The sequence below is a fragment of the Acanthopagrus latus genome, chromosome 17 (genome assembly GCF_904848185.1).
Source record: "Acanthopagrus latus isolate v.2019 chromosome 17, fAcaLat1.1, whole genome shotgun sequence".
NCBI classification, from domain to species: domain Eukaryota; kingdom Metazoa; phylum Chordata; class Actinopteri; order Spariformes; family Sparidae; genus Acanthopagrus; species Acanthopagrus latus.
In genome coordinates this window covers 23,394,792-24,488,178 of record NC_051055.1, presented here as the reverse complement: position 1 = coordinate 24,488,178, position 1,093,387 = coordinate 23,394,792, and the positions used below count along the sequence as shown (strand labels likewise).

The window sequence follows — 1,093,387 nt, the reverse complement described above, 5'->3', positions numbered from 1 at the left end:
CTGATATTGTTCAAACACCCTCCAGAGGCGATGCATCCAGTTCTACTCCAGGTGATATGTGAGAAAAATTGCTCCCTTTTTCTTAAAATCTTAACTACCTGGTACTGTTTGGGAGCCTGAACATTATCAGATATGGATCCTTTGTTGCAGCCATTTTGCTTTCCACCATAACTGAATTATGTATTTGCAGGGTTACAAGGTACATTTTGCATCGCATCTCCTGAGCTGAACATGATAACACAGAAAAGGTGACGTCTACCACTTTGTTTTAATGGTGATGACAGTGATGACATAATCAACACCATACGCTGTTCAGGTGAAGAGTTAATGGTGAAATCAGCCACGTTGTGAGAAAGAAACTAGACATCCCAAGGATTCCTCATCGCACCAGCTCCATAACAAGAGCTGATTTAAAGGTCGCAGGAAAGAAAGTACTGAATGTCATTAATTTGCAAAAGCATCACGACCAATAAAAAATTACTGCTATCTACTGCTACGCCGTGACACCACCTTTGATGCTGCAAGTCGTTTTCTATCGTGGATTTAGATTTGGAGGTTGTGATGTAATGAATGGTTTGAGGAAAAGGATACAGAATATAAGTTGTTTATTTACTTGACAAAAGATCACAGTGGCTGAACCTTTCAGTTCCGCCCAAAATGTTCAGGAAAATAGCCTTTGTTACAATCGGCTCTGTTTGTTTTGTCTCTCTCTGGATGCCAGTGAATTCAGCCAAGTTCATATCAAACAGTCATGCATAAAAAACATGCACCAGGAGCATAAATGAATACAAAACCGCTGCAAGATTAGAAGTGTATCACTAAATTCAATTTCTTGATGTTCAGACCATTTTTAACAGCACCATAATAATACTCTTGGTGAATTCAGGTTAATCTGCGCATGAAACGCCAAATTTAACTCTTGTATGTTGATCACTTGTTGCCCAGCAAAATTGCTTTATGTGTCGTAGTTTCACTTCAATATGGTCCAGACCAACTGTGGATCAAGCCTCAGTGTTTTCAGTGGCGTATTTATTTTCTGGGATTCATTTCAGTTCTGTTATTTTTTCTTTTTTTTCTTTTCTTTGTTCCCTTTTTGTTAAAAATGTTCTTGGTGTTCCTCCAGAAACTGCAAGTTGTTTGTGAAAACATAACTCTGGATCATCTTCCCCTGGCAGGGTTAGCTCTCACAGTACACCCGTCACGACACGCAAGAAATGAACTCCTTAGCCCCCCGCGGTGTTATGGTTGTGCTGTGTGGAGCTACGTGGGACCACATGGAGGAAACAGGGACCAGAGAGCCAGAGGCCAAACGCGGGACAAGTTATATCGAGTGTGGGAGGAAAAAGCAATTGAACATCTGCCATGAAAGTTTAGGTGTGCCTTCCGGGCGCTCTAGCCAAAGATCTTCTCCGTTTTCTACGGCTATAATCCCAAAATATATCAAAGAAAAGAAGCTCCATTTGTTGCTACAAAAGTCCTGTATTTCCAGACTTTAAAACTGATTCAAGAGCAGTAGGTGCAGCTTAGAGCTCCCTGAGGCTGTACCCCGAGGTGGAAAAGACAATGATGAAATATTATGAAAAAGGGGAATGAGAGCTGTAGAGTGATAAGCACAGAATACAGATCACTCACCGCCAGAGTCAGACTGTTGCTACGTTTCCCTGCAAGTTCAAATAGTTTCCCCGGCTTTGTGTGAGTCTGTAAAGCTGCAAGTATAGGCGATACTTAAACCATACATCACTGTGTTCAGATTATCGCTCTCAAGAGCACTTTTGAAAAATATAAGGTAAGAGGAGGGCAGATTGTGAGGCAAATCCCCCTGTCACAAGCCCATTAGCACTGCTCGCCCTATGTTGTCGGTCTTACCCTGTGCTCCCCTCGCACTCATGTGTCTCCCCATCAGACTCCAGGGGAAATGGAGGTGCAGGAGAGGCACATCCATCATGTGGAGCTGAAGCTGGCACAAGATGGATGACAAAGGGTCAACGTGGGGTAAAAAAAAACTGACTACTCCTCCACAAGGTATGGAATCGGATAGAACCACAATCCATGTGATGTGACTGTCACATGACACTTTTGTACACATCTGAATATGGTCTGTAGCCTGTGACTCACATGTTTGGACGTATCTTTGGTTTGCTGGAACGTTAGATTCAAACATGTTCTCCCAGTGACCAGTGATGGATTAGCCATCTTGAATTTAGGCCAATGGCAGAGGGACCGTCCAACTATGGGCCGCTTGGGCCGCTCAGAAAACAGATCCCTAAAGGTGGCAGCCAGCCAGAAGAGTCACACGATTCAATTATTTTATCTCTATTCATGTTAAACTGTTGCTAAACTGGAAGTTAGCTGGCTCGGTCAGCAAATGAACATTTTTTCTGAAAATTAACTACATGGAGGGGATTGTGGGATACTCATCCCCCGCATGAATGGAAAACTCAAGAAAGTTAGCGTTAACTTTCGTTAGCGTTAGCTGCTATTTCCTACAGCAGCTGAACTTGTTCATGCGGTCTTGCTCATGTCACTCAGTAGTTCTGGCCTACAAGTTTTTGTTGACTCTCTTAAAGAAAGAAGATTTTCCACATCGAAGTTTATCGATATGAGGGCCCTCATGCTGATGACGATGGACAAAGAGGCATAACGAAGAAAAGTGACTCAAATATATCTGTCCATCCATGCAGTGGGCTAATATTCCAATAAAATCATAAGACTTGTTAATATCGCAATAAAAGTAAACTATCAAAGTGTAAAAAGGCCGATCTCAAAAGCAGAATATGTCCTTTTGCGCATTGTATTTGTACACAAATGTACCTGCTGCTATGACGACCTAATTTCCATTCAGGGATTAATAAAGCATGTTGACAAAAGAATTTCTAACATCTAATTTAGTTTCTTCCTGACCCAATCGTTGTGACAATCGCAACTTGACCGGACTTGCCAGGCTAAAAGAGAGAAACAATTGGGGTTAAAAAAAAAAGAGTCGAGCAGCAAGGGCAAGTACATCGTCTTCAGAGGATGCTCCTTATGGTTTAGCCTCAAAGGAATCATGCTATGTGCTGCTATTTCCTACAGCAGCTGAACTTGTTCATACGGTCTTGCTCATGTCACTCAGTAGTTCTGGCCTACAAGTTTTTGTTGACTCTCTTAAAGAAAGAAGATTTTCCACATCGAAGTTTATCGATATGAGGGCCCTCATGCTGATGACGAAGGAAAAAGAGAGGGCCAGACTGGGCATAAAGCAGAGTTCCAGCTTAAAATACAGCCTTGACTCCCATCTGAGATGTTTTTAAAAAACAACTGTGCCCAGCTCGATCAGGAAATCACATCCCATGAAAGTATACATTTTGATAACCCAAAGAGATTTTCATCTTCAGTTAGAAGAAATGTGTTTGGGGCTGAGTGCCGAATCTATCGAGAGACATACTCATTGTCTTTTGGTCCTTTCAGGGGAATTGTTGACAAAGACCAAACAGAATAGAATATTGACAGCCTTTTCCTTTAATGGAAAAAAGTCAGAAACCTGGAATTTAAAGTCTACAGTTGAACTTTCTTCCACAAAAGTTCTGTCAACAGTTTACCCGAAAAGTTAGAGCTGCATTATTCTCATCCCATGCCCGAGTGGAGAATTGTGGCCCTGACCAGCTGTCTGCAGAGAAAAGGTCAAAAATATCCAACTCAGAAATTAGCCTGCTCAAGGATACTGTTTGTGTGAAAACAAGACCAAGAGTCTGCAGCCACATCAGCTTCTCTGTGAGGATGTACTAAACACAATGGTGCTTTGAGTTAACACATTATCTATAAAATGGTGTAGTGCTGACATATTTTTGTAGGTCTACCCAGACGTTAGCATCGCCCCTTTGGAATATCACTGAAAATACTTGTATCTGATATTTAAGATATTATTTATTTTCAGTAAATCAATAATTAAACTAAGAAATAAGAAATGCATAGCCAGCCAATAGCTTTTGACTATCAACACCCTCCCACAAACCCTTCCCTGGGCCCCCGCCTTTTGGTGGCCCCCCAAAGATTTTCAGTAGCCCCTGGATGATGGCACAAGATGAAAAATCATGGGAACTCCAAAATTATTAGGATTTGTAGATGCAAAGTTTGACTGCAATCCATTAAATTCCTCACCATATTAGCTAACTCTGGCTTGAGAAAAGACCGAAGCAGTTCACATTCTTAATTCTTTTTCCAGCCCAACTTCTCAATTAAAATTATCTGTAAACTAATCAGATTCATTAACGAGTCAGACGCAGACTCTGAGGACTGACTACAATAACTGGAGACTGGCTGTGAACTAAGCTGTGAGAATAGTCTATTATAATTCATGCAGTCCGTAAAATAAAAACGACTGCCTGCTGATTCCTGACAGCTCAATATTATCTTATCACCATCTCTGCTTTCAGTGGTGTACACACACACACACACACACAAACAATAGCTGAGTCATAGATTCAGATTGTTGTTTGTGGGGTGCATTGTACTCTGGAGCTATAAGAAGTACCGCAGTGATCCATTAGACATCCATGAGAAACATCAGCGTCCAGTCTTCCCTCACTTGACCCGCAATTATTCACCGTCGCTCTGCGCATTCCAGTTACTCTTATCACAGCTGGGTTTCCTCTCCAGAACTATACGTATTCATGCTTATAGAGACGGGGAACCAGTGAGGGGATAACAAAAGGTGAATGGGCAGTTTTGGTATGATTAGAGCGAAACGTGACCAGCTATTAACAGTCAGAATTTCATAATCTAAGCATGTTGTTATGAGCTTAAGCAAGCGAGATTGAAACTGTTAAGAAAGACTGACAACACTCTCATGTGTACGGTAAATATGCAGCCACAGCCAAGAGATAGTTAGCTTAGCTTAGCATAATAAAGAAAAATGACTCAAATATATCTGTCCATCCATGCAGTGGGCTAATATTCCAATACAATCTTAAGACTTGTTAATATCGCAATAAAAGTAAACTATTAAAGTGTAAAAAAGCTGATCTAAAAAAAGCAGAATATGTCCTTTTGCGCATTGTATTTGTACTCGAATGTACCTGCTGCTATGATGACCTAATTTCCATTCAGGGATTAATACAGCATGTTGACAAAAGAATGTCTAACATCTAATTTAGTTTCTTCCTGACCCAATCCAGAGAAAGGACTTGTATCTATGTGTATCTCGTCTTCCTCCAAACATTTTGAATTTTTGATGCCATATCTCAAAATGACAACGAGATATAGAAGATAGTGATAGTGAAGAGATACAAAGATAACATTTTTAAATGAAATGGCTAGTAAGGGTTCAGTGTCCACCAGCTGGGACATAGTACTCCAGCTTCAATTGTTAAAAAATGGCCTTTGTCTTAAATATTACCATTAATATGCACCATAATTCAACAGTTTCTCTTGTAGTCCTTTTATTTTAGTATTATGTTAAAAAATTAAAAGATCTTCACTTTTATGAACAAATGTAAACTTTCATAAGATTTAATATGATTTCAACAGCCCGATTAAAACAATTTTTACATATCAATCAAAAAAAGGAGGAAAACCATCAGCTGTATTGGCAGTGCCAGCTGCAGACCACAAGAGTGGTTTATTTTAATTTAACTTTCGACAAGAAAGTGAGTAAGTCTACTCCCAGAATGCCGCACTCTTCCCTAAGCGATACTCATTACGCTTAAATTTTTACAAAGATGTTCAAGAAGTTTAATCAAAGTGCATCGAGACAGATGTGGGTTAGACAACGTCATCACTTTTCCCAGAGACTTCAACAGAGCCAAATATTTACTCAGCAGACAGTCAATCACAAACTCTGCTTACATACACAAAGATTGTGGTATTATTTAGTCAATATTTGTTGCTGACTGGGCCCAGCAGACGCCAAGTCCTGCACTTGGATGGCCTTCTGGGCCTTCTCTGATAATTCCCTGCGCTACAGAGTCGTTTGTTATATGTGGGACAGAGGAGATAGTGGTGTGCAGCCTGTGAGTCAAGTTGTTTTCCCTGTATATCATCATCCAGCCTCCTGACAGGATCAATGCTGGAGGTTAAAGTTAAAATAAAAATGTCACACTCAAGATACAGCATCAAAATATGGACGTCAACATTCTGTGATGGGAAACAAAAAAAAAAGTGCCATCAGGTGTAATCTTCTCCATAGGTTTCCATCAAACACATGCACACATCCTTCTGTTCTTCTTATGTTTCCAGTTCTGGCCTTCACACTGGGACCCAACCTCTAGCTTCATCTTTCAAAACACACACACACCCTCCATGTCCTATTGTAGTGAGCCCTGAAGCAGCACCTCCTCCATCCTTATTAGATCCAGACCTTCTCTTGGTGAGTTGCACCGTCTGCTGGTGACAGGTGAGACTGCAGAGGATATGTAAATACAGCTCAGTGATGGCTGTAAAACCAACAGGACATTTCACATCAGTACAGAATGACCGGCAAAACAAACTCAGGCGTTACTTTAAGAGACTTTGCAAATGTTTTACTGTGAATAATATTTGGTTTGGTTTATAATTGAGACCGCTGTGTGTTAAACAATTTTAATCTATTTGTAGTGTTGTTAGCAGTGGTGGAAGAAGTACTTAAAGTGGCAAAAGTTTGGGCTTATTGTATCAGCAGGATTACACAAAAATGGATAAACTGAAACATCATAATTATAGGACCTTGCTGTAATTATGACAGTAACAGTAATAATGATGAAATACAAAGTCCAAATTGTGAAATAAAATGTCATAAATATAATATTTGAATCAGAATTATGAGCTAAAAAGTCAAAAATCTTTCTCATAAATTGAACTTTCTATGTTATAATTTTCATTTTTATCTCATAATTTCAGCTATTATCCGATGATTATTAATTTTTTCTTAAAGTTTAAATTTTGGCTCAAAATTGAGACTTACCATGGGAATAGAAAGAGTGTTCAGAAAGCAGCTATCAGACCTATTGGTACGTTCAATCACCTGTAACCTCATTTTATAAAAACTGTGATTCAGAGGTGTATTTTAACTGATACATACTTTCAGCTGGTATTCATTTTAATTAGTATCATTTATGTACATGCTTTGGTAATTATCATAAAGTGTTGGCTGCCTGAATAGCTAATGCATCAATAGTTGACTTTGCAAAATTGTGTAATGTGGCAAGGGACAAATTCTTCAACACACAGGACAGATCACCCCCATGCTGACTGAAAGACTTTTAAATTAACCTGCCAAAATTTTTTTTTAAAAAAACCTCAGCCTCAGACATGAATGAATTAACACCTCTGACAGTCTTAAAATGAACAAATTCCTGCCAAAGGACACCAGTTAAAACATTTTATTATTTATGTATGTTTTGTTGTTTAAAAAAAAAATAAAAATTTGGACAAAAAAACTTTTTATACTTTTTTAAAAAATATATATTATTTAGAGGCGTGTTTTAAAAATTGCATTTTTTGAGAAGAAACTGATTCTTTTAAAAAACATTTTTTGAAATTAACTGATGTTTCAAAGAAGCATTTAAAAAAACAACTGATTCTTAGAAACAAAAAGCATTTTTTGAAATTGGCTGATGTTTTAAAAAGCATTTAAAAAAATAACTGACTTTTCAAAAAAAAACATTTTTTGAAAAGTAAATGATTCTATGAAAGAAGCATTTTTTGAAAAGTAACTGATGTTCAAAACAAGCAGTTTTCATTAAGTAACTGACTTTTAAAACAGGCATTTTTTTTAAAGATAACTGATTCTTTGAAAAAGTAAACATTTTTTGAAAAGTAACTGACGTTTAAAAAAGGCAGTTTTGAAAAGTAACTGATGTTTAAAACAAGCATTTTTTTTAAAAATACCTAACTTGTTAAAAATGTGATTCTTTGAAAAAAGCATTTTTTGAAAAACAGCTGACTTTTAAAAATAAAATTTTTTGAAAAGTAACTGATTCTCTGAACATGTTTAAAAGTGCATTTTTTGTAATACAATTGACTTTTAAAAAAATTATTTTTTTAAAAAATAAAAGATCTTTTCAAAATCATTTTTTGAAAAAACAACTGACTTTTAAGAAATGTATTTTTAAAAAATAGACTTTTTAAGAAATGCATTTTTTGAAAAGTAACTGATTTTTTTTTAAAAATACAGTTACGGGAAAAATAGAGGCATTTGTTGAAAAGTAACTGATTCTTTGAAAAAAGCACTTTTTCGAAAAAAAACAACTGACTTTTAAAAGATGCATTTTTGAAAAATGACAGACTTTTTAAAGAAGGCATTCTTTGAAAAGTAAGTGATTTTTTTGAAACAAAACCTTTTTTGAATAAACAACTGACATTTAAAAGATGCATTTTGAAAAATAACTGACTTTTTAAAAATGCAGTTTCGGGAAAAATAACTGACTTTTTAAAAAATCTTTTTTGAAAAGTAAGTGATTATTTGAAATAAAGCATTTTTGAGAAATAACCCATTCTTTTTGAAAATAATTGATTCTTTGAAAAAGCATTTTTTGAAAAAAACAACTGAATTCTAAACTATGCATTTTCAAGAAAGGTAACAGACTTTTTGAATAAAGCATTTTTAGAAAAATAACTGATGTTTTTTCAAAAATATCATTTTTTGAAAAAACACAACTGACTTTTAAAAGATGTATTTTTCAAAAAAATGACTGTCTAAAAATGCAGTTACGAGCATTTTTGAAATATAAGTAATTCTTTGAAAAAGCATTTTTTTGAAAAATAATTGATTCTTTGAAAAATAGCATTTTTGAAAAATAACAGACTTTTAAAAGAGGGTATTTTTTTAAAGCAAATGATACTTTGGGGGGGAAAGCATTTTTGAAAAACCAACTGACTGAAAAGATTTTTTGAAAAATCACTGACTTTTTAAAAATGCAGTTACAGGAAAAATAACTGTCTTTTAAAAAATCATTTTTGAAAAGTAACTGATTCTTTTAAATAAAGCATTTTGAAAAATGACTGATAATTTGGTCCTGCGATGAGCTGGCAACTCATCCAGGGTGAACCCTGGCCTGTGCCCATTGTGTGAAACTGGATTTGGCCCCAGTAAGCCCCGCAACCCCTTAGGGGGAAACGGCAACATTCCGCGACCCTCACAGATTAAGTGGAAAAGAAAACAAAGACTGATCATTTGAATACAATCATTTTTGAAAATAATTGATTCTTTGAAAAAAGCATTTTTGAAAAAACATCTGACTTTTAAAAGATGCATTTTTTGAAAAATAACAGACTTTTAAAAGATGCATTTTTTGAAAAAAAACAGACTTTTTGAAAAATGCTTTTTTTGAAAAATAACTGACTTTTTACAAATGCCGTTAATGCAGGAAAAATAACTGACTTTTTAAAAAATCATTTTTGAAAAGTAAATGATTCTTTAAAATAAAACATTTTTTAAAAATAACTGATTCTTTGAAAAAAAGCACTTTTTGAAGTTAACTGATTCTTTGAAAAAATTTTGAAATTTTGAAAAAACAACTGACTTCTAAAATGTGCATTTTGGGAAAGGTAACAGACCTTTCAAAGAAGGCATTTTTGAAAAATAACAAATATATTTTTTTTTTTTAAAGCTTTTTTTTTTTTTTTTTTTTTTTTTTTTTTTTAAAAAGCTACTTACTTTTAAAAGATGCATTTTTTGAAAAATAACTGACTTTAAAAATGCAGTTATGGGAAAAATAACTGACTTTAAAAAAAAACATTTTTGAAAAGTAAATGATTCTTTAAAATAAAACATTTTTTAAAAATAACATTCCTTGAAAAAAAGCACTCTTTGAAGTTAACTGATTCTTTGAAAAAAAGCACTTTTTGAAGTTAACCGATTCTTTGAAAAAATCATTTTTGAAAAAAACAACTGACTTCTAAAATATGCATTTTGGGACTTTTTAAAGAAGGCAAAATAAGTGATTTTAAAAAAAAAAAACATTTTCTGAAAAAAAAACCCAACTGACTTTTAAAGGATGCATGTTTTAAAAAATAACAGACTTTTTAAAAAATAACAGACTTTTTAAAAAATGCATTTTTGAAAGATAACTGACTTTCAAAAAATGCAGTTATGGGAAAAAATAGCTGACTTTTTAAAAGGACATTTTTTAAAAAATAACTGATTCCTTGAAACTAAGCATTTTTGAAAAATAACTGATTATTTGAAAAAAGCATTTTTGAAACAAAGACAACTGACTTTTTTCAAAATGCATTAAACCTAGCTTTTTGTTTGCCTATGTTTTGATTTTCTAAAGTGACTTTAGAAAAATTTGCAGGATACTTGTGCCGCATTAATCTACAGCACGCCGTCAAGAAAGAATCAAAACTAGTAGCAAACTATCATCCCGAGCAGCAAACATGTTCCATCATTTAAAACTCAGAGTGACGGATGCTCTGTGAAACAAAAACAACTGACTTTTCAAAAAATGCATATTTTGAAAAATAACTGATTTTTTAATCAGCACTTTTTGAAAAGTAACTGATGTTTAAACATCTTTCTTTTTGAAAAATACCTGACTTTTAAAAACAAGCATTTTTTTTCTTTGAAAAAAATACTTTTTGGAAAGGTAATTGAATCTTTCAAAAAAAATATTTTTTGAAAAGTAACAGATTCTTGAACAAACAACATTGTAAAGAGATAATGTGATGTCATGTGTGAAACTGAGTAAAAAAAAATACATCTTGCGTATTTGGTAATGGAAAAGATCAACATTCTGAGTTCAGACATCTCCACCAAAATGACATAATAACCCTTGAAAGTGTGGCCTTCATGGCCACTCTTGTATCAATATGAGTTCACTCATGAGCTTGATTAAAGCAGCATTAAACCTAGCTTTTTGTTTGCCTATGTTTTGATTTTCTAAAGTGACTTTAGAAAAATTTGCAGGATACTTGTGCCGTATTAATCTACAGCATGCCGTCAAGAAAGAATCAAAACTAACAGCAAACTATCATCCCGAGCAGCAAACATGTTCCATCATTTAAAACTCAGAGTGACGGATGCTCTGTGAGAAACCAGACGCTCTGCAGGGTGGGACTCAACACTGATTATCTTCACATCCTAACTGTCATAAACAGCTCGGTCCCCCAGCGCCCAGCGACGCCCAACTGACAAAATGATGCAGTTAATTTCTGTACATGATTTCAATGAGGGAGAGCCACTGTGTAGTCAGACAGGCCTCCCTCTGTGGGGCTGAATGCAGCTGCCAGTGCCTCTCGCTCATGATGGTGCAACAGCGCTGTGACCAAACCCGCTGTTAAAAAGCTAAATCGACTCTTAATCACACAGAACAGAAAACGCAAAGCTCCGTCTGTCTCTAATTACAACCACACTTCTGGCCAATCGGTGATGTCAAATCAGGTTCTGCATTTTGGGATTTTAGTTTGATAAGTACTAAAAAGTCATATGCGTGACAACCAGGGCCATTTCATTAGGTCGGGCTTCACTCTAAGCTTTACACAGATACCTTTCATATTATCATTGTACTGATTAAACATTTAGGCCACAAGAATTTACAGACTCTAATTTGCAATTAAAGGTAAAAGGTGTATTTTAATTACAGAGAACGACCGTGCTGCGGTATCTTCCTGTTGACGCCCCCTGCTGCTGGAATGTTTCTGTTTATTTTTACAGGTTTGTTTTAAAGTGTAGCGGTTTTTACAAGTAGAATAAATGTCAGAGACCTACGAATTGCAGAACTGATCCTTCCTCGAAAGGTGAATTTCCCTAATTAGCATGGTGGAAGGTCTATTCTTCTGTCTTGAAGGGAAACCTACTGTATAACGAAGAAAGGAGCTATTGTTCATGGCCTCCATGATATTACCAAAGGGCTGTAATTTCTCAATCCACCAACGTTGACATTAATATTTTGCTAATAAAACTCCTGCGCACATATTCAAGGGATTTCAATTATTTAAACATTATTGTTATTCTACATTCCTTTCAAGGCAAATTCTAAAAAGCTCCATGCGCCCACACAGGTGTTCTCTGTTACTGTGGCTGATCAGACCTCCGGTGACACTCATGCTGTGTGAGTGGAGCTTTATTCAGAAGCTTTATGCACAAACAAGAATAGTGTAGGTGTAATGTATTGTGTGGCGGAGCGAAGGACGCAATGATCAATGATAGCTTTTTACACACCGGCACAGTCAGAGAGAGCGAAACCAGGCAGCGTAAGTGAAAACACCATGGCTGTGTGGAGTGTGATGGAGCTGACAGTAGCTCACTTCCACCTCACACATCACACCTGTAAAACCTTCAGCTCATTAGTGGAAACTGTGTGTCAGTCGCTGAATACTTTTACTGCTTGCCTGCATACATGTGGTCTGTTGAGTGGAGAGAGTTGTATTTCTGTTAACTCCAATGGACTATTTTTTGTGAGCAATCTGGGATAGTGGAGCCTCTCAATAGCTAGAAGTGAGCCAGAAGTGAGCTGCAAATATTAGCAGCCCAGTACTGTAAATTAATCAATCAGTGATGCATGTATGAACTAAGAACTGCCTAACATCTTGCCTCCATCTCTGTTTTCATGTGTTTAAATATCCCACTTAGATCGGCATTTTGAACTTCTGTTGTTCACTTTTCTCATGCTGGCTGTGTTCAGGTGTTGGAGGCTGTAAAAACCTCCTAAAATAAAAAAGTAAAATCCACATTATCCATGCCCCCCTATTTGTCTGTTCCCATGTGTAACCAGTTACATACATAATGAAATCACCAATAGAAACTTCCTAAAGTAAAACAAAACTAAAAGAAAGAAAGAAAGAAATCTACATTTGTGTTATTCTTTTGTGCATTCCTATTTGCGGTCTGTTGTAACTTGTCTTGCTCTCTTTGTGTGACTGTAACAAATATAATAGTTGTGATTTTACATAATGTCATGTTTAAAGCCGCATCTCTTAAATAATCTGATGGTTCACTTGAATGAGCTCCTTGAGTTCAGTCAGTTGGTTTTGACAGTACAGTGGCAAGACATTTTTAAATGTATACGGACTCTTTCCTCACATTAAAATGTATTTTAACATATTGCACCTTATATTTTTTCACATGCTTGTTTCAAGAGGCTAAATGTTGTACCTGTGTTTGTGGTCTGCAGATGATGAATCCTCATGGTGATTTCTTGACTCGTCCTCTAGCACCACCATGAGGTCAGTCTCGTAACTTTTTAATTATGACCAAATAGTGCAGAACTAACGACATCCCTATCAGATGCACATTGTGCTCAGTGCTAAGGAGTAAATAGTAAATGCTAAAGGAGTATCAGTGTCCTAAATCTGACAATGTTCTTGTCAGCATGCTGCTGTTGGCATTAAGTGCAAGGAAAACTGTTCTGTAAAGATGAAAATGTCATTTGAATTGGGACAGGCCTGTATGTGTCCGCTGATGACTATAATCCTAAAGCTTATTTTTTCTTATAACCTGATACTCACACAAAACAACATTTATTATTCGTCTTCCTCACACTCATCCCACGGAGACAACCAAGGGTAAAGCAAAGCATTTTATTGCAAGTATTAGTCAAAGATACACTTCAAACTGAAGCAAAGCAACACTAAAACCTATAAGAGAGAGTTACAAAAGAAAGAGACATTTAAAAACTGAAAGGAATAGTGCTGTTGGTACAACTTTGCAACACACAGAGAGACGGAGACATGGATCATCTGGTGGTGAAGGTTCACTATTCAACGCGTACATCCGTTTGCTGGTGCCTCCCTCAGAGGTATCAGAGCCCAAGGTCTTTAAGATTGAAATAAAACTGACACAAGAGTGAGATGCTACATCGAAAAAAGAAATGACAATCGGTGCACACAGTAAAACGCTTGAAATCCTTGGCCACTGTCGGATATCTGTCGTCAAACCACTGTGTGTGTGTTCGTGTGTGTGTGTGGGTGGGTGTGTGTGTACAGCATCAGGAGCCTAATCTCTTGCGCAATATTTGGTTCAAAGTCTTTACTGGAATGCAAATGGGATGAAAACATCTTGATAGGCATGTGAGTAAACATTTATTAAACCCAACATGATTTAATGAACAGAAGGCGTGTTTACTTTGGAACAGGACTGACAACACTCAAAAGCTCCATGTCTCTGATCCTCCGCTGGGGTGAGGGACAACCAACACAAAGGTGAAAAAACGAAAACGAAAAAAGAAACAAATGAAAAGAACAGCAATTCATCACAACACATCTCATCCTTGGTTCATGATACAGGCACAGGTCTCTGTAATCCAGCACTGTGGGGAACCTCCTGGCTCCAGTGAGGCCCGGGTCAAACTGCACCTGAAGGCACCGTCATTTCGACAGCGTAATGACAACCAGCACGTTTACACAAACACAGTGTAGAAAAGTCGAACTGGCACAACGTTCTCACGTCATTCAGAATTTATACGATGCTCATCAAACTCAAGAGCTGCTTCCACATGCAGTTTGACCCAGAATCCCGGTTTCTGTTCAGACATCACTTAAAAAATTGGAACAAAGCATATTTTTTGGAAAAGCTTACGCTTGTTCGTACATCAGACTTCACCAAGTTTTGCAGCAATGTTAGTGGTTTACATGAAGAAGAGATGAGGATGCCGGTTGGAGAATCGGGGCAGATCAAGTACGTAGGCTTGTTTTTCTTTCTTTTTTTTTTCTTGGTAGGCCACCCAACACAGGCATTGCAGAGTCACATAGAAATCTGACCATTATGTAAGAACACACTTAAGGCTGAGGCAAGTCTTTTCTTGTGGAATGAGACCTGTTCCTGCTGTAAAAAAAAAAAAAAAAATGCGTCTGGCACAAGAAAGGAAATAAAAACTCGACAGGAGACGATTCAAGAGGAAAGAAGCGACACCTATGCTTAAGTTTTCACCGTGATCTGAAGATTTCTGCCTTTTTTCTGACATCTTTCCTTCCCTCCTTCCTTCGCTGCCTTTAAAAAGATTTTTTTTTTTTTTTTAAATTTTACGTTCTCTCCCACCTGCCCTTTACTTGGGGGGGGGTTTCATGGCTAACGTACCAATTTAGCAGCTCGGGATGAAATTTAAAAAAAACAAACAAAAAAAAAACTCAGCTATTCGACACTCAGGTCAGTGTGGTTCAGAAATGGTTCCCTTCGTCAGAGATGAGCTGCAACATGTGGGGGTTGGCGTTGGGCCTCCTAAGGTGTTAAAAAGAAGAGTGGAGGGAAAAAGATTATAAAGAAAAAAGGAGGACGGGGGAGCCGACTCGAACGCCGACCAGAACCCCATACACGGCTCTGCGCGGCCCGGTCAAGCCCGCCTCCTCCCTTTTCCTCCACCTCGCACCCCCCTCCATATTGTTGTGCTTGCGTGTCTAGAAGGATAAGGCGTCAACATGGAGGGGGAGGGGCTAAAGGCCTCATCCTCCTGGCTCCGCCCCCACCATGCTGCAAAATGTGATGCGGAGACTCCAGCCGCTTGAACGCACTCTCAATAAATACACCATAAAATATTTCCGCACATATAATATTTCATATATAAATTTAAAGAACGACACATTTAAATAGGACAACAAAATAAAAGTCGGCTCAAGAACAATTTCTCAAAATCGGATAAGTGTTAAGACAAAACAGATTTTTTTTTCCACTTTTTTTTTTTTTTTACAGTTATAATTATTTTGACTCTAAAATAGTTACTGTATAAGAATATCGCAATCAGGCATTACTCAAGCATTATATGTCATAATAAAAGCAATTTGCAGTTTTTCTTTCATGTAGTATAACATATGCAGCATACCAAGGTAAGTGAGGTGCAGTGTTTTTCGAGATCTCTTGTAATAGAAAGATTTCACCCCGCCCCCCTGGACTGAAAAGGTACCCGCAGAACTACAAGACCAGCCTTGGTTATTCTTTTTTTATTTGTTTTTTTTCAGTCGAGTGACCCTACCGGCTCAAGACAGGGATACTTGCTGGGCACACATTTTCCCTCCATCGGGGACAAGACACATGGCAGGGCATTGCACGAGGATGAAAGAATGCCATGGGCTGCTACCAGGGCTGGGCATCGTGGGAAAAAAAGCTTCAATACTGACACTGGTTCTGCCGATATCTCTCTGCACCTGCTGTAAAAAATGACACTTGAATGATAGCATACCTCACTATGCAACAGACTAAACTACTTTCATTCATGCCTTTTTTATTTTAGATCCTACTTATGTTGATTTCTCTAGTAAAAAAAATGCCCGTGATTCCTCAGTGCAAGAATCTAAAGTTTTTTTCTGTTCTTGTTTTTTTGGGATGCTTTCAAATTCTGGCGCCAAAATCTGGGACCTAGTTTTCGACGCCCAGCCCTAGCTGTAACAAAGAGTCGAGTGGCAAACCACCAACACCCGAGGGCAGGCCGACTCCCCCGAGCCGCCGTCGCCGAAGTCACAAGAGCATGAGGCACACTTCTTTTTTGTTTGTTTGTTTTTTTTTTTAAATGACTGACTGCTTTGTTTGGTAACACGCATCCCTTCGACTCCTCATTCGCACTGAGGTTTGGATCCCCTCCTCCTCCTCCTCCTCCTCCTCCATGGTCGGGAGGTAGAAGAAAGGCGACTGGAGGGGACAGAGATCGAAAACCTCTTGGCTTTGTGTCTGAGTGAGAGTGGCAGTCTCTAAAGTGCAGTGCGATGTTCGTCATACGTGGGCTGGGCTGTGTCACACCACGCTAGTGTCAGCTATTACCCAACCCACCCACCCCACCCCACACCCCCCCAATCACCCCACCAACCTCCAACCCAAACGCACATTCCACGGTACCAACGACACCATTGGTCCAAGACACTAAATGCACTAGGAAGCAAAAAAGCTCAACCACAACCATATACTTGGCATATATTCTTTTTCTACATAGGCTTAATATCTAACTACATGAAACACGAGTTTGTATTTTGCCGTCTATAAAAAACAACAACCGAAACGAACGCGTACAGTGACTGTGTGTAAACGCAGCCGCGCCTGCGCTGCGATGTGTTCTTGAAAAGGAGATTCTGTTAAGTTTGATTTGACATTTTTTTCATCTTTCAGTTGACAGCACCATCAAGAGGAAAGGCACTTTCTGTGGACGTCTTCTTCTCACTCCTTTGCTACCTTCCACTGCAAATAAAAACCAAAACCAGGGATATTGATCGATTACTCAAAATGGAATCCACCCTTTCTCTTCCGTTTAGAGAAAGGGAGACGCCGACCTTTTTGGGTTCATTTGGCGATTTTTTCCTAACCAGACTTTGTGGGTAAGATGTCTGTTCTTCTGTGCATATCGTTAACAATCCTAATAGAGAGCCACAGCCAGCTGAGAGCTGAGAGCGCTCTGTATGCAAGTCGTTTTAAAAACAACAGGAAGGACAAACACGTTGATTCCCCTGACGTCTGCTGAGGAAAAACTGAGTGACTACATAACATCTCCGTATCTCTCTGGGCGTCCCACTTCCACAGGCCCCAATTGGTCTTGCTCATGTTAGGTCACTTCTCTACTAGCTAATATTTGCAAAAGCAGAGCTGATGGCATTTCAGTTGTAAGCGAGGCAAACACATCTGCTATGTAAACATGTGTTCAACTGCCCAAGAGTGTAGTCTATACACACACACACTGAACATCCATTACAGGCAGCAGAGACAGCCAGTTAGAAAATGCAATCAACCTCCAGTTTAACTTTCAACACGACCTGCCGCGAAAAATGATCAGCTTTTGATTCCATCCAAATCACACGACCCGCGATATCTTTCACTGACCAGACCCCACCGTCGTCCTTCAGCTCTAATCTTCGTCACGCCTCCCGGGGGGTGAGGGGGGGTCGGATGGGATTGTGCGGCCGTAGAATGTAGTTCTCCGGCACAGGGGAGTAAATGTGGAGAGAGAGCAACAATAAGATTACAGGCTTGGTCACGCCGCAGATTTACCGGGAGGCCAACCCTTTGTATTTGCGAGCACATGAAGTGGCTCGGCTAAGGAGAAGAGTCTGAGGAAAGAAAGCAACAGAGGTTGCAGTCCTACACGTAAATCCCAAGAGGCTTTAACACAAAGGGAATGGAGAACTACTAGCCCTCGTCACGATATTGTCTGATCACACGTGTCCTTGAAATGGGTCCACGGCACTTTCAAAACCACTTCCTTCACACTCTCTCGCTCTTGATAAGGAGCAGCACCAGATGAGAAACACTTGAGAACATTCAATACATCTGGCCGACTCCTCTTTCTATTCTACCGCTTGTCACCACAACAGGGATGTCTCAATACGAAGCCTTTCGGAGTACGGCAAAATATTTTTTTTTCTCTTGCTCTCTTCTCGGCGACAAACCTCCGACTGTACAAACATCTACCAAAAAAAAGAGGAGAGAAGTAAGCATTCAACATCTTGCAGCTTTTTTTTTTCCCGAACATCAATGCAAGAGGCGGTTTAAGTCCACGTCCCTAATCAATAACAGTATGACAGTCCAAACACACGTCACTAGATTCAACGACCCCACCACTGTTCACACATACACTATAGTGACACAGGAACAAGTCAACAGTCTATTGCAATAATAAAACTTTTGTTATTATATCTTTTTAACCGTTACTTATCATGATACATTTATTACTAAGGTTATTAATAAGTAGACTACATTATTTTTTTTTTCTGTTAGCAAAAATAAGTGGTGTGTGCATTACATAATTTAAAATGTACAAATATACTTTCGTTCTGGCTTTTAAAAAGGCTTTCAGACACTAGTGAAATCACAAAGGCTCAAACCCACTGGCTTCCACACTGGAGGGGCTCGCCTGCCGTAAAGGCAAGTACAGCAGCGGATGCAGGACCCTACGTTACCTCAAGGTCCGAGGGAACGTCTGCCATTGTACCCCTGTACCCTCCCCCGCATCAGCCACAGCACCTTCTCCGGTCCTTAAAGCGAGTGAGGTTTACCGTTAAAGTTTTTTGTTTTTTTTCTCTCCGACCCTTCCCCACCTGCTCGTCTAGCGTCTCATATAGAGGTTCAGCTTCAGATTCTAATTCAGACAGAGTAGCACCACACCTGTGTTTACTCCCCAAACACAGCTTCTTTTAGTGCAGATAACTTTTAACAAACACCTCCCGAACGAGCTTCAGAGGCACAAAGGAGCCAAGTGTCGACTGTTGTACGAATATCCGAGCTACAGTCAGTTGGTACAGGTACTGCAAATTTGAGTCACTATCTTAACTCCTCAGTGCTGTTCTGAAAGCCAGTCGCAATTTTGGGCCGGTTACATAGACATGGAATTGAACATAGTCCCAACTTCTTTCAATCATATCAATTTAGGGATGCAAAGGAATATAGGAGCGTCATTGGAATCTGCTGATACAGAAAAAGATTTGGGCCACTGCAAAAAAAAAAAAAAAAAATTCTTTTAGTGTTTTGAAAAAAAAAAATCAGAATTCTTGAAAATAAATCATAATTCTGAGAAAAAAGGTTGGTATTCTGAAGGGCAATCTGAGGAAAAGAGGAAGTCAGAATTATAGGGAGGAAAAAAAATTGGAATAGAGAAAATAACTCAAAATTCTGAGAAAAAAAGTCAGAATTGTAAAAACAAAAAGGGGGGGGGGGTGGCAGAATTCAACTTACAGTGACAGATGACTCTTCATTTATGCACGTGAAATGCAAACTGCTGACTAAGTAATTTTCTTGTTTCTCAGACTGATTGTGTACATTTTGAAAAACATACGTCTGCATCTGGTAGTGGGCCTCACGTGAAAGTAGGGATAATATAGAATTATTTTCAGTACAGAGGAGACTTTTCTTCAACCACCGTTCAGCCAGATTGAGTTGAAAACTTTCAGCCTATCAGATATAGTCAAAAATCCAATTCTGTGCCTCTCTAAAATAGTGTTTTGAAACAATTAGTCAAGAGGATGCTGACTCCATGCCCATGAACACGGCCCTTTCAACACACTGTAGCAGCTGGATCCATGTCTGGTGAAGACTGAGCAAAAAAAAAAAGACAACTCTGCCTGCTTGGCTTCAACGCTGCTCTGAAGCAAAGCCAACAGTTAACACTGCTGAACAGGCAACACAATAAATATACTGATCTTAAGATGATTTGAATGAGATGTATAGAAAAGTCAGTAGACAGTTGTTCAGAAGAATAAGAGGCAACCGGTGAAACTTTCTCACTTTCAACCATCTTATGCTGTCCATTAGTTGGAATATGCTTCTTTGATTATTTTACCCCACTGACATAGGATCCCCATGATGCAGCTTTGGACCATCTAACACTTCCACCAGGCACTTGAATACTACCTCTTTATGGCCTTTGTACTCCACTTTGCTGCGGTCAGACGAAAATCAGCCTCATTAGCAAACTGATAATCAGGAATTCTGATGAAGTGTTCACAAACCACAGAGGCGCATAACATCCTTCAATTCAAGTAAAAACACGAAAATCACCAACGCTGCAGTTGCACCATCATTTGTCCGACAGCAAGGGCAAACTCGTAAAACATGCCGACTGATCGTCTCACAGAGGAGCGACAACTAAAAGTGCCGCACAAGTGGCAAACTTCTCTCTTGTCAAGGACGCTCACTTTCAAAAGAAATGTGTAACCGTTCTTTAAGTCCCCAAAAATCCTCTTCCCTTCGTTTCAACTGATTATTGCACTAGAGGAAACCATCGACGTAATCTCGATTTACCCACCGTCTTAATGTCAAGAGAGGGAAATGTGAGATAAAGCACAGAGGGAAATGAATGCACTACGACTACTAAGATTAAAAACATAAGATTACATGATTAAAAAAAAAAAAAGTCAGAATCATAAAATGTTTCACATAATGTAGAAAGAAAAATAACAACCAGAATTAAATAACAGTGTTATACTTTAAATGAAATTCATAGATGGCTGCAGTTAAGCAAATGATATATCAGCCAATAGAAACTGCCCCTGTTAAAATATGACAGCTAAAGATAAATCAAAACTGATCGGAAACCTTACAAGACAACAACTCTGCGTTGTGACTTTAAGGGGGCATTATTGTATACCTCGTCGCCAACAGGTGGCAGTGTGCTCAAAAGAACATGTTGCTCCGTACAAGCAACTGGTGATTTCATACACTTGAGAAAAGTGACAGAACAGAAGACACAAGAGGAAAAAAAAGGAAGAATAAAAGTGGCAATTGGGAGGACCTCTGGTCCAATGAAATAACTCTTTTCCCACTCCAGAGTCTGAACCTTCCTTCTCCGCTCCCCCCATTTCTAACACTGGGGAGAATCAACAACAAACTACAGTAAAATTGACAGAATGTAAAAGTGCTGCTGCTCAAATTTAACTTGAGGTACTGTAGATGGCAAAGGAGCAGATAGTAGACTATAAAGAATGACTGTGCCAAAGGAAGGGCAAAGTAAAAACAAACTAGGCCACAAGTAAAGGAGACATACAGGGGAGAACAGGAGGAGGGGCAACATACGGGAGCCTGATAAGGGTGAAAATAAACTAGTTGGCTGGTTTAATATTGCATAATAGTGCTGAGTTTCTCTCTTGTTTGTTTTTAAAGCAGCGTTTGCATCCTCAGTCCAGTGTGGGGGTGCCTCCTTCCCTCCCTCCTCCCTGCTTTCCTCTGCACAGTGTCAGGTCCGGATTGACTAGGCGTGGGGGCGGGGGGGACTTGCACATATGAGGACTCCTTGACTGGCGAGCCAGGTGTGCATGGATGTGTCTGTGTGTGTGTCTTCTGTGTGTGTGTTGAGGGTGGCATTGGTTGGGGAAGGTTGGTGTAGATCAGGCGAAGTACATGGTCCTCAGGGTGTCGTGGTGAATCTGAACAGCTTTGGCCAGCGCCTGGGGGTCCCGACCGTTACTCTGACCAGACACATGGCTGCCCTCAGCGCTGCAGAGTGGAGACGACCAGTTACTACACATGACCAGAGGTGGAGGAAGTATTCCGATAGCAAAAGTTTCTGAGTATAATCTGGAGTATTAACTTCTAATAAAACAGTTGCTAATTATTTTATCATCAATCAATTTATAACTTAATTTATAATCTCATACTTTGTACATTTTCATATGTTTTGAATGAAAAAATTTCACTTGTAAAGCAGCACGTAGTTAAAGCTGTCAGATAATTGTAGTGGAGGATAAGTACAACATTTCATTCAAAAAGTGACGTGAGATTTAAATACTACATGTACCTTACACTTATACACTACATGAGTAAACATTCTGCTAGGTTTACAGGGCAATCCTTTACATCCTGATTAAAAAATCCTCTCCTTTTCCCACCTGTCGTGTTCTTTGTCCACCAGATGGTAGCGGGCGCGGAAGGCCACCAGGTGGGCGTAGTAGGCTGGCGCAGGGATGGAGACTGAGCGGGTACAGCGCACGTAGGTGTGGCACAACTGGTAGGTGAGCAGCTGGAACTCGTCAGCGGTAAAACAATTGTCGTCCCACAGTACATGGTAGTGGGAGGGCCGACTGGTGCCCTGCGTGAGGGGAAACAAATGACACACTTGTGTTATTAATAGACTCAGATTAAGGATACAGTACATTAGAGAAAAAGGAAACCTCGCTGACACACTGAGACATAAAAGAAGAGCTAAAAAAAGAAACAAAAAAATGACAATAGTCAAACAATTATATCTTAGTGTGAAAAAATAAACATAACCATTCACGTGGCTTCAACAACTAAGTATAATATGCATCACTGTAAACGCTCCACTGCAGTGCCTCAGGATAAGAATAACAACAAGGGAAAAGTGATTTAGGAGTTTAAGCTCCAGTGTGTAGGATTTAGTAGCATCTAGTGGTGGGGTCACAGATTGGAACCAACTGAACACCCCTCACCTCACTCTCCCCTACAGTAGGCACGAAAAAACATGAAAAACACTTGAGACATAAAATGCACTCTCTGGAGCCTCGCTCTCTGTTGTCTTGTTTGTCGGTTCTTGGCTCAAAGATTCTTAGTTTCAGCAACCCGCTTCTGTGGAAGTGCTGCTGCGGAACCTCACTGTGCTTTATTTTTAAAGAAGGGAGGAAGTATACTCAAAAAAGATGAATCATTAGAAGGTAAGAGTCTCGTAGAATATTATATCCCTTTTTGTGAAGCATACTGGTGTAAAAGAAGTGGCCCGAGTGGCCTGTTAACAGAAAATGAGTTTGCCAGGGGCAGATCTCCAGTAACGACAAAAGAGAAACGATATAAGTAGAAGCATTTCCTTTCCTTTCTCCTTTATTTTCTGATTCCGGTTTACAAAAGCAGACATCTTATGTCATTCAGATTTTAGTGAGAGAGGGTGTGATGAAGACGAGAGGTTAGTCTGACCTGTATTCCAGCGTGACTGCAGAGGTAAAAGTCAAACTCGTATGGATGCGTGATGTCGGTATCCACGGTAGTACCAGCAGGAATGTTTCCACTGCGTCCAACCTGGCGAGAGCAAAGTTTAAAATCAGTCTAATACCAATGGACTATTTTTTCCCCCCTCTATTTTTTATCCATGACAACAATAATAACAGAAAATGGAAGATGCAGGAAAAGAGCAGCAGAAAATAAAGCTTTTAAGGCACTAAGTGAAAAAAGAGAGTTGATGGACCAACCCAGGCAAGGGTTTACCAACTGCTTCCCAATCAACCAATTAAAAGCGTAATGCTCTAGAGAGCCTAATGCTCTGTATGGGTGTGACTGCACTGCATATAAGGTTGTTACTAGCCGAGCCTCACTCTTGGGGCCTTGAGAGCCACTCCAGAGCTCTCCGCTTGCATTGGGCCCTAATGCTTTAATCGAAGCTAATTACAGGGGTTAGGAGGGTGAACAGTCCAATTGACAACAAAAGGTAATTAAGGAGACCCATTTCGAGTACTTAACGCGCTGGCACAGAGCATAAAAAAAAAAAAGAATACGGACTAGCACATAACACACTGTACTGATTTTAATGGGCACCATCACCGTGTCACAGAGCATGTGTGGAGTGGTGGGGACTCACTCTCTCGTTGCGGTCGGCACAGAAGAGGCGTGTATGGTGGCGTTTTTGCACAACAATGTAGGTGATACCTGGCTGGTACTCCTTCTCCAGGCTTATACAGGCCTCACGAATGGCCAGCAGCTCATAATACAGCACCTGAGGAAGAAGGAGAAAACATTTTGCTTCAAATATTTAGTTTATGCCACTCCTACATACCGACTTGACACAGGTAAACACTGATCCACTTCCTTATTTGGGAAGTGGGAGGATACATGGAGCATTAGAATGCAGCATAAATCTACATATCTAAATTATGACCCATAAAACTGAACGGGAGTTTGGAGCTCACCTGTCTGAACTGGCCTTCTGAAACTCCATCCCTGTAGAAAATGATCCTGGTGGGTTTGTAGCGGGTTGACTTGTAGAACTGGATGAGCAGTTCCCGCACCATGGAGGCCAGGTCCTGGATAACCTCCTGCCTTGGCCTCTGGACCCGCACAGTGGCACAGTACCTGCTGGGGTGGGCATCCATACTGCCTACCACCTGGAAGAGAGAGGGGAGGAGCAGTGATCAACAGTGGATGTCAAATACAGGCATGATAAGTTTATAGATTTTAGCAACAGGTCAGGTGGAAAATGAGGAAGACACTCACTGCTGCGATTGAAGGCTTCTTTCCATCTCCAGCAGGTGGATGTGTAACATCTGCTCCCAAGAAGATAACAGGCTGCTGAAACACTGATGGTCTGTTCATTGGGAGACAAAACAAAGAGAAAAACATTAAAATACAGCCGTCCAAGCTATGAGAAGCAATATAAAACCAGCACTGCTACGGGAGAGTGTCGAGAAGGAAATGATGACCGACCGTTGGTGAGGCACCAGGATGTTGTTGATGCCTCCCAGCTTCACATTGATCTTGAGGCAGAGGTTGGAGAGGGTCTGAGGGGACGTCTTCACTACGTTCTTCACCTGGACACACTGCGTGGCCATGCCCAAGAGCGTGTCTCCCACACGCTTTACCTCCGCTATGGGCGGTTAGAAAAAAGAGAAACAGTGTACTTAAAAAAATAAAGTAAAAATCTCTTTTCTCTTCTCAAAATCCCTGGAAACACCTTCAGATTCACCAACAAACAGAGGTAAAAACAGTCTGACAAAACATTTTAAAAGAAAAAAAATGCAATGGAAAGAACATTTTGTCAAAGTGAAAGAACCATATTGAGAGAGTGCACTGACATTTATTTGAGAAGCTGAAGAGGAGAGTATATTGCACCATCACTCAGTCCCAGAACAGCATTAGACTTCACACACAGTCTCTAACCACAAGCACATCTCTGGATTCAAATACAATATTCATTTTTAAGCAGTTTGCTAACCATAAACTGGAGTCTTTCCCGGCAGAATGACAATGATGAGCTGCAGTCCGGCGTAGGTATTCTTCAGGTGTCTGAACATGGGCTCCACGCTGTCCGCTCCCTGGGCGTATTTACAGAAACATGGCTGGCCCTGGATGGGCATTCCGGCATCCTTGGAGATCTTACGCAGCTGGTCTGTGAAACCCCTACATGAGGAAGAGGCAGGAGGGAAGGATGTTGGCTTCAACTGCAATAAAATCTAATGCAGGCATTATTCTGTTATCTTAAGCAGAGATTTTACATTTCAAATTAAATGTTTAGACCATGTTTTTAATGATTCTACAATGCAAACAATCAAATTTAAAAGTTTCATTGATTTTTTTCATGAAGGCATCAGAATTTTAGCAGAATATCTCTGCAGTGCAGCATAAGGCAGTTTGCAGTTTTTAGAGTAAATTTTTAATGTTCCAGCAACACTACAGATTTAAACAATCCTTTCAACTGCCTCTAATATAGTTGTCATTATTCTTTATGAATATGCACTGCTTTTCTGGTGCAAGCTAGTTTTATACAAATAAAATAACCTCTAACATCCTTTCAAATTAGTTAAAAAGGCAAAACAGATCAGTGATTTAAATAGTGATCTAACAAATGTATTTTAAAACAATTCTGAATATACTTTAGGGGGCAAAGAAAAGCACAAAGAAAAAAGAATCTCAGAGAAGGACCATGAAGGAAGAACATTTGTGATTAATCATACTTGAGGATTTCCTCCCGACACTGCCTCTGTGTGGCGAAGCAGGCGATGGCCCACATCTTGATCTCCACCCCGGTGTGGAACTGCTTCCCCCTCATGTCCCACACTCCGTGGCTGGGCGTGGCTACCGTGCGGTTCTGAAACAACATTGCAGTCTCACCACATGTACTCATGATTGTGTGGGCAAACACTCACAGTCATACTGTTCATACACACTCACACTTGAGAGGGCAGCAACACAAGTGTGTGCGCACGCACGCACGTACACACAAACGCAGACTTTCTTTCTGAAAACCCACAGAACCCACACACACTCTTCATCCATACCAAAATGTATTAACACTCATTTTTGTACATCAATTCACAATTTGAAAAAGAGGAAACATGCAGTTCAACCAGAGGAACATTTGACTTCCAAAGTAAATGACAAATATCATCAAGTGGTTTTGATGTGACCTTACATTTTATTGCAAAAGTTGTGCGATGCATCTAAACTAGGTTAGATGCAATTTGGTATGTGTATCACAAACAGCACAATGTTCATAATGGTGTCATAACTCTTGGTAATACATCAAATGTATAATAGTGAAGGTGTCTCCTCACAGAGGATCAACAGACAGATGTTAATTGTCGCTGTGGTTGAGTCTCAGTAAGTTGCTTCTTTATCCAATACTTGGAAACCTCTTCAATCGACGTCTTCTTCATTTCAAATGGCCAAATTAATATTTCTGGCAAAGTGTTTGGCAAACATTATTTAAGTTTTCCTTCTTGCAGATACAGGGACATATTTGTCCCTCTCAGAGAATAACAGTTTGCACTACTGAGACTCAACCACAAGAAAAGACTGACACCATGAAGTACAAACAGAAGCCAATGAGTTAGTTCCCCTCAGAGACAGTTCAACAAAGGCTGAGGAAGGGGAGAGCGTGTCAGACAAACAGAGAGAATGGGCGTGATTTAAAGGAAGGGTACCATAAAGTGCTCTGTGCTCACCCTGCCGCCGTACTGCAGCATGGGGGCGGGTAGCACTCGCCCCGTCACGTGGGCCATCTCGTCGCGAACCTTGAACTGGAATTCCTGCACAAACGGGTCTGCCTCGTAGTTGGCACTGCGCACCTGCGGGGAAAGTGGTGGGTGGGGAAATGTGACACAGGGTCAGTTAATGACAGCACGATGATGAAGAGGAAAAAAGATCACAACTCATAGTCAGGTTCTGCCATTAGCGAGTCACTCACTGTGGCCCACTTTGGTTCAAGGAAATGTTCGACAATTGCTCATTTTTATATAGAGGTGCTGACTAGGGATGCAAATTTGTATTAGTTCCTTGAAGCGACAGTCGTATGCCTTAACAATCAGTTATCAGTTAATCATTAATTGATAAAAAAAAATATGTTGGACGTCTTTTCAAGTAGAAGAGACTGAACAATAGAGCATAGATCATGTCAGTGTCAATTAGTATAGGCTACATTAAAAGTTAAAAGAACAGATAAAGTGCACATCTAATTACTTGATTGATACACTTAATAACAATCTTGAATCTTGAAAGACCTTGTATTTTAATCTAACATACTTTTTGATGCATTTGTGCCCAACTATGATTGCCGATTAATACATATTTAATAGGTGGAATTCTTAGCGGCGACTAATCGATCAATGACAGTCAGATTTTATTACCTTTGGACAGAGTCAGGCTAGCCGTTTCTCCCCATCTCCAGTCTGTATGCTAAGCAGAGCTAAGCTAACCAGCTGGAGGCTGTAACTTAATATTAAATAGGTGCACCATTTAGTTTTGGGGAAGAAACTTCATTGACTGATTTTCTTTTTTATGCCTAAACAAACTAAATAAACAAACTCTCTTCATTTCATGACTGGATACATAAACTGACCTTAAAGGAGAACACAGTTCAAACTGTTTTACGTTGTTTATACGTGGCGGACCCTGCCACCATATTTCTAAGTTTGTATTATTACCTCATTAATATGATAGTTTGAAATTCTTCTCCAAAACTACATAGTGCCCCTTTAATGGACAAATATGAGCGTGACATTGTTCTTCTCATCTAAATCTCAAAAAAGAAAAGCATATTTCCCCCAAAAACATCCAACTGTAACTTTAAGAGCATCTGCTAAATATAGAAGTTGACTTTCATCAGTGAGCTGTTGTGATTTTGACAGTTATTTCTCAGATGTTGTACAGTAGAAAGCAACATCAGTAGGTCGGTAGACAGCTCAGACTTGTCTGAACGAACCACAGTGCAGCAATTGTAATGCTTGCCTCTCTTCCTGGTGTTCATGTCAGCATTGTTTTAGACAGACCTTATGTCTATGATTGTTACCCTAATGAGGCACTGCTTCCGTACATGCTGGCATATGTATAGATATGAATTTTACTTGATGATGTCGGTAGATAGAAAAAAAAAGGTGACATGCCAAGAAATCCAAAATTACTGCAAGCACACGGTTCATGATCTGTCCAGCTGGCATGATATCCAAATTTATTATACAAGTCATTATGTAGTTCTGACAGACACCGCTTATCTGCTTGTTTTGTCCTTTTCTGTCTCTCAACCTCTGCTTTTCCACCCACACTGTTCCGTCAGTTTCAAGCAACCGTGCGTCTTAATGAAAACGCCACCACAGTGATGTCTACAATGATTTCCTGTAAGCAAGTCCAGTCATTTTGCTCCTGGGTGAAAAGATAGAGAGACATGGTTTAATAAGGCAACCATGGGTACTAAATGTGCCTTGCTAATCTGATAGTGGCCAGAGGGAGAGCACAGTCTGTCAATCTTTCCATAAACAATGTGCTGTAGACATTGTATCAGCCTCACACACACACATTAAAGCCATTATGACCGGCATTTTGATGACCCTGGGTAGCCCAAACGCAATGGACAAGCATGCAGACATGCCTCCGTTAACAATATAAAATGAGAATCTGGGAGAGGTGATTACAAAACAAGCAATTTAATATCAAGACAAGCAGCATGGCAACAGAGTGTTGACAAGCTTAGCAACAAGGGCATTTCATAAAGCTGTTGGGTCTCCAATTGATTGGCTATCCAAATGTCACACGGTGAAATCAGCATAAACTGATGTCGACTGAAATATTCAACATAATCATTCTCTGTACCTGTAGAAATCTAAAATGCTAAAAGTCGTAGATTCTGTCACTGAACTGAGCCATCTTCATTTTAACCATTCATATTATAACCTAAACCTAAAAAGAAGTGACAATGCGCAGGGCCCTGTACACACATTTTAGAAGAAAAATTGGTGAGTATATTATGCACAAATACTATCTGTTCACTGTAAGACTGTACCTCACTCTGCATTTTGTCAGTCAAGTCGGCTTTGGCTGTTTAACATGAATATTTGAGATTTGAGGTAATACATGTTATTTCTTTGTCATATTGTCAGATTTCCACATAGTCCGACGGAGTAATGATGTGTTTGTCCTGCTCTCCGGTCAGTTATAAAATCTTAGCGCACCATTATGCGTCACTCTTGCCGGTCTGTGGACGGAGCTGTCAGCCAAGTCAATCCAGTGGACGACAGAAGAGGAGGTTGTACAGCTGCCTGGTTCAAAAGTGGTTCAGCCAACTTCCCTGACATCATCATAGTTAGTTTAGTGGTTTGTGGTCATTTTGAGACTCTGTTTGTAAAGTTTACAGCGTGCAACTGCTCCTGTGTGATTCGACTGACAAAACGCAAGTCAACTCAGTCTCTTGACTGCTGACTTAAATCATTAACTTTTAACTCACCAGCCTGCTGATCTCCTCCTGCCTGTCAGGTGCAGAGCGAGCTGTGGCTTTGATCATAGTGGAGGTCTGATTATCTGTCAGCTTCTTGATGCATCGTTGACCAGCTACAATGTTACACACCTGCAAGAAGACCAGAAGGGCAAAAGCTTGAATTTTTTTTTTTCAATAATCTTTTTTTTTTTTTGTCATTGTTTAACCAGCAAAGAAATGTTTTGGACATTCTGCAGCTGCTCTGCTTTTTGTTTGTATGGTTGATACACAGGCACATATGAGAGCTGCCCAGTGGACGAGATACTGCAGATTTCATACCTCGGAGTTGTGTTTAAATTGAAACCCAAGAAAAACTGAAAAATAGCAACTTGTTCTTTTCTCTCACCTCCAGTGGCAGGTAGGTGTGCTTTTGCTCCTGGCCCACCTGTAGACAGGGCAAATGTGGGTACTTAAGCTGCAGGTTGTACTTCTCCCTGAAGTACTGGGCTACAGTACGCTCTACAGTCTGACCGTTTTCCAACTGTAGAGGGAACCTGCAGAGACAGAGGGATGTCAGAAACTAGACTGCAAATGAGGACAATTAAATTAGACTGATTAAACTGAAAGTTAGCCAGACACCACATATGAAATCATAACTATAGCGCGCATTAATGACGCTTTAGTGTTATTAATGCAATCTTCAGTCAAACCTCAACTAAAATACCATCAGATGTATTTACCCTTAGTACTCTGGTTTTTTTTGTCTGTTTTTTTATCATTTTATGGTTGTTTTGTCTATAAAAATTACAGAAACATCTGAAAAATGTCAGTGTTTCCCAAATCCAAGGATTATATTCTCAAATGTCGAAAAGATATTCAGTTTACTGCTGTAACAGAGAAAAGAAACCAGAACATTTCACAAGAAATCTGAATCTGAGAATTTGGCATCTTCACTAAAAGTGACTCAAAAATCTGAGTTGATGGCAAATAATTTAATAGCTGACAACTAATCACAAACTGATTAATCGTCACAGCTCTAATTCTCACACAGTGTTGCTAGGTAGCACATTTTGAAGGCCATATGTTGATATAAATGCCTTGCGTAAAGGACAACACACAGGAGGGTTTTCAACTCTGGATCTCAAACACAAATAATCAGCAGCCGCACACCACGGCTTCTTCACTAACGGATGACTAATATTGGCCGCTTGGTTGCCAGATGAGTCAGCCATTATCTGGTTTGTTAGGCGCCGAATTGGTGATCGCATCCTCTGCGGTCCGCGTTCCCCGCCCCCATCCCATCCACACACTCCGCCCTGTTCCTTCGCCCGCCGCGAGGCTGACTCACGTTTGATGGCTGGCAGGCCGACGGGTCACATTGCAGACACGGTACTTCCTCCGCATGGTTCCACAGTGCGTCACCTCCACCTTCAAACCTGGTGAATAACATAAAGTGTTGGAGTAGCACTAAGCATGTGTCTGTGTGTGAATGGCTGCGACATGAGTGCCGTTTGTTCCTGCTCAGACTCTCTCTCTCTGGCCCACGCACATAATACACTTGCATTCATCTGATTGAGCTCTCCATCTCACATGCAGGCACATTTTACATCCCCGTATTTACCTTTGATTTCTTTGGTGAATTTGACCCGGTGTGAGTCTGTGAGAGGGCGAGGCTGCTCGTCTATGTTGTGGATGTCCAGCACTTCACACATGAACTGGATTACTGGCTGGGCCTTGTAGAAGGCAGTGGCAGACACTGCAAGATGAAACAAGGACAAAAGACATTTGAGACAAAAACAAAAAACAGCAACAATTTACTATAACACTTCACTAAACGCTAATAACTTGTTTTTCTTAGCCAATGAGTGCAGTTACATCAGTTTAAATTGGATGGTGTTCATTTTGAGTCTGCCTGAAAAGAATAAAAATTCTGTCTGACATTTTAGGTTAATGGACACGTTGTCTGGCAGTGTGCAGAGAAATCAAAGACCATCCTCACAACGTGTTCAGAAGACCCAGTGTTCAGAACGGTACCTACTTTATGTGACGTGCAGCTAACAAAGGAAAAGCATGAACACCAGCTGAACTGTAACACAGGTGTGGAATATGTGTTCTTGACAGAGCAATGTAGCCATTATGGAGCTCTTGTAGAGGCTTTGTCACACCATGTTTGTGTAATCAGATTACCATGCTCAATAATGTCGTGGTCACTCATTAAACACAGGAAGTGCAATTCATGAAGCACAGTTCCCTTTACTCTGATACGATACGTTTTCTTAATAAGTGGAAGGTCTGAGGCACTGAGACATTTAAAATATGACAGGTGACGCAGAAAAAAGCAAGACGTCAGAGACAAAACAAGAACAGGTTCGACAAAACACAAAGCAAAATGGACACTGAGAGATGAAGACAGTGTCGTGTTCAGGATTTAAGAATAATCTGGCTCAGCTGTTGTGATGTAGGACGCTTCTCCTTGAGCGGTGACTAACAAGATGTCAGATGAATGAATGTGACTTTCTTACACCTCTGGATCACCTTTGAAAAGGAGGTGACATCACTTTTGATTGTTCTCCCCACGCATTGTGATGTAATGTCAGTGTTTTTGGAAGATTGTGTGACTCACTCATGCAAATGAGAAATTGAATGTCCTCATTTCTCTGTCATTACAATTATTTGATATATACCTGTCTAATCACACAATACTAAAGCTGTTCTCAAATAAGCTGTTGAATACAAACATGTATTCAAACAGGCTCAACAGTTGGCTTTGCCTACACACAATGCCATACGGAAGATAGAAAGCACTTGGGAGTTCTAGTTTGTTGTTGGAGGGCAGACAAGAGACTTGAGCCGGCCAATTGATTTCCAGGGATGAGAAGGCGGGAAAATGGGACAAAGAGAGAATGAGAGAGTGGAGAGGGAGAGGTTCAAATACAGACAGAGGCTTCAAGCACTCGGAGCAAAACAAAAGCCGTCTCACGGAAATGCTCCACACAGCTACCCTCCTGACCCCAGCAACACCCACCAGTCTAACTCATGCAGGCTCATGCAGGCTCACACACACACACACACACACACACACACACACTAGTTGCCCTCCGTCTCCACAGCAACCGACTAGCCAGTTCCCATCCAGCCAAGAAGCCACCTTCCTCCAAGATCCTTGGGTCTCCAACAACCTCCTGCGGTGTGCATATGGCCAAACACATTCTCCACCACACTTTCCGCCTATTATTTTGCACAAATAATGACAGACTGAAATCGTAGCTCACTATTCCAGGTCAACAAACAGACTTTTTTTCCTGCTGACAAAGAGCAGAAGCCAATTACCGAACTGCATCTTGAACCGTTTCATTTGTTTTCCGAAAAACTGGTTCTCAGCCAGCCGATTTGGCTCCGTTCTGACAAACTGGTCAACAACTCAATAATGCGTGATGTCAGGATGGGAGTGCTGCCATCACACATGTAAAGCTTAACTCATTCAACAGCCTTTACAAGCAATGAAAGAAGAGCTTCAAGTTGGGATTTCTAAAGACCCAAAATCCAAAGCCCATAAAAAAGCACCACAAGGAAGAAAAAGCCTCAGATGGAGCTGAATCAGGTCTGCAAGACAATTAAGCAGCTTTCTCATCAGTGTGACAGCTAGACAAGTTAGATTTATGTTAAATAAAGCTATTAAATTTCCTCAAACATAACATCATTGAAGGCTAACTGATCATGCACAAATATCTAAAAATAGCATGTATCATGGAGCCTCCATCTCAGTCTAATCTACCTTTTTAATTATTAAAATCTCATTTCCCCAGCTGGGAAAGAGGAACAGATGAACAATTTCTCTGTGTGTGTTTTTCTTTGTGAAAACATAGTGAATCTTGCGAATGTGAGTCTTTTTATCATTTTTTTTTTTTAAAACATGGACAGCTGCATTAGCAAACACGAGCAAACAACAGCTTTTGTATCTACACTGAAGCCATATTGAAGCCCCAAGGCGCCAGCACAGCCAAATAAATACAAGGTAGAATGTGGCTCTCACCATCAATGTTAAGCATCATTTTCCACATGGCTGGGCGCACAGATTGATGGAAGCCGAACCAAACCTCCCTCCCACCTCCCAGGGGATGGTCATAGCCCTCTGGAGCCGAGAAGAAGGATCGACCCACCGGAGTGTACCTGGATGGGGAAAAAAAGCAGCAATTATGAGAATAAAGCAAAGCGGCTGACGGCAGGAAAGATAATGTGGGGGAAAAAAAGTCAAAGGTGCTGAAAAAAGGGACAAGGTGAGAATGAGGAGAACACGGAGGCACACAAGATGACAGGAAATGTAAGATTAGTTGACACATCCTGCATTGAGAATGTAGGTCAAAATGTGTTTATACAGTGTCACATTCAGCTGCTCTTCAATATGGCCTGAAACTACATCGGTGAAATGAGAAGGTGGTGACACCGCCGGGCCCCAGCGTCCTCTTATTACTCTGCTCAGGCGATGCATTAATAATTACACATGGGATACATTTTTCTTGGCGAATCCTCGACTGACATTGTGTCACGATGCCACCGCACCACAGCTCCCTCGCTGGCTGCGAACAGAGAAAAATGAAAGGTGCCCATATCACCACTTTTTAATAATGCTTTGAAAGACAGTTTCATAAAGTCGTGGTGATATTGTGTCCGACTGGGTTCTTGCCGAGGCTTAAGAAAGTGATAGCGAGTGGAAGATGGTATGAGGTCAAGAGAGCCCACATAAGCTGTGTTTGATTTCCGTTGGGATCAGAGTGCTGATAATGGTGCCGCTGTGACAAAACAAACATATAGTATTTACATGAGGATCACAGGGGTCATGTGTTCTTTATCTTTCAGGCTTTATTTGCTGACTGAAGATGATGTAAGGATAAATAAGACTGCTACCTTAGGATTCTCTAACATCATCTCTCAATTATCTAATAACAACAATTAATGATCTACCTTTTGACCCCCAGCTCGCAGAGAAAATTGTGAAGACAGTAGCCTGTAACTCTTTGGAGCTTACTTCATGGAGGGCAGGTGTCGCAGCACCACATCCACAGCGTGCACCGGGTTGGTGCTGATGGGTTTATCCAGCTCCAGGGGCTCAGGCATGCTGCGGCCAGTCAGCACCTCATGGAGCATGTGCCAGCTGACCAGAGACACAAACTTAATGGAAACTTTAAAGGGGCGATCTTTCCCTCCCTCACCTGGTAGAGTAACATCCAGGTCCACCTGAGGGGGGGTGAATAAAGGTAGAGAGTGAGACAAGACAGCAATGATGAGATCAAGGCGAATGCATTCAGTGAGAGGTTGTTAGGATTGTGTGTATTTGTCTTTTCCCAGCTCACCCCTGTGGGTGCCACAGGCAGTGGGTTGGCTGTGTAGAGGCTCTTCTTTCCATCATAGACTGGCCTCCGATCCCCAAAGATTGTCACCTTAAAGTGCTGCACCATCGAGTCAACCACCTCCCTGCACAACACACACACACAGACTGAGGTTCAAAACACATGTTTAAGACTTCAAAAAATGTTAAATCAACAGTTATCGGCAAACAAATCTTTAAATTCAACCCATTTATTATTCAACAGGAGTCTACAACCCTGTGTGCTCGCTCACTGCAAGATGCTCCATATTAGGCATCAGCTAAATGCACATTTATAAATGTAATAGGTGAGAAGATATAAAACTATTCAGTGGGTCCAGCCTACCTGTTGACTCGCCGTGGGCACTTGTCAGGCTTGATGTCCACCTCGTAGAGGTAGACATCCATCTTGGGGATCTCCACCTGGAAGCAGTTGGCCAGCAGCTTGATGGGCTTCCCCATCGTGCCATAGCCAGGCCGCCGAGGCATGGCGAATAGGGACTGGGCCCCAACGGCTCCTGAGAGGGGAACAAGAAGAGGGAGATATATGTTAAAGATAACATGTAGTGTAGATCAGACTCAGGCCATTTTCAATTAAACATGATGTGTTAATATATGATGATTTATCGCAGACTGACACTGAAAGAGATTTGCTCATCACAGATACTGTAATGTTCTCCATTAGACTGTATATTTAACGTATGTTATAACACCAAGACAAGATGTATATTTATTTATAAAACACGTAAACATCAAAAAACATTAATTGCTGGCCTCTCTTTACGAAAGAGAAACACTGACATTACTGAAAAGTTAGAAGTGAATGATTCCAGCTGATTAAAAAAAGCTACTTTCTATTCTGCCCCTTCAACTCTGTCAGTGGGTTGGTAGACAACAAAGCAACAAGTGCCTGAGGGTGGAAACAACATCAACAGTGAAATTCCAAATGTCAAGATAAGATGCTGTGTAGGGGAACCACCAAAAATAAACACATCTCACTTCAACGTGTTAAACATTATACAAGACTAACACACACACACACACACACCCACTAAAACCCTCAATGAAAACACACTGTCACACTTCTATGAAACAAGCACTTTAAATATGATTTGAGAGAAGCACAGAGATAGTAACAGATGTATCAGGGGAATTAAACCACTTCCAAAATGAACAAGACGCCCATCAGAAAAAAGAAAAAAAAAAGTGTGTCATGGGGCAACAACTCTAAAGCAAACAACAGCACACGGGTGTTACACAAGGACCAACACAAATAACGAAAATAAACGGTACACACACATGACTAAGGTGCACAGACCAATATGTGCAGCAGAGTGAAGAAGTAAATTTATAGTGTAAAACAAATGCTCGTGATGATCCACTGCAGTTCTGCCTTTCAAATAATGCCACAAACATAATCACTGCCACATTTAAAACTAGAATAGAGCGCATTCCTCCGCCAAGGCCCAACAGTGGAAATCTGATCAGTATTTTTTGTGTAATCCTGCTGACAAACAAATCAACCAAGCAACAAATGGACATGGGCAAAAACCTCCTTGGCAGAGGTTAATATGAAAGAGCTGAATAATGTAATTTTGTCACTAAAACTCTTTAATATAACTTTAGTTTCCTTCTAAGATGACAGATGATTGATGAATGCTGCTGATAGTTAAAAAAATGTTTTTTTCTTAAAAATGAAATCATAATTAATTCAACAGCTCAAAATTAATTAAATATCACCAGCTCTTAACAAAATAACTTGCTAAATGTGTTAAATGCTCTTCGAATTGACCCATACAGGACAACATTGTGTGTGAGCATGTATCTGGCAATCTACTTACTGTGTCCACTTTTTTTCCTGAAAAAGCAGCGTACTGCACATGCTCACACACAAAAAGACCATGAGATGTCTCAGACATGAGTCACTTTGATCCAGAAACAGCGAGTTCTGTTCTGCTCAACTTAATGTGCCACAACTCGTGTCAGGGATGTTTTTGGCTCTGCTGAGGCTTGCCCTCCACATCACACATGACAATACAAATGGATTCCCTGTGCCAATGCGATGTTTCAATTACAATTATGATGCCATCCATAGTTTTACTTTTGTTTTTACATGAAAACTCAGATGAGACTCAGTCATTTGTCTGGCAAGTGTTACTATGTTTATCCCCCTCCAGCCCATGGTGTTTTTTGCTTTTATTCAACTGTCTCATTGTGTCTCAACAGCACTCGCTACCAAAAAAAAAAAAAAACTGTCCCAAATGTGTCACTGATAAACGAGAGTCATAGCTGAGTGTGATTCATCGCCAATTTGACTCATAGGTGCACATGTGTGGGTGAAGTTGGAGTTGAGGGCCCTGTTGAGGGGAAGTTCATAAAAAAAACCTCCCAACACCAGAACAGAAACCTTCTGTGAGGTAATGGCAGACAACATGTTTGTTTACAGTCAGTCTTTGGAAGTATGCACCTTCTGCCCCGCTCTCATTTTCTGTTTCTCCTCTGGTGGGCTGTAGATGGAGGCTAACGGAGCGAGATGACGGAGAGGTTGAGGGCCTCGTGTTTGAAATAGCCCCGCTGGGATCAAATGATGAAAACGAGAGGAAAGTCTGGAATCCGTGCCACGGCTGTCCCTCTCGCACAAATCTATGCGCACACAAACTTTTGTTATGGTAATTCCCTCGGGGGCCCTCAGTGGAACTTGTGAGGTAAGTGAGAAAAAGAGTGAAGACAGATATTCTGGTAAATCTTTATTAAGGCTACAGAAACAAGCTTGTCTAGCACAGATTGAAAAATGCTCTCATTCAGACAATTTCCAGAGAGAATTCACTGAAGAAGCCCTTGATACAAACTTCAAGAGGATTCTCCTTATGAAGCCCTGATGGTCAAAACATGTTTTAATTACTGCCCTTTTAATGATTTAGCCCAAACAATAAAGGCTTTTTAATATCTTCTTCCTCGTCTTCTGATATTTTCTTTTTTGGAGGGCCTGGATTGCTTTTGAAATCAGGGTTTCCCTTATCCAGAGAACTTTTTTTTCTGTCCTGTGATGGTCCTGGCAAGTAAGAGGAGGTTAGCAGGGAGTGGCAGGATTAGAGAGTGGGCAGGGTTGGTGTTTTCCGGCTTTCATCTGCCTCTGGCAACTGGCTCCCATTCAGCATGAGTCACAGAGCCACCGCGGACAGAGGAACACACAGCGAAGCATCCTTGAGTCCAAGCTTCTCAATTCAGTAGTGGATGAAGTATGGTAAGAATGACAGGGTGTCACAGGGAGGGGAAAAAATAAAACTTTACGCAAACAAAAGAAACATATCACACACACTTAAGTTCTTGTGTTACACCCACTTGCGCACACGCAAACACATGCAGCCAGTTGGTTTGGTTTCAGTATGAAACCCACACACAAGACATACAGTAATTTGTGGTGTCGTTTTTGCGCAGACATCCTGATAGAATGGGTTTATATTTCCCATATTATACAAAGAGTAAATACTTTTGGCATTTCGCATAAATACAGGACCACACACACTCTGGTTCTTTTCAAAAGCGGGCGCACACACGCACACTGACAAACTGCTATAAATTCTTAAGTCGCACCAACAAATTATTCCTGACACAGCGCAATTTCCGCGGCCAAGAGTGCCTGCTCACACACACTAACCCACCACCCGCTGTCCTGATTTGTGTTTGGCTGGTGGCAATCTGACAAGATGCAAACGGGCATCAAAACAAACAACTTGTGTGGGACTCATCAAAACATTGGCCCCATCGCCATGATATTTGGCTGGCCTGCCTCTGCATTCTTTGGCTTCCTGCGATTATGACAGACCTCTGGGTGATTCTGTCGCTTGCAGAAAAGCTTTGAGACATTGAGACGGTGGCTTATTTAGGTTCTCTCTGCGTGCAAAGAAACTTTGATATTTCTTCAAGGGCAAACGTCTCTCCATGGGATGTGCCAGAAATGTGAAAAGGTTAAAATAGTCTAAAACTTGACTTTGCTTGCGGAAAAAAAACAAACAAAAAAAAAACTTTTGTGTGGGGGGGAAAAATGTTTTTGAGGATTTCTTCTTGCATGCAGTACAGTTAGTTTTTATTAATTAAACCAGTATATAGTATAACGACCATCAGAGCAGCCTGCAGCTAAAGAAAAATCATTTTGGCTTCGGCATTTGTCTGTGGTGATGACTGCTCGCTGTGAACACAGATGGGACCTTACAACATCGCGCGCATGGCAGGCAACATGCTGTGAAGTTGAAAATCAACCAGCCATGTGTTTTTGAAGGATTTTCTGAACAGCCAACCCGATCCTGATAATTTGGCAACACATCGGACACCTCCCTGTTATCTGCACTTCTTGGAAACTGTTTGCTCCAAAATCAGACATAACAATCGTGTTTGTCCAAAGGCACAAGGGGGTCAGAGAGTGAGGTTTAACTGTTACGGGGAAAGCAGAGTACTTCAGTCTCAAGCTTTAGCACATTTAGGCAGGTCTGTCTGATAGTTGCCAACTGTCTGGTTGTTGGTGGGTGTGTTTGGGAAGCTGCACAACCTCTAACACATGAAGATGCTTGCATGAGTTTACAGGAACACCCAAATCCTCAAGACTAAATGCAGAATACTAATGAAGAACGCGTCAGGGATGCAATGAACTCTGCTGTTGGAAGGTGACGTGTTTTATTTGACTATGACAAATAGTGAAAACTCAACCACAAATCTGCACAGACACATCAAAAGGCTTATCGGATCCGTGTACAGTGAGTGCGAGGGTTCATGGAAACCTCCACTTGTTGAAATATGTCGCACTGAGAGTGTGTGTGTGTGTGTGTGCGCGCACTTTCAGATAATTACAGGAAGGACATGCTTTACCAAACAGAAGACAGCAGATGTAATCCCCCCCCCCTTGTCTATCGTGTATGATTCTCATTTCCTCAGCCTGTACATTCAGACGGTGAAAAACGACTGAGGAGGGCAAACCCTCCTCGACCGTGATTAAAATCAACTCCATTAGTGTGTTTTTGTGAACGTGCGACAATCCCGAGTCACACTGTTGATGGAAATTGCCACTTGAGGTTTGGGCTTATTGACTCCAGCTGAACGAGTAGCTTAAGCGTCCTTGTTACCATTTATTGTGCAGTAAGTCATTCATTCTATGACCCAAGTCTGGTGCTGGCTTATCATTACACAAGCTGCTGTTATGAAGATAAGCAACAGCAACAGCAATTTCTTTCATTCACAGCAACTGAAAAATGAACTATTACTAAATATAGAACTCAAGCCTAAAAGCAGTATGGGGTGTGCATTTATCAAGGACAATCACTTAATATGAGGGATGCACAATCACGTGTGAAGTGATTCATGTTAACTTGCATTAAAGCCATTTTCCTCATTTAATGTCTAGAAGAATTGTTTGTTTCTTGTGCCTTCATATCCTTAAACCCTTCAGGCTTGAGGGGTGGCTCGTTTGTATTTTTCTCTTTCATAGGACAGCTTCTGTCGTCAGTTTGAATTTATGTCACATACACTGTATTCCAATAGTAACATGGTTTCATGGCAGCGTTACAGCAACAAAACATTCGTAGAAACTTCTCAAACTACTCCTACAACATAATCCACTTTCCCCCTGTCCAGCAGCATGCCCAATATGCTCCACATATTTTTGCCAATTTTTTGCTGAATACACAGCTTCAGTTTTCTGATTTTGTGTGTGTCGCTTGTGTGGTTAAGCTGGCAACCCTGCTTTTGGACATATTCCTCCACTTCTTGTTGGCGGATCAGTTTTAACACAAGTCTGCTGGCTTTGGCGCCTTTTACAGTTTGAGCAAATCTCCAAGACATGTATAACGTAGTAATAAAGGCTGGACATGCCTTTATGGTGCTGCTGAAGCACAGTCCGGTAAATATTATCATTTCTTATCAGCATTTTCTGAATTTAATCAATTTGATCCACATGCAGCTCTGGTATAACTGTGCATTTAAGAATAAATAAAAAGTCTTATTCTCTTTCCTCAGATTCCTCAGTTGTCAAGTCCAAACAGACTGAGCTAATTCAAGGGCTGCACTAAAGGTAATGTTTTTATTTTTTTTTCACTTTAAGTTTATACAGATTTCCTTGAAAGCTTTGAATATCTGAGGTCTTATTTTATGCCATCATTGCCCTTAAAAAAGAAAACCTTACTTTGAATGAAGTGATTCGTCAGATTAAAAAAAAAGAGCACTGAGGGCCGAGCAAGTTCAGTTACAGAATATGATTTTTGTAGAGACTAGAGCTGTAACTAACTGTTTCTCATTATTGAATAATCTTCCAAGTACTTTCACAGTTTCAAAGATACATCGTTTAGTCACAAAAACATGTGAGAAATCACTATTTTCCGCTACCAAAAATTACTTCTTCAGATTGCTTCCTTCATCCAACGAACAGTCCAAAACCAAAAGACTCTTTCTCTAATATTATAAATGACACTGAAAAACAGGAAATCCCTCCATTTAAGAAGCTGCAATCAGCTAATGTTTGACATTTTTGCTTGAGAGATGCCCAAAATGATGAATTAATACTCAAGATGGTTTCCTATTAACTTTCTTTGAACTACCAATCGCTTAAATAACAAACTGTTGCAGCTCTAGTAGTGATTTAAGTAATTTGCTATTATAGTGTGAAGGCCATAACAAATTTCCAGCTACTGTGGTTTTATAAATGTATATCTATGCTGCAAGACTGCTGTCAGACCACCTTGTTAATACAGGTATGCACTTTCATTTGCATGCGAGGGAGAGCAAATAGTTTTGTTTTTTTTACCATAACGAAAATTATGTTTTTAAAAAGGTTAAAAGCCATGAAAAATTTGGACTGAAGCACAACATTTTAGCCTAACCTTTATCTGCGACTCTGCAACAAAAAAAGTTGTACAGAATTAAAATGTTGACTTAGAAATGAAATGTCAACTTTATGAAAGAAGCTTTGAAGCACCCCTTAATAATTCACATGCAAATCTGTGGTATGCGCAGCAAGTATAATTAAATAAGTTACACTGGCAGTCTTGGAGGCGAGCACAAGGGTTGAATTTAGTCAATTAATTCCAACCAAAGCTGAGCAATATCGTTCAGCCAGTGAGGCATCACTGCAACAGTGCACTTGGAATAAATAGATCAAATAAGTACTAAATAACACCAATAACTGTGATGTCTTCCTTAGCGCATGAATATTTTTCAGAAGCATCTGAGGAAATGTGAACTCGTTCCACTCTGCTGCTTTCCAACACAACACACTCACACTGTACACAGCCGGCTGCGGGCCAGAATAACTGGATACTGAGAAGCTCGGCTGACATACAGTCCCTGTTAACCCCCTCAGCCACATCGCTGCAAACGTACACGTTGCTAACGAGTGCACATGTCCACACATATACAGGCCCACACAGCAACACACACACACGCACACACAATACAGCTGTTGTGTTTCTAATCCTGAGAGGCCTGAGCTGTGGGAACAGGGCGAGTGCTCAGTGGCGAGGCACAATGGCGTCAGTCACAGCAGGCAGAACCTAGAAACACACACGCACAGAAAGACTGATAGCTGGCAAGGAAGGACTGATGCACGTCACACACAGTCGGACTCCTCCTAACTGTCTCATCAACCTCGAGAGTGCTGCATCTGCACCCATGGGAGTCGATGCCACTCTCTGCCACGGATAAATAACAGCAGGCAGCCGCACGCCATCAGGCTGACGAGGGCCTGGTCAGTCACAACAACACACAAACAAGCTGAAATCCCCCCTCCGGGCGAACCTGAGGCACCATGATTGAGCGCATGTGTGAGAATGAAGAGAGCGAAGTAAAGAACGTGACAGAAATATTTTGAGCGAGCAGGACTGGAGCTGGTGGAGGGATCTGGACGTGGTGAGGAATCGACTGTAGTGAGAAGCCAGTTATGACTCAGTGGCATCATAGAAGGCCGAACAGTCTTACTGACACAGGTAGCTGGTGGATGGATACACACACACACACACACACACACACACACACGTATATTCACTCAAGACACTCAGTACTCACTCTGTCAGACCAACCAGCAGATTCTGCTCAGCTGGTTAAATGGAACCTTCTGTCCTCAAGTCCTGCTAGTCAGGCCCGAGTGGAACAGTGGACGGGGGCCAGGAGTTGTTGACTTTTAATGTTGACTTGGGCAGGATGGCTGCTCTGTCACTCAGAGTTTACATGCACTCTAATAAACTAATAAGTACCAAAACAAGGTGATCCTCAGATTACTGCAACTGTCATGTCAACATCTTAACCAAAATACCTTACTTGAAAAAGTGGAAATGAGGAATTTATTTATTCATGAATTAATTATGTAGAGATTTATTTGCAGAGGCTCATTTGTCCGTTATTATTGGCCAATATTGGCTGACAACAGATATATCGTCAGAGGCATATGTTAAAACTCTTGTTTTTATAGATTCTTATGGAGAAAAAGAGGGTTGTGATATATTTTAATTTTTCAACTAACTGTAACGGTTTCAGTGCGCTGATGTCATTTTAGACAAAGTTTATTGTTAAACTATAAAAAAAAAAAGTCTCCATCACATATCTTTCTCGCAAGTGTTTGTTTTGTATAAACGTCTTTCCAAGGCAATATCAGTGCTGCAAATTATGATTACCTTTATTGACAATTAATTTGCCAATAATTTCTTCGTTAGATCGATTAGTTATTTATAAAACGTCCCAAAAATGTGAAAAAATGTCACTGTTTCTTAAAGCCTGCAATGACATCGAAATGAGTTGTTTTGTCCAAAGCCCAAAGATATTCAGTGACTAGATTTCTTTTTTTTTCCCTTAAAAAAAATTACTCAAACTGATTAAATGGCAATTAATTCAACCGTCCTAGTCCCTGTGTGCTTAAAACTTCATTTGGACTATATCCCACATTAAAAATTGAATTGTCCCTAAATAGTTTGATTTTTAAAATTTTTCAGCTCATCTATCCAAGTTAACTATGACACGTTGGGTTTTGTTCATTACAGACATACACAAAAGCCTCTACAACCTGAATAGAGGCCAGGAACAAAAGCCAGAGACAGACTGAGCAGACTTTAAACTTCACAGAAGCATTGAAGAAGCTTCTTTTTCATGGTATTGACAATATCAAGTAGTGAGCTCATTGAGCGGTAAAGTGCACTTGATGTTTGGCAAAGAGACAGCCAATTACAATGTCTGAATAATGTATTGGGAGATGGATAAAACGGAGACTTTCCCTCTGGTTTTCGTTTGTCACTGTTAAAACTAAACACGAAAAATCAGGGCGTCATTTTTAATTACAATCAGCTGAGAAATATTTTAATCAAACCACAACAAATTCTAACTTTAATTCATATGTGGGAGAATAACTGAAATGCAGCAGCTATTTAACCATCTTAACGCTCCTCATTTCAAGACTCTTTGGAAAAATAAGAGATATTTGCAATCATCCTCTGCCACTAATAAACAGACAAACTTCTGTTCTCCTGTGAGCCCCCAAAACAAAATGCGCCGACTTCCCCTTCCAATTCCCTCTCTTCCTGTCCATAACCTCCCCCCTACAATGAGCCCCTCGCAGTTCCCCAAAAAACAGATCTCAGGAAGGGGAGAAGCAGAAGGAGGAGGAGGCGGAGGTAGAAAAGGAGTGTGGTCTGGCTGCTCCAGCTTCTAATCTCTGTGACACATCACAACCTCCAGCCTTCCTCCTCCTCCACACACAAACACACACACACTCCATCCCTCGACTTTCCACTCTGTCGAACCAGCCCACTCGCAGGAGTTTGCCGTCTACCCCAGACTCTGACAGCAGCATGTGTCAGCCAGCGGTTTTTCTTTCAGTCCACTCCAGCAACACATGATCAAGACTTCCTAGCAAACATGAGGAACAGGGCGTCAGGGTTCACAATACAGACTGTGCTTCAAGACAGCAAATGTGCTGGATAAAAACTTCACTGACGCGCTGAGCTGTAACAACACTTTCTCATCCTATTTAAGGAGCAGGTAAATGTAGGTCAGAAATCAGAAAAAAAAAAAAAAAAACAGGAATGGTGATACATCAGTAGAGATTTTACATCAAGCAGCACCTGCCCAGGCTAAATTTTGGCACCGAAATGTATATCAAAACTTAAAAAGGATGAAATGAAGCATGATTAATCAAGATATCTGAAAATACTGTCACAGCAAAAGTCCCATTTTGTGATAATACAACAAGTAAACATGCAGGTTCAACATCAAAAGAAATAAGGACAGTCATAAATGACAACCTGCTACGTTCCAAATAAAGCCTGGAGACAGGGATGCTCTAATTATTCAGAAATATATATATAACACTGACTTTGTTGTTCAACTTACAATAGTGAATATCATTGACAGCATTAATTAACTGCTCATAAAAAAGAAGCTGAATACCTACAATGATCACACACTGAGACTCGAGGATTATAACAGCAGCTCCCTGTAGATTCTAGTTTTTTGATTGATCAAATATTATTGCCAAAGACTGGTTAGATTTATTTCATAGCATGGAATAAAGTATCCCACATGAAAACTCAAGAGAATGGTTTTTTTTTGCCTCCTCAGTAAAATTAAGGCAATTGGGTAAATCTCCTGAATACAATGGGCCCAAAGAGCAACGGCAAACTGCATTCTCCATAGAAACCTGCAACACTATGCCAATGGTTAGCCTTATGGGTGGCTGGAGTTGCAGATGGGGGTTGGCTATTGTCAGCCGGTTTCTTGAATGAACTGAGTACTATGGGGAGCGACTGCAAATCAAGTACTAAGCCTTCCCCTCAAAGCCGACCCCACTGTCTGCACAAAATCCACAGAGGACCAACCTACAAGGTGACTGACAGGGAAGGCAGAGTTTCCCACTGAGGCACAGAGAGGGAAATAGAGGCAGTAACCAAGGACAGGGGGTTGGGTGTTGTCTGTGAATCAAAAAAGAGCGGGAAACTCGGGAGTGTGAGAAAAAAGGGGGTATGAAAGAGAGACACTGGCTGATGAACGTGAGAAAGACGTCAACAGGACAAGCCACAGGAAGTAAGCTCATTTCTGATGTTCTCAAAAAAAAAAAAAAGCCCAAAGAGACCCCCGATGAAACTTGTCATCACACATAGGTGTTTTTTTTTTTTTTTACTGCTGCCTTTCACACAAGATGAGTCTTCCCCTGCCAACTCAAATCCCACCTGGTTACACAGCGTAGTGTGACAGGTGGAGGGTAGGGGAGGACCCCATGCTGTTCTCATTGTCTTCCAGGAAACTGCATCCCTTAATATGTAATGTGCGTTTATGTGTACAGAGCTGAAACCATAAGTTGAATAATCGCTTAATCACTCAAAAGACAATTAAGCAAACATTTTGAACACTTCCTGGTTCCAGCATCTTAAATAAACAGTTTTGATGCATTTCTTTGTCATTTGTGACATTAAATGAAGAATCTTTTGACCTTTGTTTGGACAAATGATTAATTAATCATTCAAAATAATATGCAGATGAATCGATAATCAAAGTATCATTAGTTGGAGCCTTAGTGTGCACCACTGGCACCGTGATATGGCCATTAAACTAAAGAAATGTTCAACATTTTGGCACTTTGCTTTCTTGCCAAGAGTTAGATGAGAGGATTGACACCAGTCTCATGGTTCTAAGATAAATAGGAAAATTCAGCCAGCAGATGGTGAGCTTAGTTTAGCCCATCTTAGCTTGGCTTAGCTTAAAGTTAGTTGGTTTGTTAGTCAGAATTAATTGTCCCTGGGGAGGAAATTCTTTTTCACAACACTGCACATCAGCAGACTGGAAACAGGGGGATTGTGTTGGTCTCACTCTACCCAGAATTATCAACATATGCCTGCTAACCTATCCGAAGCTTACTAATAAAACACAATATATCTTGTTTGTCATCATTATGAGGGTAGGGTTAGAGATCACCAGATAACCAGCTACACCGAGAAGTTATCATGCCCATCTAAACAAAAGTCCACCACACAACCCCCCATTAAACAGTGATCTTTAGATAGACGGAGACAAACCTTGTTTCAAATCTTTATGCTAAGCTAACTGGCCGAAGCTTAATATTGAAAGACAGACCTTATCAGCAAACTCACAGCAAGAAAGTAAATAACTGTATTCCGCAAAATGTTCTTTAAAGGCTGGCCTGCTACTGAAACAAGCATGACTTATCAATAAATACACTCAGGATAATTTAAAAATGATGTGTAAGAAAATATCTACTTCTCCATTCAAGGTTATGTTTTACCTTGAGGTAACGTTAACAAGGTTAAGTCAATGTATTTGACATTTCTGACTAGTTCGAGCTTTGCAACTTTGTACCTTCACACCCTCAAGTGATGGGCAGTTTGTGGGCATACCTCAGGGTTAGCACATCAAAGTGGATTTGATTTGCCTAGGGCTCAAAAGCCTTGCACTCGTTTTATGCCTGGTGCTAAGCTCTCCAGAGCCCTGGTTTCCATGCCACATGCTGCTGCTTCGACTACTACCAGGGAGAAGTGTGAGTCTATTCCTACGCCTGCTCCCTGCACTGTTGGTCCCTTCTAATCATTCACTCCAGCTTTGGATTCAGTTGGTTGGCCTGTATTGATTAGGAATATGTGATCATGAACAAACAAAATATCAAGTCCCTGCAGTGACCTACATGGCCATGACACAGAAATATAGACAGAACCTGCCACTGACTGACTATATTAATGATTTAATATCTTTCACTGAGAAAGCATCAACACTCAATGGAAGGCTGGCCAGAGGTATATTCTGCATGAAAATTGCATTTGATGTGCTCTCAGCTGGCTATGGAAGATTGTGCTGCAAGCTAACACCAATACACTCATAGTGAGTCCCAAGGTCTGTTTCTCATGGTCAATGCTGATTAAGGAGCTTGAGTGTTGAGTGGTGGAAGCAAACCACTCGAGCTACTCAGAAGAAGAGGGAGTGAGACAGCGCCGGACGTGGGACGGAACGGATACCCATGACGAGATTACCATAGTGTAAAAAGGATACAGACATTTCATACACGAGACATAGGCTGTATAACGATGGAGTTAGCTTTGACATGAATGAATACTTTTTTTTAATGATTCCCCAACAACATGAGGTGAAATTGATGTTGATTATTTGAGTACATCAGGCTCTTTAAACATCAAAAGTTTTTTGTTTTTTTTAAAAACCCAACAGATCATCATGTTGTTGCATGTGCCATGGTTAAAATGAGGAAAACATTTATCTGCACCTTTATACCAATTTACAATCATTTACATAATGTGACAAGAAATCGAATTTAAATGTGTAATGAATTACACGCTGGTGCACCTGAATTAAAAAGTTTGAATGCAACCAGTGTAAAAACGAAGTCAGGAGTCCTGTGTAGCTATAAGAGTAAAATTATTATATCTGGTTGAACCTAATCGCATAATATTGATGCACAGTTGCAGCCAGACTGTTGGGGAGTAAGCCAACAAGGCTGAGTCAACATTAAGAGTTTAATAAAACAGCTTTTTCCAATTTGGAAGACCAAATCTGGTGCTTCCTTTTGATCAAAAACTGCATTTTGCCTGTGGGAACACACCGAATTCCATTCAGAGGACACTGCAATCTAAATTCACACATCTGCTCTAACTGCAACACATAGCTGCATGAGTCTGTTTGGTACACTGGGTCGCTGGGAAAATACCTTGTGTTCCCTTATGATACAGACGTTGGGAAGTAACCCATCTGAGAGTAGCAGAGAGTCTAATGAGACAGCAGGCAGCAGAGAGGGATCTCCTCTTGAGGGGGAGGGGGGTTAAGAACCAACCGCTGTATCAAGTGTCGCTGGCTGATCAAGAGTACCTGGCATTCAGTTTATGGTCACATAAGTGGATAGCTTCCGTTACAGCTGAGACAAAGCCGGGTGGTCTGGACTGTTTAACTGCCACTATAACCAAGAGAGAAGCAGTTTTGTTGGCCGAGGTTGACTGGACAGCGTTGTGAAAAGGTTACATGAGGTCACTGGTGTAGATCAGTAACAAGGCTTTCAGTGTTGTTGTTGTTTTTTTCCTAACTTTTTTATACTTAGGGTGTTGTGTAGTTGGATAAACAAATATGTCAGCGAGGATTTTACAGGTCACAGTTCTCAAATTATTGGTCACATTTGTGTTAAAACTGAGATTTCAGGTCCAAATCTCCTCTGTTGTATTTCCAACTCATTTTCTGTTCTGACTACTTTTTTTTTAAGAGTTTTTGTTTCTTTATATTAAAAATGTGCATTATGGAGTTGGGGGGGGATGATAACCAGGAGGAGGAAAATCTTCACTGACTGCTTTGTTATGCCATAACAAACTAAATAAAAACAAACTCTCTTAGTTTTCATGACTGAGTAAACTGAATAAACAAACTGACCTTAAAATGGACAACACAGTCTCATGCTGTTTAAACATGTTTATATGTGGCGGACCCTGCCACCTTTTCTAGCTTCAAACAGCATTCTGGGGACCTTATTTTCCTCTGACTTGTTTATTCAGTCCCAGAGAAAATAAATATTTATGAGTTCGTACCATTATCTCATTAATACTGTAAATGTCTGATTCTGTGTTTTGAATGTCTTCTCTATCACTATAGTGACAGATATGAGAGTGTCATTGTTCTTCTCATGTAAACCTCGAAGAAAATAAGTCCGACTGTACATTAAAGATCGTCTACTAAAACTAGAGGACTTCCATCACTTTTCACGTTCATGTTAATACCTAAATAATACTGTACATTTCTGATTCTGAGATTAGAAAACAGGATACGTTTAAGGTTTCATGCACGTAGCATCGATCAGGGCAAAACTGGTTAAATCTCAGACTGTATGTTGTGACAGAGGCTACTGTGAGTCTGGGGTCAGCGGGTGACCCAAAGACAAGACAAGATAAGATAAGATCTCAAGTGACTATCCTGGAAAGGTTTGACCTCAGCACATGTCATTCTGCCCCAAGAACACTAATACAACGAGTTAGTATGGTGGGAGTCTTCCTGGTAATGCAGGGGAATACCAGACTTGACCTCAACACCTGCTCAACAAAGCCCACACACCTGGATAATGAGTTTGAGACAGTCTTGGTCCTCAGTGCACTTAGACAATGAACGATCACGACAGCCAAATATGTTGCCTCTCATTCCAAAAGAAGCCGGTCTCATATGGGGGGGGAGTAAATCAACTGTGACTCGTGTTGTGGCAGAAAAATACAAGACTCCCTGGTTACTGTTTAACGCCATCAAGCTCCACTCAGGGATGTCACATCCAGCCATCATCCCCCTCTCATCCCCCCCGACGACATGTAACTTGTAACCACCGACACATGTAATGTAAACCAGACGACAACTTAGCAAAGAGACATGAACGGGTTGATTTACCTGTAGTTCCGATTTCCATTCATGAGGTCCCTGCCCGGTTCACTTCCCGGATCACAGTTGTCAAAAAAACGTGTGGGACTCTTGCTCCGTTCAGTCCGGTGTCTCCTTCAGCCGTGCACCGCCTCTGCAGCGCTGAACGGCCAAGTCCCCCCTGGTTGTCTGCTGGTTCTCCCCTCACTCCTCTCTCCCTGTCTCCCTCTCCTCTCTGCGGGCTGTCAGATAGGGGCCCTTCGGTACGGTCGTCTCGCCGGCCGGGGGTCTCCGGCGTCCACCCCCCTCCGCACACCGCCGCTTCGCACACGGTCAACGTATCCAATCGGAGTCCGCTGCCGCGGCGAAGGCTACTGGTTGCTGTACGCGACCCTGTGGCAGTGAAAAACCCGCTAGTTAGCCAAGTTAGCTCGCTAGCCAGGCTCGGGAAAGTGGCAGGCACGGATGAGAGGAGCTGTCAGGATATCATCACAGCGGGGTCAGCGAGTCCAAACGAATCCCTGCCGACAGCTGGGCACGAACGGAGACGACATAAATTCGTCTCCGCGACACGGCGAGCGTCGGAGGTAGCTGCGATAATTAGCTAGCCCGCTAGCTCGGCGGTTGGACAGTTGGGATTCTGACAAGACGAACGGCTACTTTTATCGCGTTAAAACCAGCCGCCGACACGGCCCCGCTCCTCCAGCACCATGTCCCGACGACGTCCTCCCCTGTATGTCGTGTCCCGGTGATGAGAAACAGCTGTCAACGCCGGGCAGCGTCCGCCGATAAGTGTCGGGGGGTTTTCAGCCTGGTTGACAGATCAACTCTGCGGGGCTTCGGCGAGCCAGCTAAATATGGTGAAGTTGCCTTTCTGACACCGACAGGAAGAGGTGGGCTCTGTGTCACCACACGTCAGAACCATCAACTCCGCCTTCACCTAAAGGTAACCCCCTACATTGACAACACTGGGGCTGCGTTCATGAAGTCTCAGATTTACAGTGGATTAATTTGATCAGAGCAATATATGAATTGTTGGTTAGATTTGTGTTCAGACTGAAAGTCTGAGCCCACATCTCCTCTGCTGTGGTGTAAAATGCGTAAATGTAAGTTCAGTCTCGTTTTCAGCTCCGATTAGAATTGTGGTCATTATATTAAAGGTGCACAAGAGAAAGATTTGTTGACTGAAATTTTATGTCTGAAACAAACTCTTTGTATTCACGACTGAATAAACTGAACATACAAACTGACCTTGAAGGACAACGGGTTCGTAGTTTCACCTTGATTACATGTGGCGGACCCTGCCACCTTTCTAGCTTCAAACAGTGTTTTTTTTCATTCTCATTTATTCATAGATATTTCTGAATTCGTATTATTGCCTCATCAATAGAGCGGTGTAGCGATGACATGTTTTTCGTAGGCCAATGCGGAAGTTTCCTTCACCCTGGTTCCCCTCGACAGAAAGCTTGAGTGATTTCTGTATTGGATTTTTGTTTATTGCTGAAATAATGTATGGTACTTACACGTTCTGTTCAGCAAGATAATCTTCACAGTTGAACAGACAAACACAGATGGACTGCACTGTGGTCCCATGATTTAAATGTCACCACCACCGAGCGTCTTACTACACAATTACTAATCACGTTTTGTTTATAAATTGATCAATCTACAAGATGTAAAGTTAGAGTTACAATAGTCTGTCACTGAAGTCTGCCTGTAAAGACGGACAAGTAAGTAGATGAGTCTCTGGGTTCGGTGTGATGAAGCTTTAATGTCTCTGACAACTTCTGCAGTCTCATTTAGACACTTGTTAGCATCCGCTGATTCTGAGACACGTGGGACATTTAATGATGTATTTTACGTCGTAGAATAAAATTTGAACACATCTTCAGCCTGAGGTAACCACAGAACCTATTTCAGGCATTTCACCGAAAACGTATATAAAAAGAGGAAGCTACACCACTCAACATTGTAAAGATTCAAATATTCTTCTCCAAATGGACACAAGTTGCTTCTGTAAGTTAAAACTCAATTCAGCATCACAGTATTAAAGTGATAAGCAAGTAAAAAAAACAAAAACAAACAACAGGCGTAATAAAAAACAATTTTATTTTCTTTAAAAAATAACCCGCCCCAACAGAGTTCCCATACTATCACATACAGAGCCAAAATAATATGCTTCCATGTCCTTTCATTCAAATCTATTGGGAAGTGCTATGACAAGGACTGTTCTTGATCAGTGGCTTCAATATTGCTTAGTCAGACAGTGAGGCTGTGTGGAGAGGAGTGGACTCTCCAGTGTCCACATGATGCATTTCCAGGGTGACTGCCATATCGTCTCCCCCCTTTGCAAGGTGCTTTGTGGCTTCAGTGAGTGAAGAACTGCATCTGGTTTCAGTGGTGCTGGGAAATGCCCCTAGACTGATTTTTTTTTTTTCTTATTATTATTATTTCAGCACAGAATGAGGGATAGAACACTGACCCCAACTGTGAAAGGCCCGGCAACTGGTGAGCCAAAATACATAACAGGTTAATATTATATATTTATATATACAAATCACCTTGGACACGATGAAGGATCAGTAAAACGGTGTACAAAGGCATATTGATTATGCAAGTTAATAAACATGATTTAAAAATCAAACTCATCTGATCTCTTATCTTTTGATCCCTTACAGCTCAAAGGGGCTTTTGACCATCAGACAAGATTTGAGGCGCTTAAAGGGCAACTGAGGTGGAATTTTGAGACCGTCTCCACAGTGCCCTCTTGAGGATACACTCTGACTCTAGTCACAATAATCATAATAATCATAATAATATTAATAATAATAATAATAATGACAAAGGAAAAAGCAGTCCTTATAACCATTACACAATCGAGGCAAAACAACTGACAGGCAGTGGTGAGCGCAGTGCTCCTACCGCTACGGAAACCAAAATAAGGTGGCTCAGAATATCCAGTCATAAAAAATAATCACATGCATTTTTTTCATCAATCCAGAAAGTGACTAGATGTATAGGCAGGGCATATTAAGTAGTAGTAATAGTGGCCCACCCTGTCCAATGTAGCAATCCCCTATCTGTGCCGCCCATGCACACAGAGCACCAATGGGGATTGGCTAACACAAGCTAGGGGATCGGGGCAGGGGATGCTTCAGGTGTGCGATGTTAAAAAGTTAGAATCAACAGCAAGGATAGAAGGTGAGGATGGAGAGGGAGATGAGCGGTAGTTTGGAGGGATATAAGGGGACAAGTGCATTTGAAGAGGTCGGTCTCTACATGCTTAGAAAGAGACTGAGAGGGCAGAGATGTGTGTGTGCTTCTGCTATCCAGGCTATGAGTTGTAAATGCCTGCAGAGGGAAGAGCTTCGTGTAAAGCAAAAAAAAAAACAAAAAAAAAAACGGGGAGAGGTGTGCGTAGTTACACAAAGACATGCGTGGGTGGAAGTTTTGAGTGCACTGCATGGCGTCATCTCCACTGTTACCTGTCGGAATGTGCAGAATGATCGGCGCAAGGTCAGTTGCTGAATGTGAGTTCAGCTTTCGCAGCACTTAAGTGATCACAGACTTCATATTTGCCTGCATTCAAATCTACAGAGGAGTGTTGACCTTGCCTATTGCCTTAGTTACCTCTTTGTTTTGAAAGCTATGCGAGTACGGGTGTGGAAACTTCCAAAGAAGTCCATGTCAAGCCTCGGGACCAACAAGTCTCAGCATTTTTGAAGAAGGATAAATCAATAAGTAAATAAAATTAAGAAAAAAGTGCCTCGTATATCCTAAAAGAGCATTACAGAAATAAAAAATTATCTTCCTGTTTAAGTGCCCCTTCCATTGGTTGGCATCACTTTTGGCTGGTTAATAATGCTGGTTTAGGTGCATGGGGTGCAAGTATATTTGATACACTCTATGCAAATGGTCCCTCTATTGTTATGCTAAGCTTGCCTCTATAGGCTAAATCTCTAAGGGACTGGCCGACCAGCACAGAGAGTGCGGCAGGACTTCTCTCCTGTATCTACGATATGCTACACCTGCTCTTCCTGTCTGCTAATATATAGACCAGAGGGCTAGCCTCACATGTACTAACAAACTCTTATGTGCAGGACTGGTGGCACCTACATGCTAACACTAAGTGCTAATGTACCATACCTCAGACTCCTCAAGGCTGTTTAAAAAAATAACATTATTCAAAAACATTAAAAACATGAATGTAGTTCATGACAACGTTAAAATGATACATGTACGTGTGCGTGCCCAGTACCACCCTTCTGGAGGATCCCCATACTAAGGGGCTTGGAACACTGGCATCCGGCGTTCGGATGGGTAAAGAGGCAGCATCGTGGTGGCAGTTAAAAAAGTTCTCTGTGATTTTTTTTTCTTTTTCTTTTCATCGCCTATTTACCTCCCATCCGTATTGCATACTTACATACACAGGAGTGTGAAGGTAGCGTACAATACAATTACATAATAATACCCAAGTTTTAAAAATTCAACATAAAAAGAGCAATAGTCCTCGTAAAATAAAAACAATAAAATGACAATAATAATAATAATAATATTCATAACCTTTTGAGTGCATGAGGCTGTAGAGTCTGCCTGTGTTTTACAGGTGAAGGGCCTTGTGTTTCTTCTTGAATTTGGGTGAATGACTGGCAGGTCTGTGGAGTATGTGTGGTGGGCAGTCATTGGGAATAAGGGATGGGGATGAGGTGGTGGCGGGCCATGTGCCCGCTCAGGTAGAAATGAGGTGGGAGGGATCGATGGTGGTGATGGTTGGTGGCGCTCAGGCGAAGTACATGGTCCTCAGGGTGTCGTGGTGAATCTGAACAGCTTTGGCCAGCGCCTGGGGGTCCCGACCATTACTCTGACCAGACACATGGCTGCCCTCTCCACTGCAGAGAGACGACAGGGGAGAAGTTACAGAGCGAAAATCAGCAACACTTTTTGTTGATGTTAGTTTCACTATAAAGTCTCAAACGTGGGATCCAAACCCCACATGGAGTTGTGTCATATGGCAGACAATATGGCGTTGTATAACTGTTATATTAAGACTGATGTACTTTGTGTGATAGTTTTGAAAAGTACATGGGTTTTAACTATTTTACAGCTTCTTAAAACAGAATTTAAAATGAGGACTTTCCAATTGCTGTGTCCCATAGGGCTGGGTGATCAAACCTTAAAATAACGTTGCTACAGTTTTAAGGTGGTAGAATGAAACAATTTTTATCTTAATATTTGGAAATTACACTTAAAACACCTCAGAAATTTTAGGACTGGGACACCAAATCCAAAATGATAATTTTTTTTTTCCAAAAACTACTTTTTCTATTTTGTGACATTATTGTAGGGCTGACTATTGGTACTTTCATAAAATACTAAAACAACAAAGGGTTTTGATAGATATCATCATTGAACGTCTGGTAAGTTCTGAAAATGAAATCACTTTACCGTAATGTGGTCTTACTAGAAAGACAGCACCTTTGCTATAACAATATCAAAAATCTTAGATGATATATAGACTCATATCATGATACCAATACAATTTGGATACACTGAACAGCCCCAATGGGAATTTGGGGAACTAAAACCAAAGTCACAATCGATGAAGATATATGCAAAATTTTACATAATCACACTGACCTGTCATGTTCTTTGTCCACCAGATGATAGCGGGCACGGAAGGCCACGAGACGAGCATAGTAGGCTGGCGCAGGGATGGAGACTGAGCGGGTACAGCGCACGTACGTGTGGCACAACTGGTAAGTTAGAATCTGCAACTCATCAGCCGTGAAACGATTGTCGTCCCATAAGACGTAGTAATGAGACGGTCGGCTGGTACCCTGCAGACAGAGATGGCAGTAAAAATGAGATGAAACACTTACGCAATAAATTGGCTATGTAAAACAAACAAATTGGATGTGTAGGGTGATATAAAAATTATGTGTTTGACATTATTACCTGTATGCCTGCATGGCTGCACAGGTAGAAGTCAAACTCAAAGGGATGAGTGATGCTGGTGTCCACTGTAGTCCCTGCAGGAATGTTGCCACTCTTCCCAATCTATCAGCAGGAAACATGAGATGATAATTATTAAACATGTGAATTAAAAGATGTGGGTATGAAAAGAGAACAAATAATTGTGTCAGAAAGCTCACCCGTTCAGACTTGTCAGCACAGAAGAGGCGTGTGTGGTGGCGTTTCTGCACGACGATGTAGGTGATGCCTGGCTGATAGTCTTTCTCCAATTTGATGCAGGCGTCTCTGATGGCCAGGAGCTCGTAGTGGAGAATCTACACACAAGAGCATTCTTTATCAGCACTCAAGCTGCTTTAGTGAATTTTATAGACCAATGCTTAAAAGCACTTTCACATCATTATGCAAAGGTAATAAGAAATTATACATTTTCCCATAAATTGGAAAATCCAGTGGAGTAAAGACAATATTCAGTTTCAACAACCACAGCACTATCTTACCTGCGGCAACTGTCCCTCAGGAACTCCATCTCTGTAGAAAATGATCCTTGTGGGCTTGAACCGGGTAGATTTGTAGAACTGAATTAGCAGCTCACGCACCATATACGACAAATCCTCAATGATCTCCTGCCTGGGTCTCTGGACACGCACTGTGGCACAGTATCTGCTGGGATGAGCATCCATACTGCCTACCACCTGGAAGACAGGGGAGGAAGTGATGATATGATGGAGAAACAAAGAAAAAATTCTTGCGTATTAGTCCTCAGTTCCCTCATTTAGAATAATCTGTTTGCAAGACAAGTAAATGTTCCCAAGCAAAATATAAAAATGATCAAATGATATGTTATGCAATAGAAATCCTCCACAGTCTCATTTTCCTCTCACTGTTATGAGCTGCTTGCCCCAGTGTGTACATCTGCATGTTAGCATCCCCTACAGGCTGTTAATGGAAAATGTTGGATGCTCAACATCCACCTTTTATTTTTCTTCCCTCGAATCCTTGAGTTGCACTAAAATTGTAATATTTCACCAGTTTTTCTCCTCAGTCAGGAGGATCAGACAGACCCACTCTCCTCTCCCATCCTTTGCCGTGTGTGACTCAAACGTTTGTCATAATTGCTAGGCAACAACGCAGCCAACCACAGTCGAGCTGGGGTCAAGGGCGGACGGGGGTTGACGTCATTTCCTTTTTGAACGTGAGTCAGTGATGAGCCATTTGTTTCCCTTCTTCCTTCATGAACTCCTCTCTTACTAATGTTTTTTTTTTCTTTGTTCAGGCTCATTTATGGTGTATCCAAGTCAGACTGACAACAGACGGGTTTCATGAAACTGACTTTTAAAGCAGGGTGTGTCCGGGTCTTTGCCATTGATTTATTGCATCAGAATATGAACAAGTTGGTGCTGATGAAATGTTCTGATCAGGCAAAATACTTCAACAGTTCATCAGGCTGAATTGGTTGGTAAGTGTTATTAACAGCTAGTGATTACACAAGCTGTAAATAAATGCGGTGACTAATAAAAATGCCAAAATGAATTACAAGTGCGCAGATACCCGATACCAGAGCCAATAGGTGATCTCATCCATCCAGCAAACATAATACTATTTCCCTGTTTCTGTTGCTAGAATAGGAACAATTATAATGGATGCTCACATATGAGCAGCGTGCATTGACATTCACTCTACAGCATTATGTGTGTAAGTTTGAAGTGCTTCTGCCTCAAATATCTATTTTTGGCTATGGGATTCTTCTCTCTTGGCAACATTCATGAACACTGTGACCTGGTGCCGCTGTCACTGAGCAACCACGACCGCGTGCGTCGGCTTGTCTATGACATCTCGAGGTCGTTTGCATTACTTCCATGCCCCTGTTGTTTTTTGATTTGCCTATAAAAAGGAGTGCTCCTGCCATCACAGCACCTGGACGGCCATCAGACACGTATATACTTTTAACATTGTGTAACGATAGACTTATAAATAGATAACAGAAAAAGTTTTTTTATGGCTTTGAAAAGGATTTAAACAGGTAGACCAAGGTTGAAACGTTTGTGCTGGACACCTTCCATTATTCTTGGAGGCTACTATTCCCCAGGTAAAGGTCTAATCCACTTTTTTTCCCCCTTCTAGCCATCTGTGTATCAGAGCTGACACAGAACTGCTGTGTCCAACACAAACAGTAGCAGTGGACAGAAGCTGCCTCATATTCATGCTGATTAGAAGTATATAAATGCATTACTCTGACTTGTTGCTGTATCTATATCAATTGCAGCCAACTGACCTAAGCTGCTGTTCCTGTCATAAACTCATACTATCGATGCTGACTTGAGAAAAATAAATAACCCTGACTGTATAGATGTCTACGATCCACTAGACAATCAATATTTACCTCAATATAATATAATAAGAGATGAGAGTCTCCAAATGTTATATTACGATATTGTCTCGCAAAAATATCTCGATTCACAATATTATTGTGGTTTGGGTTGGGGAACATGTTTTTTATTTAATTTCATTTGTATTTCATGTTGATCAGTAGCATGAATGACTACAGGACTGACAGTTCCCTTTTGCTACAACACAAATACAACCCTTTTGAATAATAAAATAATAACAATTTAGACAATATTTGCACAATGTATTGGTGCAGCTAACACATATTCCCACTGTTTAATCACCTGGATTTTGTTTTGATTGAGAGACAAAAGCGCTCCAGTGTCCCCCACGCATCGACTCATCCTGCACACCCCGACTTTGTTGCACAGGAACTGCACATTCCCTTCCTTTTCCTGAGATTGTGTTCAAGGTCAACTAGTGTTTTATTAATGAAGACTTACAGCAGTAATGGAGGGCTTCTTGCCATCTCCAGCAGGGGGGTGCGTGACATCTGCTCCCAGGAAGATAACCGGCTGCTGAAACACTGCTGACCTGAGTGAGCGAATGGAGGAGGAGATGTAAATTACAGAGTTGCTTTTTGGGGAGCTGCGTTATCATCACAGGCTGAGATGAGTCAGTGTTCAGTTTGTAATTTAGCAGGACTTGGTTGGCTTCAAATACTTAAGATGAAACTGTAAAAGTGTGGCAAAAGAAGACCAAATAAAGGACGATACAACACTTACATCGTAGGTGTTACCAGAGACAATAGATTTGTAAATATAAACTCTATTACATAAACCTGTACAACTAATTAATAAGGAGTCGAAACAAAAGCTTACCGTTGGTGAGGCACCAGGATGTTGTTGATGCCTCCCAGCTTCACATTGATCTTGAGGCAGAGGTTGGAGAGGGTCTGAGGGGACGTCTTCACCACGTTCTTCACCTGGACACACTGCGTGGCCATGCCCAAGAGCGTGTCTCCCACACGCTTTACTTCGGCTGAGGGGGACAGTTAGAAAATGGGACATGAGGAACACTCTGAAGCTGAAGGACTGATGTAGCATTTTCTGGAAGTTCAACTTCTTAACTTAATTTGTCTTGATGAAACAAAAATAAATTAACTGAGAGTAGATCCAAATCAATATATTAGTGACACAGCCTACCGTAGACAGGGGTTTTTCCCGGCAGGATGACGATGATGAGCTGCAGTCCAGAGTAGGTGTTCTTCAGGTGTCTGAACATGGGCTCCACGCTGTCCGCTCCCTGGGCGTATTTACAGAAACACGGCTGGCCCTGAATCGGCATTCCAGCATCCTTAGAGATTTTACGCAGCTGGTCTGTAAAGTTTCTGAGAGGAAACCAGAGCAGTTCAGACAAAAGTCAGCAAGCAATGACTCCAGTTTCTCAGACTTCTGTCTTTCACTGTATCCCTCCTCTGCCATTAGGAAATATTGATTATATATCGCAGTGAATCACTAGTTTGGAGATACCAAATGTAGCTAAATAAAGCACTGTGGATGTACATTTTGTCTCTTGTTAGCATCTAATGAGTTACCACTATAAAATGCACAGCAGCCAAAGGATGTTCTGGAGAAAATGTTAATACTCATTAGTACTTACTTGAGCACTTCTTCTCTACACTGTTTCTGGGGGGCAAAGCAGGCAATCGCCCACACTTTGATCTCGATGCCATTATAAAACTGCTTCCCTCTCATGTCCCACACTCCCTGGTTGGGGGTAGCAATGGCACGGTTCTGTAGATGAGAGGAGCACAGGAGAGGAAGTTTAAACTAAATCAGGTCAGGACTACAACTGCGTGTGAAAAAATGCAACTGAAGGATTTTCGTTTGGAGTGTCCCTACTGATTTTCCTAAAATAATAAGTGATGTATTACCCGTCCTCCATACTGCAGGATTGGGGCTGGAAGCACCCGGCCCGTCACCTCAGCCATGTCATCTTTCACCTTGATCCCAAACTCTTGGATGTACGGGTCCAAGTTGAAGTTAGCGTTCTTCATCTGTGGAGAGTGAAGGACGTACATCATATTTCACAGAAATCACAGAGTCATACACTCATATATGGCCTCCACCCGGCAGTTTTCTGTACAACTCACCAGCCTGCTGATCTCCTCCTGCCTGTCGGGTGCAGAGCGAGCTGTGGCTTTGATCATAGTGGAGGTCTGATTATCTGTCAGCTTCTTGATGCATCGTTGACCAGCTACAATGTTACACACCTGGAACGAAAAAATCCAGAGTCATCAGGGTGCAGACATTAGCCATTGGTCGGACAAATCATGGACGTATCTCAAAATTAACTCAGTTATCCTTGATTTCTTCCTCACCTCCAGGGGCAGGTAAGTGTGCTTCTGCTCCTGCCCCACCTGTAGACAGGGTAGGTGGGGGTATTTTAGCTGCAGGTTGTACTTCTGCTTGAAGTACTGGGCCACTGTACATTCTACTGTCTGCCCACTTTCGAGCTGGAGGGGAAACCTGGGAGACAAGACAAAACACATGAACTATTATAACATTTTGTAGAAAAAAAATAATAAAATTTCAGCAGATGCATCCCCACATGGCCACATCAGTGGCAAATGTCATTGTCAGCGCAAGCGTGACCGGCCACCTCTTGGCCAACTTATCAGATGCCATTAAACAAGTTGTTAAACAGAATATTTGCACTTGTTGATAAATATTGAAAATGGTCTGAAGTGGTACAATTAATCCGTCATCACCAGTCTTCCTGATGAGACTGTTGGCTTATCCATAAATAAATAAAGAATTGTTATCACTATCATTATCATCATCGTCGTCATCATCATCATCATCATCATCATCATCATCATCACAGTGCCTTGGATTCCTTGTCTGACTGCCAACTAAGAGTATGGACTTCTATTTCATCTAACTGGAGAGTCACTGTTTCTTAAACAGAATGACTGTTTTATTTTTCTAACCAAACTCGTGGACTTCTCATCTAAACAACTTTCAAAATGTATTCAAAGCATAAAAAATAATTATTTGGGCTAAAATACTCATGAATATTTGTTTGTAATCTTTGTTACTATATAATGTGGTATTTCTACCAGGAAACGATCCTAGGGGATTTTCCGCAGCAGATTTGCAGTGGAAAATCCCCTACCTGTCTTTCAACCACAGGAAGTATTGATTAACATAGTTCCTCTATGAGAGCTCACAGTGCCAACAAAATAAGATAAAAAGCAGGGCTCAACAATAAAGATCGCCCTCGGGTAAGAAATATGCCACATTGGGCCAGTAAATCTAGTTGTGCAGAATGCTGAGTGTGTGGTACAAAGATAGCTGTCAGCAGAGCAGAGAGTACATAGGGTGAAATTAAGATTTGTATTTGTATGGTTTTAAAAAGTGAAAGCACTCGCTATGGCCTTGAATTTCACTTTGCTTTTTTTCTCTCATTCACTCAGTAGCAAAGAGTGAACAAGAGACACAGAAACTTTTCATTCCTTCCATTCATTCAAACATCAGAATCATGCAACAGTACGAACAGAGAGCAACAGGACGACTCTGTGTTGTTACGTCCTCTAAAACTAGAATGTGCAAAGGAGAACGTGGTGATTTAGTTCCTAAAATGTGTTCCAGCGTCTCCTCAGCACCTGCACTCTTTGGTTGTAACAAGACAATCTCCAGTGGCTGCTTATTATAAGTCACTTACAAAAGCATCTGCCAAATGAGTGTCATATAATGTCATTTAATGCCGCCTGTGTACTTACGTCTGGTGGCTGGCAGGTCGTCGAGTGACATTGCATACGCGATACTTCCTCTTCATTTGGCCGCAGTGGGTCACCTCCACCTTCAGGCCTTGTAGTGACAAAAAGTGGGGAGCTAACTTATGAGTAATTAAAAGAGCGTCTCAGGAAATGAAGCAGCATTATCATGATGTCAAAATGGACCTTTACAGTGTTAACTTGTGTTTAATATCTAGGGAGCGTTGAAATGTATGTGGCAGGTATAAAGTGAGCAAATAATCTTTATTTTCTATAACAGTGTGTTGTTTGAAAGGCAGTGTCCCACTGTCCATTCGCCCACCTTTAATCTCCTTGGTGAAGCGGACCCTTTGTGAGTCGGTGAGAGTCTTGGGTTGCTCGTCGATATTGCGAATGTCCAAAACCTCACACATGAACTCGATTACAGGCTGAGCTTTGTAGAAGGCCGTGGCGGACACTAGAGGGAGACAGAGAGCAGAAAAAAAAGTCCATGTAAGCGAGAGAAGATAAAAGTTGACAAAACTTTTCTGACACCATTTAAGTCATTTATCGAGGCCTAATTATGTAATGTTAATAATGTTATATGGTAAAATAAAGCAGCCGATAGAAAGGAGAGCAGCCATCTATAGTTATGATATCATAATCATGATTCAGAAAGAGACTGGTGGTTTACATCCTCTTTTGTCCCAGAGTATTTTTATTTTACTTTTTCACCTTTATTGTCTCATTGTTTCTGCCCAGTCATGCAAAGTCAGCAAACAAAAAAAAATGAGATCACTGACTGACTGCACACTCTCTGGTGTCTTCAGCGACTCACCATCAATGTTAAGCATCATCTTCCACATGGCGGGGCGCACAGATTGGTGGAAGCCAAACCAGACTTCCCTGCCCCCACCCAGTGGGTGGTAGTATCCTTCAGGTGGGGAGAAAAATGAACGGCCCACTGGAGTGTACCTAATTGGAGGGGGTGGGGAGGGGAAAGTGATGAATGTGCAAAATAACTGAATTTACAGCATGACCTCATCATGACTTCATGTCCAGTTAAGTTGAGATAAGTCGAGTCATGTAGAATTTTTTTAGAATAAGTCAACTCTTTGTAACCCTTAAAAGCAAAAGAGGAAAACTAGCATGGAAAAACACCTAAAGTCATAAAGGAACAGTGCCGTATTTTTTAACAGGCGTGTGGAAAAATGTGGAAACATTATCACTGAACTGACTTCTTTTTTCAGGAGCATCTGTCTCTGAAATCCTTTTGGACCATTTTCAGGTCAAGTCCTCAAGCCAGTTATCATTATTCCGCTGCTCAGCATTGTTTAGTGGACTCTTTCACACAGGTCTCAGCTAACAAGCATCTTTTGTTTACCGACTCTGACCCCCGGAGCTATGGATGGTCTGATGCAAGTGAATGGAACAACCTATTTAACCTCGCTAGACTGCACAGTTAAAAAATCAACAAAAAAGAATTTGGCAAAAGGATGATTTTCCGAGGATGTACATGTAAATTATTTGTTGCAGTCTATGTGTTTGTGTCTGCCTGGTGCATGCCGTCTACCTCATAGAGGCCAGGTGGCGCATGGCCACGTCAAGGGCTTGAACCGAGTCGAGGGGGACCTGCAGCCGGCCGCTGACTAGAGTCTCCTGCAGCAGGCGCCATGACACTTTGGCCAGCCAACGGATGGACACCTTGAAGATGCGGTCCTTACCCTCACCTGGGATAGTTACCTCAAAATCCACCTAGAGAAATAAGAGGACAGAAAGGACGGAAAAGGAGGGGAGAGGTAAAGAAGGCTGCAGCAGGAGGACAACAATAACCAAAAGATAGAGTATTACTGAGAAAAGCGGATTATGGGGTAGTGCAGTATACTGGAAACCCTATTTCTAAAATGATTCATTGTTCAAGGAGGTATTTCTCTTTACAGTTGGCACTTCCTGCGTATGACTCAACATAGTGCCAGCTAACAGACTGGTTACCTAAAGCTGACGTTACAGCAGCACTTGAGCTTGCATGGTTTTGCATGGATTGATCAGTTAATCGATTGGGAGAAAACAAATCGTCATCTATCTTAATAATTCATCATTTGTTTCATTTGTGATTTTTTTTTTTAAAGCACCATTTCAAACTTATGCTAGTTACAGCATCTTAAATCTCTGTTATATTAATATTATAAATGGAGAGTCTTTGAGTTTTAGACTGTTGGTTGGACAGAAGATGCAATTTGAAGGCATCAGTTTGGGTTCTGGGAAATTGTGAAGTGCATTTTTGACACTTTTAGATATTTTATAGACCAAAGGATTAATCAACTATTTCCAGGATAAAGAAGGCAGAATTATTTGTTCTCAAACAGTCTCATGCACATTAAAACTAGAAGACTCCATCTGTAAGGTAACAATGTTCCATAAAACAGTAGGTGTCCATGGTTGTAAAGAATACTGGGTTGGACATATGTGTTCTGCAGGAAATAAAGTAGTGCCTTTATTTGTGGTTTTCAGATAACTCTTCCTCCCTAGAGAAATACCAAAATTCCCATCTGAGCAGGGTTTAAGACTGACTTTATTGATCCCTGAGGATAAATAAGTGGGTGATTATGTCACTGTGCAAAAGTATAATGCAAAACCACTGCAAACATCTACCTTCTCACTCCCAATAGGAAGTGCTAGCACCGTGTAGATGTTCTTCTTGCCATCGTACACTGGCTTCCTGTCGCCAAAGAGCTGGGGCTTGAAGTGTTGCACCATGTATTCCACCACCTCCCTGTGGAGACACACACGCACATGCACACAAGATGAGATTAACATGCACCAGAAACAGAAGGAGTCCCTTCCAATTTAACCCATCCTCTGATCAGGATGCTCCATTGTGATCAGGACCGGGGGGGAGCAGTTCTCAAGATGATGGAATATTGATCAAGCAGGATACAGCTGGTGTTGGCAGTATTTCATGGTCACAGGGGGAGTGGCGAAGACAAAAGGAGTGAGGGTGTGTGCAGGGGGCCACCTTTCAATGAACGGTGCCTTGGCCTTCAAATAATGTGGGGGGTGAGGATTGGCTCTAAAAAGAGAAGGTCAAAGGGCTCGACCTTTGCGTGCCTTCTTGAAACCTTTGTCTCAAACCCTAAAAGCAAAAGAGGCTGATGCTCAAAGAGCCCCTCTGGATGTTAGAGACGGTGGTCCCTAAAGCATGCACTTTTCAAGGATTCTGCTTAGGAACTTCAGGTTTTCTGAGCAAACACAACTCCTATTACAAATAGAGTACTGATTTAAGTCTATTTGTTTCTGTATCTCTTCACATCCTCTCCAAGAAAAGCTCTCTAGACAACATTTTCCTTACTGCTGAGATCTTCCATGATTTGAACAAAAGATTGTTTGTTAAATCAAAAACAGAGTGCTATATGAGGTCACCAGCCCTGGGTTGGGCTTGTTTTTAAAAAGACAGCGAATAATCCATTTGTCTCATGGAAACATGCAAAAAGTTTATTAATTGAAGCCGCACAAGTCTGAAGAAAAAAAAAATACTATTACAACTACATGATTGTATATATTGGGGTGTTAAGATTTTCCAAATCCACAATTTAAATTTTCGATGTAAATTTTTTTATTCATTGATCTATCAAGTTGATTTAAGAAAAATGAATAGATCATTGGTTATATGCCCCGACTGCCGCTTTTTAAAAAAGGGTTCATAGTACATTGGATCACTGATGCTGCTTTTCATTTTGATGATCAAACTGAAAAGTCATTTTGATAAATCTTTTTAATTGAAAATGTAAATAGTGACACCCCTCATATATGACAACCACAGAAAGAAACAAAATATCTATGATAGGGTGGCCTATTAACCGCTTAGGTTGACTAATTGGAACCAACTGGACATTTTACAAACTATGGTTATTGGCGGAACTTTGCTCTGATGGTGTTCAGCGTTGTCGGGATCCTACCCAACAAAATCTCTACCACCTTTTTACAATTAGTTTTATTTTAAGTTTCAAAATGTAAATACTACTTTCGGTCCATATTACTTTGTTGAGTTAAACATTTGTACAGTTTTTCCAACAAAATAAAAGCTTGTTCATTAACAACTGTGTCATTTTCTTGCAAGGGGGTGGGCTGGAGTGTGATATCAGTCTATTAATCAAATAATTGCTTTTTCCTTCTCTAAACAAATGTTATTTTTATCAGCCTTGAAAAAATTCCCTTGCTCTACCACTGTCAAGATTTTCTAGCTTGAAAGACCGATTCTCACCCTTTTACAGCCTCTCATTCTAAATGATTATTGATGATTACCCAGAGGCACAAGGCTATTAGTGAGACACACTGGGACAGTGACACAAATTGGAATACTGCCAAGAAACGGACAATCAAAACAAAAACAGCCTATATTTATTTCTGCTTCTAGCCTGTCCCTGATACCTCACCCATGACTGTACACAAAAGACATGTGGAACATGATAGCCCATCATATTGTTGTTGTCACAGTCACAGTGTGACACTACAATTTCAGTCAGGAATTAAAGGCAGAGTAAAAGGAAAACTTACATTCAGGGCTTCATAGAAGGATAAATTCTTCTGGATCAAACATGAGCTAACAAATATGTATTGTGTGACGTGTTGCCGCTTTTTTTCTGAAGGCAGACAAAACAGTCTTTTCATTTTCCTAAAGAAACCAGCTCTCTGGAGAGGCATGACAAACGTCAGCGAGGCAGACAGACACCACATTTCCCCCCTGAATTTTGTTTATGTTCTGTTTGATGCTTGGATTAAAGTAATAAACGTGACAAATCACCACCATGGCAGCTCTTTTGTGTTTATAATTTCTTACAGCTGAACAGAATATTTGGATTGGCCCACTAAAAACTGTCAAGGGAGTAATAGCTCCATTAAAAAGTGAAAATTGAATGAAGCACACAGAAACTAACACGGCAATCCATGTAAAATTGTCACGAAACCAGAAAATAAAAGTTTGATTCTAGTTTAAAAAAAATTATACATCTTTTCATAACACAGCAAAAACAAAAATGCCCTAGTCACACACAATGTGATCACTTTTCTCTTTTCACAGCGCTGTTACAGAAAAGTCACCAAGCACACAAACATCACATTTGTGATGATGTTCATATCTGTGCAGCCTTAGGTTGAAAATCTGACTGTAGATCTTTCTTTCAGTACTATCAAATGTATATACTGTACCATTCTAAACAAATGGTATAGAAAATGTCAAAATCAATACTTTTGACAATCTTAAATCCCTGCTAAATCATATATGGACTTTGTATTCTATTCAACAATATCCTCAGGATCCTGCCTCATATCGGTGACTTCATCTCGATTACAACACAGCCTTTTTTTAAATAAGCTGCATCAGGCAGCAAGCGGTCAAACCATCCAATAAAAAGGGCTTCTTCAAGCATGCATAAACACCAGCCAAGGTGAAAGGGTCAGTTAAGTTAGATCCACTTCTGACTCCACCATCTGTCCTGTCCGGTCACTCTGGCACAGCTACTGCAGCGAGAGAAGGCTTCCTACTGCTTGACGTGATCTCATACGCATGCATACTTAAGTGTTTATCTTTTGCCTGATTCTGTAGAGACTTTTCTCACATCCTTTAATATAAAGCAGGAATGTTATGTCTGAAGTTTGGAGAATATGATTACTTATCTGAATATATGATGATGAGGTTGAGGTTTTTTGCCCTTAATTTGAGCAACATACAACTAAATAGCTACTTCAAGTGCATCCCAATGAAGTATTTGTTTTCGTACCCAACAGAATTTCCTGTAAAACAAGAAGCATGACCAGTCGAGGTGATACTTGAGAGTTGAGTAGCTCCGCTTAAGCTGACTATTATTTTCCCCACCCCAAAACATGATAATCAAGCTGAAAAATAAATAGCTGTTACAAAGAATTATATTTAAATTTCAGCAGCATTGTTCACGTTCAAAGAGGCTGTTGCTTCTGCATCCTGAAAGACTGACAACACAGTGATTACCAGTGACTGTTGGGCTTTCATTATCCAATTTCAAAACTGTTCCACACTGCAGGCATTTCAGCTGCTTGTTGACTTCTTAAAATGCAAGCCTCGCTGCCACGACTTAACCGTTTACGACACATGACGACTGACAGGTGCTGATCTTTCAGAGTAATGTGTGACATCACAAATAAGAAATACAAGATGAAAGCGTGACCGCTGCTATCACATGTGCAGTTACCTGTTGACTCTCCGTGGGCACTTGTCGGGCTTAATGTCCACCTCATAGTGATAGACGTCCATCTTTGGGATCTCGACCTCAAAGTAGTTGGCCAGCAGCTTGATGGGCTTGCCCACGGTACCCATGCCTGGCCGGCGGGGGGCATGGAACACCTGCTGCAGGGGTGGGGGGAAGACCCCCATGGGCACTGGACAGACAGGAGATGGAGAGCCATGGGCAGGGACAGGTGATGGGGGGGAGGAGGTAGCAATGAAAGAAATTGGATGTGCACAAAACAACGGTGAGAACAGAGGAAGAACAGAGGAAGGGCATTGGCAAAGCAGGCGCACAGGAGATACAGAGCGGTCAAGAGAGGAGGTGGTAGAGGAAGCGGTTGTGGGCAGAGGGCAAGAAGTATGGCATAAGTCGGGAAGGAAGCGTAGGCAGAGGCCAAGAGGACACGATAGGTGGAAACCAGAGCGAGGGGCAGGAACAGGAAGATGTGAAAACAGAGAAACAATGAGAATGGAACAGTTAAACAGCAAAATGTGCATTTGGGGCCGGGGAAAGGAAAAGAGGTATGTTATACAAGTGGTGAGATAAAGAGTGATGGAGGATATTGGCGAGGAATAAAGAAAAGGAGGAACAACCGGATTAGGTCAGATGAGGGGGGACAAGGGAGAGAAGGGGGGAGGATGACAGCGAGAGAAATTATGGAGGGAAAAAAAAAGAAACAAGTTAGAAAAAAAAGCCTCTTTATGTAGCAAAGTAGCAAAGATTTCTAGATAACTCATCTTGTTCATCTGATCACATCCCTTCTATACAGATTAACAGCAATCATGATAATTGACTGATTGTTTAAGAAATTCATCAAACAAAAAGCTTTTTCCAGCTTTTAACATTTCAGCGTGATCTTATAGATTAGAACGATATTAAAATATAATAATTAGTCGCAGCGCTGAATATATTTTTCACTTTCAAAATAAGTTGCATTTCTGAAACTTTCTTCATCCAACGCACACTTCAAATGTCATCCCACAGAATACAGAGATCTCACTGCTAAGTGACTATTAGCATCCACCCTAGCATCTACAGCTGCAACATTTAATGGATCAGTCAATGGAAAGAAAATAAGTTTCCAACCACTTTGAGTGAAGTCATTTTGCAAACAAAAATCTCAAACATCTGCTGGTTCCATTTTTTTTTTTTTTTTTTTTTTTTTTAAAGTGAGCACTTGCTGCTCTACTTTGTCATTCATGAGAGTAAAATAAGCGTATTTGGGTTTTCGATTGCTGGTTGGACAAAAGAAAATGTCACGTTGGGCACTTAAAATTGTGACGAGCATTTTTCACAGTTTTCTTTTGACTTTCCCTGACTTTTCAGGGTGCTGCTGCAATTTTCTTTTGACTATTTATATCATCCACAGTAATCTGCAGACTAATCATTAAGAAAAGAACCGCGGAGTTTCAGCCCTACCAGCATCATGGCTTCAAAACAAGTCTGAGCCAGTCAGGAGGTGTGTTACAGATGGGGGTCCGAGACTGGGTGCTAGATGTGAGGCTAGCTGTGACTCCTGCCTGAGAGGGGCCCAGTGCCTTAACCTCTTGGTCCCCAGAGACCAGCCCTCCTCCACCACAACAAAGACCCCAGCTGCCCTGCTCCTCCGTCTCACACTCACTAATACACGGGTGTGTGACGGAGGGAGCGCCCTTGCTACAGCGAACGCACACACACATACACACTCATAGACACAAACACAGGGGGCCCCCTCTACATTCCCAGCCTCACCATGGAGACACCACGGCAACACAGCATTGTCATGGATATCAGGGGACCAGTGTGTGTGTGTGTGTGTGTGTGTGTGTGTGTGTGTGTGTGTGTGTGTGTGTGTGTGTGTGTGTGTGTGTGTATGTGTGTGTGTGTGTGTGTGTGTGTGTGTGGAGATGGGAGGAGGCAGGGTGCTGCTGTGGTCATGCTGAAGAGACCTTGGCCTTTTTGGTCCTGCTCTGAGCGTGTTCCCACATCGGGCAAAGGCGCCTGTGTATCCTGAAGTGGAAAAGCCCGGCTTTAAATAGCTGCTGTGGAAATCCTTGGGTCAAACATGCTACGCCATCAGCCTTCAGATGACGCCAAACTGACGGGAAGAGTAACATTAGCCATAAAACACACAGAAAGATGCTCTTCTTGGCACGTGTGTTTGTCCATGTTTGAATCACACTTAACTACAAACAACATAAACACAAACGCCAGACATGTGCTGGCCACACACATCCTCTCACTATGTGCAAGAAAGCATGTATGTTTCGTGAGTAAGTGAGCGTCTGGGGTGCGTTGTGATCGTTGCACACTCACACAATGACACACACACTTCGCCCTCGTGCCAGTAAAGGCAGATGGTGAGAAGCAGAGCCAGCGCTCACACATATCCCGAGACAATAGCAGTCTTTCCTGGGCGGTAAGTCTTAACGCTGAGCTTTAGTGCTGCATCACAACATGAGGACGCTCACCACTTACTGTCTTTACAATAACGTTACAAGCAATGAGCCCAACTCACATGGGAATCGACTACTTTAAAGTTATATCTGGGGGAATATGTACGTTTTTGCACACTTTTGGTTCTTTAATGGCCTTGGTGGAGGCTTCAATGCGAGCCATTAAAATCTCAAAATGAGTCCCAGTAGTGAATGTTTACTAGGAGACCCCTTCTCTCATCAGGCCAATACATGAATGAAAAGGAACAGCCAATTATGCATCAATTGTTTCGGCCAAACTAGTTGGCTCTCTGGATAATTGGCTGTTGACCATGAGCTCAACATGGCAATCAGCTCAATCTTGGAAAATAGTACGTTGAATAATCACACTTCAAACACAAAAGCAGACTTTTGAGATGAGGGGCCCCGGGGGCCCTTCGTCCATCCTAAAAAATAAAAACAAGCCTATTCAACCGAATTCAAGGCTCAGTATCGAGATTGACAATGTAATTTCAAACTCAGGCCTGGTTGTGCAAATAGAAACTGCTCGATTTTCTTAAGAGTTCACAACACCACCTCAATATGAGAGAGGCTGTTCAATATATAAACCCCTGTATGCCAGAAGTACAGATTCAAGGCTGGATCATAAATACCAGGGTTCAGCATTTTCCACAATAGATGGACTTCAGACCTGAGCATAAAGTTGGACACTCTTTTGTTTGTGCTTTGATTGGCCTCCCTTCATACCTTGGTGTCATCCAAGGAAACGGCCAAATAAACATCAGCACTAGCACTGATAAGCACCAGCTATAAACCTAAAAGCGAAGCGTGGATCCAGTGCAACACATCGCTTGTGAATCCCTGTCTTTAGGTCTATAAACTGGTTATATCACCTCTAACAACGGCAGATTTGCAGACATCACTGAGGATTATTTTTGGTTTCACATAAATAATTCATGTGCAGATGTTAGGCCTGTGTCCCTCATGTGCGCATGTAAGGTGTAGACATTAAACACTCTTTCAGCAACAGTAAGCTGTCAGTGAAAGGGGAGGCTGGTCTGCTGTGTGGGGTGCAGCCAGCTGCTGCTGCCGCCGCTGCCGCTGCTTGAAGGCGGGCTTCACCTCGTCCCTCCTCACCGAGATTCCCACGACCTCCCTGCCCCCGCGCATGGCTGGGGATATTGTGAGCGCTCCAAAAGGCTTGTCTACAGCTATAAATCCGGATAAATAGTATATTTCTCCGCTAAATACTGTGCATGCAGGCTGCGAGAGAGAGAGCCCCCACCATCTCCCACTCCCTCTCTTGTTAACGTTGCGATGCAACAGACGGGGTTGTCACCAAGCCTGCCCGTACATCCCTCTGACGCTAAGGCCAGGCTACGGTGCCCCGTTTTTTCTTTTTTTTTTTAGACCCGCCGTCTATGTGTGCACCCATAACTATTCAGACTGATAGCACGTGAAACCACTAAAATAAAATAAAAATAATTAAAAAATTACACCTACCAGCGCCAGACGGTCCCGGCTCCATCCCATTCACTTAGCCGCGCGGGTACAAGCTAGCTAGTCCGGGGTGCTGTGGCCAAACCGCCGGCCCCTTCAGGCTGGAAGCGTCTCAGACTTCCAGCCCCCTCCTCTCGGCGTGTAGTCTTCTCCTTTCTCGGTGTACCCCCGCCCCCTGCCCCAACCAGAACCCCCCAGACCCGCAGAGGAGTTGAGGCTAACGGCGATAGCTGCCCGTTGCCTGTCTGCCCGCTGACCCCGGAGCTGGTAACGGCAGAGCTGGACGGAGAGACGGTGTGATTTCTAACGGCTCTTCCGTCGCGCGGCGGTGCGGTCCCTCCCGGCGCCGTTGATTTCGCCGATTGTCCGCGGCGCTGTGATTTCTCGTCGGTCTGTTGTGCTCCTGCTCACCGTTCAGGCAGGATTCTCCAGCGGAACAAAAAAGGCCAGCCCCTCACCCCCGAAAAATCCCAAACTTCTTCTTTGCCATTAAAAAAAGTGCATTGGAACTGTTGATGAACTTGCTGTCACACCCCAGAGGCCGACAGCGGTACTGCACTGCAGATATGCAAATATGGACGAGTGTGAGGACAGACGCGTCTGACCCGGTGTGTTCAGAACCTGATGGAGAAAACAGAACACTGTGACATTATTAATCATATGAATAACTAAAAACATAAGATTTAGTCAGAGGACTGGGAAACAATTCAGAATACATCAAAACTAATTTTATGATTATGAAATATTATGCAACTTTCCTCCCTATAATTAAGGTTTAAGGGCGCGTTATGTAAGAATTTTTCCATTTCATTTCACTTTAAATGCCAAATCTATTTTGCATTAAGTAACAACCTGTCATCCATCAGAAACTGCGTGAATATCAGAGTTTTCCCTTTTTACAGTGCATCATTACTGATAAACAACATTTTTTTTTATTTTTTATTAAGAAATAGTATTTGTAAAGCCAAGGAAAGTTTCACAAATGTGCAGAAAGTAGGTTTGAATGCAATTTACTGAAGGCACGTCCAATAATAGTCAAATGTGTGTGTGTGTGTGTGTGCGCGCGCGCGTGTGTTTTGTAGTCTGTAACTGACTCTGTGACTGTGATTTTAGCTGCAAAAACCTGAAGACAATCTTTGTACCCAAGTGGTGTACAGCTTCCATGGACACATGAATTATATATATTTCCCTTATTCTAATGTTGGGGTCACTTTAGTTAAAGTCATAGAATTTCAAACCGAGAAAACAACATTTAAGGCATTTTCTCTGCTTTTAAACACATTTTTGACCCAGAGATAACAGGAGGGTTAAACAACACCAACACTTTCCTGCTGATCTGAACTCCCCGTCCAGGCAGAGTCAGCTCAGACGACTGCTAGGTGCACGGCTAACTTAACTTACTAGCTAGAAGCTACAGTTAGTAGCAGTTAGCATCTATGTTTGGAGTACAAATTCAACAGGTGGCCAGCTCTTACATATAGCACCTTTGCTATATATAAGCTATCTACAGTGTTGTATAAAGTACCCAAAGTCATTCTTGTGTAAAAGTAAATATGTTGTGCCAAAATATTACTTTGGTAAAGTGAAAGTAATCATGCAAACAGTAGTTGTAGCAGTAAGGATCTGATATTAAAGAGAAGTAAAGGTAACTTTCCAGCAAAACATGAACTCAAGTTAAAGGTAAATTATATATACATTTACATATGCGCATTTACTGTGTAGCATGAGACGATCGATTTTCAGCCTGTCCAGTTATTTGATCCAATATTTAGCATTTCTCTGAATATCGGAATCTGTGTTTATTTTAATCAGATTTTAGATCGAATAAGCCAAATAAAAGAAGTAACTAGTAACTAAAATTGTTACATTATTGTAGCAAGTAAGAAGTACTATATTATTGCTCCAAAATGTAGTGAAGTCAAAGCATAAAGTAGTACAATTAAGTACAATACTTGAGTAAATGTACTTTGTTACATTCCATCCATCCATCCATCCAAAAAAGGTTTTGATTTCCTAGTTTCTTTGTTTGTTTATTTGTTTGGGATGTTTTCTCACAAGCACATTTCTTACATCACAAGACAATAGGTACTTTGAGCTAAAATATACAGGGTATAATAACTACAAGTGCACATTCGGATGGCACCGCAAAGTGGCAAACTCACTGTATCTTCCTCTCTACAGCGGGTATGTGAGTCATCCAGACACTCGAGACTAGTTGTCTTCATATGTATCCAACAGATCCTTCCCTGTCTCCATTAAAGTTTTATACTTGGTCCCATTCTTTTCTCCATATGCTCCCGTCTGCTCACATCACCCAAAAAAACGCGAGCTCTCTTTTTGTTGTTATGCTAATGAAACTCAGTGATTGATGTGATCATTCTTCTCCTAGGACTGAATTCTCACAGCAAACTACTCGACCTCAAAAAAACTGTCTTCAGGACATCACATTCTGGATGGCTGAGGAACTGTTTCTATCTTAATAAGAATGTTAAGTTATTTTATTTGACCCACAGTGTTTAACCTCTCTGCTTACTCTTCATCCAGGTATGTTGTTCACACACACAAACATTCACTGGGAGAAATAACATTGTGACTCAACAATGCTTTCAAAATAATGAGCTACGTTTTTAACGTTTTCAGATTGTTCACAATGTTATTTTTATGTAATGTGTCCTGTATTCATATTTCATGGGCAATTAATGCTCTGGTGATTTCCTTCATAATCAAAAATCCAATTCAGAAATGTCGTAGGCGTTTAAAAATTTTTTTTTTTTAAAATCATGGACTTTGGTTGAGGCTGTAGCAGTCTTAATGGAGATATTAAAGAAATTTATTATTGAAGTATTAAGTCATTTGTTGTGTAAATGCATAACAATGATAAGGATCATTATATAACATTATTATAACTTGTGAATATAAACAAAAATAATGGATAATAGAATGGAAAAATTTTATACAAAACTAAAACCATGTAACTGCTATTTTTATTACCTGGAGTGTGCAGGTCGTTCCATCATCAGAGCCAGAATTGCTGGTTTTTCCAGGAGGAGAGGGAGAATTGCTGGTCAGATTTTCAAGAGAAGAGACGTTTTTTAGTAGAGTCACAAATGGGACCGGAAATCCAAATAATGCAGCTTGTATTTCCAGAACCAGAACACAGAATTAAGCTGCTATTTCCAGGACCAGGAACAGGGATTTAAGATGTGTTTGCCACTTTCTGACAGAGAAGTAGAAGCGCTGTCTAAATCAGACGAACAATCAGTTCAAATGATGTTCCTGGTTTTTCAAGAAACACACCAAAAATGTATGCTGAACCAGAGTTAGCGCTTTTGAATTCCAGAACAAGAGCAGTTCCTCCAGGACCACAGCTGTCTTTTCCAGAACTACAGCTGTTTCTCCAGGACCAGAGCTGTCACTGTGACTCTCCATCAGTCAGTCAGATGAGAAGAAGCCTGCAGCAGGAGTGCAACAACATAGGGTGGCATAGGGATGATCAACTGTGGGTTTTCTGTCTCCTACATAAATAATCATCAACATTTTCTCTTATGAAAATGTTGATGATTTGCATGTTTTTGTTTTGATGTTTTTTGATGTTGACCTTTCACCTTTACCCAACTTTCCCTTTCATGGGTGTACTAATGCCACACACAGTTATTTTTGCATATCCAGTCATCATTTTGAGTTCTGCCACGAAAACTGCAGCACAGCATTGACGTCACTCATTGTGTGTTCACCAAAATGGACATTTCAGGCTTTGTTTCCTTGGTGGTAATAAAAGTTTAGATGAGAAGAATGGCCATAAGCGATCTCTCTGGGTAACAAATCGCGTGTAGCAGCAAAACGACTCAACTTGTTTTCTTGGTTTTTGAGAATTTCATCATGAAATAGCCACTGCATTATAGAACAGTGTCTTTTACAGAATGTGTTACTAAAGCAACATGTTACAGTAATATCATTATTTTACCTGTAATTGAGTAATATAACATACTTCCTAAACCTTCAAGATTTTTGTTCAGTCTCTGTGTGACTGAAATGAGCCGTATTTATAGGCCCCATGATGAAGCCTAATCCTCTGAGCGCACTTTAATTTACATTCTTGAATCACATAAGCCCGTGCATTCATTGATCTGCAGACTAGAATTAAAAGGCATAGAAAAAGAGATTTTTGTCTTGTCATGTCATTATTGGCTACATTATTACAGGTATTGGTCCGCTGTGTTTCATATGACTATCTCATTATATATCAGATTTTGATCATTTGTCTGTCTGCTTACCCCTGTGTCCAAGTCCATTTGTTTCTCTAAAACGACTGAGGCCAATTCATTATTCTGTAGATGTTATTTGGGCATTTTGTTCAAAGTAACTTAAAAGTGGTGCAGTAAGTAATTCATAAATCTACGCAGACACTAATATTGTAAGGTAAAATACTACTTTAAAATGAGAGTAACTAGTGATTTGTGATATAATGCATTTTGAAAGACACTTGCCCAACACCAGCAGTGCTTTACTGTCTTTACATGGTGGTATCTGCATCCGGGTTTTCAAAGTTTTCACAGCCAGCAATGCACATTTAGTATCAGCCCTTGAAAAAAAAATAAATCCAGAACTTATCTCTTTTATCTTTTTAAAGCATTTAATTGCTTGTTAACAGTGAAATAACTATTTACTGAAGTTTGATCAACTATGAATTTGCATTTTTTATTACAGATAATTAATTTTTTTAATCATATGACAGATTTTATGACATTAAGTGTGACCAAAACATATGTCAAAATATCAAAGACGTAGAAATTAATATCGACGACATGACCTCTCTGCTTTAGTTAAGTAAATATTGAGTGTACCACCTCTTGTTTGGAGTATTCGTGTCACTTTAGGTCAAATAACCGAATGTGACCCTTCGCCTTGGACCCGTCCTCCATCCACACGCTTTCAAAATCTACCGACCCGTGACAGGAAGTCGTCATCGCTGCCGCTACGTCACTTTACTCCGATGCGGAAGCGATCGTCATCGTAAAAAAGGCTGTGAGTTGGAGGTGTCTGTGAGATGGGATCGAACCGCGGCGTTTTTCTGCGATAAGACCAGCTTGTTGCTCGGTGGTTTGAATGAAAGGAGCGGTGTCGGTCCACGGTTGGTGCTGTGCGGACGGTGTGTGAGTGGTCTCGTGCCTTTTTTTAAGAAAAAAAAAAAAAGCCTCGCAGCAGTTTTAAGTTGACTGCATGTCTCGTGAGGCAGAGCTGCCTGTTAACGGACGAGTCAGCCACTCTGCTGCATCGAAGACGAGATGTTGTTTTTAAAATGACACTCTAATATAACACACTCGGAAAGGTTTAGCAGGTTTTTTTAATATATAAAATTCTGTCCAGTGTAGGGTGGGTCACGAGGTCGACAGCCATAAAAAAAAAAACATTTCACTCCCACTTATTTTTAGACCGTTTTCAAAATGTCGTGGATAAGAGAAGGTGAACTGAACCTCCTGGAAAAGATTTCAGCGAACATCCTGAAGGTAAGCCTGAATCTGTGTGTTCCTCCTCACCTCTGTGTCTAGACCCCAGTGTGTGCCTCTCAGGTGTTCCCATAAGATTTGAGTCAACTTGGGACTGTTCCCTTTAAAAAAAGAAAACAAAAAACCCAACAACCTATATTTTGACTTTTGACCCAAAAGTACAAAACTCAAAGAGAACATCAAATAAAATCTCCTCCATCTTGACACTGAATAATTCTATCTGCATATGTATCTTGGCTTATTATCCAGGTGCTCATTTCACCTGATATTATATTCTCATATTATTCATAGTATTTGTTTACATACTTATTATCTTCTGTGTGCGCCTCTCAAGTGTTGCTATAACATTTTTGAGTATAACGTACATTTTCACCAAAAAAGTAATACCCCGAGATGTTTGAAAAAACATTAAACAATACTTGCATCATTTGTGGAGGTTTACCCAGAATCCTTAAACCATCTTGATGACAAAATAATCAAGATTTAAGATTAATTTGAATCAACTTACGCTTGTTTTTAATTTTTATTTTGTCGTTTGGCCCAAAAGTACAAACTCAAACATCAACAACATCAAATGAAATGTCTTCCATCTTGATACTGAATGATCCTATCTGCATATTCACTACTTGGTCTTTTATCCAGGTGCTCATTACACTAAATATTATATCTTCATATTATTAATTGTAGTTGTTTAAACACTTATTATCGCCACTGTTTGCCTCTCATGTGTTGCCATAAGATTTGAGTATAGCATACATTTTTCCCAAAAAGTAATACCCAGAGATGTTTGGGGAAAAAAAAAACATCAAACACTTGTGGAGGTCTACCCAGAATCCTCAAACCATCTTGATGACAGTATAATTAAGATCAATTTGAGCAAACTGGTGGAGGTGCCTTAAATGTCATCCACTTACCTAAAGACACAGTTGAAAGCTCTGACCAAAGCTTGTAAGTGGACCTGCTCCTAAAGTTGTTTTTTTCCAAGGTCAAGGATGAAACCCATGAGAAAAATAATCAGTGTCTTATCATAAGAAGAAAGAGAAATCGTCACATTTTTGAAGCTAGAGTCAGAGAATATTTTATTTTTTTAAAAAAAGTATCTAAAAATGACTGGTCCATCATCACAATAGTTGCCTGATGCGTCTATTTATGACTCAGTGCAAAATTTCTCCTGAATCTCCTGAATTGTGTCTCCCAGGCTGGACCCATGCCCAAACATGTGGCGTTCATCATGGACGGTAACCGCCGCTTTGCACTGAAGAACAACATCGAGCGGCAGGAAGGGCATATGCAGGGCTTCAACAAGCTGGCAGAGGTGAGGCTGCATTGGGATTTTACGCATGTCTTCTGGGGCGGAAAGTAGGGTGATCATGTATGTGTAACCCCTTGTCCGTTACACACACCAGACACTACGTTGGTGTAAACAGCTGAATATCCAAGAAGTGACGGTGTACGCCTTCAGCATTGAGAACTTCAAGCGCACTAAAGATGAGGTGGATGGGCTGATGGAGCTGGCCAAGCAGAAATTTGAGCGGCTGTTGGATGAAAGGTGAGTTTTTTCAAGTTAAAGCAGCAGTATGGACCGTTTGCACACAAATTAAAATCTTTAATATTCAAGCCATTGCACAACAAGTTCACACATTACCGATTAAGCCTATACCTGCAGTATTTACAGAGTTTTAAGACGCATAGAGCTTATGGCAGAGAAACCTAACAGCCACAAGGGGGAGAGAAAAGTACCATAATCCAGCGTCAGACGATTTAAAATAGCTTATAACACTGTTGCTGCTTGTCACACTCTGCACATATGATTCACAGCTTCCTTAAAGTAAAGTCGACAAGGGCCAAATGCTGTGCCCGGGCACTGCTTGTCAGACTGAAACCTTAATGTTCGGGGCCTTGCGAAAATGAATTAAAATGACCTGTTATGGGCTTTAACGTGAACACATTTTACAGTTGCATTTCAAAACATCCGCACTGAGGAAAAATGTTGGGATTTTTTTGCTGCAATTGCACACAGAGTTGACAGATGCCAACTCTGACACAGAAACGCCTACCACTGCTCTGACCATTGAGTAAGAAGCGCTGTGGACTGATGCCAGACTGGCCAAGAGGAAGAGAGGCTGATTATAAATAGGCGTGCACAATATCAATTATTTCCATCACTATTTTGGCTGGTACTGCCTTTATCCTGCAATATATAATCAAAATGTTTTTTTTTTTATAGGTGTTGCTGATAATATGGCATTCATCTCCCCCTTCCATCGCATTTACATCAACACTAGCTAGCTAATGTTAGGACAGTAGAGGATGCTGGCAACAAACTGTGGAACTCAGAAATTCATGTTTATCCACAAGCTGGCAACTTCCAAGACTATTTATCGTTGACGGCACACAGATGCCACTCAGAATTCATATTCTTATTCTTATTTTTATTTGAACCTGACAAACATTGTATAATTATTGATTCAGAAAAGAGATTATTTTACTGTGCGCCTATAAGCTCTGTAGATGTTTTTTTTTTTTTTTAAATGTATGATTTGTCTGCATAAAAATGTTACAAATATGACCTTTAACCATGGTCTATAGTGCAAATACAGATGCCGAAACCACTTACTTAAACCAGTCAGATGTTTAATCTAATATTGGGCTGTGCTTATCTGCAGTTTCATAAACGGCCACTAGATGTTGACCAAAGGAAAATGTTGTCTCGCATTGCGATGCTGCTTCATTAGCATATTAGCTTGAAGAAAGGGAGTAAAAGTAAAGGGAACTTGTCACACTCAGCGTTGGTGTTAGCCAATTGTTCCCGCCACCTCCTCTCTGTATGATATTCCCTGCAGCATGAACACTGTTAAAAAAAAATGTGGTTAGTGTTGAAAAACCTGCCTCACACTAGATGCTGGACTACAGATTGCTTCAGAGAACCTGTATCATCAACAGTCTGGTTGGGAAATGCAGTCTTGTTCTTCCTTTTAGTCTTCATGTTTTACTCAATGCGTCTCCTCCTCCATAACCCTCACTTGTCTATCCCCCTTCTTTAGAGAAAACCTGGAGAAACACGGTGTGTGTATTCGTGTGCTGGGTGACTTGAACATGCTGCCACTGGACCTCCAGCAAATCATCGCCAAAGCTGTGGTCACAACCAAGGCGCACAATAAGTACGTGTTTTATTAACAGGGCACTTTGTAGTTTTGGAGAAGAAATTCCACCTCAGGATTTTGATGTTGATAATATTATTGATGTAATAGTAGAAACTCAGAAATTATTTATTTATTTATTATAACTGAATAAACAAGCTGTTCTGTTAAACAAGGAAAAGGTCCCAAGAACACTGAGGCCAGAAAGGTGGTGGAGTCCGCCACTTATAAACAGAGTAAAACAGTATTAAGTTGTGTTTGTTTACTCAGATAATTCAGTCATGAATAAAAAACCTTCTGATTAAAATTTCTCCCCCAACATTACACAGTGTACCTTTAATCTGTAGCTCTGCTTTTATGACCCCTTATCATTCGTATTAAGTATTATAACTGGCCAGTGATAAACAAGTGCTTGTTTTGCAGATGTTTCCTGAATGTGTGTTTCGCCTACACGTCAAGATATGAAATCACCAACGCTGTGAGAGAAATGGCTTGGGGAGTGGAGCAGGGCCTGATCAAAGCAAGGTAAACAATGGTCAAGAGCTGAGGTGATCTTGTTGTTAACAGTAGAATATCAATATGTTGCCCAGCCCTTGTGCAACATAGAATGTGAAAAGATAACCAGGGGAGCTGATGCATTAAAAAGTTAATGTCTGTGTTGTTCTGTTGTGCTCAGCGATGTTTCAGAAGCGTTGCTCAGTCAGTGTTTGTACAGCAATAACTCTCCCAATCCTGATCTGCTCATCCGCACATCTGGAGAGGTTCGCCTCAGCGACTTCCTTCTTTGGCAGGTGAGGATGAGAATGACTGCATGGAAAAATTATTTGTTGTCTTTCACATGCGCCCTTGAGAGATCTCTCTTAAACTCATAAAAAAACACTCGGTCATAGCTCACACTCAGTCAGATTGGACATGTGAATTCGGAAGCTTGAGTGTTTGGAGATCATTGGAAGGAATTCTTAAACAGACGCAGTAGTTGTAACCGCGGCAGTTAGACTTGTATTTCAGGTCTTGTAGCTCAAAGCTTTCATTTTAAAGGAGGCTTTTCGTTTGAGTAGACATTTGTTATCGCTTTCTCGTGAAGATGACTTTATTTATTACATAAATATAAAGAAATTAAATGACCAGTTTTGCCATTTACTGGAATTTGTCGACTGTTTAGTTTTGGCATAGTCAACCCCCCCCCCCCAAAAAAAAGACACTTAATGACACTCATGACACTTAATATTATTCCTTCATATTAGTAATAGTAGTCGTTTATGATCAATACACATTGTCAAAGTACTCATCACAGTTTAGCTGCAACTTTCAGTCCAGCAGGTGACCACCAGATCAACTGTAGATCACCGATCAGTCGGCCCGAGTCACTTCCAAGAGAAAGCTGCCATTCTTTGATCTCAGTCCATCACCCTCGGGCCTCCTCATAATGGCAAACAAAACAGATTTTGTCTTGAGGAAAAAAGAACAAGACCTTCAGAGAAACCACCTAGGGCCCAGAGAGACACAAATCAACATCCTTCTTTATTCCCTGACATTTCACAGACCCAACCAATCGATCCCCCGGGGAAAAACAATCAACAAATCAGCTGCGCATGACTATAATCTTCAGCTGCAGCTCTACATTACAGACCATGTTTTTAAGGTTGTTATTATATATTGTATATTATCATGGTCTGTCTTTCAGTTTTGCTAACAGTCAGATAGCTTTGAAGATGGACAAGCATAAGTTGATAGATAAAGTAAAGTAAATAAGGCTATGTCAAACATTTTTTTACTGTACAAATTAAATAACAGTTCTGTCTATTATTCAAATAAACTATAATATAATTTACAGTTAACTGCAGTTTGTCCTCCCTCTGCCTGTTCATGTTCTGTCTGCATCACTTCATCCTTTCAGAAGACTAAACAAGGTAGCCTGAGGAACACCAAATGCTTCTGCTGCATCTTGTTGGCTGAGGAGATTAGGTTCTTCATGTGGAGTAAATTCGATCCTTTATCCCATCAGCCTCAGGTAGCCAGTCAGAAGCAAATGGGGTACCGCAAGACGGATCATTATAGTACCTCTAGTGTAAGATGTTTTCCCAGATGTTGTCCTGTGTGAAAAGACCCAAAATTAAAACTGTAGGTGGGCTAACTGATTATTGTAAACTAACCATATAAAGAGCATTTGTATAGAAATGATTTTTTTCCCAGGCTTTTTGATGCATACAAGCTGGTGATAACTGTAACCGTGATCACCATTACTGATTTCCACAGTGTCAGATGACGTGATACAAGACTGTTTTTGTTTAGAGTAAGACTTTGTAGTGATCTTCAGTGTTCACGGGTGTGGATAGAGTCACACTCTGTGCGTCGTTGCCTTTATCTGTCATGTAGCAGCCGTCATAGATGAGATTTGAACATTGGATTTTTACCAGTAAATTAGATAATTAATTACGGTTTATTTTGAAAAGCTCATTCATGTCAGCTTTGACCGTCTCGGCTGCTTTACTTTATCAAGACTGCAACCAAACACAGCTGCTTGTTTTATAGTTTACGTTTCACTTTAATGCCAATTTATTATGTTTCAATCAAAGAACTTCTTTAAAGCGATTATTTGTTCTGAAATACAGCAACAAAGGGTTATCCACCGATTTTTTTGGAGTGCAATCTATGATCGACGTTCACAAAAGAGACTCAGTTATATAATGATTAGATCATATTGTCAGACGCTTGACAGCTCCTCGTCTGAGACTCGTATTGATTTTCTTTTCTCTTCTTTTCCGCAGACTTCCCACTCTTGTATAGTGTTTCAGTCAGTTCTGTGGCCAGAGTACTCATTCTGGAACCTGTGTGAAGCCATTCTCCAATATCAACTAAATTACAAATCCATCCAGGTAAGGCTTATATCGAGACCAATGAAGGACTTTGTATTGAAAGGGTATACAGGGACACTGGCAGAATAACAAGAATATCTCAGAATACGGTGTTTGTTTTGTCACCATGCCAAATGTATTGATTTAACTCCACTGGGCTGTCATTTTTTGAGTAAATGTCCTCATCGGGGTCTTTGGAGTCAGAGTGTGACTTCAGTAAATGAGATCATTAATTAAGGTTTATTTTAAAAAGCTCATTCATGTCAGCTTTGACTGTCTCGTCTGCTTTACGTTATCAAGACTGCCACATTTGAATGTTTTTGCATTGTCTGTCAGTGATGCACAGGAAACTTGGACAGCCAGTACTAAAGCATAGTCACAGATCAGGCCTCCTTGGACCTTCATAGCCTTCATATATATTGATTTGAAAGCTCACCAATAAAACGGTCATTGACATATCTCTGTTGAAATGCAACCACACATGCGGGAGGACTAGTTTGGAAAATGAGGAATAACTGGTCACATGTATTTATCAACTTTAATAAAAGGTATTTACAAGTGCAGTATGTAAGAATTGGCCACCTTCGAATCATACTCCCAACAAATAAGGGCAGCATATCACCAGAGTAACTGCTAACTGTGTTCTTGTCATACATCCATAACTGTGGCTACTGTTAGCTCAGATAGCCATGCAGCTAACCAGACTACCAGGGAGGCGTTGGTGTTCAGCACAGGAGCGTGTCGATGGGAGAAAGAGGTTTTCAGGCCCGAGGCTAGCTTGTTAGTTAAATATCTCTAGATGTCTTTGAAATAATGTAGAAATTGCTATTTCTTCACATTTTGTTCATAATTTTAGTTCATTTTTTAATGTTTTCAAATTGCCTCTTTTGTCCAGCCAACGGTCCCAAACACAAAGTCTCTTCCTTTACTGTCATAAATGGCAAAAGTGAAGTAGCAAATCCTTTTATTAAGAAGCAGGTACATACACATTTTGGACACTTATGAGTGAAGTAGCAATTCCTTTTATTAAGAAGCTGGAACAAGCACATTTTGGACATTTATGATTAAAAAATGATTTATTGACCGTCAAAAGTTTAAGCGACCAGTTGTTTTTGATAAACTCATTGAAGAACTGACTATAATTCTAAGATTGTTTGTATTATTTTTAATAATTTAATTTTCATTACCCAGAAAGTACATGTGAACAAGAGACAAAAAACACATACACACATAGAAATATCATAGAAAAATCATTTCCTGTGTCATTTTCAGTGGTTCACTCTCTCATCTTGCTGTTGACATGTAATTGTCCATTTCTAATCCTGAGTTAACTCTTCCATTTCATATATTTCAGATACAGTTTTTTAACCATTCAGCCTGCGTTGGTGGCTCAGCCTTGTTACCATCTCTTTGTAACAGCGTTTTGTAGGCTGCCAACAACATTTTCAACAAATACTGTCCTCTTTTAAAAATAGTACAGCACTACACATGATTTAGGTATATTAAAGCCCGGTAACGATATGAACAGCCCCCTAAATATTTTTAATTTCTGGACAACGCCAAAATACATGACAGTAGTTGACATTTATTGCCCCACATTTCTAAGATGTTTATATTATTCAGTTCCACTACTGCATGTCAACCTGTTATTCTGTCACAAAATGTAAATACACTTTACCTTGTTTATTCAAGATACAAGATTAATTTAATAGTCATTACACAAGAGAGGATTGTACAAAGAAATGGTAGTCTGCTGCTCACAAAATAAATTTATATTGATGATGGAATAAGTGAAAAGTCAGTATTGATTTAACTATGCTGGTGAAACATTTTTTTTCGACAAATATCATGGAATTCAAACCCTGAATGAATCGGTTTAGCACTGCCATGTTTTTCAAAGACGAGGGAAATATCTTGGGCCAGCGTGACAGTGAAACAGTTTGTGTTGGCCACCATCTGTCACACAACACAGACTCTCTGTTGTACATGTAATCAGTATTACGGCTTCAGTTTACACCTTCCTTATTGCCACCAAAACAAATATGAATAGCAATTCCCACATAACAGGACTAATGGGAATGTCGATGTGTGTTGTGTTTTAGAAAGCCAGAGACCTACATCGAGAGCATCAGGCCTTGCTGCAGCTAGAGGCGGATCGAGCCTGCGTGGCGGAGTACCTGCAGCACCATGGGAATGGAAAACCTGCCGATGCCCAGAGAAGACAAGAGGCACTGCTGCACTACACCACCTGCCGGGAAGAACGAATTCAGGACTTCCTAGACGCGCTGAAGCACAAGAGAGACTCTTTCTTTAATGACTTAGAGAGCGAAGCTGTTGTGGCGTAGGAAGGCTCAGAAGAAACAAACCCCATGTTGAAATGGGGATGAAACCTCTCCTGTGCTCTTCCCAAAAGGGCTTTTTGTGGAAAAGTGGGAAGAGTGAGCAGTAACTGGGAATGGTTTCATTTGGGTTACTGGTTTGTGCAAGTTGAGAGGGCAGTTTTACCCCTATGGGGCTGTAGAATAATTGATATTTATGATTGTAGATTTAAAAAAAAAAAAGTCTAACACGTGGAAATGTCTGGTCAAGATGTAGTTAAATGGTGTAACTCGTCTGTCAAATGCATGCCAGTGGAAGATCAAATCTTATGAGTGAACGCCAGGGATTCTGTGTTGTGGAGATGTTTGCAAAGAAGAAATCATCCAGATGATATAAATCAGTCCAGTTTTTTTTTGTTTTTTTTTCCCCCTGAAGTCCCAAAGGAGGTGTTGTCTGTTGAGTGTGATGTTGATGACATAACTAGATTTTGACCAGCTTTCTCAAACAGAATAAAGTGGTATGTCAGATGTGATTAAATAATGTGTGATCCACTTCTTTGTACTTCTGTTGCACATTTTGGTCATCTTTTATCAGTCGCCTGACATCAGTTCTTGCCTCCGTCTAGCTTTTAATATGATGGTAATGAATGTCTTAACTTATGCAGCAGACAAATATCACTTGTGTAAGGTGTAGTATCTCAGGAAATCACTGTTCTGGTTTCGTATTAGATTAGTGAAGCCTTTTGAAAATGGGAAGGCTTTCATCCCATACAGGCATATCAACGTCTCTAATTTCTACGAGTAACAGTTCCACAAATTGACATGCTAAATATACAGCTTTATATAAAGACATTTATTGTGTATATTGATTCGGTATGAATGCATATAGTTGTGTTGTTGAAGAAGCAGTGATGTAGTGAATGTAAAGGAAGGTCATCTATGACTTCCATTCAGTGATCTAAGACAAGGAAAAGCAACACTGATTTTGTTCAGCTCTGACAGACTTAACATTCACAAAAATCCTTCAAAAATACCAAGTTTAAAATTAAACACCAGAGGTGGATTTCATTGTTCGATGTCGAGATTCAGTTCCCGTCGTTCAGTCCCGTAGGAAGAATCGTTCGTGCTGTTTGTTCATTTGTCTGTGCTGTCGCGTTTCCAGTACAGCGTCGTTTGGCGCTGAATCATGTAATTCACAGTTCTCAGCTCCTTGTCCTCAAACAATCATGCTAACGGTCAACATAATACTCTCGTTCAAGGCAAATACATGGCTGCAACATCAGTGGATAATGTGTATATTCACCTTGATATTAAATTGACATGTATTGAAGGTAATCCAAGGATGACTGACTGAGAACTTCAGAGGGACGGTTTATGATTGTGTGATTCTCCAATTAATAGCATCAAACTGATGACGTAGTGTTGATTTGGTCGAGGAGTATGTAATAACACATTAAAGGAGCATTATGCGGTTTTGGAGAAGAAATTCAAACCTAGAATTTTAATATTTACAGTATTAATGAGGTAATAATACAGACACAGAAATACTTTTTTTCCTTATCTGAATAAACAAGCTGTTCTCAAAGGGAAATGAGATCCCCAGAACACTGTTTGAAGCTAGAAAGGTGGCAGGGTCCGCCACATGTGAACAAAGTGAAAACAGAATGAAATCACGTTGTCCTTTAAAGTCGGTTTGTTTATTCAGTTATGAAAACTACGACTCTTGTAGGCATAAAAATCAGTCAGTGAATAAATGACAAAATGCTGCTGTAAATACATAAAATATAGATATATATTAAAAGCAACATTTAGCCCAAAACTCAATGATTAGTCTACATCTAGCACCATTTTTGATAGTAATGTTTGATAGAATGTAATAGAGTAACAGATCTTCAAAAAAATAGTATGAGTACCATAAACATTAGGTGTACCTCAAGGGGGACGGTTTTCTGAAAGACAAAAACAGAAAAAACACAATATTACAATTTGACATTACACATGACATGTCTTTCTCCTTTGATTATAATGTCTTCCCCAAAACTAAATAGTGCGCCTTTAAATCGTCACAGACATGATATGGCAAAACAAATCGGATTTTAAATGAGACGTGATGAGCTGGATCTACTTTTCTCAACCGTCACCAGCGGTAATCCACCGGGGACGTTCGCCGCAGCGCCTCCCTGAGGCACCGCGCGGTATTTTTCCTGGCTGCTTCCTGCCTCTTTAACGAATGGGGAGGCGCCTGTAGCCACGTGACGCGCTCGCATCCAATGGCAGCCTCAGAAACACAAAACTGGTTCGAACCGGTTTCGTTCTTATATTTCAGTGTATAAACTACAAAAACATTCGTTTGCATTATACATTCGCCATTTTACTCTGCAACTGCCCGGTCGCCGTGTGTTATCTCTCCGAAAAACAGCCCGTTTTTACGGTTATTTTTGTGAGCTTTCCGTTCATTCCCAGGCAACAACATGGTCAAATCGAAGGTAAGAGTTTTATTTTATTTTTTTTGCTTTTTTTAGCTAAGCGCTGCGATGTCGGTGTAGTTCGCTTGAGGTTACAGTTGGGCTTGCGTTTGATATTTGTGCATCAGAGGAACGTCATCATCCCCGAACGAACGCTACAGCCATGGCGGGCGGGCAGGAAAGACCTGCTCGGGCATCCTCCCATTAATATATCCACACCGGGGCGTTACGGAAAACACATCTTACCGAGGCTGAGAGTGTTCGTGGGTTTATTTCCACAGTCCCTGCGCCAAAGCCCTGACTTGTGCAGAGACTGACATTGCGCTGTGCAAATCGCCTGGCACCGTTGGTCTTTTCCCCTCTTTGACAGAGGGGGTGGAGGGGGAGGGGGTCTCCCCAGGCTAAACGCAACAACACAATTTCAACACACACTGTAACGTTAAATTCGTGTGCTATCAGCTGAATAAAAAACGCGCAGCCCGCCGCACCTACGAACCGAAGATGAGTGTGTTTTTTCTGGTGATACTAAGTTCGAGCGCGAAGTGCAAATTTGAGGAAGGAGTTGGGGGAGGGGAGGCGGAATTTATTATTTATTTATTTATTTTTCAGTCTTGTTTTGAATATGAAAAGTCAGGCGTTTGCTCATGCACGTCGACCCCAGGGTTTATTCTCGAGTTAAATCAACACTGGCTTTTAAATGTAAGACAGAAAAGGAAAGAAATATAAAGAAACGCAGACATTAACGCTCATGTTTGTTTCCATCAGTTTAATTAGGAGGGAGGTGATTTATTTTTCTTTTTTGCGTGTGGCGATAACACGCCCCAAAGCAGCGTGTGGCATATAAATAAATCTGTATATCTTACAAAATAATAGTAAAAAAGAATTTTTTTAAAAAATGGTGGGGAAAAAAATGGCAAAAATTATAAATGCGTTTTCTTAGTGACATTTGTCAGCAAATTAAATTAAACTGCGTGTACAATCTCTGCAGACCTGCGTTTGGCTGCACGTATTGTAAGGCGGTCGCTACAGATTAGTAGAGTAGTAATCTTATCAGTTTCCCAACAGCTGTCTGTCGGCGCGCACTGATACAAAACAAAGGAAGCTGTCAGGGCGCCAAGGCGCTGTCATGGTGACGGGACAGCTCCAGTTTGAATTCAAATAAGGGCGGGAAGATGTTTAAAAAAAATAAGTTTATTTACTAGTGTTTAGGTATAGCGTTTATTTGTTTATTGCTAATAAAGCCTAGTTATTGCAGAAATGTTGATGCTCTGTGATTAAGAGATAAATCTGTTGTTTGACTCTCTAGAGATGTCATGAATAATATTCGTATTCAAATTGTAATATTGTGTTTTTCTGTTTCTGTCTTGCAGAAGAATGCGGCCCTTGGGGTATGTAGCAAACTCTAATTGTTTACAGTATTTATATTATTTTACATTATTTTGTTATTGCAACAATATTGTGCACCTGTACATTCTCAGACAGTATGTTAGGTAGTCGACTGATAATTGAGGTTTGTGGTTAAATGTTGCTTTTCATATAATTTTCTTTTTTGTTAAAAAAAAAAAGAAAAAAAAAGCACTTTTTAATTTAGGGTGGGGTTTAATCAGAGGAGTAAGCTCTTTAGTGCCTTTTATGCCTGATCAAACTCAATGTTTTCATGACTGACTCATAAAGTGAATAAACAAACTGACCTTAAAGGACAACTTAATTTCATACTGTTTTATTTTGTTTATATGGGACGGACGTTTCTATCTTCAAACAGTGGTCTTGGGACCTTGTTTCTGAGTTTCAGTTTCTTCTCCAAAACTACATAGTGCCCCTTTTAAGTATTTTTGATAAGACTGATTCCCACTTGGCTGTATATGTCATACTTATTTAGGGTTATGTGTTTTTTACATGTGTAATTATTATTAAAGATTGTCTTCCTTCTGTCTCCATAGGAAAGAAGAACTTCCATAAGGCTGGCAAACGTAAGATTCTTAGAAACACAATCAATCATTCTCACTTTGACATGCATGCAACATTCGTTTAGTTTATCAAAGTTGAAAGGTGGCCACAAAGCTGTCTAACACACTGTTCACATGTCATTTTAACTTCTATCATTTTTTCCCTTTTATAGAAACCTAAACCTGCTCAGGTGGAGAAGAAGAAGGCCGTAAAGGTATGTAACTGTAACACAGGCTAAACAGGTGTTTTGTATGTTGTTTGTCCTATGTTCAACTGATTCATGGACTGGAGTGCCTTGAAGGGAAATTTAGTTTCAGTACAAATTGGAAAGGAACATTTGAGAGACAGTTTCAATGTTTATAGTATACATTCATTGTCTGAAGCATGTGCTGGAGAGCTCTTATCTGTTGTAACCATGTGTCATGTCGATTGTAGAAGGCAGCCAAACCGAAGAAGACCAAAGCCGAAAATGGAGGCGCCAAGGCTCAGGTTTGTTTCTTCTATGAGAAAGTCTCTCCATCACAAATATTACATTACATGATTTTTCTTAGTATTTTGCAGGTAATTTGTGCTCTTAGCAGAATACATTGTTTTTAATTTACCCATCTCCAGAGTGTCAATGGGATAAGATTGAATGTCATCAACAGTACCGATTTAAACAAAGGTTCCTGAAAATCAACACAGGGTGTCTGCAAGTTCAAGTCCTTAAACGTATTATAATTACCAATTATACAACTTCAGATAATGTTTAAAAAAGACTGGAGTAACGTTTTTTTGGTTCACTTTGTTGAAAATGTAATCCATAATTGGTGTCATCCGTAAGTCAGTAAATTTGGTCAATTGTTTTCCATTCAAGTTTGATAATAAAAGGATCTGAAAAGCTGTTTGGTTTGATGAAACTTGCAGGCACCCTCTAATAAACCATATAAGATTAAGTGGATGAAACCATAGCATGGTGGTGATCACAGTAGAGGAGTATGTACTGGTTTATTGTCTGAATTATCATTGTATGTAACATGCTGCTTTCTCTTCTTTCCTTTTCTCTCCCCAGGAGGCAAAGACTGACGCCACTGAAGCCAAATGAATAACAGTTGATGTACTCACTCTGTGTACTTGGTGATTGTACAGTTTTAAAATAAGTATTTTTTACCAAGTTTTATATTACAAATGTCATTTATAGGTTTGTTTTGGGCTTGCACTTGATGTAACAAAACTATGTTGTCACATTCATATCCATTTAAAATGATACCGTCCATATCTTGTAGACGTGGCATTTTTAGTTTAGTCTAATTCTGCTGAGTGATAGATATTTTCCAAGAAGTTGGACTTTGATTCTAATTTTAAACATTATAAGGCAGCTAAAGCATATTGTTAAAATATGGGGGAGAACAGGAATTTTGCCTATTTATCTCCTTTATATTTTAATGTTGAACTAATAAGAAATTGCTTACCAAATGTTTTGAAGCACTGTATGTTGACATGAGATCTAGTCATTGAGAATGCCACAGCAAAAATACTGTTATTAGGTCAAAAAGTTTGATACAACCCAAAAAACATGTAAGATGTGAACCTGGTCATCTAATGAAACGTTAAGTTATGTTTCTGTTAGAAGAAAAGGAAGCTTTTCTGACTTCAATGGTTGATCTAAATGTTCTTGAATAAAAATTTGCAAAATGTCGTCTTTGTCATCTTGTTTCACATAGACGTAACGTCCATTTGTGATGTGACAATGATCTTTGCTGACAACTGTCATCCCCAGCCCTACTGCAGGCCCCTCCATCTTGGCAGGACATCCATTTTAAGACAACACCCAAAGGTTTCGTTTACTCATCACCACTGTGGGCTCTAGGCGGCTCTCGCTTTTGTTTTCAACCTGCCGAAGTGTCAATATATTCTGTAAATGTGTTTGACTAGAGTTGGTTGACTTAAAAAAAAATGTTTTCTTTGAAATGATTTAAATACTTCAACCCAGTAAAAGTAAAACTGCATATGAAACGACACTTAGGTAAAAAAAAAAAAACACAGTAGTTGGAGTTAATCAAATAGATGGATAGTTGTTAACTATCATCAGAAACACTTTATAGTACAGTTTAGTACAGTTTTTCCTCGATATCCTCCTAATTACTTCTTATTGATAGGGAGGGAAGTTGTATATGAATCATGTTCTGAATATGCTTATTCAGTAACTGGTAATTATTGTGTAGTTATTGTGGGAAATGTATCAGTGAATGGTCTAGAATTTGAAGTCGTAAGGTTTATTTTCATATACACAGTCAAATAAAAACAATCTCCCTGTACAGTGAAATTCTTCCTTTGTCTCCCACTATGAATAACATTTCACAATGAAAAACTTAAATGAGAAAAATACAGCAAGAATAAGATAAAACAAATGTAGACTATGTAGTGTCACTGTATTATATTACAAATACAGTCTCATACAGTGTGAATATAGATGTAGAATGAGGTGTTTAAAGTGCTTTTAAAATGACTAATATGGGGGCCAATATGCTACTAGTACGCATGCTAATAAAGAAAAAAACTAGTTGATGGTCAATATGTCTAGCCTGATACAAAGTGTTACCAATGCATCATAATTTATGAACGTATATTTTCAGTGTAGACTGTCTATGTGTCAACAGATGATGCTCATGAGTGTTTTAGAAACACTATATTATATTCAGGTGTAAATGTCTCAGTAATAAACAGTGTTCAGCAAATCAAATCCACGTACATAACACAAGACTCCTGTACAGAAAGTCTTTTACATATGACACTGTGTTTAGTATCTACTATATGCTACTGTATATTATAATCTATAATATTTTACAACATTATTAACTTTATATTACACTATATGATATCGTAACGTTATGTAGGAATATACAACAGTTTATGTCATTGTGCTACATAATATCTGTAAGTAAATATATAAACAACACAGAATTACATAATGACATAATATTCTGACGTACAGATGTTGGGGCTGATGACATCATATTCCTCATACGTTACTGTCTCTGCTGCTGCTAAACAGAACTCTGTCTGTGTCACTTTGCTTGAGAGGGCACTGCAAAGTTCATTTCATCATTCACTGATAATTCATTATTCATTTTCTTTGCTCTCCGTGTTTATCTGAGCTCATGTCTGTCCTCATGCACCTGAGTGACCCATCAGAAGGAATGTGTGGAGGAGTTTCTCCTCCTGCTGTGGAGAAAACACTGAGCGTCTTTGCTCAGCAGCGCCGGTAGAGGGAGGTGTCACATCACTGCAGACACATGAGCTACTTGTCTTTATACCAGCGGGGGTCACCCTCTCCTTTCACAAGCTGCAGCCTGGGAAACTGGGTCAGATATGACACGCTTTGTTTTGAAGCCTTTAACCAGAGAGAGTGTTTATTCAATCAATGAGCGAGATGTTAAAAGCTCTATTTAACATCGCACTCAAATTAAGATCCATTAGTGACAAAAATGGGTCAAAAGAAACTTTAAAATATATTTGTTTTTCTTTTGTTTTTTTAAATAAACAGTATACAGTGAGGTACAGGTGGAAGTATGATAAGAAACACTGTTAATGCCTGTTTTGTGTGTTAATGTCAAATTGCAAACAATTTTATAGAGTAGTAGAGTTTTATTAAGGTTTTTTGTGATGATTTGAAAACACAATATGCTTGGTATACATTTTGATGAGATATTCAATTCCTATCTTCTTTGAAACCATTATGTCTGTTGACAGTGGTGAAAAAAATATATTTTAGGCACACGAAAGTAATCTATTCTCTTCTATTCTTAGTTTTTCTTAGTGATTTCACAACTTTGGAAAACTACGGTTAGTTGCTGACTGAAGAAAGTGACGGCTCCAGTTTAACCAAAACTAGCAGTTGTTTCAGGACGTTGCTGTTGGGGAGATATCAAAGATGCAGGCGATATTAACACAGAACATTAAACATGAAAAAATAATAATAAAATAAATGACAACGGATATGAACAAGTCTGCCGGGTTCACTGAAAGAAGTGAAGTCACACGACTTCCCGTTGACCATCAGAAACATATGCATGGTGGTAAATGGCGAAAAACAACACTTTTTTATATACCTTTTAAATCATGCCTTGAATTATAAATATTTGTTAATTTCAAGTAAAACTGATGAAATATAAGACTGTGAAATGTGTAATTGTAAAAACACCACAAACAACAGTCACATAAATTACGTCTCTTGTTTAACTCATAACTTAAACCTTGTCTGTCCTGTATATCAGCTTGCTCACAGAACTGTAGCTGCCAGTACGACCAGATTTAATGCGATTTTCAACTTTTTAAACACTTTTTCCGTGTGAAGGACATGTTGCTGTTGGTGGTGTGGTGTGTGAGATGATGTAGTTCTCTGAGTGATCTTATACACAACCAACTCTTGTACTTCTTTTTACTATCTTTACAACAAACTCAGACGTTCTTGGCTTATAATTATATCTTTTAAACTATATGTGAAAGCAGACTGACTAACTAAAGTATAAATCGACTGCTGGTTGTCTTCCCTACAGTGATTCTCTCTTACAGACAGACATTTAAAGGTGTATTGGGACTATAGGTGACAAAATAGCATTGCTTAGCATCAAAAGTAGACAAGGTGTAAATGTAAAGTACATTCAAGGTGACTGAGAAGAAAAACAAAATACCCTTCTGTGAGCCCACCATGCTGGTGGGGGAGGGGTCAGTGAGTTCCTACGCATTCCTAAAGAAGGTGAGAACGTATGCAGGCCAACTCGTAGCTTACCATGGAGTTAACACATACTTTAAATTAGTTACTTGTTGTGTCACTCCGCATGTAATAACCCCAGGGGGTGAGGGGGTGAGGCTGAGGGGTGACACCAGAGAAGCATGACACAGGCATCTAAACATGACATGCAGGTTAATTGTTTAATGTGTCGGAAAATGTGGACAAAAGCTTAAACAAGACCATAAACAGCCTCACCAGAAGATGCATTCAGTGGTTATTCTCATTAAACAGATTGTTTTTGAGCCAACACAGAAGAGAAATGCTCCGAGTGTCACCTTTCCCCCCGGGTGCTTTAACACATGTGAAGTAACATACCAGTTAACTGTGTGTGTGTGTTTACTCAGCATGTCGTGTGGAGGACGCGTCGCTTTCCCTCACGTATGTATGTGAGTCCACTCAGCCCGACCGTAACCAAAAAGTATGGAGTGTGTTTCTACAGTCACCTTGAGAATAGATGTAATTTTCCTGTTTGGTTCAATTGTTCTTCCTTTGGAGTGGCTCCTCATTTATAGACCCAATAGTTTTTTAAGTGTTAAAAGTTAAAAGTTTTTAATGAACCTCCAAACTGCTCCTGATGTGCTGGTTGGCACTTTGCACGGCAGCTACTGCCATCAGTGTATGAATGTACAAACTGCTGAGTTGCTTTGGACAACAGCGCCTGCTAAATGCTCATAAATGTTAAAAGGTTTTAAGTCAGTGCTTACATCTTTGAACGTATGCGTACATATAGCATTTTGCCCACCTTGTTCCTCTCATTCTCCTTTGCATATACACAGTGCTGGAAGCCTGCTGGCTGTGATTTAGGACTCAATGTGTCATGGGTCTCAGACCACCAGCCGAGCGGATGACCTCCATGTAAACGCTGAGCCACCAGTTTTAACTTATTCAGCTGGTCTCTCCTGGAGTATTCAGGAGTTTGTTTGTTTTTTTTGTTTTTTTTGTTTTTTTTTATGTTAAGTAATAGTTTCGAAAAGCATCCTGGTTTTTAAGGAGTGTAAGTCAACACCTCCAGGGGCCCAAAATGCAAATGTATATCTGCAAAACAGAAAGAAACACTGCAGGTAAAACCAACCTGAACCACTTCTTCTTTCTTAACATTTTGTCATATTGTTTTATGTTTTTTTTGCTCTTTTTGCGCTTTTTTTTTCCAGTCCATCATGTAGAATGAGGTGTTTGGTATTGTTTGATACCAACAATACCAAACATCTCATTCTACATTTCCACCCCCTTTCTGCGGTTGAGACACAATGTTCCTGCCATCACCACACAGACACACGTGAGCGCAGAGAGTGGACGAGCTCATTCTGCTCGCGGTTGTAGGGGTCCATGTGCTTCACATGCACACTGGCATGCCTTGTGTGTGCAGCCACACCCCCCCTGCACGTATAGAACATGTCCCGGCCGGCCTCCTATAAAGACCTTTACATCGCGGACAAAGCGTTCAACCCAGCACACACGGAACCGCGCCGCGACCAGAACCACACAGGACCAGAACCCGGAACAGCTGCAGGTAAAAGCTCTTTTTTAAAAAACAACTTTTTCTTTCTTTTTTTTTTTTCTTTGTTTTTTTTTAGATAATAATCTCTGGTAAATGAATCGATGGAAGCGTCTGTTCAGCTGGGTTTTGCATGAGTTTGCAAACAAGAACAGAAAGTTCTTTTCTGTAGTTCTGCTTCTCCTTCTTTTTTTATTGGGTTTAAAACTTCACATCCAGGGTGTGACCAAGTGTTTAAAAAAATAGCAGGATATTGTCAATTTGACGGGGGTTTTTTTTCGTATTTTTTGGGGTGAATGCTGGTGAATTTTTTTTGGATCTAAAGGTGAGAAATGTTCAGATGGTTTATTGTGGAGATGTTTTTGCTGATGCGATGGTTGAGAGGAAAAAGGGAAAAAAAGATGGAAAAGAAAATGACTAGATGAGCCGATTGTGCATTAACAAGTTGTTGACTTATAATTGAATTATATAGCTGAGTGCTTTTCAAAGTAAGAGCTGCGTTCAAGAGGTTTATAATTGAAAAAAATGATTGGCGTCTTTTAAAGGCAGCTAAATAATTCAGGACTGGAGATTATTTGGTCATATTATGCAGCTGATTTGAACCAGATCAAGGTGAGCTTTGTATTTGTTCTCTAATTTTCTCTTGTACAGAGTGTCCATGTAGAGACAAAGCCCCCACAGAACAGAGGGAGAGCATTTTTAGATTTATTTATGCAAATTTCCAATCGTATTGTTACAGCTTCCTTGTATATTTTTGATATTTCCATCATTAATAATGATTTTCATGGTTACAGTTGCAACCAAGAGCTTAACTTAAATAAAAACCTTGTGCTTTTGTGCATCTAAAAACCTGCTAATATTAAAACCTGATTATTTAAAAATGCTTGGCTGTTTGCATCCCGTCTCTCTGTTTGTTGGCGTTGGGAGCTGATCTGACCTTTATGCAGAGTGTGGGCATGCTATGTCATCTGTACATTTTGTACCCTGCCAGTCTGCATACTGGAAAACAGACTCCCCCCTTCAATGGTGTTTCTTGGAAGTGCAGCCTGTCTGCGCTTGGGGACAAAAAGAACTGAATATTAGATTAGATTTTGGTTTTTAATCTGGTTTGGATGAAGATTTTTGAATTTGAAGATCAAGATTTCAATTTTTGCTTTTCTTGCATTGTTCAGTCAGCTGTTGGCATCTGCATATCACAGTGCTGGGATCGGATCGTCTGGACTTTTGGGTCACTTTCCCACCTTGATTAGATTTACACTTGTGTGTCTTAGCAGGGGGGCTTTTAACAGTGGGTGGGCAAACAGTTTAGCACAATGCTAATTAAAAAGCTTCTAATCTGCCTCATTTACCTGACAAAGCCCCATTCAGCAGCGTGCTACTCTCCTAAATTCAACTTGTGTCTTTTCGTTTCCTGCGGGTCAGCCATGTTGGCTCTTTTAACAGCTGGGGCCCCAAAATGGAGGCAGTGTCTTGTGTTTCATTCTTGTATACACAGGACACTAATGTGAAAAGGGGGTTTGTATGAACTATTTGACCCCTGACCTTCTGTTTGTTTCCTACGTTGCGAGGTGACAGTGTCCACATGTTCGGATTATTTTATCATGCATGTCTGTGGCGTTCATCGCGACTGTCTGGTGTTTCCAGATCTTGACAACTCTTGTGGGTGGGTGTCAACAGTGTTTAGCTACACACATTAACACAGACTTTGGGGTTTAGTGTTAATATCAAGTTGGAGAGCATAAACAGGCTTCTGCTCAGTAGTTCTCAGTTGTAGCATCGCACGACAAGCGCTTGAGCTGAACGCCCCGTTGACACAGGCAAACCATGGCTACAGTCACGCACATGCCACTGTCATGAATGTGGAGGATGCCCAGGCAGCGGCGTGGAGCGACTGCGCAACGCTATAGGCCGTCATCTTGATGATGTAATCTAGAGCGAAGGCTGTATAGATCGCTCCGCTACAGCGACGGATGCCCCCCTCCCTCTCTCTCTCGGGCTGTTGTCCACGCTCATTTGCAGGAGATCCCCGGCTGGAGGCGGCGGGCTGCTGAGGGGAAGGGGGGTAAAAAGTGACATGAGAAGGCGGGACCAAGGAGCGGAGAGGAGGAGCGCTGATGATATTTCATTGGCTGCTTGGTGTTAAGTACACGGTGTACCAAATGGATGTTTTTTGGGCCTGGTGAACTGAAGGACATCCCTCAGGTGTGGGAGAGATGATGTGAATTAACCCTTTTTATAGGAAAGGCATGTCGTGTTTCTGCCATGACTGCTTCAGATCAGAAAACTGAAGATGAGCAGGAAGTAGTTTTGCCCGACAGCTGCTTTTGTGTCCGGCTTACTGACAGTCACTCCCTGAGTCTGTGTGCAGCTGGTGTTTGAAATGTGGCCACAGGTGATGCACACATGGAAGAGGAGACGCCCTCTCGCCTTCACGCCGTGCTTCAGATGAACATGAATAGTTTGCAGGTGATTCACCTGGACGCCTGCCGAGGCATGTAGGGAACCACTCCTAAACCCTGAGTCAGCTGCTCGATCAGCTGGTAGGGAGGATTCTCCGCATTCAGACGGGCAACTTGTGACCGTCACCCCCTCTTACTCATGAAGATTTAATCTCTCAGCGTGAAATGCTTCAAACATTTAGATGCCATAACATTTGGGACAAGTGCAGTTTCAAACAATGTTTGATAGTGAACCAAATAAAACGTATTAAAGGTTATTGCAAAAGTGACAATACTGACACATTTGTGTTTGTTTGTTTTTTGGAGGAAAATTTTTGACATCAGATTCAGAAACATTTATTTGTTTTTTTTGTGTTTATCTGTGAATCAACTTAATGGACAAGAACACTGAATTAAAGGCAATCACAGAAAATCCATTTACATTACTGGATTCTGGCAATGGACATCCATATAATTTGGGGTTCAGCTTTCTAAGGAAATCTGGTGAAAATTGAAGCAGCAGGATGTCCTGACTTTAACGTCTCAAACTCCAAAAGCATTGGCTCCTACAGTTCCCATAATTCATACATCAATAGTGACATTTAACAGCCCCACCATGCCTGGTTAATACCCATTTCTCTCAAACCCCACACTGCCAGTTGACTGCCAGTCTCAAACTTATATCAAACTTAACAAAGCTACAGAGGACTTCATACCCTGCGTTCTGTTCACTGGCTTCGTATGATGAGTAAACTAAAGTTCACAGCAGCAGAGTTTCCCATCGGCACTCATGACAACGCCAAGTCAAACCGTGCCGCCTTGATTTGCATCTCCATTACCAGTTGACATGCAGTGTCACACAGATGAAGCATCATGTCTGGTTGGTAGCTTCTTCTTCAAGATCCATATCTTGATCCCATCGCTGCTTTTCAACTTCTAAATGCCGAACAAGAATGGTGACGGCTCAAGTCATGATGATGAATCAGCTGACTACCAACAACTGTTGCACAGTGAAATGGTGGACGGCACTAAAGAGGGAACAGCTCTTCATGGATCAGAGACGAGTGGTCTTGGTTAAAGACTCTTTCAAGCAGGGTGACCCTGTTAATAACGAGAATGCACGTCCCTGACAGAGTCAAGCCAGTGCATGTATGGAAAAGGGCCACAGGTGATACCTGAGCTCACCTGCTGTTTGTCAGCGTGTGAAACCTGTTGGAAAATCCACCAGGTGACAACTGCAAGCAGTTTTTAAACTCCTGAGGCGCCTCGACAAACACAAGAATCCTTCTTAAATCATAAACGCAGTATGTCTTCTTTACTTGTAGTATAAAATCCGATTGTTGTGTCCAATTGCTTGGAGTCACATACCAAGCTTTTACTTAATCTCTTAATCACAGTGTGTGAAGATGTCCGATAATGAGCTTACCTTCCTGTTAATGTGACTTAGTCAGTGCTTGTTTGACAATGAAATTAGTAGCCCTGGATAAATCTTTGTTGTGGATCAGACACTAATTTGAAGCTAAATTCTTGCGGTGTGTGTGTTCAAGGTGTGACATGCAGCTGCTTGTGTACACCAAGCTCTTCATTGGACACAGCCCAGGTATCCTTATCACCTCCAGTGACGCTGTGTTTACGGTGCTCTAGAATCACTTCAGGATCGGTGGATTTTTTTTGTCAAAACTCTGAAAAATCAAATTGCACGATGTAAACATTGGCATGTCTCAGGCGTCCACAGATGCGTGGAGATTGGGTGCAGGCATTTTGTTCAGTGGAATGGAAGCAGGTTACATAACACATGCTGCTAAAGGAGCCAATTAAAACCCAACATATACAAATAAATGTTTACACAGGTGGAACTTATGTCTGATGTGGCGGTTTGTCAGGTTCTTGGCGGCCGGTCCAGACATCTGTGACATTTAATTGCCGCTCCAGTTTGAGATTAAGCGGATGCATCACGCTGTTGTGTAACCCAACACTTTAACATGCACACTGCCCCTTTTAATAGCGCTCCGTCACGCTGTATTGTTTTGCTTGAGTTGATTTTCAAAATGAGTAAATCATATCAGACGGTCCACAAAGGTTTCTTCCTGTTTTGGGAGCAGGGGTGTGTTCGGGGGAGAGCGACCCACTGAGAGTAACGCGTTTCGACAGCGGTGTGGGCGTGTGCGTTGTGGGCGAGCCCGCAGATCTGGTTGGGCGAGAGCGGGGCTGTATAAAAAGGCGGAGCGCCGGGCACACACTCTCTCACTAGTTCTGAAACCATCACTCTGTTTGGCATCTGTTGGGATTGTCAGCGTGGCTTGTGAGGTAAAGGGGTCCAACTGATCGGCACGCGGCTGCTCTCTTTGTTTCGCCGTCAGAAGGCCTCTGGAAGGTGAGGATTCACAAAGTGTTGTTTTTTAACACGATTTAAGACCCGACTTCTCACGCCAGGAGCAACTTTGGAAGCTTGGCTTACATTTCGTTCCTTGTAGGGGGGTGTAACTCCAACCAGGTTTAGACATTAATGCTTTACATATGTTTTACCTGCTCCACATTTTTTTCTTCTCCTCACCTTCCCATCCCTGGAAGCTTGATCACAGATGAGTAATGAGTCTCAGCTGGAAGGGTTCATGAAGCTCACACCTTCTGGGTTTGTGTATTGATGCACAACCTGCAAAATCTTCCTCCAGTTCGCCTGGGAGGCTTTTTTTTTTTAAAGATCTCCTCTTAATCTTTGCACCAGTAAAGACGATCCAGTCTGTAAACTTTGAGCATGTTGAATCTTGGCTTCTCCCCGTTGGGTACTTTGTGTTCTTTATTTCATGGTTGGGCGGACCTCCATCCCTCCATCTGCTTCTTTTGGCTTTCAACTACTATGCGCAAGACGCCACATTCTTCGTCAATTAAATATGGGATTGTCTCGATCCGCAGATGAATGAAATCGCTTCTTTTCTTTGCTGCGCCGCTTCATGACGCAGCATGAAAAGATGCTCTGTTGCTCTTCGGTTCAGAAAATAATTTAATAACGGAGGACTTTTCTCAGGGCATTGTGGGTGAAGGTGCCGCCGAAGTAGGTCAGATCTAAAATAAATCCAGATGTGAAGCGTCTCTTATAGGAACTTGTATGGGGAGGTCTCTGCATGGGGTTGGAAATGGATCGGCAGCACTGAAGTTGCTGCAGGCGGGAGACGTTCCTTCCTCATACATCGATCAGATGGTTTTAGTTCATGCACCAGGCCGGCGGCGATGTTCGCTTCCTCTTTTGGCAACAGCACAAAAACTTAATGAAAGTTTGACTTTGACACGGACAGTTGACTTAATCTCGTGCTTGACTTTTTAAAATTAATTTATCCTTCTCATTACTTGTGGAGTTGCAGCTCCCGATCGCTCCTGGTGGATATTTTTAGTTGTCCGACTGCATTTCTGTGTTTATAACTTTTGTAATCATTTTCAGCATTTATCTGTCTCTGATTTCTGCACGTTTAAGTGAATTCTTTTTTTTTTCTTCTTTTTTTTTTTCCCTCTCCCTCGCAGGTCGTCAGAGCCTCCCCAGCTCTTCCCTCCTCTTCGAGCCACCTCGCACCACCACAGCAGCAGACATGATCATCAGACTGGGCAGACTGACTCCTGGATACTTCCGCCTCCTCCAGGTACGTCCTCCTTCACCAACCATGAATTTTATGCCGTCGACTTCACTTTAGGCATTAACGCTAAACTGCTTTCAGGCGAGGGGGGCCCGGACTTCTCCTGTGACCCACAATCCGCTTTCATCGCCGGTTATAATTAGGGGTGACACTAATCACTGATATCATTTCCGCCCATTCTTTTGTTCCTCCTGCTGTCATCACAATCCATTCATCAGTGGTGACCCTCCATACGTCTCCACCATTGTGTAAAATTTTTTGTTCGCTTATTTACACTAATTTGGGAACAAAAAGCCGTCCCGACACATGATGTGAAAGCTCAACAGACCGGAGAAAAGTGACTGCTGCATAAGATCTGACACTATGGCGCGACAGTAAATTTTCCATAAAGTAGCAGGAAATGGAAATGCACAACTAAAGTACAACTACCTAAAGGACTCTGCAGTACTTGAGTAAATCGACTTGGTTATATACCATCACTTCTTTCTACCAACATCAGCAGAAGTCATGTCTGTCGCGATGTGTACGTACGTTTCTTCCCATGTTGTGAGTTTCGGCAGCTGTCTCCGAAGCCTTTTTTTTTTTTTTTTTTTTAAATGCTGACACTCCTATCTCACCGCCCGAGGCTGCAAGCGGGTCACAGAGCCGAACTAAGACACCAAATACTGTGGGCAGTGTTTCTATACAATACAAGTTTATTATTCTGCTGTGGAGAGAACATCGTGTTCCCCCTTTGCTGAACTCTTTCCCCTCTTAAATGTTTAATGGCTGTTTTTGCCAAAGGTTTGCTCTCAGAGGTGCAGATGATTCCATGAAGGACAAAAATGTCCTCCAGTATATGTTGTTGACAAGAAACATGTCTTGAATGGCCTTTTTGTTTCCACAAAAAGCTGAACTCTGACCTCTGACCTCTTTGTCCTGTTTGTTTTTACAGAGGCAGGTTGCCGGGGAGGTGCAGACGCAGCCGCAGGACCGCGCCATCAACCAGATAGCCATGATGCTGGCCATCATGGGCCTGAGTCTGTCCTACTACAGTGCCAAGCAGATGACGGAGAAGGTCCAGGCCCAGCCCGCGCCCTGAAGAGATGTTTGACTACTCTGATCGCAGAGATTAACAGATGAGCCAGTGAGAAGCGAAGGAGGTGGTAGCGAGGAGGCAGAAGCAGAGACATTTGACGGTGTCTTCCAGGACCGCACTATTCTCACCTCACAGTCATAGTCACACTCGGACACTGAATTTCTGGGATCCCTCTTTCACCTCGCGCCGAGATATCAGGGCTGCTGTTTTTAAATGTTTTCTGTCGTTTCTGTTCTCGGGACCTTGAGGGATCTGTGGGGATGGCTCGCTCATACGGGGTCGTGCATAGGACTGGTTTTAATGACTGGTTTGGGTGGGTGATCAGAACCAGCTGACCGCCAGCAGGGTCTGACCATTAGTTGTTACAATGGTACATAGTTGCTGGACGCTCTCATTGCTGTTCTGAGCGATAACAAAAGGGGGGGAAAAACTCTTAATTAACTGTGAATTTTGCCAGAGCTCAAAGCTTTGGTGTCCAGAGTTTAATGTGAACAGTAACACCTTTTTAAAGAGAAGGCTGACTGCACCTTGTACCTTGTAACGAAGTGATGTCAGGCCCAGGACATGATTTAAAGGGGATGAAAAGTTAGCTCAACCCTCATTTAGTAGTTTATCTGTATTTTGTTTTGTCCCTCACATGTGAACATGTAGGGAGCCGAACTCACAAACTGTCAGTATATCTGCTGGTGAATAGTGTCCGTCGGGTGTCGGAGGTTCAGATACTCACTACCTATTTTTATGTTTTGTTTTTTTTTTGTTTGTTTGTTTTCTTCCGTTTTAACATTTAATCTATGAAGTCCTGTTTGATAAGATGTGTGATAAGAACCCTTTCCGCAGTATCTACCACATGTTGACTCAGACATTTAACTTTAACTGAACTTTGCATGGGTGTGCAGACTTTTAAATCAAAGCAAAACAAATCACGAGTCTGTCTTCTCTTTTGTTTTGTTTTTTTATTGATGAGTGAATGTATTTCTTTATTTTGTAATGATTTAATAAAGCTGTGAATATTTTGAACAAGATCTACAGCAGGTTTTTAGTGGTATATGGTTTTGAAATATCGAAAGCTAACTCCCCATTAATCAAAACCCTCTCCTGTCGATCTGAGTTGAGAGTTTCAGCGGTTCCTGAGTTGGAAGCTGCAGAGTATTTCCTGTATCAGAGAATCTGCGGTGTCGTCGACACGCGATAGGAAGCAGCCAGGCTGGTGCTAGCGTGCCCGCTGCACACGCAAGCCCACATTTGTGGTGAATTTGCAGAAATGTGGTCGTGTGGGGATGAGTTTGAAGAAGGAAGCTCAAGCAATAAAGACATTTGAGCATGAATGTCTTCTCTGATGGCACGAGGAGTGAGCATGACGGTGTAGAAGAGAGAAAGTCTTTTAGTTCCAGGTAGATGATGGTCATGATTCTTTCAGCAATACAGATTCAGTGCTTTTTAAGGATAAAATAAAGTTGGAAGGGGTGTTTTAAGGGATAATTCAGTGACGTCGGGAGCCGTTTTAGTCTCCTTACAGAGGATCCATGAAGCATTCCCCATGTTTTATATATTATTTCCTCAGTAACATGGGGTTCATCACTAAGTGCGAGAGATTTCCACACAGTAATGGCGCTTGAGGCGGATCGCCGACTGCTTTTCTGCACGTCCTCCCTTTTCTCTCGCGGGGCGTGGAGTTTAGAAAGTGCGCATGCCTGCCCGCCGTCTGATGTGATGCCCTGTGACAGGCTGAGACCTCGTTGGGTGCCACGTGCCCCCCCCACCCACGCCAACAGGCTCCACCCTTCCCTCTCCCTCCCTCCGCACAAAAATCTCACTTTGCCGTTTCAGTGATGCTAGGCTCAGGACACAACCCTTAACGACGGGCGCCCATTGGTCAACCGGTGATGCGTCACCAGAATCGGCCTCATTCTGAGCCGCAGAGACAAAAGGATGGGGATAAGGTCATTGGTGGGGAATGTGGAAGAGGAGGATCATTATTCTGGGACGGGAGTGGGGGCTCCTGTCGCTTGATTTTGTTTTGTATCATCGCCGAAACAGTTCTCAGAACGGGGGGTGAGATAGGGAAAGGTGACAAAATGCAAAGGGAAGTTCTACAGATGAGATGGTGCTGTAGATGCCTCCAGGAGGCTTCTTGTAAAAAGGAAGGGAAAAAAAACAACAAAAAAAAACGATTATCCAGGAATTGGTGGAATTTGGAGGCGCAGGTGTGAACACGACACTCAAACAGGGCTGTGAAGCTGTCACCTTTAATTTTCTCCGTCACTGAGTTCACAATCCTTCGCTCTTCTGAGAAATCTGCTCAGCTTGTGTGTACATTTATAAATCTGTGTGCTGTTTGGCAGTGAGAGGAGTCTGTAGCTCCTGTTTGTATCATCTTGTACATTAGATATGAACTTATTCTTGACAGACTGTATGAAATAGAAATGTATTGTTTGGAATATTTGAACTGATTCAGATGACTAAAATGAAACACACTAGCACCTTCCACAGACTGTATATTTTATGAATTTGTTTTCTGTCACAAAGTCCCATATATATATTCCCCTTTTTCATGGGGACGAAGTGTTTGAGCCTCACACGGCATTCCGTCCCATGATTGAACATATATTATGTTTTGTTGCTGCCTTATGTTCAATAAAGACAATAAGATGTGAATCTACATCTTGTGTTTTGTGTAACTATTGTCTTGTCATACTGCTGAATAATCATATAAATCACCTTCAATGTGAGGGTCTAATCTACAGACGGCTAAGAAGCTAATCTTTAGCCGCGACAAGAGACGGAGGGATCGATTGACGGGAACTGGTCTCAAAAACCAAAAAGCCGCAACTTCCACATTTGAGGCCACAGAAGAGACCGAGGAGCTGAGTGAAGGTCTGTGATGTAAGATGGGGCACGATCATCATCAGCTAAAATTGAATTCTGACAAAAGAGAGGAGGTTATTTTTGAGTGTTCTGGGCGCTAATGTAAGCTGACTGACTCTTTCAGCCACTACAGTGGAGTTATTGTTAGCGAGAGAGCTAATTCTGTTAGTTTCACCTCAAGGCTCCGTCGTCCGCAAGCTGCTTCGTTGACTTTTCAGCATCAGTAGTCACTGATCTTGAAATACGTCCTTAATTTTCCCATCTTGTGAAGTATTTTCCCACTGTCTTCTTCTTCTTCTCCCTCTATCTCTCTCTCTCTTTTTTTTTTTTTACATTTCTGGGCCCTACTTTTTTGTTTAGCTGCAGCTGACTTTGATGAGAAGTGTCATTTTCTAGGTTGTTTAAGGAGGTAGTTTGTACTCAACTCAAAATAAATCCTCAGGAGGGCGACCTGCTGTGGTTTATATATTATAATTCATAACATACTGTCGGCCTAACACAGTCCTGTATACTATATATCAATGTATACGACACGATGGCTGGAGCTGGTGCTGTTGGAACAGCACGTTGGAAATAACTCTCTGTAAACAAGTCGTGCCCGGTCCAGTTTATGTGTCAGGGACCACATCAGGTCACATCTCAGCATCCTCTGCACAGTCGGGCTGAGGAGGCGGCAGGCTGCACGTGCCCGGCTGGAGCACATGGAGGTTCACTCTGAGGTGGCCTCTGCCCGGGGAGCCGCTGTTGTGACTGGCGTCCAACGTGCAGACTGCAGAGAACACAATGTCTCTTAGATGGCAGACACCCTCCCTCCCCACCCACCGCCCTGCAGCACGATCAGCAGCATCCACCGTCAGCTGCTGCTACATCAGAGCTCCCAATATCTAGGAAAATATCTATTTTAAAAGTCTATTATGATCCATATGAAAACTGCCATGCCCCCAAAACAAATAAGTAAAACTCAAAGTTCTCTATAAGTGAACCTGGCAGTTATAAAGCTGTGGTTTATAGGCTTCCTGTAGCTGTTAGTGCGTCTATATCTCAGCCCTTTAACCTGCCGGGCCAGTGATGTGGGACGCCATGTTCTGTCTCCTAATCTCACTCAGATTTTTTTTTTTCTATCTCCCATGACTCCCTTTTCATTAGGATTTACTGAAAGCGGCTTATCTCTGGACTCGAGGGCTGTTTATTTCTGTATTTATGGGCTCAAAGGTTTTTCCCACAGGGCAGTGATGAGTGTTTTTCTTCATGACAGTTGCTAGCTGATGTCATCCTTTCAGAGCAAGATAGACAAGAGAAAGGTATGCCGCGAAATATAGGCTATTTTTGAATATGCGGATTTAATACGTCGAAAACTTGTCTCTGATGTGAGATCAACGTAGCGTCACATACTTAATGAATATTCTGGAAAACGGACAACAATGTAGAACGAGGGTGCTGCTAAACCACAGATAACAACAAAAACGCATTTAAATTGATATATACAAGGATCCCTGCTGGAAAAAAAACAGCATATGTTGTTTTGTGTTGTTTTGGTGCTGGTCTTGCTGGTCACCAGCATGGGATGAGTCTACAACTTGTTTCATATTGCAGAGTGTAAAGCGGGGTGAAATTGGCTGTCAAAGCCCAATGCAGGACACAGAGTCAGTGAGGTTGTCACTGAACACCAACTTTATTGAACACAAGCTTCAAACCTGCAAGATTTTGGGGTCATTTGATGGCACCTGAAACAAACTCTAAATACTGCATTAAATATACTAAAATATAAATTCAACACCTTGTTTTTTTGCTAGTTGAAGTAAACAATTTTATAATGGGTTTCTTTTTTGTGTACACAAAAAATGACTTCTTTCAGAGTTTGAGCACACGTTAAGCCATCCACCTGACAGGTGAGACAAATCAAGATGCTGACTGAACAGGCACAGGTGTTTCCTGCCCAGCATGCTGGTGACCAGCTTCATCAGAAACTGCACCAGCAGCAAGACTATACTGGTAGGCCTGCATGATTAATAGGATAGCTGGTGGACCAGCATGATGAAAATGGTCCACCAGCTAAACCAGAACCAAACCAGCACTAACCAACACAGACCAGCATGGAAATCGTGTTGGTCTATGCTATGTACTCCACGGTGGTTTTATTGCCAGGTTTGACTCCTGGCTTCCCTGCAACTGACCCTGCTGAAGCTTCGAGCTCCTGGTGTGGGTGTGAGGCTAGGTGAGCTAACTGCAGCTACAGTTAGCACCTGCTTTAGCTTAATCTTCTGATGGACTATTTCAAGTATTTCATCCAAGTTTTGGCGGGTAAAGGCTGATAACCACAGTAATGATGATCCTTGCGTGCAATGCTAGTAAGCAAATGTTAGCTAACGCTAATCTAAAATAGATTAACATTATGTGCTCATTAGGATGCACAGACTTGTGCATTTAGCTCATGTAGAGCAGCCTCACAGAGCTCTTTGCCTTCGTCTGGTTTGAAACTTCATAACAGTTTTTTTTTTTCTGCTCATCTGTACTCATGGCATTAGGAAACACATGGGGGAAACCATTTGCAGAACCTGTTTCAAAACTTCAGTGGAAATCACAGAGGGAGGAAGCAGTGACTGGTAAGCCGCAACTATGTGGCACCGTCACGCAAAAGCTGGTGCCTGCACTGTCATGACAGAGTAATGATGCAATAATCTGTTTATATTCACGGACACATTTCATTTCAGGGCAGATGTTGGGTTCAGCTCTGTGATTGTTGGACGTCATCATTCAGCCTCAGGGGGGTAAGGATTGAAACTGTCACAAACAGGAAGCAACACGCCAAAACATTAATCATAAGTTAATGCTTTTATTGTGAAAGTCTTTTTAGGAGCATCTTTTGGTAGTGTCTTTCAATAGCGTGGTTTGTGCAGGAATATGAGACTACCTAGTTTGAGAGAAGGAGTAAGAAACTGTCTCAGTATTTTCTGCATCAGTGTATCCTGTTTAATCACTCACAATCTGAGCTGGGATCGTTCTTTGTGCTAATCTAAACCCGCGGCCTGAGAATGTTGTTTCAACACCCCGCACGGTTTTGACGGGCACATTTTTCTGCTGAGCCGTTCATATGAGAGGAGCAGGCACGGTGAGCCGCTGGTTTCCTGTCTGTGTCGGTGGGGGATGTTTGTGAGAATACCAGCGGCTGTGTGAGTCTGAGAATAAAGTTTGGGCATGGCAGACTCACAGTCCCTGAGCTTTTAACACTGAATATACTCTCATCATTGTTGTTCGCGGTCTGAGAGTTATGTCTCTCTAAATCACACAGTCCCGTCCATTGTTGAGTTAGTGTGTGGGAGGTTTTCTGTCACTCTTTCTTTAGATGTATTCAGCTTTGTTCAGCTCTTCAGATATCGTTTATCATTCTGAGGGAGGCAGCGCCTTGTTAGGAATATATCACCTTACCCAGCTACATGTTGCTGTCAGGCCCTGACATACAGAACACACTCTGATGATAACATGCGGGTCATGTGGCCTAGTTTCCAGCAGTAAAGAGGCTCTTATATGCTTCAAAGTGGGACATGACACAGTGCTCACGTGCACCTGTTGAACTAAAATGATGCAGTCTTAAATATGAAACTTTATTAAGTGAGAAAAATATTTTGCTTAATTAAAAAAGAAAGAAAGAAAGAAAAAGAAGTCTGGGTCAGTGAAATTAACCCGTGCAAGTTTTCTTGGGTCAACTAACTACAGTCTCCTTTATCTTATCACTGACTCACATCACTTAATCTAGTAGCACTGTTTCTAGGAATAACTCTGTGGTTAAGATACTCTAGATACTTTAGACTTCATACTTTAGAGCTCCTGCACATTGATGCCAACGTTGTCAAAAATAAAATAGGACAAGTGGGGAGTTTCAGAGACTTTTGTCTTATGTTTCCTACATTCTGATGACTTTTTAACAACCCAATCACTAGAATAAATGTTAGCTAAGTACCTTTCTGCAGAAACACAGCTAGACATTTCTTTATGTCCCAACTTTACATCTGTTTAGGTTGATTTTTCAATATATTTCATGTCACAACACCGTGCTTATGCTTTGTTTCGGTTTAGGCACAAAATCCACTTGGTTAGGTTTAGGAAAGCATCATGGTGTGGTTTGGTTTTAGCTTTGTGAGTTATCATCTGGTTATAAAGCATTGGATGTAGATTCTCAGTGCAGCCACAGTGTTCCACTAGTAGCCAAGCAGTTGCCCCTTGGGAGCAATCCTGGGTTAAATGTCTTGCTCAGTAGCATCTTGGGGAAGGTATTCTCAGTCTTTGCTTAGATTTTTACCACCAGGTCGAGGAATTTGACCCAGCAAAATAACACGTACAAGTATTTATGGCATCGAAGCTGTAGGTCATTTTGTGTAAACTTCAGTATTGTTTGGTTTCTCCAGACTCCCTTGAGAAGTTCACCAACTGCTCGTCTTGCACGTTTATTAGCTTTTCCAGTGGGCTTGCATGCTCGGGTGTGTATTTGGTGAGTAAAGCAAATTAAGAAACAGGTTGTAACTTAGCTTACATCACACACGTCTTGTTCACTGCTGGACGTGTTCATTGAGTCCATATGAAACACCCACCACTCTGTTTACTATCTCTGTCTACACCCCTTACCCTATATCCTTTTTCTGTCACGGCTGTATCTATAACACATCCAGCACCTGATAGAGTTCCACTCACACCAGAAGCTCCACACCCAAGACTGCTATAAAGAGAATGCAGAGCTGGATGGTAGCTATCACTACCTAATCCACTCATCTCATCCCCGAATCCCTCCATCTAATCTTCCTCTGGCAGCGTCCCCCACCTCTCTCTTCTTCTCTGAGGTCAGTGCAGGTTAATTTTGGAGGGAACATTTGAAGACAGGTATGGATGTCAGGGATGGATATCCGAGAGACTCCTTATTTGCGAGAGAGGCTGCTGAGGCATGTGGCGCTGCATGTGGATTCCGATCGTAAACTTTGCCACCATGACATTTTGGCTCCAGAAAGATTTACAGCCACGCTGCAAACCTTGTGAACCTTTCTTTAAACCAAACGCGGCTCCTGGTTGGTCAGAGTAGCTGTCCGCTGATCAATATACTGCTGGTTGAAAGCTTGAGGAATGGCGAGGCTGAGAGGAAGCAGGCGAACATGCTCCGTCTAAAGCAGGACGGGAGGTTGTGATTGGGCGTCGCTGTGGTCACTTGACTCTGTTGCATAATGTAAATTTACGGCTGTTGTCATGAACACGGCTGGTTAGCCTGCAGAACCTGCTCACACATGACAAACATGTTCATGCACACAAGGATACATACACGCATAACACGCACTTACATTCAGTGTGGTGCATTGCTGTGGGGTTTTTTAGAGAGTCAACTGTGGGAGAGTGAAAGTCAACATCACAAAGTTAGTGCTGATTATACAGTAAGAATGGAAATGATTTCTGTCTCTGCGTTCATACATGTTCCCTTTTATGAGCTCTTACAGCAGTAGATGATTGGGACCTCGTCCACATGTTTCTGCTTCCATTTACTTCATATCTGCTGTATTGAGAGCACACAGTACATGTGTTTTTCTTCTCGGTGTTGAACTTTAAATTCCTGCTGAGTGAAAACTGAAAGGCCTGTCGTTGGGGAACTGCCTCCAGCCATGCAACAAAAAACCTGTGTGCAACCGCCTCGCAGCCGGTTTGAACAGGCTATATCCTGCAAAATAAGAGCACAGACGAGCACGCACCACATATGCAGTTTGAGAAAGAGGGTTGGAGTTTGAGGGGTCACCACCTTAAAAAGAGCTCCTCAGCGTGTAATTATACAAAATTGAAATTATATTTAAGAGCACATGCAGACGTGTGAATGCAAATGTATTATTTGTCGCTAGTATTCTCTCACAAGCATCTCTGCTTACCTTTAAACTCATGTGACCCCTTGTTAAAATGTTCCCACCCTGATCCAGAGCTATCTTGGCATGTAGATGTCACCGCCGTACTTTCTGCTGTCTGACATAGACACAGTCAATAGTCCTGGAAAGCAAGAGGGCATTCCTTTTTTCTTTTTCGATATTTACAGTCATAACTGAGTGCTTGGGTGAGTGGGTAGAGCCGGGGAGCATTGGATCTGCCTGGGAACTTGGATCTGTGAACTTGTGGTAGCAATTCTTCACTCTAAATGTAGAGCACATTGTCTATTTTACTCTCAATGGGAGCATGAATTACAAAATGAACATCACGCTGTATTAAAGAAGAAATAAAGCTAGTGAGGACTTCCCTTTCATTCTTATGGGAGATTTTTTACCCATTTTTTGCAATTTTCATGAAAACCGGTCAGCGAATCGCTACCAAAAGTCATTTCACACTCATTGTGATGATTCAGGACATTTTGAAGTATGTTTTGTGTGTTAAAAAGTTAACTTCGTACTGGCGCTAGAGGTAAAGTCAGGGTATCAGCAAAGTCAGTAAGACGTATCATGTGGGGACCATGAATGTGTATACATCATTTTATTGCATCCATTATAGTCATATAACAGTCTACAGTGTGCATTTTTTAATGTGCAATTGGATGGAAACCAGTCTCCATTAATGTTATGAAAAGTTTAATATTCATGTCATTTATAATTCATGGATTAAAAGATGCAAAACCAGTGTGAAAGTCCATTCACTGGTGATGGTAACAGCATTAATCTGTTCTCGTCTCTGATACGGTAAATCATCTCAGTGAGTCCATCACCTCATGCCAACTGTAGCTCTGTATATATTTATCTCACCATCAGGCCTTGTAAACTATACTGTGGCTTCACCTGGCATGACACCCCCCCCTCCCCCCAACACGTTCAAGGTTGTCCTTATGTTATTGCTTTATTTATGTGCAAATGTCAGTTCCTCTGAGGTTGAATCTGTCCAGTAGATGAGATTAATTAAGCAGAACCATGATCACTTTAGTTTATCTTATCCAGCTCACTTTATAGGAAGAAAAGCAAGAATGTTGGATCAGTTCCACTGTTTAACCATCTAATCTAAACCCAGCAGGGTCTGCTTGACCTGAAGGGATGATTTGATCTAATCAGGTCTGTCTTAGACCTGAGTGTCTCATGTCAGCGGTTGGAATCCTTCTCTATTTACAGAGAGATCAACCTTTCATTGTGGTGTGTTTTTGGAGGGCTAACCTGTGTGTGAGAAGAGGTTTTGTTTGAAAGACAAATAAGAGGTCAGGACCTGAGGAACTCTGTCACACTGCAGCTCACAACAAAGACTTGAGCAGTGCTGGTGGACGGACTGTGTTGATCTCGTACCTCACAGTCACTGGACAAGACAAGTGTGTCCCTTCCTCAGTCCTGCCCGTTCTGTGTGCTCCGATACCAGCTGAGCAAGCTTGGTACCAGGATGAACTCGATGAACTTTGCCTTCTCATGTTAAACTCATATGTGCTGTGTGCTCAGTTCTTCTGTGTTGACAAAGAAGACAAATGAACAAGATGGTCAAAAGATGCTGTTGGGGTATCTGAACCTTGACACCCTGACAGTGTGGAAGGTGTGGCTGTTTGCATTGTTGATGCTGCTGCCGATAAACACACTGTTAAAACTGCGCCCTGCTGACTTTTTTCCAACATGCACACCTTCAATGTTTGCATTCTTCAGCATTGTCCTGAGGATTGTCGTCTCCTTTCTTAAACTAGGTGCCTACAATAGCGCTTGATGAGATGATGACCACAGCGAACACAAAGGGGGTTAATAACCTCGGGAGTTCTTACGTAAAAGCAGAGTTCAAAGCCAAGATGCTGATGGAAACAAAACAACAGTGAAATCCTGTTTTGGGAGGTAAGCGGAGCTGAGATTGGGCATTTTATTGTGCGTTACACAAGAGTTGGCATGACAGGAAGCATACATTCTGGAACCGGCACATCTGCAGGGCCTCGTAAGATATGAGCAGAGCTTAGAAGGATGCGTGATGTCAGCGAGAGTCGAGGTGTTTATGTAACATGGTCGCCATTAACTTATCTAACAGCCTGCTTTTGAACATGCTTACAAGTACACAAAGAGATTAATAAACCCGTGGTGACTCGTGCATAAACACGAAAAATAAAAGTTTGCACATATACACTAATACAGATGTAGATCCTACTAGTCTGGTATTTTTAAGAAGACTTGTGGTTTGTCACAAATCTATATAGCTCATGTTTGATTAGTTTATGGAGGACCAAAATGTGACTTCATATAAGAAATGACTGAGTGAGTTTGATTAGCCAATTTCTTAAACTTTAACAGTCTTGTGAAACGCAGCTCCCACATTTCTCAGCTGAAACTAGAAGAAATATTACGCTATCGGCTCAAAGTCGTATTACAAGATAGGACCGCCTGGTGCTAGCTGATTAGCATGTTAACTTCAGTTGATATCCCTGCAAAACGATTCATGGACGTCACCGACATAACATCAACACTGTTGTTTCTTCACGCTCTTCAAATGATTCCAGCCATATTTTACAATTTGCCCCTTTAGACACATAAGATAAAACCCTCTAGAGAGAAGAGTCTTACCTTCAGACAGAAATTAGCAGTTTGCTCCCAGTCAAGCAGCTGCTGGTTGAGTCTTCATATCTACTGTATAGACACAACAGTTGGATTAATCTTCTTATCTAACTCTAAAATATCAAGCTATTCATTTAATCTACTGTATTGAAGAAGGCATAGGATGGACGTGCAGGCCAAGCAGCTGTCCCCCAGTCTGACATACTGACCCTCATACTGAAATTTCCCTGCGTCAACACACTGATCAATTTACAGCTGGAGGTGGATATCAATGTTTTTAACCTGAAATGCTGAATAACTCGCGTTTGTACGACACTACACACAGCGTCAGAGTATGTAGAGCAAAGTTCAGCAGGCTCTGTGCTTCCCATGGCTCGGTCTTTACATTCGGGACTCTATTTATGGGTGGAAACATTCTGCTCCGTGATGGCTTACACATGTGTCAGGTTTATAACGTCCGGGAACCGATCACATGCCGGTGGAATATCACGGTCCAATCCAATTCGCCACAGGAGGTCGAACAACAGGCGGATAAATTAACGGGCGTCGAGCGGACATCAGTGGACATGAGCGGGCGCGAGGGGAGGGGTCGGACACTGTAGATGGGCAGCTGAGAAGAGGGACGAGCACAGATGACAGTTGTTATCTGCTGTAAAGGTCCTCGACTCAAAATTAGCGATGAGGGTGATGAGTTCAGGAGGAAGACGCCTCCCCTCTGAGTGTTTACGTTAAAGTATAATACAAAGATTACTTTTCAACCTTAAAGTGAAACTCACCAAAATGCAACTGAGCTTTTTTTGTGAATGTATATGAGTCAAACCTTCGAGTAAAAGCATAATTACGACGAAAGAGGCACTGTTAAGATTTACTCTATTTTTGTTTTCGGGTCAAAATCATTTTCAGTGGAGTGCTACGGGCACTTTTACGCTAGTATCAAAAACACTAAGAAGGCTCAACACAATAGGAATCGTTGCTCGTAGTATCACCAGGGTCTCTACACATGAAGAAGGTTTTTGAATGTCTTTCGTTAGCAGATGCTTGTTCTGCTCACTGCCGTCCTGCCAGTGGAGAAGTGTCGATCTCTGAATGCGACGTAACATGGAGGACAGTTAAGGTGGACCGCTCCTAAAGCTTAGTTCCATATAAATGCATGGATGATTCATTGTTTTGTTGTTAGCGAAAAACAATATTGACCTTGAAGTTTAAAAAGGAGCCTCATATAAGAAATACTACTAAAATCAACACTATGTCACTATGTGAATACATCAGTTTAAAAAATATAGGCTAAAAGAATATAGAATCCTAACATTTTCATGCTCATTGAGTACTTTACACTCATTTTAACTGAAGTAAAGTGATGAACGGATGATCTAGACTACATGTGACACGGCACATTTTCTCTGGTGTCCTGCTTGTGTAAGAAAAGGATCTAAATTCATCTGACAACAGGTTTCCTTTCACAATGTATATTTCACAAAAATCCACGTTTCCATGTGTGATTCTGGTTATTTCATGCGCTTTAATCACTGCTGGTGTCAGCCTGATAATGGACCTGTGGTACAGCACACAGCTCAGCACAGTGAATGACAGCTTTTGTCTTCTTGGCACTGAAGTGATAATGTCCTCATCTGGTGACATTCCTGTGGTTATAGTCCACGGTCTAGATTTAGAGGTGAGGAGAATCTGCCAGCAAAGATTCTCTCCCCCTCCATCCTCCCCCTCCTCCCCCTCCTCACACAGCTCCCTGCTGTGTAAGTGAGTGGTCAGCTTGTGTGAAAGAAGTTGAATTGATTTGCTTCACACTTCTTTGTGCAGACCACTTCTTTTCTCCACAGGGTTAGCTTTCACTCAGCCAAAATCTTCATTACTTCTTTTGTGAGACTCTGAAGATGCAACAGAACCACACAGCTCATGCGCCTTTACATTCAGCTGATCCTACAGGCTGAACTCAGCTGACTTTGAACCAGCCTACGTGTTGACACTGTCGTACATGTGTATGTATATGATAAACACAGCGGTGGGATGCGTTTGTACATTGTGTTCTGTACACTCTGTTCTCTCTGGAGCATGGCGCCTGAGCACGGGATCGTGTCACTGTCACCCTCTAGTGGTCACGAGAAAGAGGAAAGGGTGATAACACCAAAAAAGGCTGCACGCGATGCACACACGCACTGTATATGGACACAGACACACACAATCATAGGCATGGACCTTCTCATGTGGAAGTATCTGAGAAGCTCCACATCAATAACGACCAGTGATGAATCGTTCTTCACGTCCTTGTCATGAAATAAACCCAAGATTATTATTATTTTTGTCTCATCAGGTCTTGTAGTGTCATGTAGTGTTTGCATGAAGAGAAATAGTAGCCTGTAGATCAATCACCTGGAATCAAAACTATCATTCTATTCACCACTTGTGCATGAAGAGAAGCATGCAAATACGCAGGGAAACCAAGACAACACCTGTGAGACACACACTGAGCCACCGTCACAGAAAGCTCTGGACTGGAAGAGTTAAAACAGCAACACGTGTTTGGATTTGATGCTGTTGACTGTCCGACAAAAGACCAGTGAAGTTGTGGCAATAAGATAATTCGCTTTGAAGAATGTGGCCAAGAAACATCACGTTAATTGAGATGAAATAAAAGCAATCACAATTATATCTTCACCAACTACGTGGAAAAAGTGCATTTTCAAACAGCAGTGAAATGAAGCTCGTCTCAAAGTCTCTTGTTGCCTCTTCTAAAGCTTTAAAATCTGTTTTAATAAAGATCCATTTGCTGCAATGGCACCTTTTCATATTCTGTATTTGTTGCCACTGATTGTCTAAGTTACAACACATTACCCTCACTGCTTTATATAGTCATTAACAAACTGTCTCCTGATAGTAAAATCACATTTTTAGAATCACTGCCTGCAGTATTAGAACTGATCACCTCCTCTCAGTGTCTGAAGCCAGATGTTCAACACTGGAAAGGACTCTTGAGCCACCTTGTGGTAATCTAATGCTACAACCTGTGAGAGTATTTACTGGACGTGATCTTTCTGGATTTTTTCTAGAAAACATTCATTTAAGTTATGTAATCAATTGAATTAATTCATTCATATATTTGACTGGAATTTTGTCAAACATCTTCACTGATCTTTTGAAAAGATGCACATTATTTGAGTCCCAGATCAAATTTGGCCTCTGAAGGTTGATGTGAGGAATCTCACACATATCATGCCTGTGATCATTAACACATCTAAAAGTTAAGCATGATTACCAAAGTACAGTATCTAAAAACAGTGATGGAGTGTAGCTAAGCACATTTACTCAAACACTCAGTACAATGTTGTGATACTACTTATGCAGGTGGCATGCTGCATCAGAGACACAATACCCATAACAGACAGTACATGCATGTAAATACATGTATAATTTACTTTTACTGGGACTTTTGATAGTTAAATGAAGTTAATATCAGATACTTTAAGACTTTTTACTCTGGTGCTACTTGTATAGGTGGCTTTCACGTTTACCAAAGTCATTTTTAAACATGACATCTTTACTCAAGTATCACTTTTGATCTTTTTTAACAACATTTCTCAAATTAAATACACATTTGAGCTACATGCACTTTACTTCACTATTTCACTTGCCTGCCACTTTATACTTCAACTCCACTACTTTTCAGAGGGAAATATGAGGCAAAGTTACTTTTACACACTGAGATTTTACTTTGCAATAATGAACATTAGAATTGAAGCAGTGTATGAATATTTGAATTGAGCTCCACCTGGAACAAACAGCAGTAACATTAACATGATAAACTCTCGCTTGGGAAGAAGATCTGAATATTACACCCACCACTGCCTGGACTGTGACCTCCAGCGAGAGGTAAGATCACACTATGCAAATACATCCACACTCTTTAAATACAGAGGTAGTGACACCATGATACCACACCTGCAGCTGTTTATTCTGCATATAATGTCTTACTGTGGCCATAATTTATACCTTGACTGTTTTACCTACCTTTACCTATTTTGCCTTCTGTCTCTGCTGCACATGTTCCTACACTATATATCTTAACATATTCAACCCTTTCCTGCCTATTTACATGTATATTATTGCACTTCACTGCTTTTAGCACTTATGGTTGGATGTTAAACTGCATTTCGTTGCCTCAGTACTCAGTGAATCCAGTGTTAATCTAGTGTGTCGTCTGATTATGAACTTACATTTCCACATCTTCTCGATCACAGCCCCTGTTAGGCCTGTTTGCTTCACAACAAAACCCTTCACAGACACACATGTAGGTCATGAAAGAAGCCGCCGCCGCCTCCACAAACAATCCGCTGCTCTGCTGTGGTGTGTTAAATACTCGGGTGTGTCCTTTTCCAGCCCTGAAACATGAAACATGAGCTCCTCCGGGGCCACAGCAACAACAAAAAAAAAAGAACTGGCTGCTCTTCAAATAACCGGCATCCATCAGTTTGTGTGTGTAGACGTGTCATCCATAGAAGTGCATTCATAATTCATGGATGATCTTATAGATCCGCCCCAGACTTACAGCTTCATTACTGTCCAACTGTGTGCATGGTAATCAGAACCAGGAGGACGAGGAGAGCTATAGGACGAGACGGATCAGATTTCCCTGATGTATAATCACGGCCACACTTAGCTACACATCAACTTATAGCAATGTTTGTCTTTAGTTTAGAGTTTTTGCAATGCTATGATAAAAGAGATAATTGGGACATGTGGAGATTACATTCCATTTAGTTGCATCTTAGATACTAACATGTGTTTTCAGGCTGAACAGGGTGCATCTCTGCAGTCAGCCGCATTGTTGTGTGTGGCCACTGAAACCCAATCAGTCATCAAAGCTTTATACATCCCTCTTTATCTACGCGACACTCGCCGGCCCTCTCAGGTTGCCGAGCGACCGGGCTCCAAAAAAACAAACAAACAAAAAAAAAAACCCCTCACGGTGCACCTGAATCTGATTGGTGTTTGACTGATATGCCGGAGCAGCCAATGAGAGAAGAGGAAATGTGAGGAAGCGGCCAGGTAACAATGGAAGATAAGTGCTGGGTGAGACGGATTAAAGTTCAATAAATAACCTGAAGGCATCGACGTTTGTGTGTGTGTGTGTGAGTGTGTGTGTGTGTAGTTAATTTATAGGGAATTACAGATCAGATTGCAATGGATGTGTGATCTTAGAATAATTAATGAGGTGTGTTAGAGAGAGTTTAAGACAGGAACTTATTTGGAAGAATACATGAAAACAACTTGACAAAACGAGCCAAAGCAAAGCACAGAAATCATCCAATCTGAACACAAATATGTCTTTAGTTTGTGTGTGTGTGTGTGTGTGTGTGTGTGTGCATCAGGGTTACAGGAGCCAGTCTACCAGCACTGGCTGACAATGGACCTCTGGCTCTGGGATAGAGACCCTCTGAAATATACATGAGGAAATCTACACCTGTTTCCAGGTAACGGAGGCAGGGATTCTGAACCGTGACGCTGAATCTACTCTGTGTGTGTGTGTGATGTGTGTGTGTGTGTGTGTGATGTGTTTGTGCACCTGTGTGGGCGCATGCACGAACAGCACAGCTTCCCAGCTCTACCTGTTCAGACGCTCCGAGGGGACGAAAGCAGCTGTCAACCCCCCAAAGTCAGACGTACTCTGACCAGGAGGAACACTATGAAACAGTGCGGCCCTCGGTGCTGAACGACTCTCCCCCGCCCACATTGAGCTGCCGAGCTGACTGAGAAGTTCCCGCATGGAAAACAGGTCAGCGTTGGCCCAACTGAGTCGAGCCTGAAGCTGGAAGCGGAGCCTTGGCGGAGGGTTGGACCACAGAGGCGTACAGAGGTCTTTTCCTCCCTGAGTGTCGAGCATCGGTCTGTGCGAAGATGAACCCGATGTGGAAGGTGTACAAGAGCAAGGTGATGAAGACGATCAACCCCGAGTATGAGGAGGACGCTGCCGAAGAGGTACGGGATTTACAGGGTTTTGCTGCCTCATATGCACGTATCAAGTGCTGGGAAGTCGATGGTGGTTGTTGGCATCCAAAGTCAGAAAGTCAGCAGATCATTTTTTATTCATCGCGGGGTCAGACGAGCTCGATAAGCTGTTCTGTTTGCTGTGCAAAGAGAACTTTCAGGGAGTAGTTAGATAAACTACGCTTCCTCCTGTGTGTTTTCCTCAGATAGTGAAATGATGTACTGATTAAAGTGTGTTTGTTAATGTTGGAGTTCAGATCTTGTGTGCACTCGGCTGTTTCAAGCGTAAAAGATGAAACCCAGCTGCAGATATGTACAAAATTAAGTACTATTTTGAAGCTTTACTTGAGTATTTTCATTTCATACCTCTACTCTGGTGCATTACTGAGGAAAATACTCAACTTTTTCCTCCCTAAACACAGCAGTTACTCATTACTTATAGAAAACAAGGTGCATTGATAAAGACTGAACCAGTTGTTCTCCGTCTGTTTTGCTGATGATCCCACAGCTTACAGATACATTCCCCTTCATAACCTTCTCAGACAGGTTTCCTTTGAATAATTGTTCCAGGCCTGATGAGGTGAGTGTCATCATTTCACCAAAAATAGAGAAAAACAAAACAATCAATACTATTTTATGTAGCAGAACAGCGTCAGTTCATTTCCCCTGCATCATTCATCATCTCAGATTCACCCTGCAGCACTGTTGAAGGAAACAAACCCCTGGATTAAACTACAAAACTATATTATTAACTAATTAAAACCAGCTCCAGCTTCATCACTTAATAACAGGAAGGATTGATTTTATGTGCTGCCACCTGCACTCCATCCAGACTTCGGTACCACGGTGCTGTGGTGACCCAGATCTCTGGAGGGCCGAGAAACTCGATCCTGCAGGGGAGCTGAACAAACGGATTAGTTGGCATTCCGCTGAGTGACTGACACGGGGGGACGGGACCGAGAGCCAGGGCCTCGGGGTGCACTCAGGCCAGACTGTGGTGTCTCATTATAACAGGGCATCTACAGGGATGGCAGGGAATATATATATATGTGTGTGTGTGTGTGTGTGTGTGTGTTCAGAGGGATAGTTTCCATTCGGACGGATGTGCAGAGTCGCTGGTTGAGTCTACGCTGCGCCACATACCTGAAATATGAGACAGATGAATTGTATTACTGCGATGCCAAGACTAAACGTACACTGATGTGGAAATAATATTCACGTCTGTGCATAAAACAAAAAAACTAAGTGTTAAAAGTATCTGAAAGTGAAATAAAGGGAACAAAATACTGACGGATTTCTCTGTACCTGACTTTTCTGAAGGCTGTACTATCCACAGTGTCCACTAGATGTCAGCTACTGAGCACAGATCTTGAGCATCAGGCAGCAGACTGTAGGTAGAATCAGGACTTTGCTGAGTGGTGCCTCTGTTTCATCTTTGTTCCCTCTGATTTCAGGTCACAGAGGTGGAGAATGATATGATGAGTCCAGTGCAGGAGGACGAGGGACCCAACGCTGTATCCCAGCTGGCCAGAAAAGTAGGTGAACGCTGACGACTCATCCTTAAATTTTGAGACATTTTATATTACAAAAAAAAGTATTGAACTGGAACTGCAGAGGACAGAGTTTATCATGTGAACTATTAACTGTACCGCACAGCTTCAGTGTTCCTTCCCTCCTCCCTTTCTGCAGGATCCTCATTTGCCTCTACAAAGTGGTGGCCAATCTTTCTTGGGGTCTTTAAAGAAAAACTATGTAATTAATATCACAATCAGTATCAACAAAACAAGGAAAATACTGTAGAAGTCAAACAGATAGAAAACAACTGCAGAGGAATATCAGTGAAATTGTTGTAGGATCACCTAAGAGTCTTCATCTACGTGTATCACAGAGGGCCATTGTTCAACTGACCCTTTGAAACCACCTAATGGTTGACCTACTCTGACCTTTGACCCTATGTGTGTGTGTGTGTGTGTGTGTGTGTGTGTGTGTGTGTGTGTGTGTGTGTGTGTGTGGCTGGTTGTGTGTCCAGATGCAGGGGGCCGGGACTAAAAGCTGGAACAGGCTATCGTCTCTCTTCAACAAAGACGATGAGCACCAGCTTCTGGAGGAGACCGAGAGTCCGCCGGTCGCTGACCAGTGAGTGGAAACTTCTTCTCTTACCGGTCGGGGGGCATTCTTTCACCCTGTGCCGTCTGCGGGGGTTTGTACAGGGGTCGGTGGAACCTATGGGTGTTTTTTATAGTTTCTTCTTGCACACGTCAATCTGATAGACCTGGAGTTTTAATTAAAGTTTGCAAGCGCTACCATGAGTTTTAAACCTACTTTGAAGTCATACATTTACCTTCGTGTTTGTGTTTTGACATTTTACACTTGTATTTGCACTTTGGCCATCAGAGGTCATACCAAGAATGTAGGACTAGATAATCAAACCTGTTGCTACAAAAGTTACATAGTGCACCTTTAAACAGCACATCAAGGAAGCCTGGAATATGTTGTTAATTAAGCTGAACTGAAGTAGCAGAATTAATCAGGTCTGATCAAAACATATATAAAACTGTGAATGGAAAGACAGCAAGTTTTATAGACTTCCAGGTTACATGTGACTTTTGCCTGAACAGCATTACCTGTAAAATGACGGTTTTTAAAGTAGTAACTCGAGATCTTCTCTCCTGCTGTCAGTTTTTCTGCTAAATATGAAGCTACCACCAGCAGCCTGTTAGCTTAGCTTAGCATAAAGACTGGAAGCAGGGGCAAACAGCTAGCCTGATTCTCTACAAAGGCATCAAACTGAATACCAGCACCTCTAAAGCTCAATACAGAACATTATATCTATTTTGGTTATCTGTACAAAAAGTTACTGAGTTAACAGGCTTTGATGTAATTTGATGTACATTTTAAAAGTTGCAGTAAAGCAGAATCATACATTTAAGTTGCGCAAGCTAAAAGTTTTAAGTACTTGAAATTATAAGTCTACTATTAGTCTACTTCACTTGGTAATTTTAAGGTAAGCAGTTTCCTTTTTAAAAGTAAAGTCACCCTGTCAGATTTGCAGTGTAACTTGCCAGAAGTCAAGCTAGGAGTTTTTGTTCTTTATGCTAAGCTAACCAGCTGCTGCCTTGTGTTCAGTGGGAAAATGTGAAAGTATATTGATCTTCTCATCTAACTTTAAGTTGTATAGACATTTACAGTTTACAGTGAACTACACACTTAATTAGTGTCTGAAATGCTGTTGAGAGAAGAATTAAATGGAACCTGAATGTATAGAACGTTAATTTAGTCCAGTTTTAATTTCATTTTGACTAGATATTTGAACAAATATAACACAACTGACTAGAAAATAACAAAAAAATAACATAAATATAACGATTAAATAGCACAAAGGTAACAAACATTAGTTTTAGGAGTGCAGAGGTGCTGCTTTGACATGTCGCCATCTTGATCCTCACATCTTCAAACCTTGTTTTAACCAGTTTGTCCAGGAGCTCTTCCTTGTCGTTTGTGTCTACAGAGCTACAACAGCTTATTTATAAATGAGTGTAACTGAGTGAATCACTACAGTAAAATGAAAACATCTTAAATCAGTGAACAGTTAGTCGGCTGTGGTGAATACCAAACCAAACCCATACAATTATCCCCACTCTTCTCTCTGACTTCTCAGTCCCCTTGCAGTGAAGCCAGAGGAGCCTCCCCGACCCACCCGACGCTCGGCATTCTGGGACACGTTTGCGACCAACTGGGCTGCCAAGAAGCAGGCGGAGGCCGCCGCCGCTGCTGCAACAAACGAGGCGGCAGCAGGCCAGGGTGAGGAGGGAGTGACAGAGGCCGGAGGGGAGGAGAGCCAGGACGGGCAGGTCACCCAGGCAGAGGAGAGCAAAGGAGAAGGAGGAGGAGGAGGAGGAGGAGGAGGAAGGAGCGGCAACAACAGCTTCTCCAAATACGTCTCGCTGGGTGGAGGGAGCGAGGAGGCGTCCTTCAAGTGGAACTTTGTCACCAGCAAGCTGGCAGAGCTGAAGACAAAGAGCAACTAGCTGTTCACGATGAAGGATCAGGAGAAGATAAACAATATGATGGAAGGCTTAGGAAGTTTAGGAGGAGGGCTTATTCTACACAGGATGTCCTGAAATTAAACCATACAGCCCCCGTTTTAAAATCACACTCTGACCTACTGAACTCGACGACTCTTTAAAACCACATCACAATGAACGAAAAAAGTTACGATGAACAGGGATTTATTTTAACCTTCATGTTCCCAACGACACTAATTCAGACCCAAACATTCTCAGGACGCACAGAGAGAACCGTGTTTAAGAGCAAGGAGGGATTATAAAGTGAATGATGGTGTATTTTAAACCTAAAAATAAAACCCAGAGCGCACATTTACACACACAAAGTACATAAACACATGCTCACACTGGAGTTTACTTCAGGGGACTTCTAAAAAGGCTTTCACTGAAAGAGATTTATTATAAATAATTTAATTCTTCATCGCTGGAGATGAGGTGGCTGTACGATACATAACTTTCTCTAAACTAATGTCTTTTTATCAGCCTGAGACGCAACATAGCATACAGTCCGCTGGTGATATCTTCCTCCCCAAAGTGCTTTTTAAAACCACAAAAAGAGGCCTTCACACCTGTCAGCAAACCTCCATCTAATCTGTAGTTTAGCAAAAACCGGATTAAGAGATTAAAGTCTGCGATAGCTGGATTAGCCGAGGATTATCTCACTTAACCTGCTCAGAGGGCAGCGGATTTCCTGTTAGCAGATCTGGCCCGTGCGACACGACCATTCCGTAACATGAGAGTTTATATATATATATATAAAACACTTTTTCTCTCCTCAGACACCCGAGGGAGAGGAAATGTGTAAAATATGAATGTGTGTGTGTGTGTGTGTGTGTGTGTGTGTGTGGTGAGACGACGTCAGGTGCACCGACGACCCAACGACTTTACTGACTTGAATCTTTTTTCCGATTGCGAGCGGCTGACACGTGCTGCAGAGTGTGAGTTTGGAAACATTCCTTATTTTTGTGACACGAAAGAGGCTTTTCAAATATTATTTTATGTTTTTTTTTTTTTTTTTTGGTTTTTGGTCTTGTTTGTATGTTTTAAATCTGTTGTTTTGTTTCTCCTGGTATGCAATAATAAAGACTGCTGCACTGAAACGAAAGACAGAGAAATGAATGAATGAGCCAAAATGTTTAGATTGTGTCTTCTGCCAAACAAACTTCAGCGATCCTTTTACAAAACTGTGAGAAAAAACTGCTTTTAATGCTCCTGTATTACAAGTATTGTGGTAAGTTTTTTGCATTTGATTGTTGCAGGAGAATAGATGAAGACAGGAGGAGACTCAGACAGACAGCTGCAGCTTTACTCTGTAGCACATGCAAAGCAGACACGCTGAAATGGGGCCTAGACGATCATTTAAATAATCAGTGTAAGAAACTTTCAGATGTTTTTCATTATCTTGAGACATACTGCTGCATAATCAGCCAAGGATTACAGATAGGCGACTTCAAAATAAAGGCCAGTAACAGTGACACGTGCACACACCTGATTCAGGTGATCAGCTCGTCACTGAGCTCTGCTGAAGCCTGATGACGAGCTGTTCGTCTGAATCAGGTGTGTTTGGAGCAGGGACACATCTAAAAAAACATGCAGGACAGAGGACTGAAAAAAACGGTAGTGCAGAGGAATGTGTGGTCTGACTCGACTCGGTCTCAAAACGTAAGATGGGAACAACAACCTACGGTCTGAGAATTGCTTACTCCACCTTTACCTGGTGGCCGTCGTGTTGGGAGATCTGCGTGTGGGAAGGCGCCCTGGTGTTAAAACGTCTAAATCCCAGTGGAGAAGAAGGTAAGAGCTGCTGCTTTATTTATGTGTGTAATGTTTAGCTTTAGATAAGCGCAACTTGTCTTCCGCCTGCAGGCGGCTGCCTCTGAGGCCGCTGCTTCCTGTGGTGAGGGGGATTGCAGATGGCAATCTGCAGACGGCAGAGGGGGTGAGAATGCTGACTGAACCAGGCGGCCAGCGGCAGGATTTAAAGACATAAACAGGCAACAGTCAGTGAAGTTGTAAGTCTAAATGAAACCACAAAGATGTGGCGGGCAAGAGAGGTTATTGGATGAGTAGCCCCTGTTTGTTTCTTCACAAATGAAACCAGGGCGGTGGTCACAGGTTAGTTCACTGAAAAGGTTTTCTTGTTTAGATATTTACATTTTAGGGCTTCTAGCAGACGCTTCATACATACATTCATACACTGATGGCGGTGCCGACCAGCACATCAGGAGCAGGTTTGGGTTCAGTATCTTGCTCAAGGACTCTTCCACATACAGATAGGGTGAGCTGGGAATTGAACCAGCAACCTTCAGATTACCAGAGAACCTGCTCTACCTCCTGAGCTACAGGTATTTGAGTCCTTTTTGTTTTTAATAGGCCTATAAATGCTTTTCTTGAATAGTAGACAGTGTTTTAAGTTCTTCTTCTTCTTCTTCTTCTTCGCAATAATGTTTTTTTTTTTTTAATCAGAGAATTTACACAGAAGCGTATGTTATCCTCTGCTGGTTTAAGACCTTTGTTTGTTTTTTTTAATTAGTTTTCTTCTGTTTTTGTCTTTAAATCGAAGAGGCTGCACAGAACATTTGTTTTATTCTGCGTTGGAAGTTATTGGTTGCCTTGTGTTTTGGTTTTGCTTCAGGTTAGTTTTAGGATGATTCTGAAGATTACGCTCCGCCCAGTGGGCCCATCACTTTGCTTTTGTTGAGTTTGGTCTTTACCTCCATTTCACTTTTTGTCTGAAGTCTAATTTGGCTTTTTAAAATTGAACAAAAGTGACAAAATGAACAGAAATGCTGGAGCATGACTTTAATCTGTGGCCAGCAGGAGGCTCCCTTCACCTGACGGTGAAACACTTGTCTCCTCTCTCCTGTTGAGGTTTTACTGCCCTTTCTCTCATCACAGACACTAAAACCATCATCTACAACTGAGCCAAAAATCTGCTCCTATTATCTCTCAATCATACTTTATATTTTCCCCTCTGATCTCTCTCCCATCACCTCTTTAATTTCCTGTTTTTCCTGATCTACACCCACTTCCCCTCCCGCTGTGCCACGCTTCCTCATATACAATACCATTTCCTTTTCGATTTAAGGGCCTTTGTTGACGTTTCCATCTGAAATATGACAACACGCCCTCATAAAAAAGCTTCTTATGGTCCCATTACGTGAGCAAAACGCACCGGGAGCTTGAGTTCATGCTTTTTTTATTTTAGCCGACCGGCCTCCATTATTTCCATGTGTCTCCAGCGTCAGTCAGATTTCAGGCCTGTCATCGTGGATCCTGTGAAAGTCAGTGAGTCTCTGTATTTTTGTCCAGACTTCCACAGTTGTCAGTCTCAGTTTGAGTCAGAACAGATCGCTTCCCTTCTAAGAACTCGGGGACATTTTCGGCTTCTTGGACATATTTATGTAACAAGCCCAGATTCTGCGTCTGGGATCATAAAACAAGTTCGAGAGGTAAATTTATTCTGCAAAAGCTGATTTATTTAAGTTTTTGGGGGGGAGGATGGGATCATGAGAGCGGCTTGTTTGAGTGAAAGCTGATGACTGCTGCTGACTATTTGATGCCGGTGCGCATCGCTGAGGTCCACATTTCAGCTTTTATGGCACCAAGGCAGCAGCACTCAGTGGAAATGGGGTTTGTGGAGCATGAAAGCATCAAACCGAACAGTAATGGCTGGTGAACAGGGAGTCTGGTGGAAGAGTGAACCTGATGGATGAGGAGTCTGTCAGGTCTCCAGTCTTCATGTGACTTTGGGGACTCTAAAATAATGACCTACTTCTTTTTATATTGAAGGGAGAAAAGTTTTTTCTGTTCGGTCCACGAACAGGGATGACATCAAACTCTCTGCAGCTTCTCAAACACTTGAAATGTATTTTTCAGCCTTTACTTCTGTGTAGTGTTCGCTATTTGTAAGAAAAATTGATTTTTGAGTCTCTCTCCCAACTCATCAAACAGCCGAACCGACGACAATCCCAAAAGTTTCGAGTCGAGTTGGGAATCAGACTCAAAAATCAACTTTTCTTCCAAATGGTTTCTTTTTTTTTAAAGACCTAAATACCTTGAATCAACCCCCCGCAGGTGTTTTCACTTAATCTGCTGATTAGGCCTCAACGCAGGACTGCTTGATTACGACGCAGTCACACTTTCCACCATCACACACTGAAATATGTGTAGAATTCACTAATTCTCATGCTAGAATGATCTCGCTCACTTGTTCTGCACGTCTTCATGAATCACGATCGTTTTCAGTGGAGTTCAACCCGGGGATGCAGCGACGGTGGTGCTCGCAAAATATAGTCCCAGACTGCAGATTCCAGTGGAGATACATTAAAGTGACGGTGCGTTAGATGACCGTCAGCTGCCCGCCTGTATGGAGAAGTAGCACTCAGTACTGGCAGGTAAGCAGGTAACAATGTACTGCTAAATGGCACCGACAGCAAGATGTGTTGCAACCACCAAAACAAAAGGTCAACAAAAAAAAATATATATATATATTTCCATAAAGTTTTGGTGCTTAATGTTGCCGTCAGACTTTCCTTTGGCTCTACATTCCCTCAACTGTACAAAGGTCGTATTCCTATGCACAAGTGCAGTGCATTAAGCTGAAGGTCGGCTGTTTGGGTCGGACTTTTAGCTTCTTTCTGATGGCAATGTAAAGCACCAAAAATGCTCAAGGTGATACACTGATTGGGGATGAGTGCCTCATTCAACACCACGTCAAAAGAACCAAACTATCTCTTTTAATCCAGCCCACACTCCACGTGGGATGGCGACACCTGGGCGGCATGCTCAAGTGCCGCCACTCCACCTTTTGTACGTGGGCTGGATGAGTGTGTCTGGTGAGATTCTGCTATCTGGGTCGGTTTTCACACGGGGAGGTGAGCTGTGGCTCTGCAAAGAAAAGGTCACAGCTGCTAGCTTGGTCGCATTTGTACTGTTAGCTCCCATGCTAGTGTTTTAAAGTCATTTGCCAATTTCAGCGCGGAGGTTATTTGCTCAGCGGTTGTTGTTGCCTTGCCTAACGGCGGGAGGAGTACAGTCAGAGCGACACACCGACAGTGGAAGCAAAACGGTCTACATCCTAAAAGTGAATTTCAGTCTGACTGCACCGTCGCTGTTCTGATACGTTACACTCATTTGGCAGATTCATGAGGGACTTTTCAGGAGGAGTTCTAGCCTTCAGTGTCAGTGATGTTTGATTTGTGTTTCTCTGAGAGTATAAAGTCTGTAATACATCGAGCTCTCTCGTTCACACACACTCCCACACTCCCCCCCCAAGAGTGTCGACTCTTTAACCGTCGTATTCTTTTCAAACAGGTGTGTGTCGTCAGCCCGTCTCTCTGATCCTCTGGCCTTTAACATTTGGCTCTCAGTGCAGCACAAACGTTTTCTCTCTCCCCTCCCCTCCTCTCCCTACACCAAATACATCATTCACTACTTTCTTTTTTGTTTTTCTGCTGATCAACAACGATGACTACACCGCTTCGCACCTTGCCCCGGGCTCCGTTCCACACGCTGTAATTACTTCAAACAAAAAGCAGCCCACAGAGTTGTGAGTGTGTGTGTGTGTGTGTGTGTGTGTGTGTATATGTGTTGCGCTCGCAGCCCACGATGCTTTTTTCCTTTTTCTTTTTTCCTTCTCTCTGCTGGCTCATCTGGACACGAGATGATTAGAGAAGATAACAAGTTAAATCTGTTTATATCCCTGATTGCCCCTTTTTGTGGTGGGATTTCTTCTGCAACCGCGATGATTTATGGCAATAATGAGCAGTGATTACGGCAACAGGTTGGATGTTTTTAGAGCCAAGTTAAGTGCACGCTTGTAGATAAACTTAGACAAACGGAATGTGCAAAGAAAATTTTTAAAATTAGATGTGCATTGTGCGCAGAGGATTTCTCAACCCTCTGAGGGACGTTTGGTCATCCACAGAACTCATTTCTTTGTCGATCGGCGCGCTGAGAAAAGAAAAGGAAAAACATCGCATGAGGTCAGCGGGGCCGTTTTAGACGCACGCTGCCGTTCGATTTGAATTCAGGTCAAACTACCATATGATTATGTTGTAAGTCGATGTTGCGTTTCCAGCGTCCTCCTCCTTGGCCGGCGCAAGTCATAAATTATGCAGCTAAAGGGAGCAGACCGTGCCAGGTGCTGGGAGGTTTGTCTTCAAGATTGCAGCTGAAGGTCCCCAAAGTTTGTGAAGCTCATGAAACAGTCATCGAGAATGTGGCCCTGAGGTGTCGTCTCTCCGCCGTCTCAACAACCGGCTTGTTTTGTCTGTAAAAATCCCAGATCAGAAGTTAGTCTGGGGGGTGAGGGCGAGATTTACAGGTGAAATTATGGAACGAGGGCTGTAAAAGCAAACAAGAAAGGTGATATTTGACTTTCAACCTCACACACACACACACACACACACACACACTTCTTGCATGAAAAGCCAGACAGACATGTCTGGGAGCACTCAGGTATGACGATGCTGCGGCGAAACGTCTCAACAGACACGATGACTCACACACTCCAGCAGTGGTCCCATCTGGAAACCAACCCGCGGCTGCAGAAGTTGTACACAAAAAAACACTCTTGTCTGAGGCGTCTCAGGTACTTGCTCACAGTCACCACGCCTGCCTGAAGCAAGAGTGTGAGGAAAACATGAGCACACACAAACACAGCACAGTCTGAACAAATACAAGAGGAGAATAAGACAATTTTTCATTGGTTTATTCACCAGCAAGGACATTTTGATAAGGTGGGGGTCCATCTTTCCTTGGTGAACAGTGAAGCCTTCTGTTTGAAGACATTGCACCAGTAAACTGTCTCTAGAGACACAAAGAAAACAACCAAAGAATTTTTGTTAAACTCCAGTTATATTGTGTATGTGACGTCCCTTTACAACATTGGTAAGTTAAAATAACGCACTGTTGAGGGTTTTGGCTGCAGCTGGACACGAACGTGGGTGAAGGTCCTGTGACTGTGTAGCTCCTCCATCCAGCCCCGACCTCGTCCCTATGCAGGCTTTCTTGTTGAAGTTGTTTAATGCTGCTGGACAGTGGATTTCCTTGTGAAGGCCTCTGGTTGGATTGTGTAAAGGATGTAATTTTATGCACGTTCTCGAGCATCGTCTCAGTGCTTCTTTATGCACCGCTAACAAAGAGCTAACGATTGGTAACGTTGATGTACGTACGTGCAACGACGGGCATAAAAGTAACGTTTCCACAAAACTTCTTTCTCTTCTTTTATTTGATTCTTATCCAAAGATAAAGTTCAGCTTCTACATGAAGCTTTTTGTCCGTTTTGTGCTGTAAACTTTTATTTCCTCTAAACTGGAAAATGAAACTCGACCCGGCGGTGCTCAATATGAAACGTCTCCAGAGGCTCCTTATCTCGTCTCTAATGGCCCCTCATGTTTACAGTAATTACGCTAATGTCTCGAAAGTAATGTGGTTGTATTTAACCGGCTGAACGCTTCAGAGCCGCTCCTGCGCAGAGGTCGTTTCTCCAGCAGAGGAGCTGGAGAGATTAGCTGTAACTCTGATAGTTTTATCAGCTGAAGGCAGGACAGACCCCAAACATGCATGTAGCCAAAGCAGTCGGCGGTGTTAATCTCTCGTGTTTGCAGTACGTCTGCAGAGATAAGACAGAGGCAACTTGATTTTTTTTTTAAGTAACTCTACCTCTGCTGGGTTAGAATGACCTCCGTTTTGCAAACCTGTAGCCTTGTTAATCCTCGAGTGATAACATGTGGATCCCTGTGAAGGTACGGTGTGATTTTTAAAAATGCTCGTCACTTAATCCTCCAAAACTAACTACTTTGAAGTTACGGTGCTTTCATGAGTGAAGATAATTTGAATTTACTCTCATAACGTCGAAGAGAGCTGAACACAAACTCCCTCATGAGTGAAATCAAGTCTTTTTTTTTTTTTTTTTTTTTGAGACATGAATAAATAAATCAACTCTAAGTGAGACGCTATGAGCTGCTATTAGTTCTTGGCAAGTGAAGAACTGCATGTTACTAGTTGTATTGCCCCTTTTTAAAGGCATTTCAACAGGTATAATGGGCTTGGTGGGCAATAATATGTCAAATATGACCCTTGTGAATGAAATCTAGTCAGTCTGGTCATTTTGGGGCATAAATACTAGAAGTGGTAAATGTACACACATACTTTACACAAGCATACATACAGATTCAACTCCTGTCATGAAGTAAAAAAGTCAAAAGTTTCCCTCTGAAGTAACTTTCTACTGGCCATTTCTGTGGAACGCTAACACGTCATATTAATACAAATTTATAGAATAGTAGGATTTGTCGGAGCTGTTTGTAAATGCAGCAGAAAAATAGTTGATTGTGAGTGCCAGGATGTCAAATACAACATTTTGGATTGGTAAAGTGTCCCGAACAGGAACAAAGTGAGTAAACAAGTAAAAGTTAAAACATGGGGAGTGAAAGTCATCAGAAAGATAGATACTCAAGTAAAGTACAGATACCTGAATAATCAAAAAAAAAGTATCTGTACTCCATAACTTTGGAAAATACTCTTTTTCAATCAAAGAGAAAGCTGCTTTCACTTTTTGTGGAGGTGGAAAACTCCATGTTACTGGTTGTAATGGCCCTTTAAAGGCACTTCAACAAGTTTAAAAGGATCACTTGGACCATGATCGGCCAAATATGGAACAAGTGACCTGTAACTGTCTTCCATAGGCCAAATATGAATGAAACGCAGTCAATAAACTTCCATTAAATAATCAGAAGCTGCAATATAAATAAAAATCAGCCTCCATTTCTTCTTTAATCAGAAGAGCTGAGAATGATTTAACTGTCGTGTTGATGCCGAGCCTCTCTGAAAGGTCTGAGGTGTTTTGCAGGAGGAGAACGGGGGCAGGGAGGTGAATTATTCAAAGACCCACAATCCTCAAACCCTCACCTCGCATTTAAGGAGGTTCTCGCAGGACGGTTCATCCCTCTAATCTGCAGGCTCAATCTCAGTTTGTGTAATCCTGTGACTCTTTAGGAACAGATTCAGGGGCCCCCCTAAAAAGACAACCTGCCTCCTGTAACCCCCTCTGCTTCTCAGCACAGGGGTAATCTCCCAACTAAGCCCAGACCCCCAACCCCCCACCACCCTCGTGGTCACACCCGCAACCCACCAAAAACACAAATACACACAGGCACAGGCACGCAAACACGCAAACACACACTCACGCTGCCACCCATCATCCATCTCTGCTGAAACCTGATCTGTAAATGTAGGTCCGTCCACTGTAAATACATTGATTCCTCTGCAACTATTGACACTCTCTCTCTAACAGCAGCGCAGGGCTTATGGGATTGTCCCATCACCGCAAGCCAATAACTTTCAGTCGATACGTGTGTGTGTGTGTTTTTCTTTCCTTGATGCATGTTTGTATTCGTCGGTCGCGTCGATCGCTTCCACACAACAGAAGGGCCACCTACCGAGAGCAGCGCCGGGCCCGTAGAACACGAGCCTCGCTATTTCCCACACATGACACAGAAAATAAAACCGAGCAGCTGAGATGTTTTCTGACTCCGAAATTATAGTTTGTGGAGTTTATTTTTAAGGGAGCGATATGCCAGAGGGTTACAGCTCCGCATCAATCACGCTGCTCCCCGCGGCCCCGGATTGTCACATCGTCGTTCCGGGCTGCCGGTCTTCGCGGTCGCTTAGACAATAAAACGTGTGTGTGTGTGTGTGTGTGTGTGTGTGTGTGTGAGATATCTTTAGGCTGTATATTTGGGTATCGCGGTTGCTGGAATGCTAATCGATTCTTTGGCCCTTTCCACAGAGTCCCTGTCAGGCTCAGGTTACTGTTGCCACAGCTGTTTAGGGTTGTTGTTCTTTGCTTCTTGCGCTCCGACCTGCAGCTACAACCTCTAAGCCCAAACACACACACACACACACACACACACACACACACACACACACAAACACACACTCTTTCAGAGCTTCCCGTGAGAACCAGCCACCTCCAGCGAGACACAGAGAAGCCGTTCAAGAAATCTGAGGAAAAACTCACTTTTTCGGATGCTGGAGAAAAAAACTCTCGTACTCTTCATGAGCTTTAATGATTTTCGAATCACCTGGTTTTGATGGGGTTTTTTTTATTCATGAAGACATTTTGCCGTCTGAAATACCTGGTTGTTGTTTTCCCATCGCTTTGCATCCAAAGTCTCGGTATATTTAAAACACAGTGCTTGTCGTATCATCTTACGGCTTTCACGCTTTGTAATTTTACTTGAATATTGAATCCCACTTCATGCAGCGATGGCTCAGAGATGTTCGGAGGTGTCTGAGGAATTTTAGAAAAATAGCTTTTTTTGGTGTTCTTGCAGAGAATTCCTTTCTCACACTTGCTATGAGCCCATTAGCTTAGCAGACACTTCACCACTAAAATATCCTGGCACATAATAACCCCCCTTCAAACCACATCTTGTTCTTTTCACACAGTTTCTGTTTAGATAAAAAATCAACACAATATGATGTTTTATTTAGTGAGATTTAAAAGTACTCACAAGCAGATTTTACCTTTTTTTTTTTCTAAAAAAAGAGCCGTGCTAGCTGATTCCCACCTTTTTCAAATCTGTATGCTAAGCCAACCCGATTCATGTTTACCATACAGATATAAGAGTGGTATCCACTTTCCGGCCTAGTCACCAGAGTATAACATATTTTTTATAGTGAACTGTTCCTTTAACCCACTACATCGGATCTGTACTCAAAGTTCAGGTATCAGGAAGGAAAATATGGAATCACAGCAGCTCTAATTATAACTTCTCTTTGTTCCTCACAATTTCATTTTTCTGTGTGTTTGAGAACGACGTCATGATCGTCGGTGACAGACTGTCAACACAGTGCACTGTCATCCCATCAGCACATTTAATTTGCACTGGATTTGTAGGCATCTCATGTCAGGGAGGTAAAATAAAGCATCCAGGAGAAACATTAGGAACAGGAATAAACCTCTTTAGATGTGGTCTGACAACACGCTGTACCACCTGGTTAATTTCAAGCACAGCGAACCCTTTACAGTTGTTCTTGTAAATGTTGAATTTGAAACATACGGAGGAGGATAAAAAAAAAAGCAGAGATGACATTTGCAGGGCTTGTCAGCAACACCACAGCCTGATCATGCATCCCTGCCCAGCAAATCGAGCCCGGAGGAACCAGTGGCCCGTGAAAAACCAAACCATCCAAGTCGGAAATTACACATTGATGCACAGCTGGAGACTCCGCCGCCTCCCCCCCTCCTTGTTTCTCATCATGTATGAACGGTGCAGGTACGGAGACACGCAGGGTCGGAGCGTAACAGAGCACACGACTATTCACAGCTACACAAACCCACACGGCTCGCCTTACTGCCTTCTCTTCCTGCAGGAGCCGTGCAACGCTCCCATCCAGCCTGTCAGCAGGATGTCATTAAAAGCCCCTCCATCTCTCCTCCGGCTGCTCGCTCTTTTTGCTTTTCTTTTTTTTTTTTTTTTTATCCCCCTCCCCCCCAAACAGAAATTCCTGCGTTCCTCTGCACGCTGCTCCTCTTTGGAGTCCTTCTGTCCATCTCTATTTCTGACATGGGAGAATCCGAAGTGTCAGTCTGTCTGGGCGCGGAGGTGATGGGTGAGGAGATGTGGCGGAGGAGACGGTGTCACCTGATAAGGAGTTGACGGAGGCTGTCAGGAGGTAGAGCTATTGTGGGACAGGGCTGCTGCAGAGGGTTGGTATTTATGAGCACGTCTTTGTGTGGACGTGAAACAACTCTATTAAAAAGATGGTTGGAAATAGAAATCAGTTCAGTTACGGAACGGATAACTGGATGAATCACTCACACACTTTTACAATTCATGCATACCATGTGAACATTTCTACAATAAATGTCACAATTATATTACGTTTTATATGAGCTGACCGTCAAGTCAGGAGGTGGATGAGACGGTTATCAAGTGAGTGACCACTGTTTCATCCAGCGGGTGTTTTTGTTTTTTTATGTTAGGACCTTTTCCAGCCGTGATAGGAGCAACAAAAACAGATATTTTTGACCATATGTTGGAAACATTTCCCACCATGTCAGAGGCAACCAAAACACATATATCTGAAGATACACTGGGACATTTCCAGCAGTGATGGTGGCAACAAAAACACATATTTTTTACGAGACCTCGAGACATTTTCTGGCCATGATACGAGCAATAAAGACAGGTATTTTTGACCATACGCTGGAAGATTTCCAGCCAACCAAAACACATATTTCATGAGAGATTGGGATATATTTGACTAGGTGTTCCCCGCTGTGTGAGGGCATCATGAACAGGATGTTTTTTGATGAGACCTCAGGACATTTTCCAGGTGTATTATCCTATCCATCCATTAAACAAACAATCATGTGCAATATCTTATCTGCACGCATGTTATTTCATGCTCCTTAATTCATGTAGATGAAAATTATACCACTTGATGATTATTCCAGAAAAGAGCTAACAACCAGGTTCAACAATTTTTAGGTAAATGAGATCCACAGATAATACATAAATATTTAAACCTTATCTTCCAGTTTCTTTTGATTTAATCTTACTAATTCATTGTGAATTCATTAGTGAAACTGCATCCTCTGTTCTTACAGCATCAAATGATTCCAGCCTGTTGTGTCATCCACCAGTTTGAATGCTGTTTTTCGTAGCATTTAACCATAAAGAAAGGTTAAATCTGCCTTTTTTAAAAAACAAACTCATAACCTGTCTGTCTGGCGTCATGTCTGCTGTCTGCGCAGGTGAAGAACCCGACATCCCTAATCCTCTTCATTCGACTCCTCTGGAAATCAATGGAGCTTCTTTAACGGGCTGGTGAATCATTCCTTTTGAGGACTTTTTCGCACCTGTGCGAGTGACACACTAATTGGCCAATTAGACACCTGGATCACTCACGTCTCCCCGGGAGGAGACGCCGCTGTCAGAGGGCGCGACCCCGACCCGAAAGCCTGGCGTCAGATACAAGCGACCGTATCATGTTTGAGATGGTTCAGTTCAGAGTCAGCTGCGGCCTTCACTCCGTCACGGTGCTCCGCGTATCGCTGGCCTCAGGAGGTCAAAAGTAAAAAACGTTTCTCTAAAGAGAGCGGCCTCCTTCAGAGTCTGTCCGATTCCTTCTGCTTGTTCAGCCTAAAAGTTGAACATCGAGTCAAATGTGTAATTTCAGCTGCACCACTGCTATTTCTATGATTCACGCTGGTAATGAGCAAGTCTGCCTCAAGAACGTCTTCAGCGCAAAAACAGCTTATTCATAAATATATCTCCTCGTGGCTGCAGACTTTTAAAGTTTTCTGCCTTTTAACTTACAAATCTGTCTTTACATAACTCGAGTGTTCTGCGGCACGTACGTCACAGAGCTGCATTCCTCGGCGGACCACGCACAGTAACTCGGGGTCTTTGGCAGAAAGTCATGAGAGCTCTCGCCGACGGACTGAAGAATGTAATTAGAGGAAACAGACTGTATTAGATCCCATTAGACTTCACTGGGTCAACAGGCAGCTCGCATGTAATTTGTTGACAGATAATTTGTTTTCAAGTTCCTCATCTGTCGGCTGCGATCAGGATTGCGGGGCAGTCGCCTTCGGATGTGATTTACGTCAGCGAATTATTCTTGCATTTATCATTTAAAACAATCTTGCAAAACCTTTTTGATCTTTGTGGGTCAGATTTTTTTCTTCTTTTTTTTTTCTTGTCTTACTCTGACAGTTTTGCTTTGTGCTGCTGTAAAACCCAAATTACCTTCTAATTTACCCTCCAGCATGCAGTCAAGGATGATCTTTTCTTAGCATGCAGCCAGTTTTACTTGCAAAATCTTGTGTTTTTATTCTTTTGATTTTGAAGATGCCACCTTTACTTTCCTTTCTCTACCTTCACTGTTGACAACATGCCTGCAGCTCACAAGCCACACTGTAAATGGCATGTTGGGTATTTCAGTGCCGATAACCAAAACAAAAAAACAAGAGAGCAGTAGAATCATTTAGGGTTCCTGTTTGCAGAGACACCAGATATGTACAACCCCCCATGACATAATAACAAAGAATGGAAAACTTCCCTTAGAACTGACACCGCCTACCATCGACAGGTGCTCTCCTGTGCGGTGACGCCTCTGGTGGGGATCCTCTGTGGTTCTCGAGGGCGCGTCATTGGGCGAATCCTCAGCGGGGAGAGCCTGCCCAGCGCGGCGCCACGGTGATGAGCCTTCCCTCGTCCCTGGCAACCAGACCGGGGTTAAATTAGGAAAGGGCTAACCCCAGAGCTGTGGCGGAGACGAGGGCGAGGTCAAACGCTCCGGTCTGCTTTGATGATGGTGGAGGTTGGAGAGAGAGCGCAGCAGACAGACGCTCTTCATCTGGAGACGCCCCCACCCGAGGAGGACGGATCAAGTGCTGCCGATGGCAACGCTGCTCCCTCTGGGTACACGGAGATCAAGCTAATTCATGTGCATGTAGCTGGGAAGGAAATATAAATATCTGTTCAAGGCACATCATCAACTGGCGAGGATACTTTCTGCCTCGGACACGCAGCTTTCATCATCAAATTTTAAGCATTATTTAATATATATAGCCATTAAGTGTATATTTAGGACCCGTCATGTTCTTGTTCAGTCGGCTTCAAACATTAAAATGCATCTGGAGAGGTTTTCAGCCAGCTCACGGAGGATTAGCTGAGCTAGCAACAGGTGCTAAACTCTGCTAGCGAAGATCAGAAATGAATCGTTTTTGAATAACCCAGAATTTCATGTGGTAAATCCCCCCCAGTTCTCAGTGTAAGGGCAGACAGGAGAGACGGCTGTAACTAACAAGAAGTCGCTGGGTTTAGTTTTAGTCTCGGACTGAGAGTGATTTAGTCTTCTTCTCTTGGCGTTTGCCACCGCCGAGGCTGCATGGCTTCCTGTTGTCTCTCCGCAGCCTGAAGCTTCCAGTCTAAGCCTGGACTCAGCCTGTCTACACTGCAGAGAAACATTTAATCTGTGCTGCAAAAACAGCTTTTCACATGCTCAAGGCAGAAACGTGTTTGTCTAAGAATAACAAACCGAAAAAGGGAAATTAAATTGTTGAACAGTCTGTGAAGTGTTTCCTCTTTCACCTCGTGTCATGTCGAGATATACGAGTACGTGAAGTATAGAATAAGTGTAGAAGTGTAGTGAAGTAGCCATTTTCAGGGAACTAAATAACAAAACACAGTGCAGTATATAAAAGGCAGATACATGAGCCTCTGTAACATCTACTCAGTACTGAACGACCTGAGAGCCGCTACTGGTCCAAGACTGGTGCTGTTAACATCTGCTCTAAAGGGTTCTACTGAGCCCAGAATAATTAGTTTGACATTATGTTATGTTGTTTTAACCAGAAGCATGATCTTTTACTAACCCTAACCAAACCGCAACCGTTTTGACAGCCAAAGTCAGTAAATTTCACATTATGTAAAAATGTTTTTTTTCCCGCAAGCTTTGTTTTCAGAGTCTAACCAGATGTTATGTAACAGATGTGGTTCGGGCAACTCGAGGACTGTTTTGTAGCATTTATTCGCTCCTGCAGAAACATTATAACTCGCTAACTGCCTTCTGGTCTTTGTTTTCTGCATCTCCGTCCCCTCGGCGATGCAAAACGGCTTTGGAAGGAGGACAGGAGGATCTACGGAAGCCCAGGAGGTAAAAAAGACGTGAACTACAACAAGGTACATTTCTCGAGGAAATGCTAATAATAAAAAAAAAAAAAGACAACTGTTGAAAGGATTAACTCACAAATACTTAACAGAATAATTAAATGACAAAGAAAGACTTAACATAGTGCATTTTAACCCCCGAGACAGTTGGATATTATGTTTTATGGCTGACTCGACCGCGGGGCCCTTCATGTGCACAGCTTATTGTAGAGGTACAAGTGGAGCGTCACGGTTTGTCACTTGAGCTGCTGTATGTGAGGAGATTGGAGTGAGAACTGCAGCTGAGATGTTTGTATCTTAGAGACAAAAAGATGCCATCACATTGCATTGTGGGAGTCGTAGGACTGAGCGTTTCAGAGCATGACCAACTGTGAACGTACCAGTTCCCGTCAAGGTGAATTATATCTGAGTTTATTTTAAAGTGTTTCTTCTGCAAACCTCTGAAGGAAACTGCATGGAGTGACTGAAGGCTTGTGTGAGGAAGAGGAGGAGGAGGAAGTTGTGGATTTGTCTTTTTAAATGTAACATTTTCCCGAACAAATTCAACACATCAAAGCTGCCATCTTAAAAAAACACATTACAGGCCCTGTCATTGCCTGTAGCCGGGGCCATACTGTGAACATATGGTCCCAGGAGACGCTCTGAGCCTCTCTGGTGAAAAACATCAAGAACCGAAAGTGAAAGAGAGTCAATGGAACACCTCGGGGGCGCAATAAAGCGAGCGATAAAGAGACTGCATGGTGGAGTTTGGGTTACGAACTCCATGCCCTCGTAGGAGTCGGATATCAGAGCCGGAGAAACGTGGATGAATGTTTCATGGATGCAGACGGGGAGCGCGGGCCAGCTGTCGACCTGATGTTTGCTTGTTCCCACATGACCGTGAATAGATCCGACTGTGTGATTAGGCCGCTTTCTCGCTGCCCAGTGACCCAAAATGCTTTTCGCGGCGGAGAACACGGCGCAGAGCCGAGCGATACTGTAAACCATGTAGGATAGTTCTTTGACAGCGGCAGAAAAACACTCATTTTTTGCAAATATGCACACACCCATGTTGTTGGGCTCTGTTTGGATGGCATGTCGGGGTGATAATCATAGAGTCTGAGTTCCTCAAGCTTGAATCCTGAGTAGTTATTTGCCCATCAGCAGCTGTTTGGTCGTCCAGTCATTCAGCTAAATACTACAACTGCTTCTTCTTCGTAGAGAATGAAATGACAACGGACATGAAAACATTTTCTCTGCTCCTCGCTGAATAAAGATTATGATGAGACAAGCAAATTCTTACAATTTTCGGCTGTGGTGTGTTGAAGATGAAATACTGGTGTGCATCTGAAAAAGAAAGTCGACTTTGATCGCCTCTTGCCGCCCGTCTTACCAACATCATCATCATCATCATCTTAACCGGTCAAAGATGTCATGTGGGACTGACTGTGGATTTCTGATTTACGCCCAGAGTTTTATTATAAACCTGTTTACTTCTTGTTTTGAGAAAACATCTGTTCTTGGATGTCTCTTCTCCAACTAGCACGGGTGGCTTTTAATTTACCAAACCAGGAGTCACGAGGGGTCGGCTGGTGTTCAAAACGCCATACTTGACAGCAAGAGATGAAAATCTGACTTATTTTTTCAGTATAACGGCAAAAGGACTCTTCTTCAGCCCGGATATGAACACATTTATCATATATTATTTTAAATAAAGGTTGAAAACAATAGGAAACTTTGCAAAGTTGAATAGAAATACATGAAACATTAGCAGTTCAGTTGTTGAAACCCATTTTAACACCACTTGCTTTTTGATTATCAGCAAGGTTGCATTGTTGTTCTGTCATATAACAGCAGATAATCTCATAGTAATCATCTTCGGGACGATGCTCATGTAAGTCACACATTACTGAGGATCTTCTCTGACCAACAGCCTTCAAAAAACAGAACCGAACCGAACACCGCAGGATCTTTTTCTCATTTGTTTGTGGAATTCTCGTCATTCTTGCTCGCCGCCGCATGGGAGGGATACAGTGTGCAGAGGGGCTGCACTGACAATTTCCCTCTTTTACTCAAAACTAAATCCTTTACAGTAAAAACCTCTGCGAATCTGCAGCGGAGCAGGTGAAAACAAACACTGAGGATTATTCGCAGCTTGTGTTCGGCCCCCCCGACTCTGCTGAACTCTCGACCACACGGCCTCGAATCCTGGATATCCACAACACCGGACATGTCACAACAGAGAACGTTAAGTTCTCTGTTTCCTGTCCCAGTACATTAAAGACTTTGGGTAATGATGTTGCCGTGCTGTACAGTCGTGGCTACTAAAATAATGTTAATGGGATTTATGCTCATTCTGATTCTGACCGTTTAGCTAATGTGATTTTAACTGTTGATGTGATGAAGCAGATTCTCATGAATAAATGACGATAAAGATATTGTGTTGCAGAGGAGAAAAGCTTCTGCCCTGTTGATGCATGCAAAGTAAATCCAGTTTAATTATTCATACTCGAGTAACTTAGTTCTGGTTACTTTTGCTGTACAAGTATGAACATTGTCACATGTTATTACTTCATTGTTACTACAGAAACTCTGTGTTACAAGACACACAAGTGTCATAACCTCTCAACAAACACACAGTTTCTTGTGATTTGTTGATGAAAATGCCATGGTCAGAATATGTGACAGTTTGGGGATGCTACCTGAAGAACAGGTGAGAATTATAGACTTTTATAATCGATGGCACCTATTCAGTCCAGTGACAAATGCTCGCCTGGTGCATATACTTAAAAAAATAGTTTTGTGTTCATCTTGGAGACCTGAAGATGAAACACAGGGGATGTAGTCAAACGTTAATGTTAGAGAAGGAACTAGCTGAATGCTAACATCTGCTAACGACAAAATGTTGTGAAAAATGGCCGACGGCAGACTTTCACTATCCCTCCTCTTTTCAGCTGCTGATCAACTGCGAAAATGTAAAATGACAACAGTGTGTCAGGTTACATACTTTTACAAGATCTTCAACCTGGAACAAGTAGCAGGATTACAATGATTCAGTTCTTGCACATGTAGTTTGTTCAAAACATATAGTAAATTCAGATTTCATAGACTTCAGTGCACATATCTGTATTTTCTGGAGTATTTTCACTTTTGTCTCCTCATCACCTCTCAGCTGACCCCTCTGCACTGCTGTTATATCATGGCCGCCTAATCAAAGTACCAGAAAGAGCTGATTTTCAAAAGGTTTCTGCTGACATGTAGCGCAGCCTGTCAGAGTGTCGGGAGGAATGCTAAGATTAGCTGGTTAATAGGAACTGCGAGTATCCTACCAGCGCTGATTCAGCACCGAGGAGGCAGCCGGCAGCTTTGCCCTTCTGATAACTTTGTGTTTCACTGTGTGTCCGTGTGGAAAACTACGGGGATAAAAGACGGATTCTTTCAGCGGGACAAAGGGTAAAGTAAACGTGCGCTCGATGTAACTCTTAAACCAGGAAACGGTCAATAGCTGCAACACTCCCTGAATGAAAACAGAGCGATAGCTGTTCAATATTGAGTTTCGGTTCAGCCCAGCTGCAGTCGGTCCTCGCTCTTGTTCGACAATGAGGGGTCAACTGACCTCTCTGAGAAACCGCAGCACATAAAAACTCTTGTCTCCTCTTCCTGTAAGTTTCAGCCTGGGTTGAACCAGATCCCCTGCCGTTGTTCTGCTGCAGTCTCTCCTGACGTCAGAGTTATTTGAAGAGGGTCCACGGCTCTGGTCAGGTTTCCCACAGGCCCATCTCTCTGAACCCCCCCTGGAAGCAGAGGTCACGCATGAGAGAGGAGGGAATGAAAAGGGCCACTCCTCTGATTTATGGCCTGACGTAGCTACAGGATACCTCCAGCTCAGGGATGGTTTTTGTTACAGAGGTTGGGGGGGGGGCACACACACCGAAGCACCTCCTGCCAGCACTGGTTTAAGATTTCAGCCATTCAGAGAACTTGGAGAGGCCTGGCACTCAGCTGAAATGGTGAAACTGGATTTTTGGGAAAGTGCTCTGCTGTGCGCTCAGACAACAAACAGGTACAACAACAGTTCCCCCTTTTGTTTATGACTGACTCTCTCAGGTTGCACTGGCAGATGTAAACCAGCTGTTGTATTTGGGAACAATTACATAACTGACGCGCTGGCTGCCGTTTCGAAATCATTCCAGTCGCTCCCTGGAATCGGTTATGAGGATTTTATTTTAGTCGATTGGTCATGAGTCAATCCGCAACGTCTGTATCAAATCAGACGGCGGGGGTGAGATCCTGGTTCAGCGCTGAAGCTGCTTCTCAAACTGCTTACTGTCATTTTTAAAAAGTTCAAACAAACACATGTAGCCTCAACCTCATTCACAGTGCATCTGACTGACAGGCTAACGAGCTAACTCGGGGATGACAGCGTTAGCAACAGCCTCAACTTTTTCTTTTTATTAACATTGTTTCATTTATGATTGGAAAGGTTTTCCTCCACAGTTGACCGGTAGGTGGCAGAAAAACTTTTTAAAATGCTGTTTTTGAATTTAGTATTCAAGCAGCTAACTTTCCCCGAGGACTAGGTACATTTGGAGGAAGTGTGTTAGCATCTGTTAATATACTTAGTTGAAAAACTTCCAGCCCCGGTCTTCAGAGCCACTCGTCAAATAACACATGAACGGACACAAACAAGGAACTTGGCATTGTTAGTACTCGATGCTTTCGAGCTAGCATGTTAGCATTGGAAAACGTCAGCTGCTCTTTCTCTGCCGTTGTCATGCAACTAGCTCGCTAATACATCAGCTAGAGGGGTAGGTAGGTAGACAGATGGGTAGCATGTGCTGAATGAGATGACTGGATAACTTCTTATAAGCCTCGGCTACTGGATCTGTCAAAAAAATGTATTTGTCAAAGCATTTGATTTATTGACTGCTATCAGGATGTTCAGAGATCTTCTACATATAACAAAATGCTTCCAGAATAACCAGCCCAAGCTCTATTTGTTCCACTTTAGAAGGACGACTGAGAATCTGTACATACGGTCTTTGTGGAACTGGGACACTTGTATATCCACCATTATCTTCAGTCAGAGCACACCACCGCTTCTACAAAGTCCCACTTGGTTGTGACTTTTTGACGTATCTGGCACATCGCTGATGGAAGTGTGTCTGGGTAACAGCTGCTAATTGGCCGACATGTGTTTCCCTTGTCCTGATCACACAAACCCGTGCGCCGCTTCTGTGTGTGTTGCGCCTCTCGGTCCCTGAGTCATGAACCGAGCTTCTCTCAAGCGTAGACATCCACAGTCTGCCGAAGCTGCTGGCGCAGAAGAACTAGGCCAGATTTGACACACTTCACAACCCATGCTAACCCTGACACACATTATTGTTCCTCAGAAACAGAGAGGAGGAGAGGAAAAGGGAAAAAAAAATCTCTGCTACAAATGCGTCACAGTTTGAGGCCCGCTTGGACATGAAATGCTTTTATTTTAGTGTTTGAGCTTGAGTTGTTATCAGCAGCTGGACTGGAGGTTTATAGCCCTGAAAGAAGCTCATGTCCTGCCTGCCTGTCTGCGCGATGTGACACTGAACAAATCTCGCTGCGACGGTTGCCAGAAGCGCTCGAGACCACAGCGGGTTTAAAACTCCAGGCAAACAGGGAATCAGATTCTCATTCGGTGCCCCAGAAATAAGTCTGTTATGCTTTTTGTGGCAGCGCAGGCCTTCGAGTGAAGACTCTTAAATGAACAAAGAGAAACCCACAACTGCTTGTGTGAATTACGAAGCGTTTGATTTTTGTGCATTTGTGGGTTATTAAAGCGCCAAGAATAGTTTTGTGAAGTTACGAGAGACGCTGATGTTCAGTTTGAAACTCCAAACTTTGTTTGTCGAGTCATAATTGGGTCAGAAATCCGCCGGACAGGATTTGTGCTGGGGGGCAAAAGCATCGAGCGGGAGGTCTTCAGGACCCCCTGGTGTGTTTTTTAATGTGAGTGCAAAACCACATCAGCAGCATCAAAGCTTGGTGAGATGAATCCCTGCTGGTTTATCATCCGCTTTTTGAAGTACCAGGCTTTTTCTTTTTTTGCTCCTCGCGAAGCACACCAAAGCCTTAAACAGGTACGGCAGAAACACCAGAACCTGAAGCCCGTCATTCCTGTAATAATACGATTTGAATTTGTCCTCTCCTGTGCCAGCTGTTGTCTGTTGTTTGTTTCCAGGCAGACTGGGGAAGAAAGGCCAAACCCAAAACATGACCATATGTTTAAACCTTGTCCTATGAACCCAAAACAGGATGTCACAGCAGGCCCTCCGGTCAGAGTAACTGACATGGACACGGGCGCACAGGAGGGCTATTGTTTGGTCCTGCTTTGGGAAAGACAGAGTGAAGGAAAGGGAAGTGTGGGACGGGACAGGCTGGATGTGTGCATGTGTTTCCCTGTCAGAGACTTAAAGACTTCTGAAGCTATCTAAAGAAACAGCCAGCTCGCAAAATGTTGCTCAGTGTCTGCATAACGGAACAGGGACGTGTCAGACGTTTGTATCCTTAAACGCCCCTTTTAAAAACCCTCTTTGGCTGCTCTGAAAGGGAAAGTTCATCGTTAGTATTAAAATAGAAATCACATATTTCTCTCTCCTCAAGCTGAAGAGCCGATGAAGTCATCCTCAGACAAAACCCCGGAGCTGCTCCGCAGACAGTGAATAATGGAGCGAGCTGAAGCCGGACTGCAGACATGCTGCATTTTTATTGAGATGTGGAGACATTTTGTAATCCACATCGTAAGCCCTGAATAAAGCTCGTTTGGATTTCTTAAATGAAACAGTTTGAGTCAGCTCAGTCGCTTTTCTCTCTGACAGATGAGAGGGTTGATACCACGCTCGGAATTTGCATCGTAATTATGTACTGGAGCTGAAGCCCATTTAGGAAATTAACTTTAGCTTAAAGCACTGGATAAAGAGTAACAGGGAATTTGAAGAAGAGTTAGCCGATGTGTCTGTAAGCTTTGGCTGGTTTCTGCTGGTTTCCAGGCAACAAACCCAGAATTGTCACTTTAACACTTCAGTTTTGTTTTTCAGATTACACAAACCAGATTCATATAACCTGTTAATTAATCAGCTTTAGAAGTACTGGTAGGCTAAGTGGGTATTGTCACATGAGAGAGAGCGAGGACAGTTTCCCCATTTCCAGTCTTTGTGCTATGCTAAGCTAACCAGCTCCTGGCCGTAGAGGGATGTTTAACATCAGGTACAGGAGTGATATTGATCTTGACTTTTAACTTACTACTAGAGAGCCTTAAAGTAGCCATGTATAGTGGCCAAATTAAATAATGATAATGATATTATGGCAATATAAGTATATCTAGATTATTTTTATTTATTACAAGCCATTTAAACTTTCCTTTAAACAAAAAATCCAAGTCAGTCACCAGTTTAGTGACATCACAATTGTGTCAAGTGTCACCTGATAATTACTGAGTCAGTTTGAAGATTTGAAGTTTGAAGTCATCGTGAGCACGTGGAAACAGAAAGCTGACTCAGGTCTCCCAAGGACAGAAGACACAACGGGTGTGAGGAGAGCGTCTGCACACAGAGGCCGCCTTGTCTGCCAACACAACCTGTTGCAGCTCACTCAAGAGCATACTATGTGGAGAATGCTAAAAGGATTAGCGCATAGCCACTCGAGATAATGTGAAAAATGAGACGTGAGGTGGTGGAGGGAGGCAGCGAGGAGTCAAGGACGGGACGGCGTCACAACACAGACTCAGTCGACCATTAACCGCTAAGAAGATTAGAGAATGACCAACTCACAGCTGGATTTTCATCATTTCATGCGTCAAGATTTATCCACCAAACCTTTTGTTTGACACTATATGTGCACAAATTATTTTCACCCCCAAAACACGACAAAGACCACAAATAAATGAGCCTCACACCAACATTTCTTTCTTTGTGTTTATTTGCTGTGTACATCATACACAAATGTCTTTGGAATAAAAACTGAATCTCTCAAATATATATCAAATAAAAACAAGAGATTCAGAGTTTTATGGAGCCACTTTGTAAACATGCAACCAAATGTTTTGTTAAAACGGGGGCAATATAGAAAACCAAAACAAAGTCCGGTCGAGGGAGTTTTCGGGAGCGTGTGCCATGCTGACGCTAATCACAGAAAAGCAAAAAACGTATCAAAGCTGCAAGTAGTTGTGTTAATTTATCACATGCACAGATAGATCGTGCCCTCGTGTTCAGTAATACCTCTCGGTCTGACCTCTCGCATACCTCGGCAGACCCCCAGTTCATGTTTCAGTCCAGGCCAAAGCGATGGAAATGACCTTTCATGGAGATAAAGCGAGAATCACTGAAGGATGGATGAGGTGAGGTAGGATCTCTGCTTATCACAGGAAGGAGGGGCGGCTTCGGCTTGTTTTGATGGGGCTGACTGAGCCAGCTGGGGAGGTTAGACGTCCGCAAACTGCCAGATGGTGAAAGTGACATCCCAAAACATTTCAGCTGCAAGGCCTTGACATGCTGAGCTCCTTTCACTTTTGGAGGTGAACGTATTATTTTATTTAATCTTTTTCTAATTGTTGGAAACTTCTTTGTGAGAAATATTCTTTTACCAGTTTTGCTCTCCCAGGAATCTTCCCCCGTTTGTCATCGCCGCAGGTTTCACAGATGTGAACACTTAACATTAGCATGGTAATCAATACCTGTGTCACATGTTATGATTGGTCAGTGTATAGTGTGTGAGAATTGACCCTCGTTAGAGATGAGACAATGAGATGAAAATTAAAAATGACTGGCCAGGCACGACTCTCCTTGTCTTCCTCCGCCTCGATGCTCCTTTGAATCTAGCTCAGTGTTTAATGTTATATGAGATGAATCTCCATCAGGAGTAAAAAGCTACATCTCTACCGTTTATTTTCTCTCTGTCTCTGTCTCTCTGTCCAGTTCAGTGCATTAACAACCCCACAGGGGTGCCTCGCATGTTTGTTCCAACGCCTGCGTTTAAGTAAAAAAAAAAAAGAAAGAAAAAAAGCAACACAAACTAAACTGGGACAGATCCGAATGAGGTACTCACGGTTCACTTCACACTCGCACAACAGTTTTTCCAGTTTAGAAAAAAAACATAGCTTAGTGGTTTTCCATTTTAATTTAATCATTAAGTGAGAGTGTCGGTGTCAAGGACGCTGACACTGTGTCCGCTGTGTCCTGACGAACATACACTTATGTGCCTTGTGATGGGCTCACATGGGGGCTGATTTCAGCTCAGTTCTGAATCCGGCTCGACTGAAACAAAAGCTACAAATGGAGAGGACATCGACGTTCACTCCAAACACAATCACACACACAAACACACACACATACATACACAGATGACAAAACATTTTGCTTGGAGAAATGGTTCCATTTGCCAGTAAGGTCAGTCTATACCCACACAATACTTCCATAGGATCTATAAATACAACATATCAATTTGACAGGAGATAACTAGAGGCAGTTATTGTCCGCTCATTTGAGGAAACAGTTTCTTTGGAGTTGAAGACGAGGGACCAAAGGTAATCATGTGCCACGAAACAACCCTACGTGCAGACATTAACAGCTGAAACGAACCCAAAGTCGGTGTCATTCAGCGACTTTTTTTCTTCTGTGAGGCATCAAAGCAATGCTGCGAGCTAATACTGAATGTAGTTTTTGAAATTCAAGTACAATCCAGTGACGATTCAATGCTTTGACTTTAGGTTTATGGTGAGTTTCAGCAGCAAATATCTGCACGACGGGAAACGCTGCTACACCGGGTGATTTCACTGATTAGTTTCTTATCTCTGGGGACAGATGTACGGATCCCCTGATTTAATTTCTTATCAGAAACCTTCAGACTCTCTGCTGTTCATGGCAAATGGTTCCTTGTCCCTTTTATTAAACAGTAGACTCTTTGGGTCCCTCTCGAGCAGCGTTCTTACACCCGTAAAGCCACTTGATGACCCGAGCGTTTCTCTCAATGATCGACACGCCGGTGGGAAGCTGCTCGGTCAGCTCCTCCTGAAACAGCCCGTCTCCCGAGTGCCGGGAGAACTCGCTGGGCTCGGAGCCGCCGCAGCCGTCCCCGCCCACGCTGCGGAGGGCCAATGACAGTGTGTCTATGGAGCTGGCGCCGGAGAGGAAGTTCTCTCGACCCAGACGCTCAATCATGTCCCCGTCCAGCCCGCAGAAGTCAAAGAAATGCTCCTGCTCGGATAACGCCGCCGAGCAGCGCAGGCGCAAGTCCGACTTAGAGCGCTGCAGCTCCCCAAACTTCCGTCTGGGTACAGGCGGGGGAGACGCCCGCCTCCATGGGTCATTCTCATCATCATGATCACCTGAGTGGTTGCTGTTGGTGATACCATTAACTCCATCGCTGGTACCATTTGTAAATCCATTCTTTGTTCGTTCAAGCCTTGGGCTCAACCCAGGGCTGGGGATCGACCCCGGGCTGCGTTCTTGGTCTGTTTTACTCGACCTCCTGCTCCCTGGCCCACCATCTGGAGCGTCTTTGTCATTGGTCCACGACATGCGGGAGTCGCCGTCCCGCGATGGTGCTTTCTCTTCACCGATCACCATCTTCTGGATTCTGCCCTCGCCTCCCCCACTTTTCTCCCTCATGGAGCCCTGGAAGAGGCGACGGACAAAGCTGTAGCCCTTCACCTCCATGTTGCCGTTCTCTCCAATTGCTGCAACACTGGGGCTCTTGCACTCTTTCTTCTGCCTGTAAATCAGGAGGGAGTCCGGCCGGAGCATGCGCTTGCCTGTACTTCTTCTGAGCACAGGCGCACTGTGTGGCGCTACCAGGCTGAGATTTCCAGGAGTCTTGGGGATGGGAGGCATCGCATTCTTCACGTTGCTCCTGTTATGTGCCTCGACGTCAACGGAGGTCCGTCTGTTCTCCTTCCTGGAGTCATCGTTTTCATTTTCATCTCTTGAGGTGAAGGAGCCGGAGAGAGTTGAGAAGGGAGTGTTGGATGAACGCCGTGGAGGAAGATGAGGCGTCAGACTACCTGGGACAGAGATGGCTCGCCGGGGCTGTGGAGGTGGCGTGGCACAGGGCACCAGTACAGGCTCCTGTTTGGTGTTGATCACCTGCTGGCTCTTCACATATTTGGCTTTGTCTGCCTCAAGTCTCTCCACAGCACTTATTGAGCGGCCTTGGCTTCCGCAATCTATCTGCCTGCGCAGGTAGTCTGGACCCTTGTTGAGGAGCCTCAGAGGAGAGGGCGATCCAATTGGCGTGAGGGGCTTCATGTTGATTCACTGAGCTGGGAACGACATCAAAACTGCAGCTCCCAAATCAGCTTCTGGCGTCCCTCCGAGAGCAGTTCTTGGCCCTGTGAAGATTTCAAACCAAGTGAAAGCTTCTAAGTGTTCTGGGCATTCCTGTTCTCACAGCTTTTGAATCCTCCTTTACGGGTAATAGATAGGTAGCAATTCAGGAGACCACAGAGTCCAAGTTTGTTGTAAGGTCTTCTATAGATAGCTTCCAGTCTCTTTGTTGGGCGATGCTAGAGCCCAGACAAATTGATATCTCTATCCAGTATTTACACAGGCATTTGAATAGGCAGGCAGGGCACAGGGAAGTCCTTTTTTTGTCAGCCAAGAGCACTCCAAAATGAGACGCTCCCTGCCCACAGCGCAGCAGAAATAGCAGGCGGGGTGCACTTTGAAAGGGTTACTTCTTTCCTCCCCCACTTTTTCTTCTCTCTTTCCGTCTCCCAACAACACCCTTCACTGTTGATCTTTTCAGCGACGACTGCCGGGAGAAATGAGATATAATGGCCTCAAATATTTGCTTTGTGCAGGCCGTCTGGGGGACCCCGGGTCAAGACTTATATTGTTTGGCGCCCCGTCGTGGTTGAGGTGACCTGAGGGTGGCCGGCACCAAGGCACTTGGTTCGTTGATGGACAGATGGGGCAGATGCAGATCTTGTCCTTGTCCTCACCTCACCTGCAAACATACAGAGAAAGAGAGAGAGGAGTGGTTTTTAGTCGGATGGGTTAGCAACAGGTCCCTAAAGCTCGGCTCAGATTGTGCTTAATATTGTAAGCATGTAATTACCCTTTATCTTACATGTTTAATACAATACTACCTCTTTCTAAGGCAACAGGTAAGGGTTCGATTACAGGCCACGTCTGAGGTTGAATCAGTCAAACACAGAAAAAAAACAAACCACTTTTCAACACAGTTTCATAACCATAGATATCACATGTATCATCAAGCACATGTATGCCATGTTTCTTAAGCAGTTCTTTATCTTTTTCCAGTGATTTGTGTCTGTCCTCCATCAGTACCTTAGGTTTATTTTTAAAATGTTAGATCTCTTTAGTCCAAACAGTATTATAGCTTCCTCTGAGTCTCGATGATAAATTAATGGGTGCAGCGTCTGTTGTCCAGGTGGACGATGACATGTCTGCGTCCATCTGTTTTTCTGTACGATGGCCAATGAGGACAAATCACTGCAGCTTCAGAAAACACATGCAAACAAGAAAACACCTTCTACACATTAAAAACACACGCGCAGCATTGACGAAACCCGCCAGAAATAAATACACAAATGCGATGCAACGGCCCAAAATAGTACTTTTTTCCCTGCAGTCGTGGACAGCGCTCTCCTCAAAGCATTTTTCTGCTGCATGTGTCTCTGGATTTTGTGTCGTTTCTGTATTCGCACATTTTTCACATAATTGCATACATGTATTTGTTTGTGTTGTGCGTGTTTGCAGCGCACGACCCAAAATGTGTTGTAAAATTCATGTAGAGGTTTTCTAATTTGCACAGGTCAATTTGCATGAGTTTTCTTTTCTAAACGTGCAGCACTTTTGGCCTTTTCGGCCAGTGTAGTTTTCTGTTCAGGAAGTTCAGTACAGGATCCAGTTTTCCATTGATTTGGTCAATTGTTTCATATTTGTTTAGGGATTAATGGCTGCAAATTCAATATCCTGTAAGACCGATCACTGAGAAAACCTTTTTAAAGTTAAGGTTTATTCTTTTATTCTTCTATAATCTAGCAGGAAATGTTCACTTTTTGACAGATATGTGTCGCTTGCTTTGAAACATCTCCACAGAAATCTACACCAGAGGCTGTAAACGCCCTAAAGAGCCGCTTACTTCAACCAATGCACTTCTGAGGTAATAACCACTTTCATAGTCACAGTTAAACAGCGTGTTCTTCAAATTAACAAGCCTCTATAACAGTTAAATGACACTTTAAACCAGACAAAAGGCATGACTCTGTGAAATGGTGCCACGTTTGTCTTTATGGTGTTTTTTTTTTCCCGTATCTTTGAATGCTGTATGAGGATTTGAGAGGGGGGCGCTGGGGGGGGCGGCTGGAGGCTGCACACGTCTATAATGGGATAGGCTCAACCCGAGGGCTATTGATAGCATGAAAACATCCCAGCACACTTATCATGTGTCTATGTACGCTTCACATGAGTGTGTATGTGCATGCGGTCACGGGTGTATTTATGTATCTGCTCCAGTTTTTGCGCCTGAGCTTATAAGCATGTGTGTGTCAGCACGAGGCAATGAGAGGTTTCCCTGTCAATGAGGGAGGGCTGTATGCACGAGGTCGCAGATTTAAAGAGCCCATCTCTTATTCTGCACCTTCTTCATGTCCGCAAGAAGAAGTTGCGGAAGGCAGAGCGCACATCTTGAGGCACAGGTGGAGCTTGTTATTCATTCACCTCCCTTCAGAATGTCCTACGAGTCCATCTGGACTTTGTGCAGTGCTAGACAGCAGGAGGGTGTTATATTGTTGTGCTTATTGTTCCCACAGGTCCGCCTCAAGTGTTATCAGATGCTATTTTAACTTTTCCTTCACACGAGGTAAAACAATGAACAACCTCCACCGGCAGGAAAAAGGATCCGCGTGTCGAGATACAGCGCGTGACATCGGCCGATGGTTGCAAACGCACGCAAACACTTAATCTCAGGTTTTATTTATAAAGCATTTCCGGTTCGGACGACAGTAAATAACAGCGCGACAGAACTGACAGGCAGCAAAGGTCGTAAGCCACGTTCAAAATGACTCTGAAACGAAAAAGCTCTTCTTCGCATGTCAAGACTTGATTTTCTAGAACGATGGATATCCCGCCACTAGTGACGGACAGTTTCGGAAGCAAAGACCACACATTGGAAACGCCTCGCTCCTTATTCGTTCCCTTCCTGTCTTGACATCCCTTCTCTTTCGTTTGAATACCAGAACCACTGAGGGGCTCCTGGTTCCTTACTGTCTCCCCTCCATCATCGTACTCCCTCGTCCACCCTTCCATGACCCTGATTTCTTCCCTCATCCCTTCACCCACCTTTCCCCTATCTCTTTATCTCTTCACCCCCCCCACTCTTTCATCTGTCGCTCCCATGACCCCCTCCCTTTCATACCTCATTCCTCCCTCAGTCCATCCCTACGCCTAAATCATGTTGAATCTCCTCTGTAAGCATTACTCTCTAGTCTACCACAAGTTAAATTAAACCTTAGATGGTGACAGATCACATTCATGTAAATCCACACCTCGTTCAGTCTCGTTCCTCCTCACAGAGTAGCTCTAGTCTGTCAAATGGCCCGCCCCTATAAATTCACTGAGGAACAGGGGGGGTTTAACAGCCCGCTCGCTGTTTTTTCCAGATGTCGGGCTGTCAGTCCGGGAAAGTCAACCATTGTTTAGGTAGAGTTCCGGGAAAATGTCTCTCAACAGGTGTGGAAGGGAAGGAAAGGGTCTGGATTGGGCTTGAAGTGAGATAAATGTGGAGGAAGTGTGGAACAGGGGGTTACGGTGAGTGGGTATTTTTATTGGGACACCTTTGTTCCAGATCAATCTGTTCCACATTTGAGCCCATTGAGGCTTTAAAAGGGATTATCGCCACAGGAGCCCAAACAAAGTCATTAATCCTGATCCCAGGGTAAAGTATGCAAAATCATACGGAGGATAAGAGGCAATAACTATGGATACGGCGACTGTTAATCCCCGCTGATCCGACCTGAAATCCGGAGAGAATACAGGCAGCATCCACGTATGTTTACTTCTGACGTTACGTAGACTCTGCACAACAATGCGTTCATCGAATCTGACATTCAAAGCTGGAAGGAAACCGGCCACTTTCAGAGGTCATCTGTCGCTCCAAGTGTTATCTCAGACATCGGATGACTACAACTGAGTCACGATGCTAACTGACAGCATTATGGGACGCGGCGTCTTAGAGGGAATCTGTGGCTAAAAATAGACGATAAAAAGTATGTTAAGAATTCTCCAAACATGAATTATGGAAATGCTAAAATAGATGAAGCTGAATACATCAGGGGGGAGGAATCTGCATGATGAAAAAGGTTACGTTCAACACACACACACACAGACTGAGACGGTGACTCAACTGGGATTTTTGCCTGGGAACAATGGCCACCATTAAGGTCCACTGGCCATAATGAGCCTAATTAGTACCCTGCACCTCCTCCTGTGATCTCCAGGTTCGTGAAAAAGCCGTGAGATGAGTCTGACTCCCGTTACACGACCTCCTTCGTCGCTCACTGTAGGTTGTTATTAACCCCTGAAACCCTTCGCCATTCTTTCTCGTCTCATCCCAACCCCGTGGCTTCCTAATGCTACCTAACCTTGTGTCTTTAATTCCCCTGCTCTCTCCCGCCCTCCTTCCCACTCTTCATCTCTCCACATCTCTTGTATATGCCACAGGGCCTCCCTACCCTCTCATTTCCCTCCCAACTCTCCCCTTCCTGTTCACTCCCTGCACCTCTCTGAATCTCTGCTGCTCTATTTACTGCGTTCTCCGTATCCAACAGCTGGTTGTGTTCGTATGTTTTTCTGCTGTTTATTTATGTTTTAACCCATATTGTGATATGGAGCAGTGGGTCAGGTTCCCTCAGAGGATTTCAAGATTAGTCTGAGGGGTCACAATACCATTAAAACCGAAGAAGAAGTCGTTTTTTTCCTGACTTTTCTGAAATCTCTGAAATCTTTTTGTCATTTCTCCAGAAGCACTGACCTCCTCTTGACTCTATTCAAATGAAACAATCCGAGATGGGAAAAAAAAAAATCTCCCTTTGTTTGACACGGTCACAGTTCAGAGACTTAAGCAGCTCGTGATAAGGGGTTGAAGGTAGGCAGGCATTCTTTGGCTATAAGGGTCACAAACCACAAGTATGGGAACCATCAGTCTCTATCTAACTACTCCTCTGTCACACACACAAAAAAAAGTCTATCTTAAAGTTTAGTATCGCTCCTGTTTTCCCCCTGTAGCAGGGAGTTCGGCACATACACACATGCAACAGCGTCATGGCTCATTTATGCTCCCTTTTACGTACAAAACCAGACACATCCGTTCCAAACGATATAACCGTAACATACTTCCATGTGTCCATCACGTTAGCATGGATGTTACCAGAGAGCACCGTGGTTGCATTCCCATCCAGTCTGTCCTGAAGAAACTGTCTGTGCGCCGGGGAAGCAACATCACACAACTTGCATCAGCTCTCCTCAAAAAAGCTTGCCAAAAAAAATCTCTGTCTTCCCACTGCGACACTGATCCTACAAATTTTGTTTTGGAAATGCAGCCGAAATACAGACAGAAGCCTCCATCCATATTCGGATGCACATGTAAAGGTTCAGTATGATTCAAAACACTCACAGAGGGGGCAAGAAGTTGAGACACATGTAGTGGTTCAGGGGATAACAGGGCTTACTTTGCTCAACTGCATCCATGTTGTTGCACTTGGTTTTATTTTTTAACTACCACTGTTGACAAACTATACAGAGAATCTAGCTGCTGTATCGTAGGCAGCTGGACCTGTTTCAGTTTCTTGAAGACGTTTCACTTCTCGTCCAAGAGGCTTCTTCAGTTCCAACTAACTGGAGAGGAGTTGGCAGGCTTTCAAACAGAGAAGTTCACCAGTGCCGAACTTGGTCAGGCTCAGAAAATCACAAAAGTATGAAATACGTGGGGAGATGAAGGTTTCATACGATTCATCAAGCACTTGATTTAAAGCATATTAGCTCCTTTATAACTTAAAATGTATTATGGGGCTCTATGTGAGCTTTCTGACAGGAAGTGCGTATGGACAGCTCCAGCTTTTGTACATAACACTTGACAGACTGTGTTAGACAGGATTGTTAGGAAGCCAGTGAAACCTGCAGACATCGTCACAAACATCCTGTTCTAAAGCGATCTCTGGGACACACATTGCTAAAAAAGATATCACCAAAACCGCAAACGTGAAACAATTTCCTGGACTACAAATTGTGCACGTGCATGACCCGTCTTACGCCTTCAGTCTCCGTGTTCTTTCATAAAACTCCTCTGTCTGTCTGTCTGTCTGCTCGTCTCCCTTCCCTTCCTCCCTCCCTCGTGTCCTCTCTGTGAAGCGGATGGCCCGGCCTGCAGGGGAGGTTTAACCAAGCGCCCCCATGCAGCTAAAGAGGAACCAGATGTTTTGTGTCATGCTACATCAAGATGCTCGGACAGCCCTGACAGAGACCTGTCACGGGACGGGGACTGTGCACGCCGGCTCTCCTTTTAATCAGCAGCATTGTTTATCCTGCATGCATTCGACCCGTTGGGAAGAAGGTCTTGTTCAGGGTTTTGTTATCGATTATCCTGTCACGTACTCACGCTTGACCGTGCGGTTCTGCTTATTTTTCCTGATGTGAAAGAGGTGGTGCCCCAGAAAAGAAGCTAAACACCCAACAATCCAGGAAGTGTTTGTTTGCTTCAGAAGAATAAGCTCACCGGGCGTACCCAAAGGAAAACCAGCTGGCCGCTGTGATCAGAAGGTTAAAGGAAGTTCCACAGTGAATTATGTGATCCAGCGGAGGTAAACACAAGATAAGAGGTTAATAAATTCACGAGGACCACCTTTGAAGCTCTTGGGAAATGAATTCAGCACGCTTACCTGTCAAATTAATCTCCAGACAGATGAGAGGCATCTGCTGCTGACAGGGAACCAACTGGCCGTCTCGACCGTCCTTCCTCTCTTTCATTTCTCGCTTTCTTTATATGAACACCTGGCGCTGCTCTCAGGGGTGACACAGGCTAACAATCGTCACTAATGGACCGAACTGTCCCGAGCGTTCAAACGTTAACCAGAGCTCATTCAAAAGATGCTTTTCATGTCATGACGCAGCATCTGTGCGCATCGATCCTCCGCGGTGTGAATGAAGCGTCTGCACGGCCACTAATGAGCCTGCGATTCATGACTTCGTCTGGTTCGGTCATTAACCGGCGCTACAGAGACGGACCTCAAGACGTCTGTTATGAGCCATGGCAAACAAAAGGAGGTGTCGTCTTCTTTTATGCCAACAAAGGGACACACCGGCCTTTCTTTGCATTATTAATGAGCCACAACAAAGGTCCTCCTCCAGGTCTACAGATACATCTTGACCTGGTTGTGCCGGCCCATTGGTCAGGAAAGGGGAAAACACAAACATGGTGACAATAAAATGTAAGAGATGGAGCCACAGGACACAGAAGCTCCTGTCCCCTCTTAAAGACAAAGCCTGGTAGCCAACTGTAAATCCTATCACCATTGTGAGGCCTCGAGCTCCGTTAGCCACTTGATCTACGGTTGGAGGCTACCTTTGGGCTTTCTCCACATTAATGTGAAGCAGCAGTGGGCCACCTGGGACGACTTAAGGGACCCCCGACCTGAATAGACCTCCACCCAAACCATAAAATGGACAAGATGGGCTCTTAAATCACTGCTGCAGGTCTTTTGTCATTCAAAGCAAGGACCACATAGAGACAGCTGAGCTGTGGTGCCACAACCCAATGACGCCGGGCCGGTGCAGACCTTGAGATGACAGTGATAAGATATGTGCCTCTCAGGAACATGTTGGGTGTATCTGCAAGCTGGCTACTTGACAGTATTACAGTTAAGTAGACAGTAAATCAAGCAGGCTGAGTCAGACAACCATCAGCTAATAAGCATGTTGGCCTATTAGCTGATTAGCTGAAAAATTAGCCAAAAAGTTTTTTGGCTAGTTGCTCTAATCAGATGAGTTTACTGGCTTAGATTAAAATTTTTGGCTGTTAAAACTAGAAAATCTTATATTCAGCCCTTTACAATACAACTAATGAGCAAGTAAATCAGCTAACAAGCTAATTATTAGCCAACTGGCTTGTGAGATGGCAAATATACAGTTAAAAAAAGCTACCTAGCTCTTGTGCTCATTGTAATTGTGGGTGTATTTGTAGTATTTGTGAGCCATCAGCCATCACATCAGCATCTATCAACCTCTTTTATATTTAAAACTACATTATAAATCAATTTCCGAAACATCACCAGCTTAATCGATTGAAATAATAATTTGTAGTTGGCTGTATTCCAGTAAGTTGAGGTGATAATTAAAACACTTATCGGCTCTGACTGCTGTAACACGTGATATAGTCGCCCTACAGATAACAGCCATTATACTGTAAGTGGGACCTTTATCACACTGCACACACCTGTGCAGAGCTAACACTGATAACATCTGACAAGATAACATGTTCACATTTATTCCTGCTTTTATCAGCAGACGGGGAAAAAGTTCCTTCTCCTCAGCCAAGAGTCCAGGAGGAGCGCTGTTACTGTTGATAATTAAACAGCTCTGACCTATAAAGTTTTATGAGTCACTGTTTACTTTTTCACCTGCGTCTTTACTCAAGCATTTCCTATGAAGCTGAAACTGCCTGAACCCTCAGGTGATCGGACTCGAACACGTGGCTTAAATTCAGTTTTTAGATAATGAAGGGCAATCATTTTCATAGAAAATCTCATTTTGGATCAAAGTTTGGAATAAGTGACGTTAAAGTTCCCTCAGGTGACGTCTTACACCAGGTGCAGTGTGCCAGAAAAAAACCCAATAATCCACACTGTAACACAGACACACCTGAACGCGCTGTTGATGAGTGAAATAAGGACGGGTGAACACATGCACTTACAAGGAGATGACGTATACCTGGATCCTCACATTAAAACTGTATCATCAAATCCAAACACTCAAATAATAGAGTCTCTACAAAGACACTGGAGATGGAAAAAAAGTCAAATAATATGTGAGTTTGCTGATTGGTTGTTTAGTTATTAATGTAAATCAGTAATGTTATCCCACTGAGCAACATGCCTTAATAGGATCTAAACTTTTGGAGATCTTTCTGTACAACTTCACTTGTCGGTGGAGTATCGATCTATTTAAAAAAAAAAAATGTGTTGACTCAGTGCCACTGCTGACAGATATAAATGATGCAATGTTTTGATTAAACTTACTCAATCTACAGAAATGATAACACATTTTAAGATAAAGTGCCATAAAGTCAAAGATTTTGATTTCTAAAATATGCACATACATTAGTTTTTCTAAGTCCTCTATGAATAAGTGTTTGTTGGACAATATAATCAGTTAGTAGGGGTCAACCTGAGCTTGTTTTGGGCTGGTTTCTGACATCTTGTACACCAGAAGGTTCATTAGTTAATCAAGAAAAATAATCACCTCATTAACCACTGTAGCCCGACATGGTTCGGCGTGGCTTTTAATTGTTTGGTTTTACAGTCCTGAACCCAAACGCGAGTGCACCACATGACCTGCAGTTCCAAGAGCGGCCACTAGGACGTGACAACCTGTAGCACTGCTCCTTGAGCTCGACAGAAGACATTCCCAGTTCAACAATTAGAGTTTTTTCAGTTACATCGATGGACTGATTTGTAAAAAAAAAATTTGCAGCCAAAGTGTGCAGTGTGTCATGTCATGTAGGAGAGTAACTCTGTGTGTGTGTGTGTGTGTGTGTGTGTGTGTGTGTGTGTGTGAAGGAGAGAGTGGAGTTGTATACAAAGTGCTCCGATCTGGGCTACATCAAGCAGACATCCCAGCTCTGGACGGCATTGTTTAGTAAATTATGACCACCGCTGCTGCTCCCTCCACATGCCAGCCTGGCTTATGTGACCAGCGGTACAAACCACAGTGACCTACTGTGTGTGTGTCTGTGTGTGTGTGTGTGTGTGTGCAGCACAGGCCAGGACTGGGAACACACATTGCAACTCATGGTAACAACCCCCCCCCCCCCCTAAAAAAAGCCTGTCCTCGGGCTGTTTATACAGTTCAGTGCATGGGCAGAGATCTGGGCACATCCCTCCATCTCCCAGAGTCTTAAATTATGAAGGCCTGTTCCCACACTGTGAACCCTCATTAAGCTCTCAGCTGGTGAGGGCGCTCTGAAAGACAGGCACTGTCTGGCCAGCTGCCAGATGTTTCATTTCACCAAGTCGGCACATTTTTCACTCTGCCAGACATATGTCCGCTTCAACACGGCGATAAAAGACGCGTCGGTGGATGGTGGCTGTTAGACCCGCGAAGAGCAACTAATAAATGTCAAAACACGCCGAGTGGTGTTTAATCATACACCTGTACACAGATGACTGAGACGTCCTAAAGGCCATGGAGATGAAAAAAAACACTCAGAGATAGAAGACGTAGACGCTACTGCTGAGGTTTGTTTTAAGACTGAGAGTGACGGATGAATGAATGAAAATCTGGACACTGCGGAGGAAATGCGGGTGATTCTTTGGAAAGCAGCGGATTCGGTGCAGAACTCCAAGAAACTCCGCCATCTCTCCACACAGACTCGTTCCCAAAAGAACATTTTCCAGACTTGTTCTCGACACATGTCGCTGATGCTAGCAGTAAAAGGTTTAACACCGACTCGCGAGGACTTGTGACGGGGCTGTTTGGGGTTGGTTCGAGGCTTAAAGCCGCTCCAGCTGTGCCGTGTCCCCAAACACTGGGTCATCTGTGACTGTGGTGACAAACCCCCGTCCGACCCCCTCCCCTACCGGGCTGCTTCATTCTCTCCAGCTCTTAAAATGGGCCTGCATTGATTATCTATCGCAGCTTAACCCCATCTGACCAGGTTCATGTAGGACAAACCCTGATGACTTCAAAAGCTCCACTGGTATTTCTTTTTATCATATAGTGCTTACTGGATAAGCAAATGAAGGATGATAATCTTGTTTTAAGATGCACGACTCATTCAGTTTATTGAAAGTGGGTATTTACTGCAAGCTACTAGAAGTAAAGTATGAACTTGAGGAGTACAGATTAAAGAAAGCTATTATTCTAAAATGTTTAGTATGGTTTGAACCATGAATTCTACCTACATGCTTTAAAAACTCTCAGAAAAGGAAACCTGCATAGTTTCTTCCTATGGGTTATTTAACAATGAAAATCTGCTTCACCAGGACTGTGTAGACAACTTTCATCACACATGCTGATTGATGCAGAAATAGAAATATGTGACATCTTTTCTTAAAAGTGGGTTCTGTCCACTTCAAACCATAAGGACAAAGCAACGATGAAAGCAGAAACACACATTTTCTATTTCAGATTGCAGCTTTTTTCAGGTCCCTCAGTCCAGCGTTAATCTTTTGCAGCCGTCTCGACACAAAAAACAAACGCGACTCCTTCAAAAACCTTTTGGTTACAAGAAAGAGAATCACCCAAAATAATCTCTCGCACAAAGACCCTCGACTGTGCTCCTCTGTTTTGTTTTTTTTCCTCGCTGCCATCTACGCTTAGCTGTTAACCTCTGCTGAACCTGCCAGCTGTCTTCTCTCATTACCGACCGACCGACCTGCTTCCTCCACAAACAGCACCCCGAGTGCCACAGAAAACAGACCCCTCTCCTCCTCCTCCTCCTCCTCCTCCTCCTCATCCCTCGCTCCTGTCAGATTCAGAAAACATCTGGAAGAGCCCGAAGAGCTCGTGAAGAGCTGCCATCGACGGTCCCCCTGCCGCGTCGGGAGGGAATGTCCGGGCCTGTGTCATCTTCCTCACGGTCGAGCGGACGCAGCGCGGCCCGGCTGAGTGTGATGGGATGTGGCAGAGCTACAGAGGCGCCCGGTCCGACTGTGAACAATTACGGGGATGTGAGAGCAGCGGCGAGAAGGGCCGCTCTCACAGCTGTCAGCCACACACGGGGGGAAGACTGTCAGGAGATGGAGATGTGTCAGATCATGTTTCACGATTTCGGTGCTCATAATAAATTATGGATTGATTTATGAGCCCGTGGAGATGAGAGCGACGTGAGTGCCGGAACAGACTGAAGGCCTCAGAGAACGGCAACTGATTACGGCTCCTAAATTAGACACAAACATTTGATGGAAAAGTTTGATTCTTGCTAGCAAGTTGTGATAAATCTTTAAGAGATAAACCACTGAGTAAAGGTTTAACTCGAGAAAGCTACCTTCTCTTCTCATGAAACAATCACTTCAAAGAATACATGAGCTGATTCGCAAAACTGCCCTAAACTCATTCAGCAAGGTGTTTTTAAGAAGAAGAAGAGAAAGGAAAATAGCCTATGAACAAGTCAACAAAGCACTTTACTTTACATCCAAAAACCTTAACACGACAACTTAAGATAACGGCTAATTAGCTTGTAAATCAGCTAACTAGCTGGGCTCCCAAGGTTATTTGCCATTAAGCTTGTTTGTATGATTAACAAAAACTATTTTAGTTAACTTAGCTGTTGAAACTGTTCACAGAAGCACATTTTGCTCACAATAATCAAAAACCCTTTAAAAACGCTTAGCCTAGCTTGTATATTAGCAAACGAGCCAGGCTACAAAGATTGTTAGCCTTTTAGCTGGGTTGTAAAATTCGCCAAAAACTTTAAAAGGTTCAACTGTAAATAGATCCACAAAAAGTAGAGAACCAATTCTGCTCACAATGATCAAAAACCTTTGTAGACACAGCAGCTAATTAGCTTATAAATCAACTAGCAGGGCTACTAATGTTATTAGCCATGTAGGCGGTTTGCATAATTAGCCATAAATCTTTTGGCTAGCTGTCAAACCTGTTGACAAAAGCACATTCTGCTCACAATAATCAAAGGCCTTGAAGCCTGTAAATCAGCTAACTAGCTACTGATGGTAATTAGCCTATTTGCTGATTTCTAGAGCGCTGCTACATTACGTCACGTCAGAGTTTGGTAACCTGATACAGAACATCGATCTATTTTTAAAAATCAGCGGCCTTATCAGTAGCAGAAATCATTTTGAGTTGGCTGCTTTCCACCAAGTTGGGGCAAAGAAACATCTCTCGGGGACGCATCTTCATACATCTTTAAGAGATAAGCCAACAAGTGAATGTTTGACTGCAAAGAGCTTCAGTCTGAGCTCATCAATTTTGAAAAATATGTCTTTTCACATGAAATGATCACCTTGGTGACCGTGATTACACACTCCGATGTTTACAAAGCAGAAGAGACACTCGCTTGGTACACAGATGGCAGGTTTGACTTCTCGTTTCAGCCAGTAATCCTTTGTAAGAGCTGGTATTACTCTATCACAGGGTGACTGACTCGGTATGTTGTGTTGCTGCTCGCTGTAACTGAGACGCTGTGATATTTCTCACAACCTCTTCCTCTTTTTCGAACCGTTCTTCCTGAAAACGGTCAGCGAGGAAGTTCCCAGGGACCGTCGGCACGATGGCCTCAAAAGCAAGGCGACAAAGAGCAATAAAGCCAAATTATAACCCTCACAGTTTGTGTGTGTGTGTGTGTGAGTGTTTGAAGTCTCGCACTGTTGTGATCGTCAAAAAAAAAAAAAAAAAAAGGTCTGAAACCAGCTGCTACTCAGCAACACACACTCAAACACTTCTCCAACACACAGCCAGGGGGGAGATGATGTCATTACCAGGGTACATTTTCCTCTCTAATTAGAAACTCGAGCTTCCCGCCATAACTTGGGGGCCTTTACATCAAGCCGTGCAACAAAAACGGGGATTAAACAGAACAAATGTTTGACATCACCCCTTAAAATGCAATGTTTTTCGACAGGAAAGCAAAATGTAGCTGCGGCACGGCTGAACTTTAAGTGATAAGAAACACATGAGCGGCCCATTGTGAGCTAAAACCAGGAAACCGTCCTGCGGCTTCCGCCCGTTCCCCCGCAGTCAGCACTGATGTGGCTCGGACCGATCAGATTATACACTTGTAGAGCCTCAAAAAAAAAAACGGCGTTGACTAAAAAAGAGGAGAGGAGAAAAGAAAAACCTCTGTTGTGCCATTGCGTCCCGTCATATGTTCGACTGTTTGGCCTGTGCCGCATCACGCATCACGCGGAGGTCGGCGATGTGGCGGCTGCGGCTTGTGAGTTTTTCATGAAAGACGTAAAGTCAACGTGATCCTGCAGGCTCTGCTGAAGTGTTGCACCATCATCACTGTCGTCATCAATATCGCTGCCGGTGCTATGAGCCAAGCAGGAAGGCAAAGACCTAAATTATATTTCATTTAGTCATGTTAATGATGTCAGGCCTCCTGTCAGCACCCCAGACGGAGGCTGCAGCGAGCAGCGACGCGCCCCGAGGGGTGCTCGCCTCTGCAACGGGGGGAGGAAGTATTCTCGTCTGCTCCGTCGGGATCGGCATCAAACACAGTTGCAGCCATATTACAAGCTGGAAAAATTAGTGCACTGCAACATGAATCAGAGGAGAAAAGAAAAAAAAGAAAAGGGGGGGAACGGACTGTTTACGACTGATCCACACTGTAATTTTGCAGGCAGGTATTCAGTCAGAGAGATGTTTGTATCCTGCGTTTAAACATGTGCAGTGTGTGAAGGATTGATGTCGGTCGGGGGTGTTTATGATCCATGAGTCATCACAGCTTTCGGGCAGGGATGTGAGCCAGGTCCGATTTGTGGGATTAGACTTTCAAAGCAAACAAAAGTCAAATCGAGGAAAGATAGGGAGCAGCCGGAGTCTTCCTCCCAGTAATCCCTCTACGTCACGTATGACGTGTTTTCCTTTTAACAAGCACCTTGAAGTTGATGATGCACAAACTGTGATGAAAGCAGGGAGTTTATCCTCTCTTGTTCAGCTTTTAGGCAAACATGAAAGAGATCTCTTTAAAATCCTCCTAAAAAATGGAAAGTTGAGTGCTCACATGCTAACATTTAGCACGACTAAGATATGGCTGTTCACTATCTATTATGTTAGCACGTTAGCATTGTAACAGGTGTAACGCTAAAAAAACAATATATCCCAAATTGTTGATCTTTTAAGCCAACGTGTATAGGAAATCCTATAAAAGGAAATTTGAGCTACTAACTAGCCCACAACACTCACATGCTAACATTTAGCAGGGCTGCCACATGGCTATTCACAGAATAATAGTTTGGCGCGTTAGCATTTTAACACTTGTTGATTTGCCCACAATCACAACGCTAACAAGCTGACATTTCACAGGTGTGCAAAATTCACCAAATTAGTTTTGCGTGTTAGCATTGTCACATTTGTTTTTTCCCCCTGATGCTAACACGCAGTTATACCAGATGGCTTTTCACCATTAGTTTAGTGTGTTAGCATTGTAACACTAGTTAATTTGCCAATACACAACATATTCATTTTCTTTTAAAGTCGCAATAGTTTAAGACAAAATTCAGAATATCAAAATAATATCAGTTCTGACGTTGTGTTAAAGCCACCTATGTATTAAGCAGCAGAGATATCTACTACAGTTAGCATGCTAAGCAGCAAGCCCCCTGCCAAAGCTCTGGTGCTAGCAGTGTCAACAAGACCAACACTCCCCCAATGCTCCGAGGTGGCAGTCTTGACCACTATCTGCACGGCTAATTGGGCTAACAGCAGCTACAGTTAGCAGCTTCTCATGTGATATGCTGTGCCCCTGTTTGTTCAGAGTATAAATGTGTTACATGTTTCCTATTTTAAGCCAGCAAGCACAAGAACATCCTCATTCTCTACTAAAAAATGAAAATCCCAGCTACTAAATGCACTTTGAGGTGAGATTGGACCACCTCTCCCTCTGGAAAAGCTTCAGTGCTGCCAGTCTATGATCTGCATCAAAAAGCATGAATTAAACCTCCTGCTGCTGCTGCTGCTGCTGCACACGCCGCCCAACACAACACGTGCCGCTCACCTACGAGTCTCAGAGTGAATGTGTTTGGAGGACATGTGTGGTCTGTTTAGTCTGCCTCCTAAGTTGTTTATGCTCCTGACCCCACAGTGATCCACCCAACGCAGGCTCAAGCGTATCAGTGGAGAGGAACAGGGGGAGGTGGGTCAAGGTGGAGTTGACCCCGAGGGCGGGCAGGAGTTTGGGGGGGGGTCTCCTCGGCAGGGACGGCCTTTACAGTCCTTTCAGATTCAGAGTAGGCGTGCTGTATTATGACCCCTCAGGCCCCTCCGACTTACTTTTGTTCCTTTGTCAGCTCTCAGGTAACAGCATCTTTATCACCAGCACAAAAAGAGACATGTCTGCCTCATTAAGTCAACTGATTGGTAGGAAAACTGCCTAATTTACTTTAAGATCACAGAAACGTTTTCGACCCTGATTAGATGTTTAGAAGCCAGAGCCTCATTTTTTTTTTTTTTTTTTTTTTGGGAGCCGCTCCACCTTGATTTCATCCAGATGTAAATATCCAGCACGGTGCAGTTGAGTTAAAGATGGTGTAAACCTGCTGCTGCTGCAACTGTCTCCGCTTTAATCAGAGCACAGTGGTCACTCATGTCCAGCTTTCACTGACTAGAGACTTCAAGGCTGAGTTAAAAACCAGGGGTGTCAGGTGATAGATTGCTGCACTTGTCAACTTCTAAAAACAAATAAATAAAATGAATTGTTTTTGGGTGGATCCATAAAGCTGCTGCTGCTGCTGCTGCTCAAGGATACAAACACATCCATCACGGACATGCTGCACACAAACACACCATGAAGATCTGAGCCGCGACTCTCAAGAAGACAAACAGAAGTGATCCTGCAGTACATTTACAAGAGAAAATAAAGGACAGACACGTGTACTATTCAAGTGATTTCACCACCTCATTCTTATCAGGTCTTGTATTAGTCAACAGGCTTGGTTTTTCCTCCAGCTGCGCGCAAATCATCTCATTTCAGTTTTTACGCGTGTGATCAGTCCGCGCCAATCTTTAATACTTATGTCAAAATAAATACTAATTCTGCCACATGTTGTAAACAAGTAACGAGAGAGAGAAGAGTCCAAAAGAATCACGCAGCAGGATCACCGATCCGATGAATCACTTCACACCCCAAAAAATCCTTCACCGGAAAACTTAAATAAAAAAAATCCCACCTGGACTCCACACATCGTACGGAACCATTAGGATATGACAGTCGGTTCTGTGCTCACCTTGCTCGGCTCAGGTTTATCCGCTCCTGTCGGCTTTGAAATCCAGTGAAGGTGCGGAGGTCCTCCGTGTGACAGGCGGGATGATCAGCGTGGCGCTGCGCTCTGCGCTCTGCGCGGACTGCTGGCACACTGACGGACCGCTGCACGGCAGCAGCGATAAAAGAGGGAGTCCCGACCTCCCCACAGCGGGGGGAGGAGGGGAGAGGACAGGGGAGGGTGGGCAAGGTATGAGGCTGTGTAAACTGACTCCTGTCGGGGCTGCAGGGATCCGCGCGGCGCGGTGAGGGGAGGTGGATTAAAGAGGGGGGGGGGGGGGGGGGGAACAGTGTCAGATATAACATCATAATGGCTCCATAAACGTTATTGTAATATCAATAACACTGCTGGTAGGAGTAGTGACATGTGTAAAGTAGCTGTCAGAGCACCACCTAAGGGTCCTGTTTATATAGCTAGTTAATACATAATTTGATAATTGATTGTAGATAAATTATTGATAAGGATAAATCTGGATAAATGTAACATTATGTTATAAAGAGGTAAAGTCGTAAAAACCACTCCAGTTAATTTTGGAAAGTCTTTGTGTGGTGGTGGATGAGAGGGAGAGATAACTCTCCAATCTGCCTAGAAAGTGTCATGAAACACACATAAGATGATTGTATATTAGTAGAAAAGTCAGAGTTTGTCATAGATAGATAGATAGATAGATAGATAGATAGATGTTAGTATTGTAATATTTGTTGTTTTGCCCCCAAACTCAATGCTAACATGCTAATATTTAGCATGTTTACCGTATTCACTGACTATTAGTTTAGCATGTTAGCATTGAAGCATTTTCATTTTGCTCCAAATACAACACAAACATGCAAATACTTATACCATCAACGAGTTTGTTCTATTCACAGGATATCAGATTAGTGCGTTAATATCAACACTTTTTAATTTGCTCCAAGCGCGATGCTAATATTAAGGGGGTTTACAAGATTCATATAATTAGTTCAGCTTGTTACCAAAATAACATTTGTTTATTTGCCATAATGCTAACATTCATCAGGCTCTCCATGACTTTTCACCATATATTAGTTTTGTGTGTTTGCGTTGTAAAAATGTCACTATTTGCCCTACACACAAAGCTAGCATGCTAACATTTAACATTTAGCATTCAGTGAACATTACCAAAACACAATGCTTACGTGCCGACAGTTAACTATTTTTTAACTATATATAATTTTTGTTTTTTGCATCGTCACATTTTCTTAATTTGCCCCAAACACAATGCTAACATGCTAACATTTAACAGCTTCATCAGATCTACCATATGCCTGTTTGCCAGCCTGTATGTTAGTTTATTGTTTTAGTGTTGTTGCATTTGATAATTTGCCTGAAACATAACACAAACGTGCTAATGTTCAGCTAGTTTACCACATTCACCATATATTGTTTTATAGTATAGTAGTAGTTTTATAGATTGTGCCGTTTGTTCCACATCACAAACACCTTAAACAAGTAGGACCTCCTATTTGGTCAACACATTGCTAAAAAAAAACACCTCATCAAATTGTTAGATTTGGCTGTTTCACTTGGCTATATTGTTAATCCTAATTTATTTCCTTGTAGAATTAACAATTAATTAGTTGCTAAGCCCGCTGAGTAGTTTGAAAGTATCTGTTGTACAACTCGTTAACTGATGTCAGTCCAGTGTTTGATTGGCTGATTGTGTTTCAATCACCGGCCCACTGTTCTTGTGTTGCAGATTAATCAGTTGTAACAGTGCACTTCACACATTATCTCAGCAGACTTTCAGCTCTAATAGCTTCACAGTTATCACACGTCGCACTAATCTGAGCATCTTTAGTTGTCACACTCCACTGATGTTGTTATTGTCCCGTGTGACGCGTTTAGATTGAAGTATCAGCCGATTCCTAACGGCAGAGGAGTCACATTACTCGTTTTAACAGATTTTTGTGATGCTTTTCATTTCTTGAGTGAAACATATCTGTTGATCAGCTGTGGGTCAACGCCGTGATGACGCCACGCTGTCGTCATCACGCGACCGAGCGCCCAGAACAAACGGCAAACTTTTCAACTTGGCCTCGCTCGTTCTCAGGGGTCGTCGTCTCTCCTCCTGTGTTTTCTCTGCTCAGCCTCCTTGCTTCATCCCCTTTGTCATAAAACACAGCTCAGCAGGCCCAGCTCAGAGAGGTCGGGAGGGGGGCGGGGGGGAGAACGAGAGTGAAAGAGATAAAGGAGCGATCCACGCAGTTCACACACACCTGTTTCTCATTCCCCAACTCATCACTCTTGACAGAGCAGACAGGCGAGTGAGGAAGCACAGCGCACACAGAGCCACTGGAAATATTTGACTGAGAATATAAATAAGCCCTGAAAAACACAACCACGGTAAAGCTCACAGGATCCATACATGGTGCAATATCTCACACACACACACACACACACACACACACACTCTGTCCCTGCTTCTTCTCACACTTGACTTATATTATTCCTGAGAAGCAGCTCTGTACTTCACAGTGAAAGTGTTAAACTCACGCTCCGAGTTAGGAAACTGTCTAAACGTGAGGCTTAAAAATAGCGAGCACGCGCCGCGAGGCCTTGACAGAATAGAGGTTTTAAAAAAAGAGATCAATACACTCCTGTATCATAGAGGAATGGCATTTCTCAAAATAGAAGTTCCTGTTCTTGCAGAAGCGAGTGAGCAGGCAGTCACGCCACATTTGGGGCACCTCCAGACTGGAGCCGTGGCCGTTCCTCCACCACATCTGGGCGCAGTAACGCGATCTGCTGATCCCGTTAGCCGACCTCTGCCCCCGCAGCCTCGACTCAAGGAAGCCACGCTTCCTGCTGAGCGCTGCGTGCGAGGTGGCGAGCGACCTCAGCCTTGTTTGACGCTATATTTGCCCCCAGGAGGACACTTCCTGTGCAGCGACCTCTTCTCCTTGCTGCTGTGGTACGTGTTGTGGACGGTCGACGTAGCAGGTGGCTAATTCCTAGCACGATTCCTGGTGCCAGTCAGCTGTTTAAGACCCTGTTAACACGGGGCGATAATCCTGCCAGGGCTGTGAAATATCACGTACTGAGCAGGCGAGGGAGACAACAGGGTCACATCCAGGATCCAGGAGGATCTGGACCGCTTCAACTGTGAGGGATCAGACTGAGACCACTTCGGCACAGATATAGCACAGATCTAAGTGTTTTTACATTTTACCCCCAGCATCTCCAACCAGTCTTTACTTGATCATCAATTATCTTCATATATTGGACTTGAAGATTGTTTTTGAAATGGAGGGTGCCAACAGAGAGCAAATACCTGCACTAAAAGGATGAAAAACAAGCTTATTTTTATAGGTTACATGTTAAAGAATGCCACTTCAAAGCTTGGTAATGATAGAAATGACTCAATAAGATGACATTTCTTGCATCGAGCTCTCTTTGGTTAAAGTCTTGAATCTTGATATCGTGGCAATGCAACTCATAGATGATATTAAGCAACAGAAGTCAACAACACTCCTCAAGTATCTCTCTCTGTGGCACATTTAAAGGATTGATGCCCCTTTCAAATACATCTTCTTATTCAAAAATCTCAGCTTTTTTGCCGTAAGCCGGATTTGAACCAGTTTCCTCAGGGACGGGGATGAAGGCCTCCGCATGCAGCTCCTGTTTACACGAGTCGTCCAGCTCGAGGAAACTGGATACCCATAAAAAATGGGATGAGATGCATTAGAAGTGAAGTTGTCAAAGTTTTTAGGAACTTTGTGTCTTTCCATGATGCCTAAAAGCGTCTCGACAGTTATGTATACTTTAATCTCTAAATAAGTAATTTATTATATGACAGTTAAATATTGATATTACCATTTAGGGGCTCTGAGCTGTACAGGAACACTTTACTTACATATATACGTGTGTTCATGTCACTGCTCTTGACCTGTGTTTGTGAGGACCAGTTTGAGTTTTGAGAGAGAGTGAGGACACTCTCGGGACGACATTTCAACTGCTCCATTATTCATAAAAGGCCTGTTTTTAGATTTAAAGAGCCAACTCTAATGAAGAGAGGCTAGTGAAAACTTGACAGCGAGGTCTGTGGAGTGTCCTCTTTCTGGAAAGACACTTTGCTGCTAATCTTTTAAGCTCTGTTAACACCACAAACTTGATTTCATTGGCTTCTCTTATACTTTGGTGGTGCCAACAGTTTTAAAAAGTGAAGAAACCATACAGTTGTTGAGTAAAAGTAAAAATATTGTGTTAAAATGTTAGTCACCCATATGAAAAGTATTTTTACAAAGTTTAAATGATCAGAATGTGTTTTTTGTTTGTTTGTTTGTATTAAATCTGATTCCTGATCAAATCGATGAATTCAAATGCATTATGCAATCTGAAAAGTTACTGGTAACTAAAGTTATCAAGTAAATGAAGCAAGTAAAATAAAGTACAAGATTTGCCCCCGAAATGCAGCAGAGTGAAAGTACAAAGGAGTACAAAATGAAAATATTCAGATAAAGTACAAGCACCTCAGAATTGTAGTTAAGTGTGGCACTTGAGTACATTGCCTTAGTTACTTTCCATTATTAAAGCAGATATCTCCTGAAATTTCAACATGTATTTGTTCATTTATTTTGTAAAACTTTTAGAAAGAAGAATAATCAATTATATTCTATATTTTTCTTATCATCCACAGACATCCTGAGAAAAATGCACATCAACAATGACTGGAACTTTCTCATAAGTTACATAATGTTTGTGTGGTCGAGGCCTTTTATATCATATTCTTCTGTACCATACAGCTCCATTGTTGTCCAAACTATTTTAAAACATGTCACCTTGCTACATTTAAACTGAAGGACATGTTCTTTATTAACATGACCAAGGATACCATAGTTTATTTTTGAGTTGATCCCGCGTGCACCATCCTGCTGCTGTAAACGCTCCAAACGCATCAAACATGTATCGATCCACCACTGAAAATAGTCCCCGGCTAATTCAATATTCATTCCCATTTGAGCGACTTTCGCTATAAACTACAGTGCTCAGCTGTTTTAGGGGATTGCTGAGCCCTTTTTTAAAAACAGAACTATATATTTGTGGGCCAGTTTTAAACATTTATCTTCAGTAGGAACCACTGCGCCTGGACCGGATACAAAAGTCATTATACAGAGAGACGGACAAACATGTTGTTGGTTTTGGTCTTTTTTTGAGATTTGTTGACAATAAGAAAAAAAAAAAAACATAAAATATCACAACAGTCCTTGGGGAGAACAGTGACCAATATATCCTCAGTCTCTAGCTCTGAAAACTCAAATTGGTCCTTGCAAAAATAGAAGAGAACACACACACACACACACACACACACACACACACACACACACACACACACACACACACACAGGCTTGAGGATTAATGACACTTCAAAGCGAGGAAGCCGCACCGTGGCCAGCTTCCTGCCTCGGCCCATCTTGGACCATTTGTTGGCATCTCTGTAGCCGATGACGGCCTTGCGAGCCATATGGCGGCTATTTGGAGGCTCGGAGGTAATCGTCTGAGGTACCCATTGATGTAACACTTTGCCTTCTGTACGTTAAGCTTCACAATAAAGGGCCTTGGGCATCTAAAGCTATCGTGGTATCGCGCAAACTCGATGGAGCCCGTTTGTCTCGGAATGAAAAATGCTTCTCAGGGTTTGTGAATGGGCTGAAAAACAGGACGGAGGATTGAGGAGGGATTGTTTTCTGTCTCTTTGTCCTGGATATGCTTCATTGTCTCTCACTGGCACAGGTTTTTCTCCTCCCAGGATATTGTACTTGGCCCAACCTGTTAATATCTGTTTTTGTCCACTTTCTCCTGCTCTGGAGAAAAATCTAACTGTGGTTTTGATTCACGTTCCAATCCAGGAAGTGAGATCTATTTCTGAGGTTGTAGGGAGAAAGAGGAGGATGCTTTGGTTAACGAGGACACGTTGTCAGCTTCAGGCTTTTAATCCAATGCTTAAAAAGTGCACTTCTTTAACTTTTTTTTTTATCAACAATGGAATAAGGTGTAATGTGATGAAACTCCTCAGCTGCGTGGAAATTTTTAGCATCTTTCAGCTGATTGTTTTGGTTTTTACGAATCATAACTTCGCAACTAGCTGGTGAACACAGTGCAGCATGTATCAGCTGAAATTACAGATATTTCTCTTGGTAGTTGGAGACCAAAACAGAGCGAAAAAAGTTGCAACTTGTCATAAACTCGACTCCAAATGGTTGCTAATGTTGCTCCGTGTCTGCTGGATGTGCAAAGCTTCAGTTAAGCCTTCGCGGCCACGAGCAGCTCCTAGAAGTTTTCTGCGTTCAGATGTGCTCAGACAGACAAAACCCCAGGAGAGGGACCCCCCGTGAAGGGCCCTGTCCAATGGTGTGATGTCACTTTGGCTTTGCAGACACTTTCCAGCCTCTTGGATGCATTTTTGACTCTAACGTGTCATGACGAAGTGCTCTCACGATGCAATATTTGGCACGTCATCTCCTGGGACTGGCGATCCAGTCAGACTAGCTCCATTTCTGTCTGGTTTTACCACTCAACCCAGGAAGCAAAATTAAACTGGTCCACGCTGAGCCCAACATCGTGATGACTTGGGTAGGCATAGTAGACATAGTCTCAGTCATGTGGTACAGCCTTAGCATGGACCAAGAACAGCATGGATAGTTCTGGGCTGAGTCTGGACCAAGAGATATGGCTGAACGCTGGCATCACCTGTGGCTCAATTCCACCACAAAGGCAATAAGGCCTTTTGCCATTGGCCCACGGCTTTTATTGCTAGATACTGGCGACATATGTCATGCACAGTTTGGCCCACATTCCAGCACTCTCCGCTACCTGGAAATAACAGACGACCTAATGAATGAATGACTGAATGAACTCACTTTTTGTCTTTTGTTGTTGGTGGTCAACAATCTGACAGAAAAGGGAACGATGCAGTTGTCTTTGTGACAGTGATGCCAACAATAAAACTACTTGGAAAAAGCTAATTACGGAAGTTTCCACTTTCCACGGTCACCAAATCAACTTCATACTTAAGAGCTTGTTTCTTCACCCTGTGGCCCCAAAACAATATAGAAACTGCTTTATTGTTGGTGATCATGGATTTGGTTATATATTAAAGTCAACATTTATTGCCTCACACCTCAAGTCAGTATTTGCTTTTTGTTAATATTTAATAAAGATCTCAACCGAACTTTCTCAAACCTTCGTCAACTTCTTTGAAGCTGCCTGAACGTAACCATAAAATATGTCCTGTTTATTTGGTATGGAAGGATATCAGTATGAACGCTTAATTTCGGCAGTTACCTTTTTGCGGACACGTTCACGATCATTGTGTTGATTTGAAAAGACGTGTGTAGCGCCTCAAGGCCCCAGACCTGGTGGCTGACCTCAACATGCTCACACCGTCGTGTCCTCCTCTGTTTACTTTACCCTTCGTGCTGACCTTTACCCCTCTCCCCGCCCCACCCCTGCCAGTTACGACTCCTTTTGTTTGCAGTTTGCATCTGGTGGAGGAATCGCATGCCTCTACATTGTTTTGTTTTAGTGCTCGGAGACGAAGGCGGAAAAAAGAAACACAAGAAAGGGAGAAAGATGTTCACAGAGTGCGTCAGGCTTGTCGACCCGGCGCCGTGGTTGTTTGGGGCGTACGTGAAGAATTGTTTGGTTTCAGCTGCAACATGGCACAGCTCTGACTGATGCAACGTGTAGACGGCCCTCACTGAGATTAAAATTGCTGTTATGGAGGATCAGGGACATCTGCTGACATGTCTCCGGACAGCTCTTATTGTTTTGCCGAAGAAGTAAAGTCATAATACGATAAGAATTCAGACTGTATGATGAGAATGGCAGGCATGCAGCGTGTAATACTTCCTAATATCAAAGATCAATATTTGTGCGAGTGCAGACGAAAGCGGCTCATCTCGCACGTTGGGAGACATTCTCTGGATATTTCAGCTTGGCTCAGGGATTCATAGCCTTTGGCAGAACATCTTTCCTGTGGTGAAACAATACCAGACGTTGACGGGCCTCGCCAGAGAGGGAACCAGCGTTATGAAAAGCAGAGGCTGCAGACGGACTCAAGAGGTCAGTCGGCCAATAGTTCTCCACATAAACAACCTGAACCAACACATTCAGGGTTTCTATGAAAACAAACACTGGAAAGTAAGGGGATTAGGTTCTGTATGTGGGTCAGAGAGTGTCCGCTGGATGGCTGCGGAGGTTGTCATGTCTAGGTGGCACCTGCAATAATACCGAACACTGTACAAGTCGGGCTGTTTGTTGGAACAGGACGCTGTGAGTTCGAGTGAGAAGCCTTCTGTGTTGTCTTATTAAAGTCCTTGTATTAAAGATATACTCCCACCCATAATCAAGCATTTGCGTGTCAAATACTCGCCTCATGTAGGTTTGAAAGGTGAGCGCGTCGGGGTTCTGTAGTCTGATCCATCAAAAACAACAGCAGCTGTGTTCGGCTTGAACTTTCAACTTTATTGTACATGCAGGAAACTTGCCAGGAAAAACACAGAACACAGACATAGAATATAATAAATGCATCAAATATATGATGAATGATACAATTTATGTTCAGTTTTCACAAGTATTTTTTATTTATTCAGCTCCAAGCAACAACTACAAAACAGACTCATGATTTTATTTTGGGTTACTCCTGAATATCCACGCTCCTCTGATTGGTCGGCTCACACACGCCTGAGCCAGCGACGCAAACAACAACAGAGCAGCTGTGCTAAATCAAGCAAGGCATTAATTATACAAACATGTAACACGTTGACGTACTGTGAGCTCACAAAGTCACTAAATTAAAGGCGGGGCTACTGATGAGGCGTTTCAGGAGCAGTGTTTTCTGTGGGAGAGAGGAAGTGAGAAAGGAGAAAGTTGAATTAAAAAAATAGTTTTTAAAAAAGCAATTAAATATGTTTGTCTGGCAAGACTGATGTGCAGCTAAAACAATGAAATAAACACAATAAAAGTTAAATAACAACACATAAATTACAGATTAGTCTGCCAAGAAGGAAGGAAGTACACAACAAAAACAATAAAACATAGAATATCAAATAAAAACAATGCATAACAACCAAAGCAGTAACACACATATGTGACTAATTTCAATAACTCTTGTAAATCATTGAATTTATTGCGAGAAAACAAAAAGCTATTTTGCATCAATCAGTACTGATCTGAGAAATGTTAAAAAATAAAAATGGATTTGAGCGACAGAAGAACTGAAAAACTGTTTCCCACTGTACGATGTTACCTTCAGGTGCTGGACTTTTTGACAGAACAAAATCATTTGTGTGTGTTTTTCTTCTCTGCTCCTTATGGAACTGAAATATCGAGCCCTGTCGTGACGGATCAATCTGGACGGTCAGCGCGTACTGGAAGCAAGACAGAACTTCAAAGGTCTCGCTCACTGAAGTCGAGTCTGCGATCCAAAGAGAGTCTGTCAAACAGCTGGCACCGAACAGATGTGGATCTCAATCCGGGCTAATCGCCTCAGTCTGCGAAATATACAACCTTCCACTCGAGACACATCAGCTCGACCCTATAAACCTGCGCCTATTCTACATCTACACCACCAATTAGCATCATTATAGAGCTCTCCGTGTATTAAACAGGCCACTTCCGCCTTAACTGTACCCCTACAGCAGAGGAAGCAGGTGAAATCGAAATGGTTCCCACATGTTGCCTGGTGATGTATGGCTCCTGTATGCCCGCTAATGAGCTGCACCAAGCGTTCAGGTCGTGTGGGAGACGGTTCACAGATTGAGCCTGAACGCCCCACAGGTAGCGGACAAGCTAACAAAGCCTCGTCTAAGCAGAGCCGCGCTCCAACAGCTTTGTTTCCCGGTTGTAATTCACCCACGGATGACTTGAAGAGGATGTTGTCCGACTCTCTGTGGTCCGATAGCTCTCTTTGATTTATCCCCGTCCCCTGCAGGAAGACAGGACTCGCATCACCTGTGCTGTGGTGGAGGTGTTGAGCGGGGTAAGTGGCCCAGTGACAGACTCTATTGTGCCCTCGGGGATGGAAGTTCAGACTCTCTTTGTGCTCGTCCCTCAGCAGGAAACACCATGTGGCGGCCCCAGCCTGTGGGGACACGCACAGGTTCACATTTTACTTTACGCTGCAGCTCCTCTGAGGAGCAGGGTGGTCGGCCGTGAATAAAGCAATGCATGTTGACAACTCTCTTGTCCCAAAACACGGGACTAAGTGGATGCGTCTCGTAGGGAGGCGAGGCGTGTTGACGTGGCGCATCTCACTCGCCTCATCTTTGTTCCTTTAGTGCAGCTGATTTAGATTTCAACAGATAACTTGGAGCAGGATCCTGCACGCTCATCCCAAAAAATGGTTTTGAAGACAGCGAGCAGGCATCATGATATAATTTGAAACGTGTGGAATAGTTCAGATTTTAATTAACGGGGCCTTGCAACTGTTTGGATCGGCCATGTGTTCACCAAACGGTGCTCCGGTTAACGAGTGTTGGAGCGCAGCAGCTTGCTGCCGGGCCAAAGGCTTCACACCCAGGTGCCAGAGCGTTCTGTGCCTTTATGACGAGGACGGTCACAAAGTAACAAGCGGGCGGCGTCTGTGCCAAGATCTGGTTGTCATCCAACCAGTGTCCAAATGGCCATGAAACCACAAGTCGCGGATCAAAGCCAGGGCGCTTTCATGTCCGACTCATCTGCTTTAATCTGAGATGACAGCCATTTATTAAACACGTCATCCGGATTTACAACTTTTTAAGATGTTAATTCTTTTAAGACAATTTTTGTTTGTCTCGGATGAGTTTGCGGCCTCCAGCAGACAAATTTACGGTCGCTTGAGCGATGCGTCCCCGCCCGAGCAAATGTTTCATGTTAACTTGTTCAGATGTGTCCCGGTGGGGCGTTCTCCCGTACTGCAGGAGCTCAGATCTTTGGTTCTGCTCTTTGGCAAATGTCGCCCTGACGCTGGCAGTGTGAGCGCTCCCATGTTTCATGGCTGTCAGTCACAGAGGTGGTCTTAGCTTTCAGCCCTGCGCAGTTTCAAAGAGAATGGATTTTCCCAGTGCCATCAGCCCTAATCAAAATCACATTGTCTCCAGCTATTGGCCCACGGTGAAACTTGGAGGCTTACCCTGAATTTAACTTTGATTAGCCCGGGTCCTTGGATTGATTTGCCCACCGCTCTCTGCTCTTTGATCTGCTAGAGCTCCTGCAGGAAGCTTTAGTACCCCCTAATCAGCAGTCTGTGGACCAGTCCAAGCTTCCCCTGGGGGAGGGGGTGCACGGGGGAGACTGACCCACAGTGTGAGCATTAAGGGGTGAGACAGGGCCAGATTGGCAGACACGCAGTCTGGCTCCAGCCACGGATAACCTCGGGGTACTCCCATGCCTAATGTCACACGGTCATTAAATCAAGGAGCCTCCGTTAAACTGGACACAACTGCGGGTCCGACACACTGACACCCTTTATGTGATCATTACAGGGGCCATTGCCCAGCACAGAGTTGTTGACATTAAGGGGAAGTTTAACAGTGCTCGAGGGCAGCGGTGAATCCACAAAACACTCAGCTTGACCAGAGGCTTAAATGTGTCGGGAGTTCTGCAGAGTCCCCTTATTCAGTGAGCTAGGAATAAGTTGGCAGAGTTTACCAGGAGAGATTTTGCTCAGCTCACTTGAAAAATGGAAATTATGGTTGTAATCTCTCTATATTCGTATGTACACCTATTTGTGTTTAGAGTATTTAACTGACTGCACAGGACACATCGCCCACCAACATGCCTCCAGGGGGCTGCACCTCAGTTCGGGTACATTCGCACGGCTATTTTATTTTATACTCGATCAGCTTGTGCGTGTTGCAAAGTTGTATCTCTGCAGGTCTGTATGACAAATTGAGATTCAGTGCCGTGGGAGTCGACTCCTCCTCCTCCTCCTACGCTGACAGCTACCCACAACAGCTTTCTCAGCGAAGGTTTGCCAAGCCGTTGCTGTGTGTCTTCGTAGTGTGATTCCAGCGCCAGTAACATCTGAACACCAGGTGCTGCGACTGCGAGAGGGTGAGAGGCTGAAAACCATTTTAGCAAAGCGAGCTGAGAGGTCAGAAAAAGGATAGTTAGAGGATACAGACACTGTAACGCGCAGTGATACATTTGACCTGACTTACGACAACAAAAAAGACAAAGAAGTAGATTAATCCTAAAATGAAGACTTTCAGGGAGTGAAGGGAGCATTTACACTTTCAGCAATTCAATGTCAGAATGGTGCTCTAGTATCAAACTCTGCATGTTTCATTCTACACGGTGAAGCTCAAACATACAACTGCAGTAAGAAGAAGAAGGAGAAAAAACATTTTTCGACAGGAGGGGTGACTTTAAGATCGTGAGGTTCTCGACAATAACATTTTTTAAAAAATCACCTTTTGCCACTGCCCAGCAGCTTCTACTGCTCATCCATCAGACGTTCTCTGGGTTTTGTTTGGAGACCTGAGGCCTTGCTGCCCCCAAAACAGTGTCAAATGGAGCTTGACCTGCAATCTCTGCCTTTTGCCTCAGACCTCCCACTGACAGGTTGTATTTCCAAAGGTCACGAGTCCGCTATGGTCAGTTTCTGCTGACATTTTCGAGCGTTGCCCTAATTGAGCCTTGTTGCGTTATGGGTCACGGGATCGTCTTTGTGTAACGGTAGATGTAAATGTCTTTCCTTTTTTGCTCTACTGTTAAGTCATATTTCTCTGGTTTTCTGTCGCATCTCACACCTCGATCTTTAATCATCTTTTTGGGCTTTGAGGTGAAAAAGGATCTTAATCAAGCACAGACCTTAAAAACAGACGGGACAGTGAGAGCTGGCAGTCAGGTAGCGCCGTGTTTACAGACAGCACAACGAGATTACCGCTCCAATATCACTAATAAGAGATTAGCAACTGTGAAAAAACACCATCGCAACTTCAAATCTGTTCGTCCGCTTGTTATTCTTAACCCTTCTGCTGCTCCTTTTATCAGCTGCAGGCTTCTGCGTTGTCTCCGGGGACAAAGCCTCACCTATAAACAGGAAACGCAGCCCCCCTGGCTGGTTTCGTCTTATAGCTCCCAGGAGGGGTTTCAGCGAGTGACACAAACCAGAACACACACACACACACAGAAACACAACGTATCAGGCTTTATTTACCTACTTGACACCTTAATCCTCCTACTTGTCGACACAGTGAGTGAAAACTTACCTCCCTGTTCTACCAGCCTGAAAAAGTCCGGGAATCTGTAATCCTGTTCTCGGACATGGAGACATACTTACTGTAGGCCGTGACTTCTCAGGGTGATCAGACTTCGGAGAAGTCACGTGAAAGAGAGGAATTTTCAGTCACAACTCAGAATGATTCATTAATTTCTGTTATTACTTCACTTCCTTGTTACCCTCAGTTTGTTTTCTTTTGATTCTTTGGACTTGATATTTTCGTAGCAGGACAATAAACCCTGCTAGAACAATACCCATGAATCAGTGGAAAACAGCGTCTCAATTTACGAGACGTACAAAGTTATTTTTAAGTGTATAATATTGGGAAACCCCGTGAAAACCTGCTACACAGACGCTGATAAAACAAGTCAACTTTTCCTTCAGTGATAGCAGACTGAGCGCCGTTCGCTATCGCAAGGAATTCGTCTCCTTCGAACAAACCCGACCTCTCCAGCTTCTATCACTTGGACAAACACACACCCACATACAGATGAGGATCTTCAGAGTGGGAGTCCAACTGACTTACAGCTGTGTCAGCAGGAGTTGGAAAAATCCAGGAGAAGAAAATAACACAAGGGCGAGGGATGAAAGGAGATAAGAGGAGGGGTTGAGAGGAAATGCAAGAGTTAATGTCGGCCCGCCTCTTCTATCTGTGCCCGTGCAAGCGTGGGTTTGCATATCGTGTGTGTTTTTAAGCGTGTTGTGTATGATTCTAGTGAGCGTTCCTGCCACCAGGTTCTCGACTGAGTTGGTGGTTGCAGGATATTGCTAATGGGCCTGATAATGCCGAATGATGAAGTGCCTCTGACTGACAGACCCCCGTGGGCTGACGTGAGCGGGACTGTCAGACATCAGTAAACCGTAGAATGATGATTCATAACTCTTCTGATAGAGTCTGAAGGGAGTCTGCAGTCGCTCTTTCTAGCACTTTCTCCTTTATCGTTTTTCTGGAGAACTAGGCCAACACGAATGACGCAGATCGGGGGACGTTCAAGCTGCTATACATCGTCTCCAGCTGATGACGGACTCATCTCCATACTGAAGATGACGTCTCAGTGCGTGCTGTCTGCCTGCTAAAGATCTGAGATGTCTCTACAGCTGGAACACTGAATGTTTGTATTAATCTTGAACGCTGACTCAACTCACACTACATGTGTTAAATGGCAGACTACTACTTATCTGCTCACTGTGAAAAGTCTCGCTGTACATAAACAAAAGACCCCCCAGCGTGGTATCACCAGATGGCATATGAATCAGACCTCAGTGTCTTCAGACATTCTGCAGTAATCACGAGACATTTTTTTCACATTGATGTGCCATTTATTGTTTCAACTTAAGTAACATATTTTATGCATGTCACACATGCAGCGTCACTTAAACTCATTAGTTAGTATGAAGCCTTTGAGGCTGCAGAGGAAGCCGTATGTCATCTGATAAATTGCCTCCAGTGATGTCACTCAGCATTGTGGGAAAGTTGCATTGTGGGAAATGTAGGCACCAGGGTTTGTACTGCTTTTTCCACATATGCAGTAGTACTCACCAAGACCTACAAACACACTTCAAAGTGTTAAAAAATTGGTGGTGTTACCGTTTAACATGCCTATTTTTACCCAAACCATGATCTTTTCTACCCAAACTGCAACTATTTCACAGCTTCGATTGTATGTTTATTATTGACACCATGATGATTGAGGTCATGTGTCTCCAAAAATCATAAAAGGCAGACAGCATTAAATGACGCACACACAAAAAAATGAAAAGACACGAGTTGCAAAATGTCCTCAAAATCGATGCAATACGCCGTTCCATGATATCATGAGGACCACCTGTTGTTTTACACAAACAAGATGGAAGTATCCTCATAAATAATAAAAGACACAAGAGGAAAAACAAACATGGCGCTGCAGATGGCTGGATAATGCAAACTACATGATCTTAGTCAAAATGAAAGTCACCAATTCGAAAATTAATCGGGCATCATGAAGCAAAAGCCAAAACTGGACATGGGAAACTAAAATTAGTCGACTGCTACTTGTGTTCCTGTACTGAGACCAATGCATTCGTAGCTTGGAGGATAAATTAGTTGAAAGAAGATGAACATTTTCTTGTTGGTTGAAAAAAGTCATGCTTAAGATAAGTCTTAATCTCACTGACTGGATGGAACAAGTACACTGAAAATAACCACAGTCAAAATAATAAAGATATGCAGGTTACAAAGTCAAAATAAAAAGTGTGTTGAACTGATCGTTTCAAGGTCCACTGTGATGCAGTTCAGGTTAATATCACATGATAGGGTGAAATTAAAAAACTGCTCCTACACACACTCTCCTGTTTCTGCACAGAGATGTGTCTCATCAATAATCAATAATTTTGCATCAGATGTTGGCGGTGACAGACTGATAGACTGATCGAGTGTCTTGTTACACACACAGGCTGAGTTACAGAGGCGGTGACCCGAGAGCGACGCCTGTCCTCAGATGAACTCTGGAAGGCTGAATGGAAAACTTGGTTGTCGCTGAACACTGTGGGTCAAAATTAGCATTTTCACAGGGTTCATGTGCAGAACTCACACAGAGCTGGAGACGAAGTCCGTGCTGAAGACTTAGGAGAGTTTCCAGGTTTGACCCAGCAGAGTTAATCTGAAACAACCCAGCCGCCTGCGGCTTGAATGAATGTCAGCCGAGAACTTTTCCTGCAAAACCACGGATAGGTTAGAACTGGACTTTTTCTTCGTGATGCAACTTTTTTTGTTTGTTTGGGTTGAACTTTCTTTTTCTCTTTTGTCACAACGCTGAGCTTTTGCTTTGTTTAGGTTTAGGCACAAAAACCTTTTGGACAGGGTTTGGAAAGCATCATGTTTTTGGCTTAAAATGCTGGTTTGGTCGCCATAAAACAGCCCTGGGAATGTCTGCAGCTCTCCTAAAAACACCTAAACATACATGAATATACAGTGGTGTAACTCGAGCCAAGTCACCTGTTTATCAGCCTTTTTGGCTTGTGATGACGCCATGTGGGCTGTAATTCGTCCTTCATATTGAGCTTCATTTGGAACCAATCAAAATTGTCCACAATGGTCGCACTGTACCAGCACATTTAGTCCGGCTTGAGTAGAAGAAAAAAGTTGTCTTTTGCCAGTACTTCCTTGAGTGTAACACTTAAAAACACAAACAAAGATGCGTAGCACTTGCAGTTGAATACACCGTCATGAGTCTGTGTTCTTTCTGGTGGCTCAGCAATGTGACTTGCGAGAGGATTGTGGGTCAGAACAGCCAGAAAATAATGCTGGCTTCCATACTTCGCACACTGAATCTGACACAATGTCTACAGCAGTACAGGCACTGGAATGCAACATTGATAAACACAGTCTGTCGATAATCCTGTAAAACCCTGTTATCAGAAAAGTTCATCTCTCCTGTTAAAATGCGAGCTAACCACGTAATGTACAGAACATTACGTGGTTAGCTCGCATTTTAATGTCCGTGCATGTATGTATGATTTCCTGGTATGTTTGCTGCAGGCCCTGACCCTGAATCAGTCACTATAAATAAATGATAGCGTAGAGAGCTTCAGTCTCAGCAGAAGGACGCTGCATGCAGTATGAAGTCATGTCAAATTGGAGATTATCTGAGCTCTGCGTCATCGGGACACCAAGTACAGATGTGAACGCGTTTCTGTCTCTGTCAGTCTCTGTTACGTAATGCCAACACAGGCCTATTAAAATGTGTAATTGCTGTTTTTTTTGTGTGTGTGTGTGTCCAGACATACATAAAGCTGAGGTTAACACACACACACCCCCAACCCAACACACCACATCACACAGTCCCCCCCGCCGCGTCCAATATTAGGCCCTGCGGTTCAAGTTCTACACCAAACGAGCACCATGACATATTTCATTGTTTCTCTGTACCCCCCCCCCCCCGACACATCTCCTTCTGATCCCTGACGTAGAGAAACTCAACAATCGCTCACTTTTTTCTCCTCGTCCCAAAAAGCAGCACCATTGTTGTTTGTTTTCTGCCATCTTTCCCTTCTGTTGTTGCTGCGGCTGCTGCAGGCCTCAGACTGCAGACAATGGCTCATTGAGAACAGGCCCCCCGTGAGTGTATCGTCTTGAACGTAGACGTAGACGCTGTGGTCAAGACAAAAAAGAAAATTGTTCCTGCGTTGCTTAAGCGGAGATTGAACACATCTGGACGACCTCTTTCCCTCTTTTAAACATTTTTTTTTTTTTAAACTCCTCTGACGTGTCTCCTTTCTCAAACAACTTTCACCTGGAGTTTGGTGATTAAACGCTCCACCTCGACTGCTGCTGTTGAGGTAACAGATTGTTAATCATTTACTTTTTCCTCTCCGGGTTGAGTCACCCTGTGTCTCCGACCTTTAGGCGGGACATTTCCTCTATTTTTTGCACCAGACGAGGTTCCTGTCAACACTATCGTGTTTTCCTCACAGACTTGTGTAGTAGATGACATCTTCATTTGGAATCCATCAGTGGGCCGGGGCTGATTACAGAGCGCTGTTTGTCTATTGTATTGTTTTCCCCCGGCTTGCCAACTTGTCTGGCTTTCCAGCGGACATTGTCAGAGGGCTGTGACTCAAACGAACAGTCGGTGCAGTGTTGTTTTTTTAAAAAAAAGCTTTACCGCATGTGAGCGTTGCTCTCACAATGCCTGTTGCGGTTAATGGTTAAATCTACAGTGGTGGGGGTCGGGGCTTTGTACTTGTGTTTTGTCGAGTTTGATCACGTTGAGCCGAGCGGCCAGATGTGCCTTCAGCATCTCTTTTGACATTTCAGAGGTGGTGAACTCGTTCCCTGTGCCCCCACTGTGAGAAATATCAGGTAAAAAAAACATTTTTTAGGTATGTGATGTTTAGTTTTTCTTTTGCACAACTTCCTCCACATTCGCTTGTTCCTGGGTCTGAATGTCCGCCGCTGATGTTGCGCCCCTCAGGAATTCTTAACATCTTCCTGAGTTTGATATGCCGATCCTTATCCCCGCTCTGCAATCCTGCACATTTCAGCCTGTACGCTCCCACCCTCCTCCGCTCCACACACACGGGGCTTTGTGGGTTTGGGTTTGGTCCAGAATGCAACTCTGTGGTCAGCCGCTACTTAGGCTGAATGAAACAGGAGCTCAGTTTTCCCTCTCCTCACAGTAGCACCTACCTAACATGTCATCACATTTACACACACACACAGACAGACACACGTCAGCCAAACCGTGGCTCACACTCAACCATGGGAAACTCTGAGGAGGAGTCTGGTCCATCAGGTCAGCTGAGGCTGAGGCTCTGCCAAGACTCCCCCCAAAATGAGGGTCTAGGAGTGTGCTGGAGCTCCACAGAGGCCTCGGGGGTACGAGACAGCTCCAGTGCTCTAATGCAATATTCAGATCCAGCCTGTGTCTGATTCTGCAGCGTGACCCACCGCTGTAAAGCTGTCCTGTCTCATCACCGTCCACGCTGAGTCACGCTCTCCACGCCCCCGCTGCCTCTTGACATTCTCTGTAGCGCTCGAGGGCCGCGGGGGTGAACACACACGCAGGAACACGGACCAACACGCATGCGCACAGAGTGAGAAAACACACATTTGAACCACCTACACACAAAATATCACAACTTTCAAACTTAACATTTGAATAGAACTGAGTGCGAACGCATGAATCCTGTTTGACCCACTTACAGCTCGTGTCCACAGGATCTGTCACTTACTGCCTATGTAAGCAGCGGTGCAATGCATTCTGGTAGTGGTCTTTGAGAGACGCAACGCAACATTGCTCACCTGTCATTTGCATAAAGTCGAGGTCTCAGCTGCTTCAACAACATGACTTATACACTGTTTTCATAATAAAACAGAAAGTTTCCAAATGAGCCGCCATGTTGGCCTGATTTGAAAACGTGGAGCAGAGAAGCCAGGAGTGGAGTTTGTCCAATCAGGTCTCTGCACCCTGAAACACACCTGTGCACACGTACCATTAGATGTACAATAATGAGTTCATAGATAGTATATTTGGTGCTAATAGGAGTGAATTAACGGTGCACAAAGATGTATCATAATGAATGTTACTATTAAGTCCTGCAGGTCAGTACAAACAAGTTTGTGGGTTTTGTTAAGCTTTACTTGAATATTTCCATTTTGTTTTACATTATACTTTTATTCTACAACATTTCAGAGAGAAACCTTGTCTTTCTTTCCCCCCTATATTAATCTGACTGTTGCTGATTAAGACTCGCCATCCAATGCCTGTGATTAGCTTACGACGCAGTGATATAAAATAAATCAGTGTACAGGTGGTTTAAACGTGATTCAGATCAGGTTTGGCGTCGACCAAATACATTATCATAATTGCTGACATCAGGCGGATTTCTGGGGTCCTTTTTTAGAAAGCATGATCAGCTTCAGACAAGATTATTTCTCGGTACATGTAAAATTACATCTTCAAAAATAAATACTTTCAGTTAAGTTTAAGCAGCTACAAAAACACTTGTGTTTATTCTGGTGGCCCGTGTGGACTAAAGGATACGAGCATCACTTCCACTTCCTGTTGTAAAGATCTCAGTTTTGGCTTGTTCGTGCGGAGTCAGAGACAGACACAATACTATTTTTCTTTTAAAAGCTCAAGTGTTGTGTTGAGGTAATGTAGCTATTAATAACTGTTATATGATGGTGGTGAAACAAAAAAAAGTGCCACCATTCATCCTCAACACTCACTTGCTCTTGTTTGTTTAATCAGGTCATAGATAAACACCATTATAACATTGAGTCTGTTTCATAACCAGTTAAAAACTCCTTGTACATTTCAAAAAATAAAAATACTGTCAAAATATCCACTCCACTTAAATGCTAATACTTGATTCCCAATCAGCAGAATGCTCATGTGTATGATAATACAGCGCTCTCAAAGGGGACAATCTGCATAATGACTACTTTTTCTTTTCTAACTCCAACTAGCCGGTGTACTGCTCTCATTTAAATACAATTTAATACGTGTGCCTTCTTCTCTTTATTCTCACTCTCTTCTCACTCCATTAAAGTGTTTGACTTTGATGCGGTTTAACTCGTTTGTGTTCCAGTAAAGCAGCTCTTCAGAGGCCTCTTCTTTTGCAACCGCCTCATCTGAAATGTGCAGTGTGCAGTAATGCTCTGCGGCCGCTCCCACAGAATTACTACTCAGGAAGCATAATTCAGATGTACAGTAACAGTGGACGGAGATGCAGTGAGAGCCAGGAAGGATGTGGCCTCTCCTCTCCTCTCCTCTCCTGTCCTGTGCTGGCCAGCCTGCTCTTCCTGCCTCTGTCCATGCAATATACTATACTGTATGTTCACAGGCCGGGCTCACATTCTCTCGTACTCATAAAACAAGTCATCGCGTTGTAACAGAGAGTCTATAAAGCGGTTTAAGGCATGCACCAATAGGTCCCAAGGCTCCCTTTGCTATAAGCGTGCTGTCTCCCAGAAATAGTACGCTGCATATTTTATGAGGACCTGTATTTTTGTCGTTCCTGCGCTGAAAACGGGGTGAAGATGGAGATCTGTGGTTCTTCCTTCTGCAACGGGCTGCTCCTTTTTATAGACTGAACGGTCCCTGAGTTTCCTCTCATGTGGTTTCACTATGAGGCAGAGCGGCGGTGAACTCTGCAGTTGACTCGTCACCCTGAGCTGACACAGTGGCAGCGGTCGGGTGACTAAAACTGAGATCTCCTGGCCTGATTAAAGAGGGCGACAGGGCATGGTGACATATTTAGCAAAGCAAGAGCAAATGACAGTTTACTCAAGAGTAACAGGGTTTGGATAGAAAATGTACGCAATTGTCACATAGTTTGTGTAAGACTCACATGCAGTCAGAAGAATTCTCATCACAATGGAAATTACAGCTTCACAAAGTATCTCATGTTTGGCAAGACTGCTCTGAAATAAGCAAAGAAAGAACATTTGTCAAGACAAAAGCAACTCGAAGGATGATATATTTTAAAGTGATTCAATGATATAATGGTCAGAATTGTTATATATAAACTTTTACGAGTTTGTTAATATGTGTAAAAGTCAATAAAATAAAAAAAATAGTCTTTAGCAGACAGATTGTAGTGCATGAATAGTAGTAGTAGTAGAGTATTTCCACAACTAATACAAAACTAAAAGTTTAAATCACATCATTTAAATGGAATGAATTTCCTTTAAAGCTGCACTGATCAATATTTTCTGATTAACAAGAGATAAAATGATTATGTGTGATATGAAAAGTCTCACAGTACTGATCAAAATAAGAATTAGCACAGGGCTCTGCAGGGCGCTTTAGCATCTTTCAGCTCATTGTTTTGGTTCTCCCGCTCACAACTTTAAAGTTTTGGTTCAGTCTTGCTGCTCTCATCAGTGTTCTCAGCAACAGAAAGAAGACAGACAAAGACAGCTGCTAGCTGGTGAACACTGTGGTGTGACAGGCAGCTGGAGAGCCAGATTTTCCACCAGGAGTCGGTGGAGACCAAAACAGAGCTCGAACAAGAGTGAATATTCAAGTTTTGATAAATCATACACGTGTCAAAAATCTTGGTCATAGCTGCATAAATAAACATACAGTAATTAAATAAAGTTAAAAATACAGGGGTGTAATCAAAAATAAGATACTCTTCAGTGTTTCTAAATTGAGACCTCCCACGTTACACCGTCTGACAGTCAGAGTCTTTGCCCAATTTCACAAACTCTCTCAGACAGTCAGCCCCGCGTGGACGTAACTGTGCAGCGAAAACCAGTTCCGAGTCCAAATGACGGGTTGTGCCGTTTAATAATACACGAAAGAGGAATTTTCTATGCGGTGGTAAATTATACATGAAAAACTGTGGTGGTGAATTACAGAGCCCACAATGTCAAGGTACATGCCGGAACATCTCCTCCTGGCTGGCTGGCAGCACCGAGCTGAGAGGATGATTTGTGTTCACGCTTGTAGATTGTGAGAGGCTGAGTCAGAACATTGTCAAAACACTGACAAACTTAGTGAGTGGTGTAATGTGTGTGTGTGTGTGTGGAGTGTGAGTCTGTGAAAAGATGAAGAGAGCAGCAGATAATGTACGAATGTATGTGGACGTGAGAGACAGAATTGATGTTCTTTTTTTGTTTTTTTGTCTTACACTATGATATCTGGCCTGTATGAGCGCTGGCCTTGGCCGGTGGCAGCCTGAGGTAAAGCATTCACCGTCTCACCGTCTCATCCTTGAGGATGAAGTCATAACTGCAGCAGATGTTCACTAGCAAACATCACATCAGAATTAACAGGGCCCTCTGCAGGTCAAGTCAGAAAAAACTCAATCTGACAAGTTGTGGCATAAACAAACTCACCGATTAAAAATAATCCACGTCCACTAAAATAATCTCCTCGTTCTGGAAATGTTTAAAATATTCATAGATGGAAACATGAAAGTGCTGAATACAATGTGGTGTGAGTGTGTATACAGTGGATGGCGGAATACCTCCGAGCAAAATTTTAACCGCCTGCTTTGAAGTTCAAAGTGGGCTCCCTTCCCCACCTCGTCTACTTCAGGTGGTGCCAGATGTGACCTGGGCAGAATCGCTGAGCGAGCGCACCTTTCATGGTAATGAGGTAAGAGTTATGGTTCCCCCCCCACCCGGAGCCAAAAGGTCTGCCTGGAACACAAAGAGAGGAGCACCTTGGAAACCTCGACCTGACAGCGCAGAGAAAAAGCAAAAGCCTGGCTGTGGCGCACTTTTATTGAAACAGTCTGTGTGTGTGTGTGTGTGTGTGTGTGTGTGTGTGTGTGTGTGTGTGTGTGTGTGTGTGTGTGTGTGTGTGTGTGTGTGTGAGAGAGAGGAAAACAACATGTGATGTTTCATTCTGGGGTGAGGCCACATGGCTTCCATCTGAACTTGATTTACACCACTCAGATATTAAGTGCTGCTTTGCTCAGGGATTGAAGCCTGTCCTCGCTGGAGGAACTGAACTCATTACTTTATACCACCATGACAATGATGATTATCTCTGTCCGTGTCACAGGAAGTCTCTGGAGCCTGCTGACAGGCATGGGAGTGAGTTCCAACTCACTGAATGACGTCCATCGTGATGTATTTAATGTGTGTGTGTGATCATGACGACATTCTCTCCAGTTTCTTTACTTTCTCCTCTTGCATCCTTGACTGACAACTGAACAGTTTGAGCTGTTGGCTGTGGTGTCTAATATTTCTGAAATGATGGCGCCACCTTCAGGCAGACAGTCCTACGTGCACATTTTCAATGACATCTGATTGACTTTGGGAGGTGGTGCTGCATCACCACAAGACGATTTGAGTGAGTCAGGGAAATATCTGCTGGAATGTATTCTGCATTCAGGTTAGAGGCAGACAGAAGTGAGCATAGAGGATCTCAAGGGAGAATACAGAGGAGGGAGGAGGAGGGAGGGAAGCTTGCTGTCTAATTAATGAATGTCATGCTGCAGTGGAGAAGCAGTGGGTGGGTGTTGATCCATGACAAATGAAGCCCAGAAAACAATGAGATCACATCAGCCTGTAACTTCCCTAAATGCGAGCTAAATTTCCTTCTTTCTCGTCAACTGTTTTCTTAATCTCTGTCGACGAGGGAGGTCCTGCAGTCTGTGCCGAGAACACAAGGAAACACTGAACGACAGATTAAAGAGCAGAGCGATGGAGAGACAACACAACCCACATTTTATGGCGATTAAAGGAAAACTCCTCTGATTTATCATAGCACTGTGACACTGTCGGACTCATAGCAGATGAAACGAGTCAGTGGGAGTTGTGGCACAAATGATCCACTGTTTTATACTTCTTTATGATATAAGCTCATGGGAAAAAGTTAGTTTGAGCCACAGAGCATCACCTGGCAAAGTAATTACACAGTTTGGTCACTACGAAAAGTTGTTGGTTTCTTAGTTGATGTGCTGCCTCCTGTGTTTTTAGAGCTATCTTCAAATAATTGCCATATTCTAGTAATTATACCTTTAAACGTGTAGTCTTCAGTTACCACAGCTGAGTCAAGTGACATCACTTGAGGACACTGACCACATTTCCTTGCTGCTCCCTCTGGAGCCACAGCAGGTTTTGCGACATTTTTCGTATTTGTTATAGTATTCTCCAGGACCTTTAAAAACACAAGGTGGAAAGTCGGTGGCATATTCCTTTAAGACTATGATATGCTGAACAAATATGATAATTCTATCAAGTCGTTTTAAGTCACTTTTACTTGGTGTCATCCCACTCTTGCAGTTAAGGACCAGTGCTGAAATTTAGTGGCATCTAACAGTGTTGTAGCGTTTACCTACCAACTGAATATACCTCATTTCAGCAGCTGTATTAATGCCATATTTTGTTTGTCCATACTGGGTCACTGTAGAAACATGGCGGTGCAACCAGGCAGACTCTGGATGAAGACACACTCCCTCTGTAGATATAAAAGAGTCATTCTGAGGTCACAAAAGCACAACTTTTAATTTCAGTTGATTTTACACAAAAGAAAACATTGTTCATTTTCCACCAGTGGATCCCCCTCGATCCTACACACTGGACCTATGAGAGGGAGAAGAGCTCCTGCTGTACGTGGCTTTTCACCATGCTCTTCTACATTATAGTCATTGTGGGTCATTTAACAATGACTGGCTACAGCATGCCGTCAGCTACAGTAAGCTGCTGAGGACATTGACGTGACTCTGGTCATCGGCCATCGAATTACAACAGAGACATGGTGCGGATCACCGTCTGACCCTCAGTGTGCCGCGACCACATGGCCATAATTATGAGAATGTACCTTAATCTAAGATGATGGAAATGATACTTTGAGGACACCAGTGGTCTGCAGGGGAGATACTGTGTACCTGTTTAGCATTATGGGACCTGGCATTAGTTAGAGAAATGATATTTGCAATATCTTAGAGGAAATGGGGATGAAGAGGTTTGCGAGAGACAGGAAGACAGACAGAGATAGACAGACAGAGAGGCAGACAGGGAAAGAGAGAGCAGGATATGATCCAGCTGCTTCAGCTCCACGTCAGAAGTGACTGTTCGCCCAGCAAATCCCCAAATAACCACCTCTGCCCAGCAGCGTGCGATTAGAGCCATCACAATATTTTGCCCGTGTACTCGCTGACAGACATGCTGTCAGAGCTCGTCATCATTTACAGAGCTTATAGCAGGTGGCGTCACATCACCATGTTTTTACAAGTCTCATCCGAGGTTCCTGCTGGGTCCCCGTCACAAATCCAGGAGGTGACAGCGCTGGATCCTGTGGGTAGCCGCTAATGAAAAGCCACGCTGATCCAGCCAGGAACACGTCAGTGACAGTATCTGAGCAGGGGACTGAAAAAAAAGGGAAAGTTTGCAGATGGATTGTACATTTGGTGATTTAATATGGATTTAATCTGACCCTTTCTAACTGGCATGTGTGTGTAAAACAGAATCATATATTCCAGTCTGCCTGATGTTGTTGTGTTTATCTTAATAAATGTAATTATCCACGCAGGATTTCGACATTTCTGTCAGTTTTTCCAAGTGACACAGGCATAAAGACAAACAAACAAATAAAAGAGCTGCAAACCACACAGCTTGTCAATTGCCTTGTTTTGGAATCCAGTGGAAATAATAAAAGTTACAGCCAGCTTCATTCCCCTGTAGATTCAAACGCTGCCTGGCAATAATTGACTTGTTTTGCTCCACATTGCGTGGCTTGTGGGAGAAGACACAGCGACTAACTCCATGCAGATAAACGCAGAAAAATAGAAAACATCAAAGCGGTCACATAAACCAACGAGGTCAATGGCAGAGTTTTACGATCCAAAATTGTGTAATTGCACAGTTCAGAGGAGAAAATGGACTTCTATCACTGACAATGTACTTTCTTTAGCTTCGGGCATATGAGGGAAAACCTCCCGAAAAGCAAAAGCAAACAAGCTTTGGACTGCAGGCTCGGTCACTCGGGTTCAATAAAACTGTTTTGTCGGCCCGATCTTGGATGAATAGAAGCTTTCAACAGGCAACTCCTTTTTTCTTGAGCATGAGGATTTATTTTAGTAGAGCACAATTTATCTTTGATCTGATCAGATTTCCCGGCTTCGGCTGTGGGGTGCAGCTTGGCCTTGACTACAGCGCTGAACCCATTCTGGTTCATCTGGTTCATTTTGCTATAAGTAGTAATAAAAACGATAGGCCCGGCATGTGTTTAGCTCGGCCCTCCTGAGCAGTTTCCCTCATATTTGCCAACTGCAGCAGCGAGTCTCCTATTATTGTCTCCAAGGGTTCAGTGAAGTTTGCAATCATGTTGTAAAAAAATGCAGCAAAGCCTCTTTACCATGGCAGCTGAGGGGGCAGATGTAGGTTATCCTATCATTTCAAGTGTTCCTGCACAGACTTTACCGAGGTGACCACTCGCTTTGCATGGTGGAGTAACTTACAAATTAGCTTGGAAAGTCAGGCTTGGTATGGTGTGCATGTAATAAGTAAAGCACTAACACCCCTCATAAAGAGATGACTCGGAAATAGTTGTTATGCAACCACATCAGGAAGAAAGAAAGAGACTTTCAATATCTGTTTATTGTCTAACCATTATCTCAGGAAGTAATAAAAACATCACAATACACACGACAAAACACACATAATCACAGGAAAAGCTGGCAAGATAAAAGTGACATGATCAGGACCCCTGAGAAATGTCATGCACAAGGAGAAATAATGACTCCGTCCTTTCAAACAGTGCAATCTGCTGCCAGTCCTGCAGATATGAAGGCATTTGTTCTAGATATGCGATGAGAGCCCTGAGGCACGCTGCAACTATTACCATGAGTGTGTTTATGTTTGAGAAGCACAGAGGGTGTGCCACTTGTCTCCCTGGGGTCCTGAACATAAAGACAGAAAACAGACAATCCATCCATCCATCCATCCATCCATCCATCCATTTTCATCCACTTAAGAAATTAGAAAATCACTGTCTACTTAAAGGTGCAGTAAGTAAGTTTGGGGAAGATGTTTTATTCAGAAGAGAAAAGCCTAAACAGACAAACTAAACAAACTCCCTCAAAGATATCAACCACCGAAACACACTTGATTTTATGTGCATTATTCCCATGAAAATGTTGAAAATCTCAACCTTAACACTTTCCTGAATCCGTCCATTTATCCAGATCCATTCTGGGCTGAGACCAATCTCTCGTCCAAGTTTTGTGGAAATCCATTCAGTAGTTTTTGTGTAATGCGACTGACAAACCAACCAACTAACAGACAGACAAGAGTGAAAACTTAAACTCCTTGGCGGGGATTAAAAAAAACAAACAAACAAACAAAAACAGAACATATTCAAAGTAGATATGGATGCAACTATAAGGCAAGCAGACTAAAGAAATGAACAAACCAAGTAGCCATCCCCAGATTACCAGGCTCAGCACCTCTTTCTTGAAGCTGCGAACCTATAACCTACCTACACAAACTTAAATTCTAACTTCCATTTGCACTGATTGCAAAGCATCGAGAACAGAAGCTGAACTAAGTTTCACCTACCGACTTTAACAAAGTCACATATTTAACGTGACAGCAGGCGGACAGAGAAAATGGAAAAGTGTCAAGAAAATGGATGTACTCCTCACAGCTGAATGAAATGGAACATTTTCACAGCAGGCTCTTTAAATTTACATTGTGGGGAAAGAGTGTTTTTTTTTTAATAATGATTGCTCCCAGTGAGCAGCGTCCGTGTGACGGTAAGTCAGCATGGATAGTAGTAGCCCAACTGAGAAACTTAAGCAGCTGAAATAAAAACAGACATCATTCATATTATCATTAATACCTGTGCATTTCCTCCTGTGACATGTCAGAATGTCTCCTGTGAAAAGGTCACATTAACATAAACTGCTGCACCAATAAAAGAGTTGAGTCATTACAGACATGTAGCTTTCTCTTTGTGAGGTTTAATTTACAGTGGTATTCTGAAGTCTCTGTACTACTGTATGTATTTGCACCTCTTCCTCTTATTCTAGGAAACAATATAGCATGTTGATTTCTTGTATAATTATGGGGAAAAAGACAGTATACCACACATGTCTATCAGGAGGGTGCCTACACCCACCACAGGAGTCAACAGTGGCCACAGTACAGGGTAATTAGGTGTTGCCTTACTCCTCTGTTTGCCCTGGTCATGATGCGTTATCTCGTTGCGGCAGAACCAAGAGCAACAGGAGGCTGTAAAACATTAAACACCTTTAAGTCGTAAAGAGTGATAAAGACATAGAGAGACAGAGATGACAAATGGTGTAGACAGTTTGCCGCCTGAGCTCTGACTGTGTCGGTGTGTAAGTGTGTGTCCTGCAGCACACTGTGATCAACACTGACCATACCTTATTAATGCTGCGCCACAGGTTCGCTCTGATGGACGAGACGTTATCTAACTTTTTTCTTTCTTTAGCAGTTTAGCCTCAGAAAAATTAATGTCTTCCCTCATCCAAGTCTCTTGTGTACAAGTCCACAAAGCAGCAATTTTCTCGAAAAGCTATAATCAACCCATGTCTTTCTTAATTTCTGGTTGTTACTGTCCTAATTGTTGGAGGCTCTGGGTTGTTTTGACTAACCTTAGTACTGTAACTTCATGTTACAACACAGCAGAGACAAATTGACCAATCAAGCTAATGGTTGGATTCTTAAAAATCACTGGAGGGAAGTAGATGCGCAAACGCTGAAGTTTATACCAGGGCTGAAACTAATGTTTGCTTTCATTATTAATCATTCTTCCATACACTTTCTCAACTTATCATTTAGTCTATAAAATTACCAAATAAAAAGGAGATAAAAGAAATGAAAACTAACACATTCATGACAAAGAGAAGGAATCCCCTATTTGAGAAGCAGAAACCAGGAAATGTTTGGCATTTGGGTTTAAAGGTGCAATATGTAAGAATTCCACTTTTCAAAATACTGAACTCAACTCAAATTATCTCCAGAATGTGAAGAAATACTAAATATAAAATAAAAATTCTGACAATCTAGGTACATCCACTGATGTTAGCATGCTAACCAGCTAGCCCCATGGGCCTTGTGCGAGCATTGTGAGCTCTCAGTACAGGCGTTAATCAACTCAGCTAACAGGACAGCTAGCTAGCTAGACAGCTAGGTTTGGGCTTGAGTCTTCTCTCAAGCCCAAACCATGGAGGCCTCAGGGTCAACATTGAACAATAACACAACTGGTTCTCTAAGCATGTGATGTCACTTGTTAAAAAGCAGACCTGCTTCACGTCAGTGCTTTTGTTATTGAGGGAATTATGTGTTACTAAATCTGGAAAGAGTGTTGTCAATTTACGAGCACGCTGAGTCATAAATTGGAACAGGCAAAGCGTGTCTTTTCTGAGGCCACTCCTACTACACACTAGGAAAACTCTTAATCATCAGTAAACAGTTTTAGTATGACTATCCTTAGACATGACCATCTTGTTCTCTACTACAAAGTCCCTCCCTGCTGCAAGAGGCCCTTGGTTTAGAACTGAAACTAACCTTTGTCCTCTCAGCAAACACAATGTCCTTTACAGCCAGTTTTCTGTTACAGCTAAATTCAATTACTGCAAATGCATGCACCCCCACTCCTCAGCAAGCCAATGTGAATTTCATTGCTCATGATATTAAATCAGATAATGCTTGGTAAGTATTCAGATCAGGGAGCAAACTGGTGTCCTCAGGCAAGATTTCCATCATCTGAGACAAAGGTACACTGCCCTGATTTTATTCATGTAATCGGGACTAGCAAAGGGCTGGATCATGATCCGAACAATGATGCTTGGGTAAGTGGGTGTTTACAGTCATTCAACACAGAGTGAAGGTTTTCAGGAGAGCAGTCACACCAGTTTTAAAGGTTAGCTGGGTGGTAGGGTGATTCAGCTTGAAAAGGTTCAATGGTACAGTGAGCATCTACAATTTCAGCCTAAAGGCATACTATGCAGGATTTGTCGCTTGCTGTTTGTAAAACCATTCAACCCAGCAGAAAGATATTCCGGAGAGGACAGTTGTTCATTGAGTCTCGTTCCCAAGTAGCCAAATACTTATGCTTTGGGTTGGCAGCTTGCCAACCCAAAGGAGATCAAAACAATCACCCTGGTTGCTGCGACAAAAAGCCAACAGGATTTTTACCTAAGATTTTGGATTATTGTTGCTTTTATTTGGGGGTCCTAGTAGAAAAGGATTTCCATACATAAATTTTCAAAAATCACATTATTTTCCTCACAAGGTGCACTGCTGCCGCATCCCCTCTCACACTGTGTCTTGAACGCACTGTTTTAGCTACAGAGGGAGACATCTTGCCTCTGTTCAACCTTTGATGAGAGTTGAACATGCGCATTAATTAACAGACAGGATGTAGCCATTCAGAGGCAGAGTAGGGAAAGTCATGCCGAGCAAGGTAGTGTGATCTAAAATAACAGCAATGGCACCCACGGACCTATAACTACTGGACACAGGCCTCGAGGCAGAGCTCCCCTTGTATTGATTTAGCACCTGACTTGAATGAAGATAGATTATTTTAATCGTGCAGGACATTTATACTTTCCAAGTGTTATTATACCAGATTGCTAAAATTATGACTGTGAAACGAATCATTTCACAGGATTTTTTGATGCTCCCTAAATCGTATCCGCCATTTTACAGCACCTTCTTTCACAATGTTAACTTATGAAAAACAAGTATTTTGGGGCCACAGGGCATCACGCGACACTGTAGTTACACAGTTCGGCCATTAAAGAAATTTGGCTTCAAACCCCGACCCACTTCCTGGGGGGCTTGGTAGGAACTACATGTCTGCTGACTGACTGCAGTATATATATTTTCTAATAACTATATGAGAATATATTTTTTACACCTATTACATAGTGACGCACATGGCGAATCGACTCCAGACCAGGCAATTCAGGCAATGAGGGAGACACTAACTCCTTTTGGCGTGGACTTCAGTGTTTTTCACTTTGCAGACCTTTTAAATGCAAAAGAATAAAAAAAAAAAAGCTTAACACCATATAGAAACCCAAAAAGCACAATATGACCTCTTCAAGATATACCCAGTAGAAATAACAAGGACATGACCTCAGCGTTGAGCTTTTCTTTTTTTCACCCATGAGACACCTGAGCCTCCTTTCCTATAGGTGTCACTATAGTCGGCCATCCCCCTCCCCTGCCACTGTACTCCTCCTCCTCCTCCTCCCATCCACCAAACCTCCGCGAAAGGGTGTGCGTTTTGAAGGTTGTATGAAGCTAAACACCACCACAGGGAAGAGCAGTCGCCACTTGGCTTGACAACCCGGGAAGAAGCCCCTGAAGCCTGGGCGGAGTGCACCCCAACTCTCCCCTCCCCTCCTACCCCCCGTGTCCGCCATCCTCCTTCTGAGAGCTGGTAGTCCCCGACCAAGGTCCTGTCCTCCTGGGTGGAAATACCGCATACACGGAGATTAATATAAAAAAGTTGAAACACGTATGGGACCGCGGCAACATGCGATGTGGCAGCTGTGTGGCTTCTCTTCAAGGTCAGTATCTGAGCACCGCCGCCTCACGGACGAGTTTCTCGGGCAGCCGGAGGGGAGAAGAGGCGTGGAGGGGATGCCGCTGTGTCTCTCGCTTTGCCTCCAGCATCAACAATGACATCTTTCACCGGGGAGGACACTGAAAGCCACTGACTCAGAAAAAAAAACTTGTGAAACACGACTGTTAAAAAAACAAACAAACAACAACATAAAAAAGAAGAGGTTTGGTTGTTGCAGCATCGTTGTGAGAAGAAAAGTCTAGCATCTTGACATTTCCTGCTTTTTTTTTTTTTTCTTCCGACGGCCTGTGTCGGTGCCTCAGTTTTACCTGCGCTACAGGCAACGAACAGCGGCTGGAGTCAAGCTAGCTAACGAGGATGAGGTTCTGGTTGTGTTTAAGCTAGCAGAACCGACCGTTAACGTCCGTTGAAACGGGCTGCTCGACGGGGAAAGTCGTCAACAAACGCGACGTGACGAAGTTGTGACCAAACTCCCTCGAACTTCCTTGACTTTTTAAATCAACTCGTTTTCTTTTCAAGTTACTTTTGTTTGTTTGTTTTATTGCTCGGCGACATGACTTCCAGGACAGGCTCGCACAGCCCGGCTGGCTTCGGTAAGAGTCTACCGGAGCGGGGGCTGCTCCTGCTGGTGGTGTTGGTGCTCCTGGAGGGCTCCGTGCTGCCTCACGGAGCCGCCAGCTCTCCGGACACCAGCCACCACACGAAGGCGGGGAACGGCGCGGGGAACGGCACCGGGAACGGCACGGTGAAGATCGCCAAAAAGGCTTTCCCCGTGCTCAGCCTCGACTACCATCACATACAGACCCCGTTTGAGATCTCACTATGGGTGCTGCTCGCCTCTTTAATGAAGTTGGGTGAGTGTCATGTGGTTGTCATGTTCGTTTGATGACTTATTAAACGCTGCCTTGAAGCCCGGCTTTTTCAGTTCAGCCTTTACAGGAAATGCTAGCTAGGGTTAATACCGGTGTAGTCACCGCAGGTAGGTTAGCACATTGAAGCCACATTTACAGATACATAAGTAACATAAATGACCAATTTTTAAACCGATATATTAACTTACATTACACTTATGTATTCATTTGCAGTAATAATGAAAATCTTAGCGTCCAACATGTAGGATAACCAGTGACAGAAAGAAACTACTATACAGCTTACAGGTACTTTAATGTTGTATTTCATTTATCTGCAGCTTTGTTTTGGTTACTGTGCAGTTACATGTTTTCTTCATTGTTTATAGGCTTTAGAAGCACAGGCACTCATTCAGTATGAGTCGTGTTTTATCAGACTGCTCAGGGAAGACTATAGGATGTCTAGTAGGGATAGATCACCGGTTGTTGTCATGATTTTGGCACAAAGAGTTTTATTTTTACTTGAAAATTTACATCAGTTTTTGTGTTTCCTTGATGTATTGGTATGGGCCCTGAAAAAGCCAGATCGGTCGATCCCTGGTTGGTGAGCTTAGTGCAGCCCTGTCTGCTGATGCAGAAGTACCCTGCATATCAAAACAAATAGAGGCCTGTCTGTTCTTTTATCTGACTGCTCTTTGACACAAACCCGCATAAAGCAAAGACTGGGTCACACGAGCGTACAGGATGCCTTGTGATCAGATAATGGGTTCCGATATCCACAGCAGAGATAACAGTGATAACCAGACATGCAAGTCTTGATTAAGATTGCAAGCCTGCAGAGACGGCTATTAATGTGCTCATAATGATTGACAGAAAAGATCAAAACTATCAGTCAACGGTTCAGGATGACCTGTGACCACCAGGCCACCCTGCCGCCTTTTGTCCTGCAGTAGGTGATGCAGGAAGTATGGGTGCTGAGGGGGCTGCGGTGCTCCCTTTAACAAGGCTATACCATATGCTGAATTCATAAGAAGGCCCAAATGATTAAGAATTTGTCAGAAATTGCACTTAACAAAGTTTATGAAGTTTCTCTTGACTCAACAACTCACAAAGAGCAATTTTATAAGGGAGTTTCTCTCTCTCTTCATCTCCTGTCTGCTGTTGACCTGTAATATGTTGGTTTTCAAGTTTGCCGTCTGCTCTTGTGCAAAACTGTTGTTAATAACAATTAGATACATGTTCCGAATTGATACAATATGAATGTGGCACACCATTTACGGTGACGTCATTATAAAGACTAACCCCTCAGCACCCCCAGCTGCGTCCCTGTTCTGCACACCAATTAAAGATACCACCGTTACGCTGACCTAACACGTTTTAAACCAGAATAGCTCATTCAGTGGGTCACCGAGGAGGATGCATCTATACTGCTGGTGGCGCAGATTACTCATCAGATCTGTCAGCCTCATGTGGAGAGGGTCTTTTTCTAGTGCTGTACTTACTCTCTGCCACAGTGATGACTAAGCAGCTTTCTGCAGCAGTCTGGTTGTTGGACTGTAAGGACTCGGCAGGTTTTCAACACCGAGGGGAACCTCCTGCTACATTAGTGTGAGTCAGGGCGTCGCAGCCTTGTCTTATAGGATGATTCAAAAGCGACAAACATATCTGAAATGAATGGCTTCATGTTTTTCTTGGGCATTTGTTCCCAGCTGTGGTGCACAATGAGATACTTAAGTCCAGCTCTTTACTTCCTCTGTTGCATTAAGTGTAATTTCTTTCATCACCCTTTGTCGCCCCTGACCTCTCCACTCCTTTGCATCTAGACTCTTTCCTCTTTCTTTATGCAGTATATACTTTGCTTTCCAGTGGGGCCGATACTGATGCAGATTACTACAAATCCAATTTTGGAACCTATATAATCTTGTATATTATATTACAATTATGTATATTCATTTGCTGTAAGTGTCAAAATTTAGAGCAACCAGTGCATGCAATTTACTCAAGTATTGCTTCTGAGTTGTAAATTTAATTTTCAAGTACTTCACTCGAGTATTTCCTTTTCCTGCTACTTTATTCTTCCTCTCCATCACATTTATTTTATTCATTTATTTTACTTTGCAGATTCATATATATTTTTTTAATTGTTTGTAGGCTAGTAATTGTGATGTTTTACCAATGAGATCGTGTTATGGATAGGACATTGTGTAAGAGGATGCTGCGTGAGAGCCAAAGTATTGGTGTATTTGATCATCAAGAGTGAAATCACCAATACTGATAATCGAAAAAATGCTGAATATTGGTCCACTATAATCGGCCAGGCTGATGATCAGTCTATCCCTGCTTTCGACAGAACACTGCATTGTCCCCCCTGCTATCTTTAATTGAGAGGCAGCAGCTTGTCAGTTGCCAGTGACATCAGTGCCCTGACTGAGCACCAGCCTGTAGCCAGGGAAGGATACTGCCTCCCAGTCTGGGCGAGAAGCCCAGTGTCTCAGGGGAGAGGAGAGGCAGAGCGGGACCACCTGGCCCCGGTGGCTCTTAGCAGTTCAAGGGCATGGAGTGAACAGGAGAGATGAGGCGAAGGAGAGTTAGCTCAAGGAGTGATGAAAGTGTATGCAGTGGAAGAGAGACAGTAAAGAAATGAGACTGGATGAGTGTGTGGGCTGTCAGCAGCTGCAGACAGCGGTGACCTTAAGCCTCTGATTATCCCAGGATGGCTGAAAATGGGATGTGGGTAATTCAGTGTGGCTGCTACACAGCTCAGCCTCGGTCCAGCGTCTACTTCATGTTCATGGACGTCATATCTTAAAGTGCTGAAAGCACATCCTCCGTGCATTTATCTCTTAAGCAACCCCGCCTGTATGGATGGCGCTTTTCTGTCCTTATTTTTCACATGACTGCTTTTCTTGGATTGATTATACCCAGTGCAGCAGATTATCATATAAATCATAACCCCTGGGATGTTATTTTACTGAGATTATGCCCTGACACTGTCAAAGCGATTAGGAAAGTCTTTATATTTATGAGACATCCTCCTGTATTTGGACACCTGTAATTAGGCTGCAGACCAGAAATAACTGTTCTTTATCAACTGATGTCAAAAGCCATAATTGGCACTGGATACACAGTCATAGAGTTATACCATTTCCCCTCCTGTGTTTAGAGGAAGAGTATGTATTGACAGGATCTTATTAGTTATAATCAGGAAGAAATGTTGCTAACAAGCATTTATCTTAATGACATTGTTCCATATTCTTATTGTGAATGTAATAAGTAACAAGACACTCATGAACATGGTTTCGCCTGCAGTTATAAAAAAATGAGTTCACTTTATTAGGGTGTAATGTCTACAACAAATTATAGCCCTAACAAACATCCTCGCGGCACTGACTTTCAGATTGGCCTAAAGGTTAAATCAGATCTGATAATATTCTCCTGTTATACATGAGTGGGCAATGTGGTGTCACACCTTTTGATAGAAACCTTTGTGACTGTGATACCGCTTGATTTTCGTGTTGACCTCCTGCCAGCGAGGCTCCTTGCAACATGTTTGACAAGTCCATTTAGTTTCACCTTGCATGTGTAATTCACAACTGGTCGGACCATTTGAAGAGAAGGTGTGTTATTAAAATGTGAAGCTCCATGGAAGCCATACACCATTACATACAGAGTTGTTGTTTTCTTAGTATAGTTTTTGTTGTTGTGGGAGTTGAACAGCAACCTGAATATCGATTCCTGTGAGTAAGAGTCACGCTCAGCTACTCCTAGGGAAAGGAACTTTTTAAAAAAAATGTTTTTGATGTTATGATATTGATGTTATCAACAAGAATGCAACATATGAAACCACTTTAGCTAATGTCTTACTTTGTGGATTGAAGTGAGCAAGGTCATGCTATGCTTGCAGTGACTGCAGGACGAGTGCAGCTTTTATGACTGCAGTTGCTGGGAATGTTTTGGCCGTGCAAATAAAACATGTAATTGTTTGTTATCAAACAGACTTGTAGTATTTTGATACATGATGGGGGAAAATTATTTTATGATGCATCGTGATTCTCTCGCAGAAGATTATGTCTCAAAGCAGAAAAGTAATTTCTCAACATAATGACCATTAAAATGTATTTGGTAAGATATGGCTGTATGCTCCTTACTGTTGAACCAATTGGAAGGTTTATGTTCTAAGTTAGGCACTTCTTGAGTTTTGTTGAGGATGGTTCAGCGTGAGCAAATATGATTGAAGTAAATTAATTTTTCATTATTGTAATTATGGATCATTACAAATGCACTATGTTAGCAAGTAGCAGAATGACTTAAGGGGCTCTTATTTGTTGTTTTGTGTTTTTGTTATTTATCTAGACAGTAGGAAATGACATCAGGGGAAATGCAGGAATACTATACTCATTCATTCCTGGAAGGAAACAGCTTGCATGTGCAGATCCAGAGCTTTGACAGTGAAACACTTCACTATGAGTGGGCACACAAGTGCAGATTTTGTGAGCGTGAGCTGAGAAAAGTGTACTTCGTCATTGTTGTATCGTGAGATATAGCACATATTCGTGGCAACCCAGAGTGGCAACTCCTGCAGGCACAGCGTGATCATTCATCTGTGTTAAATATTGCTGTAAACTTGTTTTACCAGGATACTCTGAAACAATTTAAAAGTTGTTTCAAGAGTTAATTTTTCTGCCCTTGCTGTTTTCTCACGTTAGGAACTGCAAATCATTAGTTGTTTTTTTTTTTTTTTTGCCTTGTAATTATCAAACATTAATCACTGATCCTGAATCTACTTTCACAATGTGTGCTCAAATTTTTCTAAGATCCATTATGTCTTGATTATCAGTATTTCAGAAATGCTGCAGTTGTTTAGCTCAATTGTATGCAGAGTAAATGCTTTCCTTAGATACCTGCCCATTCCTTTTAAGGACTGCTTTATCTATAGTAAACAATTGATAATAACTGAGGTTGGATACATTATCAGTATCACTGGGTTGACCCATACACCACCTACGTAATCATTCTTGAACAATATGTCCCTCCCAGTACCTTGTAATAAGTAGCAAGACACTCATAAACAAGTTCTCACCTGTAGTTCTAAAAGTAATGAGTTCACTTTTGTGGGGTGTAATGTCTATAACCTCCCGGTACCTCCTGCTATAGTTAAGATGTTTCCTTAAACAGTGTCGATGACATTTGAAACAGTGCACCAGAGTCAACCAAGGTTTGACTGAGTAAGGATTCGGCCACACATAGACAAGGTATATGTCTGCCTATGAGTAAGTGCACTGGATTTGGCAAACCCATCAGGAATTATGTGCCTTAGTATTGCCCTTATCTATAATGCCTGCGTGGGAAAGATTAGAAACCACACCCTTGGCAACGCTACAGTCAATGTTTCCCAAGCTATACATTTGTGTTACTTAGGTTATGACCTAGCACAGAACTTTTACATTTTCTTAAATAAAATCTGACATCTGACATGCCTTTTGTCTCAGATATCGACAACATATGGAGCAATTTTATTAAATGAGAGGCAAAGACATCTCTCTCTGAGACATTCGGTTATCTAGGCTTTAAAGTATTATACGTATGGATTGGTTTGTTGGTTCTCCATTCTGTCAATGTGCCACAGGGTTGCACACATTTCTTATCAGATAACCTGAAAAAAGTCGGATCTACCAATGGTATCTACAGTCTTTTCGAAAATCAAATCTTTCTCTCTGTGTACTGTCTTTCCATTTTAATTGTGAGACACTCACTGCTGGGGCTGTGTGCAGTATTGCTTGTAATGGACATTTAATACTCTCATAGAACTGAGCTCCATTCAGTCATAATAGTGGAAGATGTCTTTGTAAAGTGTAGGATCAAGCAGATATGTTGTGATGTTAACCTAGTGATGACTCACTCACTTGAGCTGGTAGTATTATGCAGATATGGTGTCATACTGGAATATACCAGCAGCAGGTCATTATTAATAATTTAAACCAACACTGGGCCTTGCACAAGCAACTTGAGGAGCACAATGATCTGCATCATACATTCAAACAATGACTCACAAAGGCACCGTTGTCAGGAAGAAGGCCTGCATCACTCTGACATGCACGTGTTTCTTGACCTTCCTGTGAACCACCACTGGTGTAAAATCTTTATTTCTAAGAAAACTGAATGCATCATCAATCACCTTTCTCAACAAAAGGACTGTTTAAATGTTTTCTCTCTTTTGTGCTTGCTTGGTCCAGCAGAGCTTGTTGCCAGCAGTGTACAATTAGTCACCTGGCAACAGGACACAGTTCCTGGCTTTGGGAATGAACGTGCGTAGCAAGTGCCAGGCTCTGCTGTCACTGGGTACACATGCAGATGTGAAAGAACCGTTGCCCTATAGTGGTTTTTAAGCAATAGACTCTCAGTAGGAAGTAGGGCAGAGACACAGTGGCTGCCATAACTGACAAGCAGTCTTCTCAGAGTTCAGGAATCTGGCATAAAAGTCCTTCTGTGTAACCTATTGTTTTCTGCATACTCACTGCTTATCTCCCATCATGCATGTGTCCTGACAGCACTGCAATTGTGTGCCATGAGATGGTCTTTGAAGTTCAGTGCCCTCCTTTTCACTATCTTATCTCCTTCCCGTCAAGAGCACTGATGGTGGTAATTGGAGTCATGCAGTAGAGATTAAAGAATGTGTTAACTGTCACCACTCAGCCGAGGTTGGATGCTCCCGGCCTCTTCCACTGAGTCTTTTGTCCGTCCCTGTAGGTCCTGGACATGCTGAGACTTTTTACATTTAGCTAAGGTCACTACTGATGCGGAAATGGCTTCTTGTCTCCTTTGCTGCTCTTCGTTGTCCAGCAGGCACAATCTTAACTTATTCCTCCTGGTCACACATTAATGATAATGGGTCATTTAGGGTGTCAGTGTTGGATGCAGTGTTGAGTGCGCCACTGCTTGAGGCGCCAGCAGTAATTAATTTAGTCCATGCAGTCGTGAGCTGTCTGCCCTTTCCCCGAGGACTTTACTGTGCTTGTCCTTTCATTGAGGGGTTTGTGTCAATACATTTCTTTGCAGAGCTAGTTTAGGTATTCTCTTTTCTTGTGAATTAGGAAAAAAAAACATTCCTGTAACCTTATTTCACAACTTCTGCTGGAGTGAGCAACATGGACTGGTACATCAATGTGCTCACTGAAGTATTCAAAATTATGTGACAAAAACTAAAAATCATTCCCTATAACCATTGATTGAGAAGGTTCTAGGCAAATGCTTTACTTGAGTAAAATACCACATTTTTGCAAAGCATACAGACTCAAGAATGTGAGATCTCATGCTGTGAAAGATTTAAGATTCAGCTTATCTTTAAATATTTGGAATAAAGATAAGTCATAGTGTTGAATTTGCCATGGAAGCTGTGACAGGAAGCCCCCACACAATACTAGCTCACGTTTTGAGACTGAAGCTCATATTTTTGTAAATATTTATCACTGACTTTTTTCATTTTGGCGTGTTTATGGATCATGATTAAGGAAGTGAAAGATCTGAGCCAAAAGTACCCTTGCTGACTTAATGTCACTTGGAAAAATGCTGAACACAAGGGATTAAGGGACTCCCTGTCTTCTAATAATAACTCTACTTGGTTTCCCATGCCACATTCTGGATTCAGTTATGCTTGTTTCCTTTAAGTCAACCTTTGAAGTAAGTTTTATCAAGAGTATTAATAAAACTTTGCTTGTGACGGGAAGTTCTCCTTTGGGTCAAAGTCCTCTGTAGAATCAAAAAAACGGAGCTGCTCAGCAGGGGAAGTTTGTGAAACTAGGCCACTCCCAGATGTTTGAATTTGTGAAAACCTGTCTACCACTGCAAGTACACCCTGTGGGCATGCTGAAAATAAGCATATGTGTCTTGTCAAGTTACTTACTTACATTAAGTCGTAAAGAGAATTCCTTTCTGTATTTTTCCACGCACATGCTTTCAACATGAGGATGTCAGTTCTTACATAATAGTGGCAAGTTGCAGTCTTCATTGAGTTTCATATGAGAGGACAGTGGTGCAACCATATGGCCAGATATCAAGCGGATGCAATTTAGGGCACAAGTCTCGTCAAGATCTAACTCGCAGAAATAAATGCTGTTTGCAGACCTCGATTCTTTGGCTACCTTAACACCTTGATGTGTTCACTACCATCTGCTGCCCTCTGTCCATCTGCAACAGACTGAACATTACAGTCTTCCATTAAAGAGAGTGCTTGATATACAGTAATGTATTTAGAGTACCTCTTATGTACATATAGGCAGTGTAACTTAATTACCTCAGCCTTTTCACCCATGTCCATTGGTTGGTTTGTCGGCAGGATTACACAAAACCTACTGAACTGATTTTCATGGAACTTGGATGGAGGATGCATCTCGGCCCAGAGTAGACCCCATACATGTTTAACACAAATCCAGATAAAGGGACAGATCCAGGAACTTTTTCTCAGTTTCTCTAACAATGTGAGATGGAGGTGTCGACATTTCTGTTAATTTCTCAGGGATTTATGCATGGTTCTTGATTTAAAAACTAAACAAAAAATGTGCATATGGTATGGCTGATATCTGAGTGAGAACGAATTTGAAGTGGATCCTAGATCTGGTGACCCTAAATTATGATTATGGATGGTTTCAGATGTAGAGTAATAACAGGGCTATCGAGTTGGATACTGTTATCCTTGATTAACTTGAAGGGGACTGCTGGGCCTTGGCAGAGATTTTACTTTGTGTAATGTGGTGTCTCCGTCACTGATCAGAGATCTCTGTAGTGTTGGTGTCACTTTTAGACAAAGACTTTTAATCATGTAACAGCCTCTATTGGGGGTTGAGGTTGTGTGAACATAATGAGCTAATTTATGGTGCTAATTTAGCTTTCATTTTGAATCCTCAAGTAAACAGATTTCTCCAGGTTTCTTCTGAGGAGACATTGTGACGTTTAGAATCTGTAAACAAGCTGTGGAATCTACATCCTGCTCAACACATATCCCTACAGGAGAGTCAGAAAAGATTCAGTTTGTGTTGCAAGCAGTTATCACAGAATATCTTTGTTAACTGACCTGACTAGGAAGCCTCTGTGGATCTGTGGGTGGTGCCTGTTTTCTCTTGAAGTGCATTGGAAAGTGAAGAGCCCTGAGGCTCTGGGATCTCACTGTGGGGAAATTCGGTCTCCCTAGACCATTTAAGATAAAGGCTTCCTCATTCACTTTCTTCAGAAATCCAGATCTGCAGCTGCATGCAGCTGTACAATCCACAGACGTACACTTGTTGAGCTTGTGTGCTGAAAACACTAATGGTGCTGTCCTCAAGCCACCCAAGTATAAACACCCCTCTCCCTCCTTCAGAGGCCTTGTATTCCCTCAGAGAGTTTCTGATACTAATCTTCATACACTTAATACAAAGCCCTGCTAAACTGAAATGTTAAAATGAATGTCATATACATGTCTGGCGCGTATTTCTCAATTATATGGTCTATTACTTGCACTGTGGAAATTCTTGTTTGCTGGCAGTATTTGTGCAAGACCTGGGCATTACATAACAACCTGTGATGTTTGCTAATGCGTGAATATTAATTAGCTGCTCCATTTTCCACGATGTGCAAAGCAAATTGGAGCCGGCTTGAGCTGTTGTCACCTGCCTGTCCTTCCCGTCTTGGTTCAGGAGGGGACACAGCCTGTGACGACTATGTAAGGCCAGAAATCAAGGTCGAACTATTTAGAAATGACGCCACAACACGACATAATTATTGTAATTACTTTATCAACATTACAGCCTGTCTAATTTCACATTTTTCCCACTCTTCCTGTGGCAAATGTTATTGTTAAGCTATATAAACATATTGTTTCCTATATGCCAGTGGTTACTGACCACTCAGGACAGCTCTTCTCACTATTGTCCTCCATTTTTTAGCAAAACAACATGATATTAACATTAGCTCTGTTAACTGATCGGTCAAAAGAGCATGTGATAGATCAAGCTGATCATAGCGTTTTAGTGCGCCCTCTGCTTGATCAGAAGGCAAACGCACTAATAGTCCTAATGCGCAAATAGATTGTACATTATACAGGTTATAATGTCTGAAATGAGAACTTTACACCGCGTCTTCCAACAAATGTTTGGATTTTGAATAAAAAATGACACTCTTCTACTGTGCCAGATAGTCTCTATAGTGCTTACTGATAGTTTCACATGCTGCTGTTTACGTTTCCAGCCGCACCATGGGTTAAAATTATGTGTGCATGTTATCAATCAAATCTAAGATTATAGGGGTTGGTGGACAGCATATTTCCATATGCTAGCTGTAGCTCAGAGCGGATGTGCAAAGCAACAGGTTGACATGGCTCAGTTAACACGTAAGTCCCGCTGGTTCTGCTTCCAGGATAAACACACACAGAGTGCAAGATATAGGTCCTATTGTGTCATTCATCAGGGCTTTGAGGCCCTTTGTTGCAGGTAATGTAAAACAGTTGGCATATTCATCTGAGAGCTTCTGCTGCCAGATATTATTTCACATTAACTATAAAATTGGAAAAACTTGTTAATCTTAATAATGTGGCATACATATTTGCAATGCTGTTTTCCACTATGATGATATTTTCTATTATCTTTCATATTGTCCACCCCTGTGAAACAGTATAGCCTGCATGTGAGCATGTAGCCGTATCTGGTTCAGATTTCTGTGTATGTTTGTGTTCTTGTTATTGTACCGTGCCGTCAGCTGTTACAGTGCCAGCTGGATAACAGATACATCCCTCTGATGTAGTGTACAGTAAATATAGCTCAGGAAAGACTTTTCACATGTTCACCTTTGTTAACTATTTATGTGCAGGCAGCAGTTGTCTGCTCACCACTGTGTGTAGAGGAAGCCCTGTCCGTGTTTATTGTTATTTGTGAAACTTCAGCAGCTCAAAGTGCTCAGTATCATCCTTGTTTAGCCATGCAGTTGGGGTTAAAAAAAAAAAAAAAATCAGACATCTATTATCATTTGTAAGGCATTAAGTGTGAGCACTTGTAAAGGCATTAACATGAGTGCTCTCTGGGGACTGGCAGAGCTGCTTGTGCTGTGACATGTGAGCCATGTAGGAGATAATTGCAAAAGGTTATTTTGATTACGAGAAACTCCAATCTCCAAAATTGGATTAGCAAGTAAACAAGACGACAAATGAAGTTGAAAGCTTTTCTTTTCATTCTCATCTCTTGGAGTTGGGCTCGTGGTAGAGGTATTTAAATTGCAGTCTTGGCTGGTCTACTGTCATCTGAGGTCTGTCGACAATAAATGCTTTGCATACTATTTCCATTTTTTCCTTGGAGAATTCACAATGCCACGACCTCAGCTCTGTATAATACCGGAAACTACACAGGATACAGCAAACATGTGTTCTTTAACTATCAACAGCTTTGAGATCAGAGATGCTACTTGTGTTATGTTAAAAGTAAACTATGATGGAATATATGGACTCAAACTGAAGTAATCTGTTCCAGTCTTCTCTTTATGTTTTTACAAAGACCCTGCTCCCTGCCTGTCTCATTTTCTCATTATTTTGCTGTTTGGGATAGAGCTGCAGACTGTGGTATTGATGGCTCGCCAAACCAAAATGTTATTTTTTTCTGAGCCTGGTGATCAAGCTCAACAACTGACTTGTCCTTCTCCAGAATTTCTCACTCCACCTTTGAATGGTGTGTTTACAAATAGCAATCGACAGGCGAGCACCAACATGTTGGCACAGCCTTCACAAAATCGAAAATACAGGCGTATATGCCCCCATGACGCATTGAGGACGTATTTGAGATGACATGCAGCTGATCATGAAGATATTGAAGTAAACATACAAATAAAGGAAGCAGTTGCCAAGATAGCCAAGTTTTTTATTCCCCTTGGAGAAAATCCCCTACTCTCAAGAAATAACTCACTTTTGTGAGTTGTTGAGTTATTAGAAATTTTATAAACCTTTTGAAATGCTGTCCTCAACAAACTCTTAATCATTTAGGACGATAATTCGGCAAATTTTATACATGACTTATCTGACAAACCATTGTTTCCCAGCGATGTACGTGTTTATTTTTGTATATATAGAGGGGAAGACAGATCTGATCACTAGTCTCTCGAGATGTGATCACTCAGGATGGAGTGTTTTCCTCTGCATTTCCTACAAATGTTGGCTGCTAAATCTATAACAGACGTTAGAATTTTGCCATCTGGGTGGTGCTAGTGCTCACAGAAGTGTGGCATGTCACAACTGATTGCCCTGTCAGTGTTGCGTGGGCATAAGTTCAGTGTGCTTTTGCACTGTTGTCTTTTATAAAATGAGGAAACAGATGGGAACACTTCCAGTTAATCACATCACTCAGGCAGAGTCACACAAATACTGTTAAGGCTTAAATAAACTAATTCCCTCATCATTTGTCTCCCTCCATGGCACTGCATTTCATCTTTTCCATCCATTTTCCCAGGGTTCCACCTGATCCCTCGGCTATCGGGCATTGTGCCAGAGAGCTGCCTGTTGATAGTGGTGGGCCTGATGGTGGGGGGGCTCATCAAACTGGCTGGAGAAAAAGTCCCCCCGGTGCTGGATTCCCAATTTTTCTTCCTCTGCCTGCTGCCTCCTATCATCCTGGATGCTGGCTACTTCCTGCCCATTCGTCCGTTCATGGAGAACCTGGGCACGATCTTGATATTTGCTGTTGTGGGGACCCTGTGGAATGCCTTCTTCATCGGGGGCCTGCTGTACGCTGTGTGTCAGATCCAGCCAAACAATCCATCCAACCTCCACCAGCTGGAGCTGCTGCCTTGCCTGCTGTTCGGCTCCATCATATCGGCCGTGGATCCTGTTGCTGTCCTGGCTGTCTTTGAGGAGATCCACATAAATGAACTCTTGCACATCCTGGTGTTTGGTGAATCACTGCTTAACGATGCTGTCACTGTGGTGAGACTTTCATGCGTGCATTTCTTGTGACAGAATGCATTTATTGTTTCACCGGTGCTCCAATAAGGGAGACTAGTTGAGATAAGATTAGTCAGCTCTCAGTCAAGTATACCTATGATATGCGAGCCCTTGTTTGTAGCTCCTTTATCCTCATTACAGCTGTAATTGAGTGGCAGTTGTACCTCTGATGTCCCGAAAAATAACAACTCTGTTTCTTTACTTAGTAATGATATAAGAATATATTTTTCAATTAATATCAATTCAGAGTATTTTAAACCATTTCAATACACTGGTATCAGTTGTGTTTGTGCCTGCTCTCACTCACTCAAAGTGTCATTAAAGATGGTTGTTGCAGAGCCTCTGTAACTGGTTTTGGTTGACGGAGAAAACAGAAGAATTGCTGTTTGGCAATACATAACATTTGAGGGGAATGGACAAAAAAGGCAAAGGATACAGTCATGCCCATATGAAAGTGATGCTACAGTGCAGTGCTAATGAAAAGTGGTAACAACAAATTTAGCAAATCACTGACATGCTGACATTTTTTTAAAGAATTTCGACATGATGGTGACAGCTCATTTCAACACCAGTGACGTATTGATGCAAGATGACTCAGTTAAGATGTTGATCAGTTCCTGTGGCATTGAACACTGTATCAAATATCTATATTTTTCAGGGTATTGTATCAAAGTCATATATCCCAGTATTGTGACAACACCAGTATGGGGGACATTTTGACACAATTTTAAACTTCTGTGTTGGCTCAGCAGGCTCTCTAGCAGCTGCAAACTCTGTCATTGGCTGTTACCTTCAGATCAGATCATGTATTGTATAGAATAAAAACTGAGTTTTGCTTCTTTTAGCCTTGCAACTATAAGGCTTAAGCTGTCAACACACAGCCAGTAATCCACTGACTAGCCTGTCACCACACAACAACCTTCAGCTCACACTACAGCTCACCAGCTGTTAGCTGGCCTGTTCCCAAAAAGTACCATCAACAGTATAATGTTACCTTTAATGCTGGAATTATAGCTACCTGAGGCACCAACTTCAGTCTGAACAATGAGTGGTTTTGACACAGATAACATTTGCCTATATTAATAGTCTGCTCAATACTTTCTTAAATCCTCCCCAGTGTATTCCTCACATACTCTGTCTGCTCACTCACCGAGCACCAGTGTCTCTAGGTCACATGTTGATCAACAAGTTTGGCTTTAGAGCACACTTAAACAAGCTGGACGGCTCTCCGCCATCATTGAGTATAAGCTCTACTGAGAGCCAGAGCAGAGCTTAGCAAGATTAGCCAGTCAGGCATTACAAGAAGCTTTATGTAACACTTAGTATTTAAATGTTTTGTCTTTTTAATTGTTCAATCTTTTTCTTTCCCCCCTCTCTCCACCTTCTCCCTCTCCCAGGTGTTGTACCACCTGTTTGAGGAGTTTTCAGCGGTTGGCTCAGTGACAGTGTTGGATGGTGTCCTGGGAATCATCTCCTTCCTGGTAGTTGCGTGTGGTGGCGTTCTGGTCGGAGCTATCTATGGGATCCTGGCTGCCTTCACCTCACGCTTCACTTCCCACACCCGTGTTATCGAGCCGCTTTTTGTCTTTGTGTACAGCTACATGGCATACCTGTCAGCTGAGATGTTCCACCTCTCTGGCATCATGGCGTAAGTGGTTATATAGAGAGAAAGACACATAATGAGATTATACACAAAAAGATTTTTTTTTAGTTCCCAGTTTAGTTCAAGGAACTATTTGGTTGAAGTGTTGTATAAGCAGTGATGGAAGAACTGTACTTGAGGGCAGTTTTAATGTGCTGTTTTACTCAAGTACTATTTGTATGGTTGACTTTAACTTCTACCAAAGTAATATCGTGACAAAACATCTTCACTCTTACGCCAGTATGACTTTAGGGTACTTTTTACTGTACAACACTGGCTGTAAGATTATTGAACAATGCAAACATTATACCTGCTAAACATCAGTGCGTTAACAGTGTCACTGTTAGCATGTTAGCATGCTCAGGTTAGCATTTATCGCTGCTCAAAAAGTCTTGTTAAATCAGGTTTACTTCTTTTTAAACATTTAAAACAAAATGATAAATACATATAGTATACATATGTACTAAAGTTTAGTTTAGTAAATAAACCATATCAAAACAAATACTACATGTGATATACTACATGTGTGTATGAACTGGTATATCTAATATATACAGTTTTCTTTCCCATATAGGTGCATTCACTAGTCTTTAAAACATGTTAGAACAATGACAGCATGTATTTTTATCATGTAAGCATGCATCATCAGTCATTGAGACTGCCAGTGATGGTGCTACCATGTGAGCGTCTTCATACAGGTTCAGCATTTATAAATGGAGTACCCAGTGTGTTATGTCTGCTCTCTAGTGTCTGTGAAATACTCCAGCTGTTGCAGGGACATCCCTGTTGTATCGCATGTTTTTTTTTAATAGATGGAACTTCCCCCCGTGATTAGATCTCAAGTTCTATATACAACCCTGCAACTGCAGGAAAAGTCTATTACTGTCATTCCTCAATGACAGTAAGTCAACTATACATCTCTGTATAACCAGTTTAAACTGACCTTGCAACACCACAAACAAACCAGAATTTATTGGCATCCCAACATTCCTTGAGGGGTCATTTCTCATCAGCTCCTCCAGTACATATCAATCCATTTTCTCTTTAAGGGGCTGGGAGATATTGATGTTGCAGACAGGAGGAGATGATATACAGTCTCTCCTCTGAGTCAAGGCCGGAGGATGTGTAACTTCAAGGACAATCTCTCAGGAAGCCTGTGGCTGTCTTCTTACACCTCACATCAAAACCTCGGATTTGTCGAGGTGTTTTTTTTTCCACATTACCTGTTTATAAGGAAGAAGTGAAACAGCTTACTGGTGTGAATTCCTTGCATTGTTTCCCTAAGACCTTCAGAGCCAAACCGGTACAGTCACTGAAGCGGAATGGAGGTGAATGTCGAGCAGCTGCTGTGGCTTATTGGTCACATGGATGTCTTTCAGTTCTGACCTCCACATGATTGACATAGAAACATTGCATGACAATGAAATAGAGAAGTGGTCACAGGACAGGGATGGACATCATGTTACTACAGGGTTCCATCAGTGGGAAACTCTGATGCAACTGCTGCTGACAACTCAAGTCAAACCACCGCTTCTGACTTCATCATGTCATTTACAGATCAGACTAACCAGGCTTCATATTAATCATAAGTTCAACAATATTACATTTATATTATATTATTAAATTACATTTATCGCCCTACATGTATATTTCTTTAAACTGAAATGATTTCCTCCTCTCCTTCCAGGTTGATTGCATGTGGGGCGGTGATGCGACCCTATGTGGAGGCCAACATATCCCACAAGTCCCACACCACCATCAAGTACTTCCTGAAAATGTGGAGCAGTGTCAGCGAGACACTAATCTTCATCTTTCTGGGTGTGGCGACGGTTGACGGCCAACACGACTGGAACTGGACCTTCGTCACCGTCACTGTCATTCTGTGCCTGGTTGCCCGGGTCATAGGTCAGCTCCGCTGCAGTATTTTCTTGCAAATAAATGTCATGGTGTAAAGGGGACACAGAATTTTTCGGCAATTTATTCTTGAAAGATCTCTTTGATAATGCGTTTTACTTTCTTTGATAAACCTCTACATGAGACAGTCACTTCCGATTTGCAAATGCAAATCAACAAGTGCAAAAATGAAACCCTTTACTCATTCAAAGGAGGTAAATGTATTTTAGTTTACTTTGAAGTTAACAAGAAAGATTTGTGTAAAACAAGGGAACCAGAAACGCTGACTGGAGTCAGTGTTTCCATCTTGTCTCACCACACAGCATTCAGTGTGAGAGAGGAAGTGCCACTGAGGATTTCCATGTCGACTTCAGACTGTCACAAGTCCTTCTGTTGATGGTTTGTCATGCTAGAGTTATTAGTGTTGCTGGAGAGAGAAAGTGAAAGAATGATGAGGTCTGTTCAGCCGTGACATACTGAGTTACTTGATTTAGCATTTTTAGCCTCAGTGGCTGATGAGGCTTTGATCAAACTCTCCAAATGGGATGTCCATGACTGCATTGTTGCCATCAATAATCACGCAGGTTGTTCAGTCGTTAAAGAACCATTCTGGTGTTTTAGCAGGTTTAAAGTCTTTTTTTTATAAAATCACATATCATCTCCAGTATGGCTAACTTTTAAAGCACGATTAAGTGTTTCGAGCTGTGTTTCAGGCAGTGTTCTACTGGTTTCAATGTGATATGAGAACACAAGATCAGGAAATGGGTAGTCCGTTAAAAGAACACCATTTTTCTGAGTGCGGTTTGATGTTAAAGGCCAACAATGCTTTTACATGCATTTTCTAGCAAGGAAAAGCATATTTTCACTGTGATGGACACGCTATATAAAGCAATTGTTAAGTCTTTGTAAGCTGTCTTTTATAGCTGTTTGAAAAGAAAGTGTACATAGCCGCTGTGTGAAAGACATTATAGGACAGAAAGTATATTATTTCAATGTTCATTGTCGAGCACTGATGTCTGAAACGTAATTGAAAGAATGCTATTTGACCAATGTCTGTAATGCTCACACAAAGCTAAAAAGACACTGCCTTGTCCTTTCCCAGGTGTGGTAGGTCTGACCTACATGATCAACAAGTTCCGCATCGTCAAACTGACAACCAAGGACCAGTTCATTATCGCCTACGGTGGCCTGCGAGGTGCCATCGCTTTCTCCCTTGGCTTCCTGTTGAAGAAGGAGCTCTTCCCCCTGAGAGAGATGTTCCTCACCGCCATCATCACCGTCATCTTCTTCACGGTCTTCGTTCAGGTACAAGTACCAAGTTTATCATGTTTTGGTCTAAATGGAAAACTTGTCGCTCTGCTTGGTTTGCTTTGTTGTGGCCTCCTGCAAGCCTCATAATGGGATGTTATTCTTACCATAATATGCGCAACATCAGTTTTTGTTCAATTCAACGCACAGTATGTAGCTAGGAAGATATAGCAGCAGGCAACTAATTGAAAAGCAAAATGATAATTTGTTTTTCTCTGGTTTGAGCATTGTTGGAAAGATTTGGGACAGTGTAAGCACACAAATCAACAGAATATATCATAAAGGTCCTGGCAGTTGAGGAAGAAAATCCTTTCATCAAATGTGAGACAGATGCAGACAGAATACGAAACAGGGTTCATTTAGAGACACAATTATTCTGAGTGAAATCCAAGATAAAATACAAAAATTGTACATGCAGGTGAGATAAAGAAAAACAGGCAGTGATTGCACAGTTCCTGTCAGATAAACTCATCTCATAGAGGAAATGTAGGAAGATTCTTGGATGGGAACTGGACCCAGAATGGAAGCAGCTAAAATAAAACCCTGAAGACGTGTTCTCTCCTCCTCAGGCGAGATTAGAAACATGTTTTATTCATGCTGTGGATTCAGCACTAGCAGTCGGATGCTGAGACAGATGCAGACAGGGCAGAGGCCACTTTCACCTACAGCATTGAGTTGGATAAAAATATGACTCGTGAACAAGAGTGGGATTGAGTGTAAGTTACAGTAGATGACATTCTTTTCTTGTTTTGGCTTTCATCTGATTGGATCATGCTAATTTTTATGTCTGTACACCTCGCAATAAATCATACTATAACATTTAAATCCATTAAATACCATTATGATAAAGATATCTCTGGTCTTTATTTCTAGAAGAGACTTTATATTAATTTATATATTATATATGATGATTCTGTTAATTGAAGTGATTGGCCTAAGCGAGGGTCACGTGGGATGACCTTTAAATATCAGCTTTTTCTGGTGAAAGAATGAATACAGTCATTGGATATCTTTGTGTGGTGTTTCGTGTACTTTAATTGAAATAAGAATGAGGTGATAGTAATGGTAGTTTCCTCTGTACGCATGTCTGGTGTCACTGGGTGTGATTAAAGAGCAGAAATCATCCGTCATCCACTTTAGACTATTACAGTTAACCAGATGGCTGTCTTAATCTTTTTAAGAAGCAGAATGATAAGCTTGAGCTTTAAGGTGCCGACAGGCATGAGCATAAACACACACACACACACACACACACACACACACACACACACACACACACACACACACACACACACACACACACGCATACACATAGACTACTGCTTGTAATGTAACAGTAGCCAAACATCAGACTGATGTTTGATTTTACATTCCTGGAGTCATTCTGTTGTGGCAGTGTATTTATTTATTCCTGTTAATAACTGAGCAGAAATAGACCAGTATGAGTTTGGGACACACTGTCTGCTCTTTGAAATAAAAATAAAAATCTCAACAAGAAAAAGAGAGAGAGTGTTGTTTGCTTATTAACATGAGATGAGTGTTAACAAACACCTCAGTCCCTGGTTTACAGCCATATTCACAGGAACAAACACGATGTGTACACACAATTAAAGTAGTTAGTAGCAGCTTCTTATCAGTTGTGTCTATGATCACGTTTCACCTGAAAATACAATAGTGATAAGTTCCAGCAGTTCAATGCTGAAGCCCTAAATAGCAAGTTCAAGTGCATTCACTTTTTTAATGCCACTTTCTTGAGATCACGGGTTAAATGTCCTGTTTTCTCTGAAAAAAAGATTTGCTATTCTGTAAAAATGACATGATTAAAAACTTGAGTAAACTTGTTATCACAGGAAAACGGAGGGGATGATACGTCTGACCCACGACCGATTAAGGCTTCCGTAGTTCAGGGTTTATCTTAAGCTCAACATGTTTTCACTAACAAAACCAACCAATCTGCCTATAAAGCAAACATGTTATCTTGAACATCCAGTGATACAGTGAGAATGTTGTTCCTACTGGTCACAGTGAATATTGGGCTGAATTTGTTGTTGCAACAAACATCTTTTTACCTAATCTGTCCCTGACCCACTTGTTTACAGCAGAGAATGCCTGTCCAGGGAATAATGCAATGGATGTTGATTTTTAAAGCTGAAATATGTTCCATATGGTCACCCTGTAAAGTAGCCGGGAGATTAACAGTGAAAACCTGCTGTGTTCGTTAATCAGCAATTGCAAAACGTGGAAAATGTGCCAGATAGTGAGAAGTGACACAACTGAGATCAGAGTATGGAAGGGCCTGGTGTTGTTCATTACTCTGATTTATGGGTTAGGATTAGGGTTAACATCTAACTATCTCATTTCACTCTCACATAGATTCTGTGATAAGAGATTTCTTTAGGTCAGGAGCAGTCACAATGAATGATCTTTTGTTCTGCTCATTGTCCCTGCAGGGTATGACCATCAAACCCCTGGTGGAGCTGCTGGCAGTGAAGAAGAAACAGGAGGCCAAGCGCTCGATTAATGAGGAGATCCACACACAGGTACGACCATTCCCCTTCAACCAGCCTCAACCTGCATGGTCAGAATCTGATGATTTCTTGGTGGTTTATTCATATTAATAACCCAGAGCCTTTTGGTGCACAGCTGATAAATGAAGTGTCAAAAAGTCTTCTTCTTCTATATGAGTTTGATACGTGCAAAAAGACACTGATAATTTCATCAGTTTCCTCTTTTACCAACCCACTTCATTGAGCTCTAGCAATGCATTCTCATTTCCTGTCTTTTTTTGTTCATCCACACTAGAGCTGCAGCAATTAATTGATTATATGTCAACTACTGAGTTACACCAACTATAATCATTTCATCAATTTGGATCAAAAAGTCAACATTCTCCGATTCCAGCTTCTCTTATATGAAATGTGATTATTCCAAATGTGACATTCAGGTTCCAGTAATAAGCCTCTGAAACCATTTAGTTTATTAAATTTTGATTGCTGCTTCCACCTACTGGCTGTGTGGTGGTACTACATCTCATAGATTGTACTGCACTGTGCAGTGGGACAGCCCTGGGAATGTCAGTCTAAAGATTATAAAGTGACTCACAGACACAGCTTTGTGTATCCACCACTTCTGATAAGACGTGAAGTGGGTGACCATCATGGCCCACAATCCCTGAGTGTTGCAAAGCTTTCAATACAGCTCAGAGAAGCACACACATGCACACTCACACTCACTCTGGGGCTCTTTGCAGTAAGTCACCAGTGCTTGAGGCTTGAAGAGCTGGCTGTCTTAATGGCTTTCTGTATTTGTCATTTTGAACGGCAGCTACTTGACAGTGAAATGTAAGTCGTAGGCCCTTCATGCTACACACATATAGAACATATGTGCAAATATTTAATCACCTCCTGCTGTGTTGGTGATGACGATGGAATCACGATGTAGGTGATAATACTGCACTACTTCATCCTGTTGAATTGCACAACAATCTTTCATGGACCATGACATTTGTGCGACTGAATTGGGAAACACAGCTGTAATATGAAGGCTGCAATTCCTGATTATTTTCATTCTTGATAATTGTGCTGATTAGTTGATTGAAGTTTTCTATGTGGCTTCCCAGAGCCTGAAAGTGACATCTTCAAATAGCTTATTTTGTCCAACAAATAGTCCAAAACCCAAACAGTCATCCATTTTCTGTCATAAATGACAAATAAAAACAGCACAGAGGCCAGAACCATCAAATGTTTGACAGTGATGCTTAAAATAATGACCAGAAAGATTAATCGATTATTCAAATAGTTGGTGAGTAATTTTCTCTCAATCCAACCAATTAAATAACTAAACGCTGCAGATTAAAAGAGTGAGATATAATTTAATAAACTGGCATAATTCTGTATTTGTTAAATGAGGTTAAAACACACATAATGCAGCATAAATCACAAACAAACGTACAGTAAAATGGTGAAAATAAGAAAACATCTATGACCTAGTATTAGTTTAGCCAGAAGAGAATGTGTTATAATGTATCTCTGTGTTCTCACCCTTCATCCTCCAACATTAACGCTGCAGAGAAACATTTCATTCTGTTGCCACTTTTTTTTAAATGAGACTTTTTCACCCCCACCCCCGCAGCGCTGGGCAGTCTTTATATAAATCAGTCTCTTCTGACAAAGCAAAGCACATTTTGCGGCTCTGCTTAATGACGTGTTCCCATAGCAACGCTGCCTGTCAGCCCATCAGAACACCAGGGCGACCTGCGGCCGGCTGCAGTCTGAACAACAAGTCCGTCGGTACATTTTCTCTGGCTCTCTGTTCCGGCGTGCTGCCACTGTTAATAAACACTGTCCAATCAATCACCTGGCTGCTGCTGGTTTTCTCTCATGAATCCCATTTTAAAGCCTGTCACCTGCTGTTGTTGACAATGATGTTGGCAGACTTACCTCGTAGTGGGTTTCGACTGTGAGGAATGGTGACTGTGGTGAAGCAAAAGGGACAAGACGCAGCTGAGGAACATCTGTGCTACCAGATGATCACTGCTATTGATCATTAATAATAGGTTATACACAGAAATGTCACATTCTGCCTGAAAGTGGTGTATTATACAAATACACATTGGGAAAAGGGCATTTTTTCAATTAAATAGCGCCAAATGATGTTGATTTTGTTCATAGACATTTTTATATCTTTCTCAGAGGAGGCGAAGGGTCAGATTAAGAGTCTGTTTATGAGGATTGTCTTTTAGTCATTTTTCTTTCTAAATGCTGATTTTTCTCTCTCTTTTTGTCTCCAGTTCCTCGACCACCTACTGACTGGTATTGAAGACATTTGTGGACACTATGGACACCACCACTGGAAGGACAAGTATGGACAGTTTTCTGACATTAAGTTCTGTAGTGATCAGAGAACATGTGCAGGATTTTCTTTATTACTGATAAACCTTTTGCTAAAAAATGTCAAACTCAAGCCCAAATTGAGAAAAGCAAGTGAATCTTGGAGGAGTAGCTTCGACCATGAACAGAAAAAAAGATATTTTTGCTGTTTATTAATTCAATATAAAAATATCCATTACATAATTATTCATGATTATTATTTTTGGTTTAATCCTAGGGGAGATTATACGTTAACAGTGGCTGTAAATGTGAAATCATTGGTGTCGATTTTAATTCCCTCATTTGACCTCTTTTCTGTCAGCACTCTCACATCCCTCTCTGCCCTGCTCTTAACCCTGTGTCTGTCATTTGTGCCTGCTCTCCGTTGTCATCCATCACTCCTCTCCACCCCCCCAGGCTGAACCGCTTCAACAAGAAGTATGTGAAGAAGTGCCTGATTGCAGGTGAACGCTCCAAGGAGCCACAGCTCATCGCCTTCTACCACAAGATGGAGATGAAACAGGCCATTGAGCTGGTGGAGAGTGGAGGGGGAGTCAAGATGCCTTCTTCCATTCCTTCCACTGTTTCCATGCAGTAAGTACTGAATACCGAACTGTTCAAATGGTGAACCTGAAACCTGCAGTAACGAACATTAACTTTAAAGTTGTTAAGGCAAATTTAATGGCTTATTTGTGCACATCCAGCAGTTACAGAGCAACATTGTCGTTCATTTATAGTCATGTTTCCTACCACTTGCTTGAGTGTAACTCAACAATATTATAATAATATCTAATATATAATATCTGTTTAAGCTCTGGTTTAAGTCTCTATCGGCTCCTAAAGGAGTCATTTTTTTGCACCGCCAAATGCTCCACCGTTTCAGTTCAGTGAGCTTTTTCATGGAGACTTTGAAAGCAGCTAGACTGAAATAAGAGTCACTTTGAAAAACAATGAGCTGGAGTTTGTTATAGGCCATACAGTCGAGGGAAGCTGCAGATTTGTGTGATAATTCTCTACGGATTTTTAACTACAAGCGAAATCCTTTCAGAATGTCAGTTGAAATGTGTAAATGTGTAAAATACTGATTGTGGCTGAGTTTTAAATGTTTTATGCCGTCAAAGATGTAAATGAAACAGGAAGTAACAGTTTGTATTTTGTTTCTCATTAGCTTCACTTCACTACACAAAGTCAGTCTATTCATCTTTAGTATGATGACAGCTTTTTTTTTATTTTTTTTTTTTAGAGTCAACTAGACCTTAAATCTGTTTGTAGGGAAGATAGCACAACATTGCAGATTTCCTCCAGAGATTTCATGTTGGTTTTTGATATCTTGTGATTCTGAACATTGCTTTGAAACTAGAGCGACCAGCTGATGACTGGAAGTTTCTGGTTCTTTGAAGAGCACTGATGTGTTCATGTGTGAGCTGTTTATGGCTCCGTTACATAAACAGCAGAGTCATCACCACCTCATCTGTCATGTTCCATCCACCACGTGGCTAAAGTGTGTAATTGTCGTTTCCCAGAATGTTTGTATGGTGTTATCTCTGCTACATTTTTTCCCGAAGACCTTGTTAATATAACGTCTGCAGTATCAGTATTCTTGCTCTCTTTGCTAAAATCTTTGTCCACTCACAGCAGCTGTTAGAGACACACTGTCAGTAATCTGATCTGTTCGCTACCAGGAGGAAACAATAAAGGGAAATGAGATTTCAATGGTTTAATTATTAGCAGAACAGATTGTGCGTTGGACAGAAGCACACATGACAGAGTTATAATTTGAGTTCTAGTCTGAACTTTTTCTCCTGCTTCTTTCCCAGAAACATCCAGCCCAAGAAGCCTCCGCCTGCCAAGCCTGTGGAGAGAGCTCTGCCCCAGCTGCCCAAAGGCCGAGAGGAGGAGATCAGGAAGATCCTCAGGAGTAACCTCCAGAGGACCCGACAGAGGGTAACACTGCTACATGAGTAAAAAAAGAGATAATTGCTTGTGCAGTTGTTATTCGTGTTAGCTGAGGATATACTGTCTTGTATAAGCAGTTCAGAGCTTATGATTCATATTGATTTGCACCGATAAACAGAGTAGAACCTCTGTAACAATCAATACACTTTAGTCTAATATGGCAGAGTTAAATCTGTAGCTCTCTTCTCTCTGCTCATACATCAAGTAATACTGACTTTAATTTGTAGTGACACAGAAAAACACTTCTCATTGATTTTAAGAGGTAATGATTCCTTGTGGAGTCAATGAGCAACAACTCCAGCTTCTGTCTCTGGTTGTTTTTATTGTTACTTCTGCAGATTTTAGAGATGAACAGAAACAAACTCTGCCGAAACTTTCTTTTTATAGACTCTGTTTGATGAATAATTGAATTGTCTCCTTAAACTGCATCTTTTATGTGTCTCCTCTTTCTCAGCTGCGCTCCTACAACCGACACACTCTGGTGGCTGATCCATACGAGGACGGCCTCGGTGATCTCCTCATCAAGAAGCAAAGGATGATTGAGCTGGAGAAAAAGGTATGATTGTCAGCCTCAGTGGCTCCTTTAAACACACCATATAGTCCAGCTTTTGCCCTTCTTCTGAAGAAGACAGTACTCCTACAAATCCTTTGACGTGGCTAATGAAAATTGAATTTCACAAATATGCCTATTTACATGCAGTAGTGAATTCTCTAATTAATGTGTCCCAACATGTCGGTTCTCACATCAACATGATGTTGAAAAGTTGAACACCTGGATGCACTTTCCCCATTTTGATTCTTTGTGAATTAATACCTTTTTACCCCTTTCACACTGGAGGAAAACACCCACTAACATCCGGCTGTTCAGTGTGAATGAGTACAGTTGGCTTTTACTCCCGGTGAAAGGACACTAATGAAAACACAAACCCAGTTAGACACATTATATAGCATAGCTTACTCTCTCAGGCGCCACGCTATGACATGCATTCAAGTTAAGGTCGCTGGTTTGTTAATGTGTTTCCATCATTCAGTCAGCACTGAGTTTGAAAGAGAGACTGCAGTAAAAGATATTAAAGAGGTGACCACTGTTGCCTTTTCCCATATAATATGAGCAACTCTCAACAGAGATGAGAGGTCTCACTCCTTCCTGCTTCTATCATCAGCTCTGGAAAAAATGTGTCTGACTGAATTGATTAAAACTGTGTAACATCTTCTGGATTTATTCTGATGATACGTATCTTGATGATACGTGTGTCTATCTTTCATTTCTTAAACCAACTTCTTGAAAAGGTCAGTGTTGCAAAACTTGCACAGTCTTCCATAATGTTTAAAAATAGGTCCAGAAATATGCCTTTCTTCTGGGCACGCATCTCTTTTCCCAGCCTTGCAAATTGTTGACTAGTGGGTTTGTGTACAGCGTATCCATGGCAACACACAGAGCTGTAAACAGGCAATAGGCTGTGTGTCTGCAGTTAAAACCCCAAATTAGAGACATTCTGAACGATATGTTGTGATTGAATGCTGCAGTCCAATAATCCAAACTGAGCGTGCTGGTGTACACGACTCATATCAAATTCTGAATATTGTCACGAATATTATTATAGATATTGCTTTAGATCACTAATCTTTGTCTGCTGTGTTGCATGTTATTGATACTTGGTCAGATCACGATAGAACAAAACACATTTTGTTGATTAGTCAGCGCTGAATAAGACATTCTGTGATACCACGGCAGTGTGCCACAGAGACTGTTATGCAATCTAGTACATAACAAGAGTAGAAGTTATATTTCAGGAGGCAGCCGGTGATAAATCCAGAGAGCAACAGTCGACTCCAAAGAACCAACAGCTGAAGAGCAGCACTTCTCATTTTGCACCGGGCCAGCAGCAGTTAAATGATTCAGCCGAAATTATGATTTGTGTTCTTATTAGAGTCCACCTTCAGTCTCCTAAATTAATTTTCTCGACACAAATGGGCGGCTGATTTATTTGCACGGTTGAGTGGCGCTACTACTGACTTCCATTTCATCAGCCTGTAATTACATAATCAGAAGAGACTGTTGTTTTGGGTAAATCGAATGTGCTCGAAGCCACTGTGGACCCTGAAGATTTGTGCCGAGACTAACAGAGCAGCACATCATTTTAATGAAGTTCTCTAAGATACTGATCAATGGTGAATTACTGACTTATTGTAGTGTGGCTGCCGTACTCATTCTCAGCAATTAAAGAAGCAGCATTTGTATTTCTTGTTGTTTTACCTTTTAAAGTGAATGATTACAGAAGTTGCACCACATAACTCACATTTTGATGACCTGCCGAGGCTAAATCATCCCATAAATAAACAATATCCCTGTGTTTTCCAGATAAAAGACATGAATAACTACCTGACGGTGCCTGCTGCTCCTCCCGATTCCCCGACCATGTGTCGAGCCAGACTGGCCTCAGGTAAACACATTCATCTCAGCCACAGCCAAATGCAAACACTCGATAGCTTACCGCCATTTCACTGGAACGTACCATGTGAGGCACAATAGAAATTCAGCGTGTCACTGATGGCGTCCACAGCAATCAGACATTATATGTTGTTGTGCTCACAAGGCCGCTTTCACCAAACAGAAAAGACACTGCTACTGTTCACAGCTGCAGCAGGAGATATTCCCCCACTGATGTAAATAAACCACTGTGTGGTTTCATTTTAGGCAAAGATACTGATTTCAAACCTGCTCAACAGCAGAAAGGGAACACAATCGGTCCAGGTATGTCGTGAGTGTAGAGAAGATTAATTGTTGAGTTGTGATAACCCAGCAGCAATCCTAACATGCATGCATCGGTTCTGTTGCTTGTTAACATTCATTAATTATTCATCACTAATGAGACGATGTCGTGACGTGATTATCAAAGCCAAGATTTATCCCAGCTAAGGAACGAGTTAGAGTTGAGCATGTTGGAAGTTTTAGATAAAAGCGGAGTTATTCCAGCATGTGTTGCATTATAAATATCCATGAGTTACTTTGCATTATTTTCGTTGTGTTGTGAAGTATTTGGAAGGGAGTGAAGCCTGCTGTCGTTGAGTCTGTGCAGTATTTTACTTCAGTATGTGTTGACCACCCTCTCCTCCCCCCGTTGTGCATCTTATGTTCATGCACGCTAATGAAATGACACAATGATACTCGATCTCCTTTTAAAGCAAATGTCTTGACTGTGTGCAATCGTCGTGCCTGCAGACCCCCAAGCCTACCACACGAAGTCTGTGTCAGACAGTGTGCCGGCCATCCAGGTGGACCTGGCCTCTCCTCAGTCTCCAGACTCTGTCAACATGATGGATGAGTTCAGGCGGGCCGGCCAGCAGCAACAGCAGCAGGAGGACCAGGGCCTGATGATGAGACCTCCCTCGCGGCCGGGCGAGGCTGACGGAGCCAGAGATCCGCAGAAGCTGACGAGATGCCTGAGCGATCCCGGTCCCAGCGCAGACGAGGAAGAGGATGAACCCTTCCTGCCTTGATACGGCAGACTGGATGTGGAGGGGTCAGACAGAATACTCTAACTCTAAATAATGTCTTTGGTTCAGAAACCAAACAAGCCAAAACTGCTAATGCTGTACAAACCAGAGAGAGGAAGCAAAAGGAGATTGAGAAGAAAAAAAGAGCCTTTAATTTGTTATTATCATTGCTCCTTTTTCTTTTAAAGACAGCATTGGAACAGCATTCACTGCTATCTGAGAGATAATGGAGTAAATGATTGGTATTCTGAGACATTCAGGAAAGAACTATGCATTACCAAAGGTATGAACTGTTTTAGTGTCAGACAATGTCATTTTTACTTTAGTGTCAGTTTTTATTTCTTAATGATTGCATACGTAATTGCTGGTTTTATGTTTGATCGTGATTTACGATCTCTTCTGTCTTGAGACATCCTGGGCCTCTAGTCCCAAATTTAATCAACAAATCAAACTCCTTCAATCCACTTTTCACGTGTAAACATTGCACTTAAGGTTAAGGCGTTTGATTTAATCCAAAATCTCACTTACACCTTTCTCATTCTGTCACTTGAAGTTGCTGGAGATTCAAACATTAAGAGTGTAGCTAGTTTAAAATATTTGGCCTTATTTTATGTCGAGCCTTGTTCACTTGGTGAAGTTTTTTCTTTGTCTTTAAGAAAACATATTTTGAAGTGGAAACAGACAGACTTTTAGCCACTTGTTCCCGCCTTCCTCACAGTTCCTGGTTCCTTTTTTGACTGCTAGCATTAGCAACATTGCTCTTGCAAACCAAAACAACGGTAACAATTCTGATTTTACCCAGAAACGCAGATCTCAAGGCAGAGAAAAACTCCTCTTGCAGTGATAAGTAAGCATTATTTTATTACTCACTGATGTGGTTGAAAGTACGCCAGCTGAATGTCTGTTTTGATCCCTCTCAAGTAGGACGTAATTGATTACGTTGACACGTCATATTTATTATTGTTATTATTATTATCTTTTTTTAGATTTGAGCCAGTGAAAATCGCTTAAGCACTGCTACTAGAATTTGCACCACAGTGTGGCATAGAATAGGAAGCAGCAGCAGCAGCAGAAGAAGAAAATGAATGATGGCAGAACATGTTTAGGAGGGCAGGAAAGCGAAAAGGTCCAAAGTGTGGGAACATTTGGAAAATAAAACTGGGAAACATGCGACAAGAGGACGGCTGGAGACGAGCTCTTTGAATACATTCATTGGTTAATAATGTGTACAGACCTGAAGGGTGGCCAATAAAATCAATTAGGAAAAAATAACTCAAATTTGCAAATACGAGGTTTCTGTCTGATTGCAACAATATCATTAATAATTCAAGTGTAGGATATTAAGTCAGTACAAAACAGTAATGATATAAATTGGATAAAACACTGAATAGTAAACCTCCACTTAATGCAACGATTTATAACATAATAATAATAATTCATTTTTAAGATATTTAATCAATTAAAAACTGTAATATTAGTATAAATTAGCTCAATTAACATATGAAAAATCCAGTTGTGTTTCAAAATATTATGTTTTCAAATACATGTTTCATGGGTTTTTAATTTCCTCTGAGAATATGTCGAAACAGATGCTGCCAAAATAATCATGACTGATCGAAAAAAATAATCAGTAGGTTAGTCAACAACCAAAATAATCGTAGTTGCGGCCCTTCTCTCAAGTCATCTGAGCCCTCTACACGGAGTCAACACCCGTCGGTTTCTGTCACTCTCCCTCATCACCTTCTTTGCCTCGTCTATCAGCACGGTTCTTTTCTTCTGCAGGGTAGAGTTACACAGTTACTCACGTTGTTCCACCGTTACCTGGGGCTAACCACTGATAGCTTCCAAGGAAAACAAATCCTCTGGCAGATGGCAGAAGCAGAAGGAATAACAGTGTGAAACGAGAGTTATAGGGAACCAGTTTAAACGGGGACGGCGACACCGCTACACTGTGCAATCAATACTTTCATGAGGACGAGTTGGAGCGAAGAAAGTTGTCTGTTTCCATTTTCATTTCAGGGGTACTAACGTCTTTTTGCAATCAGTTTGTTTCCGGTGTTGATGTTGTTGATGTTTTTAGTCACCGTGCAGAAGAACCACATTTCTTTACTGCCGTGCTTTCAGGCCCACAGGCTTGTTTGAAGGCTGTGGAGGGGTTTGTGTGAAATTCCTCGCTGGCGTTCGAAGATGTTTTGACCTACAAATGCAGAGAAAAGCTGAGTGTTTTGGGGGGAGCACAGATGTTTTGATGTCAGTGATCTTTTTTTTGATTCCCCACCAGGGTCCTCTGAAGCTGAATCACATGTTGTCCCATTTCTGTGTAGATGTTTTCTGTTTTACCTCAGTTTTTAGAAGCCCCTTTAAAACTCAATCAAGTAGGGGTTGAGCTGTTAGAGTAGATGTATCTCTCTTTCTATATATATATATATATATATATTAATGTAATGAACAAGTGCCCGTCTAACAGTCACCTTCTCACTCCTCTGCATGAGCTGATTAATATATCAACATAATCAACGCTCAGTATCTTTTACATGCCTGTCTGCATTCTCCAGTTTTCACCGGCCTGTAGAGGAGGCGTTTATGTCTGAGATCTGCGGACACGATGAGTGGAGGTTAGCTTGTACAGGAATCCATCAGCACCTCTTCACCTGGTTGAAATCTAAAGACTGTAAGGCACGTCATGGCAAAAAAAATAAAAAATAAATAAAAATACAATTCTATGCAGTATAGATGTGTAAAATATGTAAATTAAATCATATCCTATATTTATGAAGACCCTTTAAAACTGAAGTCTCGTAATCTTGTAAACATGCAACACGTTGAAACAGTCACAGCTACAGTAACGTCAAACACGGGCATTAAGATAAACAGTCACAAAAAGGTTTTATCACGTTTCAGCATGACTGAAGTTGTCCGCAGGCAACTACCAAAACGTAGTCGAGTGTTTTGTTGATACTGTGAGTCGCTCTCCGCTCTACTGTTTATGGTTGTACAGTGTTTAAGATAGCCAGTGTGAGATATATTGCATGATTTTTTTACACATATCCATCTGAACATCGTCATTAAAAATGCACCTTGCTGTTAGTTGCTGAACAGAAGAGCCCACAGGTGTTCTCAAGCCTGGTGAGGCTGGATTGCACCGACAAGGACTCACTTTTAAACTAGCTTGAACTTAAGAAAGATACATTTTTTTCCAAACCCAGACTCAGTTCAATTGCACCAAAACTTTAAACTCCAATTTAAACTGTGATCCATGTTTGACTTTTAACAGGGCTGTCTTTTTTTTTTTTCCTTTTACTGGAATAAAATGAATCGACAGACTCAAACCAAATGAGTTTTACGATGCTGGGATTTCTATCTACAGGGCAACCTGCTGCAAGGTGTGACTTCAACCAAAGTGTGGACGGGCTGGTCCACAGTCAGACGGCCGCTGTTAAACACTCCTTCTTCTTGCTTTGTGAAGAATACAAGTCTGTCGGATTGTCAGGTGCAAGCTTTTATTATGAAATAGCGAAATCAGGAAGTGATCATCTTAGATCAAATCAAGTCTTGTTGGTGCAACCCAGTTTAGTTCCCTCAAAGCAAACTCTAGTAGTGAAACACAGTCGTTCACTGAAGTAGGCCGACTGAGTCACTGTTCTAGTTTTTCGAGGTGTTAGTGACCACTGAATCCGTCCCGATCCTCTTACACCCAGAAGACTCGCATTACGACCGAGGAACGAGCAGAAAGAACCTGGCGGGCTCGCTAAGTTTCCTCAACTCTTCTTCTCTTAAAACATCTGTAAGTGGCTCTTGTAGCAAGAGTCTACAAAGAGAGTGTAATAATAATGTACGTGCGTTCATGTAAATCCTGCTGAATGTACATGCGTATATGAACGTACCACTGACGTTCCCCCCCCACTAAAGGATAATATCAGCTGAGAGGTCAAACCACAAACCATTTTCCCGTCTCGAACCGAAATTGAATTCACTTTCCGAAATGTCGGCGCGTGTGATGGAGCGTCGCAGTGTGCTGAAAATGTCAACGAGGACGGGGGTCAAAGAGAGGAGGCTTGTTTAGAGAGGAAAAAAAACGCCCCAGAACTGACGGGCCAAATGACATGCGGCACTCCAATCCTCCTTTTATCGTAGCTTAGAGGATTTTTACATGCAGCGTTGAATTTCTGAGCTCCGGAAGCGGTTTGTAAACAGCTGCAGACGCCTCGGGAGCTGTTTCTAATGCGGCGCTGCTGTCGGGATTATTTCTGTATTATCTTCCCAGATGCTCTATGATGTGAGATCCATTTAACTTTTTTTTTTTCTTCAACATTTTGTTTCCGTCTTCACCCTTAAAACTCTTTACACACTCCCACTTGTGAATACATGTTGACTGCGTGAATGCGAAGCAGCGGATCTCAGAGCGAGTCCTCTGCTCAGATGTTGTATTTTTTCATATCAAAGTGGACACAAGATTGTGACCCAGACAACCCAACACACCCTATTTAACATCAAAACAATCCTTCAAACTAACGACATCCCTCATTATTCCAAAGAAAAAGAAAAACACTATTTTCATACTTCTTTTTTTTTTTTTCTTTAACATACCAAATGCGTGTCTTTGGGCAAACATTCTTGCGCTCCTTAGAGAAAAAAAGAAATGTTTGGTGCAGAGCTGTGAAGCCATACAGCCTATAGAAGAACCCGTTGTATCGTATTTCTTCATTATATTGTCATGTACGCTTCACTGTTTTTGCCTTGTTTTTCTGCTCGACGCACAAAGCAGACAAGCCTCCTTTTACACGTCTTCAGATCGAGCGTTTGCTGCCCTTGATGTAAAAAAAAAAAAATTAAAAAAAATAATCTCCACACTGGATGTTTTCCTGCAGCGCCGACTCGTTTGAAGTCGTGGCAGTCGCTTTCATTGAATGTGTCGGACTGAATCACGATGTCAACACTGTTGCCTCACCAGCAGATCACAACAGCTTTATGTGTGTGTGTGTGTGTTTTTTTTTTATTTGCATCTGTTTTTCTTTATAAAATGTACTTGCTTTATTGTTAAAAAAAGAAAACATTTGTTTTTCGTGGCTTTGCGGGGAAATCCAAGTCCCCTGCTTTTATTGTCAAAGTGCTTTATCTGGAATCATGTGCTTTACAGAAGTTTTTAAGGCTTTAACTCTGTTTTTTTTTTCCTTCCTCCATCTCATGTTTACCCTTTAAACTGCACTCCAGAGTCGATTTGTCATGCAAACTTTTAAACTGTGTAGTTGAGAGTGGAGCGGAAAGACGCTGAGTTCACAGCTGAAATCGGAGCAGCGTGTAAACCTTCCTGCTCAGAGTCAGTGCTCCTGATGTTCAGTTGCTCCACAGGGGAGAAAGTAAAGATGAAGGCATAAATTGCAATCCACTCCTTATTTGCATGTTTTCAGATTTTTCAGTTTTGCTTGTTTTTCCTGATATCTAGTCAGCCATTCGTTGCTGTTCCTTCACTGGAGCGTCATCATCAGGTCGACTTTCAGGTGTGTCACATTTTCAGATTCATCATATCAACGTATATTTTAAAGTCTTGTCTTAAAAACGATATAAACACGCTCGGTTGAAGTCTTCTCAGTGCATAATTCCCCCTCTGTGTTACTGTCCCACCACTGCAGCTCAGCAAGGAAACACTGTCTGATAAAATCTCAACATATGTACAAAAAGATGATTTATTACGCTTTATATGTTTAACTCTGACTGCTGAAGCCTCGTATTAACTTTCTGGAACGATTATTGTTTGAAAGTACACGTGTGCAACTATTCTTTAAATCTGCAACAATATAATCAATAGATATTAATGGTTGCTGGACACTACAGTGTGCTTTGAACAACTGTTGCCGCTAATTTGGTTACTACACGGGCTGAAACATGCTTAAAAAAACACCCGGTGTGTTCCTTTAAGTGCTGCAGCCGAGCAGTTCAAGGCTTAGTTTGCGGAGGAACATGAGTGAAACACTGACCAATTAGCGAGGCCAGTAATCACACGGTGACGCACTCACGTGCACGTCATCAGCACGATGACCCGGCGGTGTCATCGGGACCGTTTTCCCACCTTCGTTTACCTCGTCGTTCTGCAACCCAGCTCCTCTCGCACTCCACCACACCGAGCACTTTAACGAAGCTGTGTTTTATCTCGACGTTAGAGAGAGAGAGCAATAAGTGGCTTTAATGTAGTGTGCGCGTTGTGTTCGGTTCAGGTGATACATCAGGGGGAAGGAATGTTCTCTGTGATGGGCCTTTATAAACAGAGATGAGATTAGTGTTTTCAGTCCTGAAGCATTTTTGAAATGCTGCGACTTGATGAAAGACTTGATTTCCCTTTTTATTCACACTTTGTTTACCTTCACGCGTTTTGTTGAAATTATGTGTCAGTCGGTTTAAATTTTTGCAATAATTAAAGAGGTTTTATTTTATTTTGTACACATGAACGGGGGAATATGTACAACAAAAAGGAAAATGAAAAAAAAACAAAAAAACATGTATTAGAGATTTATTATATTATGTACGAATCAGAATCTGAAAGTGTGCACTTTCTTCTTGATTACTCTTTAGCTTTCAGCATTCCATTCCTGTAATGACCAGTGAGACTAACAGCCAGAAGTGAAACTACGTCAGATACTATATACCAAATTAAAGTTCTACTTTATAGCAACACTGTGTCTGCGTCTCATGATTTCTCTGCAGCTTTAGTTTGACTGAATCATGACTTGTTTCTGTATAAGTTGAGTCACTGTGATGTTTAGATACTTGAATTAAAGGGGCACTGTGTGGTTTTAAAATATTTAGCTTTTCCGTAACTGAATAAACAGGCTGTCCGCAGGAAAAAAAATACGGCTCCCAGGACGCTGTTTGAAGCCAGAAAAGGTGGCAGGGTCCGCCACATATTAACAAAGTGAAACAGCATGAAACTGTGTTGTCAGTTTGTTTATTCAGCTTAATCAGTCGTGAAAAAAGAAGAGTTTGTTTATTTAGCTAGAGTATCTGATTAAAATGTCTTCCTCAAAACTACGTAGTGCTCCTTTAAGTAGAGGAAGCAATATCCAAACATCCACTTACAGTACTATGATAATTATAGATTATATTTTTACATCTTAAAATGCAGATGTCTTTTAAACAAGCACTTATAATGTATATATTTATACATAATCTACATAATCCATCCGGCCTCGGTGTTCTTAATAGTGTTCTCATAGGCTGAGTTTACCACTTAAAGTTCACCTGTTTCATACACTGTTGGGTTGTTTTATTGACCAAACAACATTGCATTAAATTTGTAGTTTTCTTGTAGTCAGTATCTGCATCTTGTAGCTACAGCTGCCAGATAAAAGCAGTGGGAGTATTAAGTTGCTAAAAAAAAACAAAAATCGAATTCTCAGGTGGAGGAAGTTGTTATGTACTCACCATCGTGCCAGCAGATATTCGGGTAAAGTTTCGTAGTCCACGAAACATCTCTGGAGCGTCACAGCAGAGAGATGTTGTAGCATTATCCTAAACAGCTGGAGCAGATGAGGACTATCAGGTATAATCCAAGTCTCCAAAAGCCCTGAGATCCCACATTTATTTGAAAAAACCTGATTTATTCCCGAGAAACACTTCAGACAGGATGCAGCAGTTACAGCAAAGACCAGAAAATGGCGTGAATAACTTCTTTTGAAAATATTAAAAGCAAATCTTCACACAGGGATAGATAATAACTGCATATTCTACTTTTTGGGTGAACTTTTCCTTTAAGCACAGCAGGCGCTGACATGTCCATATTTATGCGGAAGGGGACGAGTGCGAACACCTTCTCCTGCGAGATCAACAAAGTTTGGTCGAGGTCCTCTGCAACAACGTCTGTCAGCCAGAGGGGAGGGTGCTGCACTTTGTCATTAAAACATCAACAGGCAGCATTCTGAGAACGGAGGCGACAGAACGAGTCCCTACAGTAAAACAATAAGAGTTGGATTTATATACAGAGCACATATACTGTATAAGTGGACACTTTGCTCTAAGTTGAGTGTGTTGAGGGGTGAACTTGTTAAAGTGGACCTGGTGAAACTCGGCCCTTGAAGAATGTGAGACACCCGGGGGAGGAAAGCTGTAAAGCTCTCCGGCTGAGGTCGTCGTGTTTATTCCGCTTCTGTTTCAGCTAAATGGAAAATCACAATGACTGTGTAACGAGCCTGGCCTGACATTCACATTGTCTCAGTTGTATTGCTGGAATGGCTCGACTCTATTTATACCGCTCGCTTGCTCGTTTTTTTTTTTTGGTTTTTTTTTAATTGTTGGCATTCTAGCATTTTCTCTCTGTCTCTCTCACTGGCGGAGCTTCTCGGTGGCCAAGTTCATTATACATCTGAGGAGGCTAAATTGAGACTCTAATTGCTGGAATTGCTGCTGGCTGAAAATCCTCCTTTACATTTGCATTTGCGCAGCATTTAGCTGAAACTCATCCAGAGGAATTAACGGAGAGGGAGCGGCGAAATCAGCTTAAACTCCCAGATCACCGACATTACAGGCGAACAATAGCTGAGTTGTGTCTGAGGAGTTCGTCCCGTTGTTCTCACGGAGGAACAATATCATAGCTCATCTGATTACAGCGGCAAACAGCATCGCTTCAGAAATGGATCCCTCTTATGGTCAAGTTGCCATCTTTAGTCCAGATTGAAGGAGTAGTTCACTGCACCCAGCCGGGAAACAGTCCAGCACGTAGATGTAACCTGTAACGTAGCGTACAACGAGAGCGAGGCTGCTTGTTTCCAGACTCTATGCTAAGCTAACGCAACCTGCCGTTGAATATGTGCATCTTAAACTGTTCCTTTAAGATGGCCGTGAGTTTAAAGGAGAAGTTCACCCAGAAACGAACACTCAGTCATTATCTAGTAGCTGTGGAAAGTGAGGTGAAAGATTCACGGTCCAGAAAAGTTTTTTTCTGGAGCTTCTCAGCGAAACCGGTGTCGCAGCGTTCTCCTGAACAGCTGAAGTAGAAGAAGTAGACTTGTTTTAAAACGTGCAAAAACATAAACTCCAAAACTTCTTCATGCAACTCGTCCGACATAATCCAGGTCTCCAGAAAGCTTCGAGATTCCAAATTGATTCAAAAAGATGTTATTTACACCCTTGACGCGCAGTCGAGCTACGTCACTACGTTTTAGCTCAGCAGCTACAGTGAAGATTTTGGCTTGAATGAGGGAGTCAGTAACGTCCGTAGAAACACCGGTCCAATAACAATACTGGGCACAAATTATACAGATGTCTTTTGAAGATTTATTTTGCTCTCTCTCTCTCTATCTGTACACTTAGTACAACAAAAATAAAGGACAGAGAAGTTTCAAAAAACACCTCACTGGTCAAGTCTCTCAAGCCAGTGTCGTGCTAATGTCTTCCAGGCTGCTGTTAGCACGTCAGAAATGTGCTGACGTGAAACGGCTTAAAATGCATCACCAGTGTCCACGTAAAGGTAGATCAACAACATTGTAAAGAAATACGAATCATTTAAAGTAAAACTGCCTCTTGCCTCTTGGACAAAGTGCAGCATTTTGTTCTTCTGGAGTCGCATGTTCTTTGTTGGCAGCCATGTTTGTTCCTTACGCAACATTACATTTCCCACGACAGGCAGCCATTTTCACATCTGTTTTTATGAACATTTTAAAACAAGTCTTTGCCTATTTCAGTTGTTTAGGAAGACGCTGCAACGCTGTCTAGATACTCAAAGAAATGTTTTACGGACTCTGAACCTTCCCACGACTCTCCATCGGCACTGGGGTGAGTAGATAATGGCAGAATTTGTCATGTTTGTGTGAACTTTTCCTTTAAGGCTGATGGTTCCCAGCCTTTGCAGGTTGTCAGCCTCCCAGCAGCTTTCAGAGATGAGAAATGGCTAAAACTATACAGAAATTCCAAGAAGAGTATGACATAATCATCAGAGGAAATTTTGTAGAAATATTTTTTTTCTTTTCGATCCTCGTGAGTCATCAGACTGAACTTGAAACAATTCCGACCCTCTTTGCTGTGAAACACTGCTCCGGTCACTGAGGCGCACAGCGGAGCACAGGACGCACAATGTGCTGAAATAAATACCTAAATCAGTTGTTTTGTGGAGACTGCATCAGAAAAAAGACTCGATTCAGCTCTATGCTAATTTTTTGATTGAGGTGGCACTTTGTGAAAGTTTTTGTATTGAACGGCAAACATAATGTAGGAGTTGTTGCTTTTCATTTTCGCTGCGCATACTGAGCGTCCTCGCCTCCAAACTTTTCATTTGGAAAAGGAATTAATCCGTCCTGCAGCTCTCAAATCAGACACTGCGTTAGGGAATATCGTGCCAGTGTCTCTGCCTCGCTTGTAAATTAATCAGACGCTTCGGAAACAGAATTCAGTTTAACAAATGGAGGAAAACAAGTGTGTGTACTCTCAGTGACCTTGGACTTCATGGGCTCCTGTCTACAGAGGAATGAACACACAATTAACTCGTGCCAAACATCTAAAAGCTCTCCCTGATGCCGCAAATTGACACGCAGAGGCTGAAATGAGCCTGAAAGCTTTTTCAGATGGATCGGTCCGAGTGTTTGTTTAGTTCAGTTTTGCTTTAGTTAAATCACTGGGCGTGTTTGTTCTTCGCCATGTTGGAGAAAATTGCATTAGGCCTCTTGTGTTTATGTCCTGCTGATCGCTCTCTAATGTTCAGACTGGCTGCTCTTTAAATCTAATGCTGCTGTTTGTTTTGAATATCGGAGCAGCGTGATCCCTCCGTCACCTCTGAAAACACGGAGGAACGGAGTTTTGGTTTTTTTTTTCATTTTTGCCAACTTTTGTGGCGAGGATCTGTGCAGAGTCCAATCTAGAACGCTGTTCCTTTTAATGTTGGTGCCAGTGACTTCAATTCTTGCTTGTAATGCCAGAAAGACACCAGCGGGTGGCACTGTGTGGCCACGAACCCCTCAGCTCCTCCTCAGCTCCTGTCATCTCAGAACCAGTTTCTACTTTTTCACTTGCAATTTCACAGTCGGAGCGGTTAGCGCACCAAGAGCACACTGGCATGTTTAATCGGCGTGCTGGGGGAGGGAGTCGGGCTTTTTCCGTGGCCCCATTCCATCAGCTTAATGGTGTGTTTGCTATTGCATTCACCCTCATTTACATGGCCCATATACCCCCTCTAATGTATGGCTAATTGTTGTGTTTAGGCAATAAAAATAAAAAAATAAAATAATAAGGCTGAAGCGTCCAACCGCCCCGTGAAAGTGAATGTCCTGTTTTTCCCGGCGTCGGGCTAAATGTGCTTTGAAAATATTTAGTTACACAACAGGAGATGTTTTGATTATGAATCTGGTGGAGACGGGGTCACCCGAGGGCCGCGTGCACACAGGCAGTTTGCTGTTTGTCTTGTCTATAAAAAGGAACAGACAAATATAACTTCGGCGAGGCAATAACGCTGAGCTTATTGTTTCCGCTGGTACTCTTTGCGCTGATGACTGATCTGAGTTTCTCTTTATGCTGAGCAGGGAGACGAGGAGCGTGCCGGTCCGGACCCGCTTCGAGATGTGTGCACGCAATGAGCAGAAGTTGTGCACGTTTGTTGTCAAACAGCTGGTGAGAACTTTGGAGGAAACTTTTTGCTTCGTACTTTTGTACTTGGATACGGACTTTACATAGAAGACTCCGTCATCAGTTCATAAAAGACGACGATCTTCAGAGCACTTCCCATGGGAGGATAAAAGGATATGAGACAAGCTTCAGACACACACGGCAGCCGCTGTTAACTCACTTACCAGAGGAAGTCAGCGACTTAATTCCAAGAGGAAGTCGCAAAAATGGAATGGAAGGCTCCAGAGGCCCGTCTGCTATTCCCCAATGTATGATTTTAATGCAGCATGTATCTGGATCTGCCATTTTACTTCATGACGGCCTTTTTAATTTTGATTCTGTCACGCTGGGCCTGTAACAAACAACAACAACAACAAATCATTATTAAAGTATAAAACGGAAAATCGATGTCATAGATCAGGGCTGTCCGACTGTTTGGGCCCACCGGATGTTACCACAATGGTTTTTGTTAAAGATTATTTGGGGCCTTTTTCAGCCTTTATTCGACTTGACAACATAGAGAGTGACAGGAAACAGGAGACAGGAAGAGAAAGAGTCGAGGACGAAGACACAGAGCAAAGGACCCATGGGTCACGACACGTGAGTCACTTTGTTCTGCCAGTCGAGCTTTCAGGGTGACATTAAAAGCAACGTTCATCCTGTTTGTTTGTTGTTGTTTTTTTTTAGGCAGAAAATACTCTGAGGTTGAAGGTGTACAGTGTAAGAAGGAGTCTCATTTCCAACTCGTCAAATATTGACGCTTTTGGGGATTGTAGGTCGGGTCGGCCGCCATGCCAAAGCGTCAGTGTGTGACGAGTTGGGACCTCAAAGTGGATCTTAAAATATGTAGGGTTCCTAAATTATCAACCAGTTCTCATCTGATGAGAGCAGTGCTGTGTGCAGGAAGTCTGTCGGTTAGGGGGAATCAGGATCCCAGTACCTTCTTAAGATGGCAGATAGAGAGATGTTTCGCCCCAATGTGTCATTATGAAGTAAATGTTGATTGCACTTTGAAATGGCTATAGAACGTCTCTATAAAACTCCCGTCTCACGATGCTATTTTGTCTGCCACCGGTCACGAAATCTACCAGGAAGCTCGAGGTGAACTGGAACCATTTCTATCTGCTGTCACGACTCCATTAGAAAATAAGTGAGAGAATAAACTCACATTTTGTCTTGTGTTGTAGGTCATTACCACTCTGAGGACCAACAGAAACAGTCTGGTCGTCTCTGCGACAGCAGCGCCGACAGTAATACCACCCGGAAACACCGGGGGGGAGTTTCAGTCCGGACCCTCCAAGGTCAAAGGTTTGAGCGGCCCTGTTATGGATTAAACTACTGAACACTGCGACTGGATTGTGTTTATAGAGCGCTTTACAACACAAGTCAGCATTGACACAGGGCGACACCTGCTCATCAGGAGCAATCAGGAGGTTGTTCACTGACGGAGGAGCCACCGGGAGCGGTTCAGGGTTCAGTCTCTTGCCGAAGGAAACGCTCCCGGCATCATCATGCAAACGCTCCCCGACAAACAGAGCACACAACCCCAAATTAGTTGGGGATATTTTAGTGCTTCACCACGACCTGTCCAGGGTGTCCCCTGCCTTCGCCCTAAGTCAGCTGGGATAGGCTCCAGCCCCCCCGCGACCCTGCAGAGGATTAAGCGGCGTACATATAATGTACAGATAATGGATGGATGGATGGATAGTGCTTCACCAAATTCTTATTTTGTGTTTTGTGAATAATTTTGGCACCCAGAAATAATGCAACACATTTCATTTGACTTTTTTTGCATATCCATGCACGCGCACATATGCACCCATGTGCCAGTGCACCTAAATGATTTTGAGTAGCGTAGCTAAAGGTCAGTCCTCCTTGACTATCTACAGCAACTTTGACTTGCAGTAGAGCACATTTCACACTGTGCTGTAACCAATCCGGATACTTCTCTTAGACCAGCCGACGAGAAGATGAGCTGAGCCGGCACCAGACGCGTCGTGACCGAGCCAGAATTCATGGGTTACAGTGGGGTCGCTTTCTACATCAGTATGCTTTGTCAGGATTCCCTCCCATCATGCACCAGGGTCAACACGCGCCACCCCCCCCCAAAAAAAAGCCATCCACGATATTTATGGCTCGACATCGAAACGACCTGCCGGGCCATGATTCCCAATGTCAGGGAATGCTTTGCGGCGGTGCTTAGAGAAACAAATAGCAGGCGCGGTGACATTATTAATCCGGACACGCTGGCATGGGCCAATACATCTCTGCCTGCTGTTTGATGTATTGGAACGAGCAGAACACAGAGATGGACTTTTTCATTGGCATCTCGTTTGATGAATAAAACATCAGCGTGGGTTCGGGGATTGAATTTTTGAATCCAAGAGCAGAAATTCTTATGGATCGCAGGACACTCCACTCTGCAGAAAGTGTTTTTTTTTTAAAAAAAAAGAAAAAAAAAAGATGGTCAGCTGTTTGAGGGCCGTACTCTCAGAGACTCGTGACTCAGTGGCGGTTCTGTCGTTGTTTGTCCCTGATGAAACTGGGAACTGAAGATAAAGCGGGACTGTCTTTGAGAGCAGATTTCTAATGGTGTGAGTCTCCTCTGATGGTTGTCACTTGCCAATTAAGAGCAGAAAAGAGGGCATAAATCACTGCCCCTGTTCCCTGATGTATTCTGTTTGTGGAAGCGCCTCCCGACCGATAAACCCTGAGTCAGTCTGGTAACAAAGCCAAAACCGAGGGATGCATCCTTATTAACCACATGCAAACAACTTCACATGCAGAGCCAGATTTCCCCTCTGCATGCTCATGAATTATGTTTGAACACGGACGATGCCAGTATGTTCAGCACTGAGCAGAAGAGGATACTGTGTGTGTGTGTGTGTGTGTGTGTGTGTGTGTGTGTGTGTGTGTGCGATGCCAGCGCTGCATTATGAAGAGCCAACAGTCACCACGGATGACATTTCCTCTGTGAAATCTTACACTGCGTCCAGACAACAGCGGTTAGCTTCAGCCGCAGAGAGAGCGGGATGCAAAGCGTACACGAGCTGGCCACCTGCCGGAGCTATTTACCTACACGAACCATTTGTTTTCTTTGAAAAATGTCTACGCTTTGATTTCACCCCTGCCTGTTGGTAGCGGTGAGACTGCTTTGCCTCTCTCATCTATCCTCGTGATGAACTGGGCTGTCACCGGCTGGCGCAGCTTCAGGCGCGCTCACCGGACTGGACTTGTGTAGAACTTGGCCTTTTGAGAAACACTGACTTGATGCGTCTATTAAAGTTTATTCTTTTTAAAGTCAGCGGCTCGTGGTTTATTTTTTTGTTGCGATCAGCATAAACATCCATGACATATACGCTCAGTGGCCACTTTATTAAAGCCACACCTGTAAAACACAACCAACACAATCTACTGTATAATGTCGTTTTTGTGTTGAAATGATGAATTTAAATGTGAGTTCAATTCAAAGAGGTCGTGTTTAAAGGATAAGTTCAGTTGTTATCTACTCAAGCCTGTGCCGTTTGAAGCGTCAGGTGACATTCCTGGAGCTTCGCAGCAAAACAGTGCAGCAGTATTCTCCTCAACAACTCAACTGCAGTCGGTTGGAACTCAAGATAGAGCATAATAAAGTACATAAAATGGCTTCATGTAGCTTGCCAGGAGTTGAGAAAATCTCCAGAACCAAAAGATCCCAAATTGGTTCCAAAAGTCATCATTTGCACTCTTTTTAAAGCTGATTAAAGCTATATTATTTTTAAGTGTTAGCATCTGATGTGTGTGCATGAGCTCGGCTTGCACGTCGAGGGTGTAAATAACATCAAATCTATTAGGGATCTCAGGGGCCTCTGGAGTCTTGGATTACACTGGACGAGCTGCGTGGAGCCATTTTCCTCATCTGCTTCAGTTGTTTAGGAGAATGCTGCTACGCTGTTTTGCTGCTCAGCTCAAGAAATGTTTTGTGGACCAGGAAACTTCACTCGTCTTTCAATCTTCATGCGGGTGAGTAGATAATGACCACATATATTCTTTATTTCCTCCGTATTTACATACACGATATTAGAAACGCCTCTCAATATAATGCAGTCCAGTATGAAACCACTGCTAACCAGGACCTTAGTGCAAAAATATGTTATTTGATCAACACCCTAATGACAGTGTGCAAAAACCTGAACATAATATTGCAGAATAAACCATTTTTGATCCTCGCTGGATAAACTGTGTTTGTGCAGCAGCCACAAACACACAAAGAAGTACAGATAGTTTATTTATAAGCACAGAATGAGTGTTCCCGACCAAATTAAGGCTTCGGTGCAGCACCCAATCTGTTTTGGGTAACATCTAAGCCAGATGAATGTAAAATCAATGTGGAGGGCATTTAAACTAACGAAATGACCTTTTTTTTCCAGATTAAATGGATGTAATTAGTCCCCAGCAGACTTCTCTGTGAACTTTTGGGGGTTATCTGCTCTAGCTTTTCCAACTTTTTGTTCACCGATATAGTAACCTTAATGAGGCCATACAGAAATATTATTTACAAAATGTTGCCAAGAGAAGGCTGAAGGTGACAGTGTTGTGGTTCAAGCAAAAGCATTGTGATCAACAGCAGCAGAGTCGGCAAGTCTGTAAACAGCAAACACTAGTATAATATATGATATGATTAAATAACGGAACCTAGTTTCTGTCTGTATTGTTACAGATATGTAGTACATGGTATAGTATGATATAGTCTGTTACATAATGATACACTGTGGACTATGAGATACAGTATAAGGTGAAGTGTAGTGATAGAGTATAACATAGTATAGTTATAGTACAGCGATATAACATACAGTATGGCTTTACTTAGTATCTTATAGATAATATATAAAGAATAATACAGAAATTTAATATAATTGAGAATAATCTACTCTATCAAGTGCAAGATGGTATAATATGGGTATAATAAAGTGTAGTATATATAATATAATATATTAACAAGTGTAAGCATGTCATCCCACTGACAGTATTTATAAATCTGTTAGGCTGTATCGCGATACACAATATATATCTCGATATTATGACCTATCCCCAAAACATACTTTGTTAACACTATGAATAGCGACAAAATCTAATTAACTTCTTCGATAATGATGATTATTGACAAAAATGTAGATACTAAATGTTAACACGATGTGAGTTTTGCTAAAAAATCTTCAGATAAAAGGATATAATGACTAACAACACTTGTCAAAGTATCCCAAATGACATCATAAAGTCTCATATCACGATAATGATACGATATTGATTCATTGCCCAGGGCTACGTGTATCTGATACAGTTTTATATTGTTGCGCAACGAGTGACGAATCCAGCCTCATCACACACGGGAGCTGAGCCACCACAGAGCCCCTCTTTCTGACTACAAACCGTCCTTTTTGTCAGTGATAAAACCCAAAAGAAACTTCATAGATTCACCTACTCTCAGAGGGAATGCCCTCGGATCATAAAATAAAAGGCTAATTCAACACTTCTTGTCTTCTTTTCCCCCCTCTGCTCTGTAAATTACAGACAACCGGTCCCACTCAATTAGGGCTGCCGAGGGAGAAGGCTCGACGGCGAAACTGTGGGGTCAGAACAAATTACCTTAAAATTAGCTCGTCCCACCACATGCACTTGACGGCGAGTTAAAGAACAGCCGGAGGAGTTTCACAAGTCAGATGTTAATAAGTGCTCAGCACTGGTGTGGGCATAGGCTTTCAAAGGAAATGCTTTAAAAATCTCGTCAACTTATTTCTTTTTGCCTGGAAGTAAAAAAAAAAAAAGTTTTATATTGAAATTCCAGCAGCAGAGACTGAGACAAAGGGAGGAGCAGAGGAAGTTCTGTGGTTGAGGTTCATTAAGAGTTCATCAGACATCACAGACATTGTCAGGAATGTCAATGACACTGATGGTCTGCACTGAATACACTGATTGTGCGGGTGTCCGAGGTAACTTTTGGACCTCCCAATGACAATTACACACCTGGTCTCCCAGGACCAGCAGGGACCTTTTTAGTGGAGAGGTGACTGTAATTAAAGACCAATATTGAAACCGATCAGACCTCATTTTCTAATTCTTGCTTTCAGGTGCATTAGTTGAATAGTGCTGTGCAGGCTCTTCAGTAATGGCCAACTCGCGGGCCAATCTATCTTGTTTAATCCCGAGAAAACACTGTGTTCACAATTTAGCTTCTATCTTGCTTATGTCGACATTATGTAAACACACTTTTCCAAACTTATTGTGCCCCTGCACACCCCAGACAATTTCAAACAATGATGAATAGCCATGATGCAGAACGATCAGATCACAACACACGGTGCATTTCCCAACTTTTTCCAGATCTCTCAACTGCATCACGCAATGTTCATCAGCAGATAGACTTCAGTCGGTGATGGAGGTGGATCTGAAGCCCTTGCCAGTCGGGAGATCCGTCTCCATGACAACTGATGGAGCTGAGCTGATGAAGACAGCGTAATTGAGCTAAAAGCCCCAGAAAAAGCAGGCATGACCCTGACATGATGCTTTGTTCAACTTAAAAGCATCAGTCCACATTACTTTTGATCATGACCTCATTTAGTACATATATGACCAATATAATACTAAGCAACATGTGGAAGGGTAACACCAGATACGTAGTGGTATGAGAAACTAGGACAGAGCAGATGTGACCCATTACAGGCCAAATAAACAAAATGAATTGGTCACAGTTTGCATAAGTAAACAGCCTACAGTATGTTTCAGGGTGTTCACAGAAGTGCAATCCATCCATCATCCTCTGTGGTCCTTCATGAGTGTCTAGCAATTCATGCAACTCATCAATCATCCTTCATCCATCCATCCTTCATATATGTATATGTGTATATATACACATATACACATATATGTGTGTATATATATATATATATATATATATATATATATATATATATATATATATATATATATATATATATATATATATATACACACATACACACACACACATACATATACACATATATACACATATATATGCAAAATAAAAACCAAGCCTGCAGGGGTTTAAAGAACACTTACAGCTTTTTTTGGAGATGTTTCTAGATTACTGAGAGGTTATTTTACCAAACTGGAATGAAAAATGTCCTATCTGCTTCACATAAAGCAGGAATTTTAACCCATTTTCAGTGTGCTGACTTCTTTCTTCAGTCAAACAAAGATGATAGCCGCAGCTGTGACATTTCTCTTGGCTTGTGTTGATGCATTGAGGCACAAACTGATGCTTAAGAGGCTACGAAAGGAGAAACTTGATATCTGAATGCACAAGAAATAAGCTGATGTGAATATATTTAATGAGTTAATGACACTTTCCATCAGGTTGGTTTTGCCCTTTTAAATGACCGCCACATGGAGGGCAACAGAGATCTGGAGAATAAAACAAGAGGAGGGAATCTGGTTATATCTTTAATTTACATCCAACAAAACATTTTTTGTCTCAGCTTAATGGAAGAGTCTTTCAGGAATTTCAAAAATGTCTTCGAGTCTGGGGTAAGTGTTGTAAAAGAACCTGCTAGGCTCTTCAACTTACCTAGCTATCGTTAGCTTAAATGTACCGTTAGCATCAATGCCAAATTCCTTCTTGGAAAAACACTGATTATTCGAGGCACAAACGGAAGCTTCATAGCTACAGAAGATACATTTGAAGATGTAATTCATAGCAAGGGAAATGTTTTTTAGTGGTAGTCTTTAATTTACATCCCACAGAGGATTTTTAATCTTTAAGGAACCAGAGAATGTCTTCAAAATGCAGTAAGTGTTGTAAAGGACCTTTTAACTGTCATTAGCTTACATGTACCGTTAGCATCAGTGCCAAACTCCCACTTGGAAAAACTTTGATGATGTGATGTGAGGCACAAACTGAAGCTTAAGGCTAACAAAATATACATTTGAAGATGTAATTCACAGCAAGGAAAACTTTTATTTAGTGGTAGTCTTTAATTTCAACCCCAGAGAACATTTTTAATCTTTAAGGAACTGGAGAATGTCTTCAAAACTGAGGTAAGTGTTGCAAACTACCTCTTAACTATCGTTAGCTTAAATGTACTGTTAGCATCAATGCCAAACTCCCACTTGGAGAAACGTTGATGATGTGAGGCACAAACTGAAGCTTAAGGCTAACTAAATATACATTTGAATATGTAATTCACAGCAAGGCAAACTTTTTTTTTTAGTTTAAGTCTTTAATTTACATCCCACAAATAATTTATAATCTTTAAGGAACCGGAGAATGTCTTCAAAATGGCAGTAAGTGTTGTAAACGACCTTGTAACTGTCGTTAGCTTAAATGTACCGTTAGCATCAGTGCCAAACTCCCACTTGGAAAAACTTGATTCTGTGAGGCACAAACCAAAGCTTAAAGCTAACAAAATATACATTTGAAGATGTCATTCACAGCAAATTAAATATTTCATGAATAGGTGTCACTTTTTCATCAGGTGGGTTTCTTCCTGGTTACATCAGAACCCATGGAGTTCAACAGAGGTCTCCAGAACAAGAAGAGAAAAATCAGACGGACTCTTGTATGGTAGGCTGAAAACATCTTTATTTTTACAGCTTCGTTGCTCAGACATGTGTAGCTCTTTTTTTTTTTAAATTTTCTTTTAAAAATCTCCCCAGGATTAAAACAAGCTCATTTTCCTCAGGGGTGTGGATGATGTTTTTCATAACATACATTCAGACCTCTCTCCTTTTTGTCCAAACGGCTTAACTGTGTTTTGATAAGCCGCTGTGAATATCCATCAAGAAAAAAAAAAACAAAAAAAAAAACCCGACCAGCCCACTGGATCGCCGAGCAGCGGACCGCTTCGTCTCCTCTCTCCCCCCCCCTCCTCTTCTTCTTCCTCCTCCTCCTCGCCCCTGCCCGCACTATATGTTACATTTCCAGCCTCTCATCTCCTCTCCTCTCGCTGCTCTCCTTTTTTACGCAAGCGGACGTCCGCGGCACAGCAGCGACACAAGTGCGCGCTACAGGCGAGGGAGCGAAGCACTGACGGCGGGTACCGGAGCGACGACGACGCGGCGGCGGTGTGTCTGTCTTTGTTGGCGGGGGAGAGATAGAGAGAGGCACCGGCGGGGCTCGGATGCTGGATCTGTTTATTCTATGGATTCGGATCGGGGGCTAGGATAACTTCGCATGGGACAAAACCCGCCTTCTTTTTTTTCTTTTTTCCTCCATGTCATCCGCCGATCTGTTTCGCCCGGCGTGTTGACGCCAGCGGATCGAGGGGTGAAATCGGGAGGCTGTCTCTCTTTTCTCTCGTTTCTTTTTCTTTTTTTCCCCCCCTCTCTCTTTCCTGGAGGAGCGCAGCTGACAGACATGTACACACACGCGTTTCTGTCCACCAGCTGTGTTCAGGGGGTAGATGCGATCAGAACGGCGTGAGGTCTTTTCTCTCTCGTCTTGATGCAGAAACGTGGCTCGGCTTGAAACGGGAGACCGGAGAGCGAGAGAGAGAGAGAAGAGGGGGTGAAGATGCTCTTGCGTGCACGCTTGGAAATGAAAGCGTTGTTTTTATGTTTTTTATTTGCAGCGTAGAGCAACGTGTTATTGACGGAATAATGCATCGAGACACAACTTTGTTCACAGGCCCCGAGAGGTTGGACCATCTCTTCTTCTTCTTCTGATACTAAACAAAAAAACAAAAGTACGTTTATTTGTCAGCCCGGCGCGCACGATACAGTAAATCCTGTCATCTCCTGAACACGGCTCAGTGTCTCAGTGGACGCCGGTTCCGTAGATCTGTCAGCAACCGGTGCTGTTTTGGTTGTGTTGACGTGAGCGATCGCGTTATTAGACACAACCCTTCTTTAAATCTCTCCGGCTGTGTTTCGTCATACGATTGTGCAAATTGTTGATGCAGGCAGGCCCTAACCTTCGCGCATGCAGATCCAATCGATAGCGAGGTGAAGACGCGTGAGTGTGTGAGTGTGTGTGTGTGTGTGTGTGTGTGTGTGAGAGAGAGAGAGAGAGAGAGAGAGTGTATGTGTGTGTGTGGAAGTGTCACGGGGGTGTGTTTTAAATCCCGCATATCTAGATTTTTTTTCTTCTCCTCTTCTTTACACATGCCCCTCGGCAGCAGACAGGCTGCTGAGTAGAGAGCGGAGGAGGCAGAGAGAGACCCCGTGAAGGCAGCGTCTAGAGAAACACAAAGTTTCGATGGTTTTCCGAAAGTTGCCCGGTGTGTCGGCATCGGGCATGGGTCTGCGCCTGTCCCAGAAGTTCGTCTTCCTGCTCTTCCTCTCGGGTTTGGTCACGCTGTGTTTTGGGGCCCTTTTCTTTTTGCCCGACTCGGTGCGGCTAAAGCGCATTTTCCTGTCCAAGACGGAGACCCCGCCGGTCACCGTCGGCTCCGGGTCCGAGAACGATGCCAGGGAGCACTTAAAGAGACCCAAGGACCAGGAGCACCCGCGGGGCATGACCTCGGGTAAAGGGGAGACCAGCACCAAGCTGAAGAGTCTGAGCCGCAAACCGGCCGTCTCCCGAGAGGCGACCGAGGAGCGGCTCGCCGGGGGGAAAGCGCTGGAGGATCTGACTCTGTCCAGGTCCAGAGCGGAGTCCGCCTCGGAGAGGGCGACCGCCGCGGACCGCCACGGAGCCGACACGGATACTTTCAGTTACGCGAAGTTCAAGCGGTGCCTGCTTAAACCCCCGCTGGGCAGAGACTACGGCAAGCCGAGCGACCCAAGCACCAACGAGCGCCGGGAGAAAGTCAAAGAGGTAAGGATGATCAACACATAGTGGACTGAAGGGTTCGTGTGTGTGTGTGCGTGTGTGTATGGAAGCGCAACGAGATGTGGTGTTAATAACGGGAAGTACAGATTGAGGCTAGAGAACAACAGGAAGTAAAATCCGGGGTGACTTCAGGACATTGTTGTATAATATGAATCATGTGTGATCTGTCACATCGATCAGATCATTGGGTCAATAATCAGACATCAGGCCACTCTTCTGCACTGAAGATGTTCTCATGGCTTCATCTAGCAAACAAGATTATTTCCTGTCATTTTGAATGGAACACTGTCAAAACACAACAAAAAGCTTCCAGCCTCATTCACACACACACACACACACACACACACACACACACACACATATATATATATATATACACACACACACACACTTGAAAGAAGTAATTATATTTCTGTTGTTGCATTTGGTTCGTCTGGATTTGTCTGACAATGCGGGGCGTTCGGTTCTATAGAAGCAGTGGGGGCAGATGTTTGCCAAGCTCCTGTCAAACAAGACAAAATAAAACCTCTCTCAATCATAACGCTTGTGTCTAAATTTACCCGGCGCCTCAGGAGAACAGTGTCAGTGACTGAAGATGAATCTTCTGCCTGCTGTAGCCGGGATTACATGAAGTCTGGTAATCTGTAAACAATTGGAAAAATGCTCAAAAGAAAACAAGTTTGATGCAACTTTTAATAATCCATCCATTGGAGACTTTCAGTAGTGGGAACTCGAGCGGGAACAAAGGATAGTCCATGTTTTTTCTTCCTTTAACATCAACATTTTTGTAGGCAATCTTGTTAAAATTCATTCTCTTTTGCACGTGCCACAACGTGACTTACCAGCGTGCTTTATTCGTGCTATGTGAGCCGTTAAATTGCGTCCCATCAGGTCACTCTGAGCGATAAAATGCCTCCCCGTGTTGAGCTGGAGCACCTCTATCACCCGGCGCACAATCGCCCTGCAAATGATGTGACTGTGCGCGGTGACACTTTGGCCAGGAGCTCTTCAGAGCTGTGTGCCAGCCTTTGTTGAGCCCTGTGGCTCCAATAAGGGCTCCAGAGTGGGAGCGTCTGTGGATCACACATCTGTACCCACTCAAGGCGAGTGAGGCTGGTGGAGAGGAAGAGGAGAAGGAGGGAGGGAGAGAGAGCGAGAGAGAGAGAGAGGGAGGGGGGGTGTTGTAGCAGGGAAGCCATTGGCCAGCATGTGCAGATGGGTTTCAGCCCTGGCATGTGACACGGATAAGTCCCTTTGTCACTCTCACTTCCAGCCTGCTGTCACCCTCTGTCGCTGCTCGCATGCCTTTCGTACCCAGAGGTGATGCGCTTCATGATAACCGAGGCGTCAGAGGACACAGAGGGTTATTTGCCCTCGTGTGCTGAGCACTCACTGACTCATAGCTTCCCCGTTTGATGCACTTTCAAGTGGACGCCAATGTGACTTTGCTCCGCCTGGCATGTTCAGCTGAGCTCGGCAGAGTTCTTGCCTCGGGGTCATAGTTTTCTGAGGAGATGTTATTTTCCACCACGCCCTCTTTTGCCCAATTGTTGCTGCAGAATGTTAATTGCGTTTCCCAGAGCGAGGACCTTTTCTTTATCAGGGCGCTGTTGAGCAGACAGGCTCTGCTTCTGTGTCCACAATCCACAGCCCAGTGTGCGTTTTTGTGGTTTGCTATTGTTGCTGCAACAGTTTTCACTGTTTCAAGCCTGCTGGCAGCGTTCCAGACAGCTACTCTTTTTTTTTTCTTTTTTTTCCTGGAGGCTCACATTCATGCTGCCAGCCGTGGCCGACACACAGCGAGCCTGTGCTTTGTCCAGGTTTACAGATGTAAAAACCGGGGAGCAACTGTATGTTTTGATGTTTTTTTTTTTGTGTAGCCGTTCTGATGTATGCTTTTGTGAAGCATGAGATGTACAGAATTGAATTTTCAGTTGTCAGCCTCTTAACTCTACAGCTGTACAGAGCAGCTCAGTCAAATCATTTTTGTTCACTGTAAAGGAATGCAGAGAGAGGGTATCCCCCCCTTCTAAAGCCAACAAAAAGGGGGTCCGGTCCAGCCCACTGAGTGCCTCAATGCCCAAACTGTGAATGGGCATCGTTTTTGTCAACTGCCAACAACTAGAAAGCGGACTCCCCACCTTCTTCCTCTGTGTGTGTGTCTGCACCCACTGCCAAGTGTGGGTGAAACAAGGGACAATGACAGTCTGATCACAGAAGGCACATTTTTGAAGGCAGCCTCACCGCCAGCTAGGCCCCCCAGGGTACCGGCAAATACTGCCAAAGCCGTGGCGCTGTTTACCTATTCCAGCTACACCCTGCTAGTAGACAGTTCATTATCCTCCAAAAGTCCTCAGCAGGATGAAGATGAGAGTCAGTTTCAAACAGCCTCCTATTTGTAATTCTGTGATGTCACGGCTTACTGAGTCGCCCAGCGCGGCTGTGATGCCGCCTCATTGGCTCTGACATGAGAGGCCGGGATAGCAGAGATCGCACCACCCAAAAAAAAAAAAAATGTGCCTGGAGCAGCGCAGTGGGGGGGGGCATCCTTTTATGCATGCACATTTTGTTGCTACTGTCCTTAACATTCGCTAAGGTTAGGACTTGGAGCGCAGTCATAAAACACTAGATGCAGAGCGCAGAAGAGGCATATCCAAACAAACCGCTCCAGAACAAAGAGGCACATCAAAGAACGGAGGGAGCCAGGCGCCAATCCGAGACGGAAGCCTCCATATCTCCCTCGTTCTGCTGCTCGCCACAACATCACATACATCAAAAGAGAAGTGTGCATTAAAAGGCGGCCTCTCTAAAGCCCCTAGATTTGCTCCTTGCCCTCGTCCGCTGAATTCGATACGCCGGCGCAGTCAAATGAGGGCCTTTGCTTGAGGGGGAAATGCACTGTATAATGTGGCCTCTAACATATGATGCATTCACACGGGGAGAAGTTAGCACGGGGAGGAGACGGAGCTGACAGCTCGGAGTACTGCAGTGAAAGGACAGACACACTGCAGCCTCCTCCAGTACAGCAATAAAAGTCTTCGGGGCTTCGTTGTCCTGTGTGTGTGTGTGTGTATCTGTGTGTGTGTGTGTGTGTGTGTGTGTGTGTGTGTGTGTGTGTGTGTGTGTTTGTGTGTGCTAACTCTGTGTGCGAGTGTTCGCTTGATGGATTATCTCGATGGTTATCTAGGTGCTCGGGGATAAATGTGGAGTTTGACAGTTTCAGTTTGAAGGGTTGTCACCGTGTTTATCCATCCAGTACTGAAGCCCACCTGCACCACTGTGTAGGCTAACAACAATCAAATGAGGTACATCTGTTCTGTTGTAAAAACAACTCTATTTTATGGTCAGCTGGACGTGTGTGTGTTTGTGCGTGTAATCCTAAATAAGAAGCAATGTGTCGGAGGAATGGAAACCCCCCCGTTGACAAAAATGATTTTTTGAGGCTTACGAAACGCAAAACAGTCTAATCCACTGTGTCTGTAAAACTGTCACAAAAAACACACAAAGCTGATAAGAGAGACTAACAACAGGAACACACACAGCTCATCTTTAATATTTGAACTAAAAATGTCGCAATAATCCCCAGGATATTTGCATTTTTGTCTGACGTTTGAGCTGTTAGATTTAGCAAAAAGGAAACCAAACGTCATGATATTAGATAAATCAAAATAGTTTATTGCTTAAAGGGCAACTCCACCCTTTTCACAAACTGTGTTTACAGGTCTTGGGGAGCACTACACCATGAAAAATGAGTATAAGGCTGCGTCCAAATTGCCACCCTCCGGACTTGTGGACTGAGCTCTTGCGGACCGTAACAGTCGTACGTACTGTTAGGTGTCATCACCTCAAGTCTGTGAGTGCGTGAGACCGTGAAGCAAATGTACTGCTGATAGACAGCCCTAAAGACCCAAGAAAAGTTTGCTTCCCTCTTTAACCTCTAAAATATGTCTTCATGTTTCTCAATCATAATATATTTAAATTCAATTTTTGGTCTACTTGACTCAAGTAACATTTCAATAGAATAATTGTTTTACACATTTGTAATAAGTTCTGTAATAAGATTCTTGAGAGCCCTTGTGGACTGGATAGTTTTGGACAGCCCTCAAAACTCACAGACTTCCTGCTAATGTGCCCACAAATGCAGCTAGGCGGCAAGTCCGGTGAAGTCTGGATACTTGGATGCAGCCTAAGTCTATCGTGGCTCCAGAGGATGCTGCATATAATCTAATAGATTGCTTCCAAGTGATGTCAATCAGTGGGTAATTGCATTGTGGGTAACGTAGATGCTGGCTTTTGAAGGACAGTCCACTTGTTTAAGTTTGCACTACTGTAACACTGTTGTACTCTTTATTGATTATATCATAACACATTTCAAAACCTTTTCAAAACCTTGCGCCGACATTACCCACAATACCACATGACCACTGAGTGACAGATTACATGCAGCTTCCTCTGGAGCCACAAAACACTTTATGCTACTGTATTCACATATGCAATAGTACCACCCATGACCTACACACAGTTTGATGTATCAAAGTGATGGAGTATCCCTCAAAAGAACTTGCAGAAGCATGATATAACAATGGTTATATTTCTTACTAGTGTAGGCCAATTTATCAAGGAGGTCAGAGGTCAGGTTCAGCCAAAGAACAGCAACCACGGAGCAGTTCTGTGTTGCTCAGAGACATTTTAGTGAAGTTTTAGAAGGCCCCCTGTAAATTTAGATGTTTATTAAAAATAAAATACTGTGACAGTTCTGTTATTTTGTTTGTGCTTGAGACGCAACCAACTATAGGAATTTTAAATTAAAATCAATTTTTGCAAAACAACCTTTCCATCCATTATAAAGTATTCCTTTTACAGTGTAAAACACACACACACACACACACACACACACACACACACACACACACACACACACACACACACACACACACAGGGGCGCATATACCTAACACAAAGCCCCAGAAATAGGTGAGCTTGTAGCTGGACCTGAAATCCCCTTACAGCAGTAATGACCAGTGAGCCGGGTGTCTGTCTGAATAAAATGCCCCCGTTAAGCCGGCGCCTCCTGGCCGGCTCCGAGCACCGTGACCTCCCTCCACCCCTCATTCCCCCCGCTGTCTCCTGCTATGAACCAGGTGTGCCAAACAGCCTTCAGTGTGAGCCAGGAAAATGGCTGCCTGCTGAGCGAGAAGAAAGAAACGGAAGATGAACAAAGTCTTAAGAAAAGGCTTACATTCTTCGAGCGCTCCCACAGAGCCGGAACATTTGTGCTTTCCCTCTTCTCAGTAGATGCTGTGTAAATGTCAGCGGCTGGTGTTTGGAATATGAGCCCATCGTTGTCTTTGGTCTGTGCAAGCGGGGGAGTGAGCCGCTGGGTATTGATATACATCATGCAAGTCAATGGCAACCGAGGCAGATATTATCAGCCTGTCAGTGCTGGCTGGCATTGATGCAAAACTTTACTGCCACACAAGAAGAAATTGACCCCTTGTTCCTGGACATTTTCACTCACCTTACGTGCACTTTTGCGACAGTAGAGTGACTTTCCAGGTTGTTAGCGTTAAAGGTGACCAATGATAATGAGGCAATGGCAGTGATGAGTGAACCACCTGGAGTTCTACTTTTACTGGAAGCGCAGCTCTTAGTCATCATCCTCATAAGGTTTTTTTTTTTATTTTCTCCTTCTCACTCATTACTCACTCATTCACATTAACCAGTCATTAGCAAACAAGATTAAGTGGACCACAAAATTTCCTCTCACTTTCAGAATCATAACTGATAGCTCTTCATATCGTACAGAACGACTCTATGAAGCATTGGACGGTCATTGATGTTGACTGGGAGGCACACTTGAGGAAATTGACTCAAGGTGGCGGACATAGTGTCTCACGTCTCACTTCGTGGAACAGTGTCAATGTAGCGTGACTTGGAAAAGTAAACTTTGCTGTGTGACCTGTCCTTGCAAAACATAAAATATTTATTCAGCCAGTCCTTAATACAGTATATCAGTTACTTTTTGTGTTTACAGATGAGAACTGCAGCATCTGTTTTGAGAACATAAGGTGTGACACAACTGCACTGCCTGGACAGTAAATGTCCATGAACAGTGATGATTTGTAGCGTTTGTCAAACAATATATACCTGCCATTAACTTGTTCCATTATGTTTAAAAGGTTCAAAAGTTTCCGGTAACTCATTAGTCACTGCGGCGGTGTTATCAAAACAAAATACTCCAAAATGACAACAAACGCACTAAAACCTGCTCAGAGGTGCTTCAGACAGCCGTAATCACAAGTTTATATAAAAGACCTCAGCTTATAAAACCCACAGACTGTTTTAAAAGCACATTTGAACCATTAATGCTGTTTATGTGATCAGGCAAAATGCTCATTTTGATCCACAAGCATTAAATCCTGAAAAATGGTCACGGCTGATGATGACTCTTATTTGTGTGAGCAGCACTGTCTATTTCAGTGTCGTTGTGCCTTCTTGTTTGGCCTCGACTTTAAAAAGTGATACACCTCAGACACTTAAGGATGTTGTATGTAGGAATTCTGCTTCAGAATATCTAAGAACGACTTGACCTTTGCTATGTGTTTCGCTACGTTGTGTAGTCATGATATGCCAAATGTTTCCAACAATGTTCACACCCAGAGAAATCCATTAGCGCACTCAAGGTAACAGTGCATTTAATTTAGTTGCCTGCATCAGGAAATTAGCGGGCATGACTAAACTTAACACTAACAAAACTTTAAAAATGACCTCGAATGTGGACATTTGTGCCAGAGTCACATTGGATGGTGGTTGTTCAGAGGTTTATCTACCACCAGTGAAGCGAGTTTGAACTGCAGAATCATTTGGCTTTATTAGTGTTACTCATTTGTGTTTATCAGCCCCAAGCCAGATGACTTTACTGTAAACTAGCTGTAAACTGAAATTCTCGAGCAGCGCCACACACCCAGGGTGTTTTTATCTGTGTTTAATGAAGGTCAGCCCTCACTAAACTCAGCACTCACCCTCTCCTCTCTGCGATTGTCTTCGTGAAACAAATTTCATTTAGAGTTTGGCTCCAATCAGCAGTCAACATGAGAGTAAGGTGGCATCGACACCTGACAATGCCGGTCACCTCTGGGGATTGCTGCTGGAGTCCGGTTGATAAAGAGGAGTGAGGATAAATCCACTTTTTAATGCCAAGACAGTAATGTCTGAGCTCTCCTTCTGTCGGCAAGCAGTTACAAATCAGAGCAGAATCCAAAGTGACTCCAGGTGTGAGGGTCCCTGCTCTGCCCGGCCCACCACACACGACAGCTGTCTTTTGTTTTGGTAGAAAGCCTTCTGTCAACAGATGTTACATAATATACATTTGATTGTCTGTCTGTTTAAAGCAGTAATCGTCAGTGCTGGGCTTTGCTGCATCTGAATTTAGACATACTCCTGCAACCCTTCAGTGACTTGCTGACCTGGTGTTGACCAGTGAAAAATCTTGCTACCATACCTTAACTACCTACAATATTGATTGGTTCCTTTGCGGTCGTCCCTGATTTCCTTTGCCCTTAAGGCAAGACGTAAACCCCTTGCCTGCAAAATGTAAAAACAGTGCATGACTGATGACCCCAAAGGTCAAAGCAACTGCATCCAGGAAATCTTTTGTTTCTCAAAGAAAGGACAGAAATGTCAGGTAAAAACATATCGGAGCCCTGCAAAGAAGCCTGTTTTTCAGTGGGTGATAAAAGCTGATTAAGCTTTACAATTCCAGGTCTTCTCCCGCAGGCGATCACTGCAGGAAGTAGGTGATCGGGTGAGATGGAGGGAGGAAAAAGGAAGGATGTGAGGAAAAAAGGGGGAGATGTTAGTGCACATCCTTTTTGCATTCACGGCACTTTTCTCCCCGCATGGTGGTCGGGGCACTAGCTTGAGGGTAAGTCTCTCTGTTGAGGCACGCTTTTCAAGAGGTGTGTGTGTGTGTGTGTGTGTGTGTGTGTGTGTGTGTGTGTGTATGTGTGTGTGTGCACATTACTCTTGTGCAAGTGCATTTCGCTCACAGCGCTTTGTAGATTTGGTTACATGATGCACACAGGCCGTTTAGTACAGACATGTTTGTTTATTTTGCTGTGTGCTTTTCTGGGTAGTGTGTGTCTGTGTTATTTGTGTTGCTGCGGGCCAGGGGCAGAAGTAGAGGATTAGATCACATCTTGAACGAATGAAACGCCTTAAGTGCCCCTTCCCTCTTGAGAGGCCAGTAAGGTCCAGCAATTCGTTGAGAATTTAACAACTGTGGAGTGTATGTTCGTATGCTGTATTTTATGCGTGTGTGTGTGTGAGCACAGTCAATGTTCTAAAGTCTCACACAGCTTGAAGGTTAGTCTTTCCCTGATGACGTGGCCCAGTCAACAGTTTACAGATGTTTTCACTCATTACACAATAGAAAATCTAGCTTTATCCCTGAAACCCCCTCTTGTTCTTTGCTCCTGCACGTCCATATTTGCACAGTCTTTGAATCAGGCCCCACCAGTCTATTTGTTCGCTGTACTTGTCCAAGCGCACCCCCCCACGTCTGTGTTTACCATAGCCTGCGGCTGTTGCGTCAGTTGCCAGAAAAAGCAGAGGGTCACGTCCCGGGCGAGAATCCGTCCACATTTTGACCACGTTCACGAACAGACGAGTGCAAAGAGCTGCGAGCGGGCAAGCACTCTTGGCAGTGGTCGTGTGTTTTTCTTTAGTGGAGTAAATTTCCGCTTTTCTCCGATTTCATCAGCCGCACTCTCAAAAGACTTTTTTCTTTTTTACGCCATCAGTCCCTTCTTCCAATGCTGTGATCTTGCAATAAGTTCCTTGGAAGCACATTTATCTTTTGTTAACGGCACGGCTGACATAATGGGGTCATTGTGTGTGTATACCTCTTAATCCTGCTTTCTGAAAGCCTGTGATTACTGGGGGAAAAAAAATACACATTAATTCCTGACTGGATGCTCCCAAGTTCCATGGGGTTCCCTGCATGGGAAATTGCTTTTTGATAAAGTAAAAAAATGTCTAAAATTGATACATAGTTTGTGCCTTTTTCATAACTTTTTCTGCTTTTCTTTTTCTGCTGGCATGCTCGTTATTCCTAGGCATAACTAAACAAGGGCTAATGACCGTGCTTTCATGCCATTATCTACACTCTTTCCATGCTCTCGCTGACATTATTAGCGCAGTGATAACAAGAAGGATACAGGACTGAGAAGTGGCCTTTGCGACTGAATGTGTCTCTGTGAATCTATGTGGGCTTTCAGGATCCTACAAAAGTCACACCACACAGCACGCATGCTCGCAGCCCGGTTGTGTTTTCATAACCTTCGGCCAGTTTATGACTTCAGTGTGTGTGTGTGTTTGATAAAAAATGAAAGGTCCAGGGATAGCCTCGTTTGCCGCAGACTCAGCTTGACATCCTGTGCTAGGTGCCGAATGAAATCGCCCCTACCTCCTCCACCTCCACCTCCACCAATTCCCCCCCCCCGTCGTTGGCCTCACTGCTCAGCCAGATTCAACAAATAGGAAAGAAGTGGAGGGAGAGAAAAAAGGAGAGGGAGAGAGTGGCCTAGATGTAACCAGCAGACTATCTGCGCCCCCAGCTGAGTTCCAGCCCTTTGCCTTTATGCCTGCCTAATTGGTCAGAAACAACATGCGTGGCTGTGTTCACAGGGTAATGGCAGGACATTAGAGTGGGCCGGGGGACCTGGCCTGCCCCCATATGTCTTCCTCCTTGTCTCGCTCCTTGCTCGTCTTTTGTTTAGCCTAGTTGTGATTGTTTTTAGAAAGCGATGTCACCGATTCCGTCTCTGTCGCCCCTCGTTCTTCTCTCTCTTTTCTTCCTTCCTGCTTTCTTGGTGATGTGTGGCCTGAGGCACGTTTTTTGCTGCTGCTCTGCCAACTATCCCCTCCTCTGCATCGCTCGAGAGCCAGTGTGAGCTGCCCGGCTGCTGTCGTTGCAGATTGGCCTGTCTGCATTGTTGCTATCGTGTTGTGACATGGTTTCAGCCTACTTTCAAGATGGCTGAATAATGCTGTCAAGCCTTTGACCTACAATTTAGGCGGATCCCCGGAAGACAACATAATCTTTTATGTAGTGGCCTTTGTTGGCCAGGATCGTGTTTCCCCCCAGAGTGATGACGAGAGCTTCTCGTGGAAAGCTTACCAGACCGGCACAGTTGCTTTCTGGCTCTCTCCGTGGGTTGAGAGGAAAGTGTGTCTCCCTAGTGGTTTTCTTCTTCATCAGCATCAGTGGGCAAATAGCCATTAATTAGCTGAATGCTTGCAAGACCGTTTTAGCAAGAGCTGGGTGTATTTGTTCATTATTATCACAATTAAGTCCCTAATCAAATGGCAGCAACGGTGCTCATTAGGGAGCTGTATAGATTTCTCTTGTTTCCATCAAGGTTGGATGATGGGCTGGCCAGATAATTGTAATTTTCATCCATATGCAGTCAGTGGAAAGGCGAAGGAATGACAAATAAACTGATTCGATAGTCTGGCTGATGATGGTTGTGTGTGTGTGAGAGAGAAAAATCAGTTTCCCTGGATCTTTAATTGGATGAGAAGTGTAGGTGACAGGCTCTTCAGCATATTTTCTTAACCACTAATATTACACTGGACAGAGACAGCTGGATATGGAGGAGATGGTTACAAGTGATGCCTTTTTAGAAATAAATAAGCACTTCACATTCACTCGGCTATTTATCCTGACCAGGGAGAGGAAGGGAAGTTCAAACTGAACTGTCAGTCCTCGGCATAATAACTCTCACAATTCCCCCTATTCAGGAAAACAGCTGTCATGCAGTGAACATGCTCTTTCATAAGCTATTGACGGGAACTGTTTAAGAGCCACAGATAAACCCCTCACATCAAAAAACTAATTATCATTTAAATCATGAATGATTATACTTTATGAATGGAGTCTGCTTGAGGGGATAAAATCTTTTTAAACCTTTGATATCCTCAAAAAGGCGTTTTGTAAACTAATAATGTCTTCGTTTATTCTGTTTACTTTACTTTCACGTCAGGACCCATTTGTGAGACGTCAGGATTTCCCTTGCTTCCTCGCTCTTCGTTTTCTCTTTCAGAGAAGAGTATATGGTGATGCAGCGGGTTTCAGTAACAGGAAATGGGTGGTACTCACTGTCCAGTTTCAAAAGCAGTTGTGGTTAACGAATCCCACATGTGTTGTTTCAGTTTCCAACTGTTACAATTTGTAGATGTGGGGCGTCATCCTGCACTAGAAGTGAACCGTTATGCTGATGACAAATTTCCAAATCAAAAAAACTCCCATCTAGTGTTCACTTTAGGTACCATGAGCACGTGAAATTCTGGCTATTACTGAGCATTAGCACAACACATTATCCCAACAATACTGAGTCATGTTGGGCTAATGTGAAGTAGGTAGTGGTATTAGAGAATTTTCTCTTTCAAGCATAATATGAGTAGCCATTTGTAGTAAATTGAGACTAAGAGCTACAAAGGGTTTTTACTACCTTATTACATCATAGCCTTTTTTTGTTTTTTCAAAAAAACTATTTTCGTGTTTGATATAAGCATTTTTTAATAAAAACAAATCTAAATTCTCTGATTTCAGATTATAGATTCAGTTTGAATATTTTTGCAACCAAGAACTATTTACATATTTGATTTAAAAGCCAATTATGTCCTTGAGTAATAGAATTAATGTCAGAAAATATAGAAAAATGGCCTTCACAATGTCCCTGAGCTGATGGTTGCACCTTCTGAAAACTCCAACATATTTATTTTACAACTAGAATGGCACTCATGAAAGAACAAATCTCCACCAGGGCCAACAGTCCCCCTAACTATCATTTAAATCACAAGATCTGTAACAGCCAACTATTAGGACATCTAAACAGTGCAGATGGAATCATAATGATGTGTCATTGAAGAATTGTGCATAAGAGAGCAAAATGAATAAAAATGTGCAAAAACAGAGAAAAAATTCCATGATCCGTCCCTTTTTCCGGATCTGCACCAAAAGTTAATGAGCCGAGACCATCAGACATCCAAGTTAGGGGGAAATCCATGCTGTGGAATCCTTGTTGGAAGTAATTATGTAAAATGGAGAAAAGCCACTAATTCTCTCTTTAGTAAACCTGGAACTTGTGAATGTTGGCATTTCTGCGTCAAAAATAACTAACTAACAGATTCATTGTTTATCAATATAGTTGCCATGTAGTTCTGTGTCTATGTCAGTCATCTAATGAAGTCATTATTTCAATGCTCTTTCCTAAAATGACCAAGAATGCACATTTAGTATGCAGTCTTAGTGCTGACATGAAAGAGGGGACTTTGCAGTGCAGATAGGAGTGTCATAAAATCAAGCTGTGTGTCGGTCAATCAGCACAAAGTCGAGAATTCAGAACCGTTTCTGGACAAGCCAGTTTCTCCCTTTATTCCCCGTGTTCAAACTGGGGTGCTTGCGATCATGCAAATGATCTAATTAGACTTTTTATGTGCTGACCGTACAGCAAGCTCGATCCATCTCGGACTTAATTTGGCCCACCATTAGAGTGGAAACCTGCTGCTAACCAAGCCTCCCCTGGAACATGTGAGCGCGGTCGTCAGCTCCCTCATAATGATGTCTGCCGCGGTCTTCTGGACACAATGGGAGCAATGAAAATGACAGTGACAAGGCTGTTATGACATCTCTGGATGACCCAGGCCGAAGATTGTGGCGTAAACCTGCAGGGGAATAATTGTTGTGTTGGGTGAAGACATCGCTTCATTTTATATTCACTCCAATTCTTAATGCACATTGAAAATCGCACCTCACATAGTAATTTTTGTTAATATCATGGTATTACAGATTTGATATAGGAGCTGTAATCACAACAAAAGACACTACGTCAGGATGCGAAGTCTAAAATTCACTCCTAAAATTCACTCCTTCAGTTTACATGAAATTAGACGACCCCCAGCTTGAACTTCTGTTGGCTAGGTCAAGAATATTTATTCCTAGTCAGTCTGGCCAGGAGATCAAGTCTGTGCCAAATTCTCAAGAATCCTCAAGCTAACACAGGCTCGTGGCTTAGCAACAGTTGGGTTTATTTTTTGGTTTGTCACCAGCAGACCTTAAACAGACGGACTCCTTAACAGACACAACATGAAGGAGTTCAGTTGGCACAAGCCCTAAAACCAGTTGGATATTTGAGTCACAAACAAATTAAAGATATCTTCCTACAAATATTGGTATTTCTCTTGTGAAAGCCATTGTGAAGTATGTGTTCAACTTTGTGTATGTGTTCAGCTTTAAAAGATCTACAAAGCCAATGTCAAATATTATGGAACGCAGCTTTTTTGCATAATGTGTTTATATGGAAAGTAGCCCCAGAAGTTCCCTTTGTTCAGAAATGCAAAAATGTTCTGTCCTGTCAGCGATTTTGGAGAAAGATAGCAGATTGTTGATCATCATGCCTGGTTTTCTGTGTCATCAGTGTCTGTATTTGATGACCTGGGGATGAGACTCAACGATTGGTTGTTGGTGTTTGATTACGCACAGTGACAACCAATCATGCGTCAACCCAAAGTGTCGGCATTTGATGACCTAGGTATGAGACTCAACAGTCAACCAGCTTTCTCCAGAATTCCTTACTGTACCTTTTTTTGAGAGGAAGTCTTTTAAAACAATGTACTTTATTACCTTAAAATAACAGCTTTAAATTCATGTTGATCGCACAGTGTCTTGTAATAGGGGGAATGGTCTCTCTGTCTCAGCTCAGAAGTTTTGTGTGAATTAAATCCTAAAAGGAAACTATGTTTGGTTATAACAACTTCTTATTCCACCAGTTTGATCGCTGAGATCTGAACGCAGCAACGTCTTTGGAAATCAGGCAAGGAACACCAGCAGATTGGCATCCACTTTATTTGGACATAAAACCTATTGTGAGCTGGCCCAAAATGTCAATACCAATCCCTCATTTGTACAGGAGAACTGTGTGCTCACAACTCCCGAGTACTGTGGGTCAAACAACATGGAAGATGTTTTGGATGTTTTACGGTGGAAATGTTCCATCGTGTTAAACTGTTAGCTTCTGTTTATCTTCCAAGTGAGTTGGAAAGCCAGGCCGTTTGTTTTCACCACCTGTATTGTTTTCTTTTTGCCCTGTTAGATTTGAGAAATTCCTTTAGCAATTGTAAGTTGCCAAACTGTACCAGTGGCTTGAGCTGCAAAAACAAGAACCCATTTTCTTCAGTGAGCAGCAGATGTTGTCAGCCATTCTCTTAGATCTGACAGTTATTATTCAACAGTTGTCAGAACACTGAGCGTAGTGTGTATGGTGAAAGGCAAAGCATCTGTGGACACAAATCAAGGCATTCTGGCTTAAAAAAAACGAAAAGAAAAGAAGACTTGCTCTTATGGGAAAGTTTAGTAAAGATAAATGAAGAACAGACCCTTCTGTAGGGGGTATCGAGAACAAAATATGAGTCTACGTTTCAGATTGTGGGGTGACAGCAGAATGAACACTGCCGTTGCATTTCCCAAGTAAAATGAGATGAATGGTTGCAATTAATTCTGCAGTGACCGTTATCTGAAGAGCCGAGCTTAGCAGAATCGAGCAGCAGGACGCTGGAGCAGATGAGAGCCGCGCTGTGTGCATGTTTGTGTGTTTACTGTGTGTTTATGCGTGTGTGTGTGTGTGTGTGTGTGATGTTTTAAACACAGTTTGCTTGAGGCCCACTGAGTGTTTACAGGAGGCGACTATATGCTGACAAGACTGAATGAAACACGACAGGTCCATCCAGCATCCGTTCCAGATTCTGCATATTAATATAGTGGAGAAAACAACTTGTTTTTGTGTGTTTTAAGGCACTCAGGCGTATTATTGCTAACCATTTGCAGGTGTACGGGACACATAGGCCTTTGAGATTTTCATTTGTTGACATTTAAGGCACAAATTGCCTGTCAGCCTTTAAAGACACAAATTGTTCCAAGGGCATTTGCCTAGAGAGACATGTAAATGCCATGGAAATATGCTAAACAAAAATCTAAAATAGACTTCGTGTTAGCACTGATCATTTGGAATTACTGCCCCTTTTCAGCTTCTTCTTCATTGTGGCTACTTCCATCTATTGAATGCTCTCAGTGGTATTTAATTGTGAACTTTTCTTTGGGCTGCAACCTGTTTTGAGAAACTTCACAGTGGTCCACCGCGAAACGGCCGCTTTGATTGTTTCTTCAGCGTTGTCAGCGTTGTTGTTTGTTGGGGATGAAAAAGCATTTATGTGATCAAACCCTCCTCGCCCAGTCCTCACACCTCCATCTGGGACAAGCCTGTCTTCTAGTTTGTACCTCTTACCTGGATGTCATTGTAATGCATGCAGATCTTAAAACCCTGATAAGATGTCATTTTTTTGCAACGCTCAGGTTGTTGCCGTCAGATCATCCTGCTGTAATTGGATAAGATTGTGAGATAGTTGGTGTTGGAGAAAGGCTGCAGATTTTGAAAAGGGAACAGATATATAAATGGATATTCAGGATGTTACTTAAAGGTGTGATCAAGAGGTGCTACACAAATATGTAAATTGCAATATGAAAAATGACATTTGTGTAGCATTTTAATTAGAGAAGATAACAGACTGGAAGGCTACAAAGCTCTGACTGACAACAGGGACCAATTATTTTCAGTAATCTACGGTGGGGCTGTACACCTCTGATGCAAGTGTTCTAATCGCTACTGTAAATTAGCTTCCCTATCTGATCACGACCTGTGACCGTGTTCTTTTTTTCCCCAACCTACTTTAGATGAAACTAAACCCAACTTCCCTGTACTGTTCCCATGGAGACTGCGCTCAAGAAATATGACACTACAGCAGCTAAATTTGATGAATTTGATGTTTATCAGACCATGACTGAGACATGAATCAGCAAGCTAGCATTCGGTTTCCTAACTGTGTTAGAACCCGACCAACATGTCAGTTTTCCGACCGATATCGGTGTATCACAGATATGTTAGAATCAGCTTGTATGATGTCTGATATGTGCTAATATGAAAACTTTATTGCAGAAAAAGATGCCCGGGGTAATTGTAGTCATAAAATTTCGACTGAAGTTATCTTTTTCAGCACTTCCATGTCATTTTAAACAAAAAAGTTTATTGTTCAACTTTAAAATATCTTTCCTCCAAGTGTTTGACATTTAAGGGATCATCCAAAAGAGCGATATTGCCAACAAATATCGAGTATCGGTTGTTCAATGGCTTTCTGGTGTTGAATAATGCTAAACATTATTTCTAAGGGACTCCGAGTAACCTTGTTGAGTCAGGCATAGAGGCTGTTTTATGTATAGCTTGGAAAATGTCAATATAGAACACTGAATCTGATGAATTTATGGTTTAATCTGACCATAAATGAAGCAGGAATTAGTAGCTGGCTAACCAACTAGCGTAGTGATAGATAGATAGATAGATAGATAGATAGATAGATAGATAGATAGATAGATAGATAGATAGATAGATAGATAGATAGATACTTTATTGATCCCGTAGGAAATTCAAGAGTGTAAAGTAGGTTGGGAAAAAAATTACAAATCACATTTTACCTTTAAGGACTTTACAGTTTGTGCAGTCGCTCAAGGTAAAACTCCCCCTAAAAAAACCCTTTTAGCAAGGAAAAACAAGGGCCACAGAGGAGGAATTCCACTGACAGGACAGAAAGACATGCAGTAAAAGTCACACGTACAGAGTATACAGATTACAATGACAGAAGTAGATTATAAAATAATGTACTTATAAAATGAAAACTATGAAAGGATGAATTAAAGTATGTGTTCAGAAATGTAGGCTTCAAGGTGACATTCTGACCTCAGTGCTCTTCATCACTTGTCCCAAGAGTTGCATTGAGATGAGAATCACTGAGCTTGAAATGTGAGATTCATGAGTGGTTATGAATCTATACACCACGAGAGGAGCTTTTTAGTTTGCAGTCAACTCACCTGTGTTTTGTATTCCACAAGGCAGCTGGCCAAGGTCTGGCTGCGTGCGTTTTTCCTCTGTTTGGTTCTGAAACAGTGCCTGTAAGAGCGATGCTATCACACACGCAGGGGTCTGTTGGCCAGAGGGAACAGACTTATTTTAGCAGGGAATTCGACACATGAGTGAACTTACAATGCTAACAGAGCTAAAGGAGCTAACAGAGCAGAAAAGCCCAAACCAAAACAAACAAAGGGCTCCTGTTCGGCACAGGCTGCCACAGGCAGGCTGAGCTGAAGGGGTGAAGCTGGCACAGTGACCATTCATATTCAGGCAAAAGCTGCGTGAAGGTATGGTTGTCACTTAGAAACATTTTGGAGACTTTCAGACTTTCAGATCTACACCAAACCTATTAAAGAATAGTAAACATGTCAAATTTTACAAATAGAGTGAAAAATAACTGATATGGGCTAAGTCACCAGACTCCCTTTAAAAAATGCTCAGTTTTGAGACGTGATGCGTCAAGAGAAAATTTTTAAACTTTGTGAAACACTGCCTACACACATTCTTAATTTTTAGGGCCTGCTTGTTAATTCGGCAAATGTTATAGATAGACATTTCTTTTCTTTTTGTAAAAAACGTTTGTTCTGATGATGTAGGTGTATATTTGCATAAAGAGCGGGGAAATTTAAACCCACCACAGTCGTCACTATAGACACATGTCCATTTAATGCCAGGTGTGATTTGAGCTGTCCACTTGTGATCGGATCACTCAGGACAGATAGCAAAGCCAAATGTAAGCGGCCTCCACGTCGACATTCAGTGTAAGCTCAAACCTAAACATCTGCTGTGAGGTAAAGGTGTAAGAAAATAACCAAAGGATGATAAAATTGTGCCACCAGCATCATGAGGGCTGAAGCTTATTTTCTTGATTAACTGTTGGCCAGTGCACATTTGCATTAGCAGTTTGTGTTACTTTCACTGGTTTGAGAGGATGAGTCAGCTGATTGTGTTTACAGATATAGCAAGTGTTTGTGAAGGAGAAGTCAGCGATTTCTAGAAACCGTGACCTACGGCTCACATGTATTCTTCATGCATGTGTGCACTCCTGTCACTCCTGGTCGCTCGGGGGCCGGTCCATTTTTGGAGGAAATCTTGGGGGACTCACACTGGGCGACTCATCTACCCCTCCCTGTGCACTGAACTAATTTGTTCAGCGCCGTCATTAATAATTCATAGCGTGTGTGAACGAATGGGAGTCAGCTTTCGGCTTGTCGGGCTCGTCTTCGGTCTCCTCTTCCAGCTCTGTTGCATTTCTTCCTCACGCGCCATCTTATATGATTTTCACCTTCTCCATCTCCTCCACCTCCTTACTGTCTTTGTCTTTGTCAATCTCATTCTTTTTCGTCTGCTGGCTTGTTCCTCCGACTGACCTGCTGTTTTCTGAAATACTCTGCTGCTGTGCTACTGTACTTTGCCAGACAGCAACAGCGAATTTTCTTGCCCGACTTCCATCATGCTGCCCAGTGGAACAGATGGATCCCCTGGCAAACAGTGCTCACAGGACACACTGTTAGCACTGCAGGTTAGAGGCCATCATGATTCACTCACCAGCATTATAATCTGGACTGTGATCACCGCTTTCCCGCGTCGTGATGTCTTGCAGCTCGATTTCCAATAGTGACAGTGACACGAGCTGTGATTACACGTCAGCCGTCAAACATGCAAGACGAGGCGGGGGGCGGGGGGGTTGTAGAACGGATCGGCATGTTGCTGTGAGGCTGTGTGTTGCAGCACGCTCAGACACGATGAAGCTAAATATGCAGCCGAGTCATTTAATCGCTCGCAGTGATTGGGTGGAGTCAGTCCCACACATCTAACGAACATAGACAAAAGGGCGCGCGGTTCATCTGAACACTGAAAAAACATTAGTTCATGTTCACAGTAGATGCCTCAAAACAGGCGCCACACTGAATGTATTCTGTCAGTATTACACATGAAGTCATTAAGCTTCACAGGCACAATTATGATTAGTTGTGGAGCCTCAGTTCAGAGTGATTTTAGACCATCAGATGGACTGCTGTATAGCTTTTGGCATCATCCTTGAGCTGCCACTCTCAGTCGAGCAGTGCTGTGAGCAAGGCCCTCCTTGTCCTGAAATGCCATGTTCAGTCTGCCACTAGCATACAAGTTAGCATCCTCGTTCCAAAATTCATACATTTAACCTCCATCTCTGCTCCTGTTCCAATGCGTGGGAAGCTGCACGTCGACTCAGAGAAGGTTGCTGGCTGCTGATTAATAAGCGCTTCTACTCCCACGCCTTTTGGACACTGAAATACACAGACTGATGAACTGGATGAAGCCCAGTCCAAACAAAGACCCACACTCAGGTGTTGTTGCTATGGGCTATACAGGCAGGCTTAACTTTCTGAATGAAAATGGCCATATCTGAAGTAGTAACTATAATAGGCAAAATAACCCGGGTGGGTGTAAAGGCAGATCGGTGTTGTGGGAAGGCAGATAGCGATCAAAAAAAGCACAGGAGGGAAAAACTCAGACTGAAGACTGGACCTCTAAGTCTGCCATGATGATCTGACATAATGTAACTGATAGCTACCCTCGCTCTCTCTCTATATATACACTATATACTGTATTAGGAATGAGCAGCAGCTGAGTGCGCAGATGACTGGATCAGGTGATGAGTTCATTTAGGGAGTTTAATAGCGGTGGCTGGTGGGCAGGTGCGAGCCGGCGGGCCTGGAACGCTGACAGAGGTTAGCAGTGTGTTCACAACACTGAGCTTAATCAGATGAACTCGGGGTGGAACAGAAGAGGATGGAGCAGCTGTCGCAATGATGAAAACTGAATTTTAATTATTAAGTTTTTTTAATCCAGCCCTACTTTTTTTGTGTACCTCAACATTTCTGAAAACGTTAATCTCCCTTACACTTCTTAATCTTCTTCCTGCCTTTGCCTCTTGTTATAGATATTATTGCTGAATCAGCCCTTTTTCTCCCGCACCCATTTAACATTTGATCATGGATGCTAATGTGCCAACGCCTGCGGGTAGCTGCGGTCTCTCGACACGCAGAAGCATAAAAGAGTACGTCTTCTGAATGCTCCTAACACCCCGGACAGCGGTGCCTTCTGCAGTTCTTCCACGAGCTCATCTCTCATGTGACTGTCATTTTGGTATGCGGGCCGTAGCGCCCTGCTCTTCTGTATGAGCTCGTCCTCTGTACAGTCATGCACACATGGGCTGATGAAATTCATTACCACCCACTCTATTTCACTAGCGTATAAATGCATGCTCTCACGTTTCTCCTTTTTGACCATTTTTTGGTTCATTTTTGATGTAAATGAACCAAATATCCTCTTTTCCTGCACTTCCTTAGAATATGTTACTGCGGTTTGGATGCAGTTTTGTCCTGATTTAACCCCCACATCACGCCCCACCTCTTCCCGACTATATGTGGATAATTACTAGCGTGTCCAGAGTAGATTTACACCCCACTGTGGCTAATCCCAGATCTCATTTCATCATGTTATTTCAATAGGTGTCAGTGACTCATCTCCATAAGCTACACTACAGAGACACGAATGTGGCCTCAAACCACCCCCGAGGGGCAGATAATGCCGTAAAGTGATACCAGCTGAGCAGCCGGAAGCAGTGGCGATGTTTTGTTTTTTTTCCCCAGGTCTGAAGCAGGAAACGGGAAGTGGGCTCAGCAGAGGTGACGTTTCCCCTCAGAGATCAACGTTATCAGTGGCAGCTCTGCTTTCTCACCGTCATCCTCAGGCCATTCACACATATCAGGGGCCAGAGGTCGCCTCGCACTCCATCCACACAAACAAAAACGGCACAGGAATCAGGGAAAGGAATTTCCAGCGGCCTGTTATTGACACTACAAAGGTCCATGAGAGCAGCTCTTGGAAAGTGCCCTATCAGCACTTCGTGGTCACCCGCCCCCAGTCTGCTAGAAGTGCTGCCTTATTTTATTGGACAACACAGGGAAAACAATTGAGATTTATGAGTCATGTGGCTGTGTGCACTGCTTTCTTAGCTAAAGGGGAGCTGTAAGTCACCGCTCCTTCACTCCCTCCATCTCCATCACTCATTCTGCCCTTATAATCCTGCAGCCTTCTCATTTTATCCCCTCATTTGCCTCCTCTGCTCTTCCCATCGAGTGTTGTCAATTTTGTGTTGAATTTCTTATGAGGCCGCTGGGTCATTTGTGCCCTGATAACCCCATCACATGTCTGTTTTTTTCTATTTAGTTCCTGTCACTCAAAAGAAAACATCAGTTTACCAAATGAACTGTTCCATGAATCAGTTTTTCAAGCATCTTCATTTTTAAAGACTTTCTCTGAGCCTCCACATTAGATAACCCCAAGCTGCCCCCTTTATTCAAACTCTAGTTTTCATCCGCAGCTTGTGTTGGTGTCTTTCCTTTCCTGTCGCGGTAAAGCTCTCTTTAGCGCTGTTATTCCAGGCATGCCGATGAGCACCTTGAGTATGCCAGCATTAAAAAGGCATGAAATTGTGCTCTGTTGTACCTTTTTTCCTTTAAACATTTAGAGCCAGGAAAGAGTTCTGGGGTTTTTACTGACAAAGTTTATTTTTGGATGGGCACCTGGGGTTGCAACCAGCCTTCCTCTAACCCCCACTTCTCACTGCGACGTTGACGGTTCACAAGCAAAGAGCTCGAGTGAAAAAGGGGGGAAAAAAAATAAAGAGGAGAAGAAAAGATTTCCAAATGAGGAGCACGGCTGTGAGGAGAAAGCAAAGAAAAAGCAGTTCAAACACATATTTGTGTTTGCTTGTGTGTGTGTGTGTGTGTGTGTGTGTGTGTGTGTGTATTTTATGACACTCTCCTCTGAGGTGTGTTAAACGTGCCCTGAGGCTGAAATCACTGAGAGAGGACTGACAGACCCTGGGTTTGCCTCTCTGCTCAAGACAAAGTCTCACCCCAGGGTTCTCCTGTAGATTACAGCTATGTATACAGAACGAAAAAAAAGAAGAAAGAGCGCGTCTGCTTCTGCTTTGTGTGCGTTTGATTCGGCAGAGGAATGCATTTCGCTCAGACAGCTTTGGTTAGCCGTGCATGCTCCCTCTCCATTGTCACATCCGTGGGAATTTAATTTGTGCAAAAGCGATTTCCCATGTGTCCTCACCGGAGGCCGAGGGGAAAAAATGACTCAGCAGGACCATCTAATCTACCAATTCTCAACGAACCTTTTTGCAAACACAAACATATATGGAGGCTCATTCCAGCGTGGTACAGTACTTCCAGCAAACAAAATGCTGCTGCGGGTCCGGGCCAGAAAAGGGCCACGCTGGAAAATCACTGTGGGGATCAATAAGGCAATTTTCTGTCGGGTCAGCGGCTGACGCTCAGGTTATTTACTCTGAGGGGTCGAGGACAGGTAGCGGCGTATGTTAGTAGACATATTGCCTTGCTTACTTAATATCTCGTTGAGCACTTTGATCATGACGAACAGCCGCTGCGGTGTCCCCGAACAGCCAGGAGTTACACCTCCACCATGCTTTCACTCAGCGTCCCGTCCATCCCCCTCGTACTGTGCAACAGAAATAAATTTCCATCGCCCGCGGCGTACTTGTGTATATTTATAGTTGAAGGATATGGATGAGATTTGTGATGGGTCCCTAAATGTATTTGAGGTTATTTAGGCGCTCAGGTGTTGAGGCAGAAATGCGCCAAGCTCATAAAGGGACATTTTCTGCACACTGGCAGATGGCTTGTCTCGCTTTCGGTCATCCAGACTCTGAGAGCAACTCCAAGATGATTTTACAACTCCATATGAGATTGCATTAGCATATACAGGAGTTCGTACTTTGAATTTGAGCGTCAACTCCTGGCCTTTGGCATCAGGAGCCAGATGTGGGTTCTGTTACTGTAGCTGGAGGCACACACTCAGAGCTGCTCCTGCCAGAAGGTAAAAGGCTCACAGAATAAAAACCTTAAGCTTTTAGAGAGGGATATGAAATGCATCAGAACGCTTAACTGGACAATAGCCTTTGTCAAAGCTATGGTGCTGAAGGATTACTTAAAGGGTAACCACCAATTTGACACATTAAAGCGTGTTTACAGGTCTTGGTGAGTGCTACCACATACTGTGGTAAAGTAGTATGAACCTCTTTGTGGCTCCAGAGGAAGCAGCATGCAATCTGTTGAAATGCCACTGAGGTCACCCAGTAGCTAAGTTGCATTGTGGGTAATGTAGGCATTGGAAAACAGTCGGAAATTGGAATTGTTACAACAGAGCTTGTGATATCACTGTTTTTATTCCAAGCATTCCTCTTCTTAATTTTTCAAAACCTGGTGCCAGCATTACCCACAATGCAACTACACCACTGTGTGTGATCACTTGAGGCAATTACCCTTCATTACAGTTAGCCTTCAAGAGGTGAATTAATTGATCAGTTTGGCTAATAGGATTTATTTTTAGTTAATTCTTAAAGAAAAACTCCCCAAGTTCTCTGGTTCCAGTTTTCAAATGTGGATTTCTGCTGATTGTCTCACATGATAATAAATTCAATATTTTTGGGCTAAAATTTGGACAAAAAAAAGTGATTTGTCTATGAAAGCTTGCACCCTGGGAAATTAATTTTGCAAATGAACCGACCATTACAATGACTTTTAGCAGGCTTGCAGTCAACTATCATTTCCATCATAACTTTCTTCGGTGGATTATTCTCTCAGTTAATTTTTTGTCTGTTAGATAGAAGATAGTGCTGCCAGTGATAAGTCCCCAACGACAGTCCAAAAAAACAAAGACATTCAGTTCACTGTCATAAACTGTAATCATATAAAAATCCTTGCATATTTGAGAAGCTGGAACCAGCAAAAGTTTGGCACTTTTTCTTTAATAAAAATGACTAAAGTGATTATTGGATTATAAAAGTAGTTGCAAGTTAACTTTCTGTTGATCCACTTTTCAATGCAGCTTCAATTGTTAATGGCAGTGTGTCTGGTAGTGTCTCAGTTTGATGCTCTTCGGAGTTCCTTTTCCTTTTAAGTAAACTTTTATTTGTGCATTTTACATAGCCTGCTTTTCTGACACATCATCGTGTTCATTTTGTCTGCTAATCTCCAGTCAGCACATGTATAACAGTCTCAGCTCTGCAAATATGGCATGTTCCTGTTTTTATATCGATTTAGATTTAGATCTGACCAGGGATTCCTGTTTTTCTGGTTACTGATTCTCTCCTGTGTCAACAAAGAGCAGTCGCACATGAAAAACGCTGCAAGCGGTAACGGAGAGCTTGTGTAGGAATAGGGGGTTGGAGAGGGGGGGAAGCACAAACAGACTGTGGCTGAAATTCCTGTGTGTGATGTTTTCAATTCTCCGAGGAAAGCCTAAAGCTTCGAGGGAATTGAGCGACCTCGCTGGTCTGTGCAGGGGTCTGGCGTTGCACAAATGCCTTCAGCCTCTGTAAAGGAGAGCGTGTGCCTTCGTCACTTCATGGATATTGCTAATGAGCATGTGTAGTGATGTGGATGATTTTCACACATCCCCCCCCTCATGTTGTTGCCTGTGGAATAACAGAAATCCCAAAGGAGGTGCGAGTTTATGCACGGAGCCTATATTCACCGAGCCCCTGATTGGATTCATTGAGTGTTAACAGCTGTAAAAGATGGAGGCTTACCTCTGTCATAGTAGTCTGTGGCGAAACATAAACATCTGGATTTGGACAAATAGGTCTTTCATGCAAATTAGACGTATTAGCGCCCTTTTTATGCTGTCAGGCGCAAAAGGATGATTGATGCTACACCACAGATTGTGAAACGGAGGCCTGAGATGCTTCGCTAATGAACACAAACATTCATCACGTTGGTGTCAGTTTTCCCCTAAATGAGGAAAGTGAAGCTCCGTGACTGTTTCCACTTCTTCACGCTCTCACGTGCAGAGAGAGGGCACACGTAACTGAACGATGAGTCGGTTGTTCATTTAAGATGCTCATTTAAATGATCATGATGTAAAATGTGTTGGTGGTGCATCACAATGACTGCGCTCCTTAAACTGATTCTAATGTATGCCGTACTTTGACCTTGCCAAATGCAATTTTGAATACACTTCGATTTAATGTCCCGTAGCGGCATCACGCCACAGTAATCACAATAACTGCTCAGCCTGCCAAGTGTCAGAGTCTATTTCCCCTCCGAGCTAATGTGAGCACCTTGCCGAGGGTTCAGGTCTGTAATGTCACCCCGGGGACGGGAGCAGCACTGCCAGGTGTCAGGAAAAGTGGGGGGGGCTTTAGGTAAATTGTCAGCAGAATATACATCAGATACATATCATAGAGCCATGCCCAGGTGAAATATTCTCAGAGCAGAGGCCCATCTTCTTTCCAATTACAGCAGCAGTGCCGGCGCAGTTGGCCTATTTGCTTGCCGAGGCGCACAGGGCACGCTCGGCTAGCCGGGATGAGGAAGGAGGGGTTTCGCATCGACGCAGAAGACTCCATCTGGTGACACGGAGAGTGCTCAGTTAAATTCACTAATGGATGATGTCAGTGTGTTTCTGTCAGTTTGCATCGCAGAGTTCTCGGCATTGTAAAAGTCTCTTCAAAAAAAATATTGAGTAAAAAGTCTGGCTCACTCGCTGCAGGTCTAAAAATAGCCGGCGAGTGAGGATGGGTATTTACAAGCTGAGGCATACATGCACCGAGGTGTAGTATGTCTTATTTATATATTTTTCTGTTTGTTTTTGTTGTGTTTCTCTCGTCTTTCCTCGTCTCTGCATGAACAAGACCAACAGCTTAACTTCCACTCCAGCTTTTTTTTGTGTTGTTTTTCTTCTAAATCGAGGCCCTGGCACTGAAAAGCGCCGTGAGTAATGCCACATGTCCGAGTGTAATTAGGATGTCTGATGAATATGATTGCTTGTTTTATTTTTAATGATGCCGGCTGCCTCTCTTTGGTGTATTTTTACCTGGATGGCGTTAAAACACGAACGAGAGCAGCACATCTCTGTGTGGATTTAATTGCATGTGTCTGTCAGACGGAGTAACAGGACTTTTAAGCGCTTCCTTTAATCTGTGCTTTTGTTGTGTACATGTCCACCACACTCAGGATTTTCTTGTTTCATTTTCATATTTCATGAATAAATAAGTTGGGCGTGAAGAGCTTTGGTGATGAGGTGCAGTGACTAATGATTATTTCCGTGATTGATTAAAGGAACAGCTCACCCAGAAATGAAAATTTGGTCATTATCTGCTACACCCCTGAAATTTGTGGTTGACAAAACGTGTCTAGGGCTTCACAGCAAAAAAAGCTCTGTAGCATTTTTCAAAACATCTTGGAGCTGGTTTTGAAAAACTAAAACGAAAAAACATAAAAGGCTCCACACATTTTGACTGGAGAAGTCTGCAGAAAACCCCTGATGTCCAACATCTAAGACTTGGATTGTGCAGGACGTTTTTCTCAGTTGATTGACGTTGAGTCGCCATTTACTTCTGGCAATTACTAAATTTTAATTTTTAGGTGAACTGTTCCTTTAATCTGGGGATTATTTTTAGTGTGGTCTAAGACAATTAAAAAAAAAAACAAAACAAAAAAACACTAATTCCAATTTTCCAGATCTTAAAGTGATGTCTTAAAATGACATATTTTGTCCAACCAACAGTCTAAAATCAGAAAACTCTTTATTAAATGTCATAAATCTCAAAGTAAAGTGACAAATTCTTACATTTAAGAAGCTGAAACCAGCAAACGTTTGGTGTTTTTGCTTGAAAAATGACTGAAACGTTTAATCAATTATCAAAAAAGGTGGCAGTTAATTTTCTCTCAGTCTTTTTAGCTCTGCCTTTGACTCAACACGACTATCAAACACACATTTATTTCAGGCTGTACACTTTCAGGAAATGTCCCCGACAACGAAATGAGCCACATATCATGAACACAAAGCTTAATATTGCTCATACCTTAGTAGAGAGAGAGAATCTACTTAGAACAGTTTGACATGTGATCATCAAATTTTATAAGCAGCGATAGAAAAATCACCTCATCAGCCAGTCAAATTTAATCAGCCATTTAATGCTCTCACATATGCTGCCCGTCGCTCTTTGGTGCTTATATGCCACAATCGCCCAAGTACTTTAATTTCCCGTCTTCAATTTTGCACCTATGATTTTCAAATAATTGTTGTAACTCCTTATTGTTCTATAATTGCTGGAGGTATATGGCTGTGGAAAGCAAGCAAGCACCTTTTTCCTATTGTACACCTTGTGATTGTGTGCTTTTCTGCCTGACTACTTGGTTGCTGTCCAACAAGCTAATTTTTATGTTTCTTTTATCAGACGTGCCTTTACCATGATGACAAAGTAAAAGAAAAAGTCAGAAGCTCATCGTCTTTAGTCGTCCATATTCATATCAGCCTGCACACCCTTTGCTTAGTGATACTTCTGTTTGTAGATGGAGCCCCAAGTCACACTTCTCTAGAGACAAGCATCAGCATCCTCCTCGGAATTTCTGCATGGAACTCCACTATTTGTGTTTGTGTCTAACTCTATGACACTGTTTTGTATTCTCCGCTAAAAGTGACAGCCACGGTGACAAACTGAGACGGAGAGGGCAATTTGTAACAGCACAGGAAGTCATCTCTGTAAGGGGAGAAAAAGATAAATCGACGAGCATCGAGAGATGTAAGTGATGAGAGGGACTGGAGCGGGGCGGGGCAGCGTTTGTGAGTCGACACATGGCTTCAGGGGCGAGGGAAGAAAAGCAGGCAGTGATACCGAGGCCTGTCTCTGTCTCTCACAAAAGACAGCACTGCTCTTCTTTGTACCACTCCAGAGACATCGCTCGCTGGCACAGACGTGAACGAGGAGAGGGTGCACTTGTTTCTGTCCGACACTGAGACAGAACCACCCAACCCCCCTGTTGATGAAAAGTGGGGAGAGGAACAAAGACGACCGTTGTTTTTACCCTCTGCTCGGGGAGGGTGGGGGAGGAGGGTGGTGGGTGCCTAAAATGGCATATACCTCAAAAACAAAACTCAGAGGGAGGCCTCTGCACAGCCCTGACACCTAATGGGGCGAATGACAGCCCAGTTATTAGAGCAAGGGATTGTGGGAAACTTGGTGTGAAAAGGGGAAGGCGAGCTATTCATAGGCCGTCTTGACCAGAGAGCCTCTTAAATGGGGAACAGTATCATTCTTTGTCACACACAATCAGTATTCCTCCTTAGGCATTGTGTTAGCAGTGGAGTTGGTGGTGGAGAATGGGTAAGAAGGGGTGGGGAAACAAGCTGCTGCTGGGTTCGGGGAGGCATCACACCCATGGAGTCCCCCCACCCCAACAAGGAGTCCCCCCCATGACATTACTGCTGCTTTTGTTTCTCCCCCCATGCTGAGCATCAATTAGCCTGCCTGCTACCAGAGAGCGGGCCTTTGTGCTCGGCAGCCAGGCAGCAGCCGCATTTTTTTTGCTTGTAGGCTCGCTGCTCGCTCTGCATGTCAGCCAGTCAGGAAACAGGATGCTGTGGTTGTAAGTGATAACACGCCTAATCTGTCACATACCGAACGCTCAACTGTGGGCAGCATGTCTAGTGACATCTCGCATGCCGTCTACTTTTTTTGTTTTACTTCTCATGTGCAACCATACTGTATCCTGTCACTGTATGTTTATATAACAGTGTCTGATCAGCGTGTCTGTTCAGGAGAAAGTTATACAGACGAGAAGAAATCTTTGATTTTTTTCAAGGTAGCGTTATATTTCAGTAGAATAAGGGAGTCGGTGAACATGACTGAACCTGAAATCAAGAGTCACGTCAGATAGATTTTCATCTGCAGTAGCGGTTGCTTCACCGCACAGACTCCTCCGTGAGCCTGTGTAATTAAACTTGATTAAACTTGCACATTTAGGCTCGTACCTGTAAGCCCCGTGTTGAAAGCTGGCAGGTTATAATCTTTTAATTCTTTAATTTGTTAAGTCTACCTGTGTTTTTGTTTTCACAAGTTATTATGCTCGTGATTGCAACATTACTCGTACAAGCTTTGAGGTTTATGTGTGTGCTCAGACCCCAGGACGAGGCTGGATTACATAAGGTGTGCTTTTGTAACTTTGTTAAAAGTACAGAGGTTTTGCAATGGAGGGACGTTTGATTTTTTTTTTCAACCCAACAGTTTCAGGGCAACCGATAAGAAGCTGTGTGGTAGATTAGCTGATCAATGGCTTTATAGAACCAATCATTTTACCTGATCTTTGGCGCTGCAAGGACTAATCGATTTGTTGTCAACAAAATCAATCGGTAACTGTTTTGATTCAGGAAAAAGTTGAGTTAAGGTGCGAATATCTTTTGTTTTCTTTGCTCCATTTGAGTGGATCTCTTAGGATGGACAAAAAGACACTGATCGTCATTTTTCTGACATTTTACACACCAAACCAGTAAACGATCAGATTAACTGTCAATCTGAATAATTATTAGTTGCAACCCTGTTGATGTTATTACCTGAGTACACAGCCTGTAATGTATACATCTGAGATGAGCTAATGTTCAGTGTTCAGTTTACAGTTTGATAAGTCAAATGTACAATATTAAATGTCCAAATGTAGTTTCAAGGGCACCTTTTTAGATGTTACACTCTGCAGTAATATGCCGCTGTGAAGTGCAGGTGCAGGTACAGCACAGCGTGTGTTTGCACTGGGTAAAGGGTCTCATCCCCTCATCGTGCCTTCCAGTCACATCTGACTTTGGCTAATCTGGGGATTGGCGGCGACTCATTCAAAGTACACATACAATGGCAGCTCTCGGCAGGATTATGAAGGATCTGAGAGCCCACAGCTGAATGGGGTCGGCTGGAGACGTTGATCCAGCTCACTCACTTGAGCCCTCCGAGTCGTCCAATCACTGTCAGTCACGTCCCGTTGTGGCTCCCAAGATGGAGCCCTCCGTGACCTGTGTTTTCTAGTGGTACAGGTCCCCCCCCACCCCCCCGGTCATTGGACCCTGACCTAGCGTTCCCTCTGTCTCAAGAACAACATCGTGTTCAGCTTCTTTTATCTGCTTTCACCTCGGTTCCATTACCCGGGAATGTGCCTCCCACCGTGGCCGAAGAGAAGGCCATTTAGCTGAGTGACTGTCTCATACCACAGTGTTGTAATTGGATGCTTTCTTTCTCTCGGTGGCCTTGATAACGGCACTGAAATTTAGGTTCAGTGGCCTCGTGCTGCTCCTGCCCTTGGCGACTGTGAATCATTGACAGTGTTTAAAGTTGCCCTGTTCACCCCTCATTGTTTGATAATCTGAGTTGTCGTATCGAGACGACCCCGTGGCTGGAACAAAGGTCAGAGAGATTCCAGTAATTGTAGAATTTTATTTATTTTTTTGCTCGGAGAGTCTCTGTGGCTTTAAAATGACATGAGATGATGATGAGCTGCGCATTTGTGAGGTTCGCGGAGTGCTCTTTACTTTATCATAGTTACATGAGGCAGAGCAGCGGAGGAGAAATACTTTCTCTGTAAAATATGACCAAGTTTCACCCAAATCAGTGTATAACATGTTGTGCTTTTTTCGTGTAAAATGAGTCTGCGCCCCTGAGTGCAGGGTGAGTCATCAGTATTTGTTATTATTCTCCAGAAAGTTTAAAACACCTACCAAACATGGCTGGACTTGATACTGCCGTATAGTTCACATTTGGAGCAATTCATATGTGATTCAAACATCTATTGCGACTTCATGGGAGCTTCGCGGGCAGCCATGCCGTCACATGAGCCATCTTGTTTTGACACCTTTGACCTTCATGTGCAGTCAGCTTTTACTCCAAGACCAGCGTCGCCCTTAGCATCCACAACACCCGAGCTCCCTCTCAGATTTTTAGCTCCAGGCTAAATTCGTTTTCTTTGGAGGTGCCCGTAAGATTTTTAAGTAATGCTTTGATATTTGTTTTATATCCTCCTTCCAAAGCTGACATGTTTATTCTTTTTCCCTGTCAGTGTTTGGTCAGCTGCCTCTCCACTGCACGATGTCTAGCCGCGATGCATCTGACAATAACAGTGAAGGTTTTTATACCCAAATAAAACACACCTAAAAGCATCTTATTGTTATTCTGCATTGAGTTTATGATTAAATAGAATGTATGCAGTTCCTTGTCACTTAGAAGTTACGTACAGTAGCCTCTTGTATGTCTTATAATGCAGCTGTAGATTGCCAGTGTGTGGCATAATAGAGACGTACCGTGTATATCAGTATGCGCCAAGGGTTGACGGTGCTGCAGCTGAAGTGTACCCACATTATACTTGCTGACAGTAGCAGTTTGATTTGTTATGCCATTTCACCTGTGCAGTGACACCTCCGGTCAACACCCCGCCTCTACTTAGACTCTTAATTTTCACTTAACTCCTCACCTCATGTCATATTTTCCGCGGTGATACTCAGCTCATGCTCCCGCATGCCGATGTGCTGCCGAGCGACATTCTGCGGGGTCTTTTTCGCCGATGGTCTCCTGTGTAGATACTGTTTGCAAAGTGGGCTGCTGATTGACATCTTATTACAGGGACGTCACTTAATTTTCAGAAGCCTATTGAGAAGGTGATTATACGACAGGACACTGGCAGAAGAATGATTTTTTTTTTATTTGAAGCATTAGAAATTCATCTGACATCCTTTTGTCAAAAGAAGTAGAGGTATCAAGAGACAAGAAAGAAATTTGACATAGTTGAGACGAAGGTAAATGAAAGAGACAGCACCATCCAGCATCACACACCACAGCGTGTGATGTCTTTAGCGTTTAACCCCTAAACACTCAATTATTTACTCTCTTTCTCTCCTATAACCTTGCTAGACTCAAGAAGTCCAGCAGTGATGGTTAAAAATGGATGCCGCAGATCCACAGTTTATTTTTCTATTCAACCCTACAACTTGATATATCAGGCTGTCGCTCGCCGTTGGACAATGTCGGCGCTGTTGGCACCGTTGTTTTTACAATGTAAATGTGTCCCACACTGGTGGCACTAGTTGACCCTTGTCGTTGGCTTTTTGGCCGTCTGAGCAAAAATCGGCTGATGTTCAATGTTTCCGGCAACATCTCTGGGTCCATTTAGCATCTGTATTCTTGCTGCCCTGAGTTTCCATACAAAAGCATTCGTCAAATCCAGAATCCCGACACCTGGTGGTATTGACAGTTGTTTACTGTCACGCAAGCTCGGAAGGTAAAATCTAGCTTGCTGTCGGCTGTAGTCTTTGCGATGTGCTCAGTTGCAGCTCTTAAGCTGCTAAGTCAGAGGCGACGTCTGGTGATGCAGCGTCCAACACTGCTAGTTCTCTGATGTCAGTGTCACCCTGAGATTTGATTTATGCTAGTAGTAGTCAAAGCTGCCAGCCTCCTGCAGACATGAGGGCTACAGAGTTTAACTCACTTCTTCCAAGCTTTACAGTTCATATCATGTCATTCAAGGACATTTATCAGATTCTCTGAGTTTGTCAGTTTATAACCACATGAAAATATGTACATTTCTTTTCATACAGGCAGTAGTTCCCCCCCCGAAGACCTGTGAACAGACTTCTGTAAGATCGATAGAGTTTCCCTTCAAACCGACGTGTTGTATAACATTAAAACATTATTCACTTTGACAGTCCATGGAGGTAAAATTCACTTCTCGAGGAAAGCAGATACTCCCCTAGTTGTTAGTCCAACGTCGGTTCTCCATGGCCACGCGGATTATTCTGCAGCGTGTGTGATAACAGTTGTGTTTCCTGGTTTAACTGCTGTCCCCCAGCTCCCTCTCCCACAGCTGTGTAATTCAGCTTCTTTTTCACTCTCCTGGCATATCTCATACACCCCAAACTCTAGGCCTTAATTAAGAAGTGGATGTTTTCCTCCAGGGCGTGAATGTGTATGTTTGCCTGAGCGAGTGTGTGTGAGCGTACGTATTAGTGTTGCCGAGGAAGCAGCAGGAACGAGCACCTCAGCCTGTGTTCTCTGTGCTACTGAACCAGATACGGAGGCTGTTTGGTGAAAATAGGAGCTGCCATCTCCAATCGTCAGTGCTTCCTTGTGTTGCTTGTTTAATATGAATGTGTCAGATAATGTGCAAATGGTTGAATATGCTGTCATTCAAATTGTCTTTGCTGTTGATAGATTTCGTTCTCAGCCATCATTGTATTGTATTTGTATTTGTATGATTATTTCTCACTGGTCGTTTGACAGTTAATCTCTTCAGCTATTTTTGAGGCCCTAGTTTTTGCAGTATGTCCTGCACCGTTGATACTAGTCGTCCCTTGTCTGTGACTAGGATTAGCTGTTTAGCTAAGCAAATTATTGCACAAGGAGAAAAACTGTCAGCGTAGCATTCATGATTTCACACATTTAGTGCGGTTTGTCCTTGTTTTTTTACCTCCGCCTCTTTGCCAGCGTCAATTGCAATTCTTTATCAGACATGTTCTCTATAAGAAGTGGCCATATGGGCAAGAGAGGTGTGACAAGTGCAGACTACCACCACCTGCTTGTTTGGAGAGATGCATCTACATCAAAAGAACAGACAAGCTAGTTGTTTGTCGGCTGTAGTCTTTGTGGTGTGTTTGATTGCAGCTTTTTTGGCCAAGAAGCAGGTGACCTGAGGCAATGACATGGCATGGTCGCTAACAGTATGTCTAGGCCTTCACTCGTGATCTTGTCTGAATTGTGTAAGTCTACCTTTGTTTTGTCTTCATCTTTGGTAACTACTGCTGCTTATAGTAACTTATCAGCTCCAGTGATAAAATGATTAGTGTGCCAATTTCCAGTTTGTTTATTCTTCCAGAGTATGAAAGTAAATTAAATATCTTTCGTTTGTGTATTGTTGGTTGGACAAAGTAAGCTATTTGAATATTTTAGTTTGCTCTTTTGAAAAGTATCATGGGCACTTATTTAACATTTTCTGACATTTAATTAATAGACAAAATGCCTTTTGTAGATGAATTAATAATGAAAATGGTGGTAAATTGCAGATCCAGTTCATCCTCCAGACAAATCTGGTGCTTTTACAGATGAATTTCCCTTTTAAATATGTACCTAACACCGGCTTTTAGAAAAACAAATATAATGGTTTTGAATAAGATATGCGTGAATTAATTTACAATTGGATTGCATCAGTTAGCATTAGCATTTATTCTCCTGAAAGTTAAAAAAGATTCCCTCAAGCTGTTTTTCAAAACAGTTGTTTTAAAATCTTGTCCTTGGACCAGGTGAGTGCTCATACATGCTTGCATGTGGTTCTCGCATTCCTCCCACACAAACCCACTAACATTCTGGCTATTCTTTATCATCCCATTAGCCCAATTAACTGCGGCCTGCAGCTTCAGTGTTATTGTGTCCGCGAGACGGCTCTATCTGTCTTGCCTGGCCTCGGCTCCACACACAAAGCATGACAAATGAGAGAGGCCTCTCCCTCATTACCTGAGCTGTAATCACTGTGTCGGCTGATAAGATAACTGTCACATTGAGTGCTAGGTTATTGACAACGTTAGCAGTCCAGATCAACCATTTGTTCTATCTGTACACCTGGTGAAACGGAACAAATGTGATTGATCACTGCACTTTTGACCTTTTGGTAGTTTTTGATCTCCTGTGTGGAGAAAACTGAATCAGCCAGTCTTGAGGTGGCTGAGAGAAAAGAGATCAGCCCACATTAAGTCTGACACAGATGCAAATAAATGGTGATTTGTTCTCACACATGTAAATACACACAAATTCTGATGTGTCCTCTCATTCGGTAGTCGTCGATCCAGTTTGTTTCATAGTAGCCGGCAGGCAGTGTGGCCCGCAGGATGAAAGTGACTTTTGAGTTGATGGTGCCAATTCGTAGTGAGAGGTCTGTCCTCCTCTTCCAGGCCGGTTCCCAAGGGGAACCCCAGGCTAGAGTGAGATAAGAGCACCACTGAGGATGCTGTTCTGGGTTTGGCTCCCTTCTGTTGTTGGCTCGCCCCCCCGTGCTCCTCCCGCAGGTCTGTTTGAGCAGCCTCAGTCAGTTGAACGAAGCATGATGAAGCAGAAAGAGAACCTTGGTTGGGAAGAATGGACTTGGCACTGAGTGGAGGCAGTCATGAGTGAACTTTCTCTCGTGAAGCCGCAGTCTCACTGTATTTGATGTTGTAAATACGCCAATTAGTGGTGCAACGATTTGCCCTTTTGATGCTCTTTCACTCGAAGGCTGTGTCAGCAGCATCATAAAGCAGCGCAGGAATGTGGCTTGAACTCAGTTGGTTTAACTCATCACTTATGACTTGGATGTTGCCTTGGTTAGTGTACTGTCAGGCAATGATAACATGCAACGTAATGTCCAAGCCTTTGTGTCAGTGATCAGAGGAGAATGTGCACTTTTGTGCCTGTGTGAGTGCGCCTTTGTTTGCTCCCAGGCACAGGTATTGAGCTGTGTTGGTTGGAGGCTTGCCCTGTTAGAGTGATTAGTCATACAGACAGATGTGTTCGGCCAGCCACATTGCGTAATTTGGTCCAGATGTAGGTGGAGACTTTGCAGCCAAACGCTGAGCTGGAAGCTGTTACTCCCTGAACCCCATTTCTATTATTTTTTTCTTTGATTTCAGCTTATAGCTTTCCCATAAAGAATGAATCTCAGAGTCCCCACAGTAAGCAAGTCGGATGGTTTGAGAAGACCCCTCTAAACCTCGTCTGTCTTGTCTGGAGAGGTGCTCGGAACAGCCTGCACACTGTTTGGAAATGTCATTTCCTTGAGGTCGTACCCTGTTTATGTTTTGCAAAAGCCTTCCTGGGCTTGTTTTGTTATTTAGTATTTTTCTCCATGCCGCTTTTTCCGGTGATGATGCATGGTGCTTGTCAAAAGATTCAGCAGCACGGACTGGGAAGCAGAGAAAAGATGACCACAGGTTCAAGCCATGGCTCAAGATTTGGAATAGTTTTTTGTTTTATCTTTCGGCGAATGGAAAACAGTCCCCGACTTTGACAATTTAGTTATCCTTTGACGCTCTTTTTGTCTCTCTTTTATTGTGCTAAAAGCTGCTTCTGCTTCTTCTCTCTCTCTTGTGAGGCTAAATGTGTGTGACAGGAGCAAAAGGCAGAGGAGCGTGAATGTCAACAACCGATGAAACACAGTGTGGTTGCCGAGACTGAATCACCTACTCTATTCATTTATATCATCAGTTCAAGTACTGGTGCTCGCTGAAACAAAGCGTCATCAATCCTAATTGCACATTATCAACCACATCTAATTTAAGTCATTACCTGACAAAAGAGTCGTGTGTTTCAGCTGATTCAGGTCACTGTTCGTATGCTTGAGCTGTAACCTCGCGACAGTCTTTGTGTCTGCTCTGTATAATTGAACACGACCCTGGACAGGATCGCTCTCTGTTTATAGCTGGAATATTTCTCCTTCCTTTGTGAATATTTAATAGAAAATGCTTAGGAAGGATTGTAGATTTGCATATATGCATTGATATGCAATTCCCTTGAAACTTCTCCCTTTTCATTTGACCTACTTGTGTTATTTCCAAGGTATGATCCTCCGCTGGCGTAGCCCCCACGCTGTCTGCTCTTTTTTGATAAAGGCTCACCGTACTGTAAATTGGTTTGTACACTCTACATGAACCGGTCAGCGGTTGCTTTTAATCTGTCACAGGCAAAGTGGTTCACCCATCTCGGCGCTACGAGAATCTCTTGCTTAGTCATTGAAGGACTATCTGTGGCGCACAGGAGCATGAAGCTGGTCTGAGAGAGGGATGCAAAAACAGAGAAGTCTGAAGAAACAGACAGAGACAACAGGAGTGATTCATAGAGCAGGAGAGAACAAAGAGGACACAATGTGAATGATAATAAAGGCTGGGCTAGAAGATGAAGCACCTACAGGCAGCTCTGTAAACAAACTTAAACTGCAGACACACTCCGGTGACTACAGCAGCACTGCTTTAATCATCTTTTCACATCCGCCATAAGTCCGTGATAACCCAGATGCATTCGCCATCAGTGGATGCCGGTTGCAGCTCACACACACATTATCCACCCTGCTATCTTTACATCCAAGTGACACAAACACGGACCGACTGACCAATATCATGTGGCTAATTTGTTTACAAGGGAGTTGGCAAAACCCAACCACTTTAGTGAAAAGCCGAGCCTCCTCCATGGATGAAAGATAAACAAATGCTAACTCTAATTTGCATGTCTCTCATTGGAATGAATGGACAGTGTCCTCCGCCGGGGCTCAAATTACAGTCGTATAGCTACAAATTTGCTTCCTGTGGGAAAATCTGAGGCCACACAGAGCAACCTCTCCTGAGGTAATCATTATCATTTCTGTCAGGCGCTTGTTAGGCCGACCTCATAGCTTGAGCTGTCTGTGTCCTTGAGGTATCCAACAGGTTGCCTGTCACCCTTTAGAGACAAATCATTTAACACTGGCGGCAAAGCAGCTATTAGCCTGTCGCGGCCTCGCTAACCTGTTAGAGTGGGACAAACGAAAACTGGTCAAAGGTCCTTTAGGGCGACAAACAACGTCAGCCACTCCCTAAATTTGGCCTCAGTACACCATTTTTCCAAACCTGGCAAATAAATCATACATTTTTCAGACAATATAGGTTCAAGAAACTCAACTTAATTCCCTCTCTGCTGCACGCCAGAACCTTGTTGTGACTGGGATCTAGTCTGGATCAGATATTTGAGTGCAGAGATAAGGTCAGCATTGAAGCCTTTAAAGCTTTGGCATACACTTCCAAACAAACCACACCAAATCTCTCTACTATCTTAAAAAACAACACAAACTCATTCCATTCTCATTTGATTCTTGTGGGGACTTCTTTCGCCTGAAGGCACATACATTGAAATCTGTATAATATGATGCATTCCAATAGAATAGCCTCGCGGTACCAAACATTCAAACTTTCTACAATAAAGTGAACAGGCTGTGTGTAAGAGCAGGTAGAGTGGAGAGGAAGAGGTTATGTGGTCACTGTGGTTAGCATAGAGCTGATTCATCTGTTCCCTCGAGGGACATTGAGGCTGACCTCTGACCCTCCCGCCCCCTGACCTCAGTGACCACACTTGATGCCTATCAATGATCAAAAACACAAGACTGGAGGTCTGTGTGCATATCTCTCTATCAGCGCCGTGGGGGCGAAAGAGTCTGGCTATAGATTTGAATATAGATTTTTGAATGAGCGTGTGTGCGTGTGCGTACACGCCTCTGCCTGACTTTGCACAAGTATTTCAGTCTATCTGTAACTCAGTGTGTGTGTTCTGCCCCGTGACTCTCTGTTCCACTTCTCTTCCTTTCCCTTTCGTCTGTTCTCCCAAGGGGGTCGGAAATGTGTGTGTGTGTGTGTGTGTGTGTGTGTGTGTGTGAGGAGAGAGCGCCTGTCTTTTTCTCCAGCATATAGAATAACACAAGAGAACTGTTGTCCTCATATATAATGTAATATATTACAGGAAGGGGCGCTCATCACTTTCTGGTGCAGAGATTGATACCACTGTCAAGTCTGCATGATAAATGTAAACCTATTGTAAGCAGCCAGTTAGCATAGCTTAGCATAATATGCTCCCCTTATTCACACCTTGTTCCATGTTTGTTCGATCAGTATGCGGAGTGGGGCCGATCTGACAATCCTGAATGCATCCACAACCTACTTTTCAGTGGAATCGTAGAGATTTTCCGTTATTTAATGTCCTCTCAAATTTCACATAACCTCATTGACTTACAGATCCACACTGTGTGAGCAGGCCAGTAGAGTGATGTTGCCAACTAGATGACTTGACAGATTATTTAAGTGGATCTTCCTGTGCATGCGAGTTATAGTTAGGCACATGAGGGACGAGCTGTTTCAGGTGTGGCTGTAGTCTACGGGACAGAAGATTGAGACAAAATTTGTCATTTAAATCGCTGATCGTGATTGTGATTAAATAGACTGTGACACTGTTTTTCCTGCCCAATCACCTAACCTTAAACCCTACAAAAAACAGTGTAAAGACAACAATTCTCAACTTTATAGGTGGTTGTGAAGTGTTTCTTGCCTCTGAGTAATTGCAGGTCAACTAGCAGAGACTTCCAGAAGTAACTGGTCATTAGCCAAATTGCTTTTCTACACTTTGGTGACTGTAATGATTCAAGCCTGACTCCAGTCAGTGTTCCTTCCCATCATAGGGTCAGCGTTCTGTCTGAAACAGAGAACGGGGGCGAGGTTAATAGTTGGACGTGATCCATTACCATCACACCAGACTGCTGTTCCGGCAAGATCAACTTCACTGAGATGGATATTAGCCCTCTTGGGTATTAAGAGGCTGCAGGCTTTGTTCACGAGCAAACTGTAACCTGTGCTGTACATTTACTGCCACAAGACAACTTCACCGCCTCTCTTATACTCGTATAAGTCAAGTCTGGAGGTTGATGTATCATTCCCAGATTTTAAAGTCACAAGTCATTGCTCAGCAACTGCTTGAATCTAAAAGTTTGAATACAAAATGTGTCAGTTTTGTGGCTCGTCAACATCATCAGGTAACAGAAAAATATATATATTTTTTTAAAAATACCAAGATACCCTTGAGTGGAGATATAACACGCTGACAATTGACGTCAGCACTTTCTGTTATGGTCCGACAGTCCCAGGCTGGCTGTTCACCGCTGTTTGTGGTCTTTGTGCCAAGCTAAGCGAGCCAGCTGGTGGTTGTAGTGTTATATTTAAGCCACAGATATTGTATTAGAGCATTATTGATCTTCTCATCATGCCAGAAAGCAAACAAGTGTATTTTCACAAAATGTTGAACTATTCCATGTACGAATACTGCAAATCCACTGCAAACAAGCACTTAGTAAGACCAACTGTGGTATGATTACATCCTCCACAAAACAGCGAGAGGTCCAACAAATGTGCAAAACCAAATCAAAAAGTCTCATGTGTAATAAAAACCTTTTAATTTCCACTCATCTTCTCAATCGTAGAAAAATGCAAACAGGATAAAGCTGTCAGCCAATCTCATGAAAAAAGTCCTGTGATACCAGCATATGATAAAGCGTATGCTTCTAGCAAACATCAAATGAGACATTCAGTAATCTGTGCGTGCGTGTGTGTCATCCGTTCGCCATAGTATCTGGGCCCAGCATGCCGCGGCTGGTCATATGACTCCCAGTGATGAGTCAGAGATGTCAGTGGGAGTCCTGCTTGTCTGTCTGACCAGCCTCAGTCCGACCCCGAGGCAACGCTGTGCCCCGCTGTGCCCGTCTCAGTCTCTGCCGCTCTCTGTTGACATTCACCCATTAGCTCGAGTGGGCCAGCGGACCTCCCTCTCATCCAGCAGCATTAATAGTATAATGGAGGTCATGGTCGGGGGTAATTCTCTGTGTGCGTGGTATTAGATTGTTTGTGTACAGAGGGAGCATATGTGTGCTGGATAGGAAAAGAAGGAAAAGGAAAGTGAGTGTGTGTGTGTTTTCACTATCTAATGTACACAAAACGTTCGGGATGATTGTCATGTCATTGTCCGAACCGCTTATCCCTTTCCATGGGGTTGCGGGGTGTTGCTGCTGGAGCCAATCCCAGCCTTGTCTCAGGGCGAGGGCAGGGTACTCCCTGGATAAGTCGCCAGCTCATCGCAGGGCAAGTTGGCTCGGATGCAGAGCCAGGTCGACATCTGGAGGAAGGTTGCTGGTACAATCACTGGGCTGTTAATACATCAGTGGTACTTACAATCCCAGCTGAACTTGAGGGAGGTAGTGCATCTTAATAGGCCTCAAGGGCGTTTCGCTGTGGGGTACTTTTTGCTCTCAAATCTGTGTGTGTACTGTGTTTCCTAGTGCCTACGGAGAATAGAATTGCGTGAAAATATCCCTGTCCGAAACTTTTCATCTGAATCTGTTTCTTTCTTTCCATCTGAAATACTATCACACATTTTTGCAACTGTGGGAAGCATCTCTGCGTTTACAGCTCCCTCCCGGCAGAGGATAGATATAGCTTTCCACTCTGCCACTCACTCTGTCACACGGCTGCCATTTCCTCCTCAGGGTCTCCTCTCTTGAGAGCTGGCCTGTCAGCTGAAGACGATGTTGGAGGTGGAGGGGTTGGGGGTGTCAGATTTGACTGGGATATGGAGGAGACGTAGGAGGAGAGAGGGGAGTACTCCGAGGTTATCAGCTAAAATGAGGATGATTACCCTGCCGTGGCACTCACACAAAGGTTTCCTCCTTCTTTTTTTAAGGTGCTCTCAGAGGGGTTATTATCTTTTGGCAGCTCTGAATTAACTGTTTTTGTTAATGGAAGTGAGTCGGCCTTTTTGTAGTCAGCCGAGCATACTGTGGAAGACTTTACCTGTTTAACCTTCGCTACCTCCGAGCCTAAGTGACAAACCGTGAAGTTGTAAGTTGGTACCTCTCTGAAGCATTAATGTTACTGTCCTCGCACGGTGTATTGAGTCTCTCTGGGGATCGCTATCTTGATACGTCATCTGGATAAAGAAATGATCCCATCTTGCCAATGCGTCCTCCTTATCCTGATTGTGATCACGTCTTTATCATCCTTGTGGAATTTGAGGCGGCTGCAAATCAGTCCCAGACTTACTTACAAATCAGTGAGATTTGTGGGTTGTTGAGTCAGTGGAAACTTTCTGAACTTTCTGAAACGATGCCTTCTGCAAACCCCTAATTATTTGTCCACTCTTGTAAATTTTGTTACGCGTGTGATACACCAAGATATTCCAATCTTTGTATAGAAAATATTGTGTCAGGTCCTACTGGTTTGTTGCAGGACAACTATGTAGGCTCCTCTGTGATGAGTTAGAAGATCGGCTTTGTTAACAGCAGATCAGCAGCACGGATGAGTCGCATTTCTGTTAATTAACGCATCTTTGCACATTGTATGGATTGCTTTTACACCTAACTTAATGCGAGCCAAACTACCTCCAGATGTGGTCAGGTAAATCCAATGACATCCCGTTGATGGTGTATGCAGCAACAGTGAAACGATTTTGATGGCAGGATGTTTATTCATGTTTATATGCATTAGTCACAAAGTGTTTTTTTAGCCTACGTCGTAAGCTAACGTTAGCGGCCGACAGCACACACTGTACGTTAGCCCTCTGGCTAAAGTCAGCAGGTGACATTACAGTACATAAACACCTGACAATAGAGGTCAACTCCTTGGAACACTGCTGCAATCCACTTTCTAATCCCATTAGTTCAAAAGTGATCTCTGAGCTCTCCTCCCGTCAGTCAACAGTTCCGGGTCAGAGCAGAATCTGAAGTGGCTCCAGGTGTTTATGCTCGAGAAGGTCCGCCTCTAATCCAGATTCTCAAGCCCATAGAGAGCCTCCGTGTGGCAGAAGTTACATATGGTACGCTTTGGATGGATTTTTCCTTTTCCAGATAACATGTCCGGATATAGATCTCATTTTAATACAGTGTAAATGGGGTGCTTGAGTCTTCTTCAGCTAAACTGTACAGACCAAACCCCCATTCACACTCCGTCTCCGCCCACCACCATAAACAATCATGACTCTGGCAGTCTATTAAGCTGATGGATATGGTATTGACTTTATGGCCTCTTTCTCCATCTGCAAGGGGCTGACATGGTTGGTTTCCTGCGTTTGGAGGGAGTTAGCTGAGGTGGATGGATTGACTCTCTTATCGATAACTCTCTCTTCTTGTCCGTGGGTGGATGTTTTATGGTTGTGGGAGGACGGGATGCTGAATCTTAGAGGGGAGGGGACCTGGCACAAAAAATCTGGGCTTTATCTCTCGTTGCAGAGTCAAGGACTTTGAAGTGGGAAGATAAACTGAAAACGCATCAAACGTTGCACTGGATTTTTTTAAACATCTCTGACTTTTGACAAAATCTCTGAATATTCACATGGAGATGAGATTAGACATGATAAAACTTTAATGGCCCCCTTGGGCAGTTTGAGGAATGCTAATTTATGCATGCTAGTCTGTATACTTTCAGCCAGAGCCTTGTGTTTTTCTGTCGTCAATTTAAAAATGTGCTTTCGGGGCGCCGCATAGCTCAGTCGGTAGCGCGCGCGACCCATGTGCCGAGGCTCTGCAGCGGACCCGGGTTCGACTCCCGACCCGGGTCCCTTTGCTGCGTGTCACTCCCCGTCTCTTTCCCTGTTTCCTGTCCAACTCTTCAAGCTGTTCTATCAAATAAAGCCAGAAAAGGCCAAAAAAATACTTTAAAAAAAAAAAATGTGCTTTCATGGTAACGATCTAAAACTTTAATGCCCGAGGATTTTCTCCATTCAGGATTCAACTTATAAGCATGCTTGCCACCACACCCTGCTGCCTCTTATGGAATATGATAAGGAGGAAATAATAAACAGTAGATGAAGCGTTGATTGTGTTTGTTTACTTCAGGAGGTCTTGCAGGGAGAAAAGTGTTTCTGATCTTCTTTAAAACTCGTCCCACTCTTGTACTTTCTGGACGAAACTTTTGGGTCACAAGATGAGCTAAATGTGCTAAAAATTGTGCCTCTCTTGTTGTTTTCCGCCTTACTGTGTGAAAAAAACTTCACTTGCTGGGCGCTCTGTTAAAACACTCAGGTGCTGGCTAAGGTCTCTGCTCTAATATCGGGCACTGACTATGCATTTGTCTGAATTCCGTTGTGTCTCCTTAGTGCTGGTTATTGATGGAGGCAGGCTAAGTGGCTGCAGTATGTCGGTGAAATGGCTTTAGCTTTTGTTTTCTCATCTCACACACGCTCTTAATGGCCTTATTGGATCAATTAGAGCCCTTTTATAAAGGTGCTCAGTAACTCATGATTTAGCCAGCCTTCATTACTTTATTGGGGTTGTTAATAGGCTTAGTCTGTGAATGTGTGTGTTGGGATTAAGTGCGACATCTCTTATCTTTTTTGCCACTTATCTTATTGGCATTTTGGGTTTGTGCAATCAACTTAACACTTACAGTCGGGATAAGTGGCAAATGTTCCCCTTTAAGTACTGTGGTAGTTTGTAGTCTGCAGTTTTAGCCACTTTACTGTTGTCAACAGAAAGTAAAATGACTTGAAATCATATCCTCTTGACATCAACACACACCGAGTGATTATTGTTGCGTTTACCGGTGTATGTCTGTTCTGTAGATACACATAAAAACCTCCCCAAGAATGTATTTTTCAGTGAATGTGACTATAGTTCGTCTTCAGAGAGTCGCCCACCTACTGTGACGAGCATCATGCCCACAGCACTTCAGGGCTCAGATGTACACAGCGCACATCTGAGCACAAACATACGCTGAGGAAGCCAGGACACACATGTACGGCACACTGCACATGCTCACACACTTGGAAAAAGAAACAGAGCGTGAAGCAATAACCCCTCTGTGCGCCTCGCATGCAGAATGGTTTTACTGTTTGGACACGTTTTCCACATGGTTCCCTGCTCCTTTCTACCCTTCTTCAATTTTTCTCTGCTAACGACAGTTTCTCTCACATACACATGCGGGGTGGGGGGGTGGACAGGGAAAAATCAGTGTTTGTAGGACCAGGCAGTGCTGATCTGGTGACAGAATCTGTTGTTTTTATTACTCTTGTATTTGTAGTACGGATTAAACTTTAGCAAGCTTTAAAGTGTCTGATGGGTGACAGGCTAGCTGTTTCCCCTTGTTTCCAGTCGTTATGCTAAGCTAAGCTAACCAGTTGCTGGAAAAAAAGCTTCATATGTGCAATAAAGAAGTTCTCTCTAACTGTCGACACTTTTGGTAGGTGCAAACCTTATATGAAATATTAACAAGCCCTTTCAAAACCAAAAGGTTCATTCCATGCCAAGCTACCTAGGCATCTCACATTTCATGGATGTCATGGATTTTCTTAAAAAGACAACCATGCAACAAATAATAGCAGTACTTTAAATACTTTTTTTGGTTTTTTGATTTCTTGTATGCGTATTCTATTCACCAATTGCAATTTTTGTTCCTGGATTGGGTTGAAATGAGTCCAGAAATAATGTCCAAGTAAAAGAACGAGTAATCACAGTAGTCAAGGAAATTACAGACATACTTTCCTTTTCGTTGTCAGCAGGCAACAGATATTTAGTCTTGACACTAATTCATGTTAAGGGAGGAGAAAATCAAACCCTGTCTGTTGGTGTATCTTCCAAACTTGATAAAAAGCTGAGTTTCAACTTGCACCATCATGCTGCTGCAGTGGTTTCCCTCATTGCTAGCTCTCACTGAGAAAGTACCAAATTTGTGGTGGGTGCTTTTGTTGCTTGTGAATCGTTTGATGTGATTGCCCAGTTTGAAATGAAATACAGCGTTTTGCTTGTTTTAACATGAAACAGTAGATTTAAACAGCTGTTTTAGTGCCTTTTGATGACAATAGTTGTCTAATGAGCAATATTAACCAGCTCAGACACCTTGATAAGGTTTTTCCCTTCAACATCAAAAGTGCAGCACTTGGTAGCAGTAAGTGTCACATCTTGAAGCCGTGTTTATCTAATCTTTCTATACTAAAAGAGTCAGCTGGAATTTGCCAGATCTCGGATGACAGGCCTATTATCAGCCTGAGCCCTCCCTGCTCCTGCTGTGAAGAAAACCTAGATATTGTAGGAGGCGTATTTGGACAGCATCTCCTGCGTCTAGTTTATGCATCAGTGAGAAACCACACGAGCTGCCCGGCCCCTTGTGTCAATCACATCTGCACTCCCTGACTGGCTTTCATCTGAATCTTTTATTGTGCTGCCGACGTCAGAGATTCGTCGAAATGATAAGTGCTGCCGCGGCCGCTGCGCTCCATGAGATGATAAAACATTTGTGACAGGCGTGGAGCCTTTTGCGCAGGACGACCATCTACCAGACACAAAGCCTCTGTCGATGAAATTAGCTTCAACTCGTCTCTTCATCAATAAGTCTGCAGTTCAGTCGAGGTAAACTTGAGGGCAGAGGCATGAGTCAGTGGATGCTTATTTTAGTTGAATCAGGCAAATAATCCATTGTTGTGTCTACCATAGAGGCTCAGAGCTTCTGTATCTTTGGGGGTTCTTTTTAAGGCTGGTATGTCAATGCACACGCTGCGTATTAGTAGGCCAAGTAAGATTAAGCCAATTCTAAAAGAGCTCGTTTATTGTGTGTAAACTCCCACCCTCCCTCCACCCCCGCACCCTCATCGCATGGCAGCAGGCTTTTCATATCCATTTTGAGGGAGAAAAAAAAAAATGGGGTGAGAATTAACACACTTTTTGAGCTATTGCATAAAACGCACATCTACTGGGATCTTCCCCTTTTGTTAGGGTTTTCTTCAAAAGTGGTACAGAGCAGTGTTAGTTGTGGCTCTCGCATAAGAGTCAGAAGCTCAGGCGTGTTTTAGGTCGTCATGGTTATCGCTTCCCTTTTGTGAGGGGACGCAATTAAAGGAAAGTAGACGTGTCATGTCTCTGTGAGCAAAAACCGCAGCAGGATTAGACGGTGATGTCAGAGCATTAGCATCCGGCATTCATGGTTATTCCCATTCCTCTGTGTTTGTTCACATGCTGGCTCACTCTCCAAATGTTGGCAATTTGTCCATGTGTCCCTCTATGATTCAGAAAAGCCTACTTCCCACTATGTTTACCTTCAGCCAAATTGGTCTCAGATGCAGGGACAGAGAATGAAACAGAGAGAGAGAGAGAGAGAGAGAGTTTGAGAGGGATAATAGAGGACAGTTTGAGGGGGGCTCCTGTGGCTCGGGCGGAAGATCTGTGATGCAGTGGTGGAAGTCCGACCCTCTGCAAAGGCACCAGCGCTCTGACATTTTGACTAACAAGGGAGAGCAGCCGCGTAGAAGGGATGAGGGCGCTCATGCATGCTCATCCCTCATCAGGCCGTCTTCAGGCCCCAGAATCCAGCACAAACAAACATCCACTGAGAGCCAATGACGGGCCACAGAGAGGCAGCCAAGCTCAATTGAGTTTCTGTTTCATTTATTCACCTACATGCTGCGAGTGTTTTTGTTTGTGCTGGTGTGCACGACCGTATGGCGCTGACATATCGCGCGTTAATGCTGTGCTCATATCTAATTACGCCCACTTGCCTTTTCTTTAAGTGAGCGACACATTAATGTACCGAATCAGTGGAGGCTTTTAGTGCAGACAAACAGAGAAATGCATTGACAAGCATCCCGCCGCAGCACTTATTATTATTATTTACTTGTAATGGCAGCATATGTTAACTTTGCAAACAGCCTGGGTCAGCCCGTGTGTTTACTCAACGCCTTTCTGGACTTTATATTCCATAAACACAAACAGCTCTAATATAGGACAAATGAAGACGGTGCTGAGAGCAAAGCAGAGAGTGTGCCTGTGTGTGTCTGATGATGTGAAGAGTGGAGGGAAAGCCAAAACAGGCACAGAGATAGAAATCTGGAATGCCACTCAGAGTGCATACCTCCGCCGTGGCCCAACCGTCCCCTTTAATGACTAATCCAATATCTTAATCTTTAACCACCCATAACTGCTAAACCATAGCCTGAGTTCAACAGATCTGGGATCTGCATTAAATTGTGCTCTCTCATAGATACCAGCCACTTGATTGTTATCATCAGTATCCTCACCACATCCATTGTTATTACTTATTTTCTCTTTTTGCATTGGAATGTAATTTGAATGACGTGACTTCACTACAACTTGTTGAAAAAAAGCCAACCCCACCAACCAACCAACCAACCAACCACACCAAAACAAACAACCACCAACAAACACATGACCACACCAACCAGCCACACTAACCATTCCACCCAAACAACCAACCACACAACAACAATTAACCAACCAAACTCATTAACCACACCAACCAACCAACCAACCACACCAAAACAACGACAAACCAACTGACCAACCAACCAACCAACCAAACTCATTAACCACATAAAGCAGCAACACCGACCAACCAACCAATTGCACCAAAACAAACAACCACCAACAAACAAACGACCACACAAACCAGTCACACTAACCACTCCACCCAGTCAACCAACCACACAAAAACATCTAACCACCAACCAGCCACACCAATCACACCAACCAAACTAAACACTGGTGAAACACAACATCCTTAGATAAGGCTACTATGGTAAATCTGTCAAATCTGTCAAAGATGCATTTTCTAATAGTTCTAGTGGCCCTTTAATAGAAGAGAAAATTGGGTGTATGCAGTTCACCAATCAAGTAAACGATCACTTGAACTGGAAAAAAATACCCCCAAATAATATAGATGAGCAGAGAAGAAAGAAAGGGTTTGTTTCATATCTCACCGACTGGCTTAATCAAGATAGTGCTTCCATATTAATCCATGTCTATATGATTTCACACCACCATAATTCTCATGGCAGCCAATGACAAAACAAAAGACCCTGGGCTGAGAAATCAATGTTATGCTAATTAGCGCTATATCAACAGATCTGCTTGGCCCCTGTGATGTTTTTTAATGTATGCCTGCATATAAATTAAATCACACATCTGCTGGTTACTGAAGAATGGATCTGTTCACAAGCACAATAATGCACCTCTGCGGAATTGGAAATTTGCTGTTTTAGATTCAAGTGCCTCTTGCCTTTGAGTTGTGAATAAAAATGCTAACCTGTGCTTTTTTTTTTTTATCTGCTTCCCCCCCATGCGCCGCTGCCATGATTGCTGCTTCTGTGGTGCCTTTTCAACAGGTAATGTGATTTTTTTTCTCCTTCTTTTTCCTTCTATCAGCCTTATCCGGGTTATTCTGCAAAGCTCTGGCCTATAAATAACAGTGTCAAAGACTTCAGTAATGGCAGTTATTTGATAGATATGAGCCATGGTAAATACGTTTATTATTCCATGTGATGTCCTGCGAGAGAGCTGCACTTATAAAGTGTCCTGCTTTTAAGGTGCAAGCAGAAGAAAACTTGGAGACAATGCATGTTTCCCCTTTGTTGTTGATGTGTGTGTGTGTGTCTAGAGCACGGCAGTGGGTCGAAACAACAAAAATGTGACCCGGTGACACTCCACTGGTATAAGCTTGGCTGCAGAGCATTATTAAAGCTTTATGTTTTTGGAGTTGCCTGTCTGAAAGCAGAAAAAAAAAGGCCCTGAAAGTCTCAAAACATCCGCAGCTCCGGTGGAACGGCGGAATCCAGCGGTTGCTTTAAGTCGCAGAGGAGCTCTCGGGTTAGATCTGCCTGATCTGTGTGGGAGCTCAGTGAGGACGAATAACCTCTCTTTAATCCCTGGAGGCCCATCTGGTGTGTGTATCTGCGCGGGAATGTGTGTGTGTGTGTGTGTGTGTGTGTGTGCATGTACGAGGATGCCACACTGCCCTCATTCACAACTGTCCATATTTCAAATCCTCTGGCCGCCCTTTGCGCCAGCTTGCCCCCACGGCCCAACCCCAGTGTTGTTGTTTGATGTTTTCCTCCATCCCTCTCGGCCTCTGTCGGCCTCTCTGCATCCTCCTCCTCCTCCTCCTGACATTTTATAAGCCGTCCGTTTCATTGTTTTAGGCTGGCGCCATCGTAAGCCGCCATCCACCTCCTTTTTACACTTGTTCCTCTTGACCCCGTTTTCCTCTTTGCCGTCTTCACCTTCACCTCCCTCCTCTTCTCTACCCTGCCTGTCCTTAACGCATCAGTCTCCATCACTGCATGATAAATAATTGAAGAGATTGTTCAGATTTTTTTGGGATACCGCTGGGTCAAAGGGCACGGCGTGGTGGCACATCAAATCAAGGCTAGTGACAGATGATATACTGCCGCCAAGCAGCTGTATATGTCTGTCTGTTTGGTGTGTGTTTGTGTGTGTGTGTTTGTCAGCTGTGCAGTGGCTGACAGTGACTCTTCCACTGTAGTTGTAGTTTCCAGGTTATTTAGAGGTAACGGCTGATTTACATTTCTGTCCACAGAGTATTTTATGTTTCTATCCCTTTGCTTGTATCTCTAATGTTTCCCCGAAGTCTGTTCTTGCCCCCCTTCTTTTTGTCCTGCGCTCATTTTTTTGTCGTTATGGCATCATGAATGCCCTCAGGAGACTGTTAATGCACTCCAAATGTCATAACGCGACAGACCCTGTTACCCAAAATGACTATCTAGTGCCAGTGTCTAATGCATTATACAATATAAACTCCCTCTAGGATGTTGTGCTCGTGTTTATGTGTGCGTCTGCGCTGTCCGAACAAACAGACATCATCTGGAATCAGGGTCCTGTCCTTGCACCGCATGTGATGCTGGGAGCTCCAGTGATCGAGTGTTTAGATGGAGGGAGATTATGAACCGATTAATTTGCAGGGGAAGATTTCGGGGGGCCAAAGGAGAGGCGATGGCAGTGAGCTAAGCATCTGGGATTATCCAGACTTAATGGAGGGAATAAAGCGGCCCATGGATGGCAATCCGCTTTCCATCCGCGCAGATTTCCGTCACATTGACGTGTGATGTCGCGCCGGAGGAACCCCGCAGCGGAGCAGGGTGGAGGGGTGGGCGGCACAACACGGCGCAAGATGGCAGTGCCCTCAGTTTCACCGTTGTTGTTTACAGAGTAATTGGTCTTGTTTCCCAGCAACCTAGCAGGAGACATGATGAGTACAAAAAAAAACATACAGATATAACCAGGTGTTGTGCGGTTTTACAAGCAACACAGTCCAACAGTTAAACATTTATGGGCTGGATTGATTTTTGTAAGGAGGTTACATTGTTTCATCATTAGGGAACTGATTAAAAAAGGTATGTTGTCGTCAGTACTACAGTTTGTTCAGGGAGTTCCTGTCTGAGTAAATATTTCAACTTTTCAAACATTTGTTGTTTTTCTTTTTAACAGAAAAAGGCAAAAAGTTTCTCTATACAAACTATTCTTTACACAGCCATTGGCACTCTGGTACTCTACTAGTTTTATATCCATTGGAAAAGGTAACAGGTAGAAATAGCTTTCAGTTATTATGGAGATAACAGCTAATTTCTCACTAGCAGTAAATGTGTCAAATACCCCTTTTCGCTCCTGACAAAACAAAGCCTTCCCACATCAATTGACTCTGTAGTATTCACTGGTGTTTACTGGCTCTAGCTCCTATGCATGATAATTTTCATACGAGTCAGTTCCAGCAGTGCTTGAACATCATTCGTTCAGCATTGGGTTTTAAAGAGACCCTCAACTACAAGTATATATTCAATTTTACCAACTTAACGTTGTCACTGACCTCCATGCTGCCTTTCTGCTGTTCTGTTTCCATCACATAAGTGACATCAAATGCAACACACCAGGAAGAAAAAAAGACAAAGCAAAACTTGTCTACTTATCCGCAGTGGAAAAGTGGACATCTACCTGTTTTTATCAGGTTTATATGTGTTTAATATTTCCTTTTTTTTTTTTTTTTAACTCATTTTAGTGTATAATGGTAAGAAAAACTATATAACAAAAGCACAATTATATTTTTATATCTTGAAGTCTTTATCAGTGCTAGGATCAGGCGACACAATTAATTGATTATATTATTGTTTTATAGTGGCGATGCACTTCATCATGCTCTAAAAATATGTAGTCTTAAACCATGATAACAAATTGATACTGCCCAGCCCTATGAGAGCCTGACCACAGTTACGCTCTGCCATTTTGATTCATTTTAATGTGAAAAACAGTGATACCCACAAAAAACAACTGGTAGAGGGATGTGTAGGATTAAAGTATAAGCTGTGATTTCATCGAAGAAGTAAGTTGCCAGAAGAGAAGGGACTGTGCCAGTGTGGCTGCACTCTGGATCCACTGTTAAGCCTCCTTTTTTGTTTTATAGGTTGTCCTCACAGTATAAAGTAAATTAACATTTTTGCGAGACTTGTATTTTAATTTTACAAGACCAAGAATTCAAACTTCACTTGACTTTTTTTTTTAATACAATAATTTCATTTATTAGCTACAAAACTTGTCTGACTATGTTTCTGTAATCCTTTTACATTTAGTGTAAAACTTCTGAGTGTGACTTGTGTGTTTCTGCACAAAAAAACGGCAAAGTTTCTGTTTCTCATAGCTGTGTTAAAGTTTCCAAAACTAGTGGTTGATGGTGGTGAACCAATGTGAAAAATTCTGAGTGACAACTCTCATGCCATCCACATTTAAGCGTCCTGAACTCGGGGTCCATAAATCACTCTGCGGCATCAATCATAGCGGACGGGTGTTGTCCTGTGTGTTGTCTTGACTTTGAGCTTCGGGCTGTGGGAAGGTTGATTATCCAACAGGGAGGCTTCATGATGAATGGAGTCTTAGCCAGGATTGAGAGCGTTAATAAGTGAAAAACAGACTGCTGACCTCATCCTCTCCAGATGTAACACTATGAAACTAAATGGATGTCTGGTGGTTCAGATGGTTTCCTCACAGGGCTGCCTGCTGTGTTGAGTGTGTGTGTGTGTGTGTGTGTGTGTGTGTGTGTGTGTGTGTGTGTGTGTGTGTGTGTGTGTGTGTGTGTGTGTGTGTGTGTGTGTGTGTGTGTGTCTGTGTCTTGGGGATAGAAGATGTGAGCAGTGGGTGGGAGGTTTGTGTTAAAATGCCTGCATGTGTTTTTTAGAAGCCTGTGGGTGGTTTAATTTGTGTCTCCATGTTTTTCTGTGCATGTCTGCGTGTGTGTGTTTTTTAAATTCATCAGCACAAAAACAAAAAAATCCAAAAGCTCAAGTGTGTGTCGTGTGTGATGTGCAGCTCTCTGCAGCTGGCCCATGCGAGCACACCCTTGGGCGAAAGAATTCAAAGCAATCCATCGCTGCGTGGCAGGAGTCCTTGAAATCCACAGTGTATGCCTTTGTAGGTCCCCACATTGAAAGATTTATTATATTTACTATCCACTGGTCTTCCTATAGATTGTGATGAATACCCCTCAGGCACAATGAGGCATGTGTCTGTTAACATTTTTGCTTCATAAAGCAAAAAATCTCTCCTCGTGCCACCATGGGTGTCTCAGGCGAGGAGCAATCCCGCTGTGTCACCCAATTACTGCATGTCTCCAGCACGTTACACCTTTTTGTCACTTTAACTGCGGTCTCCGGCACGTGTGATATGAAAGTACGTGTTGGAGTGATGGCACCCAGGCATCGAGCTCAGCACTTTTCCCAGGAAGCTGTGGACACCTAACAGCAGGCTGGGGGGGAAGGTGCGGACTAAACTTCCCAGGTGTGCCTCTCTTTCTGGAGCAACCTGTTCTGTCAGCCACCAGGAACGCCACCTCTCTCTCTCTCTTTCTCTGCCCACCTGGAATTATTTAAGTCCATCGTTTTCTCCTGCAAGCCTCTTTCTTTGACCTTTCTGACCATATCTGCGCGAATAGTTTGAAATAGTTTGTATTATGGCACCATTTCCTGCGACTTCTTGAAGCTGAAATATTTCCAGTCCTGCTGAACCCGAGTTAACAACTTTATTAACAGCTCTTCTCCAAAAGCTCCTCTCTGTAGAAACACGTGAATAAGTTCTCAACTAATCCCTTCAAATGGCTCTCCTCTTTTAATTACTCCATGTATCTTTCCCTCCAATGTGAGGGCTTTCAAACAACTCCTCCTCCTTAATGACTCTCAATATTGAAGGCAGCAACAATGGAGGTATTTAGGGGATCATATCCCACCGCCTTCGCCCTGCCTCCTCATCTCCCTGGTGAATCTGATAGCAGTCTTATCTCGCCCTCTCTCAAAGAGCGGTGCAGCGGCAGCTCTCCTCTTTTGCCTCAGATCATTTCCTCAAAAAGTGATTCTCATCTGTTGGGAATTTGCACCTTGAAGGGGGAAGGAAGGGGAGCGTCGTACAGTGCTACAGTGCGACTGTCCTCCGCCATGGTTGATTAGGAGGAGGGAGATTGTGTGTCACATTTAATGAAGTGAAAGTGTTATCTGAGGGTGTGTGTTATCAGGCAGATGTGGGTGGAATCCCCTGAGGAGTGTATCTTTGCTGCCTCAGCACAGGTGAAAAATACAAAGTCCCAAATGCCTGAGATAGCTGCACCCGAGCTGGATCCATGCTAATGTTTTCAAAGGGTCCTCTTGCACCAAAAGTTGTTTCTTTCTGTTGTCTGTTCTGTTCTTGTTTAAGGTTGAAGCTACCTGTTGTTATTATTATTATTGACTGATCTCTTCATTATGTTCTTGATTGATCGTTTAGTCTTTAAAATGTTTTTTGAAAAAGTTTCCCTGAATCAAAGATGACGTCTGTGAGTATCTTCGTCTGTCAGACAGTCCACAAGTCACAGATATTCTATTTTCTGTGTTTTAGAACAGAAAACAGCAGCAAATGCTCACATTTGATAAGCTGGAACCAGAGAATCATTCTGTATTTTGCTTGAAGAACAACTCAAACAACTGATCAGATAGCAAAAGAGTTAGCAAGTAATTATTAATTAATATCAGATTTTTGTTGTGTAAGTTGTACTTTATACCACAGGATATTGAACACATTGACACATGATGAAAACAGATGGAACTTCTCATTTTTTTGAAGTGTCTTTGAGTGAGATACTGAACCCCAGATTGCTCCTGAGGGCTCTGCGATGTGCTGGCGACTTGTCCAGGTTGTACCCTGCCTTCGCATGGAAACAGCTGGGATTGGCTCCAGCAACAAACCCTGCGTCCCTTTAAAAAAAGGATAAAGCAGTTTTAGATGATAACATGATATGACAAAAATACAACTGGGAATCAAATCAAATCTGAAGCCTGTGATAGGCATAATTACTTTCATTTCTTTTGGAAATGAACACAGGAGTTTGTTGTTTGTAGTCAGCAAAGCTTTGAATTATGAAAACCCATTTTAGCCCTGAGACTGTTTGTATAAAGTTAAAGATCCTGATTTAGAATCTCTTTGGCTTCATCGGTATCTTCTTTTAAATCACTTTTTTTCTTTTTTGTTCCTTCCCTTAATGTGATGTTTTCGTTTTAGTTGTTGTTGTTGTTACATCAAACTTCTTTTTTGGCATTGCACTTAATTACATCAAATCAAAACTTTATTTACATTTACATTTACTCAGGGTCCAGATAAAAGACACAACATTACATGGAATAAATTATATGCAAATCTGCAATAAATTGTTTATGTTTTAAAAGAGAAAAACGTATGTAATAGTGTCCAGTACTCTGGTAGCTCAGCAGTTCTATCTAATAAAGCCGCGTAAAAGCCCCCAAAATATGAATAAATAAATGAATGAATAAATAAATAAACAACAACAATGATGATAATGAAGTAATTGGGTATAGCCTCTAGCAGATAATCTTCACTGTCCTGTAAACACAGACGGTTCGAACACACATACTAAAAGTAGACCTTCTTAACAGCAGTAAGCCCCTCAGCCAGCCGTTTTTACCCTTGAACGGATTAAAAGTGCACAGAGGTGATTTCGTGTTGCTGTAATGGAGAGCAAGACTCGACGCTGCTGCCGTCCTTGGTTTGCGGTCCTGCTGCCGCGTCGCCCTGAGTGATGTGGCAGAAAATGACGCTGGCTAGAGGAGTCTGCATCGGGGTTGCAGGGGTTAAGAACCAATGAGCTCCAGTCGTTAATGGGATTGGCCCGGTGGGTGGGCCGTGTCTATGTGTGTTTGTGTGTGTGTGTGTGTTTGTGTGTGTGTGTGTGCCTACAGTACGTCACAAATGTCCCGAAAGGTGATTGAAAAAAGGGAGTGATGTGGAGCTGGTGTGTGTGTGTCATGATGAAAGATGATGACAGAGGGAGGCTGCGGTGTACACACCGAGGTTTACCCGGGAAGAATCAATGCAGTGATTGACTGACTGACTGTCATCTCTCCCTGTCCCTTCTGAGGTGTAATTACTGAGGGGGAATAGCCGCGTTGCTACGGGTCATAAATCCCAATCACACTGCCCGTAGTGACAGTGATGGTGACCAAACCAGGGCAGCAGATCCTGCAGTGGTGCAGCTGCAGTTTTGCCCCAATTTAGTTGAAATTACATCTGGATCTGTTGTTAAAACAACTTAAAAAAGTTAAGTAAAAATTAAGATATTGTGCTAAAATTCTATTTTGATTAGAGTGGAAGTTACCTATATAAAATAGTACTTTAGTTAATGTCTTGAATTATCACATTTTTAATGTACGTATCAAAAGTACAAGTAAAAGTACATTTTACATGTATTTATATGACTGATTGTCAGTCTGGCTGTCAGACCGGATACTCAGCATTTTTCTGAGTGTTGGAATCAGATTACTGATAAAATAAACTGATATGAAAATGAGTTACTTTGGCTCTGATGCTACATGTAACTAGCAACAATAGTTAATAAATGAATTATAACTTTAGTGGAGTAAAAATACTGTATTTGACTCCAGAATGTAGCGAATTCAATGTACGAAGTAGCAGAAAGGGGAAATACTTAATTACCTCAAAATTATACTATTAAGTATATTATATATACACACATAAGTATATTAATTAAGTAATTAAGTACAGTAGAGTAAATGTGTTGAGATGCTTTCCATCGCTTTATTCATGTTTATGACTCATGTTTGGTTGATTAATCAAATCAATATGGTCAGTTACTGGTGTGGCGTTATCATGCAGTCATAATTGTACCCTCCAGCACATTCAGTGTCCTCATTAACGGCTACTTGTGCATTTTATCACTTGCTATTTAGTGTTCCTGATGTATTAACTGTAAGCTGCTCAGGATGACACGGATGACTGCCAAATGCAAAAGAAACTGGATATAATGAATTTTATTTCATTTGATGCACGGTATATGCTGCTGTCATCTGATATCAACCCTTATCTTGATGCTCTGTTCACACCTTAATGCGCTAAAGTGTTTAAAAGATTAATTTTGTGATTCTATATTTATACATATATCATAGGGCCAAGGTACAAATAAATGTCAGATGAAAATAATGACACTGCAGCTTAATACAGATAATTATGTGAGCTGTTGAACACGGTGTAAAACAGTGCAGAAATGAATGTGTGGTGCCAGATTTCTACTCATTAAGGACAGACAGATTATTGGCCAGGCTGATTATAAGGACCAATATTAAGCTTTTTATTCCCCGAGTATCGGTATCTGTGTTTTTTTCTGAAGTTCTTGGGAATTTAGTCTCGTAATGTCAGAGAAAATTTTGCTACACAAGTTTCTGCTTAGACTTCAAATGATGCTGAAACATGATGGACAAAAGTAAACATTGGGTTTTGGGTCACGTTTTGCTCTTCCTTGTAACTCAAACACTGGAAATAGCTGTCAGCATGTTGTTCTGAGTGACAAAATGCTTCTTGGTGCCCATGCTGCTGCCACATTCTGAAATGATGCACATGAAGACACCAAAGTCGAAAGAACCACTTCCCAACCCGAGAAACGGGAGTTTTACTTTTCACTTTGTGTCTTTGTCGTTTTCTCGCCCTTGTACTTTTAAATCTGTTTCTTTGACTTGGTCCTCATGTGTTCTGTGTCTTCCTGCTTTGTTCACCAAGCTTCTGGTTGGTATTCACTTTTGTATTGCTCTCAGGTTTTTTCCTTAGACTTGTCTCTTGTGGTTTGGTTGTTGGACCTTGGACCTTGGACCTTGGAATAAGATTTTTATTTTTACCCCAAAAATATATCTGTTCCAGGTATCACTAATTGGTCTCCTTGACTACTAATAATCCATATCTGCTCAAGAGCACCTCAACGGCTAAGAAAGGAGGGGTGAACTTGTTTCGACTGTTCAAGTTCTCCTAGCTGGTTCCAGGGCAGTGAGCCAGTGACTTGTCTTTCACACTGTCATATATTAGTTGTGTGCGTGGAGCACCTCTACATGAGTCAGCCTCTCTGTACTGTGGTTGTTTTCCTTTTTACAGTATGCAGAGCTGGGAAGGAACCACAGGTGCACTGTATCAGCAGCGCAGCGTCCCCAGAGGCCTGAATAAAGGAGATACTGTACCTTGTCTTCTCATACATAAAGAATTATACCACAAGTCACACGAGCATGAGTCGGCTGGTGTGCAGCGAAGACGCTAACCGGGGAGGAATTTTGGATTTGCATTTAATTCAGTGGTTCTCTCAGCACTCGAACATCGGAGGAGGGGCTCTCTAAAGTCAACAAAGCTCCTCTTTTTTTCACATCGGCTGCAGAGGCGTCGTGTCAGCGGGTCCCTGTTGATGCCTGTCGATGTTATTTGTTTAGTATTTGGTCCGTGGTACATTTAAATCAGCGTGACTAGCTGCATATGTATGAGTGGGCTGGCTGAGCAGAGGTGATCCCCTGCCTGCATACTGTATCCTCCAGCTCACTCAGTTTTCTCTTCTTATCCAGAATACCGTATCATACTGCTTCGCTCTCCCTCTCCTCTCCTGTTCGATCAGTATTCATCCCGCTGCAGGAGAAAAGTGTCACAGGTTGCCTCAGAGCTCAGTGTGGTCAAAAAGACAACATGAGTGGCTCGTTTCCCGCAACTTAATACGTGTGGACCCTTTGACATTGTGCAAACACTCTTACATTTGTAATTTACATGTAAATGTGTGTGACAGGTACGTGTGCGTATTAGATTCCGCATGAATGTGTGTGTGCGTGCGTGCGTGCGCGCATGTGTGTGTTTGAGTATTATTATACCACCCTGTCTGTTTTGTTTCTTGGTTTATTTTCTACGGATTCAACACATTGTGAGTAAGTACGTTTCAAGTAATAACAGGCCACCAGAGGTCAGTCTGTTTATATCTGTCAATCTGCCAAATGTCTGACATTCTTTAAAGGAAAATGAGAAGTTTACCCAAAAAAAAAAAAAAAAAAAGTGGTCAATATCTACTCACCCTCGTGCTGATAGAAAGTCGGGTGAAGCTTTGTGGTCCAAAAACATTTCTGGAGCGTCACAGCAACACAATGTTACAACACTGACTGAAACAACTGAAGTAGACGGGGACCAGTTTTAAATTGTAAAAAATCAATACAAATCTTGAAAATGGCTCCATGCAGCTTGTGTGGTGTAATGCAAGTCTCTCAAAGGCCAGAGAACCCAAATGTATGTTTTGTGAACTATGAAACTTCACCTGACTTTCTATCTGCATAGGGGTAAGCAGAGAATGAATAAAATTTTCATTTTTGGATGAAATGCTCCTTTAATGTGTGTGCGCTTGACTTTTTGTGACCACAGATTTTTTTTAACCATTTGAGGAGGAACAACTTTGTGGTATTCAAACCAGCATAAATCCTCCAGAAACACATTTTTTATGTCCTTATTTTAAACGCTTGAACTAAACATCCCATTATTTGGACTATGTCCTTGGGTTCAATTTTACTGACTATACTGTGTTTCTTAGAACCAAACTTTGAAATGTGGAGTTGGTTTTTCTTTAAAAAATGCTCCGGAATCACTTACTGAAAAAAAAGAAACTGCTTGTTATTTAAAGCTGACCTTCAGTAGGAGGCAAAGAAGCCAACTTTTTTTAAAAAAAGAAGTCACAAAATGTTTTTGGGAGAAAGAAACAACAAAACGAGGAGAACGAGAGAGAAACAATACATAAAATCAAGGAGAGAAACGTGTTTTCAAAGACTGTGCACAGATTCATCCTCTTCTGGGCTTTGCAGAAGCGTGTCACGAGGTCGAGGAGCAACCACAGCGAGAACCAGATGGATCAAATCATGAATAGATTAATTAAAATCTGTGTCAGCAGCGGTGTGTTCGTACAGCGTCTTGGTTTGGCGTTACACTTTTCAAATCAAATCCTCTCCAGGCTGAAATGTCACTCTTAAAAAGCAAACTCTTCTCGCGCTAAGTTGGTATAAGTGACACAGTTTAACCCCTCACCTCGTCCTCTCCTGCTGATGAGTCTCTCGGTTTCAGCGGCCCGTTTCTTGTAAAGACGGCCGGCCCTTGTCAGGAGAGCGAAACCCTCGTGTTTCCTCTCGACTTTGAATTAGGCTGGAGTCCCTCTGATAATCAGAGGACGATCTGATTGTGTTGCTGAGGCTGATACTGGACCTACAGCCATCACATTTACATTTACATTACATTACTGCATATTTATTCATAGGGCACTGTCACGAAGGGGCCTGAGTGGAATGATAGATGGAGCTAATGCATTTTGCTTAAGAGATGGATGGAGGAGCAGAATCAATAGAATCTGCAGCCCTTTCACTTCGTGCAAAAGAAAGTAGGTGAATGCAAAAACTACAGCTGTAGCAGTGGAGATGGAATATCATCTTCTGTTTGCCCTTGATGGAATAATGACATATTTTTACCCACCGAGCGTAATGTAGGCTTGCTGATCGCACTTTGTGCATATTTGACACGTGTCATCCATGTCTGTCATTTTCCTCATGTCCTGCTACATGAGTAACGTGCAGCAGCAGGCGTGTGTGGGCGTATTGGTCAGACAGGCGTGATGTTCTCTGGTGTTCCCTCCGTTGACTTCGCCAGGCCAGGTCATCCAAGGCCACAAAGAGACGAAGGGCTTGCGTTTTTCAGGGGGGAAAGCACAACTCTTACAGAAGTCAAAAGCATTAAATGAGATGCCAGGGATTCAAACTGGTCCGGGAGAAGAATGGTGGGTCTTTGAGTTTTTCCTGCTCTGACTGAAGAAACCGCAGACAATAAGCAAATTGGACACATGGGTTTATAGTACTTTCACAAAATTACTGTTGCCCCCGTGCATCGTGGAGCAGATTCTGGGAAGGAGATGTGCAGACAAGAAAAGCTAGAGTATATTTCTGGTTGTTTCTCCACTAGAAAAAGAACAGTTTAGGGAAGCAGTCTTGTCTAGGTAAGAGATCGGCCTCTGCACTTTATCTAAATGTCAACGACCTCACAGAAAATTAGGGATTAATATATACAGTGTTTATTTAAGGCTGATAATGGTTATTAAGAACTGATATGCATTTTCAAAAATATCCATTAGTGCATATGATTTCATGCAGATCCTGAGATATTTTCTTCCTCCTTGAGCCAATGGACATTATGACTCCATCACAATTGTTTGTTGTCCTGTGCTGTTAAAGATGAGCAGTTGTGGGTGGTTTAAAGAGTGATCTGGGGCTATCGAGATTGACTTTGGATTAGGATCGATTGAAATAAAGGGACTTCTGAGCCAGAGGTATGTGCTCTACTGAGTGCCATTGTAGTTGACACATTATTATTTTGCATCAGAGCGAAATAAGTATTTACTTTGTACTTAGTACTTATTCAGTTTGAATCAGCTTTAATCTGACAGAAAACACCACACACAACAGCAAAGCTGATAAATGGTCGAACCCCATGAGGAATTATCGTCTAATAAGCCTCATATTACATAAGTGATAACCAGTTCCTGCCCACAATCTGAATTAATGATACATTTCAGTCGCAGCCTTGAAGTTTTTTTTAAAGGCTATGACATTAGCATGTCTGAGTGAATGTGTCGGAGCATCTTGTATTCATGCAGTAAACAGCATGAATTTTTAAACAGGCATTGATTCTCATCGTATGTGTGTGCAGTGTGGACACTCACACAGCTGCACATCTCTCTCCTCTGTTTTTAACTTTTACCCTTCATGGAGGATTTTTTTCTCTCCTCCTCCTTTTTTTTTTTTTTTTTTTTTTTTTTTACAACCAGTAAAGCCACTCAGGCTTTTTCCACTGCTTGTCGGTTTATGTTCCCCCTCCAGCCAATGTAAAGTGGCTTAGGTGACCCCACTGTGATAGAGGTTTTTTTTATGCCTTTGGCAGCCCTCTGCCTGCAGTCTCCCACCAGCCATAAAGGGCACACACACACTCAGACACACATGTGCACGTACACACTCATCATTCATAGGGCTGTAAGTCATGCCGTTGAGGCCCAGGATCGGGTGGACGAGTGCGGGAGGCCAGAGCTGTGACCACCTTAAGCAGTAAAGATGAATTGTGCTGTGGATGCAGGTATTTATTTTGCTGCTTTTATGGGACTGAAGGGACTGCTGTCTCTGCCCGGAGTGTTTGTTTATCAGCCTCAGGATGAGAATGGAGGTGTGTGTGTGTGTGTGTATGTGTGTTTGTTTCAGGGGTCTTACATTGGCCATACAAACACAGTTACCTCCCCTGGTCCCACAGGAAGAGACCTCTGTTAGGCCTATAGTCCATCCGATACCTAAACTACAGTATATAGATATATTGAATATATGGAGGGAATTAATTGATGGTGTGGAGACCAGCAGAGGACGTCTTATTATGGACACCACGGAGTACATAACAGATTCTTTTATACACATAACCTCCTTGAACACTTCTGACAGAGACCCACATGTGATGGAGGCAGAACGTCTTACAGTTCAACAGTAAACTTAAGGCATCAGTGCACTGTAACAATAAACTTCACAGGGACTTTAGTATCTATAAATTACCCAGAGTTTTCATATCGGACAACAGATATGGACAGTGCCAATATATCTTATCGGACAATGAAAGCAGCCGACCGATACATCGGCCGAGGATTAAAAAAGTGAGACTGTTCATTTATATTTTGGGGCTCTATTGCAATCACAGTACCATTTTCCAAGAAGAACTTTTCCCAGAGGAAGTTGTTTGGGCAGCCCTGTTTTCTTGCAGCGCCAGCTCTGTGTCTATACACCGCAGCCTATTAAATATGCCTTTAGTCTATTAAGTATGCCTTTCACTGACTTTTTCTCTACTCTTAAACAGACTGAGGTCCCCAAGGCACAATTTAATTTTGCCTCCCCAACATTTTCAGTCCACCCTCCTTTAAATTACCCAGAGTGCCCGGGAGGCTGACAGGTGAGACACCCCTCCCCGGTCGAAGTGTCCCCCTACACGTCTCACTGTATAACTCTTTCTAAGTTTTTAAAATATTTTTTTTATATCTTTGTCCCATTAAATTGCTGCTAAATCAAACACTGTCATGTTTTGGAGTCATCTTTTTTTTTTTTATTTTGCAGAGAATTTAGAGCTCTGGCTTCCCATCCATCTGTTCAAGAGGTTTGTTTTTATACGTGGTTTATTGATTTTGCACCTGGCACAGTTTACAGGGCAGCACCACCATTAATGGCATTTTTTTTTCTATCTTTTTTTTTTCGTTTTCGACTTCTATCTCCGTCCAGGTGTTTGTAATTCGATTGGACTTGATTTCTGCCAGCGCACTCAAGCGCCTGCTCACGCATTAGGGAAATTAGCGCTGTAGTCATATAATGGAATTGGGCACTCATGTGATGGTGTGATCCAGAATGAGTTTGTTCGTGTGTGCGTACTGTATATTATGCGCAAGCAGCTCTATAACGGAGCTTTACTGCCGCCTGCTAATTGAGCTGAAATGATTCTGTTTGAATGTGTTTTTCTCAGCGACATTTTCTCCTTCACATTTCCGTACTCCATCACACATTTCTGGATCAGTTTTAGCCTCACACTTGCGTTTCCTGTGGGCCTTTAATAGCTCAGTGTTTCCCTTTATACTCAGCTATTTGTAGTGGTGCTTACGACAGTGACACAGTAGTGCCACTTTTCTATACTTTCTTTTTTTTCTTTTTAACTCTCTGAGAACAACCCACTGATTCTGGTACCTTACTGTTTTTATCCACTTCTTGGCACGTTCTCAATGCTCCTTCTTCAATGCAGATTTTTCAACACTAGGGAATTAAAAGGTTTGATTATGAGGCCAAGTTTTTTCTGTTTTCAAGGACCCTTCTGGCAGAAATAGATCTGCAGTTTCCTGCCTTTGCAGGTTTTTAAGTAGCATTTTTGCGAGTGTTCAAAGTGCCACCCTGTTGCCTGTGCAGGCTTATCTTTCCTCTTTCTCTGCTAATGAGAAGACAGAAAGTCGATGCAGAAAAATATCCTAGCAACTACGAATGAGTATTTCAGTGCTGGATTTGTACTTTAGGATTCGTTAGGTGTGTAAAGTAACCACATTTTTGTGACTGGTTTAATTACCACTTCACACACTAATGCCACTTTTCTATTATTATTTTTTTTTTTTACCTTCTAAGAATAACCCACTGATTCTGGTAACTTTCTGTTTTTTCCACTTTTGTTGACATTTTTTGGTGCTTCGTCGTCCCTGCTGGGTTTTTACTGCTAAGGAATTATAAGGTGTTGATAATGAAGCTGAGTTTTCTCTGGTGGATAAAGACAGTTTCCATTTTTTTAAGTAGCATATGGGTAACTTTTCAGGATCAGTATCACCCTGTTGCCTCGACAGACTTCTTGCTCTTCTTTCTCACTCTCTGTGTTCATACAGTCATGAGAATGTGGAAAATTTATGTCAAAAAATAGAAAGTAGGGATGAGTGTGAGGACTTGAGTTCTTGAACGTTAGTATTAGTTCAAAGTATAGATGTTCACATTTTTGATATATAATGAATATAATCAGTCAGCTCTGTTCTGTATCTAGAAAAGTTCAAAATGTTTGGGCATGAAGCAGTGATGTAACTGCTATCTGTGATTATCTGCACAGAAATAATAAATCTGTGCACAATAATGTTGAACTTTTTCAGTCAGACTGTCAGAATTTACACAAAAATGGACCAAAACCCAAGACGTACTCTTGATGACCAAGTCCAAAATCCAAGTAACAAAAAGACAGGCACTGAAAATGTCAAAATAATACAAAAACTACGGACAGACCAAGAAAAACACGAGGAACAAATCAGGTACACAGTGGATGCTTGGACAAAAACAGATCAAGGAAAGGGTGAAGGAACAACTCAAGGCCTATGATACAAACTTATTGTAGTGTTCAACTACTTGATAGTACTTAGATACAGAAATATGGAAATGATTTAAAATGCCCACCCCTAACAGTAACACCTTGGATATACAAAGAAACTAAGAAAGACGGATGGAAACAGGAGATGTCCTCCTGGATCATTTTCCTGCACATTCTTAGATCTAAATGTTCGAATCTAACTGGGATAAACACACCATCACATTCAAAGCAACCTTTGGGACCCTCGAGGTTTTCTGTTTCTCTCCATCTCCTTCCTCTCCTATTTCCTCTTTTGTCCTCTTTCTATTACTCTCTATCCTCCGCGCCCTCCTCCGGTTTCCCTTGATATCCATGCCTTCTTTTGAGATCATCCCCTGGCTTCCCTCTCCCCTCGCTCTCCCTTTCTTCTTTCTTTGCCTGCCTTTTGTTCCACAGTGGAGGCAATCCCTTTTGCTTATGGAAGAAAAAAAAGAAAAGAAAAATCTAAGATTAGTCAGTAACTTGAATAATTGAACAGCTCAATTTTCATCCTCGTGGACACTTTTGGGGGAAAATGGGCGAGGAGGGTGACTTTGTACCCAGACAAGGGGACCGGGATGAGCATGTCTCAGGCCTTTGTCAGTATGTTTTTTCACAGGATGAGATCAATGCTAACTTCATCTGCACTCTCCGCCAAAGAGGGCCTGATGGGAATCTTGCACTCCCACTTGAGCGAGGGGAGGGGTGGAGGGGGGGGAGGAAAGAGGCAGGCGGAGGTTAAAATGGGCTTCAGATAATACCAGTCCTCATCCCCTTAGTGGATGGCAAAATCTTGGTGTGGTGCCTCCCCCATGTTTTCTGTTACAATGGCAAACGTACTCTTGAGGACGACATTTAACCATCTTAAATCCTCCTGCCGACTGTTAGGCTGTTTAAGGGGATTTATACTGTAGGTGTGCGGGGGGTCTTTCTGTAGCTTTGGAGCCTGTAAGTGTAGCTACCGTGGGCTTCACCTTGGCTGAAAATGAATGAAATACTCAAAGCTACTGTTAGCGTTGATTAATACCGTCTGAGCACATACAACACATCCAGTGCTGCGTTGGTGCTATCCGGCAGTTAGATCCACTCTTGCACGTGCCAGACTATTTCTTGGCTGGGTGCAACTTGCTGGAGTATCCGCTGGTTGCCTAGCAACTGTTCCCAGCCAGGAAAACAGTCCACCACATAACCTTGAATATAACAGCGAATTGTCTCTCGTACACCTATTAAGCAGATTATGTATGACGTGTTACTGATTGAGCTTTGGAGGTGTTGGGAGGCAGATTTCTAGTTTAATTTGGACAGAGCAAGACTAGCTGTTTCCTCCTGTTTCAGATCTTTGCGCTAAGCTAGGCTAGTTTTCCAAAACTGTACATTTAATGAATGGATATGAGGTGATACTGATCTCATCTCAACCCTGACTGATACTGGTGCTTTTGGGCCAATACACTCCTTTTTTTTACAGTAATTCCTCAAAATTGCAGAAGGATGTGTAACGGAGGCAGGATATTTTACAATAACCAATTAACTTTATCGTCTAAAGTGACAAAAGTGAATCATAAAATATACTTGACTGGGAATTTTAATGATTATGAATTACACCAAACATCTTTTTCTGCATTTTAATCATAAAGAATGTGGCTGGATATTGAACTTTTATGGCTTTTATGGAAAAATGTCTTGTCGATGCCAGATTTCAGTACCTAAGGAATTAATCTCATTGGCTTCAGTGAGCCAGTTAGTATGCAGCATGCTTGTTGTGCCAAGAACTAATAATGCTGGTGATGGGCTGTCTCAGGGCATGCAGGCAAAACACGTACATAGGTTGCGCACAAAGTCGCCATCATTAAAGTCATATAGTTACATATGTCTTTTCCTCAAAATGAACAATTAATTCATAGTTTGTAGATGTACTTATTAGCCAACCATTTCCTGAAAAAAAACAGTGTTACATGAAATTACAAACTGGCAAACACATACCAAGATGGGGTGGGGTAGTAATCAGTCACAGGAGTGGATGGAGCGGTGGGCATAATCTAATGAAACTACGATGTCTGGTCTGTTTTGTTCACTGAACCTCATTGGAATTGAACATAATGAATAGAAAACTCAGACAAGCTAGCTGTTGATTGGGGCCCACAGCTATTTTTTTCTCTAGTGGGTTAATCCAGGCCCTGTTGCTTAGCTCTAAGTTATGTTGTGATTGTTCGAAGAATATACACAGGTAGTGGTCAATAAGCATCTCATCAATGCAGTTGTTTGGAAATCAGGAAGTGAATGGTCAATGGAGAAGGTCCCATAGTTTATATGGAGCTGCAGGGCGAAGGGTTAGGGGGGTCAAAGGTTCAGCTCTATTGACAACACTGTGCTGTTGTGGCCTTCAGGCTGTAACCACATATTGACCAGCTCTGGATCAGGCCTGGATTTCATCTGTAATCAATGGTCTGGTCAGTGAAAACCATCTCTCTGGAACAGCGTGTTTGGTAGATTTGGATTGAAGCCCGTGATTGCCGTTGATCAGCACGAGGCAGGATCTCTGCAGTACGCTAACTCACAGGGGAGGAATGTGTGCGAATACAGCTGAGAAATGAAGCCGAATGTGTGGGAGTGTGTGTGCTTTTTTTTTTCTTTCTTTTTTATGTCTACGCACTTGCTTGCATCATCCCTGCGATCCTCAGTTCCAGACCCATTTTAGGAGCCGGCTTCCAGACGTTTATGATTGGTCATATCTCCCCCCTGCTGCTGCTAATGCAGATTGCAGTGCATCATTTCAGTCACATACATTCCCCGCGCAAGACAAGGGACCTGACAGTACATATTTATCAGGCTCATATTTACAATCTCTGATAAACTGTGTTGCTTCAGAGTCAGCTACCTGCAGGTTCCGTCGCCTCACTCAGCCTGCTGAGTAAATAATGCGAGCCGAGACGCAGACACCTGCCTCGAAGCCGCCGCCGAGCAGATTAATAACAAACACTCCCTCCTCCTCCGTTCCATTTGCTTTAGTGCTTTTTTCTCACATTTGCAATCAGACTGGTACTTTCCATCCTTTTCTTTGTTTTCTCTCAGACAGCCATTCTCACATACAAGCACACACACACACACACGCACACACACTATAGTAATAACTAAAAGCCCAAGGGTATGATCACTAAAGGGGGAGAGAGAAAGAGGGGTGTAATATGAGTCTTTCTGGGACTTATCAGCGTTTTGCAGAGACACAGACACAGGAGGGAAAAAAAGGCATTTGAATCCCAGCACAACGGATAGGGCCGCATGCACTTAGCACGTATCAGAATGAACAGTATCTGTTGACTAAAGAAGCCAGTCGTAGCAGGAGAGTGTGTCATTGAGCCTGCTGTACTCTTGCAGCTTAAACCACCGAACAGCCGTACATGGTTATAGGTCCACGATGAGCTTTTGTCTTCTGAGTCAGAACCGTTGCCCATCTGCGGTAAGTCATTCATGCAGACGACAGATGGCAAGCCACGGTCCTCTTTATATAGACAAATATTACGCGCCAAATGAAAATTTATGTCCCATTTTCGGTCCACTGTACCACCGCGGGAGCTCATCAGATAAACCAAAATAGGAGCAGGGTGGTGGAGATGTGGTGGGAATAATGGCGGGTGGCAGAAAATGGGAGAGGAGATGAAAAAAACAGGAGAAGAAAAGATAAAAGATTAGAGAGCTGAGAGAAGGTAAGCAAAGGGGAGGGCAAGCAGAATAACAGAAATGCAATAAAAATAGAATGGATCTAGGGGTGAAACAATAATCTCGCGCAAAACAGCCAAGACGGACCTCTCAGTTTGTTTAAGTTCCTCGCTCCGTCTCTGCGGATCCTCTGTAATGGCTGTGCTCAGAAAAGCAAGGCACAGCACAGCCTCTAACTCATTTTCTCTCCGCTCCCTGGACACATTTTAGGGGTAAAATGGATTGAAACTCGAGCGCAGAAAGCTTTTCTGAGACACAGGACTGCTTTAACACCATGTTCCCGGTCTGTGGCGGTGCATAGCGGTGAAAGAACTCTGGGGGGAGGGACGGGGACGGACAACCTCAAAATGTAGCGGGAACTCTGTCTGCACTGGCTGAACATAAAGACCAGGCTGATTCTAGCTGTGATGGAAATGTGTGTAATGAATTAAATCACATTAAGTTTACTAAAGCCATTTCATTTTTTATGCAGGAACTTGTTCGACAAGCTTTAATCCAAGGTCCTTCCTCAGCCGTAGTGGCATACATTTGTATTTTTTTGCCTTGCATGCTTTAGTACAAATACAGCCGCTTCATCCTCAGCCAAACTTTCCATATTCAGTATTATGCACCTTTTTTCTCCCACATCATGCCACCATGAGTTATGTACCTGCATCCGGTACAAGTGTTCTGTATTTATCAGCAGTTGAGTGTGTCTTTGACGTTGAGCTGCACAAACAACAGCGGTGTCACACTGAGACAACGCCTCGGCTGCAGGCCCTCCAGGAAACAAGTAGGTGTAAGCAACGCAGCGGGAGTTTTCCAAGCTTATGATTAAGCATATTTTTTTTGACGGCTTCACAGGCTTTTGGTTGCTCAAAACAGAAACTTATTTGATTGAATTAATCTCTTTGCCTGATTTGAATTCAGTGGAGCATCAAGAATGCAGATTTACAATGATGGCATTAGAATTTGTTTGCCATTTTAATCCAATCCAAAGGTGTTTTTTTGGGAGGAGAAGCGGGGGTATATATATTCATAATTCTGAAGAAGAAAGTCAAGAGAGAGCAGACACGTACAGGCAGGCAGTTTGTATGCAAGCAAACTTTTAAAGCACTTCTGAAAAAGATGGTTGATGGTTGTCTCATCGCCAGGAAGTCAAGTATCGACCAAATACCCGACCAAATACGTGGCCTTTCTGTGGGAATCACTGCCTTTTGTTAAAATGATCTCCCTGTTCCTCTTCCCTTTTTATTAAGAATGAACTCCCTTTGCACTTGAGTGTTGACAAATCAGACAGGGAAGTGGCATGTGGCTGCAAAGTGGTTGTGAACAGACATCCCACCTCGACAGGAAAAGGAGTAATGGCATTGCTTCTTTTCTCCTTGAAAAACAGAAAATGCCTCTCTCCATTACAGTGATGGGAAGTTTGCATTTGTTGCCAGGTTTGAACTTTTCTCTTTGAACCTTTTAGTCGTCTGGTCTTGAGGAGATGCTTTGGCTCTGTTGTTCCGTTGGCAGTCTCCTCAACCCATCTCTATCTCTATAAATATATATAAACTTTGACTTTGTGTACAGATTTTGTTGGTAATGTTTGTTTTCATCGCAGTCGCTCAGTCTGAATGAGGTGCTGTCATGGTATGCTGTCGTAGAGAAAACCCCTCTGGAGTCTAGTTTAGCCCCATCTTGCTGGAAAAAGAAGCTACTTGAACTTTTTAGGATTGTTGTGGGACCATTAAGTCATAGAGATCCACCCTGACACGCTCTTTGCTCTTGCTTTAGTGTTACTTGGTTACAAAAACCTTCTGCTTTTCAGTCATTTAGGTACGAGGAACCGTGCCCTGCAGATGGACCTTGTGTTGAAATCCCAGTCCTTTCACTCAAATAACGAATAAAAGAAAAACCCAGATTCTCCAGCTTCCATCTTCCTTATTTTTTCGATCTCTATGGCAGCATCTTTTCTTTAAACCACCAGTAATCCCTGTTCAAACATTTCATGACTGGCCTTCGAGGGGTGTTTATCTCCGTTCCACTGCTCTTTCTTTGTCCGAGCTTTTTGCCCTGTCACGTCTCTGAAATGAAGCTGTCTTTGAATACCGCTCCTGTTTACTCACCTTCATGTACAAACGGGCATTATATCGAGAGATGACCAGAGAACTGGCAGACACTTATTAGAAAACTTGTACATCACAACCTCTGTCACCCCAACCTCTCAACGCTGCCCGAGTCCTCAGTGGCTGTGTAATAGCTGTTATCTGAGGGGCCAGGAGGTGATATCATTGGTGTGTCTGAGGGTGCAGCTTCAACCATAAGGAGAATGGACTAATCCCGGGGTTCGAAAAGCTCCGTTTATGATAGACTACAGGGTCACCTTCAGCTGTTCCGCTCGCTGTTTATATTCTTGTGATTGAATTGTTTTCCTGCTGAGCTGCTTTTTGCCTCGAGTTCTCCCACCTCAAGACCCCTGACAGATACAACGTCGTGTAGCATGAGCTCACGTATGATCGCTATTCCATTTGGAGTGGATTGATCGTTGGACGCATAAGTGTTTTTAAGCCACACCAATAACATGGCCTTTAGCCCGCCGGCCTCGGAGTGCCTCAGATAAATGTACAAGTGAGCTCTTGGCCATTTTTGAAGGAGCGGGTCACATCTTTCTCTCAGATGCAGTAATGTGGTGCATCTCTTTTCCCCCCTCCAGGTTTGTGTTTCCAAAAAAAAAAAGGATACGACAGACATGATGTGATCAATAATCCCCCTGGTAGGACTGACAAAAGCGCTCTAATGCTCTTACATCCACCTCAATGATTCAATTTGTCACGCCGTGCTAAAAATGTATACAGTCGTAGTTATGTTTGCTGTTCTGGCTCAAAAACAGGCTCAGACGTTTCAGATGTCATTACTGGAAATACAAAGATTACTGCAGGATTTAAAACTTTTCTATAAGCTGAGGCAGCGTGATTAGATCTATTCTATTTTTGAAAGTGACTTATGAAACATTTTCTCATTGCCTTCTGTACTGCGATTTCAATTTAATTTCCTCGGTTGGTTTGATTATTTTGGAATGATGTATGGCTCTGTGATAAATCAAATTAGATTCTTGTATAATGTCATTATATTACAATGTGCATAAAAAAGTTTATTTTCAGTTAAAGATTAATGATGATTGCTGGCTCCACTGGCAGTCGTAGTCATGCGATAAAGTTTTTTTTTTTTTTCTTGGGGGTTAGTCTCTAACTGTCTGTGTGCTGATGGGTTATGAGCAGATGTCCAGTCTGACTTTAAAGATCTTTTTCACTGAAAACGGGAGCTGGCTGCTTCTGAAAACAAAGCCCTCAGAGCTGCAAGAGTGAAATCAGAATGAGCTCCTCCTCACCTCAAGGCCCTGTGAGGCTGAGAGCACCTTCAGATTCAGGTCATAATTCTCTGTACGGTTCATCTCCACCAGAAACTGTCTTCATATTGCAATTTTTCAGCTCTGAGACTGTCGTGACTCCTGGCAGCTACCTGGCTACCGTGTAGTGAATCTAGCAGTGGCACTTATAAAGGGATCAGACGGAGTAAAGCCGTGGCACTGAGTTCTGTGCTTGCTGTGTTTCTTGACAAGATCTTATCTGTAGAGATGAAGCCATTGTCCATCCCCAGCAATTGCTCTGTAGCTAACACTAACAAGCCTGTTGTCTGGAGATATCAAGCTTGATTTTCTAAGGAGGATGAAATATTCCATGTTTTGATGTTGAGCTGAGCCATGAAAAACAGCTGGTGTTGCTTGTGGTAATATGATATAATATAAGAGAACAGACAATAAGATAATCGATAATTTCACATATATGTGTTCCAAAAAATAGTTCAACCTGTAGTTTATGCACACCTGAAGGTATGAAAAGCCAAGATGTAGCGAGCATACCACCACCATTTATCAGAGTTAAGTTAAGTGTTAAGTCCACAAAAGCAATTTGGCTTTGTATTGTCAGCTCTATGTATCAGCTATAACTTCAGTAATAAACTGCCATGAATACAAATTATTTTATTATTCTGCATCCCTACAGTTTGTCGGGCCAAAATTAGCTAATTTCTAATGTGTCGTGTTGGCAAATATATATTAAAGATCAGAAACGAAACTTGGATCCTTTTCAAGATCACAGTCCATGAATGATCACTTGTTCCTCCGGACGATGGAGATGAGCGTCAGTGAGCAGAACCAGCCTTGTTTAAATCAGAGAAGAATTTGGAGATATGTGAGGTGAGTCAGAGGTAGTTTCAGATTAAATAATTGTCTTTAATATGGTGATTGTCATTAGCTTGATACAAAGGATAATTATGGAACTGTAAAACTCTTCTAATCATTGTAAAGTTCCTCCTTAAGTCAAGAATTATATTCCACTTCTTGTTTGAAATGCTGTAGCTTTCTGCTTTTGACCTTAATCTCTCATAACATATTCAGTGGATGTGTTTCTGTAGTCAGATGTCAGCGGGCCAGACATCACCGCGCGCTTCTTAAAAATTCTAGCGAGAACTATTGATGTGTTAATATAGCCATGATCCGCTCAAAAGCTTAGCCTCCCATTGTTTTTAATTGAAGATGATATTTTGAGGATTTGCTGGGATGTGGGTGTAGGCAGGGAGATGCCTGCTCTCACTGCCTGTGTGTGAATGCAGCAGAGGATAAGGAAGTGGAGGGTTTATTGTCTGAGCATTGAAATTGGCTCTTTTCTGAGTTGGGATTTCATTAAAGTCAGAGAATAGGGCTGTCAAACAGTTCTGGCAAGGTGACTGATGTCTCCCCTGCATATAAAAGGAATATATAACTTTCCTCAACCTGCATTCATAGCTCAGCAAAAAAAATGCATCTTGCATTTTTAAACCTGCTGGTGTCTGAACGTGATAATAAATTAAAGGACTGTTCCTCCGAGAGGTTATTCTGCTTATCTGAACATGTAGCGTCTGCAGGCCCAGTTATTAAATTAGAACTTAGGAGGTCTGTTGGTTTCCATGCTTGCTAATGGAGGGCAGAGCAGCGCTGTTTTATCCATTTCATTAAGTGCTTCTTTCATGATTTATGATTTAAGGACAGTAAAAGGCGTTGGTGGTGGCTCGTAGTTTCGACTCAGGAAACCAGCAGCAGACATTTATATTTGGAAAATAATGAATCACGACAATAAGTGATGCCATTTCTCATTAATTCTACCTTATAAGCTGGCATCATACTAAATCAAATTAAGCCACAGCACAAACGTTTTGGTATGCAAATTGAGTTTGATCAACAGAAATGTAATAAACAAATTGGTTTCATTGCTGTTTTTCTGTGGAAATGCTATTTTGAGGAAGGGTGAAACAGACACAGCCAATCTACCGCTGACAACATTCAGGCGTCCAAATTAGATTTCTACTCCGGAGAAGTCACAAATTTAAGATGAAAGCGGGAGGAGAGGCTGATCATCCGCAAGTTCAAAGGCTTGCCTCTGTGTTTGAAGAATCATAAGGGAAAAAGAAGGTGTTTCAAAGCCAGCAGCCTCTATAGGAAGGGATCAGTGGAGTTTGGAAAAATGGTCTAAGGCTCTGCCAATGCGATGATAAGCCATTAGTGAATGTGCGTTTCTTTCAGTCTGTTAGCAAGACACACAGGATTTTAACACTTGTGACCTTTTGCAAGTGCTTCTCTGCTCCGCCGGTGTCACTCCTGTCAATCAGTGTGAGCTGCAGTGATTTAACGTCTAATGGATGTGGCGCGAATCTTTGCCGTGAAAGTCTGGAGGAAGATTCTGTCTTTGGATCTGTGTGGATAAGAAACAAAAACCTGTGTGTTCATTGTAGGCAGCGTTGTGGTAGAAAGGCAGCTTACAACAATGATTCTACAATGGAAACAAAGAGACAGCAGAGGACACGGAATAATATAGATGACACACAGTAAAAAGCCTGTGACGAAGCCTCGAGCGAGCAGCAATAAGGATAAGATGAACAACAGGAACCCTTCGTCTCACCCTCCCTGTACGCAGGTCGCTGTTATGGGAAAATTATAGTATATAATTAGTTCAATGTAAACGAATCAAACTCCGTCGATACAGCGCACTCTGAGCTTCACAATGAAGAACCACTGTGATGTAAAAGTGTGTTTGTCCTCAGCTGAACCCAGTTGCATTCCCATACAAGTACACACTTTCTTTGACTTGCAGTGAAGCTAACGTTGCCACAGCACAGGATGTTCTGTGTGAGAAACAGATAAAACTAGTCCAGTATTTTCTTATCGTTCGCCCCTCCTTCCTCTGTGCCTTGGATACTGGGACTGCTTCTGTGATGAAAAAATATGACGAGTATATAATAAGTGCTGGAAAATTTGACTCGCTGCTCATTTTCTTATCATGATTGAGCCCACATTCACTTGTCTCTCAGAATGCTACAGTCTCGGCAGCAGTCGCTAAAAATGTGAAAGGCCGTCTCTACAGTCGGTGTTTGGTGAGTCCATTCTGGACTGGTGGACTTACAGATTTATATAGAATAAATAGATACTGAACAAAGATGGCGCCTCTTCCGTCCATCAAGATTTGCTCATCTGGCGCACCTGACCACAAAGTTTTCTACATCTTCAGTAGGGTTTCTTTTATGCGGGTTCAGGCTCTGCCCATGGATGTTTAAAATTTCCCATGCTTTCTCAAAAGTAAAGGCCAGATGGATCAAACACTTCTAATAGAAAGAGTCATAACATGTCTAGAAAGAGACATTGTTTGCCATTTGAGGTGTCAGCAGTTTTACAGATGTCTCTTTGAAGATGGTCACTGGTAGGAAAACTGCTTTTTTTGGCCCCACGCGATTTTTTCTTTTGCTGCAGTACCGCGAGTGGCCACTGGTGATGCAAAACTTCTGTAGATATAAACATCTCATTCTAAGGAAACAAAAACACAATGATTCTTAGTTTCGGTGATTATAAAGTGCCAATAGAGATCCTACAATCCAACGCATTGGGCCTTTAATCTATTTATTTAACGATATTTAAAGCAGCTGACTTGTGACGCCAAAGTGATGCCTTGACCAACAGTCTTAAAATCCAAGTATATTTCATTCCGTATCATATACAACAAATGAAGAGGCTGTTAATCCCCTCGTTTGAGAAGCTTGAACCAGCAAATGTTTGGCATTTTGTCATGGATAAATTACTGAAACAAGTTTTGGATCATAAAGATGTTTGATTAATTTTCTTTAAATCCGTTAATGGATGAGTTGCAGCATGCTAACATCCCCCTGGATTTGCCAAGATGACTTATTCTTTTCTGTGTGATTTGTCGGACCAGGGGAGGCTTATAAGATTTGTCTGGCCACCTTGTGACCACAGTGTTTCTGTGTGACAGTAATGGGTGAACCTGAGGGCGTTTTCTTGGACTTAATGGAGCAGCACCACAGACTTGAAACAATAAAAAAAAAAAAAACAAAAAAACATCAGGACGATCAACTGACCACAGGAAGACGAACAGCGATGCCTTAAGCGCCTCACCACTGCTAATTATTTTGAGAAGGTTGTGTGATTTGGTTTGTGGTCGCTCACAGAGGTAGATTTCACTTCAATCTGGCACACTTCATGCCTGGCTCTCCTCATCTTACCTTGATAAATCTAATAATGGCGTGCCCCCCCCCCCCCTTTTTTTTTCCTCCTCTCCCTGGTGTATTTGAGCTCGATCTACTTGCACATCTCCCTCTCAAAATAACTCTTGGTAAAACTCTTAACTCTAACACCTACAGATGGGCGGTGAGGCCTGTGGTTATTGTTTCAACTTTTCTCCAAAGGGGGTTTAGGGATTTGTTTCTAATAATCGTGGCGGGCTCACCATCATGATCCTCACAGGACACTGTGTGGCTCCCAAAGTGGAACCCTGTCCCCGGGCAGCCCACTCAAATTGGCAATTTCCCACAGACAGTTTATTCCCCACTCCTTGGTATGTCCTTCTTCCTTCTCTCCTGCTCCTTTCCTCTGCCTTACTCCTTCTAATAATAGTATAAAAGCTCTGTAATGGTTTGTATTTACTTTCACTAACACACCCCCCCCCATTTCCCGCATTGTCCCAGCATTTTCATCACTAGCTTGTTTTTGAGGACAGAGAGTTCCTGTCAGCAGGGAGACTGAGAAGCAGCAGGTTGGAGGTTTTTTTCTGCAGGATTATCGGGTGCATCGATATTTCTTGTGAAAGTTCCCCCCGTTACTCTCACCAAGTTTGGAGACCACTCAGCTTCTCGCCGCTCCTTCAGATTCCATCAGCTCTTCTGGAAAGGTCTATTGATTGCGCCCGCTCAGTGATCTGGGGAAACTGAAAGGAGGGAAAACTGTTTGACTCTGGCCTCGAGAGCTCCAGTGCAGACAAACATCGCTTTGGAAGGGAATTCGCTGAATGCTTGAAAGAAGGGAGCGGCGGTGTTAATCCAGTGTTTCAGTCAAGTTGTCAGTCTGAACAGGGGACGGGTGCCGGGGCTCTGAATATGCAGACAAGCAGTTCACAGTCTGTGTGGCTTCTCAGATTTACTCACTGAAAACATTCAAGGGACTTTCTTCTGAAGAGCTCTTTCTTTCTTTATGCCTGAAGGATAAGTTCACCAGAAAATGACCCCAAAATCACCCCCAAGCCAAAATTTCATGGTGAAAAAACATTTCTTCACAGCAAAACAGTGTTTCAGCATTCTTTTAAATGACGGAGACTTGTTTTAAAAATACAAAAACTAAAAAAGAAAAAATAGTGACTTGAAACAGCTCGTCCAATGTTGCAGAGTCTTGCAGAGAGACTCTGCAACATTGGACGCTGGATCTCAGAGTGTATGCTGACTTGCATGACGTCAGAAGACCTGTATGGAGCCATTTAATTATTTTCTTTGGGTTGTTCTTAGTCCCCATCTATTTCCAACAATGTTCAAACCAAAAGAAATCAGTAACAGTGCAGTTTTATTGAGTCACCTGTTGCTGCAAGTGAAATGAGACTGATGTAACCTTGCTTGCTACTTTTCTGCAGCATCATCGCTACGATTGACGTTTCTTTACATAATAAAGTAGTTTCATCCTTTGGTAATAGAAAATATTGATCCTTTAAGCTGCAATCAATTAGACTCTGTCTCTGTGACTGTGACTGTCTCGATGGTGGTGATCTAAACACCTGGCGCAGATTTTTTCTGTCTAGTCTTCAGGCCTGAGCACAAATTCTTGCTGCACCATCCCACCAACCAACTCCATGTCCTTTCCTCTTTCTGCATGGCTGTCTTTACAGCAGCTGATTCGGGCTGTTGCACACTCTGTTACCTTTTGACCTCTCTGGCTGATAAACCTTACAGTGAGGAGCAGAAGGTCATCTCGGGGATCACACAGCCAGCATGGTTAGGACAGCTCGACTGGCAGATTTCATCAGTTAGCTCCCTGTTCTGTGAACCACGGTTGGGGATTTTTACCCTAGAATCAGGGAAGTTTCCGCCACGTCTTCCTGTTGTTCTGACGTGCACTTTTAGGGGGTCACGATGCCTGATTTAAGTGCCTGAATGATCAATGACCTCGATCGCGGATGAGCAGTTGGATTTCTGGCATGTCATAAATTTTGGTCCACTGTCTCCCAGTTTGAGCAGCTTGGCGGCCTGATTTCCCATGTGGCTGCTGTCAAAAGGCTACAGCACACTGTAGTCTTGAGAGTGCTGCCATGTGAAACTGAACTTGAGGTGAACGCTGCAGGACAGACAGACCATATTGTCTTCATCCGCCAGCCTTGTGCTGCTCCATATTCTATTTTCCTCTTACTTTCCATTCATAGTGTGTGTGTGTGTGTGTGTGTGTGCATGTGTGTGTATAGAGATACGAGTGTACATACAGGAACGTATGAAGTTTTGGGTAGTTTGTAGACGTGGTTGGAAAGTTTATAATGTTTGAATGCTGATGTAGTAGTTATTTTTTAAATGTTTACACTGCTTTAAATTGTGGTAAGGGATGAGTAATTTAATTGTTTTCATTTATGTATAAGTTAATTAAAAGCATGTATATACATTATGGACTCTATTAAGGAAGTGACTGGGTTCAGAGAATATGCAGTCTTACGGTCGCAGTCTGGTTAATTTGAGTTAAAATCAAAATGTTACATATTTCATGTTAGTTACAGTGAGTAACTTACATTACCTTATGTATGAGATGTACCTTCACTATGTTAGTAAGATTATTTTACCCTGGCCTCCTCCTTTAATTGATTTTTCGCTCTATGTACTACCTCTCCTGACTTCCTCCTTTGCAGCTGCCATAATTACCACAGCTGCTAGAGGTCGCCACCTCAAAACAAACATAAATAAAGGTCATAATAAGCTGCTTTCATTCTCATACTTTACTATTGTCCAAGGATTAGAGCAACCAGTGTTCATGCTCAGTGTGCTGGTCTGTACGGTTTGCGTATAACAGTCACAGGTTCTGGGAGCTGTGGCTCAGGGGTAGAGCCAGCGCCTTGTTATCGGAAGGTTGCTGTTTCAATGTGACCTTGGGCAAGTTACCGAACCCTAAACTGCTCCTGATGTGCTGCACGGTACCTTGCATGGCAGCTACCACCATCAGTGTATGTATGTATGTATGTCTGAATTACTGTAAGTCACTTTGGACAAAAGTCTCCTAAATTCCCCAGTGTCCGCCCACGCGAAGACAAAGTCCCAAAGTGTTCAATATGATTCTGATACTAAATTCCTTCAGTTCAGTTTTAAAGCCATAGTTAGGCCAATTTCACAACTCTATTATCGTATCTCTCTTTCTCGTCATTACTCATCATCTGCTGGCTCTGCTGGGGCCATTTAGCTATGTTAATACTCCAGGTCTACCGCCCCAAAAATTCAAGTCCGGTCCAGACATTTTAATGGGCTCCTTGTGGCGATCCTCTCTCTCTTGGCATGAATCTTTCATGGCGCCTCGGAACTCTCAAACCCACCAGTGGGAGACGCTCAGGAGACGACTTGGCACGGGCCACATTTCTCTCCTAATGATCTGTTTAGGAGAGAGCGGCGAGGACACCTGCGATAGAGAGAGAGGGGACAAATGCATATGTAAATACACATGATGTGCACAACACGGCGGTGGATTTACATTATGAAGAATAACACTGATTTAAATTCCATTAGATGAAATTAGATGAAAAGTAATGTATGTCAACACTGAAAGTTAACCTTGAAAACAATACAGACGTCACATAAATATAGTGGAAGGCAGCTCTCTGGGAATGATATGCAAAAACAAATCTGATGCTTGCAGCTCATAGCCAGGTGTCTGCATCAGTTGTCAAAGTGATTTGCTCAAATGATGTGTCTTGCAGCTGGGTGTGAGCGTTTCTGAGTGTACCAGTGCTCACTGACTCGATTATTCTTAATTGCGAGGACTGAGCGGATATATTGTAATCAGAAATATGCTGTGATTTTGGTCTGCGGTTAGTTTGCATATTTCTGAAGCGTTATGCAAAAAGTAGCAGTTATGAACAGTCCGTCAACCCTTTGTGCTCTTCTCAGGCCTGCTTGTTAATGAAAAACCTTCATCACCTTCACTTTTTTTCAGATTGGTTTTCTTCCTTAAGTGTTTATGAAATCTTTTCTTTTTGCTGTCCAGCTGCTACAGTCAAGATGAGAGATAATTCGAGTCGATAAAAAAAATTTGAATATGCTCATCTGAGTCACCTTCAGTCATTATTCTAGTGAGCAGCAGAGAGTGCTTTGCTTTCTATTTTTGCTCCGTGTTTCACCTCTAAGGCTATGTGCAGGCTGTTCTAGCTTATCAGTGAACGTCGTCGGAGCTGCATGTAGACACATTTTAAGCAATTCCCTCAGTTGTGTTGACTGTCAGCAAATTATTAATATTATATAATATGTAAAATATGTTGAACGTTTTTCCATTAGAAAAACCATCGATGTGACCGTCCTTTGATGCTAAATCAGAGTAGGTGACAAGAATAGAATAAGTTAACACCAAATTACTTCAATAATAAAGGAGATAACACAAAATAAAGACTACGTTTTAATTCTGGCACTCCCGTCGGTCGCTGTTCAGCAGCTGGCTGAGTAAAAAAAACAAACCCATATTGAGGCCACGCAATGTGTTGAAATATAATAAAAGTATCAGTTTTTTATAGAATTACTTGTATGTTTTAAAATACAATAATTGTCAGTTAATACATTTTTAAACAGTGATGAATCCATTAATGATTAATCATTAACATCCTTACTGCAGACACCACTCAGGGCTGAAATCAGGTGCTGGCAACTGTGTATAAATCAATATTAATTACAGAAGTGAACATGATTTTGAAGATATGTATTATTCTAAATTAAAGTGTCTACAAATGATCAGACCTTTTTCAAATGTTTTATTCAACTGTGTACTTACCTTGAGAAACATTTGGTAAAAGGTATTATTGTGTTTCATTTGGTCGCCTGTCACTACAGCTTTTGGGGAAACACCAGATGATACACCAGAGAGGGAGGAAGGAAGTCAGCAGATGTGACTAAACACAGCCTGAATAAAACATCAAAACATTCCTGCCCGAGTCTCATCCGATAGATCTTCATCAACAATAGAGACAAAGAGATCAATTCCCATGATCCTATGCTTCTTCACGACTTCAATTATGTCTCAGCAAAAGTTAGATACGGTCTGTTTATGTAGGATTAGTGAAGAGGTTTACAGTGTTTTCTATTTTTTTGTTGCACGACCATTATTCTGGAAAGTGCCTTGTTCTCATGGTCAGCTGATTTGGGGATTGATTCCACACGGCCATTAATTCCATGCATGAGCGATCCGCAGCTCAGTGCTGCCTGGTTGTCCAACTTTTGGCTCTTGTTCTGGGACTTGCTTGTAATTGACCACAGCGTTGTGCTGACTCAGGATGAGACCTCGTGGCCTTCGGAGACCTACAAGGCTGCGTCACCACTCGCAGCAAATGTGGTTTTAATGGGCAGGAAATGGGCTCTCTCCAAAACGGGTCTGACACTGTAAGCTGGAGGAAGTTTGAGCGGGAAAAGATGTGCGAGTTGAGGTGAGAAGTTCACGGGAAAACGGCGGGGGAAAGCTTCTCTGCCTTCTCTCGCCAAAGGTCCCCTCGGTTTCAGGTGATGACACAGCACCTCGTTAAAGCAGCCGCCTCTTGCGTCGCCATGCCGGGGTGATTTATTATCCATGATCCACCCAAAGCCTCCTCAGATTAAAGGGACGCCGCGCTTATGGAACCAAACATAACAACTGCATTACAGAACGTGGAGGGTGGGAAAGTGTCAAGCACTCATTAGCATGCCTTATGTATATTTATAAGACTCTTGTTCATGTGAAATGATCCGTGTTGTTTCAGCTAAGGCAGAGGAGCTGTGGTCAGCACGGTTTACACAGAGCTTTCTCTCTGTTTTTAAAAGAGAGGCCACATTGTGCAGTGAGATGGCATTTTGCAAAAATACATGTACAGAGCAAAAACAATGAAGAATGGAATCTGCTTATAAAGGGTAAGTTTGCCCAGAAATGATGATTTAGCCATTATCTACTCACCTCTGGTGCTGAGGGAAAGTTTACACATTTCAGGAGCTTCACGGCAAAACAGTGTTGCTGTAGTAGCTTGGGACTTCTTTAAGACGTACAAAAAAAAACAGTCTTGACAAACATAACATCGTTCTGTACAGTCTGGCGTAAACCAAGTCCCCAGAAGCTCTGAGATCACAAATTGCTTTGGAAAGACGTTGTTTACAGTCTTTTTAAAAAATTTTTAAAGCCAGAATATTTCTGTTCTGGCTTCTGAGCTAAAAGCGTCTGAGTGCACCCGGCCTGAAGCGGGGGCACAAGCTCGACCACGCATCAAGGGTGTAAATAATGTCTTTTAAAAATACAATTTGAGATCTTTTGGGCATCTTTTGGAGACGTTCATTATAAAGAGTTTATTTTTTTTCAGTCTACTTTAGATTTTAAGGAGAATTCTGCATTGCTGTTTTGCTGTTCACTCCAGAAATGTTTTGTGGACTACGAAACTTCACCTGATTTCCCATCCACATGGAGGAGATGACTGAATTTTCATTTTTGGGTGAACTAATCCCTTAAGCATTCTTTCACTGACCAGCTGAAGCTGTTGCTCATTAAAACCAGGTTATGTAGAAATTGGTAAAAAATGGCATTTTGTTCAATTTGGGTATCACCACTTTGGTAATACCAGGTCTGTAAGAGTTTGTCAGACGTCATGTAGGTGCTAACTACAGACAAAACTCATGGTATCATAACAACAGAAACTTGTTATTTTGACGTAAACGTGCCTGTAACGCTGTGAATCTACCCTCTCTGTGAAGTTACATATTCATCAAAGCTGTTATTTATGGCATAAACGGTAAACGATATTGCTTTAATAAACAAACAAGAGAAACATCTATTTCATTTCTTATACATCTTCTTTTCCACTTGATATCATTATTTCTAACCGCCATGTGTTGTCACGCAGTGTTAAATCTCGTATTATGTATTTTTATTTGATTATTTTGGTGATATTCTTCTTTCAGCACCTCGTCCCCGTCAGAGTAAAATAATAAAAAAGATGACTGATGGCTGGCAGATGCTTTCGTTTAAACCTGTCATCAGACGTGAATGCGTCTGCTGTCAGTTTCTGTGCAGCTGCTTCTCCACGTGGTGGTCTAGTTTTGTTTGGGTGACCTCGTCGTCACATTACTTATTGTGATCCTCCTGGTGTCTTTGCTTCCTCCAGATGTGTACAATAGAGTTTGACAAGTGTTTTCTCTCCTCTCACCAGGATGGCTTTCCGTCGCACTAGAATAGATAATGAATCCCGTCAGTCAAAGCTGAGATCGATCATTTGGGTTTCATTTTGTCTTCTCTGCTAAGACACACATCATGTTTACATGCAGTTAGCAACAATAAACTCTATTTATGTAGTGCCTTTCAAACACAAAGTTACAAAGTGCAATACAGTAAGAAAATACTAAGTAAACACAATAAAACCTTAAGATATGAAGAAGAAAAAATAGATAATTAATAGCTTCAGTTAAGAAAAGGTCAGACGATTATTCAATGTGATTTAAAGGAAGTGAATTTATCAGCCTGAGATTCTCAGGCTTGTTGTCACGAGTCGAGATTTTCGGAACTGTTAGGGAATCTCAAGCAACGACTAGGCTCATAAGGATTTAGCAAATCACAGATGTAGGCAAGAGCCAGACCATTCAAGGCTTTAAAAACAAGAAAAATCAATTCTGGTGTAATTTCGCTTCTTTTCGTTGTTTCTGTTTTTTTTTTCTTTGTGTTTCTTCTTGTACATGTTGAAAGCCTGGCAGCAGCGTTTTCTAACAACTGTCAAGAGGGTGGATGCACAACAAACTTAAGATGCTTGGAAAGCCTATGTAGAGGTCGCTCCTGGTCTCATGCTGCATTCTGTTACTGGATGCTCTTATCCGAAGTGCCAGACGGTACCACAGTGTATTCTTCAACATGGACAGCCCCGGGGGGACTCGTACTCCTGACCCTAGAAGTATATGGCCATGTTGTATGAACATATGAGCACTAAACTGTGCCGGGGCTATTTTTTTTTAAAGGCTGTAACACATACATATTACATGTTTCCTGAAGGCTTTTTACTTTTGTATCTCTTTTAACATCTTTTCTTTTTCTCACCACAAAAGACTGACTGTATGTGAGACTGTGACCGTATGAATGTTTTGCTTGTTAAAAAACAAATTTGTTGCATCATTCCTGTCATCTACACTAGCAGCAGAAATGGTGTGAGGTTAGATAATGTTGAGAAAGCGTGATCGTATTCATATTTAATTTGTTTTTCTGTCAGAAAACACAGATAGAACAATCCACCTCTGTGAGGCTTTTCTCGTATTTTATGTTGTGTTACATGTAAAAAAATAAAAACAAAAAACAAAACACAGAATATATTTCACAAATATCTGATATGTATCTGTCCTGTGTAAAACATTCTCCATCATTTTATCAGAAATATATTGTGCTGCGAGCTACACAGCAGGGTTCTTTGAAGAAACCCACACAGATACAGAACGCGGTGATATCGGCGGGGAGGGGGAAGAGGGGAGAGGACTGTTGCTGCGCCTTAAGCAGAAGATCTCTCTCTAATTAGTTGTCCAGAATATGCTACAAGTTGTTCAGCCCACGTGTTAATCTCCGTATATCTCTACCTCTCGTGGGCCGCCAGCAGGCCACTGAGTCCAAACCCGGCTGCAGACAACGTGTTTAAGAAGAACCAGCGTAGTGATCTCCACTGGTGGTGCGGCTCCATCTCAGCCCACACTGTTAGCTAATTATCTATAACCACCGTGGATATGAATTCTCAAGGCAGCTCACCACAGCTACACAAATCTGCACTTCATTAAATTAAGTTTTTTTTTTCTTTAAAAGATATATTCTGTGTGTGTGTAAAGAAGCTGGTAACTCATTAATCTTCACTTATCATCTGGTTTCACCAGTGGTACGCTTCCCTTTATTTTCCCAGGACCCAGAGCTCCCCATTTTTTAAGGGGTATTTTTCAGGGAACCTAAAAAAAAAAGTGTCTTTACATCACTGAATGGTGACTGGTGCATTGACGTCAGTGAGAGAAGCATGGAGAAACACACATAAACCCAACATATCTATGCTGTATGACTTTTGATGAGGAAATGCCTCTAGAAAATCTAAGAAAACACTTAAGAGAGTCGCTTAACAGCTGATTATTTTTTTTTAACCAAATGATTGACAGGACTTATAACCAAACTGAGCAGGTCCTGCCAAATATCACTCATGAGACTCCAATTACACTGAAAACAGGAGCCTTTCCCAAACAAAATCTAAGGACAAACAAAAAAAAGTTGTTTACCTACTCTCTTAAGTGTGCTCCTTCATTTTTCTGGAGGTCATACAGCGTAAATATGTTGGGTTTCAGTCTCCTTGCATCTCCCATTGACTTAAATACATCAGTCACCACAGTCTGGCACCAAAGCCAGATACGGTGATGACCCTTCCTTCTTTTTAGGTAACTTGAATTTTGTATGTCTGCATTCAAGGACACATAAAATACATTTGTATCAAGAGCACAAGACTTATCTCCTCATCTGAGCTCCAGATTTGAGACCTTCCCCTCCGGCAACGTCTTGTTACTCTAACTTCTCTGAAACGTCTCTACTTTTGGTTTAGAAGTTGCTTGTTATCTGTTACATCATTGCCTCAAAGAAACCTTAGTTCAGATTGTCTCTGCTCAGAGCCAGATGGTTCTCTGCCACTGCGTCATTCCCTTGAAATTGTTGAGCATGAACCTTGTTGGATAAGTCTCAGTGGCGGATAAAACAAGCTTTAAAAGCCTCACTCGTGACCCGATGTGAATATGCTGCCAGTTATTGTATATCCAAATTAACTTAAGTGGTTTGAACTCAGACTGACCTAAAAAAGGGACCCAATAACTTTCACTTTAAGATCTGTGAGCTCTTGCCATAAACAGTCCTTTGAAATCCCTTTTCCCCCCGTCCTTCCTTCATGACTTTTCACATAAGGATCTACATATCAGCCGTCCTTGGCGTTATTACATTATACACTGTTTTGAGAGTTCCTGTACGGCACACACAGGCAGCCATAGAGGAAGCAAATCTGGATCTTGCAGACTCTGAGTAACAAAGACTTTTTGATCATAGCCTTTAGTTTAAGAAATGCACGCATCTATTGAAGAGATGCACCTTGTCCTCAGAGCGAACAAAATGAAGATCCACGCATTCAGTCGAACAGATTGCGCTGCATAACCAAGGTTTCTTCATTCACGCAAGCACAATTGTGGAGGCGATTGTAGAGATTGTGCTATTGACAGAGTCTGACGCGCGCATAGAAATGATGTTTTCCATTCTTTAGACTTGGTGATCTTAGAAACTGTCACATGAAAACCTCGTTCACAATAAACTCACTTAACACCCACCAACTTCTGGCTTCTGTCACTGGTGGGGAACTGTGCAATAGGCACTGGGGTCAAATGACTCAGCAGTGGTCACCGGTATTCATCTGCTTCAGCTGTGATGGAAACAGGACGTCTGCTTGACATATCTCCACTTTTCCCGCATGATTGTTCCAGATGTTGCCGTGTAAATACTTTTTCATCTATTTCTGTTCAAGCAGCACTCGAACCTCTAACAGCTGAAAGAGAGACTGAATTAAAAGATAAAATAAGGACCCACTGTAACATGGTCACTGACCTCTTGGCAGCTTATTACTGTTTCCTGTTTCTTGGTGCCATGTCAAACGTGACACGCAAGGATTAAAACAGTTGAGCAAACTCATCTACTGGCAACTGTCTGCTATTAGTGGGTTTTGGTTTTAAATGGTACAAGACAGAACTTCAGCATTGACAAAGCAGATTATCCAAGTCATTTTTCATCCTGTTTTTTATCGTCTTTCTTTTATAACCTGTGAGTCTAACTATTGTTCTGCATGATGTAGAGGAAACAACAATAGACCAGGTCCAGGTGTGCGCTGGGCTTTTCCAGGATGGAGAGGACTAACACTGCGATAATCGTACCATCCTGTGGTGTCATTTTTTTTTTTGGAGTGTTCACGACCTACAGTGGAAACCTGGGTTATTTCCAGATGACCCAAGTGTCGCAAAGAGTAGCTCTTTTTTGAGAGCAGACAAATTCATATGCCCTTGCGGTGACATTGAGTTAATTTTAGATAAATCAGGCATTATATCTTGAGGACAATAAAATGAATATTGCGGCAGCTTCAGGTTTTTTTTCCCTATATTTATGCATAGACTTATGAAATATGGATGGAGCTATAGCCAGCAGGGAGCATCCTCACTGGTGTAAAAAAATACTCTAAATGTAAGTAAGCTTGTGTGGCCCTACTTCTTTCTTTATATCTCAGTAAACATTACCTAATGGGTCTCAATCTCTAATTTCAAGTATTTTTCAATGCAGCATTTAATAATTTATGTATAACTGTAGAAATGAAAAAAATAGAGTAGTAGTAGTAGTAAAGCAGGGTATGTTTTAGGGAGCGTGCACCTTGTGACAACTCGCTACCATGGCATGTCCTCTGGTTCTCAGTCAGCTCCACAATGCCAAACGTTGGTTTTAAGGATTCGAAACACTAGCCCACAAACCAATGCGAGACATCATGGTGGGTTTACACTTAATGTAATCAGTCATGCAACTGCTTGTCTCTCTCTCATGATCTGGTTGGAGTTGTATGATCAACAAGAACATGACTTGTGACCTGCGGTCTTGGTATTGGCACATTGTATCCCCGATCAATCCCTGATTCATTTTAATCACTAGCTCTGTGTTCAAGCTATTGATCGTCTCAACCCATAGATCGGCCGATTAGCTTAACCAAAGGACACTCAGTGTCCTGTCAGATCATGTCCGATCATGTCTGTGTTTGCTTTTTGTGCCCCAGGAAATGAATCGTTCACCCACTCGCTCTCTTGGAGAAGCCAGCATTGGGGGCGGCGTGCTCGGCTGCGGCTGCAGCTATCGATTAGCGCTGTGCGTGTTGTGTGCTGTGATGATGTGTTGTTTCACCAGCAATCCTATGACTGTTTGACCTCAGCCCTCCCACACTTTAAACCCTCTGCAGTGCACAGCAGCAGAGATGTGAAAACACAATGCCAGATATTGGTTTCCCTCCAGCTGAATGAAAGAGCTTCAGCGTGTCACAGCAGGAAGCAAAGCCAAATATTCTCACGCAGGGTGAGTTTGATCATGCTCACATTTTGGCACCAAAACAGAGCTTTAATGCAGAGTATCTGCACGTCTTCAAAACTTAAAATAGCAAATCCGGTTTCCTCAACAAAAAGAAAAAAGCCCCTGGAGGAATTAACAAGTCTTTGATTTAATTTGCACATCTTAGATATTTACCCTCTCCTGCTTCAGGCAATAATGTTAGTTCTGATATGTTATTTGTATCCGCTTGTAGACGCTGTTCAATCCTTTTTTTCAATCAGTACCAACAGACCTTCAGCACACACAAAACCCCAACATAGACACTTATTTTTGCACAACTCTTTCACTAAAGGGTCTTGAAAGCACCATGTGAGCTTACATTACTGAACCTGACACAAAACTGGATATTTATTCTACATTTCTGTTTGATTGCAACCCGACCAGTTGGGTCGTGACAGGTTTGGGTCAAATTTCCATGCTCCAGTACAATGCACTGACGGTTATTTATTTATTTTTTTAATTTTAATGTTTCTTTAACAGGGATGATACATACAACATTGCCACAGAAAATGGGAAAATGTGATGCATATAAGACGTCTAGCTTCAGCTAATTTGCAGTCTTTGTCCCTGGTCCCTGGTTACATGTCTGTCCATTGTAATTTGCTGCAGTTGATTCTATAAAACCAGTTTGTTGAGCGACAGAGAATGAATAGCTCACAACAGATTTGATCACAGCTTTACCTGATTAATCATTTCAGTCATTAGCAAATAATTAGTTTCAGCTTCTTAAACGTCCTGATTAACTTGATTTGCTGCTTTTCTGTCTTGGCTGTCATTAAAACAAATGCTTTTGGGTGTCCGATTTTTATTAGGACAAAACACATTATGAGACGTTTTGACATTTTCTAGATAAAACAATAAGAAAATGGGCAGATTGATATTATTATAGTTAGAGTGAAAGTTAAATTTAGCTGCAGCGCTGTTTACAGTCAGTTCTTTCTTTTGGCATCTTTTAAATCATGTCATCACAGATTGATGCTGCCGTTTTACATTCTCTGTGCCTACAGTCAGGCAGTTTGAGAGTACCATCTGCCTGTTTCCTACTTTGCCTCACATTTATTTTATAATAGTCATAAAGGCCTGCCTCCCTCGCAGCTCCCATCATGTCTTTTGATCATTTTTGCAAAGTCTGAAATGTCCTTCAAAAGAGACAGAGAGCGACACTTTCTAACATTGACCGAATCCTACATGTTGAGCAGACACTTCCTAACGCTTTTGTTCCTTTTGTTTTTAAAGCTGCCGATGGAGCGAGACAGGCCGGCGTTATAAAAGATGTTTTCAAATAAAACTTGACACTTTCTGGTTTTCATTCCGCGGGGCAAGGCGTTCTGTCGGGACACAATCAGACTATTTTTGTTCTTTCAACACTTTGTGAACGTATTTCTGCCATAAGATTCATTGGTGCTATTCCCTTTAATCATATTGTGCGCTTGCTTTTCACGCTGTGAGATTGCTACTGCATACATTATATGTATTTGTTTCTATAAACAAAACAAAAGAAAGTCTGTTTCAAGTGCTGCTTTCTCCGACTTGATTACAGACTCAGGACAAAGAAAAACTAGACAAAAGAACAAAGATGATGCAGATAATGTTGTTTCTTTCTGACCACAAAAGCTGAATCACACACTAAACTGGCAGTAGCATCAAAATATTTTCATGGCATGCAGAGTAATTCGCCTGTAATCGAACCTCAGCTCCGTGACCCGAAGCCTCTGTTGCCCTGACCCTGAAGGACATTCAACATTCATTTGAATTTGACGTGTTCTGTATGGGAGCTGTTGTTGTTGACTGTGAGAAATGGCTGCAGCTCTCTATCCTTTGAGGTGTCTATAATGAGCTTTTTAGGGTGAGAGGATTTTCTGCTGGAGGCCTTGTCGGAGGTAATCGGATTCATGTTGTCTATTTCTCACAGGCTTATGTGAGCCGACCTCCTGGAGAGCGAGGAGCCTCATGCAGTATTGATAATAGAGCTGACATCGTGTTACGGTGAAATCCAGAGAGGGGAAAAAAACCGAAATCCTGGACAATCCGTCCATCTCTCTACAGATTGCAGATTGCAGATCTCCACTTTCTTCATGTTTGTTTTATCGTGGCGAGGATTATTGAATTTCATGAACATGTCACTGCTGAGAGCACTCGGGTCAGGTGCACTCGTACTGGAACTGGTTTGTTGTTTATAGCGATGCATTTTTCATGCATTTGCATCTCTTTGATGAAGACGTGCTGATAGCTTTCTCTCATTTTCTTTTGAAAAATGTAATCAGGCTACTTGGCAGTGATAGCAGCTGAATCATTAGGACACACAGATACTCTGCTATTGTCAGACATGAGAGACGCCAGTACAAACGAGAAGATAAAAAAAAAAAAAAAAAAAACAATGAGTGTTTTCATCTCAGCTCATTTCCATAAGAACGTATCTTCATAGTCGTCATATTTCCCACATGTGGTGAGAGATATGAAGACTTTCTGTAAATTTAAACCCTTTCATGGTGGCTGAAATTGCACATCCCATATTTTGAGCCATGGATGTGAAACAGCTCTCTTCTAAAACTTAACTTGTGACAAAAAGAATCAATGCAAAACTAATTACAACCCCATGGGCTTTGGCTGTACTTTATATTTAGTGCTAATTAGCAAATTATTAGCATGATTACACGCTAAAAAAGTGAACATCGGGTGCGTTCATAAATCAAATCCGACGCCCGGCACTGAAATGGGAGCGTGGTTGTTCAAAGTAGCAGAGCGTGGGCCTTCAACTGTGAATAATTGTATTTAATTCACTCATCATTTGCTACATTTGGCTCGGACCTCCACATCACCTGCACATGAAACACTGACTGCTGTTGGCCCTCCACTGCTCTGAAAGCGTTGGGCTCAGAATAACCCCAAGGTATATTCCAACACAACGCATTCTCACTCTATACTCGTCCAATAGTGCAGCTTGTCAGTGTTAGTGAGCTTCAAACTTTGACACTCCACTTGACCTTCCAGCGTCGGTTTCGCACGTGAACGGCAACAATAAACACGCAACGTCTGGGTAGACTTTCAAAATAAAGCTTGCTGACAAACATTTCTTATAACTTGACTTTTGGACTGTAAACGTTCAAATGATGACACCATCGTCTGGTTAGGTTCACTCTTCAAAACTACTCGGTTTGGACTCTTTATACTACCACGCTAGAGGGAATTTTGAACCTCTCAGGGACAGAGTGTGCTCACACACACTCGGAGTGACTATGTTCATACCTGTGAAAAACAAGCCATTGACTACACATTGCTTGTTCCTGCTTTGAAATGTCTATGCTGTCAAAGATCTCTGATAGATGGAAACATTGCTCTGTTGAATAAAATCGCATTTCCTGGGAGCTATCACATACTGCGATGTGAGTTTCTGTCGCAGCATTTAGTTTGGACTCCCTACACAGTCTGGGATTGCCATTGGGAACATGTTGGCATGTTTTCTTTTTGGATTTTCACTAGTTCATTCGATCTCAGCTCTCCCTGTCGTGTTTCTCAGCTCGTTGTAGCTCTCCCTATCGTGCTTTGTTTTAATGCATGTGAGGCTGCTTCTTTCCTCTTTTACAAATCACATCCAGACCCCTTTTTTCCCATTTGGGAGGAATACAGAGCATCATTTTAATAAAAACCCACTCTCTTCTCCCAGCTGTGTTCTTATCTACTCAACCTGCTTTTCATCCACTGGTATCATTCGGTCTTTAATTTCGGAGGACTAGTTGCAGGGGAAATGTCAATCTTATTGTTCAGCGGTATGACGTTCGTGTGTGTGTTAATTGCGTGCTTGTCCTTAATCCAGCCTGATCAATAAGCTATCATTGTCTTTGCCTCCAGCAATACTGATTTTAATTACATCTTGAGGTTTGGAGGTGTGTTGTTCTGCTATCAGTCCAGTGACCGGTGTGTTTGTCCTCTCTGTTTATGCTACAGATGATGAAGTTTGCCTGGGACAACTACAAACTGTACGCCTGGGGGAAGAACGAGCTACGGCCTTTGACGAGGAACGGGCACTTGGGCAACATGTTCGGTAAGTGTCCGCCTTTACCTCGAGGCTCAAAGAGGTCATACAGCATAGTTTTTCATGACCCATTGACCTTTCTTTCTGGAGAGGTTATGTACACTAAGATGCCGGAAAACTAAACACGGAGATGTGGAAGACTTTCAGGTGAATGATCTAAACAGAAACGTATTCTTTCAACCTTAAAAATTCATTAAAAAAGACTCAAGATCAACAAAGTCTCCGTCTGACATACATTGACAACCGCTGCCTTCCGCAGCAAACTCTCACAAGCAGGACGCCAAGAGCAGCAAGTTTGGATGAGTTGCACTTTGGGAAAGTTTGACACACAAGTGAAACAAAACAAAGCGAGGCTGAATTTCAAGTCGCCGTTAAAGAAACCGCTTCCCTCGAGTGGAATGCGAACATGTTTTCTTTCCCTGCAAACTGAGGAAAAAATATGGGTGTCATTAACGATAAACAAAATAGCAGCAATTTGCAGAGGGTACTTAAAGCACAAAAGTTATATTATTCATCGCGTAACACTGATAATGTGCGAGCAAAACAGACTGCGAGGACATTAATCGAGCCAAGCGAGGGAAAGCAAACAGACAGCCGACTCTCTTCAAAGGAAAGAAATCAGTGCAGCAATTTGAATCCGTGTTTATTTATTTTTTAATGTTTGAACTAATCTCTGGAACCTATTTGTTTACGTGCTGAAAGATTTCTAACAATAAACTTTATTCACACAGCACATTTCAACACAAAGCTGCAAAGTGCTGTACATAGTAAAACGGTATGAAAGCAATTCAAGACCGAGGCGAATAAAATCAGACAACTCAAACAATGCAAAAATAAAAAATGACATGATTGGTCATGCAGTCAATATTTTCATTTTATTTTGTTCTCTTAGTGATTAAGTATCAATTAACAGTGAGGATATTGAATAATCATTTAAGCCATTTGCTAAAATTCCAAATTCTGTGACTTTAGATTTCCTCGTGCTTTCATTATTCCCACCTGCAAAGCATTTGAAGATGTCCCCTCTGGCCTCTGGGAGATTGTAACAAGCATTTTATATTAGTTTTCAAATGTTTTACAGAGGAGGTGATAATTCGTTGATCCAGAAAATAAAAATCAAATCAATAAAAACACAAAATTATAGTTACAAAGTCATTGTAATCTAGTAGGCATAGTACAGCTTACACTTGTTTATACCCTTTTCTAATACATTGAGGAGTACAAGTGCACATGTGAAAAACTAATGTAAAGCCCTTTTTGGCTCCAGAGGAAGCCTCTTATCTGACACATTTTCACATGTGATGTCACTCTGGCAAAATTGCATAGTGGGTAACGGAGATAACAGGTTTTGAAAAGGAGCAAGAATGCACGGAATTTTAAAGGCAATATCTTGTGCTGTTGGAGAGCAATGCGAGACCAGTGGACTTTTCAAAACATGGTGCCTACACTACCCACAAATTTAAGCCAATGAGTGACACCACTGGAGGCATTCAATCAGATCATGTGCAGCTTCCTCTGGAGCCACAAAAGGCTTTACACTACTTCATTTCACATAGGCAGGAGTACTCCCCAAGGCCTGTAACCACACTTTAATGTGGAAAAGTTGAGTTAGTTTAGTTTATTTTTTGATTAAAAAGAGTAAGTGAAATACTAGTTTCCAAATACGTAGTTTAAAAAGGCAAAAAAGAAAACTGAAATAAACTCAAAACAAATCAGAATGAACGAAATTGCAAAAAAAATCCTCTGTTCTGAGCTGTCAGTAGAAAGAGAAGTGAGCGAGCTAACATGTCTCACCTGTTCGCGCCTCAGTAACCTTTGTCACCTAGTCTTCCTCACCTTTCAGTCATCGCAGGGAACCTCACAACCTGCCATCGGCATCACAGCCTCTAATTGAAGCCAGATCCGGAGAGGTCCTCAGGTCCTCTGCAGTGAAGCATATCAGTCAGTTCACACTGCTGAGCCGGAGGGAAATCCCATAAAGAAGCCCTTTAATAAAAGGCGGATCAGCCCTTAATAAGACTTGGACGGGTACTGTCTTCCTCCATCACTTCTGTAGGGAGTCAGGATTATTGAGGCAACGACGCAAGCTCTCTTGGAAATACAGTTTGTGATCTCTTTGCCGCTCTCGTTCCGCCCCCGATGTCGCCAGCTTCATAGTTGAAACCCTTTTTCAAGTGTTGTCCTTAAATCAAGTGACAGGTGTTCTGGTTCAAAGCAGCATCCAGAGCTATCTGATGAAATCTCCCCAAAAACATCACACGAACTCTGATTTTGCCTGAAGTTTGGAGCTGCTTTTAACAGTCAGTGACACTTCTGTAAGTATCCTGCGTCTAGTAATATCGCAACAAGTGTTTCTTGTACCAGAAAGGTACTAAAGTGAAGTGTATCTGTCAGGTAGATGAACAAAAACTGAACATATGGCTCGAAAAGTGTGTGAGGCTTTTGTCCAAGCTGTTGATGAGTTTTGAGATTTGATTAGGGCACAGAAAGTATATCCCACACATTGGACCTCTTGAGAGGCACAAATGGCCGCTGTGTTTGCATAAAATAGACCTCATAGCCTTGTTGTGAATAACGAGAATTCATCATTTATCTTTACAATACTTCGTCTTTGTCAAATTCATCCCGTAATAATCAACAGAACTTCTTCACTTTTTAATTATCCTCTCACCAAAGAAAACACCGTACATTACCTGCATCACCAAAAAGCAAAAACAAAAATACATAATTTGTGCTGAAAATACAACAAAGCCTACTTAATTTTCTCACTCATTGATATTTATTGTTGTATCATTTCTAATATGATTTCGTATATTGAAGTATGTTGGCTGATAATTTGTCACAGAAAACCTTTTTAAAGGAGATCTGTTGGTCTTCCTTCAGGTCTCAAGATGAGTCATCGAGGCGTATTTTACTTACACAACTTGTGATGTAAAGCATCATTAGGAAGGCACAGCAGCTGGGGACAGTGAAAGTTAATGGACTGTGCTCTTGTCAATGCTAAAACTTGAGGAATAATAGAGACAATGATCGAGTCGGTCGCTGTGATTTGCTTGTATTAATGCTCCATTAAGAAATGTCTGACTGCTGCTGGAGGGCAGAAACTCCAAGCACACTCCCAGCAATGAGCTTTGACATTACCTTATTAAACTGATATGGTGAGCGCATAAGCAAACAATCACGATATATTGCATACAGAAGTGGAGCAGCATCAGCGTCCCGTCGGCGTTCTCACAAGCTTTCCGGCTCCAGATTTGCGCCACTAAAATGTGTTTATACTAGATGCAAAGGGTTGACGGCGCTCCTCCAACAGATGCCTCTGCTTTAGGTTGTGATTTATAGGTCAGCGTCGTATTGCCTATAGATGTCATCGCTGCAGTGTTACACGGCTGTGTTTGTACCGCTCTGACCTTCTCATGATGTGTTTCACTGGAAAGGGGAAGATTACTGAGCTTCCTCCTCTGACTTTCTTTATGTTGCCTTCTCTATCAATAAGCTCCACAGGCATTGACCGTTGAAGGAGACAACAAACAAGCTGAGCAATCACAGACACCACATATGTACCACTCCACCTGGTATCTCCATAGAAACCTGTGTTTTTATGCGCTCAGGCTCCTGAGAAAAAGACCTTGGTCTCTTTGGTTTGCTAAATACTTGGCTTACTCCACCAGCTACTCATTTACATGAGCTCTCCTACTTTCCCCTTCGCAGTTAGTTTGTGTTAAAATGACCCAAATGAAGGGACAGTTCAATTAATTCCTCCTCCTTTTCTTTAACATTGAAATCCTTAATTTCTCAGGGAATAATGCATAGATATTCATGAGAGAAAACAGTTGTATATAGGTCACGAGGACAATTTGATGTCGATCCAAATGAAAATTCTGATCAAGCAGCCTCTGCTGTGAGGGAGAGGAAAGGAGTTCAGTCTGGCTGCTACACAACCAACAGTAGAATTCAGTTGTACAGGTAAGAAGATGTGTTGGCATGAGAGCAAATGTCACAGAACAAGTTAACAGATCTGAGTGAAAGCAGAAAAAGTGCGCAGTAAGACACCGAGTGACGATCAGGTTTATTGTCAAGTAGCTTTTCACTTACGAGGATTTTTTTCTTGTAAGGGAGGAGTTTATTAGTGCAAAACACTAAACATAACACATGGGGATCAAAGTTATGACTGCAAGTCAAGGAGCATTCATAGAAAACTGAAAATTGACAGTTACATATGAGAAATATTATAAACATCATCTGCTTTCATGCAACAATGTGCCACATATTGACCAGGGGCCGGTGCATTGACAAATAAGTTAGTAAGCTGTTTCTTTCTGGGTGTTGCTAAGCCCAATATAGATGCTATATAGCTATTTTTGTGCATGCATGCACGAGTTATGAATCAAATTGGAATTGCAAGTCTTATTTTTTTCCCCTACTGCAGATATCTCACACTGAAGAGGCACTTTCTAAATTATTCCACTGTTGGGGCCAAAGGTTCTTCATAATGGATAGTACGATCCTAAACTTCTGGCAGCTAATTGCCATCTTTATCTGTGCAGCGCTGCGGAATACCTTACTGTAGATCCAACAGATAATGCAAACAATAAAAAGCTGGAACATAATAAGCCCTTTGTCTCTGGCAGTCGAGAAATAGTTGACTTTTCCAAGTGTGGGGGAAGAGGAACGATTTCAAGGTTTATCCCATAAGCAAATTTATTTCCAGACTGCATCATTTTCTGTTCCTAACTCTCCTTGTTTGTGACTCAGTGTGTTATCTCTGAGCAGAGGGAGAGAGAAAGAGGGGGAGTCAAAGGCAGGGGAGGAGAGAAAGGACATCATGCTAGCGAGTAAATGTCACATTGTGTTTGGTGGTGCGGGAAGCCAGGTATGAAATTGGATGCTGTGTTCTTTAATTTAATCCCCAGAGTAAACAGACATGTGGCGAGATTGGATCTACAGTTAGCGTTCGTATCAGCGGCTTGTCAATATGCTGAGAGTCACCAGAACATCCCCTCCGCTCTGCACTCAAAGACGCACAAAACGAACCACAGAGAGGCGGCGAGAGGCGCTTTGCTGCTGTTCCTCGCTCTGTACTCCGCTTCTTTGGCACACTTTCACTTTACTATAATCTCCCTTTGAGTCTTTCTCTCAACCCTCCATTTCCTTCAATTTTAACTGTAATCCCTCTCTTCTTTCCTTTGTCGTGGCCCTTAAGGCTGAAAGCGGCTCTCTTTTATTCTTTCCTCTTAACCAAAGTTGGTTGCGATAGACCTTTTCTCTCATTTCCCCTTTGTCATTTAAAATATACAGTATGTCTTTTTCAGCTTATTAAAAGTTTCTTTTGCTGAAGGCAATTAGAAAGAGAAAAGTGGGCTATTTACAGTACTTTCAGCAATTCTGCCTCCCCGTACGACTGTGTGGGAGTTCCCACATAGTGAGGAATATAATCTAATGGGAAAATTAAAATATGTGCATTCATGTTTCTTTTGTCCTTCAGGGGAAAAAACATACTTTTGAATTATTCAGCATTACAGCATATTTTTAAAGTGTAGTGTTAAAATATTGCACTAGAAAACCTTGAATATGTTCCACAGATAAATGATTGGTTTGCTGATTTGTTAAATATCAAGGCCCAATCCAACCACATCATGGCTGTAGACAATGCACGTGTTTCTAGTTGCTGCACGATGGAACTGCATAGCGCATCCAAAATAAAACATCCTGTTCAGACTTCATTTCAGGGTAAACGTGCCCAATATCATGTCTCCTGGAGCATAATGAATCTAAGGAGAGCAACATGTTGAGAGCAATGTCAGATTCTAGTTCAGTGACACAGGTGTTCCATGTACTTCCAGCTTCAGAAATATCATCAAATGTCATTAGCTTTGGTGAAATGTTACAGAAATACAGGAACTCTGCAATATATGAAGAGCTTAGGCTACCAAACAAAGCAATGTGTCCTCACCACCGGAGCATAAATACAGCATGATGTGAAAGAGGTTGCCAAAGTAAAGTTCTATGGCTAATTGAAGCTGGGTTTTATTTATACACACCACACTGACCTCTGTGTTGGGAAGCTAATCTTTCTTTAAAGAATACATGAAAATGTGTACCTCCACTGTTTACAGAGCTGCTGTAATGGGGAGTGAGTTGCGGGGTTCGTGCAGGGATTTTGTTTTCTGTTAATAAATTATGGTATATACTTGAGCTTAGAGGTGAAATCAGTTGTGTGTGTGATGGAGTTTTGTCTTTGCACAGTTCAGTGTTTATTATTTGATATTTGAGTGTGAAAGTGACTGAAGGGATTATCTTCAATATTTGGTGCTGATATTATCAGCAGTTTTCACCGTGACTGACATAAATCACTGAGGAAGGTCAATTGAATGATCTGCAGGGTGTCTTGCATGCTGCTATTGACTTTCAGTAATAATAAATCTCTGAACAGGAGGCGCTCACCGGTATTAAAACTGAAATGGTTTTGTCGAATCTCTGTAACTTCAGGGGTCAACGGGCAGCTTAAGATTTCAGGATAAATTTTCCACTAAGCAGAGGGTTTTTAAATTGCATTCCTTCAACCGGCAATAACTGATTTTTTTTAACAGCCCGGAGCTTGGAAAAAAAAAGTTGTAAACATAACATTGATCTATCATCATCTCTTAAGCTGAAATTTGGCAAAATTAAATGGCAAACAGTAGCTTTAAGCATCACACATTAACATATCCAGTAGATGCTGAGCAACATTATCATTCATGTGGAGTTGTGTGTCTGGTCAGCTGGCAACCGTGAGTCTGATATGTCTTTTAGCTCTTTTTTTGGTCTCTACCAACACCAGAGGGAAATGTCTATCTCTTTAGCTCTTTAACTATCTACTTTGTTCACCAGCTGAGTCTGTCTGCAGTTTGGTGCTCAGCAGGTCGTGCACAGTGTGAGATATAATTAGATATTAGATATGAGTTTTTTTGCAGAAAATAGTTGCCTTCTTCAGCTGGAAATGACACTATAGCCCTTTTTACACAGAGATTCCTCAACAGTGCACTGGTGTGTCATTCATACAGCATGCCGGTGCTGTGGAACCAGAAGAGGTGGTGTGGCGGTACACATCATAACATTGAGATTTGTGGGTTTTTCTTTAGCTTATTTTCACCTGGTTTCCACCTGTATATTTAAAAATGTCTCAGCAAACTGTTAAATATCATATGGATGCTCTTGTATTGTGTTGTGATTGAGATCCTGATGCACCATTCATCATGGAAAACGACAAGGATATGTTTTTTACTTGAAATTAAATCATCAGGAAATGGTGAACGCTGTCTGGTTCTCACTTGCAGTGAGGGATGCTGTTTTCTAGGGGGAGATTCACAAAAAACTTGGTAGGGAGTGCTGACCCATGTGGCGACCTTTACACATTAAATGCTTCAATATACGTTGCCAAAGACAGTACAACAACACAATGTTGGAAGGCGACAAATACACGTGAGTTTTTTGCTCGAAATGTCGTTGCGTAATGGCTGTAAACTCCAGGAGCTGCCTGGCTCTCATTGCTGAGGTCAGATGCAGTTTTCTGGGTGGAAGTGTGACAAAGAGTGGGTGGGAAAGACAGGGTGACTGCGATTTTTCTATTCATAAATTCTGCATTTTTTCCCTCATACAAGTTGCCAAAGACAGCACCTGCTACCACATGACTGTTGTTTGGTCTTGTAACGTTGCTTCGTGGGTTGAAGTGTGGGCCATTTCTCTTTTACTTCGAGCAATATCCAGTGAAGGATCTTTTTTGTTGTCTACCATTCCGCCTCTGTAACTTTGTTGCAGACAGCGAGGTGGAATAATGGCAGTGTGAGTAGGGCTCGTGAGAACTTGAGAGTGAACCAAAACAGTTAAATTGTGGACCTGACAGCAAGACAATGAGCTTAAAGTTGCTATTATGCTCAGTGACTTCGATGGAAGCTTCAGATTCTGGTTGGTACGTCAATATTTTAGCAGTATTATTTACAGCAGCTATAAAAATGAAAGTTGAGGTTATAGTTAGATGTTGAGCGTAAATCCAGAAGACGACTTTTGTTGTTCTTCAGTAGCTCCTTTCATCACATCTGATAGCTACAGCGCTCACTGTACAAGTAACCAGCTTGATAGCAGTACTGTACCTTGTCTTTTCTACTGTTTTTTGTCTCAATTTCGACCTGTCATCTCCCTGCTTTGTTTGATTCTTTTTCTTGACTCCTTTGTTTTCTCTTTCTTTGTTCATCTACTGAAACGTTTTCTGTCAGCGAGATTGGCTTTTCGCCATTATTTCATATTGAAACAGAAGGTGGGCTCGGAGGTATGGTGAGAAGGTGAGAAAAGACTCTCCTCGGAGGGAAAGTCAGACAGCTTGGGGCAAAGGAAGAGATGAGGATATTAGGGGCTTTTAAAGTCCTAAGGCTATTGGGAAAGACTTAACTCCCATGGGTGGATATGAACAGAAGGGTGTGGGAAAGTGATGCAAAGTCATTTCGGGACACTTGTTAACTGTGCAAGTCTTGAGAGCCAAAGCCCCCAGTGCCGTGAATTATTTTCAATGTTTGGCTCCCAGAGCTCTCGTGCCCCAGTTTTATGGTGGAGAGCATTAACTTAAAGTATCAGTAGAGATGGTTCTATATTTCCAACGTATCTCAAAGCAAGACTGAAAAGAAGCCCTGAGCCTTGAATTCAAATGATGTGAAACGCAAACAGGATAGGTACTTAAGAGGTAATATATGATTTGTAAAAGTACTACACATTCATGTGCCAAAGAAGATCTGGATGGTTAAAATCCCACTCAAGGCCCAACCCTTCAAATCTAATCAATAATCCCTTTTGATGTCTTTGTTCTGAATCATTATTACAATAGCAGGACTAATAGATGCCTGGATGCTGGACCTGAATACTTTTACTAAACTAAACCAGTTTATAGCCACAGGAACATCTTAAGTAGTCCGCAAGTGTCCTCTATGTGTTTATAACTTGATCCTCATCCTTTGTAAATCCTACCTTTTCACCGCTGTATAACTGGAAGCAAATCAGGTTTGACGGATTGTTATGTTATTAAACTTTTACTGCTAGACCTCAATAAGTGAAGGCTGTTCTCTCTGATCTGAAAAGAAAGGCGATTCAGTAAAGTGAAGGAGGAGGGTCTGTGGCTCTTGGACAGTGCCCAGGATGTGTTATTCTTCTTCTGGCTTTGTTACCAGTCTGGGAAAAAGCTGGAGAATTGGTCCCCCAGGTCAACTCTGTCTACCCATCTAGTGTCCTTGAAACTGTAGTTGTACTTTACAATCCTTTTTGGCTACAACAAAGATGTGAGAGGGAGATTAATTCACCTCCTGTGCTAACCCCCTGTTAGATCAGAGGGTTAGGCATAAGAGTTTCAGTACGAGTGGCACAAAAACTCCTAACAAAGACTGACTGACCCCAAGATCAAATCTTTACTTTGTCGTCTCACCGCATGCGAGATAAATACGGTAAAATGATGATGAGCTGGTCCACTTTTGGGTTCTGTTTGTGATGGAAATCACAATGGGCATCAACATATTGACTCTCTGGTATTGAGATCACTCAATCTGCTACATCAGAGAATATGTTTTAAAGAGAGAATTCAGAATTTCCACCTGTTCCACCAAACCACCTTCTCTCATGTCCTGTGTCCTGTGGCGACATGCACACCAATTTTGCTGTCATGGTCTCTAGTTTTCCCTAAAGTCCTCATCCCAGAGGCACTCACAGCTACAGGCACAGCAACTAGTGCATGATTTGGTCCAGTGGAGCGGGTCTGCGTACACAACTGGTGATCATACATAATCAATGGAATGGAACTAGAGCTAAACTGATGTTTGAGTTTTGTGGATGCCAATACTGATATGAGGGAAAAAAAACATTCCACTCGTGATGTATTTGCATATATACATTTTCTTTTCAAATATCCCTTCAATGTTATCAAACACTTATGACAAAGACACATAGTGGAGGCAGCTATTTTACAATTTAACCACAAACATTATCATCTAAAATGACTTAACCTTGAATTTGATCAGTATAAATCACCTCTTAAATCTTTTTGCGGCACTGTTGTTTGCTAAAAAACAAAAATATGCGCTTATCTCACAACACATACATCGAGACGAATATATTTGTGATATTTCACTTTGATCAGCCTCTGACATTGGCCAAGTGATATATCGGCAAGAATGATTGAAACTGAGATAAAGGGATCTGCAACTTAAAATGAGTGTGGGCCAGTGAAGTGGGAAGCTAATGACCACCAGTCCTTCTGGCGCCCTCGCTCGAACCACACCCATCTTTGAACTCTTCATTTTGATCCTAGCTATTACAGCTGCAGCCAACTGACCACTTTGCTGAGCACAAAGACTAGAAACAGGGGGTTTCACTTACCAATTATAATGTTGTATCTCATTTGTTTGTACAAAAATATATATGTCAAAGTGACATGTTTCGCTTTAATGTATTTTTTTTTTGTCTTAATTAGTTATAGTGTCTTAATTAGGAAGTTTTAGAGGTGCTACCTTTGGACAGAACTACTCTAGCTGTTTCCTCCTGTATCCAGTCTTTGTGCTAAGTTAAGCTAACTGTCTAGCTGTAGCTTTGTGTATATCGTACACACAGTATCTGAACAGGTCTTCACTCCTGAGCTCTGCAAGAAAGCGAATAAACTGGACTATTTCTTTAACAAGATGCAAATCCGTGTAGACCGTTGGTGCCAACTTGTTATTGTACTTGACAGTTTTCTCGTCTCAGCCTGTATTAGCATGTATGATACCCCAGCCCTAAGTATACATCATCAGTTTTAGCCAAACCAATGCTTATAGAAGGAGGTCTCAGGCATCTCACAGTCATTAGGCCCCTTTTCCAGATTTCCTTTTCTTCCTTCTTTTCATAAGACTAAGGGATTCGTTCTTATTAGAGCTCTCATGTGCTGTATCACTCTCTCCTCTCGCTGTGAAGTGAGAAGCCAACCGGTCCCAGAGCCTAAATGGAGGATTAAAGAGATGTTCGTGCCTCTGTGAGCGACGTCATTACCCCCGTGCCTGCAAATGTGGGTCACTAACCGAAGCACACGGCAAATTAAATGCCAAGCCAAAACCACAGCCCAACAGATGCTGCGACAAGGCTTGTGATTGTGCCGGGGGAAAAAAAAAAGAAAGAAGAAGAGAGCATTACATTAGGTGTCGCAGCTGCCCCTCCCTCACTCCAGAGATTTTTCATCAACAAAAGATGTCCTGTGGCTGTTAAGGGGATTGGCCACATGCCGCTATTCACAATTCCTCTCCAGCTCTCTGCCCCCTCGACAACAAATGAATGGAGAAAAAAATGGTTTTCTCTTTTTTTGTCTGTCCACCTTTATCTCAGGATTATACAGTCGTTTCTTTGCAGCTTTGCCCTCATTTACTCCTCCTCATCCCCAAGAGTTGCAATTAAAGAGCGTAAGGTCACCGGTTTTGTGACCAGCGAGTTTTCCTGGAATGCACAATGAGCTAGCAACACAGGCCGAATCCTTCAGCACGGCGTGCCTGGGGACCATTTAAAACCAATGGCGTTTATTAGAAAATCCCAAGCGCTCTCCGGGTGATGTAAAGTGCTGCCAGGTGCTCTTACATGATGGAGACCAGAGGAGGATGGAGGAGAACCTGATTTTGCTCGGATCAATGCCCCAAATGATGGAGCCTCGGGTATTTATTATTCAGTCGTCCCTGGCTGGAAGGTGCAATTGAAAGGGGAGATAAATGTTTTATAGAGCAATTGGTGGCCCTCGGGGTCCATGGAGCCCCTGAAAGCGGTGAGGGATTTTCACCAATTTTCACTGTCATACATCATTATAATCTTGTACAGCAAACAAAGCACTGACAGAGATTTCTGCTGAGACCACACATTCACAAAGACGGCGCTGCTTAGAAAGGACTCAGGCATCGAATATCCACGTGTATTAACACATACACATTGCTGTTTGGTCTGCGAGGCTCAGCCTTGAGCTCTTTTCATTTGTAAACTCCTCCTCTTTTGTGTCATTAAAGAAATTCAGTTTCAATTAAAAGCCTTCAGCTACAAGCCACTTCAACTATTGCCTGCCCTCTCCCTCTGCCCACACAGAGCAGACATGTTTAGTTTCTTTTCTTTTTTTTTGTGGCTTCCTTTGCAGCTATCTCCCAACAGGCCTTGTGTCTAGTCTCAAAGGGGGTCGCTGTGAAGGTTAGAGAGAACGGGGGAAGGAGTGGCCACCTCCCTTGTCATTAGGGTTAAACGACGGGCTACGCAAATGGTGCCCATCACCGCCTGTCACATTACAGTCGCACGCAGAGTGAAGGGTTGTCACCAGCCACCCACTTTCCATTTCTACCCCATCCATTTCTGTATCCCATGGGCTCCATCATGGTGCAGAAGAAATCATCTGTCTCCATAGCAACCAGCAGCAGGTGACAAATCAGGATCTGGTCCCTCCCCCTCCCCCGTCCGCATCCCAACCCTCCACTCAGTGTTGCCTATTTGTTCTGGAACCAATAAGGCCTCAAACCAAAATTGCTGGCTGGACACGTCACATATCATCATAATTGCGAGACCTAAAGCATTTTTATCACCGTGGTAATATAGAGCAGCAGTGTGGGAGGGCAAATGATTTATACATAAGATGGGGCCATTTAGATATGTGAGGGTGTGCGTCGTGGAGCTCGACCGATATTGGATCTCTGAGGTAGACACCAACATCATGACTTCAGAATTATAAAAACGGTAGAGAGTTTTAACATAAACACATCACTTCAAAAATGTAGTGACTAAAACACATTTGATAAAGATGTTATAAAATAATACAACATTTATAGCTGCAGTTTCCTACTTTGATATATCTTTTTGCATTTCTGCCGACATCAACTCCTAAAACAATGTGTATGTGATAATCTGATAGCAGATGATGATATTGGTCGTGCTCGTCCATTCGCCTGTACACAGCATCTCATTTGATCTTTATAAGACCTCATACATTTCTCCTCACTCACTACGTAAGGAAATATAAATGATATAGATTCTCTATTTATATCGTTTTAAATTATTCAAGAGGATAAAATTGTGTTTGTGGAAATGGCTTCCGGGCCTCAGTCCTCTGGGTGGGTGGGTGGGTGTTTCCCGTGGCATCAGTTGACTCACAACGCTGACAGCAGGAGACTTGCTGTTCATTTCTTTGGTGCGCTGTTGAAGAGACTAGAGAATTTCACAATGTGCAGACAAAAAGAGAAAAGACGGATGCAAGACATTTTTCCCCCTTTCACAGTTAACAATTTGCTTTAACAGTTAAAACAGCAAAACAAACAGTATAACTATCCAACTTTGCTTGTGATTACTTAGTAAGGTTTACTTAATGGACGCAGTGATACCTAGAGATTAAAAGAAGGGGGAAACATTTTGCCCCGGCCGTGTGTGCATGCTGGAGTATTTAAGCTGCGGGCAAATGAGGAATTTGACAGTGAACTTCTGATAATGCACTCATGGGGCGAACCTGCTGTCAGAGCACGTTTTCGTCCCACTGCATGAAATGATGGTCCTGACCGCCCAGCTCTGCATCTGCCGCCGGTGAAGCTGCGACAATTGCCTGGAGATCACAGCTCAGTGCTCCGCTCGCATCGAGAGCTAGCAGGCCGAGCTGGTGACAGGACTCTAAAAGCATGGATGTGTTGAGATTGTAAGGTTAGATTGCTGCTAGAGAATGCAAAGCCAGGCGAATTAAAAAGGCTCAGAGACAGACACAGTTTAAGGGTTTTTCCTCGCTGATCTTGTCATCTGACGTAAAAGAAAGTTTGTGTGTATCAGAGATATTGACACGATGTGCCTCCTGATATTTTGCAGCAGAAAAGAGGATGACTGGAGGAATTTCTGCTGGGATTAGAACAAGTCCCCCCCCCTTCAGTTGCCATGAGTACATCATCAAGCCTCTGCACCGGGATTATAGCCAAGATGATGAAAAACTGGATGCAAAATGTACGACGAAGCGAGGGGATTATGAGGGATTGCACTCTATTCTACTGTAACGATTCAATCGTTGGCTGATGGATACAAGGGCGAGGGTCAAATTGTCTGTATCCGGATAAAGCCCCAAACGCCGTCATGTTGTTCCTGCTCGGTGTTTTGTACCATTTGTGAATCCTTAAACTGTGTGTTTATGTAATCTGGGATCGTGACGTATTGCCGGAGTCACTCTGACGATGACGTCCTCCGCAGCCCGATACATGCCGCTTGGTGTGTAGTAATCAGTAATCAGTGTTTGGCAGTTTTAATCACGAGCGTTCCCTGCCAAGCTCTTAAGCTTGCGAGAGTATAAGGGAGCAGATTTTGCTTCATTCACTTATTTTTGGGACTATTAATATACCGTCCTTTTTTTAGCTTCGGCTTATTGCGCTCTCTTCTCTCAGCCTGTTTTCCTCCGGCTGAAGAGTCTCACGATAGCTCCTTCTCAAAGTGCCGAGACACCCGGCCATCTTTTCACATCCATCATCTTTGAAACTGTCCAGTGTTACTCATCAGATTTCCAATCTTCTCAATCACAATCTCCCCTCTTTGAATTCCCATATGTGCCAGGTGCAAAAAGGAACATTTAGTTTTGTCTCTGAATTTCGTCATTCGCCAGCAACCTCCTCTGATGTTGCCTTCTCGTGTTCCATGATAGCAGACAGTCGTGTTTACATTTCAGAATATTCTCTGTCAGGACTCACACTCACTGTTGTCTCGCTCCGTACACATTCACAGCCCACAGAGCAGAAATGTTTTTGTTCCCGCGGCAACCATGGCACCTTGAAGTGTTAGAACTCAAAGTCATCGCGGTAACACAGGTTGACCTCTGCAGCCTGTAGTATCTCTTAAACAAATGCAAGTATGCATACAAATCCTCACCTCCACTTTTTTTCTCCATAACATCCTGCACTTAGTCTGCAGAAAAATACTTCCCTCCTGTCTCACCTCTACATAGCAGATCACTGTAAAATGGGACTCAGGTTCTCTGTGATGACTTCTGACTCGGAGCGCGGGGAAGGAGGAAGGTGGCGGTGGAATGAATAAGTAAAATCGCATGAAATGAATTCCGTCTTTTGCTCTATCCCGCCGCAAGGGTTAGGAGAACTTTCACACTGAGCTTGGCGTTCCAGGCCACACTTCATAAGTGGTGAGGGGGCTGTGAGTGGTGCTCTCAGCCTCTGGCATCTTGGAAACATAAGAGACTGAAATAAACAGAGGAACGGGCAAAGCACTGAAATAGAAATTGATATTGAGTAACGCGGACAAGTGTTTCAAGCTGCCTGATTCAAATTGCTCTTGGAAAATATCGTTAGAAAAAGTTTGTGTTCCCGCTGTAATTGAGTGTGAAATTGCAGGTGAGCAGGCAGCGGTACCTTTCCACGGAGAGACAGGTGGTCTCTAACTGGGCTTTCCACAGATTGATTAGAGGAGTGGATGAGTTCATGTCTCTTCTTTAATTAAAATCTTCTTTTTTAATAATCCTGTACTTTCATTTACCCAGAAATGTCTGAAGCTGCAATTATTTCGTCACTGCCTGATAAAAGAGTTGTACTGTCCTCCAGACAGTCGTTCAAAGAGAGCACATGCATATAAACATAACCTGTAGATGCACACTGTTACACATCAATGGCTTCCTAACTCCAGGTTCTTCCTCTGCCTTTGCACGCCTGCAGGGCTGCACAACTGATTCGGAGCAGCTACTTTTTTTAGATGGCTGCTTTAATTCTTCCACCTGACGGTTGCTCTTCGTCAACAGGTTATTACAGCTCTCCTAAATTGGTTGGGCTGCACATTTATCTGTGTGTAACTAGCGAGCTAGGAAGCTCCATTCGGATGAGATAAAATCTGGTGGGCAGGATGGGAAGCACTGCCTCTTTTTATCTACAGGAGAGAAAAAAAAATCAGAGATTAGGCTCGCAAAGTGGATTTCTATCGAGGTTAAACCTGAAACCTTGGACTGAAAAATTAATGCATAGTTCCCCCTGCAGACCTCTGTTGCAAAAGAAGGGTTTATTAATAACTGGCAATATTCCAGGCTTTATTTTTCTATTTGTTTTCCTCCTGGATTTAAGTTGGATGACCTCAACACGGGCTGAAAACAGCACTGTGTACGTAAAGAGTGTCTTTATCAACTGCCTAATCAGAGCATCTAGCTTTGCCTGTCATCTCAAATCAGGTTTTGTGGGTTGACAGAGCATCAGATGTACGATCCCACTTCTCCTACTGTGCCGCGTGTCTGTTGATCAATGCGAGGGAGGCATTTTTGGGGAGAGGGAGGGGGCGAGGGGTTCGATAACACTGACACTGTGTGCGGTGTGTAATCTCATCTGAGAGGCTGTCATATCAGACAGGGCTGCTGCACTGACACGCTACGCTCTCCCAGAGTGGCAAATTAGATTGCTGCAATTAGATTGACGTGTGTACTGCTCAAAGTCTGGAGCCTCTCTAATCACATCTGGACAGTGTGCATTTTGTATTTGTTTGATTAGATTAACATGTTCAGAGGTGTGTTGATTGGCTCTTTAGTCTTTGGCACTTTGATAGCTTATTGATATACCTGTAAAAAGTGAATCATCTCACATTTAAACCCAGTTTCCATGCTGTGAAATTAACCTTGAGTGTGCGTGGTGGTTTTTTTTAAATAGGGCTGGGCAATATGGTAAGCATACACAATATGTATCTTGATTTTTTGAAATCTTCTCAAAAGTCGCTTGATAAAGCATCAAAGAACCAGCAGAGATGAAGGCTGACCGTCACTTCACTTCATGTCTCCTGTGTGTCGGGCAAAAATGCTGCACTTGAACACATCGCAAAGACTGAAGCTGACACGGAGGATATACCTGTTTATACCACCAGGAAGCAGTAGTTAGTTAACAGCCAATCAGAGTGGTTCTAGTTCCTCAGTCAGCTGGCTAGGGCTGACACATCACATCGCTCGCACACAGCCTCAATATTTGTAGACGGCCATCAGTAATGCGAATATAATGACCAAGTGATGTCAAAATTATTAGACGATAAAGTCTCATATCATGGTAACAGTTATGATATTAATACATTGACAATCCACATTTTAAACTCTGCTCCCTTCGATGGCCTTTGCCTCTTTACTCACACAGGAAACTGTGCAACTCACATTGCTGGAGTTACCGATACTTTTGTTTTCGTTTCAGCCGATTTCACCTTTAACAGAGAAAACAGAGGAAAGAGGCAGTGCCAACATCACTTACACAAAAATAAATACCAGACCACCAATACTAGAGTATAGAGAGCTGTGCCAACACATTTTTTTTATAGAAACATTGGAGGCTTGCCTGAGAAAGTGGAGGAAAAAGGAAACTTACTGCATCAAAATAAAATACAGTACCTCAGAAATCAGTGACAGATTGATAGTATCTCCCTCTGACAAGTATTCATCAGCTGTCAGCGGCAACATGAAGAGACTAAACGCTGATATTCTCCAAGACAAAGGATTCCTGCTGTCCGTAGCAGCAGCCTCTGGCTCAGTCGCCTCCTCCTCTGCAGGCCTCATAATGGAACAAATTTATTTTGACTCCGGTTCTAATGTGCCTTGATCTATCAATTCTCTGTCCCTTTTCTCCGTCTTGCCAAGCAAGCGCTATCGCACTGGAAGGCACAAAGAACCATTAGATGCAAGTCTTTTTAGCGGGGCGGTTTGACTGTGTGATTACCATAATGGTGAAAAAGGGAGACGCAGTTAGGGAATAGAGGGGAGGGACTCTGCAGGGTGAGACGGGGTGCAATCAGGACTGGTTGCCTCTAATTTTGTGCGTGTCATCCTTAACTGAGGGGTTAGAGATTGCAGTTGAGGGGATTTATATGCGGGTGCTGGTAGCCATGGCAGCAAGGCAATCGTACAGAACAGAACAGTCCACTTAATTTCTCGGACACACAGCCACTGTCTCAAAATGAAAGTGAACAGTAAAAAAAAAGATGATCTTCAGACACTGGAGGAAAAATAGATTTCAACAAAAAAAAACAAAATGTTTCGAACAGTGTTCAAACCCAAAGAAATCATAATTCATTCAAGGAAATTGCGCCTTTTATTTGCATTTACATTTACATTTAAGGCATTTAGCAGGCGCTTTTGTCCAAAGCGACTTACATTAAGTACATTTGTCACAAGAGAGAAACCATGACATACCACTGTTGATGGAGTAAAAGAAATATAGAAACAATGGTCAAGCCCTCATCTGAGGATCATAACTGCCATTACTTGCTATTTTTGTCACCTGTCGCAACAACTCCCAGGAGAGAGTCAGAGAGTGAGGAAGGAAGTAGCTAAACATAATGTGAACATTTTAACAGCAGGTGGTTTTTCATAATGGAGTTGACAACCACTGTGCGATGCTGCTATTCTGGCTAAAAACTGCATACAGCGGGCCATTAATCCTTGTACCCAGGATCTTTTGTTGTGTTCTGATTGGGAGACTCCTGGTGGCTAAAATTACAGTCTGTGTGATTAATTTCGTAGTGATTTAATGTATGGTAACATTGATTTCATAATAGTCAATTCCTCCCCAACAGTATGCGTTTTTCTAACTACGTGACAGTGTATCCATAGTTTGTCACTCCACTGAGACGTGAGCTCTTGTCTGAGCTGTCCATTCTTCATCTTCACTGCTCTTGTCTGGACAGGAGTGCTACATCAATGTCCAACACAACACAGCTTTGCATATTCCTTGAAGCAGGGTCAGCTTTGCTCGGCCTTACGACTCTCTGTCTATAATAATAACGCCTCTCCGTAAACAGACGTCGCCAAACAGATCCGTCTCCGGGGCTGTCACCAGCTCCTCCATGCTGTCTTTGGGCATACGGCTGTAGAATTACTTGAGACCAGATCCTCCCAAAGGTAGATTGGAGAATCAGGAATGCGTTGCAGGCACAATTTGTCCTGTGTAAAGAGAACAAATTGCGCAGTCTTGAGTGAAAGCGAGGATTCAATTGAACACATTTAATGAGCCCCATGTATGCACCCTTGCTCTGTGGAGTAACTGCTAGAACAGTCTTTACATTTATAATCAGTGGGATTAGTTTCCCCCACTTACATCTTGTAGCGAGGATAGGATAGGATCTGGAAGTTAAGGGTCTTATATTTGCAGCTGCAGGAGAAGGTCTTAGTGCTAGTTCCCTCCGATAGTGGCACTGTCAGTTTCAGCTGGCTTATCTTTGGACGGGTGCCCAAGCTCTTTGGGCCTCGCAGTCAGAAATACTTTGGGGTTTGTTGGGATGCCTACCAACACAAACTGCTGAAAATGTATGCAGACAAATCCGAGGTGGAGCCACAGTGAATGTGGTGGCTTTACTTCAGTTGCATCTCACTTAAGAATGCTTCGCAATAGAATTCATGGATGTAATCTGTGTAAAAGTTTTTATCTTTTAACTGTTTATTAATTTATTATGCTCCCTGTTAGCGAATGCCATGACGTCATCTGGTCTCCCTGGCTCTGAGATATGTCCAGAAGATCGAGGGAAATAAACATTGTTGTATGTCAGAAATGTTGTGCCAGTTTTCGCGCTAAACAAAACCCAAAATCTATAACAGAATTTATGTCCATACATTCAGTGTGTTTGGACTCTAATTTGCATTGCCATCCTGACTATGAGTAGGGCAAGTAGGGCTTCTGTGATGTGAGATTTTCTCTCTATGATAACCATCTCAGATATATATGAGGGTTTCACAGTATTGCAGTATGAGGTATTAATTAATATTATCATTATTAGTCACAGTGACACTTCAAGGGTTAGAAACAGAATGTTATTTGGTCAGTATTTGATGAAACTGACCCAAGACTGTGATGCAAAATTCAACTATCCTTCTTTAGAATTGCTTTAAGGGTTATATTTAACATACATAGTGTTATGTATAACACTACATTACAAGTTCTTTCTGTTTCTCTCTTATTTTCTCCTCTCCTTCTACCTCATCTTATGGTGTTTCTGTAAAGTTGCAGAAAAAACACACCCTGCATTTTGAGTGTTTTCACCCGCGAATCTGTTGTCATAACAGCAGGTGAGCCACCTGTGGAGGAACCTTGTTAATTATGTAGTCGATCACACGGCGTCGCAGCAACCAGGTGCACTTACATGTTTGTAAGATGGTATATGGATTTGCAATAGCGCTTTTCCAGTCTACTGGAGCATAGGGAGCAATTCTGGGGTTCAGTACCTTGCTCAAGGATACTTTCGACATGCAGCCAGGGGAGCTGAGGAATGGAACCAGCAACCTTTTAATATCTGGACTACCCGCTTTACCTCCTTAGATACAGTCATAGCAAGTTTGGCCTATGTTGAATAGGAGAGATTGCATCACGATCAATGCATTTACAGGAGGGATGTAGTACCAGAGAGTGTCTCTGTCTCTGTCGGCAGAGCATATTTGATGGACAGTAGACAGAAGAGGTCATCCATTAGTTAATCGATTGCGGATGGCATCATTCTCTTGGACCGATTTAAAAAAAATAAAATAAAAGCCTAAAATAGTTAAATAGGTTGCCAGATATAGCCAGGCAGCCATTAATATACTTGGACGGTCTGTCCAAGTAAATATTCAGTGTTTCCCACACATGCACTGGTTAGATTTAGGGGAAGATCCTGGTTTGGTTTAAAATTACTCATTTGATAAGTTTGTGGGTCGTCATCGTTTGATTGGACGTCATTAGGTAAAACTTGCATTCCTTATTCCTCAGCTATTGCTGATGTTCATTTGATTTATCAGACATCTGCTCCTCAAGGGGACCAAGGTACAGCCTAAGCCCATCTTGATTGATCGACATGACATTTTCTCACTCTTAGTTTCTCCCCGTTTTCTTCTTGTTCTGCCTGCTAACCCTACTTAATCCCACTCCCTCTGAATTTTCTTCTCCCAGACCGTTCCCCATCAGAAGTCCACTCGCCTAGAGTACAGTCATCTCCTTAGTGCATTTTATCTCCGGTGCTAGCCGTGTGCCTCGAATAGCAAACAGCTAGATATCGTTAACATCACACAGACACTCTGGCTCGCTAACCCCTTCTCTCCGGTGCCAGGTAGCATTAGCGCTAACAAGACGCTCATTGCCCTGGCGATTGATAATTGGATACTGCCAACCAGTGGTAACAGGGAAGTCTAATTGATGTGAATCCAGTGTCCACATAAATTAAATTCAGTTTGATGACGCCAACGGGGTGACTTATTGACCGCATCTTTAATATTTTATCCCCTTCGGCTGTTTGTGCCACAAGTCACAAGCTGCAATGAGAAATGAATCGCTCCGATTTAACTCCTGTTTTCCCGCGGGTGTATTAAAACACGCCATCTCTGAGATTTAATTATTCCGATCCATTTAAATATATTGCACTTTTAATGTACTTAGTCAATGGAATTTACAATAAACATCCGCTGGCTTTTCAGTAAAATCAGCATATATTCTGCATGCGAATCGACCGGAATGTGGGTTAAATAAAATTAGAGTAGAAATGATGCATCCCCTGAGGGATTAAATAAAGGAGTGGTTTATCCTGATACATATATATCACCAGTGTGTGTGTGTGTGTGTGTGTGTGTGTGTGTGTGTGTGTGTGTGTGTGTGTGTGTGTGTGTGTGTGTGTGTGTGTTGAAAGAGGAAGAGAGAGTGAGGCCAATAATATCACAACACAAACGGGCTGCAGCGAGCGATTGATCATGTGGACTCTGGCCGTCCAACGTAACCTGCCTGACCGACACTGACTGGCCTGTGACAGCCATGATAAATGAACATCCACCGGCCAATGTCTCACTAATGGCTTTCCTTGTACTCTGTGCGCCTACACACTCACTCACACACACACACACACACTCATATCACTCATTCTTGCGCACACCTCTCACTTATTCCTAATTTGTACTTTGGAATACTGATGCCGGACGAGTTCATGTTAGTGTATTCACGTACGCTTTTAGCAGCAAGAATGTAATTGAATAGAATTAATGTAACAAGCTCATGTCTAACAGGGGTTAGATAATATTTTATACCGGGATAATTACTGCTTTCTGTCCTTGGCTTTTCTGTGAACTCTGATCCTTATTCTACAGTGTGGAATTACATTTCACGTCATTTTTATTGCTATTAAATATAAAACATTCAACCTACTGCTGAACAACAGCGATTTTTACGATTCATAATCATTTAAGTCACGCATTTTTGGTTGTAGACACTTGAATGTGAAGATCTGCCCCATTTTTCATGTTTGTTTTTTGGTTTTAACATTTCTAGACGATAAAAGACATTGATTAATCAGAAAAAATGATTAGGTGCTGCTTTAGATAAGTCAGGTATTTAGTCTGTAGCAAAGACTATAGATTAGGGAACGATTGATATGGGGTTTTTTTCAGGGCCAATACGGATATCAATTATCAGTAATCAAGGAGATCGATAACAGATATATGCTTGCATTCTTGGTGTGAAAGTTTAACCAGTGATGGATGGTAACTAACGACAATTTACACAAGAGGTAGCTGCATCAGAGCCAAAGTAGTACAACATATAAACAACTGACAAAAGGAACAACAGCAACAAAACTAAATCACGTTTACTGATAATACAAAAAAAGATTAAAATTAGCCATGGTAATTGGCCAGGCAAGTAACGGATCCATCCCTACTATGGATGAAGTTCTACTGCAAAGTCTCAAGTCAGCCCATGTTTTCTGTTCTGTACCACAGACTTATTGTCTCGGGCATTACCACTGGCATTGTTAGAGGTCGCTGGGGAAAAAATTCTGCTGCCTTCGGGTTTCCAGTTTGTGTAACATACATCTTTTGAAATATGCATCATGTGAGCAGAATATACTGACACGTATATTTATATACAAAACTGAATTAATAAAGCTCTAAAACTAGTTTAATACACAGTGTCCCTCTCCCTTCATGGCCATGAAATCAGCTGAAAATTCAGAGCCTGTCTCAGCTGTTACCGTGCATCAATGGTGCGGATTCCCTGACAGATTTGCAAGTAATCAAATTACCAAAACCAACTGATATGCAGTGAACCTGTGGCCCCCTGCACAGTTGCCCTAATTATCCAGTTCTATGGATGGTTGTCATCATTCATGGCCTGAAGCTCCCTCTACAGTATTTGAGGCGGATGCATGTACTTTTTATTTCCTGTAGCTTTTATGAGTTCAAAAAATGCCGTGTTCTCAGTGTGATACATCAAATAAATCGTAATCATTCTTATTGTTTAAGTCAGTATCTGATGCATCCTCAGTCCTCATCCTCAGTTAGGTTCTGCTTTATGGAGAACAGAAAAATGCAAAGAAAATGTCATGTGTGTGCATGTTTATCAGTCTTTAGGAACACACAGTGGAGCACACCTATTGCCCCGTCTTCAAACGATCCCTCAGGGCTCCTTCCATTTCAGCAAAGGGCTACAGAAATAAATAGGGTCTTAGACCATGGAAGTTGAAGGAGGACACCATGATGGATTGATCTGCTCCATCAATCCTCAGAGTCAATCAATCATCCTAGCCTTGGCGCTGGGCGCAAAAGGAATTTTCCACACTCGGCTGCTGCGCCTGCAGCCACAGAGCGCTACCTCTGGGGTTGGATAACCAGATTGCATTAGATATCTGACTATACCCCTCCTCTCAGTTGTCACCATCATTATTTGTCATCGAAGAGCGATAAGGCTGCTGGGTAAGCTAACTGAAAAACCTCCTTTCCTGCAATAATAAGAGTCAAACTTTGAGTTAACAATTTGCTGGATATCCATCCTCTGTTACATAAGTAGAGGCAGAAAGTCTTTCTGAGGTGATACACCAATATAAAGTACATCTGACATACACCATGCACTAGGACATGACTAACAACCTCAGCAGATGGTCCTCTCCACTTATGTAGACTACATGTGTCTTGCTTCAGGCTAGCTCTACCCTCTCACTGACAATATGAGGTGAATTGCCAGCAGGCAGAGGAGCTTTCAAAGAGTGGGGAGTGTGGTAAATTTCAACTGAATACCCTTGAAAAGCCACGGCACGGCAACTTTACCAGGACTACAGGCTTGGTATGAGGTACTGTACCACAACGAGGAAAAGCTTATAAAAAAAAGAAATGACTTTTGAGTAATATAATGTGGCTTTAGCAAACTTCAAATAGTGTTTCTCTGCCTGTGGTTGTATTTATAGTACCGGATTAGTGGCCAAGGCGTATGGCACACATCATTTGGACCAAGCCAAGCCATTGATCCTGCTCCGGCTTGCACTTTGACATCCTGGCTGACCTTGTAACTAATCCATAAAGCTATGGGGATGAGGTTAAGAGGTCAGTGATAGAGAGAGTTTGGCTCTCATGGTAATACCATAGAGGCTGTTACGAGTACTACAACCTGATCTCAAAAAGTTGGGCTGCTGTGTAAAATGTAGATAGATACATCAAACTCCTTTTGGTCCCAAGGTGTTTTAAATATGAGATTAATTAATGAAGTTGATAAGGTAAAACCTTAAATATACCATATTTATACTGTTTACAAATGAATATACCGTATGTAGAGATGATAAGCACATTATTACATTGTGTTTTATTAATGTTTTAAACAGTATCCCAACTCTTTTGGAGTCAGGTTTGTACATGTACAGCAGTGGATACTGAATTCAAAAATCAAAATCCTCAAGGGTGGCAGTAAATATTGACAGTGAAGGCGTTTGATGTCTGTTCAAAGTTTTCTAGATCACAGTAGACACCTCAGCAGACCTGCACAGCACACCTGCCAACATTCAGCTGAGAAAAAGAAAAGATATTCCTGGGTGATGGCGAGTGTGTGTGTTTGTGTGTGTTAAGGAGCATTGGCAAGTACAATGATGCAGGACTACAGTCTGCAGAGTAAGAGCCAGTGAGACAGGAGCCAAATGTCAGTAACAGGACAAGACTTACACCAAATCCACTAAAAATTGGAAACATGTGCCTACTTCTTGGGACCTGTTTCATCCATTTCACCAGCAAACCGAGCAAAGCAAAAGGTTTGAGCAACTGCAGGACAAGTGTCGCATATCAGACAGGGTCATTTTTTATCAGCAACGCAAGAAGTCAGTGCAGAGGAGTCAGTCCACGTAATTAACGTCAGCCGGAACACAGTGGAAGAGTGGGTTGAAATAGGGAAAGTTAGGAGTGTTGGCACGTATGGTGCACAGGAAACATTTCAACACTTAACAGCACTTAACAGCAGCTATATACAAGTTACGTCAAATTTGGGTGCCAAGATAATCATGACGCAATAATTGATTAGCCGTTGGAGGCACTCATTAACCAAAAACACTCAACTTTTGTGCTTTTTCTGGCTTTATAAAGTTTAAGATTCGCTTCCTATTTGGGCTGAACTTCAGGTAAATTTTTCATTTCATTTAATTTTTATAGACAAAAAAAAAAATCTAAGTTAGTCGAGCTCTGCGTAACTTCTCCTGAAGATGTGGAAAAGAGAGACTTGTGTTTTTTGTTGCCTAAAGCTACGGTTACCATTTGCATATTTGGTGAGCTTTGACAATAACTCCGGATAAGAACTGCAGACTTTGATGTGCCAGGTTGCTGCGCGGTTGCATCAGATCAATCCAGCCATCTAATGTAAGCTCGGCAGTTCTCAGGCATGAGCGCAGAGATTTTTCATCACTCCTCTCCGTTTAACCAAGTCAGTTTCCACGCTGTTGCATTTTTTCCAGTCATCTACAACGCGAGCCCCCCCCCCGAAGCACTTTGATTCACAGTCTATTTAGTCACAGCCTCTCGTTATTACACTTCCAAACCACAATTTGCCCTTCAACTCTTTTACAGTAATTCATTAAGGATAATGTTTATTTTTCCTTTGTGCCGAGCTGTCTCTGAGAGCTCCGGTTTCATTTGCATAATATTTGGTCGTATGAGAAGGAAAATGGGCCATGCAATTTCTCATAAGGCCACCAGGATGGAATAAACACCCCTTTAGCGTTTCTCATTTAGTTTGTGCAAAAAAAGAAATGAATAGCTTCAAATGAGATTCATAAAGGCAGACGTTGGTACATACAGAGCGGCTGCAAGCACATAGACTGATTTCACACAGCGAGTTAAAGAAGGGAACGTGCAGTAGACGGAGTAGTGTTGCGGGAGCAGCTGCTAAACCTTCGCCACAATCAAACGTATCAAATGTATTCCCTTTTGTACTATCAAGGGGGAAAAAACAGATAATGGTCGGTTGATTTCTAAATGACTCGACTTTCATGTTACAGTGCAGCGACTGATGCTTTGTAGCTGATGCTTTTTAATCTGGCAGAGAAGATGCTTTTTATCTGGACCTCACAAAGCTGTTTTTTTTTTTTTGTATTATCACTGAACATCACTGCAGCAATTACAGAAGCTCAGCATGTGAGGGACTTCAATGTTTTACTTTTTATCACAGACGCTGTCAAGTTACTGCTGCTGATCAAAACATTAGAGATTCGGGGGGGGTTATATCTGAGTAGTTCCCTACCTTTGAAAAACTCGATTTCTGTAACACTCAAGTACCTGAAGAATTGTCATCTATTCACGGCACTCATTACTTTTTCTTTATAGAAAATTCTTCTCTATTTGACGTATTTAATGTGAACGGAAATCCGGTCTCGGCACTGCGGCAGTTCTTCTACAAAGGAAAAACACCGTCTGGGTGGGTTCAGTAACTCCCTCAGGGATTAGCGATGGGAATGCTGTAACTTAGCATCCCTTTGATGCATGGTAAAAACAAATACGGGAAAACTCAGCATGCTGTTGACACTTACTCAGTTTGCAACTTCCACAAAACAGCTTACAGTCATGTTAAGACCAAGCAGGCACTAAATGCAGCACATGTTGTGAGAGAGACAAGTCGACCTGAGGTGACGTGGAAAAGGCAGCTAGTAACGAAGCTGAGTGTTGCTCGTTCCCCGTCAGTCATTGCTTGTGTGTTGCGTTATTTCTTGTCCAAATATCTCATCACACCCGGAATAAGGCACAATCACCTAGAAAGTGACACCTTTTTTTAGACAGTGTTTACTTCGCAGATGTTTTCCACTTATGACGGGCAGGAAACGCTTTTTTTTCATTGTTGTTTACTTATTTCTGAGGTGCCGTTTCTTCCAGTGATCCCCACACTTACCCTAAAATGACAGCACTCTGTTTTAACCTCCATCATTCACCTGTTAACGATTCAAATGCACAACCAATTATCGATGCATCTCATGTATCACACCCTCAATTTTCTGTATCGCCGCACATGGCTACTTTTTTGTGATTGAAAATAAGCAGTGAGATTAATCTTTAAATTCCCTTTTGTTTAGACTGTCTTTTAAAGTCATTCTACATAAGTCTACAGTATGAAAAGCTGCTTACTCAATGATGATATCAACCCACAATTCAATCAAGTGAGCAACGTTGCAATGTAACTTCACAACGTCATTGTCCGGCACAGGCCAGAAAAATCAACAATCAAATTGGGCTGCATTGATGCAGAGTCTCCCACATCTGATGCATCTTGGAATCAAGAAACTTCCTCTTTAGCATTTATAAGTAGCGTATGGAAACCTAATAAATGGTTTATAACACACTTTGATGTGCTTGTAAGCTAAAAATAACCACCTTACAAGTGTAAATTGCTGAGTTTTCCAACAGCTACACCTCCTCATGGAACGTGTCCAGCACATGTGGAAAAATCGTTTCAATCGACACACCTGGTATAGATTCTCATGCTGTTAGCAGATGCGACTTTAAAGAGACAGTACGTGAAAACATGAGTTTCATGAGTCATGTATGGGCACATATATTTCATCTGGGTTTTTTTTTTTTTTTTTTTTTGATGCTTTACAACACAGTGGAACGTAGCTGTGATTTCACGTGGTTATGGCTGTAACACACAGGAACAAATGAAGAGTTAGAAAAGTGTTGATATGTACATGAATTATATAATTATGATTTTATCACACGTGAAATGCTAACAGGTACCTTTAGATATGAATTTGATTGCGAAACCTTGTTTTCACACTTGCTGGATGTGTTAAAAATTTTGACGGATTCATTAAATATCACGTTAAATGTCCTTAGATTTGCTCACAGCTACAAGATAGTGTCTCGTAAACTGTATTTTAGTTGTTACCAATGCTTAAAAAGGGGGCTTTGAATAAAATACCTGTGAAGTTGACTCTTCTCTGTTCGAAGCAGCTCTGACTCAGTTCTCATGTATTTTTCAGGTGGACTGAAAGGAGCCTCCATCATTGATTCACTGGACACACTATATATAATGGGACTGATGGACGAGTATAATGACGCCAAGGAGTGGGTTCAGACCAGCCTGGACCTGAACTCGGTAAGAAACTAATTTTTTTGCTCTCATTCTCGTTGGACACGTTTTTTATTCTTTTTTATTTTCATTGCTTTACTTCTTATGCTGTAACTACTTTAAAGTCTCAGTCAAACTCACAAGCAACCCGCGTAATGAAGTCCGCAGCAGAGGCCTTGCGCGCTGGATCGATTTTAAGCGCTTGCCATTGTGCCTTAACGCCGACATTGTGTCCAGTGGGTTTGACGGTTTTCCAAAGCTCAGGACATTCCAGCAGGAATCAAAAGCTTCCTGTGTGGGCACTTGCCACGCTGTGTTACCGACTGATGGGATTCTCTGCCTCTCTGAAAGGTCTCTATGGGGGCAGAAAATGTGATAAATAAAGGAAGGAGAGGAGGGGAGGGCTCGGAGGGATGTTTTTGGAGGAGAAAAAAATGAGGGAGGGAGGAGGCAAAGAAGAGGCCACGGACCTTTAATTCAGCTGTAATGACACCGGCGGGAACAACCGACGGTTTCTAGTTGTGATGTCGGGATTGAGTGGAAGCTAAAGAGAGGATGGGTTTTTGTGTGGTTTGCAGCTAACAGTCAATTGTGAGCCACTTTGTCAGTGGTTTAATGAGAGAGTTCATCACTTGGCCACGTCACACTCGCACATTTTCCTCCCAGTTGTAATAAAATGTGGTTTACATAGTGCAGCGTAATTACACAAAGCCTACAAACTCCACCGTGTCATTATGACTGTCAACACCGTACTGTAGACGCTAGGCTGTAATTACACCAATTCACTGCCTGTTATGACAAGATGTCACGTGTCTCGTGTGTGAAAAGATTTGTTTGCTGACAAAATATGCCTCAATTAGCATTTAAAAAACACTTGTTGTTTGTCTCAGGTCTCTTGCTTAGAAAACATCCTTGACTGTGTTAGGCATGTATGGCGTGGTGCACACGATGGCCTGCAGGACCTTTGCACAGCACCACCCTAACCCTATTAACCTGACAGTTGTGCACACACTTATTCCACAAGGAAACAGTGTGTTTATAACGTGCTTTTATCTCACAGAGGCCCACATCATGTTTATCACCGCCGATTTTGAGGCCATAAAGAATCCTCGCTGAGCGTTTTATCAAAGAAAACTTCAGTTCTAAGCAGCACACAGACACACACACACATGCACGCCTACAGATTCATGTACACAGTGAGAGGCAAACATGAAGCTCACACATACAGCTTCACAGCTTTTTCTGTCTCCCTGAGGCCCAGTCCTATACCCCCATGGACCCAGATGGACATTAACTTTGAGAGGAGCTGTAGCTGCCAGCTGTGGCAGCCCCTCGCACGGACAGTGATGTCAGCCGCTGACACACAGCCGCGCTGTCACCGATCATAAAGACAACAAACACGGATTTACACTTCACACTGCACTCTGTCACAGGGTTATCCGCCACAATCTGTCAACCTCACCCGCTCATGCCTTCATCTGCGGTCTCGTGGGGGGTCACATCCACCACCAGGAAACCACTCCACCTCCTGCGGGACAATTAGACGTAACATATTAGTGACAGTTTAGGCCCGTTCTCCGAGTGTTTTAATATTTTCAGGGCAAATATTGTACATGGTCTGTCGGAGGGGCTGTTTTCTCTCTGTCAGGTTGTTTTAAATTCTAATGACCACATCTTTGGGCAGCAGTTTATATTACTTAACTGTGCAGTAATTCAAACATACTTATCCATGCACATTTGTGAATTTGTTACGGTGTTCTTTTCTTGCCGGCATGATGAATCTAAATCATGTTAGATCTGTGTAAAGTGAGTGGAGACAGCGAGTGATTATTAACACAGAAGCACTCGCACACACACTCTGCACTGACTGCACACAGAGAAGTGGTGTTTTCTAGGTATCAAATAACTGCAACACCTTGGAGAATCTGTGTTACACTTGACAAACATTTACGCGTCAATGACAGGATATCATCATTTTGATGCAGGAGTGCAGTTTGTACATCCACACGCCCGACTCAGAAAGATTTACACACCGGCGCAATATAAAGACTGTCAGATGCACTTGGGAATGGTCCACAGAGCTTTCCAAGAGCCTCAGGAAATTTTTACTGATGTCCTAATTTTATTAAAATACCACTTAAGGAAAGACACGGCGTACAAGATCCACTACATGCAAAATGTAGCACTTGAAGATGAAAGTATTCTTATTTTTTAGGTCCACAAAAGAGCAGTTTCTCCTAATTTTTAATGAAAAAGGATGAATTTATTTTCCTCTAGGACAGAGACAGTTTTATTTTATATTAGTATTTTCATTCTTACAATGTAACTGGGTGATTAAAATGTGTTTACACAAAGTATAGTGCGGTTTGTTGAATGACTAACCCTCATTTTCAGTTTGTAATAGATCTTTTGAGGCTGTTGAATTAGATTAATTGCATTCATATAGCAGAATTCGTTGTTTTGACCCTATCTAACGTCTCTGGGTTTCAACCTCTTTTCTGTCAGTGCTTACTTTCAATGTGCACAAGAAATTCCATCTCTGACAGTCCCTCGTTCCCTTATTATTTTCTTTCGTTGACTTTATTGTGTTATCATGAAATTTCTAACTCGATACTTAATAAGATGTACAACAGGTCATACTACAAAAAAAGAGCTAGTAATATCTTCAAATTTGTAATTGATTTACTTGGCGCACACAAGAGGTATAAACAACACCTGCTCAACAACAACAAACCCCTTCAGCGATTTTTATTTTTGGATTAATCTTTTAATTCAACTCATGATTCTCACTTTTGTCCACTTGACTGATCTCTGCCGTGTGCTTCTAAGAATCACAATTAGCGACAAATATGGTAATGAACAAGAAAAGTAATAATTTGGCTGAATTTATTAGGTGAGTTATTTTTCTAATAAATGTAATGTCGTTTTTTTGTTGCCCTGGAAGGAACCGCATGAGTTATCCTGCTTCTTGTGAGGTTGTTATATGTCTGTATAGAAAGGCACGCACACACAGTAGCATACCATTCAACATAAAGGGTACATATTAATGGCAGCATGGCCTCACATTTAGGTCCCCGGACCCAAAACCAGTCTGCTTATATATGGTGTTCAATTAACGCTTAGACTGCTTCAGTCTCTTCCACGATTCCTGAGGGAGAACATAATCAAAACCCTTTATTTCAGGAAAATTACATCTCATGTGTTTAACTACTCTCCAGCTCATTACATTACTAATTAGCTCTACAGAAGAATTATAATCTTCATACATTGTGTCAACATATAATACATCTCCGCTAAACAGAAACCCCTACACTTGGTTGAACCCAATGATGTCACTGATGACATCACCAACCCCACATGACCCAGGAAATGCAGGTAACTTGGCCTGCATGAGGAACAAACAAATGTAAGTGTGAAGTAAAAACTGTTTTCAATCCTGCAGCACATTAAAAATAAATTAAACTATCTTTTTATCAGATTCTCAGATTCCACGCTACATCATTAGATCATAAAGAAACAACCACTGATAATAATCTGATAGAACTCCGAATATTTGATTCGATAATCAGTCGACCCATAATATACAGTAGCAGTACATAGTTTTACTTGTACTCTTGATACTTATGTGCATTTATTTCCAGAAAATTACTTTCTCGCTCGACGCTAGTAATTACATTTCAATGTCATCAGACACAGTCGCACTGCAAATCAGCTTGTTAAACTCACCTGTTCGAGCCTGTGCGTCATCCAGAGCTCGACACATAATTGCAGCCTGCCTGTAACTTGTTAACATTGAAACAAGGACAGCTGTAACAGAACAGCGTATTACAGATGTAGAAGTATTTAGTCCGTCTCTGACATCGGCTGCAGCTCAGTGTGATTACTCCTCACAGATATTCTTCTTTCCCTCTGCGGTAATGACACACCAAACACAATTGCCCAGATCTCCACTTTTATTTTTTGATATCAGCTAATGGGTTTAGCATCAGCAGACACAACAGATTATGAAACTCTGTGCCAAGTGAACAAATTCCATTCGGAAGATGAAATGCGTCTTGACCATATGACTTTAAAACAAACAAGCTTCCTGATGCAGCGCCGCTCGACAGACCGGCCCGTTCTGGCAGCAGAGCCAATCATCAAGACAGGAGAGTGTTTATGCCAGCTCTAGCTTTTGCCATATTCTCCTACAAGCTGTCGTTGCATAAAGCTCAAATATGTGGCTGGCATCTTTTCAGACAGTTAGCATTATGGGGTTTCTCGAGTCTGACGAGGCTGAATGTCTCTTTGGTTTTTCGGCGACGCAATGAGACACATATTACTCTTTTCTAAGGATCTTTTTTAGGTAACAGTTTGGTCCGTGCTGTATGTCTTTATAAATTGTGGTCAAGAGCTTGTCATATGGCAGTTCATCAGCTTTTCTTATTTAAGAGAGATGAGTATGGAGTGATTAATGAGTGCTTTAAGATTGGATTTTATTCCCACATGTCGCATCCCAAATTGTATTACTCCTCGAGACCTCCCTCCTCCTCCTCTTTTCCTCTTTAAGTCACTGTTATTTCGACTCTCTCCAAATCATATATTGCGTCGTTCAGCACGTCTCTTCCATCATCAGGAAATGAACTAGATTAAGGCGTAATAAAAACCTCCTTTCCATCACTCCCCCGTACTTTAAATGCACACTTGCGTATGATCGGAGCTCCTTACAGGGTTTGAAATGAAGATGGAGGGAAAACAGAAAGTCGTATTGGTTTGTTGATGGTGGGTTTTGTTGAGGCGTCCTAAAGGTTACAGGGTTATTATACGCACGTCTTGCCTCCAGTATTTGTTCTCTTAGTTTATATGGTCAAGGTTTTTATTGGTTTTGAAGAGGGCAAAAAATGAGTTTAAAGTAATAACAGGTAGAAGTAAACATCCACTGAGGGAGAGCACATTACTTGAATTGTTACGGGTCATGGACCTCTTGAGATGACTCACTCAGAGATCCACGGAGGACTTAATCCAGCTACATACTATGAGCGAGAGGAAATGGCAAATAACACACAAGAGTAAAATTTTTACCTTTCAGACTCTCTTGTATTTATTCCACTATGGGCTGCAACTCTGAAGTCTGTGGTCATTCACTCATAGACGTGATAGATATAAGTGTAACTTATATAATCTAATGGGCCATCAGTCAACTAGGCTGACTGTGGTCCATCACTGTTCTACTCTGTAAAAAACATGGATGAGAAGCAGTTTGTTCTTTGTAGCAGAGTTTGCTGGGAGAGTGACACCTGGGACTTTTATTATGCTGCTGAATAAGATTTAGTCAAATAACACATAAGCTGATTGCCAGAAAATTCATAGGATGAATTTTAATGATCATGGTCAATTGTCATTTTTTAAGAGACGCCAGAAATATGCTGGTTTCTATCTCAGTATCTGGATATTAGACTTGGTTCTGGCAACCCACTCAGTAGAGTAAATGTTGCCAATGCAAAGTATGTTTCTACAAACCATAGATCTGTTGGAACTTTACCTTTCTATGTGTTGCAATTTTCCTTTTTTTCTTGGGACAATGCTGTGCTGATGCCCTGGTTTGCTTTAGACAGTTCGTCACCAATGATACAGCTGGAGATGTCCGAGATCTCATCACAAACTAACCCTAACCCACACCTACAGTACTCCAATTCCCAACAGACTAGTACACTGAAAGAAGCCTAATCCAATACAAAATAAAACATATTTAAATCTGCTAGATCCCATTTTCTTATTTGGTGCATCAAATTGTGCTCACTCATAGATCCCAGTAATCTGAATACCAAACGTTAACGGGGTCTGTTCTGGGATGAGACGCATCTTCCATCCAAGTTTCATGGAAATGTGTTCAGTGGTTTTTGTCCAACCAATCAACAAATAAACACAAACGGAAAAAACCTAGCTGGCAGAGGTAAGCGATGGTTTTGTCGCCGCAAACACAGAGATGGTTGCTGCCAACATTGTTTCCTGGCGAGTTGACTGCGTTTTGGCTGTTAGTCAGACAATGAAATAAAATGGATTTTTGGTAATTATGATGGAGGTTTATGTTTTGTTTGTTTGTTTTTGGTTTTTTAAAACTTTTTTTTTTTTTTAATCTATGGACCAAAGTCTTTTTCAGGAATCTCATGGACAGACTCCTCTATGGTAAATATAAAAGGTAGTTGCTGCCCTACATGGTTTTTCTAGATGTTGTTTTGCTGATGCTACATGGCTTTTTCGATGTTGTTCTCCCACTCAAGACAGTTATCTCATAAGAAATGTATAATTCATGAGCTAAGTATTTTCAGCTTGATGACACAGAATGGTTTAGCGTGCTGGCTACAGTACAGGTACACTGTGGGATTTGAAGGCTTTGTTCTTGTTATATTTTCTCTAGAAAAATCCAGCCACATATTTTATTTATGTGCTCGTCTGCCATGTGATGTTGCCCTGCAGAGAGATTAATTGTATCCAATGCATTAATGTGTAGGGCTGTCACACTGAGCGATCTTGCACAGAAGCTGAAGCGTGTACATCTTTCTCAGAGAAATCTCATCTAATGTGATTTTTTTTTAATCAGGCTTGCTCATAGATTAAAGGGTCCCCACGTGTGTTTTTGTTGATTGTTCCCATGAAGCCTCTTCAGCGTAACTAGCAACATGCACTGGCAATAACTCTGTTACAGCACAGTGGAAATCTCCAGAGCCAAACCAGGCCAGCAAAGTGACTGGATAATTAGCACAATCAGGCCTATAATTCCACATCTCAGGTGAAATTAAAGCGGGTGTGAATCCTCGTGAGCATCATTGAGAGAAACTGAATAAAAAGAGCTGTGTTTTGCGTTTTTGTCATGGCACGTGCTGCATTTTTCAACCTTCGAGCGATTCTCCAGTGCTGGTGCTGGCATGTGTAAGCAAATTGTCACAACATAAAGCGACAGCAGGGTGTGAGTGGAGGAGACTTTCAGGGAAGTGGAGAAGGTGACAGTGACATCAGATGTGATGTCAGTTAAGGCCAGGGACCAGAATCACGCAGGACCAGGTAGACATTTTTAAGGCACCGAGCCATTTTAGACGTTTGTGGCTGGTGTGATCCTCTTGCAGGACGTCTCTTTAACCTCTGTTGTCACATTTGTAAAATTAAGACTTGTTCCAACAAGGCTTTTTGAGATCAGATAAAACTTTTAATTTGTCACCACAGTGTGTCATTTCTGCCAAGAGATCTTTCAATCAATCAATGACAGTGATAGAATGTGACTAAGTTTTTTTAGTCAAGTACTGTACTTAGTAGAGTAATGCAGTAATGTCTGCATGCTTACATGTTATACCAAGATAGTGAAGATAGTCAGTGCTTTACTAACTAAACATCAGCATCCTGTCTGCAGTGTTTCATTGTGAGCATGCAGACATTAGTTATAAGCTCAGAGGGCCCTGAGCCTGAGTGCAGCCTCACAGAGCCACCTGTGGGCAGCAGCCCCGGTTCTGTTTGTTTTGGGTTACTTCACGCCTGCACTTGTTTGATGCTTTGGCCACATGCTGTGAGCCTGACGATGCTGAAATGTGAAGAAAGGCGCAGTAGGGGCCGTTTCAGTAGCAGAATGAAGTAGAATATTGTATTATTTTCTTGAAACTGTGGAGGAAGTTTCTACCTTGTCAGAAGTGCACGCTGTATCTCCCCGTAACTTCCCAAACAACACAAAAAAAAAATGTAAATTTACCTACAGAGCAATTCTGCCTGCTTGAGACGTCTGCACACGGATAGAAATGCCTGAGCTCGAGGTCTCAATTATTTTGAATCTCGTTCAGCTAATCTTTGCAGCGAGATAAAGTGTTTAGATTGAAAATAGCTTGAGTGTATTTGTGTCAGCGCCATTCTAATCCCGATGTAATTGACTTTTTGGTAGAATGAGCGCAGATACATTGCGTATTGTTATTGCTGTTAATCTTTTTAACCTCAAAAGGGTGCTGGGCCCAGAGGCCACAGGGAGTTCAGACAGACACAGGAGACGCACTCTTTTTCACAGAGGAGTAAACCTTTGGGGAGAGAGTGCACTTGGGAGAGGAACTTCATCAGATTGTCTCGCAGAGTGCCAGAAGCATCTCCCCAACTACTGAAACGACGTGTGTGTGTGTGTGTGGGTGTGTGTGTGTGTGTGTGTGTGTGTAAAGAACCGTGACACACATGCATACCACCGCTGGAAACAGAGAGAAATGTATTGGTAACTATTTGTAGCAGGATTGCTAAAGGAAAAAAACAATTATGGTGACTGAGTTCAGCCTTGCATACACCTCAGGCAAATATAAAGAGCATGTGTAGGCTGTTCTGAAATATTTTTGAGCAAATTCAACATTCAGAATGGTTCTACTCAACATGTACTTAATGACAGTTTATTATTTTAAACTCATGGTACGTATTCAGTGTGTGGCCGCTCTCATCCATATCAGAGCTTCTAATGAGCCCGTTTTGAATGAGCTGTTTTTCCGAATGTACGCTCACGCTATCAGTTCATAACGGGGAAGTCCCGGAGCAAGGTTGCTGTTTACCTCTGCAGAGATGTTTTTCGACCCGCTGGTGACCCCTCCTGTCTGCACTAAATGAGACCCAACTTGCTCCCAGTCATGCAGGCGTCTGAGGGAGAACAGTGTCATTTACAGAGCCGGGAGATGCTTCAGTAGAGATGCTGTGCGCCCCGGGGGGCTGAGGTCAAGCTTAGCTGACATTCTGTCTCGTGATGTGGAGCGCAAAGGACATTTTGCGTGGGTGGTTCATCATTACGGCTATTTACCAGCAAGTTTTACGTTATTCATGAATGGACTCATTTGGAGGAAGGAAATATCTCCCATGAGAGAGTCCCATTATTAGCCAAGGGCTTCTGAGTTACCAAATAAGTGAATGACTTCGGGTGTTGATGTAAAAATGGCCAGAATATTGTTTGTTGACCTTGAGCCTGAGAATTTTAAATAAAAAAGCTAATGAGTTGCACCATAAATGCTGTTAAAATATGGTGCATGGAAAGGAACAGCTTGCTTGTGCTATGGTGAAGTTTAAGACATTAATCTTGCTTTAAACTTATATTTCATATTAGCAATTAATCAAATGAGTGTGTTGTGAAAGGAGTCACTTGTAGGGACGAACCTGCAGAAAATATTAACCACAATCAGCAGAGCTCCTGGAGCATTTTAGGGACTTTCAGCTCAGTGTTTTGATTTCATGACTCACAACGTCATTCACTTTCACCATCTGTAGCCACAGCAGGCAGCTGTTTTAAGCCTGAAGTCTCTGATAAACCCACTTTACACCATCTTTACGGTACAAAGCAGACAGACGAATGCTGAAAAAAAAAACATCAAAACATTTTGTTCTTTTAAGTTATCAACAGATTGTGAAAAAAGTCTTGACACTGTTGTGCTGCTGAGACATATACTGAAGCTGCTCACCAGCTATCCCAGTCCTGTCAAGGTCCAAAGCTCCTGGGCGCACGTTAAAGCACCAACACTTCTCAGGTACCACGAGCTCCCAGCACAAACTGCTAGCCTCACTGCTAACTGACAGCTAACAGCATCTACTGTTAGCAGCAGCAGTTAGCAGTTACTCTCGTGATAAACTGCCCCCTACTTGTTTTCAATATCAATTCAACAGGTGCCTCACATATTACACCGTTTACTGTAGCGCTCAATAATTCCATATATTTTGTTTTCACTCAGTTTATTCAGAAATGCAAAAACTATACAGTCACCACCTAGTATGGTTGCAGAAGCACCTGGAGAGCTGATGTTGAAACACATGTTAGGCTGTAACGTCCTCAGGCCTGTAAGAGCTGACCAATCAGAGCAGACTGGGCTTCTTTATGAGGGGGGCCTTAAAGAGACAGGAGCTTAAACAGAGCATTCAGACAAGGTGAACAGACGCACTTCAATGTGGATAATATGAGAAAAACAGTGTTTTTTGAACATTAAAGCACATAAATATTTTTTTTAGTTTACACAACCTGAAAATAAGTATGATATGATTGTTACAAACAAGTCACAATAGGAGCCCAATCAGCCATTAATACTCAAGCTTGATTCTATTTCAGCTGATGTCATATGAAGACAAATATTCTCAAACAGAAATGTTTATAATTGATGCATTAATTAGCTCCGTTAATGACTTCATCTGCATAACTGAGCATTTAATGTATCTGCGTGAACACAGCGTAACATCAGCCGGCTCGAGTGCCTCCTTGTTTTTTTTCCTCTGTCTGCAGTTTTTGGGAGCAAGCAGCCTCCAGTGCTGCTGAGACAAAGTGAAGGATGTGTCTCAGTCAGCGAGGCCAAATACAGTGGGAGGTATATGATGAGAGACAGAGGCAGGCAGTTACACACAGAGTCAGGATGTGGGAAGATGGACTGTAGCGGGTTGAAAAATAATGGCAGAGCGAGAGCGTAGCAACGTCCCACGAGACCCGAGCATCGTCATGGAGGACTTGGTGGGGAGGTGCTGCATCCCCCGGGAGGAAGCCCGAGACCTGTACACTGAACACTGCTCTCCTGATTCTGCATGTGTGTGTGGAGAGAGCATCAAAAAGACGAAAATAGACAGACACAGATAGATGAATGCTCTGGGAGGCAGAGGATGTGAGCAGAGAAGACAGAGGGGATGATGGGCTGGGTTGTAATTCAGCTATAATTTATCATCCTGGCATATTTGATGAATTATTCAACAAGCTGTTGATTTGCAACTTAATGCATTAAGTGGAGATGTTTATGACGCAGAGTACATTCTCTATTTTGTGTGTACGCGTCTATTTAAGGAGACGTTGACGGCTGATTAATTACTGGATTTTAAAGAGATAAAAGTGATCCAGGAAAATAGAATGTAAAAGATACCTGGTGAGATTCAAACCGTTAGCCAAGAGTTTATCTTAATGCATCTCTGCCTGGACCATTTAATCAGCGTTTATTGGTCTGAGATGGGAATAGGTGTTCGCCGAAGCGTGTACCCACGCCTTGTGAAAATGCATCATGGGAATGGAACAAGAGCAAAGCAGTCGAGCAGAAGAAAAAAAGAATTTGATGTATCATGACTGATAACCATTACCATCTAATGTCAGCCAGTTAAAATGCTATTTGAAAAATCAGAAACAGTCACTTTACATTTCAAATTACCACCGCGAATAAAGGCTTCGGGAAAGGAAAAAAAGAGACGCGACTCCCTGATGTTTTGATTATTGCTGAAAAATTAAAACGGAGCGTCTCACTGAATGGAGCGCGAGTTCTCTTTGATTAGTTTAATAATTTATCTTATGTGTCGTTAGGGCGGGTTAAAAGAACAACGCTGGAATGGGAATTGCAGTCTCTCTGAAAATGCACAGTCGGAAAAAAAATAAACCTTCATTAACTTTATTACATGAGCCTCTATTTATTCAGCAATTGAGTAAGTTTCAAGGCAATCTTAAAAATGCAAATATCCATAATCAAAATTATGCAATGTGTCGCTACACTCTACTCTGTTTAAACTGTAATCAAGTAATATAACAGTATAATGTTACCGCTCACTCTTTACACCTATGGGTGGATGTCACCCACCTAAATATTGTGCTGTTTGGGTTCATCACTTGTGAGGTCCCTTTCTTTTATTAGCATTAAGATCTCCCTCTCCATCAGGGAGGGCTGTTCAGTATGCTCCATGAGGTTAGCGGCCATTAACGCTAATGTCAGCGACGAGCTCTCAGAGCTTGGACGCTGATCAAGCCCATAATTACTGTAAAGTGTAATAAAGAAACATTTTTTATAAACCAGCCTCAGCTTTCTGAAAGTAGCTGGTTGTAGACGAGCAGCCTTGGAATAACTCCTTTCAGCAGCTCTGAGTGTGCGACGTGCTAGACTGACGGAGATTAGAGCCGCGAGATCTAATTGGTCCCTTTCATGATTTCTCCATGTTAATTAGCAATGTTAAGTTAAATCACATCCAGTAAGTGTGAATCACCAGCTCTGGTGTGAGAGGCAATCATCTGCTTAATTTTTATCCCTGGCTCATCGGGTCAGTTTTTTCTGTCACATCAGTCTAATTTGGCTTTGAAACGTGGGAGCCGGTGGAAAACCTGGATTGCAGCGACGCTGGGAGTCATCTGCCCAGTGACAATGATGCCTCTTTATTAGCAGTAAATCATTACATTAGCATCTGAGCAGGACACACCACTGGGCAACAGTCTAGTCAGCTCTTTGGCACACAGTGGCGCGGCCGCCATGCCAATCAGGCTCATGTCCCAAGCAAAGCTGGGCTGAGTCCGACGGCAATCTTTGCCATGTCTGCTGAATACTCATCAGCAGAGGAGCCGCCATCAAACACTGTCAGCAACACTGCATAATGCTGCTGAGGCAGAACACCGACAAGGTGCGACAGGAATGTACCCAGTGAGTCATTACACTCGTTAATTAATCTTCTCTTCTGCCGTGGCTCCTACTGTACAACAATTACATTATGTCGAGCAATTAAAAATGCAAATGTCACTTTTAGTATTGTGCATATTTTAGATACTTGAAAGCTTGTTAAAGCAGTGTCCAGCTGCCTGTGTAGTTTGAGATTGTTATCGTTCAGGTGACCTTTTTGGAAATCATAACATAGAGAACTTCAGAAGTTCAGCTCAGTCGGTCCCGGCTAAATGAAAAAACGATTGCTTTTTTAGTTCTGCTCTAGTCTTGTTTGCACCGACTTGTTTCAAATGAACCAAGAGGAGTAAACCTGGAACTTGTAAAGACTTCCAGATAGCTCATTGATTCATCAGCACCCAAAGAGAGAAATCATATACAGGTGACAGCAGGTCATGCAGCTCTTTGATAAGGAATGAACATTATGGATTTCTTTTTCAGCCGACAACTGCTAACTAATGGCTCCTCTAATGGATACCGATTAGATAACAGTTTACTTTTACCATGTACAAGTAACACTTACCATGTATTTTATGCACACCTAAGAACGGTTCAGATAATGTTCCACAGCTATAATAAGATATGTTGTGTAATGGCTCCTCCCTCCTCTTTGAACTATTGTGGAAAGTGGATTGCAAATAGCAGCCGTGTTGTCTTCCTCTGAAACTGTACAAACAAAACGCTAACAAGGCAACAACGTTTTTAGATCTCTACCGTGTGGCTCTACCCAGGTGCTTATCCTCCTCATTCTTCTTCTACTGCTCTTTCTTTGTCTCCTCTTTTTTCTTTTTCTCTTTTTCTTCTTTCCTATTCTTTCCTCTTCTCTTTCTTTGTCCTCTTCTCTTTCTTCTTTTCCTCATCTTTTTTCTTCTTCTTCCTCTTCTTTGTTTCTTCTTCATCTACATCTATTTCTTCTTCTTTTTCTTCTTTTCATCTTTTTTCTTCTTCTTCCTTTTCTTCCTCTTCTTCTTTTATTCTCTTTTTCTATATTTCTTATTTTCTTGTTCTATACTTCCTCTTCTCTTCTTCTCATCCTCTTATTTTTTCTTCTTATTTCCTTTTTCTTTTCTTCTTCTTCTTCTTTGTCTTTGTCTTCTTCATCTTCTTGGTCTCTGTTGTCTTCGTGGATGCTGCCACCTGCTGTATCAGTGCTCAGACGCTCACTTGTTAAGACAGTGAAACCAATTTCACGTCACATTATCGGCTCCATCTCTGGCCTTTAGTTTCATCGATCGGATATATAACTGTAGTTCAATATAACTACAGTATCATTGCATTAATTGACTTTGACAATCTGCTAAAGTACACAACAGGTTACGAGCACAACAGAACAAATTAAATATCGTGGTAAGTCTGTTCACTTTCACAGCACAAACAGAAACCACACCAGGGTCTGCTTGGAAGAGGTCTCTGCCCAGTTGTTGTGTCTGCACCAGGGTTCGATAGACCGCTTTCACACCACCCGAATGACCTGTTATAACAAGGAAACACTCCAGGGTTTGTTTAACTGACCCATAAAGGTTAAATATGAAAGTACCCATAAACTATACAAGGCAGTGAGGGAGACATACAGTTAAAAAAAAAAACCCTAACAAGAATTTATGGTAGTTATCAGCTTGTTTTCCCCTGGCACCAGAGAAGCTTCATGTCTAATATGTCTGTGTGGGAAAGAGACCGTTTGTACTTTAAGGGCGGCAACATGCAGATCTGGTGTTGCTGTCGAGTAATCGTCCCTCAGAAAGTCTCTGCTCTCACCTGCCACTGCAGCAGTCTGGGGAAAAAAAGGTAGACAAAAGCGCTGGAGTCACATCTCGGTCCTCTGCTTGAGCTCTGTGAAAAGAGACGAGTAGAAACAGGTGTTATCCGTTTTACCTGATTTCTTTGTCAGACTTGCAGGCGAGCAGCTGTGCTCGATGTGCCGGGAGTTAGCGTGTCTCGAAATGCAGCAGCGCAGTTAAATTGAACTCTGTACTGAGGCGTTTAGTGTCCTAGTGGGAATGGATACTTTCACAGTTCCTTTTTGAGGATAGTCTTACGAATCCATTATCCTTTGTGTGTCATGCAAACTCAAGAAAATTTAACATAAACACAGAAAATAGATCAAGTCTGTGTCAAACAGTAGAAAACTGAGATAACGCCGCACGTTGATGATGCAGAAATGGCCGAGCGGTAGCGCATCGAATGAAACTGAATAATTTATGGTGTCATTTCTCATAATCGTCTTCGATCTGCTTCACATTGATTTGTTTAGTCGTCTTGAATATCACTTTGTGCTTTCAGACAAATGAAAATATGCATTTTACCATAAATATTCAGGAACTTAATCAATCACTGAAACTAAATAATGCATTTAAGTTTGTCTAGAATTATTTTCAACTCCATTAGAAAAATAGAAAGAATGTTATTATATTTAATTTACCGGCATGTGTCTGATGTCTTCATTTAATTTGATTAAAAAGCTTTGAAAAGCGGGTTGAAATGCTGCTGCAAAGATTTATCGGTTCATCATGAGCCTGACTCAGAGTCAGATCTAATCTATTGTGCAGCTACCACTTCACCTTCTGTGCAGTTAGAATGAATGCAGAATTTTTATATATTCATATGAAAACAGCCTCTCAGAGCACTTTGACATACCTTTTTAATCTTCTGTCTTGATATCTTGCTTACAATGTGATGATTGAATCGATTTATGTCAGCGTGAGTTTGAGTGGGATTGTTTGGTGGGTGTTTTCAGACCCCCGGGGCTCGCTCTTTTAGATGATTTAATGGAGATGCAAATCTGAACCGTTGCCCTATTTGCACTGAAATAAAGTGTTAGTTGTTTTTGCAAAAATACATCAGATTAAAATACAAAAATCAACACAACCCCTTTTTAATATCAATTCTGCCTAAGGGCTTGTGTTATATCCAAATGCACCTGGTTGGAATGTGAGATGCTGTATTTCCATGAACTGAAGTGTTACGCTCAGCTAGCTGGATTATGTATTGAGCCTGTATTGGGATGTAAAAGTTTGATTGGCAAAACCTGTGTCAGCATCACTTGTCCTCCCCCACTGAACCTCCTACCTGTCTTGCTGAGTGCGACTATCACAGGTGATAAATAGACGGTCCGTTCCTAATCACTGCCATCGCAGTGCCATTACTGAATGGGCCGCTCATCTCAGGCTTGGCAAGACATCTCAGCTCGGCTGCCCTGCCAGAGGCATCGGTGCTTTGTCTCAAGAAATGTCACCCGCCCAGGGATGAAGCCAGCACCTCGGCTGTACTACAGCCCGGCTGTTATTGCCTCCTGTATAGAGTTACATAACAGATGACAATGCATGTTAAAGGAATAGTTTGACATTTTAGGAAATGTGCTTCTTTGCTTTCCTGCCAAGAGTTACAAAAAAAGACGTCTGTATGCTGAATATGAAACTGGAACCAGCAGCTGGTTAGCTTGGCTTTGCTTAGCATAAAGAGAGCAAAAACAGCTTGCCAGAGATGACAAATCAACCAGCATCTTTAAGGACTCAATAATTAACACATTATATGTTGCTGGTGTATTCATATAAAAAATGAAAATGATGCGTACAGATGACAGTGTCTCAGCGGCTGCTTCATATTTACTGAACAAACACAAGGAAGGTATTGATCTTCTCATCTAACCCTTAGCAAGATAGTGAATAAGTGAATGAAATTAGCTCTTGCCAAGTTGGCGACATACAAAAAAATCTTCACGGAAATATTTAGCTGACACCATCTTATATGTAGATTGAAACAAATTTGTTGATTATTGATGCCAAGTATTGATTTAGGTTAAGTATAATAATGCAAAATGGGATTAGGTGTATAAAAGAGAAGAGATATATGAGGAGATAAACGATACCACTGAGCAGATGCCAGTGATTCCTCATTTCTGTGCTTTTCCACAGAGTGGAGCTAATTGCCCTCTCTGGCACCCAATTACGGTTTTCCTTATCATCCACACTTGAGATAGCAATTTCCTTCTCAATGGGTCTCCAAGTCAATGAGCGGCAGTCTGCTTCAACCTTCAGCTCGCGCAAGTCCGTAATTATGGTGACATATTGAGACATGCAGTTTTACCCTCTTACCTCATATTTCATTTAGGGGTAGAAGTAGACCAAATACATCTGATGTCAGCAAACAGACACAACTCTCCTCAGAAGGTTTTTTTCTGCAAAAAAATTCAGCAGTTTGGCCCACAATGTAAAATAGATATTTATATCTGAGTTGAGTAAAGGTCTCTCAATGAATACAGCTATCTTGAGCTTGTTTTTCCCCCATAGATTATATATTTATTTTCGGTTAGAAAAAAGTGGGATCATTTCGATTGAAACAGTCTGAAATTACACACAATTCTACAGTTAATAAACGAGAATTGTTACATAGAAAACCCTCACAGTTTTTTGTTTGTTTTCAGTAGTCGCTATGAACTGTTGATTCTGCTTTTCCACAAATGTTACTCCAATTTGAGCCATTACGAGCAAATGGTGGCTAGATGAATACTAATGGGATTGGTTTGAAATTACCTGCACTCCAGTACCACACTTGATAAATTGAGTATAATCTCCGAAGCACTAATGCTAGCAGTGCAGCACCAGAGTCGTGTCATTGGTCAAGTTTCCATCGTAATGTAGCACATTGTTAACCAACTCTCCCACAAGTAAAGAAAAGACATTAATCCACTACTGCAGAAAGAATGTGAGATAAGCAGCTGGTAGTGGTAATTCTCCAGTCACGTGCCATTAGAGCATAGCAGAAGAAGAACGTACGAGATGACAGAATTAAAAGAGCAAACAGGCACAAAGTTTGCAAAACATGACAGTATTACACGGAAAATATTTGTGTTTGTTTCACGTATTAATTCAAGAAAGGTCACAGTATCCTCACTGCTCCTCTCTCCATTGGACTAAAAGTTTGCTTTGCTAAAATTTGAGAAACTTGTCTGCTCAGATTCTCTTCAACAGTTCAGGTAAATACAGGTTTAGCCTCTATTGGGGAGGATTTCAGATAGCCACCTAATTAACAAATAATCTGTTGAATCCAGCTCTGTATTAATTGTGAGGGTTTTTAATGTAATCAGTCAACAAACAATCTTGGGGACGCCTCAGTATCTCAGCACATGCACCATGTACTAAGTGCGCTGCAGTTTATGCCCTCACTCTCTTCCCATTTCCTGTTATTCTTCAGCTGTTCCTATCAATAAAGACAAAAAAATGATTTAATACAACAATACACTCATTGAAAATTAAATGACAAACAGAGGAGCAAAAGATGACATTCTAAAGGACAGTCCAGCAAAGGGGTTTCAATAGATTCCATTCGAGCCAGTAAACTCACTCTCCGTTAATCAATATTGCCCTTTTGCTGTAAGACATAAAAGAGGAAACAAAACACTGGGGAACATGATTACATGGCTTTGACTTTCTGGCCTGACTTTTTTTGGAGGCCGGCCCGGCTGGTTGATTTTGTTGGAGAGGGGGACACTCCATTACAAGGGGACAGACAGCAGAAGGGCAGCATGAGAGACTGCCTCATAAACAGAAGTTCACCCGTCAACACGCGTCCATCATCAGCCAGAAAGACGCCAAGACGCTGAACTTCAAACAACTCTGACTTATTAATGCGCCACAATTTTCCTAATGAGGGATAATAATAGGGTTAATCAATCAGCCAATCGGCAGAGGTTTTTGTAGTTCTTTCACATAATCGCCTAGCAACTACATCTGCTGTTGTCATGGGGATTTATTACAGAGTTGCCTTTGAGTGCATAATGCCGACATACTCGAAAGTAAAAGTCTGATGGGGTTTGTTTCTTCACAAATTTCGGTTGGTTTGATTAAGTGAAAACTGAGATGAAGCTTATTCCTCTCTGCTATAGACCTCCGTAAAGATCCGTCATTGATGGTGGATATACCTGAAGACAATTTAACACATTATACTGTTTGTGTAGTGTCTGCTGAACTCTACATTGTCCTGCCGTTTAAGGAAATAATCAAGAATCCTGAAATGAATGAGACCCTTTTTGAACAAACAGCTTTGGAGGTCAGCAAGTACTTAGGGACAGAATAACACATTGCTGGTTTAAGTCCTGCCATTAGAGGTCTTGACAGTGAGAAAATTACAGAATATTGCTGACCTTACAGTGGACAGTGTCAAGGACAGATATTTCATTATGCTGTCTGGGAGGGCAATAAACAGAACAAATTCTCAAAAGCAGTTCCTAAAGGGGACACAGAGGTGCTGCCAAAAGCACTGTTGTATGACATGTATAGAGGAAATGCTGTTAAACTACATTGGACGATTGAAAGTTGTGATGTTAAAGCATGTTAAAAGACGCAGCTGCTAAGGCTGTGTCGATGCATACAAGCTACAGCTGCAAGGTAATGGATAAAACAAAATGCAGTTTGGATAAAACTATAAACATATTTTATTCTGTTGAGTGATAGAAGTAAATAAAATTATCCACCATCCATACACTCTTCAGACTGCTCCACAGTGAGCGCTGATGTGTGTGGAGGTGTGGGGTTGGTAGGCAATGGACCATACCAACCCAAACTTTAAAAACTTTAAAAACCTTTAAAAAGATTGTTTTGCCTCTATAATGCACACAAGTGGACAAAGGGGCAATATGTAAGAATTGACCACCTGGTTCATTTGTACTCAGAACAAACAGGGCAGCATATCACCGGAGTAGCCGCTAAATGTTGCTAACTGTAGCTGCTGTCTGCTAGTTGTAGTGGTCCAGACTGGGAGCTCAGAACACAGGGGAATGTTGCTGTTCACACCGACGGCACAGAAATGTTGGACCAGTGTTGGCTGATGCTAGCTTTTTACTGTAGCATGCTAACTTTAGTTGATATCTCTGCAACACAATACAGTATAATTGCCACATATTTCACCTAAAAGTTTCTATTCACATTAATTGAAGTTAATATTATGATATTCGGTACTGTTGTGTATTACTACATCTTGCTAACACCAGTTTTAATCACACACAGTATGCTGCAGTTGTACAAAAGCTTTGCTAAAATCAATCAGATGTCACAGGATTGGCTTCCAGTAGAAAAGCATCATACTAGTTGAATTCAGACAAGACAGCCGTGTGTCCAGAAACACAAAGAGCTGCAGAAGGCCTGATTCAAAAGATACAAATCTGCTGTTGCTCTTTATGTGGCACCTTTTACAGTAGGTGAAACTAAGGTTAGTTTCCTTTTCCAGAGCCGCTATCGAGCCTCTGACTGAAATATAACTGCTCTTTAATCACACACGGTGCAAGGACGTTACTTGTTTTTTTCTTTCTGTTTTCTCCACAGGTGTAATCAGAGGTGTCGTTTTTTAATTGGCACGTTGTGTTCTTGTGAAAATAAGTCAGGAAACATTCGATGCTCATTTTTACATCTCAGAACTGTTTGTGCACAAGTCTTTTGTCTGTACAACAGCAAAATTGTTCAGCTGTTTCTTTTGTTGTTTGTTTTTTATATATATATAATTCTCGAGGCAAGCTGCCCCCTAGCCACCAATAACACTACTTCTGTGTTGACTGTAAATCATGCCGAGTGAATAAACACGTTAGTCGCAATGACAGGTTAGGTCACAGTTAATAGAAAATAGCTAACAGGAAGCCAATGTCAGTGTGTACTCCTGGCGTCTCAAATGTGTTTTATATGCAGCAGTTATGAACACGCCTGCTATCTCTAACAGCAATTAGTCTACCAGCTATCACCTTCATGATTTACATTTGCACCGAGAAACCCCACGGCTGAAGTAATAACGACAGATTATGATGACTTCAGCGTATTATTATTTGACATAACACCGCCGTGCTGCTTAAAGTCTGACTGAGGCCTCGGTTGAATATGACATTTGACAATTTGATCTCTCTCTCTCTGTTCAACAGAACGGCGAGGCATCACTCTTTGAGGTGAACATCCGTTACGTCGGCGGGTTGCTGTCGGCATACTACCTGACAGGAGAGGAGGTAAGATTAATAGATGTCTGTTATCCCTCGACTCTAGTGAGATCTGCTGCTTCCTTTATCCCCAACCTGCCCCGCAGTTTGAATGATGTGCAAGCTGCCTAAGACTGTCACTGCATTTGTGTATGTCAGCGTGTGTGCGTGTGTGTATGTGTGTCACCATAGAGCCCGATTTGCATCACAGGTTTTCTAACCACAACAACATTACTTCCTCACACAGTATACATAAGGCTCTTTGTTTTGAATTTGAATTACTTCCACTGAGATGGATAAGAGGAATTTTGATATTATATATTGTTGTGTGTTTCCACCTAAGTTGTGTTAAGGGTTGGGTACCTTCCACAGTTGAACCGATACCCTCCCAGAATTTGGTTCCCCTGGTTTGCTCTCCCAGGGGCACAAGAGCCACTGTAGAGTGGCATCGTTCGGTCACTGTAGACACCTCCAGTTTCCCAGTATTGCTGCGAACAACTATGACAGACAACATCAGCTCTTTATTAGTGTTGCTGCTGGCTTTGCATGCCTACATTGCCATTCAGGATCTTGTACAGTGTTGTACAGTTTTAATTTTAGTTTGGTTTTTTTTAGTTTTAAGTTTTTTGTTTTAACAGTTTCTCATTAACTATGTTCCAGCTAGAAATCCATAGACTAAAAACACAACAATTAAATCAAGTAGCTCAACCTTGCCAAGCCACATTCTGTCACACGCTCTGTTAATTGCTGAAAAATTAAAGTTTACATGGAGAAAAACAGAGAATACAGTCTGCTGCTAAAATCAATTCACTTTTTGGTTTTGGGTTTTATTTTTAGATGAACAACTACGGTGACACCACAGCAGCAAGCACTGATTAAATGCTTCACCACTCTCTGACAGGCTTCTTTGCCACGGCGCCGGCAGCAGTGGCTAATTTGTATTCTAGCATTTGAAGCCAAAATTTGACTTATAAGAAATAAAGTCAAAATAATTCTGGCGGTCTTGACATGAGACAATAGTGTAGTTAAGTCATCGAGGAGAGTCCTGTGCTTCTGTGTTAGGTCACAGTGAGGATATTGTTTAGAGAAATATGCTTCTACAGGCATCTGAAAAGGAGGAGGGAGGGGAGAGAAGTGTGATTTTAATGACCTTAATCCATTAACAGGGCCGTTAGTGGACCACACTCATTTATGAATTTGGGCTTTTTCAGCATTATTGCACATGTAATTTGCTCCGTCTCATAAAAGTTGAGAAACTAAACAGAAAATAATGAGCTCTAAGTACACATTGGTTTAAATGTGCCCTCATTGCATTATTGTTGCAGTATAAAAGCATTAAAGCGACAATATTTAAAGGCTCGGGATGAATAATCAGAACTGAAAGGTCATTTGCTTGGAATCTGGGAGACAGAGTGAACGTGAATTGCTTTTCTCTGCTTGAAGAACGACCACAGTTGTGTCCTTGAGGAAGCTGTGGTTGCAATGGACAGATATCAGGTGTGACGCTGTGAAACTTTATGAGTGTGAAGCTCGGGCCTTGCCAGAAAACGAAGCGCAGAGTGGTCTGTAAAGCCTTGGCTGGATAAATAAAGGTTTTAAAAAATTGCCTTTGACAACCACACAGCACAAACGGTCCAGTTCATTATCAGCACATTGTGAAGTCACTGGAGGTCAACGTGTCGCCGTAATGAGCATCTGCCTGTAGCAGCCTCCTGGAGCGTACACTCGACATACACTGCAGTTTGTTCTCTCTCTCTATCCAAGAGGCTCAAATCTGTGCAGAAGCAGCATTAATGGAGAAAGGATCCGGTGACATATGAACACTCAGGTCTGCGTAATGGACATTGATTTGCAGGCCGAGCGAGTTGAGGGGGAGAGCAGCATAAAATCATCTGCCGCTGCTGGATGAGTGAAATATGAATACATTGTCGGGGCCGAATATATTGTTGAATCCATTATTCCGCATTTGCGTGCCATTAATGCCATGCAGAAAATGTTCTATTTTATTCACTGGTCCATGGACGTTACTATATATGGCAGTCATAATGACATTTTCCTAATCGCTGTGTGCGTGAGTGTGCAAGGAAAGAGTGTATCACCCATGAAGTTCACTCTTATCTTGCTGTGCTTTGCTTATCATGTCTGGGCAAAGAAAGTCTCTGCTGTTGATATTGACAGTGTTCGTCGCGGTTGGAGCTGAACTTTATATGTTATAAACATTGACAAACAAGTATTAACAAGATGAAGAACAAGCTTTTTTTACTGTAATAGATAGGGTTGTGTAGGTTCCCAGTTAGCTGTTCAAGCTTAAACTGGTTTGAGTTAAAAAAAAAAAAAAACTTTGCACAATGGCTTTGAATGACAGCTGCTAATCCTGTGATAACAGAGAACTGACCACACAGCTAATTAACACCTAGGGAGATATAAGGCTCATCACTTACCAGCAACATTCAGTGTACAGACAATCTGCTCCCACAAATGGACTTTTCTGTCTCGGTTATGGGAACTTCTGTCTGATAAAGCTCAGGACAGACAGACAAAGCCCAAACACGCTTCGCCTCAATTTTCTGGATGACCAGGGCGACGGGTGAAGAGTCCTGACAAATCTGATATGTGATTCGTTGCTTGAAAAAGAGCGACGGTGACACAACCAGCGCCTTACTGAAAAGTTGCAAAATGTTCAGTTCATTATATTTCATTGCAGGCAATTGACAAAAAGTGCTGGCAGTCAGAAAAAAAGGTTATGTGGACCTTTTTTGGATCTTGTTGTTAATACAAACTTAACACATCAGTTTCAAATGAAAAGCCCTCTAACGTTTCAGTGGAAAGCTATCCCGCCGTCTCCTGTCAACTCTTTTATTGTGAAACATTTGCTGGAACATGTTGAGGAAAACTCAAAGACTTGCGAGGTTCCCATATACAGGCACTTGACATGTAGCTATTGCCATGGTCATTATTTTGATGTTAAACTTTAGAAGAAGAAAAGTTGAATGGTTATTGTGAGAAATAGGAAACACAGTTGTCCTGATGGATTGTGATGCTGATAGACTTCCATTCATGGGCTGTCTATGTCCTAGTCAGGAGCAGCTGAGTCACTGTCTGGTCCAATTTTGGCTTTTTATCATCCCAGTCATCCCAAAATGTTCACATCAACTCAAATCTGGTAATAAATCCAGGGACAGTTGTGTCGTTGCTCCATTTCATTCACTTTTAATTGAGGAACAACTCGAAATGAGCTCAACACACCTCAGATGACGTGCACGCCTAGTTACAAAATGACTGCTCATAAATCTGGGCTGTCATCACTTATTACAGATTGGAAGATAGCATTCTTACCAGTTCATTGTTACGAATGGGATTTTTAATATTGTATCATTTGAATTTATACTCAATTAAAAGTTTCATAGCTTTTTAAACCAGCCAAAATGAAACATGCAAATGCACCAGTTCCTTTTGTTTGCCCTGATTTCTTCCTCTCAGTACACCAGATTAAAGCTGTGATTAGTTTTGCCGTTCATCTCTTTTTGCTCACTGAGTTTTGTTGAGATGATTGCGGTTCTTTTTCTCGGTTTGGACTTTCTTACCATTTATAGTAAAGCACAATCTTTCTTGTGAGATGGAGCACACCATCCCAGTTTCTTGACAGACGTATCAATACCCTTTACCCCGGTGCAGTTATCCATCACAAGGCTCAGTTGTGTGCTTTACGTGAAGGGTCCCTGAGAAGCGAGATTTATGGCTACCTGATCCCCCTCCCCTCGACCCCCCTCCCCTTATTAGGGAGTCTGCTGCTCCATCCGAATGATAAAACCCACAGATTGAAGGTCTGTCGCTGCTGCAGGGACTTAAATCAACCGCGATACAGTGTGGGAGACTATTACCAGATTGTGGATCCAGTTTGACCAGAGGACATTGGGCAGCTGGTGCCGCTGTAAATGATTGCTTGGGAGCGGGTGATGATAATGGCTCCTTGCGGGATGCAGTTTGCTGGCGAAGTGCTTGGAGCAGAACAGGAGCAACACCTGACCATTAATAACCTCCTGTTGTTTTGACCGTGTATGTGTGTGTGTATTTTTGTGTTTGTGTGTGCACTGTTTTTATGTGTGTTTTCTTGGACCCCCAGAAGGATCATGGTTATTCTTTATGGAAGCAGTCCCCAGGTGAAATGTCTTGTTCAAACCGGTCCGGTCACTGTCACCCCGGCTCGTTGTGCCGGTGTTGCATCATTCACCGTCACACACTCCCAGTTGGGCCAAATGGAGCCAACAGAAGTGGCAATTACTGAAGAGCAGGTGTTAGGTGTGTGTGTGTCCGAATATGATGTGACTTCTTGTGTGGCCATTTGTGTAATCTTTTGAGTTGCATTACTATTTCTCATTGGCGTTGCTGTTGGATCGCCATAAGATACCATTTATATAGAACTTTTGCAAACTAGTGTCATAAATGTTTCGATCAGATAATCAGACGTTGAAGTCGATGCTGCTCCAATAATGTTTCCCTTCATTGGTCCAACCGTTTTCAAGGAAGTAAGAAACAGTAAAACTGCATCCTGTTTTGCCTGACTCACTGTAGATTCTGTGGTTGCCATGGTCACACAGTAAGCCATAGTGAAAAGCCATCATGAACTCTGAATGCAAATGAATGCGGTCGCCCTCCCCTGTCCTCGCTGCTGCTGAGGTGGCGGCGACACACATCCACGGTTTTGTCAGATCTTTATATCTGACGTCTTAAATGCTTTTGTTGGAGCATTATTTTTTTTTACGAAGGCTGTTTTGTCATTGTTGATTTGTTAATTTAGCTTTAGTGCAGTCAGTTAACTTCATTATGTTAGCTGTCAGAGGCTAATGTGTCGCTAATTCGAAGTAACTGTTAAATTAAAGGTGGGCAGACTGTTGTGTTTTATGTGCTCTTTATTTTTACTCTCATGGACTTAACTTCCTGTTTGGCCTTACTGTTTTAGTTTTAGTTTTTTTTCTCTGATCATACTATGTTTCTTGTTAACATGAGGGATAATCTAACTAAACTAATAGTCTAATCCAATTTTGATAGGTGAATCCAATTTCCTCATTACTCTACTAATTGTATTACTACTGTAGCTACTGAGTTTACTTATACCTAAACATTTGAATGGATCCATTGCCAGTGACTCCCAAAGCAACATGAGTGTTACAGCGTAGCTTCACAAGCAACAGGTATACCGGACCTTTGTGGTACGCTCACAGTTTGGTTAGTTTTTAAGCATGAAAACTACTTTAACACCTAACTCAACATCATGATTCATCTTAAGATATATGTGTTTCTCCACATATTTCATACTTGTTTGTGTAGTTTTTCTTGAATGTTCCCTCATCTTAATTTTATTGTGGCAAGGGTTAGCAGTTTGTGTGCAGTTGTGTGTCTTTTTCTGCACACACTGCACACAGTATATCTGTATTAGCATGTGTATCTTCTCAGGTGCTCGTGCATATTCAGCGTGCCCTTACCTTCACCTCTATATAAGAACATGCGTGTTTGTATGTCAGCTCGACCTCAATTTCTCCATGGAGTGTGTTTCATTTGTCATTGTCCATTTATATGCATATGAATGTGTGTGGTGGTGAGACCTTGTTGTCTTATCCCCTTCCCATAGCAAGAACATAGAACGGTGGAGGATGAGTGGTAGAGAGGGGGGGATTCAATCAGGCTTGTGTGAAAATTGCCCGCAGGCTGAGCTGAAGCAGCAGGGAGAGGGAGAGGCAGCAGCCGGCAGAGGGGAAGAAAGACGTGTGTTCATATGCTCATCAGCAAGAGGAAGGAGGAGATGAAGGGTGAGAGAGAGAGAGGGTGTTGGGAGAGGTGAGGAAGACAGATGTCGGAGATCGGCGAAGGTGAAACTTGAACTAAAAGCGTCCAGATAAACTAATTTATCCCTGGTAGTACAGTGATTCTCTCATACAAAATAATAAAACAATCAAATTATTTTTTTGATATCAAAGAAGAAGAAAAAAGTTCCATTACTGTTTTTGTCATGTGGTTTTAGTGTTTTTCATTTCCTGTTTTATGTTGAAATCCTTCTCCTTGTGTTTCACATTTCCTGTCTTTGTCTTTTTCCCACCTGTTTCTTTTGTTAACTGAATATTTAAGTCTGTGTTTTTGCTTCACTCTGTTGGTTCTGTTGGTTTCCTGTGTTTCATCGTGTGTCCTCTCCGTGTTCCTGCTCTTGTTCCCCTTGGCCTTTATGGTTTGATCTTAGTTTTTGTATTTGTCTGTAGTTCTGTCTTGGAGTCTCTTCAACCTGTTTGTTCACTGCATTTAGATGCTTGGGGGTATTTTAGCTTTGTTAATAAAATTTGCCTTTTGTTGTTTGTTTGACTTGCTTGCCTCTGTGTCTTGCGTTGGTTTTGGCTGGATAAAGACCAAACTTTTACAGTTGGCTGCTCTCAACAGCAAGAGTTCGCAGGATTGAAAAAATCCTATAGCCAGTTTGAACCGTATTTGCACGGCGTTGGTGTGAAGATGCAACTCAGTCTGGAGATTTCATTGTTGGATATTTGTTGTCAGGGCCTCTCGCTGCCTTCTTGGTTCCCCAAAATTCATAATTCATTTCTTAGCCTTTCAACTGGGGATGCACAGCACAGACATTTTGAGGGGCCGTTACTCTAACTTGAAAAGAAATATCCTAACCCAGCTGCCAACTTGAGAACACTCACCCAAGCTAACGGGCTGTTGCTCAGTCTTGTGCACATTTTTGAGTTTAGTTTATTTATTTTTTTATTTGTTGATTTTTTTTCTTAAGATCCCCATTACCAACAGCTTTGCTACAGGCTTTCTTCCTGTGTTCCTTGAACCATTACCAGTTGGCAATGTTTAAAGTGATTAATCTCCTGTGTGGGCGAATTAATAAAAGGGTTCAATATTGCACTTTCAAACTGAGGCCGACAGTGCTAAAAATATCTAAGTGGAGATCAGACAAATTGAATCACAAAGTTCTGTCACGAGGACGCAACTGTGATGTGAGGTTTTTGTGCACAGGATGGATTTGTGGGGGAAATACAACATCATTATCACTCTGTTGTACTAATAAACTGTTCTCAATTTAGACATTTCTTTTCCCAAACCCACCAGTTTCCTTCCTTTTATTGCATAAGTATGTCATCTACCAGCATGCAGTGTGGTGATGAAATAGTTATGTAGCCAACAGCTTTAATAATACAGGGCGGCTGTGGCTCAGCAGGTAGAGGTGTTGTCAAGAGTCATCTTTTAATGTCAGGATCGATAGCGTGATCCCTGGCTCCTCGTGTCCGCATGGCAAAGTGTCCTTGGAGGCTTTAAATCTTGCATTGCTCTCGATGGCTTGACCAGTGACTCACATGGTAAGTCGCTGCCACTGGTGAGTGAATGGGTGAACGAGAGGTGAGATTGTAAAGCACTTTGGAAGAGTAAAGGCAGTCGATTTAATAAGAGTGGAAGGTAAGACTAAAATGCAGAAAGAACTGCATGACTTCACAGTAAAAGTCTGGGAAAAGATGGAGATTGGTCCCCTCCATGGTGGCGGGGTTGTTTGGTCAGCAGCCAGGTAGAACTGTGAGTATGCTTCCCTCAAAATCTCACGCAATCTCTCAGCTGCAGTTCTGCTGTTTTTAAGAGGAGAAGGATCCTGCAGCAGGTGATGATGGACAGCTGTCAATCCCCACAGAGGTGGGTACACATGTTTTATTTATAGATATAAGCAGCCGTAGACTGAATCCAACTCTAGAGGTAGATGGAATGTATTCTGTTGTTGGTTTATTAAGGAAAACAGTCGAATGGTACAAACATTGTAGAAGAGATCAAGATCATAATCCAGACTGTCACGTGAGCTACAGGAATTCTCATTTTTTTACATTTCACTTTGTGGTCAAAAGAACAGAATTGAAGGAATGTGTCTATAAAAAGGGAAAAGGAAGGACCCCCACACTCCCCCTCTAATTGGTCCTCTCTCATGTGTGACGGAACCATTTCTGCCCATGAAAGATGCACAGAGGCAAAGAAGAAGAAAGACAGACAGATGCAGGGGGGGAAGAGTCAGGAGGAGAGGGTTAAGAGGCAAACAGGCAGAAACGGAAAGCACGCAAGACAAAGTGAGGAGGAGAAAGGAAAATGCAAAGCCAGAGTGGGAGACTGGGAAAAGAAAATTATAATGATAGCATGAAGGAGAAGAGAGGAAAAGACAGAAAGGAGTCTTGAGGAGAGAGACTGTGGTGAGAGAGCGAGAGAAGGTATATTTTCCTGCTGTTGGCATGTGAAGGATTAGGTGTCATTGTTGCAGTCATTGGTAGCATCCACGCTATGAACTTTATTTTACAAAATCTATCAAGCTAACAAAGCAAGGTCAGAACACTCTAAAAATACACTTTCTGCTTGACTACTCATATCAAGGCTTAGTTTTCCTTAAAATTGAAATGCTGCAGCTGTTCTCCTTGAAGGGAAATAAACACTTTTCATATCTTGTTACCTGCTTATTTCCATTCTGGGTCAATCACACACATCCATACCTGCTACCACTTCTTCAGTCTCCCTTGATTTTGCATGAGTCTAAGATGAAGGAAGAACTGTTGGTGAACTTTAAAGTTAAAACCTACGAATCTAACCTTTTCTAGTTTAGAGCACAATAGCTGAACACTAAAGTACTGTGACATTCCGGTTTGTTTTTCTTTCTCTACCGAAGTGCATGAACCCGAATTTTTGTTTATGGCCGGTGGGTCTCGTTTTAAAACCTGGTGGCATTGTGTAAATACCATAGGTTCAGATATTTGTCTGTGAGGGAGCGTGGTGGGTGAGGGGTGCAGTGTTGTGAGCACCAGTCCATGTTGTTTTCCCTCTAATTTGGGTGACCCACTTCTGTCTTCAAATATGGTTTTATTTTGGGCCATAACAGGGGAGAGCACTCGCAGACTCGCAGCCAAATATCACCCATATCACATTGAGAAAAATGCAGGAAACTGTTAAATTCCTCTCAGAAGTGACAGCTTCTTTATTCATCTCCATTCGGGTGCTTTTCTCCCTGTCACAGCATTATTAAGTCACATCATTAAGTGCCGTGGGGAAACTCAGTTGTGATGTTAGTTTGCAGTGCGTGCCGCATGCATTAAACGGAGGCGCAGAGTTTGTTCTCAGACTGAACGGTTTGACCTTTACTCGCCTTGCTTGAGAGGATCATGCGAAGCAAATTAATATTCATGACACAGCTAATAACCGGCATGTCTTAAGACTCAATCACAACCCGATACGCCGGATGAATATGAAAATCTTCTGCCCCTGCACGTCTGTTTTTCTCTCCGAGTCTCTCGTTCCTCCAGCGCCTCCAGAAACATTTCCAACTCCCCTGGTAGCTTCTGTAGCTGGATTCAAATTGGATTATACTGTATAAGATTTTTTTCCTGTTCCTGTTATGATAAATGCAACATGAACATCGTATGAAATTGATATATTGAAATTTAAATACATCCAGTGCAGTGTGTGTGGTGGAGCTTGTGCACAAGTGAAGTTGCATTTCTGTTGGGGGGCACACCCGAGCCTTTTTTTTTTTTTCGTGACCGTGCCTGTTTTTTTTTTTAAATTGTGTGACTGGCTTAAATCTGTTGACTTCACCACACTGAAGTGGGAGGAACAGCACAGAGAAACTGCAGTGCTGATTTGGAGTCGAGGATTTATGGGGATTTCTGCTGCCCACCTGCTATGGCACAATCATGTACTATCCAAATTTCCGTGGATTAAACAGTGTGTTCATGAAAGACATGTTGGGCCAAGTTGAGTCAAACAAGAAACTCATTTTACATACATGTTGTGTCTGTCATTGGCATTAAAATTATCTTATATGGACAGAGTCATCCGGTCTGAAAAGTGTCTCAAACCTGCATTCTTTCTAATTACCAGCAGGGGGTGACTTCACCAATTTAAAAAAAAAAAATGCGTGTAAACTTATGAGAAAATTACCCTACATCTCACTTAATTTCTTACCTCATTTCTTGACCATTATTTCCACCTGAGAAAATATTAGGCTCTCCAAATACCACCATTATGATTAATGATATTTTCCTCTTCCTGCTCTGCACATCTATTTCCTGATAGTTCCTGTTTTGAGCAACATATCTGGTGTTTATATTCTTTTAGTTATACAATAGACAATAAACAATAAAGATAATAAACCAGGGTGTGCTTGTGGGCATGGCTAACTTGTGGTTAACAAGTCGCTACCACAGCCTGTACTTGGGTTCTTGGTCATATCCAATCAGGATATCCTCCCAAGCTCTGCCTTCTCATCCAAATATCTCAACAACTGGCTCCCGAAAAACAAGATGGCCACACCTGTCATGTCAAACGGTCATCCACAAAGCAATGGGTGACATCACAGAGTGTTCACACATCATTATAATGAGCAAACATACAGTTTAAGGAGCTGAGCCTCTTCTTTGGATGATGGAAACCTTATTGCCCTGCAGCCAGTAAGGTCTCCATCAATCCATCGTCCCGTCTGTGTGAGTCTTTATGCTTGAAGACTTAAACTGTTTCTAAATTAAGCATTGAACATTTCACTTTGTACCAGAACAACATCAAACATGTCCTTTAAGCTAATTGAATTTGCGAATATATTGCATAATACACTCACTGCTGGTTCTTCACCTCCCACTCAGGATGAACATTAGAGGTACGCAAAGTGCTATTTGCTGCATCATGACTGATGCCAGGCCCCTGCTACACCTCCTGCTAATGTTTCCTCCTAATTTGACCTAATTTCCCACTGTGCTGCAGTTGCACCGGTCGCCGATGGTCACAGTATCATCCAAATGTCAGCTGCCGGGCCGTATGCACCTGCACCGTGCAGCACCGACTGTGTGCTTTGTGCAAATGTGACCTGAATACATTCTCCTCCGCAAGCATCTGGGTGCAGTTATGTCCTTTTCATCTGTTTTTACTTGGTTCAGAGGGACTGTGGTTTGGGATCTCTGCCTTCTCTTCCTGCAGATTTGTAACTTGCAATCGGAATTCTTTCTGAATTTGTAAACCAGGAAATTTACTGTGATTATAGAGTTTCTCTTAATCAAAAGACGTAAGTAGCACTCGGTCATGACCACTACTGCTAATGTAAATCCATCGGCAGAAATGTTCAAGGATGAGGTAATGTTTAAAAAGTTTTAGTTGTGTTAAGTTCTGCCACGGTTGCTGACTTCCTTTCTCACTCTCTGACGCTCCTGTAAGTTATACTGACAGGCTGCAGAATGAAACATTGTTATCTTGAGTACAATTATGGATTTCTTTGGGTTTGAACATTGTTGAAAACATCTGAGATAATTTAAGTGCACAATTCAACAAACCATACAAACAAAGGTTTAGTTATTTTTACACATTTAAACACAGAAATGATTAAAATCATATGTCTAGGCAGCCAATGACGGCCCTTTGCGTCTGTCTGCTGCTATTAATCTCCTTCCCATCGCCCACTGCAGCAGACGGCAACAGAAAAATGATATCATCCTCCCTGGTCTGACCGAGCATCCTAGTGGAAAGGGTTAGGTTGTAGTGGAGATAGATTTATGCCAGGTGATTTTTTTTTTTCTCACAGTACAGTCAGTTACTGTATACACAGAGCCAATTGGAATAAATCTGAGCCTCGGTGGTTCAGCCGGCGCTGATATGCATCAGGGTGTGCAGGGAGAGAGGATCACTTTTCAGCCATCCTTTGCAGAGAGACAGGATATACTCTCCTGCCAGCTGAAGGGTACAGTGCCTTTTCTGACACCCCATCCCCCCATCGCACCGGCTGCCTCTTACATAAGCCGCGCTGAAAGGCAAAGAAAAATGGGAATGGGAATATGAAGTCCAGGTGAAGTGGGAGATATATGGTTAGACAGTGCAGACGGGGAGGAATTGCAGATGGAGATGATATATTGTGTTGACGAAGCTGAATGTGTCTGTACAGGGGGGATTACATAAGTTGCACCTCCCGTGATTAAAAAGATGTGAATTTAATATTATTTGTGCCACCATGATCTCCGATGTCACCTGAAATATGTAAGAGTTTTACTTCAAATATTCGTATATGGTGATACTGACTGTAATTGTTCTGAGTGAGTGTTATTACCGTCTGTGTACGGTCTGTCTGACTCGGTCCAGACTGAAATATCTCAACAACCATTTGATGGATTGCCATAACATTTGGGACAGACATTCAAGAGCCCCACAGGATTAATTTAAATGACACTGGTGATCTCCTGACTTTTTCTTTAGTGGCCCCGTCATCAGGTCAGGTCAGAGAGGATGCTGGAGGAGTTACAGGCGACAAGGCTGCCGAACCGTCGACTGCAGTTCAAGTCTGCATTTCGGCATTTGTGTTTTGGCGAGTGTTAAACCACTGGATGTTTTTTTAAATGAGGGCCAACAGAGATTCAACATTTGTAAGCGTGACATCACTGGATATTTTTAAGGAGACCTCTGAACAATTTTCAGCGTGCTTGTGGTGACAAAAAAAACGATAGTTTGACGGGAAGTCCGAACATCTGCAGTTGTGTTTATGACACCAAAACAGGAATTTTAAGCCAACGAAGATGCTTCTCTAACGTCAAAGTAGTTTTTGTGTCCAAGTGTAACCAGTCCATAAGCACATCGTTATGAGGAATAGGAAATTGAACCTTAAGAACCATAAAGATACAACATAAAGAAACTAAAGAAAGTCGGTTATTGTTTTCTAACCATTAACTGTGTAACGTATTAATGTGTAACGTTACTATGTAAGCTCCTTCCGTATCGTATTGTCGTCCTCCATTTCCTTTAGCCGCAGCTTTACTTTGTGTTTAAAAACTAAACTAAGATGTTGAATAGAGACAACCTAGGTCTAGCTGCGTTGATTATTTATGGTGTCATACATTTTTTAGATACAACTCATTACCTTAGAGGCTTTATGATCTAACATGAACAGGCATTTTTCCTCTTAATTGCATCTGCAGCTCATGTCATATTAACTCACATTTCTCTAAATGCCACCGGGATTGCTAATCAAGGCAAGTGTTAGCTAATTAAGGAATTTTCCCGCTTTGCAAAATGAAAACTGGGATCCCAATTTACACAAAGCCTGCGAGTTCATACTGTAAGTCTGGCATCGCAATAGCTTTAACAGTGGAAAATAAATGAGTACAGTAAGTGTAAATGAGCCTGAGCTCGCACACCAGCCTGTTTGTGTCCTCTTCATTTACGTGTGTGTTCCGCTGCCTGTGTGTGAGCATCGGCTGCCTGTGCATTTTCTCTTTTTTTTTTCTTTTTTCTTTTTTTTTTTTTTTGCTGAAGTGGTCTTGGAAGCAATTTCATTTCCTCAGATCAAACCAGATCATCATAATCGCACAGTAACCTGCCGCTCTCTGTAGTCCCCGCCGCAGGCTTAGCCGTGAAAAGGAAAGCTCCCCTATCCCGAGCCCTCATTCTGCTCCTGTGTACAAACACATAATCCCATTTGTGCAGAGTTAAAATAACCGTGTGGCGCTCCACTCGTACACCTTTCAGTTTTATTATGGAATTAAGAGGCGCTGGGTAAGAACAACATCTCATAACCAGCAGCTCAGACGTCTCGCATTATAGCTTGTTCGAATGTTATATGCATCAGAGCGTTCGGCGTATTTAATATTTGTTTGGGTCGTGTACTGTCTGTTAATAATAACTCACCCAAAAATATCCGTCACTCAGCAGTAAGATATCTGCTTGTTTGTCAGAGCCGTGCGCCTGAAGATACGTTTCTTTGGCTGATTGAGTTATGACACAACTAAGAAAGCGAATTCTGTTTTTATGCCGCAAGAACAAACATTGTCGCCCTTGCTGCGTCCCCACCTTCCCTTCATACGTCTATTAGTTTGGTACTCCTCAATTAGTCTTTTTTTAGCTGTACATAACAACCTTGCAGGAGTAATTGGACTCGGTCTGGAAGAACTTTGGCAAAGTCCCAAATGAGCCCAAACCTCAATAGAAGCCATGTGGAGAGACTGATGAAATTTGGATGTTTTTTTTTTTTCTTTATTCACAAGGCTCTCCGGTCGGTAGAGACGTGACACAGGCCAGACAAATCAAATCCAGGGGATCATTAGGCTGTTCTTAATGATCTCAGCCGTGTGGCATCCAGGCCTTTTTCATTCAGACATTGCCATAGGGCCTTATTTATAAGCTTCTGCGCTCCTCACTGTCCATCAGCAATTAAAGGCGAGAAAGAGCCTTTTCTGGCCCCCGAGGACAAACGGAAGACGTATGAACAAAGTTCAAGTATTCAGTATAGACTTCTGACTGACAGGAGGCGCAAAGAAATGCAGCGCAAAAACAGTTTTTCAGCTTTCGAACATTTTTCTCCTTCACCTGAGGCAAGGATTTGTTTTGGGTGTTCCCTCGAAGACACAACAACTCAATCCAGTTAAAGGACGCCTGATCACTGCTTCGGAGCACCATACAGCGTTATTTAAGGGGTCAATGAGCTGGCTCTTCACAGTGAGGGTATCGATCCTGATGGCTTTGGCTCCAATCAATGCCTTCCTGGAAATAGAGAGAGAGTGTGTGTGTGTGTGTGTGTGTGTGTGTGTGTGTGTGTGTGTGTGTGTGTGTGTGTGTGTGTGTGTGTGTGTGTGTGTCTCTGGAGAGGTTTGGAAGCCTACGAGATGTATGCAGATCATGTAGTTTTGCAGTCAGCATAAAATAAAGCAAAGAAAAACAAGAAGTCCCCTGTTAGCAGCCACAGTTAAATAAAAGGCTGCGGCATCTGAATGCACTGAGCTCTGCACCGTCTGTTTTCTGTGATTTGTCTACTTCCCACCATGAGGTGATGAGTTGTGTTGAAGCCAGTATAACGTCAAGTGCACAGTTAGGATATGAAAAGAGCTCACAGCCAAACTGGCAGTGAATTTTAAGTTTTGCCAGGAGTCTTGCCTATATGGTTTTATTGAAGCTGAAAGGAAACAGAGAATAAATAGAAAAATCTGAATTGATAGCAAGTCTAAACACACAGACACACACACACAATGGCTCAAACTGCCAACAGGACATTGTGAATGCAAACAGTGTTCGCCCATAACGGCATTTTATTCAAAACAAGACCCCACGGAATTGGTATGGGCCGCAACCTCTCCAAACATGAGCAGGAGAGATAAACGCATGTGCCAGCGCCAGTTTGTACATCTTTGCTTGTGTGCGCGCACGTATTGTTTGTATACAAAACAAAAACTCTTCACCAAATACGAGAGGCGCAGCGCACTGAATATGATGTCCCACACTCCGGAAAACAACAACACGGTGTCACAAAGAGGAGACGGGGCGGTCGCAGCCTCGGAAACAAACAAGCCGGCGCGGCGCAGCGCAGATTGTTGACAGCTAAGTTGATTCAAAGTGAATTTTGGGTCAAGAGGAAAACTTGAGCTGCTCTGTTGCCTCAGAGGCAGCACGACAACAATATGAAAAATAGTCCAATTTTGTCTGGAAGACTAAGTCTATCTTGTTGAATTCCATTTCGGCTGATTAATGTCTCTGTGCCGTCCCCCAGCGCAGCGATACAGCACAAACTGCCATGCCTTTTTCAATTCCGGATGTAATTGAGTGTGTGTTTTTCATGGAGCTGCCGTGGCCATTAATTTAGCACATAAAAGCAACACATTAATTGCGGGACAGGTTAGGAAGCCTGCTCGCGGTAATCAATTAGATGATAAATAATGAATGGCAAAAAACGCAACCCGGGGAAATTCAATTATTTATCGTCGTCAACTCTTCCCCCGGAGTAACTTCCACATCTGTGTCACAGCTCAGATAAATTATTGGCATTGGCATTAACGTCTTCACCACAGACATCTGCAGGCAAACCACCAGCCACAATGCTCACGTTTACACATACATGGGTGCTGTGCGCGTTTGAATGCACGTTATCTGTCCGTCGCAGGAAGAGGCGGTAATTGATCTGTTTCTGAGCACTAAGTGCAACACAACAAGCTAATGGCCCGGGCCTCTTAGCAGTCATGCGAGCAGAGATTTCGCCACACTCCCCTCAGAGCAGATGATTGGGGAGGATGAATGGCCGCCAGGTCCGGGCCGACTGCTCCTCGCTCCTCCTCGCCGACAAATAGCCCCTTCCTGACTCAAATGTATCATTACGGCTGCAGTGCGTGTCCTTTTCGCTCACTGTGTGGGTAATGGAGCCCGATCTCGCAGCTGCTGAGACGTCCTTCAGCCGTCACTCAAAAAGAGTGTGTCCAGTCACTGTTCCTGGGAGATGCAATGATGATATACTGTCGAGTATAACAAAAAAAAAAAGGAAGAAAAAAACCTATATTGAGTTTATGCCAAAGTTCCAGTCATGACTTGCAACATCAAGTTTCCTCTGCTCAAACTCTGCTTTCACCTCCTTTTCGCTCTTTTTTAAAATCTAATTTCTGTCCCTTTTCTGTCCTCAGCTTTACGTGCTTTATCTTGGTTGTAGCATAAACTCCATCTCCCTGCCACCTGACTGCAAGGCTTCTCTCTCTCCACCCCCACCCCCCCTCTCCCTTTGTATTCTGGAATGGTGCTACTCTAAGCTGCACACAAAGTGAGCTTGCCCTGGGATAAAGGAGTCAGCTCACAAACTCCACCTGAGGTAGTTACGCTTCAGTGTGCGTCTGGAAAGAGGGGCCACAAACAGAGTGTTCCCCGCGGGCCTGTGGGAGAGTCTGTGTTCACAGCATGCTGCCGGCACGGGGAGTTCATACATCTTAGCGTTTGGGTGACGGAGTTCTTTCTCTCTGTCTTTCACTCCCTTCTCCGCCTCTGCAGGCGATTGAGGATCATATACAGTACACCACCAATCAAAACACCATGCCCGATGAACCGAGCCGGAGATATCGGTGCCCTCTGTCATTCCTTTTGCTCCCTTTCAGTCTTCACAATGACCATTTTTGTTGCAGTGTCTCTCGAAATCTGAGTTCATGGCCCTCGCGGCTGCAAGAGGCAGAACCATCCACACAGAAACTCTCCAGGGCTTTTTCAGTGAAAGCTTCCATCTGTACCCTGTTGATTAATAATAATCCAGTATGTAAATGAAATATTGTTCCTTTCCAACTCTTTTTTTTCCCCGTCTGCTATTAGGAACGTCATTGGTTCTTTTTCTCGCTCAGTTATGAAGGGGTAAGATTAAAGAATGGACTGCGATTTCCCAAGATCGATTGCTCTCAGGCGATTGCAAGTTTGAATTATGATTCCTCCTGTGAATTCATCCATTTGATATGATTCTCTGCATGAAATGCTCTTAATACCCACAATCCCATGGTGCAGTTAGGGACTTAAGGACGAGTATGACCAGCAGTTGACTGATGGCTAACCGCCACTGCTTCTGTCACGCAGCTTGTGTCGCACGGCTCAGGACCGGCCTGTATTATTGTTCTGCAGTCGATACCGTCGACGGGTGGTGTGACGAAGTCAGAGAGCACATTCAGATATGGCAAACGAGATCAAACTGTGATGGCTGGATAAAAACAAGCCCTACCTAGGAAAAACCAACGCTCGCGAAAATCAATCTTAAGTGTTTTACAGCTGTTCATTGCAACAGTCGCTGTCCAGGTTTTTGGAAATCCATTCGCCTATCACTCAGTCACTACCCACGGTCTGAGCTCAAAGTCTGCCTGCCCAGTCATGCAAGAAATACAATATCTGTGTGGTCTCGCTGTGCTTTATAATCCCAGGGAAAGACTGAAGTGTTCAGTATCATTTGCAGCTTCACAGTTACACATGCTCACGCAAGCCACAGCTCAGTGTGTTACACAAACAGGCGTGAACACGATAAAAACACTTATGTGTTTACAGCGTGTTGAAATGTATATAGATCATATACTGTACACGTGTAAGCTTATTGTGTAACTGTGAAGCTTATAATGTCAGAGAGGCGTTAATGCAATTTACTGAAGCCGTAGTTTGTGTTGTTTTTATACAGTGTTTTTAATGTAGACTGTAAATCACAGATTAAACTTCTGTTTTCCAACAAAAATGCGCAGAACACTAATCAGCTCCAGCTTCTTGGATGTGAAGATTTGCGACTTTTCATCTTCTTTTTAATTGTGTGATCGTAAACTAAGTAGATAGAACAAATATCAAGGCTGTGTTGGGCTTTATTAAACAGTAAGCCAATTCATCAAGGAGGTAACCATCAGATTATAACAACAACAACCATAATCACTAGTTACAGCCCTAATTTAAGGTATGTCAGTGTTTTAGTTATTAGTCCATACAGGTAAGAAGGATGTGTCTAAATGTGTGCGGTTAGACAGGAGGGGAAGCTTACAACATAATGCAAGGCTGTACACAACCCAGCCTACAGAACGGAGTCTTCACCAAAATCAAGTAGTGCAGCCTACATTTACTGTAGCTATTATGTTTTGCATGAATTTATGGATTATTAGACAACAGGGTCCCTGGGGACAGACATGTAACAACCCCAACCCCACCTAGATAAAGAGACACACCCTGATTGAAAGACTCAGTGTTTGTTAATGTGTTGTGTCCTTTTGTAATTGTTGTTGTTTTGGTTTTTTTGGTTTTTTTTTTTTACAGTTTCTTGTGTCTCTTAGTGATAATTTTTTGTATCTTTTTAGTTGTCTTGTGTCTTTAGTTTTATGAAGCTCTTTGTAGTTGTTTTGTGTCCTTTTGTGATAATCATCATCATCATACCTTGTAGTTGTGTCTTTAGTTTTTTGCATCTCTTTGTAGATGTTTCGCGTTTCTGTGATTGTCTTTTTGTTTTGTTTTTTGTGCCTTTTTGATACTTTTGAGTATCTGTGGTAGTTTTGTGTCATCTCAGTCACTTCTTCTCACCTCGTAGTCGTTTTATGCCTCTTTGCTGTACTTATTTTTCTCTTCGAGTCTACTTTTGTGTCTCTGTTGTTGTTTTGCGTCTCTTTTTGGTAATTTAGTCTCAATTTGTAGTCATGAGATTGACCGAGACAAAGAAATATGAACTGTCAAAATGAAATAGAAGGCTTGGCCCAGGGGCCCCCTGACACTGACTGTGCCTAGTAGGCTCATTCAGTAATTCATCCATGATTGCAGAGCTGTCAAACATCTGTTTACATTGGACTAATGTTGCTGTTACTGTGTCTATCCCCTCAGACGTCTGCGATATTTAGTGATTTCTCGGACTAAATAGCTTGTTTAATGTTTTTACACCCCTCATTTGTTCCTGTCTTGTTTTTCTTGCGGAGTCTTTTATTATTTGCTTTGCAGCTGTCGTCATTTCCCCATGTGGGTCATTAGTTGGATATTCCACCCCTGGGACCCGCCCAGTATGACCTGCTTTCTCCAACTGGGAGTTAATATGAACCTTTTATGTGAACATTTTAATGGCAGCTGCTCAGGTAAAGCAGAGAATTAGTCACTTACTGCCCTTGCTCAGACTATATTTAAGTCACGCTTGGAAACCCTCCTCAGTTGGAGAAAATGTGCTGCTGTATGTGCGTGACATTCATATCAGTCTACATTCTGCCTCCTTCTGTCCGCGGTAATGTCCAGGTGAAGATGAATGCTGACTTTACTAAAAAAGGATTTTTGTATTTGCACACTGAACCCATAACTCTCAGTAGGTTAGAAATAGGATTACGGCACATTCTGACAGTTGGGGGTGAAAGAGAGGTTGATATATTGGTTAATATGCGTGCAGACTTAAGCCAACAGTTCTGGGCCTGTTCCCAAGTAGAGAGGTGTGTAGATCAGGTATTAACTCTGCTGAAAGGCCAGAAGTGGTCTTTTCCTGGAAAGTAGGACAGCTGCCATATTTGCAGGAAGGTATTTTATCAGCAGGTGACAGTTGGTCAGGTGGAAGATGTCACACAGAGTGGGTGCAAATGAACTGAACCTCAACGTGTCAGGGCTCAGATTTAAAGACATCCATGTGTACGATGAAAGACCGAGCGCTGTGCATTGTTACTACTCCTATCTATTTATCTAGACTTCCATATGTGTAAGAGCCAGGATATTAAGAAACATGCTTTGAGGTCCCATTATTGATTCTTAAAGGGCAATTGCACCAATTTTACACATCAAAGTGTAGTTACAGATCTTGGGGCGTACTAATGCACATGTGATATAGGTATAAAGCCTTTTATGGCTCCAGAGGAAGCTGCATGTAATCTGATAAATTACTTCTAGTGATGTCACTGTAATGTAGGTGCCAGGTTATAAGGAAGAGGAATCATGGCATAAAGATCTGATATCTGTATCTGCTTTATCGATTTTGATCATTTGTTTTGAGCAACTGTCCATAATGAGTCCAATACTGTTATCGGAGCAGTGTGGATGGCTTTTGAAAACCGTGAGCCCACATTACCTAAAATGTATCTTAGCCACTCAGCTACATCACTGGAGACAGTTTATCAGATTACATGCAGCTTCCTCTGGAGCCACAAAACGCTTTATATTACTATTTTCCCTTAGGTAGTTGTACTGACTGCTAAGAACTTTGTTTTTTAAAATATGTGTGCTTAAAACTGCAGCCAGAACTTTACACAACATCAAATTGGAGATTTTCAGAAACAGGGAAAAGTGTTGCTTGCCTTGTTTGCCGGAACTGCATTTTAGTTTCTGTCATGTGTGCCTCTTCTTTTGTTCATCTTTTTATTCTACCGCTATTGCTCCTTGCAAAATGTCATTCTTATCTTGTGCAAAAAGCAATGTTCATTGCTTTTTCCTCGTGTTCTTCTTGTCAGTGACTAAGGCTGCAGGAAGCTCGAGCTCCTTCAGCAAATGAAGCCTTACAGTGTTCAAACAGAACACGGAGTTAATTTTTGGAGTCGGTGGAAACATGAGAACGGCAGAGGATGGACGAACCTGGAGGAAAGACATGTCTGTGCATAAATATTTCTCAAACAAAAAAGGGAATAATTCTAGCTGAATATTAGTGTGGTCTGTAAACACTTTGGCTTGAGTTACGTTTGCATCCTGTTTTGTTGTTCTTCCAGCTGCGGATACCTAACTGACTTAAGGTTTGTCCTCAACATATTTGTTCTCCTTTCCTTCCTTCCTATGATCTGCAACATAAAAACCAATAAGCAGAATAGGAAGTGATAAAATCTTTTTCCTCCTCTTTTCTGTTGTGGAGCAGCATCAGTCCAGTGGGCTTTGGTTTCCAGCTGCTGTTGGTCTGATTAGCACAGGGAACTCCATTAGGGGCTGCCGATCGTGGCCACTCAGCCATTACATGCCATCATGAGATACTTCCCATTTTGCCCATTTTCTGCCCCCCCCCCCATCAAATCACTCTGTTGTGGAGATGCAGTTGATCAGACTGGCAGAAGCTTTCACCATCCTCTGTCTCTCCATTATAGAGGCAGTCACACACAGAGCGACAGCTGATGTTTATTTTGAATATTGGTAGTTTATTCAGTTAATCATTTACTTTTTGATAGTTATACCTCACCTCAATTGTTTTCTGTATTCATTTTAATTGTTATATGTCTATCTCAATAATTTTTCTGGTTAAATGTAGGTTAAAAATAATCCTATATATTGCCACAAATAATGACAAATGGCCATCACAATTTTCTACGGCCCAGGATGAAATCTCAAGCCATCAGTGCAAAATCCAAAGAGGTTCAGTTTACAATGATATATAATGTTCGAGCAGAGACTGTTAACACAGGAGTCATTTAACGCAGCGTTTACAGCCGTCAAAACAACATTCATTTAAATGAATTTATTCCAAGTGGCTGAAGCAGAAATAATGAAGCTTTTCTTTCCCTCTTCAGTCCGTTTGTGAGGGACAGAGCAGATAATAGCAGATACACGTCTAGTGATCTGAGATAATGATGCTCATAATTCAAAATTAACTTTCTGTGGATCAAATGTTTGATTAATTGACCTACATACACACCTTTATTTTTGCCCAGACACAAAGTTTTTCTTAGTTCCATCGTCTTTCTCAACCTCAACCTCAACACACACACATCTACACACACTGTGGTAAGTGCCGCGGTGCTTTTCTGACATGAGCTTCCAACTGGAGCTGGCAGGTGTCAGTCAAATGTTCCCATTAAGATGGAAATGATGAATTCACTAAGCAGCAGGAAGTGTTTGACAGGGCAGCAGCCGGCTCAACCGCCTAACTCGGCCTGGCGCTGACATTTTCAATCAGTAAACAAGCCGCATCACTCCGCCGCAAACACCTGATTCATCTCGATCTGCATGTCTGTAACTTTTCCGCTTCAAAAGCTATAATTGGACAATTCGGAGTGCAGCTGTGGTCGAAATAATTGCGAGTGTAGCCATTGTGACGCTCTGCATTTTTATAATTACTGCAGCAAAAGCAGGATTCCTGCCACCAATTATCATAATGGTCACTGCTATTCCCAAAAGTACTGTATTTGTCTTAGAAATGTACATTAGCTGATGATCACGGCGAGTCCTCCTTCCTCTTCCTGTCTTGGTACAGCCCAGAGTTTCCATGGCGAACTGAAGGCGGAGCATCGTACAAGATTAAGGCAACCACACGCCGATTTACAGTGCGTATTTGTTTTCATGCCATTGAAAATGTCTACCCACGATGCTCTGGGGCAGCTCCCTGCCATTGGCTACTTCAGTTTCCCTTCTCTGTCTCGCACTGTGGCATTTCCAAAAGCATCAAACATCCCAAAGTGAGAATGAATCTGCTTCATCTCCGCTCCCTCATTCAGGATCAGATCCTTCGAGCTCTCTGATGTCACGCTTTGTTGTTTTTGTTGTGTTTTATTCCCTTGAAATATGAAACTGTGGAAACTTGCTAGCTTCTGTTTAAAAAAGAGGATGTGTGTGGCCGTAGTTCACTGTAGACACTGACGGATCCAGGCACCAGAATCTGACTACGATGCGTACAAACTTGGTCCAAAAACAGATGTTTTTATGCCTCAAAGTTTTTACAAGATGGCTGCCTTGATTGAAATATGTAAAACCTATTGTTCTGCAGTAGGAACCAGAATAATATTCATTTTTCTGAATTTTTTTTTCACTGTCGCACTTGTGAAGCGCTGCATTGGAGGAAAAAAATCACTAATTTGTGAAACTGCTCTGTACTTCCTGAAGGGATCAGAGAAAAAAATCTGAGAGGTTTGCAAGATGATTAATAGGAGTGGACAGCAAAAGAAGCATATATCTCACTCTTGAAGTTTTTACTTGCCTCCGTTTTTTTTGTTCTTTACTTTTGAACTGAAGAGAAATTAAGCACGAACCACTCTTACCTTGAACTGGTGGACACACTGCACGCAGTGTGTGACAAGTGGTTGGGATCTTCGGAGCTCATTAAAGAAAGAAAGTTATGTATCTCTGGTATTGAGCAGGTTGTTTCTCAACCCATTTGATTTTTGAGCTTTTAAAATGAACCAGCGTTTATCCTCATCACAGGTTATGGCCATTATTCTGCACAGAGGGCTCAGTTGTGACCATACTCAGCTTGTCTTTATGAACAGGCCTGAAGACATTAAAGTATCCATTATTTCACAAGTATCCTGCCCTTGAATCCAAGAATACTGCACGCTGTTCATAAATTCATAAAACTGGAACTGATAAAGGCCTGAGGACCAAAACACTGCTATTGAGTTGAGTGCAAGTCATATAAAATCCCACAAAATGGTATCAAGACGGCCATCACAGTGTCTCAGATGACAAATTGGTTTTACAGTTGATACAACAAAGAAAACCAGCAAATCTTCACATCTGAGGAGCTGCAACATTTTTGTAGTTTCAGCTTGAAAATGAATCTGACATGAATCGATTGGTACCAATTAATTTCCTGGTTAAACTTGGACTCTTGCTATCAATTTATACGACTTTGTGGTGAAATTTGTGGAAATTGTTGCAGGAAAAACTGTTTTGTTATCCTTTTCGGGAAGACAATGCAAGTTTATTTAATATAGCACCATTCAGACACAAGGCAATTCATAGACACTTGAAACAAAGACACTGAGGCATTAAACACATTTTCAAATTGCAAATCAAAAGTTACAAATTTGAAGATTTATTTATCCATCTTATTGGAAAGCCAAAGCAAACAGTAACTGATATAGAGCTGACCCTGATGACCTGTGATATAACCAGTAAGGTTGTTAAAAATCAATGCTGTCACACACAGGAAGTCAGTGCAGTGATTCAGTCGTCTCCTGACCCCTCAGATTTATCTCTGGACCCCCTGCGGTGTACACAGCCCCCCGAGGCTGTGCACCACTCATACAGTGTCCGTCCGTTTGCATTAGCGCTGCTTAATGATCGAACGTCACAATCAAAATTTAAAGTGACACGTATGATCATCACCTCAGACTTGATCTTTTCATTAACCTGTAATTACATCCCAGGGAGCCGGCGGGAAGCATCGCCGCCGTTCTGCCCGACTCCACCTGCTTCCTCCGCATCGTCGCCTCAAAGTGAATCCAGAACACGTCAATTCTTCCGCAGCCAATTCCACCACAGTTTCTGCTCCCCTTGAGCTCATTTACCACCAATTCCCCTTCCATCATGCCAAACTGTTTTTGGAGGCCGAGATTGGGCCAATTCCTGCTAGCACGACATTTCATTATGGCCAAGAATTGAACACATGGCGACCTCCACTCAGCTCTCCGCCACTATATCAGGTCAGGGCTTTCTTTTTTCTCTTCCCGGGAAAAGAAAAAGATTTTTTTTATTTTTCACAGCCAACTGTCTAAGAGCTGTGGCTGCACAATCACCGCTCTCATAATGATATCAATCAGAGCCAATCAGAGCCAATCAGGATGCTTCCCTTTGAAGTTGCATGCTAATTTAGGCCCTAATGAACCCCGTCTTGGTATGATTTTGTCACCAGCCCCGTGATTGCATTGATCAAGTTAACCTGCATTGTAGCTCAGTAGGGGGAACATGTCTTGATTTTGCCTGTCAGACGTTCACGGGGAGAAAATGTCTTCGCAGCTTTAAAGCCGAGATGCTGGCTGAAACCGGCAACGACTAGCGGTGACTGGGCAGAGTGCCAGAGTAGTGGGGTTGGGAAGTGCTTTCTTTTCGTGCCAAACACTGTTTTGGCACCGGCCGTATCCTCACATTGTGCCCACGGAGCACGGACACAGAGTCTGGCATTCGTTCAAGGTATCACACAGAGTAGCGGGGTAAAAAAAAAAAAAAAAGCTCTTCCTCTCTCATGGTTCTCCAACCCCCAAACTTTTGACCCCACCCCTCAGTTCTTCTGTAGCGTTTTGTGGTGCAGTGAGCTGAAAGCGCTGGTGGAAGATGTGTTCAGATCTTTTACTCGGGTCAAAGTAACAGTGCCCACAGTATAAAAATACCACAGCAGAGGTCCAGCAGCCGAAATTCTTCTTCTACACATTTGTTAGTACCAGAACATTTTCACCTGTGTCCATTTGTCGGTTTGTCAGCAGGATTACACAGAAACTACACATTGGATTTTCACAAAACTTGGATGGAAGATGGATCTCGGCCCAGAATAGACTCTGTTTGGTACTTTTAATGCAGTAATGCATCATTTCCCACAGAATAATGCACAGATCTATTTAGGAGTGTATTAAGGTGGCTGGTATCTATCAGTGAGTGCAATTGGATGCAGATCTGATGAGGTTAATTTATAGTTCAGCAATTATTTGTGGGTTAAAGTGGAGGAGTTTGATGTTGGATTCAGCTTGATTGAATAAAAGGGGAGTGTTGGACCATTTAAATTAGTGTGTATTACTACTGGATTGATATTATTCATGCATCGGATGTCGGGATTTCAATGCTTGACCTGGTCAAGGTTGAGTAAATTTTCATTACCTTATCTACCATTGGGTAGTTCAGAGGTTAATAATGTAATATATTTTATTAGATGATCAAATCTCAGTCATAGAACGTAAAAATGTAGGTCCTAACTGTATAGAAAAAGCGAGGGATACTTTTCTACGCACTGGTGAGCACTGAGATGAGACTGAAGCGGCAGTAGCCTTGAATCAAGATTATTATTAAACAAATGTACTTCAGCATTTGTTTGATAAAACTGTTTTAACCGTCCCCGTGCGAATGTGAACCATCCCAAAAGTGTCTTTATGTTGTTCTTATCCTCCATAGTCATTAGTTCAACTCAAAGGATGGTTCATGTTCTCTCGAGAGACAGTGGCAAACAAAAAAACACAAAAGGCTAAGCAGAGTCAAGGTAAGGGCAAAATAAAAAACAGGGTCCAAAACACTACAAGGCAAATACACTAGGAAGGATCCTGGAACACTTGTTACGAAGGGCGAAGACGCAGTGGCAGAGAGAGCAGGGAGCACACAGGCACAGACTATACACAAGGGAGGTGGGGATAATTGGACACAGGTGTAACACATCATGGAGGGGCAGGCGATCACAAGGGGAAACACATGAGGGCAGGAAACACATGAGGGCAGGAGGGGGATTTGAAATGAGAGGAGAGTTAGATATCATCATAAAACAGGAAGCAGAACTGGAAAGATGGAGTAAAATAAAAGCACAACGTTCAGTTCAGACGATCACAAGAAGTTGAAGTATTAATATTCAAGGTACAAAGAAAAGTTTTGCGATCGCCCTGAGCAGCAGCAGCAGCAGCAGCAGCATGGAGTCCTGACGCTGTCGGCGGAGGTTGACGACTCTTTGAGACAGATGGGCGGATGAAACGACGAAGCCGATGAAGCTGGTGAATCTATGATGACTGGGCGGTGATGGGGAGGTGGAGGGCTCCCGTATTTTTAAAAGACAGCAGCAGGATGATAGGCTGACAGCGAAGGTGTGCAGCTGTGCTGTAGTGAACAGCTGATATCAGCCGGTAATCATAGACAACTAAGAGTGAGAGGAGTGAATGACAGGGTGTCTTCCTGTCTGTACTTTTGTTAGAGCTTCAGTAAACACTTGAGAAGGCAGAGTCTGTTGTAGTGTAGCTCAGATTGCTATTTGCAGAGCTTAAACCAACATACGTATAAAAAAAAAAAAACATTTCATCCCAGAGGTGTCCTGGGAAAGAAATTTGTCCAGGTTTTTTTTTAACTTGACAAAAATATCCTGATAAGATAAAGCTTTGCAGTTTGTACCACATGTGAATCTTAATCTTAACTATAGATGACATACACTGTACACTTGACTAAAACCTAAGTGAAAACATCATTTGTAGTTAATTTGTAGTTAGTTAGCACTGATAAAATCCATCTACAGCATTTTACTTTGGTGCAGTATTGTAGAAAATGCTCTCCTTTTATGTACCTCCGGTTGGCAGGTTTTCTTGGGTGAACGATAATGTTGGCCTGACTGAATTTAAGCTCCAGTAGTTCTCAGGGGATTAATAAATGTAACCTAATCCTGCTTTGAGAAATGACAAATTGAATAAAAGATGTTCTGGACTGTTCCAATCCGCCCAAGTACAATATATGGAAACAGTGTCTGAGTGTGTCTGTAAAATTTAAGAGTAAGATAATAAAAATAAGAAAAAGGGGGAAAAAATCTTTCTTTTTATACAATTAAGCTGTAACAGTGAGCTGTTCACTGAGGCACATTTGCTGCCAGACACTCAGGCCACTTTAATTGCCATCTACAGGTGAAAGCAGCTTCTCCTGTCGACACACTCGAGCAGATCCAAACGCCTAATGGCCTCTCCAATGTTTTTTGTTCTCTGACTTTTTAAGTTTTAAAGCAAGCATTTAAGCTGTTTCTGCGACTGTCTGCTAATTGGGATGTTCGGCGCGCTGGCAAATTGGTCGATCAGCGGTGTAAGAAGTCGCACTGAGAGAGGGGAGAATAAAGAGAAAAGGGAGAAGGCAAGTGACAAACAGGGCTGCGGTGAGACGGTTCGCAACTGCCAAGCAGGTAGCTGCCCTCGCAATGTGACACATCTGCCACCTCAAACGAGGTGCACCGAGGAGCTGCCAGCTACCACCACTCCAGCGTTTTCTCACACTCCTACGAAAGACAGGTGAGCTCTTCTCACACGCCACTGCTGTTTGAAATAAGCCGTAGCAGCGCTGAAGTGAAAAGAAACGGAAAGGAAGAAAATAATGTTAAGCCTCCTGTGTGGACTTTGCGGTGGCAGGAGTGACAGCGTGCCTTCCCAGGAGACACCTTGGCTCTGCTATTGTCACCACTATGGACACAGCAGCCCTCTGAAATTAATACAAGCTGACCAGCAGCCTGCTCTCTTGGCCTCGACGGGGACAGCAGGCTTATTCGGGCTGACAGAACCTGTGACTTGTCCCAGCAAAGCCTGGATGTCCCGGCTGCACTGGGACATTAATCAAACGCCACTCTGCATGAAGCGCTCGCGTGATTATTGCTGACTTTGGCTTGGTTAAGTGGAATAACGGCGCCAAGGTGACTTTCACAACGCACCGACGGGTCTAGATGTCCGATAGTGGCTTTTTAAAAAGGAATACACACATCTATCGTTGACTTAACACACTGCATACTTTTTAATTCGAGTGCGTGCTCGGAGTGCTGCTCTTCTTCCGTGCAGGATTTCCTCGGTTGTAACGGAAAGAGAAATAATTGGTAATGTAGCGCTGCATTAGGCTGATTGTTTTCTACGCATCAGTAAATAGCATTTAAACATCTGACTCTCAGCCCGGAGCCAGCCACTGATTCACATAACAGCAGTGGCACTCAGATGTGACAAATCCAGCCAAAGCATGCACAACTGAACACACACACGCACACACATGCACACACACTTTATTAGGACTAAAGTCAAGCCCTTTCTGCAGTGCTGTTCTGCTGGCCCATCGATGGAGGACCTCCTGATGCGATCAACAGCTGTCTCTCAGCTGAGTGGCGAGCTGATGGCCGCCTGGTGTTGTTCTGCCTCAGTGTTGCCCGTCAGGGTCAGCAGCTCAACATCCTCCCCCCATCAAAACCCCTCTCTATGTGCACACCTCGACACCGAGCTGAGCAACAGCGACAGTGCGCTGCCTGTGAATGGTAGCATGCTGGTGGGTGGTGTTAGCCAGTTAGCTCAGACTTTGTGGCCTCTCTCTGACTTCTGTTCACACAGTTGGTGGAATATTTTCACTGTGCTCACCTTCAGAGGGAAAAGGCAGAGTCGTATATTTTATCTGAGCAGGCTGACAAATATATTCTGTTCCAGGCAGGCTATTGATTTAGTGCATCACTTTAAAATCCGGCTTTCTAGACAATCTAGCAGCCTCGCATTTGTTGTGGAGCCGCCCATCCTCCTTGTCTCCGTGTCCTCTTCCTCCTCATCCTCTTTCATTCAAAGCTGACGGCCTCATGTATAAAACTATGCAGAATTACAACAAAAAACCCTGCGTAGGTTCATAAGCGACTGTGTTTACAGTCAGAACACACGGCACACTCTTTACATTAGGTTTATGAAGCTGTGCGTATGCATGATCAGTTCTAATGATTAAGAATCTGAGCGTTCGAGACTCATTTCTCCCGTAGTTAGCAATAAATGGACACAGCCTTAATTAACTGTTTTCATTAGAGCTCGACAATACATCAGTTGATCTTCGCTAAGTGCACAAGTATCGATGAATGTGACAGTTAATAGGCAACAAAGAATTGTAATAAAAGCAATGCCGAGCTAGACTTGAGCTGATTTGTGTCACCATTAAGTAGTTTGTCCACCAGAGACCATGAACACGTTCATTTTTACACTCAGTACAGTCACCTACAAATCTGAGCAACCCACATCAGGACTGATTGTTTATGTTCAAAGAATTACTATCAGCTGAAAATATCAATGTCTTGGTCGACCTTCAAAATGTGGATTGTGCCGCATCATCAGGGTTCTACACTGATTTCAGATCAGCTTTCGTTACACACAGCTGTGGCTATTTATAGCGTCGATATCATTCTGACATATCATTCTATGTTCAGACTGCGGGCAAATCTGGTTTGTTTCTCACACAAGATCTGAAAGAAAGATAGTCGCTGTTGTATCACACTGTTATTTGCAAGTGATCAGATTTTGGGTGCAGGCATCTCCAACATATCTGCATTGGGTCGCTGTGGTAACGACGTAGGCGTTAATTACTCTGTGCGCTGGTGACACTGAAGCAGCGATCAATCATCTCGCCCTCCGATCAGTCACGTTGTCAAGTCGCAAAATATTTCAGAGTGACTCCACGGACTGTTGTCTTCTGTGTCTTCTCCCATAAAGCTCTGCTAGTAGCAGATTTTACGTCGTCGTGCTGAGAGTGAAACTTGAAAATGAAATTCCATGGAAGCAGCCAGGCCGCACAGATTGAGATGCTTCTGTAGAAACATTTCAAACAAGCTTCAGATGTCATTTGGACCTGACACATTTTCATGCAGCTTTCTGCTTTCCAGACCTCCAAGAAGTTAATCTGGATAAAATCTGGAAATGCCAACAAACTGATTTTTTTTTTTTTAGTTTTATGTCCCTTAAACCCAATATTATCAGTGATATCGTCATCATTAAACGTCAGAAATATGATCAGTGATTTAGATTTTTGTGAAAACAGACTTTACCAACTGCTTCACAGTAGAGAATTAAGTCACTTAATCATTGATACAGTTGTTTAATATGTTGCACATCTCTCCTTTTTCTCATATCATGCAATTTTTCCTTTACATTTTCCTCTCCTCTCCTTCTACTCTTGCACTTCCTCATCATCGCGGCACTTGTCGAGCAGTAACTTGTAATTAGCATCAAAGGGCCTTGTCCCGTGCAATATCTATGAGGTCTGACATTTATGGCCAGACAGGGATCCCTCTGATGACCCCGGGGCCTCGCACATGAAGGGGCCTGGGAAATATCAGACACCATTACTCACCATCTTGTAAGATTATTCAGCCCAGAGATATTCAAGTTCCTGTGATAGGTCAAAACTCCAAGCACTCCTCTCACGGTGATGAGTGTCGGAATGATTTATGGTTGCTTGTGGTGTTGGTCATGCCTGTAGCTGTCTCCTACTCAGCTGGTGCAGTACAATCTCCTTTTTTCTAGTTAGCGGGCTGACAACAGCTTCAACGGGCACGGCCACTTTTCTCGCTACGTCCAAGATGTGAAATCCCTCGCAACACAAGTTACATTTGTACAAATTCAACAACAGCCCCAAGGTAAAACTGGGCTGAATTTTACTCACGTGTTCCTGGAGGAATGGCTAAGGGCCAGTGACCACAGTCTCACTGGTGGTAATCTCAGGTGGAAAGAACCGACAAGCCAGATGCCCTCAAGCATGGTTCTGCTCTGGCATTGCCTCAGTGGGCGCACAGTCAATATTGTACCATTGTTACCAGGGCTGCCCATGTTGCTCCTGGTATTTTTTTGATATAGTCGAACATTTTTCAGCCACTGCATGCCCAGACTTCCAGATTTTACAAATGAACATCTGCAGTGATGAATGATTGGGAAATTCCAAGTGGATAAAAGCAAACTGGAATGTAGAATATGCGGCAGCTTGCTGTAGTGGTTTAATTATGAAATGTGAGCTGGTTTAACACTTTGCTGATACAACTGACCTCCTTTTTCTCTTGAGCTCAAAATAGCTCACTCCCACTGCCAGTCCTGCACCTGGGTCTTTTGGCAGGAGTCAAGCAAATCTGATCAGCCTCCCTAACATCGTTTTGCCTTCAAATTGATGAAGCATGTCCAACCCAGAGCAACAATCCTTTTTCTGCTGTCGAGCTCTGTGTCGGTGAACTCGAGGCGGGTATCGTGTTGATGCGTGCCAGTGTGGAGACAGAGGAGTGGCAGCAGGATGGATGCCACCCCCCGGTGAGAAAATGAGTGGAATCACAGCATTTTTCCGCCCAGCTGACACCCAAGACAGATGGAGCTAGAGAACACTGCCGCGCAGCCCCAGCCAGAACCATGGCAACAGCGTGTACGCGGCAAAAGAGAAAGCCCGCCAGGCCAATCAGAGAGGAGAACACATCGCCACCTAAGTACGTCCCTGAGGTAGACTCAGAGAGGATGATGGCCTAGTGGATGGAGGTTGGAGCTGAAAGAATCAAGAGGATCCATCATAATGTTGGTGGAAGATTGAGAATATAACACCATATGCTTCACATCCTGAGGGATGATTTGATATAGGCTGCGACAACTAGGATTTTAGATCAAAGGCAAAATGGCATGTCGTCATCATGCCTCTGTAGAGCCTTTAAACAGTAGCAGAGCCTCAAGGCATTTGTGTGGTTGATGTGTTTTCAGGGAGTTGTTTGTAGAGTGCCGCGCGCCTCTCAAGAATCTGAATTCACCTTATCGTATTTTTGTATTGTTGCCTGCAGGGAATTCGTCATTTCACTCAGGGATCAGTTGCACAACTGCAACCTTTGCTGGAGGTTCAGCGTCTCCATCAAGGGCACTTGCGTGTGCTTGACCTCAGGCCCTGTAGCAGAATGAAAGTGTGAATCCACCATCACCCTGCTGACCAAGCAGCTTGTTGTTAAAAGGTGAAGTTGGGGCTAAAGGATTTACCTGAATTCCCTGAAAGATCTACGGCATCGGACTATCACTGTACAGAAGTCCTGTTCCAAAACCGAATCTGATCATTTGATCATCCTTTCTGACATAAATATGACAAAGACAATATGTTGAATATTTATTCAACATCATTGATTTTTCTAAATGCTTATTCTGAATTTGATGCCAGCAAAATTAATTTTCACTATGGGAATAAGAGGGAATATCCTCATGAGTGACAAGAGAAAGGTGTCGAGCTCACTGATGTCCTATCTTGGTTTCATGTTTCATGTTGAATTGCCTAAGCTTGTCCCCATGGCTTAATGCACGGCTTGCACATCTTTACCGTCACAAAAACAAGTTAAATTGGATGTGTGTGTGAATTTGACTGATTTTTAATTCTTTAATTGTGCAGGAAGACCTTATGAGTTTTGAATACTTATTTAAGATTCTTGGATGGATGGATGGATGTATAGATAGATAGATAGATAGATAGATCAGGAACACTTTGTAAAACTACTGCCAGAAAGCACAGTTTGTACATTCAGGGTTGTAACAGATTCTCAGTGTAGGAAATATACTGGGACAGATATTTTATTTTCTCTGCGGTGGTTAAAACTAAGCCCTCGCAGCATTATCACACCATCTAGATGGGAGGGACTGCGGTATAATGTGGGAGGCCAAGGTAAATGTCATAAAACATGTTCTCATTGCGCAAGTAGGGGGGAATAAATAAGATTGCAGCACATTTTCTCGAGCGGATGTCGAAACGGCTCGTTTTTTAATGGAATTTGTGTTGATTGAAAATGCGTCAGTTTTTCCTATTACTTTCAAGGTTTAACCGCCTGATGTTGAAGCTGAAAATGCCCCCCACGTGACCTCTCGTCACGGCTCTCAGATCAGTCCTGTCAGCTGCGTTTTCTGACTCTCCTGCCTCGTCCGCAGGAGTGCAGGCGATGCTTAATTTACAAATGCTGAGGGAAAAAAAAAAACAGTCAAACCGCCGTGTCTGCATTTCCAGACGGGCTCTGCAGCACTGCAACACCTTTCGTTACGACACCCACTTGCTCACATTTAGCCAGATAAAGCACCCATTGACTAAGGTACAGTATAATAACCAGTTCAAATAGTATTCACTGAGGAAATGCCTTCACTTCTTCAGCATATCCCCACTCTTAATTGAGAAGAATCCAGTTTCACCTTGTGCTTTTTTTTTTCCCTGCCTTTAAAAAATACGTGACATCACAGCTGGCTGATGAAAATGTCTGTGATTATAACAGGAGAGCGGCTGCCTCAGCTCTCATCCCTTTTGAAGAACTTGTGAAATTGAGTTTTTGGAGTGTCTCACTCATTTCAATTTTCTAGGAAAAGCGGAGAAATTTTGCGTCTGTGAATGGCAGTTATCTACGCTACGCAGCCTGTGCACTGTGTTAAGCTGAATTGCCTTTTCTTTGCAGACTCTATGGAGGCTTGGTGATTATGTAGAGCTGAATTCTTTTTTTTTTTTTTTGAGGATAGATTACACAGAGTTTTGTCACTCAGAGCTGTAACTTTAGTGCATGTGCTGCGTAGGCTGACATGCATGACAGCGAAACGGCCGACAAAACCAAGGACATGATCTTTGCATTCGGGATATATATTCAAGTTGTGCATGAATATAAATATGTAGGTTCAGTAATTGGTGAAAACTGTCATGGGATATAAACGCAGGTGTCTATCTATCGGAAAAAGATTACAATGATTGGATTTCATGCAGAAGCCTCGACAGTTTGGAGTGGACTGTAGGCATTTCTGGCGTATTCAAGCATCTGGCAAAAGAAGATTTATTTTTTTTTTTTTTACCTCAAACTACCCTTGCTTAAGAGTAATGGAGGCAAAACCATCCAGTAGTTCTTGTTCCATGATGCATCATTCATTCCGGAGTCTGGCCTGTACCTGAATCAGGACAGAGGAGGAAGAAGAGACGATGGCTACATGATCACTCATTGGCTGATGCAGGCTCCAGAAGGCGGGCATAGAAAACTCCTGTTTACAGACACATGATGACACATACAGAATCTCTGAAAGGATGATAAACGAAACTAAAATAAAGAAACGCCGCCTTCCTATCTATTTGACAAGACAGTGAGCTCCCATAGAAGCGCACATGAGGGATTCCTACCATAAACATGACTCTCTTATATGGGGCTTTCATTTACAGTGGTGACATACACATAAATAGGACATAAACACATTCACAGGCAAACATCTGTCTCTTTTCTATTCCACACACACACACACACACACACACACACACACACACACACACACAGCCGCTCCCACACACGCATGGCATCACAGTGGCCATATCCTCCGCTGAGTCGAGCCTTTGATGAGGCGGGCGATCGTCTTTGAAGCCCGGCTCTGCCATCAGGAGCTTTTAAAGAAGCCCCACTGCTCTCCGGCTCTCCATCTCTCTCTTCCCCTTCTCTCACATTCTACAAACAACTAGCTTATATCGCCAACTGAACCGCAGATACACGCTAGGCCACACAGATAAACCCAAATCTGATCTGCCTCATCTCGTCTTGCTTCCTTTCATCCCAGTCAAAGATTCAGACACAAACCACCCCCATCTTTTCTCTCTGTCTTTTTCTCCGACTCTCTCCTTCTTCTTTTTTTTTCTCCCACTGAGGCTGTGACTGCTTTATCTTCTGCATTTTTATCCTCACCCCCTCAGCGCATTGTGCTCCCTCCAATCTCATTACCACTTTAGTGCAATCCGAGGCTCTTGTCTCACAGATTATGTTTATCACATTTGGAGAATGAACAACAGGTATTTGAAGTATGTTTCCTGTCCGGCATTCAGAGATATCTCGGAGGAGGAGGATGGAAGTCTTACAGTATAAACAGGAGATAAAAAGACATTTTGATTCTGCACATTTTGTTTGCACCGTGGCAGTCCTTTGCTCGTCGTCATTTCTGATTCTTCCTCTTTTACAAGGAGCCTGATAAGGATGTCAATGTTATCGTACATCTTAATCCTTTAGCTGTGCCACTGACATGTCAGTCAGTTGGTCATTTTTCAGGCCAAACTGTCAGTTTTGCACAGAAGATGAGCCCAATCTAACAAGCAGATTCCCATGGCTGCATCGCCAGTGCCCGTCAGCTCAGTCGGTAGAGCAGGCGACCCATATACAGAGGCCCTGTCCTCGCTGCAGCCGCCCAGGGTACAAGTCCGACCTGTGGCCCCTTGCTGCGTGTTGTCCCCTCTCGCTCTCTTATTCCACTTTCTGTCAAAAGATAAAAGAATGACTACACGGCCAGTCGTCTAACACCTCCTTAAGGACAGACTTGTTTTTTGATGCGCCACCTCTGTGAACTGCAGCTGATAATGAACAGCGCAGCCTCTGGATGAATCTGTTGCGGCTTTAGAGTTTAAGATTTTGCTGCTGATTGCAAGTCAGAGACAGGGTATAAAAAAAGTGCGCATCAAAACTTTAATCCGTCACCCACACAGCCTTGCGGTGTCTCAGCCATTTGCATGTACCTGACAGACAGTCTCAGACAGTTTTTCTCTCTAAAGCTTTAACAAGATCTCTCAGATTTCCTGCAGTTTCTCGGCGAGCGTTGTCTGCTGGTGCCCACATATGAAGGAACCTGTTAGCTCTTGGATCTGCGTGAGTCGGCCAGGAGGTGCCTGCTGTCCTCCCACGCCAGGCCTCGGAGACTCTGTCACTGCCCTAATGAGAAATGGACCTGACAGCCTCTCCAACCACTGCTCCTCTCTGCGTCCCGTCAGCACCCACGTCTTCCTGTTCCTCTTGCCCAGTAATGATGGCAGAGAGGTTGTGGCACTAGGCAAATTGTAGGGTGAATTATTGATGGGTCATCGGGCCTGTCTGGTCTTTCAGGAAGGAGCTGATCTTGTATGACATCCATCAATGCGTAAACAGGTATGAGAGTGTTGTTATGTGCTACGGGAAATCTGTCATTTTTTTCCCTGTGTGGAGCTTTGAGAGAGGCAGCTGATGAGGCCCGGTGTGCCGGCATTATTATCTCTCAAGGTGCGAAGACAATGCTCGCAGTGATTTGCTCTGACAGATGGCTCAGAGAGTGAGCGCTCCACAGATCCAACCAGGAGTCTCCATGTATTTTTCTAAACAGTGGAACATAGGGGGGGGATTTAACTCGTCCCTCTGGAGTTCCCCTCTTTCCTTTTTCTTTCATTGCATGCAGACATGCTGTTGCAATAACTCTGCGCAGAACAACCAGCTTTTAGATGGACAAAACAGCAGCATCTGACTTCCCAGAGAAAAAAAAGAAAACTGAAGCATGCAGTGCCACTCGGTGGCTACCCTGTAATATGAGAGATTAGACTGACACGTCCCAGTGATGACCAGTTATGTTTACAACAGTCAGTCAGGCACATCTTCACAGGATCCATAATCCTCTGCAGCAGGAAACGTTTTGTTTTGTTTTTTACTTTCCTCTCTTCCTGCCATTCACACACACACACACACACAGGGCAGATATAATGGTGTGCTTTCATACTCATCGTAATTAGGCTCTGGGTAACGTCAAGAGCTAAGGCAGAAGGCAGAGAGTACATATGCACAGTAATTGCATCATTGAATCGAGAGAAATAACAGCAAGTGTGACTGCTGTATTATACAGTAGCGGCAGTCAGCAAACTGTGAAATGATTTGTATAAGCCCGGTTTAGTGGGTCAAAGGGAGGGGTGGAGAGTAGGTGGGCGGCTCATGTACTTGAGAGGAGGAACATTTAAGCTGATGAACATTGCTTAACAATATAGCTGTAATGTGGACTAATTTAGAGCGGCTCCTTTTCCAGCGGGAGCCTGATTGAGCAGCCGCCACTTGTTTGTTTTCCAATTTGGGCTTTGGTGGGTGCCTCCATTTTACCACGGCGTTTGTTATGCGAGGAGTCCTCATGTCTAATTTATTGGATCTGCTTTAGCGTGTTCGCCTACTCGCTCTCGGGCGATGCGATGCTGCATAAATTATGCAGAGTACTTTTCGTTTTTGTGGGACTGCGTGCTGCGCATTAGCAGACAGTGTTCGACACATCTATGTGACTCTGCCATGTTTGCCGATTGAGACGCTGAAACATGTGTCGCAGGAGCAAAAATACAGTAATTAAGATATTCAAAGACATCAATGGCAAGGATGGAATAAAATGTAGTTTCTTTAAAAATAGCAATTGGTGGACTTTGCAAAGTCTTAGTACAACAGACACCACAAGCTTTTTTGCTAACCTTGAATATTTAATATGAATCTTACACAACACTAATGCTGCTCAATACAGCCGCCATCTGTAGCTGAATGTTCAGAGCGGGGTAAAGCGTTTCTCAAAGGCAACAACAGCGAGATTCAGACCTGTTGAACCTTATTTGTGGAGCGTAGGTGCTGCGACCTGCGGACTCTCCTGCTTCACAGTCAGCTGGCACCAGCAGCTTGTGAAATGAAGAACGAAATCAATGTTCAAGAAAAGGTCTCCTCCTGTCAGTCATGTCAGATCCAGCTGAGAGGATAGAAATATTGGGGGAAGATGACTGAAGCGGAGAACTTGTAATATTCCTTTCAATCAGCGACAACTACACCCTGTGTCTGAGATACCTGTTTCTGTTTGAGTGATGCTCCATGTTCCCTCGTCAGGCCCTTGAAGACACAGAGAAAAAGAAAAAGGATCCTTAATAATGATCAGTGCCACACGAAGAGAAACAACAACCAAGTGCAGCCGCTGCTTATAAAGAATCGACTTCTTGTTTCAGTTCCTTCGCGCCGAGCGTCTTACTGTATTACAGCCTCTGCGGATTTAAACTTCAGATATCACTCAGCCGGCAGCAGCCGCTGAACCTAGTTGGGATGTGAATGTGCGTGATTGTGGACGCACATTTTTAAACCACTGAGGTAATATTTTGTTAAAACAACAATGCACAAAAGCACTCCGGCTCTTCCACCCACATGCAGCAGACTGCAGACAGAACCCCACAGGCGTACGGTTTAACTTAGGAGGAAACTCGAACTTTTATTCCTTGTTGGGAGTTTGCAAACAGTCTTTTCAGTCTGAGTTATTGATCATATCAACATCATTAGAGGTGTAGAATAGAGCCAGAAGAAGCACAACATTCAGTGTTTGGCCGGTCAGCTCCAACAAACAGACTTTTCTGTCTCTCAGTTTACTGTGTTACCGTGTTTACATGTGGCGGACCCTGCCACCTTTCTAGCTTCAAACACTGTTGTGGGGACATTATTCTCCTCTGAGAACAGCTTGTTTATTCAGTTATTGGAAAAAAAAAAGTTTCTTTAATGTTGCAAATATTAAAATCTTCTCAAACTACGCACTGCCCCTTAAGACCGATCTGTTTTCTTTGTCTGATGTGATAGTGAACTGAATATCTTTGGGTTTGGAGGCTGTTTGTTGGGCTAAACGTGTGGAGATGTCATCTTAACGATGGTGTGATTGTCATTTTTCTTCACCTTCTCCTGACATTTTACAGCACAAACGATGAATCCAGATGATAGCTGGCACATTGATTAGCAGTGAAAACAATTGTTAATTGCCGCCCGACAATCAAGCAACGCGGCATATAAAGAGCTGCAGATGTGACCTTTAGTCCACGGAACGATGGCACAAATATCAATGACGCCAGGAAAGAACACCTGCGTCAATCATTTCTGTCTTTTTGTCTGGCTCATCCACAAGTGATCAATGATGTCGCAGGCGTTCTGAGCCGATGACTGACATGTCAGTGTTTTTCCCCGTGTGGACGGACAGAATCTGCTGCCATTTAGCTGCTTGATAGATTCTGTTTTTGATCAGGAGTAAAAGCTGTCCTCTGACATTCAGGACAAACAGAAAAGATAATGAGAGAATTATCGCAGACTCACGTGTTGGTGTGAGATAGTGATGGAGGCAGAGGAGTTTAGTTTGCAGATCTGCGTTCATAAGCTGCCAAACAGGAATTATTTATCTGTGGTCTGAGGAAAACTTTTTTTTCTCTTCCAGGCGACATCAGAAGATTCTCAAAATGTCACCCACCAAGTTTATTTATTTATTTTTTCTCACTTTCAATTTCTGGTGCACAGGAACCCGATGTGACTTCTATGAGAGGCAATCGGTTGACTGTGAGCTGTGTCTGTGCTGGACCGGTAACCAGACAACATTATGCATCCATTCTGCTTTATTCTCCCAACCAGAGGACAGAATGAAGGAAAACCACAAGCCGGCCTTTGAAGCCGAGCTGAAATTTGCCTTCAAACTGCAGATATGTTTTTCCATGGCACCGCTGCTTACTTTCTATTTCTCATCGTCAGCCAGTCAGGCTTTCTGCCCGCTTTGTCTCCTACATCTCAGTAATGCGAATAAAGAGGAGGTGATGGGCAGGCAGCGGAGAGACGGGGCTTTGTTCTTGCATTAAAAAGCGACACTGTGTGAGCGAGGGATTTGTGCTACTGATGAAGCTCTCGGGCTGGACGCTAAAACACGGCAGCCAGACGCGCAATTAGTCTAGTGTGTAGCGGCGTTACATATTCAGCGTGCCCGTCACCTGTCTGATTGAGCTCGAGAATGTGTCTTGATTGTGAAGAAGAAGAAACAGGTGAGACAAACTAAGTGAGAAGGTTGTTTGTCAAGCCAGGAAATTCTGAAGAGGAGTCAAATAAAACCTCTGTAGGATTAAGACACTGACACGCTGTGATTAATCAGTGTATTTTTCTCACTGTCAACAGAAGCTGCGATGAATTAATCAGAATGAACATGTGTCATCTCGAAGCCTGATACATCTTATCCCTCCGTACCGTAGACCTTTTATTGTTGTCCAAAATTAAATAAAAAGAATGAGTCACACTCGAGTCACACTGGGAGACGTCTTTCATTATCGTCAACCTGGTTGGTTTATTTTCTTTCAGTCCCACATTCACCATCCCGCTGCTGTAAATAATCACCAGAGCGCCAAATCAGCTGCTGGTTCCCAGTAAATGTTCCATTTATGCCTGTTTGAGAAACGTTTGGCGGTGCGTTGGCGTTTCTGCTTTCAATATGTATTATGGTGAAACACACTGATTGGAAACAGCTGGAGGCTGATCCTGTGCAGCTATTGTTTATAGTATAGAAATCTGACAACCTTCACCCTAAAAACCACAGTGAACAGTCCTCATTAAGCCTTTAAAAAAAAAAAAAATTAAAAAAGAATATACATCTTTGTTACCTCTTTCTGAAGATGCGTGTGTTCAGTAGTCACCACCAGGCACACAGAGCTGTGAGCAACAGACAGGACAGGGAAGTAGTGACATGTTGAGAAAGAGACAAACTCATTTTTTGCTTTCTATCTTTTCTAGGAATTGTTGGCAAGAAAAAAAAACTGAATATTACAGAAGGTCAACGTGCTCCTCAAAATGCTCAAACACTGCATTTTATTTCCTAATTTCTTTCTTCCCTCACAACGTGATGGTCTGAGGAACTCGAGCTAAGACCTCTCACACACACAGCAGCTGGTATAGAAGAGTGCAAAGGCCCATTTTCTTGTGTCCCTTTCTCCCCGAGGCGAGGACTGAGAGGTTTTACCGGTAAACAGAAGTGGCAGACCTCGAAATGTTGCCTCCGAGTCGCTCTCTCTCGCTGGGCTCTGACCATGTTTGCTGTGGGAGAGATGACTGCATGCCTGATGCGTGTCTTCAGCGGTTAAGATCTGATAGAAAAGCCATTTGTGTCCAGCCTCCCGTCCGCCATCCTACCGGGAACTCCAGCTGAAAGGGAAGAAAGGACCTGTCGGCTGTCACATCGGATCAATGTCGGGCTCCGCTGAGTTCCGCCATTCTGCCGTCTCATCAGACAGGCGGAGAGAAGTTTAAAAATCACGAACATAACCACTCTTGGAACACGTTGATAGCTTTGCAGCATGGGATGGATGGGGAGGCGGCGCAAACGCACAAAGTGCAATTTCAGTAGCACTTCAGTGATGAATCTCACGTGCTGGTGGAGGCTCTCAGTGTGGCACCAGCAACCAGCAGTGTGTCAGTGAAGACAGATTTATGAACACGGCCTTTAATTTCGCCCGTGTGCTGCGTACGCTAAATCACTGAGCAGATGCCAGCCAAAGGGGTTTTACGATAATTAATCAAGTAATTTATAAACAAGCAAACAAGAATAAACGACTGCAGTATAATCTGCTGCCCCTGCTTCTTGCCCGAGTGTTTCGTAATGTGTGGTCGTGTGTGTGTGTGTGTGTGTGTGTATTTACGGTGCATGATTACATGTCAGAAAAGCATGTTTCAGAGTGAGATTCACAAACGATGCAAGCGCAACATAGATGAGAGCAAGTGTGTGTACTGTATGTGCAGTTGTTTTTAACAAAGTGTGTGTGTGTGTGCGTCTGTGGGCCTTTGGTGGTGGTAGAGAGGACCGATGAGGAGCGATGGGACCAGGCAGGGGGGTCATTAGTGCTCTCTTTGATAAAACAGAGAGCCGGGGGACTGGAGAGGTAGCGCAGCACACACACAAACACACACATTCAGCAGAGCCTGTTCTGAATTATTCTGCCAGAATTAACAAGAGTGTGTGTGTGTGTGTGTGTGTGTGTGTGTGTGTGTCTGTGAGTGTGATGCGCACCTCGGCCCGGCCCACAACCTTTCTGAAAGAACACAGAGCCATGTACTCTCATGACTGATACGTTAAGTCTAACATTACATTACATTTTTTTTTTACTTAGAGTAGAAGTTCAAAGTTTTCTTCAATCTGCGATTAAAACATTTTGGTCGACTCAGCTGAGAGATTCTTGTGTCTCTGTGCCGGTGATACCTGTGGCTGGAGGCGTTATGTTTTGGAGCTGTTGTGAACGCAATATCTCACAAACGCTTTGAGGGAATTTCTCCAGATTTGGCAGAAACATCCACAGGGACTCAAGAATGAACTGATGTGATTGTGGCAGTTGTAGGTCGAAGGTCGCTGTGACCTCACGACATCCCAATCCCGTAAACGCCATATCTCAGAAATGCCTTGAGGTGATTTCTCCACATTTTTGGCCTGAAAGTGGCTACAGACGACTTTTTCCAAGTGGAATCAATGTTGAAAAGACAACCGGATTGTTTCCGTTCTCTCAGTCGTAAAATAACAACATCACAGGACGAGAAGTGAGTTTATTAAATAATTTAGTCTACAATAGAAATGTATCGGCAGTTAGCTTCTTTTCCCCGGAGACACACCCACACAGACCTGAACCAGACTGGCTCGGCTTTCTGATGAATAATAAAGTAAAGATGTCTGACCAGACATTGATCGTTTTTGAATGTTTATTGTTGTAACGCAGGCTCTCGTCCAACGTAATGCCTTATTTGTGGGTTGTGCATTCAGCCTATACAGCAGACAACATCTTCAGACAGCCTCTGTGAGAATATCTTATTCACCAACCTCAATCGAACACTGGCCCTTCTGAGAAGTGGAAAAAAAAAAAAAAAGAAGGATTTTGCGATTTCTGGTGAATGCAGTTGTCAATTGAAGAACTGGTCTGCTTGTTCACTCCGTCCTGTTTGTCATCATTTATTTACTTGGCGCCGATTTGTAAGTCTCATTCTTGACAGCAAGAGAGAGTCTGTGATATAACATTTGTTTGAAAAGCTGTGACATCTCACGGGATTCGCTCTCAAGCAAAGGCTCATGGGTAGGAAACGGTCTGTATACATGTATAATGTATGGAAAGTCAATGAGATGTGTGCATACATTAGGTGTGTTGAAAGATACAAAACTATGAGAAAATGAATACACAGTAAGATTACAAAGACTACAATATATTGATAAAAACAATAATAATGCAGGCGAGTATATTCCACCAGTCCGACTGTAATTTGTCTCTCTCCATCTTCCTCCATGTTTCTGCTGAGTCACTGCTCTGCACCGCTGCCACACTCACAATCTCTCTCAGACTGTGCCTCTCTCGCCCTCGTCCAGACTCCCTTTACCCTCCGTATTCCACGTCCATCTCTTCTAAATCACTTCCTCCCGTCTCAGAGGCTTTCTGTATCTTTTTTTTTTTAATCTCTCCCTTTTCCCCTCACCTCTGCTCTGCTACCTTATCCCTTTTTGTCCCCCTCAGATGTCTCTCTCTTTGTCAGGATTCCAATATCATCGTCTATTCTTTTCATTTTATGTTTCATTTAAAAAATGCTTTCCCACCGGCTGATGTAGATCTGGTGGCTGATAATCCAGCTCCTGAGATGATACCTTAATTTAGCCTCATTCTTGCTTCAGAGAGTCTGGCTGGGAGCGATGGAGAGGAAGTGCGGTTTTAAATGGACTGCGTTAGATTACATCGATGAGGTTGCTTTTAATCCTGCTGGAGCTGTGTTGTAGCGGGGGCCTTATGTTTCACGTAATTAGCTTCAGAGGGCAAGCAGGAGGGGAAATGTGTGCTGGCCTGTGACAGTGATTATTTTAACGATACAATGTTGAACACATCTGCGTTCAAATATCGAGAAACAACTGGAGCTTTTGTTGAGTTGTTTACTTACAATATCCCAAATCTTTCCAACGATGTTTAAACCCATTTTGTACAATGTTATAACTACTGGGAGAGAGTCAGAGAGTGAGGGAGGAAGTTGGTTGATCAAGACTAAGTGTAAAGTGAATAAATCTTTAACATGTTACTTCCTCCATGAACATCTGAGCCCAAGTCATGCCAGATACATTTTTGCCTGGTGCTGTTTGATCGAGATTAACTGTGATATTGTTGTATTTATTTCCATTACTCGCATGTTTTTTCCCTGCAAACAGCTGGATTACTTTCCTGTACATGGGCTGTAAACTCCCACTACCATCAGCAATCACTGGTGACTCCAGTTCTTTCCCTTCTTTTGTCCTTATCGTCTCTGATGTAGATTTCCCCTCAAGCTCAGGACAGTGGTCGACATTAAAGTGCAACATTCCACGGATCGCTGCTGCAGTCAGGTTGATAAACAGGAGTGAACATAAATCCACGTTTTAATCCCAAAAGCTAACAGGATAATCTTTTTCCTCTCCTCCCGTCAGTAAACTGCTGCAAATATGAGCAGAATCCATTGAGACTCCGGGTGTTTATTCATCCAGAAGGTCTGGCTCTGCGCCCCTAGAGGCAGAAATGATTCTATGCGTCAACTAACCAAGTCGCCGTCTTGTTTTTTTTTCTTTCCAGGTGTTCAAGAATAAAGTGTTGGAGCTGGGAGAGAAGCTGCTGCCCGCCTTCAACACGCCAACAGGAATCCCCCGAGGAGTCATTAACCTAGGGAGGTGAGTCTCAGCACCAGCCTTCACCTCCAGCTGTCCTCCATCCCAGATAAAAGAAGATAAGAGGTTATCAACGCTGGCTGGAATAAATCGAAGCGCACCCACTTCTAGGCACAAGCAGAGAGAGGTCGATTCAAAAACAAGAGCCCACAAACAGGACATACACTAATCCAGTTACTACACAACACTGAATTTTTAACTTTCAGCTCACTCTCTGTTTGCACATTAAAAGAAACATACGCATGTTCAGAAGCCAGAACGAGGAAATTAAATCCAAATCTGGATGATTTATTTTGTCATCCAGTCATCAAGGCTGCACGTGTTTGCAGACACGTCGTGTTGAAGGAAAGAAAGTTGTCTAAACAAACAGTTCCACAGTCCTTTATTGACAATGGAGCAGCTGCAGGCGGAGCTTTACAATCATGATGACATTTGGATAAGAATTAATCTGTGTTCACAAACAGCCACCGTCTGAATAATATTTGCATGTTGTGTTAATTTTTTAATCTGTTCCAAACCATTACCTTTCTAATCTAAGGATCTTTATTGACACGATCTTGTTAATGCCACGGTCATGCAACGCAACTTCAAGCTATTTCCACTTTCAGAGCGATTTCACCATGAATTCACAAGTCGTCCGTGTGTTTGGAGTGGGGCATAACAAACCCGCCTCTGATTTTTATTTTATTATTTTTTTTTTTTGATTCAACACATTTATAGCGAGACTGAAATCGTTAGTAGTCGGAAAACATTACAGAGGGAAAAAAAAAATCAAACATCTGACAATCTGATGAATACTGATAACGGCACTGTATCAGTGACTGTGACGGTCAAATTATCACAGCCTGAAGCCTGACTTTACCTCTGTTTTACCTCATTAATGCGCAGTACAAGGCATGAACAGGGAATAAACTTTAGATCACGATTCAAATGGATGACTGGAGACTGGATCTTAAATGTTATTCTCAACCAGCCATGTTTGATTTAGCTTATTTAGACAGATCTCATCGTCAGACCCCTTTAATGTCCTTATTTTTTTTCACATTTTGGTAATCCTGCAGTGTACCCGCCTCTTCCTCTCTCTTTTCCTAATCTTATAAGAAACTTCCTGGCACCTCTGTCATCCACCTGCTACCAATTAACCCACGAGCCAAGCTGGACAGCTGCTGGCAGATTTAATTACCTTATTCTACAGTTAATTCCTGCTACATCACCAACATGGGTCTGTGGTACAGATGGGCCAGGAAGAACCAGGCTGCCTGCAGTGTGGCCACACAAACAAGCATACACACACACACACGCACGCGCACACACACTCGTCACTTTACAACAGAACATATGCAATGTGTAACAGAAAGTGAACAGGCAGCGAGCTCTCACAAGGGAGCTCAGTTCTGCTGCACAGCCTGTGGCTCTGACGGTGTGGGATGTATTTTCTGATTTGCTGTAATTGATGTACCGTTGTGTACAACCAGAGTCTTTTCCTGTATGATTAGTGTTATGTGTTATTGTGTGCGTGTTATGTCGAAGAGATTTAGCTGAAAGCTAACTCCGGTATAGTACATCAGACGGAACTAGGTGAAAGAAGTCTTTCTCTCATATGTGCTGTATTTGTATATTACCTTGGAATGAGCAAAATTTGAATTGATGGAAAGACTATCCTGGCAAAATGTATTTTTCACCAGTTCTCGAGTTATAAACTTCAGGAGAGAAAACAGTTCAGATCGGACTCAATGGATCACCAGAAAGGGCTTCCATTGGAATAGCATCTAATAAGTAATGTAAAAACACAAATCTATAGCACATCCATAAACTGTTAGTTCACCCCTTCCTTCTTCATTAACACAGGATTATACTCAGGTATAGTAGTATAGTAGAACAGTCTGTTAACAATTAAACAATACATGTTATATCAAACAAGGAAATAATTATGAAAAGTCTGTATTAAAGTTACGGCTGTATTAAAGACCGGAGTGGCGGTCGATGTGATGATGCACGCAAGCTGAAACTAAACAAAAAAATCTGAATTAAGGTTAAGTTTCCTAAAGCTAATCATGTGAATGTGATTGAACAGATTATGATTTTTAATAACATCAGTGGAACAGTCGTGATTATTAGTTATATATATAAGTGGGTCACACCGTTTTATTGATGTTTTTGTTCCTAGTCGACTCAAAAACTAAAGTTATTTCAGTTGTTTTGTTAAAAATCCACAATTTCCTCAACACATCATGCACGACATGTCATATTGACATTTTTCCTCTCCAGAACTGATTCTATTTCCGCTGGCTGTGGAAGAGGCTGTGTTTGTTAAAGGGGGTGAAAAGATTAATAGACGAGTGGCAGCGCTGTGACGTCGACACCTGCCCCTCCAAACGCACCGCTGCACCTCCGCTTTGATTCCCAGATTGATTCTTCTTAGAGGAACAAACGAGACGCAAATCCAGTCAGAGCTCCTAATGATGGAGCCCCAAAAAAAAACTTTTAATGGATGCATTCATCAGCCTGCAGAACTCTTTGATTCCTGCACCAGCCACCTCTCTCGCCCATTTTCTCTCCCTCCGTCTCACAAATTCATTTCAATTCATTACCGGATGTCTGATCTTCCCCAGCATCTATTAGAGTATATGTAAAGTCATTCTAGTAGTACATTCTGCCTCTAGTAATCACAAGCCTGACATTAGTGCACTGTCTCTGAGGCCGCACATCTACTGAGAATTACATCTGCGGAATATTACCCACACTGCTTCGATAAAATAAAACCGAAGGCCGTCACTTGTTTCTGATCTTCAGAGTTCCTAGTTAGCTTTTTTTAAAGCTGCCATCGCACCGTGAAAGCACGTAATTTGGCTGCGACGGAGAGTTTTTTGGGTTGAGGTTAATGAAGATTTACACAAACATCAATCACAGCCGGCTGAAAATAAACATACATCGTGGAAGACGGTGGTGGAGCTGATTTCACAGACCTGATTAGTTTATTTTTAGCACACACATCTAATTAGCCTGAAATGTTGTAATTGCAAACAGTATGCCACCTAGTATCAACTGTCAAATTAACTTTATGTATTTCATATGACTCAATATGTTTTAATTAGTCAGATGAGAGCATCTTTCATGCAGTGGAAGTGTGAAAAAAATGCCAGAATACAAACAGATGAGTTGTTTGTTTTCATTTTTTCATCCAGCACCCGTCTCGTGTTGTGAGTGTGTGTGTGTGTGTGTGTGTGTGTGTAGCTATTTTACCAGGAATCTAGCAAGATTTGTGTATAATTAACACATAAAAATCAACAATATGTGTTCTTGGTAGTTTATTTCTCTTAGGTTGTTGATACAAGATGTTAAATGTGTAAAAAAAAATGTTGCATAAAAATTCTGCTAATTGTCTTTAATTGTTTTTAACACTTTGTGCTGTGTGTTCATGTTTGTTTGGGTGTTTTTTTGTCCTTTTGGAGAAGTGAGAAAAAAAATGCTTAGAAAATATACAATGTTTTAACTTAAAAATATATTTTAAACATTGATAGGGATTGAAGGGATTTTTTCTGTATTTTAAATTGAAATTAAACATTTCAAATTGAGAAGAATGACAGTTTTAAAGGGCCAGTTTAAAGTCCAATTCAATTTAATTCAAAAAACTTTATTTGTCCGTGGGGGGCAAGTAAATCTGAGAGTTGAAAGTTTCCTCAGTAAGATTAAAGTGAATTCAGTAAGTCTTCTAAAAGTCTTTGCAAAAGTTGGCAAATATAAAGTAAATTCAGCAAATCTTTAAGAAGATTCCAAGTATTTAAAACGTCTGTAATACCTGAATCAAATGTATTCATTATACTATTGGGGAATTATCAGGAAATACTGAAAAATACTCATAATTTCTCACAGCCCAGTTTTTCTTCAAACTATCCAAAAAAATTCAGTTTGCTGCCACATAACAATAGAAAAGACCTACATTTTCACATTTCAGAGGCTGGAAACATTGAATGTTATCTTCTCTGCCTGAAAAAAAAAGTATTAAATGATTCATCTATCATCAAAACTGTTGCTGATTTATTAATCCGCTGCTGTCTTCAGCTCTGGTGTTGCTTTACAGTTAAAGAACAGTGAGTTTAGGAGGATGAGTCACGCTCCAAACTGCAGAAACGACCGATGACAAAAGCTAAATGTTCGAATAGATCAATACACTCTGGATAACATGGATTATATACAGATCTCTGGAGACGTACAGAGGATGGTTATTGATTTCCTTATAAGAAGGCAATAAAAAGTAGGATCCAATCTGTCTGTTGTGATGCATAAAGTGCAGTCTGGGTACAGAAGGCCAAGAGGCCGACCAGCCACTCAGAGTCAAACACTTTCTACAACTTTGTTCAGCTGCAGCTCTGGATGTGATGCTGTTTGGAGTTTTAACTGACAGGGAGATTCATTTCTGAGTGGAAGAACTGAAAGAACTTATTTGGTTCTGATCCAAGAGGATCTCGTGAAGCTGGATTCGCTTCATGTTGTTACAGGATCTGAAGTTCAGATTAAGATTCAGATTATGCCGTACTAAATTGAAAAATTAAGATCTACAGTACGGGCCAATACAGATAACACACTCTTTACAAATATGAGCATCATCCAAGTAAAATGTGTTTTATGAAAGTTCTATGAAAAAGGTGTCTCCCAAATAGTCCTCTCCCTCTGCTGCTGCATGAATGAAGCCATAAAATGCAAAGAAAATCAAATAAAATAAAAAACATCGGCTTGAAGCTTCAGTTCTGAAGCTGTTCTGTAAATAGTTTTCTATTAAATAAGAAAAAAAAAACAATAACTTCTCAGCCTGTTTCCATTTCAACCTTTAAAAGAACAACAGTGGATAATTTACCTGGTTGAAGATAAAGATACAGATAACACTGTACTGTTTACATACCACTGGTATTTTAGACAAGTTTGTACAGATTTTTCCAAGCTTGTTCGTATTCGGCTCGACAGCAGCAGCCCGGTGGATTGTTTGTTTTTAACTCGACATTAGTGGACTCTACACACAATAATGAATCAACAGTTTTAATGAGTAATCAAGATGTAACTGTTGCATTTGTCAGTGATGAACAAAACAGTGGTAAATGTGATTAATCTGTTTGTGTGTTTGATACTTGAAAGCAGGAACATAACAAGAAAGCACATAAAACCTAATGAGAGTCAGTGAGCTGGTTGATCGTCTTTATGCGAATGTACTTCTGCTTATTTGTTGACGGTGTTATACCAGCAATGTGAAGAGACACACATCTTCCCAATATGTCTCTGCCAACACAGAACTCTTCTGAGGGAGTTCTGGTCGATGCTCACCTGTAACATCCACGATACTTAGTCTACCTGTCTGGATGTTGTCTCTGTTGCAGTGGCACCAGTTGGAGCTGGGGCTGGGCCTCAGCCGGGAGCAGCATCCTGGCTGAGTTCGGGACCCTTCACCTGGAATTCGTCCACCTGTCGGAGCTCTCCGCGAATCCCATCTACACAGAGAAGGTGCGATATGAATACATAGATCACATTTCCAGCTCTACCTTGCGGAACGACTCACTGCTACTTTACTGATGTCTTTGTAAGATGCTTTCCCAACCCAGAAACAGTAAGAATCACACCATAGCGGTGACGTGTCCTAATGAAGTTATCTTGGTTCTCTGGTGTCTCCGCAGGTGATGAACATCCGAAAACTGCTAAACAAGATTGAAAAACCCCATGGCCTGTACCCCAACTTCCTCAGTCCAGTCAGCGGCAACTGGGTCCAACGTGAGTACTGCATTATTCTGGTTTATCATCTGTGAAAACATTGTAGGGTTATGGGCATCTTTGGATCAGAGAGAAATGTGTGGAGCAGTTTAATTTGTCGTGAAGGACGAGGTCACCGGCTCCCCGGAAAACATAGGGTTTAAATGGGAGCTTGGTAACACATCCATCGCTAAGCAGCCCTGTGAAGGTCATCCTTGTTATCTACTCAGTTTTACAATAAATGCGCATTTTCCCAATGCGGGTCAAGATTACAGCGCAAGGGTTCATAAAATGTCATTTCTCATTTTCCTTCCCGGTTTCTGACTGCTTCTTTTAGCTTCGACACCTCTGATAGACCTTGAGTCACCTCACGTGTCAAAGCTCCTTCAGCTGCTCGTCTTTGTCACCCAGCCATCCGTCTTATTTCCTTTCATTTTTAATATCAGGCTCATAGCAGTGGCTATATGACTCCCTTTGCTCTGGGTTATTAAAGTGATAATGAATTCAATTACCTCAGGAAATTGGATCTTTTCCGATTTACCTGAAAGGAGGTGGGAAAAAAAAAATATCGTGGGATAAGATGACGCCGGGTTTGAAAAGGTTGTAATGTGGATGATTACAGAGGCTAATTGTTGTGGGTGAGCATAAAGAGAAGCAAAATTGTATATATTTATTCCAACAAAGGAAAAAGAAATCTTGGCTTTACAGCCCTCCCTCCTCTGTCAGCATCAAGGACAAACACACGCACAGCGTCGCAGTAACCTCGCGGGGGAGTCAGCAAAGGCGTGTGTGCATGCGATGAGCATGAGTGGACAGATTTAGCGTCACGCACGCCCCCACGCTGAATTATCATATTCGTCTTCATGAATCCGAATGTCGACTTTAAGAGGGGGGCGGGAGGAGAATCAACAGCCACTTGTTTCAATTTACACTCACACAAGCCTGAAGTGCGTTACATAATTTAGGTTTTAACCTCACTAAACGGAGAGTGTGTGGGTTCACAGTACAGGAGCATGCACGCCACGAACTGCCCAGAGGAAGCCGAGGGAGAATAACACAGTTTAGACAATGCAGTGGGAGTGGAGTTATATTCTGAATGTTTGATCACAACATGCTGTGATTCAGATACAGCGGCCTGTTGGACTTGATTTATGACTGGAACAACATCTCTGCAGTCTTCATGTTAAAATTAAGACTTTTTTTAGACCTTTGAATACAACAATTTCACAATCGTATCAGCCAAAGAAAAGTCTGATAGAACACCAGAAGGGATGATGTGGTCTAAAGTTATTACATATTATCTCTTTTTTTTCAGTGCTTCATGTAATAACAATTATAATAATAATAATAATCTCGATGATACAAGTCATTAAACTTTAGTGTCTACGCTCGGGTAAGCTGCAAAACCAACTGAAACTTCTAATTTATTTTAAGTTGATTTAAGTTATGTCTCAAAAGTCACTTGTTACAGCAGTTCAAGATTCAGAAAGCCAAGGCAAAGGTGATGTAGTGGCAAATACAAATTAAACAAACCAAGAACAAGAATAAAATGATGAAAAATTAAAATGTGTGCAGTGTTTGCTGCAGGTCTGATGCTAACGACTGAAACTTAACAAAAAAAGACCCGGCAGCCGCCTGCTCAGACGATCCTCTGTCACACTCCTAACAGCATCAAATTAGTATATTTGTTCATAACAAGCTTTTTTTTCCCACATGTTTAGACCTTGTGTTCTAGGTCACCGAACAGCTGACCTTTTCAAAAACTCCCTCTGGGATGAATTTATTCACAAACTCTGTCGTCAGTGCGTGAGGACGGGGAGAAACAGAGATTTTTGGAAACACTGATGCAGACACCAGTGTTCATGGCCTAATTGTGTCTTATCAGTGTATGTCACGTATTATTTTTTAATGTGAACTTAGTTATATGTTCAAAATAATATCTGAGTATCCTAGCTTGTTAATTGACGTAATGGATGTTATATTGTCTATTTAAGGGAGAAGAAAAGCGAGGTCATTTACAAAAAGATAAAGTTTACATGTGAACCAGGTAGAAGGCTTAAGAAGACCTACAGAGAGAGAGTGTGTGTGTGTGTGTGTGTGTGTGTGTGTGTGTGTGTGTGTGTGTGTGTCTCTGACCCTGCTGAATGTTTCCCTCCTTGCTCTCCGCCTTAGATCACGTTTCCATCGGTGGCCTCGGGGACAGTTTCTATGAGTATCTGATCAAATCTTTCCTGATGTCGGACAAGACGGACGGAGATGCAAAGAAGATGTACTACAGCGCTCTGGAGGTACGGACGCCACAGTCTGCCATTTCTCTTCAGGTCCTCTCTGTTAGATAAAGCAATTGTAATTACAGCAATTGGCATACATGGCTTTGATCAAACAAAGTGTTTTACACCCAAGACAAATAAAAGACGAGCAAACAGTTCAACACAAAACAACAAGAGGACAGACAACAGGTACGGTGCTTCACGAGTGATTGTGACTGTGTTATTAAGACGTAGGTGTCAGTTGCATTATTTTTCTCACGGCTTTCATGGCAAGAGTCACGATGATCAGGTGATATTTTGGCAGAGGGAGCTTTGAATTTAGATAACAAGGAATAATAGAAGAGTTTTTTTTCTGTCCTCACGCTGGCAGAATTTTAAAAATTAATAGTTACAGTTGAAGCTTTTATTAACGACCATTCTGAGCTTGACAGAAGGATTCGAGGAATGATGATCTTCCACTTCTCTCACAGTGAATCTTCAAATACAATTCCTTGTTAATTTTATCTCATCATGCAATTAGAAGGTGAATTCTGCTCTCGACTGAGCCCAAGTGTAGAAGTTGTGAACTTGCCTAATTCCTGTTTGCTCACCTGCGGTATGAAACAGGTATGCCAGGTGAAAATTGGAACTGTAGACAGTCTGATCACTGTGGTGATTTTAGGCACATACAGAGGGGAAAAATAAAACGACATGGATTGAATCTGTTGCTCATGTAATGTTTATGTTACATTTTAGACCTGTGCTGTGTTAGAACATTTAAAGTAATGTCAAACTTAATATTTACGGCTGGGTTTAAAATAGAAATCACTTTCTATTACAAATCAATCTTAATACCTGAACACCTGCCAAATGGAGGTAGACTGCCCATTTAGTGAGTAAATGTTAAAAGGCTTGCTGCCACACTGTCGAGTAAATGTTTATGTTGAGGCCACTCCATGGTGCATTCAGGTACCCCTTGAAATCAATATTCAAGTGCTTTAAAGGTTATTTAAAATAGGAGAGCTACTTAATTATTTATTTGCATTTTCCTTTAGTTGAAATGCATAGGTCTGCATCTGTCATTACTTTCCTGTTGTTTGACTACAGCATGCTAAAACTCATAGTATCCCATTAACTTCTCCACAGGCAGATTTAAAACAGAAACTCCATCCATTGGAGTCATTGCTCATTGTAAACTTACACGTGTTAATGATGCACACTGTTAGAGGGCTCCTTGTACAATTACAAGCATCAGTTCTCTCAGAATCTCTTTCATATCCAAGCTAAGATGTAACTGAAACAACCCAGTAGGAATCACATCAAAATTAAAAAATAGTTATTAGTATTTTGATAAGTGAATATTGTCTGTTTTTTCTGACAGTTAACTGAATATTTTTGATGATAAAGATAATAAATGATGGCTGCAATCAACAGTGAAAATAATAACAGTTAGTCGCAGCTCTAACACATGGATGTTTCTCTCTTCTATTAACGATTCAGTAGCTCTTATTCAGAAGTGGATGTAGCGCTATAATGGGTTTCTCTTATCCAGAGCACCAAACTGTACAATGATTATATAGAGCAGTATATTTGTGACAGAGGGGGCGGGCTGCAGGAGGAAGAAAGGAAGATAACATCATAAAGTGAAGTCTCCTGGCACTGCATAATGTAATGTGAAGTACTTTCTGTGCACAGGAACCTCTCTGCTCGGAACACACATGCATAAAAATCACCCTGAAGTCGTCTGTTTTCCCCTTTAACGGAGATAATGTCAGAGCAGAGCACATTTCCTCTGGCTGCAACCACGGAATTGCAGACAATAACTCCAGATTGCCATAGAGGGTTCTTCAGTTCTCATCAGAGGGGTCAAGCCAGAGGCATAACTACTAATTACAGACTGTTCGTCTCCCCTGTGACTTATTTAAATGGCGAAGTGCCCCCATACCATCAGATTAAGTTATAGACTGTATGTTTCCACAGAGATCTAAGGTGAAGCCGCGACACGACTCATTATCTTCGGCATTCAAATAAAAGTAGATCACTAATTAAAACGGTGATGAATGAAAGAACATTTTCCAATTATCCTATGCCATGATTACGGCTAACAACAGCTAATTAGTGGGGAAAATCATCCGTCTCAGCCCTCAAGAATTCCTGAGCTGTATTTATAAGCTTTCATATCATACACATTACTTTGTTTTGTCCCCGGTTGCAGCAGGTTGCATCTTTATCAAATCTTATTTAGCATGAAAGGCTTCGCGTACATTGTACAACGGTTGTAGGAGTGCTGGCGTGATGTCCTCATTTCCTCGTCGTTCCTTTTCTAGGCCTCATCTTGGAAGAGCTGTTAAAAAAAGACAGAAATTAATGAATGTCGGGGCGCCGCATAGCGCAGTCGGTAGCGCGCGCGACCCATGTGCCGAGGCTCTGCAGCGGACCCGGGTTCGACTCCCGGCCCGGGTCCCTTTGCTGCGTGTCACTCCCCGTCTCTTACCCTGTTTCCTGTCTATCTCTTCAGCTGTACTGTCAAATAAAGCCAGAAAGGCCAAAAAAATACTTAAAAAAAAAAAAAAAAAAAAAAAAAAGAAATTAATGAATGTCTGGACTTGAGATTCAAGACGGAGTTTACGCTTTTAATTATCAACACTACGGGGGGCGTCGCTGCCGCTGCTGCTCAGTGTCACGAACCTGAATTCCGATGCAGACAGAGCAGCAAGCCAGGCGAGGAGAGGGAGATGGGGAAATCTGTAAAAAAGAGAGAGAGTGATGAGTCATTTGGAAACAATCTCATGAGATGTCCTTCTGTATTCTGTCTTATAAAACATAAACGCTGACAAGAGACGCAGCTGCAGAGAGGCAGAGATGCACAAAAAAACCTAAGTTTGCAGAATTGTCTGAAAAAGTAGAAGTAGAAGGGAGACACCTCCCTTTTCCTTTGCTCTGTTACCTCCATCTTTTATTGTTTTGATCATTTATTAAAGCGTTTGTGCTGGACCTTCACTTTCACAGACAGAATCTCTCCGAGGTTTTCCTTCCTGTTATATAACAACCTACATAATTAAGTATCTAAGTACAGACATTTACAGTGTAGCAGCAATGTTGGACGGGTACGTTTGCCCACACATAAGAGCTGTTATAGAGAACACGGTTTATTGATACCCCTGCTGGGAAGCTGGTGATTCAACCCTAACCTTAACCTAATCCAGAAAGATGGAGAGTCAACCAAGGCATCAATGTTATGTGGCAAAGTATGTCAATAATTAATACACAGCACTTTTACCAGATTTAAATATTCCTGACCGTGTGTTTCCCTGCAGGCGATAGAAGCCAACCTGGTACAGAAGTCACCTGGGGGTCTGACCTACATGGCTGAGTGGAGGGGAGGGATCCTGGATCACAAGATGGGCCACCTGGCCTGCTTCTCTGGGGGCATGATCGGCATTGGTGCTGATGATGGCGTGCCGGAGAAGAGGCAACACTACCTGGACCTGGCTGCAGAGATCACACACACATGCCACGAGAGCTACACTCGCTCAGGTGAGTGGAAAATGGCAGCGATGCTGAAGAGTGTGCAGAGACGCTTCGCTTAGAGAGGCTGCGTTCAAGAGGCTCGACGTTGGGCAGAAGTGCAGCGGCTTAGAGACTGATCCTTCCTGTTTTGGTTCAGATATAAATGGACCATGTCAAACGAAAAGATAATCTGGGAGAAGGGGTTGCAGAGGAAGACTGAATTTTTTTATCAGATATTTAATGTTTCCCCAATTGTATTGATATTTTGTAATTATATGCTTATCCTGATGCCAGTATCATGTTTGAAACAAGTTGTGACAGGGCCAACACAAGACTGGATAATTTGATGAATGCTCATAATCACCTGTTTGGAACATTTCACAGGTAAACAGGTTCAATAGTTACAGGTGATAGTATCATGAGTGAATCAACAGGAGCATCTTTGACAGGGTCAGGCCCTGAGTGTGCAGGTATCACTTAAAACCACCTTTTTAGTGTGTTTTCGTCATCAGCCACTTTTGACAAAAACACTTGCTTACCATGTTTTGCAGATGATGTAACATTTAGCTGCCTCACTCATAGTCATTTTCTGTAGCTTGGCAACCAACTGGAGTAAACAGGATGTGTCAACATTTTTGGGAATGGGGATTGTACAACGTCTTTCTTACCACCGTCAGGTGGGCAGTGCATATCCACATGCAAAGCATGTCAGAAAGAGAGAGAAAGAGAAAGTTCACACCAAATCATATAAGTTAATAATGCAATCTAAGCGCAAAGCTTTAAACAAATATAACACTTGACTCATCTTTTCTCATCTTTCTTGCCATCATAGAAAATCTGATGAGCTAATCTTTAAATCCAAACCACATGGTAAATGTCTACCAGCTACTCAAAGTGCTTTACAACACATTCGCCTATTCACATGCACATTCACACACTGATGAGGCAATACAGCTTTTATCTACAGCATTCACACACAGGTAGAAAAGCCATCGGGATCAATTTGGAGTTCAGCATCTTGTTGAAGGAAAAGCTCCTGAGCTACAGTCAGCCTGTTTTAAGACCTAGAAAGAGTTAGTGTTATGGTTCATCGCTGTTGTGGTACACTTGGTCTGTCGTGTTAAGAAAAGGTTATAGTGGCATTCAGAGTAAGGAAATTGAGAGTCTGGGAGAGTGATATTGAAAATTAAAAGGGCCTCCGGCATTTTAATTTGCACTGCTTTAGAAGGAGAATCGTTCTTGGTGGCTACACCTCGACAGAGAGACGACGAGCCTCGTAAGTAGCAGCTGTGAATTCAAGTTCTCGATTATTCTCGTGGTCGCGGGCGGCACACATGGAGGCGCTGAGTGTGTTCGATACATATAATCGCATTTTGACGCAACTCTGGAGAAAGAAGTGACAAGAAAAGGAGAGAAAACTGAGGTAAAATTTGGAAGAGTAAACATTGTGTTAAAGCTCGAAGGCAAACGGGGAGAGGAGAAGAGTTCTGATATGATTACACTCTTTGAAAGAGGATGTACCCAGGAGAAAAGGAGGAGGAAAAAAACGAGAGGAATGGTTGCCAGCAACAATCCCACATTTTTCTGGAAAGACCTCCGTTTGATCTCTTCTCTTCCCCGGTATCTGTCTTGGCCCTGACAATAATCTCCTCTGCTAATTTCAAGCTTTTTTTTCTCTCTCTCTCTTGCCCCCCCTCCACTGTTGGGTGGGCTGCACGGATTCATCCTCCAAGTGTTCCTTCGCCTTCGCTTCTCCAGTAAGCTAATGTGACTCATCACATAACAGGTTTCTTGATGTGCTTGGAATACTTTTGATCTTGCGGGGCCCTGAAAGGCTTCTCTGCCTTTTCTCTCTCTTTCACAGTCATCCACCAGGTTTTCTCTTCACTCATTAAAGGGAATGGATTGTGCTCAGCGGCTCTCAGATTAGCTGTCTTCAGGAGAGAGAGAGAGAGAGAATGTGAGATTTGCTCTTGCATGTGTGTAAAGTGACTGCTATGTCTGAACACTGATAACATGAGAACTCTCCTTCTGCTGCTGCTGCTCTGGATCTCTGCCGTCATTGCAGCCACACACTGATGCTGGAAAATTGGAATCTTAAAGTTGGGGGGGTAAAGTTGTATGAGACTTTCAGCGTGTGGCTTTTGTGCATTTCTATGATTGTAAATGGGAGACAGCAAGTATCGTTTCGTTTTGTTGCTAAAAGAAAGGGAGAAGATAGAAAGTCGACCTGCTAACATCACTGTTTGACTGGTGAAATATATCCGTCTGCTGACGCAAGAACCAAAAAAAAAAAACGTGGGCAGAGTTGTTTCCCTAAATGTTACGTTTCATAACAGCTCAATAACAACGCTCAGTCTCGACAGGATGCATCTATTAGAGCAAGTCTACCAGTCCAAACACCTCGGAACCGCGACTTCAGTTGTGTTCGTTCCAATTAATTCAAACTTGGTATGAAATTTCGCAGCCCTGGTGTCAAAATGTGCCGTTATTAAAAGTTTCAGTAATATTCTGTATCATCCTGCAAAGCGTCTCGACCTGTGAGCTTCTCGCAGGTCTTCGCTTTGCAGCTTCTCGGAAATTTGCATTTCAACCTCGCAGCTAATTAAATGTCTGTCTGAGGATTTCAGAGTCCTTATTAAATACATCTTCTATCTAATTTTCTCTACATCTCGCATGCACTCAGGCATAATTAGTGATAATAAGCACAGGTCAGTTAGAAAGATAACAAAGTTTAGACCGAACATATTCTTTGGTGTAGAAGTGGGTAGAAGAAATGTGCGTCTGACTCTGGCGTGCTGTTCATCTGATGAGCAGTTGTTCTCTGTTGAACCTGCGTTTGCTCTCCCATCACAAGCATCATCAGCCCAGAGAATTATTTAGTGCCAAAGCGGCAGCCAAGAAGCAGAAAATTGAGAGTGGAGAGAGCCCAGAAGTGGTTTTGGGATCAGAAATATACTTTGGTTGGAGAGGAGAAACTGTGGAGCGACAGGTGTGGCACGGTTCTGTCCTTGTGCTGGCTCGGTTCTGAATGGATCAACGCCACAGTTACCCTGTGGAGTTTTTGGGCATAGGCTGAGAAGAAGTTGTAGCGTCCATGTAAGTAAAAATGGATGTGCAGGATTTAAAATATTTCATAAAAGCATTTGCATAATAGTTTATTTTAGAGGAAGGAAATGCATTCAACATGTTTGTTAGACCTCACAGATACATGTTATGTGTTTTGGTGAATGATGATAAAAATAAATCTTTTGTTTTGTTACCAAAAAAATGGGTCTCAAGTACAAATCAACCGAGGATAAAACACCTGAGCAAATTTTTATGAAAATATAACCTTTCCTTCTTCTTTCCCTGTTCCTGTGATTGTTTCCTTATTTGTTGCTTCTCTTCCCAAATGGAGACACATTTGTGTTTTTAGAGTACTGTATGATCCTGTCTCGATTGTGTTTCAGCCACAATACAATACGCGATGGTCACCTTTTTCTTCCAGTCATTAGCACTTCATGCAGTGATATGTGTGTTCAGTAAATAGTAAATAGTCTCCTGCTTTCCTGTCCCTTCTTCTCTTTCTGCCTCACACATCAACACTGTAATGGACGAGCTGACCAGGTGGCCCCCGCTGTCTGCCACACTGGCATCTTATTTCAAGATGATTGTCTGGTTGAATCAGATGCAGCTTCATCCAAATCCCCTCGCTGGCCTCAAAGAACCGGCTTCCACCCAACGCAGTCCAATTTTCCGAGCGGCCTCCCAGTGGTCGGCCAAAATGACAGATGATAAGCCAGAGAAAAAAAAAAAGAAAATGTCTAAGCAAATCGAGCACAGTAGGTAGAAATGGAATTTCAGCATTGTCTTGCACGACACAATACAGATTTTTTTTTTCTAAATGTAAGGTGTTGCTAAGCCAATGCTCCTGTCCTGAACTTGGCAGGAAAAGATTCCTTTGTGCTGTATCATGAATAGAATCTCTTTGTGATGTAGTCTCAAATTGTGGCTGAAATATAATTGAGGTAAAATAAAGAGACAGAGAAGAAGAAGAAACCGACAGACCATCTGGACAGCTGGGAAAGGTCTTAATTGTTTAACATGTGCCTCAAGCCTTTTTCTTTCAAAACCTAACAGTAATTGAATTTCTTCTCTTCACCTTGATGTTGTGTTTGCTCACTTGCAAATACAGGAAGAAAAACTGTTCAGTGCTTTGAAGAGGATTTTGAACTGGACTGCAGATTTGTCTTCGTGTCTGTAGGAACAGAATGGAAATCATTGTTTGATTTTCATTAATGTTCCGTCTCCATTTTTGTCTCCGTCAGCCACCAAACTGGGACCTGAGGCGTTCAGATTTGACGGCGGGGGCGAAGCCACGGCGACCAGGCTGAGCGACAGATACTACATCCTGAGACCAGAAGTCATCGAGAGCTACATGTACATGTGGAGACTGACCCACGACCCCAAATACAGAGAGTGGGGCTGGGAGGCCGTTGAGGTGAGATACAACAGGACAGTGTTCATGTTTACTGTAACCAACCAAATACAAGACAACAACACCATCTACAGCTCGTGGGAAAAGGCATGTCGCAGGAACACTTAGGGTCAAGTGACCGCTCAGGAAGCCCCTTACAGGAGATTCAGACTGAAGTTTCCACAAAACAGCTAATAGAGAGTTGTTGATTCTGCATATTTACATTTTTCTTGTTAAAACCTGAAGCTAGGTGAGACCAGCAGTCCCAGACCGGGACTAAAAATGGCCTCTGAGGAAGTGGAGGACAGTTCGACTAAAGGAGAAACAGTTCCAAGTAGTATTTGAATATTGATTCTCTGCAGTCTTGAGACACATCTACCAGCTGCACTTTATTGTTCTGTCTGACAACAATCGGATCAAAAATGACACCAGAAATCGTACATTTTCTAGCCATTGTTTTTAGTTAGAAATTCCAGTATCATGATAAGACTAGAACTGTGGTGGTTTTCTTGTCAGGTTTGGCTCTTGGAACCTCAGGTCTGACTAACTTAACAGGACAGCTAGCTGCATGGCTAACCAAGCTAACAGTTAGCAACAAGTAAAGCTCACTGTCAATTAGGAAAATCTCAGCGGACATTGGAGGGATAAAATAAAATGCAATTTCACCCAAATCAGTGAAATAAATTGTAATCTCTGTGTTCTTGTGCACGTTATAGATTGTTTGTGCTCCAGTGGCATCATGAGAACTTGAGAAAGTGTTTAATTGGATGAGCCGTCAGCTTTTTTATTGTCTTCCAGGAATTGATGAACTCATGAATAAATTAAGAATACCTACTTTTTGTTTTTGTTGGGCCTGGTACTGGGGTAAAGGTGACATTCTGTAGGTTAACTGGAAGTTGGATGTGTTTTAATTTCCCGACAGACATAAATTCATGATGAGTGGAAACGAGTCAAAAGTCTCTCCTGTCGTTTTAACTGCAGAAACAGTGAAGAACGAATGATCTGTCAAGCAGCCAAGAGTTAGTGGTATCATAATATCATAATGAGGAGCTCAAACAGTCTGAAAAATGGTGACAGCCAGAGAAAATCATTCTTGACCGCAAGAGATGACACAGAGATGAGGACTGTCTTCTCTTTCGGCCAATAGCATCTCGGGGAATGTTTCCTATCTCAGCAAAGTCTTTTTCCAAAGAAACAGTTGGGGTTGGTCTGGAAGCGCTCAGACTGATTATCTCGGGCTGTTATCATTTTTCAGACTGTACCCGTCACAATGTCCTGTGACGCTGTTGATTTCCGGCAGCTTTCTGAAGGCTTGTTAAACACTTCGGGAGCCAGCTGACTAACACATTCGAGGGACTAGCTGGTTCAGCAACATTAAGACAACCAGCATATTTTCAGATGAAAGAAACCTTAAAAATATTGTCTTATATCCAGGCCTGTGTGGCACAAAGAGTAATTAAAGTGGGAGATACTGTGCCGTATAATTTTGTACCCTATACTCTGTTCGTCGTGGCTTGCACTCTGATTTTTATAAATTGTACTTACCTAGTGTGTCAAGCCCCTGTAGCACCCTCAATTACCCTCGACCCGCTTCCTTGATATTGTGTGGCACTATACATTAGCTTGTAGATCAAGCAATCTCGCTAGTAGGTGGTTGAAGGTTATGCAGGGAGCACACCGTTATTAATGTGGCAATAGACAGGACATTAGCTGTAGTAAACTGGAGAGGGCTGGCATGATAGATTTAGTATTAATTTAGTGCGCACAGAAGTGGAGAGATCAGGCTGACGAGTTTGACGGGCCTTTAATTATCGGTCACAGAGGTTGAGAGCAGTGCACAACGCTTCTCTTCATGAACATCAAGCATTAACACATCGGGGTCTTTGTTAATTAGCACGTATAAGCCAGGCCTTTGTAGCAGGGGTAATAATGTGCTAATCCGCTTGGCTAGCTCAGCCACTCTCCATTAGCCCTTGTCAGATTCAGCATCGCTCGGGCCTCAATTGTGTAGCCGGCTGAAGGGCTCGACATGCTCCGTCATTTACTCTTTCTTACTGTGTGCGTTGACACGGTGTTGTTGATCAAAAGATTTTCTCTCCGTGCACAATATCAGAGCTAGGTAACAGTTTTCTCTGCGAGAGCTCATTAAGTAGACGAGTAAGCATACATGAATAGGTGATCGCGGTGTTATTCATTCATTTTGTACAATAAAACCGGAGCAAGAAGTAGTTTCATACTTTGCCCTGAAAATAAAATGTTTTGGTCTGTCGTCAGGCCCTGGAGCAGCACTGCAGAGTGGAGGCCGGCTTCTCCGGGATCCGGGACGTCTACACCACGACGGCCAGTCATGACAACATGCAGCAGAGCTTCTTCCTCTCAGAGACGCTCAAGTAAGTCACATTTCCTCACCACGTCACCTCATGGTAACAGAGCAACTGGCAAACGGCGAGTAAGCCATCACAGATACAGACAGCAATACAGGCTCTGATACTAGAACTCCGGATATAATCTCTTCTGTCCATGAAGCACACTCATGGTGTGACTGAGACATGGACACTCTGTGGGGTGATTCCAATCACACTCTTCATGAAGACTGTGACAAAAACACAGATGGTGTTCAGTTAGATGCTTCAATTTCACCTCCACTCATTCTCGGATCATTGAGCAACACCAACTATTTAGATAACACAGGCCTCAAAAGTTATCTGATGACTGCTGACCTGAGTAAGATTCTAACACCAGATTTTGGCTACATCAATATCAGATTGTTCGTGATATGAGAATATACACTGTCTTAGATCTTGGTGTGGTCTCCTCTTGGTTTTAAAGGCTGCATGATGTAATTCTGTGAAATTGCTCAAATACTTTCCTTCCCCCACTTTGTCATTAAATCCACATTACTGATTACTTATTAAAAATCTTTATGATGAACGATAATATAAACTTAAACAATTTAAACATATTACGTCTTGATGTACTGATTAATTCTTTTTTGGTAATGTTGTTGCTGTTTTTTTTTGTTTTGTTTTGTTTTTTGTAGCTTCAATATTTTTTTTCCCCCCAAAAAAACAAGTTTCAAGCGAATTCTAAGATCTGTCAAAATAATAATATGTTGCGGCACCCAATGTTTAGAACAGACAGCAGGAGTAAAGCTACCAGTGAACCTTGATTCTGACCTTCCTGGATGTTTTTCCTGTCTGCTCAGGTATCTGTACCTGCTCTTCTCTGACGATGACCTTCTCCCTCTGGAGGACTGGGTCTTCAACACGGAAGCCCATCCGCTGCCCATCATCCGCAAGAGCTGCCTGCAGGACGAAGCAACACAGGACAAGACAGTTACCGAATAAGACCGAACACCACCGACAACAACTGAGACAGTTACAGACACATTTGCACAGCTCATGTGCACACAACAGAGTCACACAAATATCGCAAACACCAATTCAATGCAGGTTTCAGAGTCTTTTCAGGAGCGGGTCATGGACTCTCAATTCCTTTCCAGTAAAGGATGTTGTCGTTTTACGCTGTGATTGTATATCCTTTTTCGCCGGGGCTAAATTCCTGCTGGCACTTCTTTTTTGTGGACAATCAAGACAAACATGACTTTCATGAAAAGAGCACCTTTTTCTTTCCTTCTTTCCTCTGTGAGGAAACCAGTATAACTTGCAGACCCAAATGTATGGGAGGAGGGTTGAACCATGGGCCATATTGTTAGAAAGACAGAGAAACGTATAGAAAACCACTTGAGTTTCGCTCTTTGATTTCGTTGTTTTGTTGATCTTTAAGTGATGAATGATTTCCTTCTATCTCGTCATTGCATTTCTTCCTTTGTGAGTACACTCTTTGACCAAAGGTTTCTTTGCATTTCTATTTTCCCTCTTTTCCAAGTACCGGTAATGTGTTTTTTGGTGAGATTTGAAAGAAAGTTAAAAAAAATAATAATTTGCTGTAAGGAATCGAATTGTAATGAATTTTGATTAATGTACAGAAACATGAAATGTGATTCCTCCAGTCCGCCTCCGAAACTAATGTTGATGTCATGTTTCTTATCGAAACAAGCTTGAATGAAACTTTTTTTCCAGTGAGGAGGAGGAGGAGGAGGAGGAGGAGGAGGAGGTGGTGTCAGGACGGTGGCAGTGTCTTATCCATCCAGGGACCATTTATTAAAAGACTGATGATGTTGGGTTGTGTTTCCACTGTGCGCTTGGGGTTGTTTTGTGACCAGGACAATGATTTTCTCAGTCTCTCTCTCTCTCTCAGCCTTTTTTCAAATCAGAAGCTACAAATGGAGTGCTGTCAGCGCTGTGGTTGAAATACACGCATAAAGAAAAAAAAACCAACAACAAAACAGCGCATTCGCTAGCCGGCTCCAAATGGGTTTTCCTGTTTTCTGTTGTAGTTTTTCTTTTCTCTGCTTCACCCTGCCTTTACATGTGAGTCCATTCGGCTGCCGACACTGATGTTAAAAGCTGCAACGGAGAGCCGACGGCGCAGACGAGTTTCCATCCTTCACCACTGTTCTTTTCATCACTGCTGTCCTGCACAGTTGTGGAGCGAATGTGTTGTACATACAGATGTGAAGCGAGTGACCCCTGTATGAGCTTGTCTTGACTTTAGTTTGTGATCTTTCTTTTTTTTTTTCTTCTTTTTTTTTCTTCTAAACTTCAGTGGTTATTTTTTTTTTTTCTGGGTTCTCTTTTGATTTGCTTCCCTCAGGTGTTTCAGTAAAAAAAAAAAAAAAAAGAAGAAGAAGAAAAAAAAACTAAACAGTTCTGATTTTAAGTCTAGTTATTGCTGATATTAATTATTGTTATTACTTATTCTTACTGTTTGATTTAACTTTCATTGTTGAATATTTTTCAAATACTGATAAAAAAAAAGACCTGTGCAACTTTGTACATTTAAAACAATCACAGTTGTCATGTGTTTTTTTCTCTGTCTTGCTTGTTTACTTATTTACAAAGTCTAACATCCGGCTTGGTACACGTTTTATGTTTCATATTGAAACACTGTTCAAGCATTTTCAGGTGTTTTCCGGCACCTTCCAGTTGTAGGAAGTTACATATTAAGATCCAGGACATTTAGACTCAAAATGGTTATTTCACCTCATCACATTACATCAGATGATCTGCGATAAACAAATACAAATACGTTTCATTCTACACAGAACACAAATATTTCATCTCGCTAAATGAGCCACGTCCCTTTAAGTTTACTTTAAAACAATCACTAAAACAAGAGAATTATTATGAAAGTAATGGAGTCGCAATTTTAAGATGTTTCAAGCTCTTTATTTTAAATTGTCTGACTAATCCAGCACACATGTTCATCAGGTTGACCTTCACTAGTCATTGAACTACGGAAGCCCTGAAGGGAAAGTGAATATCCATTTCTTAGGTCTCTCCTGTACAGTATGATGCAACATGAAAAGGGGCACGTAAATGGGAATTTGAAAATGTAATTGCTTCATCCGACTTGCTAATAAAACTCAGTATTCCACCTGCGACACTGACGGCAGATTAGCACCAATCAGAACACATTCATCGCCAAAAGAAACGTTACATAACCTGTTGACACACAATTGATGACAGAGAAATGAAAACTCCCATGGAGGAAAAATAAATGACCCACAAGTTCTCAAGTCATGAACACAGGAGAGAAAGCAATTTATCAGACTCAGAAAATGGATCACCAGGGAAAAAAAAAAACGAAAAACATCCCCACTCGCTCCTCCCAGAGAGCTGGTCGGCACCTTTCACTTTGACATGCAGACCCGGGAATCAAACCAGTGAAAATTGGAAAAGTCAAAATTATCTTATTCCAGCTTTTTAAACGTTGGTATTTATTGGTTTCTTTACTCCTCTGACAGAAAACTGTACAGCTTTGTATTGTGGTTAGGGTTAGAGTAAGACATTTGAGGCATCATCTTGGGCTTTAGGAGACACTGACATTATTCACCATTTTCTGACAATTTATTTTTTGGACCAAACAACTTATCAATTAATCGAGAAAATAATGGAAAATGGGAACGATCGTTAGTTGCTGCCGGTATTTTGATTTGTTCAGCGGGTGGCTGCACTGACTTGGAAAAAGGTCTCGTTTGCTGCTAACATTTGTTTCGGTATTTGCTTCCAGACAGTTAATTACATCTTTAATTGAAGGGGGATATATCTCTGGGTTGTGGAAAGTTTAGGCAATCACGACCAGAAAATGACTAATGGGGGTTTAGCCGTTTCACCTCTCTCTAGGTGTCAGGCCGACAAAGCAAGATTTAATACCATCCTCCCCAAATGACTCGGCTCTGCCCGATGTCACCTGAATCCTAATTTCAGGGTGATGGCTACATGTGATTTAACACAGAATCGGCACGTGTGATTGTCATGATTGGCATTTAATAGTAATTTAAAAATACGGTGCTTAAATGTCATGGATCTGGTGACATTAATCTCACCGTCACCTTAAAAAAAAATGATGCAAAAACACGCGAGTTGAAATACTGAGTGATAATGTTATCTGAACGGAGGCCTGCAGCGGCGTGCTACACTGCGGGGACTATTATTCCCTTCAGCTAAGGCATGATATTGAAAAGAAGGGGGAAAGTGAAGGGCACAATTTGTACATGTGAGCGTGTCTGATCTCGCCCGCGGACATAAATGGGAGGATCACTGTCCATTTAAATGCACCTGAGACTGATAGTGAAGGACAAACACTACAGATAATCCCCTCCCCTCTCATTTCTTATTGCTATGCTGCTTCAAAAGTCCCTGACAGGCCGAGCAGGGCAGCACAAACTGAAATGTCTGCTGCTGTCTGACTCGGTAAAACCTCCCGTCGATGTGTAACGAAGGGGGGAAGAGTCACCGCTATCTTTCTGCCACAGTCGTCCTCCAGCTGTCCCGAGCAGGGCAGCAGTGTTATGGGGAATAACTGGCACGTCATGGAGATGTGCTTCAAACATTACTTCATTTCAAAACATCTTCAACTCCCATCTCCTCACATTTTAAACTGAGTGTGACTCACAGTGGGAAACACAGCAAAGTTGTATCTGTGTTTTCAAAATGTGACTGTGACAAAGGTTACTGTGACAGAGGTACTATGTGATAAAAAGATACAAACTAGCTTTACTTACTGTAAGTGTATTTTGCTCCTCGCCATAAGCGTTTTAACTGCATTAATTGAAACTTCCTGACCTGATGAATGACCTTTAAACTTTTACACAACAAGTCAACAACGTATTAAGAGCTCAAAATCACATCCTCTGACCCTCTGTCAGAATGAGGAAAAAGTTCCCTCCAAAATATCCTTTTGCCGGAGAAAAAACTGGAAGAAACCTCTGGAAGCCTCAAAACAAAAAACAAAAATCATATATTATGTACAATTAAAATGACTGAATATATAGTTCAATGTCAAATGAAGTTTCAACTGCTGTCACATCTTTCTCAGTTTTCAGTCAAACTTGCAGAGCTTCCTCATCGTCTGAACTTTCTGGTGTTGAAGTTTAAACACTTAAAAGTGTGAATACTACCTTGATTCAGCCCTACGGTGGGGTTTGAAACCCCACTGCTCATGTTTCAGAGGCAGAGCTTTGTGCCTGCCTGATATTGTTGACTTGCTCAGATTACTTTCATCATAATTCCTCGAGTCCTTCATTCCATGTTTTTTTATGTGTTGTTATTAAGTGTGTTTATTATTGACACTACAGCCTGCTGGGCTGTAGATCCCCAAATCTGCACAGGGTTTTCTATTCTGCAAACTGACCTCAATGGAGAGTTAAAGTCACGGCACTTATGGGACCTTATTTTAGAATAAATGTGTACAGTAGTCAATGGGGAGAGACAAACACCTGTTTTGAATTGTGCCATGAGCTGAACATACTACGCTTCTGATTTAAATATACTGAACTACATCCTCGGCTCCTCTCCGTTCTTGTGTTCATCTTTTCCTCAGAAAATATTATCCTTTCTCGCATTGTGATAAATTATAGTGTGAGAATGTGACTATGATTTACATCGATTACAGGCTATTGTTCATGATTTCGTATCGTCTTGGCACGACAGTCAAGAGTTGCTCTAAATCACAAAAGACAACTAAACTAACAAAGTGATGTTTTTCCGTGACATACAACTTATCTGACATTAGGAAGGAAAATGCCAGTTTACAGATAGCAGATAGCTCAGACACAAGACGAGTCAGACTTTTCTTTGTCTTCTCCGATGACACAACGGTGAAGTGACAGGTTCAGTCCCCTTATCTTCTAGCCCGAAGCCTCCTAACACCACCTCTGGATGAAATCAAAGACTTTCTTAGATGTATTCTGGGACAGCGATGTCATCTTCATGCGGTTCTCAAATAAACAAAACAAACACATCTCACCTGAAATGTCACCGTCTGACAAGTAAGAAGTTTTAAGTTGCTCAACAACTACAAAAATAATCGGCAGGTTGGACATCTCACGCCTGCAGCGATCGTGTCATGGTTTTAAAAAAAGGTACTGATCATCTCGTTTCGTGGATCCTTCAAATTAAGTCTTAATTTTCAAACTCCCGTTCCTTCCTTCCTTCTGTTCCTTCTCTCTCTCTCTCAGGTCTTGTCAGCACACTTTCATGGTTTGTTAAACATAGTTATTTTCCTTCAGGCCTGCGAGTAAAAAGGAAGGAAAGGGAGACAATATGGCCTTTTGGCCTTGTCTTGTTAGTTTTCTTGGCTTGGCGAAGAACCTGAGTGTAATTGTGCACAAGAATGTGTCAGTGAAGGTCTCACGGTCGGTTTTACATTGGAGAGAAACATAGAGATTCTTTTCGGCACGGTTGTTGAACTACAACTGGACTATCGGCAGACAAAGCAATAGTTAGCAACAGTACAAGACAGGGATGTTTGATACCAGTCTCTTGTTTATACAGTAAATATGAAGCTAGCACCAGTAGCATGTTAGCTTAGCTTAACTTAAAGATGTACATGGGTTCGCAAAATCTTAACAACCTGCAACTAAAATTCACCCGGATGAATTGTATTTAAAATGGAAATGTAAAAATGGCATGATGAGGTTCAACAGAGGATATGTGAAAGACTTCTAGGTGTTCCTGGAGTAATAATGACGATATGTTTCTAAAATCTTCACTTAAGCAAATCAGCATTCTGTTATGTTTCTTATAGTGTAGTGAATGAGGGAGTGATACAGATAAAACACACAAGATATAAAGTGTAAATAAGTGTAACTTTTTCAGATTTTTGCCACCTTCAGACATACGGACAGGCTGCTGAACTGTTCTTCTTACACATCTACAACTTTGTGTTCTATCTGGATCCACCAGGACTGCAGATAAGGTCGATTCCGCCGTTAAAATGAGTGAAAAGATGCTCAAACCACCAAGAATAGCCAAATTTGAACAGGACTAGTATTACCTGGGGAACCTGCTTATAATTTGTAATAAGGCTGTGATCTTAATCCTGAGTGAATTACTGTGTCTGTGATTTGTAACTTAGAGGTTCCATCACGTATTACAGTACCTATTATATTTAGCCAAACACAAAGGTCAAGTTATAATATTAGTCCTGAATGAATCAGCATCTCTGTGACTTTGTTTGTATGTTTTTTAACATCTGTTTTCTGCGTCCGAACCATTATGAAGTTTGATGGCGGCTCATAATATGTTGAACGGCAGTCAACAGCTGCGCCGTGAAATCACCTGGAGTGACATTTAAAATGAGCAATGACGGAGAAGGTGAGTGCAACGAAAAGCTGTCTTATTCAAGTACGACCGGCGAGCATCTGTTACTTGATCTTCACGAGCTGCGAATGTGCATCTACGCTCCGTAACACGCGCAGAAAGTGAGTAAGACAACTGTAAACTATATTAATAACGTGGCTGCTGAGGAATAGACGCTTCTGAAATGTGGATGTTACACGGATCCAGCAGATAAGACCCAGTATCTGGAGCCTTCAGGGGAGCACCGGAGCATCTTAATATATCAGGTGAGTATAAACAAGACGTTTCAAGAAACATACAATCCTAAAATAACAAAAACATAACACTGCTTTGGGGGCGCAATGCCTGGTGAGTAATCTAGTTCTCACAATAGTATACAGCTATGGCAGTACATGAGAGATCTTTCGGGCTATTAAAAGAAGTGTTTTGGTTCATAATGAAATAGGAAGCAGGACAAATGAGACTGTGCTGAGCCGCCACAGTCTAGGTGACTAATGTGAAACACCAATATCAATAAATTCCAGAAAAATGCAGACTCACTCAAAGGCGCCACATAAAATACAAACACAGGGTACTAATTACCTGTCCTGTGCGAGTATCTCAGGGTTAAAACTTTGTCAAGTTCTGACAAATTCTCCCACCTACCTTGTTGTGATTTACCAACTTGTCACCGTAGCGTGACAGTGAACTCATGCCAAGGACAAAGAGACGCGCACAATAACGTGAACATGGAATTCCTTTTAGAAATCTTTATTTGGGGACTTATTTATGAATTCCATTTATGTTTCCGGGGGAGATGACAGCCTGAGAGCTGCTTTGGAACAAACTCAAACAGCTCAAACAGATGATGCATTCGCTTGCAGAGATACTATACTCAGTCAGTGTTTGGTTTCCGATAACATCCTTGACTTTGAAAAGTTTCTCGACTTGAAAAAGAAAATTACAGTGAGAGAGCTGACGGTGACATTCTTCACTTTCTTGGACGGATTGAGAACGTGGTGTAGCTGATTAGCACAGAGACTGATGATTAGAAAGAACTAATCAAGGCAATATGGAAACCCATGCTGCTGTGTCCCCTGCTATCATCCAATTTTATGATTATTAAAACTTTAATGTGATTATTAACTAGATTCAGATTCAGGGAAATGATACTATTTAGTCCAGCCATGCTGTCATTTAATATTCATATTCAATTACACATTCTAATTAGTCATTTGAGAAGTCTATCTCTCCAGTCAGTCAAATTCTGCCGAGTGACTAAATAATTAGTCGGTGCAGTTTGTTCTTCTGCGTGTGTGCTGTGGTGCCAAGTCCTGTAGTGTGTGTTTTCTGCACATAGATTCACCCATGTGTGCACTGGACAGATGCCTCAGCCCTTCAGACGGAGCACCGTGCAGCTCCAGTACGTGCTCGTCTCAAACATCCTGTGCTACTCCGCACTGCCAAACACTTGAAGGTCCGCCAGGCCGGGCCTCATCTGCTGCCCCGACACCTTGTTAGCACCCAGAAGGCAACACAACTGCATAATCAGCCGTTAATGCGTCTAAAAATAAACACGGGCAGCTTCAGGGGTCAGAAGCAGGAGAGCTGAGAATCGACAGGTATACATATATTAAAAAAGAAGAAGAAAGGAAAATCGTGCTGTAATGTTCGTTTGTTGTATTCTGCAGATTCATGCTTGAGGGTTTTTTTCATGAAGGTCACTGCAGAGGTTTCTACACACAGCAGGCGAGAGGTGATGGAGCTGCATTATAATATGGGCAAGGTTTAAAGGAGCAGTATGAAGGATATAGCCAGAATTTATGTTAAAAACATTAAATAAAAATGAGCTAAAATTATCAGTGAAAAAAAAAAAATTGCAAAATGATTTTCGTCTTCGGTTTTGTCTTTCCACAATCACCTCTGGCTCGGTGAAAATAAATCCTCAGTACAGTTCAGTTTTCAGCCGCTACTGTTTCCCGACTCTGTCTCTCTCCTCTGACGCTTCATGCCTCTCCTGTCAGTGTCTGCCATGCTGACCGTCCCCAGAGTCACAGTCCTGCTCAGAGCCTCTTCCATGTTGACACAGGATACTGTGTCATATGAGTTTACAGTGCAGGCACAGTCCACTGAGCTGTGATGGCCACTTAGTAGATCTGCTCTTGTATCTAAAATTAACCACACAGGCTGAGAGCACAGGCTACAAGCTTCTACACAACTGTCTCCCAGTCTTTTACCCCCTTTGAAATTAATGTTTGATTCTTCAGAGTTGATGATAGAGTAGGACTGTGCTCCCAAATATCCACCCCTACCACTCAAATACACTAAACTGGCTTGAGGACCAAATTACAGCTGGGGAGAGTTACGGTAACAGATGGTGATGAGGCTTCAAAAAGTTCTTGGAAATAAAAAAAAAAAATAAAAAAAAAAAATGCAGATTTGGGGGGAAAAAAAACATTTTTCTCACTCTATGTTAAATTTAATTGGTAGTCTTTTTTTTTTTTTACAAAGTCATCTGAACTCCAGAAGTAAACCTTAAACCATTTACTGTTCGTATGAAACATTGAAACACAATGTCATGCAACTGCCAAAAGGGACTCGACATAATGCAACATATTGGTATGTTGGTACTTAAAAAAAACATTAATGGCTTAAAAAAGTAAAAATTATTGCAGTAGAATCAGTAAGACGAGTGTACGACTTAAATATTTGACAACACTTGTGATACCGGCTGATAAATAGTTGTATTTTAAAGCCCTCATGCTTATTTTGCGTCTCGGCAGTGTGATTGTTCTGTAGTGGCCCGTCCTCCTTGTCAATTAAGTGTTTTAATGTTCAAAGGCTTCGAGGAGCCTCATGAGTGGAGTAATTTAACCCAGAATCCTGATGAAAGCTAATGCTAATTGTTATGGTTCCCGCTGTCATAAATATTCATTTGTCAACATCATCTAGCGTCTGTGACACACACACACACACACACACACACACACACACCGCTTCCTGCTCTCTGCAGAGATTTACAGCTTTTGAAGATGCCAGCATTCTGTTAGGAGCTTTTCTAGTAACGTAGGTGGAAATACTGAGATGTATGTGTGTTCATCTTTTAACTGAGGTGCTGCTTTAACTGAAACTCATCAACTAACTCTGCTTATATTGTTGGAGTGGCCCATCCTACACATTAACTTCACCCATGTGTCTTAATTGTAGTGGAGGTTAAAAATAGTCAATGGTATTCAAAGTTAGGTGAGTGGATTCCTCGGAGTATCTGGCACATTGTGCCGACACAAAGGCAGCGTTGAGGTATTCAGTTTCATTTCTTTGATCTGTTGAGTCCCGTGGATGAAATGCCATTATTCTCAATTGTATTGTGGTGAAAGAAGAGAGTCTCAAAACCGTTTGCAGAGATTGATGCCACTTGAAGTACGTTTTTTTTCTTTTTTCAACTAACAAATTGAAAGGGCTGGTATATTTCAACATGGGCTCTATATGTTTATATGTTTTGATATGAAAATGATTCATACGCAGGTCGTCGTTTAGCTCGGTTGGTAGCGTGGGCGTCTCATGTACGGAGGCTTTGTCCTCGCTGCAGTGGCCCCTGGGATTGGAGTCCCAGCCTGGGGCTCTTTTTTGCATGTCACACCCCCCTCATCTCTCTCATCCTGTTTCCTGTCACATCTTAATCCGTCCTGTCAATTTAAGGCCAAAAAAAATTATTAAGAAAAAAAAAAGAAAATGATTCAGTTTACCAAACACTTTGGAATCGATCCAGTAGATCGCTTCGGCTGCTCGTTACCCTTTAGGGGTAAAACGTTGCTGGCAAAGTTACATCTGCTCAAAGTGCTTGTTTTTTGACACTGACAGGCTCAGGCTGTTTTCTAAGCGTCTGACAGCATTATGAAAATGACTTCCATGGAGGCCGACCTTTTTGTTAAATACTAAGATACTAAGATCTAAGAAGTCTCGTTCAAGGTGAAGTTTCGCTCTGAAACCTTGTGAGTTGGGAGTTGTTGTAAGAAGACGACACTGAGTTAGAGATTTTGGAGTTTACTTAAAGGGACTGTCAGCGAGAATCTATTTCCAAAGTGCTGGCTGAATATTTAACTGCTTTTGAACAACTAAATAAGGCAACCATAGCAAAACAACTCGCTTCGCACAAAACTTCTCCTTGAGCGAGACTTGTATTTCTGGTTATAACAAAATGTAATGTGTATGCCGTAATGTTGTTGAAGTAAAAACTTCAACCTGTCAGTGGCATAAACAAGTACTTTCAGTGAACATACTTTTGACAGCTGCAGCTGCCCCATAGGATTTTATTGCAGATTTTGCAGCTGTGTTACAATCTGACGTGATCTACAGGACCTATTTCAAAACTTCTGGTAAAAGCCCAAGCTTAAAAATATCCCTTCAAAGACACATTTGGAGTCCACACCTAAACACAAAGACATCCACATCAGGCTTCTTCCCGTCATCTGAATAAAATGTTGGTTTTGTGTTTCAGCAAACCACGGATATGTTCAAATTTATTTGTGTCCAATGTATCATATCAACATTTCTACAATTCATATCCTGTTCACATTACATGGATATTGGTGGTCATGCGGGAAGACTGTCAAACCAGAGACCATTGTAAGAGTAAAACACTGGATAATGGGAGATGTCAGGACTTTTTTTTTTTAAGCCATGGCAGCGGAAACAAAATGGGATATTTTGGATACTTCAGCCATGTTTGTGGCGACAGAATCGAGTAAGCACAAGGCAATGCCTAAACCAGAACATTGAGTACAGCGTTTTGGCAACATAAAATCAAAAATGTTACCTAAAGGAACAAAAAGCTCCACTGTAAAGAAATGTAACATTTAACATATCTGTGATTTGCAGGAATGTAGATTGTCAACACTTATTCTTTCGATTGGGCTCCTTCCTTACAATCTTCTGCTGACCTGAGTTATGGTGATAGGGAACATACCATTCGAATAAACTACAGGTTAACAAAATTAACACCTGTCACAGAAGTGTAAATACGAGGGGTTTCAGAGGGTGCTATCCTGCTGCAAAATAGGTTTCTGCAGAGAAAAAGTTTGAGCTGGTAAAGTTTGACAACAACTATGATTAGTATTCGCACATATGGAAGAATACTGGCACACAGTGGAGCGCAGGTGTGCGGCTATTTCTTTAATCATTATGTTCTAACGGCGGAGGGATGTTTGTTTTTTTGTGTGTTTCTGAAGCCAATCTGCTGTCCTGAAACCTGTATTTATGATTTTGTCTGCTTTTGAATTATATGTGTTTTGATTCCCAAGAGATTGAGATCGTCAGAGTTTGAAAGCTGTCTAGAAACACAAAGGCTGTTTACAGGATAGTTTGTTTTTATAGACAAACAGTTGCTCACTTCACAATGCTGACAAAGTTGTAGTTCTCATTCATTGTTTGAAATAGTAAGATGTTTTTTTCTAGGTGTTCAATCAAAATGCGATGAAACGAAGGAACGTTTCTTTCAAATTTAGTCGTGTTTTAGACACTGGAAGCAGTGACGTGTTACGTGTGTGAACAGGGACACGAACATATCCTAAATGTGAGTGTTTGGACTCTGAAGCAGGGAGAGCAGCAAAGCCACAAAACTCAACAATCTACCTCAAATGGGAGTCCGCTCACGCAAAAAAAAAATCGGACCATAAACAATAAACTCAACACAATTCAAGCAAGAGCTCCAAACCAACTCTATCATTTCTGCTCCAGAACCTGGACACCTCCTCCTCGATCAATGGAGCTGACAAATTCAGAAGAGTGGTCCCAGCCAGTGGTCCCTCCATATGATGTCTCCTCCTCTGTATAGCCTGTTTATAGCTTGAGGTTTTATAGTTTTTCAACAGTTTTCAATTGATTCCCTCTTTTTCTAATCACATTAAAAATTCACACCTGCAAGCTGCTGAAAACTACAATGTTCAACAATTCAGCACTCATCATTTCCACTAGAACAGCTGCATCCCCAACGGTGGTTCATAAAAAACACGGAAAAATGATATCCCTTCATTTTTATGGAGACAAACATTATCATGCCTGTCCCTTTTTCCTCTGCACATCTTTACCACTGAAGGGGACCCGAATTCCTCCAGGAACTCTGAGGCCTGGCTGGCAGCACCAGGACCACAGTGGGTATGCCCAGTGCGAGACACAGGCAACGGGCATCACGCCAGCCCACACTGAGCCTCCAAGCTGTCTGCACTCCCTCACTGCTGTGGCAGTATGATGAAAGAAATACATTTACATTAATCATGTCGCCTTGCTTCTCCAAGGACTCTCCCTTCCTGTTGTCCCTCTCTCCATAAAAACAACAACAAAAAAAAACACCCAAGACGTCACTAATTAGGAGAAGATTTTTTTCCTTTTTTTTTTGTGAGCAGAACAGATTCAAGAGCAGCTATTTTAAAGTTTGCGTCTGTTAATAGGCTGCTCTCCCAAGAAAAACAGCAACTGAGGGCTGGGTTCAGTCACAAATGGACAGAGAGAACTAGTGCTGCCAGTATGGCTTTCATGGTACACTGCTGCAGGAGGTGTCCTCAGGTGTCCTCAAAGCAAAGGTATGACTAGACCTTTTCATCATCGCAAATCTGCAGTAAAACTGGTTGTGAAACAGTTCCAACTGATAAACAGCCAGAGGAGAGGAGGTGGAAATTACTAATTACAACTACTCAAATTGAGTTCTTTTTTGAGTTTTGAGTAATGTCTTATTTTACGTATGTATGCGTTACATCATGTAATCTACTTGATAACATTTTAAAGTCGTAATTGAGTACAGAGTACAATTTGAATTAATATCCAAACATTTCATTCACAGTTTTTTTAAGCCAATAAGGCTCTGAGATCACAAACAAGCCAATGAAAACCCTGAAATACAGACAAACACAATTTAGGCAGAAGATTTAGAGAAGCAAAAATACCTGCTATTGATAATGCATTAAACACCAACGGTTAAAAAGTACTACTATAAATACGTTGAGAAGAAGAAGACTTGTAGCTGTAAATAGACTCATTACCTCATTACTAAATGCATCTAGCAAGCAGAGTTGAGTTTGGAAAAAGAAAACTACAAAAAATACAAGAAATTAGGAATGTGCTGCCTCTTTCTTTCACTCGTTTTCCGAACAAAATCACACACCAGATCATGATCGTTATGACAGGAGTCGGAGTTGCTCGTACTGCTTTTGTCCACAGGGGTCGCCAGAATCAACACAAAATGAAATTTCACTGTAGCAGCTTTAATGTTGTCGATTAATTGTTTGGTATATCAAATAGATACACAAACACACAAATACAAAAGCCTGTTGCAATTTCCAAAAAAATGTTTTCCCCAAACCCAAAAAATATTCAGGCCACAATAACCTGAAATAAGGAAAAAAAAGCCAAATTCAGACATTTAAGGGCGAAAAACATCAAAAGTGTTGCATATTAGAGTCAAAAATAACTTGAGCTGTCAAAATAGTTGACAGTTCTTGCATTTGACTCATCAGTTTAGCCCTGTGGATTACAAGATGCAGTTCGCTGATGTTAACGAGCTGTATTATACAGTCGTTCAGTTTTTCCACATTGTTCTCTCTTCACACTCCAGTCGTAACATTTGTGTTTGTTTAGAGATTATTGTTTCAGACGTGGAGCAACACGTTCAACATAATTGATTGCCTGTCTGCTCTGGAGCTTTCATAATAGAACATAATCTACTAAAGCTACCAAATGAGTGGACTGAGGAGGGAGATGGTGACTCTCGGGGGGATCATCAGCACAATAAAATGCATCTACATAATGAACTTACATTGTGCACCCACCAAACAGACATTATAGGTTTTTAATGTTGGCATAATCACTTGGTCGTTATCACCAACAGCCGGGTGTGTAACAGGGAGTTTATCCTACTTCAGATCAGAAATCACAGCCGCAGTTTTGATATTTTTCTGATTCTTCTGAATGATTCTGGCTGACCTCTGCAACAACATGGCTACAAGCAGACCATACAGCTCATCACTAGTGGAGGACAGAGCTCCAGTTGTTTGTTTTTGTTTTTGACAATATGTGATGGCTTCATAATGTCGCATTTACCAGAAATAGCATCAAATATCTATACCTTGTGAGGCACTTTTATCTTTTGTACTATATTTGGTGCGGCACAGAAAAAAAGGCAATAGTTTTAAAGATACTGATCGTGTGGATGGGCAGATGTTAGAGGATGAAGGAGTGGTTTGAGATGTTTTAATGGATTTTTTGAAATTACATAATTAAACGATTAGTTTAATTGGCAGAAAATGATCCAAAGTTGTTGCCATGCTGCACTGAGGCCCTGTCCACATGTACATTTCTTCAGACAAAGCTTTATCTTTTCTCTGGCGTTTCATACATACGTAATCTGTGTTTTAGGTCCCTGAAAAGGGGTCTTTAGTAAAACTCCCTCAAGGTGAAGATGGTATTTTCACTATCACAGGCAGAGATGGAGACTTTTGGAAACAATGACACAGACGTCACCATTCCTCAGTGTTTGTGGCATCACTGGCAATTGTCTACTCGGAATATGTGTCATGATATTGGAGTATTAGAGTTTGTATGGCGATGGAGTGGATGTTTTGGATGTTTAAAGTCATATTTTGAAAGACACATAAGACACTGATAAAATCATTATAGAAATAAGAAACAAAAAACAAAAAAAGGAATCTTTGTGAGGAGTAGTCAGTTATCTAATCCCTGCCTCCTTCATAGTAAACAACCGACTGGAGTATACAATCTGCTTTCTGCTGATAATGGCAGGTGCATGCCCAGTGTATGTGAATGGCCATAGGACACGCCTTTTGTGTTCAGGTGTGCTGTGTGGACAGAGATTATTTTTGAAATTGAGCAAAAAGGATCATCTGGATGAAGATCTTTTTTAAAACCCTGTTTCCAAGAGATACACATGTTCATGTTTGACTAGGCCTTACATGCAGGTGGTAGAGTTGCTCCTGATGTTACAGCAGTAAAAGCTCAACAGAGTCTGAGAAGACTCCGGACAATATTAGACATATACTGGTTACAAGTGGCATTTGCCGTTCTTATCTTTTTTTACTGTTTCTTTAAGTTACACAGTCACTGCCTGAATTCAATGTGACAAAAGTTGCTGTTTTTCGCCAGCAAGGAAACTAAGGCATAAACCCTCAAGTTGTCAAGGAGCCAGTGCCTGATAATCAACAGACTTTGAAAGCAGTATTGAATTAAAATTGGAGGGTATGCACAGAAAACCTTCAAACCAGGCAGTTAATTGCAGGCAGACATTTATAGTAATACTGAAGGCGTGTCAAAATCTTGGCCAGATGGCAATTATCAGACTTAGAGTGCAGTTGACTGACACCTTGGCTCTGTTAGTCTATAGATGTGATTGAAGTCCTCAGTGTGTTTCGAACATGTCCTCAGTCAGACTGACAGGAGACCAGCTGGTTGTGTCTCCAAACACAAACAGGTTTTAATCATCGATCAGACCATTAGAAAGAGAGGAGTGATCCCATCTTTGTGTCCACTTTAACTGAAAAACATTTCGAAATGAAATGACAAACAGAAGGACCATCTATACATGCCTCATTGACTCGTGATGACCCACCCTGTTACATTACATCACTCTGTAGACACTGATGTCCTGTGTTCTGTTATTACTGATATTACAGTTCGCAGAGTTTTGGATCTAATACAGGAACAATGACATCATGTTTGATTCAAAGATGCCATCTGCAGCAAAGTCAGCAGAGTCATTGTGTTTTCCTAGAAATGTTTTCAAAGCCTCAAGGCCAAGTCTAACACAGGGATAATATTTATCTCCAAGGCAACCAAAGTGTTGAACACTCATGATGTCTCAGCTGATGACTAGTTTCCCATAAGTGACTGAAATTAATGGTGACGGACTAAAGGTGCAATTTGTGGAATATTGCCAGAATTGGAAGGGCGCTCGAAAGGCATGGAGGATATCACAAGAGTGACCAACACCTGCCGCTCTTTGCTAGCCTTCTTTTGCTGCCATTATCTAATTAGCTCACAGCTCAGCTGGCCTTTGACATTGCGTCAAAACTTTTTCTCAACACTGTTGATAATGTGAGTTTGGTTTTTTGAATGTTTTTGAACTGAAATTCTGACCATGTCTTAAAAATTGCTAAAACATAGTCTACATCAGTGATTCGCAAGCAAACCACCTCCATTGCCCCCTGGTGCAAGACCGCAAATCATTTTGATGTTTTGAAATCATGTTTTGGCATGTGGCGCCACCCACAGCCATCTACAAATCATTGCAGTCAGTAGAGTCTCAGCTGCCGAGCAACCACAGGTTGCCAGTTATGACAGAGCTACAATGGCGGAGGCAACAAAATCTAAAAGACCTCGTTATGAATCACAAAAATGCCAAGATAAAATTCAAGGCAAAGCGTGGGTCTATATAGGAGATGCATTTGAACGGGGGAGACAGTTGACAGCTGAGAGGAATGTGAAAGCAGATGCAGAATTGGCTACTATTCTCCTAGACAGGTAAGTTAAGCTAGCATCATAGCCGCTGCTCGCAAACGCGCCAACAGCAGCTGGACATTGAGTGGACAATACGAAATGTTACATTTGATACTAAGCCAAATTCGAGTCCTCGTTAGGTCTTTGGAGTGAAGGTAGAGGGGGAGGCGGATACGACTCGCTGCAGTATTTTGAATTTAAGTGGAGTAACCGTTTTTTGCCACATTCTTACATATGGTGCCTTTAAACTTGGCAACAATTTGTCATATTTGCTTCAGAATTATCCTTTAACGCTTCGCATGACGAAAGTTGTGCAATCCTGCCATGCTTAACTGAGACAGATATCCAAGATCAGGCCACTCCTTTCCTCTGCAGACTTCTAAAAAGGTCATCCGTGCTGTTATCTCTTCCAGACTCGACTACTGAAATGCAATTTATTCTGGGATTAGCAGGCATGATATCCAAAGACTGCACTTGCTCCAAAACGCTGCTGCCAGGCTTTTTAACACGTACCAAGAGAAGTTACCAAATTACACCAATCCCCACTGCTGGTCACCTGTCACTACTGAGGTTTGGAATTGATTTTAAGATTTTACTGCTCATTTTCTTGCCCTTGAACGGTCTGGCCCCTGCCTATTTTGTGTGATTTCCTTACTCCCCATGAGCCTGATCACTGCTTTCACTATCCAGGCTCCTCAGTTATGGATTTCAGCAATGCAAATTCACTATTTTCTGTTTAATCTTTTTTATAATAGCTACAAACTGCAATGTTTTCTCTGAATCTGCTTTTGACCATGAAATGTTAATTTTAACTGGATATCCAGAAAACACAGAAGCTTTATATGCAAACGTGAAAAGCAAATTATCTGCACACAAGCAGCACATAATCACTTTTACTTTACCCTTTTATGTTTCAATGTTCCCTTTTCTGTTGAATTTTCCACCCTTTAGCCTCCATATTGTTGATTTTCTATCAACAATAACAACAAAATTCCATACCTGAAGGTCATAAACGGATGTGCAGTAGAACATAATATCTACAGGGAACTGCATCAATGCAGCAGCACAAACAATACACACAAGTCTCATTATCCATGTTGTCTGCAGAGAGGCTGCAATGACACTCCAAGTTCATATCTCTCCTGAAGGAAGGCAACAACATGATTGTTTACTCTGAATCAGGAAACAGAATTATTTTGATGTCTATCAGCCCACACTCACATCTTGCTAATTGCCCATGAAGTCATTTCCATAAATAATAGCTCCTGTTTATTACAGAGGTCCCATCTGTCACACAGGAGTAATCAAATGAGCACAGCAACTCTGAGTTATGGCACTCACACAGGGTTCATATTTGAATACTACATCACAGAAGCAAATAAAGTGCAGGCTGCAGCTCATAACACTCCTGTCCTCTCATGAGGTAAAGTTTACCCACAGCTCAGGCTTTAATCAAACATTTAGGTAGACAGTAAGAATACGAGTTTCCTGCTACTCCACTTTGGCCCAGACTGTAATGCTTCATTCAATATTTGATGCATTGCCTGAAATTTTGAACAGACATTCATGGTCCTCAGACAATGAAGCCTGCTGTGGTCTGCTGCATTTTCTTCTTGGGTGTGAATAAGTCAATTTGTCTTACTTGTCCTGTAAACATCCTTATATTCACTGAATGTGTGTGGAGTGGGATCAAAGTGTGTACAGATGTATCATTTTGGATGACTGTCACCTCTCAAGACGAAATGTACTGACTTTGGTGATCCCTCAATCCCTCCTCCGGTGCCATCATCAGATCAAAAGTTTAATTTGACCAATACTTCAACTGATGACAAAATAGCTGTCACATTCACGGCATCCCATCAGAATCAGCTGTACTTTGGATTTAATGGTCATCAGAAATGTGCTAACACACTAAACTAAGATAGTGACAATATTAAATGTTGTGCATGCTAAACATTTTCAAATAAACTGATTTGACTTGATCGGAGCAGCTAGTGTTTCTTCAGGCTCTTTACTAGGAGAGATGTTCCACTGTTCAATGTTAACTTCATGAGTAACATAAAAATAACAGTAGCTGTTACTCTGTTTGGTAAAATGTTGGATATAACAGGTATGTACAGGTATGACAGAGATAAGAACTAGCATATTTAGCATGACTTACATCACAGTTTTCAACCACAGACACAGATCTGGACTAAAATGGCAAGACAGAATGTTTGACTCCCTGACTCCCTTGATGTTAAAACAAATAAAAGTGTACTTGAAGGTCTCACATGGCCACGTAAAGACAATAAAGGCATTTCAATTTTCTTAAAAGGGTGCCTTGGACTTTTCCTTTGATTTTTATGTCCTTGTGTATCTCGGTCTAAAAGGCACTTTTTACAAACTCAATTTGTGTCCAGGAAGCATTGCTATCCTTACACTTTTTGAAAGCTAGACAGATTGTTTAGATCAATATGCAAATACTCTCCCAATGTCCACTGCAAGCACTTATAGCAGAATAAAACTGCACATTATATCAGCTGAACACTATGATTTACTAATACCACTACTTAGCATTAGCACAGAGGTACCAAAAATAACATTTCCAGGGTGGCTTGATATGGACCGTCTCAGAGATGATATTTAGCAGAGTCAATTAGGCAATTAAATGCTCCATTTGACTGCTGACCATAATGAACCCCACTGTTTTCTGCTTCAGTGCCTGCTGTGTCTCTCTAATCTTTATAGGATGTTTGATTTAGTATCGGTGTCCCGACAAATGGCGGTTCTCACTATTGCAGAGTTCAGTAAACTTTCGAGTTGAGTTAGTCAGAGGGAGTGAGGGCAAAGAGACCATTACTATTTGCACCCACTCCCTCTCACTAAGGAAAACCATTTAAAAGCACTGATGTCAGGAACAGTCATGAGTGTTCTCAGTGACTGAAAACATAATCAAAAACTTGGATTAAATTGTTTTTCTAATCACATTTGAATGTGTAGTGCTGCTTGCAAACAATGTGCACAGCTATTGCATTTTCTTTGGTATTAATAGTTTCATATTTCAACAAAAGCTCACTCTACATTTCTTCAAGTCATGCATCTATTTACAGGATGTGTCTGTGCTAACAGATTTAAGCCTCAATGGCTTGATAATTGATTTATCTCCGGCTTGTGTTTTCATATATTACACCCTCGACTACTGTACTGTCATCTAGTTTGTGGTCTTAAAACTTTAAACATTTCATTACAGTATGGTGTGTACAATTTGGTTGCTGGTGGGGTCTCTTGGGTTCTATGACATGATGCTGTCAGCTGCCTAATTGAGCTTAAGACGCATGACGTGGGGAGTTTCATTTCTGATGAGAGGCCGCCTTGGGCCGAGAGACACTTAATTATATGTGGATAAACAAATCAAATTCTAATACTGTTCCCTGATGATAAGCACTTAGCAATTTAGCTACTTAAGTGACTTTTGGTGTGCTAACAGGTATGAGAATGTGGGACTGAATAGTTAGTTCCATAGAACGTGGCTCTCTGGCACGGCTGGCTTCACCTGCAGTGAAGTGTTCGATAATTATTTTTCAGATTCTCATGAATCACAGGGGTCAGAAGTGCAGTGTGGAGATGTGAAAGCTGGGGGAAGTAATTTTGTCTCAGCTTAATTACTTACTGCTAGGAGCGTTTTTTAACCATGGGAATATCAGCAGATTCTCCTCAAATCAACCATTTTAAATCTGAAAACCCTAAAGAGTTTCTTTAGTTTCCAAAGGTTTACTTAAACTGAATCAGAGATGTTTGAATTATAAACATATTGATAAACAAAAATCAATGATAAAACCATGTGTTCTGACAAAAAAAAAAAGATATAAATCATGTTGTTAAAATAATTAGTAGGGCTAGGCATTTCAAGCAAAAGAAACCAAAAAAATGCTACTCTATATATCAGCTCATAGGCTGAAAATATATTTTCAGCCTATGAGCGATTTCTCTCATTTATCGACTTTGAATATTCAAAAATCATGACCCATCTCTGATAATTACCAGTCAATTGATCAACCAAATGAAGCTCAACTGTCAGACAAACCAGTTTAAGTGTACTTAATGGCATGATTAGTGTTCAGCCTGGTTTCTGCCATCATTGGTCACACATTTCATTCAATCATTCCACTTCTGTTTTGGAAATATTAGGAGGTGATAGGGCTGAATGATATTGGACTAACTGGTTTTGCAATATCTTGGTCATGAAAAAAAAAACAAGAATTTTCAGCTGATTTGATTTACTTAACAATACACATCCTGTGATGTCACTGCTGCACAGGCCACATTGCACTATCGATGCTGAAACAACATATTATGCAGGTCCAGCTGGGGACATGAAGACAAGCACTTGGTGGTGCTAATTCACCAGATGAGTGCCATTAAACCATTGTAGGTCAAAAGGAGGTAACAAGATGATCTAAAGAGCACCAGTCAAACCTGAAATGATAGAGACAGTTCTGATGTTGTTGTCTGCTGCCATTTTTGGTCTCTTCAGCGAAATAGAAGGTAAAGTTTAAATCACATGCATCATTTACATCATGATTTACAAAGTCTGTTTCGATTGCACTTTGTTACATTTTGTCTTTAAAGTTTTACCAGCGTTTTTCAAATTTGCCATTTACTCCACACAGGATTTTATGGGTATTTGTATTCATTTTCATAAAATATGCTTTGAAAAAGTACAGATGGAGATGCACTTGCATGAAGATGCAGAAACAGCACTTGAACACTTAAGGCAACAAGCCCCTGCAGGCACACAACAATATATACTGTGTCCGCTAAATGATGGTTTACAGTGTTTGAGGAGCACAAAAACAGACACACAAGCAATGGGGTTTCAGACCTGTTATACTCTGAACATGTGAGTGAACAGCGTGGCAGTTCGGTTAACTGGAAGACAAAAAGCTCTAAATGGGCAATCGAGTTGAAAGTTAATGTTCGTGTTGATATTGTTTTCTTCTTGGCTGTTGCAGACTGGTGGCAGTTTTAACCTTGACGTGCCATCAATCACCTGTGATAGTGTGGAGATTGCTGCCGTGTGAGTGTATTGGCTCAGAAGAAAGAGTGAGGGCAACACGACTCCTTCATCACAATAATGATAGAGACCTAACTCAGGATGAAAAAAGGATCAGGGATGAAGGATTGAGTCCACACTCACACACTGTAATCATCCCAAAGGGTGTTTACCTTCACCACAAGGATCAATAATTCAATCCCTACTGGTCTGTGAAAGGATGAAATGATGATTAATAATGTCGTTTGAAAACATTAGTGTCCGATGAAGGTGGACTGGGTTTCCTCCCTCAGTGCATTCCTTAATTAATCTCCTTCCACTTGTTTTTTCCTGTTTCCTGTCTTTCGGCACTGTCCTCATTTCACTTGTTTTCGCCCATGTGACTCTTTTAAAACTGAATATTTTTCATAGATAATTGGTAAATGACTAGATTTTATGAGAATTAGTCCTAACACTTATCACAGGAAGAAAAAGATTTGATGTGTGAAGAATAATGCTAGTAAACAAAACAGTTTTCTTCTTAGTTCTTCTTTTGGTGTTTGGCTTGTTGCTGTTAGTCAGTCAGCTTGGTTTTGGCTTCTTGCTGTTGTGGGTTGTTTGGTTGGTTTTTGGCATATTGCTTATGTTTTTTAGTTGTTTGGTGACAGTTGTGCTGTTGATTGGGTATTGTTGTTTGCTGTTGGTTGATGCTGCTCAGCCGGTCTTTGTTGTTGATTGTTTTTTGTCTGGTAATTTTGGTTTTGAATTTATCTTACTGCTGGCTGTTTGGTTTTTGGCATGTTGCTGTTGTTGGCTGGCTGTTTGGTGGTTGCTATTTGTTGCTGGTTGGGTGTTATTGTTTGTTTTTGTGTGGTTGGGCTTTTAGTGGTTAATGATGTTTATTAGTTGGATGTTGTTGGTTGGTTGGTTGGTTGGTTGGTTGGTTGATTTTCAGCTCATTGTTTCTGTTGTTTGATTGGCTGGTTGGGTGATTTTTGGCTCATTGCTATTGTTGGTTGGTTGTTTGGCGGTTGCCATTTGCTGTTGGTTGGACGTTATTTGTTATTGTATATGATCTTTTTTTTTAGGCTCAATGGAGTTGTTGGTTGGTTGTTATTTGGTTTCTGTTGTTCGTTGTTGGTTTGTTTGTTTTGTTGATTGATGTTTCACTAAATCACACTAAATGATATCCAATCATATTCTTGATTAATTGGTTCATTGTTTTATAAAAAATGTCTGAAAATGGTTGAAAGAACATGGGTGGAAATGCTTCGTTGCTTTTAGTTTTGTATCTGATATTGAATTTATGAAGGAGAAACAGCGGAGGACACTTAAGAAGCTGGAACATGCAAATATTTGGCATTTTTGCTGGAAAACTGACAATTATAAAAAATGGATGCAGATCAAAGCAAAGAATAATGAGCAACTCATGGGTAATCTGTACTCTTGTTACAAAGCTCTGATTTCTTTTGGACATCTGACTTCTGTGGAAAAAAAAATAAAGCTGAAAGAGGAAAGAGAGCCAACACCACAACTTCAGCATCAATGAAATGAAAGAAGTCCACCAGGAGCAGCTGTACTGTGCATTTTCCTTTTTGATTTCATGATTTCTTCTACTTCCCTTTCCTCTCCTCCTATATTTTGCTCTTCTATTCGAATGCCCAGTTCCCCAACATTATTCACCATTCTGGCTTTTGTTTTGTTTTTTATAAAATGTGCTGTCCTTGAATTGTCCTGAACTCTTCAATTTTATGAGGCAACAAATACTGAATAGACATTAGTCTTGATATATCAGATGTATTCATCAAAAATAAATCTATTGGGTTTTTTATGCAGATCACAAATTCCTGCACCGCTCGGTGATGTCTTCAACAGGTCAAAACCCCAAAATTTTCAAAATAGGATGATGTAAAACAGGAAGTAATAAAACTGCCTCACATTTGAAAAGCTGGAATCAGCAAATGTTTGGCATTTCACTTTATAAATCTCTTCAGTAATGATCCCTTAATTATCACACAGTAAATGTTCTGACTTTTCTGTCAATTGATCAACAAACTGTTGCAGCTTACTGACCACAGTCTTGGTTGCACCTAAAGAGCATGGCCTTTCCTTTAAGGGTGGGCATTCATAGTAGAGGTGCTTCTAGACAAGAGAGTAAAAACTGATGTGAAGACTTAAAAAATGAATGCCTATTCTGAGAGAGGACCTAGTGGTAGTGTAGGTCAATGCTGACAGCCAGCTACAGCTGCCGTCTGTGCGGTTAGTGCACTGACTGTTGCAAATAACCACATCTTACAGAGACAGTCCAGTGGTCAAACTCTTGCGCATGAAGCAAGAACATCGTTTCTGACTGACAGCGAGGCCTCAGAAAAATGGTCATACAGTCATTTAAATGCAACAGGCAGCAGTCTCCTTGTGTAATTAGCTGTCATAACAGATGGATTGTGAATGCCTGCCAGAGACGGTGGTCTGCAGATGAATGTATCTGCTCCTCTGATGGTTCATGGTTGTTCGCTTTGTGGAAACAGCCTCGCAGCTTTGAGACACACGATAAGAACAAGGACGGCACAAGCTCAGTCTGTTAGTGATATCTGTGCACAAAAGCTACACGCTGTTTGTCTTTCCCCTGAAATCAAGCTGGAAAAAAGGGTGGAAGAAAACCTAAATGTCAATGAAGTTCCAAGATAAAACCCTTTAGAGTCTGGAATTGTTTGGTCAGTACAATTAAACAGAAAATGCTGAGTACGTTTTCCTCACGGGGACTGAAGAACCATGACTCAGGCATTGTTGAGATTTTTTTTCAATTTAATGACATACTATTTTAACACTAGCATCCTCTTAAAGCTGTTTCTTCGGCTCATGACTGATTCTGGTATTTTAAAAGCCTTGCAGCAGTTGTAATTTTGTCACCTCCATCAATTACAATAAACAAGTGAGCATTTCAGTGCATCAGTTCTGACAAAGTTCCCTCATCTGTCTTCGCTAATCTGTACAACTTGTCTGCCACTCAACGTAGCCACTGTTTCATCTGGTCTGTGACAGGAGTGCAGAACCTGCACTTAAGCAGCCGGTCATTGGGAAGCAGCAGACGAGCTGCCATTTTCCATCACACAGCCTGCGTCACAAGGCATTCACGGTGTCATTTAGAATTTAGAGCGTACACATTCAGTGGTGACATCTCGACAGAAGACAGCTTGCCGGATTAAAAACTGCATTCCTTCCAATTAAGAGGTGAATAAAGAATGCATGATTGATTGGCGGAGTCTCAGTGAGTAATGTCCCGACTTCAATTTTCAACGCTGCACAGGACTTAATCATCTTTTTCAGTGCTTATCTCAGGTATTGGCTCCATTTTTCACGCTGTCATTAAATACGATAAATTATGTCAGCCTGTACCTCACAGGTTGCCCAGACCTCAGTCAACAGAACTTAATAATCTTAGGAGGTATGCAGAAGATAAGGAACGACTTTAATCCATCTTTTTATTGGTCTCTGAAGTATAGGATGGTAAACTAATGAGTATTTTCATCACTGATTTATCTCTCATTTCCTTAGATAATTCCAACAATCATTTAGTCAATTAAATCATAAAAAAATAGTGTAAAATGTCCCTAAGGTAACATGCTGATAGGGTCGAAGGAGACCTCAAATTCAAAGGCATTAGGGAAGCATGTACGGATTTCTTCAAGTCGATGGGGAAGCAGACGTAAACAAAATAAAGTTTAGCATGGTACAAGAACTGGCTGTCGTAGCGTGTTGCCGCAACAAAGACAACAAAGGCAGAAGATTAAACAAGTCTAGATGTGTGGAGATACAAAGTCAACATGGGTTTCACTGGTACTAGTAATATTCTAGCTAACATGAGCCTCAAGAGCTATAGTGTTTAACGTTGCTTGGCAGGAATATTGGCTGCTTCCAGCTCAAAAAGAACAGATGTAATCATTAGGATTTTTAATTTGTAAAGATCAAACATGTTTGATATCATCAGAGTGGCCACGATGAGTTTGTGAGCAGTTCAGCAGGCTTAAGATCGGATCTATAAAACCCTCAAATTAGCAGATAATCCTTGCAAAACAGCAGGTGAAGAACAAATTGACTAAATATTCAAATTAAATGCTTTGACATAATGTAAACATTTGGCAATAGCATGTTTGACTGGCATTATCCAGGAGCAGCAGTTTGACATCATGAGCGTGAAACAACCCTTCTTACAATGAGCACTACTAACATCATGGCTTAAAACAAAAAATGAAAAGACATTCAAATGCAATATGGAACTCTAAGAGTTCATTCATAATGAAGTGTTGTAATTTACTTTCTTGGTGAACCCATTTTCCCTCAGTCTTCTGTGCTGCATCACTGTGAGTTTGTGATTAACTGAGCTTCCCAGAAGGACTTTCCACGATCCAAAGAGCGGGATACATCATAGCTGCATCTCATTTCTCTTATTTCATATCTCCCACCACCTCCGGTCTCATGTGACCTGGAAATCGATTGAGGTCTTCCATCACTGAGGTCATTTCAGTTCTCTTAGTGGTGCTCGGAGGAGCAAAGAGGAGATTCAAGTCAGAGAGGAGAGGATACAATAAGTAGGGCTGGGAAATATGGCTAAAATCAATATTAAGATATTAATGGCAGTGAGACAAACCGCATTTGGTTCCACTTATGCTATAGATCTATAGTTTACTATAATGCTAAAATTCTTCAGGCATTACAACATTTATCATAATTTGTGTTTCTGTCTTACTCATTTACAGTCATTTCATGAAACATGCTTTTGAATTATGAAACTGCCTGTGTAACAATTGGATTTATAACAGCAATAACTCATCTCAGCCCTTCTTTCCTTCGGTCTCCATGTGCCGCTGAAGTTCCACGTGGAAGCACATGTCAGAGGTGAGTTCATTTTTCATGCAGGAGTTTCAGGGAATGCAGCAACATGTTGTTTTCTCTGCTTTCACATGAATGATCTTCCTCACTCTTCCATGACAGGTTCACACATCTGTATACACACTATGTGTATGCACAAAAGCACACGTGAGAGAAATCCACCTCTGGGGATAGAATTTTTTTTTTTTTAATTTTCCCATCAGAAATGGAAAGGAAAGGAGTGTTGCCAGTGTTGCCCCGCAGAGCTCCCTGGCAGGTTTCCCCATTTTCTACAGCTTCAAAGGCCGCCCAGAGTCTCCCATACAGGCTCACGCAACAACACTGCTGCATGGAGTCTCCACGGGCAAAAACAGAGGCCATCTGAAGGCTCTTGGCATGAACTCACAAAGAAAAAAGGAAAACTTTCTCTGCACTACCTGTCCAATGTTGTTCCCACTACTATTGTTTGAGTTATTTTTCTTCATGTGGAACGACAGGGTTGTATTACTGACCCCATTGTTACTCAAGAGTGAGCCTGATATCAATAAATAACTTTTTTTTTAAAAAAAACAATATGCTTTCCCAGCAAAGCCACAAACAAAAACGCCAAAACACACAGCCACCCCATGAGCTGAGTTGAAGTTAATGGCACTCTATATTTAAAATGAGTATCTTTAAATACAGCCACCCTTTTAAGCAAATCATTGAATTTCTTAAAGCAATAACATGCTGCCAAAATTTAGGCTGCTCTCTATATGTAGATGATTTGATTCATCAGTTGAGGAGCTCCTGATGAATTCATGTTGTCAGATGGAACGTCGGTAGAACATTTCTACAGAAGATAACAGCATGAAAAATGGCAAAGTAGTCTTTTATGTTTGTTTTTTTAAGTTTTTACAATTTTTGCTTATATTAATTTTCTTGTTTTATCGATTTTTTCCAAATAATTTAGTAATCACTTCATTACGTGACACATTTTACAAAATAAAGTAATAATTACATTAAATGTCAATTTTTAATTCTTCTATTATGTTTTAACATGTTTCTTTGCCAGACCTTTTCGGTGTGCACTCGTCTCTAAATCCTTTTTCCACTTGTGAAGCACTTCATTAATTTGATATCTTTGAAAGAAGCGATATAAATTATGTTTGACATAATTATTCCCTGCTTGCCTTAAAAAAGTCAGTGACTAAAGATTTCTGTATAATGAACTAGACTGGATATATATAGAGTAGAAAAGACATTTGTTTTTGTATTCACTCTATTCAGCGTTATATAAGAAGTGGATGAAAGACACAAGGTTAAGCAACACTAAAATCAGTACAGTGAGTTCCCTTGGATACAAACCATGAAGGATCAAATACTAGAAGCATGAGATGAACTTAGAGATACAAGTGGAATATGAGAAATCATCTAAAGACACTCATGAGACAAAAATCTCATGGCCAAAATAAAAGTTTCTGCAGTGGCTGACTCACTCTGTTACTGCCACACATGACACACTGTATATAAAATGGATATGAGGCAGCAGTTGGATGTAATTGGGAATGAGATCGCAATCAAACCGCAATAATGCGAGAAGTATGCAAGAATTACTTAGCATGCATTGCAGCAGTAATGGATGTTTCTATAATTAATGAGTCACAGATATTTGGAGCACGCTTACATGAATGAATTATTCATTCACAAAGGGATAAATCCTACTTATAAGTGTTTGTATAGGCTGATGTTCACATGCTGATCCATGTGTCACATGCTTTCTAATCTTCTAAATGAGCCTTATTTGTCATAATTGGGAATAACTGGCTTTGTGCCTCCTGCCTGTAACAAATGTGTTCAACCGCAGTGTTAAATCCGAGCGAACTTGACTATTTTTTGTTTATCTAAAGATTTAAACAGTTCCGTTTACTTAAGTCCAACTCACTGGATGTAGACTGTGGGTATAAGTTGTGCCACGTGTTACCATTTTAAAATCCCTGTTCGGGAAACAACATCATCTTCCGAGCGAGCAGCTACAAGCTGAAAATGGCAAATTGCCTTAATTTCTGTGAGGGATTCATTCATTCATCTACAACATCAATGCTGTATTCTCTTTCCATAAACAATGACACAGTTGCATTACTTGAAATGTTTTGGGGTGTCTCCTGGTAACCCATGGTAACCCTGTATTTAATATTACAACACTGTAAATTGTGGGTAATTCCATTTGACAAAGTCTGCAGAAATGCAGAACAAATGGAAAGTGGCCATAAAAGGGCTCCAAATGTCTGTGAGGGAACCCTCCTGCCCTGAAACGTTTGATAGAAGGATAGCCCTAAACCCTCCTGGACTTATTGGAAAAGTGCCTCAAAGTCTGTGAGTCTGTGGGTGTGGACATTGGGATTGGGCCAGTGAGTGTTTATGTCCCCTTGAGAATAGGCGACCCAAGTGCAGTGGCACGACCGGCAGCAGCAATAGTTGTGCTAGCAGGAGAGTAGTAAGGCTTTAGTGATGTACAAAGGAAAAATCACTGTATTTTCATGTGATTGATTAAATTTGCCTGCAAGAAACAAATTTCTTCTGGGTATCTGAGTCTATTAAAAACTGCTATAGTGCCCATGTGAAATGATGATATAGTGAGATGCAAAAAAAAAAAAAAAAAAAAACGGATGCACAAAGCCTGGCAAACATAAACTAATCACAGAGGCAGGGGCCCACAGCTCTATTTTTCATCCTATTACTCATAAACCTCTCACTTTCCCCCAGCTGTCTGCTTGCCACTGATAATAAGGAAGCCAAACATTTTTCTCTCTGCTTTATGAGCCTCTCCTGTATCCAAAGTGCTGCTATTCAGCTGTCTTCCTATTTTCTCCCCCTGAAAAGCGCTAAAATTGTCTTTGGTGTAGAATTGTGATGGGCTGGATACACTTATAAACAGGACCTTGCTAATGAGCTTTTGCTCACAGTAGAGGACGAAAAAAAAAAAGCAAAAGCATTTCTAAGGTATTGAGAGTCTTTGATGTGCAGATAAAACTCTGTGGGCGATGACGACAAATGTCAAGGAGAGGTTAACGTTTCGTGGATGTTTTCAGTTTTCAAATCTGAAATCCGAGAGAACGCTGTCCATGTTCAGAGTCTATGCTTCATTGATCGAGAACATCTCCATTATTTGTTTCGTGTGAGGGTGGTGTTAAGTGGGAGGTGAGTTAGGCTGTGAGAAACAGCAGGGTTTCTGGATGATATTTTGTCCCTGCCAGAGCCATCTGCACTGTTGGAACAGCTCTCCTTTTTAGGCAGTCGGATGGGTCGCTACATCTGTTTGCGAATTCTCTCACACTGTTGACACGACACATTGTGTGTGCACGTGTGTGTGTGTGTGTGTGTGTGTGTGTGTGTGTGTGTCTGTGTCTTTGCGATGACCATTTTGAGTCCTACACTTTCAAGGTGAAGACATCTTGTGCGACGTATGAGGTCAATATGGTCCGGCGCTCAGCGGGATTTTATGATTCATGGTTAAATGTATAGATTTATGATTTAGTAAGGGAAAAAGGGCTTAGGCTAGGCGTGAAGTGCGGAGCCAATTTGTGAGGATTTATTTATTGCTTAATTAATCAAGCAGCTGCATGTGCTTTTGTTGCCAAGAGCAATATTTCAAAGTACTTGAACCGTCTGAAGTGCCTGTGGTAAACCTTCACAGGCCAGCACATAACCTTTTCTGTAGGTTACAATAAATAGCTTGTGGAGGTGTTTCGCTGAGGCACAAAGGTGTCCTCCACAGATGGTTGAAAAGGCTTTTCATCTTATTATTGAGGCATTTTACTTGTCGTTCAATCATTTAAAGCACTTCAGTTTCCCAATGACGTTATATTACATCCTTTTAATGATTGGAATTTTTATCTTGTTATTTTACCTGCATGATTCTCTGCTGCAGATCACTGATTTCTATATACTGCAGGTATATCATCGTGTCAGCCCTTGACAGATATAAATAGTACTAGAACAGGCTGTACCACACTTCAATTATACTTCCCAATAGGGTTGTGACAGAAAACACCAATTGTTTCACATAATGCTCTGTCATTTATTTCAAATCCAACTCTTTACAGCAATGTTGTGGCAGGCGGCGCAGAATGAAATAGGAAGCTGCTGTCGGCGACATCAAACCTGCAATAACATCCAAGACAGAACAAGACAAATTTGCGAGAGCTTCTAAGTACACCCGCCTGTCGCCGATGACATTTGGTGACCGTGTTGGTTCATTTCAATAGGCTACGTCATTAACAGCAAGTCTCCTCAACACACGGCTCTCCTGCTGATGTGAAAACAGAAACACAGGTTGAAAAAAATCTGAAATGTGAGTTGTGTCTCTCTGGTGACTTTTTCAAACACAATACTGACCAATTAAATCCAGTGATGCCAACTTGAGACTTTGTTGCTGGATTTGCTCTTGCTCAAAAAATGGAGCTTGTAAATTAATTAATAGTTTGTTTCTACAAAGGAGACCTGCTTTTATATCACTCCGGATCACGTCTTCTTTGTAGACTTTTACTTCAAATGTTCTTTTTGTCCCTGTTGTGCGATTTGAGTGTTGATTTTGTGACGACACAACCACTAAGCTTCATGTAAATGAGTGAGCGATGACGTCGTTGAAACGTAAATGTGTGTATGACGCTATCTGGCTACTTCTTGCAGCTAGTGCTAGCATTTGAGCCAGCTGAGCCAGGTTTTGTCAGTTGCACTTGCATACTTGCGTGGACCATGTTCCTGCTATTAGAATTACATCCATGAATTTTCAATTATCTACACTCTTTAATGTTCACTGTGATAGAGTGGCGATGCCAGCAAGCAGAAGATTTGCACTGGAGAATTATCTAGCAGGACAAAACCGATCCATAGCTCTCATGGTCTCCTCCAACTTTCTGTGCCATTGTAGTCCTTACATGTTCTTAATTTGTGAGGCTACATGAGTAGCTCTAATGCTAAGCCCTAACACTTCAGGGCACACAATAAATCCCCCTTAAGTGACTTCCAAACACTGTTGAAGTTGCAGGAGTAGATGTAAATCTGTGTTAAGCGTTTTCATGCTAGCAGTAGCTGTTTCACCACAAAGCTTGTTTTTTTTTTTATTGTGGTCTCCACATATACATACTGTTAAACCATCCTTATGTACTTGTTTGTGAAGACGAACACATTGCACACTCCGGACTTCAAAGCAAAACTGTCCTTTTTTTGTCTCCACATGGCAGTGAAGAGCTCATCCAGCGAGAGAAACCATTTAGCAGATGAGCTCACAGCTAGAGGTGGTTTGACGGGGTTTGGTGGTCCCGAGCCAGACCAGGACGACATTTGGTCCATGGCTCATCCTGCTGAGTAATAATGCTGTTCACTCCGCTGCTCTTCTGCCCTCGCCATCTGGGGATTTAATGAGCCCAGACCGGCTTCGTTGGTGCCAACCAATTGCAGAGCTCGCACCCAGTCCCGCTGGTTAGTCCAACCCCAGCATGAGTCAGTAGCTTCAAGGAAGCAGAGAAGCACGTCCCATACAGCGAGTTCAAGTGAGCCACTGCATGACGTGCATATTAGTGGAGCCTGTCACTCTCCCAAGACACATACACACCTTTACACATACACTCTCTCCGTGTCTTTATACACTGTACATCATTACTTTTAGACGTAGAGCCATAATTGCTTAAAAAGTGATGAAGGAAATTCAACGTGACCGAAAACTCTCACACACGACTGAGCAGCAGAGCTGAATAGCGTCACATTATCTTAGTCAAAAATCTCTAATTAGTGGGTAACACTAATCGACTTTTCGTTAACCCCTCAAAGTTCTCGAGCACCCGATTCTAAAAACTCTCTCCGTAAATGAGCAAAGTTTGTTTTTCTCAAAAACTGATTTTTTACACAAGGACATCTGATAAGACTCCGAGCGATGGGGGGATTGGGGGGGGAGGGGTGCACTTTGGAGGCACTTTACAGCTCCAAGTCTGGTTGAACTACTTTGTCTCGCAGTGTGTGGCGAAAAGATCAATACTGCATGTTGCTCATGTTGTGCCCTGCAGTGCTCTGAGTGGCATCATCTCCACACAGAAGCAGCCCCAGATGCTGATTCAGACTGCATTGATGGTGCTGAAATCCTCCCTGTGATCGAGGACTTTAAAGTGGCGAAGCTCTCCCACAAGGCCCGAGAGGGGCTCTGCGAAAGCTCTCTGATGCTGTTCTTCAGGTTTGGAGAGCCAACAGGGATTTCAAGCTGCATGCATATAGAAAAAAAAGTGCAGTACACTAAAGAGGAGCCCTGCTGCTCTGTTGTATGGATCTTATGTCTGGCCAGACCCTGGCGATGTTTTCTAAATACGTTTGGTTCTTTTCAGCACGGACGGTGGTAGATTGCCTAAGCACGACTGAATGCTGTTTTCTTTCAAATACTTTGCGTTTATGCTCTGACAGCAATGTGTGTCAATCATTTCAGCATCTGGGTGTAACAGAAATGTACCACAGTGACACATTATCCATTAGTGATACAGCAGAGCTTATAATCGTAGCATGAAAAACTGTTGTAAGAGTAACTCCATCAAATGTATATAGTATAAAGTTTAATATCGGAAAAAAGTAGTGTAAAGCATTTAGTGGCTCCAGAGGAAGCTGCGTATAGTCTGATAAATGGCCCCAGTGATAACACTCAGTGGCTAGGTTGCAGTGTGTGTATTTAAGGCAAGACCGAAACAACAGAACCAGAACCCACAATGCAACTTAGTTAATTAACGTAGTTAATTATGCAGCAGTATTCTCCAAGACCAGTGAAAACGCTATAATGTGTAAAATCGCAGGGATCCTTTAAAGACCGTGTTTGCCATTGGTGACCTCAATGGCAAGGTCGCCATCACTTTTTAGGTGTTGTTCCTAGAACGTAATTTTTAATGTTGCTGGAGGGCTCATCATTGAATTATAACAATCATGTTTTTGTAAGATCTGTAAAAAGAGGAAACGCCACATTGTGTATGCTGCTTCACAAATGCAGCTCTTTGGATCCAATCATGGCTGTTTATTGATGTATGTGGACTAAAAGGTGGCAAGGGGCCCCTGTAACTAGTTATCTGAGATGGAGGAAGTTACCCCTTAAGTATCTTGCTTAAGTATCTTGTTGCCTAAACCTAACCAAAGAGCAACAGAAATGTGTAAAAAAGCAGGAGATTATGGGCTCTGTGCACTTGGTGTAAAAAATAATAAGTGAACAGTATAACAGTATGTTCCAAACTGGAGTGAGAGACTTCTAGACCACCCACTCAGCCACAACACATTTGCTTCTGTCTCGAAGGGTGAAACGACGGTCCTGGAACAACGTTAACTATGATTTTCTGGGAACGACACCAACACAGCAAATATGACTTACACTGAACTCAGTGACATGAGTTTCTAGTTTTGTGTGCGCTCACTGACATATTTGGAGGAGACCTTGAGGAGATGAACAGATTTTCTGCTTTCAAGTACTATGCTTTTAGAACAAAATACACAAGAAAATGTTGGTGCCAACACAACTGAAAAAAAATCCCTATTAAATCATAAACAGAGGGGAGCTTTGACAGGCTCTTAATCAAATTATGGAACCATCTGGTGCTCTCCTATTAATTTTCTATATGCTGATACATTCGTTCGGGCCAATGTTGGTTTTATCGGATATCATCAAGCTCATATTAATGCCAGATTTTTTGAAGCCCGTCCAAAGCGTCACACTGGGGCTCGTCCTCAGTGGAAAGTGACAGGAGGAACTTGCCACACTCTAGAACAGTGCAGCCAGTTAAAAGCAGTTTATAAAAAGCCATCTCTTAACTTGCTGGCAATTTTCCAAAGTAGTTAAAATGGCACCCGTCTTTTGGGCACTCTTGAGGCACTATTTGCATATAGTTGATCTAAACCTTTGCATAGTTTCAAAACCTTTCATTTGCTGTCATGAGAGGGTCCCTGCTCCCTTGGGCTCTGAAGAAACTGAGCACAAATATGAGAGGAGAATCAAAGACCTTTTCAGAAATGTGCCCCACAATGGTGCAGCCAAAGAGGAACTAATTAACCATATTTTCTGTGCTTTTCTTAACTGACACCACACAGATAAAAGCAACTTCGGAGGCTTCACAGTCGTCTCTTTGACCAGGCAGACTTTTGTCGACGCAATTTAATTACTTCTTCATTGGTCACACAGAGGCCTTGTTTATTGATGTTCTCCATTTTACATGCCTTTGATTCTGTTTTTCACTTTGTACGACTTTCCAGCTATACCCCGCAGTCGCAAATAGCTAATGAGGAGCTTTGTTTGTGCCTACTGCTTTTTTTTTTAACACCCCGCCACCGCCACATAGCCTCGTTCCTCCCTCCGTCGCTCAGCTCACATAACGTGCCCTTCAGGAGACCCTAAAACTGTGCTCCGCAATCTGCGCTGAGGTGAACTCGCGCTTCTTCCCAGCTGAGACTGTAATTAACTTGCACTGATTGAGCCATCAAGCCCACTCGACGTGTGCTCCCGCTCATTTGAATCCCACAGACGAATCAACGTGAAACACAAGGCGTACTGCTGTTTAGTTGATGATGGTTGTGTGGTTTTCCGTCTTCCTTTCTTTCAAGTTACACTGTGTTACTCTTTCAGATGAATTGTGCCTCCATCTCGACACATGTAATTTAAATTTCACCGAAGGTGAATGAAGAGTACATCGAGGATGAGACGAGAGCTCAGTCACACAAATGCATGCACACAACGGTTTAATCCGGACAGCTTTATTAGCAGCAATTCAGTGCTATCTCTCTAAAGCCTCATAGGCCCAGGCTAAGTGTGAGGCATACCACTCAATCCACACACATGCCTTTCTATTGGGCCGAATTATTGGAGCTAAAAAAAAAAAATAAAAAAAAAAAACCTCTTCAAAGGCCTTGCGACTCATTCTTGCACCCACAAGAGCTCATTTCCAGCCGTGAGGTTTATCTGGGGTCAAACAGGGATTGTAAGAATTGTTTCTGGGCCAATTATGCAAAGTAAATAAGCCGAGTTTATTGCCCTGCAGGGACTACAGCTCACTGATCTTATCAGTTTGATTTGGCAAGTTTAGATGCACTTGATGTGGTTCTCAGTGGTTTCACATCTTGACAGTTTTTTCTATCACAACAGTCACACTGGCTTAATTCTTTCAGAGGGGCACTGCTTTGGAATGGGATATCATAAGGACTGTCTGAGATGTCAACTTTATGTTATCTTGATATTTGAAATGTCATATCAAATCATCCACAGCGCTGGGTTGCCACCATCACTGGACAGCCATCGTGTGAAAGTAAGAAAGCTTTCAAACGACTTTAGTAATTTAACTCAACAAATTGGCCTGAAGCTCTGAGGCTTAAATGGCTGACACAGATATAATGCTTCGGGCTGGGTGATATAAGCAATGAATTAGTAGGCCCATTCACACAGGAGAAGACACATAAATGCTAGAGCGGCGGTTCGCCAACTCTCTGCTGATGGTGATTCACATAGAGTGAAGCATCTCCGCCTTAAAGAAGAACCGCCGTGAATTCAGACATGAAAGCCGGCGCTGCGGCTCCTAAAGAGGCGTAACGGTACGCGTCATGATGATGACATCAGTGTGTTTTCAGGTGTTTCTCCGGTGTCCCCACTGTCACTCTGACTCCCTCACTCGCAGGGACGGAGGCTGTTTTCTTAAGTCTCATTTGGGAGGACTGACCGTCACAGTGATTTATTTTCATCACAAACTCTCGGTGAGTTAAAGTTTTTTGCCGGTGACAGACGCTTTTTATTTTTCGGGCATAAATGTGACGAAGAGTCGGTAAGACAGACGGGAGGACAGACAGGAGGACAGACGCTTCTTCACGTATATCTGTGGTATTTTGTGCCTCATTTAAGTTGCCAAAGACAGTTACAGTTACTACATTTACTACTACTACATTTCTCTGTATTAAGTTGAGTGAAGGACCCGTGTAGTTAACTGACCGTCCGACCAACACGCCCTCGATTCGCGAAGCCAACTTATCCATTCACACTGGTTCGGTTCCCCAACAATATGGTGCTGATATCACCTCCAGAGGCGGATCAACACCGCAGCGAAATTTCACCCCTCGCCACCTCCAAGAGACCCACACTGAGACGGAGGCGGGTAATTGGCATACTAAAGCCAGACCCAAAAGCCAGTGTGAATGGGGCTACTAATTACAACAGAAACATTCAGTTGCACAAATTCAAAATGATCTTATTCACATCACAGAAACAACGTTATTTCAAACCAAACATTTTAGGCACCGACAACCCACTTCCCAAAAATAGGCACAGCAGCAGGTTTGTTTAAATTAACTAAACAAAGCACATGCTGTTGTTCTTGCATCAATAATTCAATAGTTAGGCCAGAGAGACGAGCGATGCCTCTGAGAAAACTTCACACAACAGCAAAGAAAAGAGACTTAGAGAATTAACAAAAGGCTTCATGGTGCAATGTGTGAAATATGGTTAGAATTTTTGTTTCAAATATTCAAAAAAATAAACTAACTTTATCAGCAGAATGTGAACGTGAAGAAGCAACAGTGCTGCTGTCATGTCATAAGGGCCAACATATTGTATTGCAGAGATGTACTAAAATGAGCGTACTAAGCATCTAGCCGTGGCCTGTCCTGTACGTCACCTTGTATCTTGTACTTCAAGATGAGTATGTCAGATAGCCCTGACATACTCATCCTCATCCCTAAACATAAATCCATAACAACACAGCCGCTGCAGCACACACAGAAACACAAAGTACTTGGATAGGTTTAGAAATAAACATCATGGTATGGGGTTCCATTCATTACATGTCCTTCTGTTACAAACACGCTAAAAACACTATGTTACTATATTAAGGTTACTCACCGGCCCCTTTGCACTGGCCACAAACAGCAGCCTCCTGAGAGTCCTCTCTTTGTTATAGCAGCATTGTTGTCTCCCTACCCAGATGGACTTGCGGCTCTTTATGGTACTACAGTTGTAATACATAATAAAGTGGCTAGAGGACACAGCCTAAAACGAAACATCACTATGGGTCATTTTCACCAGCTTGCTTTCTCAACCTATAAGGTTGTTTGTCTGAGGAGGGCGCCCTGCTTACACCTGTTGTTCTTACTTAACAGAAAAATACAACCATGAACCCTCTGAATTCAAGTTTTTTTAGTTTGCAGAACTAAGATGAGCTAAATTGCCTCGTTAACTCATCGTAAAACAGACTTCATTCATTTTCAGCCTGATTGAAATAAATTCCGTCTCTTGCCTTCTCATCCCCGGGGTCATAGTCCTGGTCTTAGAAGCTGTAAATCACCTCCATACCGTATCTTCTATCTTCAAACTACCATCCATCATTAGCAAAGTACTTAGGGATTATGTTGCCCCCCATATTTTTGAAGCTACCTCCGACAGGTAGCCATATCTTACATGTTACACAAAAACAGATTGGTGATGTATAGTGTCAAACCCAAAAATCTGTACCAACAACTACTGACATAACAAAACAAAAAACAAGCTAAGCAACTAAATCAAAGTACATGAGTATTTGCATAATAACACTAACCATTAAAGCACTTCACTGGAACAAGCAGCTCTTCCTGAGTTGGTGGACACATTAGAAGTCCTCATTTTTTTTTGGTTTTTGCAGAGGAAAAGGGGATGATGTCAATACCCACAAACAAATGAGGGATTTAAACCAATAAACATGACTGACTGAAGATATAAACTCCTTGGCTGCAAGCATTTCACCCTGCAGGATTTATAGGAACTCGCTCTAAAAGTAGATTGAATTTTCTGCTTTCTTATTTTATTTGAATAGATTCTCTGTTTAGAGCTCTTGGTCATTTTCAGTGAATTTCAAGCGAAAGGTCATTTTTAACCTTTACAGAAATAGAAACATCATTTATTTTGTGATATATACTATGTTGATTTATACCACAATGGGTTTCTTTGCTGTCCTGCACAGTCCCACATTTTGGGGTAAAAAAACAACATAAATAACTCAGAATTCAAACCAAATCACACATGGTGTAAAAACTGATAAAATCCTAATAATGTACGTGTTCCTCAGCTGTTCTTTAAAGTGAAGCCAGACAGCCAGTTTTATCAAAGACAAGATTTCGACCCACTTGGCAGCAGTGGTATCATGAAGTTACTTTAAAATGCACAGCAAGTTGTAGCTGCATGTCTGACTTGGGCTCATGTTGAGGGTACAGATACTGTATCTTATGTATCTGTGTTGAGAGTAGGAGACGTACGCACAGAAGTTTAAGATTCTAGGCAGTGTTTGGGAAACAGCCTGGAATGAAATTAGGAGAGACAGCAGTGAAATGAATCCTCGTTGGTCTCTCGCTCCAGCTAATCAGATAACAACAAAAGGCAGCAGAGCATGGGGAATCTGTCAGCTGGAAGTTACGGTCTTGAAACCCCGCGAGGGGAGAAAAGAGATGGAGCGAGTACGCAGCAAATGTATTTGATTGGGGATGAAGGAGTGCCAGGGTTTCCTTGGAGGACCATGCATCTAATTGCTTTTGTTATGGATGCACCAGCAGGTGTCAGCAAAGCGAATGCTAACTGGGACACACACACCCCGAAACCGCCCCCTTAGATCAATTATTCTCCCTGAGCCTGGCGACTAGTTAGGCAAAACTGGAGTATGATAAACAGAAAGTTAGTGACATGGATTCGTAAGCAGTTGGAGCCCAGTCGTCGTCTCGTTCATAGTCAGTGTGGAACAGAAACTTAAGCAATGACATGCTTACGTCACAGTCAGAGACGATCATTTAATTAGCATTTTCCTCAGGTAAAAAGATCTGATGTTTCAGTATCTATCTGCCCTGAAAAATTAAACAAATAACACATTTGACCGAGTCGAAATGATTCACTGCCTCTCAGATATGGAACAGCAGGGGGTCTCAACTCTCACACAGCCTTTGATATCTTGTTTCACAGAGGAAAGAGCGCTAAAAGTCTCAGACAGCAGTTTGAAGATGACTTCAACACAGCCTCCCATGTCTGAAATACTGTGTAATAAACACGTCAATCAAGCCGTGAGATGTTAATGTTCACAACTTCGACTGTCTACAACTTGACATACGGTATGTCGGGTTGAGATGGCCTTCGACTCACATAAACAGATCTGACTTGTTTGAAATTTGACACGGCGAGTTGTTTTGGTTGCAGCATGTTCTACATACACTCTGTTGTTGACAAGGCTCATTAACTTCACTCAAACGGGGTTTCACTACATGTTTGAATTCGCGAGAGAAGCGACCATCAGTCGATTTATCATGGAATTGTCAGCAGGGAGTATTGGATTAGGCATTATGATATGCATCATGATGATAGAATTGCATAAATAATTTATTAAGCAAATGTCCCAAACAGTCTCTGGTTCAAGAGTCTTCAATAAGAAGATTTGCTGTTTTTATCTGGTTTCTTGCATTATGAATTGAATATTGTTGGGTTTTACATTCTTGGTTGGAAGAAACAAGACATCTGAAGGCATCATCTTGGGCTGTGCAGAACTAGGGAGGACATACTTCATTAACAGAAACATTAATTAATTATTACGATGATACAATTGATTGATGGATATGACTGGCTGGGTGCGTATAGGTAGAAAGAGAAACCGATTTAGTTTGCCTGGTTTTCAAGCATTAACAATGGACCTCAGCTTTCAAGCTACCACAAACAAGAAAGACATTTACAACTGTCAACTGGCAGTGTGTCAATTTAAATGTTGACCTTAACTCTTTACTTAGCTCTGCCCTGCCAAATGTTTTCATCAAATGCTGCTGTTTTTATTAATGCTTGTTGTTTATTGATTGTTTTTGTATTTGATGTAAGGTGATCATGAAAGGTGCCATCAAATTAATGTATTATTATTATTATTATTATTATTATTATTATTATTATTATTATTGTTGTTGTTGTTGTTGTTGTTAGCAGTAATAATAATAATAATAATAATAATAATAATAATAATAATAATAATCTCTAACAACTAGTCAAAATCCATCTGCCAATGAAGGTCATGTGAAATTATGGGACGGTTTAAGTTGCTCAACACGATTGTAAAAATAAATGTTGGCAAAGCACATAACTGTACATTTCTTTATGTTGCATTTCTATCCTTCTTCCTTCTTAAATTCTACGTTGTGACAACAGTGTGCTTATGGTCTGGTCTGAACAGAAACAACTTGGTTACAGTTCTGTCGACACAACACAACTGAAAATCGCCCTGTTGTTGTCAAAAATGTCTGGTTTTGTTGCCACCAACACAGCTGGAAAATACCCTGACATCCTGTTAAAGATATCCAGTAGTTCCATGCTAACAAATGTTGAAACTCTGTCTTGAACAGTGGTCTCTGGCTTGTCAGCTGTCTCATCCACTTGTCAGAACATAGCAATCCTCTGTGCCTCCTGACATGAACATTCACTTTCATACATGTAACGTGAGCCTGATATGACAAGTTTTGTAGAATTGACAACATATGACAAATACAAATATACGGAGTATATCCGTGCTTTGCAGAATTGTAAACTGCTGACATTATATTCTGGCAACACTTACAGAGAGCTGAAACAATGAATCTGGTGACTTTCTCTTTGGTGATTCTGTGCAGCAGCAGAGCGTCTCCCCCCAAAAAACCTTCCAATTTCCAAAGTCATTCTTTCTGTTTTGAATTAAAATATTTTCTAATTAATTATTTCTTTATTAATTAATGCAGCCTTGCTTCAGGTCAGTGATACCCAGGTACATTATTCAAAAATATGACACACAGGAACAAACATTTAACAATAAGCAGCTCTGGATGGGGATTCATCACGCCTATGAAAGTATTGGAAAGCTGCTCTGACTGACTTCTAAAATATATTTAGTGTAACAGAGGCATGAACAAGTTGGCTTTGGTGCAGACTTGTGAAGCATGAGCCAAAAAACTGAACTAAAATACTATTACCAGTGGGTAGAAAACCTGCGTCAGTGATTTCACACTGCTTCATACTGTGTGTGGCACTTGTATGTGAGCATTACAGCATGACAGCTCTGTAATACCACCTGACAAGAAGTGGCATCTGACAAGTGACTACCTGAGGGTACCTACTGCCATCAGTGGTGTAGAGCCTTATGGACTAATTCATAATAGCCCCCGTAGAATGCAGAAAGCGGTAATTATGGATCGCCTGTCATACAGAGGGAGGCTGGAGGACGTTTCGGATGGATTGGCAGCCGTCTCCTGCGTGGTGTCAGCTCTATTTGCATCCCTGTACGGCCTCAATGCTGGTTTTAGCGAACAGCTGTCTGTCTTGTGTCAGCTAGATCCTGTGCTCTCTCTATTTCACTGCCACGTCTACCGTCTGTTTTACACTCCCATGTGCACTCACTCCTTCCTTTCATTTTCCTTTCTCTTCAAATTCCTTAACGCTCTTACTCCCTCCTCCCAAGATCAGGATAAAGAAGATGAGATTTACTCCTTTACTAAAAGTATGACTGACACAAGCCAGAAACTTGTGTACACATTTGGGGTCTTCATCTTGTTCACTTGTGCCTTGACCTGTTGCGTAAACCTTTTGATTTTACTTCCCTGCTTCCTTTCGTCCTGCATCCCTCTGTAATTTTTCACGGTCGACCAACAGCAAAAAGGGTTTCAAATCATTGTCAGCCCTGACCTTTTACTCTGAAAATTGGCCAGCATGCACCAAATATATCGTTAGAGTTTGTGGGTGCGCGCTTGTTTCAGGGCATATTTATGTGTGTGCATATGAGCACGCTCCATCTCCACAAATAATAAAAAAAAACACTGTAATCAGAATGCCACGGTCATTACCCTTCATTTCACTGGGAGGGAAAAAAAAAGGGGCGAGTTTACAAAAATCTATTTGCAAAAGGTCACACCGGACAGCCCAACACTTTGCTGTTTCATTTTCATTTCGCACCGCCCTCTGTCTCTCCCGCCTCCTGCCCTCTTCTCGCTCTCTCTCCCTCACTATCTCCCGGCCCCGTCTGTCTTCCTCCAGAGCAATTCTCATCAGACAAACAGGGCCTGTCTTGCTTTCCAAAGCAGCCACAGTGAGCAGCTATCAGCCTGTCACATCTTATCTGAGTTTTCACCTTCTTTTCCGGGAAGAGGAGACAGAGCTCCAGTGGAATCATGGCCCTGTAGATTCTCAGCATAAAAAAATAATAGAAAATAGAAAAAAAAAAGTCTGGCAAGTTCTCCTGCCGACCTGTTTCCACTGTGTTCAGTATTCAGAGTGCTTCTGCTCCTGGTGGAGTCCATAGATTTGTCACAGGGCCGTGGAGTATTTCTGGGTCACATTAGGAGAGGAAGTTGAAGTTTGAATACAGAAAACACAAATTTCTTCTTCAGATGGCAGCCCTCATTCAGTCAAGATGTCATGAAATGCCAGTTGTAGTTGTTTGTTTTACAAAACAGCAGCCGGTAACACTGACAGAGCTCACCAAAATCCCCTTTGGATTTATTTTTTCCATGTTGCATATTTTGTTGGAGAATGATGTTTGTCAGATGTAGTAGCTATGTAAATTTTTCAGAATGATTATATATCATTTAACACACAAATGCATATTTTAAACAGCTGGATGTTGAATCAACTCTTGAGATTTCAGATTTTCATTACCGCCACCGAGGAGGTTGTGTTTTCACCCATGTCTGATGGTTGGTTTGCTAGGTTTTTTCAGCAGGATTACACAAAAACGACAGAACAGATTCACCAGAAACTTGGATGTGTTTTGGTTTGGATCCAGATAAGAGGACAGATCCAGGTTTGTTTTTTACTTTCTTTAAAATTGTGAGTTTTTATAAAACATTTCAGGAAATAATAATAGATGGATCTTGTTTTAAAAAAAAGACATATTTAGGTGGGTGGTACCTATGAGTGAATACATTATGGGACTGTTGGCAGAGGTATGTACTCTACTCAGTGCTATTTGAGTTTTTTCAAAGAGGCAGTTTGTAGGATATGGCTAGAATTTTAGTCAACAGATGTGACAAATACGAATGTACTATCTAATAAAGTTAGCATGCTGACTGGCTAGCACAAAACACAATTCAAATGCAATTCAAACTCAACATAAACATGATAAAAATCACAAAAACAGTCTTGGCTTGTCTTTCCACATCATCCCTGGATTGGTTGTCATAAATGCTCAAGTCACAGTGTATGGTCTGAAAATATTCTGGCTGCATATGCCGTTTTCACCTCTCTGTTGGTTCTCTCATCCCAGCCTGCTGTGTCTGGTTTTCCCCAAAGTCATAGTCCTGGTCAGAGTCACTTTAATCACGTCCATATTGTATTCCCTGTCTTCAGACTGACCTACAGTGGTCTTGGAGTCTGTATTCAGTTTGGCACCCATGCATGTTTACTCGCACAGCAGGAGGCCAAATCCAGTTGAGCTGGGCCCCTGTTGGCCGAGCTGACTCCCCCTGTGATCTACGGTCCCACACTAAACAAACGCTAGGGCCACAAACTCCACGGGTGACCGAGCCATGAGATAATTAATTAATTAATTAACTGTAGCTAGCTCCAGCCCAGCAGAGAAAGCAAAGAGTTGTCACTTACTCTGGTGATATGCTGCCCCAATTCATTTTGATGAGGTCATACATCTATTTGTTGCTACAAGATTAAAAACTGTAAAATGACGATGGTGAAACAAGTTCCTGTTGTTGAAGTTCTTGTACTACTTTTAATACAATCATGCAAAGATAAGATTATTTATTATTGAAAACGGGTAGAATCTGTCTATCCATCTGTCTGGTGAATAATCTGCAGAAAATGCCAAACATTTATTTCAGTGCTGTCCTGGATGTTTTGCTTGTGAGACTTTCTTTTTCATAAAACTTTTATCGGAGGCTTTCCAGAATAAATTGAAAGATAAATATCTGTGGCAGTCAATTCATCATGTTTTATCCTGTTAACCCCTCAACACATGACAGCCCTGCCTCAAACTTAGCACTCAAGTATGATTGCTTTGCACTAGGTAGGATTATTGAGCACATTCTGGCTTAAAAGGAGCAGGAAAAGCATCAAAGATTACAGTGATACTGTGTCGAGAAAGCTTCTTTGACATTCAGAAATGGAAACCTGCGTCCTTGCCAACATCTGAGGCGAGATGGATATTTAAGAAACAGAGAATGGGAGGGAATGGCTGTGTGAAAAGTGGCAGATAACCTTGAGCAGGTCATTTCAGATTTGTATGTCCACATTTACATAGAAATGTTCAGCATTTAGCTGACACACCTACTGTACTCTTGAGTGACTTATTGTAAGTTGAAGAGAAAAAAGCTTTAAATCCTCTGAGCGACAACATTTTCAACACCTATTTGTGCCAAGGTCGGAGCACCCGACAGAGAGATGGAAATTAATATTCACTTATTATCCCTAAATGCGTATGCATAATGGATTAAATCACCCAAGTTGTGTTGTAATGGTAAAAAACAAATGGAAAACCGTGGCACGAAGGAGTGCACTGAAAAGCAACCTATTTTTTAAACCAAGGGACAGCTTGAAAAGTTTTGCCCTTTACTGTGTCCGGAAGGTTAATGGGAAATTCAGAGCCCTCTAATCAAAACTCCAAAATGGGGCGAATGCAAAACAGATACTGTAAATCTTTGATATCCATGGGTCTCGTTTAATTCTCCAACTCAATCTCCGCCTCTCTTAATTAGCTGATTAAGAGAGACAGTATGTAAAACTTTCACAGCTCATTTCACTTCTAGATTAATTAATATTTCCAAAACCTTTCGTAGTCGTAAGCATTGATTCATGCTTTCTCAGAAACTTCTCCTTAGGTTTTACTTCTCTTATCAGCTTACATGGTTCTTTCATCAGTGTTTTTGTCTCTGGATATGATGTTTAATGTATAGATTGTTCTTGCGGTATCCTGGTTCCTAATCATCTGTATGCAGTTGTGTCTTGATTTAGCAGCTTATTCTGAGCTGTGGAGAACTTTTAGAAACCTAACTGAGATGTACATGATGTTGAATCCTGCTGAGAATATCCTGGTTTGTATCAAACATGTCACACAATACCACTACACCTCTCAGAATGAAATCCTCAAGAAAAACCTTTCATCAGTAAAGGGATGGTGCAGGTTTTGCTGCAGCTCATTGCCCATAAACGCCGTTATTGTAGCCGGCAGTACGAAGCCTTGTTTTGATCCACTGCTCCTGTTTGTTATTGAATTATGCTGTGAATAAAAACTCAATACTTCCTGTATCTGTTTCAAATTCAAAGCACTCTAATGTTTCAGTGTAAAGAAACCCTTCACTTCATTACAAAGCTTTTACTGTGAATCAAGATAAGTGAAGTTCAATTGTTGTTATGAGAAAAGAAAAAAATGATGTGTTGCAGTTGCTCTGATGGACTGTAGTGCTGCTACACTTATTCATTGGCTCTCAATATGTTCCGCTGGGAAGCGGCTGAGTCTCGACTGACACCTAGTGGTCAGATTCAGTATTACCGGACAGTCCGTTGTTAGGCCTTATATCAAACCACTTCGAAAATATTTTAATTGGCCCAGCCCTAACGTAGTTGTTAGCTTGCAGACAGCAACCATCTGAATACCCCTCCCTTTCTAAAAGCTAAAAGTGCAAATGGCCTTCTCTGGAGCCGCTAATTGATTTGTCTGTTCTGGGCTACTGTAGAAACAAGATGGTGCAACATGCCGGACAAGCTCCCCCCCTAGATATAAAAGTCTCAATGATTCCAAGTTCGGGTAATTATATGCTAATCCGTATCAAAATCATCATACACAATGAACCTTAATTTCTTTATTTTGAAGGGGGCATTTTTTGTTGTGGACAGCTGGCCTGTGGAAGTTTATAGCAATTACATGGTGGGCATCCCGACAACTACACCACTAGGACAACCCCTGTCCGCCTGTATTTCTGCTTTCATTGATCGAGTATACACTACGCATCACATCTGTGTGAAAGCCTGAAAAGAACTGTTTACAAGCTAATGAGCCCTTGACAGCTCAAATAAAGAAAATAGTCTCTCTGTGGCCTCAATACCTTGAGTCAGAGTTGAAACGAAAAGAGGAAGAGACTGATTAAATGTTTACAACCACCCTGCCTTTTACCAGTTTCCTCTGTGTGAGTGATAAGAGTTTGATTATCCCAGATTAATTAACACAGGGAATTAAAGAGTGAAGAGGATTATACAGGTCTTTCTACTAAATTTTCCTCCAGTGAGGGAGATTATTTCAATAAACATTATCAAAAGGCACATTACCCTGTAAAATGTACTTTCTAATATCTGTCTAAATGTTGTTGTTATTGCACTTCATGGTGTAGAATTAACACTGATCAGAAAGGAAAAATGAGAGAACATGCAAGCAAACAAGCTCTTGATTGATTGCGTACATACTGCAGTATATACATTTCATTTTGTACATTTCATCATACCGTAGTTTTTTCCCTTTCTTTTCTTTCTAAAGCACTTTCTTTCTAGTCATCTTAAAAGTGCCATATTAATGAAGTTTACTTACTTACTTATTGAACCTCCTCTCTAGCACAAAGCTCCCCATGTGAAGTTTGATCTAAGCGTGCACAAAATACTTTCATTCAAAAGCATTTTAAAGTAAGAGACCTCATGCAGTCTTTTGCATGTTCAGTTTGATCCCTACATTTCTTAGGGAAACAGATTTCCTGTTATGAAAATTTAAAAGGGGTGGGTTTTTTTTGGTTCTTTTAGTTTATCATAAGATATTTAGATCAGACAAATGAAAATAAAAACCACAAAAAAAAATTTAAAAATGTACAGACTGAGTCAAGCTGAAGCATCCACAATTCACTGCTGGAGGTAATGGATGTTTGCCTTTCTTCTCTTCAAAGTGAACTCCTGGTGACTCCTTTGCTTAATGTGTGCTCCAAGTCTCTTCTCACACATGAATAAATCAATTTTAAGAGTAAGGAACAACAGGAGTGTACAGAACAGATATTCCGAAAGCATTTTTCTTTCCAATTCCAATCCCTGATACTAAAGTCTCAGCAGGCACAGAGGACCAGTGCATTAATAAAGGCCTCTGTAGTTACATACAGGTGAACGGGGCGCTGCTGGGAAGTAAATCACATGTTTTTTGATTGGTGCATTGACTCACATACTTTCCGATAAACTACACAGCACTTCAGGCTATACTGGAGGCACTTCTTACACTGGTATCAGTATCGGAAAGACCCTAGTGAAAAAAAGGAAGGAGGCAAAGAGCCAAGGAAGACTAAGGGGGAAACCTGCTCTATCTGTGTGTGTGTGTGTGTGTGTGTGTGTGTGTGTGTGTGTGTGTGTGTGTGTGTGTGTGTGTGTGTGTGTGTGTGTGTGTGTGTGTGTGTGTTTGAAGAATGACGAGAGAGGAAGGAAAGCTGAGGATGAAATAAAAACAGTGGCTCAGGGATCAGAGAGCAAGTGAGCCCAAAAAGTACGATCATTTAAAAAAAGACACTTAGGCTAGTATTACGTCAATATTTTTCTACTAAGCCACAGGTTTTAATCACAATTACTGACATAAATCCACAGATTTACAGTAAGTACATTATTCAATTTAGAGCCATTTTAATTTAATTTGTACGGCATACTATAAAAGGACTGCATAAATGACCATTCTGGGAACAGTTAGATCCAGCTCCCAGTAACATTAAGATAAAATTAGCTTTATTGATCTATGGTGAAACAGGGAAATGCAGCAGAAGTAATTTAACTTAAGTGGGTAAAAGACAGGACATTTTACAGAAAACAGAATATAGGCAAAATTTATACATACACAGTCAGGGAAGTATCTAGAATTGAGTGAAGTCATTTCACAAGCAAACTAAATAGCAGATGATTTACTGGGTGGCATCAACTTCGAAACTAGCAAGGGTTACTTTTCCCTAGAACAGAGATGTTTTTAAAGTGTCCACCACAGTGAAATCACACTTTGAAACAAGATATGTTTTAATAGTAATCCAGTAAACTTTTTTAATGTCTTTAAAAACTGTTGTGTCCGTATAAAAAAAAAAAACAATCCAGTGTATTCTGTTGTACAGAAACTCAGTGGCCTGATATAGATGTATTGTTACTGTGTGCAGTTAAGGTTTTGTAAAATGTGAATTGTTTCATTACTTCATTTCACTATTTAGAGTCTACTGTCAGCCCACAATCCATTACTGCATATAAAACACATTAATCATAGTGAGAAAACAGTGGGGCAACACTAGAAACTGACACTCACTCTGTATTTATAGACCACTGTATCACCATATGAGAAGTTGTTAGAGAGAAAAATTCACCACTCTGAGGGTGACAGCTTAATGATTTTACAACCACACAGATAAAAAAAATAAAAATAACAATGAAATGATTTGTAGCAGTTTATCCTCACTTAGTTGCAACTTTTCACATAATTCTAAATAAGAAATGCCATATATTTCACTAAGTAAGTCCCCACACAGCAACCTAATCATGGATTCAAACCACACTGTTGCTCCTCTAGTTTTGTTTCCAGGCTCTGGTAAAAACCGAAACCTGTTGTTTTTTTCATGTGACACACGGAGATATCTACAGTATTAGTTAAAAAGTTTACCCAATTCACCTATCTTTTTGTGTTGTTTAACTTTATTGCCTTTTATGCACATTAACAACCAATTAACATCATTGTTAATTTTGAGATTGGGTCTCATCTGTCAAATGGTGGTAATTACAGTAGTTATTTGAATAGAATTTAACTTTTGAGGTATAAGCGTCTTATTTAAGGGAGATAGTCAATAAATAGGGTCCATCTTCTCATAAAGATAGGTACTTTTAGCTGTAACTGGGCAGTCATCAGGCAATGCCAACAGTTTTACATTTCCATAACACTTTCTTTTCAAGTCAAGTAAAGTGCCGACCGTCAATATTGTCTGATAATATTAGCCAACTGATATATTGGTTGTGCCCGACTCAAAACTGTCCAAGTTCGTTTTTGTTTATTCTTATTGTGCTAATGGTGCTTTATACAAAACGCTCATATCTGATTACATCTTAAATTCTTTCGTGTCACTTTGTTTCTCATCATTCCATCAGTCTGTTTGCCTGTCTGTCTGCCTGCCTTTGCCTCAAAGTCTCTCTTTCATAAACCCAGTTTAAAGAAGAGGCCACTGCCACTGGTTCAGAACACTTTCATTTAACCATCTTCTCTGGCCAGCCAGTCAAAACCTTTTGTTCTATTCTGTATCTTTCGTTTAATTTCATTTCAACGTTGACTGATTTTGAAGGGTGGTGTTATGTGCTTTGGCTTAAAGTCTCCCATGCTGTCAGAATGGGTAAGCAGCTTTCTAAATGTGAGAGAAACCCACGGGAGTATAGCCACACACAAAATGTCACTGCCATGCAGAATAATCCTGGTGCTGAACGGCTTAGCGAGTGTAGTTTAATTGAGGATACGATGCTCTGCGAACAAGGACACGCAAGCTCCCTTTGAAACAACAGAAAGTTGAAATAAGGACTGGCAAGGCTGTTGTTAAACGGAGGAAACAAACCGCGGCCTGTCTGGTCTGTGTCAGTGATGTGAAAAACAGCTAGTTGTTAGTGGATTCTAACAATCTACCCACGATCACAAAGCTGACATTGTGAAAAAAAAGGTTGGTGTAGCGCGGCTCAAATTTAGAGTTGTACAATTTGTTTTTGGTCACAGTGGTAAGTTAAAGCCGTAAAATCGAAAAAGGGAGGTGCAGCAGTGAGTAACTTTCCATTGTACCGACTGACTCCTTCCTCTTTCTAAAAATGGAGACGGTAAATGCAGTGAGAAAAAAGTGTGCCTGTCTTCAAAAAGCAGAGATTTACTCAAGGCTGCACAGAGCCAGACTAACATGTTAATATTTTAGGCACGTAAACGATGCTCTTACTCACACCGATTTTGCAGTGGGTAAGCAAGCTCAATGTTTGACACTGACAAAAGTCAACATCAGAGCTGTAGAGAAAGCTCTGTGTGGCATTAACACATTGTGGTAACACAGCTTTTGGAACAGGGTGGGAATCTGTGGGAATATTATGATCTGATTAGTTTCCCACTGAAATTGAAATCCACTGATCCACTCATTCATTTAGAAAAACAGAAAACAAGTTACTACTATTTTTTTTTTTCTAAGTTCAGTGAATTGCACTAACAAACATCACTGGCAGTCAAGCTAACTGGTCGTGATGAAGGTCACTGTCCATACAAACAAATCAAAAAAGTGTGTGGTAATATTCAGCTTTTTTACTTGAAAAACTGAACTGCATTGATAAGGAAACTTTTTTGGAATTGGTAAATTGATTTAGAATCATACAACTCAAAACTTATTTTTTATGTGAAGACTGTATATATATATTTTTCCACACTGGTAGATTAATTGAATGAACAACTTGAAGCACTACAACACTTTTCTGGCCAATTTTGTACAAAGAAAATGTATTTTAGCCTTGTTTTGTTTGCATTTTGCACTGCATTCTCTTCAGCACTAGCTGGTCTGAGAGCTGCCATATTTCCTCGAGCAGTGTTTGCTCTCAAGGATTGTGATTAAAAGGGCTGTTCTTTCAGACCACAGTTCATAAAAAGGGGTTATATCATTATTTATAGCCTTGCCAGATGTTTTGAGAAACAATTCCCTATGCCCTGCAAATTCAGACAAATATCCGCCAATATGACAACAGACAATATCGAGAGGAGGAAAACACAGCAATGCGAAACCAGAGTCCTCTTTGAAAATGTAATAATATGGACAAATGGACTTGTGACTTGGAGGACACCTTATCCCTTTTGGAGGGCACGTTTATGACTCCTTTATAATTCAATCCCCAAAGTAAAGTACAGATCAGTGAAATATTACACAGGCTACAGAACAGAGGCTGCTTTGTGCCTTTCAATTGTCACGTTTTTGATTTGTGAATCCTTAGAGAAGCCTGGAGGGTACGTTGCATTCATTTCCGCATTATTCTGTTGTGATGTATTTTGTCTTTTATCCGCACATGAAATGTCCAATATGCCTGCTTTCCAGGGAGGAATGATGGATAGCGGTTGTCAACCCAGGATGACGTATGGGCCCTGCGGTAAACTCTGTCACGAGCCTGTATCATCCTTAGCTCTCCAAGGTGGCTGCTGCAGATCCACATCACTCACTAATGTTGGGTTAAAAATGACACGGCTGGCTTTAAAACCCTCACAGCTAAGTTTGCTGGATATTGGCTGTCTGAATTCTAATAATCAATGATTTACTTGGACATTAACACATTAAAGTTGGATTTCAACGTGGACTCAGGCGCAGGTATCCGGTACATTTACATTCAGTCAAGCCAGAGCAATTTAAAATGGCCATTAGAATAAGAAACATACTGTGAGGCTATTGAACTCATTTTTCCATATGCCACACGCAACAAATCACCTACTTAAAGCTGCAGGAGTCACTCTGAACATACACAAAACCTTCCAACTCTCTGTGCTGCCTCAAATGGGCACTGCGCAAAGGCCCTTCCACCAATGTCACAAATTCCAGAGGCGGCAGAGGGAGTTTACTGCCAAACAAAGTCTCATTCCTCATAGGGCCTGCTCTCTAGGGCGTGAGCCTGGCCAAGACCCAGGCCTCCCTCATCACGACTTGTCTTCTCAAAGATGCCCCTCCAGCCATTCGTGACACCCAGGGCTGCGCCCCAGGCTTCAGAGGCAGCTGTAGGGCTATCAAGCAGCGGGATAATGAAACACATCATGCGTTTCTTACCTTAAAGTAACAACTTCAAAATCACGTTGATGGTTCATTGTCTTGTAATAGGATGAATAGTGTTTCTGTCTCAGCCCCCCTATCACTTGTTTCTGCACTATGTAACTTCAGTGAGAAGGTAGGATCACAGCGTTACATACATGTTTACTTCAACATACACTTTTTGAACACATAATGTTGTTTTGACGTAATGAGTCTTGTTTAGTGGTCGACTGGGATTTCTATTCATGACAGTGGTGTTGCACTTGAAAAACTGAGGGCACCAAATCGCAGCTGCCAATTTCTACATAATGCTGCATTACTTGCTGATATTCGATATCTTTATCAGCCCTGAAGAAAAAAAAAAAAACATATATTGGTGAGAGGACAGTCAGCAGAGGGTGTGAGGAGGAGGGTGCTATACTATTGGACTGTTTCCTCCATTGACTCAGGCTTTCACCACCTCAACAGATGTACTCGCTCATGTGCATTTGTAGAATAGCTAATAGGAACACCCTCTTTCTGAGATGACATGTGACTTGGCCAAATTTTCCAGTCATGAGCTGGGTTTTCTCAAGCCTGAGAACAGAGCCAAGAGGAGACCACTTAGATTATTGAATAATGAGACTACTGTCTGTAATCAATACAGAACTGAAACTTCAGTGTGACATCCTACTGAAAAAGAAGAACAACCTTTATAGTGAAAGCATTAAAGGTGAAATGGCATCATGCATCTCAAATATTTACTGTGTAACAGAAATCCACAATAGTTGAGAAGGTATTTCTGAAGAAATCAACAGGCTTTTTTCAGAATGTCCAAACACCTAGAACTTGTTTGAGACCTACTAATCCTCACCTGTCCACCAGCTATCAGTGGTGAGTTTTGCTTCTGGTCATCTGCTCACCCAGTATAGAGGATAACTTCGTTGTTGCCTTTGTGCGCCAGCTTTCACTATCTTTGGCCTCCTTGTATCCATCTTTATGACCCTCTACCTGCCTTTTGTGACTAATCCTTGCCTGCTTTTGACCTCTAAAACTGAACTGATCTGTGGTCTGTGATTCAGACACAGGTCTTATTCTTCACATCTGATAGAAGCTGAAAAGGTTGTCGCATTGGCTAGAAATCAAACACAGGACTTGAGCTTGTCCCGAGAGAATTCTAGCACTGATGCAATAATGCTACCCTGTGATTGAATGGACAGGAGGGTATTAGTTGTACCTCTGGAGGCCTAGTTCTTCTGTGCAGTCACACACCCTGCACCGCTGATAGTCACGCAACTGGGCAGAGTGCTCCTCCACTTTTGGTGAGCTACCCTTTTCATCTCTGTGTTTTTGCTGCTACAAAAATGAAGCCGCCTTGGCAAGCCAGACAGGGTTCTGTCAAGACATTGTTTAATTCTGGCAGAAGCATGCGCTTGTGACATGGAAGTAAACATGACTGCTCTGACCTCTTGTGACACTCCTGTGAGACCAGTTTAACAACATTTTGCAAGAGCGCCACAGAAAAACAAACTTTCAAGTATGCATGTAACAATGGACAAATTGTTTGTTTTGTTAATCTTAACCTTAGTGGTGCCACCCCAACAAGTTTTGTTGACTCTGGCCATTGTTGGAGAGTGGGGCTGCACAATGAATTCAGATATTATCGAAATGTGTATCAAACAATATATGTGAGTGCAATATTCAAATTGCAGAAGCCACAATTTCTTTGTCAATTGTTTGACAAAAAATTATAACTGTAATTGAATAAACAGTTGTGTTGCAGAGATGTCTTGGCCTACAAATGTGGTTCTCTGCATTTTTTTTGTGAAATACTCGAGTTCAGGAATATTATGTCTTTCAAAAGTGATCTGAATTAAACAAAATAATGAAAATATATCTTTGGTTGAACTGGTCTCAACTGGTCAACATGCACATTGTGATGAGGTCTGAAATCAACATTCCTTTGTTTTAAGTAGTCTAGGGCTGGATAAAAAAAAGACTGATTTTCCATTCTACATCAATCTTCATTTAAATGGCCCAATATTGATCAATAAAATCCAGAGATTGATCTTTAATTATATGCCTTTTGCTGGGGATGCAAGCCCAAATGCAAGTGCATTTTCTGTTTCATTAAAAAAGTACTTATTTTTCTGAAACTATGCTGAAAGGAAAACTTTTGCCACATCACGTCATTATTTTCTTGCTCTTCGACTACATCATTTTTATTCATTAGATGCTAAAATCATAACAATATCACATCACATAATTTCTCCATGGGCAGAATTTAACCATAAATCTCTGAAACAAGTAATTCAAAAGCTTCATGTATTTTTATTTTCAATAATGAACCAGGTAACAGGAGGGTCCCTTGTACAATTACAACATCTGTTTTCTCAGACACTCTTTTATTTCAAAGCACAATGAGTATTGAAACTGAAAAAAACTAACTGAATGGATACTGAATTGAATCAAATTGAACTGAGACCTTGTGAATTGGAACCCAAGCGAGTCAGGAAGTGGCGAGCCAGCTCTTAAATGGGTCAGAGTGTTCAATTAAACTGCAAATCAGTGGTGTGTTTAATGTTTCTTGACATGTCATACAATAAAAAAAATTAATAAATAAAAACATTTTCCATCGCTATGAGAGACTATCATCAGAGCCAGTGTTGTCTGCGTGATCGTTCTCATTGACTACGGATCAGGTATGTGACGCCGTAATGCATTATTCAACAGAGGGAATAATTCATATCATGAATTAGAAATACATGAACAATCCCATGTTGGAAGAAAGAATGCGAAAGGTGAAATGTAGAAGTGTGCTTGCAATGTAAAGCAGTCGGAGCCTAATCATTTCCTTCCTCATCCGGTTACTGATGTCAGTTCATCAGTCAGTGTCCCCTTTTGACTCGCTGCCCTCACAAAAACACCTCCATCCCCTGCTGAAATTATAATGATCTGGTGTTAATTGATGGGTCTGGATAATGTCATGGCGTGAGGCCAGGCGTGCAGCACACAAATCACATTACTGATCAAAACAAGGGTCTTAGCCTCGAGACACATTGTAGATGAGTTTTACATAAAAAACAAATCATTCCTCATTAATTTTATGAAAAGGGCACATCACACAACACCATTATGTTGCCATTAGTGAGCTTGTTGTTCGGAGGAATCAATCTATTTTGAACAGTTAATAACATTCACATTCTCACCTCATTAAAATGACCTCCTCACCTCTGCTGTAGTTAATTAAAATATCTAAATGTAGAGATTTATGTTGCAGGAGCTTTATGTATTTATATAACCATTAAAACAATGACTGTCAATTCAGTGTTGTTTAGCATAAATCTCTGGTGTGCTTTTAATGAAGGCATATCAATATCCGTGATGTCAGGTGTTATCACGCTGATTTGCCTTTAAGGAAGTGATCTGTTTACCTGTCTGTTTTCTTTCTATCTTTAGAACTGTATTTTTATCTTGTTCTCATTCTGCCCATCTGTAAACTAAGCAGCTCGTATGTTTGCCCATCTCTGTTTGTCTACTTGTCTGTTTGCGGCCCGTCAGCCTCTAAGTGATGACTTCCCCTTAAACACAGCATGAAACGCAGCCTCTCTTTGTTGCTCAAACGAATTTCTCATCTGTCAGGTTATCATGAACTTTTGATATTTTCACTTGAGGGGCTGTTGAGGGAAAGTGATGGTTGTGGAGGTGACATTGAGGGGTTTCCGTGGAGGGACACGACTCTTGACAGGCAGTAGAGGCTTTGTTACAACTCAGTTGCGAGTGTAAATGTAAAGTATATTTTTCTGCATAACAACAGATACGTTAAAGTTGATGTTTTTTAAGGTTAAAAATCTATTGTCTCTTGTCACAATGCTGTCTTTTTGCTCAGGTTAAGGAAAACATCATGGTTTTGGTGACTACAAACACAACTCCAAGTGTCCCGAGGTCTCCTTAAAAAGACTTGGTGTTGTTGCTATGAGTGTGGCTGGAGAAGTGTCAGCGTCACTTCATTGTTTTTTATCTGAATGTTTTTAATAGAGAACACCAGGATGAAATATTACACACAACGTCAAACTGCTCAAAAATGTAACAAGATTGACAAAAATTCGAAAGATGTGCTGGTTTCTCTCTGAATCTGCTAAATGTCTCTCCTGCAGGTTTCGAATAAAAATCTGGTATTTCTTCACACTGAAAACTGATCAGGAGCCGGAGACCTGATCCATATCCAGAATCTGCCCGGTCCAACTTGTGTTTACTGAACAAGATCAAAGGGTTCACTCAGTCTTTGTGACTCAAACAAGCTGGCAAGGTGAGAGATGCAAGATGCATTTGATTTGCAGCGACAGCGCAAAGGATGATTCATTGATGATGTTCTTGAAGTGCAACAGCCCACAGAGGTACATCACATCTCCTCAGTTTGTGTCCAACAACATCAAAGCCTTTCCCTCCTCTCAGGGATGTCTCCACTGTGAATTAATTTAGCGACAAGGGGGAACGGAGGGTTCTCTCACAATAAAATTCACTGGAGCGCGATGTGAAAACATGGATATAGAGTGGAAGCAGCGTCATACTGTGCAGAAAAACATAAGATTTCATTGACTGTCTTGTTTTTGCTTGCATCTAAATTTACTTTCTCGTCTTCCTCTCCCCACAGTTGCAGCGTCCAGTTGCATGTTTCCCTGTCACTCAGCAACTCCACCGCATGTGACCTGCCTCGATCTCCGAGCCCTGTTGCCTTACTAAAGTTACTAAAGGATTTTTTTTTTGTGATCTTAAGCCTTTTAAACTTTTACGAACATTTTACAATCCAACGTGTAATGGCAGGGTGTGGATCTGAGTGCAGATCGTGCCACTTTACCATCTCAAAGGTGTAGAAGAGCATCACTTGCCTGGAAACTTAGCTCAAAGCGAAAGACAAGCTCATCCTGGAGTACTATCACCATGGCCCAAGCAATCCACTCTGGTTCCATGTGAGCTCTGCCCACCCAATTCACCAAGACAGGCAGTGGTGGGGGTACTGCAGTTGTCTTTAAAAAACATTTCACCAGTATTCCACTCAGCCTTGGCTCTTTTAACAGTTCTGAAATCTCAGCTTTAAAAATTGTCCACAAAGACCCCATCTGCTGTATAATTATTTGCCGTCCCCCAAATTCCAACTCCAGCAGTGGCTTCCTCACTGAATTCTCTGACCAATTATCCCCTCTCGTGCTCAAATTTGATAAGGCCATTATAATTGGTGACTTTAACATTCATATTGAAATTTCAAATCCATTTGCCACAGACTTTTTAAGCATTTGTAAATCTTTTAACCTTGTGCAACATGTCTCTGGCCCTACACATAAATGAGGGCACACCCTTGACTTAATTTTCTCTCTGGTTCTGTCTCTTGCCCACAAATGTATTGGTCTGGCTAATTCTCCCCCGCACTTTCTCAATATTAATGAACAAATTAGCCGGTTTAATAATTTGTGTACATCCGCCCTTGATTTTTCCGCTCCATATACATCCAGGGCTATCCCAGTTGTCGATAAAACTTCCTGGATCAATAACAATATTAGACAACAAAGAAGGGAATAAAGGAAGGCCGAGTGAAATTGAAAAAAACACAAACTTAACACTGCCTCGACATGAAGTAACTACTGATCAACTTGAACAAGACTATTAAAGAAGTGCAAGCTGCCTACTTTTCTGATCTGATTGTAAGCAATAAACGCAACCCAAGGTTCAACCAGCTTGTAACTCCATCTCCTCCTGCTATTCATGCCTCCTCACCTGCTGACTGTGAAAAATTCCTGTCTTTTTTCATTGGCAAGATCGATAGTATAAGGTTTCATTTTACTCTAACCGTTCTTCCCCTTGCAACGTTCAGTCATCTCCTATCTCTCTACAAATCCTTTCAGAAACTGTCGATAATATGTGTCCCTCCTCCAGTCCCTGAGACATAGTTCCTACAACATTTTTAAAAATCATACTCCCCGTCTTAGGTCCTGACCTGCTCGCTATCATCAATTCCTCACTCACATCAGGGTCCGTACCTGACCTCTTTAAAATTGCCAGTGTTCAGCCACTTCTTAAAAAATCCTCTCTCAAGCCAAACCAGTTAGAAAACTACAGACCTATCTCCAAACTTCCCTTTTTATCTAAAATCCTTGAAAAGATTGTCGCGGACCAGCACCTGAAGCTGGTAGAAGGTCACAGAATCTCTGACCAATTCCAATCTGGTTTTCGCCAAAAACACAGCACCGAGACAGCATTACTGAGAGTGTCTAATGACATCATGCATGCTGACAAAGGTGAAAGCTCCATTCTTATTCTTCTTGATCTGACTGCAGCCTTTGATACCATCGATCATGCCATTTTTCTGGTACAGCCATTAATTGGTTTAATTCCTATTTGACTAATAGAGTCTTTAATGTCTGCATTAATAATCATGTTTCCTCTTCCCCTCCCCTGCTGTGTGGTGTCCCTCAGGGGTCAGTTCTTGGTCCAGTTCTGTTCTCCCTGTACATGCTTGCTCTGGGTCATTTGTTCAGCCGCTTCCATGACATGTCAAACCACTGTTATGCGGATGATACACAAATCTACTTTTCTGCGAAACCCAATAACCTGAATCAACTGTCCTCTCTCCATGAGTGCTTAGCTGCCACCAAAGACTGGATGTCTCGTAATTTTCTCATCTTAAATCCAGATAAAACTGAAATCATCTTATTTGGCCCTGATAAATTTGTCACTGCAGTTGATCAGTTTATTGGACCACTACACACTAACATCAAACCCACTGCTAAGAATCTGGGTATCTGGGGCGCCGCATAGCTCAGTCGGTAGCGCGTGCGACCCATGTGCCGAAGCTCTGCAGCGGACCTGGGTTCGACTCCCGGCCCGGGTCCCTTTGCTGCGTGTCACTCCCCGTCTCTTTCCCTGTTTCCTGTCCAACTCTTCAAGCTGTACTATCAGAAAAGGCCAAAATACTTTTTTAAAGAATCTGGGTATCATCTTCGACCAGCATATGACACATTTGACCTTCATGTTACAAAACTTGTCCAGTCCTGTTTCCTGCAGGGACAAAATGTAGCAAAAATCAGAAGATTCCTGTCCTCCTGCAATCTGGAACAATTAATTCACAGCTGCAATTTCTCCCATCTAGATTACTGTAACTCCCTCTACACGTGCATCAGTCAGGCTTCATTAAATCGATTACAGTCCGAAATGCAGCCGCCAGACTTTTAACCAGAACCAGTCGCTAGTCCCATATTATTCCTGTTCTTGCATCCCTTCATTGACTAGCTGTGAAATTTAGAATCAATTATAAGATCTTACTGATCCTTCATGACCCTGTCTCCAACTTTATTTCAGATCTCCTTGTACCTTATTTCACTCCTCGGTCAAATTTTGGCCCTTTATCCATTCCACGCTTTATCTGTAAACCTAAAGGTGACCATGCCTTTGTTGTTTTAGCCCCAACATTGTGGGATGGTCTTCCCCATTCACTTAGATTGACTTAATCTGTGGACAGTTTTAAGCAGCTGCTCAAAACCCACCTCTACAGGCAAGCCTTTTTATAGATTTCCTTGTTTGTTTTCTCATCTGTTGTGCCTCTTTTATCTATTCCTCCCTTTTGTTTTATCTTCCCCCGTTTGTTCTTCTTGCTCTCTTTGTTAGCGTTTGTGTGTGTTGTTATGTTTATCTATTTGTTGTTTGGAAAGCACTTTGGATCTCTGTGTCAAAAAGGTGCTATATAAATAAAGTTTTACTTACTTACTTACTTACTTTGAGTTTCAAAGGGAACTGGGAAAGTTTGGGGACTGTGGAGTCATGCTGGAGAGGACATTTGGTTACAAGCTGTCTACCATGTTTTATTAATATCTCATAAATAACAAAACATCAATTAGTGTTGTTTTTTCTGCTCTGGGACCTAATACACAAATTCACTGTGCAAAGATAAATGCACAGTCAAAAGACATTTTTGTAACAGCTGGAAGAAATTAGTACAGCAGAGAATTTGCATCTGATGAGACAAAAGTAGAGATGATGTCCTTGATTGCTATGCACCACCGAAGACTGGCTCATAAGGTGCCCATGTGATGGTTTGTCAGGTTCTGGCAGCTCAGTTGTGCTTGGTGCTGTTTTAATTTCAACCTGATTGACGGTGCCACTAAATGGAGCCATGATTACTGTGTTAATGAGTCTAAATGAATACGCAATTGTGTATCAACTCTTTCGGTGTCCACTTTAAGTCACGTACTGAACTGTCCAAAACAGTTCTTCAGCCTCCATGTAAAGCCAGTGTGATCGCTGAGGTTTGTAAGTGATGAAGAGCCTTTATTGTTTTGCTGCCAGGTGGCATACTGTAATGACACTGGTTACAGGAGAGTAGACAAACAAGAGCCTAATTAAAATCAACCATCCAAGCAAATCACTGCCAGGATGTTGCAGTCTATAATAAGGTGTTACTAACCATAACCCATTGATAACAGACAACACCTAATGATTGAGTACACAAAGATCAGCGCATCCAACATTAGGTCAAGATTGAAATCAGTAAGGTTTTAAACAAGATTAGCTGTTAGTAGAAGCAGATTGTATTTGCTTTGGTGTAAAATATCAACCTGTAGCTTAAACAGATTGATACATTTTGGCAAAGGCAGTTTCAGTAAATGCTACCTTTAATATTGAGCCAGAACTTCGTCTAATCCAAGTCTGATCGTCTGCTGTCTATAACTTTTTGTCCTGCTCTAATGGTTTCAATCCGATGACGTTCAAATTAGCTGTAGAGGGTAATATTATGGCCACACTGTAACATAATGGCACAAGAATAGCAGAACTCTAATTATGACTTACAGCAAATTGCTTAAAACCACGTCTCTTCGGCACGTGAATAGCCTTGACACAAAAAATGTAGAAAATTAAAAGACTTGATGGTAAAACCACCAAGCATAATCACTTAATCTAAGAAAGATTGCTTTTGATGAATGGTAATTGACAATCCAACATGGATACATGATACATGCAGTTGGTAAGAACCACAAGAGCCTCAAAACTAGTGAATTGTAAGAGTAGGAAGAGAGTATTTTAAATATTTTCTTAAAAACCCAAGCTAGAACCAAAAACACTTTGGGTCGGGGACAAGGGGATGAGGGATGGGGGAAATACATTTTGGGGACTAGTTCCAGAGGTTGACTACATCCCCCTTCCTTAAATCAGGTAGCTATCAATCACTTAAGACACAAGGAGTAGAACAGTTAAGTTGCTTCACTTTGGAGTAAATTAAATTTAGGTTAAAGATTGGTACACATAACTGTCCTGTTATACCCATAAGACAGTGAAGCTACAATCCCAATTAAAGAATATTGACAGAAAGCGTTTTACCACGAGCATTCCCAGAAACATGAAAAATATAAAAATATATTTGAGGTAACTTGTACAACACGTTCATGGCTCAGTTTCACTCTAATGTTAAAAATAAAATCCAAGTCAACTCGCAGGAAACAGTAAATGCATTTAGTGATTTTTTTGGGGACATGTTTCTCAGACAGGTAATAGAATCTGTCAAAATTCAACAGGCACAGATTGCCAACTGAGAATTTTGGAATAGGCTATTTTAATCCCTTCCATGAGAACAATTAAGAGTAGGGCAGCGCAAAACAGTCTGATTTCCAAATGAGAAGATCCCAAGAACTGCATAATGAATGAGTAAATTGCTGCCGAACACAATATAATCAAAGTTAATTGTATTAAAGCAAGTGAATGATGAGGGTAACTGGTTAATTTACAATTATATTAGTATTGCTTTTGCAAAGACATAAAAAAACAGCCTATGTCCATCTAAGAGAAGAAGACTGATGGTCATTTAAACACCCAGCGTGTGTTAGTCTTACTCTCCTAAGTAAAAACTATGTGAACTTGTTGCTTTGTTAGATTTTGATTTGCTCTTTGCCTGATAAGTAAGCGATAAGGGAAATTAGGACGTATAACTTCAAGGTTACGGAAACACGAAATGCTTTAATAGCATTAGTCTGTGTACCTGAGGGAGAGTTGCAGTGTTCAGGATTAAACCAATCAAACATTCAATTTAGGCATTTACATTTAAGGGATTTGGATTCACTTTTCTATCCAAAATGGTGAGCAACAAGTGAAACAAATGAAAACTACATTTATGTAACAAGCAAGTTTTTGTTTTTTTCTCGACAGGTGTTGATTGTCAGAATATGTTAGGGTATTCTGAGCAGCCGAACAAGCAATATGTCACTGTACTGCAATATAATAGGGGTCTAATATGTGTGTGTCCTCACACATTTGACTAAGTAGTGTATTAAAGTAGATTACCAGTTCAAACATAATAAATAAATTAGAGACATAAATCCACTCTTTAAATAGAGCATCTGTTCACATAATACACCTTTCCCAGCTGTTAGAGTTATGGACACGTTACAGATGTATCTAATTAGATTATAGGTGCACAATGCAACGTTTGTATAGGCCTCTCAATAAAGACAGGGCTCTTTATACAAGGAACTGCAGTTTGAAAGGCGTAGCATGAGTTAAATATGTACTTTAAAGTAATTTCTGTCCATTTGTGTGTATTTTGAGTTACGGTGGGGTAAGAGCAAAAACATCACATTTCCCATCTAGAGGTACAATAGTTCAACAATATATGTGTAAAAAGAAGTTGGATAGCAGCTTTTCATTAATAGCAGGCATCATAGTGTGAGAGCTCTAACATGTATGCTTAACTGTCTGAGAAGTATTTCCTGTAAGGCCAGGTCAAAATGTCTCCCATGTTAAACATCTACAACACTTTCTTCAAAGCTCAGTGCTGACGCATGCTTTGATGTACGTGCCTGTGCTAATTGTCCATTTCTCTGGTTAGAAATGCCAGATATTCATCTCAAGCCTTGGTTACATGCTTGTTTAACAGACAGTTAAGTATCCTACCCGTGCAGCCATTATTGTACAATCTCTTCTACTTTCACTTTGTTTTTTTTCAGTTTCTCAATTTTACAAAACTTCTCAATAAACTAGCTACTGTATCTGGTCATTTACCAGTCCTTAACTTTGTTGTTGTTTCTTCATAGGTGTGATGATCTGTTAACTGTAGAGTACAAGCATACTGACCATAAAAAATATGACATGAAATGTTACTGAGCTGTAATACGTTTTTTTAATATATAAAATTAACATGTGTATAAAACATCAATTGGCTTATGTTTGTAATTCGTGATTGTAATTTCATGTAATATTTCAAACTGACAGAAAACCAACCACATGTGTATTTTCAAGTAGCAGCAAACTTTTGCAGTGTATCAGGCAACCAGTTCCTGTACTGTAGGCTACAGTAGCATGCTACATTTAATTTTATGATTCAATTATTTTTTATTATTTAATATCTTTGTACAAAACACTGGAAAAGCAGATAATAAAAAATAGCCCAGAGACCTTAATGCTGAATGAGTACTTGAGGTATAATTGCAACCTTTGATGTTCTCCACACTAATTTTAGGTTCATTCTACTTACAGCCTGGGAGCAACTCCTAACCTATAACAGTTGTAACTGTAGGGAAAACCCCTGTGCCAGATGATACAACAACTGTTAACAATTAGATACACCTAAAATTTTGTTCACAAGCCAATTTGTAATTAATGAAAAACACGTTACGTCTCTGTGCGAGAATTAGATGGAGGCAAAACGACATGTCCCAGCTCATTTTGAATCATTACTCTCACACTATCATCGCTGCAACAGAGACATTAATTACATACCTATTCATACTTTTGTTCATTCAGCTGCTCATTTGCTCATTACCTAAATTGTGTGAAAAACAACGCTTAAGCCGACAACAGGTTGTTTCACCCTCCATTTAACGCAGTGTTCCTGAGACGAGATACCGATCTCAGGTGTTATTATGTGTGTCTTGTCATATTCTTTCCCTTTCTGTCTTGCGTTGAAAGATCATTCCCGTAAACTGCAGAAACCTGAAATACAAGCAGTGAGAGAGAGAGAGAGAGACAGAGAGAGAGAGAGAGAGAGAGAGAGAGAGAGAGAGAAACGGAGAGAGGCGACTGAGAGAGAGAGAGACAGAGAGAGAGAGACAGAGAGAGAGAGAGAGAGAAAAGGAGAGAGGCGATTGAGAGAGAGAGAGACGGAAAGAGGCGACCGAGAGAGAGAGACAGAGAGAGAGAGACAGAGAGAGAGAGACAGAGAAAAGGAGAGAGGCGACAGAGAGAGAGAGAGACAGAGAGAGAGAGAGAGAGAGAAAAGGAGAGAGGCGACAGAGAGAGAGAGACAGAGAGAGAGAGAGAGACTCAAGGTGTTGAAGGGAGAAGGAGGAAAAGGGAAGTTGAGAGTCTGGAGAGAAAACATGAGTAGGCGGGACATACAGTAAGCAGAAAAACAGGAACAAAGTGATAACATATACCAAAGTACACCTGTACACCTGAGTGCAGCCGCTCCTTCTTTCCCCGGACACAGAGATGATTGAGAAGTTTAGGGAAGAAAATGCAGTGAAACCTGAAAAGACATCAATATTTAACAGACTTGCCGAAATTGACTCTTGTTTTGTTCGGAAGGATTTCGGAGATTAGGGATTTTACACGTTGCTTTTGTTTGGGTTTGGTTTGTTTTTGCCAGTTAAGGGTGTGTATTAGAAGTTGGTCCTGTTTAGAACTCGCAACTTAGCAGCAGCAACTTCACATAAGGACTTTTTGTGTGCCACAAACCCAATGAAGATGTGGTCAGTGACGGTCATCACCCTCCTCCTGTTCTGCTACGGTAAGTACACGGGGAAGCTAACATGGATCTCTGCTTTGATTTCCAGATGCTGATTAGGGGTAGTTCAACATTTAAAGGGCCATTTTATCCATCAGGGTAATCCTAATGGGAGAAATAAACAGTAACACAAAAGCAATAAAAAGGCCAGTAATATATTTGACAGAGAGTGATTTCCTCTCATTTAAAATGAAGAGAGTCCCAGGACACGATGAGGACTCTGGTCATTTTAAATGATAGTGATCAATGGAGAATGCCATTTCATTTTACAGTCTGGCTGATGTAATATTGACTATCATTGTCCAGCTTATATAAATGCTAATTTTGAATGGACTGCTCTGTGATTTTCAACCTTGCGTCTTTCATTTCCACAATAAACTACATGGGCTGTAATACATAACAGTAATACGACCATACTGCTGGTACAACACAACGGTGTTCTATTTTCCTTTATGGTGGCAGAGGTGGGAGAGATGGTGATCATTTCCTTGCATCAAAAATGTGTCCGGCAAGGTTAAGGAAGACGGGGAATTTTTTTGTTTCAGCCACCAGCAGAGACAAAGTCAATCTTTCATAATCTCCATGAGGTTCTTGGTCCAGTGTATATATATTTTTAAAAAAAGTACTTCATGATTAAATTGCAGTTTCTATGAAAATAAACCAGGGTGAATGAGAACAAAGACACAGAACTACCATCTGCCATAAAATGATTACATAGACTTTGCTCCTTTGCCCTGTTTCCCCAACAGGTTGCCTTTCAACCGCCAGTTGGAAAGTATATTTTCGCTCAAGGAACTTTCACAACACACTTCATTGGGACCCAGTGAGCCCAGCCTTATTCCCCGGGGAAAATGTGACCTACAGTGTCCAATACACAAGGTAAGACCCAGAATAGTTATTATTACACCTTTGTAAGAACCACCTTTGTGTCTCTATTTACAGATCCATATGTAGAGGTGGGTCAAAGCAGATAAATGTGTTTAAAGGGTAAACACTCAGTTAGCTCATAGCGTCAGTGTTTGTGGACTGGTAACAAATTAGTGCATTAAGTACAACCCTGGTCACCAGATGGTCTGCGTTTGACTGTGGGGTGCATATACAGCATTGTACTGTTTTAGATGCAACTCAAATCTAGCACAGTGTATTTTACCCGAAGTGTTTTCATTGTAGTTACATATTATGCTGACAAAGACTCTTATCTTATTCAAGGTCTGGTGATTGAATATAGAGCTGCAACTGATGATTTATTTTCATTCAAAAACAAAACAAATAGGCAATGAAAAAAAAAAAAAAAAAAACATTGAAAAAACCTTGAAATACAAACATAAAAGAGGAAAAATAGATAAATAAATACGTAAGAATAAAATGCACTGTCTTGGCAGTATACATCAGCATAAAACAATGTTACAGCTCATGTTCATTACCTGAGCATACACAGTTAAAAATTATATATGAGTGCATAAATGACAATTGTTATGATCATCTTCCTCCTGTTATTTCCCTACCATAGTTAGGTCATCTCTCCATTCCTTAAAACTATTTCTTCTTTCAACTTTTGGGGGGGGGGGATACATAATATTACTGCAGCTACAATATCATAGTTGTGGTCATATGAAGAGAACAAAACCAATATTTAATTGATCCTATTCTAGAAAATCTTTCTTACTGTGTATCATAGATATCCACTCTTATGTAAAAAAAAAAAAACACATAAATTACCCACATTATCGCACTAGTTGACATGTTTCTCAATTATCATGAACATGGACAATGATGTTAATTTGAGCCGTTCTCATGTAAACTGTCCTCCTGCTGTAAATACTCAATAACACACAAAATCACAGACAATAGATTAATGCCTACCTGACTAATATTTGCTAAAAACTACCTTACTATTGAAGGACACTTCTTAGCATCTTTAGGTGTATGTCTTCAGTAGGTTGGGAAAGACAGAATGTATTCCGCTCTTTGAGATTTGCTTTAAGTAACAAAACTGCAGAAAACAGAAGCGTTATTTCTTAAGATATATGAAGACCATGCTGTGTGGAGGCCATTGAGAGGTGCATTTCCTCTGCATCCTCATATCCCTCTCTCTTCTAGAATTTGCTCTATGACTGAAATGCTCAAAAGCTACCATGCAGCTATTAAACTGTGCCACTCTGTTGCTTGGATTCAACTGCCAACAGCCATAAAGCAAGAGTAAGGAGGCTATAGGGGCTGTTAACAGCCATTAGCATGGACTGCACTCTGCTCTCCTTAGTGAAAGGAGAAGGAGCGTTCATGGCTTCCATGTACAATTCTGTTTTTTCGTCTTTTCACTCATCTGTTCAAATGGCTTCAACAAAGTGGAAATGTCATCTCATCTAATTAATCATGACGCATTCACCCAGACAAATGTCAAGCGCCTCCCCTACCCTATTGACTTTTCTCCAGGACGCTGTCACCTGGAATCGCAAGACTGACTTCCAGCATCAAATCAGCTGCAGAGAAAAAAAATCTTTATCCAAGCCCGCTCACTATGAGTTCCTCATTAAAACAATAGCGGTCATTCGTCTCCTTCAAAAGGCAATGATGAATGGGTTTTCTGGCATGGTCGGGGTGATCTTCACGTGGTCATATCACTGTGATCACGTGATGCACAGAGCTGCATCAATGCCTCGATGTTGATAATGGTATTACTATTTTCAGGGAGTTAGACAGCACATTCTGTTTTCATTCAGTACCACTGAAACTTCAGTAATACATCACCATGTCCTTGTCTTTCCAGTATCACAGTTTGATCACACTGTACTGCACTTTTTTCAGTGATGCTGAAGGCCAGTCGTACCAGATAAAAGAGGGCTGTCAGAACATATCTGCTCTGTCCTGCGACCTGACTGCAGAAACCCCATCAGTTGAGGATGTTCACTACTGGGCTCAGGTCTGGGTCAACAGTCGCTGTCTGGGCGTTACCAATCACAAATTTAAACCTATCGCAGACAGTAAGAATCTCCATTCTTGTTCTTACATTTTTATTGTTTCCTCTAAGCCAGATATTATCTAATGCATCACTGAGTCATTCATTCATTCATTCATCGTTGTTTGTGTCCAAAGCTACTTTTGGACCGCCCATCTTGACTATATACACGACGGTGTCATCCTTGCATTTGAATGTCAGCCTGCCCTTGGGGCCAAACGAAGTTTCGGTTGCCAACATCATCACCAACAGCAAAAATGGGCCCTTCAAAACTGAGATTGATTACACCTTGAAAATCACACACCCAGTGTGGGCGGCACAGGTGAGTCTTCCTTATAACAACAGAACATGCTGTACAAAAGTATTTAGTCATGGAATTATACAAGCCACCACACATGGTATGATACAATGCAATAATCAAAACCAAAGATGAGCATATGACAGGTGATCCTTGTATCTCCTAATTTAACACCGAGGATTGGAACCATGTATTTATTCCATATAAGGGGTGTCACAATTTTCCAAATGATTCCATTATGAATTAAAAATCTATCAAAATAGGCCTAAAATTCTAATTCTTGAAATCAAAATGAGGAAATGTGATTCTCCCAGTTTTTTTGTATCCATTCCTGCCCACTTGTGTGTGCTCGAGGAAAAAATATAAGGCACAGAGGTATTTAATTTTCAGAGATCCTTTATCCATTGCTTTGGAAATGGGGTTTACACAAGGGGGGACACACTAAACTGCAAAGAACTGATAAGGTTGCCAGAGATCATTTATTTACTTATTTAGGAAGTGGGTTTACTCAGAGCGGATGTTTTAAGAAACTGAATTTCTATCTCTTGTTGTTAACTGCTGAATCCATGAAGGAGAGCATTTTTTGTTGACCTATAAAAACTTTGTTCCTGATGAAAAATCATTCTACCTTGCCCAACCATAATCTGCACAAAGCCATCAGTATAGTCACTGTTGTTGTACAAACACTCTTGCGATCCTAAATATGATCTTTTTTGAAAAGGATTTGAATGTGAATGACAGTAGGCATAAAACTAATCATCTGTTGATCTTTAAAACTCTAAATGCAGAAGTGTAACAATGGCATAGAAATGTTTAAATGTGAAATGGAATGGGATTGTGGGTTTGGAGAACAGTGACACCCCTTTGACACACACACACACATGCACACATTTATATTCTTTTAAAAAAGGACTAACAGAAAAATCAGCTCCACGTTAGTTATGTATGTTTTCCAATGATGATTGCTGTGTTTACATAGCTCTACTATATATTTTCAATTACAGGAATATGAAACCAAGACTGGCCAGTTTGTTGTTAATTTGAAGAACAACAAAACAGAGTACTGCGGCTACGTGGTCTACAAGCCTTCTATTGAATTGGGTCGCTCAGAGAGTGAGAATGCTACCTTCTGTGTCACACTTCCAGGTGAGGAGGATAAATGCAACCTCTTCTCTTCTTACACAAAGCAGAAGTGTATAATACATTACGATAGGGTCTTTCTTCATAGTGTGAAAATTCCTTGCCGGTTTTAACCAGAAGAAGTTAAATAAATACCTCACTGGAGAAAGCAGTATCGTTTACAAAACTTTTATTTCACTTGAGGCAACAGCGTAACACTCAACAACATCCTACTTGGAAGTTTTCAAGGACCCACCTGCTGCTGAGAAAATGCAAGAATGAACTTGAGATGTGTTTTATTTATATTTTTTTATGTTAAGTAGTTTTGCTCATCTCCTCAAGTGATTGCAGCCACATGAAAACAATGTGGTGGTTAGAAATAAATTGTGTCAGTTTGTTTTAAATCAGTCCCATATTTTTTGCGACCGAATATGCAATAAGCTTCATTGTCACAAAATAACACAGAGGCTGGTTTTGCATTTAAATGAAAAACATTGGCATATTATCTGCATTGTTTACACTGTGAATCCATGTCTCCTGAAATCCCACTTAACTTCTGAATGACAGTAAAATGACATGATGAGCGTTTCCTGGACAAATGCTTTGGCTGTGACCTCTCTCTGCTCTTCTGTCGTCATACTGATGAGACAGGAGATTAGATTACACAGTCTGTGTGCAAAGGTGACATTCTTCTTACCTCAGCATACAATATCTTTAATCTCTACTGCTTAAAATGACCACAACAAATGCAGACAACTACAAGCAACAATATACCTGTATTGAACAAACATGCGTAAAGCAATGGACTCAAAATGGACTCACAGCCATAGCTATCCTATTCCGATGGAAAATCCACTTCTATAGGTTCCTCTGTAGATTTCTGTTTAGATAAGCTCTTGAAACCATTCCTGAGAGCTAAATATGTGTACTGGTACATATTCAACAGTCGTTGGCCACAGGCATGCCTCAGCATGTGTGTCACAATGGGGATTTTTACAACACTCTGTTTTAAAGCACTTGAGGGTATAGGAAGTTGCATATGTGTTGTTTTTTCCTGGAAGAATAAATGACACCAAGTCTCTTCTCCCTCAGCGGCTCCTCTGAGGCCTCTGCCATGGCTTCTCACCAGTGCTACTCTTCTGGCGGCCATAGTCATCGCAGTGGGTGTGTGTATGTGCAACTATGTGAAGGCTGGAAAGGAAAAGAGCATGCCACAGCGATTGGTAAGACTATTCTTTCTTGATTGTCCTTTGGTGTGTCTGGGTCACAACAAGGAAACGTTGCCTTACTGGAATGTCAGACACATTTGGCACATTGAGTACTGTATTCCTCATCAGGGTGCTTATGTCACACAGCAACCAGAGAGTAATTAAAGACTCATTAAAGAGAGATTTTGTGGATGTTGTTTTCAGTTTAGTGAAAGAATGTTACGATGACTCACTGTACTTTCAGTGATCTGAACAATTCTATTTGTCTTGTTTTGGCATTTTACAAAGTGAAGAATCTTTGACTCATCTTCAAAAGGTTTCGATAGATCTTATGGGACTGGGTAATATGGCCTACAAATAATGTGGTGATACTTTTAGGCTATATCTTCAGCTCTTCATAAATGCTCAAATTGACTGACAGTTTAATTATTTTTATATCTATGTATGTATTTATGTATATGTATATTATCTATATTTTTATAATGACTAAGTGAGTAAAGGCAAGTATAAGAAAATTGTAAATTGGGTAAATCCAGAAAATGACATCACCATACTGTAACCGTCAAAACCAGGAAAAGTGAAAACCCTTACATATGTCATATCTTGATATAAATATGTCCAATATCTCAGTCTCGTATCACAATTGATATAATAATGATATTGACGCACCTTAAGATCACATAAAATTTCCATCAATCACATTTGTTCACATTCTAATTTCCGTATATATCCGTTTATATTTTCGAATAAAATGAAAAGCTTGTGTTTTTTCTGCAAAGACAGAGCACTTATTAAATTTTGATGGGTCGGTCTTCCTTATCTTCACAGGTAAACACTCTCAGCACCCGGCCTGTAATACTACAGTCTCCAGATGGAAATCTCATCATTTCCAAACTGGTGATCTGCACTGAAACTGACCAAACAGTTTACGCAACGATCCAGATGAAGCCAAATGTGCCCCCAGTTGGCGTTGGAGGTTATTCTCCCCAGGACATCCTCTGCCAAGCCTGGCAAGACCGCAGTGGCTCCTCTGTGGGCACAGGTGCAGCCAGTCCAGCCCCAAATCCAGAGGACACGAGTGCCCAGTCCTCTGAGATCTACAGCATGGTGGCTGTCCATGTTCCTGCTGAAGAGATGGAAACCAGCAACCTACAATTGTCCACGGGAGGAAGCTGGGATGAAGGCCGAATGAGTTCAAAGGTGACTTCACATGGAGTACCACCATTACCCGCTCCAGATTCTTGTGACAGCGATCAAGCTAGGCCGCTGCTGTTGCACACAGTGTGTGATCCCAATGGACAACTTATGTTACCGTTGCTCAATTTCCAGTTACCAAGGAGCACAGGTGACACCGAGAGAAAACCCCTTTTATCCGACCTCATAGACTCCAAACAGGAGGGGCCAACGTTAGCGTCTTTGCAGAGCTTTGATGGCTCGGAGTGGTCAGACTCTGGGTGTGGTAGCAGTGTAAACACACCAACCCAGCAGTACTGCAACACCCATTACTGCCCATCTCAACCAGTTGCTCCTGATTTTCAACCAGGATGTCAAAACACATCATCATCCAGTGATGCCTCATTTGAATCCGGTTACAAACACAACTGGATGCCTTCAATTCTTGAAGCTGCATCCAAAGACAGTAGTGAATACAGAAAGACTGACTATCCTTGGAACTGGACTGGTGACAAACAGGAGGACGAAGCAGAGGACGTGGAAGACAGGGTTGGAGAGGAAGGATCCAGGAAAATTATTCTGGGAAACTGGGTGCTACAAATTCAAGACTGATGCTCCCCTGTTCAATCTTAAGAAGAAAAAAAGTCCTTTGTTTGTTCATTTGGGACCTCAAATGATGTTAAAGACTGTTAATTGCAAAATACCTTGTTTAAGAAAAAAGAGAGGAGGATGTTGATGGAAGAAGAATAGACTTTTTATTCATCCAACATCGGGGAAATTCACTGAATCACTTAATCACAATCAGAAGTTCAATCGACAATGTACAACTCAATGCAGATGAAGGGCTTTACTGTCTGCTCTGTGGTGCTTTGTTCAGAAACACTTAAACATCCAGATCTATCCTGAACTAAGTCATATTTTACAACTACATTTCATTCCAAGATGTGACACATTATATAGTGCTTTGTTGTAAAACTGGTTTTATTTGTAAATCCAGAAATGTATAAAGTTAAGTATTATTAAATAAGTATAATTAGATATTTCTAATTTGTGAATCTACATTTGAAGAAAAAATGTACTGTGTATCCATTCTAAGTCCTTGTTTACTTTGTGAAGTTATTGGTGATGAAAAAACACATTTTTATAAACAGAAGTTGTATTTAAAAGATGTTAGATTGTTTTATGTTCACAACTGATATAACCTCAGCTTTTCATCTGTTTATGGCACAGATGAGTGACTGTTCTGTGCACAAATGTATCATAGGCAAGCAAAGGGAAGATATCAACTACCAGGTAAGGTTCAAAATGTCCCTTAATCATAGTCCTTCAGAATATCTCAGTATATTCCACATTAACAACAGTGTTTTATATTTTCAGATTGTGTTCAATGTGCACATGACATAAACACAAAGAATAAACCAGTCATGTTTTGTACTTTAAGTGGTATGAATTCAATTCTCAAAATTCAAGTCTGATTTTTCTGCAACAAACAGCGACAACTAACAAAGCTACACATCTGCAGCTGGCTTGATTCTTAATAAGGGCTGAACACTAATCAACAAAAAGTCTTTATCCTGATTTATGAAAGGGACACTTCCAATGAGTGTCACTTGACAGAAACAAAAGAGCAGCACAACATTTTCAATTTATGCCACGGCAAAAGGTTTCATTTGTGTTAGTGGTAACAAGACGCTATCCTCCAGACAGCTTGTTCAGTTACATTATATCATCCTGATGGGCTGCAGTGACATGAGATTTTTACATCATGTTATCCATCCTGGGAAATATCATAGTTTCACTGTATCATTATCAGTACCTTAGATGAGCGCTAGTTACCCTGTCACATTGTATGAAGAAATGTGATAGTACTACAATTATATTCATCGTAACTGCAATAGTATAGAGGAATTTAACCAAATAAAAACATTTAAGCCAAATATAAAGAAGCCCAGACTGAGGAGTAGTTAAAATAAGGTGGCAAAACACAAAATGTCAATATGAATGAAAACATGGAAACGGGGAATGTGGAGGTGTTTGTAAGATATCCCAATAGTCCAGGTGAGAGACAAGAAAAGAGAGTGTTGAGCTCTTTTTTAGTTGAAAATATCTGTGTCAAGAGTGATGGGCACCCTACTATAAATAAGTCACAAGGAGACAGCAAGAGCATTTGTGTGTCACTATGACGACACATTATTGCAACTTATTACACTCTCTAAATACACAAACCCAATCTGTCACTTTAAAATTACAATGTGGACAGTCAGCCTCAAAGATTAGAAGTGTAAGCAAACCTGATATCTTTGCTGCTAAACAAAGCATTAGCCACATACTGACATCTATTTTCACACATTAACATGTTTCAAATGGGACTAAAATGACTGAGTTTATTATTTTTACATACAGCAACATATTTCAGTGTCATCAACGTTGTATAAAACACATGAGAAAGGCTGCAACTGTACTGTTTTATATTAATATGACTCAAAGTTCATGAACTCACTTTGTTCCCCTCATTGTTTGCTGTTCTTTCAGGGGAAGAAAAATGAGCGTGTAAAACTATATTAGAAGGTGCGGTCATGGCGCAACTTAAGCCATGCCGATAACAGTGAGGTTCTTAACAACCTAAACGCAATCTTTTATACACAGCTGTAAAGTAATAACGTCAGGTGTGTTGAAACTGTGAGTCAGGAGACATGTGAGTCACAAAACAGACATTATGGACAGAGGACAAAGATATCTGTCAGCCAAATGAATGTAAATTAGTTAACCCTAACCCTAACCCTACATATTGTGAGCATTTACTTAATATTCATGTTTGGAGGTTGAGTTGCATCAATAAGATATTAAACATTGAAAAAAAAAGACCCATTTCTGTAAAATGCAATGTCACTCCTTTCTCTTATATCACTTAGATTTTGAAAAATGAATATTATGGAACCTTTCCTCCCAAAACTGATGACCTAGAACTACAGCAGCCAAATCCAAAAGGCTGTAAAGTATTTTGAACTCTGACATCAGCAACGGGACTTACAATACATTGCTTGGTCAAAAACTTCTGTCACTTATTTCCAACAAAAGTAAGTAAATTATGCCAGAATAATAAACTTAAACTTTTTTTGACATAATGAATACATTTTGTACTGTATTCAAAAGGCAATGATCTTACATACTGTGCACAGCCACACACAATAAGGATCCAAGGGAATAAGGTCCAAGATATCACACTTGAGCACCGGCATCCCAAACAGAGCTGTTCACTCAATGAAGTAGGCCAAAACGATAACGCATTTGCATGCCTCTGCACGCAAATCTTGAAGTTGCTTTTCCTGAGATGAGGCAGTGAGTTATGGCCAGAACATTTTCTTGCAGAATATAATGATGTCACAGTGTATATGACTTCTGTCACTATGGATATAGTACAATATCAATAAATGCATGGTAATTATTGCATGAATTCTTCAGTTATGGCAAAAAGTGTGTTTTGTGTTGTCACTGTTACCTGACCTCTGATCTTTGGCCACCAGATTCTAATCAGTTAAACCTTGAGTCATAGTGGACATTTTTACCAAGTTTGAAGAAACTCCTCAATGCGTTCTTGAGATATGGCAGGAAGCCATCAGGTCAGTGATCCTGACCTCGTACCGTAGGCAACCCAAATCTAACCCGCTCATTGTTGACTCATAGTGGACCTCTAGCAAATTTGACGAATTCCCTCAAGGCATTTGAGATGTGGTATTCATGAGAATATAGCACCATGATATCAAAACAACCTTTGGCCACCAAATTCTAATCAGCTTATCCTTGAGTCCAAGAGAAACTTTGCTCCTGTTTAAGGAAATTCCCTTTAGGTGTTCTTGAGATATTGCATTCACAAGAATGGGAAGTACAAATGAACGTCAAACAGATGGGTGGACAACCTGAAGATATCATGCCTTTGAGATTATGCTCTATAGAGTATGGTTGCACAATTTCAAGGAAAGATAACCCAATCTTTAATCAGGAAGTATCCCACAGACACAGAGCAGTGTTGAAACCTGAGGGGGATTTACCTTTCCTTTCTATTCCTTTCTGAGCAGCTAGAAGAGGAAGTGGTTCCCACAATAAACTGTCCAACACTGAGAGGGAAACAGTGGCTATCTGCATCCATGGGACGTTTTCCAAGAGATAATACAAGCCTTGGGTGGATCTCTGGTTAATACCCATTGTGTGCTCAGTTATGCAACTGCTACAAGACACCCTAATGGAATATTTTACAGTAGAAACCTGACCTGTATATAGGTAAGAGGGAAGAATAGATATATTTTGTTTTAAAATAATATTAGCTTTGAAGAAGCCAATCACAATTACAGTCAAATGTGAACATAAAATATCAATAAGCATTATTTATAAAAAGGTTTGGCTATCATTGTATTTCTATATTGTTTACTAGAAATGCCCCAAGACATTCTATGGATCTGTATCAGAGCCAGTCTTATGATAGAATGACAGTATCAGCTAAAATCAAGCAGCTCAAAATCCGTTCTTTTCTTTAATGTCCTCTACTGCATTCTGTTCGCTTCAGCCTTCTCTTACAGCACTGCTGTCCTTTACAGCTCTTTAATCTGCTGCATGTGCAGGTAAAAATAAGTGTGTGAATGTGAAAAATTATGTTGGTGCACTGGTGCGAGTGACTAACAGCAAGCTCTGCAAAATGCACAGATTTGCAAAGCTCCAACACTTATTTGCAAAGAGCAGTGTAAAAAATATTCTGATAGCAGCTTCTCATTTTTTAGTTGGGGCTAACTGGTCACCACCAAGTAACTCACTAGTGCTGACAGTCATAAACTCCTGAGCCCTGTTCCACAATGTTGTGATTTAAAAGTCATCCCACCAGAAGGCACAAAAATGTAGCGCGTCCTCTCAGAGCTGCTAGAATGCACAAGTTACTGGTAATTGTGACACGTGTGAAGAAAGGGTACGGCAGTGGTATTTCTTTTCTGTGGGCTGCTGTCGGTGGGTTTCTGTTAAGCAGGCCGTTATTATATGCAATTTCTTAGCTTAGCTTCCTCAGCAAAGTTAGCCAGCTAATTTTGTTACAGACATGTGGTGCGATGTCATCATCCACCGCAACTTTTCAGTGTGAACATCGTCATATCATATGCTGTCCACCATAAGTGGAGTGTTTTGTAGTTGCAAAAACTCCAACAGAGTGAGACGTCCAAATTCAATTTTCAGCTACAGTTTTAAAAACTAAAGATGTTTGAATCAGTTACAAGGATTATATTTAATCAACATTTGGGGAAATATTGGCTCAACTCAGAATCTACAGAATCCCAGTGCAAAAAGCACTCTGTTCTGGACGAAGTCAAAAAGGACTTGATTACGACATCCATAACTTGTATGCTCAATGTTTATATATACTGGATGTTTTTAAGGTAAGATGTGGATCAAAATCCAACTTCAGAGGTCAGAAAATAATTAAATGTGACAAAAGGAACAAACTGTACCGACCGAGTAGAGACAGAGCACAGTTTGCAGGATAGTAGCTAAATGCTAACAAGCTACAGCATGAAAAATGATGGCAGAATTGAATCAATACATCCTGTAGCACAGTATCAACAAGAAACTTTACATTATAAACATGTCAGACACTTGTGATTTATGGCCAGGCTTCTTTATATAAATTACGTGTATCCAAAACCATTGCACTTGCGTAACACAGGAACAGTGGCTAGACCCCTACATGAAAGCAAAGTAGTAATACAGTGTTGTGATTCAACCTTCACCTTCATAGCTTTTTTCTTGAATGAAAAGAAGTTTTACTTTCACAGTCTGCTGCCATGCCAACAATAAAGGCAGGTCAACATGGTTTAGAGGGTCTTCTGTGTTCAGTGACTGCACTGTAACTTTTACAGGATCAGGGACATTTCTGCTCAAATGTTAGAAAACAGAAACAGCAGAAGGCTGCTAAATTTTCTCATGTTGTTCCGTGCAAACCGGTATAAACCAGTACAGGAATGTTGCACATTATATTCCATAGCTGTTAGGCATTCTGTGACCCTCTCTTCAAAGCTCAAGCATGGCAATGAACATGATTCCTCAGATCTACTATGTGAGATCCAGTCAGCTATGCTGCCATTGACACATGAGTGGGCTCGGCGCTTGAAGTGGAAACAGGGCTGATAGAGGAGCAGAGGCAAAAGTAGGCATTGTAATTGATGATTTAACAAGAGCGGAGAGCTGAAACTGGCAACATACCAGCAAAGTTTGCTGTTGCGGCTAACACAAAAAAAACTGCGGTGAAATGAATATGTGAAATGGCTCATGTTAGTGGGAGTGAGTGGGAGGCACAGAGACAAAGAAATTGGGTTAGAGCCAGTGAAGAAAAACAGTGCATTTGTGGTGGCAGCGGCCGCAGTGGCAAGGGGGGGGGGGGTGAAACTCAAAACTATCTTTCTTGACAATCGCTTTAAGATTTTGCCTACATTACATAGTGTTGCTTTAATCCACCTTGATGCATGCACACTGGCTTGCCGCCGCTTTTTGTTTCTCTCCCTTTTCTGCTCTCTCTCTACCAGCAGCATTATCTGCCCCATCAGCAGTCTATGTAAGAAAAACCACAACACGCATTCAGGATTTTTTCACCCATGACTTCCTTGTCGTAACAGCAGGTGAGCCACATTTTGAGGAAGCATCACAACAACAAAGTGCACTTTCAAGTTTGTACATAACGTCAGTAGCCCCACATCATATAAGAGAGGTTGTATCAAAATCAGCACACTTACAGGAGGAAAGCAATTCTCTCTCCCTCTCTCTACAGAGCATGTGTGATTGACAGTACACTGGAGCAGTGGAGGCGAGGGCAGATCATCAACTAGTGAATCAATTGCGGATGGCATCGTTATCATGGACGGACTTGACTAGTATAAGATACTAAAATGGGTCATCAAATATACTTGGGCAGCCATTTAAAGTACCTGGGAGGTCTATCCAAGTGAAGTCCAAGTGAGGGAAACTCAAACATTTGGGATGTCTCCAAGTGACTCACAGAGGATGAGAAAACCTGGAACACAAATAAGGATTCCAAATCTAAACACACTGCAGGGAGAAGGAGAGGGTGTTTTCATGGTGAGAGGGGATTTCTGGTGGAGACATGGCACAGGGCATGTTGTCCAGCTTTTCATCCTGTTTTTTTCCCCCCCTTATCTTCCCATCTGGTTCTTCTTTGGACAGGTGTCTAAAAAAGCAGCTTTTACTTGGCTGGCAGCACTGACACGTTTTTTTTCTGTCTGTCTTTCTCCTCTTTCAACTCTCCAAGTCCCGAGGAGATCGAATGGGAGATTGCCGGGCAAACCCTCTTGAGTGCCACAGGCATGATGGAGCTTTGAAAGTGGAATTGTAGTTTGCTGAACCCAATGCTACTGCTCAAATAGAATTTCAATCACAGCCGAGGGTGTGCACTTGCCTTGGATCAATGGATATATTGATGGCCACTTAAGTCATTTCTAGCACTGAGAGCACATGGGAGGAAACTAACTTTGGCTCTTGAGTGGGGAAATCCTTTTTTTTTTAATCACTGCCAGAAAAGTTAAATGCTGGGTAAAAACCAGATGAGCAAACTTTAATTCTTTCTTCACTCGGATTAAAAAAGTGTTCCTGAAACTTGATATACGCCCTTGAGTTTCCTTGATATACAAAGTCACATTAATGTTTAACGGCTCCTTTGAGGTTTAAACTCCAAAGTGGTCTTCACAAAGGCTTTTCTCTTGGCGTATACACAGTTATTATAGCCTAATTCATCATATTCACTATATAAGGCAAAGTTCCAACCAGGCGAGATGGAGAAAAGAAAAAAAAATCCTTTAAAGAAATTACACCCCTTCAGAAAATGTTTGAAGATGCAGCGAGAAGTTAACAAGGATGAGTTTGGGTGTCTTAGTCATAAAGCTATCTATAATTTCCAAACTTCCCTTTTCTGATAAGGTGCATGGAGTTGTTCGGGTTCCTTGAAATGTGTGCAGGCTTCACTGCTAATGACTCTGCACTCTGATCTTTAAGTCTGATATGCCACCATGAAGTAACTTCATGACCATTTCTCGTTTACTCTCAAGAGATAATGGAAAGAAAAAGTGTGGTGACTGAGGGACTGCCAAAGAACGGCCTGTTTTATGTTTCCACAGTAGAGGGCTGGGATAAGTTGTAAGTTCAGAGTCCATTGCAGGATAATTAGGAAATGCTCCAAGCAAGAGTGGGAACAATCACTTGGAACATGTAAGGCTGAGGGAATACACTCAAAAGAAAGATGTTAATTTGACTTAACTTAAACGTACTGCAACTTTTAACAGGTGATTAAATATTCTCAGTTTAATATTGATGTTTCTGACTTACATAAGCAAACAAGACCATCAGTGAGATGTACTGTTATTTCTGTACATTCATTATGGTTATTATTAAGTCAGCCATGTTCTGACTTATCCAGGTCAGATAAGTCATTAAATTAAAAGTATCTTTCAAGGCGGAGTGTTCAGGGGTCTCGCCGCTTCAGGAAAGTGGCTAACTTTTCTTATATTAACCAGCCACAAATCCAGCTATTTGCAGGATGCATGACTTACTGTCAATGCACACACAAGACAGAGCAAGACCTTTATGTCAGCTGATTTTTCTGACAGTACTGTCACTCTGTTTTGCCTTGAGAGATGTATCCATCCTCTGATGTCATCTCCTGGTGATACTAAATAGAAATGTATACATATAATATTATGCAGTTTTATTCTTTACATTGAATAACTAAGAAGCATTGATGAATTTGTTTTCTGTGAATTGATCTGGGCTGGACTGAGCTAATTAGCAGCTAGCCAACAATGTAAGATGATGTCCCCATTCTAGACCTCTATAACCAAGATCTGACTGATTCTCCAACTAGTGACAAAAGACACAGCAATTAGCATGTCTCAAGTTGAGACGTATGTATGTATGTATGCATGTATGGAGAGAGAGGGGGGGCATCTTCTTCTGGCTCTTTGAACACTGATGACAGATAATGTAAAGTTTGGAAGCATCAAACAGACAGACCTCATTGTATTTTCCCACTTTGATGAGGCATAAGTGAATCACAACAAGCAGCACTTTCTCTGCCATCCCCATTGAAAAGACACCAACTCCACTCCCAGACCAAATCACTTGATGAATTGAAGTCTGCATGTAATTGGATGCAATCACTTCGCCCCCTCCCTTTCCTCTCTTGCATTCTAATGAGCTCTTAATGGGTCCTTGATTAGAAAAAGGCAAGAAAACAGCTGTCAAGGCTAGCCGAGAAATGATGGATCATCCAGGAGACTTTGGTGTCCATTAAGGTCTATTCTGGGCCCAATCATTGGTAGGTGATAACATGAAAAGAAACTTTCATTATATTTAGTTTCCTGCAAGATAATTCCCAGTGGAACAACGATCGCTTCAGTCCTCAAGCTGACAGTCTGAGAATGTCAATATTGTGTAGATAGAAGACTCAGACTGTATTTTTGCACATTTTATAAACAGTAAAATGGAAAAAAAAGCAGCATGTCTCTCAGTTCATGACCTCCATAGCTGCTGTCTATTTGCTCAAAGGCACGACAGGTAAAGAAGTTGTCAAAAGAATAAAGAGCTGCTGAGAGTAATTCAGATGTCAAAGGATGTGCGTATTAGAAATGGCAGATGCATTTAAAAAAATATGATATTATTATATTATAGCTTGTCAAAACTTCAAGAAGAAGCCAACATCAAAGAAAGTCTTTTCTACAATGTAAAATGTCTGATATCCCTTCATATCCTGGCCTCTGGCTCTTATCATGCCACATTTACTGTAAACATGAGCTGCAGACGGAGGAAAAACACGAACGCGAGCCTCCAAGTCCAAATGGGATGTGTGGGGATTTTCTGTGCTATGAGATCATAGAGTTTATTTCTGACAATTCTGACTGAAAACACTGCAAACACTTCATATGAGAATTTTCTTCATCATATCAAAATGAATCAGTTTCAAGGTACTACACATTATTACCTTTATCATTATTTAGCTCAAGATAAATCAAGTTGGATCAACATTTATCAAAATTGAGCTCTACTCCCATCAGTAAACAGTGTCTGATTTAAGCAGAATTTGATGTGACTTTGTGTGATTATTCCTCTAGAGGGTCTGGCTCTGTAGTCCACTCTCTGCTCCAGAGCTACTGTAGCTGGCTCTGCCCGGCCTTCCCCAAACAACATTCAGTAAGTATCTTCTGTTTGTGATATAGACCCCTAGCTGCAGAAATTCCATATTCATATTAAATTATTGTGCATTTACTAGGATAAAAACAAGGTGTTATCATAATTGCACAAAATATGTCAAAGATTGTTTTTAAATAACAGTTATACAGTAGACACCAAAGCATGAAATGCAAATGTACATGGTATGATAATCCTCACAATATGACTTGAAAACAGTTTGTTGCAACCATAACCCCAATCCAATCTAAAGTAGCAGTTATAGAAAAAGTAATACAATCAATCTCTATTTAAAGCTGCTTATATTATGTTTGGGTTTTTGGGGGGTTTTTTTCTAATAAAATATTCCAGATGATGGCAGTCCAACAAGTTATCCATGTCAACCCCTCTGCGTTAATTCTACCATCCTCGTCTTCTTTCACTTTTTTCCTGCTAAGGGACCTGAATGTACCATTACATGCAGCTGATATCACAGTCTGCTGTCTTCAAAGTGACCCATACGTTGAGCGTATGATGTCCTCTGTGTCTGTGAGGTTCAGATATAATAAATACATTCAACAGGGAATAAATGTTTGCCACAGTCACACTGACTCTGGCATTTATTCATAATTTATGCCAGTAAAAGCACAGAGAAGGCATGAATTGTGAATAAGCATTAATGATTAATAATACACGAGAAGTCGTTCTGTGCGTGAGGCAAATATTAATTCCTTGTTGGCTTGCCATACATGTTTCACCTGGTATGTGTACAAACTCATTACATATTTTGTGCTCCAGGTGCTCTGGGAAAGTGCAAACAGACTGATTTGCATAAGTGATCTAAATAAATGTGGCACTCAACAGACAGGAGCTGCGCCAGTTGAGGTTTTATGCCTGGCAGTACCTCAGAAACTGACTTTGGAAAAAGGCCTTAAAATGTTCTATTGTCTCAAGGTTTTCAAGGAAACAGCAGCGGGCCCAATTTCACCCTAAGAAATAGAAGACGACACTGACGTGAGATGCTTCTGGTAAACCCAGAAGCTGAGGAGTCTTCCGAAAGAAGAGGAACTAATAAAAGGTATCCCTCAGCTGCTTTCTCCCGGTAGTTATTCTTAGTAGTCTGACAGTCACTGTTGATGTATGATGAGAACAGAAGGCCTGGCAACCATAGCTTGTATTGTGTGGTTATATTCCAGAGGCAGGTGTGGCCACTTAAAGCTTAAAAATAACTGGCCCATCCTTCAGTACAATGCTGTGGCCTTGAGTGATGCCTTCTTTCCTCACAAGCTCCCATGTGCTTTTAGTCTCTGACAGTCAGCACCACTAGACACACTAATAAAAACACACAGACACAGATAATCATAATACAATGTGGGATTCTATTAAATTATTTGTGGAGAGAGAAAAAAAACTATTCAGTACACAAACAAAATTATAACAGAACACCGACAATACAGATACTTTAAATTTTCTTAGGGTTTTTTTCCAAGTTGCCTTTATTCAAGAACTTGTTTGCAGAGAAAGCTAGAATGGCACACAGTAGAGCAAACACGTCCACTAAGGTTCAACAGTCCCTTTCAGCCACATCAGACTGTGCTCAATCAAAGATGAAAGCTACCTAAATAGACCTGATCTTTTTTCATAAAGATCCATGCATTACTCCCTGAGATAATAATGAACATGTGGAAAAATGCTCTGTGAAGTAAGAGAGAAAAAAAAGGAGGTGATAAGCAAAAACAGGAAGAATACAAAAAAAACGTATAGTGTAAGGATCAGTTCAAATCAAGGATGACTTCAACTACTAATGCTACAACAACTAAAGAGCATACAGTACATATATTAGCCTTGGGTTGTATTGTATATTAGCCTTTTGGTATGCTTGTCACACAGGCAGCACAAATACCAAGTAAAGCTAAGGCTTGTGGGGATGTCATTAGCGTGATCATAAAGTGTGGACCACTGATATAAGGTACAAAGTACAAGGTAAATCAATTACTCTTGAGGGGAACATAAAAGTCTGGTTGGCATAAAACTTAGAGACAGACAAGTATTTAAGTCAAATGTTCTTTTAAAATTGGTGATTTATTTTTAGTATGCAACTGGCTGATCCCTGGAATCATGCTGCCTTCCGGACATTAAATATGAGTTATATGAAAATACCAAAAAAAAAAGTATTTTTTATGTAGGAGCAATACAAGAAAAGCACTATAAATGGAAGAGCAGTAAAAGTCGGGGATAAAGAACTGTAAGCAGAATGAAAGGTTGGTAGGGCAGGCAGTCTCAGGTGTTACCTCCACCATTATTAACCTCTTGCTTTTTAAAAAAAAACAGAGTCCAAGGTCAGATATTTAATAAGGTAGAATCACAGGACAGACTCCCTCCATCCTCCATTTCCGTTCTCTGTGTCCTCCTCACAGCCCTCTGTCTCCTCAGTCTTCCCAAGTGTCATTTCTCTACCTTTAATTTTGGATTGTTTGTACCCAGGTGGGATGGTGCTGAGAGGGCCGAAATAAATATATATTTCTTTTAGTGACAGTTATTGAGCAGACGTTGTATTTCCACCGCAGCCGGTTGTTCTCCTGAGGCCGTTCCAGCTGTTCCTTTCAGCTGCTCGGGTCATTTTGTCCAGCCTCTCTCATTGCACGGGGAGCTATTGTATCATCTCTTAGCCGCATGTCCTCAGAGCTGTCTGTAAGTCTGACTGATGGAAGTGATCTGTGTGTGTGTGTGTGTGTGTGTGTGTGTGTGTGTGTGTGTGTGTGTGTGTGTGTGTGTGGCCAATTAGGAGTGAGTGTAATGTTGAATGCACGTATGTGTGTGTGTGTGTGTGTGTGCAGGGGAGGTGTCATTGGTCTATATTTACCAACTTAAGAATGAGACAGCATTGTGTTGTCCACATTCTTGGCACCAAAGGACACTTTGTGTTCAGGGTCACCCTTTACCACTACATCAAGATAGAGTAGAGAGGTAGACACGGACAGACAGCAAGAGGTAATACCGAGAGGTGAGACAGCATTTTGAACAAGATCTTCAAGGAGAGAGACAGACAGGCAGACAGAAAAGGAAGTGGGATATATCCGTCCTACAGATCTCTGACACCCAGAGGACTTCACCTGTTTCTTTAAAGAAAGCGTGAGTGGGATTTCCTTTACTCAGCCCTCATTTAAATCTAGCACAAATGGCACAGAACTTTTTTGGTGACAGGTTACCAATGCATAAGACTATGTGATAACCCTCAGTGATATATAAAATCACAACAATAAGCAGGAGTAAAATGCACACTGTTTCAATGCTGTTAATTATTATTCTTTGTTTTGTCAGAAAGGTTCCTTTCCTCTTGAGAGTCATTTCTTCAGCTAGTTGAACTTCTTAATGGTCTCGTCTATTGATGGCCTCAGTGGATGTGGCTTTTAATCATTCTCTAGGGAGCAAGCTCCTGTAGCGTTTAGACAAATCCTTCCCCTTCAACGAGTGGAATAGTAAATTACTTGTCCCCTTGTTCCTCTGATGATACAGTTTTTTTTTTTTTATCACCAGAGACATAGAAACTGAGCTCTCAATTCACTCCAGAGACTAAAAGCTAAAAATGCATGTAGCAAAGAGCACTGCCATGATTTTGCTCCCATCCCTCCAGGGGCCTAGGATCCAGGCCTGCCCATGGAGACTGATCAATTTTAATGTGCCAGAGGTCGACCTTTCATTAGCAGTGTTCAAACAAAGCCCCTTCCCTTCACAACAGTGAGCCACAAAAAGAGCAACATGGGAATCAGCTGGCCCGCTAGCCGATTAGCCAGTCAGCTAGCGCGATGCTGTTTCCCACAGTGTAATTGAGGGAGATGAGGAGAAATAACACATTACGCTTGTTTATTGCGTTAACACAGGTGGTTGCTATTGGGACTGGGAGAATGAAGCTATCACTCAGGCGCGACCTGATTCTGTTTGTTGGGCGCGTTCTGCATCCACTTCCCCAGAGCAGCCGCATGATTAATGATGGGCAGGGTGTGGGCAGCAGCATGGCGGACCTCAACTGATGAATTATTAGTGGCTCAGCGACCCACAAAGGGGCGATTCGTCCAACATGGGACTCAAACACACCTCCTCTACAAATGTATTTTAAAACCACGCTGGACAATGAAAAAAAGACAAAAATAGGAAAACAGAAGACTTATTGTCATAAGATATGACTGCTGACTTTTTACTTTAAATGCTGAAATGATTTGTCCAAGATTAATCTGGAAAAAACAAGCCAAAATAAAACTGATGAGAGCTGTTGCTGTTTGTGGTCTCCTATGACAGTAAACTGAATTGTTAGTTGCCAATAATTTTGATAATCAATTAATAATTAATTGAGTAATTTTATGTGAAAAAAAGCAAAAATTCTCTGATTCCAGCTTTTTCAATGTGCTATTTTCTGGTTTCAAAACTCCTCTATGAAAGTAAACAGAATATCTTTGTGTTGTGGGCAAAACAAGACATTCGTATAGGGCGGCCTTGGGAAACAATGATAGCCTTCCATCTTCTTACACAGTATAAAGCAAACACTGATAGCTTACTTGTGAATATAATTGACATATTAATCAATAATGAAAATAAATGATGGTTTCAAAATGAATATCTTTGAGTGTGGGGCAGGGGATGACAGAAAACAAGACGTGAAAATGTCACCTTGGACTTTAGGAAAATATGATTATATCTTTGATCATTTTCTGACCTTTTGTAGATCAAACTTTAATTGAAAAGATAATTGACAGAACAATAAATGAAAATAATCATAAGTTGCAGCCCTATACTTTGAAATAGCTTCATATTTAGTGCAAACGATTCAATTTCAGACACCAATTTTCATCCCCAAAGTGAATGAATGACATTTTGAATCGAAAGCCACTTAAGGTAGATGTGTTTGGCGCTCCTTGGCAAATGGAAGTCATGAGGCTGACAGGTTTGATCCATGATTCTTTTGATCGAGGATGTAATTGCAGAAAATATTGACGCAGAAAACATTAACGTCGGTCGCACTCCAACATGTCTTTGGGTTGCCACCTCCCAACACACTTGTCTTAGATACCAGGAGACTCATCTGTCAGAGAACAAAGTGGTGCAGTTAACATTTTGCATACACTCAGCACACACCTTGGGGTCAATTATATAAGAAAACTACTAGAAATGTAACTAAGGTAAGGTCCTCTCTGAATACAAAGCAGTTATGTCTAAGGCTTAAGTGTCTACAGTGCAAAGTGGCTTTCATTTGGCAATTCAACTGCACTCAATGTCAAACAATATGAAACAATAGTTGCTCCAGGTACGAGTGTCTGTTTACTGCTCATAAATATAATGTAGTTGTGTTCCAGTCCAAGGCTACAGTGTCTTTTGTGTCTGACTGACTCTCATTGACTCTGTATTGCACTGCCTCCTACACACCTCTGTATCCTCACTCTGAGCTCCCCCTCCCTATACAGGTGCCAGTTGGGGGGTTACCATGGAAACCAGGACGGTGATGCGGCGAGAGCAGGAGGAGCAGTCGTCCCAGATGTCTCACAGCATGCAGCTGTCCTCCCAGATCAAAAAGAAGACCTTCACTTCCAGGTGCAAACATGTTCTCTTGACAACAGTAGTGCAAGTTCAAAAGGATAAACGGAAGCGTGGAAGTTTTCAGATCATTTACTTAAATGTCCAACGAGGGGTTTTTAACTGGTAATGTCTCAATTGGTATTATAGTTAATCCTTAATACCCTTCAGCGAGTCGGATTCCAACTTGTCTGGGTTGGATAAATCATAAAATGAATACTATTTTTATGGTGAACCAGATGAATTGAGGGGTCCTCAGTCTGAGGAAAGAATCTGCTATGCAGTCTTGTGTAAGGGTATGGCACTTAAATGTTTAGTTTATTTCACCATCGATATAGGATAAATAGATTAAATTACTGGTTAAAACTAAGACTGATTTAAACTAAACCTACAGCGCACGAAAGCAAAAACTACACTGCAGCAAAAACTTTTATACGTATCCGAGAAAAGTTTCTGCCCTAAATGTAAACTGTTATAAATAGTGGGTTCATTTGTAACGTATTATGTTGCTCAATGTGTGTTAAGCTGTCCTGATTGATCACAGGTGATTTGTTTTTTCAGTTGCAGGACGACATAAAGTATTTAAAGAGAAATGTATGGCAGGATGGTTACTCTGAGTTCAGTGAGACATTAAATCCAATGAACTCCAGATATCCTACACAGCAACATACACACAAAATCAAAAAACACCTCAAGCTTACACATGACCACCATGTGCCACCATAAACTGCAGTTTTCCCTGCTATAGCTAAATCTAACGTCGTATGGCAGGAGTTATCAGCATGTTTCAGAACAAAAGTTACACATGAACACTGGGCCATACACACACAACTATATGAAGCTGGCAATTAAATAAATGAAGACAACTTTGTGAGCAAATGCAGTTCAATTATTTTGTGGTTAGCCGTGTTACTGCTGCATGCAAATGAATGGGAGGTATTCCAGCCAACCTGTGGCTTGAAAGACAAATATAAACAGTCGCAAATGTGGCTGCAATATTGCAAACACCCAAACAGCTCTATTAATAAGCTAGAATAATGACATACCCAATTAAAAAAAGGAAACAGGCAGCAGCATAAGCTTTTAATGTCAGCGTGATGAATGAACTGGCTCCATTTTGTCCTGGAGGGAAATATGAGATAAAATGGTTTTGTCAAAATTAATGAGTAGAGCTGCAACGATTGATTGATTAGTCGATCAAATGAAAATGAACCCCCAACTATTTTGAAAATCAATTGATCGTTTCCATCATTTTTCAGACAAAAACACAGGTTCCTGCTTCTTAAATGTGAGGATCTGCTGCTTTTCTCTGTCCTTTATGACAGCAAAAAATTTGTCTTTGTGGTTTATTACTGTTGGTTGGACAAAAGAAACGATTCAATGATGTCACTTTGAGCACTAGTAAATTTTGATGAGCATTTATCTTTTCTTTCATATTTTATAGATTAAATAACAAAAAAGTCATTGTTTTCAAATCTTGTTTGCATATGTGGATCATATAGAGCTGTCAGAATTCCAATCAGACTGTTTCAGAACAAGTTAAAAACTCCTTGTAGTACATTTCAGATTCACCCGCATATTCTGGGTTAGAATACAAGTGTTACATAAGTAAAATATCCAAACAAGCCTATTCCATTATACTATGAAAAGAAAAAAAGAAAAATAAAACAACAAGCAGTGTTCCCAGATGACTCCGATGAAATCTAATAGAAAATCACTTCTGGTCCTGCCCTAATAGTCTCAAGTCAAATTTGCCTTCATTTTCACAACCCCCCGCTGCTGTAGTGAGTTATTAAATTAGGCTAAGCTGTCGGTCTGCAATCCCCATTGTAGAATAAAAGGGAATTGGACCCATTTTCTCCATAGGGATGATGAAAATAATAATTCTATCAAGCTTTAGTTGAGTCAAACATAAGAGTTTATCTCTCTTTCAGGTGCAATGAAGGGCATTGTGAAATGTATACTTAGAACATCCTCAGTGGGAATGCACTCAAGTTTATCTTCATGTAGATTGAACAAAGTGTCCTCTGGGGAGCTTTAACATATCAATACTAAAGAGAACAGTTTTGCCGACAGAGTTTAGTTTTTCTTGTTTGTACAATAGGCATAGGACTATTATCAGTAAATGTTGTTGAGATGCATACAACAGTGAAGGCCAGATCATTCAGTGCCTCTCAGAGGCCTTTTTCTTCCTAGTCATAACAAGTTAATATTTTGAGGAAGCTTGTTGTTTATAAACACATAAATTCACAACTTCTTTCTCCCGCACACTGCAGCAGTATCAGCTCTGTCCTATGTTTTGTTTGCTTGCGTGTGTGCACATGCCTGTTCCTATTCACATGCCATGAGTGTTTCTCCCTCCGTGTGTATACATCTGTGGGCTGTACTTGAGCGATACTGCCCAGCCGCAGGCTCTGCATTACATTATTCAACGGCCCAAGCTTCTCAGTACACACTCAAAGGGAACCTACACAAAGGAAAAAGAGAAAAATAAGACAGCAAAAGCAGAAGTTGTCCTCTGAGCACCATGAAATGGGGAAATTTCCCAGCTTGCAAACAAAAGAAAACGAGAAGTCATGTCAATTTGCATTGCCATTTGTAAGATGGCTTGTTGAAAGTACTGCCTGGGGCTAGATGTTAACAGCAACGGTAGTTGGGGATTGTTTTAAAAGACACACCTGGTTGAACATACAGTTCTAGCTGACAATCTTCCAAGATTTTTTTTTTATCTATGCTTTTCAAAAGGAGCAGTGTTTTAAAGTACATCACAGTGGTAATGTGCTTAAAGGTTCAGCAAAACAATGCTGTATCTACAGATCTATAATAGGGCTGCTTGTGTAGTTCCAGTTTTTAATACAACAATAGCTCTGAAGGGCCCAGTTCTACAGCATCCTGCCTTTTGAAAGATTTATTCTGATACCCCGAATCAGAGAAATGTATATGGACTCATCTCAAGGAGAATGAGCCAAGAACATTACTACATTACATGGTGTAGTAAGTTTTCTGTGCTGGAAGTTTTGTTTTCTGAGTATAACCCCTGTCAAGCTTCCTCTATGCTTACATGTAACAATTCATCCAAACAGTCATGCTGAACTCACACAATATCGGCTGCAAAAAATAGGATGTGAAATGGTATGGTATGTGCATAAAAACTCACATCTGGTTATGTTGAGTGAACAGAGCACATTGTATAGTTACAAATGTCAAAACTATAAAATCGTGGCGATGTGACATTTTTTGGGGTCTGTACCAAAAACATTTATTCTTAAATCTGGAGAACAAAATCTGTAGGCCAGGGCATCTCTGCAGCTTTAGAGTACTCCATTAAAATGCTGTTTGGTCACATATTTTACATTTATCAAAAAAGAGCAGCTTCTGTGATTTTGATATTCCTCTTGGCCATATTGCAATCTCATAATATTTCCATTAATGTGCAGCCCTAATCTAAAAAACACATGAAAAACAAGTGTTTTGTTCAAACATATGATATCCTCCTACTGTGTTTGTAATTACTCTTGTTAAAAGACTGACAATCATCTGTGGATAAAAGTAGAGTAAAATTAATGCTTCTCTTGTTGCAAAAATGCCTTTCAGCGCCATTGCCTCAAGTGACCTTGTTGCTAAGAACAAATGCCCCTCTCCTGTTTATGGGGGTGCACATAGAGAAGGTCAGCCCAGTTTATTGTTGGTGCTTTAAATGGAGATCTCATGCTTTAGTGTTGGCTTACATATATGTGTCTATTGTCTGTGTGAGTGCATGACTATGAACCCATGATGAGAAGATTACTTCAAGTGCCAATACAGTAAGAGCAGCAACTGGCAGTGCTTCTAATTTAAGATCACTTCACTGTATACTGTATGTGTCCAGTAACTGCTCTCTGTTTGGTTCATCATGTTCAGTTTGTATTTAAGTTCATCAAGTGGAACACAAGCAGGTCTACCACTAGCTGACACGGATGCGGATTCAAAACAACATTGCAGATGATTGCATGCCATGATGATGAACAATTAAAATTGCCATTGCACCATGACCAACCCACTGGCCCATTTCCAAAAAGCCTTTGGCTCATAAACACCACACTGTACTCACATCAGCAGCACCACGTTCCTCCTGATTATGTAAGCTCCCTATAGACAATGGCATGTGTGTTTGCATACCAGTGAGTAAAAGGGGAAACACGCAGAGCAGAAGAAGCTGATGATGGTCATAACATCTCTCGCACATGAGAGATAACAGGTCACACACTGCCCTGATTATGTAGCTAGATTAGGCTTTGCACCCCATATGGGAGGCACATAGTAGAAAAATCAGCCAAAAGACAGCAGGATACAGTTCAGTCAAGAGTGTTAAAAACATTGCACCATGTGTTCCTGAGAGAAGCCCGCAGTTTCCCTGAGGCAGTTTAATGCAAAACACTGACCAGCTCTGATTGCTCTACCATCGTATCTGTTAACTGTTTTTAGTACACCGAGAGTGAATTAAAAGGTGTGTAGGACTGCTGGGGACCAAGCAACAGAAATGGAATACAATTTTGATTGTTGTATCTGCTTTCAATAGTGTAAAATCACTTAAAACTGAGAATCATTGTGTTTTTGTTACTTTAGCATGAGCCTTTTATATCTACAGAGGGAACGGGTCCTCCTTCTCAGAGTTTGCCATGTTGTATTGCAATGTTTTTGCAGTAGCCATGAACAGATAAACTGAACACTGGTTCGAGAGAAGGCCCTTCGCATTTTTGGCTAGATTCTTTTACATAGTTTCTCCTATAAGCTTGGCAAAATGAGATGTATTGAGTTGGTTGCAATCTGCAATTCCACCGCTAGATGCTACATTGGTCTTAAATATCCAGCGAACATTTCCCATCTCAACTTCACTAAAAACACGATAGGTCCTCTCTAGAGCCCCTAATTGGTTCAAAACGTCTACTGTTGCCATAGTTATCGACATCCAAGTCAGTATTAGAACGCTTCTGGGATTGTTTTTCTGGGATCAAGACGAGGAAGGAGATTGTTCATAAGCTTTAACAAAAAAAGGCTGAAAAAGAATGAGGAATGGCGCTCCTCTAGGACATTTCACGCAAATGCAGAGAAGAGTGACTGTATTATCTCCAAGACGAAACCATTCTCGCAAGGGTCCACAATTTCGATCCAGCGAGCACGGGGCCATGACAAGTGTGAGCTCAACCCTCACTGCGCATGTGCAACTACTCACTTGCTAGTCAGTTTGATTGTTGAGACTTCTGAGGTAGGAATGGAAGGCAGCGGCTTTCATTAGACCCATAATTACATTAAAAGCAAAGTACAGAAGTATGTAATGACTGCAAATTTAAGGAAAGCATAGTATCATCCACAACCTCCCACAACCACCTTGATGCTCTGTCCAAGTCCCCAAACAAAATTCTAAACAGGACAGCTCTTATTCTAATGAAATGTTACAAAAGCACAAATAAGACAATCCTATATTCCATTTCTGCCCCTAAAAGATAAACTGGACCTTTAAAACTATTGTAGAATGCACAAGAAGCTGTTTCGCAAGCTGTTATGTTTTTCTTAATTCTCATATCTCGTTTGTCAAGGGAAGACATAAAATACATTGCAATATATTTACAGAGAAAATGTGTTTTTATCCTAATACGAGCTGAATCTGCAAATTCCATTGTCATATTTGTTTAAAAAAAAAAAAAAAACACTGTGATGTTTGTTTATACTGATCAGTGACAAATCTGTTGTGCTACACAATGAAACTATCCTGAGCTGCACTGATTGACAGGGGGTATTAGTGTGACAAACAACACTGACATTGTGTTTCAAAGAGGGTTTGTCTTTCACAGATTCTCACTTCTGCATTTATGTTGTTTTGTTTGACTGTGGATTGTCATTGTTTACCTTGCAAGATCTTAACAAGAGAAAGAGGACACACAAACTATCCATTAAAGCCATTTTCAATCTGGAGATAAGAAAAGAGTTGCCAGTTTTAACTGAATCCCTGGAGTGCTTGAATAAATGTATACACTGTTTGCCTATATTAGCAGAGCTCTCTCTGACGTATGGCCACCTCTGCTGTTCAGACAGAGCATTGGAGAACCACTGCTGCTTTCTAGTGGCAGAGGAGAATAATGATCTGATGAACTTGAAAATGGATAATGTGCCATAAACCATGACAAAATGAATAGGCATGCTAATACGAACACTTAATCCTTCCATCAACAGAATAAATAGCTGTGAAGGATGACAAGGGAAAATATCTATTTTGTAATCTCTCACCTGTGTCATTTGATGATATGCAGGATATCTAGTTTTAATCAGGCTGTTGTATTTTTCCAACGTTCTCTGTATACAACAGGGATGAGGAAGCTTCGTACTCTGACTTCTTTCCCATCATCCCTGGTGATCTGATGTCTGCAAAGGAGATCCTGAACATGGACAACATCCCACGCCACAGGACATGGTGAGATATAAGATCTAGCCAGATGTTTATATTGATCATATACAAGTCATTTTATAATACAATATCAATATACCTCCAGATACATACAGATAAAGATACTTTCCTGGAAAATCAGTTGAGGAATTCTAAAGAGTCCCATGTCTCCTCAAATTAATGCATTTATTTGCAACATTGCCAGCTCCTGTGCTTCTGCCCTTTACTCACCACCAGCATTTCCTGCTGGTTCCCCCTGGTCCAAAGCACCTGTGCTTACACTCTGTACCGTTCCACAATTGGACCGCTAGCTGCATGGCTAATGTGGCTAAATTAGCTAACAGCAGCTACAATGCTACCTTAAATACCTTAAATCAGAAAATTGCAGCTTCTTTGATTTGGATATTGCACTTGGCCATATGGTGAATTCTTTCACACATTCATTAATTGTGAGGCCCTGGTGATATAGCAAACTCTCGGTCAACAAATGTACTTTGTGCCACAGTACTGTTATATGACTCACCCTTAACAAGAATAGTGCAAGTTCTTGGCAGTACTGAGTACATATCTGGCTCACTAAAAAAAAGCAAACAACTAAATTTGGCACACCGTATTTTTCCCAGTTTCTTTTTATGGACGCAAAAAGAACTGAATGATCAAGAAAATAATGTGCAGATTCATTAATAATCACAAAATCATTATAAGTTGCAGCCCTACTTCTAACAGCCGAGCCTCACAACGACAAGTCATTGAACACCATGGGGAAAATTGAAATATTGTCCATCTGCAGCTCTCAGCTTGCGCACATTATGTTTGCTTCTTATTTTGGATTGGAGTCTTTTGTTGGTACAAAATGGCAGTCACTGTGGATGCATCTCTTCGTTTCATACTGAATCAAAGACTGGAAGCAAGCCTCCGCTTTTCTCCAGACGACTTCCTTCCTGAATGATCTGTGCTTGTCATAAAACTCTGCTTCTCCATCAGTAGTCAATTCTCTCTCTGTCTCTCTCTGTCTCTCTGTCTCTCTCTCCACTTTATTTGAGAATGTGGAGTGGGTCAAGTTTCACTGGTGCTTTGCCCTACAAGCTATTGAAGCCATAAGAGCTTTTATGGCAACAGAGACTGAATAAACAACAGAAATCAGGGCTCTTTCTTCACTCATCTGTCTGTTAAAGGCCAGCTGGGACCATCTCCCATCATTGCAAGGATGTCATGAAGCCAATAAGCAATAACCATTCAACTGATTCATACAGTGAAACTTTTAGATTTCTATTTCTGGACTTAAAGAAAAGAGTATGGAGCTTCACATCCTATTGGAAGAGAGTACAGCTGGGAGGATTACTCAGTAAATCACCTGTTTTGATAGTTAACTCATTTTTACATCATTTATATTGTTTCCTATTTATGATATGAAAATATATTATCTTCTGTATATTGTTATATGGCACAAGTGTTAATAATAATATAGTGTTGAGTAATAATAATAGTAATAATTAAGGCTAAATTGATAATTGATTAAGAAAAGAGGAAATGGCATATTAATCACTTGTGAAACAAGTGTTAGCTGCAGCCCGCGAAAAAAGTAATAAAGACAATCAACCCCAACTACACACATCAAACATGAGATCTCGGCAGAAGACAACTTTTCCCGCCTCATGTTTTGTTTGGATTACTGTTGGCAGCACTGTTGCAAAGAAAACTAATCACTTCCATTTTCTTCAGAGTTGCAAATCACAACACAGGAGAAAACTAAAATGTATTCAATCATTCATTCATTCAATCATTTAGTCTTTCATGGAAATTAATCACCAAATTGTATAGTGATAGTGAGTTATATTAGTGAATCAGAATGTGGGAAGATTTTGTTGATGACTTGTGTGAGCCATCTTTTAGGGTTCTAAGTGTCTTGTGATTGTGTTGCCAGGACTGGATTACTGCTCAGCTGTCATGGAGAGGATGTCGTATATCTAAAAATAAGTCCTAGAATAGAGGGGCTTAGGTCACCAAGAACAGGATGCAATGGGATTGTTGCCTCTTGTGTGAAGATTTGCTTTACCAGAATCCCTTTTCTACTGTAGGGGCAGCTCACCGTGTCTGGGTCACATAGTATCTGTGTTGGGACTCAGTTGCACTTTTACTTTTAGAGGCTTAGTGGCAGCCTGTTTGCTGATCTTACATCCACCCAGAAATTGATGCCACTCTTGTTTCAAAAAGGACAGACAGTCTAAGTATGTGGAATTCTTCATCAATGCTAAAAATAAAACAGATGTTCTTCTTTAAGCCATGAACTGAAGCTTTGGCTGGCAGCAGGCTGGCCACAGTGAATAAATGGATGGACAGAGGTCACAATGAGTATTCAAGGAGAAGATGAGTAATACTACAGGACTGAGTTGCCAAGAAGGGAGACTGAAAAGGGGGGGAAGTCATTTAGGGTGCAATCACACCCTTTTGTAAGACAAAACACATCTGACAGTAATGAGCCTCAGCTGCAGTGATCTGGCCCTGCCAACTTGGCATCTCATTAGGTGCCCTCTCCCATGCCACGACCACAGAACTCCAGCACATCTGAGTTTCCTCTATCCTTTCTGCCAAAGTGTTCAGCTTATCTTGCCTTGAAATTTTCCCACATGTTAAAGCCCTCTACCTCTTGAATTAGCAAAGTCAATTCCTCTCTGAAGTGCTAATTCTCCCAATCAAACCTCAATTCTTGACAGATCTGACCCCCCTCAGAAGTAGTAAGGTGAATATGACGTAGATGGATATTTTAGGAAATCTAGTAATGCTGGAGGTGGCTGACTCCTCCTGGGATAAGGGAAGGAAGAAGGAAGGATGAAGTTGAAAGCTCTCGAGGATTGGCACACCATTTCTGGAAGGTCTGAGCGTTACAAGACGTGGGAGCATGACATTTGTTTTGATTTGTGTGGAAATGGAAATGGGATGGTTCTTTGGCAACTTTGGCTCCAGTTGCAACATTACTATCTGAATCACAGAATGGTCTCTCTGTTATCTCCTCCTCATAGCAAAGGGTAACATGTACATTTTGCAGCTGACTCATACATGCCTGGTTTGTCTTGGCAAGAGGGGTTTGCTGTTCTTCCCACCAATGAGCAATAATAAAATATCCATTTGGAGTAATAATGAAGCTATAAAGCCTCCCATACCCACTGACTTGATGTGTTCCTGTGGTTCATTCCCTCTAGGCTTAAAATCTCTGAGCCCAGAGAGATTAAAAACACTGACAGGCACAAACTTAACTAAACGAGCCTATGGCAGAAAAAGTCAAAACCATGTTTCTGGGCGCCTGGGAGTGTGAGTGCAAGTAGGTACGCACTTGTCAGCATATGCATCTGTGCATCAACGTAGTTATTTGCATATTTATTCATGCCGTTTGTGAATTTCGCTGAATTATCACAAGCATTTGTAGGGCCATTCATGCTCTGGTGGCCATCAAAGCTCGGAGTAGTGTTTGTTGTGGCAGTGTGTATGTGATGCATGTGTTCAAATAATTAAACCCTGGGTACTGTCAATCAAAAGATGGTTCAAGATATACTCCCTTCTGGTGATGAGACAGGAGTATTAAAGCACATTCATAAAGGTAGGCAAAATTCATGATCATGCATGTTTTAGTGCGTATACTGGCATGCATACGGATGAACTGCATGTTACATATGAATATATTCACCCCTACAACCTGCCATACACATATATATATTATAGACTATGAGATCGATTCAACGACACCTGATAGAGTCTGATGGGGATTTTCACAAAGGGTATTTTTCCACTTGCAGATAGAGGTGGAACAAATATACTGCAATGTATCGCAATAGGAGGCAAAAGAATTATCCATACACTGGCAGCACTTTGAACCAGGGCTTCCCAACACTACGCCTGCCACGTTTCTAGCAGAGATAAAATAAAAGTAAAATTATTCTTAATTATGTAGGATCCCTCTCTAATTATTTTTTACAAAATCTGAGCAGATTCTGTGAAACGGACACCACAAGTGGTCTCAAGTGTTGTAATGCATGACCCCTTGTCACTGATTAGTCAAGTAGAGTACAAACCACAAGGCAGTTTAACAAGAAAGAAAGTTTTGTATTGTTGAGCCGTGGCAGGTGACCGCTTCTTTAATAAGCTGAAGCTGAGGAGATAAATCAAAAACAAGCCTTGAACCCCAGGGCCGAGTGACGATACATGCTCTAGTTACCATACCACCTTGCTGACCGGACAAAGACAGATAAAGTTTGTTTCTTCTGAGTGAAATAGACCATCACAACCACCTGCCATCTCCATGACAACCAACTTGATGAAAGGACGTCTCATCAGCAGCAACACAGTGACAATTTAAACTGTCCACACCTGAAGGAGTCCTGGAGAGGCGCACATCATTATTTGAGAGATCTCAGAGTAGCAAGCAGCACAGCATCCCTTCACAGTGATGTGAATAACAGTGGCAGTGAGCCTTGATATTCCACTGAACTTCTCAAAACCTTTGAGCGTGTGTCAGAACGGTGCTCATGTGAAATGACACGTAGGTATAAATGGAGCAGAAAACCACAGACATCGTCACTGAGCCCTTTTCCACGACAAAGTGCCAAACATCATGAAAGTAGCATTTGTCTGCAAATGGACTAGGAGAGAAATAAATGTTTATGTGCCAAAAAAAATCGATGTAAAATTGCTGTTTTGTTTCTGTCACATGTCGACCCGAGTTTTTACAAAAAAAACGTTTTCATACTTTTGTCTGAATTGCTGTCTGTACTACTGTCCCCTTCCCTGATGGATCTCTGAATTGTTTTGACATCCTACTCAAATTGTTTTCAAGTAAAGCTAATCACTTGCCGTCTGCATTTGAAATGTTGTGCAGCTGAAATGTGCATATCAAAACGTGTTATTTATAAAAAAAGTAATTCAAATGTTACTGCATTTTGTGAGATTGTCTGTGTTCTGCACCTGCATTCTGCTTGGCAGAATAACAAAAAAAGTCAGAAAAAACAACAGTCCTGGGTGTATAAAAAATGTACTGTGTTCCACTAGGGAAATCCTGAAGGACACTCTGGCTGCTGATGAGGAGTATCACCGAGACAAATGGACCCTGTTTGGGAACGAGCTTGAGAAGGTGGAGATAGACGTGATCAGGAATCAGCATGTGTTACGTACACGTGTCGACACAATGACCCTTCGCAAACAGGTAAAGGTCAATATTTGCTCTCAGGAATAACCTAACAAAAGCAGGGTTATTGTATTTTTCATTAGTTTTTAGTTGTCATTCATTTCATTTTCAATTCCAGAGAGTTCAGCTTTTACAGTTTGAAAATGTTTATTTTCTAATTTAGTTTTTGTTCATTTCAGTATTTGCTTGGTCCAAAGTCTAAAAGTCCAAAGTTGATGGCCTCTGCCACATTCTAATGTCCTTATTTCATCATATAAAAGGAAATTAATTATAGCTTTTCTTACAGGTTTGCCAACAGTATTTTAAACAAGAAGAATTAAGCTTCTTGTGCACTTTAATCAACATATTCTGTAAAAAATGTTTCTATGATTCAGGGTGTCTGACAGTGGAATGTTCAACTGGTGAATGGCAACAAAATTGGAAAGAATTCAAGGACATTTTTAAACTGTAAAATTACAGTGCGAGGCTGTGGCATAAGGTACACTTTATCTATCTAGGACTCAAGTCTGCCACTTTGACAATATTGCCTGTTTTATTGTGCATTTGTAATGCACCTTAAAGATTGCTCTGCTTTAAAAAGCGCAATGTAAATAAAGAGAAATGACTAATTTATTCATTCATTAAGCTCATGAATGTGTTAGCAGCATATACAGAATATGTAGCCATTGTTTCATCATCAATTATATTGCTAATATCTGTCAAACTCTGATGACTCTCCATTATCTACTCAGCAGGATACAACCTCTCTGCTTAATTAGAGTTGTTTTTTGTATGTCTGCTGGACCTAAATTAGTATTTGGCTGTTTGGCTAACAGCAGGCACTTATGGAATATAAACACGACACTTTGAAAAATGTCTCGCAGTTGTGATGACATCCTAGTCTCAAAAAGCATATGCATCACTGCCTCCTTATGGTTGTTATGTTGATAAATTGGACCCGATTCAAGAAAAAAGCTAAGGACATATCCTGTATATTTTTATCTTAGCTAGTTTCAGTCACTTTATTTTTATTTATAGAAACCAAAAAGAGATTTCACACCTTGTTTTACTTTTCAACTTCAAAAAGGACTGCCTTGTATTTAGCTTTGTCAACACAATTCAACTTTCACAGCAGAAGAGGAGATCATTTACTCAAATAAAACTTTCTAAAGTCTTAGGTCTCAGTGAGAACCACCCATGTAAAATAAGATACAACATGTGCTTTGCATATTAGTGCATGCGCTTTCAAAATGAGAACCATAAACTCTGACGGTGTTATGTCATGCCTTACCCACAAAATCCTCAGAATGCCCCTGCAATCAAAATTGTATTAGCCTCTGTTCTGATTGTGGCTAGTTTATCATATGTCAGCAAACTGGTACTTATTTTATGATATGGTAAATATAATTATGTAGACTATCTTCAGCTAACAATTCCAATTTAAAACAATTTCATTTATTTGTAGATAAGTGTTGACATTGCTGTTATTTTATATCTTCAATAAACTACAAAATAATTTGTATTATACTATGTATATGCACTGAAAGGAATACAAAGTGACTGCAATTTTTGATTGGCTGAAGAGAGGATGATTCACACAGTGCAGCTTTTGCACACATTAAGATCGCTAGGTGCATAGAAGAAGACTGAAGGCCAATAAAATCAGGAAATAGACTCCTGCACACTGTCCACTTCACATGCAATTAAGTTTAATGACAATAATGTTTGGGTACGCACACCTTCATCAGGTTATCTTACAAGACAATTGAGGACGCTGTTTTAAGTAGGGTTGTGGACTTGAGTGGCCCATCCAGGCACATCCCTCAAAATCCCATCAAAAACACAAGAGTCCACAACCCTACTTAAGACAGCCTCCCCCATTGTCTTGTAAGATAACCTGATGAAGGTCTAAGTCCCGAAACGTTGTTGTCATCAAACCTAATTGCAAGTGAAGTGGACAGTGTGCGCGCACATCAGTTTCCTGTAGAGAGGATGTTAAAATAAAAACAAGGCTGCATTTGTGACCCGGTTGAACCAACTTCGATATATCAGAGATAAAAAAATATCTATGTTTTTCAGTAATTGGGAGCTGAATATATGCATTTTTTCACTTCTTGTTTACTGTGTTGTTACACCAGTGATTAACCACCATCCAATAATCCAGACTATTTAAAGTTTATTTTTCATGTTTGTGTTCTCAGTTTGTTTTTTCTTCTTTAATAACTTGCGGGGCTGAAGAGAATAAATAAAGTTTACTTGCTTAACTGATACAGAACATATTTATCAGAGCATGACCTTTCATCTTATCTGCAAAATCTGTTTATTTATCATTTCAAAAACTTTGTTTCCCCTGGGTCTCGCCTTGCTCCAGGCAGAAAAGAAGGCATCTGCCCACATGAAGTACCTGGAGCGTCTGAGCCAGAAGGCCCCAGACTTTTCCATCCCTCTGCGGGCTCATACTGTCTGGGAGGGTATGACAGTTAAACTCTCCTGTACCGTCCAGGGCTGTCCACCCCCAAAGGTTACATGGTAAGAACATTTGTCTGATCCCCATTCTTTTTGCCTCCACTTGCCTACAGTCATTCTTTTCTAGAAGTTTCTAGCAAATTACAAACTTCCAAATCTAATAGTTTCTGGGTTGGCTGAAGCGGGTTAGAGCAGAAAAATAAAAATGGCTCAAAGTTCTAACTTTCAGGGAACAACTACACAAGATTTGCAGTAATGTTCACTCCTGATACATCTTACTTTCAGGACAGCAGGTAACAAATATTTTCACAGAGGATTCATTTGTTGATCATTTTCTCAATTAATCAATGAGTGGTTTGGCCTATTAAATGTCAGAAAATGGTTAAAAATTTCGATCAGAATTTCCCAAAGCCAAGACGATGTCCTAAATGAGAAGGAGAAAATAAACTGAAAAATATTTATATTCAAGATGGAATCAGTTAATTTGAGCTTGCTGTGAACAATTCTTCAAACTTATTAATTGATGATTGATGAAAATATTTGTTATGGTTATTAATCATTTAAATTGTTAATTAATGCAGCCTTAATTTTAGCCTATATGAGATCTGAAATGAGTCAACTGATTAGTCATCCAACTACAGTCTAATTAACAAAAAATAGACATAAAAAGATAAATAGTTCATCAATTCTTGACTGTAATCTTTGCTTTTCTCTGTTGGGAGATTGTCATTAGCATTATTTCAACATTTTCTGAACTAGACAAGATACAGTATATCAGTCTCTTGTTATCAAATGGCATTCAATACTAAATTACTGTTAATGTATCTCGCAATGTTAAAGAAAGTATGAAAATATTCTTGGACCCATTCCTTTATCCGGATATGCACCCATAGTTAATGGGGGGTCTATTCTAGGCCCGTGACCAATCCTCCATCCAAGTTTCATGGAAATCCATTCAGCAGTTTTTTGTATTCTATAGACAAACCAACCATCAATCAAATATATACTGGTGAAAACGTAAATCTCTTGGCAGCAGCCATACGTCAAATCATTATTTCATTATTTATTCGTAATGGAGTGAAATATTACTGAATCTGTCATTTGAAGTGTATAGTGTGAGAGGCAAGGAGGAAGGTTAGGTTAGACACCAGTACACGCAGATGTTTGAATATCAAGATAGAATCAAACCCTGTGAGCTGCTGGTAAAAAAACAAGTCATGACTCTATAGTTCTGTGGCCTGAGTTGAATATCACCTTCTGTATTAATATGAAATTAACTGTGCTAATTCAGGCAATGTACTAAACTGTCGACCTTGTTACTTGAGCTGCTGAGAGACGAGCTGAGGAAGAGATTGTGTGTGCTCAGTATTCATAAACCTGAGCTGAGATCCTGATAACCTGAGGCATGTGGGTTTCACCGTCACACATGGGAACCATCGAGCCCAATGAGCTGCAAAAGGGCTCCCCTCTAAGGTGTCTGACACAAAACAGAATCAGAGATCAAAGACCCCCTCTGACTGCTGAAGATTCAGCTAAACCAACATCTGATTAATGAAGGACGTGCATAAGTAATCAGTGAGCAGGGTCATGACCCACCCAAGTGAAGCCTGTTTCTTACTTTTGCTTTGATGTTCAAAAAGCCAAAACTTCTTACACATACTTCTTCTAACTTCCTACTTCAGGTATAAGGACGGTCAGCCGCTGAGAATTTCTGACCAACCATGGAATTACAGTCTTCAACAAAGATTTGGTCTTAACACACTGGAGATTAGAAGGTAGGTCACAAGCTCTAATGGCTAATTAATGCTGAAAATCTCATAACACAGAAAACTATGAATACTTGTGGGTGAGAATAGGAAATTGTGGGGTATGAGATCAAATGTGGCTGTCAATCTGGTGCCATTTTGTAAGTCTGTTCGATTACCTAAATTCAAAAGAATGAAGATAAAATTAAGATTAATTTAATGTCATATGTGAGATTAATTCAACAGCCGTTACGACAGAGTAAAGGATGTTACTGATCAACAAAAGTGCAATAAAAAGCACAGATCTGTAAAACTACGGATTCATTTTTATTTCTGTCCAATTGTCAAGTTATGAACTTCACAAAAACATTAAATTCTTTATCCCCAGGTGCTCTCCAGATGATGCTGGCGAGTATAAAGTGGTAGTCAAGAGTCCCTTGGGTGAAGCTATGACGTTTGGAACTCTTGTGGTGAATTGTGAGTAGTTTCCTGTTTCATATCGCCACCACCTTTCTGGGAACCATTATGGATAAAACAAATAAGGGATACAATGACTGGAATACAACAGTGTAGTCTCAGGCTCTAAAATGGCAATGGGGCACTGAGATAATGAATAGGATATCAGTAAAGGAAATCTAAGATGTTGGATTAAAAGCAATTAAACCAATCCAATGAGCAATTGCGTTGCAGAATTCTCATGATATGAAGGCTTTTCAAATCTTATGCACAAAACTTGACACGAGATATGAAGTCAGTGAAATCTCAGCAAAACATGAAGACCAACAAACCAGCCAAGCTTATAGACTGTTAAACGTCAAGGAATAACCTAAATAAGGCAGGTGATCAAGGGCACTGATCAAACCGAAAATCAAATGACAGAATACACTACTACAAGCACAGGAGCAACACAGCACAGGGAGCAAAACACTGCAAGTCCTAATGTCATACACAGTTCAACACCACTGAAGGCAGCAATGTTGACAAAAATCAAAAAGATAGAGAGAGAGAGTCAGTACTCACCGTGCTGAATCTGCTCTAGATATCCACCAGTCATCATTTATGCTCTTGATGTTGAGTTGGTCGCTCTGTGTGGTTGGCAGGGAGGCCATCTCTTTGACAAAGTGAGGCTCCCCCTTGTTTGGTGAAAATGATCTTAAGTTGTTCCGTAGGGACATGAATATGTAGCATAAATCTTGACAGTATTTCCAACCGGTCTTTGTCCTAAGTTAACGTTATATCATCACAGATGGGCGCTTTTAATTTGTATACACACAGTCTCTTAAAAGTCTCTAAAGTGGGGGCACAAGCATACTTTTCCTCATGGAAGATTAGCGGGCAGCACCTGTCCGACGGGTCCAACATCCGTTAACGTTAGCCGCTAAAGTGTTAGCTTGCTGGGCATCCGTTCGACTGCTTCTCCCCAACTTTGCCACTCCCCTCCGGCCAAATTTACTTCGTCGTCTTACCTCCTTACTGCTGGGTGTCATCTTTGTGTCAGGAGAAGAAATAAATCAAAACTGATATAAGTAACTGAAATTCTATATTTAGCTTGCTAACTTTGGTTTAGTTAGCCATTAAGTGAAACAGAGCTAGCAAAGCTTGCGCGTGACCAACTAACTGAAGTCCCGCCCCCTAGTTTGGTTCACAGCTGTTGCTTAGCAACTTACTCAGTAAATAATGACTTTCCGAAAATGGTGGACGATTTTAAAGTTGCTGCATTTCAGTCACATTCCACTGAAACAAGAAAGGGGTACGTTAGTAAATAAATAAATTCATATTTTTAAGGTGTTCCCATGAAATACAGTTGCTCCTGTAGGTATGAGCCAATAAGGGTTTATTCTATTGAATTGGTTAGCTAAGTAAGCCATAATCTTACTTGAAAAGCTAACTGCATAAAAAAATAACTTAGCTAATACAATTTTACAATAAAACGAGTTATTATGGAAAACTGTGGCAGGCCCACACTGAAGAAAGTGCGCATCTACACATGGACAAAAGACTGGTGCTCATGACAGCAAGGGATGTGCCATAAACACAAAGGTCTGTATGAGCTATAATGTTAGCTAGTCAAGTTAGCTAGCCTTTCGTCCATTATTAACTCCCTGCACACTTCCTCCTCTACTGTAATATGGTATAGTTCAGTAGAGATTAAATATTCCCACATAAAACTGCTCTCAGCATTTGGTTGTCTCCCAGAGGGCACTGACAAGTTTATTTTAACTATGAAATGTCACTGCATGTAGGACTCACAGGTCTTAAATCTCACTGTCAGATTTAAAGGATCTCAATCAAAATGTTTTAGAGCCTATGGTTGAAATGTGAATATCAGCTGATTTATTCAAGTCTGATTTTTGAAATTTCAAATATTAATATTGGCACTTGATTCAGAATCCATGACAGGTCTAACCATAAAATAAGAATTCCATTTTTTTTCTCTCTCTGTGGGGAACACACATTCATTAGTACCACGTTTGCTGATGCTGTCATGACCAAATTTGATCGCACATCAACACCTCCATCCCCCTACTGCCTCCAATCTTGCCATTGGTCAGGTCATATGTAAAGGGACTGATTTCTGTTTTGGATTCCAGTTTCTCATTTACTTTCCCATGCACAGTGCAGTTTTCCATCCCTAAAATGCCAGTTTCTATTTAAATTTCATATTTGGACAAGCATCAACACCAGGCTAAAATCATCAGAAAAACAGATCTCAGAGCGGCATTCATGCATAATGTATTACACCGAGGACAGTGGGTGTAGTGTTGAGTAATAGTCAAACATCTACAGTGAGCATCATTGCCTTACAGCACTGTGACAGAAACATTCACAATGTTTCCCATTGTGACCCACTCTTTCTTCTCGGTACCTTGTGGTAAAGTTCCCTTACATTGTGGATCAGTTATATGGTCAGGGCTTTAATGAGCCACTTCAAGGCTTCTCCTTGCCACTTACGTTTCACAGGCTTTCTCGGGTTGTTAAAAATAGGTTAAAGGGAATATTAGATGTGACTTGCGTAAATGTAGCCTTGCCAGGTTTGATTTTTATGATGTGTCTTTGTATGTCGTACTTCTATATTTAACAATATCTTCCTGTGTTTCTGTCTCCATTCTCCCCCTCCCTGTATTCCTCCAATCTGTCCTGCTCTGCCACCCTGCAATTCAGCATATCAAGGAGCGCTGGCTGGTTCAGAGCACTCGCAGACCCCAGGTAAGTTTCGCGCCAGGGCCTAATGAAAAGTGTCCCCTTTCATTTTCTCTGTCAACCTTTGAAGTTCTTCCCTCCACCGGTAAACGAGGGAGGGCTGGGTGGCTTTGAAGACAGTGACACAACTCTCTGCTCTGCTGTGCATGCTGCACCTCATGAAGAAAGATATGGATGGACTGAAAGCGAGCAGTGGTTTAACAGCGTTTGTTTGTCATGGGGGTTTATGTGTCTGTGTGGACATCCATGTCCGTGGATGTCCAGGAGTAAGAAAGGGTATTTATTGGATAGTTGCTGTAGGGACAGAAAGACTTGCCTCCAATTGAGCAGGACCGACAGTCATGTATATTTCATATCAGGGACAGCAGGGGATTTATACTGTTTTGCTCCAAGCTGTGGAGCATCTCATATTGGCTTTGGCACTCTTTGGCCTAGATTAGCCTCCACCATGTCAGCTGTCATCACTAGAGAGGAAAAACAGCACTGTCCCTTTATTCAAATGCCTAAAATACCCTGTCTAAGTTTTTTCCAAAAAGAGCCGCTTGTGGCAATGCATGACAAGACAGAAGTACCATGACAATGTTTCAGTCTGGCAAAATGTCTTAAGGAAGAGGTCAGGGTCAATGGATGGCTCAGGAATGTAGCTGTGAAAGGGGATACTACTGTCACCATGTCATTCCAACTGTCGGCATTAATTTCTTTTGGCCATGGACACAATATATTAAATGGGCACTATGAAACTTCTGTGTTGCACTGGAAGCCAAAACCTCCACAAAAACATCCACAGTCCAGCAGCTTCAAACAAATTGTCTGCAGGCTTGTATAGACGACTGAGATACACGTGGAATGTCTCATTTTTCACATCCAGTTCCAATCTGCTCACTTATGGCCAATAAAAAATTGTCACAGATGGTCACAAATAGAGCTGCATTAAGTGATGCAAATACGGTTTCTTTGGGAGGTAATTCCAAATGACATAACTTGTTGTTTACTACCCTCTCACTTTATCTCAGAACACATCAGGGAGATTTTATCAAGCAAAAAAAAGCTCAGGGTTGTTTTTCAAATCTTTTTAAATCTTCAGTGTTGCAACCTTGGTTTTGTGTCAGTAGCTTTAGCTATCCTTCCTGTCAGATGATTATAAATATTGTACTCACCAAATTTATTTTTTAGATGTTGGAAAGCAGAGACTGTTAGAGGCTGCTTTACAACAGGGAAAACACGCAAGTAATCAGACAATATAAGTTCACCTTTGACACATATCAAAACCACCAGAAATAAAAATGAAGGGGAACCTTTAAAGTTGAATCCTAGTCTTGCAGATACACATTCTGGTTCTTCTTGGAGAAATTAAATGAATGTATTGAATGCACAATTTGTGTGCATTATCTTATTTGGACACCAGGCAGTGGCTCACATAAAATGCCACTTATGTTACCTGCCATATTGGTTAGCTGTGCAAAGCTATGACTTCCCAGGTTTGTCCAAAAATGAATTAAGGTGACTGTTTAATCTAAGATTCGGCCTCAAGTTGTTTGTAATGAATTAAAATGAATTATGGAACTTGCAGACAGAAATGAGATACCTTCACACATTAATGCATACATAAAAGCTGTACACTAAGTGTGTCTGGTTTTGCAGAAAAAAAATATGATTAAAACATTAAAGTCCTTAAAATGGCAGCTTTTCCTCTTTCCTCATTAAAATTTCCACATGATGTGAACTTGGAAATATTTCTTTTTTCATATCAAGAGTTTAACTGTTTGACAGAAGTTGTCTACCACTTCACTGTAAAATCCATTCTCAGCGTATGTGCCCTTGAAGCTCCAAGTTTCCTCCTGAGATAAATCATAAGTGTAGGCCTGCTTCTTTAAATCAGATTTTCAATGAGCATAGAGAAAATTTACACCTCCAGCACTGACTGTGAAAACAGCCTTCCAGTGTCAAACTCTGCACATACATCACTCTCCAGAGGGAAGCTCAAACATTCAATGGTTAGAACAAGAAGAAAAACACATTTTTGACTGGAGAGGGATTTTTAGTATAACAGACTGATCTGTTCCATTTGATTTATTTTCCTTTTAGATGTTTTAAAGAGATAAAACTAAAGTCATCTTCTCAGGACAAACGTATATACAGATTACCATTCCACAGTTTTCTTTTGTATCCTACTACTGACTTTCACCAGTACCTTGCAAATGCATCCACTGCTTCTGCAGAGGTATTATGTAGTTGCAATACAATACAATGCATTCCCCACACACTTACAAATTAAGTGTCAATCATTTTGAATGAAGCTCTATCAGCATGTAATGGCATCAGGGGCCTGCTTGCTGCGCGAATGTGCTGAAGAATTGCATTCTGCCATTTTCATGTAACTGATGCTTGATTATCTCATGTGGGGAAGATCATATTTTTCCAGAATGAACCACTCAATAACAAAAAGCACAACTGTGGTGAATTTACAATAATCATCATTGCACTGAAGGAGGCATAGGTTTGAATGATAGGGAAAAAATATCTAAGCCGTGTGTTTGGTGAAGCTGCTCACATTTCTGTGGTAGCCTGGATGTCTTAGTGGAACAGGATCATTATAAGAAACATGTCTCTCTCTGACTCATCCAGGAGGATGGGATTTGTCAAGACCTCATGGCACACATGTCTCACAATTCCAGAGTATGTTCCTTCAGTGGTTTGACAAGTAAGAGAACTGTAGCTGATGGAATAACTTATCAGAAAAAAGTTCTGTTGTTGTTTCCTCCAGGGGATGCCAACTGACTGAGCAATGTCTCTTTGATGAAGCAGAGGGTCTTTGTCTATAATGGCCATGCAAGTCTTCATAAGATGGTCTTGTTAGTAAATTAAGACCCTCTGGGTTGAACTTGTGAGAGCTACCTTGCAGAAAAAAATTCTAAACTGAAGTCTTAGCACGAACGTAGTCAGTGTTAGACAGAAGCTTTTTTGACCAGGTTTGGCAACAGAGCTGTGTAGATGACCTCTTGTTTCTTATCATCGGGATTCATCATATTTCTTCCTGCTTGCCAGCTACCTCCTTCACATCCTCATGCATCTCTCCTTTGTAGCAATCCAAAGGAGGTCTGCGCAGTTTTACAGTGCTTCTTCAACCCAAGCTGATCAAATCTGTAATTTTTGCTTCAGTAAGGCTGTGTCTGGGGTGGACCTACTTTACAAAATACATTTTATCTTTGCCCAGCAACAGTGAGGAAAAAACATAATGTGTATATTGATGAAATGTATTTCTCTGGTTTCTATTTTTATTTTGAAATCCTTCTTTTTGCTATTCTTCTAGCTAGTTTTCCCCTTATTTACTCCTCTTGACTTTCATGTACTTCCACATGTTCTCCTGACCCACACTTTATCATTCCTCTCTTACCTTTGTCCTCCTCCATCTGTACTCTAGCCTTAAATCTTGAGCCAGAAGCCCAGTTTGACACCATCTTCCCTCCAACATGGGTGAAGGAGGGTAATGACCTCACTCTGCAGTGTACCTTCACCTCAGCTCTGCTGCCTTTTCAGCAGGATGTCAGCTGGTTCAGAGATGGTAAGTGCTGTTAAAGATGAGTCATGTGAGCCTGGTGTTTGCCAATTTATATTTGTGGTAGAGGTTAGTGAATGTTTTTTTCATTTTCTAGGCATTCAGCTGCATCAGGCGAGCACTGTGGACATTAAGACAGTCGATAACAAGGCCTCCATCACTTTAAGGGCTGCACACAAGGAGCATGAAGGAGTTTACACTATCCGACTGAGGACCCGGAATGAGAACAAGGAGCACAGTGCTTTTGTCTATGTCAGCGGTGAGAGCCAGCATGAATCTGGTTTTGATTTTAATACAGTACCTGACTTGTGCCTTTTACTAATCATGTGGAACTTTTAAAGGTGCAATTATCAAATGATTTATGAAACACCAGGTTGTTTATATTTGTGATAAAATGTATTCTTATATCTTTTAGAACAAAAATGTTTCAGATGAGTGTAAAGAGAGAGGTCAACCTGTAGAGCTTTTTATACATCTAGATGTATTTTGGGTGAGTTGCTGATTTTTTGAGATACCAGAGCTGTCTTCTGTCTTTCAAATATAATAGAACTAGATGCCACTTGGCTTGGGGCACTCAAAATGCCAAAAAATGCATTTGAAACTCAACAGCGATGTCTCTTTCTCGTAATTTTCAAACGATTATCCACAGACTTTCTTTGTGAGCAGTTTAGTGTAAGAACTATTCTCTTTCTGCCAGCCATATCTTATATAACTTTACCTAGCTTAGTTTGTTAGCCTCTCATCTATAAGCAGATGCAAACTTTGTATATGATAGATATAAACAAATCCACTGTATTAATCGGATAATGGAGGTTGCTCAGTTGTCATGGAGATTAAAGAGCCACACTTAGGTCACAACTTAGAAAACTCCTCCAAAAATACCACAGTGTCTCTAAAACAAGCTGCGTTTCAAGTGATGCTTCATTATGAAATCATCCATTCAGTTTTTTAAAAAAGTCTGACAAGATCTTGCAAGTGACCTTGCGTCTCTTGTATACAAAAATACCATTGTTTTTGAGGATGGAATCATCGTTTGTTGTCCCAAGCTCGATAAATGGTGTTTTGACTGAAACCTTCACTCAAAACACTATTTGTATTCGCCAGATTTTGATTCAACTTCTGTTTCCTGTCAGCAGACCACCCTGATTCATACAGAAAAATTGCACCATCAATCAAAATGTTCTGCAGTCAAAGCCTTGTTAACTTTGTTCAGTAAAACTATTCATTCTTCCCAGACTGCTATTTTCTCTCATACATTGTTTGCAGCATGCAAATAAACCAGACAACAACTCCCACTTGACTCATCAGACATTTGAAATGTGTCTGGGCAGCTCTGTAAGGAGCCTTGGCACATGTGTGTGTTTCAATATAATACCAGTACTTACTCACGCATGAACTGCACCTAAACTGCTGTCACAGTATAACATGTGCTGAATCATTCATGAACTTAGTGTGCACATACACCAAAACAATTCACACACTTGTACGCCAACACTTTAATACAAGGATTAATCTTCCTGCAAAGCATCCTTAAGATTTTGGCTCAGGTCTCTCTCTCTCTCTCTCTCTCTCTCTCTCTCTCTCTCTCTCTCTCTCTCTCTCTCTCTCTCTCTCTCTCTCTTTGTAAGGAGCTTGATCTTGAGCAGAGCTTGAGGTACTAATTAGTGAATCAGCAAACTTCCCTGCATGTGGGTTTTCTCCCGCATTCAGCAGTCATATTTGCATTACAAATATGCATTACAGGAGAGCAAAAACAAAGAGAGAGGAGGCGGAGAGGGAGGAAAGGAGGTGAGGTTATACATTTAAAACAGAAAAGAGATGTGCTTGATGTTGGCTTGAGTCTTTTGTTGAAAAATATATATTCCTAGCCTCAAGAAAAGGTTTGGGAGCATGTCACATCCAATCATTTCAATCCGCTTTGCATAATTACCTCATTACTTCTTCTCCCTTCTCTTTCCTCATCTCATCTGTTGGTTATGATTGTATATGTATATTGAGTAACATGTGTTAATCTGTTATATCCTGCAGCCTTAGCCATCACTTTTTGCTTGCTGCCTCAATAATATGTGGATGTCACGAGCTGGAAAACCTTGAATACTTGCACAATATGACATTTTCCTAACATCATCCGTTCTTGTTTTCTTATTTCATCATCCTCCTCTCTTACTTGTTTCCCTCTGCTACACATCTTATGTGTCAGATTCCTCATCTAACTTATTTTCCAACCAAAGTACTTCCTCAGTCTCTCCTTCTCCTTCCTCTAATCAGCTCTCTCCTCTTCATGCTGCAGATGCATCAGCTGTGGTGCTGGGAGGCCCCGCCTCTCCTCTGGCCGTCCAGGTATCTGATGTCAACAGGGACTACATCTTCCTGACCTGGCAGCCACCCAGTGCTGATGGATCCACACCTGTGGAGGGTTATTATGTAGAAAAGTGAGGACTTGAAAAGGTGTAAACAGCCTTACCACAAGGTCCATTTAGCAGCTGTTTAAAATTCTTCTGAGTATTCCAAGTGCTTCACTTCTTCACTTCCCCAGCAATTGGGTCCAATTATTGAGCTCGTTAAGCATGAGAATATGTATCGCAAAAGTCCCATTTTATACATTTATCATTTAGGTGTTCATACAGACATTCAATAACAGAAAGCATCTTTTAAGAAATTGCTGTCTTCTGTAACGACTGACAGAAGTTTGGATGAGCAGAGAAATTGGACATAAAAATAGTAAATGATTAGTTCACTATCTCTTAATCTGACGATTATACACCCAATTTACTGATTAATCGTGTGGTGTGCAAATTCAAAATAGTGAAAAATGACCCCAAGCTACTTAATTGTGTGCAATAAGTTGGCTAATAACTGAAAGATATTTACTTTTTTTACTTTTAAGACAAAGAAAAGCAGCATATTATCCAAAGTGAGAAGCTGGTACCAGAGTTAATTTGGCGTTTTTGATTGTAAGAACAACTAAAAAGATTACATCAATTGACAAAATAGGTGCTGATTAATTGTCTGTCGATCTACTTACCCAGCAATCAAAATCTGTTGATTTAATTTAGAATCACTTGTTTTCAACCTCATTATAGTTAATTTCATCACTTGATTAATATTTGTAGTATCGTCAGATTACCAATTATCAGAAAATACACGTCTTTTGATTGCTTCATCACTAAGTGTTCCCATGAAGCCGAAGCAATAAGACTATACGGCTAAACCTCATCTTGTTCTGGTGCTGCTGGTGGGGAAATTGGATAAAGATGGTGGCGGTTGCGGCCAGCAGTGAGGTTCCATCCATTTGGCAGAGTTCACATGAGATGGATGGTGTGCTTGGTAATTATCAGCCCTCAACACTATGTTAACATCAGAGTCAAAGACTCCCGCAGGAGAACAGGTGCCGCACTTATCACCAACACCGATCAATCAGGATTGACCTGTATATGTGTGTGTATGTATGTGTGCTTGTGTCTCTGTGTTTGTAGAGAGACAAAGCATGTTCATTTGTGCGCTAGTGCGTAACACACGTTTGTGTGTGTGCGACTGTGTGCTTTTGCATACAACTGTCTTTATTCACTGTGGAAGATACAGCTCCTGAATGTTATTGGCTGTCGGGTGAGGAGAGGAAAATGTAAGATACTTTGCAGTTCCCTAGCAACGTCCTTATGGTTAGAAAACTGCACTCTTTTCTGCCTTTATTTTGTTTGTAAGAGATAGCAGTTTGTTATCAATGTTGTGTTCTCTAAGCTCATCTTCTACTTTAAAAATATATTTTATTGTGTTTTGAAGCACATTATTTTCACATGGTAGTCCCTGGTCACAATTATAGGTCCTGATGGGGTGTTTACTGACAGGGTAATATGCTCTGAAATAGTTTTTATAATGTTACACCCTGAAGACTGCACATTATGTTGTTCAGATTTATGCATTTGGCACTTTGTTTTCCTTTTATTCAAAGTCTTTGTTTTCTCTCCCTCTCAGATATGACGTTAGTGAGGGTGCGTGGGTACGCTGCAATGTGCATATGCAGAAAGTGTGCCACTACCCAGTGTTTGGGCTGAAGGAAGGAACTCTGTACCAGTTCAGGGTTCGTGCTGTTAACAAGGCAGGGGCAGGACGCCCTTCTAAGGCCACTGAACCTGTCCTCACTACAGACCCGCTGGAACACACCAGGACCATGGGTAACACACAGTCAAATTGCCATTAAAATGTGTAAAATATTACCACAGCTAGAGAAAACACTAATTGGTGACAAGCTCAAAGAAACCCCAGCTGAGCTGTTATGTACAGTTTTAACAAGCTTTGGTTGTGTTTTGTGGTTTGAATGTTAAAATAGACCAACCACAGGATTTTGTGAGAGACATGTGAGAGAGAGTGAAGCCACTTATAAATCCCTATGCTGACCATGAGCTCTCAAGAAATCTCTGAATTTATGTGGTATCATTATCATTATCATTATCATCATTATGTGTGCATGTCAGCATGTGAGTGCAGGGAATTCCCCTAATCAATAAGAAAGTTAAAGGCAGTTGAAAGCAGGTTTGCTGAGCTGATGTCCTCCTCAGCACTGTCCTAATGGTGTACTGACTGAAATTCAGACAAAGCCGCCACACAGTAACTAGCCCCCCTGTAATGCTACTCCTCTTTTTATCCTGTTTGTAGTAGTAGTAGTGTATTAATGGCCTGTTGTTAATTGATTTCCCACGCGTAGGTCCGTTTAGCATCGATGGTGCAGCATCACTCACAAAAACTCTCCTATAAATAACTTCGCACTTGCTTTATTTGTAAAAAGCAATGGTAAGTGAACTCGCACCTACATAGTGCTTTTCCAGTTGGCTGACCACTCAAAGCGCTTTACAACACTTGCTACATTCACCCATTCACACATTGATGGCAGAGGCTGCCGACATGCAGCTCAGCTCAGCCAACGAACTAGCAACCTTCCAATCACAGGACAACCCACTAGGCATTGTTTTTGCAGAGGTAGAATTGTGCCTGGAAATGAAAAAAAGCAGTATTTCAGATCTTTTTTTTTTTTTTTTTTAACAGTTTTTCATGAGCCTATTTCTGTGAAGTATTCTTTTAACATTACAAGAATTTATTAATTAGGGCTGTGCAATTAAAAATTATCAACAAGGCATATTGAAGAAACATTTTTTTTTATGAAAGTAAACTATGTGACAAAAAAGCATTATAATGAAGCATTATGCCCTGGCCTACAAATCTTGTTCTCCAGATGTAAGAAAATATGTTTGTATGGTATACATCCCAACAAATGTCACCTCATCATGATTTTCAGAGGTTTCTTTTTTCAGTGAAAGTGAAAGTTGTGATGCAAAAATGATCATTCAAGTGCCAAAAAAATAAATAAATAAATAAATAAAAAGCATCTTCCGTAATAGCCCATTGAAGAATGATTTATATCACATGATTGGATATGGAGTGGAGCACCAGGTTTTTGCCGAGGAAGAAAAATGCCTTGAAATAAAAAAGATTGTATTTCTGGTTCAGCTTTTAACAGTCCATTATCAGTCTAACTCGCCAGTGTGCTCCTAGAACAACAGAGCTAATAATGTATGGAAGTGTTATTGATTCCCTTAGTCTGAACTTAATGATCCAAGTTACTGGTAATTTGTTGGGCCACCATGAGCCACCAGGACAGCTTTAATTCTCTATGACATTAATTCTCATTGAAGTCTCTGGAACTGGACAAGAGCGCTCTTCCAAGAGATATTTGTTGTTTTGATGATGGTGATGACGCTGTCAAACACGTCACTCCAAAGGTGTAGGTGATCAATTTCAGTTGATTTCTGTTGACTGTAAAGGTCATAGCTTCTAATTCACCCCCTTTTTTCTACTCATCAGACCATTCATTTAACACGTCGTCATGGATCTGCTTTTGTCTGCAAGGCCTGCACTGCTCTGCCCCTAATCGGCTGCATGCATTGTTTTTTTTTGTTTTTTTGAGTGTTTGGCCTGGACTATCACAATCTATCACAATTACAACCAAGAAATCCAAACTGTGATTTCTTCTCCTAATTTTGAAATGTCATTTAGACTAGAAGCAGACCTGAAGTAGCCTATTACTTTCACCAATTGCACCATTTAAAACACAGCGTTGCTTTAATTTAAAGCAACCCCTCCTGCTTCCTGATGAAAAAAAGCATCTGCATTCATTATCTTTCTTCACTCGTTAATTCTTTTTTTTCTCTTTAATTTGTTTGCATCTGCCACTACAAAGAGCATCAGTTATGTGTTAGCAACTCACTCCTGCTTTTAATTCACCTCATCTGCCTCGGTTGTTACACCCGCAAAGTTATCAGCACTACCAGGGAAAACAGATGTAGGTGTGTAGCTGTGGATCTCATTTAATGCAGCCTGAATGTTCTGCAGTCAACTCTGAACAGCTTCTTGATGGCATCCTAGAGCGGGACACTTTGTTTCCTGCAAGATTTCTTGTTAGGCGTTTAGGTTTTGTTGAAAACTCTATATAGTGGAGGTACGATAACAATTGAATGAGACATAACATAGAGTAGAGCACGCGTGTGTGTGTGTGTGTGTGTGTGTGTGTGTGTGTGTGTGTGTGTGTGTGTGAGTGTGTATGTGTGTGTGTGTGTGTGTGTGTGTGTGTGTGTGTGTGTGTGTGTGTGTGAGTGTGTATGTGTTAGGGGGGAGACAGATGGACTCTGGTCAGATGCTGTGGATCGTTAAACACAGATGAAGGACAGACAGAAGGTTGACTTGCCTCCAGCCTGTTCTCCATCCTTCCATGTCGCTCTCTCTCACCTCTTTGTGTCTCTCTGGCTCTTACCAGTGGCTGCACCTCTAACATTAACACTAATAGTGTTATCATGGGCTCTCATATAACTTCATTACCCTGATGTGACTTCCTTCTTTATTCCCTCAATGCCCCCAACCTCCCTCTCCTTCTGCTTTCTACCCCCTTCTCAGTGGTCAAAGTAGACAGAGGAAGGACGATCACCATTACTAAAGACGATCTTGAAGGTGAGAATGTTGTATTTTTAGTTCACCAAGTGTGATTTTGTCATAAAAAGATTCCATTTGAACATTTTCATGCCTGGTTTCAAACAGCATCTATGTTTTACTAGCACACAGGGCGCTGCCTCCTCGCCTGTGGTCCGCCCCGGGCTTGTGGCTTAATGCATCTTCATATTATTTTGAACAACGAGCCGCAGTAATTGTATGGCTGAGGCAATGAGCATTTGTTCCATTTACAGAAGTGAAAAGAATGAACAGTCCCTGGCCGTGTCCTGGTAAATGCACATAATGGCCCGAGGTGGCATGAATGCCTGTGAAGAGGGCTGATAACCTTGGCAATGTAACTCACAGACAGAGAGAGATAAAATGAGAAGAGGTGGAGGCACCCAGATAATAAATGTAGCAGAGGATGTTTAGAAGAGACATGCATGAGTATTTGTTTGTGTGCAGCTATTTTCCAAGTTAATCAAATGATTTACATCCAAGAAAATCTCGTGAGATGACTCTTCCATTTAACATTTGGACTGATGTTGCAATGTGAATAATTTCACCCACATACTCAGTTCCAAATCCAGAAAGCAAAAAAACAAATATACAGGCAACAAAACTAACAACAGCAAAAACAGAGAACAAATCATAAAACCAAAGGGAACAAAATCAGGATCACCGGGAACACACAATGATCAGGGGAACAGGCACAAGGACAACAAATGAACCAACGAACACTGGGGGGGGAAACACAGGCTTTAATACACAAGAATTGATTAACAAATGAAACATGGATGTACATGGCGGGAAAATAGACAAACACAGGAAGTGGAAAGTAAAGCATGACACATTGATAAACTACAAAATTAAACAGGAAACTGAAACATCTAAACCAAAAACCAAAACAATGACAAATGGTTGATGATAGATATATGTGCCATAAACATGAACACTAAACAGGAAAATATTTATATGCACTTTCTTGCCAAAACTCACATGATAAGACAGATTTCATTCTCATGTTAGTTTGTTAGATATTGAGCTAAAGGCGCCAAATATCTAGACTTGCCCACTCTTGCAAACACAAGTAGACTCAAGAGAAAAAAAGAACTTGTTATGAAAGTCTGAATTTACTGAACTTACTGAAATAAAATGTGACTAATATCCAACCATATTTGTGTTGTTATTATATTAGCCATGGCCATGAAAGCTCAACATGATGATGTTTTTCATGGTATGTACGACTCCACATCTGCAGAGGGTTTGGGTTGGATTGGATACCTGAATATCTGTATGCATTAGACCTTGTTTACCTTGTTAAATTAGCACATAAACAGGAATGTGAAGACGACAAGTTGTGGGACTTACCTTCTGGAACTGTTTATTTATTTATGCAAAGCTAGGTTAATTACCTCCTGGCCCCAGCTTCGTACTTAATGCACAGACATGTGAGTCTTATTGATTTTCTCATCTCACTCAGGCAGAGGCATACTACCAACTATATACCTTTATATATAAAATATTTGAAAGAATCATTAGGTCAACAAAATATTTGATATTGTTGTGTTTTTGTCAGGTTTCATTTATATGCTTTTCCATCAGCATGATCAGTTGAATTAAGGTCAGGCAGGTAGATATCCCCTTGATTATATAATTGTTCTGCAGTAAATCCACTTTTTACTCGATTTCGATGAGAACCACTACCACACTTTTGGCACTCTACCCTCATAGTCATGGATTCAATTCAAGTCCGTGCTTGAGTACAGAGTGACAACAATGAAAAATGTTTCACAACTTACAGACTACACTATGCACCCTCGCGCCCACACACAGACTTACTATGTCTCTTGTTTCACTTTGCTCTCTTTGGTCTGGAGAGCCTCTCTGATCCACACTGCAGCTCTGGGACTCTTCAAGGGATACAAACAGTGAGACAAGACTTACAGAGAGACAGACAGGCAATCTAAACACTTCCATAGTCCTTGAATCACTTGGAGTGTCACTGAAAGTGTGCTGACTCAGGCCATCTCACTATGTTATCTGGCATACTTATGCATCAGGAATGGGGGTGAAATTGGGGCGGCGAGGTAAATCTCTCCCATTGTGTGTTTTACTCAAAATCACCAGATAAAGCATTACATTTCCTGATGCAAACATTTTTAACAAAAACGCAGTGTCTCAGCCAGCACTTTTTGGATTCCTGAATAATTCTCGCTGACCTTGTTCTTACTTCTTTCTTCGTCCTCCTCTTTTTCATCCTCCTCCTCTCTTGCTCTGCAGGTCAGGTCAAAGCTCCTTTCCCTCCCACTAATGTCCACGCCTGCGAGGTGAGCGACACCTACGTGGTGCTGAGCTGGACTGAACCTGAACCCAGAGGCAGGGAGCCGCTCACCTTCTACGTGGAGCGGGTCAGTCTTAACTCCCACACTCACACTCTCTTGCAGAGACACAAATGTTCATTACAATAACTCTTGGGATCTCTGCTGAATACAGTTATCCACTTGCCCCTCACCTAAATCTACCCTCCCTCCTCCTAAAAGGCCGCATCCAAGTTTTTGTTAAATTGTCTACAAATCACTTTACTGCAGAACACTTTCCAACATAGGCGGTAAGTCTATAGATTGATTCCTTGCCTCCAAGGCAGACTTTGGTTTTAGATCATGTCAGTGCTGCAAGAAATCAGCTTGCAGAGACTTGAGACTGGCTCAGAATAGCTAATCCATCACATCCATATCCATCCATTTTTGGGGGGGAAGTTATATTATTGTTTGATGGTAAGAAAGTTTGGGAAAGCATGAAAAGTTTCAGAGCCCTGCTGGTGCACTGAAGGAAGCTCTGACATCTCTGGCTGCTAACTTTAAGCTATTCTGTCATAAAGAAAGATCTCTGCTGAATCTCAGACCTTGGTACATCAACAAATAGATCTTTAAACATCACTGTACAACTTTCAGACTGACAAATTTTTCAGCATTATCTTGGTGAAGGTTCATGGCAGTCATCACAGGTTCGGTATGTCTGGAGGGAGGGGAATTTAAATCAATGGTCTGCGGTGCTGATCGAAGACCTTTTTGTTGTTTATCCAAAAAACTTTATTCAGTTTTTCCTCAAAACTCCACTGCAGAGATTTGAGTTCACATCATACTAGCTGAATGATTGAGATGAGACGGTTTTAAAATACTTATCGCTCACGCTTGCTTTACTGCAAAATTGGAACCAAAAGCAGGCTTCTTAAATTAAATCTATAAAGCAAGTTTTAGGTCTGTGCAAGTTCATCTTCATAATGTATTGAAGTGACTAATGGCATCTTTGAAAGTGGGGGATTAGTCAAAGAATTAATGGTAAAAATGGGCAGCAATTACAGAAAAGATACATTATTTTTAGTTTAAGCTCCTGTAATAAATTTTTCTGTGTTAAACAATTTGTTCGATGGGTATGTGTGATGTAAAAAGTGTTCGCTCATAGTGACAAACTGACTGATTTCAAGCTCTCCTCAGCTTTTTCTATCAGCTTATCATTGTTTTCATTTTAGAAAACTTTACATAAATAGTAAAAAAAAAAAAAAAAACAGTCACAAATATCAGCTAATCATGGTTTGAAATCTCAGTGGAGGATGTAAGAAGACTGTTTGAGGGCAGTTTGTAGTTATATTTGTCATGTTGCCAGATTTTGAATAAATGCTATATTTCTTCTTTAAAATGAAAAGGCTGTTTTTTTCTTTACCTTTTGCCCCTAATTATAAGTGATGAGCAAGTAAATGAACTCACTGTGGAGCTTTTTGGTCTCCGTCAGTATTTAAGACAAGAAAACAAACATCCTCACCTGCATACACACACCTACAAAGAGATATTCACAGGTAATCACTATGATATGTCCATATACACAACTATCAGATATATTCAAACGCAAACCACATTTGCAATTAGTAAAACATTTGCATCCACTGAACACTGGGATCAATGTTTTCAGTTGCAAAGACTCTGAAAACATTGTTTTAATTTGGAACGTGACCCAAATTAACATCAGACTCCTGACCACAGTGCTATTCAAAAAGACAGGAGAAGGAAACACACACACGCACACACACACACACACACACACATCTACCACTGTGGTGTCAGTTTAAGTGGGCATTTGTGGACTCATTAAAAGCAAACAGACCTTGATGTTGCTCCTTCATGGCATGTACTTAAGCATTAGGGGTTTGACTTGCTTACTTGCATACTTAAAAGTTTCTTCATTTTCTAACTTGTCTTCAAAACTACCTGGTTCTGATAACTAAAATGACTTTTACTAATTCTAGTTTTAACTTGTCAAGCAATGTTTCATAATACATTAAAGGAAATGTCTATTAAAGAAAATCCAGTTAAGTTAGTTAGTTTTTTCCTCCCTGACACATGACTCAAAGTTCAAAAGGATCCCAAAATATTACAGGTTCCCAGCATATCACAATAAATGGCCTCAGCTCTGCAATATCAACCCCAAAATCCAGTAGCTCCAATAATCGGGAACACTGCCACAGGAAATAGATTTTTATTCAATTTTTATACATTACCAGGGTAATAAAACTGTCAAATCTGTCAAAGGCATCTGAAATTGCTTAAACTCTGCTGCTTCACGTCCGCTTATATAATGAGGGGAGCCTTCAAATATACCTTTCGCCCTTGAGCAAATTCTTTATAATCGCTAATCTCTTTGACATGCCACGTTCTATTGTTGGATTTTCCTCCTCCAACAGCGAATTAAAGGAGATAATGACTACAGAGGAAAAGAACAGAAAAGTAAACGCAGATTGTAGAATGGAGATGATTAGCATCATTAGCAGAAACTAGTAATTGACAAGGATGAAGAAAAGGTGTAATGGTTGTCCACGATTTACCGGCCCGTCCATCCTTCTTTTTTAGCTAGATCTATGCACACCTGTAATTTTTTCCCTCTCTTTCTTCATAAAAGTCTCTCTGCCTACTATACAAACCTGCCAATCTGTATTCTTTTTTGCCCTTGTCTGAACATTAAGTGGTTCACTCTAAAACTAGGGAATTGTCAGTTAACTATGGACTAAGTGATCGTGTAAAATTGGAATGAATTATGGGTCTATTTGAAGACTATTTCGCCGTCTTGGCAGTCCTTCACTCTTGTGCAGATTGAGTCCTCGATCATATTTGAAGGACAATGAGTAATGGACATGTCCTTGAGATAAATAGTGCTTTTGAAATGATTTTTGATTTTTTCTAATGCTGTACTTGGACCAGTCCCTAGCAGGTAAAAGCAGCTGGGAGCTGGCCAGTTTGGACATGACGGTAAACTCTCCCAGGTTCCCAGTGTTTGACCTGGTCAAGGGCAAGCAGTACTGCTTCAGAGTGCGCTCCATCAACAAGTACGGTGTCAGTGACCCCTCCGAGCCGAGCGAGCCCATCTCCTTGGGAAAGCCACAAGGTGAGAAAATGTGCTGCACTGCAGTGCACCCATTTATTACTCTGCCTGTTATAAAGGCTAATTAGATTTTGCTGTGCTGTACCTGCTGTTGTTGGTCACATAGTTTTGTAATGTGAAGGATGACCAACAGGTTATTTTCACCATGATTTTCTGGGGATTTGTTTATAGTGTGTGTCATCCTCTATCGTATTGCTGCACACTATGCTAGGATGACAATTTGTTCTAACTTAATTTTAAAAGAGACAGTTTTACCTAAAATCAAAAATACTGTAGACATTTTTCTCCTTATCTGTAGTGGTATCTATCCAGATGGTTTTGGTGTGAGTTGCGTTAAGTTTTGGAGACATCAGCTGTTGAGATGTTTTCCTTCTCTTGAATATGATGGAACTAGATACGAAACAGGAACATTTGAATTCAACATCAGTGTCTCTCTCCAGAAATCATAACCAGGTTGCTCAATATAACTCACCGACCTTGTTGTGAGTAGTTTTAATGTAGTAACTAATTTATCACCACTGAGCTAGCTCACGTTACAGCTCAGGCAAACAGATCAGCATTATTGGTTACAGTTTTTGGTCTGAAATAACTTGTTTTCTAAAGATCAATGCGAATTTCCCCAAATTAAAGGAGAAGCTGATCGAATTGTACCTCTAGAGACCTGCTCTACCTCCTAAACGAGAGCCCACCAGTTAATTTCCGTTTGCAGGTGGGCTCTCGTTTAGGAGGTAGAGCAGGTTTCAATCCCCGGCTTTTCCAGTCTGCATTTCGAAGTGCAAGACACTGAATTGCAGTTCTCTCCTCATTGCTGTGACATTGCTGTTTGGAGATATGGTGATCCATTTACCATTTGATGGTTGAAGCTTAAGTTCTGCCGGATGGCTTTTTTTTTTTTTTTTTTTTTTTTTTTATCTGATTCTCATCAGCTGTGCCAGCTCCACCTCACTCCGTCATGGCCATCATAGACACAGACACCTCGGCGCTGCTACAATGGCAGGAGCCCAAAGACAAAGATAACATCCTGGGCTACTACCTGTACTACAGTGAGGCAGGAAAACAAAACTGGAAAACTGTCAACAACAAGCCTATTGCCAACAACAGGTAATGTGGACATACATTAAAACACGCTGAAGTCAATTGCTACACCTAAAAAAAAAATAACCCTGAACTTTATCTCTCCTCCTCAGATTCACAGTCCATGGCCTCAAGACCCGAGAGGAGTATGTGTTCAGGGTGAAATCAGTGAGCAGTGCAGGAAACAGCAACTATTCAAATGAGACCAAGCCCATCCTCGTCAAATCAGCCATTCGTAAGTCCCAAAACACTGAACAAAAAATATTGTTTAAGGACACAACTGAGGTATGCAAAGCTTTTACTTGCTGAGAAACTCATGATTCTTCCTACAGAGCTTTATGCATTCGCCTGCATTCAGCAAAATGATGACTCACTTTGCATGCCACTCACTGCCGGAATATTCTCACATCTACGCTGCCACTCAGCCATTACCTGAGGATAAATAGCTCAAGTCCAATTCTTTTGTGAGCAATACATTTTTATAAAAAAAGATTGAGTTGAATATTTTCTTTCAGTCTCATTTATGAATGCTTAATATAAGCCCAGAGTTATGAATTTTCAACTGTAGGCAGGAGCTTCAGTCAGCCAGGGAGTTATTGTCAGTTCTCGGTCTATTTAGCAAGAATGGGTGCCTGCTGAGATTCTCTCCTCCATCACCTCTACTCTGTCATTACTTCTGCTTGTTCCAGACGTTCCTTCTGCTCCCTCCGCCATCGCCTTGCTGCTGTGCACTGGATCGGAGATGGTGTTGGGCTGGAGGGCCCCCGCCCGTAATGGGGGAGACCCTGTGCGTGGCTACTACCTGGACCGGAGGGAAAAGGGCATGGAAACATGGAGAGAGGTCAACATCAAGCCTGCCAAAGACCGGCAGTCTAAGGTCAGCTCCAGTATGGTGCATTTATGAAGTAGTTCACTAGCGGCATGGCTGTAAGGATAGAAATGTCATTCAGTCAGTGATTCAACAATTGTCGAATTCTAGCCATTACAGTTTCTACTAACGTTCATGGTGCCTGAAGGATGATTCATAATGAATTTGGTCATCTGCTGACTTTCCTCAAAGTTTAATATTTTGCAGATTCCTGTGCCCCTTACGGACAAAAGCAGAATGAGCACCACTGTCATAAAGACTTGTATGACAGAAGATGATATTTCTTTTCTTTTCTTCTTTCTGAGATTGTTGAAGTTCTCTTTTCAAACACATCATTAACATTGTAAATTTTAACTCAAACAATTTTTTTCCTAAACATAACCAGGTATTTTTGTTGCCTTAACTTGGGTGTTGTAGTTCCCTAAACCTAACCAAACAACGAAACCAACGAATAGAAACAGAAAATAATAAGGGAAATTGAGCAGTTTGCAATCCGTGGCCTCGTGAGTAAGTGTCTTATACTTACTTACTACTTATACTAGACCCAGTCAGCCACAACAGCTTACTCCGCATGTGGTTTTTGTTGTCATTCATAAGTTGAAATGATCTTTCAGGAGCAACATCAACCGTGATGTAGCAACATGAGTTGCAAAGCAACTGCATGATTGGTTGCAATAATGGCCCTGGAAGAACATAAATTATGATGTACTTGGAGCAACTCCCACTCAGCTATATCAGATACACCGCCAAAGTTCAGCCACTTTTCCACTTTAACAAAGTCCAGAAAGTTTTTTTTTTAACATAATGCAGACATTAACCTGCAGTATCCATAATGAACAACAGTGTCTTTCATGTTCACTGACTCAGTATAAGAAACAAAGAAGTTATTTTTTAGCTTGGAATGACAGCAATGAGAGAAGGACTCAATAAAAAATTCCCACAGCAAAAAAACAACAAAGTTGTAGGTAGTCAGTATCACCACAACGGGCTTACTTTTTAATATAATTAAACAAACATAAATGAGCTCTCTATTTAGCGGTAGCCTCAAAATAATGGCAATATTGGCTAAAGCTCCCTCATTCATATTGGCTGTGTCACTAGGCAACAAGCAGTGTCCATGGAGACCTCGAGGAAAGTTCAATCTTAAACCTGTCTCAGTGAGATTACAGGTGCTGTGTAATTAGACATTGTGCAAATGTGTTACGTATGAATGGTTGTTTTTAGCTCCCGGAAAAAAAACCAAAGACAAAGCTAATTAGGAGAGAAATGACTGTGCCACTATATCAAGATTAGCCCTACATGTTGTGAAGTGCAGAGTCTGGAGGACTGGAGACCTCTTCCCCAGAAGGAACACTCTGATGAGAACATGCAGCTCCCCCTTTAGGGGTAAATGAGCAATTTCAGCAGCCCCATATCCTGAAAACATGTAGTCTTCACTTTCCATATGAGCTGTTTATGCTGTTAAATGCTGTTATTTTAATCAGATTCTGGCTTCCTGGATGCAATTAGTGTAATTAGAATATTGATTGTACTGAGGTTTTGTGCTCGGGGCCCCTTTTTGTGTTCCATAGTGGAGCTATGCAGAAAATATGAATGACTTCACCATGAAAGCTTCCAGAACTTCACTTGTTTGGAGCACACATCACTGCAACACACATCACACACAGAAAAAGATGTGAACCTGTTTATTTCTCCCCTTGGATTGGAATTCCTCCATAAATTGTAATTTCAGAAATAATTTACTGAAGTAGGCGTACCAAGAGAAGTCTCTCATTTAAAATTCACTCAAATATTCCTTTGCAGAAAAAATGAATACTTCTTTTGGAGTGATGTATTATTATATAAAAAGATAGTAACTAATAGAAACTGATTTGTTGGTGTAGATGCCAACAAGTCTGAGAGATCTGAGACATGACAACAGGCCCCAACTACATGCTGATTATTTTCATAGGTTGCACAAACAAGTGTTGGAAACCACTGTCTCAATCTTGATCTTGACAGCATGTTTTTTTCTCAGAATATTTTCCCTGAGCTTGACACAATGAAAATCATAAGGCCTCAATTGTCAGAAACCATATCCAGGTGTTTATACAGGGCTGAAAAACGATAATTTAATTATTTATTCCTGTACTTGTGTGCAGGTTTTGTCAAAGATTGATCGAAAAGATCTCTAAAATGTAAGTACAGCATTTGAGTACTTAGTTTACCTTTCATCACTGTTAGAAGTTAATATAAAATGGGCTACTGGGATTACTTCATGATGAGCCTTCTTGTCATGATGAAGCACAGCTCATAATTTCAGTCTCCAAAAAGCCACACCTGGAGAAGAAAACACACACACACTCAGAACAGAGTTTGGCTGCTCACTGGAGAATGGACATGAGTCAGATCAATCAAATGCAGCCTGTTCGCCATCTAGTGGATGAAAGCTGTAATTTCTTTCACTTATTTTGCCAGGCAACCTTTGCATTTCTCGGGCTAGACTGTATATCGATCTGATAAGAAGGTTGTCGTTCTCCCTAAATGTGGTTAGAGAGGGATCTATAGATAATGAAGGAGGTGGTAGGTAGTGGGAAATTGGTTTTTAGATGGCAATTGTTATTACTGTGAAATGAGTTCCCTCTGGTTGTGTCAATTAGTTGCCGGGAGGGAGCTCAGTGCAGCAGCAGAAGTTCACAACTGTTCACGGCGGCGATAAGGGCCTTAAAGTCTAAGTGGCTGCGAACGGGAAGATCAATGCACTAGATCGATAAGGCCGAATCCCCTCTCATCCCAAAGCCAAAGCGTCTCGGCGGATCAGCAAAAAATGCTGTGGCTGCTGCAGCAGCGGAGCGAATACCTTGTTAAATGCCTGCTTTAGTCTGGAGGAGTGAGCAACCAAGGACCTTTAGCTCCTGTATGATGTGCCAACTGAGCTGTGTTTTTCTTAAAAACAGCCCGAATGCCAGTGTGCAGGAGTGAAGTTTATATGACATCAAACAATGCCCCAAAAAGCCCCAAAAATACAGAGTAGAGTAGTAGTAGTAGTCAGACCTTTAACACAAATCATAAACAAATGCTGTATTACACTGAAGAACTTTACATTTAAATCTGAATTAAGAAACTTCAACACTTTAGCCTGACTGGTGGATTCTTCCATAATTTGATTTAAGTCACTCATCTTTTTTATGTCTGGTGTATTTCCATAGGTTTGCAACCTAACCGCTGGACATTTCTACCAATTCCGTGTGTTTGCTGCCAATCTTGCGGGCGTCGGGAAGCCATCTGAGGCCAGTGATGCTTTCCTGTGTGAGAAGTGGACGATGCCCGAGCCAGGTAAAGAGAGGATGTCACTTTCAGATCATTTCATTCAGAAAGTGTATCTTGTTTGCCTGACACTGTTTCAGAAACTACTGAGCATTGCAGAGCAGCACAACTCTCTGGTATGATTAGTTAAATCTCCCCTCCAGACATGTTCTTAGAAGCACAAACTGAATAATACCCAAAAAATGCTTAATTTCCTGGTTACAAAGTGACCAGTACTCCTCCTGCCTCATTAGAACATCCATAGACTATGAATATGCAGATATCTTTCATTTAAAAAGTTTAACTCTTCGACACAATGTTTTCTAATACAGTGAAAATTCAATTTTCAGTCTTTGTGCACTGAATTTTTTAGATTTCCACATCGCATCACACTGCTCGTTCATACAAGTGTTAAACTTAAGGTGAAGATAACACAGAGGAGCAGGTGAATGTGAAAACAGTCTTTTAGTGTCACACTCCCTAAGAAAAACGTATTTTTCAGTTGAAGGGAATGTATTTTCCTATAATTTCCAAATTATCCAATAATTTCAGTTTTTTTATAATTTAAATTCAAGCCTCCACCATTACCAATCTGACCCTGATTTGAAATGGAAGGAACACCAACCCACACTAGCACTACAAATAAATCTTTACTTTTATTAAAAATGACACCTTTAGAAGTAAATACGTTCATCTAACAGCAAATTAGATCAGGTCAAAATGGAGCACCAGAATGAAAACAGGTTATCGCCAAATACCGACATTTTGTGATGGTGTCCAATCACTGCAACACATTGAGAGGTTAGACAATCCAGGCAGAGGAAGAAGCTAACAGACCTTTTATTCCGAGTCTCCCTCTCTGTCGGTTTCCATCTTGTTACGTCTTTTTTGTTGTATCATCTTTTTGTTGTTTCAGATTGGTCTTGTGACGTGGGGAAGGCGATGTGCAATGACGCAAAATAAAAATAATCAATACTTCTCCTCATGCATTAAACTGAAAACAACGAGCCTGTTTTGAAAATCTAAGTAGTAGAAAATACAGATATTTGCATTAAATTTGTAGGGAGTAAAAGTGACAAAAGTTGTCAGAAATATAAATAAGCGAAGAAGTACAAATACCTGAAAATAGTACTTGCCTGCTCTCCTGTATGTAGCCCAAGAGGCAAAACTGAGGGCAAAAAAAGTCTGCAAAGCAGTTTGCCAACCTCTCACTAGTGCTCGTTTAGCTAGTTTCTTTGGGTGCATATTAATAACTAAAAGAAATAAACATTTTTATCAACTCCTCACTCATTCGGTCCAGACAGTATGATAATGTTTAGAGAGATGTTAGTAAGAACATTAACCTGAAATAACAATGAGGAGGCGTTTATAGGTTTGGAAGATTGAGACTCCCTGTGGAAAATATGCCCTTGCAGTATTATTACAAAACACACACAGTGTTTACAAGCACGCAGACACACACAGACTCACCCACAAAGTCATTCCAGTGTGCGGTGGCTCAGTCAACAGCCCGGCAGTTCTGGCAGCGCTCATATCAGCTCCTTGTGACATTAATATTGAGAATGGAGCGAGGCTTTCTCACAAATGCCACTTTTAAAGCTCAGCTCATTTATCATCGCAAATGGGCTTTCCTCTGTGCTGTTAATAATTTAAAAGTGACCGAAAATCATTAAGCAAATGAACTTCTACGTGCCGCCATGAAGTCAGTCGGGGTGGACTCAAGAAAGTAATTTCAACTTAACTCCTGTTTCTCACTTGTTTTTGTTATGACATTTTGTCGCAAAGAACTCCTGTCGGCTTGTTTTTTATATGATCACTGAGGGAATACATCCAGAGCTGTATGTTTTCATTGTTTTTTTTATCTTTCTTACAGGTCATTTAACAGTTTATAGAAAATGTCATTACAGTGGATTTTTGTTCCTCTGCACCTATAGCACCTCTGCACAACAACGCTGACCCTGACGTCCCTATAGCTTGTTTCTCTGACCTTTGCTCCTCCCTCTCAGGTTGTCCATTTGACCTGGAGCTCCGGGAGGTGAGAAACAACTCTCTGGTGCTGCTGTGGGCGGCTCCGTTGTACGAAGGAAGGAGCCCCGTCACTGGCTATTTGCTGGAAATTAGCCAGGGTGACGAATCAGACAGCTGGACTGCTTTGAATGAAAAGCCAATCAATGACACACATTACAAGGTGAGCGAAGCTGTAAAAATGTTTACAAGCTTCGGTTCGAGATAACAGAAAGATAAAGGCATAAAGTACACTCGTTTATCACATTTTTCTCATGATTTATTATTAGAATTTTTCCATTACCCAATTTTACAGGGCAAACAATTCCTGTTGTATAAAGTATGAGTGCATTTAATAGCTCCAAGTGCCTGTAAATCATTATTCCAGCAGAAACTTGAAGTGCTCCAGTATTTCATGCCTGTGTTGCTTTGGTTCCAAATGTTTAAATAATCACTCTAAATTATGACAGTAATCCGTAAATATTTGATGTGTTTTTTTTATGACATCCAGGTGTCAGGTCTCCAGGCAGGTCAGACTTACCGTCTCCGTGTGTCGGCTGTCAATGAGGCCGGAGTGGGATGTGCTTCCCTGCCCACCGAGCCAGTCACTGCTCAGACCCTACCAGGTCAGCCGTCATGTCTCCAGAGATACGAATACTGTAATAAAAAAATCACCTCCGAGGCTTGTTGGAGGTGCTGGAGAGGTCCTATAGCTAAGATACAATATATAATGACAGGAAATAATTCACACACTGCAGCCTGTGAAATGGTTATTTAATGATATATATTTTCATCTGACACCTTCTTTAGTCAGCTTATACATACAAATATAACATGACAAGCCTCTAAAGGAATAGTTTTGAGAGATGACCTGGAAATGTAGGATGTTTTTGGCTTTTGGTAAATGTAATAACAAATAGTTAATATATGGTGACTGTTGTCGATCGCATCTATGAATATATGTGTGTGAGACATACATGGATATAAAGAATTTATATGTAGTTTTCATGTTCTCCTATATCAGATTTGTGTACAGTTTGCTGGGCCACTTGGAGGATGGGCTGCCTAGTTAACAGACGTGACATAGTGATTGGCGAGAATTTAACATATGAAATACATTCAAAGTAATGTAAAAGTTTAAACTCTCGAGATGCATCAATAAACCAATCTGAATCAGACAGTTTTCAGCATAAATGACTATGACTAGGGATCAGTGTCAGATTCATGTCTGATTCTGTGCCAAAGAAAGAATTTTCCCCTTTTACAATAAGAGTTCTGGAGAAACAGGCATGCATCACATTTACATTACATACGTGAATATAGAGGAAGCCAAATGTCACTCAAACATTTCAATACCAGGTCATTCAAACAGCTTGCAACATTTTATTTTTCAATTATTTATTAGTTGGAAGTTGGAGTCTGGCCAAGAAAAGTTGCAATCGGTGCATCTCTTTTAAAGATTGCATTAATAAATGAGAAAATACATGAATATATACAGTGTATGCACAATGTGTAGGGGCTAAATATAATTAGCAGCAGCACTAACACTGTAGGGTTTCCTCCCACAATCTCAGGAATTAGCTGATGGTGTCACAGCACAGTGCAGGCTATTCTGAAAATACGAGTTGTGACGTCTGACTCTTTCATCCCCAGGCACTAAAAACATTGAGATTGGAGTGGACGATGACGGTTTCATATTTCTGGGTTACGAGGCTGCTGAGATAAATGACGAGAGCAAGTTCCTCTGGAGCAAAAACTACTCGGAGCCAATCGACAGTGGCAGAGCTCAGGCAGAAACTAAGACGAATCGGTGCGGATGATCACTTGCAAAATGGACTGTATGTCTTTACTTGTTTGAACTGCAGGAAATATGTGGCGGTCTGCATGAAAATGTGAGAAAATTGCATCTCAGTCAGGGTCTCTGTGCTTGTCACACTTCAAGTGCCATCTCTTGTTGGTTCAGCAGTGACCCAAAGAAATGCTGTTTACCCTGCAACATTATAGTAATATGATGTAAACACAGAGATTACATTAACATTAGATGTGGTCTGGGTTTTTTGAATTTGCTTTGTAATGCAACATCTATTGAGTATTTCTCCGGCCTCTTTGAATTATTCCTCCTCATAGCTTGAGGCAGGATATGCACAGTTCCACTCAGTGACAGCATGTAAGAAAAGGATTTATTTAAGTCCAGCTGGCTTAAAGGCATTGAGACAACCCTCTTGGGCCAGAAAACAGGGTGAAGTCTGATGGCTGAGAGCACAAAACAGCACCTACCCTGTGCTGCAAGGTAGACTGATAAACAGGAGGCTGAAGATGCTATCTCGGTACATCTGTCTGTTTTTCAATTTGTCCAACAGGTCGCTCCTCACCTTCACAGACCCCTCTGAGGAGGATCTGGGTCTCTACACGGTGGAGATGAGCGACAACCCAAACCTGTCGTCCAGCTACGACTTCACTGCTGAAGGTAAAGTGAAACAGAGCAGAAGGTCAGGAAACTGTCTTGTGTCTGAGAGTCTGGTCAATGACAAGAGCACAGTTCAGCTCAGTTGCCTTTTGTTTTCTGAAAAAGCCAACGGCAGCAGGAACAGTAGGACTTTTTTTTTATTTTAAGGGTTATCAAGCTTTTCTCTCATGCAAATAATTACACCCCACACAGCCAATTCCACAAGGTCACAAGTCTAACAAGGCATATGTTCTCAATCAGCTCTCAGTTCTAAAAAAGAGCCAATGTTCTCTTTACTCGTACTTTAACGATATGTAGGTATTACAAAATGTGAGTCCTGATCAAACTTTAATTAACCTTCAGCTACTGTTTTACTTCTTTGCAGACCTTGAACGCCTCAAAGAGCTCAGCTGGCAAGTCAGAAATCCACGTACGTACCAAAGACATCGTAGTGTGTCATGGTGAAAAGTTCTCATCAGCTAGTATCAGAGTAATTCTGAAATATTTTTTTTTAGACATTAGAGCATGTAAACATTTTTTAGTAGACAAAATAGAAAAGTATGAATCTGAAAATGAGCATAATATGGGACCTTTAAGCATTCTGCATCGATTGAATGAATATTTGATCAAATTTAGCATATCCTGAACTGCTCTGCGTTGGTTTCTTGGCAGTGATAGCTCTGAAGACAGGCTGGCAGATTGAGGTTTCTGAGAAAGGTGATGTACGTCTCTGGCTTCAAACAGAGAGCCTGAGTAACAATGCTGAGCTCCGTCTGATCTTCAATGACCGAGAAATCTCCAGCACTCCGGTAAGAACTGCAGCTCAGGTTAGAGAATCTATTTCCCATTGTTGCTAAAAAAAAAAAAAAAAAAAATGCTGGAAGTTATTTTGGATGAAAGGATCCACCAAAAGGCATGTGGTACGTTCCTGAATTCTTGAAAAGCATTTCTGTTTTACAGAGGTTACTCGATGTTACTCGGATTCTATGAAGACCTGCCAAAGCCCCTTAACCTTTTCATCCTGCTGTTCCTTGAATTGCTGACTTCATGGCTACCAGATTTGTGTAGAACAGCGATGATAACATTCTGTAAAATACTTTAATCTATCCCTGTAATCATCTTTATTTATTTATCTTGGGACCCAACATCGGTAATTTTGCCAAGTTAGATTTAGATTTAGATTTTTTTGTATGGCCTCCGAGAAAAAAAGAATGATGTTCCCTTTTTGAAACATCAAAGAAATGCCTCTCCAGTTTTCTCTGGCTCAGTAAGTACTAAACTTACAGATGCCATGCAACTCAACAAGTCTCATATAACATTAGTGTGTGGCTGCATGCTTCTGTGTTTATGACAAGCCACTATGAATAAAAAACAGCTGTTAGTGTTTTAATAAACATCCTGGAAGACAGGAAATTGAGCCTGTCAGCGAAGATGAAGAGCAGGTGTGCAAGACAGCAGAGAGGTCTGTGAACTGAGCTCATTTCACAAAGTACGGGAGACAGGCGGATCAACTGAGCTGAAGGTGGAGAAGAAGCCCACATCTGGCCCATGTGTCAGATTTGGTTAGATCCCAAAGAAAGGCAAAGGTGGGATGAACAGACAATTTGGAAAAGCTTTCTTCAAGGAAACCTATTCAGGGTAGTGAAACAACACTTTGTCTTTACTGAATATTGAGCTTCTTGTACATGGCATGATATGTTCCACACGGGAACAAATAGAGACTTGGTTATAATAGATACAAGTAAATAAAACTGCAGATAAAACAAGTGAAACAAGTGTCTAGTGCACATTGAAATGTTACTTTCTAGGCAAGGCAAGTTTCTTCATATAGGTGGCCTTTTATATTTACATAACCTCCTACATAAACTCCCATGTTTCTACTGTAGCCCATAATGAACAACCCAAACACTGGCTCTAAAGAGAGCATTTTTGCATTTCCTCAAGTTTTAGCAGCCATCACATTCCCCTACACGCCTTGAAGGTTAGGCGAGTTGGTTGTTTCCACTACATCCTACACACTGGACTTTACTCATATTAAGGATAAATACCCTCTTAGTGTATTTCCTATGAGCCCTCATGCTGAAATTGCTTTGCATTCAATATGTGGATCACATATCTCTAAAATGACCTCCAGGTTCATTTACTGTCGTAATACTCAGCTCAGTGAAAGCCATAACTGTTTGCAACACAAACAAAAAGCAATTTCATAAACACTCTGACCGTGTTATTGACAATGTAATGTAATGCTACAACAAGAACAAACGTAGAACATAGCGACGCAGTGATTTCACCGCCTGAGTTAGACGTAAAATAAAGCAACAGTATTATCATCAAGGGACATAAAGTGAATGTGAGCAGTCCTCCTCAGTGCTGGTATATGTTATGACACCAGGCTAAAAATAATCAGCCCTGCCGTCAAGGTCGTTGAACCATGCACTGATGTGTCCACAGAAGGAAAAACAAACACAAGGCAGTATATTTATTGTGGTTTCACAACTCTGTCAGATGCGTTCAGCGGCCTCCATTCACAGCAGCTCGTATTTCATTTTCATTTATTCCATTATTTGCCAGTATCAGAGCTCCATCGGAACAGTACTGATTACCCGTTATTTCTAAATGATCACAGCTGAGCTTTGCGAATTCAAAAGCCATTTGGCTGATTAGGGCCCTTAGGCTTGCCATACATCACAAATCACATCCAGCACTGAGGCCGATCAACATGCAAGGCGTGCACTTATCTTGATGAACATAAAAGCCATGAAAATGAGCTGAAAAACCTCTTTCTGTGTGTCTCTGTTTGTGTTTGTATGCACACGTAGAAAACGGAGTATTTCATCTTCAGCATGTATTTGTCATTTCACACTGATTCGCACTATACTCTCTCTGTATGACTTACCATCTGTACAGAAGATTACAAATGGTATTTCTGTGTCTGCCCGCCATCTGGGATCGTCTGTCTGCATACGAGCTAATATGTACTGTATGTGTGGCAATGCTTGTTTGTTCTGCTGCAGCGCCGTAAGATCAACTTCGACAAGGCCAAAGGTCTGGTGGAGATACTGTTTGATCAGCTCTCGCGGGAGGACGAGGGCTCGTACACGGCTCAGCTGCGGGACGGCCGCGCCAAGAACCAGTTCACTTTGGTCTTTGTGGATCAAAGTAAGTCACACACTCACACGCCACTGTGGTGTCATGTTGTTTTTTGTCACAGAACATTATGAAAGACGAGCACAAAGGTAGAGGAACAACAGAACAGAACAGGTGTCATGACATCTCACTGGCTCAATTTACAGTAGTCACAGGGTCTATATGTTATCTTCTGTAATGTGACGCTGTTTCCTTTGAAACAAGATGTCTGGCTGAGGCTAAGATCTGTAAATACCATCAAAGACACTTAGATCATGTTCTCTATATTAAATTTATGGGAATTTTAGTAACTTTAGCAACCATCCTACAAACATGAACTAACTCCGTCATATTTAGAGTCAGTATATTTGAATAAATAAATAGTTCATCATTTCTCAAGCACATTTTCATTCCTTGCAGACTGGAGAAGCCTTTGAACACTTACGTATTCATGTCGGTAAATAAAGTTTGCTGAAAGAAGAAAAAAAAATCATTGAATGGCCCTCAGAGAGACACGTTTAAGGCTCATTGATTTTTTTTTTATTCAGGTAAATGTTATGAAGTCAGTGTTTAGCATTGCGTACTTTGAATATTAAATCAATTATTGGGAAAAAAAACAGTTTGTTGATGATCAAACAGCCTCTCAAACACAGTGTACAACCACTGGTTTTTAATGACCTTAGATGGAGCAACTTGTGCATTTTCACCCCTGGTTTTCAGTTCTGTTTTCATCATAAGGGGACCTTAAAGTTTAACCAATTTTACACATTAAAATGTGTATATGTGTGTGTAAAAAAAGCAGTATTAAGCCTTTTTCATATGATAAATTGCGTTTTGAAAAGACATAAGAATGGATGGAATAAAAATAAGTGACATCTGTGGTTGTGCTGTGTCAAATTCGACAGTTTATTCTAAACTGTCTGCAATAAGTTCAACAATGTTAGACCAGAGGACTGCTTTTCCAAACTTGGCACCTCTATTACCCACAATGCAACTTAGCCACTGAGTGACATCACTGGGGGCAGTTTATTAGATTACATGCAGCTTCCTCTGGAGCCAAGAAAGTTTTTTCACCTATGCAATGGTGCTCCTCAAGACCTGTGAACACTATTTAATGTGGTCGGTCTTTTTGTAAAGGGAGGAACATAAAATCCAGGTGACACTTGTTTTCTAAACTGATTTCCTCCTGCTCTCGTATTTCTGTGTATTTTTTGGGTGAAGCAGTAAAATGATTAGCCTGACTCAGCACGCCAGTGTTGGACAGAATCGAACCACGGCTGTTGCGATTTCATGGTGTGCATCTTAATCACTCAACACCCGACTCCTCCAAGGACAAGCTTCCTCTTCAATATAAATCGAAGGGGATATCAGTGATGGAGAAAAAGTTTTTTTTTGGCAAGAGGGATAGAGTTGCAAATGTTTAAACATGTGCTGCATGAGGTCACATTAAGGATGGTGTTTCTCTGTAAATAACAGTGTTTCATGGTGCAATTACTCCTGAATGGCAAATATCTTATCTGTTTAATTGCCTCATTCGTCCTCAACAATTAGAGGATAATTTGTACGACAGTGACTTCAGGAAAGAAAAGTTTTTTATATTTCATTGGCGATGACAAATGATCTGATACGTATCTGTTCTTATCTCGACTTGCTGTGTAAGACTTCTGTTGTTGCACAGCACATTAATAACCTGTGCTGTTAGGATCCTTTTTTGTTTGGTTTTACTGTCCACTTTTATGTGTGATTCTGCTGTCATATCGTTTGTGTCTCCGTCAGAGTTTCGTCAGACGCTCGCCCTGGCCGATGCCAAGCGACATGATCATAAGAGAAAGTCTGGTGAGAAGTCTTCAAACATCACTAGCACACTGCACCATAAACACAATGAGAGGCCTGATCCTGCTGGGCTCAAATCAAAGTCTCATCGTAGTTTATATTCCGTGAGTGTTTAACCAACAGCTGAATACCTGTGCTGTTTCAGCGTATTATAGAGTGAGCGAGTGATGCCGCATTGTTTAGAGAGATACAGACATGACTCGCTTTCATCTCATCTTCATCTTCCAAAGTCGAAGATTACATCCAATAGTTGCAAAAGCTTTTTGATGATTTTTGTGACACAGAAAGAACATGAAAGAAAGTGAAAAGAAAGAAAGAAAGAACAACAGAAAGAGAGAGAGAACTGCACCTGAACTCTACATTTTCATCACCTGAGCCCTCAGATGTGATAAGGAGAAGCTTTATTATGTGTAGAGGCCAGCGTCTCAGTGCCGCTTGTACAAACAGATTTTCTCGCACCATGTTCACTATTCGTCCATGTCCTAAGTCCATGTGAGACTCAAAGTCCACATTTTGTCTATTACCCTCAGAAATATGATTGAAACCAAAGTGGTAAACATGTTTACTTCTTGTGTGTTCTTCTGAGGCGTCTCCCTCGCTTATTTGAGCCAGCTGTCACTGTCACTGCTCTGGTTTGTCACACAGCTATAACTTGCTCTAATTGCAGTAAATTGACAAATTATGATGCATTAGCGTCTCATTGGTTGCTCTGAATGAGTTATTGCCTGATGGTCAGTGTTTCTCAGTACGGATGAATAATCATGTGTTCTGTTTTCCAAGGACCCTATTTCCAGGACTTCTTGTCATGGAGTGTAAACGAGGATTGTGAGCTGATTATTAAGTGCAAGGTATAATTTTACATTTCACAGAACACATGTGGCAATGGCAACAATAACAGAACATATCTGGCATCGTATTATGATGCCAGAAATGTTTAATCTTTCATAATTGTTCATTAAATTGCTTCTTTTATCAGTGTAACTGTGTTCAACGTGTTATTAAAGTCACAGATTATTTTCAGAGACAAGATGCTTTTCTATATTTATCAATACTTAGTAAAGACATTTTAGAATGCACCATAATGAAAAACATATGCTGATATTTTCCAGTTGATTGTGGCCAATTGCCTGCTCCTTTTGTGATTCCTTACTGGCAAATGTGAACTTACAAGCTCTTCCAAGTTTTAAAACTACGTAGTCAACGGCAGAAATGTTCATTTCAGGCTGATGCCGATAATTGATTTTCAAGCCTTTATCGCCTGACGAAGTGCCAGTATTATTGTGCGTCGCTGATAGAAATAGTCTGACGTTTTGGGGGAGTTTTTGCAGTTCTCCAGAATTTATATGAATTATAAACACAAGATGTAACTTGTTGATTGGTGAGCTCAAGAGGTGCTGGTAGGCAGATTTGGTTTATGTTGAAACAGAGCCAGGCTAGCTGTTTCAGCATGTTTCCAGTCTTTATGCTAAGCTTAAAGCTGGCTTTTGGCTCTCACTTTATATAGAGTGGACAAACGTGAGCATAGTTTCAATCATCTCATCTAATGCTGCATTCCAGACAACCAGGAACTCAAGTCAGGGCACATCCATCTACCCTGAACTTGAGGGAGCACTTATTGGGAAAGGGACTAGGAGGTATTTGTAGATTCTAGTACATGTATTAGGCTAGTGAATGGAATATTTAGATATGTATAATGGCTTCTGTTATTCTGTGAGTTGTGTACATGAGTTGTCATCCTTCTCTGCTTTGTTTTTACATTACATGCAAGAAGGCTGAACCTACTGAGGCTTCAACTGTGTGTCCACTTGCCAGAGAAACTTAATTTTGTGTACCATTGTGCACCTGGAACACTCAGAAGTCAGAGGTGACAAATTTCAATAAGGAAAAGTTTAGTGGAATGCAGCGTTAGTCTTGTCAGGAAAGCGAATAGAAACATTCCCCGAAATGTCCACAACAAAATAAATGTTAAAACACTGATTACAGCTAAACTGACTCTTTTAATGAGCACACTGTGTTGTGTTTATTACTGTAGATACATTTGACTAGTTCATACTGTAATTTTAGAGGATGGCCTTTACACTTTTGTTTCAGGTGTGGTATATCTCTCCACATGCAGGTGACAAATACAAGCAAGGACACGTCTCTCAAGTGGTTTAAAGAAGGCAGTGTGGTGACCCAAGCTGTGTACGACCAGTCTTCAGGTGTCAGCACACTCACCATCACACAGGTATCCACACCAGCTACCAGAGGAGGGGAGAGGGGGACTCAAGCAAATGTGAATCAGCATTTGACAGACAGTTGATGTTTGGATTTCTCAACAAGACTTTACAATGTATTATTTCGAGATAATCCCAGATTCACCTTGGAATGACTTTTAAGGTTAACCTGGAAGGGAAACTTGATTTAAAAGTATCTTCTCTGTAGTTATTAATATTTCATGTGAGAAGCTGTGAATGTGTTTAATTTTAATAAGGTGGATGTTTTTTTTTCCATCAGGTTACGAAGAAAGAGGCAGGTTCATACAGAGTGGTGGTGTCAGACAGGAGAGGAGAGGATTTCAGCACCTTACAGTTACTGGATGACGGTGAGACGTGACCTCATCACCTCATCACCTGTGAATTTTCCATCCATGATATAACGAGGCGTATTTTTCAGCTCTTATCTTGCTCTGCGTCCTCCACATTCAGCTCCCCACCTCTAATCTTGCATTCGGTATTTATTGAGTACCAAAAGCCATACAAATGTTGTTTAAAGCCTTAATTGTTTTTTTTTTTATTTGCAGAGTATGACAAGCTTCTCCAGCAGCTGAGTAAACAGTGTGGTGAGTTGTTCACAGTTGGAAGCTCTTCTTTACAGAACAACCTTTGTGAAATGTGTACAGCTGTGTCGTGTTGGAAATATGATAATACAACTGAAAGCCATGTTAATTAATTGCAGTGTGTCTTTCAGAATATTACTCTGTTGAGCTCCCCAGACGAGAAGCACTGTGTTTTAAACTGCCAAGGATGCTTAAATGTATGCAAATAATAATAAGCCTATCCTTCTCTCTCTGTGCATCTCTGCAGCACTGTCAGCCAGCCCGCTGAAGATTGAGAGCACTGCTGAAGGTTTCAAGCTCTACTGCTCACTCAAATACTATATAAGCTACATGAAGACCAGCTGGTACTTCAAGTGAGTTGGCATGCAGGGCACCACTCTGACCTGACAACCTATGTGCATATGCTGCCAATGAGGAAGTATTCCAGACTTAACTTATATTCTGCATGAGAATTCAAGTAGGTCATGAATTAAAAATGTTGAAAATCATGATGTGCAGGAGAACGTACGTGGAAACGCAAATGAAAAGTTGCTTAAAAAGGATGATGGCTTCAGAATCATGTAACAGTGTGGACACTTTTTTTGTTTACTGCAAGCCACAGAAACAGAAATACAGTTGCCAAAGTAAGGAAGAATCATACACCTCATTAAAGAAGCCAACACACTGGCCTGACATACAAAACTCAATGGTATTAAGAGGTGTATTAAATTACTGTGACATTTATCCTCATGGTGGCAAATTCTGGAGCATCTCTCACTAAAGGTCAGCCTCTAAAATGCTTAATAAAGTTCAGCTACTAACAACTTTAAAAGTCAGGCATCCAAGACTGGAGACTGGAGATGGATTTTGATCTCTGCATGCAAATGTTCTTATCTGGCAGCTGTTTAAAACTCTAGATGAGGCCTAAAGTTTTCAAAGATAGCTAATATATTGGACTAAATGGAACTAACATGGGAACTTGGGTATAAATCTTTCCTGTTTTAAAGCATAAATAAAGCGATTTACGATGGGAAATGTGAAAAAAAAAAAACATTGAATTAGAGTTGATTAATTTGCCATTATTCAAAAGAAGTGCAGTATGTGTAATGAAACATCATTATGAGATGGTTGAGGGTGGAACTGTTATTTTTAGCCAGGCTACTAGCACCACCTGCTGGGGGATTTAAGTATAGCCTTAAAACAAGCATTAACAAACAACTGAAGATGTGACCAGTGTGATGATGATAACATGATTCATGTAGCACTTTAAAAAAAAAGAGTTGACTCAGTGGCTTTATAGACAAAGCAAACGCTCAGGAAGACAATCAGACAAGAGACCAAACAGAAACAAGTCCAGACTGAAGAGTGTAGAAAGTAGAAGAAAATGCAGACTGTAACTGAACTTTTTGCCCAACTTTTTTACGAGCAACCTCACCTTCCACAAATCAGAAGGTCAGTGGTTTGTTCCCTGGATCCCTCAGCTGCATACTGATGCATTCTTGATGCTGAACGCCAAATTGATGTGGAAGGCTGTTCCTTGTTGGAGTGGTTGTGTGAATGTGTGAGCAGAGAAATATCGTGGGGTGGTCTGGACATCAAGCTACTGATGAGTGGGTTGCCATCAGTGTATGAATGTGACCAGTGTTGTAAGCACGTTAAGTAAACAGTGTTAGTATTTATTCTTTGCATTAAATTGACCCTAACCATTAGGAGCACTCGGCAAACTAAGGAGTAGGTCCATGACGTGCATGTTTTTTGTTTTTTGTTTTAGTCAGGAAGATCTAAAGCATGTGTAACAGTCTCAAAAGGTTCATCTATGCTCTTTTCCATGTAGAGAAAAGAGGATTGACCAGGAAGCTAGAACAAAGCCTGGCAGCAGCATGCAGAAAGTCTGGATTGAAATCTGTAACCCGACAGAGAACGATAAAGGCAAATACACTTTGGAGATGTTCGACGGCAAAGAGACACACAAACGGTATCTTGACCTGTCGGGACAAGGTGGGTAGAGATGAGAAGCGACAGGTTGATTTGAAGGATCTGTGGCTATATGGATATTTATGTCGGTCTCGATCATGATTGTCATCATTTTCAACAGTGTTTGCTGATGCCTTGCTGGAGTACCAGAGGTTGAAGTAAGTGCTGCGCTGCGTGTAATGGATGATGATGCGTGTAGCATGGCTTGCTGTGACACTAACAGCAAACAGAGCAGTCAGAGGTAACAGACTATTACTGAAAACTACTCAGAGAACATCTCGGCGAAGATTATTGCTACCTGACACTGAGCGATGTCGTATTGATTTGACCCTCTGTTTTCATCCCTCAGGCAAGCCGCCATTGCTGAGAAAAGTAAGTCACAGGTTATTGTATATTTCTGTACACAATAAATATTAAAAGATCCCACAGTGGATATCTGCAGGGAGTTATAACGATTTGGTTTTTTTTTTTCAGATCGTGCCAAAGTAACAAAGGGTCTTCCAGATGTTGTAGCCATCAGGGAGGGCAAGGTGCGACAACGACAGAAAAACATATTACTTAGAGACACAATCATACTACGTTGTGATATTACCGTCATCCTTCTGTTTGAAGGAGGTGTGCAAGAATCAGACGGTTGAATTTTTACAGATGTGATCCTTTCTACAACCCATCATTTTATGTTCTCTTGACTCATCCTCTCTTTAGTCTTTGTGCCTGACTTGCTTCATCGATGGTGATCCAGCCCCGGAGGTCTTCTGGCTGCGTAACGACAGAGAGATCGTTGACCAGAACCAGTTCACCATCACGAAGGAACCCAAGTGCAGCACCATCACCGTCCACAACGTCAGCATGGAGGATTCTGGAAAATACAGCATCTTTGTGCGCAACAAGTTTGGCTCTGAAACCGTTGATGTGACCATCAGCGTTTACAGGCACGGGGAGAAACCTCCACCAAACGCTGTGGAGATGAGTTAAAAAGCCTGTAATCTGAGGCAGACGTGAATTTTCTGAAGGGGTTGTAGGCGTGAGGTTTTTACCAAGAATAGATAGATAGTTGACATCCACTCTCTACCATTAAGTGAGGAGTGGAGGCGGATGGATCTATAGAGAGTGTGATGGAATGATGGTGGTTTATTTATGTATTAGGATACGTATTGAGCGTGATATTGAACTTTATTTAGCATTTGAAAACTGTCTTACTGCATATTCCTGTTTGTCAAACTCCTTTAGCTGACTTAATTTGTTTCTTCATTAAATGAAAACTTATGACAAAGACATAACACAAATTTTAACCAAATACATAAGCCATAAAACACACCAAAGCCTATTTCCATACACTCGAAGGATTTGCGGTACAGACTTGTTCAGGAGGTTATGCAGCTAACATTTAGGCGGAAGCAAATCAATTAGCAGGTTAGGATTTCGCTTTTTAACTGACATTACAGAGGAAATTTGCTGACTTTTAACTTCCTTTCTTTGACTCTCAAAATATAATGTCACAGCACAAGTAGGAGAGGGTCAAAGCCAGTAAACTGGCTCTGTAACATGAGTTATAAAACTGTATCGAAGCTTGCTATTTAATTCGTGTCCAGCTACTATTAGCTACCAGAAGTGAGGAGCTGCTTCTGATGGCTAAAGTTGGTGAACTCAAGCAGGGAGCAAAATCAATTAGCGAGCCTTAATATTGCTTTATAACTGACATTGCATAGGCAGGCTGCTGACTTTGACCCTCCCAAAATACAATGTTACAGTAACAGAAGTAGAGGAGAGTCAAAGGCAGAAAACTAGCCCTGTCGCTAATGTTAACTCCAGCTAACATTAGCAACCATAAGCAACTAGATGATAGCAGACATTAGCAGGAAGCAAATCAATAAGCAAGCACAGCTGTTGCTTTATAACAACATTACAGAGGTACACTGCTGAGGCTGATTCTCCTCTGCATGTAACACTGTAACGTTATAGTTATATGTTATATCACCTACCCATATTTGATATTTGTCACTCCAGTAAAGTTCACACTTTCTCCCTTTAAATGTTCACTTGGCACTGAGTCATAACAAAACTGCACAACCCTCAGATACTGGACTGTAGTGCTCCTGTTGAATTAGATGTATCATATATGTGTGCGTAGTAAATAAAGCAATTTAAACTGATTATCAGAGATGTATTTATTTATCGGCACTTACAATTATTACATTTCATCATAATATTCTGCTACTACTTAATGTGTTCCGATTAATATTCAACTGTTAAAGACAATGTTGACTGCTGCTTTCTTTGTGAATGATTTTGCAAGCAGGGATTTTGTCTTGCACTTAGAAAATCAAACAGTCCGTGGTGTCATTAACCTTAGCTACTACTGGGCCCCACTTGGTCAGGTAAACTCCATTTAGGAGGTTAAGTGTCATGCTGCAGGTTGCAGACGTGCATCAAGTTCATGTAGGATTAAATGTTCCAAGGAGTCCTGAAGTTAAACATGGCCAACAATCACTGTATGCATGTGTGTTAATTAAATCATTTTCTGATCTTGATTCTGAGGGTTTCCCTCCTCAAACACCCAAATGAACTAGTAGTAAACAGTAGTCATGATTTATTTGTGTTCCTGTGCTTTCTTTTTGTGAATGTAAATGAAAAAAATCGACATTTTTCTGAAGCTCCAGTGCACGAAGTGACCAAAAAATCATCTAAATGGACCTTTTTTTGGAAGCTGAGGTTAGGGCAAACAGGAGTAAGTGAACTTGAGGTTGTTCAAACAGCAGCGATTACCTCAGAGGGGTTTGTTACTCATTAGACACAGTGCTGGGACCCCCCCCCCACTTCTTACTTTCCTGTATAAGAAGGTGCACTACTACAGTCACATCCTCCACATTGTGTTGAGCTTCACACAGCTGTCACAGCCTCCAGCCCACCTTGGTAAAGGAGAATCCAGATATTCTAGAAAACATGGACTTCAACGGAACATGGCAGGTCTACGCCCAGGAGAATTACGAGGAGTTCCTCAGGGCCATGGGTAAGAAAAACAAATCAGAATGTAAAGAAATCTATTACCTTTTAAAACACAAACAGGAATTAACATGAACACATGTGATTTGCCTGGCAGATCTTCCCGCGGATGTGATCAAGATGGCCAAGGACATCAAGCCGATTACTGAGATCAAGCAGAGCGGAAACGACTTTGTCATCACCTCCAAGACCCCTGGAAAGACTGTGACCAACTCCTTTACCATCGGCAAGGAGGCTGAAATCACCACCATGGACGGCAAGAAGCTCAAGGTTTCATTTACCTCTCTTTCTGTTGCAAGCTTCAACATGTTTTTAATGTCATATCAGAGTTTAGTAAGCAGAATTCTATTATGTTTTACTCTGCTGGTGTCTGTAATGTATATTGTCTCCTTCTCTTGTTCCCAGTGCATCGTCAATATGGAGGGTGGCAAAATGGTCTGCAAGACCGGCAAGTTCTGCCACATCCAGGAGCTCAAGGGAGGAGAGATGATTGAGGTACGGTCAATATTACCAGAACTGACTGTTTTACCTCAATGTATCATGATCTTAGATATGGTCATTTACACTTCCTTGTCCCCTTTCAGACTTTGACCATGGGCTCAACAACTCTCGTCAGGAAGAGCAAGAAGATGTAACCTGGGCAGTGAAGAAAACCAATGTCTATTTAAATAAAAGTGATGCTTCATACAAGTGATTTGCTCTTTTCTTTATTGTGCACCGTGCATCGCTCTCTTTGCAAAGGCCTACTCCCATAATGTAACCAAGTACATTTACTCAAATACTGTAAGGACATTTTTTCACCTGATAATTTACAATTTCTGCTACTTTCTACTCTACTCGACATTATAGAGGCAACTTTTGCACTTTTTATTCACTACACTTTTTTGTCAGCGTAGATTTAGTCACTAGATACTGTGCAGATTGCACCCTGCATCAGAACCAAGATTGCATTCAAATAATTTCCCTTTTAATATTTCTCTGCAATCTGATTAGAAGACTCTGATTCTGATTATCAGAAGAATGCTGATTATTGGAGTTCTGTTTCACACTAATCTAAATGAGTTAGGGATATTGGGATATTTTAGTGTTTCACTTAATTGACAGTTGAAGTTTTGTGTTTTGTGAATATTTCATTATATATATATATATATATATATATATATATATATATATATATATATATATATATATATATATATATATATACACACACACATACATACATACACACACACACATACATACACACATACATACATACATACATCCGTGTGTGTATATATATATTTATGCATGTATATATGTACATACACAACTCACGTTAGTTAGGGATATAGATAGATATAGTCTTATAAGTAAAGTAAAAGTAAATTGTATATATATCTTGTATATAAACATAAATGCAGATGTCTTAATTCTTATATATGTCTTAAAGTATAGGTTTTATAGGATTAAGTATAACTTTAGTGTACTTTTTACATCACTGCCCACTCCCAACATCCGTATGAAGTGCAACAGACAAGCAGTGATCAGGTTTTATGCATGAAAATGAAGAAAAATGTAAGTAATGGAGGAGAATTGTAAGTAATCAAATACACAGTGATGTTGGGGGTGGGGTGCGCGCGCCTGTGTAGCTACGTCAGTGAGCATGCGCAGTGCGATTTGAGCAGTGACCACGTAGCTCGTGTTAGCCACAGTTGGAAGCCTCGGGGGTTTTAAAGAAAATAGCTGTAAAACAAATTCACGGCCCTTTAAATTTGAGCCGCGGATCGTTAAAAATGGCAAGATACCTGAGGCCTCCTAATTCATCGCTCTTCGTCAGAAACATCGCCGACGAGTCCAGGTACGTTGTCGTTTCAACCCTGCTCGCGTGTTAAGGTAGCTAACGTAATGCTAGTTGGTTAGCAAACAGACGGACATGTTTGCTAACTCACTAGCATAACGTTAGCTAGGCTACATCAGAATGTACAACTGACGTCAACGGTGCGAGTTACCACAGTCAAAGAGGCAGAAAATGTGCGGTAGTTACGATTTAACCGCAGTTTGCCCCAGATGATACATTGTCTGGTGAAAGGTGGTTAAAAACCTTGCAAGAAGCTGTCGTTACATTGACGTTAGTTGTCTCATAAATAAGCTCCTTTCGAGACTATCGACATAAATGGCGGTGGAAGCCCACGTCCGCCAGTTAAAGCGGCACTCTGTAGTTGTGGAGAAGAGATTCAAACTGATTTACGTATTCTTTTATTTACAATAATAAAAAGGCAATAATATGAATACGGTAAAACGTATTCTGTCCAAAACTGTAGAAACAAGCTGTTCTCAGCGGAACCCTGTTTGAAGCTACAAAGGTGGCAGGGTCCGACACACATAAGCAAAAGTAAACGATGTGGAATTATGTTGTGCTTTAAGGTCACTTTATTTATTCATTCATGAAAACAACGACAGTTTGTTGAGCCAAAAACCTTCCTCAAAACTACAGAGTACAGCATTCAAAGACGAGACTAATGCTGAAAACGTAGCTTTAAGTGGGTTAAATTATGAGATAAAAAGTCAAAATTTTATGATAAATAGCCAAAATCGTGAGATAAAATGTCGAACCTGTGGGTTATAAAAGTCGCAACTGTGGTTAGTGTGATTATTCAGTCTTAGAAATAAAGAGTTTGTTCTGGCATAAAAATCTTCAACCAAAACTACATAGTGCACTTTTTAAAAGACAAAAATAATGCTGAAAACTTAGCTTTTAAGGAGATTAAATGTGGATAAAGGGTTATGGCTTCTAGAATTTCTGTCCCACAGTTATGACTTTTGTATATAAATCTCAGAATGAATACTTTTTATCTCATGATTACAATATACCATGGGAATATTATGTTTTCATCCTATTTTTCATTCTTTAGCTGGCAGAGATGGGCTTCCATACCAGGCAGTTTAGTAAAGTAGTACATTATTCTCAAGCTACAGTTACTGTCCATTTAGATATTGGAAATGTAACATATAGAGAGCATAATGCTTTGTCTAACTTGTGATGCTTTTGAAGCTCTCACCAATGTCCTGCTGTTATTTGGGACTGAACCTGAAGTCATCATAGTGTATACAGATGGTGGACAAAACACTGTTCTATTACATGTATATACTTTTTTTTTATAATCAGTGGTGCATTTCCAAGACATTTTGAAATGTTGCTCTAATAAAATTAGCCAAGTGGTGGTTTTCAGGTAACTAACCCCGTGTCTTTGGCACCTTTGTTAATAAATGCATGCCTTTTATGGCTGCTGTGGATGTGTGAAGTTGACTGGCTGGGTTTGTGTTTATACATTGCCACCTTTTAGGTGAGCATACTTGCTTCTGGAGTGGGATAGCACAACTATTGTCATATACTGTGTTGGCGCCAGCTCTTGTGTCTTACATTGCACACCGAGCTCCAGCTACATTCACATGGCAGCCAGCAGAATAAATGTGCTTATTTCATGACACTTTAGGCCAGAGGATTTACGACGTGAGTTTGGTCGTTATGGACCTATTGTAGATGTCTACATTCCACTTGACTTCTATACACGACGGACAAGAGGATTTGCTTACATTCAATATCCTTTATTCTTTAAGTTTTGACTTGGAAATTGTGTTTTCACAGATTGTTTTTGAAGTACTTAATCTGACTTTTTAGTTGCAGTGGGCTCAACGACACCTAACCGGATATTTTTGTTTTTTTATGTCACACAATTGAATGTTTTTTGTAATTGAAATATTACTTTCTAAAATCTATTTGTCATCTAGTACATTGTACATAGATTTGAACATATTCCTAACCAATATTTCTTCTGTTGTTGCCTTAGAATTGTAAAGATACAGTTCTGGAGACTCCACACCAAAGAAAGTTGAGAGGCGGTTGTAGAATAGATTCAAGCCAAAGACACCCAGGCAACAAGCAGTAGTGGAATTGGGAAAATAAAGAGAGAGCAAAAGCATGAAGATACAAAGAGGAGAAAAGAGAGTGCCAAGGCTTCCGTTTGTCTACCAAAAGGGAGGAAAAGCAAAGTGTTTATTGGGCAAAGACAAGCAGGAAACCTCAAGTTCTTCTGCCAAGACAAAAGATCAAGCTGAAGGTCAAAGGTCAAGCATGTTAAAGGTAACAAGCCAAACATTTTGTATCCTACCAAATCTGATCACCATCAGTATTTGTTTTGTCCTCACAATTTGAAATCATAAATGGATCTTTTGGTTCAGTATTATGTTGTTCAATTACAGACTGAAATCAAACCAATTTCATTGATTTTCACTGAAATCATTATCTCAAATTAACTGCTTTTTCACTGCACTGATTCAAGTCCAGTAGCTGTGTACCATTGGCTTGTGCGGTTAATCTGTGTTGCAGCCTTTTTTTTGTGATTGTTGTTGTGAATATGTGCAGCATTATTTGTCCTACCATTTCAAATTTCAAAATAAAAGCCCTTAACAACTCAGCACGTTTGAAGATGTGCGTGACGCAGAGGACGCTCTTCACAACCTGGACCGTAAATGGGTTTGTGGGCGTCAGATCGAGATCCAGTTCGCCCAGGGAGACAGGAAGAGTAAGAACAACTTGTGCCAAGTCTCATTCAGTGTTGTTTGCAAGTATTGAGTTTGTAAATGGCTAATGTCCTGATATAATTTGTCTATTTAAGCCCCGAACCAGATGAAGACCAAGGAGCGCCACTCTCCACGCAGTTTCTCTCGCTATGACGATGATCGGGATAGCCGCCGAAGACGGTCCCGAAGCCGCAGCTATGATCGACAGAGGTCCCGAAGCCCATCCTATGAGCGCCGTCCTCGGAGGTCTGAGAGCCCCAGAGAGTAAGTTGATGTCGCCTTTGTTTTATTCCACCTACAGTAACTTGAATGTGCATCTTTTAGTCATGTTTGCAGACCTTCTTTGTCAATCTCTGACTCTCTCCCAGACGTTCAGGAGACACGCGACTAAATGAAAGACGCCATGAACTTGGATAAAGTTTAGGATTTCTCTAGTTTTGAACATTGTCAGAAACATTTCTGAGAATATAATAAATATGTAGTTGTTTTAAGACATCTTCCTGCATAAAAGTACTTAGTTTATTAAGTTAATGAAATTGGTCACAGATTTGAAATGGAGGGCTGGGTATCAAACCTAAATACTTTCCAAATAACAGCAAGCAATGTTGGTAGCATGGGCTCGGTCAGATTTAGAAAATATCTGATTATAGAAATCAGATCTAAATCAGGAAATGCTTCTATCCTCACAAGTGTTGTTAGTTTTGTAACAAACAACACTTGTTACATTTTTATGATGAAACTGCGAAGCATTGTCAACTTGCTGAAAATGATTTGCACATTAAAACAAGCATCATCAGTACGGGTGAGGAAAAATGTTCAGTTCTTCGATGCATTGCGATTGTCTCTAGAATGATTATGTCTCGATGCAGATAAGTTAATAATCTGAATTTGAAAACTGAAATCAGTTCGCCCGCTGCAACATTCAGTTCGCCTGCAGCAGAGCACTACAGAAAGTGCCTGTTGATTCTCTACGCATGTGCACCGAACACACATGTGCGAGTTGTTTGTTTGAGTGGCGACAAAATGGCTTCTATGGCTAGCACCAAGCCTATAAGACTAGCACCGACTTCTTTGAAAGCTACTGTATGGCAGCTTTTTGAGTTCCATGAAGTCGAGGGGAGAATTGACAAGACCCACACAGTTTAAGTGAGCTTTTTTCATTTTTTCATAGGCTGCAGTATACTGTTTTTCTGTCAGGGATATTCTTATTGCCTATAACAGGAGGATTCTGTGTTTACATAAAGTCAAATCTGTTTGTGACAAAGAAAAGCCTTTTATTTAAATTTATATTAGAGAAGGTAATTAATCTCTTGATTTTCTTTGTAATCATCACAAAAGTAGGAAGTGATTAGCAAACTCTAAGTAGCAAACTCAGATTTATTTATTTATTTATTTTAAATCATGCATGGAAATGTACACATAAAAATGGTAACATCAAGATGCATCGATAATCGGTTTAGAATCTAATCATTGACCTTGGAATTGAATCTAATCGCGAGGTGCCAAGAGGTTCCCACCCCTAATCATGAGAGGGAAATGACACAGGTTCACCAATTACTAGATGAAGCCTGTTTACAGGGATTATATCCTGTATTGTGTCATGTCTGGTAAATTTTCATATTTTAGTTCAGGAGTGATCATTGTCTTTATTACCCTGTTAAAAAGAGAAAATCCAGATAGACATGAAAGAAGACTGACACCTAAAGGGAGCCTCTCTGAAACTGGTTCAAACAAGTCAAGTCTATAAAAAGCAGGAAGCAACAAACTGCTTGAAGACCGCATTGTTCTCTGGTCCTGGATATGAGGTGATGCACCTAGTCCTGACATGTTTCTGTTTTTGTTCTCTCCACAGATCTCGGTCCTACAGTCGACGTAGACGGAGCAGAAGCAATGAAAATGACAAGTGGGTGAATTGTCATGTTCCAGTACTTAAAATATGCAAGGATGTAATGCACATATTTTATTATTAATCATTAATGACCATCCCTCCAGGTATAGAGGTCCTCCCCGTGACCACCAGAGGACTCACCGTGAACCAGGCTCACGTAACCGCTCCGCTTCCCGCTCCCCTTCACCCCCCAGATCCAAGTCCAAAGGTAAAAAGAGCCAGTCCAGATCCCACAGCCCAGCTGAAGACTTCCAGCCAACCTCCAGCTCCCAGAAACCATCTGTGGGACGCTCTCCATCACGATCCTACTCTAGATCCCGATCGCGCTCCCGTTCCAGATCCTGGGCTGGACGCAAGTCTGGGGGCCACTGACTGTCTTATTCCTGTTAATCTGAGGATGTTTCTGTTGCTTTTGACTATGATAACTTAAGTGTTGCGCTGTTTGAATTTGTTTTTAATTCAATTACTTGCCAAAGGGAAGAGGGCAGCAAATTAAACATTTTTTAGCGTTATCAAAATGTTTTTTCCTAAGCGATTGATGAAAAGCACAGTTGATCCCTGGAAGTCTTGGCCAGGTCATGCTTGTCGGTTTTTTTTTTGACTTGTGTGATGAGGGTAATTGAAAGTTGGAGAGAAAATGCTTCGGTTTGGATACTATTTTTGTATTATTGAGTTGGCAATATTTACTACGGTTAACATGCCTGTCTCGGTTTGTGTATTCTATAAACCTAAATAAAAATTGAACTACAGGCCCTGACTTACCGATAATTACCAAGCTGGCCTCTAATGCCTTGTTCAGTGGCATTTCTTATTATAAAGCAAGCAAACTGTATTCTTTGTAGCTGTAATTACTGTGGCAATGTATATGGAAAGCAGATGTTTGCTACCTAATACCATGTCCAGTATTTTATGTGACAGTATGTTCAAAATTAGCTGCATTCATTTTGTTCAGTGAGTGAAAGTCAGTTAAATATTGTGTTCCTTAATACTGTTACCCTTGTTTTAATGGTGTTACTTAGTATGTGCTTTATCAATAAAGAAATAGAATCTGTACTATTCTCTAAAGACTACAGTGACTTGTATCGTATGGCATAATTAAACCTTACTTCACTATGATAACGCTGAAGACAAAAAGTCTACATACAGATCTTGAAATACACTGAATATACTGTAAACTGTAGAACCAGACAGACATTCAAGCAGAGACAAAAATAGGGGGGAGGGAAAGGGATTTATTTTTTCTTTTTGTTGTAAAATTTTGTCATCAATTCAGAGTGCATTTTCTTTTCTCTTTTAGAAATACCAATTTAAACCAATTGTAAAAACAAAAAACAGGGCATTTTCATAATCAGTGACATTTCAGTGGGACAAATTAACAGCCAATTCTTACAAGCTACACATTTTAGAATAAGGAGACTGCCATGCATGACTTAATCCGGGCAAGAAAATAAAATGTTAACATGAACAACCAATATAAAAGGTAGTACTCAAACAGCATGGGGTCATGTTCAGTTGTCAGCTGGCGGAAGAACAGCTGACAAAGGAAGATGGTTCTGATGTAAACATTTGGTCAGTGTGGCATTGCCACCTAATGAAACTAGTCAGTTTCAGCATGAATTTAAACTTAGGCACAAAAAGGTCAACTCAAGATTAAAAGCATCACGCTTACAAACTGTAAGCACATTCAGAACTCAAATCCATACATAAGCAAGTCTCCTCAAGAATCCAATTGATATTTTGTTTTAGTTTTACTTATTTGCATTTAGCATCTTTCACCCTACACTGCATAATACAAAACAATAAAAAACATGTGCAAGATCTCTGTAAAGATAACAGTGCAGGGGTACTGACAAATGCTATAGGCAGATTTTTTTAACAAAAATATTCTTCAGTATTGAAGTCAAGACACGTCCTTAGCATGTCTTATACATTCAGTGTTATTACTAAAAATACTTTTGTCAGACAGGCCCCAAACTTGGCCTGCGAATGTACATATGCTACAAGTACTTTATACATTTCATTATTTACATGGCTCTTGAACACACTAACAAGCTCACATACTTTGTTTTGTCATCTTTAGGCTGGCCATAAACAGCTCCAATTCTGCAAGGGTAAAGCAAAGACAGCCTCAATAGAGGATTGAATCACAAAAATAGAGAATCCATAGGGATAGTCGATAACGCCTCCATCATCTCAATAGCATCCTGGTCTGTAACTTAGTAGAAAAAAAACAAAAATTTGTCTGATTGCAGTGCAAGAGGGTCAACAAGGAGCAGAGGCAAGAGGCAGATGGTGTCTGTTGATTATGTGATGGTCAACCACAAAGACCTATTTTGTAAACATAAACACCAGCCTCATGCCTCATCTTGAGTCCCTCGGGCCACTTCACTTCAGAAACCTTCCTCAGCTCGGCCTTACCTTGCTTACAATGCATGCAGCCAACAGGACCATGTCATGTGGCTTAGAAAGTGAAACTCAACAGTCCCACATAAGCCTGGCCCTCTTCCGCATGTTGGAGCTGCTGCACTGTCCTGAATAGGCCGAGACAGAGGAGCAATAACAGTACTGATTGAACAGATGAACAGCTTGAAGTGACCTAAAGGACTCTAACCCATTCACCACTCGGGCTGGCAAGGTTAAAGGGGCAGTGGCAACAATGCCGACCACACAGAGGATGTCCCAAAAAATTTTAAAGGAAATACAGCGAAAACATTGCTTTGGTTACATACAGCACTTCATACATCTTTCAATCACAACATAAAAGGACTTGTACAAAATAATGCTATGATAGAGTGTTGTGGGCCTCGGACACGTACAGCTCCTATAGTGCATCTGCGCACAGCGCAATAAAAAAGGTACAGGAGTTGACAGTCCAAGGCCTGTGTGCCATGGTCTCTCATTACCCTTCAGTCTGAGGTTATACTATTGACCTGTACTTACTCACAACAGCTTATTACCTCCAGTAAGATAGGCTTTTTCCCTGCAAAACTGCAGTTGAGTGCATTTTACGTCGCAAACAAGGAAGACATTACATAAGAAAAGAAAGTGGGCCCTAGTCAAAAAATATGCTACAAAATGTGAGTTTGCTTTAGCACCGGAAGCTTTAGAGGCATCTCTAAAGAATCATAAAACGTTGTAAATGAAAACGCATGTCTGTCCACAGAAATGGACTGTAAAAGTGTTGGGAATTTACCTGACCTATACTATATCCCTTATTTGAGAACAAAAAAAGCACTCATCTGCTGTGATAGCCAACATTAAAAAGAACAAAACAAAATAGAGGTACAAAAGGATAATCCAGTTTGTCATTAGTCACAGAAACTGACTCTGATAAAAGCATCACCTACCAGCAAGGCCCTGATGCTGTAATATCTTCAAATAGTGATTTTTTAAAAAAATGTGTTGACCAAACATTCACAGCAAAGATTGCTGCAAATGCTTCCAAACACTTAAGAATGTCAATCTAAAAACAGCTAAAAGCGTTACAGCACTGAGGTGTTCCTGGTGGGTGCGTGCCCTTTAAGAGTCCCAGTTCATTGGCTTTTTTTAAACGATCATGTGAGGGTACCACTCTCAGGCCTGCACCTTGAGGAGACTCTTGAGCTGGAAGGCCATCATCTCCCGGTTGTCACAGGAGCCCATTGGGAAGGACACCCAGTGACTGGGGGGTTTAGGCAACACGCTAGGTGAGGGTGGCTCGCTGAATTTAGGCCCTGCATAGCTCGGACTCCCCTGGGTGGCCAGGAGCGTGTTAAGGTGAGACACCGCACCCTCCCAGTTCTGATCATAGTTGGTGGCAAAACGGACAGAAGCACTCTTCTCTGCAGACACGGCCTGCCGCGCCTCTGGAGACCTGTGGTAGGCAGCGCCTTTGTCGCTCCGGCGGTGGCCATGGTGGTGAAGGCCCCCTACCCCTCCTGCTGAGATTGCTGCTCCGTTCTGGTCACGGCTTCTCTGCTTTGCCCGACCAAGTTGGTGGTTCTTCTTGGTCAGAGGGCGCTCAGGGTGGGAAACTGGAATGTTGTACCTCTCTCCACCTCCCATTATGCTGCTGCAATGCGTGTCACCTACATGAAGAAATAAAAAATAAATATCACAGAAATCCGTGCGATCTGCGTTTGTTTTTATTTTCTACTGATCAGCGGAGGAAAGCCAATCCGGTGCAGACAAACACAGACTCTCGCACCGCCCCCCTCTGAAAACAAGCACCGAGGGTTACGTGCAGAAACACCAGACAGCCAGGCCGCCGCCCCTCCCCCACACGTACACAAATCCGAGGAGCAAAACAGCTCCGGCTCACCTCTTTGTTGTCAGAAAGCAGAGATCTCTCTTCAATCTTTCGCCTCCAATCGGGCCCCAGGTCCTCGAAGTAGTTCTTAGTCTACTTCTCACTGCACGTCTATGTCCAGCAAGATCTAAGGTTTTCATGTGCCAATGAGCGTTGTTTTGCCGTGGAGCCGAGCTGAACATCAACTCACCCCCGACACACGATGCTCCAAGAAGTCGTCGAAGACCTTTAGGGCGAAATGATCGGAGTTAAAAATGCTCGTGCTAGCCATGATTCACGCATAAACAACAACAAAATCGTTTAGTAAACAAAGCTTGTTTTCTTCCAGGGCGGATGTGTGGATATCAAATTGCGTCATTGCAAAAAAAAAATAATCGATTTAAAAAGTCTGAACAGCAACTACACATCCCTTCTTGATAAAAGTGTAGTTATGTAAAAATATGCAACTGCTGTCGATCACAACAACAATACGTTACATAAGAAAACTGCGACATGTTATCCCCACTTTGTTTGTGAGACTGGCTTCGGTGCAGTGGCTTTGTCCTGCCGAGAGGCTTTGTGTATTCGGTTTTCGGTGCCAAAAAATACAGATAAGATGTATATTCTCGACCCCGGTATATTCCAATTACACATACGTGTAATATGAATTAGGTAAATTATGCGTTAACAGTTTGGGGGTCACACTTCCTTGGCACCGAACCAAAACAAAGAAACAGTGAGCTCAATATGGCGACGAGACACAGAAACAGCTTCTCTTACCGACTTCCTCGGGCTTGGTAGATGAAGCCCTTCGTCAGAGAAAAAAAATACAGCGTGAGAATAGCCTTTGGAATCCGTCGGCGGACTGCGTAGGAAGCACAGCGAGCTATATTTCCCCACAAATCCGTCTCCTCTCGAAGCTTACGTGGTGTTAAAAGTGGCCGTGAGGACGCCACTACTCTCTCCCGACTCCGTCTGAATTGCAACAAAATGGAATCCACAGCAGAGATATGTAGCTCGAGCTTACCGCGATCTGACCAATCATGGGCCGAGGACGTAGCGAACGACCAATCACCGACGAGGCAGCCCGACGCAGTCACGGCTGTTGCCAGACTGGTGACGTCAATCACCGACCCTCCTCCTCTCCTTCCCTTTGTTGGAGCTCGGGGTATTTCCTGAGCGAAGAGAGAAAAACAACAGAAAGCGACCACTTTCCAACACTAAAAACTCCCTGTTTTGAAAGCTAAATCACAATCGAGATAACTACACGGTTATGTGCAACTTCATGTGACGGTTTGGGATGACGTTGATGTTTATTTTTGTGTTATGTAATGTCACTTCCCTTCGAAGAAATCAGGTAAACAAGCACCAAGTTTGCACTCATCAAACATACTGGGTTTTTGTTGTTTTTTTTTCTCATAGGAAGCGGTTTGTGGTTACACAGTTCCTGTTTCTGTAGGTTAAACCTGTTGTGCTGTGTGAAACAGCTGCAACAGGCTGTAAAGATAACACAACGGCTGGTCTGCGAGCCGCCCATCCCCCCCAAGTCTTATCTGCCCTTTTGCTCAAACAAAACATTAACCGTTTCTTTCATTAAAACAAGTTTTTTTTTTCAACCCTAATAGAATTTTCCAACTGGTTAAAGAGTGGTGAAATCAAAACAGGGAAGAGAAATTTATACTTTTGCCATCTTTCGATTGATATTTGATGAAAAAACAGGGCACAGTGTGAAGTTAGTACCCATGGTGCTATAATCCAGTGAGCTTTAATACAAAGGTTACAGTTAATACAACAGGCTATATCAGAGTTAAAGGTCCATTATGAAGTATTTGGGAAGGAATTTTTTTAATGGAAGAAAAAGATGCTTTTTTATGACTAAATAAACAAACTCTCTTCTCTTTCATGTCTTAAAAACTAAACAAACTGACCTTAAAGGACAACACAATAGATAGATAGATAGATAGATAGATAGATAGATAGATAGATAGATAGATAGATAGATACTTTATTGATCCCGGAGGAAATTCAAGCATCCAGTAGCAATAACAAACATTGAACATACATTGAACATACATGCAATATCAAAAAAACAGTAGAAATAAAAATATGGAATAAGAAATGTTAAAAAAATGTTTTGAACAACTGTATAAGAATATAAAGTGATATTAAAAATATAAAGTGACGGTAGAGGTAAAGAGTATCCCTGCCATGTTTCTAGCTTCAAACTGTGTTCAGTAACCTTATTTTTTGCTCTCAGTTAATGTTATTACCCTTTTAAAGAGGCACTGTGTAGTTTTGGGGAAGAAATTGTAACTCCGAATTTAAGATTTACAGTATTAATGAGGTGACAATCCAAACTCAGATTTATTTAATGTCTCCATAACTGAATAAGCAAGCTGTTCTCAGAGGACAGCACTGTTTGAAGTGAGAAATTTGGCAGGGTCCGCCAGGTATAAACAAAGTAAACAGTATGAAATTGTTTTGGCCTTTAAGGTCAGTTTGCTCATTCAGTTTATTCTTTTATGATTCAAATTCATTACCCGAAACTACACAGTGCCCCTTTAACATACAACTATTCAAAGAAGCCTCATAAATGCGGTCATAAATCTGAAGTAACATGTGAACAAGTCATTTGGGGGTATCTAAGTGTGAGACATCCTTCCCTGTCTGTTTTGTTGATTTAACCGGGAGCCAAATGGTTTGCAATGGGTGTCACGGAGAGAAGATGTGTGTGGGGGTTACAATAAAAGATCAGTATAATTTATAGCAGGTAATTCAGCAAGAAAGAGGATAACAGGGCATGCAGGATATGGACTGTTCACCCTACTACATTTAAAAAGGAAGACCATGTTAAGCATTTTCTGACACTGTCAATGATCTCCTGGGTTGTAAAAATAGTTCTTTAAAGCTTATAACTGAGCGCTTACATGAGTTTTTTTTTTTTCCTCTGCCGTCACTTTATTGGAATACATTTCTATGTGTGATTGGGACATTGCCACATCTGCCATTAACGCTGTTCCCACGTAGGCTACTTGTCTTTATAAGGTCATGGATGATGATCGGCACCTTCAGTTGGCTTTATGGCAGTCTGCAGGTCCAAGTCTAAAGAATACAAAACAACTCTAGTAGATAGATTAACTGATGTCTAAGTCCACGGTCAACGTTACTTTCTGTCCTACATTGCTAAAAGTGTCTGGATTTTAAAGGAGTTACGCAACGGCGGTGTGCGTCAGCCAGCGCTCACAGCTGAAGGCCATGGAAGGACACTCCCCAAAGCAAAGCAACCTTTGGAAGGGGGCCGTGCCGATCAAGAGTCAGCTATGTAAGGAAAGTAGGTCACCAGAGACTTCTGTTGGTCGTGCAGGACATAGGAGGTGGACAAATACTCACATCTGACTGGTCGCAGAGGCTTGCAGACAAAAAAATCTGTCACAGAGATAGTAAAAGTACAGACCATCCTGGAACGTGGAGTGGAAAATATTTTAAAAACAACAGCTGTGCATGAAGGCTGCCAAGACTCTTTGTTTTATCAGCAAGACAGACTGATACTCTCTCTGTCTCACAGGCAATTTAAAGTAGTTATTGGGTATGAACAGTGGAAAGTAAGCGATCAACAGAGTTTTACATGAATGTGAAAGGCATGAAATGTGTTGTGAAACGCCGCCCACACAAAGTGAAGTGGGAAAGTACAGAAGCGCAGACAGTTTCACACCAGTCAGCAATTAGTTGAGCCCATATGCAAGAGCTTTTATTACACCATTTAACACATTCAAATGAAATTCAAAGGAGAAATGTCCTCTTGTAGTTGCCAAGTCTTTTTTTTCTTTTCATGTGTATTTTCGGTGGAAGCACAGTGACATAACACCAAGGAACCCTGAATGCACTTCACCCCACAATCAGGGTTCTGTTTACAATCTCGCCAAAGACACGCACGTAATCCACGTCTCTGTCTTTACAATGTAAAGGTCAAAGGGAAACCTTAAATTGTGGCAGAATCAAAAGTCAAATATAGACCCAGTGCCTGTCCAGCCTACCACTTATTCCCCCAAACACTGAGGCTGCTGTTAAGAAAGAATAAATAAAGAGATAAACATGGTGCAAATTATTATGTTTTGTGTTAAACATGAAAGGACGTATAATTTAACACAATATTTCATAACATATCTCCTACAAATAGGCCATCGAGCAATTAAGAAACAAGTCTTTACAGGCCCACAGCACACTGACAGAGTTGTGGGAACATTCACTACGCATTTCAGTTTTCAGGTGCTGAGATGTGTCGCCTGCAGGTGTCTTCACCAGCTGCAACAGCGTGCCTGGTGCTATTTTCACCTTGTGAGTCTGTCTGCGTGTGTGTCTGGGCAAAATGTAGCAGAGACTACTACAGAAGTTGTTATCAGGACATTGCCAGGTGTTTATATGTGTCCCTGTCTGTCTGTGGACAGATTTTGTCACCACAACAGCGTCACAACCACACAAGATGCAGTCATGAAACTTTGAAGGTGTGTAGTCGTGGTTGTAGATTTATAAATGAGGGCTGAGTTTGAGGATGGGTGTGGTCCAGGCAAGGATCTAGGAAGTCAAGTGACTTAAAAAAAAAAAAATAAGGATGGGTCACTGAATCTCGTTTCGGTGCCAGAGTGTTGTGACAGCTGTAGAAATACATTTCATGCCAGCGTATCTACGTCATATGACTTCTGAGGAAGGAATGCCTCCAGAAGATGAATGACCACACTACAGAGAGTGGGTTTGTGATTTGTGGGGTTTTTTGTGTTTTTTTATCAACATGTTCCTTTCCTCAGATTTGTGTATGAAAGGTTCCTTTTCACGCTGCTGTTCACTGTGTATGTACAGTCTCAGTGAAATTCAGTCAGACCTGCCTCATTTGATCACAATATAATCAGCCCTGTCAATCATTTGTGGGGAAATCTGAGTGCTTAACCTATTGTCTGAAGTGTGTAATCTAAATTTATCGGGGCATTTCTTCATCAGGGGTCATACGATGTAGATATGTTGGGTTTTAATGTGTTTCTCCATGTATCTCACTTTGACTTAAATAGGTGATGTCACAACAGTCGCGCCCCAAAGCGAGATTCCGTGATGTAATGACCCTACCTTCTTTTTTAGGTTCCTCTTAGGAAGTATAGAAGGGGCCCTTACCCGCCCACTTCACATTTATTTTAAGCTGCACGTCACTCAGTTTTTAGTCAATCCCGTCCACCTTCAGAAACTGAGATGTGAGTTGACCGTGTGATAAGGGTCAGGCATGTAGAATAAATCTGGTAGCGTTCAACTGTTTCGTGATTAACACCAGTCTGGTGTCACAGCTGGTGTGTTCCTATGACAACATGGTCTCTTTATTTGTTATTGGACATCAGCACGACCAGGACCATAGTTAGTGTTGCCTACACTGAGGTCAAGCCCTTGCTAAATTTAGGCAGAGTTCAATCAATCAATTTCAGTATTAGATGTTTGACTAAGTGGAAAGTGTTTATGTTGACTAGAAAGAAAGGTACACTTCATAAAATGGGTGAAAAGGAACTTTCATAATAATTTCCTAGGATATTCTGTGGAAGTAACTATATAATCTTGTCCTAATTTCATTTTAGTGAGCCTTAACTTAAACAAACATAGAGTTTTTATTTATTTATTTAAATTTCCTTGAAATAAGTGCTCCAATTCATTCAAATGTTGCAGGAAACACTGAACAGCTTACTTAAAACATTAAGATTTTAAAACATACAAATAATTGAATCATTTGGGAGTGTAGCCCTGAGTACAAGTTAGAACAAGTTGGCACAAGTCCTTCATACGTCTTTATAATGTAAATGTGAATGCTAAAGAAGGGGCCATGGGCTTTACAGTTTGCAACATGACCATTGTTACATGCAAATGTGAAAGGGAAAAGAAAATAAACATGTTTGTTGTTTTTATGTGATTATTTCTTAAGGTCTTTACATTCTGAGTCTTAATTTACATACATCTGTAGTTTTCCACTCTAATCACCCCATTTATAATCTGTAATGCAATGTATAATTCATTTCATTTTTAATTTCACAATTTCATTACATTATTCCAAGAACCAGAGTAAATAATTAAGCACTATTAAAGCATTTAGTCCGGAGTAATTAGATTTGGGTTTGATCTGCTCATTTCTCTTGTGTTTTTCACATCAGTGATCTGATACTGCCGTCTGAAGGTCTGGCAATCTGGAAAATGAGCGGAAATATTTTTGTAATAGATTCAACCTCGAATCCATCTGAAAACAGCAGAGCGGGCCCTGTGATAGCTTGTGTCCCCGGGTGATTTTCTAAAAAGGCATCGTGTAACAGGATGAGGTAGTCCGGCTGATAATCGAACATTTCCGGCTTGATGCTGTCCTGGGGTCTGTCTGTTCCTTCGTGCTGCACCTGGTCAGACAGTGACAGAGAGTAAATCTTATTGGAGCTGGGCTGTCTGCTCGCTAATCACATTTCCGTCCCTCTGGTCTGCTGGATCTATCAGGTCAGAGGAGGGGAGGACACAGCCAGTGCACCAGACATCCCCGTCTTAAAACAAGACCCTTTTCATTCATTTAATGCTGTAAACTTTTCCCGAAACATCTCTTTCTGACCCCCTTTCTTTGATATATTTGTTAGTCCCAGTTACTGTTTTATTTAGCATACTTTCCTCTGAAATGAGGGGCTAAAATAGGATGCTAATTCATTCCAGAATGCCTAAGGTATGTTATTTCATGACCTAAATGGAGTTGTTATTGAAATATTAATGGACGCCATTTTTTACCAGAGGGGCATAAGCTAAATTAAACGCTCTTAATTGATGAGGAGACTGCTTGTTGAGCTCAATTTGTGAAGAATCACAAAGATGAGACGGCTGAACGACCTTTAAACCCATCGCCATAATTATGATGATCACTGCCAGGGTCACTCACTGTGTGTGTCCACCACTTCATGCTAGCTGAGCATTGCCCCCTGTTGTGCTGCAAGCAGTATTGCACCCCGACCCACCCATTAACTGAAGCCTCAGGTCAGTATTGTTATACAAAATAAAGAAAATCCTTGGGAAAGTGCAGTGAAAGCAGTTTTATGCATCTCAGTATTAGAATTTAAAGATATCTGTTTAAAATTTTGGAATCAATGAGCATGTATCGGTAATACAAAGAGTCTGATTTCAAGACAAACATGCTCCTAGAAAAGGACTGAGGCGGTAAAAGTTTTTGCAAAGGAACAAAACTGTTTCATCAGATTGTCTTTTCTAATGTGCACACTTACAATCCTGCAAATTAACAAAGCATACATAATTCAAACTCTTTTTTTTTCCTAGCATCTTGCTCGCCCCTCCAGTCCACCAGAGGCGAGCAAATAAGCTGTTTTTGTAATCCTTCAAGCAATTTGTTATAATAAATAAAAGGCTAAACCCTGTGATCTTAAGTGGAAGGGGTCAGTGTGTTCACGTGTGCTGCTAGTACTGTCTGTAAAATGAAGATGAGTGGAAAGTAATTAGCAGAAGAGGTGGTAGGAAAAACATGCTGCTGCACGACTAATTCAAAGGTGTCATCAGCTGCCTTGACATGTGAAATGGAGAAGTTTTAATATGAGTGTAACAGCTCGTTCTGGACCTTGAGAATGGGAGTTTTTGCAAAATAATCTTAACTCAGGGTCCCCTTAGCAGGTTATTACTGCGTCAGGGTTCGAGTAATGGATTCACAGCAGAGCATAATCTAACAGTGGAAGGTCACTTTATTTACATTTTTCATACAAAACCCTGCACCCCACGTTTTCCTCCTGTTTTCTCGGTTGGTATGTTTTTTTGTTTGTTTTTTTTCGCACTTTGCTCCCAACACCCAATCACCCTGCTTTAAGTGCTCTCTCCTCCCCTGAGTCCGTCCTGACCCTGTCTGCTGGAGAAGCATCAGTCAAGAAGGACACCGACACTCAGAGGTGTGTGATCTGTGTGTTAATCATCATCTCCATCAGACATCTAAAAATGTATGCATTTTGCTTTTCATCAAAGAATCCAGCTTAAAACCCTCAAAAAAGCATCATGTTCATCTCCCTCTCTATCTCTCTATCTATCTGTCTGTCTCCCTCCCCCTCTCTCCCTCATGTCATCACAGCCACCCTCCTTATCTTCTCCCCTCACTCGCGCTCTTTACCACCAGTCAAGTCAGTCTGTCGTGTGGTAATGTTGTGGGTGTTGTACTGCTGTACTGTACTGAGACAAATAATACAGATCAACAGAGAACAGGAAGCCACTTGTGCGAGAGAACATAAGGTAAGGAACATAAGCTCTTAAAATGCAGTTTCAAAGTCCAGTAAATACATTTACAATGTCCTTTTAAAAATTTTTAAACTGGTATTATAGTGATGTTTAAATGTTCTTCAGAAGAAAATATGTTGCTTGTTCTTGTCCAGCAGCAGCTTCATTAGGTGTGCTTTCACTTTTTGATCTATTTTATAAAGCTTCGATCTTCTTCATTGGCTTCAAAAGATGAGATTTCAAGTTCGTTAGTGCTACTTGTGACAGAACGGCTTGTGAAAATGTTGCCACAGTGCGGCTCAATGCAACAGTGTCTCAAGGGGTTATTGGCACATCACATTTCAGTGTCTGTGTCACCCCCGATGTGACAAAAACTGAGGCATGTTTTTATACGTACGCGCCTGCTGATGCTGCCTTGAAGAGGCAATCATTTCTCTGAGACCGGCTGGCTCTTAGGAGTCAAAACACAGCACTCTGTCAATCAAGATTTCTCACTAAGAGGGAGCAAAAAAAAAAAAAAAGGAAAAGCGCCTGAGGTGGTGTAATATCCACAGAGCATGCACTCATATGGCCCAATTGAGAAATATTGTCGCTCAAGGTCTCTGGAAAGCAGTTTACCTCCTCTATTTCTGCTTGAATGTGCTTTTTTTCATGAGGTCGTGTCACATTTGGGAAGAATAACTGAAATAATGGTCGGTGGATGCAGGATGAAGGCGGGAGGGAAACTGAATGAAGGACATGGTGACCTGACTGGGTGAAAATGTTCCCTTCAGTAATCACTCAGACTGCATCATAAAAGACTACTTTCATTATTTGGGGTTATTTTCTTTCTTTTTTTAATTTTCTTTTTTTAAAATGTAATGTACCAAAAGTTTCTTTACCATTTCCTCAAAGATGACTGATTTATTTGACGTGTTTGGATCATCTTTTTGCCTTTAAAAAAACAAAAACAAAAAACAAAAAGCAAAAAACAAAAACGGTGCGAGCAATTACAGGTCACCACCACTCCCATTTATCACATCATTATCCCCTTTAATCAAATCCTCTCTTCTCATCAGCCCCGCACACTCAGTTTAATCTATTGATTGCATACAGATAATGCACTCTACACAGGACTGTTCATGTCTGCGGTGACCTTCACCCACCGACTTCACAGTTTTGTTTAAATACAGTCCTCTCTGATGCCAAAAGGGGGCAGCCTTCGTTCTGTTTAATATGGTAATAGGCCAACAGCAGGCTGTAAGTTGATCTCTGCAGTTTACAGTAAAATCACTTCCCAATTGAAAGTGGGAATGTGAATTAAATATTAATACTCTGGTCTCTGGTCAGTTCAAATTACTTCAGTTACAAAAGATGTCTTGCAGATAGTGGCAACTGATGTTTATAAACCCTAAAGTGCTAATAAATGGGTTATAAAATATTTCATCATTTGTTAGAAGTAAAATAACCATTAATTTAATTAAACTAACTTTACATTTACCATTTATTATTCATTGTAACTATAAAGTATTACCCGCATGGCTGAAACACAGTGAGGACACGTATGAAGCTCAAAAACGCAACTCGAAGTCACTTCTCCTTTAGCCGTTTATGACTTATTTGAACCACGATCTATCTATGGGTCCATGCGGATATCTCTTCAGTGTCAGCATCATCACATACGGTTAATGACCATGGTCTGTTTGCCCCGACCCGTAAATGACTTTCTGTCCTGACTCACAGACGTTAATGTGCCTTAAAAGCACCAAGTTCAATATTGACAAAGAGAGAATAAGTCCTCACACTTTCTACATTTTCTCCACAGGAAGTTGCTTGTTTTACCCACTTCATGTAAAAGAGGAAAAAAAGACTCAAGGTGAAAGTTTGTCATCAATCAAATCATTACATGATGAAAATGTGTAGTGTATATATATATATACATATTTTTTTTCTTTCTTTTTTTTCTTGTAATCCTGCTGGATTTGTTCTGTCTTGTGTATGTGTATTATCTATTTATGTATTTATTTTGGGGCTGGGGTGAGGAAGGATCAGAGACTAAAGACTGGAGCCTTTTTTGTCAGGTAGTTGATGAATGTCATGTATGTGGATAAACATGAGCACTGTGCTTGTATAGTTAGATTAAAATGGTCGAGTATGATAAAGAAGATACGGAGGTAAAGGTAGTACTGATGTAAAGTGAAGGGTACCTTACACTTTTAAATTCTTTCCTCTTAGCAAGTCTAACTATGTTTGTGTTGATCCAGGAAAAGTGACAAATCTAAATGACTCATTTCTTGCACTGGCCAATACAGCTGAAATGGAGGATTGGGAGGTTCGCACTTCTTTAGGACCCACAGAAGTCAAAGAGAACGCCTCATCACCAATGGGTAAAGTATGCAGGCTTCAATATATACAGTGCCTTGCTGTTTCAAGATAATTGAATATTTCAGCAAATTGAACAGTTTGGGATGCGCGGACACCAAAGCTTCATGAGTGGTTGCGAGACCATCTTGATTTTAAGTGAAAGAATAAGTAAACTTTTAAAGTCACACAGGATAAGAACCTGATCTATCTGACCTCTAACCTGAGTCTTGACTTTATTCTCTACCCATCAGCCTCGCCCTGAGTTAGAAAAGGATGCAGTTTAAACAAGCAAAGAGAAGATAGAACACCTGCATAGCATCAGGGAGAGGAAAACACTTCATTTGTCAAATGTCCTCTAATCTAATTTATAACAGCTGTTCTAGTTTTAAACTGTTTTTCTCACAGTTAACAGGTCTTGTGAGAATCTGGAGTGCTATATGGTCCTCACGAAGGCAGAGAAGACAGCCATCGGCTCCATCTGTTTCCTGGCGGGTCCAGTCACACTGCTGGAAAATGCTCTTGTGTTGGGAGTCATCGCTGCCACCGCCACCCTGCGACAGCGGCCTTCGTATCTGTTCATCGGCAGCCTTGCTCTGGCTGACGTCTTCGCCAGCTGCTTCTTCACCACCAGCTTCCTGGACTTTCACCTCTTTCGACGCAGCGATGGCCCCACGGCATACCTCTTCAAATTAGGTGGTGTCACCATGGCCTTCAGTAGCTCAGTGGGGAGTTTACTGCTGACCTCTATGGACCGCTACCTCTGCATCCATCAGGCCTGCAGCTATAAGGTGCTGCTGACCCGCCGGAGAGCCATGATGAGCCTGCTCATCCTCTGGAGCGCCACCATTATTATCTCCTTCTTGCCTCTGATGGGATGGAGGTGTCCCACAGGGCTTAATCCGCCCTGCTCACACCTGTTTCCCTACATCAACCAGGGCTACCTTGCCTGCTGGACCAGCTTCATCCTGGTGCTCCTGGCTCTCATTTTAGGGGCTTACGCTCTCATCCTGTGGAAGGCCCACCGCCATGAGTCCTCCATGACCAGCATCCAGGCAGCGGCAGGGACAGGCCATGCCCGCATGAGGATGGATATCCGGCTAGCACGTACCTTTGGCCTGATCCTGCTCATACTCGTGGGATGCTGGCTCCCTGCGCTCTCCTTCATGTTAGCTGACGTTGCTGTGCTCCTGACCCACACCCAACAGAGGGCCTTCGCCTTTTGCAGCACCCTCTGCCTGGTCAACTCCTCAGTCAACCCACTACTGTATGCACTGCGCTGTCGAGAGCTGAGAGTCGCTCTGCTGCAGTTGCACCACAGGCTGTGTGTGATCGGGAGGTGTAAAAAGTCCACGGGGGACTTGCCCCCAGGGTTACCCTCCGCTGAGGACAACAACTGCACTGCCATCACTGAGGATGACACACCCAGGATCAGAACCACCCGACTTAACTCGATCTCAGAGGTGGTGACCAATCAGCAGCTGAACATCAGAAAATGAGTTGAAATCAAGTATCACAAGTCCAGTTGCCTACAATACAGCACTTAGAAATCAAGTAGTAGCTGTAGAGATAGAGAAGTGTCTGTGTTTATGGCAGCGTGGTTGGAGTGTAAAAGAGACTTTGAGGAGAACTTCACTGTAGATCAATAACCAAGGGCCTCATTTATAAAAAAGTTAGATTTATACGTGAGCTTAGTCCTAAGGTCATTTCTGATGGGGTGCTTATTGACCTCCTGTTGAATTCATAACTGTATTCTAATTCTACATCAATGCTGTTAGCTCCTGTTAATTTCTTAGCTCAGTTAGCCTGTTGGCGTTTATACTGTTAGCACACAGGTTTATAATTCTAGTCCATCTTTGAGATTGCACCTTTAAAATTAACGCACAGACACCTGCCTGGTAACTTCCCCTCATATCCTGTTAGGAGTAGATCAAGAACGAGAAAATCTAACTTTTTGAAAAACAAGATCACAGCAATGGTACAGGAGACTGAAGCCAGGCAGCACATATTGTTCAGCGGACTAAATAGTAGGTTGACAAAAAAAGCCAAACAGAGCTTGAGAGTGTGTCGCCGTTGCACATTGTTTATAAAGCCCACCACAGACTTGGACACATACCCAAGTAAACTGCAGTACGCCTAAGAAGCAAGAGAATCACTGAAGTCGAGTCTAGACGTAGAGATAAGATCATTTCCACATCAAAGTAAGGTTTTTTAATAAATAAATGCTTGTGCCTGGTTTTCTATTTCAGTCATACTTAAGATCAAAATTGATCATGAGTCTGGTTTATAAATGAGGCCCCAAATCTTATGAGCAGGATTCATTCTCAGCAAAGTATTTAGTGCTAGTAAATAACTTTACCTTTGCCTTTTTGATAGAGGCTGTCGTGGCAACATAACCACAACAGGTAACAGGTCATCAGCAGGCATGTGGACTCGAGGCACTGTTTTTATGATGTGTATCTTTACTTGACAGAAGATAAATGACTTGCGACTCGACTTGGACCTGGAAGAAACGTCTGACTCCATTTTTATGTTTGAGTATTAGATTTATTTGGGAGTTGGGAATGAGACAAAAAAAAAACAACAAAAAAAAAATTACCTTTAAAAGTGATGGTGAGGTAATATTTTAAGTTTGACGGGAAATTAAGAAATAAATAACTTTTTATTAAGGTTTTTTTTGTTTGATTACACTTATTTTAGCTGGATATCACTTCATCATACAAATGTAATTAATTGTCATAGTTTTTGAACAGGTTAGAAAAACTGTGGAAAAACATTATCAGCAGGTACTATGACTTCATATGTTCTCTTTAAAAAGACCAGATACTGCCGGTTAGGATTGCAATCTTGCGCAAAGAAGGATCTGACTTGAATTGACTTGTTCAAGAAAAAATAACTTGGACCTATTGACTTGAGTCACATGCCTGGTTATCAGACAGAAAAGTCTTTAAAATGTGGTGTGTTTGTAAAACAGCTTGTAAGGAGACAATGTGACTTTTGGCAAATATATAGTCACCATTGCACATTTCTTTAATTGTCACAATAAGTACGACTGACATGGTATGATTCTGTTTTTTACATTTTTTGATGAGCAGACGAACTTCAGACTAGAAACAGATTCCAGTAGAATTAAAGCCTCTCATTTGCAGACATAGGTTTAGGCCAAGCAAACAGCTTTTGAGGTGATGTAATGTGGCCATCTGACCCATAACCTCTCTGCCTCACATGTCAGTGCTTTAACGCTCTCACTTCTATCACACACACTGGGTCCTGTGAACTGAAATGCTGACTCAACTTTTGGCGTTCAGAAAAATGGATTTGTTGTGCCTATGCCTGCTTATGTGCAAGGATTTGTGCAGGAACAGAGGACCCTGTGGGTCGCCTATCCTATCTGCACATGAATGCCAGGACTCCACAAAGGGCCTCATGCACGGGAGGATTTCACACAATGTTCACCACATGAATCCAAGCAGTGTGCCGAGGTAAATGGGACACATGCCAGGAAGAGAACGAGCACAGACACTAGAACACTCTTTGCAATAGTCACAACTGGCAGCTGTGGTAAAGCACATGGATTGGCATTCACTTAAAGTCACAGGCATGCATAGAGCGACAAAACAGAGGATCACAGAAGTCTTACAAGTTGTTGAACTTAGGTCATCAGTTACTGGACAGAACACATGTTTCAACCACTATATCTTATAATTAAAAATGATACTTGACCATACTCTATTTTGACTCACTATGTTTCTTCTCGAGCAAATACCAAAAGTTAATCTTCTTCATCTGTCCTTACTGTGAAGTGATGAAAGAAGTCAGCAGTCTGGTGTTTGCAATGATTTGTAAGAGCCATTTTTGTTGGAACTACTTTAGAGATGTGTTATAGGTTGTGTCACATTGTGAGGATACTTTTTAATTGTGCGCATGTTCTATTTATATGAATGAGGGTAGACTAACTAACAAAGTATAATGCAATATGATTCAAAACAGAGTACAAAATGATCACTGAGTTGGCAAAGGATTCATTTTATTTCCTCAAAATCCGACATATAACAAGAAACAGCAGTGATGAATCTAAGTTAATGTAAGTGCATTTACCCAAGTACTCTACTTAGGTACAATTTTGAGGTACTTTAAATGGGTATTTCCATTTATACTGCCACTCTTCTACATTTTGGAGGCAAATGTCCTACTTTATATTCCACTGCTTGTATCTTAAAACTTTAGTTACTAGTCACTTTAGAGATGGCATGGTGTATAAGGGCCAAAGAAGCACATTTTTAAATTATTGTATTTTATCAGTAATCAGATGGAAAGAAACACTGATTCAAATAACCAGAAAAATGCAGAATATACGATCCGGAAATCGGCCGGTCAACCCATAGTGTACACGATTACATTTGATATCAGATACTTTAAAGACTCTTACTCAACTCTTAATATGCATGACTCTCACTTGTGCCATAGTAACAGTTAAACATAGGCTTTACTTTTACTCAAGTTTGTCTTTTGGATACTTTTAACAACACTGCACTACATTATACAGAAGATGAGGAAAATAGAATTTGTGTTACATTTTACAGAACTGCATACGATGGCTTTTTGTCTTTTCACACTCTAAGAAATTATAAAATGCCACCTTGACTGATTTTGCTGAATACTTTCCAGCGGTTCAAACTAAGTCCTAACTCCCCCAGATTCTAAAAGAGTCAATATTGCTTATATTTACCTACAGTAATCTGTTATATATTAACAAACCAAAACACTCCAGTAAAATAGATTTTTAATCCCAGTGACAACTTCAACATCACTTTTTTTCAAATCAGAGTTAAGCAGATTTGATTTTACGTTATCAGTTTATCTTACGTGATGGTGGTTCATTACAGGACAATGACAGTTTAAGTGGGTGACACAAAACAATAGACAACAGTGAGTGTGTGACTGGTGATGTGACGCAAAAGGAAAGGTATGGAGCATGTAAAGCCAGATAATATCGTAAAGTCAACTATCTTTGTAATAAATTTTATATGATTAAAGTTAAGATAATAACTACTTTACATCTGGTTGAGCAGTTTAATCTACAGCACCATATTATATCAGGTCATCATAACTGTGGTTAATCCAAGAGGGTTTATATGGAGATTATCTATTTGAGCAACATTTCATCTTCCAGTTTATCACAAACACTCAACATGAACAGAGCTGGTTCTCACGTCAAAGCATGAAAAATTGTAATCTGAATAGTGAATGGTAACTAAAGCTGTCAGGTAAATTATTTGTACATGTAAATGTGAATGTGTACTTAAGTAAATGAATTGAGTAAACACATGTTCATGTTGGTCACTATTGTATCGTGTGATTAAGCTCTCTTTAACACAATATTTCTGCTCAGGGACTCCAGGTCAACATCATCATGCAGCCATGCTGGGTCAATGTAAAAAGGTACCTATCTGGGTAAATTATATATCCACACACGTTGTATTTAGTTAGCAGAGAATGTAAGAGAGCTAGCCTATGTTCCCACAGCCCTATGTTCCCACATTTCCCTTTTCATAAATTTGTATCAGATTTTATCCCCCTTTCTCTCAATTTGGTCACCAATTACACTACATTACATTACCACTACTACCTATTATCCAGTAGCGATGGACTACAGATGGAATGTAGCTTTTAGCTAAATCTGGTGAGCCCATCTTTTTGTTTATTGCAAACATTCAATGTAAGTGCACATTGTCCTTCAAATATACAAAGTAAACTAAGTAGCACAGAGGCCTCGCACTGACTAACTTCCGGTCAGATCAGTCAAATGAAGTGCTGCAAACCCTAACTCTAACTCTGGAGCACTTAATTTGGATGATTTTTTTCCCTTTGTGATTGCAATAGTCCTGCTATATCTTCTCCCTTTAATTCGTTGTGTTCCCATTTTTGTCAGTTTTGAACTTTTTATTTGGATAAGTCTCCACAAACACAATTTTTGATAAAGCGTACCAGAGAATGCCTGATGTGTTAATAGTTGCCATTATATCTATTTTCCTTCTTATTCTTTTACTTTATATGAGCCCTGCACTCAGCTATGACCCGGCCCTGAACCCTAACCTTCACCTGACCCTAACTGGACTCTAATTTTAACCCTCCCCGGACTTGGACCCTAAACATAACTATCACCAGAGCTCCAATCTGATTTCTTAACCTTAAATTCTTTTTACTTACTTTCATCTTTGTTTTTTCTTTTTTGGTCTATCATAATTTCCCCATTTTGTTGGCTGTGACCTACTATAATTTCAGGTTATTTCATAAACAATTTAAATTGAGACCTGTGCCAGTGCTTAATTGGGCTTCTAGGAGCCCAATTACGTTGCTATCCCCATTACCTAACCCAAAGGGAAATGTAGGAACACAAGACTTTATTTTGAAATGTCCTAGAAATGTGGGAAAACAGGGCTGTGGGAACATAGGGATGACCCCGAATGGGAAAGCGTGCTATTTGTTGACATGCAATCAGAAAATAATAAAAATCTGCTTTCTACTGAGGGAAATTAAAGTGTAACATTACTTCGCAATCCATTCTTTATCTGCTTGATTTACCTGAGCACCACCACCAGACGTCTCGTGAACCTTCAATTTGAGTTCAACGGAAAGCAATCAGCGAACAAAAAGCGGGGTTGTACGGAGGACGTCGTAGCGTAGAAACGACAAAATCGAGAACAAAATCGATATAAATTCTAGTTTGAATCACGTTCTACATTATACGTGTAAGTATTCATAAAAACTACGAATCAGCACAGTGAAAGAAACAAAACAAAATGTTTGAGAGAGTTGACAACCCCCCTATTTCCGACATTGGTACGATCCGCCATTGTGACGTTTTAAAAATTCGGCAGGCAGGGTCGGCAGTTGGCTCAGCACTCAGAGAAGAAAATCCGTTGTTGTGGAGAGGAAGAAAGGCTGAAGAAATCCGAGGAACGCAAAACGGACAAACCACGAGCGTCAACCCCCATTATTTTGCGGGTCGTTTTTCCTCCAACTTGTTTTTTCGCGTTTTTTGTAGCTAAAATGGCTTGTGGAGCAACGTTAAAGCGGTCGATGGAGTTCGAGGCCCTCCTCAGTCCCCAGTCTCCCAAGCGGAGAAGGTGCAATCCACTACCGGGGACTCCCAGCACTCCGTCCCCGCAAAGATGCAACCTCCGTCCCCCAGTCGACAGCCCAACGCATTCGATGTCCCCTCAGTCGATCGGAGGCGAACACAGGCTCACTCCAGGTATGGATTTGAGACCGAATTGGTATTTTTTTCCTGCGTTTCAGGGTGGGTGTCATGGGGGAGGGGGTTTGGGTGGAGAGGAATGGATAGCTAGCTAGTTGAGAGAATCAGAATGGGGGTTGGAGGCTAAACGTTAGCCTAGCTAAGCTAACGCCAGGAAGGGGAACGTCGTCGTTAAGTTGCCGACACAGATCGTTTTACTAATCACAATTAATCAGAAGACGCACTAAAGCAAGGGTGGATGTGTAACTATGTGTTTTTGTTGGTGGCATCATGCCAGCTCATTGTATTATAGCACAGTTGGCTTAGTTAGCATACATATACTTCACATTTGCTAATGAAAATGTTGCATTCAAAGTTCTTCCCATCGCTAAACCAAATGGTATTTCTTGCACTGGGGATAAGAAATATCTCGAATAACTAGCATGTGCAATCTGCAGCAATAGTGTGGAATATAACATTTCATCTGCTAAACGAAATATTAATTTTCAAACTGATGGGATTAAACAAAAGAGCCTCTCATACTTGAACACCTGGGTGACAATCTATCCTGGTGGCTCTCTTGAGGAGACAAATGGCATCTCAGCAGCAGGCACATCATTGCAGGATGTTAATTAGGAGCTGCCTGGGTAATGTTCCTTGGCTTTAGTGCCACAATTGTCTAACACTGAGGTGGGGGTTACCATCACGCACCACAACCATTTCTTTTTCCTCCTCAGGCCTGGAGGGCATTGTTCATTTCCTTTATGTCTGTACTCCACACTCCCATTGACTTGGCAAGCTCCGCTGTGAGTGCTGGACGGGTGAGGGGTGCACAAGTAGACACAAGATAATTACCTAGACGTCTTCACAGTGATCCACTGAGGCTTATTGTATGTGCCAGTCACTCCGATGGGGGAGAATGATAGCAGTGAGGCCTAATCCTTAACGCTGTTTGAGTTTTAATTAAAAAAAACTGCTGGATGTCCTTGAATTTATTTAATCACTTCATTGCTGTGATATGTGAGAGGGATTAAAGGATACAGGCAGTTGTACTACCTGTGCTAAGCTATGCTGTTAGCTCCTAGATTGCCGTCATGTGCACACCACTGCATATGGCACAGCATTTTGCTACTAGGTTCTCCCTTTGCTATGAAGGATATCGCCTTCCATCCTACCACTAATGGACAATTCCAGGAATGGCGACAATTGGTAAAATGGCACCAGCCCACCAGCCAAATGTTGGCAAAAAACAAAGTGGCTGGGGAATTTGGCTATTTATCTGTCAGTGGCTGGTAGTTTTTCACATTAAAAATAAATAATTTTCCACCTTTTGTGATGATATTCACAATGCGTAGTTGCATTCCTGTTTTTGGTAACTGTTTGGAGAGGAAGTGTTATGATTTAGGAGGCATAATTCTGTCAGACGTACAAAGTGGGGTAATGTCATGTGTCATATTTTCAACATGATCAGCTGTGGCTGGGGTAAATGCTATGTTGCTGCTTCATCACTGTCATGCAACATCCCCCCATATAATAGTGCTTCCCGACTCTCAGGTTTCAGTTGGCATTCTTGATGGAGGATTTACCTGAAATATGAAAGTGTAATGTGAGCCTTAAGGGAGGATTATTTTCATTAAGACAGAAAAATCTAACAAGAGCCCACATTGTCCAGACGTACCTACTGCCAGTGGTTCTCGATCCTTTTGAGCCACAACCTCTTAGAAACATAAGCAAACCGTGTATAAAGACAATATTTTGTGTGTGTCTCCATTCACAACTTTTGTGCTTACACATTCTTGCAGAGGTCCAAATCTAGTTTAAGGCTACTTGTATCACTATCATTGTAATGTAAAGATTAGTCTCCCTAATCCAAAATGTGGAATAATGTTCCGACCTCCAGGCTGAGAAACGATGATATAAGCGACACAGCACGTTTTGCGAGGTTTGCAGAGAGCAAGCATATATACACACTCACAGAAATGTAGGTGTTGATGGTGATGTGTCGCAGCTGGCTTCCTGTGAAATGTATTCATTTCTGCTTCTGGTGAACTTTGTAACTCATTCTGGTTAGCCAAAATATTTCTTTTTATTTGGCAGTGTTTTCTTCCTAAGGAGGTACAGGACAGCCCTTTGCAGATGCAGGTTCTTGTAGGTGAAGACATATTTTCTCACCCCAGATATTGCGCATGCCATTTATGCAATCTGACTTCCTTATCCTTACAAAGCGGAGTTCGTATTGCAGCTATGATTATGTTAGTAAACAAAACAAATTACTAGTCTGGTCCGACATTGCTTATCAAGCCTGTACTTTATGTTTAGATTCCAACAGGCCCCTTGTGCGTTCCATTTCTTTCAGGGCGCCTCTGCCGAGCTGACTTGCAGCACAGCAGCTGCAGGGGTGAGGTAATGTAGATTTGTCTGCTGCAGACATGAGGTCCAGATACAAGGTATTCTACTCACCTTCACCCAGAAAGAGGCCCCTCCTGGGACTGGCACTGCGAGCCTGCCTTTCTGCTGTGGTTTGCCAAGTGAAAGCAGTTTTGTATTTAGCGAAAGGTCAGCTGTCATCCCTCCCACCCATCTCTACCCACACATGCTTTCCAGCTAGGCAGGTTTGCTTGTGGTGAACAAGGCTGTGTGTGCAGGCAAGACTCTGGGATCTCACACGGCCAGGGTATCTTTAGGTAATTATTTCATAATGTAGATAGGATCACCCAGCCTGTTCTCACCTACCTCATTCTTTGAGCTGCCAGTCCAGGCTTGTGCTTAGGTCAAATTTCCAGTTGGTACAGATGAGGCTGTTGTTTTCCTTTTTTGATATGGTGTAATGTTGAACCCTGGCAAGTTCAGGCCCTAAAACTCCGGTCAGGCTACGTGCTCCAACTATCTTGGGCTAAAATCTGTCTGCTGTCTGGTCAGGAACTGTATATTTTCAGGTTATGGAAAAGATTTGTTGTGTTTTCCTTCTCTGTTGGCACTGACTTTACATTGCTTTTAAGATATCCAAACCACTTTCGTATGACTGCTGTTGTATTACCTTTGTCAACAATTGGCTTGACTTTGAGGAAAAGGGATGTTCATGTCCACCACAATTGCTTTTGTGCCCCTTGGTTCCACTCATTTCATTTTCATTTCAAACAACTGATCACGTAAAGAAATCATTGTGCACTTCATATGCAAGGCCAAAGACTGCAGACTGTCTTGCAGATTGGCTACTAGATCTATTCATGTCAAGTAAAAAATGTCCAAAGTTTATCCTCGTTACCAACATATTTTTATGATGATCCCATATCAGAGATTACTTTATGGCCCAGCCCTAGCTGCTATCTCCAATTTCTCCAACAGTGGTCACTTTGAAGTTCTTCACTGCAGAAGAGCAACTTGACCTGTAAAACATCGCAAGCTACCTCTTGGTAGTTGGGACATTCAAGCCACCTCCCCCCACAATCCTTTAGTGGTTTAGGGTGAAATTAAATGAGTCAGCTTTGTTTTCTCCCCACCACCATGTCCAATCTATCCGGCCGATCTCCCTTTCGCATTCACTGTTTAGCCTGTGCCTAAGCCTTTTAGCCAAGGCTTTCTCCCCTGTGCTCCCCTGGCTCCCGGAAGTCACTGTGATTGATTGCTTGGTCTGGTTGTGGCAGGGTCATTGTTGCCAAGCAACGCCTACAGTTGAGCCACTAGTAGTTGGCAAAGCTGGAAGTGACATGCAGAAGGAGAGGGTTTTCACTCGCCAGTCGGATGTCCAAATACCTTGAGTTACAAATGAACTGCTGACAAAAAGTTAGTTTAGGTTATACTTGTATCTGGAGCTAGTATCTTACTCTTTCTCACTGATACTCCATTGTCACGTTTCTAACAGAGGTTTTCCCCCAGGAAATTGGTAAGCAGAGGTGCTAAGCTCTCCAACCCCACCCCACCAATCGAAAACATAACAAATCAAGAGACACAAATGAAGTGGAGTTGTCTTATTGATATTATCTTTAGATTAATGTGTTGTTGAAACATCACTCCTTGTAGACTTTAGAGGTCTTAATTTCTTTTGCATAAAAACACACACTCAAAATACCAGGATTACCAAATCTGCATATTACAAATGATTAAAATATAGGTGGATGCAGCATAGGAAGCAAACCTGTTTCCTGTCGATTTTATTTAAACTATCGGCTTTTTGCTTTTTTATGGCTTTATTGATAGTACAGGCTCAAGATATGACAGAAAACAGGATGAGAGAGAGGAGTGACATGCAGCAAAGAACGCTGGGCCGGGACTCAAACCCGGGGTCACTGCAGTGAGGACAAAGCCTCTGTACATGTGATGCCTGCACTACCAACTGAGCTAAACAGCACCCCAATCTACCGGCTATTTTTTGAAAAAATCTGAGCTGAGATCACAGCTTACTTGTTTGCTTTTTCAAACCTATTTTAGTTATTGTTGATGCTTTTTTTTCTCGAAATCTAATAGTTGATTCAGTCCTAGTTGCAGCCTCTTTGTGTGTTGGGAATAATGATGTTCTTTCTGCCATGACACAGCTTTATTAAGAGTGTAAAGCCCAATGGTAGCTAAAGAAACTCAGATTAGGCTCCTGTATTGTTAATGTTCAAAGGTTTCAGAAGCCACATACTGCAAGAGGAGGGGTCTAAATGCACGACCGACATGGTTTTCTTAAAATGGCTCTGTGGAGAAGATCCTGCTTTCCTTACCATCCAAACAAGCTTACTGATGAGCAGGCCGGGGTGGCAGCATGGCCTCCAGCTCCCTCTCCACCCAAGATAAATGAGGCACGGCTGTCCAGATAGAGGTGCAGCTTGTGCAGAGACTTCACCTCCTGTATGTATTGAATAAAGATAAAGTCCCTCGTCTACATTTGGTTATCAGCCCTGGTTGAGGCTACGGTGTTTTGTCTTGTTTTTCCCAGGACTTTTTTGAACTTTAACCTTATAATAAGATATGTGTGGGCTGACTGTGACTCATGTCTAAGCTGTTTTGACGCTGGACAGCAGGGTAAGGGTCATCCCGAGCAGGAAACATTGGCAATGATAAGTGGCTCACTACTGTGCAAGAAACACATTTTCTTGACCCCCTCATAGATTTATGCATGTTTACAATAGTAGCCTTATTTAATGATGTCCATGTTGTCCTTATATGTCATGTTATGTTAATCAAGGATTTAATCATGAATTTTAGGGCTACATTAATTTATATTCTTTTTATCAATTGAACACACAGTCCATTCATCTGACTCAGGCAGCTTTACTCATGTTTTGTTTCGCCAAGTTCAGGAGTTTCCTTCCTCGGTCTCTGACCACGTTCCCAAAAGTTGAAGCAGCATTTGACAAAAGGAAACACACTCCCAGTAACAGAAATGCATTTCTCTTAATTTAATCATTGTTTGAAACTTATGCGATAATATCAGTACATAACAATATGACATGGGTGTAGTGATTTATAGATGTTATAATGCAGAAATTTCACCAACCCATCATTTATTTGATAAATGGGTTAATTGTTTAGTTAGTAAAACATTAGGTGGTGAAAAACTCCATTTGCAATTTTCAAGAGTTTGTGATAACATCACAGAAGTCTTGTTTTTTCCATTTGACAATCCAAAGCCACACATATTGATTTGTTTTTGTCATGTTGGACTAAGAAAAGCTGCAAATAATCATAAATAAAACCTGGGCAATTAATTTGTTGTCATTTCTGGTCAAAGTAATCTTTTTGTTTTTTGTAGACTTCAGAGATGATGGAAAGCAGCAGTCTTTGTGATACAAAAAAACCCCAATCAAATTCACATGACGCTCGTCATGGTGTACATAACGTTTATGCTCATTGTTGGTTTAAAACTACAACATGTCAACTGTCGGTAGCAGACACTACCCCAAACATGAATCTTGGATGTTGGAGCTTCCTTGATTGTACCAACACAAACAGCCAACATGAAGGCATTGTTGAGCTACCAGTACACTCAAACTGAAACAGAGGTTTAGTGTGTTATCACAGGCACTATGACAGGTGATTGTCAGTGTGTGCAAAGAGCCAAATTTTATTCAAGAGCCTTGTTCACTGCGCCCACTTAGATACTGGTTAACCGTGTTTGCATGTTGCCAGCTTGGCTGCCAGTTTCATGTTTGGTTTCTGTCCTTATTTACAGACTGGTGAGATTAAATGATTGTGATACCAGGATGCAGGCAGTCCTGAAAGAAAAACATCCTCAATCACGTCCCTGGATGAACAACAATCTACTAAAACTAGTTTTCACATTAAAATAAAGCTTTTCTATTCATCCTAAGTGCAGTATCCTAATATTAAGTACATGTGCTTTATCTTTTCTTCACAATGGGGATGGATGACTATCATATGAAGCAGTGTGATTTATTAGGGTGGTACCTATACAGTATGTAGTTGGCCAGTAGCTACACTGTAACACCTTTCAGTTAGACCATAAGCACTGGTAATCAGGTTGAGCATTTAGTGAGTCCTGTTATACATCTGTATCTCAAGGATCAGGTTGCTTTACTGTTCATCCACAAAAATCCCCAAACATCTGTTCAGCCACTGAACAGGCTGCAGAAGAATGAGAGGCTTTTACTTTGTTACAGCTTTGTAAAGAACATTGATTTATGTAGCAGCCTTAACGCTAAAGCTCTTTCACCAGTTGTAGCTTGGCACGATGCAGGCGCTGTGAAAAACGTTGGAAGAGAAGTGAAAGTGATACAGTCACAGGACCATAAAGTGTGTCTTAAGTCAGCTGTGTGTGTGTGAGTTTAACAGCTGTAGCAGGTATGTTACGAATGTCAGTGTTTCACACTTCTACTTCCTGTCGTGTTTTGTAACCCATATTAGGCGTGAGAGAGCACAGAACTGTTCATGCAGGAATAGACGACACTGAATGAATGTTATTGTTGTGGGCGTGTGAAAGAACATGTGAAAAGCTTGTGTTGACTAAAAGCTTGACTAATACAAATATAGACTTTTCATTCTTGTAATTAGTCATGTTCATCTCACTGAGTACAAAAGAGTATCAACTCAGTGATCAAATTTAAGTGAGGAAGTTGGGAATGCATTTGCTCTAGCAGCCCACTGGGAGTGCTGCCAAACATTTGAAATATTATAGTGAGCCACCATGGTAAAACGGTATGTGACATTTGGGTGTTTGTTTTTCTTTTCTGGTTTTAACATTTCGTCCATGTTTCTGTTTGCTCCCTACAGAGCAGATCTTCCAGAACCTCCGTCAGGAGTACAGCAAGATCCAGAGGCGGCGGCAGCTGGAAGGGGCCTTCAACCAGACTGAGGCCTGTAGCTCCAGTGATGCCCCCAGCCCCAGTTCCTCCCTCAACGCTCCCAGCTCCCCACCAGGTCCCAGAACTTACTGTTTGCCGTACACACACAACTGTTGTTTGGTCAGGCACAGCTCTCATGTGGGTACAGGATGTTTTCCCTGTTTGAACCAGATGCTAAATATGTTCACTTAGGGCAGCTGTTGATTTATCTAGGTCTGACCGTCCAGTTATAGAACTGCCTCTCTTTAACTATTGAGTGCAACTTTGAGTCATCATTGTAGACCATTTTGAGTCTTTCTGAGGGCTTTAGGAGTGTGTTGAATCCTCTGCAGGTAAGGATTTTTACAACACAGGTGATCAGCTTGTTTCTTTGTGGTAAGCAAGTCCTGTAACATGGAAGGGACAGCCTGATAAGACATCAAAAACTTCCTTAAAAAAACAGAATTGCATCTCTGTAAGCTCTGTTTGTGTGTAGTTGCCTAAACACTAGTTACAAATGATAAGGTAATTCATTCTGCACAGCCTGTGAACAGACCCGCATGACCAACTCAAGTCTCAAGAGACAGGCTTCTGCTGCTCATCAAAATAAACAGGGCTGAGAGATTGTGATTCCAGATGTGACTTTAGGGAAAATGTTTTAGTCTTTTATTTTTTTTGGTGCCAAATCCAACCCACCCCATTAATGGAGATGACTTTTTCATGTGAGAAAGTTCTACTGTTTTCATCTTCTCAAAATAATGTCACATGATGTATTTGTTTCAGATGGAACTCCAATTAAGCTGTACTTTCATTCAACCATCATATCTGAAATGATTATAAATCGAACTTCTATGACATGAACCAGTGTCATAGAATAATTCACTCTGCTCTGATTTATGTGAAGAGTTGAAAAAGGATGGAAGTTGTCAAAAATCACTGATGATCAAACCCAAAGCAGGCACCTGTAATGTTTTCGTTTCAGTCCACTGTGTTCATTCATATTGATAGCCATGGTACATTTGCTCCTCTTTGGGAACATGTTTGTGCTGCAGCAATAGTGGTGCAGTGTTGAGCACCATTTGGCAGTTAGGAAGCGATATGTAATCCAAGCCCCAGTCCTTCAGGCTCCTGTGTTTTTCCCCCTCTCGCTCTGCAGGATGGTCTCATAGATCACACTGACTGCACTGTTACTAACCCGGCCTCTTTCTGTCTCTGAGACGGCCATTAAACCTTCATGCCCTGCCATCCTCGCCTGTGATTTACAAACATTTTAGTCTGAACGGCTCGCAGCAGACCTCAAACACCACTGGGTAAAGAATCGTTTAGCTAAAGTCGGCTCAAGCTGCACAGAGACTGAGACATTGGGGACACTCGGCTCACATTAGTGCTGCATAACCCTGTTGGCTGGCAGAGGTGAGAGACGACTGGAAGCAAAGCTGTAAATTTGCACCTGGCCGAGCACCTATTTCTGGAGAGAGAACATTTCTGCCTCTGACTTACGGCCGTGCCGCAGATGTGAGTGATTCAGCAGTTTTTATAGCTGATCTGATGTTCTGTTTCTCAGGTGCCTCGAGGAAGGACCAGCCGTCGTTTACACTGAAGCAGGTGAGTTACCTGTGCGAGCGGCTGCTTAAAGACCACGAGGAGAAGATCCGGGAGGAGTACGAACAGATCCTTAACACAAAACTCGCAGGTAAGCAGCGTTCCTCTTTGGACATTAATAAAACTGGAGGTTTTATATTTACATTCATATTTCATCTGGACAGCATGTTTTTACAATCTGGCGGTGACGTGCAGTTAAATGTGCAATAAGAAACATCCTGCCGCCTCCTTTATGAATATCTTTTCATATTATAACTGATAACATCTGCAGCGCTGGCACTCGTGGTTCCCTCAGAGTTTATATATGCTTGTAAATGCAAAGACTGTAAACAGGCAGGGAACAAAAACAAGATCAAGATGGAATGATTTTATTCAGCAGCAGAAGTAAAACTATATTCAGAGTGCATCCACATTTTTTAGTTGGTTAAAGAAGTTTGTCAAAGAAACACATTTTTCTTTTTGGCCCTCACTGCACACTAAACTGGCATTTTGTGACCCAAAACTGAGATTTGCCAGTCCATAAATTCTAAAATGCTAGTGTATGATGCATATAGAGAGACTGCCCAGTGAAGTTTAGGGGAAACACATGGGAGTAGACTAATGTTAAGACTTTAGACACTTTGATCATTTCTGTGATCACTTGTAAATGTCAATGTAACTGATCACACCATGTAGCTGTTGTTAGGCTCCTGTTCATGTTGACTTTGTCAGACATCTTGTCTGTAGAATAACAGTTGGATCAGCAGCAGATTGGGTAGATGCCAATGTAAGATTAATTTATTTGGAACGTTCTGTTTTCTTATAGCAAATGCAGAAAACTGTTAAAATGAAAACAACTAAATAGTGGGTTGGGCTGAGTTTGAGCACAGTATAGATGAAAACGCAGTCAGTGGAGAATGAACACAGGTTAGATAAGCTGAGACTTTGATTTGCATAGTTTTGTTTTATCAGCTGAAATGTGGCAGAGAAAAGGAAATGCAGCCATTTTCCAGTTCTGCAGAGTGTTGCACGAGCAAACGTGGCCTATTTTCAACATATTTTTAACTTGAGCAGAATGTGAAGTTTGTCCGAACATTTCAAGGCTTATTTTAGCTGTAAGCCTCTCAGCTGTTGTGCAGAAAAGTATTCAAAGACGAGTGGGTATGAGATACAAAACGGTAATAAACACAGCATTAAGAGTAATGGTTTGCACTGATTGGCTTCTTGAAGTTGAAACATAATTTTCTGTGACAGTATTTTATTTTGTTTGGACGTTATGCCAGATTAGTTAAGACGAACATTCCATCTCTGTGGCTTTAAACATCAACACATCTTTCATATCAAACCAACTTGTTCCAACATATCTTTAGTGTTGACAAGAGAACTGTCGGCAGCCATTTTTATGAATAGACCATTTTCATTTTCACATGAATACTGTGACTTGACGATGAGATGACTCGGTGTAAATGTCGACTCAGCTCAGTGCCCTTTCTGTTGTTAAATCTACATCCTCACTTTGTCTTCCTGTCCTTCCAGAACAATATGAATCTTTTGTGAAATTCACACAAGACCAGATCATGCGAAGATACGGCGCCCGGCCTGCTAGTTGTAAGTATCTTGAACCACCATTGTCTTCAGAGATAATCCGTGTACATTTCTTGTTTTATCATCCCTCTCTTGGTAGATCTGATTGTTATCATGTCTGACGGCAGCACTAACCTACAGTGTCAATCATTTTCTGTTTCAGATGTCTCCTGAACTCACACGATGAGACCTCCCCTCCCCCCGGCTTCCTCTCACAAGATGGCTGCTCTTCTACTGCCCCGTTCCTCTTGATTTTCAATTTATTTACCATTTTTTTTCTCCCCTCCCTCTCCATCTTAAAATGTTTGGGTGCCATGGTTTATCCTCCTTTTTAATCCAAAACTTGATTTCTTACTTCGAAACTATTGCTGCTGGCCAAAAGTCAGGAGAATCTGAAAGATAAACAATGAATGAAGCCCAACCCTTGTTTCTTTTTTCTCTTTTTTTGCCCTTTTCCTTGTTGATATACTCTTGCTGGAAATCCTGACTTAAGCAGATCTGTGTCAAATCTCTTGCCGGCGCTGTAGAAAAAGCTTATTGGCTCATGTGATCATCCTGTATAACCTTTCCAGCAGCTGTATTTAAAGGCTCCTGCTTCTCACGTTGTCCCACTTCTCCCTCCCTCCCTCGTCTCTCCTCCCTCCTCCCTCCTCACAGCTCTTTACCTGAGAATGTGGATTTTTCTCCCTTTTGAAAAAAATAAAAGTTCTGTGATTAAAATCTCTTGGATGTTTGGTGTTGATGCGGTCCTGGAGCTTGCAATTGGAGAACATGATCTTCTTAGACGATCGAGTTTAGCCGATTGTCATAGAGTTGTAGATTTTTCACATTTCTATTACCTGAAGCCAGTGGCTCCCAAACGGTGTGCCTCAAACCATAGGTTATTATTTCTACACATAACTATACTACAAGTACAAGCTTTAAACACTTTCGGGAGAAATATATTTTAAATGTTTTGGTGAGATTTTGCACTGATATGAATACAGGTGTGCCTTGAGATTACGGCTCATCATGGGCATGAAATGTTTGAGAACCACCACCGTAAGCACCTGAAGGACGTCACCGTCTGCGTGACCTTTAAGAGTAAGATCGTACATGAATTAATTAATTTATTTTTTAGCTTGGAAACTAGTTCAGGCAACAATGTCACTGAAATCTGAAACCTGAACGGTTATTTTGAAATAAAGTATTAGTAGTTTGAGTCATTTTGCAAACACAAAATTAGATTTTTCTCTCAAATTAATTGAGATTTTGTGTAGTCCAACTGAAAAATAGTATGAATAACACAAATGGTGTTTCTGGTAGGAAAAATATAGAAAACACAAAAAGGTTGAATATGAAAAAGTGATTTTAAAAACTCAAACTCACTTAATGTCATTCACATAACATGAAAGTGCACTAAGAAAAGAATTAGTTGCATCAGTGAGGACAGATGAGTAATTAGATGAACAGATAGTGATAATTGTTAGTTGCAAACTGAATCTCACCAGAAGATCCAAAAGATGATGTTAGTTTCTAATAGAAGAAAACAAATTGCAAATGCTTGTCCAGTATTTTATTTTGAGGCAGCCCTGATGTAAACATTTAAAGCCAGGTTTATTCTTATTCTTATTTATGGACTCTAGTGCCTCCCTGTGGCGCAGGTCGGGTACTGCATCACTTATAATAAAAGGAACTTGAACCTGTGTGCACTTAACTGAATTAAACAACATAATCTATCAGAATATGTGACTCTGGATCCAACGTGATTATAGTTTATTGCCTTTTGCCTGTGTGTGTATGTGTGGAGAGAGAGGGAGTGTGTGTGTGTGTGTGTGTGTGTGTGTGTGTGTGTGTGTGTGTGTGTGTGTGTGTGTGTGAAGTTGTCCCCTGATCCTCTCCGTGACGTCACGGCCCTCAGGTGTGGCAGGGGAACAGGTAAACTGCTACTGCTGCTGCTGCTGTCGTGTGAGGCTCTGCTGTGGCTCAGTGTACGGAGGGAGGGGAGACTTCAGAGGTTTTGTTTGGGGCGAGGAGGAAGTTTGTTGCAGGAAAAGGCGATGAAAGGTCTATAATTATCTCCAAGAGCGTGTTTTATTTTTTCCCCTCCGTCTTCTTCTTCTTCCTCCTCACTCCGACCTCCCCGGGACAGTCGGGACTCCTCTCTTGGCTGTGCTGAAACATGGAGGAGCGCTGCTGAAGTCTTTTATTGAACAGTGTTATTTTATTTTTATTTATTTATTTAGTTTTAAGAAACTGTGTGAACCTTTCTTGCGCTTCTCGTCCCGCACACTGAGCTGTTACTGCGGGTTTAATCGAGGAGTCGATATTGGATGAGTTTTTATCGCGGAGCCAGTCTGCACTCTTCCTGCTGAAGGATTAAGGTGAGTGAGGCCGGAGTTAAGCTGCGTTCAATGAACGCCAAAAAAACAAATATTAGGAGAGGAGCCTGAAGTGGACTGTGTTTGAATAGTCCGGGATCAGAGGGACGTTAAAATCAGTATGTGATTGAGTCTTTTATCTCCAGCAACGCCCAGTAAACAGGAAATGCTGAAATAACAGGCTGCAAGTCACTGTGAGAGGCTGCTGCTGTGTACTGTAACTGTACTCTGTGTCAGATTGTGTCCAATCTGGAGAATAACTTACTTTAAAACAAGTACAGTCACCTCACAGCTGTTAAAAGTGGAAGGAGTCCTTGATTAGTGACAGAACACGTGACTATTTTTTCGCATTTTAAAGCCCAATTCAGCAAGGAAGTGTGTTTAAGTACATTTTTACACAGGAAGATGTGATATAATAATAACAATTACAATAAACTTTATTTATATAGCATCAAAAGAATAGACAAGCCACACACAAGGGAGCCCAGTCTGAGGTGAGCTTGGACAAGGAGAAGAAGAAGAAGAAGAAGAGGGTATTAAAAAACACAAAGTTAAATGCATAAAAGTCATGAAACAAAATCCCAGGGGGGGAAAAAGGAGAGCGAGAGGAAAAGAAGCGCGCGCACAGAGATAATAAAATAACAAAACCAATAACAGCCGATAAGAAGATGACGTCACATCAGAAGAGTTAAGAACAGATACAAAGAGTAAGAGCAGTAAAACAAATAAAGGGTCATGCTTATTATTATTATTATTATTATTATTATTATTATTATTATTATTATCATCATCATCATCATCATCATCATTGTTGTTGTTGTTGTTGTTATTATTGTTATTATTATTATTATTATATTCCATTCAATGCTTTGGGTCCATGTAAGCAGCCAAGTTTTGAATTTTTAATCAAAATATTTCAGTCAAGGTGGAAGAAGTATTAAACATGTAACAACAGAAAGTTTGATGCAGTTTTTCATGGATAAAATAACCAAACAGGAATCTAAATCTAAAATGAAATACCTGATAAATTAGTAGCTTCATCACATTGATGCCAAAGATCCTATAAGCACATACACCCAGAGGCGTTAAAATGATTGCTTCCAGGAAAATAACAGAATACTGGAACACAAATATATCACCTCAAGGTGTGTGTGTGTGTGTGTGTGTGCATGTATGTAGGTGTGTGTGTGTGTGTGTGTGTGTGTGTGTGTGTGTGTGTGTGTGTGTGTGTGTCCAACACTAAGTCTGAGTCTGCTGCACAGGCCCGGAGCAGTGATGGGGGACATCGACCTCGAGGAGCAGGAGCCGTTTCCCATGGACCGAGATGGGAGACGAGTCAGGGACGAGCCCGACGGCGGCAGAAAGACGGGCTGCTGTGATAAGTTCCAGCAGTCCGTCTCCAAATGGATGCTGCCAGAGGACGTCCGCAGCAAGTACCTGGAGCGGGCCAACTGCTGCCCGCCTCCCATCTTCATCATCCTCATCAGTATTGCAGAGGTAGCGCTGCCCTGAATGTAACACCACACAGCATGCTGTATGAGCTCTGATCAGTATGGATTGTGTGGATCTAATTATACAGTGCAGCCTACATTTGGCTTATAGCTGCCGTGGTTGTTAATTACTGTATAGATCTGCTGTGATTGCATTAAGTAGAGCAGATAGTGGAGTGAGTGAAGTTATCGAGGACAGAGTCAGATATCTTTGGATCAGGAGCTCTAGGAAATAATTAGCCTGTTTGTGGCCGCAGTATCTGAGAATGACAAAGTGTGACGCTCTTGTTCATCCGCGAGTTTCTTTTTTTCTTTTCCTGGCATCTGTGCCGCCTCCTCTGAATGTCCCAATTCATCAAGTGCAGTCCTCACTAAATAAGAGGCAGTAGGCACGCTGTCAGTGAAAACACTGAGTGGTGGGTTTGGGGTTTGAGCCTCGTACAGTCGAGTCTGACTGGAGGGATTCAGAGAGGGATTTCCTGAGTGTGTAAACAGAAAAAGCCTCTGTGTTTTTTTTTGTGGCTTTATAGATTCAGGTACATAAACACATCTGGTGTGTGTGTGTGTGTGTGTGTGTGTGTGTGTGTGTGTGTGTGTGTGGAGGGTCAGTGGGCGATTTGTTGAAACAGCAGAAGCAAAGGCCTCTTTTTACCTAAAACTATGGCTTCAAAGGAAGGTGGACAGACAGTGTCCTTTATCACCTCAATTTAAAGGGACAGTTCACCCTCCAAAATCAAAAAATGCATGTTTTACCTCTAACCTGTAGAGCTTTTTTATCCATCTAGATTGTTTCGGTGTGAGTGGCTGATATTTGGAGATATCAGCCGTAGAAAGTCTGCCTTCTCTCGGTGGTCAGTTAGACTTTTGCAGAAATTGTCACCACAGTTTCTGATTAGAACTGTTTTATTTTTGTGTCACCGTCCAGAAGGAAGCCGACATCCTCTCACAGACGAGGAGGTTACAGCTTGGGCGAGGTGGAAGCTGTCAATGTTTACATCCTGCGCTGTCACGAGGATGAGCGTTTCCTGATACAGTGTAGTTCCGTAGCTCCTGCATGGAACTGCAAACAAAAAGATCTGTGGATGATCTCGAGTAACTACTAACGATATCCCCCAAAAACTCTGCAACTCACACCGAAACAGTGTAGATCGATAAATGGCAGTAAAGGAAAGAGGAAAATGTGAACTGTCCCTTTAAGCTAATGCAAACAGGAATGCCTGTGCTTTAAACAAACCGTGGGAAGTTCAGTTTTAGTCCAGAAGCGGTAACACATGTGAGCAGTCAAATCAGAAGGGAAAGTCTTGTACTAGTGATTGATTAAATGCACCTTTTACATTGTTGAGCAGTTACAGATCAGCCACAGACAACTTTTTATCTTTATATCGTCGTTTCTCCTTGCACCACCTTACTTTCTTTTAATTGAAGTTGTCATCAAAAGGTCCCCACTATCAGACAGATTAGTCCTCACTGTTATAAAATACACACCTACGTACTACTATCATTCAAAATAAAATACATTAATAGTAACAATGAAGTAATAAAGTGAGACAGCAACAACTTACTTTCCCCCGGTTCAGCATTTATTACGAATTGAGAAAACAAACAAACAAAAAAATGTCACGTTGCTTATGAATGTCACATTGGTGGCCATCGAAGATAGAATATGCAACATTCCCACATTAAAATGTCTAAAAAAACCCGACCTGTGTTATATATGTGGCTGAAATGTGTTATTCCAAGTGTTTCTAACAATATTCAAACCCAGTGTGTTTCATTTGGTAGCCGGGGAGACATCAGATGATACATCAGAGAGTGTCGAGGGCGGTCGGCAAACCTCACCGAGCGTAATAAAACTTTAAAACTTAACCTCGTCACGTCAGATATCTTTTCATCTGCTGTGGTGGTTGTTTCCCATTGAAGACAACAACTCCCACGCCACTTCAGTTTCATCAAACTATGTCTTTTGTCATTGTTTTTCTTTTTATTCAGACAGCCCTCGATTAAAACATTTCAGATCTTTTGAAATCTGCTGTTAAAGTCAGTTTTTTACCCGGTGGCTCCATGTCGCTGTCAAATTGAGTTGAAGTCTGCTGCTTTACTCTTTTATCAGTGTTTAGCAGACTGTCTGATTATACCTCAGGATGAACAGCTCCCTCTTTGTGGCTCACAGATGTCCAATGTTACTTCATTTGAATGTCTGTGAATGCTTAACTCTTTATTGGTCCAGAGGAGATTGTCCCCGGGGCCGCGGTGCTCCCTCGCTGTTATATTCCTGCAGATACGTGCGTTCAGACGTCCGAGCCGCACACTGGGGGATTTCATGAGCTCGGTTCAACACACTTAAGCTTCTGTTATTTCTGATTCGTTCTTCACACCTTTATTTTCTCAGCTGTTTGGGGTTTAGCTTCTGCCCTCATCCCCGCCGCTGCTGCTGCTAACCTCAGGCAGGAAATCAGGCACCAAAACAAAATTATTTGACCTACTTAAAGACTTACCTTTCGTGTGCAATCTCTGTCTTTCATTAGTTGGCAGTGTTTATCTACTACGCGGTGTGGAGGCCTCAGAAGCAGTGGGTCACCCTGGATCAGGGCATCTGGACCAGCCCGCTCACGTACAAGCCTGAGAGCAGACAGGAGGCATGGCGCTTCATCTCCTACATGTTTGTCCACGCCGGGTAAGCATTGGCAGACCTTTTTTAAGAGACCTGAATCACAATGATGAAAGCTTGAGTCAACGTGGGGGTTGACAGGTTCCCTTTCAATCATGGCCAGGCAGTAACAATCAGTTTGGTGAAGCTCTTGATCTTTTAAACGCCGTCAGAGGCGTTGATTCAGTTCTGTGGTCGTGTTTGAGACTGCCAGATTTTTCTGTGTTTGATTTTGAAACTTCCACCTTCGCCACGTTACTTCATCTCAGTTTCTCAGTTCAGAGTTTTTTAACTGATGCACCATGGTCACAGCTTCAAAAGCTGAATACCATTAGCTTGAAAAAGAAAATATGTTTTTTAAAATTTTTTTAAAAGGGATCCTGTACATGAAAAGCCCAGACAGCCGTTGCCTGTGTTGTTGGCACATCTGTCCAAACACTGTAAAGTCATGTGATGTGGCAAGCACAAAAAAAAACATGAGCACATAAACCACAGGAACACAGGAAAACCAGAAATCATGAGCACACAGAAGCACATAGGAAAACTAGATTAGCAAAGAGGAACAGTGGTCACAGTCACCGCTGACAGTAACTGGACGACGCTCGACAGGATGTTTGCTTAAAGGATAAAGCTGGTGGTGTTGTATCTTTGTCTGTCCACAAATCCCATGAAAAGTCAAAAAACTAACAGCGTATTGAACGTCCTGTGTAGAGAGATATACAGTTAGCTTCTCCATCTGTGCTCTGAAACCGAAAATTGTAGCCAAGAAACTATTAATAACATCTCAATGAGCCGCATCCGCTGCACAAATTGACGTGTTCTTTCATAACAAGGAACTGAGCCACTTGATCTGATATTTTTACATTATTAACACAAGTATGACTGTTTTTGTTACAGGCATTGATAAGACAATTAAAATATAAATACCACAAAATTCAGCAGAAAATAACTTCTTGCGCAACAATGATCATTCAGAGAGTGAACTGGCCTCTGGTGCTCTGCGGTCCATTGTGCCACTTCCTCTTTAAATGGAGCCTCTGTGATCACTGGACAAGTGAGTAATCCACTGTAGTTTGTCTTGGGTCATTCCCAGACACACCGTCCTGCTGCCAGAAATACTCACTACTCACTGTGTGTTTTCATACACAGCTGAGAGCCGTCCCCAACAACAACAACACATTTACTCCCGTGTGAGGAGTTTTAAAGGGACGGACGACCCGAAAATGAAAATTCGGGTGAAGTTTCCTCGTCCACTGAACATTTCTGAAACTTCACAGCAGAAGAGTGTTGCAGCATTCTCCTGAACAACTGAAGCAGACGGGGAGTTGTTTTAGGAAGTCCTGAAACTGATTTGAAAAGATGTCAATCCTAAAAATTGACTGAAATCTTCACTGTGGCTGCACAAGCTCGATCACACACTATGTAAATATGGTCTCTTTAAATCAATTTGGGATCTCACGGCTTCTAGAAACTTGGATTGGACTGGTTGAGCTGTATGGAGGTTGTTTTTACGTTTTAAAACAAGTCCTCATCTACCTCAGTTGTTTAGGAGAACTCTGTTTTGCTTTGAAGCTCCGGCAATGTTGTGGCATACAAAACACCCTACATTTACCATAGGGCTGCAGGTGTTTCTGTTTTTTTGTCCACCCCCCTTTTAAGTTGTCTCACATTTCACAACCATGGTTGAGAGTATATTCTACTTACTCTCCCACGTCTGCCTCCCTAGTGTGGAGCACATCATGGGAAACCTGCTGATACAGCTGCTGCTGGGAATCCCTCTGGAACTGGTGCACAAAGGATTTGAAGTGGGGATGGTGTACATGGCAGGTGTCCTGGCAGGTGAGCGTCACCTGTTCCTTTTCCCCCAGATGCTTTAAATGTGGCACAGCTGGCTCTGTCATCACAAAAGACCTCAGACTTCTAACATTAAAGGGATATTCCAGTCTAAGTTTAATCCATGGTCTAACACACCGTGACACTGAGTGAGACCCCCCTCGAGAGATTAAGTTTACAGACCGCTAGTTTATGTAGTTTTAGCAACCTCAGAAAAGACTGCATGATAACAATACATTGCAGTATACGTCTCCCACAAGAAAATGCCATCAAAAAGCCACAAATAATGCTCAGAACAGCACCAAACTTCAGCAACAGTACAAATAGGGTCTCAGCACATAGCTCGAGGCATCAAACCTCCTCAGTCTGATCAAAACACCTCCTCCTAGCTTTGCTGGATTGCTATTGTAAAGTGAACACAACTCACCACTCTCCTGCAGCAGCTTCATGTTGTGGGGAAGCCCTGACGAGACGATTACAGAGTGCAGTAGAGTTCCGCAGCTCAAGGATGAAAATGTATGATTATTACTCCATGGAAATGCAATCGAAGTTCATATGTATCTTATCTACCAGTTTATAACAGTTATTATCGAGAGCGGACAGGGAAAAGAACGGAACTGATCATTTCTAATCGCACTCGGTGATCGACTCGCAGGGACTTCCCCACAACAGGAAGCTGCTGCAGGAGAATGGTGAGTTGTGCTCACTTTACAATAGCAATCCAGCTAAGCTAACTGCTGTTTGATGCCTCGAACTATGTGTGGAGACCTTTTTTGTACTGTTGCTGAAGTTTGGTGCTGTTCTGAGCTTTATTTGTGGCTTTCTGATGACGGTTTCTTGCTGGAGGTGTATACTGCAGTGTATTGTTGTCGTGCGGTCATTTCTGAGATTGCTAAAACTACGTAAACTAGCGGCCTGCAGACTTGATCTCTCGACGGGGGTCTTACTCTGTGTCACGGTGTGTTAGACCATGGATTAAACTTACACCGGTATATCCCTTTAAGCATCTCAAAGTTGTTTTTTCCTGTCAGAAGTGATACTGATTGTAGAACTCTGTCGTTCCTCAGGTTCTCTGTGCAGCTCCATCTTTGATCCTCTCAGTGCTTTGGTGGGAGCGTCGGGGGGCGTTTATGCCCTCATAGGAGGTTATTTTATGAATGCAGTGGTGGTAAGTTTACATTCAGTTTAACAGGAAGAGCTGATGTTAACATTTCAGTCTCCAAGTGTTGTTTATGTGTGAGAGAGGAAACTCCTGAGCACATATTCAATATTTTTAGATGGTGACTTCTCTTCCTCATCCTTTAATTCAGTCAAGCCTGATCCAATATCAAACTTGATAACACTTTATCACTGCACTCTAAACCACTCATAACTGCTTAGCCGTAATATAAGCTCACCAGATCTATAAGAGAAATGAGCAGAAATGTTGTAAACACTCTGTCGCTTTATCAACATCTGCACCAAATGTTAATGTGGTCTTTTCTGGGCCAACCAACCAACGAAGCAAATAACAAAGAAATGTCACACAGGTAAAATCATACAAACAAGACAAATAAGACATACCATTTTAGGTATGAGGTCCTTTAAATTACCCCCGAAATTGAATTACCACCTGATATTTACAACAAGCTAAACGCACAAAATAAGACATATCTCACATGTAAAACGTATGTTGTCCTAAAATTGTGTATTCAGGCTCGTTTTATGGTTTAATATAGTTTTTTAAAGGAGCGCTGTGTCGCACTGGGGAAGGCATTTTAATGGAAGAGCTTCACTGACTGATTTCTTCTGACCTTAAAAGGACAACACAGTTTTATACTGTTTTAATTTGCTTATATGTGGCGGACCCTGCCACATTTCTAGCATCAGACAGTGTGACCTCATTGTCTATGGAGAGCAGCTTGTTTATTCAGTTATGGAAAAAATAAATCTGAGTTTGTATAATTACCCCAGTAATATTGCAAATATAAAAATTCTGAGTTTGAATTTCTTCTCCAAAACCACATTGTGCCCCTTTAAGTTAAATATAAGTGTACTGTTATTTGAAGTTTGTGTCCGTTCGGCTTCACAGAACTTCAGAGAGATGATCCCTCTCCTCGGAGTGTTTCGTATCCTCGCCATTGTGATATTTGGTACGTTGTCCTGTATGTTTTTCAGCCTGTTGTATCATTTCTTTAAACTTTAAATATATTGAATTTATACTGTTTTCTTTCTCTAGTCGGCACAGATTTCGGATTTGCCTTCTACAGAAGATTTGCCAGCGATGAGGCTGGTTATAATGTAAGCTTTTCTTTTTTTATTCAACTGTTCAGCAGGATGAAAAACAACAAACAAAGGGTATTGCTAAACCTTTTCAGATATAAAAAAACAGTCTAAAGAGGGATCCAGCTATTCCAGCTTGTCTCCCCCCCGAGCTGATTGTTTGGTGATGGCTTTAATTCGCTTGTGACTACAGACAAGATCAGCAGCTCTTGCCAGAACATGATTATTCATGTAGATGCATACCTCTGTGTGGGCACACTTTCCGACTAACTCACTTCTAATTGAATCCACAGTGACCTTAGTAGTTTGACTCAGTAGTTTCAGTTCAGAGGAGTAAAACTGAAAGCATTAAGTTTCTTCCTGGTTGATGAAGCTTGTTTGTCTCTACAGTTGATAATCACGAGTCTAAAAACCGGATCCGTTATTCCCTCCCCCACCTCGGTGTCTACCTTCTGTTCCCTTCCCCCAAATTTGTTGTTTTACTGTTAAACTGGTCCTGCAAGTTTTTTAGGCGTTCACCACATCTCAGTGAGGTCGGATGACACTGCTCCAGGGTCTTTGCACAATTTAACCCTGGTAATTAGGCCTAAAGGCTAACTCTGAACCCTGATGTCTCACATTTCTCTCCTCTTAGGTGTCCTTTGTGGCTCATTTTGGAGGAGTTGTGGCCGGGATGACCGTCGGCTATGTCTTCTTCAGCGCTTACAACATGAAGCTCCTGAAGGACCCTCGTTTCTGGCTGTGTATCGTGGGCTACATAGTCTTTGTGCTCTTCGCTGTGCTCTTCAACATCTTCCTGAGCCCGGCAACGTAGGACTGTGAAGCTGCATTCACCAGCCTTGTTTAAAAAAGTTAACACTAAAAGCCTTAATGAGACACTCAGGAAGACGTGTGAGCAAAAATGCTCTTCAGGGACCTTTTGAACAGTTTTTAAATGTCTATAAATCAGATTTGACCCTTTTTAGAGCTAAACATGTGAGTTACAGTGAAAGGGTGCCTCCTGCTGGTGATATGAAACATTGCAGAAGGAATATTTTACATTTTAGACAATGGTGCCTTAAGTCAATTTTATTTAAAGGGCTAAATAAAATATTTTGCTATGAGTAACTGTCAGTCATAATTCCATAGTCGATCTTTTTCTGTGTTTGAGCGTTTTGTTTTTAAAATAATCAGGAAAATGAATGAACACATCGGTCCTACTTCATGTCATGACAGTTTGATGTTGACTCATAATGGATTTTAGCTGCAACTAATGATTATTTTGATTGTCAGTTAATCTCTTGATTATGTTCTCAACTAATTGAAGATTATTTTGGTCTCCCCAAAAAATGTCTGAAAATGGTGAAGAGTGATGATCACTCAAAGACAAAGACGACGATCTCAATTGTCTTGTTTTGTCCACAAACAAAAGAAAAATCGGTGTACAATAATGGAGGCGTGAAGAAGCCAGCAGACTGTGTCACAGTAACGTGTTATTCATGATAACCATGATTATATCATGTTAATAATGCGCATGATAATATCATCTTGCCCAAATGTTCAGACTTGTGGATGTTTTATTTGAGTTAATCTGGTCGCCTTTTCACTAGTTATTGAGCAGTTAGTAGTAATTGTTCTTTTGATTTTTTAAATTTATTTTGGCCATAAAGAGAAACAAAGCACACAGTTTACACAATTAAAGATGAATAAATGCTAGCATTATTTTTCAAATTTCTAGAGATATCTTAATAATATCATTATCGTGAGTTACTTTGGCCACGATAACTGGAGGTAATCAATTCATACTTTGATAGCTCTGTTAAATGATTATCAAAATAGCTGGCACTTACTTCAATTGTTGGCAACTAAGCGATTAATCGACTAAGTCTTGCAGCTCTAATGGACTTGGAATGGAAGAGCTGGTTTACCATCGGGACTTGGCTCAGAGCTCCGTCATTGTTTCAGCCACATCCTGTTGACAGGAAGTAGCTAATTACATGTTGAGTTGTAAAACAAATTGTATTTTTATTTTTTTTAATCACACATTGTTTTTAAATCTTGGAAATACATATCTTTAAACATGAACATTTGGAAAGTGTTAACTGTAAAAGTAAATTAGTTGTTGGTATAATACAAAACTCTCTTGAACTGGAGGGATATTGGTGAATGTTAGGTGGAAGTCATAGTCTCATATAAACACATTTGCAGTCTCATAAGTAAAAAATACTCTTATAATGCTGTTTTACATCTGATGTACAGATCTTACTTTAAATGTAAAGTAAATGTATGTAATTTATCTAAGATGACCAGAGACTATGTTTCCACAGCTCAATGTGTTTTATAATACAATCTGATGTTTTCATAATGCATTTGTTTTTTGTCATACTGAATCTGAACTTGAGTATTGACTTTGTCAGATGAGTATATACAGAGTCCACAGTAAAGACTTCAATTAGCAGACAACAGTGTTTGTGCAGCAGCCTGCCGGTTCATGCTGCGGGGACTCTGTATGGCAGCGGCTGCTCTTTCCAGTGTACAGTATGGAAAGTTCCATAGTTCCCAAACGCAGCGCATCAATATAACTTAGTGCATCAATATTCAATTATCATGAACTTGTTAGCCCTGACCCTGAACACTAGGAAGTAGTATGTTGTTGTTGTTATGCGGTACGACAGCTGTGTTACCGACCGAAGAGTTAATGTAGGTTTAATAAGAATCCATCCACACCAACATGACCATATTAATACAGGCTGTGTGTGTTTTTTATTTGGCCGAGCCTATAAATTCTTTGTTCAGTCTCTGTGTGACTGAAATGAGCTGTATTATGTAGGCCTTATGATGAAGCCAAATCCTCTGAGCCCACTTTAATTTACATTCTTGAAACACTTTTGTCCATGCAGTCCTTCATCTGTGGACTAAAATTAAAGATGGCATAGAAAAAATAAGTTTCTGTCTTGTCATGTCATTACTGGCTACATCATAGAAGGTGTTGGTCTACTGTGTTTCATGTGATTAAGCTGACAATTAAAAATATCAGTCCTGTCTCATAATATTTCAGATTTTGATCCTTTGTCTTCCTGCTCATCACTGTGTCCAAGGCCATTTGTTTATTTAAAACAGTTGAGGCTATTTGTTTTTCTAAAAAGTAGTGTAACAAGTAACGTATTTCTTTACGCAGACAGTAATACTGTAATGTAATCTATTACTTTACAATGAAGGTAACTACTAGCGTATAATAAATTGCATTTTGAAAGTAACTTGCCCAACACTGGTGTATAATCAGCTGAAAGTGAGAGTGTTAGTGTTTCTGTTACCTCTGAATGAGCAGATCTTCTTTCAGAGTCCCTCGTGTTCCTACAGTAGCTCAGAATGGACGAACTAAACACCGAGTCCAGAGAGGGCTTTCTCTGATTGTATTTTTAGCAGCCACCCTAGGAAAGGGTGAGGCAAGGGTAATTCACTGGTTTCAATCTGAAACCTCACTGGCAGATGCCATTAAATCCCACATACACATAACAGTCCAATATATTTACATTTTTGGAACTCATCTTTTGCAATATTTGATAAAAGACCTGAAAGCTGAAATAGCAGATGGCTAGCTATTTGTCTTCCCTATATGCTCCATTGTATGCATTTTGCATTAAATTCATTGGTTTCATTTACAAATATTTATTTTAATTACTTGAACCACAATGAGAGACTTGAAGATTGAAGACAGGAGGAGATCCCACCAAATTTAGTTTTTTATTTTTATTTTGAAAGAGCACATTGCTGGAGGACTTCCTGGGGCTGTAATACATTTGACAATTGATTGCAGTGATTTGTAGGATAAGGGGGGGAAATTGCACTGGGATTTTCCCAATACCTCACCACAGTATGACCCTCTGTACCCCTAATGTGCCAGACTGGTTTGAATCAATCGTGCTGTTCTGGGCAGAATGGGATATTTTAGGTCAGAGGGGAAAGGTTCACGTCAGGATCACACTGAAATATTGCACTCAGCTGCGAGTTGTCCTCTTCTCCTCCTGATAACATTTCAAATCATGGGTTTGAAGCTGTTAAAATCATGAGTGGCATTTTTATCACACAGAGGCATTTAAAAGGAATTTACAACTGGAACAGCTGACATGCACACTGATCCATCGTGATTAGTTTTAAATTGGATAAAATAACATGCGAAGTGTGTGAAAATGTAATTACAGCCAGAGCGGAGCAGCAGGGTATGAAATTGAACACGATGACTCATTGACTACTTCACTATAGTAGAAAACTATTGATCATGCATGTCCTGTGTTTTTAACTGACAGGTATTGATAATATGGGGTTCCAGCCACAGTGACTGTTTACTTCTCTGTACATACGGCGCAAATAGATTTGAACAACCTGCAAGTGCATACAAATCTGAAGCGTTCAGTCTGGACTTACAAAACTTCTGTCTGGAAAGAGCTTGGTAATTTACATCCACACCAAGATGAGCAGTAAAAAAATAAACTCAGTGAGGTAACATCTCTGTTTTATCTGGAGAGGTAAAACAAAAAGGTCCGACTGAGGGTCAGACAAATAAAAACTAAAACCGCCCTGAACTGCAAAGATTGAGGTCAATATCCGTGTTACAACTGGACACAACCCCATCACAGTGAGGCCATGATCTAAATGCATCGCTGAAGCTGTTGGTATTGACTTTCTCTGGTCAGAGTAGTTGTTGGCAACCTTCCCTCAGTGGCTCTGTTGTTCCCACTTTGTTTCTGGCAACACTGCAGTAGAGGCGGGTCACCAAAGTTTAGGTGATGTGCAGGGGACTCATGTGGAGGGCGCTAACGATTTTTAAAAACTTTTTGGTGACCGTGTCAGGGCTGCATGACCCGAGGAGATTTAAGTCACCACCGGCAGTCTGTCCATGCTGCTGCGAGGTAAATGGGAAACGGCAAGTGCGCTGATCTCTGACACCGCTGAGGAGGAATCTCTTTCAGACAAAAAAACTGGATAGCTGAACAAGGGAACAAATCACTGGATTTTTGCAGAAGTCCTCTCTGTCTGCTCTTAATACAACTTTTTGCAAATATGTGAAGCCGTGCATTTTTTACTTGACAAGTTTTCTACTAGTTGATGTTTTATTTTTATTTTCATTGAGTGAGAGGTACTGATATTTTTTAATACTTACCTTAGCACTGTAGCTTTTTAAAGACCATTTTTATCACTTTTTTGGAGTTTACCGCAAATATTTCTCCTTTTTTTTTACTGTGTTCATTTAACCTGAAAAGCTGCTTATTTTGCTGTAATTTCTTAAAAGGTTCTAAAAGCTGCACATTTACAGATACTGCAGATTTCCCTTCCTAATCTTTCTCTTTCTAGTCACAATGGCAGAGTGAAGATGGGGGACTGGAACTTCCTCGGGGGGATTTTGGAGGAGGTGCATATCCACTCCACTATGGTGGGCAAGATCTGGCTCACCATCCTGTTCATCTTCCGTATGCTGGTCCTCGGAGTGGCAGCCGAGGACGTGTGGAACGACGAGCAGGCTGACTTCATATGCAACACTGAGCAGCCCGGTTGCAGGAACGTGTGCTACGACCTCGCTTTCCCGATCTCCCTCATCCGCTACTGGGTGCTGCAGGTCATTTTTGTGTCCTCTCCCTCATTGGTTTACATGGGCCACGCTCTCTACAGGCTGCGGGCGCTGGAGAAGGCGCGGCAGAAGAAGAAGGCTCTGCTGCGTAAGGAGCTGGAGTTGGTCGATGTGGAACTGGCAGAAGCCAGGAAGAGGATTGAGCGGGAAATGAAACAGGTCGATCAGGGAAAGCTCAACAAAGCTCCTCTGAGGGGCTCTCTGCTGCGGACCTATGTGGCTCACGTTGTCACCCGCTCTGTTGTTGAAGTGGCCTTCATGACAGGCCAGTACGTCCTTTACGGTTTTCACCTCTACCCGCTGTTCAAGTGTGAGCGGGATCCTTGTCCCAATGCTGTAGACTGTTATGTTTCCAGACCAACAGAGAAAACGGTTTTCATGGTGTTCATGCAATGCATTGCTGGAATTTCCCTCTTCCTGAACATCCTGGAGATCATGCATCTGGGTTACAAGAGGATTAAAAAGGGCATCTTGGACTTCTACCCTCACTTGAGAGACGAGAGGGATGACCTTGATGACTGCTATTCCAACAAGTGTAAAAAAGAATCTGTAGTGCAAATATGCACCAGTACAGCCCGGAAGGCTACAATTGCCTCTGCACCAGGTGACTACAACCTCCTGATGGAGAGGGGGCATGGCACAATTATGTACCCAAGCCTCATCAAACCTTCAACTTTTCTACCTCTTCAGGGCGAGCTGGCCACTCAGCAGGATTTAGATGACTCCAGATGTTCAGCTCAAAGCCCCCCAGACTATAACTACACCTCGACTACCAATGAGCCCTGCTCGCCGTGCTGCGACTCCCTGAACAATCCAAAGCAGCAGGCCGAGGACTTTCTGCATCTTCCACCACACAGTAAGGAGGACAGCAGTGGAAGAGGCAGCCCAGACTCTCCAAAATGCCCACAGAAGGCAGCCCACCCTTCCTCTTACCCCACGCTGCCAGTCAGTGCATCAAGAAGACCGTGGAAGTCTCATGGCTCTTTCAAATGCTCCACAGTGTTGGAGGGCAAAAGCTCTGACACAGATTCATATGGGGGTGCAAAAGCCAGCAGTGGACCTCCCAGCTCTCAAACACAGTCAAAATCAGAAGCAAAACATCAGAGCCGGCCCTCCAGCCCAGAGTCTCTGGATGAGTCCAGCTCAGGATCCACGCACCACCCCAGGCCGAGTACTGCGAGCAGCAAACGAACATCTGACCTGCAAGTCTAAACTTAAAACCGTTTCCTTGTTAGCAATCACTGTCACACAGCAATCCACGTTACAGGTGTCAGTTCTACATTTAACAGCCCTCTACGCTGCCTTCAGACTGGTGAGAATTAGCTAATATTTGTGTTATAAGCCTTATAAACAATTCCGTCTATATAATATGGCATGCTATAAAAACATTAATGTTGGAGTCATATTGCAATATAAACAACAGAGGACTTGATACTGTATGTTTTATATTGTGTTCCAACTTCCTTGTGGAATAAACCTATATTTTCCATTGTGACTAACTTAATGTACCGAAAACAAATCAGCATGAAAGACACTTATTTATTACATAGTTTGAGCTAACAGCGTGTGCTTTCACATGTGGTGTGGTGTTTTTTGCCATTGTAGTGTGACATAAATGTCGTGAAAAGATCAAAAGTCATGTCACTATAAAGAGAAACAGCAACACTTTTACACATTAGTAGAGCGGCAAACATGTAAACTGTCCGCTAGCAATGTGTATATTTGTAGGGATCGACCAACATCTATTATTAGTTATTAATGAGTTATAAATTAGGAGTAAATTGAAAATAATGTAATAATAATAATAATAATAATATTAATAATAATAATAATAATAACAATAATAATAAAACTTGTATTTTGAGGTATCTGTACTTCTCTTTCTACATCTTTATAGTTCCACTCCACAACGATTTGGAGCCAAATATTGTAGTTGTTACTTTATTACATTTATTTTTACAACTTTAGTTTCTCCTTATTTTGCAGATTCAGATTATCTTATGAAAAAACATGATGCATTACTATAGATTAAGCTACCCAGCAGTGAGAGCCACCTTGAGCTGGACATGGACTACAGACTGAGAGACAGCTGCAATGGAGGCATAGTTACACATTCATAAGTTAATTCAACAATTTAATTCATTGGCAATCGGACAAGAAAAACACTGATTCTGATAATCAAAAAAATGCTGATTATTGGTCGATCCCTAAATATCTGTACCATAAAAACATTTAGATATTTTTGGAAAGATTATTTCACCCGAAGTGTGTGGTTTCATCACATCTCTATATGTTTTAGAGAACTGGCTGATAAAATGTCTGTCTCAACAGCAAGTCCTTGATTTAAAACACTAATGAGCATATCAATAGCTAGCAGCAAACACAGCAGCACTGTAACTGTCCTGCCTGATAGTTTGGATTCTGCTCATCTCTGATGAAACAACTGAAAGTTATTAACAAATCTGAAAAGTCCTGACTGATATGTTGATGTTTAGAAATGAGTGATAGAACAGTATCTTAATTACAAAACTGTGCTTTATTTTACCTGCTACTTACATTTAAGAGCTTTGTACAACTGTTTACTTAAACCAGACCTTTGGAAATAAAGGATAAGTGTGTCTTTGTCACACACGGGACAGAGTCTGTGTCTTCCTATCTATGCCAAAAATTATTCTTAATTATTAAAAATATCTAAATCAAATTACCCACAGCATCATCACACTTTGGTTGTTTTCTCATGCAGAGCCTTAACAAAGAAGTCCCACATCTTATGAACTAAAGCATTTTCTATCATAAACTTTTACTAAAGACTGAACAAACAAGAAATAAAAATTATATACATACATGTACAGAATAAGTTAGATTGTAAGAAGCAAAGTAGGAAGTACAATTTACAAAAAAACAGCACAGGGACATAAAAAGTTCTTGTCTTTCACTTGACAGTGTCGTCTTATCTTTAAATCTAAAGTTACAGCAGGATTATAAACAAAAATAAATTTCTCACACCAAAACTGTGCTTGTGTCTGCTCTGCCCGTGTTCAGTCAGCTCTGGCACCATCTTCTGGCTCATACTGCTGCAGCTGGAGACATGAAGGAAAAAGCACACACGTTTTTTTTACATTCCTTCATGTCTGTGGCAATTTTCAGACAAGCAGCCAAATACAACTACAGCAAAGGAGTACAACAATATGTTACTCAAACAACTACCAGATCACAAGGATTTCTTCAACAGAGCTACACTGAAAGGTATAAAGGATCTCTAGGTATGTAATTTTGTAATCCTCTATTGTAAATTACTGTCAGTGTAGGGACCGAATGATTATCAGTCTGGCTGATTGTTCAACTGGGTATTCAGCATTTTTCAAATGATCAGAGTCTGTGTTATATTTAGTTTAGTTTTTTTTTTTTTGTCCAATGCCATGAATGAAATAAATTAATTACTCTGCCAAGTTATTAGTAACAAAAGTTATCAAATAAATGTAATGCAGTAGAGTATTTGCCATCAAAGTGTAGCCTAGTGGAAATATAACAGTGGCAGTACATATAAATGCAACTCAGTCCATTTTTATCAAATACTGTCTTAAAATTGTTCTTGAGTATTTCCATTTTCTGCTACTTTATACTGCCACTCCACAACATTGAAGGCAAATATTGTACTGTAACATTTACTCCACTAGATTTATAAGATTACTTCAGTTACTGATCACTTTGCATATTGCATCGTAAGAGTGACCTCCACGTATGTTTGTGTAAAGGCTAAACAGAACTGGAGGGACTGCAGCATTCACTCATACCCCTGCTTTAAAAAAGGGAGAGATTAAACACGCAAGAACGAGCAGAGCTTACCCTTGTTTTAAGGTCTTTGTTTTCCTCTGCCAGAAGTGTACACCTCTGCCTCAAGTCCACCACCTCCTGCTGCAGAGCCTCTGTGTCTGTTGAAGTCTGGCCAACAGCACCAAGATGCTCCTTGATAAATCTGGAGGGAGTCTGTTAAAGAATCTACCACAAGCAGTTGCCTCCTCCATCAAGTGAATGCTGAACATTTCTCTTTATAAATATTTGGGCTGAGTGTGGTGGGCAGCGAAGTTTGTTATGAGGCTGTGCTTAGTACCAACCAAACCAAGAGACCATTTCTGCAACCGCTCAATGGTTCATAAGTGTCGGTGTTGTGTGTATAGAAGGATACTCCATAGCATTGCTGGGCCTGTCTTGTTGTTCATATAAAGCCACTAGAACTGAAATCCAGAGGGGAAACATGAAAAGAATTAAACAAAATTGCACAAGAACTGAGGCAACAACTAAACAGGCTGGGAGACAAACATCAATATTTTCTGAGTACTAACCACATCTAAACAGAGACTCAATTTGGCAGAAAATGTCTTGAATATTTCCAGTGTCAATGGTGCAGTATTTTTTAATCACCAATTTATTGCTTCATGCTAAAAATATCAAACATTTGCTGGTTTCAGCTTCTTGCATGTCAGGATTTTCCGCTTTTTATGGTCATATACAACAGCAAATGACAATGCTTTGAGTTTAAGAAGAAAGAAGCATTTTGAAGATGTCACTTGGGCCTACTGTACTGTTGCTTTGTGCCATTATCAAAACTAACGCATTTGAGAAGTCTGGCACGATGTGTTAATGGTTTTGTGAGAAAATACGGTTTCTGCTATTGTGTTGGCTCTGGTAATTGAAAAATGTCAAACATTACTTTGCCCATATTATTAAAGCCATTAATTTTGTTCCAAACTCTGCCATTTCTTTGATATTTTGTTGCCGTTTACTCATTTTACAATGGTCTTTACTATAAATTGGTATTGTCTGTTTCATCCTGTCAGGTAATGATACGTGTTGATCATTTGTACACATATATTGCTAGTTTAAAATTTTACCATTGAATTCAACACTCCTGGTTTCATTAATGAAGTTTCTGAATGGACAAAAAAAACGACATACCACTGGTAAGACTGTCAATAATACCAGCTTTCTCCAAGTATCTCCGAAACTGCTCCCTTTTAGGGTCTGAAGCCTGTAGAAGGACAAGTCATAGATTATATATTATTACCAACTGGATACTAGTCACTCAGGTGAAGTCCACTTGAATAGATGTTATCAAACAACAACAACAACACAACACACATTTGATTTGGCATTAGGAGTTAATTTGGCAGAGTTAACAGTTACTAAACATAAAAACAGTCAGGAAACATTGGTCAAAAGCAGTTTATAGCTGGTTCGCTGACATTATCACGTGAGTTCCTTATTTCAGTGTTTGCAAAAACTTTTACAATCCCTAATAGTTGAAAATACAAACACCGGCTGTCACAGGTGGGCCCTCTTCCCTCTGATGAGCACCGGTTACTCCCTAGGTTGCTAGTATTAGCTTAGCTAGCTTACGGTTAGCGTCCTAGACAAGAAACAGTTCCTACACGGCACTGGAGTGAGATAAAGCGACAGTAAACATACTTACTCTATAATGCGCCATAATGATGTAGGTTTTAAAGTTGACTTTCCTCTCTTGGAGACGACGTTTTGTGTCCTGTGTAGATAGCGAGCCAACAGTTTAGACAAGCAGCCAGACTGCCGGACCGGGAAAACTTTGGTTTCGTTTATCACGTTCCTCTTCAAGCAAGTGGACTGTTGGGTCGGATGCTGCCTCCAGGTGTTCCTCGTAAAAATAGAAACCACCGTAAGCATGGCCCTAGAGAAGAAGTCTTCATTTAGCAGTTGGTTGTGGGTTACTTGTTTTATTTTATTCAAAACGCTGGCCTCATGTCACACAACGGTAAAATCACTGACAGAAGACGTAAAGTGCTAGATTAAATGATTCTCCCCACAAATGACATGATATATAAATATTTTTTTTAAATGACACTTTGACTATTATGGAACTTCGTGAAGAATTGTATTTTTGTGTATTTTGTATTTTCTCTTAACAAACGCCGCCTAGAATTGCATTTATTATGAAAATAATGCTCCGGGGGTCTTTTGGCGATTTTAACTATAAATTCCGACATTTTGGAAAGATCTTGAAAGCCTTACCTCTACTGTGGTGGATTTTTGGCGCCATCTGCTGGTAAAATGGCGGAGCAAGCGAATTGCCCTCTTCCTATTTTGCCCCTTTCACACAACCTTTTTTTTTTGGCATGTTCACTTTTAATTTACAGAAGACTTAATAAACAAATTGTGAATAACTGTTACGTGCTCCAACGGCTTTAAGCTGGTGTGCCAGGACTGTGTATTCGCCTCACATTCGGGTGATAGGTCACAAAACAAGTCTGGGTACTAGTCAGGTGACAGCGACAAACCTCAGTAGGAGTAGCAGGCGGCTCGACCAATCATTTGTCGCATTTGAATTCAGGCAGCGAATCAGAATCAAGTGGCGGGACCAAGGGGGCGAGTTTTTTTCACGAGAGAGGAAATCCTAAGGAAATGTGTGGGATCACGCTCGGTGTTTCCAAGTAGCCTGGGCATTATTGACAAACTATTTTCACTGTGTGACGTTAGTTTGTGTCGCATACCGATCGTCCGATACAAACACGGGTGTGGTGACCGACAAGTAAGGGGGGGAAGCGGGGAAGCGACCGTCGTTAGGTCAAAATGTCGATTCAGTACGAGGTGGAACAGCTGGCTGACAGCTACGGGGTTGCAGACTCGTTCCCCAAAGATTTCGGTTATGGTGAGGAGGAGGAGGCCGATATCGAGGGCAGCCCGACGCCGTCCGACAGCAAACCGAGAATCCTTCTAATGGGCTTGAGAAGAAGTGGCAAGTCTTCGATACAGAAGGTAGGCAGAGATGTTCAACTATTAGCCCTATCGGGGCGAGCGGCGGCGCCTTTCCCTGCCACACACAAGTAAATGGGACGTTAGCCAAAATAGCTAGCGAGGTAGTTTAGCATGTCGTAAGTGATTATAGCTATCAAGATCGCATGTATAGCTACATGGGAGCAGGGGTGCTGAGATGAACAAGCTTTCCCGCAGCTATTAAGTAGTTAGCCCCAAATGGTGGCTAGCTGTAGCTGTGAATGATTAACCAGGTGGACAGAGATGCTAGGTGCATCTTTACCGATATGTGGACATAAAGCATGTGACTGTTTGGTTAGCAGCTTGTCCAGCGTGCCAAATATATCTGTGGTCCCACCCAGCTGTGAGGCACAGGGCAGGTCTGATGCGAAGCTCTCACATGACATGATGCCGGCCACACCTTCCATTCTGCAAGTCATAACATTGTTTTAAATCAGTGCACCAGTCACAGCATCTGCGGTGTTGTCATCATGCTCTCTCACTCTCTTTGTATACACACTAAGTCATGGCCGGAATAACGAGTTAAGGGGCCCCTGAGGGAAGACATTTGTTGGGCCCTTGCTAACCCCCCCTGTGCTTTATGTACTGTTTGTGTCCCATCACCTCCAAGTTCATGTTAAGTCCAGATCAGCCATGAATCCAGCAGGGTTTCCCCCATACTATTGTCTTTAGCTGAAGTGGTAAACCACTCAGATGTGACACAGCTTGTCTTGTGATCAATTTGATCAAACCACAGTCACACTCTTGGCTTTTGCTGTGTGAAATGGCACCTTGGTTATTTCCCTATACCTTAATGTTGAATGTCATGACATTACTGGAGATGGTCTTGCAGGAAAATGCAAGATTGATAGAAACATACTACAAGGAACTTTTAAAGTGATAATCAGTCAGAGGTCTCAATTACTATTCTCTCTCTGAATGACTTACATAAGCAAACATGACCATCAACAAGAAGAAGAGCCATTTCTTTATAGTTAATCTGAGTGTTTTTATGGCAAAGTGCTGAGGATGACCTGGGAGTCATGTAGTCTGAAGATGAAGCTGCCCTATAATCTGGTGGTATGACAGCAGATACTTCTATATTCCCAGACGGAAGTGGAACAACTGACTTAAAACATTGCTGGCCATCCTACCTATATTTTTTCTGCTGTTGGCTTGTTATTATGAAGACACAACATTACTAAGGAAATGTTGATAACTTTAGCTCCAGCTGAACAAAATGACTACACTGAGCAACTGAGTCTGTAGACGTACATGTAACCGAGGTGTATTAACGGTGAACAAAGTTTGTTTTGTTTCATCATCTTCATATTACAGTTGTAAATCCAGATTTGTGCAAAGTAGCACAACAGACCCAGTGTCCATCTGCAACGACAATGAATCCAGGACTTTTCTGGGCCACCTTGTGCAGTTGGTAAACCCCCCGCCATGATCTGAGCACTTTTTTCTTTTGCGTGATCCTACATCAAGGTTAGCTGTCTCGATCCAGTTCTTCAAGACTACCTCTTTTAGACTGGCACTGTAGTTGAATAATAGATGAGGTGCAGTTGTGCCTTCTATGATATTTTATTATTTATGTTTAAAATCAAGGGGGAAGTAGAATCAGGCTGGATATAGCGTGACTCGGCAGGAGTCTCTCCTACAGATGCTGCCTGAAGTAACAAAAGTAAAGAATTTCAGTTTTCAGTCCCGAAGTGCACTTATACAGCTTTGCAATAATCCACACACCGTCAAGTCTCAGATTAATGCTCTGTAAGCCTCCAGTTTGAGCTGAATAACATGTGATTTTGCTTTTTGCTGGTTCACTGGCCTGTGACCTCAGTGGCCCCGTACACTAATTCAAAATGGCAGCGGCGGAGAGAACACTCCCAGGTCCTCCACCATCACCTACTGCAACTTACTTTCCACCTGTTGCTGTACTCAGTAGACTAAGACCCTCATAAACCCTTAGCTATACTTCACTTTACAGCTGCAGTCTTACAGTCTGCTGCTTGTGGCCGGCATACAACGGAAAATGCTGAATGTAGAGTGACGTGCGTTGCGTCAGTCTGCAACGTTTTGCCCTTTTCCCTCTTGCGTTGCACGTGGCATCTGAATGATGTCTTTGTGCTTGATTGTGGCAAAAGCCAAAATCCAGTACTGCTGGAATAATCAATCATAAAAACAATATATGTATGTGTATTTAATATTTAATACAGGACATATTTTTTATTATATATAGAGTTCCATGTGATATGTTTTAGCTGTATTAATAAATGCTTCAGAACTGCAACGATTTAAAGACCAAACTATGAATCAATAAATAAAACTCACAGATTAAATCGACGATGACTATAATTGTGAATGGCAGCCTTAAAATATTAAGCACTTCTCATAGTCTCATGGGCAAGTGTGATTAAACCTTTTAATGCAAATGTTAGACAGTCATTGAACATACAATAAAACAAAGCAAAATGCTAAAGTTGGCAAAAGGGAATCTGAAAGGGCTGCACAGTATCAGTTCAGGTCATCCTCTACCTCACGCAGAATTGTCAGGCAATAAGGTCTAATACATTTATTTATTCATATTCTGCATGGTCCAAACCATTAAATCCATTCCTCTTAGAAAACATGGTTGTGAGGAGGCTTTTCAGTTAATTAAAATTAGTCTCTTGGCTGTGAGCAACATGATCATCAGATGCCAAATACATTTTGAAATAAATCTCAGTGGCAAGTTATGAAAACAAGATATTAAGTGAATATGTTAATTCCACAAGCAACGCATCTAATGAAAATTGCTACAGTTGGTGCATGCGTGTCCATAATGGATCCCAAAAGAATGCATATTCACTGTAGTATTTTGATGTTGATTATTTTACCACCAAAGTGTAATTGTAATGTTGTATTTATGTGTCTTCTAACTTGTGTTATTTTCTGTCTCTACCAGGCCACAATATTGTTATATTTATGTGTAATTTCAAAGTTACAAGCAGTATTGGAGAACTGTAATTTCCTTAAGTCAGAAAAGTGGCTCAGCTGTTTACACCTAAGAGGCTTTTCCACTGTTGGCATGTTGATTGGCTAAAGCATCAACTTGAAATTATGTAGCTGCCTTGAAATTGTTACTCAAGTGTGATATAATATTGGCTTTTAGCAAGATTTGTATTCTGTTTTTGTATTTATCCAACACATACTATGATTGTAGGAGTCCAGTTTAGCCCCACCAAGTCATCAAGACGAGTCATTTGCATTTGCTCAAACTTTACATCAACTCTCTTTTCAGGTGGTGTTCCACAAAATGTCTCCCAATGAGACCTTGTTTCTGGAGAGCACCAACAAGATCTACAAGGACGACATCTCCAGCAGCTCCTTTGTCAACTTCCAGATTTGGGACTTCCCAGGTCAGGTCGATTTCTTCGACCCTACCTTCGACTATGAGATGATCTTCAGAGGAACTGGGGCTTTGATATTCGTCATCGATGCTCAGGTGAAGAAATGAAAAGAAAGTGGAACACTTACCTGCTGTTTGGGAAAAAAAACAGGTGTCATGTTTCAAACATACTCACTAAAAATGTTGAATTTTGCATTTTCTCTTCTCTGTGTGCTGACTGGACACGTATATAAACACAAAATCTGACAACATTCACAACCATTTTTATGTATATTTTCCATTTCATCAATCTGAAACTCCACAGATAATGAAAATAAACTATTTTAGTGCTCACTGCTTTTGTCAGGAACAGAATGAACTCAGTGATGAACAACCAGAGCAGCCTGGATAAAAGACCAATTACATGCCATGGCTTTTATGCCAGTGCCATCCACATGACTCTAAGTGCTTTCAAGAAGTAATCCCAGCTCCGATGTTAGCCACAGCTGATCTGATTGCAGGGTTTATTTCTAACCAAGGAGGTGCATCAGATTCACTTAGTTTCAGTACTTGGTCACAGTGATATTTGAGGAGGCTTGTTTTCGTTGTGCTGTTTAGGAAGACAGTGCAGCAGTATGTTTCCTTGTACTCGCTGTTACTGTAACACTTCAAATAGGCAGCCAGTCTTGATTTTCCTGTTCATTTAACTGCCTGGAATTAGTTCTGGCATTGTTGTTATAATAGTGTATCTTTTATGTGCAATCTTTAGCTGCACAAAAATATTTTTTGTTTTTAAGCAGAACTTTGATGCGATTTTGAGGTATCTAAATGTTTAACAAAAGTTGTTTTGTTCTTAATTGTATAAATTTTGATGACAGTATGACAGAAATAAGGGTGATTAGTTAAATACTGACTGTGCGTGAATGCAGACAGAAAATATGGAGTGTAGGTTACTTTATGTTTTATTATGTGTAGTGCAGGTAAAAGTTAAAAGAATAACCTTTGGGAAAGATGTACATATGGCATTTTGTACTGATATGTTTCTTTCTCATAGGATGATTACGTGGAGGCCCTGGGCAGGCTTCATCTCACCGTGTCACGAGCATACCGAGTCAATCCAGAGATCAACTTCGAGGTGTTCATTCACAAAGTGGACGGCCTCTCAGACGACCACAAGATCGAGACCCAGCGAGACATCCATCAGAGAGCCAACGACGACCTGGCAGACGCTAGCTTAGAAAAGCTGCATCTCAGGTACATTTTGTTCATCATTTTATTTTTTCACTTCCTCATCGTTACATCTCTTCTAAGCTACCTGTCCCATCACAGAGGAAGTTGTTATAGAGAGTCTCTCTAATTCAATGTTGTCTTATACACACTTTGTTTCACTTTGTTTTTGACTCACACCTCTTACCTATGCATGTTTAGTTTTAGTTTCACCATAATTTATCTTACTGCATAGCTATAAAAGGCTGTTCTTTCTTTGAGTGGCTTCAGACATCCTCAATATGATATTTTATAACATTTTATAACAAAGCGGGAAACATATGTAAATGGAATATGACATAAAAAGTCCAGGCATTGTAGGGAGGTGGAAATATAAAATAATGGCTCAGTCCGTTTTGTAAACACACCAAAGCATGTGGTCATTCCAACATCAGGGTGTCTTACCTGCATGTTACTGAGACTGCAATATAAAGCTTTATAATCACTTGCAACATGATACGCTGCAGCTTGTGTTATAATAAATTTTTTCAGATAATCCGGTGGGTTTTGAATTGAAAGTGAATTAAATTTAAAAAAAAAAAAGTCAAATCACCAGAATTGGACATGCATGGTTTCATTTCTGCAGCGACAACTGCTACTGTCACAAAATCAAATCAAAAAGCCCAAACTTAACTACCATCTGTTCTAATGCTTGATGGCATCGTTAAGAGAAAAACAGAACAATAAGGCATCAGACACAAAGCTGAACAGCACACATTTTATTAAACGTTTAAAAACAAGGCTGTTGTACTGCAAACAAAAACACATTGGCAGCTTAAAAATGAGCTCTAACAGGTTGGTACAGAAACTAGCTAGAAACCTTCAAAAAGCATATCAAGACTCAGTTTTCTTACTTAGCTACTATACTTGAATGGGACTGAAGTCAAGTGTAACGTGTACAGATTTACTGACGTCTGTTTTACTAGATGGAGAACAGGCTGAAACATCTTACATGGAAATGTGATGGTATTTTTAGACCTGGTTGGATTTCCTTTAACATGTGAACAACGCCTTCGCAGGGAAAACCCAACCTGTTCTTCAGTCTTAGAACACAGACAGGCTTTCTGTCTCTCTGCCTCTCCATCATGGCGTTATTTGAATTAAAATGAGTTGTTATACACACAAGGAAGTAGTTTGGTTATTTGTTACTGTAGTTGCTTTGTTAAGCACATTTATTCAGCATTCTTCTTACCAATTCTGTCTGTTAAAACAACTTCATTCTACCACAAAACATGTGGTGTTAACAGGTCAGCATAGAGACCTGGCCAGTCTCTCCTCCCACTGCATCACACTTGTGTAAGTCTGAAAGTGAAAATAAGGCTGCATTCACAAACAGTTCAAGGTGTCCCACTTTCACTCCGTCGAGTCTGTACATGAAGTCATATGAAGATGATATCTCTGGCAGATAGATGACTTGTAATTCAGTCCCTGAGTAGAACTTTTTTATCAACATGTTTCTATCAGTATGTGAAACTTGCAGCACCAGACAACATGACGGCATTTGAAAAAAATTACATTTTTTCCATGGTTAGTTTTGTGTTTTCAGAAATGTTGATGTACAGCAGCCTGCGTCCTTTTTACTCTCAGTGTTACTGTGAGATTCCTCTTTGCCCTCCTAATGAAGAAATGGTGATCTGTGCTTCAGATACCAGAGCTGCTATGAGCCAAGCTCCAAAGGTCTGACATACTTCAGATGTAGAAAGAAGGCTAAAGTACACATGTGTCATTCTTTTCTTAGTCCTTCACTGTAGTTAACAGTAGTTGGTTGATTGGTTTGTTGTTTTCTGAGGAAAATATTGGCAATTGAACTGCCATGTAACCAGAGGATGAAGTATTGAGTAAAGCTGAAGTGATTATTTGTTTAGTGACTCAATAGGCAGAGCACGTTCATCCATTTCGATAATCGACTTACTCATCAAGTTTTTTTCTTAATCCAAAATGCCCCCTAAAACATCCACGGCTCCTCTGAAGTGTGAGAATTTTATTCTATTTTCTAATAAGTAATTGTAACTAAGATATTTTGGGGGCTTACGTCGTCATAAAAATCAGCAGGAAGATGATAATTATAATGATTGTTTTTCATTGTTTTATAATTATGGACTTGTCATACATACATTATTGTACGTGCTGACTTATCTATACACGTACATACATGATCCTCATCATTTTTGCTGATCTCGATATCTAAGAGCCCCTTTTATCTCTTAGTTTTACTTACTCAGAATATTTTGATATTTTCTTCAAATTCTAATTACATTTTTTCAACTTTTTTTTTTTTACTGAAAATAGTGTTAAAGTGATCAAAAATACTTCCGGTCAATAGATGTCAGGTCAGCTACTGTATGTCTGAATATTCTTAAAAGTTCATTTCTATTTGAAAAGCTGTACCTGTGTTAATGTTATATCAGGGACATGAAATAGAATACAGTTTATCTCAATTATTTCAAAGTTAATATATCAAAGTTAATAAAAGGATTGTAATTAGAATAGTCTAAAAAAAACATTGTTTTCTGCAGCTTTAATCAAAAAATAAAAGTCATTAATTGCAGCCTGTTCCCTGACATACAGTGTAGAAACTATAAATGCGTTGTGTACAAATCAAGCAAGCTGTCCCGGCTGATCCCGGGTCAGCCCTGCAGCAGCTTTACTCTGCGTGTCGACTCACACTGCACTGTGTTTTATGTGGGGTGAGATTGTTGTTTTATGCCGGTTAGACAGCCAGACCGGGCCTGGATATATGGCGGCGATGTGAAGGCTTTTTCTCCTGCTCTGCCTCGTGGCTCTCTGGGGCTTTCTTCACTCTAATGCATTGTAAAGTTGAGCTCCTGCCAAATGTATGCAGACAGTTCCATTTGGCTGAAGTCACTGGCCTTCCTCGGGGTCTGACCTTTTATTTATATATCTCAGTAACCATAGTCCGTAAGTCATGTGTGTCTAGTGCTGCCACAATCATGTGAAGGCGGGTTTTTCTTTTTTTTTTGGCTAACATTTGTTTTTATTTCTACGTTTTTATGTCTGAATCATGTTTAAAATGCTTTAACCAACAAATCAGCTTTTCTACCATACAGTGTCTGTTTGTCATGTGATCCCATGACGATCAGTATTTTTCCTGCTTTCATGTGCGCTTTGAGGAAGTGAGAAGTTTGCTACTCATAACTGCCTATTCACTTCCTTTTTTTTTCTTTTTTTTTTTTACCCCATTCAGCTTTTACTTGACGAGTATTTACGACCACTCCATCTTTGAGGCCTTCAGCAAAGTGGTGCAGAAGCTCATCCCTCAGCTTCCCACTCTGGAGAACCTCCTAAACATCTTCATTTCTGTAAGTAAAGAGAATCCAACATTTTTGTGAATGAACCTTCTTGTTAGTTTGACTTTGGCCAGTGTGATTCAAGCGTGACAGCGAGCTTGATATGAGTCACTGTCAGCTCTGATGTCTCGGTAAAGTCAGCGTTTCCTTCAATGCTAGTACAGTCCTTCAGTGTAATGCAAGTTTGTGGATGTTGCACAATTTCTAACTTACAGACATTCTCAGAACATTTTGAAATACTTTGCTGTTGATAACCACTGGGAGATATTACTCATGGGCTGTGAAGTCTTCTTAGTATAGAAGCTTATTAAGTAATGAGAATTACGTCTTTTATATCCTTAATGTTATCAAAATAATTAAGAAATGGTCTCCATATCTTAAAGATCCCTGCAGGGTGTAGTTTAAGAGAAACGGTGCTCCTATTAGCAGAAAAAGCAGTTTAATCGAAACAATATTTAACAGTGATGCTGGGCTTTTATAGGAATGTTTGTAGCCATAACTTTTGGCAGATTTCAGAGCAGACAGCAGTGAATGCCTGCACACTTAGTCTTCATCAGGTCGAACAGTTTATTGCTAGATTCTGGAAAATCAATTGAGAAACTGTAAATGGAAGAGAAATTTTCACGCTTATAAATGAAGGTATGTTGGTGCCAAAACTTATTAATGTCTGAAACAACTGATTAAGCCTAAGTCAGGATATTTAGCAGCAACAGTAGACCCCTTTCACAGCAGACATTTTGACTTGGCAGCAGGAAAAGCACAGGTGTGACCAACAACATTAACAATGGCTGAACTATCACAGTGAGCCGTGTCAGTCACTGAGCGATACGAGAGCCCTGGAACTAGCTCACCTAAATGGAATGGATCCATCACTAATGTTATAAATGTCACCTGTGCTTTTTGACAAGAACATGATGACAATCAAACATGATTCAATCATTGTCTGACGGTTTATACACTGATTAAGCAAGAAAATGATCTCTAGCACCCCAGCCCCAGTGTCTTAATATCAAACATCCAGTGTAACTCATCAGATAGAAGTACCCTTTTCTTACACCATATTATAATTTCCTTTCCTTTGTCTCCTCCTGTCTGGCTCATATTTGTGACTGACAGAATTCAGGGATAGAGAAGGCCTTTCTGTTCGATGTGGTCAGCAAGATCTACATCGCCACAGACAGCTCTCCTGTAGACATGCAGTCCTATGAACTGTGCTGTGACATGATCGATGTGGTCATTGACGTCTCCTGCATCTACGGGTGAGCACGTTGTAATTGTTTACTTGTATATTAGTAATCTAAGTCAGAGTTAGGTTATAGCTGTGTTTTCATCTCCTTTCATTTAGATGCAGTTTGCATTTTCACAGGCTTTAACTTGATAATAAAGGAATTGAAAACATAGGGAGGAGTATCTATAAAGCAGATTTTGAATTAACTTTCTGTATAAATTTACATATTAAATACAGAAAAAACAAATTCACTTGAATCCTCTGTAATTTCTTAATGCTTCAAGATAAGGAGCTCACCCATGTGTTGCTTGAGGATGCTTTCATTGAAGCACAACTTAATTATGCATTTATTTGCTTAATTAGTCCACATCCACATGCTCCAGTGTTTTGTCTTTTTTTTACATTTTCCCCCCTGAACATCATTGTGCTGTGTTGTGCCACAACAGTCTGAGGGAGGACGGCAGCGGCAGTGCCTACGACAAGGAGTCCATGGCCATCATCAAGCTCAACAACACCACTGTGCTGTACCTGAAAGAGGTCACCAAGTTCCTGGCCCTTGTCTGCATCCTGCGAGAAGAAAGCTTCGAGCGTAAAGGTAAACTGTCAGGGAAAATCTGTGATGCCCCAGAGCTCATTTGGCTTAATTTGGCTAATGGTGATGTGGCCTCAAGTCAGTTTTCTTCCACGAGGTTATGAATTCAAAACAAACACATTAAAGAGGGAAAAAAAGCAGAGACTTTGCTTTCAGCTTTCATGAAATTTGGGACATATTAGAATGGTTGGTGAAAACTGATGCAGAAGAAGTGGCCTGACTTTTAGCTCGTCTGGCCCCCAGATCTTAACACGGCTGTCTATGACGTGTCATAGATAACTGATGTAATTGTTTGAGTCATTGTCTCAAACTTTGTCCCTCAAAAGCCTCAAAAAAGTATTTTTCATAACTAAGTACAGTAGTACTTCACGTAATGCGAGGAATGTAACTGATCTTCATCAGTTAAATAGGTGCAGTGCCTTTTAAACAAGCTTAAAGTTTGTAATGTTCAGTTTTTGTTTGACTTGGTGGTGATTTGCATGGTTGTTTTAATTACGTTATTACATATTTACTAATTAATTTATAAGGTGTTCATGTCAAGGGTTGCAGCTACTGATATTTATGATTATATAAAATGTAGAAAAAAATATTGTGTGAAAAATGGTCATCACAATTTTCCAGAGCCCAAAGCGATGTTTTAAAATTGCTTCTTTGTCCAACCGACAGTCCAAAACCCAAAGACGCTCCATTCACTTGCAATGTTAAGCAAATCCTAACATTTTAGAAGCTGAAACTGTGTTGTAGTGTGAGACAATTTTGCTTGACATGAGTAATTCATTATACAACTGTAAGTGAAGCTTTTCTTTAAGCTTGTTTTTGAAATTTTGCTTTTGATTATCATAACAAATCTATTGACCCGTCGTATGTATCTTTGCTCCTCAGGATTAATAGACTACAACTTCCACTGTTTCCGGAAGGCCATCCATGAAGTATTTGAGGTTGGGGTTTCCACCCCGCGTCCAGTGGGCTCCCAGGCGGTGGGCTCGCCCTGCACCAAGGTCGTTGCACTGAACGGCACGCCGCGCAACACTGTCTAGACTCTGATGCAAAATAAAACACAGAAAGATGCAAGAAGAGGGTTGAGGAACGGAAAGATCGAGATGGGCCAGGGAGCCTGTAGAGGAGAGACTACTGAACTGGGGCTCACCGACTCGCAAAATCACAATCCCTTGCTCCCGGCACCTAAATAACTGAGAGGCGGCTTGAGCCACGAGTGTGTGAGACTGCACTGGAGCACAGCGGGGTCAGGCTTTCTCGAGCTAAGACGGAAGGGAAATTCTCGCATTCGTTTCATGCGAATGCAAAAATGCAAAGCACTGTACAGGCTGTGAGGAAGTCAAGAAAGTAAAACTGCACCTGGATGGAAAGAGGTTCAGGATCTTTCTTTGGATTTCCTTAAGCGGTCCGAGGCTGTGATAATTAGCTGCTGGTCCTTCTAAATGAACAATGTGAGGAGGAAAAACAAACCCTTGTTGTGACCTCTTGATATGGACAAACTGTGATGTCAGTTTTCAGGAATCTGTCTAGTGATGAACCCTACCCCGACCACTTCTGTGCTGATTTAGAAATAAAAAGATGGTGGATGTGAACTTGCTCATCCTATCCCACACACGTTCAGAGATGGCCTTATGTAGATGAAGCTTGTCTGCAGTGCAAGCTTTCTCTCAACACCACTCACCTCACCCTACCTGAATGCTGCCCGAAACTCGCTTTTTGGTTTCACTTGTGAAGGGAAAACAAGGTTTTGTTAGCAGACTGAAAAGGGATTGTGCTGTCCATTTAAATTGGTCTTGTGCGTGTATGCGAGTATATATGTATGTATGTATGTATGTATGTATGTATGAGTGATTGAGTGTGCGTGTCAATGGTTTTGATTAGACCCCAGACTGGGCTGTTTGTACTGGCGAAGGATCTTCAAAGGAAGAGTTTATGTCCCTCTTCCCGATAACAGCAGCTTAGCATAATTAAAGTCTTTTTTTCAACCAGTGAAATTAACTTTTCTGTGTGCTCCTCTGAAAATCAAAGTTTTGATCGACTTCCTGATGGGTTGTAAAAATAAGTTTGGTTAGGAATTTGGAAATGGTCTCACTGCCAAAATGATTTATAAAAAAAATGAAAAAAAAGATTCAGAAACCGAAAAATGATGAAAACATGTCACGATTAAAACCTTATTTGTTGCCATCTTAGAGCATTTTTAGGTCCGGTTGAGGTGCGGGACTCACTGAGGGTTCTCACTCCATAGAGGCCGATGAAGACATTTGTGGATGATATGAATAGATTTAAATGTGCATGTTATTCCAGCTAAAAGCTTCGGTCCTGCCCAAAATGACTAAACACAAAACGTAAGTTGCCATGTTTCGTGTTTAGTTTGGCTCTGCTCAGCAGGATGCACAACAACAACAAAATAGACCCATTCCAAGCATGCATACGTCAGTGTGTTGTCGGCTTGTATTGTTCTCAACCATTAACACTGCTCATTGTATTCAAAGGTGAGAAAAGTGAAAATGAATCTAACCAAGAAAATTAAATGGATAAGGAAGGAGAAAACGACCAAATTTAATTCCTTTTTGCCATTAGAATGACAGATAAGATGTTCATGCTTGCAATTTTCTGTTTGTTTATATCAGGGGTGAGATGTGGGAACTGCATCTTAAGACGAGGAGCCCGACTCACAAAGCAGCTTTTAACATGTTACCTTGATAACTTTGCTGCGTTTTAAGATGTTTTAACATTTACTCAGCAGATTTATTCAGGTAATTCTGTGAATGTTGCTTTCTTGAATCAGACCCACGATCTTCTCAACTCAGTCATTATCACCTGAAAAAAACACTTGCACATCAGAACTGTGATGGATGATTGATTTGGTGTATTGTGATGCTATACTATGTGAAATAAAAATAAATTTACATTTTGTTTTTGTCAATGTAGTAATTGGCCAGCAGTATGTTAAGGGATAACAGCAAATATGAAAATTCACCCATCATCTACTCACCCTCACGCTGATGCAGAGTCGGATGACGTTTCAAAATGTGTGTGGAGCTTGACAGCAAAACAGTGTTGAGGCATTTTCATAAACAACTGAAACAGATGGGGATTTCTCTTCAAAATGGAAATAACGTCTGGAAAGAAAATTAAAAACGGCTCTATACGGGTGCTTGGAAGCCCTGAGATCCCAAATAGATTTGAAAAAGACTTTATTTAAACCCTTTTAAAGCCTAAATCTTCACTGTAGCTGTTAAGGTTAAGGCATTAGCACACACCCTTGTTTGAAGTGAGTACACAAGCTCGAGTATATGTCAAGACAGAAAATATCCTCCTTAAATCAATTTGGGATCTTGTGGCTTCTGGAGACGAGCTGCGAAAAATATTACGATTTTTTTTTCCAGTTATTTTACCTTGTAATACTTTGGTTGTTTAGGAGAATGTGAACTACGAAACTGTTCCTGACTTTTCATCAGCATTAAGGTGTGTAGGTAACGACTACATTTTCATTTTTTGGTGAACTTTTCCTTAAAAGAAAGGAATAAATTGAGAAGCCAAACAATCTTTGCTCTATCTCGGTGTATTTTTAAAACGTCTCAAATGAAAATCCTCCTGAATTGATCAAATCTGTTGCAAACCTATGAGCAAACACAAGATGGTGCCGTAGGACTTCTCGAGTCTTCCCCCCTCAACAGTGTATTGATATTCACGCCTGCCCCTTCTCCGAGCCCAATAACTGTTTTCCTACTTAAATTTACAGTAAGCATGCATCATCTGCTGAACCTGTGTAGTGAGTTATACAGCCTGTTAAAGTGCAACTATAAATGTCAGCACCTTCTATAACCACCAGTGAGCAGTGGAGAGAGAAGCCTTGTATCATTTATTGGGCCTTCAGCATAACAATAGAGCAAACTGATTATTCAGTACTGATGTGGCGGCTTATGTGTGATCCTTAAAGCAGTCGAGCTCCATGTGATATCAGTGTAAATGACCTTCTTTAACCTTTGCTAAAATGTCCACAGTGGTGTTTCTTGGCGATTCTCTCATATGAAACCAGAGTCGCTGTTAATTGTCAGTTTTCTGGAGTTGGCTGTTGTTCATATGGCATTATAATGAGTCAGACGGGGGAGGGGTAAAAAGAAGAAGAAAAAAACATCCCCTCCTTGGTTTAGTGCATATAAAAACAACTCGCTGAATAGCTTCGCCATGCAAGTTATTCACCAGTTAAGTTAAATAAGCCTCACAGCTACTGTCACGACCCATTATGTGGGGAGTAGGCGAGACAGCTAAACACCACTTCCACACAATTTAGATGCAATAAAACACTGACAGCTTTTTTATCCACTTCATTAAGCCAGTAATTTCTTATAAAAATCTCCCGCATTAATCCTGGCCATGGTTTCCCTGCGGTTCCTTAAGCTCTCCTCCAACCTTAGCCGCCTTGCTTTGATGCTTACTCAAATAGGCGCTAATTTGAGATAAATTATGCATCCGCATGTAGCCTACCCATGCCAAGGAATATAAAGTGTGACACTCTGAAAGATGGTGAATTAAAACAAAGTGTGATACCTCGACGGCCTAATGGCAGATAGGTTAGGCCCGTCAGCCTGATGGTTTGTTGATCCGCGAGTCACTTCATATTCAGATAAAGGCAGAGGTCGTGTTTATGATGTGATGAAGGTCATCTGGGGGACAGAGATGTTTTGGCCTTGGAGGCCCATGATGCACCAGGCCTCAGGTGAAGTCACTCAAAAGGCAACTGTTCTGGAATTTTTATTGTCCTTTTTGACCAATTTTATTGATCCCACGCAGGAAAAAATTCAGTGTCACAGGAACATTCAAGTGCAAGTAAGTTTACAAGATGTTTTAAAACACAGAACACTGAAATACAGTTGGGAGCCGATAAAGGAGCAATAAAAAAGTTAGAAAAATAAAATCAGGTGATGGTTGAATATTGTGTGGATCTGTAACACTTTCATAACCTTCATTAATAAATAATACATTTATAGTTGATTAAACTTTAGTGAATTGTTTATCTCACTATCAACAATGAATTGATCCATAAACCATTTGTAAAGCAACTATTGATTGTAAAGTTGCAACTAATAAATACAGTGGAGCTCATCTATAAACTTTACACGGATAGCCGTCATGAAGTTGCAACTGATGTTTAGAAAACTTTTCAGTAAATGCGTAATAAATGGTTTTATAACCATACATTTACAAACAAAAATTTGCTTGTTCCGGCTTTTTAGATGGAAGGATTTGCTGCTCTTCTTTGTCATCTGTGATCATAAATGAAAAGCCTTTTGCTTTTGGATGAGAGGAGCATTTTTTTCATTTTTATCATCTTCCAGCTGTGTTTACTCTGGATGGAAGCATTTACTTAGTCTTTGCAGCTTTACTAAGATCATATCAGCAACCTTAAACTGTTTAAGTTAAACATGTCAAAATGTCCGATATGACTTTGAAATGAAGAAAGTCTTAACTCAATAAGAACTGTATCCACTTCTCGAGCGCCTGCCATCATTTCACATCCACTCAATAACACAGTGACTTGACATTATCTGTAGATGGGGCTGTTGTCTGCCGTTTCAGCTGCTGCCCCTCACTCGTCTCTCAATCTTTCTGCTTGGCAGTGCAGGCAACATGGAGATCAACATCACATGCAGAGTCCTTCTAGATAGAGAGAGAGAGAGAGAGAGAGACAGAGAGACAGAGGAAGACTGTGGAGAAGTTGAAGAAACAGTGGAAAGAGAGAGAGAGGGAGAGAGTGTGTGAGAGAAAGAGAGAGCTGCATGATGTACAACTGTAATTTGGCACCGTAGCAGCTGCTGAAATTGCCTTGCTTTATCAAAAGGCAACGCTGCTTCGCCCCCTGTCCCCTAATAAGGAAGCCCAACCAATAATGAAATAAAGCGAGCAGAACATACTTTTTGCCTGTGATGTCACGCTCACTTCCGCACACCGGTCCGCCCTTCATCTTAGATGTCTTAGTATCATTACAACAATGATATTGCCATTAGGGTTCTTAATAAAACGCAGAGAGCGGCGCATTATCTCCCATCTTTACATTTTATTAGGCGTGCTTATGAGGGATGAGGGGAAAATGATGTGACTAAGTGAGACGTCTCAGATAGGTGACAGATGTAATACAGACTTCATTTGTTAAATTGTAAGGTAGCGCAGCTCCAGTGAGCGTAATTATGCAGCATGGACGAGGGGAGCCGGTGCTGAGAGGGAGAGTTTAGAGACTGAAGTTTCCAGCTGATCACGAAGGGACGTTCAAGCAGTGATGACATACTTCAAGAATAGTCTCTTACTGTGACGTTTAAGTCACTTTCTAATCGCCGTTACCCAGTTTTATGAGCAAGAGGAAAGATATAGGTCGTATGACAGTAGATACTGTAGTAGCTGTTGAAACTGGAGGAACTTGGACGGCCTTAAAAGTACAAATATAATGAGGTATTCTGTGACAAACCTCACTGTGTTTTTGATGTTTTTTGATGTGGTTTTTATTTCCAGCTCGAGTGAGGAGATTTGTGACATATTTCTTCTTACTGGATTGTTTCCTTAAAAAAAAAAAAAAAAAAAAAAAAGGATTTTAATCGGACTGAAAACATTTTTTTTGTTTGTTTAAGATGAATTGAAGTCTGTCAGAACATGTGGGATTAGTTGATTGACAGGAAAGTAATTGCCTATTACCAGTTAATAGTTTGTCATTTTTCAACCATGAATTATCAACATTTTTATTGTTTCAGCAGGAGAATTTGCTTTTTGTATGTTATGTAATAATGAGCTGCATATCTTTGCATTTCTGATTGTTGGCATGACAAACCAGATTTATTTTCTAAAATTCAGTGGGCCAAATGATGAATTGATAACATCAGAATGTAACTGTCTGACTGAGCAAAAATGGAAAAAAAAAGTTTTGGATCTAAAATCTATACAGCTGATTGATCTGCAACACCTTTGTTGGAAAACTCTGGTGCAAAAAAAAAAAAAAAAAGTGAATTTCAGGAGATATTGAGGTATCGGAAAAATATAATGTAGCCTGGAAGTTCCCCTTTTCAAAGACTTGTTCTACAAAAAAGACACATTTACTACATTTGTTGCGATAGACTCTATCATGAAACCGGAACACACCTGCCATTACACGCTCCCTCTCAAAGTTTACACCTCTCCAGTTTAGCAAACTACTCGAGGACCCTTAGTCTGCAGCGGTAGGAGGAGCCCAGGAGAAGGACAGGAGAGGGAAGGATAACGAAAAGTGGGAGTTAGAGGAAGGGACAGGCGTCTCCTGTATTTTCTCGGTCAGGCAGCAGAGCGTGGAGCCGAGGGGCCAGCGGGCCAGCAGCCAGCTAATGGGGACCAGCAGTGAGCAGGGGCCAGGGACAGCGCTGACAAAAGGAGCAGCGACAGATGCCATTATCTCAGCCTCATGCAGATACAATGGAGCCGGACGACACAGGCCTTGACACTGACAGACGTGTGTGTACGGTGTGTGTGTGTGTGTGTCTGTGTGGAGGGCCTGTGTGGGCTACGGGAAGGCGCATGTGTGTGTGTGCACTGTGAGGTTAATGGAACACGATGGAGGAGAAGTGGATTATCGGGGAGACTACAATTTCTTGGTAACACTTGTCTGAGCTCCTCTGCACCCCTGCATGCATGCGTGCATATGTGCGTATGCAATCCGAGGGTGTATTTGGCTACAGCCTACATGACCCTGTCTTGTTACTGTAAGACAGCTAGATCAGTCACCCATCACTTGCTTAGAATTCAGGGGCATCGGGAAAAGCACATCACATTTGGTCCCAAATTTCAATGGGTGCTACTCTTGACCTTAAAATATGCAGCATTCACTTCACCCAAGGATGTTCTGGTCATTTGGAGAACCAAAAACGTGTCGGGGTGGGGTTTTTTTGGAGGGGGGTAGACGAGGGGGATATGGCGATGCGTGGAGCAGGATTGGCAAAGGCAGAAAAGGGCTGTTAAGCAGCAGTTTTTTTTTTTTGGGAGGGATAAGAAATGTGAGCTTTAGCCAGTGTAGTGCGGTGACATGGGACAGCGTTATTGACTGTGGCGGCGCATGCTGACAGTGGATTGTCAGCCCCTGCAGTCATTTGCGAGACTGAACGAATGCAGGGATCAGAGTTTTTGGAGCTTGGAGAACAAGAGAGAGAGAAAAGACGAAGAAAGTGAAAAAGGGGGGAATGGCAAAGAGGAAAAAAAAAGGGGGGAAGAGAGCGAAAAACTGGCAGCCATACAAATGCTTGAATATACACATAACACACACACAGACACACACTGAGCTGTGGACGCCCCGCTGAGTGTCTGACACTGATGCTGCCAGACTAATCAGGGTTCTCTCTCTCTCTCTCTCTCTCTCTCTCTCTCTCTCTCTCTCTCTCTCTCTCGCTCTCTCTCACACTTGCTCATTAGTGTTAGAGAAGAAATCAGACAGTTGTGACGTTGTAATGACGCCGCGTCTTGCTGTTGTACCCGTGTTTGGCATGAGTTCTGAGTTTAGAGTTACGTCCTTGTTTTTATGCCGCTCGAAAAACGTGTCAACGTCCTACTTCCACTGTTTCTCCACATGTCACACTTAGCAATACTGGTATATCTCTTAGCCTGATGAAGACTTAATGAATTCCCTTTTCAGAGAGCACTCACGTAATTAAAGATTCAATAAGGATTCTAAAGATTGACAAGAATGTGGGCTGATAAAAATCTTCACCATCGTAGAGGTTGCTGAGTTGAGCAAAAAGAATTCCGATAAATCTGATATATTGATGAGTATGACAGCCAAGCCAGATTGCAGGCAGACCAGTAGTTTGCTGTCAAGATCGCATCTGAAAAAGGAAGAGGATAAGCTCTTTGCTTTTTTAAAACTGGAAGGAAAACTACAAAGGGTTAAAGGGAATGGATAAACGCTTCCACTAGAGATTTAATAGAACAGCAATGAAACTGAAGGTGAGAGGATTAGGTGTAAAACATCTCTGAAACAGAATCAGTGCTGATTTACAGAGACAAATACAGAAGAGTGCCAACTCGAAGTTTCTCAGAAAGCACCATGTGCACAACTTTGTGCATTCTTGGTTAATGGTGAGTTGAAATTGAGTGAGTGGTGAATAAAGAGAGAAATGTCCTGTGTAGGCTGTTGGATCCACTGGATTTTGGATCTTGGATATGTTGGATCTTTCCAGTCTCTGCACAATATCCAGATCAACTGTGAAAGTGGACAGGAAGTGGGTTATGAGAGCCCTATCTTAGAACAAATTCTTTGGCCATATTCTGACTAAAGAAAATTATTTGAACATGTTTTCCAAAGTAAATTATTACAAATTTTATCATAACATCAACCAAATCAGATGTTGGCAGTTAACATTTCTGATGTTCAAGTTGAAACTGATGTTTTTTATCGCGCAATTTCACACTTCTTTTGTTTCTATTTCAGTTTATGTTGTGACGATGCTGTGATTTAGCTCCGTTAAAGTTTATGCACAAAAGCCACTTGGTTAGGACGAGGAAAACATGACGTTTTGTTTGTGTTGTTTTGGCTGCCACAAAAACACCTGGTTCCCGCTATAAATATTCAGATTTAATGATGTTGAAACACAGTCTTGAACGGTGGTCAGTGGCCACAGATTTACAGATTTTGCACATGTAGTAAAGTTCCTCCACCAACCCCTCCACCTTCCGACATGAAAGGCCTGGTGATGAATATGGAACATTAATGTGGTGCAGCACGTTCTTTTACAGATGTTAGTATGGTGCGTTGCCAATGACACATGCAACCGTGAACATTAAGTGCTCAAAAAAATGTTCATGGCGACTGACCGGCATTTTTTTCAGTTCATTTCCTCCAAATGTATTTATGACCAAATACATATTGGCGGCTGTGGCTCAGGGCTAGAGCCAGTGTCTTGTTATTGAAAGGTTGCTGGTTCGATTCCCCTGATGTGCTGGTTGGCACCTTGCATGGCAGCCATCAGTGTAAGAATGTATGTACGTATGAATAACTGTAAGTTGCTTTGGACAAAAGTGCCCGCTAAATGTAAATGTAGAAGCACTTACATTTGTTGTTTTTTCCATCTGGATTCTTGTACTTTTTTGTTCAAAGAACATTAAAAAGACATCACATTTTTCAGGGGAGACTTAAATTCCGTGATTAGAAGAGAGGTCAACAACTGAGCCAATAAAACTGAAAAGGACCCTTGATGGAGCTTCAAAATGAAATGTAAGAAAAACCTGCTCTTGAATCCTTAACTAGTTCCTGATATTTCAGCAATAAGTCCTTCACAACATTTTAGGACACAGACTTTATTAGCCTTTCCATTCATGTTTGGCTTTTTTATGTTTTCTCTTTACAACCCAGGCATGTCCTTTAGCCATGCAAGTTTTATTTTTCTTGATTTGTTGTTCCTAAAGGGAGCTGCAGCCGCACAAAGAATACTGAAGCAGCTGCTATTAAAACAATAAACAGGCTCTTTGGTGTTGAGCAGCGCCAGGCAGTAGACTCTTAGTAATAGCTGTCAAAAAGGCCTCTGAGAATTTTGGGGCAGAAGTGGACTTAAAGATGATGGAGTGGACTTGTGAATGGAGACTGAGGGGGATTTTAATGCAACAGAACATTAGAAACAATAATCCTCAGGTCACATATAATCCTCAGTCCCCATAAACATAAAACTAAAGGTTTGTGTCGCAAATGCAATCCCTTATGGAACATACAGGCACTCCATTATACTGAGATTGTGTGTGAGAGACCACTGGACAGCAGTGGTAAAAGAAGTGGTTAAATCCTTTCGGTGAATGAACCAAATAAACAGTGTGAAATACTCCATTACAAGTAAAACTCCTGCATTCAAAATCTTATCAGCAAAATATCAAAAGTTCTGCTGGCAGACCTTGGGATGCTAACCCTGTTTTGGTACGTCCATCGGATGCTCGAGTAACGTTTGGGTGGGTAGATCGTGTTAAGTGGTTTCCAAACTGGGGGTCTGGTCCTCTCAAAAGCAACACCAGGAAAATCTGAGGGGTCTTGAGATGATTAATGGGGCAGAGAAAGAAAAAAGAAATAAAAAAGATTTTGTGGGTGAATATTTGATGATAAACATGCAACAACTCCTCCGGTTTTAATGACAAATGCATTTGTTTCTAACTATCCTCTTGAATGACACATACTTCTCTGATCCGTCGCTACCAGCAGGACGTCATCATTTATCACTGCCTTCCAAAAGCACCACAGATCGCAGTATAAAGCGTATGTTTTCAGTTTAAAAAAAGTACAAGTGCAAGAAGATCCATGCTATCTTAGCAAAAACGCCCCACACTTTTACGAGAGTGGTTAAGTTTCTAGTCCGGCACTGCTGATAGGTACGGTTTGATTATGTGACCTAACAGACGCCTGTGTGCAGGCTGGAGTTGGTGCAAGAGAAGGATCATAGTTTGGACTAAAATAAGCGCTTTGTCAAAGATAACTATGATTGTGATTGTGGAATGAGACAACACTGACATGCAGTTGGAATCAGTATGCTTAATGTGAGTACAAAGTACCCTGGAAGTTAAAAGACATTCTCGAGTAAAATACCTCAGAGTTGTACCAGAGTAAATATGCTCATTTGTCTTCCACCAATGCTACTCAGCCAAAAAGACATGGATACTTAAATTTGTGTATACGTATGAAAAGAAAGTTCATCTTTGTGTGCATCAGGAGACCAAATGAAAGTAGGCAGGTATAGACTGCTGAGGTTCCGGCCATCAAGAGTGGAAGCGACTGAAAGAGGAAGTGAAAAGTGAAAACATCGTGTTTCATCTCCAGGTTATATGTGCACTCTCACGCCTTGATACTTGCTTGTTTCCCTGAAAAACTTTTGAAACTTTGTGGTGCAATTTCTTTCTCTCTTTCTTTCCTCCCTTCCTTCTTCATTCCCTCCCTCCTTCCCTGCATCCTTCATCTCAATCTGGTAGTAATGCTAATGACCCTGCTGTCTGCCCCGGCAGTTTCTCATAACACAACTTATCAGCACCGAACAGGAGTATATTTTTAAACTCTGCTGCAACCACCCCCACCCTCACTTGCACACACACACACACACACACACACACACACACACACACACACACACACACACACACACACACACACACACACTTGCATGCATACACTCTGTTACTATTCAGTCGACTTGCTGGGAACCTGTGCTGAGGTCCAGATTGAAAATGTGATGTGTGCTAATGCATTCAGAACAGAGGTGAGACCGGTCCTTTCCTTTTTCTCGAAGCCAACAGTGGGAAGAACACCAGCCTCAATACGGGAAGCTAGAAAAGGGAGCACATTACGGTGGCGGAGTAATGAGAACCATGGAGCTCCAAGTCATTCCCACATTTCACACACACACACATGCTCACACACCGGCTGGTCTGTGGGAGTGTGTGAAGCAGCGTAAGGCTCCAACAGAGTACTACCAGGGCTATGCTCTCCTGATGGTGATGCTGTGTGAAGTGCAGAGCTGTTCGACACAGACTCCAGCTGCTGCTGCCCTGTATTCAAATGGCACCACAAGACACCAGCGCGCCGTCTCTTGGTTCTTATTAAACTCAGCCTCTCACTCTTTTTGTCTCTGTCTTTTTTTCACCCCCAAAAGTCTCTCAACTCTCTACGCCCGCGGCATCCCACTTTTACTTTGCTCCCCCGCGTCTCCTCTTTACTTCTGTCCTCCACTTGTCTCGCGTGCCGTGCTCCTATTAGGCATCAATTTGTGCCACATCACAAGAGGAGTTAAAGAAGATGCATGTGGAGAAAAAAAAAGTTTACGAGCATTCCTAATTTAGTTGCTGACAGCATTCAATTATAGCGCTTTATCTACTGTTTTTTTCCCCTCCTTTATTTCACAGTGACTACTACGTGAAAGAATGGGATCAGTCAGGCTGTGTGCACATCCACCAATCGCCTCCAATACAGTATGTTAGTGTGTGTGTTTCTGTGTGTGTGGGTGTATACATGCCAGCGAGTAGGTGTTCTGTGACAGCAAGCATTTTCAGAAAGTGTGACAGAGAGGTGAGAAGAGAGGGACTGCATCCCGCAGCTGTATATCTGCCCCGGTGGCCAAGAATGTGTAAGATGGATGGAAGAAGATGAAAAGTGGATGGAAAGATGCTGATGCAGAATGGTTTCTCTGATTACAGAGACAGCGCAGTTAACGTAGACTGTGAGGGGAGTTGAGCGTAAGAGGATTTTAGATTTTAACATAACGATTGCCTTCACTGCAGGATGCACTGGCACATTATAGCCTGATATAAAAAAAAAGAGTACATATCCTGCGTATACACTCAGTATCCACTTTATTAGATGCAACATAAACTACAAATAATGAGTCAGCTATATATGAAGCATGTGGCTGAGGTGCAGACACTGTTCATCTAAAGGTCAGAAAGAACAAGAGTCATCATTTCGATGTTATGCAAATATAATGGTAGGTGTATTGTATTGGTCACACACATTAGGTGAAAAACAAGAGGGTGTGCACCTTCTTCAGAGCTCTTCACAAGAGCTGGACACGTACAGAAAAACTATAGGCTTTGTATGTGTCTGTATTCTACACATACGTGTATTTATGTTATAAAAAAAGCTAATTGTTGGTTATGTAATATGCTGTTATTTAAATATTTTAATTCTGCATTAAATGAACAAAATAATAGTCTAATAATCTGGTAAAAGTCAAACTCATCGACATGAATAGTATTTAAAGTCTTAGTTAAAGTCTTGGAAAATGGATAGAAATAGCAAGAGGAATGTTTTTAAAGAAAATGATAAATCTCAGTTGTCGTCCAGCCACCAACGGCTGCACCTGTGCCATCTTCTAATTTACACAGACTACCCTGCTGAAAAAAAAACAAAACAGCATAGACCAGAATGATTTCCATGCTGGTCTATGGTGCTATTGGTGCTGGTTTGGCTGGTGGACCAGTATAGTGTTTCTGGTGAAGCTGCTGATGAAGCTGGTCACCAGCATGCTGGTCAGGGAACACCTGTGCCTGTTCAATCAGCATCTTGATTGGCCACACCTGTCAGGTAGATGGCTTATCTTATTGGATTTTAACAAATGTGTGCTCAAAATCTGAAAGAACTAATTATTTTGTGTACACAAAAAAGAAAAACATTATAAAATTGTTTACTCCAACTTGGGTGTCAGCCCAAAGTGTTGCATTTATATTTTTGTATATTTAATTCAGTATTTAGAGTTTGTTTCAGGTGCCATCAAATGATCCCAAAATCTTGCAGGTTTGAAGCTTGTGTTCAATAAACTTGGTGCTGTGACAACCTCTCTGACTCTGTGTCCTGTATTGGGCTTTGACAGCCAACTTCACCCTGCTTTATACTCTGCAATATGAAACAAGTTGTAGACTCATCCCATGCTGGTGTCCAGCATACCAGCACCAAAACACAACATAGGCTGGTCTATGCTGGTTTTTCCAGCAGGGTAGTGCAACGGAGTGAGCCAGCTTAACGAACTGGGTGTGAAACATGGTTTTTCGAGTTTTATTTTTACGCCGGAAATGGACGTTAATTCACTCGAACTGTTGCTGCTGAGAAGTAAGTTCGTATTTTGAACCGTTGTCCCAGTAAACTTGGCCTACAGTATGAAGTTAGCTTTCATTCTGCACACCTGTCGGCTAGGAATGACTTAATTTTAGATCGCATTTCGGTAAGCTGTACAGAGAATTATTCAGTTTAACATTTTTCTACTCATTTATTATACCTTCGTTGAGCTGATTTCGGTATTAATTAGCTACGCTTACATTTTGGCTAAAGTGGTCAAATCAAAGCTAACGTTAGCTCAAGAACGGCTAATGTTACCATGGTAACCGCCTTATCTATCGTCGGTGCTGAAGCTAAGGTGTCCCTCCCTCAGGTGGACACATGAAGTGGAGATGGACATAATTCATGGGGGTTCATCTCTGGTAAGTTGCCCAACACTTTTCTTATATTTCCACATTATTGTGAGGTTTGTCGTTCCGTTTCCCACTCAGTGTATATCACTGTATAGGACTGTGATAGCTAACGCCGCCTTACGATGGAGTGTCAGTGATGTCTCTTCTTGTTATGGGGCTACTGTAAAGAAGACAGTAGGAGAAGCCCATCTGGAAATAATACCATGAATGATGGCCAAATTTAAAGTAGGTGCTTTAGCTTCAGCGTCAAGTCATGGCCTACTGGGGGAGAGTTAAATAGATAGCATAGAGCCATTGTTAAAGTTATTGTGGTAGCTCCTGTGTCTTTCCGACTATGACTAGTCAAAATATCTGCTCTTGAAAAGGCTTTCTGTAAATGCTAGCTCTTATGGACATTTAAATGGATTTGATTTCATGTTAGAGATATATGTTCATTCACTGTCTTGGTGTGGCCTTCCTATATTGAGTTGCATATACCTGTGTCTGCATGGGTGGTTTGGTTACTTCCTACATTCAAAGACACATACGTAAGGTCAAGGGGCTCTAGACTTCCGGTACATGTGAATGTAATCATGACTTGTTGGTTGTTTTGAGCTGGAATGGTTGGGCTGGATGGCATGGATACATTCGATGTTAAACATCTAAATTTTAAACCTTGTAAATTGTGTGTTACATTTGTTAAGGACTAAATTAACTGAAGGTTAACAGAAAAGTGATATTTCGGTTACTTGGCATTGTCTCTGATAATGTATTTGTGTGAGCTCACTGCATGAATGTTGGTGTGCTTGGTGATGCTCCAAATGAGCTTTCCAAATGATTTTATAATGACAGAAATGCTGAATGAAAGTACTGCTGTCACTTGCTGTGCCTGATATTGTGCCAACATAGATGGTTTTAATGAAGTCACTTTACAATAAGAGGAAAGCTCAAAATGTCTTATTATTTTGGAGGTGAAAAATAAGACTGAAAGCCTTACAGTCAGTACTCTTTCCACCTCTGGCCCAGCACTATACTCAATTTAAAAGACAGGCAGCTCATCCACTGAGGGATCCAGGGCCACCAGTGCATGCTAATGGGGCGGCTCCCTGGACCTGCAGTTTCTCATCACACAACCTATCTGCACAACACAGTGACGATGTGTATTTTAGACACTGCTGCAGCCTGCCTCTCTCTCTCTCTCTCTCTCTCTCCCTCACTGCATCTCTTGCTCTCCTTCCTGTCTCAGTCTTACTATCTTTTCTTAGACTCACATGTACGTGGATGTTCAAGCACAGATGAGTGCACCCAAATTCACACACACACACACACATACACACACACACACACACACACACACACGCACACACACAGACACACACAGCAGGAGCAGGGCCTGCAGCTCCTGGGTGTTTTGCGGGTTGGATTCACACCGATGCTTTCTCTGACTGCACTATTGTTATTTAAATGTGGGAGGGCGATCAGCAGCAAGCATTAATGGCATCCTCAGCACTGTGGATGAAGCACAAGACACACACACCCACACACACAAAAGCATACACACACAGACATCCACACATGCACGTGCAGACACACACTTTCACACAAGCCTTGTGGATGCACCTTGAGGGCCATATGAATAACAAATACCTCTCCCATCTGCAATACCACAGAGTATTTCCAACCATTTCGGCACATTAGTCAGCAGTCCTTTGACTTAGGCTCTCCACGCACCACTTGGTGTATTAGCGTTGTCCTCCTCAGCTACGAAACACAGTGTTTAAGTGTGCAGTTTGAAGAGAAGTTTGTTATTTGAGATTAAACTTTATGTCGCGAATGATCTGACCTTGTCTTCTTGAGTTTGATGTTGTGGGAGGTGCTTGAGTTGTTTGCTGCGGCGATATTTTGTTCTGTCAAGGCCAATCAGGGCCTAGCTGGAATACCTGTAGTGATGGTATCGTTTTAAACTGGTGAAGACCTCCCCCACCCTCCCGACACTGCTAGACCAAATGGAATTAGACAGGCACCCCTGGCCATTAACACTTGATCCTTACCTGCTGTCTCCTTCCTTAGAAAACCAAAGCTCCAATAGTTGGAAATGATATGATTAACTGAACCAACCAAAAGCAGAAAAAAGACACAATTTCCCAATTGTGTTCCCTAAGAAATTAACTGTATTACAATATATATTTAAATAATGATATAAGGCTACAGAGGACATTATTCATTTCACCCACCTCTATACTACACCCTGTGAAAACTGAAAATGGAGAAAAAAGAGTGAGAACTCACTTTTGAAAATAAACATTTTCAAAAGACAAAAACAGCATGATGGTTTGGCTGAAACGGTCAGATGTAACATTTTTGAAAAATGGTTCCTCCCTAAAATATATACATAATTTACACTGGACAGAAAACTCACTAAGATCCACTAACATCTGTTTTTTTCTTAATGTGAATGTGTACAAACAGCATTCATTCCTTCGTCAAATGACTGCAGTTGTCACGGGTGTCTGTTCTAACTCTCACCCGGGTGGACACGCCAGTTTATGCCAAACCCTTGTAAGGGGCGATGCATGATGCGTTAATACTTTTCCATCTGTCTCTGTTCAGCCAGTGGTCAAGCGTCTCGAAATTGAGACTTTCTAATGTTCCCAGTTTGTAATGCACATGGGAAATGGGTCATTACTTATTTTGAGTAGGTTTATGTGAGTTTGAAAAACCTGTAGATAAAAGCTAATCTTTTTGTGAAAGTGATATTATGAGGAAATTACTGTAGCACTCTGAATTGATTAAAGCTTTGTACATTTGGAAAAGCATGCTGATGGTTTAAAACATGAAGTTACAACTTATTGATGAGAAGATGTAATTTAGGCTGTATAATAACTTTTTCCCTTCCTCACAGTTTAACATGGACAGTTGTCAGCTTGTGTGCCTCTTGTGTCTGTGTAATTCAAGCAATGCTGTTAATTAGCTGTTTAGAGTTATCAGTTGATTGCAAAGCAGCTGTTTTCACTGCACTTTATCAGTGACCAAGATTGTAAGAAAAAGTCCATCTCATTAGAAATTAAAAAAATGAGGTCTGGCTGTTTTGGGGGGGTTAGGTTCCTTTGGTGCGTTGGCTGGAAATCAGCTTGTGTGTTAGAATCTGAGCATTTTGTTGCGGCAAGCAAGATTATGCGTTTTTTTTTTGTGTTTTGTGTGTGCGTGCGCAGGAGTGCATTTGTGTGAGTCTGTGTGTGTGTTGTCAGAAGTGATCCCATTTTCATTACTCACTGGCTCAAAGAAGGAGGTGAGGCCCTGGCTTGCAACAGTGATAAATGCATTACCCCAATAAACCCTGTCTCCACTGAGGTGCTGAATGCTGACACACACACACACACACACACACACACACACACACACACACACACACACACACACACACTGAAGAAGGGAGTGAAAGGAGGTTGGCGACAGAGAGAAGAGGGATGGATAGATAAAGAGAGTAAAGAGACAATCAGATGGCAAGAGAAAGACAGTGACAGGTAAGAGGAGATGAAAAAGAGGAGATGGAAGAAAAAGAAAGTAAAAAAAAAAACCCAACAGAGATGGAAAGACAGGGAAAAGTGACAGGTGCCTCGGAAATGAGAGCGACAGGAAAGAGAGGAGACGGAGGAAAAAGAGGCAGACAGGCACCGGGAGGGAGGTGGGAGGAGGTGGTGGGTGCAAAGAGCCAGAAGGTTAGGGGTAGAGGGGTGCTAATGGCTGTATGCAGAGCAGGACTGTGGGGCATGCTGGTTGGTTGTGGGGCTAGAGGGATTGGTGTGTGTGGGTGGATGGATGGATGGATAGAGAGAGGTATAGATGGAGTGATGAGAGGGAGGAGGGAGGTGGGAGGTGAAAGATCAGTGGTGTCCAGCTGGCCTCCTCCTCGGCCCCTCATTAGAGCAGCACAGGCCTGTCGCAAATAGTAATCTGGAGGAGACAAGGGAGAAGATGTACATAGTGTGTGTAGAGTGAGTGTGTTTTAAACTTCTGACTGTGTTTATGTGTCATCATACATACGTATTTACATTTTAGGATTGTAAGGGAGAGGAGTGGATGCACTTGTGTGTGCTTATGCAAGTGAGTGTAAAGTGAAATGAGTGTGCATGACGTGGTATGTAAAGCACGTGTCCTTTTGCATGTGTGTAAATGAGTGTGATAAGAAAGTATGTGTGCAAGCATGACAGAAAATGCTTGTGTGGGCATAATATGACTCAAATGTATGTAAATATATAGTATACATGGTGAAAGATGTGTGTGTTTAGTGTGAATGCACCTGAGTGCGAGTATAGCACTGTGTGAGTTAGTGCGGGAATTTGTGTGTGTGGGAATATTTAGATGTAGGCCAGCATTGTACGAAGTATGTATGATGAATATATGTGAATGAGTGTGTTTGTGTGTGTGTGTGCGCTCGAACTCCTAATCACCAACTCCCTCTGCTTCCCGTGCTCCCTCTTTCTCTCTCTCTCTCTCTTCTTTGCCTCCCAGCCCACCACCTCTGGTAATGAGGTGAGGGTGGGAGCGGATCAGAACCCTTAGTGGAGTGGACCGACCCCATCCTCAGTCGCAACTACATGCGGGTCAGGTCTCCCTCATTAGCCGCCATCACAGTGACATCACAGGCGAAAGCCCCGGTGTGCAAATTGAAAACACCAAGTTCACCGAATCAAATCAGAACCTCAGCAGAAACCCGCCGAGTCTGAGCTAAAAAAAAAAAAAAAGTAAGGAAAAAAAGCCAAGCAGGTCTTTTAATGTCTTTTTGGGATTCTTGAGGAATTAGAGGAGTCGGACGTGGTGTGTTGGAGGGGGGGTCAGATGGGGGAAACGAGAGGCAGAGAGGCGTGGAGGGCAGAATACAATTAAAAGGGAGCAGAGAGTCAAGGGGACTGACCTGGTGATGGGAGAGGAGAGGAGGGGAGAGGGGCAGTTCTTAGTGCACGTGCACCACATAATGAAAGGTTGAACTTTTTGTGGCCGGGGTGGCATACCAAATCAACTCACCCTGGGAGTGTTGAGAGAGAAAGGGGAGGAGGGGGCGGACTACAGGGTGAGAAAGGGAGGAAGGAGAAATGGAAACAACAGGCGACCCAAACGAGAGAGGCAAAGGCGAAGGAGAGGCAGAGACTTTAACGAGGGACAAGGGAGGTAGAGAGGGACTGAACATGGGAGGGACAGAGGGATGCAGACCGACTTGCTGAATGAGTGGAGAGGAGTAGGATGGGGAAGGGGAGGAGGGAGAGACAGAGAGTGAGAGGCCCCTGCTACGTGGCTGCCACGGGGGCCTGAGTGACAGAAATTAATAATTAGTGACAATGATTGACAGCGCTCCCTCCATCTGCGGCTCTCCGCCGCCTCACAACGCCTGCCTCCGCCAGCGACCGCGGGCACAATGAGCTCCAGAGGGATTGTGGGAGACACACTTGATTGACAACTGCCTCCTGGAGAGACAAGGAGGGGGGGTTGGAGGGGTGGGCAGAGGCAGAGGAGAGAAAGGAGAGCGTGAAAGAGAGGAGGGGAGGTGTACAAGAAGGAGGGATGGAGGGGAGAGGTGGGTGACAGGGGCAAAGGGGGACAGAATAAAAGAGGGGGTCTAGGAAGATGGTCAGAGGTTTTTCCCCCCTCAGAGATGAGGAAAGAATTGCTGCTATCAACTCCTCTCTGTCCTCTTCTCCATTACTGTATCCACTTGTTCCATCACTCCTTGGGCTGCTCATCTTGCCATCCAACCTCCACCAGCACCTCTCACTACTCCTCACCAGTGTATAGCATCATTATGCAAAAGTGACAAATTTACCACAGAAGGAAGGAGAGGGACAAATAAAGAGGAGAAAATGAGAAAGAGGGTTTAGGCCTCGGTGTGGGGGAATAGCCTGTAAATAGCCATCAGCAGGGAATTTGTCACTCTCTCCACCCCTGTCCTGTCTCTGTTTTACTCTCTTTATCCTTGCTCCACCCTTTTATCGCTCCTGCTAGTCATCCTGACTGTCTATTTACTGTCAGCGGTGAAACCACAAAAAGTCTTGGGCTTCTTGCTATATGTCTTGTCTTTCTCTGGACCTAAAAGTGCGTCTGTGGAGGAGCGAAGTCTTGTATGACGATGCACACAAGCTGTCTCACATGAAATCACAAAAATGTCATTTTTCTGTCGTACTTATTTCTCTCTGTCACAATTTCTTTCGTTCTTGTTTTATCTCTGTCAGTTTCTGCTCTTCCCTCACATTTCTCTTCTCTCCCTGCCCCCCCATAGTGTTTTTCATTTTTCGTTCATTTTATTCTCTTTTGATCCCATTTTTCCTCTTCCTCCCTCTGGTGTATCCCTCCCTTCATCCTTTTCCCTTCCACGCCAGGCTTGTTTGAGCCTGCCATGACATGGCCTGGGCTAATGTGCTCCAGTACGGCTTAATCGCGGCACAGGTCTCCAAGGCTTACTGCTACACACTGTAACAAAGTACACTATTTACCTCAGGGCCACACAGAGAATAGGCTTGCACAGAGCACAGCGAAATCCAGTGGGGAATCAGTTTCACATCACAACACATTATTGATTTTCCCCCCCAAAACAGACATGTTATTCATTGTTGCCTGAGCCTGGTTTCCTATCTCTCTGTCCCTTACAGAGGTGGGGAGGGAGCTCAGGATTAAGGTCATGCCCTCGAGGTAAACACTGTAATGTGTCTTATTATTCCGCCAAAACTATCCATTTTACTGGTAAATGGTTCTTTCTACTGTTACTATGTGCATGACTTGTTAGTTTGCTCTTTTTTGTATAGCATGTAGTACCCTAACTAATTAAAACACATTTTTTAGTTAATCAAGAGAATTATTTAATCTTTAAAATGCCTGTAGAAAGAAAAAAAAACAAGGCACATCACAAGTTCTCAGAGATTTGGTGGTGTCATTTTCATATAATTCAGCCCGTCTTTGTGAACTTTCCTGGCATGTTACTGTCTCAGTAGATGTAAAAAAGTGTGATTTCTCTCCATAGCTCTGATTGCATTGGATTGGTTCAGCAACTGTTTCAACATTGTGAATGTTTGTTTAATGCATGTAAATGTCCTTGAAGGTCCCTCATCACTTTCTTCCTCTCTGTTCATGGTCCAGCTGAGTCGTGTAACTTTGCTGCAACCCTTTATGCTTTACACACACACACACACACACACACACACACACACACACACACACACACACACACACACACACTAAACAGACGGCACAGAACACGTGGAGTTGACAGCTGGTAACTGCAGGGCCCAGCAGGTGCAGTGTGTGTGTATGTGTGTGTGTGTGGTTGGCCCCAGAGGGCCCCTGACTCATGGCCAGAGAGGCAGGCAGAGGTGTGTGTATGTGTCTGAACGCATATGTGTGTGTGTGTGTGTGTGTGTATGTATGTATGTATATATATGGGAGTAAGGGGGGCCTGGCTGACTGACTAGCCTGGAGTTGACTTCACTTCAGCTCCAGTGATTGATTGGAATAGGCCTGGACATGGGGCGATGTATTGCCTTTGGTCACTACCTTTGACTACCTTCATTACATCAATACCTCTCTCTCTGCTTTTCTGTTTTGTTTTTGTTATTTGTGTGTTCTTCTGGCCTTTTACTGAACTTTGAAGAGTTCACTTTATTATGATAATCAGCACCAGACATGTTTTTCCTGGTCCAGGAACTTCATGCAGAGACTTGCTTTCTGATCTATTTTATGAAATGGATCAATGTTTGCAAGTGAAACGACAGAATTTGGCTTTACTTGGCTGACAACTGCAGATGGGAGGTTTTAGTGACCACTGAAAAAGTCTTTATCTCTGTATCATAATCTATTTCACTCTTTCATTTGAACCAGCTTGTTCTTGGTCAGTATGCCATTTGCTGGGGTTCGCTTGCCATCCTGCCTGCCTGTGGCTATGGTGCCATCTTGAAAGGCGCCGCAGCACACACACCTGGCCCGCCGGCTGCCTCTTTGGTCTGCCTCACCTTTTGTCAGCACCATGTTAATGAAGGCCCTGTCAGTGTCCACCGCTCGCACACCGGGGCGCCTTTTAATGAGTTCGCTATTTGATCGCTATAGACACCCGGCATGAACGATGCTCGTTCTTTTTTTCATCCCTCATGGACAGTGCTCCTTCGTTCTTGTATATGTATGCATGTTCACAGAAGCGTGTGCGTGAGGCTAAAGGGGAGGGAGACGAAAAGGAGGGGGACGGTCAGCTGATTAGGACTAGTTTATAATAAAAGGGGGAGGGTGGATGTCTTTTAAAAAAAAGGAAAGAAAAGAAAATTATTATTTTTATTCCCCCCTCCCTCTGTACCCAAGTGAGTCGTGGCTCTCCCTTTTCAGAGGTAGATGAAAGCAGCTGGGCGCAGGGCTTCCAACAAAAAGTGCCAAGCGATCACAAACAAACCTTCAGATGAATCACATCAAAGGCGCTGCCCCAATTGTTAGCCCTCTCGTATCTGCGGAAAATTGGCTCATTAAGGGCAAAAAATGACATTGTTTACATTAGCCGGCGCCCTGATTAGTGCCAGCCATGTTTGTTGTGTTGCTCTGCTGTCCGCTTACCAACAGACCACTTCAGCCGCCCTGCACAATCGCTCCTTTGAAGGCTTTCTTTCTCTGGAAAAAAAAGGAGATAGAAAGAGTGAGGACAACAACAACAAAAAGAAAGGGAAAAACAGAGGGGAAAATACATCCGTACAGACACACACAAACACGTACAATTGCTGTTGCAGACCCACACAAATGGACATGATAGCTGGTCTTTTCTCTCTCTGCCTCTCTTCTCTCCTCTGCTCATCGGCTTTTCTCTCTTTAGGACTAATTAGGTTGCTTGTGGAAATGGAGGCGATAGGAGAGGACAGTTGGGCCAATGATGAGTCTGTTTGTGCTGTAATTGCACTGATAAAGAGGGCGGTGTTGTTGGCGGCAAGGGAAAGAAAAGAAAGAGCTTGACAATGAAAGGCCCTGGGGCTCTTCTTTGCGCCGTCGGCCTCGTCTCCATGAAAAGAACACCTTTTGTGGAGCGAGGGTTTTGTAAACTGAGATGATTTCTAATCTGTGTAAAGTGCCATGTGTTTTAGACAGGCATGTGTGTGGGTGTGTGTGTTTGATCTCCTAGATCTGAGGTGTAAGGGTCCTTCTACCTTCTCATCTCCCACTTGAACTCCCTTATTCACTCTGCTTCCATTTTTTTTATCCATTAATAGAATCTGTAGAATCATTCAGTACTAGAAACCTAGATGAGATGTAATAAAATGAGATAAGGTGCATTTCTAATCATTTCTTTTGTTCTTCTGTAACAGAAAGCCATGGGATACATTATATAGACTGTGCACTGATTACAAGAATGTATATAGTGTATGTCTATATAGTTTTTTTTACTTTTTACCAGCTGTGTTGTCCTTGTTTTTAGCTGTATATCTAATTCTGTCCTCCTGTAAATTGTTCTTGAAATTACGTAGAATGGACATTGAAAGCAACTTAAAATTGGATTCAAATTTGTGTGTCTATACTCATATTTGGCTTGTGTCCTAAATCGACATACATACCAGTACCCCGCCCAAATAATCATATCAAAGACATAATTTTTTTTTTGGAGTTCTCAGAGGCAAACATTTCCACCTTTTTGATTCTGTCTGAGACTCTCTGGCAAACTTCCCCCAACTAAACATTTGTCATATTAAAATTCAGGAGAGGACATTTCATCTATCCCAGTTTGGTTTGGCAGCAGTGAGAGAACGAGAATGTGCGTGACAAAAGGAAGCATATAAAAAAAAAAAACTTGGGGAGTAAAACTTCAAGTTATAGGTGAGCAGGTCAAACTGCATCGCTAACGACAGCCGCCGACCCTGAGCTTGCCCCGCGTTACCCTTCACCTTCAGTCGCTCCCCAGGCCACCTCACCTTTGCCCTGGGAGAGAAATGGAGTCTGAGATAGTCGGGGTGGGGGGATTGAGACAAGGACGGAGAACACCTCCCCCTCAACATAATGATAACCACTGAGATCTGGCCACCGTCCCCCACCGGCCCCTGGACACTCAGCACCGCGGCCCCCAGGTCAGCTCAGCACATTATACCTCTTCCCTCCTCGTGAACTCTCTGACTCCACATTTACATACCCACCACTTTTTTGTCCTACATTCTCTTTTTTTCTGCTTTGCTACACTTCCTCCATTTTTTTCTCACTACACCTCATTTTCTTCTGTGCGTCTCCCTGAACTCCTCCCTTTCTCCTCTTTGTCTTTTGCATTTCATCTGTACAACCCAGGTAGTGTGTATGCACGCCTATGAGTATGTGTGTCTGTGTGTGTGTATGAGTAATAATTACCATTTAGAATACTAGCAGATCTCTGAGGGAGGAAATCCAAGTTTGCCAACAGCGAGGCATTGTGGGAGCTGTTTGGTTTGTGTTTAGGTGCCCTTGGTGTGCTGTGCTGAGGAATCAGAAATTTCCTTGACTTTTGACCGTCTTTGTCCCCAGGGGGTAGCAGGGAGGGAGAGAAGGGCAAAGACTGACTTCCATTTGCCGTTTAAGGACCCATATGGAAAATATAAATTGGTAGCAGCAGGAAAGACAGAAACCATTGGCATTCCGGGCATTGCCCATTTGAATTCATGAGGTTGTGTTGTGTCTCTGCCCACTTCTCGATTGGAATATTTAAGAATGTGTCACACGAGAAAAGATAGATAGAGATGTCGGCAGAGCTTGTTTCTGTCATTGTTTTCTGACACAAATCTTTTAAAATTCTCTTTTTGGGGTTTTGCTCTACTTGTTGGTTTGACAGCTAGAACAAGTTGTTTTAGGATCAACAGTGTGTTTTGTGTACTTGAAAAAAAAATGTGTCAACCTGGTGAAAAGCTCCCAGATCTTTCTAATATTTACATTCACATTGTTGACTTCTAGCAGATTCTCTCATCCAGATAAAGTGCTCAATATGTATGATCAAGGCAAAACAATCAGATCTAGTGAGAATAGACATTCTGCAGCAATCAAATCAAAGTGCAGGTGCTACAAACAGAAAATGTTAACCCTTAAACGTTGCTTCAATATATTCTGCTGATGTTATCCTTAAAGACTCTACACAGTGGTTCCTGAAGTTTTTGGCTTTAAAGATCACTTTAAAACTCAGATTTTTTTTTTACATCATGTAAACCCATATATATATATATATGTGTGTGTGTGTGTGTGTGTGTGTGTGTGTGTGGCAAGATGGATATATGAGATAAAATAATCAACTGATCCTGTGAATCCAGCTGCTTAGTTGAATAATTTAAACTAATAAATTAATTAAATCTAAAATTCAGAAGTATTCAAATTACAGTGGCTTTTTAGTTATTTATTTTTTCTGTGAAAAAACAAAGAAATTTGACAAAACAGTAGACATTCTGTATTTTACACAAACAGCCAGTCAGGGAATTTTGTAGATCCAGCAAATGAACTAACCAGCAAAAATATATAATGCTTGTGTGACATCTGCTGAAGAAAAAGAAAACAAAAAAGAAGACAAGCTATAAAATCATCAACATTGAAAAAAAAAATTGATAATAGAATTAAATGTCTAATACATTTAGGAAAAGAACCTTAATGTCATCAACATACTACTTTAGTGTTGCAAGTTGAGAAAATACTTCCGTAATTAATCTGTTAACAAAATTAAGTTTTGGTTGGTTGGTTGTTTAGCCTGTTAACCCTTAACTGTTTTACTCAACAATTTAGCGCTTTCATTGATATTCCATATTGAAATAACCCCTAAGTAATCAATAAAAATTAAACACTACCTTGTGACATATGCATTGCATAATGCCTTTAGCCATGAATTAGTATCATGGTGACGACATAATAGACCTCCTGCCTTACATCACAACTCCTCCCGCTTCCAGGAACCACACTCGACTAGCAGAAGCAGAAGGGAGTAAAGCTTGCTAAATGGATGGGCAGGGTATACTGTGTTCTGTGTGTGTATATGTGTGTGTATGTGTGCTGCAGTGAGTATATGGCTTCACAGGAGCAGGCCTAGTGGGGGACTACATTAGGAAGAGGTTGTGTCCTGCTCATGGGACAAGGGACCAACTGTGACCTTGTGGATAATAACTGCCACCAGGGGTCACAGCCAACCGCCAAGGGAGAGAGACAGTGAGTGAGAAAGAGAGGACAAAGCTTCATCACTTCCCCATTCTCTCCATCTCACTCCGAGTGCCCTCCGCTCATGTCACCGCTATCAGTTTAAATGGAGCATTATGCAAAATGGAGATGATTTTTGCTTCAGGGGGTGTGATAGGGAGAATTGCGGGTTAATGTAGGGGAGAAAAGAAAAGAAAGATGGGGATTTTGTTGGGTGGGAAGAGAGTGTTAGAGCGATAGCACGAGGTTGTGGGGTTTGGTGGGGGTGAGGGGGGTGGGGAGGCTGTGGTGGAGGGAAAAGGGGGTATAAGAGGGTTAATAAAAGTGACAAGTGAGTGTTTCATTCTATCTAAGCCAGCCTCCTAGACAGGTAACACACTTAGAGGATTCGCTGAGTGAGGGAGTGAGGCTATTGGGGGAGATCGTCACTTCGGTGTCTGTCTCAATATAAGCCGGAGGCGACACAGGACCCCAGGGTCCGGCCTTCCCATATAAAAGCCCACCTGAGAGCTAGCACAATAAAGGCCACTCAGCCAGATGCAATATACCACAAAAAGAATTTCCTGAAAAACTTGATTTAAGCTGGAAAGGAATTGAAAGTTATTTGCAAACAGGGATTTCCTAAAATCATATACCCCAGGTTGACTTAGGAGAGGCATTTATATAAGATTGACTGTTATCTATGAGCTAAATGGATTTGGTTTTACCTGACTCAAAAGAAAAAGTTATTGGAAAACTCACTTTGCCAGGTCTCCTGTCTCTTCCTGTGGACTGTTGAGGTGAAGTGCAGCGCTGGATATATCCTTATAGATTTTCCATTTTCATAGCTTACATTGATTTGAAAGGAAATCTGGTTTATTGCAATTGCCACGAGTCAAAGATGTGATTATTTTAAAAACTTTCTGGTTCAGTCTAATGAGAATTTAACTTTAGTCCTGTGTTCAGCAAAATTGAATTCCCAACCCGAAAAGTTCTCCACTGTTATGTGTAAATATGTCTCTCTGTATTGTGTCAAGTTAAAGGTTGGATGCAATGTTTTGGCCATCAGAGAGCTAATTTTCTCTTTGATGGACATTTTTTCATTAGAATTTCTATTAATTAGCCTAGAATCTAGTACCATCATTATCTTGTCTTTGCAGCTGATATCGGTATAATTTGTGTAAGTTTCTGAATCTGAAGTAGATTTAAACTGTTCATGAAAGTCAAAGAAATAAAACTCAACTTTCATGACGGGGTTAGAGAGGTTCCCTTACAAGACCCCGCTAACTAATGCACAAGAAAAATAAAATAAGAAGTGTTCTCGATCATGGTAGAGACTCTAGTGCAATTTATTGCACAAAGAGTGCTAGAATTACAACTGATTACAATAATCACAACATGTTAGCCAGCAAACAATGATTATTTTGAAATTTGTTGTTTGTTTTTTCATTAATCATATGGTCTGTAAACTGGTAACTGATTACCTCTTATTTCGTAAGACCTAGCGGCCATCTAAAACCTGTAGATATTTAATTTAGAAGAAGTCCGTTTTTGGCGTAAATCATTTGAACTTCTGGCCAGTGCAGTGACTCAGTTTATGTGTATGAGGTGTGAGGATGCCCCTGGGGTGTGTTAAATAGTTTCTGTGCATTGCTATTACAGAGGTTAACAATTATTTTCTCCCTTGAAATGAGGGGCACTGACCCTAATATGATGCCACTTAACCGTCATAATAAGATGATAATTGGCCAATGATGATGGCCTTGCCTCCCCCTTGCCCCCCAAACTGTCAGTTAATTGTAATAGATTACCTGCATATTAGTTACATTCATCATTTATGAAATAAAGCAAGGGGAAATGTGTTTGTCAGTTTACACTTTGCATGTGTATGTGAGCGATTATCAGTGGGGGAGGGGTGGCTGAGACTTAAGATAATATTACTTCAAATCATTTCCTCCTTCTCCATCTTGATATTTTTCTCTCTACGCTCGACGCCCCACTTCCTCACGTGCGCGCTTCACTGATGACTGTCGTAATTGCGTGTTCACGGGCTCGATTTCCCCCGAGGGGTTCCCCAAATTAAAAGAAGTCATCCCACTCTTCCCCCATCTCCCTTTCCTCCAGTACCCTGTTTTCCACACACACACACACACACACACACACACACACACACACACACACACACACCCCTTGTTTCTCTCTCTCTCTTACAATCTCGCTCCGGGGATGCCATGCTTATTTGAATGGAACTTTCTTGTCTTTTTTCTTCTTCCTTTTCAAGCTGCGTGTCACTAATGAATAAATAAAACACACACAAGCAGTGGATTGACTTTCATGCATGGGTGCACTGGCTTTGATGAGACCCCCCCTTCCCTCCAATCTTATAGACAAGCTGCTGAGGACAGTCACTCTCTGCTCTGCTAGGCTACTGTTAAACATTTGTTCTGTATGCAGATGATAAACATTTTGAATTTTACAAGGCCTCCTCTGGGGTCAGGTAACTCTAAGGACAAAGATATGCAGATTTAAATACAGTCTTCTAAAGGACAATTAACAATTACAATTCTATATCTCATTATAAATAATTTGTTTATTTCTATGATTGAATAACTCTGATTCAGCCTGTCGCAAGCTTTAAACCTTTTCAGTTCCAAACATGGAGTCAGGTGTGAAAAATGATCTAAAAGAAATCTGAGGATCAAGTCATCCTTTAAACACAGTTTCGATGTGAAGTGTCACTGGGAGTTGCAATGAAATGATAATGAATCAAAATTATTCCTTTATATGCACAATACTTGGGGTGTGACGGTACACAGAAGCTAGAATCTGTCTTCTGTCTGTACTTTATCAGTTTTGGGGTCAATGTTCATTGCGAGTGGGGAGGTAAAACAGGGGAAAAAAGCAACAAAGAATCCCAAATGCAAGAGTCAAAGTTTCATTTTCATTTGTTTTCAACAGACAATTGTGCAAGTTACAGTTCGATCCATCCAGTGTCCACCTAGTTCTATCTGCAATAGTTGGTGCAGCCTGTAGTACATTAAGCAGTAAAGAGTGAATGTTCACTCTTGCATTGATCATATTTTTATGCAAGGCTGATAAACAAAATAAATGTATATGTGATATAAATGCAATGGGGTTGCATTACAAGTTGTTGGAGTCTTATTTTTTTTTTTGCCTTGGTCCAGTGATTGACATATCCGGGTGATTCCGTCCAATATGCGATAGCCTGTTCAACTTGTCTCTGCTCACATACAACTATTGTACAATGTCAACACACGGTCCTTGTCTGATTCACTGAAATTTTCCCATATAGGTGATAGGAAAATAGCAGACAGGTCCCTTCAGCTCTAGTGTCTCCTTTGATTCTCTCCAGAGTGCATCAGTTACAATTTTCTAATTTGTCTTGTTTTATTGTCACTTCTTCCTCTTCTGCTCTTGTTGTTTAGTGGCGGTTTGAAAACAGCATTTTTGGTTTGTTACCACCACCAACTGGATTTGAATGGGGATCAGAGTGGTTATACTCTTGCCCACTGGCATATGCGCTTGCCAGAGTGTGACTGAGTCAGACTGCATGCACCGAACCATGACGTCTGTACTGTGACAATTCAAGACAACTACTTATATAGTCCTACACCTTCACAATACAGAAATTATTTTTTAGTTGTGGCTGTGTGTAGATCAAGAAAAAAACATTCAGGTCATTTGTGTACAAATGAAAGTAGATCTACTAATATCATGCTTTTTGTGAGCGCTGTATTGACCAACCTTTACAGCCACAGTTTAAAAGGAAAATGAAGCACTGACTGATAAGAGTAGCCTTTGCTGGTACTTGTGAAGCTAAAGCCAGCAGTGTGTGCCCTCTCTTGACTGCCAAGGGCCTGGCATGCCGAGCAGGGCAGAGGGATCCTGGCACTAATTAGCTTGTAATGGCATCATAAATTACAGACAAATCGAGGCTGTGCATCGGACAGACGTTTTAATGAAAAGTTGTAATGAGTCAACCCTGGAGGCCTGAGGGCTGAGGTCCTCTCACCTGCCAGGGTTATTCATCACATCACAGCTAGCAATAGGATTGGATCAACAGACTGGTTCAGAAACAGTATGGATGGTCTGGGGGCTGGATATTTACCCTGGAGTTTTCATTCTCATCACCACCAGTACCTGTTTGATTGTTTCGTCATGTTTGAGATTCTCTACCTTGCAGAGCTGATATCAGATATTCCAATGAAGCAATCTTTTCCCTATTCAGCTACATTGCATTACCTTGCATCACATCTAAATAGATGCATATCCATAGAGATTCACACACATGCCCACTCACCACACATGCATCAAATACACACTTGTGATGCAGCACAGATGATGAGGCCTTGATTTTTCCTTGACAGAGGTGCCTCTCTTTCACCTAGAAATCTTTAAGAAAATGGACATCAATCCTTTGAACGGATGGTCAAATAAAAATCGTTCTGGGACTTATTGATGTTTCTTTTGTCCCTCCGTGAAAGACCCGATAGGGTTCTGGCCGCGGCTGCCAGATGAGCGTCTGAGAATCATTAGCGAAGCTGATTTGATTTACGTCCTGTGTAGATGGGGCCACCCAAATGATCTGCCTCGCCATGGCCGTCATCAATCACCGCCAACCAGAGGGCACAGCAAGCACGCATGGGAAAGAGAGCGGGGTGGCACACCAAGGCACCCAAAGGGCTGTTTATGTCTGGGCACTTGTGCAGATACTTTGCAAATGTGTATTCTGTAAATGTTTGTGTATGAATGTGCACATGAGTGACTGTGTTTGCGTGATGGGATGAAATTTGTGCGTGTTTGATTATGTATGTGTGTGCAGGGCATATAGTGTGTGCGCATGTGTGCATGCTTGTGTGTTGTATAACACATGCATTTATAAGTCTTAATATGAATTTGGATGTGTAGTTTAATTAAATTATATTTTGATTATAAATATATGTAACTTAAACCTTGCTTCAGTGACTTCACAAATTACAGCATTGCCTTGTTGGCTCATATTTACTATTATTATGGCACTTGATGATAACTAGCACCCACTCAGTTTCATTTGAAACATAGATTAACTTGGCCTTAAAACTCAACAAAATTAAAAGTATTGAATTGAAATAAAACTTATTTAAATAAACTAATTTTAATTTGTCTGATCAGAACAGGGCAGTGAAAAATGTTCTCATGTTGGAAAGTTCTTTTTTCAAGGTCAGGCTGACTTATGATCCATACTAGACCGCATACTTTATAGAGCATGTCTAGCAGATACCAACTAGATATATTATGAATTCTGTCCAGTGAGTAAAATTATATTCCAACCTAACCATTTCTGACCCCAGGCCGGTGACTTGGGGACATCCCCATGCTGTTCATGAGGTCTTGAAATCGCAGTTAAATTTAGTGCAGCTGCTCAGGATTAATCAATACGTTCTGGGGACTGAACAAAACTCTCCCTAAAAGTAGTCCTTCTCTTTTTTTTAGCACCCCTTTGTGTCTGTGTGTTTGTATGTGAATGAATATCTGTGACTGTCTGACAAACTGAGTGAAGTGGGGGGCTAGTGAGAAGTGGGTGCGTTTCCATTTGAGGGCTCATGATTGACGGCCAACTTCGGCTTCCCTGGGAGTATGTTGTTGCTGGCAAGAATCCATGGCGCCTTGTTCACTTACAGAGAGTTGGCACAGGTTCCACTCCACAGCAGCACACAATTCACATGCCATCGCACTGTTGCATCAGCAATAATCTCTTAAAGCCAACAGAGACAGGGAAACGGATCAGCATTTCGTTAATCGAAATGCCTTTATCCAAACCTCCTCCCATCGTAACCACCTCCACGCTAAAACAGCATGGCACTTGTATTATTGGAACATGCATGCTCAAATATCTCCCTGTGATATGCTAATGAAACACTAATCCTTTATAGTGTAGGTCTATTTGCACTTTTATAGCATTCAGAATCCAGTGATTCCATTGGATTCAGGTTAAAGGAATATCAAATTAGATATGCAGTATCAAATCCTGAATTTATGACTCAAATATAGGCCTATTTGTTTTGTTTTTGCTAATATGCCAGAGAAATAGTGATGATCCTTAAACACGGAATGCCGTAAAATACTAACCCACATAGAGGACACACATACTGTGGATTATATTAGCAACATGAATATCACACATTGGTGAGAGGAGCATTGTGTGTGTGTATGTGAGCGTGCGTGTGTGTGTGCAGGGGGTGAAGGCCAAATTAGCCAGGTTGTATAAGCAATTATTGGGGCACACTATGTACCTAAGCACCCTAATAGGTATGTAGAGGAGGCATTATTCAATTAGAGTGGCAGTTTGCTGTAGCGAGGAGCAGAGCAGTGGTGACAGCGCTGGTGTCTTCTCCTTATGAAACAACCTATTTAAGCTAAATCAACTCCCACTTAAGAGCTGCGGTAATAAGCGCGCGGCGACGCTCGCCGGCCCGCGGGGGCCCATCCGTCATGCTGTAATACGGAATCAGAATGAGTGATAACACCTAGTCCTGCTACAGCGCCTTAGCTGCTGCCGCAGGAATGGCTTTCAAGCACACATACACACAAGATAACAAACACACCTGCACACACACACGAACACATCGCTAGCAGCAGCAATACTGCTGGATGGCTCTGCTCATTTCGCTCTCCCACCCACCTCCTGCTCCACCAACTTGCATATGCGGAAAGAAATTGTGTTTCTATGGATTTGCAAGTATGAGTCTCTCTCTGTTTTTTTTTGGTTGTTTTTTTTTCAACTTTAGTCATTGGCCAAGGGTGAGCGCACTGTACTGTGTGTGTTGTTGTGGTAGGTCTACCATTATATAAATCACTGATTATTATTTAAGATAATTATGTTCATAAATATTATATGGCTGTACCTATAACATTTATTTCCATTATTGATTTGATTGACAGAAAATGTTAAGGCCACAAGTTTTCAAACTGCAAGTTAATTATCTTTAAATTGGTTTGAGACATTTCAAACCCCCCAGTTTCTAATTTGCAGTGATATAAAGAGGTTGAAAGTGACAAACCATCACACTGGAGAAGGTGGAAAGACAAGAAGAGAGAAGGTTGACCTTTATCACTGTATAAAAGACTCCCAGGACTAATTGCAATCAGCATCACAAACAAAAAGGTTGCTGATTAATTATCTATCAATCGTTGTTCTAATCGCTTCAGCTCTAAAATATTGCCATCATCATCATCATCATCATCATCATTATCATCATCATCATTCGGTATCCATGTGCTGTTAAACAGTAAGATACAGTCTCACAGTTTATGTCATGCAGAACCACAATTTAAAATTGATTTCAGCGTCAATCAAGTATCAAGGAATAAGTCAATTCATTGACAGTTTATTGACAAGGAATTTAACTCAGAGTAGGAGTTAAAATCCGTTTTCCAGTCATGATTTCTCTGTTGAAGGCCAAAAAGCCACTAGAAAATATTAATTGGGTGACCACTTGAACCGTAACCTGACTGTAATTTCTGTCTGAAGAGAAGTTAGTAACACACTGTAAATCTTTGTGAGGAAAATCTGTCACATAAATGTTGCACAGAAGGAATACCCAGAGATAAAGCAGCCACGGAGCAGCAAGATGACAGATGCTTGCTGCAGTTTAAATGAACCTCCAAGCTCGAACATGTCATCAACATGTTCATAGGTTACATTGATCAATTCAGGCATTTTAAACACCTACATCTTTGGAGCTTATGCCCTGGGGATGAGACCTTATTTGCCAAAGGTGCTGATTAACAAACATTTTACATTTTTAAACCCACCCAACCAATCATTGTAATGTTAATAACATCCCTAGTTCTGGGATCCGATGAGTGCTTTGCCCTTAACTGTAGGCGAATCAGTTGCTCCAAAGTTTTTACTGTACATTTACACCATCTGCTCACTACTGCCCCATGTACACATGAAACTTATTACAGAGAATCCAGGCAACAAATACAAACAACCAGGAAAAAAGATGTAGAGTATTTTCCCTGTTTGAATTATGGATAGATGAACGAACAGATGAAAACAACAACAAAACATCTACAGAGTGATGAAAACAGAGGAGGCAAAAAACACTCAATAAGCGGCATGCTTGAAATGTTTGAGAAGCCTGGTTTCATGGGCATCCTTCTTTCTTTTTTTATATCTTGTTTGTTTTTCTCCTCCATTCAGTTCCCACATCTCTCTCTCTCTCTCTCCCTCTCTCTCTCTCTCTCTCTCTCTCTCTCTCCGTGGCTCATCAGTGTGGTTGTTCATCGGTAATGACTCCCACTGTGGCAGGGCCCCTTTAAGGTTGAGGTCCCCCCCCCAACCCCTCCATCCTTCCCCCTCCTTCAGTCCCATCCGCCATGCATTATTCATGGATTCACAATCAAATGAGGGAACTACGGTTGGTAGCAGGAGACATGGTGCATGGCTCTTCCTCTCCAAAAGTCCCCCGAGGTGCCCCAGTCTGGTACCCACCATCACCCACTCCCCCTAACCCCCACTCCGGCCCAACCAACCCGCCACCTCCCACACACCCCTCTGACACGGTGACAGATTTTTATTTTTTTTTTTGATTGGGGTGGGGGTCCAGACACATTGACTCCATCCCACCCTTCCCTGGGGTCATTGGCAGTCACGCTGGTCAGCAGTGACCTCTGTTGCCCTTTGGGGTACTCATCACTTCCTCTTCCTCTCCACAGGGATGCACCCAAAGTGTCTGGCACCTTTTTAGAGGGTGGCTAAGGATGGGTGGGTTTTGCTGGGGATATACAATAAAAACACAATAGTTTGACATCACTGACAAGCTTGTAAAGATGTTGTTTTGTCCAACGTGTCATTGCCAAATCTGAGTGCCCCTCCCCCCATCCCCTCTTTGAACTGTGTGCTCTGTAGCAACCAGCTTCCTTTCATTTGCCAGGACATCATCATCTGGATGACTCTTCTAACTGCAGTTCAGCTTAATACATTGTTAATTTCACATTACCTTTCACACACCTGCAACTGCTCTTTTCACACCTGAATGATGGAACATGGTGGAAAAGAATGAAGGGAAAACTTAAATGTCCTCTCAGATCAGCAGACAAGCTGATGATTTAAAAACTAAAGTGTAGCCAATAGTTTAACCAAGAACATCATAGTACACAAATACTTTTTGAACAACGGCAGACATCTGAAAATACTAGAAATGATATTGGCAATGTTAGGTGGGAAAACTGGCCACACACATGGCGCGATGTATATAATGGACTCACAGACTACGGCTTAACAAGTACTTTACCATACCCTCCTCCACCATCGCCATGTTCGTTTGTGGGCAGTTAAGGTTACATTGTTCGAGATGGACTTACATGAAGTCAGTAGAAAGGCTCAAAAGCAGGTTGATGTTCCAACTTAAGCAATAAAAAATACAATTCAGTGGTGCTGTATATGCTGGAGAATAATGTTCACTCTTAATGTGCACTCTTTGATGGTGGCAGGATCCTCTCACCCTGATGAGCTTTGATATAGGACTGAAACCACAGCTCTGCCTGTCACAGTGGTATTGATGATACAAGGCTGACATGGGGACACCTGTGGCTGAACACGTGGCTGTTTGTGAGCAGTAAAAATGGACTTTAAAAACACAGTTTATGCAAAATAATGAATACAAAAATGAATGTTTGTATTGTAATTAAAAATAGTGCATTTTCCTGGAGTACAGAATAACTTGGATAGAGAGATGGCCAGTGCAAGTGATCAACCAAGAGGGAAAAATGAAATGAGCAAGTGAAATTGAAATGAAACTTTCATTTTCAATTTGTTACTTTATTTCTTTGCAGTTTCCACGCAGATGGGGAACAGACTTGTTGCACAGATGATGCCAGCACAGCTGTTATAGCTTCAGGTATTAACCGGCTCCCTCACTGCTCCAGACACACAGATCTTTGCTAATTTGGAGGAAGAACTCAATTAATAAGTGCTTTTTGAAGCAAAGCCAACACAAACTTTACTATCAATGGTTAATGTTTTTGAAGTCTACCAGAATATTTTAATGACTCGCTGGTTACCATTCATTCTTTCAACCAGTGCCTGTGGCACAGTGAGAAGTGTCAAGATTATAGTACTGGAGAGAAAGACGGGAAAAGAGAACATTTCTTCAATGTGGTGCCTTTAGTAGAATAGTTGAATGAAGAGGAAAGATTACAGATTAACATATTAAATGCCAAGATAGGCCCACCTGGTGTGTGACAGATCTCTCACACGGCGCAGCCAGTGGAAATGGAAATGTATCATAACTAGGTCTCTTGTGAGTAATTTTATTCTGATCACTCCTGGTTTACTCGTTTGCAGCTTCTTTTATTACAGGCTTTACATATGAAGGATTAAGTCCTGTAATCATGTTGGTAATTGAAATTGCAAGCTAGAATATTGTGCGTTTCTTAAAGCTACAGTCTCACACAGTCACCTGTCTGAGCTCTTCCCTTTCTGAATAACCCAAAACACTGCAGTCAGTCCCTCCTTTCTTAGCCAGCCCATAAATATGCCATTATGGTACTCTTATTATCCTCATTATTGGGGTGGCTGGAGTGGCGCCTGCGTCTATCATGGCCCTCTAATGTGGGTCTAATGGTTCTGACCTGTATGGGACACAGGTGGTCCCCAGAACAGCCTTGATTGGGTCCATTTATTAAGCTGCTCTGGCGCCAGAGATGGTCCGGTTAGTCATTTGCGTGCGGGGCAGGTTCCATTCCCAAGGCTGTTGATGGACTGAAGCACCCCCACCCCACACCCTCGCCTCGCCCCATAGCCCCAGCTTTGTTCTTTCCTAATGGCTCAATTAAATGGGTTAATTCAGAATGGGGACCCTCTTCAAATCTGTGATTATCACCTAGCCCCCTACCCTGCCACATCACCACCACCAGCACACACACAAACACACACGCACACACACACACACACACACACACACACACACACACACACACACACACACACAGAGCTATTGCTCGATTGCACACCCCCCTCTGACTGCAAGCCCACACATTTATTATTCATCGCAATCAAATAAGTGAGGTGGTTGAAGAAAGTTGCTTTTCTCTCTCTCACTTTCTTTCTTACCTCTCTCTCATTCTCTCTACCTCCATCCCCTCCCTGCGCCTCCTCTCCTCCTCTCCACTCGTCACCTCTCCTCTCCCAGGGAAAAATTTCTTTTATTGCGACAAACACTCTGTGGAGCCCTCGGCTTTCGGCAGCCCCAGCCAGTCATTGATGCAGGCAGTCAGGGAAGCAGGCAGCCAAGCAGCCAGGCAGCCCTCCCCGTCAGGAAAATGAGCAATTCTCTCATTGTAATAATGCGCCTCTGTCATCTTCCCATTATCGGCATGATAAAAGATGAAATATTCAGGGAGGCTGGCCTCCTAACCTGATCTGGGCGCGATATTGGGCCTGTGGAAAATGAGTTTTATCAGCTTTAATATACTCCTTGGCAGACTGACCCTTGAAATTAAACATTATTACAGAGCGGATATTTAAAAAACCGGGGCCACAAATTACATCAAAATGAAAATATTAAGGAACATTACGAATATATCAAGTGCCGCTTCTCTCCCTCTCCTCTCATACTCGCACACCAGCTCCCCTCATCCTGACACCCCCTTTCTCATCCAGCCTCACCCACCCCACCATTTCACCCCCCTCAACCATCTTCGATGAGCGTGGTCGGGGATGCGGCAGGCGACGTTGTAAGTGTCACTGTTGTTGTGTGTGTGTCTGCAGTGGGCTGGCAGAGAAATAATAACAATGCTGCCTGTCCCACCAGCTTCATACGTCTGCATAAACTAATTAGACCTCGACGCTCTCATCACCTGCTTTATTGAGAATGGAGGGGAGAACACTGGCAGGAAGTGTGGGACTTGAGTAGCAGAGTGTGTTCCTACACTCGTGTGTTTGTATGTTTGGGAGGGAGCTTGCAATGGTATTAGTGTTTGATGTGTGTTTGAGAGACAGACTGAAAGAGTTTCTTTTGCAGTTGTGGTGGAACTTGAAATACTGTGTATGATGTACATCTGTGTGTGTGTGTTTATGTATGCAGTAGTGAGAGAGGTTCAGTTATAAATGTGTTGGATAAATAATTCTTCCTGTTCCAAGTGAGTCCAGGTATTTTAGCTGCATGTTTTTGTCAGGTGAAGGTATCGCTGGACTCTAAACCTGACAACTCATGTACATTATTGCTCATGGAAAATAATGGAAAAACCAGAAGGAAGTGAGTTTCTCTAATCACTTTAAAAGTAAAAATCCCCCAAATCTGTCTGTCCCCCAAAATGGAGAGAAAGTGATGTTGGCTCTGTGAAGTGTGTGGTGATTTGTCACTTTGTGATGGGGGGATATGAGAAATGCAATAAAAGGCGGAGGAGAGATGTGATTTGAATAGATTTCAGAGGAAGTCGGTCCTTGGGGGAGTTGGATGAGTAAGCAGTGTCCCCGAGGACCGAATTAAAACTTTACTTTTGGTCACGGCGCCCCCTCCCCATAGTGCTCCTTCGCTTATCGCCTGCATGTGCGAATGTGTGTATGCATGGGTTATATTATATGTGTGTGTGTGTGTGTGTTGGCATATGAGCATGTATGTGTCTGACTTTTCTGTTTGTGTCTGCGCGTTTGTGTGTGCAAATGTGTTTTCATATGTGTGTGTTTCCACTTGTGTATGTGTGTCCCACGCAAATGGAGCGCCCTCCCCTGCCCCTCGCCCCGAGGTTATGGGGGGATACACACTGCTCCCTCTGCCAGGCTCAGATGAGTATTCACAGCAGCACGCCCCTCTCCCTTAACCCAGCACAGGGGAGCTTTGCATATTGAGGCCGTGTATGTATCTTTGTGTGTGTGTGTATGTGTGTGTGTGTGTGAGTGTGCACCAGCCTTCCTCCCCTGCCCAGAAACAGAACAGGGGGTCCAGTTGATTCCATGCACATGCATTGTTATTATTCCATTGGTGATTCAGCTGGCTTGGTTGATGCCAAACTCATACAGCTGTGTGCATGCATGCACAGTGGCTTAACATGAACTGATGTGTGATATCTGCTTGCTTTTGTTGTGTGTACATTATGTAAATGCTCAAAGCTTTCATTCTCACTGGATGGGTTAATACTACATGTCTGGAGAAGACACAGAGACAGTATTAAACACATAATTAGGACTTGACTGTCCAGTCCAACTTGCCATGCCTAAATGCTTGGTGCAACTCTCTAATCTGGCCAAGCAAAGGAATAAAATAGGGGCAAGGGGGAAAACAGGGGAAACAAGGGGAAAAGGCAAATGCAGAATAGAGGGAATTCACACCACAGGGGTTGGTTGCAGAGAGGGGAGAAAACAGCAGAGGGAAAATGGCTTTCTCCATCCCTTCCTCCCTTCCACCCTCCCTCTTTCTCCTTCTCTCTCTCCCTCTCTCTATTTCTCTCTCTCTCACTTGATTCATTATGCTGATATACACAGTATTTGCTTCCTGAGTGAGCCCCCCTGCACTCCCGCCCTCCTGGAATGCACACACTGGTGAATGTACACACTCAGACACACACATGCACACATACACACAGAAACACAGAGCAAGATGGTGGAGGTGCCATAAATATAGCAAACGACACAGCCTAGCAGCCGAGCAAGGTCAGCCACGGCCCAGGATGACAGTGCCGTGGGCGCTGCACCGAGCTCTTGTTAGAAATGCACACAGATAGCTCATTAGGACGGGCCCCTGAGGCCCCCCAAACACACACATGCACACATAAACATATACAAACATTGATCCATTTACTATTTAATTGCAAAGTTACAGTGTTTCACTCCGCCGTAGAACACGAATCCCTCTTTGACAAGATTCAATCTGCTCCCCTCTACAGCTACTGCTTTATTCCATGTGTGAGGATGTCTGCTGTTTTTAAGCTGTGTGTTTATAATGTGTACCTGGAACAGTGTATGAAAGTGTTTTTTTTAATTTTTTTTTTAATTTGACTATCTTCAAGGTAAGTGTTAGACTCATGCATTTACACATTACACATATGTTGTACTACATGTTGCATTTTCCTGTATGTGATTTAGGGCTTCCCCCAACCACAGATTTTCTCAATTGACTAGTACTTCTTACTTCATTTAAGTATTTAATTCATTTAAATATATATTTTTTTCAGGGCATCTGAAAATGGTTTGGCTTCCATGTCCAAGAAAGACACTGTGCTACATTATAGAAAAATACAAAACTGTAATAATTTGCCTTTTGAAATACAAGCGCACATGGAGTGAGCCTCCTTTTACTGACAGTGTTGATGACAAAAGCAGCACTGATACTGAATGCGTCTGAAAATGTGTTAATTCAATGCAGTATCACGTCACACATATCTTGTAGTTCAAAACATGTGAATAATTATCTGTTAACAATAACAGTTTTAAGACAGGTTGTGGTTTTCTTGCTGGGTTTGGCTCTTGGAACCCTGGGGCTGATCCTGCCATAACCCCTGCTCTGGCCTCTGGAGGTGGGCACTCACTGATGCCCGACCTCCCTCTCACTCCTCTCTTGCTTCACGCCTCTCCAGTCCCCGACTGAACCCACCTTGTCTTTGTCATTCCCGCAGTCAGAGTCCCAGTCAGAGCCACTTTAGATAACCTTGTCTTGGAGGCTGTGTTCGGTCCCGGTCCAGCCGTGTTCGCTGAGAGGCTCCTGAATGTGGTTCTGGTGCTCATCTCAGTGCTTCATCCTGCCGAAAGGTCCCCCTGGGTCCCCCAGTGCCCCATGCCTGAAAACCTTCTCTTCCTGGTGGTCCAGTGTCCCTGTGCTTGGGGTGTAAACACACTTCCCTGGTGATTATAGCTCCCAGTCCAAACAGAATCGATAAATAAGATCCCTAACTGAGCTAACTAGCTAACAGCAGCTATAGATTGTAGTAGCTATCTTCTCATTGACTAATGGTTTGGTCGACTGTTTGGGGACAGCCCTAGTGATATCCCAGATCCCTGTATTAGAGCTACCATGCTGAAGGTTAGATAAGTGAAACTGGAACTTGGCTCGTTGAAGGATAAACACTTCTCTGAGTGCAAAAACTGTCATGTTTACAGAAGTACAGTGGCAGTGTTGGAAAACATCACAAAGATACACACAGACAGTAAAGATATTTCACTGTTTTCTTATCTTTGTGAAATAAAACATCTTGTTAGAGATGGAGAGATCTTCTCAGTCCTACTGGAAGGATTACGTATATGTCTATTGTGACTTTGCATGAACTTCATAATTGCAGGATAAAAGTTTGAGCGTGTGTCAGTGCGCTGAACACAAGCATGTACATTGTACATTGCTGTGCCTGTGTGCGTGCATGGGTGTGTTAGGTGAGGGACGGCAGGTGTGCATGTATAGTGGGTGTGTGTGTGTTTGTGTGTGTACTTGAATGTAGTAGAGGTACTTGGCTCATGCTCTGGACACGCCTGAGAGACTCTGTGAGTGTTGCCCTCCTCCCTCCTCCACGCCAGCCTCAGACACATGCTGGGACACACACAACTAGTTTTTCACTCTCCTTCATCCTTTTTTTTCTTTCGGCTTCTTTCGCAGATAATACATGACTTTTTTTTATCAGTGATTTTTCGGAGCTGCCGATTGCATGTATTGCTATCTATCGATTACATGCTGAGTAATTGCTATCTATTGCAATGTCTCCCCTCCTTCTCTCTGTATCACCTGAAACAACCTCAGTCACATGCCAGCAGCGGGCACAGTGGCAAACCATTGACTCTCCCTTCTCTGAGTGTCCTCTCCCCCTCTATCCTACTATATGAGATAGATAAATGCATTGGATACTGATTGTCCCTTATGCCAACCTCCACCTCCATACACCCCTTCCATGGCTCCCTCCCCTGCCCCCTCTCTACCTCCTGCCCGGCCGGGGGTGGTGTCAGTCTGGCAGGCCTTAGGGCCCGTCAGGCGACCAGTGGGCTGTGACGGGCAGCAGCTCCGCGTCCCTCTCCCTGCAGTCTGGCGCCCGCTGGGGTCTCGTCCGGGAGCTCAGGCTGCCAAAGTGACCTCACTCCGACTGAGAGGAAAAAAAAAACCTCTTGTAGGCCGCAAGTCACGCCATTTTCTCTCTGCAAACTGGACAGTACTGCAAAAAAAATGAAGCAACACTGGTTAGTTTGCATTGAAAATGTCATAGTTTATACTCATTGCTTCACATAAAAAGGAATGCTGACTCATGTTGCTAGATAATTTGATCATAATTCTTTTTAAATTGTATTTTTACATATATTTCTGCTCATTCAGGCTTCACTGATATGCTTCTTCAACATTGTTAAAGCTTTTTATCATTATCACAGTTCATCAGGAAATCATCCAGTAATGTTTTGGGATTGTGAACAGTGCAAAAAAGATGAATGCTTTCCATTACTAAAAAGGATACAGGATACAACCATTTTCATATCTCGTATATCAAAACAACAGTTACAGATACAGTTCTGTATCTCAAATAGAAATGTCATGTCACTCAAAGAGAATCGTTATTCTGTGCTGATTGCCATCTTGTAAGGAAATTTGTGATGACCATCAAAGCATCACATTGGACTGTAAAATATATATATTTTTTCCTTCCATGAAGTAAATGGTTCTGCCAATGTATTTGATTTATTCCCACTTGTTTGTTTTAGAAACGTCTTAAGGTCTTGCACTGAATCATTATAATGATGTCAGAATTGGACATTGTATGAAACAAATGAAATATTCTCAGCTACCTACACATTTTTGTATTTGGATCCATTATTACTATAATTATAACGTCATGAAAATTACTTTCTATTTTTGTCCATTAGAAATAATCTTTTTGCACGTGCTGATTATTGAGTTATATTTAAAATGCCACTCACTCATTTTCAGTCATCATCTGATGGAGACACTTCTAAATTTATCTTAATTTTGAGGACTTTTGAGGACTTCTGAGGCAACATTTAGCTGCTCTTGCAGCAGATGAGGGGAGTAATTATAAGTGTGCCAGAAAAGATCCAGGTGCATTACACAAACAATCTCCTGCCACCATCTCTGGTGGCAAAAACACAACATTGCAGTCTCTCTTGTGACCGAGCGTTGAGCTGTGCCTGCTGAGGCGAACCTCCCCCCTGCATCCCTGAGAGGGTGATGCAGCGAGGTGACACCGTTAGGGAGGAGAGCTCTGGATGGGTGTGTGTGTGTATGTGTGTGTTTGTTTATCGACATTGAATATAGTGTGTGTGTGTGTGTTTGGTGCAGCAAGTGTGTATTTTTTGCTCTTTCTTTTTTGTGTGAGTTCTGGTGACTTCGCATCCAGTTCAAGTACTCTTTCCGGTGTGTGTTGGTGTCCCACTGTGTGTGTGCATCCAAATTGTGTGTGTTTGAGTGTGTGTGTGTTTACAGTGTAATGTTCTGTGCTTTACTTCCAACCCCTACCTCCCCCTCCCCTCCCTGTGCCCCGCCCTACCTCAGCCCCATGGAGATGCATCGGGGTCAGGGAATATGGGGAGAGGAACACAGGGAGGCCGCACTCCACAACTTGAAAGGAATTCTAATGAACCAGCACAGTCGCACTGACTATTCCCACGACAACAGGCCCCAAACAAATAGCTGCATTTGAAGTCCCCTCGTTTTATGACTTTGAAAATACTGCATGTGTGTGTGCGTGCGTGTGAGGTTGTTTTTGTTTTTTGGGTACAGTATGTGTCTGTTGCGTGTGTGCGTGTCTGCACAAGTGTCTACCTCTACATTTTTTTCTCTAAGAAATTGGCCTGGGAACTGATTTACTTTAATGTCTACACAAGAGGATGTAATTATTGTCTGCTATGACCAGAGATAGACTTTTTTTATTTGTAATTACCAGACTCATATTCGTGTGTTTCCTCCCACAGTAAACACTGTGTGGTGCTGTGAGGCGATTCAAAGTCTACTACACATGTATAAGAGGATAATTAGAGGATAATTTCTATTTTATATTTAACACCAAGAATCTTATTTTATCCAAGAGGCAGGTAATCATTGAAACATTTATCTTTTTTTTTCTCTTGATGCACACTTGCAGATGACATATTCTCATTTGTGTGCTTTTTCAACAGATCATAGATCATGTTATGGCTGGATTTACAAATAAGAAGAAGGGTGCAAAAAAACCCACTAATAACTTTGATTTTATGGAGCGAAAGCAGGTTTCAATCCTGTGTTTTGAATTTCAGTGGTGTGGTGAACATTTTGCTAACACTAGATCTCAGATTAGGACTTTAAATCATATTGCTTTCAGCTATAAACCCATCCCTTGTGAAGGAGAATTTAAATAATTCTCAATCATTTAGTCGCGGTAGGGGATTTTCCTTCATGTGTTTTGTTAGCTGAGCATTACCTTAGAAAAATAACTTTCATGTCATTCTTACTTCAGTCTTAGGAAACACTGTTTTGTCACCTGACAAGTGCTTCAATACAGATACGATCCTTTCACACATTGGTCACCTGTTATCGTGCCGTATGCACACCACTGAAATACATTACCTTAATTCACAGCAGGACCTCTTTAAAAGAAAATGTAGTGAAAATGAAGAAACTGATGAGTGGTGTGGTTGCCAGTAAGGTGTTTTCATACATACTAATATCAGGTCCCCTCAGTGCCCCTCCCACCTCCACCCCTTTTCCAACCCCCTCTGTGCATGTGTGTGTTTTTCTTTGACAACCTCAGGATGCATGTACAACGGCTCCTATGAACCGAGATGTCTTTTATTTCTCAGTCCAGTGCCTTTGCATCAACTGAGCGTGGCGTGGAGCGCGTGGCTGCCCGGTTTGGTTGGCTGCCTGCTTCGGCTGGCGGGGCCGGCTTGTCTGTCTGCGCCGCGTGTTGTTCCGCCTGCTCTGCGCAGACGGCGCGGGTGAGAATGTCACTCCACAAAAGCAGCATGAGTTGAGCTGTGTAAACAGTAAATAATAAACAAGTGCTCTAATACATTATTGAGAGAATCACTTTAGGCAACTGGGACAGCATGAAACGCATAACCCCCTCTGAAACCCCCCTCCCTCCCTCACTCTCTTCTTTTCAAACTTGCGCTCTTTATGTTTTGATTTGGTGATACTGCAGATAGGCTACAGCACTGTAGTGCTGTATGTCTTGTCATTGAATATTAAAGTTTTTTTTTAAATTTTGTATTAAAATAACTTAGATATGCTTTGATACTTTTTGACATGTGCTCTCTGTATTTTGAGGTGAGGATTCTGGAAATATCGCAACCCTGATAAACTACAGCGTATGACTTTCAAAGCTTCAGTTAAAGTTATTTTCATTAATGATTAGCCCGCTTATTATTTTCTTTAATTATTCACATAATTTTTAATTCAGTTTCAGAAAATTGTATAATAATGTCCATGACAAATTCCTGGAGCCCAAGGTGACTACTTGTTCGACCAACAGTCAAATACTTAATATTCAATATAAAACTGAGTAATGAAGCAAGTTTTCTAATTTAAGAGACCTAGCACATTCTTGGCACTTTTGCTTGATAAATGACGATTTCAGTCATTTAACTGAATCAACTCATCGACATCGTAGGGCTGCAACAAAAAATTACTTTCATGGTTGATTTAATTTGTCAATTACTTTCTCGATTAATCGATTAGTTGTTTGGTCTGCAAAATGTTATTAGATGGTACAGAAATGTTGATCACTGTGCTCCGAAGCCCAAGATATCTCGTTTTGTCCACAACCCAAAGATATTCAGTTTGTTACAGAGGAGGAAAAAACTATTTTAAAATATTCAGAGATAAGAAATCGGAAATCAGAGAACTTTTGCTTTAATTTCTTAAAATTACCCAAACCGATGAAATGATTATCAGAATTGTTGGCGATTAATAGTTGATAACAAATTAATTATTTGATTAATTGTTGCAGCTCTACAATATTCAGTTTGTGGTGTTATAAAACAGAGATAAGAAAGTCCTCCAGTGTCAGAAGGCGAAATCTGCACATTCTTGACAGTTTTCCTTAAATGACTTTAAGCATTTATGGATTATAAAAAGTGTTTGTCTAATCTTAATTTTTAATCAATTAAATAATAATTTCATCAGTTGCAGCTTTGTCACACAAAAAATTAAAAACCCATGTATAACTTCGTGATTTTCAACTTGCTAATTCCTTCGTCCTCACTAACAGCTCTAAAATGCATTAATGGTACCCCATCTCAATCGTGATCTAACAGCAAACCCGTTTAAAAATGCATGTGTAATTTTTTCCCCCTGAACCAGTAGCATGTTTGCTTATATTGTGCGAACACAAAACAGCATCCGAATCTACCTGCTTTAGAGCGTGTAGTAAATGGAATATCTTCCTCCAGTGGCTTATTGAGCAGAATAATTACATTGCACATATTGAATTCCACTAATGCTCCAAAGGTAGGTCTTATTTAATACCACAACTCCCCGAGGGTGCAGAGCATGATTTGGAGCACACATCTCTTCACTGTACCTAATGCTCCAGATAGATTTATACATAAAAAAAATATGTCCACAGCCGCTTCAATAGTAAACTTGGCAGAATTGGTCTGAAAGGTATCTGGGAATTAAGACATTATTTCTGTGAACAACTTTGGGATGGTTTAAACCGCAGTGATTATTTTGCCCTCAGCTTGCCACATATTTATACGGTGACACTTCTGCTGTTCATTTCCCACACATAAACCATTCATGCTTTTGAGGAAAATGATTAAGATGTGTATAAATCTGTAAGAATTGAGCTAATGATGTGCATTTATGTAAGCAGACGCCACAGTTAATGATTATGTGTAACGCAAGTCTTAGGGTTATGGCTTCTATAAAACCTTGAATGAAATTAGAAGAGATTAGGGGTGGGGATGTCTAATTTTCATGAAGGAACAATCACCATGTTTTGCTCTAGGGCTTGTAAATCCTGTGTGTGTTGGCAGGGTAATACTCACAACAGCCTGAAGATGGCAGCCAAAACCTAGTTAGCTGCCATGTGAATTTACAGTCCCGTTTTCCTAATATTACTTCATAGGTCAAATGTATCTTCTGTGTAGAATCATGTTTTACCTGCATGTGTTCTTTTCACTTAAAATACAGTAGTCAGAGCGGCAATAAGACAAATCTAAGCTTTGTTACCTTTAAGTGAGATGCATTTTCAGTGTTCTGCAATAAAAGCGAGGTTAAGCATGATGGATGACAATCACAAAACACAGTAAAGTAGTTGTTACAGTGAAACCAGGAGAGAGAAAATTTGTATGATTGGGCAGAAAATAAATTGAGGATGTCTGCTGTTATATCAACACTTTTATCGGGACAGAAAATGTAAAATTCGTGCGAGGGGAGCGACTAAAAACATGGAAATCACTCCAAGGTCTGTGTGCATTAAACGAAATGGCAAAATAGTTATGCTAATGTCTAATTAAATAAAGTGTGAATTTGTTTTCAATTAAAGAGAAAAAAACGAATGGCAGTGATGCAGGTAATTTGCTCCCAGATGGATTTTACCCACTGTCGCAGTGTCACTTTTTCTAAGTTGAGTGTTGGCAAAGAATACATCAGTAAACCTTTTTTTTTTTTTTTTTTTTCCTGGCCACAGCCTGTATGATGAACCTTCCAGGCGACAGTTCTCTACATCAGCATCCTGCTTTCAGCGGCTGCTCATCCCTCCATTCTCAGCTGAGACAATGGAGGGGAGGAGAGGAAAACAATGGGAGGTTTGGGTGGACGAGTGAGGAGAGGGGAGGGACAGGGGGTTTGGGGAGAAAAAAAAGGGTCTGTATAGGACACGCACACAGTGTGAGGACAGAGTGCGTGCACACTAACACACACACATACAGACAGGCCAAGACACAGACAGAAGGGTGGTGGCTAGGATGGAAAGGTCATATAGGTCAGTGATCAGGCTCTTTTTATCCGTGTGTGTGTGTGTGTGTGTGTGTGTGTGTGTGTGTGTGTGTGTATGTCTTTTAGTGTGAGCTTGCAGATTGTATGGATCCTTAAACACAGACACACAAACTCCACACCGTGGGCAGTCTGGGTCATGCCTGTCCCTTCACAGTCCACTGCGCCATTATTGACGGCTTGAACTGATACCCCAACAATGAGGGTGTGCACGGCCATGTGTTGCGTGTGCATGTGTTCATGTATGTGTGTCCACATGTATGTTCACATGCTTTTGTGTGACGGTGAGAGGGTGAGGGGATTGGTTGGTACTCTTCAAGATGTCACTGAGATCTAGACTCCCCTCTTTATTTATTTATTTGTCTCTTTTCGCATACAACTCTGTTGACACACCAACTGCTGGTATTTTGCACACACGCACACGCAGGCACAATAGGAGCCGGGTGGGGAGCCGAGGAATGGGGCCCCTACGGGCGGGGCCTCCTCCTGGCCCAAATCAATATATGAGAAGCCATGCAAGTATAACAGAATCATTACTCTCACAGGGCTTAGGAGGGTACAATAGACGGTATGGTTGTGTGTGCGTGTGTGAGAGAGTGTGTGTCTGTGTGTGTGCTCTGACACCTGTTGTCTCCATGCTGCTGGTGTCATTTTGTGAGAGCAGACTTTCTTTGACTTTCTTTGATATAATTAGTGTTAAGAGGAGACTGTCAGTGTGCATATTCATCGCTGGTTCTGCAGCATCCTCAGCAGCGTTTTCTCACACAGAGCTGAGTACAACACTTCTAAGTACCCAGTGTCAAACCTGTGCAGTTCTGTAGGTTCAGTGCGAGGAACGACAAGCAATCGCTGCCTGAACCTGTGTCTAACAAGACTTTGTATTTTTCTCACTAATCATGATTACTGCCACAATCTTCCCCTCCAGCCCACCTCTTTCTACCCCCTCACACATCAATGACAACCTCCTTTCATCTGCCGCCGTGCAGCCCCACATCCACGATGTATTTACAAGGCCTGAAATGAACAGAGCAATTATTATCAGTCATGTTAATTCTGCAGATAATGATCAAAAGCCGAGTCCTGCTCTTCTTTCTTTCTCCTCTCTCCCTCTCTGCCTGCTCTGGGGAGCTAACAGCGGTGACAAACCTCCCCTTTTATTATTTCATGGCCTGTTTAAAGATTTAGTGAGGCCCACAAACCACTACTTTTAATGACCAATTAACAGGAGCAAAGCTCTCTTCGGAGCACCGCGGCCTCGTTCAGGATTTGCTAGAGTAAACAGTGGTGCGGCGCTGGTTGCGGTGGTGGTGGTAGAGGGGGCGTATGTCTCGTTACCGACTCACCGTTCTAACTTGCACACATATAAACAGCCACACATGTACACAAACCACACACGCACACACACAAACCCTCTGCTCCACTGCTTATTAAAACCTGGAGGAGCAGCAGTGCTTACCAAAACCTTGAGAGAGAGAGAGTCAGTCAGCAAGAGTCAGAGTGAAGAGTCCCGCTCCCACTGGGTATGTGTTTTTTTTTCTTCCTTTTTTTTCTCTTTTTTTTTTTTAAGGGATGAAATCTAAAATGATAAAGCTTGCTGCAAAGTCAGCCTGGCTAAATCTCATACGAAAGCCAGCGAAATGGTGTTGAAGAGAGAGTAAATGAGTAGAGCCTGCATCATTAGCATTGCTCAATAATGTAGCTGGGGGGTAGGACAGCACCACTCAAGGCCACAGGCTTTCTGAGCGGCTAATTTGGACCCGTCTTGTTTATGGGTATAGCAAGCCAGCCCCTCAAGATGACTGTCAAGCTGAGGCTTCGCTCCCCAAACTAAACAAACACAAATGAATACACACTCCTTGATGAAATCCACAACATGCATGAGTGATCAAGCATATACCAAAACACATCCATAGATGGTTCAGCACCGTAACTTCTCAGCAGTTGAGGTTTGAGGTATGAATGCTTCTTCTTGATCTGTGATGACACTACAGCTGATTTTGCAAAGGAACCTACATGTTTTCTGTTCCGATCTGATTTGGTACCTGAATTTGGATATCTGTTATCTGGATACTGATACCCATACCAGAACTCTTTTTTTTCTTGAACGTTAGTGTCTTTATTATCAGCTTTGTTGATGTTGTTGTTGGTAATATGTGTCAGGCTGTATTAAACTAAACAGCACATCTTCTTAAAAAAACTGAATAATATATATAATATACAAGGCATTAGATTTAAACATATTCAAATGCAATTTATGTGAAATTTAAGTAAATTTCACATACAAACAGGTGTAGGACAGCAAATTGCTATGGCTACTCCATTAATTAATTAACTTGAACAAATCAAGTCGGTTGTCAGTTTGGGCTCTAGGACATTGTGATGCACATTTTTCTTACATTTTATGACCAAACATTTCATTGCTAAATAGAGATAATATCAAGCAAATTAATAAATGCTGAAACAAATTGTTAGTTGTGAAGCATTACCATTATGATATTGAGCCCAAGTCACTTTTTAAATAAATCTTTTTTTTTTGTTTTTTTTTCTTTAAAACAAACACTAATTCACAGACACAGTATTAATCAGAAGCACCTTCATATTGCGTTTGGCTGCTCTTCTGTTTGCTTTGTTCAAACTAAGTGATGGACCTAATAACGCTTTGCATCATAGTTCCTATATCACCTTACCTTTTCCCAATTACAAACCAATGTTGTATTGTGTGTTTATGCAAACCTGTATTTACATTCACTACACAGTCTCTCTATCTGCACATTGTAGTGTACAGAACACACATGGAGACAGGGTATTGTCTAGCACAAGAGGTGTAGGGGAGGATCAGACAACCTGGTTAATAAGACAGTGTGTTGATTGTATTTGTTTTCCATTTGTCTTTCATCGTTTGCATTGAAGACGCTCAGCGGTAATTAAGCCACTAAGTGAAACTGAAAAAGGCGAGTCATGGGGCGAGCGCCACAGCAGCATTATGAGATGAGAACAACAGACACAGAATGACAAGAGCTTGCTAGAACAATGCAGGGAAATGGAAATCCCCCCCATCAGGAATATCCTATTGTAACAGAAAGACAAAACTGGAATAGACAAAAGAAAAGGAAGAAAATAATACCACAATGTCGGATTGATGCCAAAGTATTTAGCATAACATAATGAAAGCACAACGTTTGTCGGTGCATATGTACATGGATATTATATAAAAGCCAGACAGGTTTAAACCTGCGTGGGTGGTTTGTAGGTGAAAGAGGTAAGGATGAGATGAATGCACAGAAAAATCGTTATCTACGTAGTTACGTTCATAATTTTGCAGAACAGACTGGATGACTTTGAGGTAGCGTTTGTATCATTAAACAACACAAGACACGCTGTTGTTGGTCTGTGTGTGTCCAAAGCAGCAACCTCTGCCAAAATCTTATCCATCAACTTCTTTAGTCTGGATTAAAACTAAGATCAGCTCCACACAAAAGAAGCTTTGAAACAGAAGGCATGTGTATCTAATATAAACACAAAACATATTGTAGACCCAATTAAGTGTGCAACTAATGTTTGTGAAAAATGCCTATTATTCATTCAGAAAACCTAAGGTAGCTAGTTTTGTGTGCATGAGTCTAAACAATGAGTTTCAATGAGTCTGAATTTTCAAATATTTATAAAAAAAGATTAAGCGATCCTAACATATTAAGAGGTTAATCATCACAAATTTGTGGTTTTTGCTTAATAAATGACTTCTAAGTGACAATAATTAGCCTAGCAGCTACAATCTCATAAAATGCATTATACATAAAATAATGAGCATCGTTTCCATCTCCAACCCAGTATCTCTCTCTCTCTCTCTCTCTGCCTCAACTCACCTCTCTCTGGAGGTCCAAGAGAAGGACGAAGACCTACTTTCGGCCTCTCTTGAATTCCCTCTTTGGTCTACCTTCCTTCCCCTTTTCTCCCTCTTACCCAATGAACCCCAGCAACAAATCAATGGCCAGGGATAAACACAAATCCCCCGTAGAGGTGACTTATAGAAAACAATTTGAACCTGCGCACCTCGCTTAGGCAGCCCTGCCCAGCCTTTTTACTGTATGGTTCTAACCTCAAACCTCCTCTGTCTGGCAGTCAATTGAAATTAGATTCCCAGGTAGATGGAGGGGGGAGTTGGAGGGATTGGGGTGGAGTGTCAGGAGCACCGATATACGCTGGAGGAATACATGGTTGTGTAAACAAAGCCGACGAATGTTAACATTAACAAACTCTGCAGCCTTTGAAAGGAAACTGAGCTGTGAAAAGGAGATCACTGCTCTTTAGATGATACTGACAGGCAATATTTTATTATGAAAGAAAGAAGATTTTGATACTGTGATGCAAAATACGGATTCACCACAAGATTTTGTGATAAATTACTGGATAATTAATGAACATGAATGTAGCGGAGGTGTGTTCTTGTGTGTTGAGGGAGTAAAATGTCATTATTGATCTCATTCTCATCCCCTATTTGAAATGAGCCAAGGCGCTGTGCAATATGTAAAAAACCATCACACAGTGTTATTTTACCTCAAACACACAGCGACCTTATGGAACCTAATGACCTACAAAATCAAATATGACAAGCAGGATCTAATGAGAGCAAGTCTGAAGAAGACACAGAGATGAGGCCTCAACTTCCTCAGGGGGGGACCTGGGCCCAGGGCTCGCACTAGGGAACTTGGGGACGCGGCAGGGGAGTTAGAGGAGCTCGGGTGAAGAGGAGGAGGCTGGTAAGACCAGGGCCTTGTGCTGAGTGGGTCCTCAGAGGGCTCCATCCCCTATTTGCAGATCTAGTGAGGTGGGGGTGCTTTTGCATTACCTCCGTCTTTATTCCACTCAGGCCCCCCCTCCACTCTCTCTCTCCCGGTCTCCGTCTCAGTCTCTCTCCCTCTCTGGTCATGCTAATTGCTCCCAAGGTCAGAGCGTCGGCTGTGCTCCCCTGAACACCCCCCCACCCTAGCCCCGACTTTGAATGGCATGTTTTGATCAGACCTAATTTGATTGGTCGACGCTGTCTGGGGTGGATAGGGACAGCGCTTTACAGCCCACTGCTTTTGATGTGTGTGGATGTGTGCATGTGTGTGCGTGTCAGGGTGATGCATGTCAGGTTATGAAGTGTCTGTGGATGAGTGCATGAGAGTGTTACACGTCAGCTGGGAAGTGTTTTTTGAGGGGTGTCAGAGTGTGTAAAGGGGAGTGTGTGTAAAGGGTGGTTTATGTCACGGGCAAGGGTGATTTTGTGTACTTGAGTGTCAAGGAGACTTTAATGTGTTTTGATTCAGCATATGGCAAGTGTGTTGGGAGATATGGTCAGACATGGATAGAAATGCTGCTGGTGAAATAGAAATCCTCACATTGCCAGTTTTGCTAAACTTAATACGTGCAGTGTGTGCTATGAAAATGGCACCATAATATTATTTTAATTGTCAGAAAAGTATTTGGTAATTTGATATAGCTTGCGTGGTGGGTGAAGGGCTCACTCTTCATCCTATCAAAATCATCATTTTCATTAGTAAATGATTAAGTTAACTTGACACATCTAATTCATCTATTGTTCATGTTTTTTTCTGTCCAAGTCATTTTGGTTAGAAAGTATGAGGATTATTTTCAGTTTGAATAAATAACTTGGACTGGTTGTTATCTGGTCATCCTCCCATCCTCTCTGTTCATTTTCTATAGTATTCTTTAGATGTTACAAAAGATTGTCTAACTAGTTTATGTTTCTCTAGTCAATATTTGATGGTGTAATTTCTGGTGCAGTGTCCAAGAGTTGGAAAATGCTCCATCTATTGACAAATGGGTGATTATTTCAGCAATGAAATACTGAATACTAAAGATGCATTCAAGTAAAACAAATGGAAGGATTTTGGCTTTAATTTACTTCAACCCAAGTCTTACCATCAGCATCTGTATAAGTATCTCCCTCTCTGGAGTTCAGAAACAGCAACGTCCCCTGTGTGGGTCTCCCTATCTCAGCTACAGTCAGATCCCCAGTGAGCGCTAGTGTGCTTGGTACAGTAGGAAGTCCTAGGCAGGCAAACAGGCCATGTGTGTCTGCTGTCTGACAGCAGCGCTGATCCGGCCCCTATGAGTGAGATTGATAGGGCCTGTGATCAGGGACGCCGCGCTCCCTCCATCGCCGGCGAGATGGATCACATCACACTGCCGTCTCCTCCGCTTCCAGGATAAATGAACTGAGGGGGAATCTATCACTCCCCAAGAAGGAGAGGGAGAGAGAGATAGAGGGAGGGACAGAATACCTTACAGAGATACTGATGAGGATACAGAAGTACGAAGGGGAAGGAAAAAGGTAAAAAAGTAAGAGAGGTAAGTGGAAAAAAAGAGTGACAAAGAAGAAGTGAGTCAGACATAGGAAGAAAGCGGCCAGTGGGAGAAAAAGAGAAAAGGAGGTATGATGGAGACAGCTGTGGAGGCCTGCTGCTAGGTCAGCCCCCTCCCTTGCCCCAGTCCCCCTCACAGGTTAGGTGTTAGGGTGTGGGCTTTTTTGTGTTCGGCTGTCAGCCAGCTATTTGTCACAGTGAGCGATCTGATGCTCCGCTGAATCAATCACACAGAAGCGCTGTGGGTTGTGTGTACTGTATACATGTGTTTGTGTGTGTCTCAACACGAAACTGTGTTTGTGCGTATACATACATGAATATATGTGCATGGAGGTGCAAAGCCAAGAAAAGAAGCAAGTTCCCCTCAGCGGGAGGCCATGCTGAACACACACTTTATCTTCTTCACACCGGGTAAAGGGCCGTGTTTTGGACGGGACAGGTTTCATCTCTCCAAACTCTTTTTAAAACACACTTTCCAGTGGTCACGATCATTTCTTGGCCCCTAGACTGCTGCTCCGCCTGCTAATTTGGCCTGGCATAAATTAGACTTTGTCATGGCTGATTGGGAATAGGCACCTTATTGCATTAGGCCATGGCTTATTAAGCAAATGCTCTTAAGACAAGCCTTGCTTAACTGGGTGACAGCTTCTCAATTAGGTCGTCTGTGAAATATGCCCAAGATAATTGCCTCCAAACACGAGCTCATGAATTGGATTAGAACTTCTTCCCTTTGACTTGTATGTTCACAGGTGTCACGGACCTCAAAGTGACTGTGTGTGTGTGTGCACCTATGATTGCTGAGGCAATGATTTAGACCCTCTCTTGGATGTTATTGTGCTTGCATCTGCATAAGGCACTGCTTTTCTGAGTGTCTGTGTATGTCTGTGTGTGTGTACATCTAACTGACACTTTGCGCTTTCGCTGGATGTAGTGCTCATGAGATCCCCCCTCTCTCCATTCCTAGAGAAATGACAGCTTCAAAACCTTTCCACAATCATTATAATTGACTGATTGGCGAGTCCTTAACTTCCTCTGCCTCCTTCAATAATCCCAACATGGCTCTCAAGTGGCTCTAGGCTGTCTTTATGAGTGCCTGCTTGCGTACTTTATGATTGCCTGATGTGAAAATGGCAACGGTGGTACGAGGGGGTAATTTGTCGGAACCCAACAAAGAAATGTTGTAACAATTAATCACGGGGTGAACACCGAACAACGTGGTAATTATGTTCATTAAGTGGCGAGCACGAGGGCAATTATCTGGCATCAGCTTGGGTTGTCACAGGCATGTCAGGTCGAGATTTTGTAATAACTCAACAGTTTTAAAGGGTTATCCCCTCTCATCTAATATCTTCTGATGGGGAAGGATTAGTATTGTAGTAGCATAATGGCCACAATAGGGTCACATGGTCGATAGTGCTGCCTTGTGTCCTTGAGTTTCAACAAAAATCCAGTACGCTGGATTATGGGAACACACTGAAAACACACTGAAAATGCAAATGAATGTCATTTGCTTCTCCAACATCTCCATGAGAGACACACAGAACACGTTATTATAGAAATCTAACAAAAGGTGGCCTTCCAAGGTAACCTGGTTATACCTCACACTATATTTTGGCCATTTTATTAAATTCATGATCTTTGGATAAACAATTAGGCAGACTCATTGTGAGGAAGTAAATATGCTATTTTGTGGATGCTTTTATACACGGCACTTACTGTGAATGAATTCAGCACATCTAAACATAGGAGGACAGCGTCTTAACTTCCCCTGTGTTTGAGGTATAATACATAATATTTCTGCATTTATATGACTCAAAAGGACTTAACATTTATTTTATATTTTGTCGAGTTGTGTACTTGGCCTCAGTGTTGCCGACCATGTTCAAATTCAGAAACCCTCAAGGTAACACAGTCAGAGACTGAGGAAGGCAGTCAGAGAGAGAGAGGGAGCCTAAAAGTAATGTGACTAAAAGTTTAAATCACTGCCTTGTTAGTGAACACTTCTGCTTTAGTCACGTCACGTTTTTTTTCTTGCATTTTCTCTGTTTTTTTTTAACAGAAATGTGAAAAAAATGTTTAAAAACAAGTCTGTGGAAATGTATTTTTCTGAAGGTATGAGAAATGATGATCCCACAAATGGGATTAACAGAACACTGTATCGGATGGTCTCTTCTCTCAGGCGTTCCTTACGTTGGATGAAAGTAGTTGTGTGAAGAATTTAAAAAAAAAAAAAAAAAAAAGATCTTGAGATAGAAGTCCCCCCCCCTGCCCTCACCACCACATTACAGATGTCTGGAAGATAAGGGTGGAAAGGCCTCAGATGCTGTTCGATGATCTGACAAGTGCTTCACTTGAACTATACTGACACCTTTGGTATCATACTATACGCATTATTTATTCAAAAGCAACTGTATGGCCCTGAGGTAAGTCTTCTTGTAGACAGAGAACCATATGACTCATTTTTATTCTCTTCCCAACACACAGAAGATGAGTTACCACCACACCTGTCTACACCTGCATGAAACTCCTACCAACGCTTGTCTGATGCATATCTACTTCCTGTCTGACTTACAGTGAAAGAGACTTGCAAGCCTCAGTGAATTCTTAAACAAAAGGCTGAAACTTAAATCCTTACTCACAAATCCCAGCCTTGTAGATACAAAACCTGGAAATACCATCGGGCTAATTAAGCTGATTGGCTCTGTCTGTCCTGAAAGAGGGCCGGCCTGCCAATCAAATGCGGATGTTTCTGCTGTAACAAACTCTGGCAACGGCTTTTCTTTCCCCACTTGAAGCCAGTGGAAGAATCAACCTGACAGTGGAGCGTGTGATTGGACAGAACTGTGCAGGCTGTAGTTGTCAATCAATCAGCAAAGAGTTGAGTATTTCTTACCCTTTTTTTCACAAGGCTGCACACCTCTGAAGCTGCCAGGCGTGAAAATAATAGATACTTAGGATAAAGACTCCCAGTATAATTATACAAACCTGCAGAAGACACCCTATCCTCCACTTTGTGAACACACAGTGCACTCAGTTCTCTCCTGACATACTCTCTCTCCTCTATCTCCGGTTGAAAAAACATCTCCAGGTATCTATGCTCTCGAGGAGGGCAAGGCAAGAGAAAGACAAATAGCGTGGGCTTTTTATCACCAAAGCCCTCCTGGAAACAGACAATAGCCACACAGGTCTTATTTTAGTCACTGCCTTTTGTGGCTGCCAGCCTTCTCAAGCTCCCTCTCTCCTTTTTCCCTTTTATTTTCTTGTGTTTTTCCTTGGGCACAGTTCTCTCTCCCTCTCTTCCTCTTTCTTTCCTTCTCTTTCAATTGCAAGCCTATTTGGAGCATGTTTGTTTTCACGCTTTCTCCTCTCGTTCTCAATCTCTACCTCCCTCTCATTTTCTCTTGCATCCCCTCCTCCCTCTTTTCCCTCACAGTTTGTGTGTGTGTGTGTGTGCTGTACATCCATCGATGGATGTGAGGCGTGTATAACCTCAGGTAAGCTCAATGAAGCAGCCTGACTAGCCAGAGTGTCTGTGGGAGGCTCTGGCTCATCTCTGCCTGCATCCCTGTAGCCTTAATCTGTGACAGACCATTTCATAATCACAGCCAAGGGGGCTTCTCTCTCTCTGTCTCTCGCTCCTCCCCCTCCTCCTCCTCCTCCTCGTCCTCCTCCTCTTCTTCTTCTTCTTCTTCGTCTTCTTCCTGTGCTCCTCATCTCCTTCTCCCTCTTCCTTATTCTCTTTTTTCTCTCCCAAAGTGCAATAATTCACAGGCATGCACCCTCCCACAGGCGGATTAGCAGGCGGCGTGCTCGTCCTACATAATCGCAGTACAATGGAGCCCATACGTGCTGCCGCCACAGCCACGCCATAGGGCACAATGCATCTGCGCCGTCCCCCCTCACCAAATGACACTGGACAAAATGGACCCCATCTAGTATCCGACACCTGCATTACAGGCAGGCCAGCGAGGGCCCTGTTGTTCTTCAGTGGCCCACTGCAGAGTGAAAAGAATAGGATGCATCAATGCTAACCTGCACCAGAAAAAATAAGTGAATTTTGCCACATGCATTTGGAAGCCCTCTTTGTGTGTGTCTTATGACGTCTTATTTGTCTGTTGAAATGCGGCCAAAAGTCTCTCTTCTGAAGAGAATCTCATAATTAGTATTTTAATTTCTTTTAGTCTTCGTAGAGATTTTTCTGGTCTTCATTTAGACTATGTAGATCAGGTTGTGCATGTTTGTGTGAATGAGACAAAGACAATCCTCCTCCAGCTTCCTCCCAAAAGTTCTTCAAATGACGGGAAAGACAAATTGTGGCATGCGTTCTTTGGTCTTGATGTCACTTGTGAAAATTCTGTGAACACACTCACAGTGCGTGCTTCTAAAATATTCTATGAGCCCAGTCGATTACAGTGTGCAACATTAACATATTGTAAAAAAGGAACAAGCATCTTATGATTCATTTTCATTGTCAGAATAATAGCTGAGCCGATTAGCAGCATTGTTGCCATTGGAGAGGCAAAACATCATTACGCTCCTCAATCTGTTTGAGTAATTAAACCATTTGGGAGAATCATCTCATGTGTTTGCTGATTCAGTCAGAATAATAAAAAAAAAAAAAAACTGCTGTCGAGCGTTGCAGCTATATGTAATGTTACATTTATGTATTAGCTTTAAAGGGCTTAAGTGTGGAGCTGTGCACAACTGCTCTGGTAACGGAATGTCAAATAGGATCCATCGCTCCATTCCAATGCATTTCATATAATACTATAATGAAAGGCGAGGATTTATACCGTATTAGTATCAAGCTCCATCAGATTTAAAGCCATAAATCCATTCTATATCCTCCAAGTTTTTTCTCTAACATTTTCTGGGCGCTTAATTTAATTTTCTCTGAAAGTGCCAGGCGACCGCTGTTCTTTGGTGTCAGGTGAATGAAATAATTTGCACATACTTTGCGCCTAAACTGTGGAAATCCAGGAGGCAATTGCACGCTTTGCTCTATCACACAAACACACCAAATCTCCTTTTTTCCTGTTACGCTGTGGTTGAAAACGAACTATTAGGCTCACTTTCAAAGCATGCAGTTGAAATACCTGTGACTATCCTATTTGATTTATCCAGCTTTACCTCAACCAGATCTTCTATGTTACAGCTGTAAAACCCACGCTCCATCTTTCCATTGACTTCTTTTCTATACTCTGTAATGGCAATAGATGACATACATTAAGGTCTCCAACGGCAGGATCCAATCAGACAGCTACAGGTTTCCAGGAGGCTCGACCTGTATGTAAAACACAGACACATTCTGGCTGGTATAGCTTCCTCTCCTCGTCTTATCCCTTTTCTATTTTGCCACCTCAGCACAAGCCCACACTGCGGTAATCCCCCACAAGTCAGGACAAAATGAGTGACACAGGCGGGGTCGCAGCTGGAACGCACACGGCCGTGCATAAGATATCTCCTAGATTCTGCCCCTACCTGGGCTTATGGGCCGACCCAGAATGTATTAGAGATTTGGCAAGCCTTATGGCCTGGCATGCTGGAGTCTGACGCGGTGTGGGCCTTTTCACTCATGCAGGTTTAAACACACAGGACTTCATTAAAAGCATCACTAGAAGATGATACTCGCTATATGTAATCCACATGCATGTTCACCCCCTTCCGCTTTGCAACTCCAGAGGCTTGTTAATCCTTGCTTGTGTTGAGATGGATGCCGAAATGCACATGGAAGTGAGCACACACATGCTCTATGAACATGAGCACACTGTATGCAGACATGTAACACATTTAAGCACAAATGTATTGATTTGCATGGGTTTAGATATGAAAAATATTGTTAAAGACAGATGTGTGAGGTGTGCTCTGTTTCTTTTACCCATAAAAAAAAAATGTCCCATGAGCAACTCGAACACAATGCTGGACGTATAAGTTGGAATAAATAAAGGTAAAGGGTAGGGGGTCAGCATGGCCACGTGGATGAGGGGCTACACTCGCATATGACTTAACTAGAGTGGAAAAGAAAAAGTGAGATGTGTTCACTGTATTAAGAACATGAAGTTAAATAGAAGTATACAGTATAAAAGTAGTACATGCAGGTAATAGCAAGAGTTAATCCTGTAGGTTGTTTGGGGCTAAACATTGGTAATGTTATGCTGTTGTTGTCTCACTTTTGGTTTTGCTCTATCTCCCTCTCTTTCCCTCTCTCTGTCGCTCTCTCTCCCTCTCTCTCTCCATGTCAGTCCGCTGATTTATGGCTCTGTTTAAGCGAAGGCCACACGTCTCTCCCGACGCTGCTATTTGTTTCAACCCCGCTTCATTTTTCCACTCTTCCCCCTCTGATGGCAACCAGGAACCAACAAAAAATTAACCCTTGGCTCTTATGCACACAGCAAAGTGTGTTTTGTGGCTCTTCCCAGGTTGTACCTGCTTCAGAGAACTTGACAGGGCTTCACAGTGACTCCACTGTTGTTCTGACAAAGGGCTGAGCAGGCCCAGCCCTCTGCTGTTGTTGTTAGGCGCGCGTCGGAGATGTAGAAAAATGACATGCCACAAGGATGCCATTAATAATGCTCACAGGCAAGGTTGGAAAAATGGCCGACGTCACAAGGCCCTTTTATCAGCCTAATTTCATAAGAGGATTTCATGTCTGAGCAGGGAAAAGTGGCTATTTTTCCTCTTCTTTTATATTGTAAACAGCCATTACTTGGAGAGGTATACAGGCCTGCGCTGGCAGTAAGTGGATATGAATTTCAAACCAAACCATCCTTTTATATCAGCCCTTCTCACAAACGCTTTGACATAATCGTGACATCAGACAGGCACACTTTCTCCCCTGCACTTGGTTCCAACTGAGCCATAATTCATTGGATTTTCTTGATGAGACTTTTTTTCTCTTCCTATTGGTGACACTGAAAATTAGTTCTTATAGATTTTCCCTGCAAACTAAAGCAATTGTTTGACTAAATCAAAGAGGCAGCTGGAGCCACAATTACATATTGTGAGTGTGATTGTGTTGCCATTGATTCTAAATGTCTAAAGCACTGAGAGGGATGTGTCTGACTTGGCTTTGTGTATTATAGCTGGGTTTTCTGCAGCATTGTACTGTATTTGCACTTCTTCTTCCCTTTTCTCTGTATGTGCCTTTGTAGCAGGCTGGCATGGAGGAGGCTGTTGTTTACCCTGGTAAGCTGCCCATTGTCTCTGGTGGGAATTCCCTTTGGGAGAGAGCACCACGGGAACACGGTTCAGCACGGTGCGGGAAGCTAACCGCAGAGCTGCTAGTGCGGCATTGGCGGGGCTTCCGTGCATCCACTGGGATCTGATGCCAGGGGTAAGATGGCAATCCCCCGGGACTGGAGAAGATGGTGAGATAGAGACAACAAAAGGGAATAATAGAAGGACTTGCAACAAAAGGGGAAAACAGAAGGACAGACAGTTGAAAGTAGAAGACAAACACAGAAGAATGAATGTTTTAAGGTAAAAAAGAGATGGTGAAGTGAAGTAATGTCAGGATCGGAATGAGGTTCACTTCATTAAATGATGGTAGGTTAAAGATGCCATGTGAATAAATTGTGAACAAAGAAATAATTGAAATTGTCTCAAATATTCCACTCCCTCTACCAAAACCATCATCTCTAAAGAAAGCTTCCTGTAGTATGACCTAATCCTCCCGCACCTCTGCACACCAGTCAGTACTGACTGGAGGCCTGGCATGCCTTGGGCTGGAGTAGAAGGCATGCCCCAGCTCAGGTGTGCTGGTGGTGGACGCAGGGCACTGACAGGATAGGTTAGTCTCCTGGCTAGATGTGACTTGACAGCACTGAGGCTCGCAGGGCCCAGTAGGCAGGTTGGGTGCTAAGGGCCTTATAGTGAACCTGAAGCTCACAGGACTCAAAAGGGGAAAAACACACACAGAACAGCACTGAGTCACATCTCAAGTCGAGCAGGATGAACTGTTGTTCAATCAGCGTCACTCCTTGTTGCTCTGCTATTTCATAATGACAACAACGGACAGCTTAGTAGACTGTGTGTACTTTTTCCACACAAATTTCAATGAATATTTTCAAAATGATGTTTTCAAAAAATGATATTTATAAATTTTGCAAAAAAAAAAATATTGCAAAAAACATACACCAATGGCAATCATACTATTAGAAACCAGTTTACTATCATCATGAGAATCACTGTTATTTTTTAAAGATGCAGACTTAATGGCTTTTCTCAGTTTAGGAGCCGTCCACTACTTCAGAAGAGGTTGAAATGCCATTGGTTAAGATAATGGAAGAGAGGGATGTAAAGTTCAGTGGAAGAGAGCCTAATGCCTTCTTAAGGTGAGCCATTTCAGCACGCAACCGCATTTGTATACGTCTGCGTATTTACCCGCAAAGGGAGGGAGGTGACCTTTCCATGTGGAGATGGTGTCTGCATGGAAACGCTGCTTGCTGCATCCTAATGGCCACCCAGGGCCACCTCGCCTCCGCGGCCGTCCTGATATTTGCCTAAACGCGTGGGTGAAAGTGTTTTTTTTCTTTACCCATCCCAGAAATATTTACAGAGAAATTGTGGTCAGCAGAAATGAGGTGAGAGCAGCGACAAGGTGGGAGTGAGGGTCATGGGGTATATGTGCTATTAGACATACTGAGAGCTCTTGTTGGCCAAGGTTAATAGGGTGTTAAACAGTGGCATGGTTGATTAGAGCACATTTGTTTAGTTTTAATTTTAAATGAAAAGGAAACAAAATTGGACAAAAGCGAACGTTCTGTGACTTTGAGACTTTGAGTTCAAGCGTGTGCTTCATATCATACAATAGAAGTTTACAAACTGACAAACACACTCAACAGAGTAAGACGGACAAAGTATCATTAGCAGTGCTGCTCTGAGTGAGGGTTAAGGCAGAGGTCTCCCCGTCAACATGGCTTCCTGCCTCCTGCTGCTCTGCTGATCATTAGGAAAATGAACGATTGGTGGGCTCTGTGTGTGCGTCTGTGCATGCTTGTGTGTGTGTGTGTGTGTGCAGGTGTAGGTGTGTGTAGGTGTGTGTGTGATTTCTGTGCCACTGGGCTGTGGGCAGCCTGATTACTCTGCTCTGTCTCCTACTTACCTGCCGGCCCACTGACTTACCTTCAGCATACTAACTCCCTCCAGTTCCTCCTCCCCTCTTACCCTGTTACAGGCAGGCAGGCAGGCGCACACACACACACACACACACACACACACACACACACACACACACACACACACACACACACGCGCGCACACACACGCATACATACGGGAAAGAATCACAAATGCATTAATTTGTCTAGATTCATCTCCACAAAACTTCTGAATGTATCACATCTTGACAGACAATTCTGGGCCAGTAAATCTATTCCTCAGGGTATCTGTGTACCTTTTTAGAAAAAAAAATCCCTTTAGCTTGCAAAACCCCTTACTACCACCCGTTTTCCTCTTCTGTTTTATGTGTGTATACCCAATTGTATACTGGAAGGCAAATGGCACACATACATTTTAAAAGCACATCAACGATCGGGGCAAAACCCCCGATAGGTGGGAGAAATTACAGGATCAACGATTGATGTCAGGGGAACAAATCTGAGCAAGGGGCTGGAGATATTTCACTCCTGCTAGGGCGTTTGTGTGAGCTGTCCCCATTAACAAGCAGAGGAGATAATGTTGGTGGGTGGACACACTGTGTGTGTATGTGTGTGTCTTGCTGAGCCTACATCACACTACACGTGCTGAGCCTGACAAAACAAGCGATGGAGGTAACGCTATACATTTACTAAACATTTAGCCTCCAACTTTATTTCCCTAGAAGTATAAAAAGTAAATATATTGTTTGGGGAAAATATGAATATACAGTTTATTGTATCCATCTAATCACTTTTTACAATTTTATATATATATATATATATATATATATATATATATATATATATATATATATATATTTTTATGGAATAGTGAAAATTTATCACAAGAAAATCACAGATACTTGAATAGTTGTTTATAGCTGGGTTCAGTCTACTGGTTAACTATTATTACAAATAAATAAATTGAGGAATTAGATGAATATATATTTATACAGTATATCCTGTAATTTAAGACACGATGAATTACAAATCCACCCCCTCGTTCTCCGATTACCCTAATGTTCTTCTAAAGAGTACAAAGGATGGAGTTGTCTTCTTTTTATAAATTCCCACCGTTCTTTATTTTGCAACACAAACAAATTCACACTTTGCCGTTCACACATTAATTATGCAGTTAGAGAAAAAGCTGCAATGGTGGAAAGGAAGGAAGGTGAAAATGAGGAATTCAGTTTGTTGTGCTCCCTTGTTGAATATTCATATAAAATCAATTTCTGATGTTTTCGGGCGTTGTTTGTTCCAGGGCGGCGGAGTCACTTCCTATTTGTGAAGCTGTTAGGTACTAGGAAATGGGTGAATCTGTTTTGGTGAGAGGAGAAAGGTGTCTGTGCTCAAAGGTAGACATATGTGAGGTGTCTGTGGCAGACTGTGGAAGATATTTAAAGTGCGGCATGATCACCAGCCCCACTCCCACCCAAATTGCAATTTCATTTGATTAAATTTGTTTAATATGTCATTCAGTGCCAGCGCCACTGCGATGTTGATTTGCTCTGACAGTCAATGCTGTGCATGTCTGACGACCACTTTTGTGGCTCTTTCTAGTTACCCATCATAATTTTTCTTGCAGCTCTGCACAGTTTGTTTCACCTCTCCAAGATGTTTGAGAGCACTTAAAGATAATTATTGCCAAATGATGCTCTAATGAGGGGAACAACTGTCGTTAAGTCTTTGCGTGAGAGCTGGGCCTGCTTGCTGTGACGCCACCTTTTTAGGCTTCATTTTGTTTGCCCGTTTGACAGTGTCAGACTTTCTATAGATGTTGCCTCAATCTGACGCATGCCATAATAATTGGCTGTGCGCAGGAGATGCAAATTGCTGAGGATTTATTAAAATGCACCTTAAAGGGGTTAGAAATGTCTGTTTGCAAGTCAAATTACCATTTCGCCTCTCTTTGAGTCTTTCTTTTTTTTGTCAACCTCTCTTAAACTTCCTGCGCTCTTGGAAGAGGTCAGACGCAGCCCTTCATTTGTGGAGGAGGATTTTCGTCTCCTGTGGAAAATTGCAAGGCATTTAGAGCTATCGGAGAGGGTCAGGGACCTCTCCTTTAATTTCCCTTTATCTTCTCTACCATGCTGCACGACCCCAAGCACATCACAGTGCTGATGTCTGGCCTGTCTCTATGCATGCTGTTTATTTGTGTACCCGCTTTTCCTTCTCAATCAAACTGAATGGAATTTTTCTTTCCAGAACTTGGCCCATGCCTCTGGGATATGTTTCATTTTCATTTTTCATTCCTTCCTAAGCTGTATGAGCATAACATGTTGTTGATGAATTTAAATCACAAGGAGTATTAACTTTAGATCTTTGGAATTATTGACAATGAGATTAATGTTGTTGAGATCAACATTGCATGCTTTTGCTTGAAGAGCCTTTCTGCAGGTAAAGCTTTTGTGTTGCAGCCTGAACATCCACAAGAATTTTAATGACTGTGGTCGTTTCCATTCAACAAGCCGCTTCTGTTGCTGTTTTGTATCTCTCTGGTGTCTTGAAAAGCCCTGGTTGCTACGGGAACACACATTGTGTCACTGGTCAGCCATGAGTGACAGTTGTTTCTCATCAGTGACATAACGACACAACAATGAGCGTAGAAAGACGAGAATGTTCTACTATAAGCTTTCCAAGAGGATGTTAGCACAAACATTTCCTCAGTAATCCGTAACCGAGACTCGCAAGCAGGGGACTGGAACTAATGAAGACAACTATTCAATTATGAGCTCAATTAATGCAAGTGCCTGGAAGCACGGATCACAGATGAGTCATGCAGCTAGCCTTAGATGTTGTGGACCACAACTGGAGGCGAACAACACGCTGAATTTCTCCCTCAATCCCTTGGCTTAGCACTTATGGCTGTCTCCACTTTAAAATGGCTTTACAGGCTCATGAGAGGGACATGAGAGTGTGCCTCAAATCTATGTCTTTGTCCACTGTGTAGGGTCATGAGGACCTGAATTGACTTTGTCTAGATTCGGGCCCTCAATCTCTTCTTAAGCATCACTCTGTTATTGCTATTGTCTCCTGAGGTTCATCTCTAGCTGCACTATATTCGACCAAGCACAACAGAAAGTCCAATTTAGCCTGATTTCCCTTATTCCAGCTTTGATTCTTGCTTTGGCTCGTATCGATTTCATAAAACTTATGTTTTGTTTCTTCTGTGTCTTGTTTTTGGATAAATCCATGTTGTTTACAGTGTGCGATGACCCGCGGGGCGTCAAGATTATTCTTAACCCTCTTCCTCGCTGCGGTTTTCTGGTGTATCGATAGGTAGCCATGTTTGCTTATAATTAAGTCCCTACTACACCACAGATGGGACTCACTTCAGACCTTTTGGCCCAATTAAAACAAGCTCTCCTACCTCAGTACTACCAATGTTGTTACATATATATGAATGCATTATTTTGATAAAGAGGTGCACAGCGGTAAGGCATTTACACTGGTTGATACATGTTGCTTATGTTCTCATGATGCAAAGCAACTGTGAATTACCACATAATATCACATCTCAACATAAAGCACCTTGTTGCCCAAAGGGAAATCTTCCACACTGATTAAAGATTAAAGATGAAAAAACAGAGGCTGTGCAAAAGAAAAAAAAAATCTCTAATTATTTCCCTAGAAATAAAATAAAATGGTAAAGGCCGCTGGGGAGTTGTGTCTAATTATTTCATTTATCTGTAAAAGGCCTCGTGAGGATGTTTCCTTCCTTTATTTTAATTTTCTCCCCCTTTTTACACCTTTAGCATTCTTGTCTTTATTGCATTATATTACATCTCTTTCTCTGTTTCATCTCTGCAGCACATATTGAGCATGCATTCACTGGATTAGGAGACATTGATGGTAATTAGTAAAGGTGACTGTGAGCAATTCAAACTAGTCCAGAGTCTTGGACTCATGTGACTCATTAACTGAAGCTATGCTCTGTAGACCTTTGCTTAAACCACTGGCATGAAAAAAGAGCAGTCCCTTTGCTTGATCACACATTAAACACATTAAATAATTTGCAGACCGGTGTGTGTTACACATACACGTACGCGGTAACATGTATTTTTCTGACAGTAATGGGTTAGCTTATCCGTGTATTAGTACAACTGACCTAACTGACTGTGATGGCTCAAAACAGCTTCAGGCTCATTGTGTCCAAAACTCTGACACTTGACTATAGAGAGCTCTGTACTATTATTTTCCCACTACAGACACTAGTAGACTACGTGTTTTCTGGTGTCTGATTGATTGATTAATTAAACAATTCAATATACATTATTTCATTCATTTCTTCATGTTTTTTTAAACATAATGAACACATAGTTTGCTTAATATCTACAGTGTATGTGCCATCCCAAAAGTGAATAAATACATGGCTGAGTTTTACAATGCTGCTGTCAAGTGGTAACTGATTATTAGCCTGGTGGACAGTTTATCTCATGTGGTGCACATATTTTAGCTAGCGGTGAAACTCGTCATTGTGCTGTTAGTCCTGTTTGGTGTTTTGGTTTGTGTTGTGAGTTGTGAGATTTTAGCTTTCAACCATGATCAAGAGGCTGGTCATCAACCAAAATAATTTCCACTGTTTCTACAGTCCGAAGGGCTGTTTTTCTATGCTTCTTTGTTGCTTCAAACAAACCAGATACTTCTCTTCTTGGCCTTTGTTTGTTTGTAAAACCTAATCATATTCCCCTACAAGATATTTCTGCAAGTGTGTTATCAAGGTTTTTGGTGTTAAAGCCACCAACACTGATTGCGCCCTTAAAACACTCATGTTGCACTCTTGGCATTCTGTTGCTTTGCTCTTTCCCCCCCCTTTTTAGTGTAAAAAATCATAGCTGACATAATGACAGCACGCAGCTGCTGTGGCTACTGTTGTTAACACTTGACATGTTGCTACTTCTCATAGCTCTTGTTTGCACCAAGTGTGCCTATACAAGTATTTAGATGATGCTTAAATAGATACTTTTCAAAAGTTTGTACCTCGTTTTGACTTTTATTTTAGCTGTTCCAGTGTTTTTTGACAGATACAGATGCTACCCACTGGACCAGCACAGCCCTTAGTATGACCAAAATGGGCACTGCACTGCTCAGTGGTCTGGGTGTGTGTGTGTGTGTGTGTGTGTGTGTGTGTGTTAGGAGCACCCAAAACAAGGTTTCCCTAGTGAGGTGACAGAGGCAGCTAAGCCAGTAAACAACGATGACAGTAATCATATGTGTTCGTGGTGCTATGCTTCATCACCTGTCCAGCACCAAGGCTTGTTAAAGGACAAATGACTCTTAATAAAGCATATTCTTTACCCTCATCTCTCTCTCTCTCTCCTCTCTGTCCCTCCTGTCAGTGTTTCTTTGCTCCCCACAGCCCTGCCCCCACCTGAGGAGGCCAGGTTGCCAGGCCATGGGGCGGTGGGATTGGCCAGCTCCACACTGAGATTGATTACCCCTCTAATCTTAGGACTGCCAGTGGGTCTCCAGGGCGAAAACTCCGGCATGAATCCACCCTCTGCCCCAACTCCCACCCTTCCTCTGTCTCCGTGCCTCCTCTCTCCCTCTTCCTCCATCCCCTTCATCCCTCTGTCCCTGTGCTGCCAGAGGCACTGAGGGACGACACTAAGTCACAGCTCCAGACAGGGCCACTCGCTCGCATTGCCTGCCTTGTTCGCCATATGTCACGGCAAATGGGGCTCCCGTGGACTCTGCCATGGACTCGCAGGGAAAAAAATGACATGAGGAGGTGGATAGGGGATGAGGGTTGTAGGCTGCATGAGGTGGGCAGTAGAGTAGAGCAGAAAAAGCCAGTTCAGCTGCAATTCAAGGATCGTTAAAAACCACAGTGCTCTTGTGGGAGTTAGGGAAAACTTAAACCATATATATATATATATATATATATATAAAAAGAGACCTTTACTTTCATATGTATGTTCTCGGGTGGTGGTATCTGTTGTCTCTTCGCTGCCTTCCTTTCTACATTCACACGTTATTTGTTGAGGGGTGTGGGTGATGACATGACACCCTTCCAGTGTGCATTATCACAGCATCAAGGACACAAGATGCATGACAACTTGTAAAGGTGACAATTGTGCTCGGTGATGGTACGACCTGTCATCCAGATGGGGGTGAAATGAGCTCTCTTGGTGGCACTCCAGCTCTCACTCGATGTAGAGAGACTTCCACTGTGGCTGGGTGGTGACATTACCTTTCAGAATGTCAGTTCGGCATTCGTCTTCTCTTGTAAAGTCGATTTTTTTTAGTATGAGTGTGGGAACAGAGTGGAAACCCACTGACAGAACAATTAGCACTGTCGAGATTCTGTATGGGAGTGGCAGAACAAAGTGGAAATAATGAGGAATATGATTAGGAAGTATCTGCAGTTTAATGTGTTCGTCCAGTCTGAATAACATGACATTTAGTCTGAGCTAATTTTACGCTTGCTTTTTTTTTTTTTTTTTTTTAAGTGAGTTGCATGTGTTTCCCATTGCCAGAGCACACATCCCGTCTCTCAGACGGCCTAGTGACCTAAAAATGTGTCCGTTTGGTCCATATTGTTCGTTCCAGCCTGACACACTTTGTCAGTTTTGGCTTCTTAACTCAATCAGACCTTGATTCCCTAACACACACTGGATAAACAAAGGCAAACGCAGACGTAAAACCCCAGCACGTGATGGCTCCGGATTCGACCTGTCCGTTGATTCATTGCTGTAGTAAAAGTGGAGGGTGGGGGTGGGGTTGTAGTATGCCTAAGATGAAGAGATGGTGCTGTTGTGATGTGGTGTTTACATGCGTCTGCATATATTTACCCTCAAGGGTCAAATTCAGCAGGCAGGTCTCTGTGTTTAATAAAATAGATTCCTGGCAGAGGAGCTTAATCTTAAGTGTTCAATTATACTTTTACATCTTGAGTTCAGTTTCAGATGTCATTACAAATATTGTAGCAATAATAGGAAAATAAGATAATTTAGATTGTTCCACTTGTGAAGCTTTTTTTTAATTTTCAAGGTAAAAACTTTCATGGTCTTAACACACAGGATGAGTAATGCTTAAAAGCCGAGCTCATTTCGTACATATGAGTGCGTCCCCAAAAGCACATGGAAAGGGCCAGACAACCATCAGAAGGCTCTTTGAAGTGCTCTTTCAGGCCACCATGGATTGCCCACACACACGTACTCACAAACACACACTTGAGAAAGTCTTTGAGGGCACTGTTTTCTAATTCACCTCTGCACCTGTTTATACCTTCTCCCCATTCTTCCTTTTTTCCATGTCTGAGTGAGTCCGAGTCATAGAGGAAAAAAAAAAGAAGGAAAGAAAAACAGCGTGGGTGAATCTGAGCAGAGAAACATCCTCTGGGTCTTTTTCCTTTTTTAAAAGAACTCCTCCAGATCTCATGTTTAATTTATGAAGGAGGGCTCAGGCGTGATACATCCTGGCATGACAGGCAGAGTCCATCTTTGTCTCGGAAACGTGGATCGGACCGGACCAGGGGTGATATGCCAGTCCCCATCGGAGCCCCGGGGTGCCACAGACTGGTCAACAGCTGGGAGCGAAACCGAGCCTTTCATTGGAACCAGAGCGTGGTTAATTAAACAAGTTCCCCTCGGTCAGAAAGCAGCTGGAGTCGGTTTACTCCATGTGCCAGTCAGTGCCAGGCTGGCTGGAAGGCACACTCCACCACACAAAGGAAGAGGAGATGCGACAGCGTTCTTCAACGTTGGAATGTGCAGAACACAAAAAAACACATGAGAGGATGTTACTGTTTGGGAGTATTTAGATTTATAGATTCTAAGTCGAAGGACAGGAGTGGGATGTGCTGGCTTTGGCTCACCCACATCCTACTGTAAGCATCAATCCACAACCCACACCCTTAAACCCAACTCCACAGCTTTATGTAGAAGCACATGACGAGCAAATTTAATTTGTTTTAGACTCTCCCGATCTGCATACTTACAGTGCAGACATATCAACACGCATACATACAGGCGCAAACACCACCACAAACAAACTCAAACGAGTGAAATCTTGTCAAGCTGAGCACCGAGTAAAGATTAGACATCCTTGTCCGCCTTCACAACCTAAGACGTCGTGGTCAAACCTGGGGCGATTTCAGAGAGAAAGATAGAGTGGCAGCTGATAGTTGACGGAGAGGATGTGAGAGAAACGAGACGCATTCCGAGTGCTAAATTGGTGTTGGGGTTGCAAACTGGGGGAGGGCAAGCAAGGGAGGAGGGGGGGTACAAAATAGCCAATTTCATAGTACACATGTGGATTAAGTTCCCTCCTTTGAAAACGCTGCAGAATGCCCATGTACCAATTACGCCCCGGTGGTACAGGCGGGAGCTATGGGGCCATGTTTTTGGATGTTCTTGCGCCTGTGTGTGCTCTGGCTTGCCAGATTGTCTGCGGGCAGCGTTTGTGCCTGCTTTGATTCGGTGCCAGTGAGGCCTCGCAGGCTCTTGGCACCCTGACACCTCCCCATCAATACGCTGGCACCGTGTGGTAGGGGGTATCAAAAATGACCCAATTAGAGGATGGCAATGTGTTCTGACAGGCACTACCTGGTGGGGTGTGTTAAAAACTGCAGTCTTTCTCTTTTTCTTTCTTTCTATCATTCTCTTTGGTGCGCACGCTTTACCTCTTCTGCTTCTCTCTGTATTTTCTCAGCATTTTCTACTCGCTGTGTGCTATTCACAGTAGGTGACAATGGTAGAGATGTGACTGGCTCTGCCTGCCTTGACACCCTCTCTTTGTACGCTTCTTTCAGCTGTTTGCTACAAACATACCAGCACTTTGCAAGTGTACAGATGCGCGGGGATTGGTTTTGACTAAGAACACTGTGATTAGAGTGCTCAGTGACAGAAACATTATCCACAGAGTTGGCTTGTCAGTGTTCATTGGCATGACTGACAAGTCTCTGGATCTCCCATTCTCTCTTTCTATGTCTCTGTTTTCCTCTGCTGTTCTCCATCCCCCCCCTCGATATTCTTGATCTGTCTGTCTTTCCCATGTGTAGCTGGAGTTCAGTGGGAATCTCTGCCAGCGTGTGTCAGTGTGAGTCTCTCTGTTTGCAGGATGTCTGCAACTCCTTCAGTCTGAAAGTGGCTTCTGTTGAGTTTTAGAAATCTGAAATAGCATTAAAGTCTATTGAAGTAGAATGTAGCACTTATTCATTTTAAGCTCTTAGATCTATGTAATTTTTCTCTTTCTTTTTTGATTAAATCTGATTGATTCATTGACATAAAATTCAGTCTAATTGGAAAAAAAACAGCCATATTTTTGCTCTACCAGCCACAGTTATTGGACATAACAACACCCTTTACATAAACAGCGATTATGATAGATTTGTGGAATCAACCAATCACCTCTGTTGCTCTCACTTATTTAAAACTGTGACAAGATTTATGTAGTTTTAACTCAACAGTTCTCCCACTCAGTAATGACCTCTGTGCTGAAGCAAACAACATGCAGATGCAAAAACCACTCCAATGCATTTGCGCAAAAGATGAGTCATACAATTTAATTTGATGGATTGATTCATACTGAGTGAGGCTGCATTCCTATGGTCTTCATTTTACACATAACAAACATAAAATCATGTGCCATGTCCCCCATCTTCCACTAGTGTTTGGACACACCATGATGCAACAGGCAGTCTGTGTTATAGGAGCTGTGTTTGATTCACTCTAGTGTAAAGCTACAGCGGGAATTGTTAAATGATTAATGCAGAGACAGGAGAGTGGGGACCTCGGAAAGGTTCTGTTGGAAAAGATTGGACGTCTATTTATATATTTGACTAGAACAGCATGGACATAGTCGAGACTTGAATGGATAGACCATTTTACAGATGATTAACTGAAAGTATTTATAACATTTTTACCATTTACAGGTTCTACAGGGTAATCTTCTTTAGATTCATTTTCATTTAAAAAATGGTACAAACTGCCAAATTGCTTTTCTCCTCATTTATATTAGTGCTAGTAAAACTGTCTATTGAATCACTTTTGGTTCCTTCTCATTAGATTTAATGCCTCAGTTGCTCCATCTGAGAGCCGACTGTGAAGGTTTGGCATGTGATACCCTCTGGCATTATACTGGTCGTGAGCTGAGCCCTCACAGGTCTCGACTGGCATGTTAGAGCAAGCTGCCAGCCTAGATGGGCAGTTGGCGCCAGGTCCACTACCAGCTGGTGAGGTTCTGTGCCATTCCCGGTGCCATCGGGTTCATCTGTCAAAGCTCCTATGACGATGACGACGACTCCTACGTGTATTTAAGTGTCACTCTGCGGCTTTGAGTAAACATGAAACACCCATAGAAACGCCAATATGAAACCAATTGGTGCAGAAAGACAGTGTTGTGAGGCAAAATACAATCAAATAAGTGTTTCAAAGGAATATTTTTATACTGTGAGCGATACTTTACATCTCAAAACACACAAACTCTCACTTAACTAACAGAGGATATATTACATACAGCCCTGGTCACTCTGAAACCTTGCAGCCAATGTATCTACTATACATCTTCTCCACTTATTTTTCGACCTTCTCCAGTGTCTCTCCGAGCTATTAACCTTCCGTGTAATATACTTCCTTGTGTATTGTGTGGTTTTCCGTGCGTGTGTGCTTGTATGTCTGCTTTCTCTGCTGATTGATAGGATGTGCAGGTTAAATGATCAAAAAAGCTTTTACAATTATAGGACAACTCCTTCTCTTAAGGCACCTGTTAAGTTGTTTGTTGCCAGGAGAAACGGACACTTCATCATGCTACCGTAAATGATTTCCCTGCTCCCTCACCCCGAGCTCCCTTTTCCTCGTTTCATTTTATAGAGGGGAGCTTTTCGAAGGAGACCTCCCATTTTTTAGTGGAAGGAGCAGGGAACGCTAAAAAGGATGTAGTGCTGTTTGAGGACAATATCTTATCTACGAGTAACGGTGCCTCGGCTAATTTGTACGACTCGCCATATCCTGCTGCGGCGCAACAGCTGAGTGCTTCCAGAGAAAGACTGATTTGACTTTGGCCATTATCTTTTGATAGATAAGAGGTCTGCAGGTGCTTTTCTCATCCCTCAGGGTGTGGTTTTGAAGATGGAGGACATGTTTTTACCCATTGACATTGATGCAATACATCCCAGAAGCAAGAGTACTAATGTCTGTGTGGAGTCCACTCAATCCTGGTGCCTAGTGTCCTCTCATTGCCCCGGCCACAGCCTGCGGAGCCCTATAACCAAGGACTGTGCCTACCAACCATGAGTCATTAAGGTCTGTGTTTAGACAGGGCTAGGGGTCATTGTGGGTGACGGTAATGTATAGTCTCAGACTGGACTCACAAATCAGAGGCAGTCAACTCCAAACACCTTTTCTTTGAGGAAACAAAGAAGAGAAAGAAGTCAGAAGTGAAAGCAACATGATATGATTCTGTTGCAAAAGTCCAGAAAATGATTTCAGGTACATTTCACAACTCATTTAGCTGAGAATTATGTGTTGATTATTCAAAAAAAACCCCTTTAAATACGCGCAAAATGTTTTGGCTAAATTATCATATTACTCCGCTTGCAAGCGAAAAAGACGAAAACTGGTATTTATCTTGCATAAGCCATTTCTGTAGGTAAGTTTTGAATGGCAGGAGTTCACAAGTATTTGGGAGAAAAAGAATCACACTTTGCAATTAATTGAAGTAAATCCTTTCAGTTTAGTTTTTTACCATATTTAAAAGCCTGAAACTTGACCATTAACCTCCAAATGGATGTGAAACACCACTAGTGTTCCTCTTCCCCTTTCTAAAAACAATGTGCCACAAAAAGGCCTGTAAAATGAAATGATGAGTTTTAAATGTCTTTTTTCAGGCAAACTCAATTAGCAGGATGTTTTTTTTTCTCCTCTTTTGCAAAGAGCCCTACATTAGCACCAAGGCTAGTTATTATTTCCAGCGCGGACATCTTTACAAATCATTTCTCTTTGCCTTTTCCTCCGCTGCCTCCCGCGTGCCACTATGTTCCAAAGTGGGCTCCAATTATGAAAGCATTAAAAATGCTGGTGAAGGATTTAGGTACATTACACCACTCAATGACATTCTACTCGCCATTATGTTATTAGCAGAGTGCTATGTGTAAAAAGGGCCTTTAATTGAGAAAGTGTTGTAGAAAATACATTTAAAACAGCCACTGTTACCCTCCCTCTCTGCCCCCTCCACTGGCAGCTGTGCTCACTGTGAAAGGCTTCTCATCGTGGTCGATTTGGTTAAAATCCCTCACTCATGAAAGGTCTTGAAGGGCAGGAACTACAAAAATTCAAGGATATGGACAAAAACTGGTACAAGTGTATATCTATTTAATCGCATACTTTCAATCTCTTCATGAAAGACCTTTATTAAAAAAATCGGAAAACAGAGTTGAAACAGTAAAAAAAGGGCCACACCTAACAATGATTTTTATTATTGATTCTGCAGATCATTTTCTAGATTTATCAGTTAGTTGTTTCGTCTATTAAGCAACATTAAAATGCATAAAATACTCATTACAGAATACTTCAATTAGTGAAGCTGGAATCAGTGAATTTTTGGCATTTTGCTTCAAAAACAACTTTTATTGATAATTAAACTTTTTTTCAAATAATGCTGAATATACCAACAGACGTATTAATAAATGATACGTTTCAGCTGAAATGTTTGTCTTGATTCAAGTTGGTTTGAGTTCTTGTGCAGGTTTTCTGTCTGTATTCATTTTGTGTGTGTGTGTGTGTAGGTATGCATGTATGTACACAGGTCTTCATTGTTCAACCAAACCTTGTTGTTCAGAAAAAAAACACCTTTGTTATGTTGCAGTTTTGCGTTTCAGAATTCATCATGGTTTGTCAAGGTTTTGAAAAAATGAAAAAATGAAACCATTTTTTAGGGAGCATGCAATCTGTCATCGAGGTCACAGTATTTAAATCGGCAACATTTGAAAAATAGTTTTTTAATTGGAAGGAAATGTGCAGTATGTGGCCCCACAGAGTCAAACTGCGTGGCGTGTTTCTTTAAAAAAAAAAAAAAGAGTCCATCTTCTTCTAATATGACCGAGTAACAGATGGAGTTTGGGTTCTGTCCTGTGCTGCATCCACACACCCTATGTGTCATCTGTCATTACATTCAGGTCATTGTTTGGCGCTCAGTGGCAGCGTGACTGAGTTGGCCACAGCTTGACAACTGTCTCTGTTTCACACAGACAGGGAGAGAGTATGCAGACACTCTCAACACTCACAGGGCTGAATCTGTGCACCATTGTGTGGCCTAGTTCAGTTCCCCAACTTTGGACTAAGATGTTTTCCTGAACTACTGAATAGAAAAGATCCCAATATATTTCTGGATTTTTCATGTGCCATACCAGCCAATGTTGGATGGCATGTGATGAAGACTCTTTTGTATGTAGCTCGCTGTCATACAGGTTTTTCTGCGTGATGTCTATGATGTTAACTCCATTGCCTTACAACTTTACAAACAGAATTTCCTACAGGACAACAGATGGTGTGGTGTCACGTTGAATTGCATTATAAACCAATTTTATGGTCCACACCGTGGAGTATTTGTCTTTTCACTCACCTGAGACACAAATCCACCAGCAGCGCATGACATACATGTAATCCAAATTGAAACAGAGTAAACGCTGAGAGCGTACGTCCAACATACATAACTGGATCATTTTACCAAAGGAATAGGAGGGTGTCACATTGTGATGATGGCTTAGGTGTTAACACCTACATAAAAGATAGTTACATATTGTAAGGGCCAGATAAAGATATTAGCATTTTTTGTTGACTTGTATCATATGTGCAGATAGATCAACCTCTAAAGATGGACAACGTTGTAAAGAAAGTGAAAGTGTGTAGTGGTGGTTCTTGAACAGCTTCCTGCTGCCAAACGTATGGCATTCTAGAAAAAGTACAATTAATGCAGCTACACAGTGTCGTGTACTTCATTGTTACTTGAGTACAGATGCCAATAAACACTGAGATGGCCTTAATAGCCCAGCTCGTGACAAACATTTTTATAGTGTGTCGAATATGAGAAAAAAGATGGATAACGGTGAAGCTGAAATCTGCTTATGTGAAATATAAGTAACAGAACAGTTTTAAAGGTCCCATTTTGTGGAAAATGATATTTCCAAGTCTTTTTTAAATTACAGAGCAGGTCTAGGTGCTGTATGAATACTGTGAAAGTATCAACATGTTCAATCCACAGAGAAATGCACACAGCCAGTCTTAAAGTATTCAACCAGTATTAAACTGAGGCCTCCAAAAGCCGTCATGATTTCAGTAAGGACACAACTACACAGTCACTTCCCCTGTGCGATGCCTCCAGCACTACTAGACCCCCAAAATCATAGTATGAAACTAAAGCAATAGCCTACTAGGAGACCTTTAACTATTCCTTTATAATAATTCCACTAACTAATCGGTAGCTTGCTCAGCAATGACTTAACAATGCTTCCGCCTCATCTTCCCCAGAGCTGCTAAAGTGAGAAAAAGCCACACAATGTAACCTAAGAATATCATGTGTGCCATCACAGTTGGAATAAAGCCTACTGTCTGTGACACACGGCAGATAGGTATTGAGTCGTATGCCTGAGCTGAGACAGACAGAGCAGAAACTTACACAATCTTCTGATTGTAATCTGCAGCACTGAAGCAAAGCTGTAAATGTAGCAGCACTAACCTCTATAAAGAGGGCCTCTTTAGATTTGAAAGAGCTCTTCCTGATGCTGATTTGATCCCTGAGCTGCTACGTGTACATATTCTATGCTTAGAGAGAACTCTTATTCAGTTCTTGTGTTACAGTGACATTTAAACAAGGGTTTATACTTCTGAGTGCAGTCGCCTTGTGTATTCAGGTTGTATCTGTAAATGTTGTCTTGAAAATCTGAACACTGAGGTTTTTGTTTTGCTTTTACAAATGTGTGAAAGCTTTGAAAAACAAAACAAGGAACATTGTCACTAAAATCATCTAGTTTAAAGCCCTCTGTCAGTGACCGTCACTGTATATGACATGGTATAAATGTAATCTAGCACCAATTTGACTCCCTTGATTCGCTATATAAAAAAAAAACGGTCACGTCATGTCAAAGGTTTCTTGGTCCCTGCACTGTGTCACCTCTTCTACAGATGCTGAAGTGGGTGATTGTCTGCATGTTAGAGGACCTTCATTCATCCATCTCTCCATCCAACCCTCTTGTACTTTGCCTGGGCTCCTGCAGCAGTTGATGGGACAGGTTATTATTGATGCCTTTTAGAGTTTAGACTTTTCCGATGCATCTCTCTGGCCTTGCCCCAGACCTGCAGGGTCAGGGCTGCCATATAGGCTGCTGATTATATATGTATGCATAAATCTAACTATAAGCTGCCCAGACGGCGTGTGTGGTTGTTGGTACATAAGTGTTTGTGTGGTCGTACGAGAGAGAGAAGGTGAAACTACTTGTGCAGGTGTTTCATGTTGTGTGTTTGCCTCTCTGGCTCTGTGTGCTCTGATACATAGACTAGGTGTTCACTCCTCAACCTCCAAACATGCACATTTACATCTCTCAAGTGGCAAGTAAACATCAAACGCTCTGTGTCACTCATGTACAGTATGTTCACATACTAATAACACTGCCCAGCTTAGTGGCACACTTCGACTGCATGTTCTACATTCAGCTGAATAAAATAAATCCTTTGAAATCCATTTATTAATAAGAACTATTGACCAGCGGTATTGACTGGAGCTCAAGGGCCCGTATCCAATAAAATCTGTTAACCTTGTGCCGTCGAGGAGGTGTGGAGTCAAACCTGCTGGAGGGAGTGCAGGAAAAACAACATGCGAATGTATGTTTGAACACGTGTTCAGTAAATCCGAAACGTTCTGTTTTTTGCTCCGGCATCACCCTCTTAACAGTGCAGTTCGACACATTCAAGTTAAAGCAAATGAATGTAAAAAGATGAACCTCATGTAGCAGCCGCAGTCGTCTTCCCTTCATTATCGTTCTAATTATTTTGATTCCTTGTACCCTCAGCCAGCTATAATTGTGACAAAAGTGACTCTTCCCTCTTATAATTCTTCACACCTTCCCACACTGATGCTTCCACCAATGGCTACACCACATTTTCTTTGTGTGTGTGTGTGTGGATAGATGTGTGTGCCTTTCACTACTGGTTAGGGGGCTAACACCTCTTTCAGGTTAAGCCTTTTTTTTCCCACCTCGAAAAAAAAAAAAAAAAGAGAGCGAATAGCAGCATTTTGTGTTCCCTCCTCCCTCCTTCCTTTCCTTGCCCCACTCATCTGTCAATGAAAGACACAGTTTTGCCACAAGGCATTGTGTGTTTAGCGATGGTGCCAGCAACTGCCATTTGGGTGCAGGGAGGCAAGGGGATCCACCCCCTTTGAACTGCTGCCAAGCCAGCCAGCTTGCACCTTCTTTAATAACTTCCCCCGAAGGCACTTCCTTCTTTTTCTCTCCCTCTCCCTCCTCTCCCTTTTCTTTTTTTTTCTCCCCTTTCTCTCATTCACTCCCACCTTCCCTGCATCTTCTATTTTTTTAAATGACTGCAGTTTTCACGGGTAAAGCTGTGATGCTGATAAGAAAGGTAAGGCTGCTTTTAACTGACGGCCTGACATCAAATCTCTGCGGAAAACACGCAAAGACGGTAGACGGTTGAGAGCACGTGTGGACTTAACAGAGGCTTAGAGTGTTTGTGTTTTCTAGCATAAGATTTAGTTGATTTTGTAAATTGTAAGACAAAATCCACTTAACATGTCAGTGTTTAGTGGATCACTGTTAATTGTCAAGTCCCTGAAGTTGCACATATCTATTTCAGCATGCCATGCTTGACACTATAAACATTTTCAACTCTTTTGTCTTTACCAGAGAGGTACATGACTGATAATCTCATTTTTTGGGCTGACACCGATATTAGGGATAAAAATTGCAACATTGATATATCAGACAAAATACACATTTTTTTTTTTTTTTTTTTTTTTTTTTTACAATAAACCTTTAAATGGGTTTTAGCAGTTGTGACAAAGATATGTAACAACTGCAGGACCTTTCACAGTTTAACAATGAACTACACTGTCTTCAGCTTCACTTTAATAACTGTAAATAACCCCAAGCATCTTCTTCTGCATATCTCAAAGGTTTCATATTCAGACAACAGAGAGCCTTATACCGATGTATCTGTGGTTTGCCATTATCAGCTGATCATATAGACGGATAAATGGATATATCTGTCAGGCTTTAACAAACTAAAATACTTACATGTCCTGTTTTTTCTCTTCGAAAAAGAATATTTGATACCCAGACCTTCGAGAATATTGTGAGAATTGAAGTTCACACTGATCCACATCGCAATCTAAAGTCAGAGAAAGCATGCTCTTGTAATCTTAACTTGCTGTCCAGGAATACAAATGAGTTCAGAGTTTTCATTTTTTCCTGCTTATTTGTACAAAATAATTCCTGTGAATATAGCTGTGAATTTGTGAGTCTTCTGAAGTAAGTAAATAAAAGCACTAATGTATGTATGTATGTATGTATGTATGTATGTATACATATATAGTAGCTAGAAAGGAGACACAACGTTAGGGGGAGTGGAATAAACTCAGATTTTTGGTTGTCATCCTTTCGATGTAAATGTATGTAGATATGTTTCATTCACACGGTTGCCTTATGACAATGCAGCATCATTGGACCATTCATGACAAATCAGTAATATAATGCAAAGAATTGAGACACAGACGGAGACTGTGCTGGGGTGAAAAAAGCAGAATTCCACAATAGCACTTTTGCCCTGCCTGACTGTGATTCTTCTTCCTCCCTCTCAGCCTCTGTGGGCCTCTCAGGACGGGGTTAACTCACACCATGAAGGCACTCTGTGAACTCCCAACCTGTCAGTTCCACTGTACAACACCATGGCCTCGGGACAGACAAGCTGGAGTGGAGAGGTAAAGAGAAAAAGGGCAGAGAGACCTGGCTAAAAGCACAGTAGGCAATAGGTGTCATATTAAGGGTGTGTAATACACTATGTCACCTCAATGGCGTATGGCCCATTAAGGCTATAACCTCATACACCGTGGCGTTTATTTTGTCACTAGGGATTATTTGGAACAAACGGGCTTGCCGGGGGAGTGTGTGGATGTTTGTGTATTCTGTTTGTGAATGTTGCAAAATGTATTGTTTGTGTACAGTGTGTGTGTGGGTGCCTTGATGGATATTATATTTGTCTCTTTAAATCCATGGCCACCTTATTTTTATGTGTGCCTCCAGTGTGTGTGTTTGTGTGCGTGTGTGTGTGTGTGTGTGCATATGGTGCACACTTTGCACAGTGTATGAGTGGCAGTGCATTAAAGGGTGGTGGGTTGGAGGGAAGAAGGGGGGGCTGAAAATGAGAATGTAAATACAGGCGTGAGCTCACCAAGCAGAGCCCCCCCTCCACCTCCACCCCACCCCACTACCACCACCACCACCATCACCTCCTCGTAGTCATCCTCCTCCTTTTCCTCCTGTGTGAGGGTGAGCCAGCTAGGGGGTGACCTTGCCCAGTGTAATTAAAGTGAAACACCTTGACTTGTCACCATTGCCTGAGACAGCTTAAATCTCCCTAATGTAAATGGAGGCTGCCGCTGACGTGCTGCTAGGCATGGCCGCGGAGAAGATACAAGCGCTGGTGATCCATCTCTGTACCAGTGCGCGCGCACACACACACACACACACACACACACACACACACACACACACACACACACACACACACACACACTCACACATACATCCCTGCTCCGGCTCCCTCTTTTCCCTTTTCTCTCTCTCTTTTCCTGACACACACACACATGCACAAATGTACACAGTCTTTCTCTCTCTCCCTCCTTGCACCCATCCTTGGCATTCTGCAACCCCCAACTCATCTTGCTGTCCGCTGCCTTTATTTATTTTACACCCCAGACAGCACAATGCTTACCTTTATGGTAGCAGCAGCAATGCCTCATGGGATAGCTCAGGTGTTCCGGTGAAGGGAGGCACATGCAGTGATTCAGAGGGTAGTCAAATTATCAGTCATATCAACAAGAACATAACAGTAATTTTCCTGTGCGTCAGCATTATGATTTATAGGATGAAAGTGTTGGAAGTGCTTAATGTTATCTTTTTGGAGACTTCCCACACTTCACTGCAGCTTGTATGTCTTTTTATTCCACGGCACCAGATCAGTTTAATTGATCCTGTTTTCTCGCTGAGGCCACGCACACGGCTTCATATCTGCTGCCAGTCTCTTTGGGAGTCAGGGTGGATGGGGGTATAGAGACGGCAATTAGCAGTGAAATTCTGTTGACTTTGCCCTTCAATTAAAGCTCTGTAATACAAAAGTCTTGTTGACCCTTCTGTCCTGCCCTCCATTAGAAGTCATGGCAACACATAGCTGAGAGACAGCCGACTAAATTCCAGGCTCATTTGCAGTTTGGGGAACCGGGGACTGCCTGAAACGACAACAGAAGCAGGACCAAGGGCTTCTGCCAAAAAATCGCCCTGTCTGAATGCCACAATGGCATGTGAAAGAATGCTATGTGCCCCCTGTGCCAACTTTACCAGTTGCCGATGCCCTGTGCCAGGCTGACTCCCCCTTTCTCTCCTGTGCCCTGCCCAGGCACTGGGCACCGTGACAGGAGCCAGACGCCCATCATGTGTCTGCACCAGGCAGCGTGCCCTCTTGCCCTGATCCCTGGGGCAGTGCGGGTACTGTCCCGTACACTTCCCAGGAAGATGCCAAGGATCGTGGGTGGTGCCAGGCAGCGGATATGTCCCGCAGTAAACACATACACACTGATGGGTTTGAGGAGGCCCAGTGGTTGCACGGCAGTGCCAACCCGACAGGGGACTATTCTGGCAAAGAGGTTGTTTCTCTGTTTTTCTTGCCCTCCAGTAATGCTCTGCTGTGGACATCCTCTCTTCTTTGGTAGATATGTAATCAGCCACTGTAGACAGGTGCTGATTGAGGTAGAGTCTTTACTGTCTAAATGCCGCAGCTCTTCTACATTATATTTATGGTGAGTTGTAAGGAGATAAAACTTTAAAGAAATGTTTATTTTTCAATTTTTTAGGGATTTTTTTTTTTTTACCTCGTTCTCATTGCCACAAGATAATTGATAATGTCACATTTTTGTATTTTAAAAATAGTTTTTTTTCTAGGAGGATTTGTTTTGTTAAAACTCATAGACTTCCCCCCTCCAATTGGAAACCTTGCAATACCTTGTGTTTTGCAATTATTGGCAGATTTCAAACCAACTTTCAAGGTGCATACTGTCACCGACTGTATCAGAATGTTCAGGCCTGCAGACTTCTTTTGTTTTATTGTCTTTGTTCTTTTGTTAAGGGTGGCAACAGGAAGAAAATCAGTCTCATTATCCACCGAAGAGGCATTATTTCATTGTCATTGAGGTATTTGTGAGAGTTTTAAACATAGATTTTCATGTGGTTTGGGTCAGGTTCTCAGCCATTACTGCACCAGTATTGCCACATGCTGCGCTTGTTAAATCTGTGAAAGCAACTTGACTTTTTATCAGCTAGAACTTCATTATCAACCAACAGCAGACAATGTAAAGTTACCATTAATTATAAGATCCAATATGATGTTGTGCATCCCTGTTATCCATGCATGTGGAACTGACAGATCAGATAATATTCGGTCATTCACAGAAGTAAATCCACATTTTTCCTCTACAAAGACTTGAGGGCATGCACTGAAGTCGGAGACCGTTTACTTGTCTGCGTACTGTAGCATTACAGACGAGCACAGGTTTAGACAGCAAGGCAACAGACAGAGACAACAAACAAGCATGCTGCTATTGTGATGGACAGCCTCCACTGTGAGGTTCAGTATGTCAATGTGTTCAGTGTGTGATGTAGCAACTGCTTCAGCCACGGGGGTCTGTAGGAAAAAAAAAAGAGAGAGCGAGAAAGAGAGAACGCGTGGGAGAGAGAAAGAGAGAATGAGCAATGAGCTCAGGTGGGTCCGACATCTGCATTCACTTCCTGTCTTATTCTGAAGGGAGTGAGGGAGGGAGGGAAGGAGGGGGGGAAGAAAAGGAGGGGTGGGTGGGTTGTGAGGGGTTGGCTCGAAGAAAACAAGTGCGAGATGAAGGCCTTTCTGGAGGCTACAAAGGAGCTGTACACTGGAAAAGGGCTGGGGAGCCCTCAATGGGGCTGAAGAACACAGACAAAACTTGGGAAGGAAGAAGGCATGTCATACAATGGCACCGGGCCCCATGCTTGGTTCAAAGAGCCAGTCAGAAACACAGAGAGAGGAAGACAGAAAAAGACAGAATGGAAGTGATGGACCTGCTGGGAAGTATAGTAGTCGTAGCAGTCGGGGGCGAGACGGGTATATATGCTGGGCAAAAGGCCACCGAGTTTTCTCAGCTATTCATTTGAAAACAAACTGTGCGGCACAAGCAGGCGCAGTCAAACCGCATCTGGGTGTGGAGTGGATTTTGTTTTGGCCCTCGAAAAGAAAAAAAAAAAAAAAAAAAAAAAAGGGCCACCGGTGCACCATGTGTGGCCCTGTGCTAAAAGTCAGGCGAGAGAAGGAGCATTCTGGGGGGCAAAAGGGGAGAAGGGGGGGAAATTAGGAGGGAGGTGGGTAAATGAGCAAAAACAAATGAGGATAGTTGGTGGGAAAGGAAGTGAGACTGAAAAGTGAGAGTGCACTATTGATGATGTCATACCATTCAAATAATCTTAACCGTAACAGCAAATGAATTGAACATACAGCGTGGGGGTCTTCATCCTCTTTTACGCCCACTAGACATTTGCTTTTATGTGTGCTTACAGCTACAATTTCTCATGACTTCTGAGGTTGGTTTATTTTATTATTTTTGAATGATTAACTTATATTTGAATTATTATAAAACAGCTTTTTAATTTGATTCAGTATCCATCACGTGGATGTTATCAGAGTCAACAATTACACTGGCATGGCAGTTAGCCGAGGCGTTTCTTGTGGAGATGGCACACAAAGAGAGAAACCGAGTGACAGTGAGCTGTTTGTATGTCCTTGGGATGCCGGTGTCATTGTCAAGGCTTATCAGAATCTAGGGGCAAAAGAATGAGCGGAGGGAGGGAGAAAAGGGGGAGAAAAAGGGGGGCAAAAAAAAAATGCACATGGCTTTAATAAAACTTTATCAGGAGTTACCTGAGCTCTGTCTTCCTCTTCAACACCTCCCCCCAGCACCCCCCTCTTCCTCCTCCTCTGCTACCCTGTGACACCGTGGCTCTAATATTCAAAGAGCTCCGGGTGCGCGGCTGCGGGAATCACGTTTAACTTCACCAATTTCTTATTGCCTGTCAGTCTCTCTAATTTGATCCGGCGTTGGACAGTTACCGTTTTGGACAGGGGAGTCACGGCACATATTGGCAGGGAGACTGGCAGCTAATAAAAGCCAGCCTGGTATTTACTCCCCTTTTCCTTTTTATTTATAATATATCTCAATATTGTTATTATGAATATATATGCATTTAAGCCTCACCTATCTCTCTGGGTGGCCTCTCGGTTAATAATATGTTATTGATTTCCATACCGGACTGGCTATATATCTGTTTTAATTTCAAGGCCTTATCGCTCCCTCTGTGATTCACAAGAACCCTTCCTTTATTTCTTTTCCTTTTTTTTTTTTCCTACAGGCATTATTAAGTCTGTGTAGGAGTATAGGTAACATGCTTTTTTACAGTCTGACTGGTTACTTTGTATGAGGGAGGGATACTCAGCACAGGCCCCACATCCTCCCTAAGTCAGCCTTCATCCTTTCCTTTGACAGACTGGATCAAGGACAGATTGGGTCAGGTAGTGTGCTGAGACTTAAATGCTGATAAATTAGTTTAGAATAGGAAGGAGTAGTTTTGACATAGATATTTTCACAGATATGGCCTGGTATTTGATGCAGCAAACATACTGACTTTGGTGTAATTTCATGAAAGTCATTAATAGTTCATCCGGTTTCTGAAACCTGATTTCCTCAGCAGTTCATCTATAGAGAGGACAACAGGGACATGCAGCCTCACCAGTGAACGCTTTGGCCAACCACATTGGATGGTCAGACCTCTGAGGGCACCGCCTCACCCTCTATCCCCTTGGCCCATATCCTACTAGCAGAATGATAAAGGCATGGAGATGAAGGAGAGGAGGGAAAGGAGCAGGAGGAGGAGGAGGAAGAGGAGGGCCGCGGCGAGAAGGAGGAATAAGCAGCGCATGTATATATGCGAAATATATGCGCCATCAGCAGAAAAGGGCCTGAGTCAGCCGTTTGCTGGGCCTTGCCGCATGCTAAAACACATAGAGGCAAAGCCCATTAAAAATGAATGCCACACGATAATCACATTCACACTTAAAATTTAATGTTGGTACGCTGCGGCTGACAAAGAGAAGGCGGCATAGGGCGCCGCAATTATGACCATGTCTCCTGTACTTCCTACTTTGAGGTGACGCCTTTGCATGGCCTCTGAAGGTGCTCTCTGATTCGAGGGGAGCCAGGGGCAGGGCATGTAGTCTGATTGTTGCAATTAGCCTGAAGGACTACATAGACTGAACTGACACCTTCAGAAGGGAAAGAGACACCGATCATCACAAGTGTAGTCGAGGTTAAATCCCATATAAAAAATCACTTTCCCACTTTGCCTCACATGTTTCTGTCCAGATCCAGGAAGAGGGGGGTTTGTTCCATTTAAAAGTGTTTTTGGGGAGTTTTTCCTCATCTAAATTGGGGAGAGACAGAGTGTTATATGTTGTAAAAAATGGAAGTTTGTCAGTGAAAATGAGGACTTTCATTTTCTGAATGCATCCCCACCTCTCAAGGCTATTATAACTATTTGATGGATTATTTTTAACATCGTTTTTAACATTGAATAAACATCTTGATGACTATTTCCCAGCTTTATAATATAAATTGATAATAAAATAGTTAATAAAATGGAACAACTCCATCACCCAATCACCCACTAGTCAACCTTAAATCTTGCAGGCAGCACTGAAGCCCCCCTTGGTGAGAGGTGCATGGGGCCTTGGGGGCCCTCATTTGGGGAGACAATCAGTGGGTGGGTGGTGGCAGGATGGATTGAGGAGAGCGGGGGACTCCACTCCAATTCCAGCTCAAGTGGGCTGAAGATGGCTGAGAAGTGCACTTCCCTTCAAAGAAGGCAAATTAATGTCCTTCTTGCCCAAACATAATATTGTCAGAGAGGTGCACAATAGGAGCCTCTCACCAGTGTTTCCTTGTGCTTCTGTGCGAGTGTGTGCATTTACAGTGTGTGTGTGTGTGAACGTGTTTGCAAATGTGTGGCCAGGACGGCCCCACTTAACCCACCTTCCATAAGAGAGTAAGAACCTCCTCGTGGTCCTCCTTCAAGGTCAGGCTGGAGTTTCTGAAAGACACTCTCCCAGTCAATTTTACATCCTTATTCAGGCAAAGGATATCTCTTTTAACCTTTGCCCCTGCTTCTCCATCCTCCCGTCAATTACAAAAACCCTGGGCATCTTCTTTTGACAATGACAGGGGTCCTTGGAAAGGGAGAAAAAGACAGAAAAAAGAATAGCAACACACTTTTGAATGAATAAAGAGAGACAGCAATGCAATCCAGGCTACCCAGAGGTTGACTGGTTGAATTCAGCTTGTACTATTCATCTCCCCAAAATGCAGATTACTTTTTGCTCTGTTAGTCTTTTCCCATTGTAAAATGTTTAAATTTAAACTTAGGGCACATAAAGAGAGACTCCTTGCTAACATAAAAAGTGAAACACTTTTTTTTTTTTCAAATTGATTTACCTTCAATACCAGATCATTCTTCTAATACAAATTTATCGAAATCATACATATGTAAAGCTGAAAATTATGCAAAAGTCCTCTATTTTGAGACAACTAGACCAATAAAATGAATAGACAAGTGTCAAACACAGACGAAGGCAGCGCTACCTATAAGAGTGAAGTTTTTTTCTTTATCTAGGTCACAATATGTGGAACAATTTCAACAGATGGGCTGCATCGTACTCCCCAGGCGAACAGAAGTTAGTTTCTCTCTTTCTTTCTTTTACTGTCGCCTCTGTACCCCTCCTCTGCCTTAAAGGATTCCATCATCGGTACTTTGTTGCAGGCAAATTCAGGTGCACGTCACACATATATACATGCATGCATTCACACACAAATATAACACACTGAAGGGACTTTGTAGGAAAAATGACAAACACTAAATGTGACCAAGTAGGTCAGAAATAATTTATTTTTCTTGCTAAATGGGGAAATATTAAGCCAACAATGATCAGATTACATATGACATGCAAGAATTTGCTGCATATAAATACACAGTTTATTAGATTATTTTTGTTCAATAATCTTCTGTCTGTTTCTGACTTGGTAATTTATTGAAAAAGAAGCATTTCAAGTCATTTTCGGTTATTAGAAAGAAAGAAAGTTGTGTAAACTTGGGTTGTGACAAGCTATTAAATTTTAATTTTTAATATTTTTCTGCAACTAAGGATTATTTTCGTAATCGATTAGTTTGCCAATTTGCCAGAATTAGAATCTGAATACTTTATTAATCCCCAGGCAGAAATTGTTTTTGTTCCAGATGCTCCGTTTACTGACAGATTTCAGATGGATGTTGTCCTCAAGTGTCTTGTTTTGTCCACAGCCCAAAGATATTCACTTTACTGTCATAGAGGACTAGAGGAAACCTGAAAATATTCACATTTACGATAAATTTGCCTCAAAATTACTCAAGCCGACAACATGATTATCAATATAACTGTCTTTTATCAAAACTCAAAAGTTGGAGTTTCACTCCTTCCTCTCCATCCAAAGTGAAAGAAAGGAGGGCCAAAAGAAAACGGAGAATAAACAACAGAAAGGAAAAGAAAGATCAGTTGAATGGGGAAAAAGGAAATGAGTGGGAACCAATTTTGGGAAATGAGTGGATAGAAAACTGGCAATGATATAGATCCTGTTAGAGTTTCTTCAGTGCATGCATCCACCGCTCGCACACATGCACAGAGCCCATGGATAGACCACTTCACAAAGTATTTGCTTGAAAAAAAAAAGGCACCCAAGGGAGACGTGACATGCTGTTTGGAGGCCTTGTGGTCACACAGCAGCACCAAGAGGTTGCTATGGAAAACAAACACACACACACACACACACACACACACACACACACACACACACACACACACACACACACACACACACACACACACACACAACAAGACTTGTAGTGGAATGCATAAGACTGTTTATTCGTGTGTGTGTTTGACTGCGTGTTGGTGCATGAGAGACATTGACATGGAAAGAGACAGTTGGAGGTGGAGTGTGTGAGTGTAGAGGGGGTCCCATATAATGGAGAGGCTCCACCTGTTTACACTTCTTTGCCCCGAGCATTCTTGAGCGGGCCCCTTTAGAGGGCCCTCATTCCCGACAACCAGCTAACTGCTCTTGGGGAGCCCTCCGCAGGGACCACAAAAACAGCTGAAGCCTCGAAGGGCTTCCTGAAAGGGAGAGGGAGGCGTGTGGGGGAGGCGAGGGCATGACGAATAGGCAAGATAGAGCAAGAATAATAGCAATAAAACTAAATAGAGAAAGCAAGCAAACAGACAACTTAAAAGAGCGTATCACTAGTGAACCACTTCCAAACAAGCTTTTTTAATGAGGTCCGCTATTAATACAGAAAAGCAATGGAGAGAAAAGCAAAAGAGGGGAAAGCAAAAAGCAGGAGGGGCTGGCGGCGGGCAAGGAAAAAGAATGAACGAATGGGTGAATGTGTGCGAATGCCGTGTGTGTACTGAATCACTATATCTTTGTTTTTCTGCGACTGTACAATGACCTCTGTTTGGGCCTGGGATGAAGACAGTAGCGGGCTGAGGATGGGGATGAAGAGAGGGAGGCGGAGGAGGCGGAAGGGGGTGTTTGGGTAGTGGGAGGCTAACAGGCTAGACACCAGGCCTTTGTGTGCAAATTTCCCAGCAGCGCCTTACCAGTTAATTAAGGAGGTCAGTGAAAGAGGGAGAGAGAGAGGGATAGAGAGACAGAGAGAGAGAGAAAGATGCAGAAGGTGGGGGTCGGCCCTAACGAGCTGTCCGCAGCACATGAATGAGGGGTTTGTCCTAAACTAAGCAGCGAGAGGCCAAACAATGTCAGCAGCAATTAGCAACCAGTGGTGGGCAGCCAAGGGCCTGTTGACTGAGCAAGCAAAAGATGTGAGAGGAAGAAAAAATAGGAACGTGGACATGCAGACACACATATATAGTTACAAACCTCCAGGAATAAATAGGATAGAGCCGAGCAGCAGGAGGCGGGCGGCAGCGGAGAGGAGTAGAATAGGCAGAGGCGGGTCATGTTGCCTTCACCTCTCCACACAGCAAGGCCTTGACCCTGCTAGCTGAGTGCTTTGAATCTACAATACTGGTAGAAGGTAACAAAGGCCATAGGTGTAGCAGTGTGATCTGTATGCTCAAGTTACACTTGATGTGGTAGATAGCAACTCTGAGGGTGTGATGCACCAAAAACCAAAATAAAGGGCACTTTTTCTTTGCATAGAGATCAAATTGAATTAAATTAAATCCTATCTTTACCGTGTAAGAGTGAGTTATCATTTTTGTTTTTTACTTTTTTATTTTGTGCAAATTGCCTCGTTAGAAAGACACTGAATTCTTTTTCCGGACAAGTCACTCCACTCGGCTCTCCAGCATGTCTGTTTTTGGCTCCTACCATTCTCCTCTCCTGTCTGCTACCATTCTTGGCACAATACGAAGACTTCAGCCTTTGTTTCATTCTAATCTTGGAGGTGAAGTGGCCCTCTTGTACCTCGGGCTCTAATCGCTGGCAGAGACAGTGTTCTCTAGTGGTGCTGGACCGCGATGAAAACCCGACATCCCCACAAAGAGAAAGAAAACTGCTGCGTTCGGGCTTTGTGTGCAAATATAAAAGCATACAAAAGCGGGAGCCTGAGATAGTGTCAGAGTTAGACTGTTTTCACTCTCCGGTTGTAGATATGGATTATGTTTTTTTAATTTCTTTTTTTTAATATGGGGTTGTTTGTTGGCCCCTTGTTTGAAGGGAGGGACTTGGTGGCTGTGAGAAAGTGGAGCCTGCAGACTGCGGGCTGTGAAGAAAGTAGGTTGGGGTGTCGTGGAAAGGCGAAAGGTTCACCGGCTGTTGGAGAAGATGGTCACAGAAGGGCATGAGAAATGTGAGAGCTGTACTTGGTAATTGGCAAATGGTTCTGTGAATGTGTTCTCAGGCCTTTAAACATGTATATTCTTATAAAATGGCTCTGAGTAGGTATTCTAACTTTTTACCATGTATTATGAATCAGAGTATGTATATTATTAATGCCTCCATACAGCTCATTGCCAGTAATTGCTCCATAGATAATGCTCAAAATGTGTGGATAAACCAGTCTCCAATCCATCCAATCAACAGACAAATAAATCCATTCATATTCAGATTTGCAAAAATCCAGCCTCCTGAGAACGATTCATCGGGACAAGTCTCTGCTGTCCTTCAGAGCAATCCATAATGCCGCACATTCAGTAATAAGGCATATAGGAGCTGGGTGATCAGTGGCAAAAGCTAGGCAGGGAGACATCAACCTGCTGGAGCAGAGTCTGGTAGAAGGAGGGGGCTGACAGGATGAGCGTGGTGGTGGCAACGGAGGAGGAGTAATCAGAATCCCATCCAGGCCTAGTCTCCAGAAATTGCCATGCAGATTTAAAGCCTATAAAGGAGGATCCTTGGACCGCTCCTTCTCCCCACTGCCACTCCAGCACAGCAGAGACCCTCCACTCCCCTCCTATGTCTCTCGCTCCCTCTCTCAGCGGTGCTCATTGGAGGCAGGTAGCCCCCAGATGCGGGGCCCAGGTTACCGTAACCTTGGTGGTGAGATCGGCTGCTCGCCTTCATGCGGCCGGCTATTCATCAAAATGGAGGGGTGGGGGTGTGGGGGTGATGGCGGCAGAGGGGCAGAATATGCAGCAGGGGGAAATGAGCGTCCAAGACAGCTTCCCAAAAGGGTAACAAATCACCCTCCTTGCCCTAATTCACCATGGGGGGACTTGATGGACCAGTGGTCACAATATGTGGCTGTGAAGATGCATGGGTTTGACAAATCAAATATGTGGGCTCATCTGGGATTTAAAGAAAAAAAAAAAAGAACAGCTGATTATAATCACTCAGATGCTGGGATGTTATACACTGTAGTACCGTGAAGTGCAGAACATCCAACAAAAATAGATGTATCTTTGTGTTTTGTATTAATTTGGCTCACACTTTACCTATATATTAGATGATAGACCCACGGATTGCTGCGATGAATGCAAATTGCCACGCAAAGGCTGTAGAGTCTTATCAGCAATATCCCTCTGATCGATCACTGTGGTTGCATTATCAATCATCCATCATCGCATTGATATCTCTGCAATACCTATAATCTCACCTGATCAGAATCATTGATCAACACTGTAGCAGGATTGATCTCCCATGCCGGTTGGATTGGATGACAGTGACACAGGGATGCTTGCAGATATGAGCAGTAAGACATTTGCAAATGAGCAGTGCAGACCGTTACATCCCTTCTACTAAAAAATACAAGGAGAAAAATTTAAATACATGCCTGCAAAAATAGCAGCCAAGCTGTGTGGAATATATCTTTACTAAATTTGAAGCAAAGGGAATCCCATTCCTGCTACAAAGAAATATTTCATGTGGCATATTACAACGTAATTACCCCTGATCTTGCATTTGTGATGACGGGTTTCCTCCCCATTGGAGAATACCGAGCTAGTGGCTTGTATTCAGCAGGGAAAACAGGCAGCCGCGGCACAGTACAAGTCAGAATCTCCTCTGCGTAGGACCTTAATCATCCTGGCTCACTGTGCATGTGCATATAGGCAGATTCCTGTGTGAGCAGGTCGTGCGTGCATGCAATGCGCGGGCGTGCGCATGGGTGTCTTGCAGTGGGTGTTTTCCAATAAGTGTGTATATTTGTGTGTGTCTGTGTAAGTGTGTGCCCGTGTGTGTGACAGAGAGAGAGAGAGAGAGGGAGAGATTGAGAGAGAAAACTCGTCCCTCCAATTCCCCCGTGAAGCCCTCTACACCAATTTCCAGCCATGGGCAATCACTCACTCAGCATACACATCTACATAGAGGCTGATGAGATCCTCCGTGGGCTTTACCATGTGACTGGAGCTCGTCATCTACTGTATGTGCCTCCCCTCTTTTCGCTCCTGTTCCAATGCTATAGTCAGTGGCGGGGAGAAGGGGGGGGGGGGGGTTCGGATGATCTACATACACTTATGATACATAGGTAATCTCTGAGGGGCAAATCAATGATACTCCCTGCTATGTTTCCCTTTGAATTCCAGAAGAATCCGTCACTTTTGCATGCCCATTATTGGTAGAGGTGATATGTCTTCCAGTTTTAGATGTCCTTGCGCCTGGATAGGGGTGCTTTAATATATCGTGCTAACCAATGACTGATATGGATGGATGTAGGGTTGTAGACTTGGGTAGATAGATTAGCGCTTAAAAGAATGTCCACCCTCAAGCTGTGATGTTAACACGGGGCACTGTATGCTGAGAGTTCATTAGTGTAATTGCCAGAATATTACCCAATGGCATGGTCATAATGTATAGAATATTAATACTATAAATCTCCATTCCTCTTGCATTCAGCGGGGGCATAAGTATAGCCAACATCATCGCATATTAATGAAAAAAATGAACTTTTTGAGGAGAGGCAGTTAAATGATGCGGTCTCCTGTCACTAGTCTACTCTTCCAATACACTAAACCATTTATATCCACATCTGTTCTGCTGTGAATGTATATGCACCGTGGCCGCTTTTGTCTCCAGGGAGAAATACTGTTTTGACGGACTAAGAAAGGGAATTTCCTCCGAGTTGCACAACAGGGCACCCCACCCACCTCCTCTTTCTAACAACCAGCCCTCTCCCTCTCACTCTGCTGATGTCAGCACATTGGCCACCATGGTTCTGGGACCACAACTGCTATTCAAAGAATAAATAGATGTGTAGGTGGAGGGGTCAGTACAGGCTTTTGAAATTATCCCATTGGTTTTTAGCATAAATGATAGAATACTTTGTGTCACTGATGGGTTTCGTGTTAGGCGTTGTGGCGGCCATAGACTGTATCATGTTCCGCATTTAGCATCACTAAGTGGACTCTGTTATGACTAGGCAACATTTTTTTTCTCCCTTGACCACCAGCAAAGTGAGTGACACTGCTGAGGTCAGACTTTTATATGCGATCACAGCCACACAGTTTGTTTTGTTCATGCTCTGTCTCGCGCGCTCTGAAGTCACCGTGAACTTCTGAGGAAGTTCAGAGATATACAATTCAGAGATAAGTAAGTGGCCACTAAAATTTAATTTATCCTTCTTTAAGTTAAAGTGTAAGGGCATACACCTGTATTTATCTAAAGGCCAGAGCCCACTTTAAAGGAACACACAGAGTAGGCATTTATAGTGTTGCTTTAACATTTAAGTAGGCATTAGAAAGGGGAGACTGCAATAGCATATTCTGTAAGCATCCATTTTTTCATTTATTGATCTGACCTTCTGCTGCCCAACCGCTGAAAATACCTCTGCATTTTCTTTTACGCACTTCTACATTTAGCTTACAAGGCTATTGTACATTTACTGTATTACCTAAAGCTTTTCAAACTAGTGTAAACAATTTATGCAAACGTTTTGAAAAAAACATTTAATACTACCATTAGTGTTTAAAAAAATAAATCTTCAATTTGCTTTCAGCAGTGTTGGAGGATCCCTTGTTTAAGTAAAATTACCAATACCACAGTGTTAAAGGACACCATTACAAATAAAAGTCCTGCATTTAAAACCTTACTTGAATAAAAGTAATAGTATTGAGTACTGGTTCAGCTTTTGTGACTGATATTACGCTAAACTGACTTATTAATACTGACACATTTATGTCTGAGCAGCATTTTACAGTTGTAGCTGCTTGATGTGGAGCCAGTTTTAAGTATTGTTTAATCTGTTGGTTCTCAACATAGGGTTTGGCCCTTTGAAAGGGTCACAAGATAAATGTGACGGGTCATGTGATGATTAAGGTGAGAAGCTGCATAAATTTTGATTTTTGGGGGGATTAATAATTCTCATCCTGTTTGTTGTGAAGTATTGGGCCTCAAATTAGTATTCAAATGAAACAATGTGACAACTTTAGAGAGGAAATGTCTCTATAGTGGAACTGCTAACAACATAGACGAAATGAGACGAGGGGCTTCAACCAGACAAGTAGAGTACATTGTTAATCTTTATTAATTGATAATATTTTATGAAATTATGTCATATTTTTTATGTGAAAGTAAAATATGAAAAGAAACTAGAAAATTAAGTAAATGTTATGAGACATTTTCTGAATTATAAGTATCAACTTACATAAAATGGAAGTTAACCCATCTATTTAGTTAGTTATTAGCTAAACAGGCCCAGTTTTGTTGCATAACATCTGTTGTGTATATCTTATAAGATGATCCTTGCAGCCTAGCTAACTCGTCAGTTTTGATAGCAAATGTTTGTGAGACAACCAAAATGGCCTCTGACCACAGAGGGTTTTTCCTCATGGCTGCTTGCCACTTGTCTCCAGGTAGCTGTTAATCACCGCTGAGGAGCAGATAGACCATAATGGAGGGTTTATCTCAGTTCTTCACACCACTTAGTGCCCAATGGACACCTCCATACCACTACCTCCTCTCTGTACCTTCTTACATTTTCTCCTCGCTCGCCTCCCCCCATCCTTTCGGCCGCCCCCCTCCCTACCAAAGGCCTTGATGGAAACACCACTCCTCAGAGAGTTGTGGAGGCGGAGGAGAATGGGTTGGAACGAGGGACAAAATAGGTTGAGAGGGTCGTTAGATAGTGAGCAAGGGAAAGGGGTCAGAACAATGTTGCTGACATGGTCAGAAGTGTAGAGGTAATTTTAGTGTGTGTGTCTGACCTCACATAGATCATAATAGTAATTTTCACCTGGGTCTTTCAGATTGAATAAGTTCACATGCACGTTAAATTCATACGGCCCTTATTTATATTTCATAAAACGTCAGTTGCCATAGCGTCTTATGCTAGAGCGTTACTATACAATACACAGGCAGACTTGCTCCAGGAGCACCATTATCCATGATGAATCACTGGGTTAATAGTCCATAAGGGTTGATACTGGTTAGTGAAGTCCTGGGCTTTGTATTGTGTTAGTGATGTAAGGGACGGCCTTAAGACATGCAGGCGTGCTTGTATTTACAAAGTACAGGAGGATTTACATGCTAACTTACATGCACACAGGAGACTTGGTCATTTACTGGCTGCAGCGCTGAGCGATGAATCTGAGAGAAGAGCAAGTTAGATCATTAGCGGAGAAGACTTCCTTCTTAGCTTGTGTGTTTTGTTTACATCCTTAGCTCACCGCTTGTCCGGTTCACACTTCTCATGTACGGGGCATGCTGCTGCTTGTATACATCCCTTGACTTTTCATGCAAATTTATGTTTAAGCATACTTGTTTGTGTGTACGACGGAGAGCACAAACACATACACACAAATGGGGGTGGAGGGGGACCTAGAAGGGGGAGTGCAGGGGGGTATTGGTGGTGGTGGTGGTGCAAGGCGGTGACAGAAATTGAGGGGGACGGGGTGGCAGCTGCAGGCTGCTCGGTGCACTGTCAGAGCGGAATGATTAATGAATGGCGGCCCCAGCTGAGCCTAACCTTTGGAGAACCGCACAGGACATCTGCAGAACTGTCAGCGCTCTGACAAGGACAGAGCTGAACAACCAATTATTTCGCCATCACTAAGGTGGGCTGTCAGCTTAATCCTAGCCATTCACTTAGGCAAGGACAGGCAAATTTCTCCTTTACATACACACACACACGCAGAGCGGACCACGGTCCTGCATGGACACACACACATAAACAAGAGAACAAACAGGCATGCACGGACAGCAACACATGCCTGTGTGGACATGCACACAGGGTGGACTGGTGCACTCACACAAACACATGCGCACACTCACATATTCACACACAGGCATGAGGTCCTGGACTAAATAGAGTTAACCCCTCCACTGCCAGCAGTGGCAACCCCATGCAGGTGACATATAGTAAGGAAAGCAGGGCGAGCAGGGGAGGTTTAATGATGACAAAACAGGGCTGGTGGATGCTGGCTGGGACTCTGAGCTGGACATGGGTGGGGCTGCATGGGGAAGACACTGTGTCTGGTAAATGTTGAGAGGGAGGAGGGGCGAATGGAGGAGGGGATGGGTGGGTACTAGAGAGGGATGGGTGGATGCCCTTATGTCTGCAGGGTGTATTTACATAAGATTCTTTAGTGAGAATGCATGTATTTGTGAAATTTACAAAATATTCAAATGATTAAATACTCACTCTGTTTTAGAGTCCATGTTAAAGTTGCACTCAAACTATTTTCGTTTTCATTTTTTTACTGTGGCTGGGGCACATATAGGATGACGTACATGTAGAGGAAGTCTGACAATCAGTGGGCTGCACATTCTGGAGTTTATACATTTTTATATCCTCCAGTGTGGAAATAAAGTATTGATCGACCTTATGAATTATACAAAATGGATCCTGTTGCATTGAGGAAGATTAAAAAAGAGTCTTTGAATAAAACATGATTATTATGATGATGATCATGATACCAGATCATGTCAAGAAAAAGTTGATGCAGTCTGAAGTACTCATGTCCAGTAGAAAACCATTCAATTCATTAATTCTTACCCTAAAAACAGCATGCTTCTAAAGGCAGAGTGAGTGAGAGAGCAAAAGTTGGATATTTTCTGAACGATATTAAGCGCTTCACGTCCTCTGCTATGATCCTTGTCCTGTCATTTTTCTCCACTCTGTCAGAACAGGAACTAATCCTTTTACTGTAATTAGAACTAATGAGCATATGATTGCCGGACCTATTGATCAGCCAGAAGAACTTCAATAATAACAAAGGTGTATTCGAGTGCAAATGTGTTTGTGTTTACATTCTTCATTTATCACCTGTGTGCGTGTGTGTGTGTAGAGCTTGGCCAGAGTTGGGTGCTGATGGGCAGTATGAGTGACTGATTGGGATTTGATTGAGGCGTTTCTGAGGCAATAAGGGATCGAGTGCAGCTACGAAGCCTATTGACAGACTGCTGATGAAGCCAGAGAGAGAGAGAGAGAGGCGGGGGAGAAAAAGAGAGGGAGAGACAGAGAGAGAGAGAAAGAAAGCCGGGCAAATTAATAAGGGGATAAAAATCAATTAACCTAAAAATTGTCCCTCATCAGTGGCTAACCACATGTATGCGTGTGTGAATGTGTTGTACTTCCCTTCGTATATCTCTGCCTGTGCTATAATGCATTCATCTACAGTAACTACTCAGCAGCGGGCAGCAGTGTTTTGGGTAGATTGACCTCCTGCTCGCAGACAATTAAAACATAAAATGCCAAGTCAAGTCACTTGAATCCTAAACGATGCTGGGCTGGTGTATATTCATGAGTGAACCACCTTCTACTCTCTGTGAATGGTGAAGACTCATTTAACCAGGAGAATCCTAATACCCACTCACAATTTGCAAGTCAAACAATTATGTTGGAATCATCTACAACTTTGGTGTCTCATGTGAATGTAAAAAGGCCGTTAACTTTGATGAGCAGAGTCTAAAGAGCAGTCAACACAAATTAATTTGAGTGATAATCGTAAATCTTTACTTCAGTTAAATTAGGTATGTCTTGAGCCTTCTATCTGATAGAGCTGTAACAATTTGTCAATCAACAGAAAAAATAGTTGCCAGTTACTTGGACAGTCTATCAATCGTAATTTTTCAAGCAGAAATGTCAAACATCTGATGGTTCCAGCTTGTGTGTTAGGATTTGCTGCTTTTCTTTGTCTTTTATTATCATAAGTGAGCAGTCTTTGGGATTTGGACAATGGATCAATGCGAGGATGTGGTCACTTTAGGCTTTAGAAAGTTATGAAGATCATTGTTAATTTTTTTTTTCTTTCTTTTTTTTTTTTTTTTTTTTACATTTTAAAGACTAAATTAATTAATGAACTGTGAATGTAATCATTTAGTTGGAGCCTGGCATATTGCAATTGATTAAAGAGCTTGTTTTCTTTACTGTGTTTTGAGTCGGCCTCTACAATGGTAGCATTTCGCTCCACGTACAAGTGTGTGTGTGTCAATGTAAAACAGTTATTTGGTTGCACCTGTGATGGACTTTTTTCTGACACCAAGGTTATCAAATTTCGTATAATCTAATCTCTGACTCTTACAAATCAGCTAACTCTCCTACAGTCACTTCAGGGCAACGGTTGTAATGCCAAACTCAAGGCTTCAGAATGTAGTTAACAAACCAGTGTATAATGGCACAGTAGGTTTACACTTGTATAAAACATTTAGTGGCAAGCTGTTTTTAAACTTAAACCAATGATTTAAATTCACCCTCTTTATAGTTTTGAGTCAGGGCTGAGTCTGCCAGATACGTATTTAGTCAACGTTTAGGTACAACCAGCTGTCGGGATTGGTGTCGGTGTCAGCAGATATTCAGTCACTACCAAAAGATCTTGGATCAGGATATCCCTGGTCACAACTACGTCAAAAGGAATTGGAGGGACTTACTGTGCAGTAATACAGAGACAGCTGTGTTTATAGAGAAGTGTGTGTGTGTGTGTGTGTGAAGTGAGATCTCAATCTGTAAGTTGTTTTACTGCAGGAGCTATACACTGGTGCACCCATGGAGACACACACACACACACACACACACACACACACACACACACACACACACACACACTGTCAGAATGTAGTCATTAGAAGCCCGGTCCTGCTAACAGGGCTGTCTACTGTCCCAGACAAACTGCAGGAGGAGGTGTCTGGCTGCTTGCTTTTAAACTGGGTTAGTGGACCAGAGAGCGAAAGAAAGAATGAGAGAGCGAGGTAGAGAGAGCATGAGAGAGAGCGGGAGAGAGAGAGAGAATCTGAAGTCTAAAACTGGGACGGGGGTACATGAGAAGAATTTTGTTCATCAATTGCGGTGGTGCTCCCCACTGCGTAACCCTTTATATCACATGTATGAGTATGAGTGTATGTTTTTGTGAACGCACATTCATGCGCCATGTTGTCTCGCGGAACGTCTGCTTATTATGGAAAAGTTTTACGGATGTCATTTTTTAATGTGTTCCTACTTTAACTCCACTGACTTCCTATAATGAACTGGATATTGCTCACTTCAGCCTCAGCCCTCGGTTGATTTAGGAGCCAAATGGCAGCCCATTAACATGTGAGAATGATTGTGCAGCCTTGGGGTTGTAGTGCGGCAACCCACAGAGAGGTTTTTCGCCGCACATCTCTGTGATTCTCAGTCTTTGCACTGTCGACAAGAGTTAAGCATCAAAGGCGAGAACTAACTATCCTCACCCTCCATCGCTCCCTCTGTCTCTATTTGGCCTCTGGGTTCACACTGTAATTTTCTCTCACTCTCTCCCTCTTTGTCTTTCTTTCTCTTTCGCTCTGTCTCTCTCTCTCTCTCTCTCTCTCTCTCTCTCTCTCTCTCTCTCTCCATCTCTCTCAGGGCTTGGGAATAGGGAGCGGAAGGTGATGGGGTCAAAGTGAATCTTCTCCTCACCGAAGATGATTATGTCTTAACCTGCCGTTATTCAAAGGACCAGGCCCCCGTGGCCATGAGCTGGCCTGCCAGCCACGTGCCGGCAATGAGGGGGCAACACCTCGGCACTGTCACAGAGGAAGAGAGAGGGAGAGGAGGTGTGCAGTCCAATGAACTCCCAGGGTCAAATGCACAATGGCTTGCTGTGTGTTACATGTGACTCGCTGTCCCATAGATCCGTGTGGTTGATGGATGCTTGTCGTTTGTCTAATGGCCTGGGTGTCCAATCTCAGACCCCCAAATTGATTATGGATGATGGTGACATCATTGGGAGCAGACATTAGATGATAAAGTTGCGCTAAACGGTGATGTAAGGATGAGACAAAAGCCGCTGAGCAGACTTGATGCACCGTAGGATTTCTAGGAAAGTGGTGATGCCACTGGTCATGCCTGTGGTGTTAATTCAAATCCAACTCATTAGCAGCTAGTGTTTGTTGGTCAGTCTTGATTAGTTGAGATAATAGAACAACACCTCCACTGTGCTCTGTCTCAGTGGACGGGGCTCAAGGCTGCACAGAGAAAAAACTGTTAAGTCTTTCACCTTTATCTTTGTCCCTCCTGACTTTTCTCTAAGCCTCAGACTTCATATTCAGCAGCCCCAGGCTTGAGCTATCTGTCTCCCCCTTTTCAATTAATTCTTTCTGAAGTGTGACACCCTGTATACTTTAATACACTTGCTCAGATGGACTCAAATCACATGAGCACACATGCTGTTGATACAGTAACACAGTCAGTCTCGGAAAACACGTGCCTTCACACACAATCATGTTGTTTAGCACGGGTAACTAGGAAAGTCAATGAGCACTTATCTGGAATCCAGTGGCAACACTAACAAGCCAGTGTGAGGTGTGAACACAGCTGTTTGAGTCACAACAAATCTAATACGCATTTTATCACTTCTTAAACAAGCCATCAGCAAGTCTAATGCTCTGGTATGGCGAGCGGCACTCCATGATACATGTGCCTTCAAAGCAGTTTCTTAAACATCAGCACTTAGCACATCCTCCCTACACCCCGGCATCATACATCTACAGTAAGCGGTGACACTGATAAGTCAAATTTATCATTTTTGCGATTCAGATACCTACACCAACAATGCTCTAATTGACAACACCAACAGCTGCCACGTTTTTTGTCGCTGATAGCTGATCTGCGTGAAAATTTTGTCTTAATCAGCGATTATCAAACAGCATGTGCCAGAATTGTGAATGCAGCTTCATTTTCCTTTACTTCTTCGTATTTTTTGGAACGGGGAAACACGGCAGAGCCGTCAGTGTCACTCACGATTGAACCAAGCGAGCCGCAGGGATTCACCCTGCGTGTCTGTCTCAGGGCTTAAGAGTTACTCTCTCATGACGCCTTACCATTTTAAACCTTATTTGGTTTGCAAAAGTGAAACTAAGCTCTTTCTGTGCCACTCTTTTTTTCAAGTTCAATTTTTGGATTGCATAGCTTGAGACGGAGATAAGGGGGGATATGGGGATAACTTCTGGGGACAGTGGACAGCGGATTTCAAGAGGGGGTCACTAGGGGAAGGGAGGAACAGAGGGAGAGGAGGAGAGCACATGGGAGGATAAGGGGGACGGAGGTGTGGAGTCCGGAAGGGGTTGGGAGTCGGTGATGGGGGGCTGAGTTTGAGGCGTAGAGACACTCCAGAGACTTTACAGAGCTTCAAAGGGAAGTTTTTGGCTTTGACTGACAGGCCCCCAGAGTGAAGAGGACCTGGTGGCAGGCGGCACGTCCTGGTCCCACGATGCCCTGTGGTCTCCATGGCACCCATCCCAGCCCATCCCTCTGTATTCTTCAGAAAGTGGGGCTGAGATGATGGGGGTCAAGATGCGTGGAAGGGCTGCCGTAGATCATGGCTCGGTTTTCATGGTATATTGCCCTCGAACCAAGAGTGTGAAGGACAAGATGGCTCCTTTGAATAGTAATGAGGAGGGCTCGTGTTCCAAATGAACATTTACGTGCAACAGCATACAATTCATTCAAATATTTTGGTCACTGTGTGGCTTTTTTATTTTCTGTGACCATCGCTGCTTGTGTCCTGTGAAACTGGAAAAAAAAAATAAATAAAGGCCAAGTAGAATACTGACCACATGAAAGTCCTGGTCAAGGTGCAGTCATCCAGCACAACTTGCTGTGTACTTAGCATTTGTTCACCTTTAAACAGTATTACCTGACTTCCTTAAGGTAGAAAACTTCTCATATAAATGCCCAAATGGACTTACAAGGCAAACTAATCCTTTCATGCACACAGATGCATGGAGCCTGCTGGAGCGTGCACTCCTTAGTCCTGCAAAAATACGCACATCCGGGCGTAAAATACCATTTTTGAGAGTGAGACCCTGCTGCGCATTACTGCTGCAGTTTGTCTGTGAAACAGGACATCAAGTCTGTGTCGTAGTCTCACTGCCAATCAAATTCAGCCAGATCAATCAATTTTAAAGTTGAAATTCTGTTAAAGGCTGGATATAACTGTTGTGCAAATGCTGTTGCATCCATTTTCAGTCTAGTATCAGAAAATTGCACCATTATTCGCAAATCTTTACCCATGATTACATACCAAGATGTTTCATGGTGGCTCGAGATGTCAGCATTGTGGAAAAGTGAGCATTGTACTCTCTGTACAACAAAGTATTCCCCTTGTTGGAGTATTTCTGAGAGTGCATCATAACCACTGTACAGTAAATCTCTGTTTCAGACCCAAGATGAATGACACCATCGTCCGCGGTCCAACACCTGGGTTGATAGATGAGAGCAGGAGGGCTGTGTTTAAATGTGTCTCAGTAAACACTGTTAGGCCTGTGTAAACAGCAGTACATTGATCAGCCCTCTATTCATGGTCAGCACGTCTCTGCCTGCACTGGATTAGTCAACATACCGACCCATCTGTTTGCTCCACTGTAAACTGAGGCCAATGTCAATGCCAAAGCCTAACTGGAATACTACACACTGTTGAGGCTTAGTTTCATAAAAAAAAACTCTAGACTTACACTGGTCTGGTGGAACCTTTTATATATATATCAACATCACACCCAACACACAATCCAAATCACTTGTTTGCTTGTCCAGCTCCTGTAGTGAGAATCTACAATAAGTGTGACAGTGTGTCAGTGGACCCATGAATATCGGGCTGGTGCCACTAACAGCCTCTCATCTCACTGAGCTCCTCAGAGGAATGGACAACACTGGTTGGCTAGGCAGTAGCTACTGTGTATAGCAGAGAGAGAGAGAGAGTTAAGAGACTGACAGAGATGGAGAAAAAGAAAGGAGCTGGAGAGAGAGAGGCATCGAAGCGTGGAGGGCAGCTGCATTGTATCACCCCATTTTAGCCCATTACACTATGTATAGGGGCCTTTTTCCCCCCTCTTTTGCATGGTAATTATTTTCCAGCCCAAAGGTAGCTGCAGGCAACGTCAGCCACTGCGTCAGGGCCCACTGCATTAGCCGGCCATTGCATTATTTATTTGTGTGCGGGCAGCCGGATGGATACCCCAAATCCGCCGAGACTCGGGGGGCCTCTCAATGTCACCTCGTGCATTGTGGGAGGCAGTTTCGGCCGCTTGGACCTGCACCTGGAAAGCTCAGGCAGAGAGTGGCTCAAGGGCAAAACGGTATCTTGGCGTTGGAGGACACGTGTGTGGGAGTAGTAGTTAGGTGTGTAATGTATTCAGGAATGGGTCAGAGGTTTAGTAACTGCCCTCCCTTATGCAAGAGTCAACTGCGAAGGGTTCATTGTGACGCACTGGATGACCATCTAAGGGGTCCTATAGGACATCATACAGCACCAGTGTTGTAAAAAGTATAAATACAGGGTCGCACAGTTCACACTGCCTAGAGGCTTTTTGTGTAGCTATAGATGGTCACATACAATCAGTTACCCCTGGGTATCATAGGTAAATAGATTTGATTTCAGTGTGCAGGAGCTGCTTATACATTATGCCATTCACCCCTGTGTATCAATGAAGGGTTATTACACCCAAATACCAGTGGGCTGGGTAAGGTCACAGCATGTCACGCTTATGTGGAGAGGGAGAGCGACATGGCTCAGTGATTGTGACGTTTGGGAGGTAATACCCTGGCGTCCCCCTCTGTACTAAAGCGCACACACAGACACACAGACGCGCCCACACACCGCTCTGTCGGACATGAACCTCCATGACCTGTCAGCCCCGGCCAATCGCATCGTGGCGCCCGGAATGACAGCTGAACCACTGTCCCTGTCATGGCTCCTCAGTGTAGAAACACACACACACGCACGCAAACACACATATCGGCCACAACAGCGGGGCAACATCAACATCAACTCCCGCTGGCCCCTTGGATCTATCTCTCTGTCTCCCTGCTTGCCAGGCAGCTCGACCGTACGAGACGCTCAGACGGCCTTGTGACATGACAGTGACAACGTACTGATGCTCTGGAGAGCATCCACAACGCCGTCCACTTCACCCTGCCGCGCAAACCCCCTCCCTTTTATCTCTGTTGACCCTTTAAGGCAGAGGATCCGTGTTTCCTTCCCTCACCAGGACAGAAGAGACAAACAAACACAGACACACAGAGAGGGCATTTTTTCAGTTTGCAAGATTAAACTTTCGAGAGAGCACACCATATATGACTTTTAGTGGGGTCTTGAAAATGATCAAAATTAGTAACACTTGCTAAAAGATGCATAGATATATAGATAAGCAGGTAGATGCCTAGATGGAGAGCATAATGTTAATGAGTGAGAATGAGTTAAAAAAAACAACAAGAAGGAATGACACAGAGAAACAGTTTCAGTGATAGAGATAGTTAGACTTTGCCCCGGTGCCCGGCGTTCCCCCTAATGGAAGCTGACACTGCTGAAGCGACCCGTGTGGACGGAGGGGAGGACCAGCGTATTGCAGGCGGCAGACCTCCCAATTATTTTTCTGGCTGATAAGTGCTGGTGCTTGTTTAAGGCTGCAGCATGGATGGAGGGATGGGATGTAGAGGGAGAGATGGAGGGATGGCAGAAGAGGAGCAGGAGGAGGAACAGAGGGGATGTGGCTGGGGCTGGGCTGCATGGCTGACAGGTCTTGATCTGGCAGGATGGCTGGCTGTCACACACAACTTAAGACGGGGTTTCTCCCCGGGGCTTATACGCACGCGCGCGCACACACACACACACACACACGCTGTGCATCATGTAAGCATGGGGGAAACAATCTGGAAATGGACAACAGTGTACACACACGTGTTTACAAACATGTCACAACACACACTCACACACATACTGTTTACAGGTGATTGCACACTGAACTACTTTAAAAGACAGTCTGTGTACTTACAGTTCTAACACAGTGCATTTGAAACATGCAGTTGTTGCAGTTTACAAAATCTGCACAACTTGATATATTCAATTCCAAATATTTACTGAAGTAATACAAAATGATCAGTTTTTCTGCATGACAGAAAACACATCCGAACAGCTTTCCTGTTCTTTTCATCACTGTAATTAAGGTGACGATGCAAAAGATTGAACAATTCAAAAACCTTTTTGTTCATGAAACCAATTTGTCAGACTGTTAATACTTTCCTCTCTGAACCCAAAAGTTTCATTGCATATTCCAAATCAATTAATTTGTGAATAAACCATATATTTCTGTTATATTGGGACCAGGCCTATAACAAAATATGGAGTATATTATTCAAGATTTATTTGCAGTTTTGGATAATCAGTTTACCTACCAGATGCATGTTAAAATAAGCAGTGGTTATTTCGTAATTAAAAGGACATTTTAAGAATATAAAAAGTGAGTAGGTCCAAAATACACAATATTTATGGTTCCTCCTCTTGGCTTTAGGAGGATCATCAGCTGGATCAGTGAATTTGCTGTATCTGATTTAAAGTGGCTTTGAGGCTGCAGTGTCCGGGATTTTCCTAATGGCTTGGTTGCCTTTCTGGACAAGGAAGAAGGCTTTGCTGATGGAAAGCAAGACAAACATATAATCTGTGTTTGTGTGCATATGTGTGCAGAGCCGGCAGTTGCGCTTGCATATGCTTGAAGGGTTCGGGAGCCGCCACTTTTTCCTGTTTGAGCAGGAACAGAGCTGTAACGAGCGGGAGGCGAAGACGGCGAGCAGTGAGCCGTTAGAGAGAGAAGACACTCTCATTTGCTCCTTGGTTGGCAGTCTTCGTGTGTTTGTGTGTGTGTTACGGCGCGCGCGTGTGTGTGTGTTCACGAGATGGAAATGCTTATATTCAAAATTATTTAATGAGTCCTTAAAAAAGAAGTTTGAGGACAATTCATTCCAAAACAAGGCTTTTCAGAATAATTATATACTTATAAAATAATTGCATACTTCAGATCAGACTTCGTATCAAGGAAATTGTTGCATCAATCACACGAGGCCAAATCACGCAACAGCAGTTCCTTAGTGTCAGCTCTTGTCTAAACAGCGGCGATATCAGTGTCACGACAGCCTATAATTTGCCCCATCTTAGCTTAAATGAACGCCATAATAAGGGTTATTCAATCCACGCTAAGTGTCATAATCTGGAGCAGAGTGGCTGCATTACATCGGTGTCATTGCTGTGCTGTTAATGCCTCAGTGATCACCGCCACTGCTAACATGGCCCAGAGCCAGGAAAGACTGAGCGGTGTCAGAGGAGAGGAGATCATATCAGCCACTGAAACCCATCAGCTTCTCCCAAAGAAGAACTTTTCTCCAAGATTTCTTTTCATATTTCTTTTATTTCACCTCCCTTCTACTCGGCGTAGAAAGAAAGACAAAGCAAGCAAGAAACCCCTTTCTCAGTCTTTTTTACAACTCGTACTGTGTATTTATTGCAGCTCCTTTCATTATCACTTTTGGTATTCTTTATGCATTGCCCAAGAGGAATTTTCCTTTTGCCTAGCGAGGGTGCAGCTTCAGCAACTTTGCTGTGCTCCCGGAGTGGCTAGGGGTTAACTAAGTATCATTCAGGGATGCTTTCTTTCTACAGGTACGTTCGTATAGAGGAGCAAATCTTGAATCCTGTTGAGTGAAAAACTCACTAACCGCTGCGCTAACCTGCCAACTTCACCTATTGTATGGCCCCGTGTATTTTCGATGTACAAAAAAACCACTCTGGGATACTTAGTTGTGCAGTTTTGTGGTCCCCCTAGTGAGGAAAAGTCTTTATGTGTGCCTCCTCTCAAGCAAGAGTCGCTCCTTTTGCTTTAATTACAGTAAGTACAGCAGACCCCCCAGGCTTGTTTAAACAGATCAACCAGCAGAAGAAAGAAGAAAATGCTAATTAGTCCTATAATGTTGCTGACCACGCTAGTTCCTTAGCACTGCTGAGTTTTATTGACATAAGAAGGACAATAGGAATCTGTATTCAAATGACTCGCTCTGCCCTCGTGTTTGGGTGCAGCTGCTGCCGCGTGTAGGCCGCTACCTATCACGTATTTTCATCGTATTGTGAGATAGGGTGGAATTAGACCCGACGATGCACAGGAGCACAGCATGTGTTTGCGTGTGTACCTGTTTGGTTTCACATCTGAGTGTGTTGCAGCCTGTAGATTGTCAGCATTAGGGTGTGTTTTGCTTTTTTACATGTGTGAATATTGCAAAAAAAAAAGGTGTGTGCCGAGTTTTCCATTCCTGTGTGTCTTTGTGTATGTGTCAACTCCCCATCCTCAACTTTCGGTGCAATGCAGAAAGCGTCTAATGCATTCCATGTTTCTGAGCCGAGTGCGTTTGTGCGTGTTTGTGTGTGCGTGTGTGTGTGCGTGTGTGTGAAGGAGAGAGAGTCAGAATCAGGATCAATACTATTGACCTGTTTACCTTGGTGCCGAGCATACGGGGCCAGCTCTCTCCGGTTTACCACTTGAAACATTAAAACCAGACTATTAGTAATACTTTGGTCCTTCTCTTTGCTGATTGGACGACCTGCGCCAGGGCAGTCCACCTAACAGACACCGAGAGAACTGATAGATGGGGGGTGAGAGGTGGAGGGAAAAAAGGGGGTTAAAGAGAGAGAGAGAGAGAGAGAGAGAGACCCTGATTCTAATCCTCTTGACTTAAAGCCATCAGGTTTCGCCCATGTCTCGCCGCTTGCCTCTAGACCTGATGTGGTCACTCAACCCTATCGAGCTGCAGGGCATTGTGGTCCGTCCGTCTCTGCCACACACACACACACACACACACACACACACACACACACACACACACACACACACACACACTCCCCCCTCCACCCTCAGGCGCTTTTGTGCTCCCCCCCCTCCTCCCTTTCTCATCCTCCTCCACACCACCAAAACAGAATTTCTTTAAATGCTTAATTTTTCCCCCCTTTGGCTTCCTTTTTGCAAGCGCCCTCTCACTTGTTTGTCCATCGATTTTTCATCCCTCTCCAGCCGCTGCCCCCCTCCGCCTCCTTCCCGTTCTCCTCCTCCTCCTCCTCCTCCTCCTCCTCCTCCTCCTCCTCCTCCCTCCTCTCTTCCTCTCGCCTCTCCCCCCAGCTCTTCGTCTGCATCTCCCCAGTCCCTCCCGCTCTCCCTCTGTTGTTGATGCAAACTGATTTATTTATTTATTTTAAGCTTGTTGCCCAGGTAATTTGTGGCAGGTAATGACTTTCAGTGAATCCACTTTGCGCTCTTTGAATTCTTTTTCCGACCTTTGCATCATCCAGGCCCATCTCGCCTCACATCCCCTTTGTCCCATTTGCTCTCCTACTTTTTTTTTTTTTCCCCATTTCCCTCTTATACCATCTCTGTCTCTCCTCCTCCTCTCTCTCGTCTCAGCTCTCTTCCAGTGTATTTTTAATTCCCCCAGATATCGGCAGTGCACGGTACATGCATGTGTGCGTGTGTCTCTGAAGCCCACCTGAGGAGGTGATTGACACCCGGCCCTCTGCTGTGGAGGCCTCTCACTCCTGTTTTCCTCTGTTCCCATCACCCCCCGTTCCATCCTTTTCACCCCCCTCTTCTCCAGCCATTGTTCTTGTGTCCGTTTGGGCATTGGAAGAGCAGTAGAAGTCTCCGGGAGTCGGAAGGTAAGGTAGGCAAGACGAGATGAGGGGAGGGGAAGTAGTGGCTGAAGATTTGCCTAAGATAATTTGGCGGTATTTTGCCTCCTTCCTGGGCGCTCTTTTAGAAACAATGATATCAAACGAGCATTCAAATTCAGGAGGCAAAGCTTTTTTTTTTTTTTCCTCGCACGAAATGATCCCCGCATCTCGTTATCTGGGAAGGTAGGGCGAAGAGGGCGAAGAGGGGCGCTGTGTGTAGGCATGTGAAATCTCAAGAGCCACCCGCCACACACACACACACACACACACACACACACACGCACACACACACACTTCAGCCTGCACTCCTCTGTCTCTTTCTTTCCTTCCCTCTGTCCATCTTTTTCTTGTTCCCATCTTCTCCTCCTACCGCGGCCCCGCTAGCACTGCTACATTAGTATTCATAGGAGGGACTCTGTTGGGGGGGTAAATAAGGCTTCTGGCTGTTCCCCCAGCCAGCTGGCATACTGGGGCTGGCTGGAGAGCTGCACTGGACACTTACAGAAACAAGGAGTGGGTACTGGGAAGAGACAAGGACTGGGGCAAGAATTACAGTAAAATGGTTCAGAGTGTTTTGGTTTGAACAGAAATAACCTTCATTTGCTGTATACCTTACAGTACAGCACACTTAACTGTACAGTACTATGCTAAAAGGGTGCACTGTCACCCTCTCCTGATTGCACGCACAAAATTATCCTTTAAATGAATGCTTTCAGAAAACGTCTGCAGTATGGTACTCACATTTCATTATTTGAAGGACAACAAAGAGGATAGATTGAAATAGCACCGCAGTGTGAACAAATGTACAGCTCACTTGTGAGTTTGGTAATCAAAAAACAATAAAAGTTTCGCACACTGGGTTTTCTTGCCAGTTCCTGTTAATGCAGACATAAACTCTGGTTTCCTGCAGTGTGACATTTCCTCCTCTGAGACTCTCGACAAAGTGAGGACGGTAGTTTTTAACATTAATGAGATATCTAAGAAGAAGCAGCGTTAGATAGCAATTCTGTGTTGTTTGAATTTTGACAGAAGTGCAGGGTCCTAATGAATGAGTTTGTCTGCACTGTGAGTGTGATGGGCAGGTGTCAGTGTGGGGAGACCAGCTGCCTGGTCCCTCCAGGAGGGGACAGTAGAGAGCAGGGAGACCACATCTGCCTCCCTGTCGTGCAGGAGGAGAAGGGAAGGAGGAACATGAACAGAAATATTTATCATTTCACAATATTTACCAAAAATCAAGAAAGGAGAAAGTTACTGTAGAGCAGAGGAATGGGAGAAATAGATACCAGGGTTGTTTGATTAAACATGAATGGGAAGAAAGTAGAGAGGAAATAAATTCTCATAAATCCCAAACAATGTTTCCACATTTCAAAAAGGACACCCAGTGTTTGTGCATACACACACATAGACACACTTGTACACACTCTAGTACTTCCTTCTGGCATAATCCAGAGGTCAGGGCAGAATTCATCTCCCTTAATCATGCAGATGAACATGACCTTGGCCGGCCTTGGCACCCGGTCACATCAGCACCCTTATCCAGCCTAGCTTTGCATCTCTGATTGTGTTAAATCATGTTTCCCTATCATCAGCAGACACCGGATGGACAGCATCCTTCTCTAAGCACATCCAGAAAAGGATAATTGCCAAGACCTTTAAAAGCCTTTCAGAAAAAGAACCTGGAAAAATCAACATAATTCAGATGAAGGGGAATATCAGAAATGTAAAGTAAAGGATGCCAGGCAATATTGGGAGGGGGGCCGGGGAGAAAAGATTCAAGAGTTTTAAAACAGCGGGTCCTTGGCATTATTATGATGATGCGTTTAGCCATGCAGAGTGGGCCAGCCCATTGGAGGGCCCCTAAATGAAGAGGCTGACCTTCAACAAGCCCTCTCTCTGTTCATTAGCCACGTGGTGCTTATCTACAATAACACTGCTGAGGAGAATATGAGGCCAGCAGGCCCAGCCAAAGTCAATGATGCACTACAGGTGGAAAAGATGAGTGTCTGAATTTGACTTGAGGTGCTAGACTTTTACCCTGCTAACCCTACTGCCCCAATCTTTCCACAGTCCTGTTAAAAAGTCTAAAGTTATGTCAAGTACATACACTATGTAATATCAAGTTAACTTTCAACTTTCACTGTGGAATTATAGAAGAGACTTTATTAAAGGGAGAGTACGTGGGGTGCCCAATCCTTTTTCCCTTGAGTCTTAATGTGGAGCAAATCAAACACTGATTGGATTGTTAAGATGCAAACTGTTACCAGGATCCCAAGTTCCTTTAATGGACAGACTTCGTGTATAGTGTGACTCTGCCCTCTCTTCTCAGATTATGGAAAAAAAATATAAAATTGGGGATCCCCCATATTACAAGGGCTTTTTTACCTCACAAAGAAACATCTGGCTGGCCAAGTCTGGCCCACGGACCCCACTTTGAGAGGCCCTGCTATACAGTTTTTTTTAATTTTTTTTACATTAATGTGTTCTTTGCTTTCTGAATGGGTGCAGTATATGTGAAGTAGAGTTTAAACTGAAATGAAAAAGGTGCTTTTACTCCAAACAAGCACCCTGAATCACATACAGCTTTTGTGGAAGCATCCTGTAAAATGTATGATTCAAGACGAGTGACAAGCTTTCTTTTTATTTGTTTTTCATTTTCAGACACAAATTGACCAGCCGGCACTCTCCATAACGATAGCTCACGAGGTGTCTCTATTTTGGTGTGATTGTTGGCCATTTACCTCTAAAGGACTGTGGAGGTAAGAACAGGAGGCTCCGCTTTTCTGGAGTCTCAGTAAACACATTCCCTTTCATTTTTGGGCAGAAAAATAGTGTAGCTACATTATGTATTTAATGCCATCTGTAAGTGTCAATATTGAGTTAAAAGTAAAGGCATGCAAGAACGCAAAATTAAGAAGTTAAATAAGAAATAAATCAGTTCTCTCCATATCAGCCAGTATAGGCCCAGTTCAAGCACTGATATTAGGGTTGGGAGGTGGGGTAAATAGATGAATAAAGAACAGAGAGGGGGAGAGCAGACGAAGAACATGGTCGATAGTGTCAAAAGCGGATGACAGATCTAAAAGAATGAATATTGATCTTCAGGGGGCCTTTACTCAGGCGACCTGTGGGAGGTCAGCCTGTGTAATTAGACCAGCGGAGGTCTAACGCTGAACTGGGGATGGGGCTGGTGTTAGAGGAGAAGGCTGGAGCCTGGAAGGACAGTATCATGCTTGAATTTTAGATGTGGACAGTGCACATAAAAACTGTGCTCAAATAATTACAAATTCTTAATTTTCTGTGACAGTTTTGCCCCAAATGTCAGCAAATTGTTTTTATTTTTCAAATCTCTTGGTTCAGCTTTTGCTTTCACAATGTCAGAATTCTCAAGTCCCCCCTGCACACTTTCATTAGGAGCTGCTGCATTTTCCATCCTCAGTAAGATGTAAAAATAATTTATTTATATAAGAAAATTTGTGCTGTGCCAGTTGGTTTGTGTGGCGGGAGTTGAAGTAGTAAATGTGGGCTCAGTGCGACATGGATAAGGTGCTGTTTATTGGAGCGGTGGATTAGAGTCCATACAACCCCAGGCTACAGACGCTGCTCAAACAGGTTTCTGCTTGATGATGGCAGTTAACTCTTCCTCTAAGTGCTTCTCTCTCTCTGTCTATCAGTCAGTCTATCTCACAGTTAGCAGTGTAAATACTCACTTTAAGTTATGGACGGGGGTATGGCGCCTGCACCCTAACACACAGGGATCTATTCTAAAGCATATATGCAAATCTAGACACACACATAGATAGACATCCTTACAGGCAAAGGCCCATATGCAGTCCCGCGCACCCACAGGCACACACACGCGTGCGCTGTCTCTTTATCTGTCTGGCTGTGGATAAATGCGGGCAGCGGAGACTGAGTGTGGCTGTAATCCGTGTATCATTGGCTTTATCCACTGCAGTACCACTGCTGATTTAGTGCTTCACAGCCTTAGTAATGGGCCCCAGACACACACACACACACACACACACACACACACACACACACACACACACACACACACACACACACACACACACACCCACACAAACACACAGCATACACTGTGCACCATGTAGTGCATCCACCCCACATGTTTTGTCCTCACGAAGATGTAACTGCTCACAGATTGACCCTCAGTTCAGACACACATATGCGCACACTCGCATGCACATGTTTATGTAAGGATAGAGAACGACACAAGCATGGATGTACTCACACACAGCGCACACACCCACACGCTCACAGACACACACATCAGCAGCGGTGTGGTTGTCACCGCCCGGGGACGTCTCATGGTAAGGTGAACTCGGAGTGAACCTGCTCCAAACATAAATAACATCTCTCTCTCATCTCTCCCAAGCCCCCTCTTCCTACCCTCACTCTCTTCTTCTCTCCTTCTTTCTCTTAAGTCCCTCCCTGTTCCTCCCTTCCAGTCTCCTCCGCTCTTTCATGTGAGCGGCGATACGCAAAAAGTATAAGCATCAACACAAAGGGATGTTGCGCACTCTGTAGCTCGCAGTACTCACACATAAACATAGCCTTGGAAGCACCTGAGGTCATGCCTTGAAGTACCCTCGCTGGCACTCAGCAACTGTATGCCAACATTGCCACAGTCACATCAAAGTGACTTTCAAAAGACTTTGGATCATATTTTATTAGGTGATGTCTTAGATCTTTTCTTGGCCAAAATCGCATCTACTTCTCTTACCTAGTTGTTTCTGCAGCCTTACATTCATCCCACCTCTGAGAAAAGCAGCCAGGAACACAGTCAGAGCGCCCAATGCGACATCTCTCACTAATAACCTACCACCTCCTTTTGTTTATAGCTTTTTATATCAGAGAATCCACCCCTTCCCCCTCTTTGTCGCTGTTGGTCCGTATCTTCGGTCCCCTTGCTAGCACTTCCTGTTAACACACGAGGCGTTTATTGATAGGCCATTCCCATTAGTGCTGTTTACCTGTCAGGGCTCACTGCACTAATGAGAGAGCTTTGGGGAGGAAAAATGAGTAGGGACGGTTAAACGCTAATGGATGTTTACAACCTCCCTGGATACTACTGTGCTTGCCGCCACCTCTGCTGGTACCGCTATCACCAGCTTCAGACCCGTTCGCCGGCTAATTGGTACAGCGCTGAAGAGCCAGTCTTGGCCTATTTGATTATCATGGGATTAGGATGGGTGGAGAGAGCATGGAAAAGGATGGAGCCAGATAAGTAGGGGGAGGATTGGCGTTAGAGAGTGGGAGTTGCATTTGGGGTTGCGGGCCTGATCAATATCTAAAGATCAGGGGCTTTGGAGGGGCTGAGTGCAGAGACTGGAGTGGGAGCTAGATGGGGGTTTGAAGGGGTACGTACGAGGGTCATAACATCAGCCCTACGTCAAAAGGTTCTCTTAGAGCACTATTAGTGCTGGTGCTGAAGGGTAATTGTGCCATTAGAGCTGTAAGTGATACTAAATGGTGCAGGTATGGTAAAGGGACTACTGTGTATAGCGAGCTGGCAAGTGATCTAATGTAAATCTCCAATCAGGCTTCTTAATAGCGGATGTATCCTTGAGAAAAGCACCCATAATTGTTTCAGTATGACTGATGATCTTAAAATATCGCAGTCTGACCAAGCCAACCTACTAGAGTCATTCGATTTGGTCTGAGGAGCAGAGACTAAGTAAATTCTGTTCATTTTATATGTGACGTTTCTCTATAACACAAACAAGGTTTTAAAGAGAGTTTTACTGTACCTACACAGAGTAGACACCACATTGTGCTGTGTACACACAATTTGTATTTTATTATTTTATTAGATTACTACTGAAATCTTTTAAGTGCTGGATTAGCTGTGGAAGGTATTTATCTGTTTATCGAATGGCTGGGCTCATAACCTTTTTTTCCTCCTCAGTGTCCTTTTTTCAGTTCTTTTGAGCAGGCTATGGGTTAATGCTGAAAATTATTATCGGATCAATAGCCTGCAGTCTCAACACTGTGTGCAGTTAAGATGACGACAGATGGTCAAATTTTATAGGAGGTAGTGTTGGTTCACTAATGCAGTTGTCAGTGTCGACTTATAATCCACATTTTCTCCGAAACGGATTAATTTTTACACATCCGCCGTTAAATGAAGGGGTCAGAGAAACTCGCTACAGAGCAGAGACCCTAACCTTCTTTCTCTAATTCGCTTTCTCGTTCTCATTTTCTCAATTGCTTATCAGCTCCGTTTCTTCACTAATTAAAACCACACATGAAACAAGGGGATTGTAGACAGACAAACACACACACACACACACACACACACACACAGGAAGAGAGAGAGAGATAGAGATAGTTGGAGCTACAATTACCAGGCAGGCCTCTAGTGTCTCATTGGGTGTCTATTAAGAGGGGGGCCTGGCTCATTGTAATGATGGCAGAGTTTAATTACTTCCACCCGGCGCCTGTTGTAAAACATGCTGATAAATGAGCCAACAGGACGGCACATCATTATTTTTCTATAGTGCCAGGCTGCTCGTACATGATTATGAGAGTGGGAGGGAGGTTCCCATACCTGCAAGCGCCTGAGAGCGTATTCGCTGTGCAGGCGAAGAGAAGAGGAAGGTATGTGGCAATGTGTGTGTGTGTGTCTTCTCTCAATTTGTCAGTGTGCGTGCGTACATGTGTGCAAGCACAAGGAGTTGAGACATTTGATGGACTCGTAGATGTCGAATCAAAACACAATAGTAAGCAGTTCCACCAACCCATGCTAGCGCAATGATATCCGGCCACCCATGAGATAGATATATATTCATAGCACACAATGGCCGATGTTATTCACTGAGCACAGGGCTGCTACTGAGCACTGTGTGCACTAATGCAGCTCAAATACAAGAATGCACACACTGTACACTGCACCTCACAAACAAATATACATATTCATAGTCATTAATTTTACACATTTTTTAGCGGGGGGGATGCGAGGACCCCCTCTGATTAATTGTGTTGCTCCTCCACCATTATTAAATCGCTGAGGCAAATATCCCCCATACAATAAATCCCTCTTGGCCCATGATTAATCAAAAGGCGCACGAACCTAAGAGTGGTGGCGGGCAGGTAGAGTTACAGTGCTAAATCATCTTTATTGCACGACGAGCAGGTTTGTGCATGAGCTCGGGGTCCAGTGCCATGGTGGAGTTGAGTGCATGCTTGGTTTCTGGTCAGCCAACCATGGGTCGCAGACATTTTGACCTCCGTGCCATTGATTTACCAGCTTGACCAGGGCACGAAGGTGAACAAGATTGTAGCGAAATAGACTCTGACGGGGGGGCAGTGATTAGAGGGACTTTGCTGTCCCATTGACAAGTTTACCAGTCATCTTTAAAATTCACAGCAGCCATTTTATCCGTTTATACAGGAGTGTGGTGTGAAAAAATGTTTAACCTTGCCCACATTAGCCTGCACCATCAATTGGCATCACCTCCAATTAGTGGTAGGTCATGCCGTGATAATAGTGGGTTATATAATTAGAGACGGTGCCTCCCCTTCACCACTGGCACATGGAGACTTTGTGGGGGAGCAGTCACATGAGGCAGAGATGGAGAATCTACAAGACCCAGGTTTCTGGAAACCTCAATTAACCTAAATGATTAGCTGTAGCCATGTAGCGCACCTCACTAGCTTGACATTTCTCAACCAAGCTAATATTAGCATAGTGACTTCATTCCATCCTGTTGTACTTCATCACTGTCCTTTTACCGGGAGGTCTTTCTTGTCTTATTGACCGAAAATGACAATGTTTGGAGTATCAGAGCCTCGTTATTTCCATTTAGCACAAAAGTGCTGATGCTAATTTGGTGGTTGCATAATGAGTTTTACATGTATTTGATTAATAGGGTGCAGGGTGGCGGTACAGCAACAGAGGCTACTGCGGTACGTGGTTTATCTTCACCTTATGTTAAATACTAATTGATTTCAATGCATTTTTAATCACTTACTAATTGGCGATTACACTTTTAAAACATGCCCTGTTGCTGCTCTGGCAGAATCACGGGGTTGGTGAGTGTGAAGATGGAGTTTAAAGGGCATAGTCCTCTTTGCATCCACAACTAAATGTCACAGTTGTCTGTTAATGTGTCAACCAAATCAAACATGCACAGTGGTCGAGGGGTGCTAAGTGACAGGTGACCTTGGTGGCGTGATGGAAGACTGGGCTGGTATTTGAGCCCTCTGATCTTCGAGTGGGAAACCCTGTCTGGTCCTGTCTCGAGATGTATGCCCAACCAATTAGACATGAAATGGCAGTGACACTCACACCCCACTTATCAAAACAGTCTTCAAGTGTGTTCATGAATTCAAATGAAATATGCTTCTTTGCTTCAAACATGCAGACAGGGTCATGCGGAATTCGGTCTGCATTATTTGTATCTAGGTCAACATGTATAATGATTGTTGCAGAGGTCAAAAAAAGGTGAGTATTACACCAAAATATCTACCTTCATGCTTCTTACTCGTCTTCTCACCTTGTCAAGTGTGTATAATATCCCAAAAAACTCTGATAGCTATTCATTCTTTATTTTTTTTCCTTCCCTCGCCCCTAGTTACCCCGTCTTGGACAGCCTCCCCCATTGGATGGCTCTCAGAGGGCCCAGACACCTGGTTGGGTCGTCTGCAAGGCATCTGACCTCCCATACACCCACCTGCCCCCCTCCTCCATCTATTACTGGGCCCCACAGTGTTCCATAATGTTCTGAGTAGTCAAGCATATAAATAAAGGTGAAGCAAAATGACTGCCTCTGTCTTGACAGAAGTGCTGAACCACAAAGAACACCTTGAAGGGCATGTTAACTGTCAATAGAGTTCTGTGTAAGCCCCTTCAATTAACATAAAACTTAACAGCTCCCCAGTTAGCCGCTATATAACCCTGGCGCTGTCTCCCCTCACCCATCCGCTGTGTTACCCCCCCGGTGTTGGCTGCCGTCATGCCGTCTAGCCGCCGAAGAGGCAGTAAACAACATCTCACCATGTACTTGCACAGAGGCGGTTACAAACACGCATACGGATAATGATATTCTGCACACACACACACGCACATTCGGTCCCTCATTCACACACACGAAACAAACACACACTGGCGAAGCTTCAGCATAGTCCTTGCAAATTACAAACCCAAAGAGGCTCTGCTCACATTTTGTACACACACAGACATACAGACACACACATGAGAATGCACACGCACGCACAAATTTGAAAAATCCCATTTACTGTGATGCTACGTGACTGAACTTTGCTAGCGTAGCGTAGCTTACCCCTCTCTCCCAGGCCCATGGTAATACTGCATGAGATTTGTGATGCAGTGGGGAGATGCATATGGAGGGCCTGCGCTCGGATCTCTCGGTCATGCACCCCATTAGGTCCTGCTGTTGATGCTGTTGCTATCAAAGCTGAAGTAAACTGCTCAGCAGTCGGCTGTATGCCTAAGCACAGAGACGGAGACAGGCTAGCAATCACACTATCCTGCCAGGATAGGCCTATCTATCTTGTAATTAGGATGTGTGAGTAGGCTGCAGGGAGGTAACTTCAGGCTCTCAAAGTCTTCTGGTGTAAGATCAGCCTGATTTGGGGCCCACAATGTACAACAAAGTGTACCTTTGCTGTGAAAACACTGAGCGTGATATACAGGGTGATTCCAAACTAATGCTGCTTTTCTTAAAGGGTTTCAACTACAGTGAAGTATTTCATCATGCATATTCTCAGACTGTGTAGAATCAAACCAATCTAAAGAGGATAAATTGCCCTAAAGACAAACAGAATGATGAAAATGCCCAGAATGAATGGGCTGAAAGATTCAACCCTCTATGTGTTGAATAGCCCCTAATGTGTTTGGGTTTTGAGATAACATGCAGTAAATACCCGCATTCTTCTGCTCATCACAAAAAAATCCAATGGCAGCTTTCACATTTGCTTCCCATCACTGGAGATTCCTGGGGAGGCGTTATTTGTGCAACACATAACACTGCTGCTCTGTTGTAATTGTCTAGGTTTTGCAAAGGGCCACTCGTCTTTCATTCTCCTGCCAACACACATGCATATTCGTGGAGGTGAAACTAACATGCTTAGTTGTTGTTTTCCTGCTTTACCATTCTTCAGGGAGACTTAGTTCTGGTGTGGATTTGCTCCCTTCGCGCCCGCAGCAATGTGCCTGTGTCTCTGGGAGAGGGATGGCATCAGCTGGCATCGGATGGCAGCAATTCAAACCGTGGTTCCTTTTCTGTGGGCGCTCCTGTTCAGCAAAGTAGATTGCTGGGGGAGGTTGCTATACCTTCCTTCCTTTATTTCTTCTTCCTTTCTTGATTTTCTTTAATTCCATTCTTTACCCCCACCCTGCGTCTGTGCCTCATCCCTGCACAAACATCCGCCTGCTTGCTACACGCAGGGATGACCGATGAGATGGTTTCTCTCCAGCAAACTAGGCTGCACGCATGATAATATGTGTAATGGAGAGAAGTGTGGTTGGATAAAAGATACAGTAGAAAAAAACAGAAATCTGTAGAAAACAAAACAGACTGAAATGTCATCAAAGACTAGAAGTGAAAGGGAGATGCGGAAGACGATAGCAGAGGCAGTGTTCACCCCAGTCCAAGTGGTGTCTGTGAGTGACAAAAGGTTGCTCATCCTATTGCCACCCTGGCCTTATCCTTTTAGTGTAGCGCGCTGGTTTTAGGTTTGCAGAAAGACTCCAGCGTGAAATTCTGCTAAGCATGGTTGGGAGCCGCAGAACATGGAACACGGATGAGCCGGGATTAGGGAGGCCCAAAGCCCTCCCTTCATCTGCGCCTTGTATGGCGTCTGTGATCTGGATGGTGCTCAGTGGGCGACACATGCCTGTCAGTGTCCACTGGCTGAACACACAGCGACTCGAGGTCTTGCACGCAGTGACGCAGCCACACGCCACCTCCGGCAAATCCCCCCACTCTCCCACAGTGCCGCTCATTCTATACACCTCTGTCCACCAAGCCGCCCCCTCCAACCCCCCTCCTCACCCTCCATTTCCAATCCCCGTCTTTATCTTCCCTCCTGTTCCCTCTCCACATGACTACGTGTTCTTACTGTGATCTCATCACGCCTCGAACCGCACTAGGCCACTTAGCCAGATGTGCTACTGGATGCGTTGTGTGTTTACAGGGGTTTGGGCGTTTGCCTGTGTGTTCGTGTCAGGCATGGCCTTAAGCATAATACAATAATGCAGCATGGAGCATGGGTGTGAATTTATTGTCTGAGCTCAGCCTTTGTGTGTCCATCTGTGTGCTCTGATGACGGTGCATGTCAAGGGCCCATATGCTGTCCTCATTGAGTTCTTCTCGTCGTCTCCCCTTTTTGTCCTGTCCTTAAGGCTGACGGTACTTGCACACGCTTTTCATCTGCAGTCAATACCTATTGAGCTGTTCATGAAAGGGAAATGACAGCTAGTTCATAACTTCCAAGGCTGATCAATAAATACCTGCACTCGCTCAACTCGTTCCTGAACCACTCCTCTCTCCAAGAACTCATCCCGCAGAACCACCTTTTCAAGCACATCAGATCTGACAGAAAAGAAAGCCGCAATTATGTGGACAGTGTTTGATGTTAAAACATTACGGGAAGCAGTGTTATATGTTCTCTAGGATTCTGAAAGATGCAATAAGTGGTTCGATACAAAATAAACTTTTTTTCAGGTGACACATAAGTGGTTATTACAAAGGTGCTCTGCACAAAAGGCTTGATTCCAATTGCGGCTGGTGATTTATTTTGTGTAAATTTGTGCATGGATTTTTAAAGCAACTTTCGGGCACATGCATTAGTATCATGCATCATGCGAGGGTTTGTCTTTGAAAGGTGCATGTCTTCTTTCTGTGTAGCAAAATTAACAAAATGGGGAACGACTGCACTTCACATGGCGTCGACTTATCAGGTGAGTTCAGGTGAAGTGTTTGATCCTGTAAATCCACGGTGAGTCATGAAGGGAAGATGTAGATGAAGGGAGGCAGTTGAAAGGGGTTTTTGAGCATTGAGTCATCAGTTGAGATATTGATTCTGAGCTGCTCAACATAAGTCAGCTGAAACTATAATGTTTATTACACGTGGAGAGTGTAATAGATAGCTATTCATTTTTTCCTTGCATTCTTCATGTGTGTTAGTGTGCGTCTCTGAATTTCTGCACCGTGCTAGTATGTGGCCGTTGATTGCTCGGCATCTCAGAGGTGCCGTGCAGTCACAACAAAGCCTGTGCCCCTCACATACTTGTCCCCCGAGTCCAGGGATGTCGACACAGAAGACAGAGGAGTCTTTGAGGGCCAAACTAAGAAAAGCTCAGGGCCAGGAGCTAAGGAGAGGAGGAGAATCCAAGGTGGAGGGGGGGAAATAAATGATAAGTATCTTTGCTTACTTTTATCAAACATGAGAAAGCTCCCTCGCGGAGCTTGAAATGCTGAACTTTGCCTGCGTCCGGTTGCGACCAGCCAGCAGGCAGCTGTGGCTCCGACACTTCGCTCTGTATCTCTGACTCTCTCTCCCTTTCTGATGCTTTCTCCCTCGACCTCCCGTTCAAAGCAAAGTTGGCTCCTTATTTATGTGCAAATTTGCTCTTAGGCCCTACGAGGGTGGCGCGCATGCTGAATCTCTCCTTTCTGGGCTTTAGCAGATTATCCCGCTGCTCCCTTTGGTCCCCGTCGCCCTAAGCCCAGCTGCCCCGACCTTTTGTCATTGAGACTTTCTCTTCTCGCCTTGGTGTCTTTCTTTACCTCTCTCCCCTCCGCCCTCCCCCTTCCACCATCACTCCGTACACTTCCCCCCATGCCGCAAGGCCTGAACTCCCCTATCCCGCTGTAGACGCCACAGCCATCACCCCCTCCGCCTCCTCCTCCTCATCTTCCTCCTTCCCCCTCTTGCTCCATCTTGTCCCTTGCCTCTCTCCTCTGTCTTCTGCCTCCCTCCTTCACTCCCTCTCAAAGGGCCATTATATTGCTCTCTTCATGGACAAAGGACCCTGGAGAGACAGAGGGAGAGGGGTGGGGGTGGAGGGGCGAGAGAGAGAGAAGGAACATGGTTGGTGCTTTGCTGCTCGCTCGTTCCTAATCGATGAAAGTGGCCCACGTGGAGCTCTGAAGGCTAATCGATACTCTTTTTTTTTTTTACCCCCCTGTTTTTTTTCTCCCTATCGTTTTTTTCTTGACCGTCCGTTTTGTTGCTGACTCTGACAAAATGATGGCAGAGCAGAATAAGAGAGGGGTGGGGGTAGAAGGATGTGTATGGAGGGGACACCCCCTGATCACTTCTCTCTGGGGGTTCCAGAAGATTGCTCTATATGTGTGTTTTTGTAGGTATGTGTGTGTCAGTGTGTGTAGAACAGGTTTGTGTGTGTAGGGAGGGGTGCTTGGAAAAGCGGAGCTGACGAAAAATAGAGAATGAAATCAACAACGTGACCTCCTTCGACCCCATCTGTATCCCTACACCAGCATCCCATCCCATCCCACCCGCCCGACACTTTTGCCCCTTTTCTCTTGCCGCTGCCTCCCTGCCGGGTTAGGTTGCTGAGCAAACAGAAGGCAGAGAGTCGACTCTTTCTCTGCCCCAGCTCACCGTATGGGCGCATGGAAGGATTTGGGAAGCCTCAGCCTGCTAAGCCACTTCATTGTATTCTTCTCCATCTTCCCTCTCTCACCTCTCCCCTCTCTCTGTCTTTCGCTGTTCTCACACTGTCTATGTCTCGGCTCTGTCTAGGCCATGCATAGATATAAAAGCAATGTCGTCACACATCTGTTTGACACGAAAACAGATGATTTTTGCAGTTTTATCGTCCGTGGACAGCAAAGATAAACAAATATTTCCATACTGCTAACTTTTACGACAGAGTAAAAGTATTGGCAAAACAGTGCATCCATTTTTTGACAAAAAACATGTCAAATGGGAGATTCACTTTTTTTATTTGAGCTTAAAAACACATGCAGGTAGCATCCTAGCCTTAAGGGACATCTAGATGCTTCACATAAGTACATTTGTACACAAAAACTTACATTACAGTGTGTGTAAATTTAGGGGACTTTCTACAGACTTGCATTCATTTCTTGGAGACTTGCCCTGACCTTAACTACCACTTGCCTGAGCATAACCTTGATGACCTGCAAATCAGCTTTTTCCCAATTGGGGACACAGTTTTTGTCCCCAGTGTACTGGACTGTAATCTGAAGTTTTTTTCTCAAAAGTAGCTTATATCAGAAACACACACACACAAACCACTGAAATATACAGTATGAACAAAACAAAATGAGTGCGTTTGACTACACCTGGCAGCTTGACTAACAATGGCAGTTGTTGCCAGAATATGCAAAGTAACGTGACACATTAATTATCAGTTCGTATAATCAACTATTCAATAGCTGAATGTCATAAAATAATTGTTCTCTGCAAGGTGTTTAGTTTCTTCTGTTTTGTAATACACCATAGATTAACCTTTTGAATAAACTGGATGATCTGATTAAAACCAATTGAGATAAAATGGATTCACACAGGGGGAAACTCCCTCTCCCTCTCTCTGTCTCACGCCCAAACACACACACATGCACATCCCATATATAGCACTGCACCTCCAGGACCTTGTACCTCCCTCCTCATTGCTTCACACACCTGTCTAACTGGATATTTAACAGCTTTTTCTGCTCCCTATCACCCTCCCAACACTAGCAGAGAGAAACAATTACGCTCAACTCCGCCACTGAAATGACAATGCGACATCCTCTTCACTTTACACCAGCCCGACTGTTAACCGTATGTGGTAATTACCTTTCTGCAGCATCTTCACAGTCACTTTATTAGTCTCCTAACAAGGCTTTTTAAAACATAAATAGCACCCAATGAAATGGCAATTAACCTTGCAAATCGGTATAAATGACCGTCCAGGAGACGCGGGTATTGACGGGTAGTGTCTGAGTGAGGGGAGGTAGAGAAAGAAAAAAGAGGAAGAGGGATAGATGGGAGTAAAGAGGGGGGAGAAGCAGAAAGAGAAACATGCAGGGAACGGTGGGAGATGATGCAGCCTGTAGGCAAACTGCTCCCACGGGCCATTGTTTGTTGTGTCTGCACTGGACCATTGTTTCGGTCCCTATTAACCTCTTGGCCCTCTGTGCGAGAGCGGGAAAGGATGGGCGGATTCAAAATGACAGACATGGCCTAGTGACATGGGAGGTGAGGAGTGGTTTTAACAGGGGCTTAGGGGCAGTTGGGACCCTCGCTGTCTGGCTAGAGAAAGGGGGTGAGTGGGGGTGCTGCTGGGGTGGTGTTGTGTATACGTGAGAGAGATGGAGAGAGTGTGTCTGTGTGTGTGTTTGGATGGGTGGGGGGTTTGTCTAGCTGACCAGAAGGGGGAGGAGTTGGCCAGCCCAAGCCGAGTAATGTGATCGCTGTCTGTGTCCCTCAGACCAGACAACCCCGACGCTCCTCCTGTCGTGGAGTGTGCTTACAGAGCGTACCGTTTTGCACTTGGCGGTGAAACTCTTATACCTCTTTCACACGGGACAAAAAAACCCACTAACACCCACCAAAATCTGGCTTTTGTCTTTTGTGGGAATGGGTACAATCGGCATTTACTCCTTTGTTAACTGCAGTAGTTACAGGTGTTTATCAGTTCCAGCTCACATGAAAACACAACACACCATGGTGGACACACTGATTGCCCCCCATTTCCAGCACGATGCTATGAGCTACTGTTTCCTGTTTTCATGGCACAATCGTGATGATGAAAGTGACTCACAAGAATAAAAAAAACACTGGCAATCTACTGGCAATGGCAAAGGAGTTAATCGACTTAAAGTTGCTCTGCAAAGCTGTCTATATGCTGCATTTTAAGCATGAATTCCTCTGTGGTATATTGTAATTCTGCTACATCCCCACTTACCTTTCTCATCATGGTGACAAAGCACTGATGTCAGCCCAGCATCCCTTGGAGTTAAGTCCATATTGGATGAATTTGGACCTCTTGATTTATGTCCAACTGCCAATGCAGTGCAAGTGGCGTGCTCTTTATGTAGTGAGGTGGAAAGTATGGGTTTGAAGGTGGTGAGTCAGAGTTTGCAACCAAGTTTATTCACCTGGTTGTATTTGCCATATTTATAAATATTTTGGTACTGGGGGTTAAAACAGTTAAGAGCTCATTTGATGTTTCGAAGAGTTGTGGTCGTCTTCTGTGTGTCTGTTATTCTATCTCCAGTGTACTTTGTGGCATTGCTTCAGTTCTTGGTTGTTTGTTATAATTTTATTTCTCTGATTTTGAATTCCCATTTTTCAAAATGTTCTGCTCTTTGCTTTGCTTGTTTCCCTCTACTACTGTTTCCCCCCCTCTTTTTTCCTGCTCTTATCAAGGCCTAAGGATAGAAGATTCCTCTGAGATCATATAATTTGGGTAAATATATAAACTTGACTTTACTTGATTTCCAACATTCACACACTGATAGTCAGACAGTCAGCTTAGCATCCATAGCTGTCCCCAGGAATACTTCCAGGAGGCCAGAATAAAAGAAACCTAAAAATGGGAAGGCACTGGCTTGCAGAAGCTGTGTGGCATTAATTTCTGCATTGACATTTTTTCTCATGTCTTAAAGCTTTTAATAATATGTTTATTTAACTCATTACAACACACATAGTACCCGTTTTTCTCTTGGATTTATAATGCTTGGATATTGAACTTGAATATTTATACATTAAAATGTGAGAAACATATCCATTGTAGCAAGATACACCTACACATTTCCTTTCTCTCCATGGTGACAAAGTACAGATGGCTTTTGTCTCTTACAAACCCACTGCTCCTTCATGGATAGATTCAGATCTGTGTGAGTCAGTGTGTCACATCAAGGAGCCGCCAGGACAAGCCTCTGTCGCTTTACATGGGGACACACCATTTCCTTCATACAAAGGATGCAATCTCTGCCTCGTCTTATGTGTCCCAGTATAACAGGATTGCGAGAAGGGGTGAGCTAACTCCTGAGAGCCTTACCTGTGCTCTAGTCAGGAGTGAAACGACAACTCTTTACCACACATTGAGAGCCAGTGGGAGCAGGAAGCTGGAGGAAGGTAGCCCTAAGAGGATGAACCGTGGGATTTAGAGTCCTGTGGGTAGGGCAGAATGCCAGATATTCACGCTGAAAGTCCTGTGGATCAGATGAAGCTGTCAAGCAGGGCAGCGAGATGAGAGAGCCATGGGGAGAGGGAGCTTGGAGATGGAGGCCAGGCAGGGAAGCTCAGCGGATAGCAGAGACAGAGAGCTTAGGCTGAGGATCAGGGTTGTTTTACAGGAAACTGTCAAAGGTAGGGAGAGAAAGGGAGCTGAGATAGCGTGTGACTAGAGAATCAATGAGGTGAAGAAATGGAAAGTGTAACACAAAATAATTCCCACAAAGATCAGATTAAGAAACTAGGTTAGACTCAGTTTTGGCTTAATTTGTATTATGAACGGAGCACCTCAGTGGTACAGGAGACAACTGTGTGGAAACGAGAGAAGTTCCCAAAATCAGCTGCCACCTTAAACTGAAAGAAACTTGAGCAAGAAGACATAAAGGGTCAGGCAGGGAGAATCTCAGAGTAGACTGGACAAGACATATGAGCAGTGTTTAACGTGTCGTTGTGTGTCTGAACCTCACTCGTCTGGGGAGCCTGGGAAAGTTGTGTTAAATTACGCAGAAGGGGATAGCGGGACCCTGTCAGGACATGGCGTGGCGTTGTGGAGAGTGCAGCGGATGGACGTGGCACTGGTTTGTGCCCCCCGGAGTGCCCTGTCAGGCCTCATGACCGCATTGTGCAACCACACACGGATGCTCACACACGTACACACACACGCACACTCACACAACAGAGAAAGAGGAGAGATTAAAGGGCACGCGAGGGAAAGAGAACCATGGACTCTATCTCCTTTCCCATTAACCTCTGGAGTTTTGCACACTTAAGACTCTTTCCATCTCTGCTCTCTGCACTTTTTTGGGGGGATTCACTACTGTCTTCACTTGATGGAAAGAATTTAAAGTTTAAAAATCAAAGTGTGCAGTACATACTATACTGGCATATGGCAGTGATTAGGGTGAAGGACAGATACATTTTATGAACAGATTTCTGCAAGCTAGGAACCTGTTAGCTATAGTCTGATAATGAATTCTTATTTTATTAGCTTTATTTTGTGAAACAACGCGGTGGAGCTCCATTCTCATGTCTTCTAAACAGTCTGGAAGATGGAAGTCTTGGCCTGGATATCTGATAATCGGTTGTGTATGTTTGTAAGTCTCTAATAATCACCTGTGACTTACATAGTTGCAGTTATTTGACGGCCAGATGTGACAGTAAATGCAACTCAACCACACGCCCTACACAAATGAAGTGAATGAATTTTTGACATATGAGATTTTTCTGTGATAAATCAAAATAAGGTGTTGAAATCTCAATAAATCTGTCACCTTATTTAAACCTGAATTAGAACCAACTGCCACCAAGTCCTGCGCTGAAACTCCATATCCAGCCCGACACCCAGCTTATTGATCAGCAAAGCATTGATCATAGAGCCTGACAAACTGTATCACTACTCATTAAACCAGCGATCAGCATTAACATGCATTAACAGTGTCAGCTGTCTTAACCCAAAGCAGGTGTTTTCTTCTCATTTACCTTTAGGCACAAACATCCATCAGGTTATTAAAACTCAAGCCTTTGATCAAATCTGGTTCAGTTGCCATCAGTGATGAGGAACTCAGATGCCTCTGGAACATTTTGGTTGATACTTTTCAGAAGTTTTTTTAAAATTAGATTTCTCTCCAATAGTGTTTGACACGATAGCAGTGCGTGGGCTGATTGGTTCAGAGTTCTCTACAGGCTGTGTTTCTGCGCAAAGTTTTGGGGCCTGTGCTTCTTTTTAAGGCTGATCAGTTGGCTGACAAACAGCAATTCTTCGATTGAGGAGAGTACCAAATTTGTATTTTTCTGATAACGTATACTGTTTGTTTAACAGGTTTTGTGACAGCATAGTTAAACGGGAACTTTTAACAATTTTCAGCCAGCTTTATGTCACCTTAATTTCAGTCGTCTTTGTCAAAGAACTTGCTGTTAAACTTCTCTCCATTTTGCGTACACCCAGAGCGCCTGTCTTTTTTGTCTAGCTTCCTTAAAACGGACTCCAAGCCAAAAGCAAGCACCACCCTGGTTGTTGAAGGTTTTCTACCTTGGTTCGAAATCCCACATCCCCTTTTATCTATATTATCTAGTCTAGTAGCACCAATAAAAAAACAACAAAAAAACAAAACATTTGTGTCTTTCACTGGATAGACAGTTGAGTTTTATGCAAGGACAATCTTTCCATTAGTGAAGCACTTTATAAGTTGTGTTCAATGTAAGCTTCACACGAGCATATAAATGCACAACACAGATAAAGAGCTGTTGTTGTTTCCTGTGGGTGACAAGTGACCGCAGCACTGCATTTGAATAAGGTGCGTTTTAGATGTATTTGTTATATTCAAAATGTTACCCAGACTCCCTTCAACGTGTATACAAAGTCAGTTAAAGACTGAATAAGAATCATTGATAAAGGTGCCTTAAGAATTCTAAATTTCATTGCATTTTTTAAATAATGGACTGCTCAGAAAGTGTTGTCACACTGTACTGAGACATACAATATGTACATCTCCTTGTCCCTTTTTTTTGTCACCTTTTGTCTGTATAAACTGATTCTGTTGAGCCTCCTCTTCAAGGTACCACAGAATCTCATTCAGCCCTTAGTCTGACGCTCTATTGTGCCGCGTGGAGCAGAAACCTTGATGTGAAAAGTTGGTGGTTCGCTAACAGACATGATCAGACCTTTAGGCTGGGATTCTTGCATACAGTAGGTGAATGTCTTCATCTGGCACATTTGCCATATCGCTGTCGAATAAGGTGTCGGGAAGCAGCACACAGAAGTGGAACATTTCTTTGATGGCTACGGTGCGGAGCCAATTGCATTTTTGGCATTCAGCATATTCTGCGACACTTCAGGGGTTACAAATCGGATTAATAGACGCTTAATTACTTTAAAAGGAAATTCCTCTGGCTTTAATCGAATATTAATCACTGCTTATCGTTGTCTTTTAGTCACGCTTAATTACCATGCTTTTCCGCTTTTCACCTCTTTTTTTCTTTTAAAGCTGATAAAGCGGTTAGTGTTCTGCACGGCTGAATCACTGCCTTTATTTCTAATACACTCTATTATCTTCCGAATCCATCAATTTTTTGTCCGACACCATACATTCAAACGTTTGAAGAATGTAGGAGAACTGACAGTGACTGAACACACTGTGGGTGCTGAAAATGGGAATTTAAAATAAGATATTGCTTGCGTAAAATGTTTGAAAGTGCTGTATTTTCCTTAGTGATTTGTTGGTGCACTGTACCTCAAGGTTTCACACGTGATAAAAGCTTTAAACAAGATAAATCTAAATCTCTAATCTAAAGTACAGGCCAACCTGAATGGTTTACACTTCGTGTTAACGTAGATTTACATGGGAAGGTTCCCTCTCGCTCCCACTCTCCATCCATTACCTGTGGCTATTCAAATAGATGGACATTTTTGCCAACCTATCACATGTGGGAGCTCAGGCATTTGTCTCCAGGGCACCGACTGACCACACGAACGAGGCTTCGCTGTGTCCAACCCGAATATCCACTGACATGTCGCTCCGGCGCCCAGAGAGTGTAATTCAACCTGATTGGCTGGCTCTGCTGGAAGGCATGATTCTGGCCTGTCCAGCACCGTACATCACTGTGGCCCAGGGGCATCGTGGGAAGGGGAGGAGGAGTGTGTTATCCTGGTCCAGTTAACACCGGTGACTTAGATGGAGGAGAGGCCCATTGGTTGAAAAAGATCAATATGATTTTTTGGTGTAAAACCCATCGCCAACATGTTCTAGCAGGCGTTTTTGTCTTTCGTGTTCGTACTGTCTGGCCACTTTCTTCTGACCTGCTCCCTCACACAGCTTCCTCCCTAGGCCTTCCCACGCTCACATACACATATGTGCGAACGGTGTGCGCTCTAGCATGTGCTCCTCTTTTGTTTCTCAATTGTGACACAAAGTGCTATCGGCCAAACTGGGGAGCGCGAGGGATGCTTAGCCCGATTCTGTCTCTCTCAGTGCCCTCGGATGCCCTGCAGGCTAGAGAAGCTGGCCCGGGAGACTTCGCCATGTGCCCTGCTTCCATCATATACGACCAGTCCACTCCCTCAGCAATGCAAAACTACGGTACTCTGTCTGTCATTGTAAAAATAGATCAATTAAATGCGTTATGGTTTTGCTAATGGTCCCTGATGTTTGAGCTCCAGTGAAGTTTTACTTGAGCAATGAATTGCCAGTGAACCAGGAATCCTGTTACTTCACTGATGCTGTTTTGCTCCCACTGTATTACTCTTTCAAATTAGGTTGTGCACAAACACATCTTTGGTGCACTGTTTTTCATATAAGTAATCCAACGAGCAAATATGAGCCAAGTAATATTCCTCAGAGGGAGGAATTTGCTGTTTTTGTTTTGTTTTGTTTTTTTTGTAATGTCATGAAACCTCCCGTCTTTGACATCAGTAATAAGAGAAGGGCTGGCGTAGAGCGCAGCAGGAAAGTGATTAATGTACTGCAGTTCCTATGCCACATCCTGGCATGATGCATCCTCCGGTAGGTACTGCCAGCTGGTTCTCCTTCCTTCCTGCAGAGAGTAGGAGTACCAATCCCCACTATAATAACAGCAGCAAATTACACCGTCTACAGATGAACTACGCCTCCCCCCCACACTTTCCTTTACCATATCATCTTCAAGTCGGGGGGGGGGAGGCTGGCAGTGGTTATAGTGGTGAGGGGAGATGTAGAGCACGGCCGATTATCCCCTAATTAACGCTGATACCTCCCCCATGGACAATGTCCCATCTCATCAGTGGGCCGCCGCGTCTTAATGTTAGGTGCTAACTGCCTCCCTCGCATATGTCAGTCCTCGTTAAGGGACTATGCCGTGCGGTAATGTCCTCCCGTTTAATGGCTTGTAAAAAGATGGTTAACACTCACTATTTGGCTTCCCTCCTTTTTTCTTCCCGCTGCCGCAGCTCGATGACAGATACAGTATGATCGAGCACTCTTTGGGGGAAGTTAATTGCTGGCAGAGAGTACCTTGGTGTTTGAAGTGAGATAGTTGAGAGGAGGTAAATGATCGGCCCCTTGGCTATATGTTTTACTGTTAAACCAGTCATAGTCGCAGTATGGTTACGGGTGGCTTGTTAGGGTGTGTGTTTTCTGGCCAGCCACAGGCTAAGTAGATATATGAGGTTAGAAATTATTAGCTGTCAATTACTAGATTATTCATCAGACCAGGCTGAAAATAAAATTAATAAAATACAGTTTTACCTCAGTTATTCCACAATCATTAACTGTGACCAATGACAGATGTGTGCACATAGGCGACACCTCATCAGCAACTTCCAATTAAATGTTTTCCTTTTGAACTTCACTTCTGAATTCATTAACCAATAACCACGTCTTCGAAATCTATTACGCAGCATAAGTTTACTCCGCCATTAGTCTGCAAGGCAGTAAAAGCAAATGAACTGTCACTCCTCAATATGCATGTGTTTTTCGCTCGACAACAGTAAGAATTCCTCTAATGTCAAGAGCTGTGCTTCTTTTTCCTCCCTGCATCTCCTCACTCACCCTCGCGCCATCCCTCTCTCCCTCCATCTATGCGTTCGTGTTGTATTATGAAAAAAGCAAACACGATTATTTTTGATTTCCCGTTTGCCTGAGCAGTACATTTGGCCCACCCCTCTCTCCCCCGACCCTCTTGATTGAGGGCTAATGAAAAAGCTGTCCTGAGCGTCGCTCCCTCCCTGTATCCATTAAGAATAATTAGACGGGAACAATTTTGATGCCTGTAACCTCGGCGAGTGTGGCTAATGGTGTTATAAATTGCTCCTTGTCCTGGGCCCTGCACGCATTGGCGCGCAGTGGTGGGGGCGAGACGCTTAATTCAAAAGCACTCTGTCAACAGCACTGATTTGTGTGGTTAATGAGAGCGTTTAAAACAACAGGCGCAGCTCATGCATCCTAATGCCGATGGCAGGAGCAGGTTCGATAAAGAGGCTTGTCCACCATAATTAGCCGCGACAAACGCCCTGGATTAAGAGACAGGGGGCCGAACATAGTGTGCCCTCTTAAAATGGGCCCCGTTTGCTCTCACTCTCCCTCTGCTGCTCTTTGACTGACTCTCTCCTCATCTGTCCTTCCTGGTCTGACACATCCACTGCCATCTTTTCTTTTGTAATTCACTATAGTTTTTCCCTTCTCAGTTTCTATAAGTATAGTATTTGTTTCAGGTAGTAGAAAGAGTTGAGCAGAAGAAGTCTCACCGGGACAGGAGCTGCCGGTGGGTGGGGTCGTTCAGGCCTCACAGCTGGGAAACATGCTCTCTTTTCAGTAAATCTGACTTTTTCTCCCCCTGAGGAGTCAACCTATTTCTCCACAGATCTTCACTACAATTTGTTCTCACTCTCTCTCTAGTGAACTGCTCTGTTGTTGTCCCCCTCCACCTGTCCACTCTCTGTTTATTTTCCTTTTATAGCTCTCCTCCCACCTGCTCTCACTTTTCTGTTTTGTCCACTTTATGCACCTCTCTAGCAAGCTTTAATATCCAAACAGTGAAAGGGTCAGGCGGCTGTATGCCTGCAGGGTTAAGGCCTCAGGCTAAGAGGAAGGAGCGTCATAAAACTTTAGCAATGCCTGAAAGCTGTCCCTTTGTGCTGAACCCGAAGAGGAAGGAATGATATTCAGGGACAGGAATGAGAAGACATGTGTTTAATTTTTTTTTTTTTTTTCGGAATATCCAAGAAAAATGAAAGAAAAATTAAGAGAAGGAAAGAGAGTTTTAAATAGGTATAAAAATTGACACTGAAATCAAGGACTTTCATGGCAGTGGACTGAAATAGAATAAAAATGTTAGAACAAGGGTAACTTTTATCCTTGCTGATGCTGTGTGGCAGAGGAGCCTCTAATATGTTTTAATCAGCTGCATTCTGCAGAAGGTCTTCCAAAGGACTGTGTCTGTGTCTCTGTAATGGATAGAGAAGGAGAGAGTGACAAAGCCAGCCCCACTTTAAAAGGTGTTCAATTCCCCTGTAAATGCATGCTGACAAGATTAATTGAGCATTGCAAATGGTAAACTCTGAAACCCACACCTCAAAAAAACAGTCGCCCGAGCACGCAGATACACACAGACGCAGCTGCTGACACAGAGATGCACACGCCCACACAAACAGGCGGAAACACACACCTGAACACGTAAAGACACGTACATATTGTCTTCATAAACACACACATTAGTCTGCACACACCCACAAGTATGCACACCAGTGTGCTGGCTTGCACACGCAGGCACAATCACACATGCACACACACCCCTGCTGGCCTCCTTCAGCCTACTTCCACGTGTCTTGCCCAACACAAATGACTTGATGGGCAGTTAAATGCAGGGGTCGGGGGTTAAATGAACACCGTTGTTTATGAGGATGCGGTGTGAATCCATTTGCATTCTAATATTGCCTCTATTCTGAAAGACACACACTTGCACACACACACACACACACACACACACACACACACAGGGCCCGTTACGGGCAAAAGGGAGGGTGCGAGAGGAGGGGAGATGACTGGTGGACGGCTTGTTTTAAAATCCCATTATCAAGTTATTTATGGAATTCATGGCCCGACAACCTCTGTGACCTTGTTTTGTTAAACATGAACCAGACACGATTCCGGCACGTGGTTCTGCCTATTAGCTTTTGTTTTCAATAGCCTTAAAATGTCAGCAACTTCAATCACCCTTTGGGCAGCTTTCCACTTGTGTGTTTTGGCCCTCATCAAACGGACACATGGTACACTCACACACAAACAAACACAGCCTCTCACACACTTAGACATACACATCCATACACACACTTAGACATACACATCCATGAGGACACACATGCATGCACACACATTGTATACCTGCATGCAAACATGCAACGTAAAAATGCGCACAGAAGCAAACACATGTATGCAAAATTCAAAATGCATGCATAAACACAGATTCCCATCCCATGCATCCAGACACCATCCCATCCCAGACCAGACCCCATTACTCCCTGTCTGTATTTGTGTTTGTTTGGAATTTAACCCAATCTCTATGGAAAGTCATGGGCTGACTGACACACAAGGATGAAATCCATGCAAATCCCAACAACCTCTTTACCCTAATGCCCCTGTTCAAACATGGATGGCCCATTCGCCATCCTCTCAGCTATCAGCACCGCACATCAGTCGAGGACCACTCATTAGATGTAAACAAACTATTATTAAAAAGTGCTGCCGTTTCATGACATGTGGGAAATGGGGGAGAAAGTGGCTGAGGTTTGGCAAGGTTGTGTATGCAAAGACAGACTTGAGTCTAAAGGGTGAAAATTGCATGTACTTGTACAATTTTTTTTTCTGTTTTTTGGTATTTGGGATGCCCACGTAGGCTGTGCAGTGTGGGATCGTGAATATGTGGAGGTGTCGGCATCACCTGGCAGCTCTCTGTCAAGATTTGCCACACAAAGGTTTTATTTAATTAGACTGCGTGAACTTTTCCAGTGTGAACGCATCCAACGTGCCTGCTGATTTGTAGGAGAAACTGTAAAATAATTCATCCAAACGACAAGTTTGATGTGCACATAAACATATACATTGCTATTTGAACAAACCTGCAGATCTGGCATTCATAATTGTGGCTTAACAGTCAAAAAAAAAATATCAAAAGTAGTGCAGGAACATGGGAGTTGTCCTCATTGTTAAGCAATCACCACTGCAGATGAAAATGTATCTGAATGAAGAGCGAGTAATTCAAACAATAGCAAACAACATAGTGGTGAGCTAGCTGATTTGTTAAATTCCTTCCTCACTCTCTTAACATCTGATGATTCTTGTGATGGTTAACCCTGTAATAAATACACATCTGGCCTTTTTTTTTTTTAGACATGTTAATGTGGAAATGTTACATATGCCTTTAATGCAATAATTCAAATAAATGTTTTTGTCTGCATCATCATAAGCAGCTACTTGAACATTTTATATCAAATAGATAATGTTTAATAAAGGGGTTTGGGTGAGATATATATGGATATGCCTTCACCATATAAAATTACTAAAATATCACTGCACTGAGCGGTCAGCCAGCTCTGAGCAGACCGTTCAAGACACCCCTCATTCATGCGCCTCTCACCGGGGAACACGTTGAGTCTTTTAGAAACCAAACTGGCACAGATGTGGAAGTAACCACATGTTCCTCAGGAAAATGAAAGTTTGCCAGTGCGGCGGTGTGTTTCACACACTATATGTTTGAGTCAGGGTTTTTGTTTAAGCTTGTGAATCCATTATCTTTGTTGTTTGTGGGGGAAAATTTGCACTTGCACTCAAAACACTTGCAGCACCAGTAGATCAGAGTTCAACATTACCATTCAGAGTAACAATAAATGGTTTGCTCTGAGGTTCTCAGTGCACGCAGTATTGTTAATTGTTTGATTCCATAAACACGTTTCCACCTCCAATCTAGTCCTCAGGTTTCTCCCCTTTTTTAATTACACCATTCTGTGTGTAAATATGTTATGATTATGCCTGTTTCAATAAAGAACATAGATAACATCCTTCACTTCTACAATGTTCCTTCATTTCATCATCTCTTTTCCATTATTTGCCCACAAAACTCTCAGCCAACGCCAATGGCAAAGAGCAAGTATTTGAGGAGGGCAAAAGTAAAATCGAGCCACAGACTGCCCCTGTGTGTCTTACATTATTCAACGAGGCTCCAGCTGTGAGGCATGGAGGATTAAATCCCCCACATTCTAACATATGCCAGCTAAAAGACTTTAACACTGGTGTGGGCCAGTGCCACCAGGCAAAAACAGACTAAAACAACAACAGTTAAGCAGCCCTCATGTACTTCATGATACTTTTCTAACCCCTTTGAGAAGATCAAGCCTAACACTGATTAACATTTAGTGATCAGATGTGGCAGCTATAGGTCTGCCACAGGCCAAACTTCACAACTCAAAGTCAATCCATTATATATTGGCTTAAAATATAGTTAATGGTCTTAGAATTGGAATACATTATCCTTGGGTGTGCAGCCTGCAACACTAGCCACTGAACCAGCACATTAACAACTGTTTGAATGCTGATCTTAGTTTTTTATGTTTCTAAAAACTTAACACCCTTCTTTTTCTATTTTTTATTATATAAATCCCTTATGTATATTCAGCACCACATAAGTATTGTATTAGAAAGCTGTAAAATAGAATTTCTCCTTGAAGGGAAGAGTGGACACATAAACAACTATAGTAAATACAGCAAACAAGATTGATTTAATAATTGAGTTAAAGACATTTTGAAAATGTTTAACAACAAGGCATAAGTCCGAACGGAAATTGAATAAAGAAATCAATAATAAATAGCTTAATTTAACTGCTACATCATGCACAGTAAATCCCTTCTCCTGTGTTCTCCTTTGTGAAAAGGGAGCCATTTTTCTTTTAGATTTTTTTTTTGTCCGAACAGAATACCCTTTTGGTATCTGTATGCGTAGGTGGATATCTTATTTCTACAGCCAATAAAATCTTGCATAAAGTAGTAACATAAGTCTATCATACGCTGATCAGACAGTCACACTGAGCGAGACAGCAGCCTACACAGCTCAGGAACCAGACTTTGAACAACCCACGTCAGCTTGCCCGCTAAACTCTCCTTCTTATCTAACTTACAAACATGAACACACGTCTTGTCCTACGCCTCAGCTCGACGAAAGAGCAACCAAACAAACATCCACCAGGGAAAAGTGCATCGCTGACGTCAGTTTGAAGGCTAGATAGCTCATTAGCTGCTCAGCTGCAGCACATTAAACAGCATGTAAACGGAGCTGCAAATGTCACTTTGGTCCAGTTAGATGCTGGTATGGTCTTTATTCCTTCACTGTTGTTACCCAATAACAACACGCTGTCTGCCCATGACATGTAGTTACAGCGCAAGTTTGTTTACTCCGGCCTCCTGGCTGCTGTCAGTCAAACAGAGACATGCCTCTCCAGCTACCTCTCCTAAAACTCTTTCCTTTTAATAATTAAAACGGTATACCTAACATTTAAAAGTCACGTTTCCATTATCTTTTATAATATGAATGTGATTACAGTTGGATTTTAAGTTGTTTCAGTGTTTTAATTTAGATAAAGGGGCCGAGCAGCTGGACACAAGACACAACATGGAGGTTTTAGATCTGAAAAATATTGTCTTTTGTGTCCTCCCAAGAGAAAAAAATACAAAATGAAAAGTAGATTGAATTTCCTTGACAAATTAAACAAAATGTTGCATCCTCCATCCAACTTTTGTGAAATCCGTTCTGTGGTTGTTTAGTAATCCTGCAGACAAACCAACCAATCAACAAATGGACACAGGTGTAAATTAACCTCCTTGGTGAGGTAATAACTACATAGGGTTATAAAGGAAACAAAACTGAGCCCACAGTAAAGTTTGAGAAACTCACTTAAACAACCTTACCTAACTTCCTGACACATGGGGGAACATGCTCTCCATTATTCGGTACAGCTAGCTAAAACTATTGCAGTCTAACACAACAGTCTTGCAGTAAATCCAGCCTTTGTGAAGGTTTTATTTTTTACTTTTTTTGTTGAAAACTGTGTGAAAACTGTTGAATCAACTGCAGGGTCATTTTGGAGGCTGCGGTTTGTGGTGCTGTTGAACTGCATTGTGTTACACCAGAAGGTGTTTCTATTATTTTCTTTTACATCAATGAAGAAAAGCTGAATCTGTCTCTGCACACAGTTCTCTAGACGTTTGTTTACTTGTATCTGTTGTTAAAGGTGGGAACCAGATTTTGTACTGCAATATCACAGGGCAATATTTTATTAATGAATAGAGTCAACAGGCAAACATCTCTCAACATGACTGAATGAATTCCCCCCGTGTTGACAGTGCAAACAACCCAATCAGCAAACCACTAGAAGTCCATTCTGTTCCTGCAGCTGAGTGACAGAAAAACTCATCCAATGTGCAGCACCGCTCAAGTATTCATGGTCATCATCTGTTGAGAGCTAATCAAATGTCCTTGTGTCTCTGCTGTTTGGAGTTTTGCCTCATTACCAATAATTCTGTTTTTAAAGGCTTCAAGAATAAACTTCAAATGATGCTCAACGAAAGCTTGCATCCTCTGCAGGGTTTGCCATGTTAATTCAAAAGTAATTTAAGGTTGATGGCTGTTAATACCAATTTTCTTTGCAGCCTTAATGTGGAGTTTAGTTAATTACACATGAATACTAGATTTTTTCATGTCAAGCATTTTTCAATCCGTCATCCATCCATCTTCTGTATGATTGAGAAATATTTATCAGGGCAGGATGCACACAAGTGGCAAATATGTGTGATGTGATGAGTCCTAGAAGATTTCCTGTTCTAACTCTTAATTTAAAATATATAACTCAGTTAGACTGAGCATGCACTGACATGTGTATGGACCTGATACCAAAACATACACGATAACTGACAGAAAGCCCTGGGAGGTGGTGCAGGTGGTTGTCAGTGCCCCGGGAAAGAGTCATTTTCACCGAGGGAGAAGTGCCAAAATAACTCAGTCCACGCCAACAATTGGGTGACTGCTCTGCAGAGAAGAGGGAGAAAATAAAAAAAGTAAGAGAAAAAAGTTACTGCGCAATGCTGAGGTGTTGGCTGCAGGATTAATCAAAGCCAAACTGAACCACTATACCTGCTCTTACCTTCCTAATTTAAAGTTGTTATCTTTACAGAGACTTCTTTATGAGACAAATCTTAAATTCTGATTATGGTCTTTCAAAATGCGGTAGAGTTTATTGAATAAAAACATATATTAAAAAACAGTGCTTTTTAGAAAACCTTCCAAAGACTTAAAACCATCAACTGAGCCAAACATGTGCAGCCAAATACAAAAGTCTAATATATGGGAATGCCCTACAGCCCGGCCTGTACTGGATGTTAATGCTGATATTGATATCAGTATATGAGAGGATAAATAGTCATTTTTATGGGTTGCTTTCTTTATCTCTGTGGTAATTTGTCTGTGCCTTTTCTCAAAAATTCATTCATATATATATATATATATATATATATATATATATATATATATATATATATATATATATATATATATATATATATATATATAATGTGCTGTATGCACGTATGTTTTTTTTTTTCTTCAGTGCATTCAGGACATCTCAACAGCACACTTTTACCTCCAATCTGTGTTGAGACTCCCTCCCGGATCCAAAGGTAGTCCACAGGGCCTCTTGGGCAGAGAGCCTGCTCCTCTGCTCCCACCCCATACGTTAGGGAGCTTCTCCTGGGAGTGTGTGCATGTATGTGTGCATGTGCATGTGTGTGTGAGTGTGTATGTGCGAGGGGTGGCAGTGCTCCCCGGTGTAGTGTTGGCCCCAGGCAGCACAAGGTAACATCAAACGATTCTTCTCTTTATGACTTATTTATTTATTATACCGACTCAGTCTGTGTGTGTGTGTGTGCGCGCGCGTGCATGTGTGTGTGTGTGTGTGTGTGTGTGTGTGTGTGTGTGTGCGTGTGTAGCAGAGAGGAGAGGAGAGAGTGTGTGTTTGTACTTGAGCAGACTTGTGTGCATTTGTCACCTGTGCCAGTTTGTTTTCATTCCGTGCTCGTATGCCACCACCAGTTGCGGCGGCGTCCTCCCTGGTGGCGAGCAAAGGAGCCGAGGGAGAGTGGGGGGTCCCTGTAGCTCCAACTTTGGGACCCCCGCCGCTCTCTGTGCTCCAGCCTCCACTGTGTTCAAAGGATACGAGAATCTCCCTCATTTGTTGTAACCAGGCAGATACACAGGGACACATAAAACTGAGGAAGAGAGATGTTTATTGGCACTGTCACCTTGCATGAGTGTGATTTCCAAGACTGGCTTCATGCCATGCACCCTGGGAGCGCTTCACATGTGAAACACCCACTAGTGGAGTTCAACGTGGAAAAGTCACCAAACAAAGGCTAATGTGATAAGGGAAATCCTCCGAGGCTGGCGGATATGGCACCAACATCCAAAGCAAACATTCATACCTCGTCATTTATTAATGTTTTCTCTGTTGTCCTTGTCTTTTTGCAGTTTTTTTTTCCAATTTAACATTTAAAATGGAAGCTTCTATTAATATGTACTGCCAAGACTGAAAGCAAAGTAAAGAAGAAGAAAAAATCGCATACATTATGTACACATGTGTCAAACTTCAACATCTTCCTTAGTTTACTCTGCCTTCCCTTTGCAGCAGACTCGTATTTGCAATTCTTTGATTAGTATCGACCGGGCACTTCCTCTGCTCGTGCATATGGGCTGCTCGAGATCTCAGAAAGGCTTCAGACAATCAGGGCTCCTACCTACTTTACCTGTGATGAATCGCATTACTGCTGGACCAAGTGCCGGCCGAGCCCCTTTGCTGAAAAATCGGCCAGCTAAAACGGGCGGACGGGAAGCCGTATGGCAGAGCACTTCGTCCCGACACTTCCCCCACCCCTTCCCTCCCTCCAAATGAATATCCAGCCCCGTCCTCCATAAAGTGCATTAGGCACGGAGAGTCATTAGTACAAATGGGCTCAAGGTACTTCTGCAAGGAGGCTGCGTGTGTGTGTGTGTAACAGGGATGTAGGTGGGGAGGGGGGTAAAGCTGGAGGATGCTTATGTCTCCTCTGCCCGTTGTTTGGCGTGCCCACCTAATCCTCTCCACACACACACACACACACACACACACACACACACACACACACACACACACACACACACACACACACACACACACACACACACAGTCTGTGAATCTGTACCTATCTTTTGCCGCCCCCACTCCTTCTCCTCTGCCCCCCCCTCACCATTCCTGTGGAGAAGACAGGGTGCCCCCCTGCCCCTTGTTCTCTCCTGCTGCGATGGGGAAGTGCATCCTCATTTAATAATGTATCAGAGAGAAGACAGAGGGAGAGAGAGAGAGCTCTGACCCAGACGAATGCAGCCTCTCCATTATTTAGCATTTACAGACACCTTCCAGCTCATTTCTGACTCAATATTTAATATAGCAGTAGGAGAGGGAGGGCGTTCTCTAATACTCACACCCACTTGATTTTTCACTGTTAGTTTGTATTATGGCCTAATGAAAAAAGAAGGCACAGGGACATATTTGTGGGTACGCACGGGCCCAAGAAAAGGTGAAAAATGGGTGAAAATATCTGTATTGGAGGGGTAATATGTAGATGGATCTACGCAGACAAAAAGGGAAGAAGCTCATAAACATACAGGAATATCTGCCGGCCCTTTTCTTGACCTTGTGCTATCTTTTGTTCTGCTGAGCTTGTGTGTGAACGAACAGACAACAGAGGTGTTCATGTGAATTGGTTGAGGGGTTGGAGGTTGTGCGTATGGTGTGGGGGTAGCTTTAGATGTACACCTCAGTAGGGGGCATTTGGCATGGATGGACAGGCAGTCTTGAGAAACATGAGTTCTGGTTTGTCAACATGGCCTGCTGGGACGCCACCACCTCTCTCCCTTTTGTCTAACATGGAAGTACCTGCAACGCCTCGAGGTCAAAAATGAGACTCTTCCACCCAAACAAAATGAAATCAATTGGTGGTCTGTGTCAGAGTCTTTGTACCCCACTGTACTGTACATATATGCCGAGGTTACTTTACAGTCTTTGATCCCGTTTAGCTGTCTGACAGGACTGTTATATGAAGATCATGCACTGTGTTTAACCTTAAAAACATTTGTTCATGGTGCAAATGACAATTCACCAGGTTTGTTCTGCTTGCAAAAGCAAAATTAACTTCAAATTAAATGTCATTTGATTCCCATTTACATTGTATGTTTAAAATTTAGTTGACATCCTCTATTCTCTATCTAGCCTCAGGATATCTTCTGTGAAATTAAACGGATAATGTTTAGAAGTGTTAGAACCATCTTAATTCACCTGCAGGACCTCCTCTCACATACATTTTGGTTTCTCTGACACTGATTCTCAACCTCGGGGATAGGACCCCATGGGTTAACTTCTAAGGGTTGATGGTCTTGGAGAAAAAAGTAAAACAACTTATTTCAGACTGGGGAATCATTTTTTGTGTCACATTGCATGTACCATCTGCCTTAATATAGTTAAAATTCAAGTGTGGTCAGAGTCAAAGTGTGTGTGCACATGAGTTCTGATAGCACACACATGCAATAAGCTGTTTGTTCATTTTTGATGGGGGTCGTGACTGGAAAAGATTCAGAACCACTGTTCTGTTATACTGTTATCAATAGCATTGTGTTGTTTGTTCCTTGCCAGCAGTGGGCTACTAATGTATTCATTTGTTAGTAAACTGAGATAGCATATGACACAAACAAACCACTGAAAGGTGTGTGAGGGTTTTTTGTGACTGCTTGAGAATGCAGCAAGGTGGTTAACAGGTATGGAGACAGCATCGTCTTTGCCAGCATCTATACGAGGATGGAAATTTGCACCTTTTTAAGGTGTTTTTAACAACAATTTATATGAGATATTTATCACACTTCCAGTTTACTTTTTATTAGAAGTAGTGAATCCTCAATTAACTGCAAGATAAAGTGTTTCCCTTTGTTTGTTTCTGTGCCTGTCCACACTTATGTATGTATTCATGAAGCCCGTCTAAGGATGTAAAAATATATGTACAGTGCGCTCATACCTGCTGCATATACAATACACGAGTCTGCATGTTTAAGTGGATGCTCACACGCACATACAGTATATCTGCGCTTTAATCACAGCCTAGTCTTGACACACTGGGCAGCAGTTGGCTTAGGACCAATGGCTTTTAACCTGGCAGATATGTCACGCTCGTGTATCATTAGTTGCGGCAGAAAGGAAGGGAAGGACATGTAGAGAAGGAACGCAGACTCTTTATATGCAAATACTTGGCCCTGGCTTGTCAGGGCTCACCTCTGTCCCTGTGACAACAGAAGGAGCAAGGAAACAGAGAGAGTGATACGGGGGAGAGAGATGTGGAGGAAGAGGGGGATGCTCACTCTCTGGTTTGCCAGTGGACCCCTGTGGGAAAACCACTAGCCAATGTAAATAATGCTCATCCACGAGGAAGCTGGATGCAAATGATTCTCAGTCTCACTGCGAGGACCTTGCTGTTTCTTCTCCTCACTTGGTCAATCCCCCCATTCCATCTCTGGTCCCAGCACATTGCTGTCTTGATGTCATTCTTGTTCTCTTATGTTTGAATTTCACCTTTCCTGTCTTCCCTGCCTGTTGTTTAAGTCATACTCAAGCCTTACACAACATCGCACAACTTCTTTTCTAATTTGTTACAATGGAAATATGCTGTTCTTACAGTATCAAGTTGTTTCACTCTGTGAAAAAGCTCCTCAGGCAGTGTCATTTTTCAGGTTGTGTTAAAATCACTTCGTCAGGGGCAATATAAATAACTTAGATGAATGCCGTCTGACCAACTCTGCTTGTACAGCTCCCTCGGTTCCCGTTCCTGGAAATGAGATATAATATCTTCATGGCACAGCTTCTTTTCAACTCGCTATGTGTGGATTTTCTCTTTCTGTCAGAAGAATTCCCACTAGTGCAGAAAATAGTGCCGCTTCCTAAATTGACAGCACTGATGGCTGACATCAGAGATAGCGAGCAAAAACAACAAAAGGGGGGAAAAAAACTCCATTAAAAAATTAAGGCAGCCTACAGCATTGCGCGGCCATTCTGTTTGTTTGTGTGTGTGTGTGTGTGTGTGTGTGTGTGTGTGTGTGTGTGTGTGTGTGTGTGTGTGTGTGTGTGTGTGCATGTTTGTGCTTGGTGGGAATTTATGACTTCACTGTGTTAGTGCTTGGCTGTTGCTCTGCTCCCAACAACACTGTTGCCAGCGGAGTCAAAGCTGTTAGCGTGGACCCACTAATTATTTAATGCACTGTCTTATTTGTTTACATTGTTTCCATGTTGAGCGATTGCGAGCTGTACAGTAACCCAGAGGAGGTTTCTGTACACTTTTCATGCTTCTATTCTTCAGCCCTCCCTTTTTATTTCACACACACAGGTGTATGCTGAATATTTCACAGCTCTACAATGCATCTTCCTAGAAAAAAGTAAAATCTGAGAAAAGATGTTTTGCTTTGTGTTTTTATCCGTGTCAAACAGGCCGTCATGAAGCTTATCATGCAGTTTTATTTTCCCTAAATTAAATGTATGTGATTTGCAGGACGAGAGGCAGGAATGAACCACACAAACAAAACATCTGGTGCTGAGAACACATTCGAAATTTATAACGAGGTGCGGATTTCATTCATGCAGGTAAAAGTAGTTCTGGGGGCAGCCATTTCACCATGCCCACGTGCCAAACCCAATATAATTCTTCACCTCAAGTGGATTATGTGAATTGTGAGTTTTTGAGCATGTTCAAGCCCCCAAAAAACACAGTTCACTTGGCAGAAAAAAAAAATCCTTGCATTTCAAGTGCAGCGGTTGGTGCTTACGCCCTAATAACAGCCTTGGCAGTGTTTTGCGTCATTTGTGAATGGTCACACACTTGTAGATGGTGCACTCCAATTCAGTGGTAGTTTCAGAAGGTTACCCAAGGACAGTTGAGCTTATGTACCTAAGTGAAAGAGGAGTGAAGAGTGAAAGAGTTAAGGAGCCTCACTCATTTATTATCTACCCCCAAAAATGTCCACCACAATTTGGAGAATTCCAGTCATGTGTCTACCTGACCAATTCCTTAAACTGTTCTCATTTCACCTCAATATTTTGCCCATTTTCTGTTTTTATGTTCAGTCCTCGTTCTCTTCCTTACTCTTTCCCTTTCTTAACGCTCACTGCGTTTTGTCCTGAAAGCACAGGACGCACACACATGAACTTATTGGAGAGCAAAAAATCCATCGTAACAAAAAACGGAGCGGATGAAACGGACACGGCTGCTGACAGAATTGTGAATCTGACACGGAAAATGGGAGCTCGCAACCGCCGGCCACCGCTCTCTTTTAGTTCTCGTTCTGTCAGTGCCCACCACCACCACCGTTTCTCTTTTTCCCATGGAATCCATTTCACATAATTAAAGACACTCAAATGAAATGGACCCTCAGGAAAAGTGGCTTTCAGCAAGGAGGAGGTTGTGGAGGAGGAGGTGGATGAGAGGCAGAGAGCCGGGAGTGGGGTATTGGTCCTTCAAGGAGCACCCCTCCTTGTTCCCTCCCTCCCTCGCTCCTCAACGGGAGCCCACCCTGGAGGGAGGTAGAGTGGCTCTGGCCCCAGTACGGATCAATATCATCTCCGTTATTAATATCAAAAGCGCATTACTTTGTTTTGCGTCTGGCAGTGGGCCAAAGGCAGCTCGAGGGCCCTGTACCGACCGACGGCCGTTTCCTTCCTTCCTCTCCACCCCACCCTCACTGGCCATTTACTGGGACCATAATTTACTTTGGTGAGTTTTTAGGGTATTGTTTTGTCAAGGCCAATCAGGGCTGAGTAACAAATGATCCTGGTGGAGTGGTGGTGGCCTGGCCCCAGCCACCCCTCCTTCCCGCTCCGTAAGTGACACACGTGGCCAAATTCATTTTTGAAAGTTTCGCATCAATTGCTTTCGTCCTTGACTCCGGGAAGAACGGAAGAAAAGGAGGAGGGGTGAAGAAGAAATAAAAAAGGGGGGTTGGCCTGCGAGGACAAGCGGGTGCCAGGGTTAAACTGGACGGAGTGTACCATTCACTCCCTCACCCTGCCCCTCCCGACTCTCTCACCAGGGATGAGGTAACAACACAAACAAGCATCCCTGCAGTCAGAATTAGACATGACGGTATCTCTAATTGGCCCATTGAATTAAAGGGGCCACAGTGGAGCTCGCAGCGAGAAACAAAAAATATTGTCCACTTAAAGGAAGAGAGGGGGAATTGATTTTCAAGACGACAGCGAGCGTTTACCTCATACCGCCGCGCTCACTCACTCTGGAGAGCGCACTGTTAGGCATGATAGCTCAACCACCTTTGTTTGTGGAACGTTTCTCTTCTTACATCGTGCATATCTCCAATTTCTGACCACCAATACACACAATATCAGATTTTAAGTCTCTCTTTTTATTTGTCCGTGCCACAAATCTATTGAACACACGGTTTTGTGCAATTTGTTTCATTCAGATTGATCATTCGGCAAAATCTTTAACGGAACAACTTTGTGAGGGTGGATTCATCACAAATGTCAATGTTGTCTTCACATTCTCGATGTCTTTAACTACTGATGCACAGTACTTTGATTGCATTTAGGTCGTTGATGATGGATTTCTGCTTACCTTTTCCGTAACATGCAATCCATCTTCTCAACAATCTATGTTATCTTCGCACGACAACTGCCTTGATTTTTCCAGAAACTCGATTGTTTATCCCAATGTGAGCGAATCTAATCAATTTAAGTTGTCTAATTTCATGTAATCCTACACGATTTAATGACGTTCATCGTGGAAACGTGACATTAAGCTGTACAAAATACATGTTAAACGAGCCAGGTTCCCTTTTTCTGATGACACACAGACAAAAACAGACACCCAGAAACAGATCTTATTGTCTTGGACAAATCGCTGTCATGATTGTCAGACGTCTGTAGACTAATCTCTCACATGCACATGGCAGAAAGATGACCAACAGAAAGTGTCTAGAGATCGAGCTCCACATAAATACACAGAGGAACGAGGAGAATGGGACCGAGAGTGAGAGAGGGAATGGACAGACATGTAAAATACATATTTCCCTACCATCCCCTGCACCTTCTGTCTCTGTCATGTGAAGGAGTTGCCCTAATGAATGCTCGGGGGTCTTCTTTGCTTTTTGTCCTGGTGTTCATCACATTTGTGGGACATATTAACCCCCTCCTCCCTCTTCGCCTTCCACTCTCAGACACAAACAAATGCAACACAAAGGCCCGATAAGAGGTCTTCGCCTGACAATAAGGTATTAATATTTCACTGATGATGAAATATTAATTTGGGCCTGTTTGTTTTTTTGTCGTTCACCGGACGGCCCCTCTTGCATTTTCATAACACTTGCCTGTGCATAATACATCAACCTAATCTTAACTGTCATTTATTATCAGGATTGTAGCGAGATTGAAGTAAAAATGCATCTCAAGTATGAAAAGACATATTCAGGGATGAGATAAATTTGTGTGCAGGTGTGTGTTTGTCTATGAAAATTCAAAAGGATGACTTCAGGGATATGCTTAATTGGTGTTTTTGTGTAAATATGTACCTATTTATACTGTTCGATTTAATTGTATGTGTTTATACATGTATTTGTGCGCGTGTACTGATTCTTATGTGTCCATTTCTGGAAGTCTACCTCTGCGAGTAAGTGTGAGAGTTGGTGATGGCGGGCCATTGTCTAGCATCTGCCGAATAGTGACATCTCCTCCCAACCATTTGGCCTCTGATAGTATGCGCTCGCAGCTTGCTTCTCGCTCCATATTGATGTCGCGCACCAGGAGGTTGCTTCAGGGTGCCATTGTAGAGGGCGCTAATTTATGCGTCTTTCAGGGCGCCCAACACCAGGCGCTGCAAACATCACAGCATGGGTAAACATTCAGGTGCACTTCCTCTCTCTCTCTCTCCAACCAAAGTGCAAACGAGAATCAATGGAATTAAAGAGAGACGTGAGCTCTGCCAAAAAGAAAAACAAGTTACCTAGTGTCGGGGTGAGATGGCCGCAGGCTATCCGACGTCATGGATGGTGGAGACGGTGTTGGATGTAGAGCTAACGCAACAAAAATAAAACAGGCCGTCTGTAATTTTTCCTCCGCCTCACCTCCAGAGGAACAGCGCTGCTTAGATGGGCCCGCCGGGGATCCAGAAATACTTTGAAGCGATAAAGACATTTGCCATAAGTCAGGTAGTGACAGTTTGTTTGCTGTGAGACACATGCCATCCCTGATTAGGATGTGAGGTGAAACTCAACAATTAAATTTGACAGATCTAAAAAAAAGCAAAAAAACAAACATCACGTTGATCTTTTTAAATACAACCTTTTACTTTTAAAATACACACAGCGAGTGCACTCTGTAAGCACCGTTTCACCCCCGTGATGTCTGCCAGAGAGGTGAGAGCGGCAGGTGGAGCAGACGGCAGGTGGTTGCTGCCATGCCATGTTCTACTGTTTGACATGAGAGTAACGTGTCAATCAATGGCTTCCTCCCAGCCTCTCCTATGGGGCCTTGTGCTATTGATTTCAGAGTGTGTTAGAGTGCCGTGGGGTCTTTACAACCACGCAGAAGATTCACACCACTGAAAAAAATCCTCCGAACACACGCTGTAAGCTCTTTACCACCTGAGTGAATTAACAGTGTAGTTGCAGACTATTCAACAAAGAAACACCACAATTAAAAGATGCTTAAAGAGCTTAAAGAGAAACTTACAGCAAAATGCGTCCATCAGGAAGGATGCTCAATGACTTGCCTGGAATTTAATTGATCACATGCTTTCATATGCTTCCTTACAGTTTGGCGTACTGCTTGACTGTGTTAATTACTCGCTTATCAGCTCAAGTCTGTTATTTAATTTATGTGTGCCCCTTTGAGTGAGTCTAGGGCTCTAAAACAATCTTTAAATATGGCTGCACTTTCAAATAGTTCATAGGCTCGCCATTTCTCATTAACCATCTGAGGACAAATCATTAACAACTCATTAAATCATATCTCCTTCCGTATCAGCGAGACGTCTCTTCTGCCGATAAAGGGGCAAGGTAATAAATCCCATCATCAAACGACCTCGAATTGTAGTTTCTGTGGCATCTGTTTGTTATCAAGGAGAGACATTGATTGGAGGGAATAATAAGGCTCCCTTATTCCTTTCATTTTTGTATAGCCTCTTGAAATTGAAAGACAAAGATACAATAGACACAAGAGACTTGTGCAGATGACATGAAGGTTGTCTTTCCTATTAAAAGACTGTACAGTAGTTGCTCCAGTCTCCTCTCTCCACATGCCTCTTTTTCTGGCACTAGAGACTGAAGACAGTTATTTTAAAGAAGTGGCTTGTTAAGGTATCAATTGGCAATTGCTGCGGTGGCGTTATTAATTCTAGATTTAATTGCAACCTCTTCTTGTTTCATCCTGTAGTGGAGAATGACAGTGTCTTTATTGTTTCTGGAATTCAAGGACTGTTGTCTCCTTTCAAGGTGTTGCTTTCATGGCCAAGAATCTTTGATTGCCTTCAAAGACTTTGCCAACAATCACTTGGCATAGGATGTACAACATGCATATGATCTTTCTGTTTGAATCAATCATGTGTCACAAAGCGTTGTTTGAATATGTAATTAGCATACCGGGGATGCTGTAATCACTGTGCTTGTCTGCCTGCCAGCCGTGCTCATCTGAGGCTAACAAGAACTGGAGCAATGAAGCAAAGTGAGGTCACCCATATTGTTATGCAGTGGCCAGCCTTCTTCTCTTTCACTTTTATCTCTCTGAGTCTCTTTTACTTTCCGTCCTTTTTTTTCTTCCTTACTTCTCTTTCTACTTCCACCACCACCTCCCTCCGCCCTCTCTGTCTCGCTGCGCGGTGGGGGGAAGATGTATGCCGGTGCCCAGGTGGAGAGGGGGAGAAATCAATAGTGAGGGTGTTTGAAGTTTTCTGAAAGACTTCCCAGGGAAGACGCTCTTGTCAGGGTGATAGATAAAGCTCGCGCCTCAGTCAGCCCCGGCAAGAGGCGGCCAGAGGAGAGGAGAGCGCCTCACCTTTTTAAGTGGGGCCCTAATAATAAAACAGCATGAATAAAACATCCTGGCTGAACCACGCGCTGCATTAGCGCTGCCGTCCCGTTATAAATGATACCGGTGGCCCTGACGCCATTTGGGTAAAAGCCCACAGCACCGCTTTAAAAGAGGGCCGAGCACGGGGAAAGGGAGATAGATTGATATGTGTGTTCTGCACTTATTTATTTATATGTTATGGGCCTCAAGGAAGAATGAGGGAGAATTAGTAAGTTTTAGTGTTGTAGGGTGACTTATTGTTACTTTACTGCTTGAGGAGAGTTGGTGTGATCACCAGCGTGAAGTCATTATCTTTGCCTGTTTCTCTCCCTTCCCAGTGACCTAAAAAACAACCACCAGCTAGCGCGGTTCAACGCATGCAGCAACTAGAACGGCACTCAGTAGAGCGCATACCTCCGGTAAAGCCGAGCAGTCCACTTTTGAACTTGCAGCTGTTTTTTTTTTTGCATCAAGATTCATGCATTGTTCCCTGAGAATTTAAAGAAAAGAAAAATCCTGGATCCGTTACTTCTTCCAGATCAGGGCCAAAACCCTTCCTCATTTTTGTGTGATCCTGCTGACAAACCATCAAACTAACCAACAAACAGACACAAATAAAAACACAACCTCCTTGAAGGAGGTGATTATACCGTTTTTACACCTAAAATAAACGTGGGTTAAATGTGGGTGCGCACTCTGAAACATTTACAATCACTCCTCTCCTGATGCCATTAAACAAGTTTTCCCTTGTGTCACGTTCAACGTTCACAAACGCGTTGGGAAACAGGGAACAGTAGAAAGCAGAGCAGAGGTCAGCGACGCCAAACACGTGTGATTACTGCAGAGTCATTTGGCCCGAGTATGAATGCTGATCGCACCCATTCCCACCACAGACAAAAGCCAGATGCTAGTAGGGTTTTTTCTCCAGCGTGAAACAGATCTTGGCAAAAGAACTTTGACATTAATTGCAGTTTTTCTTGTTCTTGTCCATATCTCTTGTGATGTGTCTCAACAGTTACATCAGATGCCTGCAAGCTCTAAATCATAAACGTCTACATCTCTAACGCCCTGAACTGAGCGCTTGCTCTCACAGCTTGTTTATCCTGTAGGTAGTTTCATGTCGAGACTAGTGCAGGTATCTCTTTTTTAGTGCCACGTGAGATGATTCGGTGATGACTTAATGTTCAGCATAGATACAGCAGCAGACAAGGTCACTTCATCCCCATTTTACAGTTAACCCCTTCTCTGCAACGACGTCAATACCTTGGAAAAGTACAAAACCAACATGGCAGGGCAGCACAAATTCATCATTCATCAGGAGCGTATGAACCATTGCTTTGAGCTTACTCTCTCGGCCAGAAGGCTATCGGAGCAGCAGAGGGACATAAATCTCCCAGCATTACTGCCCTGACCTCGTTTGTTCGGCCTTGACCGGTTCTTACTCCGGGCTTGTGGTGGAAGGATGGGCTACAGCCACAGGGTCCTGGACCACGGAAAGCTCCCCGAGCCCAGGGGTAAGCAGGGTCAAGTGGCCTGTCGCAGGGGTCAACAGCTCTCAATAACCCCACTGGCCCAAAGGTCAAACCCTTGACCTCAGCTGCGGCCGGACACTTTGGAGGGAGGCAGAAAGAGAGGTCAAGCCTTCTCCACCTCCGCTCACACCTCCGCTTCCTCTGGCCACACAGGTGTCAGAGGCCCCAGTCCCAACTAAAGGTCAGAGGTCTCAGTGCAGTTGGGGGTCCACTTTTAAGGCGCCGGGTCAGGCCACGATGAGCCGCTGCAAGAGCAACGACGCAGAGGTAGCAGGTGTTGGAGCTGTAGGTGCACGAGTTTCACTGATCTGCAGAACAATTTAGCGTTACGAGCTGAATCCTCGTTGGCAAAAAGCCACAGGGTCTTGTTTGTATGGCCTGAGTGCTTAACATTGTGGGTAAAGTTCTGTTAAATCCAGATTATGTCTGTGGAGAAAGCTTGCCCTTTAGTCAGTGTTAAAGACTTCAGCTCGCCCTATGCTAATTGCTTCTCTGTTCCTTGCATACATAACTATAAAAACTTAACTTAAAAATGCAGATTTAAGTGGTGATTGACATTGAGGGGACTCTGTTAGGGGAGACATATGAGAAAAATCTTAAAGGGAATACTTGAGGAACATTGTGAAGGACGTTGAGGAATTTTAAAACAGACAAACCCAAAAAAAAAAAAAAAACAAGGAAAACAGAACATTTGGAGAATGTTTGGCGAACATGTTGAGAGAGCAGAGAGAGCACAGCTGGAGTTTTGAGAGTTTGTTACATGCTGTGGGAAGATATGCGCCTAAATCTGACAGCACCCCACTGAGACAATCACAGAACTGGGAGTCTCCTTATTTGTTTAGCAGCCACCAGATAAATAACAACACTCGGCTCTGAACTAAAACACTCTCTGTCTCCCTCTGTCTCTTGGTCTCTTTTCCTGCTTCAGATCTCCCTTTGCCTCCACCGCCTCCATCGCTCCCTTTGTCTCTTTCTGTGCCTTGACAGTTATTTGTATCTTTGTTGCTCTCTACGTCTACCTGTCTGCAGCTACTCACACAGCCAGAGGCTAGCTCTTTCTTTCCTCCTCTATGAATTATAATATCTCCTCCTCGCTCGGTTTTTGCTGCCTTTTTTTCCCCCCGACTCACTTGTGTTGTACAGAAACCTCATATCTGCAATGTTTTCAGGAATTAGAAAAAAAAAACAAGTAACTGAATATTATCTTTTCTTCTTTAAGGATCTGGTTCTTGAGAGATTCTGAGAGCACATAAACCTGGGACACACAATCACTGTGACAGTGTGATACCTGCAGTTGTGTCCTGATTACCTGGATGTTTACTTTTGTCAAAAATGGATTCACAAAGATTTGTTTTGTACTCTGGCCAGAGTTGATGGTTAGCCCGTTTCCCAATGTGTCCTGTTTGCTCTCTAGAAATACCTGTGGCTTTCAATGTTAATGTAAGATGAATAGTTATCAAATGACTTCATCTACATGTCTTTCTACACGTGCCTTCACAAAACATTGTTTTTGTAAATTAAATCTTGCTCGCATTCAAATACATCAGAATATTTTTGAATTAATGCACCTGTTTAGCCCACAGTGGTTTGTAGGGGACATGATAAAAAAGAGTAATTGATTTTAAAGTGTGATAACATAACTTGGTGAGCATGTTTGAACCTTTTCTCGTATTTTTTTCACTTCTCCACTTGGCAAAAGGGTTAGTAGTTTGACCTTACACTGAGCACTTCAAGATGTCTTTTCACAAAAACATGAAGGTCTCCTTTTACCGCATCACAGTACAAAATATTTGAGTACAGTTAGGCGATTACTAGGAAATAAAGGTTATTCCAGAGGGTGACAGCTAACAAAGTCATACCAGGTAATCCGCAAATTCCAAGCATGTGGATGAGATCATCAGCAGCACCCCATTGATCGGCATTAAAGCCTTCACTCCGGAGAAGCCAGTATGCTCAGCCGCTGAAATTTATGGACACATTAGAGCCCCTCCTATAGACTACTGGATACATCATTGTGAGAAGTGTGACAATAAAGTGTCGGTCTGTGCTTTTCACTCCTGTAGAACAGGACCAGAGATGTGAGCTATGGACCCGTAATTGTTGTTTGTTAATTGATGATGGGTAGGTCTTTTATTTTAAACCCGGCGGCTCCGTTGAAAAATTATGTTGCTTGTTTATGCCAGGACGTAAGAGGGTACAGTGTCGGAAAATCTTTACGCAGATGAAAAAATGTTATTTACGTACGCTCGTATGTTATTTAAACAGACATCTTATGTTGTAAACCTTCACAAATTTTATTTGTTTGAAGAATATGTTGCGGGCCTCTCGTGTTTGCCTGCAGAGTGTTTGCACATTGCTGTTTATTGCAGTTTGCCGCTTGTAATACCGGTTCTGTGTGAATGAGAGCTTGACAGGGGATACCTTGGCTGCATTGCTCCAGGTTCTGTAATTAAATTTACAGATGAAATATCGGAAAAGCCTGTGAGAGTAGAGGCCAAAACCTGGAGAGCTCAGACAGAAAGTGCTGAGCGGCGCATTTTGCCAGTTTCTTCCCTCACGCAGGCTTATTGTTACTGGCCCCCGACAGATGGAGCCCGGCTAAAACAGCAATGGGTGCAAAGGGTGGCAGGGGCCAGGCGATGGAGGCCCTTGGAAATTTATGAAGTTATTGATCGGCTCGTTCGGCTATCACTAACCTTCGCCCGTCAAGTGAAGGAAAGGGGTGAAAGATAATAAAGGATTTTTTTTTTTTTTTCAGTGGGCCCTTTTTTCGTTTTGTGCCCACTCTACCAAATATTAATCTCCTAATTTTTAATTTTTAATCCGGACAGAGCGGGAAAATAAATGCCTCTGTCCGGCAGGCCATGGTAAATAATTAAAATTGAAAATTGATTGTTTGCACCAGAGCCGGGATTTATGGGATAGGGGCTCCACCGCACCCTCGGGGGACCCACTCCCACGTCTGCGCTCACCGGCCTCGTTCCCGTGTGCTAAGCATTTTTTCACATTATTCTCTACCTAATATGCTAAGGAGAGTGTGTAGGGGGGGATGGAAAAGTAGACGGCGGGAGGGAGAGGAGCGGTGGAGGTGTGCTTTGTTAGATGACTACTATGGTATTTTTTATTTTTTTTTCACAGAAATCAATGGATTGGAACCTTCCCCCTTCTTCCACATGGCTTTAATATTTATTTAAATGTCCTGTCAATAAATATAACAAGGTTAGTTTTATAACGGTTTACCCAGGGAATTCGATTCAAGGGAAGTTATATTTGTTATGCCCGATTAAAAACAGGCAATCGATGCGGGTGAAACTACCACATAACCACCTCGCCCTTTTCCTTCCCCGTCCCCTTCGAAAGCCTTCTCCCCCCTAGCCTTTACCATTTCTCCCGACCGCCTCCCCTCACTGGAAAACAGGCTATATGTAATGCACTTCTAAACACAAAGACACACCTCCTGTCTGCGCGGTTACAAACGGAGGAAATGTCCTCGCCTCCCGACTGTGGTGGCCTGCCATGTCAGCCTCACCTGACTAATGAACACTGGAGAAACAAATAATGGGCCCCCGGTTAAATTAATGAGCGAGGAAAAGCGCCTCGCCTAACGTTCGTTTTTTATAATGCTGACCGGCTTTGCAGCATGTATGTGGGTGTTCGCCATAATGATAATTCACTTCATGTTGCCTCGCACATCAAGATGAATCCATCTAGTCACCTGTGGCTCACGGTTGGTGTTTCTCCAAGATGGCAACCCTAAGGAGAAAAAAATATATATCGTAGCATACAATACGTGCCCGCCAGTGACCATCTCATCACAGCTGGAATTGTAGCCAAAGCCAAATATTATTAGCTAATAGATTTGTTTTTTGTTTTTGTAACCTATGGCTGTATAATTAGACTTTAGACAACTCTAATTTGATGTCCTAACCATATAATCGGATGCATTCCTTGCTCAGTTTTCTTTGTCTTAGTTTTTTCAGTCAGGGGTCAGCACTTGAATTCTATTGTCCTTCAATTGTGCCACCTTACAGTGTTGCTCTCTAAGCACTGTGCTGGCAAAAATTCAAATTTTTTTTTTGCGTCTCTCTAGTTGCTGGCAGTGAGCTGTGAGATAACCTCTGTGGTTCTATTTAAATAATTAAAACACTGTGCTATGAAGTAGTGCGCTGCTCCTTTATTTATGAGCGAAGCATACACACTGAAGTGATTGTGTTGAAACCAGGCGAGTCCTTGATCCCTGACATAAGGGTTTGTATTTTCAAGGCATATTTGAATATCAATGCAGAGACATGATCACCCCACTAGCACAGCCTGACCACACACACCCTCACCCTCACCATCGCTCCCACCCCACGAAGCACACGGACCACCAGCAGGCCTTCAAAGGTGGAGTACACGGAGAAGAGTAATGATCAAACACACATCAGTCATCTGTCAAATGTGCACATGCGCCGCAGTGCTGAAGAAAAAAGCGCATAAGAACTTTGACAGCGTGTTTTCTGGATTATCCACAGTAACAGGGAGATTTCCTTAAGCAGATATGTGCATGTGAATTCCAGTACATTTCAAGAAGCCTAATTAAAAGTTATATTGTCATCAGACGATTGCTGATAGGTTCCTAGGTTGCATTTTGACCCATGTGCTCCTCCTCTTTTGTTCTACTCACCCACTGTTTACGTACATTTAACCAAAGCCTCTGATTGCTCAACACTACACACACTACAGTTGGACACCAGGACTATGTCAACTGTCATTCGCCGACAGATTCTGTGTTCATATCTGTTTAAAGAAATGTTGTGGAGCACAGTTACGAAGGACTGTCTATATAACTGACCTCAGAACTTATTGCTGGCCCACATATAAGCATGCTGGGTCCCTTTGTCTCGGCCCAGCAGTAAAGACAGTGATTGTCCACTGTGGCTAAAAGCGCTAGCTCACTGGCAACATAATCTGTCAATCCTGGTGTAATTCTCCCATGCATGTACCAGTAACATGTACATGTGCGCTGACAACACACTAAGACTAAGAGCTTCTTCTACCTTTATCACCACCACCACCACCACGTCTATTATCACTACCATCACTACCATCACTACCACCACCACCACCACCACAAGACGGAGTGCTAAAGAAATCAATTACTCCCAGGGCGGGGTGGGCTTGTTGGGCTTTTGGCGGGGGCCCATACTTCCACTGGGGGAGTTGTTTAGGCACTAGCAGGAAAGGTATAAGGTGGGAGTAGGGAAGAGGTGGAAGGATGTGGCCTTGCAGGGGCCCTCCACCCACTGCAGCTCAAAACCCTAATCCCTCAAGACGACACGGGCCCATCTCCTCACATTACTGTGCCGATACACTTCTCCATCCTGCCGGCCCGCCGACTCATTAGATCCGCATTAGCTTCCCCTCCCTGCGCCCGCTGCCAAATTGCCCGATCAGAAGCGCGGGGAAAAACAATACCTATTCAGCAGCGTGATGCATACACACACATGCATGAACGTGTTCACAGACACACATGCCCGCATAGACAGAGACACACACACCAGCACACCGGTTGGGGGGATTATTAAGTGTATTTGGGCAGTCAGAATTTCAGTGATTTCAGCATCCAAATATGAAATAGAGAGAGGAAGAGTGCATTTGTGTGTTTCACATGTATGTGTCTGTTTTTAATGTGGGAGCGATATGGTTATGTGTCAAAATATGGAGAGAGAAAACAGTCACCTCTGTCGACACACACCTGCCCAGTGCGTGCGCTCACACAAACATACACAAACACACAGATGTACAGACACATGCTCACCCCCCGTTTCACCGCTACAAGGCTGTTTGCGAAGACAACACTGTGTACAACTTCTGCTCAAGAAAAGCTGGTTGGCGAAATTTCTTTATCCTCCCTTAGAAGAGACAATAAAAAATATTACAAATTCACTTCTGCAGGGTTTTTTATTAAGGTCTAACTGTTCTGCCTTTTTATGAAAACCAGTGCCAGTCCTGATGTTGTCTAGTTGTGTCTAGTTGCAGCTACATATGACCATGCCATTTGTGAACAAGAAGTAGCAAATGTGTAGAACAACAATACCAAAAATGACAGTGTGAGAGGTAGATGACACTGACCTTCTAAGTCTTACGTCAGTCAGCACTGTTTACTATCTAATATTGGATGATTTTTCTGAATTAATATATTCCTTTTTTAGAATGAAACCATGCTGTGTTTTTCTCTTCTCTTTGGGCTTTGACTGTATTGAGTAACCTTGTTTACTCCATTCACACATGTATGAATGTTAGAAAAGTGCTGTGATGAGCCCCGGTATATTTTCTATTTTTCCAGATTGTTTTGATGTCCTTGGGAAGTTTCACATTGACTTTTGTGTGGCGCTGAACAATGCTTGGCCATATATATGTGTGTGTGTGTGTGTGTGTGTGAGAGGGAGAGCATGTTGTTGTTAAATACCGTCTTTCTCAGTTAGGAGAAAGCTTGGATGGGCTAAACATTCTCTTGTGCATTTAAATTCAATTATTCAATTTGACATTATACCCCTCATCTTTTCTGGTACTTTTCTTTATTTGACCACATACTCAGGTTTATTCAAATTTGGCGAACTTAAAATACAACTGTAAGACTGTATAACCACAAATATGTGATTATAAGACAAGACAGATTAAAATGTGAAATGGAGCTTTTAATTTTTATAGCCTGAAATGATTAGGATCCGGGTTCTTTCACTGTAAATGCAACAGATCAAACAGTATTGAATAATTGAATTCAGTGTTTCTGATTTGAGGTGTTTGTTAATTAATTGCATACACAGTCCTTTGATTAATCATAGATCAGATAAAAAAAAGAAAAAAGAAAATCTCTAACCTATGGTTGAGCACTTCGGCTTTCTTCTCCATATTCTCCTTGATGCTTCTAAGCTCTCGCCACATAATGACTCTGAGCAAAGAAGGGGGAAGCTACCTCTCTTCATGGCAATGTAGGAGGTGGAGAACCAGAAGGATGCGGGGTGGAAAAAAGGGGGTGGGGGGGGGGGGGAGTGAGAGAGTCTCAGGGCCTGGTTGGGGTCTCAGGTCATTAAATATCCATGCTGAGGAGGAGCGCTCAACACTTCCAACCGCATCGCGCCGCATCATACCGGCTCCCGAAAACCACACCATCCGCTTTCTGTCTCGCGCACTCCTCCCTGTTTCCCCCTCACCTTTCCCTGCTGACTCTCTCTCTCTCTCACACACCCACACACACACACACACACACACTATTTACAACCTCTGGAGACTCACACAGGCAGGAATGCACACATGAATAAAAAAAACACACGCACACACACCTGCACAACCACAAAATCATACCTCAGCCAAAATTTCTCACACACTCCATCCAGGGTCTCGCTCTCTCCGCACTGCAGCCCCCTCCTCCCTCCAAATTGACTCACAAACACTGAATTTGCATCACTGCTAACGACTTTAGAAAGATACAGGGTTTATCCTTACCCTCACACACACATACACACACACACACACACACACACACACACACACTGGAAAAACCCAACACCAAACAGAAACGTTCTCCAATCTCAGGACCCCTTATGTGATTCTATTAATAGCTAATACACACCACCATTAGCATGCACGGAAACCTCCCCTGCACTATTAATAGGACATGTCCAAATCACTGCTGTCGCATTAGCGGCTAACCGCTACAGCACGGGGAGTTTAAGTGTTGCTAACCGAGCGTGCCTGGTTTATTATGCCTTGTGTGAATAATAAAATACCCCTCTCTCCCTCTCGTCGTCGGCTCCAGCTCTCTCTCTCTCTCTCCCTCTCTCTTCCGAACTCTCTCTCCCCCTGCCACACTCTCTCCCGTCACAGCACCTCTACATACATGGGTGAACTTGGCAGAGCACTTTGTCTGAACACTGAGTAGCTTGCCTTGTATCGTGAATATTTAACTTTCTCTGCCGGGCTGCGGCTAACGTTGCTTCAGAGGGGGGCAGATTAAAAGGCCGCGCCACTGATTAGCTGAGCTCGAGCTAATGTCAGTCACATTTCTACCTCTCTCGCTCTCTCTGCTCCTGCTCGGCTGTCTCTTCCTCTTGAAAGGTGCCACACAAGGCCGTTTAAAGTATAAATATATTATTGTAAATTAATTGTGATACCTTGTCATAATGAATGAAAACGAAAACGATGGTTGTGACAACTCGTATTGGTAGTGTCGGCGTTAATGTGACTTTTAATGTCACATTTATCATCTTAAAAAAGATGATGTCATGTGTTATTATTGTATCATTATTATTATGATTGGTTTAATGACAGAAAATTAATTCTGTCAGCCAACTAATCCACTAAAGTAATTAATAGCTCTCTTATCATATTGGTAATGTCTTTGTTAATGCGATGAAAAAAAATGTAATCATTGTTTCCTAACCCTGTAAACAAAGACGATTTCTTTCTTTTCCTGACAGAAGGTGAGCATGTCAGAGGCAGTACTGTTTTCATCATCATTATGAACAGGTGACTGAAAGAAAGATGATTACAAACTATTTTGATAAAGATTGATGAAATGTTTTACTCATTTTTATGAGAAACACGCACAGTTTACAGGATCAGCATCTTAAAAATCTGAGGATTTGATGCTTTTCTCTGTCGTATCTGGACACAAACTGAATTTCTTTAAGTCTAACAAAGAAAAAAACATAAAACACCCAAATCGATCACTTTGGGCTCTGGTTATTTATGATGGAAAACAAATGAAATAATCAGCAGATCGATTGATATTAAAACATTATGTAGTCGCAGCCTTAATTGTGAGAAATTCTCCAGTTTAAAAGCGTAGAACAACGAGGGGCTGTTAGAAGGTTTAGATTTGAATCTAAAAGTCTGTAACACAAAAATCATTTCTGTTTATGGACAAAAATAAACCTTTCACGGACTCACTGTGTTTCCATTCACCGTGACTGAATGAACTAAAGTAATTTGAGCTTAACTGCTTTTATATTTGAAATTGCAAACACCCCCTTTTTTCACTTATATGTACATATACTGTATAATAGTGCAAAATGAAATATGCATTATTTTGAAATATGAAGGGAGCGCCGAGGAGGATCTCAGATGAGCTATAGAGAGTGAGGGTAGTAGGCCAGTTGATGAGAATGATAACCGTCAACTGATGGAAAATGATCCCAAAAGGCTGTATACTGTACAATTTGGAACATAACTTTTTAAACTATGTCATAACATGTTTCAGTATATAATCCCTGTGTCTCTATCTCATCTTTTTAAGAGTTCTCCTCTCTTTCGCTGCTCTCAATCTTCTCCTCTAACTAGGTTTCCCTTCCCTCCCACCTTTCCCTCCTTCCTCCTCATGTCTTTCTCCTTCTCTTCTTATACCCTTTTTTCCCTCCCTCATCTCGTGCAGAGGAGGTCCCGCGGGACGGCGTTTTTCATGTAACGCGCCAACAAGCAGAGAACAAGACGCGAGGAGTCCTAAACGTCCCGCTAAACTGTATGTGCTTTTCCCTCTCTCTGTTTTTCTCTTTCACTCCCAACGTTTTTCTGTTGCTCTCATTACCTTTTGTTTCACATGGGAGGCTGTTAGCTCTGCACGGTCTTGTCACTTTCCAACATTTTGTTTGTTTGTTTGTTTTGTGAAGGAGTTGGTCCCTCTAAAGTGTGTTTTTGTGTTGTGGTTTTTGATTTGAATTTGAAATCATGAAAAAGTTGCTTTTGGGCTCTTCGTATAATTGACAATCTCCTCTGTAACTTGATTTTAATGCACATTTGGTTTTAATTAAGTGGAGAATTACACACTGACACTTACAGTACAGCAATACTTTTCCAGACTGTAGTGTTCGCGCTGCGTCTTCACAAAATAATAGACAAACCTTCTCGTCTCAGAGTCGAGTCTTTTGTCTTGTTAGCTCGGTGAATATTTACAATCCTGAATATGTTCCTCCATCAGATTGTACATCTCTCAAACAAAGTAGGAGTCGTCTTAGAAGCTGCCCTGCTCTTCCCTTCATCACCTGTTTTCACCTGTTCCGGGGTCACGATTCTTAATGGATCAGGACCAGTCCCTCATTCCGGCCTCCTTGAATTTGCCTTTAGCATATCATAAGGTCAAGGCCCATGGGCAAGACCCAAAACAGCAGCGGGCCATTATTTCTCAAGGAAATTGATTATTGATTGGGTTCAACAACAGAACTGTTTGAGGATGGAGAGAGAATGACAGACAAGAGGGAGAGACGGAGCAGAGGAGAGACAGAGGGCTCAATAAAGAATGATTGAAGCATGTCACACAGCAGGCGTATTGGCCGGACAGGAATCGAAACAGAGAGAGGACCACAATTCACCTACATTCCCACCGGAACGGACAGATTGCTTTCACCCCTGCCTTGCTCTCTTTCTTCCTTCTTTCTAGAGATTTCTTTTCTCTTTTTGAACTTTATTTTGTTTATACTTCACTCCCACATCTTGCTTTTTTTCTTTCCCTTTTATCCTCATTGTCCTTCACTAACAACCCTGATCCCAAAATGTTTGGATGCTGTGTAAAATGTAAATGAAAAGATAAATGATAAATAAATAAATGCTTTTACAAAGCCCATGAGGAAACATCTTTTATATATTTATGTGTTTCACAAAGCGGTGAGCCTCATCCAATCCTTACTTGAGCCTTATGAGGATGCCCCTTTCATAACTAGTGATGCTATCATGGTCCATCACAGATGTATTGCATTGGCCCACATGTTGTCCAATACGCACTGATACGAATTACGTTTAATTTTTTTTACGAGATTCACTGTGAATTCTACTGTTTCAGTGCACTAAAGTCATTTTAGACAAAAATATTCTGTTACATATCTTTGTCACTGGTGTTTGTGAACCACACTTTGAAGGTCAAAAAAATGTAAGCACATCGGTTAAAATGTCCATTTTTATACTACCTAGTATTGGCCCTAAAAAAGAATCCAGTATCGGTAGCTGTAACCTATTAACCTGTTCACCTTCCAGATGTTGCAAACAGGTGTTTCTTCACCATTGCACAACTTTCCCAGCCTTTTGTTGCCCCCGTGCTTGTGTTTGACAGCGTTTTTTGGCATGAAATTCGGAATAAGCATAAATTTACAAAAATCAATGATGGTGATGAGGTAATAGATTAAATGTGTTATTTTTTGTGCTGTATGTGTCAAAAAGTATTGGCAACTTGTCATATTCTGTTTTATATCCGAGAGAACTTCCAAACTTTTTTGGGAATTGGGTTTTTAAGCCTTCCCAGCATCTAGAGAACAGGAGACAACTCATGTTTGAAATCATACAGTCAAATGTAATAAAATGTAAGTGTAATTTGTCTCGCCACATCATTTTTGCAAATTGTTTATAAAGCACTTAATGTCTTATATACAACTTATATAGCAAGTTTTACATTTCAGTTCTAGCACTTGCATGTATGTGTAACAGTATCCTCGAAACAGTGTCTTGTGTCTGGCTGTATGAGTATATTGATGTGTGTGTGTGGTGGGGTATATAGCTGTTATATGCACTGTATATGATCGTGTGTGTGTGTGTGTGTGTGTGTGTGTGTGTGTGTGTTACGTGTGGTCCAAGTTCCTGCAGTGTTGACAGGCCTCTTGCATGTCCCGGCCACTCTCGACAAACCAAGGTTGGGTTTAATCTTATAATGGCTGAGAGAAGGCCTCCTTAAAGCAAATCACAATGCATTGACCAAAAGACTCATGCATTATTCAGAGTTCCTTTTTTTTTTTTCATATCATACAACCTCAGCAATGCTCTCGTATACACACAGCAACACACACGGGCTCATTTGCGCTAATGCTTGTGTGTAAAGTGCACACGCACACTCTTTTTACGTCCTGCAACCAGTCAGACAGGGTTTTGTTGTAAATCAAATAATTGATATGTATCTCTGTTTTTGATTGAATTAGCACACTTGAGCTGATTGAATGATCCCTTTGTTTTTACATTCTTTACTTTGTTGTGTTCCAAATAGTATTTGGCAGCAACCTTTTTTGCTAGAATGATGAATTTAGTCTTTATGTATCTATTAATGTGCCTGATAATGAGGAAGTTGATGTAATAATTTCCTCTCAAATAAAACAGATTACGTGAAATGCCTGCATGGAAAAAAATGTTAAAACGTGATAATAATCTAGTGATAATATACAAGAAAAAAAAGAAAAATGGGAGGACTTGCTGTAGATCTCTTTGACTATATCTGTATCTCACGCTGAAACAGACTCTCCATTAATTCATAGTGTGCAATGCATTCATTACAGCAGGATTAAATATTAATTAACAGAGCGATTAGTAAAATAATCTGATGGATTGGAACAAGAGGATGACAGATTGGAGTGTGTAACAGAGAAAAGACAGTACATTATTCTGTAATCAGAACTATTTTTTTTTTTCACTGGTGTTTCCTTTCTTTGATATGAATTAATGTCACCGTTTAACTGACAGTCACAGAGGCCTTTTTTAGAGGCTCGACTCCACATCACAAAAAACACATTTGACATTTTTGCTGTGTGGTACATCGATAATTAGTGAAATGAGTGCTGAATTTAAAAAGAAACACACTAAAACAAATGGAAAACAAGAGAGTTTAGTGTTGAGATGAGTGCGTATGTGTGGCCTTGACTTGCCATGAAAATGATGATAGGTTAAAATATATGTTCACACACACACACACACACACACACACACACACACACACACACACACACACACACACACACACACCGGCCCAGTCGCAGTAGGGTTTGTATACTTAGCCCCTGTGTTTCCTGCCTTCCCCTAATTGGCTCCTTCGCAGCGGACACAAGGTGCGTCTCCTCTCTTGCGTTCTCCTCCTTCCATCCTGCTTTTCCTCGTCTGCATCACCTCCACCGCCACCTCCATCCTCATCCCACCCCCCCCATTCTGAGGGCCTTGGTGTGTTCCCTGCCCCTCTTCACTTTTCCTGGAGCACACTGAGAGTACTGGTCTAATTTCAAAACTAAAGCATAATTGGCATATTCGCAAAAGGCTTTTCAGAGAGCTTGCCTTAAGTTGAGGCGTTTTTCCTTTAATGACAGCAGCACCAGAAGAGCGAGCAACGGAATCAGATATAATTCACATCAGTATCGCATATCAGTGCTAAATGTGACAGTACTGTTTGGCCTTTGTGAACACAGGACATTTGATTATTCTCATGCCACCTAGTTATGGGTCACTGTGGGCTTGCCCCCTTTACCACTCTTGATATCATGATGGTTAATGTGAGGATAGTCAGTGAGAATAATATAAGTGAGAATATTATTAAGTCATATTTCCTTTTTTCTCACTCTCACTATACTTCTTTTGTGTTTGTGTTTAATGTTGCATGATACACTTAGCAGGGATGGCATCGGAGGTACAATCCTTTCAGCCTGACACAATCTTTGTAATCTCAGTAATTTTATTCATTTTTCTTTTTTACAGGGAAAGTTTATTGAGCGTATTCATTTTGATACACATATTTTGGCTGTGACGCTTAATGATCACTGGCGGGAGGTCATAGTTCACACACCTTTTATGACACTGCACCTTATAGATGATGTAACAGGAGTAAAAATGTGATTTTCTGTTCTGAACAACACCGATGGGTCGTGGCTCTGTGCGCTGAACCGCAGATACTGACAGTTGTTTTTTTTGGTTGACTGTTTGGAATACTGTCCCGTTTCAAGAGGCAGCTTAGCCGTATTTGGCCTGAGGGGACACTTATAAACACATGAATATGCCCCGACCCAGACACAAAGAGATGACACCGTGCATAAACACACACACACACGTGCACACACACGGTATTCACACGCGGATATGTGTGTGGAAAGACAGACACAAACACAGACAGTGTGGACATAAGCAAGACTGTGCAACGTGTTTGATGCATGCATAAATACACTCATGCATGCGTGAACACACACACGCATGGGCACACACGCACACACACACACACACGCACGCACGCATGCAGGTCCATACTTCTACTCACCTTAATTGGCCCACCAAGCATCACTTAAGAAGCCTTTGAGACAGAGGGAGTGTGAGATAGACATGGAGGAGGAGAAGGGGGGAGTTCAGAGATTCAGACAGAAAAAGGAAAGCGATGGGGTCTCAGAGAGAAGGAGGAGAACGGGAAGAGGAAAGAGAGGGAGGGCAGAAGGCATGAGGAGGAGAGAGAAAGAACGCTCCCTGTGTATTTTCTGGGGGTAATTACAGATGCAGATTTGCGTTGCCACTTGCAACATGGCTGAATTCATTTCCATCTTCGCTCTGCCCTTCCCCGGTGCCCCTGGGGAGGTACAGACAGAACACTCTGTGTGTGTATGTGTGTGTGTGTGTGTGTGTGTGTGTGTGTGTGAGAGAGAGTGTCTGAGTGTTGAAGGAGGCAAATCTGGGAATCTGCATAACAAGCTGGGAAAGAAAGAGGGAAAAGGGAAGAAGAGCATCAGAAAGAGGAAGACAGTGTTCTGAGGAGAGGAGAGCTTCTGTGTATGTGTGTGTGTGTGTGTGTGTGTGCGCGAGTGTGTTTTTGAAGGGCCACGTAAGACAAACCAAGTCAGCTTGTGAATGATAAAATAAATGCTTGTCTTAAATGCAATTTGAAGGAGAAAACTGGACATTCTTTTCATTAAATCATACAAGAAATAACAGTACCAGGTTTAATAATGCAAAACATAGATTATCAGTACATAAATCCATAGTTTTTGGCCTGATTTCACTTTACCTTTTAGCCCCTCAACTTGGTGGAAGTGATTAGGTCTGCAGAGAAAAGTGTTCGCTAAACACTTGCAGTACAATATAGTTTGTTTTAAACTGTATACATCAGGTGCCAACAATAAAATCAGTGCCACAAAGTTTCATCAATCACAGGGAAATATTTGAAAGTCAATATGATCCATTTCTGTGAGATTGATAGCTCAACAGAAAAAGTGGATTGCGCTCCTGCAGTAAACCCCACCCACCTGCTGTCCCCTGAAGATTGAAACAGAGCAAAATTTTACTATTTTCTCCCTAAATTCTAACTTTCAAATAAAATATGTTGTTCCCCTGATTTACCTGTACTTTTTTTAGGTTAAGCTGCAATTAATAAATGATTAGAAACATCCTTGTCCTCTTGAGGTTTGGTTTCTGCTCCTTGTGGATACAAACAATCGCCTTAAAAACAAATCTGATGTTGTCTTAATTATCATAAGAACAGAAACTTATAGAAAACCTGACACAGTGTTTACCCTGTCTCCGTCGTGAGAGAGTACAGGTGTTTGACGCCCCAGCAAAACCCCCGTGGTGTGTTTACCTCAGACTTGTCCTTCAGTCAGCAGAAGATTGATGGAGAGCCACACATTCCCTCAGCGCAGTGGTGTTTGTGTAGTGACGGCGCACATCCACCAGGGGCATACGGATCACAGCGTTGTCTGAGCGCGTGTGTGTGTGAGAGAGAGTGAGTGTGTGTGACAGAGAAAGACAGAGCAGTAGGGACAGAGTGAAAGAGAAACCGACTGAGACCGAGTGATAGAAATAGACGGCATGAGCGCAAGCCAGTCCAAACAGACATGCTCTCTCATTAAACCTTTATAATGTGTGTGTGTGTGTGTGTGTTTGCGAGCTCCCGTGTTAAAGCCTCTTTGTTTTGCTGTTTGTTTTTGGCTATTGTCTCTGGAGATGGAGAGAGAGAAAGAGAGAGAGAGAGAAAGAGAGTCTTTGAATCTTTGAATCTGTCTGTTTTTCATCGCTTTGTGCATCGTAACACATGTACGGATGCACACACAAACACACATGCGAGCACATGCACGCACACACACACACCCTGTTCCTGTAAGACCACCTGGCTTCCCGCTGCCAGTCCGCCAGCCAGCTCAGCAGCCAGAGACTTGGCCCGATTAATTATCTTCCTGCTAATTGAATGTAGAGGGACTCTACAGGGATGGGTCATTAAACTGATGCAGCGTATGTTTGTCTCCACTGTTTATCTACCCACAGCTAAAAGATACATCAGGCACCCTGCACACACAGACTCACACACATATTCATGGGTTGCAGAAATGAAAAATGATGCTCATGCTGACAGGCCCTCACTCTCTCTGTCACCCAAACACATGTAGAGGCATGAATACACGCATGCTGAAATAATTTTGGATTAGAAATAAATCCCTTGTGGTGTCTGCATCACAGGTCATCCCAGTCAGTACCACACAGATTGAACTAGAGTTGCAACTGGATATTTGGAAAAAGGTTAAATCAGTTACCTGTTTAAAGCATATGATTAATTGTTTACTTAAAAAATAGTGAGAAATGGTCGTCATCATGTTTTGTTAAATGTGACATTATTAAAGCAAATCCAGAGTGATTCCTTGATAAATGGTGATAAAAAATAGAGATGAAACAATTAGTTGACTAATCATTTATTCAACTGGCAAATTTGATGACTATTTTTTTCTTTGTATGTGCATTTTTTTTTTCTGACGTAGATTAGATGGACTCAAACATAATGTTGTTTTGGAACCCTGGTGTTGTTCAGTGATAAATAATCATTTGACATATGAAAGCAAATATATCTTTCAAGCATAGCATCAAATATCAATATCTCCAGCTTCTTAATCTTTTGCCTTGTGGAATTGTGAATCCATTGTTTTAGTTTTGGGGTTTGATGCTGGTGACAAAACAAGCCATTTAAAGATTGCAACTGTCCAAACAATTGATGATTCATCAGTTAATCAAGAAAATAATGGGTGAATGAACTGATTAATAAAAAAAATTACTAAAGACAAAACTGAACTGTCTAACATGATATTACTATTCATAGTCTTTTATAGTGTTGCATCTCCTCAGCTCTAAAGAAGTGACATCTGTACAAACATTACAAGATCAAGTGCACTCGTGGACCACGTGCTGAGGTCTTATGGAAGTCTTATTAATAGAGCGTATATGGGGTGTAATTAATGCAAAGCACTTTAGGTGTGACAAGCAAGCCCTTGGTCTCGGCTTTAAGCCTACATTGTTTCAGTGCTAACGAGAGGGCTCTCAGGGGAAGTGGCTCTCTTCTTCTTGTCTTCTCCCTCATCTTTGTTTTTATCACCTCCTTCATGTTATCGGTGTCATGTAATCCTTGATACTCTGACTCGGTAATGATATACCCCATCCCTGAAACGTAAGACAAGGGAGTGTAATGTTGATGAACTCTTGGTGGATGGGGTGGTTTTCCGAAGAAAGAAAGACCAATGTTGGACAGAAATAAACAGGTTAATTCAAAAGTTAACAGTGTTATTTGCTGTCCTCGTGTAGTATACTAATTTGTATGCCCAATTTTCACATTGACATTTTGACACTGATCAACAGAAAAAGACTGTTTAATGTCACAGTAAGAACATATCTCGACAATGCTAACCGTTTAGTAGGACAAACCTCGGTCATCAGTTGTGTAGCAAAACAAAGTCACTGAATTATTTAAATGAAGATTTTCTCTCCATCATAGTCAATTGGTTTCAATTGATTGTAGTATAATACACTTGTAACTGAAAGGTCCCTTGTCCAAACATCACCCGGAGAAGCTGTATGTGTGAACACAAATGTCTGTTTCATTTGACTTTACCCTGCCAGCTTCCTATAGAACAAAGTCCATTTGACCTCATGTGTGAATAAAGTAGGTTCTTTTCTTGAGGATTTACAGTGAGGAAGCTAGTGGGTGTGTTGATGTTGCACTCGTTGCCAGTATACTGCTCTTTCGTTGGTATTACCGATACCTCTCAATACTTGTAGTATCTCATCCTGCTGCATACACCACCAAGAATCTTTGGTTATGTGCCACATGTGTTGAAGGGCAACTCTGGACAATGTCAAGACTTGATTCTTCATATGCAAAAAATTGAATTGGTGAGTCGTAGTGAAATCGACACCATGACTACAAAGGAACACTCAAAGTAACTTTGCAAAAAAAGAATTGAAAAGAAAAAAGATCAGCAAAATCTGACAGGCACCTAGCATCCATTGGATTACATTTTAATCACCTTCATGTAAGAGCAGCATTATACATCAATATAGTATAGATAAGGTTGACAAATCAAAGGATAACCATTATAAAATGCCTGAGTAAGGAGTTCAGGCACTGTAAGCTGCTCAAACAGCTTCAGTGTGTTGATTCAACAATTCTACTGGAGGGATGAACACGATTGTTCCCAATCGTGTTTTGATGAGTGTAGTGGAGAGTGGCGTCTAACACGTCAGTCCAGAATATCCATATGTGTTCAGCTGGGTTATGATCTGGTAAATGCAAAGGAAGGTCATATTTTTGTACCCAACAATCTAGTCACTGACTTGATCGACTTCAGTCGATAATATTTGTCCTTTGTCATCCAACTATATCTATGTTAATACAATTCTAAAATGTAAGAGACAAGTTGCTTGCATCAAATTGAATTCAATCATCAGCATCACCAACAGCTGCTGCCATGCCTTGCATTTGTCCGTCTCTCCTGACAGTGAGCTAATACTATTTCAATGTATTTGTATTTAGTGGCCTTTGCAGGGTATTCAACCACATATATGAGGCCCATTGTTGGCTGGTAAAGGCTGACGGCCGACATAGAGGCCCATTCCCCCCACATGCCTGCACACACATAATGGCCATTTCACAGCTCGTCTGGGGGTAATGGAGCCTGGCTGGGCCCGCCGAGATGGATCACACCCAGATGGGGATGAAATGGGTGATCTGGTAGGATTGACGAGGCCTTGAGGTGCCTTTAGGGGACCCGGTGACCAAAGTTAGACACCAAAACCTCCTCCCATCCTCGTAGGTCTGAATTTGGTGTAAGTTATGTTGCTGGGTGGATGGTAGGTGATGGGACATTGAATTGAAAGATGGTCCGATTGTCGCAGGGTTCAGATGGATGAAAATGGATGAGGTTTGTGATACAGCTGTTTGCACACCCAACTCTATGTTTATGTGAGCATATATTCATCTTTTTGCACTTGTCTTATTTTGTTTGGATTTGTGTGTTTTGGTGCTCAAGTAGAAGAGAGAACACAAAATGCGGAGCTGAACTGACACGAACTTGAGGCAATCACTCTAATCACCTCGCCCGGGGCTCACAAAATTACCTGAATCACCCACACACCCCACCCTTTTCCTTCAAACTCAACACAACCAAAACACGACATGACTGTGCTGGTATTTCGACTGGACCTTTGAGGCGAGCGGCGGCTGACGTTATAAATGGCGTGTGGTGGATAATGTCAATACTCTGTGATTGGACTGAGCCTGCTGAGTCGCTAAAGGTCAGGGAGGAGCACATTGCTGATTGTTTTCCAAAGACAGCCCATTGAAGTTTGTCTGATGGGGGTCATTTAGTTTAAGATGCGCTCAGAGGCTAAGTTATCAGTCTGTGTCACTGACGCTCCCTCCTCTAACAGTGCTGTTTTCTTGAAAATGAGTGATTTTTGTTGTAGCCATTTGCTAAATTTAACTTTAACCTTTTTGGAGTTTTAATGCAATTAAGGTACATTATTATCCAAATTAAAAAGCAACTTATTATCATGGATTTTAGTTGTCACCTAAAGATTAACTGGCTGTGTGTGATGGATAGAGGAATGTCATAGAGGCACTAACATCTTGCACTGATGAGTCAATACCCTATAATTTTGCAGTTGTAGATCTGTCATTGAAAGACATAACACTATCATGTTGTGAGCTCTGTTTATAAAGAAGCATGTGTTGATCACAGCTATAAAACTGCCAGTCATTGCAGCTGCACATTTAGAGTTGTTGCAGTTATTGTAACATGCTTTCTTAACGAGAGCGTCATATCCTTTTTTCATTAAGACGTTGAATATGTAAAGAGTACACAGCAACAACCCCCGGTGCCATTTTTCTCTGCAAAGTCGAAGTGTGAAAGTTGAACAGCAACACAGTAACTTTCTGCGTGTTCAAACCACAGCCGACGATAATGCACCAGCTTGTATTGCATTTATAAACACGTCGATGATAAATATGTTAATTAAAGAAACCACATAGTGCAGAGGTAGTAGAACAAGTAGAAGTGGTGCACCCTCCATCCACTTAAAACTGTGATTCTCAAAATTTCACTTTTGAGTTTCTACATCTACATTACAATGAGCATGAACGCATTTGTGACCTTGAAATTAAAAGGTTATTCTTTGGCTGAAAGTTAATTATTAAGCAAAAAAAAAAAAAAAAAAATGAAGGTGTCTAAGATGACTAAAACAAGAAGTAAGTAAACACAAATTAAATGAAAACATCTTTATATTAGATTTGCAGCTTCACATTCTGTAGTACAGAAAATGTCAGGACCAATTAACCCTCCAAATATACAAAAACTCCCCAGTCCACAGTTCTTTTGGGGAAAATAAATAATGCAATTAGTTGCTTAATTTCTCTTTTTTTTGTTGCCATGGAAGAACACCCATCTTTGCTTCTAAATATCCCATCCTCTTACAACCTTTAAAGGCGCTTTAATCTCAGCTGTCTTAATGTCCATTAAAACACATACACCACTCCAAACACATGTATGCACCTATTATGATCCGCTAACTGAGGCTTTTAGGTCTAATTTCACTGACGAAGCTCCGTTTTTGTTGTGTCCGTGAAAAGTGATCTAAAAAACACAAGATGCAAATGTGGATATTTGCCATCCTATCCACCCACATCATTTGGAGGGGTTGGCACGTGTGTGTGTGTGTGTGTGTGTGTGTGTGTGTGTGTGTGTGTGTGTGTGTGTGTGCATTTGTGCTCACGACGCCCCTCGTCTCAGTGCCTCTTCAAAGGCATTGAGTGGTGCCCTTTGTGGCCCCCGCTCCCTCCCTTTTCACTCTCCCTCCTTTTGTCTTAGCGTTTCATATTTAATAGAGCTGGCTCGGAAACAGAGGAGGGAGAGGTACCTGAGGCTGGGGGCGAAGGCCTACTGATGCCTGGGTGAAGTGTCTCCTCTCTCTCTGTCTCTCTGTCTGCATCTCGCTCTCCCATGATCCTTTCAAGAGAATCTATGAGCAGCAGATCAAAGCGATCCACAATGATGTCCCCCTATTCTGTCAGGACGGCACGGTCATTGAGACAGCGTGCCCCCTCCCCTCCCCATGCACGGACGCACTTGCCCGCTTTCAAACAGGTGTCTTGACTGATAAGTGATACACATATGGAGTGGCAAAGGGAAACAAAAATTGAATGCAGATCCTCTCTTTTGTCTTTATCTCTGCTCTTCCTCCCCCTACATATCATTCAGTCTCTAGTCCACTCTCTTACCCTCTCGTATTTTTTTACTCGCAGCGTAATTGAATCCTTTAGTTCATTTTGGAGGTGAGCAGGAAAAGGAAAAGGCAGCCTTCTCACATCTCCCCGTCTCCCTCACGTGTTGCCTTTTTTTCCTCTTACAGTAAGGTGATGAGAGCCCATTGGCTTCTGTCAAACTATCCGCCTGATTTTATAGCTTGCTTTCAATCACCTGCCTTGTAAAGAACAAGAACACATGTTCCCTATTGATCATTAATCAATGATCAATTAAGCAAGCCATTTGTCCAATTAGAGCAAAGGGTTCATCCAGACCATGGCTTATTTAGCTGTTTGATTGGAAAGGAGCGGAGGGAATGGATATGCTTGCATAATTGATCAGAATCAGGTCTTTAAACACTTATCTCATCCAAGTCCGATAGTTAGGCCATTCAGGTTGCTATCAAGGAAATCGGTTGCCCATAACGGAAATGAAGTAGGTTTTTATCGGTCTTAAATCTTCGGGCTTGTTACTAAACCATGTTTTGGACAGTTTGTACAAAGATGGGGCCTTGGGCTTATGGATCAAGATCTGAACTGTCTCGTCAAGATTTTCCTCCAATGATTATCTAATGCCATTGAAATTATGTCACCCTGCCTATCGTTGGGGCATCACAAAGGAAAATACTTCTATACTCTGATGTATAACTTCAACTTTTTAGTCAATGAAACATCCTCCAGCTAAATGCCATTAGCTATATCAATGACCATACAACCAATATCAAAAAGTTGTTGTCCGGTCTTTATGGTTCTTCAGATCCAGTGGAAACCCAAACATGAATCAGCTAAAGGACGTCCTCCTGTTTTTGTGACGATTTGGCCCAAATATTCAGATTCCTCTAGCCCCTGACTCACTCCCACCCCCCCACTACAATTGTTATTACAGAGGGGGCGCTATCTCACCATCATCACCCAACAACTCGAACCTCAAACCCTCTGAACCCTCTTCCTCCTCCTCCTCCTCCTCCCACTCCTGCCACTTCTTTTGGTGGAGTGAGATTGTTTATTTGGGTCAAATAGTCAGTTATCTCAGGGAAAAGAAGAGGGGGCGTCTTCCACCCCGGCCATCCCTTTTCCCAAATCCTCACCCTCCTTCTCTTTCTTTTCCACTTTATTTTTTCCACCCCCAGCCCCTCCATTTTGGTTTTCAGCCATTTAACCAGTCAGCAACAATCAGAGCTGACAGAGCGACGGGAAACAATCGAGGCGGGGTCACCGGAGGGGTGACCTCACAGGGTTGGGGGGTAGGGATCGAAGGGAGGCCCAGGCAAAAAACCGCCACCCCAGTGGAGTGTCCCGCCTGGCTCTTTGTTGCGGTCGGCCAGTGAGAAAATGGGGACACTTTAACTCTCCTCTGCATCCACCTCTCTCCGGCAACCCCTCCACTCTCCTCTCCTTCCCTATCGCCTTCTCATTTGCTCCCCTCACACTCTTTTCTTGTCCCTCTTTGTGCTATCGCCCAGAGAGGGGGACCAGCGGGGGCAGAGAGTGATAAAGTGAGTGACGGGCCACTTTTCCTCCCATTTTTTCCCTTCGTCTTCCCTTTCTCCTCGACAGTGTCTGTGACTGCGTGACACTCAGGACTCTGATTGACAGGGGGCGTGGAGGTATATGCGTGTGTGCGTGTGTGTCTGCGTGTTCAGGAGGGGGCGAAGTGAGTGTGTGTCTGTGTGCATGTCTGTCTGGACGCTCTTGGGGTGGGTGGGGGGGTTGTGAGACCGAAATTGGGTGGGAGAGGGAGGAGGGTTGATGGTAGGATGGGAGAGTCGAGGGGAAGAAGTGTGAGGGTGAGAGAAGAGGAAAGGGGGTGGCAGTGGGACGTGGTGTGGGGGTGGGGGTGAGGGTGGGGGGCTTCATCCACTCATTCTCTCACCCTCTCTGTGACAGTTTGGAGGTTTCACACTTAGCTGCCCCGCGCTTGTTTGTCTGCGCGCCTCGACCAGGTTCCCACGTGAAAGTGCGCTCTCACTGTCCTCCTGCACTCATCTGACCGTTGGGCATCACAGCAGTCAGAACCAGAGCCGAGACGGACACATACAGACACCGACAGCTGGGCCCAGGTCTGCAGACGCAGGGCACACAGCACTTCGGAGCGACTCCCTCTGGTTCCCATGCTAGCGGCCCACTTGGTGACCTCCTGAGTTTGTTTACGTGGGTCTTTGGGACTAATTACACTGCATGCCATTTTTGCGGCTGCTGCGTAATCAAAAATGAAAAACCCGACTTCTTATGACATGTTTTACTGTTGAAATTATCCCACATCTCAAAGAAAGAACAGCCGGGAAAATATATTTTAAAGCTTTTCTAGGAAATGCATCATTTTTACTGTTGATTTTAAGAGAGTACAGCATGTATTGCTGTAACACATATCTTAAGGTGACACATTTTTTACAGTTTCAGACAGTCTCACAGGTTAGTGTGATGTCATGCTTATGCTGTAGTAACATCTGGCAATTTGTTAGATAAATCACAGTCATTGTATGCATATTATTGCTTTATCTACTGGAAAATGTCAAACTCGGTTGACTTCATTCTCTCCAAATATCAAACTAATACACTGATACGCATAATTAGAGGTCATGGGCTGGCAATTAAAACAGTATCCCTTGTTCTCACTGGGCTCATCACAAATGTATGATAATTTAATAATTTTGCCACTGGTGTCATATATGGATGATTGATTAGAGATGGAGAGAAAGGGGAGAGAGATGGGTGGAGGCGAGTCGAAAGCAGGCGGAGTGGGAGGGAAGGTGGGAGGGAAATGAAGGGGGGCCGAGGGATGAATTAGTGACGGGACGGAGGGAGAACGACAGGGAAGAAAGGAGAGAGGGGGTAGGGAGCGAGGGAGCGCATTCCTGGGTGATTCAGCACGGTGGAGCAGCGCAAGGGAGAGGCGGCGAGTGGATGGACAGAGGGTGGGATGGATGGATGGAGGGGAGAGGAGGAGGGGTGACAGGGCTCCCCTCTAGCAAGTGCGGCGACAGGGACAGATGGCGTCCCTTGGCGGACAGAGTGAGTCCCAGTTTTCACCTGCGGCCCCATGGGAAAAATCCGCCTTCCTCACACATGCAGCCATACAAGAGGCCCTGGAATGCTTGTGCAACTCTACAGCAAGATGAAGGATGTACTCCGAGGAGGGGGCGGGTGGGAGGTGGTATGGAGGGAAGGATGGAAAGCACAGAAGCGGGTCAAGGGAACAGCGAATGTAGGATAGTCTGAGAAAAGTTTAATGGAGGAAGTACGCAGAGTGGGAAAAAGCGTGGAGGATTAGAAGATTGTGGAAAGTAGAAATTGAAGGAAGATATAAAAGGAGGCAGTAAAAAAATCAATAAGCACCATGTTTGAAGAAAGGGAAGCAGTGGGGAAGCCTTCACACTGTGAAAACTATTTGACAGATACTTTCCGACAGACAGCGCAACACCCATTCAGATGCCTCTCGTTCTCTCTCCCTTTCTCTCCCCTTTCCTTCCCTCCCTCCCTCCTCGGCCGTCATCTCCTTTCTCCCCGCCTTGTTTTCTTTCCCCTTCTTGCCCCGTCTCTCCCTCTCTCTCACTCCCTGACTGTTGGGTGATACAGATGGTGCTTTTGAGGACTGTGAATGGGGTCAGGCCGGGTCGGGAAGGGAGGGGGTTGCAAGGGAGGACCAGACAATAATGTAACGATTCGGCCGGCCCCCCGGACCAGCAGGGCCGTGGAGGAGAGTGAAAGTAAACAATGGTCCGTCGCTGAGGGGGTCAGTGGGAGTGGAGAGGGAAGAGGGGAAAGGGGCGTGCGGAGGGGGGGGTCAGTCTCCCAGGGTCTTGGCACAGGCCGCTGTTTGGAGGGGGCCGAATTGTGAGTGTGTGTGCGAGCACACAGGTTGGCTGCCGAGGGGGCAAGGAGGTCACAAGGTAGCAGCACTCCAGTGTTGGCATGTGGTCTGCATTTGCAAGTCTGTGTTTTGGAAACTCATTACTGCACCAATCCTTTAGCCTGCTGCTTTTGTTGTCTGTAAGTCGTGTCTCAACAAATTTTTTGTTAATAGATATTTAACAAACTCCACAGTGAAATTATGCCAAGTGAAAGCCAATGAAAAGCTTCTGGCCAAGATTTATTTTTCCAGGAAAAGAAATCATATGGAAATTCTGTTAAAACGTACTCTTAGGAAATCAAACAGTTTGTGTCCTTAAAAAACACAAGTAGCTTCGCTGAAGGAGTTGGGTGGTGGTTTTTGTGGCCTTGCTCATGAGGAGTAGTTGACAACTCTTGTCAAATGTTGCCCTTGAGCAAGACTGCAAGGGCAGTAGTCCATAGTTGTTTAGGTGTCTTTTTAACAAATTCTCAGCCCATGCTTAGTTTAAATGTTCAAACCGCAGTTCGTTCTGAGATTGTTTGGGTTGTATTGAGTGCAACTGTTGATTTTCTAATGTATGTATAAAATAGGTAAAAATGATGTGACAAGACAAGTAAGTTGTTACGATTTAAAAGTAGTTCTGTTTATTTCTCAAGACCTTTATTCATCAGGTTCAGGTCATTGTTCTACAGGCTGTAGTGGACTGTGTAGGTTACCATCTGTGCACTGGCAGCATGTGCCGGAGTACAAATGCAGGGGAGAGTAGAGTGTGACAGTTGACACATGGCTAAGCAGGGCCTAAAGATGCACCATTGATCTAATTGACTGGAGAGGCAGGAATCAATGGCAGTGATCAGCAGGCCCCTGAAGTCCAATAATTTGCACAATGACTTAACTTCTCCAGCTAACCAGATGTTGGTCTTTTTAGCTCCTTCTGGTTTGACCTCAGTGCAGCTGCTTGTGAATGAAATGCTGCACATCATTTAGTACTATCAGCAGTTGTTCTCATGAAATTATGTATTCATCAAGACAGTAAATTGTGACTAAAAGTAAAATTCCATTACATATACATTAAATGACTCTGCTAGATTCTTTGTTTGATTCGAAGCTGAGAAAAAAAGCATCATTTGGATCAGAATTTCTGCCTCATCTGTGTGTCTGGGACACACATACACAAACATACTACAACAGGTGGATACCTTAAACTACCTTAAACTGCACTTAAACACATGCTGTCTAGCTTCTCTCGTGCCTTTCTTCACTTCCCATCTGTGGCCTGTGATTGACAGCTGCTGAGCAGTGCAAAGGGACGTTCAGCGCAGAGATGAGAGGGCAGGCTGCAGGGGTCGGGTCCCCGGGCCCCAGGGGCTTGCCTCCTCCTTCTCACTCTGCTCCGAGCGGAGGGGCCCGTGCAGGGGCCGAGAGATGCTGATCGGAAACCTGCATTGTCTGTGAGGCCCTCGCATGTCAAAGCTCAAAGTCAAATGGTGTTGTGACATGTTGTGGGAAGTGCAAGTGATGAACCATCCACATACAAATGTCTTCTGGCAAGGTGTGCACAAATATACTCATGGTGCACCAATGTGTCTGAGTGGCACATTTACATGGGATACACGACCAGAGAGGCATTCACACTCAAATAAACACACGCACACTGCAAACCACTCTACCACTGACACTCTAAACCCGTCCCTCTGATCCAACACAGCTGTCTACAGTAAAAACACAAAGACTTTTAGGAGATGATTCTTTGGAAAATAAACTGAATTCCAATGTGACCTAGCCATAGTCAAGATAACTATGGTCCTCAAAAGGTTGGAAGATCAATTAATTTAAGTTTCAGGGTTAGTAGATATTCATCATACAAGGCCTCAGTGGAACACACATCATTTCCACCACATGTTTAAGTATTTCTCAACAGAATATTTTATCTCATTTATCTTGTTTATCTCATGTATTTTGCTTCAGCCTATGTTTCTCCAGGTAATTTTGCTGTCTCATACAGGCAAACACCACACAAAGACACACATGCAAAGTAAAAAAGGGGGTTTCGAGGAGGACATTTTAGTAGTTAGGGAAAGATCTTCGTTGACTGATTTTATGCCTTAACAAACTAAATAAACAAACTCATTGTCATGACTGAATAAACCAACTGAAATTAAAGGACAACACAGTTTTTAGACAGTTTTACTTTGTTTATTTTTGGCGGACCCTGCCACCCTTTTAGCCTCAAACAGTGTTCTGGGGACCTTATTTTCCTCTGAGGACAGCCTGTTCAGTTATGGAAAACATAAATATTTCTCAGTTTGAACTGTTACCTCATTAGTATTGTAAATATTCAAATTCAGAATTTAATTTTTTTTTCTCCAAAACTGTATAGTGCCCCTTTAATGACTGACAATCATACATAACCAGAACTGAAATGACAGTTTTGACACTATAATTGCAGTCTCCTCATGAAGTACACGAGAACCAGCGCTCTCTCAATACATTTATACAATAATATTTCTTCCTAAACTTGACATCCACTGTGTTCCTTCTGTGGCTCTTGAAACTGGCTGCAGAAAACAGTATCATTCCCTAAGAGGTGTAATCTTGTATCAGCAGGGCTCAGATATGTGCATGAATATTGCAGGAGGGTGGTTGCATTGCAGCTGAGACAGCAGTACAGAATCCATGCACACCCAGTTAATCTCGGGAGGAAATAACAAGGGGACCGTTCACCACCTGGTGAAACAACTGGATAAAATTCATTACACTGACTACATCTGGGAAGCATTCCAGTCAGGTGGAGCACGTCCTCTCAGTCATGGATGAAGATCTGAGGACCAGCCATGACTAGCTAAAACGCATGCATTACTGTATGTAACACACTTTTTCTTAAATTGTACAGTAAAATTCAAACATGAACGCTAGAACATGCTCATTAATAAATCTTTCACTAGTATGCAAATAATTGTAAATCTCCCACTAAAATAACAATATCAGTTTAGAGAAAGATGTCAACTGAAAACACTTGTCAAATCAACTTAAATAAAATGCTCCCTCTCTCCAAAACCTCTAAATTAAAATTCATGACAGAACTGACAGTAACAACAAGGAGAATAGTGCTCATCCAAAGTCTTTTTACATTTCAAAATGATTCTAAACTAACCAGTAAAAACGTCCTTTAATCTGTAGACTCTTCAAACGATGAATGACCGACAGTTTGACCTTTGCAGCAAGTTCAAATATAAAAGCTTTTCGACAGTGCAAATACATACTCTGAGTTAAAGTGCATACATAGAAAATGTCCTTCTGTGTTGAATGTCGCAGCCGAATGTGCGGAGGGGGCATCGGAAATACCATGTGGCCATTGTGTTTGGAGAGACCATAGTGCCGGGAATTTAAAGACAGGTGTGCATGTTGCTTTTGTGATTGCTTGCTGCTTTTTTTGCAATTAACAAGGAAGAAGAAAAAAGCTCTTTTTTGGTTTTGGGACAGTTTCTTTTGTGGCGCTGCTAAGCCAAGAGCAAAGGTTCTATCCCCATTGTCATTTTACATATTTTCCTTAATTGCCTTTTCTATGTTGATGTTATAACCTTACATAAAGCCTGCTTCTCTTTATGTTCCCACATAGATGATTGGCTTCATTTTTTTTTTTTTTTTTTTTTAGATCTTCAAAACCTGTTTCTCTCATTCACAAACGGAACGTGTTCCAACGCTCAATCCTTGAGTCAGAAAACATCTTGAAATCATGTGGCTGTAACCATGACCACAATATTTCACTGACATTCAAAAGGTTTGTCCTTCCATGGAGTTGGAGCCTTCAAGAGATAGATTTAAAAAAAGAAAATAATTCTCTTAATCAATGCTGTGGCGGCTGAGATATCCTGACTTTTAGAGATCAGAAAACATCTTCAACACATTCTCACTCCCAGCTCATCAAATACAGCAGCTTAGTCAGTGGACTTAAGCCCTACGTGTGAAGGGCTCCGTGGTCAAGGTCACACTATTCCTTTAAGCAGCACCTAGTTTGACTTTCAAGACAAAAATTCAAATATTATGACTTTTCCACTGTTATTATTGTTGTCAAATGGTTGTGGTCTGATTAGGATTAGGTTTAGTCTCCAAATCGACCATTCTTGTGATTTGCACATATCTCTCCCTTTGTTATTATTATTATTATTTTTTTTATTTGATCTTAACCCTTGGTGGGTTTAGTTGGTCATGTGGTTCTCGTGTTTTTCATCACGTATGCAGTCGACCTCCAGTAAGCCTCCGTCTTACTTTGAAAAAGTTTTTATCAACTGCATTGATAAAAACGATTAGGTCTTGTTTATTTGCTTTGTCTGCGTCTTTGCTGGCACAGCAGTTTCACTTTTGCATTGTTCATCGCAAAGATCAAATTAAAGATAATACCCCAAATGTAGCATAATGCGGTCGAACACGAAAAGACTTTTGCATTTTGACTTGAAAGACCAAACACAACATCTTGAAACATTTGTATCCGTTCTGTTCTCCTCCTACAGACCAGGTGATAAGAAAAATGCATTAGAGTCTTGTCACTTTTCCTACTAAAGCATTGTTTGTAAAAGACAGTGATGATGATATTCCTCTTATTTTTGGGTTCTTGACATATGAAGACCGATCAGCTTCGCAAACTGCTGTGTCCTCGTATTGCAGACAGTGTTATGTATGTGCATGTGTTATAGACACCTGCAGGGCAAAGGAGAGGAGCATGTCAGTCTGCGAACATGGTGGAAAATTAGTCATGAGTTTTCAAATAAGTAGAGTTTCTTGAATTTGATTAGAGTGATAGATGACACACATAGTAACAATAATGAAACCAGTAAAAATCTGTAAGTCGGGATGTGAATTATGAAGGGTATTGTGAATTATGCCACTCGCATTTGCTGACATGAACTGCAAGTTTACTGCTTCACAGGAGAGGAAAGTAATGTGGTGTCTAAAGTCTTGTTACGCTGTTTTTAGGGGAGGCGGGCTACAAAACCATCCAGGTGCACATTCCTCCTGCAGCAATGGAACCTGGAAGAATACAGCACACAATAGTGGGAGATGTGGCTTTTCCTAAAGCCTTTTTGAGAAGAAAAATCTTATCGGATAGATGCCACCTTTTTAGTTACAGGCTCTCAAGGCCTCACAATACAGCAGAGTAAGTGTTTGGCATTCTTTCTGCCGGATGTCAGTCCGGTCAAATGAAACCTGAGAAGGCCGACTCACCAGCTATGGCTGTCTGTATCACCTGTAACTGTCTGACAAAAAGCTTTGGCTAAAGAATCTGAAGGAAGTATAAAGAAATGTCTCGGCATATCCAAGCAGGGCTCACCAACAGCTCTTTGATTCAAGGAGACAGCTTAGAAATGATGTTCTATCACAGGCAGGACAATTGGTCTTCAAGGACATTTGAATCTCAAACGAATATAAAGTCCAGAAAATATCTGGGTATAACAAAGATGTGTTGTTACTATGTTGCGGACCGTTGCGGATTTCTTTCAGAAATAATTTGAGTTTGGAAGTTTATTAGAATTAAAGTTTAATTGTTGTTTTAAGAAAACGAGTGTGTAGATATCTTGTCAAAGCAAAAATTAAGGACATACGTGCACACAAAACAAAAGTTTGGCACTGAATCGTGTTGTATCCAGGTGACTAGGAGCCAGAAATGAATTTGTTTGATCCAAAGCATCAGTTTGAAAACCGGGTTTGTGTTTTTCCTTTTTTCACAGCGCTCCTCACTCGCTCACTCGCAAAAATGTATAATAGGAACAGGTATTACAGTTCAGTCCAGACCCCAGTCTTGCTTAACAATCCTTGGATCATAGCCTTAACCGCAAAGCTACGTTTTCCACGACCCTGTAAAGCATTGGGTGAGAACAATCAGCATGCTTGCAAACATACTTGTGTGATATATTTGTATGATTTTATGTGCTGTATTATGGTCAGACAGAAACATCTAAACATGATTACGGCTAGGGCAGATTCCTGGAATGATCTGTGTCTCAGTCAAAACTCACATTCAACATGTGGAAGGGGGTTAAAAAAAAGAAAAGCCTCAGGTGCTTTGCTGAGCTGTATATCCTCAGTCAAGTTCTTCATCCCCAAGTCGAATCACTGTGCTTTTATATCAGTGTGATTGGCAGCCACAAGAGCCTCACGAACGCCCGGCCCTGTCAGAAGGATGTACATTTCACAACCTGGTCTTCGCACGGCTTTGCCCGGCAACAAGGCTGAGATGGAATCACACAGTGGGAAAACTCAGTGGACCGATCCTACTCATCCCTCACCTTACCACTACACCACAGAGGCTCTTAGAGAGAGTGACAGCAGTTATGCGCATGTGTGCGCATTTCTACAACATGTGAGGGGGGTTTGTTTAACAAGCGAGTGTGTGTCTATGCATGTGCATGCGTAAGATGTGGAAGCGATGTACGAGATGCGAGAGGGTGGAGGTGCAGATGAAGGACACGTGTGGGAGAAAAGGGAAGCGACAGTGAGAGAGAAAGTTGGTAGGGGTTTATAATGGGGCACAGCAGACGCCAGGCCCTGGCCCTAATTGATCTCTGGGTAATGCAGAGGGCCCAGCCTCGGGGGCCACTGGAGGGGTCATTAGGATGCAAATATAACAGTGTGTTTCTCCTGCACACATCAGATAGAAACACTGACAAAAGAGGCAGTGATAGAGAGAAGAGGGACAGAGGAAACTGGAAAATAGTCTGCTTCCTTCAGTCATTCACCTTCTGATCTTATTTGTCCCCTTTTTGTTGCTCATACCAAAACCAAGGAGGTATATTTTATTAAGTTAAGATGACTGGCAGGTGGTCGGGTCCAACAACAACGGGATATTCTCATGCCAATACGCTACTACGGTCTTGTTGCATTTTAACTTTACAAACTTGTGTTGGGTAAAGAAAACTTTGAATGTGCTGTATTGCATGAGCTCAATGTGTGTGGTGTCAAAATCTCAAGAAATGTTGATTCACAGGTGTTCATAGATAATGCATGACAGACTTGGGATCGTGCAAAAAATAAACAGAACATAGCATGTAGCTGATTAATAACATTATCCAAAATATTGTCCACATCAATCCAAGAGAAATTCATTGTTTTATTCAAGGCAGCTGCATTTCATTTTTGTCTGTCTCTATGACACCACATAATACGTCAGAGAGTGAGGCAGGAAGTCGCCAAATGCAACCAAACATAATGTGTTCCTCTCCCTATTGGGCAGTTGGTGGTGGTTTAACCATGAAAACTTAAAAAAGCTATGCTCCCACGCTACTTCAAGATGTCATCAGTCTACATCTTTTGTTGTCATGGTTTTGATTGAGTGACCCTTGTGACAGAAACACATACCGTGCGTTTAATTAAAAAAGTGCCCGATTTTTAAAAATGATTATCAACTTTTAAATGTTACTTAGAGATGAAGGACCAAGGAGTGAAGATGCAGATATGTATCAGAACCACATTTCTTTGGGGACAGAAACAACATTGGTTTGTCATTTGTGCTTATCGTGTTTATACTAAAAAGCCAACCATGTCCTTCCTCTAAAACAAATCTGGACCTCTGCCCTTTTCAGGATTCATGCTGGTTATCCAAATGCGGGTGCCCCGCCCCTTGTACACATGTCTCTCATTATTTGTCTTTTTCATGTCTCCATTTTTTTAAGACAAAAGCTGAGGATATCCGTGGCAGGGGTTGGGGGCTGGGGGCCAGCGAGAGTGGGGATCGTTTTTTCATTCTCCCCTAATTGACGTGAACAGTTCTTTTGACCCTAATTAGCGCTCTGTAATCTCTCATTTGCATATCACAAAGGCAACAGCATTTGCATATTTGTAAACGAGATGGGCCCTGCATCTGCATGCATTCCCTTGTTTCCTTGCCTTTCTTCTTTGCCCCTCGCCTTTCTCTCTGTCTCTCTTTCTCCCTCTCGCCATCTCTCTCCCCCTCTCTCTCTCTCTCTCTCTCTCTCTCTCTCTCTCTCGCTCACACGGATACAATGCCAGAAAGTGGCAGCGACAACAGGGCAACATGCAGACAGGGACAAGAGGCAGACACTGGTTGCTTGGCACGCGCCCTGGCACGGGCACTGACAGGGAGGAAATGAGGCAAAATGGAGGGGATGGAAAGTTTGTAGGTGGAAGGAAGTTAGTGAGAATACGAGAGAAAACAGGAAAATGATAAGCTTGTGAGAAATATTCTGCAGTTGACGGATGATGGAGAGGAACAGTGAGATAAAGGGACAATGGGGTGATAATGTGAGACACACAGAGGGCTGCAGGCCCATCAGTATTTAAAGTTGTTTCCTATTGTCAACATCTTTACCTGGTTAACATAGATTTGCTCTCCTGTAACCTCATCTAACATCCCTGCTCTGCTCCCTCTCTGTGCCGTCACGCCCTCAAAGAAGAGGTTTGCAACCAAACAAACAAACAAGCGGAGAGGATGAAGTGTCCACAGACTGTGAGGCCTCTAGAATCAATTATAATGTTTGTTTACTTGTGGCGTAGAGCAAAAAAGGTCCTGGGTTGTGTGGGTGTCCTCCAGGTGCTTGAGATTCACTTGAAAAATATACTCATATATATTCATACAAGTACCCCAAAATTAATTACAATAATTAGAGTAGATGTAATTAGTTACTTCCACTGAGACAAATGGAGGTTCTTCTTCGTGCTACATTAACTTCCAGGTAGAAGAAACCTCTGTGACATGTAGCTTTCAAACAATTTTCTTTTTTCACAATATTATATCAAAGTGTCTATATCTCATTCATCTAAATGCATGTTTGATGCTTTAATATCACAACAGCACTTGGACTAGCTAGGTTAGCGTGGAAACCTAATTTTCCTGTTTGGCCACAGAGAACCACAGCTTCATTTTACCCTGAACTAGCAGTTGGTCCAACCTGTGGTGAAATGTTGCTGTTTGTGTAGTGAGGGTTGATTCATCATATGAAAGTGATGTAAGCTCTGCAGCAGTACAAAACAACTGTCTGCAGCAGTACAAAACAACTGTCTACATGGAAGTGACCGTTGTTGTCAGACGTCGCGGTCCATCATCCCCATTTCTCTTTCCTCCCCTTTGGAAAATGCTCCATCAACAGGAATCTTCACGTGTAGCCATTTGTTCCGCAACACTCATTACTGGTAATCACTACTGTTGTGAGCCATTATTGATGTCCTGGAAACGGGAAACATCATAACAGTCGTTTGTCTTCTGCTTTCCCCTATTTTCCGCTGTAAATTATCTTTTTTTTTTTTTTCCCCAAAACGTAAAACTTCATACAAGGTGCATCCATGGAAATGTCTGTCTCCCATGGTGACACCAGGTGACTCTTCCTGTGTGTGTCTCTGTTAGTTTAAAATGTCGCTGAATGTTTTTCAGTGTCCTTCACTGCTCTCCGGTCCTACCTGTACGATTGCACCACCCAACGTCACCTTTTCTGGGCATGATGGAGGCTTGTATCGGTGTGCCTACATGTATACTGACATCTTTTTCTCTGCCTCCCTCTCTCTCCCTCTGACCGCTCTCCTCCTCCCCTTGTCAGTCCTGACCCTGGCAACGCAGCGCTCTATTACTATGGTAATGGGGGCTAATTGAATGGCCGAGGTGTAATGGAGAAGACAACACAGCCTACATTATGATAAGGAGCCTAGACAATAGCCCCACGTCCAGGGTCACCACTCGCCAATAAGGTGGGCTTAAAGGGGGGATAGATGTCCTTCTTGCCCCGTCCTCCCTCCTCATCCCTATCATCTCTCCCTCGTGTTTGTTGCGAGCTGTCTCTCACTTTTCTTTTTTCCACCTTTTTTTTTTTTTCTCCTGCTTGTGCGAGGTTTTGAATGTTAAAACCAGTCGTTATTATTCAGGATTGTTATGTGTAGGCACAAATGTAGTGTGTAGGTAGCGACTATAGCTAGGAGATATGTGTTCGGCGTCGACTCACGGTGGGCGGGGAGGTGGATATCCGCTCACGCAGGTATGATGAAAAATGTAATGGGGACGAATCGTTGTTTTCCATCCCTGCTGCCATGAGGCCGGGGTGCCGGGGAAGTGAGCGGGCATTCATTTGCTCTCATTCTGCGGGTCCTCTAATGTATTCAAAAGGGAAAGGTACTCTGTCAAACGTGAAAGCGAGGGGGTCCGCTCGTATTTCCTTTTTTGCATACGTGAGATCATCTCCTGATTGCGGTGTTTTTGGGACAATGTAGTTCTAAACGCTGCGCTTCCACCATTTGCAACACTTTAAATATTCACATGGAGCGTAAACACCGCGCACGCCATCGACGAAAGCAGCAACAAGCAACCGCATACTGCAGGGGAGGAATGAAAGAAACATAAAATGCCATGGTGAACTTTCACTTTTGAAATGGATATGATTTAGCATGCAATTAGATCACCATTTAAATAGCAACTTTTAGGTTTATTGCTGGTCTATCATCTCTGGAAGAGCTGAAGCGAAAGCTGGTTAATGGTAATTTGGGTTCTTAAACAGCCTCCATTATGGTTTCCTCTTGCAAAGGAGAACAATATGGGTTTTTTTCTCAACAACAAGGAGAGGTGTTTCTGTGGAGGACCCAAATTCACTTTCTGAATAACATTAAAGAGGCAACGTGCGAGGGAGAAAGTGCTGCTCCCTTTGATTTTGTTTATGTTCTGGAAATTGCATCGCATTTGCAATTAGCCCGGTGCAGTGTGCGAGCCTGTGTTTATGTGTACTTCAACGGATAAAAGAATAAGGTGAGAGATCAGAGAAGAGGGTGTTTAAGTGCTCTCAGCATTGTTAGATACAGCCTCTTCCCAGCCGATATTTCCTGTTCTCCTACATTTTCCATCAGAGAGAAACTTTCACTTCAACTAACCACCGCCGCTGTCGTCTCCTGCTGCATTTGCTGAATTGCCGCCTGTCTAATTCATTCAGGATAGATCCAGTAAAATTTGAGCAGCTTTTACTGCAAAGATGGCTGCAAATAACAATTATTTTCATTATTGATCAATCTGCAAATTAGTTTCACGATTTGTCAATTCGTCATTTAGTCCTCAAAAACCCAACAACTCCTCATTTGCGCTCGGAAAATCACACAGAAAATCAGTAAAACTCTCCAAATGTCAATTCATTCGTGGGTTTATCACAGGCCTCGAAGACTGTTTGGTCACACAGATAAGAACAAAACAGCATTTGCTGTGCAAACAATTAGTTTCTTCACCGGAATCAAAGCCTCCCCACACTAATTAAATAGAATATTCAGCGGGTAGGTCAGGTCTGTCATTGAAAGGTATTTTTGCCCTTCTTCGTTTGCCATCAGTGATGGAACATGAAATGTCACCGGCTGTTTCAGTTCTGTGTTTTGGTTCCTTTTAGCCCTTTTCGTGCTGACACATTACTCTTAACTGTTACCCCACAGCGATCATGTTTGGCTGCTGAATTTCACCCTTGATTAAGACCCTTACTGAATGCACTCTCTCGCTTTTGCTTGCATTGGCTGGCCAGTGGCTCACCATATCAGTCATATTTCTCATAATCCCACACCTTCGTGGTCCTCGAATCATTCCACACATACATCAAACTCAAATAAATGGCAGGGTAAATGATGATTGTCACCTCAGTCAGACAAAACCCTGCGAGAAGTGTTCATAAAGACAGCTGGAGCTTTTGATATTTTCCTCCGTGTGGCAATAACAAACAATATCGGACAAAACGTATGTTTATTTATTAATTTAGTCCATTATGGAGACATGAAATTGGATAGAAATTCCAGGCCTCCAGCCTGACAGGATCGCCAGTCAGACATTTTCTCTGGAGATTTGGAGCCTGGTGGTAGACCATAATGCATAAAGAAACCATGGGTTTTGGGGGAACCTATGACTGCAGATGGCATCATTGCTCTGTTGCCATTACACCGTGCAATTATGATGAGTTAAAGTTAAACGTGTCTTTTTCCAGTTTGATATTTGTAAAACGTAAAGGTCATTTTGTACGATCATCCCTGGAAATACCTCAACGTCCATAGATTGTATTTGTCTCCCAGCACTATTCATAGGCTGAATCCCTTTTCTTTCCGCGCAGACTGAATTACTGTTTGAATCTACAACTGTTTACTCTGAGTCCTCTTCCCCTCGACCTACTCCTCATCTCCCTTCCTCCCTCCTCACCCCCCAAACGCCCTCTGCCAGTATGCCTCTCACCTTTAGCCACCCTCCGCACTTTGTTGATGTGAAACTCCCCGACCTGAGAGACCCAGCGGCCATGCATAAAACATGTCATACAGTGCTCGCGCTGCTACTCAGGGCTAACCACGTTTTTCTTTTAGCATTTATACAAAGTGTTATGTTCTTTGACTTTTTCAAACCCAGAGAAGGAACTTTTAGAAGTTGGGCTCTGCTTTGGCTCTTGGAGCCTCGGAAGCCTCTTAGGTGAGCTGGAGACAGGGGAAAGTGAAAGTGCGAGATAATGACAGGTGGACAGAGGGTGGTTTCTCTTTAAAAGCAGACCCCCACACACACACACCTTCACAGACACGCTAACACACACTGGGTCTGGTCCGAACCCCTGCTTCGCCTCAGCAGCAGGGTCAAGCGGGCTGCACATCCCAATCTCAGCACCACCCCAGTGAGCAGAGCATCAGTGAGGAAAAACAGAGAAATGGAAGGAAAACGGGAACAACAAGAGTGAGAGCAGAGCGAGAGACATGGAGGGAAGATGAGGAATGGAAAGACGAGAGGGAGCCGGGGAAGCCATTTGAAGCCATCTCCTGTCGGAGGTCTGGGCATCCTCCACCTCTCTCCTTCGCTCTCCACCTCCTCCTTCTCTTCATCGTGTTGTTGCTGTGTTTTCCACCCCTGCTGGGGGCCCACTCGCGCCCCCCTGCCTCAACCCCATATTGGATCTCAGTAGGCATTTTCTTCTTTTAAATGAATAGGCAAATGAGAAAAAGGGTCCAATCGAAGGAGGCTGAGGGCGGGTAGGGGTAGAAGAGGGGGAAACACAAGTAGCAGGGGAGCGGAGGCAATTGGGTCTCTGGGCGGAAACACAAGCCCCCACCCTTCACCCTAAACACACTCCACACACACACACACACACACACACACATACACACACGTACGCGTACACCCAAATGTCAGGGGTGGCTAAGAGCCTGGGGGAAGGCACCTCATTTCAATATGGCCTCCTGCCGGGCGCCCCTGATGCAGCGACCGGGAGACCCCCGCTCAGAGACCCACTGATCTGTGATAAAAGCTGCCCCTGAATCCTCATCATCCTCTTCCAACTTCAAAATCCAATTTCAACTCCTCCAAATTGCTCACTGGTCTTTTCTGCTCTTGCTACACTGCATCTTTCACGTGCTGGTACAAATTTGTTTGAAGTCATATTTTACCTGATATTTTCTTCTTAAATGCAACCGTACAAGATTGTGTTATTATTATAGCTTATACTTTTATCAAAGCTTATTTTAATAGAATACATTAATTATATTCTGATGACTGATCATTACTTTTCACAATAGCCATGCAATTTCATTCACCCTAAAGATCCTGTCCTAAAGATGTTTTTGTTCAATATTGTTTTAAAAAATGCTGATTGTTCACTGATAACATTTCATGTTCTGTAGGATAATTTTCAATGTAAAAAGAAATAATAATGGTGCAAAGCCCCGCAAATTTCAGCAGCATTTAAAGAATTTAAAGAATTGTTAAAGAATTTGATCGTTTCAGATGGCTCTTATAATATACATACAGTTTTTCATATCCATTCATATTGAAATCAAATCAGTTATGTTTATATAACCCAAAATCAGAATAAAGATAAAGATAGAAAAAGTTTAGTTCTAAAGATCAAGTTGTGTTCAGTGAGCTGAATGTTTTCTTACTTTTAGACTAGTGAACTACTCAACAGCATGGAAACGAGTCATTAGGAACACAGCTTTATACTGTATGTATGTGTTAGAAATGAATGTATAGTGATCATTATAGTTGCAGACAGACCAAAGTAAGCAGCAGTAAAAACTTACATAGGAGCAGCTAGAATCAAAAACAGTTTGCTTTGTTTGATCTAAAAAAAACACCATAAAGGATTATTCAGTAAAGGATTCAAAGGAATCAATCAACTATTTTCAACTCTGACATGAATTTAACCAAGAAATTAATGACACTTCATGTATGTTAAACTGTATTGTTTACTGTGCTGTTTTCCAGCAAAGACAGTCGAAGAGAGGAACCAGCCAACGCATTTTTATTTCAATTTGTATTCAATATGTTGCTCACTAAGAGTGGAAAGTTATCAGATGATTACAGAAAATGCGACAGAGAAAAACAAAAAGCATCCATCATTTTGTCAGCGGGCGACTTCAGACGCCTGTTGACCTTGATATTTAACATTTTTCTTAACTTTAGAATTATTGAATTATTTTACAAGGATGAGCTGATGCGCTGAAGTTGTGATTTTAAAAAGAAAAGGCTTATGTTAATGTGATGAACAAGTTCAAACACTGGAAATGAGGTATGAAGATGGAGGGAGTGAAATAAAGGACAGGAGTAGAGACAAAGACACAAAGGTTGCAGCAGCAAGGCGAGCCGGTGCACCACCGCGTACCCGTGCCATGGTGGTTTGGTGGAGCCGGTACAGGGGTCTCCAATAAGGCCCCTTGAAATATTAATCCTTTCCCCTCCTACAGCTGGAATGTGACTCACACACACACGCACACACACACACGCACACACACACACACACACTTACATCAACACACACAGTAGCTCCCACTGGCTCCCGCACCAAGCCTGCAGAGGGCCCTGAAATATTAATGTACAAAGTAAATTAAAGCTGCAACAAAAAAAGATAGGGTTTCCTCTGTCTCTTCCTGTATATCTGACTGTCTATTCTTTATGACTGGGTGAGGGGGTGGCAGTCGGTGCAAGGGGAGGAAGAAGAGAGGGAGTGGGTGGATGAATAGTGGAGGGGAGGGAGGTGAGGAAGGTGGGCGGCAGATCAAGAGAGAGCGACATGTCTAATGACTTAGGGCACGGAGAGGTTTGTGCCGTCGCAGCTTTGGGGCCGACACGATCAGCCGGACGAGTTCGCAACACACTGATGAGACACATGAGGAAGGGAGTGAAGACATAAAAATAATAAGTGAGCAAACACTTGAAGGGGAGACGGGAAGAAGAAGTTGAGGGATAAGTCACAAAAAGGGCGCGAGTTAGATTGGTGTTATTTTGAAAGGGTCTGGGGTCACAGAGAAAGAGAATGAGGCTTGTTTGCATGTATGCGAATGCCTTACCAGCTTGTTTGTGAATGTTCGCCCTCATTTTTGCCCTCTCCCCTGTAATAGAGCTGCGCGGCGAGGCGGGCGAGAGGGTGGAAGCGACCTCGGAGCACCATGCTGACCCCTTCGACTTTGACTGGCAGCTCATCGCACTTCCAAAGTGAGTCTGAGAGAATTCGTACACACACCTGCACGGAGGCGCACACACACACTCGAGCACAGGATGAAGAAACAGACTTCCGGCACAAATACACTCGTCTTCTTTAACTTTCACAGTTTTTCTCTCTCTCAACCACGTGTGCACTTGTGACGTGGCCTCAGATCTTCCCGTGCATATCCATATTTGCTTGCTTGTTTCGGTGTCGGCTAATCAAACATCACAAAAAAGTACCAATTTTCAAACATGTTCACACAGCACAAAGATTCATCCTATAAAGCCTCAAATTGCCACCTGATCAAACACTTGCATATAGACATTGATACGATCCATAAATCTTTCTTTCACACACACACACACACACACACACACACACACACACACACACACACACACACACACACACACACACACACACACACACACACAGCAGCAAGCAGCAGCACAGACTTTATCTCCACCATCAATTTCTCCTTTCTGCATATGGCTGGAGCTGCTTATGCATGTGCCGTGGAGCTGTACTTTATCAAAGGGCCCGTCCTGGGCTCGGGGCCATGCATTATTAAACACAAGCACCGCACACACACGCACACACACACTAACTAGTAAAGGGCTTGTTGCAGGGGCCTGGCTGGACAGGTACACACACACACACACACACACACACACACACACACACACACACACACACTGACTGCAGTATTTGCAAACACCAGGTGATAGAGGGCACACACCACTGGAGCTTATTCAGAAATTCAGTCAAGACTCAGAATTTAACACACACTCATAGGCAAATATGTACATACAGTGTAATATGAAGATAGACTTTGCAGGAAGCACATGGCGCCTTCAAGGAGGGTGAACTGTCTGTGCATAAATGATGGCTAAGTAGCCTGCTGTATAATACAATCTCAGTCTTGGAACATAAGTACATTCACTTAAGTAATGTACTCAGGACCAGCTCCGAGACACTAAAACCACGTACCCCGCTGACTTTTTCTGTTTCATACTACTTTATACATTCATTGAACTAACTCAAGTACATTTATATTTTAACAATGGTTACTAGTTACGTTGTAAGATAAAGTTCTATGTGCAAAACATACATATGGTTAAGTATCAGCTGTGATAGATTAAATCTGTGCTTTTCAAACTGGGCTCCGGGGACCAGCAGTGGTGGTTTAGGCTCCCAGCAAAAAGGAGAAAAAAGAATATTTTGAATTTCAACACATTTTTTGCGACGTGGAGCAACAAGGAATGAAATACGGGTGGTTGCTTTGATTGAGTACGTTTTATCCTAATTCTAGTTTGGTCATTGACGAAGAGGATTTAAAGTAACATTATGTGACTTGTTTTACCTTAAAATCATGTTGATGGTTCAGCGACTTGTAACAGGGTGGATGGTGTCTGTCTCAGCCACTTCGCCCTCCTATCACTTGTTTCTGCACTATGTGACATCAGTGAGAGGTTAGGATCACGGCGTTACGTACATGATTGCACCATACACGTTTTCAAGACATAACGCTTTTGTTACGTACTTGGGATTTCTTTAGACAAAATTGTGTTAACTTGGGGCTCTGTAGTGTAATGTGTATCATTTGTGTGGTTCCTTGACATGAACATGTTTGGGAACACTTGGATTAAACTGCCAAACTGGATATGAAGTAGTTAAAAATAGTTTCCCCTTTATTGGCTCAACCAGCTACAACATTAAAATTGTACATGTTACAGTATTTGTTGGTTTGTGTTTTTACTACAGGAACAGGTTCCCAATAGGCTTGGATGGAGGATTGTTCTCTTTAACATGGCAAGATAAGGCTTTTGTCAATGTTTTCGTTAATTTCTCAGGGAATTATGCATGGATCTTGAATATACAAAGACGTAATTGACTCTGTTGTACTGCAAACATTGGTGTCTTAAAACCCCATCAGTTAATTAACATCCAATCAGTTTACCCATTTCATGTCAACAGTTAACACTGCAAAAGGCCTTCTGCATTAGTTTTCTTTATATTTAAGTACATTTTGCTAATAATTTTACACGCAAGACTACTTTTCATTTTGGTCTTGCTACTTGTACTTAAGGAGAACATTTAAATCAGGGCCTGTAACACAACATGGCATGAGTGGTTTTCTCCACAAGAGCACGCGGCTGCTTCATGTCACAAAACCCTCTGTAGATCTTTACATATACACATAAAACACACACAGGTGACACACACTTTTAGCCTCTGTGCTGAGCCTGGCTGCTCACCAGGGTAATATACCCTGTCACTCTGCGGAAAGTGAATTTGACAAATTGAGCCTCAAGTGTTTGGTACACTGAGCCTCGGATCTGAACTACTTTTTAAAGAATTTTCAATCCTGGTCTCACCATGGAATCAGAAGGAGAATCTTTTGTTCCAAAACACAGCAAAGGTTTGTGAAATGCTGATATTTTGACAAGTAGGGTACATCAGTGGGTCTTCACGACTGAAACGCTGCATGCAGAGAGCAGTAATTCTTATGGCACAGACGTGCTCCGGTCTCTGCCTTCAGATTAAATGGCTGATGAATTTTCCACTAATAAGTATCCAAGAAACCAAGGCTGTGCTGGCCATTACCGCGTGCTTGCATCAGCCATTTATTACAGGTCGTTAACACTGTAATATAGTGTGATATGTGCCTCTGTCTTTAACAGGTGTGGGAGTCAGCCAAGGTAACCAGCTGCTGGGTCGCCCCCTCTCTCACCTCTCTCACCCCCTCTGTCTGAAAGAAACTGGAACACTTACAGCGTTAGTGGCAGGAAGTACCACAGGTGTACGTGTGTGTTTCTGTGTGTATACGTGTCTGTGTGTTATAGCATACCCAGCCTCACCCAAACACTGACATGCCTAGCAGGTGTGTGAGGAAGCTCCTGTGATCTCGGAGACCTTTCAAAGTTTGATACAGTGTGATTGGAATTTGATTTATGGCTAGACCTGGTGGTTTTTTTCATATCAGCTTGGAGGAACACTTTGCACCATCTCAGCACAAGAAAGCGTTTCAACAAGGGCGAATAAAAGCCCTAAAACAGTAATCATGAAGGGAAAATCCCCCCTTAGTTTGAGCCATCATTCATATTAGTTGGAATGACCTTTTATTCACCAACTTTGAGTTTGCTGAAATCGAGGGACACAAAAAACAGGTGGCTCAAATTCAATATCTGACATGGAGGAATAGTGTCAGTTCAGGCAGATTACACAAGTAATGTTTGCACAAGATGATTATGAGCAGTTTCAGTCATTCTGTTATTCAGTCATTATAATCCACACTGTAGGTGGCTTTGAGTATCTGTAGAATGCTTTCAACTAACTACTGTGTATCTGCGGTATCTCCAATATACGGCAATCTGAACTGGGGTGGATAAAGTGGGGGTGGATGGATGGAGTTGCTTACAACCTTTGTGATTATCTGATTTTTTATTTTTCTGTCGGGCGCTCTTAAAGTGATGTTGCTGCATGCGCAGGTACCATGCAATTAACTTGGTGAGTAAAATTGGCACAACCAACAGGAATGATGAAAAAAAAAATCTTTCTTTAAACTTAATTATATGCTTTATTAAATGAAGTATTTATGTTACTGTCCTGTGTATGAAGTGTTATTTGAATCCACAAATATCCAGGTAGTACTGCATAATGCAACCTTCATACACTGAAGAAGAAGTGTGTCTTTTCTATATGTGACTATTTTCCAGATACTTTCATGATATAAATTCTCTTTGACCTGCAGAAATGACAGGAACTCAACTCCTGTCACAGTGTGTCTCCTCAGCACCCCATGTTTTGATGTTTGTTCTCATAAAGGGGGTGGGTTGCATTAATATTTAGGACATTGCCAGCACCTTAACAGGAAGTGTTAGGTATACCGATGAGCTCATATTGTCAGCATTCAACTCTGACCCTCACATCACAGACAGCAGAGAAGGTTGCACACGGTAGTGGGGTGGAGACCTGTAGACCGGTGTGTATCGGTCATCAGGGTGACAAGAGCGCAGAGAGGGCGGCGGGCGACCACTGTGTTCTCCACCCTGCATGTCTGTAACGCCACTGACCAACGTCGAGACGGTAACCTTTGCAAATGAGGGGCAGGAGGACAATGGACAAAATGCATGAGCTGTGGTCGGAGTGTGAGGAGTCGAGGGATAGGGAGATGGAGGAGCACAAGGCAGCCTCCAAACAGGTGATGTTTATTCAGGAAGTGAACCGACTGCACTGGCTGCCATGTTCCAGAATGAGTTGTAGGCACTTTGTTGCGTCCCGCCACAACAGGAACATCGACATAGGTTGTGACATGAAATGAGATCAGAGTCCTCTGCTGCAAAGTCAAAGAGAGCGGGAACATGGAGGAGATGATAGGAATCACTTGCTTTCTTTATCAGACCTCATCTCCTGTGAATGAATGAACTTTAGATGGTTTGGGCTGAACACGACCACAGCCACACACCAAGTACAGTTCACAGAGGCTGTTAGATTTGGAATGCATTTAATGTTTGTAGCTGTGAGGCAAGGACTGGACTGCTGGAATGCGTCTGTGACCTGTGGCATCATGTAATGTGTCTGACAAGCATTTCCGCCCTGCGAGACCCAGCACAGTGTTACGACTGCCAGCTCTGGCTAGCTGCAGCTCATCCCTATCTGGGGTGATGCTGGCTGAGTTTCATCTCTGGATCCCCGGCCAAATTTTCTCCACCAGCTCTCTTTGCTCGGAATAATGTAATCAGATGGGTTATTACCCCGAGCATTTCATGCTGTCTTGAATTCAAAGAGATTGGAAAAAAAAAAAAAAATACATATTGATAGTGTTTTCGTAGGGTTTTTTTTTTGGTGATAATTGTTTTCAAGGTGTCTCTCAGCAGTCACAGCTCACGGGTGACAAGCTGGAAGAGCAGTCTAGCACATTGTGTCTGCCTCATTGCACCCGCGCCCAGCTGCAACATGCTTGCTTACCCCAACAAAATGAAAAATCAATACATGTCTCCCATCTCCCCCGTCTTTTGCAGGACAATTGACCCTGACACCATGATCTCTCAGTGTGACTGATATTATTTCCACTAGGTTGGGCAAGAGGTAAGAGACACATTTTTCAACAGGGGAAGCAGGACACCTCCGAAGGCACCTTCCTGCCAATGGCCAATAAAGTCAAGTGCAGGCCATCGAACAAATAAATAGTTGGGGCAGCTTTAGGGTCTTTAAGGGCTTGATAAAAATCCATGCAATTTTACAGTTGGCTTTAAAAAAAGATGTCAGGGTTGACATTTTAACGCAAGTTTACATCGTGCAGTCAACATTTTCCTCCTGGTTTAGATTTGATTCAAAGAGCAATCAGTAAGGATTAACATTTCTGCAAACTAAAACACAACATCATCTGGAAATAGCAGTATTTAGCAGTATTATTTTCATTCTGCGTAATTCTGCCTGAGGCTGAATTGTATTTTAGTGTGAGAAAGAACATCTATGTGATAATGGCAACAAGTGAGAATTTTTAAATATTTAGATTTCTGTCTGCCTATCAAACCAGCCAGAAAAAGAGCATTACAAATAAACGCTTCTCCCTCTCTGATGCAGTTTTTGTTCCACCTGTCCTCTGGATTCCGATGCATTTCTCCCGTTTTTTCCCAACATGCCATAACTGCAAGCTAGGGACACAGACTTCCTGCTGAGGTGTCGCGCTTTGAGCTTTCTCAAACACGGCCAGGTTTTAATGTATTAAAATACACCCTGTCAGCACATTTCTGAAATTATGGGCTAGATTAAACGGCAACTTTGACCCACCTGTCAGAAGATACAAGCTTTTTTGCTGAGAGAGATTAATGCTTTGCTCTAACATTTTCTCCTGAACCCCCCTGAATGTTAATCAGAGCCCAAGAGCAGCAGTAGGGAGATTGGTCATTAGGTGAGGTGGAACACATTGATTTTTAATTTTGACATGCAAATTTGTTTGCCACCCTATTTGTACAGTAAGCTGACCTGCTTGCGTTCTTCTCAGCACTTCTCAGCATCCTGGGAGTCTTTGTTTCAAAGTGAGTGATTAGTTTACTTTCCTGGCAAGTTGTGAAAAAGTATAGAGTCCAGTCGTGGCTCTGCTTACCTTTTTTTGTCCATTTGTTAAAAAAATATCTTGACTTCAATGTTCCAATGCATTTCAGTACATCTAAGGCTAAATTGTTCATGTAGTACAACATGTTGCACCAATTGCAATTGCTTATTTAATGATGCAACTGAAAAAATAAATAAAAAATGAATTAATGGAACAAAAATCTCACAACTCAGAAACATTTCAACAAATGAATTGCCAACTCTGCAAAGAATATGAATTTCCACAAAATCAATAAAAGATCAATATATTTTGAAATTTTACAAAATCTTAAAAAAATGAAACATCCACCCACATACTAATAGTATTAACAAGCCCATCTGGACAGTTGTGGTTTCCATTCTGCTTTCAAACACAGAAATCTCTAATCAACTTGTAGATTAAAGGATTCAAGATAGTTTTGAGCATTTTGGTAAGATGGTTACAAAAATGAATTGCATTTTCTTTAGGATATAATTTCAGTTAGGTGTTTTAGTGGGGAGAAGCCGATCGGCCAATCAAAGTTTACAGAAAACTTTTAATGAAATCATCATCAAATTGTTAAAATATGTCAGAAGTACATTTATTATTATGTGATGTTTTCAATTGTTTTTAAGTGGAAAGTGACAGAACCAGCATAACATTAAGTCGTGTTAGGAAGTACGTATTTATGTTGACATGAAAGTCCACTCATTCATGAAAAAAGTCCTTCAGAACTTCAAACCATTTTGAACTAACGGACAAGAAACACCACAGATGAAGTCACCAGATCTCAGACCTCACCTCACACGTCAACAGGTCTGTCCGTGCCTTCATGACTCCCTGAAACATGCAGACGGCGATCGATGCCGGCTGAGGAGGTGGCCGTGTTCCTGACCTCTAATCCGCACCTCCTTAACAGGACTGGGAAACGGGCCTGGAGGCGAGCAGGGATCAGACCCCTTAGGAGAAGTGCACCAGTGAGTGGAATAAACAAGACTGCAGAGGGAAGAAAACACACAACGTTAGCAGTGTGGAGGGCAGGAAGAGGCTGTATAAAGGGATGTTATATGGATGAGAATGGGTTATACCTGAGGCTCAGCTCCAATTGATCCATTCACCTCCCCTCACACCTCTGGCATCGCTCCTACTGTCTCTGCAAAACACGGGCTCCATGCAAGTTTCGTCTTTGACTTTCCCCCAACGCCGACCTCCTCATCTACATCTGTGTGACTGACCTGTGTCGCTCCCAGAGGTCACAGAGGTCACAGAGGTCACTCATAGGTTCCTCCTTTACCTTACGCTACTCCTGAACTCTTCTTCCAGCACTTCTTCCAGCGCTCCGTGAGCACTCCGCTCGCCTCGCTGCACAGCCCGGACGAGTTTGCGGCTGCAGCGCGTCTCTTCCTGCTGCTGCGATCATTTAGCCATATCAGGAGAGCGGATAACTCACCAAACCTGCAGTCTGTCAAGGCACATCACAAGTTTAGCCCAGAGCGCCTGTGGCACTGTCAGGCGGAATTAGAAAAAAATTAAGACATCCATCGCGGAGACACCCAGTAGAAAGATAGAAACAGAGACAGGCCCGGTAGATTGACATATTTGCCACATATTCATTTGAGCGTGTTCATGGGAGCACAAGCGGTGTCAGTGACAGCACTTTCTCACCTCAGTGACAGTGAAAAAGGCGCTGTGATCAGTGCAGTGGAAGGCGCAGCATGGCGGAGTTGGATTAGCTATGATAATATGATGACAGTAATTGAGCTTGTCATAATTGCTCAATCACTGAGCCTTTCCCCGGGGTCTGGAAGGCAACTGTTAGCGCTGTACAAGCCTTCATTACAGGGGTGTGATATCGGGATAATTCATTTACAGTACGAGTGGCGCTGTGATCATTCTGTGTGCGTTGCCAGATTAGCGCCACTAAAGAATTAGGGTGAGATAATCTTTACTGTAGCATGTGATTTAATGAATTAGCTAACTTTAGGCGAAATTTGTGAATAGGCCAATGAATTATCTTTTTTTAATATTGGGCCCTGTCTACACTCATATTGCAGGTTCATCTTTACACGGTCAAATACGGCGTGGAATTGGTAATCTCATCTAATGTGATCACCGGTGGAACCTACTTAGAAGATTTTCAGTGTTGATTGACTCAACCAGAAAGGCCATAAAACAAGCCCATCACAATGCCCCCTAGCTCTCACTTGTCACTCATAGACAAAGACAGACAGAAGACGAGGATGAGAGGGAGGGCATGAGGGATGAAAAGAGGGAGGATCGGAGAGAAATATTGGGACAGTGAGGTGGCGGCGACAGGACCACCTCACGGCGAAATTTACTGTCAGATTTTCTCCACAAGAATCCGGACCAAAAAGCCCCTCGCCACGAACGAGAGGACGGAGAGGGGAGAAAAAAAAAGAGGGAAATTGGAAAAAACAGCTGAGGGTGTAAATAATTCATGCAGACAATATGACTTTTTTATGTAAATTCAGTGCATTAACCCTCTATTATAATGATGGACGACAGATACGGGTGATGTTTCCTTGGTAAGAGCTAATGGATGACCATCATAAATTCACTGCACATTTTATTGTGTTGCCGGGAAAATTGTGCCTGCAGGCAACGTTGTTTACTTTTATGTCAGGGAGGAGGAGAAAAATCCCGCCGTCTTCAAAAGGAGAGAGGGGAAAAGAGAATGGGGAGTAAAAATAATGGGGCCCACACAGAGCGCCTTGTTTCCGTACCTTCTGCCATGTTCGGAGCAAGCGATCCCCCAACTACCTCGGTGTGTGTTCTTCCTCCCGCTCATCTCGCTGCCTCTCCTTCTCCTCCTCTTCTTCCTCCCCTCCAGCGCTGTCTTCCTCGGAGAACAGCGGGGTCTAGTCGCATTAGCAGCGCTGCACTCCTCCACATCGCTCCGATTACAGATTACTCACTTTCGCCGCCGCTGTTCGACTTGAAATTTGGGGAGGTAGAGGGACATCATTTTTCATTACTGTCTTCTGTGAGCAACATGATACTCGCAGGCCGCGCATGTGTGCACAAGCGCTGCAGACGGCGTTGGTTTTTTTCTCGTAAAAAAAGGAAACACTTTCTGAGTGCTGATCCATAGAAGTACAGTTTCAGCCATCAGCGGATCAAAACGCATAATTGATCGGCTTAAACTCGAGTGACACTTGATGGTGTTTAACACCGACTTTGAAGTGAAATAAGTGTGCAGCTAACAGACTTTCTCTTGCCACTTTGGTTGTTCACTATTGATGAAAGAAGGAGAGCTGCACAGGCCTGATCAGCGCCTGGTTAGCCAGTCTATCATTCCCCTTTCTGCCTCGTAGGCTGCCCCCAGGCCCTGCTCAAATCAACACCCTGCCATCCCTCGCTCTCTGTTTCTCCCTCGCTCTTTTTCCCCTCCTTCCCATTCCCTCCTCCCTCATCTCTCTCTCCTCCAAACATTCCCTCCATCTCTGATTTATCTTGTAATATTGGCTCCCTAATTAACACTAGAACCGTGTGTCTCATGTGTCTTGTTTTGGGTGGATTTTAGCATACTAACCCCCCCAACCTCCCAATCCCTCTCTCTTCTACCCGAGTGTGTTCGATAGCTTTGCTTGCTTGGAGCAAATTATTAACAACCAAAGGGAAAGGCCAACATATACTAGATAGTCTTTGTGTAGCTTTTAAAGAAATGTACACCTGCTGGATGTTTTTATTACACAAATAAATTGCAGAAAAAAACCCTTTTTTTCCCATTTTAAAGGGTACCATAGCCCATTCGTTGCATCTTTTACTACATATTACTACCTTTTAAATTAGTTCATCTTACATACAAGTTCTGGCATATCTAATTATGAATTTTACTGAGAAAAAAAGACCTGCAACACATTGAAAACACACACAACATGTACACATTCTGGGGCTGCTGTTGTAGAGGAGCAGCAGATGGTGGGAGCCAGCTGTTTCGTACCAAGCAGGCAGTGGGCACACATGGAGACACTGAAAGACTCACACTCACATGTGTACACACACACGCAAGCACACACACATGCACACACACACACACACACACACATCTGGCTCACCAGGCTCACAGCTGGATCTTCATGGGGTCACTCGCTCACCTTCCCCAAGGACATCAATCTGCACCCGTTCGCAGTGAGGCCACCTCTGCCACCCTGGCACCGCAGTACGGGTCACACACCTGCATCACAGTCCAAGGTGCCAACTATGGCTGACTTGCCAGCACCTGCAGCGGGGGGAATTGCCACCTACTGTTAAAGCAGCGTACCACTGAATCCCCCCCCCCCCACACACACACACACCGCTGCAAAGAGCTAAATGGGCCAACTAAGTGGTTAAAGCACAAGTCATATATGTTGCCCTGGATAAGGGCGCCTTGCTAAACACATGATGATAATTACCCACCCAGCTGCCTGGTGCCATGTGCCATAATAGGTCTCGCCTCAGCGCCGGGTCCTCCGAGACTTTCCCTACCCGCACATTGCTAATTTCTCAATTTGTCCGCCACATTTCCTCTCTCATTTTACTATGCTTAACCTTTTCCATCGGCTAATGTACACCTTCCCAGCCTCTTTGTCAAATCTGGGCCAAAGTGATGCTTCCTAATGATTCACTTACCAGCGGAGTCATTCCGTAGATTCAAATGAACAAACAAGAGCTCAGATCTCACTGGGGAATTTGATTAATACCATGTACATAAGGAATTGACAAAGTGAATGAATAATATGCTTTGTTCAAATGGCAAGCAAGCCACGCTAGGTATTTAGCAGATTTTGTTTTTGCTTAGAAGTTTCATCCTGTGCCTCTGGCAAAGCAGACACTTTGTGCGGTGTAGGACCACTTTGCAGAGCCCAGCGAGTGTCTGGGGAGCCCATCTCCATCGCAATTGCTGGAGGAAAACCAAAGCTTGGCGTCGTTTCCCCCTCTTGTTTGCGGGCACTTGGAGGGTGTTTATCTAGAAAAGAATAACAACTTGTTTTATTCATGTTGGGGATGGAAGACACTGAGCCCTCCTGAGAGAGAGGGGGTTGATCGGTATTAGCGGAAGAGGGATAGTCACTTTTTATTGTGGCACACGTTGGTGAGTGTGTGTGTGTGTTTGTGGGAGCAGGTGCCCCAGAGTGCTGATGGTACACATGAACCCAGGGGTATTATGTTTGCTTGGGGGTGGTCTGTTGTGGAAGTCCTTTCTTTGGAGAGGGCAACATACAAGTTGAACACTACCACTACTTAATCAGTTTCTTTTCCAGTATATGCCACATTAAAGAATTGGAGAAAATCTTTTTAAAGGAATGACTTTCAACAAAAATAAACAATCCCTGAATAAAACTTCAAGTTATATTTTTTCCTTTGCCAAGCAGGTTATGTCTTCACCTGTGTCTGTCTGTTGGTTGATTGGTTTGTCAGCAGGATTTCACAAAAAGTACTGAACGGCCTTCCATGAAACTTGGATGGAGGTTGGGTCTTGGACCAGGATTTGAAGATGTAGATTTTTTCTTTCTTTAACGCTGAGAGATAGTGAGATTTTTCTTAAAAAACATTTTTGTTCATTTCCCTGGGAATTCATGTATTCTGATGAGAAAAAAGGTGTATTGTGGTTGCTGGTATCAGTGAGTGACTACAATTTCATGCCACCCTAATCCTAGTGGTTGGATGTTAAAGATCTGTTGAGTTTGAAATGTTTAAAATGTTTAAAATGTAATGTGATGCAGGGCTTCCAGTTTGACATTGGATTAGGCTTAATTCCATTCCTAATTAAGTCATCCGATTCTTTACAAAAATAGGTTTTGCCAAAACGTAAGAACTACTTTCAGGCATTCAGACAGTTGTAAGACATTAATCTCTGTGAAAACACTTCTGCATATAAATTATGAAATCTGTAAGCACAACATTTTGTTATCGGAAGCTTTCTGGTTCCTATTTGTAGTGTGAGTGTTCTTGATCCATCACGTTTGGTTGCAGGTAAACAGTGCTCGTGGAGAACACAAGTAGTGGAATGCACTGGCTGAAAAATGCAATCGTCTGATGGCAGTTGAGCCTGGGACATTGGTCGGGACTCCCAGAGGCTAAATCTCGATCCGACAGTATCCAGTGGGCTTTCAGATTTACCTGCTATTCAACTAGTCTACAGTGCGTGGTCTTGACTCTCTTGTGCACTTATCATACGCAAAACTTCATGTAAATGATTTCGTAACTTTGTTTTCAATTAACGGAAATTTCAGGACAAATGTGACACGTCAATTATCATGTTATCGCAAAAGGTATCCCCTGATGCCCTGCCCTGATCTGAAATACTGCTCCCGCTTTTCATGTAGAGACTGTGTGCTTGTTTCAAGTCACCGTGAAAAAGCTGCTTTTTGAAACAGCGACATGTTTGACATTTTAAAAACCCGAGCACAGAACATCAGCCTCCGCTCTTGTGAAGCTTTCTCTTTGTGCAAGTGGTATTTAATCTGCGGTAATTAAAATATTAATCATCTTACTATTAATTAAGCTGGTATGGTGCTAGTTGTGGTTTTATTAGTGCCGCCATTTAGTGGTCGAAGTGACAACCCTAATGGGGCCACTCTGAGAAAAAGACAGTAATTGGGTTTGGCAATTCCATTTCCACCACCGACCATCCTCTCACCCACCCGCTAGCTCATCAATAATTTATCTAATTACTGATATTGTGGCATGAGTCACTCTCAATTTAGGAGACAAACATGATTATTTAATAATAATAATGCTTCCAAACATATGCAATGTCTCCTGGCTTGCCTCACTTCCCCTCAATTTTTAATGACTTGTTAACACAATGGGCAAGAGAGACCTCAAACAGCACAACAAAAGAAGTCCATCAGTGACCTTTACCGGCTAAATTCTAAGAGGAGAATCTCAATAATACTAGCTGCTGTGTGTGTGTCTGTGTGTGTGTGTGTGTTTATGATTGACTATTCGCTTTATTGATGAATAGAAGCTGGAATAGGAAAGCTTTGGTAACCTTTCATGAGAGGTCTCCTAGATTCAAAACTGCAAAAAAAAAAAAAAGAAAGAAAGAAAAAAGAGGGCGGGGTTGTGTGTGTCGGGGGGGGGGGGGGGCCAATTAAAAAAACCCACATCCCATAATGATCTCAATAATAACCCTGACAACACTCATGGACATAAAAATAGTGTGTGATATGGTGATATGAGTGTGTGTGTGCGTGTGTGTGTGCATGTGCGTGGTTGGCTGGGATTATGAGGAGCAGTAAAACACAGAGAAACTCAGTGAATATGCTGGAGGTAAATGAAGTCCCACGGGGGTAATATTCACCTCGCCATAATAATTCTGCCACTGTCAAAAGCCAGCTAGCTTTGCTGTAACTGTGTGTGCGTGCGTGTCTGTGTGTGTGTGTGTGTGTGTGTGTGTGTGTGTGTGTGTGTGTGTGTGTGTTTGTGCGTGTGCAGGACGTGTCTGCTGAAACTAGCACACATGCTCCATCTCTCTCTCTCCCCCTCCACCCCACCCCTCCCCTCCGCATCGCGAGCTGAATCCAACTTCCCTTGTTCTTTTTTTTCCCTCTCGGTGGCAAGCTCGACAACTCGGAACTGCACCTCAGTAGTCGGCGGAGGCGAGCAGGAGGAAGTAGTCATTCATCCAGTGTGTGTCAACCACAAGTTGACTAGGAGAATGAGCAGGGAAGCAAAGCGATGTCTATTTCTGTCTCGGATGAGTGGGGATGGTCAGGGAGGAGAGCACAGACTGCCCACTGAGGGAGACACTGGGTTTCATTGTGAGCTGCAGGGCTGTAGGGAGCAGTGATCGGAAGGTTGGATCTGCTGCGTGTGTGTGTGTGTGTGTATACGTGCACGCTGGCATGCCTCCTTTGCACCGAAATGCAATGAATGACGCTCATTAGCCTCATGTTAGCCTTGCTAGCTGCAATGCCCCGCGGCAATGAGGTCACACACAAGGTCATGACTTGATTACATGGTAATGCACTTGCTGATGTTGGTGTGTAAGCAACAAATATCTTCGGTGCAGTTTCGGTACTGCTAACAGAGCAAAATCAACAAAAATCCTCTGAAAACACACTGTTTATTGTACATATGATATATATTTTTTGAGTGTTTTAAAATTAAGTGTTTTATTATTTGTTGCGTTAAGGCTTTACTCTTTTTTTCACCCTAAAACCACACGTTTTTATTGCCAATGCATTAAAGTTTCTTTTTAGTAATATATAAAACGTAACACATACAGAACTATAGTAATACAAAATCCGAAGAAGATGCGCTGATGTAGTTTTTAAAATGACACATCTTTTCTATGCCTGAGTGTTCCTCAGTCTTTTGTCTTTAATTTAATGATGTGGGTATGAAGGGAAGAAGAGCCTGAGGGTACGCTGTGTTTTCTGTCATCAACACTGATTTTTGTTCCTCTTGCATTCTGAGCCATAATTTTATAGCTACTGGTGTCCTCATGCTCTTTTTTTTTATATATTAAAGCGCATGCTATCCACATTTTTTTTTTTTTTTTTTTGCCCTGCTTCTGTTCAGGCCTGAGGACGCTGATGTTGATCTGTTGGTCAGTTTCACCTGGGGAAGGGTATCTTCACACTTCTTTCCATGAAATTTGCTATTGATAGTCACGGTCCGGTGAGGATGATACATGTTTGTTGACCCCTGACCTTTCTTCCACATGAGGCCAAAGGTTTTACATGTACCTAAGAAATATGTATGATATTGACTTAGTGCATTCGCTCTCCCCAGAAGACAATCTCTTCCCATTTCGAACACCCCATGAGCTTTCCTCGATCATCATCCTCGGGTCAAAGTTCACATTTTTTGACACAGCAGTGGTAAGGTTCTAAGAATATCTAAATTGTCAACGTATCGTTATTTGTTGTGTTTATTATTGGCAGAATAATGAATACTGCGGCCTCCAGAGGCCTACTGAGGCATCAGACTTTTATTTTTTATTTTGTATTGCAGCAAGATATTTCCAGCAAAAATGGAAAAACTTTTATTCACAGAACTTTCATAACAAACATCCTGTGTCAGTCCCCCAGAGTTAAAGAGCAAAAGCAACTTTTCATAGAGAAATGTGAGACATTTAAGTGAAATGAAAGGTATGTTATAACTCTTTCTGCTTGCAAGCTGTTGAATCTGCTCAGTAGTTGAACAAGTATTTTAATGTTTGGCTGTGTTTTGATATGAATGGAGCTGGCTAGAATATGCTTAGGTCTTGTAATTTTGAAATTAAATGGAATTCATGGGTGTTAAATAAGAACAATGGGTGGATTCTGGAGCACAGTCACAGTGTAACAGTAATCAGCAGCTCGTACTTGTTCACACATACATGTACTTCTGCCGCCGTCCTTGGTTACAATTGCTTATTGTCATATGGGTTTTTTTGTCACTTTAGTTGTATGTATACGTCAGTACTTTTCTTGATTAAGTGAGTGAAATTTATATTTAAAAATGAAGATTTGCCTTGAGAATTGATAAAGTTAATCTTATCTAATTTTATCTTATTATATCTTATCTATACTTGCATTTTCTACCCACTTTTATTCACTTCCTGTTCCTGGAAGACTTCCCAAGCTGTCAATAAATCATAACATAGACGGCCTTTCATCGTGGGTCACTGTGTGTGTGTGTGTGTGTGTGTGTGTGTGTGTGTGTGTGTGTGTGTGTGTTTCATTTTAAACATATGGTCATCTGTGTGCGCTTACCTGTCTGTCTTTGTACAGTGTGTGTAATTCCATGTGTATTTGCTTTTCTGATGTGTATTTTTTCCGTGTTAGACACACATATCTTTGCATGTGTGCATACATTTGTGTGTGTGCCTGCGCGTGAGTGTGCGCCTGCGCACGTGTGTGTGTGAGAGAGAGCTCAGGCCCAAACCTAAAAACCCTCCACCTCAGACTGCCGGTGAAACAGAGGCGTGGATCTCTACATGAAATTAGTCTCTGTGGGAAGACAAGAGGCGTCACTGAGGCCCTCTCTTTTAGCCAGTTGGCCCAGCCCACAGCTGCCCAGCCACTGTCACACTGAGATGTCATTGAAAGGAGACATTAATTGCCTTGGTGCTTTGGCAGGACGCTCTCTAGCCGTGCTCAGGTGCACCTTTGCTGCTGCCTTGCAAATGAGATGCAGAGTGTTGGTTACAGTACCTCCTTCCCGGGGATAATTGACCCTGGGGATCCGCCTTGCAGTCCACCCACCCTCCTTCTTTCCTTGCTTATCTCCTCTTCCTCACCTCCTCCTCCTCCTCCTCCTCCTCCCCCCTCTGTTACCACCAAGACAGCGCAGGACACCTCCTGATTGGTCGGCAGTCAGTGGGACGGGGCTGGCCCTTTGACCCTGCAGCTTCCCTTCCCTTTCACTTTCCCTTCCTCTTCCCGTCTCCAGCTCCTTCACAAGGGCGTTCACGCGGTGATGCGGCTGGTGGAGCTGAGAGGAGAGGGAGCCGCCTGACACTACGGCTGCCCAGACCATTACCACAACCTTTGTGGGAGGTGCACAAACCCCCCCCTTCTCTTTCTTTCTGTTCTCCAAAGTGCCCCACCCCACACACACACACCCGCTGCTTAGTCATGTTGTTTTTGTTGTCGCAGCTCCAAGTTTTAATGAGGTGAGACTGCTTGTATACCACCGTGTTACTGGCTGGGCTTCAGCAGGCGGTGCTGTTTATTTACTGCTGAAGGTCCGTGCCGCTCAACCTTAATCGACCCGTGGATTGCACAATCACAGGCTGGTGTATGGAAAACCAAGGCCCACCTGAATACCTGTGCACAGTTCCAGTTGCACATTCCTTTTCAAATCCCCTTCTCCTCCACCCCACATGACTCCTTGACTTACATGTTGGTTGTTTTTTCTCTTTGCACTGTTTTGCCTCCTCTTTCACAATTTCTCTTTACCTTTTTCCCTTTTTCTAAAGGAAAGGTCCTTGATTGTTAGCTCTGTCTTCCTTTCACCTGAGTCTCACTCTTTCTGTCCCCCTCTCTCCCATGTGCTTTGCTTTTCCGAGCACGGCAAAAACAGTTAGTACAAGCACACACCTGGTAAGCCATTTGCAAGGAGCCCGCGGCTGGGATCGCAGCCCCCTGAGCATAATATGCAAGGTGTGGCAGAGAATGACACTGTTAATCTTGAAGGATTACTTTCTCATGGAGCAATTTGTCACAGGAAAAGTCTATACTGTTTGCTTGTGTACTCTGCGCGTATCCTCCTGCACCCTGCGTTTCTTTGCCTCTGCGTATGTGCTGGTGCGCGCTTGCTTCTGTGTGGGAGTGAGAATGTTGAATTACTGATCTAGTGTAATTGAATAGTGGGCCATCTGCTCAGATGTTTATCTTCATTTTCTTCCCTTTTTTTTTTTTTTTTGCAGATGTATCCACGCTTGTATATTTGCAGATGTCTGATTTCATCTTAATATGGCCGCATGTGTGTGTTTTGCGTGCGCACATGTGTTTGTGTGTGTGTGTGTGTGTGTGTTTCATGCTGTAGCCTTTAACTGGCTGGGAGCCCCCTCTCTGTGGTGGAGAGGCCAGCCATGGCAGAAGAGGGCTGCGCTTAGTGCGTTTCATGCTTAATTCTGTGTCAATTAGTTGACTGCTACCTTCCCTCCAGCAAAAGAGCGCACAGAGAAACACAAGCCCACAGAAATCCTCTGGCTTTGACAGGCGCAGTGTTCAATCATTTATCCCAAGGCCCCGGGCCACGGAGCACTGTCAACAAACATTCCATTGAAATCATATCAAGCCTCTTCTGTTCCCTCATTTTTGTACTCTCTCTGCACTGCCTCTCACTCTTTCCATCTCTCCCCTGCCTCTTTATCTCGCATGTTCTTTAGCCTCTTGCTTCCTCTCTCGATATGCTTTTACCCACCTTCGCTCTTCTTTCTCTCTTCCTCCTCACCCCTCACCCTCTGGGGTTTCTCGGTCTCTGTAGCTGGGGTTTTTTAGTTCTTTCTTTTAAGCCGCTGTGCCTCTTCCTCCCTCCCAGGACTTGGCAGCAGAGAGGTAATTTGTTAAGCTGTTCCCTGTTTGTGCCGGTTTCACCCCCAACTTGGCACGCGGTCAAGTTTTTGGTCGGATGTCAAGATGAGCACCAGATACACCAAGATCACAGAAGAATTATATATTTCAGCTTGAATTTGGTTCAGAGGATATTTTAACGAGGCTGGAATGGAGAGCATCGGAAAACATAAACATCAATGGCCACATTTCAAATGGTACTGTAAATGTGCAACACCTCCTGACCCTTATCTTTTTACAGCGAGAGCACAGATACTTTAAAACTTATGCATATGTCTTTGCAAATGCTGTGCTTTTCAATATAGGTTGAAGTTGAAAGGAGTCTTTGATCACAGCATGTGGCGGGATTGAAGATCGACGATATAACATATATTGAAACTGAGCTGAGCACTTTACGCGCCAAGCCACTCTTCAGCTTTTACCACCTGACTTGGCTCTTCTTACGCCGAGCAAATGAACAATTTGAGACAACAATTACAATATATAGTGCAGAGATTTCATATCAACGTGCTGTTTAGAAGAAAAATAGAAATTAGGCTATTTAGGAGACATCAGCCAATTAGCTTCACAGCTGCCATCTCTCCAGTCCCCCCCCCTTCTTTGCTTTTGGCCCGGTGGAACTCTGGGAAATATGCTGATTCAGGATATTTTGCAGGTAAGGTGGACAGAGGCCAAATCTGGGTTTTTTTTTTCCTGGCTTCCTCTGCTCTGGGCTACAAACATTGATGCAGAGCAGGAGATAGAGGAGAGAAAAAAGGAGAGGAATCTTCCACTCCCTCCCCTCCCCTGAGCATTCATCTCGAGAGAAACTCAACTCACCTGGGTATCTCAGTGGTGGAGAGTAATAAATAAATGTATCGGATTAATTATTAAAGACAGCCTAAACGAAGATAGATACTATCCTCTGAAGGCCTGGTGGTTCCACAGGCCTGATCTTAACTCAGATGTTGTTGTGATTCCTGGCTTGTTTGCCTCACTGGTGGTCAGGACTGTTAGTCTTCATATCTTTATTACATTTCTTTTCCACTTTTTATCCTGTCTTTTTCTTCATTTTACCATCAAATGGAAAGATACTCACAGTCAGGTAGGCAAATCAAAAACATGCGAGTGCGCAGTGAAAAAAAGAAATCGTCTTCCACCTGCAGCGATGCCTCAAACAAGTTTTCAGAATGAATTGTGAACACATGACAACACTAATAAAAATGGATCAAAGGCCATAGTCGAATTGTATTTCTCTCAGTTTAGTCTTCAGGCCTTTGAACAGTCTTTGGTGGGCGCACTGTCTTACTCAGCACAACATGAGCCACCCACAAGAAAACACACAGAACCTTTCTGCAAAAGAAAAAAAAAAAAAGATCAACACAAATTCAAACTTTTTCCTGTCTTTTTTTTTTTTTCAGAAACAAAGAAATCTTTCAGTAGTCAGGGGGGGATTGTTTGTCCTGTTTGTGATCTTCAAACAAAATGTCTCTTTGCGCTCGCTAGCCAGACTCAACTCTTAACCCTCCTCTGGCTATTCAGGTTTACCTCCCACTGCAGCGTGGCTCTGACTTGACAACAACAGGGCCCTTGTATCAGTCCCTGGACAAAGCCAAATTAATATTTAAAGATCATTACTAATGCCCTGAAGTAAAACACAGAGACTAGGTAATTAATTGATTGAGCAGGGTGGTCCGCAGAGAGATTAGACCGGATGAGTGTTGTTTATCTCTGTTGTTATTGAAGTATATTTGATCGCTTTGAGCGAATGATTTCCTATTGAATGTAAAGAAGGGGGACACGCTACTGGATGTTTGACCTGTAAGGCATGTAGAGTGAGTTCATATTCCTGAAGCGATATAATCAGTCGGGGATTAACGGTCCCTTGTGTCTTTCCTGCAGTATGTAGTGTAAATTTTGCAGTGCCAGTAATCTATTGTATAACACAGTTTACACTGGCGTTAAGTGGAATCTGTTTTTACAAGCTCATATAACAAGTGGATGGATTTCCACTGCTGATGATAGCAGATGCACTTGGCAAGACAATAAGATGCGTTCTACATCATTTGGCCCACTTCCTGTATCAACCGTTGGATGTGAATAGAGTGTCAACAGAGTGCTAATTGTTGTTCGGCATTTTGATTTATCACAGGCACAAGCCAAGGGAGAACAGAGGATGATTTTGCATTTGGCAGGCTGTCCCCCCGTTCCCCAGCAGCATGCCAATGGTTCTATTTCCTGGTGAAAAGCCTAAATTTGGTGATTCAGAACCGCGGATCCAGCTGCCTCCTCTGTCCACACTACGCTAAAGGGTACTACTTTGATCTGTAACTAAGTACATTTGTTGAAGTACTTACTGGGATATTTCAATTTTTGTGAGTCATTCGCCCCACTAAATTAAAACGGATGTATTGTGCATTTTTTATTTTTTTTATTTTATCACATTTATCTGACCATTTTAGTTGCAGGTAGGAGTTTCCCACACACACACACACACACACACAAAAAAAACAACATATGAAAAGCTGATGCGTCACCGGGATTTAAAGAAGCTCATCATAAGCAGGCTTTAAATGTCGAAGCGAGTACCAACTGGACCGGATTCAACATTAAAAAGCTGTCAACGTGCGAACAAATCAGCGGCTTAACACTGAGATCCTTAAAGTGGCCATTGTTTGTAATGACAACTTATCATTTGATTCTGTTGAAGCACCTACGGCGGCTTACATTTCGGAGGTTTTAATTATGTTTTATTGATTTTTTTGATACTCAGCTTCAAATTGCAACCCTGCTGTTGTAGAAAAAACAGATAGATGAACCTTTAACCTTTAAACATTCAACACTTTCTGCTAACAGGAAAGATATAAGTTACACACAATGACGGAAGAATTTCTAGACTTGATACCACAACAGTATTTTATGACCTTTTTTATTCTTATTTTATTGCCTTTCTGTTAGCACATTTAAATATAGCAGCATTTCCCAGTTGTGAGCAGTGAGCACTTTTTTTTTTTTTACACTACACTGTGCGACATACGTATTGATCAACATCAAACTCAAAAACTGAACCGTTTCAGTGTGCATGGTTGCGTTTAAGAATATGCTTAATTTAGGCGTTTTTCCTTTTTAAACACTCTAAACATGGATGTAATTAGCATATACAGTACCACATGAGTTTTTTTTTGTTTTTTTTCGCTTGCTTTTTGTGTCATGTGTAAATGTGGGAGGCATGATACACAACACACATAAATAATGTTTTGGGCAGCATATTGAATAAACTTTTCCGAGTTGCCCCAAATGTCCTTGGCTTAGAACACATGAAAAGGTGTTCTGTCTTTCTCTTTCTTTTTTTTTGTTGTCCCCCCTCTGTTTTCCCCCTTTTGAAAATGTCTCGTGAAAGGAGCATTCAAGAACCACGAGGTTTTTCACAAGTTTTTGGAGATGCCTGTCATGAATGAACATGACGGTGTGTTCCAGTGCCAGCTGGCAGAGGAAGCCTAGCGCGTCCCAGAGATGAGCGAAGGGCCAGCTGGATGCCCGCCGAGAGCTTTAACACACTCCTCACCATTGCTGCAAACTCCATCAGCCCATCCCGTTAACTGACACAACACAACACTAATTGTGCATTAATCAGTGGGTTTAGTTACCCGATCCCACGAGCCCGTGGTGCATTTCAGTGGTCGCGAAAGCAGAAGTCTGATATTTGTGTTTCACTGTTGCATCGCTCCCCGGAGTGCCGATTTTGGCTGGCTGTCTGGCATGCGGTTAGTCAGTCGGTTAAACTTGTGGTTGAGATTTTCAGATTAGATTTAAAGGAAAGATTGGGGTTTATTCTGGCGAGCTTTGAAACCAATTATTTTATTTATGAATAGCAACCTGACAAATGAATGCAGGATTCTTTCAGATATTAGCAAATTGCGTCTTGCTTAAAAGATTTATTTGTCAGCAGTAGGTCTTCACCACACAGTGCAGAAACGTTTACATTGTGTCTGAGAAATATGAAGTTTAAACAGTGATTACAGGTCGAAACGGGGTCATTCTTGTGACTGTTAGGTGAAAGCAGTTAAGAGGAGGGTTCAAATAAGAGTTAGGAAGGATTTATTTTCACTTCAAGATAAAGATTTATTACTTTATAGCATGAAGATATACAGTAGTGAAATGGATTGAAGGCTGTTAAAGACCTTTCGCCTTGTTTTCTTTTTTCTTCTTTGAAGTGATTTATAATCAGATTAACCTGAAATACAAAAGCAACCCAGTAATCGCTGAGTTGAGTCGAGGAGTCACAGTGAGAAAATGTTCATTACACAGACTTCACTGACTGGTTTTGTGTTTTGCTCGTTTTTTTTTTTTTTTTTTTTTTTCTGCTTTAGGCAGTAATCAATCATCAAGTCATTTATCTCACACTGCTGCTGAGCTCCTTTTATCAACTGCCAGACTGCCTCATCTGCACAGTGTGACTGACTACAGGTTTGCTGGCTCACTTTGTAGAAATTACCAGCAGATAAAAAGTCAAGTTCCCATGTCTATCCGCTGTATGTTTTTGTAATGAGAAATGTAATCACACCGATGGAGAGTCAGGATATTCGGGATATAAATGCCGCCTTTAACTAAATGTGATAGGCACTTGACAAATTAGCTCAGTTTTAAGCAATTGGTTTGTTACAGCTGCGTTTTAAACAAACACACATTATGTCTTTTTCTGCAGCTAGGGATCTCTCAGTCAAAACAATGAAAAACAAAAAATGTAGATGATGACACCGTGAAGTGGCGTGGGATCATGGGAGTTGTCGCCTTCATGGTTAAACAGCCGTCATTGCCGATGTAAATTAATCTGAGGTGACTCAGGGAGGAACGCTCACAGACGCCGAAATGTATTTCAGCCTTATTCGTGTTAGGTTCAGTTACGTTTGCCAACTTCCTTCCTCACTGTCTGGTGTGTTATCTGATGTTTAGGTTATGGTTAGAGTGATGGATGACCAAATGAAATACACTACTCAGTTCACCTGTCTGTTTACTCAAAATTTCCATGTTTCCAGTCGGGCAAATTCGACTGGAATTGAGTTTCTTACTGGGAAAGTCAGATGCTCCTCACCAACCCCTCCTCAAAAACCAAGGCCCAAAATACCATGAATTGTGTATTACTAACAATGATGGCTAACCAGTCTATAACTGGTATTCCAAGTGGAACGTGGTTAACTCATCTCTGACGTCATTCCCAGCTCCGGCTTCCAACTTCCACGCTAAATGCAACGCACCGTAAAGGTCACGTGTGGCCCGGGGCAATTGACCAGCTTCCTTTATCACCATCTTCTCACATAGAATCTCATAAGAATTAGTAAATATCAAGAACCAGAAACAAATTCTGAATTTAACCTTTGGCAGAAAAGCTTTCGCCATAAGTCACCCTTTGAATTTGTGGCCTCTCGGGATGTTAGCCGTCACAGATGCAGCATGTCTGGCCTCTTGCTTCTGTGGGTCAAAGCTGGCTGTGTCTGTGTTGGTAAAGCACTAAGGAGAGTGTGTGTGTGTGGGTGTGTGTGTGTGTGTGTCTGTGTGTCTGTGTGTGCACGCGTGTGTCGAAAGGGGAGTTGGAGTGTGGGTGCATGCAGATGGTTCACAAGCCAACCTTTCAATTAGGCCCGGAGTATAAATATCCGTGGCTGATTGGAATGTGGCGGCTGCTGGCACAAAAGGCTCCGCTTGGCCCGTCTCCAAGACCCCGTCGCTCACTCACTCTCTCAGTCATGCTGGAAGCCGCCCAAGGTTACTTCGTCAATGGACGCAATGATTTCTAACTCCCTGTGTCCGCCGCGACCACCCTCCCCTCCCCTCCTCCGTCCCCGTTTCCATCCCGTCCTGCTCCGCTTCCCGCCAGCTCCATAGCAAACTTTACATTTGAAAGAGGCCTCCAGTTGAACCCGTTTGGAGGTTTTGATGTCCCCTCTTTCCCCTCATACATTTTTGTGCATCAACTGGATTCTTCAAATTCCCATTCCAAAAGGTGTTAACTGTGCTTCCAGCTTAGAAATTTCAAACAAATTTTTTCCCCTATGAGGTTTTGTATATGCCCCTATATATATACTTCTGCCCACAGCGAGTGTTTGGGTTCCAGTCCAGCTCCTAATCTTATTTAGCTAATGCTGCAGGTGAACAGTCCCTGTATCCCGCCTGGGGAGACCCTGTATATCCTTCACAGATTATAGGGATGAGCGCCCAGACAACTTATCCCTCCGTCCCAAAAGCCTGTCACTGTAAGCTGTCTGAGAAATTATCCACACACCCAGACACATGGCGGTGAGGGTATGAAATGACAAAGCAGAAATGTTTTGGGAGAAGGATACGTTATCACTGTCACACAACGATTTTTGAGCGTTGTGTAGTGCACAGCCTACAAACAGGATTGGAATTATTTCTGTTCTGAGGCACGAGTGAGCTGCGATCTACCTCACTCTTGATTTTACTTCTGATCTGGATTTTTTTTTTTTTTTAGAAAAACTATTCTTGCTCAATTCCAGCAACCACAGCTGGCCTCTTGTTCCACGTTTAAAGATTTCTAATGTTGTTGTCACAGCTTCTTTAAGCAATAGAGTCATGCCCCGCCATTAATATCGTATGCCCCTTTGTTAAGAAACCACCCCTTTTCTCTTATCCCTTCACCCCTTCTTCTCTGCCCCCCTTTCTCACCAACCCACCTACCCAAGCTGTGTCAGGGAAGCCGCCCCGTCCCCCCCCGTCCCCCCCCGTCCCCCCCAGTCTCTTATGCATCCCTCTGGAATCAGGAGAGATTAAAAATTAGGGGATTAGGTTCCCTCCTAACCCTGTAATCCAACAAAACAATGCTTTCTAACATCGAGCGAGATCTCCCGAGGCGTGGGTAAGTCCTCCACGTCAGTTATTCCTTATGGAAGGGTTCCCTCGGAAAAGACGCACACTCGCTTTCTGTCTCCAGCAGCCACATCCTCCAGCCCCCCCTTTTTTTTATTATGATCCAGGGCTGTAATGAGGCAACATGGGAGATGGGGCCTAATATCTGCTAATAGGGTCAATGGAATAAACTGTTTTATAGGGGTCATTGTTGGCACAAGGACGAAAGGGGCCGCTAAACGCTTGTCTCCTCTGGTGCCAGTTGTAACCATGATTTTTTTTTTTTTTTTTTTACAACAACAATACAGTGTCAGGCAGTAATAATGATTCCGATAACACTGTGGAGCCCTGGTGATGTAAGACGCAGGCGGGCTACTGAATTAAGGCCCTGTTTTAAATATGTCAGTGCCACGCTCAGGCTGGAGCTATAGCTGGCCATGGGATGCACTCCTTTAATTTCATCGCTCTGTCAGCTTTTATTAAAACCCATTTGTCACAAAGAGAGAGGGAGAAAACGAAAAAAAAAAAAAAGTAGTGGGGGGGTAAAAGACACAGATGTAGAGTGAAAGAGGAGAAAGGAAGAAAAGAGGTGGAGGGTGGGGGGGGCGGAGATATAGATAGAGAGAAAGAGATGTGGAGACAAAGAAGGGTGACTTTCCGGAGGTGCCGGATAACTGAAATTGTTGTTCTGAGGAGGGGCAAGTGTTGCGGGTGGTGTAGATGGTGGGAGGGGGAGTGAGGGGCGGGTTGCCACCACCTTGGGGAGTGGGTCTTATAGGTGGAAGACAGGGGTGGTAAGGAGCAGTGGGAGGGTCTGAGGGGCTCAGCAGGCGTGATTAATGATGAATCTGGGGTATAGTGGACCGGTGGGACTCCCCAGCCCCGTCTCCATCCCCATCATGCTCTTCCACCTCCCAACATCCCCCCCCTCCACCCCTTACCCAATCCCCAACCCCTCGCCACCCCACCTTCATGCCCATTTGTAACTGTCTTGGGAGGGGCCATCAAGGACTCGGCGATGTGCCCCCTCATTCTCCCGAAGACGCGCATGAGAAATGTGTCCAGAAATGTGTCATTTCCAAAATCCAGCTCTCGAGATTTCTTTTTGGATGGCTACTGTTTATTAATGTCATTGACTCAAGGCTAATTATTCTCCCGCACTCCTTACAAGAGGAATTCCTTCAGATCTCAACAATGTGCTCACACACACTCACAGAGCGGCTCACATGCTATTCAGTGTAAAATTACCATGTTTTGATGTTCCTCTTATTGAAGTCTTAACAGGATTACGTCCGAACTCCTGTCTTTCATTTTGAAGGTTTGAGGGAGTCACGGGCGGAGAGAAACTGTGCGGCATGTGCATTTATTTGTTTTCACTGGGGACAGGTCTAGGGTTTCTGCCAGGGAGTTTATATGCCTGTCTGAATGTGTGTGTGTGTGTGTGTGTGTGTGTGTGAGTGTGTGTGCGCAGCCACACTTTCTTCACTCTGTCAAACAGCTTTGACTTGGCGGCGGGTTCTGAAATGGCATCAAAGTGGCCCGCCGCCACATTTCCACCCCGTCCTGTGGTCCCTCCACTCCCTGTCATCTACCTCTATGCCCACGCACCCCAGTACCTACAATCAAAAGAAAATTAAATGATTCATTATATCTTCCCGCCTTCTTCACAAAGTAAAAACATGAAAAATAAAAGACAAGAAAGGGCTTTCAGAAACACTTGTTCAATGCATTTTTACGTTCTTCTCCCTTCCCCTCGTTTCTCCCTTTCTAACTGAATAGTACATGATGGCGCTTGACGGAGGAAGACGAAGAAAAGGAGAAAGCAGAAGGAGAAAGAGCGCGAGAGAGGGAGAGAGGGAGGGAATAAAATGAAGTGTGACAACATATGAATTTCAAATTTCCGAGGAGACATCAAAGTGCGCCATCCGGGGTGTCTCTTCGACAAGGACACTTTCTGATTTTTAATTCCGTCCCCTGATTGTATCGCCGAGGCCCTAACGAAGAACGGAGCAGCAACACCAGTGACTGGCATCAGGCAGCGAGAGATAGAGCAGGAATGGAGGGAGAGGGTGGGGGGGGGGAAGAAGGGTAGGGGGGGCAGCACAGAGGAAAGAGAGAGTAAGTGAGATCAGAGGGGGTTAGAAGAGATAGATAGAGGAGGAGGAGGAGGAAGGAGAGAAGAAAGGAGAGCCTCATCCAAACACAGGCGGCTGGGCCCTTTGTTGTCGAAGCGATCATAGCTCCTCTTTCATCAGACAGAGAAACGGAGAGGGGAGAAAGGAAGAGAGACAGTGAGAGTGAGAGCGATCCACTCCTTTTTCCGCTGGGGTGACAGGGACATGGATAGAAGGAGGGCAACTTTTTTCACCCTTTGCACATATCAAATCAAGGCTCCTCTTCCAAGGACTTATCATGTTGAGCACACTTTGAGTGCAAAATGCTTACAAGTACAGCTGGAGGGTGCATGTTAACAATACACTCGCTTTAACCTGAAACAATGTGTCTGTTTACACTCAGTCCATTAGCGTACATCAACGCAGTGTCAACACAAACTGTTATATATCGGTAATCGCTGGTCCCGTTCCCTCTTCCCTCTTCCTCTTTCCTCTGCTTTACAGTTCAGACAGCAGCTCACTGCCGCAGCAGTCTAATTGCCTGGGAGGTTCTCAGCAGGAGTGTGGCAGGCCTCTGGCATTCCCGTTCCTGGCAAAGCTTTGTGCCAGTGCTGCCGCAGTGCCAGCCCACCCTGCCCTGCATCCACGCCAGGGGCCTCATAACCCAGAAGGATCCCCCATGATGGGCACTCCCCACAAGGCCTCTTCGGAAACGGATGGGAAGCCCCAGGGAAGCAGCAGAAAGGTTGGAAAGGTCATATTGGTGGCGTGCATTCGCCTGTGCAGTCTGCTTTCTCTCCCTCTCACACACACCTGCACATAACAGTCATCGTTTTAGTATTTTCAAAAAAAGCTGAACAAAATAGCTACTTTTCAGCACTCTTTGCCTCAAACATGATGAAATGAATTCAAATAATCAAATAAAAATCAAGTCATGATCTGCGAGGTAAAAACAAGGACACAGGAGTCACATAGTCAAAGCACTTTTCTTTTAAAGAGAGAACAGAACCAGTTTATCTGGATCTCTCAATCACAGTGATGGTAAAGTTAAAGGTGTAATACTGAGGCTGTTGTGCTTGTCTGGATCTAACTGGTGAGAGTGGTGACAGACCTGCAGGCAACAAGCAGCGCACCTGGATTTATGGCCGTGTGAGCTTTGCGTGTCCCATATGTGTCACCTGTATATCTTCTTGCTATAAACTGAAACCCTCAGAGACTAATGTCACAGCACGGCCACCTGTGTTGTAGAGCCCACAATTGTTAATGTAAGTGAGTCAAAAATATTCTCAAGTCAAGTTTGAAAACCCAAATCTGTGCAAGTGGGTTAAAAATTCTTTGAATTGACGAGTGTTTCTGATCCATTCATCTGATTCTACAGTGACAGTGTGACAGCATGGAATAATTCTAACATTTAAAATCTTGCTAACATTTTTCTTGCCCTCAAAACTGTCACAAGAAAAATAAAGAGTAGCTCAACAAACCCTTCCAGTCTGATTACCCGAAAAATGAAACTTCTTGAAAGTCTTAAATGAAGAAGTATTCAGCAGTAAACCCAAACGTTTGATTAAACGATAACATTATGCTATTTTAACGGATCAGAGAATTTAAAACAGAAGGTCAAGCGCACCCATGCCATGCACACCACATCACCCTAATACACAGACGCACAGACACGCTCACAAGGGCCCCTCCTTGGTGGTGGAGAGGGGTGCATGGTGAAGCAGCTGGGAGACGTGGAGCCACAATGGCCCTTTAGGGCGAGACGGCCCTAATCCGTCCCCCGTCCGACAGCGCCAGTGAAAGGAGGCCTGTCAATCATAGCATGGCACCCTCGGGTCTCTGCGCTGGGCGTGCTCAGATTTAGGATTTACTGTACCCCCTCTTTTCTGTCCTATTAAAACCTCTTTGCAGACAGACAGCGATACATGTATTTGTGCACGTGTGTGCATGCGGGCGCACACACCCACAAACACACACATGCATACAGTTAGCTGCTTTTTGTCTGTCACAGCTTTATAGGACCTTGTCTCAGCTCATGTTTGTGTGTGTGGAGGAAGAAGGGGCAGACAAACATAAACATACATAAAAAAAAGCAGGAAATGAATTAGTGTTCACGTTCACACCGGCTCATCGTGTTTATATAAAAGTGACGCCAGACCTCAAAAAAAAAAAAAAAAAAAAACTCCAAGTCAGACAGAAATTCATTCACATTCTTTATTCAGATTATTTTGCTTAATCATTACACAGTAGGATTACGCTTCACTTTCTTACACATATGACGAGGACATTGTTAATTCAAATGAGCAGTAGTACTTCAAGGAATTGCATGCTGCCTATGTTAATGATGGAGACAGCCATGTAGAGCCAGGGGATGGGTGATGATCATTTTTGGATACATTTCATAGGCCTGTAGTTGCCTCTCTCTCACACACACACACACACACACACACACAGTTATGGATGGAGAGGCAACCATACAAGCAAAGAAGAAGGAAAGGAAAACACACATGCACGGATACACACACACTCTCTCTCTCTCTCTCTCTCTCTCTCTCTCTCTCTCTCTCTCTCTCTCACACACACACACACACACACACACACACACACACACACACACACACACACACACACACACACACACACACACACACAGAGTAAACAGTTATTTAGAGGTGTCAGACACTGCGTGTAATATCCTCTGGCACAGTAGCTGTGTGTGTGTATCTGTACATGCATGTGAGCGAGTGTGTGTGTGTGTGTGTGTGTGTGTGTGCCAATGAGCCGTCAGCTGAGCTGAGCTGTGCACTGTCCGTTGCAGCTGGGTGATGGTGATCAAATCTAACAGACAGTGAGGACCGGAGCACGCTTTCTGCCTCAGAGACACTGAGAGAAAGAGAGAGAGAGAGAGAAGGCAAGAGAGAGAGCACTAAGACCGCCTCTGGCCACCATTATCTCTTCAGCGCGTGACTGTGTCCATGTGAGGGTGACAGTGTGAAAAATAGAGTGTTTGTTCGTTTGCTCGCTGTGTGTGTGGACGTGTGTGTGAGTGTTTGCTCGCGCATGTGTGCGCCTGTCAGTAGATCCAAGTGAGCGCGTGTTCATATTCACTGTTCAATATGCTGAAGCCCATATAACTGACTGGGAGATAACTACTGAGCCAGATGACATGGCAGGAAAGGCCCTAGTTCAACCCCTTCGGCCAGGGTTAAAGCTCCTTAAACGTCCCCGTTTCTCTCCTGCATGACTGGTTCATTCATTTTAATTATTATTGGATGAGGTTCTCTCCTGCTAGTTCAGATAGTAAATAACAATACCTAAAATGTAGTAGTACCTCTAGTAGTGAGATTAGCGTTCATAAGCACCCAAAAATAAAAGTTGAGCCATCCCACACTGAATCTTTTTTTTTTCCCGTGCATGAACAGTTGGTGCTACACTCTGAGTTGTGTGCACCTTTTTAGCTCTGAGAATTTACAGAATAAACGTTTATTAATTACCATAAAAGTATCTTTTGTTTTAATATGCATAAGATTAAGTATATAAAAGAAAGTAGTAAGAATGAATGGCTAATATTTTGCATATCATTCAGTGGTAAGTGTGAATGTGAACTACATTTAGAAGTTGCCCATTAATGACGCTTCCGCCTCATAAATTGTGACACATGGCTCTGCTCTATGTGATAGCACATTAGTCGCTTTTAATAGTGCAGTGTCTCAGTGTGTTAATAATGGGGATTCTGGGCTTTGGTGTAACTTCAGATTAGAGTCAAATTTAGTAAAGTAAGTGTTTGCTGGTCCAGCACCCCCAGTGGTAGGGCGATGACACTGCAGCACAACTTTTTACTTTGGTTTCTTCAGTGAAGTCGTAAATTAAGGTTAGTGATCAATCGATTTCCTTTCTTAGACTTTCCACAGATATTGACAAGCTCAACACTACAAATTTGTTTGTTTTAATCTGAAAAAAAAAACATTTTTTTTCCAATATGATATTTCAAATGTTTATATATTTTTTTGGTTGAGGACGTAATCAGAAAGTCAATTTCAACAGCAATAAGTAACAAATTCAAATGGTAACTTTATTTCAAAGCAGGGTCTATAAAGTGCAGAATATAGGCCCATAGAATTCAAGACTTTGGGATGATTGATCACGCCCTGCCTTATCTTGTATATTTTATTTCCTTGTGTCCAGTCTATTTATTTTATGGCCTTTGTATTTATTATTGTGAAACTTAACACGGCAAATGTAAGATTTAATTCCTCCTGCTGGGACAATAAACTTGTTCCACTAAACTAATAGAAATAGTCCGCTGCAGGACGACTCTGGCCTGGTCTGTGCACCCGCCTCATTTAACACCGAGCCGACACCACCCCACCTCTGCAGCCCGAGCACCCCGCACACACTCCATCCACACATCAGTCACCGCTCGCTGTGTGTGCGAGCGCGTGTCAATGTGTGTGCGCGCGCGAGAGAGACACAGAGATGAATGACCGTCTGATCACTCACACAATACAGCTAAGCCCCATAATGAAAACGGTTGATAAGAAAAATTAACATAAAACCTAAGTGGTACAGAACGAGACAGTGGACATAAATAATAATAATAAAAAAAAAATGGCTCCCACGCCATAAATCTGAACCATAAACACAAATATATACGACTCGCATATGACACTTCCTCATCCGAGGCTGAAAAAAAAAAAAAAAGTAGAAATGACCCCAAAGCATATGTACATATCTGCTTCATCCTCATTTTTGCTTTTTGTTAGTTCCCCGCAGAGCCGGGCCCTCCACTCATAGCACGGTGCAGTAAGTTTTAATGGTAAATCAACAAAGGGCCGACATGAAAGAAAGGCTAGCTTTCCAGTTTGCAGGGTGAAGAATTATTCATCAGCACTGTAGTGTTGCACTGCAGGCGAAAATCCTGCAGCAGCGCTCCATTTTAATTGCCAGAAAATGACTGTAAATGATACAGAGAGAGAGGGAGACGGGGGCAGGAAAAAAAAGGAGACAGAGGGAGAGAGAAAGGGAAAAAGAGAGTTGGAATTGAAGGTATAAAGAACGGGGGGTGGTGGTGGTGGGGGGGAGAAAAAGGACTCCCCCACCACTGACAGCTGCCCCCCAAATTGAAGGCCATGGTGATAAAAAGCTGTGTGGCAATCAGAGAAGTGGAGTGTCCCCCCAGCAGCCTAAAAGAGAGATAGTGAGGGGAGAAAAGAGGAGAGGAGGGCGAGGGGAGCGCCATCAAAAAAGGAGTGGTGGGATTAGGTCTGAGAGAGAGTTTACTACGCTCTTTTTGTGCGCCGAACCTGCAGGATTAGAGATAACAAATGTTAGCCGAGGACGGGCACCTGCTGTGAGCCGAGAGGAGGAGGAGAAGAGGGGAGGAGAGGAGAGAAGAAGCTAACCCGCTAAAACAGCAGAATGGGCTTTTGTGGCCCCGTGCAGAATTAGAGGAAAAGAGGGCTGTGAAAGGGGGGAGAGAGAGAGAGAGAGACGAGAGGATAAAGAGGGAGGGAGAGCCGGGGCGAAGGAGTGAATGGAATGGGTACAAAGTAAATTTGTAATTGTCAAACAGATGAAGGGGCTGAGATTTTGCAGAGGAGTAAACATTGAACTTGCTAATCTGTGGACCTCAAAGCCGGCACTGTAACGGCGTCGCCAATGTGCGAACGTTTGCGCGGCCCCTGTAAATCCTGAGATCAAACTTCATGTAAAAAATAATATTAACGCGCGACACATTTTCTAACTTTCTGAAGTCTCCCAGCTCTTCTCCTTCCCCCCCTTTTTCTGCCGTGTCCTGAGTACCTTTGCACCGTCCTCCTCCTTTCCATCTCCTTCCGCCCCTCCGTAGGCGCTCGGGTGTGTGTGTGGCTGAAAATTGCCGCTGGGGCCTGGGGACCTCGCCGCCTGCTCTCTGCAATGACCCCAGCCCAGGAAGCACTCAGACTGGTCAATCAACAATTAAAAGCCTGTCTGTAGCCACTAACTCAATTCAACCACTCAGCTTAGTGCTCCGTTAGAGCCGAGGCACCCAGACAGAACCGAGACAGACTCAACAGCATTGACCCCTCCGCGCACACACACGCGCGCGGTGGTCCGAGCCGGTGTGGTCACTCCTACACAGCCTTACCGATGTTTGAACCTCAAGGGGAGGAGGTGCCTCAAACAAAAGCTTCCCCCTTAAGGTAAGTGCTGTGGATACCCACGTGACCAGAGGCGGCAGCAATTTACCTTGAGGCCTGGCCTGGACAAAAAGGTCACGACCTCTCGCTCACAGATGTCTTGGTACCTGCACTTCAACCCGAGGGTTTAACCCTGCTTAGCGTTCAATACTGGGTTTGACCTTTTCTTTGGTCTGACTTAAGGCATTTACTGTAGTTGCCTGTGCATTAAGAGTCTGTGTGTGTGTGTGTGTCTGTGTTTGTGGCCTAGTGTTTCAACTTTTTGCACACGCGGATATACACTCATGGACGGAAACATAGTTGATTAAACAAGCACTTAAGTGAAAATGAAAACTAAATAAAAAAGAACACAGAAACGTGCTGATACACACACGTACACACACACACACACACACACACACACACAGACACTCACACGCTTCATTCACTCCATATGTTTCCCTGCGTTTTTTTGTTATGACTGTTTCATCATTCAGTCATTGCTTGAGAAAAAAAGAAAAAATAAGATTTGGAAATGCAATATAAAAACAAAAGCCAGAGAATAACTGCAGGGGCTGGTAAACGAAGCATAAAGACCCCGAGTGACCGAGGGGAATTATTTGGCTCCATTAAGCAGGCATTAACATGAATTACTATCTAATTAAAATTAAACAGCTCATTAATAACTTTGCGGTGGGGCCTTAGTGTGGAAGTTCTCTGGAGTGTGTGTGTCTGAAGTGTGTGTGTGTGTGTGTGTGTGTGTGTGTGTGAGTGCGCGTGTGTGTGTGTGTGTGTGAGAGAGAGAGGAGCTGTGTTGTGTCGTGGCCAAGAGAGCAATCAAGTGGGATAAAACTGAGCAGCTGGCCCAGAGGAAAGTCAGGGGCCTGAGAGGGCTTACCTGTGGAACAAAACAACTCCGCCCTGAACTAGCCACATGCAAACGAAGAAGCTCTCCTCCAAATAAAGTTCGCTTAATTCGCCGTTTAATTCTGCGATAGAAAAAAAGCTGTATTAAAACAATAACATAAATCGGCGGCCCTGTTGGCGCCGAGGTTAAGGCGCCGAACATGAACTGAAGTTTCCCAGGTTCAAATCAGATTGGGGCCATTTGTTGCATGTCTGTCTATTAACAAAGGCCACAAAAATAAAATGTTCAAAAAGTAAAACAGAAACCCATTTAGAAAATGTGCATGTCAAATCATGCAGCACTCCAGATTGTCAATGAAAGGTTTTGAAAACCTCTCATGAACCGAAACTGAGGGGTGTTTTTTTAAAACGATAAGTTGCCGTGTGATCCTTCATATAAAGCCAGACAACCACCAAAAAAATGGAGCTGCAACAGCAAAAGAAAACAGCATCAGGGTGAGTGATCGTGTCTTCCTCTAACACGCGTGCAGTCAAGCCTGCTCACACTCAACTCTAAATCTAAAGGTAAAGATGCAGAGCAGGCTCATGAACAACAGACTTTCCATGACAGGCAACATGTTTGCACACGGACACACAAACACTGCAGCAATATGTGTGAGACACGCCGACTCACTCCTGCTGCGTCCTGTGTGGGGTCGTGGCCTTCGTGTTGGGCGAGCCGCTCGGCCTCGCAGGATCTGTCAGGAGGAAAAGAAGATGGGGAGAAGAGAAGAGAAGAGAAGAGAAGAGAAGAGAAGAGTCAGACACAACTGGTGCTGAATGAGGACAGCGACTCGTCCGTAAGCACACAAACAGACACCACCTGTGACCTCTAACCTGCACTGATTTCGCCGTTCTTAAGAAAATGCAGCATCAGCGCTGAGACGCCACAAACTTCTGAGCCTGAAATCGGGTTTGCAAACACCCTCACCCCGCGCGTTTTGATAATGCAACCTCATTGTCGTAATCCACAAGATTGTCCGAAAGCAAAAGCTCGACAATATAACAACAGAATAAGGTGACGGAATAATGATAGATAGTCCTCAGAGATGGTGAGTGAATAACAGAGAGGGAGGGATATAGAGTTAGGCCCCAATTGTATGCCAGTGCATGCATCAACCACCTCCCCTCCACCTCTCTCTCTCTCCCCCCGTCCTCCTTCTCCTGGCCAGGAGCTGTTTACCTCTCTATCAGCGGTGCTCTCTAAAAGCAGGGACCCCATCCATATTCACCGGCCTCAAATTCCTCTGCTTATCTCCCCCCAACCCTTGAAAAACCTCCCCGTGTTCCCCTCTGCACATACATACATACATAAACACGTCTTTATGGAGGCAAGAGGCAAGCGCGCTGGGGCAGGAGGGGGTCGGGGATAAGAATCACCTTGAATTCAAAGCAGAGGATTGTGGGTCCGCGGCGGGGGCGGACGGACAGGCGGCCAAGCCACACAGGCTAAGGCTCACGCCGGCGTTACACACGAGCCACGAGACAGGTGGAGGGAGGCTTTAGGGGGATGGCGGCAGATGTGTGCACCAGGGGCCATTGGCAATTCAGGGGATTTGGAGTAGTGCAGTGTGGTGCCGGTGGAACTGTGTGTTATTAGATGATATGCGTCATTAGGTGGTGGGTGCGTGCGCCGGGGTTTGTGTCTCTGCATGTGCAAGCGCCTGTTTGTGCGCCAAACCTCTCCATCCTCGGCGGAGTGACTGTCAGCCACGTGGCCGTCATCATTCAGACTTAAAGATATTGAATTTTTGAATGAGATTTGGGCTCATTTGTCATGGAGTGACTCCAGCTGACACCAGAAATCTCTCTTTTCGGGCCACTTCAGAAGTTATTGAGAAATCTAACCGGATTAGCTGTTATTCCCAACATGGAGATCTACATGAAGTGGACAGATCACTTATGTGTTGGTGGCTGCTTTTTCTTTTTTTTTTTTTTTGAAAGTGGGAGCAAAAGGGGGAGGAGGGGAGGACTGGCTGATAAGAATCGAGAGTATGAGTGAGGGCTCAAAGAGTGCTTGAGCAGAAGCAGCCAGAGACACATGGAGTTGGGGGGGACCGGTACCCCGTTCCTTCTCTGCAAGCTGCGTTGTTTGGGGATTGAAGTTGGGAACTCTCTCCACTACTAATTGCGCGCTGGTGCCTTTTCATGAATATTCATCCTGGCGCGTTCAGACCCCGCCTAATTAGCCGAGAGATAGACGAAGAAACTCGCACCTTTTACCACAAGAGAAGCGTTTCCCCCTCCTCCTCCTCCTCCTCCTCCTCCGTCGCATTCTCAGGGGGATGCTGGCAGAATAGCCCAAGTTCATTAGCCAAAAAAAAAAGAAAGGGAAAAAAGTTACCTGAAAAGCACGGGACGATTTGGTCTTCAAAATGGATGGGCAAACAGGGCTTTTTTTTGCCTATTGCATATTTAGTGCCTATTACGCATGTCTATCAAAAAAAAAAAAAAAAAAAGAAAAAGAAAAACTGGAAACGAAATACAATTATCTGATTGAGTGAGTTGGTGGATATTATTCTACTCGCTGTAGTTGGAGGGGTACATCACATGAATTTTAAAAAATCTAAACATAGCTTGTGGCAGGTCGACGTGTTCCCCCTGGAATTGAGGAAGACTTGTATTTAACATCTCATATGAGGCCGAGGCCTTTTTTTTTTTTAAAGAGTGTGAGTGCGTTACTCCAGGTGCACCTGTGGAAATATAACACCCCGATTGACCTGAAACTTTTGTTTTGTAATTGAAACCGTGCGGATATAGAATGAGGACTACAAATAACCCTGATCCTAACCCTTTAAAAAAAACCTTTCCAACTCCAAACACTATTTATCTACAGTATTTTAAGACTCCTTGAAAAAGTAAAGAAAAATGCTGAGACATAATTTAACAACAGTGTTCGTCATGGATCATTATTTCTTCCTACACCTTGCATCCTCTCTGTACAGACAGCCAGTCAGAGCAGCAGGGAGAGGAAGAGGAGGGGGGACCTGGTTAATTGAAGGGGTCGATTGGGTCCCATTGGCTGAGGTGCGTCCTGTACAATAACTGCTGCATATTAAGTAGACTGGGAGCAGGATTAACACGTGACTGGCTGGAGGAAAAAGGAAAAAAAAAGAAAGAAAAAGAAAAAAGGGCCCTTAATTTCTAATAAATAAATTACAGCAGCACAGATAAATAAATGTATATACCCCTATCAGGAAAAGCGTGACGTTTAATGTCCTGTTCATGTCGCTTGTGTTTCCTGCATGCTCACTTCATGCCAAGACACCACAGAGGAAAGAAACTCGCGAGAAAATGATGATTAAAAAAAAAAAATGACGAATGTGTTTTCAGAGTGACACAAAGAAGAGACTTGTGCGCACTTGTTTAAAAAAAATAAATCTCTCGCCCAACTTCCTCGACACTCATCTCTGCGGTTCATACTCAATTTCTTCCACTTCTTATTCTTTTTTTTTTTTTTTTGAAATCCATCATATCGTGCTTATTTCCAGCCGCTCTTCCTGTACGGCCTGTCATTCACCACTAAGTTTCTGTGTGATCCCTTTCATCGGGCGCACCATGGAAACCTAGTGCGTCCTGGCAAAAATGCACCTCAGCGCACACAAGGCCATATTCTTTACAAAAAAAGGGGGGGCAAAGCATCTGGATCTTTCTTTCTTTCTTTTTCTTTTTCCCCCCCCTCTTTTCCAGCAGCTCCTCTGCTGGCATGGCAAAAGAAAAAAAAAGCACAAGACCGGGTCTGTGTGGCAAGAAAACCACTGCTTTTTATAGACCGGGAGACAAGAATGACTGAATGGCCAACGCATCTTCATTAACTGAGAGCTGCATGGAGCTCCCGGTCCCCTTATAGCGGTGACACGCAGCCTCTGAGGTCTCTCAGGAGTTTAAAAAGACACTGACAATAAGAGATTGTCCTGGCTGGGATCTTTTTTTTCTCATTAAGGAGTCGCGTTAGAGACGCGTTGTCCATCATTGTCCTCAAGTGTAATTTTTACATTTTTACGCGCTTTCCCCGGGCTTATTCTGCCAAACATTCATTACATAAAACAACGTTCAGTTCATTGGCAGGTGACGTTATCGTAGATCCGTCTGCTGCGTGTTGCAAACAGGCAATTTAACAGTGCGAAGATATTTGTTTATCGTGATTTAAAGTGGAAACATTGGCGTTGTTAGTGATTGTAGAAATGAGACAGCCGGTCAAAGGTGCGTTGCGTTTAAAAAAAAAAAAGAAAAAAAGATAAATAAATTAATAAATAAATAAAATCTTCTCGTGTCTTTTTAAAAATCTGACCGGAACGACACGCGGAGAACTCGCGCGGATTGTCTCCCCACTCATCCCAAATAAATATATAAAGGATGGGTGGACAAAAACCACGCCTTTCAAGAGATGATGACGAGCACCTGTGACCCCGACAACATTTTCCACTCACACACACACACACGCACACACGCACACTCACTCACTCACACACACACACACACACACACACACACACACACACTCACCACATTGTTAACGCCGGAGACAAGAGTACAGGCAAGGACGCGGTCACAGCAGAAAGGAGACAACTTACCTTTTAGTCATGTAGTCCCGGATTAAAATGAACACTCGAGTGGAGTCGTCCTGTAAATAGAAAAGGAAAATAGTCGCATGGGGGAAGATGACAACAAACAAACACGCGGCAAAGACAGATAAAAAAAAAAGAAAAAAGAAAAGGCAAAACATTGCTTTCAGGTAAATGATTAAAACGGGACTGTTGCGCCTGAAAAACCTTCCAAAAAAAGCTCCTGTTTTAGAAAGGAGTGGAACATGTGCCTGATTGCGGAGTTTTAGGCGAATGGAACGGGAGAGATGTAAGATTTGTTTAAAGCCCCGCATTTCCATTTAAGAACGTGATTGTGTTTGCAAAGATCCCTTTCAATCTTCGCATCTCCCCCCCTCTCTCTACCCCTCAGCGTCTCTGAGGCTGCTTTGCAATTCATAGAATTGGTAATTTGCTATTGGGACAAAACGTGAAGGGAAAAATAATCAGATCAACCGGGAGAGAGGTAGTGAGGAAGAGAGCCAGGAGGAAGAAACACAAGGTTTTTTTTTTTCCCTCTCTCTCTCTCTCTCAAAGTTGCTGCTTAGTGAAAATGCTTCGAGAGGTAAATGATATAAGAATAGAGCCAATTTTATTTATTTATTTTATTCTCTGGAATCGGTTAAATCTATTTTTTTTTTCCAGGACTGAGAGGGAAAAAAATCCAGCAGCAGCAGCATCAGCAGCAGCTTGGCGGTGAGGGCGCAGTGTCATATAACAATTAAATCAGATTGTTTTATGATAAATTACAAATGATTATTATCAGATGTGGCATTAAACCTCTATCAGCGCTGTGACTGCGTTCGGGCTTTTTTTCTTTCCTTTTCTTGTCTTTTTTTTTAAAAATAAGATGCTGGAAAAACAAAAGTGTGTGTGATATCTGTCACCTGCACTATATGTGCGCGCATGCACGCGCGCGCGTATGGATGTGGGGTGCAGAGAGAGAGAGAGAGAGAGAGAGAGAGAGAAGGAGGGAGAGAGAGAGAGAGAGAGCGTATCTTGGCCTATCGTAACTAAGTGGGTGGTGATGATGAGATCATACAACATTGAAAATTACCGAGACAATACAAATAAATGACACACGCGGAGGCTTTGAAATAGAGCAAATACTTTAGGATTTGTCACACATTTACAGCGGTACACACGCGCGCGCACACACATCACACTGCGCGTATTTACACGCCTCTCGTCGCGTGGGTGGCTTGCAGAGCCGGAGCATCGCGCCTTATAATCTATTTAAAATGAGGAGCGCTATAATCATCAGTGACCTATTATAAAGGTGCACGGGTGTGTGGTTTGAAAGTGCGTGTGTGTGTGTGTGTGTGTGGGGGGGGGGGGGGGGCGGCAGCCCTTCAAAAAGATCTCCGTACTCCCCCACGTGGTTATTTGCAAAACAACCGATCTAAACTGAGGGAAACCTAATCAAACCCCGCTGCTGCCGCCGCTGCACCTTCCTCACAGACAACTGGAGGAAGAAGAAGAGGAAGAAAAAGAAGAAGACAAATCCAGCAGACAGAGGCTGGAGCGAGTCTGTGCGCAGGTATACGAACGGCAGCGGAAAGGGCTACTGTTACAAGAAAAGAAAAAAAAAAAGAGAAAAACTCAAAGAGACATTTAATAAATAGAACATATGTTTTTTCCATAACATATGTAAGATCGCGGCTGTGTCCGTCCTGTGCGAAAAATGCGCTGTGCCATGCTCTGAAAGCCTGCGCCTATTGAGCGTGTCCCTAGTGGGCTCGAATCGGAGAGGAGCCAATACAAGCGGAAGGGAGGCGTGTCCTCGCTCCTCCACAAGACCTCCCAGAGCAGGTTTGTTGCGTTTTGGCTCTAAAGCCTGGAGACCTCCGAAGTGCTCGTCAGTTTTCGAAGTAGGAGCCATGGCGACAACAGCTCAGTATATTCCGAGGAATAACTCCTTACCGTCTAACCCGCTCATGCATCCGGATTCGGATAGGATGCACCAGGGGACGACCTACAGAGAGGTGCAGAAAATGATGCACCACGAGTACTTGCAAGGGCTCGCGGCGACCAACACGGGACACCCGATGAGCCTGACGCACCACCAGTGGCTGCCCACCTCCAACACCGACTGGTCCAGCGGCACCCACATCGGACAGCAGGAGCACAAAGCCAGCGTGCAGGCGACGCGGGACGACCTGAGCAGCGGCTTCCACCACAGATCTCACCTGGTGCACCAGCAGACGCAGAGTGGCCACCATGGCTCGTGGGCGCCTACCACGACCCACCACCTATCCCCGCTGTCCCCGGCATCCAACGGTCACCAGTCGCTGGTCTACTCCCAGCCTGGATACACAAACCTCAACGCAATGCTGAGCCCCCAGCCCGGCTCCCTGCACCACGGCATGCGGGACCCGCTCCACGACGATTCGGGCAGCCACGACAACCAGATGGAGTCGCCCCAGCAGGCGTTCAGCCACCACCAGGACCACTCGGACGAGGACGCGCCCAGCTCCGACGACCTGGAGCAGTTCGCCAAGCAGTTCAAGCAGCGGCGGATCAAACTGGGCTTTACGCAGGCGGACGTGGGCTTGGCCTTGGGCACCCTGTATGGAAACGTCTTTTCTCAGACCACAATCTGCAGGTTTGAGGCGCTGCAGCTCAGCTTCAAGAACATGTGCAAACTTAAGCCGCTCCTAAACAAGTGGCTCGAGGAGACAGACTCAAACACGGGCAGTCCCACCAATTTGGACAAGATTGCTGCGCAGGGCAGGAAACGAAAGAAGAGGACCTCCATCGAAGTGGGGGTGAAAGGGGCGCTGGAGAATCATTTCTTAAAATGCCCAAAGCCGTCCGCTCATGAAATCAGCACTTTAGCCGGCACTCTGCAGTTGGAAAAAGAGGTTGTCCGTGTTTGGTTTTGCAACAGAAGACAAAAAGAGAAAAGAATGACACCAGTGGGGGTCCCTCACCCGAATATGGAGGACGTATATTCCCAAGCAGAGACCCCTCCTCTACACCGCACACTACAGAGTCCTGTGCAGTGACTGTTTTCATGAACAATCCCAGCATTTCCGCGGGTGGGATAGAAAAAAAGGGAAGAGGAAAAAAAAAGGGGACTATGGAGTTTACAGTATTTAAGTTTGGCTTTTGTTTTGTTTTATTCCCGAGAAAGAGAGAGAGAGAGAGAGAAAAAAGAGACATGGAGGAAAAAGTTGAACAAGATGAGTTGTTTTTGACCCCCTTTTAGTATTCGGAGATCGTCATGTCCCAACACATAGAGAAATGGCAAGAAAAGGGGAAGAGGGGAGGGGGGGTAGAGAGAAATGTTAAGATGAAACAAAAACAAACAGACAAAAAAAAAAATCTCGAAAAAAAAAGAAAAAAAATATTCGCTATTAATGATTCCGTGCGCATTTTTTTTTAAAGTGAAAAACAAAGATCTTTATTTACCAAAATTATATGGAGGGAGACATGCATATTAAGTGAGAAATTTGAAAAAAGGAGAAAAAAAATCCCATGGCTGTTTCTAATGGGGGAGTAATTAAATGTGGCAACTTGAGGGGCCATCTCCTCCTGGTGCACCACGAACTGCTGGGCGCTCATCACCAGAACGAGGTGGCTGCCGACCAACACTGGAGACGAATAATAGCCTACACTGAATGAACATTTATGCTTTTTTCAGGCTTACAACTGATTAACCAGATTTTTTCTGAATATTAGTGTATACTTTCTTTGTTATATTAAGTGTGATGTTTTGGTTTGGAACAAAAAAAAAATACTTTTAACTTCTCAGTGTCTCTCTTTCTGCAGACTGTCTATATGATTTCTGTCATGTTTTTTTTTTGTTTGTTTCGCTATGTTAGGTACTGTAACTCATCAGAGCAGCCTCCAAGTTTTTCATTTTTTTTTTTTTACGTTCTGTTTACTCAGTGGGAGTTGATGATGGTGGGGAGAAGTGATGGAAATGATGGCACCCGGAAGAAAAACAAACAAACAAACAACAGCACCATCCCATAATTAAGGTCAGACACATTTCAGAAAATGTCCAGATGCAGCAGGACGCCTCAGTCCTGCCTGCATGCCTTAAAAAAAAAGAAGATATTTAAAGCTTTGCAGCTGACCACGTCGAAATTTGCAAAAACAGCACCAGACGCTAAAAAAGGGGCAATTCTTAAACAAACAGACAAACGCATTTCTTTTATTTGAGGATGGGGGAGGTGATTGTTTTCAAATTATTGTTTCCTTTGCATGTAGCACTTATTCTTTCGTTAATATTATTATTATTGTTATTATTATTATTATTGCAATTTTTGAATATTTGTTAATAAAACCGTGAGTGGAGCTAATCTCCATAGGCTTAAAAAGAAAACACACAATAAATCCCATGTTTACAGGTTCCTGGTTGTCACCAACAGAGCGCTGTCAGCTCACACTTGCTTTACTGCATGTTACCCTGTTGTATTCCAAAAAAAAGAAGAAAAAAAAAACATTTTAAGAGAGATTGGTCAAACACGAAACGAAAAGTAATAATAACTCAGGTAACTTTCAGTGCCCCATGTCGGAATATCACGCCTGTACATGATTCTTTTATTTCATTTGTGTTCCTGTGTTCGAATTTTTTTTTTTTTAAATATCTGGTTCCCACCACACCGTTTTTTTCTCCCTTTGTCCCACACATCCATTGTATTATATCAAAACTCGCTGGATTCGGAGAACGCGAAAAAACGAATAATTCCTTAAAAGGGTTAAGCGATGAAGGGACTTAACTTAAGATATATTTATTTTTTTTCTGACCTGAAAGGAAAATCTGTAGAGAAAAGAAAATCCTCATGCGTTGTTGTGTCACTTATCAATGCTGGACCAGTCCAAAAAGCCTACAGCAGTGCTATTCAGTACAGATGAGGGGGAAACGTGTCTTCTTCTTCTTCTTCTTCTTCTTTTTGTTTTTGTTTTTGTTTTGTTTTTCAAGAAAAAATAATAATGATAAAAAAAGATTTTAGAGAAAAATGTTGCCAGGATTATTTCCGATATGTAAATATGTCCAATATGTAAACTTGTATTTGTTCTGAGATATTTGTTTTTTCTTTGTTTTTTGTTTTGTTTGTTTGTTTTCTTTTTGTTTCTTTCCGGGCAGTTTTGTACACTTACTAATTCCAAGAAGATATTTTAATATGATTTCATTTATGAATCTGACCATTTATATATATATATTTATTTCTTAAACGTGTTTGGAGCTTTTTTGTTTAGCTCTGTTAATGGTTATGTTGCAGTGGATTTTCAGTATGTTCCCTCTTTTTACTTTTGTTTTTTTTTTTGTTTACTACATTGGTTGTATGTTGATTGCTAAATGTAGACTGCAAAGTCACATTTATATTTATGTTATAGTAATATTTTATTACTTACATAAAACATATATACAAGAAATGGTCTTTTGTCTTCATTAAGAATCCAAAACCCCACTCGTCCCCTTTTTTTCTGTTTCGTGTGGCATCACCAGGCAGAACAAAGATTAAAAAAAAAAAAAAAAAAAAAAAAACGAAAAAAAAAACCCCATGATCATAAAGTTTGTTTTTTTCTTTAAAAATGCTGTTCGTGGTGCTGAGCATCGGGGAAGCTGGTCAGCGCACACACGTGTGTTCAGTTTTAAATAGCAGTGGTTCGTTATGTAACAGGGGCTCGTTTAAATCAGAAGCTGTGTACATGTGCTGTTAAAGGGAATAGACAACAGTATTTTACCTCAGGCATTCCCCTGCTAAGTTCACACAGTCTCTGACGTTGTTCACATCTTTGTGTAATAATCGCAGTATTAAATTGTGCAATATTAATACGGGATGGCTGTCTGTTCATTGAGTGGTGGTTATTTTTTTATATATATATAATTATTATAACTTATCATCTTCATCATCATCGTCATTATTATAACTTTTTATCAGCTGCCCGGGTGACTTATTCATCCAGAGGAAATCTAATCAGGCCTTCATCAATCATATTAGAGATTTGAGCTGCTCTCCCTTCACACCCAAACCATCGACCATCACCTGTCATGTTTTAAAGTATTTAAAAAAGCGAATGGTGACGAATCTTTGATCTGAGACAAGAGGTGCCTGCAGGCGGAAATCAGAGGGAAAAAGAGGGGAGGATAAAAACACATATGTACAGAAGGCCCTGAAGTGTAATCAGAGTACAGACAGGCCTGCATTCACTGGCAACATATTCAAATGTTGTCCAACACCTCAGTACAATATTCAGTTTCCTCCAAATCCCATATTCAATGTTGTTTTAAAGTTAGGGGTCTCCGTGAGATCACGGGCCGCAGCGGCCGTGCGCATTGTCTCCACGTTTAGAACCAGGATTCAGCCTCTGCATGCGATTTGAATCCCCTCACTCTTTTATTTAGACTCTTTATTTACAGCGTGAAAAGTTAAAAAGCAAAAAGATGCACACAGCAGCATTCACCAAGCACACGGAACTGGCCAAGTGTCTGGATGAGTTGCAGACGCGTAAACTTGTCTGCGTTAAGGCCTTTTTTTTTTTTATTTTAGTAATCAGTTACACGTTATTTCAGACAGTTACCAGCTGTGCGTGTGTATTTTCTTTCATCAGGTTTCTGTCTTATTGAAATCGTGCCGTTTGTCAAACACGAACGCGAGACACAAAAGTTTGAAGGTGCGTTCAGTTACTCCAAAAAGCTCAGATTTTGGGAAATTTCCTCGCTTGTTATACATCTCTACTCAATTCACCCTCAGTAACCCTTCAATTTGCGTGATTCTATTTTTTATATATGTGTTTCAAAAAAGATGAATTTTGCACAGTTGTGTCAAGCGCCGGTGGGGAAAAAAGGATGAGTAACTTAATATGAGCGTGACTTAAAAAAAAAAAAAAAGTAAAAAGTAAGGCACAACCGCGAAGCCCCTTTTTGTTGCTGCTGTGGTGCGGAGTGAGGGAGAAGTGTGTTTGCAGAGGCTGCGGTGGTCAAACTGAGGGAGGAGAGGCCAGCGACCAGGAGCACAGCAGCTGCCACAGAACAGCGGGTCACAGGCGCCCCCCGCTGGTACAAGGCGAGTACTGCACCACCAGACTCCACCTGGAAGTTTGATGGCAACAGCAACAAAAACACACTCGAAACATTGAAATATTAGAATAATCAACATGTCACCAGTTCTGTGAGTGTCCATTTGAAACTCATTCAGACATCTGACTCCACCTTTACTCATACGCTCACGTGTGCATTTGCATTTTCACTTTTATCTCTCATCTAACACAGAAGTAAAACATAAATCTCATGTGGATTCAGGTGTTTGAACACTGCTGAAGTTATCTGGGGGCACATGTGGATGTTCTCCCGTCCGCCGTCTGTCGCCGCCTCAGCGCGTTGAGCCGAGCAGAGAGACATCAGGTGCCATTTTTAAAAACATTCTGGGGTAGGTTTTTACGCCTTTAAAAATCCTGTCTCTCCTCCACCTTTACCAGTCATCGCATCAGCTGTCGTGAGCAGATGTGATGACTGGAGAGGTGGAGGAGAGACAGGAGCTGGGCACGCAGCGGAAGGGCCTCAGGTCGGATTCGAACTCCAGGCCGCTGTGGGCCTCTGTACATGGTTGCTGTGTCCCATTCAATCCCCATTTTTTAATTGTTTTTAAATGTGGCTCAGTCTGGGGATCAGCTATCAAACCCCCTCAGATTCACTACTAAACCACCGAGGGCCTGAACGTGACCGGTAGCTGTGGGTTGGAATGCCATGCGAAGCGAGGCACAAGCGGCCCGGAGAGTGGACATTACATGTGGAAACAGAAGGAGCCCGCAGTTGACCAGACAAGAGAGATTTTGGTGACTGCCACCAACTGTTATCTTTTGATGAGATGCAATTTTTATTCGCTGCCGTATGGAGGGACACAACCTCCATTATGCCGATGAATCAATAATACATGAGCCGAACTCATCACAAAACAGCAAAACCCAGCTATTTGACCTACGGATCGCCACGGCTCGCCCTGTCCTCCTTCTCCTCCTCTTCCCCTCTCAGCAAGCCTGCTCTCCTACACTGAGTGGGCTCCTCGGCAGGCAGCGCTCGCAGAGGAGCTCCAGCCTCGGCGGTGCCCGGGCGCTGGCGAGCACTGATGCCTCCTTCATCAGGGAAGTATCGTCACACACAGGAGATGTGGATTAGTGATGATTAGCAGGGATTATGGCTGGTTAATGGTGGGAAAATACATTAGGAACCATCGGCTCTGGGAGGGGGAGGGGATTTCACTCACGCTAGCGGATTTGCATTGATCCACAGCAAATGAATGAGGATTAGCAGCATCAAGCTATCTGCCAACAGATAAATAACATTAAGCGTATTATACGCCAACGCCTGTTATTAATGACATTACAAACACCACTACAATGTTGGCAATTATGGAAATAATGGGAGCGGCTGAATAATTTACTTGGTTGGGATTCTTGGGATTCCACATCGACCTCATGTACAGAGATGTGAGGTGGTGCCGGAGAGCCGAGACACTGATAGGCAGAGGAGCATTTAGTGTTTGGGCACCGCTTTCTAGTGAGGGATGATTTAAGCGGTTTATTTATCATTAATGGCTTTATTCATGTTTAATGAATCATTCATGACTGCTTTATAGATTAGTAATAAGCCATTTGTAAGGACAGGTCTTGGGTTGCCAGGCTGTAAAATACTCGCTTGGTTTGTGTATATCATCCTCATCGTCAATCGGCGAGGGTGAGCGGCTCACTTAAGACTATGGAGAGAAAAAAGTGAAAAGCAGCAGGAACAAAAGCCAATTAACAACTTTAGACTTAAGGAGCTTATGTTTTCACCATGTTTGATTGTTTGTTGGTCGGTTGGTTTCTATATAAATATATGGAATATTTATTTAACCAATGAACCTATAAAAGACTGAAGGATCATTATGTCACTGAATCTAACTTTGGTGCCAGACTGTGTTGACTACAGCTGTATTGAAGTCTATGGAAGATGCGTGGACAGACACACTAAAACCCAATATATCTACGTTGTGTGACCTCGGATGAAGAAACGCCTCCAGAAAATGTAAAAAGACACCACAGAGAGTAGGTTAACAGGGATTTTTTTTCCCCAAATGATTGATGGCTCTTTGTATTGTGACCAAACGTGGTCGGTCTGACTGATACAAGCTGATGAGACAGCAATTACACTGCGAACGGGAGCTCTTAAAGGCATGAAGATGCAAATGTTATAACAGCATCAAGTGAATATCAATAGCAGAAGTAAGTAAAAAAATCATTTCATCATACAGTGCATATTGGATTTATGCTTGATTGAACTAACAAAGAACTTGGTGGAGGTATCCGCTCTACTGAGAACAGTTCTCGTTAGCAATACAAGCCACAAGGTTAATTTAATGAAAAATTTTAAACAAGGGTTTAAAAAACGAAATAAAGTGTGAGTCCTCTTGAGTGCTGCTACAACTATTTCAGAAGACTGAGTCTTGATGATGAACAGAGGAGTCTCTTGTCCTGGGGAGTGAAGCTGCTGTCTTGTCTGCTGGTGCGGCAGCGGATACCTCTGTATCTGTTGCCAGATGGCTGCAGGTTGAACCGACTGTGGCTGGGCTAGATGTTGTCGTTTAGTATCCTTAAACAAGTTTTAATTTATGTTTTACTCACTCTATAATAACCCAACATGTGTGCATCTTGCAGTACCTTAACATATCAACTCAAGATTGCTTAGTAATAAGTATTAAGAACTGATTTGTTACCCATCAGTAAAGAGAAAACTGCGTACCTTGCTATGAGTGCTTGATGTGGCAAAACCACCAAAAAAAACCCTACCTGGTGCATCACTGACACTGTGTGAAATCAAGAACTGTTTTTTCCTAGAATATGTTTACCCTTTTTATTTGATGGCAGGTAATGTTAAATTTCTTTTGGCGCAATGCTAAAGTATTATCGCATGGATTAAACTGCATAAGGAGAGCAATAACAATATCCACTTCATAGCTACATATTGGTCTGTAGTTAGAATGTGGAGGATCCATCCAAACCACATATTTTACCTGACAGCTGAAAAAGCCTGTAGCTTTCTTGCTCTCTATTACTACCTCTTCCTCCAGCCGAGTTCTCCTCTCCTCTTTCTACCGTTTATGTAATAAATACTCCACTCCCACAGTGAGTGGCAGAGAAAGGGGGGGGATGGAGACTGGAAAAAGAACAGAATAATGCATTTTTTCATCAAAAATTCCTTCTCTTCCTCTACCTCAAGGTTTCCTCCTCTGAGCCACTTGAAAGATGGGCAACAATGTGGCCACACAGTGAACACCTAGTTACCATATGAAACACTCCAGCAGTGAACTGCCGGAGTCGGAGACGGGAGAGGAGAAGTCTTGTGTTATTTATGATACTGGGCCTTGTAGCTATATGGGTTCCCTCTTCATGTCTACTCCAAGGTATGGCCCCCATATGCGAAGGGGTTTAAGTGCAGCTTTAGAAAGTTACTCTCCCCTCCTCTCTGCATCCCTTTGCTCCTCACTCGGAGGTTTTGAAGAAGAGAAGTAGCCCGTCTCCCTCTTTCATGGCTTTGAGGGACATTTTATATCGCCTCAGGTGTCTGTCAGTGTGACTAACAGTTCTGAGAGTGGAGAACTAATATCTCAGAAACTTGCCTCCAGGCAGCAGCACATAGATGTTACTGTTGGTGGCGTACAATGAGAAGAAAGTCATACTTTAGAGGGATTCAGCAGCAGCAATTACAGCTGATTCAGTGAGCTGGTTGGTATTAAACAATGACTGTGACAGGTGATAAGAACACAGTGGGAAAGGCAAGATAAATGCAATCATCTATGCTGCGGAAGCTGCCTTCAGTTTGTGGGATGTCTGACAAAAGGTTGCAAATAGCCCCAGGAAACGTATTACCGATAATACACTAACCGAACAAAGCAGTAATAATAATGGTTTTATTATTTTTTGGGGGCCTTTCAGGACGACACATGTGAAATCGCACAGCACAGCTGCCAAGGAGGTTTTTAGACTACTGCACAAGGTTGCAAAGTTAATTGTTGTGGTTAAAAGGATGTGGCATTCCCATGTTAAAGGTTGTCCCCTCTCTTCACCTTCAAGCCCGGCTTTTGTCGACTGTATGGCGTTGCGATGCCTCCTGTTCAATAACAAGGTTCACTGCTGAGAAGAGGAGAGGAAAAAGAAAAGACAAGGCCTTGTGATGGAGAGACACACACCGATGTAACAATAGGAAGGTCATCTAACCCGGGAGCACACCAAGATGTTCAGGGCCTTTCTCCATCAAGGATATTCAAAAAGGAAAAAAATAAAATATGGCTATTCAGAGTTCACAAATGTATAGGCACAGCAGCAGAAAGATCGTCCTCCTGCATGCACTTAGCAGATCTGTTGTTACTTTAAGGAGATATGTGGACATTATAGGGAACGGAGGCATAGGATTCTCACACAAAGTTCTTGGCAACACAAGAGTAACAGAGAAAGTTGCAGCTGTGATCTACGCTGCCTGTGTGCCAGCCCTGTAATCCAAACCCAAACAATATTCTTTGCCGTCGTCCTTTACCCATGACTGATCGTCCGTGTTATGCATGCTGGAATGGATATTATATTGTGAACCCCTGCAAATTGGAGCCGGACAATAAACAGATCATCAAAGATGATCCCGCTGCCCCCGACAGTCGGCTTTGCCCCGCGATGCTGAGTTCAAAGGACGAAAGATCGGTGGGCAAATGAGTGCTTTTGCTCGGCGCACAGTCAACTGAAACAACAACAAAGATAAGGCTGATGGAAATAAATAAATAAGGATGGAGGAGAGAGGGAGAAAAAAAATAAGGCAAGCAAGGAGGGGGTGTTAGACACAGCGCAGAGATGAAATGGAGACCTGCCACTGTGCTCAAGGACACCGCGTGCCACTATGTAATTAGAAATGTACACAGATGATTTGGATGCAGCGATATGATTAGGCAAAGCAGTCCCCAGTCTTAGGCCTAATCAGCTCACTTCTGAGAGATACTCCAAGACTGCTGGTGTGTGTGTGTGTGTGTGTGTGTGTGTGTGTGTGTGTGTGTGTGTGTGTGTGTGTGTGTGTGTGTGTGTGTGTGTGTGTGTGCACAAGTGTCTAAAAGTAGAGGGGGTGTGACAGACTACTAGGCATATCTCCACTCACTACAAGCTCTGCGAGGCTAAACTAGAGGAACTGGCATGCAGACAGCCACACACATAACGTCTGCTCACACCAAAAATGTCAGCTGCGAAAGTGTCTGCCTTCTCTCTGACATATTTGAACCTGAATTTGTGTCCAAACGTAACTTGAAAAAACTCAAACATTATCATGACCAGGATACTCAAGAGAATCCAAGGACCTTGTGAGCAGTTTCATGAAAGAAATTTTTTTGTTCTTCTACCAACCCAACCCAATCACCAGAATAAATGTTAGCGAGGTACATTTCGCACCAAATGTTTGTTTTTTGTTTATGTTACAACTTCACGTTTTAGGTTTAATCTTCTATTTCTCTCTTGTCACAACACTGTGCTTAAGCTCTGCCTAGGTTAACGCACAAAAACATCTTGGTTAGAGCTGCTTAAAATACCTTTATTGGTCACCACAATCATGCATGGAGATGGTCCAACTACCCAAGAAAAAAAGCCATTTTGGTTGCCACAAAAACAGATGGAAATGCCCCCAGGTGTCCCTAAACATGTCCACTGTTGGGTCATGGCTGTTAGGCAGCCTTGATGGCTGTAATAACGCCACCTCTGTTCCGTCCACCTCCTGACGTGAACATGAGCTAACAAGAACATTATGTGAATGTAAGCTTCAGTGTTTGCTGCACACGTCAACTCTGCGGTTTGCATAAAACGTTGACTGTTAACACTATGTCCTGGTGAACTAGAACCCATATCGCCGTGCAGAAGGAAACATGCATATATTCTAAAACAGTGTCCTCCTTGGCTGAGCTTTAATGTTAGCAAGCTTCTTAACTAGCCTCCTGTACAAATGTAGATGTGCACTTTTCAACCTGATATGGTTGGTGGTGTAGTTTAGTAGAAAGAAACAAAAGAATAGAAAGATCCTGTTGACTTCTGTACATTTTTTTTTTTTTTTGCTACTTTTAGCACCACAAGTCAAGTACCATCACATTATATTTGAAAGAAGGCCAGAAAAATCTGAATTAATAGATAGCACCACAGAGGAAAAATATGTATTTTTGAATTGGCGTGAACTGTCCCTTTAGATTGAACACGCATGTGCAAGATGATGAGTTATGATGAGAGTTAGGGCCACCGTGGGAGAAAAGGGAAAATGTACTGCATGTATTATGAGCCTTTGCTACTGAGTGTCAAAGACTGCCAATGATGAGAACACGTGGTGAACAACTGGAACAGAGGGTGCAGTGTACATAGTATGGAAAAACACACCAGCATGATAATGAAGCATAAGATAAATGGGTGAATGAAAAAAGAGATAGTGGAAGAGAAGTTGACAGGAGCTCTCATCACACAGACATGGTGAGTAAGAACATACTTGACTGGAAGTAGGATTCAAGAACACTATGAAAGAAAAAATATCTCACGGTACCACTCTGAGTCAGTTTCAGGTCAAACTTCAAAACCAGTCTTTCAAGAGCGCCACGTTTTGAGTGGCTCAACAAGAATTGAACAAAAAAACACCTAAAACCCCAACACATATGTGCCCTGGAGCTTAAGGCCAGGACATGAACAAAGACGCGAGGGTCTACAAAGACCCGAGTAATGAGCAGAGGCCAATTAAAAAGAGCTGCTCCCTCCTCCTCCTCCTCATCTACCAGCCTCCCTTTCTCCTCCTCGCTCTATCTGTCCTTCTGTCTCTCCTCCTCCAGTGGCTTGTTATTGATCACCTTTAACCCCGTCTCTCAGTGGTGTCAAAACTACCATTTAGGATTATCCCTTGGGCTGAGCGTGTGTCGATCGCACCCTGCCCCATAAATCATTACCGGGAGGAGGGTGAGGATGGGTCTGGCCAGCCCGAAGCGCAGAGGGGAAGGCCTGACTTTCACAGACACACTTTGGCAGAGCGCAAACCCATGCCCCCAGGGGGTCAAGGGTCACCGACGGTCCCATGGATTAGCACCCAGACACCCCCGCTAACCCTGGTCTCTCCAGCCAACCCACCTCTATTCCCCCACGGGCCGGCGGTGGCACCCCTTTGATTTTTAAATAAGACAAAAGGTCAGTCGGCATCCTGACCTGTCTCCGCAGTGATCTCCCTCCCTGTACGTGACAGTTCTTCTTTATTCATGATGGATCCTAACGTCTGTCTTGTTGCCGCAAACTGAATGAAAGATGAGTAAAGTTTTAGGTGAGATGTAAAGGGGAAGTTCACACAATGATATGGTCGAGAGAGTTTGTCGGTGGCACAAACGGACGGTGCTGTGGGCTACAGGAGGCTATTGTTGTCACTGTCTATCTGTTCGGATATCTGTGTTGGCCTCATGAGAACTCCCCTACCTCCTCCTGGGCTGGAGGCGCCTCATCGCCTCAGTACACGGCTCCATATCAGCCAGATGCTGCATCCACCCACAGCCCTGCTCCTACTCCTCCTCCTCCTCCTCTCTTCACCCCCTCACCATCCCCCCATTTGCTTTCCTCCCTATGTGGAGGGGCAAATAAACAATCCCCTCCATCGCTTTCCTTCAAACCTGCCTCTCTCTTCCTGTCTGTCCACCTGCTGCTCCCCCTGCAGTGGTCAGACTAGGTTAGGTTACCTTCCTCAGTCACAGTCAAGGGGCCTGGGAATGAGGGGATGGTGGCCCGAGGTGACAGGTCCTTTGTTGGGGTAAACACTCATGACCCATGGGGAGGTAGGCACAGGAAAGGAGTAGGGGAATCACTCTCCTCAAATCCAGACCCTTCACATCCAATTGGATGATGCTGTTGGAGATCATTTGGTCATTTTTTTTGTCCTAGTTAGCGACCAGCGTTGGATCGTAACCATATACAGTTACTTCAATGTTACTTAAGTACAACTTTAAGGTGTATGCACTCATGTATTTTGAGTTTTTGAAAACATTTTTAGCCTAGTATTATTGCTACTTTAACTTACAACTACATATTTTCAGCAACTATGGTCTCTCAGAAAGATGTTGCATGGGATCATGGGAGTTGTTGGCTTTATTGTTAAACAGCCACCATTGCTGATAGAAAACTACCCATCAGGCAGATGGGTCTCTGATCTCTGAGGCAGAAATGTTCACAGACATAAAGAGTTTTGTTCGCCAACTTCCTTCCTCACCCTTCCTTGTCTTATTACCATCTGGTGTTTCCTGTGTTTACCCGGAAGTGATAGTGACAGGCAGCCACATTTTTAATTTATTTTTTCCTGTTAAAAGTTTTTTTTTCTTAATATTGAAAGTTTTTCTCACTTGAACTGAGGGTCTAAGGACAGAGGATGTCGTTCCCTGTAAGAGCCCACTCAGGCAACATGATTGTGATTTTGGGCTATATAAACAAGATTGATTTGATTTGATTATATGACATGCGCTTTTAGTTTGAATGAAAAAAATATGGATTTTTCTGCGTTTGAATATTGTCAGAAATATCAAAATAACAAAGGTGTAGTTGTTTTCAGTCATTTTAAAGTGGGAATGCTATATATTACATCTTTTTTAGTAAAGAATCTGAATACTTCTTCTATATGGTGAGCAATATATACAAATAGTCAAATCTTTGTTGTCGGGCTTCCATGTTCACCTCAGTTTAAATATGACTGATGCAACTTTATAATGTGTGAGTTGGGAATCTCTCTCACACCAATGAGCTTCCGTCACTTGCATAAACAGATGAAAGGTAATCCATTGATGTTGAAGGTGGGGGATGGTGGTGAGGCAAAACAGAGGGTATGGATTTGGTACCCATTGTTGGTAGGGGGGGTTCCCATGTGCCTTTCCACAGACTCCACCCCACCCACCTCTCCCCTGCGGGACGGCTCTACCAGGGGGTGCCGGCGTGGGACAGGACGCCGTGCCGTCAAGGGGATTAATTGGTGTGGCACCTCTTTGGTGCACATGGCCAAAGCAATTAAATAGTGGCCCTAGGCCTTTGGTTTGCCATTACTAAACCGGTGACAAAGCAGCAAATTGGCGCCCTTTCCCTCCTTAGTGGTGCCCACATGAGTGCATATGGTGGAGAGATGAAACAGTTCTGCATGTGTCTGCAGATGTTGTGTTCATAGGTGTGAATACAGGGAGGAGGACAGCAGACATGAGGAAGGTGAGTAAAGAAGATTTTAAATGAAAATACTCTACATTTTTAAAATATTTGTGCTCTTTGCGCATATCTTTGTGTCCATGTCTCTCTGCATGGACATTTGAAGGTACTATGTGCACAGTGTAAGCAGGGTCTTGTGGCTTTCTTATCTCTTCCACTGTCTCTCCCACTCCCTGCAGCCGTCAATTAGTGAGCCTGGGTGTGCGAAGGCCTTGCGCTCTTTCACATGAGCCTTTGTTGCTTCTCTCTCTCTTTCATTCTCTCTCTCTCTCTCTCTCTCTCTCAGTCTCCCCCGTGTTTGAAGATTGAGAAGAGACACAAGGCAGGTTACTGTTCTGTCTCTCTGGGGTGTTGGTTGCTGTCTGCCCCTCTGTAAGCCTGCCTGGGCCTGAAGCAGCAGACCACAGTGTCCGCAGAGCCTTCAAACACAGGAGGGCAAACACAAGCCAAGCCATGGAAAGCCAACCTCCATCAGAAAAAAAGGATGGCGGTGTCAGTCACACCATCACCTCTACCAGTGCAGAAAGATGAATAAACCCATGAGAGGTATACTAGGGCTGTTAACGAATATTCTGTATTTGAATATATATTCTAATATTAAAAAAAAAGGGAGATTCAATTGTGCCCCATAAAGCCCCATTTGGAAATACTTCGGTCAGTAGACAGCAAAAATGCGGAGCCTCGAGATAAAGTTGTATGCAAGCTGTGTAGCTACAGTTTGCTTACCATTCCACCAGTAGCAACATGAGGGCACATCTCGAAAATGTGCACACACAAATGAGCATGTCATGATGTCTGGAACTCAAACTAAACAGCCACGTCTCGACTCATATTTTTTACCGCCCGTCACAAGCTCTTTGTCTGCAGCACGACAAGAGGTGTGCACGAAGAAACTTGCTTCATTCATATGCAAGGACATGAGGCCGATCCGTATCGTTGATGGCACAGGCTTTGTAGAGTTTTGTCAAGAAATGGAATCGAGGTATCCTGAAAAAACTTAGACAAGTAGATATATAGGTATATCAGTATTTGAATGGTTCAAACCTGTGTGGTTTTTTTAGAGCGAATATTCGAACATCATTTTAGAGCAGTTTTGACAGCCCTAATGTGTACGCACTGTCGATTGTGAGATGTTTGTAGAAGGTGTAAGCGAAGGAGGAGAAGGAAGAGGAGGAGGAAGAGGAGAACTGCTCGGACGATGCAAAGACGAAGGCGGGGAGGTGGATGTGGATGGAGACAGGGAAGTGGAAGCCAAGCCACAGTTCACAGTTCACAGTTTCTGAGCCAGAGGAAAACCAAGACAGAGCCATAAAAAACGCCACTCCATACAGAGCTCTTCAGTTCAGCTGGTAGCTGTCAATGTCAAAACTGAGGTGCTGTGTTGGATAACTGACGGCCAAAATTCAGTTGGTTTAGCTAGCAGCAAATTGCTCCATTACATACTATTTAGCCTAAAAAGAACCACTGCATGAGCTTTTTTTCAATTTGTGCAGACAACCTTTGTCTAACAAGGGCGAGACATGCTCACCCCCAACCACCCAGCCCCAACAACCCTCCACCCCAGCCCAGATCTCCAGACGCTGGGCTGGAGAGAGGCGTGAAGAAGGGGGCCAGACTGCTGGCCATCCATCACATCCGTCTGACCCGCCCCACAGCGCTGAAAAGACCACGGTTATCACTCACCCCCTGACACAGTCATCGACATTTGCCCTTAGACGCGCACACACAACCTCGCACACTGAAGCACACATATAGACAATCCACAACATCTTTGCAGTCACTCCAAAATGTCCCGTCACCCCTTGTCCTTTCCTCTGTTGAACTCTCGTCACCATCCATCAGCGCTCATCATTCACAAAAATGCCAGCACGCTCAACAGATGGCTCTGAACCGATATAATGACAAACGCCAGGTGACTCCGACAGGGACCAATCACGTTGCTCTGCACTCTCAACCGGAGAGCAGTTATTTCCAGTGCTGGAGAACAGTTATGCAAAGCTAGTGTCGGCTTCGACCTAGACTGGTGGGGGCCTTTGTGCTGATCTGAGCATGGCGTTACAATAGCTTGTATTGTCCTGCTGCCTCTCAGCTTTATTACATATGTATGTGTTGATTGCTGCAAAACAACAATGCTGGTGCATGGCATTAAGCAGTAACAATAACAGTGATGCTTGGCGCTCCTACTCAGCGTTGGATGTTTATCCAACAAACCCCTGTGTTGACGCCCAGTCCCCCAATGGTGTGAAATACCAGCAGAAGGGCCAGCTTGGGAATATCATGAATGGGGACTTTATGGAATACGTTCGATTACTGAGGCATATTTCAGTGATTTTAACAGAAAACAAATGGCACCTTAGAGATGTTTTTTTATTGTTATCCATGGGTGAAATGACACAGAACTCACAAGACAACGCAAATAACTTTTAGTTTGGGCTCAACACTAAGCTTCGTATAGGAACCCATTGAGATCCATACTGTGCAGATGTGTGAAATTGATACAGAATTCAGGGCACAATGGGCACATACGAGAGCGCTCCGAAAGGCTCAAAGGTCACCTGGCCCACCCACGTCACTGTGGTGTTACAAGCCTGCGTGGAATGCCAGGGGGTCGTTCTGGTTGAAAACCTTGGGTTTGTCACCCGCTCAACCCTCCAACCATCGTGACACACCCGAGCGGGCCAAGCAATGTGCACCCTGTGGTATCAGAGACCTCCCCACCCTTGGGTCCCATTCACACAAACCCACACATGGGCGTACGCAGACAACAGCCATCTCTGATGCCCTTCTGATTCTCCCCGTTGGCATTTAGCTGGAGAAGTTGAGAGTGTGTGTGCGTGTGTCAGTGTCTGCGTGTGCGTGTGCATGTGTGTGTTTGTTTCAGCGGGGCTGTGTGCAGAAGGGAAGACTGCTGGGTGGGGTGGCAGTGGGGTCGGGGGGGGGATGAGGTGACAAGAGTTGTGGTGCAGATGTCCCCTCAGCTAGCGGAGCCTCATGAATGGCGGCTGTTGTGATGGTGACGGGGAAACGCGTTGGAGGCCTGGCCTACGCACTCCAGTCATCTGAATGGCTGGAATTCAGCATGGTCGAAAAGACAAGCTCATGCGTGCAGAGTGGAAACAAAGCGGCCTCTTCATCCCTCTTTTTTCCTCTATCTCTCTCTATCGCTTTCCCCCTTTCTTCTTTGGCTTTGAATTATTGTCCCTCTGTAAATGTGGCTGTAATTTTCATTGCGTTGAGGGGTTTGATTGTGACGCAAATCGTCCTGGGTACTTCTAAAATTGTTGTAAAACCAAAAGATGACATCAGTCTTTCCTGTTTCTTTTTTATTTTGTAGTTATATCCTCTTGTGTCTTGTTGTCACTCTCTACTTCCTGCTCACCTGTGTTCTGTTTGTTCTGTTTCCCTCCTACGCTTCTCTCACACCTGTCTGACATCAGCCTCGTCAGCACTGCCTTGTCCCAGTGTCTCTCCACCTGCACCTCGTCCCCTCATTATGATGATTTGTATTTAAACGTGTTGTTCCTCCTTGTTTTCATCCACGGGTCTTCTGTCCCTGTTCCCCATCTTCCTGTTTTGTCCTTGTTTTATTTATTTATTTATTTTTATTATTTTGGTACTTGCCTTTGCCTGCCCTTTTTATAACTTTTTTGATTTTGGACCTTGGTTATGGTTTTTTGTTCTTTACCTCACTGCTTCTGTGTGTCTTGCTTTTGGGACCTCTTTGTGTAAATCGTGTCATGTATATGCCGACAAGCATAACAACAAATTGATTCATTCTTAATAATACAAAAGAAGCACATAATTTTTAGAAGACGAAGCATGGTCTATTGAAACAAAGGAACAAAGATGGATAGGAAGTCACGGGATAATTGATTTGAAGTGGAAATGTTATGATTGATCTATTGATTTGCTGTCTGGTGCTCCTGCCCTTTTTAACAGCAGACATACGGCCAAACCCAGGGGACCGTGAAGCTCTGGCCTCAGAGACACAGAGGTCCACCTATTTCCCATGCGACTATCGGGACTGTGAGACAAAGCAGGGACAGGATTAGGCTGCCTCTTAAAGCTCTGTCCTGTTAAACATCTGCTCTGCCAGTCTAAGAAAGTCGATGCCTGTTCAAACACATTTTGTGACTCAAAGGATGTTTTGCGTCTCAGAACTTATTGTCACTTATCAGCATTTTTCAGATGAAATGATGTGACTGATATTCAATTGACAGAAGGGGAATTGACTGTATGCCAGCTGAAAACACATTTCTTAGAAGAGAGAATACATCTTCCGCTGCTCTCAGTTTGCCCTAGATTTTCTTTACAGTGCTCTGTCAACATTAGATGTAAATGAGAGTGCGCACACACACTTATGCAGACGCACAAAAGACATTTACTGCCAGCTTTTCTCAAAGTAACAGCGTGTGTCCATCCGTGAGTCTGAGAATGTCCTTGCTAAACTCAGCAACAGACATGAAATAACAACAGCTACATCAAATTTGTGAGATGACACTGACCCGCAGGATATGATCAAACACATTAGAGAAAGAGCACGTGGATAGTGGTAAAAGCCCAACCAGTGGTGATGGCAGATAACTAAAGATGTCACACATTACACTAAAGAAAAAAAAAAAAACCCTAAATTTCAGAGCTTAAAAGACAAATCAACAGTCTGTTTGATCCCATTATGTATCTAAACCTCAGTTAAAACTGAAGTACACACAGCTTTAATCTTTTTATTGGTTGACAGTGAAGTGGACAGCCAGACTACAGTGAAGCCCTTTATCCTGAGCAACAAACAGATAAATCACTCAGCTGTTACCCACACACTCACACACACACTCACAGGGGAGAGGCAGACAGTAATAGTCCAATATGTCCCAAGAGGGACCAAGAAAAGGATTCTTGTTTGCAGCAGGAAGGGGTTATTGTTCACCAGATGCCAAGGCGTGGGCATCCGTGCACAGATAAGCGACAGGGAAACATTATCTCTCTGGGCCAGTTTACGAGACCCAGTCCAGCCTGGCCAGGCATAGTTCGGTCATAGGTACTTTATGTTCTGAGTGGCTCTTGTCTCCCATAAGAACAAAGTGCAGGCTTGTTGGAGAAACTCAGAGGGGTGAGTCCTTGCTCTCCTCCCACCTCCTCCCCTCCCCTCTGGCCCCCGGACCAACTGCGAGACTGCTGGAGTTCAAGCCTGGCCACGTGTTGGCCATTACACTCCCACAATGACCTTGTTGAGCTCAACATTTAGAGTCCCATAAAAACATTATTGTCCAACTCCTGGGATCATTTGTCCACTACCACAAAGGCTCAGAGAAAACCAAAATGTTAACCCCCCAGGGTTTTGCGGAGGCACATTTTTCAGATTCTGCCCCTTCTCCTCCTCTCTACCCATCCGCCCTCCTGGTACCACATTGCGCCCACACTGACGTACTTCCCAGCGGTGCCCACGGGGCACTTCTACACCAGCACATTCAGAGCTGCTTGGTCAAAATGCTGTCCCATAAAATAGTCATTATGTGTTTTGTTCTCCCAAAGAGCAAAACCAACAATAATATCCATTCTCTTCTGCATACATCACCATTTCAGATTTTTTCCTCTCATTTTATTGTCTTTTGCTCACAAATGTTCCTGTTTGTCATCTATCCATTCATTCATACGTCTATCCCTCCACTTTCAGACGCATAACTATGGACCCATAACAGCTAAAAGTCCCTAATGGTCATTTAGTCTCTAAATATGTCCATTTCACATCGGCTTGGTGCATGTACCTGCTGAGTGAATGGGCAAGGTTGTGCCAGCCTATTAGCCATATTAAAAACCAACCCATTATGGTAATTGGGGAGGTCTAATGCATGTACAGGTTGCTTAGCGCCCATGTATTAGCTCTGATAGATGACTCAGTGATTAGCATTGAAAGGTACATTGTAGTACAGCACAGCCGCTTGCCCCTGCGCTAGCCGTCCTCTGATCCTGTCTCTCAACGTGGTGACCTCTACTGTGGACATTTAGGCCAGTTTTGCATGGCCCTGACCAAATGTTTGCTGCTGGGAAACAGAGTGACCGCTGTGGACAAGGACATTTATTATTCACTCTGACACTGACAAAGACGTTTTCCCTTTTTTTCTCAGTGGGCTGAAAAACACTCATAATTTCCATTTGAGTGGAAGGACACAATTGTGTTTCATCGTTATCACCAACCTTAAATGTACTTAAAGGGATTGTTTGGGTTGTTTGAAATGGGTTGTATGAGTTACTCATCCGTTAGTGTATTACCTGCCTTTATCTTTCTCTCAGACAGCCCTTTCCGATGGAGAGCTGGGGCCACTAAATTGTTCCACCAGACTCCTTTGACAAAAACAGCAATTTTCACCTTGATGAATCTGAACTAAGCCCTTAAAACGCAGGAAAAAGTCATGCAATAACACAAACTAACCAATCCAGGGAGCAGATGGTCAGTGACTTCTGTTTCCTGCAAGAATGGGATATCTGACGGCATGATGAAGCAGTGAAAATGTTTCAAAAGTATGGCCCTATTCATAGAAAACAAAAAAAAACCTTCAGTCTTGCAGTTCCAAAGTGTCATATTTGACGAGTTGGGAATATGACTCAAAAATCTACTTTTCTTGCAAATAGGTCCTTTGAACTGATATTGATTTTTTTTTTTTAGTGGGTATTTTTATGGTGTGTAGAATATGCTTTGCTGGTCCTCCCATCCATAGATTTAGCTTCTTCCACCAATCTGCTTCTCCAAACCAAAGGCCAATTGATAAAAACCTCATGCAACCCCCACTGTAAAAATACCTTTAAGATGCAGTGTAAATGTAGAAACTGTACTTTCTGGACTCATCCTCTAATGCAACACACTCAAACACTCAAGAGAGCAGACCGTTTTTTATTTTGAGACAATCTTATGCTATTATTAAAAATGCAAATATCTCAGGATTTCAATAAAAGCGGTGAAAATCTTGAATGGAGGATATGCAGAAGAGGTAGCAAGAACCCACAGTCATACTGATGAGAGTGTTAATACTTATGCTACAAGTTTTTAATTTAGAAATCCATGAGGGAAATGCTTTGCCTTGAGTATCCAAATCACATTTCATTAAATTTTACCATCTGTCCTGAACCACCGGCACCCACCCCAATCCTTGTCTCACTCCCAATCCGGAGCTCCCATCCCCTGCTCTGTGAGCGGCCCTGACTGGGTCTCTCAGGGAAGGGAGCACATTCTCCTTTCATCCCCTCTTAGAGGACAAACATCAGTCCCATCTCGCCGCCCATCCATATTCATGAGCCGCTTATAAATATCTGATAGCAGCATCGCTACAGCTGTTTAGCTGGGAGAGCAACGTAAAGCGCCTCGCGTATACACACATAGGCACACAAACAAACATTTTGACCAGGTTCTGCATCCATGTGCACGTACATATGCACTTAAACATGTAGTGTGTTTGTTCTCTCTTTCACAAACGCATGCTGGTCGGAGGCCAGATATCTGCCCTACATCTCCCTGTGGTTCTACCTGCCTGTCCCCCTGATAGCATCGGCTCATTGCAGGGCTATCGCTCTCTCTCATTCTCTCTCTCCGGCTTTAATTAAAGCGTAAGTGTGACTACAAAATGAGAGAGGAATCCTTAAGTGCCGTATTTACCTTCCCTCTGACAGGGCTCATGCTTATCAGTGAGGCGCGAGTACTGGAGCCAAGAGACAGGGACTTCTCAAAGGCCCGAGTAATCGCTCGGTCCCCCTAACACACACATACGCACACATACGCACATATACACTGAACCTGAGCGACACCCATCTCGTGTTGCCTCTCTCCCTGTTTGCATGCATGTGGAATACAAATGCTCAGCTCTCATCAATTTCAGGAATGTAGATTATCTAATGAAACGTACAGTAAGTACAAAGAGTTTAACTGAGTCAACACTTATAGCACCTCATTAAGACGAGACAAAACAACACAACAATGTATGAGAGGGGAATTTCTTATGTTCAGTCATGTGGCTGTAGCGATTCATGCTAATTATGCTTCTATTAATTCCAAACAAACAAAGTCTTTTCACTGTTTTTTTACTGGAACATCTCACTTCCTGTGTGCCAGAGGATTTCTCCCTGGCAAGAAACTAGTATCATGTTGCTTTATGTGGAAAAGCAAGAGAAAAGCAATGCAGAGAAGGCTTGAATTAAAACACTGTAAAACATTATAACAAGTGTATGAAATAGTAAACGCAACAGAAATTGGTCAGACTGACCGAGGAGCGCTGGATGGGGCAGCAGCCAAATTCGTACAAGGAACTTGATGGGATCACAGGCTGTGAGGGATGCCCAGGCAGCGCTGCGGGGAAAGATATAAAACTTGCACATGCAGGCCCTGTCTAACTTTCTTTTTATAAGACTGGATCATTCGGGTCATTGACATAAGTAGCTCTCCTGGTAGAGCTTGCACCCAAATGCTGTGTCCTTATCACCTCAGCCTGGCTTCTTCCCCCCATTTCCTTCATTATTAGCCCGTCCTGTTGAATCAAATAAGCCAAAAGAAGAGTTACTGTAAATGGCTGACATTATACAGAAAGTCCATTATTCACACTCTGTGCTTCACCAACTGCAGAGGGAAACATCTGGCATTTTAACAGCTAAGTGAAGAAACTCTGAATGCTGTTTGGTGCTGTGGAGGTAATGTTCAGAAGGGTTTGGAATGATTTTCTTTCTCCTAAAACAGCCAAAAACATCTGGAAACAGCTCTGATGAGCATGAAAGTGAACCAAAACCGAAACAATGAGCTGAAAGATGCTAAAACGCTGGAACTGAATGGACCTAAAGATGGTAGTCTGATTATAATTGGCTGTGGGTTCATCAGCGTGAGCTTCCTGTCTCGCATTCATTTCATCCATTGCTAATATAAAAAAAATGATCATTTTATTTCACCCTTCTTATTTCGTTTCAACCTTCATGCCAGATAAAAATCCATCTTGTATTTTCCATATATGAAGAGGAGCCTTGCAGCCATTTACAATGCAGAATCCTTGGGAGAAGAAAACAGAAGGGGCCTTTCTTTTTTTTTCTTTTTTTTCCTGGGGCTCCAGATTAGAACGGTGATATGAACACCTCCCTATCACTGTCTGGTAGTGGCTTCCTAATCACATCCCTGCAACTGATACTGGGGCAGACACAGAACGTGAGAGGGAGGGTGAGCAAGAAGAAGAGAAAGGGGAGAGAGAGAGAGAGAGAGAGAGAGGGAGAGAGGGAGGCAGCTAAAGGCACAATCTTGGAAATCAAATGCCACAATCCACCGCGTGCTTAGTATGGCAACAGATACAGGGACAATATTCAATGGTGACATTGCAATCAGTGGACAATACTGGCGCAGGTTCCTGCACTCTCAGGAAGGTAGAAGACCCAAAACTGCACTTCTGAGGAACTCTTGCTGGTGTTTCCTTTTCTTGTCTTTTGATTCTTTTTTTTTCTTTAAATTTACTGATACCTAACCGCTTCCAGTCGCCCGTCTTCTCCTCCAACTCATTAGAATCATTAGAATTGCTGATGCCGGCAAGAAAACACATTTTGCTTCGGTCTGAAGAATATCTTTGTTCTGTTTCCAATACAAATAGAAGGAGATTTAAATATTGCTCCTCTGGAGTGTGCCTGTGTGGCTGTGTGAGAGAGAGAGAGAGGAAGAGAGAGTTTGAGTGTGCTGTGTGCATCTGTGTGTCGAGCCGCGATTGGTTGCGCATACGAAAGGATGAGAAATTGTGTGAGCGTGTGTGTATGTGTGTGTGTCACTATGTGTGTTCCCAGAGGGTATTTCTGTTCCTTGTGTGGAGTACAGTTAAAGTGAACAATAGGCAGTGCTGCACTGCACCCTATGCAGCGTGATACTACAGAACATCAACAAAAGGCAGACTACAGCTTTGTTCAGGAATCTGGAATCTTACTTCAGTTTTTGGAAAGAGTCCAACATTTTAGCCACAAGAGGGTCTTGAATATCAATGTAAACCTAGATGACGTTCTAGTCTCTGGATCAGAGTGGCCAGTGGCTTCAGCCCTCCACTTAGTAAAGACAGCAGAGTACATGCAGTGTAACTGCACTGCAACAGGTGCATTGTGTAGTTTTATATATCAAGTCAAATCAAGAGACAGGGACAAAACAACTAGAAAACCTTATTTGATTAATAGAAAATACATCAAAAGTTGAGAAAAAAGTAAAGATTACAGAAATGAAAAAAGAAAAACATAACCAAAAGAGTGAAAAATTGAAGTAGAACAGAAGTAAAATATATATATATATATATATAAAAAAAAAACAAAAAAAAAAACGCAGAAATGAAAAGGACACAATGGGAGTAAATAGTAGAATTGGAAAGGGGAGAGAAGGCTGAAGCTAGCTAGCTTTCCTCATTAGCCATGCAGAGCATCTTGGCTCCTCTCCCACACCTCCCGGCTCATCATCGCCTGGGCCCTGGCTGCCAGCGCACCCCCACCTCCACGAACCATCCCTCTCTGCCTCATCCCTCCATCCCTCCCTCCCCCTTCCAGCCCCTATAATCACACCCGCAATCGCAGCCCCTAATTAGGTTAATTAATTTGTATCAGCCCTTGTAGGGACTTGGCTGATGAGGCAGCCATAATAGCATCAGCGATTGTGCCCCCCCCCCCCCAACCCTCCCCTCCCTTGCAAAAAAGAAAAGGAGCAAAAAAAAAAGAAAAGAAAGATCTGATGCGAGCCTCTCTGTGACAAGACAGGACTATAAACCACGGGGTCATATTTACCTCCCCACCCCCAACCTTTCTCCCAACTAGATCTTTTCTCCCCTCTAACCCCAACACATCCCTTCCCCCTGCTCTTGTTATTCAATAGGGGTGACACTGACACCTAGATAGTGATATATAACCCAGTCGTGTCACAGTGCTTCATTGTGTCCACTGGAATGAAAACATCCCGCGTTATAATAATTGAGTTGGTGACATACTTGCATGCATATAGAAGTGTGGCGTGTTTTGCTTGTTTGTTTACACTGTTGTGGTGTTCCAAAAGTCGGCAGGGGAAAAAAGTGCACGGCATGATAATGATTCTCTTGGCGGTTTGTCTCTGTAGTCGTCAGAGGGACCGATTGAAGCATCGCATTACAATCAGCGGCCCTCATCGCCCCTCATCAGGCCACTGACGAACAAACTCTGATTAACACCCCCATCTGATTACTGCAATCACCCGGGCGAACCACGCACAAGCACTGTCCCCTACCAGCACACACGCGTACACACACACACCACATACACACACACATGTGCACACTGATTCAAACATTGATCTGAGGCACACCAGTACACAAAAAAAGTAGCTCTCATCACGCAGTTGCATCAGAGAGGTAGGCATTAGAGAAACAACGCACGTGCATGACGGGAGCAGAGTGTTTGTGTGACAGATAGGAGCACAGATTAAGATACTGAGGATATTATAATGAAGGGAGAAGAAGCTCGACAGAAGAGGAAACTAATATCGTGAGTAATTTTCGAAAAAAAAAACAAAACACACCTACAGTACCAAAAACCCAGGTGTCCGGAGTGTGTAATCGCCAGAATATTGCTCAGTTTCAAAACACACACAAACACTGCCCCCCTCCCCTCCCGCCCCGCCGCCGTACACAAGAAGTGGGTGCATTCAATTGTGATGCAAGCAGACACATGCATAAATATACACACACACACACACGCAATCTCAGGCAGACAATGACAAGGGGAGGCTTCGAGACAAGGACAGATCCGGTAGTTAAAGCGTAATGAACACGTCCCCGAGGCGCGCGCCTGGCATTCCCCTGAATGATGGACTGACAGTAATACTGGGGCAGATGGGGTGCCCTCCACGCCCCGTTCAACCCCACACACACATGTACGCACACCCTCCCCCTGTTCTCTCCTGTCCCTCTCTCCTGCAGAGAGTTACCCCCTGTAGGTCTGATGTGGAGGTGGTGGTGGTGGTGGTGGTGGTGGGGGGGGCAGAGGTGCTGTGTATGTATGTGTGTGTGTGCACCTAGAGGTGGGGGGCACAAGTATCAGGCCCCCGTCATGATTTAGGCTCCCATGCAAATTTAATCAATTCGAGTACCTCTCGCCAGCCAGGGCTCATTAGCGGCAATTTAAAAAGGGGGCTCTGTGATCCCCACCTCATTGCATGAGCCAGACATTCAGCTCAGGCACACACACACACGCGCACACACACACACACACGCATAAACATGCTAAGATACACACACGTATCCAAATACTCACACACAAGTACACAAAAGCACACACACGTCAGGGGCACTGTCAAGGCTGTAAAGATTTTCCTTCAGACGTCTTCCCCCTGGCACGGAGAGAGACCCTGCCTGCACGCCAGCCCAGACCCCCCCAACCACCACCACCACCTCTCCTCCCCCTTCTCCGTCCCCTCCTCTCTATCCACTACTTCAAAAGCCCCATGACACCCAGCTTCAAGTTAAAGGAGAGAGGGATCCGAAGATAAAGACTACCTCTCATCCCCCCACCCCTCGCATTCTGAGACACCCTCCCAACGCTCAATCCCCAGGCTACCTCTCTCTTCTCCCCACCTCTCGCTCTCCAGCTCTCCGTAATTGGGGGATCGATTAGTATTGTCCTTAACCATCCTTAACCTCGGCTCTGTGCGCGAAGCTTTGGAGCGGGGCAGAGCTGTGCTGCTGGAACAAGGCGGGTGGAGGCGCAGCACTTGTGGTTTGCACGGATCAAGTGCCAGGTTAAAACCATGTGGAGAGGTGATGGTGGTTTGGGGGCTCATTTGCATTCTGTGTCATCTAATGGGGGAGGGAGAAAATGTGACAGCAATAATCAGCTGTTATTGCTTAAAAAATATGAGTTTCTTTTCCCCCCAAATTGCAATGAAACATTCTGTAGGATATCTGAGACTTCTGCTGCCAACCCCAATGCAATTGAGGCAAGCAGTGAAATGATACATTTTAAAAATGTAACAGCTACGGCACTTTCACGTGTATCACACATCACATAGTGTCAACAGTTTTGATGGGGTTGTTTCTGCTGAAGAAAGTTGTTCTAAAAAAACAGTTCAAAGTGAGGTCTGTCATTTTTTCAAGCAGGTCCGAGGAGGGAGTTAGGGCGGCTTAAATCTCAAACCCAGAGCAAACAGAAACAAATCTGTTTGGGTAAATAACATGCACAGTAAGTAAGTAATTTGTGTGAACTGACCCATTAAAGGTCCAGTGTATAGGATTTAGAATGCTATAATAATCCCTTTTATATCTACAGAGGGAGCGGGGCCTCTTCTAAGGGGTCGACCATTTTTCTAGAGTAGCCCAGAATGGACAAACCAAACACCAGCTCGGGCGAAGGCCTTTTGCTTTTTTCACTTGTTTAGCAGCCACAGTCAGGGAGAATGATGTGAGGGATATTAAGTTGGTTGCAATCTTCAACCTTGCTGCTAGATGCAATTTAATCCTAACCACACTGAAACTTAAAACTTGTTATAAAATATCCACAGTTTACTGCTAATGCCTCATTACGACTTACAAATGTGACCATCAGCAAGAGGATTGGCTACTTCCGTGTAATTAAAATAGTTGTTATTAATAGCTGTCATCAGGTAATTAAAACTATTTTGTGTCGCAGTGCTGAGGATGAATTGTGGAGTCTCGCAGCCTGAGGAAAGAGAAGCTGCTCTGTTGTCTGGTGGTACAGTAGGACATTAATAAAGGTTGACTTTGTTTCACCACCATCGCCTCTTCTCCACAGAGGCCACCGTAATCAACAAAAAAAATGCAAGTCCCTTGAGCTAGCCTTAAAATAAAAATGACAAATTCTCCCAGATCTCCCACAAGTCCATTTGAAAACTCACTGCTATCTCAGGGTTTTTTTTTTTTTTTGTTTGTTTTTTTGTTTTTTTTTTTTAAAACACAACAGTAAAAACATATTTAAAATGCAGACTTTATAAGCACAAAATAACTGATCACATAATCTCGCCCTCATTTAACGGAGAAGGTTTTGCCGTAATATGTTTTATAACTAAACTTGCAGAACAAAGATCCATTGTATTGCTCCCCTTCTTAACCAGGCTACACTTTCACTCTCAAACAGTTACTATATATTGGGGTCAATGTCATACCCTGCAGCTGTGTGACTACCACATGGCACTCCACTTCTAACCCCCTCATTCCCAAAAATGACTATTGGTTAGCGAACCTCCAGGGTCATTAACTTTCAGGGGGAGCAGGATGGCCTGTGTGAGTCGTCAAATGAATTACGAGGCTTTTGACAATAGAGAAATGCATGTCTATATCTTTAAAATCAGAAGGTCGCCCGCTGCCCACCCGTGAGCCCTGCCATGCCACTGCACCCCGGCGCAAGAGTCCCGTTGCTGGGGGGGGAATGAAAGGAGAGCTTGAGGAGGAACAGTGGCTCATCTGTGCTCGGGTCGCGCAGCCACATAGGGGTCCCGGAACTGCGCACATAGTGTTTTGACCCCTGGGCTCTCCTCTACGACCTCCACCCCCTCCGCTTATGGATGCTGGGCCCGAGGGTCCCGGTGCACGCACGCTCTCCCAGCGGTGTGACGCAGTTGCGGAGGGCAGGGAGGGTGGGAGGAAGGCGTGAGGAAGAAAGGAAGGAGAGTTGGCGGAGGACGTCAATCACTCTTTTTACTGGGCACAGCACAACTCTGACATGAATGGTCAACACTGAAATGCCACCAAAGGACCTTGCCGGGTCTTGTGCGTGCTTGTGCAGAGCACAAATTCAGCAAATGCCTCTAGAAACCGTTCACCACATTTGTTTCATTTTAATCTTCCTCAGCAACGCTTCTACAGCAATTAGGCCGCAGTTAAATGAGATCAACCTTTCCGATCGTACACCCACCATCACTCTTCTCCCCGTTCTGGCCCATCCTGGGGTGTTGGCTCACCTTTGCTCTGGTCAGCATTGTTTGGGCCAAAGGCTCTGGTCCTCTCTCCACCAGCCCCTCTACCTCTCACTGCGCCCGGTGACATTTCTGCCTGGCTCCCTCTCTCCCCTCTTCCCCTCTAGCAGCTCCCAGGAGAGGCTGATGGATGGGGCCTGTTTATGAAGCTGCTGCCACCACAGTGATCAATCAAACCCGGGTCACTGTGATCTGCTGCCTGGCGCCCGGTCCTCAGTCTATTTCACACCGTCGACTGGAGGAGCCGCACATACAGTTTGTTAGTCCCCTCTACATTCACATACGTGGCCAGAGAGAGTTTGATGGAGAAAGACAGCGCTGTAAAGAACTAGAAGGATCCTGAAATATGGTGCTTCAGTACATTTCACAGCGTCGTGACTGCGATTGTCAGGACAGGAGACTTGGTGAGGAATGATGTCAGGAGGATCAGGAGAAGACTTGGCCTCGGTGGAAGTCAAACCAGGTATTTTACAGTGAGGTATGTGAGCTAATCCCTGCTCCACCATGGCACCCAAAATGATCAGCACACTTTCCTGATGAGCCTAATTAGTCAAAGACTATAAACCTGTGTGAGCTGGAGAGTCTTGTGAAAGCAGAAAAGATTAGAGGAAGGATGAAGGATGGCTTGATTCCATTCAGCTGCTTCATGGTATAGAACACCTGAATATAGTGAGTCAATGTTAATGTGCCGCTTTGGTTTCCAGTTCCTACAGTTCCTACTCCTAAGATGTTTCTGTATGTGTCCCCAAGTTTGACTTTGGAGTGCATCTGCGGAGGGAAATTTGTTATAAAATGTTACATTCAAACAACCTATCATTCAGCTAAAATACAAAAGATAATAATACTATAATAAGTTAATAAAACAAATAAACAAGGGTGATGGCATATCACAAGAATAACTGCCAACTTAACTGTAGCTCAGTTAGCCATGCGGTCAAGGCTGAGAGCTCGGACCTTTGGGCTGGTTGAGGCTAGCGTGCTAACTTCAGAAGATATCTGTGCAATTTTGTTGGTGGATGTATGAAAACCTCACAGCAGAAGAACGAGGAGAGGAAGAAGAGGAAGAGGAAGATAGCAACAAATGCACAATGACACAAGACTGCACAGCCATGAATTTAGTGGCGGATTCCAACCTTTGAATTGTGGCATTCAAGTGTTTTGGGGTTTTTTTTTTTCATTTACAAGGTTGTTTAATGAATCGGATGCTGATGGCGTAGTGCTGCATTGTACCTCCTCATATAGGCGAAGCATTTTTTCCCTACCAAAGATGTTTTGCTTTAGTCAAGGGCTAATTGAAAAATTATTCCAAAAAGGGTGCATTATTGACAGAAAGAGATTTCAGATGACCTGTGACAAAATCCCAGGCAGCATCACATCAGCAACATAACTCAGTGAATTAGATTAGGCTGTGGAGAGGGACGTGGCTACAACAATTGTTACATTTGCCTCTCAAGGGAGCCTTTTAACAAGAGCTATTTTTGCATACGCACAGCTGCAGCTAATAAAATTAATAATGGGTAATTTTGATTAAAGTGAGCTAATGAGCGAGCATTGACAATACTATTGTTATTGCCAATGCTTGTTAATTGACACCTAGATTAATTTTATTAGCTGCAGCTGCGTCTACCCTGCTGTGAAACAGTGTGTGTGGGCTGCAACAAAAGGTGTGTGTCCTTCACGGGCTCCGAAGACTCTGAACCTTCAACTCCGCTGCACAAGATGGTTCAAGACTCAGAGATCTGTGCTGACAGTGTCTTCATCATCTCATCCTCAGTCAGGAATTTCTGAGTTTTTCACCAGGAAATTGCCCTCAAACGACCAACAGACCGGTAACCTGCGTTGCCTGACTTCTGTTGTGTGACTGATAAACCACGTGGATGCAAATTTGTAACTAACATGACTCTGACGTGATAGATTTCCACGATATTTGAGTTGACGAGAACAACCTGAATATCACGGACACACTCGCCACAGAGCTGCAGGACACTGAGGGTATGAGAGCGTCCTTCAAATTCTGGCAGAAGAAGAATGAATTTCTTAGCAGCTGTCTTGAGAAGCCTTTGAAGGAGCATCATGATCCGTTATGACCGGCAGTGGTGGAATGTAACTCAGTGCATTTATGTGAGTATTTGCACTTTGTCAGTTTTGTTTATCTCATGACACTTCATACTTCTGCTCTACATTTGAGAGGGGGATATTGTACATTTTTACTCCACTACATTAGGCTAACAGCTTTAGTTGCTGATTACTTACGAATAAATGTTTGCACACTAACCATATAACATGCTCATAAAATAGGTTGTGTTACAAATTAAACCACCCAACAGTGTTGACAAGTACAGCTGAAATGATTTGAAACCCTTCTGTTATTTTCAATGCAAAAACATTTTATTTCCAGCTCCTAGAAAGTGATTCCCTTCTTTCCCCTTTAATGGCTTTTTAAAAAATGTTTAAATGGTTTTGAGTGTGAAGGTGTCACTATTTTCAGCAGAATTATTCAAAATGAACATAGTCATAAGTTGCAGTTCTAGATAGTTCAACAGGAGCTCCGCCTCAGCCTGCTGCAACAGTAATATCCTGCTTTTACATGAATGCATGAGCAATAATAATCTAACGACAGAATATATAATAATACAACAGTAAAGGTGTCATTTTTTCTTACTTTTAATTTCCCCGATTCTTCTAACATGCTGTGACTTGTGTAAGGTTTTCAATGCTAGACTTTTACTCGCAACAAAATATTTTTTTTACAGCGTGGCATCAATACTTTAAGTACAGGAGATGAACATTTCCTCCAACACTGACAACAGGCTTGAAATGTGAATGAGAGTTCAGCTCTTCAGTTCACAACCCATTGAACAAGAGAGCTGCTAGTGACACCCTCAAAAACAGAGCAAAACCACACTTAACACTATGGAGTCTAGATGTTGGTTTATACTAATAACTGACTTACAATTTAGTGTTCTCGCTATGCATGTTTATGGGACTTCAGCTACCAACTGTTTTTTCCCCCCAAACATTGAGATAAGGAACACTAATGCCACCTACTGGTAAAACACCAAAATACAATCAGTGGCAGCCCAGCTGACCGGAGCGCATACAGCATCTTGACACTCAGCCTGAGGCGTCTTTCAGTAGTCGTTGTCTCTTAATACCATTTATTAAGTCCCTCTATTGGCAATTAATACACAAAATTACTCATTTTAATCAATCAGTCTAAAAAAAAAAGGTCAGCCACAAGTTATGATTTGAATGTGCTTCTGGATTTTATTTGAAAGAAACTAAAAAATATATACAAAACTGCAACAATATTTCAGAAATGGAGAGTGATCACATGTGGGATCATGGATTGATGTAGAAGTCCGTTATTCCACTGGTCTGGTGATTTCTCTCCTCTCAGCGTTTCCTTTTGGGCTCAAACTTGTAGATGGCTGCAGCGTTGGGTGTCTCCTTTTTTACCTTAACTTTCTTGTTCTTATCCTGGTGCACAGGGTAGAGAAAAAAGATCTTAATTTTTGATAGTTCATATTGAAACAAAAACAATGACAGTCATTTTAAAACTAAAAACCAACATGCTTATTGTGATCAAGACATCTCACCTGTAGGTCTTTGCGGGTCTGAATCTTCTGGCTGATTACAAACATTTTCTTTTCTCTGTCGATCCTCTGGGAGAGGATCTTATACTGGTGTTTCCGCTGCTTGGCCATTTTCTACAGTTCAAAGTGAGGAGAAAACAAAAATATCAGTGAAACGCATCTTCAACTGAACATTCATGTCACCACAATGTGAATGGCAGGATGGTCACTTAACAAATGATAGTGATCGACATGCATTACACTGACTGACCATCAAACTGCGAGGCTCTACAGTTCCCTGGATGGTCTTTGTCTCCAGAGTTTCCAGAGTTGGCCTGTTGTACACTCGGTCCACCAGCTCAGGAGCTGTTTTCAGGTGCCTTGCCAGGTCAAATGAATGCACTGAAGGGACGAAGGAAAACGTAACCATAAGCTTCACAGGTCACATATCAAATTTGAAAGCTCACAAAAGACAAAGATGTGTTTATAACCATCTGCTGTATGTTATATTTACCTTCTTTCTTGGAGTCCACAAAAAATGTATGCTTGTTTTTTTGTTTGCTGTCTGCATCCAGAAGATGGAGCTCTCCTTTCAGCCTCTCAATTTTCTGAAAGTTAATGATGAACACACAAAGATCACTGAGGGCATCGACAGAGGCTTCGTTTAGAAAGGATTCATTTCACTGTGGCGAGTGAGGTTATCATTGCAGCTTTTATCAATTCCCTGTATGAATAAAAAACTCATGTAAAACTCATACCGTCTTATTTCCTCTGGAGAACTTTTACATTAATGATCTGATCATTCAAACACGAGGGCACGCAAAAGGCATATAAAAAGTAAGAAAGTCCGAGCTCAATTTGAGAATTTGTGCATGTTGTGAATAGTGAATTTTTGATGTGATACAGCGCTACAAACGTTTAACTGTTTAGTAATTACTTTTAGACCTACAGCCAACTGTTTTAATATCAATTAATATGTCTGAGTAATTATGAAAAAAAGTGAAACTTCTCTGGTTCCAGCTTCTCAAATAAGAAATTTCAAAACATATCTTTGGGATTTGGACAAAACACCACGTTAAAGGGCGTCATCTTGGGTTTCGGGAAAAAAATTATTCACATTTTTTAACATTTTCGGACAATTTACAGACTAAATAACTAAGTGTATATCTTTTATCAAGGCCGATGTTCAGCATTTTCCAACTATCGGTATCAGTGATTTTCTGTCAGATGTTGTGTAGTGAATTATCAAGCACTCAGTGCGAATAAAGCCCTTCCCTGTATTAAATTAAGACCATCGGCACCAGAGTTCCTCAGTGCGTGATCTATTACAGGGAAAATAAACTCACCTTAGCCTCTGCAACTCTTTTCATCTCCACATATTTGATGTCCTGCGTCCTCATCACTTTCTTCTGCTCCTCTGTCATCTCCACCTCCTGGTCCCCTTTTTTTGGTACGTGAACTCCATCCTGTCAACACACAGTATTGTATATTGCATTATAGTATTATAATATGTATTTAGATCGTGTTGGCTTTGTCGACTTCATTTTCTTTACTCTGATAACATCAACTATCTCACCTCCAGCTTAGAGCTGATCATTTTAAAGTAAAACTCATCTGGGTTCTTCTCCAGAGCTTTCTTTCGCAGGGCAGCGAGAGTGTTTTGTTTCTTGTGGTAGTCACTGAAAAACAAAACACACAAAAACAAAAACAGTAAGCTCAGTGCTAGACTTACTCCTCAATCCGTTCGACATTTTCTGATTTTGGATCCACATGTCTTCAACTCACTCTGCACGAAGTTTGTAGTCTTTCTTCTTCTCCAGCAATCCCAAATGTTTCCTGAAAACAGGCTGTTGGAACAAAATAAGACAGGTAAGACAACACATACACATTAAATGTTATTTTTTTTATTGTCACAAAAACATAACATGCAACGTAATGAGCTGGTGATAGTATGTAAACATCTCCAAAGTGTCACTGTACAGGAGGAACTCATAACAGGATAGCAGGCTAACAAGCTAGCTAGCACAACACTGACATGCTCACCTGAGATCTTTCATGGTGGTTTCTCTGTTTGGATTTCAACGCTTTCCTGAACGAAGACATTTCGAAAGATATCCTCAGGCGTAAAGAAGCAAAAGCAGGTTTACGTTGGGTTTTTCTAAGCTGTAGAAACACTGAGACCTCCCTGCTAGCTGCTTCAGGTCTCGTTCTTCCCCGGTTCACGGTAAACACATGGGTTCCTGCCGGCGTCACAGCGTGTGTTTCATTTCCGGTCCGCAGATTCGCAACTCACTCTGCAAACATAATGAAGTCATACAATAACGAGTTTCCGGGCATTTTATTAACAATAGAAAATCTTTAAATTAACCATTGTTGTTTTAGAGGAAGTAGAAACAGAATTATTCATTTTTATTGATGTTATAAAGGCATTTGAACTTCATGCGGCGAGTTGTAGAAGCGCGAAACAGGCAGCAGGTGGTGCTGTTGCACACATTTTAAACCCTTTTGCACGTTCCTGCTGATTCTGGATAGTGACTGCATTTCCAAAATAACATTTACTTGTACTGTACTTGAATGTTTCCATGTTATGTTACTCTATCCTCACAGTGTACGTTTCACAAGGAAACGCTGGACTGTTTATTTACACTTCTCAAAATTAGTTATGGATATTTTAGTGTTTCACTTGGTTGTTTATTCTGTGACGCATGTCATGTCATGTCATGTCATCGTCTGTAACCGCTTAATCCCTTTTTCAAGGGGTCGCGGGGTTTGTTGCTGGAGCCAATCTCAGACACATTGTGTTTGACTGTTATTGTTTATCCATGAATATATGCACCCACATCGCAATATCCCGAACTAAATTTGAGGGTATACATTCTTCCTTCAACCAGGTAAAAACCTCACTGACATCAAAATCTCCTTTTCAACAGTGGCCAGGCCAAGATGGCAGCAAAGACATTGTTCAAACATTAAACACAAGACAAACATACAAATGCAACAGTCACACACTACAAATGAGTGAACACAATGTACAGTGAGAGACAAAAGCACTAGATGCATATTCAACAACATTTTATTTGACTGAGAACAAGGTCCTAGATTCAACACCCGCTGGGGCAGGACCTTTCTGTGCAGTTTGCATGTTACCCCCGCGCTTGCATTAGTTTCTTCCAGGTACGCACGCCATCAAAACATACACAAATAGGCTGATTCTCCAATCTGTACCCTTAACCAAAGGGCACTGGCTAAGATCTGGAGTTGGTCCCCAGCAGCGAGGGTTAACCCATGCCCACTGCTCCCTCAGGGTGGGTTAAATGCATTTTGTACATCATGTATGTGGCCACATAAAGATTCTTCTTCTTCTTCTCACCACACTACATTGCCAGTATTAAGATTTTTACAAACAAATCATGTGGTCAGCTGATGTCAGCCCCATAAATCACTGTCAAAGATTTGACTACACCACAGTATAGATAGAAGTTAAGATTTTTTCATTTACACCAGCCACAACATTAAAATACTACTTTTGTGTATCCATAACTGTCAAAACTAGAATTGTATTACATTCACAGAGGCTTTTACACTGCAAATGTAAACATTAAGTACACATTTTGCTTATGATACTTAGAATTAAGACTGCTTTTCAATGCAAGACCATTCGTTGTACCATTACTTTGAGTATTTTTGAACTGTTCCGTGCTTCTTTGATCTAAGTTAATGGTCTGAAAATGTCCTCCGCTGCTGGTAGTATGTGAATAAATCATTTAGATTGAATAAATGGATGGAAATTCAATAACATTGAAACAACCTAATCATCCACTTTTCTCAATAGTGTCTATCATTTATTGACCTCATGTCATTTAGCTTCAAAGCACTGCGATATATCATTCAAGTAATCACAGCCACAAAGTTGCGTCATTGGACTTACAAAGGGAAATGAGTTTAAAAAAATGTATCCATGCAGAAGACCGATGCGACTGCTATCTGCCAGTTTCAAGTTGTGTACAAGCCTGCCTTGGCACAGTTACCACTGAAAACAAGCGAGGGTTATCACAGTGCTGCCGACGTAATATGTTTTGGCTTCACTGTTCATGCACCAAATGATTTTGGTCATTATAATGAGCGCTTGCATTTGCCAGAGTGCACAGTTAACACTAATTGGTAACAAGTTTATGTTTTTCCAACATGGACATTTATTGCATGTTTCCGTTCGGGTTCCAGACTCCTGTTGTGATTTATGTCCAGGCCAATAGGCCTAAAAGAGATTACGCAGAAAACATTCACACACTCTCAAACCGGAATGGCATCCACCATGTCATTTAAACTCAAACATTTTGTTATTTGTGTCCTATAGGTTGAACTAACAGCGATCATACGAAAGACAGTTACACAATCAGCAGCTTTTTTCCCTTCGCTTTTAAGAGGGGGGAAAAAGAGCTGCAGGAACTTGGAAGATGACGGGGTCATCACTCTACTCTGGGGGAAAAGACGATCTACTTCCTGACATGATATTTTTGGGTAGAGGGTAGACAAAGACAAAGCCGCAACGGCACCAGTCGGCTAATCTCGCCCAGACTCTTAACTCTCTGTGGATGTGAGAAGAGGCCTGTAGGACAGAGACTGATATTCCACTAAACAGCCATTTTTCCCCCCCGGCGGCTCACTATCCCCCCTCGAACCGCAAGGAATTTGTTTTATATGTGTGAGATTTGCACGGCATGCAGGAGGTTTTTTGCGGGTGATTAGACCTATGAATGGGATGAGTGTTTCCACATTATGTCACAGGGATGTTTATCAGTCTGGTGCCTAATGACCCCAATTCCTGTGAAGCTTCAGCCCAAGGCCCGACTGATCCACTCACCCACTAACATGTTTAACTAGGCAGGCGAAGAAGGCGGCCGGGATTTACGGGTTAAACGTCTGCGTTCTGAATTGGTTGGCTCCTCGCTGTTTAATTCATGGGAGTATTTATCATTACAAGTGAAATGCCTGGTGAGCCGCGGCAGGGGTAAATGCTACTTTGGAAATCGGGGGCTTGTAACAAGCTGATGCAAGAGCGGGAGGACAAGAGGTTGTGGGTTTGCTCAGGGTCAGCAATAGAGGAATGCCCTTGTGGGGCACATGCAGATCCGTTTGGTTTTCTAATATGACCCTGTAAAAATAACACTGCTGACATATTGTAAGACTGCTGCACTTGGGCTGAGCTCAGGGCTTTGGTATGTCTCCCCTGACCATGGTTGGTCCTCGTCTGCAGCGCGCCGCCAGGCCAACCCAGTTGAAAAATGCATGAGCCAGAAGTTCCTCCTGTGGGATTATTTTGTTGCATCTCTTAATTCTCACGAGGCAGAAAAACAACATCAGACAGATTCAGAGGTCAGCTCGTTAAAGAAGTCATTATTAACATGGTGGGATGAAAGTACAGTTACTGAAGTACTGTATTTGCTGTACTGTATTTAAAAACAGCTTTGAGGTTCTGATCCTTCACTCTATTTTCTGCTACTTTGGACTTGTGCTCCACTACAGTTCAGAGGGAAATAGTACATTTACTATTTATTCAACAGCATTACTTTTCAAATTAAGAACTGACTTAAGAAAACAAACAGTAAACTGACAAAGCATAATGAGTTTTAAAAGATTACACCAAGGATTCACAACCTTTTTGGCTTGTGACTTCACTAGCACTTCTCAGATATGTATACATATCCAATATTTCACAAGAGAACAAGGCGGAGAGAAAAATCCTGAAACATCTTGGCATTAATTTGAATAGTAGAACTTTTGTCATACCCCATTAATGATTTGATTTACTATAGGACAGCTTGGAGATGTTGGAACCTCTTGGTTTCTGGATCCACTGGACTAAACACATGAAAATGATAAAAAGTAGTAAAAACTAGTTGTACCTCAACCAAATACAGTAAAGTTATATATTGGTGCTTCAGTTTTAAAAATCTAACCATAACATTCACAGGTGCCATTTTTCTATCAAACATTCACTTTTGATTATTTTTACCTTTAAAAAAACATCAGTTTTCTCATACTGTACAGTGCTGCAGCTCTGCATTCCCCTTCTGTCTGAAATGCTCTGTTTTAGCTCCTGTCTCTTTAAGGCCCACCCTCCCAAACACTCAGTCTGCTCTGATTGGCCAGCTCACACAGGCCTGAGCCAGCACCACTTACTGTGTCTCCAGTTGGCTCTGTCATGTTTTCAGCTTCCACTTAGCTTAATTTCTGCTTGTGAATTTAGGCACAAAGTACGCCAATGTGTGACATGGTGAGGTTTTGTGATGTCAGGACATCACGGAAAACTACTGATGGGGTGTTTCCTGAGCAGTGTTTTCTGTGGGACAGAGGAGCTCCTGTTGGCATAGACGTTGGGATTTTTAACTTTCAAGACCTTTTCAATACACAGGAACACTGAAAGACAGGAAAAAAACAAAAAGCATAATAGGTCTTGTTTAAGTAAATATCTGAATACTTCTTTTATCCCCCTCTACTTCTCAGTGCCCAACAGTAGGTGCACTCCTGGGTGGGATTCTCACCATAGTCCCATAACCACAAACTCTTGTAAAACAGAAATTGTCTACAATTAAGTGCCAATGTGGTGCTTATTTTCCCTGCTTGAGTTGTGAAGTGTATATTGCAGCAAGACTTGTTTTATACTCTAGACAATCACAGTGGTGAAGTGGGCGAGAAGTGGATGGGTTTCAGATGAGGCAAAGTGGACCTCAAGTGCTCTGTCAGGAAACTATCAGCACCGATATTATCAAAAGGGTCTTTCACTTGATGGCCTTTTTTTTTATATATAGTCCTGGAGCTTAAAGCCAGCTCATGATTCCACACGTCCCTCGTAAATGTGCTTTTCTGTATTAATGCCCCCTTTGATAATGTGACGTTTGCTGCATCACGCCACCTCAGAACAACAATGTTTTTGTTATATTACAGCACATACAACCATTTCCACTCACCATCGAGTGTGTGGTGAGAACAGACAGATACTGTTACGAGCTATACCAATGCATTATCTAAGTGGGAATTTTAATAGTTTAATTGCCTCATTAGTCTGGTGCTCAGGGCCATGATGCTCATTAGAGTTAATTTCACTCAGGTGTTTCAAAACCACACATCCAAGAAAAGAGTTTAAGTGTGGCACCGATTTTGATTTCATCCGGCGGAGCATGACAGTCACCTGAGACGTCACCTTCACTGGTCACAAGCTGCTTCAAAAAGGTAAAATATTTTTAAACTATTGTTGAAAATATGCTTTTTTCATTTAATGTCCTCTTTAGTGTAAACTGTCACGCTTATTGATGTCTGAACCCCATTAACCTTTGCTTTTCAACCTGAAACAGAGAGATGTTCTGTGCATTAGGTAAAACAAGTTACACTTTTAACCTTTTAATGATGAAACAAACCGTGAGGGAGCCCTCACGATGAATTGACAGGAATCTCTCCTCTAATTTGTCGCACACAGTCTGGCGGGACCACGCCTCAGAGTGTAAAATTAGAATTTATAATTAGGGGGTTGTGGGAAATACAGGGGTCAGACCAGATCTCTTTGAGTTGTCACAGGACCATGAAAGATAAGAGTCACATGTTCAGTCAGCTATGTGGAAAAAAAATAAATATGTGTTTAAAGGGGCACTACATGATTTTGGAGATGAAATTCAAACTCAGACTTTTACTATTTACACTATTATTGAGGTGATAATACACACTCATACTGTTTCACGCTGTTTGAGACTAGAAAGGTGGCAGGGTCCGCCACACAAACAGTGAAATTGCAAAAATAACGAATGGCCAGGTTGAGCGGTGAACAATTCTGTCTGTGTCACAACAGATGGATTTTCATTGTGGGGGGTGGTTGTTTAACAATGAAGACAACAACTCCTATGATCCAATGCTACAACATATTTCCACTGGGTGAATGCAGTATTGGTCTCAGCCTATGAAATCTCATATCAGTCTGACACGCTTTGTTTGAGTTAGAGCAGATAAGGCTGAAAACACTGACCACATAGGGCACATGGTGCCCGCTTAGCTGGTTACTTTCAACTGCTCTTAAACTCTTAATGTCATGGGAAGCAGTAAAACAATGCTATCTCTCATACAGGGTGGAGCTGCCGACGGTAGGGCACAGACTGATTAAGGGTAATGACTCAACTGATCAGATGTAGGTGATCCCATGTATGACAAAACGGCAGACAGCTGCATCCAGGATAAACGCCACTCCCACTCGTTGAGTCATAAAAAAAAAATGTTAGTACAGGAGAAAGGACCCACACGTAAAATTTGGGAAGTGAAATTTAACAGTTGACTTGGTCTTTTACCCTGTTTGGTAATGTCAGTGCGTACAAGACAGTAAACAAAGGTCATTTAAGAGCAAAGTAGTACAGAATGCAGAAAAAAGGGTGATGTGTAGTTTGAATGCTAAAATGTCTCTTTTCATATTAAAAACATGTATTGGAGGTTTTCCTGAGAATATTTAGTTTGTATGAAACAGAGTGCAAACTAAAGAAACCAGGGGTCATAGTTATGGTCAAACTATTGAGCAACAGTGAAGAAGAAAACAATATCCTGTCTGATTCTCTCTCTAGAAAATCTGTCATCATGCAACATTTTTCTAAAGGAAATTGTGAAGGTTTGGTTTTCTCTTGACATTTTACTGATATTCAGTGGTCACTTGATTCGGACTTTCCAAGCAAAGTGTGGCCAAAACCCATTGTAATTACATTTTTTTTTTTCTTTTAAAAACACTATTTTTTAAAGACTATTTTGGGGGCTTTTTAACCTTTATTTGACAGGAAGGCTTACAGACAGGAAACAGGGGGGGAGAGAGAGACCTGGCTCGAAACTTAGCTGCTACATGGGTCACCTGCTCAACCAGCTGAGCTATCAGGGCGGCCAGTAAATACGCTGTTATCAGTGATTAGTAGCTCCAAGACCAGTCATCCATCAACCCTGATTCACAGGTGGATTCCAGGATGTATTTTCAATTATAAAATAATAATTTGCCCTGTCACGATAATTACAATATGGAGTTACTGTACGCATCTTTATGTTATCATAACCAACCAATCGGAGGCAGAGTAGAGCGGGTCATGCCGAGCAAGGTAGTGTGATCTAAAATAACGGCAACAGTAGCAACTGTATGTCTGCTGACTGACTGGAGTGTATATATGATACAATAAATATATGAATAAATATATATATATATTTATGTAACACCTGTTACATAGGGACGCACATAAGTTACATCAGTAAAGGCAAAAACCCAAATAACATAATATGACCTCTTTAAGAATTGAAAGATCATTGCTCTTTGAATGGACACACTTTATTTCATCAGTGGCGTAAATGGTCTTAAAATTATATGAATGTTGTTTGTTGAAATTATTTATGACAGAATACATTGATATATTGACAATATGTGTGAGCTCCATCAGGAGCATCTATGATGGAATCACATAAATATAATGCGTTTTATTTTGAAATCTAGCCTTATTGTGAAAACGGTACTTCTGATGATTTATCTGAGGTTTTCATGTCACTAAACACACATCACTATGACGAGCACGTTAGTTTTTCACTGTCTGTGCTGTAGATGAGTGATTAATCCTGATGATTCATTGATTGGATGACTACACAAAAGAAGCACATATGTACCTAGTTGCTAACACTTCCTCATTTAGCTTGGTCCGTCAACCAATACTTAAAGAAATATACACGATTCTGTCAGAACAAGCAGCAGCAGCAGCAGCAGAGCCCAGAGACAGAAGGCCCTGCTGGGAGCTCCCATCACACCCTCCACTGCCTGGACTCCTCTCGTTTGAAGTCGTTGGAAGAGGGAGGGAGGAATGGCTTTTTCTTTTTTTTTTCGGGGGGAGAGGCGGGATCTTGTGACTCACAGGCAACTTCCTCAGTAGTAGGACAAATGTAGCCGGCAAGCTGCATCAGTCTCCGCCGCAGAGATTTGACTACTGTCAGAAGAAACACAAAATAAAGTCTGTTCCCTGCTGGAGGGCGACGCTCCTGAGCCGCCGGAGTAGCGACCTGTGAACTGATCCCAGGCCTGATCTGAGCGAGTGTCCGCTGACAGAGGCAGGGAGGCGGGTTACCACTGTTGTTGCAAGAAGGTGCCTCCAGACTCCAGACATTACTCCTGGTACGACTTTTTTGTTTTGATTTGTTTTGTTTTGTATTTTTGTTTTCATACCTTTCTTTGACTTTTATGAACGTTTTCACTGGTCAACACTTCGACACCAGTTAGGAAATTACTTTTGTTAAAGTGTTTCATTTGTCGCAACTGACTTTTAAAAGAGGTTCTGGCTGAGGTTTTCAAATTAAAATGAATGACTTAAAGAGCCACTCGAGTCTTTTAACGTTGTGATTACCAGCCATAGTAAAAAAAAAAAAATCAAACACATTTGAATCTGTAATTTACTGACATAAGAGTGGGAGGAAGTTGTTTCTATAGGTTAAACTTAAAATAAAAGTTTAAAAGCAATAACATAATTTTAATGCTAATTATTATAATTCATTAGCAGCATGCTTAGCTGCACAGTAAGTGTGATCTGTAAGTGTATCATTCAACACCTGAAAGTCACTCCTACTCTATTTTTTTTTTTTTTTTTTTGTGTGTGTTTTTAAGAGTTTTTGGCTGTTTTAGTTAAAATCTGTGAGTGTGAAGATTGAAGCAGGCGTGGGCTTGACATCATGACAAGCCTCAATACTTTACACCTTAGTCAAACACGCTGCCTGGGGAGAAGCACTGCAAAGTAAAAACTCTGACAAAAGATGAACCACTTCCTGTGACAACTTGGGGGGGGCCTCCGGGCATTTTTTTCTTTTTTGTCTGCTTGTGTCTTTTTTCTGCTTTTCTTGTTTATGCCTGTCTTTTTTTCTTTTCTTTCTCTAATCGCAGTCGCACACCTGCACTCTTGTGCCTCTCTTGTCATATAATGCGCAAAAAAGCAAACAGACAGCATGGAGACATCATGGTCAGTGGAGCGACAGACTGTACTGGACTGTGTGACCCACTGAACTGTGTGGAGGGAGGATTAAGGAACAACTGTTGTGTCACAGAGGCTCCCAGCTGAGCGGTGTGTGTGAAGGCCCTCAGAGAGCAAAGTCCCTCCAGGCTAAACTTGTCTTTTTCTCCAGCAGCAGGAAGTGGGATATGGCAGCGTGTGTCTGGGAAGGGTGTGTCCGTGCTGCAGCCTCTAGGTTTGTTATGGGCGTACATCATCACATCACAGCGTTGTAGTAGTGGAGTGGTGTCACCCCCGCCGTGACGACTGCTCGGCGGTTCACCTGTTGCGTCATGTGGGTGCAGCCGGCACTGTGGGAAATTTAAGTGTTGGAGCTTTCCTCGAGGGAAATTTGATCATCTTACATGTTTTTCAGTACTTCTAGTGAAAGATGTCTGCCTCGTGTTTATAGTTCACTGAATGACTGCAGTGTTTTGTCTTGGTCCAAGTACAATTAACCGTACACCTCAACCACACAAACAGGATATTATGTTAGAGGGATTTATTCTTTTATTAACCTTCACAGCTCGTTTTTAAAGGATTTGATACCAATTTGCTGATGGTATATTAACATTTAAGGTCTGAGAACTTGGACCTAACTGGAATTTGAGCTACTACTGTAAGAAAGAACATCCAGATAACATTGACATTTCACTGTATTTCACAATTTTGAGGTGCTGCTACTTCTTCCACTCCACTAGATTTTGGAAGCACATAAAATTTGTTAAGTAATTAGATACTTTGCATGCCGCATTAGCAAAAGTTTAAAGTATTTTATCAGCAATCGGATCAAGTTATGATCACAATAATCAGAAAAATTGGCCAGGCTGAGAATCAGTTGACCCATAATATACAGTATATGCGTACATGTAAATATGTGTCTAATGAACCTTTATTTATACTTTCCATACTGAAGTACATTTAATGTCAGATGCTTTAACTCTGTTGATCAAGCACTATTTCTATGGACTTTCACTTTTACCAAAGTAATATTTCAACTCAATATCTTTATTTTACCCAAGTACGACTTGGATGGATATGGAACACATTTATTTAGATGTTTCAAGGCATCTGGCCAATGGAAGTCTGATATAGTCACTACTTTTAGCTCTGTGTTTGGTCTCCACCAACTCATGAGGAAACGATCTGGCTCTGTAGCCTTTATTTGCCCCACTACGTTCACCAGCTAGTTGTTAATTTTGTCTGCTGAGTGTTTGGTTTCTCATCTGGCAGTATAGGATGAATTCATTAGAGCATTTTTTGTTGTAAACCACTATGTGAAATGAGGTTGACGAGGACTCTGGGACCAAAACTCTGAAACCAAAACAATTACATGAGAAATGCTAAAAGAGACAGGGAGGGGGGAAAGGCAGAGTTAGGTGATCATTTTTTTAATGTGGGTTTGTCATTAAAATCAACTTGTTTAACATTACATGTAGTCATGTAGACGTAGACTCAGGAAGGTTTGATTTAGAATGACTTAATAGGACTTTTTCTAACATACTGTAGAACCACTCAGTCATGTAAACTGTATGTCAGAGCCATTCTGCAGATCTGCACCCACACATTTCTCACACATCTTAGACACCTCGTACACCTTGGAGGAATTTGGTTTCCCAGGCATCACGTTGCGCTTTCACCACTGACAGGTTGTATTCACACAAACTGTTTGTAACGAGCAGAAATAATCCCCTATAGCAGCCAAAAGCCAGTGATTCTGTCCCATTTAGCATGTGGGAAGCTTGCCGTGACAGAGCCCACAGGCTATATAATGTATTTGTTTGCTTTTTTTCCTCTTCCTCCCTCCCTGTCTGTTTCATTGACCATGGTCACATTCTTCGGAGGTCTCAGTGTTTTCCAAAGGTTAGCCCCGCGTGGTGGTTGGACCCCGGCCAGCTCCAGACTGCAGTGGGACTGCAGCTAAATGACTCGGACTGGCTGTGGCTGCTTTTATGGGTTGGCATCGTTTGAAACAAGGCCAACGATAATGATGGAGAATCGGCGGTCAAGTGGTTGCAGGTGGTTAGGGAGCAGAATTTAGATTTGTGTTGAAGCAGTTCCTTTTTTGACATTCTGCAGCTGTCTGTCCCTCCATGGTGGCTCGGGGGACTCCGGACACAGTTTGTGTTATTACTTTCTGTCACATTATGTGTGAGGCTGCGTTCAGCCAGGAGGTTTCGCCCTGCTGGTTATATCTGATGATTTTTACCCGAGACTGTAATCCTTCTTGTGTGTGTTTCAAACACATTTATCAAGCCATTTGTCCAAATCCAAAAGTTATGGGCTCTCTCTCTCTCTAATCATCCACTGCTTGTTCACTTTTTTGTGTCTTGGCATCCTCTTTTTTGCTTAGATTTGACAATCTGAACATTCCAACTGAGCTATTAGGGTGCATACCTTGTTTTCAACCTCCTATTCATGTGGTTCCAGCCAGAATTAAACATTGCAACCCAATCCAGCTTTTAGCTGTTCTGACTGATTAAAAAAACATCACATCTGTCTTACATGTAAGACCAAAAAAGGGGAAATCAAAACCATTTCTGCTTTCGTCTCAACAGAACCTGAGTAGCACAGAACTGTATTTGTGAAAATGCGTCTTTGTCATAATTCAGATCTTCTCTTCAGTTTGCTGTATGCGTGTCAGAGCGCCCTCGCTGCCTCTTCAATAGGCTGTGGGGGCGCGTGGCTGGCAGCAGGAGTGTGTCTGAATTCCCTGAAAGGGGGGAAGTGACCTCAGGTTTCCTGTGTGGGGATGGCCAGGTGCTGTGGTGTTATTGTGAGGGGCGCAAGACTTCCTCCATGGATGCTTTGTTGGTAAACGGCTGAAACTTGATCCTTTTGAGCCTGGGCCCCTGTGGGAGGCAATATGCCCCCCACACAACGCAGCCATCCTGCCTTCGCTCTCTTTCTGTCTCTTCTTCCTCAGTTTTCACTCCATGTGGCAATTTTTGTAAGGAGGACATAAACTTTATATAGGCAGCGAAGGGGTGTAAAATGGTAACGGACTTTGTGCTAATGGGGTAATTACACTCTTCTAGGCATACAATTACAGGCCCATACCTAGCACTTACCTGCTACTCTCAAAGGAAGTGCTGTTTTCAAAGGAAATACCAAATTGTAAGATGCCTCATAACTACACACTTACTAGTTTAATACAAACTAATTATATGTTATGGAAGAAAAGGGATTAACTTTGCCTCAGTCTACCTTTCACTGGCCTCTTCTGTCTGTTATGTTTATTACACACTCAATTAAAGGTACCCTGTCTACCTTATCAGTGTTTCCTTTGCACGTCTCTCGTAAAAACAGATGTCGCTAGGCTGCAGGAAGCCCGTCGATTCACCGCTACATCATCACATTCTCACATTTATAAACGCACAGCGAGAGGACGTGTGAGTCAGCCTGACTCTTTCCCTGCACCCTAGCCTAAAGGTAGGAGGGTGGGTTCACGTACCAACACAAGTGGATGGCACATACAAATTCACATGCATCACATCGCTGTGAAGCAAATCGTGCGACGGTTACCAGCTCTCCCACTGTGTGCCTTACCTGCCTGGGTTTGCTCCTGGGAATTAGATGCCAGATAAACCTGTTTGTGTTTCCTTGGAACTCCCTCGCCTCTGCTGTGGGCTTTAGGAGACTCTGCCAACAAGATGTGCAAATAGATGAAGAGTTGCTTAATGTGACTGGGTATTCAGATACAATTGGCCGCCATTGAAGATGTCATCTAGGGAAATTAGTACATTTCTACACAGGGAATAAATGTCGCAGAAGTCCATAAATAAGCATGACAGCTGGATATATTTTGTCAGCAAACTCGCCTCCAAGACCAACTAAGCGAGTCAGATCAAGCGACAGGGAGAAGGGAAGCACAAATTTGAAGTCTGCAGACAAATTGCAGTGGTTTTGAAACAACTGGTAATGCAATATGTATTATGAATTCGTATAACTAATGGTTACGTTGGGCTGTGGCTAATGGCTAAATCATAGGATAACCTATGGTTAATGGAGACACTTAGGGAGAAGAATGTTGGGTGAGGGGAATTTTCTCCAGCACACGAGGCAATAGGATGTTATTTCACCCTGATGGGTCTCTGCTAAGAGAGATGACAAAGTACAGTAAAGAGCCGTGGCTTTACACTTCATACTGCAACACCGCATCGTCATACCTGGCCCTCCTCTGGATAATATTCTTACTGAGGGGATTCACTGGTCCTGCATTTACAATGTGGGCTTTGCTTACCAGTAAAGAATGACCAAATCTCAATGACACTTCAACCCACTGTGGTATCTGTGAGGTAATAGTGAGCCATGCTGGGAGCGACGTCCAAAATAATCAGTCAGACTAACAAAGCATTCGCCTACATAACTGACAGAGCGATTTTATTTCTATGGGAGTAGCAATGTCGTCATCCTTCCCATTGGATGTTCCTGCACACGGGCTTAATTGGGCAATAATTTGAGACCATGTGGCACGCAGTCCTTAACCGCGCAGTGATACACAGCAGGCCTCAAACAAGGCAACAATGCCCGAGGCTGAAAATGTCACCTTTCAAAACACTGTAAACCCGGAGAGAGTGGGCCGTTAACAAAGTATTTCTTCTACATGCTAGCGGGACCCTGTTCTCATAACAGATGTCTTGGAGAGGTAATTTAGCCTTGGCACCACATACGTGTGGTGTTTGTTCCACCACTCCACTACCGTATCCCCACACTCGCCCCCTGCCGCTGTGGTAGTTGTGTCTTTATATGGCTAGTAACTTCAGTTTGCCACAATGCCAACTGCGTTAGTGTTGATTGCTTCCCAAACACTTAATGGGCTCGAAACATCTGCAAAGAATGAACCCAGACTGTGAGATCATGGCAGAGGAAGTGCAGTCATGAGAGTGTGGGTGTATGGCAAGGTGTCTCTGTTCAGCATGTGCACATATTTATTCACAAGTGTGCTAGAATGTTCTCCATGTTGCACAACCGTCTTCCAGGGATGAACCAGAAGACCCAGACTTGTTGGGACTGCGTGAAGAGCTGTTACTTGTTCAGATTAGATGTGTATTATCTTGTCGCTGATAAATACAAGACTGTTTATTTGGAGTGCAGCTGTGAGCGAGAGCATTCCCCTTGCTCAAAGTAAACACTGGGAAAATGCCTGCTCTGCATGATGAAACTAGCGAGCGATCAAGAATGTGTTCTGTCTTACGCCATCACTCTCCCCTCGTGGTTTTTTTTCTTTTCTCCCTCTATACGTCTTTTGCCCACGCAGGCACTCACACATGCACACGTTGTCCCAACCTCTCACGTTCGTCTCCGTGGTTCTGCTGGAGAGACAATAGTGTCTACAGAGGAGACAGGCTGAGACAAGCCAGACTTGCTACATGCGCTGAGGTGTGGATTTATGTCAGTCACAGAGAAGAGTGCACTTGGCACTGCTCGGGCACACTTTGGCACTAATTTGTAAAAGCTGTCAGAGTTGCATTGAATAGGAGTAGGAAGCGGGAAGGATGTTTCTTGGCCCTCCTTTTTGCTTCCCTGTGTTCTCTCACCTTCGTGCTGACCGGCCCTCGTATGGTGCCATAAATGGCAGAAAGTGTCCTTGGTGTGGCTATAAAAGGACGTCAGCTACTCGACGAGAAGATGAAGGTGATTTACGACGGCGACAAGTAACAGAGAGCTGAGGAGGGATTTCTTGGCTTCTTGAGTTGAAGTTAAGAGGGAGGACAGGCGGATGGGATGGAGAGAGGAGTGGCCCGAGCACACTATTCCTCCCTGTGGGCGCCTCTGTCAACGGTCTGTCACAGAGGAGTGTAATCAAAGACAAATGAAGTCCCTACTGTGTATAGTTAACTCGGCGCGTACCAACTCTCCATCTCGGAAAAGTTTCTATTAGTGCACAGGAACTATTTATCCTTATCACAACGAATGTACACAAGAGAACGAACATGTTGTGACTCCTTCCGAGGCGTTCGGTGTCAGCGCTCGTCCACCGTATGCAGCTGAAGTTCTTGAACGCGGTGCAGTGAGATCACCACAGTAAAGCACTGCTTTGTTTGACAGTGTGTTCACAACCAGAAGATCATATTGAGCGCAGGATGTTTGTAAGCATCGGGATATAACTCAGTCCAGAGGGAGATCAGAGCTTTCACGTTCACCTCAATTAGCAAATGATTCACAGACCTCCAGTACCAGAGAATACTGATGTTTGCTGCTTTGCTTTGATGGTTATTGAGTGTTATCATCTGGTGTTGGTAGAATCCCCAAGACACAAAAGCCACTGGGGCATTGCTTTTGAAATTTTCTCCCTTAGATATCTCTGATATATTTTGCATCTGAGATATATGAAGCACTTTATACACTTTTATAATCCCTTTGTTTCCATAAAACACATATCGAAGCTTTTATTCTATGGAATTTTCCAGAGCTATAAGGTCACCTAGTTGCAGAAACCAGTGAAGAATTTTACCATTTTTATAATCACAGTTTTAAAAAGAAGCTTGGATGCATAGATTACAAAAACACATATGGACAATCATAAATATACTTTATTACAAACCATATCCTCCCGTCTCTCTTCCACAGCTGGAAAAGCATAGATGGGTACACACAAGAATATGTATATGTATATCATTTACACAGATGGTAAAGGGAAGTAGATGAACAGTCACTTGGTGTGCTTTTGTAGCTTGATGGAGAAAAATTACAGATGTCTGGACCTCATCGTCGACAATGCCAGCTTCAGCCTTTAAAGAAATACATTTTAAAGTCTATGGAAAAGTCTTTCAGTCCCTGCCCTCAAAACTTTATCGTCTGGAACATTACTAAATAAACAGACACTCTGCACTTAATAACGTCGTCAGTCAGGTGTGGACTTAACTTCTTGAAGGTAACGATAATACAATGTATTTTGTCATATCTGACCATCAGGAGATTCCTGTACTTTGCGGCTACGCCCAGAAATGAAGCCGTCTCTGTGATGCTGGACGACTTATGTGACAGATACAGAACCCCATTACAACTGGCAGCTTGATGTAGCATTAGTGTCTCGGGCATTGAGCCAAACCACCTACAGAGATGGGGGCTTGACCACATTAGCAGCAGCAAAGTGCAAATGTAACACATCACTGCCACCAATCTACATATAGGTGATATAAATGCTGACCCCACAAGAAGCACAAGCAGTCCTGCACTGAGATACAATCAAGAATTTCCGGATGGACTAGATGAACTCTCACTTTTGAGAGCAATTTAAAAGAGGTGCTGTTTGCTTTTGTTACATTCTCATGCCAAACATAAATTAAAACCAGCTCAGAGGTAGGACGAGAAGCTCGTTAACACCCGGCGTAAATACGATCGTGGAATTTCCCACCTCACTGGACGCCACTCAGAACTGTACGTTCTGTTTACTGAAATGCTCTCGAAAGTCTGGCAAACATCACCGGGTTGTTTTCTTCTTTACTTTTCCTTAGGTCCACCATACGTTTGCAATTCTGTCAGTGCTTTAATGGGCCTAAACATTCAGCTTCAAACAGAACCACATCCAATGTTGGCAATGGAAATTAGATCAATGGGTAAAATGGGGGCCAGACGGTGAGCAAAGCACAGCAGTGGGCCAGTGACACAAGCACCATGACTTCACTGTGGAAGTATTCAACCCCCCTTAAAAAAACCCCATCCCTCATCCCATCGCACGCTTTCTCAACAGTGGTGAGTGGAAACTGTTTAAGGTTTAATGATTGCTGGAGGAAAAAGTGTCGTATAGTATGAGAAGTCATGCGGGATGACGGCCATCGGTCATGTCGTGTCACGCTCGCGGTGATCCGTCAGAGCAGTATAACAGTGCCACTGCGCAGTGCAGTGTGTAAATTAGGCCGTCGTGCATTTAACATCCATCTGGATTCCGCTTGCCCAATAATCAAGGCATCCATATATCCTGTTAATTTACACGACGCGAGACACGCATTTACACACCGCTTGATCGATGGCGAGGCCGTGGAGCCGTGACGAGAGCCTCATGCCGCCAACAAGCTTTTCACTTTGTTTGTGTCTGTTTCGTGTTCAGCACTGTTCCCGCGCCCCTCGAAGCCAAGAATACTCCTATACAGAAAAAGAGAAGCAGGCAGAATGAGGTCGGATGGGAGTCGGGCGAGCGTCGTGGTTAATAGATTGAAAGAGATAGACAGGTCTGCTTGGGAAGCAACATAATTCAACTACGCTATCTGTGTTTACCAAAGCACCTGTTTTCACGTCGTCTCTCCATTTAACAACTGCAGCTGGGACTTTGCATTTTATCACTGATAATGAATTAGGTGGGGAAGATGAATGGTGTTTTGCATGGCTGCATGATAAAGAGATCCCAGTGCGTGACACCGGGAGATAAGGACCTGACGGATTGCCGCTCTGTTCTGGCAAAGTCGAGCAACTAGCTATAGGATGTCTGAACTTGCGGCTCTTCTCGAGACTTGAATGGACCTTGGATAAATCCATTGTCTCCCAAAGAGAGTATTGCTTTTTGATACCAGTGCTAATCGATTTTAAGTACATGATTACATCTGCCAACTGCCACCCCAGCGCTCCCCATGTTCTCCTGTTATGATTGATTTCTACACTGGGATTTTTTTTAACCAGGTTACCACACAATCAATTTCACCATTTGCTGGCAATGTGGGTCTTTCCCAAAAGAAAATGCATGGGATTGCTGCATCTGTTGCTGTTGCTCTGGTGAGTGAGGCGTACAATAATCAAAGTCCTGTAAATGGTGAATTTATCACAAAATGTTGTGGTCATAGAGCAAAAACAAATTCAATTTTCCAACAGCAGCAGATGCAGCAATCACAGGCATTTCCAGAAACAAACGTGTGATTGCTCGATCATGGCTTTGGTGGGTGTTTTGTACGATAATGAAAGTTCTGCGGACGGTAAATTTATCACAAATATCTGTGGTCAATAGAGCACAGCCAGATTCAACTTTCCTGGCAGTGTGGCTGGATGCAAAAGCAATCGGTGGTAATTGAATCGTGTTAAAGAGATACGGCTGCATCTTATTAATGGCCACAATGAGACACACATGTTGAAAACTGGAATTATGTGTCAACCTGCAGAATCGTCCGAGTAGAAGCGATCCAGAAAACGATCGGAAGAAGAAGAAAAAGAAGTACAAGCGTATGAAATGAAGAGTGAAGAGAACAATACAAACATCACACAACTAGAAATGCACAAAGGCAAAAGGTCTGAACTGAGGCTGGAGGACAGCGGAGAAAAGGAGAAAAGGGTAGGTGGGTGAGTGACTGCGGGACGTGGAGGGTGGAGGCGGTCCTGGGATGCATGGCAGCATGATTTATGGACACCTTTGAAGTGAGCTCATTCCAGCCACACGGCCTGCCTGCTGCATTTTAGAGCAGGGACATTCTCCCGGCGCTACGGCAAAGGGGGATAAATGACCCTGAGGTCACTAACCTCCACTAGTGTACCACTCACATATGCACTTCCTGATTATGTGGCAATTCATCAGCGTGTGTTTGGTTTCCAGCGAGCAGAAACGAGCTGCCAGGGCATCCGACGGACACGTGACTCACTCCTCTGTAACCTACTTAGAGGTCAAAGCAAACGGGGAGAGTGACAAAGAGGAAAAGGAGGTGGTCCCTCTCCAGGATCATAAAAATTGGGTCAAGTGAGATATGTTCCTACAGAGTCCTGCAAGTTCTTTTTTTTGCTGCAGTGTGCAGAATTATCAGGGGAAATTTATAGTATCTCCATTGGAGTCTGAATGGAAACGGATTTTTATCATCCTTTGCAGCTTAAATCTCTCTCTCTCTCTCTCTCTCTCTCTCTCTCTCTCTCTCTCTCTCTCTCTCTCTCTCTCTCTCTCTCTCTCTCTCTCTCTCTCTCTCTCTCTCTCTCTCTCTCTCTCTCTCTCTCTCTCTCTCTCTCTCTCTCTCTCTCTCTCCCCAGTAGTCTCACCAGTGGTGACATCATTGTTTGACTGAGTAAAGCTTCCATCTTCTGTTCTGCTGGTGAGCACTGAGGAGTAATCAGGGTGGCTTGGCAGAAGTCAGTCCCAGTGCACCAGTTTGCTTTGAATCCATCACATATTCAATGTGTTTGGATTGCTATAACCAATATCTTCCCACTTTGTTTGAAACTCATTTCCTAAATACATCAAATTGTTTGATCGTATCTGCTTCATTTATGTGAGCCGAAAAGCCGGGGATTGTGAATATGAGCGGTAATTACGCCCCGACGGGAAGTCCCCACAAGGAGACTTAAACAAACTGCTCACTGTGTCTGCACTTCCTGCACAAGTCACCCATTGTACCCCAGTTTGGCTGCTGTGTTTATTTTCTTGTTTGATCCATCTGACTTCCCTCAGCTTAGGTGTGTGAAGACTCATGTATGCACGTGCAGGGTTCGGTTGGATTACTGGGAAATGTAGACAGTTTGGATTAAGAAATGACATGGCAATTTTTGTAATTGTCAATAACTAAGTAATGTAATCATTCAATTACAAAAAGACAATCTGATCATGGATAACTTCTAAATCAAACTTTGGAAATATTGCAGCTGTGTCTAAAAATGGATGCAGCTCTATGAAAAAAATCCACTTCTATCCATCCTTTTGCCTTTTAAGGTCTCTAAACAATCCAGATAAAAAAAGCGTTGTGCATTGTTGGGCAGTGGACCTAAAGGTTAGAGTAGCGCGCTTGTGACTGGAGGGTTGTCAGTTCAGTTCCCTGGACCGACAGGATAAATCTGGTTGGGAGCAGCAATCACACAAAAGGCGGTGTTTGCCCCCGCCTCATTAACATCAATGAACAAGCTGCTTTACCTCAACTACTTGAGTGGAGCTGCTCGTTGGCCATCAGATCAGACTGTGGTTGTACTGTACCAGGTGAATGTACAGTTGTTTGAATCTGATCCTGAAAGTGAAATATCCCAAACGTTAAGTCGAATCAGATCCTCTTATTACAGGCGACCTGTGTGTTTTCTACAACATTTCAGATACGCCTCATTTTAAAGACAAAATCAAAAACATAATCCGGCATGTGATCTGCTGCTACTGCGCACGTGGCAGCAGGTGTCTCTACCCCTCCGCGACCTTGTCCTTCTGCGGGACTGTGTCAGTGTGTTTAGACATAACACGCCTGTTTTTCATTGTTCGAACGTGTGTGACCGTCCTTCTGAGAAGTCCCAGAGATGTCTCTGTTTAGGGTAACAGGAAGAAGCACAGTGTGTGTCTGCATACTGCCTTGGACTCCTCGTTGTCATCAATTCCACACTGGTGAAAAGGGGGTCGTTGCCCAGAAGGAAATGAACCCGCGTTTGGTCCTGACAGCGCATACCAGAGTGAATGAAGAAGACGTTATATTTTTATGACAGGAAAATGGTGCCCAGTCAGGTCAACCCACATTATCACATCTATTTTTAGCTCTTTGGTTTTATGCCGTGTGGTGATTTAAAACACATATAATAGTATGGATTTAACTGTACGCGCTTGTCAGGTTTATTTTAGGCCAGTTTGACCCGACTCTCTAACATCTGCTTTACAGGCTTCGCTGGAGAAATACTTAGGAAGTCTAAAAATCTCCCTGGAAGTACCTAAATTTGGGGTGTATTAATATAGTATCTGTGTTCCCTGATGGGTTCAGTATTTTTTATGGCACAACACGTTTATTTTCACATTGCCGCAGCATCCCTAATAAAATGCTGGGTTGCGCCCTCAGTCGGCGCTGCGCAGGATGAAATGAGAGCTAAACGTCACTGCCAAGAGGTTTATGGTCCTCGGGTATGAGGGCACTGTTTACATGTTGCCAGGGAGACGTGTGCCTGAGAAGGGAAAAAATGGCCGCATATACTGGAAATGACTCCGTAGATATTCATCCCGGTCATTTCACATTTGGCAGGGGCCCCTCGGTTTTCTGAGCTAACGTAATGCTTTTTTTTTTTTCTTTGTTCTCCTTCATGTGAACCCATCTTGTCAGGGTTACAGAGTCGGACAGCGGGAGAGGTGAGTATTTTTGGTCTGTTGCGGTTTGCGGGAGATAATTCGTGCAGCTGTTGTCAAGAATGTAGACTGTTTCTTAATGCTCATAATGTGTAACACCCGCGAAAAGCCCTCTGCACCCGGTTGATTGGAAACATCCACCTGCTTATAACAACGTGCTGAATATTCATGTCCAGGGATGTTGGGATGTATGCTTGAAAAACACCCTTCTTGTCTGGGCATTAACCTCAGGGTCAGGTGCCATCACTGTTAGCCACGAGCCGCGAGTCTGAAGGAGTTATAAATAATTGCTAGCAGTTGTGGGTGTGTACCGCGCAGTTGTGTATGTGTGTGGCATGCTTAGATTGCTGCTGAGTGTGCGGCCTGTGAAACCTTAGCTGAGCTTCCTTGAAGTCCTGGGCTAGTTGCGCTGACTCAGCAACATTAGGAGACCACCTGGGAATGACCAGTCTGCGGGAGCCATTTTGGGTCTTTTGGTTCCCAGTTAACCTTGGTGTTCAGTCCCTGTGGGTTACTTAAGAGTCATGGGAGCTAGAGTGTAAGCGCCAGTGGTTAGGACATGACAAGTCAAAATGATGATGCAGTCATTATTGTCATGGTTTCTGGGCTCAGCTTTTCAGTTATGCCTAACCAGTGGATTTTGAATTAAACACACATAGACAACAAGAGCTGAACAATTAATTGACATATTATAGAAATCACAATATGGCCAAGTGCAATATCCAAATGGCAGCGGGTGGAAATTCTTAAATTAAGGTAAAAGGTGTGAAAAACAGCATCCCATAATGACTGACAGTATCTGGACTTTATCAAGGCCACAAAACTTGATGTAGCCTTACTTGACTTTACTTGTAGCCTTAGCAGAAAGGCAAGAAAAAGACAAACGTCCATGACAGATATCAGAAGCAAAGACAACAAAGTCGAACCATATCAATCTCCTCTCTGCAGCTCAAAGGCACGTGCCTCAAATCCATATAAGGACCTGTGTAAATCAAATGAGGCCAATTTGGCCCCTAAATCTCTCGGCTCCGCCAGTTTAAAGAAGTTTGTTTTATTTATATCAGCAGTCCAGAGGTAATTTTCCATTGTGGTGACATCTGAGACATTTGCAGTGTCGGCCTGGACTGTAGCAAAGAAAGAAAGACACAAATGGCAAAAGTTGATATTTCTGTCTTGCTGCTGATGAAGTTGCATCAGACGGGCTCCTTCTCTTCCCTCTGGAGGTTAGTCTTGTGAAAACGACATCCTCTCCTGGGGCCCACAAACCAGTAGCTGAATCACAAAGCTGGCAAGTGAAAGTACCCTGACTTTTTTGAGATTTGAATGGCGACTAGGCTGTGTTACGCACTGGGCTGTGCGATATGGCCTTAAAAGGACGTTACAATATTCTTTTTTCTATTTATAGCTAAGATTATATTTTATAATATATATATAATATATATATATAATATATATATATATTTTATATATTTTTACCAAATACATCAATAGCAAAATTCAACAATACTAGAGAGATGACAATGGGTCTATGACTTTAGGATCTTGGGCATGTAAAAGATCTTGAAAGTTAAAAAATGTCAGTCTACACCAACAGTAACTCCTCTGTCCCACAGAAAACACTGTTCCTGAAACGCCTCGTCAGTAGTCTGTGACATCACATTATGACATGGAGTCCCACATTTGCTTAATAAATGGCTAGCAGCTAGTTTGTTATGTAAACAGTGATTTAGCACAGCTGCTCTGTTGTCGTTAGCGGTGCTGGATCTGGCATGTGTGAGCTGACCAATCAGAGCAGCATTGGGTATTGAGGAGGCGGGGCCGTAAAGGGATAGGAGCTAAAACAGGGCGTTTCAGACAGAGAGGGCATACAGAGCTGCAGTATTAGCATATATATATATATATATATATATATATATATATATATATATATATATATATATATATATATATATATATATATATATATATATATATATATATATATATATATATATATATATATATATATATATATATATATATATATATATATAATCAGTATGTGTGTTGTTTAAAAGAATGAGACACACAAAAAAACATTGTGCAGGTCGACACTCCTCAGCAAAAACAAAGCAGGTGTCCAAACTGAGATGGGTCTCCATTGAACGGCAGAGGTTTTAGATTTCAAAGGGATTCCCTGTCCCTTGGATCACAGGGTAAAGAATGACAGGGAGGATGTGAAGATATCAGGACAGGGACTAAGATAGCCATTTTTGGTCACAGGTCTGCCCTGGGAAACGTTGGAGTAAAGGGGGATTGGAGTAGGATTAATGACTTTGTTTGTTCAAAGAGAAATACTACTCTTAGAAACAACCATACTCAACCTATTTATTCTAAAACCAGCAGCCACACCAAAGCGATGTACGAGACCCCCTGAAAATGTTAGTTACCCTGAGACCTTTTCAGCACCTCACTGTTTGCCCTTCCTATATCCAGTGCCTTTGTCTGTGTGATGAAACAGTTTTGTTCAGCGGGCATCAGTGTTTGATCCTTTTTGTTTAATTATTATTTATCACACGTTCTCTTTAACTGCATTCCTTACCTTTCCTCTCGCCACACTGTTTACCACCTCAAAGTGCATCCAAAGATCAGTGAGGAGACTGTCAAGTTGTTGTTTTTTTTTCTTTCAAGATTTGCTCTCTCTTTTCTCACTCCCGCTCCAGCTTTCCTTCTGCCATCCAAACATTTACCGGCAAATACCGGCACAGAGAGGAGGGAGAGAGAGAGAGAGGAAAAAAAAGACAAACTTTCTTGCATTCTCCAGGCAGTGACTCTCCAAAAAACCTCCACTGGCACACAGGAGTTGACTGCATAGTTTCCCCAATGCAAACCAGATGTGAAGCACTAATGTATGGCAGCGTTTTTTTTTTTTTTTTCCTTCAAAGGAAGACAAATGTAGGCCAAAAATGTAGTCTTTTGGCCATCCGCGCACAGTGATACAAAAATAAATTCAGATTCATTCCTGAGTTCCAAACTTTCCCTCATGGCGGTTGGGACGGTACTGTATGATTTAGAGTAATTGCGATGTTATTGTTTGGTGTTGGTGGAGTATTGTGGAACATTGGGATTGAGACCGGCTTGTGGAAAGCGACAGATGAGATGTGACAATTGCACTTTCAGCTGCGCCTTCCTTCAGAAAGCTTTTCATCCATATGCACGCTGAGTCCTCCTCGCGAGCACGTCCTCAAGTCTCTGCTCTCCAAGCGCCTGTCAGATTATGACAAATTTATGTTTGAAGTATAACTAAACATACGTCAGCGCAGGCTTGAGCCGTGCTTTTTGTTTATCTTTTGTACGTATTTAAATCTCCATATCAAATCCTTTTAATAATTGAGCCCAGAAGCGTTGACATACAGTCCTTTCAGGCCAGCTGCTGTACAGCTTTCCTCTAATGCTGCAGTGTAGAATAAAGGCTAATATTAAAAGACATCAAGTCGTATCCCTACGCTTGCATGGTCATTAAAAGTTGCCAAGAAAGGACAAATTACAAAGGCCGTGGTGACATTTTCTCCTGCAGGTAGTCATTTCCCTCCTTTATGTTTATGATGTTGGCTCTCATTTGAGCCCTCAGTCGCCTCCCACTGCACACCAGGCGGTGTTTAAACGCTCAGGGACAATAACAGGTTTGCGCTCCAGTGTCTGGTCCTGCAGCCTGTACTCTGTCGTCAAGTCTGACCCGGGCTCCCACAGAGGAGCAGTCTCAGGTGCCCCCACACCACCGCGCCAACCCCCATCCTGTAAACTCTGATGACTGCAGATTGCTTCAAGTCTTGAATGTCATGATGATGATTGCAGTTTTGGTTCTCTGGTCAGTGTCACAGCTACACCAAACAGCACGATGCTGTGACACCAAACTGCCATTGTAGTCACTTCTTATTACCTTTGAGTGAGCAAAAGTCTTTTGTACTACAGGGAGTTTTTAAGTGGTTTTGAATGCTCTCAATTTGATACTGATGCCTCTTAATGAACTCTGTGCAAACAAGACCATCAGTGAGAAGACTTGCTATTTCTATGTAGTTATAATAGTTTTTCTTAAAGGGGGCAATATGTCAGAATTGTAGTTTAAAGAATCACTTAATTATTATCAACAGAATGTAAGGAAATAAGACTTTATGCCAAATACATCTATGTATTGTGTTAAAAGAGACAACTACTGAAGTTAGCATGCTAACCTGTTCCCAGTCCGAGCTACTAGCTGCACGGCTACTTGAGCTAACTTGCTCACAGCAGCTGAGTTTGCATAGTTGGCATTTACTTGGCTGATGTGCCCATCCATTTGTTTGTGGCATGTATTCAAGAGGCACCTTTTTAAAGGGTAACTCCACCCATTTTACTCATTAAAGTATGTTTACAGATCTCGGAGTGCTACTGCATATGTTAAAAATAGAGGTATAAAGCCTTTTGTTGGTTCAGAGGAAGCTGTATGTAATCTGATATTGCCTTCAGTGATGTCACTCTGGCTAAACTGCATTGTGGGTGATGTAAAATCCACGTTTTGAACAGCAGTGCTTTGGTTTGCAGTGCTCACCTGTAACACTGTTGGACTCATTATGGACCGTTGAAAAACAGATGATCATATCCAAGTAACAGAACCAGAGCTGCGGATGAATTGATGGTTTTATAACCTAAAGAAATAATCTGCTCTGTAAGGTGGTACAGCACAAAAAACAAATTACTTTCTTTATAAATAGATACATTTATGTTATCACCATGCATCCTGCAAACAGCTGTTTTAAAAAAGGAGGATTATCAAAATAAAGTTGTATCCTCACTCAGTTTCAAAACAAATACACTCGCTAGCCTGATCAAGATCTTTATACAAAACTCAGTGGTGCTCATCCTGCTTTTGTCCACAGGGGCCACAGGAATCAACAAAACGTTACAGTTCCTCTCAGCTTTAAAATCAGAATTAAAATGTTTTTGTATTCCCGTAACCAGCACTTGTGAGCTTGTTTAAATAAGCACATCTGTTTATGAATGGGGCTGCAGCATTATCTCTCCTTCATGAGCAATTTCCTCTTCTTCCTGTGATAAGATTCATTGCCTCAGTGTGTCCTTTCGATTACTGGCCTTCATTTATCTGATGCAGCGAAAGCCGGCAGGAGCAGCTCACCACAGTGATATATAACAAACATATTTCAGCGTCCAGGCTCTCTTGTTGTGTTATGGTGACCTAAATGCTTGTGACCACTTTAGATGGAGTTCATGCACACAATTAGTCACATTGATGTCATTTGGCTTTCGGAGTGACTAGTATCTCAGAATATGTGGATCTGGAAGGAGCTGACCTCGGTTTCCCTTGAAAAAAAAAACATGAATGTAATCCCTCTGACATTGTGTCATAAACACAAGTTGTGAACCATAAAAAAAAAAAAAAAAAAAGTCTTGTGCAATTCATGCCTTTGCTGTGTCGCATTAATCATGAAATGGAAATTCTTCCATGGTCATGAGGCGCTGGAATAAATAAGATCTGACATCTCCATCGGACTCCTTTCAAGTGGCCACTGCACTGAGACACAGATGATCTTTTCTGAAGTGTGTTTTTGACATTGTGTTTTATTTTTGATACGCTCGACCAGGCCCTCAAATGATATACTTAAGTGTCCAGTGCAGTACTTTTTCCCCATCTCAAAGCGGGCCAAGGAGCTTTACTGTGTCTGGAAGATGTCCAGGCACCAGACAGAGGGCAGTGTGATTGTATGTGTTTATCCAAACGCAGCCGTTTCACTTTTCCTCTAATTTGATTTAGGAGTTGTCATGGGTTTAAGTTCCTGCTCCAGCATTCATTTGCCTCCAAATGTCACCTTCCTCTCTCTTCGTCCTCGTTTTTTTCGTGTCTCGCTGTTTGATTTCTCCTCTGTTCCTTCATCGCTCTCTCTGGAACCTGGATGAAAGGAAACAGAGTCATGTGTACTTTAAGATAACCTGTTCGACAACACACTCCTTCCTCTGGTGCGTGAGATCGTTTGCTGCCAAAAGATCCGACAGTTAGAGGTGACTGAGAGGCTTTTGTAGCCACTACTTTTTAAAAGTAAATCAGACCTCACTATGCGCAGTAAAATCCACACTTCTTAAAGTATCCACTTGGACATAAAAGGCCACTCGTCAGAAAGGACCTATAAACACAGGCCTAGCAAACGGAGCCGTTGCCCCGGTACTAAATACTTTCTTCTTAACTTCTACAGTGTAGCCTCCACTTGGCAATAAACTTAAACTTTTCAAATTGGCAGACGTTGATGCTATTTCCCCCAGTGGTCATGTTGTCTTATCGGGGTGGATACAGTCACGCCACTTCCGCACTGTGACTTCTTTATGTTGGAGATATGTCATTTCCACATTGACCCCGCTTTATCATAGCCACAACATGTGTGCGTTGGTTGTAAAGAAGAAAAACAAAACAGACTTAGCTACTGTGCGTTGTTGACACGCTGCCTTTTAAGGACATCTTACCACAAAATAAAGGCTCCATTGCTTTGTATGTGATGAAACTGAACAATGTCCAAAATGTTGAAAAAACACTCTTTGTATCACTGGGTTTTATTTCCTGGGTTAGGGTTATGGGAACCAGTTCTGTTAATGTGAATGGAGCTGTTGCTAGATGTTTAACCACTGATCCAGGGTGTTTGTCCAAGCGCCCAACAAAAAGTGAGACCAAACACATTTCATTGGTTGCAGCAGTGTGGCTGATATTTAGCAGGTCAGATATAAAAATGAACTCTTTCTGGCTTTATATTTTTTAATTTGAGCATATCACAGTTTCTTTTTCTATGTGATGCGATTTAAACCAAGAGAAACATTCAGGCACCAGCCCCTAAATTATGTTGTGGTGCACCCAAATGAAAATGTTAGGCAAACCAATGCAACCAGTGTAAAAAGTCAGACTAAAGCCATGATAGCTGATACATGGTTATATTTTATGTACTATATACAGCATGTGTCCATAAGAGGTTCAGCTTGCAGTGTACATAGTTTACATGTAGGTAGATTTGAAGTCTGAACACTGACAATCAATGTAATCAATGAGCGTAGTGTGTTTTTGAATGCACCATGATAGCTGATACTTGAGCTTTGTATTTATACTGTGCATAATGAATCATCATTGTTTTTGTCTTATGCACTGAACACCTGTTGACTAATGTATGTGATGGGTGTGATTTCACTAGATAAGCCTCTGTCTCGGGGCCATGTTTTTCGTAGCCACTCTGACTCATGCAAACATACACTGATCCACAGCAGGTGTTTTGAACTAGACAGAGATAATACAGCCTCCAAGGTAAGCCTGTTTTTCATGACATACAGTGACAATTCATGAACTTCATTTTAAAAATACATACTCTATAATGAGCCTACACACAGTGGTGTAATCTTTTTGTCCTCTACTGTAAGGTAACAATAGGTATTTCACCCTCTCCAAAGCCACCAGACTACTAGGACAAAAACAGTAATTTTACCTTGCAGAACATCTTGCCGGTCTACCGCTGCCTCAATTGTTTGGTTTGTTTGTGTTAATGTGTGCCTTTGGTGAATCTGAACTAACCCCTTAAATCACCAAAGTCTCACGACGACACAAACAAACTGACCAGTAGACCAACAAGTCCCGTGTTCTGCAAGGTAAAATTACAGTTTTTTGTCAAAGGACTCTGGTAGGTCTTAAGAAAGCTTATAGCTGGGTCAGTTTTCCATCTGAAAGGGCTGTCAGACGGCACAGTAAAGCAGAGAAAATACTTTAAATATAGCATACCATTAAACTGATATCAGAGCTGACAGCTATCTACTGCATTCAACCCGCTGACTATGGATGAAAAAAATCATACAACTCCACTTCAAAAAACCCAAACTATATCTATAATGGCAGTGAGAGACATTAGAAAAGAAGAATTTGTATTAATGTTGTCATTATGTCTTGTCCGGTACACCACGGTCAGGATGATCTCCCCTTCTCTGTTGTTGTAACATGATGTCAAGTGCTTTGTCTAGCTTTAGTAAAACAGATATTTTACTAGCAGATTCTTCTAACGCGCAGCAGGGAAGGGAGGGGAAGAACTGGCAGGTTCGTTCCCAGCGGGCTGTGAGGACTGTTCATTTGGAATCAACCAGAGCGTGAGCAAAGTTTGGGCTGGGGGATTAACGGGCCTGCCTGTGGGACCGGACTGGACAGGGTGTCTGCTAGCCCTTCAGTAACCAACCATGACTATGTTGCCCGGCAACAGCATACAGTCTGCTTGCTTGCTTGCACTGGCCCGTCGCTCTGTGGTGTCTGAGAGTCGGCCCTGAACTTCACCCCCTTGTGTCAATCAGGGAGTTGTTGTGATGACTAATGGAATGTAGCCTTGGCATTCCTCCGCTATCTTAACAGCAGGATGTGTAAAAACACATACAGAAAGGAAAAGTCTGTTTGCAGCTGCCATCAGATGCAGGGTTCATCACACCCGACCATGTCAGGTGAGGGGATAAGTTCTGTGTCTAACGATGGGAATGGATGACGCAGTATTGTACTGCTTATACCAAGGCCAGTTGGTAACAACATGCCATATGTAATCAAAGCAAATCAAATGCTTAATTTTGATTGGTTTCCATGTTTTAAACAATTAAATGGTTACTTTTAACCACAAAAACAACTTGGTTAGCACTTGGAACAAATCATGTTTTTGGCTAATCTGGTTCTGTGATCACAAGGATAGAATATTTCCTGACAGCTCATCAGTGTTACTGCTGCAAACATGGCTGTAAAATGTCCAAATGTCAAGCCAAAATGTCTACTATGTCTGTCATAAACATGCCTGGAAAACGTCCCAATGTCTCATAAAAATATCTGGTATTATTGCCACAAATGTGGCTGGAAAATTGTCCCGAAGTCTTGTCACAATATTTGGTATTGTTGCCAGAATCATGGCTGGAATCTATCATAACGTCTCGTCAAAATATTCCCTGCTGTTGCTACAAATATGGCTGAAAAAATGTCCCAACATCCCCTCAAAAATATCCGGTGGTTTCTGCTTACAAACGTAAAAACTGTAGTGAGTAGCGGTCTCTGGCTTGGTAGCCGTCTCGCTCAATGGCCGTCTTGTATAGCTGTCGTGTTGCCACCGACCCCTCCGCCTCCAAACGTGACAGTCAGCTCAGTCAGTTTGTGGAACGGCCGTTACGATACGTATGACATTTTATTTCATTTCATACGTTTCATTCTGGCAGCTGGGCCGTCTTGACTATGTGACTGTTATTTTGTGTCACTCACCCTAACCTAACTCTCCTCTTCCCATCTCTTTTACTGAGTTTGGCAGCATTTTGAAGCCGCCGACTCCTTTTTTTCCCTCCTCTGATCATTAGTAAGTCCAGATCCATGCAGATATCACACTGAGAAGCTGTGTGTCCTATTTTGCAGTTGCTGTTGGCGGCTACACAAGGGTTAAGAAAACCAGATAGAGTCATTTCTACTGACCCATATAGCTGCATTTGATATATATTTTAGTCTCTCTCTCTTTCTCTCTGATGGATCATTATAGAGAATGGAATGCACTGTTGCCTGTATTAAACAGAGATCCTAGCTTTGCGCTGCAGTGCTATAATTGAACTCAGTAAAATAGTCCTGGACGATTGTCCTGTGTGGAGGCAGCGGTGATTTCCTTGAAGCCCACACTTTTCCCAGGGGGCTGAATTCAGTCACAGCTCTGGTATTTGGGAATGTTATTAACCCAGAGTGGGGTTCTTAGTCACTGGGCCCTGGACATGAAGGAGATGGACCTCTGCTGGGAAGTCAGCATACACAGTAGTAAATACAAAGCCCTGTGAGAACTGGCCTCAGGACTGGAGCTCATTGTGACACTGGTCCAACTTCTCTTCTCTTCTCTTTGGGAAAGTTGGGTCTTTGGGTCAGCACTTTCTGCATGCAGTCACGTCTCAGTCCGTCGCCCTCAGGGGTCACTGTGCTGACGTCACGCCCCCTTCTCTGTGAGAGGGCCTGTGCCATCAGGAGTTCATTTCAGGCTCGGCGATGGCCACTCAAACCCTGATACTCAAAGTCAAAGATCTCTCTGAAGTGGAAACGCGACGAGACCTGGAGGTCAAAACAAGCCCTTCTTCTGACTTCTCAAGTAATATATATTCATATCAGGCTTTCGGAATTTTTGCATTCGAGTGTAATGTTCCCATCTGTGCTTTAGCGAGATCTCCATTACTCAATATTAACCTGATTGCTGGCAAACTAGCTATTCTGGCTCAAAAACACGTCTCTCTTGAGACCATAAAAACACTTGTATAGAGGGAGACTAGCCAAGGCTGCATGGGACAAGTGGGGAAATCACGTAACCATGAACGCCCCGAGTGATCCATCTCAGGTATTGAATATTTGTCATTTTGTCAGAAAACATTTACATTTCTACCCATCTGAAAAAGTTTCATGACCTACTTCTCCACAGCCTTTTTAGTAGCGGATGAGGCACATGAATCCAGGGAGGGCAATAGGCAGCTGCCTGATTTGCCTTGGAAATTAAAGCTGACATCAGACGTCATAGCTCTGGCTTCTCGGCTTTGTGAATCATGCCTCGTCTCGTTCGCTCACCTGGCAAGCGAAGGCAGCGCATACCTACCTGGCACTGCAGATAACATTAAAGCCATAGTGCCTCGTTTTTAGCCTAATACCCTGCTGATCTAATCTTGACGTTGCGGTTACGTGGGCTGATGACAGGGTTGCTGGAATTCTCTGACAAATCTACAGAGATTGATTTTAAAAGTCACAAGTTCAGCACTTTGCCGTACGCTACATACGCAGGCCGACCACAGCTGTTTGTTCTGATATTTTGCCATGAACTCCAGATGGATACTATGATACAAGACATGAGATAATAAAGACGTATCCATTCAGCGATCAGCTGGAGAGATATGGCAGCCGTGGCGGCAGGGCTGCTGAACATTTACACCTTCTAATTTACGCCTTAAGGTCATCAAAGGGGGCTGAGAGTGTCTCCCCAGTTTGATGAAGTGGTGTTTTGTTAGCAAAAAGCCTGTCACTGGGTTAAATATGAGGACTGCGAGCAGGTGAAGTCTGTCGGATCTTGACTTTCTCACCCCGACTCATTAACGGCTTTTGTCTGGCAGAGGGCTGAGACGGATGAAACATGAGAGTCTGGGACTGGTGTTTTCTTTGATGATGGATCTTGTGTGATTTGGCTTTTGGGTTTTTGTTCTTTTTTTACGATGTCGCCCGGTGTTTTACTGTGTGTTTGCGTGCCTCCTCCACGCTTATTTGTGTGCGTGGGCGTAAGACAGGCAGCGCAGGGCCAACTTGAAGCTTGATTGATTATTGTATCTGAGGCGATTATTATTGCTGGATGGTGGGAATGAATAGCCAGCAGTGCGCTGTGCCAGAGGGCTGTATCACTTATCACTGGGCTGTCCTCCAGCCATGCAGTAATTCTTTGGCAACCTGATATTGTTGCCATAATGCTCTCACAATATTATTCTGTCACTTTGTTGTGTGCTCAGTCATGATCAAGGGGCCTGTCGCTCAGTGAAAACCATGCACTCGGACCTCCTGTGTCGTTGTATGCACATTGTTGTAGAGACGTCTTTATGCGGAAGCTTCAAGTGTCCGTACGCACACAAACTCACTTGAAGGGGTGTCTGCATCCGTTGGTGGTCCGTGCTTTACTCTGCAAATAGATTACCAACTCAAGTGCATCTTCCGCATGAGAGAGGATGCTCGCTTTGCATTGGAGCTTTAATCTTTGGCCCGCAGATTTTGAGCGCTTGGCGGCAACAGGAAGGTAGTTACCGAGAGAGAGCGCAGTGACAGCTCCCGCTCTCGTTACCCTCCCTCTGCATCCACCACACTTCCATCACACAGCAATAAAAGTTAATAGGCATCTTGTGCTGCCTCTCTTGTCGCAATCTCCCTCTCCCTCTCTCCCTTTTTCCACTAGCTCCCACTTGCTCTGCGTGTCTTGTTTGAGCTCGGCTTCGTCGCCGGTACAAGCTGAAGTATTTACAGCATAAATATTGGCAGCGAAAGTCTATGGTGATGTCCAAGTGCTGTGCCAGAAAAGGTGACAGAATCGTTGCTCAAGACTCTCCCTCCCTTTTCTTCTCCACCCTTTATTGTCTCAGCCCTCTGCGCTTGTCCAGGAATTTTCTTGTTTCATTTAAATGTTGCTGCTTCCTCCTCCTGAGTTTCTCCTCTTCTTCTGTGTTCCAGGCTTACAGAATATTACAATGGCCGACCGCTTTGACTGTGACAACTGCAAGGAGTCCTTGTATGGCCGCAAGTACATCCAGTCAGACGACAGTCCCTACTGCATCCCCTGTTACGACAGCCTGTTCTCCAACACGTGTGAGGAGTGCAAAGAGCTTATCGGCCACGACGCGAGGGTGAGGCATCCGTTTCTGACATGATCGGGCATGCAATCAGCTATCTGCTGCACAATAGACACATAGTGCATCTTTTTTAGATTTCATTAAAAGTGAAAAACAATAGCAGCGTTCCTTCTCTGTGCTGCACATGTGACTTTCCACACCGACAGCCACGTAGTAGCGGTTCAAACAAAATAATGCACATCAAACATTCATCTTAATTAGCTTTAAAGCATTTTTCTACCATGTTTTGACACAGCTTTGCATAGCTAAACCAGAGGTCACGTCACGCTAATGATGCATAATTCAGGCTAAATGAGGCGTGTTCTATATATTTGGTGCGGCAATAACATAGTAAAGGCTAATTTAACATGCAATTATACACGTAATTTTCCACTAAGTCCACATAAGCCAACGGGCTAATTTCGTCTGAGATTGTAAAAATGCGCCATGAGGAAACGTCTCCCTCTTCCCCCACAATCAAGTTAAAATTTAATCCCCTCTTAATGGAAAACACTAACATGCAGTGGATCATTTGGGATTGACATGTGCTACTCAGTGGCGTTTACAGAGTGACGCATGCCACGGCGCTCAGTAGTTGAGAAGGCCAGCGAGTTATCAACGCCTTTGCGGGCGGTGGAAGATAAATAAAGCTAGCATTTTCTTGGCCCGGTGCCCTTTAAACACTCAATTCAGCATACTTGGAAGACCTTTCTTAAACAAGAGTGTGCACACAAGAACACGTACACAGAGTAACCACATACTCCTGACTGCGTACCAGACCTTACATGTGTCCATTTGACCCACCAGAAACCTTTGCTGATGTAAAGTCTTGCAGTCTTTTTCTTATTTGTCTCCTGTAGATTGCTGCAAAAACTTGAAAAACAAAATTTGGAAGAGCCTCGTAACAATTAATTTAATTGCTGTGTTGTATTTCCTCTTGTTCCGCTGCCAGGAGCTCTTCTACGAGGACCGGCACTATCACGAGCACTGCTTCCGCTGTTTCCGCTGTGATCGCTCGTTGGCAGATGAGCCTTTCACCAGCCAGGATGACGCGTTGCTCTGCAATGACTGCTACTGTAATGAGTTCTCCTCCAAGTGTGTTGCCTGCGACAAGATCGTCATGCCAGGTAAAGGTGCAGGGCCCAGCCATTTTTCTCTCTTGATGACTCTTTTCCCAACATATTTTCTTTTTAATGTGTAGAGAAGACTGTATTCCGACAGTTGAGGTCAGAGAAGTAGGATTCACTTTTTTGACCCATGAATTAGCTTAACTAGCTTAGCTTAAAATGCAAAAAAATAGACAGTTGATTAAAATGAAACAAAACCTAAGAAGAAGTGACGTGAACTATCTTACACATAATGCATCTGACAGCGACGTATATTATGGCGCCTCGCTCACCCACTAAGCATCCGTCTCATTGCCCTCTACATTTTATTTTCCATGTAGTACACAAATTCAAGTTTCAAGATAGATAGTCAAATGACTTTGGAAAATGATGACATGGCACACTCCAGGAGGCAGAGACACATGAAAAGTATAAAATAACAGATCAAGCAGATATAGAAAGGAAAGAGGTTTTCAGAAAAAAATGAAAAATAAAAAAGGAAGGAGACGAGGAACACACGGAGGCGAGGGTCCACGATTGAGCGGCAGCCAGGGTTGAATGTGACACAGTAATTGCCAGTCTGCTTGACTTGTTGTCTGTAAGCCAGATCCCCAGGGCTGGTGGGCTGCCAGCAGTCTGATGATATGAAGAGATAAGCAAGTCAGTTATTCCAGCGTCCCTGTAGCAGCTTACACAGCGCTCGTACAGCAGAAAAAAAAAAAAAAAAAGATTACAGGAAGAACCCAACATCCCCCCTCATTTCTCCTGTAGATAATCTCATGTCTTCTTGTGAAGAGCACACGTTTAACACTGTTAGGTCTGTGCTTAGGTGAGTCACCTTGAGAAGGAGAGTGATGATCAGAGGAACGATATCTTACCTATGAAAGCTCCTGGGATTTTTACACAACACTGAAAACTCCAAACAACCAGCACTATATCATCAAAAATCCAGATGCTCTTTTGAAAAGCGTCGACTCTCTGCCAAACAAATGACCCAACAGCCACATCCACTCACTTACACACACTTATCTTTGTTTAGCAACTGGATGCTTGGCTGAAAGGGTTTGTGTTGTGTGAAACGAAGGAGAGAAGAAACTTAACACCAACACCAACGGATTTCTCTCGGAGACGTGTTGGTTCAAACTCTCGCGCTCTCCGATTAAAGTGTACCGACGCTCCCGTTGCCAGAGATGGTTATGTAGGATGTTGTATTGTTAAGCTCTGCTTTTTTTGTGTCTCTGTTTGAAAGTCCTCTGACATAAACATCACTGTGAATACATATAGGGAAATCCATTGGTGAAAAGACAAACATAGTAGCATGTGGAGCAAGGACATGTGGACCTGCAGGGAGAGGAAACAGTTCAGGATTGCGGAACCTAAACATACTGCAAGGAACTTTATGAAACAGTCTCAATTTCAAACCGTTGCCTCTATATGACCTACATAACATTGGCGTTCGCTATATATGTAGATATTCATCAGGCCTGTCAGCAGGTCACTTTCTGAATAATCAGGGTTGGAAAACCTCATAAAAACTAAAACAGTTTGCTGAGGATGGATTGAGGGGGTTTCACTGCCCGAGGAAAGAAGCTTTCACCATCGCCATATTATAGTTATTAATCCGACGAAGCCACAAATAGATTCATGACCTCATCGTCTTGCATCCGGTAAAAGGCTGTGTTCAAAAAATAAATATGGTACTAAAAATAGCCTGACCAAGACTGACTGCAGGATTTGGTGGCGCTTACACCGCTTTTGTCCACAGAGGGCACCAGAATCGCCAAAAAAAATGTAAGTTCTTTGTAGCTGCTTTAAATGAAAGAGATGACAAAATATAAGATCTGTCAGACAGAAGTGTTTTGTTGGCAACCAACTGCGTCTTACAACTACAAATTCAAATTACTTTCAAAACTTGTCGTAATTCATGTGAAATCGCCCCTAAAAATGACACATACTCTATAAAGAATGTCAGCTTGTTTTATTTTATTAATTTATTTGTCGTATACTTATAACTAAATGCTACTATTGTCCTCCCTGGCTCTCTGTAATTCCTGTAAACTTATAACAGAGAATGTCTCTGCAGCAGATTTTTTGCAGTTTCTGATTAGCGGGCACCGCAGAACACAGCCTGAAGCAGTGAAACATTAGCAATCCGCAGACGGCAGTAGTACAAAATGTCGGCCACACATAAACCACCGCGTCACCATAGAGTAAACCAACCAGCGTCATAAAAAGCTCAACAGCTAAGGGATAGAAGATGGATTGGTTGGGGACACGGGGAGGAGGGGGGCGGTGGCATTATCCCGTTCTGTAAGGCCCACCGCCAGTTTCCAGCAGCAGGAACGAAGTGTGGGGCTTGTGGTATTATGATTTAAAATGAAATAAATCTCAGTGAAACAAAATGAGTTTTATATGCCTTCATGTAATTCAAGTGTTTTATTTCATAGTTTAATAAAATTACCACCAAAAGAAATACCAAAATGGCCGTAATGATCCTTCGAAAGATGGCAAGAGATTCACACGAAACAACTTGAGTCTCTCTCTGCTCGTTTGTCCCTCTGCACACCCTTCATCCTCTCTTTTTCTTTCCCTGCCACCCATCATCTCTCTTTTTACTCTTTGCTAGGCACAAGGAAATTGGAGTACGCAGGCTCCACATGGCACGAGGGCTGCTTCATCTGTCACAGCTGCGAGCAGCCCATCGGCTCCAAGTCCTTCATCCCCGACAAGGACGAACACTACTGTGTGTCCTGCTACGAGGACAAGTTCGCTCCACGCTGCACGCGCTGTAAAAAGGTGAGTTAAATTAACAAATGACTGCCAGAATCGCCAGTCAAAGAAACCTTGCAAGGATATTATAAGGATCTTACCTAATGACTGTCGACTTGTCTCCGTGTCAGACCCTGGCTAAAGGCGGCGTGACCTATCGGGAGGAGCCGTGGCATAAGGAGTGTTTTGTGTGCACCAACTGTAAGACACAGCTGGCGGGGCAGCACTTCACCTCTCGAGACGACAGCCCTTACTGTCTCAAGTGCTTCGGCAGCCTCTACGCCAAGAAGTGCGAGGCCTGCAGCAAACCAATCACAGGCAAGATCACGTCGCTACTTTCTGCACGATGATACTGATGTGTGCTGCTAACAATGCAGACAATATCTGAACCTGAGATTGGCAGACAGTTCATCCATTTTGCACTCCGTGCCAGCTGGTAAAATTCCGTCAAACCCTTCCTGATTTAAAGAGTCAATATTCACAATGCTGCTGATTGGGAAACACCTCCGACCCACCCACCAGACAAACAAGAGAAAACATACCTCAAAGCCTCACGCCCTTTTTCACCACTGAAACTGTTGCAAAATGTTCATAAATCTGATCAAGCCACACCCACGCAGATCTGATGAAGCAGATTTATGAGTAATACTTAGATTGTTTTACCCATATGATATCTTATTTTAGCTATGACTATAAATTATACCAGGAATTAATTTAAAGCCACGTTTTCAGGTGTTTTTTTTTTTAAACTTGAGGCTTACATGAGTTCACATCAGCCCTTTAATGCTTGACATAAAATGTAATCTTCTTCTTCTTCTTCTTCTTCTTCTTCTTCTTCTTCCTCTGTCCCAGGTTTTGGAGGAGGAAAGTACATCTCATTCGAGGATCGCCAGTGGCATCAGCCCTGCTTCACCTGCTCCCAGTGCTCTGTGTCCCTGGTGGGCGCTGGCTTTTTCCCGAACGGTGACAAGATCTTGTGCCGCGACTGCAACAGCAACCTATAGAGCAGCCGCTCGCCATGCCCCCACCCTTTCCCTTGACTTACCTTCCACCCTTTCGTCACAGCATTTCAAGAACCCAGAGTCATTACCGAGGAAGGTAACACAGGCTAACTGCCTCTCAGGTTGTTTATATTAAGATAGCAGTTCCTCACAGCCCACGGATTTGAAAAATTCAAATTTTCATCAAGGAGTGCGCAAAAAAATCCTTCTTTCGATGAACGATCACAAAGATTTTTCACTTTAACCAAAAAGTTAATGGAGTGCCTTAAAAGTAACATTACTTATATGTTATTTACTATTTAACCAAAGAAATGCAAAATGCTAGTCACTTTGCTCAAAAAATTCCTTTGTATTTTATTTTTAAAAAAAGTTGTCACTTCAGGTAGAGGTCCAACTCTGAAGAGAAGACACAGAACACTGATACAGTATGTGTACCTTACAGTGTGTGTTTCAAAATATGGTGGAGGTACTGTTGTGATGCTTTTAGAACTGCAGTTTTAAGCATTTCAATTACAATATGTCAGAAAGTAAAACAAAGAAACGAGAAGAAGAACCGAGGTAGTTGATGGTAGTAATGATCAATAAAGTCGATTGCACTTTGGATTAGATATTCTCTGGCTACCAAGTTATGTGCACATAAGAACACGATTTAAAAAAAAAAAAAACATGGCACACAGACCACTTTTCATGTCATGTATCTGCTTTTGATGAACTCTGCAATGACACTTATTTTTACATAAAACTTCTTCTATTTTCACTTTTTTTTCATTTGTTGTAATGAATCTGTTTTTCTTTTTTTTTTTTTTGTTTTTGTTTTTCATCACTGTTGCTGTAAGAGCCAGCATTTATAACCCAAGAGAAGCTGAAATGAAATTGCAGGAGTATGCATGTGTCTGCCATGATTCGCCTCAATGATGATTTTTTTTTTTTGTCGCTTATACTGTAACGCTGTTACTGTCCTTTTGTTCTGCATTGTTAGTTTGTTACATGTATGTGAAAAAATGATTAAAAAATACCTATATTTCATTATTTCAGCTTTGATGCTGGTGAGTCAGAGTTGGCAAATATGCATTTAGAGATGGAAAATGCTCCACTGAGGTGATGACAGTATGAACTTACTGTGTAAAGGAAAAATACAGATGATAGATGATATGGCTAAATGCTACATGTTTAGTTTTTATTTGTGAAGGCTTATTAAATAAATTTACACTGACTTGGTCTTGGCTGGGCAGTTTTTTTTTTATCCTGTGTGAAACCTCCTTTACTTATTTATGAGGTCATAGCTTTCTGTGGATTTGTGTTTACTGTCTAAGCCAGAGAAATCCCTTCTGGTGTGTTTAAAAAAAGTCTTTCTAGGAAAGGATCTGTGTGTGTGTGTGTGTGTGTGTGTGTGTGTGTGTGTGTGTGTGTGTGTGTGTGTGAGAGAGAGTGCTCAGGGGGGAAGGGCATGAAAGTGTGAGAAAGTGTTGAAGAAGCCGTGTGTGTAATAAGAGTAAAACGTTTGTGTGTGAGAGAGAGTTAAAGAAAGAATAAGTGCACCTCTGTGTGTGTGTTTGTATGAATGTGTATTTATATACTGTATATACACTGTTGTTTATGCTGAGTCGACTGTTTCACGGCCTCGATGAAGCACAAGTACACAGACTGCCAAATGCACTCTCCTGTCGGCATTGGTGAAATGTCCTCCTCCCTGCCTCCGTTTGAGATTTTTTCACCAAAAAAGGAAATGGAAAACTCGTTGCTGCGTGGGGGAGGGCGGGAGGGAGGGAGAGGGGGGTGACTGGTGGTGGAAGTGGGAGAGAAAAGAGTGTGGGACAGAGAGAGAGAAAGAGAGGGAGAGGGAGAGGATGTTCACATCTGGAGTTGCTCCACGGCACTTTCACTGGGGGGGTCAACTCCACACACGGACCCCTTTGGATTTATAGGAAGGAGGAGGCGGGCGGGGAGGCGACGGCTAGCAGGAAGGGTCAGAGGCGAGAGCTGCGGAGATGTTAACTGTATCATATGGTACATGCACTCTGTGGACGGGTTCAACTTTAACAGCTCTTCCCGGGGATTATTGATTTGAGAAGCTGCCTCCCGTCTGAGTTTCACCCTGTCTCCTTGAATCCGTCCCTCCGTAAAGTTTACCCAACAGTACTCCCTGAAAACTGGGACGTGTCTGAGAGAGTTTGCCCTTTCGCTGGGCTTCAAGTGTGCAAACAGCTGCACAGCGCTCTCACAAGAGGTCGGTCACTTCTCACAAAAGTTTCGAGGCTCACAGATTTGTTGCCAGGCCGAACATTTCCCCCTAAAACGCCAACACTCGCTGCACGGACAAACAGTGTGACTCGTATTTAGGCTCTGAACATGACAAGACTTAACACAAGTGGACCCAGCAGCAGGACGCGCTGGGCTGTCAGTGTTTCAATAAAAAGAGGCCGCGGCCGAGTTTGCACACTCAACACAGCTCAGTTTAATCAAAGCTGCACATGTACTGTGGGTAAAATTAAAGTTGTGTTACCAGGACAAACCTCAGACTTGCTGAAGAGCACTTCACTGGACATTTTTGTGAAATACAGTAACCAGTTAGCACAACATATGGTCCAATAAAACTGTTTTTCAAAAGAACTTTTTCAAACAGCTGCCTGTCTGAAAAAAACAAAAAAACTAATCCAATTTATGTTTTAGTACGCGTCATACTGTGTGGAGCCCATAATGACAGACCTGTGTGATATTAGAAAGTCGTTTGCTCAATCCATGTCATTCATTTTCTTGATTGTGTAATTGAATCCATGTGTACACAGACAGATTCGCCAGAGCATAATATAGATTATATCAACTTCCCTCAGTTTGGCAGGAACACATGAGGTTTGTCACTTTCAAACCAGCTGGGACGTAATATGCAGCGAGAAATCTGCTAATTCTAACTCTCCAAGTGGCCAGTCCTTGAGGAGAATATGTGCAGGTATGCTAAATTAGTCAAAGTGAAGTAGAATTAGTCAAAGTGAAGACTTGACACAGTGTAGGTATACACAGATATTATATTCACAGAAGACACTGGCCTTGTTTATCTGTGCTGTTGGCACATAAGCAAGTTTCTCATTATTGAGAAGGTGTTTGCATTACAGGCTAAAAGGCTTCTGAAGCAGTTCTTTTTCAAAATAGAATACATTTTTTATGAGAAAAAATGTTAAATGTTACAGAAATGTGTATAGTAAACTTTGTACTCCTTCAAAGAGAGTCTTATCAGGTGCTGGGTGTCTTTAATACAGTCCACTTATTTTTTTTCTCTTTCTCTTTGTGTCCCTGCCACTAAATAACGACAAAGACACCCTAAGCTGATAACAAAACAAAACAAAATAAGTCCATATCCACAGAGGTTATTGGCCAAACATTTGTATTTTAAACATCAGTATTGTACCTGGTCTCAAAATCGATGCATCTCTGTCAAAAATGAGAGATTTATGTAAAAACAACAGTCAGAAATGTAACTGTTTCAGTTTTCCCTCACACGTTGGGACACCTTTGAGATTCTTGTCAGTTCATAAAGTTTTGTAACCTCAGTAAATTCCCAGCAGAGCTTTGCCCAATCAACATCTGAGCAGAAGCTTAATGAGTAAGTGAAAACACCTGTGTGGGTGTGTAGGGCCTTAAAAAAAATGGAACAGCCTTTTGTGAGAACAAGGTATCATCCACAATTGCACCACATTCACGGTTACATAACTACATCACTGCCTCAAAAAGTCAGATATTACAGAATATACATTAAAGGGGCACTATGTAGTTTTGGAGAAGAAATTCATATTTGTGAGGTAACTACAATTACTTTAATACTTATTTCCATCATAACCTGAAGAAACAAACTGTTCTCAGAGCAAAAAAAGGTCCCCAGATCACTGCTTGAAGCTAGAAAGCTGGCAGGGTCCGCCACATATGAACCAAGTAAAACAGTAAGGAATTTTGGTGTCCTTTTTGTTTCTTCAGTCATGGAAACAGTTTGTTTATTCAGTTTATTCCTTCATAAAAACAGCATGGTTATTCAGTCAAAACAAGTTATTTCTCTTCTGATTAAAATGTCTGCCTCAAAACTACAGAATGCACCTTTAAATCTCAAAGTGCCAAACTGTATTATGATTTTAGGCACCTTTTTTTTTTTTTTTTTTGCTCGAATCTTGTACAGATCCATGTGTAGGAATCATGGGGGTGTTTCAATGTGTAATGTACATTAAACTACATATTGATTTTGTTTGATAGATATATATGTCTGCATTGACCAGGCATTGTATGATTATGGGGTATCTGCCTGATACACCAGTGATTGTAAAGAAAGCCTGTCATACTTAAGTAAATAAGAAAGGTGAGAATGTAAGTGAGCGCTGCCAACATGGGTTTCAAATGAAAGATCTCTGATACTTGTCATGGAGCTCATCATTGTAAACTTTGTCCTCCAAAATGACTTGACTTTGGATGTTCCCACTGATAAAAATATCAATGAATGACCAACCTTCCTGTTTTTTTTTTGTTTTTTTTTTTCCTAACATCAAGGCATGCATGATGAAGGAAACTTGATCAGTCCTGAACCAGCAGCGGGTGAGTGTTGCAGCAACTTGAAATCACGTCCTGTCCGATGTCTAGACAAGCACAACATAATATGAGTCAGTTATACAGTGTTACTGTTCACACCACAGCCTGCTGTATTCCCACGTGTCCGACATACCGCGGGCAAAACACCTCATCAGTTTAGTTTATCGGCATGAGGAGAGGAGGGAGGAACTTGGTAAGATCCTTCGTGGCATTACGGCAAAATTAAGCACTTAAAATACTGTCTCCTGTACTCGGTCCCACTGTCTGTCTTATGGCTGATTTTATTGCTACCGACACACCTGGTAGGAGCAGTAATTCTGTCGAGTGTCTCACCTGTTGATTACTGATTGGCAAACACACCTGTGTGAGTGATATGGTGTGTGTATGTAGTGAGGCGTGCCCTTTGTTCTGTTTTGCTGCTTTAAGTGAAGACATCCAGCTGAATCCAACTGTGGCTGTGAGTACGTTATTTTCAGAACAAACAGTATTTTAAGCGGCTCTTGTCCTTGATGTGGTTCTGACAGCGGGGTTTGGGGAATTTCCTCCACTGGGAAACATCTCAAACTTGTGGTGTGTCTCCAGAACTGTTGAAATTTGGATTCCTCTCGCAAGATTTGATCTGCGGTGTGTTGTCGACATATTGTGTCATAATTCGACTTTCAAATCAGCACTGAAAGCGCGATAATGTCCGAAATATGTAATTTCACCTTAACGATGCATGTGGGATAATGATTTCACCTTTTATGTGACTTTCCAACGTTGAGTGATGTTGTAGATGCTCTTTTTCTGAGGAGGTATGAAAGGGCTGTGAAGCACAGAGCGAGCATTCAGATGATCAGTGAAGATGACTCAAAGATGTACCTCACATGTCATTCTCCCATAAATTAGGTCTAGCCTGGAAGTTCCATCAGCTGGAGTTTCATATAAAACCTTTATTAATCCGACAACCACAGGGAGTATAACTGGAAGTGTGTGAGCTCAGTCATCAGCAGTGACGCAAAACACAAGCACAAAAGCTGAAAAACAGGCAGCGAGGGGTTGTGAGCTCTCCTCTCACACCAGACACATCGCTTAGTTTCTGTTTTGTGAATGAGTCATTTGACGAGTGAGTACAAAAAAAGTCTGTGAGCGTTGTAGAGACAAGTTTGTTTTATGTGGGAAACAGATTTGTGGTCATTTGTTACAGGGATCATCTCCAATGGCACAGCAACATGCTGGAGTTTTGTGGGATTTTCATTGATTGAAAAACTCTTGAAAGAATCAGATAACGGGACAGATAACGTTGACCTACCTTACCTAAATGACTGAATATGTCAGTTGATCAGTGACTCCCAGAACGTCAAATATGCTTTCTTGTAAAAAAGCACCTAAAAATCAGACTTGCGTAAAAGTAAAGATAAAAAAAAGTGTTGAAATATAACTTCTGTAAAAGTTACATTCACTCATATGTATAGTAGTCTTACAGCATCTGAAATCAAATGTATTTAAGTGTCAACAGTACAAGTCAAAGCAAATTACACATATTTACATGTATTTACATACTGTAAACTATGGGCCTGATAACTGATTATTGGCAAATCTAATCTCAGTGACTTTTTCTTCATCAGCTGCTTTGGCTCTGACAAAGTGACTAGTAAGTCACTGGTATATCATAGTATATATATCATTATAGTGGAGTGGAAGTATAAAGTAGCAGAAATGTGAATACTGAGTAAATGTATTTAGTTACATTCCCACACAAAATTCCAGAACTTTGTCATCACTTGGTTAACGTTGTGAAAAGGTTCCTGCTTGGTTAAATTTAGGCACTAAAACGTCTTGGAAAAGAGTGTTAGTGGGTTAAACTTCTTTGGGTTCAGGAAAAGATCATAGTTTTGGTTAAAATAAGTAATTTACTTGCTTAAAAGTTACGCTGCATACATGTCTTAATTTATGTAAGTTTGAATAACTGGCCAACAGAGGTCTTCTGAGTGAATGAAAGTCCTGTGTTTATTTGAAACATTGTTAAAGCTCATCTTCCTCCATCTTTATCTGTGTGTTGATGTGGCATTGTGATTTTCTGGATAAGGTTTGTCCTAAAATAAATATAAATGAAGTAGACTTTTAGTTGCCAAGTTGATGTCATATGATGCTGAAACATGGCGGACAACAGTAAACATTGGGACTTTTACCAAAGTCCTGTATGGTACAGTCATTGTGTTGTTTCCTCTGTGCTTGCCTGTTATTCAAATACTGGAAACAACTGTCAACATGTTGTTTTAACACTCAGTGTCATAAAATGCAAAACTAGTTATTTTTGGCTTCCAAGTTGCTCCCATACTCCCACAACATGATGCAAATGAATGCACTGAAATTAGAATATTGACTTCCCAATGCAGTCAATGTGGTATTATAATGTGTCACCTGACGTTCTCTCTTGCTCCTGTTGTAATTACTACAACCACTAGAGGTCGCCACCGCACAACAAAGTTGGGTCAACTGACGCTGCTTGCAGCACTTTTTGTCACGTGGACAGGATTCATGTTGATTCATCAGAAAACCATAATGTTTAGGATTTACTATACGAAGTTTGAGAACCAAAAGAGTCGGGCTGAGACAGAAAATGTTCCATAGTGGAACATGGAGGCTGCCATAGCTGTCACAAGACATTTAAAGCGGGGCCATACATCTCCTGCTCTCCCCTGGCCTGTGTCATTACTCAGTTCAGCGTTAGGTGTTCACTTGACAAAGTGCACTGGTCCACCGCAGTCACGTCTGTAGTATGTAACCTCAGCAGACATAGGTTAACCCCAAATGTCTGAGAGATTACACTCTCATTGGTAATTCAGCATACCTCAGTGACTACTTAACTGCATGTTTGCTACTGGAGAAGCTACAGGATGGAGTGATGCAGAGTCGGAGTCGAAATTAAGTCATAAAGCTTGTCAGTTTACATTTCAACTCAAATACTCAAACGTTTCCATTTAATAACCATGAAGACACAGGACACATGGAGCGCACAACATCGCATTTAAAGAAATACACTGAAAGGTTTGTTTTACAATAAATAATGTGCGGCTGTTACAGTTATATCTCCATGATGTCTGAAAGTCAAGGTCTAGTTTTCTGTTAAATGTCTTCCCTTTTTTGGTGTTTTTAAACTGTTTTTGTTGATAGTTTTATCTATAGCGTTTTCCATAATTTAGTCATTTTAGTTGTAAAATGACTGTTAAGCTGCCTAAAATCCTTGTGTAGGTGTAAAGTACAACAATACCGATAACTTGAGTTAGTTAGATGTTACATGAAGTTAGATGAATTATTACGTATTTTCAACCTTGGCTAAGGAGTATCACAACATCATGATATTCTTAATAACGCTGATCTAAAAAAAAGAATTAAGTGTTAAAAGTGTTAATAAAACACACACAATAATATCTTCTGAATAATCCAGCAAAGATGTTCGTAGTTGCTCCCTGCGACTCCTAGTCTCATTTCTGGGGGGTAGATTCACACTCAAATCACCACCTGAAGGTTTGCAGACACCTGGTTGAAGACGACTACACAACAACGTCTCTCTTCCACTTTCTGCTGAGCACTCAAGAGACACTCTTCATAATACCACTTCTACTTTTCATCTAAATTTGTCACATTCCCTCAGCTGAAACACAGTACCGCAACATAAAGTGAGACCCCACAGCAGAGCAGCTGTAGGGCCGCTCAGTGTGCTGAAGGCCTATCTGCTGTGGATGGAGAAGAGGGGGAAAAAAACAACATCCATCTGTGTCCCAAGCTGACACTCACGGAGCTGCCGCTTGTTGGCGAGGTTTGGAGTCTGCCTCTGCGGCTTGGCCCGAGCTCTCGTCCTCTCCATTCACTCCCATGTGAGGTCAAGGAGTTGTGCTCGCTTGTGGGAAGCTCTTACACTGTCTTGTAATGAGCGCTCTCAGCAGGAAAACAAGGTCTTGTTTTTCCAGAATTCAGGGTCCGACGCGTCCACCGCTCTGATCCAACCTCTGTTATATGCCCTTCTTTCCCGAGGATGACTGAACGACATGTGTACTGTTTAATATTCTTTTTATAAGGGATAACTGACACCTCTGCTGTACAAAGCTATAAAAGCTTGAATTCAATAATCACCTCATGATGATGAATGTTTTTAAAATGTTCCTTATATAGACACAATATATGTATTGTACTTTGAACATGGGATTTCTCACCCACACTGTATTTCACACATTCTACAGTGCAAAATGTGTTTGTTTGATCTGTCGCCACTTTTCTCCCTCCCCATACATTTTTTCTATTTTTTTTTTTTATTTTACACTTTTAAGAGTTTGATGTGGTTTTGAAACTAAAACAGTTTATAAATGTGGGTGCGTAGGAATGTGACAAATTCCTGTAAAGCAATTTAGACTTATGGCATCTTCGGGACACAAGAATATTTGTCCCATCTATTGTCTGACTGCGGTTTTGAGCTTTGCCCTTCTGGATAATCGCTCTGGTGAAAGAAATAAAAAATATCAATGCCTGAAATGTGTAGAATGCAGTAAAAGCTTCTTCTGAAGAGAAAAGCAGTTTGTGTCAGCAGATTATTATCTGCGAGAGTGTTTATTTGTTTACTTCTGGGATGAAGTGGATGATGCTGAAGGACTAAAGCTTGGAGACTTAAAACCAAACTTTGTCAGCAGTTAAAGGAGACATATTAAACTCATTTTCAGGTTCTTGATTTTATTCTGGGTTACTACTAGAATAGGTTTACATATTTTAATGGGCAAAACATTCACTCAAACAGTCCAGTGCTGCAGCTCTGTATTCACCCTCGGTCTAAAATCCTCTGTATTAGCGCCTGCCTCTTTAAAGCCCCGCCTCCTGAATACCCTGTTTCCTTTGATTGGTCAGCTGACATACGCCTGAGCCAGCACCGCCAACAACAATGGAGAAACTGTACTAAATTAATTCTTACATGGCAAACTAGCTGCCATCCATAAATAATGCAAATAAGTACATGGTGATGTCACTAAGTCATGAAATTAAAGGCGGGACTACTGACAGGGTGTTTCAGGCACTTCAGGAACAGTGTTTTCTGTGGGAGAGAGGAGCTCCTGATGGCGCAGGCTTCAGGATTTCTACTATAAGACCTTTAACTTGCACGTGAACATTAATAAAAACGCTGAAGAAAAGACAAAAGCATAACATGTTCGCCCTTAAGACAATATTCAAAGAGTGAAACAAATAAAGATGTCCCTGACATAAACTTGGAATTTTGTTTCCCTTTTAACCTCACTGTGAGGTTGAGTGGTGCAGGTGTTGGATGATTCATCCTGTCAGTGGTTTAAAAGAAGGTCATAGGAGGATTTAAACTGCTGAGCGTGGTTCCCGGTTCAGTGATTCTCTGGTGATTGTTCGGAGAGAATACAGCAGTCACACTTGGGCCAACAGTCAGGCAGATGAAAGACAGATCAAATGAGGCAAAGATGTTGACGGGAAACGAGAAACGTCTTGATTACTTCTCTGCTTCAATGGGATTTATGGTTGTCAACGAAAACATTTCTGACGCAAGATGTGAAGATCTGAATTTGCAGAGCGTGCATGCCTCGATCTCAAATGTTCCTGCAGTTGCTTTGCTTTCCATCTTTGAGCAGCAGAAGTGTAACTGCAGTCCTCCACTGCTGGCAGCTGGGCAGCTCCACTGGAACAGTTGTTTGGAGATAAGATGTTTGGAATGCAAAAATTCTGAGGGGTGGATTGACCATGATTGACTATATAATTCAAAACGTCAGGAAGATTTAGCATTGAAAAAAAGCAGTGCAGCTCTCCAGCTCTTTGTCAAGGAGTGATCTGACTCCTGTCTCATTCCACTTTAAAAAGAGAATGTGATAAGTGTTGGATGTTGGTGGAACAAAAGAAAAAGCAAGTAGACAGAGTTTGGGTAGTTAGTGATTATCCTTTTGATATCAAAGGATTTACTCTGACTTGCAAACTATGAAGATGATGACTGAGAAGTCCTGAGGTTTACTGATGTTTAAAACTGATTGGATAGAATTTAAACATTTTGACATCATCTTCATCAGCTCATTTAGACATAAAACACACCCAAAGAGCTCTGTGTGGAACGACGTGTCAGGGAAGGAACTAGAAGTCACGCATCATCATCGAAAAGTTCAACAAGGACGCCGGTACATGCCAACTGTCATGAATGGAAAAACATGTCGGCGTGAAAAAAAGCTTTTTGTGACTGATTGGATACAATGGAAAAGTGAAAAAAAGTGATTCTTCATGAAATATCAACAGATTAATCATAAAAAATGGCACTACAATACAGTGATGGGCTGTAACAAGGACGATTATGGTTGAGGTCATTATAATCCTCTTTTGTTGTTTTTCTTTTGGCTTTGTGGCTCTCTGTCCTTGTCCAAAACTGTTTCAAACTCTTTCGACAAGCCTCTGGAAATGAAAAGAGAGTATTTATTACATATATGCATTGCCAAAATTTACATGACCTTTACTATGATCTCATGAATAATGTGGCAAATGTACCTTGGATTTCAGGAGATAATGCCTGTCTCCCCAAACTCATTTGTGCAATGATTATTTTATGTGTTTGTGGCACCCTCATGTGGTGGTTTCTTTCATTGCAATTGCATTAGTGCACCATAAAACCACAATCTGCAAGATGTTATTGTGTAAATAAAATGATATACATGAAATGAGATGTTACACTGTGGTCTAAACCTCCCCCGCAACATTGTTCATCCTCACCATAAGGTAATACTGTCCTAACATTGTTGATACAAAGTCCTGATTCATGAGATTGGATCCAAAGACCTGTATGCTTGTTTTCAGTTCAAGGATATCTGTTATGCTGTTTTGGTTTTTACCCATCACTTCATTGTGTTATTGGTTCTTGTGCATGAAAAAGTCTTGAAGGAAAAAAAAAAATGAATCAAATTTAAAAAAAAAAAAAAAAAAAAAACTTAACCGAGAGCTCCTCTCTCCCACGCAATGCACTGGTCCCGAAACGCCTCATCAGTGGTCCCGCCTTTAATTCTATGACTCTGTGACATCGCACTATGTCACCATGTCGTATATTTGTATAATTTAAAAGTTCGAAGTAGAGGTGAAACTAACTGGAAGCTGAAAAGGAGACAGAGCTGACAGGAGACACGGTGAGCCGTGATGGCTCAGGTGTGTGTGAGCTGACCAATCAGAGCAGACTGGGTATTTGCAAGGCTGGGGAACGAGCCCTTAAAGAGACAGGAGCTAAAACAGAGGACCGTGTGCGAAATCCAATGCATTTTTTGCGAAGTAAAGCATGTAAATCTATTCCAGTTATAACCCAAAATACAATTATGAACCTAGAAATGAGCATTATATCTCTCCATTAAACTAAATATAAGAATTGTTTTGTTTTTTTGACATTACATCTAGTTTTTTCTAGGCCTGCAGCTAGGTTAGATCTATATAACAGACAAAAAGCTAAGACAAGAGATGAGCTTCATTACTGCACGAACAATTAGACCAGATACATAAATATTACATTTTGATATATCGCATGTATACAGTATACTCTTTGTGCTGAAATCAAAGCAGTACCTCATTTTACAAGAGAGGACTTAAAACAACCCTATTAAAGAATGATGCGATTATTGTAACAACAACAAACTAAACCTCTAAACACACATCCTTAACATTTATCAACCATTCTAAAGACGTTCTAGTTTTCTTTCCATGCAGTACTGGTTGATTCCAAAAGGTGGCAGTACATGTTAACTCTCACATCTACCATTCTCCTACCATCTTTTTTAACTTTCTTCTCTTGTATCAGGAGTTTCTGACCCTTTCCTCAGCCTGAGACACATTTGGATTAAATTAGCTTTGTAAATAGCAACCAAACCTCATTAGCAGTGCTGCTTGTCCCATGCATACTTCGGGTTTTCCACTTGCTCGCTACAAAGAATGGCCCGCTACGTCATTGTTTCTCTGGGAAACCCTACAGTTCCTCCTTTCATTCAGCATAGATTCAGCTGCTGACCTTACAGATAACACCGTGGAAGCTTGGTGAATCACTCAGTGACAGCTGAACATCTGGCGCTGACGATGACCGTTGAACTCACTACACCGTACACTTCTGCCATAGTTATGACTTGGTGACTTATGTCTCTTAATAATAGTCAGATGTAGATTTGTCCTTCTCACAAAGGGTGTTGGCTTTCTCAAAACATGAAATATTTCTGTTATTTTGATTTAGCAGCCCTATTTTTATAGATATCTGTTGCTGATCAAACATGTCAGGCTGTCAGTGTTGATGTACACTTTTTGGAATATTTTCGAATCGAAGAGGACATTTTCTCTTTGTAGATTTCCAGATTCAACCTCTCAGATCTTGAGCCATAGAAAGAGGACGGTTGTGGAGCATTAGAGATGGAAATTATCATGGATCAGTAGAATTGCTGACAGGACATCTCCGAAGGCTAATCTTAAAAGAGCTGGAAGCCACTATACTGGGAGGGAAGAGTCCAATAGATGCTGCTGGCAGTCACTGGTGACTCCATTGTAGGCTCCTATGGCCTCATGTGCCCTGGACCTCTCATCCACACTGCCTGATGACAGGACATCTGTGGAGAGAGATCTGTGCAAGAATTATGTCACCAATATTGTGCATAATTCAAGTCAAGAACAAGGAAATGTTTTCTCCGCTGAAATTATGAAAAGCAACCAGAGTGAGAGTCTGAAGGGTCAGGCCACCTTTACAAAGATTTTGACATGTTCGCTGGTCTCCCAATGCAGGTTAACTGAGGTGAACAATGTTATTTAGATCACATTTAAAAGGAAATTGTTTCTTATGAAATCTTAATGAGAGGTCTGTGGATTATCCTGAGGTTATTTCTGGAAAATGTTGTTGCCATTTTAAGTGTACTTTGCTTTGCAAAATCGGAATTTGATGTTTTTTAAATGAGCGCAATGGACAGTGTTCTTTGAATGTCTCCCTAGTTTTCTGGTTTTCAAATCATTACTGGTACTAACAAACTATTCACAAAGCATGGAGGTCAAGTCTTGACTCGGTGGCGTTTGTGGGACAAGATTGGATAATGGCCCCACTCTGCTGGCAACATTGAAGAGGGGGTGCCTTTTTTATGAGTTGATTTTTGGAAATCTTTTTGTCCCACGTCCCTATCAGTTTCCAGACCTTTCAGCTGCATCTGTATGCTCCACATGATAGCACCTGAGCTCCGTTTGGTAATGGAGACTGTAAAATGCAGCGGAGAACTCTGAGAAAGCTACTGTTGACGGGATTATTTTGTCTCCCAAAACATAACCAGCATTAGAAAACATTAATTAATTAGATTTAGACTACAAGTCTTTGTCCAAGTTTGTATTTAAAGACCTGTCGGTCAATGTGAGAGTGATATCAGGCTCTGGTTTTGAGTTTTTATATAGTGGTGGGTGGTACACTGTTATTTACATTTGGATCAGGGTTTGTACATTTAGGTCAAGCAGACATGGACTTGATGCTCTCTATTGAAGTGATGCACTCCCTGGGGGTCCGTCTTAAAGGCCAAACTAAAGTAATGAAAATCACTCAGTGTTATGGATCTTGGCAAATCAAGGGCACCCATATACTCTAAAGATTTACCATTCATTTCTCTTGGAAAACATGGGAGTGGGGAACGAGAGAGTGAAAAAGAGAGAGTGGGAGGTGAGGGAGAGCTCCGTCCAATGGAGCCAGAGTAAGAATTTATGGTCAGGAAGAGCGATGAATGTGTAATTTACGGTGCATATGCTACCATTCCCCCTGCCCTCCCTTTTGGTAATGAGAAACGGCTGTTTTGTTGTAAAGCCAAGGCATGGTATACCCCCTCCCTCCTGGCTATGACACACCATTAGTTTTTATTTCTGTCTCGACCCCTGCCCAGGCGCCAGCATTTGGCCGGTGATCGGGACCATCACAACTTCTAAGCTCATCCACCTCCCAAGATGGCCTCCTGTAGCCTGAGGAGGGTCAGACCATAACTACGGAGGACTCTGGAAACATCACCTCATACTCCCAGCAGACCACAAATGAACAAAATACTGAATGATCGAAGCTCATCTACCTAGTCGTGTGTTTAGCCAGATTTAACACTTTATCTGGAAGTAAAACCATAAAATACTTTTTGTCTCTATGTAGCCTATTTTAAAGCAATTGTTTTTGTTGATGTTGTATCGGAATCCATAACTAACTAACTAGCTAAGTGACTGACCATTTAACTGCTTCATTAAACTAAACTAGCCAAACTAGCCAATATCCCAGTGGCTAAATTCTCAACTAACGAGATAACTGGTCGGTCAGTCGGACCAGTTTAATATTTGACTGAGTGGTTGACTATCTATCCTGACTACCATAATAACTAACTACCTGGCTGGCTGACCAGCTAAGCAAAAAACTAAATAGGCTAAGTAACTGGCTAGCTAACCAACAGGCGGGCAGACTAACTAATTACTAATAACTTCCTGTCCGTTTCACAGGCAGCAATCCCCTCCCTCCTCCTCATGCCACCACACTTTCACCTCCCCTCTCTCTTTTTTGAGACAGCCATCTTTGCCATCCTTCCTTTCTTGAAGCCGCTTTTCTCCAGTTCCTTGGTGTGTTTTGGTAATATTAGCTGTCACGCTGGAATTGGCCGCAGACAAGATCGCCTCGTTGTGGAGTTCTCTGTCCTGACTGGATAAAGTGGGGCAGATCTTTTCTCTTTTACTGCATGAGCAAGGGGAGGATAGCCATGCGTTACAACAGTGATTACAGTTGGAAGTCAGAGCTAATTAACACTTAATTTAATAAGATAATACGACAATAACAATGATACTTACAGCAGCTTTGAGTTAGCAGCTGCAGTGAGAAGACCGAGAATACCATAAGATATTTTTGTTTAAACAAAATGGCGGGATTGCAGGCAAATATCAGGAGAGCAGCTAAAATCAAACAAACTAATATCAAAGTCAGTGTATGACTGAAGTTTCATCAGCTTCATCTGAACTTTATTTAGGATTTCACAGAATAAGCTATACATGATGATACTAATGCTTCTTATGTTTGATGATAAACACAGTTTGACATATTCAGTATCACAATCCATAGTATGAATGAATAATGCAGCGTGCAACTTCTCCTGAAACTAATATCTTGTGTAAAGCAAACAGACCCATGGAACAACATTCCCGGACAACAACAACAACAAAAAAAAAACATTTCTCTGTATCTGTAAATGTCATGAAGCCAGCTTTTGGAGTATAAATGTGTAAAATGCTATGATTGTTCTGAAACTTGAGCAGTAGGAAACATTATAGTTGTGCAAAATCTTCAGACCCTGTTGCAAAAAACAGACATGATTACTGAGCAGCTGATGATTTGATGGCTTATATGATAATCAGTGGCTTGTAATTACTGCATATTTGATATATCACTGTGCATTTACATTTCCTTTCCTCATGTTTTTCCAGACCCTATCGTTCCATCAACCTATGAGACCAATATTAACACACATGTGCAAACATAAACACACATGTACAAACATCTACATTTCCGTCGACAAACAACTTGATTCCGTGCAGATATGCATACGGAGTACACACATTTACACCCACACTTTAGGTAGAGACAAAGACACACTCTCACACACACACACACACGTGCACACACACACACACACACACACATTTGCATGCACGAAGGCACGCACATGCAACCTTGTACACATGCAACTACTGGTGTGTTTTTTTGTTGTTTTTTTTTTACCCCCCTTCGTTTTCTGATACAAACACCAACATCAATTTCCGAAACAAACAACGAAGCAACTATCAAATGGCAAGAGTTTGTGTCGAGACAACGGAGAGGGATGTGAGCCAGGATTGCTCCAGCCACCCTCCTCTACCTCTTCTTTTTTTTTTTGTAATAGATTCCTTCCTCGAAATAATATATCAAGAACCTTCTGTCCACAACAACCACAAATGATTTCCAGTGCCTTTCTTTTTTTGTGTCATCTCACAACAGGGAAATAAAGGTACAAAGACATACTATTCATTGTCTTTACATCACGTACAGCGGCTGTTGAGAAAATCCATCTGCCACCTCTCACGAAACCAACATGAAAAACAAATGAAGAACAGACTGTGATTAAAATCAGGCTGGAACAAAATACATCATAGACCAGAGGAGACTGGAAAAAAAAAGAGTTCCTTCATTCGTTATCAGACTTCCAGACTGACCGCTGCTTTCGAAAAAAACACAGGAATCTGTTCTTACTTCGAGAAGCGACATAGGTCGGTTCACGGCACGAGCCATGCCGGGCCACAATCTTCAACGTGGCCTTGCAGTCCTACGGTGATCCCTCACAGGGGAATGAAAATCAAACGGTCTTTCTGAATATCACTAGGACACCAGTATCTTCCAGATATGTTCATCTACTCAAAAAGCTCAGAGAAGCCTTTGTGTTGCAGCAATCCTCCAGTTCTCTTTGCATCGTCAACAATGCATAGCAGCATTAATCCATTTCTTCATCACTTTTGATCTTTGTCTATGGCTGGAGCTGCTGGCTGAGGCAGGGTCTTTACTTTCATATCAGCCCCTTCCAGCAGGCGATGGGGTTTAGGAGACAGAGCTGGTTGTGATAGTGGGAACGGTGGTGGTCCTGCTCTGGCCTTTTCTCCTCTTCCCCCCTCCTCCTCCACCACCACCGCCTCCTCCTCCTCCTCCGCCTCCACCACCAGCACCACCAGCAGCACCACCACCACCACCACCTCCACCAGCTCCTCCACCTCCTCCTCCTCTACTGCCATCGCGTCCGCGGCCCCGTGCATTCTCCCTCTCTCTCCTGTTTGTATCATCCTGTCGGTCTCCCTTCCCCTTCCTCTCTGAAATGAGAATGCACAGGATGATTAATAGTTTATGCTATTGCTCAAATAAACTCTTGTCAGATATCTGTCATCGTCGGATGGTGTATGTAAAAGTGCCTCCACTTGGCTGAACAGAATGAAAAACATGGATTCCTGAATGATAAGGGATGTGTGGTGGATCTGGACTTGTGGGCTGTGGTTGTGTGGTTTTTAATACAGGCAATGCAAGTGTCAGCCACACACATCCAGTCCAGAGTTACAACGACAGCAGCAATCAGTGGTTGGCAAATAATAATCAAACCCTTTTAGGACAAAGCAAAACATCCAAACATTTGTTTTTCACCAGATTAATCAGTTTGTAAATCAGTCTGTTGGTCTACCACTTTGGTCTGGACAACTGATCAACTGGCATGACATTTAGCCGAGACATTGATGGTCTTGGAGTGAAATATCTTGGCAACTACTGGACAGATTACCCTGAGATTTGGTCCAAATATTCATGTTCCCCGAAATATGAATTATAAAAACTTGTGCGACCCTTTAAAGGTACACTAGGAAAGATTTTCCAGGAAAAACAATATTCCTTGTGATCTACTAGAAGTGTGTGATGGCGTCTGTATCTGAGGAGTCCCTGTACTTTGCCTGTATTCTCTTATCTACTCATTATTTTACTGTGTTCAAACTGTTTCTGGAGAAAGATAGTTGATTGTCGGGTCTGCTGTTTCACTGTTTTACGGTACTTGTCTTCAAAACAAGCAAAAGACAATCGTGACTACTTTGGTGATGTCTCGATATATCGGTCAGCCCATATTATCAGCTGGTATTAGCGTATCAGAGATATGACAGTATGGGCGTCTATGTTGTTGATATTGGCCTGTATTGAAACTTTTTATATATTGATGGCATATGCAGCGACGTTTTCTGCAGTTGGCACCGTTCCTATAATAACAGTGCAGACTGGCAGGGTACGAGTACTGGTTGCTAACGTTAGCTTGTATCCACTAACGTTAGTGGCCAGGCAATGACGCAGTGTTCTTTATATGATGAACTGATTGAAAGGGTGAATTTGTGAGCAAACTGTGACTGTTCATGCTTTTCTACCTCCAAGTGAAAAGTGGTCAGTAGCGCTGTGATGATATACCAGGATGGTCACAGCAACACAAGAGAAGAGCCGCAGCAGCCGAGGGCCCTGGTCTGTCTCGTCAATAAAAAGCCATAAACGCCAAAAAATACTTCATTCTAATTCTAATCCTCTCTGCGGGTTCTCTTTTAATTGGCATTCACACCTGCCACACTCTCTAAACACAAACATCCACCACAGTGTGGTTAATGTCCACATGTAACACGTCCAGGATTGGAGACAGCTGAGCTCTGCTGCTGATTTAAAATGCGGCACATGCACGGACTTTACGAGCACTCAGGACAGTCAAGTGACAGGATTTTCTGTCTCATTAATCACTTCGAAATCACTTCTGGCATAATGAGTTAAACATTTTCAAGGGGCCAATAATGGCCCACAAGGGCGTGAAGAGCTGTCGCAAAGTGGAAATGGACATTGTGTCTAGTGTCACATGGCTAGTGTTTAGGCAGCACTCGAAAAGTATTTGGTTTTGTATATCTGAGGGAGTATAGTTACGGTGGAAGGATGTTTGTTATGAACTTGTGCGTTGAGAGTCTCTGCACATCCTGGAAACTGAGTGAACGCATGCCAAGGGCTGGACAGTGTTCACTGCACAGTTGACAACAGCAGGGCTTATGGCGCCACCATGTTTGTCTACTGCTGTGCAGTAATAACTGTAGGTCTGTGTTTATTTCCCTACCAGCAATTTTAAACTCGTTGTACAAACAGTTATGATTCTTTGGTTGAAGTTAAAGTGAAAATCTAAAAAGTCCGCGGGGGACACTATTTCTCAGATTTCACCAGTTTATACACCAGCCAGTGAAAATCATTATACGGTGATAAAGTAGATTCGATGTAGTTGAATCTGGACAGGCCTAGCACAGAAACATTTACTCACCGCAGACCCATGCAGAGTCACAATTGCTTTGCTCTCGACTGAAAGGCCCAGTCCCGCACAGTAGTACACAATGTGGAGCAACTCATTTTTTTTTTTTTTTTTTTTCGAAAGCCATTAGTGCCAAAATCATGAAAACAAGACTGCTGACATCATTTGGTGAGTTGGCTCGAATCATGTGGGACGATCGCATCTCCAACATGTTCGTTGTTTACACATTCTCCTGAATTAATAAACATATTTCCGAGCTTTTATGACCACCATTCAAACAAGCACCTCATATCGAACAGTAATAGTTCCAATTTATATCAATGAGGCACAATGAACGAGAGTGAAGCCTGAGCGAAGTGAAGGGTCCTCACGCACACTCTGCAGCATCTGAGCTGGTGTGCTTCCTGTGTAAGGACTTAATTACTTCTCTAACAAATCACTAATGGAGCCAAGAGAGGGGGACTCCATCAGTTTATGACAGCCCTGATTGTACCTCCTCTCCATCCAAGCTAAACAGTTTTGCCTGACAAATGCAATAACACATCCAGAAAATTCTGTTTTCGCGTGAGACCCTTTTGTGGAGCTTCAGGAAAAGGGGGGAAACAATTTGCAGCCAAATCAACACAAAGCGTGAGATCTGCAGACCACTAAATCACTAATGTTATACAAGGTCTGCCCCCTGAGTTTTATATAGCTGGTCTGCCAGCCAGCTCTCACAGATGAATCGACAGCTGTGCTCTCTTTGCACAGTTTACCCACATGAACCGGTCCACAGGGGTCACAGTACCATCACCTACTAAATAACCTCACAGAGGAAAATTCATTCCTCGGCACTGCAGCGTGTCTCTTTTCATTTAGCTGACACAAACTAAACAAAAATTCTTCTCGTCACAATCCGCGCGGCTTGCTACGACCCATCACTCGTAAGCTGATACCTCCGCTTGTCATCCCCGCCTTTCTGATGTGACCGACGTGTGCTCCAAGTTTAGAAATTTTGGCACATTGGTGGATTTTGTCGTTTATTTTATTTCACAGTTAATTATTCTTCTTCAGGCACACAACACTGAAATTCTTTCCAGGATGCAGGCGTCACACGGAGTAAATTCACTTCTCATTTCTCAAATTATGCTGTCGCTGCCTCGCCGAGCGAGGCCGCAACAAACTCGCTCTCCACATGACCACAGATCTATACGGGACAATGTCAGATCATGTTCTGTTCTGTCAACTCCCAGCCCTTAAGGAACCGCTGTCAGTGTTGACGATGGTGCTTGAATCTGCAAGCCTCCTCCACGTTTTGCTCACATATATCCAGTCACATAATCTGGTACATGTTGCAACATCTGCACAGTTGCCAACATCGTGCAAATATTGTTACGCAATGTTGCCTAAGCGTGCCACCGTCCAATAAGGGCTTTAAAAACTGCTCATTTGCAGTTCTCTAAATCCTTGTAAATAAGAGAAAGTTTCCAACATTGGTTAAAATTGGCACACGTTGCAAAACAGATTAGTATATGGTTACATCGGGAGGAAAAAGATATTTGCGTATGAGTCCTCATTAGCAATAATCTATTGCAGTTCAATAGAATCACTGCTGCAGCTCGAATTGTCTGTTAAACAACAGCTTTATCAACAGGTTTATCGTCCCAGCACCACAGCTGGTAAATATTTGCTTTATTTGCCTCACTACTAAGGACAAAATATTTAAGAGAAAAACGGGATCTCGGGTGTTTTTTGTTGCTATATTCATCCAATAAACTCTGGACTAATTGCCAAGATTTGCCATTTATCATCCTTACCTGCAAGTGAGACCAAGGGCGACTATTAAGCTGTTAAGAAGGTTCGTAATGGCCATTGAGTGGCGAGAATGACTGTTAACCTGCTGGAGAGCAAGCTGCTGTGCGGACGATAAGAGCCCAAGCAAACATGTCATGGACGTGTAAACCTCACGCTTCGATGGTCTTCAGAACAAATAGCTCTCTCCAGCTCTGATCCCTGTCCAGCTTTGCTGTGCGTAATGCCCGCCCTTCATCTGCTTGGCTCGTAGACAGAGTTTATTGTTTACATGCAGAGAAGTCAAGAGATTCTGTATCCTTCTGTGAGCCCAGCCAAACCAAACCCAATCAACACGCTGTGGGTCACAGACACACTGGCGGGGATACAGGCTTTCGGATGTTGAGTAACGGTTCCATCAGTCATCATATTAACTAGTGGAGGCATTTCGTAAAGCCCATGGACCTTATTGCATGTTAATTTGGATTTTGAGCGCTGTCATCTGATCGAGTCCCGACTATGTGTGACTTCCTCCTAAATGTGTTGGTTTCGCGTGCTTTATCTGTGTTTACCTCTCGAGCAGGGCGTCTTGGTCACAGTACATTTCCTTCTCTCTGTCTGTGGAGTGCAGGTCTGTGACGGTATGAAGGCCGGGGAAGTGTCGGGGCTGTGTATCTGCGGAAGGGGCACGCGGACCCGAGACTGCGAGCCTTTCTTAAATCCACATGTTTTGTTCTTCTTCATGCAGGAACCCCACTGGCTCCACTCGCCCAATTCGCACTCTGCAGGACGCTGACCTGGGTGGCAAAAATAAAAGAAACAAGAAATCCGACACAGAAGACTGAGGTAGTGAGTGAACAGTTCACAGCTCCAACATCTCACATTTGTTTCACAGCCTTCCTGTCTGCTTTTTACAGCTCAGCAGTTTTAGCTCTGAATAATGAGTTTAAGCGATTTCCGAATCTGAAAGCAATTTTATCTCATTTGTTTTTTTGACTACAGAGAGAGAGACACATGGAGAAGGTTGCTATGAACCTGAAAATGTACGAAAGCTTATGGCCATTTAAGACAAAGGCAAGTTTAGGGGTCGTGTTAAATTAGTCTCCATGGACTAGCAGAGTGAAGTTAGAACAACAGCAGCTGACGCCAAAAAGTCAGCTCGAGGCTCCGTGTCTTGGGATGCTTGGGTTTCACTCTTACATGCTGCAGTTTCTAACTTATGACCGAAGTGTTTTTCTATAAGTGAAACAGAAGAAAAATAACGTAAGGTCAAGAAATGATTGATGATTTTTCTCAACAGCTCACTTGAACATGGTCGGCCAGATTAAAATGCTTGCTTTTACATTTTACATTTCTGCAAAACCACCGACATATGTGTCGCATCAACATTTCTACTTTACGTGTCCAACCCAATCATCAGAATACTTGCCAAGTATGTTTCTGCAAAAAACCACAGATAAGTTAAAACTGGATGTTTCTTTAATGTTGCAACTTTAGGTTTGTTTCCGTCGTGTTTTCTATTTCTCTTTTGTCACAACGCTGTGCTTCTCTGCTCTGGTTAAGTTCAGGCACATGAACCACTTGGTCAGGGTGAGGAAAGCATCATGGTTTGACTTCAAATGCCTGTTTTGGTTGCCACCATCACACATGGAGATGGCTGTTTTTGGTTGCCACAACAGATGCTGTAAATCTCCCTAGAAAAACCCAGTGCTAGTGACATCACAAAATGGATGGGAAATTCCCAAGTCAGCATGAAAATGGCTGGAAATGTCTCAGTGTCCTGAAGTCCTCAGGTGTCTGGACAAATAGCAGCCTTGCTGGCTTGTTATAGCGCCACCACCTTCCCCCTCCACCTCCTGCTGAACATGATATGCCACATTCGGTACAAACATCAACCTTGGACGTTACAGTGCTTTGCAGACAAATTCACTTCTAACATAATTTAAAGGCGTCTATGAGTTGAACTTCATGTAAGGAGGTGGAGGGGACTGTGGTGGTGTGACATCTAGGCAATACAGCTGCCGAGCGAGAATCTTCTGTCTTCTGTTCAACGATTTCAACGTGAACCTGCTGGATATTTTAGAATTCTACACGAAACATTGGGACATTTTCTAGTCATGTTAGCTGGGATGGAACAAGGTGAACACAGTGCTGTCTTGTAAGAAACATAGTTGCAACATAAAGAAAGGAATCATATCCGGGCTTTGTAGAAAACGTACATTGCCGACATTTACTCTTGCGATCGGCTTGAGTTGGCTGCTAGAATAAAGTGACAGTAAAGAATGAGTCGACATGTGGCTGACACTTACGAGCTGCACGAGTGAGTGAAAGGCACAGAAATCTACTCTCTGGTTTGTTACAGGAGCTCGAAGAGATGCAGTGGCTTAGGGTTGCTGAGGTCAAATGTTAAAGGTCACTCACCGACACACTCCATGGTCTCGTTGGAGGTGCGCTGGTCTGGAGGGCAGCTGACATAACATCGCCCACTGTGTGAATACAAGCCCTCCTTACATTTTGTGCAAAAATTGCGATTGAAACACGCTTCACAATTGTCTATTTTACATTCTGGAAGACACAGGGGAGACAAAAAGAGAGGATCACATGAAAGGAACAGATCAGTTAAAGTCACATTCAGTCTGCTGATTGTGTAAGTGTTCATTGTTCACAAAACTTCGAGTGGAAACACAGATCTGTATTCTTTTAATGGAATATTCATTGGATCCTTGGCTGACAAGAGCTAATGGTTCTCCAGAGAGAGGACAAGAGGAATTTTATTTCCTCTGAGAGATTTATTAGTGATTAAACAACAAGGGGTCTATTTAGGGGGAGTAACACTCTTCTCTTAAAAACACATGCACCACAGGCCTTGTTTTTTTGGAAAGCGGGTGTGAATGAGTACAGCCAGGACTGTACTGCTCCAGTCGGTTTCCTAAGAGTGGGTTTCTCCACAACTAAGACTCATTAAAATCTTTCACTTTCCAGTCAAATAAACAACTTCTTGAATTTTGGATAATTAAAAACACGGGAGGATAAAAAACAGGCTCCAAAAAAAGGTTTTGGTTTAATCTTAGAAGGCACTTCCTAATTGTAATCAGAAACAGCGAATGATCCATCTATGATGCTATATTGGAAATGTATTCAGTTCTAGACTCGCCGCATTCATGTGTACTTAACTTAAGAAAGTCTACTCTGCAGCTGGGCCAGTGCCAAGGTCAGAAATGATCTAACACTGAATTCTCAGTGGGATCTTAATGTTCTTGCCTCCTGCTCCCAATTACTATTTTTAAGCCCCTGACAGCTAAATTTGACAGTACTGACATTTGTAGCCATATAATGCAAGACAAATGTTGCTAACAAGACATTCTGGGATGACATGTATAAAGTCGGATGATTGGATAATAACCCAGGTTAGCCACTGAGGGCCTCTGACAAGAATTTGCTGAGAAAATTCTGCTCTCTATGCAACAAACCAGAGCAGTGGAAACATGCTGCTGCACATGGGGGTTGAACACGAGTCAATATTATGATTAAAAAAAATAAGATCAATCTGATCATTTTGTCATTTTAATATCTCCAAATCTATGCTGCAATTAACTCCGCCACGGCTCAGAATATAGACCACATTATCTTTGGGTGCAGATCAAGATGGAGGGACGGATCCAAGATTTCGTTCTCACTTTCTTTAAATGTGCAATATGAAGTACTATTAGGTTGAAAACATTCAAGACTTCACTAAGATCCTCAACAGAATGTGGAGGGATAAAAGCTCTCAGTGACGCGGACTTCTACACAATGTTTAACATGCTAACCAGCTAGCCATAGTCCATCCACGTTCAAAACTCCTGTGCCAGCAGTTTAAATACCAAGCTCCCTGTCTGGACCATTAGCTGCACGGCTAATAGAGCTAACTAGCACACGGCAGCTACAGTTGGCTGCAGTTAGTGGTTACTCTGGTCATATACTGCCCCCTATTTGTTGCGAGTGGCCAATTCCTACAAATCGCACCTTTAGCATTGCGTAATAATGCTGTTTTTCATTGCATTTTCGTTAACTTCTCAGGGAATAATGCATCGAAACTGATGAAGACATCAGGCGAATCTAAGTGGCTAAGTGGTATCTATGAGCAAGCACAATCTGATGTGGCTCTAAGTAAACACTCTGGTGAGTTTAAATTATGGTTGAGCAGTTGTGGTTGGTTTGAAATTTAAAATAATAGAGCGCTATCGAGTTTGATACTGGATGATTTACTGAATTAAAGGGGACTGCTGGCAGAGGTATGCGCTCCACTGAGTGTGATCCTCAAACAAGAAATGTGACAGCAGGAGCACAAAGTTACAGCTCCAGTTGTTCACTTCTAAATGGCATCACACTGACCAGACATATATGTTTTTATAATATTTTTTGTAAGCACATCTGACATACAGAATGGGAAATCAAGAAAAAAAAAAAATTAGAATAGTAAGCATTTTTCTTCAGAAACCCCAACACGGGATGTGGTCGTTGCCACGAAATCGTAAGAATATTTGTCTTATTTCTAGTCAAAATACCTCATTACGCTGAGATCTGGGGACTTTTTGAGATAATTTCACTTATTACGAGCAAGAACCACAGTCTCTCATTGTTTTTCACTTGCACTTGAAGTAGCTTTTTTGCCGTGCGTAATTGATATAATAAATATTTTGCATCTGCAAAGAATCATCAGTAGTCATTTAGCCACGCTGGAATTCAAATAAATCTTTTTTGACTGTATATGATAGTTAATAAGGGTGTATCGGACTAAAAATATGTATAAAAAGTGAAAGCATAACAGACATGGATTGTGGCCTGGCATGAACCCTGCACATGAGGGCCAAATAAAAAGCGCAGACATCCTCTCGCAAAAACAGACAAACAACAATGTATTAGAAATGTTTTTGTTGGGATTTTGTTGCAATCCTGTCCTCTGCCCACACATAAGGGGAAACAGACGACAGACGGCGGTGCTGGCGCTCCCCGGCTAAAAGTACGGGAACCCGTGTCACCAGGACCCAACCGAGTAGGTTTGGTAAGTACCGTGAGTGTGGAAACCCTTTCACCCGCCTTCCAAAAACAAGCCAAACCTGCCTGCAACTATAATGAAGACCAATTCAATTTAAGAAATCTCCTGACCGTGCCATTTCCACAGGCATAAGTAGCAACAGAAGGATTTCATCAAGTGGTCACTTGTGTTTACTCATTATTGGACACTTGCGACTTGTTAGTGTGCATTCAGTAATAAGGGGTACCTCTTATCCACTCACAAACATGAAAAATAGTAGCATGAAGGTAGAATCCCTATTCGCTATTAATATTTCGGTCTTCGTCGAAGACACAAAGTGGAAATCTACAGATACACAAGACAAAGAGACTAGCAGGATATCCCTTTGCTCCTCCAAATACCCTCATATTGTACATAAACAGAAGATGATGGGCCAAAGATAAACAGATCGTTTACACTTCTGCAGGCTTGATTTGACATCAGCTGTGCAATGTTTGCCAGTGAGTTAACTCGAGCCTGGATGTATTTGGAAGATTCCAGATGTGTATCTACAAATCTAATGGTGCCGACTGAGTCTACAACTCGCAGCGAGACTCACGGGTGCATCTGTTGTTGCCTTCTGGGTTCCTCATGCCAAAGTATCCCATGGGGCAGGAGGCGAGGCACACGCCTATCTGACGGATGTCATTGCGCTCCAGGAAGATGAAGAGCTTGGGCTTACATTTAATGCAGCCGTTATACTCAGAACATCGGTCACAGCCTTTGGGGCAAGATGGTGGCCCCTCGGTACTAACTGTGGGAACATAAACAGAGAGCAGGATGCAGTCAGGTTGAGGCAGGCAAGACAGAACAGCATGGTGTGCCATCACATAAAAAGATAAATTGTTTCCAGCTAGATATGAATTTTAATATGGAAATAAAAAGAGAATTTGTCAACAATTTACCCATGAGAAAAACAACAGGGAACTTTAATATTTTGTTGGCATCCCCGCAGATCCAGCCATAAACCTGCCCACACTTTATCACTCCAACGAGGAGGGGTTAATGCTCGCAGTTTAATCTTACCGGGGCCAGGCCAAACATCTTTGTTTGAACAGTTACTCACTGTTTACCTCAAACCACTTGCCGGAGATCCTTAACAGATTTTCATTTGGAGAAACCCGGGGAATTGGGGCTGACAGCCGACCAAGGGCCAGTCAGAATCAGTCAACTAACATCACACAGGGCCTCCACTGGGGTCAGTCAGGGCTGTGATTATAATGTATATTCAAATATGCTTAAAATCACCCCCAAACTCCCCCCAAATTATAGAAATAAAAATGTAAAATGAAACATTTTTGCTGTCCTACGACAGGCAACAAAGCATCACCGTCCAAAACACATACGTTTGACTCGGGCAGCCCACCCAGGTGTATTAACGGCTGCCCAGATATATTTGGCGACCAATTTTACTATTTCATTCTTAATATGCTTTAAATCTGTCTGAGAGAACACCGGCATCCGCGATTGATTAAGTAGTTGATGATCTGCACTTGCTCCTCCCCTCCTTTGTACTGTCAAACACATACTCTGCAGAGAGACACTCTCAGGTATTACATCCCTCCTGTAAACACACATGATCGTGATAGGCCTACTCATGCTGTTGTTAATTGCAGCTGATTGTTGCGGTGTCTTTCAGTGCTGTGTCGGTTTGACAACGGAATTGTCGTCACAACTCCCACAAAGTCAGAGTTTGAGCCATTTGGTGCAATAACAATTTGAAAGTCTAGAAAAGCCGAGCCACCAGACTAAATCTTTTGATCCGTATTCAAGCTAGCCGAAGTTAGCTGGTTATCCAGTGTTCCCTTCTCAGATCCATGCCGTGGGCAGGTAAACGCTGTTCTGCCTCTCTATTTCATTAACTGCACAATTATTCAAAAACTGTAAACTAGAATTTTATAGATGTATACTGTTGTTATGATTAGCTAGCTTACACTTTGTGCATTAGCTAGCTAGCAGCCGATTCTTTGAGAACGTTCTACCCACTAGTTTTGCATTAAATTAGGATATTTTAAAGGCCACACTTGTAAAACGGTTGATTTTATGCAACTCTTCAAACACTGCGTTGACTCTTTATGTTGGTGGCCGACCCGACCTACCAACCTAAGGCATCAGTTTTTTAAAGTTGAGAATGAGACTCAAAAACTAGAACTTAAGGATACTTGTGGTCACACTGTCACAATAAAACTTTACTTGAGCCAGGTAGAATGGTCCTCCAATCCCCTCAGTAGTCATGGCTGAGAATCAACATCCAGTCACTTTCTATTGAGGTATCTAACAATACGAATCTCGTCCTCAATCCGGAAACTCTTCATTTTTGTGTGACCCCTGACTCAGGAATAAATCCAGTTCCCTCATCTTCTAAAAAAGGAAAACACACGCAGCACTAATCTAAATCATTTCTGTGTGTCAAAGTGCACATCGTTTTTCTAGGAGCCGTCTGGAGACACAAGCCCAGTCGTCTGAGTTGATTTAAGTTCCTGTGCTGTATCATCTCTAAATATACATCCTCTCACACAGCAATCCATCCGCCGCGCTGCCTCCCAGAGATAAGTCGGATGGTAAAAGCGTTAAAAGGGTTTCTCCCATGAACAGATTACTCCATGTGTGAGTCACCTCAACCTCAAATGCAGCTATTACAGGCAGGTCTTATTGCCCTCTATCGCCATTGATGAAAGAAGTCATAATGGCTCTTGATAGTAAAAATCACCGAGGGAGGATATGAATCTGAGATTGCGGTGTTATAAACTGTTTTTGACAAGTGGTGGGTTGAAAAAGAGAGTTTGCTCTGTCTGCATGACAAGCAATACAAGCGTTCCCCTTCTGACGAGCTCTGAGTGACATTTAATTCAACCGTGACTGGGAAAACCTCAAGTCCCTGTGTCGTAGGAGGGATGGTTGAAGAAAACACAGAATCTGGTGCCATCAAAGACATAAATGTTGTGAATCAGAGGGAAATTGGAAAAAAAAAAAAAAACCCTTCCGTATCCGCAGGGCAGAAACCTCAAGTGATAGTGACGCTGTAGAGGGTGCTCATGTATATGGTGAGTGACCTAAATCCTTCCGCCCTCATTACAACGGCACACGACAAACTGCGGCAGCATTTAAGGTCATCGTGTGTGTGTGTGTGTGTGAGAAAAACTGATATTTTTACAATGCAAACAACAGTCACTAACAGCTCTTCCTTTTTCAGTATGTGTGAAGTCAACAACACCACATCTGTTACTGTGGCCAGTTGTGGTATTATATGAATTCTGGTTCACTGAGTCTGGGGCCGAGGCTGGCATTGGCTGAAAGCTCCTCGTGTGTAAAGAAAGAATTATTCCAAAGCTGACAGTAACACCAGCGCCGAGGCTCCGAGGCCGCCAGAGATATACTGCGTGTCGGCCTGAGCACCATCTTTGTGGTTGCGTGAGGTCAGAAAAATGCTTACAACAACACCGGCAGCACGGTCCAATTGAGAGCTTAGGACTGTCAGGTACTCATTCCATTATGTGCCCACGGAGCCAGACACAAAAAGAGTGATGGCTTTGAGGGCGAATCCATCAAAACTCCTTTTATAAACAGTCCTAATACCCATAAAAGTTTTACATAAACTGAGAGAGGCATAATCTTAAAAGGAGGAAGAAAGAGGAGCCGTTCGGGGGGGAACCGCTGAACCTAACATAACCTGCCCAGCTAAAACAAACAGGAATGATAAGAAAATAAACAAAATGTTATCTTTGCTTTGCTTGTTAAATGTTTAGAAGACGGTCACCACTGTGACTCAGACCGCAGAAACGAAAGGCAGCAGTGCTGGAGAGGGAGAAAAATATGAGACAAAAAACAAGCTGAGAAAGAGAGAACTCACCACGTCTCTGCCTTCTCGCCTTGGAGAGCTTGAGAACATCGCTGTGACCCATGGAGCTGAGGAAGACCATTGCCAGCGCCACCAGTCCCAGCTGCATAGTCCCTGTTGCCTTCGCGGCCACGCAGGGTCCCCCCCTGCGACCAGATGGATCAGGCTGGGGGGGGGGGCCCTTCCTCCGTGGGACAGGTGAATCCCTCTTCTGCTGGGACGGATGATCCCTCCTCTCTCCTGTCGCACTGCTCTCTCCCTCTGTCTGACTCTCCCTTTCCCCCCCTCTGTCTCTCCGTCTCTTTCACTCTAGTGGCTGCTGCGTAGTGGAGGGTGATGCTGCGGTTGCAAGTCCAAACAAGCCCGAGGCACAACAAGCCATCACGCTGGTGGTAGTACTGGCAAATGGGAGCAGACAGGGCAGGGTTGTCGGATGGTTGGAGCGGGGGTTGAGGAGTTGTTTGGAGGATAAAGAGGAGGAGAGAATGGAGAGGAGATTGACGAACTTCTGGTGGTTCAACCCATGAAGCTCGGGATGGGCTGGCAGGGAAGCAGGGAACCTGCCGTCGAAGGAGAGTTTGTTGTGAGTGAGTGAGTGTCTGCCTTGACAAGTATGTGTCTTTTGAAGACGCTCTAAAACAAGGCAGATTGAGCAGAGTTGGATTCTTGCCTATGTCTGACAACACATCTATCTAAAAAACAGAAGACAGGAAGATGGTGAACAGGCTTCAGGGAAAGGTTAAAGTATAAAAGTACTACCAGGAACTTGAACTGGTTTTAAAACCATCTCAATTTAATACTAATGCCTCAGTATATGTCCAACTAATAAAACGAACTGCTGTAGTCTGGTGGTACGGCAGCCAGATGGCAGGTGTTTATACTGCTTTTGTCCACAGGGGGCACCAGAATCAACAAAAAACGAAAGGTAGTTGCTGCTTTAAGGAATACTATAACAGTCTGGCTAACATGCGTCTTTGCTGTCTTGCTGAAAGTCAAAAGTGATGCCTGATACGTTCGTCGTGCCTGTGTGAGGTATTATGAGGCTACAGACAACAGCCAATTAGCTTAGCTTAGCATACAGACAGGAAACGGAGGGAAACTGCTAGCATGGCTCTGTCCAAAGTAGAGTTTCACTGATTGCAATTTTCATGACCAATCCTAATTACAGTCCTGTCAGACCTATTACTTTTGCGCAGTGTAAAATGGACTCTTATTGTGAAAGGTGAAAATGGAAGCTTGGAGTCTGGAGTATGGAGTCTGACTAATGTCGTGCAGTTAGAAGTCTGCAGCCAGATTCAGACAGCGGAGCCGGCGTTGTACAAAATCAGCACGAAATCTGATTTATCTGACACTGATCAGGTGGTCCTGAAGCCTAAAACCATCTGATTTGGGTCCTTGGCTGCTCCGTCAGTGCATCTCTAGTCGAAAGGTGATGAATAAGTCTACAAGCAACACTTCGGCTATAACTCATTAATACATATCATGTTTAGACAGAACAAAATTGAGCCATGGGCAGTGACTTCCTAAAAACTGATGGTGCTGATTGCTGTACATCCTCATGATCACCATGACGCGCTAGAAATCACTGCAGCTGGCCGAGAAAGAGAGTTAAGCTACAACTTATTTCACTAATGTACATATTTAGCTACAGAGGTCCTGACAGGCACAGAGGACAGCATGGCTCAGGGTTTTCCCCCTTTCTTTTTTACTCTTTATTCTGAGCTAACCGAATCTAACCAGCTGCTGGCTGTAGCGTCATATTTCTTATACAGATGCGAAGGCGAGATCAATCTTCTAGAATAACGTGACATATCTGCACACTCAAACAATTCCAGCCCAACAAAACAAGGGTATATTATTTGGCTTGCATTATTTGACCTTTGACTGGCAGTCGTGAAATGAGGCAACTAAATACCTCAAACGGTTTGGGACCGAGGCCTTTCTCGCTGCATTCGCATGATGAATTGAACACGTGTGTCCTTTCGAGAACGTTGATAACTCGTCTTGGAAATGCAACATACATTCAGACTGAAGGCCTTTGTCGTACTCGCTGCTGAGATCTTTTTTAGATAGTGTCAAAGCTGCCTGTATTTACAGCTCTTGTGTGAAGAGGACACACAGAACATGTTAGGAGCCGAGCAATGGGAGGTCCTCCCTCGCAGCTCAATAAAGAAAAATAGGACCATATTTGGCTGTTGAGTCGGTTGTGCCTCTGAATCACACTAAGGACAATGCCATTTGGTGCGTCTAAACATTCCAGCAGGCAACATTACGTCCTTTGTTAAAGTATAAATCAAAAAGGGGCGAAATCGTCTCAGATTTCACCATTTTTCCTTTTTAGCTGGACTGACCCAAAACATTTCGAGCGGCGAGAACAGGAGCTCTGCATGATGCCAGACATAACACACAATCTTTTAAATGATAAAAATCCCCTTTTATTTGATTTCTAACTGATATGAACGAGTGCAAGTAAGTCTTTAACGATTTCCAGCCCCCTTTGACAGCGACTACGCACCTTGTCTTAAAGCTGTGCTCTATTTCTGCCTTAAAATGGAGCCAAACAGTCCCTGAGAAACAACAGCGTCTGAACACCGTAAAACATTAATGTGACATTACTTAATTTCCTGAGCTAAATGGAGTTTGTCATTTGTGGGCATGTGTTGAAGCCGGCCTGGGGCTAAAAAGAAAAAAAAGACAAACACATGGACAGACAACAACACAGAATTTCCCAATCCTAAAGTCTCATTTTCAGACCAAAAGGGGAAGTTCCTTTTCCAAATCATTACAATCCCCAAAGCATTGCCTCACACCTAACAGCGCACGAGGGTACTTGTACTCCCGTCCTAATCAGGAAACACTTTAGACTCTCTTCCCCAGAAGTTTATTTACTCCTTAACAATTAATGACTCACGATGTCACTGACACCTCTCGGATAAAGTCATATTTACAGGAAAGAGCCAAAAGAGTGGCGCGGCCAGTCGTCTGCAGCACCTGTTGGATACTTGGGAGAGTGATGATTAGAGAAAGGGACATGCTAAGTCTCTGGATCACTCAGAACACAACCTTTCCAGCACTGAGCAACCCAAGACGTGTGCCAGAGACTCTTTCATAACACAGCGCTCCCACGACTTTGTGCAACCTGCCAAAAGCCCACCTCGGCCCATCTATATCTGCTCTCACACGGCACGGAGATAGGTGACGGGATCTGGCTGTTAACTCACAGAGACACACAGATTGTTTTTAGTCCCGGCCCATCTGCAGCGCATTGAACAATCGCCTCGCCACAAGCATCTCACCGGGCAGGTAGCGCTCTACTGTGGCACCTGTATGTTTTGAGGGTCCTCTGTCTGGGCTCCCTCAACCATTTAACCGAGCGCCTTTCCTCGCCGTCGGCCCCATTCAGCTGAGCCCGATGAAACCAAGCCCCCGCTCATCAAATAGTCAGGAGATTAAATTGCCTCCTTTGTAAGTCTTAACTTTGATCTATCAATTATTCAAGCCCTGAAAGGGAGCTCCCACACTGGGAATTTATCGAACTCGAGAAGGTGCCACAAACTCTGAGCTCAGAGTTACAAATGCAACCTGTCGATGAACTTTGCGCCTGTGACCGAACCTGCGAGGCTTTTTGAAAGCGCGTTGAAGAGCTGAGCAGAGATCGTTAACGTGTGTGAAGAGTCTCAAAATGCCTCGAATACACACAAAGGTTGGATTTTTATGGGTAAAACTGGCATTCGCAATGGCAATGAGACGGAAACCCAAAGGGCAGACAAAGGATAAAAAGGCACAACCTTTAGAGAAGTCGTAATGGCTTTTTTTTCCCCTCTCACATTGGAATGATCAAAATGTCGCCGCCAGAGTTTCCCCTGTTCCGCTGCAACATGTGGCCGCGTACTAACCTCACAATGAAATTGTTTTTAAGTTGCATCTGCAGCGGGGACTCCAGAAGTAGAACTTAGCAGTAAATTCTGGCGTGGACGAACACACTTTATTCCCTCACTTTGGCAACAGGAACTTGTGGCTGATTTCGCCCAGTTAAAGTGACCTTTAATGTTAGAAAGTTATTTTGATTCGTTAAAAGCTCCAGATTTTTCACATCCGAGCCATGAGCTCTGGCTGCGCGAGCCAACCGAGCCCACAGCAAAAAACAGAAGGAAAAAACAAGAGGAGATGATGCAACGGAGACGAAGGACTGGGGGAAATGAGGTGTTGACTGGTATGTTAAGAAAAACAAGCCGGACTCATCATCCTCCTCGTGCATGCACCCGTGCTTTTAACACCTTTAAATCTGCAGATAAGTCGCCTGGCCAGCTCGGTGTGGAGAAGCACCTGGCACCCGCAGAAGCCTCAACCATTTTGTTAATGACTTCCTCTGCTCGAAAGAGTTCAGGCGGCTGAAACACACTTGACACTCAAAGCTGAGAAAAGCGTCATCAGCCCTCTCCTCGAAATCAAACCCGCACCAGACCCTTTACTTTCTAAGTGTTTTTTCATGTAGGACTAAATCCTGCACAGCTCCAGGAGACTGAGGGCTGATCTTCTACAGCTCGGTTGAGCACAGGTTCAGCTTTGTCCCACAGACTCGCACACCATGCTGGATTACAGCTGTTTGTGTTGCACTGCTCTTCAGGGAGAAAGGGAAATCAGATGCAGATCCCCCACCTGTCCCCGGTCCAGCATCTCTGCTGTCACGTCACTGTCCTGTTGTTTTTCTAAATCCCCTCCCTGCTGGACATTTTGAAGCCGGGGTTTTGCTGACATTTGTGTCAGCTCGAGTGACTAGTGTGGCTGTGTATGGATGGATATCAGTGTAGTCCCAGTGATTGAAAAACTGTATGTTCAAGTTCAGTTTAAGCATCATGTGATTTGCTAAAATAAATGTTCAGTGTTTCTGCATATTTAGTTTAAGTATTTGGGTAAAAAAAGAGAAAGTGACCTCAAGGTGACTGCAATGGATTTAGAGTCTCAAGTTTGACTCTTCTAACAAGGGAGGTGTTACTGATTTCAAAATAAAATTAATAATGGTCGCCACGGGCATAATAATAATAATAATAATAATAATAATAATAATAATAATTGTAATAATAATATTAAAACAAGGACAAAAACTGTTTTCAATGTGTTTAAAGTACAATAAAGTTAATTTTAGATTGTCTAGATTCCTTGAAACAAAGTTTAACCCAAAGTCAAGTTATTAAATGATAAGAGTCTAATATGAGTCTTAATCCAACCAAAGCCTGGTATCAGATAATAAAGACAGAAGGCTAAAATGTGAAATCAGAATCAACCCACCTGTGCGTCGGAGTCCCCGAGTAACGCTGTTCATTGAGCGGTCCGGACTCAATTTCCTTTTTTATAAGGGAAATTCCGTTACTTGTTTGGTCACAAAGAACTCCTCCTCCAGGATACCCCCATGCAACCTTTCTCTGTCATCATTTAAAAAGACATATGATTTCATTTCTCTCGCATCTGTCACGATTTCGAGGCACAACTTTCTCTGCCGGGCTGCGGAGAGGATGCGCAAAGACAGACAGACAGACAGACAGACAGACAGACAGACAGGCACAATGTGCACTGGATTTAAAAAGAAAAAGAAAAGAAAAAGAAAAAAATAATTCCTCCAGTGAAAGATTATATGCATGAAAAAGACATATTCCGATGACTTCACTCTGAGTTTTCTTTCTTTCTTTCTTTCTTTCTTTTTTTTAATGTTTTTTTTTTTTTTTTAAACAAAACAAAACAATTATTTCGTCTTCATCAGCTCAGGACGCGTGTTTGCACTCGAGCTCCTGCGAGTCGCGCTTTTTTAATTAAAAAAAAAAACAAAAAACCAGAAAGTCCACTTTGGAGCGTCGAACTGCATCAAACTCAGGCAAGTACTTACAAAGCCGTGATGTTTGCATCCAGAGCCCAGCTCTGCCAGCGGGCACTGCAGGCCCCACCCCTCAGATCCTCACTGCGAGATGAAAAACCTGCGGTGGACTTGTGTCCAAGTGTTGCTGTGAGACAGCTAATGGTGTGAGCGAGTTCACGTTTAGTTCCCAGTTTGACGCGTTTTTTTTTGACCGAGACTGTTGTTCCCCTGTGAGCCTGGAGGACAAACACGAGCTGAACATAAAGTGAAGCCACAACACAGACGAGCCTCTTAAATGACCTCCAGCACCTGTAAGTGACCCAAAACAGGCTCCGTCTCATTTTTAATCTGCGGTGGAAGCATTACCACAATAGTTTAATATAGATTCAACTTGTATTGAACCTGGTGCATCCAAATGAGCCTGAAAATGCCAAATTCTGGGTAACAAAAGATAGAACATAACACAAGTTATAAAATCAGTGTTTTTTAAAAAAATGATTTTTACAAATTTACCTCAACTCTTGAACATTCCTGAATATTTTATTTTATTTTATTTTATTTTATTTCATTTATTTATTATTTTAAGAAGGGACAATGCTACATTAACATGAGAACCACTGTCTATGTGCCAGTTTTAGCCATACAAGCTCATTTTGAACCTTGGCAGGTTAATGGTATTAAAAAAAAAAAAAAAAAAAAACAGACATAAAAGACAACATCTGAGCACAGACAAGTAAAATAAGACAACCACTACTCCAAACCATGACAGCTGACACCTGGCAGGTTGATTGCATACAATAACACAAGATGACAATTAATCACGTAGCGTATAAGCACATTAAAACACACATCAGTATTTGAACACTGGCAAAACAGAACAAGTGCAGACAACAGCACGTGGACACAGGACATTAGGAAAGACAAAGACAAAATCACATTGTCCCAGGTCATGACAGCACATTTTTGTCCACATAACTCTGAGACGCCAAAATAATAAAAAAAAATAATCAAAATGTTTTAATACACTCACACATTCTGCTAATTTAGTTCTCTAAAATAAAAGGACACAAAAAATGATTAAAAAAAAAAAAACAGAACAAAAATCACAATCCCTTAGAGCTGTTGTTCATGTTGACATATAATTAGTGTTTATTTGCAGAGACATCAAAGGTGCACGATGCAGTTTTTGGGGATCGTGCTTTAATCAGAAGACAAAAGATCCTCACTGGCTAAAATTTGATGTCTAAACAAACTGTCTTTGTTTTCATGACTGATTAAACTGAATAAACAAACTGACCTTCAAGGGCAACACGGTTCTGTACTGTTCATCTTTGTTTATATGTGGCGGACCCTGCCACCTTCCTAGCTTCAAACAGCACTCTGGGGGACCTTTTTTTTTCTCTGAGGACAGCTTGTTTAAGTCACTTACTAAATATTTTTGAGTTTATTACCTCAGTGATGTTGGAGTCAGTATGTGTTCTCCAAAACTACATAGTGGCCCCTTTAACTAGTAAATATCATAAAAAGGTCTCGATTTCTCTTTTAAGGGTCCATAAACAAACTATTCTTGGAGATTGTGCAGACCGGCATTCTTTTGTTTTGCGACCGTGACATTTATCAACGATGTTACGATGAGAGGGACTACTGGATAAACACCAGCCACATTCAGCTACACTTATCCCGCTGAAGGATTTATCATGAGAATTAAGTTACAGAGCGGGCTGTTTGTTTTTGTGTCTGGTGGCCAAGAAATAAACAGCCAGAACCCTGAAAATAGCACATCATCACTTCATCTTTATGATGGCCCGGGATGGAGTTTGACATCTGCCATCAAAGAAAGGCTTAAATGTGAACTGTGCTCGTCACAGGCGAAGTTGGATGTATGTTTCCTTTGCTCCTTTTTGTAGGGTGTAAAAACGCGAGATATACCTGGCTGTGCTGGTACAGTCTGACCTAAATATTTATCTAGGGTTGGATAACTCACACTGTTTTATTTGATTTCTAAAAGTGATTCATGCGAAGACGGGCGCAGCATAGAATAATCTCACCCTACCTGACATGTAGGGCTACTATTTTTACACTGAAAAGGTAAAATGTCAAGTGGTACTTCTGAGCCGGCCAGTTGGATTTTATTCTTAAAACCTTTTAGAGTCACTTTGACAGCCCCGTTAAGTCCTGAAGACATCCACTGCCTGCCAAGAGACGGCACAGGGGAGCCCTAAAACAGAGCCAGACAGTCTTTTTCTATCAGCTGTAAGATGCTTATGCATGCAAATATTGCAAAGTCGACTTTATTAAGGTCATAATTTCTGTCGTGGCCTTAAAGCCAAGGGTAGTTATGGGCAATCTAATACCTCCAGGGTAGACTGCAGAGCAGCCAGTTTAAAGAGAGGCTCTGGGATTAATGATGACTAATGATAGGTTTATGACTCCAACATTGTGACTGTGCAGAACAAGGAGAATGTCAGAAAAAGATATACAGATGTTCATCATATCTATCATCCAAAAATGAAAATAATACCACTGTCCCCTGAAAAAAAGAACACAAGATAAATGAAAAAGAGCAGATTTAAAAACCAGTAATATATTGCAAGTCGTCCATCATTTGAACCACACATCACACAGTGTTTAAACTAAACAAAATACATGACAAGTTTGGATTTCCCTTTCCCAGCCTACACGTGGAAACAAATCTTGGGCTTCAGAAAAGATCATTGTTCATCTCGTCCCCCTTAGATGTTGAAGAGATAGGTAATGGCGTCATAATTCACACAATGAGACATGTTAATTTGCTCCTGAAACACCGACATTCTCACTATAACGGACTGAAGCACTCAGCGAGATCTTTCATCTCGCCTGCTGCTCTCCATGAATGTCTTTCAGATTATAATGTTTCTGCAAGGGACACGGTGTTAAATAGCTTGATGTCAAAACCTTTTATGAACTTCAGCAGTGAATACACAAAGCTGTCGTGTGGGTTACAGATAGTTTTGGGGGTGACATAGAGAATAAACAGAGAAGATGATACAAGTTATTACAACCATATTCAAATTAGGAATTAACTGTCCGTAGTATCTGTGCATAAAAATAGTGCCGGGCCAGAAAAAAAAAATCACTCTCAACCAAATATTCCATGTTGTTTTAAATGTTTTTTTGTGTTGCGGTAACCTGGCTTGATTTCCATTGTTCTTTTCTTCTGACACATATTTTCATACCCTGTAAAAAGTGCTTCAGTCTTGGCAGTCCTCGCAACATGTGTCAGATGTAAACGGTTTAGTAAAACCGGGTTTTTAACATATTTAGTGCACGGGGGATGCTGTGCTGTAACGTGTCACAAACTCCCCGTCCAAAAGCTCTTTACCACACTCAGTTCCCTCGTAATGCCTGACAAAACCACAGCTGAGACTCGCTCCAAAGTCAATTATCTTCCCAGTCATCTGTGCAGAAATCCTCATGACCCGGGGCTATTATGTCCAGAGTACACACAAACTGTAGCTCAGTAACAACAGTCATCAGATGCTTGAAGATTAGAAAACTGGAAGAAACTTTTCGAACGAGGCACTGGTAGTGACAACTTTAAAGTATCGCAAAAATAAGATAAGAAATGATGTGTTAGGAAAAGGAAAAAACAAGGAGAAAACAGACTGGCAGGAAACTAAAACATGATGGAAGTACTGCTTGCAGACTTGCAGATGTATTGATAATAGTACAGCCCAGCCTTTCATTATCAATTCATCCTCTTGGACCATGATATGTGGCGCATTGCTACATAGATCTGCGAGTGCTTAATTCTGTTTTCATCTAATCAATCAATCAGTCAAGATAAAATCAAAATGTGTTCTTTATTTTCTAAAAGAATTAAATCAAATAAGCACATACTGTATATTTGGAAGTACGAGCCCCAGCACCCAGAGTTTTAACATGAAGCTTCGACACTGCATTATTTTCACAGTCACACTGCAGCCTTTTGCAATGGTGACTATTTAACTTCAACTGCTTTTTTACACATGAGACTATATTATAAAAAAGAATACAAAATCAAAAAAGTATGGATCTTAAGGATACAGGCTACCATTTAAAGTTGGCTGTTCTCTGGCTCAACTGATTTTATGGGTTCCCGTTAATGAGCAGAAAAAGATATAAATGTTCAGACGGACCTCGATGTCACAGGTTTGAAATGAAATCCTTCGTTTTTCAACTGATGTCCAGGTCGAAATGGGAGAAAACGTTATTGATTTGGTCTCACAGCATCCAATTCTGTACGACAAACACTACGACAGCCTCAACATCAAGTCGAGGACAATACACCGCTTAACCGTAACCCAGCTGGTGGGATAGAATGAAGATGGTAATGTAGCTAATATTCAGTTGATTATATTACATGTAGGTCCTGGAGGGGGCCTTTTACTTATTGGCCCTTATTCATGAAACATAAATGATCAAATCTGAACATGAAGTGAACTTATTAACATTTTGGCAAAAAGGGGCAAACAGGGATGAAAATTGAACGTGGCGGATCGTATGAGCTGGACCCAGTGTGTATAGTTTTCATATGGAAATATCGCATGCAGATTTTCATGACTTTAAACTGTGCAACCCTCGAGATTTTGTGTGAATTCACCCAAAGTGTGGGCTTCATCCTGACACACAGACCTGCAGCTCTTTACAGAGAGAGACGATCATGTAGACTGGCCATTGCTTTCATGGGGTCCTGACCTCAAACCCCACTGTGTGGCTCGTACCACTGCTCGAAAGACGGCGGTCACAAATGTCCCAAACACAGCAAGATAACTAAATGCAAGCAGAGAGCAGGGACTTTATAGATATATCGCTTCTGAAATGTCACAAGTGATTATTAAGAGGGATTACACAAATTTTGTTTTTGTTTTTTAAAGAGTGACAAAGCATACATTTAAATTTAATTTAATCAAACCAGTAGATGAGTTGTGTCACTGAAGGGGCCATTCAGAGCCTGAGAAAACAGTAACTGGATTCAGACAAAGCAGTTTGACAAAGGAAGAAAAATTGTGTTTAGAGCTGTAATCTGTCTCTGCCTCTGTCTAGGTCTCCAGGCGAGTATGACCACTTTATTGGCCTGTCAAAAGCACTAAAGTGATCACAGGGTTCAGAATTTTTGGTGTTTGACCAACAGCAGAATGCAAGAAACTTTGATCATGGGATTTTAAAATAAGGGGGGGTAATTACCGCTATGTAGCCCCATTGTAACGTTATAAGTAAACAAAGAAAGATAGCCTGAACTGTTTTCATCTCGTTGTTTATTGCAGCACCAGTCTTTTCGTCTGCTCCGTCTTGGTGGAGCGCAGACACAATAATCCACCCCAGGAGAACGCAAACCATTTCTGCCAAGGTGTTGATAGATCGATGGTTCCACGTTGTAACCCTAGCTCTATGAACACAGCTGGAGGCTGCTAACAGGACTTCAACAGGGATGGTAGGCTTAACTCAACATTTGTGTGTTCACTTACAATACATGTGTTAAGCAAGTGCTGTGACTCCGGTTATCTTAAGTCTTTTGTTATGTTATATAACATGTACATGATATTACAAGCCTTCTTCAGGTAATGTTACGGCTGTGAACACACCTTTGTGTATTGCTGAGTTGTGAAACAGCTGCCATCATCTTTTCAGTGGATATTTGATGGGACAGAAGGCCAACATTATCAGCACTGACAGAGATGGGAAGAAAGTACAAATATAAGTATAAAGATCGATAAAGTCCTCAGCTTTCCACAGGAGGACGGGGTTTGTTTACTGCCTGAAACTAATCGTCCCTGTTATTCAAGGAAGGACTTATTTTTAACCCAAACTGAGGTCTTTTTTCTAAACCTAACTGAGTAGTTTTGTAGAGTAAACCTGACCTAATAGAGACAGTCACCTGAAATGCTTGTCAGCGATCTTTATTTTTAAAGTCTAACCCCCATGACTTCTCTTACACCTGGCATGTGCGATGCTGATTTGTTCCATCCACCATGTTGCTTCAAATCCCGTAGGGAGCTTTTGAGAAGCGGATCGTCACGTTTGCTTGATGTTGTTGATTTTTTTCATCATATTCCCGACTTTGTTGTGCTGTAGATTCCGAGTCTGCACACTTCTTTGACTTCCTTACTGGATCATTCTGCTCCATGCAGTTTTGCCCCAGCTGTATTCACTAAAGAGCAGAGTAGAGATCCACTTCTGGGGTGTTGCATATCTATTATAGCTAACTTGAGCACATAATGTACTTTTCTGCCTAGAGGGAGGCAAAATGTACAGTCACATGGAAGACTCATGGGTCTACTACATGTGTGATATTTGGTTGGCATAAGGAGGGCAATTCAGTCATTTCTGGGAATGGTCAGACAATACACATGTATATACCACATCAGAGTGACATTAAAGGTATTAAAAGTTCATACTTTTGGGTACAAATACTTGACCTCACCACAGCACATCTGTGTTCACACATCTGTGGATTCACACCCTTAACTATATAAAGGTAAAACTGTCATCATATAGATGTAGAGTTACCAAGCACCCACCTGATAACTGCCCTTTATTTAAGAATGCAGAAATAGCCTGTGAAGAAAGGTCTCTACTTTGAGAAAGCATTGACTCACTTGGTATTTACACATAGCACATATGAGACGAGTATCTTGGGCGAAGAGGGAGACATGTTCTTCAAAGAAGGGAAAAGTCTTGTCTGTGACTAGCATTTCCAGACTGGTGCGAGTGGTTGTGCAGCAGTGGTTGGTGTGGGGGCGTAAATGTTTTTTGATTGGGATTGGCTCAGTGGGGTAACTGCATCATTTGTTTGGAGACAAAAATGTTTACTTAGTGCATCTTTCAACTGATGACTGACCCCAAGTCGAATTTAAGATATCTGTAAATATTGCATTTATAAAATTTGGTATTTTGTGTATGGTTAGGGCTTTGGTTTCAGAAATAATTCTCCGGTTGAGCCTCGGTCTTTACTGTAACCGTGCTACTTCTGAAAACCCCATCAAAGCCGTGTTTACTAAAGAAGCCAACTCTTCCAGTCTACGACCGGCGATACATTCACTGGCGTCCGAAAAGTCATAAACATCATGTGCGCAGCAATTTATCACACCAATTTATTCAACATCAACGTTATGACCGAGGCCACTTAAATAAAAGCTATCCTGTCAAGCGAATCAAAGATGTATGTGGGGCTCAAATGTTATGGGAAGCATTTTCTTTGAAACCCTTCCCACTATTTGAAAATAAAGATAGATCACATTTGAAACAACGTGCCCAGACAGTTAGCTGCTGCCAACATGTGTTTGCCATATTGGTGCTCAAATGAACAACCGGAATATCACCTATTTTTTTATACACGCAAGGCATGTGGTCACTCTGAAAAAGGACGTGCAATGCCAAAAGCTGTTTGCCCTTTAAACGTAATAGCCTACATACTGTACATACCAACATCAATCTTGAAACGATCAAACTGCAAACGGATTACATTTTTAATCTAACCTCAGTGAGTAAATGAATAAAATACGACTTTGACCTATGAGTCAGTCTCCACAGCTCAACATGCAGTATTTGTCAATAGTCAATTTCACCATGGAAAACACCACAGATGTTTTTTTATTCAGGAAAAAATAAGTCTAGAAAGTAAAAGCCTCTTATTTCGGGGCAGAAATCGTGTTCATTTATTTTAAATTCCCCTGTGGAACGCCTTCTTGGATGACACATAAACATTTCGTGTTATTCTCAGACAATCTGAAACAGGTGAGCTGCATGCTCTAAGATTTCAACCTAGAGAGAAGTTCCAGAGTAAACAAATTCAATTTACTCACTACAAAGGATTCTGAATACTCATCTGCAATTTGATCGTGCTCCGTATGATTTGAATTACGGTAAAGATAAGTTTTACTTTCGGCCAACGTTGAAACCAGGTGAAAGACGGTCTCATGTCATGAAGATTTGAGGCATAACATCATCAAGCCAGAGAGTTTAAGAGGCAAATAGCTCGACTGCAACAGATGTTTGGAGGATCCCGATGTGAAACGTAGACGTTCAGAACCGCTCAGAGTGTCCTTGTTTATATACAGTTGCTGGAAACTCATACGCCTCAAGTCATGAAAGATTTTTACGATATCCGGCCCTCCTGCAGTAACTGAACAATGTATTTGCATCCGAGCATTCACAGATCCATGAAATTCTTTCTTTTTTAAACAACATGAAGCGATGAGTCCTCTCAGACCACAGTTTGTGTGGGTGCACTGTAAACAGACCTATGCGGCCACTTAAAGAGTAACTTAATACCAGGTGGAAAAAGCAGTCTTTCACTGCCCCTCGACTGAGAGTTTCACGTCCGCTTCACCCCTGACGAAGCAACTGATGGATGGTGATCAGGTGTGGTCAGGAGCGTATTGTTCTGCTCCTGTAAACAGTGATGTCACGGTGTGCTGGCCGAAGTCTAACCACTGGAGGTGAGCAAAAACAAGATGTTCGGGCCGTGTTAAGTTACTTTAAGGTGTGTTCGTTTACACACACAGCCAACACAAGTGTCCCCTTAAAAAAGAGCTGTGGGATGTGTGTCATTAAAACACACTTGGCATCATCACCAGAAAACCACATTTAAAGCTAAATCACTCAGGACTGAAATATTAACGGTAACTTTGAATCTACGGGTGAAATCAATCATCACCCAGCTTTTTGTTTCATCGTGTCTTTCAGCTCATAGTTTTGGCTTCACAAGCCAAAAGTTAATCGTTCAGCTTGCACATGTTTTTGTGAAGGTGAAGTCTCATAACAGCAGTGTCACCAATCCCACTGTTTTTTCTTGACCCGCCCTACACAACCTCCTATTGGTCTACCGACTGATTCCAAGACATCATGGGATTCCAAGTTGACAGCTAACAGTTGTGCTAATGCTCCCCCCCCCAAAAAAAAAATTTTAAAATCACAGTTTATTGAATTACATGCATTCATCATTATGGATTTATTTTACACAGCCTCAAAAAGGGACACTGCATTTCAATGCTGGATTAGAAAGCTGCCTAGAGAAAGAGAGACCTCACTTGCACATCAGTATCCTTCTAGGCACAAAGAAAAGTAACGCTGTCACATGCAGCTTTCCAGAGACATTCAGTATGTTGGATGAAACATATTTTGATGTCATTTACGACATTTTGTTGAGGAGGAGTTCGTCGGTTATAATGCTCCCTGTCTGCTGCAGGTATAAATTGGCAGCTGTTGGTGAACACATTTACTGGTTTAACAGTCGTATGCTTTATTAGGCGATAATATGTCAATGTTTCGTTTACAGCTCGTTTTGCAGCTACCAAGCAGTCAAAAATAAATACACAAGTTTGCAATAACAGCGACCACGCACACGCATGCACACACACACACACACACACACACACACACACACACACACACACACACACACACACACACACACACACACACACACACACACACACAGCCTCACTTTCAACCTCATAGAAAGCTCCTGGTTGATCTAGCTTTTTTGGACCGATAAACTAATGGACCAATAGAGATACAGAGCTGATTTGTAATGTCATAGCTTGTTGTCACGGGGGTAAAGACTGGAAAAATACACACATGGGAGAAGTTATCCTTTCAGACTCGTGATTAACATTGTGAAATGGTCTATTTCAACCAAAACCATGTTTTCCTGAGACTAATCAAGTATTTTTGATGTCTAAACTTACGTGTTCTGTACTCACCGTGCTCACCAGAGGCAGCAATACAGCAATACCAGATAGACCCGTAAGATCATGCACACTTTTGGCCAGTTGGCATGAACACACACACAGACATTCACGCGCACACACACACACCTTCACACACACTCAGTGGCAAGTTTCAGTCTAGTCTGGGCGTAAAATGTGGCAGCCAAAGGGTGGGAAAATATCCTTACACCCAACGGCCAACCATCTGACAGAGCGAGCTATAGAGCTGTTGGTCGTAGGTAATAAATAAGTAAAGCAGCTTTAGGCACCCAAAAGAATGTCGTATTTGTCTTCACACCGACCTCTTTCTCAAAGCAGTCCTACTTGGATTTATAACCGCAAGTACTGAGTGGAGTAGCGTGAGCTAGCATTTTTATTTGACTGACACGTCCAAAGCAAAGGCAAAGGTATTTTAAGGTGAGCGCGGTCACTGAGGTCAGTGCCATAAACCTGCAGTTGTGCTCTGGCAGGTGCACAAGGAGATGATCTATATTAGCCAGTGGAACATAAAACAATGGCTCTCAGGGATTTTATGCAAAATTGATGAAGGCACAGCTAATCGCCAGTTAACATTTACTCCATTGATCATAAAAATAAACATGTGAACAGACAAGTTGGCCGCTGGCTGTTGCCGAGATTCCAGACGGTCTCATATCATTAAATCTTCTTTTAATTTTCATACCCTCAAGCTCAAGAAACCAGCTTGAGACAAACCTCCGAGGCACTTTTTAATGAATATGTTTATTTTATTTTATCCTTTCCCAATACTCCTCTGACTCTACTGAAAAGGAAATGTACGATATCACGTTTGCTTGTATCAATATGTGGCCTACAAGTGACGGAGGACTGCTTCAAATCAAATTTTACAGTCCAGTCCGCCTTAAACTTAAAACAAATATGTACGATGAAATTTGAGCCGGTAATAACCATACTGGATGTGGTTTTAATATCAGTTCAGTGGCAACCTCGTGCAGTCTTCTTCCATTTTTAGTTTTTTTTTTTTTTGTTCTACAGCGGATCAAAGTGGGAATGCTAACATCTGTTGGGTCTGTCGTAAGAAATGACTGATTTGATCCAATAATATTTAGATAGATGTTGGTCCAGTTTGTTTTGCAGACAGAACCAGAAAATGGTTTTCCCTTATCTGTGCTGTTAGAAATGTGCTTATGCTCAATATGACAAGAAATAAAAGACATTCAAGGGGGAAAATGGTAATGGCTGGTAATTGATTGTAGATTTGATGATTTAAAGCAGTTCGTAAATGACTCATGTTTTACATTCTTTGTATCGTGTTCTCAGTTCTCAAATATATTTGTTCTCCACCTCAGAGACAATTAGGTGCACTGTGTATTTTTCAGAAAAATATGTAAATTAAAACTGATATATATAACTAAGAAATATTTACAAAGCTGAATAAACAAGCAGTTCTCAGTGGAAAATAAGGTCCGCAAAACACTGTTTGAAGCTAGAAAAGTGGCTGAGTCTCCCACATACAAACAAAGTAAAACAATATGAAATTGTGTTGTCCTTTAAGGTCACTTTGTTCATCCATTAATGCAAACAAGGAGTTTGTTTATTTAGATTGTTTAGGCAAGTTTATGGCTCAAACCCAATGACTTCTGTAGTGAAATTGATTTGTTTTATCGAAAATAGTAAGATACAGCAACATGAATAAAGATAAAAATTGGAACGACTAAAAATAAGCATAAAGCAAATCGTTTTATGAACGCACACAATAATCCCAACAAAGTCATATATTAGATTAAACAAACATATGCAGATCTAGTGCATGTTACTTTGTCTTAAATCGTGATAAGCATAATAACAATCTAATTTGTATCAATAACCACTTTCATAACTCACTGAACAAGAACTGGTTTTCATAGAAAATGTGATAAATAATGTCTTTGCCAGACAAACTGCTGGCTCCAATGAGAATTGTTGGATGGAGGTCATGCCAAACAACATTGTTTCTTGATGTACCAGAAGTGGTGTGTCATGGCAAACAGGTTGCCTGTTCAATATTCCCCAGTATTTTTCCCAGGAAAGAAAAGGAAAGAAATTAATCGGTTGATTGCACTCAATGATGGATGGACTCCAGTGGATACGAAACCTCCAGCTGAGAGGGATTTGTAATGACATAAATTAATTTACAGTTCAAATCCAGATGCTGTGCAAGAAGACAACAACATGATTGTGTCATTTGAATGTTTGCATGAAAATAATCATTATATCTAGTAAGTGGTGCACTAAAGAACTGAAACAATTTAAGAGCCGCTAGGAGAAAACAAGGCTACATATCTCAATTCTTGCAAGACCTCAACTTAATTTTCACACCACATTTTCTGCTTCTGCTCTGCTGTGCTCCCACTTCCCTTCTCCCTGCATGGTGCATGGACTACACAGCTCCAGCCATGCTTCTTCTCTCTGACCGATATTGTTTATGTTTCACTCGACCGTATTTCGCCTCCCACAGATGTTCTGGAACTGTCCAGGGTGTTAATCACAAGTAACGTCCTCTGTGGTGTAAAAGAGCCTGGCGTTATTTCAACCTTCCCCAAACGTCTATAAGGCCGGTGTGTTTTTCTCATCCAGAGGCTAATGAGTTCATTAACACTTGAAGCTGAAAGGGGCCCCTTAAAAGTGTCTAAACCTGCCGGACAAAAGACAGAGCAGTGTGTGTAAGTACTGGCATCACTCACCACTGTATAACACAGTATTTCCCTGCAATATTTTAGGTGTAAAAAAACTAAGACTTGCCAGTGCGAATGACTGGGATTTCTATACACACTTGCCATTTCAGTCTCTTAGGAATGTAAGGCGATTAGCTGAGTTTTGTCTCTTATTGCCATTTCAGAAATAAGGTCTACTCATTTTGATTTTGCTCACCAAATAAAATGAATTTCAAATTCTAGTCAGGATCCACATATTTTCAAAAATGCCAACTGTGTGCTTCTTTAAAGGAGCAATTTGTAAGATATGGCCAGAAATTTAGTTTAAAACACAACTAACATTATCAACGGTGTAAAGAAACAACATCATTTACATTATGTCTCAAGATGTCAACGTCTAGTACAAGCCCCCAGGAAGAGCACCAGACTTTGGTCAAAATGTCTAATTACATCATCAAGTGACACACTCGGGCCCAAAAAGACTTCTTCCATAAACTAACATTGTGAAAGAAGCGGATAATTGTTTTGGAGAGTCACAGCCCACACAAAATGATTCGTTTTACCAGTGAAACTTAAGACATTTCTTCCAGTAAAAGTTGTGGAAGATTACAAGAGCGGCAAAATGAAATTAATTTATCTCTATTCAAGGTAGCTGGGCGCTTAACTGTCGATGGAAGTCTTTGGTGCCTCACAGAACACAGAACATCTGGCTGATCTTACAGCTGGGATGTTGAGCCATTTTGGCTTCATGCACCACTGAGCAGGTTTCACAGGAATGATTGTACAGATTTTAATGTAACGTGGTAACTTGGTCTAGTAAAATTAGCATTGCTAACAAGCTCCTTCTTGTCTTATAATAGCTCTTTTCCACTTTGATTTTTTTTTTTTTTAAACATACTTAGACAAGCTGAATTGCTTTGTTAACTCATGATAAAACACAGTTCATTCATTCTTACCACAATCTAAGTAAAACTCACCAACAATCTTGGTGTAATTTTCCCCAGTCACCTCTGTTATGGTCGAAATACACTCCCAGTCAAAAGTTTGGACACACCTTGTCATTTAATGTTTTTTCTTTCTTTTCATGACTATTTACGTTGTAGATTCTCATTGAAGGCATCAAAACTATGCAGGATGCTGTGGTAGCCATGCTGGTTCAGTGTGCCTTCAATTTTGAATAAATCCCCAACAGTGTCACCAGGAAATCAGCCCCACACCATCACACCCCCTCCTCCATGCTTCAAGGCGGGAACCATGCATGTAGAGATCGTCCATTCATCTTTTCTGCATCGCACAAAGACACGGCAGGTGGAACCAGAGATTTCAAATTTGGACCCATCAGACCAAAGTACAGATTTCCACTGGTGTAATGTCCATTCATGTGTTTCTTGGCCCAAACAAATCTCCTCTGCTTGTTGCTTTTCCATAGTAGCGTTTTTTGGGGGGTTTTTTAGCAGCTATTTGACCATGAATGCCTGATTCGTACAGTCTCCTCTGAACAGTTGATGTAGAGATGTGTCTGCTACTAGAACTCTGTGTGGCATTCATCTGGGCTCTAATCTGAGGTGCTGTTAACCTGCGATTTCTGAGGCTGGTGACTCGGATGAACTTATCCTCAGCAGCAGAGGTGACTCTTGGTCTTCCTCTCCTGGGACGGTCCTCATGTGAGTCAGTTTCGTCGTAGCGCTTGATGGTTCTGATGGAAGTTTTTTGCAATTTTCCAGACTGACTGACCTTCAGTTCTTAAAGTAATGATGGACTGTCGTTTCTCTTTACTTAGCTGATTGGTTCTTGCCGTAATATGAATTCTAACAGTTGTCAAATAGGGCTGTCAGCTGTGTACCAACCTGACTTCTGCACAACACAACTGATGGCCTCAACCCCATTAAGAAGGTAAGAAATTCCACAAATGAACCCTGACAAGGCACAGCTGTGAAGTGAAAACCATTTCAACCATTATTAGCTAACAGTAGCTAGCTACAGTCACATATAGGTAGGGAGGAGCAGCAGTTGTTTGTTACTCAGATGATGCTGCCCTCGGTTTTCTGGACTTCCTTCGAATTCTGGCCATGTTCCACATATTATAGCAATCATTATGAGAGACTTATTAGAATATTTCCCTTCGCTATAAAGATATCTGAAGCTTTCTGGATCACAAATTCTGTAAAAAACATGTCACGGTTTAGATGAGAAGATGAACAATGTTGTAAGGCTTAAGGCTAGGCCATGCTGTACTGTTTCACTGTTGTGCCAGTCATCAAAGAGCATTTGGCCTCTAGCTCTGACAAGAAACATCCAAATAAATGATCTTAGTTTCCATGTTTAGAACTCGATAATTGGCTTGTAGAGTTAGCCAGTTGAAAGACCCGAGCAGCTGTGAGATTAATGTGGAACTGCCGCTACACAATGCTGCTTGACTAGTAACAGACAAGATCAGAACCAAAGGCCGGAGTTAAAAGGTTTTATACGAAATCCCTAATGGCTTGGCCTGATGGAGTCAGCACGAGGACATCGGATTGCCTTGCGTGACTTTACAAAATTGCTGCGAGTTATGTAACAACCAACCCCTCCGTTAGCTTGAACGACAACCAGAAGCCACAGGTCTGATGCTCACCACCGTTCTGTGAGCCATGCCTGGAAAGCTGTTCTCATTAGAGTTGAGCTCTGATTTAGGGAACATTGAGGACAGACGTCATGGCAGTTGGAAATGTGGTCATACCCCAACTCACTGTGCAGGCAACAGAGGGCTAAACGGATCTGCAGAGAGAGCGTTCCATGTGGAGCAGTGTTTCTCCCATAAATTGGTTTGGATCAGAAAAGGGACAAACCTTTGATGGAAGCAGGGCGCAATATCCAACTTTCATCGCCACTGGATATTGTTCTAAAGTTTGCATCTGACCAAACAACTATCATGAAACGTGGGCAGTTCCGATCAAATGTGAATCAAGATACTGTTACTGCGTGGCACATTTCTCACCCCAAATGTTCACAGAAGCATATTTTAGAGTGTGTTTAGCTATTACATAACAAAGCTATACCATGTTGAAAACTGATGGGAGGGAGGGCAGAGAACGATTTACTCACATGCATGTACACATGCAGTATGACACCGTTCTCTTCTTACTGGAAGGCCATTACTATATCTCTACATAGCAAAGTGGGTAGCATCGGACTACAAATCTCATGGTCAGCATCGTGGTTTTGAGTAATGTACTGGATGATTCTTCGGATCAGCAAAAAGTGAAAATGCGCTACTTTGCCGTTCATGTAGCTGCCTAAAGATCTGTTGTCACCACAACCATTGCCTGACCGTAGGGGGCAATCACGTCCAGTCAATTCCATTTTTACCAAAGAAGTGTTTGCTGCTATTCTAATGTCCCAAATTCCCTATATTTAACCAGTAACTATATTTGTACACTGATTGACCAACACCACCTTCTGTACCAGCTGCAGCGCACAGACACTTTCACCTTTACAATGCGTTTGCTACTCACATTATGGGCGCGCTCAGATTTTTATATGACTGTTTAGTTGCAAGTGAAAATGAGTTGTGCTCATTTTCAACTGCGACTGCAGTTTATAGCCCACAAGATAAATCACAGCAGCATGCATCCGCTTGAAGTCTGCTGTGGTGCATGTCTTGCACATTTCCTGCCCATCATCAAACTGTTGAAGCTATCAACGCTCAATAACTCTTTTATAAGAGAGCATGTAGATGGATCAAATGCATCTGTAGATATTTAAGAAGCTTAAACTTGTCAATATGTTGTCATCGTCCGCTGACAGAACGCGCAGGGTGCCCTGAGATGCACGCTGTCAGAAGAAAGAGTACAGGTGTTGGGATAACCGCATCAAGCTCATTGAAGCGTTGGCAGGAGACACTGTCGGTGATTCCTACTGAAGTGGAGGCTTGTAGTTTTCTTTGAACGACACATTTTTTCACAGTGAAGAACATCTTGAGCATTCTCTTCGGTCCCAATTATACAATGATCTCGCCAGCTATTTCTCCCTCAATTTACAGCAGCGTGTCTACATATTTATAGCTAATTTGAACATAAGTGTACTTTTTGATTTTCAGATGTTCCTTTTGGACTCGGAGTGGAGTAACAAATGCCTATTGCAATCCCAAAGGTCACACATTAACAACAGCAAAATGTGACTCACAGAGATAAACACAGCAATAAAAAATGGGTAATGTCATCTTTTTAGTTGTTTATCAAAGCTGACACGGGATGATTAGTGAGCGGGTAGCTTTCGCCAGAGCACAATGTGTTCCTTCACCATCTGGTATAAAACAACTCTCGGGAAAAACATTTTGGTTTGATCTGTTATCTTTATTTCTCAAGGGGACATACAGTTATATTGAAAATGAAAATGTTAACTGCACAGGGGTTGTGGGGATGGGCTGTTAGTCAGCAACTTTAGCTCAAGCCATGAATTTTTGTCCAGATTTTCATGAACCCCAAAGGATAAATGCCAATGGCTCTGATGATCTCCTGATTGTTTTTATATAGCAGGGCAAAGTTTTCCTTCCTAGTGATGGATCTCAATGTGTAAGACATATTGGCACCACATTTTGCACGGACATCGACAGTTCCCAGATGATGTAATGCTCTGACGTTTCTTCTCCTGCCACCATGTTGACATATCTGGTTTAAAGTGAAACCAACATTTCAACACAGACTGGATGAACTACCCTGTAATTTTGTACGAACATTCATATGCCATTTTTCCGTAAATTGAAATAACTTTGGTGAGCCCAAGACTTTTTTTACTCAGCTGCATCATCTGGTTGAAATTTTAATTTCTCCTCCATATTTGGTGATAACTCAAACCAGCAACCCCACATGACAGCAGTTTGTGAAATAGGGGTGAAATTTAATTCATGATATTCGTGTACATGATCACAAATCCTTAAGATTACATTTTCATCTGTATTTCACAAACTGATTTTTATTCATAAACAAGCAATATCAGATCTTTTCCCAACTTTAACCAAATTGAATCCGATAGACACAATTTACTGAGTGAGAATACATTTACCCTAACCTAAATTTGTAGAAATGACAGGAATTCAAAGGTAGCTCCAAGACTGTAGGGGGCAGCTGGACTTGAGATTCTGTTGTAGCCATCATTGGCTGTTGTGGCTAGCTGTGGTTAGGCGTGGCAGGCGGAGACGGGAGAGGCATGAAGCGGCAGAGGGTCGAGCATTAGCAGCAGGCGAAATCAGATGCAGAACAGGAGTATTTTTATGTTTTACTCTGTGATGATTTATTGACACGAAACTAGATGTGATAGTGGAAAGACAAATCGCTGCTTCTTTCACAATGGGTGTTTCGTTGTTTTGTCTTCTGTTACAACTGTTTCCAGCAGGTTGGTGGTATGCCTTGCCTGTGGGAAGTGGGAACAGGGTCGATAGGTGACTTTGAGTGGGTAAAATTAAGTTTTGCCATCATCAGCCTTTGATCCTAGGGTTTAGCTGAACAAACCCTCATGTCTAAACACAGTCTCATGGCAGTAGACTCAAAGGGAGATTCACAGCTGGGACATCCGTGTGGCCGAGAAGGTCGGTGTAGCCTGAATTCCATCGCCTGTGCGTGGCCGTGAAGGTGTAGCGCCATCAGTGTGCACTCTGTTCCATTCTGTACACACAGACTCCCACTGACCGCATGTTTGTGTCTGCACTGAACAAAGCTTTACTGCACCAATCACTCACTTATTCCTCATGTAAAAGTTAACATTTGAAATAGCTTTTAGCCGTTGTATTTTGTACGTAGAAGCATTTAGATGACAAATGCTCCTTTAATCATTTCTGTACCGTGTGTCAAGTCGTAGGATCCTCTGAAACAGGCTTTGGGGCTGAAGGAAACAGTTTGATATTTCTTCATTTCTAAACTCAGCTGCTAATCATAGCAAACACTTCCCAAATTCACGCTTTGTTGATAATGTAGTGATAAGAGATGAATAATAGTGATGCGGAAACGACCCTGCTCGTGTTGACTGCAGCTGTGACTCATGCCCATTCATTTCTCAGATGCGGGGTGTAAGCTATTATGGGGTAATTTAACCCTTCCTGTGTATTCATTTGTTTCCTGTGCCCACTGATCATCACTGATAACTTGAGTTCTGCCCGTCAAACTGCTTCAAGATTTTTTTGAATGGGCCTGAGACCTGATGGTTTTTCTACAGTTCAGCAGTGGTTCTGCTTTGTCGAGCCAAACCTTTTAAAAATGCCCCTCAAAATCGCAAAGTTACAATTATTTATACCAAATAGCACGAATGCCTTTTAAACCAGTACAGGATTCTTAATACACCATGAAATTATATTGTTCTTTCTTGTATTAACATAATGCAGTGAGTTCCATGTCCTGGAAAACCGTTTCCAATCCCGTGTTTTCTTTCTGCGGTGGAGCAATTCATTTTAGGACCTCTAAATTCACAACAAAATGTCTTTGAAAGTACTTTTGTCTCAGTTTGCAATCCAAGAGGGAACACGTTTCTCGCTCTCTGCTTGAAATAGCGATCACGTCTTCGAGAAGGTCTCCATGCAATTTACCTGCCTGTTGCATATACTTGACAACTTGTTAGGATTGGAAGGGCCATTGAAAACACACTCCAAAGTAAACACATTTTTGTTAAGTTAAATCCTTTTTCCTAGTTGAGCCAGGAACAGATGTCCAATCTGGCTGATGAATCGGAACCATCTGAAACAACCCTTTTAGTCTCGGTTCAATAAATATACCTTTCAACACATTTACAGGGGAAACACGTGAAGTCACAACAAAGGCTTTGCTTTTTGTGGTACCTGTAACCTGTAGAGTATATGGGGATATAGTTATCGCCTATTTGTAAATATTTCTTCTTCCTCTAATGAGTATATCATCGTTTTAAAAGTTTTGCTCAGCTCCATAGAAACACCTTCTATTATGCGTTCAGAATAGTGAGAGACATTTCCAACGATCTCCAGTGACACCGCTACAGAAAACATGCTTGTAATAGCCTCATAACAGGATTTTCTCGCCAACTGTTAAGCAAGAACAGAACTCCGGAGTGGTGGTGGTGTCTCCTCGGGCGATGGAAGGAGATGGGAGTCCTGCCTCTTATTTGACATGGCTCTCCCTCTCCGTAGCTGTCGACTCGCACCTTGACTTTGCTGAGCAGGTGTCCGACGCGTCAGGCAGACATTTTTCATTCACGTTGTACGTTCTGCGTTAGAGATTTACGTCAATCAAATCCAGTCAATTCAAATCAATTGCCAATTAATGCAATTAAGATTTATGTAGCCCAAAATCACAATCGCATCGCTTCAGTGGGCTTTACAATCTGGGCAGTTAACGACATCCTCTGTCCTTAGACCCGCAAAAAAGCTTCAGGAAGAGCAATGCAATAGATGTTGCACATACAGAATAGAGCAAAAAAAAAAAGATTCACAAATTACAAATTGCATTGACAGAATATCCGATACTATTTATATAATACATATAAAGTGCTTGCATCCAGGAGGATGACTGAGCAGGCCACGCACATCGCCAAGTGGTGCCCGACCCATACGACCTCCTCTCTACTGTGGTGACCTGGAAGAGGGCAGGCCACAGAAGTAAAGTAAAAATAAAACTATTAATATCCTACAGCTTCTCCCAACAGTTGGAGAGGAGTTAACGCGTGTCTCTAAGCAGTCATCTCTTTCCTCTTTATTAGGCAATCTTAATAAAGCAGATGGGTCAAATGCGATGAGACAGAATGATTTATTTCACTTGAACTTTTACCAGCTGCACATTTGAGAGTGTTAGCATGTACATGTGCGTGGTTTGATGAAAGAGAAATCATCCGTACGCAGACTCTCTTTGAACATTGCACGTGTCTCCCGCTCAAAAGACCCTTTAGTAGCAGGAGTCATTAATGGGACTTGTTTCCCATCTGTACAAGCAAAACATAAGAGAAGCTGCGTGTTGGAAGGCTGAATGTGCTAGTAATTTAGTGTGTCACTGTGCAGTAAACACCATGATTCAAAACCATATGACCCCCAACTGCTCAGAAATCAGAACCGATCACACATCTAGTGCAGACATATGCACCCCAATGGCCCTGTAATAAACACGCCACATTTGTCCTAACAACTCCTAATTGACCCTCAAAGAATGACTTTGATTTGATTTATATGTGAGTTTGTTAAGTACGCGGGAAGTAAAAGAAAAAAGAGGAAAAATCTCTGACAAGATTCGGTTTCCCCCAAAGGGCTTAAGAGTCAGTTAAACTCTACAAATTGCTCACAGCCCAATAATTGAGCTTGAGTCCTGCAGTAGGAGACAGACCCTATGGAGGATCAAATAACTGATTACTCAGGAAAAGAAATAGAGGGTGCCAGTGAAGACTTGTTGAGGACCCAAAAGATCAGCTTGTATCAAAAGATATGGCACAGAATGGAAATTCCTCTAAATCAAATTTCTTCTGTGTGTGTGAGATGGCAGTTTGGGAGAAGTTATGTAGGAAAGGGAGCCATCGCTGTGGTTTAAAACCCAGTTACACAACTCGGGTAGAACACTGCAGAGCACAGAACTGTCCTTGCTCCTTTGGACAAACAGAAATCATGTGAATCGTGAGCGGGGACAGTCGAACCAAACCAGATATTAAGCAACAGAGATTGTCATCACTATGTGCAACCCTGCAGAGCGATGTCAATCGGTGATAATAATAAGGGCTGTAAGTATTTGTGAAAAAGCGACACGCATAATGAAATTATGTGGCGTAAGATTTCCCAGTAGAGAAGTCTTTGTTCCAATGATATGACTGAGCAAGATCAATCTGGGCAGACACTCAGTGAGAGGGCACACAGTGATACATCGGTGAAAAAAAACCCAGACTTGCACACAGAAGAACAACAGAAAAATAGGACACTGATCTCGGTTTCTGCAAAATTCATCCCAGCTGTCTCAAATGGAACCACTATTTTGTTGCTAAAGACAACACTTAATATCCTGTTACGTGGGTTTGATCGACTGCAAAAGCATTCTTACATGTCACACATGCAGACCCTTTGACCCTGTGCTTCCTTCAGCATACATGTGGACTGATGATATCTGTTTGGATGGTCAGTTCGGGTCATCGTGACAGACTTTCAGTGAAGTATCCCCCAGTAGTGTTCCTGAGTGAATCAGATTTGTATGGACACCTTGTAATTGTTAAATTTCCCATATGGGGAAAAAAAAATCACATGAAATGGTTAAGCTTGGTTGGCCAGTAAAGTAATAAGGTGGTATATATGTATAAGTATACACCAGTAACAGGCCCAATAATTACAAAAATATTATTTAAGTATTCATGAGTTTGTGACTTCATGAAAAACAAATTTAAAAAGGATGAAAATGCTGCAATAAATGTATACAAAGATGGACGCCAAAAAAGATGAGTGTTTCTGGGGGCTGCTCCTTATAGTTTACTTCAATGTAACACAATTTATTTTGATTTTGATTTTTAACAACAAACAACATTATTTACTTTTAATTTTCACTTGTACAAAACACAACTATTTTCAGTTATTTGTGTTAAACTGGATTAATGTTGATATTGACATTGCTCAGCTTGCCATATTTACATTTTCCATCCTATCACCCCATAATATAATACAACGTTCTGTGTAAAGTGAAAGATTTTCGTTCTCTAAGTGTCAAAACTCACATTTCCAAAGTATGTACATACTATCAAATGCTTTCCTAGTAAAATTGTTAGAAAAAGCCATTACTTTTAAATGCTGAACTAATTCACAAATAATTCATGGATAATCCAAGGCATTGGCTTGTTTATTCCAAAATCTGATGTTTTTGTTGGACAGGATTCAAGCCGGCCCAATCGGCAGTATGAATGTAGTTCAAACTATGCATATGTTGAAACTTTACATTTCATTATGTTGCAACTTTACGTCTCTTTAGGTTAAACTTTGGTTAAACTCGAGGCTTTGCTCATGGTCTTGTTAGGTTTAGGCACAGAAACACAAACATTTTCTTTTTTTGGTGCCACAAACACGACCGAAACTTGTCCCGAGGTAAAAATATCCAGTGGTGTCACACGAATTGAAACTCATGTCAATAGTAGAAATGTCAATGAGATATAAAGTACCATTTACACGGCATGGGTGGTTTGCAGAAACGTCAACTGCCAACATTTTTTTCCAGTGACTGTCTGATTTAAAATTGTAAACTTTTGATGTAAAAATGTTTCCGTAAAATCTTTGACAATATTTGGCACATAGAGAAAAAGAAAATAATAGAAGACTGCACCCAGGAAAACAAGCACATGCAAACAGCATTTTTCATCTGAAACATCGTGACTGCGTAGTCGAACAAACTCATAAAGGAGCACAAGGAAGGGAGAGAGAGAGAGAGAGAGAGAGAGAGAGAGAGAGAACGAGGGATGCGTGTTCTACAGATTCTCCAGCTCCACATTCCTGCAGTGCAAGGAGGTGTACTTCACACATCCTATCTGCTCGCTCAATTTAAATATTTCGCTGCGTTTTAAGTGCTTCTTAATTTTTCATGGTCTCCAGCCTCTCCAGCTGATCCTTTCCAGATGTGGCTCAAGCGGGAGATGAGTGAAGAAAGCAGGGGCAAAGACACTCCGCCCTACACACACAGTCACACACACCAACACACACACGGTGAAAAAAATCATCCTTTTGTATGCTCGTGTAAAACAACTTCCCATCTTTTCTTTCTCCCTCAGTTTCAGGTCAGAAGGATATATCAAACAAAGGCAAGGGTATGGGAGTCATGTCCAATGTTTCCCCCTCGAATTTCCATGGGAATCACGGATAAACGTACTTTGAAAGAAATCACAGAAATGGAAGGAGAAAAAACGATTCCTGTGGCAGTGACTGACCACAAACTCCGCCGCTGGACCAATCACTGTCAGAATAAATGTAGACATGCCATATCTTGATCAATCACAGAGAACCTCCAGGCTTACTTCGCTGCAGGGTTCAAAAACATTTTGTTTCATTTTCTAAAGGTCCTGGAACAATTGAATGGCGGCATGATCAACTCCAAAATGTTTTGTTTTTGAGGAGCTCGTGACCACATAGCCACAAACACGGGGGAATGTCCTCACGTATGAGAACATATGTTTTTGCTGCCATTTTTTTGGAGGGGGGGGACCAGTCAGGTCAACTGTCATACATGCTGTCGGCTGTCACACTCAGAGAAATGGGCTACTTCAAGATACCACAATTCAACACAAACAGCACAACGGCACAGCATATCATTATCGGATTTTCCTCCTTTCTGTTTTCTTCATTAACTACCAATTGTATTTACAGAACATGAATACCGTTTTCAAACCACACCAAATGTTTAACTAATGTCCCGCTTTCGAGGCAGCCAATGGTTTTGAGTTTATTTCAGTCCAGAATAAAAAATCAGCCAGCACTGGCAATCTATTGCGGTCAACAATTTTTGTCAAATTTAATTTATTCTTCTGTCACATTAAGATACAGTCTGCTTTAGCTTTTTTCCTCAATTGGAGTTTTAACGAAGAGTGAAAAAGATGAACGGGTCAGCTGCTAAATACATTTTGGATGCTTAATACTTAACATCATCCTTTTCTTTTAGAACAGTCAGCCTTGTTTTCACAAACAAAGTGTAAAAAAGTTTTCTGTGATTTATTATCAGTAAGTCTGACTTTGTTGAACTAAAACCAGAATCTGCATAGAAGGCATCAAATGATTTAAAATATATTTATTCATTTTTATATAATAAATTTTTTTATATATAAGTTTGAGCTATAAAGCCCAATTTACCCAGTGATCAATGCACATTTTTGAGATCTTAACTTTTGGCTTCCAGTTTCCTTAAGTCCCTATTTTATAATGTGTTAAGCTTTTGGGCTAAATGATCTGTTTCACAAATTGCATGAAGCAACAGAAATGTTCAGCAGGAATTAGTTGTGTTTATTCCCCCTTCATCATGAGTAACAAACTTACAGGCCAAATAACATAGTCAAGGTCAAGTTTTAAAGCTGAGCAAAGGAGACAGGTAGGATGATGTACTTTATATTGTAGCATGTATTATGGAATAGGCATGTCTTTTAGCTAAATCCTCCCTCACCCCTGAAAATGCCATCATCTTTGTCCCTGTATAACCTAAAAATGTGCCGTAAATGCAGTCGATGGACCTGTATCAGCCACGTACTGTCGATAAATGTGTTCACCAAACCTTTTGTCGATCATATATTTGCCCGTTAACATACATGACCAAAAGGAAGAAATGCAGTCACAAACGTGTCAAAATTGCATCCAAGATCGGGAGGCTGGAAAGAGTGATCTAAGGAATCTCACATCCATCTACACCAAACTTAATGGTGCACAAATGATGGAATGTTTTTGAAAGTAGGTGAGGCATGAAAGAGCCCATAAATAGGCTACCAGGCCCAGGGTTTGGGAGCGGTTCAATGCAACATTACCCCAGTGCAAAACAACACAAGAGTGAGCTGAGTGTCTTCATCTCTCCTCATCCTCCAGGAAGACAGAGAGTGAGGGGGAAAAGGCAGACCGACCTCAGTAACACCAAAACTCAAAATTTATGGGACCCTGCACAGCGAGACAGTCGGGGTGATGCCAAATCCGCCGTTTTCGCCTGCCCAGTTAGAAAACACCATTAGATTGCTTCAGTCAATTCATCAAAAAACTGGGGATTTGGGGGAGCTTGTCTAATTTACAGGTCCTCAGGCCCACCATGGAGAGAGTGTTGTGGTTGGCTATGAATGCCTCGGCGCCAAAACCGCAGCCAATGGCAAATTGTTCCTTTCTCTTGAGGTCAGGTCAAACTGAAACCATTAGAGAGGAAGGGCAAGGTAGTAAAAGAACTGAGGTCAAAAGTGTTGTCGAGAAATGGGGCACTAACGAGCGTCTGCAGGCCAGCGTCATGGAAACAGGTTTTTCTTTTCTTTTCTTTTTTTTTTGTTTAACCGATGCCGACACATCAAACCAACACTACAAATGCGGAGTCAAATAGTTATTGGACATGAATCTTTAAAGATCAGAACCTAATTTTCTCAGCTCAGTGGACCCAGGGAGTAGAGTCAGGCACAAAGACGAGTGCGGAGACGGAAAAGGGGGGTGGGGGGTTATAGAGCATAAGGACTACATGGGAACTAATAATCCCTTCACAATAGTCTGCGCGTCTGGGTTCTGATCTGCACCACAGAAACTCTCTATGGTCTGGAACATTCCTTCAGACTCAGGTTTAGTTCCTCCTGGAGACAGACGCAGGTTGGCTCTTTATCCTAACTCCCCTGGCGAAGCCAATATTTCAGATCTCATATAGCTCATGGCAGGGGGCCGGCAGTTTAACTGCTTATCATTTTTAGAATAATTTTAGACCACTATTATAAAGGAGTTCAACGTGGTGACCGAAGCTGGCCATTCAAACTCAAGTGAAGTTTTCTCGCCATATGTAAGGCAAGAATTAATCTCCCCTACAGGACCTTTACTCAAAAGACTGTCTTGCTAATCTGTCCAGGTGCCAAAAAGTTCTTTTTTTCTGCCTGCAGGTACAGAGGCCTTGGCTCTGTAAATCATTGTTTTTGCATATTTGCGGACAATACTCTAAGCTCCAGCCAAGCATGTCAAGAATTTGTTTATGATGTTTTAGATTGCATGTAATTCCTGACTTATTCTGTCAAGACGAGAGTTGTGGCCTCTGAGGGCTGAGCTGAAAAATAAACTCAAGCCAGTCCTGCAGCTTTAGTGCCACTCAGCACTCATACATAGAAGTCAAGTCGATTTTTGTTTATTTAGCCGGAAATCACAACTTGCCACTAGGCAAACAATACAGTCTGATGTCCTTCGACCGTCAAAAGCCTCCCCCCAAAACTATTTTAACAGGGAAAACAAATGGAAGAAACCTCAAGAAGAGCTACAGAGGAGGGATCCCTCTCCCAGGATGAACAACAGATGTCTTGTGTACAGACTATAGATTCGCAACAGAATATCTCAGCATGTACAAATATGATGACAAAATGTAGATTAAAGTGAAGAGGATTTATCAAGGGGGACAGAGTTAAGTAGAAGCTGAGTCATACGAACTCCTCTCTTAACATAAATGCCAAAGAGAACAGGCCACTAAGATTCTTGGACATTTTGACTGACTTTTTTAATTAGACATTGATCTTATCAAAAGTACAAAAGCTATTAAAAACACATCTGTAATTAGATTTTCGAGCCAAGGCTGGACAGATGTTGTTACACGTGTTGGTATGTGCTCGGTGAGTGTGTCTGTACCAGCACTGTGTGCATATGCTATGTTGTGTGCCCTGGGCATTTTTTTTTTCTTTTTGCCGCGGTTTCAAAAGACGTATTGAGTATTTTTTTTATGCTGCTATTGTATAGAAGTCTAAGGCCCAATTCCAATACACCCCTCTGTTTTGTGTGTTCATGCCTGGGGGCAGATTGTCCCAGTTCTTGTTGGGACAGGGCTTTAAGTGTGAGGGCTACACGGCCCTTAACACTGAGGTTTTTCAGAGGCAATGTTGATGAACAGTGATGACAACTCTGTCGTTTCAATGTAATATCGTCCTTGTCATATGATTTGTTTGTGACAGTCCCAAATGTTCCCATATTTCAATGGGGGACTCTACATACAACTCTAATATCAGTCCAGACAGCTAATGTGAGCCTAGAACTGCTAGTAACCAGGTTATGAGGCAGTGTCCTTTTTTAATTGATGACTTGAAGTTGTGAACAAATTGTGTGCTGTTGTGAACAGCAACAGCAGGACAAAACAGAGCAGCTGAAGGTAGCATATTGGAAATGTTCAGTCGCATCTGTTTACATGACTGCCAGTGACAAAAACTGATGACGTCTGAGAGTATTAAAGGGTTGTTTCATTTCATAGGGGGTGATTCCAACTACTACTACTTGTCACTCTGTTCTGAGGGTCAGGGGGGAACTAAAGGAGTAGTTGTAAAAGTTGGAAATGGGATTGAGACTAAAATTCTGGTCTTGTGACCTTACAGGCCATGGAAACACAGAGGAGTTCAATACCACCGACACAGAGGAGATACAAACAGAGAACCCCGTGGTAACATGCAAACTTTAAAAAGAAATGCAGAAAAAAGGGGAGAGCCAGAATCTCCTCTTGGACGAGGACCAAGATCGATGACTGGACGAGCCACTGACAGCCAGGTGAGAGAGGGATCCAAGAAAGGCCGACAGCACAGGAAAACCTGAGAAGAGAGGAGATGGAGGAGAGGCTGGGGAGAGAGGGGGGAAGAGGAAGGGAGGAAGAGAGGGAGAGGAAGGGGTATTCACAGCTTAGCAGCTTTTAGGGCACAGACACAAAAGCAGCGTGTTGTTGGATGTGGTTGATATCAAGAACTCTTCGGTCTGTCGGTTGAGTTCTCATTGGCAGGATAAACACCGATGTTAAAAGAGTCAGTGAGACTGAGACCGACCAGCAGGTAGGAAAGTGATAACAGGAACAAGGCCTGAAGAATAATTGAAAGTTAAAGCTAAAAGCTGACTTTTCAGCTTGGATTTACAGGCCTCAGCCTGCCTGATGTCAGCAGGGATAACATTCCCAGAGAAAAGGGCTAACGGCAGGAAAAGGCCACGCAGCCAGATGAATGGAAGCCCTGTTTTTTAACAGCTTAATGCACGAGATGGGGCTTCAGTTTTAATGAGATCAGAAAGATGAGTAGGGGCTAGCCCCTTGACAATTGTACATTATCATCAGAAGCACCTTGAAGTCTGATCCGTCATGGATCCGCGGGCCCTTAAAGTCTGGAGCTGGAGTTGGTGAAATATGGTCAAATTTTCTGGTTTCAGTTAAGATGCTAGCTGCAGCGTTCTGAACCATTTGAAGACATTTTATACGAATTCCTTTGTGGCAAAGTGTAAAATTCAATTTACAACAGTGTCTCTGTGAGTGAATTAATTCCTTGTGGATTCAGAGAGCAAAACACTCACGTATCTCTACTGAGACAGCCTCGTCAGCCTTACACAAGATGCAATGCCTCCAATTGTTCATAGTTCCGAAAGACAAACTGGACCAGGTTCTCTGCTTATCAGCAGACCTCAGTGCCATTGTATCTTTTAGACTTCAGTCCAAATTTGGTCTTCAGTTTGTTATCCAGCCCATAAAGTGATAGTGATAAAGTGGCCAAGCGGACCAGGGGGAGGTCAAAGAGTCCTGAGTACTTTGAGGGTGCCGGAGGGGAAACAAATCCCTCTCCAGTGAATGTTGTTATTTGATCAGCTGTCAGAAGAGTCACAAGAGAAAACACAAACATGGAGTTTGAGTGTATGATCCTGTTTCTATGATCACCTTTGAAGCCAGAACAACAGCATCATGGTTAGCGGGATCATGACAGCACTTTGGTAAACATGTCTTAGAGCTATGTAAAAGGGTGCCAATAAAGTCTTGCTGCTTTTTCTTGTCTTGTCTCATTCTAAACTCTCTCCTTAAAAGGTAGCATTTGAACCATAGTGACACTGTATTGTTTGCCAAGGACACACGGTTGGGAAACAATCACATCTAGGGATAACGTGGGACACAGATCATTTAAAAACCCGAGCTGGTGGAAACAAACATTCCAAGTCTTTTTCCATCAGTATCTTGTGATGATATTAAGCATTTATGGGTGTTTAGCTACTGAAACCTAGTTCGCTATCTGCTACAATGTCACGGATGAACGCAATGGAAACCGGAGCAAGCAAGATCATTAGGTTTGCGCAATCTCACTTTTATTTGGAGTTTGTGGAGACTGACTCCTTGCAGGGTCCAAGTAGGTCGCCTTTATAAATCACCAGAGGTGGCAAAAGTCCACACGTTCATTATTCAAGTAGAAGTACACATACCTGTGTGAAATAAATGATGCCGGTAAAAGCAGAAGTGCTAATTCAACTTCTTTACTTAGGTCAAAGTAAGAAAGTACAGGCTTAGAAATGTACTCAAAGTATGAAAGTTTCCTTTGTGTCATATTAATATAAAAACTATTAAAGGTAGAGTCAGTAGGAATGGTCCGAGCTGTTTGTAAATGCCCCAGGAAGATAGTTTGTTGTTGATTTGCCATCAAATTCTGACAATTTGTCTTTGTAAAGTACAGCAAGAATCCAAGAGAATAAGAAAAACCAGGCAGAAGACGAAGGAAATACATCTTTTTCTACCCGTTCGAGTTTCCCTCTCCGTCTGTTTCCGTCTTGTTATGTCATTTTATCTTGCTACTTCTGCCATGCGAGATATGCACAGCAGCCTTGAGATGTTGGGAAGACGGCGTGAGATGGTGTAAAAAAAAAAAAAAAAAGCTGAAACCTGAAAGTATTTGCACTTTGTGACTTCCCACCTCTGTAGATTACTGAACCCACCATCACGCTTTTTATTGGCTTGCTTGGAAAAATGCTGAGCAGAGAAAGCATCAAAACCGCAACACAATGCAATCAGTGTGTTGTTTGACCGTTCGGTATGGCCTTAATAAAGCGCACAAAATGGATTCTTCATGGTCATGTAAAGACTATGTACGCCACTGACATATGTACAAAATATTGCCTGTGCGAATGGAATATCAATTTGTGTGTAGACATATTTTCAGACCGCTAGGAACACTTTTTGTATCCCGTTCCCATTCTTTCTCCCCCACCCCCCCCAATGTGCAGCTTGTATGTGAAGAGTTGAACACGGCCATTTACACAGTTCTGTCCTGCGATTCTCTTGCTCTGAGTACACATTTGGGTGTGTTTGTCATAGGGTAGAAAGAGGGGTAATGTGTCCGCCAAACCACACTACTGGCCCATAGATAGGAATTTAGGAGCTAAATGGTCCAACATTTTACTTACTCTTGTTACGTCCCTCTGTGATTTGCAGTATTTTTCCATACTTCTTCGCTTTCACAGCATGTAATACACTTAGGCCAAATTGCTTGAGTGCAGAAATATTGAAATGCAATTATTCTTTGTGTAATTTGATTAAAGTGGATGTACATTTGTAATATTGGTGTGATCTGTGGGCTGACTGTGTACTAAAACTATTGTTGCTTAACATGAAAAATACAAAAAAAAGACATTTGAGAAGAAATCCAATCTTGTTTTAATTATTACATCAGACATCTTTGAGCTTTGGGACGTTGGTTTGTTATATGTTTGCAATTTGTCTTGTGCCCTTTCTGTGCCAGGTCCAAACTAAATGTATCCAGCTTTCACGGGGGTCCAGGAAGACCTACCAGGACGCTAAGGCCAAAGAGATCAATTGTTTGTCGATGGCGACCCACCCATTCAGCCCAGACTGAAGCCAAGGATATATTATATTTGAATGTGGAGCTTCACACTGGAAGCAAAGGAGGTTCCTCACTCAAAGAGCCTGTGTTCTCACGAAGATCAGGATGGGAACGAGAGGCACAGTCCTTCTGCGCCTTTTCCCAGAGCCTCTCATCCTTCCACAGGCCAAGTCTACTGCCAAGAGAAGTTCCAGGTGGTCTCCAGGCTGTCTTTGATCCTCACCAACCGCGGTTTCTTGGACAGATCGGTCAGTGTAATCGCTAGTGTTTCGGAGTGCTCAGGGGAAACAGTAGTGCTCCATTTCCCTTTCATGGCATGACCTCAGCAGTGGCAACCATAGCCTTGAGGTGACACAGACCTCCGTCCAACTAGGCTTCTCTGTTGTCCTTATCTAATTGAAAGGGCAGCAGATAAATGTTAGAGACAAGCTGCCTTGATGAGGCACAGAAAAACAAGCAGAGAGAGGAGAGTGGGGTGTTGGTGCCCACCTCCGGTGAACACTATTTCGATTGAAGTGGAGAAAATTGTTGGCAAGGACCAGTATGGCACACAGCCCCCCTGAAACTTGCCATGCAACTCCTACTTTTAGCTGACCCTTCAAGTTTACATCAAGGGCGAACACACGGTCCAGTTACTGACACTCAAAGTGTAGCAGAGGTCCAATCTTTGTTTGCACGAACACCCTGCGTTGGCAGGGGGAAGCTGGTGCTGCGGACCAGATGCACAGACGTGGTGCAGTGAGGGGCCTGAACTCCACTGCAGCTCGTCTTTGGACTTTGGAGTGAGAGGAGTGTGTTTGTCTTGGATGAACTAGAGACAGACCTGCTGCCAGCTTCTTTGAGCAAGTGATCGACCAACCAAATGGGTCTGATACATCAAGATTGCGGGTGCGGTAGCATTTTCGCATTTCACTTAAGATTAGTATTAGTTCCAGAGAAGCTGTTGACACATCATTTTCCTATCACAAGATAATAATTTTATTGTCCTACAAGACAGCATGGGATAACGTGCATCCGTGTCTTTAACAGTGTATTTTATTTGACATTTTGGGCCACAAGAAAAAGACAAGATGATTTTAGACACCACAAAGACAGACAGGCTTCATTTTCTCTTGTCTAAGAGTGTGGGAGAACTCTTCCTTGATGCTCTGCCATGAAAAACATTAAGACGTTGTTCCATGAAAATCCCTTGAAATAGTGGTTATTTAGGCCTTTTGGGCCTATTTCCTAGGTTCCCTGTAATAGTTTCCACATGTTTCTGAAGAGATATCCATCTTATCAGGCAAAATACTAACCAAAAGTGAAAAAAAAAAATGTTTCAGGTAACTAAATGACTTCTTGTAAAACCACACATTTCCATAAACCCTGTTCAGTTATTGCCCTCTCCTGGAGGTCTAGCAGTGGGGTTGGCAGGGCAGCGTCTTTTTTTTTTTTTGTTTCTTACTAACATCAGAGTTGCGTTTTAATGATGACTAATGAAGTGATTATGCGTGAATTCCCACCAAGTGAGAAAATTTCCACTTGAAAAATGGTAAACAAATTGTAAAAAAAAAAAAAATGTCTCAGTGACACAGTAAATAATTTATATTACGACTCAAACTAAAGGTCACCGATTATACAAGTGGAAACTGACCTGTGAGCCAAGTTTTGTGAGTGTGCAGGCCACAGTAAATTCTCACCTTATTGTGGCTTATCTCAGCCACAAACGGTGGTTTACATGCCACAGATTAGTACTCATAAACACTGTTCATTAGAGGGCTCCGAGAACGCCTCCCAGAGGTCCTTGCCAACAGATTATCCTATAATTTATGTGGTGTGAAACTTGTGGCCATGACGAGCTGTGAACGAAATAAGTGGAAGATTTAGCTTTGGTGAAAATAAACACAGAAGATATTACGCATTAGCGAAACATATTCTCTCGAAAAACAACATAATCCATCACTTCATCTCCAGCTGGGTTTTTCCACGATTGGTTTTTCATTTGTTTCATGATTCATGCCTCTCTCTTCTCATCATTCCCTCATTTGCCTCTCTGTAGTTTCAAATCTGTCTAATCCCCACTTGAAGCTGGCAATAATATCTCTATATATAAATGAGGTGCGGCTCTATTTGAAGACAGGAGCTCCTGGCTTGGGTTCGTCGCTCTCTTCAGTGCTTCGAGATGCGAGTGGCGTCATGGACCCAAGAGGTGTGTAAAAAGGACATTAACATTTCAAAATGTCTTCAGATCTTCAATTCAAAAATAAAGTAATTACATTGAAATAAATAAAATCAAATTTGGAGCATTTAATGTCGGGAAATTCCACTGGGATGAGATGGTTTATATATTATTCATAGATACTGCATACAGGTTTTTTCATCTTTAGTCTCTGATAGTCTCTAATCTTTCAGAATTGTTTATTTCACTATAAGATGGATTTCATGAAATTTTGGAAAGATCACAGGTCTCCTGAGGCTTTTAGTAAGACGTGGCCACATTGAGGACTATTAGATGGATTTCCATGACATTTGGTACAGACCTTCCGTCTCCTCAGGATGATTTGTAGCCTTTGTTTAGTGCCTTTATTTGATGACATCCTCTCGTGAGTGAAACTGCGCGCTTCAGCTGAGTCGGGGCTATGTTGGGTAGTTAACAGCCTGAGTTCCAGTTTCTGCTGGTCATGTTTTGCACCGCGAGCACAATAAAATCATAAAAGAAAACAAAGTGTTCCTCCATCAGTCATCTGATCCACTGATTAACGTGGCTGAATATGTTACCTTTCCAGAGCCACGGCTCTGAACCATAGTCACAAGATCCCTGGTTTTACATTTTGCATAACAGCAAGCTTAGTCGTAGCTTTTCACAATGCAGACCAACTTGCTGCATACTATTTAATAACAATAACATTTTCTTTCTGTGGCAGCAAAAACAACAAACAGCCTCTCAGTAACTATTATTAATCCTCTGAAAACTGAGTTTATCTAATCTTACACACTTCAGGGCAGACTTAAGTAATATGCGCATGAACCTTTCTGTGCCTGCAGCTACATGCTGGTTCCCTGCTTGTGTCATCAGGTCAAAATTTGTGCATGGCCAATACTTCGGATTACAACTGAACACTTGCAAAACTAATGACACTTCCATCAGCCTGGCCTGTGCTTTGTGTTAAGTGCTAATTAGCAAATGTTAGCGCTGATAATTTGCACAATGGTAAACCTGAAACTGGTTAATAGCTGTGCACGAGAACTGATGCAGTCAGGATGTTAGAATGCTCACATTAGCAGCACAGTTGTGCACAGACTGTAAAGTTGACTTTACTAGGCAATTCATCGGTTCCCTGATTTTTTCTTAAGTAAACTATAATATTTAAGTCGTATGAGCTTCAAAAGTTAAAGTGTAGTCTTTACTTGGTCATTTTGTGAAGTAAAGTCACTTTGTCAGATTTCACAGTGTAAGAGCAGCCTCACAAAGCTCCTACCATGGCTGTAAATTTCTGTTTCCACCCGAAACGAAAAACTCATGATGATAATCTGTATCATCACGCCCTTCTTGCATTGGTGCCTCCTGTCACTTTACAGGAAAAAACTTGATGTAACGACTAATGACAGAGCAGTGACCGTCAGCCCTTCGGTAGCCCTCCAGATAAGCCACGAAGTGCTCTCTGCAGAGATGTTGGCTTTCTGTTGCCAACGCTGTCGACAGCGGGGCTATAAGGAGGAGCGACCTTCGGGCCCTCGTCGATTTTTCTCTTTTTGTTTAGTCAGGCCGGCTGGAGGCTGTGCTCCGTCATCTAGCCGGTGTTCCAAATTTGACTCAAAGCAGAGACTCGGCAAGCGAGCCAGGCTGAAATATTATCCACAAATGCACACATTCACATGAACAGTTATGAGGAGCTTCAATGCTGGGGGACCGTCTGGAGAAGAAAGCATCCGTCACACTAACCCCATTTTACTTATTCCCATCCCTGTGTGTATGGTAGATAACAAAAGAGAAAGCTCGAGCACCTTTACCCACTGAAATCCTCTGCATCTGGTATTTATCACCGCATGAACGTGGGATGTGGGGGTGCAAAAAAAGCAAATGTTTATAATTCCTGCCTCAGTGTATCATAGCCTTTCCGAGCAGAGGAAGCAATAGCTTAATTGTACTGTTTATGATGACGCTGTGTTTTTTACAAGTCACTGTAAAATTTCTGTTGTCACCTTGTTAGATTCTCACTGTTTTCCATTAAACAAATCCCTTTTTAAGCCCACTTTATTGTTTTGTGTGTTTTTTATTCCCTCCTCCTAATTCTTACGGAATGCTTTACAAGAATTGTTTTATATTGGGCGAACAGTATTAAAGCAGCAAATATTCTTAGGAGAATCGTTCAATAAATCTATTTCTTATTTTGATAACACACTGTTCAACAGGTGTTATTGTAGTTTCTATTCCCGTTTTTAAAGTTAGAACATCTTCTCTCCCTTTGATGCTTTTTATGCCATTATTCACTTTGAAAGAATGTGTCAGTTTTTCAAGCAGCAGACGTCTCATCATTTATTTTACTTTGGAATGAGCCTCTTTAGCTGAATTTGTGAAATCTCATGCTGTGACTGAAGTATCAATCTGTGCGAGGTTCTGTCATAACCTTATTAAACGCAGGTGTTCTGGTGCTCGCTGCTGAAGCCGCGCTCCCTGCAACTCCCGAGCTGTCAGTCACAAACTGTGGAGACTGATTGGCTGAATGAATATCTGCCTGAGAGATGGATGCTGTGACTCCAGCGGCTGGCACTCCATATAGTTCGACAGAAATAAACAAACTCTACCTGCCGTGCTCCACAGCTAGAAAGACCAAAGAGTAGAGGCACCGGGGGGAAATTTTCACATCATCTGTCAAGTGTTCTCATTCTAGCACCCTGATGGGAGGCCAAAGAAAATGGAGCTGCTCTTTTTTTTCACCCATTCTCCTGTTATATGGGTCTGTAAAATCTAGCATATAACAAAATAGTGTGCAGTAATATAAAACTGCTCCGCTCGTGGTTTATTCTAAAGCTGTTTTTTATTTCTGAATGAGAAGCGACAGAGTAGTTGACTGCTGATGCCCGATGAATAAACCTGCATGAGTGGTACAGACCTATTATTGCTCGAGCAGGCGATTCCATGTTGCCAAAATAACTGGATTTTCTATATTTTGGCATGCAAGTTAATTAGTTTTTCTTTTGGTGAAAGCAGCTAATGTACCCTGTCATGAGTTTTATTGGTTTAAAATTGCTTGTAAGCCTTGCTTAACTCTGGTGTTTTTCTTATGTCTGCTGAGGGCATCAATCATAAATTGTGGTCGTCTGTCACAGATGGCAGACGGATGGTATATCCTTGTCCTGTTGCATTCCTGCATGCAAATTTTGATTAATGCTTGTCCAATCAATTAGTTTTTCTTCTTGCCTAACTAAACGCTTTCATGCAAATCAAGGTCACATGAAGTTCAGCCAACCTGTTGGTTCAGCAGCTGCAAAACGCACAACCGCTGAATAGAGCAGTGAGGACAGACAAAATATACCCCACTATCATGCCGATGACAGAATAACTGAGACTACATACTGTAAACTATGTTTAGTGCTTCTTCTAATTGACGAGGTTAACTGGTGGCTTTTTATGAGGGGATAGTAACTTTTGTCCAGGGCAACAGTAACCTCATCTTCTTGCTAAACCTGAAGGTCGTGTTCAGGCATGAGATTGAAAATGGCCACATTTAATGGTAAAGATTGTGATGATTTGGGAGGAACCACAACCTCCGTCTGTAAATACAACCATGGCAATTTAGGTTTAAATTAATTTGGCTTAAAACAAAAGAGACATGGGAGCATTGCACAAATATGCTTTGTAAGACGGACTTTTAGATTGTAGATTTGGATTCTTAAAATGGAAGAAATGCCTTGGTTGAACCTGAACCGCTTCTTTTTGTTTCTTCTGCTTGGATTTCTCCTTAAAGAAATTAAAGTCTACTTTCTGATTTAAAAAAAAAACATTTATCGCTGTGGATTGCTGATGCACTCAGTTCCAATTTCATCTGTATGAAAATGAACAGAGAACATTCCTCGGCCTCCCTGCTGTATAAACTGAATACTGGATGGCGCCTCTCCAAACCGGAGTCTCTACGAACTTGCCTACCTTGGCACTGGGCCACACTTGTGTAACATACCGTACACACTGTGAAGGCAGCATCATCATAACCAGTCAAACTTGGCCTGTCATACATTTCAGTGTCAAATAGCCCTTATGAAGGCCTGTGTCAGTTCTCTGTTAATGAAAATCATATTGTCTTGGTAGTATTTTTTCTTTCTTTTACACGTCACCTCCGTAATGAATCTATCAGAATCCTTTGAAAATGAATATAAAACGACAGCATTAAACTGCTCGCACCTCTTTAATAATGCCAGCATGTATTTGTATCTTTGATCAGACTATATTTCATTTTAATAAAAGCACGGCTGTAGCCACCATTCAAAACACTGAGTCCATGACCTCGGTAGTTTTAGGACATCAAAAAATAAAAGATTCAGTATTTGCCCACTACAGTTGTATTACTTGAAGTGTTGTGTTTTGAATCAGCATTTACAGCTTCATGTTTGGATTTTTATGTATTTCTTGTTGGGTTTTTTTTTGTTTGTTTGTTTGTTTTGAGAAAACACATAATTAAACAGCCAAGTGAACAAATAAAAAAAATAGAAAATAAAAAACCCTAATTATTAAGAACATTCAAGAGACTTTTTGGTGAACTGGGGAAACTTGAACTCATGACCTCAGTATTGCTTAAGTCCCGCCACAGCCCTGAATTCCATTTCTTTATTTTAGTCTAAACACATTTTTTTTACCCACCAGGCCTCCTTTAACATGCAAAACACATTTCCCTTTCAAGCCGTATGCCTCCTCTGAACCTTATTATTCACTTGAAATTGCAGACAGGAGCTAGTCAGGTAATGAAGGGCTGTGGCAGAGCCTGGATATTCAGCAGTGCATGTTGGCATATGGCAAAACCCTAATAGAAACTGTGTTGCACCCTCTTCTGGGGAAAAAACAGTATAGCAATTAAACATTTTTGTAAAGAATTGAGCTTGAGAGTCTGTTGAATAATTTTCCCCAACTTGTCAGGATTGCAGTGTGACAGCTGCTTGATGTATTACCTTTTTATGAAACTACTTTTACACACCAAGGTCTGTTTTTTAGGCTAATTAATACATTTACTGTATATATGGTGTTAATTTCAGAATGAACACTAAGCATAGCCCTTCTAAAATGTAAAAAAGTTTAATTTCACATTTATTTTCATAAAGATATTAAAACAGATTTATAAACTTAACATAAATAAGTCGTACATCTGCAATTATTACAACCCCTGTACCCGTGCACCCACAGGAGCTCTCTGATTGGCTCACGTCGCTGTCGCTCCTTCGATGACGTCCTTCCTGCTTCACCGTGTCTACACGTGCGCGGTGTACAGTATCGAGCTGAAGGGGAAAACAGCTACTAAACTTCAGCTTTCAGACTACTTCGTGTGGTCTTGAATTTTTATTTCCCCGGGAAAGGCTTTGCCGACTAAGCGGTCAAAATGGTGAAGCCACGGTTCAAGGGGAAAATGTCGATAAACCCTTCGGCGTCCAGCAGCAACCCTGGTGAGCTAACCCTCCATTAGCCATAGTGGTTGTTTACAGCAAATGCTAATTGTTGCTAGCTTGGTGATTTAAAGCTGTGGAAAAGACACGTCAGGGCTATTCTACTATGCTGAGTTATACTAGTTATACTAGTAATTATCATTAAGAGTGTTGTGTGCCAAAATAAAACATAAAACCACGGGTTACATATCTTTAATAGAAATTTGCCAGCGAAACTGCTTTAACAGTGCCTGTAGCAGCAGGCCTTTTACATTTGACACTGAAGTATTTAACTTTTAAGGGAAGAGCCTGTGTCTTTTGGCAGTGTTTACATTAAGTATTTCTAATGTCTTGAAACAGTTGCCACCTTAAATTGGGTATGCATTGTTTATTAAAACAGCTTTAAAAGTTGCCTCATACATAGAGAACTGGTTTGATATCATTCATGAAATTTCTGTAATGGGAATAATGACCTTTTCTGTGAAGCTTCAGGAACATAAATATAAGAAAACATGACATGATCTATGATGAATCACAACGCAAATACAAAATAATAACTACTGGTTAGAATGCAATGATATAACTTTGGTTAGAATATCTTTGGTATTTTGAAATGTCAAATTACTTTATACATTTGTATACATACATACATTCGTTAAATTCTTAATGCCAATTAATGAATAATAATTTACATCTCCACACCTCATATTCTATGTTTATTTTTATTTCTTCATTGTAAAAAAATATCTAAACATGATGATGCAACTGTTGCTATGATGTGAAAATAAAGGAAAAAAATGTAAAGAATAAAAAAAGATTAACCCCTTTTGAAAAGCTGTTCTGATCTAAGAACAGCTGTGTGTTGTTTGACAGATTAATCAGTAACTGTATATGTATTTCACAGATCGGCCGAAAGGTGCTGGCGGCTCCAACATGAGGGACCGCGCCACTATCAACCGTCTGAATATGTACAGACAGAAGCAGAGATGGTAATTGATCATCAACATACACATTATTCATATGTACCACCAATTTTTCAAAGAGGCACTGAAATATAGCAAATTGTGACACTGATCTTTTTGTTCCCAGTAATAACCGTGGAAAAGTCATCAAACCTTTACAGTACCAGTCCACAGTGGCTCCCGGGACCGTAGCCAGAGTTGAACCCAACATCAAATGGTTTGGTGAGTACACTTCCTGTGCTTTTTATATGTCATCTATACCACTGAAGAAGTGGATTAATTTAATTTTGTTGGGGTTTGTAACACTACTGCCACCCTCATTTAATTGTTGGCACATTAAAACTTGGAAGAGCTTCGAAGAACTTTGTGTTGAAGGATAATAATTTAAGGCAGATTCATTTGATAAAGTCAGCAAATGTCCTCAAACTTCATTCATGGTTTACCCATGTATGGTGTCAATTCATAAATGCGCACTTATCAAATGCTTAGTATCAAGACTGTCCGTGCAACTCACTAGTTTTTATGTTTTATGTTAACAAAGGGAGCTTTTAAACTTAAATATATATTATTTGCCCACATATGAACAGCTGTTTGAATCTTGAATAGAATGTGACAGCCTCATGGGAAAGTCAAATTCAAGTAAAATCAACATTTATTTTCGCATGTACGATCATACACAGTACAGCACATAGCCAAAGTCTAACAAGTACATATACTTAAAAAAAAAGAAAGAAAGCTGAATCTAGCAATAACAACAGTAACAAGGACTTATTGCAAGTGTTTATAAATGATCAAAAATGGGGAATCTAAACTAAACCAGTCACACTTTGCATCTTCATATTTTGCCTTTCAGCAAATACCCGTGTGATCAAGCAGTCGTCCCTCCAGAAGTTCCAAGAAGAGATGGGAGCAGTACAAAAGGATCCATATCGTGTGGTGATGAAACAAAGCAAACTCCCCATGTCCCTCTTGCATGATAGAGTCAAAGCCCATGTGAGTATAAAATGTATTAACCTCTTTACTGTCCTGTGTTGTCTATATGATGGCCTTTAGGTCCTCTGCTCGCTCCAGGGCATGTGTATTGTTTATTACCGTATATAAAAAATGGTTTGAGTATATTAACCGTTTAGCCTCATAAAGCAATTGAAGTTTTCTCCTGGTTCATATCATGCCGTGAAGATGGATATCATGCATCTGGTATCCTCACTATCTTGTTTCTTGAGATTTTATGAGCTGAGATGGAACATGAGGCCTTACTTTAATCCTTATTCAATTCTCAATCAGCCCCAGTGTGACCTTGGGTGTACCTGCACTGTGTTTGGCATGGGAGAGTTGTAATCTGCCAGGCTTTTTTACCCATAGCCAATATGATTCCTAATAACATCCAACTCTTTTCATTCTCCTCCAACATGTTACTGGGTCTGTTTCAGTCGCTTCTTTTTTTAACTTAGAATAGTTGGGATGCGGTGTAGGATATAAATAAAAAACGAATGTGATAATCTGCTAATCCTTTTTGACTCAATTGACTCAATTGACAAGGGTACAAAGACAATATATTTAAAAGTGGCATTTACATGGATGCCAGGACCCAAGGTTTGATTGCATTGTGAAGAGCTGGTCAGTGTTTTTCAGTCACCTGGCTGATCTGTGTACTGTTTAAGAAAACAAAAGTTCTGTGAAAACCTGACTCAAAGAACTCTAGAAATCACTTGACAGAGCTGCAGGTCTAATGTTTTTCCTTCTGTTTTCTACTCTGGCAGAACTCCAAGGTGCATATTCTAGACACGGAGGGTTTTGAGACCACATTTGGGCCCAAGGCTCAGCGGAAGAGGCCCAGTCTCATGGTGGGGGATATGAAAGACCTCGTAGAACAGGCTGAAGCCTCAGCTGAAAGCTACAATGCAGGCAACGACAGAGACCTGGTGACTGAGGACACCGGGGTCAGGTAAGACCTGCAGAAGATACTATCAGCAATCTACATTCCTGGCTGTACTGGCTACTAGAACTGGGCAGGAGGTTGCTAAATTTCTGTTTCTACATTTTCATGTTTAAAGGTTCATTATTTAATTCTCATTTTGCAACAGGGTGGAAGTCCGTGAGGAAATCTTCAAAAAGGGTCAGTCGAAGAGAATCTGGGGGGAACTTTATAAGGTATCATTTTCAACCTCCTCTTAGTCTTGTGCATTATGCTAATGATGAGTTGTTACCACTAAACTTTATAGGGTCATTCTACATTCCTGACTGTTTTGTTGTAATAGGTGATTGACTCATCTGATGTCATCATCCAAGTGCTGGATGCTCGCGATCCCATGGGAACGCGCTCTAAGAGCATAGAGTCGTATCTGAAAAAGGAGAAATCCTGGAAACATCTGATCTTTGTTCTTAATAAGTGTGACCTCATCCCTGCCTGGGTCACGGTAAGACATTTACAACAATGTTAATCTTCAGTTCAGCGTTTCATAGTATTGAATAATGTGACTGACTCTTTGTCTCCACACAATTTTGAACCAGAAACGGTGGGTAGCTGTTTTGTCGCAAGAGTACCCCACTCTGGCTTTCCATGCCAGCCTCACCAACTCGTTTGGTAAGGGCTCCCTCATCCAACTGCTCAGGCAGTTTGGCAAGGTAAGAACTTACCTCAAATTCAATATGTTTTATTTGTCTTGAGCCTAAATCATTTACTGAACAATTACCAATGCCACAGCTGTTTGCCTTTATTTCCTCTAGCTTATTATCCAGTCTTTTATATGGAACAGAGCTATTTTTTGCTTTATAAATTGGATTTTAGAATTGCACCCGCTTTTATTTATGAGTGTACTGTTTACTCACATAAAACATTTATAGATTTATGTATGAAAATCAAAAGTACCAGATATAGCTTAGGGTTGTTGGTGTTTGGGGTTCAGTTCCCTTTTAGTCCTCATTATTTTTTGCCCTGTTCAAAAGCAAGCCATAGAGTCTATGGATTGAAATAGTTTATACATTGTTATTAATTATATAGATTTTAACATATCACAATAAACTTTGCTTTAGAAACCAGGACATTTTTGAGCTAGGAAAACCGCTTGTTAGTAAAAGTAATGTTTATATCAAAACTGCTTGTTTTACATATAGATCTTTGAGTAACTAAATAAAACAAAGGATGAAAAATATATGTACATGTCGGACATGATTTGTCAGATATTCTCTTGATTAGTCAAACAACTCTTTTAACAAGAGTTCCTTAATCATTTTTCAGAAAATAATTACCATATTATTACAAATATGTCTCAGCCCACATAAAGTTACCTTAACCATGATAAAAGGATTTGTCTTTATCACCCACCTAGACCTGCAGTAACATGCAATGTTACGTAGTGGCTGTGGAATAGTGCGTGTTTGTGAAAGCACAGGACTTGAATGATCTGATATGTCAAGAAATCAAAGGGGTTTGATAATAAAATGGAATGTTCTTGTTAGATTTAATATTATGATTTAAAGAGGCTTTTATGAGAAAGACACAGAAATGCTTCCCTGTTATTTTCCTTGTAAATGTTTTCGCTGTTGGACCACATTCATCCAAAAGTCTGGAGATAACTAGGTGGAAATCCTGATCCAAAACAGCCTTCAGAGTTTACCTCCTGGGACACAAATAAATGATAGACATATCTCCTGTTTTAAAAGGTTCTAGATCTTCTTGATTGTCTTGTTTACATAAAAAAAACCTTTTTAAGACATCCTTTGGTATGTGTTTTGAACAACTACATTATTGTTCTGGATTGATGACAAGTTGACTTTTTCTTATTGCTAATGGCAACAAGAGCCCCATCTAAAATTACTTCCATGAACTGATGACAGACTGAGGCTGTTGTTTAGGAAACATAATGGTCTGACTTTATTTTTTGTTTCCCACAGCTTCACACTGACAAGAAACAGATAAGTGTTGGTTTTATTGGCTACCCTAATGTGGGGAAAAGCTCAGTCATTAACACCCTGCGGTCCAAGAAGGTCTGCAATGTGGCACCCCTCGCTGGGGAAACAAAGGTAAGGTTCTTTACAACAGTGCAAATAAATAAAATAAAACCTTAAATTATTAATCTGAACTGATGATAGACATTTACAGTGAAGACAGTGTAACAGACTATAAGATTAAATGTGAAAAGAAAAGATGTGGCTACTAATAGACAAACACTATGCTTTAGTGGAGTGAGGAGGTGAGCTGAGGTGAAAACAGGCCTAGTCCTCTTCTTAAGTTGGTAATTGCTGATAGCTGCAACAACAGAAGTAGTCAGCTTTGTGTTCTTAACGATATAAATGAAAATCTAAGTGGAGACTGGGTCAAGAGAAAGAACAACAACCAATTTTATCTTTAATTTCCTCTCTCTGCGGCTGTTTATCCTGTTTGGAAAAGAATAAGTGTTTGAAAACCCCAATGTCCACAGCAGGGTCAAGGGGAAAGAAAGGGAAATATCTTTCCCTTTTCCGTGCTTGCCAAAGCTGTGAACTTGGATGGCAATAGAGTGAAGGTTTTTTTTATTTTTATGCACACCTATCAAATGAATCAGATGGGCCTGTATCCAGCACTCTTTTATTTCTCACCTTGTCTTTGAGTTCTACTACAGACTCAGCACTCTTTGATGATTGCCAGATAAGCTCATGATCCGCGGCACTGCTGTGAACCTCGCTCCTCCTTTGTTAGAATGGATGTGCAGTTATGTTGGTGTGAAAATTTACATTACAATGCCTCTGTCTGGACCATCATGGCAGGCAGAAGTTGTTTGAAACAGGGCTTTTATTTTGGTTTTCAGTGATTTAGCACCATTCAGCCCCAAGATAATTTAAAGGTATGTGCAGGGGCATAAAATCAAACATCACAAATACTTTATAATTTATTTATTTATAAGGATAATAAAATAGCAGAAATAAGAAAATGGCTACATATATGCAAAAACAAGACTAATTTATGAAATAAGTGTCTGTTGTTGATTATTCATGGAAAATGAGAACGAGTAGAATTTTTGTTTTTTATCAAGCAGAAAAAAGTTGTAATGGGAAAATAAAGTTAACTGTCATCACAGTTCTTGGCCAGACTCATCATGGTACGGTTAAATACTATACAAGATTTAACATTTTATGTCAAACTTAGATTTTTTAGACCAAGCAGACTGTTACAATCTCCTCACTTTATTAGGTGTGGCAGTACATCACTCTGATGAGGCGCATCTTCCTCATCGACTGTCCTGGTGTCGTCTACCCTTCCGAAGACAGTGAATCTGATATCGTCTTGAAAGGAGTGGTAAGAAGCTCTTAGATTTTTTTCTTTTGTGTGCAAAGGATGTGATATCTGCCCCTCATACTTCTCGTACCATCCTATATATAACTCACGATTCAAGAGGTGAATAAAAAAAATACATTTGTACTCCTCAAAGCAAAGAAAAACAGGAGCATCTGAAGCAACAATGTGTCTCTCCAGAAACAATCTCCCAGCTACTCAAGATAATCCACCAACTGTTAATGTGGCATTTTTGACAGCTCAATTACCTGCAGTTCGACAAACAAAGAATTGGATGTGGATTCCTGTTAATAATGCCTGGGTGTTTAAAAATGCCTTGATCAGCTCTAATTCTAATCCTTCAGATCACTTTCCCAGATCGAAGGCTTAACATTTAGGCCCATGCAAGTCCCCGTAACTGAACGGTTCCAGGTTTGTATTTTAAATTGCACGCCTTTTTCTTGCCCTTCCTCACAAAGGTTCAAGTGGAGAAGATCAAGAACCCAGAGGAGCACATTGGGGCCGTGCTGGAGCGGGCCAAGCCTGAATACATTCAGAAGACCTACCGCATTCCTACTTGGAACTCTGCTGAAGACTTCCTTGAGAAGCTGGCGATGCGCACTGGGAAACTTCTGAAGGTCCTTAATGTTCCTCTTTCCTTTTCCTGCTTGTTTTTATCCCAGTTATTTATTTCTTACCAAGCTGAGAGTATGGTCAGCAAACACATAATTATCAGATTTAAATCATTTCAGTGAAAGCGTCTGTTGGGTTTCTGTACATGCTTCATACACTGACCACAGCATGTTTATTGTCCATTTTATGAAGCGCAGAATAGCAAAACATTTGTAGGTTTGTTTGTTTATTTAAAAAAGGGACCATGCACATTAGTTAACATTAGCAGCAGACCCTATCATGCAAATGTGCCAGATTTAGCCATACAGGCTGATTTTCAACTGCAGTCCGTGGCCTTACCCTTGATTACATGACAAAAAACACATGAGCACAGATGAGTAAAATTACACAACCACTACTCTCATTTGCACAACTTGAAATGGACTCGCTAAGAAGACCACAAGCCAGCAGATTTGGAACTAAAAACTCCCCCAGTCTGTCTTTTGCAGTTGCAGTCAGATATTTAATGTACATTAACATCAGTTAAATAGCTTGTATAAGTGTCTGTCAGATAGTAGTTTTAAATATGATCTGAGCATTATATTCTTGGTATTGTGCAGGGCGGTGAGCCAGATCTCTCCACTGTCTCCAAAATGGTGTTGAATGACTGGCAGAGAGGACGTATCCCCTTCTTTGTGAAACCCCCTGGACCTGAGGGGGATCATGAGGTGTGAGACTTTACTGAATTTTCCACCTGTGTTTTGTCAGTAAATTACTTCTTTTCTACAGCAACTTCTGTGTTTCGTTTCTGTAACTTTTCTAGGACAAGAAGCCATTGGCAGTTGAAGGACCCTCAGAGGTAGCTGTGAAAGAGGAACAGCCAGAGAATCCGGATGCAGTCTCAGAGGAACATGGGGAGCAGCAGCAGCAGCAGCAGAGACAGAAAGAGCAGGTCCAGAAGATTCTGGCTAATGTGCGACAGAACTTTGGCAAGATCTATGTGGCACCCGAGTTCAGCGAGGAAGACTTGGTGCCTGTGGAGATGCCTGACCTGGATATGTCTGACTTCTCTGGCTCTGATAATGAAGAAGACAGTGAGGAAGAGGAGGGTGAAGAGGAGGGTGAAGAGGAGGACAAGACCAAAGTTGAACCAGCCGATGGAGAGGCTGTGGAATCCGAGCCTGCAGACGCTCAGACTGGCAAGGAGAAAGGCAGCAAGAGTTCACGCGAGGTGATTCGTGCGCTGGATGAGAAGATCTCCAAGTACAAGCAGTTCCTGGACCGGGCCAAATCCAAACGCTTCTCTGCAATCCGGTCCGTCTTCTCTCACCCAAACCTCACTCACATATTTTCTTTGTTTTGTGTATTGCCCTCATTTCTTTTATCCAGTAAAGTAACTTGAAGTTGTCAGGCAGAGAGATGCCATGCATTTTAGGTGGTCCATGCTAACCAGCCTTTAAGCCCCTGAGACTAGCAGTCATCAGTTTGACCGTCTGATCAGAAGCCCGCTTCCATAACTTTTGCATGTCATTGTGTTATTTAAACTGTATCTCCTCTTGCCCGATTTGAGCCCATATTAGAGTTACTTTAAGCCTCATTTAATAACTTGTTCGCTGCAGAAGATCCAAACAGAAGGGAACTTTTTGCTCTGTTGGTTAATAATGTTCATTCTTTCTTCTCTGGACAGGATACCTAAGGCTCTTTCTGACAAAGCGTTCACAGACATCAAGACTAAACAAGAGGCAGCAGCTAAGCAAGCACAGGAAAAAGGTAGTCGATCAGCATGATATTCTCATGACTTTTTATGGTGCTGAATGTCAAACATGTTTCACCTGTAGCCATACAAATTGGGTAGGTCATGTTGACCTTGAGATCCAGCCAGGCGCTGACATCAGATTTGTTCGTCTTTGTTTGAATTAAGCTGCGAACCAGAGGAGCAAGAAGAGGAAAGCTGAAGACGAGGAGTCCGCACAGCCGCGCAGGCTGACGTCTAAACAGGTATGCAGTGTTTGTTCTCTCTGACGTCAAACAGATATCTCTTGGTAGACAAGTCAGATTAATGTCTATTCATACTGATTTAACAGGAGTGGAAATAAAAAAATAAAAAAAAGCTGTAACTTTTTTTATCGGAAGATTTCATCTTTTTTTTTTTCCTCTGTTCCTCTCTATCTGTCTCTACAGAGAAGAGCGATGGACCGTGCTCACAGGGTGAAGAAAGTTGGTGCACGCTATTATGAAACACACAATGTGAAAAACAAGAACAAGAACAGAAAGGCCCCAGCACCCGCCACAGAAGGCAGAAAGGCCAAACGATCAAAGCACTAGACTGGAGTCATAAAACACAACGACATATGTAATAAAACTTTATTTAAATTTGCCGGAAAGGCAATGTGGAGTTGATTAAAGATGGAATCTAACTAATGGTTAAAGGGTCTTTATGGAATGGCCACCTGATGCCTTAACTTCACTTTGACTGTTTGCATCTTGCCTTTTGAACCGTCTTTTCCCTTCAACCCAGAACTGAATGACGTTTCATTCATCATTTACAGGTGTAATGAGCTCTTGATGTTCAAGAGAAATGTACAGTAATTGTTTGTACTGTACTTGTCATGTCATGCTGTTAGAAAAACAATAAAATATTTGCTAATTACACTCTCATGCAGTTTATATTACTTTATATCATTTGGAAACAAAAGACAAATTTAGTAGTATTCTGCAGTGGGAAATTGGCGAGTCCGTTACTTCTTTGGCATAATGATCCCTTCGAGCTGGGTCTGAAAAAGGAAGACAAAATAAAATGTTAAGATGGGCACCACAGCTGTAATTGGTGCTGAATCTAACAATGATATTTGTCTTTGGTCTGTTAAAAACGACACCTTGAGTTGCTGGTTGGTTCTCTTCAGGAACTGAATCTCTTCAGCATGCTTCTTTTCCTCCACCTGTCGCTTTTCCTTTTCTCTCTTTTCAGTAGCATCACATCTCGCTCTCTGTTCATTCAGTTCCTTATTTAGCTCTTGTATTTCATTCTCCAGATCAGAAATCTATATATGTAAGAACACATGATTGTAAGTTTGTCTTAGATGCAGAATCAGTTATGAAGAGCGCTACAGGTCCTTATTTTACAGTAAGTCTTGAAGAGAAATGGTGCTCTCTGCTGGATAATGAACTGAAAAACAGTCTGCAGCTGTACAACCCATAGCTTTAGGATGGGGAACAAATTAAATCTCTCCATTCTGATTTTTGGGTGCATGTGTCACAAAAAAAAAAAAAAAAATCCTTACTTTTTTCTCCATGTCAGCCTTGCCCTGCTCGGCCTGCAGTGCCTTCCTCATGCCGAAAGCCACGCTGCTTTCATACAGTGTCTGGTAGGCAGCAATAGTCATTTGAATCTCATCTCTGACCCGCAACAGCAGCAGACCCCTCTCAGCGCAGTTGATGGTCACCTGTCGGATGAGCTCATCTTAAAGACATAGAAGATGAGGAGGATGTGGATTAAAAAATGTGGCTTCAATGGAATATAGGAACAACAGAAAAAAAAAATCTTGCTGTATTTATCAAAAAACTAGCTCAAGAGTCCTCAGTGAGCGCCCGCCTCCTCCTTACCAAAGCACTGGGAGTAGAGCTCCCTGCGGACGGGGCAGATTCCTGTGACCCTGGCCTGTCTCTGCTGCAGCTTCATGTCCAGCATCTCCTCTAGGTGAATCACATCGGCTCTGGTGCAAGGTGCACTGGACACTTGTTGCACCCACAGCTGGTCATCCTCCGTCCATGTCCTTTAAAGGCAGACGTTGGGTTAAACCAGAGTGTGACTTGACAGTGTTTCGTAGATGGGAAGGCGCATACCTGGGCGGAAGGATGGTGTTCAGGATGTCCTCGTTCTCCTGCTTGCTGGCCTCTGCAGAAGGGGATTTTGGTTTAGGAGGTGGTGGGATGGGACTAGAGTCAGCCGGCTGCTGAGGGTTCACTCTCAGAGGGCGCCCCTGTGGTGAAAAGTATTTATGTACTTGATGTTATGACCCTAATTAACAGGTATTTCTCCCATTTGTTCACCTCACGGGAGTGCTGTGTAAACTTGGCCCTGCGTTGGCAGACCTGTTAAACGCATAAACTGTGCTATGTTTATAAGAAAGGACAGTGATCAAAACAGAAGTCCAGTCTCACAGAGTACAGAGCACTACAATTTAAAGGGTAATGTCACCAATTTTACACATTAAAGCGTGTTCACAGGTCTTGTGGGAGATCTAATGTGTATGTGAACAAAGTTTTGTGGCCCCAGAGGAAGCTGTGTGTCATCTGATGAACTGCCTCCAGTGATGCAATTTATCCACTGATTAACATCACTGTAGGTTCCTCTGCACCTACAGAAGGCTTCATACTACATTTCACTACTACATGATAGCACTGTGTTAGACCTGTAAACATACTGTAATGTATGAAATTGATGGAGATATCCTCTAAGTTTTTATTTTCTGTTGTAATAGCTTATATTGTCTTTGTCTAAGTACCTAAAGAGTTGACACTCAACTGTTATTTCAAGTCAAATAGGCAAAAATGAAAATGGAAGTATTGTAAACACCAGATCTAACCTTCTGAGGGTTTTTCAGTCACCAAATGTCAGTAACTCAAGTTTAACATGGCGTCTTTTCCAACAATTTTTTATGTGGCAGCCAGACAGCTGTTGTCCAGAGCTTACAGTCAGCTTCATGTCAAGTAATAGCAGGCTGTAAGTGTCAAGGATTTCAGTAGCAAATGTAATGGATGACATGATGACAAGTGAGGGTGCATGGGGTCCAGGAAACTCTTTGGAGTTTTCACCCAGCAGCCATTTGAAAAAGTAGCTTTCCTAAAATAGACTTGTGTAAATTATATAAAGTGTGCTTATTATTATCTTTTTTGTTAACTTCCCGTGTCTCTCCTCCCCGCCTGTTGTCACTTCAACCTTCCATCCGACGTTACTTTAGCCAGGTAACGCTGATCCAGCTCTGATGGCGTTCCTTTGTACACTCACCTTTCGTGATTTTCCGTCTGTGCTCTTAATGATCGACACTGGGTTGTCATATTTCAGGAGTGATTCGGCTGGTGGAATCATTTTGTTATTTTCCCGACAAAAAACGATAAAGCTCTCGGTTTGGGCTTCAGTTTCAGAGAAATCGGCCGCTAGCAAAAACTAATGTTTGTGTCGTCATGGCAACAACGACCTGGTGTTCATGCTTAGTTTTCTCTGGTCGGTTCACAAATGTGGGATGCCGTTAGGGTCTTCATGACTGTATTTTAATCAACTTGACAAAAAGTAAATTGACGAGGCACTGCTCATTTTTTGGTTCAATATGAATCAATCGTCATTTAATCGTTGCGCCTTTCGATATGATTTGGGTGATTTAAGGGAAACATTTGTTCCGACGAAAACGAAAGATTATCGTTCCAAACTTTATTCAAGGCACAGTGACCAAGAAAAGCAGTCATGATTGTTTTGTTTCACACTTGCTTTCGCAACATAAACGCCTGTTCCCCGTGCATTTAAATAGTACAGAGTTGATTGAAGCCGGAACCAAACTGCAAACTATTCAGGGACCGTACCGGGATAAATTCTAGGCGCGCCACCGGAAACGGATGTGCGCAATTCGAGCACAACAGTCGAAGTTTGTGGTAACTACAGTTTTTGAGTTTGCCTTTGTTTGTTTTTTAGTCTAGTTTTGTCAGGAAGACGATGTACGTTTGGTCACACGGCGGTTGAAACAGTTTCAGGATGACCAAAGAAAAGCGACACAGGAGGAGAGAATCTCCGGAGCGGGAGTCCAAAGAGAAGATAAAGCAGGAGAAACTGAGCCCAGTTAGGCCACAGACATCACGCCGCTCGCGGTCCAGATCCAGCGGCACCTCAAGTCCACAGAGGAGGAGAACGAGCAGGTATTTATGATCAGTTGTCGTCATATCACTTCGTTTTTGACATCAGTTTTTAGCTTTTCACCGTAACAGAGACAGCACAGGCCTTTGGCTAGCTAGTCAGTATTAGCTAAAGATGTCGTTTAATCGGCTAGCTCTAAACAAGCCTAGATACAGTCCATATTATTTTAAAAATGAATAATTAAATTGACCGTTTGTAAATGTGCTTTCAGAGTCTTTTGTTTTTTTCCTCGTGTAGATCACCGGCCAGGACGAGGGACCGCTCACCAGGCAGAAGGGAGACCTCTCCCGCCAGGCGAGGGAGCAGATCGCCCAGGAACAGGAGAAGTCCCCATCGTGGAGCTGATGTCAGAATAAAGCGGGTGATTGCTGTTGCATCATTAACACGATGCCGTTAAGATTTTGAATCGTCAAACGCAGGGCAGAGATCTAAAAGGGGTTAAAGGACAGGTTACTGTTTCAGTGGCATGTTGTTGTCTGACATATACGGATACTTATGATAGACTATTTATACAGCAATTTTTGAAACAAAGTAAAGTGCTTAGATAGGATGAAAACATCTCAGTTCTGCATTCAAGGGTAAATAATTATCAGCCATCTAAATACACATGATTATTTTAATTAAGATCCATGCACCATTCCCTAAGAAATTAACAAAATAAAAGTAAGTCTGCAATGCAACACAAAATGAGAAAATAAAGTTAATGGGGTCTGCCAATACCCATTTTCTAGTCAATCCAACCTGTTCAGCAGTTTTCATTTAATCCTGCTAACAAACCAACCAATCAAAAACTTTTTTTGTGTGTACAAAATTGTTCCTTGAACTCTTCTTTCCTTAAAGTGAAACTCTCGCCAAAATGCAACCTAGGCGTTTTTTGTGAATGTATATGAGTCAGACCTTCATGTTAAAGCACAATTACGATGAAAGAGTCACATTTTTTGGATATCGTGTGGATAGTTGTTGCCGGAAGACAGTAGCGTTCCACTTTAACTCTCCTCCAGGTTACATTGCATTCTGAGATCGACACTTATTGGCTGCTGTGATGACTGGGAGTGGAACAAGCTACTGCTAAGGAGAGTTGTTCTTTATTTATAAACTTTCTTTTTAGCAGACTCTGCGTACACAAACAATAGCCCCATTCATGCTGGCTTTTGCGTGCGGCTTTTAGCCAATTCCCCACATCTGTCTCAGTGTGAATCTCTCAGAGGCAGCGAGGAGTGAAATATCACTCTGGCCCTGATACACCTCTGGAGGGCCGAAATATTGGAGAACCGAACCAGTGTGAACATATAAGCCGGCAGCGCAGAGCGGGGGTGTGACGATCGGACCATCGGTTAACTACACAGGTCCTTCACTCAAGTTAATACAGATAAATGTCTTTCAAAGCACTGTTACATGACCAAACAAAAGAAACGTAGTAACTGTAACGGTCTTTGGCAACTTAAATGAGGAAAAAAATACCGCAGATATACGTGAAGAAGCGTCGGTCCTCCCGCCTGTCATACCGACTCTTCATCACATTTCTGCCCGAAAAACAGCGTCTGTCACTGGCAAATACTTTAACTCACCGAGTGTTTGTGATGAAAATAAACCACCGCGATGGTCAGCCCTACGGACCAAGACGTCAGTGAACTTTCCCCTTACACTGCGGTTCGTCTTTAATGTGGAGATGCTTCGCTCTGTGTGAATCACCATCAGTGAAGAATTGGCAGACCGCGGCTACAGCTTTTATGCGTCTTCTCCTGTGTGAATGGAGCTAATGTTCTCAATGGTCGTGCTCATGTGTAGAGACCCTGGTGATGCAACAAGCAAAGTTTCATGTTGTGTCGAGCCTTCTTGGTGTTTTAAAGTAAATCTAAATCTTAAAAGTGCCTCTTTCATCATAATTATGCATTTACATGAATGTTTGACTCATATACATTCACAAAAAAAACCTAGGTTGCTTTTTGGCGAGAGTTTCACTTTAACTGTCTTCCTACCAATTTTCTCCCAGGAGCGAGAGGAGCATCGGGGTAGTGGTGACGAGCGGAGGAGACGAAACGACCAGCCAGAGGAGAGGCGGAGCAGGTGGGAATCAGACAGACCTCGGGAGAGAGACCGCGGCGGAGAACGACACAGAGAGCGAGACGCCCTCGCCTCCCAACAAGCTGAGAGGCAGCAGCACGATGAACGGCGCCGGGAAAATCGTCAGAGGCGCGAAGAAACCCAAGACCAGGATTTCGGGCGGTCTGGCGGAGGGGCCAACGAAGACGCGTCCCCTCCTGTGGACAAGGAGAAACCCAACTTCGAACTGTCGGGGGCTCTGACAGAAGACACAAACACATTCCGGGGGGTGGTGATCAAGTACAACGAGCCGCCCGAGGCACGCATTCCCAAGCGCAGATGGCGACTGTACCCTTTCAAGAATGACGAACCCCTTCCAGTCATGTACATTCACAGACAGAGCGCCTATTTGTTGGGGCGGCAGAGAAAAATCGCTGATATCCCCATTGACCACCCATCCTGCTCCAAGCAACATGCAGTATTCCAGTACAGGTGAGTGTACTGACCATCGGCTTCAGTGTTTCACTCTTCACACTTGGATGATTCATAGATGTCTACGTTTCTGTCTGTATCTCTGTAGACTGGTGGAGTTTACGCGCTCTGACGGCACCCCTGGACGCAGGGTAAGACCGTACATCATCGACCTGGGTTCCGGCAACGGCACCTACCTGAACAACAAGCGCATCGACGCCCAGCGCTATTATGAGCTCAAAGAGAAAGATGTGATCAAGTTTGGCTTCAGCAGCCGTGAGTACGTCCTCCTGCACGAGTTCTCGGACACAACCGAGGTGGACGCCAAGCCCGAAGAAGGGGAAGAGGAAGAGGACGAGGGTCTCGATGAGTAAATCGAGGCCCATAAACCGTATTGCCCAAATTCATTCAGGTTAGATTACATCCTTATCATCAATATCTCTGCAGGGAGTGGAACGATTTACAGAACGGGTCAGTGTGGGATTTTCCTAAAATAATGGAACACGTCTGGTTTGTATATTCTGTAATTACCGGACTATTGCTTAAACCTGCCACAACTGTCTCAAAGAAGACCTCCTATTCTCAGGTTGTTTGTGTAATGTCTGTGTGATGCATGACTGATCTCACATCTGACGGTTTTTCATAATAAAACGTGCGCGGTGCCAGGCGGATACCTCGCGTAAGTACAATAGTTCATTCTATATTTTTTAGATCATAGCACTGAGTACAAAGTCTAGCTGAGGGCTGATCTCTTGTCAATGTTCAGGCTATATGTATGTCACTGTACATGATACGTGGAATGTGATCTCTTGATCCATGTTTATTGAGTTAAACATTACGTACAAGACGTATTACTTGCAACATTATTGCCTTTTTTTGCTTTGTAGTGCAGGGAAAAATAGTTGGTGCCGTCGTGCGTTTCCTTTGCACCAACGCTGTGTGTATTTAGAGATTTACCCCCTCTTATTTTTATCTGTTTTGAAGCCTGCAGCATTCATAGTGAATTTCCATTTATGTACTGTAAATAAAGACAGTGAAGATTTGGACACGTCTAAAGAGTTTTCTTAATGTTGCTCCTCATCAGAGCTGCGTATATGTTTCAGTGTTTCGTTCTTTTCTATTGTTCTACTGCATTAAAGAAGCATTTGTGAATTGAAAGTCATTATTTGCGCATGATAACGTTTTTTTCTTTGCATGAATTATTCATTGAATCTCTGCAAGAAGATGGAATTACAAAGGGTACATTAAGTGGCTTTACAAGGTGGGACATAAACAGCCACTTCAGTTTGCTGCTGAAGCCAGTGGTCCAAATTATAAGATGTGGACTCTTTAATTTCCTAATTTTGATTTTGTTATAAGTTACCTTATTATTTCACTTCTTTCAATTCAGTTATAATTATGACTTATCTCATTTGGATTGCCAAATTTTGACTTGTTGGCTCTTAATATTGATTGATAATTATGACTTTTATATTATGAATATTTAATCATGTTTGACTTGAGGCCATGACTTTAATATTCTAGACCTTTTTCCCCTCATATTTACTATTTTATTTAATAGTTTTTACTTTTAATCATCATTTCAATTTTGTTATGTCATGATTATGATTTAATCTCAAACTTTCTGCTTTTAATCTGACCTATATCGTATAATATAGTAATTATCACTGTCATCTCGCAATTTGAACTTTTTTTTGGAACTGACTGAAAGGGACTCAAGTTTTCCTATGTGAACTTCGTCATTAAAACAGTTTCTTACAGCAGAGGTCATGAGAGAGTCGGTGCTGGGTGGCATCCAGTTTCAGTCTGAAAATGTCAGCGGGCGGAGCGGAGCAGGGGAGGAGAGGAGGAGGAGGAGGAGGAGGAGGGCGGGTCGAACCGGGAATGGTGGTGGATATGTGAGCAGAGGCGGCGGCGCACCTGGGGAATTACAAGAACAAGCAACAGCGCTGTTCCGTTTCACATGGAGGCTGCCCGGTGTGAGGACATGCACTGACTGTCGGCTGCAGGGAACATGTACACGACGGAGCGCAGGCGGATGAGCCTGCACGAGCTGAGGAGGAAGGACCCGGTGCGGGTGTCAGCTGGAAGTTTGTGGCAGGACTCTCTGGCCATGGAGCTGAGCGGCAGCGGCTCGGGTAAACAGATCGTGTCCCCGCGGAGCCGCACCAGAGCCGTGTCCGTGGCGTACCTGGTGAACGAGGACGCGTCGGTGCCGCAGACCGAGGAGAACCTGTCCCTGAAGTGCGTGAAGGAAGCCTGCGCGGACGCGCACGCCGTTTTCCAAACCATCTCGTTTGAGAGAATATCCCTGGGCACCACAGACATCCTGGATAGTTTCTACAACGCAGGCAAGTGCAGGCATGCTGGCTGCGGGGCAGTGTGGATGACACACATACGCGCAGCAGCTACGCCAATTACGCAAACTGACCCGCCCTTTTAAAATTTCCCCCGCAGACGTAGCAGTGGTGGAGATGAGCGACTCTTTCTGCCAGCCTTCCCTCTTCTATCACCTCGGAGTGAGAGAAAGTTTCAGCATGACCAATAACATCATCCTGTACTGTTACAAGCAAGACAGTGACCTGCAGGCGGTCAAGGTAACTTAAAGCGACACAAGCCCCAGACTGTTATTATTATGACAGTACAAATAGATGCAAGGATGAACAACTTTATTTATGTAGCACTTTTTGCACCAAGTGCTTTACATCAACATCAGCACAGAAGAGAACACAAGGTAACAGAAATGGCAGGCACAGAGCAAAGAGAAGAGAAACATAGTCACAAAGCAAACACACACACACACAGCATGCAGCAACAAGTCACCACATAGAGCAACCAGGGCTGCAGCTAATGGTTATTTTATGTTATTTTATTATCTGTCAAGCAATCGATTGTTTGGCCTGTGAAAGTATCAGAACACAGTTTTTAAAAAGTGTCAGTCTGAGATTCGCAAAGTCCAAGATGATCCTCAAATGTCTTCTGTGTCCACGACCAAAACATCTTCAGTTTACAGTCACAGAGGAGAAAATATTAATATTCCAACAGCTGGAATCAGAAATCAGTCGATAAATTAATCGTCAGCTATTTTGATAACTAAAAAGTTTACAACTTGTTGCAGGTCTGAGAGCAACCCCTCAAAATCATAGACAAGCCAGTTTTAAGAAGTCAAAATGATTTAACTTGGGCCAAAACCAAACCGCCCTGAACCCCAAGCACCAGGTGCACTGTGTAAACGTGGAGTAATCCAACATTTGTGTCAGAATATGCACCACTGAAATCAAATGAACTGATGTAAAGAGTCCTGCACTGTTAGATCACTGGGTGGTCCTATCTAGAAGAGGGGCCGTACTTTAGTTTTGAGACGTTTTCCAGCAAACCCCGGACCAAGTTTTGCCAACACAGGGTTACATATACCCACATTAACATGTGTCCCACTTGGTGCAGGAGACAGTGAGATTAAAAAAGAGTCAGATTGTCTGCGTCGGATTGTTATTTTCATTGTCCATTAATCTGTTGATTATTTTCACAAATAATCGATGAGTTGTTTGCTCTATATAAAATGTCAAAGTGGTGAAAAAGTTTCTGTTTTTGTTTCTCAAAGACCAAAACATCATCCTCAAATGTTTCTGCTTTTGCTTCCACAACCTATGGAGGATAAAGAAAGAAGCTGGAACCAGAGAACTTTATCTCAAACTGATTAATCGATTATAAAAAAAAAAAAAAAGCTATGAGGGCTGCAGCTAAATGTAATTTTCATCTGCTGATTATTTTCTTAACTGAACAATAATGGTGTGATCTATCAAAAGTCAGAAAATACTGAAAAATGTGCATCACTGTTTTCCAGACTGGAAGGTGACATCTTCGAAATCCAAACAAGTTCCATGTGAGAGAGATTAGACAAAGTGCTTTAACTGAAATGAAACATTAAGTATTAAAAAGCAGAACCGCTGACAGCTGGCAGACGAAGCCTCGGCTTCACTGATGCCAGGCGAATCCTCGCGTGATGGGTGCTTTGTCTTCCTTTCTAGGAACAGTGTGGGACGTACACATTCATCCCCTACGTGGTGTCGCCTCAGGGCAAAGTGTTTGCCTGCGATGCCACAATGATGACGGGTCTCAAAGACCTGATGCAGCCCAGCTTCCAGCTGGAGCCCCTGCTGACCCCGCTGGTGGAGACGCTGGTGTATCTGCTGAACAACGTGCACATTCAGTCCAGGTCAGCACAAACCGCAGGGCTGAGTGCTTTGCCATAAACATTATCATCTCAGATTACGCATGCATTTGCTTATGTGGTGGCTCGCTGCCTCACATATTTCACTTCACTCTGCTGATTCGTTGAATATTGCTGTGACCCCTCTGCTCTTCATGCTGACAGCGAGTACTTCCGGGAGTCAATCAGACATGAGATCCGGATGGCTCGGGAGCGTTTCAGCGGCAAAGACCTGAGCCAGGAGCTGAGCCGCATCCAGCAGCGTCTGGACACTGTGGAGCTGCTCACCCCGGATATAGTCATGAACCTGCTGCTGTCCTACAGGGACATTCAGGTGTGTGTTTATCTGTGAATGGGAGTAAATGCCTAAAACGATAATAGATAAAAGGTCTAAACAAGGGATACTCAACTCAGTAACAGGAGGCCAGGGGCCAGTTAATAAACAAACATTAATCATATTTATCAGATGCAATGAATAAATATTAAAGGGCCCATAAGTCATCTTTCTTTGAAATCCTGTATTCACAAATAAACTGACTAACTTAACAAATTAACCAGTTACCATAACGGCTGTAACTGCCTTTTTGGTTACATTTGAGAGAGTTAATACAACATCAAACAAAGCCAGAAGCACTTCCATCGAACAGTCAGTCAAATGTTAAAATGATTCACCAACAAATATCATAAACATGCTGAACAGTACAGATCAGAATCATCCTCATTTCTGCACAACTTTTAATTTTCTCTTTGATTCGTCTTCCCCTGGATAGCGCTTTCATGCAAAGATCAGCCTTCCCTTCTTACAAAGCCGAATTTATCCCATCATACAAAACACTACTACTGACACTAGAAAAGGTTTAACGCTCAAACACACTCATCAGTTTTCTCATACTGTCCAGTGCTGCAGCTCTGTATTCGCCCTCTGTCTCTTCTGTCTCTGTAAGCCCCCGCACCCCCCCAAATACCCAGTCTGCTCTGATTGGTCAGCTCACACACGCCTGACCCAGCACCGCTAACGACAACAGAGCAGCTGTGGTAAATCAGTGTTTACATGCCAAATTAGCTCCTATAGTATAAGCAGATCGTGCTCCTAAGTATAAAGTATACAATCGTGTGACAGGTGATGTCACAAAGTCACAGAGTTAAAGGCGGGACTACTGACGAGGCGTTTCAGGAACCATGTTTTCTGTGGAAGAGTTCCTGTTGATGCAGGCTTTTGACAATTTGACAAAAAACTTTTGCCATTTCTGTTAGATTTTTTATTTTTATTTTAAACAGCCTATTGATTTACTAATTGATTGACTTTGCTGCACTAATTATGTGCATGTTATGAAAGCATTATTGTTGATGATGGGAGTCATGATGAACCAAATCCCAGAGTCAGATCTAATCTCAAGTGTGGGTGGGACAAAAACAACCATTATGAATTTTAGTAATAAATGTTTTAATGACACACAGTATTAAATGCTGGTGTCTGATGAGAGCGCGATTAATAATACATTGTAATCCTGCACCTTCTCTCCTCAGGACTACGATTCCATAATCAAACTGGTGGAGACGCTGAACAACCTGCCCATGTGTCTGGTGGCGAGACATCAGAATATCACGTTTCATTATATATTTGCTCTAAACAGGTACCCACACAGCTCTCACTGCATTCGTGTTTGGTTTTTACAAGCAATCTTAATCGAACTATTGTAATCTCTTCTCCGGTTTCAGCTCTGTCCTTTTTGTGCCACTCTCCGCCTGAAGCCTTTATTTGCCTTTTGTCATCGAGATAAAAGAGCTCCGTGTGAGCTCTTCGCCGCTAATATCATGTAATCCTCCCTCATCAGGAGGAATCGCCCTGGAGATCGCAACAATGCTTTGGAGTTAATTCTGCCCATTGTGGAGTCGGGAGGGAAGGTGGCGTCAGACGTCTTCTGCCTGTGCGGCCGGATCTACAAAGACATGTTCATGAGCTCCGGGTTCACCGATGAGCGCAGCAGGGACCAGGCCTGTTACTGGTACACATATACCTCGTGTTCATGGGAAAGGGTGCAGTTTGTTTGTCACTACAGAGCCTGCATATTAACTGCTGTCATTTTCGACTGTTGCTGCTCGAAGGTGTTTGCAGTTTGCACTGCCTCGCCTCATTTTTCTGACGTTACCTTCGTCTTCTACCCGTCAGGTGTTTCAGTTTAATTCACCTGTGCTGTTTCTCTGTCGTCCGTCAGGTATGGAAAAGCTTTTGAGACGGAGCCGACTCTTCACTCGGGCATCAACAACGTGGTGCTCCTGATGGCAGCCGGCCACGAGTTTGAAACTTCCATCGAGCTGCGCAAAATTGGTGCTTAATGCTTTCAGATTCCTTCTCGCTCGGTGTGTTGTAAAGGTCTACAACACAAACTCCTCTCATCAGGCGGTTGAAATGAATCGTTTCACCACTATTTGCTTTTAGTGCAAAAAAACAGCGCTGTGTATCATTGGTAGTTCTACTTCCCCTCGTTTACCCTCAGCCCTCAGCATTACGTAACAGCATATGTCACCCGAGGCCACTCGGAGAGCAGAGGGAAAGTCGGCGGGGGAGGAGTGGGGTGGATTTAAATGGAATGCACATGCCCTTGTACACTTTCAGAATGAATTATCAGGGATCGGCAGCCAGTTGCAGACTCATCACGATTACCAGCAGACTTAGTTTAGCACTTAGTTACATTAGTAACTGGTTTAGGACGTTTTCTTTGTGACCATCATGATACAGATGATCACAAAGAAAACGTATACTGCAGACAGAGTTGGGAATCAAGAAATCACAAGCTTTTCAATAGAGTATCGAGCTAATCGACGAGAATTTCGTAACAGGTAACATTTGATAATAATCATCATTAAGTAAACTTGAGTGAAAGGTTATATGACTCTTGACAGAGAATTAAATTGTTTAGAAAGAATTTATTAAACAAATGTAAATGTTTATATATGTTAGGTGACACATCCTAATGGCCATCCATATACTGTTTACACATGAACTTCACAGTATTTGTTAATATTTACAAACCTCAGCTTTACAAAAAACAGGTGTTTAATAAATATTTTATAAAGCATTTCTGCAGTGTAATTAACTATATATTTACCGTTTATTAGTGATGATAACTAGGCCAGTGAACGTGTAAGCCGCCCTAAGACCTTTGAGATTTGTTGGACAAACAGAAACTGAAAAGTAATTTAATCTACAAGTTCCATATGGATGAAAATGAGCTCATTAGCTAACTTTTACTTTACATGTTACCTGCACACACTGCATTATTGCAGTACTTTGTGGGTGCTACACTCCTCTGTAAAGGCCATCGTTGACGACTCTCTGTGGTGGGTGAGCCTATCCAGGTCGACCTCAGTGTTTTCAGAGAAATGGAACAACACTTAAGATGGTGGCAGGGAATCCCCCAGGGGCAAGTGCGGAGGGGAAGTCAACGGGGGCATGCTCGATGACTAATGACACGCAGCCTGGTACATGTAGGAGAGTGTTTTTCTACATATAGTCACAATGCACATCAGGACATGTTCTTTGGACTGACACACGCACATGATGGTCTGTTTAATTGATTTCTCGAACAGAATCAATAAGTGTTAACGCGCGAGTGGCCTAATTAATACCAGTCATGTACAAAGTGTGTGTGCAGATAAAAAAAGGCCTTAATGCACTCCATTGCTACTGTTCTTGACCCTGCAAGATGAATAAGCTCAAAGCTACGTACAATATATCAGTGTTAGCTTATTAGCTTGGAAATATGAGGGATTTTTTTTCATGAATTTGTTAATAACTAAGTGTTGTTGTCTGTTGGTTTCCAGGTGTGACTCTGAGCACCCTGCTGGGTAGAAAGGGCAGTCTGGAGAAGATGAAGGCCTACTGGGATGTCGGCTTCTACCTCGGAGCGAACATCCTCGCCAACGAGCACAGGAAAGTCATCGAGGCCTCTGAGAAACTCTACAGACTCAAAGCTCCTATCTGGTGAGGCTCAAGCACCAGTTCTTGATTAGCAGTAATCATGCAGATCAGGGTGTTTTAATCATCATCATCATCATCATCATCGTTTTAGTCTCATTTGATTGGTTTGAATAATAAATCAGAACCCCCTGTGGATTAAGAAAGCATTTGATGGGTTCTGGTCTTATTTCCATATTCATTTGTTGCAAATTAAAGAGCTGAAAGTGTTTCTTTTCAGGTACGTGGCATCCATTATGGAGACGTTCATCCTGTACCGTCAGTTTGCCAAGCCTCCCGAGGTGAGAGCTCCTAAGCAGGACACCCTGGACTTCTGGATGGAGCTGCTCCTGCAGGCCTGTAAACCCACCAACTCCACAGCCCGCTGCCCAGTAAGCAACGCTGACAACCATAACAGTAACGCTAATGATAGAGACGTGAGGAGGCTCTGTTTGTTTTTAATCTTAAAGGAAACCAAAAAAATGATAATTCGAAATATTTCTGGAGATTCACAGCAAAACAGCATCACAGCATTCCCCCAAAAAGTTGAAGTAGTTCCCTGTAAAATCCCCATAAATTGGCTCCAATCAGCTCATCGGGCGTACTTCATCTCTGCAGAAGCTATGAGATTCCAAAATGTTGAACATCTCTTTGGATCAATTTGGGATCTTGGATCTTCCAGAGACTTGGATTACACCAGATAAACTGTATGGAGCTTGTTGTTGTTTTTTTGGCTTACATTTTGTCAACTACAAAATTTTCCTCGACTTTCCATAGGCATGAGGATGAGAATATAATGCCTGAAGATTCATACTTGGGTGAATTGTTCCTTTTAATCAAATGAATCAGTCTGAGTGATCTTAAAGAAAATAAATAAAATAAAATTCTCTGATTCCAGCTCCTTAGATGTGAACATTTTCTGGTTTCTCTGCTCCTCTATGACAGTTAGTTATAACAGTTGCTGTACGTGATGAGATACGTTCGGGAAATTTAAATTTTGAGTTGCTGCTTTCCAGGTTCTCATTCTGGAGCCCAGTAAACTCCTCCAGCCGGCTATCATGTGTGTGAGTGAGGAGGATGAAAGTCGCACTGTCCAGTTGAAACATGTCACCAACTTTAAGGTATGCAGACCCTCCACCACCACCCACCCCCACCCACCCCCACACTCAACCCCAGAGCAGCTTGTTATCTCGGCACATGTTTACGAGTTACCTGCCTTTCACACATAATGCAGAATAAGTTGCATAATAACCGGAAGAACCGACGTCTCGCACACTTTATGATCCAGTGAATGTTTAATCAGGTGAGTACGTGGGTGTGTTCTTTGACTGACTTTCATACTGCTTGACTCTCTCTCTCTCTCAGGTTGTATGTACATGCAAATAAAAGCTGCTCTGTCATGTGTAACGTTCCCTGATTCTCTGCAGTGTTTGTCCTGTGCTTTTAACTTCATCCTTGATTCTACAGAAAGGCTTACACCAGTGGACTTTCCCAGCCTCTGCAATCCGGGGAGTGAGGTAAAGTGGAGTACAGCATGTGCTAACATCTCCTCAAATATCTGCTCTCGGTTCAGGGTGTGGTCAGGCCTGCAGGCAGACGACCCAAAACATGCAGGTTGTCGGGGAAACCTTGGCTGTCAGTCAGATTTCTGTTCTGTCAATATGGGTCCAGGCTTTGCTGCTCTTATTCCTGTCGGTTCCTCCCCGGCTGATGATCAGGGCTGCTGATTACCTTAGACTTCAGGTTTTGTCTGCCAATTAGCCGCTCAGGCAATTTTCCACAAATACCCAAAAACAGTGAGCTGCTCGGTCACTTCAAAAACCGCAAACAAACTTCATCAGATTGCACTGTGTTTGGGGAAAGATAAGAAACACCTTTTAATCATTGATGAAGGGCCTCCATGAGCTAATCAATTTTCCCCGACACCCTTTGTGATTCAAACATTAACCATTTGTTCACTGAGATGAAAAGAAAAAGAAGGGGTAGATGGATACAGCCTGTTTTTAATCAGTGTCAACATTGCCGTGCTGATCATTTTCAGAACAAATAAATGAGGGATAATGATTATTTGAAGAGTAAAAATCCTTTCTAAATATGGTTTTACTCTCTCTCTCTGAAGTGCTTCAAAGATTGATGAGCGGAGCTGCTTCCTGTACGTCCACTACAACTCTGATGACTTCCAGCTCTGCTTCCCCTCCGAGCTCCACTGTAAAGGGTGAGTGCCTAATAAAATGTAAAGATAAAGCCGGCAGAGTGTGTGTGTGTGTGTGTGTGTGTGTGTGTGTGTGTGTGTGTGTGTGTGTGTGTGTGTGTGTGTGTGTGTGTGTGTGTGTGTGTGTGTGACCATCATAACGGGATGTGTGAAGATAATCAGAGAACGACAGACAAACTGGCAGATGTTTTCCTGTCGTTGGCGGCCTGGAGAAATGAGTGTGATGTAATTTTAGCGTGTGAGTCATATTTCCTTTATTGCCTTCCAGGAAATCACCCTAGGAAAGATTTTTTTTCACACTGAAAACAGTCAGTTCACCCAAATCCCTGACCTCAAATAAATCCATCTAACCTCTTGTGGTGTCTAACACTGCACGTAGAATCAGCTTTGACACATCCACTGCAGAAGTCTAACCTCAATATAGTGGAAGTGGAATATATTTTGTTTGTTTTTTTTAGAGGTGGAAAATGGGAATAAAAGCCTTCATGTCTGTGTGCATAACGGTTGTATTGTTGTTTTTAAAGTGAAACTCTCGCCAAAATGCAACCTACGTTTTTTGAATGTATATGAGTCAAACCTTTGTTTAAAAGCATAACTACGACAAAAGAGGCTTTTAAGATTGACTGTATTTTTCATGCATGGCATCAAAATCACTATTTTTAAAACATTAAGAACAGCATGAAACTTTGCTCGTAGGATCACCAGGGTCTGTGCCCCATGCACTCCCACTGAAAATGAGTTTGAGCTGAAAACAAAAATACGGTCAATCTTAAAAGTGCCTCTTTTGTTGTAAATATGCTTTTACAAGAAGGTTTGACTCATGTACATTCACAAAAAAGCCTGGGTTGCATTTTGGCGAGAGTTTCGCTTTAAGTGTCAGTTTGCATCCTGCTGCCACTGTCAACAGGTTGCTATGCTATGAAGCGTAGCAGCAAGATGCGCAGAACAATTGCATGCTTGCACTCCATTTACATCTTCCTGTGCACTAAAACATATATAAAAGTAAATAAATGCTCCGTAGCAGTGGACAAAGTGGACAAAAACATTTAAGCTAAATGAGATCTCAAAACAAAAGCTAAATGCAACAATATGACCTACAATTAAATCAAAATATACAGGAATAGTCTCAAGCTTCATTCTTTTTGATGAAATCTGAAAACACAACAAGTGCTACATCTGTATCTGTCATACAGACAGTATGTTTACTGACACTCTGATGTCTACATGACTGTGAGTCATTTGCATTCACAAAGTGTTGTGTTCATATTGTAAGACCTGACCAGTGTTAGGAAACAAAAAAACTGAAACTGTCAACCGAAAGATGTTTAAACAAAAACTGAACTGAAAAGAGTGAACCCATTCTGAATACCAAGTTGAACTAAACTGAATAACAAAACAAAAATTAAAAATGAAATGAAGCAAACAATATGGAAAAACACAGGTCTAGATCTAGTTTTTTATCACTTTACTTTAACTGATATTCTTTAAAACTTTATTTAACCATCATTAACAGCATGTTCTCATCTCACACCTTTCTCTCTCTCTCTAGGTTCTGTGAGCTGGTCAACTCTCTGCTCCAGCAGGCTAAAGAGCCGACCCCAGACCTGGACCATCTGACCGGGGAAATACTAGAGGTCAGTCCCTGTGCTTCATCGCTCTGACGCAGAGTGGCTCAATTTTAGCTCTCAACATGTGAAAAAACCAACTGCAGTCGCAGAGCAGAAACATTCCCTTCATATTCTCCACATGATTTGGCTCCGTGTGTAGCATCTGTTTGTGCAAAACACATAAAAAAATCATTCATATTTGTTTTTGTATTCATTGTGCAAATTTGGGACTTGAATGAATGAAACATCTGTCCTCTCACTTCGCAACGCGTCTCACTTCTGCTACTTGCAGTGGCTTGTGAAATTCCTCGCTGCTCCTCTGGTGCTCTCACTCTCAGTCGCCGCCCTCTCATTCATGCAGGCCCGCGTTTCCTTTTTTTCACAGTACATCTACGAGACCAATGAGAACGGCGACAAGGTGGTTCTGGGAAAAGGAACGTACGGCGTGGTGTACGCTGGGAGGGACCTGAGCAACCAAGTCCGCATCGCCATCAAGGAAATCCCAGAGAAGGACAGCACGTATGAGAACACTCCCACTGTTTTTCCCACTCAGGGAAACTGTTTCCAACCGTACTGGGAAACAGAGCTGCACTGTTTTTCACAAGAATGTCTTTTTCCAAAACAACCCTAATGGGAATGGATTTGGCAGAGGGGACTCTCACTGCCGTGCTCCGGATCCCCAGTGCGCTTTAGGAATCTTTGGGGAGACGGATGAGTGTTTATACACTTCCCTCTTTGGTTGTTACTCTGTAATCTACACAAAGAGCTGAAGCTTTTAAATAAAAGATTCGCTTGAAGGGAAACATGATATTTTAATCACTTTTTAAGCGTTTGCCCGACCTCTCTGTTTTAAAGAAGCAGCACGGCATTTATCTTCATCTGTCAGTCATCTGAGGCTGTAATCATCAAGATTTACTCATTAATTTATCAAATTGTCAAATCAGTCTTTGTGTAGCAATGATCCAGATGTAAAGAGACAAAACAGAAAAGATCATGTTAACTGAACTGAGACAGGGAGTGGGAATGAGTATAAAAAATGCACTTTAGTGTGGTGCAATAGCAGCTGTCGTGACATAATGTGTAAGCCTTGTTTTTTTTTAAAGCTTAAGCAATCAGCTCCTCTTGACCAATTCATTGATTTACTTGCAATGCAACATTAATCCTTGTTCCACCTTGTTTATTCTTACTGCTAACACAATATAAACTGTATGTATCAGAGAGGATGTGTCGTCTGTCATGCACAGTCAGCAGACTTACAGGAACGGTTCACCAAAAAAAAAAAAAAATGAAGACTGGGTCATGATCTACTCATCTTCACGGTGATGGAATGTCAGGGGAAGTTTCAAAGTCCACGAAACGTTTTCTGGAGCCTCGCAGCATTCTCCTGAACGTCTGACGCAGGCGGGGACTTGTTTTGAAATTTAAAAAAAAAAAAAAAAAAAGATTTAAAGAATCACTTTAAATGGCTCCATACAGCTTGTAGAACCCTTTAGATTCCAAATAGTTTTGAAAAGATGTTAATTACACTCTTTTTAAAGCCAAATTCTAAAAACCTCCGAGTCACACTTGTGTATCTCTCTGTGTCCCCCAGGTACTCGCAGCCCCTCCATGAGGAAATCGCTCTGCACAAGAGGCTTAAACACAGAAATATTGTCCAGTACCTGGGCTCCGTCAGTCAGGATGGATTCATCAAGATCTTCATGGAGGAAGTACCCGGAGGTTTGAACCCCTGACCTCTTAAACTTCTAATATATTTAGTTTCAAACAATAGGAGAGGGTGCTTTAGCTAAATCTACACACCAATGTAAAAACATTGAAGAGAAATGGTTAAACTTCTCAAAAATGACACCTTGCACGCACCCTTGGCGGTATGAAACTTAAAAACACTGCAAAGGAAAACAGGAAACTGTCTTTCTAGAACCGCCTGAGGATGTCTCAAAACAAGTTGGCGTCATTAAGTCAGAAAACCTGAAGATCAGCAATTCGGCTTCATCTGCTTATACTGATGCCCACTCATTTTCATTTTACACAGAGAACCAGACTAATGCATTAGTGTTATACTCAGTGTTTTCAAGGAATCTACAAATCCATTATCATGCAGTGGAATGTAAATGATAAGTCACAGTATTCTATGAAATTTCACTGGAATTAAAACAGTCCGTGTCTTGCAAGGAATCTCGGTTCCTCGGAGGTGCTAACATAAGGAAGCCCTGCCCCTGCTTTCGACTCAGCATTTCCTCAGCAGCTGTGGGGCTTTGTTACAGGATGATGACTTTATTAAGAATCAAGGAAGTCTGCTCCGACCCGTGCTCAGAAGTATAAGGGCGATTGTGCAACATCTACTGGAAGTCAATTTTTTTAAAAAGTGGGTGGTGCCAAAGTCCTGCTCACTGCGGAAAAACCTCCTCAGACACAATGGCATGATAGTTAGATAAACACCTGAAGATACGTCAGCAATCACTCCAGAGCTGGGTCTCGTGTTTCCAGATGTAACTGATGCACGGTTGAGAAATCATTAAATTGTGTTTTCCAATGTGACGCAAATCAGCAAATATCGTTTTTTACTTCCCTGCTTGTAGGAAGTTTGTCGTCCCTCCTGCGCTCCAAATGGGGTCCTCTGAAAGACAACGAGGCCACCATCATCTTCTACACCAAACAGATCCTCGAGGGGCTCAAATACCTGCACGAAAATCAGATAGTCCACAGAGACATTAAGGTGAGAGGTCATCCTAGCTTTTGAGTATTCGCCAGTCGCTGTTGGGGAAACGTCTCAGCATGGCTCATTCGTCTGCTCTGCAGGGTGACAATGTATTGATCAACACCTACAGCGGAGTGTTGAAGATCTCCGACTTCGGGACCTCCAAGCGATTAGCAGGAATCAACCCCTGCACCGAGACGTTCGCTGGTAAAACGCTGCTTGTTTCACACACTTTAACTTAAACGTAAAAAATACAAGCTGTATTTTTATATGTATTGGCTGCAGTCGTTTAATTTGAACTACTTTTCCGATGATTGTTTTTCCCAACAGGAACGCTGCAGTACATGGCCCCGGAGATCATAGACCAGGGGCCTCGGGGTTATGGGAAGCCGGCTGATATCTGGTCTCTTGGGTGCACGATTATAGAGATGGCAACAGGCAAAACACCGTTCCACGAGCTGGGAAGTCCTCAGGCAGCCATGTTCAAGGTAAAATTAAGGGAAAGCTGTGTGTTTAGTAAATACTGTACATGCAGGTGTTATGGTAGCATCATGAAAGGATCATTCTGAACTTGGCAATGTTCATATTTTTGTAGTGGTGCTGGACACAAGCGAGGCTTTAAAATAAAAATCTGAAAAGTCACTCTTGATTTTTCCTCTAGCACCACCATGAGGTACACACTTGAAAAGCTGGATAGATGCTATGCACATGATGCCACGCAAATATATACTATATGTTGTGCAGCACTAGAATAGACAACATATCTGTTAAATCTGTGTTCATGACATTGAATGATGGTCCTTAATGCAACTTTAAACTCTATGTGAAAACAAAAACTCGCAACTTTGTCTTTTTTCTTTATTTTTGATGGTCAATGCTTCAATCCCTCCAGGTGGGCATGTTCAAGATCCACCCCAAGGTTCCTGAGTGCATGTCCGACACGGCGAAGTGCTTCATCATGAACTGTTTCACGCCGAACCCGGACGACAGAGCCACGGCGGCAGAGCTGCTGGTGGACCCCTTCCTCAAGTTGTCCCCCAGGAAGAAGGCCAGGGCTCAGCAGGAAACTGAATCGAAAGACCTCCTTAGTGCAGGTGAGGCTGTAGTACACATCAAAATCCGCATACTGCTGTTTTTGTCTCTTATATGTTTTTTTAATCAGCCAGTTTATCAAGATTAGTTACGCAATCTTCTTTTTGTTATCGCGACCGTCATGACCCATGAGAGGTCAGTGCTGTTATGAGACCTGCTACCTGGGATTTCTAACCCTCACACATCAAAACCACAATCCTTTGCAGCCGACTATCAGCGCAGCCTGTCAGTGCCCATCTCCATCCTCGTGGAGGACACCGATTCCTACTCGGGCTCGATCGACCTGTCCTGTTCCCTTGACCTCAGGAGGCAGCAGTCAGCCTTCCGAGCAGATGAAATCTCAGAGAGCCCACCCAGCACCAGCTTCCTGCCGTAAGTTGTAGTGCCACTCAGCAGAAGATGAAAGCCTTTTGAGTTGTGCATTAGCCGTGGTTCTGCAGGACTTTGCATCGGTGGCAAACCACACTGAGGTTTCAGTTGCAGCGTCTGGTGAGGCGACATCCTGTGTTGGTATAAATGAGGTCAAAGTGCCACTTTGTCATTGCCACGGTCTTCAGACAGCACATGTGTTCACCCATAAATCGCACATTCATCATCCTTATCTTCATTCCTTTATCTTGCGGGTTTTTCATTTCGATAGATACGTTACTTGTTCAGTTTTTTTTATAACTTTATCTGATGATCCGTTTTGATTTATCTTCTTGTTGTCCAGATTACCAGAGGACTCCCCCTCAGAGATGTGCAGCCCGGCCTCAACAGAGGAGAATATTGGACTCTTTATGCTGAGGAAGGACAGTGAACGGAGGGCGACGCTGCACCGGGTCCTCACCGACTACATCAGTCTCGTCGTGTTCAATATACAGGAATCTGTGCCTCAGGTGGGTGAAGAAAAAATGTCACAGCTCAGAGTATTGTGCAATCTAATAACTGCACATCTTCCATCATAACAGATGCTGACAGATAAATCAGGACTGGCAGAGTCTTTGCTAATAGTCAAAGACATCATGTGGAAATTTCCCCATTATGATCCCTGAACGTCTGGATTCCATTTCAGTTTGATGTCACACAAATTGTCCAAACATGTTGCACCGGCTTTGCAAAAAACCTCCATGTGATCCAGCAGCAACACGGCATGACTGTCTACGCTGCAGCGAGGGCTAAACTAATATTAAAGTTGGCTTCGTAGTTAATAACTGTGTGCCTGGAGGCAGTTTTGTCAACTTATTTAAACTGGGTCCGGCTTTTGTTTTCCCACTTAAAAGCTGTCATGCATGCACAAGAGCAGGAAAGCGCATTCCCCCGAAAAAGGACTTTTAGACTTTGACGGTTTTCTCTGCAGTTCAGATATTTGCCAGGATCCACTCAGAATATAAAAGCCTCACTAGTCACAAAGGGACCTATCAACACAGGCCTAACAAATAGAGCAACGTTTGTATCGTTTCCTACTTGGCAATAAGCTAAAACTTTTTGAAAATGTCTGCCAAGGCATCATCATCATCATAATCTTGACTCTGCGGGTAACATTCAAGTCCTAGTGCTTTATTTTTAGCCTGATATCCTGCCGATCTGGTCACCCATTGTGGTTAAATTAGCTTTCCGAAAGGCTGCTCGAATTATCTGATGGACAGTTTTCAAATGTACAGAAATAGATGTTAAATCTCACACAATCAGCACCTTACTGTATATTTCTTACTCCGGCCTGCTGCTGACTTGTGCAACACTTCTTTGATGCAATATTTAAATGAAGATTGAGAAATAAACGCGGGGTTTTGTTGCACACATTTAAATATCATAATGATCGAAATTTCAGAATGTGCACCTAATGTTTGATTTATTTCTTAAGTGTTTGGATCAAAGATTAATCTGTACAAACATGAGACTAAGCTGTTGTTTTCAGTGCAGCACCACAGCTGTGACTTCAGAGGCTTAACGTAGGACTCGGCTGCCCAAAGTGAAGTGAGCCAGCCAGATGTTTTCCAGCAGCAAAATAATAATTGTAGCAATTGATGATGATTGATGATATGAATCACTGTGTGCTCTTTTAGTTTTTTGGTAACGTAAAAATGCTTTTTAAATATGTAGCATCACGGATTATTGTTATTTTTCATCACTGAGTGACATTTTGTGCAGGAGGTCAGTCAAATTAATGTAACTGAAGGATCCTGGAACTACGGAAGCCTTGAGAGGCAAGTGAAAAAAAATCAGGAACATTGTAAATTTCAAATATTTTTCACCTGTTCATAAGTCATAAACACAGGAGAGAAACACATTCAGATCAGATTTAGAAAATGCATCACCTCTCCAGGTTTCCCTACAGCGCCGTTTTGTGTCTTAACGCAACACAATGGATGCTTTTGGCCTGTGGCTCACTATTATGTTTCAGTTCTGACCCTCCAAGGCCCTTTCCTGACAAAGGGGAACAAAGGTGACTGGAAAATTGTAAGAAAGAACAATAGAAGTATTGTATCCCACTACATTCTGTTCTGTTAACAGCACGGCGAGGGATCGTCACTAACTGCAGACCACATCAATAAGCTCATTAGCTGCTTGAGAGAAAACATCCGCTCGCCGGACAGGAAGCAGCTGACCAGTAGCCTGCTGGAGCTCCGAGCCGAACTTCTCGCCGCCGCAGTGTCACTGAACAGCCTGCAGGTGGTGCTGTTCAGCTTCCAAGATGCAGTAAGTTACTTCACTTCAGAGTCAGCACAGACATTCCCCTAGTAAGCAGATTGAGTGAAACGCAACTTTTTCTCACACTCACGTTAAACTTTCTGCTCTGTGCGCAGGTGAAAAAGGTGTTGAAGCAACAACAAGTGAAGCCTCACTGGATGTTTGCTCTGGACAACCTGCTGAGACAGGCAGTCCAGGACGCCCTCACAGTGCTTTTACCAGGTAGCGCTTCATCTGATCCAGGTTCTGAAGTTTGGGTTAAATCCCTGTAGAGAGTGCACACATTTTTTTTTTTTTTTTTTGCTTTTTAATAGTTTTTGGGATTCCTGTCATTCATTCATCCATCGTTTTTTCCTCCCATCCATCCTGCCGCTCCCCTCTCTTCCCCGTAGAGCTCAAACTGCAGCTGCAGTCCTCGTTTGAGATAGAGGACAGCACCCCTGAGGAGCAGGACGCCGACCCCGACACTCCTGACACTCCCGTAGGTCTCCTACTCTGCGACCAGCAGGCGGCGTCAGAAGACACGCTGGACAAAACGCCCATAAACGAGATCCCGTTTGCACCCAGCCCCAACCTCCCTGCAGACCTCGTCCTCAACCCCAACTGCCCCCTCAGCGAAAAACTAAGAGAACTACGACTAGAAACCAGAGGGTGATTGTTTCACTTTGTTTTGTTCTTTGTTTTTTCATGATGAGCGGCAGTTTGCATTATTTGCGCGTCCCTGAAGGATTCAGATTTAAACGCTTACATTTGGATTTAAATGAAATACTTTTGATGTGTGGAATAAAAACAAAGCCCTGGAAAACTAGACGTTAATTACACAGCGACTAATCTGACTTCATAAGCTGCACTGCTTTCTGCTGAGTGATGATGGCTGTTTGGGTTTCAGACTGCTGACTCAGCTGAGTGAGAAGGAGAGAGAGTACCAGGAGCTGCTGAGGAGCTCTGTCCAGAGGAAACAGGAACAGATAGATGCGCTGAGGAAGGCGGCAGTCGCTGAAGGTAACGCTGTCAACCACACAGTAGAACTGGTTGATTTCCCCCTGCTTGTAATTTACGATAAAAGAAAATATTCCAAATTAGACATTTTTATCAGTATTTCTACCACTAGGAGTCTCTCGAACTCAAACTATGTTGTTTAAGACGTTGCTATGTTACGCAGGATCACTGGAGTTGTTGTCCTCATTGTTTAGCGACAACCTTTGCTGATAAAAATCTATCTGACCTGAGTCGGGCATGAATGTCTCCTGGATGAGGCAGTATTTAAAAGACTTATTCACCTTACATTTAGTCATATTCGCTGACTTCATTCCTGATGCTCATACGTATCACGTGATGTTCTTCCTGAGGTTAAAGTGACAGGCAACTACACGGAATGTACTGTAAGCGTGAACAGTTTAAACACTGTTGGACACAGCTCGGCAAAATGCATAACAAAGGCCTAGTCTTATAATGCTTATGTTACAACTGTATCTTTTTAAAATGGAGGATATTTATCACGTTCTCTGAAGTCATTTGCCAAAAACGGGACTAACTAAGTCAGAGTTGTTTAGCGTTCAGCCTGATGAGCAGCCACGCAAGCTGCGGCATGACCAGTGTTGCAACACTGGACCGATCCCTCTTTGGATTATCAATTCAGTGACTGTCATTACTGTTTCTTAACACTCGCACCAGTCAATCGCCACCACGCCTCAGCTCCAAGCTCTGGATTTCTGCCTGACTGGTTTGTGTCTGAGGCATAGACCACGGGATCATCGGCTAATGTGCTCATCCGTTTGCGTAATGATTTTGCAGCGTGCCTTTGGAATAGGCCAGGAGTTTCTGTTATGTCTACAAGGTGAGACACAGCATGCCTGATGCCGTCTGAGCGGTTGTGATCCCTGTGCGTTATAGATGGCGGATTGGCTTCGCAGACAAACTCTAATCCAGAGGTGAAGGCTTTGGTCCGCTGGCTCAAGTCTGTCCTCATAGATCAAGACACTATCAATAAGGTAAACTCAACCAAAGCTCTGCCTTTTTTTTTTTTTCCGGAGGCTGTTAGTATTACTCACCCCCTGCACACTGTTAATCCTCACCTGTGTGATCCTGTTTTCTAGCTGCTCTCTCATGAGTTCACCTTGGACTGTCTCCTCCACATGGCCTCCAGGGACGACTTGATGTACTGTGGAATAAGGTGAGCCGTCTCCACACATCGCCCCTCACACCATCTGTCCGTGCAGAAGTGTAAGAGGGGATTACCCCCCCGGAGATGGTAGTGCAGAAAACACGCCGTGTACCTCGTTAGATTGAGTTTCATCAAAAAATCCCCGGTGGTGTTTGAGACTGCACTGACATCAGTTAAAAATCTGTCCCAACATTGCTGTTTCAGAGGCGGCATGCTGTGTCGACTCTGGGCGGCCATCAAAACTCGAAGGAAGACCCAGCTCAGCACGCACAACGAGGACAGCGAGGACACTCTTCTTTAATTGCTGCTGATGTTGTACATCAGAGGACAGATTCATTGACAGGCTGGTCCTGTGTTATCTGGAGGAGGTGAGGCAGCGGCGAATGTAACTGACTTATCAGAGAAGTCTTTTTTTTTTAAAAAGATACTGACTGCTTCTCCCAGTTTTTGTGCCTGTTCATTAAAATGCAAAAAGCTGAATGTTGCCAGCATTTTACATTTTCTCAGGGCTTCTGTGACCAGTGGGATTTTAATTATGCCTTCATAAAAAAAGAAAGAAATTAAAAATGAAAAACTGCCAAGTGGAGATTTGATACGTCTGCAAACGAACACATTTAATGCTGTTTTTATGATGACGCTGCTTTACAGAAAGCTTAGCAGGACCTAAGTTATTAAAGGCATAATGTATTTAAGATGAACGTCTCTGCATTCTGGTTATTTGTACTTTATATCCCATTCAGATGATAAACAGGAACCTTAAATCTCCCAGACTGACTCCTTATCCGCGCACAGCCACGTGTTTGTAACAGGGAGGAAGTTTTCTAAAGGGAGTGACGTGGAGTGGAAGAGGTGATCAACAGTCTGAAGATTCCACACGTGTTCCCTCATCTGTTTTCACAATGTTGACATCTCCGTAGAAACAGTGACATGGGTGTGTGTGTGTGTGTGTGTGTGAGTTGAGGGTATGTGTGTGTGTTCATGCTTTTGCGGAGGTCTCCTGTTTGTGTTTTAGACATCAGACTTTTGTCTGACAAATAATAATGATGATAATAATAATGGTCTCGTCCAAGTGTTAAAAATCGGCTTTAGAGAAACATTTCACATGTATAAAAAGACATTTGTTCGTTTATCTGCTTTGTTTCTTTTTCCAGTGTGTCGTCATTCCCTGGTAGTCTCAGTGGTCCTGTGTGAGATCAGAGGATGTTCTTTATTTTGATAACGTCAACAGTGGCTTGTTAAATGACATAAGCCTGTCAGCTCCGTGCTCTGGGGTATGACCTCACTGAGACACTGGGCCTGGCCCCTAATAACCACGGCACTCACTAAAGATATTAGTAATGCCATATTCACAACTGTTTTGTGTGTGTTTTTTTTAACCACTGGCTGTAACAGTCATCTTCAAGAAGCAGTATGTAGTTTTGGAAAACTCAGAATTTTAATATTCATAATATTATCGAGGTGATAATAAAAACTCAGAAATACTTATTGTTTCTGTAAGTGAATAAACAGGCAGTTCTCGGAAGAGAATAAGGTCCCCAGGCATGCTTATTTGAATGCAAATGGGATAAA

General features: G+C 42.0%; 26 protein-coding genes and 10 long non-coding RNA genes across 114 annotated transcripts; 23 read left to right on the top strand and 13 right to left on the bottom strand.

Annotated features, from left to right (window-relative positions):
• Positions 1-13,459: 13,459 nt before the first annotated feature.
• LOC119005971 (protein argonaute-3) lies at positions 13,460-51,347 on the bottom strand. 3 transcript variants are annotated; one of them, XM_037074194.1, is made up of 20 exons: positions 50,461-51,347; positions 47,442-47,662; positions 35,411-35,582; positions 35,051-35,171; positions 34,726-34,934; positions 33,733-33,869; positions 31,321-31,455; positions 31,048-31,135; positions 30,106-30,253; positions 29,730-29,849; positions 26,938-27,081; positions 25,969-26,102; positions 25,230-25,414; positions 24,722-24,881; positions 24,512-24,602; positions 24,208-24,402; positions 23,880-24,014; positions 23,222-23,323; positions 22,183-22,382; positions 13,460-21,790 (listed from the first exon to the last, which is right to left on the bottom strand). In XM_037074194.1, the coding sequence occupies exons 3-20, from the start codon at positions 35,551-35,553 to the stop codon at positions 21,682-21,684; spliced, it is 2,556 nt and encodes an 851-aa protein (XP_036930089.1). In that variant the 5' UTR covers positions 35,554-35,582; positions 47,442-47,662; positions 50,461-51,347; the 3' UTR covers positions 13,460-21,681. The 3 variants fall into 3 exon arrangements, with proteins under 3 accessions (XP_036930089.1, XP_036930087.1, XP_036930088.1); XM_037074192.1 differs by lacking the exon at positions 47,442-47,662; XM_037074193.1 differs by lacking the exon at positions 47,442-47,662 and having other exon boundaries at positions 26,959-27,081; positions 50,461-51,346.
• Positions 51,238-59,221, top strand: LOC119005975. 3 transcript variants are annotated; one of them, XR_005070632.1, is made up of 5 exons: positions 51,238-51,376; positions 56,091-56,186; positions 57,523-57,595; positions 57,677-57,859; positions 58,525-59,221. It is a non-coding gene; the product is annotated as an uncharacterized LOC119005975 (long non-coding RNA). The 3 variants fall into 3 exon arrangements; XR_005070631.1 differs by having other exon boundaries at positions 57,677-59,221; XR_005070633.1 differs by having other exon boundaries at positions 57,446-57,595; positions 57,677-59,221.
• On the bottom strand, positions 52,523-73,171 carry ago1 (argonaute RISC component 1). Of its 2 annotated transcripts, none has more exons than XM_037074195.1 (19): positions 72,666-73,171; positions 68,713-68,899; positions 65,141-65,261; positions 64,062-64,243; positions 63,327-63,463; positions 62,832-62,966; positions 62,516-62,627; positions 61,112-61,259; positions 60,884-61,003; positions 60,665-60,787; positions 60,391-60,524; positions 59,934-60,118; positions 59,610-59,769; positions 59,232-59,322; positions 56,901-57,095; positions 56,583-56,717; positions 56,386-56,487; positions 56,068-56,267; positions 52,523-55,319 (listed from the first exon to the last, which is right to left on the bottom strand). In XM_037074195.1, the coding sequence occupies exons 1-19, from the start codon at positions 72,688-72,690 to the stop codon at positions 55,211-55,213; spliced, it is 2,601 nt and encodes an 866-aa protein (XP_036930090.1). In that variant the 5' UTR covers positions 72,691-73,171; the 3' UTR covers positions 52,523-55,210. The 2 variants fall into 2 exon arrangements, with proteins under 2 accessions (XP_036930090.1, XP_036930091.1); XM_037074196.1 differs by having other exon boundaries at positions 62,516-62,603; positions 72,666-73,168.
• A 4,463-nt stretch (positions 73,172-77,634) lies between these two features.
• On the top strand, positions 77,635-87,034 carry dhdds (dehydrodolichyl diphosphate synthase). Of its 3 annotated transcripts, none has more exons than XM_037074200.1 (9): positions 77,635-77,815; positions 78,095-78,169; positions 79,368-79,484; positions 79,576-79,718; positions 81,214-81,330; positions 81,733-81,834; positions 81,986-82,100; positions 84,078-84,185; positions 86,267-87,034. In XM_037074200.1, exons 2-9 carry the CDS (start codon positions 78,107-78,109, stop codon positions 86,507-86,509), a joined length of 1,008 nt encoding a protein of 335 aa, XP_036930095.1. In that variant the 5' UTR covers positions 77,635-77,815; positions 78,095-78,106; the 3' UTR covers positions 86,510-87,034. The 3 variants fall into 3 exon arrangements, with proteins under 3 accessions (XP_036930095.1, XP_036930094.1, XP_036930093.1); XM_037074199.1 differs by having other exon boundaries at positions 77,635-77,991; XM_037074198.1 differs by having other exon boundaries at positions 77,636-77,811.
• Positions 87,035-88,781: 1,747 nt separating this feature from the next.
• LOC119005974 lies at positions 88,782-92,572 on the top strand. The gene is made up of 6 exons (XR_005070630.1): positions 88,782-88,968; positions 90,318-90,335; positions 90,888-90,917; positions 91,067-91,108; positions 91,330-91,383; positions 91,946-92,572. It is a non-coding gene; the product is annotated as an uncharacterized LOC119005974 (long non-coding RNA).
• A 15,805-nt stretch (positions 92,573-108,377) lies between these two features.
• Positions 108,378-126,836, top strand: LOC119006614 (uncharacterized protein C1orf232). Of its 6 annotated transcripts, none has more exons than XM_037075509.1 (7): positions 108,378-108,471; positions 109,696-109,773; positions 109,882-109,938; positions 119,504-119,559; positions 123,129-123,209; positions 123,704-123,810; positions 125,333-126,836. In XM_037075509.1, exons 5-7 carry the CDS (start codon positions 123,150-123,152, stop codon positions 125,700-125,702), a joined length of 537 nt encoding a protein of 178 aa, XP_036931404.1. In that variant the 5' UTR covers positions 108,378-108,471; positions 109,696-109,773; positions 109,882-109,938; positions 119,504-119,559; positions 123,129-123,149; the 3' UTR covers positions 125,703-126,836. The 6 variants fall into 6 exon arrangements, 5 of the variants coding, with proteins under 5 accessions (XP_036931404.1, XP_036931403.1, XP_036931401.1 ...); XM_037075508.1 differs by lacking the exon at positions 108,378-108,471 and adding an exon at positions 109,132-109,385; XR_005070848.1 differs by lacking the exons at positions 108,378-108,471; positions 119,504-119,559; positions 123,129-123,209; positions 123,704-123,810; positions 125,333-126,836 and adding exons at positions 109,132-109,385; positions 114,828-114,969; positions 117,619-118,014.
• A 430-nt stretch (positions 126,837-127,266) lies between these two features.
• Positions 127,267-161,027, top strand: LOC119006615. Of its 2 annotated transcripts, none has more exons than XR_005070849.1 (3): positions 127,267-127,532; positions 154,507-154,570; positions 158,815-161,027. It is a non-coding gene; the product is annotated as an uncharacterized LOC119006615 (long non-coding RNA). The 2 variants fall into 2 exon arrangements; XR_005070850.1 differs by lacking the exons at positions 154,507-154,570; positions 158,815-161,027 and adding exons at positions 139,851-141,445; positions 141,880-143,636.
• LOC119006616 lies at positions 132,439-133,833 on the bottom strand. The gene is made up of 2 exons (XR_005070851.1): positions 132,652-133,833; positions 132,439-132,551 (listed from the first exon to the last, which is right to left on the bottom strand). It is a non-coding gene; the product is annotated as an uncharacterized LOC119006616 (long non-coding RNA).
• Positions 136,893-137,390, top strand: LOC119006617. Its single transcript, XR_005070852.1, has 2 exons — positions 136,893-137,026; positions 137,124-137,390. It is a non-coding gene; the product is annotated as an uncharacterized LOC119006617 (long non-coding RNA).
• On the bottom strand, positions 149,120-169,819 carry si:ch211-107n13.1 (uncharacterized protein LOC798535 homolog). Its single transcript, XM_037075504.1, has 2 exons — positions 169,584-169,819; positions 149,120-153,388 (listed from the first exon to the last, which is right to left on the bottom strand). Exon 2 carries the CDS (start codon positions 152,686-152,688, stop codon positions 151,330-151,332), a length of 1,359 nt encoding a protein of 452 aa, XP_036931399.1. The 5' UTR covers positions 152,689-153,388; positions 169,584-169,819; the 3' UTR covers positions 149,120-151,329.
• A 32,058-nt stretch (positions 169,820-201,877) lies between these two features.
• On the top strand, positions 201,878-242,244 carry slc9a1a (solute carrier family 9 member A1a). Of its 8 annotated transcripts, none has more exons than XR_005070562.1 (15): positions 201,878-202,208; positions 214,661-215,133; positions 216,549-216,799; positions 218,481-218,698; positions 219,789-219,991; positions 222,445-222,534; positions 224,784-224,854; positions 225,280-225,456; positions 226,680-226,806; positions 227,273-227,374; positions 229,181-229,262; positions 229,517-229,573; positions 230,042-230,342; positions 239,988-240,078; positions 241,815-242,244. XR_005070562.1 is itself a non-coding variant. In XM_037073471.1 (14 exons), exons 1-13 carry the CDS (start codon positions 201,908-201,910, stop codon positions 230,317-230,319), a joined length of 2,430 nt encoding a protein of 809 aa, XP_036929366.1. In that variant the 5' UTR covers positions 201,878-201,907; the 3' UTR covers positions 230,320-230,342; positions 233,684-236,983. The 8 variants fall into 8 exon arrangements, 5 of the variants coding, with proteins under 5 accessions (XP_036929366.1, XP_036929365.1, XP_036929364.1 ...); XR_005070561.1 differs by lacking the exons at positions 239,988-240,078; positions 241,815-242,244 and adding exons at positions 230,505-230,599; positions 232,872-236,983; XR_005070560.1 differs by lacking the exons at positions 239,988-240,078; positions 241,815-242,244 and adding an exon at positions 232,872-236,983 and having other exon boundaries at positions 230,042-230,599.
• Positions 242,245-249,284: 7,040 nt separating this feature from the next.
• Positions 249,285-458,716, top strand: LOC119005994 (mannosyl-oligosaccharide 1,2-alpha-mannosidase IC). 12 transcript variants are annotated; one of them, XM_037074254.1, is made up of 14 exons: positions 249,285-249,441; positions 250,389-250,477; positions 252,033-252,670; positions 344,485-344,581; positions 372,782-372,897; positions 393,181-393,261; positions 437,761-437,855; positions 443,219-443,345; positions 443,516-443,609; positions 445,761-445,876; positions 449,155-449,374; positions 453,658-453,830; positions 456,081-456,196; positions 457,012-458,716. In XM_037074254.1, the coding sequence occupies exons 3-14, from the start codon at positions 252,110-252,112 to the stop codon at positions 457,151-457,153; spliced, it is 1,938 nt and encodes a 645-aa protein (XP_036930149.1). In that variant the 5' UTR covers positions 249,285-249,441; positions 250,389-250,477; positions 252,033-252,109; the 3' UTR covers positions 457,154-458,716. The 12 variants fall into 12 exon arrangements, with proteins under 12 accessions (XP_036930149.1, XP_036930145.1, XP_036930154.1 ...); XM_037074250.1 differs by having other exon boundaries at positions 252,030-252,670; XM_037074251.1 differs by lacking the exon at positions 249,285-249,441 and adding an exon at positions 249,654-249,702 and having other exon boundaries at positions 252,030-252,670.
• On the bottom strand, positions 359,537-362,092 carry LOC119005999. Its single transcript, XR_005070646.1, has 4 exons — positions 361,950-362,092; positions 361,719-361,765; positions 359,959-360,466; positions 359,537-359,770 (listed from the first exon to the last, which is right to left on the bottom strand). It is a non-coding gene; the product is annotated as an uncharacterized LOC119005999 (long non-coding RNA).
• Positions 430,782-562,290, bottom strand: LOC119005997. Of its 8 annotated transcripts, XR_005070638.1 has the most exons (12): positions 561,663-562,290; positions 551,120-551,268; positions 457,022-457,111; positions 448,526-448,582; positions 448,102-448,181; positions 445,725-445,916; positions 443,196-443,332; positions 437,729-437,885; positions 434,163-434,344; positions 433,807-433,855; positions 431,213-431,254; positions 430,782-431,117 (listed from the first exon to the last, which is right to left on the bottom strand). It is a non-coding gene; the product is annotated as an uncharacterized LOC119005997 (long non-coding RNA). The 8 variants fall into 8 exon arrangements; XR_005070641.1 differs by lacking the exon at positions 437,729-437,885 and having other exon boundaries at positions 456,983-457,111; XR_005070639.1 differs by lacking the exon at positions 437,729-437,885 and having other exon boundaries at positions 443,169-443,332.
• Positions 521,883-530,527, top strand: ifnlr1 (interferon lambda receptor 1). The gene is made up of 7 exons (XM_037074262.1): positions 521,883-522,336; positions 523,083-523,212; positions 525,139-525,314; positions 525,427-525,611; positions 526,592-526,733; positions 527,799-527,929; positions 528,743-530,527. Exons 1-7 carry the CDS (start codon positions 522,288-522,290, stop codon positions 529,697-529,699), a joined length of 1,770 nt encoding a protein of 589 aa, XP_036930157.1. The 5' UTR covers positions 521,883-522,287; the 3' UTR covers positions 529,700-530,527.
• Positions 540,164-601,368, top strand: myom3 (myomesin 3). Of its 4 annotated transcripts, none has more exons than XR_005070634.1 (37): positions 540,164-540,368; positions 544,747-544,873; positions 551,199-551,303; positions 556,317-556,470; positions 558,803-558,960; positions 560,580-560,672; positions 561,031-561,119; positions 563,805-563,849; positions 567,265-567,405; positions 567,497-567,658; positions 569,690-569,831; positions 571,372-571,571; positions 574,342-574,395; positions 576,658-576,785; positions 579,627-579,810; positions 580,734-580,908; positions 580,995-581,116; positions 581,571-581,758; positions 584,938-585,064; positions 587,041-587,222; positions 587,550-587,664; positions 588,692-588,848; positions 589,399-589,505; positions 589,870-589,914; positions 590,157-590,293; positions 592,499-592,643; positions 594,387-594,446; positions 595,224-595,291; positions 596,560-596,670; positions 596,940-597,027; positions 597,226-597,264; positions 597,509-597,614; positions 599,075-599,238; positions 599,336-599,455; positions 599,564-599,586; positions 599,689-599,744; positions 599,920-599,983. XR_005070634.1 is itself a non-coding variant. In XM_037074247.1 (37 exons), the coding sequence occupies exons 2-37, from the start codon at positions 544,767-544,769 to the stop codon at positions 600,187-600,189; spliced, it is 4,284 nt and encodes a 1,427-aa protein (XP_036930142.1). In that variant the 5' UTR covers positions 540,245-540,368; positions 544,747-544,766; the 3' UTR covers positions 600,190-601,368. The 4 variants fall into 4 exon arrangements, 1 of the variants encoding a protein (XP_036930142.1); XM_037074247.1 differs by having other exon boundaries at positions 540,245-540,368; positions 599,336-599,372; positions 599,920-601,368; XR_005070635.1 differs by lacking the exons at positions 540,164-540,368; positions 544,747-544,873; positions 551,199-551,303; positions 556,317-556,470; positions 558,803-558,960 and adding an exon at positions 560,309-560,370.
• LOC119005998 lies at positions 542,459-545,977 on the bottom strand. The gene is made up of 3 exons (XR_005070645.1): positions 545,902-545,977; positions 544,709-544,835; positions 542,459-544,367 (listed from the first exon to the last, which is right to left on the bottom strand). It is a non-coding gene; the product is annotated as an uncharacterized LOC119005998 (long non-coding RNA).
• Positions 601,369-602,063: 695 nt separating the features above from the next.
• On the top strand, positions 602,064-602,911 carry fabp10a (fatty acid binding protein 10a, liver basic). Its single transcript, XM_037074263.1, has 4 exons — positions 602,064-602,224; positions 602,315-602,487; positions 602,623-602,712; positions 602,802-602,911. The coding sequence occupies exons 1-4, from the start codon at positions 602,158-602,160 to the stop codon at positions 602,850-602,852; spliced, it is 381 nt and encodes a 126-aa protein (XP_036930158.1). The 5' UTR covers positions 602,064-602,157; the 3' UTR covers positions 602,853-602,911.
• A 952-nt stretch (positions 602,912-603,863) lies between these two features.
• srsf10a (serine and arginine rich splicing factor 10a) lies at positions 603,864-609,729 on the top strand. The gene is made up of 6 exons (XM_037073354.1): positions 603,864-604,060; positions 605,697-605,801; positions 606,682-606,785; positions 606,879-607,047; positions 608,636-608,686; positions 608,776-609,729. Exons 1-6 carry the CDS (start codon positions 603,996-603,998, stop codon positions 609,041-609,043), a joined length of 762 nt encoding a protein of 253 aa, XP_036929249.1. The 5' UTR covers positions 603,864-603,995; the 3' UTR covers positions 609,044-609,729.
• A 154-nt stretch (positions 609,730-609,883) lies between these two features.
• On the bottom strand, positions 609,884-613,931 carry pnrc2 (proline-rich nuclear receptor coactivator 2). Its single transcript, XM_037073355.1, has 3 exons — positions 613,719-613,931; positions 612,972-613,185; positions 609,884-612,738 (listed from the first exon to the last, which is right to left on the bottom strand). Exon 3 carries the CDS (start codon positions 612,713-612,715, stop codon positions 612,245-612,247), a length of 471 nt encoding a protein of 156 aa, XP_036929250.1. The 5' UTR covers positions 612,716-612,738; positions 612,972-613,185; positions 613,719-613,931; the 3' UTR covers positions 609,884-612,244.
• A 6,862-nt stretch (positions 613,932-620,793) lies between these two features.
• On the top strand, positions 620,794-629,618 carry cnr2 (cannabinoid receptor 2). 4 transcript variants are annotated; one of them, XM_037072846.1, is made up of 5 exons: positions 620,794-620,878; positions 621,055-621,212; positions 623,002-623,052; positions 623,489-623,563; positions 623,946-629,618. In XM_037072846.1, the coding sequence occupies exons 4-5, from the start codon at positions 623,494-623,496 to the stop codon at positions 625,034-625,036; spliced, it is 1,161 nt and encodes a 386-aa protein (XP_036928741.1). In that variant the 5' UTR covers positions 620,794-620,878; positions 621,055-621,212; positions 623,002-623,052; positions 623,489-623,493; the 3' UTR covers positions 625,037-629,618. The 4 variants fall into 4 exon arrangements, with proteins under 4 accessions (XP_036928741.1, XP_036928742.1, XP_036928740.1 ...); XM_037072847.1 differs by having other exon boundaries at positions 623,441-623,563; XM_037072845.1 differs by lacking the exons at positions 620,794-620,878; positions 621,055-621,212 and having other exon boundaries at positions 621,249-623,052.
• An 802-nt stretch (positions 629,619-630,420) lies between these two features.
• On the top strand, positions 630,421-641,928 carry akirin1 (akirin 1). The gene is made up of 5 exons (XM_037074741.1): positions 630,421-630,795; positions 637,990-638,136; positions 639,604-639,732; positions 641,157-641,228; positions 641,368-641,928. The coding sequence occupies exons 1-5, from the start codon at positions 630,591-630,593 to the stop codon at positions 641,376-641,378; spliced, it is 564 nt and encodes a 187-aa protein (XP_036930636.1). The 5' UTR covers positions 630,421-630,590; the 3' UTR covers positions 641,379-641,928.
• Positions 641,929-643,095: 1,167 nt separating this feature from the next.
• Positions 643,096-654,827, top strand: rhbdl2 (rhomboid, veinlet-like 2 (Drosophila)). The gene is made up of 8 exons (XM_037075540.1): positions 643,096-643,567; positions 644,827-645,061; positions 647,580-647,728; positions 649,428-649,540; positions 650,602-650,702; positions 651,606-651,666; positions 651,753-651,814; positions 652,431-654,827. The coding sequence occupies exons 2-8, from the start codon at positions 644,840-644,842 to the stop codon at positions 652,608-652,610; spliced, it is 888 nt and encodes a 295-aa protein (XP_036931435.1). The 5' UTR covers positions 643,096-643,567; positions 644,827-644,839; the 3' UTR covers positions 652,611-654,827.
• Positions 654,828-657,146: 2,319 nt separating this feature from the next.
• On the top strand, positions 657,147-658,626 carry gja9a (gap junction protein alpha 9a). The gene has a single exon (XM_037073987.1). The coding sequence runs from the start codon at positions 657,147-657,149 to the stop codon at positions 658,611-658,613; it is 1,467 nt and encodes a 488-aa protein (XP_036929882.1). The 3' UTR covers positions 658,614-658,626.
• Positions 658,627-659,918: 1,292 nt separating this feature from the next.
• On the bottom strand, positions 659,919-663,082 carry LOC119005902 (c-Myc-binding protein-like). Its single transcript, XM_037073989.1, has 5 exons — positions 662,872-663,082; positions 662,358-662,430; positions 661,588-661,636; positions 661,248-661,377; positions 659,919-660,481 (listed from the first exon to the last, which is right to left on the bottom strand). The coding sequence occupies exons 1-5, from the start codon at positions 662,884-662,886 to the stop codon at positions 660,440-660,442; spliced, it is 309 nt and encodes a 102-aa protein (XP_036929884.1). The 5' UTR covers positions 662,887-663,082; the 3' UTR covers positions 659,919-660,439.
• Positions 663,083-663,448: 366 nt separating this feature from the next.
• On the top strand, positions 663,449-676,865 carry rragca (Ras-related GTP binding Ca). The gene is made up of 7 exons (XM_037073988.1): positions 663,449-664,187; positions 667,468-667,671; positions 668,609-668,808; positions 672,026-672,140; positions 673,245-673,387; positions 673,803-673,951; positions 674,831-676,865. The coding sequence occupies exons 1-7, from the start codon at positions 664,002-664,004 to the stop codon at positions 674,983-674,985; spliced, it is 1,152 nt and encodes a 383-aa protein (XP_036929883.1). The 5' UTR covers positions 663,449-664,001; the 3' UTR covers positions 674,986-676,865.
• An 11,411-nt stretch (positions 676,866-688,276) lies between these two features.
• pou3f1 (POU class 3 homeobox 1) lies at positions 688,277-909,908 on the top strand. 26 transcript variants are annotated; one of them, XM_037074677.1, is made up of 9 exons: positions 688,520-688,638; positions 688,846-688,894; positions 710,825-710,889; positions 737,485-737,590; positions 756,206-756,325; positions 787,777-787,874; positions 867,969-868,062; positions 895,615-895,855; positions 907,403-909,908. In XM_037074677.1, the coding sequence occupies exon 9, from the start codon at positions 908,638-908,640 to the stop codon at positions 909,763-909,765; it is 1,128 nt and encodes a 375-aa protein (XP_036930572.1). In that variant the 5' UTR covers positions 688,520-688,638; positions 688,846-688,894; positions 710,825-710,889; positions 737,485-737,590; positions 756,206-756,325; positions 787,777-787,874; positions 867,969-868,062; positions 895,615-895,855; positions 907,403-908,637; the 3' UTR covers positions 909,766-909,908. The 26 variants fall into 26 exon arrangements, 19 of the variants coding, with proteins under 19 accessions (XP_036930576.1, XP_036930569.1, XP_036930570.1 ...); XM_037074678.1 differs by lacking the exon at positions 737,485-737,590 and adding an exon at positions 736,409-736,442; XM_037074680.1 differs by lacking the exons at positions 688,520-688,638; positions 737,485-737,590 and adding exons at positions 776,004-776,194; positions 806,286-806,393 and having other exon boundaries at positions 688,678-688,894.
• A 31,231-nt stretch (positions 909,909-941,139) lies between these two features.
• On the bottom strand, positions 941,140-943,729 carry utp11 (UTP11 small subunit processome component). The gene is made up of 8 exons (XM_037072913.1): positions 943,517-943,729; positions 943,259-943,320; positions 943,050-943,152; positions 942,820-942,939; positions 941,988-942,081; positions 941,745-941,875; positions 941,498-941,608; positions 941,140-941,378 (listed from the first exon to the last, which is right to left on the bottom strand). Exons 1-8 carry the CDS (start codon positions 943,574-943,576, stop codon positions 941,295-941,297), a joined length of 765 nt encoding a protein of 254 aa, XP_036928808.1. The 5' UTR covers positions 943,577-943,729; the 3' UTR covers positions 941,140-941,294.
• A 4,877-nt stretch (positions 943,730-948,606) lies between these two features.
• On the top strand, positions 948,607-982,977 carry fhl3a (four and a half LIM domains 3a). 4 transcript variants are annotated; one of them, XM_037074455.1, is made up of 7 exons: positions 948,607-948,703; positions 951,213-951,638; positions 976,725-976,897; positions 977,835-978,009; positions 980,615-980,784; positions 980,889-981,075; positions 981,610-982,977. In XM_037074455.1, the coding sequence occupies exons 3-7, from the start codon at positions 976,742-976,744 to the stop codon at positions 981,759-981,761; spliced, it is 840 nt and encodes a 279-aa protein (XP_036930350.1). In that variant the 5' UTR covers positions 948,607-948,703; positions 951,213-951,638; positions 976,725-976,741; the 3' UTR covers positions 981,762-982,977. The 4 variants fall into 4 exon arrangements, with proteins under 4 accessions (XP_036930350.1, XP_036930351.1, XP_036930348.1 ...); XM_037074456.1 differs by lacking the exons at positions 948,607-948,703; positions 951,213-951,638 and adding an exon at positions 964,400-964,498; XM_037074453.1 differs by lacking the exons at positions 948,607-948,703; positions 951,213-951,638 and adding an exon at positions 972,757-972,976.
• On the bottom strand, positions 978,273-980,974 carry LOC119006094. The gene is made up of 2 exons (XR_005070673.1): positions 980,859-980,974; positions 978,273-978,624 (listed from the first exon to the last, which is right to left on the bottom strand). It is a non-coding gene; the product is annotated as an uncharacterized LOC119006094 (long non-coding RNA).
• Positions 982,978-984,596: 1,619 nt separating the features above from the next.
• LOC119006093 lies at positions 984,597-1,052,587 on the top strand. 6 transcript variants are annotated; one of them, XR_005070670.1, is made up of 6 exons: positions 985,445-985,552; positions 986,286-986,330; positions 1,003,698-1,003,795; positions 1,022,980-1,023,146; positions 1,045,101-1,045,269; positions 1,048,254-1,052,587. It is a non-coding gene; the product is annotated as an uncharacterized LOC119006093 (long non-coding RNA). The 6 variants fall into 6 exon arrangements; XR_005070672.1 differs by lacking the exon at positions 1,022,980-1,023,146; XR_005070671.1 differs by lacking the exon at positions 1,045,101-1,045,269.
• On the bottom strand, positions 997,287-1,012,163 carry rspo1 (R-spondin 1). Its single transcript, XM_037074457.1, has 6 exons — positions 1,011,856-1,012,163; positions 1,008,565-1,008,759; positions 1,005,371-1,005,514; positions 1,003,522-1,003,746; positions 999,075-999,191; positions 997,287-999,035 (listed from the first exon to the last, which is right to left on the bottom strand). The coding sequence occupies exons 1-6, from the start codon at positions 1,011,950-1,011,952 to the stop codon at positions 998,926-998,928; spliced, it is 888 nt and encodes a 295-aa protein (XP_036930352.1). The 5' UTR covers positions 1,011,953-1,012,163; the 3' UTR covers positions 997,287-998,925.
• Positions 1,052,588-1,055,736: 3,149 nt separating the features above from the next.
• On the top strand, positions 1,055,737-1,065,440 carry gnl2 (guanine nucleotide binding protein-like 2 (nucleolar)). Its single transcript, XM_037074008.1, has 16 exons — positions 1,055,737-1,055,984; positions 1,056,868-1,056,952; positions 1,057,053-1,057,147; positions 1,057,779-1,057,918; positions 1,058,686-1,058,870; positions 1,059,010-1,059,076; positions 1,059,184-1,059,342; positions 1,059,437-1,059,550; positions 1,060,820-1,060,948; positions 1,062,096-1,062,200; positions 1,062,656-1,062,814; positions 1,063,409-1,063,516; positions 1,063,612-1,064,102; positions 1,064,476-1,064,558; positions 1,064,710-1,064,786; positions 1,064,970-1,065,440. The coding sequence occupies exons 1-16, from the start codon at positions 1,055,921-1,055,923 to the stop codon at positions 1,065,111-1,065,113; spliced, it is 2,205 nt and encodes a 734-aa protein (XP_036929903.1). The 5' UTR covers positions 1,055,737-1,055,920; the 3' UTR covers positions 1,065,114-1,065,440.
• On the bottom strand, positions 1,065,139-1,068,016 carry dnali1 (dynein, axonemal, light intermediate chain 1). Its single transcript, XM_037074010.1, has 6 exons — positions 1,067,797-1,068,016; positions 1,066,632-1,066,768; positions 1,066,392-1,066,561; positions 1,066,070-1,066,248; positions 1,065,665-1,065,829; positions 1,065,139-1,065,562 (listed from the first exon to the last, which is right to left on the bottom strand). Exons 1-6 carry the CDS (start codon positions 1,067,875-1,067,877, stop codon positions 1,065,527-1,065,529), a joined length of 768 nt encoding a protein of 255 aa, XP_036929905.1. The 5' UTR covers positions 1,067,878-1,068,016; the 3' UTR covers positions 1,065,139-1,065,526.
• A 274-nt stretch (positions 1,068,017-1,068,290) lies between these two features.
• Positions 1,068,291-1,072,253, top strand: snip1 (Smad nuclear interacting protein). The gene is made up of 5 exons (XM_037074009.1): positions 1,068,291-1,068,434; positions 1,068,528-1,068,695; positions 1,068,931-1,069,054; positions 1,070,687-1,071,228; positions 1,071,317-1,072,253. Exons 2-5 carry the CDS (start codon positions 1,068,535-1,068,537, stop codon positions 1,071,579-1,071,581), a joined length of 1,092 nt encoding a protein of 363 aa, XP_036929904.1. The 5' UTR covers positions 1,068,291-1,068,434; positions 1,068,528-1,068,534; the 3' UTR covers positions 1,071,582-1,072,253.
• An 830-nt stretch (positions 1,072,254-1,073,083) lies between these two features.
• On the top strand, positions 1,073,084-1,093,154 carry si:ch211-1i11.3 (mitogen-activated protein kinase kinase kinase 5). 2 transcript variants are annotated; one of them, XR_005070793.1, is made up of 29 exons: positions 1,073,222-1,073,558; positions 1,073,665-1,073,804; positions 1,075,236-1,075,423; positions 1,075,583-1,075,751; positions 1,076,945-1,077,051; positions 1,077,253-1,077,423; positions 1,077,634-1,077,746; positions 1,079,243-1,079,402; positions 1,079,617-1,079,767; positions 1,080,392-1,080,496; positions 1,080,843-1,080,892; positions 1,081,495-1,081,590; positions 1,083,137-1,083,221; positions 1,083,580-1,083,713; positions 1,084,786-1,084,913; positions 1,085,774-1,085,910; positions 1,085,994-1,086,099; positions 1,086,223-1,086,380; positions 1,086,785-1,086,986; positions 1,087,191-1,087,356; positions 1,087,697-1,087,862; positions 1,089,478-1,089,663; positions 1,089,771-1,089,876; positions 1,090,047-1,090,305; positions 1,090,544-1,090,656; positions 1,091,548-1,091,645; positions 1,091,751-1,091,827; positions 1,092,023-1,092,186; positions 1,092,559-1,093,154. XR_005070793.1 is itself a non-coding variant. In XM_037075167.1 (28 exons), exons 1-28 carry the CDS (start codon positions 1,073,222-1,073,224, stop codon positions 1,092,117-1,092,119), a joined length of 4,005 nt encoding a protein of 1,334 aa, XP_036931062.1. In that variant the 5' UTR covers positions 1,073,084-1,073,221; the 3' UTR covers positions 1,092,120-1,092,516. The 2 variants fall into 2 exon arrangements, 1 of the variants encoding a protein (XP_036931062.1); XM_037075167.1 differs by lacking the exon at positions 1,092,559-1,093,154 and having other exon boundaries at positions 1,073,084-1,073,558; positions 1,092,023-1,092,516.
• The last annotated feature ends 233 nt before the right edge of the window (positions 1,093,155-1,093,387 follow it).

Bases quoted from the DNA above. Each gene is read 5' to 3' on its own strand.
- LOC119005971 (XM_037074192.1), bottom strand. The intron at 31,136-31,320 runs GTAAATACGGGG...GTTATTCACCAG, and splicing joins ATTCACCAAAGAAATCAAAG to GTTTGAAGGTGGAGGTGACG. The intron at 26,103-26,937 runs GTACCCTTCCTT...ATGTTGTTTCAG, and splicing joins TGAGCACAGAGCACTTTATG to AACCGCACGGTAGCCACGCC.
- ago1 (XM_037074195.1), bottom strand. From the start codon at position 72,690: ATGGAGCCGGGACCGTCTGGCGCTG. The intron at 64,244-65,140 runs GTAGATGTTTGC...TTATTTCTCTAG, and splicing joins TTCCTATTGGGAGTGAGAAG to GTGGATTTTGAGGTAACTAT. The intron at 61,260-62,515 runs GTAAGTACACAG...CTTGTCTCCCAG, and splicing joins CGACCTGCCAGCCACCAGAC to GTTTCCCCTCCAGCTCGAAA.
- dhdds (XM_037074200.1), top strand. From the start codon at position 78,107: ATGTCGTGGATAAGAGAAGGTGAACTGAACCTCCTGGAAAAGATTTCA. The intron at 78,170-79,367 runs GTAAGCCTGAAT...TGTGTCTCCCAG, and splicing joins TTTCAGCGAACATCCTGAAG to GCTGGACCCATGCCCAAACA. The intron at 81,835-81,985 runs GTAAACAATGGT...TGTTGTGCTCAG, and splicing joins CAGGGCCTGATCAAAGCAAG to CGATGTTTCAGAAGCGTTGC.
- LOC119006614 (XM_037075506.1), top strand. From the start codon at position 121,585: ATGAACCCGATGTGGAAGGTGTACAAGAGCAAGGTGATGAAGACGATC. The intron at 123,210-123,703 runs GTAGGTGAACGC...TTGTGTGTCCAG, and splicing joins TATCCCAGCTGGCCAGAAAA to ATGCAGGGGGCCGGGACTAA. The intron at 123,811-125,332 runs GTGAGTGGAAAC...CTGACTTCTCAG, and splicing joins AGTCCGCCGGTCGCTGACCA to TCCCCTTGCAGTGAAGCCAG.
- si:ch211-107n13.1 (XM_037075504.1), bottom strand. From the start codon at position 152,688: ATGAAGCCCCTCACGCCAATTGGATCGCCCTCTCCTCTGAGGCTCCTC.
- slc9a1a (XM_037073471.1), top strand. From the start codon at position 201,908: ATGACTTCCAGGACAGGCTCGCACAGCCCGGCTGGCTTCGGTAAGAGT. The intron at 202,209-214,660 runs GTGAGTGTCATG...CCATTTTCCCAG, and splicing joins CGCCTCTTTAATGAAGTTGG to GGTTCCACCTGATCCCTCGG. The intron at 215,134-216,548 runs GTGAGACTTTCA...TCCCTCTCCCAG, and splicing joins TTAACGATGCTGTCACTGTG to GTGTTGTACCACCTGTTTGA.
- LOC119005994 (XM_037074254.1), top strand. From the start codon at position 252,110: ATGGTTTTCCGAAAGTTGCCCGGTGTGTCGGCATCGGGCATGGGTCTG. The intron at 252,671-344,484 runs GTAAGGATGATC...TTTATGCTACAG, and splicing joins GCCGGGAGAAAGTCAAAGAG to ATGATGAAGTTTGCCTGGGA. The intron at 449,375-453,657 runs GTGAGTGGAAAA...TGTCTCCGTCAG, and splicing joins CGAGAGCTACACTCGCTCAG to CCACCAAACTGGGACCTGAG.
- ifnlr1 (XM_037074262.1), top strand. From the start codon at position 522,288: ATGAAGATGTGGTCAGTGACGGTCATCACCCTCCTCCTGTTCTGCTAC. The intron at 522,337-523,082 runs GTAAGTACACGG...TTTCCCCAACAG, and splicing joins CCTCCTCCTGTTCTGCTACG to GTTGCCTTTCAACCGCCAGT. The intron at 526,734-527,798 runs GTGAGGAGGATA...CTTCTCCCTCAG, and splicing joins CTTCTGTGTCACACTTCCAG to CGGCTCCTCTGAGGCCTCTG.
- myom3 (XM_037074247.1), top strand. From the start codon at position 544,767: ATGGAAACCAGGACGGTGATGCGGCGAGAGCAGGAGGAGCAGTCGTCC. The intron at 567,659-569,689 runs GTGAGAGCCAGC...TTCATGCTGCAG, and splicing joins TGCTTTTGTCTATGTCAGCG to ATGCATCAGCTGTGGTGCTG. The intron at 569,832-571,371 runs GTGAGGACTTGA...TCTCCCTCTCAG, and splicing joins GAGGGTTATTATGTAGAAAA to ATATGACGTTAGTGAGGGTG.
- fabp10a (XM_037074263.1), top strand. From the start codon at position 602,158: ATGGACTTCAACGGAACATGGCAGGTCTACGCCCAGGAGAATTACGAG. The intron at 602,225-602,314 runs GTAAGAAAAACA...TTTGCCTGGCAG, and splicing joins GGAGTTCCTCAGGGCCATGG to ATCTTCCCGCGGATGTGATC. The intron at 602,488-602,622 runs GTTTCATTTACC...TCTTGTTCCCAG, and splicing joins TGGACGGCAAGAAGCTCAAG to TGCATCGTCAATATGGAGGG.
- srsf10a (XM_037073354.1), top strand. From the start codon at position 603,996: ATGGCAAGATACCTGAGGCCTCCTAATTCATCGCTCTTCGTCAGAAAC. The intron at 604,061-605,696 runs GTACGTTGTCGT...ATGACACTTTAG, and splicing joins AACATCGCCGACGAGTCCAG to GCCAGAGGATTTACGACGTG. The intron at 607,048-608,635 runs GTAAGTTGATGT...TTCTCTCCACAG, and splicing joins AGGTCTGAGAGCCCCAGAGA to ATCTCGGTCCTACAGTCGAC.
- pnrc2 (XM_037073355.1), bottom strand. From the start codon at position 612,715: ATGGGAGGTGGAGAGAGGTACAACATTCCAGTTTCCCACCCTGAGCGC.
- cnr2 (XM_037072844.1), top strand. From the start codon at position 622,896: ATGACTTTCTGTCCTGACTCACAGACGTTAATGTGCCTTAAAAGCACC. The intron at 623,053-623,440 runs GTGAAAGTTTGT...GTGTTGATCCAG, and splicing joins AGAGGAAAAAAAGACTCAAG to GAAAAGTGACAAATCTAAAT. The intron at 623,564-623,945 runs GTAAAGTATGCA...TTTTTCTCACAG, and splicing joins GAACGCCTCATCACCAATGG to TTAACAGGTCTTGTGAGAAT.
- akirin1 (XM_037074741.1), top strand. From the start codon at position 630,591: ATGGCTTGTGGAGCAACGTTAAAGCGGTCGATGGAGTTCGAGGCCCTC. The intron at 630,796-637,989 runs GTATGGATTTGA...TGCTCCCTACAG, and splicing joins CGAACACAGGCTCACTCCAG to AGCAGATCTTCCAGAACCTC. The intron at 639,733-641,156 runs GTAAGCAGCGTT...CTGTCCTTCCAG, and splicing joins CCTTAACACAAAACTCGCAG to AACAATATGAATCTTTTGTG.
- rhbdl2 (XM_037075540.1), top strand. From the start codon at position 644,840: ATGGGGGACATCGACCTCGAGGAGCAGGAGCCGTTTCCCATGGACCGA. The intron at 647,729-649,427 runs GTAAGCATTGGC...CTGCCTCCCTAG, and splicing joins TACATGTTTGTCCACGCCGG to TGTGGAGCACATCATGGGAA. The intron at 649,541-650,601 runs GTGAGCGTCACC...GTCGTTCCTCAG, and splicing joins CATGGCAGGTGTCCTGGCAG to GTTCTCTGTGCAGCTCCATC.
- gja9a (XM_037073987.1), top strand. From the start codon at position 657,147: ATGGGGGACTGGAACTTCCTCGGGGGGATTTTGGAGGAGGTGCATATC.
- LOC119005902 (XM_037073989.1), bottom strand. The intron at 661,637-662,357 runs GTATGTCGTTTT...TCTGGATTTCAG, and splicing joins TATTGACAGTCTTACCAGTG to TTCTAGTGGCTTTATATGAA. The intron at 660,482-661,247 runs GTAAGCTCTGCT...TCATGTCTCCAG, and splicing joins ACAAAGACCTTAAAACAAGG to CTGCAGCAGTATGAGCCAGA.
- rragca (XM_037073988.1), top strand. From the start codon at position 664,002: ATGTCGATTCAGTACGAGGTGGAACAGCTGGCTGACAGCTACGGGGTT. The intron at 668,809-672,025 runs GTACATTTTGTT...TACCCCATTCAG, and splicing joins TTAGAAAAGCTGCATCTCAG to CTTTTACTTGACGAGTATTT. The intron at 672,141-673,244 runs GTAAGTAAAGAG...TGTGACTGACAG, and splicing joins TCCTAAACATCTTCATTTCT to AATTCAGGGATAGAGAAGGC.
- pou3f1 (XM_037074681.1), top strand. From the start codon at position 908,638: ATGGCGACAACAGCTCAGTATATTCCGAGGAATAACTCCTTACCGTCT.
- utp11 (XM_037072913.1), bottom strand. From the start codon at position 943,576: ATGTCTTCGTTCAGGAAAGCGTTGAAATCCAAACAGAGAAACCACCAT. The intron at 941,876-941,987 runs GTAAATATAACA...TCGTCCCTTCAG, and splicing joins TGTGGACTCCAAGAAAGAAG to TGCATTCATTTGACCTGGCA. The intron at 941,379-941,497 runs GTGAGATGTCTT...CCTGTGCACCAG, and splicing joins AGACCCGCAAAGACCTACAG to GATAAGAACAAGAAAGTTAA.
- fhl3a (XM_037074453.1), top strand. From the start codon at position 972,895: ATGTGTAAAAACACATACAGAAAGGAAAAGTCTGTTTGCAGCTGCCAT. The intron at 978,010-980,614 runs GTAAAGGTGCAG...ACTCTTTGCTAG, and splicing joins CGACAAGATCGTCATGCCAG to GCACAAGGAAATTGGAGTAC. The intron at 981,076-981,609 runs GCAAGATCACGT...CCTCTGTCCCAG, and splicing joins CTGCAGCAAACCAATCACAG to GTTTTGGAGGAGGAAAGTAC.
- rspo1 (XM_037074457.1), bottom strand. From the start codon at position 1,011,952: ATGCAGCTGGGACTGGTGGCGCTGGCAATGGTCTTCCTCAGCTCCATG. The intron at 1,008,760-1,011,855 runs GTGAGTTCTCTC...ATGTTCCCACAG, and splicing joins GGCGAGAAGGCAGAGACGTG to TTAGTACCGAGGGGCCACCA. The intron at 1,005,515-1,008,564 runs GTGAGTCTCGCT...TGTGTCTTCCAG, and splicing joins AGGCAACAACAGATGCACCC to AATGTAAAATAGACAATTGT.
- gnl2 (XM_037074008.1), top strand. From the start codon at position 1,055,921: ATGGTGAAGCCACGGTTCAAGGGGAAAATGTCGATAAACCCTTCGGCG. The intron at 1,060,949-1,062,095 runs GTAAGGTTCTTT...TCACTTTATTAG, and splicing joins CCCTCGCTGGGGAAACAAAG to GTGTGGCAGTACATCACTCT. The intron at 1,064,103-1,064,475 runs GTCCGTCTTCTC...TTCTCTGGACAG, and splicing joins AAACGCTTCTCTGCAATCCG to GATACCTAAGGCTCTTTCTG.
- dnali1 (XM_037074010.1), bottom strand. From the start codon at position 1,067,877: ATGATTCCACCAGCCGAATCACTCCTGAAATATGACAACCCAGTGTCG. The intron at 1,066,769-1,067,796 runs GTGAGTGTACAA...TTTTCACCACAG, and splicing joins CAGACGGAAAATCACGAAAG to GGGCGCCCTCTGAGAGTGAA. The intron at 1,066,562-1,066,631 runs GTATGCGCCTTC...CTGCCTTTAAAG, and splicing joins AACACCATCCTTCCGCCCAG to GACATGGACGGAGGATGACC.
- snip1 (XM_037074009.1), top strand. From the start codon at position 1,068,535: ATGACCAAAGAAAAGCGACACAGGAGGAGAGAATCTCCGGAGCGGGAG. The intron at 1,068,696-1,068,930 runs GTATTTATGATC...TTCCTCGTGTAG, and splicing joins CAGAGGAGGAGAACGAGCAG to ATCACCGGCCAGGACGAGGG. The intron at 1,069,055-1,070,686 runs GTGATTGCTGTT...ATTTTCTCCCAG, and splicing joins CTGATGTCAGAATAAAGCGG to GAGCGAGAGGAGCATCGGGG.
- si:ch211-1i11.3 (XM_037075167.1), top strand. From the start codon at position 1,073,222: ATGTACACGACGGAGCGCAGGCGGATGAGCCTGCACGAGCTGAGGAGG. The intron at 1,086,100-1,086,222 runs GTAAAACGCTGC...TTTTCCCAACAG, and splicing joins CTGCACCGAGACGTTCGCTG to GAACGCTGCAGTACATGGCC. The intron at 1,090,657-1,091,547 runs GTAACGCTGTCA...TGTGCGTTATAG, and splicing joins GAAGGCGGCAGTCGCTGAAG to ATGGCGGATTGGCTTCGCAG.